This window comes from Sciurus carolinensis, chromosome 7, assembly GCF_902686445.1.
Source record: "Sciurus carolinensis chromosome 7, mSciCar1.2, whole genome shotgun sequence".
In the NCBI taxonomy this organism is placed as follows: domain Eukaryota; kingdom Metazoa; phylum Chordata; class Mammalia; order Rodentia; family Sciuridae; genus Sciurus; species Sciurus carolinensis.
In genome coordinates this window covers 149,768,062-150,870,556 of record NC_062219.1, presented here as the reverse complement: position 1 = coordinate 150,870,556, position 1,102,495 = coordinate 149,768,062, and the positions used below count along the sequence as shown (strand labels likewise).

The 1,102,495-nt window shown below is 44.9% G+C and overlaps 3 protein-coding genes and 3 pseudogenes across 13 annotated transcripts; 3 read left to right on the top strand and 3 right to left on the bottom strand.

Moving 5' to 3' along the window:
• Positions 1 to 131,150: 131,150 nt before the first annotated feature.
• Cdkal1 (CDK5 regulatory subunit associated protein 1 like 1) lies at positions 131,151 to 691,919 on the bottom strand. Of its 5 annotated transcripts, none has more exons than XM_047558430.1 (16): positions 691,817 to 691,919; positions 690,863 to 690,906; positions 682,527 to 682,701; positions 680,939 to 681,051; positions 609,162 to 609,246; positions 542,924 to 543,020; positions 529,656 to 529,704; positions 508,920 to 509,040; positions 454,068 to 454,171; positions 354,218 to 354,384; positions 320,913 to 321,058; positions 275,531 to 275,711; positions 243,891 to 243,953; positions 170,327 to 170,410; positions 167,426 to 167,590; positions 131,151 to 133,984 (listed from the first exon to the last, which is right to left on the bottom strand). In XM_047558430.1, exons 3-16 carry the CDS (start codon positions 682,694 to 682,696, stop codon positions 133,796 to 133,798), a joined length of 1,734 nt encoding a protein of 577 aa, XP_047414386.1. In that variant the 5' UTR covers positions 682,697 to 682,701; positions 690,863 to 690,906; positions 691,817 to 691,919; the 3' UTR covers positions 131,151 to 133,795. The 5 variants fall into 5 exon arrangements, with proteins under 5 accessions (XP_047414386.1, XP_047414385.1, XP_047414384.1 ...); XM_047558429.1 differs by having other exon boundaries at positions 682,527 to 682,755; positions 691,817 to 691,876; XM_047558428.1 differs by having other exon boundaries at positions 682,527 to 682,755; positions 691,693 to 691,824.
• LOC124989806 (uncharacterized) lies at positions 568,293 to 568,388 on the top strand (annotated as a pseudogene).
• Positions 691,920 to 729,602: 37,683 nt separating the features above from the next.
• Positions 729,603 to 798,618, bottom strand: E2f3 (E2F transcription factor 3). 6 transcript variants are annotated; one of them, XM_047558759.1, is made up of 7 exons: positions 797,948 to 798,618; positions 740,651 to 740,762; positions 739,268 to 739,487; positions 738,015 to 738,173; positions 735,022 to 735,136; positions 733,974 to 734,109; positions 729,603 to 732,907 (listed from the first exon to the last, which is right to left on the bottom strand). In XM_047558759.1, exons 1-7 carry the CDS (start codon positions 798,323 to 798,325, stop codon positions 732,645 to 732,647), a joined length of 1,383 nt encoding a protein of 460 aa, XP_047414715.1. In that variant the 5' UTR covers positions 798,326 to 798,618; the 3' UTR covers positions 729,603 to 732,644. The 6 variants fall into 6 exon arrangements, with proteins under 6 accessions (XP_047414715.1, XP_047414716.1, XP_047414720.1 ...); XM_047558760.1 differs by having other exon boundaries at positions 739,268 to 739,469; XM_047558764.1 differs by lacking the exon at positions 797,948 to 798,618 and adding an exon at positions 796,788 to 797,167 and having other exon boundaries at positions 739,268 to 739,469.
• A 68,932-nt stretch (positions 798,619 to 867,550) lies between these two features.
• LOC124989468 (uncharacterized protein C4orf17 homolog) lies at positions 867,551 to 898,079 on the bottom strand (annotated as a pseudogene).
• A 25,585-nt stretch (positions 898,080 to 923,664) lies between these two features.
• On the top strand, positions 923,665 to 924,666 carry LOC124989467 (nucleoporin NUP35-like; annotated as a pseudogene).
• A 20,124-nt stretch (positions 924,667 to 944,790) lies between these two features.
• On the top strand, positions 944,791 to 1,032,187 carry Mboat1 (membrane bound O-acyltransferase domain containing 1). Of its 2 annotated transcripts, none has more exons than XM_047559629.1 (13): positions 944,791 to 945,138; positions 989,458 to 989,603; positions 990,659 to 990,736; positions 995,353 to 995,448; positions 1,005,038 to 1,005,093; positions 1,006,868 to 1,006,922; positions 1,011,187 to 1,011,370; positions 1,012,267 to 1,012,459; positions 1,017,272 to 1,017,375; positions 1,020,115 to 1,020,179; positions 1,022,610 to 1,022,742; positions 1,024,838 to 1,024,989; positions 1,031,033 to 1,032,187. In XM_047559629.1, the coding sequence occupies exons 1-13, from the start codon at positions 945,040 to 945,042 to the stop codon at positions 1,031,187 to 1,031,189; spliced, it is 1,518 nt and encodes a 505-aa protein (XP_047415585.1). In that variant the 5' UTR covers positions 944,791 to 945,039; the 3' UTR covers positions 1,031,190 to 1,032,187. The 2 variants fall into 2 exon arrangements, with proteins under 2 accessions (XP_047415585.1, XP_047415586.1); XM_047559630.1 differs by having other exon boundaries at positions 944,800 to 945,138; positions 1,030,773 to 1,031,176.
• The last annotated feature ends 70,308 nt before the right edge of the window (positions 1,032,188 to 1,102,495 follow it).

Genomic DNA, 1,102,495 nt, shown 5'->3' with positions numbered 1-1,102,495 from the left:
ATTTCAACGTGCAAACTAAGCCATCCTAGGTTTATCAGCACAAAACGACCTATGCGTCACAGAAACCACTGGTCCTGAGTGGTGGAAGTAAAAGCAGCAGGGAGTGTCCCCTTTCCCTGGACCTGAGCACCTACTAAGCAACAGGGGACACCTGTGAGCATCAGCCCATGTCCCTGGTGGATACAGCAGAGGTGAGAAGCTTCTGACGCCAGGGCCCAGGTCCTTTCTGGGGTGAGCTCCCCACACCTCTCCAGATGGCTCCTCTGGAGGTCATCTGGCCCACAGTCCTTCCTGGATGCTTCAGCTCCACAGGAAGGCCCTCCCTTCCACCCAGCAGCAACCTCAACCCAGCCAGCCAGCCTGCCTTTCTGAGGCCTGGCTGCTTCTGGAAAGTGTGATTCACACTAAAGCTCACCAGCAGCCTGGGTCACAAGTTCAGCCACGATCTTCCTCTGCTCAAGTGCTGTGCCCTCAGGATCAACCCCGAGTGGCCTGCTCCCGGAGGAGGAGGAGGAGGAGGCCCTGTGCCCCTGCTGGCTCTCCGCGGTGCTCCAGCCTCTGTGTCCCGTTCTCCACATCAGCTGCAAACGGGAAGCCTTCAGTCCTGACCCCTCCTCCCTGACACGAAGAGCCCCATCTTATCCAAGCTGACAGGTGTAGGAAGTGAAGATCTTTTCCTCTTATTTGTTTTTTGTTGCTGTTTGTTTGTTGGGTGCTGGGGTGGAACATACTAAGCACACACGCTGCCTCCGAGCCATACCCCAGCCCAGTTTGCACATTTTCACCTCCTGTCTGGGACAGCGGATTATCTAAGGCTAATCTTGAGAAAAACTGCAAACCAAGAGGGATTGGGATCCATGCTTGTGACTGTGATCCCTGCCCTTCCCCAGGACTTATGGGCAAGGGCTCCCTCTTTTTCTGGAGAAAAGATCCAGCCCAGGCATGCACACCTCAAGGAAGAGCTGTCTCCAAGCTGTAGTCCAAGCATCACCCCATCAGAAACGCCTTGGGTGTTTGTTAAAATGCAAATTCCTGGCTTCACAGGATGCAAATATTGGAGTAGGGTTTGAGGTCTTTTTCTTGATCACAGCATGCATTTTGGTCCATGAGCCAACACATCTCAGGGAATTTTTTTTTTTTTTTAAAGTTGAAATTTTAAATATAAAGGTTTTCTGATGTAAAGGACAAAATTGACGAAGTGAATGGGAGAAAGTCAATGTGAATCATATATTCCGCAGGGACTTTTAATGGAAAGCATCATCCTCTCTTACAGGAACTTGAAGATTTAGGGTCAATTTGCAGGTAGTGTGGGAGGCTGGGGGTCGGGTGGGGACATTTTGAGAAACAGAGGTTTTATTTATCACGTGAACGTCACCACCATGGAGTCACACCACCTGAGTCTATTAATAGGTCCTGCCTTCTCTGACTAGCTGGCACCCCGAACCTGTGCCAATTTAGAAACTCTGAAAGTAGGACTGCTGCCAAGCATTTGAAAGAGAGGCTGCGTCAGGAATGTGGCCACCCCTCCTGGTGGGTTTGAACTTCCGCCCACAGTCACTAAGGGAATCGAACTTTATGCACTGGTAGAGGAGTTAGGGGCTGAATCAAAGCTCTGCAGAGCTGGGTCCTCCTCTTCCTCCTCTTCCTAATATAGATGCCATTTATGTACATTTTTATATGCATATGACTTCCTTATGTACCCGGAACTGGGATACTTCCTGCCACAGTCTCCACAACAGATTCTTAGAATCCAGCTAAAAGAGTCTGAGAAACAGGCCCCTGCTGGGTTTTTTTTTCTTCCAAAAATAGTTCTCATATGGTGCATTTAGCAAGAGGGATGAATATTTTCCGACCTTGATTTACACAGATGTTGCTTAACTTACGATGGGGTCACGTCCCAATAGGCTCATCGTAAATTGGAAATGTATCACGAGTCAAAAACACAGTTAATACACCTCACCTCCCAAATATCCTGGCTCAGTCTGGCCTACCTGAACATGTTCCAAACCCAGACTGGCATTAGGGCGATCTCCCACGCAGCCTGTTTATGTTTATGGAGTACCATACAGAAAGTCAAAAGCAGAATGGTTGTAGAGATGAAAACCCTCAGTCAAGGCTTTGCAGGCAAAGCAACGCTTGTCTCTGTGAGGTCACTGTGCCACCCCCGCACATGCACATAAGACCCGAGTCCACTATCTTTCAGTGCAAAGATAAGACCGAGTAAACCGTGCTTGCTGGAGCAGAGCTCCCCTGACCATGTTTTTTTAACAGCACCTCTGGTGTAAATGAGCCAGGTTCAATCAGCTGCATCTGCAAACCATTGTTCCCCTTGAAATCCAGATTCTGGGCCCTGCATCACACTAATTAGGATGAAGTCTTTGGGGATGATATTCCAGTAGTCTTTTGTTGTTGTTGTTGTTGTTGTTGTTGTTGTTTTCGGTACCACAGATTGAACCCAGGGGCACTTAACCACTGAGCCACATCCCCAGCCCATTTTTATATTTTATTATTTAGAGACAGGGTCTCACTGAGTTGCTTAGGGCCTCACTATGTTGCTGAGGCTGGCTTTGAACTTGCGATCCTCCTGTCTCAGCCTCCTGAGCCACTAGGATGACAGTCGTGCACCACCACAGCTGGCTCAGTAGTCTGCATTTCGAATGAGCTCCTCAGGGCTCCGTGGTCACTGTGATGTCCATTTCAGAGCATACACATGTGGAATGGCTCATCCAGCAGGAAGACATGTTCGGACGAGAATCTGGATCTGGGCAGCAGCTCAGCCTTCTAGCAAGACTGGGCAGCCAGGCGAGGGCCCAGTCGTTCTGCTTTTGAAGTATCTTACGGCATTGTCGTTGCTCAATATAGATATGAATTTGGTAGTTTCTCCTGTTTTTGATGAAGAGGTGTTGGGAAATCCCGGGGGGTAATGGGTGGGTGAAGGGGCTCATGTTGATAGCATTTTACCTCTGACTCATTTTATCAGCCTGTCAGTGGTGATTCTGCTCCATATTTTAGAGCCCCTTGGACCGTGGGTCTGGAAAGACAAACCTTGACTGAGCATGCGTGGCAGGTGGGTCAGATCTGGAGTCAGCGCCTGCAGACTTCTGTTTCCCTCTTCTTAGCTGAGGCCTCTTTTACCTCAAACTGGTATGTAAATTCTCCTTTAGAAATTAAGTAATACTTTGGCAAGTAAGTCTAATAGATTTGTGACAGCATATCATCCCCAAGAAAGAATACTTTTTCTGTGGAATCATGCCCATCTTAATAAGCCTCCATAGCCTATGAAATTGGAAGCTAGAAAAAGCAATATCACAGTATTTTTAGTGGCCACAAATGGTCTTCAGAACCAGGAAGGGGTTTGGGTAGGTAGGGAAGAGAAAGACTACTACTCATGAAGTAGCTTTCCATATGAGTGACATTAAGAACTATAGTCCTGATTATAAAGTTGTAGGATTTGAAGTTCAGTTCTGGGCCCTATGAGATCACATTGAGTTTTTATTATTACTTGGCTGTTTTTAATAGTTCTATCCCGGTTACCATCTAATGCTACATATTTCAAAACAATAATGCTATAGACAATTTTTATCAAAATAAATTATTTTAAAGGTTCATGTTGAGTAAACCACATGAGAGTGCCTTATTAAAAAAAAAAAAAATCTCATTTCAGCTTCCCCTAGTTGCAGGATTCTATGCCTGGCTAAAACTGAAGTTTTCCTATTACTGAGATGTTGGAATTTCCATCGAGGTCAGAGTTTATCCCTACAGCAAAGGTTAGACAGGGCGATAATTTGGCAGTAGAATAAAGGGCTCAAGAGGGATGGAAAAACGAGATTATAAAAAATATTAAAATACATCTGCCTCCCCCAAAAGTAAAACATTTCAGCCTAAGCCTCACATATATGATCCATATTAACAGAAATGTTTAGAAGCCACAGAAAAGAAAATGGTTTGCTTTTACTGCTTTTTTCCAAAGATCTCTAAGTCTGTACAGACACACCCAGAACATTTGGCTTGGGCCCCAAACTCCAGACTCTTGTGCTGCTGTAAAAATAGCTGTGAGCTACAAGGAATGAAGGGTGGGAAACTGCTTCTGAAAGGGGCCTTGTTTGGCTTCAGCCTCAAAGATTTTTACATGTACAAACTCATTTGTCCACAAGGATAAATGCAGTCACAACGATATTCACATTCACAGGGCAGAGAGTCACATGAAGGGAAAATCTCCCGCAGGGTCATGCTTTGGGGGGGAAAAGGGAGAGAAAGAGAGTTCTTCCAGATGTTGCTAGATAATGCTGAGCTGTTTCCATCAAAGCCATAGGAATGGCATTAGCTCACATGGAAATAATGTTTTAACTGGCTGGGAGTGGTTCCTGGGGCTTGCCCTCTTCTGCCTGCATCTGACCCACCCTGGGCTGCTGCAGAAGCCACACTGAGGTATCGAGCGGTGGAGAGGGTTTAGCAGAACTCTGGTAGAAATGACCTCTGTTGAAAAAGATAAGCAATTAACACTGTCGGCTGGGCGGGAGTAAAAATGCCCCTGCGACCCAAGAACGGAAGTCCCAGGGCTCCAGGTCACTCAAAAATGCTGAGATAACACCACAGACAAGCCCCAGAGAAAGGTTTCAGTGGAACCAGGTGGATTCACGTACATCAGTAGCAGACAGCCGTCTTCTCTCCATAACCACTGGGTTAAATCTGCCACTGTGGATTGTACATTTTTATTCCTGCCTGTAATGAACAATCTTAGTAAACTGAATTGATTTTACATCATTTTAATTCTAATGAAATGTTGAGATTGTCAGCTCAAATTAAAATCTCTTTATTTCAGGGTGAATAAATGTGAAAGGGTTCTTTGGAATTAAGCTTTGAGCTTGAGTTGAGAACTCCTAAGAAAATGGTGCGACACTCCCCATTCTGGTGTTTATACAATAAAATAAAATAAAAATACAGCTTCAGTAAGATGTTCAGGCCTCTGCCTTAACCACGCGATGGCCAAGGATGGCTCCTGACTCCCACAGGGCCGCGTCCATGCCCCCGTGGCCGTGAGACCTCCCAGAACCCAGCCCTAATGAGACAGCATTCTGGAAGAGTGACTCCTCTCCTCATCCCAACTCCAGTGGGCATGAAATTCTTGATTGAAGAGTTAGGGAGGATCCACTAGACCTGTCTGGTGAGCCGGGTGAATCGAGAGCAGAGCTCATCTTGGCCCGTGACCCTCAAAGTCAGCTGCCCCTGGCAGCGGGTGAGGCTGCTCCCAGCTATGGGTGTGAGGCAGCAGAGGCCTAGGATGAGAGGAGGGTCGCTAGGCAACGGGGACCATCTGAGAAGTCACGCGGTGGGAGACCAGGTGACAGGAAGAAAGGGTCAACCACCAAAGACCACAGGAAGCACCCGGTGGGTTTGGGAGGTGAGACCTGGAGTGCTTCTTTAAGTGGTTGGTATCCAAGGGAAGGGAGCTTTTTACAGAGAGGTGATGCGGTGCAGCAGGGACACAGGGCCAGTCCACACAAAACCACGATGGCCAGACAGCCTTTAATTTGGGCCCCACGAGGCCACAGGAGGTTCTCTTGAGAACACCACGACTCTCCAATGGCAATTAGAGTCAGTTTGAGTTTTCAGTACCAGGTCGGGAGGCTATTGTGTGGGATATACTTACACTAAAACAGTGATTCATTCTTTATCTGAAATTTCAGTTTAACCAGAATGTCTTCACGTGCTGAGCCGGGCAGCCCAGAGCCACCTCGCTCCGCACACTGTGGTCGCTGACAGGATGAGCCACGAGGTCTACCTGGTGGGTCTAGACACCCAATTCCTTTCCTTAAGGAACTAGGGGGTGAGGAGGGCTCAGCCTCTGTCTGGTGTTGCCTGGGAAGCAGCCTCTGTTCCTCTCGAGCCTGGACACCCCCCGGTGCACCCCATGGGTGGTTTGCAAGCCACCAAGCCCACCAGCCGGCCCGTGACTGCTCCCAGCCATGATTGCTAAGGTTCATCTCCCCTACGCATTTTCTCAGGTACAGCTGTAAATCTTTTTTTGCAAATTTTTTTTAGTTGTTGATGGACCTTTATTAATTTATCTTTTTTACTTACATGCGGTGCTGAGAGTGGAACGGAGCGTGCCACACACGTGAGGCAAGCACTCTGCCACTGAGCCACAACCCAGCCCCAATTGTCAATCTTTATAAATTAACCGCTACAGAAGCCGTTGTTTGCCTCCAGAATACGCTTTGAAAGGCTTAATAACCCATGTTCCTCACTAATTCAGGAAAAAGTTGCACAAAAATCCATCGCGCTCTCCACTTCTGTGCTTTGGCGATGCTTCCTCTTGGTGGTGCGGACTCCAAGAGCTGCGCGCTCTCTCACGTCAGGCTTCATGGAACTTGCCCGCCCGTTCTCCAGGACTTAGGGTACTGAGGGCACTTTTTCCACTTTCCATCTCTTTAGCTGAAAGTCTCACCCTCTGCTAGGATGTCCACTAACCCGGCTCTGCAGGGTGATCAGATGGGGTCTCCAGCTGTGCTCCCTCTGCTGCGTCCCAGGCCTAATCAGCTGCTTCTCACCCTGGGTGCAGGGCGCTTCATTGGCCCCCCACCTGCAGGACACTCCTAGGAAGGCCCAGTGGGAGGGGCCGTCACAGATAGGACGAGCACTCCAGTGGTGGCAGCCTTCTCTGGGGACCTTGGAGGGAAAACAAGAGGCCTCTGAAGGGCAGATGCCAGGCACATCACCCTATGTCTGACGTAGGGGCCGAGGGACCAACTCCTTCAGGTCCAAGGAAACCTGCCTTGCTGAGGCGGGGCAGAGGAGCCCATGTGGGGAGAGGGAGGCCTGCATGAACCAGGAGCTGCATGGCCCAGACGGGCTGTCCCTCTAGTTTCTTTTATATGAGCACACATGAGTATTTTGTTTCGTTTTGTAAGTGAGTTTTTTGTTTTTTTCCTTTCTATAGAGTCTTTCGGAGGCCAGCGTTTCATCCGTGGCTGCAATAAGCTCAATAGCATCCCCATCAAGGACAGCAGCCAGCATCTAGCCAAAGCCATGCTATGCAGAAACCGGCGGCAGGCCTGGGAGGGACTGGCCACCTCCGTGGGGTGACATCTGAAAAGGCAGGCTGGGTCAGCACAGCAGATTGTTCGCAGCTTAAAGCTTCAAATTAGATTATTGATTAGGTTAATTTTCCGTGGGCTATTGGATTCGGTTTGCATTTCAACATCAGAGTTCATTAAATTTGCATTGCAGTTGATTATCTTCCATTAAGAAGCACATCTTGAAGTTTCATTACTGGGAAATGTATGTACGTTGACACCCCCTTAGTTCCAACGCTGAGAAGGCAAAGAGAGGCGCTTCCTATTGATTTCATTGGATTTCACTCTGCAGCCTGAACCCATATTTCATTTGCAATCCCCATCCCGGCTTCTTGAAAAATTAGTACCAGGACCAGTAAGCTCTAGGGGTGCCAGCGTAGGACACTGTTGTCAAACTCTCAGGTCCCACTCATAGAGAACAAGGGACTACACATTAAATGCGTAAAACTGCTTCCAGTTGAGGGCGTGGCTCAGTGGTAGAGCGCTCTCCTCACCCTCAGGAGGCTCTGGGCCCAATCCCCAACTCCCTGGGGAAAAGCATTAAATAATATTTCTGTCTAACTTAGCAAATACTTGGTACAATAACTTTTGAGGGCAACTTCACTTAAAAGTCTAGTTGGAAGTTTTCTATTTGATGGATGGTTTGGTTAGGTTTTTGTTTTCCAAATACAACCATACCTACTTGGGTGATTTGTTTGGGTTCTTTTTGTTTGTTTGTTTGTTTGTTTTGGTTTTGTTTTAGGTGGTACTGGGGCTTGAACACAGGGGCACTTTACCTTTGAGCCACATCCCCAGTCCTTTTTATTTTGAGACAGGGTCTCTAAGTTGCTTAGGGCCTTGCTAAGTTGTGAAGACTGGCTTTGAACTTGTGATCCTCCTGTCTCAGCCTCCCGAGCCGCTGGGATTGCAGGCATGTATCACCACACCCAGATCCATCTGAGTTTTTAAAGCTGTATTTAGGTAGATAAACCAGGGCTGATACGCCTGATCACCACCACCCCACATTGTAAAAACAGGTAAGAAAGAAGAAAAGGATGGTCACGGGTAGTTTTATAGATCCGAGACTCCCTCTCTAAGCCTTGGCTTTGGGGAAGGTCGGTGACTTTTCTCTGGAAGGCGTAAGTATATGTTCAAAGGCAAATGAGAAGTTTGAAGAGGACTTCACAACCTTTAGATGTGGTTTTCAATTCTCACTTCTGAGAGACTCATCCTCCCAGGGGTCTAAGCAAAGCCGTTGAGAAGTGAAGTCTCACTTTTCTTTTTCTTCTTAACCGCAGCACCAAGGAGAAGCTCATGCCGGAGGATAAGAGCCGCCAGGTGGGGCAGGCGTGGTGAGGCCTCACAGGAGTCCTGCCCTGTGTCTAGATTCCGGAGACACTCCTTGTCCTGGGTCCTCAATCATGAAATGGCAAAGTACCGGCTGCCACAGGAGCACCTCAGTCGGGCACAGGCAGGCACATGCAGGGAAGATGTGGTGGGGCCTTTCCCTCAGGCACGGAGTGAACTTTGATCACCTGACTGTCCACCTGCGCATCGTTCTGTAACAGGAGCGCCAGTCCTGAGCAGGAGAAATTGGAGACACAGTCCCCCTCAGGATCTGTAGCACACGGAGTCGTGTTGATGGGAGGCCCTGAGGACAGGTTGCACCTCCAGGCCTCCCTAGTTTTCCTTGGTTACTGCCAGAGCCAGAGACTGAAGGGGGAGCCAGAAAACGTGACCTGGTCACTAGACGCAGTTTCCACTATGATTGCCTTCGGACGTGGCCACGTTTTCTCTAGGAAAAGCTGTATCAAACAGGCTGCAGAGGTCACGCAGAGCAGTCGTACCCTGGGAGTCTCTGTAGACAAGACACCTCCAAAGGTTGGCACCCAGGCGGCGAGGGGGTCAATGCTGCGTCAGCTCAATGCAGGAAGCACAGAAGCATGAGATAAACCCTGCATAGCTCAGACCCAGGTTCAGTTAAGCAGTGGACTCAGCAATGGCCACAAAGGGCCACCTGGGCCAGGCTGCCATCCAAATCCAATATTCCACCCCTGTCCACACCAGCCAATTCCAAATTTGAAGGGAAGAGGGACATGGGATTATGTTTAAATTTCTTCCCAGGTGACGCTAAATGAAGTCAGTGGAGATGTGTCCAGCCAAAGATTCTCTTAAATATTTCCAGTTGGGGCAGACAGTGGTCTTCCACCATGGGCAGCAGGAACTTGACCCTCACTAGGCACAAGGAATGGATCATGCCTGTCTATAGGGAGCATGGGAGGTGGCAGATGAAGGTGGAACTCGATGCAGATGCTGGAGCAGCTGTAACTAGTCTGGGTGTGAAACCTGGCTTTGTATTCAGGAGGATGCAAGAAGGTGAGATCCTCAATCTGTAGTAGCCAGACAGCTGTCCTTTTCCCTTCAAAGTCAGGTGGCCCGTGGCTGGCTCTGCTCCCTCAGTGCTGAGCTTCTCACCAGGGATCACAGCACTGTGGTCCCCGTGTCCAGTCACCTCAGAGGCTGAATCTGTGGTGCCCCAGTTGCCCAGTGAGGTACCCTCACTCTCCCATCATCCTTCCTCATCTCCAAGGATCCAAGACAAATGTGTTCTTCAGATCTAATCTAGACCTAGCAGAAGACAGAGGCACAGGTTGTGTTCCTCCATCCCTCCCTCCGTGCGCATCTCAAATCTGCCACCTTTCTCCCCGTCCCGTGTTGGATATGCTGAAGAGCAGCAAGTCCTACCAGAGTCATTTTGGAGTGGTCAGTCACCATGAAGAGAGGTAGAATTTTCCGGCCAACTACAAAGCACCTAGCAGATACCTCCCTCCAGCAGGGCTCCGTCTCTCTTCTAGGTCGAGCAGAGGCAGGGCCCTGATGGTGTCTCTCTGTCACAGTCTTCCAGAATTCGGAGATCATGAGCACTTTCCCATGTGACCGGACTTCTTTCCCTCTTTCACCATCTGAGCATCACTGGGGATTAAACTGGTCTGGTTACTGAACGTGCTTCTTGGATAACTCTGAATTCTATTATTAAACCCGTTTAACCACCATCTGCTTCGAGTGTTGACATCAGCCATTTCTAGTTGAGGGGTACAATAAATCTACCTTCGGGGGTGGTTATGACTGTCACGATATTCTCAAAATTGACCACCGCAATTAGAAAGCCAGCGCTGATCCCATCCTCCCTCCTCTGACAGTCAGGTCCTCTTCCATACTCCTCATTTGCCTTCGCTCTCAGAAACCCTCAGGCGTTGTCCCAGAGGCACCCAGGACAGGAACCTAGCTCCTCTCTACGTCCCTTAATAGACCCACTCACAGCAGGTGTTTGATGATTTCATTTCCTTTATGGATGTCACCAGACATCTGCAGGCTCCCAGGAAGGATTCACATTGCAGATCACATGGCCTTCGACGGTCTCACTGTCCCACCTGTTACCTTTATTTATCCCCACGGGTGCACCACGCTGAAAAGAATAAGTCTTCAGAAAATGATCTTCTCAAAGGAACCATCATGAAACTGCAGGATCTCTCTCCCGTCGCTGTTGACAGTGGACCGTTACAATCGGGGGACCCTACTTCCCCTGGTTTCCTTCCCAAACCCAGTTTCCAGTGACCGAAGGTCCGGAGCATCCCCACACGCACACTCATGATGTCTGCCAAAGTGCCACGGCTCTGGTGCTCTCGGTTCTCCCACCCATTCCCGGGAAATGAAAGCTTTTGCTTTTTCAAAGTAGACTTTCATTTTTAAGTAGTTTTATGTGCACAGCAAAGTTGAGGGGAAGGTACAGAGACCTTCCTCCCCGATTCTCAACAGCCCCCACCTGAGGGACGCACTTGACCCCGCGTGTGAACCAGCACGTGCGTATCGTCACCAGGGTCCACGCGCAGTCCACCTTGGGGTTCACGCGTGGAGAAGGGAGGCCTGCTTGCAAAGGCGCCCGGAGCGCTCTGATTTGGGCCATCCTACAGCTCAGGAACTGCTGCCCCCGACCCCCATCGGAAGGCCGACGGTGGGCGTGGGGATGGGACTTCACTTCCGAGTTCTTCTGGTGCCGACAGGCTCCAGTCTTCCACAGAGCTACGACGGCAGCAGGCTCCGCTTCGGCTCTGGAGTGTGACAGTCCCTCTCACAAGCATGACTTGGAGCAAGTCAGCGAGGCTGTCCAAGCATCCCTGATGGGCTTTCAGGGAAGGGACTGCCCTGCCTACCAACCTAGCCAGTGAGATCTGCCTTTCTTACCAGACAGGGCCAGATGCAGGGCGTCCGGTGCAAGCTGCGTGTGATGGTGTCAAACGTGGGGTGACAAGTTACAAGTGCTGCTTAGAAAGGAGAGAGCCTTGTGCTTGCTTCTTTTATTACACCTGGGTCCTCCGCTTCTGTCTAAAACTGTCTCACTTCCAAAGCAAACAGGCCTCCGCCAACGCCTCCTGGTGCACTTCCCCATGGGCTGGGCAGGCCTGTGCTCTCTGTGGACACTTGGAGACAACAGTCACTGCTCACCATCTCACTGTACAGTTGGAAGAGGCCTCGTTTTAAAACGATTCCAAGGACCAAACTCATTTCAGAGAACAGTTTCTCAGGGAGCTCGGATGGAGCAAAGTGGGAGAACTCTGAGGACAGTCCAGCTCATTATTGGATAACCCCTGAAGTCACGCTGACGCTGCCAACATTAACTAGTGCACAGCAGCTGGACACACCCAGGTTCCAGAAGGCGGGTGCAGTCCCTTGCCTCCTTGGACACCTCACCAGCAGATTTCTGAAGAGACTAATTTGAAGTGTACACAGTATTCCCAAACCCTAGCAGCAGAATTCAGTGTACTTCCCAGTGGCTATCAGGGAACAGCTCCAGGGATGACCCAAAAGCCATTCTAAGGAGCATAAGGCTCGGGTCACTCCATCCCTGGATGTGGGGACTACCCTGGCCAACCCCCACAACCTGAGCCCTCCTCTCCTCAACAGTGAAAATGCTTTCAAACATCCCCTAAGCAAAAACCAGAGAGCCTCTGCTGCCAACAGAGACAGCTCAGAAGCAGAGCCTTCAGGATCTCCTCTGGGTCAAGGAGCAAAGTACCACAGAGGCCAGCACACCACCGGGGAGTGGGCGTTCGCAAGTGGTCACACTACCCTTTCCAGAGCAGACCAAGAAGCACAGCACCCTCTCTCCGGCTGCTGTTGGTAAACATTTCAGACCCCAAGGTTAAGTACAGCCAGGTCCTCACACTCCCCAGGATCTGCCCGCTGGGGCAGCGTTACTGTGTCCCCTTCAGACCTTGCTCGGCATGGGAAGGGAAAGCCAGCAACTCTCTGGACTGTGAGTCTAGAGATGGGTCTAGCCACCACGCTCCCCTGGACACCTGTTGTCCAGACTGACTGCAGGACAAGTCTCTCTCTGTGGGCTCGGCTCAGTAGCTCAGAATTCAGAAGTGGAGACAGCACTTAGGGCAGGGTTCTGGGGGCGGGGGCAGGCTAAAGATGACTGAAAGTGGCCCAAGAGCCAGGGAGCTCCTGGCCTCAATACCAAGATGGAGACACCGCAGCTCATCCAGTGCTATCTTGGTCGGCCTCCATCACCCTTCACGTGGCCTTGGGCACGTGACCCCGTGTTTTGAGTCTGCTTCCTCATCTAAAGACAAGGAGCGTTAGTGCCTTCCTCAGGACGTGGTGTGGCTGAGTGGTGGAGGAGAAATCCCATGAGCCTCCACGCTCATCATGACCACGCAGTCAGTATTATTATCAATCTCGACCAAGCAAGGCCAGCCTGAAAATCCGGCCAATCTCACACGGCCGGGAATCCTTCGAGACCCTGGAAGTAAGCTTTATTTCTCCAGCGTGTCCTCTTTCCCCTCCCCCAACCTACCATTTATTCTTAACCCAGTTTGTCAAATCAATGTATCAATCCACCCGTTAATGACCTCTTTCTTCTTTTTAACATGACATCGATTCCAGACTTGAGGAATATAAAGAAGCTCTGGGCAAGAACTGGGAGATAAGGCATTGTCAGGATAAAAGAAAAAAAATTCAAGCTAAAAATAGTTCATTGATTATCCAGGGAAAAAAGGATCTAGATTTGTCTCTCTCCAGCTGTCATTTTATTTCTGCTAGATTATCATGCCTCCTGCTGTTTTAACCCCGTTTTTTGAATTTATTTTACACACTCCAGCAGCATCCTGCCTGTCATGAGTAATTTTTATTGCCATGATGTATTTCATGCCAAGAGATTTGTCACTGCTGAGAACATCTTTAGGGGGACATGATTTAATGATCAAGCCTCTGTAAGTAAATATGTAAGCAGGAACACATCATCCACAGACACCCTCACGTTAACAAAGATTTTTTTTAATTCTTAAATCTCAGCTCATATCTCGGGACTCCCTTTGTTCTTTTGCTTTGGCAGGCTCCCCTCCGGCCCTGATTACGTTCTCTGCCAACCTGACCTGGCTGGCAGGCCAACCCCATGAGCACCGGTCTGCCCAGGGCCTGGGCCTCCAGGAGGGAGGAGGACACACGGGGCCAGGGGAGGCGGGGTGAGCTCCTGCCTGCTCTCTCCACCCTTAGAAGAGGCCTCTGAGACCAGCTGAGCCTCCTCCAGTCACAAGGTCCCCGAGGCCTGGCTCTGCAGATCCCCAGCTGTGTTTCTGCAGACGCCCCCCGCCTCTGCAGCCTTCTTTAGAGCGGCTCCCTGGCAGCTCCAGAGACCAGTCTTCCACCCCAGCTGTCCCCCAGGACACCAAATTAAGGACCCAAGACACAAATCAGGGCATCAAAACTGAAAGGCAGAGAGTAGTCTAATTTCTATGTTGTGTCTGATAAGGGGACGCCCGTAACCAGGTGAGAGCATGACAGAAGAGCTCACTGGGGACAGTTAAGAGTGGGCTCAGCCAGGGCAGGAATGTTCAGCTCTGACCCACACCGTTCTGCCAGGAAGGAGAGCTGTTCCAGTCAGAGGGCCATGGTGGAACCAGAAGCATCCAGGAACCCCGTCCTCTGCCTCACGGGTAGAGGGGGAGGTGGGGTCACGCTCATTGTGGAAATGGCTCTTTCCACCTAAAGCTACAACAGGGTGTACACCCCTGAGCGGCACTGGGCAGGCCAGGACGCAGAGCAGCAGAGGAGGGCTGGGGTGCAGCTCAGTGGTTCAGTGAGGGCGAGCCTGCCTAGTGTGTGTGAGGCCCTGGGTTCCATCCCAGCACGGCAAAAAGAAGTGGCCAGGCCACAGCACCCACCGGTGATCCCATTCCCGAGTAAAAGCAACGTGCATTCAGTTTTAGAGGCACCACAAAAAGCGGAGTCCGCAGGTGAGACAAACAGATTTTTCTGAAGGCACCCTAGAGAAGCAATGGCCAGTGTTCTTGTTTGTCGTTTCGACACAGGGCCTCACCTTGTTGCCCAGGCTGGCCCAGAACTCCTGGACCCAAGTGATCCTCCTGCCCCGGCCTCCCAAGTAGCCATGAATGCACCACCAGGCCCAGCGGCAGGGGAGCCTTGAGGCAGGCAGAAAGGGGTGTCCGTCAGGGTCTCTGGTGTGGGCTAGCCTTCCCTGCAGGGTGCTTGGAACGGTCCTTCCCACCTCTCTCTCCTGCTGTCGCTGCAGGGCCCTGTTGAAGCCTGTTCCCCAGCTGCCCTGCTGCTCCAGGTGGGGCAGGCTCAGACCACTGCCCTCAGGGGCCTTCGGGTTTCAGTCTCTGGAGGGACAATGGCCCAGAACCTCGCCTGCATGTCACAGCTCTGAGACGGTGCCGTAGCCTCTGTGTGCAAGATAGAAGGATATACAAGCAATGCTCTGTGAAGACCTGCCATTCCAATGGCTCCTCCAGAGCTTCGTTGCAGCCCTTAATAAGGAACAACACTGAGAAAAGTACTCACCTCTCTACTGCAGTTGCCTCTTGTTGGTTGGATTGTACCCCCACCAAGTCACGCTGAAGTCCTAATCCCCGGTCATGGGAACGTGACCTTAATTGGAAGTAGGGTCTTAGCATAGGTGTTCGGGTCAAGACGAGGTCAGAGGATGGGCCTCAGCCCAACAGGACCGCCACCCTCACAGAGGGAGACTGCCAAGTGTAGCAGACACAGCCACACCAAGGCGGCCCCGCAGACGGAGGCAGGGGCTGGGATCACACTGGCACCACCCGGCACTGCTTGGGACACAGACACTGGAAAGACAAGCTGGGGTCTCCCCAGAGGACTGGAAGAGAGATGGCCCTGACAGCATCTCAATGTCAGACTTTTGGTCTCCACGGTGTGGGAGGACAAATCATTGTCGCTTGAAGTCGCCCGTCTGTGGTCTCTTATGAGGGTAGGACTGGGAGATCAATACCCCTCTTCCCTTGTCCCCCGGCACATGCGCCTTGTCCCCGTGCCCTGTCGCTTCACTCACCCTTCCTTGAGGGTGTGTTCCTTCCCCAGAAACTCCGCCCTTCAAAGTGCTCATTTTCAACAGCTTTTACCAGCAACTAAAACCACACATTAACACTACGTGAGACTGGCATTGAGGGGCCAGCCTCCGCCCTCAGGGAGCTGACGCTCTGGCCAGAGCTGGGGAAAAGTAAAACACAGACGTCTTAAAAAGCGGAGCATGAACGGTAGCATCCAGTTAAGTGCCAGGGTGCCGTGTAGCGCGTAGGTCCTGGGGGACTTCAGCAGGTTCCCGAGCGGGATGGTCACGGGCAGAACAGGGACCAGGGCTTGAAGCTGGACCACTGCATGGGGGACAGTAATGCACCCACCCCCAGCAGTGAGGCTGGAGAGCCCCAGGGAGCACCCCTTCTTCTGGGTTGTGGGGGGACTTGGGTTCCAAGCAGCAGGGAAGGCCTTTGCCTGTCACTTGCAACGGGAAGTGGCAGCTGGGCAGGGGGAGACAGGCAGGCGATAAGGACTCCGATCCTGAGTCGTGACTCTTACTCCGTTTCTAGGAGTTTCTGAAATCCTTATCCCAGAGGTAAGTACTCACTCACAGAAACAATTCTCGAAAGACAGGGAGCATTGACAAGGGACTCTGAGACGTTTGGTCTCTCCCTGCCAGGGACGTGGCCAGCCTGACCCCCGTGCTGGGTGGCAGGACGGCTGAGGCATCCAAGGGCCCCCTCAGAGATAGGCCACAAATAGCCCCACAAGCATTCCTCCGCCCGGGGTTGTGGACGCCAGATGCTGTTGGCAGCTTGAGTTGGGGGGTGACCAGAAACAGGGACCTGCACAGAACACGGGGATCCAGCCCCCGACCTCGGGCTGTGTCGCGCCACCCACGACCTGCTGAGGGGAGAGCGTTCGTCTTTCCAGGAACAGCCTCGCGGATTCTGTGAACATGCACCAGCCGCGTTGAGGGTGCCAAGCTCTAGAAAGTCTTTAAGATAAACTTTCGGAATGTTGTTCTCTCTGAGTATTTTGGCCATTCCAAAAGTGGGGCCCCAGTGGTCCTCGGGGGGCTTGAGGAGGAGGTATTGGGCAGCGTCACTAAGGTTTCCGTGTTTGTTAACCCCTTGAGATGTGCTCTTGCAGGTGACTCCCTGTCTTTGGTCCCTGAGGCTTTTAGAAACTCAGAGTCACTCTCAATTATGCCTCACATTTGTGGCAAACGGTCCCTCTGCCCCTTCAACAGCCTGGAGCTGGTGCCCTCTGGCTCCTCCTCCTCAGGGTGGGCTGGGCGACCCCCAGGACTCACCATGAGTGTCCAGGCACGTTCGCCACCCAGGTTATTGTCTGGAGAGTCTGTGTGGTTATTTCACCACCTTCCTGCCAGGCCTGGCGACCCTGCCAGCCTGGGGAGCGGACTGAGCCTCCTGGGCACACTGAGGCTCGGATCCAGGCCAGGGTTTTGCCCTGTTGCCACGTCAGGGCCTTTCCACACGTAGAGCAGAGCCACTTCTATATCCTCTCTCTTCCCTCAAAACATGTCCTTGAACATAAATTCTTTCTTATTGTAGTTCAGGATCAGATTTTTTTTTTTCTGTAAAGGTCAAATAAGTTAATACTTGGGCTCTGTGAGCCGTAGGGAGAGAAAAGTGTTTTGCTCGCAGTCCATCACCACTGCCTGTCATATTTCACTTCCCAGGGGTTACTGATCTGTCTCCGGTGCTCAGTTCTGCCACGCAGGCCTAGAGGATGCATAAACAAATGATCTTGGCTACGTGCCACTAGAACTTTATTTATAAAATCAGGCAACGGGCCAGATTTTGTGTGGGGGCCTAGTTGGCTAACTCCTCTTAATATGATACGTGCGTGTACGTGCTGATATTCTAGAATAGCCCATTACTATCTTAGAGAAGCTTTCATGGACACACAAGGTAAGCAGGTGAGGCCAGTGTCCTACACTCACTTTACATATTAGGAAACCGAGGCTCACGAATAACTTCACTGATATGAACAGTCAGAAAATCAGGGTGGAGACCCAGCCACAGTCTTGTGCTTCCAAGTCCAATGCATGCACTAGCACACCAGGGTTTTCCAGAATTTCTCTCTCCCTATGTAAGAGTGCTAGGTAAAAGAGAAGTTCTGGGGTCAAATAAGTTTTGGAAACTCCCCATTAACCAAGTCAGAGGAGGCTTTTCATATTTACTGTGAAACTTCTAAGAGGGTATTACTGTATACCAAGTCTTCCAAACATATCAGACACCAGATCCTTTTTTTCTTCTCGTCAAAGAAGCTGTTAGTATTCATGTTTCTTGGATTGAGTCTGGGAAACCCTTCACTAAGCAAAGGGCGTCTGGAGGAAATGTTAGACTGAGACCCAACAGGTAGTGATCCCATGGTAGCCCACCTCAGACAGGCCCCGAGTTCCCACCACACCTTGACCTGGCAGAGTGGAAACTCAAACAGCATCTGTCACACCTGGGCCCAGGTTCAGTCAAACCAAAGCAACCCAAAGGAGCAGGGAGAAAACCGTGTCCTACTCTCAGGACGCGACAACCGCCTCTGGGCTGTTGTTTGGTTAGTTTCTTGGTTTTGCTTTTGCTAATCTGATTAGTCAGAATCCAAATTGCTGGTCAGGCCTCTGTCCCCGCCTGCAGTCTCTCAGGCGAGGGCATAGGCCCTGGCTGGTAGTAGAATGTTTCCTCGAGCCCGTGAAGTGGGCGTCACCAGGAGCGGTTTTGATGAGATGTCAAAGGCTTAAGCCTGGCAACCCAGGGACATCTGCACCCGGACTACAAACGCCCCATTCCCTATAGGATTCCGGGAAGGGGCTGTACTCAGGGCCAGGATGAGAATCAAAAGCCACATGCTTACTAGTGGCACAAGGGCCCCGGACCCCCAGCGCTGGCCTCTCTGACGAAACCAGCTGGGGCCACAGCCGAGGCTCACGGTCTAAGTAAGTTCACCTGCAAATGGGACCTTACTGGGGAAAGGGTCTTTCCATACCTGATGAAAGAGCACGTGAGGAGGAGATTCCTCTGGATTATCCAGGTGGCCCCGAATCCAAAGACAAGGAGTGACGGAGTCGCGAGCTGGGGGCCCCTGTCACCAGCCGCCTGCCCAGGCAAGGCCCCCACCTCTCCCTAAAGCCCTCAGGGGAAGCCTGGGGGCAGCTTGATTTTAAAACTTGACCTCCGAAACTATGAGAGAATGAAGTTTTGCTGTTTTAAACCACCAGTTAGTGGTCATCTGTTACAGTGACCACATGGAGTAAATATAGGCACGCGATTGTTTAAAAAATGAACTTTCGTTAGATTTCAAAGAGCGCCACACACAGCCTCACTTTCACTGACCTGTGGTTCTGAGCCTCCAGGCACCCTGCCCCACTCCAGGCCTGTGGCGCAGATCTGGCCTCAGCTCCACTCCTGGAGCCGGTGAGAGGCATCCCTGGGCTTCCAGAGAGGCATTGGGTGGGAAGCGGAGCTGCAGGTGACCAGCAAGGGAACCCAACCAACAGGCCAAATCAAATGGAGCAGAGGCGGCCACAAACGTTCACCAGGGAAACAAAGAAACAGTCGTGGGAAAGCCACCAAGCTCAGCTCGGCCCTGTGTGCTCAAAACAGCAGGGACGTGTGTGCACAGTGAGCAAGTATCCGAGCTACCAAAAGGATTCCATCTGGCCCACTTCCCGGATCCAAAATCTGAGGTCCATCCTCCTCTCCCTCCCCATTTAATCTAGGATAATATTTTAATTTCGCTTCTATTTCATCATCCCAGGAAAAGACCTTTACCCAAAGTTGATTTTTGGCTCCACTGAGAAACCACATGGCCAGGGTGAACCCAGGGGCAGCACTGAGGACGATTTGGTTGAGAAAATTACCTGGGCTCCCAACTCGCACAGTTACATGGAGGCCTTTTTTTGTTTTAATCAACTAGGTCAAAAGGCATAGTAGATTTCGAAGGCACAAAACGACCAAAAGGCACTTCCCCCCCAGGATTTGAACGAGCCCAGTTCAATTATGTTTCCGGCAGGAAGGCACTTAATTTTTCTAATAAGCAGGTGTCCAGCAGGAAGCAAGCAGTAAGCAAACTCTAATAAGAAAGCAATCGGGTGTTCCCAGTAGTCACTTCTCAACTTTCGGGGTCTCGCACTGTATTTTTCCATTACAAAAGAGAATTAAAAAAGGAAAGAGAAAAAGACTATGCAGACAGGGAGGAAAAAGGAAGCTGGAAATTACTGCCAGGACAGATCTGTTCCATCAAAAAGACACCAAAGAAAAAAAATAAAATAAAATAAAAAAAAAAAGACAACAAAGAGCACTCTTTCCCCTGCCCTGGAAATTCTGGACTCTCTCCACCCTTCTAAATGACACTGTCCCCAGTGATCTTTATTTTCCCACTAAACATACCGAATGGAGATAGGTATTAGCTGATAACATGGCCCGGGCTACATTTGGCAGAGGCATCTCTTTTTCTTTTTTCCAAGAGCAGAACCAAGTTCTGGATCACAAGACCTTTAGAATTAACAGCCAATATTTCTTTTCCTCTGCAAAAATATGGTGCCTGCCTCTTCTCTGACCTCACACTGGGCCCCAGGGGCTGCAGCGAATCTACATGGTAGAGTTTTGTAGAATCACAGCTGAAGAAGGGGTGCATTAATATTGCATTTGATTTTGCCCAAGATGTGTGTGCGTCTCCCTCTGTGCCTTCATAAATATTCCAGAGCCTCGGAGAGAGAAAGGAGTGACAGTAACAGTAATCACAGGCTTGCTGCAGAAGAGCCTGTGGCCTCAAGGCCCGTCCTTATTTGGGTCCAGCTCGGCCTGCTAAGAAACCAACCGCCTGAGAGCCTTTCGGGTCCCAGTGCCTACGTCCCACCGAAACAAAGCATGGACTCCTGAATGGTAGATTCCAATAAAGGTAATAATTTGTCTCCAACTGGGACAGTTGTCAAATAAGATGCCTGCTGGTTCTCCAGAAGTAATATTCTCTCCTCAGCAACAATGAAAACCACCCTGTCTTGAGGGCCGCTAGCTCGACCCAGGCAAAAGGTGCTCAAGTTGAAGTGTAAGATCTTCAACGACAGTAATTTGCCATATGGAGGCATGAAAAAAAGTTGCAGAGATACATAGTAAACTGGGGAGGAAAAAAAAATCTCAACAGAAGGCTGAAGCCATTTCACTATTGTAATAATTATTCTTCTAATGTTTTAATCAAAGGAGGCAGCCTGTCTCTCTCCCCTCATCTATATTCAAGCCACCACACTTTATAGGTGTTAATCTCCACGCCTTCGGCTGTTAGAAGGGAGCGGAAATTGGCAGTCCCTGAGCCACAGAAGCCTGGAGAACAGTACCTGGCACTGCCCTTAATTATCTCGATTATGGTAATGTGTGTTGTTTGTCAACAGCGAGGAAGAGACGGGACTGCGAGGCAGTTGGGGAAATTGGTTTTTAGATGTAGGTTTGGGCAATAAAGGTTTTCTTTCCTTTGTAATTAAAAAAATACTCATTAAAAACAGGTTTCATATTTAGAAGAGTGAAAGAAGAAACCAAAGGCTGCCCACAATCTCAGTTAGCATGTATTTTCTTAAAGCCATTTGTCCAAGGCGGATTCAATAGTTTACATTCTTCCTCATAAGTGACCAAAATATATGTATATGTGTGTGTGTGTGTATAAACACAGAGGATACAGGAGATGAAATAACTTTTTCAGGAGCTAATACATAAAAATTGCACTAAATAAAATATGGAATCTTACATACATGGAAAAACACTTGGGCTAGGCATTCAAAAACAGAGATGCTATGTAGCATGCAAAGCCCTAACCCTGGCTGTTCTGAGAGCAGTGTAGCAAAACATCTAATAAGAGTCCTGGGTCAGTCTTGTAGTTCCCGGTGCAAACAACCCATCTAGAGACCCCGGGAGTGAATCTGACTAATGGCCACTGGACCGTTGCCAGTCCCGGATCTACCCCCTGTAGGCGGATGCCCACGTCCACAAGGTGAGACGGAGAAGCACACCGGCCCTTTTCCTCAGGGCCTCTCTGAGGAGTGTCCGGCCCTCCGCTCCTGTCTGGAGGCCACCTTTTCCCAGCATATTTTCCCAGTCACCAGGGCTGCTCCCAGCACGACCACTGGTGGGACAGGGCATGCCGAGGTTGGAGAGCCTAGGCTCTGTCTGTTGAGGTGATGCTAATCAGACCTTTGGTCCCTGCCCGTCAGCTGGGAACAGCCCTGTGCTGCGGCTTCCCCAGAGGCCCTGAAGAGCAGGGAAGCCATCGGGCCTGAGTGGAGATGGGCAAGTCCCCTTCTGCCCAGAGCACCTGAGTCTTCTTCCTGAAGGGACCTTCTAAATATGTGGCTGCCTCCTGAAAGAGTCCCCAAAGAGCAGCGTCAACACAAGAAAGAGGGAGGTTGCCGTGCCTGAGGCCTGGCCCCAAGCCTTGTGGCTCCCACGAACCCGCCGGGGGCCTTGGGTAAGTCGCTCTTCACGCGCTGGCTGGGTGGGGCAAGACTTTTTACAAGGTGGATGAGTTGAGTAAGTCACTTAGCATTTCCAAATCAAGTTCCTAACGCAATATCTCCCATTGGGTCACTTGTAAAAATTAAAACCAACAAATAAATAATTTTTATTTTAAAAATGTTACCAGCTCTCAAATGCTGAGTAGACATGGTTTTCCTCCCCGCTGCCTTTCAGACAGACCCCGCGTCTTCATCCACAGCACTCTTGCTTTCACAAGGGGCTGGACACAGCATCTTCACAGAGCATTTACAGTACCCGGGGTCCTCTGTTGAGCACTGATCTGCCACTTTGTCCTGCGTTGGAACTTTATTCCATGGAGAAAGACAAAGAATTATCTTCTTGTAAAAGGGATCTTTTAAGAATACTGATTGAAAAATGAGGAAAAGTGGGCTGTGAGATAGCTCAGCTGGTAGAGCGCTTGCCTTGCAAGCACAAGGCCCTGAGTTCGATCTCTCCAGTACTGCAAAAAAAAAAAAAAAAAAATTGAGGAAAAGTCAGGTACAGCTGGCCATCCGTACCCACAGGGACCCATGATTCAAAACTGCAGATCAAAAATATTTGGGGAAAAAATTGTGTATGTACTGGACGTGTACAGACTTGTTCCCAACTCCAATTCTAAACAGTACAGCAGAACAACTAGATGCACAGCATCCATGTCCATGTGAACGAGAGATGCTTCAAAGTGCACAGGAAGACATGTGTAGGTGACGTAATGCAAATGCCGCTCTGTTTTATGTGAGGGAGTGGAGAACTGCAGGTTTCAGTATCCAGGGTGGGTCCTGGAAGCACCTCCTGAGGATGCCGAGGGACCACTGTGTCACATGAGATTCTCTGACTCAACACTGGGGAGCGTTTGCTTTGCCCTGTCCCTGAATTGGAGAGAGGCTGGGACAGTGGAGGATTTTCCTGCTCTGCAGTGGGTTGGGGTGGGGTGTACCTTGACATCTTTGGACAGGAGGAGACCCCCTGCTTACCGTCACTTCCTCTCTGTCCCCCTAGCTGCCCCGACTAGGGGACAGAGGCAGGGGTGTCTGCCCTCTTCCCAACGGTCTTCTAATTGTGATAGGGTTGTCAGCTACAATACAGAATGCCCAGTTAAATTTGAGTTTCAAATAAATGACAAATAGTTTAGAACAAGTATGTCCCAAATATTGCTGAATCTATCCCTCCTGGATCACTGCTGGAAGTGGAGGGATCATGGAAGCACAGATCTTTTTTCTTTTTAAGGAAGAGGGACTGTGGACTCTCCTTTGCTTCCTTCCTCGTATGCATGAGGAGAGGAGCCGAGGAGTGAGGAGGCCTCACCCATGGTGGCAGAGCGGGGCCCAGAATCCCACAAAGAGCCCGTTTTCTATGGGAGCAATTTTGTGACTGATTATTTTTAAACTATTTAATACAAAAGGCTCTCAATTTTTCTGAATTTTTGTTCAAATGACTGAACTGTGACTCGTGGTTGCTGTTTGCACGAGAGCCTTTGTGTCCTTATGACCACCAGAAACATCAAGGATAAAAAGGGTAATTGAGGACTCTCTTCCCTGAGTCTGCTGACCACAGGAGGTAGGAACAGGATGGGGTTTCGTCTGAGGTCATTTCCCAGGGTTTCTGCCACCCTAACTGGAGATGCTCCTGCCATCCAGCAAGGGGCATTTAGAGAGGGTTAAGCAAGCAGGCTGGCCAAGGCGAGATGTGTACCCAGAGCACCGAGCCCGAGCACCGAGCTTGCTCTGGGTCACGTCCTTGGCCCTCTGCCTCGACCTAACTGTAGACCCAAGACTCTGCAGACTCCTGCCCAGCGGGGGCCCCGGGGGCTCCCCATACCACACAGGCTTGGCTCCTCCCTTCACTTGGGAATATGGAGACTGGGATTTGTTTGGAAGCTGATCTCCAGCTCAAGGTCAAAGCTTACAACAAATCAAAGTGTGTGGCCTAATCACAGCTGGATTTGAAAGAAGGCAGAAGCCCCTGTGGCAGACGGGGGCGGGGAGAGGGGAGGGAATGTTCAAGCCCCGGCTTCCTGAACACAGACCAATCCCTCTTTCCTCTTCCAGTGTCTCCCTGGCACTGGGAGACACTCGCCGCACACAGGACATGATGAAAAGAATGCTGGGTGACAAGCCTGGTCTCTAAACTTCCCCCACCCCCCCAGCCCCCAAGAGCTGCCCAGCACTTGGCCTCCGTCCTGGGCCGAGTCTGGTGCCTCCGAGTGCCGTTGGATCTGGTGTTTATTGCACCTCTCACTCCACTTGCCTTGAACAGCACACATGCCGGCCGAGGGACGTTCCCCTGTGTGTTCCACAGTCGGCCCCCAATCTCCTTGGCAGGGCCCTCAGTGACTGCACAATCTCACACCTGCCAGCACTGGAAAGTTCTGGAAACAGGGACTCTGTGCCAGACATTCCTTTAGAGCAATCCACTTAATCCGGGGCCACGTTCTGGCCGTGGGGTGAGTGACAAGTTCTTGAACTAGTGAAATTTTTTGCAGTAACAGTTGTCGGCGGCGAGCAAACCGAAAACAGATGCAGCTGCGGGCGCCTGCGGGTCCCGCCTGGTCTCTGCCACCCGCTCGCAGCCTTTCAATCAGCCTCACTTTGGGGCTGCGCCTCCACCTTCAGGCACTATCACCTCTGCTCCCGACCACCCTGAAAGACGGAGTGACATGCTGTGAGCGTTCACCCCGTGACAGCTTCCGTGCTCGGTACTTTCCGGGAGCTTCTCTCATGCGATCTCCCTGACTGTCCTGTGAGTTGGGAAGATCTCCACACGTGATGAGCTGGAAGGCCAGAGGGCGCCATGTTCAGAAGGCAAAGTCGCCCCTTCTCACCAGCTTGTGAATAACACCTCGCCGTCTAAGCGACCACCAGGGATTATGGCCACACTGACATCTGTGCCCACTTAAGGCCTTTTTATTGCTGGTCAAGGGTCTGACTTGTACAGAGCCCTCTGGAAGGACAGCAGGCATTGCAATTGCAGGAAGGGGGCTAAGTTTCTTCTATGAGCTTCTAGAAGCCTCTCCCCACATTTCTGTAGCATTTGTCATACTTTATTAAAACTGCTGGTTGCTCAGATTATCATCTGATATTTTATAGAAGTAAGGCCAAATAAGGTGAAAAAACAAAGAGCTAATTTTCTCCCTTATCCCATGTCCCCACACCTGCGTGTTCCAGGTGCCTGTACACACGCTTCTCCCTGATCCTACAAATGTACACGCTGCTCACATGTATTTATGAGTTTGCTTCTTTTCCACTAAAAGAGACTCGTACCCTTCTTGCTACTCTGTGACCGACTCGCTCTTTATTTTTGCTTAAAAGTCTATCGTATTATCCAACTCCAAAGGGTAAAGAAATGGTGACACTTTTTCTTCACCCATGCAAAGTTCATGGCTGAGACTCAACAGCAAAAACAGATAAATAGACAAGCACAACCAACGGATTCAGAGCAGATGTCGTGCGAACCGGGAGCCTTGACCAGTGGAGACTCAGCCCTGGACCCGTCAGTGATGGAGAGCGGCCAGTGGGCAAAGCACACCAGGGCTTGGGCTTAAGATCCTTCCGCTGGGGACACGGTGATGCTCTTTCGTTCAGATTCTTCCCCACGTCTGAGTCTTCCTCTCCTCTGGGGAGGGGCAGGACCCCTGTCACATAAGGCTTTTCAGGGGAGAAGGAGAAGGTCATACCGCCCTCCTGCGTCTGCCATTTTCCCAAACGCCAGGGAGCCACGTTTTGCTGTAGTGTTTCCTGCGCTTCATCATCAGGATGATCATCATTAGCCCTGAATCTAAGTTTCCCTAATTCTTTATGCACATGTAAAAAACAAATATATTATCACTTTCATGAGATAATATCATATGAGAAATAATGAATGCCTAAAAGTTCTCATGGTGTGATCATATCATAACTCCTCTCTTGATTTGTTTCTTACCATTATGAGCAAAGCTTCAATAGACACTGCCGATTATCTGTCCTTAAATACTATTTGTATGCAACAAATTCCCTGTGTTGTCAAGTTAATGCGTATCTGCATTTTATTTTTTGGTAGATGTGACCAGCTTGCCTTTTTGGCCTGGAACAGTAATTCTCATTGGCCCACAATGTGGATCCAGGAGCTCATCTCCCCCACGCCTGGCTGGTGTTGCAGGTTTGTTTCATCTTCTTTCCTCAGCTAATGGGTCTAGGGTGGCACTTCATGGTTAGTCTGCATCTTCCTCGTGACTGGGGTAGTCGAACGTCTTTTCAATATGTTTCTGGAATATTTTAATTTTCTTTGCTCTGAATTCCCTGAAGTTGACCAATTGTTTTTCTCTCCCAGGAGAATAAGCTCCACCAGGGCAGGTGCCCAGCGCTTCGGCCACTCTGGTTATTCCTGGTCCCTAAAATAATTACTGGCAAACAGTAAGTGCCTGATGAAAAATAGCTGAATGAACGTGTGACTGTCCTTCCACCCCTGCAGTCCTCCTGTGAGGAACTGTATTCCAGAAACCGTGATGGTGTGTGCAGGGACTGACCAGCAAGAGCCATCACACAGCACAGCTACAACTGGAAGCCACCGGAAGGCTGGACAATGGTGTCAGAAAATAAAACATAAGGATATTCCATCCAGAAAGAAATGAAAGAAGACTGCAACACTCAGCTTTTATTTAGCACGTACTTCAGGAAGCACGTTAAAAGGGTTTTTTTTAATAAATTCTTTTGTTTAACCCTCACAATATGCATAATAAATTTTTTAAAGTGTTTATAACACTACATGTACAAGTAATTCTAATCATTTAAGGAAATGCTTCTGTCAGCATAGATAAATAACTAGAAAGATATGCACTGAATGATGGACCTGAGTTTATTTCTCTGAAGAGAAATGTACAGATTATTTTCTTTTTCATACCTACTTTTCTCAGTCTCCTCCACCTTCTATCATAAGAAAAAACACTGTAACTATCCCTTTTGGCATTCTAACATCTAGTGGTTTCTTTTGTTGTTTTTAATAAGTACTACATATACTATTTATATATTTTAAGAGTACATATGTACTTTTAGAGACCTTTCCTATACACATGCGTGCTCAAATAAAATCCCACAATCAGCTGGTGAACACCCAAGGAAATAGCTCATTGGCGGCCCCATTTTTCCAAGGTAATGTATGTCCCGGGGCTTGTTTCCCCAAGAATGAGGTGTATTTGTCTCCTCTGTTGTTTCGGGTTGGCCTAGGAGCCATTAATCACTCTGTCTGCAGCCCAGAGAGAAGCGTCCAGAAGCAGAGGAGGTGCTGAAGCCGCAGGGCAGCAGTGATGAAGGGGCCGTCCACCGTCCACCGGGGCCTGCAGGGAGAGGGCCACTTCCCGCTGGCGCTGCAGGTGAGGCCTGCCCACCACTCACCCCCGAGCGCTCCCTTCCCCTGCTGTCCTGGGAAGTGAACGCGCTCTTCTCTCAGCGTTAATGGAGACTGGAAAAGGTCTGGAATCCAGACACCAGCCGCGAAGTCAGTCGGCGGACAGTCAGCGGCAGCACCAGGAAGCACTGGCCGCAGCCTCCACACCACCCTCCGCCTCCCAGCTGAGCACGTTTAACAGGTAAAGGCAGAACCCACTCCCTCTGGTGCTCTCTGTGCGTCCTGGTCCTGCAACCTCAACAGGAGCTGCTGGAGCAACACCCCCGCCCCTGCCCGGAGGGAACTCACATCTTGTGGGCATCAGGCAAAGCCCAGGGCGAGTCCCAGGACGGAGGACCACAGAAATGCTCCAGGTCAGCCCCCAGAGAATTAAAGTCTAACCGATGCAAGGAAACCGGTCAAGCCACGGGGGCCTCTGGGGACCCTGCAGCAGAGAGGCCACGGCGGCTCCTGCTGTGTCTTTCTGATGGTTCCAGGCGAGCTCACCACTGGGAAGTAAGGAACTAAGGCCGGGATCGGTGAAAGGCCGCCTGGAGGCCGGGCTCTCATACACGCCCGATTAATAGGCCTAAAATAAATTTGGGTTTGGGAAGTGTGTCTGCTGGAATTAACCACCCTCCCTAGACACAGGGCTTGTCCAGTAGGCCAAGGTCCTCACCCAGGGAGGTGGGGGAGGATGAGCCCCGGAGGGAGCCACCATCTCCTTCCCTCAGCCAAGTAACCTTCCTTGGAGAAGATGCCACTCACTGGCCCCCACACAGACCCACCCACGCACCCACTTTTATTTTGTGTAAATTTTACATAACATGGGAGCCTCCAGGCAGCAGCCCCAAGGGACCGGGGACAGCTGTGAGCTTTTGTGCTCGGGTGTAATGAAGAGTGAACACTGGTGGAGGAACCCCGCAGGCAGAGCGGGGCGTGCGGGATGAGCTGGAGGAACTTGAAGCCTGTGCCCCACAGACATGGAGAGCCACCTCTCGTGTGAGCCTCGTGGGCTGCTCGGGAGGCGGCCGAGGACTCGCCCAGGCCCGCTTCAGGGGAGAAGGGTGGGAGAAGGGCAGAGAGACCCTCCTGCTTCGGCTGTTGTCTCCAATGCCAAGGCGCCATATGTGGGGATGGCCTTTCCTGAATCCTGTCCCTGCCACGCTCTTCCCCCAGCTGACCCCAGGGGCCTACTCCCGACTCCCTGGCCCGATGCTTGCGGGATCCATCTGTCACACAGGGGAAGCACCACAAGCAACAGGCCAGGGAGGCGGTGCAGAAGGGGCGGTGGCCACCTGTCCCAGTGCCCGGAGCCCCCGGCACACTCTCCTCACTCATGAAAACGTCGAGACTCCATGTGGGGCGACCACGCCCACCCCTGAAAGCAGATGATTCATTTTCGGGAAGTTCGGGAGCAGGGGAATACCCCAGGGTCTGAAATCAGCCACTGGAAGCAGCCCGTGTGACTACGGTGGGGCTCTCCGGTCTATTCGAGAGCCTGTTGCTAAACAGGCCCCAATACCTGGGTTCCCCTCCCAGCCTTGTCCACTAGTGACAAGCACAGGAAGTCCCCAAGCCCTGGGCCTGTTCCCTCTCTGCAAGATGATAGTGCAGGTGCCACAGGAGGACCGAATGAGCTGGTTTATTTAAAACGCCAAGATGTGTGCCGGGCACACTATAGTCCCTGGTATTGTTTGCTTTGAACACCTTAGAGTACAGAATGGATTGAGGAATACTGATTCAAAGAAAGAAAGAAAAAAAACTAAAAAAATACCCGCAAGCCCCAGATGCTTAACAGAGCAGCTGCAGGGGTCAGATGTGGCCTGTCAGAGACCTCACGCGCCAGAACTTTCCAAACCGAGCCAAGAAGACCAGCAGAAACCGAAAAACAGATTCACCAAATAGGTGTAAAAGAAATCAGGGAAATGCAAAACAGGATCTGGAATACAGTGTGTCACCTGCTGATACTCCCTGCTCCCCACCCCCTGTACACAGTGTGAGGAGGAAAGACAAGCCCCCTTAGAGGGCCACGGACATCCCCAGGTCATCTAAGAAGCCAGTCCCTCCAGAGCAACATCCACAGGGTGTTTTTGCAGTGTGTCGAAAGAACTCCAAGAGCACTTACTTAACTAGCAGATGGGAAACTTCAGGTCTTCACAGGCACTTGCTGGAGACCAACGGCGTGAGGAGGGTGGGGGCGGGGGTTTGATGAATATTCAGGGTGTCTTTCCAGGCTCCATTTACCAGGCAGTCCCAGTCTGAATTACACTGAAATTCAGACTCCGCTCCCCCTTTATTCCTAGTGCAGCGGGCCTCTGTCTCCTTTCAGACTCCACGACTTAAGATATTTATCGTTTCAGGGACTGACTTTGCCAGGAGCACTTCAGTATCAAACAGAAAACAAAAATAGATGCACTTCAAAACGATCCGAGTGTTGTGTTTCTGAATTTGTTTGATCCCCCCACCCAATCACTTTTATAAAAAATCCCTGCCATTTGAAATAATCACTGGACTCTCCTGAGAAGCTTTAACTCACGTTAGACCATTAAACAGATCCCTGGCATCGCCGGGGCCATCTGCCATCTGGGTGGCCTGGGAGCAAGGAGACGCAGCAGAGGAGGTAACAGGAGCACCCTCGCAGGTGTGAGCAGTGTCTTCCCCCTGGAAGAGTCTTGATAATATCCCCATGACTTCTAGTCCACATGGTGCTATGGAGCGATGCTGTCGGAAAAGGCCTTTTGTACTCAGATCACCTGGGATTTGGCCCCAACCTTATTTTCTCACATTTAATAAATTAGAGGATAACAGAACCAAAGGACATCACTCCAAAGACATAAACTTTCTTGTCCACAATCATCTATGGCATCATTGTTCCTGAGAACACAGGCAAACGGCATATTGCAATGTGACAACCCAGGGACTCAGGAGCAACAAGGAGCTGCCCTGCTCTGAGCACAGACATCTGTCCAGGCAGGTGACTCTGGAGCACTGAAAGGTCAGCAAAGGTGCCCAGATGAGTGAGGGTGAAAAGGAATTCTTCTGCCTTAAAAAAAAAAATAATCCTGTAACTGTACCTGGGCATCTATAAAAATATTTATGCATCTAGAAGCAATGGTGGGCTTTGTGTGCTAGTTATCAGTAGATACGATGAAATGGTAGCAATGCAGACCTTTTAGATATTTATTTGTTAATATTTCTCTGGTTCTAGAGAAGATTTGGGCAGCTCATAAAAAGACATGATTTAAAATGAGGTGTTAGTTTGCTTTTCAAATTGAGATAAAATACATGTGACGCATGAGGTAGATGCCATCTTAACCATTTTTAAGTGCACGATCACACCGTGTTAAGTAGATTCATGTGAATGTGCAGCCAGTGTCTAGAACTCTTTCATCTTGCGAAGTTGAAACTCTATATCCATGAAATGACTCCCCACTCACAAGTTGCTTTTTTGTAACTAGTTTGTGCATTACTTAATGAAAAGTGAAAAATAATTTTAAAAGGTAGCATGGTGGCAGTCTTTGCTGATCTTTGCTATTCCTTAACGAAAGCTTTGGACTTGGGAGCACGTTGCCTACCAACCTGGCAGGCCCATTGGACGGAACAAGGTCAGCCAGGACACCAGATCCACAGATCAGCACGGGCAGCAGCGGCACGAAGTCTGTCACTCTAGTTCGTAAGATGCACAGGCTGAGGTCTGATACGTTGCCAGCGCCAGGCCCCAAATGTCACTGGAGGCCCTTTAGAAGCTGGTGTGAAGGGAAGGACAAGCAGTTACAGGGAGTCACAAGCAAATTCGCTGCCACTCTCCTGAGACCAGTGGGCAAGAGGGGTGCCCATGATTAAGACAGAAGGAGCTGCGGGGTGAACGTGGCTGGAGCCCAGCAGGAGCCTGAGGAAACCAGAGCACCTTTCTGGAGTTCACAGATGGAAGGGTTGTGAGCAGTTCACTGGACCCAGGCTGGGGTGAGAGTTTGAAGGCTCCAAACACTAAACAATGATAAGGAGACAGAAATGCTAATTACTCCAATTTCATCGTTGCATATTGCATATAGGTATTAAATTATCACACTGTACCCGATAAATGCGTACAATTACTACGTAACAATGAAAAAGGAAAATTTAAGAACAGCAGCAGAAGATGCTGATTATAGATTCCAGAGCAGTAAGGGTGAGTTAATTCACAGCTGGGTCACAGTCACTTGCTGCATGAACGAGGGAAAGTTCCTCTCCCTAAAGGCTCCTCCTTATGCCTAAACCAGTGGGGACATGGAGAAAACACTTTCAAATCTATTTCTAAGCTAAGCACCTGAAATCCATCTCCCAGCAGATCCGTTATACTTCCATCACCCTCATTCTATAAGACATACCGCACTTTACAGACCTCCTGGATTACATCCCAATGAGGAAAATCCTACAGATGCTGACACTAGAATCTATGAGGGAGAGAAAGAGGTGGGGGGGGAGAAAGAGAGAGAGGGAGCAAGAATGAGGAGGAAGAGAAGGAGAAGGAGGAGGAGGAAGAGGAGGCTGGCTAAATTTCAGTCATAAACAGGTGAAAAAAATCTGTTTCTTGGGATTCATGGCATGGATGATGTGGAGAAGAAATTTTTTACAAATTCTCAAAAAATGCCTTTCTATCCACAAAGGAGAAACAGTCAAAGGTAGATATTCCCTGGCAGCACCCCACAGCTTGACTTGGAAGAGTTTTAGCAGTGTTGCCTGAATTTTGGAGTCTTCTAGCATATTCCACAGCTTTTTCAAAGCACCATCCTGTAGACCTGGAATCTGCTCTCAGCTTGAGGGAGGGCGGCCACTGCCCTGGGGGTTAGCAGCGAGGTGCAGCTGAGGAGCATCAGGCCACTCCAGGGCGAGCACCATCAACGACTAGGAGGCGACACCAGGAAATGCACCAGATGCTCTGGGTTTCCATTTCCCGTCTTTACCATGAGGGTGGTGGAGTCGACTTACACCAATCACCAGGAGGAAGCAAGAAGCTGTTGGATGGTTTAAGAATGGAGTGTGGCACTTCCAGCACCAGGGCATGTGAACCGAGAGGCTCTGGATTCTTCAAGTCACAAGGACACTCACATAGAGCTAAAATACAGTCTGACATTGCAGGGGAGAGCTAAGCTCCACGGAAAAGCAAGGGAAAACCAAGGGCCAGAAACGAAGAAAGCAAAGCTGGAAGCGTCGGAGCAGCCCTGGCGGTTCCCGGGTCTCCCAGCCCTGGTTGCAGAGTGCTGAGTTTCTCATGCCCACAGAGATGGAGCAGGGGAGTCTGCCTCTACAGGGAGACGGAAGGGTACAGTCTTGAGGCCATTGAAAGAAGCTATCTCCATTGACTGGAGCTGCCGTGAAGAAATACCACAGGCCAGGTGGCTTCGGTGACGGCGTGTGTTTCCACATGGTCCTGGAGGCTGGAGGCCCAAGGTCAAGCTGTAGGAGACCGGTTTCTCCACCTCTCCTGGTCTTGCAGAGGACTGTCCTCTCCTGTCCCTCGCTCGGCCCTTCCTCTGTGTGTCTGCGTCCCTGGTGTCTCTTCCCCTTCGTGGAAGCGCCTCCGCCGTGCTGGGTTAGGGTCTCCCTGTAAGCCCTCTTGCCAAACACAGCCTCGTTCTGAGGCCTGAGGCTCAGGGTGTCGACATATAAATTTGGGGTGGGAGGGCCATAGCAGGGGTCAACAAAAAAACCTACAAAGAGGCAGCAAGAAAGATTAGGAAATCGTGCCGCTTATCACTGGCTTTAGGTGGGAGGGGGAAGCTCACCAGTGAGAAATAGAAACCCAGCCTTATGAAGTTCCCACCGTGGGCTTTGACCCTGTCTCTCGCTGCTTGGTGCAGGAGCCGGGGCTAAGAAACTAGCACACGATGTTGCTTCAGGAGCACTGGATCCTCGAGAGTAGCCCCGACTGGAAACTGCAAACGAACACTTATCAGGAAAATTTTACGATCAGGGATGACAAAGATGTGCTTCTAAGTCCATATTAAAAAATGACAAACTACACAGAGAAAGTACAATGAGAGCCCCAAATGCAACATGTTCCTCAAAGGGTCCTCCCTGGACCCACAGCATCGGCGCTGCCTGGGAACTTGCTAGAAATGCACTTTCTGGGGACCTTGGGAGAAGGACCCGGTCATCTGTTTCCACAAGCCCTCAGGGTCATTGAGGGGCTGCTAAAGTCGAAGTCCTGGGGGAGAGAAACTGTGTCCAGCAATGGCGGATCTAGACCTTCTGGACAAGGGTCCCTTCCTGTCCCCAGAAGCCACCAGCCAGACACTCAGGTCTTCAAGTACACTACCCTTGACTTTTCCCTGTTGACTTCATATGCAAATCCCCAGGTCACTGCCTCATTCTAGATGGTTCCCCTAGCTCACCAGCCCTCCCAGCCCCATATAAGGTCATATTCCGAGGTGCTGGGGACAAGGTCTTCAATGTGGATTCAGGGAGGGGGGATGACACAATCCAATCGGTAGCATATAGATCCTATAAAACACTCAATTTTGAATCACGTATGATTTTATAACGAACAGCAATGTAGCATATCATTTATGAAAACACACGTGCATAGTGAGAGTAGAAAACGTGTGTGGAAGGGAAAGCACCTCAAACAGAACTGCTCTCCACGTGGGGAGAAAAGGCGTGAAATGGCATCGAGAAAGATCTGGAAAGAATCAGCTGAATGTTTACCATTTCTTATAAAATATGAAACAGGTATAGCTAAATGTCCACATTCAAGTGTCTGTCTCAGTCCATTTCCTGTTACATAATACCTATGACCAGCCAGAAACAGTGGTGCACACCTCTAACCCCAGTTACTTAGGAGACTGAGGCAGGAGGACTGCAAGTTTGAGGCCAGTCTCCACAACTTAGTGGCGATCCAGTCTCAAAGTAAAATAAAAAGGGCTGGGATGTAGCTCAGAGGCAGAGCACCTGCTTAGCACATGCAATGCCCTGGGTTCAATTCCCAGTCCTGCAAAAATAGATAAATAAATACCATTTATTTATTTGTCATATCATGTGCATGTAAAATATGAAACAACGAAGACCACCATTATGTAAAACTATAATGCACCAATTTATAAAAAGGAAAAAAATAACCAGGTAACTTATGAAGAATAGAAGTTTATTTGGGCCATGGTACCAAGGCTGGGAATCCCAAAAGCGCTGCCTAGCCTCTGGGGGCCTGGTGCTTCATGGTGTATTCAGAGGGCATCACGGAAGGAAGCAGAGCAAGCTGCTAACTGGAGTGTCTGCCTCTTGTTAAAGCCACAAACTCCTTCATCGAGTGCCACCCTCGTGACCTGATCTAATCCTAATCACCTTCAAAGGCGCACCTTCAAATACGTTAACATTTGGTTTTGGGGATTGAGTTCCGAACAAATGAACTTGTGAGGGACACCTTCAAACCACACCAGTGTTCACGGAGGGTATCATTTATTCTCTGCTTTTGCTCTAGTGTCTGAGCTATTTCAAAGGCCCTTTGCTTGTTTATTTAAGAAAGAAGCATTAGGAAAGAAATCTTCCTTGCTATAGTAAACTCTCCATATCAGGACATGCCTGTTCAAGGCGATGTTAATTTTGTTCAGGTGAAGATGTCAAGGATGCACAAAGTCCTGGGCTCAATCCAGCACCACAAAATAATAACACTACTAATAAAGAATACTTCGGGGGGCACCAAGAGGCAGGCGCCATAAGAAAGGACAACTGCAGGGCCGAGGCAGGCGCCAGGCCAGACGACATCTGCATGGGAATGCATGCTGCCTGTCATGCCTGCGGTCACAGGAGTGGACCAGGCTGGCTGCGACAGGCAGAGGACCACAGCATCATGAGTCCAGGGGACACTGCCAAGCACAGCAGGAGGAGGAGGCTGTGCCCCCGGTGTAGGTGAGACCCAGGTGAGCCAGGCCCAGAAGTGCTGTCCAGATAGACAGGCATCCAAGAGACACACCTACTTCAGGGAGTGAGCCAGGATCCGAAGCTGGAATAGAAACGGCTTGGCCAAGCAGGATTCGAGCTTTGCCTTAGAGTCCTAGGGAAGAGCCCGGATTCCCACGGCTTCACACCTGATGCGGGAGAACGAATGCTGCAGTGTAACAGAGGCCCCAAACTAACTGGGACCTGGGTGACCACAGCCTTCCCTGCAGCCCAGGAAAAATGCCAGCAAAAGAGGGAGCAAAGGGGTGTGCAGGGAGAGCCCTAACTGGAGAGGACTTGAGCTTGACCAAGCTTGGAACTCAGTCTCTCACCTACATCCAACATCTCACTTAATATTTGCAACACCCCAGTGCTCTGGGTACTATAGATGAAGATACCAAGGCTTAGAAAATGGGATCAGTTCCCAACCCGTTTGATTCCAGAGCTCACAATCTCAGTCCCTGTATTTACAGTTTCCTTTCTTTCTCATCAAAAATACTCAAGTCGTCCAACTGACTCTGTTTCAGTACTGAAGATGGAGTGCTGAAAGAACTGATGAGCACCCTGACTTCCCGGTAGGAACATTCTAGAAAGAAGCTTGCCACTCCCATCCAGAGGGGGAATGTCGGAGTAGAGTTCTTTGGAAAGCATGCCCCAAAAAACAGACTGAAATGGGGTCGAGGAAACTGCAGGGGTAGAAGGTGATGTCCGGAGCTTGGACCAGGTGGCCTGCTCCCAGAAAGGCCAGGGCCTCCAAGAGACGCTTCTAATTGTCCCTGACGTGACAGACCTGTACCATGATCTCCGGGCTAAAAGGACAGGAAGGGGACTCATGCAGTGGAACGCTGCAGGCGGGAGACCCTGGTCCAGCCGAGGCAGTGATTATTATTCATGCCTGGAGAGAAAAAGAGTCAGTTCAAAAATTGCTTGTTCATGTCATGGTAAATCCTTAATGCTTTTAATGAAAATTCTTCTCCTTCATGGAATATTTTCTATTTTAAAGAACAGCAAATTAATACAGCGTTTCCAATAGCCTTTAAGTCAGGTTTAATTGGGGCAATTCCCTCCAGTGAATCGAAAGGTGACATTCGTCTTCATTGTTGGGTGGAATGTTGAACTAGAAGCAGGAATGAAATGTCAAGGTAAAATAATGCTAATAATTATTCTGAATGTTATGTTCTCCTTGACCTTGGAATTTAAAGGGCCAGAATGAAGGCTTTTTGTCAAAAGTCAAGAAGTCATCCAGAGACACTGCTGACATTTATGATTAATGTAATCTGGGATTATTGGGTGAGAAACGCAGAACATGATTAGCTTCTAGTATCTCGGTAATTCATTTTTATATTATTATAGGAACCATATAGTATATGGACATAAAAAGAACTGACATGCTGTGGATATTCCTAATCTCCAGAAATTCAAAAAAGAAACCTTGAAAGATAAGTAAGACTTTTTAATTAAAGCAGCAGTGACCAAATAATTAAATTTTTAGCTTTGTAGTAAAAGAAGGAAGAAAATGACCCCAGTCTAAGGAAAGATAACGATTTCTCATGCATAACATGTGCACACACACACAAAAAAAATGTGCGCATAAAAGAAATCAAGCCCCTATCTGCCGGGACCCATCACTTCAGAGAATTTTCTGGTTCATTTGCGGTGACAAGAGATGGGCGCAGCTTGGAAGGGCTCCTGGGCACAGCGCCCTGAGCCGGCAGCCCAGCCACCCTGCAGGGGAAGAAGCCTTTCAGGCATCTGCAGGGCAAACACGGCTGGAGCTGAGAGGAGGGCAGAGGCGAGGGGAACCCACCCTCTGCCACCGGCTTCCCGGCTCCCCTCCCTGCCTCAGGGATGTTCCTCTAATTATTGGAAAGAAAAAAAATGACAACTCACACATTCCAAGCAAAAAGGCTTTGAGAGAGAAAGGAGATAAAATGTCTCACCCATTTTAGCAATGGGAACCGGTAGCGTGAGCTCACAAGCCCGCAGCCTGTGTGCGAGTGTGTGTGCGAGTGTGTGTGTGGCCAACATGAACAAGCAACATACATGTGATCGTCGTACACTGTGTGCCTAGCAGGTAGGTCCTCCCACCCCACTGCACAGATGAGTGGTAAGGAGGACGCAGAGAAAGAGGAGGTGAGAAGAGGGGGAATCCGGGGAGAAAGGACCACGGGAAGGAGAGAGCACAGAGAAGACACGCACAGTGTGCCTCTCGCGGTGGTGTTGTGATAATGTTCTCTGCAGCAGCTGAGAGTGACTCTCTGGTCTGAGGCCTTGATCTCATGCCCCAGCCCAGCCCAGCCCCACTGGTGGTGGCCGTATTCATGGGTGCACACGCCCATGCCCGCCGTTCCCTGCGAAAATCCCATGGGCCAAGGGAAGGGCACTCGCTCTCTCGCTCTCGCTCTCTCCCCCTTCCCCCTCCTCTCTCTCTCCCTCCCCTCCTCTCTCCTCTTTCTCTCTCCTCTCTCTGTATCTCTATCTCCTGTCCCTCTCCCTTCCCCTCTATCTCCTCTTTCTCTCTCCCCTTCTATCTCCTCTCTCCCCTTCCCCTCTCTATCTCCTCTCTCTCCCTCCATCTCTCTCCCCCTCTATGTCCTCTAGCTTTTCTCTCTCCTCTCTCTCTCTCCCTCCCTCCATCTCTCTCCCTTCACCTCTATCTCTTCTCCCCCCTCTCCCCCTCCCCCTCCATCTCCTCTCTCCCCTTCCCCCTCCCTCTATCTCCTCTCTCCCCCTCCCTCTATCTCCTACCCCCCCATCTCCCTCCCCCCACCCCCACCCCCCCCCTCGGGTCTGTGCGGCCGCCTCAGCCCGCAGGCCCCTAGCCCCACCACAGGCGAAGATTCAGGGCAGGCATGAGAGGCACTCTTCTGCAAGGAGTCGGCGCACTCCCCAGGCTGCATGCTGCACTGAAGGCGCCTGAGAACACCACAAGAGCGATGTGCTTGCAGAGTCCCAACAAGGTCGGAAAGGATGTGCAAAAGTCTGGCTGAATCAGGACAGCCTACAGGAGGACTAGAGACGCTTCGGACGCATCCGGGATTTGAGACGTGGCGACAGTCTCATTCTACTTATTCCAACCCCAGGTTTGGTGGTCTTAGGTAAACACATCCTCCAACCAGCGTCACCAGGAGTTGAAAAGGCACAAACACGCTGAGAAGATGGACGTGCACGGGTCTCTAACCAACACGACTCATCCTTGCCACGCGGCAGCTGCAGGCGGCTGCTGGAGGCCACGCAGACCTCAGCAAGTAGCTGCGCCGCATCTCAACACACATCCGCTGCCGCGCCTGGCGGGCACTGCCCTTGGCCCTGGGATGTGGTGGGGAGCGAGCCCTGGTGCCCCCGCCTGCACAGAGGAGGCCGACGAGCAAGCAGGGAGAGAACATGTTGCGAGCTGTGGGTCTCAGAGGCAGAGGCCAGTGATGGGTGAGGGATGCGCCCTGCGTGGTGGGCACAAGGGCCCCAGACCCGGGGGAGGGAGCTCTTGAGCCAATGAAGGGTTAAAGAAAGACTAGTGAGCCAGAAAGAAGGAGCTGGCAGATGAGGGTGTGTGGGGGCGCGCTGTGGCGCCCAGGAACGGGGATTCCCCGCAGAAAACACTCCGCACCCAGGTACAGCAGCCCAGGTCTCAGAACAGCACAACCGACTTGAGCCGCGGAACCTGGACTCAGGCTTCCCCTGCTCTTGGCCTATGGCAGTTTAAGTATGGGTAGTGTCTCCCAAAGCCTTGGTCCTCGGAATGGCTCTCCTGAGGGGTGGTGGGACCTGGAGGAGGCGGGGCCCAGCGGGAGATCTTTAGGTCATTGGGGTGTGTCCATGAAAGGCCCCACCCATCCCCTTACTCTCCCTGCTTCCCAGCTCACAATGGAAGCTGTTTGCTCTGACAGACCCTCCCCACCATTGCCCTCCAGAGTCCTCACCAGAAGTCCAGAACAACAGAGCCACCCAATCATGAACTAGAACCTCCAGCTAGAAAGTCCTTTTCTCTTCATAAGTATCCTGTCTTGGGTATTTTGCTCTAGTAACATGTGGCTGACTAATACACCCTCACAGCCCACATCCACTCATAGGGTCCTATTGACTAACTCCGAAGCATATCCCAAATCAGTCCAGTTTCCTTTACACAACTTCCTAGTAGAGGCCCTATCTGCTCTTCTCCAGATCCTAACTGATGTTATGGACTGAATGTGTCCCTCCCTGGCATTATTCTGTTGGAGTCCTGACCCCAATACCTTATGTGACTATTTGGAGACAGGGCCTTCAAAGAGATGAAAGTTAAAATGGGGTTGTTAGGGTGAACCCTAGTCCAATCTGACTGGCATCTTTATAAGAGGAAATGAGGACACAGAGACACCAGGGATATGTGTGTGCTCAGAGAGAAGCCATGGGAGGGAGAAGATGCTACCCACAAGCCAAGGAGAGAGGCTTCAGGAGAAACCACCCTGTCCACACCTTGACCTTGGGCTTCCTACCTCCAGAACTGTAAGAAGTTAAGTTCTGGTTGTTAAGATACACGGCCTGTGATATTTTGTTATGGCAGCTTGAGCAAACTAATACACTTGTCTTCCTACTCCCATCCTTGCCTCCTAAAATCCATCACCCAGCAGCAGCTAGAGTGATCTCCATAAAGCACAAAGCATACCACATCACCACCCTGCAGAAAATCCCTGAGGCTTCCCCTAGATTCTGAATAAAATACGAATCCCTCATCCTGGTCTTAGAGATGGACGGTGAGAGCCGAGGTCCTTCCAGGTTTCACATTAGCACATCCCTTACCCAGTGGTGGCTTTTCCGACACTTTATAGCACATGAGTGTGGTTTACTTTCTTCACAGTGTCCACTGCCATCTGGCATTTTTCTTATTATTTTCTCCTATGCTGCCCCCACTAGAAAGCCTGCTCCTTTGTCCTACCTCCAGAACCTTCTCTGGCCACCTCAGAACACAGTAGATGCTTGCTGTGGTGTGGGTGTGAGTGTGTCCCCCAGGGTTCACTGCTGGGAGTTGGTCCCCAGAGTGGTACGGTTAAGAGGTGGTGGGATTCTTAGGAGCCGGAGCCTAGTGGGAAGTAATTAGGACACAGGGGGTCACCTCTCGTAGGATGAGGTAGTTGTTCTCAAGAGAGCTGGTTGATACAAAGAGCAAGCCTAACGTCTCACCACGTGATCACTTCTGCATGAACTCTGCCCTTGTGATGCCACCCACCATGAGCCCCACACCAGAGCAGAGCAAAAGCCAGGCCCACGCTCTTGGACCTCCAGAACTCTGAGTCAAATAGACCTCTTTTCTTTGTAAAGTACCCAGTTTCAGTTTCCATAATAGCAGAAAATGGACTGATACAATGCGATGCTCACATTGTCTGGGATGAGTGATGGAGAGGGAATGTGTGGCCCATTATAGAATCGCATACAGTTTGGGTTGGGCAGAGGATGGAAAAGGAAGAACGTGGAAAAGTAGACAGGAGTCAGAAGGTAAAAATCCCCAGATGCCACAGTAGTGGGTGTGGACAATGTCATGGCTGCGCTGACCCTGAGTTCACTGTATCCATGCCCCTGGGTCAAGACCTCCTTCATTGCTAAAGAATATTTATAGACAATTGAACAGCTATCCTGTCCCAGACTCTGCTTTCTAAGGAGCCCCATGAGAAAGAACTCAAACCCTGTCCACCACTGGGAATCAACACCCACTAACATGGCGGGTGGACTCTGGGGGTGCGGTGGGTCAGGATGGAGCTGACCGACAGAAAATCACCAAGTGAAGAATGACTGATGGAAAGGGCTGGACCAGAGGAGTCGGGCTTCTGTCAAAAGGGTGGAGGAGGGTGCACGCTGTGTGAAGTCCCCACCCACTCCAGGGGACCCACACACAACAGAGAGGAAAAGGCTTACAAGGGAACAGCAGGACACGTCCCTTCAAGGGCCCCGGTCCCTCTGCAGTGGGCCTTTCCTTGGAAAGAGGCACTTCCAGCTGCAGAAAAAGAACGAGTTGCAGAGGCGAAGTAAAGGGTATTTGCAAGGGAAAAATCTCCCAGCAACCGCGGTGCCCTGGGCACCACAGCAGAGAGAGCCCTGGCAGCTCCTTGTGGGACTCTAAGAAGTCAACAGAAACAAGAGAGAGGGCCCAGCTGGACCAGCGGAGGGGCGGGGAGGGGAGGTGCTGCTGCAGGTGCAGCATCCTCCTCGCCAGCCCTCGGGGATGTGTGGAGAGACCCCAGGGAGGAACCCCGGAGCCGCTCCGCAGGGGACTCTCCCTCTGACCCCGGCATCAGGGCCAGCAGTCAGAAGAGGCTAGATTTGGGAGCCACTAAAAACTTCAAAGAAAACCCTGGTTTATTTTAAAATGTCACTCTTAAGACCAAAAGAAGATGGACCAAAGGTCTGACCCTTTGAATTCTGAAAAACCATCACATTCTCTGAATTCTAGCTCAGTTTGATAAATGATATTTATGATTCCCAAGACTAATATGGTAACTAGTTACTAGATTAAAAAATTCCCTCCCTTCAACCTCTCTAGAAAACCCTTCTCCATAAAAATATATTAAATTTTAAAGCAGTGCTCTGAAGCCTACAGATGTTGCTATCCATCAAATAATTTGTAAACCATGTAAGTAAATGTCAAATAGTTAACAGGGACATTCTGTTTTCAATTAAAAATTATATCCTCCAGCTTGATAAACCATCTTACTCATTAACTTTGGTCCTGGAAGGTTCTCAATTGTTTCCAAACATCAAATCAACCCACTAAAAGGAAACACTCGTCAATTTTACTCTTTTTTAAAAACTCTTGAAATAAATTCAGTCAGCATGTTTTGTTTTCAAAAACTAATCAAAACTGGTTTTTACCAACAGAAACATTTGAGAAACATTGTTTGGATAAGTTTATTGTCTCGGAAAGTGACAAAGTTGTAGAGGTCATCGGGATGTAATTTCTAGCATGTGTATTTTTTAAAAGTCAGACATAATTTTATATCATATGATATCCTCGTGTGCACTGGAATGACGGAGATCCAAGACAGAGAACACAAGAATGTCATGTACTCGGGACATGGTGAAGATCCTAATGGAGTGATCCTAGAATCTCATTATTCTTCAGGTTATGGGCCAAAAAAAAAAAAGTAATTAATACATGCAAACCAGTCACGTTATAATCAACCACTCTGTCTGGTTGGGTTTTGCTAAAAAATAAAATAAGTGATAATATTCCTTTGGTTCAGTTGTTGAACTTCCTCTGCTTAAAGAACGATACCAACTCTGATGCATTGATAGGCATCATGCAAGATCCCTTTAAAAACTCACAGGGAAAGACCAGTTCCCACCACATATCTCCTCCTCGCCAGCCCACGATGGCACCAACCAGGCAGAGGACAAGTTAACCATTACAGTCTGTAGGGTCGATTCTTCTGTCACCCCCCAAATATATTCTCCTATGATAAATTGCAAAAACTCATTTCTAAAAATCAACAGTGAAATTCATAAAATCTGGTAAAAGAAAATCTGCTTTTGGAATTAAATCTATTTCATCAGAATCTGTACCAATGACCCAGTTACACAATACATTTGGAAACAGGGTGGGCCAGCTCTACCAGTTACTACAGGGCAAGGGATGGCCCCAGAACAAACTTTTTAGCTGCATCCGGCACTTAAAAAACAACTGAGAGGTTCTGGGGATTAAAAAATTTCTTGGAACCTCTACCAAGCAAACTCCTCCCTGAACATCTAAACTAAAGTTGTTTTTTTAAAATAGCTTTATTGAGGTATAATTTGCATCAAATCCATCCACTGTAAGTATAAAATTTAATGATTGTTGATAAATTTATGTAGCTGTGTAATTATCATATCACCATCATGATCCAGTTCCAGAATATTCCAAGAGGTTCCCTAGGGCCTACTTAAGAGTTAATCTTGGTTCTGTGTCCCAGCTGCAGACAATCACCCACCTATTTTCTGTCTACAGAATTGTCCTTTCTGGATATTTCATTATAGTGCATGGAGTCATGGAGTCTCTCTGCTGGTCTTTTTCACTTGGTATGTTTTTAAGGTTCATGCATGCTATAATATGTATCAATGGTTCAGTTGTAATTGAACAGGATTTCATTGTGTGGATATGCTACATTTTGTCTATCCATTCACCACTTGATAGACATTCGTACTGTTTCTAGTTGGGTCTATTATAAATAATAATGTTACCAACATTTATATCCAAATCTTTGCATGGATATGCTTTTATTTCCCTTGGGTAAACACCTAAGGGTATAATTGCTAAGTTGTATGTTAACTGTATGCAATTGATCAAAGTTCTCCATGTTCTCACTGACACTTGGTGTTCTCAGATTTTTTTTTATAGTCAGATTCGTGAGTGTGCTGTGGTATTTTATTGTGACTTTAATGTACATCTCTCATTGAGAAATGCAGACATATTTCCAAGTTCAATTTAAAAATTAAATTATTGTTTAGTTGTAACAGAGTTTTCTTTAAAAATATATATATATATATTCCAGATATAAGCCCTCAAGCACATATATAATATATAAAAATATATAATTTGCAGAAAGATAGATTGATGGATTGACTCTGCTGGGTACCAGTTACCAAATTTGTAAACATTTTCTCTCATCCTGTGGCTTTATTTTCAGTTTCTTAAGGGTGTCTTTTAAAGGGCACAGAGGTTTAATCTTGATAAAGTGCAAGTTATGTTTTCTTAAATGGATCGTGACTTTGGAGTGTATTTAAGACACCATCGGCCAACCCATAGTCACAAAGTTCTTTCTCTTTTTTCTCCAAGAACTTTTAGAATGGAAGCTCTTATATTAAGTCTGAAATCCAGTTTTAATTGATTTTGGTGCGTGGTGTAGGATTTAGGTAGAAATTTGGGTTTTTCTCCTCACACCCCATAGAGAAAGTTGCCAATCATTCTGGGACCATTTGTTGAAAAGGCTGGTCTTTCTCCACCGACCTGATTGCACTATGATCAAAACTCGTGGAATGCCAATGTAAGGATTTATCTGTGAACGCTCAATTTTGTTACATTGATCTGTACATTTATCCTATGCCAATGCCATAATCTTAGTTGCAGAACATTTATTGTGAAAGTGGAAATTGGGAAGTGTAAGGCAGCCATCTTTGTCCTTCTTTATAAAAGTTGTTTTGGCTCTTCTAGGTCCTCTGCGTTTTCATATGCACTTTAAGTTTGCCAATCTCCACCAAAAACAAATGAACAACTACAACAAAATGCACCCTAATTTATTCATTTGGAAAGTACTGTGCATAGAATTATTTCCTAATTTCATTTTTGGATTGTTTATTGCTATTATAGAAAAACAGTTAATCTGTGGACCATTTATATCCTGGGATCTTGCTGAACACTTACTAGTTCTGGTAGCTCTTTTGGAGAGTATAGTGTTTTCTACATGTAGGATCATGTTGTCTGCAAACAAAAACAGTTTTACTTCTTCCTCTCGACTCTTTGCTGTTAGCGTCTTTTCATTTCACTTCCTAGCTAGCAGCTGTGCTGCTGAGGAAGAGGGGTGGTGAAAGCATTCAGCCACTGTGACACAGCAGACTTTCTATATGTGCATCAGGTTGAGGACGCTCCCTCGTTACTCCTTGTTTTCCTATAAGCGAATGGGTGTTGGATTTTGCTAAATGCTTTTTCTGCACTTAATAAGATTATCACCAATTAATCATGTAGATTTGCCTTTTACTGTGTTAATATGGTATGTTACATTGATTGACTTTTTGATATGAAGCCAACCTTGCAATCTCTGGAATATAACCCATGTAGTCAGATATATCATCTGTTTTGTATCTTGCTGGATTGAGTTTGTTAATTTTTTAAAAAAGATTTTTGCATCTATGTTCTTGATGAATACTGGCCTGATGTTTTCTCTTCCTGTGATGACTATTTAGCTTTGGTATGAGGATAATATTGGCCTCACAGAATAGTTGGGAAGTATTTCTTTTTCCTCTATTTTCTGGAATTATTCGTCTAGAATATGTTTTATTTCATTTTTAAATAGCTGTAAGAGTTCACCAGTAAAAAATGTAGGGGACTAGGATTTTCTTTGTGGGAATTACTATTTCAATCTTTTTACGTGATGTACATCTGTCCAGATTCCCTGAGCTAATTGTGGTTATCAATGCCTTGCTTCCTGTCTGATCTGTCCTTCTTTTCTCAGTTGTCTAATTTATTTGTTCCCCTACAATTCTTTTCCTTTCTCTGAAGTCAGTAGTGATCTCCCCTCCTCAATCCTCACTCTGATGGTTTCTGTCTCCTCTTTTCTTATCCAGTCAGGCTAAAGATTCACCAGTTCTCTTCAAAGAGCCGACTCTGGCCTCATTGATCTTCCCTGTTGTGCTTTTCATTTTTATTTCATTGATTTCATTTCCTTCCTCCACCTCCTGTGGATTTCACTTGCCTTTCTTTTTGTGGTAGAAGCCTAGATCATTGATTTGCAACTTTCTTTTCCACTACAGGTGTTGAAAACTATAACTTTCCCTCAAAGTACTGATCTAGCTGCATTCATAATTTTTGGTATATTGTGTTTTCATTTTTATTAAACTCAAAATATTTTCTAATCCCTCCTTTGATTTCTTATATCCATGTTACTTCAAATTGCTTTATTTAGCTTTCACATATTTGGAGGAGTCACCCAAATGTATTTTTTTTTGTTGATTTCTGCTTTAATTCTTGTGATTGAATGACTTCAATCCTTTTAAGTATGGTCTATCCTGGAAAATATTTCCTTTGCACTGAATATATATTATGCTGTTATTGGGTTAATGTCCTATAATTTCCATTTAAATTAATTTTGATAGTATTAGTCAAGTCTTCCATATCTTTATTGATTTTCTGTTTGGTTGTTTCATCAATTATCTAGGGTAGGGTATTGATATTTTCAATTCTGCTAAACTTAACATTTCTTCTTTCTTCTATCAGTTTTGGTTCATGGATTTTGCATCATCATTATTAGATATGTACACATTTATAATTGTTATATATCCTCAAATATGGATCCTTTTGTCATTATAAAATGTCCCCTTTGTCTCTGATAATTTTATTTTTAACCGAAAAATAATAATTGTATATGCACATGGGGTACCATGTGATGTTTTGATATTTACTTACATTATAAATCAAGCTAACACATCCGGCATCTCACATATTTATTTTGTGGTGAAGACATATAAAATCTACTCTTTTGGCAACTTTGAAATACATAAAGCCTTATTATTTCTTACAGTCACCACTCTGTGCAGTAGATCAGTAGGCCTTATTCCTCCTTCTGGCCAAAACTGTGTACCGTTGTCTCTTCTCCTGACCCCCTACAGCCTCTGGTATCCACCATTCTACTCTCTGCTTCCATGGATTCAGTTTTCTCAGATGCTACAAAGAGTGAGACTGTGCAGTACCTGTCTTTCTGTACCTGGCGAATCTCCCTTATCCTAATGTCCTCCAGGTTCACCCATGTTGTCACAAATGACAGAATTTCCATATTTAAAAGGCTGAATGGTATTCTGCTGTGTATAAATACCACACTTTCTTTACCCATTAACTTAGGTTGTTCTGTATCTTAGTGAATAGTGTTGAAACAAAATGGAAATATCTTTATCTGCATCAAAGAAACACATCTATCTCCACAGTATACTGACTTCAATTCCTCTGGATATGTATTCAGAAGTCAGATTGCTGGATACCTAATAATAATTTTTACAAAACCTATTTTCTCTAATTTAACATAGTCATTTAAAATCTCTTATGGTTACTATTTGCATGGTATATATTTTTCTATTTTCCATTCAGTCTGCTTGTGTCTTTGAACCAAAAGTATATTTATTGTAGAGAGCATATTATTAGATCTTCCTTTTTCATTCATTCCAGCATCCTCTGCCTTTTGATTGGAGTATTTAGTCCATTGACATTTAATATAATCATTGATGTGGTTAGACTTACATCTGTCATTTTGCTACTTGTTTTCCATATTTCAAGTCTTTTCTTGGTCCTCTGTTCTTCTTTAGGACTTCCTTTGTGTTAAATAGATATCTTCTGGTGTTCTATTTTAACTGTTCCTTTTATTTTTAGCTCTTTTTTGAAGTGACTTTCTCCATGGTAGCTCTAGAGAGCACCTGAGTATCCTAACGTACACAGTCTACTTCAGTTTGCTTCTGACGTGATTCTGGCACACCACAGCGACTTAGCTTCACACAGCTGTTTCCTCCCTCCTCTGTTGGGCTACTATTGTCACACGTATGACATGGATAAATGTCATAAACCCAACAAGATTGCTCTGTGCAACTTTAAATGTCTCTTAAAGACCTTAAGAAACGAGAACAGTAAATGCCAGCGACCTCTCACATGTCCATCTGACCCTTGGCTTTGCTCTCTCCCCTCCTAGTCCCTCCCTCAACCTTCCTTCCCACTCCTGGCAAAGTGGCCCAGCCTCAGGAAGACATGGCGATAACCTCAGAAAACATCAGACGTCAGATTTCTGGCTGAGTCCTGAAGGGAGGAGACTTTTTCACAGTCATTTCAGGTGCCATATTCCTGAACCTTCTTCCTAGAAATGGCCTTCCTGCACCAATGTGAAGAGGAACACCGCAGCCTGCGGTCACCTTCTGTTCTGAGGGCCTTTGTGCCGCTCCTGAACCTCATCTGTGGACGGTGGCTGGTCTTCTTCCTCCTACACGTGTCCCTTGCAGCCTCGTTTCCTGTGCATTTCTAGCCATCAGCATTTCCCTCCACCTCTAAGTGTCTGGTTTATTTCCTAGCTGTGATTCCTTAGGATATTCCTCCTAGATAGTTTTGAATAAGGGGTTAGTGGGAGGGTATCTTTCTTGAGTGCAACAATGGGGCTCAGATCAACACCCTGGAAAAAAAATCATTCCGGATTCCAACTGGTTCAACTCTGGGATAATTAATTGAACTCAGACTTCTAAGTTTGCATTCCACAAAGAAGTCATAAAATCATTATTCTTGGGCCTGATAAAACCTGACTAAATATTTCATTAAGATAAAACTATGGTCATTAAGAAAGTATCCCAACATGCTACACCTGTTTAAAAGTGTGCATCAACCTCTGCATGTAATTTCCTTGTTGTCAGCATAAATACATATTTGACATCCATGTTTTTCTGTTATCGCTATTATTACTGGCGGTTTGGAGTTTCTAAAAATATTGCCCACTTAACTTCTTTCCCTCATTTAAAAGGGTGAGTATAATGTTTATAGCTGTGATATCCTTGATGGTAGGTCAGTATAATTCAAAGCTAGAGAAAGACAAGAGAAGAGAGGAAGGAAGAGAAGAGAGGAGGAAGATAGAAGCTGAGAAATGCTAATCAGAGCTGGGAACAAGACCCTGGATCTGAATTAGCTTGACCTAATTACCACCCGAGAAAGCAAAATCATGGAGCCCCGAAGTGAGGGAGGTACAGAGAACAGGGTTCAGGAAAGCCCGAAAAAATCGCAGATTAGTCACCAAGGTGCTTTAATTTAAAAAAAGGTAAAAAGGACATTCCTTGCCCTTTGAAATTAATGCCCTAAACAAAAGGTCCATTGAAATGGCAACCTGCGATATCTTCAGGAAAATAGAAGGCATTTGATGCAGAAAATATCTAACATCCTACACAGTAATATTTTGTTATTGGCAAACAGAAAGCAATAGTTCAAAATTTATCAAGCTTATCAGTTCCACCTAATTAAGGCTATAGCCCAGAGGGCACAGTAAACAAAACTCTAATAACTCACTTCTGAGCTCCTGGCCCCAGTGAAATCTAATATCCTCCTTCAAACGGGCTTGGTGGTCTCTGCTCATCTTGACCTTCATCAGAAAGGCGACCACATGGAAACTGGACTCCTCTGAGGCCCAGGGTGGAATGACTGAGAGCTCTTCTCCTCGTGCGCGACCGTCGGCGTCTCCAGCGGGAAGGGGCCAGAGGAGCATGAAACCTGCATGCGGACCTTCCAGGAGAAAGACGGCCACGGAACCTGGAGGGATAATTCAAGGCATTCCATCCCCACAGTTGCCCCCATCTCCCACTCTGTTTGTCTCAGAATGATGACCAATATTTTCCCAGGAAAACCTGCCCCGTCCACCCAGATGTCTCACTGTGAGAGTTCTGTGCTTCTCGCTTGGGTGGGGGTCAAGAGGGGTCCTCTACCAATAAAATCAGAAGTGGTGGAGACCACGGTGGTCAGGCTCCAACACCCGGAGCCTCCTGAGCTCTCTGCCCCCGTGCCCACACCCCAAGCTCTTTGTCTTTGGAAGTCATTTCATACTTCTTCTCAGTCCACCGTCAGGGAAGAGAGATACCCGCCACGAGGGGACGGTCCACCTCAGGGTGCCGGTCTGTGTCAGTGAGATGCAGGCAGATGCAGAGCCAGGCATGAGTCGACCCCAAGACCCCACTGCAAGCAGGTGTGACCGGAAGAGCCAAGTCAGGTTGGCCCAAGACAGCAAATCACTTCTCAGAGGAACCCGATGCCCCAGCGGCCGTGCAAAAGCCGGCCTACCCTGGGACAGGCACAGGAGTCTTCTTCTGCCAAGAACTCAGGCAAACGAGTGTGGGGACAACAGCAAAGGGGAGACCTGAAGTGAGTGCTGACTTGGGCAGAAACTGCCGTGTCACCAGAAGAGGGACTGCAGAGGAAGGGGGCCTGCCTTCCAGCAAGGTGGCAAGGGCCCTGCCCTCTACCACGAGGGACCCTCCACGAGCCCCTCGCATCGTCACTAAGCTCTCAAGGCACTCTGGGAGTAGGTCCCCAGGAGGTGCGGTGACCTGGAATCACCAGGTCCAGAGCTCAAGTCCAGGAACTGCGGGGGAGGTGACTCACCAGCCTGGGTTCTAGGGACTGACACTGAGCCCAGAGACCACGCCTGCAGCACCAAGAGCCATGAAACAAGTCGCAAGCGGCAGCGCCCAGCTCGGTGCCTCCCAGGCGACCCCAGCCTTCCTCACACGAAGCCCGGACCTGGATCCTCATCCAGGATGGCCGAGAGCCGGGCCTTCTCTCCAGGTCCCCTCAGCTCGCAGACGTCACTCCTCAGAGGAGAAGCGCCTCGGGCCACCACCCGGGAGACTGGATGCCAGCTCATGGAATTGGTATTCTCCCCATAGTCCAAGGTTCTTCGTGTGAAAATGTTCAGGGTCCTAACGTTATAGGTAAAGAGTGTGTGGCCGGAGCTGGGGATGGGGAGGACCTCTTCTCCTTGGAAGAATTTTTTGTTGTTGTTTATTAATTCTTTTTTTTTTTTTTCAGAAGAGCAAAATAATGATTGAAATCATGGTTTCCGAGGAAGCAGTTCTGAGGCCTGGTCATCATGAGTGCTGACACAGCTGCGACAGCTGCTGAGCACCATTGAGGGTGAAGTGCAAATATCAATCCTCTAGAGAAAACACCCTCCTGCACCTTTCAGGTGGACAACGACATTCCACAGGCCCGCTAACTTTCAGTTATGACTTTAACCTAAAGGTGCAGAGCAGATGGGCCCCTTGACATTCTTAGACATTTAAGAGGAAGAGGTGTGTGGCTGCTTTGTCTTGTTTTCTTTGCAGTACTGGGGGCTGAACCCGGGGGTGCTCTACCACTGAGTTACACCTCCAGGCCCTCTTATTTTTTATTTTGAGACTGAGTCTCGCTAAGCTGCAGAGACTTAAAAAAAAATTCTCAAAGAAATCACTGCTGTTGTAGAAAAAGGGGAATCCAACATTTGGAAGCTGGAGAACGTCAAGACCACAGAACCTTCTTTCATGGATCACAAGGAGCTTGGGATTCTGCTTCTAAATCATTGCTTCTCACAACCATCCTTACTTTCTTCTAAAGAAGCTGCTTTTCTTTTCTGTCTTTTCCACAATCTCAAATAATTGAAAGTTACCTTACTACGTATCAGGAAATTCTGAGAGCAGATGCTTTTGTGAATGTAATGCCCATCCTTCCCAGCCGGAGCTACCTCGTTAAGATGAGGAATCTGTTCATAAATCCAACCAAGTACAGGGGAACTGGGGGGCCATGGAGGGCAGGTGGAGGGGCCCCCCCAGAGTCTAGCAGATGTCCTGGGAAATCGCCCTCCAGGGTCTGATTTGCTGCCCTGACTTTCTCCTCTTTACCAAGGACAACAAGAAGTTCCCTGCTCCTCTGCCATCTGTAGGACCAGCCCTCAGCAGAACTGCCAAGTCAGAAGAGTTTGCCTTCATCAGCCTCTGCAAGCTTTCTGGCGCTGGGGCTTCTAAAAATTGAGCCTGACAGCCAAGGAGTTTATGGTTTTCAAAACCTACTGCCTGTCTGGCTGTAAAATCCTTCCTTCTGCCCTAACTCTTTCCCCCTGTTTTATTGATATTTCCAGCACCCCTTCTTTGTCACATCTGTGCTAGGAAGTGGATCTCACCATCAGGTCTCAGGATTTTGAACTTGGGAAACTTAAGTCAATGTATTCTCTCTCCCAGTGATGCTAAAAGTATAGAATTTATCTCCAGCTGTAGAATAAAAGGCTTCATCAGAAGGTAATATCACCGATCAATGATTTGGAAAGGTAAAGAGAAAAACCGCTTTCTCCATAGGCACCTGTAAACTGGGCTACTGGGAATTTTCCTGTAGCACAAAACATCCTCTGGGACAATAGTAGACAACCCTGTCTCCAAAATGGTCACAGGATCATCCTGCAGCCTCTCCCCAAATGTTCATCTCTGTCTGTCCACCAGGCTTCTCGAAGCACTCATCAGTGTATATGACAAAGCAATCGGCTCAGCACTGAAAGGGCTAAAGAAAGCTTTGGTTTCCACATACAAAATGTTTATTGTTAAAAAAAAAAATGCAGATGTTGCTTGGCTCACAGTTCCAGCCAGGCATGTAAAAGATCACTTTACACCAGGACTCCCACAGGGAACTCCGAGGAGCCAGGAATCATGGGCTCATTTTTCACGTAAGCCAGAGAAGGGTTTTAAATCCCTTCTACACGGTTTGCAGGACTCCTGCTAATGCAAACCATACTGTCTTAAGTTCAGTAAATAGCAAACACAAAATGACTAAGGCTTTTCAAAAAATATTCTTCTTTCACCAACTTTTAGGGCAGGAACCAGAATAGTACTTTGAACCCTAACAGATCCCAAAGCCAAGTCCCAGATCGCTGTCTGGCTCAGGAACACTCGCTTTCACCTTGACTGTTTAGGGGGGAAAAAAAGACAATATTCTGCTATTACCAGCATAAACCTAATATGGTTGTTCCTACCCTGCTTCATCCCAGCCAGAAGAGCTTTGCCAAGATTTCTGTTTGTCTAAAGGCTAAACGAGAATAGCTCACAAAGATTCAGTCTGACAGTTAGGGAGTTCATGGACTTCAAATCACATTGTATGTCTTGCTGTAGAATTATAACATTGTAATCGAGACATAATGTTTCTGTGAAACCTAATTTTGACCAACTAGTTACAAGCAACGGGCATCGTCAAACAGGAAATTCCATAATTCAAACAGACCATTTATCCATTTTCTGTATTTCGGAAAAATCCTCAGTGGGATTTGAGTTTTTCCAGTTTTCTCCTCTATCCCTTGCAAAGTCCCTCTCTTGCCTTGCAATTTCATTATCTTGACAACGGAATCGTTGTGTCTGCTCCCGCCACCAGAAAAGGAAAAGATTATTTGAAAGATTTAGGATGGCAGAGTAAATATGTTTGGGTGCTCCTTCCCTCAAACAGAATGGCTCAGGCTACCCCAAAGAGCAAAGATAGGGAAACACAGAGTCTACCTGTAATGGAACCTGAGAGCTCTGTGCCTGCAGCAACCAGGCAGGAAGACGGAGAGCAAGCGAGGAAAGCTGGGCAGAGGAGAGACGTCCACGGGGCTGAGGAGCAGGCAGCTTACTTCCTCAGAAATACAGGGCATCCATTTCAGCCAGAGGAGTTATGGGCAAGGCAAGAAATAAAGGCAGGGAAACTGTGTGCAGTTCCACATGGGAAACAGGTTGACCCTGCTCTCCTCCTCCACCCATAGCGAGAGAAACTTCCAAACTGGAGAAAGGTATACCAAATAACTCCCCCAGCCCCAACAACCCCTCAGAACTCAGAGAACATAAAAGCAATGAGGAGAGCAGAAGAAAGCTTTAAGATATCACAGTCCTGGAAGAAGAATAAGATGCTATTTTAAAATGATAATAATAATGCTCTGCCGTCAAGAGCTTCTGCAAACTGAAAACACAAGAGTGTACAAATTCAGTAAAGCAGAAAGGTAAGGCAGAATCTTTAAAAACATACACTGAAGAGGACACAAAAGGGGAAAAAAGGACAAGAAAATCAGAGATATGACAAGAATGTCTAATATGCAAAAAATAAGAGTTCCAAAAAATAAAAAGCATTGGAGTGAACATTACATGATAATAATAATAATCCCAGAAAAACTGCAGAACTGAAGTAAATGGAATTCCACTCCAACATCCTATTTCAGGATACTAGAAGCAAAGAAGAAAACTGAACTGGTTCTGGAAAGAGAAAATAAATAAGCAAGGCTCCATACCAAGGAGCCAGACCAGGAACAGCCGAGGGCTTCCACAGCAGCCTCAGCGGCTGGGAGGTCATGGAGGGATGCAGGCGGGATCACCAGGAGGAGAAGTCCTCAGGCAGGAAGGAAAGGATCTGCGAAGGAGATCGGGCAGCCCAGGATGGGAAGGACCCCACCCAGTTCCACAGCACCACCATGAAACAGGCCACCCAACACACCAACACAGTGTTTGTGAAAGTAATGCAGCTCCATCAGGGGACTCAATAACACCAGCATCGATTGTCAAGAGGTCCCAGGTGATGGCAGGTACACCCCGGGGCCTGCCAGACCCCTGGGTAGTCCTCCCCTCCAACGTGGGGTGCCTGTGACTTCCTTCTACCTAATAAGGCAACAGTGGGATGTGGCAGATGCAATCCAGTCCCAAACTAGCTGACTTAGAGGTGAACAGGAAGGAGATGCTTGATTTGCCTGACTTCATCAGAGAAAAGCCTTCAAAGAGATTTTCTGCTGGCCTGGCAGATGTCAGCGTGAAGACGTCAGAGGGCCACGTGGCGAGCGATGTCCAGTGGCCTTGGGGGACTGCGAGCAGTCTGTGGCCAGCAGCCAGCAAGAAACAGGGGCTGCAAGGCTACTTTAGTTGTTATAAGGCTACTATTATTACTGTTAGACTTTGAAAATTATATCCGTGCACTATTTGGGTTAAAAAAACCAATTTTTATAGAAAATACCAGAGGAAGATTTACAGATTATAGGATTTGTTTCAAACAAAATAGGATAATACAGATAACAGTACTTTAAAAATTAAAAGTGCTATAAAAAGATAGGACCTGGTAATAAACTTTGAAAATCTCATTCCATGATGAATGTTTGTGTCCCCCCAAAATTTACTGTTGAAGCCCCAACCTCTTTAGAGATGATGAAATCTGTAAGGAAACATTGAACGTTGAATGAGGCTCCAAGGGTGGGGTCCTGATCAGAGGGGGTTAGTGCCCTGAAGAGACTCCAGGGAGATCAGCCACCCTCTCCTTCTCCATGAGCAAACTCCCAAGGATAAGGCTTCACGAGAACAAACCAACTGCCAGGAAGGGAACCTTCGCCAGAAACTGATCAGCTGGAACCTTGGTCTTGAACTCCCAGCTTCCAGAACTGGGGAGAGATGAACGTCTGTTGTTCCTTTGTAATGGCAGCCTGAGCTGACTAACCCAGAAGTCAAGCACTCCAGAATTTTGTAGTTGGGTATAATCATTTTTAAGCTGATTCTAATTACATAAATTTAAAGGATGCTCTTAAGACAGAAGACACGCTTGCTTCATGGATGGGGACGAATCAGACAAGAGTACCTGAGTACAACGTGAAGTGAAGGCATGGGTGTGGGGAAAGCTGCACAGCAATCATCTGGGAATTGACTTCGTCCCACACGAGGATGCTGACCATGCCTTATTTATCAGCAAAAAGCTGGAGACAGGCTGATGTCCACTAATAAAAAGGTTGGATAAATTACGTCGTGGACTTGCATTGAAATAGTATGCAGTCATTTAAGAGAAATATTATGCTGCCATTTAAAATGGATTTTAGAGGGAAAATTAACGACTTAAGGAAATAGTAACAATGTCATTAAGGGGAAAATGCTACAAAACAGTGTGAGCAACAACCCAAAGGGGGAGTGCGTGCTTGTGTGCATTTGTGGATAAAAGCCAGCAGCCCCTTATCCACAGGGGATATGTCCCAAGCCCCCGGGCATGCCCAGAACAGCCCACAGAATGTCATACGGAGCAACTGCTAAGCCTGCAGTCGCCTGCAAGCAGTGTAAGCAGAGTTACCTATCTCGCAAATCAGGAGGGCGGAGCTCATAGCTGGCATTCACCTAAAGCTTCTGCGTAAGCCATCAAATGAATGGTGTCTGCCTTTAGACTGTCCAGCTGGCCACATCCCCTGCCATGCCCATCTAGACCGGCTCTCTCCACCCGCCCGTGGTTCCAGATGTGGCAATGCCAGCGTCCCTCCCTCAGGCCCAGCACGGTCATCGCCTCCAAAGCAGGACCTCCCCTGAACCTTAAGGCGGGATGCTCCGTCCCACGGCTGAGCACTGTCCTCCTGTTCCAGTGCACCAGAGGGAGACGCTCTCGACCAGCTCCTTGAGCTCAGGCACCCCAGGTCCCAGGAGCAGGTAGAATCCCCACAGTCCTCACGGGGAGCGGGGAGTGTCCCCCTCAAGGTAGCAGGGAAGGCAGGACCCCACACTGGGGCTGGCAAAAGCATACTGGGTTGATGCATGTTTATCAACAAAACCACCAAAAGTAAAGTTCAGTGAGCTCAGCTTGGCCAGTGGGAACTCAGAGAGAAAGTGAGAAGGGCTGATAAACACTTTAGCGTTGCAACTCAGGTCCGACCAAAGAAAATCTCCAGGCTGGGGCTGCGGCTCAGTGGTGGAGCACTTGCCTGGCGTTCGTGAGGCACTGGGTTCAATCCTCAGCACTGCGTCTACATAAGTAATTGACGATTAAAAAAAAGAAAAGAAAATCTAATCCTCTGACCAGAACTCATAGGGCAAAAATGGTTCCAGGGAGCCTCTCCAGTCAGTCAGTGATCACTGAATCAGAAATGCTGTGTCCTTCCTGCTGCAAAGCCTTCTGTGGTACCACTGGGTACAGCTCAGAGTGACAGCCTCACAGATCCCAGGTTCTTTTTATTTTTTGGTACCAGGGATTGAACTCAGGGGCACTCGACCCCTGAGTCACATCCCAGCCCTATTTTGTATTTTATTTGGAGACAGGGTCTCACTGAGTTGCTTAGTGCCTTGCCATTGCTGAGGCTGGTTTTGAACTTGCGATCCTCCTGTCTCAGGCTCCCCAGCCACTGGGATTACTAGTCCTTAACAATCCTTGAGATATCTTCTCTCCAGGGATCTAGTGGGGCCAAGTTCAGGTTTTGAACATGGAAACAATAGATGGAGTGGTTTTGTGGGGTTGAACTAGTTCCACCCCCCCTCCCCAAAAGATATGACAATGTCCTAACACTCAGTGTGTCCGAATGGGGCCTTTTTGGAAATAGGACTATTGCAGATTCACTTAGGAAAGTTAGGGTGAGGTCACACTGGGGAACTGTGGACCCTTCATCCCATGTGACTGAAGAGGAGGAGACCCATGGACACTTATGGGTGGAACACCAGGTGGCCCGGGAAACAGACTGCGGTGCTCATCCACCAGCCAAGGAACGCCTAGGTCCACCTCACTCAAGGCAGGATGGCCCCCTGGGACCAGAGGGCAAGCACAACCCCGCTGACAGACACCTGGATGCCAGGCGTCAGCCTCCGGAACCTCGAGGGACAGCTCTGTTGCTCTAAGCCGCAGAGCGCGAGCCCTGTGTCACAGCAGCCTGGGAACACAATACACCCAGCGGGAGCAAGGAGGGGCCCTTGGCTCCCGGGAGTCCTGTCAACACGGCCCAAGCACAAGCCGTCGAGCTGCCAGGGAAGCACACGGAACAGGGCGGCTGGAGAGCTTCCTGTGCGTTCACACGAACCAGGCCAACGTCCTGTCTTCAGACGAGGGCAGCCAGGAAGGAGAAGTCCATGTAGACGGATGCCACTCAGCAGAGAGGCAGGAGGAATTCAAGCTTCCCAGGTGAAGCGCAGGACTCTAGAATCACCTGGACGCTTCTACGCCTCAGTCTGGAAGGTCCCTCGAGAGAGTCGTGCAGAATCCATGAGGCTCAAACTAAGTTTTTCGGTCACATCTTAAATAAAAATACAAACCTTGGGCAAGTTGTGCCCCCAAGCCTGGCCTTTGTCTTGGTCATTAATGTCCTTTCCACTTGGAAAATATTCCAAGCCTCCTGACATAGACTTTTGCCAGTGCTTTCAAAATTAAGGATGATGTATTGATCACCTTCTGTGATCCAGATTGTTCGTTGGTCTTCTTTTACATTTCAGTGTTGCTTAACCACAGTCATGGACTCCAGGATGTGCTGTGCTGTCCTAACTAAGGTGCTGCGATGACAGAGAAGCAGTGCAGCTTCCCTCTGAACACCACTCCGCACAGGTAGGTAAACCACGTTCCTGGTTTGTGACTCCCTTGGTCCCCCATGACCCTCACATGCAGAAATGAGCCCATTTGGGATCTTGCACTAATCACTGCAAAAGTGGGTCCAGGATAAGTCCCAAAGCCAGAAACTGGAGTGGAAGTGACAGGCCACATCTGGGACCTGCAGGGTGCAGCCCAGGGCATTACTATTCAGCATTGCCCACCTAGGCTTTCCCACGTGCACCACGCAAACAGATGCTGTGCTGCGTGTGCAGAGATCTCATTAAGTGCATGGGCTGCTTTTCTGAAAGGAAGGCGATGATTATCCATTTTAATTGTAACTGCGTGGCTTGTGTAAGACATTTTAAGAATGCATTGCAAAATCAGAATTGGTGTGATTTTTAAATAAAATTTACAGAAGGAGTTTCAAGATGGCGGCCCAGAGGGCGGCTGCATTTCACGTTGCTCCAGGACGCAGGATTCAAAAGAGGAGATAGTGAGAGACTTGGGACCAACTCAAAGCCGCCGGGTGAGTCCTTCCCGTTGGGGAGGCGTCCCGGATGGGGCGGTAGCCCCGGAATGCAGGGAATTTGTGAAGTGGAGTTGCTCAGTGAGATGCCCCTCCCCCCACAGGAGCGGTAAACATGGACAACTGGGATCATCGTAGAGGAGGCGACTCAGCACAGCGCTTGGACTCGGAGCAACCACTGGGGCTCCAGGCGGCTGCCTGAGGAGGAGCTGCGTGGTGAGCTGTTTAGACTCAGAGTAATCGCTTCTGAACACCGGGGGGTTGCCCGGAGGAAGAGGAGAAGCGCGGCGGGTCGCTTGGTCTAGGAGTGACTGCATCAGAGACACAGGCGGTTGCCAGAGGAGGAGCTGCGTGGCGAGCTGTTTGAACTCAGAACGAGCGCTCCTGAACACCGGTGGCCTGCCTGGAGGAGGAGCGCAGCAGGTCGCTTGGTCTAGGGGTGACTGCATCAGAGACACAGGCAGTTGCCAGAGGAGGAGCTGCATCGCGAGCTGTTTGGACACAGAACAACCGCTTCCAAACACCCGGGGGGTTGCCCGGAGGAAGAGGAGAAGCCCGGTGGGTCGCTTGGTCTAGGAGTGAATGCATCAGAGCCACAGGCGGTTGCCAGAGGAGGAGGCGAGTGGTGAGTTGATTGCACTCACAGCAACTGCTCCTGAACACCAGTGGCCTGCCTGGAGGAGGAGCGCAGTGGGTCACTTGGTCTCGGAGCCACCGCCCCTGAACAACTGGGGGGCTACCCCGAGGAGGAGGAGGAGGAACAGGGCGGGTCACTTGGGCTTGGAGTGACTGCCTAGGGCTACAGGCGGTTGGCGGGAGGAGGAGACGCGAAGTGAGTTGCTTGGACTCGTAGTGACTGCGTCGGAAACCGGGCTGCTGTCCGGTGGAGGAGGTATGTGGCGGGTCTCTGGGTATCGGAGCTATTGTATAGGGCTCCAGGTGGCGGCTCAGAGGAGGGGCCGCATAGCCAGGTGATTAGGTGCAGAGTAGGGTCCCAGGAGCTAGGTGGCTTCTTGCTGGAAGAGCCGCACAGAGACACGCCTAGGGGCGGAGCGAAGTTTCCAGGACTGCAGGCAGATTATCTGGGAGAGGCAGCCTAAGGAGACTCGCCTGCGGAGGGTGAGGCTCCCAGGCCCAGGAGGTAGGTCCGGGCCCCTGGGAACGTTGCAGAGGAAGACAGCCCAGCCCAGGCGATAGTTGTAGATTGAGGGGAACCTCTAGGAGGGGAACTGACCAGCGAGACGTTCCCACCGAGTGAGTCTTCCCTACCGGGAGAGGTTTTCCCACAGGGACGGTAAATCCAGAGACACAGGCACAAACAGGACTTGCCTCAGCCCGCAGCCTAGTTCCCCGTTGGATGACCATTGGTCAACAAGTGGAGGCACCTCTGACCACTAGCAGGGAATATACGCCACCTGAGGGTCACCACCCTAGAAAGGCAGCTTCTTCGTGGAGCTCCGCATTATCAACTTCCTCCAAGACTTCAGGCTACTGAAGGATAAGAGGGGATATACTAGCAATCTTCAGGGACATTATAAGTCAATAGAGGAAATCTGCAATATCTTAATGACCCACTGATTCCTGAACAATATGAGAAAACAAGGGAAGAAAATGTCCCAAACAAATCTAGATGTTACATTAATAGAATCCAACGACAGCATGGCAGAAGAAATGACAGAAAGGGAGTTCAGAATGTACATAATTAAAATGATTAGGGAAGCAAACGATGAGATGAAAGAGCAAATGCAGGCATTGAATGATCGCACCAATCGACAGTTAACAGAGCAAATTCAGGAAGCAAAAGATCATTTCAATAAAGAGTTAGAGATATTAAAAAAAAACAAACAGAAATCCTTGAAATGAAGGAAACAATAAACCAAATTAAGAACTCCATAGAAAGCATAACCAATAGGATAGAACACCTGGAAGACAGAACTTCAGATATTGAAGACAAAATATTTAACCTTGAAAACAAAGTTGAACAAACAGAGATGGTAAGAAATCATGAATAGAATCTGCAAGAACTATGGGATATCATGAAAAGGCCAAATTTGAAAATTATTGGGATTGAGGAAGGCTTAGAGAAACAAATCAAAGGAATGAACAATCTATTCAATGAAATAATATCAGAAAATTTCCCAAATCTGAAGAATGAAATGGAAAATCAAGTCCAAGAGGCTTATAGGACTCCAAATACACAAAATTACAACAGACCCACACCAAGGCACATTATAATGAAAATACCTAACATACAAAATAAAGACAGAATTTTAAAGGCTGTGAGAGAAAAGAACCAAATTACATTCAGGGGGAAACCAATACGGATATCAGCAGATTTTTCAATCCAGACCCTAAAAGCTAGAAGGGCCTGGAACAACATTTTTCAAGCTCTGAAAGAAAATGGATGCCAACCAAGAATCTTATACCCAGCAAAACTTACCTTCAAATTTGACGATGAAATAAAATCTTTCCATGATAAACAAAAGCTAAAAGAATTTACAAAAAGAAAGCCAGCATTATAGAACATTCTCGGCAAAATATTTCATGAGGAAGAAATAAAAAACAAAGAAGCAAATCAGCAAAGGGAGGAATTATCCTAAAGGAACTGTCAAATAAAGGAGGAACCAAGATGTGTCAAAAAATAAATAAATAAATAAATAAAATTTTAAATATGAACCAAATGACCGGGAATACAAATCATATCTCAATAATAACCCTGAATGTTAATGGCCTGAATTCATCAATCAAAAGACATAGACTGGCAGATTGGATTAAAAAGAAAGATCCAACAATATGTTGCCTGCAAGAGACTCACCTCATAGAGATACCCATAGACTAAAGGTGAAAGGATGGGGAAAAACATACCATGCACATGGGCTCAGCAAAAAAGCTGGAGTATCCATCCTCATTTCAGATAATGTGGACTTCAAGCCAATGTTAGTCAGAAGGGATAAGGAAGGACATTTCATACTGCTTAAGGGAAGCATAAATCAGCAAGATATAACAATCATAAACATCTATGCCCCAAACAGTGGCTCATCCATGTATGTTAAACAAATCCTTCTCAATTTTAGAGAAACCAAATAGACCATAACACAATAATACTAGGTGATTTTAACACACCTCTCTCACTACTGGACAGATCTTCCAAACAAAAATTGAACAAAGAAACCATAGATCTCAATAACACAATCAATAATTTAGACTTAACAGACATTTATAGAATATACCATCCAGCCAAGAGCGAATACACTTTCTTCTCAGCAGCACATGGATCCTTCTCTAAAATAGACCATATATTATGCCACAAAGCTAATGTCAGCAAATACAAGAAGATAGAGACACTACCTTGTATTCTATCAGATCATAATGGATTGAAGTTAGAAATAAATGAAAGAGTAAAAAACAGAAACTACTCCAACACCTGGAGATTAAACAATATGCTATTATATGATGAATGGATAACAAAAGATATTAGGAAGGAAATTAAAAAATTCTTAGAGGTAAACGAGAACAAAGAAACATCATATCAAAATCTCTGGGACACTATGAAAGCAGTACTTAGAGGAAGATTTATTTCATGGAGCACATTTAATAAAAGAAGTAAAACTCAAAAATAAACGACCTGACATTACAGCTCAAAGCCCTAGAAAAAGAAGAACAGACCAACACCAAAAGTAGTAGAAGACAGGAAATAGTCAAACTCAGAGCTGAAATCAACAAAATTAAAACAAAAGAAACAATACAAAAAATTGACAAAATAAATAGTTGGTTCTTCGAAAAAATAAACAAAATTGATAAACCTTTAGCCACACTAACAAAGAGAAGACGAGAGAAAACCCAAATCACTAAAATTCGGAATGAACAAGGAAATATCACAACAGACACGACAGAAATACAAAACATAATTAGAAGCTATTTTGAAAATCTATACTCCAAAATAATAGAAAATTTCGAAGACATCAACAGGTTTCTAGAGACATATGAATTGCCTAAACTGAATGAGGAGGACACACACAATTTAAATAGACCAATTTCAAGTAATGAAATAGAAGAAGTCATCAAAAGCCTACCAACAAAGAAAAGTCCAGGACCAGATGGGTTCTCAGCCGAGTTCTACAAAACTTTTAAAGAAGAGCTCATTCCAATACTTCTCAAAGTATTCCATAAAATAGAAGAGGAGGGAACCCTCCCAAACTCATTCTATGAAGCCAATATTACCCTGATACCTAAACCAGACAGAGACACATCGAGGAAAGAAAATTTCAGACCAATATCCTTAATGAACATCGACGCAAAAATTCTCAACAAAATTTTAGCAAATCGCATACAAAAATATATTAAAAAGATAGTGCACCATGTTCAAGTGGGTTTCATCCCAGGGATGCAAGGTTGGTTCAACATCAGGAAATCAATAAATGTAATTCACCATATCAACAGACTTAAAGTCAAGAATCACATGATTATTTCGATAGATGCAGAAAAAGCATTTGATAAAATACAGCATCCTTCATGCTCAAAACACTAGAAAAAATAGGGATAGTGGGAACATTCCTTAACATTGTAAAGGCCATCTACGCTAAGCCCATGGCTAATATTATTCTAAATGGTGAAAAACTGAAAGCATTCCCTCTAAAAACTGGAACAAGGCAGGGATGCCCTCTTTCACCACTTCTATTCAATATCGTCCTTGAAACTCTAGCCAGAGCAATTAGACAGACCAAAGAAATTAAAGGGATACAAATAGGAAAAGAAGAATTCAAACTATCCCTATTTGCTGATGATATGATTGTATACTTAGAGGAACCAGGAAATTCCACCAGAAAACTGTTAGATCTCATAAGTGAATTCAGTAAAGTAGCAAGATATAAGATCAATGCACATAAATCTAAGGCATTTCTATACATAAGCGATGAATCTTCAGAAAGAGAAATTAGGAAAACTACCCCATTCACAATAGCTTCGAAAAAAATAAAATACTTGGGAATCAATCTCACAAAAGAGGTGAAAGACCTCTACAATGAGAACTACAGAACACTAAAGAAAGAAATTAAAGAAAACCTCAGAAGATGGAAAGATCTTCCATGTTCTTGGATAGGAAGAATTAATATTGTCAAAATGGCCATACTACCAAAAGTGCTATACAGATTCAATGCAATTCCAATTAAAATCCCAATGATGTACCTTACAGAAATAGAGCAAGAAATTATGAAATTCATCTGGAAGAATAAAAAAACCAGAATAGCTAAAGCAATCCTTGGCAGAAAGAGTGAAGCAGGGGGTATCGCAATACCAGATCTTCAACTCTACTACAAAGCAATAGTAACAAAAACGGCATGGTATTGGTACCAAAATAGAAAGGTGGATCAATGGTACAGAATAGAGGACACGGACACAAACCCAAATAAATACAATTTTCTCATACTAGACAAAGGGGCCAAAAATATGCAATGGAGAAAAGATAGCCTCTTCAACAAATGGTGCTGGGAGAATTGGAAATCCATATGCAACAGAATGAAACTAAACCCATATCTCTCACCATGCACGAAACTAAACTCAAAATGGATTAAGGATCTCGGAAGTCAGACCAGAGACCTTGCATCTTATAGAAGAAAAAGTAGGTCCAGAGCTTCAACATGTCGGCTTAGGACCAGACTTCCTCAACAGGACTCCAATAGCACAAGAAATAAAAGCAAGAATTAATAACTGGGATAGATTCAAACTAAAAAGCTTTCTCTCAGCAAAGGAAACTATCAGCAATGCGAAGAAAGAGCCTACAGAGTGGGAGAAAATCTTTGCCAATCATACTTCAGATAGAACACTAATCTCCAGAATCTATAAAGAACTCAAAAAACTCTACACCAAGAATGCAAGTAATCCAATCGACAAATGGGCTAAGGAAATGAATAGATACTTCACAGAAGAAGATCTACAAGCAATCAACAAACATATGGAAAAATGTTCAACATCTCTAGTAATAAGAGAAATGCAAATCAAAACCACCCTAAGATTCCATCTCACCCAATTAGAATGGCGATTATCAAGAATACAAGCAACAAGAGGTGTTGGCGAGGATATGGGGAGAAAGGTACACTCATACATTGCTGGTGGGGCTGCAAATTAGTGCAGGCACTCTGGAAAGCAGTATGGAGACTCCTTAGAAAACTTGGAATGGAACCACCATTTGACCCAGCTATCCCACTCCTTGGCCTATACCCAAAGGACTTAAAATCAGCATATTATAGAGATACAGCCACATCAATGTTCATAGCTGCTCAGTTCACAATAGCCAGATTGTGGAACCAACCTAGATGTCCTTCAATTGATGAATGGATAAAAAAACTGTGGTATATATATACAATGGAATATTACTCTGCCATAAAGAATGATAAAATTATGGCATTTGCAGGCAAATGGATGAAACTGGAGAATATCATGCTAAGTGAGATAAGCCAATCTCAAAAAACCAAAGGAAGAATGATATTGCTAATAAGTGGATGAGGACACATAATGGGGGGTGGGAAGAGTTAGTGTTAGGGTTAGAGTTAGGTTTAGGGAGGGGGGCAAGAATGGAGGAAGGAAGGACTGTATAGAGGGAAAAGAGGGGTGGGAGGGGTGCGGGGAAGGGAAAAAAATAACAGAATGAATCAAACATTACCCTATGTAAATTTATGATTACACAAATGGTATGCCTTTACGCCATGTACAAACAGAGAAACAACATGTATCCCATTTGTGTACAATAATAAAAAAAAAAATTTACAGAAGTTCTAAGAAATCATGCAATAGCTAACACCTATGTCCTCGCCTCCCTGGTTTCAGAAGTTGGTGGGTTTTTTTTTTTTTTTTTTTTTTTTGGTCTCTTCTGATGTAACTGCCAAATTCTGAGATCTACCTTGAAATAAGACTTAAGGGTCTCCAAATATAAGGAGGAGTTATTAAAACTGGCCGAGACCTGCGTGAACTGTAGAACAGAATCTGGGAGCCCCGCTTCTGGTCTGTTACACTTACTTTCCTTCACAGTTTCCCAAATCAGCTGTTTTTCAAGCCCAAGGTTTCTGACTGTGCAGCAGAAAAGCGCTCATTGTGCCTGTGAGGGTGAAGCTGGCCAGGCCAGCCCCAGGCCCCTCTCCTCAGACCCACGGCCAGGCTGCAGGTTCTCCAAGCCCAACGGTGCCACGGTGCAGCGGTAAGGCTGGAGACACAGGAAAGCCAAGCGCGACCGTCCATGCCAGCGGCCATCATTCAATGCCAGCGTAGTCACGTGCGGACCTCGACAAAACACCGACAAGAGTGGAGTCTCCAGACATGTGGGCCTCTGTCTTGGAACCCCCCGGGAAGCTCCCCACCGCCCTGCTACCAAGACCAACTTCCCCACAGCTCCTCCAGCCCTGGAGGCCAGGCGCAGAGCAGAGGCCAGAGGATGGAGAGGTCAAAGCCAGGGGGCTGGGGATGTAGCTCAGTGGGTAGGGTGTTCGATCCCCAGCACCACAAAAAAAAAAAAAAAAAAAAAAAAAAGAGTTCAAAGCCAACTTCAGCAACTTAGGGAGTCACTTAGCAACTCAGCGAGACCCTGTCTCTAATAAAAGACTTTAAAAGGGCTGGGGATGTGGCTCAGTGGTTAAGCATCCCTGGGTTCTATCCCCAGTACCAAAAAAAAGATACGATTTTTCAGGGGCATCACATTTTTCAAGTGCCTGTGTCTCAGCATTTTAGAAGAAAAAGGTGTCATGACTCTGGCCCTCGGCAGAATGTCTGCCAATGACCAAGTGGTTGAAAAGAAAAGGACTCCGTTCCTGGAGTTCATCATATGATGACTATCATGAATATAGTCATCTGCTGATTGGTGTAGGTGTGTCAGATACTTGCAATTAATATTGTCATTAATCATGTTAAAAGCATTTAATGTGGGAGGCTGAGGCAGAAAAATGGCTTAAGCCCAGGAACCCTTTGACCAGCCTGGGCAACATAGACTCTGCCTAAAATAATAATAATAATAATATTAATAAGACAAAATAAACATTTAACCTGCACCCTGCATTCATCAGCTGAAAATGTAGTACTCCACATAAGGGAATCTTATTTGGCCATAAAAAGGAATGAAGTACTGATGCGTGAACTGAGAATCCACGTGGACACCTGGAACACATTAAGCTAAGTGAAAGGGAAGAAGAGCCCACATCATGGGACTCTATCTACATAAAATATCCAAAATAGGCAAATCTGCAGAGACAGAGAATGGATCAGTAGTTACCATGGGCCGGGGGGTGGTGGTGGGAAGCAAACAGGAAATGACTATTTAATGGATGTGGAGTTTCCTTTTGGGTTAATGGAAAGTTCTGGAACTAGACAGAACAACAATGTGAACATAATATCCCTAAACTAGCCCTTGAAGAAGGCAAAAATAGCAGATTCTATTACATGTATTTTACCACAATTTTTTTAGAAAGGATTTAACCTCTGATTTTCCATCTCAGCTATATTCTTGGATCTATCTCTTGGCTATGTTGCAGGAAATCGATAATAAACTACTTTGTGAAAGAATCTTTGCACATGGAAACGTGTGTGGGTGGAGTACAAGAACCCCGGTGTTGAGCACACCCTCGGTAGCCACAACCACCCCGAAACCAGGCCACGGGGACAAGATGGTAATGGGGGCAGTCAAGGCAACGGCTGCACCACTACATGTCACAGGCCCCTCCATATCCATGTTCTCCCTCCACCCCAAAGCGGCTTGTGAGATAAACTGCTAGTCAGGATTTACAACAGGAATGTGATATAGGAGCAGAAACAGTAGTTGCCTGTCCCTAACGTGTTGTAGGTACTTCCTATGCAGAGGGCACGAGAGGATTTGTCCGCAAGGTCTTCTAGACCCTATCAGAGACTTAAAGTGCACCACTGTTCAGCATCGTGAGGTCGGCCTAGAGCCTAGTGGGGAAAGAAGGGCAATTTGCTTCGACGTGCTGGGATTTTTCTTTTATTTAAATCATTTACATTTCAAACTACATCTCTTCTTTTGCTCAACAACATAAAGCACTAGCTATCAGTTGCCTCTCTGTTTTCAGTTGTGAAGACTAGAAATCTTCACGTGAAACCTCAACTCAGTGGGCCAAACTGGCCATGTAATAGACTTCACACCTGCAGCAGCAAAACCTGCCTGGGCTTCCTCCAGTCGGGAGAAAGCACTGTCATTCTCTTACTGAACCAAGAGCTTTGAAGGCACAAATTTATCTATGCAGAAAGCGACTGTGTCAGCTCCTCAAATAGGTGACTGAAGGAACCTTTCAGGAGCAGTCCTGATGGGCCCTGTGCTGAAGGTGGCAATAATGGGCCAGATTAGAAAGGACTGCTCAGACCCAGAGCGATCGATGCCACCAGAACTGCTCCTTTGCGCGGGTGATCACTCTCATTTCACATGCAAAGCACGCTGCCTGAGCAGCCAGATGGCACCTGCCTTTGCCTTGCTGGACTTCCTAGGGTTTCCAACGAGGACCTTGCCTGAATGAGTCCACTTTCTCTGCAGCCTATTAAAGGTCCAGCCAGCTGACAAGACCACATACAAAGAAAAATGAATCCCAGCAGACAGGCACAGCTATTTACGGGACTTAATAAGAAGAAAGGGGAGAGAGAAAGAACGAAGAGCTTGGACATCAATGTGGTCGATACCTTCACGTCTCCTTTTTAACTCCTAAAACACTAAATCTGAGGGGAGTCGGGGGCAACTATTCGCTATGCTGGATTTAGTCAGTTTTTGCTACAGAGCAAGTTCCCCAAAGCTTAGGAACTTGAAACAACAACATTATTATCTCTCTGTTTCTGTAGGTCAGGGATCCAGGTGTGTTTTCCCTGGTGGCTGCAATCCAGGTGAACTGCAGGGGCTGCTGTCGTGGGGGCTGCACTGGGCGAGAGTTCACTCTCCAGCCCACCCCTGAGCATGCTGTGGGCCCCTCCGGGGGTTGCTGGGCTCAGAGCCTTTGTTCCTCAGGAGCCATTGACCAGGGACGGGACCCCCCGCCCCCGTTCCTCGCTACATGTGCCCCTACAAACCTCAGCTCACAAAGGGCAGCTGGCTTCAGCAAGCAAAGGAAGCCAAGAGAAGCAGCAGGGATCTCACAGGGCCTGGGGTCGGGGAGGCAGGGCCACTGGGGGCCATCTGAGAGGTTGCCCACCATGGTTCCCAGTGGACAGTCCGCCTTCTCCACAGCATCCTCACTGGCTTTGCTTTTAAATCTTCTGCCATGTCACCTCCTGGGACATCCCGCTTATTCCATTTCAGAACCCTAACTACTGAGGAGTCCCAGTGATTTGCCCACTGTCCACCATCTGGACCCATGAGATTCAGTTAAATACCTGGAGATTCTACCGAGAACCTGGAATCCAAGATGTGTATGGAGGTGATGTTCAGAAATAGGAATTTCGCTCCCAAGATCTGGGAAGAGAAGTAGAGCAAGAGTCGCTGCCAGAGCAGGGTCTTGGGGGACCTCAGGCATTGGGGATGCCACAGGCCAGCTGCAAGAGGCACAGGCAGCCCCCTGCCCGCCCTCCCAGCCACCCCACCCTGGGTTCCCGGCCTGCTTCTGAGATGCGTGCAGATTTGTCTCCTCGTCCTCGGAGTCCCCAGAGAACGCCTGAACAGTCCCTGACTGGCTGCCTGCAGGTTCAGAGGCAGAGAGACAGGGACAGTTGCCTGAGGCATCACAAAAGGGCAGCTCTTTATAGCTTCTGAACCCAACTCTGGACACAAGTTTCCATCAACCAGGCACAAGGGAAGCCAAAGGGCCACACGCCTGAGGACCCAGCACACCGGAAGCTTCCTGGTCCCACTTCCCAAGAGGCTGGTCGCCTGTGGCGGGAAGGGGTCAGCACAGCTGTGGAGCAGGCAGGGCGGGAGGGGGACCTGTGCCTGGCTGGGTTCCACTCATCCCACTTCCAAAGTCACACCCAAGGACCCCACCAGTGAACTGTGACGTCATTCTCTAGCTTGAGGGGGTGTGACCACAACCAACTCACCAGCACTTTGAAAGTCATCTCGTAATTAGAGATGCTTGATTCAGATCCACGTGGGTTCTGGACAGAAACGGGTAGCACCCCACCCCCACGCACCCCCTCTGCAGGGAAGGGGGCTCCCCTCCTAGACGTGGTGGCTGTAGGTGTCAGCCAGTGTCCTTGCTTTGTCTCTTAGCTTCCCACTTGGCCGTTCACACAGACGCTCTTGGGACGAGCAGCGACCTCCCTGTCCTGTAGGGTTTTCTTTGGCTCCAGGGTGGTGGTGAGCAGGCTGGAGGGCCAGGGAGGGTTCCATTGTTGTCTTTGACTGAATCATGGAGCTGCACATGGGGCCTGAGCTCCAGCACTTTCCCTAACCCTGCAGCCAGCTCGGCTCGCTCCTTTAGCTCCAGATGCTATGCCTCTAGAGTAGGCAGACACAAATCCCAACCACACAAGGAAGACGTCAGAGCTGACGAGAGCATGAGTGTGCTGTACGGTCTGAGAACGGCCCTGGAATTCAGTGCCGCAGCGTGGACTCCTCGGTGTTGAAAGGCAGGCCTGGGCGTTGGGGATTGATGAACGGCTCCATGCCTGCCTTTAGGAAGGAGTTAGCTGTGGTGGGGCTCGGGCCCTCTCCTCACTCTTCACCTGCACGCTAGCCTTCCTAGCTCATGAGTTGATGCAGCCCATGACCTTCAACAGATGTGGCTGCCTCACCTTGGACCTTCCAGCTTCCAGACGGTAAACTGAGACAAATCACATTTCTTCTAAAATTATCAGCCTCTGGTGTTGTGTTACAAAAATAGGAAATGGCCAGACACAGTGGTGCACGCCTGTAATCACAGTGGCTTGGGAGGCTGAAGCAGGAGGATTGCAAGTTCAAAATCAGCCTCAGAAACTTAGTGAGTCCCTGCCTCAAAATAAAAAATAAAAGGGGATGTGACTCAGTGGTTAAGCACCCCTGGGTTCAGCCCCTGGTACCAAACAAACAAACAAACAAACAACAACAAAAAAAAACCCAGAAAATGGGCAAAGGTGTATTTCCCTAAGATGTTCTATTAAGAATCAATAAGCAAGCCAGGAGCCCTTTAGAGATATGTAAGTGAGGATGTGTGCAGGGATACAAGTAACATGAGCCCAACCTATACTTAGATATCAAAAGGGCCTCTTAGCAACCCTGAAGTAGTTTGGGAGAACAGAAATATTTGCACACTAAACCCAAATTAACACGTGAGCTATAGACTGAAGGTTTCCAGAACCCAAGGATTACCCAGGCCAGCCAGCTGATATCCCCAGTACAAACAAGCTGTCCTGCACTTGCCACTCTGTGCTCCAGGCCTGCAATACAGGTCAAAAATTCAAAAACAGGTTCTGGTTCACAAGAAACTAAGGATAATTACAGTACTTTTTAAAGGTAAAGGCAGCCATCTGTTGGTACCCATGGGGGATTATTTCCCAACCCCTCAAAAGATACCAAAATCTGAGGATGTTCAAGTCCCTTAGATGAAATGGCATATACTTTATCTCTAGATCACTTACAATATGTAATATAAGATAAATGCTATGAAACTTCTTGTTTCACTGTATTGTCTAGGAATAATGACAAGAAAAAGATCTGTACACACTTAGTATACACACAATTCTTTCTCTGAATAGTTTTGATTCACAGTTAGTTGAATCACAGATGAAGAACCTGTGGGTATGGAGAGGTGACTATACTTTATAGAAACCCCGTTGGCAGAGGAGAAGGGGGCCATGGAATGGTTTCTTCCCAATCTTTTATTTCGTAGAAGAAAAACGCATGGTGGGTTTCTCCAATCATAGGTTGCATAGATCCTCACGGTTTTTCAGCTGGTCTCTTGTAAGATGTGAGATTACAATATGACCATCCACGCTTCTGTTTCCAGCCTGACTTAATAACTTAGTGATTGTGATTGACTGAACACCAGGCATCAACTCACACATGTCAGGACTCATTTCTCTCACTACTCTGGATCCATTGTGTTCTACCACGAAGCTCGCAGGGAAGAGCCCCACGGGTCACCTGAACATGGTGGACCCAAGCTTGATATCACAATCCAGAACATGCGGCCAGCTGGCCTGAGAAGCAGGGCACGGGAGCTGGGAGCTGGGAGCTGGGAGTCAAGCAGGCACTGCAGGGTGAGTCACTGTGGCCGCGAGCTCTCAGTGATGCGGGTGAGTGAGCCACAGCTGTGACTCTGCGTTGAAGGGCTTTAAATAGCACTGACCTCACGATTAGATGGCCAACCTCCAAACTCTCTAAACGCTGTCCTTCCTGAAAGCCCTGGTCTCTCCGATCCCCACAGTTGGATTTGTGGGGTGGCAGAAAGAGGGACTGAGACTGCCTTCTACAAATATGAGTTTGCCTAGAAGTAGGCGTGACGAAGAGGTCAAGAAGCAGGAGCAGGTGGCATGAGGAGCCCGGTCAAAGCGCCTGTCCTGGGAAGCAGGGCCAAGAGGGTTAAGTGTCCTGGCCAGCAACCAGGAATGTAAAATGCAGACGTCACCTGAAGTGCCTGTCTTCTGATTCTGAATCTGATGCTCTTCCGAGGCTACCCAACCACCTTTCCATGCAAGATGTGAGGTTGCAGCACCTCCTTCCTCTGCCCAGGCACGCTCCTGCGGTTGTGCACGTGCGAGACCAGGCACAAGAAACGCCTGCTGAGGAGAACATGTGTCAAGACCACTCAAAAGACTAGACAGAAAAGGCAAGTAAGAGCTTATTCTTGCTCTCAAGAAGATTGCTCTGAGACAACACATTTACACTTACTGGATCCTGCGTATGGATACTAATTGTTTAAAATCTTGGTAAAAGGCACGTAACATAAAATCTACCACCTCAGCCATTTTTAAGGGCACAGGTCAGTAACAGGAAGCACATTCACGTCACTGGGGAATCGTCTCCACCATCCGTCCATGACAGGCTTTTCTTACAAAACTGAAGTTCTGCCTGGGGTATGTTTCAAAGGTGTTCTCCACAGGGGCCCGTTTTCCCTCAGCTTCTCGTGAACAGGAAGCCTAGTTATTTCTGGGCTCTGTTCTCTCCTCACCTGTCCACCCTCCAGCTCACACAGAAGGGCACTGGGCCCCAGCCGAAGACCTTGCCTCCCGTGTCTGCACATTGTCTGAGAGACACAGCACAGTCTGTCCCCACCCCCGAGTTTGCTAGGACAGATTTCTGCTCTCAACACTGTATTTATTACTGGGGTGTGAAGCGCGGATCTGCAGATGCCTTTTCCACTCGCCTGCTGTTAAGAGTCTGCTCAAGCACTGAGCTCTCCCCCTGAAAGACTCCTGACTCCTGTCGGCTATTGCGTAAGACAGGGCAGGATGAGCTCTGCATGTCCTGTGTCCCTTGCGTCCTGTCTCCTGCGCCTGCGGGCTTGGTGTTGTCAGCCTTGCTGTGTAGCTGGGAACAGCCACAGCTTAGCTCTTGGGCGGCCTCAACCATGACTGCTCTTTCATAGAGGTAGGACTGTGCTTGCTGTCTCCCTCTCAGATGATCACAGCCACTTGATGTTTACTTAAAAAACAAGAAAAAAGGCAGGGCGGGGGCTTGGGGGCTGTGATTGTCACAATAGGAGACCAAACACTGGCAACAGATTAAACAAAAGGAGGCATGGAGCTCTTTAATTAAGGTTCTCAAAGGCAGGAGAATCCTAGCTCCTAGTTACCCTGCTGTGCCTCTGCCTGATTAGCTCCAACGCATCTGCTCGGTTTCCTGGTCTCCATCTGTACTGCAAGGAGAAATTTATTCGGGTTGCCCTGGTTCTCCATGAGATGACTCCAAGGCATCAGCTGCAGCTAGACTAATGGTGATGTGTGTTGACAGGGCGTCTCCTGAGCTTGCTGTGTGACATGCAGGATAACATCACCTTACCCGTACCTGGGATTCGCCCATATCCACACAGTCTGCCCAAAGGAAACGCCCGCCCCCAGGAAGGCCAAGGAGCTGGAGGGTGACTCCTGGCACCGTGTGGTGGTCACCGCTGGAGCAGACCCCAGCTGCAGTGGCCAGTGCTTCAGAAATCCTCCTCACCTAGACTGAAAGGGCGGAGGGAACGCAGCGCTCTCTGCAGGTGGCAACCGGGGGTTTCTCATTTTGACGCAGGGTGTGCGTGTGGCTTGTGCATGCCATGACTCTTTCTCATCGAGAAAAGGACCTCGGGGCCACCGTGACTGGTCCAGGGCATTCAGGCAGAGCCTGGCGGGCACTAAAGATACTTTGGCCTCTGTAACTTAGGTCTTCAAAGAGTCCATCTGGTGTGTTGATAAAGGTGAAGATGTGTTAAAAAGTAACGCTCCGGGGGCCAGGGTGCGGCTCACGGCAGAGCACATGCCCAGCGGGCACAAGGTCCTGCATTCCAGCCCTAGCACCGGAAAAAACCCAAACACAGGAAAGCAACACTCCACAAAGACCCTAAAATTCCTCACTAATAGGACATTCTGTGATTCGATAAAATTGATCCCATAAACTCAGGTTTATAGAGTTTGAAACAGCTAATCGGACCCCTTTGTACGAAAAGATACTTGGAATTTAAAATATTTTTCTAGAAGTGGCAATCTGGGGTTTAGTTAATAGTAAGGTGTCAATGTTGACGTCTTAGTGATTTTTGAGGTCATAGTTTTTTGTGGTTTTTCTTTTCTTTCTTTCCTTTTTTTTGGTACTGGGGATTGAACCCAGGGGTGATTAAACACTGAACCACATTCCCCAGTCCTTTTTATTTTTTATTTTGAGACAGGTTCTCACTGAATTGCTTAGGATCTTGCTAAGTTACTGAGGCTGTCTTTGAACTTGTGATCCTCCTGCCTCAGCCTCCAAAGGCACTTTGATTGCAGGCGTGTGCCACGGCACCCCACTCAGCTGACTTCTTAGATTAGACAAATGTACCATGGTAATGTAAGATGTTGACATCAGTGGAAATGGGTGAGGGGCATTAGAGAATGCTCTATTACCTTTGCATCTTTCCCATCAGTTCAAAATTATTCCAAAATAAAACATGTATTTAAAAAATTTTTAAAAATAGATTTTTTCCCTCACTTACATGTAAACAAAAGTAATATTTAGTTTATACTGGGTATTACAACATAACATCTTGCCAGCCCTCTGATCTCAGAAAAGGCACCAATAGAAACAGGTATTAAATTCTGCCATAGCTATAAATTCAATACTAATTTAGATTATGAAGTCACTTCTCCAGTGCTTTGTATTTTCTGCATGGTAGTAGGAAGAACCTCAGCCCTTGGAGAATTTCATACTCTCTGGAGGAGAATTCTAGATTACATGCCTTGAGCTCTGAGGGTAGGAACTGGCATAAAACCCAGGGGAGAAGATAACTCACAGGGGAAATTTCCCCCATCAGGTGGCTGGGTACAAAACCCTCTCAACACTGGGGCTCGCTGGGAGCAGAGACCAAGCCCCGTTTTCTCTGCTGCACGCGGGATTCCCTACTCCTCTTCACGCTGGCATGTAAATCAGGTGAAGTTTGGTATGAGCATCAACGGTCTAGCCCTCCCATACTTTATAGACTGGTAAGTGGTCACCTCCTAAGGGACAGAGAGGTGGCCTCACCCATTCTTGGGGCCCAGAGGTGGGTTTCAAAATAAGTGAGGACACACGGCAGAGGTGCTCTGAATCAAGAGTTGCAAAATTATAAGGAATAATCGCCACTGATACCATACCCCGTCACGGGCCAGGATCACACAGTTGCCTGGGCCGTGTGTCTCAGGGGAAGAGCCGCACCCCAGAGAGCCTGCCTGGGTCTGTGGTCCAGTCAGGGGCAGCCCCAAGTCCCCCTCCAGGAAGCACTTAAGAGGCAGCGGACTGCGCTGTGGGCTCTTTAACCCCAAGCCTGTAGACAGGCTCCCTCTCCTCTTCTGGAAGGGAAAGGGTTCGTTTCCAGTTTGAAAAGAGTAGAGAGAAGCCCGAGTCTATCCTGGGAGACATCAATGCAACTGTGAGGTGCTGTTGTGTTACATTAATTTTAAAGTACCTTTTCTGAATTAAAAGAAAATCGAGTGGGAAATGCCTCCTTGTGAAGACGGGTTCTCCGGTGAGCGTCTATGTTCTCGTCCTCTCCAGTGCCCATGTGCCAAGACATGGCTTCTTCTCCCCTCCCCTCCACCTCTCCCACTCCCCACTTCTCTTGATCTCACCAAACCCCCAGCTGACTCCTTTAAAAACAGTTCGGGACAAAGTAATCAAGTTCCGTGCTGAATATCAACAAAATTCCCCGTGATGAATGGGAATGGAGAACATTTCATTTCATATTTAAGATGTTAAATTGGGTGCTTATGATTCCCCTGATTTAGCTTTTTTAATTAAAAAATTCAAGCTTTATTCAACATTTGCATATTCATGCCTCTATAATGTGCGCTGATTGCATTAAAGGCAGGCAGAAGCATGTAAGTGCAGCCACAGTTCCTCATCAAGTGCACCGTCTATGTGTGCACAGATAAATATTTCCAAACACATCGACACCCCGGCGCAGGTGCTCTGGCCTCGGGCTCCCTCCAGCTACTCCCATCCCACTTCCCTTCCAGCAACTTCCACGAGCCAGAACGTCGGCTTCAACGTTGTATAACCTGGTGATTTGTAGACTTGGGGGACCCTTGGCCAGAACCAAGGTCAGAGTGGCTCACCTTTAACCACCAACAGCCAGGGGAGAGGACGTTCCGCGGCTCCTCATGGAAAGCACACGGCTGGCACGGCCCAGGACGCAGGAGTCTGCGGTTGTTGAGAAGACGAAGGGGCAGCCCCCACCCCCACCCCACCGCTGAGGAGCGTGTCCTCCTGCCCAGGTGTGGCAGCGCTGTCGATGGCCCACAGTGAGCTCTTCCCTCTGACTTCTGGCTTCCAGAACCGTGAGTTTGTTTGAGGCCACATGTGCTTGGCTCTTAGAAATAGGCCATATTCTAAGTCGGGGGAGCGGACAACCGAGGGGCCAAATCCAGCCTGGATGGCAGATGAAGACTATTGGACAGGCACGCTCCACGGGCTGCCGTATGCTCTACAGGGACCACCTGACCTGCAGAGCCTGAGGTACTTGCTGTCTGGCCCTTCACAGAAGACCTTTGCCAATGCCGACCGACCTCCCAGACTCCCTCCAGCAAGGACAACATCAGGTGGTATCTGGCAGGGGAGGAAGAGGACGTTGCCATGGGCCACTCCGGGATCACAGAGTAGATCTTAGAATCACTCACTGAAATGGGGCCAGGAAAGAACAGCGCACCTGGGAGGGGAGGGAGGAAGTTCTAAGTTCAGGACGTCAGGACTCACGATTCGAGGTACCCCTGGGAAGTCAAACAAACACTTCAACTACAGGCACGGAACTCAGAAGAGAGGCCCAGAACAGCGACGCCTGAGGTCAACTACTTATTTAACTCAGCTGGACTAGCCGCGGCTTAGAGGCTGCTCACCAACACCCAGGTTGGGCTGGGTCTGCATGGTCGGGTGGAAGGTGATGAGGCCGTCAGGAAGGCCTGCCCCGTGCAGGCAGCCGGCGCCGGCTCCCGGACCCGTCAGCTTTCCACGAGAAGAACCTGTCGTTATGAAGAGCTTGCCTTCCCCACCGGCTGGCTGCCTTTCTCGCCCTGCGTCCTCTTCTGCCACGAGGTGCTCGCAGGAGGCCACCAGATCCAGCTGCCACCCACGTTCCTGGACTTCCAGAACCTTCAATGAACAAGACCTCTTTTCTCATATAACTGCCCAGGTCTCAAGAATTCTGGTCAAACAACAGAAAACAGGCCGAGACGAGCCTCTTCTCCCCTCTCATTCCAGCAAACCGTGAGTGCGGGTTCTGCCCTGGCCGGCTGCCTCCCTGTGTTCTGCCACCCCTGGGCTCCTCCAGCACCGGCTCTGCATCTCTCCCCACATCCTTTGCCTGCCCTCTTCCCGTCCGCCATCCCAGGACTGGGGAGTTCCTCCACCAGGCTTGGTACTACCCCACATGTTCCCAAAGGCCTTGCCACTTTCAACCAAGTGGCTACAGATTGCTGGTTCTAGCCTGTGGTGTGCCTAGGTCCCGACCCGAGCCTCCCTAAACAGGAGCCGTGAAGGCAACTTAAACTGTGTCTAGAGCACTTGTTTATTCCCGCCACACACACACACCAAATGGGGACGACCAACCATGGTGTCTGAATGGCTGGCTTTGAATCTTACTTGCTGTGTCAACTTTTGCAAATTTCTTAATTTGCCTCAATTTTGTCGTTTTTCACGTGTCTCAAAAGAGGGACAAAGTCCTGTGCGTGGGTGTTGTCATGAGTGTGCTGTGTCATTAAAGTAGACCAAACGCATTTGCATCTTCCCCAAGTCGGAATCGCTGAGTAACAAACCCACAAGAGACGCCACTCTCCTCAGCGAGGTCACTGGGTACCTGTGGGTCACCTGGTCGTCATAAGCCAGGCAACCACAGGTCATTTTATTCCATCTCAGTTTCTAGTATCTGAAACACTCAAGTCACACCACGCTTCCTACAGTTAAACGCGCAGGTTACAGAATGGCCAGCAAAGGGCCGGGGCAGCCCTGGGGTCCCGGGGAGCAAAGGCAGAGAGCAGGTAGGAAGGCAGTCACGGGAGGTGGTCAGACGCCATCAGAACACAGCCCAGGGGCTTGCTCAGGGCACAGAGCTGTCCAAGTCCCGGGACTAATTCTAGGCCAAGGTCTGGATGGATGGCAGAGTCACAGCTTAGATGGGACGTCCATGGTTGTCACTGGCAGGAGAACCTGCTCTGCTCTACTAAAGTCTGAGAACAGATATTTGGAGATTTGTTGCCGTAATTTTCCTGGACAGGGCTCATTACAAGTGACCAGGTGACGGGGTCAAGGTGCCACCATGTCTCGGGGCGCCTCTCCCTTTCTGGGCGTACGGGAAGGGGTGGCATCATTGGGTGGTCTGCTGTGTCCGATAAGCTGCAGGGCCTGGTTTTTCCAGCCTGAGTTTGACACGCCCGCGTATCCATATGTTTGATTGATCTGATAAGCTCACAGGTGGCCGGTCTTATTGGCGTGATTGATTTGTCAGTCTGTGCCTTTATGGTCATGCCAGGCAGACGGTGGCTGTGGACTTGTACAAACAAGGTGTGGGGTCACGCCCCCTCAGCACCTGACTCAAATGAAGCAGCTCATGGCAAACTGCTTCTGCGGCGACCGAGGTTCAGGCACGGCCTGAACTGCTGCTCCGCACGCCATGGAGTCACCAGGGCCCAGCCCGCTCTCCTCGGGGTGCCAGAGAAGGAACTGGTGACTTCTAGTAAGCTGGGAAACCAGTGGGAGCCTGACTCCAGTGTGAGAAAGCTTAGGAATCTCCTCCTCCTCTTATATGGCTGAGCGGATTTAAATTTTAGTACGGGCTGAGCAATACTAATGTGAAAATTCAAACTCTGAAACACTCCATCCGATGCTTCCTGAGCACCCCATGCCTCCCCGAGTGGAAAAGCCCACACCTGACCTCATGTGACAGGCGCACTAAAGATCCCGCGTAAGAATGCCCTTCAGGCTGTGTGCACGAGGTTACATGAAACATCAGTGAAGTCAAGTCTTAAGTTGCGTCATCCCCAAGATCACCATACACAAATATATACAGATACTCCAACTCCGGGCGGGGAGGACCAAAGTCAAAACACCTGTGTCCCAAGCCTATCAGACTGGGGCCTCCCCTGAGCGTGCTCAGGGGACTGACCTCCGGCCCCACGGGAAAGCTGAGGTGATCTGAGTGGGTCTGGTTTGGTCCCTCGTTTCTCCTCCTACAGGCTCAGTTCTGACGTCTCCTCTGGCTTCGATGGTGTGTGGACTCTCCACCTCCTGGGGGTCCCCAGCTCTGGCCTTACCAGTAGGCTCAAAGTTGGCCTCGGCTTACGTCTGCTTTGGGTGGGGAGAGGCTTCAATCTTCCTGACCTACGTGCAACACGGGTGTCAATCTTCACCAAGAGGCAGACTTGGAGTGAGCCTCCTCCACCTCACAGCGTCTGGGCAAACCAGCAGGGCGCCTCCGGAGAGCCAGCCAGAAGCCCCTGCCTCCCCGGGAGGTGACCCCGGCTGCTCCCTGCAAGGAGCACCTCTGCCTCCCAGCTTCCAGCACCTTTCCGTGTCAGTCCTTGCTGGGGACATCAGCTTCGAGCCTTCACGCCTGACCTGGGATGAATCCGGCCCCAAAATGCATTTGTCAACCTGAAAAGTGCCGGAAGGCCGGGTCCGGAGACTCCCCTGCGCTCCCTCTTACGGCGCTTCCCAGGGGCTGTCCCTCAATTGAGCTCCACATGGCGCCCGTGCATTCCCACCTCAAGAACCGGAGGGAGCACGCGGGGCGCGAGGAAGTGGCCCAATTCCCGGGCCATGGTAGAGCCAGGAATCCCGAAGTGAAGATGGGACTCCTCGCCGCGGACTCCTGATGCAGCGGTAGGACCCGCAGCCGAGGGAAGCGGACTGCTGGGCGGGCCCGGGGTGGGCTTCTCACTGCGGTACAGCTCGGTCCTGGGGCCCAGGCCAAGTGCAATCACACTGGGACAAAGGATCAAAACACAACCGGACAGCGCTGAGCAGGGCCCAGCTGCCCGGAAGCCGCCGCCCTCAGGCTTTGGATGGAGAAGCTGCTGGGAGGCGGAGGCGGGGCGCCATGGAGAGGAGCTCGCGTCTGCACCGGGTGGCCCACCACCCGGGAAGGGCGAGGAGCTGGGAGGATGTTGATCGGTGTCCCTGGAAACAGCCTGTGGGGCGGCCGGGAAGGCGGGCAGCCTCCCAGCCTGCCCCAGCCTTCTCCCTGGGCTTTAGGACCACAGCAAATGACTCAAAGTGGCGCCTTCGGACGAAGGTTCCAGTGGGAATGGCGACGCTGCGCTCCCGGCCTCCCGGGACGTGCCTGTGGGTGACCTTGCACTATATGCCCAGGTTCCCCAGGTTCTGGCCTCAGAAGGGTTTTCTCCACCTGGGAGAAGGCGGCAAGAACAAAAGGGCGGGGGCCTGGGCACTGGGCGTGGGCTGCGCAGGACAGAGGCACCGAGCAGCCCGCCAGGGCCGCCCCAAGGGCCTGAGCTGACCGCCGCCCTGCAGGAGAAGCTGGCCGAGGGGTTTGATCCAAAAGGAGAGCCGCGTCCCAGCCCTGCAGCACCGTGGCATCTTTTCAGAGAGCGTTTCCCTGGTGGGATTGAGGATCTGGGATGAAGTAGATCTGGGTGGACCCTAATCTAATGCCAGGGGTCCTCAGAGACGGCAGGTGCTGGAGAGAGCGGCACAGGAAGGAGGCTGCCCAAGTCCGACGCCTGAGCCGCCATCTGGAAGAGGCATGGCCGGGGGCTGGGGCCCCAGGACACAGGGGGCGTCCTCCGCTGAGTCTCAGCCTGGGGAGATTCGTCGAGGCCGCCCGGGGCAGCCGGCCTGGCTCTGGACTTAGAGAGGTTCAGGAAACCAGCGAGCCCCCAGTCTGGGTGTGGCAGGGGAGGCTCCTCCTAAACCTGCCAAAGGTCACCCTGTCCCAGAGACCAGGCCGCTGGAGGCCCCTGAGACGGACACAAAAGTGGCAGACGTGCTGGAAGCTGTCGGTCACTCAGCTGTGAGTATGGCACTCGGCTGGCACAGGCCATGCACCCATGTCACCAGTTAGAGCCACACCCTGTGTCACCTCATCAACCCTCCACGTCCCGTCCCGGGTCATGGCTGCACCTCCACGCTGCCTGTCCCGGGTCACCGCAGCACCTGGTGGCCCACCCTCCTTCCGGGGTCCTGGGGCCACCTCGGCCTCCCTCATCCCCTGGCTCCAGCGGTTTCCTGAGCCCTCATGGGGCGTGTCGGTGCCTGCCCCTGACTCTGGCCGAGGATGTGGACATGGCCGTGGGGAGCAACCCAGGCGTGCCCTTGCATGGCCTGTGCTAACGGGAGGTGGGAGAGAGGCACCGACAGGCACGGGCAGCTGCTGCCCTCTGTGGAGGAGGCCGGGATGGCGCCTCCCGTGGGGGACACCAGGCGACATTCCTGGGTGTGCAGGAACCTGAGGGCCCCGCAGAGACTCGCAGGGCGTGTCTCCTCGGGATCTCGGGAGAGATACGAGAGGACCCCACGGTGCCTCGGGTGCGCTGGTCAGACGGGTGCTGCGGAGGCCAAGTGCCCACTTGGCCTGACCTTGGAGCCAGGTTCCTTCACCTTGGCGCACACTTCAGTTTTGATGAACAAAGCGTTTTGGTTTTAATTGTGAAATACACAGTACATAAAACTCGGCACTTACAGTGCACTACCCTTGGAGCGGTTAAATGGTTACTTACCAGTGAAACAGTTTTGTTTTGTTATTTTGAGACAGGGACTCACAAAGTTGCTTAGGTGTTTAGGTAGAGTCTGGCTAAATTGCTGAGGCTGGCTTTGAATTGGATCCTCCTGCCTTGGCCTCCCGCGCCACTGAGGTTCCAGGCGTGTGCCATTGAACCTGGCTGAAACATTGTGTATTCACATTGTTGCACAACCCTGAACCCACGTTTCATCCTGCAGAACAAACCTGCCTGTGTGAGGAGCACCTATCCCTACCCACTGGCCTCCTTATCCAGCTCTGTTGCCATGAATTTGACTAAGCTGATTGCTTTTTAGTTTTTTTCACTTTCACACTTTATTCTTAGTTACACATGACAGTGCATTTTTACGTCTTGTATGTACATGGAGTGTAAGTTCCCCTTCTTGTGGTTGTACATGATGTGGAGTTACACTGGTCGTGTGTTCATATATGAACACAGGAAAGTCACGTCAAATTCCTTCTACTGTCTTTCCTATGCCCTTCCCCCTCCCTTCGTTTCCCTTCATCTAATCCAGTGAACTTCTGTTCTTCCTTCCCCACCCCACTATTGGGTGTTAGCATCCACACATCAGAGAGAACGTTTGGCCTTTGGTTTTTCGGAATGATAGTTTCTAGTTCTGTCCTTTTACAAGCAAATGCCATAATTTCATTCTTCATGGCTGAGTCATATTCCATTGTGTATACGTACCACATTTTCTTTATCCATTCATCTGTCAAAGGGCGCCTAGGTTGGTTCCATAGCTTGACTATTGTGAATTGAGCTGCTATAAACATTGATGTGGCTGCATCACTGTGGTATGCTGATTTTAAGTCCTTTGGGTGTAAACCAAGGAGTGGGACAGCTGGGTCAGATGGTGGGTCCATTCCAAGTTTTCTGAGGAATCTCCACACTGCTTTCCAGAGTGGCTGCACTAATTTTGCAGTTCACCAGCAATGTATGTGTACCTTTTCCCCCAACATCCTTGCTAATACTTATTGTCACTTGTATTATTGATAGTTGCCATTCTGACTGGAGTGAGATGGAATCTTTGTAGTTCTAATTTGCTAGAGATGAACATTTTTTCATGAATTTGTTCAATCATATTTCTTCTTGTGAAGTGTCTATTCCATTCCCTTGCCCATTTATTAAGTGGGTTATTTGAGTTTTTTGGTGTTTTTTATTCTAATTATTCTACATGACAGAATGCACTTTGACACATCATACATGAATGGAATATAACTTCTCATTCTTGTACATGATGTAGAATCATACTGATCATGTAGTCATATGCACATGTGGTAATAATGTCAGATTCATTCTCCTATCCTTCCTACCTCCATACCATTTCTCTTCTACCTAATCCAAAGTAACTATTCTTCCTTAGCTCCTCCCCCCCATTGTGAATTAGCACCCACATATCAGAGAAAACATTTGGCCTTATTTTGGGGGGATGACTTATTTCAATTAGCATGATATTCTCCAGCTCCATCCATCCATTCACCAGCAAGTGCCATAATTTCACTCTTCTTTAAGGTTGAGTAATATTCCATTGTGTATATACAGCACATTTTCTTGATCCAGTCATCTGTCAAAGGGCACCTAGGTTGGTTCCATAGTTTAGTTATTGTTGAGCTACCGTAAACATGACGTGGCTACCTCACTGTAGTATGCTGATTTTAAGTCCTTTGTGTATAAACTGAAGAGTGGGAGAGTTGGGTCAAATGGTGGTTTCATTCCAAGTTTTCTGAGGAGTCTCCACACTACTTTCCATAGTGGCCACACCAATTTGCACTCCCAAGAAAAATGTATGAGTGTACCTTTTCCCCCACATCTTTGCCAACTTTTATTCTTGCTTGTATTCTTGATAATTGCCATTCTGACTGTAGTGAGATAAAAATCTTAGAGTAGCTTTGATTTGTAGTACTCTAATTGCTAGAGATGTCGAACATTTTTTCATGTTTTTTGATCAACTATATTTCTTCTGTGAAGTGTCTGTTCAGTTCCTTAGCCCATTTTTTGATTGGGTTATTCATTTTTTTTGGTTTCTTTATGTATCCTGGAGATTAATGCTCTAAGGTGCAGGTGGAAAAGATTTTCTCTCATTCTATGGGCTTTCTCTTTGTGTTCTTCACTGTTTCCTTTCTATGAAGAAGCTTTTTAGTTTGATTCCCATTTATTGACTCTTGATTTTACTTCTTGTGCTTTAGAAGTCTTGTTGAGGAAGTCAGGTCCTAAGCCGACATAATGGAGAGTTGGGCCTACATTTTCTTCCAGTAGGCACAGGGTCTCTGGTCTGATGCCTAGGTTCTTCATCCACTTTGAGTTGAGTTTTGTACAGGGTGAGAGATAGGGGTTTAATTTTATTTTGCTGCATATGGATTTCCAGTTTGCCCAGCACCATTTGTTGAAGAGGCTATCTTTTCTCCAATGTAAGTTTTTGGCACCTTCGTCTAGTATGAGAAACCTGTATTTATGTGGGTTTGTCTCTGTGTCTTCTATTCTGTACCATTGGTCTACCTGTCTATTTTGGTGCCAATACCATGCTGCTTTGTTACGATAGCTCTGCAGTGTTATTTAAGGTCTGGTATGTGATGCCTCCTGCTTTACGTTCCTCACTGAGGATTGCTTTGGCTATTCTGGGTCTCTTATCTTTCTAAATGAATTTTATGATTGCTTTTTCTATTTCCATGAAGAACATCATAGGAATTTTAATAGGAATTGCATTAAATCTGTATAAAGGTCATTTTGACAATATTAATTCTGCCCATCCAGGAGCATGGAAGATCTTTCCATCTTCTAAGGTCTTCTTCAATTTCTTTCTTTAGTGTTCTGTAGTTTTCATTGTAGAGGTCTTTCCACTCTTTTGTTAGATTGATTCCCAAATTTTTTTTCCAGGCGATTGTGTAAGGGATAGTTTTCCTAATTTCTTTCCGTTGATGCATCACTGATGTATAGGACTATAATTGATTTTTGGGTAATTATTTTATATCCTACTTTGTTGAATTCATTTGTTATAGAAGTTTTCTGGTGGGATTTTTTTTGGATCTTCTAAATATAGAATCATGTTGTCAGCAAATAGTGATAGTTTGAGTTCTTTTCCTATTCATATCCCTTTAATTTCTTTCTTTTGCCTAATTGCTCTGCGAGAGTTTCAAGGACCATGTCAAGTAGAAGTGGTGAAAGAGAGTGTCCCTGTCTTGGTCCAGTGCTTAGAGGGAATGCTTTCAATTTTTCTCCATTTGTAATGAAGTTGGCCTTGGGTTTAACACAGATAACATTTACAATGTTGAGATATGTTCCTACCCCCCCTAGTTTTTCTAGTGTTTTGAAGATGAAGGGGTGCCAAATTTTGTCACATGCCTTTTCTGCATCTATTTGAGATAATCATATGATTCTTGATATGATGAATTACTTTTATTGATTTCCATATGTTGAACCAACCTTGCATCCTTGGGATGAACCCTGCTTGATCATGGTGTGCTAACTTTTTAATATGTTTTTGTATGCAATTTGCCTGAATTTTATTGAGAATTTTTGCATCTGTGTTCATCAGGGATGTTGGTCTGAAGTTTTCTTTCTTTGATATCTTTGTCTGGTTTTGGTATCGGGGTAATACCAACCTCAGAACGAGTTTGGAAGGGTTCCCTCCTTCTCTATTTCATGGAATAATCTGAGGTCAATTGGTGTTACTTCTTTGAAGTATGGTAGAACTCAGCTGAGAATCCATCCTGGACTTTTCTTTGTTGGTAGGCTTTTGATAGTGACTTCAATTTCATTGATCTGTTTTAATTTTGTGTCCTCCTGATTCAATCTGGGTAGGTCATATGTATCTGGAAATTTGTCAACTTCTTCAAGGTTTTCTATTTTAGAGTATAAATTTTCAAAATAGTTTCTAGTTGTCTGAATTTCAGTACTGTCCATCATGATATTTTTTTTTCATCATGAATTTTAGTAATCTGTGTTTTCCCTTGCTCAGTTTGACTAAGGGTATACTAATTTCATTTATTTTTCAAAGAAACAACATTCTGTTTAGTTCTTCAGTTGTTTTGTTGTTGTTGTTTCAGTCTCATTGATTTTCATCTACGATTTTAATTATTTCCTCTCTTCTGCTTTTGGTGTTGATTCTTCTTTTTCTAGGGCTTTAAGATGCTAGGTTATTTATTTGGTGACTTGCTATTCTTAATGAATGAGCTCAGTGCAATGAGTCTTCATCTTAGCACTGCCTTCATACTGTCCCAGAGATTTTGATATGTTGCATCACTACTCCCATTTATCTCTAAGTATTTTTTTATTTCATCCCTGATTTCTTCTATCCATTGGTCATTCAATAGTATATTATTTAGTCTCCAGGTGTTAGAGTAGCTTCATTTCTTAATTTTGTAATGAATTTCTAATTCCATTCCATTATGATCTGATAAAATGCAGAGTATTATCTCTACATTTTTGTATTTTCTTAGAGTTTCAGAGTTGCTTTGTGGCCTAAGATATGGTCTATTTTAGAGAAGGATCCATACGCTGCTGAAAAGAAAGTGTACTCAGTCATTCATGGATGAAACATTCTATGTGTGTCTGTTAAGTCTAAATTATTAATTATATTTGTTTAGTTTTCGTTGGAGTCACCCAGTATTATTGTGTTGTGGTCTATTTGGTTCTTAAAATTGAAAAGGGTTTGTTTGATGTATGTAGACGATCCATTGTTTGGGGCTTAAATATTTAAGATTTTTATGTCTTGCTGATGTATGATTCCCTTAAGCAGTATGAAGTGTCCTCCTTTATACCTCCTGACTAACTTTGGCTTGAAGTCCACATTATCTGACATGAGAATGGAAACCCCTGCTTGTTTAGACAGTCCATATGAGTGAGATGTTTTTCTCCATCCTTTCACCTTCAGTCTGTAGGTGTCTCTGCCTATGAAGTGAGTTTCTCGGAGAAACATACTGTTGGGTCTTGTTTATTAATCCAATCTGCTTGTCTGTCTTTTGGTCTATGAGTTTAGGTAATTGACATTCAATGTTATTGCTGAGAAATGATTTTTATTCCCTGTCATCTTGATTTATTTATGGTTTCTAATTTGAATTGGGTTCTCCTTTGATTGACTATTCCTTTAGTGTGGTTTCTCCCTTTGCTGGTTTTCACTTTTATTTTTCACTTCTTCATGAAATAGTTTGCTGAGAATATTCCATAGTGCAGGCTTTCTAGTTGTAAGTTCTTTTAACTTTATTTTGTCATAGATTTTTATTTCATTGTCAATCCTGAGGCTGTTTTGCAGGGTATGGTATTCTTGGCTGGCATCCACTTTCTTTCAGAGATTGGGATATATTATCAAAGACCTCCTAGCTTTGAAGATCTGGGTAGAGAAATCAGCTGAAGTCCAGGTTGGTTTCCCTCTAAATGTGGCATGTCATTTTTCTTTGGCAGCCTTTAAAATTCTATCATTCTGTATTTAGGCATTTTCATAATAATGTGCCTTGGTGTAGGTCTGTTGTAATTTTGTAGATCTGGAGCCTGTAAGCCTCCTATATTTGATTTTGCAGTTTATTCTTTAGGCTTAGGGAATTTTATGATATTATTTCATTGAAAAGATTGTGTGTTCTTTTGGTTTGTATTGCTGAACCTTCATTTATCCTAATAAATCTTAAATTTGGTCTTTTCATGTTATCCCATGTTTCTTGGAAGTTCTGTTCATGGTCTCTTAACATCTTTTATCCATGGTCAACTTTATATTCAACATTATATATTTTGTCTTCATTGCCTGTAATTCTCTTCCCAGTGGTCTAGTATATTGATGCTTTCCATTTAATTTTTAATTTTGTTTATTACTTCCTTCATTTTGAGGATTTCTGCTTGATTTTCTTTTCAGAATCTGTCTCTTCATTGAAATTTTGCTTCCTTCATTTTCTGATTTCACTCCTCACATCCTTTACCTCACGGATCAGTTTAACTAGGTACGTTCTAAACTCCTCTGAAATTTCTTCCACTGTTGTATCGATGGATTCTGTTATTGGAGTATCTTGGTTTGTTTGGGGCAACTTGTTCCTTTGCCTATTCACATTGCTTGTGTGTCTACCCATCTGACAGTATGGATCTGAGGCAGCAGATTTTCTACACTGGACTTAGGTTTCCAGTATCACACCACATAGCTGGAGATAAATAATAACAACCAATGCAAACAGTATACAGCATTAAACCAAGAAGTTCCTGCTATGACACCTACAATGTTAGTTTTCACAGTTAACAGAAATGACATGATCAGTTATTGCCTACAGTAAAAACAGTAAGTTTGCAAAATGGCTTACAATTTTGAATGGTGGACAGGGAGAGAACATAATGTGATGATTATGAGGAAAGAAAGAAGATAGAAGTAAAAAATTAAAGGAGAAGTGAAAGAGAAAACAAAGATTGGCTGTTAGCAGAAGAAAAGAGAATCAAGGGAAATGGATAAGTGACCGATATCAAGTAAAAAATTAAAATATAAAACAAAATTAAAACATGCTAATCAAACATCTTAGTCCTCAAAATACTGATTCATGAAAAATAACTGGCTTCAAAAATACTAGAAATGAGGGGGGGAAGCAAATATGAATATATATAAATGTCCATGAACCATTAAGATCACAATGAGAGAAAAGAAACAAATCTCAATTAGAATTTAAAGAATTGTTACTGTTCAGAAGATCCTCAGCTTCCCCTCTCAGCAGTTAGGTGGGGTTGTCTGGAAGGTGATGCTTGCTGCACCCCCAGGGGGCACTGTGGAGTGGGAGGCAGAACTCCTGGAGGCGGGGCTCAGGCTCAGGTTCTTCCCTGGCTGCCAGCTGGTCTGGAGGTTTAAAATCTGTGCAGCTGGGCTGGGGAGATAGCTCAGTTGGTAGAGTGCTTGCCTCGCAAGCCACAAGGCCCTGGGTTCAATCCCCAGCACCGCAAAAAAAATAAATAAATAAAAATAAAATAAAATAAAATCCGTGCAGCTCCAGAGCTCAGCAGCTGCCAGCCCACGCTGGAAGATCTCCCCTGGGTCCCACCCACATGGTGGAGAGCAATTCTTCAACCCCTGCATCAGCTGCAGACTGCGCATTTCCTCTTGGGTTTAGTCTCCAAACTCGCTCTCCCACCCCACCCTTTTGAGGTCCTGGCCAGACACATCTCTCCCGGCCAGTCCTGCAAGCAGCTGGCTGGGAGCGGGTGGGGCGGATCCAGGTGGGTTTCCACAACCAGCTTCCCCTGTGTAAACCTCTCTCCATGTCTGATTTTCTCCTGGTCACTTGGGCACACTCCACTTCCTGCAGTGTGGGTTTGCCAGGTCTGCATTTCAGGCCAAACTCAGGTTTGCCAAGAATGGGCTCCCCAGTTGCCGGTCCCCACACCGTGGCTGCAAAGCAGTTCCTTCCTGTCTTCCACAAGATGCCTGGAGAGATGGCAGCTCCTTTCCTACACAAGCATAGTGTACAGCGTGCCTTTCAGTCTAGTTGGCAATGTCCTTGATCTCTAAAGACTCCATACCCAGACCCGCCTCGCGCCTCCTAAGAAAGCAGGTTCCTGTGATTCCCTTGTCCTGCCTCTGCACGGTGCCTCCAGCCATGGCAGGGACAGTGGCACTGGGGATTTCTTCCTTATTATATCCAACCTCCCGATTCCCCATCTGCTTTGAGTGTGCAGTTTTAAGTTGCAGTAAAGCCCCCGCCACACTTCCTGTGTTCACCCACTTTGCTGAGACACTGCCTGTCTACTTTCTTGGTTTCACTCCACGGAGCAGCCAGGAAAGTGACCTCCTCATTCTGCCTTCTTGGAACCTCCCTCACCTGACTCCTCATCCAAGTGGAGCCACGGCGTGTTTCTGTGACTCGCCCGCCTCCCTAGGATGCTGTGCCCAGCTTCCACATGCAGCATGTCAGAATTTCATGATTCCTTTCCTCCTTATTCCCCCCCTTCTCTTTTTAAAATTTTTTATTCTTTTAGTATACGTGACAGAGAATGCATTTGGAAGTATCATACATCCAAGGAGTACTACTTCCTGTTCTTGTGGTTGTACGTGATGTGGAGTTACGCTGGTCACGTATTCATACATGAACACAGGAAAGTGATGTCCGATTCATTCTACTGTCTTTCCCATTCCCGGCCCCCTTTCCTTCCCCTGACCCACTCTTCCTGTCCAATCCAGTGAACCTCCCCTTCACCCCTAGTCACGCACCTATTGTGAATTGGCATCGACATTTCGGTGAACATTCAACCTTTGGTTTTTTGGAATTAGTTTATTTCACTTAGCATGACAGTCTCCAGTTCTGTCCTTTTACAAGCAAATGGCATAATATCATTCTTCTTTAGGGCTGAGTAATATTCCATTGTGTATAGGTAACACATTTTCTTTGTCTATTCATCTGTCAAAGGGCGCCTAGGTTGGTTCCATAGCTTAGCCATTTGTGAATTGAGCTGCTATGTACATTGATATGGCTGTGTCACTATAGTATGCTGATTTTAAGTCCTTTGGGTATAAACTGAGGAGTGGGATAACTGATTGCCTTCCTTTTCAAGGTTAAATAATATCCACTTCTGAATCATGGTATTTTGTTTTGTTTTGTTTTAATGAATGTTTGCTTTGGCCTTTTGGCTCTCATGGATACACTTTCATAGCATCCACTATGAACATGGGTGTACAGGTGATGAGTTAAATGTTTCATTCTCCTGTGGGTAAATTTCTCCTTGTGCCATTCTCCGTATATTTTCAGATCTTTTTCAGAAATAAATACAGCATGCAACTGTTGGTTACAAACAGCCTGGAAGATCTTCCTGGAGGTAATCGGTTCTTTTCTTGGGGTTCTCAGCTGCCTCCTTTCTAAGGCCACTTTCAAAGGAACCCGCACACACTGACAGTTTCCGGCAGTTTTATTCCTGTTGGATCTCCAGGAGTACGTGTGGCCTCTGGCTCTTTGCTGAAGGGTGGTGTTCTTGCACGTGAGAAGTGGAACTGGTTTGCTTTGATGCGTAGACGTTGACGCTCCTGTGGCAAATGCTGAGCTTTTCAGCCTTGGTTCCTGGACCTTCGGAGCCCCGGTTACCTAATGGGTCTGAATGGGCCTCCCTGAGTGGGAGGCTGTGTCCCCATGCCTGCCAGCCGCTGAGTTCCTCTGCCACTTCAACTGGCCTGGCAGAGGTGCGGGTCCACATTTCCCCCAGACATGTTCTGCAGTCTCGGAAGCACAAGTCCAAGTCCTGCACGCATGCCCGTTTTTAAAGACTGTCCATTTCTGTGGAAGGACTAAAGCCCACGTTCGTGCCAGGCTGGTCTCAGGCCATGCAGCCCTGGAGTCCACTCTCCTGCAGAGACCAGGGAAACACAGGTCACCGTGTGGATACATGGACCAGCCCATTGCCACCACAGCCCCAGCCCAGATCTGTCTAGATGTCACACCCAAAGCCAGAGAGCTGGGCGCTGCTGCACACAACTGTTATCCCAGCCACTAGGGAGGCTAGGGCAGGAGCATCCCAAGTTTGAGGCCAGCCTCAGCAACTGGACTGGAGACGTCACAGGGTGGTAGAGCATCCCGGTTCCACAAATTGAATGGTGAACAAGGTCAAGGGTGGAACTGTGGAAAGCTAACCACTTACCTGCCTCATCAAACAGGCCACCCCCACACGTACTTGCTGTGAGACCTTGGGTTCCTGGCATGACCTCTCTGAGCCTCAGCACCATAGCATTGCGTTAGGATCGCTGAATGAGTGGGTGCTCCTGGCTGCTGCGGGGACTGCGGGCCCTTGGCTTTCCTTACTTGTAGGTTCTGCTGTTAGTGTCCACGCACTGCGGACGGAAACCATCCAGGAGAAAAGCGCATCTCTGCCAAACGCACACCCGCCAAGGGGACAGTGTGACCGCTGTCCTCATAGCGTTCCTGCCGTGCTGGGGATGGGGACCACGCAGGTGGCCGGAGGCCCGGGGAAGGGCCAGCGCAGGGCGTGTGCACCCGCCGCACCGCTGTGAGCGCGGGACTCGCGTGCAGACCCGGAGGCTGGGTCCTGGTCCGCCGCCGTCTTACCCTTCCTGGATCCCGCCGTCTCTCCTGGGTGGCATCCAAGGCCAGCAGGAGGCTGATCCCAGGGGACCAGGCTGCGCGCTCTGCAGGTGGGCGCCCTGCGCTGGCCATGCCGGTCGAGGGCGCCGCGTGGTGTCGGGAGGGACCCGCTTCGGAGCTGAGGCCCAAGGCCAGCGGGGGCCAAGTGCACCGCGGGTGGAGGAGGGACGGGCGGCCACCGGGCATCTCAGTGCGGCGGGGGCGCCGGGGCTGCAGCAGCGACGGGCCCTCGGCCTGCGCCCCCCCGCCCAGCCTCCCGGAGCCTCCCCGGCACCAGAGCCCGGCCTGCCCGCGCCTCGGAAGGCGAAGGCAGAAAGGCACGGATGGCGGAGAGCCGGTCTCCAGGGGCTCAGCGACCTCCACACCCCGGCCTTCCGTTACCAGAAGTCGGGGGGCCCAGAAATGGCCCAGAGAACCCTGCAGAGAAAAGCTGCATTCGCGGACCAAAGCTCTGTCCACTGGCCCACTCCAGGCGGGAGGCTCCTCCAGAGCCCCGGGGCCTCCTGGGTAGGACCACCCTCCGGGCAGTCAGGAAAGGGCCACAGGCCTGGGCGTCACTGCCTGGGCTCCCACCCCACGGCGGTCCCCAGGTTCCCAACCAGCCCCTGCCGGTCCCTGGATGGACAGAGTCCCCAGCACGCCCTCCCTCTGCCCAGTGTGTCCGGCTGTCCTTGGGGGAGATGCTCAGACCCAGCGGGCATCTGAAGCTAGTTTACCCTTCATAGACCCGGCTTCTCCCTCCACACTTGTGATCAATTCTAATTTATAGATTAAGCAAGTGAAGATTAATAAGATAATGGAGCAATTACAGTATAATTACGTGAATGTTCTCCCCCCAAAACACCTTACTGTGCTGCAGACCTCAGCGACCTCGGCCCTGATCCCGCTGTCTCCTAACTTACTTCCACCTTCTTAGCTTCCCTTTGGCCTCCCCAATTGCCAGCTTGACACGCCTGTGCTTCAAGGCCATCGTGAAGTAGAATCCGGGAACACGCACCGCGATCCAGCACCGCAACAGTCGATATCCGAGATGATGGCTAAGTGACTGACCGGGTGGTGGCACACAGCGTGGAGACACTGGACACAGGGGTTCACATCCCCCTGGGACAAAGCAGCGCCACATGAGCTGGGAACGATGCACAGTTTCAAACACGAATTGCTTATTTCTGAAACTTTCTGTCTAGTATTTTCAGCCAGCAGTTTCTGCAGATGACGAAAGCCATGGATAAGGAGGGACTACTGTGTTCCAAGCCCACCTGTTGTCAGAGGTGCTGCAGAGGGAAGGAGATGAGGCCAGCTTCTCCAGGTTCTCGGAACGGAACTGGCCCGCTAGTGAGAGCCTGTCTGAACAGAGCAGGCTCCGAGTCCCGGAGCCCCTGCAGTGCAGTGTACTCCTGCAAAGAACCAGCGGAGAGCCTCGATCTGCAGTCAGCCTCAGGGATAAGGGCAGGGCAGCCGGAGACCTCTTCAGGCGGCTCTGCCCACTCCGGCTGCGGGCTCTCTTCACGGGGCGATCCAAGATGGCGGCCTAGAGGGAGACTGCACCCCCGGTCGCTCCAGAACCCAGGAGTTAAGAGGGGGAGGCATTGAGAGACTCGGACTGAAGTGGAGCCACGGGTGAGTCTGCCCACTGGGTAAAGCTCGGCCCGGGTGGCAGGCCCAGATAGAGGTGGCTTATCGGAGCCGGGCAGGGCAGCTAGAGTCATCCACAGGCAGTCCTGCGCACTCCGGCGGTGGGCCCCGCCCACACAGCCAGCTTCTCCAGTTCTCGGAACGGAACTGGCCCGCTAGTGAGAGCCTGTCTGAACAGAGCAGGCTCTGAGTCCCGGAGCCGCTGCAGTGCAGTGTACTCCTGCAAAGAACCAGCGGAGAGCCTCGATCTGCAATCAGCCTCAGGGATAAGGGCAGGGCAGCCGGAGACCTCTTCAGGCGGCTCTGCCCACTCCGGCTGCGGGCTCTCTTCACGGGGCAATCCAAGATGGCGGCCTAGAGGGAGACTACACCCCCGGTCGCTCCACAACCCAGGAGTTAAGAAGGGGAGGCATTGAGAGACTCGGACTGAAGTGGAGCCACGGGTGAGTCTGCCCACTGGGTAAAGCTCAGCCCGGGTGGCAGGCCCAGATAGAGGTGGCTTAGCAGAGCCGGGCAGGGCAGCTTGAGTCTTCCCAAGGTAGTCTTCCACACTCCGGCAGTGGGCTCTTCCCACACGGCCAGCTGCACGGTGCAGGCCCACAGTGAGAGCATTTCCGCACAGAGCCAGTTCCAAAACGTGGAACCAGTAGGGGGCTAGGGGCAGTATTCTTCGAATGAGCTGCTTTATCAGATTCCTCCAAGACATCAGGCTACTGAAGGCTGGGAGGTGATACACTGGAAATCTACTGGGACACTATAAGCCAATAGTGGAAAACTGCAATATCTCAGGGTCCCACTGACAACTGACCATTATGAGAAAACAAGGGAAGAAAATGTCCCAAACAAACCTAGATACTACATCAATAAAACCCAATGACAGCACAGCAGAAGAAATGTCAGAAAGGGAGTTCAGAATGTACGTAATTAAAACGATCAGGGAAGCTAATGAGGAGATGAAAGAGCAAATGCAGGCATTGAAGGAGGAGATGAAAGAGCAAATGCAGGCATTAAATGATCGCACCAATCAACAGTTAAAAGACCAAATACGGGAAGCAAGAGATCATTTCAATAAAGAGTTAGAGATACTGAAAAAAAAACCAAACTGAAATCCTTCAAATGAAGGAAACAATAAACCAAGTTAAAAACTCCATAGAAAGCATAACCAATAGGATAGAACACCTGGAAGACAGAACCTCAGACATTGAAGACAAAATATTTAACCTTGAAAACAAAGTGGAACAAACAGAGAAGATGGTAAGAAATCATGAACAGAATCTCCAAGAACTATGGGATATCATGAAAAGGCCAAATTTGAGAATTATTGGGATTGAGGAAGGCTTAGAGAAACAAACCAAAGGAATGAACAATCTATTCAATGAAATAATAACAGAAAATTTCCCAAATCTGAAGAACGAAATGGAAAACCAAGTACAAGAGGCTTATAGAACTCCAAACATACAAAATTACAACAGACCCACACCAAGGCACATTATTATGAAAATACCTAACATACAAAATAAAGACAGAATTTTAAAGGCCGCGAGAGAAAAGAATCAAATTACATTCAGAGGGAAACCAATAAGAATATCAGCAGATTTTTCAATCCAGACCCTAAAAGCTAGAAGGGCCTGGAACAACATATACCAAGCCCTGAAAGAAAATGGATGCCAACCAAGAATCTTATACCCAGCAAAACTTACCTTCAAATTTGACGATGAAATAAGATCCTTCCATGATAAACAAAAGCTAAAGGAATTTACAAAAAGAAAGCCAGCATTACAGAACATTCTCAGCAAAATATTCCATGAGGAAGAGATGAAAAACAACAATGCAAATCAGCAACAGGAGGCGCTAGCCTAAAGGAATAGCCAAATAAAGGAGAAACCAAATCATGTCAAAAACAAATATGAGTCAATTGACTGGGAATACAAATCATATCACAATAATAACCCTGAATGTTAATGGCCTGAATTCATCAATCAAAAGACACAGACTGGCAGATTGGATTAAAAAGAAAAATCCAACAATATGCTGCCTGCAAGAGACTCATCTCATAGAAAGAGACACCCATAGACTAAAGGTGAAAGGATGGGGAAAAACATACCATGCACACGGACACAGCAAAAAAGCTGGAGTATCCATCCTCATCTCAGATAATGTGGACTTCAAACCAAAACTAGTCAGAAGGGATAAAGAAGGACATTACATGCTGCTTAAGGGAAGCATAAATCAGCAAGACATAACAATCATAAATATCTATGCCCCGAACATTGGCTCATCCACGTACGTCAAACAAATCCTTCTCAATTCCAGAAACCAAATAGACCACAACACAATAATACTAGGCGATTTTAACACACCTCTCTCACCACTGGATAGATCGTCCAAACAAAAATTGAATAAAGAAACTATAGATCTCAACAACACAATCAGCAATTTAGACTTAACGGACATATATAGAATATACCATCCAACTCAGAATGAATACACTTTCTTCTCAGCAGCACATGGATCCTTCTCTAAAATAGACCATATTTTATGCCACAAAGCTACTGTTAGTAAATACAAGAAGATAGAGATACTACCTTGTACTCTATCAGATCATAATGGATTGAAATTAGAAATAAATGACAGAATAAAAAACAGAAACTTCTCCAATACCTGGAGACTAAATAATACACTATTATATGATGAATGGATAACAGAAGACATCAGGAGGGAAATAAAAAAATTCTTAGAAGTAAACGAGAACAAAGACACATCATATCAAAATCTCTGGGACACTATGAAAGCAGTACTTAGAGGAAGATTTATTTCATGGGGTGCATTCAAAAAAAGAAGTAGAAATCAACAAATAAACGAGTTAACACTACAGCTCAAAGTACTAGAAAAAGAAGAGCAGACCAATACCAAAAGTAGTAGAAGACAGGAAATAGTTAAAATCAGAGCCGAAATCAACGAAATCGAAACAAAAGAAACAATCGGAAAAATTAATAAAATAAATAGTTGGTTCTTTGAAAAAATAAATAAAATTGATAAACCCTTAGCCACACTAACAAAGAGAAAGAGGGAGAAAACTCAAATTACTAAAATTTGGAATGAACAAGGAAACATCACAACAGACACGAGTGAAATACAAAACATAATTAGAAGCTATTTCGAAAATCTATACTCCAACAAAACAGAAAACCTTGAAGACATCAACAAATTTCTAGAGACATATGAACTACCTAAACTGAACGAGGAGGACATACACAACTTAAATAAACCAATTTCAAGCAATGAAATAGAAGAGGTCATCAAAAGCCTACCAACAAAGAAAAGTCCAGGACCAGATGGGTTCTCAGCCGAGTTCTACAAAACCTTTAAAGAAGAGCTCATTCCAATACTCCTCAAACTATTCCATGAAATAGAAGAGGAGGGAACCCTACCAAACTTGTTCTATGAAGCCAATATCACCCTGATACCTAAACCAGACAGAGACACATCAAGGAAAGAAAATTTCAGACCAATATCCTTAATGAACATCGATGCAAAAATTCTCAACAAAATTTTAGCAAATCGCATACAAATATATATTAAAAAGATAGTGCACCACGATCAAGTGGGTTTTATCCCAGGGATGCAAGGTTGGTTCAACATTCGGAAATCAATAAATGTCATTCACCATATCAACAGACTTAAAGTTAAGAATCACATGATTATTTCAATAGATGCAGAAAAAGCATTTGATAAAATACAGCATCCCTTCATGCTCAAAACACTAGAAAAAATTGGGGTAATGGGAACATTCCTAAACATTATAAAGGCCATCTACGCTAAGCCCATGGCTAATATCATTCTAAATGGTGAAAAACTGAAAGCGTTCCCCCTAAAAACTGGAACAAGGCAGGGATGCCCTCTTTCACCGCTTCTATTCAACATCGTCCTTGAGACTCTAGCCAGAGCAATCAGACAAACCAAAGAAATTAAAGGGATACAAATAGGAAAAGAAGAACTCAAACTATCCCTGTTCGCTGATGACATGATTATATATTTAGAGGAACCTGGAAATTCCACCAGAAAACTTTTAGAACTCATAAGTGAATTCAGTAAAGTAGCAGGTTACAAGATCAATGCTCATAAATCCAATGCATTTTTATACATAAGTGATGAATCTTCAGAAAGAGAAATTAGGAAAACTACCCCATTCACAATAGCATCGAAGAAAATAAAATACTTGGGAATCAATCTCACAAAAGAGGTGAAAGACCTCTACAATGAGAACTACAGAACACTAAAGAAAGAAATTCAAGAAAACCTTAGAAGATGGAAAGATCTCCCATGTTCCTGGATAGGCAGAATTAATATCGTCAAAATGGCTATACTACCTAAAGTTCTATACAGATTCAATGCAATTCCAATTAAAATCCCAATGATGTACCTCGCAGAAATAGAGCAAGCAATTATGAAATTCATCTGGAAGAATAAAAAACCTAGAATAGCTAAAGCAATCCTCAGTAGCAAGAGCGAAGCAGGGGGTATTGCAATACCAGATCTTCAACTCTACTACAAAGCAATAGTAACAAAAACGGCATGGTATTGGTACCAAAATAGACAGGTAGATCAATGGTACAGAATAGAGGACATGGACACAAACCCAAATAAATACAATTTTCTCATACTAGACAAAGGTTCCAACAATATGCAATGGAGAAAAGATAGCCTCTTCAACAAATGGTGCTGGGAAAACTGGAAAACTATATGCAATAGAATGAAACTAAACCCCTATCTCTCACCCTACACAAAACTCAACTCAAAATGGATCAAGGACCTCGGAATCAGACCAGAGACCCTGCATCTTATAGAAGAAAAAGTAGGTCCAAATCTTCAACTTGTTGGCTCAGGATCAGATTTCCTTAACAGGACTCCCATAGCACAAGAAATAAAAGCAAGAATAAACAACTGGGATAGATTCAAACTAAAAAGCTTTCTGTCAGCAAAGGAAACTATCAGAAATGTGAAGAGAGAGCCTACAGAGTGGGAGAATATCTTTGCCAACCATACCTCAGATAGAGCGCTAATTTCCAGAATCTATAAAGAACTCAAAAAACTCTACACGAAGAATACAAATAATCCAATCAACAAATGGGCTAAGGAAATGAACAGACACTTCACAGAAGAAGATGTACAAGTAATCACCAGATATATGAAAAAATGTTCAACATCCCTAGTAATAAGGGAAATGCAAATCAAAACTACCCTAAGATTTCATCTCACCCCAATTAGAATGGCGATTATCAAGAATACAAGCAACAATAGGTGTTGGCGAGGATGTGGTGAAAAAGGAACACTCATACATTGCTGGTGGGGTTGCAAATTAGTGCAACCACTCTGGAAAGCAGTGTGGAGATTCCTCAGAAAGCTTGGAATGGAAACACCATTTGACCCAGCTATCCCACTCCTTGGCCTATACCCAAAGGACTTAAAAGCAGCATACTACAGAGATACAGCCACATCAATGTTCATTGCTGCTCAATTCACCATAGCCAGATTGTGGAACCAACCTAGATGTCCTTCGGTTGATGAATGGATAAAGAAACTGTGGCATATTTATACAATGGAATATTACTCCGCAATGAAGAATGATAAAATTATGGCATTTGTAGGCAAATGGTCGAAATTGGAGAATATCATGCTAAGTGAGATAAGCCAATCTCAAAAAACTAAAGGACGAATGATCTCGCTGATAAGCGGATGAGGACATATAATGGGGGGTGGGACGGGCTAGCATTAGGTTTAGGGTTAGGTTTAGAGTTAGGCTAAGGAGAGCAGTAAGAATGAAGGAAAGAAGGACTGTGTAGAGGGAAAAGAGGGGTGGGAGGGGTGGGAGGGGTGGGAGGGGTGGGGGGGAGGGGAAAAATATAATAAACATCATTACCCTATGTAAACGTAAAAAAATAAATAAATAAATAAAAAAAAAAAAAAAAAAAAGAGGGAAGGAGATGAACCTGCCGCTGAGGAGACAGCAGCGCAGCGGAATGCTGCCGGCCACTTTGGCCACCATGCTGACCGCTCTGAAACAGAAGAGCCACTTAGCTGATGGGGAGTCTGGGGTGCAAGTGGGCGGACCACTTTGGTTCCAGTGTGGGCAGGAAGCCATCGCCCTATTCTCCCTCCCTCCCGCCCTCCCTCCCTCCCCGCCCTCCCTCCCTCCCTCCCCACCTCCCCACCCTCCCTCCTCTCCTGAGCCTCCCCTCAGATGGGGGTGGAAAGCCGTGTGCCTGCCCCTCCTCGGCCCACTGGCTCTCCCCCTGCTGCAGGGTGCAGGTCTATCTTCTGGAAGGAACCTCCGGAGGCCACCGTTCTCTTCCCCAGCTCTGCCCCCCTGTTGAGCCACCACTGGGCTCCCCCAGTGACTGACTGCCTGGGGGCCTCACCCCTGCCCCACCTGGTGGGAAGAGGTTTTCTGGACCCATGTTCCCTTGAACAAAGAGACTGCCTTCCCGTCTGTTTCAAAGTCCCTCCTTCACGGGGCTTTCAGAGATGATTTCGAGTGGACAGACCCCTGTGCCTCGCCCTGTGTCGTGTCGTGCAGCTCGTCAACTTCACACGCGTGTGAGCGCCTGGCTTCCCTCACGGCCATCTCGCTCCGGGTAGGCCAAACACGTGCAGCCGTGAATGTGGGTTTTCCTGCACTTGTGCCCCTCGCAGAAGCCCCTCGTCTCAGGACTGTCGGAAACACCAGGTGCTGCGAGGAGTCAAATACGGGCAAAGCTCGGCCCCTGCGGGAGGGTCGCTACCCAGCAAAGCCTGGCCAGCAAGCCCCCCTGGACGGACAGGCCACACTGCCCCCTCCGCTGACGGAAGGAGTTCAGGGTCACAATCTGTGCGACTGGTTAATTTTAAAGTTGGGCCGGGCCCAGGGATGGGGTCTCACACCACGATCCCTGTATTCTGAGAAAGGACCAGGCCTCCCATTTCCACCCGCACCCCCAAGTCCCAGGGTATCCCACAGTTGGTTGTGTATGATTTTATTAGTTCATCAAATCTTTGCTAAACACAGCCGGGGGACACGAGAGACAAAGGTAAGTAACACCCAGCGCCAGCCCTGGAGGATTTCTAACTCTACCAGACGATCTAAGTGGCAGTAGGTGAGGCCATCAAAGAGGCGTGAACAGAACATGGAAAAGGCTACTGGTTCTGCCTCGCAGGCCGGGAGGCCTTTCAGAAAGGTGCTGTGTGAGCGGGGCTTTGAAGGATGAAGAGGAGCCCGCCGCAGAAACAGAAGGGAAAGGTATTCCAACCAGCCAACATCATTTACAAAGGCCCAGGATATAGGGAAAAGTGTCTTAGTCCCCTTTTTCACTGCTGTGACCAAAGGACCTGGCTATCACTTTCCAAACCTTAGCTGCTGTTGCTCACATCACCAAAGACGCAGCGACACCGGTGGACGTGCCCTCAAAGAGCAACGGGGTGCTTCTGGGCGTGGGCAGTGCTTCTACTGAGGGAGGCCCTACCTGAACCACGGTGCTGTCCAGGGAGGCAGAGAGGCTCCGACCCCTGGCCCCTTGCTGCTGAGGACCCTGGACACGAACCACTCGTTTGTCCACTTCATAAAATGGGGGGCATGGTGAGACCCCCAGGCTCCCCACGGTTGGTGAAATCCGCACCCGCGTCTAGAGGTAAATGTTCTGGAGAGTCAGCAGACTGAGATATTTTGAGATAATTAGGCGTAGATGGCTGAGCATTTGTTGTACTTCTCAAACTCCCTTCTCTAAATAACTGTGATTAAGGGAGCCTTGATTTTCAGACCCCAGCTCTGCCACTTCCTGGCCTTGTGGGCTCCCTCGCGTGGCTTCCGAGTTTTCTGCACAGGAGACCGTCACAACGATTAGGTCGGAGAGCAGGCAGAGAGCAGCACCTGTAATGACACAGTGCTTAGCACGTGGTCATTTTTGTTTTAACAAAGTCCTTCGAGACCCCCAGAGGCCTCCAAAGCCTTTGGACGAGCTCCAGGAGGGACTGGCCTGTGGGTGAGTGGTCCGGGTGACATCCTGAGGACTTGTCCCAGAAGCGCCCTCCTCACGTTCGCCTCCACCCTGAGCCGGATCCGCCCTGGGTGTCGGCTCTCCCTTTGTGGCAATCCTGAGTCTCGCGTCCTCTCTCAACCTTGCCGTGGAACTGACTCCACTTCCACAAAGCGGCCTCTGCTTAGCCTGTCCCTAAAGCAAGTTGTGGGTTGATGTTCAAGCTCTGGAAATGTCCTGAGAGCATTTTTTCAACCACTAACAAGTTCTCTGAAATGAATATATTCTGTCATAGGTGACATCATCCAGCTCGAACGTATGTAAAGCAATAACAGTAAATCATTATTGTAAACGGAAAAATAATCACATACTTCCTGTCCTCTTTTTAAATGAAAAGCGGTGGGTTGTGACAGCACTCACCCGTCCAGAATCATCAGGACTGTGCGGCCACCGACGAGAACTCCCTGAAAACTAAATCCCCAGTAGGAGGGTCCACGGTGCATCGGCCTTCGGGGGGAAGCCCGCACCCGCAGCCCCACTTCCTACCCGGCTGTGGAGAAGGCCCTCATTCAGAGGGACAGACGGTCCCTTGCAAAGCCCTTCACAAACCTAGATGCCAGTGACTGGTGTTTGACCAGTGCAGAGATGAAGGTACGTCCTTGGACCTCGTCTTTGACTAGCGTTCTCCCTGGTCTGTCTACAGGCCCCAGACTCCACTGCTGAGCACGAGCAGGGCTCCCGACCCAGGACCCAGCAGCTCCTGCCCCGCAGGCGGTGTGGACACTGGGGCCGTGGCTGTGTACTGGAATCACCTGGAGCACGAGAGCCGACGCTGGGTCCTGCTCCCACGGCAGATCTCCAGCCTCGCGACCCGGGAGGTCTTTACACTCCCCACGCCCGGGCCGAGCCCCAGACCAGGGAGGTGCCTCCTCCAGAGGAGACAGCCAGGTGTCAGTGCTGCTTAGCGCATCTCACGCGATCCCAGTGTGCATCAAGTTGGAGATCCAGCGTGCTGGAGGTCCTGATGCGCGTGGTCTGGCGGTGACGTCAAAGCTCCCTGGAGCCTCTCGAGAGCAAGCAGTGCCCCAGGGCAGCCCTGCAGGGGGAGGGACAGGAGGGCGAAGGAGCCGGTTCTGGTGTGAGGGTTACGCCTGCCCGGAGACTGTCTGGAATAATTCCCTCCAGGTTTTTTGGAATAACTGAAGCAGAGTTGGAGTGAGACTTGATAGTGAAGCCATGTCCTGGGCTCTACTTTGGTAGATTTTCTATCTTATTTTTCAGGGTCGGGATTGAACTCAGGGGCACTCGACCACGGAGCCACATCCCCAGCCCTATTTTGTATTTTATTTAGAGACAGGGTCTCCCTGAGTTGCTTAGCATCTCGCTCTTGCTGAGGCTGGCTTTGAACCCACCATCCTCCTGTCTCGGCCTCCCCAGCCTGTGGGATCACAGGGGTGCGCCATCATGCCTGGCAAGACTTACTGATTCAATCCCATACTGCTGGTCTGCTGTCAGTTTCTTCAGACTCAAGCTTGGTGAGGTGAATACGTCTAGGAATGTGTCCAGTTTTCTCGGTCATCAAAGTTGTTGGCCTATGTTGTTCCTAATAATCTCTAATGACTTGCATTTCTGTGAAGTCCATTGTGGCATCTCCCTTGGCATCGGATTTTCTGATCTGAGCCTCTCTCTTTCTTAGTCTGGGCCAGGGTTCATCAATTTTCTTTCTCTCTTTAAAGAACCAACTGTCTCTTTGAGCGTTTGTATTTTTTAGCCTCTTATTACTTCTACTCATTTCAAGTCTGGCTCCTGACCTGCTAGCTCCTTGAGATGCAGCGATAGGTTGTCTGAGGTGGTTCTGTTTTTCCTGGTGTCCGTGCTGATGGCCATCAGTGTCCCTCTTTGATGCATCCTGCAGGTTTGGGTACATTGTTTCCGTTTTCATTTGTTTCAAGAGATGTTTCTTTTCTGATCTTTCTTGATCCATTGATTGATCAAGAGCAAGTCATTTAACTTTCATGTATTTTTATAGTTTCTGAAGTTTTTCTTATTTCTAGTTGCATTGAGGTTGTAAAAGATCCACCATAGGATTCCAGTCTTTCAATTTGGTTAGCCTTGTTTTGTTGCCTATCATAGGATCTGCTCTGGAGAGTGTCCCATGTGCTGGTGAAAATGTGTATTCTTTAGAATTTAACTCTGCTGTTTGTTGACTTTGTCTAGGTAATCTGTCCATTGCTGAAAGTAGGTTATTAAAGTCCCCAATTATTGTGGTAGAGTTTATATCTCCTGTAAGGTGATTAATATTTTCATCATCTATCTGGGTGCTTGATCCTGAGTGTATATGTTTAAAATTGTTTTTTTGCTGAATTGACCCCTTAAGCATTGTGTAATGACCTTCCTTGTATCTTCTCACTGCTTTCGACTTAATGTAAACCTTACCCAATGTTAAGTATGGCTGCACCTGCTTTCTTTTGAATTCCATTTGCATGGAATATCTTATCCCATCCTTCACTTTCAGTCTTTGTCTCTTCAGAGATGAAGTGAGTTTATTGTAAGCAACATATAGTTGAGTCTTATTTTTCTAAAATCGATTCACTATTTCTTAATTGGGGAATTTATCCACTAACATTTAAGGTAATTATCAGCATGCAAGTTCCTAATGCAGTTGTTTTGAAACTTGTTTTCTAGTTTCATTGTAAGTCTTTTTTTCCCTTCACTCTTAGTTTTCCCTTGTGGCTAAGTGATTTGCTCTAGTAGTATGTTTTGAATCTTGGCTTACTATTTTTGGTATGTCTATTAGAGTTTTGCTTTGTGGTTACCATGAGGCTTACAAAAATTCCTTTTGATGATTACAAGCTGTTTGGAAATAATAGCAACTAAACACGATCATTAAAGGGAAGAACAAAAAAAGAGAAAATATTCTGATTTCAAAAAAGCTCTTGGCTGAGGATGTAGTTCGCTGGTAGACTCGTGTCTGCACGCACAGGGCACTGGGTTCAATCCCCAGGACTGCCACACAAAAAAATCACACGTTGGGTTTTTTTTTCCTTCTTTTTCATACTGGGAATTGAACCCAGAGGCACTCAACCACATCCGCAGCTCTTTTTTATATTTTATTTAGAGGGCACATCCTAATGACCCCAGTGCCCAGGATAGTGCCCATGGACAAAGCCTCCAGAACAGCTCTGGTGTCGGGAAGCGTGCAGCCCAGGCTATCCGGCTTCTGTTGTGCCGGCATCACCTGGGATGGTCGCAGACGTCTCGGGCTACCAGTCCACCTTGGCATGAGGCAGCCCGTGGAGGGTGGGCCTTAGTCCTGTCCAGTGCCGTGCTTGGTGGATTGAGTGTGGCACTGCTTGTGTCACTGGTAGCCACAGGTGTGGTCACGCCATGGCAACTCTGCCTAGAGCCAGGCAGAGCCCACAGTGTCCGGCCACAGGCTGGTGACCCAGCGAGATGTCTGGGCCTAGCCACAGGCTTGGGGACGGGCTATTCTCCTGGGTACTCGGGGACATGCTGTCCCATGCATCACTCTCTGGTGGCCAGACAGTGACAACACACTGACAGACTCGAGGCAAGTCTGATCTTAGGGCGGGGTCAGTGCTGAAATGCGAAATGATATGGGAGAAAATACGCAGGCTGCTTAGAACCTGGAAAGACAGGCAGAGACAGATCGTGAAGACCCAGAGGAACACCGAAGCCCTCACAGTGCCTACACACACCAAGCTTCCAGAGCTTTCAGAAACCACACCTCATCTAACGGCCCAAATAAAGGGCCAGAAAATGACCAGTTAGGAACCAGGATGGAAAATTTAAAGTAGCTTTTTAAAGGAGACTCAAAGGACTTCAAGAAAACAGAAATGATTCAGTGCTGTAGTGGATAAATAATCCAGAGGAAGCAAATTTTTAAAAATTAAATGTCAATCCTTGAGCTTAAAAATATACTAAGTGAAGCTAAAAATACAAAAGTAGGCACCAATAGCAAGACAGTAAAGGGAAGGGAGAATGGGTGAGCATGAAGACAGGCTATTTGAAAATAGAGAAAAGTGAAAGAGGAACTTTGAGAAAACATTAGAAAGCAAATATTCAAGTTGCTGGGACTCAAGAGGAATTTGGAGGTGCCAAAGGAGTAGAAAGAAAGCTTATCCAAAGAGATCACAGAAAACTTCCCAAACCTAGAGAGTACAAGGTTCCAGGTACAGGAAGGTCAAAGGTCACCAGTCAGGCCTGGTTAGGTTTTACACCAGCTCCACTCTGAGTTTCAAGGCAGAGCCCTGCACTTAGTGCCCTCCTACCCTCAGGGAATGGAGTCTTGCCCTATGCTGTGCTGAACACGGTTGGGGTAGTGTAGGTAAGGCAGCCCCTTGACTGCCAGGGCTAATGTGAAGCTGGCTCATGCCCGACTCTCAAAGCTGCAAGGATCTGCACAACCTTGGGGATACACCCAGGCCCATACCACAGCTGGTGGTGATATAGGCCAAAACACAAATAAGTCTGTCCCACGTGATTCAGGTCACTACTTATGCTAGGACAGAATGGATGGCTCTATCCATGAGCATTGGCCATGGCAGTAGTTATTCTGTCCAAAGTTGGGGAAGGAAGTGGTGGAGATAGTCCCTCATCCACCAAGGCTGAGGCTAATTTGGGTCATGCCTGAGCCTCACAACCACACTACCTACATAGTTGGGATGGGCAACAGGTTACCCCAAGTCAACTCCAAGGCTGGCAGTAAGGCAGACTGAAACCCGTGTCTCCCCAGTGCACAGATCCCATCCCCTCTGATGCTGGAGCAGGTCTATGAACTCTGGCCTGGGATGGAGGCCTTCATTCTCTGCCTAGTGCCAAGTCTCACCATGGTGGGCCTGGCTCTGAGCTCCAATGTGAGATCCTATGCTTTTATGCCCTGCTCCCCGTTAAGTGTTAAGTGATGGGTGGTGAAGGTAGTGAGCCACCTCATTCAGATAGTCCAGTCACTCATTCTGTAGGTACTGGCCTGGGGCTAGGGGTCATTAGGCTCTGCCAAGTTGCTGAGATGGAACTGGTACTGAGTCTTACCAGTCCCTGGCTAAATTTCCTCTCCTTCCTCCAATTAGGAGGCATCTCTCTCCGTGCCATTTGGAATTGGGGGAGGGGCGACACAAGGTATTCTTTCTGCCTTTATCAGTGTATCTGTTTACTGAACTTAAACCTGGCAGCATGGTCTCTTACCTGTGAAGATAGTTTGATGCATGAATAATTATTCAATCTGGTGGATTTGTTGGGAGATGAACCTAGCTGCCATCTTGCTCTACCCTGGGAAGAACAGTTTCACACGACTTCCTTTGCTGGCCACTAGGTGGTGCAGTTGGCCTAAGACAGTTTAGTTGTTCAGCCTGCATACAGAATGATACACGGGACACTAAAAGTTAGGTCTTTGTAACTAATATTGTTTCATTCTGGAATTCAGCTTCTCTCTGCTTCTAGGTTTTCTCTCTAAGTTTTGTGATCCACACGTAAGAATTTCCTTAGAGAAAATATGACCACCTTTAATTTGTCTTAGTCTCATTATTGGCAATCACTGTCTCTCCACACCGTGTGAATTAATAAACTATTTCCAAATTTTGATAACTCTAAAGACTGTTCCATGAGATGACTCCTGTACAGTGCCTACTGTCATCCCTGGTAGAGGGAAAAGCACACGTTGGTTTCTTTTGATTGAGAACATTCCATGCCTTCTGGAGTAGTTTTGTAAGGGTTGGTCTGGTTGGGGGTAGGTATTGGAGTTACTGGAATAGTATTCATCTGGTCCTGCCATGTGCTATTTCAAATTCTTTTAAAAATTATCAAAAGCAATTACTGAATTAAATAGTAAACTGAAATATTTCCCAGTCTTTGTTTTTTTCCCCCCTCTTCAGTTCTTTTTCTCTAAGCCTCACAGTAAGATGACACATTAAGTCATGAAGTAGGTAATGGGAGGTAACTGACCAGTGAGGGACAGCAAGTCTAGGATATCATCATGAATGATGGAGGGCCTTGGTCTCCTTCCCCTGGTTGTTGCCCTTGAGTAAATGGGCAGTGAACTGACAGTGTCTCTTTCTCTCAATGTTTTGTGGCTCATGACATCAGAAATTTACTCTAGAGAAATCGAGACCTCTAAGGGAAAACCAATGATGAATAGAAAAATCAAATTCTTGATTTTGTAAATGTCAGAGATGGTAACAATGGGAAGAGACAAGGACCCAGAAAGCTCAGTTCTTCTAGAAGTAGGTAGGAGAATTCATCTTAAATAAATTAAACATCCTCACAGATCATTCTTTTTAATCCACAGTTGCATAGAAACAGCAAATGCAAACACAAGAAATATTCACTGATAACTCTAAATTACAAATACTGATGTTTAAAGAAACCTAGAGAATCTGATTAATTTTAAGAACTTATCAAAGTAGATGTTCTTCCCAGAAAAGTGAATCGGGCAGTTCAATGCAAATTTCCACTGGTAATTTCAGTTATTCCCAAGGCCATTTTAAGGCTCAAATATTAAATTCATTCTCAGAAGATGAATTAAAAGATTAGTATGTATTACATAAAATTATTTGAGTAATTTTGGATGGGGTGATGACTTTACATATTAAGAAAAGAACAGTAGTTCCTAGGCATTAAACACTGTAACTTTATAATAAGTGTGATTTTGGTAAGGTACTTCAAATAATTTGTCCTACAACTGTAGATTACAGTGCCAATATTTCTACTAGAACATACAAAGGCATGAAACTCCCAACACTCAGATACGCTATAGGTAATGTCCAAAATAGGCGTTTGATGTTTGATTGACATAACCTAGCTATTGCCTAGTATTTAACATGGAATGGGAGTGATAATTAGTTAGCTTCATCGGTGAGATGTTGACCCTTTCCAGGGCTTTCTGACCCAGGTTATACCAACATGTGCAAAAATAGCAAAAACAGACAAAATGACAATATCCGTACAGCATACTAGGGAACAGGAAGTCCCTCCTTTCCTACAGTCTGTTACCCACAATCAAACAGTTCAAACATATTAGGAGGAAAATTCCAGAAGTCAACAAAGCTTAGTTCTAAATTGCGTTGCACCCTTCTGAGTAGCATGATAACATCTTGCGCCATCCACTGTCCTGCCTGGGTCACGGATCGCCCCTTTGTCCAGCTTAAGTACACTGTACACACTCCCTACCCAGCAGTCACTGGGTAGCCCTCTTGGTGTGACTGGGAAGTAGGTATCACAGCGCTTGAGTTCAAGCGAGCCTTGATTTACTCAACGATGGCCCCAAGTGCAAGGGTAGGGATTCAAAGGAAGGGAGCTCCAGGGCCTGAAGCCAGAGGGCAGATGGGCTCCGGCCCTGTGGGGAGCACCGCAGGGCATGGAGAAGGGCGGGTTAGCATGCGGGACCTGCTGGGGGTTTTGCATCCACTGGTGGTCTTGCAATGCGCCCCTGGATGCTGGGGGCTCCTGTTCCAGACCACCCCAGGTCTGAGGATATCAACATTCTGGCAGGCCCCGGGTGGGAGCCTGAATCGAGTCATTTTATTGAATAATGAAGTTGCAGGCAAGTTCATGTGTGGTTGAATTGGAGCTGGGGACATGGGCGTTTGCTTCCGGACTGCCTAGGGCGCATCATGGTGGCACTATTGTTTCTAATACTCGGTCAAGTTGGTTACTAATTAAAATACATGACTGAAGTACAGCAAAAAGAAAAAAGGAAAAAAAAAAAAAAACTTGTTCTTGGTCCACTCATTTGACAATCTTTCTGTCTTGCCAAGCGGTTTTCTGTGAATGTGGCTCTACCCACTGGAATGGAGTCTCCGTTCTCTACAAACCACACCATGAGATGCATCCTCAGTTTTCAGCGGCTGTCGTTCTAAAGAAGAGCGGGGATTTGGTCCCTTGGGGGAAAAGGAAATCTGGGTACCAGATCCCTCTACCTTCACACAGCTTTTCCTCTTCAGGCATCTCACCTTCTTAGGATAAGATGACGGACTGAGTGGTGGGGGATGGGAACAGGAGCCTGGCGTGGGTAGAGCAGCGCCGGGCTCCCAGCCTGGTCTGGTGGACGCCCACCCAGCAGCCAGGCGGCGGGGCCAAGTGAGAACTCCTGCTGCGCCTCCTGGCTGGGAGGCGTGGATTTGGATGGACTGTTTACTCCGGGGACTTCGCTTCTGCGTGCTTTTGTCTTCACATTCTGCATTCAGTCCGCAGGTGGTGGAGGATTTGCACGGTAGCCGCTCTAAGTGCACGTGCTCTGGAGAAGGCCCGGCTGGGCACAGGGGTGGCTGCAGCGCTTCTGGGTTTTCCGACGTCTGTCTGCGGGAGACGCGTGTAACGGGGATTGCTCTCTAGACGGGCTGGAGCGGGGAGTTTGTGCGTCTGATGTGACACGGGACTGTTCTACCATGGGGTGTTCTGCTTTGTCTTCAGGCATCTTTGTGGTGAATGTGTGCCATTGTCCTGACCATGTCAGCACTTGGTGTCCCTCCGCTATGACCACTGGCCCCATGTGGTGTTTGGGGGGTGAGGTGTGAGGAAGGGGCCCTGCGGAGGGTCACGTTCGTGGTGATCCGGCTTCCAGAGCTCCCGAGTGGTGTGCTGTGAAGCGCGGTGTGATCCTGGCTGGCTCCCTCCACAGCACGTGCGTTGGGGCCAGAGCAGCCTCCACTAAGCAACCGAGACCGCTGGAGTGCTCCCCACTTTAAAAACTGATGGTGAAAACTGCAGGTGGGCAGTGTCTTTCATTGCTGGTGGGCATCAAAATGGTGGAGCACTTTGGAGACAGTTTGGGAGATTCTCACAAAACTAAACCTCCTGGACCAATGATCTAGAAATTGCGCTTTGTGGTATTCACCCAAATGTGTTGGAAATGCACAAAAAATCTGTGCACACATTTACAGTGGCTTTATATGTGACTGCCAAAATCTGGAAGCAACCAAAACATTTTACAGTTAAAGGATAAACAGTGGTATATTCATACAATGGAATATTAATGATAAAAAGAAATAAGCTATCAACACAATAGATGTTGATAAACTTTAAATGCTTATTGCTAAGGGACAGGGAGGTGGGAGGGGAGGGATGCCAGTCTAGAAAAGCTATAAGCTGTATGATTCCAACTATATGACATTCTAGAAAAGACAAAATAGAGATGAAAACAGATCAGTGGTTTCCAGGGGTGTGGAAGATGAGAAAGAGGATTATGAAATTGAAGTGTCTGTATGATACTGTCTTGGTGAAAATAAGACATGGAGCATTTGTAAAAACTCCAAGCACGAAGAGCAAACCTCAATGCATGAAAATTTAAAAAGTCATCCCAGAGGTCAGGATGGAATGCAAAATATGGTAAAAGAATCTAAATGTATCCCAAAGATATAAAACAACTTCAGTAAAGGGGGTGGCAGAATAAAGTGCTAAACAAACAAACTTTGGAAATGAGCGGAGTCAGAACAAAGGAAAAGAACCTGCAGAAATGAGCTTACGCCAGCCAAGAAACTGCTTCCCGCGGGGGCACAGGTTAATGGTTCCGATTCTGCTATGCATACATCCTGGAACTGAGCAAAACCAAACAGTTAATCAGCAGGTAGCAGACGGTGGGAGTGAAGTTTCTCACTGTTCCAATGGAGAGATACGCATAAGGGAGGAGGCTAGGATTATACACCTGGTAATAGTTAAGGAGACAGTATGAACACGTTTAGCTTCATAGAGATTTGACCATCTTTCATAGACATGTAGCTACAGAAGGCTACATATAAAATATTTACATATGTGTACAGTTTAGTACATACACGCACATTTCCTCATCATCAATAGCTGAGGGAATCTAAAAGCAATGTCACCCCAATAGTGATAAGCACACGGAGCACCTGATCTTGGTTTCTAAAACCATAGGGATCCTTGGAGAAATGGGTCATTTTAAGACTGGTACAGGAAGAATACAAGATGACCATGGAGTATAATGTAAAGCTAGGAAGTACAGAAATGACCAGAATAAAACCAAAAGCACCAAATTGGTGGTGGTGCCTCAGAGGGATATGATACAGTAGCAGACCAAAGGATCTCCCAGAGGCTCAAGCTGGAACTCCCTGAGCAAAGAGTAAGTGAAGTGCGCTTGGTTTATGACCAACATCTAGAGTAAGTGTGCCTGGGTCCACACGGATGTAAACGGTGGTTGGATGAATGAGAAGAGTCTTTGTTCTAGAATTGCATATGACTTGTGAGGCTCCTCTCTCGGGCAGGCGGAGCATGAGCATGGTCTGTGGCTTCCTTTCAGAGAGGGTCTTCATCCCAGAATTGGCAGCCCCCTGAGAGCTTACTGCATCCCCAGGATGGTCTCTGGTGGAGCTGACCAAAGATGGCCAAATCGTGGAGGAGGCCACATCTGTTTTGCCTTCTCTGCTGGGCCCTCTGGCACCTTGGGGGTCCTTCAGCACAACAGAGCTGCTTCTCTAACCACAGAGCAGAGGTGATCTGATTAAACCCCGGCACCACCAGGGTGGTGCTCCTTCCTCCTAGTTGGGGACTGCCCGCCTCCAAATTACCCGAGGAGCTGGCTCAAGATGCAGCCTTCCTGGCTGCAACTGAGAACAACTCCGTCAGACTCTCTGGGTTGGGGACGGTGGGTGTGGGGGGCATCACTGCCAGGAATCTGCATTTTTGTGAAAGTGTCTCAGGTGACTCTTGGGGCCTTCATTGACACTTGAGAGTGACAGCTACAGCAGCTGTCACCATGACGGAAATAAAATGCTTAATTTAAGAGGGTACGTAACAGTGCCACAAGGTAAAATCAGCTGCTTCATCTTTCTACGAGACCACTGATCTGGTTTTTCTCATGAACCAACAGCACAGAAACAGGGAAAGAGATGAAAGCCCACCTCAAGGGCAGTCCAGGGCTGGGGCTGGAGCTCGGTGGGGAGCAGGTGCTGAGTGTAGGGAAGCCCTGGGTTCAATCCCCAGCACCAAAATAAAATATGGCACTTCATATATAAACGAATCAAATGAAACAGACGCTGTCTGGATCGTGATTCAAACAAACCGAAGGCAAGATGGCATGTCAAGACTACAGGGAAATGGCAGCGTTGTCTCTGTGGATATTAGGAATCCCTTTTAACTTTGTCATGGTGATGATGTAAGAAGATGCTGCTTCCTGTTTTAGTGGAGAAGGTGGACTACGTGACATTTGGTATTTTCTTTAAAGACTCCAGCAAAGATGGAAAGGCGGGCAGCGGGCAGGGAGTGGATGGAATGGCTGTGGCGGGTCCGTGGCTGCCGAAGATGATGGGGGTGCATGGGGTCCATTGTTCTCTCAAGTGTGTCAAATGCTTGAAGATCCTCAGAGTAACCCATGAAGCAGATCCAGGGGAACAGAAACCCACAAGACCCTAGAGAGTTCCCGAAGGCAGACTTCCAGGAAAAGGGTTTGGTGGATCCTTGAAAATTTAGACATGAAATTACCACATGATCTGGAAATCCCACTCTTCACTTTATAGCCAAGAGGAGTGCAAATTGATACTCAAAAAATACACGTGCACGGAGGCTCCTAACGGCACTGGTCACAATAGCCAAGAGGTGGAAGAAGCCCAAATGTCCACCTGTGAACAGATAAACAATGTGCAGTGTATACAGACGGTAGAATGTTATTTAGCCATACAAAATGATTATTCAGCCATAAAAATTACGAAGTTCTGATGTGTTGCGTCGTGGAAGAACCCTGAAAACTGTGCTAAGTGGAATAAGTCTGACACCAAAGGAAATGCACCTTACGATTCTATGTACACAAGGTATCTAGATGGGCAGGTTCATAGAACCAAGAATTAAAAGTCACCAAGGATTAGCATAGAGGCTGGGGGTGAGGGATGCATCGAGCCATTGCTTCATGGACGCAGGAGAAACAGGTGGTAGCACAGCACTGTGGATGTTGCTGGGAGCTCACTGTACGGTGGTCAAGTTCATGCTCTTTCACCTCAGTTTAAAAATGGAAGCTGGAAGTCTAGCCACTGGGAGGAAGGACGGGGTGCCCACTCAGGGTTCCTCACACCCTTGCCGGATGGGTCTCGTCTGTGACCATGGGAATGGCGTATGGGGTGGGGCGTTTACCGAGCACCCTGTTTTACAGGAGAGCACAACTTCTTAATCCACTTGAGCTTGCTTGATTCCTTGGAGGAAGTTTTGTTTTGTTTTTTTAAATGTGATTATGTCTGAAGTCAGGTCCAGAGTCCTTACTCAGGAAAAACTGCTGAGGTTTAATTAGATTAAGTCCTCAGAATCAGACTGAGTTTCAATATATTATAGATGATCATTGACACCATTATTCCACTTCACAATTACATCTGTCAGGTGGTGGAGAAAGGGTGGTAAAATCTGTCAGACAAATGCCTTCCCGGACACAACGAGCTCCTTTCCAAGTCCAGCGTGTGCAGAAGTCTTGATGTGACGTTGGCCCCCAAAAGTTTGGAAGCTAGAAGGCACCCTACCCTCGCTCACCAAGCCCTGGTACGCTAAGTGCTGATTCTTCATGGACGGTGGGTCCAAGGCCTGCACGCACCCTGATGGACCTCAGTGACTCCGGTCTTCGTGTCTTGCAGGACAGTTCTGGGGTCTTCTTTTCATGCTAAACCTCACTTTATTCAGTGACTCATACACCTCCATCCTTCTGCATAACGACCGTCCATCCCTTGGGTTTATCTGGGTTCAGGTTGTGGATGCTGAGACATGCAGACTCACTCTGCAAGGCTTGTGTCTCAGTGGTGACCTGGGAGGTCACAACAGGAGCCAGACAGAAAGGCAGCTGTGGAAATGTGGAGTTCCCATCGTCCAAATCCTGACTGACCCAGGCCCACTTGGGCCTTTACCTAAAAATGACCTTTCTTTAAATGTAGTTTTGTTTTGGTGCCAGGGATAGAACCGGGGTTTGGTGGCGGGGGCGGGGCTTAATCACCGAGCCACATTCCCTGCCCTTTTTATTTTCAGACAGGTCCTCACTAAGTTGCTTAGGGCCTCGCTGAGTGACTGAGACCTTCAACTTGCGGTCTTCTTGCCTCAGCTTCCTGAGCTGGGATGACACGTGTGTACCACCACACCCGGCTTAAATGTAGTTTTTAAATGTAAATGAAACAGCTCTTTATTCCAAGAGTAGATGTAGACTTCAGTGGGAAAATCTTAGAAAAATTCTTAGAAAAAGTCAGATTGATAGAATGATAAAATCACACTGCATGACTTGGTAGTTGTACAGGGAAAACTTCATTTACCTGTTTAAGAAACAGGTAAAAAACAATGGTCAGAGTAAACTAAGCCCAGGGTGGACCGGACCCCACAACAGTGAATGAGAGGCCCCTGCTCGGGTCTGCATCCAGGGCAGGGCACTCGGGGGAGAGGGGACGAAGCCAGCGTCTAGGAAACACGGCCGGCTCTGCTCCGGCTCTGCTCCACCTGACCACTGACACCCAGGAGTGCGCGGGTGGTGCCCATCCCCTCCAGGCCAGGCTGTGGGTGCTGCGTATTTCTTCACGAGAAAGAAGAAATGGCGTTGCTCCTGTGATTTCAAGTGGAGTGGAAGGGAAACCTGGGGCTGGACTGGATCTCTGCTAACTGCTGCTTCCCCGCTTCCAAGTGTCAGAAGAGCCGATGCTACAGGAGGTGAAGCGAGGAGCAGACGTAGCCAGCCACAGAGGCGGCAGGGAGCCAGCTGACCAGGATGAGGACAGAGACCTGGGCAGGGTGCACAGATGGGAGCCCATCGTTCTGTCTCCCCTATTTTGTTCTAAACTGAATACCACTGGCCTGAAGCCCCAAGTCCTCTCCAGGTAATGCTGGATAAGTAGGATTTATTAACTCTTCTTATTTTCATTGTTTTCTTATTGGTAACCCGTAAATAGCAAGAACTACAGGTTTTCCACTTATGATATAAAGTTTTTCTTTAAAACATTTGTCTCCATAACTCAGAAAACTGTTAAGTAACTCTGGTCTCTGCTATGACAAGTTATGCCATTTGGGGTTAGGTCCAGAGCCGGAAGCTGAGTTGTTAGAAGGCACTGCCTCTGGGTTCTCCCCTGCAGCGTGGGGCTGCCCCTGGTTGGAAAGAAGACGCTCTTTAAGAAGGCCCACTGGAGGACCTATCACAAAGGACACTTGTCCTCCAGGTCCTCCCCCAGATGAGATCTCAGGAATTGTTCACTACCTCCACCTGTCTTCACTGGGATCACATAGAGCCATTTTATCCCCAGTCTGAACACTTCCTCTTCCTCCCGACCTTCCTCCGTTCCATCATCCTGGACACTCCTGTCTCCCACCAACTAGGGCCATAACAAGCTTTCGTGGCGAGGAGGCAGTTTGGGCTGACCTCGGTGCGATCTAAAATACACCAAAGATGGCTGAGCTCTAAAGTTGTCGTGGAGAGGAACTGTATTTTCACTCATACCCCAGCGAGAGATTAGCAGCTTGAAATCACTTTGACAGTGTCAGTTGCTCTATTGCATACCACAGGGAATTTTAATTCCAGTCTGTGAAATTGTAATTGCTTCTCGAGGAGTGAGGGATCCTGGGTAATGGACACAGCCAAGCTGCATGTCAGAGTTGCCACTTGCTGCCACCTCAGATATCACTTGCTGTTACTCAAAAATCACTCCAGCCTTCCATATGGGAAGCTGAACTGGGGAGTGAAACTAAATTAGCAGCAACTGTCAGCTGCTCAGAGCAGCAGAGACAGCAGTGTGACAGAGGTGGGTGACTCCCATCAGAAAAAGCTAACTTTTCCTCTTTCTTTGGTTAAGATAAAGAGTTTCACAAACAAATTTCATTACCTACGGTATGCAGTTAAATGATGTCATTATTAAGCCAAAAATTATCTGGTCCGTGGCTTGATAAGATTAAAGCTGCCAATTTCTAGTCAATGCTTCCTGGAAAGAGTGGGGTAGGGGGTGGGAATGGCTCAAAAGAGTAATTAAAATAATGAAGATAACAAGTCCATGTCAAGTTGACGTCTGCAATGGACTAAAATTACCTGCTATCAAAGTTTAACTGTCTGAAAAATTACTTCCTTGCTATGGTTGGAATAAAGAGAATTGGAGCTACCACATCGGGTTACAAAACATTTAGAGACAGGGAAAGTTATCTGCATAAGGGGAACCTGTCACCTGCCATCCTCTAAAGACCGGAAGTTAAGCACTATGGAGAGGCTCTGAAATTACTTTTCCCCCTTCTCCTGAAAGTTGGAAAGAAAAGAAAAGGGGTAAATAATTTCTTAAAAAAGTTTAGCCTGTAGCTAGCATTGCCTCTTCGTTTTAGAAATTATGGAAAGTTCAGACCTGAGCTTTACTTTTCCTCAGTTGATGGATTTTGGGGTGAATTCCTTGAGTAGAGTTCTCCCTCTTGTAAAGGAGGCCTGGCCCGAAGGGACCCACTGCGGCTTCTCCGGGAGGACTAGGGCAGGGGCTCTGCTTGCTCTGGTCCCTGCTGCTATTTTTTAGTGCCATTTGGCATCATCACATTCCTAAGCCAGCTGAGTGGGTGAGAGGCGTCTGCCCTTCTTTATGGGGTACAGCATGACAACTCAATACGTAAGGGGTGATGCTCCAATCGGGCGAAAAGCACTTCCGCTGCCTCAAAAGGTGATCATCCCCTACCATTCTGTTGCAGTCATTTTGAAATAGGATTTTTTAAACCAACAGTTACCCTACTGTGCTGCGGGAAACCCACACTAAGCCGCCTCCTGGTCTTGGGGGCCTGCTCGACTCTCCACCCCTCCCCTGGCCTTGCCGCCCTTCCTCAAGGTCAACTTTGCAGTTTCCACAAAGGAGCGAGCACAGGTGGCCTTGGGGTCCGTGTAGGCTCTGCGTCCCTTCACTGCGCGTGACGGGGTTGCGTGCTTCCTCACTGAATAACACGCAGTGTGTGTGCCCGCACGCCTCGCTTTCTTACCCACCGTCCATCCGCTACTGACGGGCGTCCAGGCTGACTCCACGTTTCAGGTACTGTGAGAAGCGCTGAATGAACGTGGGAGGGCGGGAATCACGTGGGCAGAATGGGTTTGTCCCGGGGGCGCGCCCAGTGGTGGGACGGCCGGCTCGCGTGGCGGTTCCGTCTTCGGTTTTCAAAGGAATCTCCTTCCTGTTCGGTGCGGTGGCTGTGCCACTTCACATTGACACCAACAGTGTGTTAGAATCCCCCTCTCTGCTTCCTCGCCTTCGCCAAACTTGTTCCTTTTCTTTTGGTCGTTTTGATGACGGCCATTCTAACTGGGGTGAGATGATATCTTGGGTTTTCATTTGCATTTCCCTGATGATTAATGACATTAAGCATTTTCTCATATGCTTCTTAGCCATCAGCACGTCTTCTAAGAAGAGTCTTTTCAGATCTTGAGCCTGGTTTTTAACTAGATGTTCTTTTAGCTTTTTAAATTCCTTATCTATTCTGGGCATTAACCCCTTGTGCAATCAAGAGTTGCAAATATTTTCTCCCATTCTGTAGGCTGTCCCTGTTGATGGTCTCCTGTGCTGCACAGAAGCTTCTTACCTGATGTGATCTCATTTGTATATTTTTGCAGCCTGTGCCTTTGGTGTCCTATCTAAAAAATAATCATCCTTCACACCAGTGTCTTGAAGTGTTTCCCCTAAGAATTCTTATAGGGATTTCATAGTTTCAGGTTTGACCTCCAAGTCTTTCACCCACTTTTTTTTTTTAATTTAAAATAATATTTATTAACATATCAAAAACTTTTAGAAGTCTGAGTAAATTATATCTCACAAACCAGTATTCATGGTGTTACAGTTCATCAAACTTGCATCAGAATAGTAAATGGTATTCATAAAAAATATTAATAATAATAAGTAATGGAGATGTTGAGGCCATACCTGAGATCTTCCCCATCAGTTTCTGAGGCAGTATTAGACATTGGCATTTTTTATTGTTGTTGTTTATTTATTATTTATTTTATTCTTTTAAAATATACATGACAGTAGAGGGTATTTTGACATATTATACATCTTGGAGTGCAACTTATTCTAATTAGAATCCCATTCTTCTGCTTGTACATGATGTGGAATTTCACTGATCATGTGTTCATATATAAACATAGGATAGTTATGTCTGATTCATTCTACTTTACAGTAAAATGTCTTTACAGTAGAATGAATCAGATATAACTATCCTATTTCACCCACTTTTGAGTTGATTTTTGTGTACAGTGAAAGGATGGGATCTAGTTTCATTCTGGTTTCGCGTGTGCGTGTGTATCCAATGTTGCCAGCACCATGCATTGAAAAGACACTATGGTCTTGCTGCCTTTGTCAAAAATCAGATGGCTGCATGTATATAGATTAATTTCTGGGCTCTTTTCTGTTCCATTGGCCAGTGTGTCTGTTTTTGTGCTAGAACTGTGTTATTTTTGGTTACTGTAGCTTTGTACTATGTTTTGAAGTCAGGTATTGCGATGTCTACCTCCAGCTTTGCTTTATTTAATTAGTTTTCTTGCTCACAATTGCTTTGGCTATTCCAGGTCTTTTGTGGTTCCATACAAATTTTAAGACTTTTTTTTTCTATTTCAGTGAAAAAAAGTCATTTTTGATGGAATTTTGATGGAAATTGTGGTGAATCTACAGATTCTTTTGGGATGTATAATCATTTTAACTACATTAATTCTTTCAGTCCATGAACACAGTATATCTTTCCACTTTTTAAAGGTCTTCCATAATTTCTTTCATCAGAGTTTTATAATTTTCATTATTAAGATCTTTCACTTCTTCGGTTAAATTTATTTCTAGGATTTCTTTTTTTGTAGCTATTGTGAATGGAATAGCTTCTTGATTTCTTTTCCAACAAACTCATTATTGGTGTATAAAATGCAACTATTTTTTTGTACATTGATTTTTGTATCCTGCAAGTTTATGGGGTTTATCAGTTCTAACATTTTTTGGCGGAGTATGTTTTTCTATGTATAAAAGCATTTCATCTGCCAACATAGACAGTTTAACTTCTTCTTTTCCTTGCCTAACTGCTCTTGCTGAGACTTCTAGTCTCTATTAAGAGAGATGAAAAGTGAACATTCTTGTCTTGTTCCAGATCTCGGAGGAAATGCTTTCAGCCTTTCCCTGATGGGTAAGAAATTGACTGTGGGTTTTCAAGTGCACCTTAGTATTCTGGGGTATGTTCCCTCTATGGCTAACTTGTTGACAGTTTTTCCTATGAAGGATGTTGAATCTTGTTGAATGCTTATTCTGCTTCTACTGATCCAATCATGTTTTCATTCTGTTAATGTGGTTTATCATGTTTTATTGATTTTTGAATGTCGCATAGTCTTTGCATCTAAAGAATGAATTCAACTTGATCGTGCTACAGGATCCTTTTGACATGATGTTGCAATCACTTTGCAAGTATTTTATTGAGAATATTTGTATCAATGTTTGTATAGATGGCCTATAGTTTTTTCTTTTTTACAGACTGCATTTTGATTCATTGTACACAAATGGGGTGTGTGTCTTTTTTAGTTTTGTTGGTGCTGGGGATTAAACCCAGGACTGTGTTCATGCTGGATGAGGTTCTACCACTGAGCTATACCCAGTCTAATGTTCTTTTTGCTGTGTCTTCGTCTGGTTTTGGTGTCAGGATAATGGTGGCCTCATAAAAGGAGTCGAGCAAGGTCCCTTCCAATTCAATATTTGGAAATAGTCTAAAAGGATTGGAATTCATTTCTCATTATATGTTTTGCAGAATTTGGCAGTAAAACCATCAGGTCCTTGACTTTTTTTTTTTTTTTTTTTTTTTTAAGATGAGTAATTCTTCATTACTCTTGATCTGTTTATTTTATTTCCTGTTTCTACATGATTTGGGTTTGATAGGTTGTGTATTCAGGAATTTATCCATTTCTTCTAGACGTTCCAGGTTTCGTAGCACATTCTTGTTCAGTTTTTTTGTGATCGTTGTATTTCTGTGGTATCAGTTTTAATGTCTCCCTTTTCATGTCTGAATTATGTGGTTGGGTCTTTTCCCCCCTTGGTTTGTTCCACTAAATGTTAATTTACTTCTCTTTTCAAAGAGTCAACTATTACATTGATTTTTCTGTTCGTTTGGTTTTTGCTGCTGTTTTTTATACTGTGCTCTGATCTTTATTTCTTCTACTGATTTTAGGTTTGGTTTGCTCTTGACTTTCTAAGTCCTTGAGAGGCAGCCTTAGTCATGTGTTTGAAGTCTTTCTAGTTTGGGATGGATGCGTGTGTCGCTCTGAACTTCCCTCAGCCAGCTCTGCCTTTGCCATATTTCACAAATTCTGATAAGGTGTGCTTTCATTTGCTTCAGGAAATTGTTTACTTTCCCTTCTAATTTCTTCCATCCCCCCCGGGTCATCTGGAGTTTCACGGCACTGAGGGTCAGACGGGGCTTTGCACAGGCAGGACAAGTGCACTACCTTTAGCTCTGTCCCTGAGCCGCCCAGTGCTGGGTCGGGGAGCATGCTACTCAATTTCCATGTGACTGCGTATTTCCTTTATTCTTGAGTTGTTGTTTTGTCTGTGTGCTCTGACAAGACACATTTCCGTTTTTAAAAATTCACTGAGACTTGGAATTGAGGGCTAACATGATCTATCCTGGAAAAAGGTCCACGCAATGATAGGTGTCAAATTCAGCAACTAGCAGATGAGATGCTCTGCAAATGGCTGTTGGGTCCACTCACTCCATTCTGCAGTTCAGCTCGGAGGTTTCTTTGTTGATACTTTTCTCTGGATGACCTGGCCATTGAGGAAAGTGGGGCATTGAAGTTCTCGATTTTTACTGCATTGGGTTCTCTCCCTTTGGATCTAATTTCTATATATTAGAAATATATAATCGGGGCCTGTGAGAGAGACGCCCAAATTTCTGGTGTTGCCAGGCTCTGCCTGCTGGTCCCTGAGTAAGATGAACCCCAGTCCTGGCTGTTTTGGAAGCTGGGCTTATGAGGATAGGGGTCCAGCGTAAGTTCCTTCAGAGAAGAGCTGCGGCTCTGAGACCAGCCAGCTCCCCAGCCTGGACTCGGAGCCTGTGAGAGCCGTGGAATCCTCCTGCGTCAGGGCAGCTGGGTCTTTCCACCTGCCTTCCCCTGTGCTGCGAAATGCCTCTCCCTCCCCCCGACCCCCAGTGAGCGGAGTTGGGCTGGCTGTGTTCTTTGTGGCCTGTCTTCAAGCTCTTAGGTTCCGTCACTTCCTTGCTGATCTGCAGAGTTCTCCCTTCATTGCCTGCCCAGGACAGGTATTCTCTTTGCTGCCCACAGGGCACCTCTCCTCAGTCACCCTGGATCCTGTTTCTGTTTTGTGTGCGGTGCTGGGAATTGAAGGCAAGTCTCTGCCACTAAGCCACATCCCCAGCCTCCTGAGGAAAGTTCAAAGGCATACTCTCATCTTCCAGGGCTGAGTGAAGTTTTGCCTTCCTCCAGCTTCCTCTGCCAAGAAGTTTTCCCCTGGCCAATGAAAAAAAATGTATTGTTCTCCTTAGAGGGAAGCATTTTTTTAAAAATCCTGTTCCTTTTTTTCATCACCAAATATAATCATATAGAATTCAATTTGTGGTCATGTCAGAAGAATCACGTGAGGCCCCCCGGGTGTTTAGAAGGGATCTGGAGTACATAAAACAGCTGAGGTTGGAGTCTGCTGAGGTGTGCTGGGTTTCATTTCATTTCACAGGGGAGGACCAAGTGACCCTTGGCATGTGTGTATAGTTAGACCGTAACCCAAATTTGGGGGTTCACAAGGTAGATATTTGGTGTGAAGAAGAGACATCCAAACCAGTCACCAAGTCCATGCCAAACCCCTCACCATTTCTCAGTGAAACTGAAAACTCGGGTCACTCAGCAATTACCTTTTGATGATCTGGTTTCTAAGTATGCCAAGACCGTGTCCCATTCACTCGTTCATTCTATGAGCCTCTGCTCGTTGCAGAAGATAAATCAGGTGCTGCAATGGGGACTCTACTAAAAGCAGTTGAGGACTGAAACCTGTAGTTTAGCCCTGAAGCATCTCAACACCAGGACACAACTTGGGATCCTTGTTTAAAAATGGTGCAAACTAGAAGGCTGATCTAGCCTCCTCACTTGTGAACCCTAGTCTCCACCTGTAGATGGGAGTCCACCTCTGTGATCTCTGAGCCTCTGGCTCTTCCTCCAGGCTGACGGAAGGCTTTGCCAGCAGGACTTTTCAAGAAAGGCCTGGTTGCAATGGAGCAGAGACATACACGGATTCCCTTTGCAAGCAGAGGGGGGTCCTTCTGGGCAGCCTTCTCCATTCTCAATTCTAATTTCCAACGTCACTGTAAGAAACCTTCAGTTTCCTGACCGTTAAGGAGAAATGGGCTGTTTGGGGCCCATCACCAGAAGGCAGCCGGTGGGACTTTCTGGGGCTCTAAGTTAGTGATCTGAATGCTGGGTTGTCTGCTGCTGGTCTTGCTTGCAGTATTAACAGCATTGGAAAGCTGGTGTTAAATTGCCTTTTTTTTTTAAACTTTTGATTTGTATATTTAAAAGTATTAAAAAATTCTTCAACTGGAACTACCACATTTTAGAGCTATAGAATTATCTTGTAGCTTTTAAAAATTCTGATGGCCCAAGGCAATCTGTATTGGCAAGAGTACATTTTTTTAAGGCTAACTTTCCGCTTTTTTTTTTTTTTTTTTTTTACTAAACTTTTGCTTTTCTTAACATTGCTTGGGAACTTTGAAACTTTCTGCTTTAAAAGATCTTGGAGGATGTTGAATTAAGGGAAAAAGAGATCCAAATTCAAGGTGTGAAGATCTTTGTATGGAAGTTAGCAGTCTTACACTGAAGATTTCCTTCTTGTATATCCTCCTATCAGATGAAGAAGGTCTAAAACCAAGGAAAGGTGGAATAGGGAAGCGCAGCTGCATGGCATACCTTCGTTTGGTGGCTCACCATCCTTCAGTTGGAAGGCTCAGAGCCCAGCCTGTCCTGAAAGTTTCTCCATGTGAAACACTTAAAAGTAGCATTTGAAAGGCCCTTGACTTCCTCCTGCTCAGACCCACCTCTGTAGGCTGCATCTCCTGTTCATTTCTGTTTGATTTCCAGTTTTACTCTCAGGGGAACAAATGAGACGTGATAATGACTACTCACCAGTGTTTGCTGGGTGAGAGACTGAGCCAGAATCGGGTTCTCTCACTCAGGCCCTGAACATGGAGCCAAGACTGAAATATGGGTTAGTTTTTCCAGTATTGTAGACATGACAACTTTTAACACTTTAATGGGACAGTGATCAGGAATTTGGAGTTTCCTTTGAAGTTTGGAATCAAGGGTAGTGGACCATAAAGTGGTGTCTACAGAAGCAGAAGCCCTTCTCTTACATCTCAAATGACACCAAATAAGGTTGTGGAAATCACACAGGCTCAGGAACAACACACAGGGAGAGGAACAAAAAACCAGGAACATCTGTCCTTTAAGATCACATCCTTGAGATGGTTATCACAGGCGGCTTTTCTGTTAAGCACTCACATCCATTTATTAAGAGTGTGCATTCTTAGCAGGTGAAGTACCAAATCCAGAAAGCCGGAGTCAATCATTTAAATCACAGCAGATGAGCAGAGAAGGTAGCAGGTGCTGCAGGGATAAAGGGTTGCTAGGTCCCCAGAAGCCATTCGGGGTGGAAGTGCCAAAGAAAAGATTAAGGATCAAAGATGCTGAACTACAAAGCTGGCCTCTGACTGAGGCACTTTCTTGATTAAAAGAGTGGTGAATCCACACCTCCAGCTTCAGCTTTGTGTTCCGGCCACATTGCAAAGCAAACGGACCCAGTGCTGGCAACACTGGTGTCGGGGCTAGCAATGCCCAGGAGGACAGCCACCACCCGCTGGCCAAGCCGAGGCCTGCTGACAACTCTCCTGGAAACTGACACACTGGGAAAGTGGTCATGCACAAAGCACAGAATCCAAGGGCAGAGTTAACCGCTCCTAAGCCTTGTACCACCGTCCCCGAGAAAATGATTGCCGTGTGTGTTTCCCAAAGCCTCTGTGGGGTAAGGGCAGGGAGCTCACTGCCTGGGAACATCAGTGGCAGAATCGGCCCCTCCACACCGTCACTGGTCATCTTCCCAAGCATGCATCTACCTGGAGCCTGCAACAATCAGGAGCCCATTTAGAAGCCTATATTTGGTTGTTGGGTGACCCAGATTCCTTAGCGTGGCATCAAAACTCTTAACGTAAGATGAACTTATTTCTTAGTCTGATAGTCAATTTCCATATATATTATTTATACTTAAAACCTTTTTATCAAAACTAACATTAACTGTGTCCATTAAGCAGTCACCCTTCCTTTCCCTTCCCTCAGCTCCTGGGACTCTGCACTGCACCTACTGCCTATTCTAGGTACCCATGTAAACGGGGTTGAGGCAGGGTAGATGAGGGACCTTTTCCCAGGCCCTACTCCAACTTGACCAGCAGAGCTGGGAGGCTAAGGAATCCCTGTCATCCTGCCCCTGGGGGTTAGGAGAAGTGCGAACTTCCCCAGTGTAAACAGCAAGATCCTGTTTTTCAAATAGAATGCCCAACTGTCATAAGGAGCATGCCCAGAGGCCAAGTTTGACCTAGAGTGACGTCATGAGGGAAGCCCCTGTTGAAGACTCCGTGCATGTTACTTCTCGGGCATTGAATGTAAAACCCAGGAATGAACATTTGGCCCAAGTGCAGTAGGCATTATGGGCAAGGCTCAGGAATCTGTCAGTCACCCCTCTCTTGGCATAAACTACTCCTAGCAATAAAGCCTGCCCAAGGGGAACAAATCTAGAAGCACACCTAAGCCCAGTCACCGGCGGAGCCCACAGATTAGCTTGTGTCACCTTCGCTGCCAGGGTGCAGCGTGCCTTCCGCCAAGAAACTCTTAACTGCTTCTCTTGGTCTTGGTGAATCCTTGTCATCCCCCACACACCCGCCAGCTCCCGTCACATGACAGGCGTCATGTCATATTTGTCCTTGTGTCCTGCTTCTTTTCACTGAGCATATTTTTCCAAGGTTCATCTGGGCTGGGGGGTGTAGCTAGGGGTGTAAGTGTGCTTAGCATGCAGGAGGTTCTGGGGTCAATCCCCAGCACCCAAAGCTGAAGTTCTGAGCGTTGCAGCATGCATCAGAACTTCACCCCTTTCCAGGGCTGAGTGACACTCCACGGTATACACACACTGCACTTGTTCTGTGACTGTCCATCGATGGACAGTGGGGTTGCATTTGCCTTTTGGCCATGTGCATAATGCTGCTGTGAACACTGAAGTACAGGCATCTGAATCTGCTTTTAGTTCTCGAGGATGTTTAGCTGGGAGTGGAATTGGTCACATGGGAGTTCTGGGTTTGACATTGAGGAACCACTATTCCTTTATCCAGTGGCATCATTGAACATTTCCACCTAAAATCTGAGGATTCCAATTTCTCCGCATATTGAACATGCTATTTTCTGTTCCTTTGACCACAGCCCTCCTAAGGGGTATGTAGTAAGATCTCGCCGTGCTTTTGATTAGCTGTTCCCTAATGACTAATGATGTTGATCATCTTTTCATGTGCTTATTGGCCATTTGTATATCTTTTTTTTTTTTTGAGAAGTGTCTATTCAAGTCCTTTACCAATTTTTGAATTGGGTCATTTTTTGGTTGAGTTGTATTTATCTACCGTATTCGGGATGTCAAGCCCTTTTCAGATGTTATTTGCAAATATGATCTTCCACCGCAGGTTGTCTGCATTCTTAAGAGTGTCCTTTGCACCAAAGTTAGTAATTTTTGAGTCTAACTTCTCTTCCATTTCCTGTACTTCTGGTGACACATTTATGAAATCATTGTCAAATCCAATGCCATGAAGAATTTCCTCCAGTGTCGTCTTCTAGAGTTTATAATTCTAGTTAAGTTTTTGATCCATTTTGGATTTTTAATATGGCATCAAGTAAGGTACGAATTTATTCCTTTGCACATGTATATCTAGTTTTTTCAGCAGCCTTTGTTGGACGAAGGTCTTTATTGAATCATCTGGGCACATTGTTGAAAATTGATCACATAGGTGAGCATCCAGTTTTGCATTTGCTCTTCTATTTCATTGGTCTGTCCGTCTGTCCATAACAGTAACACACTGTTCTAAACAGTGTAGCTTCAAAGTTGGTAAGTGTGGGTCCTCTAATTTTTTCTTTTTCAAGGTTGTTTTGACTATTAGGGTCCCTTCACAATTCCATAGGAACTTGGGTTGGATTTTCCATTTCTGCAAAAAAAGGGACTGTACTCAATCTATAGCTCTTTTGGGGAAGTACTGACATCTTAACAGTGCTGGGTCTTTCTCTTCCTGAAGATGGGATACCTTTCTATTTTTTAGATAGTCTTAAATTTCTTTCAGCAATGTTTTCTAGCTTTCACCACACAGGTCTTTTACTTCCTAGGTTAGATTCATTCCTAAATATTTAATTAAAACAGTCAAATACTTTTTAGATATTACTGTAAATGGAATTACTTTTTCAGTTTCTTTTGGATTATTTGTTGTTGATGAATAGAAACACAATGAGTTTAATAACATTTTTTAGGTGTAGATGGAAACAATACCTTTATATTATTTTTATGTGGTGCTGAGGATTGAACCCGTGCTTCATACATGCAAGACAAGTGCTCTACCCCTGAGCCACAACCCAAGCCCCCACAATTATGTTTGTATTTTGGTTTTGTACAACTTTGTTAAATTCATTTATTAGCTCTTTGGGGTTCTCTATACGTAAAACCACATCATCTGCAAATAGAGATAATTGTGTATCTTCCTAGTTTGCGCACTATAACTTCTATAGTATGAAATAGCAGTGGTGTAAGGAGGTGTTCCTGCCTTATTCCTGATCTTGGGGGGAAAACTTTTCAGTCTTTCAAGTATGATGATAACTTTGGGTTTTTCATATATACTCTTTTTTTAAAATTTATTTTATTGTACACAAATGGGATACATACTGTTTCTCTGTACATGAAGTAAAGGGATACCATTTGTGTAGTCATACTTTTACATAGGATAATAGTGTTTGATTCATTCCATTATTTTTCCCTCCCCCCGCCCCTCCCACCCCTTTTCCCTCTATACAGTTCTTCCTTCCTCCATTTCATATATATTCTTCATTATGTTGAACTGTCCACTTTATTCCATTTTTTCTAATCTCTTTTAATGTGAAAGAGTTGAATTTTGTGAATTTTTTTGGTCAATTAGCTGATCATGTTCCTCCGACCCCTTTGTTCAATTAGTGGTACACTACATGTATTTTCTTATGTCGGGCAACGCTTAAATTGCTAGGATAAATCACTCTTGGTTATCATAAATATAAACAGTCCTTTTAGTATGCATTGGATTCAATTTGCTAGTATTTTAATTTTGGCATTTATACACTCACCAGGGATATTGGCTTGTTATTTTCCTTTCTTATGATGTCCTCCTCTGGCTCTGGTATGAGAGCAAGGCTGACTTCATATAATGAATTTGAAAATGTTCATTTCTTTCAATTTTTTGAAAGGGGTTGGGAAGGACTTGTATTCTTTATATTGGAGTTCACCTGGTCTGGGACTTTTGTTTGTTAGGAGCATAATGTGTCTTGCACGCTGCTCAGGGGGAAGTCTGGTTTTTAGGGGGAGAAACTCTTGCTGTAAGGCATTTCCTTAAGAGGATCAAGCCCTGAAAAACCAGAATTTTCCCAGAACCCCCTCCCCATACACCTAGTTCAATTTTAGACTTCACTTAAATAAATTTACATTATTTCTGGTTATGTCAAACAAAGTACTCTGCAAAGGTAAAGATATTAGATAGCATCCTTCCGCAAGCGTGACCCAGGACCTACCTTCTGGGTTAAGAGTATCATCAGTCATCACAAGGACTATCTGAGGGAAACAATGCTCAATTTTAAAGCAGGTTGTGGCTTGTGATCAGAATCATTACTTATGTATATTCTATGTGGATGGCATGCTATGTGCTTCGTAAAGTTGGGCTCGAGTATAAGATGCTGTAAGTAAACAACATGTTTCTTATCTGTTCGGAAATCTTTAGGTCTATTTAAAAACCATACATTTTATTACTCTTAATGGATATTGGGGGTAAATACAGAAGTTAGAAGGTTGTGCCTTGGAACCAGTCAGGGATAACATCTTTAGTTATTGTGATTAATTAGGCATATTATAAGCAGATTAGATAAACCAGGGGTTAAGATGTCTAGTTCTGCAGGCTTTTCTGGACTCCAAGTTCACCCTTATCTTCACCCAGGGCTCCCCCGTCCCTTTTCTGGCTCTTAGCTCAGCAGAACTCACAAGTGTGTTCACATGTCATTAGCTTGGGGAGCCATAGGAGACCCAATGAACTCCTTGCTTGGACTTCCACAGAGTTGGGGTGTTTTGGCCACAGAACTCTAAGAAAGGTGTCGGGAAGAAATAATCCACAGGAAACTACTGAAGAATAACATCTGCATTTCCTTTCACCCTCTAGGCAGGGTGGGGGCAGGGATGGCTCCGAGGCTTCCCTGCTAATCCGGCTCTTTTCATCTCCAGCCATGGAAAATCTCCTTGATCTTGGATTGGCCACCCATATCTGTGCTGTACCCTATTCATTAATTTGATCTCCTCAAATACAGCTGCAATCCATTTTCTTTGAATATTTTCTTCCTTTACTGTATTTGTTAGAGTCATTCAAAGTTCCTTAAGGCACAAATCTTTTTATTCCATATGTAATTATTGTGGGTGGTCATGTGCTTATCAGAATTTAAAACACCTAAATAAAACTGGGGTTCACCTTTAAGTAGTTATCAAGGGAGGAAATGATATGTCGACGGTCAAAAAGGAGGAACAATCTTTATAGACATGATCTCACTTATCTTTCAATGACTCAGTGATGAAATCTCATCCTATTTTATAGGCAAGGCTCCAAATGAGAAAGGGTTCTGACTGGAATTTAAACCACAGTTTTGGTAGTGCTCAAAATCCCAGCACTTTTTCCTTATACATCTGCCTAAAATTTGTATTGAAAACTAGAACCTGAATCCAATTGATTCAGATCCTTAACTCCAGTACATTTTCAACCCCATAGAAATCAAACCCAGTGGTAAGCCAAGGGTAATTTATGAAAGATGTGCTGTGGTCAAGTCGACTTTAATGTAAGGGGGAAATATTTTGAGAAGTGTGTAGGACCCAGGATTAAATATGTTTAGCATGGATCTTCTAAATTAGATTGCAGCCATAGAGCAGATGTTCTCAAAACTCTGACTCATGACATCCCTTGGCCAAAGAAACAACTAGGCATTCTGTTTGGGTAGGTAGGTTCAAAGAGCTTAGGACACTTAAATGTGTCCTAATATGTCATAACTTTTGTAATAAAACCAGGATCTTGAAAGAAAAGTCTTTCTACTTCATGTTGATAGACCACAGTTATTCACGGCAGAGGCACATCTGCTGGGCACTGGGCTACCTGCAGGCCACAGAGCAAGATGACCGTGTTCATTTGTGTTCCTCGTAGGTTTTCCCTTGATACTACTTAATCACAGCAGCCATTAAGAGTCCAGTCTTACAAAGATGTGCCATCAGCAAAAAACATCTCATAAACGCATACTGAACCCTGGAAACCATTTGAGCTATTAGCTTACATAGTATCTGACGTTGCTGTTTTTTTTTAAAAAATTTAAAACATCCCAGGGTATTCCTGAGCTCACTGTAGCAACCCGGGTGGGTGCCCTGGGGCCCAGGCAAGCCTTTTCGTTCGCACACTTACTTTTTGTACACTGTAACATACACCACGTGACGTCTTGACCTATACAGTGTTTCTGATGGACCATTTGGTTCTACAGACAAGCAAATGACACCTTCGTGATCTCACATAATCACCCGTTGGGTTGTTGTGGCAGACCTTCAGGAACTCTTCCCCCTCTTGCTTTGTCTTTGCCTCTTCATGACTTCCCTATCCCTTCCTTTCCCTTATTTAAAAAAATATTTGCAACTTTATTTCTAGCTTGAATTCTTCCCCCATAATAGCTCATGATGTACAATGAAATTTTCAGCCAGGAGTGGAGTCCACAGAAGTGGTGTATGTTTTGACCGAAGCATACTTGAAAATCTAATATTTAGACACATGTTCCCAGTCACAAAGCGAAGGTTTTACCAGAGAATTTTTTATATTCTCAAATTGACTATTTTATGCTTGATGAAGCAGGGAATAGAAGGAAGGAGAAAAAGATTTATTTAAAATGTTTATCAAAGACCATGCACATTCCCGGAGCTGGGCCATACGGAGTTGGGAGTTGAGCTCCCCAGGTCCCAGGGCTCCACGTGGTCAATCCTAGATTCATCTGTGTTGGCAAATGGTCAAGTGCATGCCACAGGCGAGGGAGCCTGGACCCTGCAGGAGGGCTGGCTTGGGAGGTGGGCTGGGGCAAGTTCTGCCCCACAGCTTTGTAGTTTTGTGTCCCCGCTACAAGTTATCTTTTAGGTTTTAGGGGTTTTCTCCTGTGAAATGGGAATAATACCTACCCCCAAAGTTGTTTCTGCAGGACCCATTAACACCTATAAAATGCACATCATAATGCCTAGTGCACTTCAAGGCTGCGAGGTTAATGGTTCTCAGTATTCGAATAGGGCTGAACCATCACAGGGAAGCAGCAGAGCAGGTCTGAAGGAGAATTTAAGAGGTAGAGAGAATGGCTGAGTGCGTGTCAATCGCCGGTGGGGCCCTGCACTGGCACGGTCACTTCAGAAACCCACGTGGCAGCGTCTGCTAAAGCTTAACACGCAGACACTGTGGCCCAGCAGTTCCACTCCTAGACCCGTGTTCACACCCACGCACGCACGCACCTGTGTGCTCCCTTACGTCTTTGCAGGGGCGAGATCCTCGCTAGCCAAAAAACTGGAAACAACTCAAATGCAGCTCTATCAGCACAAGGTGGCATTTGAGCCAGTAGACTCTTCAGTGAATGTAAAAGAGCCACTACTGCACACAATCCAGATGCATCTCACGACCACAACGACCGAAAGAAAAGAAGACATGAAATGGGCGTGGTGTACAATTCCATTTATGTAAATGTCATGAACAGGCCAAAAATCTGCAGGCGGGAATTGGCGAGCAAGGCAGCAGTCACCTTCTGGGGTGGAGTTCGTGGCTCGGAGCACACGCGAGCTGTCCGAGGCTGGCTGCAGTGCGGACTCACGTTTTGAAAATTCTTGCAAACTATGTACGTTTTCATCTGTTTCACTCTAATAGTTTAAGAAAAACTGGCCAAAACATTGAAAAACCTCTTTATAGGTTTCCCTCCTAGCAGAAAAGCTAGAGAACAGACATTAGAAAAAGAGGGAAAAAAGATTGTGGTGCTTAGAGAACACAAAAAGGAAACGCGAGGCACAGCGACAACTACCCCCACAACCTGCAGGCCGGTGCGCCCGCCTCCGTCCTCGGAATGAGGTCACGCGAGGGTGACAGTCCTTCCATCCCAGCAGCTGACGGTGGCACCTTACTGCTCATCAAGCAGGAGCGCAAGCTGGCGGGGGCTCTGCCCGGGCACTCGCGCGGGGACCCAGGCTGAGGAAGGTCTCGTCCTGCCGTGGTCCAGAGGCCACCACAGCAGGAGCAGCGTGTGGCGCAGCACTGGGCTCTGAAGGTGACTGTCCCAAAGACGGTCAGGGCCGTCTGCTCATCCCACTGGCTACGCAAGCCCCGCGTTCAGAGGGGCAGACACTCGGCTGCCCTGGGGCAGGTGAGGGACAGGTAGGAGTGCCCGGGGGACACCTGCTCCTCGGCTCCAGGCTCAGCCCGTGCCACTCCCGTCCCAAGAGGGCTGTTTTCTCCTCGTCCTGCCCCTCCCGCCCCCAACCCTCCAGCAGGAGCTCACGGGGAAGAGGAAGTCCGAGCTGCAGAGCGCGGCCACGGCCGGCCAACCGCTCCCCAGCAGTGTGGCTGGCGTGGGGCTGTGGTCCGGGCCCGCTGCAGGACGGGGGCTTTGGGTCCTCTCTGCACCAGAGGGCACACTGGAGTCACAGCCCCACTGAGGCCAGTCTGTCTCGGGGAGGGTCCTGTCACATGAACCGACCACGCGTGGGGCTAACGGGTGAGGCTGCTGAATGGGAGGGTGTGTCATTTTTGGGGGGGCAGGAAAATAAAGGACAGGAGGAGAGGAAAGTGTGGGGCTAGAGGTGGCCAGGAAACGCGGGAGTGAGAGGGAAGGAGGGGAGCCCTTGTCACCGGGCGTGGTGGCACAGGCCTGTAATCCCAGAGACGCAGGAGGCTGAGGAGGAGCGAGAGCTCCAAGCAAGACCCTGTCCCAGAAAGGGGTGGGGACGTGGTGGCGCGCCCCTGGTTCACTCCCTGTGTCTCCCCCACAAGGGCAGATCTGAAAAGACTACTTAAAAAACACAACCCCCCTTGTCTCTAACGAGTTGTAGGTGTGACACACCCTGTGTCCCACACAGCGTGATCTAAGCTCTGCAGAGGTTTTTGTTAAGTGAGTTGCATGGTGGAACCCATCTGCCTCATTAACACAGACCCGCGTGGGCGAAGAGTTCAATCATGGAGGTGCACAGTGGGCACAGGAGCAATGTACCACCCTCCCAGGGTGTGTGCACATCTGTATATATTTTTTTGTACTAGGGGTTGAACTCAGGGACACTCGACCACTGAGCCACATCTCCAGCCCTTTTTTGTATTTTATTTAGACACAGGGTCTCCCTGGGTTGCTTAGTGCCTCACCATGGCTGAGGCTGGCTTTGAACTCACAATCCTCCTGCCTCAGCCTCCTGAGCTGCTGGGGTTACAGGTATGCGCCATCGTGCCTGGCTAGGATATTTTTAATTCATCAACCGATGACATAAATTTTAGTTAGGGCTCCGTAGAGGACACGTTATAGGAGGAGCTCGATGAGGTCTAGATTTGGAGCTGAGACCATCTATGGGGACCACAGGCAGCTGCTTTCCTGTACTTACACAAACCACGGGCTGTGTTTAAATCCTGATAAAAGGCCTGCTCATGACATCTACACCTTCTGTGAAGGAAATTGCTGAGTGAAGACCAAGGTATCAGGTAGAAATAAAAATGACCTAATTGATCCAAAATGTCCAAAAAGGGACATGGTTTTGGACAAGTCCACTTTCAAAGTCTGTGTGTGCTGGTGAGTGGACGGTTCTCGCATCTCACAAAACACTGGCAAGGGTCCTTGAAGTGGCCAGTACTCTCCACAGTCTGAAAGGATTCAAGTTCTAAAAATGGGTTTCTTCTATACAAACTTTCCAGGTACACATCTCCTGTGAAGTGTTGGCAGCACAGGGACTCCAAACAGAGATGAAGAGGAAGATAGAGCTAAAAGTGTTTATTAGGATCCAAAATTCTTCCACATAAGGAAAATAGGACTGGAGTTGTCATATAGTTAGGTTTGAACTTGAAGGTGGCATTTTTTCCACCCAATCACTTGCATTTCTTGCAAGAAAAACGCCCAAAGGAGTCTAATTTGAAAGTTGTGCGATGCCAGCTGTGATTCGGTTGTGGGTGGAATAGCAAAGGGCCCAGCTCGAGGTGAGACAGGTGAGCCTTGTTAGAATGGGGCTGCCGAGGACGCTGCCCTCTGAGAGCCAGGGGGTTGTCCCCCTGTTCTCTGAACGTCTTAGAAATGTGTCCTTCACAGCTGCTCCGCTGAGGCGAGTTCTAATTATAGACCTTGATGAAAAATGCAAAAAGAAGGGCGGCCAGAGCCAGACCCACGGCCGCCCCCAGCGCACAGTCTGGATGGAGCCCCTGCACCTGCAGAGCCATTCTGGACCTCCCAGAGTCGCGGCGGGCTGCAGCAGAGGTAGGGTGCATCGAACCCGGAGTCCCACGCCTATTTCTGAATTCCTATGAAGAGAGAAACAAGAAAAAGTGATTTAACATGTAAAGAAGGCCACATTGTAGCAACCGAGTGCTGAGCTTCTGCAAGGTGCCCTTGACACAGGCAGCCGAACACCCACCACGGTCCAGACAGCCCATGTAGCTAAGTCGGCCCCTGCAGGCAGAACAAGCTCGTGATATTCCGGAACCACGCGTGACCACGAAAGGCAGTGTTGATGCAGAATCAAGGCATGATTTTACGTAGACTGGAGTCAAGTCACAGATGCATCTTTTAGGAATGTACCCACATCCACTCAACAACAGAAGAATGACAGGGAAAAAAACACCACCACACAAATATGGAGGCCGCTTCATTCAGCAATCATGTTACTTAGGACAGATTTGCAGTTAGTCTACAGCAGGAGGGGCGGAGTCACCTGCCCGCAGGCCCCTCCACGTACCCTGGTGTACCATACAAATAACTTACTTCTCCCCTCATCGCTGTGAGCCAGAAAAGGTCGGGAAGCCCCTGGGGAGAGCACAAGGAGCCAGGAACCCACACGAACTGCTTTTTAGGACGTAGAGGGAGGAGCTCCTGGACACCGAGAGGCCGTGTGTGTTTCAAAGCATCATTTGACTCGTATCAGATTTTCACCCTTGGACTCACTGGCTTCCCTCATACTGTGGCTCCCCGGCTAAAACGTGCTTTTGAGAGATGGAGGTGGGAGGGGAAGGGGCGGGAGAGCGTGTCTCTGGAGCACAGGAGGCCCCTCCAGCACCCACGAGGTCGCACGTCCTGCCACAGGCCCCTCACACTTCTGGCTTGTGTGTGGGAAGCAGGACCTGCCACCCAGCAGAAGCCCGGGTGGTGCTCAGGGGAATGGAGGAGGTAATGGGGACCTGTGCTAGGACAAGGCAGAGGGGATGGAGAGAAGGGACGGCAGGTTTTGATGTGGGGCCAACAGGATGTGGATCCAGGTGAGTGGGTAAGGAGTTGGGGAAATTAAAATAACGTTTACGACCCAATCTGCTGAATGATATTTACATGTGATAGATGGGAAACACTCTTGCTTCAACTGTAGGAGACTAATTGCAAAATTAACAAAGCTGTTGGCTACCAGGACAAATCCTCAACCCAAAGGACAGTCATTATTTACTCCTGCACTCCTCGGGCATCGCGGCCAATACCCGCAGGTCTCCCTGCCCTGAGTCCCTAAGGAGGAGCCCACTCCCCACCGCAGGAGCTCAGTGGTGCACCGCAACTCGCCACCTCAGGAGACGGCTCTCTCGAGACCGACGTCCTTATCACACTTTGGAGCTGGGAATGTGCTGATGACAGATTTCTTCTAAGCAGCCTAAGGCAACAAGACAGCATTCCTACATCTGTGGCGACCTTGGGAAGGAATGCAGAGTATCCTTGTAGCTGCACTGATGGAAGGTATATGGAGCCTCAGCAGCAGCACGGCCGAAGGGTGGGCCGAGGGGCTCTGGCTGTCACTGAGCACATGGGGCTGGGGGGAATCAAGGGTGACTCTGCTAGGCATTGTGGGAGGCTGGCCACTGCCCCCGGGGCCTGCAATGCTGCTGAGGTCCTGCTCGTGGGAGGAACACCGCGGTTCCTGCTGCCACCGCATGCGGTGCTCAGAGCTGGACACCCCTGTGCCTTGCCTGGTGTCCTGTGGGCCCTGAGGGTGCTCCATTTCTGGCCCTGCCACTCCACATGCAGCATCTGTGCCCACTTGGGTCAGGGGGCAAGTGATTCAGGTCCCTCAAACTGCTGGTGCCATCAGGCCCAGAGACCCTTGCTAGTTGCTGAGCTAGTTTCAGTGGTGCCCGAGGAAGTGCCCATCACCAGGTAGGGACCACCAATCCCATTACAGTAGCAGCCACACAGTGACCACCCCATACGTGCCTGAACTGCTGGGGTGTCCCTACTTTTGTGTGACTTGCAGAGAGTGTGCCTCTACCTCAGATATAGTAAACAACGTGACCAAACTCACAGGCAGGGAAGACTACTCTGTGGTGCCCTGCTAGAAACAAAGTCAACATTACACAGTAAACCAACACTTCAAGACATAGCTCCAAAAGAAAGTTGCTTTTTAGGAAGGCCGCCCCATAAGAATGATATAGTTATTGGATTCCTTATGTTGAGATTACTGCATGTGGTGAAACAAGAAATATGGGGGTGGGGACCCAAGGTGCTATGCTTCCAAAAGAACCCAACATGATAACAATGGATACCAAAAACATTGAAATAGCTGAAATACCTGACAAAGAATTTAAAAATTTCAGTGTGACAGAAGAGAATGTAGTCACATGATATTGGGAAAATAATGCAGGATCTGAATTAGAAAGTTCAGCAGGGAGATATTGAAAAGGAATCAGAAAGGTTAAAAATATAGTTGAAAGCCTCAACAAAAGATTAGAACAAGTAGAAGAAAAATATCTGAACTTGAAGGCAGGTCACTTGAAATATTCCAGTCAAATGAGAACATTCAAGATCTTTGGGATACCACCAGCATATTTGGAATACTGGAAGGCAGTAGGTAAAGTTTAAGGGCCTATAAACCTATTCAATGAAATAACAGGAAGCTTCCATAATCTAGGGAAAGATGTAGACCGATATACAGGATACTTATAAAATGCCAAATAGATATGACCAGATAATTTTCACAGCATATTATAGTCAAACTCTCAAAAGTGTAAGACAAAATTTTTTAAAGTACCAAGTTATCATAAAGGCATCCCCATTCTACCACTGAAACAATAGCAGATTTATCAGAAACCTTACCAGAAGAGGTAGAATGACATATTCTGAGAACGGAAAGAAAATAACCAAGATTAAAACTGGGAATTCATGACCATCAGCCCGACGTCTCAAAAGATACTTAAGGGAGACCTAAATCGGGAAGTGAAAGAAAACCAATTACTGTTATATGAAATTACAAATGCCACAAGAAGAGTAGATACACAAGAGAAAGAACACTATCATTACAGTCAGTGAACCACCAAACCACAAGAGTAAATATGAGGGAATGGAAATAAAGAATACTGAAAACAATTAGAAGAAAATCAGCACAATGAAAGGAATAATTCTTTATCAATAATTACATTGAATGTAAATGGACTAAATTCTCCAACTAAAAGATACCAAAAAAAAACAAAACAAAACAAAAAAAAAAACACCAAACCCTGCCTTATAAGAAACTCACTTTGCCAGTGAAAGTTAAATTTCACAGACTGAAAATCAAAGGCTAGAAAATGATAATCCAAGTAAATGGAAACCTAAAGTTAGCAGGACTAGCTACACTTATATCTTTCAAAATAGACTTTAAGATGGAAACTTAGAAGAAACTTATTAGAAACAAAGTAACTATATAATGATCAAGGGATCAATAAGAATATATAAACCTATATGCACCTAGTTGAAGCATCTAATTTTATCAAAAACTATTAAATCTAAAGACAGGCTCTGATATGGATTTCAACATGCCACTTTTGTTAATGGACAGACCACTCAGACTAAACAATAGACATTTATAAAACATTCCAAGCAAATTCAAAAATACTGAAATCATATCTTATATTCCTTCTGATCACTATGAAATCAAACCAGAATTCAAATTTTAGAAATTATACAATGTATGGAGACTAAACAACATACTTTTGAGGCATTGAAGAAACTGGAAGCAAAATTTCTCAATGGTAATGAAAACTAACACAGTATACTAAGACTTGTGGAATGAAGCAAAAGTAATGAGGGAAATTTATTGTAAAAAAGTAAAGGGAAAAAAAAATTAGCCAGCTGTGGCACAACCCAGCTATTCAGGAGGCTGAGGATTGCAAATTCAAGACCATCCAGGGCAACTTAGCAAGATTCTATCTCAAAAATAATATTTGAAAAAGGACTGGGGTTGAAGCTAAGTGATAGAGTGCTTGCCTAGCATGTGCAAAGTCCTGGGCTCAATTTCCAGTACTGTAAAAAATTTAAAAAACAACAAAAATAAAAGAAACCTAATGATGCATCTCACAGACACAGAAAAGCAAGAAAAACAAACCCAAAATTAGAGGAATGAAATAACAAAGCTCAGAATAGAAAGACTTAAAAATCTTTGCTTCATTGATATTTAATCTTTGAAAAGATAAAATGGACAAATCTTCAGTTATTAAAAGGAAGACCCAAATAAAGATGAAAAGGGAGACATTACAACTGATAACATGGAAGTACAAAAGATCATTAGGGATTATTATGAAAAACTATGATGACAAATTGGAAATGTAGAAGAAATGAACAACTTTCTGGACACACATGACTTACCAACAGGACACAGAACACCTGAATGAATCAACAATAAGTGACAGAATCAGTAATAAAAAACTCCTAATGGCTTCACTGCTGAATTTCATCAAAGAACTAACACCAGTGCTTCTCATTCTATATAAGGCCAGCACTCTCCTGTTACCAAAACAGAAAAGGAGACAACATCAAAAATAGACCAATATCTCTGATGAACACAGAGCAAAATTTTTCAACAAAACACTACCAAATAAAATTAAGTAGGGCACCAAAAGGATCATTCACCATGATCAAGAGGGATTCATCCCAGGGATTTAAGGATGATCCAACATATGTAAGTCAATAAACATAAGTAAAGTGAAGGAAAAAAAATAGACTATCATTACCACAGATGCAGAAAAAGCATTTGATAAAACTCAACTTCCCTTTGTGATACAAGCCCTGAACAAACTAAGCATAGAAGGCTCATACCTCAGCGTAATAAAGGTTATATGTGACAAACCCATAGCCTCATCCTGCGGAATGGGGAAAGCTGGAAGCACTTCCTCAGCTCTGAGAGCAAGACAAGGTGTTGACTCTCACTACTCTTATTCAGTACACTATTAGACGTTTTAGCCAGAGCAATTGGGCAAGACAAAGGAAAAGCATGCAAATAGGAAGCGAGGAGATCAGATTATCCCTGTTTGTAGATTGGGTATTTCTGTGTATAGAATCAAAGACTCCACCACTAGACTCTAAGAACTGATAAACACATTCAGTCAAGTAGCAAGTTGACAAACTGACATGAAATTGGGAGCTTTTCTATACTCCAATAACAAATTCAATGAGAGTTTTAAAATGAATTGTATTCATAGTAGCAACAAAACAAAAACTCACCTAAGAACAAACTTACCCAAGGAATCCTCTACAATGAAAATTACAAGGCACTAATGAAAGAACTTGAAAAAGACCTGAAAATGAAAAGAGTTCCGGTTTTCATGGATTGGACAAGGTAATATTGTTAAAATGTCCCTGCTACCTAATGCAACCTACAGATTGAATGCAATCCCCATAAAAATACCTTCTTCACAGAATGAAGGAAAAAACAATCCTATAACTCACATGGAGACACAAAAGAGCCTGACCAGCTAAAGGTGGAGACATCACAATTCCTGACTTTCAGACAAACTACAGGGTCATAGTGACCCAAACTGCATGATTTGAAAAGACACACAGAGCAACGGAACAGAATGTAGGTCAGCCAACTAATGCCCAACAAAGGCACATAGCAGAAAAAGGAGTCTCAATAAATGATGCTGGAAAAACTCGATATCCACATGCAAAAGATTGAAACTTGATGCCTACCCCTTACCTGTACATGACTGACTCAGAATGGATCAAATATCCAAACACTTTGAAACTACTAGAAGAAAATATAGGAGAAACATGTGAAGACATTGGTACGGGCAATGATTTTCTGGACAAGGCCCCCAAAAGCACAAGAAACAAAACCAAAAATCAACAAATGGGATTATTCCAAACTAATAATCTTCTCCCACAAAAACAAAAAATAATAAAGAGAACCTATGAAATGGAAAAAAAAACTGCCAACTATTCATCTGGCAAGGTTAATATCCAGAATATATAAAGAACTCAAAATACTTAACAAAAAATAGTACTCCAATTAAAAATGGGCAAAGGATCAGAATAGACACTATCTAAAAGGAGAAATACAAATGACAAATCTACAGAAAAAAGGCTCAATATCAGTTCCCACCAGGGAAATGCAAATCAAAATCAAATAGCATCCACCATTAGAATGGCTATTATAAATAACATCAACAAATGCTGGCCAGTATGTGGATAATAAGGAATGTGTAGGCGCTGTTGGTGGAAATGTGAGTACAGTCATTATGGAAAATATGGAGATTCCTCAAATGAAAAACAGAACTGCCCTATGATCCAGCTCTCCCACTTCTGGGTACATATCCAAAGGAAATGATATCGGCACACCAAAGGGACACTTGCATACCCATGTTTACCATGGCACTCTTCACAGCAGCTGAGATAAGGAATTAGTCTAGGTGACCTTCAACAGATGAATGAATAAAGAAACTGTGGTTACACAATGGAGTATTAGTCAGGCGTAAAGAAGAATGGAATCCTGTCATTTGCAGTAAAATGGGTGGAAGTGGAGGTCACTGTGTTAAGTGAAATAAGCCAGGCACAGCCAAGGATGGCACGTTCTCTCTCTCTCTCTCCCCCCCCCCCCCCCTCTCTCTCTCTCTTTCCCCCCCTCCCCCTCCCTCTCTCTGCAAAGCTGAAAGAATGTTGACCTGAACTCGATGATTTCTAGAGACGTGGGAGTGGTAGGGGGATCAGGTCTACCCGCGAGTGCACTGGAACCCGTTTCTAAAACAGCAAGGCTGCTTGTCTGCCTCTGAACTCTTGGTCCTCAGTGTTTAGAAATGCACAACGGTTCAGAGGGAGATGAGGGTGAGCGACCCCATGAGACGCGCAACCCAACGCCCCAGTGTGACCTCCGATGCCTTCGGGCACTGTTCCACGTGCCTCGCGGGCTGATGCCCTGACCAGTCACACCATCACCTGCTAAGGGCAGTTTTCCAACTACAGAACCAGGAGGCCGATCAGCCACAGTGGCCCTGAGAGGCCAGGAGACAGGACTTGCGGGAGGCGCTGGCCACAGCTGGGCTCAGCCACTCTCTCTCCGTCACCTCCGGCCTCTCACAAACACCCTCCTGAGGTCTGAATCCAGACCTGTAAGTCCTTGGACTTCTGATGACAATTTTATAAAATTTCTTCCTTGACTCCTTCCAACCCCTTCGCCATAGAGTTTTCTGGGCATCAACTTTTTTCTTTCTCAAACATTTAACACTTTAGAACCTAAGGACCTGCAGAGTATTCCGATGCTGAGCCTCCCTCCTGTGCCTGGTGGACACACTGCATCCTAGAATCGGGGAGATGCGGATGCCAGATGCCCCCGACCTGCCACCCCTGGAAGATAAGGGAGGGTGTGGCAACCCAGCAGGGAGGGACAGGGCCAACGTCCTGTCCTGTGCCACTTCCACTACTTACACTCCTTCCTGAGCTGAGATATCAACTACCGGAGTCTGACACTGATTTAGTCCTAGACCAAGAAAGTTCCTCAGACAGCAGGAGCAGTAGCTAGTCGGCTCTGTTGCTCAAGGGAAAGTAATTTAGAAAACTGGGAAATGCTGGGCCTTCCTCATGAAGGTTCTCGAACGTGGAAAAGCACAACCCTGGCAGATCTCTGGTCAGAAGCAGGGGTCTGAACAGAAAATAATGTAGCATTTCGATAATAGAAAGTGCTCATAGGTGAAATTATAGTCAAAAGAAAAATAAAAGTTGATGACACATACAGAGTAGTGGACGCTACAAGTCACTTCAGAGGAAAACACTGCAACCAACAGTCCCTGAAAGGAAAGAGGCTGACCTTCTTTAAAACTTTTGGACATAATCGACATTACAAATCCCTGAGGTTCAAGGTGCATTTGCATCTAACACACTAAATTCAAGACATTTTATTGCTTATTAAACAAACTGTCAACTTTGATGTTTAGCTTTTTAAGAACTTAAATTCTACCCACCTTTTTCAAAACAACTTGAAACAAGGCAGGATCTGGCCGCTGTCCAGAGACCCACGGATGTATCCAGTTCTGACAGATGAGGGGACACACTGCAAACTGCTCAAAGCTCCCTTAATTTCCAAGCCCACTTACTTGCTGACTGTTAAATGTAGTCTGATTTTTAAAGTATAGCTTATTAAATGCTATCAAAGTAATAAATCTGTCAAGGCAGAAGCAAGCATATACACCACAATTTAAAAATATTTTTTTCAAGTTCAGAAGCTAAGGATTGGAATTCTATCAGAGAGGAAGGCGGCTGGGATAACAACAGTCTCATCTCCTCCATCTCCAGCAGTTATACGTGTGCCGCTGGGGAAAGGACAGCCGTGCCTTTAACTGGAGCACATGTGATGCTACAAGGGACTAAGAGGACCAACTCTGAGGGCCATTAAGTGCTTGAATTCGGGGCTCCAATCCCATGTTCTTCTGATGGTTCTTAGGCAAATTATTTTTTTTCTTTACCTCTATTTCCTCACTTAGGAAATGGAGAGTAATGATAGCATTTGTCATCACAGGTTTTTAGGAGAGGTTCAGTGTCCTGAACACTAACACTCTACAACGTCTTTGTCAAGAATCAGTCAGCTGTAAACACCTGGCTTATTTCTGGGATCTCTGTTCCAGTGGTCTGTTTCTATGCCAGTGTCATGCTGTTTGGGTCACTGTGGCTCTGTAGTATGTCTTAAATCAGGACTTGAGATTCCTCCAGCTTTGTTCTTTCTGCTCAATGTTGTTTTGGTTGTTCAGGGATTTTTGTGATTCTGTGTGAATTTTAGGATTTTTTTTTCTAGTTCTGTGGAGAGCATCATTATATTCATAAGGACTGCACTGAATCTGTAGATTGCTTGGAGTGCAGATATTTAAACAATGTTAAATCTGTCCAATCCCTGGACATAGATATCTTTCTATTTTTTGGTGTTTTCTCCAGTTGTATACATACAAAATGGAGTATTACTCAGTCAGAAAGAATAGAATACTGTCATCCAGGTGTGGTGGCACATACCTGTAAGCCCAGATACTCTGGAGCTAAGGGAGGAGAACTACAAGTTTTCAAAGCTGGCCTGGGTAACCTAATGAGACATTGTTTCAAAATAAGATAAAAAGGACTGGGGATGTGGCTCAGTGGTAGAGCACTTGTCTAGCATTTGTAAGGCCTTGGGTTCAATTCACAAAAGGAAATATTACCACTGCAGCAAAATGTTCTGTAAAATAGGGCAGACACTGACAAGGACTTCCTATTCTCTTACAAGGGAAAGCTAAAAATATTTGACCTAAAAAAGAACAATAGTGAGTACAAAGGATTGGAAAGCCTGTGGTGGGGGAGAAGGGGTAAAGGGTGACGGGACGAGCGGAGGGTGTGTGGAACATCACATTTAATGCCGTTATCCTGTGTTGATAAAAAAATGAGTGCAGAAAAAGAAAAACATGCCCCCCCAAAAGCCTCAGTTAACATACTCCATGGTAGGCTGTGGTCCTAAGAGAATATGTAGATGGTTTCAATATTCTCTAGGCAAAATTATAAAGTGTTGTATTCCCTTCTCAAATAGCAATGATCCATCCATGGTATTTCTGATACCATGTCCCTGATGCAGTGTCAGGAGGCACACAGCATACGGAAGAGCCTGAGTTTGAATTTTGGCAGAGTAGAAATGGAATCTGAGTTCAGAGAGCCATGTGAGCTCACGCAGGACTGAGCTCTCCAAGCCCAGTTCCTCCTCCTGGGAAGGAGGAAAACCAACCTCCACCGTAAGATATTGCTGGAAAGATCAGGCACTTGGAACGCCAGAGGTTTATCACAAAGGGCTGTAGTGTTGTTGGGGACAGGAGTGTGCTTGGATGACACTCAGCCTCCCCTGGTAGCAGGATGAGGAGGTCCTATCTTGAGCACTGTCCTTGAGGGGGCAGCTACAGGCGGCCCACCTCCTACTCCCTGGGTTTGGGAGCAGACTGTGGAGGGAGCCTTCTGTGGAGGTTCTTAATAACCAGGGCCATTGTCCACTGGCACGAGGCCCTTCCCCATTTCAAAGCCAGTAGCGTGGCTTGTTAGCATGCTTGTGCTTGACACTGCAGCCACCTGGAGAGTCCAGGACCACCTTCCCATCTCAAGGTCCTTCATCACATCTGGAAATCACTTTGTTCCCTTAGGTAGCACCTTTGCCACTTCCAAAACTAAGATGTGGACATCTTGGGAGGAGTCCCTCTTGAGACACCAGTGATCCTTCAGGCTCATCCCACCAGGAAGTGTGCTCAGAGCTGTCTGAGGAGCTAGCTGCACAGAGGCCAGAGGACGGTGCTCTGCGCACCGGCAAGCAACGGGGCAGGGCACCGCCAGGGGCTGCGGCGGGCTGACCACGCAGGCTCCGGGAGGATGCAGGGAGCTCAGGGGCTCAGCCGCAGCTGCACACTTTAACACGGCCTGCTGAGCCGGTGCTTACCAAGAACAATGCGGGGAAAGTGGGCTCCTGGGCCACCCAGATTTGTCTCCTCCCAGGACTTCCAGCCAGGAGACAGACGTGGAGAGGGCAGGCGGTGCTGCTGCGTGGCTGCTGGTGTTCCCACCTGTTCTTCTGCAAGAGAGATGTGTGTTCCATGCAGCTGCAAGTACCCCTCTCGAGGACTGCACGGGCTCGGGCCCCAGTGACACAGGTCATGCCATTCCGACGTCTCACTAGAAATACTGATGAACTAACGTGGAATAGGCTGCAGAACCAGAGCGTAAGAATTCAGCAAGGAAGGCAGAGGACCAGCTTGCTGTAAAGATCCTAAGCAGAAGAAGCAACGCACGGGGCAGGGCTGTAAGCGCCCTACGCCATTCTCTCCTTTATCTCCAAACTCCTGGGAAGGAGTCGGGGAGCTGCCCTGTGACGCCACCACCCAGCTCACAGGAGGCCTAACAACTAGGCTCAGCCCACAGCAACACATCAGAGCTACGTTTGCAATCCAAGGTGACTAAGAAAAGCCAGGCGCTACGTGGCCACTAAAATGACCCTCAGGACTGAGACCCTGTTGCTGCAGCTTGTGGAGGCAATGGTGTTATTTCCCGTCTCCCTACAAAAGGCCAGTCCAGGAGACCAGCTTCGGGTTATGCAGATGCTTCTCAGCTAGGATGGCACTGAGTGAGTGGGACCCATCCGTGGCCCGTGGCTGAGTGTCTCTGAACACACACCCATGGGTACACGGCACACACGTGACGTGCTCACGCTCAAACATGTTGCGAGTGTGCTTAGAGGAGGAACAGTTGGGCTGGTTCTGCTCGAACAAGAAGCCTGCGGGAGCGCTGCCACCTGTCCTCCTGGCTTGCAGAGCAGCTCCTGTCCCGACACCTGCAGGTGGCAGGGGCCCTGCGAGTGCGCACCACATGCCAGCTCCCTTCCTCAGATTGTCAGGCACTCATCCCTGGGCTTCGTGTCACCACCAGATACCAGGACATACGGGGGATTCGGGGTGCCAAGCTATCTTTCTCCATTAATTTTTAGGCACCCCCAGACAGGAGCATCTTAATATAAGTCGGAACACCCAAGTGATCTCCAAATCAAACTTGTTGGTATTCTATAGTACTTGAGATCTGTTTAAAAAATGTTGTTTGCATAGCCCATCAGCCTTACAGGCACCCTGGAACATAACAGGATCAACAAAATTGAGTTTGGAATTAATTAGCCCTCTGCTTACATTTTAAAACCGCTGTCAGAGTCACACAAGAGCACATTGTCAGCCTTTCTGTCACATTTGGGCACGAGTGAGTCTGCATCAGACATTATTCTTGTGAAATTTTTCCTTCACCACAAATGTGTAATTGCTATCAGGTCATTACAGTTGCAAGGAAAAAAATTTCAATTGAACATATACGCACAAGCAAATCACCCCAATCTCCTTGTCTTGGATGGGTGGTTTCTTTTATTTTGGTGATAGGAAAGTAAACAAGGACTTTGCTCATGCAGTTGAACATAAATTATTAAACTATCTGCCGTGTGATCAAGTGAATTTGATTCTATTCTACATGATTTTGCCTTGACGTCTACCACAGGAATGGGTCTGATGGGCCCCTGCATGGTGACAGCGATCCTGCCCTTGAGGGGTCCAGCCTCAGATGTGGACTGCACCAAATGAAAGAAAACCATGGTCTCTGCCCACCGTCTATTACTTTCCACAAGACCACATCTCATCTGACTCCCAATACGAAGACACTATCTCTGGGCTTGTTTTAAAGGGTTCACAACCTTCTTCTGTGTTTTCCTCGTGGCTTGCTCAGGCACTGAAAAGTTTGAAGAGCAGGCAATGAGGTTTGATGGATCGCATCTCAAGATAAATAAGACTTTGTACCAGTACCTGCCACACCAGGTTCTGCAGAACACGTCCTCCACCAAGATGTGACCAACGCAAGAACACACTCTTAAAACACTTGCAGTGCAACACACTAGCAAAGAATGGCAACAAGTTCAGCTTTGAACATAAAGGTGTCATACCACAAAGGTACCTCTATCATAAATGCTTTCTAATCCTGTGAATGTCAACTTAAGGAAGCACCACCTCACATAAGCACCTAATATGAACCACAGTGTCATTCCTGATGATAAGGAACGGACAAAGGTGGCTCCTCGGGTTTCTTAATGCTTCTTGAACACTGGAGTTTTCCCTCTAGCACTGACACTGAACCCAGGGTGCTCTGCCACTGAGCCACCTCCCCAGTCCCTGCTAAGTTGCCAGGCTGTCCTTGAACCTACAATCTTCCTGCCTCAGCCTCCTGAGTTGCTGGGATTACAGGTGTGCCACCACATCCAAAGAATGTTCATAATATTTCCTTAGCACCAAATGTTTGTTCAAGAGAACTTAGACTGTTCCAATTTTCGACCTGCTACATTTACCTAAATAAGGGAGGGGGCAGGGTGAAGGTATCAGATCTAGAATTAATAACAGTATAAAAACCGTTGCCAACAGGGGGGCATTACCATTTGTTTATACATAAAGCTGAGAGGTTGTAAGCTTTGCCAAAAAAGGTATGTTTATGATCAGCAGTCTGGCATCTTACCTGAGGATATATTTACTTCTTCCTCACTGTTAATTTTTTTGTTCTCCAAAGAGAAGGCACATAGAGATGGTTTTCCTAAGGGAAACCTAAGTCACTTATTTACTGGGTCAAAGTTTGGAATTACTCTAGAAAATGACATGTGAATCTCTTGCTGACTAAATGTCAGCCTCATCAGGTGTGTGGACAATCATTCACGCGCGTGCGCACACACTCAGGTCCTTGACGTCAGGTGGAGCCACAGGATGCTGGGGAAAGCTGCCCAGAGGTGCAGCCAAGCCCCAGGGAGAAGTGAGCTTGGTCAAGATGCTTGTGTGCTGAAGTCCTTCCGTGATCTCTTAAGCCACACCGGAAGCCCCTCTCATCCAGGGGGTGCACACGGGAAGTGGGTAATGAGCGTGTTGACAAACATAACAATCGGGTGCACTGAGTTTAATCTTTAGGTAATCAATTCAACTCAAAATAATTAGTCCTAAGAGTTTCCTTCCACCTAGGCAACCGTGAGAGCAGTGGCAGGTGTTGGGTTGGTTTGAGATGAAAAGGCCGCGTGTGATGTCAGCTGTTATTGTAACGCACCCTCTCCTAAGCTCCAAGGATCACTTTCAATGATACTAGAAATATGGTTTTAGCATCATTGAGCTCCAGGAATTGCATAAAATGAATAAAGGAGACAGCAGGTGCTTTGTTCTGTCTCAAAGAGTCTTGTAATTGACGAGCTAACACGCAAAAATGTTCCCTGCAGATCACCATGATAGGTAGTCAGCTTAGAAAATGCTGATAAACCAGTTAGGAAAAATTACACACTACACACTTACTATAATTCACCAAAGTCAACCACTGGAAGAAAGCTCACATCTCTACCTATTTTCCTGGTACTTCTAAAGTTTCATTATGCATTTTTCTAGAACTCTCTTCAGAGGTATTCCCACTCTCCCTTTGTTTCTATTTTGAATACAGAAAATTCTATAAAGTAAAAAATGTTAGTCTTATCAAAAGTTACTTGAAATAACTGGAAAATACTAATATTAGAATCATTTACATCACTATAAAAGTGTGGTAGGCAGCCTGACAATGGCCCCCTAAAACCCTTGCCTCCTTACCTTCAAGCCCCCAGGTAGTAGCCTTCCTTTGACTGTGGGCTAAACTACTGATCTGCCTCTAATTCATTATACTTGACAACAAATGATGGATGTCACTTCTGAAGTTAGGTTTCAAAAAACCCACGGCTTCCCTCTTTCCTTCTGCTGGCTCCACCTGAGGGGCGCTGTTCATGTCGTGCACTGCCCCATGCAGAAGCTCACAGGAGAAGGAACGAGGGGCCTCTGACCACTGGCAGCAGAGGACTCTGCCCCCAGCGTCCCCACCCATGAGAAGCGGGAACCTGTCAGTGCCACATGAACGTGTTTAGAAGCAGGTCTTCCCCGGCTGAGCCGTCGAATGAGACTGAGTGCCCAGCCACTCCTGACCACAGCCTCACCAGGAGCACTGTGCTGGGGCACCTGCGGGAGCTGCACCAGATCTCTCACCCAGACACTGGGCAGTAGAGTGTGAGCTGCTAAATTGAGATGATTTACTGCTGGCAAAAGATGCCAAGTAGGGGGAAAACCAATTCACACAAATGTGGAAACAATTTATAACAGAGGCATTTCAGATCAGCAGGAAAAGTAGACCTTTGATAAAATGTTCTGCAACAATTGGTTATACAACACAAAGCAACGAGATTTAACTCCTACCTACCACATTCACAAGTCAGTTCCAGGTACTTAAATTACAAAACGTACAGTATTCTAAAAGGCACTAAAGAGAGGTTAAGATGAGCCCCAAACAGGAAACACTTGCTATATATATATAGCTGACTTTACAGTATATACAGGAGGACAACCTGGAAAAAAAGAACAAAAGCAAATTTCAACCTACTCCCTCACGGGGTCCGGGTGGGGATCTATGCTGCCCAGCCAAGGGAAGTAGGAAAGATCCAGCACCCTGCCTTCATCACAGCAAAAGACTGGCCTTCCTAAATGGAGGACAGATCCACAGTACTCACAGGCTTAAGTGCAGTTTGGGGAACTGGCTGGTTTAAGAGCTACTGCTCTGCTCAAAAGGAGTTCAACCCAGAATCCAAACTACTACAGGGTCAGTGGCTGGCATTCTGATGTCACCAGAAGCCTTGGGCTGATGTGCACCTCACAGGGCAGAGAACAGGTCCCTCAGTGTCCTATAACTTCAGGACCAGAGTGGCCATAGCCACAAGCCCAAATCCCAACTGCACAAATGAGGGAAAGTACCCCCCGAAGTTCAGAGCCTTAGGACTGCAGCTACTACAGTAAAAAGCCCCGTCATCACCCGTACCTCTCCCACAGGTTCTGGGGAACTTCTATCCACATCCTGCAAAGCCAGGGTCATGGCTACAAAGCACAAGCTCCTGACACCACCTGCACTTGCCCAGTGGAAACTAGTGACGCTCTCCTCCCAGGCCATGACCTTCAGACAGACTGCTGGTGCAAAAAGCCCAGCATCACTCAAACCTTGCCTTGGAACCTGGAGAAGACCCCGTCTGGGTTCTGCAACCCCAGGAGAGTGGTAACCACCATTCGGAAGCCCACTGCCACCCACGATTGCCCCACGGACCTGGAGAAAGTTCCCTTTTTGTCCCACAACCTCAGATCTGGATTGACTGGTGCCACAGACCCCAGCATTACCTATGCTCATGCCACCAAACCTGGGGAAGGTCCATCCCATTCTCTGGCTCCAGAGTTGTGGTTGCTGGTGCCACAGGCCCGGCATCTGCCACATTCATCCTGGGTGACTTGGGGAAGAATCTCCTCCACGTCCTGGAGCTCTGGGACATGGCTGCTGGAGCCACAATCTGAGGTGTCACCTGTGCTCATCCTGTGGGGCCTGGAGACGGTCTCCACACCCTGCATGGCTGACACTGTGAAAGCTGAGGTCACGCTCCAGAACCGTCAGCGTCTGACCGTGGGGCTGGAGGGCAGGCACGTTCAGATGCCCACAGGCACCACAAAACCACACAGCCACTCTCGTGACCGCTGCAGTCTAGACGGTGGAGGTGCTCGGGGACATGGCTGGCACTGGTTTCGGCTGGGGAACTCACAAAGGCAACAGTTCAGTTCCTCTGCAACCAAAGCCAAAGGACCTACCAACTGATACCTGAGATTCCATCTAAACTAAACAACATCCTCCTGTGAGATTAACTCCGTAAAATTGGAAAAGGCAACTGTTAACAGCACAATGCAGACATCGGTGTAAGGGTAGAAGAAATTTGAAATAACACAGTGAGTTCCCAGAAAATGCATGCCAGTTTGAAGGATATCTGTGAAATTCCTGACAAAAATTTAAAATAATGATCCTAAGGAAACTCAGTAGGATACAAGAGGATACAGATTAACAAGGAAAACAAGAATATGAATGAGAGATCCACCAAAGAAACAGAGATCATATAAAAGAACCAATCAGAAAGGTTGGGCTAAAAACGTCAATCAAAGAAATAAAACTTCCAATTGAGAGCATATACAGCACACTAGAATGAACAGAAGAAAAACATTCTGAACTTGAGGACTGGTCCTAATCTAAGCCAGTCAGGCTAAAACAAACAAACAAACAAAACAACAACAAAAAGAAAAAAACACAAGAAAAAAAAAGAAAAAAATTAGGAAAGTACATAGAACACCATTAAGTGAACAATCATTCATATTATGAGAATTCCAGGAGAAGTAAAGGGGGAAGTGCTTCACAAAATAACTGAAAACCTTCCAAGTCTTCAAAAATATATTTACATCCAGATACAAGAAGCTCAAAATACTACAACTAGCCTCAACCTCCAACAAAGGCATATTAGAGTCAAAATATCAAAAATACTAGACAGAATATATAAGTGTCAAGTCACATATAAGAGAACACACATAAGACTTATAGAAGATTTCTCAGCAGAAACCTTATAAAATAGGATTATATTTTGATTATATATTTGATTATATATTCAAAGTCTTGAAAGAAAAAAAATTGTCAATGAAAAATACTATATCCAGTAAAATTATCCTCTATAAATGAATAAGAAATAAAGTCATTCCCTGAAAAGCAGACAATGAGTTAATTCATTACCACCAGAACAGTCCTACAGGAAAGGCTCAAGGGAGTCACAACAGAAACACAAGGAAGAAAACCACCATCAGGAAAGCACACAAATGTGCAAGAATCACCAGAAGAACAGGTACATGAAAGAGAAAATAGAAAATAAAACCTTAGCAAGACAGAAAACTGTGAATCCTGAATAAGAAGTGAGGTGTAAAGGAAGAGAGAATATACAAAATAAGCATCCCCTATATCTTGTCAGAAGTCATGGAATAAAAATACAAACTAACAAAAATAATAATGGAAAATATATATACAGATACATGAAAACCAAATGCCTGTCCTAAATGACCCAGTAATGAAAGAAATTAAAAGGGAAATTTAAAAACAATGAAAGCACAACTTGTCAAAATCTATGGAATATAGCAAAAGTGATCCTGAGAGGGAAGTTCACAGCAATACATGCAAACATCAAAAACTAGAAAGACTTCACATAAATGACCCAGTGAAGTGTCTTCAAGGACTCAGAAAACAGGAACAAACCAAACCTAAAATTAGAAGAAATAATGAGAGCACAAATAAATAAAAACTAAAAATATACAAAAAGATCAATGAAACAGTTGGTTTTTTGGAAGCAAAAAAAAAAAAAAAACAAAAAAACCAACATTTAGCTAGACTAACCAAGAAAAAATGAGGATCCAAATAAATAAATTTGAAGAGGAAACGGGAGACATTAAAATTGGTCCCACAGAAATACAAATGATCATAGAAAACTATTATGAACAATTATATGACAAAAAGCCAGAAGTCTTAGAAGAAATGCATAAATCCCTGAACACATAAAAGGTTCTACAACTAGCCAAGAGAAACAGAAAATCTCAACAGAGCAATCATAAGTAGTAAGGTCAAAACAGTCATTTAAAATCTTCCATCTAAGTCCAGGACCTGATGGTTTTACTGCTTAATTCTATCAAGCATACAAAAAACAAATTTCAATTCTTCTGAAACTACCAAAAACAAAAAGTGAAATGAAAGGAACTCTGCCAAACACTTTTTTATGAGGCCGGAATTACTCCAATATCAAAACCAAACGATACAACAAAAAATGAAAATTAAAGACCCATTAGCTGAACATATATGCAAAAATTCTCAAGAAAATATTGGAAAAGCAAATTCAACAGCACATCAAGAAGACTGTACACTATGATGCAGTGGATTCATCCCAGGGATGCAAAGGTAATCCAACATACACAGGTCAATAAACATTCACAGTCACCTACCTAAGTAGAAGCTGAAAAGGCATTTGATTAGGTTCAATATCCCTTCATGATAAAGACTCTTAACAAAGTGGGTACAGAAGGAACACACCTCAAAACAATAAAGGTGTATATGAAAAACCCACAGGCAATATCAAGTTGAATGGGGAAAAGTTGAGAGTGTTTCCTGTAAGGGCTAAAACAAGACCAAGATGTCCACTTTCACCACTCTTAGTACTAGAAGTCTTAGCAAGAGAAATAAAGGACATCCAAATTGGAAAGAAAGTTCAATTATTCATGCTTCCAGATAACATAACTGTATACACATAAAAATGTAAATATTCCCTACTAAAAGCTGTTAGAACTGATAAACAAATTTGGCAAAGTTACAGGATATAAAATCAACATACAAAAAACAGCAGCATACTAATAATGAACTTCCTGGAAGAGAAGTCAAGAAAACAATCCCATTCACAATGTTAAAAAATAACAACAAAAAGGAGAAATATTTAGAAATTTATTCAAGAAGAAAGATCTGTATGATGAAAATTCTAAAACATTGGTGAAAGAAATAACAGCGGGCACAGAAACAGGAAGATATTCTGTGTTTATGCATCAGAAAAATTAATATTGTTAAATGACAATGCTACCTAAGTGATTTATAGGGTCAATGAGTTTCCATCAAAATATCAACAACTTTCTTCACCAAAATAGAAAAAAATCCAGTCTACACAGAACCATGAAAGACCCAGAATAGCCAAAGTTACCCTCATGAAACAAACAACACCCCAGCAAGCTCGGAAGCATCATGATACCTGACTTCAAACACACTGCAAAGCCACAGCCACCAACACAGCATGGCACTGACATAAAACTCAACAACTCAGCCAACGGAAGAGAACACAGAATCCAGAGATTAACTCATAGTCTACAGCCAGCTGATTTTCTACTAAGCTGCCAAGAACACACAGTGGAGACGGGACAGTCTCTTCAGTAAGTGGTGCTGGCAAAACTGGATATACATGTGCAGAAGAATGAAAGCAGATCCTCCTCTAACCACACAGGAAAATCTACTCAGAACAGGTCAGAGACCTGAATGTCAAACCTGAAACCACTAGTGCAGGTCTGTCCCGTTTTCCTCTGACATCACCAAGGGCACATGCTCAGGCTGAACTCCTGCGGGATGAGAACGGATTTGCCCAGGTAGTCCCAGTGAGGATGTCTGGATCCACCAACTGCCAACTGAGCCTGTGGACATGTCACTGAGCCACACCAAGACCAGAAGAGCTGCCGAGCTACCCAACCTGCGAGGCAGATGCACGAATCGGCCAGGAGTGGTCGGCGGAACCTCACCGAGGTTGTGTGGGTGTCAGCACGGGGCACGCAGAGTGGTGAGAGCGCTGACGGGCAGGATGACCCGATGCTGGTCCTGCAGTCCTTTTAGGAAGGGGGATACGTGCAGGTGCACAAGAAAATCCACTCATTCAACAGGCACTTTCTGAGCGTCTGCTCCATACCAGGCGCTTGTGGTCCTTAGGGTGCAGCGGGGGAGGAAGCAGGTCCTTGAACGTGTGGAGCTTCTGCTTTAGACTAGAGATAGACACACCAGCCTCTGGTGTGTACGAGGTCCATGTGCCATGGAGGACAACAGACTAAGGACCGCACATGCCAGGCTGTGACGGCTGGGCGTGACTTTCTAGAGGTTTCTAAGAGTAACCTCTCTGATAAGGAGGTGGTTCAACAGAGATCTAATGGCAGCCACTTCACATGGATGGCTGGGAGGGGGCCCAGCAGGTGAAGGGCCTCCAGGGGAGTACACCTGTTCCCCCTCAAGAAGCAGTAAGTAGGCTGGCGAGCTGCCTGAGGAGAGGAAGACCAGGCCCTGGGCCTTGGAAGCTACCACAGCATCTCTGGCTTTCACGCCAAGCATGCTGGGAAGTGCTGGTTGTTTTTGCCTATGTTTAATAATTTTTTTAGTGCATATTATTATATAGAATGATTGTAACTACTTTAATTTTTATTGTGGTAAAATATATACAGCATAAAATTTGCTACTCAACCATTTTTTGAGGCACAATTAAGTGGCATTAGTTATATTTACGATCTTAATTATATTAGTTTCACTAAGTTGTGCAGGCCCTACTGTTTCCAAAATCTGTTCAATATCCCAAAGTCTGTAACCATTAAGAAATAACTGATCAAGCAGATACTTCTCAAAAGAAATATAAATGGCCAGCAAATACATGAAAAAATGCTTAACATCATTAGCAAAGAGGGAAATGCAAATCAAACTATGCTGAGATTTCTTCTCACATCAGTTAGAATAGCAGTCATCAAGGATACAAACGATAATAAATGTTGGAGAGAATGTGGAGAAAAAGGGACACTTTTACACTGTTGGTGAAATTGTATACTGGTACAACCACTATGGAAATCAGTATGGAGGGTCCTCAAAAGACTAAGCATGGAGCCACCATATGACCCAGCTGTGTCGCTCCTTGGTATTTATCCTGAAGAATTACAAGTCATTTCACTACAGTGATACATGTGTACCTGTGTTTACAGCAGCACAATTCACAATGGCCAAACTATGGATCCAGCCTAGGTGTCCATCAACAGATGAATGGGTAAGAAAATGTGGTATGTATACACAGTGGAGTTTTGTTCAGCCATAAGGAAGAATGAAATTATGGCATTTGTAGAAAAACTGAGGGAACTAGAGGTCATTATGTTGAGTGAAATAAGCCGAACTCAGAAGGCCAAGGGTTTATGTTTTCTTTCATATGTAGAAGGTAGACAGGAAAAAGGCAAAGGTGGGATGGATCTCACAGAATCTAATGGAGATCAGCAGAAGAAAGGGACCACAGGGTGGGAGACAGGGAGGAGGGGAAGTGTTGGGGAGGGATATTGGCCAAACTGTGTTGTCATACTGTGTGCATGTACAAGTATGTAACAGCAAATCCCATTGCGTGTACAACTATAACACACCAACAAAAATGTGGGGAACAAACAACTGCCCAACCCCCTTGCAGCCCTGAGAACTTAGTGTACTTCCTGTCTCTGTGAATCTGCCCATTCTAGATGGCCTGTTCGCATGGAATCAGGAGTGTTTGTCCTGCTTTGGTCTGGCTTATTCCACTGCACGTGATATTTCAAGGTTTAACCATGTGGCAGCACGTGGCAGAACTTCACTTCTCTTTCTGGCTAAATAAAATTCCATTTATCTCACACTGCATTGTTTATCTGTTCATCTCTTGGACCACTGTGAATAATGCTGGTATGAACAACAGACACCCAAGTGTCTGCTTTTGATTCCTCTGGGTACATATGCAGGAGTGGAACTGCAAGGTCCCGAACTCCAGGGAGTCTGAGCAGAGGAGAGACATCATCAGGTTTGTACACAGGGTACAAAATGGGAGACCAGATAGGCCGACTGTGATATTCTCAGATAATGTAGAACACAGCAGGGATAACCACCTCTCTTGAGAACATTTAAGAGAATGATTTCTGGTGAATGACACTACCTATACCGTAGATGCTCCGTGGCTGTTCAGAGGAGCTGAGCCTCAGACAAATGTGCAGAAGAATAGCCACTCTGTCAATGGGAAAGGGGAACTTAATACACCATCAAAAAGAGTGTCTTAGGCAACACCCTTAGCAAATGCCATTATTTAGAAAGATCAGCGACCACAACTTCTTCTCGAGGTACAAATGTGACTCCATTGATCAGGCCCAAACCAGCCCTCACTGATGGAATCCCACACCACACATTCACTGGCCACCTACTGTGCACCAGGCACGGTTCTAGTTCCCGTGCACTGTCCACGTCATTGTCAAAACAGCCCATCAGCAGTGTGCACACCTCAGCCCCAGCGTGGGAGGCTGCGGCAGAGGATGGCGGGTTTGAAGACAGCCTCAGGAAGTCAACAAGACCCGTAAGCAATTCAGTAAGACTGTCTCAAAAAACCAAAACAAACAAAAAGGGTTGGGGATATAGCTCGTGGTAAAATACCCCTGGGTTCAATCCCCACTACCAAAACAAAATAAAAAACCTATCAAATAGGTTTCCTTATTCCCAATTTATAGATGACACAGGCCTGGAGAGGTCGACTGGAAGACCATGACACCAGCAGTAAGGGACAAAGCCACGGTCTGCCCCGAAGCTCACACGCACAGGACTCTTACAGTTACTGAGGTGTGGGGAACTGAATCCAGGTCTGGTGCCTTTCACTTTCTTTTAGACAGCGTCTTGCTAAATTGCCCGGATTGGCCTTGAACCTACCTCCCTTCTGTGTGCCCTGCGCCCGCTCACTTTGGTCTTTTTAAGAGAATGCTCAGAAGACGGAAGCCCGGGCTCCAGAGGCCTGTGGAAGGGAAACGCTGATCCTGATGCAGGCGGCAGCAGCTCTGAGCTCTTACTGGCCTTAGGTCTCCCTCTCGATGGAGGATTTGAGAGGTGCTGCTTCCTAATTTTATAGATTGACTTCCTGCCAGACAACTGTCCCTGATAAGTGGCTTGACATAGTTTGACTATTTATGTTTCATAGTGAGTCACTGAATTACATCCAGGAGATAGAAGAACAGGAGAAATTTTGTTTTTCCAACCCTTTAAGTTTAAAACATCACAAGCTATGTTAGAAAATATATGCTATTTCTTTAAGAATGCTCTATTTTATTTATTTAAAAATAGTGTCCTATTATTTTAGGCACAATGCAAAGTCAATGTTCAGGATGTGATAGGAGATACAAGCTGTGACTTCATCATTAGAAAAGAGAAAGGAAACTAAAATTTATGGTTAGAAGCAAGCCCTGCTCTAAAGTACTCATCCTTCCAGTTCCCATGGAAAGAATTTAACTTAACAAGATTGCTATCAGTTTAAAAAGGAGCTTTTGCAATCTGCTTATCAAGATGTCAAATGACTTCAAAGCGAAGGTTGAGTGGCTTGACTGATTTGTTTAATGCTTAAAGAATAGATTAATGTCTTAAGTTGAAGCAACAAAAAATTCAAACATATTCTGTACCACCTACTTCTGTGCTTCTGGAGAATCTATCCATTATACCCTGCGTTTATCACTGAAAGCCAAGTTCATTCAGAAAGCAGGTGCTGAGCATTGACTAGGAGGCGCACGGTGTTTGAGGGCCTGTTGCTGGTGGTGAACTTCCCCACAGGGCAGCCCTGCTCCTGTGAGCTTTCCCTCACGTGGACATCTTACCACATGATTCTTGTGTTCAAATGCTCATCCGCATGCGTGGTAGAAGCTTCCAGTGTTCACCCGTATCCTCTCTTGTTTACACAGAATGCATCTCCTAGACTCCCAAAGTTGGTGGGACCATGTGGGTCGTTCTGGCCAGTGGACGTGCACAGAACTACCACGTGCCTGTCCTGTGCTGAGGGCGTGGGAGGCCTGGGTCTCCAGCTGTGAGAAACCACAGTCCACCTGGTCTCTCCCTGAGTGTCTGGAACAGATACTCCCCAACTCCAAATACCCCTAAACAGTGCCAGACACCTGGTGTAAGTAGAAAATAAATCTTTTGTTGTGTGGAAGACGGAGATTTCAGGGTTACTTTGTTACTGCAGCACCGCCTACTGATCTTGCTTTCCTAGTGTGGGAGGTGTAAATCTTGTCTGACTTTAAAACCCAGAGGTCCATCTTCATACTGATCATTATTTTCCTCTGTCTTCCAACTGCCCACAATCGCTCACAGACACACAAAGGCAGATATATTCCCATGCATTCTCTCACTTGACTTATTTTCCTTTCATGGTGAGAAAAACTTCCTCCTTCACTTGCCTGATAAGAGTCCTCCTTACTTCAAGGTCCGTTACTAATCCCACCACAGCCATGAGACTCTATACTGGACACTGTTAAAATGTCCTTTTACCTCGACAGCTCCCTGTGTTGTAAATTCCACCTTGCTGATTTAGGGTCCAAAAACCATTTCCCAGCCTCCTTTGCTCCCAGGATGCAAACGCAAGGCCCAGGTTCCCCAGTCACCTGTAACGGGTGCGAGGCACTGACTGAGAAGCAGGAGGAGGCAGCCAGGCGTGGGGCCTCCGCCTAGCAGGACCACAGGCAGTGCCTCTTATCAGCAGCTCTATGTGGTTCTGGGTTTTGTTTCTGGAAAACGCAGCAATGACTCTGCCTCCCAGCACCTCCTATGATTGTGAACTAGTTAGTATCCCTTTACAAACCACTTCCTATTTAAACTAGCTCAACCGTTTCTGGCTGTGTACAAATAACCTGACCCATACTTTCCCTGACACCTCGCCAAAGGCCTGCCAACCCATCTGACCTGATGCCATCCAATTTAGTACTTGACACATTATCGATTTTGTTTCATATGTACCTTGTCTTAGTCCATTTGAGCTAATGTAACAGAAATGCCACAAACTGGGTAGCTTTTGAACCACAGGAATTCCTTTCTCACGGTTCCAGAGCCTGGGAAGTGCAAGCTCAAGATGCCAGCAGACTGATCTGGCGAGACCTCCTTCATGCTATGTCCTCACAAGGGGGAAGGCGCAAAGCAGATTCTGGGGGCCTCTGCTATAAAGGCACGGATCCCATTATGGGCTCCACCCTCACAAGCTGCCCAGCTCCCAAATCCCTACCTTGTCTCACATCACACTGGCGATGAGGTTTCCACAGGGGAATTTTGAGGAGACACCAAGATTCAGACAATAGCACATATTTTCTCTTCCCAACTAGACTTCAATCTCCTCGAGGCCAAGTTCTTAGACTTTCGTATGGCAAGTAGTGCTTGACGGTGCTGGATCCACTTCAGGAATTCATGGGGTAATCACATAATTTTTCACCCAAACCAGTATATTTTGGGGAGTGAAAAAAGAACTATCAATGATACCAGGCCAATAGGCACAAACCAGGACAGTCCCAGAGTCACCGAGACACAGGGCCATTCTTAGCACTGATAACTGAGTAAAAGGCAAAAGAAAGTCATTTGAAGTAGTGTCAGTCAAAACGAGGGCACTTCTGGGCAGTTCTGGACACTGGGGGTCCATCGCCCCAGGAGACGACATTCTCCTGGTGTCTCCCTCCTCCAGCCAGCAGGGAGGGGAGGGGGCTTAGAGGACCTTCCAGAGTCAGCCAGCTGCTGAAATGCGACTGTGGCTCCCACAGGGAGCTGTTGCCACTAGTGCTTTCAAGATGGACAAAGCCTCTGGCTAGTGGATTCACTTCAGATTTGGTAAAAATCGTCCATGAACTAGACTCTGACCACAGAGCAGCTATGGCCTGTGGTCAACCAGTGCATGTCCTTATGACCCCTTCCCCTTCCCTCTCCAAACCCTGCCCACAACAGTCACACCGAACAGCAGCACCCTCAGCAGAACGGCCAGATCAAACTCTCCCCGAAGCCAACACCACTGAGGGACTTAGATCTGGAAGGTCCCCAGAGGCTCCCGTGTTGAGGGCATGGCCCCCAATGCAGTCATGCCCAGAGGTGGGCTTTGGAGAAGCAACTGGATCACCAGGACTGTCAGGAGGGGGCCAGCTGGGGCAAGGGGGTCACTGGGGGCGTGCCTCTGAAGGGGGCATTTGCCCGGGCCCCTTCCCCTTTCTCTGGCAGCCATGAGGTAAGCAGCCCTCTCTACCACACACTCCTGCAGCCTTGATGTTCTGCTTCACCTCAGCCCCAGGAATGGAACAGCCAAGCCTGGACTGAGCCTCGGAAACCTTTCCTTCTTTAAGTTGCTATTCTCAGCTATTCTGTTGCAGCGAGAGAAAGGCGACACAGCCACTTTCATGATGGCTACCTTCAGTGTTGAGCCCCGTACCTAGATAGTACATGTTCAATAAAGGCAGAGGCATAAGAAGCCAGGCATCACCTGCACCTGGTAGACACAAGCAATTCAGGCTCAGGGGCCCGATTCTTTGCTCTTGCCCTCAGTCTTCCTTGCTCTGGGAGTTCACCGGTGACTGTGTCTCAAGCTCACTGCTCACTGCTTCTGTCCCTGACTCCAGTATGAGTGGAAGACACAGGTGGGGAGAATGCCCGCCCCATCCACCCCCGTGACTGTGCACGGCAGCGTAGAGAGCACTTCACTAGCTCGGCTCCCTGGGCCAAGGCTAGACTAACAAACAGAGGCGCTGCAAGTTGAAGCCTCAGGACCAAGCACATAAGAGAGGCTCACTCAAGGGAGCTACTGTCACCATCAAGGCACAATGAGCTCCCTGAGGCCTGCGACACGACCCTCAGGAACAGGCAGATCACCATCAGAGATGGCAGAGCTCGTGATGCAAGCGAAGAGAGAGCTCATTGCCTGGCATCTGCTCACTTTGATGATACTTTGGATGGTACCCAATTTGGGACATGGAAGGTATCATAAATGTACTAAACAGAGTTTAACTGAGGATCACACTGGTTTGGTGACAACATTCAATAAAACACAATTCAGCAGCACAGAACAGGAGCTAGGGGCCTTGACTGTGGAACCCGAGTATGTCCTAACTGGTCTCCAGAAGAAACCGTGCTGGTGCAATACTAAAGGGAGATGCATCAGAGTCACAGTCAGGGCCTGGGACACCCATTTAATACATGGGTAATAAAGAATTTGTTCATATAGTTTTAAAAACAAACTAAAAATAAAAAGGAACTGGAGAAACTTTTTGGGATTTGAGCCAACATCTTGGGGTGGAAGGAAAATAGGAAGGAGCACACCATCATTTGCTCCTAACACGGTTAGCTGATCTGTTTGAAATTAGATCCATGTTCAACTGTTTTCACTTAATTATTAAGCCATTTCTTAACCTCACAAATGCAGTTTTCATATGCTATGAATCTGGCCCTGAACTAATAGACCCTTTCACGCTGGTGGTTTTGGAAATGTGTGCTAGGTGGAAAGCGTTTTAATGATGTTTTTTTAAGGGTCACAGCTCTTAGGATACAGTGCAGTTTGTACATAAAACTCAGTGCACCCAAATGTCCTGCTGGCCCTTCGTCTGTGATGAGGAAACAGGCCACTCTTCAAAACTTCTGTTTCCTTTCCAAGCACGGCCGGCTGTGCTGGTGCTGAGCTATCTAACCACCCAAGTGAATCCATTATTAGGATCAAAGTTCTGAAAGCAGAGAAACAGGTGGCAGCCAGGCACTGGGGGCAGCTTTCCTTTAACTTTAAGAAACATTCGGAGGGGCCAGGTCTCATTTTGGAATATCCTCCTTCAAAAGGACATGAAGAGTAAGAACAGCCAGTGCTACAGGGTCACAAGTGAAGCGCTCTGTTCATCTGCTATTCTCTGTATGTGGAGGACCCACCAAGTGGATCTGGTGTTAGTTGCCATTTTGTAAGAAACCAATGGCTGGTGAATACCTTTGGAATGATACAATAATCTGCTCTCTCTACCTTCGTTAATTAAAGTAGTGACTTAACATGCATTGTAAGTAATGTCAGTAATGATAACACTAAGAGCAGCAAACATTTACTGACTGCTAAGCCATTTCTGTCTATCTGATAAAGTAGGTTTTATCAGCCTGCTTGCTGAGGGAGGACAGAACTGAAGTGGCCCGACTCTCTCCAAGATCATATTTTTTGTAAGTGGTGGAACAAGGACTCAAACTGGTAATCAGAATACAGAATCCAAGTTTTTAATTGCTATATTACACCGTATAGTGAAAAACCAATGGAAGCAGAGTACATTTAAAAAAATTAAAGTAAGCAACATCAAAAGCCAGGAAGTTAAGTTACTGAGTTCTCTCGCCACACATTTACTGTACCTACTATGCATTGGGCACTTTGTCCACATTATCTAATCTAATCCTCTGTGAATCAGTTGTTATCTCCATTTCATAAATAAAGACACTGTATTCAAAGAAACTGTACAGATCACAGGGATTTGTGTGTGAGTATGTGTGTGTGTGTGTGTGTGTGTGTGTGTGTGGTTCTGGAGATCAGACTCCAAGGTGCTTTACCACTGAGCTACCTCCCCAGCCCTTTTTAAGAACTTTTGTGACAGGGTCTCTCTGAGTTGCTGAGCCTGTCCGTGAACTTGGGTCCTCCTGCCTCAGCCTCCTGAGTAGCTGGGATGACAGGTGTGTGCCACCAGGTCTGCCTGTCATTGCCATCTGCACTCCAACCCAGCAGATTCCAAATCCTTGAGCTTGTTCACAAAATCCCCCACTCTCTTTCCATAAAGTGATTTGTTACCTCTAGGAATGAACTGAAAAAGGGAAAACCTTTGCAACAAAGCGATTGAGATGTTTAAAATTAGAAAACATTCTTTCTGATCTTTTACCAGGCACCAAGCAGCTGCCTTCTTAAGTACTGACTTGAGAAATGCTAAGATCCAGTGACTTGTCATAAGACGGGAGGAACAAGGAGACAGAACAGCAGCAGCACACCCAGCTAGCCCTTGTCAGGACAGACGTCCGCGGTGCTCGGTCCCCGGGCCTTCCAGGGCAGGCACACCACTGCAAGGCCAGAGCCAAGGACACTCACAGCAGCTGATGGGAACCAGCCGCTCCTCTCAATTCCTGCATCGCTCTCTTCACGTCTCCAGTTTGCACTCACTCTGGTGGACAAAAGGGAACTACTTCCTGCAGTGGTCAAGGAAGACCCCGCGGCTGGAAAGGCAGAGGCAGCGTGAACCCGGGCTGCCAGCCCGCCGAGGTGAGGATGCAGAAAGCCGGGAGCCCGGAGCGCTGCTGGGGGACGGCTCAGGGTGCAGGAACCAGGGGGCAGCTGCTCCACCCTCCCAGGGGGCTCTGTGTGACCCAGCAACCCCGCGTTTGAGTAAACACCAGAACCCAGGGCAGGGAACCGACCAGGGGCTGTGCTCCCAAGTTCCTCGCCAGCATCACTCCCCACAGCCAGAAGGTGGAAGCAACCAATGTCCGCTGAGGTGAACGGACAAATGACGTGCGGTGCACATGGACAATGGCTCGGCCCCCAGAGCAGGGTCAGAGTGACATAGGCCAGAGTGTGGACGCAGCTTGAGGACACTGCTGAGCGGAGCGGGCAAAAAGAAAAGGTGTGACCACCATCTGAGTCCACACACACGAGGTACCTAATGGGGACCCAGGGACCATGGCCAGGGGCTGGTGGGAGGGCAGCTGGGAGCCGTCCATTGGTATTGAGCTTCAGACATGTGGGAAGAAAGTAGTTCTGCAGTCTGTGGCACAACAGGGTGAAGGTCCTGAATGCCATGCAACTGTACACTCAGAAACGGTCACGACTGCAGCACTGTGCTACGCTTATTTTAGTGCGATTAAAGGACAAAAACAGAAATGCAGGCCTCAAAGTTGTAAACCCTGGCGTGCCTCTCCCACTTTCTAATTTTGTGGTTCTAAGTTATTTACTGAGTCTACTGATGCTCAGAGTCCTTTTTTTTTTTTTTTTTGGTACCAGGGATTGAACCCAGGGGCACTCGACCACTGAGTCACATCCCCAGCCCTATTTTGTATTTTATTTAGAAGCAGGGTCTCGCTGAGTTGCTCAGTGCCTTGCCTTTGCTGAGGCTGGCTTTGAACTCATGATCCTCCTGTCTCAGCCTTCAGAGCCACTGTGATTACAGGTGTGCACCACCGTACCTGGTCTCAGATTCCTTTTGACCCCTAATAAGCACCCCATAAACCCTGGCTTTGGGTTTGAGCAGCAGGTAGGGAGCATTTTGCCAGTGACAATTAAGGATAATTATTCTAAGATTTGATAATGTATGTTTTTAAAAGGAATCTTCATCTTTTAGAGATATTAATCTATATGCATCTAGATAAAATAAAATGATAAGTGGGATTTCCTAAGGATAACAGGGCAGTGGGCACAGTGGTGGATATGAACACAGACCACACAAGACGGGCTGAGTGGACAGTGCTAGGGTGCGTACAGGGAGGGTGGGATTATTGCACTCTTCCGTTCTTGTATGCAGGTAAGTTTCTACGCTGCTGAACGGTCAGGGCTGGGCAGAGGTGACATTGGGCCTGTCTCCCACAGGTTTGCCTCAGATGGAAGAATTGACACCACAGCAATTTTCCATGGAAATCCAACTGTCTAGAAGGATCATCACAATAAACAGGTGCCCAGAACAAGCGTCGGGCAGTGCTCTCAACACCCTGACACCTCGCTTCTCATTTCCTGTCCCTCTGGCCCCCTGCACTAGGCGCACATGCCCTTTCGCAGGTGCACAGACAGAGGCATCTCCCCACAACGGCATGTCCAGCTGCCGTGTCTGAGGTTGGCCTGGGAAAGCCTGGAGCTACCACATCGAACATGAGCACTGCTGCCTTGGAGACACAGCCCTCCGCCCTGACTTGAGGATCATTTCCTAAAGTGGGTCTCCTACTTCAGTGTGGAACAGTATCGCCGGAGAGCTTGCTCAAAGACAGAGCACGGCACCCTGCTCCCGGAGAGCGTGCTCAAAGACGGAGCACGGCGCCCTGCTCCCGGAGAGCGTGCTCAAAGACGGAGCACGGCGCCCTGCTCCCGGAGAGCGTGCTCAAAGACGGAGCACGGCGCCCTGCTCCCGGAGAGCGTGCTCAAAGACGGAGCACGGCGCCCTGCTCCCGGAGAGCGTGCTCAAAGACGGAGCACGGCGCCCTGCTCCCGGAGAGCGTGCTCAAAGACGGAGCACGGCGCCCTGCTCCCGGAGAGCGTGCTCAAAGACGGAGCACGGGCCCTGCTCCCGGAGCTCCTGCGCAGGAGGCCCAGGCTGGATCTGCGCGTCGGGAGTTTTCACAGATAAGACTGGCGCATGAGTCTGGGGGCGCACTTGGGGATCCCCGTCCCAGACGTCACGTGAGCCTGCGCAGTGGCACAGCCTGTAATCCCAGCTACGTGGAAGACTGAGGCAGGAGGCCAGCAAGTTCAAGGCCTGCCTTGGCAACTTAGCAAGACCCTTTCTCCACATCAAATGAAAAACGGCTGGGGACAGAGCCTGGTGGTACCTGGCGGGACTGGTTCTGTGGCCCCGAGCACAGCATCCTAACAGGAAAAGCCTCTGCCCCTGCCAAACACAACAGGTACCGCATGATCGGGGCTCAGGCAATTAACAGAAATAGAAAACGCTGACACTGAGGGAGTCTTCAGAATCTGCTCTTTTTAGGGACCAATAGACGGGAAAGACCTCCACATGCTGTGCGCAGGGACAGCACTGGGTGTCTCACACACACTACTAACATACACACTCCTCCATCAACACCGAGGTGGACACGACTGTTGCCCCGGAACAGAGGAAACCGAAGTCCTGAGGAGCTCTGTACTGGGGCTAAGGTGGCAGGTCCAGGTACAAGCCAGGTCCCGGACCCCAAGGTCACACTGCAGCTGCACCCAGTTAGGCTGATGTCCCCGCTCAGAGTTCCTGCACCTTTACCCACCGCCAGAGAGCTCAGAATGCCCAGGCATGATTACCACTTCTAGCATCCCTCTTAAACCCTATGAAAAGAGAAGGCCGTCTCTTCCTCATTAATTTGTTTTGGTTCTCTTATCAGCAAAAACACATGTAATACTAGGAGCAATTCAGGGAAAAGGCCTTTTGATCCAGAAAGTTTGGCATACCTTTAAAAACTGACAATAATGAAGAGTGAGAACAATGTTCATTTAGCCATGGGAAGTCACATGGTGATAAAGACTCGCCTGGCGTTTCCCTTAATGCACATCCCATGATGTGCCCAACCCCGTGGCTCCAGGCAAGAGATAAGTCTATTCCTAGAAGTCCAGGTGGGCCAGAGCCTCGTGACCTTCCTTCCCGTCTTTCCTAGGACCCTGGGGCCATGTGCGAGGAAGGCTGCTGGGAGGGGAGGTGGAAAAGTCTGTCCCCCAGAATATAAACGGGGTGGGCCTTAGCTGTGGCTCAGGAGCTACTCTCCCGTTTGTGATCACCAGCGACGTTTTAGAACGCCACCCTTTTCACAGGCACATAGAAGGGATTAAACCAGGCAACGTCTTCATGATAAAAATCTACCATTTGTCGTGAAGTCCTTCTCATGGGGGCAACTTGAAACCAACCTTGGAAAGTACGCTATGTAGGAAAATGAGATATAAAAAAATCAGTCCACTTCCTTGAGAAATTTCAAAAGGATTGACTAACATACCCAAAGCCAAATTTCTAGTAATACAATTTAAAGGCTAGATCACTGTTCCTCGCAGGACCTCCCTTCTACTGTGCAGAGAAGGCTTTTTAAATGAAACAGCAGCAACGTGAAAGGTTATGTTCATTGAGTTCTTTCAGGATGACACCTGTCAGGGTCTTGATGACAGCGCGTCCATGCTATTCCATGGGGGTCACATGGCCACACAGGTTCCTGCTCCACCACCTGTCATGCCCGAGAGGTGCCACTCTTGGTGGACACAAGTCCCCTGCACATCAGTGAGAGCAGAGATAATCCACCTTGCTGGTCACTATTCCCTAGGTAAAGCTACTTTTTCTTCATTTTAATTAACAGGCTCTTAACTCATTTGAAGGAAAAGTTATACAGAGATTAAAACAATTTTGGAATCAGCTGGCCAGGTAAATATCAGTTACCGTTTTTCTGTGTGTTAGGTCATTGCTATGTACTTTTTGGGGAGCACTTAACAATTGTGTTGGAGAAAGGACATCAAATGATGCTTAGAAATGTGATACACATTTTCATTTCACACTCCATCAGCTTTTACAACTGCAGCTCAATGAGATGTGAGCGAGAGCTTGGCAAACAGCCATATTTACCAAGGTATAAAATAAGGGTCAGGTTACATTTTCATAGAAAGAAAAAACATGTTTAATTTTCACTCCCCATGACTTCAGTGGGTACCCAGTTCCCACCCTAGAGAAAGGCACCAGGCTGCATGCGCGGCCTGGATCAGCGCTGTTCTAGGGCAGGACCCTGCCTGTGCCAAAACAGCTCGCAGGCAGCGATGAGATTTCCTCATCCCCTCCAGCTCAGGACCTATGGATACAGAAACGCCTGGAACGGATCTCTGGTGGTGAAGTCTTTTACCTGCAAATAATGTGCCTGTCACCCTGTGCTTCTGGGAGTAGGGACCATTCACTCCCTTTACAGGCTGAGAAGCAAAGGCACAGGCATCCACAAAAACACACCTCTCTGATCCAGGTCTGTCTGTCTGGAAGGACGAGAGCCTCCTACATAGGTCAAAAGGGACCTCCAGCCAAGCCCGGAGCCTGTGCCACAGGCTGCTGTTGCCCTGCCAGGTGGGAGGAGCACCCTTCACTCACCTGCCTTAAGCCTGAGACTTCTCCTCTGGCGAGCGGTTTGCTGATGGATGGCGTGTACACTTTGGCGTCTAATACTGGCTGTCCTTTCATGAAATGCTTTCCTGATTCATAAATGTCCACTTCAACCATCTTCCCCATGAATGGAGGGTTCTTTGGCACTAAAACCTTTAAAAAAGAGTTTACAGGAAGCTTCATTTTTAAAATAAACTTTTAGAACAGCTTTAGATTCATAGAATTATGATAAAGACAGTAGAGGGTTTTTATATGACCTGCACCTGGTTTCCTATATTATTAATTTCTTACATTAAAATGGCACATTTGTCATAATGAATGAATCAAAATTGACACAGTACCACTAGCTACAGTCCTTAGTTGAGACAGATTTTTTTCAGTTGGCCCCTCATGTCCTTTTTTTCCATCCTGGGATCCCATCCACAGTGGGCCCTAACTTCCAGATGCTGGAGGACGTGGGGCCTGTGGGGCAGGACGGTGTTTCTGGAGGAGCTCCGGCGGCAGGCAGGGCTCTCCCGGGCCAGAGCCTGTCCCCAGAGGCATGTGGAAGGCAGGCCGGGGAATCCCCAGCAGCTGGCCGGCCCTTGTGGACAGGCCTTTGATTCCCTGCTCTGGGCTGTCCTGGGCAAGAACACAGAGAAGAAAGCATGATACTTCCAATACCTTCCAAGTGAGCTGTCAGAGTAACAGCTGAGTTGACATTTCAACGAAGGCTTCTGTGTGTGTGTGTGTGTGTGTGTGTGTGTACACACGTGTGTTTCAGGAGAGGAAGGCTGGTGAAAAGTGGACTCCGCAATAACACCTCATGTTGGTGTCGGTGCTGAGGATGCCCCAGCTAATGGTCACCATCCCCTTCTCTTGCTCTCTGAGGAAAAGCAGGGCTTGTTGGTCCTCTGAGCTGAACTCCAAGGTAGAACCACCAGCAGAAGGGAACCTTGGCTGGTCTGCAGGAAACTGTCAGATGGTCTCTTTCCACAAGAGATTACTGATAAAAGTGCTGTTTACCTCCTGCGAGCGTTGCCGCTCCTTTGGGACTAACAGGTGGTTGTGTGCCTTACGTCTCCTCACACTCCTATTTCAGTACTGGAGCAGCTCGCCAGTCTTTTAAGTTAGGATCCAAAATAAACAGGCCAATTCTAATCCAGCAATACTTTGATATTTAGATACAATCTTTACCTCTGAAACTCATCTTATTTAGAAAAATAATTCCTAGGACATCTCAGGCTTAGCAGTAGAGGAAGAAAATTCAGACGAGAGCCAGAAGTTCCATGGCCAGTTTCTCTAGGAAGCAAAACTGGATCTTGGTCTTTCTGAGTTTGGTTTTCATGACCCCTGAGGATAGTGCTTCATCAAAGTCTCTGAAAAAGGTCACTTGGATGGTGAATGACTTATGACAAGCAAACCAACTGAAAGAACTTCAGTTTCAGGATATGAAAGTCCTTTTAAATCAGTTTTTATAAAATAAGAAAATCTCTAGAGCCGACTATCCCTGAGAGATTTGGTACTATTCTGGGGGAAAATAAGTCCCCTTGATCTGCTGCCTTGATCTGAATGAAGGGCTCAGTGTTTTCTCTCCTCCGGTTTTAATCATTGGAAAAAGTCTGACTGCTTTAAATGGGAGGAAATGGCTAATGAGGCATGCCACTGCCTTTAAAATGAAGGAGAAAAAGTCCCCTGCTGAGGCAAAGATCCAGATGGCAGGGGACAGGACAGGGAAGAGGCAGCCCAACACAATCAAGTCCCTCCTGGCTGAGCAGAAGGTAGGCAGGAACGTGGAGACGCTCTCTGGAGGACGCTTCCTAATGAGACTGCTCGGCACAACGCAGGGCTGTTGGGAAGCTCCGCTCAACTGTCATCTACTGGGGACTGGCCTTCGGGATGATGCCCCATGGTTACCTCCGACCCTTGATCCACCGCCAGTCTGAGGTCACTGCCTGTGGCCCGCTCAGCTGCCAGCCCTGCCCGCCACCTCAGGCACCGCAGCCCTTGCCCTCCCTAGCTGACTGCCCGCTGGCCTCAAGAGCCCCCAGGCTCCGCTCCAGCCAGGACCCTCGTCAAGTGAGGAAGGAGCAAAACAGCGGAAGCCCCACTTGACTTTAGGTAGCTAGGATCCAGAGTGACCCATGAGTTTCCCTAGCCCAGCAGGCCCTGCTGGGAAGGGGCGTCCCACCCCTTCATGGCCTTGGCCAGCTGGGCCCCGAGGGAGGTGCCGTTTCACTTCTGGATGGCTTTCCCACCAGGGAAGTGGGCCCACAAGCGCTGACAGGAAGCCAGGCTCCCGGGGTGGGGGGTGGGCAGGGTGGAGGGGAACCCCCAGTGATGCTCCAGAACTCCAGCAAAGGGGTTCGGATCCTCACGTCCGTCTTCAGTCACTCACACTGAGTCCAGGGAATGGGCGCTTTTTCCTCTGCGACCACCATTTTTATCAAGGTAGAAGTTAAAACAACAAATACTAGAACTAAACAAAACTGAAAGCCAACCCACTGACCAAACAGAAACTGTACATGATTGACAGTGAGAGGAAATCCCTGCCCTTTGGCGCTGATGTCGCCCACGCAGACATCCTTCCTGTCTCTGAACGGGACTCCCCTCCTGGACTTTGCCAGTCTGTGGGGATTTGGAAAATGCTAACTGCTTGGTTCCAAACTCCCCAAAGCCTATGGCTGGTCCTGTCAAAGATTAAAGAGGACTACAGCACACTGAACACAATTATTCCTTTGTTTTAATTACTGGAGGATAAACCCCACGTTAGCTTGGCTGGACTAACGCTGCAAAATAGCTTCACTGTGACAAGATTCAACACTCTCCCCTTTTAAATCCCCTTCACTTAAACTTTCAGAATCCTTTCTCATTTTGCAGAAAATGCGAGAATACTTAAGTGCCTCTTACCTGCTCATAGAAGCGATTGTGTGCAACATAAAACTTGGAATCAAAAGATTCTTCTGTTACTAACACTTGTTGTCGTTCACCGATCTGTGGAAGGAGGGGAAGGAAACATGGAAAGATGAAGGCAAACACCTGAGAATCCAAGAATGAATGGCAGCCCAAGCAGTCCCGCTCCCAGTCACGTCCACCTGCATCAGACAGCAGACGGACAGTTGCTAACACTGTCCCCATCACTGATTCAGATTTCTTGAAAAACACTGAGTGGTAATAACATTAGCATAGTATGAACTCCCATTTTCTTACATAATTACAAAAAAGAACTTGGTTGAATTTCTTCCTTCAGCATAAGATAATTAAAGCTTCTAAGACATACCAAAATCTTCTAAATATCACTTTGCTTCTTGAAATGAAGTCACAAAACAAGCCAGAACAAGCTGCTTCTGATCAAAATTCATGAAAATATTTTGGCAATAGGATAGTAATAAACATTAATTTGAGTTATGAGGGATGGAACACTGGAGAAAGTGCCTCCAAAGCTAGTGGCTGGGTCCTAGGACCGTCTCAGTGTCCCACATGATGAACGGCTATTTACTGACTGTATACATTTTTCTCTGCCACAGGCAACTGTCTCTGCTGCAACCCCAACTGTGTTCATTTTTGTTTTTGAGAGAAAGCAAATTGATGGGACTACATTTACAATCTAAGCACACATTTTTAATAAACCAAGAAGTCAAATCAGCCAAAACAATGGTAGAAGTAATGTAACTATCCAAAAAAAAAAATTGCTACCAGTTGACATGTGTTCCACCATGAAGGGTAGCATTGAAAGTGTAAATGGCTTTTTTTTTTTTAAACAAGGTGGTCAAAATGTCTGCTCTAGCAACCAGTTGTATTGAACCATGGTGTCTGGATTTATTTTTGCTGTTGCCACTTGATAAATATACCCCCTCCTCCCCCAAAAAAGCAAACAAACTGAAGCACACTGGCAAGATAGTTTTAAAAAGAAATTCCTATCCTCATTTGCAGGGACTTGTCACCATGCACAGGCAGTTATCATTTAGGAAACACAAACACAGCTGCACTATAGTCCACCTAAAATGAAAAAAGAGTCCAGCGCCCCTCTCCACCGTACAATGCCAGTATCCAAACACACCACGGAGTGCTGCCCAACTTATGCCCCGTTTAGAATGGCTTCCTCTTAGAAAGGCCATGTGGTCTCTGAGAGGATACTTATGACGACTTTAAACCCAGCCTGTGATGTTTATCTCCTCCAGAACATCAGGTCGTCCAAAAGAAGTCTTCCATGGCTCTGTATGTCAAAAAAGACCGGTGAATACCGGGTTTTGCTGAAGTGTATTCTTCTAGAAGGAAACCTGGGATGTTTGCACACATTTCCTGGTGTGAGTTGCTTGTGACTCAGGATGAGTGCCTGCTGATGGTTCTTAAGGAAATTTGCAATCATGCCTCGTCTAACGTGAAGTTTTCAGGAAATTACCAACAACGTGAGAATACAGAGCCCCTGAATGTACACGCTGCTTCTCTACTCTCGCTCGAGTTCGTGTGGACAGCTGTGGCCACGTTTTGAGGCTGTTCCATTTCATCTGGAGATAAGAATGACAGGAGAATACACACACAGATAGAAAGCTTACATTTGTGCAGCAGAGGCCTGGACTTTCCACCAGCCAACAGGGAACTATTTGTAGGTGAGTATCTGACTTTGTTTGCCAAAGGGCTCAGGGGAACTGTGTGCGGTGACTGACAGGGAAGCCTCCTTTCCAGCCACTGCCCTCAGCCACAAAGCTGGTCTCCCTGCTGAGGTTCTTCCAGTTCCCTTGGGTGTGGGGGAGGCGGAATGAGCCAAAAGGAGCACAGGAGGCTAGGGCTTTGACCAAAAGCTGCTGCAACCAATCTCCATGCCCTCAAAATCATTAAAAAACAAAACTGAATAATAAAGAGCTCTCCTGGATATTTTTTATGAGTGAAGTTGTATTGGAGTGAATATCAAATACAACCTTTAAGAGAATCGAGTATTTCAAGAACTATTAAGAGCAGCAAGAATCGTGGAGAGGGTAGTTCAGATAAAACTCTGGAAGAGGCAAGCAAACCAGTGTGGTTAAAGACCCTCAAACAACAAGATTTGCAATCCTGAGCCCCACTTGCCATCAACCTAGGAAAGCTTCCACTAACACAAGGAAGTTCCCAGCCCCAGAGAAAAAAGCAGGGTGTCTGCAGCCAACAGCCATGCCAGCTCTCCTGAGGCTACTAGGACCTCCCCACCCAGCTACCTATCATGCCAATGGCAGAGATGATCCCCTGGAAGGGGCAGAGCTCCTTTTACTGAGAAGGATGAAAGGATGCCGGCCTCACCAGGATCATGCCACATCTGCACTCATGTGACATTCTGTGAACAGCATCCCTGGCCACCTCACCACCCATGGGGAACCGCACTGCCCAGGCAGAGCCACCCACAGGGATGACGGGGTGCATCACTGTGAAAACGGCCAAACAAGATCCTGCAAATACGCAAGAAGCTGAAAATGGTGGTTTTCCCAAAATTCGTGGTTGGCAACCCCATGTGGTCGTTCAGCAGAGATGACGAAACTGGAACTGGAATTGCAAGGCCACAGAAGGCTCCAGACGGTGGCTTAGCAGCGCTCAGGAGTAGGAGAGGTGGCTCCAGCAGAGCCTGGGGAGAGGACGCTGAAGAGGGGTCCCGAAACCATCAGTGCCATAGGCCTGGACTGGACAGTAGGGAGGAGCCCCAGAGCCGGCCTATTCTGTGGGCCTTGCATCCCTCACCTAAAAAATGGGAGGGGGCAGCACTAAAGAGCAGGAGACTACACCACAAAAGACCTTCCAATCTCAGACCTGCGAGTTAGGGACTAACGTGCCCCAAGGTTGCAGGGAAGCAGATGAAGGAAGGCGGTCTCTTCGCACAGGGCACGTAGGCTCAGGCCCTGCAAACTACAGCGTTTTCTTGCTGCACTTAAACTAACAACTTGAGTTTTAACACCCACCGAGAACACTTACAAAGTCTCTATGAAGTGACTGGAAGTTTCCTTAGAGAGGCGTCAAAATGTCAAGGAAGCCTTTTCTATAATCCTAAGAAAGATGCCTCTTTTCCTTCTTGTTTGCTTTGTTAAGTGTGCAATATTTATAGTTGATTAAATAAATGCTTATTTAATTTTTTGGAGTGTGTTAGAGCTGAAGAGCTTTGCTTGGGACTTGATCCCCACTACGGCATTCCTGTGGGAAGCCAGGCTGCCCTTCACGAAGCTTCGACCTCCATGTTTGTCAGAGGATCAACCTGATTCCAACTCCCTGAAGCAAGGAACAGTTCTCACCTGTGAAGCTCGTCCCTTTCTTTAGTTTAGCTGTATGGACTTTTGAAAGTGCCTCTTAGTCTTGGTTCCCACTTTAATAAACTAGGTATACCTTGTAATTATTCATCAAATATCAGCGGAGAAAGTAATTGTTCCTTGAATGTACAGAACTTCATTTAGTACAGCTTAACCTTACTTAAGGACTTTTATTTAAAAAATGAATTATAAAAATAGTCTTGTAAAACCACTCCTGCATTTCATCCCTGCTGGGACCCTGTGTGACCGGGGAGCTCCTGGGGATGCTGAAACGTGGCCTGCAGCTGTGAAGGACAGGTGTTCCCAGGGGCTAGGCCTTGGAGGGAAGATTCGGAAAAGAACTTGTACCTTTCCTTAAACCACGAGGGCACAATACGAAGGCAGCTGTCCCCAGGATGGCCCAGAACATACAACGTGGAGGGGGCTTGGGCATCTCTGCTTCAGAGGAGCAAGCAAGGTCCAGAGAAGAGGAAAGGAAGCCTTGGAACCATCCTACCACCCTGCCTGCTGCTGGGCCGCTAGCTAAGAGGACTCGTGACATCACGGTCTCGTTCTGCAGCGTGTGGCTTTCCCTTAAGTAGAGAAACAGCTGTGACAAACAGAAAGCAGTGTTTTCAAGATTCGGTCTCTGGGTGGGTTTTTGGTGTGTTACATAATCAGTTGGCTGTGTAGTTTGTGTCACATCTCTGCTTAAAATTTCCCAAGTGCCTGAAGCTGCAGGAAACATCAGTTCTAACCATATGGCCAAGGAACACGCACAAAACACACACTTGCATTAAAAAAGCAGTGGTTTCCAAAGGAATTCGGTTGCTGAACAAACGCTCATTCAAACACTCCATGTCCCCATTTGTCCTGAAACAAACAAAATCCTACAAGGCTACACAAGGATTTAAAAGATATTGAAAAGAATGGCTTGAAGAAAGGCAGATGTTACCCAAATTTAACAAAGACTTCAGGGGAGTTGGGCTAACACCTTTAACTCAGTCAGAAATGTTACTTGAATAGGCACCCTGTACTAGAAAAAGTAAAAGATTTCATTTAAGCTTACACGTGGCTTCAAATATCAACTTTGTATAAAGTTTACTCTTTCCTTTCTTCTCACCTTTGTTTTATACTTGGAAAACCTGGAATGTGGCTTTATTACATAAAGTCAATCCAATTTCTATTTTTAAATACTGAGAAAAATTTCAATATTTCAATTTGACTATAGTAACAAAAAAAATCACAAGGGTCAGATTATCTATATTTGAGGATCATGAAAGATAAACATTTATTTCTTGAAAACAGTTGTAAGGTGGTAAAGAAATTATTTTGCTTCCCATGAAAAGTTTCTAACAATGACTTTTCCTGTCCATTATTTTCCTAAGGCAAAGAACAGAGATTAAAACCATACATCAAAAGTTCTTATGGTCATTTATATCATGGTCCTAATAAATTTGAATTTTATCTCTGTTTATCCTACAAAATATTCTGACATGCTACTTCTGCAGCTAAGATTTCTTTTTAAATTGTGACAATAAAATACAATTTTTCTATGTAACTCTGGGAAATGTCAAATGTCTTTCTTTAGCTGCAGTCTAATTAGTTTTATTTTTTTTTCCTAAGCGGCCTGGAACATGTTAAACGCAAGGCTATGACCTTTAACTCTGAAATAATATTTCTAGTGTCTGTGCAAGAGCCTGCCCTCACACACCTTTCCACCAGTTACTCAGCGTGATGTGGCCAGGGAACTGCCGTAGTTACACGGGGAGAAAGCCTGGTCTTGATCTTTCCCAGCTGATGAAAATGATAACTCTCCATTTTGATTCATCATTCACAACAGGCAGAGCACGTGGTGCTGGGTCTCCGGGTACCGGGTCACCCTTCTCCTTCTGGTCCTGCAGACGCTGGAATTAAACCAGCCTACTTATGCTAACAACAGTCAGCAGTAAGAAGGCAATGCCATTACATTTTAAGAGCTTCCTTGTCCAAGGGCCACAACATGGGAATGTGCGGCAGAGATGATGACCGCACAGAAAGCCAGGAGCACACCTCAAGGTCCACTGGCACCCAACGCCAGCCGCCACCTCACCCGTCGCCTTCAGTCCTCAGACCATGCTGACTGCTTATGTCCAAAGTGGCTGGACTTGGGTCCAACTCTCAAACAATGACAAAAATACATTCGATTTGATTTTTTTAAAAAACATTATCCTCTGGGTTGGGGGTGTAGCTCAGTGTGGAGTGCTTGCCCTGGATTCAATCCCCAGCACTACAAAATCAACCAACCAAACCAAAAAATGACCTTCAATGTGAAAATACAAACATTTTTTAGCTATACTTAGTGATAGGATTAAATATATTCCAAAAGGAAAGAATTTTTTTTGAAGCAGAATATTCCTACTTTCAAGTATTTAGCACAGGCTCACTGGTTACATGCTGTGAGTATCTAAGTGGCCCTGTTATTTCTTCCCCACATTTCAGAAATAACCCACACATGAAAACAAACAAACAAACTGCAGAACAATTTGGCTTTTCAAAGTCTTTCCTTCCAAGCCTGTGGTGCAAGACACAAGGGCCAGACTCAGGCCTTGTGCCCACATCACACTGGACTACGAAGCTGCTGCTTCTGTGAAGTCCTGTGCCTTCTCTTCAATCGCTGACTGGTTTTCTTCTAGCCACGTGCCTGCTCTAGTGACAGAAAGAGAACTCACGGGGGTCTCTTCCCAGTTGGAGGCAAAAATTTCATTCTTCATAACAGAGCTATTTTCACCTGCTGATGGAGAGCTAGTAGCAATGCCACATAGTTAAGTGACAAACGATGACTAATCCCTTTCCAGCCTCGAAGACCTGCACCAAGTGTGGACTGTACCTCTACCTTGAAAAACTGCCAAGTTTTAAACAATGCTGGTACATTCTTGATAGTCCAGAACATTCTAAGGCATTGCCTATAATGCTTTTGTGGAGTTTTAAAAATTGTGGTAAGAACATAACCTGTATCCTCTCGATGGACTCAAGCAAGCCGACCCTCCTTACCAAGACCCGGCGCAAGCACGCTGTATCTACTTTCCCCACACGGGGCAAGCTCTACAGTGTCCAGGGAAAGTGCTCAACACCTGGAGCTAAGTCCCATGGCCAGATGCTGCCAACAAAACCATTCCATGAGGTCTGACTGATGCGACGAGGTGGGCCCCATGGGAAAGATGTGAGGAACTCCTGATTGAAAGCTCGTCCTAGAAACTGGGCATGCTCTCTGCTGACTCCCACCCTCCTGATCCTTCCCATTGGCTCCCAGCAGTCATCATGGGTAAGCCTGCACCAATCTTCTGTGGTGGCTTCTCATAAAGGCACAAAGGACATTGTGTATCTTAAATCAGTACAATTCTGTTTGTCAGCTATACCTCAAAAAAAAAAAAAAAAAAAAAAAAAAAAAAAAAAGAGAAGAAACCACCAAATACTCAATTTTTTTGACCATAAATTCCATGTTGCCATGAAGTGAGAAGTTTCATAATACTATTTAAAAAATTAATTTACAGTGGTCCTCCCTTATCTGTGGGTTCATTTTCAGCAGTTTCTGTTACTTTTAGACAACTATGATTTGAGAACATTAAGTGGAAAATTCCAGAAATAAAGCAATACAATTGTTTGAAATAAACAGTTTTTCGTGTTTATTTTACCCAGAGATAAACAGTTTTCAATTGTGTGCTAGTAGCATGATGAACTCCGGTGCTGGCCTGCTCCACCCCACCCAGGCCGGGACGTCTCTGGGTCCACAGCGTACACTGTGTGTGCCACCTGCCTATTACCATGTGCAGGAGAATGAGATATTCTGAGAGAGACGGTGAGACCTCATTCGCGAATTATTTTACTGTTATATTGTTATAATCGTTTACTTTTGCTGTCAGTTATTATTGTCGTTCTCTTACTATGCCTAATTTATAAATAGAACTTTATCACAGGCAAGCACAGGAAACATGAAAGCGTGTCCTGGGCTTGGTACAGTGGTCTGTAAGCAGCGGGCTGTGCTGGGCGGGAGGAGGGGCTGCAGAGGCGCCAGAGCGCACGCTGCCCTAGCAGCTCTGAGCAGGCGCCCCCTGGGGTGCTCGTGGAGGCCTGTCACGACAGAAATGTGAGGCAACAGCAAAGGCAGGTGGGGTGGGAGAAAAAAGAAAGGGAAAAAGAAAGAACAAAGGCCAAAGCTGAGTGTGAGAGTGGGGCTCGGTGTCAGAGTGGCCAGGTCACCTGCATTCACACCTGCAGGCTGTGCTGCAGAGCCCGGCACCTCTGGGCCCCCACCAGGCAAGCTGTCCACAGCACAGGACCCAGAAGCATGCAAAGATCCAGGCCTCTGGAGGGACAAGGTGGGTGTGGCTCGCAGGACACTCCCAACCTCCTGGTGGCCTGAGGCGGCTCTTTCCACAGACTAAATTATGAGAGGCTGTGTAAACTAGAGTCAGTTTTTTAAATCATCAATTCAGAACTGGCATGGAGGAGGGAAGAATTAACAGATCATTTAGTTCAAATTCTGATGAGAAAACTAAGGCTCCTTAGAGAATGTGACTTGGTCAAGGTCATACAGCTCATAATGTCTAATCCATAACATTAAAAATGGATCTTGTCCTGACAGGTATATTAAGCAAGGGGCGAATTGCTCAATTACTCTGAAACTGCTCCATCCAGCACGGTCGCCACTGGCTACACACAGCCATTAAGCACTTGCAATGCAGCAAGGCCAGACTGAGACGTGCTAAGCAGTGAACCCCAGCAAGTGCACACAGGGTTTCAAACATTTAACATGAACAAAAGAATGTGAGACATGCTGTTAGTGTTTATGTTGTTTACTTTTGGTAACTGATCCCAAATATATTATTAAAACTAACTTCACCTTTTAAACTTTTTTTTTAATGTGGCTACTGGATCATTTAAAATAACATCTGTGGTTCATTTCGTATTTCTATTAGCCAGGGTTGCCCTAAAGCATTATGTTGTTGTTTTTAAGGATTTAACAGAAATCCCTCAATTTGCTATTTAGAGGATTATATTGGTCATTTTTCAAAAACAAAAATTTTATAACTCAACACAAACAACTATCAGTTGTGGCAATTATGTAAATGCAATGTTTTGATTTTTAGGAAAGACTGTATACTTATCAAGAAATTGTAAAGGCAGGGATTTTGGATTGCTAAATTGGTCTTTCTGACCAAGAAATTCCTCTTGCTTCCATTTTCCTGGTTGATTACAGCCACCCTAAAATCTTAAGGCAAGATCTACTTGCTTGTTTTGAGGAAATCCAGGCAACCAAGGAGAGGCTATCTGAATTTTCCAATCTGTCATTTCCCATTTTGTTTGGCTGCAAAAGCAACCATATAAATAACAATGGTTTTGGAGTTGAAAGGCAGAAATTGATCATTTTCAAATTAATTAAAAAAAAAAAGCCAAATATGAATGTCCAAAACACATACCCCTTTGGTAAGATAAATCTTTATTAACCCACCCTATTACCACAGAACAGCATAGATGTGAGCAATAAATAACACGTGCAGCACTCCCCGCCAGCTTTCAACCATTTGCCAGTCAAGGCTGAGGCTGAGGAAGCAGAAAGGATTAGGCAGAAATCAAAGACGGCCAGCTCTAATGGTGTCTAATTAGCATAACAAAGGACACGGCCACAATCTTTCAGCAGAGGGCAATCCATCTCATTAAAGAAGACTGAGTGACTATTGTGCTCTCCTGCTCCCACCCAGCCCCCACTTCTTGGCTCAGCTCCGGAGACCCTGAGCTGACTGCAGGGCTGGGGCTTTACTGGCCAGGCGTTCAGGCTGAGGCAAAGAGCCCACTTGTATTAGGTGCACCTGCATCTCCGTGCTTTATTCTGATTCCTTCCCTGCTGTGAAAATGTAGCTTCTTCAAGCACATACAAGTCCTGCTATGCACTTCATAGGAATATAATATGGAGGAAGGTCAATGATGACCTAAAAAAAAAAAAAAAAAAAAAAAAAAACCGCATAGTAATCCCGCATGAAATGTCTTTATTTAAAAGAAAATTGATCTATGTTTCACTTCTCCTATTTCGATTTTCTCTTTAACATTACTTCTCTTAGACTTAATGAAACTAAACTGAAATTCTACCAAATTTTAGAGCAACCAGTAATTAGCTGGGTACACATGGGTGCGTGTGCACGCATACACACACACAGATGCATGCACCCCTCATGAAATATAAATAGGAGTAGTTTGGTTCAGATCTGTCTTCTCCCTATTTCCTCTTAATGATGGACAAATGAGAAAATATATGAAATGAGCACAAGGAAGCTGAGTTTGCAGACAAGCAAATGGGTAATTTTTGTATATGTTTCACTGAGGATAAAAGATCATACCTAAACCAAGGATTTTTTTTTTTTTTTTTCTTTCAGGGAGATGATGAAGAAAGACAAAGCTTCAAGGAATTTAATGTACTTTTCATTTCAATCTACTTTGGGAGAAGGACTGAGTGGGGAGGGGAGAAAAAAGAATCAGTCATTTAAAAGATCTGTAAAAAAATACACCCTTGTTTTATTTATTTATTTTTATGTGGTGCTGAGGATCGAACCCAGGGCCCTACACATGCTAGGCAAGTGCTCCACCACTGAGCTCCAGCCCCAGCCCAGGACCAGTCATTTAATCCAAACAATCTTCAATTCTGGGCTGCAGTTTTTGATCAGTGACACCTTTCCGAAGGGAATTTAGGATGAGGGTTGCTTTGATATATGTCGTTTAATGGCTCTCCTGCCAAACACAGTGTCACATTGGCTACCTATGCCAGAACACTGCCATGTCTGGGAGCTGCTCTAGGAAAAGCTGTTTGTCACAAACAGAGATGAGAACCCTGCAATCCTTCCAGACTGAATCGCAGAAAGCCAGCCAGGTCACAGGCGCGGCAGGAGGTCTACTGAAGTCCCTCGCTGTGCCTGGGTTTCCAGGCCCAGGAGAGATGACCCCACCGCAGGACTGAGACCTGGAGAACATTCAGGCCATTAGGCAGGGACCAGGGACGGGGGCAAGCCGCTGCAGTGCTATAGCACTCTGCATGGGACAGCACACGGCTAAATAAACCTCGGGATACCACCTAGATCCCAGAACGCCCTTCTCTACGTGGTGAAATTCTCAGGATCCAAGAGGGGGTTTCCACCTTCCAAATCCCAGGTGCAGTGGAGTTTTTGCTTCTCTCTCCCAATGGCTTTCTCCTGTTAAACAGACAGGAGAAATACACACATACGTGTATGTATAGTCACTTCTTGCCTTCAAGTTTTGTCAAAAAGCAGCATGCAGATGTAACACATTACTTTGATTTATATATATACACACACACACACAAACACATATGTGTATGCATGTGTGTGTGTGTATTTTTTTTTTTTTTTTTTTTTGGTACCAGGGATCGAACCCAGGCATGCTCAACTTAACACTGAGTCACATCCCCAGCCCTTTTTATTTTGTATTTTGAGACAGGGTCTCACTAAGTTGCTTAGGGCCTTGTTAAGTGGCTCAGGCTAGCTTTGAACTTGTGATTCTCCTGCCTCAGCCTTTCAAGCCACTGGGATTACAGGCATGTGCCAGCATGCCTGGTTCTATATCTATTACTTTTACAGTTCAGTCACAGAATTTTGTATATTGGTCCCCAACCAGTGACCAGATCTCTCATACGAATCATGGTCCCAGTGGGTAAGTTAGTATGATTGCCTTCCATTTTAAGACACAACCCAGCCAATGGACATGAACCCGAAGACTACTAAATAGTGTCTTATTCCCTCTACCTCTGCCACTAAACTAGCAGTTTGACTGCAAATAAATTATTTCATTTTTAGGCCTCAGTTTCCTTACCTGAAAGAGGGGGAGTAAGTGGGAATCAAAAGCCTGTAAAGTTGTCTCTGGGTCAACTATTCTGTTTCTAGACTAGGAGAATCAGCAAAGTGTCCCGGTGCACACTAGGAAAAGGGAAGTCTTCCGGGCTTTGCTGCCGGAGCCCTTCCTGTGGACATGGAAAGGGCCACTCATCCTGAGAACCCAAAGTCAGCCTCCCCACCAAGGCTCCTTCCTTTCCCCCTTCCGTTGCCCACAGAATCTGGGGTCCACAATGTTGGCCAAAGGAAAAAGAGTACAGAGCAAGTCCAACAGCAGGTGATGGGAAGGAAGGGCAGACTGTCCCTGGTGATGCAGCCCAGGGCTCTGCTGCCGCCTCCAGGGTCCTGGTGATGGGTTTGTATTTAACTAAGTCCAACTTTCAATGTATCTTCCATTTACAATAAAAAGGTAGCTCTGTGAGCCAAATTAGATGGTGCACATCTATAAATCCCAGTGACTTGGGAGGCAGGGTCAGGAGCATCACCAGTTCACGGTCGGACTTAGCAACTTGGCGAGACCCTGTCTCAAAACAAACAAACAAACAAACAAACAAACAAACCAAAAAAGATTAATAAAAAGGGCTGGGCTGGGGAAGTAGTACAGTGGAAGGACACCCCTTGGTTCAGTCTCCAGTACCCCAAAAAGAGGTATTTCTTTTTTAAAACACATTCGTGATTTTAATATTACTCCTGATATCTTTATTCAAGTAGTCACGAGACAATTTTAAGTAGAAAACTGTCTTGGGGCTCTTCCCATTTGCTGCTTCAGAGCGGGAGTAAATTTTATAAAGCAATGTTGTAGGAATATATAGTAATTATTCAGAGTCCAGATTATTATTCGACATGCTAACAAAGCAGAGGCTGTGGCAGGGACAGGATCCTGGCTCTAAAGAGCCTAGCTCAGCATTCCTGGTGGGCACACCTTCCTCCCTCCTGAAGGACCAGCCCCCAAAAGCACACAGAACCCTCTTGCTCTCATCTCAAAGCCTTGACTCAAAAAGATCGCAGATAAGTAAGACAAAATGCATTTAATGCAGAAAGAGAGGAAAATTTTCCAATACTGATAAATCTGCAATTCATTTTTTCAGTAGCTATTGGAAAGATGAATTGTGCCTGGGGAAAAAAAAAAACCCAAGCAGCGTCTTGTCATTTCTAAAACATGATCCTGTGCCTGCCTGAAAGAGTTAAGACTGTATGCTGTATAAATATTTATCATTCTTCTTTCAAAAGGATAAGAAAAATTTCCTCTGCATACATGAATTTCAGATTGCTAAGCAAACATGAAGACATGGTCAGGGGCCCATCATCTTAATGAGGATATGGTAATGATAATCATTTCTTTTTAGTCTGCTTATATGTGATCAAAACCTAGAGGTTTTGATTTTATACCAAGGCATGCACAGAGCCAGGAGCAGTTGATGCTTTTAGAAGCATATGGATGGGGTGACAGGAATACTATCGAGGGCTTAAAGTGGGACCAGGGTGAAAGATTCATTAGCAGTGATAAATAGGATATGCCTTTCCTAATGTTCTGCAATTGCATATTCAATACGGCAGACCAGTGACTATGCATTTTAACTGTCTTTATTTTTAAGAGAGCTGCCAGATTTTAATTACAGATTAAACAGTTATTTGCAAATGAGTATCTCTTCATTAACATATGAGAATCATAATAAACAATTCTCTGTTACTAAAAGGTATGTAGGGCAGCATGAAGTTTAGGAGCACGATGGGGAGGTGGGGGTTACCAGAGTAGGGCAAAATATCCTATATAATTTGAGCAAACTGACTGATTACCTTGACATTTTTTAAGGGAAAGTAATGTCCTAGATGAAAGCTCACAAGATTCAAAGTTCCAAGAGTAGAGAATTTTCTTTATTTGCAGCTGAATTCACCATTCTAAAGCAGTGCCTGGCTTGTAAATGATTTTTGAATATTTGCTGAATGAATGAGTGAACCTGCTCTTAATAGGTGAGCATCTGTTTTTGCAGTACTGTCAAGCAATGATAGATCATAAAAAAACTTATAAATTGGGATCTAATCATCAATGGCATTTTTCTCAAAGAATTAAACTCTGTAATTTATTCTAAGGGCCTTAAAAGAATTCCATCCTGCTTCACCATAACAAAGAGCAGCTCTATTAATCTTATTTCACGTAGTTCCTTATTCGTCATTTTCATACGTGAGCTTCTAATTCAAAGCAGCAGCAACGTCAACTTAAGTAACTTGCTCAATGCTAGCTATGTGAGTTAGGTGCCCTCCCAGGTGGGGCTTTCCCTAGATGCGATACTGTCCCGTCTCTTGGCTACACAGGAAAGCATAATACGAGCTCTTTAAGAGAACACGAAAGGTCTAAAGAACCACTAATAACATATCTTCTATCAATCCCATAAAGCAGAAAAGGATGGGAACGGAAAGGAATTTCCATTATTACCATTCACTAACCGGTAGAGAAAAATGGGAAAAAAATTAAAATATGTCTTCAAAATGGCCACGTAGAGTTCTCTGCTTTCTATTAGGTTACAACATATCAAACACAGACCTGTTAAAGATGCTATTAGCAGCAGATCTGCTATTTTACAGCCGCCAGTATTCTGCCCCACCCCACCACTTTACAACCCAGATTGTTAGCCTGGGAACCCCCTAGTCAGTCATGGGTCCATTGTTATTAACCCGCAAAATCTGACTACTTAAGAATAGCTCCACTGCCATTCTCTCTCTCTCTCCCTCGCTCTCACTCTTGCGTGAGCTCTCTTGCTCTCTCTCTCTCTCTCTCCTTCATCCTGCAGGTAGGCACTCTGCCTGTCCACTTAATAAAGTCTCTTGCATGAGTTCACACCTCTGGAATGGTTTCCGGGTGCTTTCAGATGCAAACTAAGAAAATCAACATATGAAATTTGTGATGCTATCACAGAATATCAGAGACTAGGTAATTTATAAAGAAGAGAAATTTCTTTCTCTCAGTTTCAGGGACTGGGAGGTCTAGGAACAAGGTGTGGGCACTGGGAGGGCCTTCTTGCTGTGTCATAACATGGTGGAAGGCAGGAGGGCAAGGGGATCGGCACACATCCTTCACTGGGAACCCGTGCGGTAACAGCACTAATACATCTGCTTGTGAGCACAGCCCCCCACAGCCTGATACTCCCACAATGGCGGTCAAGTTTCCAAACATGAACTTTGGGGGACACCTTCTAACCATGTTGATCTCTAAACTGAGTTCAGCAAGATGAAGATACTGGGGGCTTTCTCCAGAGGTTGGGAGAACTGGGGAAAATCAAAGTCAGATAGAAACAGTACTTGCTCATCAGGTCAGTCTGCATATAAAACCACAATTCTCCAAAAGATGCAATTGTTCCCCCTTTTTTGTGGGAGAGGGAACATATAAAATGGATAAAAATTAATGAAGCAAAATTGGTAGCCAGAAAGGTCACTCATAGCTAGTCAAAAAGGACCCTGGAAAAAGTTTTTAAAATGCAAAATGTTAAGCCAGTTTCCTGAAGAGTTAATCTGATTGGTTCAGTCAGTGCCCGAGGCTTTCTAGAAATCAGAGAAGGATCAGATAACTGTAGGGAAGACCAGCCAGTGAACCCAGGTTTGGCTCGCTCCTGAAAACACCCGCAGGTGGGACAGTGGACTTGTGGCCGTGGTGGGTGGCAGGCATCACGAGGACTGGCAAAGGTACTTGAAAGGTCTCAGACTCTTTTTCACACGAAGGTGGGAGGGTGGGAAGGACTGAGGAGAAAGGTCAAGTCTCTGACGGAAAGTTCTGTTCTCCTCCTAACCACCATGACCAAGAGCCTGCGTACCACCAGCACTTCTGTCCTGTGCTCAATCGGTTCACCTCGCTGTGCTACGAGGGCCCCGCGGGGCAAGCACTGTGTTATCTTCACTTGACACTCAAGGAAACCAAGGGCCACCCAGGGGGTCTTTGCCGAAGCCACATAGTTTATGACAGCAAAGCTGGGTGATTTCCATGTTTTAAAAATGAGTTTAAGGTCAAAGTGATAGTCTTCGGTCATTTTGGAGTACGCATGGACAGATTTGTAGAGCAGATGAAAGGCAGTTTGAGGCAGGTGATAGCTAATAGCTTAAAATATTCAGTCCCTGAAATTTTATTTCTGATTTTTTAAAACTACAAAGACATACATTTTGAGCAAACAATTACAGTCATGTGCTGCATAACCACACTTCAGCCACCACTGGACCACACACGTGACGCTGGTCCTACCAGGTGATATCACCTAGCGTCCCCAGAGCCCTCTTACTGGTATAAGCTCACTCTGGTGCAGGCAGAGACAAAACTGCCAAGATGCCATGGAATGTGTCATTAGGCAACACGTGATCATCCAAGTTCTGTATATTGCTAGTAAGCTACTAGGCATTAGAAAGAAAAAAGAAAGAAAGAAAAGAAAAAGCCCTGACTTTAATGCTAATTATTAAAACATGCACCTTGAAAGCCCAGGAGAGTCCTCTGGGGACCTGCTTCCACTTTCCCTCCCTAGACTCTCATGCTTGGAGCGCGGCTTTGTTTTCCCAAGGTCCACGTCTGAGCCACGGACCAAGCCCTTTGTTTTATGAGCCTACTCCACTGCCCCGCCCCGCCCCAGGCAGGCACCTCATACCCCACATCTCTGAAAACCCGGGTCTTCCTTGCAGAGCTGTGCTAGCCTTCCTCACCCTGGAAACGGCGAGGGAAGATGAGGGGTGCCGTGCAGGAGTGGAGAGCCGCCGCCCTCCTGATGAGCGTGACAAGTCAGTGTCTTGCTTGGTGGGAGCCACCCGGGCTTGCATGTGAACCAGGCTTCGTTGAGCTACTGGACAGGAGGCTCTGAGCTCAGGAACTGCCCGAGTCACGTGGTTATCCCGTGTTGCTTCACCGCTGAAGTTCAAATGCAAGCCCTGTATGTGGGCGTGACCCCCTAGAGCCAAATGCCTTGCTGACCCCCAACCCCTGTCCTGCTTTTCTTGAAGAAGCTCCTACCAGTCCCCTTTTGGTCTGTACCACTGAAAATAATCCAAGTGCGGGCTTCTTCATTTATCAGAGCCAGACCCTTATGGATGCCTCAATTGGTCACACCCCAGCTTTAAAAGTAATTCTGTCTTCTATCATTATTTCTGATAAATAAATTCCACAGCTTTTATTTCACAGCCAGCCCATCCCTCCTACAGGACCCTGTCCCTCGCTCACGCGGGACGTGCGGGGAGAGTGCTTGTCAACCAGTCTCACGATCCCGTTGAATCTTAGAGGTGGAATTTTGTTGAGTGGTTGAGATTAGGAAAAACGGTGACAGGCTGGAGCCCATAGCGCCTGCTCTGCTGCCCACTACCACCGTGCTGCGGAAGGACAGGGACCCTACGGGGACTGGAGGCTGTGCTCCCTGCAGTCCTCTTGGACCTTCACTTAGACCCAAGCACAACCAGATCTCGCTCACAAGTAAGAACAGGTACCGCCCCTTGAGAGACTGGCTGTAGCTACAGGAAAGCAGGTGTCGGGACACCCATGTCACATCAGGCCTAGAAGGCCCAGTGAGGGCACAAGTCAGCCGCTGTCTGGGAACATGTTTGTTATCAGTGTCCATCAGTCTGGCTCCTTTGGCCACAACTTTTCTCAACACAACCCCTTCTTTTTTCCCAAATAGAAGGCCTTATATACCAGACAAAATTGAATTAAAACCAAATTTTTAAAAAACTGTGTTCCACATTTTAAATAAACATGGCAGCCTCTAGGACTTGTGTTCAGAATTACACAGGACACACTGTACTACAGCACAGCTGTACTGTGTCCACCATCACTGGAGTTACCACATAAATGGCCCAGGAATTACCAAGAAACTGTAGTCACCGTGTAAGAATTAAATTGTAAAAGACCCTTAAATATGTAGCTTCAGTCACACTTTGGAATGACCATGAGAAAGGCAGTCTCTGTCATCTTATTTCCCCATTACACTGTCCTTCCACAGAATACTCCCTCTTGTCTCCTCTGTCCTTTGCTTACAACACTGGCCGGAATTATATTCTAAGTCCCATTTCCTTAGTAGCTGGTTGACTAGAAAATCATCATGGGTGATGAGAGGTTAGGTGTAGGTGAGATTCAGACTGGACAAGCTGTTCAGTTCTGCAACTATGACACGGGAAGATATCACACTGTCAACTGAAAAGACTGGAGGATGCATTTCAAAGTTTCACTTCTCAGATTGGCTTATAGGACATTCTGGTTAGGATGCTATAGGCTATGGGGAAGTTTTTATCAGAAATACCCTATTTATACCATGTTTCCTCATCGATTTTTGGAAAATCATCAAATGTACCAGTAAATGATGAATCTTCAATTTCTGTATAGCACCAGTATTGAAGGAGATGGAACGGCCCTCTCTGAGATGGTGAGTAACAACTTCGCTACTGATGAGGAAAGAAACAGCTCGGTGAAAACCTGAAATAACACCCAGCCAGACTGAAGGTGTATCTCACTCTTCAAGTCAAGTCTCTCATTTTATAAATCAAGAGCTCAGGCTTTATTGAAAACTCCCACTTTCTTCATGTATTCAGTTTTAGCAGTTAACGAAAGGAGAATAGAAAAGACATCTCATGAATTGAAGCTTCTAAACAGAATTAAGCAGTTAAATCAAATCTAGGAAAAATTCATAACCATTACAACCCAGAAGTATTTCTTCCTGTATTTGATAATAGGTACAAGCTCTGCAAAATAAAGTATGTATACAGAGTGAGGTGGGGACGTTGATCAACTTACCAAAACAACCATTACCATGATACACAGAAACTAAATGTTATAAAAATGGAAATAAGGTGATGTATCTAAGTGAAGGGGAAACCTCTAAAGCAGAAGGGAAGAGACCTAACCTTAAACACCATGTAGAATTTTACAGATTTGCATTCTGTTCCAGTCTGCTCGTACGAACTGAGAATACCCCAAAGTCTAAAATCCTATTTCAGTATGATTCTAATTTAAGGAGAAGGAGCCTTGCTTATGCAGATAACTCAAATGAACACCAAAGCTGGAAATCGTCCTTCTCTGAGGTTTGCTTCTCCGGAACCAACTTCCATCTGCAAAGTCCTTTCCCCGCTGGGAGGGCAGGAAGACCCTCTGCGGGTGTTGCCTTGCGCTCAGCAAGAGTTCATATCCCAGAACACAGGCATCATCCTTCATAGGCAGGCAGGTATCTGCACAAATGAATTCAAAGTCATATTTTTGTCTGATTTAGACTATAATTTGGAAAAGAGACAGGCTGATTCAGACTTTCCGAACCGAGGAGATGAGCCACTGAGCTTGCAGCCCTGCCTGCTGCCCTGCCTGCAGGGACAGCACATCTCCTTAAATGTCGTCCTGGTCACTTCTCTGGATTCCACTGCTTGGCCTGCAGCAGTTCCACCAAGGTAATCATCACGGACACTCAGACATCCAGGGTTTTAAATGATTAATGCAGAGAACTGTTCTCTTCTTACATGCTCTATGTGTGTGCATGCAAACCAAAGCCAAAGCCAAACCTTTAATGGGTTCCCTTATCATCCAGTTTAAATGACATAGTTAACTCCTGTTCCTCTAAAGATACATGCCAGGAAAGGAGCTCCATTTTGTTTTCCCATTTAGCACGTGACAAGAGTAGGCATTCTACAAACATCAGCCCGCGGGTGTTCCTAATATCAGTGCTCAGAACCCCTCACGGTGGGAAGCTCTGGATGAGGAGCTGGACCCTGAGGGCTAAGTTATGGGCTGCACAGCAGGTAGGTGACAGGTACACTGTGCCTTCAGGTGGGACAGTCTGGCTCCACATCTGAGCTCTAAGCCGCCAAGCCATGCTGCCGCTTCAATTTGAAAACCAACTTGTGGTTATGGAGTCGTACGGAAAGGCTTACCTAATCCCAGGGCTATAACCGCTCGGCTATGGAGCTGAAGCTGTTCCTCTCTTCATAGAAGACCTAGGATAACCCAATGTGAAACAGTCACAGCTTCAGGAGCTAAAAGTCAAGAGACACCTTTGAAAAGTCACCAAGGGATCAAAGAGGCTATGCAGCCCACATGGTTATGTACAACCAAAGGCAGACATAACCATGTAGCTTTTGAAAATGAAAGATTAATTCTGTGGAAGAAGAAGTAGAAGCTAATTCTACTCTGAACCTAGGTTTATGTTTAAGCTGAAGCTCAGGTGACTGCAGCTGAGCTCTGCCTGGGAGCTCCCGACGCCAGGGCAAAGGAAAGGCGTGGCTACCTGGAGGAGCTCCCCAGGTCAAGAAAGGCGGGGGCGGGCGGGGGAAGAGCCTTCATCTGGAAAGCAAACCGAATCTTTTTTTTGCTGTGCTGGCAATGGAACCCAGGGCCTCACACAGATTAGGCAAGCGTCCACCACTGAGCTGCACTCTCAGCCCTATGGAAAGCAAATTGAGTCAGACTAACAGATTTAGAATCTAACAATTTAGTAAATTGCTTTTACAGTCAGCAAACCTACTTTATCATTCCTGTCTAGGTAAGAGCTCTGCACGGAGGAGCTGCCCAGCACACGTCTGAGGAGAATACAGAAGCTCTGCCACATCCAAGTACCGGCGGTTTGGCTGTGTACCAGTGGATTCGGCTCTGCCATGTCACGGGCTGTCATTAATGCTCAACTGAATTAACAGCCTCCTAATGGGATTCTTGACTCTATTTTATGTCTCTCTGATCCATTTTCCATAATCCATCTAGAAAGATTTTAAAAACTCAAGTCTGGTCATGTCGTGCCTCCACTTAAAACCCTACAGTGGTTGGCTCCCCCTGCTCTTGGGAGGAAGTCCAGCACCTTATGCTGCACATGAAGCCCTACTTTATTTCTCAAATGAGTGCACAGGAGGCCTTAGGATGAAGACGCCATAATTTATTTAACCACTTTCCTATTAACAGACACTTGGCCCGTTTCCAAGTTTTGGCTATTACCAACAGTAACACACGTCTCTTTGGAGACATGGGTGAACATGTCTCCAGAAGTGGAATTACTAGGTTGAAGGAAGAGTATTTATGCTTATGATTTTCACATACATGGTTAAATTGCCTCCTAAAATGGTTTTATCAATTTATACTTTCTCACAACGTTTATGAGAGCTTGTTTCCCTACAGCCAACCACACTGCATATTAGCAACTAAAAAAAAAAACTTTTGCCAACATAAAAGGTGAACAAATATTTTTGTTGTAATGTTCATTTTCCTAATTGCCAGTGAGAGGGAACACCTTTCATATGTTTATTGTGTGTCTTTCCTCATTTTTCTGTTGAGCTTCAATTACTAGATTATAATTATTACAAATCCTTTCCTTGGCTTATTGCTTATCTTTTAACTTTGTTTAGCATATCATTCATTATGTAGAAGATTTTAGTATTTTGCACAAAAATTTATCAAAACCACTGTTGGGCTTTTGATTAAGATTATACTGAATATGGATAAGCCACAATGAAACCCATCATTCTATATAAATAATGTCAATTAAAAAAAGATGACATTGGCTCTGTAGCGTAAGGTGGGCAGAGATGATGTGAGTCCGCCACGCTGTCCTGCCCTAGAGCACTTCAGGGTTCATCGTTTAAATACATCTTCTGTGATCTTCAGGAAGGTGACAGTTGTCATCACACAGGTCCTGGACCGATCTCTCTCCTGTCACATTTATTTCCATATTTGCTCACTTTATTTTGGGGATAAAATCTTTTTCTGCTGCATGTGTTTAAATTGTCCTTTCCTGGCAGTTGAACTTTTCCGGGATTTTGCAGCTCGCACACACTCAATCAACTCTCTAGTCTTTCAGGTAACTCTCTAGGATCTGCCGTATTGTCTGTGCGGACAAGCGTCCGTATATCAGACTGAAGATTTCCTGAGAATGAAAACCACTTCGGCATCTTCAGTGCTGTGCTCCCACTACTCAGGACAGCTCTCCACCTGGTGTGCAGTGGGTGACCAATAGGTGCTGTGCAATACTCAGAACTGAGTGTGCATTCAGCCTTCTCTTCTCAGAAGTGAGGGCCAGTGCATGTCCATTTTTCTTGACAATAGTTTTGCTTCTTGAATGAGCCTAGAATTCTGCTATGCAAATACCTAATGATTAACCTATGAGAACAACACAGAGGAAACATCAAAAGCACTTTCCTAAATCAGCACTGAGGTCACGTTCAAATAGAGTAAGGGAGCAGGTGTGGCAGTGAAACCTATAATCCCGGCTACCGAGGAGGCTAAGGCAGGAGGATGCCAAGTTGGAGGCCAGCCTGGACAAATCAGTGAGTCCCTGCCTCAAAACAAAAAATCAAAAGGGCTGGGGTGTGGCTCCATGGTAGAGCTCTTGCCGAGCATGCATAGAGCCCTAGGTTCAATCTCCAGTGCTGCAAACACCAGAAGAAACAGAAAAAGAAAACAAAGCAGAAACCCACATCAGCAACATCTTCCAGCCAGTGCCGTGACACTTCACTCTAGACCTGGTAAAGGAGGAGACCTGCAGGTCTCTCAGTAACACTGTTCGAGACAAGCTGACCACTGAAATCCCTAGTCACTTTTCATCCTGACCCGGGTGTGGCAGGGCGTGAGTCACCCGCCAGTGCATCTTCTGTGGAGCCCAGCACAGGTCTGGTCGCCAACCTGGGAGCACGCTCTGGCGCTGTAAGGAACCATGCTACAGACAGGCATCCGCCACTCCACAGGCCTGTGTGCCCGCCCGCCACCCATCTTCACTTCTCACCCTGCTAGGTATGAATCTGTCCAGATTCATCAGAAATTTGATGGCTTTTCCATCACTTTTTCTCTATTCTGTCAGAAAACTGTCAGAGCCCGCGAGGGCTGTGCAAGTCTAAGTTCCACGTCCCTTGTGGGCGGAGCCTCTGGCACCTCTGCTCATTTCCGCCATCTCTGGTGGACTGTGTGAACGCCCTTTCTGCTCTTTCTTGGTGACCACCCTGCAGATGGTCTCATTTTGCTTGGCCTGCATTCCTTTCACCTAGGAAAAATCTTCCTTTGCAGGTTCCCACTCCCTTGATATCAATGATTCCCTCCTTGCTTCTCATGGGAATTTCCCACAAACCTTCACTGGCCTGGAACTGGGTCTTGCGGGTCAGGAGTTGTGTCCACACTAAATTGGTCCTGTCTCGGGTGGAAAACAGCACACTTCCACGTTTGGTGAGGGGAGAAGGAGAAAGGGATGCTGTCGGTTTGTGGGTAAATACATTACCTGAAAGGAAACTGCTCCAGAGCCTGCTGTTTACATGGGCAGTGGGTACCACAGTTCATCAGAAATTGTTTTTACAGCTCTTTGAAACTACGCTGATTTTTAAAATATCCCCCTTAGCCCTTAGAAACAGATGGCACACTTTTAATTTTGAAATTACCCCTTCTGACTTTTCCCAACTGAGGTGTATTACTTTCTGATTTGTAAGACAATAGCTCTGAGTCCAAGGAAATAAGCAATCACACATGACCACCTTTGCTCGTGTGTAGTGAGGTTGGTTAAGTATTAAAAGTTCTTCCCAGTAGTGAATTGAAATTAATCTCTCTGCAGCCTCCATATGTCATCTGCACAGCATCTGCCCAAATGAGCTCTCTTTCCAGATTGGCTGACACTTCAGGACCCCATAATGATCCTGTCTTGATTCCATCTCGGGGCCCTAGGTGAGCAAGGCTGGGGAAGCAGCTGCACAATGGGGTCCCTGCATGAGGTGTGGTGCTCGCGAGCCAGAAGAGGCAGGGTGCATGGTGCTGAATGGAGGTGGCTTCATCAGGTGGATCTGACTATGCTGATGGATCTGACTACATTCTCGACTTCCACGTGCAAGCCACCGGCCAGTTCTCTGGAGTTGGCTGCAACCCTGAGTTACACGCAGGATGTCCAAATGCAGCCTGGAATCACCACCTCACCACTGCTCAGGTTTGCTGAAAGATGATAACGCTCTGCCAACTCTGCAAAGCATTTATAATCCAGCAGACCCTCTTGGGTGTGCGCGGCTGGAGTCTCTTTATCAGCATGCAACAGTTCCAGGGGCCTCTATAGAAGAAAATGCCTCGGAAGCTCAACCACATCTTCTGACATCAGCTTGTGGGTCCCTGAGCCACCACAAGGCTCATGAAATCACTTGGTAAATAGATTTTATTAAATGAAATGGAACTGATGACCGTCCTGACTTATTTCATTGGTGATGAAAAGTGTGTTCGGATACAGTCACCTGTCCATCCATGAATAACAGCTAGAATTTTGGTCACTTAACTGGTTTATAGGCTTTACAAGTCATCTCAGAATGGGCAGTCTCTGTGTCAGAGTCAAGTCCAGGATAGGATACAGAGACCCTTGCACTTCCATACGTTTGATGTGGGAAGATTCCATGTCCTTTATCACAAGGAGGCCTAAAATTATTAAACAACTCGTTACCTGGGCCAAATGGTGCTGAGTGTCTATTGTGTGATGCAACCCTCATGTCTGTTCTACGCTGGTTGCTGTGTTCATTCTAAGCTAATTAAAGGTTTGCTGGTGCTTATGGAACCTCCCTCCCAGGGTCCAGTGTGGTGACTCTAGTGGCACACTCATTAGAAGTGACTGAGCCAATCAACGGTCAGTTTCGACAGTGCGGTGGGCAAAACCTAGCAACATCATTACTCAAACGCCTCCTTGCCTGCCTCAAAACCCCACTGAAACCACACCGACTCTCAGAACCGAGAGAGCTAGAAGCTGATCACAGTGCACGCTGCACGCTGGGCCCAGGGAGCCACAGGGCCTGTCGTGCTCTTCTGACTTCCCACTGCTTTCCTGACATCATCTCATTGGTTCCTTGGGACAATCACCTGAAGTCTCCTCGTCCCCAGGACACAAATGGGAAACTGAGGCTCACAGGGGCTACTGACATGAGGGTAAGCTGGTCGGTAGGCAGCAGAAGCAGACGTCCCACCCCAGGGGCGATCCTGTCTCCACCGTCTCCGAGGGCGAGTCTCCTTCCATTTCACACCCGCCCTGGAGCACACCAGCAGCAACGCAGGCCTGAGTAGGCGCCACACTGGGACAGGCCACGTGGGCTGGGGAGTAAGTAGCTGCTCCTTCACCACAGCTATCCGATCACTCCACCCTGAAATCCACACTCAAACAGCTCACAGGGGCCCGACATTTCCCTTGCAAGGACGGCTTTCATCCACGCTCTCCCTGGTTTCTCCACCTAACAGGTTTCAACAGTTCTGTGCCAGATGACGAGGTTTGCTGTGGCTGGCGTCCAGTGGCCAACGGACCTGGCCATGAAGAAGGAGCTCAGGGAGTCAGCCGTTCACAAGACCTGGATGAGAAACACTGTGTGTACGGCCACTCCACTAGGTCTACACTGATTCTGCCCAGTGCGTTAGATATGATCCATTTTGGCTACCCTGATCTCTCCCTTACAACAGACAACTGAGTTTCCTTTACACAGTTCAGATCTGAACTAGTTAACGATCCCCCCTCACCTGCAACCAAGTTCAAATGGCCCCTGCATCTGTACTTCCACCTCTCGGCACGCTTATGGGTAATACACCACTTCTTGGCAATGCTGAAAAACTACCTGAAGTTCCCTGAACGTGGTGCGCTCTCAAACATCTGGGCCTGCAGTTGCTTCGCTTTCTCTGCTTAATTTAATTACTGGGTCAACGTGTAATAGCAGCAGTTGCGAATTCTGCACCAGGCATTGTTCTAAGCAGTTCAGTGTGAAATGTGTAACTTACCCCAAGTAATGCTCAGAATGACTCTGAGGTAAGTCTGTTAGTCGCATGTTAAGAAAATACCAGCACAGAAAGGTTATTTTCCAAAGGCCACACAGGAAGTAAATGAAGGATCAGGTCATGACCCAGGTAGTATGTTGCCAAAGTGGTCTCTTGTCCAGGGAAGTGACCTTACAGTTCAGGTCTCTCCTCCACTATGAAGCCTCCTGTGTGGTCTGTTCTCAGGTGGGTGAGGACCCACTCCTGGGGACACTCAGTGCATAATCACCCATCATGGAGTCCTGGCCAGTCTCCGTGACCCAGGCAGTGAGCATCTCCCACGTGCTCAGCACATGACCAGTGCTAAGGAAATGCCTTGCAGAACCCAAATGTGTCATTTCGAATCATTTACTGATGCAGCTTTTTCTCAGGAATCCCAAAGGGGACTATTTAGCATTTCTTGCTGCATAAAGCAGAATAAAGAAGATAGATAATCATAAAGATTTTTTTAAACTCCAAGATGTAAAACGAAGCTATTTCCATATCTGTTGTACCTATTTAGAACTGCTCTGAATAAACAAAAAACTTAATATTTTCTTTAGCTACCGACTAGTTTTTGGCTCTTCATGGTCCAACCCAGAACTCACGAGGATGGTGTTCTTTTTATTCACACCACACTTCAGGAGAGCCGGCTTTGGGGGTGCAGTGACCGCTCAGAAGCTCCTAGAACAGCACGGTGCTGGGCAAGCCAGGCGGACCCTCCTCTCACGAGGGCAGACGGGCGGCCTGATGCTGCCCAGGTCCTCTGCACTGGGCTCCAGCTGGGAAGGAAGGCTGCTCCTCCACAGACCGGGGAGGAGGGCGGGACTCTGCCTTCACACCCATGGGCAGGGAGGAGCTGTCCCCTCCATTCCAGTTGCAACGCCATCCTCAAAGTGTGCCCGGCAGCCATGGGGGTGAAGAGGATGTCCCCGTGGGGGGTCTTCAGACTCGAGCATGGAGGTTCCTTCCGATGTCATGAGCACGTGCTGTCGGGTGCACAGCAGACATGGGGACAGTGGTTGCTGGAGGCCGTGGCTGCCGGAGGTGGTGCACTGAGGTGAAGCTGGAGAGCCAAGTTGCCAGGACAAGTTAAAAGCATTAGGTTCGCAGAGGGGAGACGGTGCGTCAGGCAGGAGGAGGCCAGGGAGGGGAGAGGACATCCGGGCCTCACTTTTAAGGCCGAGGCTTCGTGAACGCGAGCTTCCAGGTTCACTATCACTACCACTGCCGGGCTGTTACCTGGGGAGCAGCTGTAGGTGTCAGCTGTATCCCGCAAATTGAGTTCCAGAACAGGGAGTGGGGGGAGGCGCGGGGGGAGGCGCAGCGGGAGAGTGGGAGAGGCAGCCCAGGCCCGGGGGCTGCGTGGAAGCTCTGGCGAGGCCGCCGTCACAGTCGGCGATGGCTGCTGCAGGGTGCTGCCATGGCTGTGACACATGCGATTTTTCTTCTTGCTACATCTCTGGTTTTCAGACTCTTGGATTCTAAGCACTAGTAAAATGGCAGAAAAAAATTTTCTAACACCCAGCGTTTCTTTTTAAGGTTATCCACCTTTTCATAAACAAGGACATAATTTTTAAAAATTTAGTATTCATGATCACAATCATTTCATAACAGGAAGAGAGACTCTGAAGAGAGTCTTTTAAAGAGTGAACTTAAATTAACTATATTGTATTGCCTTTATTTTTCTCTGTCTACAGATGGGTGAAAATGTCACCAGGGCCAGCACTGACCAGATCAAGAGTGGAGGGTGGGGAGGAGTCACTCTGGATCTAAGTCAGACAGCTGGAGGCACCGCCAGGGGCAGGGAGCCCAGGTCACATCAAACATCAGCATTGCTTGGAGAACACAAAGGCGAAGATGAGATTTGCTTTCCTTCCCGTCTCCACGTGCCCTTTTCTGATTTTCCTCTAATAACCGTCTGTGGCTTAGGAGCCTCGGCAGAATAAGGACCCTGAACAGTCAGAGAGCAGAAGCCACTGAGGGGACAGGCACACACCAGGCAGGACTAGGGCGGTGACATGAATCCAGACGCTGCAGCGGCCGGCCCCACAGCAGGGGCTGCACGCTGGTGTTGGATCAGTGCTACGAGGATGGGGAGGCCAGCTTCCAGTCTAAGTGGCCAGTCAAATGCCTGTGAGGCCTCCGCATCCCCACGAGGGCATGGCAGAGCAGGTGACAGTGGCCATCCCAGGAAGGCAGTGGCGCTTGGGAGCCAGCAGCAGCCAGCTCATCCGGCAATTTCCAGCCAGTGACTCTGATAGGGCGAGGCTGCTGGGCAGCGGGGTGCAAAGGGCATTTGTGGCTTCACGGGTCAGGTGCGGAGTGAAGCCTGGATTCTGTGCGAGGCATCCTGGTGTCACCCTGGCCCTGCAGCCTCGCTGGTGGCCGCTGAAGTCAGCTTCCCCTGTGGACTGCCACAGAGGTTCAGGCGCGGCGAGCCAAGGTTTTCAGCCCCGGCGTTTCCTAGGTCCTTCAGGGCAAGTGAGGGGCAGGAAGCTATGAATACGCCCGAGACTGATGGGCCAGGTGGCCTTTGTTCTTACTTTTAATATTAGAATGAAATCTTGATTAACCAAAATTCTGCCTACCCACGTCCTGGGGCCAGGGCTGGTCACAGGCAAAGCCCTAGAACCATCTTCACACCTCTGTGCCTCATTCCAGAGGCACTGTTTTCTGCTTTAGCGTCTCTTAAATTGTGAAGTGCTGCCTCTGTCCAGAATGTGCGCATTTTCAGGACCCCAGAGACTGAGAGTTTATGGGAGAGAAGGTGGGAGCTGTACCCTGCTACAGTTTGAACACGTGGCCCAAAAGCATGTGCTGGAAACTTAATCCACCGTGCAACAGTGTTGGGAGGTGGGCCCAGAGTTCAGGCCACGAGGCCCTCACCCCCTGAGTGGATCACGCAGGCCCCTGCGGAGGATCTCTTGCTTCCTTGTACGCAGGCAAGCTCTCTTGCCCTCTGCCTTCCACTTTGAGGTGACACAGCAAGAAAGCAGTCATTGGGTTTGGGCCCCTTGACCTGGAATTCCTCCCCTCCAGAACTCTACATCTTCTTTATAAACTAACCAGCCACGGGTATTCTGTCACAGTAGCACAAAACAAATCAAGACATGTCCTAATCTGTTGTCCTGACAACCATCCCACTAGGAAATGCCTCTGGATGTTCTCTAGACTCCTGGAAGAAAGCTATAAATTAAGGTTCATAGTTAGGGATCGTGTAAAGCCAAAATTTCAAAGAATTTGGTGGGGTTTGCAATTCTGGTAACAAAGAAATTCAGGAAACAGATCCGTAAGAATCAAAGAAGCCATAATCATTAAAATGCATTTTAGAAACTTAGAAACAAAGGTCAAAACCATAAGGACACTGTTTAAACATAATATAGCTCTTCAGGGCTGGGGCTGGGGCTCAGTGGTGGAGCACTTGCCTACACGTGTGAGGCACTGGGTTTGATCCTCAGCACCACATAAAAATAATAAAATAAAGGTATTGTGTTCATTTCCAAATATAATACACACACACACACACAACAGCTACTCAGTGTTACAAAGCATTTGAGAATTCACGCTGCAGAGACCTGGGATCCTTCTAGTGTTTTTCTTAAGAATAAACAAACCAAAAACCCTACAGGGCGGAGCTAGCGACCACGGTGGCTGCATTTCCCACCCAACAGGCCTTGCCCTGCATCACAGCTTAAGTTCTTTCCAAACGAGCTTCTAGCAGAAAATGACAAAGTCATGAGTCCTGTGAGGTTCAGAATCTGAGACGCAGACGATCAAGCCTTGGTAACAGCCTGATAAATTCCTTTATGTGTTACATTATGCCTGCTTAACTACTCCAAGCCCATCAAGGAAGCAGAGTTTATGCTGGCTTTACAGAAGAGTGAATTGAGACTCATCTAAATTTAGTTTTTATGAGTATGTTTAACATATATGTTCAAAAACAGAAATCTGAAAGATCACTCCTGTGAACATATTAAGGGGATAGATTCTCTTGAAAGGTAAAAAGTGATTAAACTCTAAGAAGTTCTGTATCCCCAGAACAGCAAACACCTTCTTTCTTCCACTGATGGGGAGATGCAACATGTTTGCCAAACTACCCTCTCCATACTGCTTTTCTACAGAACATATGCAATTTTATAACGTGGCAGCTAGTCCTGCTGCTTAGAAACTGGTCTTTCTATGCTGCTGCTGCTGCGGAGAAATCCATCAAGGAATAGTTTAACTGTGACCAAGTCATCATGTATGACTTCTGGAAGGCGCAGGGGAAACACATCTTGTCAAGCACATAACGAAGGTAAGCCATATAACTTGAGTTTTTCACGATGTCTTGGATCTGGACGAGCAGGGTGACCACTCTGTGCCACTACAGGTCAGCCTGGTGTCCAGGAGGGCATGTATACCCCACCAGGAGATGGGCTTCCTGGACATAAGTGACTCATAATTTTTCCTGAATTTGCATTTTCTCATTTTCCAGGGCCTATTTTCTTACTGATTTATTTATTTACTTATTGACTGTGGTGTCAGGGATTGGAGCGAGCGTCTCACGTGTGACTGTTTACCCTACTGCTGATCTACACCCTAGCTCAGGGTTAGTTTTTCTGACTGAATGAGCCACTGTTTCTGTAAAAATGTAGGTATTCAAACATTGTAGTGAAAAACCACCTTCCCCCACCTCAAACCCAAAAGATGGAATGAAAATAAAAAGGTGGGCTGCTTCTGAGTCACAGTAGGGCCACAGGGTCTTACAATTTATTCACGGGAGATTTCAGACTTTCATACACATGACTGACAGATGGATGGATGGACTGAATGATTTTTTTGGTACTGGGTACTAAATCCCAGGGATGCTCTACCACTGAGTTACAGCTCTCGCCCTTTTTATTTTTTATTTTGAGACACGGTCTCACTAAGTTGCTGAGGCTGGCCTTGAATTTGTGATCTTCCTGCTTCAGCCTCCCAAATGGATCTGCAAAAACATTTATAGACCATGAATATGCTACATTTTGCCAAAATGTTTCCTCAGAGAACTTTCAAAACTGGAAAAGCAAAAGGTAATCCAAAACTACAAGAAGAGATCCTACACGTTTAGTGTCACTGTGGACTTTCATACATTTCTTCCAGAAATACGTGATATGAAAACAATCAAGCGCTCCTTGTGAAGACCTTTTCTAGAGTAGCGAGGGCCTCGGTGACCTTCCATTTTGCCTCTTGGGTGAACACACCCTCAATCTGTGACAAAAGAACTGAAGGAAAACTTCTCAATCTCAAACTCTGCCTAAAGGTGGGGTTTCATTTTTAAGGACTACTGAGAACAGGATGCAAGGTGTCAGTGAAATTGAAACCAAGTGGAGCAGGGGTCACTGTGGAGCGTGGAGGCTGTGAGACTGCAGGCCAGGGCAGCAAGGCCACACTGTCAGGTGCGAGCATCGGGACACAGTGCCTGCAGGGACTCTCTCCAGACTCCTCACCCAGGGGGCCTAGGCCAGGCCCGTCCTTGTCCACAGGCTGCTGGGAAGAGCTGCTCAGGATGGTTGGGGAGACCACGGAGGGGCCCTCGGGATGAGGTCTGCAGGGTGAGGAGACGGCAGGAACGCCTGGTCCATGGTGGGAGCAGCACTGGTTGGGCCCAAGGATCTCGGAGAGAAGCCAGGCACTGGCCGGCCCCCTTGACTAAGCAGGGAAGTAACACGGGCAGGCGGTTTACATTACAGCGAAGACCTTTCCAGTCTCCCCTTGGAGCACGGATTCTCACATGTGGTGCTGGGGACACAACCCAGGGACCCACACGCTGGGCAAGTGCCCCGCTATCCCCGCCCCTGGGGCAGCTTTGAGAGGCGAGCAATGGAGAAGGCAGCTGCCACTCTTGGCCAGACAGGAGGGTGGCGAGGCTGGAGCTGGCACCCAGCAGACACCGCTGGCCGCTGTCACCAGCGTGGTGCAGACTCCTCTTCCGTGAGTGAGAGAAGGCGTCCCTTCTGGACCTGAATCCGTTCCTCTCGGGCTGCTGTACTCACTTTTCAGCAACACTTTAGAAATTAGCCTGCTGATAATGTTGCAGATGCCATTTCAAATAAAGCATGAATAAATAAATAAAATGGTTTCAGAAAACAAGGGTCAAGAGGCCTCAGAGGAAGACATTAAGTAAAGTTCTTCGGATTATCCATTATGTTGACAATGGTCAAAACAAATACATTTGGAAAGTTTGAGCTGTCACAACAAATACTTATCCTGGACAGACAATCCTGCACAATTAGATATATAGCTGCAATTACATAAAACTAAAAATGTGTAATTAGGTGCATGTATTTTTCTAGCTGAAAGATAACAGAAATTGAAAACTTAAATGGGAAATTCATGTGGCTGTCCATCATTCTGGGGCGATTTGGACAGGATAGTCCTACTTAGGTAAAAAGTTAAGTGCTCAGGTTCTAGAATACGTCCATCTTCAGAGATGGCCTCTGGGCTGAGGCTGCCCATACGTCTATGGGAACCGTCACACAAGCTCTGTCTGAACTTCCTCAGGCCTCGAAAGCAGAGAAACGGAAACGCACAAGAAACTGACAGAGAGTCATAAAGTGGACGGCAGGTCTGTGGCCCGGGCGCAGTGCGGCGGGGCTCGAACCCGTCCTGAGCTCTGGTGAGCAAGTGAGCCAGTGCTGCCGCTGATCTGGCTCGCAGACTTCATCATGCTGGCCAGAGGCTGCCAGCCGAGGGCAGCGGGAGCAAGAGGCTGACCTGTCCCTGGGACCGCGGGACAATCTGATACACTGGGACCTTCGGCCTCTCCAGAAGCTGGACTCACCTGGGATGGGAGACAAGAGGACTGAACTTCCCTTTCTGACTGAGATGGGTGAGGTGAATCCAGCAGGGAGAAACCTCCTTGGATAAACTGAAACCAGTTCCCTAACAGGCGCATCCTCAGACACACGCCCCGATTCACCCACGGACTGTACACAGTGTTCATCTACCTTCACAAACTCACGTAAAACATTGCACTTACACAGATGTACACAGCATCTCATCTGCTGACCTAATAAGAGGTGCAGTGAAGAAACACAGGTGTCTGCCAAGAATCCCTAGAATGCAGAGGGTGTGCCACCCAGATCAAATGACCGTCATGCTCCAAATTATCAAGAACAGACCGCCTCGACGCCATCTCTTTTACAAGCAAACACGCACGTGCAGACGCAGACTCGACTCAGAACAGGAGTGGGGTGAAGTCATGGTCCCCCTGGGCACACGTAGTGCCCGGCCGTTTCCACGCCAGGCTCGGCGATGCGCGGGCGTTTCTCAGAAGCGGTGTTGTCTCAGTACGGCCAGTTCAGACTGGCAGGCGTCGTGATGAAGCCCGAGTGCCACCCAACAACTGATCTGCTTAGGCTGACTCAGAACCAACGCACGCAGCAGGACTTCTCTGTTGAGATCTTGACTCAGCTCTCTTTACATTACTTAGGTAAAGACCACAAACAAATCCCAGTAAGATATCAGCACAAGAATATGGTTTTGTAATTGTAAGAAACCCTGAGCCTACTTCCTCTAGACCAATGGAAAAGAACTACTTTAAGAACAACAGGTGGGCTGGAGAGAGAGCTCAGTTGGTAAAGTGCTTGCCTTGCAAGCACAGAGCCCTGGGTTCGATCCCCAGCACCGCAAAAAAAAAGAACAACAGGTGACCGTTACTAGCTGTTTACGATTGCCAAAGGCACAGAGCTGAAGCCTTACCTTGTTCAAAACCCTGAAAAAGGATGGTTCTTAGCCTCCTTTTAACACTATTGACTTAAGCACTGCAAACTGCCCAAGCTCACAGAGCTTATAAACAAGGGAGCAGGGTCAAACCCAACGCTTGCTGAAGTCTGCCAAGCTCAAAAGCAGCTCTTTCTACTCCACCTACCATCTCCCTAAAAGTCATAGCAAAACAGAGAATGTGGTCCAGAGAAGAAGCCAGTCAACACACATGGAGAGACAAAGGACATGGCCATGCTAAAAAATCCCAGCCAGGCGGACAGTCGACTGTGCTCCTTGGCAAAATGAACCAGGCGTCCAGGGTTCCGTTTCCTCCAAGCTCACGTGGTATGAGACCCTCGGGCTCCAGTCGGTGCATGGACGACAGCACGCACCACTCTTGCTCCCGGCTGGAGTGGTCCCTCGCACTTCTCTAGTGGCTCAAATGCCATCAGTCCCTCCCCACGCCCCCTCATCCTGGCCCGCACACTCCTGCCTTCACGACCAGGCCAAGTTCCAGTTCCTTACAATGAGCTGGAACCATCGTTCCATAAAATGGCACCGGAGAACTTCCCTTCTCCTCCCTCCCTTCTTTACAAAAGAAATAAACGCTCTGTTCAGAAGTTTTCAAAAATATAGGAAGGCATAAAAAGGAAATAAAATCACCTGGGACGGATGCTGCCTAGACTTAACCACTGGTAATGCTATGCTATCTACTTTAACAGCCTTATTCTTCTAAGCAAATGTACATTTTAAAAAATCTATTTATTTATTTTTTTTATTTTTACAGACTGCATTTTGGTTCATTGTACACAAACGGGGTACGTCATCTCGTTTCTATGGTTGTGCACGAGGTAGATTCACACCATTTGTGTAATCATACATGTACACAGGGTGATGATGTCTGTCCCATTCCACCATCTCTCACACCCCTTCCCTCTCATAAATTGCTGGTATATATGCAAGTCATAATATTTCAATTTTTGGCCCATCAATGAACATTTTCTCCCATCATTGAATATTCATCTAGACATGTTAGTGACGCCTGGCATCATGACCATGAATGTGGCATATTTATCTGACCCATCACCTATTACTGGATACTTAGGCTGTTCTTTCTTTTTCTTTTATTTTTCAGTACTGGGATTGAAGCCAGTGACATTTTACCACTAAGTTACATCCCTATCCCTTATTTTAAGATACGGTCTTGCTCAGTTGTGGAGGCTAGCCTCAAAGTTGTAATCCTCCTGTTTCAGCCTCCTGAGGAGGTGGGATGACTTTAGGTGGTTCTTCAGGTGGCATTTTATAACAGATCTATGATAAACATCTCAGAGATTTATGGACTCAGCTTTATGACTATTTCTTTATAATTCATTCCTAAGCACATTTGAAAGACCCTGCTGCATCCTGCAGGCTGCCCTTCATACAATTTTTATGAATTTCATTCCTAGAAGAACTTACTACTAATGCAGGGAACATGGGACTCTTAAAACAAATAATCACCAAATTGCAAAATGACTTATAAGTGATCTAACTCATTTAACAAATACTCACCAACCTTCCACACATCTTAGTCCTGGGGCTAGAGCAGGCAGGTGCAGACCGGTTGTCATGGAGTTCCAGCTGGAACTCCAGACAAAAGACAAGGCAAGGACAGTGGCCCAAGGAGGGCAGCCGTGGGTGGTGATGAGTCAAACATTTTGCCTCCACGTCACATAAGGATCCGCCTCACCTCCCGCCCTGTTTCCTATTTCGAGCTTGAGCTGGGGTCAACAGTCTTCTATCTCAAAAGCCCCTTCCAACTACAGACAGAATTGCTACTAAAACAACGAAATTACCCAAATGACAACATACATGCTGATTACCGAAACAATAGTTTTGGAGGAAAACTAGAAAAAATAACACTATGAGGAAATGTTTTCTAAACATTTAAAATATAAATTTAAATGTTTTCTAGATTTTGAGGATTTGAATTATAATAGTATCATAACAAAATTTCTACATGGGTTATAATCAATAGTGTAAACAATTTTAATGACTATAAATAGCTACCAAAATTGGTTAGCAGTAAATGGCCCAAAGGTTTCAAATGGAAAACAATCAAAACACATAGTAATCATATTCTTGAAATAATGTCATCTTTATATTTTAATATTTTACAGTTTAGCATTTAGCCACCACTGAAGCCTAGCCAGAGTAATTTACTTTTCCATTTTATGTGGATAAGAACCAAATGATTAAAACTTTGAACATGTTTAATGAGACCCAGTTGTACCTTTGCTTCAGGAACAGCAATACATTTTCTCTCAAAGAGTAAAAACATGAGGGCTAGGAAGTATGGCAAGAGTTGACAAATTTTGGTCTTTGCAAGTTCCTGATGGAGCCCCCGAGTTTGGGCAGACATGTAATAAGTGACTCCTTACTTGAGTCATTTGTTTAAGGCACATATAAAATACTATATATTTAAGGGAGGAATGAGGCCATTAGAAATAAGGAATATTGAGTCCACTGTTTCCACAGAATGGTTTTCCTGTATTACTTCTTTGTAATTAAACTAAAGCAAACCCAAGTCTTCTACGGTGTGTGTCCCCAGCATGCAGGTGACGTGCATGCCATTTACCTGATGCTTAGATGCAAAATGCTCCCCCAATCTCTTGATATCTCACTGTAAAACTAGTACTTTGATTACTCCCAGGTTATGGACGAGGAAACCGAGGTGAGGAAGCATCTCTCCCAAAGGTGCACAGCTAGGTAATGGCAGAGTGGGAAGGAAGCAACACCAGCATGCCTGGAACTCACATACCCACAGATCTGGGACTGCCCCTGCTGGCCCATGGGAAGTCCAGTGCCCTTCTGTAAATGTCCTGGAACATCCGGGAACCCTGTACTGTCCCGGTCCCACTGGCCTCCGATGTCTGGCCCTCTGGTTTACTCCTGTCATTAAGCGCACAGGGACAGAAAGGCAACCAGCTCAAGCTGAGGTCCCACTCTTCCTCTCCTTTTATCACCCCTTCTTTCGCTCATGCTGGAATGTTCTTCTGCAGCGCAGCCAGTGCTACCTCCCATAGCCTCCTTTCCTTCCCACTGGGCCCTCAGGTCCTTACACTGAACTGTTTACCACAGCAGTTTCCTACACAAACTCCGTGCTTCCAAAGAAACTCTGCTGGTAGTGAGAGAATTATATGTGCACACAAAGATGGAGGTGAGACATCCTATAATGTGATTAATATAAAGTATTACTATTGATGATTAAACAGCTGCTGTAATAGAACAAATCTGACATATGTTCACTAACTTATCAGAACAGAGGCAGAAGCAATCCAAGTTTAAAAGACATTAGGTTAATTCATTAACGTCTTAAATAAATCCATTCGGAAGCAATTATTTTCAGAATCCATGGTTAGAAATGACAATGCTTAATGATAAGAAAAAGAAAGCACCTACCTCCGCCCTGCCAATGAGGCTGTCAATAGAGATGATAGTGTTAAAAAGTCGTGTCAAAACACCATTAGAAAAAACAGGTTAAGAATATAATTGGGGGCACATACAAGTTACTAAATCATATATGTCTAATTCATATAAAAATGAATTTTCAAAACATCATCTACTTCTGAACCAGTGAATATGAATTATTTACATGGCTTTATACAGAAGGGGGATTAAAAACAATAGAAGAAGAAAAGACTCAAAAATAAATTTTAGAAAACGGAACGGGTTTCGAAAGCTGCTGGTATTCTCAGTCAAATGTATGCACATTTGCACAACCACGTGCAAGCCCACAGGCCCTGAGGTAGCTGGCCTCCTGGAGCTGTGTGGCACACCGCTGGAGTGGCCGCAGGAGGTGGCTCTGTCAAGGGCACCCTTGTGCAATGGTCTTGCAAAATAAAAATTCAGTTTTTGAAACAGTTCTTGCCTTCAAAATGATTTTGTGGTAAGTCGAGAAAAACTGCATTAAGTATATTACAGATATGAACAAAACATACGTTATAATATGAGGCGGCAAATAAGTAAAAGTTTAAGGGTGCATCCAGCAGAAACTCTGAGGACGGCATGTGGGTGTGCCGCCGAGAGCGAGGACCATCATGGATCGGTCGTCGCTGCCGCCTGAACTTGATGTGGTAAGGCTTGATGCACAGAGGTCTGTGGAGGGGTACCCAGGAAGGATCCAGGTGGAGCAGGTGAGGTTAGCAGCATACCCTTAGTACCTGGTTCCGTGTTGGACCTACTGAGTGCTCAGTCCACGGTTAGCAAAGCACGGCGGTCAGAGACGACGGCAGGCCAGGCGGGAGACTGGCTGTGCCCTGCCCGCCTGAAAGGAGAGAACGGGCTGTCATCGGGAAAGGACGCCCCGGAGACTACTGGGGACAGCAGGCAGGATTGCAGGAAGGGCAGAGAGCCCTGCATCTGAAGAGGAGGAGGAGCTTTGCTAAGAAGAGAGGGGACAAGAAGAAAGATCAACAAGGAAGCACAGAATTATCTGCAGGGGCAAAGGAGAGACCAGAGAGGCAGAGGTGCCTTTGCCTTCTTAATGAAACGCACACAGCATGGTCAGCAGAGACCACGCTCACTCGGTGGGGTGAGGACCTGGAGCAAGTCGGCTCTGAGCCCAGGAAGTGCCAAGGCTGGAAGGAACCCTGCGTGCCCTGGGGAGCCAGAGCGGTCCAACACTGAGATACGAACCACAGATTTCAAACCAAGGCCTCAATTGTTCTGTGCTTTTATCAAGACCTGTGCTAGGCTCTGCAGGAGAATGAGAGAAATTCAAGATATGGCTCTGGTCCCTGAGAAGTTAATAACAACCCAGAGATATTTCATGGTACAATGTGAATAAATGTCCCCCCAAAAGAGGAAGCGATAAGGGTGAAGTGTTCGCTAGTTAGAACACTGTTCATTACAGAGGACCTCTTTTTTATGGTCTAGTTATCTGTTTTCATTGGTCATCTTGTTTGTAATCAATAAAGTCATTTTCCTGCTTCCATACTGGAATAGTTAAGTTAGTAGATACTTGAATTCTTTTGTGAAAAAAATCGCTTCTCCTCAGGTTCAATGAACGAAACAGGTCACAGGGCTTTGGCTGGTCAGGGTCATTTCTTAGGCAGACGAGGTAGAGAGACACCCTTCTTGTCACCACGGGGCACTGTTCCAGAACCACCAAACACAATCTGCTTTTCCCATCCGTCCACCCTGAGGCTGGGCCTGAGAGGGTTAAGTTCAAAATCAAGTTATTGTGGCTTCTCCTTTGGTTCAGTACAGCTTTTCTATAATTCTCCAGAGCTCGACAGCTGACAGCATGGATTTTTATTGAAGAAATGCTATGACATTTGTTCTAAATGTCACATTTCTCCCCCACAAACTAAAAATAGCATGTCGCCATACCCTACCCCTAATAAAATCGTTGGCTTGGAAATGACGTTGATAAGCAAAACGAAGCATGTAACCTTCCCACTCCCCTCCTAGAAATGTTTTATTTATTCCTGAGTAACATTTGGTATCTTTTGTAGGCTGAGATCAAAGGGACAAACCAGTAAATTTTACTGCGGAAGCACCCTTTCCAGTATGGGACTGTCATTTTAAAGCAGGCTCGGCTGTCAGTTGAGTAGTGATCTAGTGAGTGACAGGAAATATCTGTAGAAATAATGTGTGCTCTCGTAGTAATGTGACATTTTATGAGCAGCCTGACTGTTTTCATGACTCCGATTTCAGTCTGGTGGAGGGGGTGGAGAGCCAGCCTGGGAGTATGGAAAGCCTGGAGGGACGCCTTGATGGGCCACCTGGACCCGGCTGCTGTGCTCAATGAGACCTGACCTGAAGACTCCATCTGATCAGTTCCGAGGCCACTGGCTTTGCTGATGGGTGTTGGCTACGGACACTGAAAGCCAAGTTTCAAGCCAGTTTTGTGGAAGCTTTGCCAACACTGTCCTTCATTATCCCAGCTGGGTTGAAGGGCTGGCTGTGTAGACGTGTGAACTGCTCAGCAGTGTGGAATTCTGCGGAGGGGAATGGCAGCAAACAGGGCCCGGGGCTAAAGGAGCGGCCCTGAGAGCCGGCAGGTACCAGGTGCTCTCCGGGCGCAGGAAGGCCTGTGTGCCCCTCCTCCTGGAAACCTGCCTGCTGTCACGCGGCAGCGCATCCTCGCCACTCCTCCTGTGAACAGGGATGCTCAGGACACGCCTCCTTGTTCCGCAGAGGCCCGGGTGGAATTCCCAATTGCTTTCAGAGGGAGAGATGGGATGGACTCAGGAGCGACGGCAGCCGCTTCCCCCTGCTTACACTACCAGGGCTTCTTGACCTGTGCGAACGGTCACTCTCAGAAAGTCGGGGGTGTCACTCTAGATTTTCACCTACTTTTGTCAGCATGACTTTTCGGGAGCGGCCACACCCCACCAAGGGCTGCCAGGAATTCGAGGACTCACAAAGGTGCGAGATGCAGCACCAGCAAAGGTCTAAGGACCGTCACCCGGCAGTCACTGCACCCAGACAAGTCGAGCTCCATTTCCACTGCCTACTGTACTACCAAAAGAATTTTAAAACTTTTTAAATAGTAAATTACATTTCCTCCTTTGTGATATTTTGTGATAACCCCTAGTTCCCCCAGTGTCTGCTTCACTGTAAGGCCCTGGAGGCAGAGGTCTGGCTCAAGCACCTGCCTCCCTGCGCACCAGCAGACACGCATAGACGTTTCCTTTACAATACTGAGGCCAAGTCCTCTTATGCCTCCCGATGCAGAGGTTCAGGCAGGCTGAGGCAGGCAGGAGGACTGCGAGTGCAAGGCCAGCCTGGGCGGCACAGCAAGACCCCATCCCCCCAAGAACAAAAACATCCCTGGACACAGACATAAAACTTCACCTACTCCCCGGAGTCACCTAGAAACCCACCACTCAGACAGTCCATGGCTTCTGAGTCGTGAATGACGATCTGGATTTTGGTCTGTGGTCGTCTGCAGCTCGGGTCTTGCCTCTCCCTCCCCTAACGGTATTATGGTATTTATATGGACTCTATGGATTCTTGATCCATCTACTTCCACTCTTCCAAATTCCTATGAGATGCTTTAAAACTCTCATCATTTTCTTTAATTTCAAAAACATAATCAGCATTTTAAAAAGCCTACAGCAATAGTTATTAGTAAAAACAAGAACAACAACAATAAAAAAAAAAAACCCAGAAAACCCATAAATTAAAAAAAGGATGAAAACATTTTATCTGGAATTCCACAGTACTTTGATCCTGTATTTTCTTCAGAATATATAACATTTTAAAAATAAATACTTCTGCAGTTTGTAAAATAATCACACATTTTTCTCTGAGAAAATGGGCATGGATGAGGTTATTGAGATTTTCGATCACTTGGTAGTTAACGATTACTAGGTTGGAGCTTTTCCCCCAGGAAGATGAATCGGAAGCATCTTCCCAAGTAACACAGGTGTAAGGTGGGCCAGGGAAGGATGACCTCCCACGTACCACACGGATGTCACCATCTTCCCTTCCTGGCCCTCAGTAAAGGCGGCTTTTCTTTCACTCATTCATAAACCCTCTCATCTTCTTGTCTGCCTCCCCATCCCCCTCACAAAAAAACAAAACATTTATTAACTGAAGCTTCCAACTGTGACAGAAATTATAGTTAGGTTAATGGTACAGATGGTGTAAAAATGCAATCTAAAAGCATGATTAAAACCTCGGGAGCTAGGTAACCTAGGTTCCTCTCGGATATGGCTGACCAGACAGCTATGCAGAAGGAAACATGCTTTTGGTTAATTAGCTTGCTTTTATCCACCCCTGTAATTAGAACATGCTCTTTCCCTACTTAATCCTAAAACAGTCATTAGAGTTAATAAACCTTTCTAGATTGCCACAAATGAGAAAATGAATTAGCTAAAAAGTAAGCATTAAGCATATTAGCAATACGATTGTAACATCTTGTGAATAAAAATGTTTTTGTTTAATTATAAAGAATAAATACATCATTTTATAGCTTGTTGCAAAAGAATATACAGATTATTTTCTCCCTTCTTCTTCAAGTTGGTTCACAAAGTAGTGAAAACATTAGTGTTACCTCCACAGACTACAGTCCACCAAACGGAAGGGATTGCTAATCATTCTTTCCAGAATTAAGTCATAGCTTCTCAAGTCAAAGCAGAGTCTACCTGACCCAGAGAGGGTGGTCTTCGTCACAGGGCACTCGCAAGGAGTCTGAGCTGGCCTCCACGGCCTTGTGAACCGGCAGGAAACTGCTAGATTTCACCTCTAAGCCCCGCGTGACATCGCCCCTCCCAGGAGCCCAAGACAGTCCTCCAGCTCCACAGGTCTCCCAGCCCCGGGACACTCTGGTAAGGAAGTTGGTTACTCACATGGTGCTACTTTTTAGATAATCACAGGTTAAAAACTTACAGGTAGAGGAGTCGAGAATCCAAGTTCTCCATGCCTCCATCTCACTGTGCAGTCTCTTTTTTTCTTTTTTGCGGTGCTGGCGTTGGAACCCAGGGTGACACACATGCTAGGTAAGCGCTCACCACTGAGCTCCACTCCCAGCCCAGAGTTGTTTCTGTGTGCAGAAGCATCTGAATCACATGACCTCTGTGTTAAAAACCCAGGCGGGTCCTCCCGGAACCCTGTGACACACACAGCGCAGCCCGACCTCTCGGCCGCAGGTTCTGTGGTCTTGGCAGGGACATTTCCTGCTCTTACCTCCACCTGGGTTTGCTAAAGAAGCCCTCTTTGGTCGCATCAGTAAACATTATTGCTGATGGACCATGGACACTGGCAGACTTCTAAAAATGCAGATCTGGGCCTGGATCAGATGAGGAAAGTTCAGAGGAAAGCAGAGGTTAATTTTGATCACAGGACTGAAAGAACCCTGGGTAGGAAGGTACGTTAAAGAGTATCTTATAGAAGTCAGGCATGGAGGAGCATGCCTGTAGTCCCAGGCACTTGGGAAGCAGATGGGAAGATCACAAGTACAAGGTCAACCTGGGCAACATAGTGAGATCCTGTCTCAAATAAAAAATAAAAAGGGCTGAGGATGTAACTTAGTGGTAGAGTACAAAAAATAAATAAATAAATAAATAACAACAAACCCCAAACAAAAAGAGAGTATCTTATAGGAAGCAGTCCATCCTATGAATCACACTGGATTAGAAATGATTCTACATATTTTCCTTCTCCTCCCAAAACTATTACAATTCAGCAGGAAGGCAACTGGGTCCAGACTTGGCATGTCCATTCTGAGTTGAACCTACCTAGAATTTATAGGCTAGATTGGAAAAGTGAGACTCAGAAATCAAAAACCCTTTCCCTGGGGGTTATGGGAAATGAAATACAATTTTTTTTTTTTTTTTTTGGTAATTTTGATAGAGGAATGTCACTCCATGGAGATGTTAGCTGGTTATGTCAGCAGCATTGGTATTCTGATTTTAAAGTAGGGAAAATACTCAAAGTGTATGTTGGAGCTGAGATAACTGTCGGGTCCCTGACACTCAAAGCAGTATTTGATGACATTTCCTTTCACTAGGTGACCATATTACACATAGCGTAGGCTTAAGGACTGCAGAAAGATGTCACACTGGATATCAGAAGTGAAGAAGCATACACTGTACTGGCCATTTCTCACATACACCGACATCACTTTTTGATTGCTGTGCCAACAAATGGCACCACACTAATAGGCTCAGCCGTGAGCCAGCCATGGGTTTCCTTTCTTGTTCCTTTTTTGTTCTGTGGTGCTGGGGATTGAACCCAGGGCCTCATCATGCTAAGCAAGTGTCTACCACTGAGCCACACACCCTCCACAGAACTGCAGACACAGACTTAGCTTCTCTGGTCAGTGAAGTGGTTAGATAAGATGACTTCTTTGATTCTAATGCAAAGATCACTTGATTTCACTCCACTCTACTATCACAGACCGCAAATGCAATATATTGTTTTCTGATGAGATTGTCCTTGTCCCCTAAAAAGAAGCTGGGAATTGGGCTGGAGATGTAGCTCGGTGGTAGAGTGCTTGCCCAGATAACTGAGGCCCTGGTTCCATCTTCAGCACTGTGTGCGCACACAAAAGCAGAAGTTGAGAATAAAGTGCTGCTTTACAAATGAGGTGGCATACAAGAGCTGTGAATGAAGACAGATGCTTGACTTAACGGCACAGGAGAGCGTTCCAATGTCCTTGGATGCTGCCGATGCCGTCTCATGGGAGAAAAAGAAAGAAAACCTCTTACCATTACAGTGTGACAAAGCTCTGGAATATTTAAAAGGAGTTACTCCAAAGCGGTTTATTCTCAATGTGCAAAGATCCACCCAGGAAACAAAGATATTTACACTATTACCCTATCTTACGACGTCCACAGGCCTGTGCTCTTCATCACTGGAAGCAAAGCTGAAAACCTGTACCTCTGACATAGGACAGTCAATCGGGAGTGTCAAGCTGCTGCAGCCTGGTTGCACACGGCGACATGTTAAGCTCCTCAGGTCACCCGAGGGGACCTGGCCACCTGGTCTAGCCTCGCACAGAAGAACTCATTTTGGACACGTGATGAGGTTGAAGTCACTTTGTATGAATCTTGGATGCAGAGTGAACAAGACTTCAACAAAAGTCAGAGCAGGTGCACGAAGCCGTGCCACCCTCCTCGCCTGCCCCTTGCCCACCCTGGTCTCACTTCCTGGGAGCTGGAGAACAGCCGATCTGGGGCGAGCATGCACACTTGCTCCAGGGTACTTGGCATAGATGTAGAAATGCTGACAGGCCCGGGGACCTCCCCTGTACCCACATACCCGCCAGCAACGTCCCCTTCATGTGCCCTCCCACCTCCAGGGGGTCAAGGGCAACTAACTGGCAACTGTACGCCCAATTTCACAGATCAGAACACTGAGGATGAAGGAAGTTGGAGAACTTGTTCAAGCAAGCATGGCTTGGTGGCGAGATGGTTCATCCAAAGCTCTATGCAAATGAAAAATTGATGTGACAATTTTGGCACAGGTCTATAAGGCCTAATCTAAAACGGTCTTTCCAGTACACCAGGCCCACTAAGATCTTGCTGCTTCCCATTCCACACCCCTTCCCTTAGCCATAAAGAGGCCTCGTGAAGTGGACAGTTGTATGGCCCAAGCCCTTCCAGACGGGTTGTCACCAGCGATCAACAGGGAGCGGCAACATACACCACTGTCCCTGGAGACAAGGTCTGCAGAATACGGGATTAAGAACCAGTGTTTGGTTCAGTCAACAGTCTCTGGAGTCGGCCTGAAGGACAAAGAAAGCAATGAAACAATTCCAGGCACGAGAGCGTCCTATACATCTGAGGGTGCAGCTGATGTATGATGGTTTCTTAAAAGCTGATGATGGTTTCTTAAAAGCGTATTTGTTTTTGTTTATTGTAAATACACCAGGAAACCAAAACACCCACTGCAGGATGACTTGGCTGGCGAAACACCAGCAACAAACAAAAGCCTGACAAATTAAAAACAAAACAAAACAAAAAAAGTTTCTGATTTAAATAACAGCACGTTGATTTTTTTTTTTTTAAACAAAAGCTCAGCTTTGGTCTGAGGCTGCTATTCACCCTCTTTTTCTTCCACAGGAAAATGAGCAGAACTTTGTGATGAAAAGCTAGCAGTCAGGCTTTTCTGAGCCCTGCTTTGCACTCCAGAGCAAATTTATCATTATAGACACAGTTGCTTTGATGACACACCACTTAAATAGAAAAGGGAAAAAAAAAACCCTTCAGACTTGAGAAACGCTGAGAGAAAAACTTTTAGAAATTTATTACTGTGTGTCTTTAACTTCCCTAATGCAGGATACGTTGGCTTTTACTATTGGCTGCTTTTATATTTGATCTTCTGGCAAAACTGCATTTTTAACTTCTAAGAAATAAAATATGACTAAATGAAATATGAATTTAGAGATTTCTGTTGCACCATCTGAGAATAAGGATTAGGGCGAATCAGCAAATTAATTATGTTCCCTGCACTCGGAGTCTGATAGGATGATTATTTGGCTACAAGCTCCATAGATCATGCTTTCTTCTCTGTAACAAGGCAAATCAGATATTTATGCTTCTATTCCAAACAGAGCAGACATGCTGTCTGGCAGGATTTTTTTGTGCACTGCTTAGAGCTCTAGTCGGGAAAGCTATGAGTTTGATCATGTGGCACTCCAGCCCGGCTGTACATAAACAATCTTTACGAGGGTCCACCCTGCTTCTCGTTTAACAGTCAATAAATGCACTACTGCCATTACCAACGTCTAACAATTGTGTAAAAATAATGCCTCCTTGCTTGAATCTGCACACAAGCCAGTTCTCATTTGCTCCTTCAGGCTGCTTCTCGCCATCTTGTCCCCACTTCTCTGAAGTATTTATTCTCTTTGTCTTCGGCTCTGGATCCGACCATCAGCAACATTGCCCATCTCGGAATCTCCGGACGCCTAGCACGGAGCTGCTCAGATCTAGGATCCGGGGCACCAGCCCCAGCCTCCTGCAGCCTGCGAACCTGGGCAGCCTGGCTCGCTCTGCTCCATCTGCACATGGAGGCAGGTGCTGGGCCACTGCGACCCTGGCCCTGGCTGTGGACGCTGGGCCTCCAGCTTCTAGGGCGCCTGGGCTCCTGCTAGACTGGCTTCACGCACACAAGCCTTTTCTGGTTTTCCACTGGGAGCAGCTCTGGTCAGCGCCTGCCTTCCTAACTGTGGGGAGAGAGGACTTGATCCTCCCCACCTGCCTCCATCTCAAGTCAGCCGCCGCTCTGCCACCAGGGGCGGAGGGAGGAGGAATGGAAGCAGGAGCCCCGGGAACAGCCAGGCAGCGCAGCCCTCCTACCATGGCGAGGAACAGCAGCGTGAAATGTGCTTCTTCCCTCTTTGGAAAATTTCAGATCTGTCAAGAATCGACTTATTTACAAAACACAATACAAATTAAGCCCTAGAATAATGGAATTAAAAACAAATCCCAATATTGTTAGTATAAAGTTTAAGATATATAAAATTATTGGTCAAGTTCCTAAGTGCTTATTCCACCGTCTGCAGTTACTGCATTGCAGGTCAACACGCTGTGGACCTGGGGGGTCCAAGAACTGCACTTTGAGTACTATTGGCCGGGCCCCTGTGGCTGTCGCACCCACTCCCGGCCTGGAGGAGCCCGAGAGGAGGGGCTACCTCCTGGGCACCTCCTGCCTCCCGCAGCCCGGAGGCTCCCCCTTCCAAAATGCCTGGGCTGCTGCGGGTCAAGTGCATGTCAAGAAGGACCTGTCCCTTGATGGAGAGGGACAAGGAACACTTGCTGAAGGACAGTGTCACTGGTTCGCTTAGTAGAAGCCATGTGCGAGTGCCCACCACGTGTTGGCACCCAGCTCGTGCTGAGGTCGCTCCCAGTCCAGTGCCAGAGGCCTAGAGTAAGGGCACAGCCACCCAGGCGGACAAGCCCAGAGCACCGTGAAAGCACCTAAAAGTGCTCCTTACCCCTGTCTAGATTTGTAAGCAGCAAGGCTTTGTGGAGGAGGTGGTGTCTAGGCTCAGTCCTGAAGCGGGTGGGTGTGTGTGTTGCAAGATATCAACCTGAGGCCTCGTGTATGGCGGGCAATGCTCTACTACCCAGAGAGAAAGTAGGGTGGGAGGAGAAGAAATAAAATCTGCAAAGACACAGAAGCAGAGAGCTTGGCATGCTCAAGAATACAGCAGCACACGTGGGCGCAGTAGTGCTCGCCTGTAATCCCAGTGACTCAGGAGGCTGAGACAGGAGGATCACAAGTTTGAGGCCAACCTCAGCAACTTAGTGAGGCCCTAAACAACTTAGTGAGGCCCTGTCTCAAAATAAAAAATAAGGGTTGGGGATGTGGCTCAGTGGTTAAGTGACCCTGGGTTCAATTCCCAGAACCAAAAAAAGAAAAGGAAAAAGAATGAAGCAGCTGTGTAATCCTTAATACAGAGTGCTGGGGGCGGGGAATAAGAGCTTGAGGAATAAGCAGGATAGTTAAGGAATTCCATGTTTGCTACTGCTAGTGGTACCGTGAGCGCCCCAAGCCGTGTGTGACAGCCACACACATTCAGGCTGCTCAGCATCTCTGGTCCTGGCACTAAGGCCAGTAGCACCACGGCCAACCAACCCTCCAGCCCGGGTCCACACCCCACGCCCTGCCGAGAGAGTGCACTGACCTGGTTGAGAACCTTGGGTAGAGGGGTGACTTGGCCGGGAAGGTGCTGTGGTACAGTTCACCTGGGTTGCAGTGTCGTCCTAAAGCTGTGTGCAAGGAGCAAAACGTCCACGTGCGACAACGAGATGCGTCTCAGGCAAAGCACAGCCGACTCAGCCAGCCTCCACGCCTGGTCCCACTCCATCACCTCAGCTGACTGTGCCGCTGACTCAGTTCCACTCAGAGCCTGTGAACTACCAGCACAGGTTCCTCGAGAGGCCTCTGAAAACAAGACCCATCCCCACCCTGGAGACACACAGTCTAGCTGCTAAGGTAGAACAGGGCCAGCTCACGGGCCGTGTGTAATGGTGTCTGGAAGGGTATCCTCCACACGTTTCCTGGGCACATTTAGCCTCTCCCCGTGTCATATTTGACCCAAATCCGCTATTGGAAGAGGACAAGAAAGAAAGAAAAGAAGTCGACAGGAAGCTAAGACTGCCAATGCTGCTGGGAGGTTCCCGGCTTTCCCTTGTTAGGGGTTGTGATGAAGATGCCACTGTAATTCACCCGGGGTCGGGGGAGAAGGCATTCCGGTCTCTACCAGGTATTTTAGTAATTCACACTTCAACTTGCTTTCAGGTGTTATCTACAGGTGAAGCTTTGAAGGAAAGACGGGGAAAGTGATCATGCATGAATACGACTTTCCCTCCACCTTCTTCAGCTTCATTTTGCTTTTCTTGGGACATACAGATGACCAGACGTAGCCACCTGGTGGTTCTGCTGTTGGTGCCGGCCTCTGCTCCATGCCTGATTCCCTCGAAGGCACTGTGCGTTTTGCTGCACTACAAGGTCACCAGGGACACTGTGCTTCTGCCTCAGGGACAGTTCCCAGTGATCTGTGGGTCTCTGGTCAGGTCACCAGTCATCAAAAGTGACCTCTTCAAGGAGCAAGAGGCAACTCAAAATGATAACTGTCAGGGACATCATAACGGATAAGTTCCAGAACGTCTTGCTACAAAGCAGAAATGTTCACTAACACAGGAGAATGAACAATCAGCAGTTCACACACTGGCTTAAATCCTTGTCTCTTTGGTTAAAATTGAGGATGGCCAGGAGATTTTCCTGCTGGCAATTCTCCGTAGTTTATTACTCAAGGCGGATGGACCTCTCACTCCCTGAGAGCAGGCTTCACAGTGGAGGCCCAGGGCAGAAGGGACCAGCACCCCACTCCCGAGCAGCAGCAAGAAGGGTGTGCACAGAGGAGAGGAGACCTAACTTCTGGGTGAAGCAAAGTGGAAGCCACAATTTTCTCCAGACTGGATCTGACTCTGAACATACCTATTAACAATGGGATCGACTGAGTGGATCCATGGGCACGTCTTCATTGTAATGTATTTCTTGAGAAGTGAGAGATGGAACATGAAAATATTCAATAATTCAGTATTTCCAACTGTCTAGACTACTGAGCGCATTACACAGTGGTTTAAAAAGAAAGGGAAAGAAAACTGGCAAGAGATTTTATGAGTTCTTACTGGAAATGCGTTGTTTTCAGACTTCTATTTCTCACAAAGAATAGCCAGTAGTTTCCCTGTTTCCTAAAAGACAACTGAGGGTCAGACAGCTTAGGGCAGGTGCCCACAGTTCCACAGCTAGTCAGTGGGAGGAGGCAAGTTCCACGCCAGGTCCTCTTGATCGCAAAGCACTTGCTCTTTCTGCCATGGGAGAGACTGCTGGATGCTACAGCAAGCACATCAAGAGCACAGAAATGTTAAAATAAAATCATGCCTATTATGGGATGGGCAATCTGAGGCCCTGGGTCATGGTGGTGGTGCAGGCTGAATGATAACAGGATGGTTCCCTCTAAACGCACGCACGCACACACACACATGCATGCATGTGCTGTGTGGATGGACTATGATTTAAAATAAAGAGGTGTCGTACCAAGGACAAGAGCTTCCACCAGAATCTAAACAACGGCAGTGCAGTAGGCCAGCTATGAAATGAGGAATTTTTAACAGCATCTCAGATCCACCATGGATCATGGTTCGTGTAAAACTGACTAATGGCATAACGCACATCTGCCCTACAACAGTTCCCTGCTTTTACTGTAGTCTGTATTTTATAGGGTGGGATGGGTGCCGGATGGCAGTGGTCTGGGCGATTGGTGACCTTGGAGGCCTTTGGCAAGAGCAGAGGACAAATCGCTATGGCAGCACCGGAGAGCAAGCTCTGAAGTCCTCCTCCGCGTTACCAGACAGAGGCAGGAGAACTCGCACGCACGCTCCGGGTTATTCAAGGAAACATGCTGGACAGTTATTTGGATGGGTATGGGCTCTGCTTTTTTTTTTTTTTTTTTGGGGGGGGGTTACAATTTAAGACGTGAAGATCAAAACAGTACCTTGTGACCATCGTGCTCTTGGCCCAGTGGGCATGAGGGCCACACAGTTCTACAGACCTCTGAGTGTGGACCTTAGAGAAAGCAGTGGACACTTAAGTCGTGTGGCAAAGAGGAAGGAATTGAATGGTGCCCTGGTTCTCGAAGCCCTTTCAAGAATGTGCGTTCTGACTGTGGTTCGAAGGTTTCAGATCCCCTTTGGTCACACTGCTGATGGGGCTCCTTCGCCCAGGCCATGCTTTCCATGGAGGCTGTGGCTGCTGCTGATCTCGCTAGGGAGGTCCTTGGCGTTGTGCTGCTCCCTCTACCCTCTTCGGCACACCAGGAGCTGACAGGAGGGAGCACGCAGAGCGGTGTTTCCAGCACCCCGAGCAGAGCGACTGCCCCCGGGAATGGAGTCCCGCGCATAGAGACGTCCTAGGCACGTGCATGTGGATCAGCTCGCGGCCACCAGGCCAAGCGCGGCAGGACGCCCGAGGCCACCTGGTCTAACGGAGCAGAAGACAGCCCAGAGCCAGAGCCACTTCTCCCACACATGTGTGGCTGTCCTCTGGATGAGCCGGCAACCTTAGAAAGAGCTGGAATTTGCCAATAAGTACCAGAGTAAACACTCTGACGTTGATGATAACGTAGAAAACATAACAAGGTGCATTGGTGGAGTTAGAATAAAAAATCCCTGTGTTCAGGTGTGTATGTAACCCGGGAGGGGCGCCTGGCATCCTGTGCGCTTGCTGCGCCCACCTGGTCTGCGGAGGTGGAGGAAGAGGAAGCGCCGGGCTCGTCAGGTGGCCCATCTGCTCTGCCCTCCCCTGTGGACCCCTCAGCATCCCTCAGGGCAGCGAGGCCTGGCCTCCTAAGTGTCTGCTGCTCCCCATGAGCTAATGAAGTGGCTTGCTTTGGAAGGTCTCCCTCCCAGCCCTGTCCCAGCTTCAGGATGGATGTCCTTAATTTTAAAGTCGTACAGTCCAATAGCTTATATGTTGCTTGAAGAAGGAAATTAAATTATGTTGTATTTCACTAGCATATGGTCCCTTGTAGGGGAAAAATAGTTTTTGACCTCTGCGGTACACCCTAGAGGGAACTTGTATAGGAAGAGAAATTCAGGCACCAGGAAACACAGGTATTCATCCTTTCGCTGGTTCTTAAAATTGACTGTGACAGAAGAGAAGACTGGACCATTGGGCACGCTCTTATGAATATCACAGATGAAATTCAGGAAGCCGCACTAACAAAAACGACAGCACATGCGTTTTCATAGTGCTGAAAAGTTCACGTCTCACACGACCCTCGCACGCTACTGAGGCAGGCAGAACAGGATGATCTGTTTCCGAGTGGGAGACCAGGCTTGAGGACTTGACAGATGACTCTTCTAATTTATACAAAGCTCAGACTATTGTATCCTAAAACCAGGGCGACTCGGAGACAGGCCAGCCAGTGCACACCCACTTCTGAGGTCATCCAGCTCGTGGAGAAGCAGAGCCAAGACTCCACCCCTGTCTCTCTTCCCAAACTGGTCCTCTTCCCAGGTCCCTAGGATCATGCCAGTGCTCCGGAGTCACGAGCCGTCTATGTACGGTTTCCTAGTCTGCTAGCTCAGTGTGGTGTTCTCGGCAGTGAATGTGCTTTTTAAAAATCAATTAATAGGCCAGGCTTGGGGATGTGTGCCTGTAATCCCACCGACTCAGTAAACTGAGGCGGAGGTTTGCAAGTTCAAGACCAGCCTCAATAACTTAGCCAGACCCTGTCTCAAAATAAAATAAAAAAAGATCTGGGATGTAGAGTACCCCTGGGTTCAATCCCCAGTGCTAGAAAAAAAGTCAATTAATATGATGAATTAAGCAATAATGGGATCTAAATTTTTGGGCAAAATTAAAAGTAGCTTTAAAACAAGAAACAGATGAACTGAATATTAAATTATTGATTTTACACCCAGAATTATGTTTTCCATCTTTCTATATGACACTCTCTCAATATCTTCAACCTGAGATGACAGTTCATGCCTGGGTTTTGTGTTTTACATACTTTCTATTGGGGCTGCTCCTGGTGTTTACGTGCCTAATTAAAACACACTGCGATCCCCTTTTAAACAGAAGCAGCAGTTACCTACTTCTCCACACAAGCCGCCATCCCTTCCCCTGCTTCCCACGCATTATCCCATGATTGATTACTAGTGTGGTGTGGGCTGCATTTTGAATTCTGCAGCTCGCAAGCATTAATCTTCGCTCACTCTTCAATAGTATAATTCATTAAAATACATTCTTTGAATTTGGGGCACATATAGAAGATGTAACCACACAGGAATACAGTGCTGTTTCAACAAAACATAATTAATAAAACATAAAATGTGTTTTATGAAGTTATGGTTTTAATTTGCTACCTCAAGAAATATGCTCTAGCGATTTTCTACAAGGTAACTTCCCAGGAGAATTTAAATCCCCTTTCCCTCCCTCCTCTGGGTAGTGAAAGGATTATGATTAATGTACACTATGTTTTTCCTAACTGGGAAAGAAAGGTCCTTGCAAATTTCAAAAACTAAATTTGAGCTACCGATGGGTATGGTGGTCCTAAATTGGAGCAAACTTTGTCTGACTTGTAATTTCTATCCTCCCTCTATTGGCTTCTCTTTTTTCCTTTATCACACAGCAGGGGACAGTGTGTCAAGAGTGAGCCCCGTCAGAGGCAGCACAAAAGAGCAGAGCCACACAGGCCCCAGTGACCCCTGCAGATGACCTACATTTGGTCCAAGTGATTTCACATGAGAAAAAATGAATCTGTGTTCAGCTCGAGTTTAACCTGTATTTCCAGAGGCAATTAGAGGGCGAGATAAAGCAAATATGGGTAAATAAGTGTGACAGGCACATATCACTCTAAATTCATACGGGACACTGATGAAACTGTATGTGTTCATGTAAATGTGCACATGGTCTCCTCTCTCGTAATTCCTCGCTCTTCATAAACAAATGTACTGGGGGAGGTTAGTACCAGTAGAAACGGCATTAATGGGTCGCATATTAATATTTATGTTTTACTATATAAAGACCTTGCATACATTATGACTCTGTTCTGCAAGCTGAATGAATAACTAATGTTACATTATGTATGGGTACATATTAAGCAGACATGTCTACACTGTCTTAGTTCGGGATATGATGAATGCAGCCTAGCAGAAGCCAGATGGTGCAGAACCAGAACCATCAATCAAAATGAAAAGACCACTGCATGCTACCCACAATGAGGTTCTCACAAATGGAGATTCTGTTCACAGACCCTAACTGGTAATAGGCAGGAAACGCCAAGAACCTTGCTGCACTGTCCCACTGGGATGAAAAGTCACAGCTCCAGCTTGGCTAGACAAAAAATCTGGTGTAGGAATATTGATCCTGGAGTCCTAAGATCCAGAGCTGGGAAAGCCGGAACAAAGCAACAGCCCTTCCTTAAGCTAAAAAATAAAGAAGAAGAAGAAGCTTTTAAATTATTTTAATAATGTTTGCACTGATGACAGTATCTGTCAAACAGTCCCCATTTCCCTTTGATTTAGGATGGGACAGTGCCACACAGCAAGAAAGCAGCTGCCACTGTCTGCCCAACACGAGAGCCAGCCTCTTGGTCCTTTCCACAGGCTTTATCAAAAACAGCCCCAAAGCTTTTGGGCTGCTCTGCAGCCGTGCTCCAAGGCTCCATGGGAAACAATCTTCGTCTCTGTTATGTTTAATACTAATGACTATTTCTGGGGCAGTCGTAGGGAGAAAGGCAGCCGAAAGATGTTTCCTGTTCCTTTAACAGCTTTACATAAAAATAACTATGGAAACACAAGGTGCTTTGTCTTTGCAAATGGCTCATGTGTGCTTAGAGAAATGTGAAATAATTCCCAGGCACTGTGGGGCCTCTCAAAAAAATTAAGGCAAATACAGAGGTTCCACCTTCTAGCAGTCACTGAAAAGACCTCCCTGAACTCTCCTTTTGTGACGTTCTGAGGGGTGGACAGATGTGCAGGCAGGGAGAAAATTCCAGAGCTTCTTCCAGAAGAGCTCTGTGGCAGGATGATGACCCCCTTAAATAATACGTTAGGAGTCACACACGTGAAGGATGAGGAGGGAACGCACACATTAGGTAAAGATGCTTCTGCTTTAAGACAAAAACTACATCATGACCCTCATAACTCGGCGTGAAGACAGTTTGAAAAGGGAACTGTCTCTTACTTACATGGCATTGACAGAAAGGGATGGACCATTCATATTAATATAAATAAAATCTTAAGTAAAATTGATGCACTTAAAAGACTTGCAAATTTTTGGTATTTATTTCTATCTTAATTATCATGTAGTTCTAACTATTATGTAGTTCCTAACATACACAAAATTTTGTTACATCGTTTCCTTTAATAGCTTGAGGAGTTTGCACACTGGTAATAATTTTGCATGACTAATATCAGTTATTATTCCACTACATATGTAAACCCTGATTCACTTATATAATTAATTTTCTTAGTGGCAAATATTTGTGTTTTCTCTCTGACTAATAATAATGCAGAGAACATTTTGTGAAAAGAGGTATTTCTGGCTTCAAGATAATTTCCTTAGAATGGGTTTTCAGAAGCTGAGCTGCCAGTCCAATAGGAACTTTAAGGCTCTCTCTAAAATGCATATTTTCATCAAACACTCTGTAGTTTCAAGTCAGGTATCTTTGGTAATTTTATAGGTGAAAATAATACCACAGCGCAGTTGAAATTTGTATCAATTTAATTATCCATGGTTAAATAACTACTTTTCCTTTTAAAAGTCTTATTGATGGCTTAGACAATAGATCCTTCTTGTCTCTTAATGAAGAGATTCACCAAGATTCCCACTCTGCAACACTGAATTTGTGTCACCATTTTCAAGCAAGAACTCGTATTTCTTAAAGTACTTCCTGTAGTTCAGCCCAGTCTCTCCGGAAGCCATGTCAAGTCGGGGAAGATGGGACAGAACTCAATGCTCCGAAGGAAGTGCTGGCATTTCCGAGTTGCCACCAGCGCTCTGCTGTCTTTCAGCGTCAGGAATGTTCCAGGGCAGCTGTCCTGGCCGACCTGCCACGGAGAGCGCCTGCACAGGGACGGGGATGGGGACATGGACCGGGACGTGGACATGGACATGGATGGTGGACGGGGACGGGACGGGGACGTGGCCAGGGACGGGGGCGCCACCCTGCTCCCCAGCACCTGCAAGGCAAGAGGCCTGCGTGTAAGAGGCACCACTGGACGGGACACGCTGCTGGCTGTGATTTAAACACACGCGGAGGGTTGCTGAAGTGTCCCAACAGGTGGCAATCACACTGGTGTGGAAAGTCACACTCCTGAGAACCAGAAGTCCCCGAGGCAAACCCCTAAAGGGGGAGCCTGTTGGAATAACTGGGTTTTCCAACTCGGGGGTGCTGGCGAGTGAAGGGAAGCCTCCGCTGAGGACCTGCGTGCGCACAGTGTCAGCGCTGACCTAGCCTCGAACAGGGGCATCCGACAGACCCTTCTGGACGCAGTCACACCTTTTCAAAGCAGTAATGCGCAGTCGCTGTTCCTCCCACAGACGCCGCTGCCTCCGAGGTGCACGGCTGGGGCGATGCCATGTGGCACTGGCATCAGAAGGAACACACGGGGGTACCCTGGGCACGTGGCAACTGGTACGGGGGAACCAGGGCGAGGGCACTGGAGACAGGGGCCCAACTCCCTGCCGAGCAGAGGTGTCCTTGCACCGGCCCCTGCGCCCCCTGCCCCACCTTCCCGGCCTGAGATGCCCCCTCCCTAGGGGGCTGGCTGTGAAGAGGCGGCCAGGAAGCAAAGAAGTGCCACCTGGCCACTCCTGTGGCTCTGCACCGGTAGAAAAGCAGCAGGGCCAGGACAGGCCAGGCGCTGCAGCAGGAGCTGTAACCAGACGCCGCAAGGGCTGCAAGGAGGCGGCGCCAGCCAAGCAGGCCAGCAAATCAGCCGAGGGCCTAATCAAAATGTGAGGTGGGCTGCTGAACAGTGGAATGTGCTAGAGTTCTGATCACAGAAAACTGGGAGTGAAGGGTGCCCCTGCCCTGTGCAATGTGAAAACTGGAAATCAATGAAAGAAAGGAAGAAAAACAATGGTAGTGAAGGAAAAAAATAAATAAAGCAAACAAAACCATGGCCGACCAAGAACACGCACCCTGGAGCCAAGAGACAGGCCAGGGCAGGAGCCAGCAGGTCCCCGGAGTACAGCTCCACGGCTGGTCAGCCTGGTGGCTTGGCTACCAGGTCACCTTGAAAAGAAGGAAGCCGGGAGGGACTCTGTGCAGCCAACCCTGTCCACTCCTGCTTCCCTCAGTGCTTCCGTTTCATGACTTCCATATACACCCTGCTATTTCATCATCTAAGAGACAGACTCAGAGTGTGGTCTGCCACCCGCGCATCAAGCGTATAGAGTATTTCAGGTGATTGCACTTGGGTTCCATCTAGAGTTGTTAGTAGACTCTACTTTCTCCCCCTGCTCTTTTTTGGGGTGGGGTGGGGTAAACTAGAGCTGGAATGTAGAGCCTCGTAGAAGAGAACACCTTTTAACAGTGGACAACTGGCCTGCACCCCATGACGGCCACCGGCAACTGATCCACGTGGAGAAGCAGAGCTCAGGCCCCTGCGGACAGGAAGCCGACTCCTGGCTTCCTCTGCACTCACAGGCTGGCTAGCTCTCTGACCCCTCCTACGGTGGCATCTTGGAGAGTTTCAGTGCTATTCTAAAATGAGCTGTTTTCAAAAGCAAGAAAATTTTAAATGGTTCACAGAGTAAATCAGAATACTATTTCATTTTTCTCCTTTAGATTTCTAGTTGGTTAGATTTTTTTGTCTACTTGAAGGACCCTGGTACTTTTCAGTATTGGATCACATGGTTTCTTTAACAATGAAGAAATTATCTCACTGCTAATATTCTTTTATAGATATTTAATTAGAGCAATAAATGTTTGATAGAACTTATAATAATAATTATTATAATAACTAAAATTTATTAATCAATTACTGCATTCAGAGCACTGTGACAATCTTTTCAACATACATTCTTTTGTTCAAACCTGATAATATCTTCATGGGATAGGTACTACCTTTTTATTCCCAGTTTAGAAATGAGAAAGCTGAACCTCAGAGAAGGCAAATTATCTGTTATATACCCAGCAGATGATGGACTCAAATCCTTAGTCTCCACTGAAAACTGTCCAAAGAGTTTCCAAGACTCCCCTAGAAACAGGTCCTTACTATTCTTGAATTGTATACTTTCCATTATTACACAACGATAGCAGAGCGTTTAGCTGCGTTTGTCTTTCTGGGGGCATTGGGGATTGAATCCAGGGGTACTGTATCACTGGGCCACATTCCCAGCCCTTTTTTTTTTTTTTTTTTTTAATTTTGAGTCAGGGTCTTAAGTTACCCAGGCTGGTCTTCAACCTGTGATCCTCCTGCCTCAGCCTCCCCAGTAGCTGAGATTCAGGCTGATGGTCTTTTTGCCTTTGCTTCCCCAAAGCCCAAGCTTTTATCTTGAATTATAGCAATGGCTCAGATTTTATGAGTTTTTCTTTTTACACATTGTGTGTGTGTGTGTAGGCGGGCTTGGGGATTGAACCTGGGCACTCTCCCACAGATCTACGCTGCCAGTCCTTTCTATTTTGAGATAGGGGCTAGCCAAGTTGCCCAGTCTGGTCTCAAATTTGCAATCCTCCTGCCTCAGCCTTCCAAGTGGCTGGGATTAAAGACATGTACCACCAAGTCTGGCCTTAATATACTTTTTATAGAAGTTATTCTGAAGTTTATTTGCATAAAAATAAAACAAGTTTGAAGTAATAAAGGCAATGTATTAGTAAAATGGAATCAACCTGAAGAGGTACTAACATGAAATGCAACACGTAACTCCGAGATTCCACTAGATGCTTTAACACATGTGATCTCACCTGATACACACTCTGTGAGGGCCACTGCTTATATATGCCCTTAGCAGTTAACAAAGCCAGTGATCAGAGAAAGCAAAGAACTTAGTCAAGGTCATCCAGGTAGTTAAATGGCAAAGCACAGAAGTCACTTCTTCACACTCCATCATACCATTCTTTTTAAATTTGGTGAGGCAAGTGATATTTCTAAGAAAACTCACATTCATAAATTCAATGATGAGTGATTTCTTGTATTGTATATAAAAATAGGACATGTGTGTGTTTATTCACTTCATTAGAACTTTAAAATGGTCTACTATGACCAAGCAATTCTACTGTATCTATGTGCGTGACATTTCAAATTAAATACACATTGCGCAAATGTTGGTAAACCCTGATAGACGTATGACATGATAATTGACATTATTGTGAACTTTAGTTTTTGCCCTTCCTTCCCTTTTTAGAGAATTACCTGCTCTCCATCCCTCACACCTCAGTCAACAGAATGTGGGTGGGGGAACCTCACCACCAGCTCTTGGAATGAAGACCTTCACTGGCTTGTCAATCAACACATGAGCTCAGTGTTTCAATTCAAGGAAGTGGTCATGACCCAGAAGATCAGGTGTGCTGGAACTCGGGTTGGCTCTGCCAGGACAGCAGCCTGTCTCTATTTGGTATGAGGTGTGGAGCTGTGGCAGCTACTTTGCTAACTCCCAGTAGTAAGCCTGAGAACAGCTGAAACCTCAAAGACTGCCAAGGGAGGCCTCCTAGCGATGCCACTTGAGCCCTGAATCAAGGTTTGCTTGATGCAAAAACTACCTTGACAGTTCAATTAAGGAAGCTAATAAATTATAACATAAATGATCTCTGTTTAAGAGCATGAGCTAAGTTATTCACAACAGTCCTGAATAAGCTGATTAAGATCCTTAGTGAAGTGTCGCACTCTCAGATTAAGAACAGTGTACGTAACACGAGAAATTCAAAATGGTAGACTCAGGACTGCTGCTTGAGTGGTATCAACAGAGCAACGCACGAGGGGGCCGGGAGGGCGCGGGCTTGGGTCAAGGTGAGCAGGAGGGCTGAGGGAAGGCGTGAGGGCTAGAAGAGGTGCCAGGAGCAACAGGAAAAGGAGCTGACTGCGGAAGCAGGCAAGGACCGAGGTGGGGAATGGTGTCTTTCAGATGAAACCCATCGGCATCGTCTCTCACTTAGACTCTTCAGAAGCTTGCGACAGATGGGCTGCAGACATGGGGGACCCAAGCACCGATATATTTTAAAGCACCCTGGGTGACTGCAGGGTGCTATCAGGTTTGAGAATTTTGAAGCCAAGCCCTTGTCCTAGAGCTGTGGAGTGGGGCCCCGTAAGCTGGAGCACAGATGGAGTGTGGTGTCCACCATGCCAGTGTGGACCTGAGGGTCTGTGAGCCACAGTTTGGTGGCCTGTTGCCCGAGGCAGCCCAGCACAGGTCCAGTGCAGACACCGGCTCCACAGCCTGGAACCCCAAGCGTCCACGATCCAATGACTTCGACGAGCAGAAAAATGGAAGTAAGGAAGAATCAACTGCAGGGCTAACCAACAGTGTTTCCAAACCCCGCCGAGCACAGATGTGGACCAACAGTGTTGACCCAAGTGCTGTATAAATCCCTAGACCAGCACGCTTGGGGGCAGCCCCTACTGGGGTCCCTTTTGGCCCTGCAGAAGTTCTGTTTCTCTTCTTCAACTTGAATAAATCTGGCTCCCTTCACTCTTGCATCCTGCTGTCCCATAAATGTTATTCTTCAGATTTGTGGGATAGAACCTGGAAAGAAGCTGGTGGTGAGCTGCTGGGGTGTGCTGTGACACGGGCAAGGCCCCCACCGAAGCTGCAACACGCCCCTCAGTGAAGCGGAGGAGAATAGGCTTTGGCTGCTGCGGCGCTCAGAGCTGATGCTGGCATTAGCTCTAGCCCTGGTTAGCTGCGAACACTACAGGAGGTTTTCTCAGCTATGGGGCCTGCAGTTTATGCAGACCCCACCTGCCAACAGCAGTGGAGAATCAAGCTTCATCTCACACTCTGGTTTTTTAACCAGGAACAGAAGAGACAGATTTTAAGTGCAGAGTGTGGAACTCCTGGAACCACCGTCGTCCGCACAAGCCCTGTCGTTTCCTCTGTGTCCATGGAACAGAAAAGACGCTTTGGATTGCTGTACTCAAAAGCACCTGTATGGGAGAGAATCGGGCCCAGAAAAACAGATTCATTCTTCAAGTGAACTTCATTGAACTTCTACTATGTGTCAACCACTGAACTAGTCCTACAGGGCTAATAATCTTCCCAACACAAATCCTGCCCTCAGGGTCTTGCAGGGAAGACAGAGACAACGAGGTAGGGGGCGGCAGAGATTGTGTGAGCACATGAAAGGGACACCTAACTTTCAGGAGGAGCGGAGTACAGAAGACAGGGATAAAAGAGAAGGACGAGCTCTGAGTTCTGAAGGGGAAAAATAAAACAGGTGGCAGAAGAAGCAGCAGCTTCCAGAAACAGATCAATTGTGCAGAGAAGTGGAGAACACAGTGTAGTCAAGTTGCATTTTGTAAATATCCTCTTGAAAGCAGTTGGAGAATGGACTGGGTTTGGGGAGAGGTCAGTAAGCATGGACATAGGAACAGTGGATGTAGAGAGAAGAAATCCAGGAGAGCACTGCCCCAGGTCTACACAGAGGTAATGGTGAGCCAGCTCTGGATAGGCCATGGAGTGCTGTGGGGAAACCTATCAATCAAAAGTTGTGGGTAAAGGGAGGAGGAGCCCAGGATGGCACGGTCTGTGGCTTAGCTGCTGGGAAGCTGTGTGGACATCAGGCCTCGTGCTGAGTGGGGCTGGGCAGGATGGGGAGGTAGGATGTACTCAGAGATGGTGGAGGTGGGGCTCCGCCCAAAAGGAGAGGCCCCTACTCTGCTGTATGCTCCTCTGGGACACCCAGGAGCAGGTAGGCCACCCAGGAACATGGCTGAAGGGACAACAGCAGCGTGGGAGAGGACGGGATGGGGGTGAATATTGTGAAATGCACACACTGAGATGAGTGTGTTGTAATTCTGGAAGTTATAAATAAGTACCATCTTTTACACGTTCAAACTTTATTATCATGAATACTCAATTGGAAAGAGATTTTTCCTCCATTAGCTAAGAACCATTTGTCTTTATTTCAGCATGTTACAAGTGCTGAAAGTTTAACCCTATCAAGGACAAAAAGCAGATGGTAAGTCAGCAGTCAGTCTGGAGAGGCGTCCCTCACAGACCAGAAGTGGAGTGGCCACTGCCCTTCGGGGATGCCAGTCTGGTGACCGCGGTGCCCACGCATGTTCTGGGCCTCCCTACAGACTGATGGCACTTGAGTGGGAAGTACTAGGTCTTCATTTTCCAGAACAAAACCTGCAGGTTTTGACCTTATTGTCACCGAGCGAGTGAAGGGAGAGGGACTGCCCCATCAGAGGCACCCCAGCAGACGACCTGTGCTGAGGACAGACTTGTGGTCCAGGCGGCAGGGACCCTCAGCCTCCTGCAGGTGCCCAGGGAACTCCAGAGCACATCGGTTCCTCCGGGGCTGGACGAGCTTCCCAGACGGGCCACACACATTGGTGCACTTAGGCAGCAGGACCACACTTAATCCTGAGGACCCCCAGGCAGTGCAGACACGGGGAGAAGATGCCAGCCAGAAGACAGGTGCTATTCACAGCGGCGACCCTGACACCAGCCAGAGCTCTTTGTTAGCCACAGCCTGCGGATCTATGGACTGCTACACACTGACCCTTAAAATTCTCAACGTTTCTATTTTACACCTCTTCAAATAACTTCAATAAACCAGTATCACTGTTCATTTACTGTTTCTTTCTGGCACTGGTCATGGACCCCGGGGACACTTTATTACGGAGCCACATCCCCAACCCTCTGTATTTAGCTTTTATTTTGAGACAGAATCTTGCTGAGTTGCCCAGGCTGGCCTCGACTTTGCGACCCTTGGCCTGCTGTGTGGCTGGGATTCCTGGTGAGCACCAGGCTGGCAGTTTATCTTTTAAATTCTCAAAGATTCAAAGCAGAATATGCGATAAACAGAATAAACAGAATCTATGCCATATGGAAATATTCAAATACCTATCACCAAGGTAAATAAAAGTGCGAGGACAGAGGAGCTCCGGAGCGAGAAAACCCTGTGTCAGAGGACGGGCACCACCGCGCTGACCACGGGCAGGGCGTCCTCGCAGCCTGTGCCTCAGCGAAAACGACCCATTGCCCCAGCTCAGGTTCAGCCAAGAAAACCGCGGGGGCTTGGGAGCGAAAGGCTGCACTTCTTCATTCTTCCTGCAGGGGGCATACTGCCTGAGACATCAACGCAAAAACCCTGTAACGATGGCCCGTGTTTTAAACATACAAACCTAAAACGCAAGATTCACCGGAATCCTGTCAAATCCTTATTAGGATTCCATACAGATTAGGGAAAGCACATTGTGACCCAGGTCTAGAAAAAATATTTATCAATAGTATTTTGAAAAACCCTTTCAATTCAGGGTTTTGGTTTTATAAGTTAAGGGTCTTCATGTTTTAACTGAGCTTAGTAGGGCTAAGTTATTCTAGATGGAATCATGCAGTTTAAGATGCGGTCTAGAAGCCACGGACAGGCAAAGACCACAGGTCTCCTGGACCTAAGACCCCTGGACCTGCTCCTCAGGAAGAATCAAGATTTCTACACACACTCTGCTCCAGCGTTAGAGGAGGAAAGGCTCAGTCCCTTGGAGCCATCGATATTGATACAGCTCTTCTCACCTGCCAACCACTGTACAGGTGTTAGGAAACATGATTCAGCAAATGGGCAGAGTTGCTACTTACACCGTGGGACTCATAACTTCACAGTAACACAGCTACAAGGGTCACTTACTGATACGCCATGTGGCACTAGGGGGAGAACTGGCTTTCTGGCAACAGGAGCGATCAGTTATTTATTGAGCAATTAGTATGCACTGGGCACTATTCTAGATAGTTCACCCTTATGACAACTCTATACATCGGCAAATTTCACTGACTTGAAGATGCACATTTTTCCTTCACATTTTAGTTTCTCTGACTTGGAGAAATTCTCACCACTGTAATGAGAGGTATATTTTTTCTCCCTACTGCTGTATGAATTAATGGTGAGTCTTATAATTGATGGTGTTGCAGAGACTGAAATAGAGCATTATTTTCATTTTATACAGGAGGAAACTGAAGTAAAGACAACTTGTATCGCTTCCCCACATCACAAAGCTGACACATACAAGAGCCACAGATTTGATACACTCATGAGACAAATAGAAATCAAAACCACAATCAGGTGCTTTTTCCCCTAGAAGGAGAGGAGATTTTAAAAGCTGGCTGACGCAGGGTACAGGGAGGGAGTGAGGAAGCGCGACTCCTACCCTGCTGACGGAGTGTGCGTGGAGACAGGCCTGCGGATTTACGATGTTCAGAAGCTTTATGACTCCATCCCACCATGTGGTTACATGCATGCAGTGCCACGTTGTCAGACCTCGATCTGCAGCATTAAGGTCAAAACACCAGGAGACACGAAGAGAGCCACCAAATGAGTTTAGTTAAGTAAATGCAGGAAACATCAGGCATAGAATATATAGCTATTTTTTTTAAAAGAATAAGGCAGCTCTTTATATACTGACTGAAATTATCTTCAAGATACAGTGTAAAGCAAAAAAAAAACATAAGATTTATAGTATATTAACGTTTGAATTTCAAAAAGGACATAGCTATATGCATAAAATAACTCTAAATGGGGTGAAGTGGTGCACACCTGTAATCCCAGTGCCTCAGAAGGCTGAGGTAGGAGGATCACAAGTTCAAGGTCAGCCTCAGCAAGTTAGTGAGACCCTTCCACAAAATAAAAAGGGCTGGGGTTGAAGCTCAGTGGTAGAGGGCCCCTGGGTTCAATTTCTAGTACCACGAAACAAAGCAAAAACAAACACATCCTCTAGAAGTGTGCGCAAAAACCCAGAAGCAGTGGTTCCTCTGGAGAAGGGAACAGTACTCTCTAGGACAGGGTTTCCAGGGAGACTTTCTTTGAATATGGTATTAGGTGTGTGTATTACTTATTTCATAATCAAAGCACATTTTCCCACCGTGGGTCACTACAGACATTCCCACGTCCCCACTCTGTTCCTGTAGACTGAACACCAGACTGGGAATTCAAAGGTTGCGTTCTAGTCCTGTGTCTGCTGTGGGGTGAGAGGTGAAGGCCCGGGGTGGTTACAAGACACAGATGCAAGGAAGAAGAGAGTACACACATCACATGCCTAACATGTCAAGTTCCAGCCCCAGGGCCAGGTCGGCCCCTGGTGGGGGGAGGGAGAGGAAGACTGACCCCATTCCTCAAGACACCCAGAGCCCACAGGGGGACAGTGATGTCAACAAATGCATACACCAGAGCAAAGCAGTCACCATGCAGCCCTCTCAGCCTCTGTCCCCTTGGGCTGCAAGCACCTGACCCCAGTGTGGGCCCGTCTCACAGCAAAGATATCCAGCTGCTGAAGACGGGGCAAGTCAGACATCGGGTGCCACACTGGAAGCAGGGGACAGCCTCTGCACCAGAAAGACGCTGAGAAGGTGAAACGACCCTGGTCTCGAAGGATGAGTGAGCATGATGGGACGGTGCGTCCTTCCTGTCCCTTCCTGCCCAGCAGGGTGGGAGGTCCAGAAGTCCCAGGGCCTTCCCCGCCCAGAGGAAGACCTCTCCAGGGAGAGCAGACGAACCTGTGCTGAGCGTCCCCACGGCTGCCTGCAGTGGGCGGTAAATAGGTGCCAGAAGGTACCACAGCCAACAGCCCACCAATTCCATAGCCACACAGGAGCATGGCGGAGGGCAGAGAGCAAGAGCATCCAAGAAGCCACAGAGTGCAGCGCAGACGTGGGAGGAATGCTAGGAAAACAGAAGAGGAGGAGGACGGGGAGATGGCCTGTGCAGACAGAATCCCAGGCCGGGAGGGAGCCGGGAACAGTGGCGGCTAACAGGACGGAGGGCGGGAAGGCGGACAGCAGTCATCATGAACACTCCCTACACCCACTTAAAATTTCATTTTAACTTAAAGTATAAAAGAAAATAAGAAGTAAAGTGAACGAGGCCATACATCACCTCCCTAGTGTGCGCCCATTCCTGCCTGGTACCGCACCGAGAGGGAAGCAACGATAAAGACAAAGAAACAATTTAAAATGACCCCCCCTAGAGATTCTTGTTTTATGGTTATTATTATACCTTCCAGTGAGTAAAGGTGGAGGTCTCCGTTCTTACTGAGGTGTCTGACATACAATGATCACTACTGTTGTTTGGTGGTTCCAGGGATTGAACTCAGGCGCTCTTTCATGAGCTGCATCCCCAGCCCTCTTTATTGTTTGTTCTGAGTTAGGGTCTTGCTAAACTGCAGAGGCTAGCCTTGAATTTGCACTTCTCCTGCCTCAGTTCTCCGAGTTACTGGGAATGTTGGCACGTACCACCTCACTGGTTTATAATGGTGACTGAATCCAAAGGAACTTGAGTCTTTAAAACTCCTTTATTTGATATGTGAAATTAAGATGCCTTTGGAATTCTGGGAGGCACCCGAAGGCAGTGGTGTCATGGGAAATATTAACCCTCACAGGAGAAGCTGGTTAATGAATTTTCTTCTCAGATGCAAAATCTCTAGTTCCCCAGTTCAAGGGAAGAGTGTTAAATGTATACATTTGTAAAGTGCCAAAAATGCTAACTGTAATCACATCTTCTTCATCTTGGAAAAAAATCCCTAGAGAGAATGAACTATGGCTGATGAAAATATTTTTGGTTCACTATTCTTCGTCGCAATCCTGAAAGCTGTTTGATGCAGCTCATAACCCACACGGAACGCTTATGGTCATCTGGAAGCCCCACGCAGCTCGGGCCTGTTGAACCATGTGCCGCGGAAGATGAAGGCCAGGCCTGGGCCCTTCCCCGAACAGCCTCAGCCATGCTGCACCAAGCACAGGACGCGCCACAGCCTGAGCCTCCAGAGCGGAGCTAAAAGGAAAAAAGCTAATTCAAATCCAAGTCTAGATTTCAGATAAGTAGTTTCTAGTGCATCTATGTCCCTTATATTGCATGAGACATACGTTTACTGAAAAACACTCACTGCTTATCTGAAATTCGAATTTAACTGGGTGTCTTGATTCTTACGTGCTGACTCTGGCGCCTTCATGCCACTGGCCTGACACGTCACGTGGAGCGTGTGGGCTGCATTTGTTATCCAAACGGGAAGGAGAAAAGTTGGTTAGTGGTCCTGCACGTGGCTGGGAGACACAGGACGGTTGACGGGCAGGGAGGCATCCAGCCCTGACACCATCAAGAAGAAAGGCGATGGTGACCATCCACCTGGGTGCCAGGAGTGGTGACGAGGGACAAGCACTGGTGACGGGCACGGGTGGGCGAGCGTGGGCCAGCAGCCTAGCAATGGATGGCGCACACTCTGGCTTCTGGTCCAATACCAAACTCTCTTTGAACCTTGCTGCTTCCTCCTTACGGACAAGAACTTCATAGAGGCGGTAAATGACCCACAACAGCAGAAACAAATACCCGTAAGCTTCGCAAATCACTTGAAAACACAGGAACCATGGATCTGTGAATCTTTGCATTTTTTAAAAAATTAGCACTTTCATAACGAAGGCTCGTAGAGGATCTGACCACGATCTTTGGTTTTCCTCTATCATTGGTGTTCCTGGAGTGCCTGGTTGGGTAGGTAGAGGAAGAGAACAACACACTAACTAGGGCATTCTTAAACCATGACCCGAGAAACTCTCACTTCTGCATCGTAACTGATAATATGCCCGTAAGAAGTCACAAAGTTCACTCACTTTCTTCCTGGATGCTAAGACCTCTAGTTTCCTAATGGGTAGGGAAGAATGTGAACGCATAGATCTGAAGCGTGCCATGAATGCTAACTGTGATCGTGGCTTCTTACCTGCACAAAAACCCTAAAGGAAATCAACTGTGGGTCCATGGAAATCATTTCAATTCATGATTCTTCGTAAAGAGAATTCTGGAAACTGTTTTGTGCAGCCGCATCTGTACTGCAGCCTGTGGTCAACACAGCTGGGGGCCTGGTCAGGGGACAGGACAGCATTCTGGCCACTCCCACTGGCTCTGCTGCCACCTCACTATCTCCAGGCCGTTTTCTCAGCTTTATTTAATGCTTTAGGCTTTTAGGCTGCAGTTTAGCATAAGGACATCCTGGCTGTCTGGGCTCTCAGCAACTCCAATCCTCCACTGGACCACTGTGTGCCGTATAGACCCCGCTCTGAGCCCCGCAGTGGGAGCTCCTCACGGAGGAGCAGGAAGGAGGCGGTTGGATGAGGTTCTCTCAGAAGCTGGTCCGGCAGTGCCCAAGAGGTCTGCTAGTCTCTGTATTGTCTCAGCCCTAAGGCCCAGCTTGAACCGTGTGCCTGTGCGTCACGTGACTGGGGACCCTGTTTGCTCTGGCCCCAGTCTCTCCTTGTTCTTTCTTATACTGCATTTAGGTTTAGACTTGGGCTTGTGGAGACAGAAAGCAAGAAGACCCACTCTGATCCTGAGTTTAAGTCGTGTTTGCTAATCCATCTTCCATCAGAGCGTCTGCTGCTGGGACTGTCCTCCATCACTGTGTCTGACACAGTGGCTGGGAGGGAGGAGCATGGGCCTGGAGTGAGGAGCTCTGCAAGTGCCCTGCTTATAAGTTTGAGCAGTTACTGAACTTGTGTCTCTGTTTGCTAATGTGTAACAGGATCAAGAAGAACAGAGAGGTTTTAAAAGGTAGCACCATCATCGTCATCATCAAAAAAGATCTATGCAGATTTCATTCTCTTTGCCAATCCTCAGGTAACTGGCAGAGCGGATTCTGGAATCCGTAGGATCTATGATTTCAACAGCATCAGAATCTCTGCATTCGTACATACTTGCCTACCACCCATCCCTGCAGTGACACCAATATGTATAAAATAGAGTTTAATGTTAAGAACTGTACTGCATTAAAAGGAGAAGGGAAAACATACAGGTACAATATCAAAGTTAGGCTCAAGCAACAAGATCTGCTCTGCAACTTGAACCATGAACTGCTGAGGGTTAAAAAGTAGGAACAAGCTGTGGATTCTGGCAGACACAGGAAGCAAGGAGTGGGCAGAGATGCCGCTGACATGGCTCTCAGCCAAGCTGGGCCTGAATCTTCAGCAACTGTTACCTGGTCACCTGGAGAAGACGACATCTAATAATCGCAGGCATGGATTCCACCCCAGGAGAACTCTTCAGTCTGTCCTTCGTTTGGCCCGAGAGTGGGGCTAAGGAAGTGCACCTCATATTTACTGAAGTATTCCCTTCCCTGTATCCCAAGGCCATGACCCCGAGCATGGTTTTCGTATGAGGACGTGTGTCAACAGAACAATGACACTCGATCAATTAGACATGGATCCAATTGTTCCTGATATTTAGCAACATCCCTAAAATTACTTCTTAAACATTTTTTATCTTTACCAAAGATGGGAAACAGAGTTAAGTGCACAAATGGCTTTGGGCAATCTGATGCAGAGAACTGTTTTAAGCATGGCAAAAACATGCCAAATCAATAACTTGTTTCTTTATCTGCATGTGCCATGAAAATCTGGCTATCTCAGAGTGCCGGATCCATTCAAAACTGAATTTGCTATTTCCAGACAGCAGATAGCACGGAGCTCCACAGAGTAGCAGGCAAGAGTCCAGATTCACATTTCTCTCTAGAGCAGCCCTAAGCAGCCGGGGCTGCATGATGTGACTCAAAGCCCAGGGGCCAGTGAAGGCTCAACGCTGCCAGGGCTGCCCCAGGAGCCTGGCAAGTGGCCCTTAGTCTCCAAACTAAAGAGCTGGGTCAAGTGACGTCTGATATCTTAAGTCGCCAGACCAATCTAATGAACAGAGAAATGTAAATCAATAAGTGATTTCTGAAACAAAACTGCCTCTTGCTCATGAGGTATGACAAGAGTATTTATGAAATCTGATGTCACAGAGATTTACTAGACTCTGAGGGAAGGAAGGATGGTAGTGTAACCCAAGACCACTGATACGGATTTTTACTACATGCTTCTGCCCAAGCAAAGCCACAGAAAACATTATTTTACATTTGTATTATATAATACTTCACTGTGCACTAGTAGAAATGAATCCCAGATGTGGTGAGTAACAGTGTTGAAGGTAGTCTTAGGAAGTGTGGATTACTGAAACACATACGGATACTATTTGTACATTTAATACTGCAATTAAAAATTAATCGCACTGATACATTACTTAGTTATCCATTCAAGTTATGCCTAGAACACTCTTTCCTTAAGACAAAAATACAATAATTCTCAAAGCGTTAGTACTTGTACAATATCTAATTATAAGCAAGTCATGTGTGGTTCTCTGGGTTCCGTGTCCTGTCTTTTATGAGCACACGTTTGCTGTCCCCACCTGGCTGCCTGCACATGTTCACTGTTTTTGTTACCCGACCACTCTCTACAGCGATAGTTCATTAACCCAATCTTAAGAACGAGCTGTACCTAAGAGTTTTCAAGACAAGTGCAATTTGTTCCTAAAACACCAGTGCTTCCAAAACTAGGGTATGCACATCTTTACTTTTTTAAAACCAAACATCTGCTTCTCGATGTAAATTAATCCCAATTACTTTCCCCTGGGACTACTAACTTGTACCAGGAGTTCTGGGCTTGGGGTCTAAATTAAGTGCTCCTGGTGCTGCACTTTCAGAGTTCCTCTGTTAATGACCTGCAGTTTTTACAGCCTGTCCTTCTTATGTTTGCTATGCTGTCACTGCTTCCTGAATTCTTGAAGCAATGACCACCCTCTCTGTAGCTGCTGCTAGGTTGACTGTGGTGGGGGCAACCAGGAATCCACCTTTGTGAGAACTGCTTTTTTTAAAAAAGAATGGGCTGCTGGTGAATGAGGGCTGAGGAAGTAATGAGGTGGGGGAGAGAATGAAATAATGTTTTGAACAGCTCGCCTGGCTTTCTTGCAAATTCCAAGCTGGGTTTGAAGTGCCCAGACTGGCACAGAGACATCGGGCTGAGCACAGCACTAGCTAGAGCTCCTTCATCCACTCATAAGTGAACTTACCAAAAGCCGCCTCCTAGACACGCATGAATTTGTTTACGCTCAGCTGAGATACGTGTAGGCACGTCGAAAGATTGTTAAAATAATGATCAGTCACCAGACAGAAAACCAAAGCCCACCCTACCAACATGGAGGCTATAAACCATGTCATCTCTATGACATGCCCTTTGATTTATGTCTATACGTGCAGAAAGACGGCTAAAATGGAAACAAGAAGCTCTCCTCACAAAACACACACACTGCAACAGTGACAATCTACTGGATGCTCACTCTTAATGGTGGAATAGATGTTAAGACACTCCAATTAATTGCATTTAGGAATTTACTCAGATTTGCAGATGTTGAAAACTGCCATAGACTTAAACAGAATTTTTTTCTTTATATTTTCACATTTTATGACTTTATATTAGATTAAAAACATCTGTGTTTAGTTAATAAATGTAGATTCCCCCCCTGAACACACAAGTCTGATAAAAAGTTAATAAAAGAGAAAGAAAAAGAGACAACTTTTTTTTTTTTTTTTTTTTTTTGGGGTGCTGGGGATCGAACCCAGGGCCTGTACTTACAAAGCAAGTACTCTACCGACTGAGCTATCTCCCCAGCCGCAAGAGACAACTTTTATGTGGATACTAAGATCTTCTGCAGGCCAAGGACACAGCACCCATGCTAAATTGCGTGGCTGAAACGATGCAGCCTACACCTACTTGTGACTTATTCGAAGGAAAAGTCTACCGCAGGTTCCCATTCTGTGACCTGGAAGGCCTCTGCCCTGTAGCCTTCCCTGCGACTCATTAGGGCATGTTTTCAGAAACCACAGGCCCTGCTTATTATTTGTTTATTAAAATAACACAGGAAAGAATGCCTAAAATACTATCAGATTACCAGCTCTCTCGGATTACATTTACCAATGGTCCCTTTTATTTGGACAGATAAATAGGAATTAGCCCTGATCAGGTCTTTCTGTACAAGCCTTTTTTTTTAAACTAGAAGAACTTCTGAAAATAGTTTTAAAGAAATGGACATGAAACCAGAGACAAGAGTCCAAAATAAAATCCTCCCAAACTGGAGCCAAGCTTCCTAGTGTAAGAAGTCAAGCATTTCCCGACTCATTCTGGGTACACCTTTTGCTTTGAGTTGTTTGCTTTTTGCAACAGCATTTAAAAGAAAACCAGCTGACCACTTACAACCCGAACAACGGCTGTGGGGTATGATTAAGAAATGCACCTGGCCTCACTCAACAACACGTTTGTTTAACCTGCTGACTTTCCTGTGTCTGGGGTCAGGCAGGAGCAATCTGGGTTAGGGGCAGGAAAAGTGATATGACTGACTCACCCAGAACAAAGCACTGGTTACCCTCGTAATTACAACCACTTTAACAGTTTCTAGTAGGCAAGGCTAGCATTTAAGTGACCCACTATAATTTGGGATGAAATCCCAGGAAATCAGGCCAGTTTTGGAGCAGGAGTGGCATTTTTGAGTTTACTCAGCATGATGAACCCACTGAACGCTGAGTGTTCCTCCTGGGCACAAATGTAGGTCAAGGGGATAAATGAACTCTAAAGGGGTTTAGCCGTGGAGGAAGGCTACAGAGTATGCGCTCCCAGGAGCAATGAGGGTTTATTTTACTTGTACATCTTTCCTCTTATGGAAAATTTGAATTATACGGAAAGATGTACAGGAGAAAACACCAAGAGCCATCACTCAGCGTTGCTGATCAGCAACACGTCCCAACTCGCCCCTCTTTGACTTTTAGGAAGCAAATCATAAACAGTCGATTTTTACTTTATATAAGCTTTCATTTACGATATATGTGAATATTTTTCTCAAGATCACTCCAATGAGCTCACTGAGCATGAGATGTTTGAACCAACTTTAACCACACCTTGTAAAACGTTCTTACAATAAAACCTATCTGCCTAGAACTAATTTGCTTGAATGTAATTGGGTAATTAAAATGACAAAGTTACTTGAAACACAACCCTCTATTATTTTATTTTTGGGGAAAAACAGCCTCCTAAATTGAGAAAACAGGGCCTGTAACTTTATCCCTATGGTTCCAGTCTTGGTGGACATGCCAACAAGAGACGAAGTCAAAGGTAGCACGGTTAGAGTCGCCTGAACACTGCCTGGAAGATGGGAGGAGGTCGCAAAGGGCCCAGAAGCTGCCTGGAACAAAATTCCCCTTCCCTTCACTCCATGCACACACGGAATAAAACAGAAAGCCAGCAGACCAAACCTGGAGCTTCAAAAATCACTCAGCAAGCGGCCTAGCTACTTACAGTAATTTATTACCCAGGTTAAAGCAAAGATCAAAAGAACTCCATCTAGCAGGGATATTCAATTCTTCATTGCTTGATGACTAATTTGTAGGGAAATGAAGTCTTCACAAGAGAAGCCAAAATAATCTGAGGTGACTTTGATACAGTGCCACAGAGGACATGAAGAGGAAGCCAGGAGGGCTGCAAATGGCCAGGTTCCATCAAGAGTTCTAATAAAAGAGCAACGGAATTTCCCTGAACTGCAAATTCAAGAATGTTAGAAGTGGGCAAAAGTTAGGCAAGCCGGGCAAAACCTTTGATTTGTCACAGCCTGTGTGTGTGCGTGTGTGTGTTGCTGTGGCTGAATGCTAACTTGAGCCAGTGTTGTAGTTAATTAAAAGCCTTCATCCTTCTGTAGCCCACCCCCCCTCCAAAAAAAAGCAGCATTCCCATCAGTCATCTGGCCCATCTGGCTCCTTTGCGGTCCCACACCGTCCCTCAGCGTGGTCAGACACTGCTGGCTCTCTCAATCACCAGCAAAGTCCTGTGTGCTGCAAAGTGACTGAGTTAGCTTCAAAAATGTTAAGTTGAAATGGTAACTTTGAGTGTTGCCTAGCGCTATGGTCACGTTCAGCATAAACATCTTTTACAAATTCCTGGCACTTAAGTCAGTGGTCACTTTAGAAATACCAGAAACTATTCAGGGTCTCGTAACTCCCAGGAACAACTGGCACCAGCTCTTCCTCCTGAGTGCAGACATCTCTGTGCTCCCGGTTGAGGAAGCAGCCTTCGCGCTAGTTATTTTGGCTAGTTAAAAAATCCCCACCACATGTCTGTCTATAAATTTGTAGAAAGAGATTTAAGTTTATATTAGCATTTCAACTGTGCAAATTTTTTGTTTGCTTCTGAAATCACCTCGAATTAACAGATTTATTGGAACCGTACTTAGCTCAGAAGTTTAACACGAGTCTCACAAATCTTGTAATATATTCCCATGAAGATGTGGGGTGATGAGCATTTTCTTAAAACTGAATTGAAGTGTGTGATTTTTTTTAAAGAAGGAATCCTTATCTTTTATAAATACACTGTAAAATACTTAGAAACCTGGGAACTCTTCAAATATGGGGCTGGAGAGTGTGGGGTATAAAATGAAGCAAGAATGACCAAGGGTCTTCATAAAGCAGGCACTAGTATGTAAAGGCATTACATTTTTTGGTCTAATTCTGTCAGCAAAACTTTCTTTTTTAAAATGGACACATTTTATTTATTTATTTATTTTGATACTAGGGATTGAACCCAAGGGTGCTTTACCACTTAGCTACATCACCAGCCCTTGCAATTTTTTTTTTTTTTTTAATTTTGAGACAGGATCTCACTAAGTTGCTTAGGGCCTCATTAAATTGCTGAGGTTGGCCTCGAGCTCACTGTTCCTCCTGCCTCAGCCTCCCAAGTCACTGAGAATACAGGTGTGTGCTACCACCCCCGGCCTAGCAAAAGCCTTGATAGTGAATATTTCGGATACAAAGCTGCACACTTTTTGTAAGGATTATCATGTAGCAAAATAACACTCAGAGCAGTGAGGAATCCAGACTTGGCAGGTAGTGTTTCAACCACCTTTACCACTTTAAAAGCCTAGTTTACTCACTACAGTGTTTGGAAATAGTAAACAAAACTAACCAACAACAACAGTAGCAACAAAATAGCAAAGAAATAAATACCCGAAATCTGCCTTTTCAGTCTTTGAGATGCCACTGATATACATGTTAATATTTTTTTTTTTGCGCAGTACTGGGGATAGATCCCAAGCCTCACATGTGCTAATCAAGTGTTCTACTACTGAATGACAGTCCCAGTCCATGTCACTGGATTTTAATGTAAATGAAATACAACTAATTTAGTTCAGAACTATGAATTTTCTGTTGTCTTCATAGGCACTGACAATTAAAACAAACATAAATGTAATTGGTAAGCATACTTCAACATGACCATACACTGCACAAACTGTGCTACATGTTCAGAAAGACCTAAGTCTGAAATTTCGTTACTAAATACTAGTCCTGGAAGTTTTCACATAAAGGTGCCAATCATCACCAATAACTCTAACACCCGACACAGGACAGCTTGCTTCTTACCTTGTGGTCGTACGGATTGTAGGAGTGAAACACGCGAGAGAGGTCTTTGGTCCTGTGCTTCTTCTGTGGAAGAGAAACACAAGCATTGAGGTTGACAGATGGCACAGACCACACAAGGACACGAGCCCACACCCATTTGTACCGAGCTGTCATTTATTTAGAGATTCTTCCTTTGTGCAAGCTGAGGGGACACACAGGTAAGAGCAGAAACAAGTCGCCTACGGTCACGCAGATCATGGTCATAGAGTAGACATGCAACCTCTCCCCAGAAGGTTTCAAAATTAAAACCATTATCATCAAAGGCTCTATCACAAAACACACGAATCAGAGACTGAAATGGAGGAAAAATAGTGAATATAAAGAAAACTTGATATGCATTTTGGTCACTTTCGACTTTACTGCAGCAACAAGTAAACCGGGCACTGGCGTCACCCACTAAGAGGCTGCGCACGCAGGCTTCCCGGACTCAGCCTGCGCCCACAGTGTGGGGCACTTGGTTCCTCCGCTGCTCCAGAGCCCAGCTGCTGTGCTCTCCTCTTACGCACAGCAGGCACTCAAGAAGGGCTGGCTAAATAATGAATAAGCGCATCCGAGGCAGGCACACTACCTCGCATCTGCAAAGAGGCACACCTTTCCAGCTGAGCAGCACTACTCAAGTCCCCTGTCCACCTCTGCAACAGCCAACTAAAGCCACTGCTTTCTTTCTCCTCCACGGTGACTGGCCCACCCTCATGACCATGACCAGCAGCTTTGTGACCTGGTCCAAATCTTCCATGCGTACATGTGTGCACACGCGCACACACATTTAGAATGGATACAAAATGTTTTCTGTGCTGATTATAAAATTTATTGTATGTCATTCTCTTCCATCACAGAATTAGCCCACTGCCACATCTTAAAAGTTGGTCGTGAAAGTGGTTCATCTGTCCTTAACACTGCCCCTGTCCTGCTTCTGGTTCTCCTCTGGTGTTTATTCCCACTGCCAGGTGCTGGGCGGCTTCTGTCTTGGCTCGTGAATGACCCTTGCTGGGTATTCAGGAGGCCCGGGGGGGGGGCATGCTTGGCTTCCTTCAGTGCCTTGTGGGGCATCTGCCGCACCCCCACAGTGCTGGAGGTCGCAGCTCCTGCAGGGTTCTGTGCAAATTCTGCAGCCACCCTGATAAACAGCCCAGCTGATGTTAAAATCACTTCTACACACTCAGTCTCCCAGAGACCTGGGCCACTATTCCAGAACTACCCTGCAGTCCCAATTCCACTGGCAGTCCTTTCAATTACTTGGCCTGCTTTCGATTGTGATGCCCACTGAAAGTCTTCCCTCCCAGATTCAGCCGCCATTCCCGACCTTTCTGTCCTCCTCTTGGATGGTACTTCTGAAACCATCTGACTTGGAAGTAATTCAGCACTTCTCCTCCCCTACAGAGTGCCACAGAGTGGAGTTGTCCCTTCCAGGGGACTGGACGCAGCTCCCTGGGCTAAGGGCACGCTAGCTCTGGAGCCTTGGGATCTGCTCTGAACAGGTCACTTGCCCATCTAAGTTTACATTAGCCTGCGATTTTCTCCCTCTCCTTTCACACACTTAGTTGATGTAACTATCCTTGGCTTACACTTCACTCAGAAGAAAACTGATGAATACTAACGCTTCCTACTAAGGAAGCGTTACTTGATATAGCACATTGGGGAACACTTTTTTTTCAGAAAGAAAATTGTGCCAGAGAAGATAAAATAGGCAGCCTATCAATATTTATTTTAGGAAGTGTCCCAAGGACTGTTCGGTCTTAGAAATGATAGAGCTACCAGTTTGAGCTGGCAGGTAGATGCAAGTTGCTTTTTGGGACCTTTGAGTGTGGGTTGGCATCTCCATCTTCACAGCCAAGACCCACATATGCCTTTTTTTCTTCTTCTTCTTCTTCTTGGTGCTGAGATTGAACCTGGGGCCTCACATGTGTTAAGCACATGCTCTACCACTGAGCTACACCCCTGGCCCTACACATGTTTTAAGCTACGTCAAATAATTTTGGGAGGGAAGTAAGTATAACATGATTTGGACTAGCTCGAAAGAAGTCAGCAAGGAAACAATGCACTTGTTTGTTTTTTGTGAAGACAGCTTTGTTACACAGTAATATTGGCTGTGTGAATCTTAAAGGTTGTATGTGCTCATCTGCTATCTGAAAGTCACTCGTGTTCAGGAAGAAACACTGAAATCATGAGTGATCAGCTGTCTAGTGAAACCCTGCTCCTTCCACTTGTTCCGTGATGGTGGTTTCAAAGCCAGTCCTGACATCTGTCCTGAATGGCTAGGGCCAGTGGCAACACTCAGCGGGGTCATTTTCAGGACTTTTCTTCAGTGTGCTCTGCACACAGGCAGAGGGTACGGTGACCTGGATCCTAGAGCATGCTGCATAGACCTGGGGCTTCCACAGCCCTTGGGAGTCACGGTGGAAGAGCTGATCACACTGGCTGAGAGCAGCTCCTTCACCAAGTTCCAGCACTGAGGCCATCCGGAAGGTCACAGGTAACCAAGACAAGGCCGCTGTTACAGGTAAGTCCGCGTCTCAGGCAGCAGCAGCAAGAGTGCCAGTCTGCAAGACCTGCTGAGCTTTGCCATCAGCAGTTTAGCTGAAACCAAAAGCTGAGCCAAAAACGGAATAATTAGGTATTTTCCTATTGCATCATCGAACCTGTCTAAATTACCTCCCACCTTTCAGCTTGTTAAGACAAACAACGCCCGTCATGCGACCACCTGCTCATTCTCCAAGTGTTTAAAAGTAAACATGTGGAACAAGGGGTGGATGAACGCACATGACGGTGGCCAAAGTACAGCGAGGGCAACCGGCGTTCTCCCAGAGCCGTCCCAGGTGCCTCGTGTCACCTCCTCCATGGACTGAGGCACAGTCCGCGGCAGTGAGAGGATATTTAAAGGGGCACACGGGGTGCTGGGTGTCCTTGGCCAGCAGCAGGTTTCAAAACAAGGCAGCCTGTATCGCTCATCAGAACAAAACCACAGAGAGGCAGCAGGTAAGTCAGGCAAAACTTGGGGATCCCGAGAGTGGATACCCCGGTCCCCAGGCACTGCACTTCACCAACTGCTTTTCTTCCACGTGGAGGGCAGAGGACACAGATGACCCTGTTTCTTCTACCCATGGTTAAATTTCCTTTCAAAACCACACAGAACTCCAGGTCCCACGGGAGCACCTTGAACAGCAGCTGCCAGGTGACACAGGCATTGCAGTGTTGACCACAGGCATCACCAGAGCTCAGACACGAGGAGCTCCGGGCGAGATGGGAACCCGCGTTCCGAACATGAGGATACCGATCGGCTGAGTTGGGTCGGTTGTGACACCTTCACTTCTTTTGGTCCCACACTAACTTAATGATTTCTGTAACATCTTTCTAGATGTAGATTGTATCTTTCTCAAATAAAATACTACTATAAAGTAAAGTTATAATAAGACCACAAACTTCATTAAAAAAGATTTTCAAAATGATAAAGCCCATAGGCTTTCTGAGAATTTGGTCCATCTCAGGCGTATATTACAGCATTTAGGTATCTGACAAGCCTTTGTCACCCTTCATGGTAAGAAACCCAATGAGCAGGCTTGGGTTTCAACACACTCATTTGTTCCGGCTCCCTTGCTGGCAAAGAGCTTAAGAAGTGGTTAGCTGGTCAACCGGTAGAAAGCAGTAGGTAGCGGCAGAACAAACTGGACAATCAGGTTCCGCCCAGCACACCTCTGCGTCACGCAGGCTGCCTGACGTACTGAGGTAGCGATGACCTGGTGGAACCAGGGCAGCCAGGTCCTGAAGAAGTTCCAAGAGATGCTGCTGTCAAGCTCTGGAGGCAAAGGCTGGGGTCCAGGTCTGCTGCACAGTCACCGCACACCAGGGACCCACAGTGGGGAAGCCACGCCCTAAGGCATCAGGGTAGAACCAGACGGGAGGTCAAGACAAAAACAACGATGGCCACAGTCAGAGGGTCACTGGTGAAGAACCAGTCAGGACCTGGGAGAGGCGCGGCGAGGACCAGGGCTAAGGAAGAGGGGCACTGAAGTAGGGACAAGAAATGAGGTGGCTGTGGACCTAGCCAAGCAAGGAAAGGTCTCAGTCACCAAGATGTGGCTGGCGCTCAGGGATCTTCTATCTGCCCTGAGATCTTCTATCACACTTCCTGAACAGCAGGTTCCAGTGACAGGATGTGGACAACACAGGCCCATTAAATCCAGTCTGCAATGTGACAGTAATTGGTTGGAGAGGGAAAATATTGTTGTCTACTGGGCAGTTTTTTGATAGATGTAAAAAAAAAGAAAAACCCAAACAAAAACAACCCACTGAGTTCATAGCTAGGTCATGCCAGGTAAGGGTTACAGGGAAGCAGACTGCACGTGGGACAAAGGGAGAGGAAGGGGCTGTGCTGAACTAAGGAGCTGGCCTGCCGGGGTGCTCCCCAACCCTGTCATCCCAGCAACCTGGGAGGCTGAGGCAGGAGAATCGCAAGTTCAAGGCCAGCCTGGGTGAGTTAGCAAGATCCTGTCTCAAAATAAAAAATGACAAGGGCTGGTGATGCAGTTCAGGGGTGAAGCACCCCTGGTTCAACACCCAGGACTGGGCTGGGGGCCTGGCTAAATGATTCTAGAACACATGGTCCCAGAAACGGGGCGATGAACGATCAAAGTTGCACTTCACAGAGCCCCCCAGTGACACTGAGACACAGCCTATGGGGGAGCGGCTGGAGACCATCAGGGAGGCACCAGAGGCTACTGAACTGTTCTGAAGGCAAGGCAGCCCACAAGAGGGCCAGGGAGAGGTGGGCCAGATCCGAGAACTCGCTACGAGGCAGGATGGGCAACCCCTGGCGACTCAATGCAGTGCGCGAGGGAAAGCAGCAGGCCGGGTCCAGAATGAGCAGCAGGTCTGAAGACCTGGGGACAGGAAGGAGTTCCTGTGGTGGCTGGGAGACAGCGAGAGGAGGAGGAGGAAGTCGGACAAGAAGGCCTGGTGCGGGCCACGCGGGAGTCGTGCACACACTGTCATTTAAAGCAGGGCAGGGACGAGATGACAGGCGAGAACACAGGAAGAGAAGAGAAGACAGGTGGAAGTCCTTGGAAGCAACGGCTCTGACCCTGGGCGAGGTGTCCACCCTAACTTCCTAGGAAGCTGGAGGCTGGCGGTTCCCAGCCTTGCTGCAGGCTAGAGGCCTAGGGAACTTTAGAAGACGCCAGAGCTCCTTCCTGCTCCCCAGTGCCTCTGATGCACTGGTCTTGGGGACCCTGGCAAGTGTGAGGGTACGTCCACCAAGCGGAGAGTGAAGGCGGCTTCCAGCTGTGCAGCCTCTGAGCGGCTATGGCTCCCCACTGCCGTCTGCCTTCTGGATCCCACGGGCACTTCCTTCCCAGCCCCTGCTCGTGCCTGAGCTCGCCTCATTCCTGACCGCTTCCTTTACTCGATGCACTCCCCACATGGGAATTCCTCTGGGGACACTGAGGCTTTCTGCAGGACAGGCGACTGCTATGTATCTAGTCCCACAGTTGGTTAGTGCTTCTGTAAAATAAACGGAAAGCCACCTTAACAAGCCTGGACCTTTACTCTGTTATTCATGTATGGAACACCAGAGTTTAATTACAAGCACCGACAGCACCAGCACTCAGTCTCAGTCTACTGCTCTGTTGTACTGTGTCGAGGGTGTCGCTAAGATGGTAATACTCATTCAAGATCGAGGTAGAAGCAAGAAAAGGATTCATGGAATTTAAAACAATGAACCTTAAAGTTTAGAGATCAATTGAAAAATCAATGATGTGAAATATGGTTGTGTTAAGACAAAACACACAGGGAGGCAGGGAAGCCTCCTGGCCTCATCTGCTTTCCCTCTACTAAGGCCTGAAGCCGGGCCTTGCCCAGAGGCCAGCGCTCCCCCGAGCTCCACCCAGGCCCCTGCGTTCCCTATGAGGCACCTACAACACCTCCTTGCTCTTCTTTGAAAACTTACCCTTTTGTGGAAACAGCAAGGAAAACAAGCTCAGCCCTCGGTTTTTTCACCCTTAGCCTCTAGTAAGATCAGCAAAATAACTGAGGCGGCTGTAACGCGGTGGACGAGTCTCGAATATCCTCATCTCCATCCAGTGGCAGCGAATTCAAGGAGAGTGGTCAGTTCCTTGGTTTCTCACACCTCCACGGGAGAGGGGGACACAGTGTAAGCACTTCGTAGAGGACACTACACGGCAGGCCTCTCAGAGCACAGGTTGGGAAGTAGACGAGTGAATGTGTTCACCCAACCCTGATGGTGCTCGAAGAAAATGACAGGCAAATGCGAGAGCATACACCAGATTTTAAAGCCCAGCAGCCTCATGGTTTCTAAAGTGACCTCAGTGGAAGGAAAGTACAACCGTCAGCCCCTGAGGCTCACAGAGCCAGGAGTGGGGTGGTGGCAGAGCAGGCACCATTTGCCCTGGTAGATCCTTAAGCAGCAGTAAGGAAGGCCCATGGGGAACCCTGACCTAACACAGGGGTACCTGATAACTTGGATGCAGCCACGCCTTTTCCTGTCAGGCTCACCTTATTTTCTATAAATGCCTATTTACAAGAAAAAAGTCATTCTTCAGCAACAAGGGCATGGCAGCACATAAGGAGAGGGTACTAGCTGTTGCCAAAATGAGCAGTCATTAAAAGCAACAGGACAGAAAGAACCAACCTTTGAACAGTCAAATCCCTGCACAGCAAAGGACCAAGTCAAAGGGCACCAAGTACCACGCTGCACAAGGGTTCATTCAAAGGTCTTTTGTAGGGCAACTTCTGGGTGCCTGAAGTGGCATGCAAGAACTTGAGTTGCTATAAATATCAATTCAATATCACTAGCCTTCACTCTGTCCTTCCAAATGACCACAACAAGAGAGCAAGCTTGACCACTTATCTGGATTACTGTAGCCATGTGTTCTTTGATGGACAACTTGGGCCCAAGCTAAATCAAGGGTTGGCCAAATTTGGCCTGTGAGCCAAACACTGCTGGCCTCCCATTTTTGTTGTTGTTGTTGTTTTTTTAATTTGGCATTGGGGATTGAACCCAAGGGCACTTCAGGACCCAGCTACATCCCCAGCCCTTTAAAAATCATTTTTCTTTCTTTTAATTCAAAACAGAGTATCACTAAGTTGATAAGGCTGGCTTTGAACCCGCAATCCTCCTGCCTCAGCATTCTGAGTGGCTGTGATTACAGCCACCACGCCCAGCTCACCTCCATTTTCCTGCACTGTGTGACTCGTTTTTACAATTTTAAATGACCGGGGAAAAGAATTAAAAGAATATTTGTGATAGGTGAAGAGTAGATGAAATTCTAGTTTCCACACATAAAGTTGTAGCGGAACACAATCACATTAGTTCCTCAGGTAATATCCTTGCTTTTGGGTGGTACAGGCAGAGCTGAATGGCTGCAACAGAGACCACGTGGCCTGTAAGGTTGAAAACATTTAGTGTCTGGCCCTTTTCTAGACTGTGCCAACCTCAGCTCTAAATCATTCTTCTGCAATCCTGGCTGTACACTGAAATTACCTGGGGATTTGAATGATACTGATGCTGGTCCCTGAGCCAGAGATCCTGATTTAACAGAGCTGGGTGCGACCTGGAAACTGGGATTTGAAAATCTCCTGAGGTGAGCCTAATGTGATACCAGGGTCAGAAAACACTGCTTGGATCACCCCTTTACTGGGGCCAGAGTGAGTTTTCTAGTGCATGGTCATCTCATGTCACAGTCTTCTTTAGGAACCTCCAAGGATTCCCTAGTGTGCAAAGATTCAAGTTTCTAGTACGGCATTGAAGCTTGTCCCACTTTTGCCACTAACACAGGAAGAGACAATGCTTTGCTCTTGACAGACCCTGCATCATCCTGACTCCACATCTCACTAATGCCACTTCCTTGGCCAAGAACCTCTCCACCACTGTCTCCATGTAGATTCCTCCACACAGGATCCCAACCCCAAAACAAACTTTAACCATGCATTGTAGTTTCTTAGCTGCTGTGACTAAATGATATGACCAGCACAATTATAGAAGAGGAAAGATTTATTTGCGGGCTCACCGTTTCAGAGGTCTTAGTCCATAGAAGGCTGGCTCCATTCTTTGGGGCTCGAGGTGAAGCAGAACATCATGGTGGAAGAGAATGGCAGAGGGAAGCAGCTGGCATCATCGGGAAGCAGAGACTCCACTCTCCAGATACAAACTATACCCGTAGCCACACCCCAATTCCTACCTCCTCCAGCCGTACCCACCACTTCATTTAATCCCATCAGGGATTAACTCACTGATTGGGAGAAGACTTACACCCAATCATTTCTCCTCTGAACTTTCATGCACTGTCTCACGTGAGCTTCTGGGGCACACCTCACATCCAAACCACAACAGCGTCTTTCACTGCGATAGCTCCTTGAGGAGCACCCCTTCCTCTGTACCCATCACTACAGTGCCTTGCATATGGCAGGTGTCAATAAATATCTTGCTGGCCATCCCCTTCATCCCACATTTCAGGGTTGCCTTCATTGGGCCTTCTAGTTTCTCAAACTCTCAGTCCAGGGAACCCTCGCTTCCAAGACCTAAACTCACCACACGACTCTTCCAGTACGCTTGCTTCCTGGCTCCTTTGTCCTCACTCCCACACACAGTCACCCAGCCCCCAGATCCCACGTGTCTGTGGACTGAGACCAGCAGAGCACCACCTGGGCGCGCCCCTCGGCATCCTATTCAGCTGCTGGTCCTTCCTCTTCCTCCTATTCCCAGCCAGCTTTCTGTGGGCACCCTCATGTGCTGAATCTAAAATCCATTCCGAGTTCTACAGCGTAGGCCATTAACTCACAATCCCATTCACGCATCTCATTTCACACCTGCCGACCATGCTGCAGACACAGAGCAAGCCAGATGAGGCTGCTGGACTCAACAGGGCTTAGGGACCCGTGGAGAGAAACGAGCGAGGGCTGGATGTCCTTAACCAGAACCAACACAGTGAGTACTGAGAAGCTTGCTGAGTGAGTTCCAAAAGTTCCGGATTTTAATATTCTGCTCACAAAGTAAGACAATGAAAGACCTGTTCATGGTCCTTAAATAGGTTCTTGAATTAAATGCAAATTTTTAGTGTGGATATAATTACTACTTTTAAGGTATGAATGGTTACCTCAAGGTGAGTGATGTAAAATATTCTAGAATTCAAAATGTGCTCCCACGGGCTGTAGCTTTAATTCTATTTATACTGTAGTCATGATTTTTTTTAGCATGTTTGCACTCCCCATAAAACTTGGTCCTTTCTCTGAGAAGTTCTGTCTAGGATAGGGGAATGACAGCAATTAGTATCTTGTGTTTGGTAGACAAATATTAGGAAAAACACAAACTTTTTTTTAATTGTGGTTTACCTTACCTTAAAATAATAAGTAAAGAAACCAACCAGTAATAGTTTGGAATGTAGTTAGAAGACTGATATCATTTCTCCATGTTGTAGATGCTGGGTTTTACAGCATACCCAAACACCTGAGAGGGCAAGAATAAATACCATGTCGTGGGAAGACCCTCCCTTCCCTTTGCTTACTCTAAAGCTGAAGTGTTTGACAAAGCAAAGAAAGTAAGGCTTAATCTCATTGAATTTTGCTCCCAACAATTTTAGTACTGGGTGAGTCCAAAACTCTGACATCCTTGGGTCTCGGATTTTTGTATTAGAGATATTCAGTAGGCAAAGCGTATACACATCTGCCGAACACTGCACACCCTCGAAACCTAGAACGCTGGGGCAAAGCATTTCGGGTAACAGCAACTCAACCTGTGTTTCCAGGTGTAAGCATTACCCATGTAGGAAGAGGTTTCCCCGTTACTTCTGGAATACAAGAAGTGGCTCTAGCGTATGGCATGTCTTTCCCAGTGACCTGTAGGAGGGTTAATGGTGCTAGTGGTGAACTCCAAGGTCAGTCCTGTCCTCAAACCCAGCAAGCAGCATGGGGCAACAGATGTGTCACCTGTGCACAACACTGCTTCCAGTTGTCTTAAGGTTCCATGTGATAAATCAGGGAGGGTAGGGCAGGTGGTTTTAAACTGTTTTCCACTTGCCTAATAATGTCTGATAGTTGTAAATTAAGTTAAGACTGTTCTACACAATTAAGCAAAAAGAAAACAAAAAAGGAAGTCAAGTTAGAGTTGTACCAAGGAGAGAACATTTGCAACTGGATCAGAGAAATGTGGTGTGAGTCTTGCTAATCAGCGTCCTGGAGTTCTACAAGCTTCTACACTGTCACTAAACACAATCTGACTTATGGAGAGATGGTAATGTGCCTTTACTGAACCCACCATCGAGGGATCGAGCTACAATGGGGCAGACACGGAATCCGGATTGCACAAACCTATTAACACTCCACACCTGGGACGAGCCTTTGAGAGGGGGGATCCACACAGCACCCGGGGGAGGAAATGATGAAAAAAGAATGGAGAAAACGAAATTTCTCTGACCCACAGATAAGCTGCTATACAGCTCTAAAAACTGATCAAAACCAATGCATCTCCTTCGTGACCCTGAAAAACCCCCGGGGTCACCCCATTTGAGGAGAAGCTGGAAAACTGTTCGGTGCCCGTTACTGCTGTGTCTCTGGATAAGCCCACAACTTGTTTTTATGATGATCCCATGACTGGGACCTGGAAGGTCAGACGTGACAATGTCGGTTTGATAACTCTCCTACTTTCCACATCTAATTTAGCACCTACTGTAAAAAATCATTTCTATCAGCAATGCAGCCATCTCTGATATCTCCCTCTGCCGCAGCACACCAATAACCAGAGTCTGAAATTCATTTCAGGGGTGGCTGGGCTTTTTGACCTAGCTTCTCCTCAAGTACTATGTCAAAAAATAGACTTATTTTTGTTCCATATATTAAAGATACATATTTTCTTTTTATCTTCGGCCTTTATGACAAAGGAGTCTTTATTTGATAACCAGCAGACAATTTAATACACAGTCCAATTTTCCCCATCCTCTCGCCTTTATGTCAACTCTGAAATCAGAGGATCCTCTTCCATGTGCGTTCAGGGTTGCTACAGAGACCGCCCGCGGATTGAAATGTCTGAGGCTGGCTTTTTGCAAAGCCATGTTTTCGGCCCGGCAGGAAGGGTGCGGGGTGGGCTGGGGTGGTGTGTGTGTGTTTGTGTATACACAACACCAGTGGCAAGTGAGGGGCGAGGAAACAGGAAATGCCACAGTGGGAATGAAGAGGCTGAGCTCTCCCGGTGCCCATCCAGCAGCTCCAACAGCTCCAACGACTCCAGCCCTGTGCAGTCCTGGGACAGAACCGCATCCTTAGGAGTCAATTCATGCTCCCCCAGCAGCAGAAAGATCCCGACCATCCGGGCTCCGACCCAAGTGCCAGGTTGGACCATTTCCAGGATGAAACAATGGGCAGAAAGCAACGTTCCACCAGGGCCCCCAGGGCCCCAGGGCTGAAGCACCGACGCTCTGCCATGTGCCCACCATCCGAAGCAGATTCTCAGGGGCCTGGCCTCAGGCGGGAGGGATCCGCCCTCCTCCTCTGCCAGTCTTCCCATCTTGCTCTGCTTTCCTTCCCTGACCTCTGCAAGAGAAGAGCTAGGAGCGAGAGGGCACACCACCTACTTCGTGTGTGTATCATCTGCTTTCTGCTTTCTCTCTGGGACAGGACTCTAAGACGCATGTGGGGTTTTCCCTAAACCAATGGACTTAAAGTACACAAACTTAGGATGTGCGATGATGAGAGGACTGTAGGAAAGCTCATGACCTAGCTGGGAGAGTTGCAGAGGAAGTGTATTCAACGTGAGTATAATCAACGTCAAAGGCTGAACTTTTTTTCTCTTTCCACACTTTAAAAAAAAATCGGTGTGTTATTTGATGGGATCTGTTGTTACATGAACACAATACACAATGTAACAATACAATTTGGCCAACGTCATTACTCATCACTTCCCCTTCCCCCTCGACCTCACTTCCTGGTCCCTTTCCTACTGATCTCCCTTTGATTTTCATGAGCTATCCACCCCTACCATTCTTTTCCTGTCTCCTCTCTAGCTTCTACCCATGACAGAAAATATGTGACCCTTGACCTTCTGAGTTCACTTAATATGATGGTCTCAAATTCCATCCATTTTCCTGCAATGACATAATTTCATTTTTCTTTATGGCTGAATAAAACTCCATTGTGTATATATGCTACATGGTCTTTATCCATTCATCCATTGATGGACGCCCAGGCTGGTTTCATAGTTTGGCTATTGTGAATATGGGTGTGCATGTATCACTGTAGTGAGATGACTTTAACTCTTTAGATAAATACCAAGGAGTGGTATAGCTGGTCATATGGTGGTTCCATGCCCAGTCTTTTGAGGGACCCTCCATACTGATTTCCACTATGGTTGTATCAATTTACAATCCCACCAACAATGTGAAGTGTTCCTTTTTATCCACCTCTTCCCCAGAATTATTACTTATCTTCTTGATGGCTGCCATTCTGACTGATGTGAGAAGAAATCTCAGCATAGTTAGATTTGCATTTCCCTAATTGCTAATGATGTTAAATGTTCTTTCATGTATTTTTTTGGTCATTTGTATTTCTTCTTTTGAGAAGTATCTGTGTAATTCATTTGTCCATTCATTAATTGACCTATTTGAATTTTAGGTTTCAAGATTTTTGAGCTCTTTATGTGTTTTAGATATTAATCCTAAATATCAGAAGAGTAGCTAGCAAAGCTTTTCTCCCATTCGGTAGATTTTTCTCTTCACATTTCTAATTGCTTCCTTTGCTGTGCAGCTGTTTAATTTGGTGCCATCTCATTTATGAACTCTTGGCACTATTTCCCAAACTTTAAGGGTCCTATGGAAAGAGTCATTGCCTGTGCCTAAAAGCTGGAGTGTTGATCATGTATTTTCTTTTAGGAGTTGCACAGTTTCTGGTCTGATTCTGAACTCTTTGATTCATTTGGGGTTGGTTTTTGTGCAGGGTGAGAGATAAGGGTCTACTTTCATTCTTCTACATATGGATAACCAGTTGTTTCAGTACCATTTCTTAAAAAGGCTGTCTTTTTGCCAATGAATATTTTTGGTACCTTTCTCAAGGATCAGATGATTGTAGATGTGCAGGTGCACCTCTGTGTCTTCTGTTCTATAGAATATGTGTCTCTGTGTCTGTTTTTATGCCAGTACCATGCAGTTTGGGTTACTATACCTTTGTAGTATAATTTGAAGTCAGGTAGTGTGAAGTCTCCAGCATTGCTTTTTTTCTAGCTTAAGATTGCTTTGGTTATTCTGGGACTTTTATTCTTCTAAATGAATTTTAGGACTATTTTATTTTTCTAGATCTGTGAAGAATTTCACTGGTATTTTGATGGGGATTGCTTAAAATCTGTGTATTGCTTTTGGTAGTATAGCCAATTTAACAATATTAACTCTGTCTATCCATGAACATGGGAGGTCTTCCCATCTTCTGAGGTCTTCTTCAATTTCTTTCATCAGTGTTCTATAGTTTTCATTATAAAGGTCTTTTGCCTTCATTGGATTTATTCCTAGGGTTTTTTTTTTTTGGGGGGGGGTGGTATTATGAATGGAATTGTTTTCCTAATTTCTTTCTCAGTAGATTCACTGTTGGTATATAGAAAAGCTATGATTTTTGTATGTTGATTTTGTAATCTGCTACTTTGCCAAATTTGTTTATTAGCTCTAGCAGTCTTTTGCTGGAGTTTTCTGGATATTATAGATATAGGATCATATCTTCTGCAAACAGTGATAATTTGACTTCTTCCTTTTCTATTTTTATTCTTTTCAATTCCTTCTCTTGCCTAATTACTCTGGCTAGACTTTCTAGCACTAGATGAAATAGTAGCAGTGAGAGTGAACAAACTTGTTTTTTTTTTTTCCAGATTTTAAAGAAAATGCTTCAGTTTCTCCCTATTTACTATGAGATTGACTTGGGTTTTTCATACATAGCCTTTATCATGTTGAGGTAAGTTCCTTCTATCCCTGTTTCTTCAGTGTTTTTATCATGAATGGGTGCTGAATTTTGTCAAAAGCCTTTTCTGCATCTGTTGCGATTACCAAGTGATTTCCATCATTAAATCTGTTAATGTAATGAATAAATTGTATTTGTTGATTTGTGTATATTAAACAATTCTCACACCTCTGGAATAAACCAACTTGGTCTTAGTGTACAATCTTCTTCTTATGTTGTTGAACATGATTTGTTAATATTTTATTAAGATTTCCTGATCTAATTTCATCAGGGATACTGGTCTGTAGTTTTCTTTCCTTGACATGTCCTTATCTGGTTTTGGTGTGAATGTGCTACTGGTTCCATAGTATGAATTTGGAAGTGTTCCATTCCTTCCTATTTCACTGAATGCTTTGAGGAGTCTTTAAAGGCTTGGTAGAATTCAGCTGAGAATCCATCAGGTTCTGGGCTTTTTATTTTGAAAGGCTTTTTATTGCTTGTGCCTCACTGCTAGTTATTGGTCTGTTTATGTTTTCTGTGTCCTCTTGATTCAGTTTTAGCAGACCATATTTGTCCAGAAATGTATCCATTTCTTCTAGGTTTTCCATTTCAGTCAGGTATGTTTTCAAAATAGTTCTTAATGATCCGCTGGATTTCTGAGATGTCTGTGTTGATTTTCCCTTTTTCATTTATAATTTTATTAATTTGGTATTTGTTCCTTTTTTATTTTGGTTTGGAAAAAAGGTTTATCAATCTTGTTTATCTTTTCAAAGAACCAACTCTTGTTTCATCGATCCTTTTTATTGTTATTTTAATCCTCAACTTCACTGATTTCTGTTGGGCTCTTAATTATTTCCTTCCTTCTACTGTTTTTGGAATTAGTTTGTTCTTTTTTTCACAGGCCTTCAGTTGCATTATTAGGTTGTTTATTTGGGCTCCCTCCAATTTTCTTATGTAGGCACTCAGAGATATAAACTTCCTCCTAGAAGTGCCTTCACAGTGTCCCAGAGGTTCTGGTATATTGTATCACTATTTTCACTTGAGACTAAGAATTTTTAAATCTCTTCCTTGATTTCATGTATCACTCATTCATCATTCAAAAGAGTATGGTTTAATCTCCCTTTGTTCACATAGTTTCTGTAGGGTTTGTCTGTGTTAATTTCTAATTCTATTCCACTATGATCTATAGGATGCAAGGAATCATATAATATTTTTTCCATTTGCTAAGAGATGCTTTGTGGAAAGGCCAAACTTTTGTGGCATCTCTAGAGTGCTTTATATTTTCAAAGGGTTCATCACTATATTTTCAGGATAAGCATTCGCTCATTCATTCAAAGATCTAGAAATTCTGCTTCATCTGTTTTATTGGTAAATTAATGCCCTTAACTTCATGCAGGGTGAGTCTATTGGCTTCCTCTATCAGGGAGAGCCATTAACTTCTTCACTATTTCTATGAAATGTTGGAGGTCCTTTATCAATCTATGCAGCAGAGGGAAGCTGTATGTTCTTTGTACTTCTTTTTCTTATTCAATCCCAGCATCTTTCAGGGTCTTTATCTTCACATACACCTATACTAGTCCATTTTCCATTACTATGATGTAAGGCCTGGGGCTGGGTAATTTGTAGTGACAGTTCTAGGGCATGGAACTGGTATCAGCTCCTCTCTGGTGAGGCCCTCATGGAGGGTGTCACCACAATAGCGGGAGCACATGTGAGAGGGAGAGATCACACTGTGAGACGAGAAGCCAGGTACAGAGGACTTGCACCAGGCACCACTCCCCTCTCCCCTGCTCCCAGTGCTGGGGACTGACTGCCGGCCTCCCCTGAGCTACATCTCCAGCCGCTGGGGCCATTTCACACTGGACCCATCACTCAGCACTGCCACACCGAGGACCAAGCCTCCAACACCTGGACCCTTGGGGGACCCAGAAACTATTCCCAAGCCACAGCAGGCTCTAATCATGACTTCGGGGTGGTAGAGAGTCTGCCTCAGGACTTCTGTTATTTTTTCTTTTGTTATTTGCTTTTAGCAACTCTGTTCATCTTAAATCTCTGTAACGTTTGTTTATTTTTTCAGTTTTGGGTTCTTTTCCCCCAAAGTCAGTTTATATTGTCAATTTAAATTGAACATCAGACAGACTGCCTCTCTAAAATGAAGCATTTATTTGGGAATAGCAAGGAACTGCAATACATGTGCTAAGGCAGATACTAGATGTATTTCAAGAGGTTGGGGCAAGGAGAAATTTTAAGGAGGGAGGAAGGAAGGGAGGGAGAGAGGGGGAGAAGGGGAGGGGGGAGGGGGGAGAGGGAGAGAGGGAGAGAGAGAGAGAGAGAGAGTCAGTCCCTGCACAATAATTGAAGCAAAGTCCACTGATATGGGTGGAGGAGCTGGAGCTCCTTTGGGAGAGCTGCGAAGGGCCCACCTGCCACAGTGTTGTGAGGAGTCACGGGTGTGAAGCTTCCTCTTCATTGGCCTCTGGATTCATTTTGCTGGGTTTAACCTCCGCGATTGAACATTGGTCCTGGGATCCTGGGATCTTTTCACAACATGCACATAATCTGACAAAGTTCTCCACTCCACACAACCCCCAGCTCCCCTGCCTTCTTAAAAGTGATGACCTTCAGTACTTTCACTTGGTTCTCTTTTGACAGTTTCCTCAGGTTGCCAAATGACATGTCTTTACTGATATTCATTTTTTAGGACCAGGTACTATGCACTGACGGCCTGCTATGGAAAACAAGAGCCTTCCGCCCTCCGGTTCTCTCCACCAGGTATTCCCACCCGCTGTCCTGTGTGCCTGGACTGTGCGAGCCACTTAGCAGTCAGCCACGTCTTTACTGTGATTGCGTTTTCTTCCCTGGAGTTAAAAGAGAGTCACTGCCTTCCACTTAACTGAATCACCTTCAAGATTTCCACTGAGGCAAGTATCTATCTATCCCCTTTTAAGAAGTTTTTTAAAAATAAAGTTTACAGTGTGTATTTTGGGCAAACAACCTGCTATGAGACACATACATAGTTAAATAGTGAAGGAAAATGATCAGATTCATCATCCCACTTAAACTGCTCATGTTGGAGGAGGGGCAAGGGCAGCTAAAATCTCCTCATTTAGGCAAAATTCCCAAGTACAAAACATTATTACTAAATCAATAAAAACAAGGCAGTGAGTGATAATCTAAACATTGCATAGCACAGAGAAAAACTGAAGAAATTTGGGATAAGGTTAAACATTCTGCTTTCGTATACTTTAGTCCACGTATGGGTGTGTTGCTTTGTCCAGGAGCTGCAGGGGCATGAACGTCCCTTAACCCACACGATCAGACTCTATCAACAAAGGGCATAGTGACGGTGCACCCAGATACTTTGTGCTCAATTCTAGAACCAGCAGGAACTTACATGGGACTTCTTTCTCTACCTCTTTATATTAGTTCTTTTCCTAAATAAGAAGTTCAACATACCCAGAAAGCAGTTGGGGGAGGAGGAGCTGTGATTTCACAGGTAATGAAGGCCAGGAGGAAGGCAGTGGAGGGACAGGGTGACGTGGTCCTGCTTCCGGAGTCTGCAGCTGTGCTGAGTCAGTGTCAGCATTCAGGAGAAAACCGTTCACTCAAGGCCATACATTTCCCCTCAAAAAGTAAAGATTGCCCTCCTTGCATTTCCCGCGCTTCCCTTAACCCACGTGGGGTTTTGGATCTGCAGTTCCTGAGGCTGAAAGTTCTTCATCTGCCAGGTAAAGGCACAGGCTTTTTGGTGCAATGAATCTTGGCCTTTCCAACTAGGGTCCCCTCTGTGCCACGGCATGCTAAACTGAACTGTCACCCTTTTCAAGATATGGGATAAGAATCAAAAACTGTTAGAAATAATCCGAAGACTTAGAATAGATTAAACCTAGAACGAAAAAACCTCTTAGACCACCTAACTGTGCAGTTCAATAGATCTATATTGAAAATGTAAACTCAAACACTGAAGAGTCTTGAGTTTTCTAGGCCTGACTTTTCTTTCTTTTGTGATCCTAGTAAATACTTGAGATTAAAAGCTCTTATCCAAGAAAAAGATGGCCACGCAGTGGAGACACCAGACGACAACCTGGACCGAGCGATGGACGTCAGCACCACCAACAGGGCGAGAGCGCTGGTCCATCCTCAGGGTGGCCAGTCGGAACACACACCTGGATCTTGTCACGAGAGGAGCCCAAACCCTAGTTGAGGGGACGTCACATCATCAATTGTCCAGATTCTGAAAGGGTTTCAAATCCACTGAAGATAAAGAGAAGCACAGGAACAGCCTAGATTCAAGGAGACTGTGGCAAGACTCGGCTGGACCTACGTGGACAGGGAGAAACAACTGACAGGAGAGGGTGATATGCTGACAAAACCGGAGCGTGGCTGTAGCTCAGATGAATGCACAGCCTCGGTGCTGAATCCTGAATGTGCAAACAAGACTGTGGTCACACAAGATCCTCCTCCTTAGGGGAAAAGAGAGACAGCGAACGAGTCCTGCAAAATGCTCACTGAAGAATCTCCACAAAGGGTGGAGCAGGGTGTTTGTACTATTCTTAACTTTCATGGAAGTCGAGTCATTTTTTAAAGAAGCTCAAAAGATTTCTAAGGTCTGTAAATATAAAATCATTGCTGATGGTACAAGCCTGTAATTTCAGCAACCTGAGAGGCTGAGGCAGGAGGATTGAGCAAATCTGAGGCCAACTTTGGTAACTTAGCAAGATCATGTTCAAAAACAGAAATAAAAAAGGGCTGGAGATTTGGCTCAGTAATTAAAGCTCCCTGGGTTCAACAGTACAAAAAAAAATTGCCATAATAGAAAAATGTTTTGAAAGTCATTATCTTTTTTGGTCATAACATTATTCTGAAATTCTGATATGAATATTTTACTGTCTATAACATCAAGGAACAATAAGTCAGAAAGAAAAAGTTTCCATCATTTCACTAATAGCTATGCAAACTAGCTGGGGCAAGTTGGCTTACGTTCTGTGAGCCTCAGCTGACTAATGTGCAAAGCACAAGGATGAGACACCTGGATATGGTGGAAAGACGACCAGGAGACAAAGTAGGAAAAAGTACAGAGCTCGTGCTGACCACACACCAACTTTCAAGCTCTGCAAGTTTTTCTAACTTTCATCTTTCTCTGAAGACACCTCATTATGGACAGCAAAATAAAGAATCAGGACTTCCCTCCTAGATTCTAAGATCTCGGATGGAACATACTCCAGTGCATTTTACCCACTTGACTGCTTATCTGTTCATAGTTGATGAGTCTGTCCATAATTATGAAATGCATGTAATTCCAAGGGGCAAGAGTAGCAGTGAGTTGCATGTTAGATTGTCAAATATGTTCTGTTGACCTAAATACCACATTTAACATTAGCTCTAATACTTGGAACTACATTTATAAGTCCCTAAGAAGATTATAAACAAGGAGATGTTCATGAATCAGTTTCCATAGAAAAAACACAAGATCAAAAAATAAGATATAGCACTGTAAGTTTTTAAGTTATCTTTGGAAGTTACTCCAAAGAGTCTACTCACTTCTAAGTTGCTATTAAGGTAATAAAATGACTTCAAAATTGAATATTACAATTTTAATAACTCAAGTTCATATAAAAGGCATAAAAGAATTATGTAGATCCTCACAATATTTTTGAAACTCATACAAACCATGTAATCACCACTAGAAAGAAGTTAGATGCTGGGGGATATAGCTCAGTTGGTTGAGTGCTTGCCTTGCAAGCACAAGGCCCTGGGTTCAAATCCCCAGTACCAAAAAAAAAAAAAAAAAAAAAAAGAAAGAAGTTAGATTGAAATATAAGAAAAATGAGTTTTCAAGACACAGAATTTATATTCTCTATATTTAATATAAATTCCCTCTTTCTCAACCCCAACATCCACCACTACATGGCAACTTCAACAACAACAACAACAAAAAACTTAAAACCAAAAAAAAAAAAAAACAAAAAAACTTAAAACCACATATCTTCTTACTCTTCTGGCAATTAAAATTCATAAAAAGGATAAAAATGAATGCCAAAAGGAAAGTCAAAATGCAAACAATTATACTAAATGTTGAGTATTTCTTCTATGGGTTGTGCTTGGTGGGGTTTCAAGTGATTTTCCGGGAGCTCTGACAGAGCACAGATGAAGGCTGTATGCTGAACTTGAGGCTCTCGGAGGCCCTGTGAGGTGCTCTTCCTACCTGTGTCTGCTGAGAGACAGGTACACCAAAAGCCAGCGAAGGGACCGACTTCTGTACGGTGCTTGATGTTCCCCACAGAACAGAGAATGGGGTTGCTCATATGCAACTAAGTCTAGGGCTCAGAATTAGGAAGAATGTTTATCTACAGGTTCAGAATGAGTTGCAGAGAACCCTTGAATCCACTCACTAAATTATCTCTAAACCTGTCCCTTGCAAAATCTACTTTGTTCCCTCTCCACTTCATTCTCTACACAGCCCTAGAATGAACTTTCTAGAACAAACACAGGAGCACTACTACTATCTCAGGAGAGTTTAAAGCTATCTAACATGCTTACAGGGGTATGGCTTCTCTCTCTCTCTCTCTGGTACCGAGTGTGAAATCCAGGGGCCTTTTACCCTGGGTTCAGTCCCTGGCACACTTGTGCTACATCTTTGGTCCTTTTCATTTTTATTTTGCGACAGGATCTTGTTAAGCTGCTGAAGCTGGCCTTGAACGTGCAACTCTCCTGCCTCAGCCTCCAGGCCATCTTGACTAAGCCTCACCTATAGCTCCAGACTCACTTAATAAGAGCAACCTATTTTTGCATGTTGTTCTCCACCTCACCCAAAACCCAGTACTGTACCTTACTGCCCCAGAGGAATGAGTTCTGTGATCGTTAAGAGTCCGCTGTTTCCTGTGTGCCCAGGTCTCTGCCCTGCTGCTCACTGTACCTAGCACACCTTCCGCTCCCACACAGGTGCCCTCCGCTTCTCATGGATGACAGCACCTCAGCCTGTAGAATTAGTTCCTGCTGCATGCCAGGTATCTCACCAAGTGCACACAAACAGGAAGGTCGGCCTCCAAATTTCTAAAAGCCTGGAGCTATACTGAAAATTATCACAGCTCAGGACACATCATGGGTAGATAAGGGCAGAACCTTCTCGGGAATAGAGAGGAACAGGATACCCTGGCTGGGATGACCAGGAAGACTGTGTAGAGGCCTAAATGAAGAGCACAAATGACCCAAGTTCTCCCTGCTAACCTGTCCCCAGTCATGCAGGGTGATGACAAAGGAATGTGAGCAGAGGAGACAGATGAACCGGGAACAGGCTGAGCACTACAAGAGGTCAGAGAACGTGGGTGCAGAAAGCTTTGGGGTGGGGGCAGTTGTGCAGAGGCAGGTGGGTCTTTTGCGTGACCTCTGGCAGGGTGAACTCCTTGCTCTGAGCCTCAGTCTCCGGGCACGGAGTGACGCAGCAGAGGTGCTTTCTCAGGGGTCTGCTTGTGGGAATGAGCTTCCACTCCACATTACTACGTGCTCAGAGCCAACCCGACATCCTGGTGGCTGAACAAATGCTAATTTCAGATTGGCCTGACAATCACTGTGCCTGCAGAGAAGCACCTAGCTAAGTCCCAGGGCGATGGTGTGTCCGGTGGCACAGCAAACCCTGGGGAAAGAAGGGCTGACAGATCTAGTAACTCGACTGTCTCCAAACCTAGTCAACGCGCTCTGATGGAAATACCCCGGACGGGTGCACAAGTGGCCACCCGCGGACGGAGTTCAAAACCACCAACTCCTTATCTTGCAGTTTGCATGCGAGAAATATGAGATAAACAGAACGAGTCAGAGCCGGGTTTTCCGCAGGGTCGCGCCTCTGCAGGCTCTGGCAGGACCCGGTCTTGCCTCCCAGCTGCTCGAGGCCCTCTGCATGCTCCAGCTCATGCCGCTCCCTGGAGTCTCAGAACGCACCAGTCTGACCCCTCTTCAATCCTCATGTCTCTCTTCAACCACGACCCTCATGCCTCCCTCTGGTAAGGATCCTGGGGACGGCTGTGAGTGGTAACTGAGCATGCCCAGATAGCCTCAGCGACCTCTCCATCTCAAGAGTCCTCAAACTCGACTTACAATCCCAGTGCAGGGCATACACGCCAAGGGAACAGAGATACCTGCCCTCCCGCTTTGCACAACAGCCAGGATGCACACTTGGCCAGGTGTCTAGCTACAGGTAAGTGAACAAGGAGAATGTCCCTCTCACACACACCCACACAGGCATGCTACTCAGTCAAAAAAGAATGACTCCTGTCATGTGCAGCTAAATGGATGGAAATGGAAGACATTATGTTCAATGAAATAAAGGGGGTCAGCAAGCGGTGGACTTCCCACCCACGTTAACAATGCTAAGCCATTGGAGCGGTTCCTCTTGACACCTGGTGGGTTTTACCAAGTCATGGACATCTTGAAGGTTTCACCACAATTTATTTCTCCCCAAAATTTTCTACCAAGGAAAGTCAGGAATAGATAGCAAAGGAACAAAAGATGTTTTAAACTTCAGTGTCTTTTCTTGTAGGCAGACTCAGAAGCTCAGTCACAATTGTAAAATACTATTTGAATTACTTATGAATGGAGACTAATGAAGGAACACGTAATGGAAGGGGAAAGGCACTCATGCAAAATATGACCTTTCATCTAAAAGTCTAAGGTCACTCTTATTAAGTTCGAGCGATTTCACTATCAAATCTCTTATATAAAATTAATCTTGCAAAAGCTAAGAAAAATTTAGTTTACCCAGTTCATGACAATGTGTTATCTAACTTATTTTCATGATAGAACTTAAGAGTGTTCGACTCTTTTTTTTCAGAACACAGTCAAGTATTAGCAAAGAATTGCTTTGCCCCCTTGCTTTACACAACTGCAAATTTTGACTAGCCAGTACTTTACCCCTTTGGTGATTTCTATGATTGAGGAAAATATATAATCCAGGGGAGGTCAGCAAGCGCTCTACTATAATACCTTGAAACACTGAAACTGATTTAGATTCATGCTAGTATATATGTAAAAATAGTTTTGAAGAAAGGGGAAATTATAATGAAATTTACTTTCTTAAACTTACTAGGGAAAGTATATTTGTGTTTAGCAGAAATAAAATGTATCTCAGAAAATAGTACATCTCATGAAGTCACTCTAAAGGCAAATGGGAAGCCATTATTGAATACAATAGGTAGCATGCTCTTCTTCCAACATTAGATTTTTTTCTTTTGGGTAGGCGAGGGGGACAGGAAAAGAAACTAGATTTAAATTGAACAGGAAATAACTGTTACCCGCTTCCCAGAAGTGTCATAGTTTAGTGAATTCCAGTTTCATAAACTGCCTGAGACAGGCAGAATAAACCACCACCAACTTTTGGTAAATTTAGGAGAAGCAAGAAGATTCACTGTACAAGGTGCATCTTAATTTGACTACAGATCTCTAAACTTTCATCACTGATACTTAGTTCTTTTATTTAAGCTTCTGAATTGTACAGCGCTAAACCTCCATGTAACAGTGGTACTCACAGCATCATCAGGGAAATACAGAGTAGTGTTGGGGATTGGAGCACATGCCCCCCAAAAGTCCTATGCTGTAGCGCCTCCGAATGGGACCTCATTTAGGAATAGGGTTGGTGATCATTAGAAATCAGGGAAATGTAAATGAAGACTACAGCAAGGTTTCATCTTGCTGCAGCAAGAACGGCAGCCATCAAGAATGCACAGAAGGGATAACAAATACTGGAGCCCATGGAGAAAAAGAAACACTTTCACCCTGTTGGCCGGACTGTAAATGATTATAACCACTACGGAAATCAGTACGGATGCTCCTCAAAAGACTAGGCATGGAACCACCTTACAACCCAGCTACACCACACCTGGGTATTTACCCTGAAGAATTAAAGTCACCACAGCACAGTGACACCCCCCCCATGTTTATAGTAGCACAATTCACAATAGCCAAACTATGGAACAAGACTAGGTGTCCATCAACAGAGAAATGGATAAAGAAAATGTGGTATATATACATAATGGAGTTTTATTCAGTCAAAAAGAAAAATGAAATCACGTCATGATGGAACTAGGGACCATCATGTTAAATGAAAAAAAGCCAAACTCAGAAGGTCAAGGGTCCCATATTTTTTGTCATATGTAGAAGCTAGAGAAGAAAAAGGAAAAGACAGTGTATGTGTGGGTCTCGTGAAAAATCAAAGGGAGATCAACAGAGCAGGGGAAAGGGATCAGTGGCAGGGAGAGGAAAGGAGGGGAAATACTAGGGAGTGATGCTAAGTTACATTGTCACAGCGTGTGCATGTACGAATATGTAACAACAAATCCCACCACTGTGCACACTCATAATGCAGCAACAAAAATATGGGAAAATTTTATATTGGTATTACTTAGGTACTGATATTTTTGCAATTTATTTACTTGTAAACCTGTATATTGACTGTAAAATAGAGTGAAACAGACATTATTACCTCACGTCCATGTATGACTGCATGACTGATGTGATCCTGCAATGTGTATAATCAGAAAAATGAGAGATTGCTCCATTTAAGTATGATCTACCGAAGTGTATAAATGCATTCTACTGTCACGTACAACTAATTAGAACAAATAAATAAAAAATAAACATTTATAAAGTCTGTAAAATAAAAATGAGTTTAAACAAGTTTAAAAAAAATAGGGTGTTGTGGATATAACGAGTTAAGATGAGGAGCAAAGTGTGCTCCTGGCCCAAAAGGCCTGGTGGTCCTGGTAAGAAAGAGCCAGGCAAGGCAGACAGACATAGGACAGCATGTGACAGTGAATGCAGAGGCTGGTGTCACTGCCAAGGAGCACCAGAGACGCCCAGTAAATCTCCAGGTGCCACAGCAAAGCAAGGGGGACTCTTCCACAGGCTTTGGGGGACCAGGGGCCTGCCTCTGTACCCCCAGTCCCTGGAGTGTGAGAAAATACATCTCCACTGTTTGAAGCCTCCCCACTTTGCCACAGTGGCCCTAGGATGGTAATGAATAGGTTTACTGAAGCATCAGTTTCACAGGGAGGTGAATAATGATGGGAAATCCTAAAATACTGGTCCCTGAGAACAAGATGGTGGAAGTGAATGATAAAGCAAAATCTCTTCACAAGAAGGCCTCGGCAACCTGACCCTATGGTTGCTGCTTGGATTTCAAGTGTAGTCAAATAATGACTTCCCTGCAAGTGCTAAATAATAAAGAAAAATTCTGCTTCAAGAAAATGACAAACAATCCACATTAGTCCACATCTAATAAAGGACTGCCATCCAAAGTACACAAAGAACTCTTCAAACTCACCAGTAAGGACACAAAGATGTGCAAGAGACATGAACAGATACCTCGTCTAAAAAAATACCCATGACAACCCCAGTTACGAGAATGAAACACAGCATTAGTGACTGCAAAATAGCAACATCATGTGTGGGGTAGAGCTCAGCGGTGGAGCACAGGCCCTGGGCTGGAACCAGCACCCAAACACGAAGACCAGAGGAAGAGCAAACCACCATGCCATCACGCGCCACTACACGGAAGAGGAGAGCAACGCGCCCTGTGGAGGACGCCAGGCGACAGCAAGGCTCGCTCACTGCTGGTGGGGACACACAAAGGTGTCCTCACAGGTCTGAACACAGGGGCCCAGCAACCACACTCTTCATCACCCACGCATCTGCACTGAAATGGTGTCCTACAGGAACCCGTGCATGGGTGTTTACAGCAGTTTCAGGTGCAGTCACCAAAGCTTGGAAGTGACCAAGGTGTCCCTCAGGAGGCAAATGGATAAACGGTGGCAAATCTAGGTATTATTCAGCACTGGACCAGTCCAGGGCTAAAATGAAGTGAGCTGCCGAGCCAGGAAAAGACATGGAGACTTTTTTTTGGATAAGTGGATTGAACGCAGGGGCACTCGACCACTGAGCCGCATCCCCAGCCCCATTTTGCATTTATTTAGAGAAAGGGTCTCGCTCAGTTCTACAGCGCCTCACTTTTGCTGAGTTGGCTTTGAACTTGCCATCCTCCTGCATCAGCCTGAGAATCTGAAACACAAATTTACTAAGTGCCAGAAAACCAATCTGAAAAGCCTACACACTGCTTGTTCCCAAACATGATATTCAGGAAAAGGTAAAGCCAGGCAGACGGTAAAAGGACCAGTGGGTGTCCAGGGTCAGGCGAGGAGGGCGACCATGCAGAACAGAGGATTTCAGAGCAATGAAACTGCTGGCTGGTGCCGCCACAGTGGGTGCACAGCATGATGTGAGTGCCAACACCCACAGAATGTGTGCCACCAGGTGAACCCACACCCACAGAATGTGCGCCACCAGGTGAACCCAACACCCACAGAATGTGTGCCACCAGGTGAACCCAACACCCACAGCATGTGTGCCACCAGGTGAACCCAACACCCACAGAATGTGTGCCATCAGGTGAACCCAACATGAGCCGTGGAAGACGGCACGTTGCCGGAGTGCGCTGCCCCACCTGGCAGGGGGGTGTTGGTAGCTGTGCATGTGTGGGGCCAAAGGCCAGGGAACCCTGAGCACTCCCTGCTCCATTTCCCACACACCTAAACCCACCGTGACAATGACATCTTTAAGAAAAGATTCTGCATGCCAGAACTGCGTAAGTGAAGTCTCACATGTGAGGGAAATACCGAAGGGCTATGTTTCAGAAGATAAAAGCCAAGACAGGAAGACGTTTGGAAGCTGATTTTGTGCAATGAGCTCTGCTTCTGGCTAAGGCACTCTGCTCGTATCAGACCAGGGATCTTGCCAAGAACCACAAGAGACGAAGGAATCTTACCGTAGGTATTACGTGAGCATCAAAAGGCCACTCGGTCGTGAGGCCTGGAACAGAAGGGGAGCCGGGCAGAAGGGGAAGGCGCACTCAGTACGCGCAGACCTTTTCCTTCCTGGGGATTTATCACTGTGGAAATGGCTTCACCACTGAGCGGCCAGCCGAGCAGCTGAGCAGCAGCGAGGAGCTGAGAAAGCACACAGGGCCTGGCGCTCATTCCAGTGCACCCCCGGGTTGCACCCAAAGACAGAGGGCCGTCTCAGATCAGAATCTCCAGTCCTGTCCTCTGGCAGGAGCAAATTCATCCACCCTCAGAGAAGACACGTCGCAGTCTAGAACCAACAGGCCTTTTTGCTGGTTTTCTCTTATAAATCATGATCATTATTCAATAGAAAATGACCAGCTATATAGAGAGAACACAAAAGATCAAATTCAAGAAAACAGTAAGACAACAGAAACAAACCAAAATTAGATGCAGCCACTGGAGAATGCAGAAGGGACTTTAAGGTATCTGAGTGATAGATGCAAAAAGTATAAAGGAAATAAGAATAATTTCACCAGAACTCTGGAATCTATGAAAAATAATCCAAATGTAAACATAAAAGTAAAAAGTAAATTAACTAAAGTTAGAAGTTCCATAGGTGGGTTTGACAGCAGTAAATGAAAAAAGGATTAGTAAATTAGAATAGCATTTCATAAATTTTAGTCATGAATTAAATAATTAAATTGTTCAATTAATCTTCAACTGAAGATCATGAGTGAGCAGGTTCAGGACAGGGCCTGAGAGTCTGCGTTTCTAGCAGTTTTCTAGAGCTCAGATCTTGGATGTACCCCAGAAGCCCCTGTGTTGAAAGGTCAGTCCCCAGCCTGGACTGTTATTGGGAGGTGGTGGCAAAAGGAAGTTAGGTCATTAGGGGTGAGGCCTTGTGGGAATCTGGGGACCCCGCTTCTCCTCTTCCTCTCTTTCTTCCTAGATGCCATGAGGTGAACAGCCCCCTCTGCCACACGGTCCCACCATGATGTACAGCGCAGCCACCAGCCTGAAACCAATGGGGCCAACTGAGCATGAACAGGAACATGTGAAACTATGAGCCAATATAAACTTTCCATCTTCTAAGTTGATCAGCTCTGGTATTTTGTCACAGTGACAGAAAGCTGAGTAACACGTAGCCTCCTGGGTGCTACCTACAGGTGCTGCTCCTCAGGGACCGCACGATGCTGTTGCCCCGAGGGCTCCCCGATGATTCTGAAGATGAGGTCATCACAGGGAAAGAGAAAGTACCCAAGATAGAAATGCAAAGAATGAAGACCGAAGAAGACGTACCAGACACTGGGGCACATAATGAAAATACCTAACATATACAACTGAAATCCCAGAGGGGGAGAGATGAGAGGAAATGAAGCAGAAAAAGTACCCGAGGAGGATGGTCAAGGCTTCCAAACCTCGTGAAAGAGCTCAAGAAACGGAATGGAAAATACCACCTTCCGTGCAAGAAATGCACTCGAGCAACAGATCAAGTGGAGGAGATGTGGTGAAGCTTTTGTCTAACGATATTAATTTCAGGAAAATCCAGGAAGACTCACGGAGTTCTTGAGAAATCATTTCAGAAAACAAACACTAAACAGTAATAGTGCCAGCAGAGACAAACAGGGCAGAGGACTGGGGACGTAGCTGTGGCAGAGCTCTTGCCCACAGGGGTGAGGCCCTGAGTTCTGTTCCCAGCACCGCAAAATCAAACAAACATACCAACACAGAGTGCAGAAGAAGGACAGGCTGCTGGGCTCCTAATATTTAGTGGCAGGATCAGGCTGAGAACACGAACCAACTGCAAACACGTGCTTCCTTTCCCAAAACAGGAAAGTGACCTCAAGAGGGCAGGTCAAGTCAGAGGTTAGACCAATGTCAAATTCACAGCCCCAGGGATTAGGCAGGGGTGTACCTAGGGGTGGGGGGATGAGGGAATTTGGGGGGCCGACTTAGAATTCTGCTTACCACAACAGGCAATTCTAGCAAATAGTTAAGGAAGAAATAAACCAAATCTGTGCAAAGTTTCCTACAAAAACGAAGAGAAAATATTTCCCAAGTCATTTGATGAGGCCAATGTTACTCAGATATCAAAATCAAGAGGATATTACAAGAAAACTACAGATCAATACCTTCCACGAACAAAAGTGCATATGTCTTCGTAAAATATTTCCCAACTTTCAGAAAACTAGGATTAGAAAGGAACTTCTCTAACCCCAAAACTGCTAGTGAACTTTTACACTTAGTGGTGAAATGCTGAAACCCCCTGCCCTCAGCTTCTAAGAAGACGAAGATGATCCATTCTATTCATCAGTGTGCTGGAAATTTTGGCCAATACAATAAAAACAAGGAATAAAAGTTCTGAGGATTGAAAATGATAAAATGAAACTGTAACTATCAGATGACATAATAGCATACACAGAATCTGAAAAAAAAATCCAGAAAAACTATTAGAATTAAGAAGTTAACTGGGCTGGGGTGGTAGTGGAGCATTTGCCTAGCATGTGTGAGGCACTGGGTTCGAGGAGTCTCAGCACAGTATATAAATAAATGAACAAAATAAAGGTCCAACAATAACTAAAAAAAAAAAAATTTAAAAAAAAGAACTACATAAATGAAAGGTTGATATATTCAAATCAATCCAATTTCTAAATAACAATAAAAAGTGAAATAAACCTTTTGAATAGTATCAAAGAGAATTCCCATGGACAAATCTAATAGCTTTCAGTGATTTCTAAGACTGGTATGCAGAAAAGTATAAAATGTCACCGACATAAGCTGGGAAAGATCAAAATAATAGATGTTTTTCATTCAGAAATAGAAACCTTGGTATTATGCCAATGTTAAGTGCCCTCAAAATGATCAACAGAATCATTACCATCTTAATTAAAATTCCTGCAGGATTTTTGGTAAAATTTCACAAACTTAGAAAAGTAAAGGAACAAGCATAAGTACAATAATTTTCAAGAAAAGAAGCTGAAACATTATGTTGCCGTTATCAAGACGGACTGTAAGGTCACGGTAACCGAAGACCAGAGCCGGCCGGGTCCTGGCAGCAGACAGCCCTGGTCGGCAGCGGAGCGCGGGCGCCAGGAGAGGTTCGCAGCTGAGCACTGGGGAGCACTGGGGAGCACTGCTCCCGGCTCCGCGACGCACACGGCGACCAGCCCGGCCTCCCGGCACACCTCCTGCCCTTCAGGGAGTGCGTCCCAGCGGTGCCAAGGGCTGGGCGGCCCGGGCAGGGCCGGAGGGTCCCTTCGCCAGGCCCGAGGAGGGGCCATGTCTCACGTGAGCGCGGCCAGCGCCAGCACCCAGCGTCGAGGCCGGGCGCGGGCGGGGAAACGGCGGCCTGGCGGACCGAAGACCTGGCCTGCGCGGACAGCGCCTGGACACGCTTGACTCCCAGGACCGGGAGGGGCGGCCACACGCGGGCCCGGAGAGCCGGCAGGCCGACCGCGCCCCGTGGGAAGGATGCGTGAGCTCCCGGCCTCGCTCCCATGGCAGGTGACGCGCAGCGCAACCTGCCGGCCCCGCTGTGGCAAGGCGAGCGCAGCCGCCTGCACGGGCCTCTGGACTTTTATGCCCTGCTGTTGGGTTCGACAGCTTGGGATCCACCTGACAAAACCCAGTACTGTGCATCGACTGCTTTCCCTACGGCTCAGCAGTTACTCTCCTGGCAAATACACAGGACTTTCTCACACGAGTGGATAAAGCAGAATGTTGACAGCTGTACCAGTGACACTGCAAATAGCAGAATGCTGAGAATACAACTTCCACTTTAATAGGATACGTGACTCATGCTATAAACATTGGAACACTATACGCCTGTGAAAATGGACGAATTACAGCTCCATTTAAAAACAGACAAGATTCACCAACCTACTCTTTAGAAAATCAAATTCAAACACGATGAATTCTGTCTGCGTGTTGTTTTTGATATTCATGTGTGGCATAACCAAAAAAACAAAGACAAACTCTAGGTTATTCTTTTTCTACTATTATGAAAGCACCTGAGGATCTGCAGTATGAGTGCATAATTTTTTTTGTTACTAGAAACAATAGAAAATTTCCAGTGTGAAAAATTCTATATCCTTTCAGTTCAAAAGAATTCCACTACCTCTTAAGGCTTATTTTACATTTACCCATTTTCAGCCAATGGATCTAGAACTAAATATTTGTTCTGAGCCCATTAACCTCTGAGGCATTCTGAGAAATGGATTTATTGGATCCCAAACTTATTCACATTTATTTTCAGTCCTGTTATTCTAACGTATCTACGAAACTGAAGGGATGAAAGTAAACAGGTTCACTATGAATGCCACATACGTGGGAGGTGCAGTCACCAGAGAGATGAGCAGCAGCACATATACTACATGGAGAAGTAGGAAAGCACAGGGCTTCTAATAATCAACGCATTAGGAAAAGGGTCTTTGAAGAAGCAGGGAAATAGGAAATCTTACTTGCTCACAGGGGTGTGTGTGTGTGTCTGTGTGTGTGTGAATGGGGACAGAACCTGGGGCCTGCTCAGCAGCCCTATACCACTGAGTTCTACCTCCAACCCAGGCTCACACAAAATTTAAATGTTGCCTAATCCTGAAACATCCAAAGAATCTTATACATGCAGGCAAATACTAGATAGTATTTAAGTTTTTTGAAAAAGGTGATATTTAGTCACCGTTAGTCACCTACAGTCATTTAACTCTTCTGTGGTCCCGCCACCGACCCCCTGGAATCCAACTTGGGATTCTCCCCCTGTTGTGAGACCTAAGGGTTCCATCATGAGCATGCGGCCCGGGGTGGGCAGGACGGACGCACTGCTATTGGCACAAATTAGGCCCTCACGGGAAACGGTCTTACCACTTGTGCAGGAACCTGCTCCAGTTTCGCAGCAGGCGTTCCTGGTCTTGGGTAAAACTGGTTAATGAAGAGGCTTGGAAATCTGTACTCTTCAACCAGCTTCACTGTTTCTTGAAAATCCTCTTCTGTTTCTCCAGGAAAACCACAGATGATGTCTGTGGCAATCGTTATTCCAGGAACTCTAGAAAATAACAAGACCAAAAAGCAAAAGGTTGACAGCAATCCATAAATATTCCATTTCTTGGACATATGAAAAGTCATTATTCTTTACATTTTGTTTTTAAGATAAGGAAAGTTGCAAATTGTTTTTTAAAAGTCCCAAATACTAAAATGTTGACACATCTCAAATTTGGGATCGCTGCCTTGAGAGTCCCTGGGAATAAAGGCTTGTGCCACTGCATCCGACAAAGGTTGTACCAATAAAGGAAAGAACCATTGGTTGCCATGGAAACCCTTGAAGAAGTTGTTCAGATTTTAAAAATCAGCCCAGAGTTTAGGACTGAGACTGTAACCTCAGATACTGGAGAGACGTGCTGAAGCTGATCTTCATTGGCTTCACTTGGGTACGTGCACATGGAACCGGGTGGCTTTCCCAAGAGGGTGGGAGGGGAGAGACAGAAGAGGCCATACAGTTTTATATGTGCCCCCCCACCCTCTCCCTGCAGACTTCTCAGGTAGAACTTAATTTCCAATGCTTTAAGATTTCATGATGATACGCCTTCAGTCATATCTTTAAGCCTGTGTACAAGATAAAGTCTAGCACCTCATTCTTTCACTCCAGGAAATATCTTGGTTAAATTCTTTTGCAATTTTTCTTTCCTAGGGACTCCTCTCTTTTGAATGTTGAGACTATAGGATCGTCCTCAATTTTTTCTCAAGTATTTTCCATGTTTTAGCTATTGTTCTCTTTGCTGGAAAATTTACTTGAGCAACTCTTTCAACTGCAGTTGAAAAAAAATTAATTAAATGTTATAGTTTAAATTTTCAGCGTTCTTTCACATTCTCTGATTTTCCTTTTCCTACTGTCTGTTTTGCTTTAGAGAGGCACCATCTCTCCTGACTGCACTGAGGCTACCAGTCACCCTTTCCCTGCACACTCCAGCTGTCCGTTTCCTCCAGGTTCTTGTATTTCCGGCTCTCTCACAGTTGGAGACATTCTATGAGAGAACAATGATTTCCACTTTCATTTCATATTAAAGAGCAAAGCACTGAGAGCTTTTTATCATAGAGAGACTGGGTAGCAAGTTGCCTTCATCTTTCCCAAATGTGACCCCCTTGGGAGTCACTTCTCTGTGGTCAGTTTCTCCAAAGTAGGCTACAAAGTTCTCAGCAAATATTTAACATTAAATTTTTGAATAAAAAAATGTGTTAAAGGTGTTCAAAAATTTAATATTATTCTGAAACCATGAAGAAGAGGAAGAACATTTCAAATTACACAGTAAATACCCACACCAAATTTCCTATCATATAAATACAGTTCTTTATGGACGGATCCAACAGTTTTGGGGCAGAAGAGAGAACAGGGACGTTCCAATGAGGAAAGTCAAATCACCAAGTTCCTCATGCAGATACCTTCATAAAAACAACACTTCACACTTTACACGCTACTTTAATTCTGTGAAAGAAGCTTGAGAAATGTATTTAGAAAATATTTCATTTCTGATTTCTGCTTTATCTCATCTAGCTATTACTTTGGCCAAACTTGAATTACTAAGACAAATTTCAAGAACTGGAACTCTTCTCTGTGACAATAAATAGAAAAGAGACAATATTCATAGAGCAAAATTATATGGTATATTTGGAAAATTAAAAGAATTTTACTGTGCTATAAATGCATTTTTCTTCTCTAAATGGTAATTATCAAAACCACCTAAAAAAATTAAACCATATGCTTTCTACAATAAGGTGCAGATGAAAAGCCCACTTTTCTAGACCAACTAAAGCATGTGGAACAGAAAGTTACATAAATAATGCTCAATTAGCTAGATTTCCACTTGCCTTTTAACTACACCTAATCAAAAGAAATCAACAACTAAAAATAGAAGCAACAGATCACAGCAGATAATGACAGAGGAGCCTGTCTCCCCTGGGAAATTAGAAGAAAAATAAATCTTAAAAACAGTCAGTGAAAGACTGCAGAAACAAAGACAATTGGTCATTGTCCTAATCTATGAAGTGGAATGAACTTGGCAATATAGTATGGGGTATTCCCAAAGGAAAGTCCCACTGTCCTCCTTGATCCCGCCCAGCCCAGTTCAGTAGCATTAAGCAACACCTGCTCACTTTGGCCTCAGGGTCCAGTGGAGTCAATAAATGTTAACAGAGGGGATGGTCTGTACACGGAGGTATTTGATAATTGATACAAAAACTGGGCCAATGACTCAGAAGGGAACGGGTCGCTATGATTTAGTGGCTTACTCTAGTCAATGTTTTAGAGCAGAAGCAGTTTAATTGGTTTCAAAATACCTAAGAACATAAGCTAGTTTCTTATACCATGTTTTCAAAGTGAAGGTTGCACGTCAGTGTGAGGCAAGGCTCATCTAGACATTAATTTTATATATGCAAATAATGCTACTTACACTCTTGAAAATCATTTGGCCCCTGGGGAGTGCAAATCTCACACTGTTAATTTACGTAGCAAATAATTCTCTTATGTATGGGGAAATCACAGGAGTTTGAAGTGGAACAAATTCTCACAATATCACATGATTTAAGTAGCTAAGAAGAAATCATAAGGGGAGTAAAACAGAATATTAATCCAACTAGTTAAGATGCTAATTCTGGATAAACACTGTTTTTAAGATGCTATGAATTTTCAAAACAGTCAATTTTTTAAAATTATCTTTTCCACAAATTTACTGAAGCTATGAGTGCAAGGTATGTATTCATTAGTTTATGTTTAAATTTTTTTATACTTTCTATATTTATGTTTTCAAGTAGTTTTAGAGAGTAATTCTGAAAGAAAGATGGAAATAAAATTTTTCAGTTAGTTTAAGTAACAGGGAAATTTTGACCCATCCTTTTTTCTACTTATATTTACTAGCTTTCAAAAAATGGTTTGTTAAATAACTTGAAGTGAAATAAAGATTTCAATTATACACTTGACCTTGTTGGAAGCAATACTATGCTCAGTTAGGAAAATCTATCAAGGATGCATAAAGAGAATAAATACTATTTGCTAGCTCTAGGCTGGCATTTAAGAATCCTGAAATATTTCAAGAGTTAATTATTTTGCCTTGAATAAAAATATATACATGTACATATCCCACACTTTGAACACTCGAAATACTACTTATAAAATGTACTTCATCTCAAGATTTCTATTTGCAATTTGTTATTTACTGGCAAAAAAACATGAAAAAGGTGATTCTACTTCATTCTTTATATCAAAAAATTGTGAGCTTTGAATTGAAATGTGAAAAAAAGAAGGACCAAAACATATGCTACTGATCTCCAAAGACAAAGGTCAGAGCCATCAAAATTATTAGGCATTAACAAAACATAATTAAAAGATGTATTTTTGAGTCCTGCCAAGATTTATTTCAGGACAATTATTCAAAACTTTTAGAAAAAGTAAATTGGAGGTAGATAGGGAAAAAAAATACCTTGAATAGAGTTGAAAATATAACAAATCTAAATACGTGGTATACAGTTAAAGCAGTTCTTAGAAATTCATAGCCTGAATATCCAAGAAAGATATAGTCAATCATCTAAGCCTTCATATCAAGAAGCTAACAAAGAGGAGCAAACCTAACTCCCAGTAAACAGAGAGGAAAAAATAAAGGTAAGAGAAGAAATCAATGAAGTGGAAACAGAAGGGAAAAAGAAAATCAATAAAAGCAAAAGTTGTATCTTTGAAAAAAAATTATCTCCAATGTACTTCCTGAGGTACTAGCTATGCCAAGGAAAGAGATGACGACACAGATGACCAACATCAGGCATGAAGGAGGGGTATCGCCACAGATGCCAACGACATCGAAAAATTCAGTGTCATTAACAAATACACCAACAAATTCACAATTCAGCCAAATTGGGCAAATTCTTTGAAAAATATAAGCTATAAAAATGGGCTTGGGAAGAAACAGAAAATCTGAATATGCTTTTTTATCTATTACAAATTGAATTTGTAATTTAACATCTTGTTACTAAGACAAAACAAGGTGGTTTAGGGCGAATTCTATCAAACATTTAAGAGACAGTAAAATTGACTCTACAGAAACTATTAAGAGAGGTGGGAAAGGCACCCATTTATGAATCTGGTATTACCCTGCCATGGGAACCAGAGAAAGATGAGTAGTAATTCTAGACCAATCTCTCTCATGATCAGGAACAGAAATTCTTAATAATAATAGCAAAATGAACTGAGCAACAGAGAAGGAGGATTGTTATGTCATGATCACATTTTAATACAAGGTTGGTCTGACATGCAAATTCCAATTGATGCAATAAACCATACTAAAGGAATAAAGGGTTTAAAAAGGCCTCTTGGGAATTTTAAGAGATCCAGAAAACTCAACTGACACATGAAACATCATGGCAATTACGACTAATATACTGATCTGTGAAAGACTGACAGTGTTCCCACCAGGCCTGGTGATGAGACAAGCGTTTCTGTTCTCTCTTCTCCAACTCAACCTACCACAGGGTTCCAGTCAGTGCAGAAGGGCAGGGGACAGGAGTGAAAGGCACATATGCTGAAGGGACAAGGCAAGTGTCTCTGAGGCAAGCGGCATGATCTCATGCTCAGAGAACCTAAGGAAATCCAGTGCGCTATGAGAACCAGTGAGCTCAGCAATGTGGCAGAGCAGGAGATCAACGTGCAAAAATCAACTCAGTGTTTACCTAACAAGAATGAGCCAGCTGAAAATGAAGTCAAGGAAACAGCAGAGTAACAGTACACAGAAACAAATTTGAGAAGTAAAAGCACTATATGCTATGAATGAAAAATTAATTTTCTTAAAATTTTCAGAGAAATTAAACAGAAAAATCGAACATTCTCACTGAGTGGAAGATTAAAGTCTCTTTAAATTGGTTTGTATACTCAATGTCAATGGTAATCAAAACACCAACATGTTTTTCTGCAAAAGTTGACAAACTCATCCAGAAATTTATATGGAAATGAAAGGACTTCGGCAGAGTGAGAATACAACCTTCTTGTGAGGTAGATTCTATTTCAGTCTCCATAAGAAATGACACAGTAACCTTAGATAATGAAGATTCAGAGAAGTAAATTACCCATTGTCACAGACAGGCTGGGGTGGGAAGGGGGACCTGTTCTGAAGTTTTCAGTCCCCACCCCAGGCAGTCTTCCTTTTTATCTGACTCACTATGTGCTCCCTGCATGGATGTTCCATGAGCATTAGCTGATCAAAAATTCACACAAAACAAAACCCGTTAATAACAATACTTGAATATCAATTTGCTGACATACAGCCGGCCTATATGTTTGGAATTGCATTTTAAAGAGAAGGTCACTGTGGTCTCTCAAGGTTAAGTGAGTTGTGAAAGGTCGCCAGACTCCTGCCACTGCTGGAGGGACTAGAATTCCTATCCAAACCTTCACATCAGGCCTGGGGCCTGCCCACTACTGGCCCTGTGAATAACCAGGAAGTTTAACCTTAGATGGCTACTGGCTGAACTCACTCTTCCTAGGACCATTTATTCTTGTTTCTATCACTATCCTCAATCACCAAGCAATAGGTCGATGTAAGTATTCCTGTTTGTGGATGGCTCAATGGTGTCAGGAAGGAAAGTGAGACCCAGGAAGATGTGCGTCCTGGGTACCAGCCACACTAGCACCTGGTGTCTTCCTTGCCTGAGCCTCAGAAGGAGGTTAACAGCACACCCCTTCTTGGACTGTGGTAAGGATCCACTGAAGGAAGGAACAACACACTTAGGACATCAGCAGGCGCCCAGTAGGCGCTGCTCAGAGGGCCGCTTGCTCTTGCATGTCCAAGCTGGGCTCCCCTGCTTCTCGCACACTCGTGGCCCACATTTCTAGCATACTTAAGGCCCCGCTTCTGTTCACATCCTGCTACCTGGTGCCACAGCTCAATATTAGGAAATTACAGAAGCATGGCAGGTGGGTGGGGCATGCCTCTAATTCCAGCTACTCAGGAGACTCAGGCAAGAGGATGGCAAGTTCAAGGCCAGCTTGGGCCACTTAGCCAGACTCTGTCTCAAAATAAAAAAATAAAAGGGCCCCTGAGTTCAAAACAGAAAAGAATTTATAGGAGCGTATAATCAGAATATAAAAGATACTTACAGAGAATGTATGTAAAACGATGAGTTTGATTTTCTCACCACAAACAATATTAACAAAAATCCAAAGACACTGACATTTGATGAGCTAGTTTATGTGTCAAGGTAAGAAATTTTAAACTGCTCTAGATCTGAGCAATGTTCTGGCTATAGTGAACCTGACCCAAATCCCACAAAAACTAATGAAGAATCATATTTACTATTTTTTTTGTTTATAAAAGTGAATTATGATAAAAGTGGCTGCATTAATAAAAACTAATAGAAGTTCAATAGAAGTTAAAAATAATCCAAACTCAGACAAATTTTCACTTAAAAAGTAATCAGCTGACGTAGCAGTTCTATACACAATTTTGTTTTGGGAAGGTTTGTTGAAATGCGTAAGTATCTCCCCATCAGTCAGATCAGTCATTGTCTGTCCATCCATCCATCCATCCATCCATCCGTCTGTCCTTCTCTCTAAGTAGGCCAATCACTGCTAAAGGACAAGGAATCACTGTCCTACCACAAGCTAATGAGAGGACCATGTAGACATACGAATGTGATTCAGACAGGTGTGCTCATGATGAGTACGGATAACAGGCATGCAAAATAAACAAAGTGCCTTGCCAACACTGCTTGTTGTAAAAATCTCACTCTGTATGTGAACTCTGGTACGTGTAGTTTTCTGGAGGAAGTGGTCATAGTTTTCTTCTGAATCTTAAAGGCTTCTGTGACTCAGATAAGATTAGTAAACATTTCTGCTGTTTTTGGATCAAATATAAGGGAAATGGACTGCAGGACTGTATGAAATCTTTAATGACAGTCTGTGTATTAGAAGGTAAGGTATCTGAGTAATCTGAGTGGAAATGACCATCTATGCAGAAGGAGACTTAGCACAATCTATAAACTGAGCCCTATGATATCACTTTGGGAGGGGAACAAATAAAACATGGCCAGGGATCACCAGTTTCATACAATTTAACCTCACAGGAGATCACCAATGTAAAATGAGGAACCATCCTGTCAATTATTATGTGATTGTAAGGAGATGAAAGCTGGTGTTCTCCAGCTTTCTAACATCTCTATAACCAATTTCCTATATTAAATACCCTCGGTTAGAAAACAGCACAGCTTCTCTCCCTGACTGTACCCTGACCAAGCCCATCAGACTCACTGATGCTTGGCTCCACTACTTCACTGAGGCCCACAGACACACAACATGCTCTCTTAGGATAAAGTCCTCAGGAAGAAAATAACAATAAAAAGATACATAAAACAAAGCCTCAACCTGATTTGTCTGGAAACTAAAAACAGCAGGAACATAAATGTAGTCCTATTCATATGTAGCAGGTGTGACATTTTTCACAGAACATCGGTAACAATTTCTGGCCTGTAGAGAGAAGTTCAAATCCACTTGTTTAAAGAAACTGTTTTCAAATAGTAGGCAAAGCCTACACGCTACCATGCAATTAACATATGAAGTTAGGATATTTATAATTAAAGGTAGTCTTTCAAAGGTCTCTCTCTGAGGAAAATTTGGTAGCAATCAGTTGTTAATTATTCCCTGTTTTTGAAAGTACAAATCAACTTTTAATAAACTAAAACAATCCAGGGAGTCATTTAACTAAATTTCTTAGAATTTTACTTTTATGAAGTAAGAAGGGATCATGTACAACAAGATATATGGGAAAAAACACAGCAAATGGTCTGGTAACCTTTTATAGATTCTGGATACTGAGAGAACAGAATCAAACGTGATAAAACAAAACACCAAACTTTTAAATTCCTGTAGCAAAAATTGATCAAATATATGGAGAAATGGTTTCTGAAACTCAGAAAAACAAAGAGGCAAAAAATAACGGGGCAGGTAGGGACAACTCGAAGATGTGATGCCACAACACTGTCACCCCTGACATTTCCACGCCCAGTGTAAGTCCAAGATACACAGCTGGCTTCAAGCAAAACCCAATGAATCATCCCTGCCAACCAAAAGTTAAATACATAGTATGTTAGTAAGTTTTTATCGGTGACACCAAGCTCGTGTTCCACAGCAAATATTTTGGAATAAGCACAAAGACTTATAGAAGACCAAAGATTCTGCTTTAAAAATTAAAAGTAAGCACACTGCGCAGCACTGTTACAATATTTAAAAGGAACCAGATTAAGTTTCACGGAATTTTTACACATCTGTTATTAAAATCATTTTTATGACTGCTGGTTAAAGTGAAGGTATTTACTGTCTTTGGTACTGTTAACACAATTCTTATATGAGTTTTTCTGTTTCCATGGTAACGTGAATTATAAGGTTCAATGAAGCCGGATTCAGTGATGTGTATTTTTCTGTTATTCAAGGTGAAAAGGAAATGAAACATTTCTAACATTCATAAATGGCAGCAAATGTCTGAATTCCATTTGGAGATAAGATGATAATTACTAAAGTAATTAGAATTCTTCCTGGATGGAATTATTTCGCCCACAGTGGAAATTTAGGTTTGGGAATGAAAGCAGGGGCCGGTGAACATTCAGCATCAGTAATTAATTACAACCAAAACCAGGTCGCCGTTCTGATTCCCTGGAACAGACTACCTTCTGCTTCCGCCTCTGACTACATATGAAAGGAAACTGGTCCCCGCCCCCATCCCTTAAGTCAGAAAGATAAAGTGGGTGAAATCATTTTATTCAAGAGAAAATCCAATTACAGAAATAATCAACTTTTCCCTCTTGCTTTATTTTTTCATATTTGAAAGGGCATTCGCATTAGCAGAACCAATTAAACGAGTATCAGGACAGGGCACAAAACTACAGAGTTGGGCAAGTTTCTTCAATCTTTTAAAATTAAACTTTCAAAAAACCACTTATTGAAATTTGAGAGACTTAAATCCAAAGCATAGCTCTCTTTCTGAAAAGCCTAAATGGAAAATGACTAACCGTCAGGTCTCAGGAATAATAATTTATAAAATTATGAAGACAATGCTGTTGGCCCTACTATCCAGTTATCCAGTTTACTATTAGGAAGAAATCAGGCAAATCACCACCTTTTTTTTTTTTTTTCCAGTACCGGGGATTGAACCCAGGGGTGCCCGACCACTGGGCTACACCCCAGCACTGCTTTTTTTGGGATAGGGCCTTGCTAAGTTGCTAAGGCTGGTCTTGAACCTACAACCCTCCTGCCTCAGTCTCCCGAGCGTCTAGGGTTCTGGGTCTGTGCCTGGGGTGCCCTTGTCACATCATCACTTGATGTCATCAAGAACGGGCACCTGGAGACGCTGCACTCCAAGTCCTGTGCCATTCTAAGGTGTAATCTGTACAGCACCATCACACTGCTACTGGGGGACACATACAAATGGGAGTAACTGTGTGCGTGCCAACACGAGGAGAGACTAGCTGCTATGCCTAAGTGATGGAAAATGTAAAATTCTTTAAATCAAACAGAATGACTCATAAGTGTTTTATTTATTATTAGTTGAACTCATTTTGTTGTTGTTGTTTTTAATTCAGTTGATCCTGATCAGGTCAGGGGCTAGTGAACAATGGCTCCTGGGCCAAATCTAGCTGATATCTGTTTTGTAAATAAAGTTTTATTGGAACATAGCCCTGCCCATTCACTTACATACTGTTTGCTGCAGTTCCACGTGAGAGCAGAGTGGATTCCACAGCCGCCACAGAGACTCGTGGGCCACAGAGCCAGAAACACTGGCTGTCCTCTCCGGCTCTAGCCAACCTGGCCCAGGACTCTGATTTTTGACATCTGCTCCCAGGGACATTCCAGGATGAACTGGAGGGACAGTGGCATGCGAGGCTCTGTAGTACCTCCTCTCTGAGCGACCTCATTAGACACCTACTTGGCACCTTCCTGAAATACTCACCTGGGGCCCAGCCCTCTGGTGAAATTTTCCTTGACTTTCTCTGGGCGTCTTACTTCATTCCTGTGCTCTCTGTCCTATGACGTTCCGTGGGGACTTGCCTGGTGCTTCTCACTTCCGTTCCTTGTCTTATGCCTCCGGAGCTCTAAGCTCCCAGGGAACAAGGCCAGGCTGCGCTCACATCCGTAACTGACTGCAGCAATGAGGCAGCAGCCTCATGGGAAGCCCAGGCCCAGCAGAGGTGTTCCCAGGACTGGGGTGAGGTGCAGGGGAGCTGGGGAAGGCGGAACGGAACCCAGGGCCCAGGCAGCCACAGGCTGCAGGCACCTCCTGAGGGACTAGTGTCAATGTGAATATTTTAAATCCTAGAAGTGGACCGTGGCAGAGGAGGGCAGATGGTTCACAGGCTCTGTGAACAACGAGGTTCTCTGGGAAAGGTGGGACGGGAGCTGCATACAAGGACAGCATCGTATTCTAAGTGGACATTTTTTAAAAAGCATATTAAGCATTTTTGCACCTTAAATTTCTATACCTGTAAATACTTAGAACGGTGAGCCTGAGTTGAAGTTTACATTAGACAGGGCGAGTTTGGGTGCAGAGTTCAGTTCAAAGGTCAGCAGGTACCGCTGGAGTCTGGAGGGCTGGCAGGAGCCGCGGGGCATCTCCCTGTGACTCCAGGTCACTGCTGCTCAACCCTGTGAAGGGGGAGCCCTGCCACCGCAGATCACTTATGAGGCACAGAGCCCTCCACCGTGAACACCCGCGAGGATGGCTGCTGCCAGAGACCGCAGGTGGCCTAGGCCCTCCCACAGGGACTCACGGGACGTGCCTCTTCCTCAGACACTGTGGCTTGATGTCCGGGGCCTGTGACGCTTTAGGACGCTGCTTCCTGGTTTCCATTTGGCCACATCTGCACCTGGGGAACGGGCTCTCTGTTCTGCCTGACGTCACGCCTGGGTGGCCTGTCGGCTGCTGCTGTTTCACAACTCCTGTGACCACACAGTCACCGGCGCTGCCCAACTGGGCCTCGCTGGCCTGCATGTGCTCCACGCTCTTCTAGGTTCTGGGCACCACTCGGTTCCTGCCACCGGCTGCTCTGGGGGTGGCCGGCCGCCTGCTTCCTACACACCCCGTCAGCAGCCACGCTCATGGGAGCAGATCCCAAACCCAGAAGCATCTTAAACCTTAAGAAGAAAGCCACAACCTTAGGGAACATCAGGACACTTGGACAATCCCAGCCATGACTGAGGGAAGAGCAGCATTAGTCACAGACTCAGGCACCATCGCATCGACGCTGCGGCGATTCCCGACAGCACCTCCTGCATCCAGAATGCCAGGTGATAGGGCGCAGCCTGCTGAGTGCACCCTCGCCACGTGCTCTTTTAGTGCTTCTCAGATACTGGCTTGTTTAATCCTCAGAGAAGTCAATGACATAGGCAAGACTTTCCTCAACTTACAGAAGTGGCAACAGACGCACAGAGCGGTTAAGTAACCTACCCATGATCACACATTAAAAGGCAGATCCTGGGTCTGAGTCCTCACTGTCGGTTTCAGTCTGCGATCTTAAGTGATAAGCTGCCTCCCCGACGGAGGGCTGTGACTACCGACTCATGCCAGATACATTTGTTTCAAAAGGTGTCCTTTCCCAGAAGCAATGACTATCCGGTGCCATTGTACAGTGACTTTGGCACCCCGTCTAGACGCAGAGAGCTGGCTGACAACCCCACAGCCACTAAATAAACACACCCACTTAACACTGTCTTCACAGTCATTCCTCCCTCACTACACGATTCCGCTCCTGTTATAGAACAAGGGCCCTGGGGATCAGGTCCCTCGTCCGGGGACAGAGCCACTTTACAGCAGAGGTGCTCTGGGATCAGGTCCTCTGGCTCCTGGCACTTAACTCACATCTACCACTGAAGGCACGGCAGTACAGGAAAAATCCCCACCAGCTCCCACATCTGTGCCAACAGCTGACAAAAAGCTGGGGAAGCTCAGATTCCAACACGCTCTTTTCAGTGGTGCCAAAATGAGGGAAAGACAGGACCCTGTGAGACCAGAGCCACCAACAGGTAGAACTCACCCCTGGCTCAGCAAGAACACAAAAGACCCTCTTAACGTTTAATACTTTACTTCATGTCCCAATTCCCGCGTCAGGTCTAAAAGGTGGCACTGATGTCATCGTTCTTGGCAGAGGAACTAAGGAACATCTAGGTCACTCTACTGGTCTCGGAGACAGACACACACACCAAAGTTCCTGTCAGTCGTGCGACTCAGAGCCAGTATGGCTACAGAGACGCTGGAAGGGTCACACGCGAAGGGCCCTTTCTCTACACTATCTCACTCACAGCAGCTTGCATCCCGGCGTCCCTTCCAAACTTCATGTTGAAACTTAACCCCCAGCACTGCAGCATTCAGAGGGGCGGCCTTTTGGAGGGGGTGAGGTGCTGAGGGATCACTATTCTTTAAGGGGCTCAGGCTGAAGGGAGCACTCGCCCTAGCCTTCTGTCCCTTCTGCCACATGGCAATACCCAGACAGCATCATCCACGAGCAACGGGACTTCACTAGACCCCAAACCTGCAGGTGCCTTGATCTTGAACTTGTCAATCCCTGGAACCATGAGAAATAAATTTCTCTTGTGTATGAATTATCTGGTCTCAGGTATTTTGTTATAGCAGCACAAATTAATTAAGAGACTAAAACATCAAAACAACCTTCTAAAAAATGGGGTGATACGCTCACTTTGCAGAAGCTCAGAAAGGCAAAGTTTTACTATGAGGAATCAAAAGTGGAACACTATCTCCCGCCTCTCAAACCTGCTGATTCGGGTTGGGGTGGAGCCCAGTGGCAGAGCCTAGCATGTGTGGGACCCTGGGTTCCATCTCCAGCACCATGAGAGAAAAAAGTGCTAACTGAATAATCCTCACAAATGATTTAGAATAATAATTAATAATTTTAGTATTCATTACTATTTTCAAAGATTAGCTAGAACATAATGTTAGTATTATTTTCACATGCACAAAAGATTTTTGATTTATGATCTTAGAGAACCTAGTAAAGGATGTTTTGGCTGTGACCACCAATGTACACAGCAAGGGTGTAAATGTGCCCTATGCCATTGGCCACGTGTCAGGGTGCTAAGTCTACAAGGATGAAGGCTGAATTTAAAGATGGCTGGATTGAATCCAGTGTTTTAGTTGGCTTTTTCATCACTGGGACCAAAAGACCAGACAAGAATAGTTACTCAACAGAGGTCTCAGTCCACAGATGACTGACTCCCTGGCTCTGGGCCCAAGGTGTGGAGGAGGTGGCTCCGGACATGGCACCCAGAGTCGCACCCCCAAGGGTCCACCTCCTCCAGGCCCATCCCCCTGCCTATAGCCACCACCTCGCTGATCCACTTCAGTGGACTGACTCACGGATTAGGTTACACCACTCAGGATCCAATCGTCTCACCTGACTGTCCTTGCACTGTCCCTGGGCAGGGACTGCTTAGGGGCTTTCCACACACCCACTCATTTAATCCTCTCAACACCCCTTTACAGTAGGTACCCTTGTTATCTCTATTTTTAAAAAATATTTTTTTGTTGACACTCAAAGTTGACGCGACTTCCTCCAAGTCACAAAGTTAGCGAACATCAGAGTTGCCATCTGAATTTAGGCAGCATGGTCCCAAATGCTGGGCTTGTTGCTCGGGACTGTATGACCGCCCAGTAAATAAAAAGAACTCAAGTCATCGCAAGTATGTGCTCCGTAAGCGTTAAGAAACAAACCCCACAACACCAAGTGCAGGAGGCAGAGAGACGCAAGGAGCTTCTGTGAAAGCGGTGCAGGGGTTCAGATTTGAGCAGGGGCGTGGCACAGGGCAGAGGCAGGTGGCGCAGGCACCCAGGCCCAGTGAAAATACCAGACATCTTGATTCAAAGTTTTCCAATAGTCACAATAAGAAACAGGTGAAATCAGTGCCTTTTAAAGCCAATATGTACACAAAATCCACGTGTAGTCAACATCCAAACTAAACTTTGTATATATATATGACTTGAAAGCTGGTGTGTAGTCTACACCTCGGGCATGTCTCAATGTGGACTACCCACATGCCACACGCTCATCAGACACATGTGCACAGGACTGGGCAGCCCAGGTACAGGCACCTGGCGAAGAAGCAAGAGCGGAGCATTCAGGGAAAAAGGAACCAAGCACTGCCACCATGGGCATGGCACCCAGGAACAGGCACCCTGAGACCTCCAGCCACCAGGCAAGCAGCAGCGCCAAGAGCTGCAGCCAAGGCTGGCACCACGAGTTCTGGGGGCAGCCGGGCTTTCACAGATGTGCGTCATGGAGAAGATTCTGGAGAGAACTTAAGAATGACTGAGGAAAAAGGACAGCAGAAGACAGGGAAGGTCTCCACTGGGATCACAATGGGCGGGGCAGAGGCGAAGGGCGCAAAGTGGTGATGGACTGGGGTGAAGGCTTGGGGGAGGCAGGTGCAGGTGGAAGAGGTGGACACAGTGAAACAGGGAACCAAGACAATGCCAGGGTTCAGTCCTGGAAGTGACCTGAAAGAGGAGGAGGCCACTAATGCCCACACACCTACCCAGCACAGAGAGGCGGAGCACTGACGCCCAGGAAGTGCCCTGCAGAGGGGAGAAAGGAGGCCTGCTGGGGGCAGTGGCAGGAAATAGCGGGAAGTTCAAAGATGAGCCAGAGGCAGATGAGCCTCTGGTGTGTTTAATGAACTAGAAATGCTGGGGAAGAAGCTACAGCAGACTCAGAACGGATAAGCCTGGACACTTAGACTTGAAATTTTCCCTGGTAGTTAAAAAAAAAAATTGAGGAGATAAAAATAATGCAGAAGAAGGAAAATACTTTCACCAGAAAGCTCCGAGCTTTCTAGATGAGTCTTATTTTATTTACCAGGTTCAAAACACACACCAAACTCCTTGGATTATGTCTTTCACAATTAAATTCCACATTAAAGATTCAAAAAGGAAATGCATGCAGCTAACAACTGAGTATTTCAATTTAATTTCTCAAAATTGACTTTATTGAAGACAACAAAACATAAAGGAAATTTGACTATAATAATGTGAATTTCCCACTCTCCACAAATATTGTAGCCCAGATATATTGAACATTAATTCCCTATTTGTCAAAAACTAAAAACACTACCAAAAACCTTTATCAAATTATCTAATACCAAATGTGCTAAGTATTCTATGCTAAGTGATACATTTTAAGAAAAATGTGAAATAACAAGAAAAACAAATAGCATTTTCAGAGTATCAGTGATAAAAACCCAAGATAGAAATTTGATACAAAAACTTTTATAGAACTAGAAATTGTTTAAAGGCGTTACATGATTTTATGCCTGAGTTTCTATTCAAACCTTCTGTTTCGATTACTTTTTACCAATTCAAATCTGCTGACGGTGTGCATATTTCCAATAAGTACAACAGTGTGAGATTCCGTACTAGCAGGACACCTGCTAACATCTTTTATTCATGTACGTGTTCTCCCTGCAAAGCAATTATATTATTTCAAATATTTTAAAATGTTTTCTATTACTGCCTAACATAACTGCAGGTTACCTCACAAATCATCACGTTCCTTTCGCACTCTCTCTGTCAAAATCTATGAGAAAGAGACTTATTTGCGGTGGTGTCTACAGAAGCCAATAATAGCTTCCGAGTCATCTCGGTCTGGTTTACTTGCAACTGATTGCAGACGTGAGAACACAGCTTCCTATCAAATGCAGGAAAGAGGTATGCAGACAGGGATTTGGTTTGTTATTCCTGATCAGCCTCTTGGCACCGGTTCCCAGTGTTATAAATTCTGGAGAAGGAAGTGAGAGTTGAAAGCCAGCTACTCCAGCTCTGTGAATCCTGTGGCTGTCCCCGGTGTCCCTCAGAGGGCTATCATCACATGGGAACTGCCCTCTCTTCAGCTCCTCACCTGCAGGTGAGGACATGAAGGTAGGCAGAGGGTACAAGGCTTCAGAGGGGTGCAAGGAACTAGGCAAAGAGCTGTATGTGTCTGTCACATTCTTCTGTATTTGCTGAAAGGACAGTTGTTTAGGTATAGCTTGCAATGGAAACAAATCTGAGAGGGAATGAACTTCTGTATACGAACTCCAGGTCATGTCTTATGGATAGATGATGTCATATGTTCCTAGTATAAGCATCTGAAGAAATAAAGGTTAGTTTTGAAGATCAATATAGAAATATTATTTTAGAAACTGAAATAATGATCCAAAGCATAACATATTTTAATGTACATGAAACTATTTGTTGACATATGCTTCAGGTGAATAAGTATTGACAGTCAGGCTACTGGGGCTATCTAAATCTATAATTTTCATGACATGAAGTATTAATTGTAGTGAGTAACCAACTGTTAATAGTCTGTTATTTATTTTACCTCTTTCTCGAACTTTCTATGGTGACGTTGACAACTCAACAAAAACGGAACATCGGATCTCAACTTGACTGACACTCATCGCACAGAGAACAGTCACACACAAAGGTTTATCACAGGGACACAGGCCTTCAGACCATTATTGTTTTATGACTAAAAAAATGAGTGACTTAAGACAAAAAGCTCAACATCCTTAAACTTCATTTCTATTCATTCTCTAATAAATACCATCTGCTGTGTACTTTAGGGATATAATACCCGTCAAAAACTCCATCGTATTATGAGAACCGGCACCAAGTTGATCTGAAATGCATATTTGAACAGATGTGTTTAAATTACATCTCCGTCTATCCACATGCATAAATTCAGAGCAAGCGTGTGTTGATTTAAAATGCATAAAAAAAGGGATTTGGAGATGCATCAAAAGTGAACAGCATCTCAACGGATCAAGGCTCACATTACGAAAGGTCATTACTAAAAATAAAGTCTGCATTTATTAAGGTTTGCACCAGGGGATGTTCATGGGAACTGACTTAATGTTTGCTGCACAAAATCAGCCACTGAAGCTATACTAATTTTTTACAACTCTTCATGTAAGACATTAAAACTGTCATGCATGGAAGAAAAAATGGGGCAGTAGACATCAAAAATTATACGGCGTGTCTTCTGACTGACACTGGTTTATATGGTTCAGTCCTTCGTGTTTCGACGTTTCTGCTTATCTCTAATTGTGCTTTCCCCTAACACTGTTCTGAACTCATTCAGAATGTAATATTGGTTGGAATTCACATCTTATAGATATGCTTGCAAAAGTTAAAATTGATCAAGTCCTTTTGGAAGCACGGAGGGCATTAATGTTCAGCAGGAACAAAAACATACAAAACTTACAGATATAAAAGCATCAGTCCTCTGTATGTCCTCTGAGTTCTAGAAGGTGATCATTCCACACTGGCTTCTCTCAACCAGGGAAGCTTGGTGGTGAGCTGCCCAGGGTAGTGATGGCTGCTCATTCTCCTTAGGTTAACAGGGTAAGAACAAGAAAACCAGGCACTGAGTGAATCTGCTGGTATCCACGTCATCCACATGGACCAAGCTCATACCACTCACGTGAGACACATACAAGCCGCTTCCACAGGCTTGGCTCTCAACTGAGAGGCTGAATGAGAGAATGAATATACAATACTAATTCCTGAGTATTCATTGCTAAATCATGCTGTTACTGCTGTGGGACACACCAGTCAATATTTTCTTTAATCATAGGTGAGGAAAGTAAGAGTTAAATATAAAACTGAGAAAAAGCTCTTCATATTAACCCTCTTTCATATCAACCTTTACTGTACTATGTTAGGGCACTTTAAGGAAAAAGGAATTTCAGATTTGTCCAAAGAGGAAATCTCTAAAATGCAAGAAGAAACTCAATGCTTGCAAACCATATCTAGTCTCTTAAGACGTAGATTTATAGCTCTACTTTTACTAATATTCAGAAATTTCTGTGAAGCTTGGATTAATTAACCAAGGAAGAGTAATAACACAAGAATATCACTGTGAAAAATTTTTAATTTAAAAGCCTAAGTGTCTTCTAGGTTTATGTACTGTGCTGATTATTCTGTTCCAGTCTCAGCCATTCCTGCCTTCTCTGTGCTGTTGGGTGCACAGGCGGCTGGACCCATCGAATGGATCAGAGGGGCTCCAGACCTTGTGCGGGCCTGTCCAGCCCACTGAACCTCCACTCACTTTTTCAAACCCCACACTTCTGCCCTACGGGCTGCCACACATACCTGTTTTTCCTTACTGCTCTTCTAAGTCTGACAGGGCTAGCCTCCATTCTATTCAGACCTCAGAGTGTGCTATGGTTTAGATATGAAGTGTCCCCCAAAGCTCACGTGAGAGACAATGCAAGAAGGTTCAGAGGAGAAATGATTGGGTTTAAGTCTTAACCCAATCAGTGGTTTAATCCCCCCTGATGGGATTACTGGGCGGTAACTGAAGTGGTGGGGTGTGGCTGGAGGAGGTGGGAATTGGGGTGTGACTTTGGGATATATATATATATATATATTCTTTTTATCTGGAAGGTCTCTCTGCTTCCCAATGATACCAGCTGCTTCCCTCTGCCACACTCTGGCCTTGATGTCCTGCCTCACTTCGAGCCCCAAGGAGTAGGCCTTCTATGGACTGAGACCTCTGAAACCATGAGCCCTCAAATAAACCTCTCCTCCTCTATAATTGTGCTGGTCAGATCATTTAGTCACAATAGTGAAAAAGCTGACTAAAACAAAGAGCTTTCTTCTAGGAGACTGTTCTTGAATTTAAACTCCACTCTGTGCTTTTCTCAAGCTGCTAAACTCTATTCTCTAATGTCCTATCGTAATTGCTTATTACTTCTTCATTTTAGTCCCCCCACTGAGACTCAGGTTCCTTGAGGAAAGTGACCACGTCTGTCTCGCATGCCACGCATTCCCAGGATCCAGAGCTCAGTGCCTAGCAAAAAAAGAGGTGTTTCATACATACTAATGAGTCAATGAAAGACTTATTAGTTCCTTTCTAAGGAAGAAAAATCAATCCCCATAAATAATATCTATTGAGATGTGATTCTCAATTTTTTATCTGGAATAGATGAAATTAAACATTAATGTAATACATTTCATCTGTAAAGATAAATGTACATTGCATTCGCGAAGCAAGTGGCAAACTAAGGTCAATCTACTGGAGAACAAACCAGTTTGAATGAGGCTGTTACCTAGACCTGAACTGTCCAATATAAGAGAAGCTAGCCACACGAGGCTATCTTAAGTAATATGAATTAAGAACAAATAAAATTTAAGATTCAGTTCCTCAGTTGCACTAGATACCTTTCAGGTGCCCAACAGCCACGTACCACATTGACAGCAAGATATGGAATACTTCCATCCTTGGGCAAAGTTCTATTGGATGGCACTGTTCCAGGGAGTTGATAAGTAAGTGACAGAATTTAAAAACAAACCCTTTCCTCATTTTATAGTTGAAATGCCTGATTCCTATGAAGCATAAATGAAATGATGCTTAAAAACACCTAGCTCAGGGTTTAATACGTAACGGATGAGCAACTCAGCATCCTTCTTCTTCTTCCTCCAATGAAAAGGTACTTTGCTCAAAGCACATCTATCGTGATGTGTTCGCCTCCTGTGAAACTGCTATTTTTGTTCAGTGCTAAAAACAATGGTTTTCAACTTGTTTTGCTGGAAAGGGAAAGAGCTTGAATGGCAGTGTAGGACTTTGGAGTTACAGGCCTCCCACTTCCCGACTCAACAGAAATAGCTTCAGATTTGTCATGTTGGAGCTTCCCCTTTGCATTTTTCCCCCCACTGAAGAACTATCAGAGAAGCAAAGTAAACAAATTTTACTTCAGGCTTTGTGAATGGCAAGCAGAAAGGCTTAGCATAATCTGACTCCTCTGGTCTCGTCTCCTTCCACTACCATCCTCTTTTAATGTCCTACATGCACTGAGTTGAGGACACTGGAAACAACATCAGCAATCGAACCAAAAACAAGCAAATGATTTTGAGTGGTTTTACTTGACTCCAATAAACTGACTAATTTTACTAATAACTGCCAAATTGCTATTTGTACCATTGATGTCAAAATGGAAATGAGTAAAATTTGCCTGTACAAATAGTTTTCATGGAACAACTATAGACAAGAAGATTTTCAAAGCAGCCGAGCAAACACCAATTCATCACAACCTGAAGTAGAATCTGCTATGATGTGCTATGACTGATGGTAGCTAAAAAGTGTGAAACACAAAAAGGTTTAGCTGAATAAATTTACAAAGTTTGTGAAATATAAGCCTTTGGTATTATTCATCAACAAGTATTTTGGAAATATTCAAATATCATATGTTATCAAGTCAAAATTACACTTCATTCTCAAATCAATTTCCATCAGTTCTGTGAACTTTTGTCAAAAACAAAAGATGACTATCTTAACTCAACCCCATACACAGTAGTTTGACGATTTAGTACTGGTAAGTTTTACTGTGACTTTTTTTTAGCTCATGGCTGAGACCGAGTTTTTTTTCTCAGAGATAAGAACTGCCATTATCAAGAATCACTTGTGAGTTTTTGCTACAGACTTGATAATGTTTCTTAAGAAATTCAACATAAAACTAAATAAATTTTGCATTCATGCTAAACATATATGTGGTAAAGTCATCTTAACAACTAATGTTGAATTCATAAGTAATGTCAAGCTTCATTATTCACTTACAATGTCAAAGTTAAAAGCAACAAATATATTCTCGATTCCCCAAACTTCTGTAGTATTTTCTGAGCTCAAACTACACTTCCAACAGTGTATTTCAGATCTCAATGCAAGAGAAAAGGAAATGTCATTTTAAAACCCATTGCACTGTGCAATGAGAGGAGCTTACATCTAATTTTCAATTGAAAGTGACCGATGTAATGTAGGACAAATAGAAATATCTAGTAAAATTCCAAAAGTGTCTTTCAGTTGATAAATATGCTCAATTAAAATAATGATATACTTTTATCACAAACTGATACTAATATTTGGTAGCATGCATCTGTGTTAAAAGACATTTTCAAAGACGAAATACATAAAACCTCATTACATATCAGCACTGATAAATCAATATTAACAACTGATTTTGCTGATAGGAAATACTGAACTTTTAACTCCAAGAAGTGAAATGTTATCCCAAACAAAGCAATCCTGTTCTTCTTACTAGTGGACCTATATTTTTTAAAAAATCATACTACGTTAATATTTTTAATTTCATCAACAAAAATGTGTAGAAATGTGTTTTCCTTCTTAGAAATATGTATGTATAAATACACACATATACTTATGGGTTTGTGTGTAAAAAAAAATGTGTGTCCAGTTTTTACCAAAAAAGCCTGCTGATCCCTAGGCTAGATGCTTATCTAATGATCCTAATTAGCTTCAAATTCATGTAAAACCTTCCTCTCAAACATGAGTTATGCTCAAAACAAAATCTGTGGATGCTAAATAATTTTCTAAACACTAAAGACATCATTGTGTCAGAGATTCCCACAGGGCACTGGGCTGGATGTGCCTCGTTTCCACGACAGTCGTGATCTGTTCCGAGTGATTCTATGAAGACACGTCAGTGGGTTTTAAACAGGCCCAGTCTCCAAACTCGGGACTCAGAGTCTTGCTTACTGAGAAACTAACTCGTGAAGTCATGTTTAATTATATGTTGCCAGATTGCCTCAGATTGCTTTAGATAGAGAGAGAGATACTAAAATAAAATCCACACTGAATCTCGAGAACAAATATCAATAGGCACAAACATTAACAGAATAAATATTTCGATATGAAAAATTCTTAATGTGCCATTTCAATTTTGTTCTATTTCATTATAACAAGCCCAGTAAAATGACATTATCTCCTCATATGTGATGTATAACAATCTACTATGAACTCTGTGGACTAAAAGATTTAAAAAGTAATTGAGTTTACAATTCACAAATAAGATGCCTAAAATGAATTTTGTCCCCCTGTGACCTTTGTTTTTTTAGATAGGGAAAATGTCATATTTGATTTCTTCGTATTTATCAAGTCAAACCAAGATTGGTTATTTTTTAAAATAACAGCAACAAAAATAATTTGCTGAGATTAGTTTATCCATTTTTTTTTTTTTTAACTTGGATGGACAAACTGTTGTACCCAACTAACCCTATGTCCACATGAACGAATCTTGTGTGTGTGAACTTGTTGGCAGTTCGTGTTGGCCTGATAACAAAACAGATGTTGTTCTTAGGGGTCTGGCCGGCTCTATGAGGTCCGGGCACTCCTGGTATCCAGCTACATGTGCGCTCTGAGGACCTGAGTTCACCTCTATAAGACAGAACCTACCAGACAAGCTCATGGGCGAGCAGCCTTAATTGGCCACTTACTCAAAACTAGGCAAGCATAATTCCAAACCTGGGTTTTTATTTTATAAATATTTTTAATTGAAAAACCTAAGTCTCCAGTGATAAGACAATGGAGGCTCAAAGGGAAGACTGAACTCTCCAGAGTGACCATTATGAAGCCAACATGTGGCTACAGAAGATAGCAGTGTCCCCTCAACTGAGAGGGCAGCAACCACCTGGCAGCCCCAATCTCTGTCCTTATCTTCGTACTCCAATGTGGCTTGGCTTAATTTTCAGTAACTTCTTTCCAGATTCTGAGGACACACCTGCTGGGCTCCAAGTCCCAGGCTTCTGGAACCTGTGCTGGGCTCTGTCCTGTCCCTGCTCCACACTCTTGACAGTCCCTCACAATTCCAAGATGTTGTCCTTGCAATGAAGGACCAAATCAACCCCGATTGTCAAATCGTGGCTCCTCTACTCCTTTCTCTGGTTGGTTCCAAATATTTTCTGTTCCAGATTTCTACAAGGACAGACTATAGCTGCTGCTTTTTCCTTCTTACTATTAATTTTCTGGTAAGCATTCTATATCCTGGCTCCTGCCCCAACATGCTGATAAAATTCCGATCTCCTTCCTGGCAAATCCACAAATGGTATTTTCAGTCCTAATTCTACCTAACCTACTGACCTACATTCGACACTACTGAACATCCATTTGAGCTGTCCATTTGACAAATGTATACTGTGTACCTACAACAAGCCAGGTCCTGGAGCTGTGGGGGCCACCTTCAGAGTCACCATCTGCAAGTTTAGTGAGGTGGGACCAAGGTGGCAGGGGTCCGACCTGCAAGGCAGGCAGGGAAGGTACCCAAGAAAGTGACACACCAGGACTTCCTCTTGCGACACTCCTCCTCAGCTTGGCTTTCATGCTGATTTGAAACTATTCCAAATGCTTCCTTCCTGAGGTCTCCAAACCTCCCCAAGCTGGTACCTTTGAAGTCTCTGCACGTCCAATGGTCCCTTCTTTCTCCCTCTTAAGGTTTTGGGTATCTTTTTTGCCAATGATATCAATGGTTTCTGTTCACCCATGCTGGAAAGCCTGAGTCAACTTTAACTCATCTATTCCATTCTTCATAAATAGTCAAGCATTAGCTTAAAAAGAAATACTTGGACACGTCCACTGAGCTTTCCCTCCTCATTATTTCCACTGCCAGCTCTGAGCTCATCAGGGGACACCAGCACACTGCTCTCATCGCCTCGTCTGTCCTGCTGGAAAACATACCTGCTTATTTATTGACTACCCTGGGTATAAACACAGGCAAAACTTCCAAGTCCTTCAAAATCTGACTCCAGCACAGTTCTCCAGCCTGGGCTTTCACGACCTCGTGACTGAACTCTCTTCTGAGACCCAACCAGCTTCCAGACGGCAACCTAACATGCCCTGATGATGGTGCTGCGGTTGGCACTGGGGACACCCTCACTGTGGGGCACCCCTCCTATCCAGCCAAATGCAAGAAGTAGTGCTCTTCAATGGAAACCATTTGCAAACATTTCTTAATTGACTACTACAGACCTGGCCTATTTAAATGTTTGAAATCTTTTTAAAAAATTACTTAGTTTTACAAGAAATTGATGAGGACAGGTATCAACAGATTCATTTGGGAGACCAGAGAATAGAATGAATGGTTAAGTAACTTGTTAAGTAAAACTGGATAGAGCCCCCAGCCCTCTTTGGAGCATCTCAGGAGCAAAAAAATAAAAGGAAACAGCAAAACCTATAGCTCTCTCCAAACCTCAAGCAAAGCCCACAGGCACCATCCCATCCCGCACAGAAAGGAGGGCAAGCACCCTCCCAGCCACTGACAGGCGTAGAATGAGCCAGAAGGCGAGACACGGCTGGGCCGAGTGAGGTCTGAGGGTGGTCGGCACGGGCTGAGGGGACAGGCTGGCAGGAGTCTCCATGGCAAGGTGGCACGTCTCCAAACTCATCCTCCACCTGCAGATGCTGCCGAGTGCCAGCGAGGTGCCATTAATACACCAGGACAACAGGCCAAAGTCACAATGGTCCTCAGCAAACACAAAGGGCACTGCAGCAGGGGAATAATGGTTCCACATTCCCAGGAAACTGGTGACAGGGATGCACTTTCCCAACGGTGTCCAGAAGTCATGCAGACAGTCCACTGAGAGAGACTGGGCCGGGGCTGAGGGTGCACGCCAAGCCCAGGGGCTGGTGAGCTCTCACCGTAGGGCAGACTTACGAGCCATCCCATCATGGACACGAGCAACCCAGCAAGTCCACCACTCCCACCCTGGCTTCCGCTCTCCACGATGCTGCTTCCATCTTAAACCCAGCTGGCCCAGGCCTCATAACCCAAGCTAAGCTGCCAGCCAGAGCGTGGCAGGCGAACTCTAAGACGGTCCCCGACACATGGGCCCTGGCACTCTGGGCTCTTCTACTGACTAGTCCATCAACCTCCAATCTGGGTAATGCTATGAAGGGGTCTTAGAAGCAGAATCAAGGTCCCAGGTCAGGGGACATTAAGACAACCAGGTTAGCCCAACACGAGCTGATCATCTCCCTTTGCTGGTTGAAGGGAAACCAGAGAAACGAGCTCTGGCTGGCCTGGAAGAAAGCCAAATATCCACACTGTACACCAGCAAGGGGCCACGCGGTGAGGCACTCAGCCGCGTCCAGGAGCTGAGGAAGCTGCCAGCCAGCCAGCAGGAATGTGGCCACGAAACTTTCAGGATACGAACTCTATCAACACCCGTGCACTTGGGCAAGTCCCTAGTTCCCAGAGGGCAGCCAGTCCTGACCAACATCTCCGTTTCAGAGCCACGAGACCTGGAGAAGAGGAACCAGCTGGTACTAGGCCAAACTTCTGCCCACACAGACTGAGACAGAGTTATTCTAAGCCACTGAATTTGAGGTTATCTGTTAGGCAGCAAAAGATAACAAACACGCAGAGTGTGAAATGGGACCTCAGCTGCACCACTGCCTCCCGTGGAAGGGGACGGCAGAAGGCTGAGTACATCAGTTCTCCCCCGCAGTCCCCAGAGGACACACAGGGCGAGGGCTGGCTGTTCGAGGTGCTCCCTTTAAAACTCTGTGAAAAATGTTCCCACGTGCACACCTTGTCCCCTGCGGTGCTGGGGACCAAGCCAGGGTGCTGTGCTGCTGCACACGATGCTCCCTCCTTTCTCATTCCTTATTTTGAGACAGGGTCTTGCTAAGGTGCTGGGGCCTCACTTACAATTCTGTCTCAGTGTCCAGAGCTGCTGGGATCTTAGGGTGCACCATAAAAAGGAGGCTGACGCCACCGCGAAACCTGGGAGCTGGGGAAAGGAACCCCGGCGTCACTTGCTCTCCAGGACGAGCCCTGGTCAGACGTTCTGGGGTCTCCGAGGACACCACCTCCTCCGGGGCCATTCTACACCCCACGCCATGCTGCCTGCTTTTACTTTCCTCTTATTTCTCTTTTCTGTTCACGTTCATTCCAAGAGTGATCCACATTCAAAACAGAAAAAGAAAAATGAGCTGGACACATGTAGTTGAATGTTGAACATTAGAAGCAAGAAGAAAAACAGCATCCATCTCTTCATCTCCACATTTTACGTCTTGATCACTTAAAAGCCTGAGAACAGTGAAGAGAAATGACAGGGTCCTAGTGTGTCTCCCTCCTCACGGGCGCCTGAGTCTCAAGTGTCATCCAGTTCAGTACAGCAGGCACCTGGCAACCAGTTATGTGACTCTGAGTCACCTCAAGTCTCTGTTTTTAAATACACAAATCGATGACAATACCTAGCTAGCTAGATGGAATTTCACTCCCCATAAAATCTGTACATAAAACCCGAACCCCAACACGTCACACGCAGCCACTGAGGTTAAAGGAGTCATAGAGTGGAACCCTGGTCCCTCGGACTGGTGTCCTGAGAAGGACAGGGAGATACACCAGAGCTCTCTGGCTCCCTGTGCCACAGCAGAGGACAGGCCAAAGGAGGACAAGGCCAGAAGGCCCTGGTGCAGGTCAGAAGGGCTCCCACCAGAGAAAAAACCTGCCCTGTCCTTGACCTGGGACCTTCAGCCTCCAGAGCCCTCAACACATCTCTGTGGGCTCCCCGTGTGGGCTGCAGTCTGGTGGCCTGTGCAGACTGACTGACACCAGCTGAGTTGTGGAGATCTGTCCCAGTCACTGGCACGGAGCAGACTGTGACCTGGTGAGTGTAGCACTGCTGGGGTCCTAGGAGGTGAGTCAGAGTTGGGAAAAATGACCAGACAGGAAGCTCTTTCAAGAGTTCAGAAGGACACTACATACAGACCCCAGGCTGCGTTCATCTCAGTGACTCCCCTCTGCCTGAGGACCCGCCACACACCTTCGTCAGATTCCCCAGCGCCCGGCCACCTCTGCTCTGCTGGATTCCCTGACGCCTTCCCGACTCCTGTGTTCACCCCCCGACTTCTTGCTCTCTGGTTGTACTCAGCCGGTATGGAACGAGACAGGACCCCTCGGGGTCCTCACCAGAGCCTCCTCTGACTGCTCTTTCCCTGATTGTTTCCCAGAACACAGCTGACACACAAGTCTTGAGATCTGTTACCACCCACCCTCTCACCTCCCTACATCAGGACATGCCAGCACATCACTGCGTCCTGGGGTTGATAAGCAGGGGACCTAAGGTGGCCCTCGTTGGGAGGCCCCATATGGCTGCAAAGGATACGTTAGGTAGTTGGCATGGACAAAAGGGACCTCATGATGGCTGATGCAACTCTGCAGAAATGGACTCTGAGAAGAGACCAGTGAGTTGCCCAGAGGGCTCCACAGAGAGATGTCACCATGCTCTGTGAGGGTTCAGCCAGATGCAAAGGGCAGGTGGAGATGGAAGAGCCACGCTGGGTCCAAGAGGGAAGTACACCACAGCTGTTGTCAAGTCATCAGCCACAGAGGACCACGGGTCCAGGCCAGGCAGCGCCAAGAATAGAGGACTGGGAGAGGCCCGGTGGCAGCAGCAGGCAGCTAGACAGACGGCGGGACAAAAGAGTGCAGAGGGCTGAGGCCTGCCCAGGAGTCTCTGGGCACCTCCAGCAGTTAGTCATCATTGTGACCAGACAAAATAACTCATGAGCTCGTGTCTAACAGATCAAGATAACCAGGGGACCTGAAGCGTCTGGAGAGGAAGCAGCTTCCTCTGATAACATCCTAGTCAGCACCGCACGTGTATCTGGGTCCACACGCGGCCGTCTCCATCTTCCTCCCCAGTGAATTCCTGGGACATGCCTCATGCGCGTCTGCCTGCGCTCTCATGGGAACAGTCAAAACACTGGCTGTGACTCCACAGCAGATTATGGTAACACTGGGAACAGACCACCAGGGCGAAGAGGTGACCAAGAACCTACGTAGCCACTTGGTGAAACTGTGTCCCAAGTCACCAAAACGGGGAATTCTAGAACAGAGGTCAGCCTCAGAGTTTGCTTAGTCAGATTCTCTCATTCCAACGGTGGGACTCCAGTGGAAGACAGATTTCTCCAACTCAACAATAAAACCTATTTCTTGCCTCCCAAGTGTCTTCATTGCCTATTTCAAATGAACTTCACAAAATGACCAAAAATTGTAAGGATATACAGTGCATTTACAGTGACCATACAAACGAATCACAAATGAATGTTCTCGAGTCTGGTATCACCTACCATTACTGCACTACCTGCCACAACACTACACATGTGTACTTAATTTTAACTTGCTTCTATGGTCTGTACCTTGAAAAAACTAAAACAACATCTATAACACCAACACACATACACACACAAACCCTCACGGACTAAAAAAAACACCCTCTTTATATGGTAGTTAAAAAGTGAAAACAATCCAAGTATAAAATCATGAGGAAGTAAAGAAAGGAAGTAAACTCAACAAAACATTAAGTAACTTCTGAAAAATGGTCTGTGTGGAATACTGAGTCATAGAAATTTGCATTCAAAACAAAGATGAGAAATGAATAAAAAGTAATAGGGATTCAGTTGTGAATTCAGAGAATAATATAGAGATGAAATTTAATATTCACTGTAATCGTTCCTCTATAAAGTCGTTCAAGTCCACAATAAACCAGCAGAAAAGCAGAGGAGGAGTCAGGGTCAGGCAGCGCTGTCTCCGGGTGGGCTGGCAGCAGCAGCAGCAGCTGGGGTCTGCAACGTCAGGCTACTGTTCATTTCCAAGAGCGGCTAGAGCGCCCAGTAACTCAAGGACACCCTGGAAATGCCAGGGTCGAGGGCCTGGAGGAAACAGTAGTCTGAATTCTGCTTTGGGTTCACTTCATTTCATTGCTCATTACCTTCCTATCCCCAAACTAAACAACCAATGTCTACGTGTGGAAAGAGAAGCCGGAAGGGATGGTAGAGGGTTCTAGAAGAGGAAAATCAATCTTCCCCACTTTGCTGATGCAGAAGAAAGAGCCTCACATTTGCTCAGTTGGCTACGGCTCCTGCCATCAGCCGCCTTCCCCACCTGTCCTTTCCCTGCAAAATTCTCTGGTTTTCGAACTGCGAAAATGGGTTAAGATACTATCTTTTATTAGTGTAATTAACAGCCAAACACATTTTAAATTAAATGTACTTTTTTAATATATATTTTTAATGTTGACAGACCTTTATTTTATTCATTTATTTACACGTGATGCTGAGAATCAAACCCAGTGCCTCACACATGCTAGGCAACCACTGAGCCACATCCCCAACCCTGAAATATGCTCTTAACTATGTGCTTTCCTATGTTTTATTTTTTCTTAAAGGCTTATATCTGTTCTAGTTTTTTCTTATTTTTATTATATTGCAGTTTTAAAGAATGCAGACAAATGAATATCCACGCCCCCTTTCTTCTTCTAGAACTTTCAGGCGATCCCTCTGACTTCCCTCCATTTGGAAAGGTGTAGAGTCGGCCACAGTGGAGAAGTCCCCCAGCCACCCCTGGGTATCCGTCCTTAATGGAAGGCATCTTTATTCCAGGCATTGCTCAATAATACGAGACCACGTTCTCCTGATGGAAACAGTCCACAGCTGCTGAAGGATGGGGGCCTCGGGTCCCCACTGTCTGAATCTGCCCTCGGGTTCAGCCTGGCTCTGGGTGCCTGGACTTCTTCCTGCATTGCCACCGGAGGGAAACAGCTCCCGTGTGGCCCGGGACAAGGACGCAGTGTGCTGTGCAGGGTAGCAGAGGAGCCATTGCTTGAACGTCAAGACCAGCCAGCGGTGTCCCTGGGCTCACTGTCAGTCACACAGACAGCCAATCCTGTCGCTGATGGCCCTCCCGTCTTCGGGGTCCTCATCGCCTGGGCAGACACACACTCCTAGCCTCACAGTGCGTGGGGCCGAGGGCCAGGGGCTGTAGAAGCACCTCCACACTGGGACCATCCCACTTTCCCGACAGGAACGATGTCCTTGAGCTTCTTACTGCGCTTGTCCACTCCCTCGGCTGGCAGGCGTCTGTAACTGCTGACTCCTGAGAGCAGACCATCCACTGTGAACACGTCACAACCGCACGGCCTCGCCTCACCCGTCCAGCTGTTCTGCACCTCGCTCAGAAAGAAAACTGCAGTGAAGCCTTCCATTTCGTTTGGACTCATGGCTAAAGTGACTCTTCAACTCATAGTGGTGAAGTAAAGCCCAGCAGACAAACTAGGAGAAGCTGCAGTTCTTCCTTTCTTGGCTAAAATATAACTGCCAAACCTTGCCAATGTACTATATCACATATTTACTTAAAAATTAATAAGAAAGGAATTGCCACCTATTAAAATTCATGAAGCTTTCTTCAACTGAGGAGCTTCCCCGCCCCTGAGGACATTATGTCAACCCAAGGCAAACAACAACAGTGACTTCCCTTCCCGTGTTCCACCACATGAGCAATGGATGCACCCCACGACAGTGAGTGACAACAGAAAGCACGAGAGCGCACGGGGACCTGCTTCCACTTGGCACGGAGAGCTAGATGGATGTGATCGATGGTAAATAAAAACACACGGTGACTTTCTGTTTACTGTTTTTATTCTTGGCAAAAATTTCCACACTGTTCTAATATAAATGAAAACCAAACTGAAAAGCAAAATTAAAAACCAGGAAAAATTTTAGCAGACATATTTTAAAAGACAAAATTCCAGTCATTAGAAAATGGAACTGTCTACAACTGAGAAGCAACTCGTCTGAATGATTTGGTGACTGCAATTACAAAAGAAAAAAGATAAGGTCAATGGTGGACAGTGTGCCCACATGGAACCACTGGACTTAGGTTCTTAAAGGACACGAGCCTCTGGCTTCCCACCAAAAACTAATATACAGAAAGAGCACACTGGCAGATCACATCAAAACACTGCTGAAGTCCCCGAGACTCAGCCAGGTACCAGCAGAAGAGTGTAAGGGGACAGTGACCCTGGATCGCCTTCCCCCGGGTTCTGCTCTGCACTGCACTTGGCCCTGAGATCAAGGGAGCCTCCCATCTGACCCACCGAGACAAGCACACCTACACAGGGGCTTTAAATGAGCTCAGAGTAAAAACGTAAGTCATATCCAAGGGGTGACATTTCTCATTTGTTTCGGTGTATACATTTTTAAATAAAAAATTGCTACTATTGATGTGCAGAGGCTAATTGGTAGAAGAAATAAGTTATGAATAGAGAAGTATTTATCTGCACACATTATAAGAAAAAAAGAGTGTTAACCTAAATGCTTTTCCCTGTATTTATCCTCATGCTTTCGACCTTAGCTCACTCTCCCCACCAGGGTTTAACCTGAATGATCTCATCAACGGGCAGAGGGTGATTAATGCTGCGACCATGTCATTCCTGCTCTGCCCTCGCCTGGAACAGGCTGGAGATAGGAGTTTCTGTGAACCATGAAGTGTGAAAGGATACGGATGAGGATTACGAAACAGAAAACAATGACGCCTTTCTCATGAGGCATCACCGACGACGACTAGAACCAGGAGAATCCCTCAGACACCAGCACCAGGACACCAGCAGTTCCCACAGGCGCGGCTGGGGACCAGGTGTGGGCATGAGTGACTTGGAGAATCTGAGGTCTGAACACAGCGAAAGTCACCCTGGGCCTCAGGGCCGCGGAGTCTGCAGGGACACGAGGAGGGAGAGCTTGACCTGAGGGCACCCCCACCCTGTGCACACACACAAAAGCAGCTGGGCTTACTGGTAATGGTTTAAAGCCCAGCCAGCTGACCCAAACCGGTGTCGGGTCTAAGCATGAGTCAAGCTCTTGACAATCTAAATCAACAGTTTGGGTGCAGTCAACCCGCCACTGAGCCCAGTTCCCGCCACGATCTATTGTTGAGAATTAACTGAAGCTGATTACATCTCTCAGGACTCTGGGCAGCAGCCAGTCCATTAGAGTCTTGAAGAAAATTTATCCCCTGTAAATAATGCTCAAAATTAACTCTGTAACTAGGCATGAACCTGTAGAACAACTTGGGATAAACACTTTATTTTTATTTATTTTTAAGCTAAGAGTAGGATGAGATAATGTTTAACATTATGTGAAGATCAAAGAGCCAATGCTGATTTTAAGTGCAAGTAAATTTCACACCAGCAAGGAGGAAGCAGTGTTGGTAATCATTACCCTTCCACAGCCTGGCAGCTTGTCCAAAGCGTGTTGGTGGGTACACTATGAACACACAATTTCTGCTTAGGGATCAAAACAGATGAAATTTCTTTCTAAATAAAATGTTTTCCTGCACTAGTCCCTTCTCTGTTGCTATAACAAAATAACTGAGGCTGGCTACTTTATAAAGACTGGTTCATTTCATTCATGACTTCAGTAGCCAGAGGGTCAGAACACCATGACACCAGCCACCTGGCAATGGATCCTTGGTTGTGTCACAACATGGCAAAGAAGCAGAAAGGGAACTGACTATGTGCAGAAGGGAGCCAGCACATGGAGAGACAGGAAGCAAGGGAGATTCAGGGGCCAGACTTGCTATTCTCTTCTGAGGATGCTACTGCCAAAGGGCTTCTGCTAGGCCCCACCTCTTAAAGGTCCCTCCACCTGGACACCAGGACACTGGAGGCTAAGCCACTAAACCGTACCCAACAAAGCATGTGCACAGTGGTCACCAGAGTCCCTTTCCTAGTATTCTCTCACTTCTTTTGCTTGAGGGCACAAAAGACCCCAAACACAAATTATTTTTAAGAAATCTTTCCAGGTATTCTCACCAATAAAACTTTGATGGAAATGACTTTATACAAACTGAACCATCAGGAAGAAGGACTGCAGGTGTCCCAGGAAGGCCAAGTTTACAAGAGGAGAGACTGGCATGTTGGGAGGGTGAGTGCTACTGGGGCGACTTACAGCGCGGTGCTGCCTTAGGTGAATCAAGGAAGGTTGGCGGAAAAATGGTGATTAAAAGCACTAGTCTTGAAAAGAAGGACCCCTCCCCCACCCTGACAACCCTGACTGATGACATCGTTCAACACACCTTGGTGGACATTATTGAGTACGCAGCTGTTCACAGGCACCCTGCTCAACCACCCTCCCAGGGAATTCTACCTCTGCCCTAATAGCACACTTTATAAAAACTTAGAGAAAATAAAACAGGAAAATGCTTTTGCTGATTTTCTTCCTCCATACTGTTTCACGCATCTTAGAGTAAACGGGCTTCCGTTTAGAGTGTCGGATTCCGCCTAACGGCACCAGATTCGTATCTTCCAGGTGTTGGTAGTAGCTGTGTTCTATGTGGGGTTGTCATTTTTGTTACTGCCACTATTAGAAGAAAGCACAGTAGTCGGCATTCAATGAGGGGTACGGAGGGACTGTGTTCAGCTTGTCTTAACACATCTCCTCTTATCTACCTCTTCCAAGAATCTTTAACAAGGGTTTATCCTCAGTTTATACATAAGAAAGCCAAGGCAGGCCAAGTTAGGAAACTTGGTCAAGATCACAAAGAAACAGAATTTAAACCGGCTCAGCTGACCCTGGGCCTGCGCTCGATTACTGGGCCAGATTAGATTCTGTATCACCACCGCACAGAAGCCTCTTGCTTGGAAGAACATTCTGATGGTACTTCATTTCTCCCTAAGTATCTGGGTGCAAAGGATAGGGGCTTTAGCAATTTTTCTTTGGTTTTCATTTTTATTTACATAATATTATCTGTGACTCTCTTAGCATGCCCTCTGTCAAAAACAGAAAAAGGCCATTGAAGATACAGGCTATTGTCCAGAGAACCAACCAACTTCATACTTCCATTGACGTTTTGAGAGAACAAGTCTTTCATGGCAGCCAGGTGCCCAGGAACGTCGGGAGACAGAGCTGGCTGTGAACTTGAACAGAGAAAACAAGTTCACTTCTCTGGGCTTCAGCTAAGATGACGTGAGACAGCGTACGCCTTCCAAGCTTCCTAGGTGCGTGTGCTCAAGACCATGCAAATCGAACTGGCAAAAACAGCTTACCCTTCCAGCCCCTGCCCGCTCCTTTTTAGAAAAAGAAAAGAAAATTTCTCAGACTTCTAAACTGTATCATTTAGAATACTTGTGTTAGAGAAGCATTTTTTCTCTAGAAATAAAGTATGTGTTGGGTAATAGGTATTTCATTGTATAATGGGGAAGACAGACCATGACCACCGTTCTAAGAGAATGCTCCAGGAGAAAGAAAAAGGGAAAAAATAAAGCAGGAAGACACTTTCAGGATTATTTCCTCAGTGCTAGCAGAAATAAATTAAATGGACATATTGCTATTTAGCATCTCCTAGTGGCCTGCTGGCACATGAAACACTCGGAAGCATAAGCTTGCAGGTGACATTTTGTCTACCACCGTATGGATGATGTTTCCTATGTACACCCAATTAATTGAGTAGGAAGGTTAACAAAAAAATCATTGCAAGGCACAGAGCACAAGTCCGTGTATTTAATTATCCACACCAGCACCAGCACAGGCTGTGTGACAACTGAGTGAACTCTCAAACCTTCTGGCAAAAACACCATCTATAGTTCACATACCTACAGCACTAATGTTTATGCTACGTAGCCTCAAGGCTATTTTTTAATACAAAATGAAATACCGCCAGGAACTCTAAATCTATACATAGCACCTGACACAGCAGCAGAAAGAGTATGACAGCGAAACGCACTAGGGTCATGTACTATGCGTACAGTATTGGAACAAACAGGCACCCGTAGAAACCAATTCTCCTAAGAATAAGACAGAGAAAGAAAAGAAAAGGAATAATTCATGGACCAGGGAAGTAGAAACCAACTAAAAAAAAAAAAAACAAAACAAAAAACAAAAAAAACCAAAAAACAAAAAAATCCTGCCCTAACAAACAAGGAGCAAGACAGGGGACAGGGCAAATGAAGTGAAACAGGGTGGAGCCTCCGCGTGCCACCAGACAAGCAAACCCGCCTCACATGAGATCTCTGCACTTGAACTCCCAGAGAGACACAGGCCAGTCATTCCCTTCCCGCACATTCAAAAATCCATTACCCTACGTACATGTATGATTACATGAATGGTGTGAATCTACATTGTGTACAACCAAAGAAACAGAAAAGTACCTCATTTGTGTACGATGAGTCAAAACGCAGTCTGTAAAAATGAAAATAAAAAATCCAAAAGTAGTGATTAGAAACAAAGTAGCAACATGTTACTCAAGTTTGAGTAGGTAAAAGTTTGTTGTGATCTAAATGAGTAAATTTACCAAAGGCACCCAACTTTATGCTACTTGTAAGACAGCAGCAATCTGCCCAGGGTTGGCGTGCACCTGGGATCCTGAGACCGGCCTGGGACTATCTCAAAATAAAATAAAAAGGGATGGGGATATAGTTCAGTGGTACTGCCTAGCATGTTCATGGCCCTAGGTTCAATCCCTAGTCCAGGAAAAAAAAAAAAAAAAAAAAAAAAAGAGTATAAGCAATCCTTCCATTTTACATCTAAATGTAACTTCCAGTGTATAGGCAGGAGCTTATACAAGACTTATAAAAAGGGAATTTGATTTTTATTAAAATACGTTCCATGAAGGTGACATGAAAAAAACAAAAACCAACAAAAATTATAACATGTTCATGTTTTAAAAGACTGAATCAACTTCGGTATTATCACTTTGTTTCAGGCAAATTAGCAAGCAAATGCTTTATTTGGAATCAATTTTCCTTTATTTTTCCCAGCAGTTCTTACAGGGAAAACAAACAAACCTATCTGCAAACACACCAGTCAGAGCACACGGCCTAACTGCCGTGCTTGACTAAATTAGGTTTATTCCCCAGGCTTGATATTATTTCTGAAAAAGAGTCTTGGACTCTGTGCTTAGCTACCTATATAAGAAGTGCCATTAATCCACACCTCTCTAAAGAGGAGGACTGTCCAGAAATTTGTTCCGAGGAAGGTGTAAATTCACACTACCCTACGGCTGTGCGCCTCTGGGCCTACAGGGAGAAGCAGAGACTCCTGTTTGGCCGCATCAACTGCTGGCCTGGAGCTCAAGTCCAGGAGCCCGTGCACTTCCATATTAGCTCTGGAAACGCTGCACATTATTCTCATTCATATAAATGTCAGATTCCTACTGGTGACCTCAACTAACAGTGTTCGTAACCTCAGCTTACACCCTTGAAAACATCTCAGAAACAGAAGGATTGAATTAAATTTTATATTCTTTTAAATTAGGCACCCAAGAAAGGGCATCAAGGACAGTTTTTGCTACTCAGGAGGGAGAGCAATGCAGTATGAAGGCTGATCATTTAAGAAATACAAAACAGCTCAGAGGAACAAGCTCACTTACAAAAATAATGTGGTTCAGTGAAGAATTGGACAAGCCAGCACTGGGAAGGAAATAGCGCTTCCTATCTTCTACTGAACACCAGTAACTTGCTCTGAGGCCTGGGGCCTGTCAGTGGGAGGCTCTGGAGGCAGGTGGCATCTACCAAGCCACATCCTAGGGATAGGCGTTCCTGCCTACCACCCAGAGCCTGCACATTTAGAAGATGAAGCTGTTATCACCTAGGACTGAATGGTATCAAGAGTCTTTCTTTTTACAAAGGAAAAAGAAACCCAATGGGCAGAACCATCAACGGGAGACAGTACACCCTGCTCGAGGGAAAAATGTCTCAAGGAAAAAATTCTGAGTATTTTTTCAATGATATAACTAAAAGATTGAATCACTAAAGTGTATGAAAAAGAGTCATTGCTGGACAGCTGGATTAAAAGAGGACTTTCTAAAGGACTTCTTTTTGAGAGGGTCTCATACACACTTGGCAAGTGCTCTAGAAATTCTGATAGGAGCCTGTGCAAAGTCAGGTCCAACATCTGAGAGAAATGAGCTACTTAGCAGTGTGATTACTAAATTCAGCTCTTTGCAGGGGCAGCTGCTAACTGTAACATGAGGCATTTAAAAAAGTACATGGTGCAGGAGAGACTTTGGTGGCTATTATGGTTTAGATATGTGTGTTCCCCAGAAGCTCACGTGTAAGACAGTGCAAGGAAAATCCTCGGTGAGATGACTCTGCTGAGCCTTAACCTAAGCAGTGCTTTAATGCCCTGAGATGGATTCAATGGTGGTGACTGTGGGCAGGTGGGGTGTGGCTGGAGGAGGTGGGTCTCTGGGGTGTGCCCTTGAGCAGAGTTCTTTCTGCCTTCCTGTTGCCATATCCTGAGCCGCTTTCCTCCTCCTGCCATGCCCTTCCACCATAACGTTCTGCCTCACCTCAGGCCCACGACAGTGGAGTCGGCTGTCTACGGACTGAAACCTCTGAAACCACAAGCCAAAGAAACTTTTCCTCCTCTAAAAATTATTCTTGTCAAGTGTTTTGGGCACAGTGGTGAAAAACTAAAACAGTGGCCCCTCTTCATCCAGAAAAACAAACTTTGAGCTAGATACATCGATGCCTGGAACAGATGCTGTATTTCCAGGCTTCCCCCAACTAGGAATGGTCAATGCAAACCAAGTGGAAGTGTCACATACAATTCCTGAGATAGTATCTTTTAAAGTGGGGAGGGGTACACACTAGCTGGCTAGAATTCAGACTTGAGGGTTTGATTTAAAGCAGTGTGGGACTTGAAAGAGAAATTCCTGCTGCAGATATTTGAGCAAAAAGACAGACTCCTAAGTCCTTAGATACTCTGGACTATGCCATGAGCCTTAAGTTTTCATTTTAAATGTGAAAGAGTAAAATATATCTTGTTTGAGGTAATATTTTATTTTTGGTCATTCACAGCTCAAGCAAATCCAATCTAAAGTGTGATCCTATAGTGACAGAACCTAAAACCTAAAATGCTGGCCTCTGTAGCTGGACGATGGGTTGCCAGGACTCATATCGCAGGGTGGAAAGCTAATTAATATAATATGCTGGCAAAATATTAGGTCAAATCGTCACCTGCAGAGACTTAGAAGGCCAACTCAGGGCTAAGCCTAGAGCTGTAGAAGTGCTGCAAAAGAGAAAGAATGTCAGATATTATCTGGCTCCTTCTGACTGCAATTCACAATGAGGAACCCACATCAGGGCAGGTGGGTTACAAACGAGATTTAAGAAAATAAAACTTTAGCAGGGCATGGTGGCACACAGCAACCCTAGAGTACTTTACTTTAGAACACATACAAGTATACATGCTTTAGAAATTCTGAAATTTTGTAATTTCAGTCTTCATTGTTTGCTTTTGTAGTTTTTCTTCTATGGTTCTGTTCTCAAATGGCTTCTTTATTCCTCCTAACCCGGCACCCCTCAACTGAGGGAGAGGGAAAGTAAAAAGCAGGGGAGTGAGGCCAGAGGAAGATGCACTAAAGGCATGTATAATTTTTAAGATTCTGATTAATTGCAGAGTATTATTTTTACAAAGTGATCATCTCTGGGGCTGGGGAGATAGCTCAGCTGGTAAAGTGTCTGCTTTGCAAGCACAAGGCCCTGAGTTCGATCCCCAGTACTGCAAAAAAAAAAAAAAAAAAAAAAAAAAAAGAGTTATCATCTCTATTGTTTCTAAAAATTATCTATTGTGGTAACAATCATAGTAACAATGAATGAACTTTGGAGAGTTAGAAGATAGAGAGTGACTCTGAACTCTGTCCATTTATCAGCTCTGTGACTTTGGGCAAGTCACTTAACCTCTCTGCTTTGATTTCCTCCCCTGTAAATAGGGGTGATAATATTTTCTAACAAGTACAGTTATGGAAATTACAGGAGTTAAGCCCTCCAAAGCACTTAGCTCATTGCTTTCAACATATTATAGGCTAAATTAATGTTGCCTAATAATTATGCTAGCTATTAGCCAGCAGGGGTTCACAGAACACAAAGCCCCCAAGAAGGAAGAGTGGGTTCCCTGAAAGAGAATATATCAGTTTCTCTGCAAGGAGCAGGGAATTTTCTTATTGATGAAAACAGAGCTTTAATTAAAACACTAAAAATATCACCCTGTCTTACTCTTCTGGGTTCCCGAGTAACTGTCACTCATGCAACAAAGGCCGGCTTCCCAGCTTCTTGATCTCGGGTCCCTTGCCAGCATGTGCACGGTGTGCAGAAGGTGTGGTGGGAGCAGGGGGTCGGAGGACAGCCTGAGCGCTGTGCTAGGAACTGGGGCACAGCTGTCAACGAGGACCATGAGGACGACCAAGTGTAGACCGAGTACCCGTCGGCAGCTCTGGAACACCTGCGGAGGTTGGGACGAAAGCACTGGACATATTCTCTTCATATTCCCCAGAGCACCCAGCCCAGCACTTGCTGACCTGAGTCACTCTGACTGATGGATGGTCTGTGGCACTCTCTTGTCCCCAATGCTGCAATACCCCTTGGTTTCCATGGTGTCATTGCTCTGGGTCTCCTGCAGCGGCCCGGCCCTGCCTCTCAAGCTGCCCTGAAACCCGTCCACCACTGAGCAGGGGTGCCCCTGCGCTGCTCTTGTCAGCCTTTCAAGTTCTTCTTCTGACGACCTCGTCATCGTCCACGGCTGTCTCCATGCTCACATGCTCATGGCCACTCACGCACACCCTCTGCTCCCTCGGGACTGCTGGCCTGTGTTTTCTGCAGCCTCTGGGCTGGGCTGTCCCCTGGAGCCTCGCTCCTCAGGCTTTCCATACTCCACCCTGAATGGCAAGCTCGGCTGTACTGCAAATGCCTCCTTCTCATTCCCTCTCTTGGTGGCCTACATCACATGTCCTACAACGTGACACCAAGGGGCCAGGCTGGAGGCCACGCGTGCCTTCTCACCCGCCTTCCGAGGGAATCCTTCCGAGGGCTTTACCTCACTGTCTGCTGGGTTCCCAGCGCTGCCCGCGTGGCTAGAGCAACAGGCCCTAGTAGACCAGGGTGGGTGCGGATCGTCCCTGCAGGGTCCCTGCCCCGCTCTCCTCAGGGTCTCTGGCTACCTGCATGCCGTGCGTGACCCACTCGGCATGGCTGGGCCCTGAGGATTTAATAAGCCAACAGGTGCGAAGCTCCAGGCAGAAGCACTCAAAGACACTGGGCGCTGGTCTTCTGACGATTGCTGTGGGGGCCGCATGCACTTTCGTTCTGGGCAAACAACTGAGAAATGAAGAAATCAATCATTTGACTGGCGTGTGCTGCTGGAACCACCGAGGACCCAGGCCTGCCGTGGCATCCGCGTACCGCAGGCTCTGGGCAAGTCCTTGTGACCACTCTGGAACCCCGACGTTCACTTCCCAAAACACAGATTAACCGCTCAGCCTGCCTGCTGGGCGGAGCTCCTGCACACACTGCGAGGTGCCACGTAAGCCTCCGAGGAAGGCGCTCCCCCAAGACGAGGGAAGGGCTCCAAGGGCAGGGGAGTGGCCCTGGTGGTTGGGCACAGCACTGGGAGGAAAAGGCCCAAGGTCACGGGACCAGAGCTTCCGTTTCTGAAAAGGATAACACAGGCACATCCTGAAGAAAGGGTTTAAGTGGGAGGAGTTCAGGAATGACAAGACTACTCCCCGACCAGGCCAGGAGGAAGCTGCAAAGCTACGCTGCTAAGACTGACTGTGGGGCAGTCCCCAAGTCACATGGCCTTGAGCACCTGATGCCAAGACCTATCCGGCACATGCACATCCGCACAAAACAAAATGCTGTATTTAAAAAAAGTAAATGTGTTCATCTACCTGATAAAACTGTTCCAATGATTTATTTATTCTTTTGAAAAACTCAGAATATAGCAATATAGGAAAGGGAAAAGAAATTCACTCCTTCAAAAAAAATTTGACGACAGATAAAACAGTGCATAACACCTTTGGGACACCTCAGGCAACAACCTAGTCAGAAATATCAGCGATGACGGAGGCCAGCCAGAAAGTAGTTGCGAGGGGCTTATCTGGCCTGAGTTATTTTGGAGGTGCCTCTTCAGTGAGCAGCAACACGTCTGGGGTGCTGCTGGAAGAAAGCTTGATTATCTAATCCTTGCTGAACGCTGCTCTTTCCATTTTCAAGATCTTTTCTTCTATTCTGATAAATACTGCAACTTCAGTTTCTAAGCCACTAGGAATAAACTAGATGGATAAGATGGAATAAGATACAAATTTAACGTGACTTAATTTTTATCAGATTCTGTAACCGTAGGAGCATGGGACAACCCCACTAACAACAGGAAAGGAAAATGACTTGGGATGTTAATGAATTAGCATTATTATTTGCAGACAGACTGGAAAAGTAGGTCACAGGATCGGATAAGCCATGTGAGTCACCTCTGTGACTCCGAGTGATCTCCTGCCAGACTGAGCCCAGCTTCGTGCCCTTGTGCCCCTTCTGTGCAAGAGCGCCGGGTAGAGAGGTCAGAGGGTAGACAGCTCTCTGGGGAAGGCCACCTCCCCAGGCCCACCCCTGCCTCTTCCTCCCTCGGTGCCCACAGAAGGTGAACTGTGGCAATTCCCTGGGTTCTCACTCTCTGTAAAAGTGGATGAGAACCAATATCACACACTAAAAGGGTTAATATTCTACGAGGGACCAAATGAACTCAGAGGTGTGTGGAACTTGAACAAGTGATCACGGCCAATTGAGAGAGAGAATGTCATGGGATGAAAGGTGAACTCAAGCGCTACAGTAAGATGCAACTGCTACTGCTTACTAACTCTCCACCACGCACCACCACCCGAGGAAGGCGGAGAGGTTGACTACTGGAGTCTAACGTAAACCAAAAGGACACCGGAGACATAATTCGATTCACTTCTTAAAATGTACAAATCAACAGGATATTCTTTCATATTTTTTCACACTTTAATGTGTGACTATGAGGAATTGGATTCTTTAACTTTGCTTTAGAACATACGCTTGAGAGAAGAGCTCTGCTTATTGCTGTTTTCGGACTCTATGTTATGTGGCTTATGTTGGGGAGGGGAGGGGACATCAATTACAGTCCATGTCCCAGGCCTCACAGCCTGGGAGTCCTAACTACATCCAACTCCACATAATACATTGTAAGAATCTCATAACTGGGAAATAAGTACCTCAAAATCAACAAGTTTTACACGTGAAAAAAGCCCAGTGCTATAGGAAAAGGAGAACAGTGAGGTCAGTGTGACAACTTGCGAAAGTAGTAAAATTTGTAAGGTATTTATTAAAAAACACAAAATATTTTTTTAAAAATCAGAACTGGTCCCTTACTTTGTTCTAAGTAGTTTTCTTCCAAACCCCTGCAAATCCCATTATGTATTTCAAGAAATCATCTTATTCATTTAAATAAAAACATCAAATTACTTAATGTTCAACTGGATTAATAAAACTGAAAAGAATCATTTAAGTCCTGAGTGTCTGCTCAGGACCAGCTGTTTTAAATTAGTGTATTAAGTAATCTAGACACTCTTTTTTCGCAAAGGTTGCACGATTTAATAAATCCCCATCTGCCTCAACATGTGCCAACACCACCAGGTTATCTTCAATCCAGCTGCTGTGGGCAGAAGGGCTGCCAACTTTCAAACAACTGCAGAGAATCATGAATCGGCTCCAAGTTGGCGCAAATGTGAACTTACATTGCTCCTAGCTAAAAGGGGGCCATTGTCAACAGTAAAGAAAATTAATTAAAAAAGGTTTCGCCCTGAGAAACAGGGCTCCACTAATACCAATGAACACAGAGCTTCAAAGTCTACAGCTTCAGGTAAATTCCTAGTTTGGATTTTAGCCTCCTATCCCACAGGTCCTTCTGAGGATTGACTTTTTGTGGAAACGGACTAGGAAATGACTCTTCCTTCATTCCCACTATGAAGAGATGAGGCACTTCTCACTAATGGAGAGAAAGAAAGGAGCTCTGCTTATTAGTAAAAGGTTGGTTACAAAAAAGGGGTCAAAGACTTTAAGGGAAATGAGATACAAATGAAAAGGGTCACATTTATACAAGATACAAAAAGCAAGTAGATAAAGAAAGTATCAAACCTGCCATTCAAAGTCAGGGTATGTCACGAGTGAGTGTCGGCATGACGACAAGGTCAGGCCCTCTTAGAATGAAAACGTGGGGCAGATATCCTGACTTCTGCCCCACAGAAGACCTAAAACTGTGGTGTTTCAAAATAAGCACAGATCTGGCATAATACTGCACTAGTTTTTATGGAATAAAGTAAGCGAAATGAAGATCAGAAGGCTGCTTAAACTATTTCACCTCTTTCTAAACATCCCAGAATTGAAAGTTAGTCACTGGATGAGTGGTCCTGCCCAAAAGGATAGGAAAACTTCTTCTCATTAAAGAGCAAATCTGGACTGTACCAACCCCATGAGGGAAAAGGCTGTGCTTTCCTCATAAGCAGCAGAATGGACAGGAGGAAATACACAATTTTAAGGTTCTGATGAGCTGTCTAAAGCTATGCAAGGATCACTTTGTTATATTCACAGCAATAACTAGACTTCTTCAAACAGGGTCCCTGAAATTTTCTCAGTTATCTGCTATACAAAACAGGTGTATCATATTGGTTGCTTGCTGTAGTTTTCCAATACATACTAGTTATTATCTAAATGTGAATTTACATAGCAGGGCTGATTCTGTCCCTGCACGTATGCAATACACTTAATTTTTAAATCTCCTGCAAATGCTAACTGGCTGGAGTCCCATCTATATTCTAGGAATTAGTAGCACTTAAAACTGAAGTGAAGGACGGACAGGTATGCGATGAGGCAAGGCCTTCTCCAGGAGTGTCCGCCTTTCCCAGGCATGTCCGTTGCCCTCTCCAAGCATCTCTGATCTGGAGATCACTGGGGAGAGTACTTGGTTCCAGTTCCCTAGCTGGTTAAATTCTTCTAGAAAAGCTACACAGAAGCCTCTGGTAGCTCAGAGTCCAAAGAAAAGACCCTAAGTTGAGTCAATGATTAGTGGCAAGAAACTATTTTCTACTGACCTCCACAAAGCTCATGGAGGCTGTTCCAACTGTTCAAAACCCAACAGATTTCATGTGTCCATCTATAGAGCAACACAAAAGGCCAGAACTTGATGGAAACTGTTTCCCAGTTTAGTAGCCACAGTAATTCCACAAACTGAGTTAGCACGCACACAAACAGAGGCCAGGGAGGGGACGATTCCTCAGCCCCATTCCACCACACAACAGACTATCTGGAAAGCCTCTGGGTTTACTTTTCACCAGGGGACGCATGTCTGCACTTGGCAAAACATTGTGCAAGATGTATAAAGTGTGTGCATTATTTGCTACTGCTTCAGTAAGCAAGAGAAGGAATCTCACAGGTGTAACTGTTCCCCCGCCACCCCACAATTTTGAACACATTCCATTCACCAGTGCCAGCGTGCCTGAAAGGACTCTCCCACATGAGACAAACTTACCTACAAAAGCTTGAATAAAAGTAAGGCTGGCCCATAGGCCAACAAGAGACTTTTAACATAAAAATCCATATGCCTCAGCGTTGACCAGTTCTGTTTAAGATCCAAGAGCATTAGGCATGGTAAAGAGCCACTGTCATTCTGCTATTTTGAAGGCTGTATGTATTTAATGACTATAAATATGATATCCTGAAATAAATATACTTTTTCTCCACAAAATTGAATATTTGAATGATTAACTGTATTTGTGTCAATGTACACCAAGTGTGTATTTGTAGGGTTAGGATAATAAAGAAATGCCTAGAGGTTAAAAAAAAAAATTAAAAGATAAACAAAGGAAAAATGAAAAAAGACGAAAAGAGTAAACACAAGAAAAAAAGATTTTAAAACAATTGTATGCATCAGGAAAAGTAACTAATTAAAAGTGGAAAAAATAATTGCTTACCATTTGTACAAAGCCAGCATTTCCATGTAGCACTTCAACAAGGTACAAAAGTACATAATTATAAACAAGAAGATGGAAATAAAAAGTTGTATCATAATCAAGAAAAACAACAGTGGAAAAAATTATGGAAAGTGGGAAGACCCATGCCACAAATATGCCAAGATGAAAGACAAGTTCCCGGAGGGAGAACCATGGCCTGGGCTTAGGAAGGGTCTGAGGGGCCCGGCCGGCACCTCGGCTTCCTGCCTGGCCTGATCACAGACGCCCTCCATGTTTGAGAAGGACACTGAAGAACATAATTACGGGCTGCAAGTGTTTTCTATGGAAACTGAACTATCATCCACATCTGGGACTATGAAAATATGCCTTAATTCTGGTCAACAGCAATTTGAACTTTAAAAAATAGAATCCTCACGCCTCCTTGCACATCACAAGGGTTCAAGTAAATAATGGGAATTAGTGCGTAAAAGCAAAAATATTTCTGCAAAAAATGCTAGAAAATTACCCATTTTGTAGTGATATGATTTGGTCCCTACATCCATGTCAAAACCCACTCACAACATCAGAAAGCCAAATTAAGGGGACTTAGAGGAAAGTCAATGCCGGTTTCATCTCCCAGATCAGGTATGAAAACAGACACAGTTCACATTTCCTTAGGACAACGAATGGGCCTCATGCACAGGTAGAGGGGCCACAGACTGCAGAGAGGAGCAGCCACAGCTGAGGTGCCCTAGGAAGGAAGGCCTGGAAGCCTCGAGACCCTTTAACGGTGAGTTGCACTACGTGCCTCGAACCCGCACACACTGAGAGGAGAGGAATGGTGACTTTCCTAAGTACCAACAGACTTACTTCTCTTTCAGAAAATCCACAACTCTTTTGAAGTCAGCCACGCAGTATTCTCTTTTCATTGCCATGAGCACGCTGTCAGAGGCGGACTGGACGGGTATGTGCAGAAAAGAGTAGACGCGGGGGTGATTAAGGATTTTCGCCATTTCCTTAAAGAAATGGAAGGAGAAGACATTAATCATTGTGGCAAATCAGGGGATGGTTTCCCTGAGATCAACACCTAGTGCAAGCAAAAACAAAGCTGAAAACAGACCAGTCGTTAGAAGAATCATTTCCTCATTTTCACTGTCCCTCTTAGATGACCAAAAAAAAAAAAAAAAGAGAGACATAAAATCAAAAGATGCAAGAAGAGCAAAAATATTTTTAAGTACTTCAAAGTAACTATCACTCCTACTTCACCTCCATGCTCCTGTTCGGCTTTAGTACATCAGCAGGAAAAACAGCAATATTTGAGCAAACAATTGAGACTTCATGATCCTGTGCATTTAATTGGAGGAAGTTTCCAAATTTAGATTGCTAATAAATCTATTGTTGTTAATGTTAACATTACTTTATTATTAATAAAGTGATATCATTACATTATTACTTAATTTTTTAAATTTTACTTCATTACTGATCCTGTATTATTTTGGTATTGACTATGGAAAAGGCTCATGAACAATGAGGTCAGCCGGTTCGGCACTGCGTACCTACATTTAAGATGCAGAGTTGGAAAGAAGGGAAAGAAAAGAAGAACCTCTAATCTAAAGTTGAGGAGAACAAATGACAGTGGATGAAGCTAGGAAACTTGATGTTCTAAAATGCCCCAGTGGACCCTGTGTGGGTACAAAGAGCGGCAGAGGGAAAGCCAGGTTACCTCAGTCCTTCGCACGGGCTGTAAGCAATGACCAACTGAGGCCCTCTCTACCGCAAAGGGCCAGGTCATCCATGAGAGAGAGAACACACTCGTGGAGTCCAGGGAACAAAAACACCCAAAAAGGAGCTGCTCTTTAGTGACCCCCCCCCCCAGTGAGTCTCAGTTTTGAAAGTACCACACCTGCACATCTGTCATCCTCAAGACAACATTTTGAAGGATCTTACAGAGACCAAGAGCCAGCTCACTCCACACGAGTAACTCCACTCTTGTTACTCGGGTCCTGCATGTGGATCAACCTGGCCCTCTGCGTCTCCATCTTCTTTCTATCGACTGTGCACATTAGCATTTTTATAAAGTACAAGTAGACAGATTAACTTGAATCGGCCAGCTTCGTAATAGAAGCTCAGTTGTTTTTAGAAAAGTCCTTTCCATCGAGGAATTTGGATTGCCGAATAAAATTACTCATAGCTATCCTTTATCTACTTTATCCTTTATCTATTTCTCTTCCAGAAATTCAGGGGTTGCTATGCCAGTAATCCCTGGATTACTAAACTGGGTTTGCAGCTGACTTTCTTGCATAGAACAGCTGGATACACCTTCATGAAACTTCCACTTCTGGGCTGAGCACTGAGCAGCTGTTCATTCTTGCTCAACAGCAAGTACACAGGCAGCATGGCCCTTATCCCACGTGCCCTACAGGAGGCACAATTCCCATCTGCTAGTTCTGCTTTTCAGGTTTTCACACTCAACACGATTCCCAAAAACTTCGCGAAAATTGACTATAAAAAGATCTTTGTGCTCCAGAGGGGCAGGCTGGCCCACCAGCTTTAGAGGCCTTTCATCGTATCTACTGTGGTGACAAATGATGTGTTCTTTTTCTTTTTATTGATTCCTTCTAGTTATATCTAATGTCAGGACACGTTTTGACATAATCACAAAAGCCTGGAATCTAATTTGCTCTCATTCGGTCCCCAGCACTTCCCCTTCTGCCTTCTCCCTCCTCCTGCCCCCTCCCCCTAACTCTATTGATCTTTCTGCTATTTATTTATTTATTTATTTTTAATTAGTGCATAAGGAGCAGGTTTGATGATGGATCCACCATGGTATAAATTCATGATGTGTATATAAAAGTTCAATCAGATTCATTTTCTCTTATCCCATTCCTCCTTCCTCCCCCTCAATCTCCTCCATCTGTTCTGATCTTTCCTCTATTGTGATGAAATTCCCTCTTTTCTTTTTTTTTTTTTTCCTTTCTCTTTCCCCATTTTGGATTAGCTTCTGCATATCAGAGAAAACATTCGACCTTTGATTTCATTTCATTCTTCTTTCTGGCTAAGTAATACTTGTGTATAAAGCCACAGATTCTGAATCCATTCATCTGTTGAAGGGCATATGTTGGTTCCACAACTTTGCTGTTGTGAACTGAGCTGCTGTAAACATGGATGTGGCTGCATCACTGCAGTATGCTGACTGTAAGTCCTTTGGTGCAGACCATGGAGTCAGACACTGGGTCATACGGTGGTTCCATTCCTAGTCTTTTGAGGAATCTCCATACCGCTTTCCAGAATGGCTGGACCAATGTGGAGTCCCACCAACCACATATGAATAGACCTTTATCCCCACATCCTCACCAACATTGTTATTATTTGTATTCTTAATAATTGCCATTCTGACTGGGGTAAGATGAAGTATCAATGTAGTTTTGATATGCATTTCCCTAACTGCTAGGGATACTGAACATTTTTTCATACATTTGTTGACCATTTGTATTTCTTCTTCTGAGAAGTGTCTGTTTAGCTCTCTGGCCCACCTGTAGGTTGGGTACTTGTTTTTGGTATTAAGTTGTCTTGCTTCTTTGTGTATCCTGGACAGCAATGCCCCAAGGAGCGGGTAGAACTCCTACACTTCCTTCATCGATTCCCAGGTGTTTTATCTATTTTGCATTGACTTTTGTGCAGGGTGAGAGATGGGGTCAAATCTCATTCTTCTGTATATGGGTTTCCACGTTTCTCAACACCATTTGTTAGAAAGCCTCTTCTCCAATGTAAGTACCGATGACATTTCTTCACAGAACTAAAAAACGCAGTTCTGAAATTCATTTGGAAAAACAAGAGACCCAGAAGAGCCAAAGCAATCCTTAGCGAGAAGAGCAAAGCAGGAAGCATCACAAGACCAGACCTCAAATTATACTACAGCACTACAGCAGCAGAAACAGCGTGGCACTGGCACCAAACGGACAAGCAGACCAGCGGAGCAGAACAGAAGACTCGGAGACAGACCCACACACACACAGCTACCAAAGACGCCAAAGGTGCCCAAAACAGGTTGGAGAAGAGAGATGTGACATCTTAACACACACACTTTGTAAAACAAACGTGCCCTCAGCCTCTGTGCCTTGATGCTCTCTTCTATGAAATGGAGATAATGATAACAGCCCTCCCACAGAGTTTCTGGTCTACTGTGCAAATAACTTACAGTAATCCAGTGTGCTACGTGGTACACATTCCACATACAGAATACCCGCTATGGAATCACAATGCGCTTCCTCATGGAAGTAACTTACAATGTGGGGCCCAAGCTCCCTGAAGGTTAGAGCGCACTCTGCTCTGAGCTGGCCGAGGGCCTGGAAGTGGTGGCAGGACTGTGCACACCTGGTGTGTGCACACGCATGGCCTGCGCACATCCTCAGGGCTCTGGTAGTGACTAACATGGCAACAACTTCTACTGTAACATAAGGTCATTTATAATTCAGAGGTTGATGTCTCCAGGCTTCTTAAATACAGATGGCGACTCTCACCAGCGGCGACTGGAGAAGGGCTATTCCCCATCAACACGGCAGGGGTGCTGTCCTGGGCCATGTTCACAATGCTGAGCTCTATGCCTCTATATTATTTTCAGGTCATCTAAGACACTTCATAAAGAAAAAAAAGCCAGGCATGGTGGCACACACCTGTAGTCCCAGCAATTCAGTAGGCCAAGCAGGAGGATTGCAAGTTCAAGGCCAGAAGCAGCAATTTGGTGAGACCATGTTTAAAAAAACTCTTTTAATTCAAAAAGGGCTGAGGGCATTAGCTCAATAGCAGATTACCCCAGTGCCAGAAAAACAAAAACCAATACCAAACAAAAAAAGTGATTCTTTAAAATGAGAAGAAAGAGATATAAATGACATTTTGTGGGTTTTTAAATTATTCTTTTTTATTTAGTAAAAAATACATAACACTTATAATTTCAACTATGTTTAAGAGAACGGTTCAGTGCCATTAGGGGCTATCACAAAATGGTAGCACCCACCAAGCATCTGCAGGACATTTTCATCCTCCCCATCTGAAACTCCTTGCCCGTTAAATACCACTTCCCTCCCTCCTCCTGGTCCCCGGAAACCACCCTTCTACCTGCCACCTCCCAATCGGACCACACTAGGTGGCCCTAAGAGGCAGCATCATGCAGCAGTGGTCCTCGGGTGCCTGGCCAACCTCGCTAGGCGTGTTTGGAGGTGCCGCCCTGCAGTCCGAGCGCTAAGCGGCTGTTTTTCTACCTTTGATCAGACAGCTGGCAGCTCAGGCTCCAGGCCGGAGAGCTCCGCAGGCTCCGCGTGCCTCTCCGGGCCCTGCAATCACACCGCACACCTTCACGCCCAGGGCAATCTCTGCTTGCTCACTTCTGGCACGCACACCTGTTGTTGAAGGCACGAGCGACTGAATGACACAATCATCCAGCACAGGGTGGCTTCAGCCAAGCTGCAAACACTCCCAGGGAACCGTGGAGAGAGCAACCCTGTGTTCTCGGAGGTCCTGTTTCTAGGGTCACCTTCAACACCGCAAAGTCACACAAGTCAAGACAGAACAAGACCTGAGGCATATTTCATCCATCACTTAATTAATATCATTATAACAGCTATTAAGTGAATCACCAGGACCTACATTCACGCTCAGCGATTTAATAATAAATTACCTCTAACAGCATCAGAAGGGGAACGAGGAAGCTCAGAAGGGAAATTCCTGTCCTCAGTCCGGCATGGGCAGGATTCAGAGATCGTGAACAGATTCTAATTTACATTTGATCTATGACTTCATCATAACAGGAAATTCACTCTTAAACGGCAAAGGGTTCACATCTTCAGGATCTGCAGTGAAATGGATGGAGACGAAACATCCATTCTAATTAGCTTTGCAGACCTGTGCACGCTGGGCTCCCGCACCTGCGGCTCTTCCGCTTAGTGTCAGTCCGCGATCAGATTGCACATTGAGCAGAAAAAAACACGCAACTTAATGCTAATATCGAAATGTTGAAGTTGTGATTGTACACACGATTTATTTTCAACTGACATCATTAGCATCCTATTTACTCTGCTCTGATAAGGTCAAGAAAGTTCTTGTATCCTCACTGTAGTGGTGGCTGCCCAAGTCTACATGAAAGCTAAACTTCAAGAAACTAAACACATACCAAAAAATTATCACTGCTGTGTTACTTAAAGACAACAAAGAGCAAAACGAACAGAAAAATTCTACTGTGATCCAAATGCTATTTATAATATGAACAGATACACTTTCTAAAAAAGGTACCATCCAACAATAATTGCCTTTTTTTCTATTTAAAAGAAGAAAGATTGAGGATGTGAAACACTAAAAGAACAAATTGACAGTTGATCAATTTAATGGGAAAAAGGCAGTTAAATTAAACATTCAGCTGAGACAGTTCTATTGGCTTCTCTTAAACATGACATAAATAATTAAGGAATCTAATGGAAAGGCAGATGCTGAAGATTCACTTCAAGATCATTTATCTATCTATGCTTTCATTATCCAAATTGAAGCTTACCTTAGATAACTTTAGTTTCTTGTTCAAGGCAGAACACAGTAGAAAGAATGGCCTAGTAATTTAACTGCTTTAGTTGTGAGTTACCTGGTATACACATGATACAGCTAAGTAAGGCTTATTGAGCATCAAACTCCCTTACAACTTGGCACGAAAAGCAGACAACACCCTCTGCACTGTATGAACAGGTGAACACACAATTGCCTCCTTCAATAATGCAGCCCCTACTCTTGTCAGACACTCTGCAGTTTCCTGCACCTCCTTCAAGTCCTCGCCATGCAGGAACCGTGCTAAGCAGCCACTTTCATTATTTCTTTGGTGACTGTATTACTGTTTGCCAAGCGCTCTGCGGGAGCAGTGGGGTCCCACCTGTGCTGCATCTCAGGGTACAGTCCACTCTCACTGCACTCAGGAGTAATGTGTCTTGCACGCCAATAAAATAGTGAGAGAAACTGCATATGCAGGCTAACTCTATGTCTCTCTCTTCCCACTGCTAAACTCTGGAGAGGAGACAACCTGCACATGGACACGCAGTCCATGATGGATGTCCAGACCAAGCAAGAATTTTTGGTTGTATAAGCCACTGAGCTTTTAGGGGTCATTTATTAAAAGTATACCCTCAGTTATCTTTACTGGCTGTGATAACTCACGTCAAATGTCAACTTGACTGGGCTAAGGGATGCCCAGATAACTGGCAAATGATTATTTCTATGTGTGTCTGGGAGGGTGTTTCCAGATGAGACTACCATTTAAATCAGCAAGAAGAGTAAAAGATGATCTACCCTTGTCCAGTGGGTGGGCATCATCTAATCCATGGAGGACCCAAACAGAACAAACCACCAGAGGAAGGGGGAATTCTCTCTAGAGCAGAGACTGCCATCTTCTCCTGCCCTGGACATTGGAATTCCTGGTTCCTGGGCTTTCAGATACCTGGACTTATATCTGTGAATCCTTTGGTTCTCATGTCTTCTAACTCAGTAAACTATACCACTGGCTTTCCTGGTTCTCTAGTAACCAGATGGCAGATGGAAAGACTTCTAAGCCCCGGAATGTGACAGCCAATTCCCATAAGTTTCCCCATCCGTCCATCCAACACCCATCTGTGTATATGTGCTGTGTATGTATGTACATACATGTATTCTATGTATCTCTGGAGAACCCTGATTGATCATTTTATGGATGAAATGACACACTCTCATCTTATGGATAAGAAAACAAACAGTATTTAGACACTTTTCAAATAAAATGTCTATAATTAAGAGAAGCAGACTAACTGGATTTACAACTTCAGCATTTCCGGGAACAGAGTCCTTTTCCTTAATCAGTTTTCACTAAGGACTGGAATGGAAGAGCATTTCATTTACCAAGGTAGAGTAGGGGAGGAAAAGCAGGAACTATGTTAGATAGGCAGCCAAGGTTTCATCCACGGGAGAGCTCAATTCTGAATGATAAACAAAACATTTTCTAGGTAAACAGTGAGGTAAGACATGCTAACAGACAGAAAAGGAAACAGAGGCCCGAGTTCAGCCCCTCCAGGCCAAATGTTCAAAGGGAATTCTGATCCCCCCCCCAAAACCTAAACATAAACAAAAGACCAATTTAAATCTTTTGTCCTTATCTTCATGATGCAATGAACTTAAACCAATCAACTATAGACAAATCAACTTACCCAGCTGTTTGTCTTTTAAAAAAATCATGACTGATCATCCTGAAAAAGGTCACAGTTGCTCTCCTTTATAAACTGTTCTATAACTGACCTGAAATGGAAACTGCCTGCCACTTTTGGTTTTGAGATTTCCCAGGTTACAAACTGTTCTTCTGTATGCAAAACAAATGCTTAAAATCCTAAATTGATGTGATTTTAATTTTGACATACAGATGTATATTATATATGACATATTATATTTATTTTAGATTTTTTTCTTATATTTTATGAAGTAGCCCAGTGACATGCCATATTGATTTTTTCTAAGTCTTATATTAATCATTTATCTTGTACATTTGGAGAAATAAGCACATGGGGGGCAGTTAATGATTTTCTATGTATTTACTATTGTGGTGAATGCACTGATTACTCCTCTTTTGGTTAAAATCATTCTAAAGAGAGAATTGTTCATTTAATGGTCTGGTTTACAGGATTTTACAGGGCTAAACCTGTTACATTCCTGTAGTAAAAGGTACATAATCAGAGCACATAATATAACAGGAAAACAAAGCACCATTCTTTTAAAAAATGAATGATTTTCTGTAATACAAAAGAAATGCCATATTAGCCCTTTAAGATTTTTGAAAAACAAAGATAGAAGAAACAATAATCATTGCCCAAAAAATGATTATTAGAAGAAAAATTCATTATTCTTACTATCATCTCGAAATGACTAAATTATAAAATTGTATCTGATACTATCAAGTGGGTTTGGGGAAAACGAAATGATTTTCAAAGACCAAAATATTAAGCTAACAATATTTCTTGACAATTCATCCTCAGGGATGAGCTCTAATTCTTCAAAAGCAGAGGAAGAAAAACCTTCTTCTCAACAGGATCCAAATCACCCAGGCACTCCCACCCCAGGGGCTCCCAATGCTTCGCATTAGCATAAGGGGAGGGAGAAATCTGAATATGGAAAGGACAGGCAGTGGGCGGGAGGCAGACAGGAGAATCTGCCACACCAACAGCGTCAACCAGTCCTGGCCTTCCCACCAAGGCTGTCCCTGGAGCCAGGATGTGAGAAGGGAAGGACAGACAGACATAAAAGAAACTTCTTTGTTGGAGAAGAACATCACAACGAAAAGGAAAGTAAATGGAGAGAGGAGGGCTGGGGGCCCTGTCCCCTCCCAATTTTATCCTAATGTAAGGAAGTCTGAAAACCAGGGACCTTGAGAGTCATTTAAATGGCAGGACGACAGAGGAACAAAGCAAGTTCCCAGTCCCTTCCAAATGACAACACTGTTTAGTGACATGGGGGCTCAGAAAACGGGTTGTCAACGTGTGACACCCTGACATGCTGAATGCTTTGCACTAAAGGGCACAGGAGGCCTGGGGCTGCTTGACAAGCAGGGTCTCCAGTAACCCCACCCCCAACTACAGGGTAGGAGTGGAGTTCCTTATCTGTCTGCAGGATATTCTTCCAGAAGAAATGCTATTGCCTTGGACTCCGTCCCTAAAACCTCACCTCCCAGGGAAAATCAATCAGCAGGGGAGAGACAAGCGTCCCCGAGTCCCTGCAAGCCCAGGCAGACTCTTCATCTAGTCTTCTGGGGGCAGTGCAGCAGAACCACCTGAGAGACTTTATCTGTGTAATAAGACATTTGTCCCCAGGGTGGTTCTGCCCCTCCCTTGCTTTCCACTAACTTGTCACCACCTACCCCAGAGCCCAGAGGGAACGGTACAGGCCACTGCCTGTTACTGGCCTCCTAATTCTCCCTAGAGACCACTGGATAATAGCAGTAGTAGTAACAGTAATACCAACCCTTAGTGTTGGTGTTAGTCCACTTATTGTCCGCTTATTGAATACCACAGCTGGGTAGTTAATAAAGAATAAGATTATTTTTCTTATGGTCCCAGAGGCTGGGAAGCCCAAGAGCATGGTGCTGGCATCTGGCGAGGGTCCCTGGCACATGCATGGCAAGGCCTCACCAGAGAGCTTGCTTCTATAGCAGAGCCCTCTCAGGGAACCCTCAGCTCCATCCTCAGATGAATGGAGGAACCAGGGCCTCAGTCAGCTCCTCAGGCCTCACAAGACTGCCACGCCCCCAACACCTTACACCCGAGGGGCAAATTCAAAGGATGACAGTGTCAGACACTGTTCTGAGTCACATTCACTAGCCATTTACACTTCAAGACACACCTGGGAGGTTTTACCTGACTCATCTAAGACTCAGGAAGTTCATTACCAGACCCAGAGCACAATGGTGGAACTACAATGTAACCATGGTTCCCTGCCAATGCTGGAGCAAATGTCTCTCGAAAAAGCATACTTCCTGTGAGCTGATCCTTCTGTGGTCCTTCCTAAACCTGTAATAATTCTTGAAAAATAGACAAACTAATTGGCACAAAAGCATTAGCAACAAATCATTTCTGAGAGTTGGGGGGAAGGAAACATTGGAAAGCAGTCTCCGCAAAAAAAGATAAAATGCAGATGTTCCTTAGCCAACGCCAGGTTACATCCCAACGAACTCACCACAGACGGGAAATATAGAAGTGAAAACTGCACCTAACAGTCTACCAAACATCCTAGCGCAGTATTAGAAATGACAAAGTGCTGCAGGAACTCATACTCGTGCTCAAAAGTGGTGGGCAAGGTAGACCTTCACTTCTGGTGAAGAGCGAGCTTTGGAACCCCATTAGCAAGTGCCCCTGGGCGGGCAGTCCACCTGCTGTTATCTCACGCCTACGGCAGGGTCGCCCTTCACTCTGATTGGAGTTTGGGGTGACAGTCTATACGATTGGCTAATTTTAAAATTAGGCAAGAAAAAGGGAAGGGCTACAATTGATCCAATTGAGGCTGCACCCTACATTTTGAAAATGAACCACCAGATTTTCTCGCACACAGCATCAGGCACACAAGGACTCCTGGACAGGGACTGGTACCTCACTGCCTGTGCCAGCACCCTAAGCCAGTTTCATAGTATGTACCACGTCACCAGTAAAAAGTCAAAATTCAAAATCTAAAGTACAATTAGTACTCAGTGCACACTGCTTTTCCACCCTTGTAGAGCTGAAGAATCACACATGAGTTCATCATAAATCAGGGACTATATATCCACATGTGTATATTTATATATCATACATAACATTACGTGTGGCTTGCAAATTTTACAATCTGCAAAATATCCTCTCTTCAGTGTATTAGTCCATGTTATAACAAAATTTCAGAAAATGTTATACAATAAAGCTTCGTACAACTTCACAGAAAAAATAAAGTGCTTACAGTTTTGAAAATTCAAAGGACCACATCCAGAGATGGCCATGTGTTAGCTGAGTCCTGAGCCGTTCTGGGCATCTCACGACAAGAGATGGGAGTACACGTGTGCTCCCTTCTCTGTCCCTCTGCCTTAAAATCACCATCATTCAACCTAGGGGCTCCACCCTTTCCTGTTCCTCATCACCTCCCAGCGCCCCACCTCTACACACCACAGATGGAGTAGGCTTCCACCCTCTTAATACCCCACAATGGGGACTAAATCTCAACACAGGAACTCCTGAGGAACATACTCAGGCCATATCCAAACCCTGGCATCCCATTTTATGACAAATGTGTGGAGACTTTTAAGTATCTCAAATGCTTAAACTAAATGGCTTTTATTCTAATACCTGAAATTAGGTGACAATACATTCATGAGAACTGTGCAGTCTTCTGCTACTGAACAATATGAATTTTAATACGAATCAATAAACAGGAATGTAATTTTTTATAAGGCAACAACGAGTGACATATTCTCTCCCTGTTTCTACAACATTTTCACTTGGTAAAACTGCCTTCCCATGTTAGCTCTTTAATTGGAACTAAAACGTATGCATTTCCAGTTAGTATGTGGCAGGCCAGCTTGTCTCAGAACACCTTGTCCGATCATTTTCTGAGATCCTAACCTGCTGCTTTTTAAACACTTGGGCTCCAAAGATAAAAATCTCTTCTAGCATAAATAGAAAAACCTGGAGAAAGTCCCATTTCATGAGCCAAATTTACTTCTTAAGACTTAAGCTTTTAAAACATTGTTTTTTTTTAATCAAATGAAAATTATAATTCCAAACATTAAAAAATAAACATCTTCCGTGGAAAGGGGAAAATGAAGATTCTTATTTTTCTCTTATCTGTCAGCCTGTGGCCTCTACAATATAAAAATCTGATGCATCCTCCTGACACGGTTCTGCATAGTGATGACAGAAGCCATCATTGGATCACAAGTATTTTGAGATTAAATTTCATCACCGTTGTGGTTTGGGATGAGGTGTCCCCCAAAAGCTCCAATGTTCAGAGAGGAATAATTTGAATATGGGAGCTGAAACCTAGTCAATGGATTAATCCATTTGATAGGACTACTGTACTGGGTGTTAACTATACGCAGGCGGGGTGTGGACAGAGGAGGTGGCGCATGGGGAGTGCCCTTGGGGACTATATCTTGACCCTGGCTCCCCCTTCTCTCAATATCCCTATTTCAGGAGCCGAACAGCCTTCCTTTATCATATGCTTCCACCATGATTTTCTGCCTTGCCTCAGGCCCAAAGTAATAGACTTGGCTGACCATGGACTGAACCTTTGAAACCATGAGCCAAGATAAACTTTTGTTCCCAAGTTGTTTTGTTGGATATTTCAGTCAGAGAAACAAAAACGTAACTGATACAATAACTTAAAAATAATCGAGCAGGCTTTGTAGAGCTCTCTCCAGTGTGTTTCCAACAACCGAATCTTTTCAATCATCAAATGTGCTCTAAATATATATTATTGATGCATTATATTTACCTTAAGAATTGAAGAAATGTGTAAATCATTAACGATGTAGAATTTCCTTCTACATTAAATGGGAAAAAGTGATTCCCAAATTAAATAATCTGGCTTTAATATTTGAAAAATGGCAGGAGTCAGAGGATATAGAAGACAGAATAAAAAGAAACAACAGAACACGTGATGTGCTGAAGCGAGCCTAGACAGAGACTGGTGAGAACCACAGGTGATTTTCTGTATGGTTAAGTAATGACTTTGTCCCTTCCTCAGATGTCTAAATCATCTCTCCACGGAATTCACCAAGGTGCACAGTTCATCTGAGGAAAACCTGGCCATTGCTTTAAAAGGGTGTCCCCATAGGAACAGTGCCAAGAAGTGGGAGAACACATTCCAGATGAACAAATTCACACCAGAAATCCACGAGAGGAAAATTAAGACTCACAAATATTGTCAGCTGAGTGCAAGGAAGAGAAAAGCCCAAGACTGACACTTTCAACACAACGCACTGGAACTAAGGTGAGTGCGTTATTTGCATTTGGGTGTTTGGCTTTATTTTCTTCTTAACAAACTATTGAATGAATTTCCATTATCACTGATTCTATATAAGAAGAGGCCAGTAATGTGAACTTTGCCCAGAAAAGCTGCTGGTGAGAAAGGCTAAAAAAGGACGCCATGCTGGTTGCAATTATCACAGCCAAGGAGGGAGGTGCCCAAGCCCTTTAGAGAGACGTGAGGAGCCATGTACCCAAGATGACAAATGACAGTAGAATTATTGAACCTATTTGTCCAGCTGGATTTTGGTCTTGCCTGGTCCCATCCCTTCCTCCTATGCACCATTCCTTACTTTCAGAATGGGAATATTTACTCTGTGCTGGTATAACTACTGGATAAATATAACTTCCTTTCGATTTTTTAAAAAATTTTTTGGTACCAGGGATTGAACCCAGGGGCACTTAACCACTGAATCACATTCTCAGCCCTTTATTATATTTTGAGACAGGGTCTCGCTGAGTTGCTCAGGACCTCACTAAGTTGCTGAGGCTGGCTTTGAACTCAAAATCCTCCTGCCTCAGCCTCCCAAGCAACTGGGATCACAGTCATGCACCACCACCATGCCTTGCCTTCCTTTAGATCTTTACAGGTGCTCGTAAGAGTTGGCCTCGTGTCTCAGATGAGATTTTGGAAAATGCTAACACTTTCAAAACTATGGGACTTTTGGAGATAATGCTATGGTTTGGATATGAGGTATCCCCCAAAGCTCCGATTAATGCACAAATATTCAGAGATGAAATCTCCGATGGATTATGAGAGTTGAACCCTAATCAGTCCATCCCCGCTTAAATGAGTGGGAGGTGACTACAGGCAGCTGGGGTGCAGCTGGAGGAGGTGAGTCACTGGAGTGTGCCCGGGAAGGGGGCGTCTTCCCTGTTGTCCCTGCGTGGCTCATCCTCTGCTTTCTTGCTGTGAGGGGAACAGCCTTCCTCTGCCGGACACTTCCTGCATGCTCTGCTGACTCATCTTAGTCCTGAAGCAGTTGAGTCAGGCACCCATGCATGAAGACCGCTGAAACCAAGAACCCCAAATAAACTTCTCTCCCTCTAAGTTGCTCTTGTTGGCTGTTTTGGTCAGAGAGACAAAAAAGTTAAATAAAACAAAGACTAATAATGACTATTACAAGTTATATGAATCCTTTTCAGGGTAAACAAGATACACTAACAACCAACAAGGTAAATCAATCAAAAAGGGGAGGATACTACTCAAATACTATGCTAATGCCTAATCTCCTCTTAAATTTCCTGTGCAAAACGTAAGATTTTCAAAGCAAATAAAAATTGTTTCTTCAAAAACAAAACCCCCACATTCACTATGCATTTTACTCTTGATGTAAATTATGTCAATTATAAAGCTATACTCAAATCTATTTTAATTTTCCACTGAATCATTAAAATAGGAGACATGAGAAATTCTATAGTCCATTTCAAAGAAAATATGCCATCACTTGGTAATGAAACTATTAGCCTGTAATTCCAAAAGAGCATGAGAACGTGGTAGTTTTAAACAGTTAACTTCACAGAATCTGTATGCCTAACCTGTTTTCTGCTTATATATTGACAAGTATTTTGCATTGCTAAAAATAATCACATATTTCTGCAGCAAGTAAGAGCATAGTAGCAAACCCCATTTAGTCTCATCTGGATGTGATGAGGGAATCCGATTTTGAAACGGCAGGACAGAGAGGAAATGTCTACCTTGGAGCATCACAGAAACAGCCAATGGCCTTTCCCTACACCGCAGCAACCTCCTGCTAACTAGGAAATGCCCACCAGGTGAGAAGCACCCAATCAGCACAGGATCTGAAGAGTCACACACAGGTGAACGTCTAAGGTGACTTCACAAAACCCTGCCCCAAGTGGAACCTTTGCAACCTTACACATGGAATGTCCCTTGGGATTCCCACTATGCAGGAGCTGGGTAGCCCCATCTGTGACACATACAGAACCAAAGGAGTTGCCAGTGAAGGTTTTGATGTGTTATTTTCCCAAAAACACACAATTTTGGTTTAGTATACCCAATACCATCTCATCTCAGTAGCCTAAAATTTTAGTCACTTCCATGACTTCAAATTGGGATTTATCATTTCTTTGTTGAATCAGTGAAATTTAACTATATTAATTTTTAATTAGCTATGTAAGGAAATAAAACACATTAAGTGACTTTTTTTAAAAGCACAGAATAAAGAAACTGGACAAAGCTAAGAGATCACATAGACCAGACTCCTGTCCCATCATACAAAAAAATAAGATCTAAAGGGGGGCTGGGGATATAGTTCACTTGATAAGAGTGCTTGCCTCACATGCACAAGGCCCAGGGTTCAATCCCCAGCACCGAAAAAAAAAAAAAATCTGAAGGGGTCAGGAAGGGTCTCGAAATACAATGTGCACCTTTTAATTATAGATTTAAGTAAATTGCACTGATGTGTATGCTAATAGAATACATGGGTCAATTATTCTGTGGTTAAATCTGCCATGGTATAGCTAACAAAAAAAATTTTATGTTCTGAATTATTTCATTCTCTTGTACACCCATTAGAAAAAAATCAATTCACAACCAACCCCAACACTTGTCCTTGTTGAGGGAAATATGCTGGGTCATTTCTTGAAGCATATTTTAAAATTCTCATCAAAAAGTCTACTTAATAGGGGCAACTCTTACACTTGGTCCATGAGTTTAATAATGCCCCGTATATGAGAAATGATTGCATTATCCACTAAGAACGTGCAAAATGTTCACAAAAACATTATTCGTAATCATCACAACCTGGAGATTATCCTAATACTCAACAGGAGAACGAGTAAACAAACCATGGTGTACTTAAGTCACATACACTTCACAACAAAATGAAAACGGATCATCAAGACACGCCACTTGAATGACTCCATGGACATCCTGTTAACTAGAGAAGCTAACTCAAAAGAGCACCCACTTCATGACTCTACTGACGAGGCAGTAACTAGGAACGGGCATGAGAAAGTCACATGTGATCCTGGACACACTCCGAGTCTTGATCAGGTTGTGGTCACAACCAGGTGAGCATTTGTAAAGGTTCACTGAGCACTTAGGGTCATTGTACTTTGCTATAGTTGTTTACCATTAAGAAAAGGAAAAACAAACAAACAAACCAGGAAGGGGACACAGACAGGTGGGCATCAAGCATGAGATCTGGATGAAGTCAGCAACTTTGGTCCAGTTGCCATGAGGGAAGAAACAGATGGATTCATTCTAACTCCAGTGGCAGATTTCAACCACAGGAAGTTTTTCTTACTTTGCACTACATATATTACTTTGCTAAGTAAATTTTATTAATACCTAAAGATGAATGTGAACTTTAAAAAAATCACTACTATAGTGATAAGCAGTGATAGATTTATACAATGGAATATTATTTAGCACTAAAAAAGAAATGAGCTATCAAGTCTTGAAAAGAAACAAAGGAACCTGAAACGCATTAGGAAGGGAAAGCCGCCGGTATGAAAAGGCTATATATTGCAGGACTCTAACTACATGGCATACCTGAACAGGCTAGTCTGTGGAGACTGCAAGAAGGTGACTGGTGGTCAGGGTAGGGAAGACAGCCGGATGATCAGGAGGAGCACAGGGCATTTTTAGGGTGGCGAGACTGGCCTAATAATATCACAGTGGCGGCACACGCCACTACACATGTGTCAAAGTCCAGGGAATGTATGCTGCCAAGAGAAAATACCAATAGAAACAACAGACTTTGAGTCTATTGTCAGATTGCAATGAAGTACAAGTCCTAGAATCCCAGTCCTTTAGAGAACAAAAAGTCAATCAAATACTCTCTGGTATTTGGGGTTTTGGTCAAACATTCTCTTAAAAGATTCTTCAGGTCACTAATTTACGTGGGAAGTGTTTATTTTATCCACGCTTAGCAAAGCCTTTCATATGTCTGACTGAAGAGTCGCAGAATTTCTAGTAACTTTTTAATTAAACTAACCAGTACCCACTTTATAAAATGACTAAGTCAAAAGGACTATTTCTACAATGGAAACAACAATACTGTTGCTTAAAAATTACTTTGTATCCACACACTTTGCAGAAATATTGCCTGATATCATTTACATAAATGACATCTGAATAAAAAATAAACATGCATGAAACATATGTATTACACATGGAGAACACAATGAACCCAAACAGGATGAGAGTCCAATTACCTAATGCAGTAAAATCACTTGGAGTCATCAGTAACCAAGTGTTCATCGGTGTATATCACAGATCCTTTCAAGAAAGGGTTCCTAAATACAGTGATGGGCTTGTTTGAAAAGGGATACACAAGAAAAGCACCAACTAGATGGTAAAAGCAGGCAACTGGAAACCTAAATAGAATGTGGGGAACTTTAGCAACGGTGTCCACACTGCAGGATTCCCACGGGGAGAAGACGGAGATTAAGTTATCGGTCAGTGGGTTCATAGTGAGTTGGCTTGGTGGAGATGAATCTAAGAAAAAGGCACATCTCTAATTTATGATCCTTCCAGCTAGCTCCAATTATAAACCAATAGACTTACCTTGAGGCAGATACAGGCATGTAATAGAAATATCTACATTAATGCATTGCTAAAAACTGGTTCCTATTTTGGAGCCATGGTCCAAATATTTTACTTCTAAGATGTAACTGATTGCAAGATGCAGTCAATAACAGTTTTTTTTTTTTGGGGGGGGGCGGTTGGGGGACAAAAAACAGAAACATCGCCATATTAACATTGGATGTTAATTGGAGAACGTAATCTGAACCTCAGTGAAAACAGAAAAAGCTTTGAAAACATTAACACTATCATGGCTGTCTCCACCATCCACCCAGTGCTGGGGATCAAACTCAGGGCTCTGTCACCGAGCTGAGATGGTGATCTTCTGTGGCAGACTGCTGGTTCCCACTAACATCCTTCTTTCCTGTATGGCTCAGTAGCAGAACTCCCCAATTTTAACTAGACCCAGGAAGACCAAGCTAGGTGTTCAGTTCCTATATGACCCCATGACTAAGACTGGGCCAAGGACAGGAGCAGAAGAGATCCTCCACTCCTGGTCATGCCCGGAAGCCATGGAGTGCCTTTCCTCGGCCTGCTCCCACTCTGCTGCCCTGGATGCAAACATGATGGCAGGATGAAGAGCCACCTCTGACCCGGAGAAGGAGCATGCGCTGAAGAAGGCAGAGCCTGCAGAGTCTTGGTCGCTGTCTCTGCTCTGGCGTCTGACAGACGTGAGCGTCTGGGAGTCATGCCCGTGGGGCTCTTTACTACATTCCTTCTGCAGATTGGATCTTCAGGGTCTCCCACAGGCCCACATGCTACAGACATGGCGCCCAGTGTGGTGCTACTGGTGGGGGAGCGTCCCGAGGTGGGGCTAGTGGGAGGCCCTGGGGTCAACAGAGGCATGCCTGCAGGTGAGCAGTGGGCCCTCAGTCTCCTCCTCTTTCCCTCTTCCAGTTTGAGGGAGGCAGCAGTGTTCCACCACAGTGTGCTGTGGTGGGCTGCCTCGGCACAGGCCTGAAATCAACAGGGCTACCCGTCATGGAGTCAAAGCCAGCCTTTCCTCTGTAAGTTGATTATGACAGGTATGAGTGAGAAAGCTGGCTCGTCTGGATGCATCAAAACCCACAGAGATGTTAACACTGTCCATGCTCCATGCAGATCTGCAGCACGCCAGGGCTCTATCAGAAGCTGGCCCTGACGCTGGGAAACCGACGCTCAGTTCTGCATCCAGATTTTGAGTTCTAAAAATCAAGCATGCTTGCTAAACGGAAGAGAAGGCCCAGGAGACACACGAGGAGCACCTCACTGATCACCTCTACCCTGCGCAGGAAGTGCACTGGAACACTGGAGTGAGTGCAGAGGGCTGGCGAACCAAGATGGCGGAACACAAAAGGAGAAACTGAAACAGGTTACTGTTCAGCCTGCTTTCTTTTAAAAACTTCTTTCTAAGAAATCTGAAGGACTTTAGAAAGAAAAAAGACACAAAGAGGGCTAGGGATATAGCTCAGTTGGCAGAGTGCTTGCCTCATAAGCACTAAGGCCTTGGGTTCAATCCCTAGCACCACAAAAAATAAATAAATAAATAAATAAATAAATAAATAAATAAATAAACAAACAGACATCTTCTATTGGGCTGGGGTTGTAATCAGTGGCAGAGTGCTTGCCTAGCATGTGTGAGGCACTGGGTTCAATCCTCAGCATCACATAAAGATAAATAAATAAATAAAAGGTATTGTGTCCATCTACAACTAAAAATGTATTAAAAAAAAAAAAAGGACCAAAAGAAACTGATAGGCTTCTACTGATCAAGCTGAGAGCTTGCAAGGAAGAGCAGTGGGTACCTGGGAAACGTAAATGACTCCCTGTCCCCTGCAGGGCCATCAGTGGGGAACAGGTGTCTGTGGAACACTCAGCCCTTGAGCACTAGAGAGAGTGTGGGGACCTGGCTTCCTGTGAATTTCACTGCTACCTGTCACCTGCAAGTGAGGCAGCCACCTACCTGAAGGCCTGCCACAGACAGGACTGTAGTCAAGTGAGCAGTCCCTCTGTTCGCTCAGGCCAGGGCTTGCCACGCTGCCAGCCTCTGCCACAGGCTGACCCAAATAAGAGGCATGCCTGTCAAAGCGAGCGCCAAGGCGATCCTCTCACTCCAATGGCCGGATAATGAGATGGCACAACGGCCCTCTGACACGTAATTTTTCCCTTTGCCATTCCAAGTCACATCAAGAAAAATGACTCTGCAGGACCTCACCAGGTTCTGAATTAGAGACCAAATGGAAAATTTCACATCCACCTTATTCAGCTCAATCCATTCAAAATGGAGGGTCACCTGTGAATGGAATGATCAAGATCCAGCAAAAGCACTGATTCAGTTTCAGATCTTCTACTTCTGTGAACATTTAATTCAATAATTATCCATTTACTTGGAAAGATAACAAAACCATCATAAAGATGTAAGAAAAGTGTTGGTGAGAAGATTGAAGGAAGTTAAGATCTGGGTTTACCTCTGTGATGGGGAGATGACATACTGTGAATTCCAAATGATTCCTTAAATTCCAGAAAGTGAACAACTCCAAGGAGTGATATTTCCCCGGCTCTTACTATGACTTCTGTGCTTTGTAGGTGTTAATTTCAATTTGGGATCTTTTTGATTTAGTAAAAGAGCATCAAATACAAATGCCTTCTTTCTGATTAACAGAGGGCCAACCAACTGATGTGCCCCGCTTTCCAGAGCACCATGAAGATAAGGGGTAGGGCCCAGTGTCACACACCTGTCATCCCAGCCACTCAGGAGGCAGAGGCAGGAGGGCTGCTAGTCCAAGGTCAGCCTTAGCAACTTAGCAAGACTCTGTCTAAAAATAAAATTAAATAAAGGGTTGGGGGCATAGCTCAGTGATAAAGCAACCCTGGGTTTGCTCCCCAGTAAGGAAAATTTAAATATATATATATATAAAAGATGATACAGCAAAGGGCAGGACACTTATCAAGAAAGTGAAGTCTTACAAAGCAAGACTGCCTGACACGCCACACAGTAAGCATGGGACCTAAATTATCCACCACAATAGGATAACAAAATAACATTTGATGTGATTTGGTGAAAGACTCAATAAAGGAAGGGAACAAACCAATTAATTGCCCTGGGCAATAACGCAGGTTACTTCTTGTGTGGTATCCAAGGCTGCAAGTATCTAACACAGCAAGCATTTTACTCTGTGAATCTCTGTGCTGTCTGTGATGGTGAATCAATTAATAGTGCTCGTCTGCTGTCAATAACCCACTAATGATATGAGGTCTTCCTCTGAGCTTTACTAGGGTGGAGTATCGTAAGTGACCGGTGGCCTCTTTGACATAGAACACAAAAATTAAGAAAATTGATGTAACCTCACTTAGGAATGGTCTGACAGATAAAGAGGCAAGCTGTTTCCAGACGTACATGAAATTCACTGAAGTAACAGGAATGGTGGGGTGAAGGCCTCTGAAAGTCTTCTGCTTAAACACAATGAGGACAAGTCAAAACTGGTCAGCATCAACCTCTTCAGAACTCTGGAAACACGCTCACGATGAGCAGCCATCGGGGGAGTCTTCATTCAGGAAACGGACCATGGTGAGAAGAGTGTTTTGGACCTGCCCTGCTTTCCCCTCCCACGACCTGGCTCCATGCTGCCTAGAAAGTCAAGGAGCTTCAAATGTGGTGGAAACCAACAGCCTGTCAGCCAGTGGAGAGGAACCATCGGCTGGGGCGCCTTCCAGTCTCACTCCCAGAACTGCCATGACCTGACCTGCCTGGGAGTTCCGCAGCCACTCACAGGCACAGCGTGCGTATTTAACATGGCCTGGCACTCACTCAGTAAGAGCAGACTTTGGCCCAGGGGCACGTGTCAAAAATAATCAGCTGTAATTGTTCATCATCACAGCTGTCTACGGCTGTGTGGGGCAAACAGCAAGCAAACCAAAAGGCTTTAAAGGAAAATAGGGAATGTGATATTCACAGGGTACTCTTGAAACAGCGACTTATTCCTGGGGATCCGGCAGGTACAAGTTTTACATGTGCTCAGTACAGACCCGAAGAAACCCCAAGGCTCACCTTTGGGTGAGTCCGACAAGCAGGAAGGGAAGGTGCAGGCAGAGCTGGGAGCTCCTGCCCTGGCCCTACAGCAAGGCTCTCGCAGGACAAGGAGTACTACCTTACAAAATGAGCTCAGGAAAGTCACCAAACACACAAAGAGAACAGCACCCTCCAGGAGGGGAGAGAATCTGGTTTCCAGAACTGCTACCTTATATCATTTCCAATGCCCAGGTTGAATGTAACAATTACAAAACATACAAAACAAAAAATGCTTCCAAACAAAGAAGAGAATATGGCCTGTTATTGTTTGGATGTGATGTGTTCCCCTAAAGCTCGTGTGTGAGGCCATGCAAGGTTTAGAGGAAAAACGACTGGGTTATGAGAGTCTTAATCAGCAAATCAACACCGATGGGATTAACTGAGTGGTGACTGAAGGTGGGTAAGCTTTGGCTGGAAGGGGTGCGTCACTGGGGGCGCGCTTTCGGTGTATGTATTTTGTATCTGGTAAGTGGAGTCCATCTCTGCTTCGTGATCATTGAGCTGCTTCTCTCCGCCACACTCTTCCACCATGATGTTCTGTTTCACCTCGAGGAATGGAACCTGCTGTCTATGAATTGAGACTTCTGAAACCAGGAGCCCCCAAATAAACTCTTCTTCCTCTACAATTGTTATGGGCTGGTCTTTCAGTCACAGCAGTGAAAAAGTTGACTAAAACAGCGCACACATGGGGGAAAACCATCAACAGAAACTGTTGCTGAGAAAGCCCAGAAATTACTAGACAAAGACTTTTGATCGGCATTTTAAATAAGTTTACAGACTAAAGAAAAATATTTCTAAAACAGTAAAGGGAAGTATGAGAATGGTTTCTCATGAAATAAAGAGAAATAAGAATAAGACAAAGAATCAGATGAAATTCTAGTGTGAAACATACAAAGAACTGACAAAAAAGAAAAAAATAAATAAAATAAAACCACTCCTGCTCAGCAGATTTGAACAGGAAAATAAAAAATCAGTACACTTAAAGATGGGTCAACTGAAATTATTTGGCTTGAGGTACAGAAAGAAAAATACATAAATAAAAATTTGCACCACTTTAGAAATCTGTCAGAGTTCAACGGGGTCGGGCCCTTCCACGCCAGCAGGCACATGGGTACACACACTGGGAGCCCAGAAGGAAAGAATGGGCAGAAGGAATTTTGGAACAAATAATGGCAAACCCACCTAATTTAAAGAAAAACATTAATCTACACACCCTAGAAGCTTTACAAACTCCAATAAGGTAGAATCAAAGTGATCCAAGTCTAGATAAATCATTGTTAAACAGTTGCAAGACCAAGACAAAGCAGCACACCACAGCAGCAAGGGAGAAGCAGGTGGCCCCAACCTGGGAAAGCTCAGTGAGACCGCCAGTTGATTTCTCTTTTATAAATTTTTGTTTGTTCTTACGAGGGAAAGAACCCAGGAGTGCTCTGCCATTGAGCTGCATCCTCAGTCCTTGGTATTTTTTTTGAGACAAGGTTTCACTAAATTGCCCATGCTGGCCTTGAACTTGAAATCCTCCTGCCACAGCCTCCCCGTAGCTGGATTACAGGTGTTCACTACCAACCAAGGAACAGCTGATTTTTCAAAAGAAAGTAGAGAGCAGAAGTCAGTGCGATGATATAAAGTGTGTGGTGCCTGAGACCCTAGGCTCAATCCCCAGCAACAATCCCCACAAAGTTAATTCCTAGAGCAACCATTTCAAAAAACAGAGCTAAAGAAACAACAAAGAAAAAGAGGAAAGAATAAGAGATCATTAACCACAATTCTATATCCAGAGAAGCTATCCCGCAAAAATGAAGAATCAATTCAGACACTCTTAGATAAACCAAAGGTGACAGAATCCATTGCTGATACCTGCCTTATGGGTAACAGTACATGGAGACTTCGGGTGGAGATGAAAGGCCCCTGGAGAGAAGCTCCACTGCACAAGAACAGAAAGCACCAACTAGGGCATTAGTGTAAGTGTAACTATAAAATGTTTTTTGTTCGTAACTGTGGTTTTCATATTATTTGATTTAAAGACAACTGTACAGAGCACTAGTTCTTAGTTGTGTAGATGGGCACTCCTTTTATAAAGATGGAATGTTTAAGAAATAACAGCACAGAGAAGGGAAGGAGGAGAGCCACAAAGGAGCCACGTCTTTACATACTAGTGTAAGTTGATATTACTCCAAGCTGGAGTGTTGTAAGTTATTAACTATAGGCAGGCAATGCAGCTCAGTCTGCCCAGTACACAGGGTGCGGAGGCTGTGGGCTTGGTCCCCAGCACAGCCAATAACAACAACAACAAAAAGATGGTGATGGTCATCCCTGAGGCAACCATTTAGAAAAAAGAAAAATCAAAGAGACAACAAAGGATCTACAATGACAAAGAATATCCACTTATTACAAAAGAAGGGTGGTATTGCAGAGGGGTCTGCAGGATAGAACCAGGTTAAGACGCGATTTATGGAGTCAGGATGGGCCCTGACCCAACGACGGGTGCTGGGAAGAGCACTTGCCCGCACAGGAGGCCCTGTGGAGTCAGACACTGGAGTGCTTCCTCCAAGTCCAGGGACATGCGACTGGGGATGTGGCTCAGTGGGTAAGCGCCCCTGGGTTCAATCCCCAGTACCCCCACTCTCTCCACCAAAAATAGAAAAAAACAAGCCCAGGGACACCAAGGACTTCCAGGAGCCTCCAGAAGTCAGAAGACAGAACCCACAGATTCTCCCTCGGGGCCTTCAAAGGGAACCTAAACCCCATCCACACCTTGACTTTGGACCTCCAGCCTCCACAGCTGAGGGAGAACCAACCGCCATTACTTTAAGCTCCCCAGTTTGTGGGACTTTGTTGCAGCAGATAAGGACACGTCAATGCATTCCTGGGGGAAGAGAAGAACAAGAACTGGCAAGGGTCTGCAGAGCTGGGGACGGGAAGGCCGACCACACAGCAGCCTACCTGAAAGGTCAGTGCCTGAAATGTCAGCTGATCAGAATGTAGGCTGATGTTCGATACGACAACAGAAACGAAAACGGAACAAAGTTTGCTTTTCAGATGGCCTTTCTGGCTGAAGACGTCTTCAGTGGAAGAGCGTTGCCTACCATGAGCGGGGCCCTGGGTCCCATCCCCAGTACTGCAAATGAAACAGAAACCCACACAACCATACACTCAACCCAGTCGTCCTTCACTGCCAAATATGAGGCAGACTTATCCACAACATATTCTCTCTGAAGCAAACAATGCTTTATATGTAGCAAACTTTCCACAGTGATTTTGAAAAACACAATAATACATGCCAAAAAAGGAAACAGAATAGATTTTTTCCCCCTTAAACTAAGGAACAATTGGAAAACTTTCAACATTACTCTAAATAAATCAGTCTGATTTTTCTCTGTTCAACATGCTGCAGTCTGATTTAAAAAATTATCATCTATGTGATAGTTGTGCTACGACATATACAAATAAAGAAATTCTGAGCAGTAAAAATAACCAATGTTTCCAACTTAAGACACAATCATTACTTCCTACTAAGTGACAGCAAATTTTTGGACTTCAATTTTGAGAGCTTAACATTTTCAGGTGGGTCACTTGTGTGGCTGGGAAGGGAAGATGTGGGGTGTTATGGTTTAGATGTGAGGTGTTCTCCAAAAGCTCACGGGTGAGACGATACAAGAATTTTCAGAGGTGAAGTGGCAAGATTATGAGAGGTGTAACTTAATTAGTGTCTTCAACCACTAATTAAATGGGCAGTCACTGTAGGCAAGTAGGGTGTGGCTGGGGTTGTGGGTCACTGGGGGCATGCCTCTGGAGTTTATATTTTTTCGCTGGTGACTGGTGCTCTCTCTGCTTCCTCATGCCACACCCTGAGCTGCTTTCCTCTGCCTCACCCTTCCACCATGATTTGCTGCCTCACCTCAGGCCCAGAGCAGTGGAGTTGGCCATCTAAGCAATGAACCCCTGAAACCAAGAACCCTAAATAAACTTTCCTTTCTCCATGTTTTTTTTTTTTTTTTGGGTCAGGTCTTTTGGTCACAGCAACAAAAAGAGCTGAGTAAAACATGGGAGAAAGAAGAGAAATATGTTAGACCTGCAAACAATAACCAATTTTAGTGGATCAGAAATAAAGAGAAATGGACTAAGGAAATGAACATTGCTCTCTGACAAATATGCAGAACGTCCCTCAACTATTCCATGAACCATTGACTTCATTACCAACCTTTCTATTCTACACCATGAATCACCTGCAAATCCCATTACCCACCTGGTATAAAATATGAAGATTTCGTCTTACTAAGTGCTGAATTAGCAAACGCCTACCATAGCTTTTCACAGGCTATTACAGCACAGCAACCAGTGCACAGAGATCTTAGAATAGAGGGCAAAGCGTGATGGAAGGTGGCACCACTCCCTGTGTCTGGGGAGACGTCCACAGCAGCTTTCCTTGCAGGCTGAGGTAACTGACAGCCCACAAATGGTGCAGCACGGAATGTGAACTACACTACATTCGATGGGTGGTGTGGAGGCCATCTTAACTACTCTGGTGAGAATAAGGGTTCAGGGAACAGCAAAGCAACATGCTTTTTAGATGCAAATTAAAGCATAGGCATATCTAATGTCCTCCAGTATGAACAGAAATTTATACTGGACCACTAAAAGATGAAATATGAATATCTGTATGCAATAATTGAAACACGTCAATTTTCAAAATTTTCAAGTATGCTAGAATGAAAGATATACACATACTTACCGAGAAGTAAAATACTACATATATATAAGTACAAGTGTTTGTTAAAAAAATACAGACAGAATGTGACATGGCTCCAGATATTCTACTATGACATCAATTTCTTCATAAAGGATCTGCTAAGGCCTTTTCACGCACTATCCAACATATTTTATTCTTATGTTCTTCTTTTCCAGTAAGGAAAACCATCATCTCTTCTGGAAATGAACAGTCACGTGTCACTGCCTTTCAAGAGCAATATTTAATAACTTAAGCCAATGGCTAGAGAAAAATAATCGATGATATTAGTCTTTAAGAAATGCAGAAATGTATACCATAATGCGGACTCAAGCATTTTAGGACAACCAAAATAGTTGGGCATTTATATCCCCAGAGTGAAATATAAATCCATTATACCTGCATACATGAATCCACACACATCCACACACGCTTTGTAATTTAAAAGATGATCTGAGCACTGCAGTGGGGTCCACAGGGCAGGCCTCCCTAGGTCAGTACTAATGGCCACAAAACGACTTTCAGGAAGCAGTTTCCACTGTGCTCTCCAGGAAGAGAGAGGTGCCCAGTATTTTTGACACACAAAGCATTCATCCACAAAATAGTACATTCTCCTCAGAAAACATGCCCAGGACAACAAGCATGAAGTAACACTCAGCCTGCTGAAGAGCAGTTGGTCCTGACCAAGTCCACCTGTCGGTGAGTTCGTTTCTCTTCAGGGTCCCTTAGTCAACATACAGCCTCAGAGTTCCATCACCCAGAGTGAGCACTGTAAACTGAGGCTCACACAGGGACTTCGCGCATTAGGTACGTTTTTCTGAAATTCACCCAGTTGAAGGAAACTTGGCTTCACGGGCAGGGCTGGAATTAGGGGCAGAAGCCTAGATAAGGGAAAAGTGATGTCACAGAGGCCGAGACACATGTATGGGCAGAGACGTGATTTCTTTGTTTTGGGGGTTTGTGATGGAAACGCCCGACTGAAGCTTTGCTCATGCCAAGACACAGATCCATCCGAGAAGCTGCAGGGCTACACTCCTCTCTGTGGGGATCAGCAGTTCAATTTCACCTTCATCAATAGCCAATTCATTCAGCTGACGGGGGCGGGGGGGGGCATTTCTTCCATCCACATCCCATCCAAGGAGGATGCTCTGGGTTTTGAGAACCAGGCTCCCAGTAAAGCCCTCTGCAGTGACTCTAAGTGGACACACATCCCCTTCCAGTATGAGGGGAGTCCCCCGTGTCCAGATGGGCATGGCTTTAGTTTCCACTTACAGGGGTCTCACAGACCTCTTGAAATTTACTCATGAAAGCCAAGGTAAGAATGAAATAGAACACAGATGAGTATAAATAGCAAGGAAGTGGGGGCAAGAATCAGGTAGAACCACACACTGACCAGCCTCAAATGCTTCACAGGCATAGAATGGCAGAAATAAAGAGTTTTTCATTTTTATTTTCTTGTTCAACATAAATCATCTGATAACACACACTTTTATTTGTCAAAAAATGGAAAATACTTTGTTGAATACAATGATGAGGAATCTGTTTACATATTTTTCTATTGTTCTGGAAAGTATAAACCCTTTGGAAAACAAATTTGTAAAAAAAAAAAAAAAGAAAATCTGTTTGTACTGTTGAGTTTAGTGTGGAAATTCTGTATTGCTTTGATGAAACATAAGCACAGCAGGCACTGAGTTTGCTATTATTTTGAAACTAGGAAGTACTTTTCAGAAGTCTGCCAAGACATACATATTATTAATGTTCATAAATTACATTGGAACGAAAGTCCTCGACAGGTATCTACCATCTTTCACCAGATACATTCATTTTGCTAATATACAATTAGGTTAGAGCAAAAGTTCAGTGAATGAGAAGCAAACACACAAATATCCAGGGTAGCAGGAGGTTGGTGGGTAGAGTGATTCAAAGATTCCAACCAAAACCAGATGGAATATTTAGAATATCACTTCTTGTGGTTAACCTTTTGATGACATGGAACATAAATGTATTAAGTTTAAGTCTTAAACGGTGCCATACATTTTAATAAAATGTAGTGTGATATCAATGTAAATATTAGTGCCAATATTTTCCAGCAAAATTTTATAAGTAACATAACTTTTAACTTGAATGTAGGAACAGTCCTAACCAAAGAAGCACTTCACTTAGAGTTGTTCATTTGCCCTCTCTGGGGCAAGCCATAAATGATCACTAAAATTCTGATACCACTTAGACACAAGTCTCTTAAGAGAGAGAAGTTATTTAAATCATTATAGAAAGGACCAGAAAAGTTTACAGAAAATCCAGATTCTTCCTGTTGTCCTCACTGCTAAATAGCTTTAATAAGTTTTCCCAAACAGCCAACCCATAAAACTGAAGCTTTGATTCTAATTTCTCCTCCTTGACTATCCACTGCTGACTTCCCTAGTGAAGAATCTGAACAGCAGTTAAAGCTGAGGAGGAAGAGGGAAAAAAGAAGAGCCGAGATAACCCAGAACTTCAACGGCCATACATGAGTTGGCTTGTTTCAGTAGTTCTAAGGATACTATCACTGATACTTCATCCAGGCAAGGAAATAAAATGCAACCCTGAGAGGAAGTTTCCCCACCTCTTGGTTTATCTTCATGCAAGTGTGACTCACAGTGAGAAACATCCAGGTCAACCTAGCCCAAACTCTTCCAGAACTACATGTCCTGGACAGCCTACTCCATGAGACTTGTAGCCAAGGAACAGCTAACATACTAACCAGAGCAATCCTACCATTCGGTACACACTGAGGAAGTGTGTTAGCACACAAATGAAACGCGCCGATGAGGAGGACAGCACCTCCCTAGATGGACCAGCCATGGTGGAGCCCAGGGCACAGGGAACCATGGAGCACCATGATATGCACAGAGGCCTGTGGTGGGAAGGTTGAGGAAGGTTCCTGGAATGTTCACCAGGATAGTGGTAGAAAGCACATGGGGGCTGAGGAGACTGGACACCAGTTCACTGTCCCCGAGCAACATGGCTCAGCCAGTGAGCTGGCCTTTCTAGTTCTTGGCTCTCATCAGTAACACGGAGGTGGAAGCACCCGCAGAGCTCCCTTGCTGAGGGGAGAGAGAGCACCTGGGGAAAGCCAAGCAAGCGCATGGCTTCTTGGGAATGCTAAGCATGGCACGAAGCGTGCTGACTGCATTATTGTTGCTACTGCTGTCCAGTTTTGAAAATAAGTGACCACTAATTCCCAGGATCTTGCTGGCAGCAGCCAATATGCCATCACAGGACCCGCCACACCTTGCCGGGCTCACATGTTACTTTCAGTCTGAATTAACACCACGGGCGGGGCTGCCTGCTACCAGGAGGGTAAGACTAAGCAATGCAGGTAGAAGAGGGGTCCAATTCACAAGCTGGTGGACTTTCTCTAAAGCCAGAGTCCCTGAAGAGCCACACACCCGGGTTAGTAGATGAGTGGCATTGATAGGAAAGCAAACAGGGACGTGTTCCCTACTTGCCACTAGAGTGACAATGTATTAGTCAACATAGAGAAGTACAGCTGATGACAGCTTACCACTGTCACATGGACTAGGAAAGAGATTAAGTGAAAATCTTATAAGCATGAAGTAGCTAAAAATATGTACACGTATGCATATGTGTATGTGTGGTTAAAAATGTGCACATATATACACAAGTGTGAGTGTGTGTCTGGGCTGCACAGGAGGCATCACCAGGCACTGAAAGGAGAAGAAAATAGGGATGTGATGAAAAAGTAGTTTAAGGACCCTGAATGTACACTGAAGAGCTTATCTTTAGCCAACAGGTGATGGAGAGGCGTCAGACTTTAGGATAAGGTCAAATATTTCTTATATTTGTTCTTTTTAGATATACATGACAGTAAAATATTTTTTGATGTATTCTTTCATCGACTGTTTCTATGACCAAATGCAAGGCGAATCCAGCATCACGCATGCTTGTGGCTGATCCTGGGTGTCCTGGTGTTTCCAGCCTCTTTATGTCTGACCCATCTCTCTGTCAGCCATCGTCATTCAAATGAACCCTATGTATTTTTAAGGCAAGGATAAGGTAGGAATAAGGATTGTGGAAGCTCCAAAAGACACTTTACTCTTGTCTGCCTGCTGGTGACAGAGAGTTCTTTTTATTCGGTCTGCATTTATTCAACGTCTACTGCACAAAGTGGCAAACACAAAGCCAGACTCTGGATAAAAGCTTCAAAGCGCATCCTCTGCAGGTATCATATCCACCTTCTATTCCAACAGATTTAATAAAATGTATCCTGTACTCATCTATTTCTCCACACTATACTTTTACATAACACAAGAGAAATGTTGGCGTTTTCCTTTAAATAATTTTCCCTTTAAACTGTTTATATGTATATATATTAAACACCGGTAAAAGGGATTTACTAAAAAAAATCTTGAGAGTCGGGTGATGTGAAGCGAGTGGAACGCAGGAAGGCAAGTCAGCCAAGTGCTCTGAGAAGTCTGTGGGTGAAACTTCTCCAGGAACACAAGGAGCTGCGGCCTAGCGACACACCCGTAGGAAATCCTCACTGGGGGGCTTTAAGCATCGGAGTGAACGCCACCTTCGCTCACGCTGTTCCTGCCTTCCGTTTCCATCTACTGCCACCCCCAGCCCCTCAGCAGGAACTCCTCAGTCTCTTTAGAGAAGGCGGGTGGTTTCTGAGGAGTGGCCCACACCAGGGCGGGGCTCCACTCCCCAAAGTCCCTCTGGGGGCCACATAAGCCTCGGGGAACTCCGCCACCTTCTCTGTTAGACACTATGCGTTTGGAAGCTGCTGCCAGCTCTGGATCTGCCACCAGGAGGCGGCGAGGAGTGTGGTACTGCAGAGCTTTGCGGTCCAGGTGGTATGGCTCCATGTGCTGGTGTCCCCCAGGTGTGGCAAAACAGCCTGCTCCGGAGGCAACCTCTTGCCCTGCTCATCTTCTGCTGCTGTCGTGGTCAGAGCACTGAGGGGTCCCAGCTGCCGACTGGGCTACGGGCTCCCCACGACGTTAGGAAGAAGGCCTTCCTTCATCATTCTTTCACACCCATTTCTCCAGCACTGGTGGGCGGGTAGAGCCAGCGATGACAGGACCCTGTCCTCACCTCAAGACGACAGTGTGAGGGAAGGCCAAATTGCTCCCCATGCAAAGCTAGGATTTCGAAAACCTAACATGTGACTATCGACTTGTCACCAGACTGCACTCTATGAACTAAATGTGGTGTGCTCCAGGTGAAGAGTAAAATTATCTTTAGCATCTTGGGCTGATTCTGAGCAGCTCTCCTGGAGTGTCCACAGGAGGCCAGCGACGGTCACTCCTGTGGGTGGTGAGCCAAGGATGGGCTATGAACACCGACCGCATGGGCAGCTGCAACCTGCCATCAATTAAAATGCTGAGCCGTCCAAGGAGGACTTGAAGTCACCTCAGCCAGACAGTGATTCTCTTTTCCCCTGTGTTTACAGTTGAACTTCTCTGACTTCGGCTTGCACTGCTCCTGGATCCATAATCATTTTTTTTTTCTTCTCTCCAAAACTAGCCTGCATGCCATCATCCACTGCACCTCGAGGGGCCCATGCCCTCCCGCCACAGCATACCCATGCACTGCAAGGGCTTCGCGATGAACGCCCCATACACACTGCCAACATGGCAAGAGAGCCACAGCTCTTAGCATGTTTGATTTTTACACAGAATCACTTGCTTTTCCAAGTGTTGAGTCAAAGTGTTAAGTAAAAGTTGACGTGTCTGGGACTTATTTTTAAATAGCAAATTGGAACCATCCCACAAGCTATGAAGGACCAAACTTAACAACCTTTACTAGAAAGATCTAGCTGGGAAAACGTAAATAACAAAATTGAAATTGCTAAATATCTTCATTAAATATTTACGATTAACAATCAGATTGTTATCAATGCTGCTCTCAGAATTTCTAAATTACATTGTGGATACTAAGGTGATCATTTAACAAAAACCTCAGAAATGTAGACCTAAAATCAAATCAACACGAATAACTTTTAAATGTTTAATCATTTGCATTTATGCATTAAATTTCAGCAATTTTGGTTGATTTTGGTATTATTTTTCTGCACAAAGATGCAGCAAAGGTCACACTTGATTAAAAATAAGAGACTTCCTTCCATTCTTCATAGGACTTTCTAACGCTCCTGGATTCCAGGTCCAGCACAATGAACCGAGGGTAGCCATCTCTCCAGTAACAGCCCTGCCTCACAGAATGGACATTCCTTTGCCACATGGGGTCTGATCCCAGTGCCTTGCACATACTAGACTAGTGCTCCACATCCCCAGATGAGGGAGCTACATCTGCAGAACTTTTATTTTTTTGAGACAGAGTCTGGCTAAATTGCCCAGGTTGGCTTTGAAATTGTAACCCTCCTGCCTCAGCTTCCAGAGTAGCTGGGATTACAGGCCAACAACACCACACTTAGCTCATTTCATTTAAATAGCTGCTCCCCTGTTCATACTCTTTGCTCAGCTTTATTACTAATATAATAATAATTACTATTACTACTACCAGGGATTAAACCCAGGGACATTTTACCCCTGAGCTACATTCCCAGCCCTTTCTATTTTTTAAATTTTTGAGACAAGTTCTCATTAAGGTGCTTAGAACCTCACTAAATTACTGAGGCTGGCCTTAAACTTGTGAGTCTCCTGCCTCAGTTTCCTGAGTTGCTGGGATGACAGGCATATGGGCTCTGATTTATTGTGGCATTTATCAACTGGTAGCAGTTGTTGAGACACACATTTAATCTTTCTAGTTTGACATCTATGTAAGGTGAATGTTCTGATCTGTGGACTTAAGGATGAAACCAGGGGCCTGAGGGACACCTCTTTCTCTGCATCGTCTGATTCCACTTTGCCCCTGGACAGAGGGACAGAACTCCAGGCATCCTAGACACAGGGCCAAGCATTTTTATTACATGGCTAAAGGAGTTTGGATAACACCATGTTGACTGTTGACTGCAAAACTGATACAACTTCCTAGCAATTCTGAACTAGGCAGAGGGGCTTGGAGGGGAACAGGTGCCAGCAAACAGAAGGACTGCAGGAACGTCCCCCAAGGATCCACGGCAACGTGTCAAGTATTGAAAAATTTAAGGAGCATTCATTAATGATGAGGAAGCAAACAAATTATGTGGCCTGACAAAGAAGGGGACTTGAAAGACACGATTCACTGCTGCGAGGCGCGACCACGCACATGGGAAAGCAGTTTTCGACGCAGCTGACGAGACAACGCTGGGCAGTCACAGGGTGTGGGGGCGTCACACGGTGTCAGCGAGTCCCTGGGCGATTCCCTTACCTCCAGATGCTCTAGGATGTAGGGGGGGTTTGTCATGCCGAGCCGCAGCATCGCTCCCTCAGGAATCACTTCGATCAGCTTCCACAGGAGTGTGGGGAGGTCGGTGCCAATATCCCTGCCGTAGGCCCCCGTGTCTTCGCTGGTCAACCAGATCTCACAGACACCCTCTGCGAAGCAAAGGAGATAATTAACAAATCTGTAAGGAGCTGCTTCGTGGTACAGCTGCTCACCCTCTTTAATGCAGCCTCCTCGACACCATTGTGCAGGCCGTCTGGGTATTCAACTGCAGAGAAAAAGCAGCCATCGCAGAGTGGCCCTGGCTATTAAGTTTGTTTTATGAACACCACCGAGTTACGACAATGCTGTAAATTACCAGTGTGTCCTAGGAAGTGATCAATGTCACAGCCAGTGGGTTCAACTGAGCTTCCTCCCAAGCACTGTGATGGGGCCATGGCTTCAGTCCCACCTCACAGAATACCCATCTTGCTGAATACCGTGAGCCCTGGAACTCAAACTGTCACTCCAGAGAACGGGTCCTGTCAGCCTGTCACCAACCCAAGGAAAAATGTCAAGTGCAGCTAAGGATTAACAGGCAAATTAATAATCCTAAGGAACTACTTCCCTGTAGCACTTATTCTAGTCTGTCTTTTTTATTCAGTTAAAAATAGTATTCATTTTATTGCTGTATTCAGAAATATTGGTTGCAGCATAAACCAAGTGTTTATGTTGGAAGGCCACTTACGGACTGCTTGCCCCCTATTTCCCATCAGGCCGACTTAAGGAAAGTGCATTTATATTTTTGTTATTATAAAGAATCCTCTCGTCAAATATTATAGCTTGCAAAAACATCCTTCCAAAAATCAAGAGGAAATCCTTTTGGATCACCTAGTGCTATTTCAAATGAATAAAGCAGAGTGAATGAGAGCTATCCAGGTTTTCCTGGTGCACACACGTAACATGTCTGAACCGATATTCAATTAAAGGATTAGCCTATTACAGAGGCCAAGTGACTCGTAAGGCTCACACACACAGAATGAGCCTGTGAAAATGTGTATACTCCAGGGATTTCCTGCATCGGAAGAACCTCGACACCCAGGCAGGCACACAAGCTAGGACGTCAGCCCAAACCAAAGTGGAAGTTTCTAGAAAGTGTCTTGATATTATCATTTTAACTTGACTCTAGTTGACAGAAGAGTTTCAAAAATACATTTAAATTTTATTAACCATGAAAGAGGACAAATACAACATATGGCTTTAAGAGGAACACGGACTTAAAATTTACAGAACAAAAAGACAAAAAAATCAAGACCTTTGCTCTCTTTAATATGTTCCACAGCTTGGAGTTAAGATTTCTCATCACTATTTTTGCTTTAGAATGAGAGAGAAATTTGCTTTATCAAACAAACATCCAACACATATTCCACCGCCTGCCCCCCGGGATTGAACCCAGGACTTTATGCATGCTAGGCATACACTCTACCACTGAGTTAAATGCCTGCAAAACGTTTTTGCTTTTCCCTAGCTTTCTGAGACATGCACAGCCCTATCCACACCCACACAACATGGAAAATACAAAGCTAGGAATAAAATTTTAGTTTCCCAAAATTAAAGGATCACTGTTTAGCAATGGGAACAGAAGATCTCAGAAGAGGGTTCAGTAAAAGAAAAAAAAAAAAAAAAGAGAGAGAGAGAGAGAGATTTTTAGTATTTAAAAATCACAGCAGGGCCTGATGGCACATTTTATAATCCCAGATACTTTGCAGGCTGAGACAAGAGAAGTGCAAGTCCAAGGTCAGCATTTTTTTTTTTTAAAAACAATTTATTCATCAAAATAAAAAGGGCTGGGAATGTAGCTCAGTGATAAAGTGCCCCTGGATCCACCACTAGGAACCTCCTCCCTCTCCAATAAAGTACCAAAAACAAAAAGCAGTAGTGTCATGAATATAAAGGTTTTCTTAGTTTAAATTAAATATATAAGTTCTAGAAGTAATTAACTTTGCTTAGTTTTAATCACTTAAGAAGTTTTATCCTCCCAAGAAAGAGTCTGGCATGTTTATTGACTATCTTTGTAACTTTTAAAATTTTATATATAGCCTTGGTACATGAAATAAATATTTTTGTATTAAAAAATGAATTGAAATTAATGGTGTTATGTTAAAAAATTAATATTGTATATGCCATCAGACTCTGGACCCATGCAACCTTTCTTAAAAAATATTTTATCATAAAATCCACTCCAGGAAATGAGATGGTGAGCAACAACACAAATGGATCTTCAAACATTCTCAACGAGGTTATGAAAACAGGACATTACCCGTGATTTTCCAGTTGCTGGCATTTGAGCAACAGAATATGAATATTTTAAAATGAACAGAATAATTTTAATTTATAATTTTTCCATCCAAATGGTTCCATGTTATTCCTTATGTGGAGAGAGTGAGATTCTGGAACAGTGCCGTGCTGTTGGAGATGAATACAGAAGGGGAAAGTCACTATGAATAGCAATGGAAATAGCAGCCATGCAGAAAACAGCAGTCAGCTCTGGAAACTGCAAAGGTGGGGACCAATGGCCCCCTGGTGGGCTGAAACTTCAAATTAAATCACATAAAGAGGAAGCTGCTGTAATACTAAATCAGCCACAACAGGAACAACAGTCTTTATGGCTCCCATCAAGGCTGCTGAAGTACCCTATGTAACAACGACCTGGTTGAAAACAAAAGAAATGAGAGACCGTGCACAAATGGGAAACCCTGGACTCGAGATCCCTGCCCTGCCAATCCAATTCAAAAATGTGTGCCAGTAGGTCTGGCTGCTAATCAACTAGAGAAAGCCCAGATATTGTAAGGTTCTATTTCAAGCATCAATTCTAATGAGACTTGATTTCTCCAATCATTGGTCACAAGTCATTTCATACTAAAGGTAAAGCTAAATGTGGAATCCCCAGGCCTGACATCCTTTTTTCATGGGAAGTCCCGTGATTACTCATCTGGCAAGCAGTTCCTGTCAGGCCAGGCTTGCGTATGATTTCACTGGGGAACCTGCGGGCTGCAGCAATCAGTAATGGACACACACTGGGACACACTCATGCTTAAATCTGCACACTTAATTGGCTATACTCATGGACAGAAGTGCTTGCCTAAACAGCCTCATTCCTCAAGGACTTCAGTTATCAGCTATATTCCTTTGTACATTCATTTCTTGGTTCATCCATCAAATATTTATTAGCCCCTTACCTACTATGTGCCTCAAAGCTCTTCCAGCTCATGACAAATGTGGATTTGCCACTGAACTCCTGCTATCTAAGGCTGGCCGTCATCCAGGAGCTAGCAACGGGACGCTGACAGTCATATGGGGAACATCCTGTGCAGCCCTATTGGTGGTGGGGCTGGAAGGGGACGGCCTTGGAGAAGAGACTCAGAAGGGAACCAGCTGGGCCAGCCTGGAGAGACTCTGCGGTCAGTCCCGAGGAGAGCACCCCAGGCTGCACTGTTACTTGGTCTTTGAATAATACATGTCAAAAACAAACACACACACACATGAAATGGAAAAAGAGATACAGGAAAAACTAAGAGAAGTAAAGGCCCCACTTAAAAAAAATACATGCAGTGTTGGGTGGACAAACAGGAGACAGAAATAGCTTTCCCTTCCAAGAAGAAATATTACTTTTTCCAAAAACTGTTCATCTCTCCAGATTGGTTCATTTTACCCAAATCATCCAGTCTACCTGACTTTTCTGATATCCTCTAAGTTCATCAGATCATGCTTCATCACTCTGAGGTGTTAATTTTGGCAAAAAGCAAAGAGCAAGAAGGCATGAGATGCACTGGCTGGAGGAACCGCTCAGAAAGTTCAGGTTCTGGGCACACTATCATGTGACACAGGCAATCACAGCAGCCAGCAGCTGACACAAGGACATCTCCCCCGAATAGAAGGCAACCTCTACAGCTGGTTTCCCATCTTTGCTCCTTAGTAATTTGAGAGCAGAAGATGGAAAAAATAGGAAACTTATAAAAGGTTAATTAAAAAAGATAATTTTCTCAATAAAATACTTTCACAACAGAGAAAATTCTGTTAGAAAAAAATCAAACTTTGCCAAAACTCAATTTGAAAAGATGATGACTCACTACACCTTTTCCTATGTCTGAGCTTCTTTGTAATAAATCAAAATACAAGTAAAGACTGATTTCAACTGGTTAGAAAGCAGTGCTTCTCTGGTAGCTCTTATTTATCACTGCAGAAAGCTGTTTCAATGATTCCATGATGAGTAGAGTTTATAAAAGTAAGGTAACAAAAATGTAAAAACTGCAAGCTACAATGAAAAAGATCAAGAATTAAAGGGCACTAAATGGCAAGGAAAACTACGTTAATTAGACATTTTTAAAAATCCAGTCTCCTCTCCCCAGCACACACTCGCCCTTCTGCCCCTGGCTCCTCTTGTCCCTTCCCACCTCTGCTGCTTGTCCTTGCCTCCTCTCCATTCCATCCATGATCTGTTCCCAATTCCCCCTCATCTGTATTCCCCCGAAAAAGAATATAAATCAGACTTAATGGGCTTTTTCTTCTTAAAATTCTTAGAGAATCAGAAATAAATATGACTCTGATGAGGCATTTGAAAGGTCACAGAAGTTTCTTCAATAGAGACATTTCTAAGTTACCTCTATATAGCCATGTGCCTCTTCAGTCTATTTATTTAATAGCGAATTAGACAATATAACCTCACTGGTCCCTTTTAATACTACTAGTGGACACTCAAAAATTTCTATGCTTTTCTTTAGGTAAAAAAAAGGACTTGAATAATCTTACTACACAAGACACTGAGCTGCAGATCTTGAGCAACATGCCCTTGGCCCATGGCCCTGTGATATGAAGGAAATACGAAAGTGCAGGGAAAACAGGCACGAAATCGTGCAGCTCCACCTGGCTCCACCTCCAGTCCAGCCCCACTGTAACTACTGGACCCCAGCCCACGGTGGTGTTCCTCGTACTCCACACAGTCCGCGGTCTCCCTTGAACGTGGATCTGCCTTCCTAGATAAGCCTCTATGTATTTAAAAAAAAATTATTAAAGATAACACCATAATGGAACCAACCAAAGCTATCTTTCATATAACTGATAAATCTCTGATAAAAACCTATCCCACAGGCCACCATAAAAGAAAATTGTTAATTTGCTAATTCTCCACTTATACGTTTGTATTACCTTTGCAAACTTTCTGAAAACTCTTACTGACCTCAGAGCTCCCCTCTTCCTTCCTTGGTCCTGGAGACTGAAGCCAGGGCCTTGAGCGTTCTAGAGAGGGGTTCTACCGCTGAGCTACCTGCCCTGCTCTTTTCATTCTGAATAATGTGAAACACAGAAAAGTTTCAGGAATAGCACCATGCACACCTGTCCCTCCGCACAGCCTCTCCAGGAGTGTTTTGCCATGCTGAGCCCCCACAGATACATGTACTTCTTTTCTGGATCATTTGAGAATTAGATGTGGACTTTATGGCACTTTAAACATGTCACATAAAGCTAAGATCAAGAACAATTTTCCTCACCATCACGACACCATTACTGATCTTAGAAAACAAACGTTGGATGAAACTTTCACTCTAGCCAGAACACCCGTAGTGCCTTGGGCAAGTCCCTCAGTTTTGTCTCTATGCTTTAGGCACACGTTGTCTTCTCTAAGATGCCTCCACACTCTAACACGCATAGTAAATCCCTCTTCAAAAACCGTTCTCAACCACTGAGCCCAGTTTAAATGCTCCTTTCCCATTCTCTCCACCACCTTGTACGTAACTCTAACACCATGTGTTACAGTGATTGGTCTGTCCGTCCTAAACGGGATACAAGCATCCCACAGGCAGGGATCTGAAAATCTTACTAAAACACATATGCCTAGAGTATATGATGCTGCCTACCACATGGTGAGCTCTTGGTGAATTTTGGTTCCATCAGTCAACATGTTAAATGAGGTTGCTTTCTGTTAAAATGCATGTGTGCAGGTGAACTAAGTTTACATTTGAAAAACCCTCCTAGACACAAACACACATATGTATACACACAGAGAATGTGCACAGGCATGCAAGAGGTCCTGGGTTAGGCTGGGAAGAAACAGGAAAACCGACATTCTTTGGCCATGATGGGAGAGCAGCTCAATGTCGCCAGGCTCTTCCTTCCGCACTCTCCTGACTTCCACACAGATCTGCAGCCCTGTTTAAGGTCTCCTGTTAACTGAAGATGACATCTGGATAGCGTGGGGACTTAACGCAAATATCTTTGTACTTAAGAGGTAAGATTGTCCTTCAAACGCTGTGGTAACTTTAACTGGGTCAATGACCTAAAAAGCAATCACACCGTAACACAACTCCTTTTTCACCTTAATAAGAATTAACCAACAAATGGCATTTCCAGACCACACAGACATCTGTCATTACACTGATCACAGAAAAAAAAAAACTGTTGGCATAAATTGATAATGTTACAAAACAAAACCTGCTTCTTTTCTTTGAAAAATCATAGTCAAGGAGAATATTTTAAATTTTCATACTTCTGTAAGAATTTGGAAATAATGAAAAGTTATAAGCAAACACGACCATAAAAGGATGACACATTTTCTAAAAAAGAGGTGGGGAAGGCCTCTGAGGTCCTGGTCCCCAAAATCTGCGCTAAACTTCCGTGAGGTGGGTGGATTTTACCCTCTTCATGGCTCAGGTGCTGTACTAGATATGGGTTCTTAAGACATGGCAGTGAGGATACAGGCAGCAGTGTCCGAGGGTGAGTGTCCACATCCTGCTGAGGCTTCAGAGACTATGTAAGAATCACAACAAACTCAACTCCCAGCAGCCTGAACGCTTTGGTACAGAACGAAGCAGGAAGAGCGAAGAAGCAAACAGGAGCCTGTGATGGGCACCTGGTAGAGTCTGTAGGTCACAGTGACAGACACAAATTTATTTAGGCTTCAGCACTGACTTAAACAGGTGCAGAATGACTTAGAGGGCAAATAAAACTAAAGATGCAAAGGGTTTTTCATTATTCGGGCCACTGAACCTCATTGCAAAATGAAGAACAAATAGAATTGAATTTTTTCTAAAGTAGAATATCCTCATGACTCATTTTTTCCAGTGTTGAAGGTTTCTTAAAAGTGATCTCTACCAAAAGTATAAATGGATCCTGACACTCTAATTATAATCAGGTAAGTTTGACAAAGAATATAAAACTTAGATAGTTCATATATTGAAATATCAAGTATAATTTTCTGTTTTCTATTATAGTCTTCTGCATTCAGTTTGAAAGTGCATCGGATATATAGTTTAGGTCCTAATACAAATAAAATGTCATTCATTCATACCTTCCCTCCTCTGACAAGTAAAGCTGAGTACTTATTATGGGCCAGACCCTGCTCTAAATTTGAGAGATAAAATTTGTCCTCATGAAACTTATTCAAGTAGGGAGGATGGTAAACTCAAAGTTAAATAATATATTGTCAAGTAAAAATAAGTGCTGATAGAAAATTAAAAGACAACAGGTATGAGTGATAAAGTGATTGCGGAAGACACCATTATTTTTTGACAGGGACCAGTCGAGGAAGACTTGTGAGTGACCCAGGCAGACTAGCAATCTCAAGGAACAGCCCTCCACACAGAGGCCAGCCCTCCACCAGGGCCAAGACTCGCCAGCACATGGCAGCAGTTCCCAAGGAACCCCAAGGGGTCAGCGAGGCTGGGCAGAGTGAGCGACAGGCTGGGTTGGGCTGAAAAAGAAGCATGAGAGGGGAGCCCACATTAAAGGAGGTGCTGCAGGAGACTCAGGCTCCCAGGGACAGCCAAGAGAACAGAGTGGCACAGTGGTGAGTTTCTTGGGGTCAAAGGCAACAAACAAGCAACCTGACTCCCAGGCTCGCCGGCAAACACGCTCAGTGGCCCCATGTTCCAAGAGGCTCTTGGACAATGAATGCGGTTTCAGCGCTATGAAGGCGCAAGAGAAGACATAACAGAGAATGGAACTTTCTAGTATTTCTAGACTAAATAAGTTTCCTTGACTTTTTTGTGGGGGGCATGAGGAATTTAGAAAAATTGAGCACAATGTGTGAAACAAGAGTGACAAATAAAAACAGGCATGAGTTAAAGGAATCCAGACCAGTAACACCTTCATGCCTTCCCGACACCCTCACCTAGAGAGGCAGGGGTGCTCGTCTTCTACCTCCTTTTCCTTCCTCCCACGCAGCCCCAGGTTCTCAATTAGCCTCATTTAAATTGAAAACCAATGAATAAACCTACACTTGCCACAAACTTAAGAGTCTCACAGACGTCAAGCCACTGCTACAGCTTCAGGAAGGACAAAATAGAACCTATAAAATAGAATGTCTCTTATGAGGGGGGAAAAGGAAAGGAAAGCATCCTCACCCTCAAGCACCTGTTAACCACACACCCAGCAACTACACCAGCAAGGAACATGGGTCACTCTGATCTCTCAAACTAACTGAGGTGCTGAGCAACGTGCCAAAGCCATGTGCAGGTGCATGTGCTGCTCCTACGTCATGAAAGAGTGAAGGGCTGCTCTAGAGCAGGAGATATTCAAATCTGGAAGTTCTTCAAAGCAGTAGGTAGTTCTGCTGTGAGGAAAAGAATAATCAAGATAGGAGGGACTGATAGACATCCCAGTTACCAAAGACTTAATCCATTACCTCTTCAACCTAACATCTCCAAGAACAAAACACCATAAACACTTGTAGATAGATTAACGAAAGGCACTTTTTATATTTATTACAGTAGAACAGCACATACTCCAATAACCAACTCTGTAACTTGATCAAAGCTATGCTAAGCAATGTGTATCTACATAACTATATGCTTCTGTAGAGCAGTGTGTGAGATACGGTGCAGTGTTGACTCTAGCCATAGTGACGGCGACACAAAAGTTTAATTAAAAGGATATACCGCGAGGAATTCCACTAGTACACACAAAGGATCAACTGTTCCAAGAGTTACCTTAATACTATAACCCACGAGAAAAACTGACAAAGCGCATGACCCAACAATCAGATAGGAGCAGCAGACAGTGCGCGACTGTCATTCTTTAGAGAAACAAACAAGGGGCCAGAGACTCCCCACTACAGCGTGGAGGCACCGCCCAGTGCAGAAGGGGGAAGCCAAGCTGAGCCTGATGACAGTGCCCAGCTGATGAGGTCAGGACTGGGGTTTAGAAGGCAGCAATTCGCAGGCCTGAATGTTATACAGGAAAAAAGAGCAGAGGTCCAGACCCAAAGAGCAGCACGGCAGGGGGAGAGAGCTGCCGCAAACAGCAAGGAGGCAAGAGCGACGGCAGACTTGGTGTCAGACACTATGCGAGCTGGAATGCAATGGGAGACGTCCCTGAAACACTGGAGAATGGCTACCAAACATGAGGCAGAACCCGGACCCTTAGACAAGGCAGAGAGAATCCAAACCAGCAGAAGCTGTATTCCAAAGAATGAAAGAGATCTTCATTCAGAAGAGAAGTAACACCAGAAAGGAAAGGAAAATATCAGATAATAAATAAAGGAACGGATTCTATCAGAAATGGTAAAGGAGTGGGAATATATAAAAAATATTTTTTCCTCAATCTTTTACTCAAAATATAATTGTTTAAAGCAACATATTGTCAGGTCTATATGTTATACAAAAAGAAAAAGAATAAACACAAAGGACAAGAGAAAGGAAGAAGTGAAAATATACAATTACAAGGTTCTTATACTAACACTAAAATAGTGAGATACTATCTAAAAGTAGTTTGCAAAAGTAAAAGGTACGTATTTCAACCCTAGAACAATCACCAATCAAACAAAAAGTACAGTTAACAAGGTAATAATGGAAATAAAATGGAATTTTAATACTCAATTCAAAGAAGGTAGGAAAAGTGGAAAGAAGGAAAAAAGAAATGATAGAAAATCATTAACTGAAGAGGAGACAGAAGAGAAATGGGACTGGGGAGCATTACAAATTGCTATCTTTTACTCTTACTTGGGAAAAAAAAACAACTTCAACATGAATAAGACAAAGTATTAGGATGATACAGACTATAGGTTTTTTTCTTTTTTAAGTTAAACTGCTAATTTTTGTAGATTTTTTAATGTTGAAGTCATTTTTAACTTAAAATTTTAATGACAATAATCTCTGATTAAACAAATGTTGGTGAGGTTCATTTTTCTATTTCATAAAATGCTTCAAAAGAACTAAAGCAGCAAATGAAGTCAATGTGTACTGAAATTAGTGGCCCTATAAGCATAATTGAGAGTAACGACCTTTATTAAATTTGACTATATGATGCTAATTGAGGGAACTAATAGCAAAACTTAAAAATAGAATGTTAACTCTCCTCTAGCCCAAGGGGAAAGCCAGAATGGTAGTTTAAAATAACTCCCTAGCAAGGGGGAAAAAATGGTAATTTCTTACCACCAAGAACTCAACTCCTTCAAGAAAGGTCAAATACAGTCGCCTGGTGACATCAATGAAACAACAAACCAATGGCTCCGATGGCCTTGCCCACGCCTCACCTCAACCCAGCCAGGACTCCCCAGCATGCACCTAGAGAGAAGGAAAGCTACATCTCCTGGTTTATCACCCTGTTCACTAAAAACAGAGCCCACTAGACATTTTGTGGCACTATGCCTAATACCATGTGTATTAGAGGAATTCATCAATGTGTTTGAATGACACACACACAATTTTTTTGGGGGGAGTGGTATTGGGGACTGAACCAGGTGTACTTCACCACTGAGTACATCCCTACCCCTTTTATTTTTAATTTTGAGACAGAATCCCGGTAAGTTGCCCTCACTGGCCTCAAGCTTGTGACCCTCCTGATTCACCCTCCCAAGTGGCTGAGACTGTCAGACATGCACCTCTGTGCCCAACCTCAGAGACAATTTCTAAAATCAGAAGTGACTAGTTAGAACATGCCAAAGGCTTTATCTACTTCATTTTACAAGCACAAGTTCTGAAGTTCAGAAAGGCTGAACGATTTGTCCAAAGTTATATAGTAACCTGTAGTAGAGCAGAAATTAAAACCAGTCTTTTAATTTCCGGGAAGGATCTCCAACACAATTCTTTGTATGTTCATTCAGTGACTCAAGGAGAACACCTATAAAACATTGGCTATAATTATGGCAACCTGGGATTAACCAACCAAAACCTCAGAGGACAAATTTAATATCATTAAAAATAAGAAATGACTGATGAAAATCAAAATAATGTGTAAAAAGAATGAAATGTATAAAAGCATAAACCAGCACTAGACCACACAATGTCCAACCACATGTGCATGTGAGATGCACACAGTCCAATCTGAGACGACTTCTAAGTAGAAAGCACATGCCAGAGTTTGAAGACACAGTATGAAAAAAAATGCCAAATAATTTATTAAGTCCTTCTATACTGATTACAAGTTGAAATAACTGTATTTTGAATATACTAGGTTAATTAAAATGTGTAATTAAAATAAATTTAATCTGTATCTTGTGATATCTTAATATGGCTGTTAATTTTAAGTTACACACATGGCTCATATATATTTCTATTGGAAGTACTATTACAGACTGTATGACATCCTAGAATGAAGAACTATAAGAATTAACATGAACTGTAATCCCAGCAGCTTGGGAGGCTGAGGCAGGAGGATCACAAGTTCAAGGCCAGCCTCAGCAACTTACTGAGGTCCTAAGCAACTCAGTGAGACCTTGTCTCAAAAATAAAAAATAAAAAGGGCTGGGGCTGTAGCTCAGTGGTTAAGTGTCCCTAGATTCAATCCAGGTTTAAAAAATAAAAAGAATTAAGGTGAATTTAATCTTTAAGTTAGAACTGTATTAATAAATTATACTTCCTCCTATATAATTAGTCAACAAAAAACAGAAAATTCTTCATGGCTGAATAATTTGATAGATAAGATGCCATACTTTAAAGAATCTGTATGTCATTCACAGATACTATTTTTATTTTCTTGACTGTGTTGACACATTTTATTGAAATTCAGAAAATTACACAGAGATAGTAAACAAAAATAGTCCATGAAAAAATCTCTGGCTCTATAAGTTTGTTGTGTATTATTTTTAACTTTTCTCATTCAGAAAAAAAAATATATCATTAAAGTGTTCAGACTGCCTTAAAACTTAGTGTTCACAATCTCTCAACCCTTCTTAAAACCAATTACAAGCAAACTCTTTACCTTTCCCTCCTCTTTTGCAGTCAATATGTTACTGTGACAATCTCCAACCATTTTAAAAGAAAATAGAGTGCTTGTGGTAATTGCTCTGGCCCCAAATTAGCCAATTACAGCAAAATCAGTTTTTCTTTTATAAGAGTGCTGTGTTGTGTTTTTAAAATGTTTATTTACCTCGAGTAAGTCTGCCAATTCTAAGAAAAATTATTTTGACGCTACAAACTTGAGTCGCTTAAATATTCTACAAAACCCTTGTGAAAAAAATAAAATTCACTGTGTATTCTGCAACTCCCCCCCACCCCGAGTTATTTTGTGTTATTTCACGTCACTTGGGCTAGCTCAGGATTAAGCTGAGGGTCTCTTTAGTTCATCATTTATCTTGGAGATTTCCAACAGCCCTATGGAGAGAAGTTACTCAGTGAATGCAGAGGAGTGAGGAGTAGACGGAAGGGAAATGGAAGGAGCCCTGTACTGGCACTGGGTGACTGACGTCAGGTGGTTTCTCCTGCACGGCCCCTTCACCTCACCTCCAGCTGCAGGAGCGGCTTCAACAGACTGAGATATTCGTCAGTTTTGTTCACTAATATGTTCCCTGCAACACAACACTGTGGCACCCAGTGAGTATTTGTTGAATGAATGCATGAATTAACTAAAAGATGGGAAGGAAGAAAGCATGAAGCACTGGAGAAAGAGACGACGCTGCACGGAACAAGCAGCACAGAAGCAAGAGCCTATAGCTGCAGCTCTCAGATTTGTTTACGCGGCAGGAAACAGTATTTCAAACACAACACAAGATAGAAATGCTTATTCCTCTTACAGTATGAATCACAATCAGAAAATGCCTAGCATGTATTTATTAAAAACACAAAAGAGAGAAAAACAAGTTGTCTATTATCCCTGTTTCCAACTTCTGCACTAATTATCATCTTTAATACATCCAAAGGTGGCACAGCCACCCAAACAGTGAGAAACAGTGTTCTGAGAAATATGGGAAACTGAGATGGCGCTACCCATTACACTCATCAATTTTCCCCCTGAAATGAGAAAAACAGCATTGTCCAATTTTAGTAGGAAAAAGATAGGAGCTTGGTTAGACAATTACCTGAAGAACATCAGTCCACACAGAACTGCACTGGCTAGTGTTTTGCTCCAACACATCTCCAGTGTTATGGTTTGAATGTGAGGTGTTCCCCAAAAGCTCAGCTGAGAAAATGCAAGGAAGTTAGAGGTAAGTCTCAACCTAATCAGTGCCTTAACCCCTCATAGGGATTAACTGCACGGTCTCTGTAGGCAGGTGGGGTGTGGCTGGAGGGGGTGGGTCACTGAGGTAGAGGTTCTGGAGTTTGTATTTCCTCCATAGTGAGCTCGCTCCCCCTCTGCTTCCAGGTGCCATGTTCCCAGCTGCTTCCCTCCACCACACTCTTCCGCCATGATGTTTTGCTTCATCTCAGGCCCTGCAGAATGCAGTTGGCCATCTATGAACTAAGACCTCTGAAACTGTGAGCCCCATAAAACTTTTCCTCCTTTAATGGTTCTTATCAGGTCTTTGGGGCATAGCAGTAAAAGAACTAAGACACCCAGGAATTTGAAATTTAAAAAATCAGTTCAGAAGATGAAACCTCAGGAGCGATGACCTAGCAGCCAAATCTGAAACATCATCAATGATAAAAAGTCCAAGCGTGCCCACCATCTAGGTTTCCCTGCAGCGTACTTCACTACAATCGTTGTTTCTAATACTGTTTGTTTTCAAGATGCAATGAAAGTGGAATGCAAAAGATCTTGGAAAAAAGAAGGGAAACTTTTAATTGGTCTTGGAGTGGGGGGAACAACAACCCAGAAGCTTAAATGTATTATGTGAATTTACCACTACAACATACTTTTCATCATTGCCTTTAGTTATCTCGTAGGCACTGACACTTGTATTTAGAAAATACTCTGAACCAATTCTGTAATTTCATAATTGGTCTCTTTGTACATATTCGAATCCACTGGGTAAAACTTCCTGATCTTCTTTGCAAGGCCTGGTAACTTTCAACTCGTCTATGTGAAGATGACGTCACGTGTGTAACTCAAGTGGTGCTTCCAAACTGTTGGAATAGCTTTGACAACTGAAGTAAACTCTATAAAATTACTGTAACCTGGTATGTATTTTTGTGGAAATTTTTTATAAAAATGTTATTTACATTATAATTCGAATGATTTATTGTAAATGTAATTAATATATATCTGCTGGTTTGTATCTGCGTATTAAAATTAATTTGCCAAGAAAAAAAAAAAGTATAAGTGTATCCTTAGAAAAAAGAGCAATTCCAGGGCTTGGGGTAGGAAAGGTACAATTAAGCTGGGAACATTTTCTGGTTGATAAAGTGAGAAAGTACTTGAAAATTATGAGAAAAATCAAAAGATCACAGGAGTCAACTTGAAGAAGAGTACAAAGGTAAGTCTGGGACAATATGAGCAATAAACCACAATAGTATTAGAATATCAAGTATAGAACAAAATAAATATGAGTCCATACTTACAGAAATAAATATTAAAAAAAAATAAGTGTAAGGGTATACTTCTTCCACATATCATTCCAATTAGTAAATATAAAAGGAAAGATAAAAAAAAATAGCTGTCAGCAAACATCACAGTAATTACTTGTTGGAGAAAAGAATCATCAATGGATGTCAAAGTTTGTCGGCAAAAGTGAAGAGAAAGGACATTTATATAGTATTTAAGTATTTTCTTCTAAGATAGTTGTTAATTAAAATGAGAAAAAAATCCCAACTTCACATGGAGAAGCTGGACACCACCTTCATAAGTGAACAGCATCAGGCCCACTAGAATCACGTGCCTGCACAGCAAGGGCCTGAAGCCTGAAAGCACATGTTCCTCAGTGGCAGAAGTGGGAAACGCAGGACCTGAGTTCAACCACGCAGAACCCAAGGAACCCATGCCGAGACGGGCTCTATGAAACTGCTGGGCAGGGTGTGGGGCCAGAGAGATGATGCAGGCGGGCCCACAGGAGAGGCCGGGTCAGGGCTGCAGATGACGTAACGGCATGCTACAGTGCCAAGGCCTGGTACTGACAAGTGTCCGGTGCTCCTGAGACATGCCACCATGGCCACGTGAGATTCCATCTGAGGAAGCTGGGTGACAGCACATGTAACTCCTCACCTGGCTTTTGCAACGCTTGTGTGAGTCTGAACATTTTACCCAGTTGACGTGAACAGGCCAAGTACAGGGCTTAGGGTGAGGGCCATGAGGACATGGGCCTCTCCTCCCTCTTTACTCCAGAGGCTGTAGGTCAAGTGCAAGCAGCCCCGACCCAACAGTCTTTCCATGTACTATGTAGAGATTTTTTCCAGTACTATGTAGAGATTTTGACGTCATGTATCTGCAATTAGAAACTAAAGGACACCTTTTGAAACAGTCACAGTACTGTCATCCTCACCAGCAGATGGTATGCTTGAAGCACTTGCCCCCAGGTCCCATGTGAACTGTTCTAAGGGCAAACACACACACACACACACACACACACACACACACACACACACACACAATGACACAACTTCAAGAATATAGGATTAAAGAAAATAAATGTGCAGAACATTTCAAGTTAAATATCTACAAATTAGGTTAGGTGACACCATACACAGTGGGCCAGAGAGAAGGTGATCGTGCCAGTGGCTATGAGACAGGTGTTCCATGTTTTGAGGTATTAAGCTGAGATACAGTGAGGATGAACTGTATAGCATCCCCTGCTTATTACATGTCTGCACTAATAGAAATGAGACTGAAGGGGACGAGATGCAGTCACGTGAAGGAGTCACCACAGTATTCCTCCCTCTCAAAGGGAGAACCTGGTCACTGGCAGGCTGGCAAGACACTCCTTTGTGGAAAGCACAGGGAGATCTGGTGAGCGGCCAGCAGAACGTAATGCCAAGTCTGCACAGGGCAACTGTAATGGTCAGAGGGCAGAAGGGAAGAGGGAGGGGTTGGGGAGTATCTGGCTACCTAACAAATACATCCCATGCAGCCTGAGACTACCAGGCATCCCTGGTAACTGCTGCTTACAGAAGAGCACACCTAGAGAACATTCCTTATAAACTGCAACGCTATCCAAAGTCATTAGCAATAAAAATGATGTGAAACAATTTAATAAAGTATGTGTAGAAAACAGAATTAAAAACAGGATTTTAAAAAATTGCAATGTCTTCATAATAAGCCCTGGAGGTCAGAAAACAGCCTCTTGAAAATGAGAAAGGGAAGTTCACAAATGAGAAAAATCTGCGTAAGATGATCTCCACGTCCCTGTTATCTGCTCTTACTCAGCAGGGATTCCACAGGATAAGCCAGTGAGCGCCACATGCCGGGAAGCATGCAAGAGCACAGCGAGGACGAAGCCTGTGCCCAGCGTGCAGGGCCACTGCCCAGGGTCACACAGCAGCAGAGGCAATCTGATCACTGCTCAGCTCTGAACAGGCGTCCCCACCACAGTTCTACTCCGCCTGAGAGAGGAGACCACGCCAGTCCTCTGGTAAGCAATGCTCCCGGGCATGGCTCTCCCTGACCCTCACAAGTCTCACTGTCTCACCTCCTGGGTCGACGGACACTTACCTCGCCATCCTAGTCTCTGTCTAACTACTGTGATGAAGGCCACAGTCCACGCAAAGCCTTGAGTGTTACTGGTGTCTCCTACTTTAACAAACTGCATTTTACCACCTAAATAGATAAATAAAGTATTAAATAATAAACTAACCTGAATTGGAGAAGGCGCTATTGACCACGGAATTGCTATCAGGGACACCAGAGCTATTTTTTTATTTATAAACAACCCTCAAATTACAAAATATGCAAATTAACTTTATGCCAGCAATGTACCAAATAGTCTAAGATTCTGAGTGCTTAAAAATATTCATCCAACTGGGATGATTTCAGATTAAAGAAAATAAGGACTGTGCAATTATACACACTTACCTTGACAAATAGAAAGCAATCTGTGATTAGAACATGGCAATTAGTTACAAAATGCTTCACATGGATTTAATTACCCATCAGTCTACATGTAGCTTAATTACTTTTATCTCATTGCATCAGTAAAAGATTTCTGCCTGAGGCAACTGCCAGTCATATATTTATAAGGCTTCTAGACTTTACAGTGAATATATTATAACATTCAGGCAAATGTGCTAAAGTTACAGTTGTAGACATTCTTAATTTTAGGGCTCTAGTTTTAGGCATAACTATCTCATCCTTTTTAAAGTCAAGTACCACCTATTTTTCAAATTCATAATGTCACCTAATGGCTAAATAACTGTTAACATAAACTTCACCTTGGTATATTCTAGTCCTATAAGAATCAGAAGGAAAGATCTTTGAAACGAAAATAATTATCTTATAGCCCTAAAGCAAAAGGCAGGAGGTGGACAATCACATTCTTTCCTCAGGATGGCAGAAGAAAGTCCTCTCAGGCCATGCTACTCTGCTGGCTCTATTTAAAAGATGGTGGCCTCCTGGGGTGAATTTTCTGTGATTCAGAATGAAGAAACTGTCTTCTATGCCCTGCCCCACCTCCAGCAGAAAGTTCTGAAATCCAGCCAAGCAGGGTCTGGTTCCTAGCTTCCTTGCTGATTAACTCAGTGTCTTCAGGCAAGTTACTTAATTGACCTGAGGATAAATAATAACCATCTCATTTGATTGCTGAATTCAGTAACACAATTAACTTCAACAACACAACATCTAGGTCTGGCACATAGCAAGCATGTAATAATACTGTTGACTGGGTTCCCCCAGGAGAGGCCTGTGTGGATTATATGAATTCATCAGAAAAAGTGGTCTCACTAAGTTGAAAATACTCTCCTCCATCTTTCTTTCAGGAAACTTTTTTGGCATTGGTTGGGAAATTTGTTTCTTTAAAATGTGAGAGCTTCCGGACTCTGGAACTTGGTGTGAGGAGACTCAAGCTTAGGCCTAGTTCACATCCACTGAAGAGCTGGCTCTCTTCTGTTCAGGAAGGCAGATCTTCAGCCAGGTGGCCTTGTGCCAGCTCAACTCAGGGGACTCCGGGAGGCTTCCCTCGGGGCTCCCAGGTTATCAGGAATCTCTCTCCAATTCCAATTTCTTTTTTACCCAAATCACTTTCTTCTACTTGTGCTTAAATATAAATAAAAATGACAGGAAATGGGTCTCAAGTACGCCTGTGTAGAAAGCATGTTAAAAAGTTCAGATGGGAGCTTGGTGGGCAAGAGTAAGTAGGTCTGGTGGTGTCTGGGGGGATGTCCAAGACTGTGAGCCTGACAACCACACCTTGACAGTCAGCGGGTTAGGGCTCCTGAGAGAGTATACAACTTTAGTCATGAGAACTCTTAAAATTTTCATTCCTTTAAAAACCTTTCAAAATTCCCTCCTTGAATTTATTTAACTTTCACACTCTGATTTCATTTTTCACCATTACTGACCCTCGGTAGGCATGTACACTCCAGACTGCTACACGTGGCTTGGAACTGGTCCCTGTGTCACCATGAAGTATGTTTTCTGCTATAGTTGGAGGATATAACTAGGAGAGAAAAGTCCATGATGCAAAGAGTACAGTCTATGGCTATCTGTGGACACTAAAGCATAGAGGTGGAAAAAAACCTTAAGTTGGAGATGCTTTAAATAAGTGGAGATGATCCATTTTGTAAAATCAATTCTCTGAAGATTTTATGAATTTTACTCCTTCACTTATAAACTTCATAGTAAGCAACAGACAGTTGTTCAAAAAATATTCTGTGTCCCTTCAGGTAGAGATCTGTTTTTTCTCACTGCAGTTCACCCAACTCTTAGCATAGTGTGACCCTAGAGCTTCATTACTATTGTCACTGAAGGGGGCAGAACAGAGGGAGACACTCAAATATCTCACCACGTACAAAAAGCAATTTAAAAATATTTCCCAGTACTGCGGTTAAGGAATCATGTTTTAGAAATAATCAGAGTCACAGAGACAAATGCCAGTCACATTTAAAAAGAGAACTTCCTTGCACTGCGTAATCCCTTCCGGTAGCTTGCTGGCACGGTTCTTATCAGCAGTAGCACAGTTTTATTTGGAGAGAGCCTCCTCTGGTTCTGCCTCTTCTGGGCAGTGAAATGAGCACATTAATACATCCTATGACTTGTTTCTAATATGGGCAGAGTGATACTGGATAATTATCCTTCAATGCCTGCAAATCCATAAGTAAAGAACATAGCACAAGGCCTGGTACCTGGCACAAGGCCAAGTATCTTACAGTAACTCTCCTAGGAGGAAGTGACTTCAAGGATGACCTGTAACTAGAAAACATCACACAGATGGGAATAAATGCACGTTGCTGTATATCCTGTGGAATAGTGATTCAGGCAGACTAAGCTTTAGTGTTTGCATGGGGCTGGGGGGCTGTTCTGGCCCTGAACACTTACCAGTTTGGGGGTAGCTCTGACCACCTGAACTCAGGTCTTCCCTGCTGTGGTGTGACAATAATGATAATATCCACACCTCACAGCTGGATGCAAAGGTTACATGAGATTCCCCCATGGTAAACAAACATTAGCCACTGTCCTTAGTACGTAAGATACCAAAATAACAAAGAGGGGATACGAATCCCTTCCGGGTCAAAACGTGGGTCTTCTTTGCGGGACCAGGGGCTATTGCTTTTGGAAATAGGAAATGACAATTTGTTTACTAAGGCATTTGTGTTACTCTGGCATTTCCATTTGGAGGAGAAAACTACTTCTTAGACAGTAAAGTTACAATAAAAGGGATAATTGTGGCATAGCCTGTTCAGACCTATATGTAGAAATTGCCCTGTTTGCAAATGGGAACTACCCAAGCACAGAAATAGAGCTGGATGCAGGGCTGTAAAAACAATAAAGTTAATTAAAAGAAAAAAAATACTTTTTATAGAGTTCAAAAACAAGTTAATTTTTCTCAAATTCACATTTATGGTGTTAACAGTCAAGGAGTTAAAAAAGCAATGAAATAAATGCTTAAAACCACTTCAACTGACTTCTCTTAAATAGCTTTCATTAGTGGGGTTTGAATCTTTTTTAACTCATTAAGTGTTCACAAAATTAGATTTTTTTGTTTGAATGCAGCTTCTCTTGGTACTTTTTGTTGTCGAGAAAGAAGTTCAGAAAGCACTTACACTTTTGGACCAGAAAGTGCAAATCACCTTTACAAAGAAATTACCTTGTATACCACCTTTATGAAAATAAATTAAAACTAAATAATAAGAAAACACAGTTTTAGAGCACTTAAACAAGCATTGGAATCATAAATCAGAAAGTGATACCCTTTAAAAAACAAGGTGCAAAGGCTTTGAGCCTTTTTTCTTTGCATTCAGTGGAATAAAAGGGGAGGAAGTGTTGACTCAGGTCATCTCTCTGCTGATGAGCCCTAAAGATGCCCACCAGGGGCCCTCTGCTATGGGCCTAGAGATGGACAGGTGGAAAACCTTCAGGTGTCAGCCAGCAAAATAAAAAATAATAAACTGGCCTGCTTCCTGCCTGCTTTGAAACAACAATGCCTATTGATGACTATGAAAGTGAAAGAAAAAGCTAAATATAAAGCAAATGTTGCTGCTAGTAACACAGACACACATGGGGCACAAACACAGAGCCCCCATGCCTGCCTTCTCCACCTCCTCGCTTTCCGCTTTAGTGCTCCTGGGGCACCAGCTCTGCCCTCCTGGCTCTTCCTTTCCATTTCCTTCAACAGTGCACCGCACAGGAGATGCAAGACTTTACTACAGGAAGAATGGGGTAATATCTTTACATGACAACCCCCCCCCCAAAAAAGACCTGGCGTTCCCCCAAAGAAAACCCAGCTGACAAATGGCTGCATACATTAAAGTCATCTGTTGCCACCATCTGCCCAGGGAAGATACCCACTAAGCTTGGACCTTCAAGTGGGGGATCTTTGCCACCACTGGGAACCCACCATATGGAGGAACTGCCAGGAACTAACAGCTGCTGGAGGAGAAGCTCACTTCCACTCTACGGTGTTAAGCCTGGAGTCGGTGTATTTTCATTAGAATATGTCGTGCGTACTGAGATATATTGACTTCACAGATACTCTCCTCAAGCTCTGATGAAACGCAAAACAATATCCCAAGATAATATGAACCCAGGACTCAAGTTCAAACATACTTTGAATTAAACACATTTTTGTGTGGAAAAAGGTCCTTTTTTTTTTTCTCCAATTCTGGATTCTCCAAATCTAATTTATAAAAGAATATTGGACATCTCAGAGACAGTCTCTGGAAGAGAAATGATTTTAATTGTAGCTTTTCCAGTATTGCCACACTTTAAATAAAACACTTGATTTTGTTAGATCTCAGTTCCTTCGTCTGGAAACCAAGGAGTGTAGACCAGGTTTATCTACTCAAGGCTTTTGGGTTTAAGATTCTATTTGACACTGACATATGGTATGGATCCCCTTCTACAAATAAGCCTCATGTAACATGCAGCTTGATATTTCAGGTGACTGATGGATCCTTGAAGGTACATCTATGAAAAACTCCTAGACTGTATGTTCAAATGTGATGTTACAAAATCAATTGCCTATGAAACACTTTTGAAAATAAAGGCATACAATTTTTACTACTAGAAAATCAATTTCTTCACATGCCTGTTACTTGAATGTTGAATGCTCATTTGCAAGACATTATTTCATTACAGCCTGCCTATGGCTCCTATGTACTCCTTTTGCATGACTGTAAAATAATTGCCCTATAAGGTAAGGATGCACAGTATTGATTGGCATGGGTCTTAAGTATTACAAGAGGCATAATTTCACTGGCCTGAGACTCTCAAAGCTCTCACCAAACATTGATAATACAGTTAATGAAAACTAAGATCTTCAGAGATAAACATTCCCCTTTTACATCAAACACAAGCTATTCACTTTGCAAAACAGGGTTAAGACTGGTTAAGAAAGAATCAACTACCAACAGATATTTCAATTAGTAATCTTCTAAGATCTTAATAAAAATTAACAATTTTTATATTCAATAACACTTCTCAAGGTCAAGATGATTATTAAAGAAAAAATGTAATTAAAGATGTATAGTTCTTCTGAATTTAAACTAGGAAAACACCTCTCTGGGTGGTGGGGATAACTGTTATCCCTGGATTCAGGCTTACGCATTACAACAGCAAACAGAAAATCGTAAAGCAAAAAGGCACATCTCTCCTTTTAAAAAAATCTAGGATACCATTACTCAAAAATCCTTCATGTTCCAAAATTCTAGAGCCTAGAAAATATCTTCCTGTCCATCACAGGTGAAAAATTTTGATTTTCCACATATCTATGCTAAGTGCAGTTGAAAATCGATTAAAAAGTAATATTAATGCAAAAGAAAGTACTGGAATTGAATTATTAATAGGCAATACAATTGTCAATGTTTTTGTTTACCATTCTTGACTGCCCTTGCAAACAGTTTCAAAATGGGAGGCGCTGAAGCATGAAGATTGTTTGCAGCCATTGGTTTTTGAAATCACAGTGCTGGGAATTGGTGGGACTCTTGCCTCCTTGGGTTATCATCAGACACTGTGAACTTTCTTTGAAAGCAGACTATTAATTCACAAGAGAGTTCCTTGCCTTCAATCAAGGACATGTTTTAAAACGACCCCCATCTGCCATTTTAATGTATTCTTCCCAAAGACTACCATAAATATTTAAAATTAGAAAGGCACTGTTTAAACACAATGAATAGCTTATGAAATTAAAGTTGGCTGATGGATTACAATGTATACATAATACACGGTAAATAATGACAAAGAAAATATGAGCAGCATTACTAAATACCTCTCACTTCTCTTGACATTTCTAAAGGAATATTCAAAAGACACTTAGGTAACAAGGTCAGATTAACTGACATCACAGGGTGACTAACTCTACAGAGTCATTCCATTTCATTTGGGCTGTGTATCTGCCCTGGGGGTACAGCATTCCACTGGGAAGACTGATATCAGCTTTCCAACTCTCAGGAAGTGTCCACCTACTACCTATATGCAGGAAAGTCACAGAACTAACAGGGCCACTGATCCTGAGTCCCAGATTTAGTTCTTGTATTCAAAAGGAAACAGCATTCAACACTGGACATTTCTATGTACATTAATTAAATGAGTGTTTGCGGCTATTATCAGATCCAACCAGAGGTTGTATTCACAAATTCTAAGAGATGTTCTTTTTCTTCCTGGATCTGGTCCAGTGGTCAACTTGCATCCTTTCCACTCTCATGAGCACCCCCTTGTTCTTACCCCATCTTAATAGAAATGCAGAACTGATACCTCTTCTCCTTGGAAGTACTTATCTCTGGATTTTTCTGTCCAAGTCAAACAATTTCAATGTCTTTTAATTTTTCTCAGAGGTCTCTTTTTCTAATCCATTTTCCCTGACTTTCTCCAGAGTGAAACAGAGAATTATTCCTCAAAATTTACACAGTATACCCCAAGGTAATGTTAAACCTTATAAGAACAATATATCCTTGACATAATCTAAGTGTGCTACCCAGATTTTATTTTTCTTGATGGGTGAGTGCCAAGCCCCAAATTTTTATATAAATAACTCTTCAGTTCAACATACCATAGAGTTATTGATGTGCTTGACCAAACTTTCCACAGCTAATTTAATTCTTCTATTCTCTTGATGCTGCCAATTTCTCCTATATTCATGTCATGCATCAATACCCTTTGTATGTTTTCATTCCATTTACTAAATAAAATGTAACATTGTTCCAGACTACTATAATCTGCAGAAAACCAGCTCAGAATGCTAACAAGCTCTGATACCCTGCAACATTCATGGATTCGTTTTTCTAAAAGTTTTATGGGAAGAATATGTTGAAACTCATCAAGATTTTCATTTATGTCTACACAGTTAACACTAATTTCGTTTAGATAGACCATCACTACTTCCTAGAAGAAAACAAAGCTAAATAAAGTAATCCTCAAAATGTTGTAGGACTTTCTAACCAATATCTTCAGCTTGATACTTTGACTACTATGTTCTTTGATACAATGTTCTAGTAACTTTGATACAATGTTCTAGTAACTTCACATTTGCTATGCTATATTTCATTGAATCTAAGATTTCAACAATGCAAGAAAAAATCTCTTGTTTAAATGCTCTACTAAGGAAAAAAGACAAAAATGCTTCCACATAATTATAAGATTTCATCAATTACAAGACATATCCTTATTCAGATGTAAAAATAAGTGCACCCTAGAATTTATTAAATAAGGTGCTATATTTTTCTGCGCTGAAATGGTATGTTCTATAATAACTATACCCTTAAGCATACTAACATGGTATTTAAAATGAAAGCTCCAGAGTTACTAACATGACATAGGACATAAGATGTCCAATCTATTACTAAATATTGATTTAGTAATAGATTGGACATCTTAAATACTTAAGAGTTTACATGTATATACAACCCCCCTCACCAATAACACATCATCTCAAATGATACACACAGTTTAAATTATAAAGCATTAGGTAAATGGACATTTTATTCTATATATTATTTAGACTCATCAATCCAAACTTCCTACAACTAAAAGTACTGTTAAGAAAAAGAGGGCTGGGGTTGTAGCTCAGTGGCAAAGCATTTGCCCAGTACGTGTGAGGAACTGGGATCAACCCTCAGCACCACACATAAATAAATCAAATCAAGGTATTGTGTCCACCTACAACTAACACTTTTTTTTAAAAAAGAAATCTTTAAAATCAGGATTTATTTATAGCCTAAAATGTCCAAAGCCCTTTATAATGTTGCCTGCAGTGTCTGTTTTTGAATGTGGATTCATGATGGAAGTGTAGCACACTATTTGCTTGTTAGTGGGCAATGATTCATTCAAACATAAAATTCCTTTTTTTTTTTTTTTTAAATAGTACCACAGGATTTAACTAAGTCTGATAGGCCTCTTCCCATCCCCCCACCCTTGGCTAGCAAGGTACACAAAACCAATGTGAAATCTGTGTAATCATCTTGCTACACTTTATTCAGAGTGTTCTGTGCCTTGAGGACAACAGCTCTGGAAAGCCTGTGGAGGTGCTTCACCGACAGTCACTGCACACAAATAAACTAAGGCCCGCAAAGGATCTGCCTATCAGGCCTAGCACCTCCTGCTCTCAGAACTTACTCTTCCTGCCTCAAAGAAGAGAACAGCAGAAGTCTACAACTGTTGAGCAGCTAGTCAGAGAGGGTGTGGGTTTCCCACACAACATTCTCTCACCTGTTTGCTGTTTTAAGCCGCGTGTGAAGAGAAGGTAGAGCTCACGTCTGAGAAACTACTTCACCAACAGGAATGAAAAGAAATGTTCTTTAGTAGTCGCTGACAGAAGTTAAAAGATAAAACTGCCTGTGAAATCGAGTCACAGGCCTAACTGGTCCAGAGGTTGAGCAGATGCCTCTCCAAAGGAAAATAGGCAATGAGGGACCACAGGACAATTGACTTTGATTCTGAGGTCAAGTTGAGAAAAAGTAACAATTCAAGATTCCTAACACACACATTTAGGTTCCTCTTGCTTAACTTGAAGTTACTCTAAGACATAAGCTTAAAATAGACCTGGAAAGTCAAAAGCAAGTGACTGCTCTGATCCTTATATCTTTATGTGACAGGAATAGTAACCTGTCTTGCTAGCTTTTGTGGGGCTCAAAGATCACTAATGTCACGCGCCTAACACGATGCCTACACCTGGTGGACCCTTAATAATGTCAAGCTATTATCATCACTGTTTAACTACCCATCAAGCTATTTATTTATTTTGTGGTTCTGGGAGTCAAACTCAGGGTTTTGAGCATGCCAGGCAATAGCCCTACCACAGAGCTACAGCTTCAGTCCCTTTATTATGCACATTTTTTCTTTTTACTAGTACTTGGGATAAAACCTAGGGCACTTTACCACTGAGCTGCACCCTCAGCCCTTTTTATTTTTTGAGACCGGGTCTTGCTAAATGGCTTAGAATCCTAAGTTACTGAGGCTGGTCTCAAAATTGCAATCCTCTTGCCCCAGCCTCACAAATTGCTGGGATTACAGGTATGCATCACCACATCCAGCTGGCTGCATTATTTTTGGATAAGAAAATTTAAGGAGAATGCTATAGATTATACACCACAAAAGGGGATTTAACTCAGAACCACCACAGGAAGCTGAGGAAAGACAACTAGCAGAGATCCACAAATTTCCAGAATTTCATTCTAAGTGCTTTCTTGGGCACACAGTCAATAAACAATGACAAAGGAGCACCACTCTTTCAATGCTAACCAAGTGGAATCGTGGATGCCAGTGAATAATCCTAAAAACAATAAAAGTGCTTTGGTTTAGTTACTTGCCTACACAGTGAATAAGACATGTTTTATAATCTTGGAAATAAGACAAGGTCAGAATCCAGGAATGGTAAGTAAAGCTAAAAGTCTCTAACGTCAAGGCAGTAACAGGTTGTCCTGGTCCCTCAATCAAGACTGGAGCCTACTCACTGCACAGGCTGCTGGCTCTGCCTCCCCTCATCCCCGAGCTCCCTGGGGCGGGCTCCTGCTCCTCCTCAAACTTCCATCTCTAATCTGTCTTCACTCTTCCTTTATGGTTCTCCATTTCTAGGTCTTCCTAGAAATGACATTTGGGTTATAAGCTCAGATTCTGTGCTCAGCCCCTACCTGTCACTGAAACACAGCTAGACAAATCTACTCTGGGTGCCCTAACGAGATATTTCACAGACTGATTGAGAACTGATATCTTTTGGGGACAGGATTGTGGGCAACAGCAGTTGATTCTGGATAATCCCCCAGAAAAGGAATTCACAGGATACTGGGTTGAGGTTCAACACTGAGCTCCAGAGAATGCCCAACACAGTACACGACAGACCTAAAGAGCAAAGCGTCAACATTTCTGTTGCACCAGAATCCCCTCCTGCAGACAATGCCACCCCAAAAGCCAAGGCCACTTCTACCACTGGGGCCAGCAAAAAAGATTCAGGGGGGCCTCTGTCCTCAAGCAGCTCATTTCTGGATTTACAGTTGCTGCGGGAGTCTGGGTCACATTCTTGTGTGCTAGATCAGTTATCCGAGTTCTACTATAGGGAGTTGGTCCTCCTAATGCTGAAATCCCGTGATAGCAAAGGTGTTAAAAATTGCTGGGAAGCCAGAAAACACCACTCATGCCCACTGTACAGGATTATCAAATGAAATCGGTAATACCAAATTAAAAGCATTTATTTCTTCATCCTGAAAAAGACACATGCTTTTAAAGCAAATAATCATAAGCACTGTCATCACGAGGCACGTGCACCTAAGCAGACCAGCTCTGTAATACGAACACCATTCTGACCCGGGAAGGACAGAACTCCAGGACCCAACAGGCACCTACCTTACCGCACCTGGCCGACTGCAGAGGTAGAAATGCCGTGCACCCCAGAGCTGGCACTGCTGCCTACCACCGCTCCTCCTACCCATAAACCCAGTGAAGATGGCCTGACCAATGGTCTCCTCGGGCCCCAGGGCAACACTGTTGTATGTGCCTTCCATGTGCAAACCGTATCTAGGGACAGGAATGTGAGCCAAGAAGCTGAAACAGAAGCAAGAGAATGATCAGTCCAGCAAAGACAGAAAGCACACTTTCATATGCCCGAGAAACCATCAGGACACACTCACAGTGCTTAGGTCTAGGCCGGGTAACAGAATGCCCAAGTTTTACTCTTCTTTGTTTTTGTGTGTGTGATGTCAAAGAAAGAGCATGCAGTACAACTCTTCAGTCAGGAGGAACATCAGCACGCTGGTTCACTGGAGTACAGACCCCAATAAGACAAACTCATCAACCTGTCTTCCATCAAAATCAAACTCAAGATTACGAAGATCCTCAATTTGCTTTTAACCTTTTTCTACAAGCACATGTACAATAGAAAGTTTAGATCAGGTTAAGTTTGCAGTATTTGCATGGCATTGTCTTAGTCTACTCAGCCTATGACAAAATACTCAGACTGGGTCATTCAAGACCGACAGGAATTTATTTCACTCAGTTCTAGAGGCTGGACCAACTGGCCAGTGGATTCGGTCTAGAGAGGGCCCCTCCCCATGGATGACATCATCTGTGGGTTCTCACAGGAGGAAGGATGGGGGCCAACGAGCTCACTCAAGCCTGTTTTCAGAGCCCTCATGACCTGGTCACCTCCCTGAGACCCCACTTCCCAAAGCCATCACCTTGGCAATCAGGTTTCAGCCTATGAATTTTGGAGGGACACAAGTACTCAGCCACAGAGTCATATTCCATCTCCTAAAAGCACATATAAGAAAAACATGATCACAGGCATTCATTGTGCATTTGTGTATGAAATACTTTTGCTCACTCATTAGTTCAAGAAACGTATCTGAAAGCCTACCACTTGAAATGCATTCCAAAACATTGCCTATACTGTCTCCTTTCTATGAATTAGCAGAGGTCCCTCCCTCACAGGAAGACCTGACTGTGGGTAAGCCTACATTAGGGCTGAGGTCCACCAAAACACCATCAAAAAAAAACAAAAAAAGACACATGGATGAACACCTAACTGGTTAAATATAACCTCTTGAACTTTTTAACACTTTTCATTTATCATCCCTAAATATAAATATCCTTTTAGGTTACACTGGATTCTAACTTAGAGGAGAGTCCAGGAACACTCCACTTTCTCCACTGACGATAAGGATCGAACACCTCCAGCAGACATGTGAGGTCTCAAGAAGGCCCCACCTGGGCAGCCAACATCCCTGTCTGCCCCTTCTCAACTCGTTCTTCTCATTAATCAGCGTGGGGTTTTTTGTTGTGGCTGTTGTTTTCCTGACTTTCAAACCCACACCAATTGACCCAACCTCAGTGCTGTGCTCCTCTTCTTTTTTGCCTATCTGCCCACTTATTTGCCATTTACCAATGGCTCCTCCAATGTCTGTAGACGTCCATTTCCTTTTCCACCCTCCAAAAATCTTTAATTTTAAACTAGTTTGACTTATGTGGAAATTATAAAAATAACAGAGTTCCCTTGTATCCTTTATTCGGTTTACCCCAATTACATTATCTTATATAACCACAGTATCAAATATCAGACCAGGTCATTGATGATTCTCATAACTTAACTACAGGCCTCATTTGAATTCTACCAGTTTTCCAATGAATTCACTCTTTTAGGAGAGGGAAAGAGAACAATTCTATATATTTCATTGCATTATAGATTTGTGTAGCCACCACAATTAACACAAAACAGTTCCATCAAAATCCTTGAGCTATGCCTCTATAGCCAGCACTCACCCAACTCTAACCTGTCAACCATTAATCTGTTCTCCATCTCTATAACTTTGTCACTTTAGTAATATCATATACAGATTCATATAGAATGTAATCATCTGCGATTTGCTTCTTAAAAAACTCAACATAATATTCTTAAGATTTAGTCATGTTGCTATATACATCAATATGTGTTCCTTTTTATTGCTTAGTACTACTCCATTGCATGGATTTACCACAATTTTCTTATCAGTACACACTTGCTTTAAGTAAGGCAGATTACTTGTGTAATGTTTGTAGGCCTCACTCAATCAGCTGAAGGACTAAAATAAAAAAAGACTGTGGTTCCTAGAAGAAGAAATTCTGCCTCAGAATCAAGAAAACAACATTGACTCCTGTTGAAATTTCCAGTGTCTCAGCTTGCCCCAAAAATTTCAGACATCCAAGTTTCTTCCCATTTGTGTGTGCCAATTCCTCAGTTCCTTAAAATATCAATCTGTATGTGTGTGTGTGTGTGTGTGTGTGTGTGTGCACGCACGCGTGCGCACGTTTGTGTATGTGCATATGCACACCAATAGCAAGTTGAAATGCTTTTATTTCTTTGGAGAACTTTGAGTAACACCATATTCTAAGACTGGAAAATAGGAATGTGTACTTCTATCACTTTTTCATTTTCATCAGTATGTAAATATCTATGATTTTAAAATACAAACCAATTTTAATAAACTGATGTATTTCTTTCATGTATATTGACTAGCCAAAGACTAAATCTGAGATTCAATGTATTTCAGCAAGTATATTCTGTAAGAAGGAGGAAAATATAAACCACCATATACTTACTTTTATACCCACCATGGTAAGCTAATGAAAAAATATGTTCAGGCCTGTACCTTAAGCTTAGAAGTAAGTAATACCTCAGGGACACAAATGATACTAATACTTTGTTAAAGTGTACTATAAAAGACCTTTCAAGGGGCTATATCACTTATAGAAAATTATTAATATATTCTATACTATAGCCAAGTTTTTTTAAACCTGCTTCAGTGTTTCAGAAAAATAATGTAGAAATAGCCTGGTAGAGGCAATATTTCTGTCATGACAAATTCCTAATAACCTTCCACTATGTGCAGATACTGTTCTAGGCTTCAGGGGTTTAAAAATGACAACAATATCCCACCCGAATCTCATGGAATCTACCATGGGTGGGAGTGGAGTGAGGTGAAGGGAAAAGTCGCAAATGCATAAGAGCAACTGTGATTATCAATTCTTATGAGAGGGAAAACTAGGTAAGAGATTGAAAGAGGAGGTGCAGATGGTGGCAGGTGCCACTTTAGAGGGGAAGGAAAAGGAAAACCTCCAGGAGAAGGTGACATGTTGGTACAGTCTGGACTCTTCAAGACAGGGATGAGCTCTGACCTCACACAAGGGATGGATGGATGGAAAGCAAGACACTCACTCAGAAATCTCTCTAATGAGGCTGAACCTCAGTTCCCCCATCTGGTCCCTGGGCCTGAAGCTTTTGCCTCCTGCTTATGTATTGCCCTACCTGGCTATCACAGGCGCCTGGCATCGCTCAGCTATTCCTGAATCAAGACTTCGCTTCCACCCCTCATCTGTCTACACTCCTGCATGCCTCCCCCTGCTTAGGAGCTGAAGGTCTGATCAGTAGACTCGACGATCCTCCTCAAAAACCTGTCATCTGCAGAAACTAGGAGGCCAACTTCAGCTCCAGAGAGGGCTGGCCTTTACCCAAGATCCCATCCAAGAAAGCACACTATTCCCACCCAGGCAGGGAGAGTAAAATGGGTTTAGTTGAACTCCACTTCAGATGAAGGAAGAAGAAACAAATAACAGCTTAACAGAATGTTGGAGGGTTGAAGGGAAAAGAACACTAGAAATTTTTATAAATTTGAATGAAACAAAATAATAATAAAACTGGTAAAAATCAAAGGCAGAAACAGGGGCTTCTTCATATACTTTCACTCAAAACAAAATGGTAGTGGATTATGGCTACATCAGTCACCATGAGGTAGAAAAATACAAGAACTATCAAACTATTGGGTGGTCCCCCTCAGATGAAAGTTGTCAGATCCATCTGACTTTGATCTCTCATTCACAGAAATAGCCTGGAGAAACTTCTCCACCCAATAAAAAATAATAAATCTCAGAAGTCACACACTGTAGGCCAGAAAGCACCTCTGGTGAGAAAACATCCCTGCCAACACACTAAGTAAACATTAACTGTTTCAATGCTGGAAACATCACAGAGAAAATCCAAAGACATCAGAGTCTCAGCCATAGATCTCAAGACTGGGGGAGATACCAGAAAGGGGAAGGAAAGGGAAAATCTGCAGAAATCTCTATACCAGAAAGATTTTATTACCAGGAATCCTTTAGGAAGACTATTAGGTTCAAAAAAGAACATAAAATTCAGAAAGTAAATTTAACTGTGCCTTCTGGTCTAAAGGCCAAACTAAAAGATCATGAGTAACCGGTTTACAATGATATACAAGCCTGACTTGCAAGGTATCAATTCTGTTAGTTTTTGAAAAATTCGTGAACTAAGACATTGCAGGGCAACCTCGTCCACATAAAAGGTGACCGACGCATGTACACATGCAAAGCTAGAATGGGAAAATTAGATGATTCTAAAGCAAAAACAAACGTCCTTTCCCTCTTCCAGCCCTCTGTGGAGGTCAACATGTGGGGTGTCCTCCCGATCTAGGAGGGGCTGGGAAGCTGAGTCGACTCTTGGTTTCGCCACTTAGTGGCCAATACTTCACAAGTGCCCAACGCCTCCTCTTAGCCTCGGTTTTCCCCTGGGAAGTAGGGCTAGTGACCGGTGCTGCCACAGTGTGAATGTGTCCTCCAATGTGCACGCTGGGAGTTTAATCCCCAGGGCTGCAGTGCTGAGAGGTAGCACCTCCAGAGGTGAGCAGGCAATGAGGGCTCTGCCCTGGGGACCCTTAATGACACTCTGGCAGGAGTGGGCTTGTTAGGGAGCCTCAGCCCTCTTGCTCCTTCTCGTGCTCTCTTCTGCCACATGATACCTCTGTCACATCATGACACAGCAAAATGGCTCTCAATGGAGGACTTCCAGCTTCCAGAACCGTAAGCCAAATAAACTTGTTTGTAAATCATGCAGTCTGTGCTCTTCTGTTACTGTAGGCAAAATGGCCTATGACAGGTATGTAACAGCCGTGGTTGATTAATGCATGGGGACCTGGCCCACGATGATCACTACAAAAGCTTTATTACTGACAATTATTCCAGAATCCTATATTGATATGTTGGTAAACATGAACTCGCTCATGGAGGGCTTGCAGCCTTAGCTCAGGGGGTCACTGAAGCACTGCAACAGGGTTTTCCTAACAAGGCACCACAGGCTGAGTGGCTCCAAGGACAGAGATTCCTGGTTGGAGCTAAAGGTAGGCGGGTGGGCTAATTCTAAGGGCTGCGGGGAGAACACGTGCCCCCTCTGCCCAGGCGCCTGGCAAGCTGCTGGCAGCCTTTGGGTCCCTGACTGGGAGATGCACCCCCGCCCTGCCTTCACCTCACACAGGGCTCCCCTGCATGCACCTGCCAATCTCCAAATGCCCCCGCCCTTTTGTTTTTTCCCTGCAGTGCTGGGGATTTGAACCCAGGGCCTTGCGCTTGTGAGGCAAGCACTCTACCAACTGAGCTATCTCCCCAGCCCCAAATTCCCCCTTTTTGAATCACAGAGGTCATGCTGCCGTAGAGCCTGGCTATCTGAACTCACCTTAACCTGATGACAAACCCTAGCTTAAAGTAAGAGCCAGCGCTCAGGTATTGGGTGTCAGAACTGTGAAGGACAAACACGGAGAATGACTGACCCTAACAGCAGGCTCTGTCACCGGAGGCCAGCAGCCAGGGCACACAGGGTCTGCTGCGACGCCTGAGTTGTAAGGCCTAATGCTGTAAGGTGTAAATGCTGACACCCGGCGGCACTCACCTGGCCCCACGGCTGCCATAGCTGCTTCTGCTTCTCCCTAGGTAAGGCTGCCAGGCAGGATGCCGTGCTGGATCTTGAGTAAGCAATGACTGATTTTCCAGTACAACACGCCCCGAGCCCCCTGTCCTTGTACACCCCGCTCACAGGGGCGTGCACGGCCACCCGAGACCCACCTCGAGGTCAAGGGTCTATGTAGATCCTCCCCTTCCACCACCATGCCGTAAGAATTACCAGAGGAACGGGCTGCACTCAGACCCCCAGGGTCCACCCCAGACCCAGACTGATGCCCCCGAGGGTGGCTCTGGACTGCTGGACCTGTCACAGTAGGCACAGGGGTTCCTACCAGCCAGGAGGAGTGACAAGGTGGAAACCGAAGGGAGAAATGCACAGTGGGAAAGACCGACTGCTGGCTGGGAGGGACTCACAGGAAGTGGCGACCACAGATCACCTGAACCCGAGGACGGCTGTCCCCGGGCTCTCGCCACCAGGGCAACAGGCTGCACTCAGCACACTCAGGCAAGGCCCCACGGTGAGAGGAGGACTGCTCCCTGAGCCCTGCCACTGCAGAGACCCGCCCGCAGGGTGTCCCGCTCGGCCCCGCAGCCTCCCTGGCACAGGGAACAATCGCTCCCTACCAGGAAACCGCCAGGGCAGCGTCCCGGCTCACTGTGGGTGGCCTCTGCAACTCCAAGCACTGAAACATGGGTCCAACCCTGACAAAAGAAAACAACAAGCAAAAGCTAGGCAAGTACCATCTGAAAATAAATCTGTGGTCTAAACTGATTTTAATCAAAGCACCTAAAGCACTGAATTAAATTCACTGACAGCATATGCAATAATAATAGATATGACTAGTGGCTTTTTAAAGCAGTGTCACTGGCTTCAAAAGCTAAACCACAGTGAATAAGTAGACTTATTGGATTAATTTTGGAAGATGCTGAATTGCGATATGTTCTTTGGACAGTCTGAGCCATTTTTGATCCCTTTACCAATTCTGATTACCTAATCTCCATTTTCCTCTTGCACTGGCTATCTGGGAAGATTTCTGAGCTCAGTATAAATCCAACACTTTCCAATAGAGACGCAAATTCACTTTATATGTCTCATTTCCTACACACGAATCTCACATACATTTACATATTACAGCTTATGTTACCTCTAGCATATTAACTGATGTGATGGCATGAAGGCTACTGGCATTTTTATTTCATATAGTTTTGTTTATTAGGAAAGGATGACGCAACAGCAGCAGCAGAAAGTGAGAGAATGCATTAGAACACACGCAGAGTCCGCGCTCACTCAGACACACAGTACCAGGACATCTGAGGATAACAGCAAGAACAGTGTTCTTGGGAATGAAGTAAAACCAGTACTTCTACCAAAAACATATATGGGTATCTCAGAAAAATAGCCGGCGGGGGACGTAGCTCAGTTGGTAGAGTGCCTGCCTTGCAGGCAAAGGCCCGGGGTTCAATCCCCAGCATCACCAAAAAAAAAAAAAAAAAAAGCCAAGAAACAATTATTTAAATTTTTATAAAAATATTAACACAACTGCTCTAAGATAGACTACAATGGAATGAGAAAATATACTGTAGGGAGTCTACTCATTAAAGATTGTTTCTTAAGATAAAAATGCGTATGATAGTAGATATGGAGGGAACAATCTTTCCTAAAGACATGACAACATCTGAAGATTGTATGCTGCTTCATACTTTGTGAGTATGTTAGTTCTTCAGTCTTCATAAAGAATCCAAGATTGATAAAAATGAGTATTTATGTAAAGTGATACAGCCAGTATTAAAATCTGGATCACGTGATGTCAAGGCCAATTTGCCTTTCCATTTGCCTACAAACAAGATTTAGGAAGGAAATTTTTGTAACTCTTTATTAAATTTGTATTGAATAATTTCAATCCATCTTAAACCACATTTTTTATATTAACACTAAATATTTTCAAGTTAATCCGCTTAAGCTCATCTGAATGAGATAAATACAGACACTATTCAATTCTTATTGAGTTGACTTCGCATGTTTAAGACTGACTTTTTGCCTTCTGGTGAAAATTACACTGGCCTTTACCTCACTTTAATAATTCTAATATTAGAAACAGTTGGAATACAGCACCCCTTCATGCTCAAAACACTAGAAAAAATAGGGATAGTGGGAACATTCCTTAACATTGTAAAGGCCATCTACGCTAAACCCATGGCTAATATCATTCTAAATGGTGAAAAACTGAAAGCATTCCCTCTAAAAACTGGAACAAGGCAGGGATGCCCTCTTTCACCACTTCTATTCAATATCGTCCTTGAAACTCTAGCCAGAGCAATTAGACAGACCAAAGAAATTAAAGGGATACAAATAGGAAAAGAAGAACTCAAACTATCCCTATTTGCTGATGATATGATGGTATACTCAGAGGAACCAGGAAATTCCACCAGAAAACTTTTAGATCTCATAAGTGAATTCAGTAAAGTAGCGGGATATAAGATCAATGCACATAAATCTAAGGCATTTTATATATAAGCGATGAATTTTCAGAAAGAGAAATTAGGAAAACTACCCCATTCACAATAGCTTCGAAAAAAATAAAGTATTTGGGAATCAATCTCACAAAAGAGGTGAAAGACCTCTACAATGAGAACTACAGAACACTAAAGAAAGAAATTCAAGAAAACCTTAGAAGATGGAAAGATCTCCCATGTTCTTGGATAGGAAGAATTAATATTGTCAAAATGGCCATACTACCAAAAGTGCTATACAGATTCAATGCAATTCCAATTAAAATCCCAATGATGTACCTTACAGAAATAGAGCAAGCAATTATGAAATTCATCTGGAAGAATAAAAAACCCAGAATAGCTAAAGCAATCCTTGGCAGAAAGAGTGAAGCAGGGGGTATCGCAATACCAGATCTTCAACTCTACTACAAAGCAATAGTAACAAAAACAGCATGGTATTGGTACCAAAATAGAAAGGTGGATCAATGGTACAGAATAGAGGACACGGACACAAACCCAAATAAATACAATTTTCTCATACTAGACAAAGGGGCCAAAAATATGCAATGGAGAAAAGATAGCCTCTTCAACAAATGGTGCTGGGAGAATTGGAAATCCATATGCAACAGAATGAAACTAAACCCATATCTCTCACCATGCATGAAACTAAACTCAAAATGGATTAAGGATCTCGGAATCAGACCAGAGACCTTGCATCTTATAGAAGAAAAAGTAGGTCCAGAGCTTCAACATGTCGGCTTAGGACCAGACTTCCTCAACAGGACTCCCATAGCACAAGAAATAAAAGCAAGAATTAATAACTGGGATAGATTCAAACTAAAAAGCTTTCTCTCAGCAAAGGAAACTATCAGCAATGCAAAGAAAGAGCCTACAGAGTGGGAGAAAATCTTTGCCAATCATACTTCAGATAGAGCGCTAATCTCCAGAATCTATAAAGAACTCAAAAAACTCTACACCAAGAATGTAAATAATCCAACTGACAAATGGGCTAAGGAAATGAATAGACACTTCACAGAAGAAGATCTACAAGCAATCAACAAACATATGGAAAAATGTTCAACATCTCTAGTAATAAGAGAAATGCAAATCAAAACCACCCTAAGATTCCATCTCACCCCAATTAGAATGGCAGTTATCAAGAATACAAGCAACAACAGGTGTTGGCGAGGATGTGGGGAGAAAGGTACACTCTTACATTGCTGGTGGGGCTGCAAATTAGTGCAGCCACTCTGGAAAGCAGTGTGGAGATTCCTTAGAAAACTTGGAATGGAAACACCATTTGACCCAGCTATCCCACTCCTTGGCCTATACCCAAAGGACTTAAAATCAGCATACTACAGAGATACAGCCACATCAATGTTCATAGCTGCTCAGTTCACAATAGCCAGATTGTGGAACCAACCTAGATGTCCTTCAATTGATGAATGGATAAAGAAAATGTGGTATATATATACAATGGAATATTACTCAGCCATAAAGAACGATAAAATTATGGCATTTGCAGGCAAATGGATGAAACTGGAGAATATCATGCTAAGTGAGATAAGCCAATCTCAAAAAACCAAAGGAAGAATGATATCGCTAATAAGTGGATGATGACACATAATGGGGGGTGGGAAGGGTTAGTGTTGGGGTTGGAGTTGGGTTTAGGGAGGGGGGCAGGAATGGAGGAAGGAAGGACTGTATAGATGGAGGGGAAGGGTGGGAGGGGAGGGGGGGGAGGGAAAAAATGGCAGAATGAATCAAACAACATTACCCTATGTAAATTTATGATTACACAAATGGTATGCCTTTACTCTATGTACAGACAGAGAAACAACATGTATCCCATTTGTTTACAATAAAAAAAAATAGGGAACTGAAATTAAAACTTAACTGTTAACTCAGTAAAAAAAAAAAAAAAAAAAAAAAAAAAAAAAAAAAAAAAAGAAATAGTTGGGAAAAAAACACATCAACTTTCAGGAACCCAGTACTCAGATTTGAGGGGAAGGTGCTGGAGATCAAAGCCAGTGCCTCACACATGCTAGCCACGTGCTGGCCACTGAGCTGCACGCAGACGCCACATTTCTCCAATTCTACCTGCGGGGCTGGCCCTGCTCCACATGGCTAAGCTGGCTGCCCAGAAGGCCCTTCCCTGTACAGGTCTGGGTTAATATTGGTCTAAGGAGGACTCTGCATGAGACTTGGAAGCAGAAGCCAAGCAGCAGCCAATGCTCTCTGAATAGTGTCGTGGTTAGAGGAGGTGACAGGATGCAAAGGGTCCCAGCTTACACTCCTCTGCTCCATTACACACCCCACTCTTCAACCCGTTGACCAACATCAGCCTGAGGCCCAGCACCCACACCTGGCAACACAGGGAAGTGGCTGCTAGGCAGAGGCACAGCTCCCCGAAGCCCGTTCTCCTTTCTCTCCATACCTAACTGGGGGCTGGCCCTCCCCAGGCGCTGACTCACTGCAGCTCCGGCCTGGACATCCTCCTGCTCCCCTGCGCCAAGGAAGGTCGAACTCCTGGAACACACCAGGCCCACATCTTCCAGTGGCTCAGCCTCCCTTCACTGGCCTCGGAGGACACACGCTATCTAGACCACAAGTAGGGAAGGATTACCTAGAGCCGTTGAGCGATGGCTTTGGCTCCTAGGACTACTTCTTCCTCTGGCTTTTTATTTATTTTTTGGGGGGGGTACCGGGGATTGAACCCAGTGCCTTACCACTGAGCCACATCCCTAGCCCTTTTATTTTTCAATCTGAGTCAGAATTCTTTTTTCTTCTATTTCGTTCTTGTATGCATTTTGCTGTGCTGATTGGTTCCTAGACATATATACATGAACAAGCTCGTTTCTTCTTTCCTCATTTTTAGTATTTTTTTAAAGGTAGTTATTTTTCCTTGCCTTGTCCTTGAAGGTTAGGGAATTTGATTAGTACATTTTGGTTGGTTTGTATTGGTTTTCATTTGTCTGTTTCTCCTGTTTCTCTTTTCTTTTGCTAACAGCCAAATTCTATTATTCTCTCTTTCCTACTTCCTTTACCTTGTTAATTCTATTTTTATCCTCCTTCCTCATAACCATCACATGCTACATCTCTTCTGCATGCTCTGTTCACTTTTTGAAACTGTGAACTTTTTTTACCTCTTATATTTTCTTTTCTTTTTTTTTGGGGGGGGGAGTGCTGGGGATTGAACCCAGGTCCTTGTGCTTGCGAGGCGAGCACTCTACCAACTGAGCTATCTCCTCAGCCCTTATTTTCCCTTAATTAACTGTATTCTTACCATATATTAGAACTAATTGGTTTTTATAACTTCTGCCCCAACCACTAATGCTCTTGCAATGATTACTGCTCTGGATGTCAAAGCTGACACCTACTGTTACTTTAATGTCATATATAGTGTATGATAACTTACTGTTTTTGCTGTTGGCAATTGCTGACCCTACCATTTCTGTTTAATTTTTTTTTTCCTGGCAATATACAGTATTGTATTGCCAGATAAAGCAAATGTCATAGTAGGAACCAAGCATTCAGTTTAATACTGTACGTTATTTGTTGTTGTTGTTTCCCCCTATTCTGGCCGACACTGGGATCCTACAGGGACACTACAAGTTCACAGGACAGAAACCTTGCTGAACTAAACTCATTCAAAAGAAAGCACAACTTGCTGTACATACACATTAATGACAATCAATGTTCAGTTATATATTGATACAAAGAAAATAATTGACAAAAACCCAAACAAAAGACCAGGCCCCAAGTAGAAGCAGCTAGAAGCGGGAACCTGTGTCCTGCCTACAGATTCCTCTGGTATAGCAGAAACAGACAAATAACACAAAGGTTGTGGATACTACAACTACAAGGGACTCTCAAACTAGATTACTCTGAGACACAACAGTAACTGAAGATGTGCCCTAAAAAGGCACACACATAAGAGTGGAATAGAAATCCAACCCAAACAATGCATAAAACCCAACACATGAATACAAAAAATGTGATAAAGCAACTTAACACCATTAAATTCAAAATTCACCAGCAAGTTACTCTCAAAATATTGAAGTGGATGAAATATCACATAAGGAATTCAAAAGAATCATTATAAAAATGACCGATGAATTTGAAAAGAACACAGAAAAACAATGGAATGAATTAAGGAAGTCAGTACAGATATAAGTGAGAAATTCAAAAACAGGATAGAAATACTGAAAAAGAACAAGATGAATTTTGCAAATGAAAGGTACACTAACTCATATAAATGTTCAATTGAAAGTCTAAAAGAATAGACCATGCTGCAGACAGCATCCCAGAGCTGGAAGACAAAGTGGCCCAATCTGTACAAAAAGTAACCATGATCAAAATATTTAAAAACTCTACTACAAAATGAAGAGACCAAATTTAAAAGTCACTGGAATTGAGGAGAACTGAGAGATGCATACTAATGTCTTGGATAAACTCTTCCAGGAAATAATAATGGAAAATTTTCCCAAACTTCAGAATGAGATGGACATCTACACGCAGGAGGCACTCAGAACCCCCAACAGACAAGATCAAAAAAGAATCTCTCCAGAACACATTAGAATTAAAATACCTAATACATAAAACAGGACAGAATCTTAAAAACCTTGGAAGAAAAATGTGAGGTCACATTTAAAGGCAAGCCAATCAGAATTACTTCTAGTTTCTCAGAATAAACACTACAAGCCAGGAAAGCTTGGAGCAATGTGTTTCCAATCCCAAAGAAAATAACTGTCAACCAAAGTGGCTACATCCAGCACAACTATCATTCAAAATAGAAGATGAAATTAAATTCTTTCAAGTAAGCAGAAAGCAAAAGAATTTATGACTACTAAACCAGCACTACAGAGCTTAAATACTGAACACAGAAGAAATAAAAAACAAACCTCAGAACAAATCTCATTTGAGGAGTAGTTAAGCAAATGAGAAACAGGATAAATAAATCAAAATGACTGCAATAATCATCTCTATGAAAACACTGAATGAAAACAGTCTCAACTCTCCAATTAAAATACACAGGCTGGCAGAAGATAATAAAATAAGACCCAACCACATGTTGTTTGCAAAAGACATTCCTTTCAGGCAAAGACAGCCACAGGATTAAAGTGAAAGAAATTGAAATACCATGCAAATGGAGCTCCAAAACAAGCAGGAGTAGCTACTCTCATATTGGACAAAGCAGATTTCACACAAAAATTAATCAGAAGACAAAGAAGGTCAATTCGTATTGATAAAGAAAACAATCCAACAAGATGATATGACAATAATAAATATTTATGCCCAAAATGTGGGTAAACTAATTATACAAAAGAGACACTACTCAAATTGAAGGCCCAGACAGACTTCATTACAATAATACTGAGTGATTTCAACAGACCTCTCTAACAATTACACAGGTCATCCAGACATAAACTCAGTAAACACTCTTTGGACCTGAAAAATATTATTAGAAAAAAGGGACCTATAAAAAATGTCATCCAACAACAGCTGAACATACTTGCTTCTCAACAGCTCATGGAACTTTCTCAAATAAGTCATTTTAATCCACAAAGCAATTCTTAGCAAATACAAAAAAAAACTGATAATTCCTTGCATCTTATCAAATCATTATGAAATAAAATTAGAAATCAACAAGCAAATACTACAGAAACTATATAAATACAGGGAAATTAATCAATACTCTTGAATGATGAATGGGTAATAGATGAAATCAAGGGAGAAATTTTAAAATTCTTAGACTCAAATGAGAGTACTGATAGAATATACCAGAACCTCTGGGACCTATGAACTCAGTTCTGAGAGGAAAGTTTATAGTGTGCACATTAAAAAGACCAAAAAGATCCCAAATAACCTAATAATGCATCTGAAGACCTGTGGAAAAAAAGAATAGTTCCAAAAACAATACAAAGAAAGAAATAATTAAAATCAGAGTAGAAATCAATGAAGTTGAAGATTAAAAAAATAAAAATAGGGGCTGCAAATGTGGCTCAGTGGTAAAGTGTTTGCTTAGCATGTGTGAGGCCCTGAGTTCAATCTCCAGCTCCCCCAAAAACAAATTTTAAAAAATAATCAATGAAACAGTTGTTTCTTTGACATGATAAACCACATTAATAAGCTTTTCACCAAAGTAACCAAAAGAAAAAGAGACATATCCAATCAATAAAATTAAAGATGAAAAAGGAGAAATCAACAGAAATCCAGCAGATCATTAGGGACTATTCTGAAAACATATACTCAACTAAAATAGAAAACCTAGAATAAATGGATATATTTCTAGACACATATGATGTGACAAAACTGAATCAAAAGGACATAGAAGAATTCAAAGCCCATCTCAGCAACAGCGAGGCACTAAGCAACTCAGTGATACCCTTTCCCCAAATAAAATACAAAATAGGGCTGGGGATGTGGTTCAGTGGTCATGTGCCCCCGAGTTCAATTCCCAGTACCAAAGAGAGAGACAGAAAAAGAGAGAGAGAGAGAGAGAGAGAGAGAGAGAGAGAGAGAGAGAGAGAAGGAGAGGGAGGGAGGAAAGGAGGGAGGGAGAGGGAGAGAGGACATAGAAAACCTAAAAAGACCAATAACTAGCAATGAGGTACAAACAGAAATACAAAGCCTTTCAAAAGGAAAACCCAGGACTTGATGTTTATAGCAGCCCAATTCACAATAGCCAATCTGCAGAACCATCCTAGGCATTCATCATCAGATGAATGGATAAAAAAAATATAATATACTCGAAGCAGTTTTATTAAGCCATAAAAATATAATTATGGAACTTGTAGGAAAATGGATGGAACTAGAGACCATCATGTGAAGCAAAATATGTCATACTCAGAAGGTTAAGGGTCATATGTTTTCTCTCATATGCAGAAGCTAGAGAGGAAAACTAAAAATACAGGTCAGGGTAGATCTCCTAAAAATCAAAGGGAGATCAGTAGAGGAAAGGGACAAAGGGTTGGAAGGTTGGGAGGGAAGGGGAAAGTGCTGGGTAGTGATAACTGCCAAATTATATTGTTATATTCTGTGAACATATGAATACGTAACAACAAATCCCATCGATATGTACAACTCTAACACACCAAAAAGAAATTGGGGGAAAACAGAATCAAAACACACACAGACAAAAATAGAAACTTTTTTTTGTACTATTGAATCTTCTCAAGTACATTTACCTATTTATTTTGATGTTGTGGAGAAAAGCCAGGTATTCAACATTTAACCTTAATCATGTGGCAACTCTACATATTAGCTAACTTTCTGTTATTGTAACAAATGCCTGAGATAAATCAACTTATAAAGAGAAAATGTCTGCTCACAGTTTTGGATGTTCTAGTCATAATCAATTGTGGGCAACTGTAGGGCAAGGCAGCACATCACAGTGAGCAGTGTGTGGTGGAGCGAATTTCTCACCTAATGACTGGTCCCACAGTCCCCTTCGAGGGCATGCATGGCCCTGAGAACAGGAACACCTCCGACTTCATGTTACCTGTAAAGATTCCCAAACCCCAGATGGCACCACATGGGAAGAAACCTTCCATGCATGGGTCTTTGGTTCTACATACAGCATCTGGACATGGGGTTCCTGTCCTTCCCAGGCTGTACGGGGGCTCTCTTTATGCTAACGATCACCCTGAGGTAGAGCCCTGTGGTCTGATCAGATCTTTTCTGGGGTTGCACCTTTCTCTGCATATGTGGAGTGATTTTCCAATTTCCTGCATACACAGTTGTTGAATGACCTAGTCTTTGACGTCTGGCTTGCAAATAGGGGAAAAAATAAAGACAAAAAGGGAAAAACGGTCACCGGCTCTCTCAACTTCTCAGAACTCGCTTCAGCTGGATTTGTGGATGGGGCTGCAAAGGGGCTGGGGGATAAGACTGCACACTGCTTCACAATCAGAAGTGCATATTTCCAGTGGAAAAGACAGAGTCCTAGTTGCCCAACCTCGCTCCTGCAAGCTACGTGCAGGTTCCTTCTGGAAGTGTCCACCTGCCATGTGGCTGAAGGGTGGGAATGAGTAGCTGCTACTCTACTAAGAACTGAAATTAGTCAAAATTGTCCGCACTTTACATCAAAGTCTCCCCCTAGAAGTTGCAAGCCCTCAACACATTCCAAAGGTTCAAAATACTCACATCAAATAGCTTCTGCTAGGGAGTGTGTCAACTATACAGGAAATAATTCCTGGGGCAGCGCACTGTTCCGATACCAGAATCTCTTCCTCATATTCACTTTTTCATTTATAATTACTAACCCCTGAAAGGATTTATGTTTATCTTGATGAAAGGAAGAAAGCCCAACTCAAACAGGTTTCTGAGTTCCTTAGTGGCAGTTTTGAGCACTTTCAAGTAAAACACTTTCTCTTCAGCAGCAACCCTTTCCTTACCAGAGGCCGCCTCTTCTCAGTTACGATGCTCAAGAATATGGAAATACAATTATGATTAAGCAATCAAACTAAAGTACACAGGAGCAGAAAATCATCTCATCTCCTTCAATAAATATGTAAGAAGCACTGTAAAAGCAGCAAAGCTAAAGGAAGGAACATCAAGCCCAATCTCCGGAGACTTCTAAAATGATGCCGATTACTAATGTTCAATTACAAAATCTCAAAGGAACTCAGGCTGAGTAAAGGAATGGACATGCACTTAGCAACTCCATAGCACTTTGCTCAAGCACACATCTCCAAATGAAGACGCCTGGCAAGATTAAAGGAGGTAGTGTTTCAAAGACCAACACCCCAGAAAAGCTTTGAAATCAAAATTAAGACTTTCAGCGTTAACGGGGTGCATGTGCGTGTGCATGTTTGTGTGTGTGTGCGCACGCCTATGCTCAGGCACATGGGTGAGTGAGTGGGAGGGGCAGGCTGGGTTCTTAGTGTGGCTATTTGAATACAGAAATGTGGCACAGACGTTTGGTGAACATGACAGGCAGGTATAGAAAAGTTAAAAAAAATTTTTTTTTTTCATCCTGAAGCCAAGAATTGAAGTGGGCCCATTTTCCTTCAAAAATCACTGATTTCCCATCGTAGCTGAACACTGTCCCCACACAGAACATGGTGACAACCCCAGTGGCAGGCAGAGGGGAGTCCCACCTCTGTGCACGAGCCTGGGGTCAAGGCCGAGCCCATCCCTCCTCACCAGGTAGGTCTGGGCTCCACACATCACCAGTTTAGACACACAAATGACCTGCTGTCACCCCTTGCCAGGGACCACTCTTCCACTACTGTCATTGTGAAATCTTCCTCTTCTCTGTGCCTTTTTATATGCCACAGATTTTTAACTACATCACCAATGTTTTACCCTGCACTCCACCTCTGAGATTTCATTGATCTTATGGCTCTGAATGTGACATATATGTCAGTAATTCCAATTTAGATCTCTAGCACAGATCTCCTTTCAAACGTCAGGGTAGCCATTGTTCAGCAGCCTCCTTGGTGGAGGCTTGGTAGAGGGGTTGGTGGAACCCCTTTGTCATCTCATGGCCGTTTCGCAATGATATGTCCAAGTTTAAGCTCCAGAACTTCTTGCGTGAATCTGTGCCTCTTCCGGTCATCCCTGTTAAGCGCATTTCACCACCTTTTCCATCACCTGGAACTGTGATGCCTCCCTCTCTCTTGCTTCTGTCTCACTTCTAAATTCAGCTTACTTTGCCTTCTAAGTACATTGTGCTCACGCGTGTGCATGTCTCTGAGTGTCCCGAGTGTTCCCTTCTCCCATCTCCACTTCCTGATGTTGATAGCACAACAAGCCACAAGTGAGTTCTTCAAGTAGATTTCTATCTGGTTCCTCCATTTACACCTGAGCCCCTACAATTTATTCTCCACATGGCTACAGTTATTTTTAAAATATAAATAAGATGATGTCATCTCACTGATCAAACCTTCTGGTAAGTCCCATTGTTCTGGGGATAAAGCTCAGAAGCCTCCTCTGGCTGTCTGCTAATTCCCAGTGCTGGCAGTCAGGATGGGGCGGGTGGCTCGAGGCGGGGCCTGGGGAGTGAGAAGCATCTTCCTGAGTGCCAGAGATCATGCTTCTCCACCTGGCTGTTGGGACCATCACTGGGTCCAGTCTGCAGAAATCACCAGACTACACACTTGAGATTGGTGGATTTGGGGGTGTACATGCTCTGATTAAATAAAAACACGAAACAAAAAATCTCAGAGGCAAAACCACCAGACCCTGAAAGTAGAAGGAGCAGTCACATCGAATGCCATCTGCACACAGGACATCATGACTAGGGTGACGGCATGCTGGGCTCCAGCGCAGTCTGCCCCGCTGGCTCTCCTCCCACAGAGCAAGCGCTAGCAAGGCGGTCACCTGCCGACTTCAGAGGGCGCAGACGCTCCTGCTTCAGTACCTGGGCTCCAGTGGACGTCTTCTCATCATGGATGTGAAAGAAGACAAGTCCCAGTGATTTTCAGCACTAGATTGCTACAAAAACCATTATAAATTACACAAGTCCTTCAGGATAAAGATTTTCCGTTTGATTTTACTATTTAACTTCCAGGAAACAAGTTACACAAGTGATAAAATATTCTAGCACGTGTTCCCAAATGATTTCCTTATGGAATGCTCTCCATTCGTTTCCTCGCACTTTCTAGCACATTCCTTAGGCAGAGACATGATTAGGATTTTGAGAAGTCAAGTTTGTGTTTTCCCCCTTTATCAAGAAATCCATTATTGAGAAACAGGTGATTCCAGGAAGAGAAAGCTAGAAAGGACTCGAGCCTACAGATGATGTTTCAAAGTGCCATTTCTGACAGGGGAAGTCCCTGGAAGAATCCACCTAATGACACTCTCCACGTGCTCAGAGCTAGCAGCAGCCCTTTCCACACAAGCAGCCCGAAGTGATGTGCCACCAGCAAGATGTTCTTCAGGTGCTGCTGCTCTAATGTGGGAGGCCACACGAGAGGTCACGTGACAGTGCAGATCCGGCTTGAAGCCAGGAGCCTCTCATGCTCACTGCAGGAGAATGAGGAGCACTCGAGTGGTCTACAGCAAACGCGGGGCTGTCTCCTCGATGGCAGAGCAACTGACAATGGTTTTCAGTCCATCACTTCACCTGTTGGCCTTGGAAATTGGCTGTGTGATTCCAGGTGTGCGTGTCTCACCAATTTCCACGAGGACCGCCGTGCACACCAGCTATCAAAATGAGCATCCATGTGGTACAGAATGAAGAGGGGCGGCTGTTGAATTTCACTTTTTCTGTGAATAATTGTTATTGCAGGAAAAAATGGAAGGATGAGCATAGCACAAAGGCCCAGGGCAGGGAGAGCAGGGAGTCCCAGACGTCTCTCTCCTCACAGGGCTCACCCAGCATGCTTGTGCAAGGAAACACCTGAGTTGCTGTGGACGGGCCTCAGACGCTGGCTCAGTTTCCTCACCAGCAAAGTAGGGATCACAGTAATAACTTCAAAGACTATTGTGACCACACAGATAATATAAGCAACGTAAAAGCTGCTTAGCCCTGTCCCTGGTCAGTAGTAGGTCCTCACTGAACAGTTCCAAAGAGCAGCGCAATCCTGTTCACCAGATTCACTGCAGCACAAAAGCACACATGATGCTGTACCACTAAGAACCTGTGACGAGGGTCGAGAACCAGAGAGACCTCCAGGCACCGTCCCAGTTGCACTGAGCGCAACAATGCTGCAGTATGCACCCCATACGGCAACCCGGGCAACAACGCACCCGTGTAAGATGTTTAGTGCACACAGCCTAGGTGTGCAATAGGCTCTCCCACCTGGGTTCGTCAAGCATACTTTATGACAAACACAAAATGCAATCGCCTCCCTGCACACTTCTCAGAATGTATTCCCCTGGCCCAGTGACACACAATTGCAGCTGCATGGCCCCAACTCTGCATTTCTACACAAAGGAAATGTGAAACTTGGTAACATGGTCTTCCAGATCCCTGGCACTACTGTTCTTTAGAGGGGAGACCTATGGAGGGCTTTAATTTTAGTGTAGATTATTTGAGTAAACATAAATTAGGAGAAAATGGTTTAATAAAATGTTACTGTTATGAAATAAGATTTTAAATAAAGTCTTTTACTATATAAATGAAAATAAGAAAACACATGTTTAATTGTATTGGTTTTTCTTCACTGTGGCCAAAATACCCAACGAGAACAACTTAGAGGAGGAAAAACTTACTTTGGCTCGCAGTCTCAGAGGGTGAGTTCACGGTCAGCCACTCCCCTGCTCTGGACATCCCGACAGAAGGGCAGGTGGGGGAGGCCAGAGCAGAGGGAAAGGGGAAGGGCCCAGGGAGGCTGACCCCTCTCGGGCATGTCCTCAGGGACAGACCTCCTCCAAGTCACTCCCCACCTGCCAGGCAAGTGTGGCCTGCTTAGGCCACTGCTCTCACAGTCCCATCCGTGTCCCTCCCAACATCCCTGCACCATCACAGGAGCTGGGGGACACCCATATCCAGAACCGAACAACGACTGCTTAAAGTACTTTATTCAATGACATGATAGATAAACAGTCATTGCCTTAGAATTAGACTCAGTGTTTCATATTCCTGTTGAACCACAGGGTTTAGAAAGAGGATCTGGGTTTCTATCTCTTCAATTTCAGATGACAAGAAAAATAAAGAAGACTCAATCAAAGGTCAAGAGTGGGTCAGTTTAGAACTAGAGCATCCTCAGAGAAACAAGCTCATGCTTCAGAGCAGCTTAGGGACAGCCTGAGCAGGCGGGCACTCTCAGAACAACCGTCACACTCAGGGAATCTGCTCCAGTTACTGCCCAGGCTCCCTAACAGCTCACTGACAACATCCCAAACAGAGAGGGCTAACGAGTCATCAGGAAGGAGAAGCAACCCCAGACCTCACAGGAGGGAGGGAGGAGCAGGAGGGAGAGAAACGAGCAGACAGAATGAAACACACTACCTACTGGACCCAGAGACCACAGACGGGGATCAAGACACACAAGCCAAGAGCATATTGAACAAAACGCAGGCCGCATTCAAATGGTAAAAGAAGCCAAGAAGCCCACCACGACAGAAGGCAGCCATCATGACCCACACACACACCGGAGGAGCTGAGCCATTCCTCTCAACCCAGGGGCAAATGAGGAAGATCTGCTGAAGCAAATCTGTTCCCTGAAGAGCAACTGCATTTCCGTGGTCTTCTCTGCAGATTCAGAAATGTTTCTTCAGTTCTGCTGACCTCCGAACTGTTTCTATGACCCCATCTTAGATTTTAATATAGTCTTAATGGCTTAAAATGAGTTTTAATTAAATAATTAAATATATTTTAACTATAATTAGCAAAAGAAAGCGAATTCATGTTCATTGTGAGAAATAACAATGGACACTCACTATAAAAACACACTGAATATAAAACTAAAATTTTATTTCAATCTGGTCTATTCTTGCACATACACAAAGATGCTCTATCTTTCCTATACACTTGATTAATACTGTAGTCCCTTACTTAAAAAAAGGAAAAAAATTCTGAACATAGCTGGCATGGAGGCACATAGCTGGCATGGAGGCACATGCCTGTATCTAGCACCTGGGGAGCCAGAGACAGAAGGATCACAAGTTCAAGGCCAGCCTCAGCAATTTAGCAAGGCCCTCTTAGGGAGATCCTGGCTCAAATAAAAAATAAACAGGGTTGGGGATGCAGTTCAGTGATAAAGCACTTCTGGGTTAAATACCCAATACTTAAAAAAAAAAAAAAAGAAAGAAAGAAAGAAAAGAAAAAGAAGAAAAAAATATTCCTGAATGCAAACCTGATGATTTGGTGGGAAAGAGACCCCAGATCTGAGCAACACTGGAAGACTTTCCTAAGGCTCATCTGTTTTTTCCCGTGTTACAGACACTTGGCCCAGAGCGCCGGGCCTGGCCGCTCCCCAGATCCCCAGCTCAAGGAAGCCATGATGTGCAGCCTCACACTCACTGTGGCATGGCGCAGGGTGGGCAGCCTCCCCTCTCGGGACTTGATGTGTTCATCAGTGCCCATCTGAGGCTGCACCTCCGGTCCCCACTCCTCAGCTCTTCATCTTCTCTAGGTTAGGAAATGTGGCCTCTTTTCTTGGGCTGACCCATGTGACCTAACTGGCTTCTGAAAAATCCTCTACAATCGAGTCATCCTTAGTTAAGGCACGAGTTGGGGTTTTCTTGGTATTAAGAGACGGAACTTCTGGAGGCCATTGGCTTCTGAGGGAGGAGGTGTTCATGTCCTTATGAATAAAGAGGCTGAGGGACGTCCTCGCTCCTGCATGGGAAGACAGCACCGGAAGGCATTGTCTTCGAAGTAGAGAGGAGCCTTCATTACACACAGAATCTGCCCACATGGTGACCTCAGATGCCCAGCCACCAGAGTTGTGAGCAATAAATTTATGCTGGTGACAAATTACCCACTCTAAGGTGTTTTGTTGTAGCTGCCCAAATGGACTCAGGTGCAGGTCCAAGTAGAAACATTTGAGACTACCCTCTGAATTCAAGCCCATTTTAACCTAATTGATAGACAGGCTACAGTTCCAAGGCCACAGTTCTCTCTGAGAAGTCCATTTTGACCAAGGACAGGAGAGAAGAGGGAGGGAGTGTGAACCTGCTGACCCCTCCTACTCTCCATGCCCAGTGGTAACACCGACTGGCATGTCTCCAGCGAGGGGGCACGAAAGCCCAACTGAAATGCAGTGCTAACAGAAAATGAATCTGGCGAGTTCACAAATCACACGCCATTATATACATTTGTTTCTAAACCATCATTATTGATTTAAAATGTTCTGTTACATTTAAGCAAATGCAAAAATATGCTTTTTACATAAAATGGATGTTTCCAAATGTTTTACTAATTTTACCATGACTTCCTTATCTGTTCTCTCAGACCATTTTTAAATTTCATAAAATGATTCTAAAAGAAAAAAGCCCCTTCAGTGCCAATCCCTCCATTTTCATTTGTCAGTGTCCCCTTTCACTCTTGCCCAGAATGTTAATTTTTTTTTAATGTGGCTCCAAGGATGCCAGAGACAATGCAGTAAGTGGCAGCATATCAGAAGCCACAATGGAAGGAGGAAAGAAGGTTTTTAGCTTTATTAAAAGGGCCACCGGGTGACAAAGGTGAAGAACAAGACTTGAGGAGCGACTATCGCCATCTGCACACGTCCAGCAGGCAAGCACGCACCAGTCTGTGTTCGGGCACTGCAGTTTCAGAGTGGGGGAGATTATTATGGGAAATCACTCCATCCTTTCCAGGAATGATTACGAACGGTGGCAGTTTAACAATGCTAAAGAGATGGAGACATGACAGGCTTCTCACAACTGCCAACGTGAGATGTTACTTGCAAATTCTGAAATCTCCTGATGGAAATTAGCAACGGAGTCCAGATCAACACCTACTGGATGAACGCATCCATCTACCCGCCGTCCACACAGAGGAACAGAAGGCACCGGATTCACTCTCCTGACAGACATTTTAAAAATGAGAAGAACTCTAACACTGAGTGGCTAAGTAACATGGGAAATGCAAACAACTGGAAGGAGCCCGTAAGAGCATTGAGGGAAAACCCAGCCAAATTGAAAATAAGTACGTTCATGAACCTGAAGTAGCTCACACGTGCACAAAAGGAAGCCAGGACCAGTATGCTCACTGTAGTCCCACCATCTGCAACTGGAAACAACCCAGATGTCCATCACCAGATGAAAAAAGAAATTGTGAATTATTAACACGAGAAACTGCTCAAATGGAGCCGTGGGTAACTATAAAATACGTGAAGAGAGTAAAGCTGACAAGTATCTGAGAGTATGAAGCCATTTTTCATATCACAAACTTACACCCCTCTCCTGATACACACCCAACTCATGACAACAGCTATTTTTGGTAAAGTGGCAGGTAACAGAACCTGTACAAAATGATAGGGAACTTCAACTTCATCTGTAGCATATTACTAGAGATTCTTAAAAAAATAATCTAAAGAGCATGTGACAAAATCAACATTTACTGGTTCTCTGGAAAATCCACTGGCGTAGCCACGTTATGCTGTGTATTTTAGGTGTCATTTTATTTACCCAAGACCAAAGCCTAGAAGTGCCTAACTTTTCCCCAGGAACTCACACATGCCAGGCAAGAACTCCACCAGTGAGTCACACCCTGGACCCCAGAGTACGGAACTTAGCCATTTTATCTATTTGCCCAAAATTCAGTTTAAAAGTGCATAACCTTGTGTAAAAAATCAAAACAACAGCTACCTGTATGAACGAGGGGCAGTTACTATGACCGCAACACTCAAACACTTCCCCACATGGAAAATCTCTGAAAAGAGCAGGCTTCACAAAATAGAGTATCATTCAAACTTCTTTCAAACATAAAGCAGCACAATCAGACAGTTTTTGAAAATTCAAGGTGTTAAAGCCTTTTCCCCCCTAAGTCATGAAAAATTATGTATTACATTTGAAAGCACAGAAAAAAGTGTAAGGTACAGACTATTGAATTTCAAATACCTAGTACTACTAAATTTACCACTACTTACTTAAGGCAATCTAATGGGTATGGTAGGAAAAAATAATTTTTCTTAAATATGCTAACTTACGGAAAAATACTTGACTTTAAAAAAAATTAGCTCAAGTATTTGTAAAGAATCAAATAGTTGAGGGCAACAGTATGCTAAATTGGAAATGATTCCATTAACTCCCAAGTGGCATTTTAGTCCTAAACAAAAGCCAATGAATGAAGTGCAAGCATGCTTGACACGTCCATTCTCCCTCCGACTAAAACACACTTAGCACACAATTACACACTCACAAGTTTAAAGTATGTTTCTCTTCTATGTATTTATAATTTCATTTAGAGCCATATCACTTGAATGCTGTGACAAGGAATGTATTCGCCTGAAAAATGTTAATCTCTGTTCTAGTAAGTGAAGTTTTATGGAAAATAATATTCCTATGAGACAGCTCCCCAAGAAAAATGGAGGGATGGTGTGTGCTCAGGGAAGGAGGAGAGGAAATTGGCCAAACATTAAACCTCTCCCAGGGCATTCTTTCCTGATAACAATGGCCCCTCTTGGAAAGGGGCAGATACTGAATGCTGGGCCCTAAACGGTGACCTTCCCCCATGTCAAATTAGTCCTAAATGACCATGGGCAAGATTTGAGTACTCATCCCGGGGTCTGGTTATAACCTGTACAACTAGCCCCTGATGTCAAAACTGCACAAGCACGGTTTCCAGTGATGACATCATCCTCACAATACCCTATAAACCAAATCCCCTCTGTAACTGACGGCCATTTTCCCACCTAGAAAATGGGCCCCAAGGCGAAGGAATAAAGGTTTCTCTGAATCCATTGAGATCTGCTTCCCGTCCTTCTGCATTTACAGTAGAAAACATCCAAAGTGATATACCAATCTTTGTTCACACACTGACACAGTACTGCTACTAACAGCAACAAGCATCAGTTACTATGCTTCTCTGACATTGTAATTGTCCTCACACTGCAGAATAGGCAACTGAACAGACAGATGTTAACTCTCCTATCCCAAGGCCCACAAGTAGGAGAAAATGCTTCATCTGACACAGGCAGACAAAAACACCTTAGAAACAATATTAATAAGCATAGCTATATTTAGAACAAAAATTTAAACACTGAGGCAAATAAACTGCGAAATTTACATTATCCCCAACACCATGGTCAGCCCCTCCCACTCAAATAATTCATGCATATATTGCTGAACATATATTCCTAACTGTTAGCATGATTACGGAAAAGCAGTTGCTGAAGGCACAAAGCTAAAATGAGTATGCCAAGAAACGCTTAGTTTCACGGAGGGGGAGCCAGGTGCCCTGGACGCCGGTGTTCCTTTGCTCTGAGGCAGACCAGCCAGCACCGCCCACCAGCAGGCAGGCAGGCTCTCAGCTGCACTGAATCCCGCCTGTCTTACTGGCTGGTAAATCCCAAAGAACTTGGTGCATTATTAAGATGTCCTGATGTGCTGCTTTTGTGATGCCAAGTCAGAAGTATCAACTATGAAAAGTGAGGCGGCACACAAGCCACATATTTGGGATCATTCCAGACCCACCTACAGGGTAATGCTATTCAGCTTCCAACAGCTGTCTGTACTTACCTGAGGTGGGGCAGGTGCAGGACAAAAGAAGCATACACTCTGCACCTGCTCCCTCGAATTCCACCCAGGTACATCAGTGCAGCGACCTTTGTGAGCCTGTCAGGAGCAGCAGATGTTCAGCGGAAGACCAGGAGGTTCTCACCCACTTGACTTGGCCTCGGTCTCATTCATTCAATTTAACCAATCTGATCAAACTCTATTGACAGATGCTTAAGGCAACTGCTTCCAGAAAGTTTGGCTTATCTAGAAAAGCACTGACAGAAAATACTGGCACAAAATAAATGAGAACAGCTTTAATAATCTGTCTTTTCATCTATAAATATTTCATTATTACCTCACCTAAAAAGTTTTAAAATAGTCAATTTTATAATTGTACATTTATTAATAAGTGTTTTGAATAAAGATCCACATGAGGTCTACATGTTGCAATCCCCTTTTGAATCTCTTTTAATTTATCAGAAGCCCCTGTGTCCTTCTGCCCCCTCCCCGACCCCTCCATTCCTGACTGCTCCTCACTTGCCTTTGTTGAAGAAACTGTCCTGGGTCCTGTGCAGAGTCTTGCAGTCTGAATTTTGCCAACTGCCATCTCTGATGTCTAGTTTTACATGTCCCCATGTAGTCTGCATTACCTTAATCTAATGCAACTTTGGGGTAAGGTTGTTCTTTAGGGGTGGTGGTGGAGGAAACCACTACAAATTTTAAGAGAGCTTCCCACTGACACCTTTACAAGCTGAGTGCAGTGCTTCCAAACAATTTGTTATGAATCACCTGTGCTCTTGTTAAATACAAATGTCATCCCAGACCCATGAGGCAGGGGAGGAATATAGAAAGTACATTTAGAACTATTATTCCAGATGACTATTTTAAGGAACCTTAAAGAAACACTAGAGCCCAACAAAGAAAACATAATGTCACCAGAAGGTTCTGAGATGCACCACATTTATTTTCGATCAGATTGTGTGAAATTACCATTGCTGTTAACAGGAAAACGTCAATTTATAAATGTTTTCTCTTACCTGAAAATGCATGAAATTATTTACTGCAAACAGATTCCTCCCATATGTTGCTGAGTCCGTTCCTCATGACCGCAGCAGGGTTCTAATCTGGACACCAAGACCTCCTTCACTAGTAAGGAGTTCTAGAGAAGGAGCTCCTCCATGTACCTGTGCATCGTGCTTGAAAGCTGCAATCTGATCACTCAGTGACAAGCAACCTTGAGATGCAGCCTACAGCATGAGCAGTAACACTGGCCAGTGTGCTGTAAAACATCAGCAAGGCTACCCAAGGCGTATGCCAAGAGTCCCAGAAACATGACGGTGTTTTAAGCTTCCACATGGCTATCATCTTCCAAGATCATGACTGTTTCCTTATGCATATCCTTCACTAGTTTATTTGATACCAAGTTTTACATAAAATGAAACAAACAGATCTTAAGTGAATCTGACAAATGCATACAGCTGTGTAACTCAACATACTCAAGTAATAGAACAATGCTAGTCCTGGACAAAGTGACCTCAAGCACTGTCTCACACCCTCCCCCACACCCAGGCCTGGAGGCAACAAATACTTGGAGGCTTCTTCCACCATAGGGTAGCTTTGGTAACCAAGAGGCTGCCTAGGGGAGTCCATCCTGTGCTTTGCTGTGCACTGTTTGACTCAGAACATTGAGATGAATTCATGGCATTGTTTAGAACAATAATTCATTCCTTTCAATTACTAAGAAATATTTCATTCTGTGAATAAACTCAATTTCATTTATTCAGGATTCTATTGATGGATACACAAAGTTTTGGTCACCATGAATAAAATACATATTTACATATAAGACATTTTATGACTTTTAAAATTTTCTCTTTGGTAAATGAAATCATGTGACAAATCTGTTTACTGTATAAGAAACTGTCAGACCTTCTCCCACAGTGCTTGGGGACCTCAATTCCCAGCAACAGGGTGTGACAGTGATAGTAAGAATCCAGCTCACACACACACTAAAGCCACATCTCCACTGCCAACCTTGTACATTTGGTGAATGCACTGAGTGTAGCCATTATCTTAAGTGAGGTTCTAATCTGCATTTACCTTGTGAATCACAAAGTTGAATACATTTTACATACTTTTTGGTGATTTGTATTTTCTTTTGTAATTTATCTGTCCAAATATTTTGCCCATTTTAAAATTTACCTCTTGTCTTTATTAATGAGTTATATCCTGGGTTCTTTATTCTTTATTAATTCTTTACATCCTGGATATCAATTCTTTGACAAATGAATGAGTTTATGACCACTGTAACAGTGCTTTGTAATTTTTATGTTTTCATGACATTATTTGTTCATGATAATGTGTGTCACTGTTATTTCCAAAACATTTTTGTCACTGCTAGTAGAAATTCTACATCCATTAAACACTCATTCTTCCCTCTACCCAGTCCCTGGTAACTTGTAACCTACATTCTGTTTCAATGCATTTGTCTATCCAAGATACTTCACAGAAGTGGAATAATACAACATCAGCCTTGATATCACACAATATCCATATAAGCCTTTTGTGTCTCGCTGATTTCACTTAGAACAATGTTTTCAGGGTTTATCATGCTACAGCATGTATCAGACCTTCATTCTTTTTATGACTGAACAATACTAAATTGTGAGTATATGCAATTTTTCTTTCTATGTGGGGGCAGAATGAGGATTGAACATGGGGCCTTGTGCGAGCCAGTTGACTGCTCCCTCTACTGTTGAGCTGTACCCTCAGTCCCACTGAGGATATTCTGTCTCTCCATCCAGCTGTTGATTGACACTTGCCTTTTTTCAACCTTTTGGCTGCTGTGAATAATGCTACAATGAACACTGGCATATGATTATCTGAGTTACTGTCAGCAATTCTTTTGGATATATATACACCGACATACAGGCACCTATATACAGGGACCCCAGCAGATGTGAAGGGTATTTTACTGAGGTTTTGAGTTGATTCTTGCTAAAGATTAATACATCTTTTCACGTGTTAATTTTTTTAAAGTTTATTTAAGTCCTTTGACATTTTGATATTTTTTCCTATTCTATAGATTATCTTTTTGGTTTCTTGATAATATCCTTTGCTATATGACAGTTTTAAATCATTATGATGTCCAATTTATTTTTTTCTTTAGTTCTTGTACTTTAGGTGACATATTTAAGAATCCATTGCTAAATCCAAGGTCAGAAAGATTTAGGGCTATGTTTTCTTCTAAGAGTCTTACTGCATTAACTCTGATATCCAGTTTTGTACATGGTATGAGCGAGGGGTTTAACACCATTCTTTTCTACGTGGAAAACCACTTGTCCCAGGCATCTCCAGGGAAGAGACTACATTCCACACCGAATGGACATGTTGCTTGTCAAAAATCAACTGGTCAACGGTGAATGGGTTTAGTTCTAGGCTGTCAGTTCAAATACACTGAGCAGTATCCACTCCCAGGCAAACGCCAGGCTGTTTTCATTACCACAGCTCTATAGTAAGTTTGGAAGTTGGAAAGTGTGAGTCCTCCAATTTTGTTCTATTGAAGGTTGCTTTGGCTATTTGGGTCCTTCACAAATGCACATAAATTTGAGGGTCAGCTTCTCTCTGTCTGAAAAAAGGCTGTTGGAAGTTTGGCTTGAATCTGTGGAACACTGGGTAGTGCTGACATTTCATCAATGTGAAGTCTTCCTTCCCATCCCCAAACATGAATAATGTCTTTGCCTTTATTTTGGTGCTCTTTCATTTCTTTCAGGAATGTTTTATAATTCTCAGTGTATAATTCTGCAACTCTTGGGTTAAATTTATTCATAGGCATTTTATTCTTTCAGATGCTAATGGAATAATGGAACTGCTTTCTTTTTTTTTGGGCGGGGGGTGTGGGGATCGAACCCAGGGCCTTGTGCTTACAAGGGAAGCACTGTACCGACTGAGCTATCTCCCCAGTCCCGGAACTGCTTTCTTAATTTACCGTTTAGGTTGTTTGCTGCTGGTGTAGAGAAACACAATTGATTTTTGTGTTACAACCTACAACTTTGCCAAATCAATTTGTTAGCTCTACCAGTTTTCTTGAATACTCTCATGAATCTTCTATATACAGGATCATGTCACTTCCTAACAGTTTTACTTTTTCCTTTCGATTTTGGATACATTTTCCTTCATTTTGGGCCCTAAATGATCTGAATAGCAATTCCAGTCCAATGTTGAGAACAGTGAAAAGCAGATGCTCTGATCTTGTTGGGTCAGTCTTTCACCAATGAGCAAGGTGCCAACTGTGCACTGTTTTGCATGCCCCTGAGCATGCCCAGGAGGTTCCCTTCTACTTTTAATTTGATTATTTAATTATTATCATCATGATGAGGTGTCTAGATTTTCTCTAATGCCTATTCTGGGTCAGTTGAGATGATTTTGGTTTTTGTTATTACATGATGTATGACATTGACTGATTTTCTTAGGTAAACCACCCTCGCAATCCTGGGATAAATTCCCCTTGGGGATGGTATACAGTCCTTTTAAGGTACTTTGGGGTTTGATTAGCTAGGGCTTTTCTTGCAGATTTTATATCAGTACTCATAGATATCCATATATGACTTTGTTTTTTGCTGTCTTTTTCTAACTTTGTATCAGAGTAATGCTGGCCTCAGAGAATGAGTTAGGAAAGATTCCCTCCTCTTGTATTTTTTGGATGAATTTGAGAAAGACTGGTGTTAATTTTTTAAATGTTTGCCAGAATTCACCAGTGAAACCATCTGGTCTTGAACTTTACTGGGTACAATTACTTTCTCATTAAAGTCTGTTGAAAGGTTTCCTCCTATCACGGTATTATGAAACTTTTCAAATACACAGAAGTTGAAATAATATAATAATTTTACCATGAACCCCACATACTTACCACCTGGATTCTACAATAAACACAGTACCACTCTTGTTTACCATGTAACAATCCATTGGATTTTCTTTTATGCATTTCAAAGGAGGATGCAAACCTTTCAACCCAAACACTCCGGCAAGCACATTGTTAGCTAGAACTGCCATGAGCCACGCATGAGTGTTTGCTTTTAGATTTATTAGAATGATATAAAGAAAACAGTTGCTCCATCATACCAGCCACATTTCAATGCTCAAGGGCCACATGGATCTTGTGGCTCCATAACCACTGGCAAATACCCATGGTATTCACTGCTACCTACATCCCAAAGGAAGAATGCACAAAGGGACACATGGCAAAGGCTGAGAACTGGTGGGGGGGCACGTTTAAATTCTGCCCACCACAGCGGGGGAGGGGCAGCTGCCTGGAAGTGGTCTCATCTGTGTTAGCTGAAATGCAGCAAGTGGGGTGAGAACATGTGCAGGCAGGCAACAGGAGGCTCAGGCCTGTAGTTCAAACCCCATTCCTCATGGCTCCACTTCCTGTCCAGCTGCTTACAGAGTGTCAAGGTTGGTGATTTCCTTCAAGACGGATTTAGGAAGGCATAATGATTGATTAGAATTGTCTGCTTGATTGGATTAAGAGATGTCAATGTTTAAGAGGTTTCTGGGTGTATCAGCGAGGTCGTGTCTAGGAACGATGGGCATGTGGGATAGTGAACTGAAGAGGAGACCCTCCCCAAGCGTGGGCAGCACTGCCCAATAGGATGGTGACTTGGATGGAATAAAAGTTGGAAGAACAAGGAAGCAGGAGATTCAAGCTCGATTCTTCTTGAACAGGTTCTTGATTACTGCTACGACTGTCTGAGGATCTTGCTCCTTCACTCTTCCAGTGCGGACTCTGCCAGTGATTCTCCAGGGAGTTTCCAGAAGCCCTGGTCTAGGACTAGGGTAGCACTGTTGATCCCTCTTCTTCGGGGTTTGAGCCTCTTGAACTGCTCCACCACTCGTTCCTCCAGCTCTCCAGCCTGCAGACGGCCATTGTGGACTATCCAGCTTCTGGTCATGCAAGCCAATCAAATAAATCCCCTTTTCATAATCATACTTCCTATTCATTCTGTTCCTCTAGAAAACCCTGACTAATACAAAAGGTCCTTTCAGAAGAACAATAGGTGGGGCATGTACCACACTGAGTCACAACTCATAGTAGTACTAATTTTGCCTCTACCTCAAAAGTGACCATAGATTTCTCTCTTACAAAGGATGAACAGAAAAATGACTGCATAGCATATGAAAGGTTTAGCAGCAAAAGAGAAATAAGTGAAAGTACTAAAGAAATGAATTCTCATCAGGATAAAATGTAATAGAAAAAGATAATGGTTTTCAGATTTTGAATCTTGTTCTTAGTACACAAAAGCATTCTGATACCCAAATTCGATCCTTACACACTGTATACATGCACTGAAACCACATCATGCCCCAAAGTATGTACAATCAGTATGTAGATTAAATTTTTTTAATAAACACTGATTCTAGGAATTAAAGGAAATTATGAGAAAACAACATCACAGTAACACATATATATGAAAAGGAAAAATCTGGTAGGAAAAAAAGAACATCCATGGGGCATACCTTCACAAAGTCTGTATGCTCATGTTTAGAGGGGCTGGACTCATCATTGCCAAAAATGGGCAACAATGGAAGGTTCCTCCAACTAACAGATAAGCAAACTACTGTATACGCAAACAGAGGTACGATATTCAGAAAGAAAAGCAATGCACATCGAATAATAGGGTGAATCTCAACCACACTATGCTAAGTGAAAGAAACGAGACAGAAAAGGAATTTAGGGGACAAAAACTATCTTTTCCCTCCACCTTCCTAGGCTCTCCCGCTTGACCCTGTAAATTAGACTAGCAAAAGACAGAAAAAAAGTACACAAGCGTATTTAATATAAGTGTTTGTGACATGGGAGCCTTAGTAAAGAAAGGAAGACCCCGAGAAATGAGCTTGTCACACTAGGTGTGATGAAGAGTGTGAACTGATGGCAAGTGTTCCAGGGTGACAGGTCTGAGCTGAAGGCAGGGAGCTGGGGAGATGGAGCAAGGCCAGTCCACTGCATCTTGGAAGATGAGGATGCTCCTTTCCTCTGGGTGTAGGGGAGGCACAACTCACAGGACAGTCTTTTCTTTCCCATATTTTTTCTTTTTTTTTGTACTAGGAATTGAACTTTGAGCTCCGGGGCACTTGACCACTGACCTACACCCCCAGCCCTATTTTTTAATTTTATTTAGTGACAGGGTCTCAATGAGTTGCTTAGTGCCTCGCTTTTGCTGAAGCTGGCTTTGACCTCATGATCCTCCTGCCTCAGCCTCCTGAGCTGCTGGGATTACAGGCGTGCACCACCGTGCCCAGCTAACATGACAGCCTCATGCCCTGCTCCAGGGCAAGGTCACACAGTCATTCCTACACCTGTCACTTCTCAAACTCCTTCGGTTACTGGACATGTCAAGATACGGTGTTTTGGGGTGGTATGTTCTGAACCGCATCAGGCTACACACCATGTGACGTCACTCATATGACACCTAGAAAAGACAGAAAGACAGGAACAGGAAGCAATGTTTTGGTGGCCAAGCTTTGCAGAGAGGAGAGGGCATAGGTATGAAGGACAAGAACGCCATTTTATTGAGTGGTGGAACTCGTCTGCAGTGGTGGATACAAATTCCAAAAAGAAGATATTTTAAAGCATATGATTAAAAATATTTTAAAACTACTTTGAAGGCAGGAACAGTGGGGAGACTGGACATTACATAAAAATGAATTCAGGACAGAACTAAAAGAAACCATAAAAACAGTAACATGCTACCAGAGACAGAAGGCATTTCACAGACTGCCATTCCACGGACACATGGAGCCCAAGGAAAAGTAGAGCTAACATGGTTGTTCACCTAGAAACCCCCAGGGAATCCACTAAAAAGCTACAGGATTAATAATTAACAAGAAAGTTCAATCAAACGTCTAGATGAATATAGCAAAATCAATAGCTTTCCCAACTATAAGTGGTCAAGTTAAAAAATATAAGGGAGTCCATTCATAAGAATTAGCTAAAAATAAACTCTCAATGACGAATGAGCAATACTTGGAACTGACAATATGACAGTCTGTTCGTTTACAATCACATACACAGAACACAACACACTTATGAGCCTAGACGGCAAAGAGGGAGTCCTAAGCCAACTTGCTTCTTGGAGACCTGGAGTAGCAGCATCGTCACCATCTTGGAACCTCAGGGAAACACACATTTCCAAGGCTCTACTCCAGATCCTACTGAATCAAACACTGGGGATGGGGTCTGGCAACGTTTGTTTTTAAAAGCCTGCCAGGTAATGGCGATGTTCCGTAAAGTTCCAGAATGAAGAACTGATGCTGCTGGATTGAGATCACATTTAGAGAACAGTCTATCAGATGCTCAGCTGCATGGGGGACAGAGAACTAGATCCACAGTACCTCCCATCTCCACGCGCATCTACATCAGCTTCAAATAAGCTCCAGGTGTACAGAGTCCAGCGCAAATGGAGCGGTGGGAAAGGAAGACGCCTGGTAACCCCCTCACCTCAGACAGCTGGCGGTCCCTTCCCAAGGCAGCCCCTCAGCCACCCCGCAAACTACCTGGGCATTCTCGTCCACCTGCTCAGCTGCTCAAGCGTGAATGAACAAGTTAATATTTGTATCCTACGGGAACTAATTCAGCAATCCTCCCACTTTATAACACAAGGGTCATTATCTGAATATCAGATAATCAACTTTGAAATGTATTTTCTGACTCACATTATAATCCAGGAGGCTCTGTTGCACATATGATGAAATGTATAAAAGAAAAAATTATGAAAGAATATATTTTTAAACACAAAATATGTGACTATTCAGCATTTGGGCTACATATTTTAAAGTTATGAAAACAAAGTATTTAGCTCTTTGATGATAACATAAAATATTTAGAAGTACTTAATATTAACTCACATTCCCACTCTATGTATTCTGGAGACATTGACAAACATCTTCAAGTTGATACATAAGAGAATTACTCAAAGACTCTCCAGTAAGAGATAATATACCCTTTAATGCTTCTGTGGGGTGGGGAGAGACACATGCAGAAGACAATTTATTTACATTTTTAAAAAAATCAATCAGTTATTAAGAAACATGAAACTCTGTGTGTAGTGGGGGTGGTAAAGGTAAAGAAACAGAAAAAAAAAAAAAAAAGAAAGAAAAACTGGAAATAGAAGATCTTTACTATCAACTGTGGTCTTGTGGCTTAGGAAAAGGCTCTGGTCAACTTCCTGTTTCGGTAAGCTGCTTCTGGCTCAGTATCTCTCTAGTGTGTGGGCAGCACACCGCAGGAGTCACTGCTTAGGGTACAGGTCAGGAATCCAGGAAACGGGTGACTTTTAGAACCAGAGAGGTAAGAAGAGATGGAAGAGGGCTCTTGTGAGCAGACTAGGAAATCCAGCCAGGACAGGAAGGTATCTGCTAATACCAAGTACCAAAGGAGAACCAGGTTTAAACTTCAAAATACCAGCCAGAGACAACAGTAAGTGACCCAGGACATATACTTCTGCTTTCTGAATGAATCTTTGCATCTCTCCTGTTCTTCACTCATCAAAGTGGGAGTATTCATTATAACAAGGTTGCTTTGGAAAACAGCATAAAAACTTAAACTTCCACATAAGACAGAAATATTTTTTTATTGAGAGTGTTTTTTAACCACTTGAGGGCACTTTGAATCCCAGGTGGGAACTCTACTTCTGACCAGGGAGAACCCACACTTCAAATTAACTGGAGCTTCCCACTGCCGCCTCCTCACACTACCCAAGGAGAGTCACCACCTGCGGGCAGGAAGGGAGTGGCTGGAGGCGGTAGGTCACTGTGGGCATGCCTCTGGGGTTTACACTTTGCCCCTGGTGAGCAAAGCTGATTCCTGGCTGCCACGTCCTGAGCTGCTTTCCTCCTCCACACGCTTCCGCCATGATGTGCTGCCTCCCTCAGATGCAGAGCTATGGAGCCAGCCGACCACAGACTGAACCTGTGAAACCTTGAAGCAAAATAAGCTTTTCCCCCTAAGCTGTTCTTGCTTGGTGGATTGGTCACAACGATGAGAAAAGTTGACTTAAAAAAGTGTTGTATGTAGGAACAAGGGCAGGGCAGCTTCTAAATACAGAAAGGGCTTTAGTAGGTCAAAGTGTGAGAGAAGATAAAAACAGACACAAGAGGCATTCAATCTTGCTTTTCTTAGATACCGAAGTCTGGGTCCCATTCTGTTCTCTAGCAAAATTCACTACATGGGATATAGACAGACACCTTACAATCTAGTAGTGGTGATAAGATGTAACAACAGTAACTACAACATAAAGTAGAAAAAGTAAAACGTCATTAAATACACAAGAGCATCAGAAATGGAGACACTATTTCTGGTGGGAGAAATCAGAGCAAATTCCAAACCTGATGTGCAATTTCAAGGCCAGTGAAGGAAGGAAACGGGTTCTGCAAAGACCTACCATCTGGGTAGGATGACACGTGGGAAAGTGTGGGCAGGTGCGTTTGTCAGCAGCAGAAAGTGGGGTGGTCAGGGCTAAAGTTGGCAGCAGAGACCACATGTGGTTAACGTCCCAGCCTCAGGAGCTGGGATCACAACCACACCAAGCCAACGACAGACACTTCAAACGCTCAGGGTGCAAGTCAAAACGGATGAGTAAGAGGATCTGCTTCCAGGAGAAGGAACACTCAATTAAGTGTGACCCCAATGCCCAAGTTCAAAGCAAAGGCCACGTCATGAGTCATACACAGACCAGCAACGGTAGAAATGTGCACAGAACTAACATGGGGGATAAACAGGTTCTCTGAGTTCACACCAAACCATAGCTGAGGAATCAGTCAGAGCCAGCCAGGGGAATGTACAGTGAGTCACTAGTAAATCAGTGACAGTCTCAGCCCCGAGGCAAAGCTGGAGCTGGCCTGTGCAACGGCCAGATAGGTAGGTATCGGGATGGTCAGCCTCTGAGGACACTGAAGAAGAGGGATCTAACCTCCAGGGATGTTTTCAAGACTGTAGACTAGCGACCCCTTAAGCCTCCTCAGGCTTTAGATGACGAAGGCCTGTGTGTGACACTCAAATCTGTCAGGTCAGCATTGCTATGCTTATTAAACAGCTGAGGTATGCACATGCCTGAGTCATAACTGCTGGTGCAGACCTATTTTTGGTGAAGTGTTCCATATTTTACATCACTGCCTCGGAAAACTTCCCTAACCCACCACAGGGCTGACCAGACCACAGTGCAAATGCTCATCCATTCCTCTCTGTTCCCTGCAGTCACACCATCGTCCATTAGCACAAGCACTCCAGGAGGCTAAACTGGCACTGTTGCCAGCGTGCCCTCCAATGCCAGCATATGATGAATGAACTGTCGCCTGGGTAAGCGTGCTGACTGCTTCTAGCCGATGCTGGCTTGCATGTAAAATGAGAGTATCTAGAACGCTAAATCTCTAAGGAGAAGCTTGGAGATGAGAAGAGAGGAGAGCGAGCAGTCCCTTGACCTGGATGTGTATTCCTTGTGTTTATTATACTGGGGACTCATCAACCTTTTGACTAATTGTTTTCACTAACTGAAGATGCTAAAGCAAAGTACTAAAAAGATGTTGCTTGTCTTATCAAAATGAGGAAAGAAAACATTTGATAATCCTATAGTGAATTCTAGGGTTGTTTCTTACTACTTTTACAATCATAATATATTCAGTTTGCAGGAAACTGGCAATGGACACATAGAAGACACCAACATGTCTCAATTCTGAAGTCTGCAAACACTCACTGTAAATTTGTCCTTTTAATAAGTCTATACATAAGGGGAAAATAATGAAAGAATACTAAACATGAAAGTGACTTCTTATCTTTGAAATTAAAAAAAATCACCCTCAGACACATTACAGAGAACATGCTAACCTTCACATCCACTTCTTATGGTTACAGGATCACACATGGTAACACAGTATGACCTCAACAGATGACCTGAGGTGGGGGGTACTGGTCCCTCTAAATGGCATCAGGACAACACAGGCGAATGCTCTTCTCCTTTTATTTACACATTTTCAGGTCCAAAGAACAGCATCAGACAGAGGTGGTTTTCCAAAGAATATGGATTGTGCTAACAAGTCCACCAGGAAGGTATTATCATTGCTCTTTTACAGTTGAGGAAGACAAGGCTCAGAAAGTTGAAGAAATTTGATTCATAAGATCACGAGGCCAAGAAGCAACAGAACTGGATTCACTTCTGGGTCTGGCTATATTAAAAACTTGCACTCTTTCCAAGAAATCATTATCTCCTACATGCTCAAAATAAAAAGCTTTTGAAATGAAAAAAATATTAATGCACTTAATCCAGAGTATGAACTTTCCCACCAACATCAACATAGAGTCATTTTGCCTAAAATATGTCTGCACCATAAGAGACAACTGCTCAAGAGTTTTTGCTCAGGGTGACTCTCTACTCGGCAGAAGAAGCCTCCTGAATGTTTTGATGTGTTGGTGGCAAGTAGTAGCAGCTCACCCTCCGAACTGTCTGGCCACATCTGCACACAAAGGATACACTTAATCCCTGCCCCAAGTGGAGGAATCCACTCCCAACATTGCAAAGATTTTGGTAATCACCAGCCCAGCTCTGCCTGGCTTAAACGACAGGTTCTCATATTTACCAGCAGCAACCCACCAGTGTGCTCAAACCCTGAGTCAGCTTCAAAACCCCAGCAGCAGCTGGTAGAAATGGAATGCTAATTCATTACAGATGGTAAAACACTGCATTTTCATTTATTTACATTTTCAGAAATTTTGAATCTGCAGTTAGATCGTCAAATTATTTTAACTTGTAAGTTTAGCCTTTTTCAATTTGGTCCATGCTCAATAAAAATTAATGTTTATATGTTAAAAATTCTTTCAACAAGCTCAATTAGTCCTATATTCCCCCGATTTATATTTTAAAAGCTATTTAAACTGGTGAGACTTTTCTGAAAGTCTTATTAAACAAATCACATACACAGGACAAAATTAGGCCTGAATCATGCCAAATGTTTCAAGTAGAACTACTACATATGAGGATAATGTTCAGTGCCTCTGTATTTTCCACAGTTGCCATGTTTAGTAATGTGAGACTAATAAATTAATAAATTGCAAAATTATTGAATTGCTTTATAGACCCTATTTTCTCCATGAGTTAAGGTAACAGGGACAGAAAACACATTACTTCTTAATTTTTAAAAGCCAAAATGAACAGAGAAAAAGATGTCCCTAAATCAAATGCTTACAGCACTACTGGCCCTCTGGAATCAGTGGTCCACCCCTTCCCCAACCACATCTCAGAAACAATAGCAAACGTGAGACATTTTAATTCCAGGTAGTAAAACATTTTATAAAGAATTCTGAGTTTAATTTTTCCTTCTATCAATTCAAAGGCCCATAAAGAGATACAATTATTAGGTTATATATGACAATGCTCCAATCTCCAGTTAAACTTGTTACCCTCTTACTAAGAGAAGGAGGGAATAGCATTCATTTTGAAAGTCTTTAACCTTCTTCCCATCAGTTCACAATCCCTCAATTTTTTTGACATGAACTCCCCTTTTTCCTTGTTGTGCCAGAATAGGAAATATCCCTAATCTTTTGCTTGTCTAACCTTATCATTATCATCCTTTCCCATCTCCTTTGAAATTACTCTCTCACTAATTAAGATGCCTCGCATCCAGTAATACCAAATTTTGCTTTCTACTTCCTTGTTCCTTATAATCCTGAAGCATGCACAAATAGCTCAGGGTCAAGACACCATTTCCTTCATAGAATTTCACCAACTGCCAAACATTTCCATGTTTTCCATAGTTGGGGACACAAAAAGGTAGCTTTTATGGGGTTTTAGCACAGTTCACTAGGACCACAATGTTCACCCCGTCCCAACCCCAGTTATTTCCCTCAGTGTCCCAGCTCAATGCCATTAAAGCCCCACAGACAACTATAGGTAAAATCCGTGTGTTTTCAAACCACAGCTTCCCCATCAGAGCCTGCTATACTTAAACCCTTTCTATACACAGCTCTGAATCCGCCAAGACTGTTCCGCCCCCTGCTCCCCAACATCTAACTCACTGATTTTTCTAGCCACCACCCCTTAGCCAATTCACTGTGAGTCAACTTCCTCTGCAGTGACCCACTAGAGCCGCCTGGATGTTAAGAAAAGCCTGGTCACCTACATATTTTAAGGCTCAAGGAATACTAAAAATTAAGCATGGTCAGGCATTATAAGAATTAGACTATAAAAAAAGCAATGCCTTTAAAATTCTACAGAAATAAGTACACCGACTGAAGACCATGGCGGATGTGAGACTGGGTCAATGGATCACCTGCGGTGGGCCCTGGTCTATGGTATTGATCCTCAGCACTCACTGGGAATGACAGAACAAACCTGATCGCGGGCTGGGTGGGGGTGTAGCTCAGTGGTAGAGTGCTTGCCTGGCACACAAAAGTCCCCAGGTTCAATCCCCAGTACCATTAAAATTTAAAAAATCATGGGTGGCAGAACCATAATTTCTTGGTTATGTGAAATTTGGGAAAGTTATTTCACCTCTTTGTGATACAGTATCTCTCATTTGCAAAGCAGGCAAAATTAAAGTGCTTAACAAAGATCTATGAGACCATGATTGTAAATATAGTCAAGTTAGTGCCTAGCATATAACAATCTACAGTTATGATTATCATCTTCATCATCATCTAGTGTTTATAAAAGCAAACTTCCAGGTCCTTCCCTACTTCTAGAGACCTGTGATAGAGTTCCCAAATTTGTGCCAAGCTTCCTAGGTGATTCTTATGCACCCTAGAGTTCTGATAACAATTGACTAAATTGTTTTCTTAAAATAATCAATGAGTCCCTAGTTGTCATATCAAATGATCACTCTGGAAACCGCATCCTTCCCAATCTTTGCAAAACAGCAGGCTCCGCCCTCTTCAGCCATCTACTCTGTACCCAAACCTTCATTTGAACTTGAACCGGAAAACTGAATTCAGATGATAATTTGGAATGGCCACCTATACTTTTCTACAAGAAAAAGACAACACGTCAGTCTATTCACTTTGCTATAACAAAATACCTTAGATCTGGTAACTTGTAAACAAGAGCTACTTTTTGCTCAGGTCTGGAGGTTGGGAAGTCCACAAGCAAGACACCAACCAGCAGAGGTGGAGTGTGGAGAGGCTTCCTTCCTCGTGGATGGCAGGAGAGAAGAGGAGGGTTCAACCAGATCCCTCAGGCCACTTTTGCTCAGAGTGTGGATCGCTTTCACCCAGACTGTGCCCCCCACCTCAACACCAGCACATCAGCGACTCCAGTGCAGCATGCAGACTCTGGAGGGGCACGATTGCACCTCTAGCCCATAGCACGTCGCCCCTCACAACACGCTGCTTCCTTGGTGACCTCTTCTGGTTACTGACATACTTTTCCCATTGTTCAGGTTCCCAACCTGTCATTTCCAGCTGTGTTCATTTCCTCATTCTCCAATTTTTCAGAATCCATAATTCTACAAGATCCTTTGGTTCAGCCCATCCTTTCCAATAACCACTACTGAAGTGTAAGTCTTTCACCTGTACCACTGGGACAGCCCCTAGTGGCCTCCTTTATCTCCCCTTTTCAAATTGACTTTGACACTACAACCAAAATTACTTTCCTAAGACAGATTTGTCATGTGTTCTGAGTAAAAAATCAAAAAGGAAACCATGATTCTTTCCCCCAATAATTATGAGGCTGGTTAAGCTTCTTACATGAGGCCTCAAGGACATGACCCTAAGGAGTCCCGTGGAGCACCGCCACACGCCCAGCTATTCAGACAGGCGGTACTGCCCGCTACAGTGCGCACGCGCAGCTCTCCAGGATTTGTTCACACCCTTTTCCCAGCAAACAGGAATATCCTTTCCCACGTCACCATCATTCAAATCCCACAGGTCCTTTGAAACCTGTGTAAAGGTTACCTCTTAACAATCCTGTAATCTCTTGAGAACCAAAATTCATCTCTCTATACTGATGACCCTTGCTAAATTGCTACTTTTACTTAGCTCTGAGAACAATTTTAATAATCAAAACTACAGTAATAAATTAACTTTTTGAATAATCAGGAAAAAAGCACATTAGGAAAGTACACTTTTTCAGAGTAATAAAGAAAATATTGCTGTTCTAAAATATACATTTTAAAATAAAATGTTCAACAATATAAATTGTTGAGATTTTCGGACATGATATATTTTTGTGGCTATCTCCTTCTGTAATTAAAGATCCCTAGAATTCATAACTAAAATCTCAAAGGAATATGCTTAAGTTTTTTCTGTTACTCCATGTTTAGGCAAAATGATTTTAAAATTTTGGTTAGGCATCTACTTGAGCTCCAATCAAATCACAACCCTATCACACCAAGCATTCTTGGTTCACAGGTAAAGGGGCAGATTCTTTACAAACTAAATGAATGGTGTAGAGCCGTGACACGTAAGGTACAGCAATGATATTAATTTCATGGAAAACTTGGATCTGGTTCAAATGAAACAGTAAACATGTATGAAACGAACTGTCTTAATGATTCATGTTCTGCAGTGTGGAGGAGCCACTGAGCACCCGTCTCTAAGACACGGCCCCTTCCAGGGGGACTAACAGAGGTAGAACCAAAGGACAATGGATTAGGGTCATGGGCAAGGGCCAAGCAACACCAACCCGCTGGTCTGGTCTGCTGACCCGTATTTATTTGGTCTTCGCAGTGCTGGTGTGGAGCCAAGGCTCTCTCTCTACCACCTGAATGATCTTTCTGATGCCACCGAATGTTCATTAGTGTCGTCATCACTGCTGTTTGTATCTACTCCATTAAGAGAGCTAGTTGTGAGTCAGCTGCACTCCACTAGAGGTCCTCATCTTGGGTTCAGAAACCCTGAAGTTGCCAGCTGTGTTCATTTCCTCATTCTCCAATTTTTCAAAATTGGTTGTGGGGGAAAAACCTGAACCTGGATAGTGAATAACAACAAAAATATCACAACTTTGCCTTCACGCATCTCTTGCCAAAATTTAGCATTTCTACAATTACGAATACAGGTGAGAAGTTACAGGTATTTGCAATGCCTGTGATTTTCATCCATAAGAAATTAAACACTTTCACTTCACATTACAGTTATTCCAGATTATCCTGAAATACTATCTACTACTTTGAAAATACAGTAATTATTAGCCATACAAATGCATCTTGTTGTTTATTGTGATAGGAAGCAAACATATTCCTATATAGCAAAATACACTTTTCCTATAGCAATCATATTTCAATGTTTTGTTTTCTTTTAATGCATTTAAAAATATCACCACGAGAAGAGCTCCAGAGGCATTTCTCCTACCTGGTTTATGTCCTTCAGTCAAGTGGGCGTTTCTCATTTACCCTCTAGAACAGGGGAAGGCCTTCGTTGCCTTAAGGAATAGGGAGTTCCAGTAAATATGAGAAAAAGACTTATTCTTGTACCTTCCCTGTGTATGATTTTTGTGAAGATAATTTAAACATGAGAACATGAGTCTTGAACCATTTGCATCATCAATCCTCTGTTGGGGAATAAGAGCCACAGCTGCAGTGCCCACCTAGGAGTGGCCGAGCACAGGTCCTGTGCTGAGTGCATTCCATGAATTGTCACCTTTGTGAGGTAAAGGGCTATCACCAGCACACTGCACCTGAGAAGCATGAGGCCTGGTGAGGTTAAAATGCTCCTTCAAAGTTACAGCACTGGCTAGTGGCAGGGCGGGCTCAAGAAGTGAGCCCGCAGCCTGGTAGACAGGTCATCTAGCCAGCGTCTCTTGAATGTGCAAGGACAAACTCCTCATATTTAAATGACCGGAATACAGAGGAGTAACTTCAGGAGACAAAGGGCCACTGACACACATTTCCTCACGACACTTCACCTTAAAAGGAGTTTGCAGCCACTTCTCACTGCTGCTCTACATGAATTTATTAAAAAATAGAAGGGGAAAACTGAAACATTTTATTCACCTTTTAGTAGGTTTATTCAGTACAGATGTGTAAAAAAAAAATTAGTTGGGCATTTTCAGGTACTAAACTAGCCCATAACTCTCTTTCAAGAAGACTGAAGGATCCACAGCACTGCACTGGCAAACTCACCTCAGGGACCTACTGGATCACTGGAAGCAGTCGTGTAGGTTGTACCAGAAGCTCACAGCTTTCTCTCATTTTCCATTTTAGGACCATTCATGGAAATGAAATAATGCATGGGGATTGATTCTCTTACAGAAAATTTTATCAGGACATTTCTATTATTTATGGAAAGTTCTTGAAGCACTCAGACTGTACATATATTACACTTGTGCTTAGAAAAGAGAATGTGAAATCACTAGTAGCACTTCACTGTAATCAGACTCCAGGACACTGCGAAGGCTATTCTGATACACTGAACTGTATGAAATACCGTGTATAAAAAAGATGACTATCAGATGTTCCTTTACTATTATGAATTGCATTATGAATATGCACTTTAGGTCCCTTACAAATGTTTCGTATTAAGACTAACAATGCAGTCATATATAAACTACCTAACAATGATTGCTGCCTTATAGTATTTTTAATCTTATATGAAAATATTAATATTAACTTAGTGAGTTCTAAGCATTTTACTTTCCTAGACAACTAAAAAACCTCCCACAGTATTTTCTTCTGTACATGTTAATTATTCTTATGTGTACTGGTTCAGTGGCACGTAGTAATCTTCAAGTTAATGTAAACTCTCACTGCATTTTCTTATTCTGAAGCTTGATTGAAAAATAAGCTTTTGTGATATCTGATACAGAAACTATATCAACCTGCAGAAATAAGACAGTTTTTAAAAATGACCAAAGAAAATGCACTTTAGTAACTATTTACTCTTTTAGACACACATTATACTTTCAGGTAAAAATTATTTTGAGGGACAAAGTTCATTTGGCTAATGTAAACTAAGTTATTCTATTTTATTAAAAAAGAAAACTATAAAAACAGGAAGTGGTTTAGAATCCGGTGGCCACGTCAACATGACCAAGGCTAGTTAGCATTACTCAGTAAGAAAACCTACGAGATGATTTGTTTTAATCTATTTCACGATGCCGAGGTTGTAAATTACATCAGATCAACCCCACTGTTGAGAGTGTCTCCCAACTAAAGTAAGATGAGATACTGAACAGACGAAGTGCTGTTCAAAGTCAATGCAGCCCAGACTTAGGGGACAGAAGAATTAATGAGGAAATGAGACGCTACCAGATGGTGCCGCAGAGCCGCTCGCTGCACATCCACCGCCTCAAGCAGCTTCTATACATGCAAAGCCCCAGGGCCCCACCTGGTAGCAGCGTAATTACCCTAAATGTGCACTTATGTTTCATTACACCTTGGCCATTACTATGCGCACTGATTACAAGTATCAATCCCTTTCATTTCCATACACCTCTGCAGTTCCTTAGCACTCAACTGTGAAAACCCAGCACTCCACTCACTCCCAACACAGGGCCCATGCTGACAGAACCGCAGAGGGTAAATTATTTGTCACTCTACAGGGTGCCAATTCAGTTTGATAAGGATGACATCATGCCCATTTTACCAATAACAATGGCACTAACAAGAACGTGTAATCAGCAAACCTCAGTCGCTGCTAGCCCTCGCAGGTGCAACTCTTTTTATGCTAAAAATAAGCCAACATTAGCTTCCAGCTCAAAACTATTTCTTTTATCACAATGCTAAGCAGAAGTTGGCTTCCATAAGGCATGGCAGCTGCCGCCGCCAGGGCCGCTTCTGCAGACGCCTGCATTAATTGTATCAAGGCCATACTGGAATAAGTGCTTATTCAGCACAATGGCTATTGGGGAGCAGCTGGAGGCGCAAGACAAACTGTCTTGAAGAGAGTGCACCAACCCCGTGTGTAAATTACAATGATGGAGCACAAAGAGAGTCCAAGTTTAAGGCTCTGACAGAGCTGCACAAGAGTGTGAAAATTCAGCGTTATCAGTGGACTCCAGATCTAATAAATAAGCAGCAGGCCTTTCAGATTTCACCAAAACTACTTCCAGAATGGAGATGATATTTAGTACCCTTTTGACACAGCAGAAATAGGAAAGTCATCATTAAAAATACCAGCAATGTGGATGCTGGTTTTCTCATATATACCAATCGCAATCCCCCCCACGTAAGCGTGTGTACACGTGTGAGCCTTTTGATTAAATAGCAATACAACAGCCTTGCTTATTACAAAGAAGCAACATGTGTCTTTAAAAGGGACAACCCTGGCTACCTTCCCTCCCCATCTGCTTACTGCTCATTCATGCCCCCGCTGAACATCAGTTTTGTGTTCATTTTCCTTCCATTTGGTAATTTTTACATTACTGAGGAGAAATGAATTAATGGTGATCAAAGGCTATTCCAGGTGACAAGTAATTATGGCACTTGCAATCATGCCAGTTTAGAAGTGGATAGAGGACAGACATCCATAAGGATCCTGCTGAAACAGTTGAGCCAGGGAGAAGGATGGAATGTGAGGGGAGAGAAATAGGTCAGAGCCAGATTGTGAAGTCTCATGATTCTCCCAGTTTTGACCTGGCCTCTCTGGTCATATTTATCTTCTCCAGGAGAGGCCAAGGATGGGCACACTTCTGCATTAGTTGGGAAATCGGCCTGAAGACACAAAGTGGTCCTAATAAGGCAATCTACACAGCCAGGTTGCTAGCTGAGATTGAGATTTGCACCAGAGACATGACTCCCGCAAGAGTACACACTTCAAACACAAACACACTTACCTAAGTTTCACAAAACGACACTATCTACCCTGCAAGGGAAGAACCACACTTTTACAAATTAGAAAAACTCAAATCCGAGTAAGTAGGATTGACATATTTTCAAATACTAATGCATTAGATTGTTCTCAAGCACAAGTATCCAAGCAAAAACCAGTTCTACCACTAATACTTAGTTTTCTTTCAGGTGACATTTTCCACGCAGAAACAAAGACTTCATAATTTATGACTAAAAAATTGTAAGGGACTTACTCTGTATACACTAAGATATAAAAGCTGAGCTGCTGGCTAAGCTCACTCATCAGATAAATGAGCTGATCCTCCATTTGGGCCTCTGAGTGTAAGCTATTCAAACACAAATTCAAACCTCAGAAAATTAAATTGGCTTCTTCCCACCAGACTGTCAGGGTATCAAGAAACAGTTAAAAACTGGAACAGTAGTCTTGAATGTCAACGGTCCTACCTACGTTCAGTTTGTGTTAATTTTACCTAAATGCTAAATGGTATTTTGCATGAACAGAGTAGGCCAGTTTTGTAGAAGCACTGCCAAGCATCTTAGAACAATATAACTGTGCCTATATTACTCTCACTGCTGCCATAGTAATTTTCATTTTTATGTAGCATTTCCTAGCAAAACAGTCATGGTGGTAAAATGGTTTTATTGTCATATACAAACCATCATATAATCTGCAATCCCATAACAATTAATAGTATGTATTCATCCAAATGATAAATGGGCAAATTGAAATATTTCTAAATTGAATCACAATGGACACAACTCGAGTGATTCCACTATCACGTGGTCTTACTATCTACAAAATAATATCTGCATGAACATTTGAGGAATTAAAAACGAATTTTAAAAAAGAATGAGAACAAATTTCTGGTATAAAACACAAAGCAGCTCTGTGGCCAAAGGGTTTTAATAGCTTACCCCCTCTCCCGAAACAGTTCTTTGAGTGTATTTGATATTTGACAGATATATTAGCTCTTGAGCATCATTTATCATGTTTATTTTTAATAGGTTTTGCTTAGAACAGCTGCCTAAGATGCTAATCTTTTCTTTTTTTCTTAGGCCTTTTGTAAATATTTGAAATAACTATTCATTAACAGTTGCACATTTATTCAGTCCTGTTGTACAGCTTGTGAACTGGAATTAGCTTTTATTTTATTTTTTCTATCTGCTGGCCAGACTAGAGAAACCCTGCTGTTTGGGTTCAATCTGTCAAGGTTCAAATTATCCTCCAACTGAGAGCTAATCAAGGGCGTCTGACCTGGTTTGCAAATAAACTGGGAACAAAAGTGGGTTTATTTTTTCTTTCTTTGCAGTATTAGTTCTCAAAAAGTAAAGCAAAATAAGAGCAGATCACAAACGCAATTGCCTAAAATTAAAACCAGGCGCAACTGGCAACTGAAGATGAACAGGACTTATTCAGCCTTTCTGAAGTACCCAGTTTTCAAGCTACAAATCCATTTTTAAATAGAAACTGGTTTGCAAATACATTTCAAATTAAAATTCACAGTTCATTTAATGCAAGTCTGTGGCATGAAGAGAACATAGATTTTAGGCAATCAGGCTACTCTGGTGAGCTGACTGGGGACTTCATGGATCCCAAGTTTCAAATGAATAGGTCCATGTAGCAGAACTAATCTTTCTGCATCATTAATATCATTACTATATCCATTTTATGTACATTTCCAAAATATGAAATAAAAGGTCTTCTTTTGAACATCTTCAACGTACAAACTTGACAGGAGCCTTTATCATTTCAGTAGCATTTTTTAAATGTATCTTAATGGACTCCATAGTGAATGTACTTAAATGCTGTCATGCTTACTAACAGATAACACTGAAACACTTTTTGTATATTAAGATTCCAAGACACTAAAATTGTAGCATGGGTCTGATTTTCGAGCATTGTGTTTATAACAGGTATGTGATCTTTGCAAACAGCCTAGGAAGACAAAAGGGAAGCCCTGGGAAAGCAACAGAACATTCAAGAACATTATGACTGCAACTCCACTAAGGCTTCCCTCCAAAGGATCCCAACTGATGAAATGACCCCAGTTATCACCTTAAAGTAAACTGCACTGTAGTGACCAGAGCCTCTGCAACCCCAAGCATGCGAGCTCAACATCCGCCCCAAAGTGCAAAGGGCACCCGTTCCCCAATCAGGAAGCTCCGTCTCCATGCTCTTCTTCAATGTGAGGTATAACCTCTCTCTGCTTCAGTAAAACAGGGATAACAAGCGCCAGCAGCTGTAATTCACCAGGCAAAGAGAGGATGAGATGGAAAGATAGATACAAAAGCACAAAGGAAATTATTTGATACTCACTGCTTAAGACATTTTTATTAATACAAGGACCATAAACAAGCACCATGTCTGAATTATATTTATAATCACACCTGCAGTCATCAAAAACAATCATCACAAATAAGAAAAGAGTGAAAATAAAACAAGGAATAAAATTATGAATGTGCAAAGGTTTTGTTTTATGTTCACTGGCAGGAGAATATAATAAATACTATGCAACATGTAAAATTAATGTTTCTTTATTAAGGAAGGCATTTTTGATTCCTGGATTCCACATTTGAGAAAAATCATCAGGATAGTGGCTGAATATATGTCAAGAATTAGCTGATATTTGACTTGATAAATATCTTATTTTGCCTGAAATACAATGGTCCAAATATCCAGTGGGTGTGCCTTTATTCAGAATAAGATAGTCATAAATGAGTAGCACCTTAGATTTTAGTCTTATATTTCAGTGAGGAAAAAATGTTTCAGACTTGCTACCAAATCATATTTAAAAATTACAAATTATTCCTAATGTTCCAACATTCATTACAGAATGTGTAAGGAACATTTCACTATCACAAACCCTCTACTTAATAGGTACTTGACAGATATTTGTTAAATAAATAATAGTAATAACAAGATTAACTTGTAAACTAACCTTGGCTAATGTGCTCAGAAAAAAATCTCAACCGTTCTCTTGTATTTACCCAAAGTAAGCTATTTGAAAAGACATCAATTTAACTCCAGAAACATACAAATAAGTGCAAACTATTAGTCATTCTGAGCAAAAATGTAAGATTTTCAAAATTGACAGGGAAGGGGTATTTTCCAAGCGACTACAATATTTGAAAATGTGTAAGAAGCATGTACTACTTGAAAAAGTTTCAAAAATATTGTTGGAGCCATTCGAACGTCAGGCTAATACTGTTAGAAAAGTTATTTAAAAATCTTTATTCAATTTATTCTCTACTTAACATAGTGCCAAGTTTCTCCTACTGTAACCCCTTTTTCTTACTTAAAACTCATTACATAGTGAATTACATTTTAAAGTCAGTGCAGGTCAGACAATTGCATGTAAGTTATTGCAAGTCTGAAAGAGAAAGCACAGATGTTAGAGTGAACAAACAGATAAAAAACAGAACGAATTCATTTGAACACTATTTGCAACAACTCCATTTTTCAAAAGAAACAGATATTTTCTTTTTAATTTCAGTTTTCTTCAACATTTCCTGTGTAAGAGTCACTTTGTTTCAAATATTGTCTCATTTGCCATTATTTGCTTATATAATACAGATGGGTATACATTACTATTCACAAAATAAACAGTCTTAATTGTGCCTGATCCAGACTGTCCCTCCCTAAATTACCTTACATCTGTGAACAATCCATCTTTCCCTCATTACCAATCAAGGGTACTAGATTGGCTATTGCTTCCAAATCCAGAAGCGACAACCAGACATTTATAGGGTTCATTCTGAGAAGGCTCACCAGCCTGGGTGGTAAGGGGAAAGACACAGTGCCCACTCCACAGTCCTGAGAATCTTAAAGATACACATGCATTCATTCAAAACACATTCATGGAACACTGTGACATCAAGATAACTGAGACCCAAAGTCCTTACTACAGAGGAGGAAGAGTAGAGGATAGAAACATTAAACAAATCAGCTGGACGTGGTGGTTTGGGAGGTTGAGACAGGAGGCTGGAAAGTTCAAAGCCATTCTCAGCAACTTATAAAGGCCCTAAGAAATTTCATGAGAATCTGTCTCCAAATAAAATAGAAAAAGGGGGGTGGGCCTGGGATGTGGCTCGGTGGTTGAGCCCTGGGTTCAATCCCTGGTACCAAAATTAAATGAACAAATCACTTTAAATCTGCTCAGCACTATCACAGATGGACCAAAAAAAAAAAAAAAAAAAAAAAAAAAAAAAAAAAAATCTGTGTGCTCAGAGAACAGGTCTGTGGTGAGAAATTATGTGAGATGAGCAAAATACGAAGGGCCACGGACATCACATCATCCCTCAGGCCTTTCCTCTGTGCTCCAAGGACACCCAGCACTGGCACACCCAGAAGCCTGAGAGTGACTCTCAGGCCAGACCCAAGACCCAGCGAGATAAGGTTTGCAGGGGAACGAAATTCCCAGGTGATCTGAATACACTTTAAAATATGAGAAGTGTGCTTATGGTCCACCATTTCTTCTTAAATGGGAGCTCAGGAGACACGTGTGTATATGTACCTTTACGAAAAATTTAGTCATAAAGCACAAAGTATTTTCCTAGGTGCTGACTGATTTTCTCCTGTTCTCCCTCTTTTCTGCTCTTGTATCATTAAGAACAAATGCCTATTAAGCATTTTCTAAGAATCACAGACTGCATTATATTAAATATTTAGTTTCCATACTGAATATCTAGTAAGTATGCTTTATCCTTATTTTTCAGATGGGAAAAGAGAGGCCGAGAGAGAATAATTAAATTTGTGCAGGTCACAGAGTTAACTAACTATGGAAACAGAACTGAATCTACCCTGTTCTTAAGCACAATGACCAGATACCCACCATAAGTTTAGCTGAAAACCATCCTCTTCCAGGAGAGGCCTAAGTAGCTAGCTGGCTTCAGGCCATCTGCTACTTGGCCATTGGCTCCGTGAGGTCAGCTTTCTCTACACTTCACAGTTACTGCCAGTACGTCAGTAATTCTTAAAACGATAATCTGAATATGACCACATATTTATTTTAATGGAAAACAAGTCCAGATTTATCTAATTTTAAAAGACAAGCGAAATATAACAAAGGCATAATGATATTTTACCACACCAATACACTTTTTAAAAATACCTGAAACAGTACATCTAGTGCTGCGTGACTCACCTTCAAAAAGTCAGTGCTTCAAATATCTTGATGCAGTCTGGGCTAAGCCAGGGTGGGCAGGACTTTTAATCAAAGTGGCGGCCAGAACATTCACCAGGGATTCTTTGTCATATGTCTAGAGTCTTGGTTAGGAAGCTGTGATGTCTGTGGGCTGGCTGAGAGGTCACTGCCAGCAGGGACAGCTAGACCCCCTGGCATGGCTCAGCGTTCCAAGCAACACTCTACAAGAACAGACCCAGATGACGAGTGCTTAACGCTATGGTTTGGTGTTCCCAGAAAGGCTCATGGGTTAACACAGGAATGTTTAGAGGAGAAAAGGCTAGATTATTGTGAGAGCTGGAACCTCCTCAGGGCATTCATCCGTGTGTGGATTAATAATTTGAGTGAACTGCTGGGTGTTCCCTCTTCCTGGCTGTTCTGAGCTGAGCAGCTTTTTTCCACCACACCCTTCCACCATGATGGTCTGCCTGACCTCTGGTCCACAGCCATGAGTCAGCTGACCGAGGACTGAACCTCTTAAACAATGATTCAAAATCATCTTTTCCTCCTTTAGTCCTTCCTATCAGATATTTTGATGAGAGTGATAAAAAGCCGCTGACAAACATACTTATCGAACCTCAGCTTTATGCTCTCTAATACTCCACAGCAGGGAAGGACATGGTCCAGCAGTCAATGTGGAAAGGCACGTGTGCACAAAGCATAAAGCTCAGAGTCTTTGGGGAAGTCAATGGTGGCTTCCAGATAAGAGTCGTCTGGGAATTTTCAGTAGTCAGTGTACATTTTATAGAAGGAAACAATTTTTTGTCTCCAGATTAGATTATGTAAAAAATATATTGATGAACTATGTAACTAATTACATAATACATAAAATGAACTAAGTTTTAACAGTTTAAATACTTCCCATATCCAAAGTGGGCTTTGCCCGTTGTACACATGGTGTTTAAACTCTGAATCAAGTCCAACTCTCTGCAAATGGTAAAAAAATATGGCCCATTATAATTAATTAGCTGCAACTTTCTCCCATTTATTGTCCATGTGCTTGGGTTTATTCTCCACTTCTCTGGTTTCACAGTCTGGCTTTGAGCTCTGACTCGAAGGGCTACCTTTCCTCATTTGGCCATCCTTCATAGGATGCCATCATATTTCTGGGCTCCATCAACTGTACATGTCAGTACACCTGTGTACACATAGATCCTGTATCAGGCCTGACTCTGGAGATGTTGTGAGTCTGCCTGTCCTCTCGCTGAAGCCTGTCACTTCACCTTCTGGGGAGGGTCCTCAGAGAAAGCAAACATGTTTCTCCTAATAAGCCAAGGAGGTAGACGACCATTCACATAACTTACATTTATGCTTTTAGCCTATAAGAAAATAGCAGAACCTAGTAAAGTGCTTTTAAATGGGTCTGGATTCCACAGGGTTCGATTACTTTGTTATCATTTTATTCATGTATTCCTTCATCAAGTACTTATTAGAGGTCAACTGCATGCCCCGCACAATGCCAAGCTCTAAGAATGCAATGACAAATGAAACAAACCTCATCAACATCTCAGAACTGACAAGAAACAAATGAACAATCACACAAAAAGATACAAAGTATAAATTTTAAGTGCTGGGGGAAATAAACAGGGATATGATGGAGAATCAGGGAAAATGCTCCCTTCACGAGTGTTAAAGAAGGGCAAAGTGAGGTAGCCATATTTAAGCTGAGGCCTTGGTCTGAGAGAGCGAGCCACGTAGCAACCACATGGCTAAACAGCCCAGGAAAGGAAGGGCCAGCACTGCATTCAAGGCGCTAAGAAAGAACAACGCTGATGTGTAGTGTGTGTGTGTGTGTGTGTGTGTGTGAATACATGTATTTGTGAAACAGGTATACCATCAGAGGCATCCTTTAGAAGTAAATGATATATTGCATCTCATTCATACTTCTGATATGTGAGGTACATGGTACTAATTACCTTTTCCTTGATATTTGCCAAATTTGAATAAAGGCATTGGTACAAAATCACAGATGTACAGAAAATGTTTTTGGCTTGAAAATTAATAGATATTTTATGACATACCAAATATACTGCCCAAACCAGCACCCTATCTATCTTTTTCCCATTCTTTATATTTTTAGTCCCCATCCCTACTTCCTCATTTTTGGGGGGTATAACAGTTCTTTTGTAGCATCATTATAGTTGCAGTTTTCAGACAACTGGACACCACAGCATGGAAACAGACTGGTATCAATAGTATAGTAGTCACCAGTGTGCCTGCCACATTTGCATTACTAAGTGCAGAATACACATTTTATAAAGGAGAAAAAAAAGACAATACGGAAACATATCAGAGCATGAGTCAAGGCCAGCCTGGAAGGGAGAAGTCGGTCAGAGCATGTGGCGTGACGTCATCTCCCCGAAGGCCCTCCCTGGCTCTTCTAGGCCTCGCCTCCACTTCCTGTCAACCTCTCCTCCTCATCTGCTCTGCTCATCTGGGTGGTCTCAGATGCTACTGGCATTAGTAATGAGTTGGTGAAGGAGAATCCAGGCACCGTGGGAGAGAACTGGGGGGGTGCCCAGACTCGGGGCGACGCTGTCCTCCAGGGCCCACATTTCCCACCAGAAATGAAGCAGTCAAGAGAAATGCACTTTTCCCCTGAATCTGCAAACCTTTGGATCTCTCCACGTAACTGTAGCTCAGACTGCAAAGCTAGGTGGGAATCGGAAGAGGACACCCGCAGGCCATTCCGATCCCTCCAGAAGCAGGTGAGTACATGCAGGTTATTACTTGTTAAAAGAAAATCCTGAGAGCATCAGACTACTCTGTAATCAACGAGAATCCACCAGTTCCACATTATGTACAAATAGATTTTCATATATCATGTTTAAAATTGTCACAATTCTGCTTCTCCATATTAGTAAAGTAAATATATTAGAAAGTCACCTATTCCAAGTGTGCGATTTAACTTTCTGTTATGAAAAACTGATCTAATTCCTTAAAAACAAAGTTTATTGTGATTGTGTAGTCTGACAAAGTGATATACACTTACCGGACATTTAGAAAATATTGAAAGAAGGGGGAAAAAAAACCCTCAAATGTGTTCTTTGTCCCTCCAACAAAAGTAACATTTGGGCTTAATTTATCCTTGTTAGTATTCTTAATTCTTTTTGCTTATTTTCTCTTTAAAAACAGTTGTGACACTATAGTATATAATTTTACAGCAAGGTCATTAAACAACACCACCATTTTTCCAGATTACTATGAACTTTGTAAACATCATTACCCACAAGTATAATAATATTCCACCATGCAACATACCAAAATTAAGCACTTTCCAAAGTAACAAGATTGGACATTTCCACTAAAATATAGAAATTCAGCACTTCTTAAATTCATTCTTCCCAAAGAGAAATACAAAAAAGGTATAATTCATCTCAAGAGAAAAATTTGTTCTAAAATTATGCAAATTTGCATATTATTCCTACATGTACATACAAATGCGTTAATTGGTTCATGCTGATACATGGTGAAGAATTATTTCCCTAATATAAGCATATTTGTTTTATAAAATGTATTTAAGAGAGTTCATGTTCTCTTTGTCCTAATTATAACAGTGTGATATTGTTTTTTAAGACCTAACTTGAACTATTCCAAAAACATGATACTTAGAGTAAGCAGGGGGCGGGGGGGGGGGGGGATTACACTGGAGACTTTTAAAAACTAGGCCTCAGAATCTAGGCTAGTGATTCCCAAACTGATGGAGTTTTAAAGTAAACTCCCAGACTTGCAGCTGTCTTTATCTGTCCCACTGCTGTAAGGAAACATCTCAAGACTGAATAACATTGTAAACAGAATAAATGTACCTTTGCTGATAGTTGAACATTTTCAGCAAATGATTAGGAGTATTTAATCAAGACAGCTCTCTAGACCAATATTTCTAGAAGTGGTATGAGTATCAACTGCCTCCCTATCATGAGACCCAGATAAAACCCAGCAAAGGCAGGGACAGGTATGCCCACCTGATCATTTATGCTTTCGTCACTAAACCCACTTCTTCCCCCAGCTCTTCCTCACTCATAACTGTAGGGTCACTGGTTAAATCTTCTGTCCCTGTTTCTCACTCTTCTTATGCTGACACGATAAGAAGTGATGAATTAAAGGGCATGTTTTTGACAGGAATCTAAATCAAACTTTTTTTTATATTAAACATACTAATAAACAAGTTGGAAGCCACCATGAGAAATAAAAAGCTTAAGTGAGAACAACAAACAGGAGACACAGCAGCTGTGACCTCTGCAGAGCAGCCAAGGTCGCACTAACATACAATTTTTGTTTGTTTGTTTAGCAGAAAATTGTGCTCCTGCACCTAACATTGTGCAAGTGTTTACAGCAATTTAATACCCACACAAGCAGAAGAAGAAATTTAATAATTTTTCAAATGAAATCAATTGACAGCTAGTGAGAGAATCTGCAGACGCTGCAGAATCAATAAAAGTTGCTGGCATCACAGCGTAGTGCTTCTGCCAGAAACCATCTCGCAAAGGTTAGGTTTACAACCACCAGGTAGCAGTACCACTTTCCCATCTGTCCAGGGCTATTAAATTTCCATTAAACAAGGTCCCAAACTCACTTGCAGTCTTAAAGTTCACCAAAAGCATCCCAGAGACAGATTACCCTCAGTGCAAACTCTGAAAGCAAACTTGCTTCACATTTGTTCCCGTCACCAGGCACTCTTGAAGAATTCTGCTAAGAAAAATATCAAAGCAAATGTGTATGTATTTATAACCATAAATGTGAACGGAAATGGACATACCCTCTTAATAAAATGGCAGATACCTGTTAACTATCAGGAAATAATTTACATAAAAAAACTGTCCCTGGTGAAAATCAGGAAAGCCACCACAGCTGAATACCAGTGTCATACAAACAAGGTCATGTTGCAAGACCCACCATGGAACTGTGCCGGAAGACTAACTGAACACAGCAGCATCTCTTGCCTTTGCTGGAAACAGGGCCTTTCCCTACCATGTTGTCATGACAGGTTCCAGGTCACACGTGGAATCCCCCATGACCATCATTTCTAGATCAGCCACCCACTCAACTCTTACTGAGCACCTGCTAAACCCAAACACACCCTGCCACATACACCTGCCGCCAACTCCTTGGCTTAGTCTCCCAGTAATCTAAAGCCCAGATAGGAGGGTGAGGGAGATGCATTCCCCAGGACGAAGTGCTTTGCCCACCCCCTGCACAGAGATGCACAGTTGTCCACAGATACAGTCAAGAGTCCTCATCAGGTACTGATGCTTTCCTCCAAAGGTATAAGCTCTGTTATTTGCCCACTTGATCTCAAAAGCAGAAGGACACACATTCAATCAAAATGGAGTATGCATACCTCAGGACCAAGACAGAGAATACAGAACTCTCCTGCCCTGTCAAATCACAGACCCAGCGCAAGGAATGATATTGGGAGTGTAAAACAGCAGACAGGCTGCTGCTCTGAGTCAGTGGTCTCCACGTTTTGTACTACACTTCCCTGAATCTGTTTACTAATTTAAAACTGAATTCCCATAGATGTACATTTAGGAATTATACTCATGCATAGATGTATAGTTAGTAATTACACATATATACTTAAAAATACACAAAAGAAGGAAAAGTTACCAGGATAAGAAAATGTGAATAGATATAAATTCTAGCATGTTCTTCTCACATCTGGATGTGTAACCTCCCAAGATTACCACAGGTGAGCAGACCCCTAAACTACCAGCTTCTTTGGCAGGATTCTCTAATGGCACCCAATAGCTACGGAAATGGGCCAGGTCACCTGTGAGTCACTGATAGCTAGACTGTATTGTTTCAGGCATCCAAGAAACCCGCTCAGAGCATTATGCTTTCCAAGGCGAGTATCTAAGTTCTAACAAGGTATGGCAAAACACAGAGCGTTCACGGCACACATGCGAGCCCACGAATTAAAAGGACACCGTTGATACCTACAATACCCGCAGTTTCCCTATCTGAACTTCCAGGCGGAACACCTTCAAATCTGATGACAAGCGGCATTTCTCCCCTTGAAGACAGTTTTCAAGAAGTTCAGAATCAAAACTGCAGCTTGATTTCAGAAACTACATATGAGACAATGGGCTACCTGACTATGTTCTACTTTCCCACCAAATCTCAAGTTTTTCTACTCTTACCTTTCTCTGCAGGTGTCATTATTTTACAAAAACTTGTATATTTAAATGTACATTTGTAAGATGTTTTGTTGAAGGGCTGGGTACACAGCTCAGTGACAAAGCATGTGCATTACATACAGGAGGTTCAGGGGTCAATCCCCAGTGCAATAAATAAATACAAATCAGTCATAATGAGGGCTATTAAATCATGGTTTCCATAAGGATACACAAAAAACAGTATTTCCAATGCTCTGAAGTTTCTATACTCTGGACTATATATACACTGAACGATAAAGACTCAGAATTAAGAACAAATGTCACTCCATGGAACAGGCTTTGGATCATGTCCTTGTTTCCCACAGCAAGGATAAGCTGTTCACTCAATTATCAGCAGACCATGCCTGCTGTCCTTGCCACCCTGGTGGCAGATGCCATTAAAGCTCACTGCGATAATGTATCATATCCACAGCTTTTCTAAATCACCTGCCTCCCAGCAGAAACAAGAACTGCTTCTAGTAAGTGCTCAACAAGCATGTGTCGAATGAATGGAAAAATAGCAGCTACCTAGTTCCATTAGTAACTTCAGTTAGAGGCCACCCTTGGGCTTCCTTCACAAACCCTCAGGACTCAGAGGGCAAGTGGGTGCCCCTTGAACACTAGCAGATGCAGGGGCAGCAGCTGTCAAGAATGCGAGAGAGAAAGGGATTCTGAAGAGGAATCCTGGTTGGTGGCCAGAGAAGGGGTCAATTTAGCAAAGGCAGAGGTCCAATATGAATGCTGTCACTTTGCTGCCATGGTCCCAGACAGGTGAAGAGTGGTTTTGAAATCCAAAAGCACATACTTAAGCTAAGATGAGCAGTGACTTTGCTAATCCCAAGACTTGCTTCCTGGTTCTGTGTACCTTCATGTCCAGTGGCCCAACTCACTGCCCTCTCTCCTGGCCAAGACAAGGACCTTGGGGTTTTCATCTTTTTAACTTCTGCATGAAGCATGGTTGAGTACTCAGTAAATGTCACTGGAGCCTACAGTGATACCTTGAATGACAATAAAAAACGATTAGTATGTCGACTTAATCAAGCACCTTTGGATTTGGGAGCCATCCACTACACAATCAAGGTTGGTGTCTGAAAACTGCAACACCTGTGCTTCCTTCCAACCTTCCCAGCCACAGCACAGAGCACCCAGCGTCCTCCTCAGAGTCCACACACCGCACAGCTGAGGGTCAGTGCGGTTTAGAGTTATGATCCAAACTTCAGCTGGACTAATGTTCTCCAGCCCGGTTCTTATCTGTGGCTAGAGAATCACATTTTAGAAAAGCAGGGCCCCCATCAACAGAGATTGTGGGGTGACCCTTAGAAATGGAACTCGGACACAGTTTGTTAGGGATTTGAAAACTGTCAAGTGACTCAAATGAACAGATGCAGAACAGTGATCTTTTTAGAGCATCATTAGTTTCTAAAGACGTCCTTCTCTTATAGTTTTAGGATGTGTATTAGCATATTAGAGTCAACACAAAGTTTTGCATAAAGAAATTTGTTTCATTTGTTAAAGTTAGCTTCCCCTGAAGTTGACTACGGAGACTTTTTGCATCAATAACTCCCATTATAAATAACATTTTAGGTTTTCAAGAAGGTAAAATAGAGGAGGTTGTATTCCAGGCTGCTCCATGGCATGAAACCAAGAAAGCAGACAGGTAGCTGCTCAGCAAGGTGGGTGAACAAAAAGCAGGGGGGCTGTTTCCCTGGAATTTAAAACTGGACATTCAAAGCAAATCGGGGATATAATAAAATAAGGAAGAAATCGCCAACAACACAGCCACTGCTGAGGTAGGCTGGGAGCACCAGCCAGAGCAGTCCCTCCGCAAGCCAAGCAGAGGGATATGGGTATTAAAGGAACCCACATTTTTAAGAGGCCTGAGGCTATCTGGGTACAAAGTGCTCAGAGGTCGAGGACACTGCCCGACTACACTGAAAGGTGCACTGCACAATATACTTGTGCAGGAAAGAAGCCACCCTCTCTCCAGGTGGTGTGCATAGGACAAAGGAAGGAACCACTTGGCAGCTGTGGCACAGGTGCCAGCAGCTAAGGGAGTCAATTCCTGGCAAACCCGAGTTTGGCCTGAAATACAGGCCAGGTAAACACACACCGCACAACAGAGAGGGTGCTCAAGTGTCCAGGAAAAAGTCACACATGGAAAGAGGTTTACACAGAGGACAACTGGTCGTGGAAACCCCTTGTCTCTACCCCTCCCCATCCAATCCAGTTACCTGCAGCACTAGCTGGGGGGAGACCAGCCTGACTATGAATTCAGAAGGGTGCAGGCAAAAGGGATCCAGTTTGGAGACTGAACCCAAGACCAGGAAACGTGGGGTCCACAGGTGGCAGAGGACTAAGAACTGGTTCCTCAACAGCATGAGTGGAACCCAGGGAAGACCCCTGGGATAAAATCTTCCAGTGAATGGGCGACACACGGGCCCAGGAGGTGCACTGATTTAAAATCTACAGACCAACTGGCGTTTGGCGAAGCACCCGAAGCCCACCTAAGCCTAATGCCTGCCCCCGGCAATTCCCCCAGGGACCCCTCTCTCATTCCCACAACCTGCAGGATGGAGCCTCGTGCTCCAGAGGTCCCGCCTCAAACTGCTGAGAAAAGGTTATCTTTTGAACTTCAACACAAAAAATTCTTTAACTTTTTTTTTTTCTTCTTTCTTTCTTTCTCTGTGAGAGTAATAGTACACGGGCATTTATACACAGTCATATTTGGTTGTTTTGTTTTGTTTTCTCATTTCTAGCATTTTTGAAGCCAGTTATTTCTCATGGATCAGTTTTTTGAGAACTAGAGGTTTGATTAGTATATTTTAGTTTCTTTTGTGATCTTTTATCTTTAAATTCTTAAAAAATTTTATTTCATATATATTTTTTCTCTTACCTGTTTCCCTTGATTCTCTTTCTCTTTTCTTCCATGAAAAGCCAATCTCTATTGTTCTTTCACTCTTCCTTTAAATTTTTACTCCTATCCTCTCTCCTTCTCCCTCATAATCATCACATCTGTTCTCTGTTCTCTCCCTGTCCACTTTTGCAAACTTACTGTTTTTACTGTAGGCAATAACTGATCATGCCATTTCTGTTTATTGTGATAATTAACATTGTACACACCATCGTAGGAACTACTTGGTTTAATGCTGTATATTGTTTGCATAGTTTGTTGTTACTTCTTATCTTCCCCTAAACAGTGGAGTACTGGAAAACTTCAGGGACACTGTAAGTCCATAGGATAGAAACTCTACCCTCAGATCCAAAATGTCAAATGGGTAGAGACACAAACAACATGAAAAAGGGAACAACTGCCCCAAAGGAACAAAGATACTCCAATAACAGAATTCACTGACACCACAGTGGAAGAAATATCAGAGAAGGAGTTTAGACTGTAAATAAACTAGGAAGTAGGACAGTATAAGAAATGAAATCAGAGAAAATACAGCAGGTGATAGGTCACTTCTATAGAGAGAGATTATGGGGGAAAAAAAGGAGAAATACTAAAAATGAAGGAATCAATAAGTCTAATTAAAAATTCAATTGAAAACATCACCAACAGACTAGGTCACTTGGAAGACAGAGTTTCAGGCAATGAAGAAAAAATATATAATCTTGAAAACAAAGTTGACCATGGAGAAAAGATGTTAAGAGACCATGAGTGGAACTTCCAAAAAACATGGGATAAGATGAAAAAAACAAATTTAAGATTTATTGGGATAGATGAAGGCTCAGAGATATAAACCAAAGAAATGCTCAATATTTTCAATGAAATAATAGAAAAATTCCCAAACCTAAAGAATGAAATAGAAAATCAAATACAGAAGGCTTACAGGACCTCAAATATACAAAATTACAACAGAACCACACCAAGATGCACTATTATGAAAATGCCTAACAGAATAAGGATAGAGAAAGACAACAGGTAAAACAGAAGAAAACCACTCTGGATCTCAGCTGATCTGTCAACCCACATCCTCAATGCTAGGAGGTCTTGGATAAAATATACCAAGATCTGAAAGAAAATGGATGCCAGGCAAGAATACATGGAAGCAAAATTAAGCTTCAGAATTGATAAAGAAAAACCTTCCATGGTAAGCACAAGTTAAAAGAATTCACAACTAAAAAGTCTGTATACAAAACATACTCAAGATATTTTGTGGGCTGGGGAGATAGCTCAGCTGGTAGAGTACTTGCCTTACAAGCACAAGGCCCTGAGTTCGATCCCCAGCAACACACACACACACACACACACAAAAAAAATATTTTGTGAGGAAGAAATGGAAATTAAATGTGAAAAACAGCAAAGGGACTACACAAAAGGAATAGTCAATCACAGAAGAAACTAAATCAAATAAAAACCAGAATTAAATGAAAATGACAGAAAACAAAATCATACTTCAATAATGACTGAATGTAAAAGGCTGAAACTCACCAATCAAAAGACAGATTGGCAGATTGGATTAAAAAACAAGACCCAACAATATGCTGTCTCCAAGAGATATGTCTAGGTGGATGTCTCTGCCAATGTCTTCTCATAGGCAAAGACATCTATAGACTGAAGGTGAAAGAATGGGAAAAAAACATCTCACTCGTATGGAACACGTAAAGGAGCAAGGGATTCTACCTTCACATCAGATTAAGTGGACTTCAAGCCAAAGTCAATCAGAAGGGACAGAGAAAGACATTTCATACTGCTTAAGGGAATTTACATTGACAAGACATAACAATCGTACGTATTGATGCCCCACAACAATGCAGCATCTACATACATCCAACAAAGCCTTCCCAATTTCAAGAAGCAGACCATGATATGGTAATACTAGATGACTGATACACCTCTCTCACTGGATAGATCTTCCAAACAGAAACTAAAGAAGCTATAGAACTAAAAAATACAATTAATGATCTAGACTTAACCGACATATATAGAATATTTCGTTCATCGAAGACTAATTATGCTTTCTTCTCAGCAAAGAGAATCCTTCTCTAAAATACACCATATCTTAGGCCACAAAGCAACTCTTGCCAAATACAAAAAAAAAAAAAAAAAAAGAGATAATACATTCATAATGGAATGAAATTAGAAATTAAGGATAAAATAAAAGACAAAAGTCACTCCAACACCTGGAGACTAAATAATATGCAATTGAATGATGTATGAATAGCAGAAGAAATCAGGGATGAAATTTAAAAATACTTAGAGGTATCTGAGAATGCAATACAACATCAAAATCTCTGGAACACTATGAAGGCAGTGCTAAGAGGAATGTTCATTGCAAAGTCAACAAATAAATAATATTGTACTCAAAGCCCTAGAAAAAGAACAAATCAACAACAAAAGCAGAAGAGAGGAAATTATTAAAATCAGAGCTGAAATCAATGAAATTAAAACAATATTAATCCAAAAATTTAACAAAAAAAAAGTTGGTTCTTTGGAAAAAAAATCAATAAAACTGATAAACACTTACCCAAGTTAATAAAGAAAAAGAAAACTCAAATTACTAAAATTCATGATGAAAAAGGAAATAATACAACAGACACCAATGAAATACAGATGACAATCAGAACCTATTTTAAAAATGCATACCCAAGTAAAATAGAAAATCTTGACGACATCGACAAATTTCTAGAAACATATGACCTACCCAAATGGAATCAGGAGGACATAGAAAATTTAAACAAATCAATTTCAAGCAATGAAATTTTAGTCACCATCAAAAGCCTACTAACAAAGCAAAGCCCAGGACCAGACAAATTCTCAGCTGAGTCCTACCAGACCTTTAAGGAAGAACACCAATCCTCTACAATTTGTTCCATGAAACAGAAAATGAGGGAACCCTTCCAAACTCATCCTTAGAAGCGAGTATAACCCTGATACTAAATCAGAAAAAGACACCTCAAGGAAAGAAAGTCTCAGACAAATATCCCTGATGAACACAGATGCAAATATTCTCAATAAAAGTCTGGCAAATTGAATATTAAAACATATTTTAAAAGACAGTGCACCTCAATTAAGTAGGGTTCATTCCACAATTAAAGGTTGATCTAACATGGAAATCAATAAATGTAATTCATCAAATCAACAGACTTAAAGACAAGAATCATAGGATTATCTCAATAGATGCAGCAAAAGCATTTGACAAAATACAGCGCCTCTGAATGTTCAAAACTAGGGATAGTAGGAACACAGCTCAACATCGTAAAAGCTATGTATGCTAAAGCCAAGACCAGCATCATTCAAAATGCAGAAAAATTGAAAGCATTCCCTCCAAAAACTGGAACGCAAGGATGCCCTCTTTCACCATTTCTATTCAACACAGTCCTGGAAACTCTAGCCAGAGAAATTAGGAGACAAATTAAACGGACACACATAGGAAAAGAAGACTTCAAACTATCCCTATTTGCTGACAACATGATTCTATATTTAGAAGATTCAAAAAATTCCACCAGAAAATTTCTAAAACTAATAAATGAATTCAGCAAAGTAGGATATAAAATAGCTCAAAGAAAATATTTTGGAATCAATCTAAAAAAATAGGTGAAAGACCTCTACAATGGAAACTATAGAACACTAAAGAAAGAAATTGAAGAAGACCTTAGAAGATGGAAAGATCTCCCATGCTCTTGGATAGGAATTAACATAGTCAAAATGGCCATACTACCAAAAACACAATACAGATTTAATGAATTCCTATTAAAATTCCAGTGACATTCTTCATAGAAATAGTGAAAGCCATTCTGAAATTCCTTTGGAAAAATAAGAGACCCAGAGTAGCCAAAACAATCCTTAGAAAATGAAGGAGGCATCACAATACCAGACCTTAAATTATACTACAGAGCAATAGTAACATCAGTGGCATGGTATTGGCACAAAATAGACAAGTAGACCAATGATACAGAACAGAAAACACAGAGACAAATCCTCAAAGACAAAGACGCCAAAAACACACCGGAGAAAAGATAGCCTTTTCAACAAATGGTGTTAGAAGAACTCAAATTCCATATTATCAAAATGAAATTAAACCCCTAGTTCTCACCCTGCACAAAACTCAACTCAAAGTGGATCAAGGACTTCTGCACTAGACAAAAGACCCTGTGCCTACTAGAAGAGAAAGTAGGCCCAACTCTCCATCATGTCAGCTTAGGAACTGTCTGCCTTAACAAGACTCCTAAAGCACAAGAAGGAAAATCAACAATCAACAAACAGGATGGAATCAAACTAAAAACTTCTTCACAGCAATGAAAACAATCAAGAACCTGAAGAGAGAGCCTACAGCAATGGAGAAAATCTTTTCCATCTGCACCTCAAAGCATTCATCTCCAGGATATATAAAGAACTCAAAAAACTTAACTCTAAACCAACAAATAGCCCAATCAATAAATGGGCAAAGGAACTGAACAGACACTTCACAAAAAGAAATATGATCAGTCAACAAATATATGAACTAACATTCAACATCTCTAGCCATTAGAGAAATGCAAATCAAAGCTACGCTGAGATTTCATTTCACACCAGTTAGAATGGCAATTATTAAGAATACAAGCAGCAATAAATGTTGGCAAGGATATGGGGGGGGTATACTCAGACATTGCTGGTGGGACTGCAAACCGGTGCAATCACTCTGGAAAGCAGTGTGGAGATTCCTAAGAAAACTGGAAATGGAACAACCATTGGACTCAGTTATCCCACTCCTTGGTCTATACCCAAAGGACTTAAAATGAGCATACTATAGTGAAACAGCCATAACAATGTTTATAGCAGCTCAATTCACAATAGCTAAACTATAGAATCAATCTACGTGTCCTTCAACAGAAGAATGGATAAAAAAAAATGTGGTGTATATACACAATGGGCCATTACTCAGTCATAAGAAGAATGAAATTATGGCATTTGCCAGTAAATGGATGGAACTGTAGAATATCATACCAGGTGAAATAAGACAATCCCAAAAAAACCAAAGGCCGAATGTTTTCTCTGATATGCAGATGCTAACTCACAATAAGGGGATGGGGTAGGGAAGGACAGAAGTACTCAGGATCAGACAAAGGGGAATGAAGGGAAGGGAGGGGGAATGGGATTAGGAAATATAGTAGAATCAATCAGACATTACTCTCCTATGTACATTTATGATTACACGACCAATGTAATTCTACATCACATACAACCAGAAGAGTGAGAAGTTGTACTCTTTATGTGTGTGTGCGTATGTGTATATACACACTCTATACACACATGCACACACATGCACACACAAATATATTCTACTATCATGTATAACTAATAAGAATAAATAAAAATATTTTTTAAAAATGAGTAGTTATGACAGAGAATATGTAGCCCACAAAGTCTAAATATTTATCATCTGGCCTTTTTTAAAAGATTATCTACTACCCTTGGATCTGTGAGTTAAGAACTACCTGAGAAACACTGAGTTAGGCCAGCAGATTCCAGCTGGATCCCAAGGGTTCCCAGAAAAGGCCTCAATGAGGACTCACCTCTTCTCCGGTGGCTCGACTTTTTAAGTATCAATTGAAAAAAAGGTTAAGAAAAACTGAATACCACTGACAGCAGCTCAGAAATCTGAATAGGTAATGATACTATCAAGTAATGATACTGTGTTTTGCCATGGAGAGCCTACACATTCACTGAAATCAAAAGGATTTCATCTCTGCTTAAACTATCTGATAAACAGCTACTTTAGCATTGCACCCCCAGCAAGTTACAAGTACCATGTACATTATATTCGCTTAGCTCTCCCATAAAAATGTACTCATTTTTTAATTTATCTTTCTTACCAGGGTTTGAATTCAGGGGTGCTTAACCCCTGAGCCACATCATTAGCCCTTTTTTATTTTTTGAGACAGTTCTCATTAAATTGCTTAGGGCCTCACTAAGTTGTTGAGACTGATGTTGTGAACCTCCTGCCTCAGACTCCCGAGTCACTGGGATTAAAGGTGTGCCCCACCATGCCCGGCTACAAATGACTACTTGAAGTCATGTTTTGGTATGGAATAGCTTTTAAAACTTAGATTTTTATATTACATTTTGAATTTTGTAAGAATCAACAGAAGAAAAAGCCACATAGAGAATACATCCAGAGTTTCAACATGTTACCAGTTAAAAGCATTTCTAATGTATTATTCAATGTCTCTCAGAAAAAGGCGTGTGAAAACATTCCTCCCCATATTCAAAGCCTAGAGAGAGGCAGGCTTCTAACAGGAACCTCTATTTCCTTTCACATGCTCATATCAAATTATGTAAATCATGCTATTTCTCCATTCTTCTGTAGAACCAGGATTCACCAGTAAGTAAAATTATCTTCCCTTTTCAAAACACAGAACAGCATTTTATACAGCTCTTATTTTCATGGTCTATTACATACAATCATTTAATATAAGCTGCCCAAAATCCGTTTTGGAAGTTGACAAGGTATAACAGATGTGTAAATTAACATCATTAATCCTATAGAAGAAATGGATTTCTCAATTTTATTTGAACACAGTCCAAATGAAAAGATAAAGGAATTAAAGAGACATTTAATTTACCTGCCATATACACTCATAGGAGGCAATTATGGGGCTCTCTGGTCTTGAATCAAAATCATCACACAGCAATGACTACAGGTGACCTCTCAAACAGGGCGTGGCGCACACCACACAATCCAACCCACAGCAGCTTTACCCAGGGAAAACCAAGTACCGCTAACATCCTTCCTTATCTACAAGGACAAGGAGCAATGTCTTCCAGCTGCATTTTGTGATTCATCTTACATACCATGGACAGTACTCTTTGCAAGTCTTAGAAGAGAGAGTTCCATTTTTTTAAAATTCCAACATTAATGGTAAAATTGGTGGGCATCAGGATATTTTTTTCCTATTCTGAACATTTCATCTTAATTCATATTACCTTGGCATAACTGGTTTATGCCAGTTATCCTGCAGAGGATTCAGATTACTAGAGAGAAAAAAGCAGCAACACGCAAATGGGCTCTGGAGACGCTCAGAAGAGCTCTGGAAACAGCCATCCATCATCTCCCCTCCTGCTTCCAGGACAGCAGTGAGAGGTGCCGTTTCCCCGCCACTCGCCCAGTGCACGTGGCGAGGTTTGCTCTGCCACTTCCACAACTGAAACTGATTGATTAGCTGCTGGAGAAAAATCAATACAAATATCCTAGAAAACACCAGCTTGTAAATTCATTCTGGCCCCAACCAAGTCCTGCTCACTGTGTGACATGTGTTTCTAGATATCTGAAATGCAGCCATGTCACACCCTGCAACCTCAGTCCCCAGAACACGGTTAAGGCTAGGAATGTTTTAAAACCTGTGCAGCAGAGGGGAGGCGGGAAGGAGGAGGATCCCAACCAGTGGGTGAGAACAAGATGATACCCACGAGTTACCTGGTGCATTTTGCACTCAGATGCAGGTCTGGCCAGAAACGTGAAAAGCACACTGAGGAGAAAGTAGTGTTGAAATTCCAAGAGGAAGTCCCCTCAGATCCAGTCTCCTGTCTTTCCTGTCCTTACATGAGAATTCAGCACAGTTAACTACACATCACGCACAACCAGGGGGATGCAATCCTAACTAGAATGAGTTACACTCAAGGTATGTGTGGTATGTTAAAATGCACTCTACTGTCATGTATACCTGAAGAGAACAAAGGAAAAAAAGGGAAGGAATTCCAAGGGGACTGTATTGAGAAAAAGGGGGGGAAAGGCTAGAAACCCAATGAAACAAACACACAAACACACAGAGCCAACTAAATATATACATAAATATATATAATATATAAATATACAGTATATGAGAAACAAATTCAGAAATTTGTTTTACTTTAATGCTAACCATTCGACTTTCTTGAGCTCTTTTTCATTTTTTGACAACTGGATGTACAATCGGCATGATTTAGTACTCTCAGAAGCCATGTCACATTCAGAATGTTTTTGTGATTATTTCCTACTCTTCTGGATGCTCACCTGCCTTGGGATTAGCTATGAGTCTCTTCACTCCTTATACTACGAAATAAATTTTACTAAAAAGTTGTTACAAATATGCTACTCCAAATGAAATTTTAATTTTAATGCACATTCTATGATGACAGGAAACCTGGGTTCTAATCCACATTCAACACACCTTTAAAGTTTTAAAAAAGGTCAATGAGTATTCTTGACACACAGGAGCTATTTTAAAATTTTAGCAAAGAAAGAATATGCCACTTTATGGATGGGAAATCTAACTATTACTGACAGTGAGGCCCTAAACATAGTTCTAAAATTTGCTGACAACATACTGAGACTTTTCATTCCTGAGTAACTTTCATGGAGTCATGTTGCTATTCATTAAAGGACAGGCAATCTAATCATGGTAGAATACATTATTGAAGGGGTTTCTATTGATAACACCTGGATTACTAAAAACTAAATAGGTAAAAGACACAGAAACAAGAAAATGGGTTATTTCTCATATTTACCTTCATAATTACCTATCCTGCACAATTCTAAAGCTCAAACCTAGGAATACTGTGAGATGATTAAAATTTCAATGTCTTTTGCAGAAAAAAGTAACTCTCCCAGACTTGGGATGTGGCTTCATGGTAGAGCACTTGCAACACCCTGGGTTTGACTACTCACCACCAAAAACAAAGAAAGAAAGAAAGAAAAGAGCGCTACCAACTCTGTTTTTGAAATATGAGCCAGCAGACTGATGTCTCCTGTAATGGAAAGGGTAGGTCCATCCTTATCATGAACTTGCATTTCCCAAATTTAGAGAACGAAAGGAAACTATCATACGACATAGCTTATACACCAGACAATCCATACAACATATTGTAGAAGTAAACAGGAAACCTGTCATCTCAAGGTTGTCACTAATGTCACTTAAGGGTATTTCAATAGTCTCAAGTAGTACAACATCGCTGCTAACTTCTGGCCTATCTGAATCACTCACCTTAACTGGCCCAACTCACTTAGACATGAAAACATTAACTAATAACTAATATCTACAGAAACAAAAAAAAAACACAGTATACCTCTGTTGCCCAGAGGACAGTGCTGAAGAAAATCAGAGCTAAAGTGGATGTCTTCAGAAAAATTCTCTAACTGGTTTATACAAACTGTTTCCTTTTTTCTCCCATCATAAATACAATACATGACTGTGTCCACAAAAAGTCATAAAGTTAACACATCACATGTTAATTTCAGTTAGAGGTGAGCATAGCTGTGGGGGAATGAAGAAAATACTTTCACTCCTTAGGCAACGATTCTATAGTTTTATATTTCCCTTTGTATGTGTGTTATAATAAAACTATTTGTGAATTTGAATCCTATAATTTTCACAATTTATGATTTTTTCGAATTTTATTTCCTTTTCTTGCCCCCTTTATTAGTATGATACAGTTGAACAGAGTGGGTATGGTTTTTTGTTACCTATTCTTACATGTACACAATATAACAATTTGGTCAGTTGAGTGTCTATCAATTAAATTTTCAAGTATAATGAAGAAAATCTCTAAAAAATTTATATGGAGTTGCACTCGGAAACACAATGTTGAAAAAATACTAATTTGTACGCCTAATAATTTGCAGTAGTTGCTAGATAAATCACCTATGTTTAATATCCTCATTAACTGACACATGGAAAAACAGACACCAGTTAAGAACATCAGCAAGAATACCAGGTGCATAAATTAGGTTTCTGGTCAAATTCTTGCCCCTTCTGAAAAATCCTTCAAGTAATCATGCCGCAGAGACCTTCCTCTGACTGGCAGTGAGACTCAGTGCGTCTCCTGTTTCTCTTCCAAAACTAGCCGAGTGTGAACACACAGGGTAAGAAGACGGATATTAAATCAGGGAAAAAATGTAGGGAGGAGTCAATAAATCAACCAAGGGTCTATTTCTCTCTACTAAAAGAAACATTCCAAATTCATGTCGATAAAAGCTTTGGCTAGACTAAATAAAGCAGTGGGTTTGGAATGCGCACTTTCTGCGATACGGGGTGTGAAGTACTGAACGCAGCACTCCAAGTCACTTGCTAAAAGGAAAAGCACCCTGCCAATAACTATTAACCCACAAGATTATGAGACAATAGATTATCTGATGTAGGATGTAAAAACACACCACTGTTACACACACATACTATAAACAAGACAGAAGAGGAAGTTCATGGTCTAAGCAGTTATGTGTCAACACAACAGTTACTCATGTTAAAGATAAGTCTTACTCCATGCTGAGAGATACCAGACAATCACACTTTCCAGCAAGGGATGACTCAAAAGCACTCTGCTTATCAAAACTCCCCATCAGTACCGCTCTTTCCTGGTCCAACAGTCCCACAGAGAAGAGCGGTGGCCTCCCCCATCAGCTGATGGGCAACCTCCCTTTCTCTTCAAAGACTCCCGGAAACCCCACTGGCTCTGTTTTTCAAATCATCAAAAAATTGCGGAAAGCAGGAGAAATCTGAGTATTCCACTCAGACTTCAGAGGCTGATGGATTTCATTTAACTATTTTTTCTTTTCCATGGAGTCTAGAGATGGGATGTAAAGGCTCTGAAATGTGACATTTACCTTCAAGCGAAAAGAAAACAGAAAAGCAGCAAAAGAAAAATAAGCCATGTAAATATAATCTGAGGGGTTAAATCTGGTAACATCTATTAGTTAAGTATCTATAAACTTCACAAAGCTGAAGAAGCAGGTATGTAAAGTGATGTAATACTTAAACAACTGACTGATTCAATAAGTAGACTAAGTCACACACAATTCTAGAAACACTTACCTTGAAAAGACTGTCTGGCTCTATCTACTAGTTCGTCAATGGGATAACTGGCCAAATTTCCTCTGGCGTGTTTAGTTTTGCAGTACGTACATGCATTGAGACACCTGTTCAAATGACAGCAAGAAATAAGACTCAAAGTTTTTAAAACAATGTATACACAACAGGAAGAAAGAACTGTAGTCCTACTTTAATGACGGCTGCTTACTTATAAGATAGTCATAAAACAATCATCTGAGTGTCTCTCATTTATTTCCACCAGGCAAAGCAATTTGCAATTCTTTTGAATTTCACCTACTCAAGAATGATAGTACAAATCATAATATTATCTTAAAATACACATATCCATGAAGAATAAAGTTTGTAAAATGTTACAATTATTCAAAAGAAATTCAACTCACATTTCTGTAAGCCTTTGATATTTCTTTGGCCATCAAATAACTAGAACATTTTAGTATTGTCTATACATACCTTTTTATTAGATATTGTTATGATTTAGATATTAGGTGTCCCCAAAAAGCAAGAGATGCAAAAAAAAGTGTAGAGGTGACAGCCTTAACCTAATGGGTGCGATACTGCTGATAGGGATTAACTGGGTGGAAACCAGGCAGGTAGGGTGCGGCTGGAGGAGGTGGGTCACTGCGAGTTTGCCTTCGGGGTTTCCATTTTGTGCAGGTGCACGGAGCAGTTCTCTTCCCCTCTGCTTCCTGATGGCCATGTTCTGGACTGTCTTCCTCCTCCACACCCTTCCACCACAATGTGCTGCCTCATCCTGGGCCCAGAACATTGCAGGTGGCCATCTATGGACTGAGACCTCTGAAACCAAGAGCCAAATAAACTTTTCCTCCTCTAAAACTGTTCTTCTCAGGTCTTTGATGCACAGTGGTGAAAAAGTTGACTAAAATAGGAAAGATGAGGCAAATTTGTTTAGCTTTTAACTAATGATACATACATGTGCATATATACAAATATATAATACGTATATATGTAACATAAATTAAAAAGGATATAATAAATAATATGCATATATTATATGATAAATATTATATATCTATAAAAGTAGGCAACATAGCATTCTCATAAAAATACACCATTAGAAATTTTCATTCCTTGAGATAAAAAAATATTAAAACATGTTCAGTGTTTATTCTCTGGGATTATATTAGTTGAAGTAAAGAAGTGGAGGGCTGGGGTGCAGCTCAGTGGTATAAGTGCTTTGCCCAGCATGCATCGTCCCTGGGTTTAATCCCCAGCATCTCCCTATGTCCCCCCTGACACATGCACAAAAAAAATTAAAGAAGTAGAATGAAAATATTAGCTTTTGGCAATTTAAAAATATCATTTTGCAACCAGGTGCATTGGTGCATGCTTAAAATCCCAGTGGCTGCGGAGGCTGAGGCAGGAGGATCTTGAGTTCAAAGCCAGCCTAAGCAACAACAAGGCAGTAAGCATCTCAGTGAGACCCTGTCTCTAAATAATATATAAAATAGGGCTGGGGATGTGGGCCAATGACTGAACGCCCCTGACTTCAATCCCTGGTACCCAAAAAAATATAGGGAGAGAATATTTCTGATAGTATTGATATATGATAAAAATTACCTTTTTCAATTGACAATGTTGATTCTATATTTATAACTTGAAATTTAAAATAAATTTCTTATTCCAAAATAAACAGTGACAATATAAAAAAATTGCTCTATGTCGAAAAAATGAGGGTCAACACTGAACAGAAAAAAAAGGAACACCTCCTTGGTGATTCAACTGCTATAATGAGCAATAAGGTTCCCAAAATACCATTGATACACACATACTTTAAATTTACATATCAAGAAAAACAACTTTTAATCATTGAACCTGTCCAATATGTGATTTTATGGTTACATAACTATAAAATACATACAAATTACTGACCTCAGGAAACAGACAATGCCTAGTTTATGGAAACCTTTGCATGGACCCTGTCCGTATGGTAACGGGTATCCTTTGAAATGCGTCTTCCTGTTCAGACTCCACCTGACCTTGAACTTCCAGGACTCCCTTCCTCCCCAGCAATTCACATTTAGTCAACATAAACCATGGCCTCTTATCAAGAGGCTCTAACTCCTACTGCCACAGGTCTTCTCTGTGTCATCTCTGGCCTTTTCCTGGTGTGGAACGTGACACCAGCCCTGTCCCAGACACTGATAGAGACACTGATGTTCACGACCTCACTCTGCCCTTCCAGAGACGAATGCTACGCCTTCACCTCACAGACAGGAACATGCCTCTAAAAATCAAATCAGGGGTTGGGTTCTATCACCAGCACCAAAAAAATTCCCAAAACCCAGAAGAGCAAAAATATATTCTAGATATATACAACCGCAAAAGATAGGCAGGCTGTCCCCCACAGGAGGCACAAAGGGGACCGCTCCCACCCGCCTCAGTACAGACCGCAATGAGAAGCTATTTGTCTCCTTTCCTCATAAGAATCTACAGCCAGACCTCCTGTCTGTTCACTGGCCCAAACTTGTCACTTCCATCCTTGTTGCTGTCCTCCACAATTTTTGTTTCACATCCTCTTGCTGGATCTGTGGCAAAACGTGTCACCTGTGTGACTTGCCCTGTCGTCTGGAGATCTGCTGCTTGGGCTCTCAAAGCCAGGTGCTGGCACACAGGAAGACCGGCTCCCTCTGCCGCCTCCAGTGTCTCTGAGGTCATCTGCTCAGTGCAGGGCCCTGCCATGCTCCTGGGCACCCCCAGGCCATCGGTCTTCAATGAAGAGCTCCTTAAGTTAAGGGGACCATCTTAACAGAAGCCACTCCTGTTTCTGACCTCTGTTTTTCTTAAAAGCCACTATCTTATGAAATGCCAGTGGTGGGAAGGGGGAAGGGAAGAAAGACAGGAAGAAGAGAAGATAAACATGCATTTTAAGCATTTGTAACAAAAATAAGTATAAAGCACTTGGAACAGTCCCTGCACCTAGGGAGTGATCTGTAGGTATTGGCCACTAGTTGTTTAATGCAACTGTTTTAAGCAACGCTGAGAGGAAATAATCATACATTTTCATGTTCCAGGTGTACCAAACTTTGTGGAACAGATGTGCTGCTGATAGCTTGGCTTAAAAGTCAACTTTGGAAACCAAATCATATTTTCATACTGTTTCATTTAATAAAGGTAGAAAGGCATTCCCCATGGAAAAAACATTCATAAAAATGTACTAAAAAGTTTAAATAAAACAAGATGACAGTCTAAAACATCATATTCAAAATAAATCAGGAAGTACAAATATTACATTGAGAATTCAAAATATTCTTCACTAAATGATTCCCGGGGGTTAAAGTTGTTAACAGGATATTTTTGGAGTCTCTACTCTTTATAAGAGGGGTTCATTCTTATCCATAGTGGTCAAAATCATGTTCTGATTATTAATAGACTTTGATAGTATTTAATACTTCATATTAAAGTGAATGCTTCTAAAGTGCACATTTCTTTAAGCATGTTCCAACAGGACGGGCTCAAGCATTCAATATGCTATGTCTTACTTTTTAAAAGGACAGAGCTTTGTATAATGCACAGGAAAAACACAGTGCCAAATCAGAAAAGAAAGAGAATGAGCTTTTTGATGCTTAAAAAAAAAAAAAAGTTTCAATCACCAGGGTTTGTGTTGACCAATCATTTCAACATGTCAAGCTTCCCTTATAATCAAGGACTTCATAATAGGAGCCCTTAGTAGATAGTTTCAATTATCAGTAAACAATCAAATATTGTCTAAGAGTCAGAACACCGAGCCAGTTTCTTCAACTGTCAGAAAACAAAAGATCTTTGAAGGTTGACTGTTGAAAGCCAAAACCAAAATGAGATGACTGTTGAACTTCAAGGAAGATGCAGAGTCCTGGGGACTCCGCCTGGGACTGAAGGATCAGTCCAGAACCACCGAGCAACCATGCTGTGAGGTCACCAGACAGGAAGTAACTAGTCCTACAAGCAGTATAACCCTGAAATCTCAAAAAACATCTGTATAGAATATTCTTCAATTATATAAACTAAATAACAATACATTTTCACAAATTATAATGTCCCAAGGGGTGTGAACATGTTATATATCAATTTAATATGCAACTACATAAAGCAAATGAAAACTAAGCTTTACTATATTTGTCTTTTTTTTTTTTAAGTGCATCTTTAGATATCACAAGTCTGGAATAATTTAAAACCCAGTGTCACACTCTTAAAAAGTCACCCTTATTGCTTTTGCTTTTTTTTTTTTTTTTTTTTCTAAATAAAGGAAGGGAGGAAAAACTGTCTGATGTGACTGGGCTTCTGTTTCTCCCTACTGGGTCAAGGATAAGTCTGAGTTACCTAGAGTCAAGCATTAATACTTCAAACCAACACACACTTCATTTTTAATCAACCGACAGAACATAAAGTCTTTCTCAAAGCTTCAAATGTTACTGAACAATAAGCCCTTAGTAAGAGCTAAATCTTGCAAAAACCATACTGTAATCTGGCCACATTCTCCATTTTGAAACATCATCCAGCAAAGGAAAAACCGAAACCAAAGAAACAAAGAGGTCACACAACACAGACTGTCCCACACTACATTGTTAAATATAGCCTATTGTGAGTCTTCATCTTGGTTTTAAGTTTTTCCAGGAAAAGTCCAAACTTTTTGACCTTTCAAATAAATACAAGAGACGCTCACATCAGCAGAACATGATTAGATCTTCAAGTGATAATTTATTAAAAACCTTTTCGCCAAGATCAAAATCCTGAACAAAGGAGAATGGAGGACTTGTTAAGTTAGCAGAACACAGCTCCAAACCCTCAATTCCTCTGCCGGTCCCTTGCCAGGAATCCTCCGCCTGGTCAGTCTTCTCTCCCCACTCCAGTCTTCTTCTCATCTTTGGATTTTATCTTCAAATGTGCCATTTCTGGAGTTACTTTTTTTCTGCACTAGAATATCTGTACTATCCTCTGGTTTCTCTTTAGATCATATAAATCATTCCTTCTTTTACTAAAATACTTATGCTAAATTAAAATACATTTGTACTGTAATTTCTCTTCGTTTCTTCCTATTTGGTACATCTTTTGCTTCAAAACGTGCGTGTATTTTATCTCCCCTGGTTTCTCCTTCACTTTGCCAGGAAGAATTATTCTGATCATCAGGGCTCATCAATGCTTATAAAATTCAGCACCAACTTAAAAATCACTTTGGGAGGAAGAGAGGTTAATAGAAGTAAAAGGCAGTTGCTGAATACTTGCCAGACCCTCAATTACCCATTTTATGTTAACTGTTTCGTTGATCATTGCAACAATCTTGATAAAAATATTCTTATTCCTGTCTTTCATAGAGGAAACTGAGGCTCACCAAGACTAAGAAACTCACAGGAAGTTATAGAGAGTTAAGAGCCTGATCATTCTTAGCTGAAACTCCTTCACCAATTGCACTCTGTGCTTCTCTAGACACAAAGACACGTGTGCAGTGTGTGCTTATCTTAATATTACTCAATTGCCATTTCCTTAAGGAACAGGTATATACTTTACCAGTTTTAATATCTGCTATAGCATTTAACAAAGTACCTTATATACTATTAAAATGCCAATAAATACTAGAAGTTGTTGAATTCATAATGCACCAGATCAGGTTCAAGCCAACACTTGGGTGCACTGCTAGGAAGCATTAAGAGGAAAGGTAACCAGTGAGACACAACGAGACGGGGACAGAGAGTCAGGAGTGCAGAAGGCAAGGGGCAGTAATATGGATCTTACCAGGCAAGAATATCAGTGCTCTGTCAGAGAGGCCAGGACAGGAAGCTGGGAACAGGAAACCGAAGCGTAGAGACTAGAACTGTGAGACTGCGAACCCACCCAGGATAAAATCACACTACATACAATCTGTCTGGTATGGCCAGTCAAAGAAACGAGAGGGCCTGGGTGTCCAAAGAACCCTCATTTCAGCCTTGACAATTTGTCGGCAATTCTCAGAACTTTGGACACCAGAGTAACACATTTAAAATGTACACACAGGACATCAAATTGGATATCAACTTTGTTTTGCCAAGTGAGGACATTCTTTTAAAGACGTTAGACTACCTTGTACCCTATCACTGCTATTTTATAAGAAACAGCCTCGTGTCAAGTTAGGGGAATGTCACAACACAGGCTCCAACACGCAGCTTCATGAGCAGCTCAATCCACTATCCCCGCACCTCTCACCTCCCCACAGACCAGTGAAAACCCACCAACGTCTCCAGAACCAATTGCTGTGCATGACTCCTAACAATTACCAGTTTTCCTTATGTTTCTAAGGAAATCCCCAGAAAAAAGATGTACAGAAAAATGAGCGAGACAGTGGCTTTCTTTAACTGAATGCTAGCCTGACATTCAACTGGTGGAGATGTAGAGTAAACATCATCATTAGCAGGTAATGGCAACGCCAGCAACTTCCAAAGTGCCGTTTCTAGTCAGTGGTTTCTCAAACTCCAGGGCCCATAATAGGAAGAACCACTTTCTGACCGCTTACAAAAACAGCAGCTTCCGAGGAGATGGAACTCTGTCAACCAAAAAGTGCACTCTCCCAAAATTTCCCCTCTTCCACCTACACTATTATTTTTAATTTTCTAAAACAATGGCAATAGTCACAGAATTAAGGCTAAGATACAATCTGCCCCTTTCAAAGTCAGCAGAGGAGACAGCCACAGTTGCCAAAAAGGGTTTGCTAATGAAGCTGGCACTTAGCGCTGGAGAGCCCACACCACGTGGCAGATCTGAATTAGTTTAGGAATGTCCAAGCTGGAAGTCAGGAACTCTGGAAGCAAGTGTATCATCTCCTACAACAGTCAGAGATTTCATTTACACCGTGAATGAGCATATGAATCTTTAACATACGTATGATTTATCCTTTAAAAATATAATTATTCCACGCAAGGGTATTCCTAAATACCCTTGAATTACAGTGGAGTTATATACTAGTAAACTCATCGGACTTTGAAAACACTGTAAACTTAAAATGCAGTCAATGCATCTACCTACGGAGCACCTGCCTCAGCAGCACAGCATGCAGCACAGGGTCAGGTCTCCTGTCATGGCTGCGGGGCTCCCGAGGAGATGCGGCTCACTGAGGCTGCCCAGCATCACCCGACAGGATCCTCCCACAGACTGCTACCTCAGGGAAAGATAGAAGTCAAAGTACAGTTCTTAGGGAATGTGTGTCACTTTCACACTCTCCTAAAGTCAAAACTCCTAAGGGAATTGTCTGAATACCGGTCAAGTTAAAACAGCTCAGAAGTACAGCAGGCACTCTTGCCCAAAGCCCTGGGTTCAGTCCCTGACACATGCAAACGTAGATGTACACATGCATATAAATCATATCCAGAGAAGTTTACCTACACTCACACTCTTCTTCCCATCTTACCCCAGCTGTTCTTGAGGTCTTAGAGTTTGCTTGCTTTTTGGCTTGGTTTTATTCCTTTTAGGTACAGATACCTGGCCCACTTACCAGACAGTGAATCAGAATCTGTAAGAACATAAACAAGGCACATGTGTATTTGCACTATTATTATAGGCCTGAGTTATATGCTTGAATTTTTGTGATGATACCAGAAACAACACTTATTTCCTGCGAATTAATAGTTAACGCTCATCTGCTATTAAACTAAAACTATACTTCCAAAAAAGGGTCACCATATGGGAAGTAATCTGTAGCAAAGACTTACCTAGGGGTTAACCCAAAGATCTGACTAGACCATATGCTAACTATAGCACCCAAAAGGCCTGAATAATGGACCTTAAAATATGGCCTAAAAGCACAGGAGTATCAGCGAGAGCTATTGTTTCTGCTTCCTCAGTGGCTCTAGAGACTGACGTCTGCCAAGGTGCAATCTCACAGGAAACACTGGTCGGAGCTAATTCTATAGCATATAACAGGTACCCTATTTTGGCGCCTGGGATAAAAGGTATTGTTCTAACACTGGTCAAAACATCCTGAGAAAAGGGGGAAAAAACCAAACTTATATTTCAAGGGTGTTGGAACTATAAAGCTAAATTCAGATAAATACCTAACTGTGTGGGAAAACTAACTGAAAGTGTTTGGGTCAAATAATGGTCTAATTACATCATAAAGACCAATGGGGCACTTACATTGAAATGGGAAAGTACTACCTAAGCACTTACCCAACGGCCCTCCATTTTTACATCAACAAATGTTCTGAATGTGAGGCTACACTTCTGTGAGCAGAATTCAAATCCTTGACTCCAGTGTTTGAGATTATTACCTAAAGCAAGGCCCAAGACAAACGCCATTTACCAGGGAGGTGCATGAGGGAGTGAGCAGGCCTCTGCTGAGCTGGGAGGCCGATTCTCAAAGTCACTGACGAGAAGTTTCTCCCACAGGCCTCTGCTGCCCAGTGTGTCCTGTGTCCTCTCCCTGAGACCTGACATCCTATTTTCTTGACGGACTGCAAGGATCTCTATCAGTTCTGTAATAGCTCTTTCTTCACTAGCACGGGGGAAGCAGTCAAAACTACCCCATTAAATGTACAAGTCGATCCTTTACAAAGAACCACAGATTCTCAGAAATAGCAACAGAATGCTTGCCTAGCATGGCTGAGGGCCTGGGTTCCATCCCCAATGCCCCCATCAATTAAAATAAAAAAACCCAAAAAACTCAAAAGGAACACTAATGGTAACATCTTCGAGTTGAGCAATATGTCTATTGAGGGAAATTTCCTTACCAGGAACTGGTGGGCCCCGTGGGGTTTAACCTAGAGAAACCATCCTGGCAAAAGTGACTCACCAGAAAGCCCTGGCTTCCAGAGATCTCTTTCTTTCCAACTGCAACGCCATTCAGTGCGCCATGGGAGAGCTCTGGATTAAGTGGTTTCTCTATATGATTACCTCACTGAGCTGCCAGCTTTATGTTTTGTTTGGTTTTGTTTTGTTTTAATATTTTCAGTTACAGATGGACATGATATCTTTTTTTTGCGTGTGGTGCTGAGACTTGAACCCGGTGCCTCACACGTGCTATGCAAGCACTCTACCACTGAGCTATAACCCCAGCTTCTGCTTTATGTTTTTAATGGTGTTTTATTTACTCTGAGGTACTGGAAATCGCACCCAGAGCCTCATACATACAAGGCAAGTATATACTACTGAGCTACACCACCAGTCCCGTGGTTTTTTTTTTTTTAATGATAGCTCTTATACTATCTATATATACTATCTATATATTATATGTTGATAACATGATGACTGAAACTCAGTGTATCATACAGACTTTATAATGCAGCCATCAATTTGATTTACCTAAGGGCTTTTCCTTTACCACTACTAATTCTTTTTTTTTTTTTTTTTTTTTTAATAATTTTGAGATAGGGTCTCATGATGTTGCCCAGGCTGGCCTGGAACTCAGAATCCTTCTGCCTCAGCCTCCTGAATACCTGGAATTATCCCATTGCCAATTCTTGAAGGCATCTTCAACTTCAAAACAGTTATCCTAGCAATTCACTAACAAAAAAAGTAGTGTGGAATGGGTCGCCATTTCATAGGAGTTACACTCTGGTTTCTCTTCCCATCTCCATGGAAGAGTTTGGAGGCTGGAGGGAAAGAAACTCGCTGGCATGTTTTCGACAATCTGGAAAAGGCAAGAGAGGAGGAAGGGTATCGCCTGTGGCGCCTACAGCTGCCCATTCCTTTTTCCTGCTGAATGCTTTCCACATACACAGGGCTTTACCAGCTGCCCCCTCTGAAGCCATGACAGCAGAGGGTGACAAAGGGAGACAGGAGGCTTGGACAGGAGAGGGGACTTGTTTTCTCTACCTTGCTTTTCTTCTTTTAGTTCTGTGTGCTGGGAATGGACCAGGGCCTTGTGCACTAAGCAGGAGCCTGCCATGGGCTACACTCTTGCCTCTCCTGTCCTCATTTCTGACACCATTTTCCACCTTCCAAAGGGAGAATCGAATATCAGAACTCTTAACCAATGAGCTAATGCCTTAAATTTCATGATTTGCCAAGCATTGTTACGGGTGTTTCACCTAAAACAACTTCAAGTGGAGAAAAACTTAAGCGTGATGCAAGGTGAAGCCTACTTCTTCTCATCTGGATTAACATATGCTGGGGCTGAAGGCAGAGAAGGGCAAAAGCACACCTCGAGAGCTCAGCCTTCTTGGCCTTTCTAAGCCCAAATTGCTAAGTCTGGCCATTTGGACCCCAGTGGGGTTCAAACAGAAGTCATCCACACACGAGGTAAATGAAGAAGTCCAGCTTAGGTCTGTGAGAGCAAAAGTCGGCAAAGCTGGAGCCTCACGGGAGATGAGACTGGCACGCAGAGCCAGCCAGCCCCCTCCACACAGCTGTCCCCAAGCACCCGCAGGAAAGCATGGCCCCACCCAACAAGGCAGGCCAAACTGCGAAGCAGCCCAGGTCCAACAGCAGAGGCTGAGGAGGGGAAAGGGCCTCGTAACAAGGCCCCGGGGCACCAGGGGAGCCTGCTCGCCCTCCAAGAAACCTCCAGGATCAGAAAGGATGGCCGGCAAGGTCTTTGGCTACTCTTCCTGCAAAAGGAACTGACCACGAGCCAACCCACTGGTAGTCCACAACCTGGGTTTAAAGGGAGTTTGCCCAGATCACACACAGCGTTTAAGTCAGGGGTTCTTGTTTTATTTTTTGCAGTGCTGGGGATGGAACCCAGGGCTTCTCACATGCAGGGCCGGTGCTCTACCACCGAGTTGCACCCCAGTCCTGATTTTTACACTGGACAGTGCGCATCAGATGTTCTGGGAGGACAGATCAAAGCACAGATGGCAGCAACTTAGGAGCTTTGAGGTGACATTCAAAACTCTGCCGTACACTGCTTTACGACAGCCTGTGGTCTCTGCTGGTCAGCCTGTGTTCATTCCAAAGGGAGCTGCAGATCCCAAATGGGTGGTCCTTCGAAAGGGCACCTGAGATGTGGCATGGAGGCCAAGGAAAGAGAACAGGTTCTCGGTTCTACCACATGCACTAAGAAATGGTAAAAGCAACGTCCTGCCGGCACCAGAAGTGCATGCTGAGCATGCAACCACACACCATGGATAATGAAAAAATTTCATAATCACACATGGATTATGAAAAAATGACCAATGTGTGTTGTTTCCTATTATCCTTCTTTACTTACTTTTAATTTTTGTGGTGCCGAGGATGGGGGACCCAGGGGCTCATGGACACTAAGCAGGTGCTCTATCACTGAGCTACACCTCCAGTCACATTATCTTCCTCTTAAAAATGGGCATTTTTAGACAGGCACATGGTGCACATCTGTAATCCCAGTGACTCAGGAGGCTGAGGCAGGAGGATCACAGTTTCAAGGTCAACCTCTGCAATACAGTGAGAACCTCTGCTACTTAGTGATACCCTATGTCAAACCAGAAAGAGCTGGGGATGTAGTTCATTGGCAAAGTGTCCCTGGATTCAATCCCCCGTTTGGGGGGGGGGGGGGGGGCGGGTCATGCAATCATCCTGCACTGGCCTCACCATTATGACTGGACATACCTGTCATTCTTCACCATTATGAACAGACACAAACATGTTATTTTTCACCATAAGTTACAGGAACATGAAGAGATATATCAGACTAGGGAGTGTGGACTGTGTATCACCCAGAGATCCTGGTCTCGGCACCTGATGAGACCGAGTTTCCCTGTTTGGGGAGGGAGTGGTAGGGAGGGCCTGTCCTTTAAGGGTAAGCTTCAGTTAAGAACGTGTAGGAGGAATGGTGTGTGGTTGCTTGGGAGCTAAAGGTGAAGTGCATGTTCTTAGGTTCCTGCTCAGGAATCATCTCTGAGCGCTGGTTTTGTCCAGGAATCAACTCTTCTCTCATGCAGTCTAGAAAGCTCGAGAGAAATGAACCTGGCACTGGTTCTGGACTAAAGCATGCTTTTCCTTTTCCTGTAAATGGTGAGTTCAGGAACTCAGACCAAGTCAACCAGCATGCAACATTCTCATGGAAACTGGAATTTGCTCAGAAATGCAGGGACAAAATTCCTATCAACAAAATGATTCTGGAGAAAACACTGCTTTAGGTTCAAAACGGAGCCCCTTCCATTTAGAGACTGTGACGAGTCTGCACTCAGGAAGAGTCGACCCTTCAACTGTAAGCCCAGAGAGCTATCACCACAGAAGCCACAGAAAAATGCAGTCAAGGCACTGGGTTAGGTGCAGCTCTTGACCTCAAGTTACACCGGTCATTGCATCTCATTATCAGATCATCTGTGATCTGCAGCTGAACATATGAACTAAATAAGCAACATACTTACTAAATCCACTGAGAATCTCCAAGAACCATCTAACCAGTGCTTGCTGCAATAATTTCACGTGTGTCTTAACCTCAATGGTTTTCTTGGCATTTGAAATCTATGTGCCAACATTAAGAAATGCCTTGTATCGGGTCATATGAGATTTACAAAATGAACAGAGTATTCTTGTCCTCAAACTAGAAAAGCATTATGATAGGCATGACCCAGAGACTATAAAATGTACTCTGCAGGGAATGGGTTAGGCTTCCTGAATTCTGGGGTTTCCTATGACTCAAGAATCATACGAAGAAAATCAGAGAAAGAACCCCAAAATGAAATTATTCTAGTTCAACCTTCTGGCTTTACAAATAAGAAATAAAGACCCAGTGATTTGCCGATTAGAAGATTTTATTTCCTAAAATGCAGTTTCGTACTCCACACCAACCTGTCTTCCATGGCAAAGACAAGGCTGAGATGTGCCCCAGTCCCACCCAACAGTGATTCTCAACAGAAGAGAGGAGAAGCGGGGGCAGCAGATGGTGGTGGCGTTCCCAGTGCTGGTGGGAAAACAGTTTCTTTTATTGTGGCCTTATTACTTCAGGGGTTCTGTGTGACTTTCTGTTAGTTTGTATCAGTTTTTAAATTTGGTCTCAAAATATATGATTCCAAATTTCATTTATTAAAATAAAAATGAAACAAGTCTCTGGAAACAAAGCTTCATAAACAGAATATTGAACAGTATCTCAGATTACTGTTTGCAACTTCATATAATCTCTGTCAAGTGCTTCAAAGATCATGGCACTCTTTTCTGTAACTGGGTCACCTATGTTTGGAGAAAGAAAAAAGGGAGTCACACCTCTATTAATTTTTGTTGATAATCAAAAATTCAAGGTTTAGGTTAAGAAAAAAACTTCAGTTATAATAATAGCATTGGTAGGTAATAATCCATTTAAAGTAAGCAAACCTCCATAAAAAACCCACTTTCTGGATCTAGTTCATTCTCATATTCATGCTGAAAATCACTGGCTGAGGTCTATGAAGGCACACAGTAGTGTTTTCAGGCCTGTCTTCTACGGGTCTCAGAAAGAAAGTATGTCAGTGTCAATCTGTTCCATACTCTCAGTACCGGACCTCAGATAAAATACTTGATGTTACATTTTGTTTTCTTATCTCAGTCTTTGGGAGACTTTAAACACAGTAGTGTTTTCAAGATTCCTGTACACAATATTCTACCTGAGCCCAGGGTGAGGGTCACCCATATGACCAAAGTCGAAGAGCAAGGCCTGGTGTCTCACCCACCCAAGGACATTTGGTGAAATGAGGAAGGGAGCAGAAGGCCTAACGTAACTGGCATCTGTAGCACTCACTGCATTAAGTACGCAGGAATCAAATGAATTGCCAAGGACTACATTCTGGAAGCGCAGATTCCTTTCAGGCTTTGCTGGCGTGTACTGACGGACTCTCAAGAAAACTGGACAAAACAAAATGCAGCAGACGCTGGGAAAACCAAGGGTACGGCTCCTATAGCAAAGAGCCGCACAGCTCCTCCAAGAGCAAAGACCTGAATTCCCAGATGCTCCAGCAATTCCACTCCTGGGCACGGGCACAGCAGTGGAAGCAGGGACTTAGCGAACTGCACAGATCATGCGCAGTAGCAGTTGGAGATGCTGCCTGGGAGAGGCGCGCACAAACACGATGTGGTGTATACACACAGTAAACAGTGTCTGGCCTTAAAAATAGAATTTGACACATGCCACACCCTAGTGAATCTTGAGGACATTATGTGAAGTGGGACAGTCAGTCACAAAAAGACACTAAATGATTTCACTCTTGAGGTACCAAGAACAGTCCATCTCAGAGATGGGAAGCAGAATGGTGGGTAAGGGACCGAGTTTCACGAGAACAGTTTCAGGTTGAGAAAACGAGAAGGTTCCGGAGATGGTTATACCACAGTAAGAATGCAGTTAATGCTTCTGAGCTAGACATTTAAAAACAGTAAAAATGGTCAACTTTATATACTGCCTATTTTACCACAATTAAAAAGAAAAAGTAAAAGACTCGTTTCTGACATCACATCATAAAAACTTCACAAGGAAAAGAAAATTCTATAAACACTTCAAGAGTTCACTGATCACCTAAAGATCATCAATGAACCCCAAGTTATAAATGCCTGCTAAATTTCAACACCAATATGATGAAAGAGGAAATGTAGTCCTTTTTATAAAATTAGCTCTCTGTTATTCCTGTAATGACTGCCAACTAAATCCCATGCCTAAATATAATAAAAGTTTATTGAAACAACAGAAATTGTTCTTCCTACTTCGAGGTTGTCTTTCCCACACTGAAAGAGAGCGAGAGCAGCTCCTCATTTGCTGTTGGTGTTTCGTCACTGTTTTCAGACAGAACAAGAGGTCCGCTGCCCACACACCAATTCTCGGCATCAACACCCAGCTTCTTATGCAATTTTAAGTTCTGTTGGCAACTTGAACACATTTTTTCCAACCACAAACAAAACTTCTTTTGATACTCTAAGTGAAGGTTCAAGGAAATGTTTTCAATAAAAAGACTATATAAAAAAAATAATGTGGACAAGTATCAACAGTCTTAGGAAACTGTACGTGGCAACTCGGTGAAACTTCAGTTCTACATGTAAGTCAGGCAAAACTTGGTAGCTCATCACCTGAATCACCTATCCTTATGTCTTCAACCAGAAACTTCACAAATGATAAAAGAACTCAAAAGTCCCAAATGCTTTAAAAAAAAATAAGGCAAAAGCACATTATTTAGTATTCCAAGCAATTCCACAATTTCATGCACTTCTTCAAAAATGTTTAAAAAACTACTTTGCCATAGTCCTTTATAATAAAAGTATTTAGCTTTCATTGATCATTTCTTAGAGTTGTAGAAAACTGACTTCTGAAGGTGAGAAGTTTAAAAAAGCTTAAACCCTAATAAATACTTTTAATATCTCGTAAAGATGTTTTGTTGCTAAAAACCCATCTGTAGCACTAGAAAACCACAAAGACGAACAACAGAAGTTGTAGAGACAGTGCAGCCAGGGTCTGCTGGAAGCACTTTACACCTGTGAATCAACCCATTAAGTCCTGAGTTTTCAATTCTACAAGCAGTTCAACGAAATTGACATGGCTGCATTCAAATAGCTTGGAAATCATAATGTTGAGCTTATTGTATAATTTATAATCATTAATGACATCATCAATGTCAAAGAATATTATCACTAACCGTTTGCCTACTACTTCTCTCAAAAGAATAGAACCACGAAGACAAAGATTTGTTTCAAAGTTACCATCAATGATATACTTTTTGCTCGATTTAAGATTTGTAGCGATTCCATAAATGAAAAGAGGGACATAATGGGTTAAATTAATCCTGAAATCCAGCCTATAGGGTAGGTACTAATAACATTTCCTGTTTCATAGAAATGAAACTAAAGCATGGAGACAAAAAATAATTGGAGAAATATCACACATATCAGACACCTGACTAAGTGGGACGCCCAGACAGTCAGACTGCGCCACCCGAGCTCTGAACCGTGGCACACGCCAGCCGCAGGATCCACTGGGGAATAGGTGATGCTGATAACACCTAACAAGCTCTGTAATTACGAGCTCTGTGAAGTATTTCAGCTGTCTTTTTGATCATACTATTGTTGGGTGTATTTGCTTTGTAACTGTGAGCCACTGTACTACAAGACTATAATTCACAGGATTTAACATTAATGAAATCTAGATTTTCTTGGTACTATTCAAAATCAAGGAGAAGGGCTCCTTTAAAAATTTTTGCTAATTTTGCCGTCAATATACAAATACAAAAATAAAGCCAAGGAGTCTAGTATTGTACACAACAAAGGAATAAACATATCAACTCCGGATAGAATGAAAAGGGCAGGTGACCAATCAGACCTTACATGAACGTACAGTCAACATTTTCAACATATTAGCCTCAAGACATTGAAGTATAGGTAAATTGTCCAAAATAATTGGAGGTTTGGAGGAAGGACAGAGCTGATGATAAGTCTGACTCATAGGCATCTCACAGCAAAACAAAAACCACCAGACATTTATCTCTTAAAAACAAAGGACAATGAGTCTGGCACCAGCCTGCAAAGCAAGAAATACCATGTGCAAGTCAGACACTCGTGTGCCATTTAAAAATAAGAAGGGGAGATAGGCACGTGATGAGAGATGACTTCTGAGTCTGACCTTCTATGAAGTACACAATTCCATTTATAACTTCCCAAAGTATTTCAAAACATCTGAAAATAGTAAGTTTCACAAGACAAGCGAGAAAAAAAAAAACTGGGATGACCCTAAGTAAGCCAGAGGATAAAATACAGTGCAGTAAGAAGTCACTATGTTTAGGGAGACAAAAACCTAAGACACTGGTCACACTGGCTGTATTATTTTGAGTGAGTTCCCCTCCTCCCTGTATGAACATGAACTCTAAAAAGCCAAAATTCTCTCCCTAAGCCTCCCAGGTGAGCATTGACTCTACTTAAAAAAAAACCTTTCCCCAACTCCACCTTCTATCTCAAAGTAGACCGAGGGTGGACACATCCACGTAAACATAGACACCACTTGAAGATGACAACATGAAACAATTACTGCAGCAAGAACACATCTTCTGGAACTAAATTCAGGTCCTATCTGTGCACAAAGAGAAAGAAGCTAAAGTCCCTCAAATGTAATATAGTCATTTCCCCAAAACGACCCAATTTTAAAAAATAGAATGGAGAGGAGACACAAGTCCAACAACAACAAAAAATACCATAAAAATAAAGATTGCAGTGGGGTTGGGGGCCTGTCTATAGAGCCTGCCCATATTAGGAATTTGGCAATATTTGATTGTTAGAACTAATCATCATTGAGGCTTGCTTAGTATCTGTAAACTGGAACCATTTAAGATTCATTAATTACATTTGCATTGTCAGCAACAGTTTTAAAGTATTTACTGTAAATAGAGCCTGTCACTAAGGGATGTGCTTTCATGTCACACACAGTGCCAAGAGGACAAGCAGTGCTTTAGGAGTTCATCAGAGCTGTTTTAAGCACAGGATATGACACAATATTACTACTTACAACGGAAGTGCTAAACAAAGTAAGACCCCACTGAAGTTTCTAGACACTCTCCACTTCGGGGTGTTCTTGTCTGAGACCGGCAGTCACCTCTCACAGACCTGCACGCACCCGCCTTTGGAGCAGACCTGCTTTTTGGCTCTCTGTGTTGCCTCTCACTGGCATCCCTGGTTGGGAACCCTGCAGGCTCAACACAACTCGGTTTGAAAACCTCAGGCTTGCCGAATCAGGCTTCAAGTGACCTTGTCAATTAACTCATGTTCGACGCACACTTACTGAACATATGAAGTGTGTTTGCAGAATACAAAAGTGATTAAATAAGAATTTTAAAAGAATATGATCCAGGAGAGAAGAGTGGAAAGGAACAAAGAGAAGGAAGGAGAAGTGGAAGAGGAGCTACCTAGAAGCTAAGGGAAGGGCTAAGGCAGGGAAGTAACTGGCATTTCCGGATCCTCCCAAGACGAGCTTTGGAACTTGCCCTCTGTAGCCAGCTCCTGAGAACAACTGGCGACAAACAGCAGAGATACACGCACGGATGTAACTGGAATTACCATCCTACCACAAACCCTCTCCTAGAAAGAGCACACCTCGCTCTTCTATTACTTACCACAGACAGGTCACTGCAGTAGGCAGGTGCTTCAGAGCAGAAGTAACCAACAGCATTCCCTCCCCATGGCATTAATAAAAAAAATCCATCATTCTAGCATGTGTCTCTTGACAACAAGCTGTCGAGGGGCCTCCGCAGTCCCACCTCCTGGAATCCATGCCTCTGCAGTCCCTCCTGAGTGTGGCAGATCTCTACCTTCTAACCAACATCATGTGGCCAAGGTGATGCTAGGCTGCTTGGGCGGCACGTGCTATAGGACTGTAGCTTCCTGCACTGAGCGAGCTCGCCTTTGCTGGCTGTGAAGATGTCACCGTCACAACGTAAGCTACCACCTTTCAGGCAACATCGCAAGGAGCTGAGGGAGGCCTGTGGCTGAGGCAACCAGAAACAGAGGCCCTAGAGCCAACAGCCAGCGAGGACGTGCCAGCAAACACAAAAAGTGGAAACGTCTCTTGCTCCAGCCAAGACCTCAGCTGAGACCAGCCCTCAGACACCCTGCCTGCAGACTGGCAAAAGACCCGAGGCTGTGAGCAGACTCCCCACTTCAGGCGTGGGGAAGTGTGTTTCAAGAGCCATGTTTGGGGGAATATCGCTATTCGCTGGTAAAACCCACCACAGTGGCTTTCAGACCTATCACGTCTTCTACTTTGATGATCACCTGAGGGTCCTAACAGGACTCCTGGCAGAGCCCAAGCAGCTTCACACACATTAAGCCTCACTGCAGGCCAGCATACCCATGGCAGGTGAGAGAGGAGCAACAGGTGGGCGGGGCTCCTCGGGTCCCGCCCACACCACACCTACGGGAGGGCAGCCACACTGGTGACCTGCAACTCGCAGGCATCGCGGTGGCCAGCCACAAAAATGATCTAAAGCACCATTTTCTAAATTGTAAGTTGTGGTAGGCATTTCATTATTTGACATTAAAACAGACTAGAAAATATCAGAGTGCCTTTGGAGACACTTGCTGTATTGATACAGCTCAATTCTATAACTACTAAGGGCTCTTTGGCACTGCATCATCAGTCAGAAGGACTCGTAGTCATGTGTAGGAAAACATGACAGCACCACAGCAAGAGCCACCAAAGGAAGAAAGAACCCTAACCAGATCCAGGAGAGCATCGTGCAGGGCATTTCAGGCAGGCCCTGAGTAACAGAGCCATGTCAAGGAGTGACACAGTCTCCAGCAGTCAACAGCCAGCTGCATGTGCACTATGGGAGACAGAGGGAAAGGAGCAGAGGGGACAGAAAAGGAGACTGTGAGCCTGCACATCTACCAGCTGTTCACCCGGCTGTCGAGGAGGCCAAACACAGGCTGACGAGTATCCATTTCACTTACTAGAGATCCACAGCCAACGTTTAAACACACTGCATTCAAGAACAGGATGCTGTTTGCCATGTGGCCTGGTGCGCTGAGTTCTGGGACTACCTGTGAGAAGCATCCCAGGGCTGGCTTACATCATCACAGGTTATGATCATGGGAAGTGGGGCTGAATGGCACCCAAGATACTCAGCGATGTTTCAATCTGGCCAAGCACATGGACAGCCTCCTTTTCGATTCTGCCTCTTCACATTTGGCAAATAAACCAATTTGGTGAAAATAAGTCAGCATTAATTCATAACCAAATATATTCTTGTTGCTCAAAATTTGCTTCCATCAACATTACTTCATTAGAACTTTTCAAAAAGCACTCTGACCTATACTATAAAATACATTACACAAACTCAGCTCTGTGCCAGGGGCTAGCACACCTTCCCTGTAAAGTAAATAGATCAAGTTTTAAGGGCCCTAAGTCTCTCTTATAATACCCACCAAAGCAGGGAAAATGCCTTTCTTTACAGAAACAATCAGCGGGAAGGGTTTGGCAGGGCCCTACACTGGTGACCTCCAATCTCTGTTTTCTTTCCACTGATTTACTTCACATAAGAGTAAAACACAACCCTTCTCCGCACACTGGTCTTTTCATGATTTGATTCTGTTGGGCTTCCTGAAGCGTGTACTGTATGCCAGGGACAAAGTTAAGTTCATTACCTCCAGTGTAATAGAGTAACTTTTGGAAATGAATGAAGAACACAGAAAGAGTCCTGTCTGCTGTCTTCAAGTCAAATGCAACCTCTTCTCACCTTGACCATAAGCATGCAAGCCACTCATTCAGCAAACACCTCCCAAGCCCACCCTGCACCAAGGTGCCCCACACACCACAGAACAAGACAGACGAACCAGATCACAGGTGCTTACATTCTGGTGAGTGACAATGTTCACAACAACAAACCTAATAAGTCAGTGAGTGGCACATGGAAGGGCTTCTGTGGAAAAGAGAAGAGAAAGCTGGCTTGAGGTGCCAGGGAAGGATGGAAGGGAATTTTAAATGGTGGAGGGAGGTCAGGTTTGGGGGCCGGGAAGACTGCTCCTGAGGACAGGCCTCCAGAGGGGCGCTGACGCTGGGGGTGGGCTTCCCCCAGGCCCCTGGGCTGCAGCAGCTGGCCTGCTCTCGCTCCTTCCATTCCGATTCTGTCCCCAGATGGTCTCCACACAGCAGTCATGTCCATCGGGTCCCACCCATCCTGGCTCACAATCAAACCCACCAGAGCATCTCACTGGGACCCTACCACCCTCCGCTCCCGTTTCAGACTGGCTTCCCACAGTGCCTGCACCCAGAGGCTTCCTTGCTGTGCCATGCCAAGCACCTCCACTCCCAGGACAGTACCAAGACCACCAATTCTGTAGACATCTGGAGGGACACACACAAAGGCTCGTCAGTTGGACGAGTAGGTGGCAGGATGCAATCTGAAGCTTCAAGCAGTGTGGCTCCCCGGCACTGCCACCTTTATGGGTGACTTTCCCTCCCTTGAACCAAGGCATATAAGCACTTGGCTCCAACATGCTGTCACATTCCAACCAGAAACTGGCACAGATGCTACTGTGTCAGGGTCGTAGCCAATTTTCTTAACGTAGGTGCTGACTTCCTTGACGATTTCCTCATATCTCTTCTGACTGTAGGGTGGCTCAGTGGAATCCATTTCGTTAACACCAACCATCTGACGTATCACACCAGTGGGTGAGCCAGAAGGGCATGCTCACGGGTCTGCCCGTTCTTGGCAATACCAGCTTCAGATTCACCAAGACCAGCAGCAACAATCAGGACGGCGCAGTCAGCATGAGATGTGCCTGTAATCTTGTTTTTTGATAAATTCTCTGTGTCCTGGGGCATCAATGATAGACACGTAATACTTGCTGGTCTCAAATTTCCACAGGGAGATTCAATGGTGACACCAGGCTCATGCTCAGCTTTCAGTTTATCCAAGACCCAGGCATACTTGAAGGAGCCCTTTCTCATCTTAGCAGCTTCCTTCTCAAATTTTTCAATGGTTATTTTGCCGATCCCACCACATATGTAGATCAGACGGCCAGTAGGGGTAGATGTGCTTGAATCCGTGTGTCCAACAACAATGGGGTGGATGAGTCTTTTCCGCTCCCATTTTGGCTTTGACAGTGGTGGTTTTCACAACACCTGTGAGCTGGCGGCAAACGCGTTGTGAAAAAGCTCACTGATACTTTTGGATATCTCATATATTTCTATCTTCCGATTTCTATATTTAACATCCATTTGTGAAGTAGAAATATAAAGAAATTCACATACGTTTTTTAAACTTCACACTTTGTATTTATTTTCCAGTATAAAAAAGAGCCTCATTTGATTACTGATCAAAGCTTGTAACATAGCACAAGATGGCATATGTCATGATATTTAGATTTCATACCTGAATACCTGGTCCTCTTCAGATAATACCTACTGGGCTAAGTGTTCTGCCATTAAAGTTTTGTGAAACGAAGTTCAGACATAAGTCTGACCATCAGGAGTACAAAAGATAAAGCCCTTAAAAGAAATTGCCAGTAACAATGAATATACTGCAATTTCTTTTGAAAACAGAAAATCACAGTATTCCTCGAAGCCTGGAGTCAGAAGAAGCTTATAAGGCACACTTATCAGACAGTCTTAAAAGATATGTTCTAATCAATTTGCCTGTCAATGTGAGAGAAAGGCTTACTTAAAAGTCAGCTGAAATTTCTTAGAATAATCCAGAAGACAATCATCTTAGCGAGAAACATCCCTTAACCTGGGATCAAAAAATATATTCTGGATTAAAGTATTTAAGCTTCCAGATAATGGAAAAGCAATGCTGCAGACATTAAGTCAAAGACTTGCAATAACATGTTAGCTACATGAAATGGGAAAAAAACTGAAAATATGATTTGAAAAAAGTAGGCCCAGAAATTGTTCTGTACAACCAGATCAAGTGAGTTCCTTGGGAGACACAAGTAACTCTACTTCAACCACATGATAAAAGTATAAATCACCAGGCACCTGTGCCATCCATAAGCTGGTTAAGAACATACAGAGCGAGGAGCTTTCCCAAACACATTCCATATCATCTGAATTCTGAACACAGGCAATAACCAAACTGTCTCACCAGGATGAAAAGCTTCTCTCAGGACCTCAAGGGTACCACATGCCCTCTCTGTGACTTTAGGGGAACAAGGCACTTACAAAGAAGTACCACACTGGTATGATGTAACATACTCGGGAGAATTTTAATCTCTATGAATTTACATAAATTCTTAAATATTTGCTTAAAGTATCTATTCTAGCACAGCCTCCTCCCTGATTCTGAATGAGGTCTTACAAATTTGAACCACAAGTAGGTAATTGCATAATCATGTTTGTTTTCAGTGGTAAGGATACAGGTCTATAACTTTTTTTAATCTATAACTTTTTTAAAGCAATTGATTCAATTAAAGGAGACAGAAAAGTAATGGTAGTTCAATTTTAATGAGAAGACTCATCAGTTTTCTTAAATACAAAACAGACAAAAGAGATTATTGGTTGAGACTTGAATTGCTATTTATAACACCATCTGACAATGCTACAATAATCTGAGTTTATTGCTCCACAGCATGTAATGACTGAAGTGTGAGACACATGATATTACAATTAAAAGTGCAATTTGTAGGATTTAATCCAGAAACACGTCTCAGGTGAAGAAACTACTAACGCCACCATGAGACACGTTAGCCAAGACCTTGATTGTGACAGTTAACATCTGGCCCCATAGACCAAACAAGACATTGTGAAACTCTGAAACAAGCAGTCCTCTCAAGTGACTCAGGAGCTCGAGGGAGCACCTCTGGAACGGCTGCCCCACACTAGGAGCCACGATGTGAAGGAACTCTTGGTGGAGAAGATGAAGGGCTGGCGGGGAGCCGCAGGCCTGGAGCAGGTGAAGACCTTTCCTCAGAACGGGAGGGCGGAGGGCTGGGCCTTCAGGCGGAGGGAGACACGCTGGGCCCACACTGCCCCAGCATTCCTTGAGTGCACGCATCTCATCGCTAAGACCTTGATAAAAGCTCCTCGGTGATGTCAGTCAGGAAAACCCTCAGCCTCTGACAGGAAATCTGTGCACTCCTGGACCACAATGAGCCGCTGAGACAAAGCGGGTGTCTGTGCCGCCCAAGGCCAGGGCAACAATAAACGACAAGCAGCCTTCCAACCCTTCTATTCTAGACGGGAGCTGGGGATCCAGCCCAGGGCCTCTCACACGCTAGGCGAGGAGTTCCACCATGGAGCATACCCCCAACCCCTCCAGAGAGGGCTTTTACAACACGAAAATTCCCCATCTCATTTAAAGAAAAAAAGTCAGTAGCAGAAAAATTAGGCATCTACTTTCCCTGACCATCTAAGAAACAGATGCTTAAAAGCCTGTAATTTACTCTGAAGAGATGGCATATGAATGAGAGTTTAAAGAAAGACTGAGCAAAATCCCACTTCAATTTTTAAAAATGAGTGGCCTGAGAAGAGCTTGTTGGGATGTTTATTCGTATCGCCTCTCTCTAGTCTTTAGGTACGCATTTCAACAGGAAGAATGAATGCTACATTCATCCTTGGAAATCAAGGCCTAAGGTCTGGGTCCAATTATACCAGTAACTACTGACATGATTCTGTCTTCATGTTCTAATACATAAGTGACTCATTACCAGCTTTTGCAGTTTCAAGAACAAAAGAAAGTCATGTAACATAGCGCAGTACATGGCACACAAGATCGCAAAGAATGTGGTGTCCTTTCCCACATCCTGTCCCCATAATCTACTAGACACCTAATTAAAAGGTACAGTGCTAAGGCCACGACAATAAATAAATAACTCACCGTAACACTATAGAGTTACTAACCTTTAAAATAACAAAAATACTGATGGAAGTGATAAATAAACTTTAGTTCAAGAAATGAGGAAAAGAACTGAAGAATGTTACAGAATACATAAGAACCAATATGAATATCACAAGAAAAGGGCTAGGAATGGGTAGTTAAACCCATCTCAAGCCACCATTAATTTTTGATGCAATTTGATTAACTTTGCTGTTTTATGATATGTGTTTGGGAAAAATGCCATATTCATTAATTTTATTCACTTAGAGATAAAAATAAATTAAATTAGTTTTTAAAATGATACAAGAAGATTCTCATCTTCTAGTATTAACTTAGATACAAGTCCTAATGAAGTTTAATAAGCTCAGATACCACTTCTATATTGAAGCTCGGATAGGTGATGGTAAAAATTTGCATTTATGGGTAAACTGTAAGAAAAGCTGGCTGCTAGCACATCTCAATACTGACAAACTCTAGGGTTGATTTGGCCTACAGCAATATTCTTTTTACCCTAAAATTCACTTATAGAAATAAAAGCACAAAGAATATCTTGAAATCACTAAAGGAAAAATAACCAAAGACGGTACTGGTTTGAGTTGTGTTCCCTCCGAAATTGCATTTGTGTGCAATCTGGAAATATAAGACTGTTCAGGAAACAGGGCCTTTGTAAAAGTCATTATGAGGAATTCAATCAAGAAAGAGGCAAGCCCTAATCCAAAGAGTGATGTCCTTCTAAGAACAGGGAAATCTGAACACAGATGCAGAGAAAAGAAGGTGTCTTAGTTCTCCATTGCTGGGACAAAACACCTAAGAGAAACGGCGTACAGGCAGAAAGATTATTTTGGCTCTGGCTCATGGTTTCTGAGGGTCCAGTTCATGGTCAGCTGGCTCCACTGTTCTGGTCCTGAGGCAAGGCAGAGCATCAGAGTGGCCAGGAAGCAGATTCCTGCTCTTCCCTTCCAGGGACAAGGTAGACCCTTTCAGGGCACACCACTAGTGACATACCTCCTCCAACGATGTCCCCCTCCTACAGTCTCTGCCACCTCCCAGTAATGCCATCAAATTATTAACCCATCGGTGGACTAATCCCCAGCTGATGTCAGAGCCTCAGACTGAATCACTTCTGGAGATCACTGCGGCATTGCGGACCAAGTTGTCAACACATGAGCCTTTTGGGGAACATTCCAGATCCAAGTCACAGCAGAAGATCATGTGAAGATGGACACAGATCAGAGCTGTGCGGTTAAAGCCAAGAGTTATCCGGTGTGAGAAGGCGCAAGGCGAGGAAGAATTCTTCCCCTGACTTACACCTGGATTGTGGGTTTTGAGACTCAACCTGTAAGAGATCAATTTTCCATTATTTTAAGCCACCAAGTTTGTGGTTCTCTGCTACGACAACCATAGGAAACTAATACAAGTAAATAAGTGCTCAGAAAACTGATCTCCATGTTAAAATGAGTATGCAATGATGTGCACACAGAATAGGACAGTTACCAAACCTTAACGGTGATTGTCCCTGGGTGGTAGACTGGCTGACTCCTACCCTACTATTTATGCTCTTTCCAAATCTTCTAAACCTTTTTTAAATAAACATGTTTACTCTTATAATCAGAGCAAAAGCCAATAATGATGACTCGGTGAAAAAGAGTAAAGAGCGAGGCTAATCAGCATGTCAGCCCTAAAGAAAAAACCTACAAAATCAGAAAGGACAAGGAGTAAAAAAAACCATCAAAATAGAGGAAAAAAGACATTTTAAATAAGACACTACTTTATTCAAACTTACGTAAATGATTTTGAAAATCAAGATAAAATGTTAATTCTGTAGAAAAATAAAATTTGCCAAATCTGATCCCAGAAAAAACAAGAAGTCTAAAAAGTCCAATTACCATAACAGAAATAGAGAATCTAAAAACTTCTCCTTCCACTCAACCCTTGGAGACTGGGTGATTTAAGTGCCACATAAACTACTCCTAAAAACAGAAAACTTTTCTTTCTGTAAGATTTTGAAACCTGACAAAGCAACCAAAAAAGAAAACTGCTACCATTTGCAGAAAAACCAATGTAAACATGTTAAATAAAACCCTGGCCAAAGACGTTTGCTTCTGGCAAGGAGCAAGGGACTGGATTTGCCCTCCCTCAATAAATTACTAAAAAATGAGAAAAGATGTAAGAAAAAAATATATTGGACAAAAGGCAGTGTCCATCAGTGATAAGGGAGGGAAATGAAATCCATGGACCAGGTCTTTTGATTCCACATCACACTGTGTCAGTGACTTCCAGAGCTCAGAGTGTAGACAGGGTGTCCAACTACAGCAGGCACCTTGGCCATGTGAGGTGCACATCAACAGCCCAAGTCACGCCAGTCAGGGGTGTCAGAGCACCAAAGGCGAGCGAGCTTTGGGGAACTCTGGCGTGAATGCCAGAAAGGTTCCCTACCTACTGACGTGCCCACAGGAAAGAAGCACTGGAAACAGAGTGCCTCTCACCCACTGGGAGAAATGACCTCCCAGCACTTAGGGTCAATGTCCTTCACAGCCCTCACAGTGGAGGAAAATGAGCCCTCGACTAAAAGCTATGCTGTACCTGCCTGTCAGAAATTAAAAGCAACACAGCAAAGACAAACTGTTTCTAAGCAACTGAACTGTGACCAAAACACAGGGAATAAAAATAAGCCAGCACCCAACAACATAAAATTTACAGTCTGGATCCTCACAAACAATTGCCAGGCCTGCAAAGAAGTAGGAAAATATGACCCACGAAGAAGAGAAAAATAAGTCAACAGAAACAGAATGAGAAGTGACACAGATGATAAAATTAGTCAACAAGAGTGCTGACAGCTAAATATATCCCATGTTCCAAAGGTAGAGGAATCCACAAGAACAACAGGAGAGGAACCGACGTTAAAAAAAAGATACAAAAAAGGCCCAAGTCAAACCTCTAGAGATTAGAGAATAATGGAGAAGAAAAACAAACAGAGGGATCTATCAGCACGTTCAGCATTGCTCAAAGGCCCAAGAAAACCTGAAGACAAAAACAGGAACTCTCAAAATGAAACAGAGAGGGCTCAAAGTGCCCAAAGGAAGACCAGTGCGCTGGGGGACTGCAGAATGCTCTCATCCACCCCAGCCCCACAGAGGGAGGGGGACGCTGGGGGAAGCTGCCCCACATCCCTGAAACCTGAGGAAGCTCAGAACGCAGGGTCAAGCCACCAGAGAAACCACAACAACACATCCTAGTTACAGCTTCACAACCACTGAGAAAACTTCAGATTGCCCAGAAGAAAACAAAAGCACACTGTTTATAGGAACCAGAACCAACATGCCAGCCGACTTCCGGTCAGAAGGCAGGCAACGAGCTAGCCAGGGCTGCAGCACTCGCAGGGAGCAGAGGCTGCACCAGGCCAGGCTAGAGCCCCACGCTCAGATAAAACCACTCAGAAACGAGAGTGACGCAGACACTCCACTCCTGCAGAGGCTGAAGGACCAGCACGGGATGTGGCAGCTTCCCACAGAAAAGGAGATCTGGACCCTCAGGAAGCAGCAAAAAGGACCCGAACTGATAATGGGTGTGAGTTCACACACCAGAGTAGTATGCCTGTTGGGGAAATATCTTCAATAAATGTTTGTCTGCTGAGAACAAAAATTATACTGACCGTGTGGTCTACAATACACAGAGGAGCCAAGCGGAGGAGGACCAGTACCTGGGGTGGCTTCAGGGTTCTGCAAGGACACCCAAGGTGGACAGGTAATGCTGAAGACCACAGAGCCAAGGACAGATGCTGTGCACTATAAAGCAGCTACTGAAATGGGACCAAAACAGGTAAACCAGAATAATTAAAATATACACTGAATGCATACAAAGCAGAAGAGGAAGAGAGAAACCAAGAAAGTGAGCTGAGCAGAAAACAATGGGAGAAGTAAATCCAACACAAGTCTAACCACGCTAAATTTCAAAATGGTCTCAAGATACCAATAAAAAGTAGATGTGGTCAGAGTCAACAAAAAACAAGATCAGAGCATTTGAATTGTGAAAGCAATCTGTTATGAACATGAAGTCACAGTGTCAGTGTAGAAGGAAAAGGTGCGCCTTGACCGGTTAAAGGGATCTGAAGGGTGTGTTCAACAAAACGCATCTCAGAACAATGAAAATTATCAGAGATTGAAAGTACCACTTCATTATGAGAAAGAGCATATTTACCAAGAGGAAGTAACAATCCTAAATGTGTATGTACATAAAACTGCAGCTTTGAAATGTATTTTTTAAAACTTCCAGAATTGAAGCCTGGGGCCTGTGTTGAGGTGGAATCCACACACCTTGGCTCTCACATGGTAGTTGGAACATTCAAGGCAGGTGAGGGGCTGCAAGAAAGGTAACTGCCAGCTTCCTACCAAGATGAGAACACAGCAGCTGCCCCAACTCCTGCTCATGGTCCTAAAATGAATCTCAACAGAAAAGTACTCAAGCCACCTGAGTCTTGGGAGTCTGTGACAGCCTGGACACACAATCACAGCTGCAACTGTGCAGAGGGTCAACCCAAGTGTCTCATCTGGGTCTTGAAACAAAACCGACTGTGAAGACTGGGGGGTGGAAGGAGAATGAACTAGACAATCAACTGTGGAACATCAGAGCCCGGCCAGGAGGATGGTTGTTTACTTTTTTTGTTTGTTTGTTTGTTTGTTTGTTTTTGTTTTTTTGGTACCAGGGATTGAACCCAGGGGAACTTAAACTGAGATACATCCCCAGTCCTTTTTATATTTTACTTAGAAACAGGGTCTTGTTAAGTTGTTTAGAGCCTCACTAAATTGCTCAGGCTGGCTTTGAACTTGCGATCCTCCGACCTTAGCCTCCTGAGCCTCTGGATTATAGGCATGCACCATCTACCCCCGCCAGTATTGGATGATGTTAAACTATTTCCAACCTGATGACATTGGCTTGTATTGTTTCATCTGCCCCAACTCAAAGAAAAGAGAATGAACAAGATGCTTTCTTTAGAGATACATGACTGATATTTACAATTAAATAACAGTATCCGGAGTCTGCTTCAAAGTAATTCTGATTTGCTGAGGCACAAGAAGGAAAGGAGGTGGGAGAAGAGAGGTGAAATAATGCGGGAGGTCCCTGAGCTAGTAATTGTTGTGGACTGCTAAGTACTTGAGGGTTCTTATACTACCTTCTCTTTTCTATGTGTCTAAAGTTGTTATTTTTCAAATTTGAGAGGAAAATTGGTTTTCAAACTTGAAAACTTATGGAATAGTAGTGGGTAGAAAACTTGGATTCTCCAAGAATGGGAGCAGTACATGTGCATCTCCTTTCTTCCTAAGTTTATTCATTCTTTGATGGTTATCTGTCTTGCTGATTTTACTCAATACAACTGAACAAACATTTATTGAACATTTACTATAATGAAGCACTCTGAGAAGAACAAGAGAAAAAAGCAAAAAAGGAGAAAACTATGTTGTCTCCTCAGAGACCAGGAGAAAGATCCTCATCCCCCCACACCTCCATATGCAAAATTTTATCTCTAAAGCACTGATGTATTGATATGTCAAATTTTCTGTTCACAGCTGGCCAGGAGATACTCCTACTTGGCATGCTGCATTACTAGATTTTGATACCAACAAAAGGCACCCCCAAAAGTTGAACATCCCTAGTTACATGAAGTGAAACAAAACTCTTCCTAGTACTTTAAACTAAAAATGGTAGGGCTCTGATGCTCATGAGCACACTGAGGCAGGGAAGGTAAGGCCCCGGAGTGACGGCTGGGACGGGGCCCGCCAGCTGCACGCTCTTCATTAGGAAACACTGACCTTAGATGTCTGTAACAGTAAGTTGTTTTGGAAAGAGTCCTCAGGCTAAAAGATCATGGATTTTGTTATGCTTTCTGCTGTAAACAATTTTTGCTTTCCCTCTGATAAAAACACTGTGGTTTCTGTGAGCAACATTAACGGAGCTGGAATGCAGTATGCTCTTGGCCTTCAGAAAAAGTTCTTCTGGATTCCACTTACATTACAGAAGTTATACATAGTGAAAGATGACCAGAGTCAAGAAGAGAATGTGAAAGATCTCCCTCAGCATAAAAATCAAAGAATAGGAGCTACTTAATGACCAGAGTCTTAATTTCAGGAGCTCAATAAAAGAACTAGCCTTGTTTCAGAATAGAAAACCAATGTATTTTTTAAATTTTTAATTTTTTTGCAGTGCTGGGGATTGAACCCAGAGTCTCATGAATGCTAGGCAAGTGCTATACCACAGAGCCACAGTGGAGTGTTGTTCAGTCATAAAGAAAAATAAAACTTATGTCATTTGCAGGAAAATGGATGGAAATAGAGACCTTAGAAGATCAAGGTTTATATGTTTTCTCTCATATATGGAAACTAGAAAGGAAAAAAAAAAAAAAAAAAGGTGGTTGTGGGTGGGGCATAGATCCCATGAAAATCAAAGAGACCTGTAGAGAAAGGGACCAATGGGTGGGAGGTGGTGAGGGACGGGCAAAGTGCTGGAAGTGAGATTGGCCAAATTATATTGTTCTATTGTGTGCATGCACAAGCAGGTAACAACAAATCACGTCATTATGTGCAACTGTAATGTACAAATTTTTTTTTAAATGGAGAAAGATAAAAATTCTTTTTCACACGCATAGGTGGTGGCAATACTGATAGCAATTAACAAGCATGTGATTTTCATTGGACAAATTCATCACTTGCAAGTATAGAATTCTTTATATTTGTCTCTTAACATTAATTTACTTTGCAAATTAATAATTTCAATGAAGGTTAGGTGGGAGTTTCTTATTGAACACTTAAAAGGATTTTAAAAGATATGAAAAGTTACTTTCCTCTTACATTGAGTTCCAAAGAAATGCTTCTAGGACTGTAGTTTGAGCTCAGAACTGGGGGGCGGGGTTTACAGGGAACTGAATTCAGGGGTACTTTACCACTGAGCTACATGTTCCCAGGCCTTTTGACTTTCTTCTTTTTTGGAAACGGTCTCAGTTGCTGGGGCTGGCTTCAAACCTGCCATCCTTCTGCCTCAGTCTCCTGAGTCACTGGGATTATAAGCATGCACCACAGCACCCTGAGCTCAGAATAGTTATCTGCTGCAAATGGGGGAGGGAATGAAGAGCTTTCTTTTGGGTTTAACCTTTGACAACACATGAAGTATAGCATGCAGCTTGACATGACTTACCATACAAATGTTAGTTACTATCCAAATGACTTCACTGGAAAATAAGTTTTACATGTAAGTATTACTTGGTTTTTTATTTTAACTTAAATATTGTTAAGTCTTCAGCAAAACCTAATTTCCAAAGCCATGTAGCGTTTAGACTAAACAGTAACTGGGGGTGGTTCTTCTCTCTCAGAAAAATTTCAATTTTGACCCTAACCACAAAAAAAAAGAAAGAAAGAAAGAAAGAAAGAAAGAAAGAAAGAAAGAAAGAAAGAAAGAAAGAAAGAAAGATCACAGTAAAACATTGCCACTGCTAAGACATCAAACTGGTGTACCTTAAGGTCAAATCAAGATATTCAGTGTTAGTCTCTAAAAACGATTCATGGAACTGACCAAGACTGAGTCTTCAAAAGCAAACAGAGTTCACCAATGACCTACTGGTTCAACAACACATGATAGTCTAATATTTTCATCAATATTTGAATAATACAATGAATATAAACACAATGAATAACGGAACAAATGAATAATCAAATACAAGAAATAACTATATTCTTTAAATATCCTACAAGTTCACAAATTTGCAAATTTATTACTTTCCCCATACACATCTTTACCATTATTAGTTTTACCACATCTTAGCAGATTCCACTTCAGCTGGAACTTCATTTGGGCTTTCCTAATTTCTTTGTAAATATTCTCATTTGTAGCTATTCTACAGACGCTATTTAGAGAAGTTTATTTTCATTCATTTCAAAATTGCCATCAACTTCTCTACTAAACAATTGAGCAGTAGTGAAAACATGTTGACTAATCAAGATCCTAAGACAACCATTTAAAACCATTTACCCTGTTTTAAATTAACTATTGATGTAGCTTCCTATATGCTCAATTCTTTGGGTAAGTGGTCTCACCTGGTAGTTAATAGTCTTAGTTTATTTTTGACAGACACACTTCATCTGTTACAAACGTGATTTAATTAAATCACTACTGATAAACAGTTTTCCTCATTTTGCTAACAAATACACCAGTCAGAAATCTACTTTGGTTTTAGCCTTATTTTCATTTAATACTACCATCAAGAAATTCTACTGTGAATTCTGCTGTGATTTTCAACTTTAAACTGTCTAATTTTTTGGCTGTTACTTTCCTCTGAATTGCAAATATTGTGATGAGTGCTTAATCTGCTAATGCCAAAGCATACTGAATTCTTCAGCACTGCTATAGAGTCACTGCATAATGAACACAATGCTTTGCTGTAACGAGTAATCCACACTACACTGTGCCTCAAAAGTTAGAAATTCAAAGTAAACTTGTCTTCTGTTTTGGCATAACAGGTATGCCTTGCTAATGAAAAGTAAAATAAAATACAATGAGATACACTCAAAACACTAGTTAGTTGTAACTGTGATTCATAGGGTACCAAGAAGCAATGCAAATACTGAAAGCTCCTATTTCAGGGGTCCTGAAACAACATACATGTTCAGCAATTCACCAGGACTCAGTGCTTGGGAGACAGCTGCATGCACAGGTCTGGGTCACTACAGCAATCAGCAAGAGGAAAGATGCACCAAGTGAAGCCCAGAGGAGTCTATGCCTAAGTTTCCTGCTTCTCCTCTCAGGAGGTACCACAGAGAACACACCACTTCTTCCAGTAGTGAAATGCAGTAACACACGTGTGATATTATTGCCAAAGATAGTCCAATCCAGACTCAGAGTCCAGGTTTTATTTTTGGTTGGTTGCAAAGGTACAATGAATACTCACAACTATCAAAACAGCAAATTCCAGAAGGAAAGCAGCAACCTAAGCAGGCAAGACAGTTTTACCAACTTGAGGAAAATTCTACAAGCTGGGTTCCCAGATGCCACCAAAGGATCAACCTCACTCCCCATGCTTCAAGCCCACAACAGTCCCTCTATGGTTGACAGCTCCAAATCTGCTCTATGAACCTTTCTGAGCAGCACCACGTGCCTTCTCTATTGCAGGCCCAACTCTGCCACTAGAGCCCCATAGCAGCCAAAGACAAGTTAAAAATAAGTGTGGTTATTCTCCAATTAAAAAAAAAAACTATTTATGAATATTGAAATTGGAGTTTCATATAATTTTCATGTGTCACAAATTTTTCTTTTGATTTTCTTCCCAAGCTATTTAAAAATGTAAAAAACCACTCCAATTATGAGCTGTACTAACAAAGGCAGTGGCTAGATTTGGCCTTCAAGCTGTGGCGTGCCAGCTCTTAAACTAACCAATTACCTGTGCCCTCGAACCCACTTGCTCTTGCCTCTCGCCTTCACTGTCATTCCCTGACTCTACTCTATCATGGTTTATTTTCTTAAACTTAAAATTCAATACTCTCTATTTCATCATTGTATCCTTTCATCTACCACAGTAGCACAGTAGGCCCTCAAGGTATTTTTGCTGAGTAACTACATGAAAATCCAAATTCTAAATTGCTCCAAAATCCAAAACTCTGAGCATTGACTTGATGCCACAGGGGAAAACCCCACACCATAAAACATAAGGTGCATATGAAACACATGAATTTCATATTAACTTGGGTCACATTCCCAAGATATCACATAATTCATATGCAAATATTTCAAAATCTAAAGATTCTTACATTCAAAATATTTGTTTCCAAGCATTTTGGATAAATGATATTAAACATATACTTGAATTCCTGAACCTCTGAAGACTTTTGAAATCTGCAGGAGGTCAATGTAAAATGGTAGTGTGCAGCTGGATTCAGATTTAACAAAATGACATAGATGTCAACGAATGAGAAAATAATTTTCAAAATCTTAGAAATTTTTTTGACAAATGTTCTAAATGCCACATTTCATTTGTTTCCTCTAAGCAGAACTGAAAGTAAAATCCATCCGTCCACTTCTAGTGCCCTGCCTTGGTGGTACACCATGCTACATAGGTGGTCCACTCTCCATCCCATACGTACCAGGAACATATTTTGCCAGATCATCTCGTTTCTTAACTGGCTTCTCCCTTCTCCCAGTTATTTCTCCCAACTATAAAATCATCTTCTATCTGCTCCATTCTCATAACCCTAACAGCAACACTGGATCCCTTGACTGTCCCAACCTAAAGCCCTGTCTCTACTCTCCCCAGAGGCACCAAACTTCTCTCCTGAAACTGCTGTAAGGTTACCAATGAACTCTACCATCACCTTCAAGTTCTCATCAACTGTTCAGCACTCTGCATCCTTTGAGAATTTAGCCTAACGAAAACATAGCCCAAAAGAGAGAACAGCCCTTCCTTGAGAATGAGGGAAGAATTCACCAAAAAGGGGAAAGTCGAGCAAGTTTCAGGAGATGTAGAGCACTAGCCAGGCAGACAGAGGCAGAGCAAGCGCCACCAGCAGCAGGCCAAGGCCACAGATAGCTACAGCAGAGCGCGGATCTGCATACAGGAGCACCAGACACCCCGGGGCGGGGAGGAGGCCACAGGAGCCATGGGGCTTTTGCTACAGTCTTGCCAACACTTCTCCCCAACCTCTTTGGAAACCCTCTGAACTCCATTCCAAACGCATACCCACGCAAATAATAAGTGAGTGTTTATATCACACCTTCAGTCACACACAGCCGACAAATGCAGCAAGCACGGCATTGGGTGGTTCGATACTGTTTCATTTTTTTCATATTGAGTGTAGACACCATCAGCTCTTTGTAGGTGGAGCCCGCTATGCCCTCAGAAAATGCCGGCCTCTGGAAGGACAGCACTTTAGGACACCTGCACGCACTTCCGGAAAGCACCTTCAGTAGCACCCTTCCCCTCCTGATAGCCAATTAAAGAGTTGTCACAGAGTATTCTGTCAAAGGAAAGACTGCCGATTTCCACTACCCACCAACCTCAGCAGTCGGATGCCAATAACAGCCCTTCCATGCTTGAAAGCGCATGTTACAGAAAGAAAAAAGAAAACATCAACAATTTCTACTGAACTCTTTATAAATGGCTGTGATTTGAGGAATTTTTTAAATTATTAATTTTTTTAGTTGTCAATGAATCTTTTATTTATTTATATGTGGTGCTCAGCATCAAACCCAGGGCTTCACACATGCCAGGCAAGTGCTCTACCACTGAGCCACAACTCTAGCCCCAATTTGAGGTATTTTTAAATGGACGCAGTCTGACTTTGTGGTACCTCTTTGCAAACACCCAGTTGAAAAGAATGGTTATTTTTCAGGAGACTACACACACGCACACGCGCACACGTACACACAGAGACTCTAAAGATCTTTTTGTTTGACTAATAAAACAATATGACAAAGGCTGAAAATACTTGCGTAAGTATTATATTTTCACTTTCCTCCCTTTTTTGAGAGAATTGGATGAATAGAAGGGCATGTGTATGCTTTCAGTATTTTAGAAACAAAGAAAGTATTTGAACATGAAAACGCATCATTTGGTAAAGAAAAACTCACATTTTTAGGGTTAACAGAAAATATTGCTAGTGTTAAGGAAACAGTTTTGAAGAAAATACTATCTGACCAAGTATGCTGCATAACAGCATGCTTGACACTGTTCACCACATTCAACAAGGACACTAGATAAAGTGATCTTATTCTTTCAGCACAGTAAATCCAGAGTATTTACCAGCACTTCCTTACATATCATGGGGGCTGCTGTATCTCCACTGTGGTTTTTATGTGAGTAATGTCTAGACTACAGTTTTTGCTAAACAGAGAGGTGGGCTGCACAGCTGTGTGTTTTCAAAACTCAACATCCTACCAAGACACATGTATTTCATTGTTTCCTATTGTTACACAAAACCTTCACAACAAACATTGAACTCAGATTAATGATATCATGTCTGGTCAAGTACTTATAGCTAAGGGTTCTGATGCCTGCCATGTGAAATGTGCCTTTTAAAAAATACGATGGGCTGATGGGCAGGCAGGAATCGACAGCTCAATGTGTCCTATGTGATGTAAAAAGGATAGCAAAAAATAAGGAGAGGGTTTTTATGGTGCACATGCAAGAATATACTGTGAAATTCTTCCACCTTTGGCACCTGGAATCTTCCCAAATAAAATGCCAGGAAAATGTAAACAAGTCTGCAATGGGTACACCTACCAGCCAGTATTGCAGGATAAACTATTGCCTAAACCACCCAACAGCACCAGCAAGACAGTCACCCCTCATGCTGACCCACCTCAGCTGTTCCATTACATTTCCTGTGATTCTGAATTCATCTGGCACTTGATACCTACAGATGATCACTAGAGTTGATAATATCATCCTGAAGGCTGAGACTACCATTTTATGACGCCAGGGAAGTGCAAAGGGGACAAGAGCCTTCCCATCAAAGTGACAAGGTTGCAAAGGGGACCCTGGACTCTCTCCTGCACCTTTTGTAGTTACTATGCCTTATGGTGAAAATTAAAAGTAAACTACCAACACTTTATAGGCAGGCCCACCCAGGAACAGATCCCGCAGAAGTGAGAGTACGTAAGTAATCCCTGAGCTTAGAACTCTGGCCAAGGGGATTAGGGGATGGGAGAGGAGGAAGGAAGTCATTAAATATCACTCCAAGGCCAGAGGTTTTTAACATGGGTTCCCAAATTCCTAAGGGTAGCCATATGGGTTTCAAAGATTCTGCAACTACTAGGAGAAAACACGGAAAAATTTAAAACACTCTGTGTGTGTGTCCTCCAACTTTTGCTTTTTTTTAGGTGTGTGTGTGAAAGGGAGGGAGGAACAGGGAAAGGGAGAGGAAGGGAAGCAGGGGTGATTACAAAGTCTGCAGTGGTCATTAGAGAGAAATTAAAACTATTGAAAAATCAGTAAATGAAATGCATCCATTGCTGCAGATATCCCCATAATGCAGCACTCTAAGGATGGCATCAGTAACGCCATACTGACACAGTCAGGCGGCACTACCTGTTACCGTGATTTTCCACCCTTCCTGTTTCTTAGCCCCCAAAACAAGCATTCAAGAGCACTAACTGAATTATGAATGATGTCTGTGAACGGTCAGTTAAAGGTTAGAAACTAGGAGATTGCTAACAGCTGTACTTTCCTTGAGTGCCTACTATGTGCCAATGATTGCCTGAGAGAACTGGACACAAAACCTGGAGAGCACACAGGTGGCCAAGGACAGCAAATGCAAAAGAGCAGCTGCTTCCTGTGGCCTGCAGCAACAGGATCCTGAGGCTGCAGCTGCCCCAGCTTTACATTCTAAGAAGGTGGATGGTGGTGCAAGAGAACAGGAGAAGTTAAGAAATGAGAATAACGTCATCAAAACAGGGGAAACATTCTACCGAGTGTCAAAAGAATTAGGCTGCTTATGACAGTTGAAATGTGCTTCATACACACACACAGGAAAATATCACTGCAATAGGGATGATTCTTCCAAGCACATGGCCAAGAAGAATAAACAGTGAATACTGAGACCTGAAGAGGTTTGTCACAGAATCAGCTTCACATGGAAAAGGCTGAATTCCAGCAAACTGCTCTGAACATCAAAATGGCTACAGACTTGCCACTTTTGCCCCTTAATAGGCACAGATCACAAGGCAATCATGATTTCTTTTGCTGTGCAGAGAGCAGCGAGGAACACCGCCTGGCTGGTGGACTTGCACGCACGTGGTCAGGCACACACAGGCCTGCCTCCAAGCCAGCCCCTGACTTCTGCGACTGTGACGCGTTTGCTCCAACCTGATTCTACCCTTGCCTGCTCCCACCTCTGGCAGCCAGAGAATACATTTAAAAGTTGTCTTTTGAGAAACAAATGGAGATTGGCAAGAGTGACCAAGATGAAAGCACTTTTGTTAATGGGAAATGACACAACGTAATTAATAAGTTTCATTTAATAAATCATGACACAGACCTGTCATTTCACTGTCTTATTATTATTATTCTTATATTACTAGAGGTGACAATATTCCATTCACTACTGAGGATAAATCCAGTAATCCTTCATTTGCCCTCAGCAACTGTTCCAAAGCTCATTTCACCTCAAATACCCAGACCCAATCCCAGTCCAGGTAACTTTGTTTCCCATTTAAATAAGGAACAGATTTTTGCATGAATTTCAATCTACCCTGCTTCTCCACCTAAACATCATTTATATGTAAAGATGCTTACATATATACACACACACATTCTTGAGAATCAATTTTTAAATCAATTTCTTAAACACTATCATAGTTAAATTGATTGCTGGATGGTACACAGTTCTACATGTGTAGAACTATATAACCACCACCAAAATAAGAGCTCAGAAGACTGTCATTACTCCAAAGAGCCTTTCATTCCACTCCTTCATAAGCACTCTGAGCCCGGTACACACATGCACATTTCTTACCAAAGGGAACCACTGATCTCTTCTCCATCGCTACAATTCTATTTTTTAGGGAAGATCATGTAAATGAATCATGAGTCTGGCATGGTGGTGCACACCAGTAATCCCAGCAATACAGGAAGACTGTCAAGACAGGAGGATCTCAAATTAGAGGTCAACCTCCGCAAATTGCCAAGGACCTAAACAACTTAGCAAGACCCTGTCTCAAAATTAAAAATTAAAAAGGGCTGGGGATGTGGCTCAGTTGTTAAGTATTCAACCCCCAGTACCTACCAATCAATCAATCATGAGATTTGCAAGATTCATCCAAGATGTTGAGGGCGACAGTCATTCATGCCTTTCTGTTGCTCAACAGGACTCTACTGAATGGATGAAAGAGTTCCTTTATCTATTCAACCCTTGGAGAACGTAGGAGTTGACTTTGGCTTGGGGCAATTAGGAAGGGAGCCGCTTTAAATATTTTTTTAAAAAGCTTTTCTGTGAACTTAAGTCTTCCTTTTTCATACCCAAAAGTAAAATGTTGGTCATAAGTATATGCCTTCCTTTTAAAAGAAACTGCAAAACCATTTCAAAATGGCTGTACCATCTGGCATCCTCAGCAACCCTACACAATGAGTTCCAGAGGCTCGACCACCTCGCCAGCACCTGAGCCATCAGCAGGTCTTCTGTTAGCTACCCTAACAGGTGGCGTTAGCATCCCCAAAGGTAATGATGCCCCCACCAAAAATAAACCAAAAAAACCACTTTTCATGTGCTTATTTGTTATTTATACATTCTCTTCGTAGACTTGTTTGTTCAAGTCTTCCATTCTTTAACATGAGTTGTTATCCTACTTTGTGAATTACCTGCATATTCGGGATACAAACCCTATGCTGCCCGTGTGATTTGCAAATAAGTTCTCCCACAAGGCAGTGTGCCTTCTGTCTTCCCAACAGCACCGCCTACAGAGCCAGGGTTGACTTTAAGGAAGTCCCTCTTCTGTCCCTCTCTAGCATGTGCTTCAGATGCCCTGTGTACAAACTCTTCGCTCAACCACAAGTTACAGAAATGCTGTTTTATTCTGGATTTTTTTTTACACTTTTTACATTTCATATTATAGTATTCCATTTCTGTGGCATCTTACATTTGATCTTTGATCTCTTTCCGCATAAATGAGAAATTAGTATCAAAGTTCTTTCCATACAGATATCCAACTATCTCACTCTGACAAAAACACTGCTTTCTACCTTCAAAGGACTTTGGTGCTTGGTGGTCTGCGTGGGTCTGCCTCTGGACTCACCATTTGCTTCTGTGACGCTGGTGCCACCCTGAACTGCTACGTCCTGTCAATCATAAAATAGCAAAGTGTGATTCCTCCATCTTTACTCTTTTTCAAAACTGTTTTAGGTAACTATTTCCTATGATGGCATGTAAAATTTAGAATCAGCTTGCCCATTTTTTCAAGAAAAATCCTGCTAGACTTCATAGTGAAATTACTTTAAATCTACACGGGAATTTGAGGAGACGTGGTGTCCTCACCGTGTTGACACTGCCAACGAACTCTGTATGGGCTATTTGCTTAGGTCCCTGCTGCTTTCTCATGTCGCAAAGGGTTCAACACATAACTTGTTAGATATATACCTAAATGTTTCATTTTTCTTAGAACTGTGTAAAATCAAAAAGTTCTTAATTCCAGCTTCCGATTATACATGGGTAGTATATACAAATAGCATGCTAAGCAGACCAAGTTTGGAGAGCTTCCATGTGGACTCCGTGGGATTTGCCATGGAGACATCAGTGAATAGGTATAATGTTATCACTATTTTCACATAGCTGGCATATCTAAGAACCACTATCAAATGTCATTCCTAAACACAGGCTGACTCTCAGGGGCTAAATGTAGAGACTGAGTCACTGTCAGCCACATCCAAACCAGTCTCATTCCTTTTCCCTTGGAACTTGCATCTCCATCACCCCAGCAAGTCTCACGTGCAGGTTCACCCATTCAGGAAGCACATTCTTTATATGAGAAAAGCACAGCAACAAGAAAAGAAATAGACTTATTGCTTTTGTTTCTTTTCAAAGAATAAACCAGATTAACTTGTAATCTATGCAGGAAAATACCAACTTGCAAAAAGTCACAGTAAAAACTAAGTCTATGTACCAAAAAGAATTAGCATTAATATGAAGCCAGTCAATTGTGGCATTTCTTAGAAAAGTAAGATATACGAGTATCTGATGAAGTGCATTAATCAGCCTACCCCCACAGTGTTCCAAGACAACTATAATTACAGTGACTATCTCCCAATTCTTCCAAGGAGGGTACAGAGACATGATCATTCTAGAAGCTCGGGAGAGCAGGGAGCTCACTACAAATAATGACTTATGTGTACGTTTAAGCTGAGTTCTCTCAGAGAACACAAACTGGGAAAGACTGGGAGAAATGGTCAAAACCCTGGAGACATCAGACAAAAACATACCATGACATTTGGAACGTGAGTTATAAAAACTCTTTACTAAGAGTTTCCATGTAGTAGTCAGTATTAAGGGCTAGAGATACAAACACATGAACTTACAGGAATAAAAGGGAGAGAAATGGTGGAACCAGAAATATCTATGGAGAAGACAAACACTGAGCAATTGACTTACTAAGAGGACAATAAAGTGGCATGAAGCCTGGAATTCTTGTGAGGACGTGCAACACCAGAAGAACAGCTCTTTATCCAGGCGATCCAGGTCACTTCAGGCAATGACCAAATACTACAGACACAGCGATGCCATTTTCGGTTTACACTCAATACTAGCTAACATACTTCAGCCATGTCTTGAACACCATGAAAGCTTCTAACCCATCCACTGCCCCAAACACCTGAAGATAAAGGTGTACTACCTGTGAGAACCTGTTTGTCATGAACCTGTTCTCCCAAAAGTGACAGCAATATGCAGCCCACCAAACTGGGGTGTCAAGGTTGTTACCTATGAATGATCTGAGATCTCTCCAATCCTTTCTAAATTGTTTAGATCTCTAAAATCCTTTACAGCTCAATCTATGAATATGTGACTATGCCAAAGGGATTTTTAATTATCCAAGAACAGATTTGTATTAACAAGGTGTGTGGGCAGTTGTTATATGTCCATAGGGCTACAAATAATAAAGGAACTTATTGAATATTTTGAACAATCTATTCCTAATTAAAAGGGGTTCTTTTTTCCATCTCTTATAAAAAAGGCTTCAGACCATTCTCATTAGTTGGCAAAAGATCTTAAGCAGCCCAATCCCTTAATAAATGGCTTAAACCAAACTTCTGCTAACAATGAACTATCAAGTTCCCCTACTATCCGTCCAAACACTCGCCAAGGAAACATCACAAAGGAAGAATCAAGAGTCCATGTATTTACAGCAGAAATGCTCAAATTCAACTACTTCCTCCTTATCTCCCACACCAAAGCAAGGTCCACGTGTGAACTCAGAAGGAAAAGACTGGAGGTACAGAAGATGGGAATATGGGAAGCAAACAAAGCAACGATTTACAGACAAGGAAGAGACTACAAGGTAAGAGAACAGAGAACACAGGCTTGCAACAAGCTGTCAATTCAAGCTGTGCAGGATCTAGAGGCCTCCAGGTGCAGCAACCTTTCCGACAGCAATTCAGCACTGGAGGCAGAGCGTAAGACACTGGGCAGACGCACCGCCACTGCTTCCATGAGCACGCAGGAAGCATGTAGGGAAAGGTCTAGCAGGGAGTCCCAGGCACAGCTGGTTCTAGACGAGGGTACAGAAAAGTAAGATGATCAAATTAACAAATAAAAAGGAGCAAGCCCTGAAGCATCTGCATTATTCTCTTTCCTCCATCACTCATCATCCTCAAAAATCTACATTAAGAATTTAAAGTTAATGGTGTATTAAATATGTCAATAACTTTCCAAAGAGACTATGTGGACAACAAAGCTCCCATAAAATTCAGAAATTTAATCATTCCATACCTTTCTTCACTTATTTTTATGCGGTGCTGAGGATGGAACCCAGTGCCTCAAACGCACTAGGCAAGCACTCTGCCACTGAGCCACAACTCCAGCCCAAGAAAGTAATCACTTGAAAAATAACTAAAAAGCAAAACACATAAGAGCTCGCTGACATGTTGTCACAGGAGGCTCTCCTCGGCTGACTGTCGGTGGCCCACTGCCGTGGGCACCTGACAAATGAAGGCCTCTGCTCCCAGGGTTTGCTCAAGGTGCCACACCAAGGGGGCTGCCCACACCTCATCGAGTGGCCTCTTCCTCTGCAGACAATGGAGAATTAAGGTAAGAAAATGGAAAAAAAAAAATTAAACTTTAAAGTAGAAACAATGAGAAAGAAGTTGCAGTAGGGTATAAAAGGACTTCGGCAACCTCAGTCTTCAGAAGTAACATTACAGGAACTTATTTTGGCAGAAGGAACACAAAATAAATATTTCAAGGGTCATGTGTTGCCTAAATTTCAGAGTAAAAATGGTATGTGACGGTGATGGGTGAACTCTCAGCGGCAGGCAGTTACGGAAAAGGGAGCGACCAGCTCACGGGATGCAGGACCGCCACCCTCTGTGGCTGGGCGCAGCTTTACGCCTTCCCTTATCTGTGGTCACCGCCAGGCGCAGAATCTAACTCCCACACACACAAGAGAGCATATTCCTCAAGTAAAACAAAACTACTTGCTTTCATCAACTTATATAGATCTGAGGGCGGGGAATACCCGAGATGGGGAAGAGGCGGCAGGGCAGAGACCAGAGGTCCCTTCCAGACAGCTTGTCCTCCTCCAGAGCACCGACGGAACCAGGCAGAAAGGGGATCTGACACGACAGAAGGCCACTCCAAACCCACCTTATCTCAGTCTGTGCTTATTTAAGGTTAGCCTAAAAAGGACTACAAAAATATACACTTCACGTCACAAAGCTATATACGTCGTTTAAAAACGAAAACCAGGATTTTTTTAAAAATGACCTTGTGTTCAAGTTTCTTTAGTGGATTTACAGAAAAATAGACATTCCTCAGAGACGATTTCATCAGATAAAGTAAATGAGGTCTTAACTGCATGCACTATTGCCTTTCTAAAAAGCCAAACAAAACATTCTGCTTTGTCAGGGTTAGAAAAAATAAAACAACTTCGCTACCATGCTGAGATGCAGGAAAATAAAAGCAAAGTGGCTTGAAAAATAAATACGAGATATATATTATTCTTGACTGGAGAAAACTGACAGGCTGCCATCCAAAAATTACATGTGTATCCAATTATACATAATTAAAGTTGAGCTGCACAAACTGGGGTGTTTTTTTCCCCCTTCTAATGACACAGCTACAAAAGTAGTATTCTTGAAGCAACAGGAAAATTGACAGATGGTGATCTTTGGACACATCGATCATCCACACCTCCTGTACCCTTCCAAGCCCAACTCTTTCCATGCACCTCAACTCAAAGAGAGCCTGAAAAGAAAAATCAGACAGGATGGTACTTATTTGTCTCTGGGAAGCTGTATGAAGCAGCAGTCCCAGACTTCGAGACTCATCATCCTAAAGAATTCCAGTTCATTCCACTGATAAGCTAATTGCATTTCAAGAGCAACTGACACACACAGCCTGAAGGTGTAGCAGACGCTCCCGCAGCCCACCTCGCCTTCCCCGGCTCACTCCAGCAGCCCAGGTTCTCCCTGTGTAAAAATCTGGGGCCTGTGACGTCCTTCTCAGCTTTAATAGGCTATCTGCTAGATGAGTCTCATTCACTCTAACTAAACTATGACAGAGCAATCTGCACAGAAAACAGGGTACAAGCCACTGACCTTGTGGTTTACTAGAAAAGACCTGGTCAACTGAGGTGGCTTGAATCACAACTCTGTCACTTCCTGGCTCTGTGATCCCAAGCAAGCTGCAATCTCATTAGCCTGAGGTCTGTCTTCACACAGTGACCAGAGTAATAAACTTAATCATGTACTGAAGAGATACTGGTGCCAAGCATTATGCAAATTACCTTAGACACATGATCTCTTCTTCCCACAACACGTTACTGTCCCCGGCTTATAGATGAGGAAGTTGAGGGGTGCTAAAGCTCACACAGTGTCACTGCACATGACAGAAGGATGATGGCCTCCCCACCCTCAAAAAGCAGCACCACACCGACCCTCTCATCATTCCTGGGCAGGATGAGGCCTTCACAATCCAACACCACTGTTACTGGGTGTTGTTTTGGTTTTGTTTTTTCCCTTTGCTTAGTCTGACCTTTGAACCCACCTAGGAGAAATGTTATTTTAATACCCAGCCTAACCATTACTTTCCATGGAAATCTCTCTAACTCATCCAAATCATCTATCATGGGGCTAAGACAACTTTGTTCACTCCAGAATTACTACCCTTACGTGTCATGTTACAATTGAATGGCTCGGTGTATCACTTCCTGTTTACGTGGGATTCTCAAGCGTATACACCAAATGAACCCATACTACTATTCTCAGCTCTTAATAAATGTTCGACTACCTTCATAGAATAAATATCCAAATGCAAAACACTTCAGTTTTCTCAAAAAGCAAATATCAACAATTATATAAACTAATTTTTAAACTTACAAATAAACTTGCTAAGCTGTAGAAGTATCTGAGTTGTTGTATCAATGTATGCCCATACCATGTAGTCCGTGAAAGATCTGAAGTGCTAATCATTCTATTCAACTTTAAACTGAGCTATTTATGTTGGTCTGCCTAAGTTTGAGGATTTTTAAGTTTTTGTCTTTTTACCCAAATTTGAAGGCCCTTCTTCAAACTAAATAGATTTGTCAGAAAAGTTAACAAAATGTATTTTTTTTAGTGAGGCCAATAGACTCCCGTCACGTGACAGAATCAATCTCAGTCATTTCTCTATGCTAGTAAGAAAGTTACATGTGCATTTCAAAGTATATAAAGTAATGATTACATAAAGAAAAATTTACAAAAACTGACATTAAATCTCAATCCTAATACTGTGTAACCCTGGTTAACTGAGCCACTCACTTTCAAAACGTTCCCAAGGCCGGATTTGGGAGTTCTGAAACTCAGGATGACTTTGCAGGTTGAGCCAACAGTGCCATCCACTGTCCTAGGAACGAGCTTCCTCGACACAGCTTCGTAATGCACCACTAAGAAGCCTCACATTCAACTGTCATCTATACAACACTTAAGTGAAACTCTACTTGGGGACTCCCTTGAAGACATCGAAAAAGCTCCAAATTTCAGGACAACTACCTTTTGGATAAAAGGGTAAAAATACTGCAACAAGTTCAAAATGGTCACAAGATGTTCAGTTTCACACATTTAATTGTTTAAGTTTCACTTCATTCATAGTCCAAATTAACATATTCTTCTTTTCTTAACAAAACAATCATCTATAGCAAGAAAAGTAATTAGCACTATATTCCAACTCAGCCAGAAAAGTTTTCCTGCATTCAAGTAACCCTGCTGTCACTGAAATACTTCACAAATATTTGTGGAGTAAATTCGAAACAACAGACTAAAAGCTACAGGAAAGACCAAGATGAGGTTTTCCATGGTTTTGCTTGTCAAGCACCAATCCCAACAGAACAGGTAAAGTAGAAGACTGAACTGATGACAGTAAATAGGAAAAAGTCCTAAACCTACATACTAGTTCCAAGAGAAAGGATGAGAAGGAATTAAATCAGGAAGGATACTGGAGAATGTGGGCAGAGTCCCAGGTATACAGTAGCATCAAAATTCTAGAAACCTTACTACTCTGCGAGAGGCTGCATACAAGCAGGCAGGACCTCCCCATGTCTGCAAAGAGATCAGCCTAAGAGGTTGTTACCAGGAGTGATTCAGCCTGCATCTGATTCCCAGTTCCAAACATAGATCTCTTCTACTGTCCTGTAGACCACGGACTTGTCCAGGACAGGTGGGCGTCACATTCCAGAATCATGCCTAAGACACAGTTCCTGCCCTTCACAACCTAGAGAAGAACATGAGTAGGAGCAACTCTGTGCTCATCTTAGGGAGGGGCCAGAATTATAGTTATAACCTCTAGATTTTAAATTTCACAAGTGTAATGTTAGATCAAATATATACTTTCGAAAAAATTTAATGTACAGAGCATAAAAATCAGAAGTTGGTTTCAGTTTTCACTCTATACTCTTTCTTAGTGTTTGATGACAAAATTTCAAGAGGAAGTTCCTCTGTATGATTTTGCCATCTTTTATTGTTGGTAAATACCAGAGGCTTTGCTAATTAGCCTATTAAACGATAGAAATAAATTTTCAATTTTGAAAGTAGTAGTTAACACTAACCACAGTAGTACCAAACAGCACAAAAGATGAGAGAGACAGGGTCTCAGTAGTGAAATCACCTGGGCTCTAAATAAGCGAATTGGCTGAAATGTTTTTCAGAAGAGGGTGAAGAATCCCACAACACACAAGCCTAGGCCATTTCTCAAACGATCTACACTGACAGACCACGACTGTTACCTTCCAACCTTTTGTAAACTAGTACTTGTGTAAAATTCTAGTGTGAGAATGAGATAAGACACTGTAGCCACGTTGAACTGCCAAAAGGTCTCTAAGATTCCTGCTCTCAATTTCTATTCTGGTCACAAGCCAGCAATCCACCATTAATGATGTGACACTGGTCCATGGTACACACACCGAGCAGCCCTGGCCTCAACCATTAAGGGTGTGAGCCACCATCATCCCACTAGCTGCTGAGGCCAGGTGGTCCACAGTGACATACTCCATGAGCTCATGTGGCTCAAGAGAACCTCACAGACAGGTTTCATTTCACGACCCAAGGGAGAAAGGGAGGCTTCGCCAAGGTCACGACCCAAGGGAGAAAGGGAGGCTTCGCCAAGGTCACGACCCAAGGGAGAAAGGGAGGCTTCGCCAAGGTCACAACCGCTGGGCTGAGCAGCTTGCTTAGTAAATGCTGTTGCAGATTTGGGACTGAGACTTGCTTTCAGTTATACGGAGTTGCAGGAAAGCAACAAATCTTCAAAGGTAGCTACTACTGTCTACCAAAAAAGCGGGGGAAAACCAACAGTCAACAAAAAATCTCTAGGAATTGTAAGTGACAAAACTTGGCATAGGCTGACTTGCAGCCATCAGTGCCTGACATATGACAGTGATCCTGATTCACAATTTTACAGTTTTGGGTGACAATAAAGTCTACTAAGTTATTTTCAGAAAAAAAGTTTTATCTTGAGATACTACCTTGGACAAAGGTGTCATGATCCTCAAACAGTTGTCCCTGGGACAGCACTGAGGCTAAAAATCCTACCGTCACTGCAAACTCAGAACAGGCCCATGGTTCATGTGAGAAGAACAGCTGAGCAACCAGCTGGAGGGAACAGATACCCACAAAGAGCATCTTTGCTCTCGATACCATGCTAAGATGTAAGGCAGGCATGGAACAAGTGAGTATCAAATGCACTAAGAGGTGTAGTCCTTCCCAAAAGAATGTAAGAGGTCCCAAAACACAAGTAAAAAGATGCCCCCTAGGATAACTCTCAAGAATATTGTATCTAAATACCTCAAAAGTAGTTTTTCCACAGACTGTAAATTTCTGAAGACTATAATTTAAGATTAACATAAAAGGACAATGCTTGAGGTTCCTGTTTTCCAGTTGTGCTGACATGGTGAACCAGGGCCAAGAGAAGCAGCCTGTTTGTGAGGAGAGGGGCAGGAAGAGGACACTGAGCACCTAACAGCCCTTCAGTTCAGAGTTCTAGGTGTCACTGCCGGTTCTCCCTTGCAAAGACAGATGCGCAGGGACTAAAAAGCACATGCCCAGGTACAGCGTGAGATCAAATGGCCACAGCAGCTGCAGGCTGCCCTGTGTTTACAGTGGTAGGTTTCAATACTTGGGTCCCCGCCAGTTACCTGATGACCTGGGAGCAGTTTATCTCTGTACGTACCACAGTGCCCAACACAATAGCTGCTAATGGTGCAAGCATGTGATCATTATATTTTCAAAGGTACTGTGACCACGACTGTTCACTCTTTTGTATTTTAATCATTAGAGCCAGAGTTAACAAAACATTAATAGAAGTGATATTATTTCCCTTAATTTCATTTACATAGAATAAACTTGCATTCTTGTTCTTTCGTCCATTCAAATATTTATACAGAGCCTATGTATCCAAGACTAGAACAGAGATGCACAAATTCTACACATTACAAAAAGAATGTGAAAACATTTGAGTTACAAAGTTTCCACAGCTAAGATGTTATGGGGGAGAGGACAGTATCTCAAGGAAAATTAAATTCCCCTGAAAGGTCCCTGTACACCACTACTCCCCATAAACCATCATCGTGTCTAACAGCAAACAAGAAGAAAGATGAGATAAACTGTAATAGAGAAAGTGTCGGTCAAGTGCTACCAGGCAGGCGGTACCCTCTAAGGTGTGCTTAATCCACGGGAGGATTTTGAATCTTCACACTAGGGATCATCTGGTAGGGTATCTTAAAAGGACAGAACTCAACAACTGCTCAGTAGTGTCCCACTCTTGGCTCTGGAAGCGAAAACCATCAAGGGATTGTCAAAAAAGATGACTTTAAGCATGACCCAGAAAGTCAGATTCCCCAAGGCCCCACTTTTTAGTTTTTGTCCCCTCACCCTGTCTCACACTCCAATACCAAGGCTAGAGAAAACAGAGATCACACAAGTGGGGCCTCTGGCAAAAACCAAGATTCGCAACCTCATCTCACCTCTTCCACGAAGGCCCAAGTTGACTCCTCATTGTGTGGACCGCAGCACTTGGTTGACACTTTGTTTTTTCAAGTCTAATACACAAATATCTGTTAAGCTTCAGAACTATGACCTCAGCATGCTAATTCAATGAGAAGAATGAAAGACTCTGGCATGAACCTTCAAATTTCCTATCTCCACTGCAGAAACTCGATTATTTCTACCAAGTATTTAATTAGAACCTAACATGTTTAGATATAGCTTCCGGTTTATAGAAAATACATAGGATAGAAAAACAGCTGACCCTCACCATCAACAAGAGGAAGGACAGAAGCAGGCAAAGCAGGAAGGAGAGGAAGAGGAAGAAGGAGGGAGAAGGCTGACAATTCAGGAAGGGACAGTGACAGAGGAGCAGCCTGCCTCATGTAAGGGTCATCAAAGAGACCGTGGACACGCCACCTGACCCAAAGCAGAAACACTCCAGCCTTCGCTTTGCCTGAAAACATGAAACACTGATCTGCTGTCTCCAGACCCTTTTGTAGAAACAAACTGGCAACTTTGTGTGCTTCCTCTCATCCTTCATTCCATCTCTGGAAGCAGGATAGTGCCTTCCTACCGGGGTCAGGCCTGCTCCTGGGCTCCTCCTGCCAGCCCAGTCCCAAGCCAGGGCCATGTGCTCCCAAGAAGTTGAGATAGAGAGGAGACAGGAAGGAAGCCTTTCCGTTCTCTAAAGGCCGCCTCTTATTTTAGGGTGGAATTCCTCAAAACCTGGATTTCTAACCTGGTTTCTCAGTTTCTCAGTCTACAAAATCATTGCTGTTCTGAGGCACAGGTGCCCTGTCACACTGCATGGTGTGACAACCTCCGAGTGCTGGGAGACCCTCAGGACTCTGCCGCCTCCTGCTCCCACCCAGGTACCCGCCCTCCCTGCCTCTGGGCTCCCACGGGAGCCTCTTTCTGGTCTTGCCTTCCCAGCCAGCCCTTCTTTGGAACTTCCAAACCCACTGTTGCAAGTATCTCTCTGTGGGAGAACAGTACCTATGCTCCCCACCCACAACTACCCTCAGCCCTCCTTCCTTCATCTGGGTGACCAGGATGGCTCGTAAGCGCTCTCCCCGCACCTCCCCTGTGACAGCAGCCCACCCTACAAACTGGTATGGGACAATCCTGCTGGGGCCTGCCTGACCATGGCTGCTGCCTGCCCCGACTTCAGTGGCTCCCACATCTCTATCACTGTGGCTTCACACTGGGGCAACTAGATTGTCCACATGAAAACACTTGTCTCACTTTTCCTCTGTATGCTGGGAACTCCAGAGAAGAGGAAAAAAGTATACTCCTCATACAAAACTCACCTGTTCTACTCCCATGCCTTCCCCCCTCTTCCTTTGTTTTCTCTCCAAACGTCCGGCAGTAAGCAGGACAGTGGACCTCCACAGCTATCCACCTCCTAGCCTAGCAAAGTGGAGTTACAGATGCCCATGGAATTCAGTTGCTAATTCGCTGACATTAAAGCAGATGACCCTGGATGATCCCAGTGGCCCAAGATAACCACTGAAAGTAGAAGAGACTAGATGGAGGGAACATGCCTAGGGAAGACCAAGCGGAGGAGAACCCCACTGCCTCAAGAGGGAAGGATCAGCCTACAGCAAAGCAACACAGGCGGCCTGAGCGGCTGAAAAGCAAGGAAGCCATTCTCCCCTAGAGCTTCCAGAACACAGGCCTGCCAATGCTAATTCAGCAAGAACTATGCTGGACTTCTAACCTCAAAAGACGTGTTATAATAAATCGGTGTCATGTTAGGTCACCATGTCTGTGCTAATTTCTTATAGCAGAAATCAAAACAGAATACACCTCCATATGCAATTACCAAAGTTCCACCTATCTTTCAGGTACCATTTGAAAGGTCATTGAAAGGCAAAGATTATTCTGTTCCCCCCAAGAGTCCTCTCTGCTGACCATACTAGACAGGATTCCCGGCTCCTCAGAACCCTCCATCCATTCTGGGGGTATTAGTAGGCAAGTATGTCTTGGTCACTTCCTCGTCTATATATTTAAAAAAAAAAAAAAAATCTCTTCAGGCTGTTGTGAGGGTTAAGTACAGGAACAATATGCATCTCATAGAACTATGTCCATCACTCATCAAGCACGCAATACACATCGGAGGTCAGCATTAACTTTATCCTCGCCTGCTTCTGTCACATCCATACTGCTGTCTTATCACGCTCCTAGACAAGAATGGTATTTCCTCAACAGAGGACCTCTGCCACACGGAGCAGTCCAGAAAGAAGTATTGAACAAGAAGATGTCAACCTAAAAAAAGCTCACCTTGAAGTACAAGAACTCTAAAGACCAAAGAGCCACCCAGACTAAAATTTATATATTCAACACAGCAAATAGAAATGGATCAATGAACAAAAAGAAAGAATATGAAGAAAAAAGATGTTATTTTAAGAATAAAAGGTCCCCTTATAACTGTTTTCTGTATCTTTCTTTATAATGATTTGAAAACTCAATTAGCAAAGCTATTACACACACTGTGATCAAATAAGCAGTCCTTCCAGCTCATCCACAATTTAGCAAAACGTGAAATTTTCAACTTCTGCCTTGAACAAAGTAACTAATAATATTCCTTTTATTATTATACTTTAAGTTAGCAATCTAACAGCATCAACTCCATAGAGTCTAATGGCAACTTCACAATTGACTAATATATGTAATAAAACTTGTCTGCAAATGGGAATCTCTTCCTACATGAAAAATTTATATAAAATTTCTTTCTCGCTATTGGAGAGTGTTAGGATTTGGGTGAGAATAATAATTTTTATTGAAAAACTAATTATGATTATAACAATTTAAAAATATTTAAAAGTAAGTAAATATAAAGCACAGAGCTCACCAGCAGCAAAAAAGGAAAAATAGAAAGCCAAGTTAAGGTGTTCTAGAACGATGCTTTGGACAAGGATTCATGAGGCTGCTTCCATGGGAGACACATGAAAGGGCAGAGATTTGTTCAGGAGAAGGAGCAGCAGCCTGCAGCTTAGAACCCCAATTCAAGACCACGTGCATTGAGGTCTCTCAATATTCAGAGAGTGTCTGCTTATGTATCTATAAATGTGAGGTACTAAGGGGATATGAGAGGCACAGCAAAAACCCAGTGAGCTTTAAATAGTTTGTAATACACTTCCATTTGAAGAAAATACTAAATCGTACCCAAGGAAAATTGAGAGTGTATGTGAAATTTTTTAATGTAAAGCTATTTAAATGGTTACTCTGAAGCAAAATTTTTTATTTGAAATTTTAAACATTTAAAAAATAAATTTTAAATTAATTTTTAAAATTTTAATGTCTAGCAACAAAAAATAATGGCCTTAAAACATTTATTCAACAATGTTAACTAAGAACTCGATTTGTATTAGCCACTGAAGTTGGAGGTAAAAATGTGAAAATAACTGAATTCTTTCAACACCCAAGAGGACTATGTAAGTGACGCAGTCCAAGTACCTCATCAGTCCCACAGGGGAGAGGGAGAGAGCGAGTGAGCCCAGTCGTGGACAGGCAGCCACCCAAAGAGAGTGGACGTAACTGAGCACAGAAGGATCCTGGAGGAGGGAAATGGGAAAGGACAGCCAGCAGGGGAAACCCTCGGGGTGCAGAGAGGCCTAGATCAAGACAGAGGAGACCCGGAGGGTGAGAAATTCAAGGACTTCAGGATGACCAACCACTGGAGCAATGTGCACAGACAACACGGGGAAGCACGCAGGGCCTAGAAGACAGGCAAGCAGGCACTTCACAGGCTCAAAGTAGGGGCAAAACCGTCTTGCAGACACCAAATGGATCCTGGTGTCACAGGGGTGGCAGAGAGTGACATGGTGACATTTATAAAGGAATGTATCTGGCCAAAAGGGAGTTGATATACAAAGGAAAAAGAAGACGACTCCCAAAGACATTTTGACTTGGCCCCCTCAGCACTGTTGAGGAGAAAGCAAGCTTGGACGGAACCTCAAAGAATGACTTCAAGATACTTCAAAAAATCACCAATGTCACCAACTGGCACAGCAATCTGTACCAGGAGAAGTCGGTATACTCCCATCAAACTTTCAAGTGACGAACTCAACTGTTCCGTCAGTCGACAGCACTGAAGAGGCCCACACTGTGCACGTGCCCTGCAGGGAACGAGCCATCCGAGGTCCCTGTCCTCGCCATGCACCACAGTGAAGAGCCACAATGAAAACGTAAATGAACATACGCGCATTTTTTGATGGTGATGAAAGTTATAGGAAAAAGGCAATTGCAGAGAAAGCCACGGGAAACACAGCGATCTTAAATAGGACACTCAGGAGCTGAAAGGAGGCTCCACCATGTCAGGAAGGGGGCAGCGACAGCAGAACGGCTGGCGATGTGGCTACGGCCAGGGGAGCATGCCAGGCACCCCAGGAGAGGGACAACCCGCTCCTCGCTGTTCACCTCCAGCTTAGTCTCTGGCCTCCCAGCTCCATCAGTCTGGGTTCCTGAGCCGTCAGTGCTGAAGGCCAGAGGATGGTCCCCAGCAAAGTCCCCAAGTCAACAGAGCACTGCCCACAGGCTTGGAACTAAACACCAGATGACTCCTTCAGCCTTTTCTGGCCTGTGCCAAGAGAGTGAAGGATGGACCACAGGACAGTGGCACAGGAGAAGGTGAGCCGTGACAACATGGCTGCAGGGGCAGGAGACACAGGCAGCGCGAGGAGACAGGTGGAGGAGGGAGGAGGGATGGCAGCCACCTGCTCTCACCAGAGACAGCACGGAGGAGGAAAGGGGTCCAAGTCAGAAAGAGCAGCACACAGCTTAGTCCCTAGGGAACACGGCACTCCCAGGACTGCCCGAAACTGAAGCACCAGGTCTCAGATTATCAGAAAAAAACCTAACTTTTTCAAAAAAGAAGCCAAAATCAGATCAATGCCAACAGAACTAAGAATTAGTAACTAATTGAAGAGTTATAATCAATAATGCTTTTAGACCAAGGAGTGGAAATTAAAAGAATACTTGATGATCATGAGGCATTTTTATTCCAGTTTAAAAGAATGACATTTTAAAATAAGCATCAGGTCCCAAGATGCAGCTCAGTACTACAGCACTCACCAAGAGTGCACAGGACCCTGGGCTCCACCCCAGCGCCACTGAAGTAAACAAACAGTGTGTGTACTTCAAATAACTAATAATCAAAGACTGTCAGTGTTTTGGATAACATTTATCACGACCCCATTAAAAAAGTAAGCAAAACTGATGGGTCATTAGCTCTTGCAGAGAATGTCCTTTTTACAAAAGATTTTAACCAAGGACATAGCTGGAAAATGAAACCTGTTTATTACCAAAAGTGAAAAGAATAATATCAAAGGCATAAAATCCTGTAGAAAACATTTCAGAAGAAACTTACATTCAGAACTTCTGAGTTTTTTGATTTTTCTTTCCCAAGAAAATGTCAATTACTTTTCAACATCACGTGTCCAGGGGGAGAAAAAGGTGCACTCATGGAGAATATACAATATTTTATGAGCAAGTTTGAGAGACACTTACCCAGTGTTGATGGAGATTATTTCTATCAGTGGATTCTTCCTGATCTTTGGCAAATCCAATCGTGCTCCCCCGAGTCGCTTTCCATTATCCTTCTTCTGACCCAGCAGTCTCACAGAGTGACCTTCAAATCAAGCACATCCACACACGTCAGGGAGTCACACAACTCTAATTTTCTGTTTTCAACAATATGCTTATGTTTGCCTTTAGTTTTGTCTTTTATGGGGGGAAAGAAAAAAAAACACCCTAGAGAAGATGGGATCACTTGAACCTAGGAAAAAGTGTCAAAAAGAAAAACAGATGTGTTCTAGGTCTACAGTTAGACATATTCTGCTTATGCTACGTTGCACACTTATGCTATACATTTGAGAAAGAGGAGACATGTTCTCAAAATACTGTCCCACAGTATGTGCGCTCTAGAGCACTGACCAGACTCGTATGTGCAACAGGAAGGGATTTACTGGGGCACTGGACTTGCCTGTCACTTTACTGGAGAAAAAAAATTTAAAAAACAAAAGCAGAGAAGCTTGTCGAAGCAAACAGAAAATCAAAGAATAAGCAAAAAGTCAAGATCAAATTGCAATTTACAGTTGAATATTTTAAAACACAACCTTTTAAAGTGATTTTTATAAAATGTCACATAAGAAAATCAGACCATTACTAAGAGCCATTAAAATTTTTATGACTTCTTCAATACTGAAATAATTTCAGACTTATAGAAAAGATAGTACAAAGAATTCACATACCCCTTTTACATTCTCCATTTATTTTACCATATTTGTCCTCTGGTTTTTTATATAGAGTAATATTTTCTATAACTTGGAGACATTCTGTATTCTATAAAATTTACCCATTGTGAGTATACAATTCAAAGATTGTAAATGAATTTATACAGTTTTGCAATCAACACAATTACCCAGTTTTAGAACATTTCCGTCACCTCTCAAAATGCTCCCATACCAAATATAGCACATTTTGCTAATCCACTGACCAGATGATGAATATTTGGATTGTTTCAAAAGAATAGCCATTATAATAATGTTTCTATGAATGTTTTCATACAAGTCTTCGTATGGACGTGTTTTCATTTCTCTTGCAAATATTCCTAAGAGCAAAATTGTTGAGTACTGAATTTATATTTACCTTTTTAAGACAGAGAAGTTTTTCACAGGGGTGACACCATTTTGTATGCCCTCAAGAGATTTGTGAAGATTTTCCCCCCCGTCTGTGGCTTACAGCTTCATTTTCATGATGGTGTCTATTTAACAGTGTTTTTCAATTCACTGAAGTTCATTTTTTTTTTTTTTAACTTTTTCTTTCATGGCTCATGCATCTGGTATCGTATCCGAGAACTCTTAGATTTACCTATCCAAAAGACACCAAGGGTCTGTGTCTTCTTAGGGATGTTATTGGTTTTGCACTCATGTTGTGGTCTAGGATCTACTTTGCTGCTTTTCCGTGCGGCAAGGGCCTGGGATCGCTTTTCTCCTACAGTCGGCTATCTAAGAGCCATTTCTTTTCCTTCTTCCTCTTGTGGAATCACTGGTACACTTAACATGCGCAGTTGTACAAAGCTAAAAATATAGTGCTATAATTTTCATTTTAAAAGAAATAAAACCTGAAATATAAGCTTATAGAGTATAGTGAGCCACATGTATACCATTTCCAGCACTTTGCTGTTCCTTGGAATTCCAGTGCTTATTTGGTACCAATTCCTTTCTGCCTGAAGAAATTTCTCTAGTATTTTATAAAGCAAGTCATTTAGCAACAAACTATCATTCTTTATCTGAGAATATATTTTCCTTCATTTGTGAAAGATAATTTTTGAATAGTTACAAATTGCTGGTTTTCTTTGAATATGCGATATTCCCTTGACTTTTTTTTTTTAATCATTTTTTGGTCGTCAGTGGACCTTTATTTTATTTACTTATACGTGGTGCTGAGAACTGAGCCCAGTGCCTCTCACATGCTAGGCAAGTGCTCTGTCACTGAGCCACGACCCCAGCCGACCTTTTTGGCTTCTGATAAGATGTCAACTATCAATCTCACTGTTGTTTCCCTAAGAAGTGTTATTTCTTCTCCGATACCTTCAAAATTTTCACTGTGCCTTTCAACAGTTTGATTATGGTGAGTCTAGGTATAGACCTCTGATTTTTCTTTGTGAAAATCATTTGGCATTTTTTGATCCATGAAGTTTTCCATTGGGTTTATAATGTTTTTATCCAAGTAGGCTTTTCTTTTGTTTAATTTTTGCACTTTTCTCTATCCTCGTCTTCTGTGACTCCTATGACACTGTGTTAGTGTGCTGGATGTGGCCTCATAGGTCTCTGGGGTTACCTAGAAGGTTACCTTCAAGGTTCTCCAGGAAGACAGAATCAACAGGCTAAACAGACAGGGAGATGAGAAGGGACCGATGAGGGAATCAGCTCATTCGATTGTGGAGGCCAAGTCGTCCCATGTCAGGCCATCTGCCAGTCAGCCATCAGGGGAGTCAGGAGCGAGGCTCAGTCCAAGCCCAAAGCCTCAAAGTACAGAAGCTGATGGTACAATTCTCAGTCAAAGCTGAGGCTGGGTAGCCCTGGTACTAATCTCAGAGACAGGCTAAAGAACTTGAAGTTCTGAAGTCCAAAGGCAAGAGGAAACAAGTTCCCCAACTCTTGAAAAGAGACACTAAAAATTCACGTTTCCTCCATCTTTTTGTCCACTAGTCCCCAGCTGACTGGATGGTCCCCACCACACTGAGGGCAAATCTTCACCACCCAACCCACCAACGCACAAGCCAGTCTCCTCTGGAAGCACCTCCAGATGCACCGGGGCATCCTGGCCACTCTAGTCAAAAACAAAACCACACAGGTATCCCTTTCAGCAGAGGAGGGGAAGGCTCAGTGCCTACCAAAGCACTGAGAATAGGAGAGGCTTTACCACACAGCTGAGCACCCCTTTATCTGGCCAGGGGGACCCCCAAAGTCAGCCATGGGAGAGGTCCTGTCCATTTTCATTCTGTCTTCGCATTGGATCCCTTCTCCAATCCATCTCTGAAGTGGCTGGTAGTTTTCCGTAGGTCTAGAAACCTGCAGTGGAGCCCCCTGACAAATGCTCCGTTCCATTGCCCAACTTTTCAACTCTAGATTCTCCACGTGTTCATTTTTATAATTTCTATCTTCTAGTCACTGTCACAATCCTTTTCTAGGATTTTTCCACCATGCTTTCCCTTATTCTTTTGAGTCTGTCTTCTAAATCCAACATTCTTGGTCAGTGAGGAACAAGTATCGACCGTTCTTCATTGCAAACCTGGTTATACTTGGTTTCTTTGCATGAATCATTACGAAGTGCTGAGTACTGGACATCTTAGATTATGCACCATAGCAACTCAAAATTCATGTCTCCCCCTGAGAAGGGATGATTTTTGTAGACTAAATCTATGAAGCCTTTCTTCTCCACAATGAGCAATTGCCAATATCCCCATTTAAAGTTTTCCAAGCATGGCTTCCCAAGAGTCATCTATATACTGACAATGTTTTGTTAGGTCAAAGACTAATCACACATTTCCTTAAACACTTTGAGCAAGTCAAATTCCTACTCTCCACCAATGGCTTTGTGTGTGAGCCAGTGAAGGCTTTGTGGCGTTGGGGCCATTTTCCAGTTGGTCCCACCTTGTCCCTTCTCCTGGGTTCCGTGGGTCCTCTCTGAGGTCCTGGGGATGTGCACGCAGGCTCCATCAGGCAGAGGAGGGTGGGTGGATTGGACTCACTTTAGTTTCTGTTGTGCATACACAGAAACTGAAGGTATGTGGAGAACCTCTGAAACTTCCTATCACTGTTTGATCTTCAAGAATTCCCTCTTAAATTCTGGCTAGTTCACCTGTCCATAGCTTGTACCAAATGCCAGCAAACTGAGTCTACCTTCTCTATCACTGGTCACCAAATTCTCCACCATAACTGACTGTTCCCCAAATCAACTAAGCCATCTCAATGGTAGCAATAAAGCTGCTTCACCCTAGTCAGACAAAACTTGTCCATCAGTTGAGGACAGAACATGGGAGCAGCCCCAGCATAGACACCGTAGACCCACAGCTTTTAAAGAAACTTCAGTTGTTGTCATGAATAAGTTTCTCAATTTGTAGAATGCTTTTAGTCAAGTTCCAAAGTAAGGCATATCTGCTTTTGACCATTTGTGCAGCTTTATCATAGCTTTGGGGGATGGCTTGTTGAGCTCCCTATGCAATCATGCCAAAGGCAAATCAAATGCAACCTTTATAAGGCAATCATTTAAAGTAACTGCAGATGCATAATTAGCACAGATATAAGATTCTAAGCAATTATATACACGTCTCATCGCCCTCATCTCAGAAAGACAGATTGCTTGAACATCTCCTGAACAGACAGCTTCTCAAGACCAGAAGTAATAAAACCAGGCACAGCATTTTTGCACTAATCACTTTAGTAAGAAACATTCAGGACTTCATTCACTCTGGAAAGTTTTACTTCCATGTAGGAACAAAGTTAGAGTGAAGCAAATATTTAGCAAACCAAGTTCCAAGATTTTCAAGAAAAGTTGAACTTTGCTGTCAAAGTCCAGTTGATGGGCAGGTGAATAAGACTGGTCTGGCGATGTGACATTTTTCGGAGAGATACCTAAGGTGCAGTCGTGGTTGTGCAAAGGTGTGTTATTTTCAGAGTAGCATGAGACAAATTTCATTATATTCCTGCTGAGACTACAGTAATATGCAGCCTGCACTAATAACATTGGATAAATTATTCATCTTCACTATCTACATGCAAATAAAGGAACATATCTCTGCCTGATGATATAATGAGTTATTTTCCAATCCAATGATTCATTAAAGAGCAGCAGACCTAACAATGAATCTCAGTCTTTTTTTTTTTTTAAGTCGAAAAATACAGTAAACTAAAGGCAAAGTAGGAAATCATATAGAAGTTGCTTGTCATATCTGGCCACAGAGAAAAGGAAATTCATCCATATAACGACCATTTTTTTTTAATGGAATAATGAAACAAAGCTTTTGGATCTCCCATCTCTTTCAAAAACCCTGTTTCAAGTGGAATTCCTGGTTCAATTTAATTCCTTAAATCCAAAGACCATAGACTAATAATATATACTATGAGTCATCTCTAGGCAATGTGTATGCCACTGAACCTCAACGGAACAAGGAATAAAACTGCAGGAATATCTTACAGAAGGTGTGCCTTTAGAAAGGAAAGCAGAGGAAACGAGGAATCAGGATGCGGCAGGTAACAAGGAAGTCTGGAAGTAAACTGATCTAAAAGTGGACATGCTACGCTTGCAGAGGCACCGGGAATCATCGCCACCACACCCACACACTTCTGCCTGACCCCTTCTTGTTAGCCAGCCAGGCTCAGAGCCAAGATGGAGAAAGGATGGCAGCTCAGCAAGCACCGGGTGTCTGTGAATGTCACCACCCCTCTGGCTCAGGAAAGGGACAGGAGAGAAGTCAGGTCGGTGGCATTTGGAGGAAAGAGTGAAATATCCCTTTGACATCATTTTCACTTCATATGACGAGAACCCAGAGGAGGAAGTACCAGTAGGGAAGAGAGGAAGGAACGGCGCTCAGTGTGACAAACTGACACTGAAACACAAAACCACGAGGAGGAAAGTGATGCAAAGGGGCGGAGACACCAAGTTCAATACCAGGATGAACATGACGCCTGCTTCTGCAGAGATGGGAAACACCCCAACATGCTCTGAGATCTTGGATCTCATCCATTTTAAGTGTAAATCCACATTTCCTCTCTTCTAAATAATGGGCAAAGTAGCTCACTGGGTTTATTAACCAACTTTAACAAACATCTATTTTGCAACTGGTGTCACATAAAATTCAACCCTGTTGAAACTGAATTCACTTGCTCAGAAGCCTTCCGCAGGTATTTATAGATCAGCTACAGAGCTCTGATTCCGTGCTGATTTGCATATCTGATCTAATCCACCCAAGAACGTCACTAAAGCACTTTATCAGCTGAGATTGTTATTTACTGAAAACTTTGTGCCAAAACCCCGGCTGTTTACATAATCCACTGTTGTGTACACACGCCTGAATCCACCATGCTGAAAACCCTACGGGAACAAACACCCAGGCACTGGTGCCACTTGCAATGACCGCTGTGCCAGCCAAATCAGTGGTCCATGTTGTCCGTAAGCCTGTAAGAGCAAAGATCCTCCCTAAATCCCACAGAACCGCACGTAGCTAATACAGAGGGAAACACCCCAAGTTTACTGCGGAGCCAGGCTGTGGTTACTCGGGAAGCGGGTCAGCACAGGTACTCACACCAGAGAGCCGGCCCTGGAGCCAGTGTGTGCCCGCTGGGTCAATGTCAGAAATTCGCAGACCACAAACACGTGCTTACTGACAGTGGGATGGCCTCTGCGCAAAGTCTCACTCCTCTGGGTCCCCCAAGCTCAGGGGGTGGCAGAGATCAGCCCCAGGCTGCACTACTGGACACAGAAACACCAGTGATCTGGCAGCGTGGACTCCCACTGATTTCCCCCTCTTTAATGTTTTCCCTTCCTCGAGGCTCTAGAAAATGGCCAGACTCTCCTCTAATACTCTGTTGAACCCGCCTACTGTTAAAGGCCATTCGCTGTTCCTCGCATGTGCCCACCAGCTCACCACCAGAAAGCACTCCTGCAGGCTGCCTTGGCCTCCCTGCTCTCACTCCACAGACCCGCCCTGTTGGTGCACATCCAGGAGACCCAGCTGCACTCTAAGCTCTGGGTCAGCCCACTGGAAAACATCCTAGTAAAGCAATTCAACATGAAGCGGGGGCAGAGGACAGGAGTAGAGTGGCAGAAAATCCAAGTGAAAAGAATAATTAAACCCACTGCCGACATCCATTCTCACTAAAGTAAATTTGATGATCAATTGGAATATTATTTGAGGTTACCAAACAAGAGTGATCAATTTCATCTGTCTTTATCAAACATTCAGCGTCATCACTGGATATATCATTAAGAGGCATTTTTAACTACTCACTTTCAAAGAAAAACAACAGTATAAGTCAAAAGTTGTTCTTTATCTACTGCACTCAATAAAAGACCTCATTTCTAGTATCTCTCAGGGAAAAGCATTTTCTGATTCCAAGCAAAAGTGCAAACCTCTTGAAATATTCATCTTCAAAGAAAAAAGAAAAGTAACATAAAAAGTTGGGTTTAAAGGAAGCAGCATTTTTGTCACAGGTCTGGGTTGGAAAACATCTCACATAATGTTAGAATTGACTCAAAAACATCTTCATGGCTCAAGCCCTAATTCTTAGCTACTAAGATTAGACAGCTGCTTCTCCTTCAGCCAGTAGGAAGAGTTTAAATGTTGCCTACCACAACAGCACCTAGAAAAAGATCTTAAAATGAAAAAGGGAGAATAAAAATCAATTGTTCAAAGAGACAAAACTCCAAGAGCAAATCAATGCAAGAGAGGCCACCAAGGGACTGAGGTCATCTCAGATGCTCCCTGAGCTACACAGAGGACAAAGAATCCAACACCTCACCTGCGGGCAGGTGGGCTGGAGGAGGGCAAGGTAAGGTCCCAGGAAACAGTTTACATCCCTGAAAACATGAGGATTAGTGTCCAAACTCCTGGCGCACATAAACCAGCATCCTCGCTGTCAAGTCCACCTATGAACAAGGACTCGGAAAGATGAGAGCATTTGTTGGAATGGAAGGCTCTTAAGCCATTTTTTTCTTCCATGTGCTCATTACGACTGGTATCATGGTTTAAGTTATAGTAAACAAAGGACATACAAGACAAATAACCCACATAAGCAGAACGCCCTCTTCCTGCTACAGGGATGCCTTCACAGGAGAACTACAACACGTGTTCAGTTCTGTCTCCATCACACCTTTACAAGCAGATGTGCCTTTTATGACAGTGGGAGGTCTCTGCAGAACCAACTTATTTCTCGGAATCTCAATCAAATATACATCAAAACATCACAAGCCAAAGGACTCCCACGTCAGTAACTCAACATTAGTACTGAGCAGCCTTCACAAAACTCCTCAGGTCACTCACGTACCTCAATTTCAAATTTCTTCCATAGCTCCAAAACTTTGGTGCCTACAACAAAGCTACAAATGCCTCTAGTCAGTACCTAAAGCAGCCACGACAGCAATAAAGAGCAGCAGCATTTCTCAGGCTCAAACCTATATTCCCAAAATTACCACACCAAATGATAAAAACAGAGACAACAGACCACATAAAAGATGGCATTCAAGCTGTCCAAAAATGAGATGGATCAGGAAAAGACAAGATACCTGGAGCTTGTAAGCCATGCTCACCTTCCAGAACTGAAGCTCAGATTCCCACCCATCACAAATGAAATATCAAGTCTCCTTCTGTTACTGTTCCAGTCAGTCACCCCCAGGTGTGAGCACAGGAAGGGAAGCAGAGACAGCTGGAGAGCTATCCCACCCACATATCTTAAGAGGGGCCTCACTGTCCCTGTGGTCTTTCTTCTCCAATCCAGAGCTGAATACATGAAAACCAAGAGCCACATATTGTGGGCAGGACACAAGAGTGAAAGCCAAGGAGGGGAGAAAGCCGGGAGGACCACACAGGGCCTCCAAGCCAGTTTCATCCCTGGACCCTGGGGAGGAGAGTTTTCACTGCCCTCCTACAGAAAAGGTGAAAGCAAAGTTTAGAAATGCAAGAAAAACAAAGATGATGTCCATTTTATATTGCAATGCAGTACTTTAATGAGTATCACTGAAACAAGTTTCACCATCCTATACATGAGCTTAAAAAGTATGCATGAAATATTTCATCAACAGTTAAATACAAAACAAAACTACCAAAATACAAACCCCTCTGCCTCCTCTAAAAGAAATTCTGTTCTGAGCTGCTGCACTGACTTCTGCCCTAAAGGGACTTCAGATCTCAAGGAAAAATCGACCGGTAAACAAAGAACAGAGAGGATCTAATCAATGACTCCAGGTATGGTGGGACACAGGAGGGAGTTGTGGACTCTCCAAGGAATAAAATCAGCAAAGGCTTCAAGGGCAGGTGGCAGGATACCATTTTTATACATAACTGTATGTACTTCACAGAATGTCTGCTAGAATTCCTGCTTGTTTTCCATTTTCCACTTCTCAAAACCAATCGAGTTAAAAGCCTATCACTAAAACCAGACTTCACGGAAAAGATTAAGACCTGGCATGAAGAAGCTGCACAGCAAGAAGGCAGACCTTCGAAAATGAAAATATTCCAAATATATTTTACAAAATAAACATTACATAGGCTTGAGATTCTGAGTGCTGGTCAAAAGATGAATCAAATGTTGTTTTAAAATTTTTGAAATTTTAAGAATTGACAACTGATGAATAAGAACTGTTAAAGACTGAAAGCTACCTCTATTAAAATACTTCTCGTTAGAGATATAATTCTTACCTGGCTTAAACACCTAACAAGAATTTAGAAATAGGCCATTCCTTAAAAATGTGCAACAATTTTCTTGACCTAACCATTTGACAATTAAAAAACATATTAAATGTGCTTTACATAAAAACCTCAAAAATTACCCTTAAAAACACATAGACAAAAGAATTTCTTCTGTAGAATCTCATTAGCTTTTTATTGGTTGTCCTATTTTTTATTGTTGACTAGAGTAAAGGAATACTTTTACCCACACATTTCCTAATTTAAGCACCTTACAGCAAGGGAAAGCTCAAATGTTCTACTCCAAACTTTTTTTTAAAGAAAAAAATCTTTATAAAGTGGTATGGGAAAAAAGGTTTCTCTCCTACCCAAAAAAAATGTTTTCAAACATTTTGAAACAGGGAAGGAGAGATCAAACAGAAAATGAAATGCGTGAACACAAGAGAATTTGAAGAGAACAAGAAAGAATCACCTTCGACAACACGTATGAGGAAAGAGTATTAAAATGGAGAGGGCCTCCCTGTTCCTGTCTCCCTTCCCTCTGTTCAGGATAAGCAGCTTCATGGAATAGAAGGCACATGGGCTCTGGAACCAAAGGATGAGGTTCCCCCTCATGGTAAGCCAAGGCCTGGGCTCACAGCCAGTAAGGCTGAGCATCCTACAGAGCACAAATGAGCTCATGCATACGGAAAGGGTGAGCTAGGTGGAGGTGAAGAGAAGTGTTACAGCTGTCCTATACTTACTGCCACCGTGCTCCTATGGAGACCTGCAGTGCTAGCAGTGGTTGTTTGTTTGTTTGTTTTTGCAGGTGGGTTTCTGGGGACTGAACCCAGAGGCACTTTACCACTTAGCCACATGCCCAGATTTTTTACTTTTTTATTTTGAGATGGCCTCACTACGTTGCTGAATCTGGTTTTGAACTTGGATCCTCCTGCCTCAGCCTCCTGAGTCGGTCGCGGGGAGTAGAGGTAAGGCCACCCCACCACTCACCCCCAACAATGTTCCTGGAAGCAAGGCAAATAGGCCTTCAAAAACTTTCAACACTGTAAGTTAAAGGCAAATCCCATTTCTTTTGAAAGCTGGGGGGGGGGGGGGGGCGCGGGTGCTAGGAAATGGGCCACCAATAATTGTATTGATAATGATAATGAAGTTTGTAAATAATTGTTAAATATATGAAGAAGATTCAAGGTCACTCCCTGAAACGGCTCCCTTGCAATGTGACTTGTTCTCATGAATGTGAGGGAAGAAGGTCTAGGTGGCAGAGGACCCTGGGTAAGCCTCAGTGGGCGTGCTACAGAACCAGCAAACACTCCTGAGAACCACCGCTCCAGGGATGGGCATTGTGTTGTGGGGAGGGGGTACCAGGGATTGAACCCAGAGTTACTTAACCACTAAGCCACATCCCCAGACCATTTTATTTATTTATTTATTTATTTATTTATTTATTTATTTATTTATTTATTTATTTATTTTGAAATAGGGTCTTGCTAAGTTGCTGAGGCTAGCTTTGAACTTGGAATTCACCTGCCTCCGCCTCCAAAGCCACTAGTATTCTAGGTATGTACCACCACACCCAGCCAGGTGATGGATCTATCCTCTTAGAGTACATTTTCCCTTAACAAATTGTCGGCAAAATGAAATCTACCTGCCTCAATGTCCTAAAAATAAATGTGTCCCTGGGAGGGTATCAGGGTTGCCTCAGAGAGTCCCGAAGTTCTTAAGCAACACTGAGAATCATACCACCTCCTGCTGCCCAGAATCCAGTGAAGGCAAAGGAATCTCCTCCCAGCCCCTCTCCACGCAGAGCCACCCCAAAGAAAATGTACCCGCGCCCCCCACAAGAGCACGTTGGAAATGGGAAGGAACAGAAAAAGTAAAATCCAGCACATAAAGATTGGGACTTGAGAAAAAGACTAGTCACATCCTTTTTCCTAGAGATCGCTGTCCAAAATCTCAGCATCTCATTTCCAGTGACAGACTCTAACTCAATCTTACTTTATAGACCCACACTCCAGGAATTTCAGAGTAGAGGAACCTTCCACGTCATATGATTTACAACCCACAAAACAGAAAGCACACGAGTTGTGTGGCTGGTGACCGTGACCATGACCCTGTGGGTGGCAGAAACAAGTGTTCCAGCACAGCTCTTCACAGGCTCAGTCTAGGCCCTCGGTCTGTCACGGCAGCTGACTTCTCAGAGTGGCTTCAAGAAATGGTGCACCTGGGGCTGGGGAGATAGCTCAGTTGGTAGAGTGCTCGCCTCGCAAGCACTAAAGGCCCTGAGTTCAATCCCCAGCACCGCAAAAAAAAAGAAATGGTGCACCTGCACTTTGGGGTTACAATAAAGATTTAATGTGCTCAAGGCCATTTTTATGAGGGCATTTGAATTACTATTTCTTTATTACTCAATAAAATGTATACTTTGTTACAAAATGGTAGCACTGAGATAAATTTCTACCTAAAAATCCATGAACTTCTACCTAAGATTCATTCACAGTTGATATCTTAACTACAAATTCTGCGAATGAGTTTTCCCCCCTCAAACAAGTAAGTAAATTAAATTGGTATTTACTCTCGGTCTCAGAAATGATTGTAACTATCTGCTATATGCTTTTAGTGTGTTATAGGATGAAGAAAGTGTGCAAATCAAACAAACATTACACATGAAATGTTATAATCACTTCAACAGTCTGACCATGTACCAATTAATATTGATACTATGTTTTCTAATAAAGCTCCATCCCACAAGAGATTAATTATTCTAACAGTCAATTTTTTTCAAGAGAAAATCAGATTTAAAATTCCTATAAACCCACATTTGAACTGTAAAATTACTCTAAGTTGTGATGTTTTATTTTTCATGTGATTGTGAAATAATGTTATTTCCCTGACAATAAATCCTTGCATTTTAGAAAATTTTAAATATGATAATTTTTTTGTACACTTATCTTCCCACCAAAATTTCAGATACTGCATGACCTAGTTTCCACTTTGTTTTTAGGTAACTCAGACATAATGTACTAAAGGAGAATTATCAACATAATTTACTGCTTAAATGGTCATACCAAAACAGAATATACCACAACAAAAACTATTTCAGTCTATTTGAAAATTGTAAAGAACCTGCTAGCATTTCCTCTAAGTTCATAGTCTTATCTATTGTCATATTTTACTAACCAAAAATAGAAGATTCTCTAAATGAAAAACAACCTCTTCAGATGCTTAATATCACATATGAATGATAATAAAAGTTCATTAAAATAAAGGATATGAAAAAAAATCTCATCTCTTTTTAAGCATGTTTCTTTTGCAGTTCTGGGAATTGAAACCTAGGGCTGTACCACTAAGCTACATCCCCAACCCTTTTTACTTTGAGACAGGGTCTCACTAAATTGCTGAGACTGGCCTCAGACTTCACAATCCTCACGTGTCAGACTCCCAAACTGCTGGGATTACAGGTATACATGACTGTGCTCAGCTTCAATGTCTCCTTTTAAAAATTATAAAAGAGTTCTTAAATACATACATATATTGGGCTGGGGATGTAGCTCAATGGAAGTAGGCACAAAGCCCTGAGTTCAAACCCCAGCACAACAGAAAATTATACACACACACACTTAAGTGAACATGTTTTCTATGGCAGTTTCAAAACTCAAGAAACTGACCTACATGGGGTGTGTGTGTGTGTGTGTGTGTGTGTGTGTGTGTGTGTAACAAAACAACTCCTATTAGAGTACACAGGATGAAGATAGGTGTGGCACAAATTTGGAACTGATATTTTATGCATCTATTTTACTATAAAAATTAATGATTGAGAAATTAGAACCTTGGGAGTCAAATAGCCATTATCTGAGTATACTGAACATATGAAATGAAAATGATTAATATACAGACATAAAAACAAAGTTGTTCACATATAAACTGGTTTACATTAACAGTTTGCACAAAATTCTAGAAAACACATCTTTAAGAGAATGAACAATACTTACAGTCTCATTACTATGCAATCTGCCAAGATACTATCAAGTTCACAGAGTAATCATGTAAACTCAATTTAATAGCAGGTATGTCCTTGTCAATAAAAACAAGGTAAGATGGGCTACTTTACCAGATTGGTAGAGGGATTACTAACAAAAATGTTGGTTCACGGGAAGCCTGGGAGCCTCACTATGAATTTCCTTTGCCTTCAACAACCAAATCCAGTAATGCATTGTTAACAGCCTGTTATATGCCCCAGGACCATCACCTGAGACTATTCCACAGTGTGCACCAAAGAGAAGTTAGTCAAATACCCACATCATAAATTCTACCCACGAAGCAAGGTGGTTTCAAACGGTGAGAAAATGCTTCATTTAATTTTTTTTTTATTTTTTACAGACTGCATTTGATTCACTGTACACAAATGGGGTGTACTTTATTTCATTTCTATAGTTGTACATGATGTAGATTCACACCATTCGTGTAATCATACATGTACATAGGGTAATGATGTCTCATTCTACCATCGTTCATACCCACCTCCCTCTCATTTCTACATAATCTAAAGTTCCTCCATTCTTCTGTCACCCCTGACCCCCTTTATATATCACCATCCACTTATCAGGGAAAACATTCAGCCTTTGGTTTTTTGAGATTGGCTTCTTTGAATGGAAGAAAAAAATGTGAGTGGCGAACACAATAAAGCAGCAAATTAATTATATTTAAGACGAAGAAAAAGGTAAAACAATTCTGAAGCCAGCATAAAGCAGCAGAATCAGTTGGGAGACAAGTTGACACATTTATTTGCATTCCACGAAGTTTTAAAGGCTGAAAAACATTACAAAAAGTTAATTAGCCACTTGTATTAAGAAAAAAGTATACATGACCATTTACATTGCTTAAGGAAGACTTTTTCCAACACCTCTATTATTCACACCATCACTGATAAATAATACTGCAGCTGGTCAGTATATGGGTGGCTGGAAGAGAGACCAACTCACTGGCTAAAGACGTCATAAAGTCACAAAAATATAGACACCACACACTGGTTCCTCTGAGACACCTTCCCAGCCACCATGTCACACCAAGGCATAGAATAAGGCAACCTGAAAAACCAAGTCAAGTCCAGCAGCAGAACTCTACTTCAGGGGACCAAAACGAAATTATCGCCTCTTACCTTTAAAAATATTATGACTTGAAAAACTGTTACCTAAAAGAGATACAACAAATAAAAAGTTCATTCTAGAAAGAATGCATATAGGGGCTGGGGAGATAGCTCAGTCAGTAGAGTGCTTGCCTTGTAAGCACAAGGCCCTGGGTTCGATCCCCAGCACCCCCAAAAAAAAAAAAAGAAAATGCATATACATGTGTAGAAGACAAAGCTAGCAACTGATTTTTTATTTGAGGGAACTAAAAGGAGATAACAAAGGAATGAAAAAAGCAAAGGAGAGGAATGGCCGGCATTTAAGAAGGTGGCAAAATGCTGGGCTACCAAAGTGTGACCACAGAAGAACACCTCGCATCAAGCACACACAAACAGGTTCACTGGGAAAAACTAAGTGACACTCATCCCTGGCTCCTTGAGTTAATGGAAGGTAAGAGTCATCGCCTGTTCATTCACACCAGTGAGACTACCTACTACTCCTAACTCGTGAAACCAATGCACCACCTTTTACTAGTGTAGGATGTGTGAGATTCCACATCACCAGAGGCATGAAAGCTTCTTTTCAAAGCATAGATCAAAAGCAAAGCTATTTTATTGAAGAGGCACATGATTTTGTGGTCCAATACTGTTCCACTTATTAAGTCCAGAAAACACCTGAAAGAAATTCACCCTGGACTCCATGGGATGGTGACTTGAGCATCACCATTGGAAAATAGCACACCTGATCCAGTCCTGCATGCACGCACCTGGTAGAGTCTGTTTACCAAGAATGTATGCTCAGTATAGATACCACATGCCAAGTACAAAGCCTGATGGCGAAGATTACCAGCATATCTTAACTAAGAAAGAGCTGCCGGTGAAGCACCCGGGAATTGAGGTCAGTCCAACCCAAGATGACATCAATTACTGAAGTTAGAGGAAACAGAAAATCAATTAAACTTGTGGATTATACCACACTGGGAAAATCCTGCATGACTCCCACTTGAGGCATTTGGAATCAGACTGAATAAAATACCAGCAGACATATTATGAACAACAGGGCTCTCTTTCAACAGGGTTAACTAGAGAGAATATATGACTTTGTGACAAAAGCATTTTTCTGATTTCAGGAGGCAATACTGACTGCAGTCATGTGCTTTAAGTTATTCAGTTTTAGACTACTGTTTTACAAAGGTGAGAATATTTTTAATGACTTTATTATTGTTGTTTAGGGACTTCCCATACAATTACTCCTTTCAGATCTTTCATACCCCAAAAAAGCTTTTAATGACCATATAAAACAAGATTAACGTTCACATATTTTTAAGAGAAAGAAATATATTGTCAAGCTTTTCAACACCCCATTTCTTCCCTTCAATTCAGTTCTCTAGCTTTTCAAATTGTCAAAATGACACAGATTCATTATAACTTGGTAAAACCTAAGGCAAAAATTGTCAGGAGATGGAATTTTCAGGCCCACTATTGAAACAATGAGGAGTTGTTCAAAATGAACCCCAGAAATGAAACTTGCTTCGAAGACACAAAAGCTCTCAACCCAGGGCAGCACACTCCCGCCACTGTCCAGAACTGCAGGACAACTGGACGCAGGAAAGGCCAGAGAGGTTTTCCATTTAGATACAACCAAGAGAGACAAAAATGAAAGCAAGTTATGTACGATTCTGTGTTCAGGACAACAGATTGGAATCCTCATCAGTGCCTCTTACTAGCACACTTTTTAAAACACTACTTGGTGTAACAGAAGCAGCAGTAACGCACTGTGGCAGAAGCTGTGTATCCAACTCTCTGCAAGAGGCCAGCGGGGACCAAATGTGGAAAGGAGCCTCCTGCCAAGCAGGCTGTGTTCCATCAGCACAGCCTGGTCTCTCCATGGCTACCTAGTATTATGGTAGCAGCAAAGCAGATGTTTTCTCTGCATAACCAAAGATTTTCATAAAGGGACTATTCGAGACAGTTTAGGCAGGTGAGAAAAAAAACAAGAGGGGATGCAGTGCTGAAGGCTGGTGACAGGAGCCGTTTCCACCCCAGGCCTGGAGAGGTAAGGAGAGGAGCAGCTACAGGAGCCTGGACAAAGAGACTAGACAGAGGGTCACCAGACAGAAGCTGTGGCTCTGGGGCAAGAGGAGCAGCCAACCCAAAACAGGACGGAGGGAGCTGGAGCGTGGGATGAACGCTCCCACCACACTTCCAGGCTCCCACGGGCTAAATACAAGGCGAAGCAGATGGCAGAGATTCTACCATGCGACGCATACAGGTTCCTCTCCACACACACAGGTCAAGGTCGGGGGGAGACCTGAGGGGTAAACAGCCCACTGCTGTTGAGAACCCCGAGGTAAGTATAAAGCAAACTGAAAATACTATATAAGAAACACCAAACAGCTCACAAGTTTAGCACAGGGCACACAAATGACATTAATCCAGGAAGAATGGGAATGACAAAGGAGGAGGGGGCTAGCAGGACCATGCTGTGAAGGACCCAACTGATTCGATGGTAACGGGCCGCCAGCGAAGGCACACACGCAGGACAGCAAAATAATCCCAGGTCAATGGCAGTGGCTTGCGAAGTCAGATGGAAAGGAGTGTCACCAATGACAAAGCGCAGATCGACTGTTCCAGCCACCCAAGCATTAGGGGGCGGTACAAGGTGACCACTAACCGAACTGATCCCCTGATGTGTTCTGGGTTGCTCAAAATTCACATCCTTTGAGTACTCGCCACTGAAGCTAAGACAACAACCTCGGGAAAATAAATCAGCTGAAGGGCCACCAACAACTGGCTGACAGCTACGAAGCCCAGTTATTTCACCAACATAGGCTGCCTCGGGGGACAACCAGGAGAGAGAACAGGAAAAGAACAGAAGGTCACCAATAGGCCCCGTTTTCCATTAACTAGGAGATCCCAGACAAGTTTCTGACTGCTTCATAGCTCAGATTCCTCATCTGCAAACTAAGAACAGCTACCAAAATTATTCCTCCATCTCCAAAACTACCTTTCTGCATTACTACCACTTAATCCATCAGCTTTCCCATCCTCAAACCAAACTGGCCAATGAATATTCCCATCAACTTGATCTTCAACTCACCTCTTACTGCAGACTCACAGTCTGTCTAATAAAATCCCACCTCAAGTCCAAATTCATCAGTAAGAAACCATTCCTAGATAACCCAGCTTGGGAATGGAAGGCCTTCTATGATTTCCAAGGACATTACATCTCTGCAAGTCATCTGTCAAACTTCTATGCACATTGGTGACTATCATTAATTTTTTAAAATACTATTTCTTGGAACAGTTTTAGGCTCATAGCAAAACTGAGCAGAGGTACAGAGTTTTTAAAAACCACTGCCTCCCAACTACAACTATGCTGCACCAGGCTGGCACATCTGTCACGAGTCTAGACTGACGTCATTACCATCAGGAGCCCATCGTTGCATGAGGGTTCAGCAGACGCTTTGAACAAACGTACGATGACACGTACCCATCATTAGTGTCACACAGAACAGTGCCACTGTCCTGAGCATCCTCTGTGCTCTCCTTCTCACTTCCTCCTACCCCACTGACCACCACTCACACGTTCACCATCCCCGCAGTTCACCTACTGCAGAATGTCAGATACAGACTGACTTCCTCCACTCGGTCACATGCACTTAGGGCGCTTCTGTCTTTTCAAGGTTCGACAGTGCATTTAAGAGCTCAACGCTCATCTATGGGCTAGCTGTTCCTCACTTCACCCATGCATTTACTTATGGAAGGACAACTTTGCTGCTTTATGTTTGAGCGACTGTGAAGTGAGCTCTTACAAACCTCAAGTGCGGGTAGACGTAAGCTGCAGACTTACTTGGGTAACTATCAAGGAGTGTAACTGCTGGATGACAGCTGTCGTTAAAAACTGCAAAACTGCTACCAAAGTGGCTGCATCATCCCGCACGCCACCAGCAGTAAGAGTCCTCACTCCTCCACATCACGCTAGCACTTGGTGCCGCCGGTGCTGTGGACTTGGGCCACCATATGCAGTATGCATACGTATGCAGGTATGCAGTAGTCTTGCTGCTTTGCTTTGAGATTCGCTCATGACATATGATGTAGAGCATCTTTGTATATGCTTAACTGCCACCTGTATGTTTTCTTTGCTGAAGTGTTTGCTAGGTTTTTGTCCATTTTTTAATTGGGTTGCTCATTTGCAAGCATTCTTCCCTCACTTTTGATACAAATACTTTATCAGATGTATTGTTTTACAAACATTTTCTCCAATACTGTGATTTCTCATTTTCTTGGCAGAGTCTTTTATAGAGTTCAAGTTTTTAACTTTAATGATGTCCCACTCTTCAATTATTTCTTTCATGGATCACACCTTTACTGTTGTAGCTAAGACACACTTCATGAATCATACCTTTAATGTTGTATCTAAGACATTGCTGGTGGAGTTGCAAATTGGTACAGTCACTCTGGAAAGCAGTATGTAGATTCCTCAGAAAACCTGGAATGGTCACACCTTTTGACCCAGTTAACCCACTCCTCAGTTTATACCCAAAGGACTTAAAATCAGCATACTACAGTGATACAGCCACATCAATGTTCACAGCAGCTCAATTCACAATAGCTAGATTGTGGAACCAACCTAGATGCCCTTCAAGAGATGAATGGATAAAGAAACCATGGTATATATATATCTATGCAATGGAATATTATTCATTCATAAAGAAGAATAAAATTAGGGCATTTGCAGGTAAACGGATGGAACTGGAGAATATCATGTTAAACAAAATAAGCCAATTCCAAAAAAACAAAGGCCGGATGTTTTCTCTGGTAAGTGGATGATGATACATGGGGGGTGGGGGAGTGGAAGATAGGAGACATCATCAACCTGCGTGCATGTATGATTACACGAATGGTGTGAATCTACATTGTGCGCACCATAGAAATGAAAAATTGTACCCCATTTGTGTACAATGAATCAAAATGCAGTCTGTAAAAATGAAAAAAAATAAATTTAAAAAAATGTTGTATCTAAGAGTCATTGCATAACCAAGGTCACCTGAACTTTCTTCTATGGATCTTCATTACCATTATTTTTCTTTCTAAAAGTTACTAAATGGCCAGTGTGTGTCTGATGCTCAAGACAAAAGGTCAGGCAGCCACCTCTCAAGCATCTTGAGGCACTGCTGAAAGCAGCTCATCCAACGACCTTCAGAACAGTGCTTCTCGATGAGAGCAGGAAATCAGAGTGCAATGTGAATCACAGCACAACGTCAATGTGCAGGCTTTGGAGCCAGATCGCCTCAATCCAAAGTCACCTCTGTCACTTACAAGCTGTGTGCCCTATGTCTCAACTTCCTCCTTGGCAAAAACGAGCAAAATATTTAAACCCATTTCACTTTACAGTACTGTCCAAAGATTGCAACAGTGCACAATTAGTGGTAGTCTGTAGATACTTAAGGGACTGAGGTATAGTTCAGCAGTTGAGTGCTAGCCTAGCATAAGAAAAGACCGAGTTCCATCCCAATCCTACAAAAAGGAAAAAGAAAAGAAGAAACAGACAGGGAGGAAGGCAGAGAGAGGAACAGAGAAAACACTGAAAAAGCTTCTCCAATGTATTGTTTTGAAAATTCAAAACAATCACTACTATAAATTTTTAATCCTGATACATCGTTTTATTTTGGAAATTTCAAAAGATGACTAAGATAAGTCTCATTTTCATTCTATAATCAATCCCTAATAAACCAAAGTTCAAAATTAATGCACAAAAACATATGGAAGATATGGGACCCACAACGTGCTTGGATGAGCACTGGCTAATCAAACAATCAAAGCATAGTCTACTTTCTAACGCCACTACTGAATTCACACCTGAAGTACATAAAAATTAAATAGTACTCTTAAAAGGAAAAGCTGATAGGAATAAAAACATTTCCTTATTTTAAAACTGATTAAATTCTGTCTTCTGATCTGATTCAACCTAAATCCATTTTATGGAAAAATTAGATTTTAAAAAATTGACTATAACCGAATTCATTGATTCATTTTTGGCCAATCAAATATATACTTCCTGGCCAATGCATGAAGTCAAGGACAAAATTTTATGATTTTTAGATCTAAAATAATAACTTTTATAAAGATGCCCTGGAAGTGTTAAAGGAGAGATATTTTTATGTGGTTCAGACAATACGTGCGCCTGCTTATCTCACTTTTCGACAATTACCTTTAATTGTTTCCTCCACAACTTCCACCACGCGGTCTATCTGTTGAACCTAGAAGAGAAAACAAACAGACGAGCAATATAAATGGAGAAGAAAAATGCACTTCTGCTTCCGCCTGAGTCAACCTTGGGCATTTCCTAAGCACATGGATGTTGGTTTTCTTTAATTAACACATGTGGAGAAAGTATCTTAAAATTCTATACTAATATTTTGTGTAATCACGAAGTATGAAATTATCCCCATCCTCTTCTCCAATGATAATTGAAAAAAAATCATATTGCATACCAATAAAGTGCTAGGTTACTGCTCACGTAACCTGAGATATGAACTGAAGTTTAACACACGTCTCCTCCCACAGAGCTTCAACCAAAAGGCCCGTAACAATAATCTACACGAAAGGCCAGGTTAGTACTAAGGAGCTCGATCCCAAATGCTGTGCTGCATTGTTCTAGGTTTGAAAACAATTTCTAAGAATGTCTGCCATGCACACGAGGCCATGGAATGCAAGGTCCAATAACAAGGCTCCTGTTTCGTGAGCCAGTGACTGAAGGAGACTGCCCAGGGTGCCAAAGGAACACGGAAGACACATAATAATCAGATCAAGGGAACCAAATGACTCTGGAGTGTTGACCAGAGAAGCCCACCAAGCACACTGAGGAAAGCAGGCTCAAGCTCAGAAGAAAAACAGAGAAAACAAAGTAAAATTATGATCCAAGAAGTTAGAGGAAGAAAGTAGGGAAACGTCAAAGCTGAGTCTCTAAAAGTGCTCAAATTACTCTTGTCTTCTTATAGAAGAAGCGTGTGCACTGGAAAAGTTAACACCAAATACAACTATTGAAAGGCGACAGCAGCCCACCACATCCCCCCACCTCGATTTTACTCCACAGATAAATCATGAGGAGGAGGTACCAAGATTTTTTTTTCTCATGTTGAATGTTTACATAAAAAGTTTTTTTTTTTTTTTCTGAATCTTTCTGCAGTACTTTTCCTTTTATACACATGATGGGGGAGAGGCGTGCATGTGTGAGATTTGCCCTTGACTCTCCTTACGTCACCCATACACATAGGTCTGCTTTGTTCATCTAAGTAGCTCTTCGGTGTCTCCTCACTGTAAGGATGTTGCAAAACGTATTCATCCATACCCCTGATGAAAGAATGTTATAATGATAATGCTATAAAGAACTCAATTGAGATGAGAAGAACCTTTTTAAAAAGAATTTGTTACAAATGCAAAACCAAGTCTCCTGAAACTATCCCTTCAGCCTCAGGGCCTCACAGGAAAATAGGAAAAGACAAGCACACAAGAACCCTGTTCTTCCAGAGGTAAGATCAAAGACAAGGGAGTGGCCAAGGGTGTCCAATTCTATATAGACGGTAAGTGACATAAAGACCAAATGGATGTGTGTTTATGGGTCTGCAAACCTAAAAGAAGTAAGTTCTGTAGTAATACCTCATAAATGAAATGGAGACTCAACGATCTGGGTAGAAAGGAAAGGAGAAAGAGACTCCAGGTTGATAGAGGAAATTGAAGCTGTGGTTTTGTTTGGATTAGTGCATTTCTTTCTTTTTTCCCTTTTTGTGTTCACAGCTTACATGCTAAGGGGAGAACAGGAGTAGAGAAGGAAGAGCTGGCTACGGGAGAAAAACTGATGGTGAGAGGTCCCTCCAGAAAGGGGCATGGGGCAAGTCTTCTAAAACAAGCGGTCAGAGGGAAGCATGGGAACAGCACGGGTGCTCCTGTGGAATCAGGGAGGAGGCTGAGCAAGCTCCCATCTGCTGGCCTCCGTCTGTCCCAATGAAGTAAGAAATTCATCTGCTAACAGTGAGGAAACAGGATGAAATAAGAACAGGTTCAAAATTACCTGTTTTAAGAACAAGAGCGAGTGATAACTAGGGACATGTAAAAATTGTCAGCGGGTACTAAAAAACCAGCAGAAAGTAGAGGCCATGAATTTCTAGGAGCGAATTGGCTGCCGCTGCATCTTTCTCAAAGCCTGGCAGTTCCAGTGCAGGAGGCAAACTTCAATTCAAGCTTGTTAATCCCATCACTCATTCACTTTTTATTTATTGATATCTAATGTGTACCATGATGATCCAAGAGCTGGAGAAACAGCATTAAGCGATCATGGCAGAGACTAGAAGGAAATGGATGACAGAAGTCGACTATGCATTTCAGTTAAGATGAAGTTTGAAAAAATAGGTGAAAGAGTACTACCAGAAAGAAAAAATGGAGTGGCCAGGGCTGGGGAAAGAGCGAGAAAGAGAGAGGAAAAAGCAAAGAGGCTATCGTCAAGAGTATGGATGCAGGCATTTGGTATGTTGAAGAATTCCAAGGTCTAAGATCCGGTCACAGAAACAGATTGCTGAAAAACACTGCAGTTGAGAAATAAGGAAGCATGAGGTTAGACTTTGGTGAGACATCACGTGTGGACGACATTCACATTGCCCGGGGTCACAGAGACCTGGGCAGGACAGGCAAGAGTTGTCCAAATTTCCCACTGAATGTGGATGAACAACCAAGATATCAATTGATATTCTCAGCTGAAGACGGAGAGTGAAAGGAGTAAAGTGAGATGACTCAATGATGGAGCCAGAGCAAAGGTGCTTTCCCGTGCACGTGGAGATCTACAAATTCAAGGGAGCACTGCTCCTGCCCCGGAACACCTCGCCAAGAAGCCACGTAGCCAGGGAGGAGAACACGTGGCTGGAGCAGTCTGTCACCACGCTGACAGCGAGTTGAAATGATAAAACTCTTGGAAGGAAACAGACATAAATCCACATCGACCTTGGGTTAAACAATGATTTCTCAAATATAAAAATAAAGCATGACTAATGAATGAAAAAAAACAGATAAACCAGATATCATCAAAAGCCAAACCTCCTGGCACATCCAAGGACACCATTAAGAAAATAAAAACACATGCAGAAAATGGAAGAAAACCTATACAAATCATGAATCTGGTAAGGGACATTTATAATATATAAGAAGTCCCACAACTCAAAAATAACAGATAAACCAACTAAAAATGGGCAAAGGAGCTGAACAGAAGCTTCTCCAAGAATGATATATACACGACCAATAAAAAGGTGCTCAGCACTATTAAGCCAACCAGAGGCTGTGAACCAAAACAAGGGGAAGACGGGGACTGATGGCTTCCTGAGGGAAATGATGGTCTTCATGTGGGAAAATGAAAACATTCTGGAAATGCACGGTGGTGAAGGTTGCAAAACAATGTGAACATACGTCATGTGCCTGACCTGTGCACTTAAAAATGGCTAAGATGGCCATTTATATCATGTATGTTTTAACACAATTTAAAAAACCATCAAGATGGGCCATCACTTCACACCCACTGAGACGGTTATAATAATCACAAGGACAGAAAACAACATTGGTGAGGATGTGGGGACACTGCTGATGAAATGAGACTGAACGCAGCCAGTTTGGACGACAGTCTGCAGTTCCTCAAAGGACTGAGCAGGTACCATACGACCCAGCAATTCCGATCCTAGATATGTACCCAAGAGGAATTAAAGTGTCATCCACACAAAACCTTATGCACGAATGTCCACAGCATTATTCATAAGGGCCAGAGACGGAAACTCAGTACCCCTCAACTGACTGATGAATAAACAAAATGTGGTATATCCATACAATTAAGTATCAAGTCATAGAAGGGAATGAAGTATTGACAAAACATTAGAGTAAACGAAGAAGCCGAACAAAAAAGGTCACGTATTGTATGATTCCATTTACATGAAATGTCCACAATAGGAGAATAGACAACGGTTAGTGACCACTGATGGACAGGGAGTGGGAGAAGCAAGAAGTGCTGAAGAGTGCTGGGTTTCTTCTTGCAGTGATGCAAACATTCTAAAATTAGTTGTAGGTATGATCGCACAACTCTGAGCATACTTGAAACCATGGAGTTACACATTTAATTGGATATACTGAACAGCATGTGAATTGTATCTCAATAAAGCTGATGAGGTAAAAAAAAAAATTTTTTTTTAAAGGTGGTCAACTGTTCTATTGTCAAGGTCATTAAGACAAAGAAAATTTTCTGAAGAAATGTTTAGATTAAAGGACCTGAAAACTGAAAGGCACTATGGATGCCTGGTGGGTTTTTCCCCTTTTCCTATAAAGGACATTACTTAGACAAGTGACAATAACCATAACCAAATATAGAATGTACCCAAGTTTATTGTGTTTTACCAACATTAACTTCCTGATCTTGGTGATGTCCCGTATCAACATAGGAGGAAACCCTTGTTTTGGAAACAGGTACTTAGAAAAGGCACCATACCTGCAACTTACTTTCAAGAGGATCAGAAAAAAATATATTTTAAAAAAATCGAACAAATTTGTTAAAAATATTAAAATTTGGGAAATCTGGGTAAAGAGCATATAGGAAATTCTTTGCTTTTGCAAAGTTTGTGCAAGTATGATATATTGAAATAAGCTTAATTGTGTATGTTTGTGTATGCTGAGAAGAAATGAGGACAGCTTCTCTTTTGCTGGTTGTGCAGAATTCGCTTCAATATATAGAGCTGAAAATATATTCTGCTTTTTTAAAAGCACTTGGTAACATATGTCTTTAAAGGTGAAAAACTGATTATTGCCCACACATGATAATTACGGGCTGTTAGGAGAAACTCTAGGGCTTAGAGTCCTCAAGACTTAAAAGAAAAAGTACTTGATTACAAATAAGCAGAGAAGTTCATTAAATGATTTCTAGCACATACCATGTCCATTTCCACTTTCAGTGAAGTGGGCAATGGAAAAAACAGTGGGGAGAAGATAAAGTAAGGAGAAATGGAGAAGAAAATGAGAGGAGTCAGGAGGGGTGCGGATGGGAAGGCAAGCTCAGGAGGCGAGGCGGAAGGCAGGAGGGGAGAAAACGCAACCCTGAGCAGAACAAACCCCAAATTCACGTTCGTTAATAAAGAATAGAGTGAATTCAATCCGGGAGAAAAGGAAAGCTGTTCTTAATTAATACTATAAATTGTAGCCCTGAATACACAAGAGCTTATTCTCTGGCATATAATTCAAATAAAATAAATAAAACAGTATCTTGTGTCCTTCAGGCACTTAGTTATAAATATACAGAAAAAAAAAAAAAGCATGCAGTATGTTCTATTACTGACTCCATATGTTCTCAACCATGAGGAAAGGAGTTAATAAACAACTCATAAATAACATTCGTGAGTCATTCTGCTGAGGAACTTTAAAAAGAAGGCCATAAAAATATTCTACCCCACTATTATGAACTACTCCAACTTATAACTAAACACGTATCGAAGAAATAAGGCTGAACGACAGCAACCGAAGCAAAGGGAAGTGCTGTTCCAAAACCCCGAGTGTGGGGGCAGAGCGTCCCTGGGGATCTCTGCGGGGTGGAGATGCCCACTTGCTGTCACAAGCCACACGTGGGGGGTACAGACCGAGAGGGGCTGCTGGGGAAGCCGAGATCCCACTGAAACCTGGACGGAATGGTCACCTGTGGCTAGAGAGCCTCCGCAAACTGCAGCTTAGCGAACGGCTGGGACGGGCCCAGGGTGAAGCACCTTGTTCTGCCAACCCAGGAAACCAGGGCACAGCTGGGTGACAACTTTGCCCACTAGGCCAGGAAAGAAGTCCACTCACGTGGGGCCACCAGAGAACAAGCTGACGACCTCCTGTCAGAGGTTCTGCTTCGGCATGGACCTGAAGCACCTCCCCACCCCAAAACACCCAGCAGCCGGGTAAGTGAACGACCATGAAAATGCAGTGAGCACCAGTAGTTCTTAAACGGCTGCTCTGTTCAGACTCCCCGATGCCCCACAAGCACTGCCACAGTCGGTCCTCAGTGTCCCTAGTTAAGACGCTGCTGTTATTTCCAGCCAGGGAAGTAAGGTTCAAGGACAGCCAGCTAAATTTCTGCCCAAGTCTCAGAACTTTGGTCCAGAATGGCAGACAAGTGGCCTGCTCACGAACTCCCCTTCCTTCGCTGTGAACACGGAGGCCATCCTAATGATCAGAGAATGCTACCCAAGTGATCCCAGATGTTCAAGATACCCGACAACACTCGTCCCCACCAACTCCCATGGTATGAATGCAATCACCTGACACCCTAACCCCGCACTGCACATGGTTCTAGAAACTGGGGTGTCATGGGGAAAAATGGAGTCCTCACTTCACGGACCTTACTTTCTAACTGGGGAGACAGATGCAAATTACTGAAAGTTTTGATTTCCTATCATGACAATGCTCTGAAGAAAATAAACCACAGCAGGGACAGGAGGTAGATGGGACATTTCTGCAGGAGTGTTGCAGGTGAACATCTGAACAGGTCGCACTGATCCCACACCACACAGCATAGGCATCCATGTGAACCTATGGTGGGGGTGGCTGTACAAGGACGGAGAGAGAAATGACGGAGAGGGAGATCACAAAGCTGGAAGGAGGCCAGGACAGGAGGACACAGTGGTAGATGAGGCCAGATAAGCAGGGGAGGAAAGTGACGTGAGATGGTAATTCACACCAGGCCGTTTGCCACTGGAAGTTAACAGAGCCATGTTAAGGTTGCTCAGAGTCGTCTCACTGAGGATCTGCAGGGACTGCTGCTTATCCACACGTGCTGTGACTCATTTCACACTTGTATGAACCTGGCTGGGGCTGTGTGATCTCTTGATTGTATCCCAGGACACCTCAAATTATTTTAGGGGAAAGAGGCTCATACGTCAGAGACACACGAAGGCACACAGAAGAAATTTCTCAGTCCTCTTCATCTTAGTAGCGTATAAATAAAAAGACAATCTGTCATTTTCATTCCAGTTAAGAAATATCAGACCAGAACTTTAAAACCACCTGAAAACTCAGGTCATCTTTGAAGGAACAAAACCAGTTTATGGGTCCAGTTTCATTCTTTTGCATGTACGGCTTTAGTTTACTGGAAAGACTGGCCTTTCCCCGGGTCTTCTGGGTGATCTGGGTGAAAATCATTGGCTGTATGTGCTTCTATTCATTTCCGGACTCTACTTTATCAGGCTGTATCTGTCTTTTTATACCAGGAGCATACTGTTTTCATCACCATAACTTTGTAAAATACTTGAAACCAGAAAGTGTGATCCTGTAACTTTTTGTCAAGATTGTCCTAGCATTTGGGGATCTTCTGTAGTTCCATGTAAGTTTTAGAATTATTTTTACTATTTCTGTGAAAAAACCGGCATTGGAATTTTGATAGGAATTGCATCAGATCTATGTATTACACACACACACAAATCCACTCAAAGCCAGGCAGGGTCATGCATGCCTGTGATCCCAGTGGCTCAGGAGGCTGAGGCAGGAGGATCATGAGTTGAAAAATAGCCTCAGCAACTTAGTGAGTCCTAAGCAATTCAGTGAGATCCTTTCTCTAAATAAAATAAAATACAAAAAAAGGGGGATGCTGGGGACGTGACTCAGGGATTAAGCAGCCCTGGGTTCAATCCCTGGTACCACAAAAACAAGAAAGAAAACAAAAAGTCCACTCAAAAGAGGTAAAAGTCTAAACATTAGACCTGAAACCATAACAGTCCCAGAAGAATAAATCGGGGGAAGCTTCATGATGCTGACCTTGGCCTGGACTTCTGAGGTATCACCCCAAAGTTTCCGCCAACAGAAGCACAAGTAAGCAAAGGGGGCTCCATCAAGGTCCAAAGCTTCTGCAGCTTGCAAACAACAACACGAAAACGCTGCTGAAGGGCTGGGAAATCGAGAGCTCCCAGAACTCATGAAGGACTCGAGCAACCTGGCAGCAGATTGAAGAGCCCAGTTAAAACACAGGCAAAGAATCAGAATGACATTCTTCTGAAGGAAATGGATGGCCAAAAAGCCCATGAAAAGGTGCCCAGGGTCACCAGTCACCAGAGAAATGCAAAGCCAAGCCACTGAGAAATGCCACCACGCACCTGTCAGGATGGCCAGAAGCGAGAACTTAGCGTGCTGGCAGGGAAGGCAGCGAGAGCGAGAGCGAGAACGCACAGGGCCGAAGGCAGAGCAGCTGCGGCAGCCCGAGCACCAGAGAGTTCTCTATGAGATGCGAGTACTAGTGCCCAGGACCCAGCCAGCCTGCCTGAGGATACACGGTCAGAGCAGTGAAATCTGCACCTGGGAGAGATGCCTGTGTCTCCTGATCATTCGGGATAGCCAGGAGGTGCCCTTCGGCAGATGAATGGATAAAGCAACTGTAGCCACTATCAATAACGGAGTACTATTCAGTCTATAAAAAGGGACACCACTAATGGCCAAGGCATGGAGGAACCTGCAGGTCATTCTGCTAAAGACAGCAAGCCAGAAACAGAAAAGCAAGTACTTCATGACCACAGCTGTGTGTAGAATCTAAACAGGAAAATGGTCAAACACACAGCAAAGGGCACAGCCCTGAGATTACTGGGGAGGGGAAGGAAAGGAAATTTGGAGAAGGAGGTCACAGAGCGCAAACTCAGTCACGTACCATGATAAGACGAGAGACCCGGCGTGCCTCTTAAGAACTGTGGGTAGTGATGCCGTGTTACGAAGAATCTGCGAGGAGGGATGTCAGGTGCTCTTGGACACCCACACTCAAAAGTCAGTTACCGCAGGCGACAGATGCCATCCGGCTGGACGAGCATGATTACTCTTTACCTTGGTGTGTCAACCCTCACGGTGTACATTTTAAATACAACTGGTAAAAGGGAAAGAAATGACCTCCCATCTTTGTTAAGAATTATATATATTAAAAAGTCTTCCCCACCAATTATATGTTCAAATTTTTCACTTTTAACATAATGGGAATTTGAACCAGTAACAGCATCAGGCAGATCAAAGTTTGATATTCACTTCTCTAGATAAAATATTTTTATTTCTAAAAATTTTGCTCCACACTGTTAGGAAAGTTCCTACCTTAAATGGTATCAGAAAAGAACTAAATCTTAAAATCTAAGCTTGAGGAAGTCCGCAGCAGTCACTGAGCTAATTTAATGTGTTTTGGCTCTATTAGAAGGTTTTTTTTTTTCAATTTACAAGACTATCGATAACTTTACTTAATGTGTTACACAAAACAGTACTTGTTTACATGTGGTTTAATTTTAGCAAAACTTTCTCATCACCCAGTATATGTCCAACTCGTGCCTCCTCATTGAGAGATTCCTCCCTGTGGTAGGAAGAGCCTTTCTATAAACCTCTCAGCAGTATCTTCCTCACCACTAAAAGCATACGTATGACCTGAAGGAACCAGGGAGCGCCTCTCACCAAGCCTCAGGTAAAAGGCACTAACTGAAGCAGGGGACCAGGCCCCCAGAAGGGTGCCGGTAAAAGGAGCATCACACCAGGGACTCCCCTTCCTCTTAAATCCAACTACAATACCTAAAAACCTTTCCCATGGAGGGAAAGAGGGAGGGAGGGAGGGAGGGAGCAGCAGCAGCAATACAGAAAACTACATCCCAGGCACCAAGCAAAGCACAGGGTTAAGTAACTTGCAGGAGTTCACTCAGCTAAATGGTGGCAAATCCGCAGTCGGCTCCTGAAGTCACTCTTCACCACAATACAGGCTGCATTCTCAAGTTCAACAGGGGCAGACACGGGTGAGAGTCACAGGGACCAGGAGAGTGAGAGCAAGGTCCAGGAAGAGACACAACGGGCTCCAGGTCAAGTGTCCTTCAGGTTCAGGGCTGCTCCCCGCCTTTCTTCCCAGTAACTACAGGGTCCGAAACTGGAACGCGACAAGAACTATTACAAGACATGACACAGAGACCAAGAGAAGTATTTCTCACGCTCTGCCTGGTACCTACGCCTGGTACCTGGTACCTTGTGGCACAGCCTGCCTTTGTGGGTCTGGTTACCCTGGGCAACATGGCAGGAAGAGGTTCAAGACCAACCTGTTTCAGATGCTGACTGCTCACACACGATATTCAAAATTCAAGCGTTCACACTGAAATATTTACTGATGGTCTGCGTTTTCAGGATTAGAGCAGTCAGCCTGAAAAGACGTCTGGACCACTGCAAATCGACCTGGAACGGTCCCCAAGACAAACAGACACCTGTGCTGTGCACACGTCCATGCTCCCCCTGAAAAGGCCCACTGCCTGCAGGGCACACAGCTGACGCTTCAGGAAGTCTAGGCATTATTGAGCGCCATTCCTATTAATAGTGGATCCTGCGGTAACTGGGCATTAGCACCACCCTGGGAAGGACTAACAGCTCCTGACCAATCGACATTTCCAAGCAATTCCATGGTGGTCCAGGAACTCATCCCACCAGAGTTTCTAGGAGGCTGGAGAAGTTCTGCACTCAAACCAGCTATTTCTCCCCAGAACCAGATGGCAAGCTCTTTGAGGACAGGGACCTTTGGCCATTTCATATTAGCTGCAAGGCAAGCACCTAGTCTGCATGCAGTAAGACCTTCTGGTCAGCAGGTGCTGTATTGTGTGTGCAGTGACACAGAGATCTCAGTGGAAGGTTGTAGAAGCGTAGAATGCAATTACAGCTGTTAACACCCTCCGACACAGAAGCTGTGTGAGCAAGACTCATTCTTTACTCAGCCTGGAAATCAACTGTGCAATACAATTCCAAATGTCCTGCAGCTTCCAATGCTACTAAAAGTAAAATTTTTTTTTTAATACTTAAGAACTACTGTGTGATGAGGCATGCCTGTAATCCCAGTGGCTCGGGAGGCGGAGGCAGGAGGATCAAAGTTCAAAGCCAGCCTCAGCAAAAGCGAGGGCCCAAGCAACTCAGTGAGACCCTGTCTCTAAATAAAATGCAAAATGGGACTGGGAATGTGGATCAGAGCTTGAGTGCCCTGAGTTCAATTGTTGGTACTCCTCCAACCCCCCCCCAAAAAATACTCCTTGGTGTAAAATTGATTCATTTCTTCATTTTATTATGATTCACTAAAATTCAGAAGGTTTCTGATTTTACAGCAGTTCTAACAATTCTAATCAGAAACGGTCCTCTATAAACATTCAATTAGAGATGGTTTTGGTTTTTTAACCTAATTTTTTTTTTTAAATTCAGTCCTGTGTATGTAATTTTCATATATAAAAAGTCAGCAATGATAAATAAAATGTCACACAGTTTTCACAGGAAAAAAGTTCTATGAAAGGATACTGACAAAGATACACTTTGATAATACTTCATGCTGATAAGTATATGACTAAATTACTGCACTGAAATGTTAATGATATGAGGTTTTGGAAACATTTTAAAACACACTAAGTTAGAATAAAAACACACTGTGGGAATAAACATTTTGTGTATTTCCTAAATATCAGAAAATGTTTATATCCAATGATTAAGAAATAAATAACAGCAAATCCTTCAATAGAACATCAATTCAGGATTTAAATAGTTAAAAAGCTCATGTAAAAACAGAAAATAAACATACAAAATAGTTTGAGATTTCAATTAAGCAAACGATGCAAAGGTTAAAATGCTCACAGGGATAAACCCAGTTATACTGTTATAACTGCAGATAGAAATATGAATTTCTTTACATACACTTTTTAAAACATGTGTTCTCCAGTTATTTCTCCAATCGTAATAAGGGAGCCAAATAAAATAAACCCAAGGAATGTTGATAGAAATAAAATGAGAATATGAGACAGAACACGGCAAACAATGTCAGACAAACAGCTTTGTCTCAGTCCTGCAAACTGTGTCCCCAAAACAGCACCAGGCATCCGCCCTTATGCTAGGGATTCTCTTCTCTACTTTCTCTTTCAGTGCTGGGGATCACACCCAGAGCCTCGAGCATGCCAGCTAACACTCCACCAGTGAGCGACACTCCCAGCACCCCACGCCACAGCATGAGAATCTGCCCTGCCACCAAAGACACAGGAAGCCCTTCCCTGCACACACAGAGTTCAGAACCCGACGCCACCATAAGGTTCACAGGGAAGAGGCTTTTTCTACGCTGCAGAAGGTCTGCTTCTCCAGGAATGTAAGTCCTTGGGATGAAACCCAAGATGAACTGCAAGCATGACCACATTCCATCCTAAGAAAGAGTCCTAACTAGTCCCCTATTTTCCCACCGCAGCAGGATTATGTTTACAGAGTTAGTGTGACATGAGGAGATGACTAAGGAGGCCCATTTTTATTTCATTCCTTAACCAAGAGAAATCACAGTATAAACAGACAAATGGTGAAAACAAACTAGAGTTACCAAACATTCCGGCTCTGTTTGTTTAAAGTGAGAACGTTTGTTCAAAGATTATTAAATTTGCTAGTAGAGCAAGGACTTCGCAGCAGAAAACAAGCCCATCACGCTGAGACGCAATACGAGGACCCATCAGAAGTGTGTCAAGTAAGGAATTAAGAAGCCGGATCAGATGCCAGCTGCTCATGGGAAGTTTTTCTAGGTATATATGGTATTTTAGTAAGTTTAAAACATTAATGAAGCCTTGTTTCAAAGATCACTGGTTAGTTTACAGGGCACCACCTCACCAGAATGGGTGGAAGGAAGTGCTGCCATTTGTAAGCCAACACTGACGGACTACCAACCAGGAGGCGGCTTTCTGTGAACAGCCAGGAAGGCTACAAAGGAGAAGGGAGAAGACAGGCAGGCTGCGGGCGCCACAGAGCTCCTGCCCTCAGGAGAGCAAGCCAGCAGCCAAGCACAGCGCCACGCGGAGCAGGGCCAGGGAGCAGACCGAGGGCCACTGTGTCGGCGCTGCCAAGGGACTGGAGAAAGAGCAGGAAATCGAAAGGACTGAACAGTGTCCTCATGAGGACAATAACATCCATAAGGATTGGGACTTTAAAAAATCATAAGTAACTCTAAAATCAACTCTAAACATAAAAATCTTAACCGCGTACTACGAGGGTAAATGACAGGTAACTGCACAGACAGCAGAGTGGTCCAGAGGTGGGGGGCAGCAGGCGAGGGTGGGACACGTGGTGCCAGAGCCCAGATGTGGGGTGAAGCTGATAGCATGGGGCGTTCCAAGGGGCACCTAGCACCAGAGGTGACAAGCAGGTTCAGTGGATGGGAAAATGGAAGGATAAGGACAGAGATGGCAAGGGACAGAGAACAGGTCATTCAGGGACACGAACCCCTTACCACGTTTCCTATTGTGCTATTCTTTCTCAACAAGAAAACCCAGAAAGTTTCTGTGGTAAAATGAAAAAGTTACACAGACATGACAAAGTTTCAGAGGCAATAAAGCAAGCAAATTTACGATGGCCCTAAGTGACCCAGAAACAGGAAATGAATGTGGAGCTACGAGGCGTTCACAGAAGAGTGGCTTCTGCCGCAGAGTGCCAGCTCACCCCGATGATGCTCAGGCCTTTGAGGTAGTCCTGGCGAGGCTGCGCCTGGGGCACACATCCGGCCAGCACGACTTTCTTGTTCTCCTCTTGGGCTTTTCTAAAAGATAAGGAAAGAACAGCGTCAACTCTTGCTCACACATATACCCTTGAACCGCCCTCAGTGCAGGTAGGTTCCCGAGAATAACAGGCCTGTCCATGAACCCAGGGTTTTCTTACAAGTGCTTCAGGAAAGCATGAGCCTTCTGCCCTGTGTGTCTATCACACCACTAAAGAAGGAGTGGACCAACCTGACAATATCCTCCATTATCGTCTCATTACCAAACGACGATCACACAGAATTCACAAGGATTTGAACCATTTTGGAAACCACCTTCTCCAGATAGACATGATAACCCTTCTACTAGGTACCTGTTTTAAATATTAAAGAAAATGGGCCTAGAACTGCACATAATCTTTCCTAGCTTTAGACTAATATAAAAGTAAATTACTAAAAAAAATTTTTTTTAAAAAGTAAATTACTTCTCAAAATATCAAACAGGACAGAAGAATGACTAGCAGATGTAACTTTCCCTCTCCTAGAAATTCCCACATCTTTCCACAACCCTCCACCATTTCTGCTTATTGACTGCGTAGGCTTCCTGCCAGTGTGCAGACCCCACTGACCACGCAAGCATCTACCATGAACAGATTCCTGTGGTGTATACACACATACAAACACATGTATGCATACACACATGTACACACTCAAGCACACACTTGTATGTATACACACACACTTGACTATTTCAGAACATATTTCTGGACTACACAAAGCTAATGTGAAATCGACATTCAGCTGTGCACTTCCCTAACATGAATTCTGAGTACAGCGTTGCTCACAGTTGCACATGTCTGACGAGTATTTCTGCGCTGAAGAGGGCGCGGGAGTGCACTCTGAAACTGTTCATTCCTTCACACACCTCTGCATCCAGCAGTGATTTGGTGCTACAGACAATAGCGAACAAAGCAGAGCTTCTGTCTTTTCCTAGCGACTATCCATATCCTTTGCACACTTTAAACTTTCAGGTCTTCTGTGAAGTGTTCTGGTGCTTTGTTTACTTTTAATACCGTGTTTTATGCTTAGCCTGGGTCCCTTGGTGCCTAGCACCCTCTTAGGTTCCTGAAACCCACGGAGAAAGCTGAGGGTATCTGAGCCCAGTTTCTGGACATGAGACTTTAAACTACTATGACATGGAAAATCACAACACCTCACACATTTTGTCTTTGTGAACTTTTTCAAGAGCACACCTTCAGAACTAGAAGTCAACAAAAAACTGGGACTAACAGGACTAGCTCCTTGTGAAAACACACGGAACTCTGGGAAGTACAAAGAGAAGAATTCAATAAATGAACAGGCAGAGATCAAAGTTCGACTTTAAGAATACCTGTAAATGTTTCATTTAACTTCTTAGAGCACTTTGATAAAATTTTCCCGGTTACAATTTTGAAAATAATTTGTTAATGAATTTTTTTTAATCTGACTTTGGTAGATTGTATAAAACATCCAAGAGAATGGACAACCTGGTTCTGCTACCTAGTTTTACCTTTTTATCAGTATGAATCACTGAGCACAAACATTTCTCTTGGAGTAAATGTGAAATACATCATGAAACGAAAAATTCCTTCCATTTCCATTAACAAGCTCTACAAGGAGGAGATGTTTTTCCCCCAAGAACTTTAGCTGGACCACCAGGAGTCACCCCCACACATCCAAGGGAGACCGTGATCAGTGACAAATCCAAACACGGAGCCTGCTTCCTAGAACGTGAAGTGAGCGACTCCTAATTATTCAGTGAGTTTGAGCACTGCCGGAGACCTCAGGACACAGGAAGGAAGAGGCAGTGCCTGGCACTCAGTGAGCTGTGGCATGAAGTGGCTGAGATATGAAAGACACTGAAATGCACACAGCATCAGGGAAGGGCTTTGAGTGACCGAGGGCCACACAGGTAACCAACACGGAGGGGACAAGACCATGCAGCAGGAAGATAGGAAACAGCCTCACGAAGACACTTGGGAGGGTTTCTATCCACACAGGGGGGAAAGAGGACAGAACAGGGGCAAAGGCCAATCCAGGAAATCACTGCCACAGAGACAAAGACAAAACAATAGAAAGCAGGACACTGCTAATCCTGGACCAGGTGGTAAAACAGTCAGGGCTGACTGTAAGGGAGAAAGGACACAAGAAAATTAAGGAGAGGTTTCAAATAGAGATGTCCAACTTAATAATTAAAACATTCTTTCATGCTTTGCTGAATTTGTCTTGAAAATAGAAGGGCAGAGCAGGAGTATAATAAAGCCAAAAATCACAGCCCAGCCATGGAAGAGTAATGCCACACTTTATATGTAGGGAAGCAAAAGTTTATATGCAAATTCTCAGAATATTCTTGTTTTAAATATTCTCTTCATACAACCTATTCTTCTTCTTTAGTGAGCTTTGTTCAGGCTAACAAAAGCCTGAAAAGTTTTTTTCTTTAGATATGTACCCAGCACAGACATATTTTTAAAAGCTTTACTTTTCAATATATGATTGTTGATAAGAACAATACCTTAAGAAAGCTTAGAACAGTATGAATTACCATGTCTCCCTTCATATGGCCCTGAAATGCTAATTAAAATTAAAACTGAACGTACAGTTAATTTAATGTAGTGGTTCATATTTTCTTGACACGTATTTCCAAATAAAAATATGACATACCTTTGTCTACAGGACTAATTTGAATAACAGAAAAGATAAAGAAGCCTTTCTCTTTCCTTCTGAGCATAATGTAAGAAATAATTTGCACTGAATCTTAAAATTCACAGCATCAAAACTACCTAATGCTGACCTAATATCATCCCCTTATTTTACAGATAAGGAAATTAAGACTCAAAAAGATGGAGGTGGTCAGCCCTAGAGCAGAGAAGAGCACCTAGAACCTGCTAGTTCCTTGAACAGCATATTTCTAAACACAGATCACACCTGGGTTTTTGTTGCATGATAAATACTGAAGAAACATTTCTTCATTAGAGCTGCACAGAAATCGACAGAGCTGTGATGTATCCCTTGACTTCCAGGTAGAAATGCAATGTTGTATTTGACAGTTCTTGCTTACTTATGCCTTCTCAACAAAATAATAGCCTAACAGAGGAGTAGTAAATTCATGGGCCTCACAAGAAAAGCTCGATTCTCTACAAATGGCAGGTAAGGACTGCCCATGACGTCCTCCTTGGATTCTGGAACCAGTCCAGGAGGAAGGAGCTTGCATTCACAAAGCTGTTTACAATAGGGTTCTGCTGTGTAAGTCAGAGAGGCTATGAGTTGCCAACAGTCAAAATAAAATCACTCCAAGGTTTGGTGGGTTTCTCCATCTGAAAAAAATCATTCATTTATATACATTTATACGTGTAACGGGGTGTGTACAGATGTTCAAACCCAAGATCACAGACAGAATCCAAGGATCACAAGACTGAATGCTATTTCAACAGACAAAACAAAAATATAATCCTACATTTCGTGAGGCCAGAGTGACTCGACCAGTCTGTGCCCCCTGGTAAAGAGGGGCCCCAAAGGTAGCCATTTCTCCATGTCTGTGATAAGAGCAGAACAGAGGTCCCACACACATGATCGAGACAGTCCTCTCAGACTCAAGCAGACATCCCTTTAAAGTGTATCTAGAATAAAACACACTGCCACACCCTGATGAAGTGGCCACATAAACCAGGGAAGAAGTTCCCTTGGGGATGCAGGGTGTGGCTCGATGGTAGAGTGAGCTTAGCATGTACGAGGCCCTGGGGTCAATCCCGCGCGTGCGCACAGACACACACACAGAATGAAGTTCCCCCTCGATACCTGGTTCAACCGGGTTCCTTTATAATGCTTACTGACAACACCTAGAAGAACTATTATTTATAACAAGTCAGTCATTCAGCATGTTTTCATTCTACCACTCACGCTGGTTTCCATGTCAGATACAAGGAAAAATGAAGATCCAGAGCATCAATCGATGCTACCATGTTCAGTTGGAAGGGAGAAGGGAGAAATGTGCTTGGAAGATGTGTTCTCATGTGAAGGACAAGAAAGACCCAAAGGTACCAAGGAGGATCACAAGTAGCCCTGGGGACAGTCAGCATACACCACTGTCAAGACCCCAGGGTAGCATGTTATGCAGCAGCGGCTTCCCTGAAGCAAGGACTCCCACTGAAGGTCAGGTTACTAGGGAGGAGCTGAGGCCAGAGTCCTGCTCCACCTAAGTGCAATCTCGCTGCTGTCATCCATTTGTGCAGCCAGAGGGCCAAATAGCTTGTATGAAGAAAGGATTTTGTGGCTTTATTTTAAGGGAGGGAAAAAGTTAAAACAAGAACACAGACTTCTGTGAGGAGCTTAAGTTGGTTCATTTAGGAAGGCTTTTAACGTGACATGTAGAAAGGTTCTTAAAAAGCAGTGGCACAGCCACTCTGGAAAGCAGTGTGGAGAATCCTCAGAAAATTTGGAATGGATTCACTTTTGACCCAGTTATCCCACTCCTCAGTTTATACCCAAAGGACTTAAAATCAGCAAACTACAGTAACACAGCCACATCAATGTTTATAGCAGCTCAGTTCACAATTGCTAGATTGTGGAACCAACCTAGATGCCCTTTAGCAGATGAATAAAGAGACTCTGGTATCTATAACACAATGGAATATTATTCAGCCATAAAGAATAATAATATTTTGGCATTTGCAAATAAATGAATGGAATTGGAGAATATCATGTTAAGTGAAATAAGCCAATCCCAAAACACCAAAGGCCAAATGTTTTCCCTGATAAGTGGAGAATGATATATAATGGGGGTGGAGGGTGGGGAGTGAAAGATGAATGGGGGAACTTTAGATTATGTAGAAGGAAATGAGAGGGAGGGGGGTATAAAAAATGGTGGAATGAGACAGACATCATTACCCTATGTACATGTATGATTACATGAATGGTATGAATCCACATCGTGTACAACCATAGAAACGAGATGATGTACCCCATTTGTGTACAATGAATCAAAATGCAGTCTGTAAAAAAGTAAAAGATAAATAAAATTTTTTTTTTAAATAAGCAGCTGCCACTACAGGTAGTGACAGGGAGGAAGAAATGCCAGGACCAGAGACAGGAGAGCTGGGAGGAAGTGGAAAACGCGCCTGAGAAACCAAGAGATTCAGACCATGGTGCCCGCAAGGTAGTCAAGGGTGACAACGTGATGTGGACAGGGAGCCCGGGGGGTAAACAGCCTCCGGGTTCCAAAGGGAAGCCACTGCAGACAACAGTATGATTCCGTGGGCTTATGGGAAGATGCTCATCCCTGAAGCCTGCCAGGATGGCTACTGGAGGTCACCCTCCCTGGGCATCAGGAACCTGACCATCCCCAGATGCCCTGGCCGTTCAAAAATAGGGGGCAATCCATGTAATCCTGGGAGGCTGGCCTACAGCTCACCATCTCCACAGTCAACGTCAAGCTTCTTGCCAGGTGTAATGGCACACACCCGGATTCCCATCTACCAAGCAGGCTGAGGTAGAATCAGCAATTTACAGAGTCCCTCAGCAACTTGGTAAGACCCTGTCACAAAACAAAAAGAATAAAAAGTACTGGGGTCAAGTGCCCCTAGGTTCCATTCCCAGTACAAACAAAAAACAAATAAATAAATAAAATGACAAAGTAAGGAAGTCACAGTCGCTACAGAGGAGCAACAGGTCATGGAGTGGCGGAGAGTGCAGACCGTGCCAGACTGCCTGGGCTCTCGCAGGCTCTGCTACTTGCTACGTAAGCACAGGGGAATTACGTAACCACTCTGTGCTTGCTTCTCCGTCTACAGTAAAAGCACCTCTGGAGGTTGGTGAGCTGTAATAGATGAAGAGCATTTTAAAGGGAGGTCACTTGGGAAGTGCCTGGTCAACATTCACTGTTAGTAAAGACAATCAAGGAGATCGAGTGCTAGCTGGGAAAGCTGTCCACCATGTATGCTCAGGAGAAAGGAGCCAACGACAGCACAGGACGAAAACCGACTCCTGTTATACAGAAGGTAGCACAAGAGTGAACACAGGGGTACACAGTCAAAGGAAATACTCCAAATTGTGAATAACTATTTCCTCTGGGTAAGCAATCAAGAAAATAAAGACGACACCCCAACACCATCAAAAGCTCGACGTTAGAACAGGCAAGGGGAAGAGGTCCCAGCAGATGTGGGAAGGCATCCGTCCCACACCCCTCTGAGGGCATCGTCCCAAGACCAAAAGCAGGACCAGTCCAGGAAGACCAAAGAGTCCAACGTCTCCCCACTACCTTCCTAGTGAGCAATACAGACCTGAGCCCCCAACACCCCCCACGTTCCCAGAGCTATTCTTAGGCCAGAAGCTTGCCCAACCAACCAGATGTGACCCGAATGGTCAGCGTTTTGTACAATATCCCTTAGAAATAACGGGACTTCCACTTTACTTCCTCAGGCACAGGGGGTTCGTTACCCAAAACTTCCCATTTAAATGTGAAAACCATTCTTCTTATTAAGCTCCACCTCCAAACAGCTTCCACTGATTTATCAAATACCGTTATCCCCTACACTCAGCTGCACCCTGATTCATTATTAGTCAGAAAGGAAAAAATTAAGTATTCTGAAGGAAACGTGGCTCAGCCCCTGACTGGCTCCCACTCCCACCAGGGTGAACCCAGCCGAGCCTGTGGCTGCTCACCTCAGGTCATACCTGCACACCTGAAATCTCACCGCCTAAGAGGCACCCAGACCTTTCCAGCCTTGTCTTTTCACTTAAGCAAAGAAGCAGCTGAGGCTCACAAAGACTAACGAGCCGGCCAGAGGCCCCAGTGAAGACGAGGTCAGGACTGGAGGTTGGCCAGCGCGGCCCTCTGCTTCCACGCAGCAACGCCCCAAGCCTAGGGTTACCCAGAGCCTCTGGGCCGAGTGTCACCATCTCACTAGGCCACATATGCATGTTCTGTTCCTCAATGTGTCAATTTCTAATCTCTCCACAATCTACTGTCACCGTTTCTGACTGCTACGCAATGAATTCATGAAAATTTCTAGAGTAAACAGTGAAAATCAACAACCGCTTTTGCAAATTCGTCACTCAGTATTTGTGCTTCTGACATATACAATCTATGCTTAGAGTCCATCAGGCTCAAGGGAATTCATGCCTGGAGGAATTCACAGGGAGCTGCAAAGACCTCCCCCAAATTTCAAATATTAAAATCCAGGAATACAAATGAGTACTTTCACGGCTGCAGCTAATCTGATTTTCAAGAAATAAAACCTTCCCGTGTCCCCGTTCACCCTGACTTTTTCAGTTACTTTTCTACAGTACACCCCTCAGGAAGCCTCCTCCTGGGTCCAGCCTGCACACCCATTCTGCTTTGATCACCACAACAGCCAGAAGTGACTCAACTGAGGCCCAGTCTATCTTACTGGGGTGGGGCTAATGGGGGGACATAAGTCCTGGTTCCTTGAATTAAAAAGATAAGTCTTATGAGACAATTGTGACGTTTTCTTGAAAGAAATGCAAGCTTGGGCTGAGTTCTGGCTCCCCCTACCTGAATACTGTGTGACTTGGAGTTCTCTGAAACCCCAATCCAGGTTTTGGTGGAAGACCAGGACAAATTGAGAAGTGATGGATAATCTAAAGGGAATTTGTTTAAAACTTGTAGAAGGTTATGAGCAAAATTTTCACCAAGTTTTTCACATCCTTTTCAAAGTCACTTTTCAAAAGAAGTAGTAAGGAAAGCTGATCCTGTGGGAGGAAGGTGTAAGCAAAAGCCCTTTGTTACTTAAAGAACTTTGGAGAGAGGCCAGGCAAGACTCTCCCTCCGTGAAGTCACTTCCCCTAGAAAGGTAAGAATCTGCAGTTATTGTCTCCCTCACCTACTGGACAGGAGCAAAGAAGAGAGTAACCTCCCTTCAGCAAGCCACCACCACCAAGGCAGGATCAAGAGTGTCACTGAAGGCCACGTGTATTTTAGGACACTTAAAAACTCACTTTTAACATGCTCTTGATTACCTAGCTAATTCAGAAAGTACCTTCTCATGGAGAATCATTTCAAAGGTTCTGCACCGATTCAGAACGCTCATCCTTTCTGTAGACTTCTCCCCCCACAAGGCCACAAGCCTTGAGGGCTGCCCAGACAGCTCACCTCACACAACTCAAGAGCATGTTTTCAAGAAATCTTTCCAATTTAATCAATGAAAGAAAGCTGATACCGGGGAATAAAACTGGAATCAATTATTGACTGAAGTTGTGACCAACAGCTGTGCTTTGTCTCTTGAAATTTAAAAAGTCAGCCTTGAAGAGGAATCCTTTTTTTCTCATCAATTGAAATAGAGATAATCCAATGAGAGGAAATACATTTGGTTAGTGTCAACATCATTTATCTACATTTTTATCTTATGGTAAAGTCTTCATTTGCTTTTTCACAAAAAGGTTTATAATTACTATAAAACTATTGAGGATTCACTTTCTTGGTCTTTAAACAGTACTACCCGCTTCCCTACCCTCTCCTTTTTGCCCCATTTCTCCTTTTGTAACACACACACAAAAAAAATTATTTCCATTTTATCATTTAAAAAGTAATATAACTATTGGATATGACTAGTCTGTCCTCGGATCAGAAAGGCATACTGTCACAAAGCTAAGTAACTCCATGGACTTTTTTGTAACTACAGAGAAGGGAAAGGTTTGTTTCACAACAATGGCCAACACAGCTGGACACAAACCTTGGGGTCACCATGCACCTCAGACCCAGAGAGCACAGCAATTTTAGTAAAAGAAATGCTGCCCAACCACTGTGTGAAAATGTCCCCTTGTCAACATGAACGGACAAACAGCATGTCTGTGGGCAACGCCAGGCACAGGATGGACTCAGACACCACTTCAAAGCACCAACTGAACTAACCAAGACAACCACACCCGCAGCGTGATGCAAACAGAACTGCACGCCACATAGAGAAAAACCAGGTGTGCTCATTGATCCCATCACTCACTCGTGTGGAAGGTACCAAAGCTCAGATCATACAGAAGGGACTCTGGCCTGAGCCGGGCCGCTCTGGAAGACAACACTTGAGAGAAGGCCGCGTCTAGGCTCCGTTTCCTTATCTTCCTGAGCAGCGGTCACAAAAAGCCCGCAGGCATCCACGTGCAGCAAGCAGGACGTTTTTACCTGGTCAAGTAACACCTACTGAGCCATCACTGTGTGAAAGGCATGAAATATTTGAGATCAAGAACCACACAAGCTGTAGGACACCGTGTAACACCTCGGGAATTCCAGAGACTCGAGAGGCTGAGGCGGGACAGTGTCAGACTGGAGAACAGCCCGAGCACTCTAGTGAGATTCTGTGTCAAGACTAAAAATCAAGAGGACAACTGTGGATGCTGCTCAGTCGAAGAGTGTTCCTGGGGCTCAGTGCCTAGTACCACATTGAAAGAAAGAAAAAAAAAAAGGATGCTAAGAATAAGGATTAAAGAGTTGGTTCAACTACACAGTCCCATTAACTATCCATGAAAATAAAGCATGTCATTCCTGGAATAATGCTTTCTTAATTTAGGGCTAGCTGACACCTGTGGTTAACTTAAAAACACCATTTCTCTGGCCATTTTTCTCTGAATTCTACTGACATCAATCACATACAGTATCCTTTAAATGACTGTATATCCTAGTAATGCACAGACGTGTGTGCCACAAACACGCACCTACATGTGTGCACATGTGAATCAGGGAGAGGGAGAGAAACAACACCCTCCCCTAACGCTACCAAGTTTCAATCCAAGGACTCGTAAGTGTCACTTTTTTTTTCCATTTCTACGCATACCAAAAATCCCACCAGAGTCATATATGTGACATTAAAATTCTTAATTTGAAGCTAGAAAGAGAAGTAATGGAACCTTCAGAGAAAAAGGGGAATTACACTCCGAATCACGACAGGAGCTGCTGTGGTGGAGCAAGCTGGAACTGGAACCACAGCGGCGGCGCCCCCAGCCTTACTGAAAACACCCAGTGGGGAGGTTTACTGTCTTCTAAATCCTGCTACAAGGTGGAGCCAAGTAACATAGTCCAAACTTCCAAAGGAGCAGGTGGCAAATAAAAAGTGTGCCTCTGTGTCTTCCCAAAATTACGAGAACAAAAAGACATACCGAGCAGGAGCTGCTCCATGGCACTGATGGGAACAAGGGGCAAGGGGCAGCCCAAGTGAGGGGCAATCCATGTAAGAGTTTTTAAAATATGACATTAACAAAGGAAAGTCACAAATCAAAGGTGAAAGAGGCTGAGCAACTGACGCCCAAGATTAAAAATGGATGGGTGATGGTTGGAGTCCCCTCCCCACGCAGGTGGCTTACAGAATTAGCCAGGAGCGGAGACCCCATGTGCATCCCTCAACGGAAGAGTGGAGGCTCCCACACACAGGTCTGCGAGCACTAGCCCTACGTCCAGGCGAGCGGAGACCATCGGCCCCATGACGACGGTGCGTCCCAGGATTCAGAAGCACACCTGAAAGACCAGCCCATCTTCTATCCTGTGGGGAGGTCAATCCTTGCCAGCTAGGGTCTTGCTGTCTTTGGGTATGTGATTGCAAAATTCAGACTATGAAAAGTCCATAGGGCTTTAAAAAGTAAATTAAAAAGAAAAAATATGGAAGGAAACCCGTGGGTTGAGAGTTAAGGTATACAGTACGTTTTGGGGTTTTTGTTTTTGTTTTTTTTTTTCCCACTCAATTAGCAACATTTAACTATTGCCTAAGAACTAACATTTAGGGGGAAAAGCCAAAAGGAAACAAAGAATGATTATAATAAACATCAGAACAGTGGTCACTTGTGGAGGCAGAGACAGAGCTGAGACTTCGGTGAGGAACACAGAGGGGTTAAGAGCCACAGCAATGTCTTATTTCTTGAACTGGATGGTAGTTACAAGGTGTCTGACTTAAAATAATTCACCAATCTATATAGGTGACTTTAAATTTTTATTGAACAGCACAGTAAAAAGGTTAAAAATACTTTAATAAAAACTACTCTAAAACTAGATAACCAGAGACTTCCCACAAAACAAAAAGAGGAAGAGAAATAAAGCTGGGGTACCTGCCTCTGAAGTCTTCTGAACCTTCCTATGTATCTCAGAAGCCACACAGAAGTGGCTTCAGCCCATGGCATATAAACAGGATGTCACAGTTAGCTGGAAGAACCCTGAGGCACGCTTTGGGGGGACAAAGAACCTGCACCGGGTTCTGTGACCATCTCTGAAGTGACTAAGATGGCGCTGAAGAGATGGACTAATACAGAATGGTCACTAAAGGGATTTCAAAGCGCACCACATTAAAACCTGCACCACTGAGAGGAGATCAAACAGTGTTCACGGCACACAACTCTGGGCTCTCCTTCCACACTGCGTCTGGGCGATGTCATTGGTTCTCTTCAAAGGCAGGGGGTGCTATGGTTGGGATGCCGAGTGAACCCCCAGGGTACATGTTTGAAAGTCACAGCCCCAGGGTGGTACTCCATTGGGTGGAGCTGTGGACCCTTGGGAAGAGGAGCTTGTGACAGGCCTTCGGGTCACAGGGGACACGCCCATGACAGGGTCTGCACGCTGGCTCCTGGTGGAAGTATTTCTGCTCCACCATTTGCTCCCTCCATGATGTGCTGCCAAGGCCCAAAGCAGGGGGCCCATCGGTCATGGGCTGGAGCCTCCAAAACCCACACTGTGACTCTTTGGAAGGTGATGGTCTTGGGTATTTCTTTTAGCCATGGGATGCTCACTGAGCCACATGTTTCAAGAAGGAAGAACCCACGCTGACCACCTGAAGACCTCAATTCAGATGCCGACTCTGCTATGAATTGACAGAAAATCTGATCTCCTATCTTAATTTTCTCACAGATTAAATGAAAATGATTAAGATGAACCCTGAAGCTTATTCCAGCACTAAAAATCTATGACTGATAGAAACGTTTGCTCCCACAGGCAATAATTGCCACCAAAATCAAACAGGATTAAGAAATACCACAGTAGCAAATGACAACATTAAAAATAGTTCTCTTCCAAATAGTAATGATTTTAATTAGAAAAAGGTAAAATATCTTTGAGCCCACCCCCAAAAAGCTGCAATCTGTGTACAATTTCTCATACCCAGTTGAGACAATCCTTAGTACATTTGAAAATCAGTCAGTGAAAATGTAAGAACAAAGTTCATCTTAACATCTTGAGTTCTGTTTTCTTCTACCAACTTTCATATATCCATTTGTAAAACTGTGATAAGAAGGAAACGCTTGTGGTTTTTAAAAGTTAGAAGAAGAATATACTATTAGAAAACAGACAATAAACTCGGCTTCATTCCTTTCGCCCCGGGTTTGCATTGTATAAATGTCAACCCTACACAACAAAACCCCGAGCAATCCCAAGTCGCCACACTGAGTCCCCAACAGAAGAACACAAAATGAGAACCGAATGTCTCTGTGGGATCAAAGGCCTCAGGGGGTGGTCCTGTGCAACCGCCCGTGTCTCCTAGGAAAGGACAACAGGGATCCCCGTGGCCGAGCTCCAGGCTCTGCCAAGACGGTCCTCACAGGATCACGTGCTGCCTCAGGAGCTCCTCGGAAGAGCCCAGGAGTTCCCAGAGAACCCAGGAGGAGGAATGGGTACTCCGTGCAAGGGAAGGCCAGGGCGTGAACTGGACACCGGGATGCAAGAATGAGAGGCGACTCAACACCGGGCTCCACCACTGCGCAAAATGGGGCCCTGAAGGACTCACGTCCAGGGCAGTGAAGGAGGGACAGCACCTGCTGATGCGGAAAGTGGGCTTCACAGGGAAACCCGAGCAAAAAGAATGGCTGTGTGGAAACAGGAGACACGGAGCTTCATGAGGATGGGGCCCGTCGCCATCTGGGGAGGACTCTGAGCTCTCAAGTCCTGGTCTGTTTTTGCACCACGTCAGCTGAACATTAGAGAACAGAATTAGACAAAAAGCACAGTCCGAGATTTCAAACAGCCCACACAAAAAACGGGGGGCTGTGCTGCACCACAGATGGCCCAGTGAAGCCCAACACCCCTCGCCAGGAAGGTGTGTTGGGTGTGCACTGCTCACCGCAACCAACGAAGAAATCCGCAGCTACGGGAAGAAGGCGTCCAAAGCACTCTCTCTCTAACATGGCCTCCCCAGGTACGAGTCTCAGGAGGTGACCTTGCTTCTCACTTTACTGAGAAACACAAGAAGGAGCTGCTGTTTCTTCACACCATCACAGCTAATGAACTACTTGTCTCCAGATCACCTATCCTCACTCCACTTAAGTCCGCTGCTTCTGCTGGTGCACTGGATTCCAGCACGGCGGTCATACTGGTCCTGTAATCACCTCCTCTTCTTATGCTGCAACGGATCACAGCCAACAGCATACAAACATGCAGGAACATCCCATCTGAACAACACACAGGAAGAACGCCTCTTGACCCTACACCTCCCCTTACCCCGTTCTAGCTCCATTTCTACTTCCGTGTACTGTAGCAAACCTTGTCTAAATCCAAGCAGGTCCCACTTCCTTGCCTCATTCTGTTTCATACCCACCCAAATCAGTCTTGTGTCCCCACCTCTTCGCTGAACCCTCTCATCAAAGACCACCACCAGCACCTTCTTGGCAAATCCAATAGGTCAATTCTCAGTCTTCATCCAACTCAGTCTCCCAGCATACAACTGTCCACCCCCTCTTCTGGAAACATCTTTCACTAACTCACTTGTCTGGCCTCTACCTGGTCAGTGTTCCTCTACTGGTCAGTGTTCCTCAGCCTCCTCTGCTGGTTCTAGTTGTGGGTTCTCTCTCTGCTCACCCTGACTCCCCGTATGATGTTCTTTAGTCCCACAGCTTTATACATCACCTACCAGAGGACTGTTCCCAAGTTTGCATCTCAAACTCAGACCATATATAACCCATCGACTTAGCTACCTAGTGAGCAGCTCAACCAGCATCGGGCAAAAGAACCCTGGGGTTCTCATCCCATGCTCCACACAACTACTGGAAAAACTCCTCCTCTGTTAAAAATGGCACCAGCACATGCCCCATTTTCAACTTGTCTGCCACCAAAAACAAAACTGGGAGTCACCCTGCATTGCTTTCTCCTCCTCCTATTCCACAAGCTAATGCCAAGGGCCCTGGCTCCACATTTAAAACAGAAAGCCCTTCCCCATTTTCACCGCTACCACACCGTCCAGACGACAGCAGTCTCGGGCTTGTGCTTTCTAGTCACAAGCAGGATGATTCTAAAAATCCTACTCTCCAGATCTTCACGAAGTTCTGCTGTTGCCACATTAGTCTCCATTCGGATGTCGCCCTCGGAAGGCTGACCCCCACCATTCTATACGACATGGGCCCTTCAACTCACCACGCCTGTACGTTACGCCTGATGAGCTCACCAAGACCCGAAATACACTTTGTAAACGTTTAGGTTTCCCGTCTCCCCACCCCATAAGGGTGAGAAACTAACATCACGGTATACACACAGCCAGAACAGTGCCACCCGGACCCGACATGCCAAATAAAAGTGCACGGTCGTCTGTGAAGTCCCTCCCCGTCCAGACGACCTCCCACAGGAGCATGCTCTAGCCTGCCCTCACGTAACATTCTGCATCTAAGTTTAAAGATGACGAATGGAAGAGTAAAACAAGCCCACACCACAGTAAATTGCCACATGCCATAATACCTCCAGTTTTTTCCCAGTATGAAGTTTCTTTTAATGCCTATTTTTCACAAAAGCAATATATGCAACCTAGTGAAGAAAAGACAAAAAATACCCACTAGGAAAAATAAAAATCATTTTTAAAATTCTTAAACAATATGCTATGAATCATTTTCCTTGAAATTATTTTTTTTAAAAAAGGGTAAGTTTATTAGGGGTCCAAATACAACCAAAGTTCGCATCACTGGCGTGTTTGAATAACCTGATAAAACAGAAGGCCAAGTTTACTTCTCGCTCGTTTAGGTTTTGCACAAACCAACCAAGCAGGTGAGTAGTTTTTCAAACGCATTCATTGTGTAGTAACTTATGATAAGGTATTTAAGAAGCTCTATAGGTAGAGGGTATGTCTGAATTTTCTATTTCAATTGTAATTATTACATGTCCTGAGCTCTGACTGGTTGCTTTTAGCAAGAAAAATTAATACACACAAATCAAAGTCAATTACAAAAATGTTATCACAAACCCTAGTTCTAGTATTTATGTGTATGACTTCTTACCACACTTACTTTCTGGGGACCCTGAAAACCCTGTTGGCTAGGCTTGCAAACATTCTCCACAAACACACTCACCCAGGAATTATTGAGTAATGAGAAAGAAGAATGTCAACCTCTTGATATGGTGCTTATGTCTCTGGAGCGCGAGGATCAGGAGTTGAGAATAAGCCTCACCATTCCCATCTTAAAACCACTCCATCATTTCCGAAGAACTTAAGATACTGGGATTAGCTAAAGATACTAGGAATGTCAGTAGAGGACAGAAAATAGGGACTCACCTCTGCGTGATAAAAAGGAAAAACCCTGTTAGTGAGCTCTTACCCAGTTCAATTAATCCAATCATAGCTTAAGAAGAAGCAGCATTAAAGGAAGTCAAGAAAATACAGCAGAAGGCCTGGTCCCAGGTGTGGGCTCTGCCTCTTACCTGTTTCCTGAAACAATTAAACACGCTCTTTCTGCTACAGGCACCAAGCTGTACAGAAGAAGTAAGAGCCATGCAATTGCAAGTCCTTGATTCTCAAAATATTGTAAGTAAATGGGTAATTTAAAATTACCCAACTTTTCTCACAGAGTAAGTGCCATTTTGAACACTGGCTATTACAGCTTTAGCTATCCAGGGGCTCAAATCTGACTTGAGTATAGAATCCAACATTTGTCTCTCGACTTCTGTTGACTAGGTCCTGACACACCAGCAGGCCTGGTTCTGCACTCTCGTAACCCTGGAAGAAGGGGGCATTGCTCTGTGATGAATTCCTATCTGAATCCCACTCGGTCTTCAGGCAATAGCCGAGGTGTTTCCTCCAGTCATGACCACTGTGACTTTGGACTTCAGTTTCCTCTTCTACTCTCTGGCGACCTGTTCAATTCCTCATTAGACAGTTGTGCTCTGCTCCTCAAATCTCCTGGTTTACATGTCTGTCCTACTAGACTCCTGTCAATTCAGACTGTGTCCTCCACACACCTGTTTCCTCCTAGCAGAGATCTCATTTTGTTGACTGTCTATGAGGCACTGTGCTCAGGAAAGTGTCTTCCCCACCACAAAGTTCAAAGGTGGGTTCGCAGGCTAAGCCCATCACGATTCCTCACAACCTTGCTAGCGAACAGCTTTTCGACCTGAATCCGGATCTCCAGGATTCAACTCGAGTCAACTGGTATGCGGTCAATCCTTGGGGCATGGTTTTCCTCTGAGCTAAGAAGACAAGTAGGGGAGGGAACCTCTTCACTGACTGTCATCAGGGCTGCATGTGTACCCCAAACTGCTGCTACTGCAGCCCTCTTGCCACCACAGAGGCAGATTCCAGAACAACTAAGAATGTCAGAACCACGAGGGGGAAGACCCCCCTGCTGCCTTACCATCGCTGAGCCCCGGGGTTCAAGCTAGAACTACCACCCTCCAGACCTCCCCGATGCACGTGATGAACTCTGCTGGGTCAAGCTACTTTGGGTTGAGTCGTTTGCTGTATAGTCAAAGATAATCAAGGTGAAAACACTTCCTGTCATCAAAACACAGCAATGCAAGTTGTGAAACTGCACTCTCGAACACTGTCCGGCTTGTGCAGTTACACTCCTGTGCTGCCCAGTTTCCCACCAGACTCGTGGCTCCACAGCAAGCCTCCTTTCCCTGTAGTCTGGTGGTCCAGGAAATCCATGCTTCCTTCTTTTATCTGCAAACTCATTACTGTGATAGCGTTCCAGAGGCCAGGTGCCACTAGCAGCTCACAGTAGGCTCGGAGGTACTAGAAGTAGTTGGAAATGTTATGTGCACACACCTACTGCATGAACTGACATGTTTCAAAACTAATGCTCTTGCTGCCATCGCCATGTGCACAGGGAACATGTCCAGATCACAATCTTGACTCACCTTTGACCTCCCTACTCAAATAAACTTACATCACATGTGATCTTAATTCCACTAAAGTACCACACCTCTAGGGTCAGAGGCAGGCCCTCAGTTCCCAGGAAAGGAGTGGTTACAACCAGTGGGAGGGAGGGAGAGAGAGGTTTTTAGAAAACTACTCAGGAACTCTTCCAGGCAAAGGAACAAGGACTCACAGAGACCCAAGGTTCTACTGGAAACACAGCTACTCGGCCAGAACCAGAACTCAACATCTGGATTCCAGTTCCTAATTCAGTGCTTTCTCCACAATCTCATAATGCTTCCAAGTTGCCTATTAAGTTTTTACTGAGAATATTTGGCCCAACAAAAAATAATCCATTATTGTATGTCCAAGTAAATCAAAAACCTTTTAGCAAGTTAAGGTGACAGATGCACACTGCCTTATACGTTGACTTTTTATTTTTCTAAGTAAGCTTCATTGTGTCCCAGTTATCTCTTCTACTCTTTGTCAAGATGACTGCATTTTATTTAAATTTAAACATATCAATTGTTATCTATCCAAACGTGCTTAAGGGGGAGTATTAGTTCCAATTGATTTTTATGTGTCTACTTTCTACTTTACAAAAACACTGCATTCAGGTTTATTAAATTTAAGGAGACCAAACTTGCATTTTTTTAATGTAAATGCTGTAATTTCCTTAATGAAGCAATTATCATGTAATGTTGATTTCACCCAGCAGCCTCTTGGTTATGAACCTAATTATTCTGGGAAGTCTTAACTTTGAGCTCAGGAAATCAACAGTCTTTAGAAACTTATTTATAAAGGTTAATTCATGTGGGATTTTAGTGAATGTCACGGTTGATTCCACCATCCATGTCACTCAAGATGATTACCCCAAACCAATCACTGTAATTTCACCTCCTTTGCCAATATTGAGGAGAGTGCAGCCTGAAGCCACTGTGGACCAGACATGAATAAACCCTCGCTCAGCTCTTCAAGGAAGAAGGCCAGTCTCCTGCCCAGGAGATGTAAACGAGGAAAACAAGGATCCACCTGATCAGAACCACAGAAATAACCACGTTTAAAGAAAAGGCCAAGACTGAGTCCAGTCAATCCTCTCTGAAGTCTCCTGGGACCTCCCACTGTGCAGCATAATCCTCTTCCTCACCCTTCAAGAGAGTTTCCCTTCAGAGTTCTATTACTTGAAGCAAAAGCATCTTCACTGATCAAGCAGTAAACTCTAGTCTAGAGACAACAAGCACTCCAAATGAAAGACTGTAAACCTACAGTATTGCCAAAGGAATCCTTCCACAGTACTTTCTCCTTCATTAGATGGCTCAAACGCCAGCTGCAGTGCATGGGTTTTCTGTAGCACGCAGGGACTCCAACACTCTCCCTCAATAAAATCTGATTTGGCGAACTATGGGAAACTTAAAAAGCATTTCTATTTACCTATTCATTCATGCTTTTTCTGTTTTCCCCCCAATAGTCATTAGCACCCAGAATACACTCCAGTATCTGGGAGACAGCGGTGAATTGAACATAGTACCTGCTCCAGGAGGTGACGCAGAACTGTAAGAATATAAGCAGCTTCTTTGTGGATTTAGTTCTATCATATAAAAATCCTGACACACCCAGGCAAGTTCTACCAGTATCTGCAAATTATGATCCATTAGAGGAGACACAAACAAGTCTTGGTGAACTCTTTCACTCCAGTGGGGTGCAAGAGACAGAAAAGAGACATGAGAATAAAAAAGCAAAGAAATCAGTTCAGAACCACTGCAAAGTATGGAAAAGGAAAAGGGAAAGATACAGAAAGACCAAGATTACAAAATCATCACACACAGGAATCCACCTTCCAAAAATAAAGAGGTGGGAATTTAAATAGCATCTTTTGATTTCACCATGTAAGAAACAGGAACTGGGACAGAGACAGACATGAGATTAAACAAGGTCTCCAACCTGAGATCTTCTAACACCTTTTTAAAAGACTCTCAGAGCATGAGAAAAGACCAGGTCCCCAGCACACATGGGCGTCTCCAAACCAAAGCTCTCTGCAAAGGCCACACAAGGCTGCCCACCTTCCTGCTAAATCTACCTGTCTCATGAGCGGGCCAGGAAGTCAAGGCACACAGTGCCTCACCAAAAAAGAAATTCCTGCAATCTTTTCTATTTTCTATATGGGAAATAAGGGCTTGTAAGCACAGGGAAATTTTTTAAGAAAAAAAAAATTGTAAAGTGCTAAATGCCAAATTTTTAAATTAGAAGAATTCAGACTTTCTGTACCATAGAAGTTTCTGACAGATGCTATTAGGCAATGAAATTAAATGACTTGGACTCATTTTCCCACAAGAAATATAAGTAACCACCAATCAGCCACTAAATTAACAACTTTAAGTAAAAAGGTAAAGTAAATGAGTCACCAGGAGAGCACCTAATGGCTCACCCTTCTAGTGTGTGGATTAAATTATTTTAGGAAGAATAAATTGTTGCAATTTTTAAGTGAAAAAAATTACACTTTTAATATTCTACATATTAAAATACATATTCCAGAGTTCAAATCATACATCAATGGTACAATCACCCATGGGGATATCTGAGATTAGGCCTAACCCACAAAACAGAGAATTTTAACCAAATCTCTTCTGAACTGTACATTTTAAAAGATATTTGGCAGAAAGTTTTAAGTTTTTTTGAAACTATAAACTTTATTCATTTTGCAAATAATTATTTAGAGTTGACTTTATATGTACAGAGACCCCATACAGCCACAATTAATACCATTTAAAATACAGTTGTCAGGCTGTGGGTGTAGCTCAGTGGCAGAGTGCTTGCCAAGCATTTGTAAGACCCAACCTTCTATTTCCAATGCTGAAAATACACATACACACAAACACGCATGCACACACCCAATTGTCCCTCGGTAACTTCAGGGGCTGGTTCCAGGACCCCTCCCCCCACATACCAAAATGCATGGATGCTCAAGTCTCTTACTTAAAATGTTGCATTACCTGCATAAAAGCCCTGGTACACTTCATATCAACTCTAGATTGCATGTAGTAACTAATACAATGGCAACAGTTGCAGAATGTATTATAAATGCTATGTAAAGAGATATACTGTTGACTATGTATGTTCTATCAAAATGTATAAATGCATTCTACTGTCGTTTACAACTAATTCAAACAAATGAAATTTAAAATATTTTTTTTAATGCAGTAAGGAAAAAAGTGTGTCATCAGTACAAACACAATTGTTTTTCAATCATGAGTTGGCTGACTCCACATGCGAAGCCACCAATGGGCAGCATCAAACACGGGAATCGCCCGTAAACACCTGGGGAACACTGGCCACTCTTGATTCAAGAGCATGGTGAAATGGCCATGCCTCGCACATAGGAAAACTGTGTCCTTGTCTGTACCTCTCATCTGAGCACATTACTAGTAGCTCTTTGTCACTCTGAAAACTCTCCCAGCTTAGTCACTGAATTATATGGCCACCCTGCCACAGTGGGTAAGCAGACAGGTGCTGTATGGTAGCTAGTTACCATAATGCCAAATATTACCTAGATTTTTTTTTATGTTGGAGATAAGAATACGCTACCCTTAGATAAAATGTAAAGACTCAGATGTTATATCAACACGATAAAAGCATTCTGTGATTGCTGAATAATAACTTTAAAAGGGATTTGTTTTCTTAATTCAAACACCCAGTAGTCAAATATTCCATCATTCTGTGCTACCAGATTAATGGTTTGCAACTAACCCCAGCAGATCTCAACAACCACATGACCATAGAAGGCACCAAAACACCAGGGCCACTTGCCAGGCTGCCACAGGAACAAAGGCCTAGCAGGTGGCCATCCACTGCTCCAAACGAGAGCAGGCTGCACAGAACATCATGGCCCTCGCTGCATAATGCTGTGTGTAATGCAACCCCTCATATCCAATTTTCAAAATTGTTTTTAATGACAGACAAGCCACAAGAGAAAAAGCAATGATCCAAATAATGATGCTGAGGACACAGTGAAAAGGGCCCCTCCCAAGACCCAGAGGGAGCCGCTGACCCAACATGCTCACCCCAATATTTGCCCAACGAAGCAGTGCAGTATCTGGAACCATCCCAAGGCCTCATTAAACACCAGGTGGTAACCCAGGGTCCTTTTTTAAAGTAACAGATGGCTCCAACTTTTCATCTTTATGACACAGAGCACAGGACTTCTGTGAGTGCAACTGTTCTCCAAGTACTTCACACAAGAGGGACAATCACTCGTGTGACTCATCACCTCACATCATAAAGAGCAGCAGGTGAGGCAGATGCTGGGTTCCTGGGTTATTTATGACTCTGAGGAACAGACGTACAAATGATACATGCAAACAGACGTACAGAGGAGCGTTCAGGTGTGCTTATGTACTTGATGGTATTCCATTTCCCTGGTTGTAAAGTTAGGGAGCCAAACTAAATGAGCACTTTGGTTTAAGTAAATAAAGCAAAATGTTACAAACCCTGCATAAAGACCATCAAGAGAAAGGTGTGCCCAGTGCCATTTAAGTTTGACTTTCAGGATACTTCTACTAAAATTTCAGAAGAGAAAGTGGGCAGAAGCTGGTTGGATCAGCCGACGAGCTTCTGATCACTAGAGTAGCACTCTCCCCCCACACACAACTCATGAGTTTTAAATTACTTTTACTGATATCACTGTTCTGTTACTACTGCTCATCTCTTAATGTGTCTAATTTATGAACTAAGTTTCATTATAGGTTCATTTCTATTGGAAATGATATAGTACATACAAGGGTTAGTACTGTCTAGCTTCAGACAGTCTTGGAACTATCCCCCTTGGGCCAGGGGGATCATTGTACCTCAAATTGCCCATTCTTTCCTTTTCCACCACACACCCTACAGCCAGGGTCTACCCACCAACAGCTCTGCTTCCCCTCACCAGCCAAGGCTAGTGAGGGTGTGGGCATCCCACCCCAGGAGTACAGTTACAACAGAGGAGTCTTCAGGGGTAGCACCCTAGGGCCCTTTGTAGAGAGGGTCCGCCTGCTCCAGCCTCAGGGGCCTGGTCTGCCCCACCTCATTCTGTCCTATGAAGTGTGAGGCCAAACGTGCTTTCTTGTGGCTACTGAGCCTGGGCATGGACACCAACGAGTGAGACCTGGCCTAAGTGTTTGGCAACATTAACAATACTCACTAGCGACCCCTCTGACAGAGTAACTCCTGTACAAACATGCTCAATTCAACATGCCAGACAGACAGACACAGGCCGCAAACAAAGCGAACCCTAAACAGGCTCACGTCAGGCTCGCTGCAGACATGCGCACACCAAGGAAAACAGAAGCTTCAGGCTTTCACATGGAATCAGTCTTATCCAAGGAGGTACGAGATGTCTCCAAAGCACATGAACTGTATATAGATTCCTGATACATTTTGGATTTGCTTGAGAAGTGAATTATCATACATATTATTACTACTGAGCAAAAATGGTCCTGAATTCCAGAAAATATTTGCAAAAGAGTTTTAGCTAAACTGTTTATAAGTGGAGGCCTCCTGGTGGACTTCTTCTCTAAATGTCTGAATGGTCTACATTTGTCTTGTATTTGTGTGGTATTTCAATTATTATCACTAATGCTGAATGTCAAAAACTCCATGCTACGAAGTTGTGACTGATGCTATTCTTTATTAAACATACGTTTTATGAAAAAGCTTACTATGCAAGAAGCAAATTTTAATTTATCAATATAAATCCTTTATCCTAAATGCTTATGACCAGAAATATTTCAGGTTTTAGAGGTTTTCAGATTTTGGAATACTTTTATAGACTTTACCAATTGAGCACCCCTCATCCAAAAATCTGAAATCCAAAACACATCAAAATTCAAGTTTTTGAGATTGTGTCAGCGCTCAAAACATCTCTGATTTCAGATTTTTGATTTAGGAACATTCAATATATACCTACTTTAGAACAAAGAAACACCATATAAAAATATGTGCTCAGTGATAGTAAACGAAATTAAAATACCATAAATATATTGTCATTTGTAAAATGAGGGGCAAAGGTCTGTTATTTTTAAATATCTACTTTTGCTTAAGTATGTTACGCAGGCCCTCAGTTAATTAGTTCACACTGAGGTCTGCTACCTAGCAAGTCTTGCAATTATAAATTCCATGATCGGTGTTTCTACAAGTTCAGGAACTTGACCATTTTGTACCACACTTCCAGGAAAAATTAACACATGGAATAAAGCTGACTTTTAAATTTACAACTATTAATTATCATCCTACTTCTTTTCTCCCCTTTAGCCTCATACAATGAAAAATTATTGTAGGCTATGCACATTTTAATTGAATGTGAATTGTTATTCTGCTTTTGGTCAGGCTTTCTGACCTACTGGTTCCAAACTTCAAGTTCTGTTGCAAATTAAGCAGATGACCACCCGTGCACAATGGGTACTGGCATACCATAAATCCACAACGCATGCAGGCTCAGGGCACTGGACTACATCACTCAGGATTCCTTTTCGACATAAGTGGGGTTTAATTTGAGGAACAACCAGCAAATTAATTATACTTTCTTGACTGCTTGTCTAGGGACTTCTTTGGATCTTTGTTTTCTGTGACACTGCTGTCCCCTCACATAGAACTTAGCTTGGTCCCAGGTGATGACCTGATTCGAGTTCAGAGCCATTAGGTAGAGAATAAGCTCCTCACCCACCACTCTCCTCTGGCTCCTTCAGGTCCAGCTCACCAGATTCTCTGCTGCTCCTTGACTACCAAGCACACTCCTCTCCCTGCGGTTTCCACTGCTATTCCCTCTGCCTAGAATGTTCTTTTCTTAAATGCTGCATCTCCACTTCATTTCAGGTCTCTGCTCAATCAGGTCCTCTCACCAGGGAAGCTTTCTTGACCAAGCTACGCAGAACAACACCCCCATCCTTCAAGAGGGTCTTTGCTTTCTTGCCACCACTTGCTACTTGTGTCCCCTCTTTTCCAGCTGTAACATAAGCTACATGAAAGCAAAACTTGACTTTAGTCACTGCTATATCCCAAGTACTTGGTAAAGCTGTAGAACTGAGTCTATCTATAAACATCTGTTTCCATCCCCCAATAAGTACTGTGTTTTATTCAGTGCTGAAATCACAGTGCCTAAAATAGTGCTTACTATTTGAGACACTAGATAACCATGCTGAATGACTTCCACATACGGGCCTGCTATTTACGACCATTATTGCTGGTGGTGCTGCTGGGGACTGAACCGGGGCCTGGTGTGTGCTCAGCACTGAACGACACCTCCAGTCCCTGGCCTACTCTAAGTTTTTTGTACTGGGGACAGAACTCGGGTGCTCTACCACTGAGCTACATTCCCAGTCCATTTTATTTTTTTAGACAGGGTCTCGCTAAGTTGCTCAGAATCTCGCTAAGTTGCCAAGGCAGGGATAGAACCTGTGATTCTCCGGCCCCAGTCCCCTGAGTCACCGGGATCTCAGGCATGCCCCACCACTCCTGGCTGGCCTATCATTTTTAAATGCTCTCAAAATTGAAAATAATAATAAAGGCCTAATTTTTAGTGTTTGAGTGTTCACTAATAAGAAACATTTAGCAGTTATCAAAGTTTAAGTTAACACCACAATGGACCATATGTGAATACTTGGTGCATTAAAATTATTCCTAAAATATACAAAATTATACAGTATCAAGTTATCACTCTTACTATAATTATATTCTTCCCTCCAAAAAGCTGTAACTCAAAAGATGACAAAATTTTTATTTTACTTTTACTAATATACTATATTTTGACTATAGTACTTCATGTTTTCTTACTACCTACTATAATCTTCCCCAGAAAAAGTTGGCATCAATAACACAGCAATACTGTAGCCCACTGAACGCCTCCCAAGGCCAGTGTGTCAAAGGATTGTACCCAGAGTGGTGCTACTGGGCAGTGGAGTTGAACCCTAGTGGGAGTCCTCAGGTCATTCTGGATGTCCCCTCAAAGGGTATGTGAGGCTCTGGCCTCTTCCACTTCCTGCCTGTAAGAACGGGTTGCTCTGACACATGTTCCCCTGTTTCCATCCAGCACCCACCAGAGGCCTAAAAGCAACGGGTCCAACTGACCATGGACTAGAACCTACAAAAACACAAGCCAAAATAAACCTTTTCTCTAAGTTAATTGTGCCATGTATTTTGTTACAATGATGGAACACTGTAATGATGGTCTGACTAGTAGACTGACTGTAGCACAAGACATTATAAATTTTTCTTACTTTATATAAGTGGGATAGCGCTTACTTCAGTGATAGAAACTAAAATTGGAAATGATACAGACAAGATTAGCATGTGCGAGGATGACACACAAACTTGCGAAGCGTTGCTTTTTGTTGGGAGTTGTGGTACCAGGGATGGAATCCAGGGTCTGACACTTGCCAGGCAAGCACTCCACCCACTGACAACATCCTCAACCTTTTAATTCAAGGCAGTGTCCAATTTCCCAGGCTGGCCTTCACCTCGTGGTCCTTAGACTCCTGAGCACCTGGGTTCACAGGCAAGACCACCGCAACATTCCTTATTTTTGCCTGAGCTGAAACAGCGAACTACCCATTAACATGCACGATATTACACATTAACTTAAAAACCCTAAAATTAAATTTACATAAGTACATAGATAAATCTACTTATAATTTTTTAGAAAAAAAACTATTAACAGCAGCAGAGTGATTCTACTTTTAACATTCATTTTAGTACCATTTTAAATAAATTTTTAAAAATTTTTAAATAGGACAGTAACAAAAATATTTTCAAAATCAAACAGTCAAATGGATTTGGAAAAGTATTATATGGCCATATAAGTAATTTATGGCTAAGTAGTTATATGACTAAAAGTAGTTACATGACTACATGAAAGTAGTTACATAGCACAAATGAGCGGGGTGGGAGCTTTTTCCCCCTTTTCTTTTCTGCACAGAGTCATCTAAACCAAAGGTTAGTTTTGTTTTTTCCTGGGAAGTGCCACATGAATATTTTAGATGTTGAGGGCAATATGGTCTGTGTTAAAACTACTCAACTCTCTTGTAGTAGTGGGAAAGGAGTCATAGACAGCATATTAGCTGATAGGTACAAGTCTATTCCAAAAAAAAACTTTATTTACAACAACAGGCAGCAAGCTAGATTCCTGCCGAGGGCCACAGTTCGCCAAATCCCTAGTCTTGATCACTTACGCTGGAGTAACTTTATTTAAGCCCAGAACAAGTCAACTTTTGAAAGTGTCATGGGCCGAAAGTCAATGTTGTCTTTAACATTTAATATATTTGCAAAAAATATTCAAACAGAAATTACATTACAATCAGTTGTGAGATTCCTAGATACAGAAACCACCCCTCCTTGCTGCCCCTACCACCACCAAGAGGAAGCATGCATTCCACAGACTCTGGGTCCTGAGAACTCAAACACCAAAGAGAACGAGGGCAGAGAAGACGGAGCGCTGCCCTCCCCAGGGGATGCGCATCTCCAGCATCCTGCTCAGGCCACTCTGCACGGGAGCCCACTGCTGCCCGCAGCTCTTCATTAACCACTGCGACAATTGGCCACCATCTGCACACACTCCAAAGTGCCCGGAGCTTCACAAGATGTCTGCACTCCTTTTCTGCAATCTCTTAACCTTTCTTAAAGCTGATCTCTACCAAAAACAGGGAGAAAAACCAGTTCAACTAAGCAAGTTAACCTGGGAATATTTTCTGTCCTTTAATTCACACATCACTGCCCAGGCAGTGATGGACCCTCACAAGGAGACCTGGGGGGGGACAAAACATGCAGTCCCTAGGGCTGTAAGAGGAGAAACGCAGGTATCTTGGAGGGGGAGGCGCACAACAGAGCGGGCCCACCAATCCTGTGTGAGCCTTGCAGTCCGCTCCCAACAGCTGTCCTTCCTTAGCACATCTGCCCACTTCCGGGCCACACGTTCCGTTGTCCGGGAGTCACTCACTCAGCTGTGGGTGGGGAGGTAACGGGAGCGAATGAACACACAGCAGAATGAGGACAGGACCAACCAGAGGCTGAAGGGATGGCCACTGCTCAGGTTCCCTCAGCTGCAGGTACACAGGATGGTGCACAGGAGCAGTCTTTCTAGGCCAGAAACAGGTTTGGAAAATGTGAAATCGTCAGAGTTTTAAATCATGTGCAAACCAAAGAAAACCCACGGATGGGTTCACGTGAGCCCAAGTCATTACATTTTACGCCTGTTCCAGCAGGACCTGGCCACCACTGCAGCTCTCCAGGGTGGCAAGGCAGGTTTCTTCACAGATCAGTCACAGATCTGGTGTCTGAAGGCTCGCAACTGCCTAATGGAACCCACAAGTGATAACATCTCACAACAAATTTGCGTTGCTCTCTGAAAACTTGGAAAATAATTCAGAGATCCCCAACATTCAATAATTAAAAGTGCTTTCCTCTCTACCCAAGTCAAACGTGCTCATAAGTCTCAAAACATTCTAGAAAAAGATAACACAAAAGGTTTAAAAATCCCCTAGAGCACTCTTTTCAGATGTAACCATTTGGTGTTGAGTGATTTCAGTCAAAGTGTAAATCATTTTGAAATCCATCCACACAAGTTCCATCTGGTCCTGAAGTCACACCAACAGAAGCTCAGTGGGCAGTTTTCTTTTCCACTCCTCTGTGTGTGCTACTCCCTGTTCGGCTGGTATCTTGCCTCCATCAGTAGACTCTTCCTGCAGCAGAAGGTGGATTTCACGCAATAAAACAAATCCGAGCTTGCCATGAAATTTAGGCGACTTAACTCAGGTCAGACCTGTCACAGGTCAGGCCTCCCAGCTGCTGTGCAACTTCTGTTCCAGTTTCTGCCTGGACCTGTAATTATTTACAGTTTGCACCTGTCAAAATTCTGAAACAATGACTTTCCTTGTTTCCCAGGGTTTACAGATGGTACTCAAACTTAAGCGTTTCAAAACTGAGTGCTTCAAGGCACACATGTGAAGGGGCTCACTGTCACTGTTTTCTAAACTTTCTTTTAACAGAAGTAAAATAGAAATGAGTGGGAAAAATAAACTAATTTTGATAGCAAGTAAAATATTAAAGTAGCCGATCTCCAGCTTCATAACCATAGGAATTACCCTTGAGTTGTTTAAAAAAAAAAAAAAAAAAAGCAAATGGTTAATCCAAAAGTCAGTCATCCCAAATCAGAATTTAGAAATGAAAGCAAGTGTACATTTTAACATGTGGTCAGAAAACATGTTTTACAAAGTGATACAAAAGCATAATAAACCAATATCATCTTCTTCAAAGACTGATTAGTCATTACCGCTATGACTGAATCCAATCTGGGGGCTGGATGCTAAATAACTCAGTGTGCAGGTAAAATGAAAGTCCACCTCAATCAAAAGCAGGAAAGGCAAACAAGGCTGAGATGGCTCTGCGGCCTAGGCTGACCACTTACTAAGAAGTGCAAATTGGTCTTCTCACCATAGTCCATTCTGCCAGGCAGAGATTGAAAGCTCTGCTTTGCTGAGCTTTTATTATCCTAAGTTATGCAACTCGATCCAGAAGGTGCATATTTCTTTAAGAAATCAACAGCCCTGGGTAAACAGGGTGCATCTGGTGAACACATGTCCATGAGCAGGTAAACACATGATTTCAGTAATTAGTTCCAACACCATCTGTCAAGCAGGTAGTTCAAAACCTACTCAACAGGAAAGGCAGTTTGAAGCAATTTTTAAGCAAGTACACTTCTCGTCTGCTTAATAGAAGTAAAGATCAAAATACAAACCTGGAAACCTGTCTGCCTCTGCCCTGAATTTACCCAGGGCAGAGGCAGGCAGGTCTGTTCCTGTAACTAAAGATGATTCTGCTGCACTGCTTAAGAGCAGAATCTGATTAATTATCCCCAAAAGAAAATTTCTTATGATTAAAAATGGCAGTAATTTATTCATCACTAATCAATAACTAACAAGACTAGTCTCTGTAATAAATTAAAGCCTGTCACCTGTCTTCGAAACCACCTCACCATTAATTAAGGAATAAACCACTCTGGTGACAAATGCTTTGAAATATTTCTCAATATCATTAACTCAACTTGATGCAAAAGAATACAGGGAAAAAAATATAGCAGAATAGGAACAAGAATATAAATCCAATTAAGGATTTGAAAAAATATGGCTGTTTGAGAGACATTTTAAAAATTATCATTGAATTTCTGCCTTCATGTGTATCCATAAACTAATGGCCCTTCCATCAGTCTGACTTATATCACTTAAACTATCAACTTTTGAACATCCAAAGTGAGGTTTGCACAGCAGGGCATGCCTGTAATTCTAGCTACTGGGGAAGCTGAGGCAGAAGGATCAGGTTCAAGGTCAGCTTGGGTAGTGAGACCCTTTCTCAAAAATATCATCATTGGGGATGTAGCTCAGTGGTAGAGCATCACCGGGTTCAATTCCCAGGACCGCAAAAAATAAACATCCAAAGTAAGGCATATGATGGGAACACGGAAGAACAAGTCCTTCCTGATAAATTTTTCTTTTAGATTCAGTTTTCTTCCCTTATTTTTGCCACAATTTTTATCCTAGCAAAACTGACAAATTTTCACTGCATTTGCCCTTCCATCTCTCCACTGTGAGACTGAACTATCAAAAATAAAACTACTTAGCATACTCCCCTATAAGATGTAAAGAGAACAGCAAGTCACCTCTGTGGTCTCCCTTCCAAAAGCCCCTAGTGCTACTCTCAACATGGGAGGAACATCAGACAAACCCAAATTGAGGAACTTTCTACCAAAGAGCTGACCAGCCCCAAACTGAAGAATCAAACTCAAAAACAGTCTGAAAACTGTCAGAGACTAGAGAAGACTAAGGCGACATAATACAGTGAGGTGTTCTGGATGAGATCCTGGATAGAAAAAGGGCATGTGGCGGAAAGCAGTAAACTCTGCATAAAGTGTGGCATTTGGTTAATAGTAAGTGGTGTACAAATGCTCCTTTCTTGATTGTAAAAAAATGCACCATAGCATTGTTAACTATAGACACTAAGTGTGGGTATATGGGAATGTTCTACATCATCATTGCAACTTTTCACTAAATCCAAAGTTATTCTAAAATAAAAAGATTGTCCAAAGATGTGTTTAGTGCCAGGTGCAGTGGCACATTCCTTTAATCCCAGCAACTTGGGAGGCTGAGACAGGAAGATTTTGAGTTCAAAGCCAGCCTCAGCAATTTAGCAAGGTCCTGAGCAACTTATCGAGAACCCATCTCTAAAATTAAAAAAAAAAAAAAAAAAAATTTAAGGGGGTGGGAGGGTTGGGGGTGTGGTTCAGTGGTTAAGCACCTTTAGGTTCAATAACTGGTTAAAAAAAAAAAATGTAGGGGCTGGGGCTGTGACTCAGTGGTGGAGCTCTTGCCTCACATGTGAGGCACTGGGTTCAATTCTCAGCACCACAAAGAAATAAATGAATAAAATAAAGTCCATGAACAACTGAAAAAAAAAAAAAAATGGGTTTAGTCAAGTTCTGAATGTCTGTTCAACCAAAATCTACTGAACAGTCAGTCACTGTGCTCAGACAGGAAAAACACCAAGCGCCATGTCCATGGAGTTGACACACAGGGCGTCACAATGCTGGGCGGAAGCTCTCCACTAACAGGGATGCGGTTAAAGGACAAGGATCTGAACCAAGAAGTCTCGCTGATACACAGTGTATGAGTTATTTCTGTCACAACAGCTCTACGTTGCTTTAAAATCCTTGAGTAGAAAGAGTGAGACATGTGTCCAGGCTCACACTTCAGCTGCAGGACATTCTGGCAGGTGGAACCTGCCTCTCTGATCAGAATTCCATGGCCAGAGAAAGCAATGACTGATCCCTATCTGTGCAGCAGATTGGGGTTTGAGTCTGGAGGAGAAGCAGCTCACCTGTCTGAAACTTGATTGGCAAAAACTAAATTTTGCAAACAAAGCTAACTTAAGTTGCTTTAGGACAGACTTTGTTGAAAGAATTTCTTGACATCATGTATGGCCTTTCGGAAACCAAATGAAATTGTTTGAAACTTGATTTTTTTTTTTTTTTTTTTTTTGTGGAGCTGGGGATTGAACCCAGGGCCTTGTGCATGCAAGGCAAGCTCTCTACCAACTGAGCTATCTCCCCAGCCCACTTGATTGTTTTTAAACCTGCTTTTTCAGAGTTCAGGAAAACAGACTGTGACTCAAGCATTCCCCAAAACCACACAGCCCTTAACAGCAACATGCAAGTAGCAATGATTGGTTGTAATTAAACTAAGTTTTCCAAAATGTCAAAAGCAGAATTTCCAAGTGAAGACATTTTTTGCTACACTCATTAGTTCCAGAGGCATTGTTAGTTCAATGTGCATGCACAGAAAGATTCCCCACATCTTCCCTCAAGTATCTATTTTTATCACGAATCCCGTTTTGATAAACTGTAGGTGACTTAAAAGAAATTCCTACTAATTAATGGGAGAAAATTTTAAATTAAATCAGTTTTCCATTAGATGACACAATTTACATTTTTCCCAAAAAAATGGCTTCTCTTTTAATCTAAGTATCATTTATCTTTCAAAAAAAGATAAGATGGTCACTATTAGAAGAAAACAATTTACTGGACATTTCAAATTTCTCAGCCAAAGCAGAAATCAATTTGAGGAAGTCAGGCTGATGCACAGTGCATTTTTGGATTTCAAACTATTGTAGTTAGAGATGCAAATGGTCTGCACCTCTTAGTTTGTCTCAAAATAATATCACTGCATTTCAGTCATATTCAACAGGCCCTTCGCACTCAAAATTTGAAAACATTTTGTAGTTTCCATTTCGTCCAGTGCTAGAAAATAGCCAATATTCCTCCTTTTGAGTTTTTTTTTTTTTTTTTTTTTCACCTTGAATGAACTGGCACAAGGAAATGACATTCTATATAGCCACCAGCAGCACTGCTAGAAGTCAGATTATCTCCATGGACTCTGATAAAGCGACACATAGGATTGTTTTTCAGTCCTCCTGAGCACACATGGAAAATGCTGAGACTGATTCCAAGCGAACGATGTCAATGCCACGCACACAACCAGAATGAGAAGTTATACTCCATTTATGTTTGATGTCAAAAAGCATCCTATTGTCGTGTTTAACTAGAACAAATAAAGAAATTTTTTTAAACAAATAAAGGAAAAAAAATGAATGCCAGGTACCTGCATCATGTAACATTTTTGATACATACAGCTTGCACTGATTCTAACTAGGGAAATCTGCACGAGGGAAGCAGCAGGCAGAGTCGTGGGAGGCTAAGGAAGTTAAGGAGAGGGCTGCTCAGCACCGAGTCACACTCTACTCTAACATAAGGTTAGGAATCCACAAGGACATCTTTCAATTCAGCACGTCTCAGATGACACCCCCAGCCAGCGCTCCACCATGCTTTCACTTGAGGGTTCACGATTTCTAAACTGAAGAATGAAATTTCCAAGTGCTAGGAAAGAACTTACAATCTAAGACCCAGGGGTAATTCTAAGGACTATGCAATCAGAAGTCCAAAATGGTTTCAAAGTCTATAAGCAAAGCATATAAAAAGAAGTGAAGATGAACGCTGAAGAAAAATTACTATCACTGCACAATTCATAACGCCTCATGATGTTGGGGCTCACAGCCAAGCTGGCTAGGGCACATACAAAGGTTCAGTAAATGTGGAGCCTAAGAAACAGAAGGTCACCCCCTACTAGCCATCTTATAACCTTTAGTCACTCTGACATTTTCATCTTCAATTTAAAATCCCAGCAAAGGACCAGGGGAACTGTCCTCAGCTCCATGTCTTCCGCAGGTACCCAAGGAAGTCTACAAAAGGCAGAGTCCACTTACGTGGATGTCCAGATGTTCCAGTGTTCAGAATCAGAAGCAGCCACACCTCTCAAACAAATCCCTAAAACAGGCTCTGCCAAATGTTTAGAAGGCACAGGATGAAAACTTAAAGTGAAAAACAAAACATTTGAGCATACAACCAATCTATGAATGTTTACTTGTAAATAAGATACTTGTATTACTGCACAAATTGTCTTTGTAATAATAAAAACATAGGAAATGGAAAAGAATGAATTGAAAATGAAGGTTTTACATTTCTCTTCCCCACCCCATGTACTCTTTCATCTAGCCCAGGAATATGTGCACCCACCTTGGAGACAACTACCGGAAGACAACACCAGGCAGAGACTCATAGTGAGCTGCCTTCCAAAAGGCCTCAGAGCCCATATGAATTAGGTAGGCACTGTCCACTGAAAACCCTCTCCAGCTCAGGAGGGCTTCTTTCAGCCCTTTCTGTGCCTATGACATCATCTTCCTTGGAAGGCAGGGGCTAGAGAGGAGGTCGAGAGATCAAACCACCAGCAGCAAGGCCACTGGTCAAGAGTACTAATAAGGAAGTTCAATAAAATGACAGACTAAATTATCTATATTCATTCAGTCACCTAGCAAAGTACCCGAGCCCGCCTTGCCTCAGGCCATTACTCAGAGCAAGCTCCGTTATCAATCACCCTCTCAGCATCACCAGGCAGAAGGCAGGCTGGGCCCTATGACATCCGCACACACCTGCTCCCAGCAGGACCGCCCAGGGTCTGCTGGCGCAGAGACACCCAGCCCCAGGGGCCCCACTGTGAATTCATATTTCCTGCAGGAACTAGTCCAAAGATTTGAAAAGAAAAGCTGAGAAAAGCCAAAGAGAAGAGACAGAACAAAGGGCAGCTTTCAAATGCAAGTCACTTAATCCCCTGGCAGGAGGGGCCATGCAACATTTTACCCATCCAGATCCAGGAGAACCTCGAAGCCACTATCAGCTATTACTTCTGATAATTCCTGCTTTTCTGAAAATCTGAGTAGTATTATTTTATGTGATATTCATTTCAAAGTATATTGATTACATAAGAGCAAAATATTTGTCTTTCATATCACATTCTTTTTTCATACCAATGGTTGATTTGTTTTTACAATAAGGAAAGTACTAAGGCAGACAATGAGGGCAACTTAGTATCACTCCAAGAATTCACATCACATTTGCAAGACTTCTCTCAAGGTTCTAATGTTAAATTCATTCTTTGTAATAGCTTTTATGAGCACAGTAAAAGCACTTATGTCTTTAGAAGTTCTTTTATGGCTAATTCGCAACATAAAGAAGCTCACTTAAGTACACCTGAAAGTATGAAGTCTACAGAAAAGACATTGAAATGGAAAATAATCCAAATACATAGAAAATCTTTAATTTCACTCTAATCAAAAATACATATTAAAACAATGAACTATCATTCCATTTGCATTAAATTAGCAAAAATGAAATGGGCAGTACTAAAAGTTCATAAGGGAGGGGTGTGTGTGTCTCATTATCACACACTACTAGTAGGGAGGCTCACAGACACATCTATTCTACCGAACAATGTGGCAAAATATATCTGCAGTCCTTGAAGTGTTTCATTTTTGAGCCCAAAATACACCTTCAGGAATCTGATCTACGTTTTTAAAAATATGATAATCCGAAATGAAGACATAAGTTTATGGTCAGGGATGCTCAATTGCTTGTTGGTTACATTTATAATAGTAAATGAGAAATTTGAAAAGAATCTAAGTACTCTGCAATAAAAATATATACATATTATAGTATGCCATAAAATGAAATATTTCAGTCATTTAAAATATCATTTAATAAGTTTAGGTGGCTTTTAAAAAATAAGAAATATTTATGAAAAAGATTTATCTCTATAAAAAGATAAACCAATACAGATGGAAAGATGGAAAGAGCAGACACACCAGCATATTACCCACAGCAGCTACTACCTGAGAGGGTACAGGTGACTTTTAGACTGTTTTCCAAAGGCTCAACAATTTGTAACAAAATGGTGTACCCCATTTGTGTACAATGAATCAAAATGCAGTCTGTAAAAAAAATTTTAAAATAAATTTTAAAAAATTTGTAAGCTATTCTTTTATAATTGGCAAGAAAAAGTTTTAAAAGTCCGTGAATCAACAACCAATGAAATTTCTGAAAACTGGCTATTTTTAACACATGGTCCAGCTTTATGGACCATGAGCCACATACAATAAAAACAATTTCTTGGACTGGGGCTGTAGCTCAGTGGTGGAGCACTTGCCTAGCACATGTGAGGCACTGGGTTCAATCCTCAGTACCACATTAAAATAAATAAAAAAGAAAAATTTTTTTCTTATCAGACAATTCTGGATAATTCTGCAATTTCTTTGAAGATCAATGTCACAATATAACCTTAGCAAACAGCCAATGATACCAAAAACACCATTTCCCACAGGCAAAATTCAACAATACTCAGGAAATGGACACTGTGGCTCTACTGCAGTGATTCTGCTCTTCTAAAGATGACTGTGGAGACTTCAGGTTTCTAGATCAGCATGCGGGAAGCGTGGAAGATGCTACTTCATCTTACCATTATGTCGAGAACTAAACACACTGGGAATCAGTAACTCTTCTTGGAAACATCATGAAAATGAGATGAGAGGGTGAGCAGCTACCTCTAATGTCGGAGACACCAACAGGCAGACAGAATCAGTGCACCCAAGCAGAGGCCTCCACAGGAGGCAGGAAAGCCTAGGCCATAATGGATGGGTGGCAGGGGTCCTGGTGGAAACTCTGAGGGTTAACACTCCACGGTGCACAACGACTCCATCTCGAGGGCCCCACACTTGCATGAGTTTTACTTTCAGGATCTTGATCTGTTCTCAAAGTGACTGTCAGAGAGAAACCCCTCAGCCATCCACTAGGGAAAAGGCAAAGGGGGTCATTTGGAAATACACCAAAATACTTTTTTTTTTTTTTTTTTTGTACCAGGGATTCAAACCCGACAGGCACTTAACCAATGAGCCATATCTCAAGCCCTTTTTTGTATTTTGAGACTGGAGTTCTCCGAGTTGCTCAGGCCAGCTTTGAACTTTTGATTCTCCTGCCTCAGCCTCCTGAGATTACAGGGGTATACCACCATGACCAGCAAGTAGTCTGTTCTTAATAAGGTCTGCACCCCGGAAAAAATAACCAGAGCCTTCATTGCCTGGCTACTCAAAGCCTAAGAGACCTGACTGTAGGGAAATACCACCTTCAGCTGACTCCAGCATCCAGTCTCAGCAAGAGGGAAGAGATCCAGAAGCACTGTGAAGGTCACAAGAGAGTGTCACCAATTTAAAAAGATTATCAGGATAAAAAACAAGATTCAACTACTTGTCATCGACAAAAAATCTGTTTAAAGATGAAGACACAAATATATTAAATAGGTACAGAAAGATATACTATGCTAACATTTATCCAAAAAAAAGCAAGAGTAAATATGTCAACATTTCCAACAGAATAAACCTCAGAGCAAGGAAAAATATCAGAGAAATGAATGAATCTACTATTGTGAGAGATTTTTGTCACTATCAGAAATGGGCAACAGGAAATAAAAAATCACTAAGGGCACAGTGGAACTCAATGGGACCATCAATCAAATGAACAGAATTGACATCCATAAACTACTTCAATCAAAGCAGCAGAGTACACATTTTTTTGCAGGATCACATGAAACAGTACCAAGACAGAACACATTCTGGAACATAAACATACCTTACATTTTTTTAAAAAAGAAGAAATCCTAATATGTCTGCACTCAGATCAGAATTAAAATGGAAACCACTAACAATAAGCTAGCTGGAAAGTCCCCAAACACTTGGGGATTAAACACCAAGCTCCTAAATAACACATGAGTCAAAGAAGGTATCTTGAGAAGTTACAGATATTAAAGATACTAACTAAATGAAAATGAAAACGCAACTTATCAAAATCTGTGAGATGCAACAAAAGCAGTGCTTAGAGGGAAATTAATAGCATTGTATGCATAAACAGCAAAGATCTAAAACCAAACATCTAAGCCTCCCCCTTGGGAAACTAAGAAAACAGGAAATTAAATCCAAAGTCAAAAAAACATTTATTAAAATCAGGACATAAATCAATGAAATTTAAAACGGTAAATTAATAGAGGAAAATCAATGAAAGTAAAAGCTGGTTCTTTGGAAAGATGATAAATTCTCAAGTCTCTTCCAAGGTCAACTAAGAAAAAGCAGTGGATGCAAACGGCCAGTGGTCATGCACTACATGAAAATGTTTTGATCAACAAATAACCACACACATAATGAACCACACATAGGCAGAGGTTCCGCAGCATTAAGTGGAACTGAAGCTTCCCACCCCCTTTGGATGCCGCAGTCCTATAGGTCCAGAGCACAGCACATTGCACAGGTTCGTGGTGATGCCAGTATGTACAAACCTCCTGCGTTACCAGTTGTATAAAAAGGGACATACACTTATGCACAGTACATATGCTTGATCGTGGTAATGAATCACCATGTTACCAGTTTATGCATGAACCATGTACACTTTACAAGTTTAGAGTGTGTACCTTCGATTTATTTAAATCACCATAAAATAACATGCCACGCTGTGCCAACAGCAATCTCATGCATCTCGCATTTACCAGATCTCCTGACTACACCACAACTTTCTCTTGTGCTTAATTTAATCTTGGGTTGTTTTGTTTGCTGTGGCCCTGTGAGCAGTAGGCTATATCACAGACACACACGCAAGAAATGTGTGTGCACATTCCACTTGTGTACACGTATGCTTACATGTATATGGACCACGTGTGCACATGCACACCCCAGCCTAGATGTGTAACAGGCCATACATCTCAGTTTATGTATGTACCCACCACGATGTGCACACCATAAGGAACTCAACATAAGGAAGCACTTCTCTGAATGATTCCCTTTCATTAAATGACATGACTGCATCTGAAATAAAAGGCAGCCCATTGCTGTAGATCCCATGGACATAAAAAAAATAAAAATAAAAGCATGGCTTGAAAATTTTTATGTCCATTAATTTGATAATTAATGACATTAATGAATTTCTTTTTTTTTTTTTTTTTTTTAAACTAGAGATTGAACCCAGGAGCACTCTGCCCCTGAGCCACATGTCCAGGTCTTTTGTTGTTGTTTTTGAAACAGGTCTCATAAAGTTACCCAGGCTGATTTGGAACGGACAATTCTCCTGCCTCTACCTCCCAAGTTGCTGGGATTACAAATGTGTGCCAGTGTGTCTGGTGAAAATTAAAGAATTTCTTGAAAAACACTCTGTACAACTCACACAAGTAACAACAGACCACGTGAATAGTCATGTATCCATTAAAGAAACTGTCAATAATTAATAACTTTCTAAAAATGTAAGCATAGTGCCCAGGTGGGTTCTACAATACATTTATGGGGGAAAAAAATCATTTAACTTGTTCTCTGGGCCAGCATTAATTTAACAACAAAACCAGCAAAGACAACACAAAAAAGCAACAGACTAACATTTCTAAGGAACAAATACAAAATTCCTCAAAACAATAAAAATAACCAAATCCAACAATGTAAAAAAATAAATAAATAAGTATACCCCATGACCAAGTGGTTTCTGTGGTAGACACAAGGCCAGTTCAACATCTGGAAATGAATGGAATTCATCACCCCCACAGACAGAGGAAGAAAAATCACATGAGCCTATCAATAGATGCAGGGAAACCCTCTACAAAATCCAACAGTCATCCATGACAAAAAGCCTAAGTAAGCCAGGAATAAAAAGTTTCTCAACAGGAGAAACAAAAAACAAAAAAACAAGAAAAACCTCATAGCTAATGTCATACTCAATGGTGAGACTTAAACTTTCCCCACCAAGATCTAGAACAAGGCAACGATGTCCCCTCTCACCATTCCCTTTTACCTTCATCCTGGAAGTCCTAGTTATTCTACAAGAAAAGAATAAGTATACTGATTGACAAGGAAGGACTAAAACTTTTTGTACACAGATCAAATGACTGTCTATGTAGAAATTCAAAAGGATTGACAAAAATTACTCCTAAAACCATTCATACACGTTTAATATACAAAAAGTCAATCACGAACAAGTGGAATGCAAAATTAAAAATACTATACATTAACACTCAAAACAATGGTACAGTTGGTCCTTGAACTACAAGGGCTTGAACTGTGCAGGTTCAACTGTACACACCTTTTTTACCCCTTACACTTGTAACAACTTCAAGAAAAACCTGCCAATAAACCATGTAACCTAGAAATACTGAAAGAAAATGTTACCTACGTTGTGAACACAAAAAATCTATGTAGATATGTCTACTTTATCCTTTACTACCAATAAAACACACAATCTATTACTAAAAGTTAAAAATCATCAAAACTTGCACACAAACATGGACAAGACATGGTACCACCTGCAGTCAAGAGAAAAGTACAGAAACGGAATGATGCAGTGTGAAATCCCGAGGCGGTGCAGGTGTTCACTCACAGCACTGGTCGTCTCCACATGAGCAGCGCCGCTCTCCAATGAACAACTGCAGTAAAAGTGATCTCCACAGTTCTTGCATACTCTACAGCACAATAATGCATGCAGCACACCAAAAAGTTTGATCCACTGTTTATGTTACCAGTAAGGTTTCCGGGAGTCAAGTTATCCATGAATTTTTGCCCAGGGGAGGGGTGGAACGTCAATCCCTATGTTACTGAAGAGCCAACTGCACTAAGGACGCAGCTAGAGAAGTAATAAAGTATGTATGAATAAAACTACAAAACTAATGAATAAGATCAAAGAATTGAACAAATGAGGATATTCCATGTTCATGGATAGAAGACTGGATATTTTCAAAACGTCAGTTCTTCCCAACTTGATCTAGAGAGTCAATGAAATCCCTATACAATCCCAGCATGTTGTATCATAGGTATCAACAAACTGATTCTAAAGTTCATATGGAGAGGCAAAAGAACTAACACCAACAGAAAGCTGAAAAAGAACACAGAGGAAGGGCACTATTCAACTTCACGACTTTACAAAAGTACAACCGTCAAGACATGCTGTTGGGTAAAGGAATATTACAGAAAGCCCAAAAATAGACTCACATACCTACAACTGACCTCTGAAAAGGAACAGAAGCTTTGGTAGTCTTTCCAACACATGGTGTCAGAACAACTGAACAACGCATGCTCAGACAAGTACTCTAGACCACAACTTCACACTCACAAAAATCAGCTCAAAACAGACCTCAGACACAAATGTAAAACACAAAGTCACAGAACTCCATAGGAGAGGAAAATCTGGATGTCCTTGGGTGTGATGATGACTTTTTAAATACAACACCAAATGCATGATCTGGGAAGATAAAAAGTTGGACTTAATTAAAAAAAAAAAATCTGCTCCTCAAAAGACACTCTCAAGGAAATTAAAAGACAAGCCAGACTAGAAGAAAATACTTGCAAAAGATCTATCTGATAAAAGACTAATTCAAAATATACAAAAAACTTTAAGAAAACACAATTAAAAAATGAGTCAAAAACCTTAACAGACTCCTCATCAAACAAGGTATAAATAGGTCAAATTAAAAATGAAAAGATGCTCAACATCATGTATCATGCAAATGCAAATTAAAACAATGAAACACCACCACACACCTTTTCCAATTGATAAAATCCAGAACCCTGCCAACACTAAATTTTGGCAAGAATGTACAGCAAAAAGAACTCTCATTCATTGCTGTTGCAAATGCAAAATGATAGTCACTTGCAAAACAGTTTGGCAGTTTTTCTAAACATCTGTAACTAAACATACTCCAAGCAAAAGACCTAGTCATTGCCCTCCTTTGTATCTTCCCCAAGAGTGAAAATTTAAGTCCATACAAAATCTCCCACATGAGGTTCACAGCACCTTTACTCATACTTACAAACCTACAAGCAAACAGAATGTCCATCAATGGGTGAATGGATAAATAAACTGGTACAATCAGATGATGGAATGCAGCTCAACACTTTTTTTAAAAAAGGACCTATCATGACATGGAGGAAATTTATACCACATTACTAAATACAAGGAACCAATCTGAGAAGGGTATGAACTCTAAGACTCCAACTATTTGACGAACCTGAGGCGAAACTATGCAGAGTAAAAATGTCATGGTAGTGGAGGGCTAGGAATCAAAAGACAGAGAAGAGTGGATTTTTAGGGCAGTGAAATTACTCCATGACACCATATTGGTGCATCAATGGCACTACACGTTTGTCACAACCCACAATGTCCAACACCAACCGTGAACCTTAACGTGAACTACCGTCTTTGGGTAATGACACTGTATCCACGTAGGCTCATCAGTGTTAACTAACGCACAACTCTGGGGACACTGACAATAGAGGAGACGTACCAGTGTGGGGATGTGCAACTTGTAAGAAATCGCTATACCTTCCCCTCCATTTTGCTACGAACCTAGAAGTGCTCGAAAAAAGGAAGTCGCTTCAAATAAACCACCACAGAACACATGAATCATTAATTAAATTTCAATTTTTAAGAGAATGATACTATCAATAAGCAATTCTCTGCTAATAAATCAATCTACAATACAGTCATCCCTTGTCATCTGTGGGGATTAATTCTAGGGCCTTCAAAGAATCTGAAATCTGTGGATGACGAAGTCCTTTACACAAAGCAGGGCAGTATTTGCATAGAACCCCCACATCCTCCTGTACAATGTGAATCAACTCTAGCTGACGTCACACTGGATCAATGTGCGTGCTATATCAATAGCAGTGACACCAACTGTCGAGGGAATGATGACAGAAAAAAGCCGACACATGTAGAGTCACCATTTTTTGAGTACCTTTCACTCACGGTTGGTTAAATCCCGGATGGAGAACCCAGGAATAAGGCAGACGGGCTTTACGAACAAAACTAGGACTCCTTGAACAAATGCTGGATCACTACGGCCAGCACTAGAAACCTAAGACAGGGTGCTACTCCCGAGACTCACCTCACTTCTCACCTCTTCTGCATATTTAAGGATCTTTGGAGTCAAAATGAGAGGTTTAAAAATCAATTCCATCACTTCTTAGCCACAAACTCAAGGACTGGATACTTCTCTAAACTTTTTCTCTTAAGTTTAAATGAGATTAAATAAGATAAAGTGTATAAAATTGCCTCAGACTCTGCATAATAAAAGATAACTATTTTCCCTCAGAAACTATGTTCCGTTAAGTGAAAGGAAGGGGTAAAGAGGGGAATAGATTTACATCAATTCATTCTGTCTTTGAGAAGCAATTTAAGCACTGAAGATACTGAAATAAAAAAGAGCTCAGAGTTCTCAAGAAAAAAATAAAACCTAAACAAGAATTAAAACACAGTCAGGATGCTTTTCTCTCTCTCCTACTCACTTGCTCTCTCTCTCCTCACTTTTCACACTCTTTCTTGCACGTGCCCTTTCTCTTTCCCTTTCTTTTCCTCTCATTTTCTCTTTTACCCTGCAGGGAGACACTCTGTTTGCTTAATAAACCCTCTTATGTGGAAAAAAAAAAAAAAAAAAACCACAATCGGACATGGTATCGTACAACTATGCAACTTCAGAATGCTTCAAAGAAGTGAGTTAACTAACTTGGGCTGGAGATTTAGGGAAGACTAAGAGGGAAGTGCTGCTGGATCTGGATAAGAGCAAAGTGTCATCCGGGGACAGTGACTGCTATAGCAAGAACCAGAGTTTCTTGTTATGTTCTAAACGGTGGTGTCACATCTTCTCATGCCAACACCTAATCGCAAATGTGATGGTGTTCGCAGGTGATGAGGTCGTGAAGCTGAGCCCTCATCAGTGGGATCCGTATCCTTATAAAAGAGGTCCCACAGCTACCTTGCCCCTTCCACCATTTGAAGACAAACTATATAGTGCCATCTGGGAATCAGGAAGCAGGTCCTCACCAGACGCTATATCTGACAGCATCTGGATTTTAGGCTTCCCAGCCTCCAGAACTGTGAGAAATAAACTTCTGTTGTCTATAAGCTCCCCACCCTATGGGATTTTGTTATAGCAGCCTAAGCAGACTCAGCCAGCCTGCAACGTCACTGGAAAGGAGGCAGATTGATACTACCCTGTGAGCTGCACCAGCCCTCCACACACCCCTCGCTGGCTCCTGCAGCAAATGAAAACTGAGGGGACTGGAACCCTGAAGAGAAATGCCTTCCTACTGAAGCCAACCTTGCAGTTTCCCTCTGGCACCCTCTACCTACACAGAAATCAGAGCACTAGCTAACCATGGGCAACTACCGCAGGGCCTGGTTCACGCTACAAGCAAGGCAAAGGCAGATCAGGAGTGGTAAGAACTGCGAATGGAAACTGGCACGCTATCTTTCCTATCCAAAAGTAGATGAGACTCTGATTTTTTTTTTTTTTTTTTTTTTTTTAATTGTGGTGTGGTGGGTACTGGGAATTGAATTCCAGGGCACTCCACCACTGAGTCACATCCCCAGGCCTGTTTTCTATTTTATTTAGAGGTAGGATCTCACTATGTTGCTTGGTGCCTTGCTTGCTGAGGCTGGCTCTGAACTTCTGATCCTCCTGCCTCAGCCTCCCAAGCCACTGGATACTTTATTCATCTTTTTATCCATGGCCCCTAAAGCAATGTCTGATATAAAATATTACTTTCAATAAATCTGCAAAGCACAGTACAATGGAAAGAATCTCAAATTTCAACTCGGGCAGAGTCTGACCCAAGTCAGAGCACAAGGCAGGTGGATTGTCAGACCAACAAAGCAGCAGCAGGGAGAACTGGGTTTCCCAAAGGTGGGGCAGGCACAGAACCACCACTGCCTAGAAACATCTGGAGGACAGCTGATACTCGGAATTTATCATCACAACTTTTTGTAGTACATTTTGTAGGAGTCATCTTCATAGACAGGCCACTTTCTAGAAGAACTAGGAATACATTCACACCAACCCTGAACAACCGAGGTAAGACAGGCAACAGGGAAGAGGCTTGAGCTGAACTAACCAAGATTCTGCAGTAAGATAAGCAGAACTGAAGTCTTCCCTGTTTCCCAGTGTCTGCAGAATGCCACTTGTTCATTTAAGGTACTAAATACTTCAGTGTCTTTGGTGTCAAAAGCTGTTATGCTATCTTCTTAAAATCACATCCCGATGTCAGAAAGTGCTGATGATAAAACAAGATGCCTCTTTGTGGACTAGGGAACAAGGAGCAATGCTTTAATTTTGGCCTGATAAAACAGCTTCACCTTGCTGAACAGAGCCAGCACTGATAAATTGTATTTCTTTCAACGTTTTTTTAAGGCTCAAGATTTGATCCAAAAGGGCCTGTCATGCCACATTTGTATATGAAGCCATATCTACAAAGCAAAGATTTTCTTTTAATCAGAATAAAGTGCTTTCAAAAGAAACAGAGGGGCTTGGGTTATAGCTCAGTGGTAGAGCACCTGCCTTGCACATGCAAGGCACTGGGTTCGATCCTCAGCACCACATAAAAATAAATAAAATAAAGGTATTGAGTCCATCTACAAGAAATCAAAACACAAAACAAAAAAAAAGCCCATATATTATTTTTAAAAAGAAAAGAAACACAGACACAGAGGGAGACAATATTCACTATTAACAAAACCTTGCTTATACAATGAATGATTCCAGAGGTGACATCCTACAGGAGCCATTTCATCCTTCAGAAGGTCGAGGGCTAGAATGTTGTGGTTTGAGCAAGTGAATATAAGGAACTGAACATGGCTAACAGTGATTTACTGGCAGGAAATTCTTCCTCAGTGTTCCTTAGATTGGTAAGTATTTATAAAAAAACTGATTTCAAACATAAGGTTGCAACTTTGAAATCTAACACCACCACTTGGGAATCTAATCTAATCTAATCTAATCTAATTAACATTGCTAATTCCATTGTATTCTTAAAAATATATTCTCCCAATAAGTTTCAAAAGTGGTATTGATGTCATCTCTCAGGAGCTGCGCATTCACACAGTAGAACCAGATCCAAAGCCCTCCTTTCAGAAGTCCCATTTACAGTTGAAGACAGGGACCACATCCCCAGTGCCTAGCAGTGTGCAACCCGAGATGATCAAGACTTGCTGAACAAATGGTCAAAGGGTCTCCCCAGAGGGCAGTATGAACCCAAGGTAACACATGGCCTGGATAACAATGGCGGTCAGATTATCTCCCAGCCGCAAAGTCTAACAACTGACAGGAAAATTAGTCTATCCACTGCTGCTAATTGTAAAGGAGCCTTTGTGAGCCAGATTCAAAGAGGGCCAAACACTGCTCACTGTATCTCCACCCTAGTACTAATCTAGGCCTCACCTGGAGAAGGCAGGGCCAAAACTATAGAGCAGGCAGGGAAGGAACAGCAGGAGCCAAAATTTTTCTTGGAGTGCTTCCTACTCTGTCTGCAATGTTTCTCCTTTATTGACTGTGAATAAATATCCTAGAATTCACTGGAGACCTGGATTTGGACTTATGCCTCCAAAAAACCTTCCCAACTAGGCCCACCCAAAAATTATCCAATTTAACACACGTTCCATTCTAAAACTCTAATAAAAATTTAATAGGGAGTATTAAACAAAGGCAGGAAAGCCATCAAGACGATAAAAATGAGATACAGGAAGGAGTAAGCCAAAGAGAAAGTGGTGGAATTAGAAAATGGGAAAGGAGGAAAAAATTCATGAAATTTGAGTTCATGACAGAAACATTCCCCTGCACACATACAAAAAGGAATAAAACCAATATTTAAAACTATAATCCAAGAGAACTTTCCAGAAATAAAAAAAACATATTGAAAGGGCTAACCAGAATTTACATGGAATTAACAATTCCAGGGCACATCCTATAAACTCTTAGGCTTCAAAAATAAAGAAAAAGTGGGGCTGGGGTTGTAGCTGAGTGGCAGAGTGGCTTGCATACCATGTGTGAGGCACTGGGTTCCATTCTCAGCACCACTATCAACAAATGAATAAAATAAAGGTCTATCAACATCTAAAAAAATATTTTAAAAAGTTAAAAACTGCTGAAAGCAAAAAAAAAAAAAAAATACCAAGTATGATTTTGCAAAAAAATCTGTCATCAGAAATATCTAAAACAAAACAAAATGCAATTACCTAGGTAATTTCTTACAAAAACATGGAGTACCAAAACTATCCTCATTAGAGGTAGAACAATATTGAGGAATCATCCCACAAAAAAGACGATGACCCAGGTAAGTTCACAAGAGGAATTCTACCAAGCTTTCAAAGATCAGACATTTTCACTCATCTATAAATTGTTCCAGAATGTGAGAAATGAAGAATGTCCTAATTATCTTTATGAAGTACAATGTTAATATCTGAACTTAAGATTTTAGAAAAATAAAATTATATGCCAATATCAATGGGTATCAATGTTAATATTTTGAGTGTGCACAGAGAAATCAATGGAGCAATAAGAAAAACATCACAAAGAATTCTCAACACTGCAAGGTTGCTTTGACATTAGAAAACCCACTAATATTATACATGATATGAATAAATGTAAGAGGAAAAGATTTCATCATCTTCTAAAACGCTCAACACAACGACTCACCCACACCTGATAAAAACTCTAAGAAAACAAATTTGTGGATAGTTTCTTAAAGTGACATACACACTCTTTATTCCAAAGCCAACATCTTACTTAATGGGGAACACACTGAAGTCACTTCCAGTAAGACAAGTCACAAGACAAGATTATCCACTATCTCCACTAGTTTAATTAAATACCTGTATTTTCAAATGAAATTTTACAAGAAATAAATTGGAATAATAAAAATTGAAGACAAATTAAAACCATTTGCAGATAAAAAGTGCACTGAGGAATCCTGGAGCTGGGGAAAGATGATAAAAATTAACTTAAACTATAAAGAACTTCAGTTAAATAGGATAATATAAAATGAACATAAAGAAACATTAGCCTTCATTTAGACAAAGAGTAACAGGTCAAAATGATAGAGAAAACCTCTATATGAGGTAGAAAAAACATTTACTACAGAAACAAAAAGAATGAAGAAATAATTAAAATAAGATACATCCAAAATCTGTACTGGGATACAATCAAACACTGCTGAAAGACACAGAAGTAGGCCTCAATGAATGTAAAGTCACCTACTGTTCTTGAAAAGGATAACCAACATCATAAAAATGTCACTTCTCCCAATTTATTATAATTTCTAGTTTACCCATAAAAGTAAAAACTAGATTTTTCATGAACTGTGATAAGACAAAGTTCCTTTGAAAAATATTGATATGAAAGAATAATCAGAAAAATATTTAATAAAGGAAAATTTCAAGGCAGAATTAGTCCTAACAAATGTCACATCATAATATAAATAGAACTTCCAGAACACCAATGTGGATGGAACAAATCAATGAACCTGTGGAGAACAACAGGATGCCCCAAAGAGACCTAAGCGGACATGTGGGATGATGAGATGGCATCTCACAGAGCACTAGAACACCCAGACAGCTTGACAAGGGCAAGCGCAGATCCCTGCCTCACACCATGATGACAACAGACTCCACACAGCTTTCTTTATTGTATGTAATAAAACCTCACAGGTAACAAGTGCCAAAAGAAAGCAGGAGGATCTAGAGTTCAAAGTCAGCCTCAGCAAAAGTGAGGCACTAAGCAAGTCAGTGAGATCCTGTCTCTAAATAAAATACGAAATAGGACTGGGGATGTGGCTCAGTGGTCAAGTGCCCCCGAGTTCAATCCCCAGTACCCAAAAACAACAATGAAAAAAATGGGTCTATGCTGACATAAGTATATAACTGACTAAGTAAATAAGTGATAAGAGACAATTCTTCCTTATAATAAAATTCTAATAAATGTAAACAGTATGATCAAAACAGAAAAATCACCACTCAACTCACATTCTCAAAAGAAAAAAAAAAATTAGCTAGAAAGAAGGCAGAGTCCATACTGGAATACATGTGATAACAGATCAAAATTGTACTGCAAATTAAAAAAATCACATTGGGATGACAAAGTAGAGAACTAATCTAAGTAATTTATCAAAAGGACTGAAAAGAGGGGGCCAGTAGTGCTCATCTATAATCCCAGTGACTCATGAGGCTGAGGCAGGAGGATCACAAGTTTGAAGCCAGCCTCAGTAACTTAGCAATAATCTGTCTTAAAATAAAAAATAAAAAAAGCTGGGGCTCTAACTCAGTGATAAAGTACTCCTAGTTTCCTAGTTTCAATCCCCAGTACTGGGAAAAAGGGAAAAAGGGCATGAATATTATATTCTAGCTGGTAAAATTTATTTTTCACAGGGGGATGGGTAATTGTGAAACTATACAAATAACAGGAATAAACAAATATATTTTAGCACATGAGATTTGTGTTTTTCACTGATACGGAATAGATGTACATCTGAGAAAAGGGAAAGGGCTAGAATAAGTCTCATGAACTTGAAAAATAAGCAAAGAGAAAAGCGGAACCTCATTTTTCTTGAATACATACAAAAAGAAAACAAAAATAGCTTTAGAGTTTTGTATACACACATACATCTCCTATTTCCATCCAGAAAGAGTACTTCTACTTAAAAGCAATGGCATCTCAGCAGCAATGACATACCAAGTGCCCAGTTCTTGGGTACCTTTCATGATGCAATTCACCAATCAAAGGAACCAGGGATCCTTGGAAAAATGGCCCACTTTAGAACTTAGAGGAAAATGAGATGAGCCCAAACCATCTTTACAGAACCAACTAGTAAGGAAATGTCCCAACGATGAAAGTGTATTAAAGGACACAGAAGCACTGTGTAACAGTGAACAGACTTGACTATACCAATTAAACACTTAAAAATGGGTAAGATGGCTTTAAAAAGAATTAATCAAGTTTGTGCCAGTCTCATTCAAAGTCAAGCTTAATTATTTATTAAAATATGATCTCAGGAAGAAGAAAAAAGATACAGAGACCTACTTGAAGTTTCCACTGGCCAAACTGGAAGCAACTTGAGCAATGACAAGAGAGTAATGAATCACATCCCATAACATAATTAACATTAAAGACATTCTGATGTAAATAAATGAATGAGTAAACAAATGGAGGAAAGAAATTGTTCTTTACAGTAAAATTCCCATTACTAAGTGTAGAAGGCAGGCTGGAAATAGAAAAACCACCACTCAGTAAGTACTATAGTTTCAATTATTACAGGAATAACGATGTTTGGATGGTTGTAAGAATAACCAATGGTTGCTAAAACTCTAAGGGTTAAAGAGTGATGGACAGGATAACTGCATCCCAAAGAATCATAAAATACATATTGATTTCAAAAATGAAGACAGTTAACCTAACGATGGAGAAAAATGACAGTTAACCATCTTAAATAAAATTAACACCTGATTACTACATGTTAAAGCTAATTAAAGTTAATGAGTGCAGAGATGCATAAATGGTCCAAGTCTCCTTGGTGTGACAGACACCAAGAGGAACACAACACTCATCACACCTGTGTACTTGATGCAACGCATACCATCTGAATGTAATCATAGGAGATGTGGGGCCAACTCAAGTGGAGCAATCTTCTGGAACATCATTAATGAGTATTCTTCAAAGTGTCAAGGCCATAAAAAACAGACTGCTGGACCATCCCAGATTGGAGGAGACTGACATGGAAACCACATGCAAATGTAGGATCCTAAATTGGATCCTAAACCAGAGAAAAACAAAATTTGAATAGGGTTTGTACAAAAGTTAGTGTCCACACTAACTTCCTGGTTTGATAATTGCATTATGGCTATATAAAACTTTTGAACACTGAGGAAGCTGAGTCAAAAGTTTAAGCAAGGCTCTGTACTCATTTTGCAACTTTTCAGTAGGTATATTATTTCAATATGCAAATTAAAAATTGCTTAAAGTTCCAGCCAAACATTTTTTATAAACGATACTCAATAGTCAATTATTAGGGAGAAAACTAAACGCCCATTGACAGATGAGTGGATAAATAAAATCTCAGGTATATAAACTAGAACACTGTGAATCTATACACAGAAGCATGGATCCATGAATAAGAGAAGGAGGAAACTTTTCACCCATATCAAATTATTCCAAGATCTACAGAAGGAGGAAGAAAGGGAGGCAGGGAGGGACAGGAGCAACTGGAGAACAAAGAGGGAGGAAACAGGAAGGGGAGGGAAGGGACCCATTCCCACTTGTATACACTATGATAAAGGCACAGAATGGCTGGTGACAAAGCTTGTTTCTTTTGAAATTTTAGCTGTGAAAATATATTACCTACATCAAGAGTAAAATAAATGTAGTAAAATGTCAGCATCTGGGGAACCTGGGGAATGAATATACAAAATTTCAGTGTGCCATTCTTACAACTTTCTATTAGTGCAAAAGTACGTTCAGTCAGGCACGATGGTACACACCTACCATTCCAATGCCTAGCCAGGCTGAGGCCGAGAAGTTCAAGGTCACTCTCAACAACTTAATGAGACCCTGTCTCAAAATAATTTTTTTTTTTTTTAAGGCTGGGATGCAGCCCAGTGACAGAGTACCACAGGTTCAATTCCCAGTACCAAAAATAATGTTGAAATTGAAAATTTGCAAAAAAAAAAAAAAAAAAGTCCTCTACACACGGTATCTGAAACTGAGGCAAGCATTTAATGAAGCTGGTAACTTCATAACCTCACCAAAGACCAAGCTGTTACACTGAACGCAGCAAAACACAGAAGAGCAGCTAGGCCAGGGTTCTCTGCTCACATCTGTGGGCTGCCAGATCAATCAATGGTGGAGCTGGGCTTCCCTGAAAGCTCCTGTTCTGGGATGATACATTCTGTTTATTGGTAGGTAAGAGAGTTGTAAATAAGACACATGGAGTCAGCCTGAGTGCAGACTGGAATAAGACCCAAGATTTTAAAAAATGAAGCACATTCCTATCCATTCAGGAACCACCGCCCCAAAGGGCGATGACCACTGTCACCATCTGGCTGAGGCAGCTCTCTTAGTAACCCGCCATCTCCTGAGATCAGCGACTGCGTTCTGTCACACTCTGAATTGCCAAAGACTAACATGTAGCAGGTTTCAACGAATATTCTCAAATTAAGGAATACCCATGCTTGTTAGAGTATCACATGAAATGGTTGGTTGAGTGTGGTGCAAAACATCATTGCTTTGGAAAATCCTTAAGCATGTCATTGAAGTCAAGTATATTTCACTTTTAAGGACAGTGAAAACTGAAATCAAATGCAAAAAAATATTTGCCACCAATGGAGCATTCCATACATATTTAACACAGGGGTCACAGTACATAAACATTTGCTTTAAATAAAAGCACCAAACCCATTACATTAAGGTTAAGATCTGAAATTTGTCTCTTCTGACCAGCCCTAAAATAGAAAGATGAGCCAAGTGATCTGTTATATGAGTGGTAAGATAAAGCTCTCATAGTTCAATCTTAACTGACAAAAGGAGCTAGTTAAATATTTAATCAGCAACAAGTAGAATCCAGACACTTCAAAAACATCTCGGGGCACATTTTTGTGTATTTTAAAGAGTTCAATCAAGGGTAATGTCATCACAATCACTAATAAGTCAGATGATGCTCTGAAACCCAGTGGTAGATAGATCCTCATGCTGCTTCTCACCTGGGCAACTCAAGGTGAGTGGATTCTAAGACCAGAAGCTATAAAGAGTCTTAATGTTGGTCCGAAGAGGAGAATACCTAAAACAGCATAAGGGAAATCCGCTACAGCACTCTTTGTACTATAAATAATGATGTGACAAATGATATTATGTTCGTGCCCTGGCACCAGGTGTTTTTCCTATCGATCAAACATAAAACAGGATTGCTAGCTCAAGGAGCTTACATATTTTTATAGTATTTATTGAAAAGTTGCTTTCCCAGAAGATCAGAGCTATTCAAACTCCAACCAGCAAAGCATCAGGGCAGACCATCACCCCACACTCTCAGGAGCAAATAACCTATTTTTCAAAACCCTAGTGGGGGGCGAGGATCTCATTTTAACCTATTTCCCCGACTACCAGTAAAAATGAAAATCTTCACAAGTTTATTTGCATTAACACTTCCTCTTCCATAAATTACTTTATATCCTTTGGATATTTTTCAATCAAGTTGTCAAATTTAAGGCACTCTTTAACATTTATAATATCATGTGTCATATAGACATGTAATGTCATGTAGATAATGTCACGTATATCCCAATGTATATCATATATACCTAAGTATGTGTGTGTCGGGGGGTGTCCCTATTCTCCTGGGTTTTGTTGTTATTGTTTGGGGCGGGGGAGAGTTCAGTCCACATAGAAACTTTAATCATTAGGTACTTTAACCTACTGAATCTCTTTGGTTTAGACACACATCGAGGATGCAACGGCCACTCCATGGTCAGACGTCAGGTGCAAGGCATCTTCCACTGCATGGGTTCCTCCCTTACCAAGAAGATCCTGTGTACTGCACGGGTTCTGAATGTCCCCAACCATGAAAGCAAAAGCATGATTATGCTAACTCCTTAGAACCCAGCTCCATTTTATACAAGACATTTCTTTTAGTTTCAGGAATCCAACTTCTGTGAAAAGACAGGGAAGAGCATGCTTTGTTTTATTAAGAACTTTCACAAGAGTTGTTACCCATTTCAGAAGAGTGTAATAAGCTTTTGGCACCGGGGCTCTCGGTTAAGCTGTTAAGGCTACACAAATATCATACTGCATTCCGACTTTCACATAGGCTTCTCTACATAGGTCATTAAATCTTCTGAAGTTTGCATGCCTGAGCATTTCTACCCTGAAATACATATTATCATTTTTTATTTTCCCTTATATTAATTCCATTTGGAGTTTTATGTTAACCAATTTGTAATTACTGCATAGGTAGGTTATAACACTCATGGATTTCACTTTGGAATAATAAAGGGTGTATTGCCAAGTACTTATTATATAGAGGTATCAATAGTTCTGATCAATTTCTAAAACACTGCCCCAGATCTGTAAAAGACGACAAACCCCACCCCCATCAGAGTCCAGGTGTTGGGTCCCCCTCTCCATCACCACTGGAACCAGAGATTCGGCTCCTCCCCATCCCACCAACACAGGCCATCTTCTGCCCATGACCCAGAAACCTCAGCTGCACCCATGTTCTCCAAGACCAAGCTTGAAGGCGCCAGCAGTGTGGCAGTGGGGCAATGAGGGTCAAACTCTTGGCACCACTGAACCATGACCACTTTCAGTTCTAAAGGTCCAAATTATACTGTGTACCATTCAAGTCCCCCATTACTGGTTACCAAATAGGTTTATTTCAAATTTCTCTATATACAAGTATCTGAAATGACAAGATAACAAAAAGCTTGTAACCTATAAGAAAGAGCAACTTAAAGTTTCTCAGAATTCTCTCAATGGTATATCCACCAATTCCATTCTCATGTTTTTGAATAATTTCCATTTTTAAAACTTACTTGGTCATTAACACAATTTCTTTGTTATTCAGTAAAATGAGAAAAACATCAAAACAATGAATCAATGTTTAAACTATGGGTAACCAAATTATAAAGTATGTTGACTCAAACCATTTTCTCATTTAAAGAAAAACATGTCTTTCCCTTCAGTAACTATCATAAAATATTGACAGGCATTTAAGGAAAGCACCAAATTAAACTTTTTAGTTTTGCTATAAACTTGCTTATCTGATCCCTCTTGTAATAGAAAAGAAATTTATGAGCTTGAAAGCACATCACTGGTTGGCACAAAGGATGAGCTGTTGACTTTTAAAACATATTGTTAAAGAGATCCTTGACATTCACTTTAATTTGTATTTTTCCCAAAACAGTTTCTATCATGTGATTATGTCAGTTTCTTTCTTAATGCAGACACGGGGGTGGGGGGCGCACAGGAATACACATACACTCACCATGAGAAAAACATCAAAGGAAGGGCCATTAGACCATAATTACGCCCAGGCAGTTCATGACCAGTGGTAGAGGAACAGGCAACACCCCTGCAGAACGTGTTCTGGAGGAGAATCGAACATCCTTGACCCCTCTACTAACTCCAACCCAGACAACGTGCACAGCAATCCCTTCCTGTTGGCTAGACTTTCACCAGTTTCATCTCGTTCTCTATTTTCTTTAGGTTAAACATAAAAGGTTAAATTTCTATCTTAGAAAAATAAAACATTGTTCTCAGCTATAAGAATCTTTTTAGAATTATACAAAATCCTCTTCACTAACATTTAATTAGGAAATGAATTTAAATCGTTCAACCTATTTTTCCAATTGGTTAAGACCCTCTATGATAATCATTATGAACTCTAATTTTCTGTCTAAATTCTTTTAACATTTCTAGTTTCTAAACCAGGATATTATAATAAATGCTTCATGGAGCTAGAGTTCAGAAACAATGAAATATACTTTCTTTATAAATTCCATTTTGAATATGATCATTGCATTTAAGAGTGAAAATAAATGCAAATCCCAATTTTTTAAGAAGTCTGTGTGTACAGTATCTCAGCTGTCATCTCCAGTGTATCTTGTCACCTCATCAGAGACTGCTCAGGGTAAACAAAAAGAGGAAAAGTTTGAGTGTCAACTGTTATTTCTTAAATGTTGGAGTAAAGAAAGTAGGAGAAAGGAGGATCTTTTGTTCACAAACATGGTAGTCTCCTCCAATTCATTGGTCCTGTTAAGGGATAAGTAAAATGCCTATCTTGCCCCGCAATTTTTTTAGTTCATATTCATTTCAGGAAATTCCTTCCTTTACATGATTATTTTTCCTCCACATTTTTTAATCGGTGCATTATAGCTGTACATAATGGTGACCTATACATATGTGTACATGTGGTGTATAATGCACACAATATAACAATATAGTTCGGCCAATTTCACTCCCCAGCACCTCCCCCACATCCCTTTCCTCTGCTCTATTGATCTCCTTTGGCTTTTCATGCAGTCATCTCTACCTTCTTTCTTCTCTAGCTTCCACATGAGAGTAAACATGACCCTTGACCTTCTGAGTTTGGATTTTGTTTAACATAATCATCTGAAGTTCTGTCCATTTTCTTACAAATGACAGTTTCATATTTGTGGCTGAATAAAACTCCATTGAGTATATATACCTCTTATTTTTTTAATCCGTTCATCTGTTAATAAGACACCTAGGCTGGTTCCATAGTTTTTCTGTTGTGAATTGTGCTGCTATAAATATGGGTATGCATGTATCCCTGTAGTAAGACGACTAATTCTTCAGGACAATTACCTAGGAGTAGTACAGCTGGATCACATGATGGTTCCATTCCTACTTCTGAGAAACCTCCATACTGATTTCCACAATGGTTGTGCTAATTTATAATCTCACCAACAGTGTAAATGTTCCTTTTTCTCCACATCCTCCCCAGCATTTATTATTGTTTGTATTCCTAATAACTGCCATTCTGACTTCTTGTCCCCAAGTTAACACCGGTAACACAGACATCAAGTTAGCCTCTAGAACACTGGCCCTTTCTTCATTAGTAACAGAATTCCAATTCTACTGGGTACAACAATGTAAGAAGACAAAACAAATGAAACCCATTTCCCAGCCTCTCTTACAAACAGAGGAAGTCCTCTGAGGTGGTTCCAGACAATGAGATGCAAGCACAGGATGTCCTGTAAAGCTCCCTAAAAGGAGGGACAGTCTCAGCTGTCATGCCTCCTCTGCCACTTCCTCCTCTTGGGAAAGTGCATGCAGTGGCCAGAGAGGAGCAATCATAAGGGAAAGACCAATAAAACTATGGCAACTGCAGCCCTCCCATGCTGAACTGGTAAACCAGGACAGCAACTTTGCAGCATAATGGAAAACTAAATTTTGTTATTCGAGCCTCTACTCTCTAAGTTTTCTATAACATGTAGCTGAACCTAAGTTCAATGTCATAAGAAAGTAATACAAAAAAAAAAAAAAATCCATGAAAATCTGCAAAGGAAGGAAGACATTAGTTCTGACAGAGGCAGGGGTGGAGGCGATCCAGAAGATAAAGGAACAGAGAAAGTAAACGTGAGCTGGTGCATTCATTTGGGCACCTATCATTGTCACCCTCTGTCTCTGTGCAGAGATACAGATGAAAGACACAGTGGCTGCCCCCAGGGAACTTTGAAAAGAGGTACATACAGATAAAGAGATCATTAAAATACAGAGTTGCTGGGCACAATGGCACATGCCTGTAATCCCAGCTGCTCAGGAGGATCAGGAGTTCAAAGCCAGCCTCAGCAACTTAGAAAGGCCCTCAGCAACTTAGTGAGACCTGTCTCAAAATAAAATATAAAAAAGGTCTGAAGATATGACTCAGTGGTTAAGCACCACTGGTTCAATCCCTGGTACCAAAAAGTGTTATTTATGTGGGGCAGCCACACAATTGTGGATTGTGTCACACAGTCACATCCACAAAGGTGCTACCCCACCTTCTTCCAATGTGCGACAGGGACTGGCTGCAGCCTTAGAGTGATAAAACAATTCAAGAGGTAAAGGTACTTTGAGGAGAGTTTGTATCCACACCTGAAAGTATTAAAGGACCTTCATCAGCTGAAAGCAGAACTGCGTATTACCTGTGGATCTTATTTCTCCTGCCCTGCAGCCCCTATCCAGCTCCCCAGGGTCTCAGGAAACAAGGCCTTAATATCCTCTAAAACCTAAGCCACTTTAGAATGTGGCCCAGAGAACTCGAAAGCTAAGTGCAACCAGAAGTAAGGATCCAAAACAGTTAAAATTTGATACTGTAGTAGTATGCACTATGGTTTCAAAGGAAACATCTTTCTTTTACTTCATTTACTATCAGTTAGTTATAAACACTGTGGAGTGACTAAAAATTAAGAAAAATCATGTTGTCATGCTGGGAGCACAGACTAAGGGGAGGAAAAATCCGCGAGTCCTTTCCCCCCACCCTCTCTGTTGTATAAACACACACACCAAGAAGAAGTAGAACGTCTTTCAAACCAAAACAATAGGAAATCACTCTTGGCTGAAAGAACAGGCTTAGATCATGTTGATTTCTTCTTTAATCCTGCTAGAGCAAGTTTCTGCACGCTCTCCGGAGCCTCCACCTACAGAGCTGTTAGGACAACAGCCAACACATATATTTAATTACGTAAGTACTCAGTGCTATCAGCCAGCTGTTGCCAGTACATAATACACTGACCTCTTTGACTCACTCTCTTGCATAAAATGACAAAAACAAAGCAACTGTTGATGTGACAGTAATCATGAAATATGCAAAGTACTATTCTCCAAAAAAGATTTTAGATAACTACAAAACTCAATTTTGCATTTTTAAATGATTTACGACCCTTGAACTGCTTTTCTGTTCCTGATTTGCAAATTAAGTTACTAATCTTTTAACTGTAAGCTTACTCTTTCATTTTGTTTTATTCTTTTTAAAAGTCAACCACACATACACTCAACTCGGAAATATACTTTTCTAGTTTATTTCCAATCTAATCCCTCACTGGAAAATGTCATGTGATTATCTTCTACCTTCCTTCCATTCATCTCTCATTTTCTATGGTGAGGGGACAAATAGAGCCCACAGGGGACAGCACGTTAAAAATTAGCGCTGGACACCTAACTCTCACCCCTCACTTCAGGAATCCACAAAAAACCTCCTCATTTGATGTTTCCAGGAAGCTTCTTCCTCCAATGATACCATTATTAACTCTAAACTAGCTCTAGGGGGTGGGGAAGACTACAAAGTTCCAGCTACCACAGAAAGCAGATTAAACAGTATGGTGACAAACATCAACACATGTGAATAAATTGAATTCGAAGCCCGAACCCATGAATACCAACTTATCCAGAGAAATTCGCCATCTGTCACATCAACAAAATGCCCTATGCTCCCCATTTACCAGGCCCTGTTTCAGAGACCACGGATACCTGTATGGAGAAGAGACGACCTCACCAGCCTTACAGATCTGTCCCTCTCAGGAGATCCATCCCAAGTTGAGCTGATCCTTCCAAAACATTTACTGCTTCCCTCACAACAGCTGGTTAAATTGTTTGTGGGTTTTTTGATGTTTCAATTTTGGTGGTACATCTGCTCTTTTTTGCTCATTCATCAAAACTGGACAATCTGATACTCAGATGTAAGGCAATGTTGTGATATTAACATAGCAATGTAGTCATACAAATTCTAATATTCTTAACAATACATTAGCTGTAACTTGTTGGTGCAGCCATAACAGAATGATGGTTGCTAAACTCTTTCCCCATTCCCCAAAAAAGGAAGAATCACTTGAACCTAATTATACAAACATGCATGGAGTGATTATAATCGTGTGCCCAACTCAAGGGCAAAGGCTACCAGGTTTTCTTTCACCCTCCTTATGTGCTGACTCAAATGCTTCGACTAATCCAGCTGAATGCGATTCTGAAGCTGGCCCAGTTCTTGAGCTCAGGGGGCAGGACAAGGGCCTGCCATGCACAGCCCCGCTCTGCCAGTATGCCAGGAGGCCGCTCCAAGGCAGAAGTGTCCCGGCCCTCTCACAGATTCTGTGGGGAAACAAGTGTGGACCAGTGGTAACAAACACAAGCTTCTCGCCTCATCTATGACAAGGCAGGTTTCTCTCTTTTGTAAGTAAAATATAAAAAGTAAAGCAGCACATTTTTTTATAGAGGACCCTTTGATACAATATTTGAAAATTAGAATGTTCCTTCCCCTTTTTGGAAACAGATATCCAGTCTTTGACAAGGGACTCAGCCATCTTGAGGGATCATTCTTAGAAGAGTGGATGAGCAGTCTGTTAATGGTCTCTGTTTTGCAGGAAAATGGAAAACACTATAGAGTAGTCTAAGAGTCGAAGTCTGTGGAAAAAGGGTTTTCACTGAGGTCAATATCCTGACATCAAAACTCACAATCTAGCAAAGAGCTAAATACTAAAATAATAAAATGCAATATGCAACAATAGATGTTGGCCCGGGGCGGATGCAGCCAGAACCCAAGGTGTTCACCTGTGTGGGCACTGAGGGTGGCACTGCCTGTGACCCAAGTGCCAAAGGTGCCCTGCAGGACTCGGGTGGGGTGAGCAGGTAGGTGCGGGTATGCACAGGGCATGCACACGTCTAACAGAGGGGGAGAGGGCAGTCCAGGGAGAACGGAAGAGCATACAAAGCACAACAGGTGCTCTGAAGACCACAGCTGGGAGAGAGGATAACATCCACAGGGAGAGGCAGAGAAAGGTGGCAGGGAGGAAAGTAGCAAACTAAAACACCTTGTCACACTAAGACGCTAGGTCTGTGTTCTCAAAAGGAAAGAACAATGTTGAAAGGGTTTGAAGATAGGGAAAGAATGAACTGGGACAGAAACACAACTGAGAATAAGCTTCAAAACTTATTGCAATGGTAAGAGTGGACAACGGTGAGGACCATGCCCAGGACGGGAGCAGATGGGGTGAAGAAAGGATCACATTCAACAGGCATATGCCTGGCATGCGACCATTGGAAGCAAGAGGACACAGTGTTACTGCAAGTTCCAAGAACATTCATCAGCACATCAGCAGCACAACACCAACCCTGGACCCAAGGGAAGGAGGAAGCAGCCTTGAGAATGGGTAAAGGAGGATTCAGAAATTAGCCATCTGAGAAAACACCTGGCTGCAAGCAAACAAGATGGCGGCAGCAGTGGAAACACCAGCTGGAGACAGGGCAAGGCGAACCAGGGAGTGGCTCAGACACAGGGAGCTGAGGTTTCCATGCATCACCACGTGGAGAAGTCCAAAGAGCACTGGAGTACACAAGCTTGGATTCTAGAAGATAAGGGTCAGAAATAGACTTGGAAGAAATCCATCCATCAGCATCTGAACAATGGAAATGGTAACAAAACAAGTTCATATTAAGCATGGCACTGTGGAGAAAAGAGAAAATCGTTTTAGAAGCAGTTCCTGATCAACAATGCCTATTAAGTGAAACAGTGCAACATTCTGAATTTTCTATTCCAGAAACTCTGTTGGGTGATGGTGGCTGAAGTAATGAGACTGTGACCAGGAAACACGACTACTCCACTGCAGCTGTTTACCAACACTTACACACCACCACCAAACGTGAACCACAGCCGCCACACAACCAGAGAAAAGCCAAAATGGAAACCACCAAGGAAAACACAAACTTCTCCATAACAGTGTTAAAAAGTACATGCAAATGGAAATAACTTGCAGAAGTCAAACTAAAACCCAATGTGCTCTTACCTTCTAATGCCAAAATTTTTTAATTAAAAATTAACCAAGAGTTTTTATTTATAAATAAATAACCTAGCTACTAGTGAATCTGGTTAACAACAGAAATAGCTGGGGTTTTTTATTTGCTTTTAAACTGCATAATTAATTACTGACTGAAAGGGCAGACATTTCTCTGTTCTTAATTAGTCAGCATTTTTGAAGGCAATTTATTTTATAAGTTCTAGTTGGAATATTCCTGTACCTTTCCAACTTTAAATTATGAATAAGAACTCAAAGACAAATCTACATAAAACAAGAATACTTTCACAGTAGGAATGAGCATCCAACACTTTACAAGTTTGTTCAATGGAATGTTATATATGGAGCATTTACAAGAAACTATAAAAACGATGTTACACAAAGCAGGTCTCGTCTCTGTCAGACACTTTTCCTCTATTTCCACTTCTCCATTTTCAACTGTTCTTGCAAGGAATCCAAACCATCCCTTCGGCATCACCATTTATTTCTATAGGCAAAGGCAGTTCAAAGAGAGAGTGACTGTCTATCCGCTATCAGTATAGCTAAACCACAGTGCCCATTTGGGTTAATAATGCACAAGGTCAAACAGAGGTTGTCAGTTCATGATCAAAGCAAGCTGGCTATTCTTTCTGTCATTTATACAGAACACACAGGATGTGTTTATTTTTACCAGCCTCTGAATGACCTCCCGTAGGTGGCATGGAAAAGATCCCACATTTCTATAAAGCACTAGTCAAAGGACTTTTCTTATTTGATACTCTCATTAGGAGCAAATTTTATTTTTTTGAAACTTTTGATCTTTTCCATTTACTCAAGAACCCCTCAAGTTAAAGGCCATCTTGTCTAAATCAAATTGGAATAATGGAGAGAATGAGGACAGGGCACCTGAGAAATGCTCTCGGGGAAACAGTTTGCAACCAACAGGCTGCATCATAAAGCACAGGCCCTGCACGTGTTCTCCCAAATCAGTGCAGGCAAAAGCGTTTGAGTTCAAAAGGGAGCCCAGCAAAGCCAGTCTTACCTCTATTTTTGCTATACTTCTATTCTTTTATTAATCTCGAAGCACCGTAAAACCTTAGGAAAGGTAAAAAATGAACGAATAAAATTCAGTCCATGGTTGTCTTATGATGAAATCATAATTCCTGGAATTTTTTTTTAATTTTTTTTCAGTTGTAGATGGACACAATCTTTATTTTATTTTATTCATTTTATGTGGTGCTGGGGATCGAACCCAGAGCCTTACATGTGCAAAGCAAGCGCTCTACCACTAAGCCACAATCCCAGCCCCTAATTCCTGGATCTTAAAGAGACTGTATCTACCACACAAAACACAAAAACCTCTGTTCTTTTTCTTTGCTCCTGTGACAATGTTAGGGTCTTCTGCCTGGTGTCTCATGAGGCAAAATGAACCAACAAATAACTAAAGACAAAACAACTCTTAAGAACTAAGAGTACACTGGAAAGAAAGAAAAGCGGATAGGAGATGACGACCCAAGGAGGAGAGGCGGGGCGCTTGCCTGGCACGCACAGGGCCCTGGGTTCCACCCAGCACAACACAAACGGAGTGCAAACTAGCATTGCGGGTAAGCGGTCCAGGTCAGGAAAACGGGTCCCACCTGACTACTGCAAATTTGTACATGAATTTGGGCAAAAATGGACTGGGTGTGGCAGAGGAAGAAGCAACGTACCATTGTACTCGCCTTGATTGCGATTTGACCTCGCTCTCGGAAAAGAAATAAAAATAAAAACACAAAATGCATACGAGAGACTGAGGGGGGAGGCGGAGCTACGGGGGGAGGGCAGACAAGTCTGTGGCTCGGGCACAGCAAGGTGTACCAACGACTCCGCTGCTCTGTTCTTTGCCAGGAGGTGGCAAGAAGCGTGAAGGCACCTGAATGAAGCCAGGTGCTTGAGCGGCGGCAGCAGTTTGTCACTCCCGATCTCCACGTGCAGCGCTGTCCCCGATTCTGATGTTTTCTCAATGTTAACTGTCACTGTGGCTTTTACAGAACGATGTTTACTCTGGAAACAAATCCAAGGGTAGCTAAAGTGCTACCTTAGGAAGAACTAGTTATAATGATCAAAAGGCTTCAAAGTCATTAAAATATAATATTCTTAATTTTTCTCTCAATCAAGCAGAACCATACACTAAAGGAACATGTTCCTGCCACCACTAGCTTTGTGGTATTAAAATTGCAAGCTTGTTGACCGTGTCATTAATACCTCCCTTAATCATTCCAACACCGCATCATCGCCGAGCACCACATTCACAACCCAGCTCACACACAGTGCCCAACCAAACCCACTGACACACACACGCTTAAATAAACTTTCAGCAACGGTCTAGAAGAATACCCTCCAGCTGTCTTACAGGATGGATAAACTGGGGAAGCATATTCTCCAGGTTCTATTCTTCGGGGGTAGCAGTAGCACTAAAATATCTCTATATCAATTTTTCTTTCTTACAGGGAAAAACGTAATTTGGGAGTATGGCAGACTTCTCCCTTGAGAAAAGAAAATAAAAAAAGCATTCTCCAAAACGAACGGCCTCTGGTGGATCCATGTCTGCTCCAGCGTAGCCGTCCCTTCTCCTGCTCCCCAGCAGCAGCCAGCCTCCAGGCTCCGCCCCACCTCCTCGCCTCCCACCACAGCTCAGGAGGAACCACACCCAACCATCACTTCTTTTCAGTGTGTACTCCTAGTGCTGAAGTCACTGATACCTGCCTCAAGTCTACAACTGCTTAGTGACATCCTCACTGGGGAAGAAAAATAAAATGGTTAAACAGCACACGATGGACTGCCTGGGTGAAAATCCCACCTCCACCGCTTATGAACTGAACAGCCCTAAAGAACTTCATCTGTCAAACAGATGTTGCTTCATCTTTAAAACAATACAAAAAATGGAGTCTACCACTCTGATGAGCTGCAAGAATTATGGAATTATGCTACGTAACACACAACTCATATAAAGTGCAAGGAACGGCGCCTGCCACGCACAAGATAATGCCAGAAAAGCCACGCACAGCCATTACCCTATTAAAATATTCCACTGTAAATTCAAATAGAGCACGTTCAAAAACAAAACATGTCCTCCCTCACGGAACTCCCTTTCTGAAATTCCTTCCTGTAGCCAGAGACCTTGGAGTCACCTCCAACACTCCAAGTATAAGAATTCCTTCCTTCTCCTTCCAACTCACCTCAGATCCTTGACTACAACAGCTCGGGCCTAACAGGACTGATATACACTAGTCCTTACACCCAAGCATCCTTCACATGCTTCTAGAAACAATCTAAGGGAGCAAACCAAGGGAGAAAACAATGTCAAAAAGAGAGATTTTTTTTTTTAAGTTTATCAGTTACAGAAGTAGAAAGATTTAAAATACCACCCACATAAAAGGAAAGATTTTTCTTTTTAAATGATACTGAAGCAATTAATATCTACTACGACGTGTGGGTGAGTGTAAAAGATACACAGGAGCCACATTTAAAAATTTCTTAATCCTTAGAAAGTCAGAGTAGACCTAAATACAGACAGGTACCACATAGCAACGTCCCCAAAAGATTATAGCACCTGGTAACACCAGAGTCAATTCAGTGTAAGCCACTGTAGGATGATCCCGCCAAGAAAAAGTGACCTAAACGCACAGTTCTCAGAACATATCTCGTCACTAAGTGACCTGTATGTGTACCTTTGTGTGGATGGGAAAACACAAAATTGAGGATTCAAATCTCCAAATCATCTAAAACTTCAATGTCTTCACAATCACAATCCCAAAGATATTCCTTGTTGAACTTAAAAACTGATATTAAAGGGCTGGGGCTGTAGCTCAATGGCAGAGCATAAAATAAAGACATGCTGCCCATACACAACTACAAAAAAAAAAAATTAATTAGAAAAGGTATTAAATGTATTGGAAGGCAAAAAGCAAGAAAGAAATAAGACAGACACATAAGAGTACGAACACTACCAAGTATCTAGACTTAATATAAATTTCTACTACTTAAGACTAAAAGAACAAGAACCAGAATGAAGAAATCCATCAATGAAACCGAACAGCCCAGAGACAAACCCAAATATCTATGGACACTCAACCTATGTCAGAGTGGGTAATATATGGATAAAAAGCAAAAGCATAATTTACAAAACCATGATACTGGAGCAACTGTATATCTACAAGGAAAAAAATAAAATTGGACCACTTCCCAGGACCATACTAGAAAAACAAAAAAAAAAAGATCAATTGCAGGTAGATTACAGATCTAAATGCAAGAGTTAAAAATCATGAAACTATAAGAACATACAGGAGAATATGTTAATAGCTTCACAGTAAGGACTTTTTAACAATTAAGAATACAGACCAAAAGAATTAATGAATTTTAAACCAGCATTTCTTCTCATCAAATGATATCATTAAAGAGTGAAAAGCCACAATTGGAAATTTGTAACATCTTGCAACATGGTGATATCTCACGGTTAGTACATAGGATACATATGATATACTGCCACAAAATAAAAAGAAAAAAACTCACAAGAAAATGGACAAAATACCTATGAAGCCATTTCACAAAAAAGGAAAACCCAAATGGCCAGTAAACATACAAAGATACCCAAGCTCATTACTGATAATGAAAATGAAAATTAAAACAACACTAAGGTACCATCCCCACCAGATTTATAAAAATATAGAAACCTGTTTGTATCATTATTACCAAGAACAGAGAACATCAAACATACACATCCAGTACTGTATGAATGAGCATCCATTTGTGAAAAAGGACTGGCATTACCACCTGAAGATGGAGTGAAGTTGGAACTCCTAAGTGCACTTCCTCAAGTAATTCTTATGTGCACTAGAAAGCAGTGTTCATGAAAGCAAAATACCAGGTCAGAGCAGTGGCACACGCAGGTAACCCCAATGACGCAGGAGGGTCATAAGTAGTTCCAGGTCAACCTTAGAAAGACTGTCTCAAAAAATAAAAAAAAATGGGATTGGGGATTTAGCTCAGAAGTATAAAGTTCCTGGGTTCCTGGGTTCAATCCCCAGTACCAAAGAAGAGACAGAGGGTAGGAAAAGCAAACCACCAGGGAAAACAAAAACATCGATGATACGATGGATAAACAAATCGTAGCAAATTGATTCAAGGAAATACTGTTAACAGCCAGAGTTATTTTACACCCACCAAAATAGATAAACCTAAATGTATAATGTGAAGAAAAGAAGAAAATCTCAAAACCCAGTGTACATCAAGTTCAAAATAGGGATACACAGTGTTGTGTAGAGGTACCCTTGGTAGCAAAGAACGACTCACAGAAGTGAGGCTGAGAGGACTCCTAGGGAACAATGAAAGGGGGACACACAGGGTTTCTATGGTCTTGAAAAGATTCAGTTCCTACACATGGTGTCAGGTGTTATTTTAAACTGCACATGTTTGTACGATAGATTTCATAATAAAACCAACAAGGAGGAAAGAATATAAGAGTGAATTTAAGAAGCAGACGATCTGAGGAGGTCTGGCTGGGAAGGCAGGAGAAAACAGGACCAGCCACAGGGGCAAGTGAGGGTGGTTTCAAAACCAATGCAAAGGTGCCAGCAGGGTTGGAAAGGCTGAAATACAGGAGGAGGGGCCAAAGGAGGTGGGTGGGACAAGGACCAGAGCACACGTGAATCCAAGGGTGCCACTGTCACGTCCACCTGAGGGCACAGCACAGGAAGGGCCCCTGTGCCTGTCTGTCCCACGCCCTGCAACTCCCTGGAAGGAGTAGGGCTGACGGGCAGGGCAGAGGAGAGCAGCAGGAGCTGAATCTGGATTCTCAGGACCACAGGATTGACGCCTGTGCACTTCAATCACCTGTCAGCAACTCGGCAAACACCCAAGTCGCATCCATGAAGTCCCCAGGAAAGCTTCATCCTCCAAATTCAGAACGGTAAAATCTTACAAGCCCAACTCAGACGTCGATACAGTCTAAATATTTATATTGATGCCAGCAACTTTAAAGGCCAGTTGGCTGATATTAATTCTTACCCTGATTATTAACTGTAGGAAAACAGAACAAGTTCCACTTACTTAATTGAGTTTCTAAAGTGGTCTTCAGCTGGGTTTTTTACAGTGCAACTGTTCAGGAGCCATAAATCTGCATCGGATGCATTTTCTAGTTTAAAAAAAAAAAAGGCACAAAAAAGAAAAGTTAAGTATCACATTTCATCAAATCAAACACACCCGCGTGTTTACCCAGTGGCACGGGACTGCCGGGAGAGAAGGGCAGAGGCAGGAAGCGGGCGTAGGAGGAGGGCCATCCGCAGCAGAGGCCACGAAGGCTTGCTCTGTGCGTCCCTCGGCGAGTCAGCGTAACAAGCACAGCAATCCCTCCCTCCCTCCCTGAGAGGGCCAACCGACCACTTCCAAAACCAAAGCGACACTGGCCTAATCTGATCCTTGAACGTAAAGTTGGCTATCCGTTAGCCAGGCACAGTGGCGCACACCTGTAACCCCAGCAACTGGGCAGGCTGAGGCGAGAGGATCGAAAGTCCAAAGCCAGCCTCAGCAACTCAGCAAAACCCTGTCCCTAAACAACACGTTAAAAAGGGCTGGGGATGTGGCTCAGTGGTTAAGTGCTCCTGAATTCAATCCCTGGTACCAAAAAAAAAAAGTTATCATTTATAATGTCAACACTTTTCAGGCCAGGTTTCGGCATACATTGTGTATTCTGTGACTTGAGAAGTTATTACAAATATAACTTGTCTGCCTTGAAAATTAATGTCACCTCAAAATGAGTCTTTCATTACTATCGCCACTTTGATTAAATACAGTTACTATGTATGTGGGTTCTTTGCACATGCGTGTACATAATACACTCTCACAATGCTCCCACTGACAATAACAAATAATCTAAACTCAAGCTTATTTGAAATGAATTTAAAAATACATACAAGTTTGTTGCTATTCTACCTTCACTTTAGATACTTTAGTTGCCTAAAAGGACCTTATACATTAAAAGAGGATTACAAAAAGAAAGGAAAGCAAAAACTGAACCCCCCGGTGCTTCAACAGTAAGAACAGGAGCCCGGGACGGATGACTTGAGGGACTTCAGAACAGAGAGATGTCTCCATGCACTCTCCCCCAGGAAGACAGGTTCAAGCAAAGGCTGCAAATTGGCAATCACTTCTTTTCACCAATTTTAAAAAATGATGGTAAAAATTTTTTTGAAAAGAGGCAGGATCAAGGGGCTGCAGGGGTGGCTCAGTGGTCTAGTGCTTGCCTGGCACGTGAGGAATGGGTTCGATCCTCAGCACCACATGAAAAATAAGGGTATCGTGTCCATCTAACAAAAACAAAAGGCAAGATGGAAAAATTCTTGAAACCATAAAAAGCGAGGGAAAGGCGCTACCACCGTCACCCGAGCAATCCCCCACCTCGTCGCACGCCTCCCTCCCACTCCCCCAACACCACCCCACAGTCTGGCTTCTCACCAAGTAGCCTTCTGAGACACTAATCTGACGATGTCACTTCCCTGCTGGAACAGAGTATTTGTCAACCTCCTCTTAGCGTCCTCCAGAGTTCTCCCCATAAGGCACCTGAAAGGTCCTTCCTCCAATACCCGTCTGACCCCAGCCAGTCCTCCCAGGATCCAGACTCGGCCTACGCAGACCCAGCCACCTCCCGCCCTGAGTTCGATACTCATTTCTCCCTGCACGCACCTGTCCAACCAGGGCCCTGGGGCCCACCCTTCAGTGTCAGCTGCAGGCTTGTCCAATGCCTCTGCCCTGCACTCCCATAACAACTGTGCAGAGAATCCTCTTCCGCTTTCCAGTTCTGATTTAAAATCATTCATTGTTCCAGGCGGCCTTCACTCTCTTAGATACTGAAGACTGTGTTTTAAGCTGCTGTTCTCTGACAGGTACAGAACAGACTTTCAAACAGCATGGAAGACTGGATGCGCACGCAGGTGGAGATGCAATGGGGAACATGGGATGCTGTGGAGACCTCATGTGCATGGCCCCTCCGCCAGCCTCCTAAAGCTCTGGAGGATGATGTGACCTTCTGAAGTAACTGCAAAGAAGTGTGATGTGCTTAAGGCACACTTACGATTGGGACTTCTACCTTGTTCACAGCGATGTCCCCACCACTTCTTTCAGTGCCTGGTACATGGGAGTCACTTCATAAATATTTACTGAATAAATGTTGAATTTTAAAAGACATCACTACTATAAGCAATCAACTATGCAGACAAGAAAAAGTCACGGATATCTGTTCACTGATGATTAAAAATAAGTAGTGATTGCACATTTAAAAAGCAATAGGAAGGACTGGGGAGATAGCTCAGTTGGTAGAGTGCTTGCCTCACAAGCACAAGGCCCTGGGTTCAATCCCCAGCACCGCAAAAAAAAAAAAAAGGAAAGAAAAAGAAAAAGAAAAAAAAGCAATAGGCAACACTAACAACAAATCTGTAACCGAGAGGCCAGCTTTGGTCCTGGCATAGTCATCCATTCAACTACCTTCAGAATATTAGAAAACTCACACCACAGACCCACTCAAGGAAAACTCCAGCAATAAAGAGAAATTATCCCACCTTGGAATTTTTCCAGTGTTGGCTTTCAAAATAAAGGTCATCAATATTATGCTTGATGGTCCAGTAATTGCAATCAACAAGAACCCTGTGAATATACCAAATGCTGGCAAAATTACATCAACTTTTAGGAACCCCACCCCCAGAAAAGAGAGGGGGATTCTGCAATGAACACAGGAAATTCCTAATTGTCTCTTAACTCAATTTGGAGTTAGTACATCTTACTGAATATTGTCGAAAGACAGCTCTACTGAAAAGCCTTAATCAGACAGCTGCAGCGGCTCACGATCTCCCATGAGCAGGCTCCAGAAAAGCTACTGGGGACATGGCTGTGAAGAGTCCCTCCCCGCAAGGGGCTCGCAGTCTTGAAGTCTGATACATGAAACTTTAAAACAAAAAGAAATTAACAGATCATTTCAGGTGCCAGCCCATGATGATGATTCGAGTGGGTAACCAGGAGAACTGGGGGCTGCCAATTCAAAGAGACCTCCCTGGGAGCCAAGAGCACGGGAAGGAATCTGCCGTGCAAAGACCAGGAGAGCACACCACAAGCGAGGGGCCGGGAAACAGCACCAAGCTCGCTATGTTCTAGGAAGGGGGAAGATCCAGTGTGCGTGGGCACCCGGAGAGTAGGGAGAGAAAGGTCGGAGGCAGGCAAGGCCCAGAGTCTGTCAGAAAGTTAAGAACTTGGATTTGACTCCGAGTGTAACAAAGCCGCCACTGGGTTTCCAACATGAGCTAATTTCTACTTCAGGAAGACCACTCTGGCAGCCCTGCGAATACTGAGGATGGACAGAAGTGAAGACAGTAAAACCAGCTAGAAGCTGACACACGGATTCTGAAAGCCCATGAAAGACCGTGGTAATGCAGGTTAGGATCACAGCAATGGCAAGAGTGAGAAGTGAGCTGGGGGTATATTTTGAAAATATAGTGTGTTGGCTGACTTTCCAACACTACAACAAAATACCTGAGACCATTAACTTATAAAGAAAAAGGGTTTATTTTGGCCCACCCTTTAAAGTTCCAGTCCACGATCAATTGGCCCCCTACTTCTGGGCCTTTGGAAGGCAGCACATCATGGCAGGTGGCAATGGAGGAGTCAAACTGCTCAACTCATGGCCAGGCAGCAGAGGAAAAAAGAGGACAGTGTCCACAGTCTTTTAAAGGCATGCCCAATACCCAAGGACCTCCCTCTAGGCTCTGCATCCTCAAGGTCCCATGGCATCCCAACAGCATCAGCCTGCAGGCCGAACCTTTCACACACGGGCTTTGGGGGAACATGTAACCAAACCAGAGCAGAGTCATGAGAGCTCTCGGATTCAAAGGAGACACGCGAGAAGGAATCAAGTCAGACTCCCAAGCACACAGGGAGGATCTGGGCCTGAACCTCAGTTCTACGCAGTGCCACTTACTGAAATGAAAGCGGTTTGGAAAGAGAGATTCGGGGAACAGGGGATCACCCATGAAACATCCAGCTGGGAAAACGGTCAGCCGCTCGCAACTGAAATGGAAGCAGCAGGGAGTCTCGAGTGCTGCAAGGATCAGCCACCTGTGGGAGACGCCTGAAAACTCAGGCTCTAGAAAAGGACAAGTTCACCTAAAGAGAAAGGACGGGGAAACAGGTGGGAGGCGGTGGTAGGAGACAGTCACAGGTAGTTCAAAGTCTGGTAGAAAAGTGAACAGTGAAAAGGAAGCTGGGTGCAGGGGTGAGCACCTGTCGCCCAGCTACTCAGGAGGCCGAGACAGGAGGATCCTGACCAGCAACACACGAGACCCATCCCCCACAAATAAAAAAGAAGGAAAGCAGCCAGGAAGCATGGTGTCAGAGACGTCCAAATTAAGTACTTTTGAAAAGAGGAACTAATTATGTTAAATACTAACTATATATGTTTAACTATATGAAAATGTGTAAACATTTATACTATTAATAAAAGGACAATGCTCCACATTTTTAATTTTTCATTTTCAACTTACTCTGTGCTGACCCTTCCTTCAGAAGGAAAGCGGGCAGGAAAACTGTGTGGGTATTTGCCAATAAAGCAGCGATTCCATGCCGTCAACCCCATTATGAACACGGTTCTAGCTTCCAAGATGGCAGATGGTGTCCACACTATCGAATCTGACTCTTCTTCCAGAGAGACGGGACGTTACATTCATGTTCCTAGTAGTTCTAAGGTGCACCCCATTTTTAACACTGATGTGGAGCAGCAGCAGGGAAACATGCTTGGAGAGGAATAAAAGGCCAACCTGACGTCTGCCTGGGAGTGGCCGCATCTAGAACAAGCAGGGAACCTGGGAGACCTGCCTTTCAGGACTCCATACCCAAAGTCCAAGAAGGCACAAGCAGGCTGCCCCCTGTGGATGTCGGAAGTGAGCACCCGTGGTCTGCACCCAGCACCCAGGTGGGGTCCTCCAGGGCCACAGCAGGAGCGGCAGTACTACAAAAGACAGGGAAGGAAATGGATCAACGGGTGGACGAAGGAAGGCCCGAGGCTTGGGGACAGGCGTGACGCAGACCCAAGAGGTCTTCTATCCAGGGTGGGGTCTGGCCTGCAGCTCTGATGGCGCTGGTATGCTGCCGAGGTGACCTGCAGGAGCAGAGTGCGGCCAGTGCCAAAGCAGGAGGTGGGGTCTGGCTTGGAAGCCTGCGACTTCAGGAGGCCGGGGCGCCTCCAGGTGTGACCACCCAGTACTTCACCATTACAAGTGACACTCCAAGGAACAGCACTGCGCACACAGCATTTGGCCCTTTTCCCAGATTTTCTTTGGAATCAAGTCCAAAAAGATGGGCCCCTTGGATCAAAAAGCAAGTTCACAGGAATTATACTGTCGTGTTTCCTTCCACAAGGGGTGTGTCCCTGTGCACTCCCGCCAGCGGGGCGCTTGAGCGATGCTCACACACGGCCTTGCCTACTGTTAAACTTTGGACTTCCGTCGTCTGGTAGGAAGTGCAGTCTCATGCTGAGTCAGGTAGCTCTCCGTGTTTCGAGGCGATTCACAGCTTTCTGCACCAGGTTTGGGTTGGTTTGCCGGGTTTCCCACCACTTTCACTTTCACTTGTTCTGATCCTGCGCCCGTTTTCGGCTCAAGTCTTGGTTCACTCACAAGGACAGATCACGGGGACATTAATTTTATATGTCACAGAGGTCACAGTACTTTTCTCCAGGCAGTCATTTTACCTTTTTATAGTTTCTCTGTACTTAATTATTTCTAAGACATCGAGTTTATCAAGCTTTTCTTTATTGATTCTAAATTGTGACTCGTAACATTTCTCCCATGTTACTAAGGAACGTCCCCATGTTTTCCTCTAACACGCGTGTGGATATACATTTAGATCTCTGATCTAGTAGGAATTTATCTTAACAAAGTCCTATTTTCTATCAAATTAGAAAATATTTAAGTGTGAAGTCACCTACAGCAAGAGAAGGACAGATGCTGACAACATATACCCTGCTGCAGGCAGTCTACCTGCTGATGCGCTCTGGAAGGTGTGGTGGGAACAGCCATCAAATGTTAGAAAGCACACTGGAATTTCTCCCACACTCTGGTTGGACACGTACCCCACATATATACATGTGTGCTTGCACATAAACAGAAATGCTAAAATGCTCACTGAAGACAAGGCAAAACCCCTAGAAAGCCCACATGTCTACTATAGAAAGATGTCTTAATAAATACGGGACTGCAATTGGAATAGCATGTAGCACTTTAAAAGCAGTGTCTGATTCTCTAAATGCTAATATGCAATCATCTGTTACATCATCAGATGCAGCAAAGCAAGGGGTAGAAGAAGAGCATCTCACTTGTGCTCTGAAAAGGAAGAAAAGGGATATCACGTTGTAAGCAAAGAAAATTTCAGAATAACGCATACAACTGAGGCATTTGCCCTTGGAAGTAAGAAGTACCAGCTATTCTCCAATACACTATTCCTGTACACCTTTTTCAATTTTTCTTTTTTTAAATGCTTGCATAGGCATTGCTTTTATAATTTTTAAAATTTTAATCCTGAAAAGAGACATGAGGATACTTAATTATATTCACCCTGATAGTTGGAATTTTACAAGCATGTATTGCTTTTTAAAGTTTGCTTTCTGTAGAGCTTAGAAATCAATAGTTTCCTTTCATTTTAAGGTGAGAACATAAACTATTTCCTGCTGTGATCCATCACAAAAACAGTGGCCTAGTACACATTTTCTAGGGACTTTTCTCCCCATGCTAAAAGCGTTTGTATTCACTGAACCAAGAAAATGATGGTCATCAACAAACCAGTCACTTCTGTGTGTGAGGAGAGAGAAACTATTATCTGTCTTAATCAGAAATAACTTATTTTCTAAACTCTATAGTCATATATGCTACAAATTATGCTTAAATCCAAAGCAATAAAAACCTGATTAGTAATAACACTGCAAACATTACTGAGCAGACATCATGTGCCCAGCAATAAGCCGACCAAGTCACAGGCACGGTTTCCTGTAATCCCCCCAATCTGACATGGATTCACTCCTACTCCAATTTTACAAAAAATGAATCTAAAGTTTAGGAAGGAAAAGTTACTTGCCTAAAATCACACAGTGCAAGGGTGGTCTGGGATTAGAAATCCAGACAACCCGACTCCACAGTCTGAGAACTCAGGGGAATTAGCAGGCCTCATTAGTGGCTCTGTGCCTCTTGATCAAACATAACGCAGATGATGTCTACAAACAAAACCAAGAAGTACTACATGGCCTTGAGGGTGTCTCTCAGTATTTCTTAGAAGACTAACAATCAGGCTTCAAAAGCAGCTGTTTTGCTATTACCAAAATTTCTAAGATTTTGAACACATCAGCTTTGGGTCCTTCTGTAATCAATGGTAATGGCAGACAGGAAGGAAAGGGACAGCTAATGATGAGGGCAGGATTGTTACCCCAAAGCACAGGCAGCCTCACAACCACTAGTCTCTCCTTTCCCCTGCAGGCTGCTGCATGGTTCTCAGCCGCTCTACGCAGAAAACAAAACATTTATCTTACACAACTGTTCCATCTGAAAGTCAACCAGAGAGCAGCACAAGACAATGAAAGGAGTCAATTCATAGATTTAAGCAAGGAGGTGAGCAGGCGAATCCAAACACGAGTTCACCGAGAACCAAGAGGGGCCAGAGGTTGAATGCTCTGGACCCAAGAGTCGATTTTGAGAGTTTCTTTAGCACAGAACTCTGCAAGACAAGTCCGAACAGTTTAAATGTCCACTACGCTTGATCATGCTCAGGAAGTTTATTTACATAATACATATCATTACAAGCATACTAAATACTTAAGAAAATAGAGTATGTTCTCGTTAAAGAATTTAAAAGCACCTTTAAGGTGTATCTAGAAAAATAACTTCTTGAAATCAATAAAAGACCAAATAAAAATTCTGGTCAATGAGTTTTGTTACTCTAGATTTCATTTATTGGACTGTATAAGGCACAGCATGTAGTAACCATGTTGTCTAAATCTGTTTTCTAAATGCAGTAACTTTCAATTAGAAAGTATTCTCTGGGGGCTGGGGTGTAGCTCAGTGACTGAATGCTCATCTAGGACACTTGAGGCCCCAAGTCCCTTCCCCAGTGAAGGAAAGGAAGAAAGAAAGAAGAGAAACAAGAGGGGAGGGAGGGAGCATTCTCCTTTAGCCAGCCTGGGTTGGAGAAGTGGGAGAAGCAGGAAAAGGAAGCAGCGAAAGGAAAGCCTAATGGGACTGCCAGGCCCAGTCTGAAACTCTCAGTGAGAACTGGCCCTCAGCTGTACAGTGGGGTCTGTATGGGAGTCTCATGAGGCGGAACACAAAGTTCCTACAGGGAAGCAGTCCTTCTCGGGGATTACTTGCACAATGAGTTTGCTCTTTTAAAATAGTCCTGCTGAGCATTTCACAGAAATAGGACAAGGAAAGGAAGGGTCAGTTTGAACTCTGAAGAATAAAAGGACTTTTTATTAATGTGAAAAATAACAGCAGGCAAAGTTCCACCAATAACTATTGAAAATAAATAATTCTGCTCACAATCAAGATGACAGTGCAAGACAGACTTTGTACTCACTACATAAGAACATTACTAATAATCCCATCTTCCCTTCTAATTAAGTATCTGTTGATCCTGACGTAATTACTTGAGAAGTTACTTCATCTAAAGAATCACAAATAGGACATGTATATATCAAACAGGTTTCATAAACCAAGAATCAACACATACATCAACCTATGCTACAAGTCACTCATGATCTAGCCACCAGCCCTCCGTCCAAAGACACTACACACCCTGCCCACCATCTTGCAAGCTTTTTTCCTGCCACACTGAGCTTTTGGGTCCAATATGTACAATTCCAGAATATGACTGTATCCTTTAACCTGAAGACTGCACAAAAAATCTCCTTCCCTTATTCAAATATTCTAAAAGTGATTTACCAAAATAATTCTATGTAACCAAGGAGCAAATTTTAACAACCCAGAGAAACCCACTCACTAGTAGACTGCCAAACATCTGGTTTCCAGTAGGATTATGTACAGCTCTTTAGCACAAACCAGTAATTCATCTGCTTAGAATGTACATTTCCAGGATCAGCCAAAATTCTAGATAAAGAGAAGGGCAGATTATCTGCAGAATAACATCTCTAATACAAGAGCCACTGTGGCTTTTGACCCAGAAAACTTACTGGACCAAAACAATGACCAATTTGGTAATTTAAAAAAATAAAGAAAACCACAGGAAATTGCCAAGGCAAGAAAGAACCAGATCAAAAATAAAGCTTTGACTCCAAAGTCAAAGAAAAATAACATCAAAGATCTAATGAGTAACATGATGAAGCTAAATACAAAGAATGAGGTAGTTGGGGTCAGCGTCCACCCTGATTGGTCAGTGCTCACGCGACACTCATGCTAGATACTTTGAAATGACCCCCACAGAGAAGCAGAGAGCCAGCTGAATAAATGCTGTTGAACTGATGATAGACATTCACAAGTATCATCACAAAACACCAGTGTCAAGCTTGCTAAAATTATAAACATGTTTTGTCAGTTTGAAACGAAGATAAGCAGCCACAAAAGAACAATACTGCCTTAAAGGATCATTTGGGAAAGAACCATCAGAAAACCTTATGCATTTGTCACAGAAGCTGGGGACTCGTTGAGGAAAGAAGTGGATGGACAATTAAAAATCTGACATCCCTGCACACAGGGAGGGAGAATTATCTTAATAAAATGACCGAGATCATTTAAGCAGAACTTGACCCATGGAATGCCTTGTAACACCCTTCTAAATTAATTCTAATGCCCTCAACTCCAAAGCTCCAATTTTGCTCCAAAAAACTGCATACAATATAAAGTATTACAATTCAATGATAAAAAAGACAAATAATCCAATTTAGAAATGGGCAAGAGATCTGAAGAGATATTTCTCCAAAGACGGACAAATAGCCAACAAGCACATTAAAAACATGCTCAACATCATTAGTCACCAGGGAAAAGCAAACCAAAACCACAATGAGATAGCACTTCACATCTACTAGGAGAGTCATACACTTTTCGAAAAAACAGATGTCTTGGCAAGGATGTGGGGAAACGAACCCTCAAACACTGTTGATCGAAATATAAGAGGGTGTGCTTGCTTTGGAAAATAATCTGACACATCCTCGGACTTTCAAACACAGAGTTAACTTACTACGGTCCAGCAATTCCTCCCCTAGATATATACCCTAGAGAAATGAAAAGATGTTCACACAAAAACTTGTACTTAGGAAAGATGTTACTATGAACATCTCACAGCCAAAAAGTAGACAAAACTCAAATGGCCATCAACCATTCAATGGATAAACACAATGCAATGATATTCATTATGGAATATTATTCAGCAAGAAAAAGACGTGACATGCTGATACACTGATACATGCAATGATACAGATGAACCTTGAAAACATTATGCTAAGCCAGGCAGAAAGCACATGCTGTGTGACTCCATTTCAATGATATGTTCAGGGGACAAATGCAAAGAACAAAGTAAACTGGTGACTGCCTAGGACTGGGGAAGGTAGAGGACAGAGTTGGGGACAGTTAAAAGATGTGGAACTTCTTTTTGTGGTGATGAAGTGTTTTAAAATTGATTGCTGGGCTGGGAATATAGTTCAGTTGGTATAAAGTGCTTGCCTCGAAGGCACAAGGCCCTGGCTTCAATCCCCAGCACACACACAAAAAAAATTGGTGACAGATGCATGACCATGAACTCAAAGTCCCCGAGTTACATATTCAGCAAATGAACTGCACAGCATGTGAATAAATGCCTCAACTGCACTGTTAAAAATGAGGACCGAGAGATGAGCTCGGGCCCCTTGGTCACACTGCGCTCCATTCTGTGCTTGCTGCCTGCCACAGAAACTCTTACTCATCTTTAGCAGATCAGATTACACATCACCTCCCAAAAGTGGCTTTCTCTACCCTTTTCAGAAAGAGGAAGGCAGGGCTCCCCATGTGTACGCAGATGGGCTCGTGGCCCATCCTGGCAATGATTCATAAATAGATGGTCCCTCACGGTCTCTGGATCCTTAAATCCCTGCAGGCTCAGAACTGCAAGGCAATGTGCTCTTATTATTGACGAATGAGTGAATGAGCGAAAAACACCAAGGGACAAGCAAAGGCCAAGGAGGCAGGCAGTCACGTAAAGGAGTCAGCATCAAGACAAGCTGAGAGGAAAACAGATGAGCTGTCCACAATCAAAAATTACCACCAGAGAAATGCTTTCAGTAGGAAGTGTCAGGCTCCAGTCGAGAACCTATATTCCTCCAGGGGATCTTGTTCTACTAGGAAGAGACCAACCTTGGATTCTGTGGGATATTGTGCACCAATCTTAAAAATTCGTTCTTGTTAAAATATCATGGAAAATGCTTTTTCCAAGTAAAAGATGTTATGAAACCTTACATATTTGTATAATTATAGAAAAAGTACAAGAAAAATGAAACTGCATATTAGAAATAGAAGAAAATGAACCAAAATGTTAACAGCAGCTATATTTAGATGATGGAACTTAAGTTCTAGAAATCTGTATTCTAGATGCTTCGAGATGCTTCTGGGTATGATATTGAACCCAAAATGGCCAGTCTTTTCCCTCAAGTCTGACCCCACTGTCTAGAGGTTTTTACAGGTTTCTAGAGACATGCTCTGCAGGATCTGCCTGGCTGATCTGGAGAGCTTGCTTACCCCCCAAAGGTCTTCTTCATTCCATTGTACAACAGAGATCCACACTGGGACCCAAAGAGTTGGATTTCTTACATATGTTTTGAAAAAGACCACATCAGTAGTTCAGAGATTAGACGATAAGGGCCAGGGGCACAGAGTTAACTATGGGAAAGGAGGGCTCCAGTGGGAAGGAACTGATACTTAAGAACAATTGAATAAGGTCCTTTTAATACTAAAAACAACACAGCGACTGACTAGAAGTGGGAGCCGACAGAGCGAAGAGGTCAAGGGTTCCCATGTGGAAGGCAACACAACGGAGAACCCAGGTGACATCTCTAGGAACAGGTCAGAGTGGACTCCAGCGTCAGTCACAGTCCTGCTAAGATCCCAGCACGGTGATCCACGCGGGCAGGACTGCACCATGAGTCACTGCAGATGCATGAGAGAACTCACGGAAGGCGAAGGACACAGATGTCATCAAAGATGAGAAACAGCAGGCACCAAGGTGGCAAGGACTGTTGCACGCCAGGGGCAAACATCTCAAGAAGGTGGAAACGGGTCACAGAGTAATGATGGGTGGGCAGGACTGCAGAAGAGGAGTGCCTGCCCAGTTGAGTAACAGTGACAGAACAATGGACTCAGAGGTGGTAAAGTCAAGTGCAATTAAAATGCTTCATTTCCTAGACTATTTGATTCTGGCTATGTAATAAATTAGAACTCAACAGCCACATTGGCACAGCATTTTACCACTTGCAAAGTATTTTCAAATATATTGTCTCATCCGAGTGCCCCAACAGCCCCACGAGGTATTTATAATCCCCATCTCATGGGTGAGGAAACAAGGACAGAGATGTTATGACTTGCAAGCCAGTGTGGTAAGCGTGAAGCCAGAAGGAGCCGTGGCTCTCCAGGCTGGCTGAAGCACGCTCGGCTGCTCCATCTGCTTCCTGCCCAAGGTTAGGCCAGGGGAGTGAGCTGTCACGGCCCCCTGTGATTATTTCTTTTATCATGTCCAAAACAACCAGGTGCATAGTTTTCAGTGGATTACAGTCATCTGCTTTTCTCCAGGGAAAATTAATTTTACATTTAGAAGTTGTAATTTACCTTTTGCTACTCTTCATGAAGAGATCAAGAAGCACTTAGCAGGGGACTACACACACAGTAGTCCAGAGGAGCCTGGCCATGTCACCTGCACATTCCCCTCCCCCACCAACGCAGCACGAAGCCACCAGGGGGGGCTGAAGAAGGCAGCCTCGGGAAGGGAGACCCCAGGGGACAAGGGGTGAAAACACAAGAGAAGAGCAAGGCATGACGTCGGCATTGATGCCCGAGAATAAGCAGGGCGGGTGACCACGAAAGGGAGCAGCCCGGCATGAGACATCTGAGCCAGGCGAGAGCATGCACTAGCACGGGCCGCTTGGCACAGGGCCGGAGAGCCCATGACGGCCAGATGGGCACGTGCAGGGGCAGCCAGCACGGGCTGGCAGAGCTCAAGAGCAATGAAATGGGCATCTGCATGCAGGGCGTCTGGCCTGCGTGGTCACAGCTCAAGGAGGTGAAGAAGTATCCACGCTGGGCAGGAGGTCACTGCTGCCCCGTGGCCACTGTGTGAACATGAATGGAGTGGAAGGAGCACCCCTGCAGGAGAACAGCCTTGGGACTGCCAGAGAGGAAGGGCGAGCAGCACGTCCTCCAGAGGGCAGCACCTGTGGACCACAGGTGTCCAAGAGGGTCGAAAGCTGGAACAACAGGAAATTTACATAGCCTTGGAGAACCTTCTCACCAAATCCATACTAACTACCAAGGGGGAAGAGAATTTTTACAGTGGAAAAAATCCCAGCAAACACCACCTTAACCAACAGATCAAAGTCAATGTCACCAATAAGGGAACAAATCAAAGGCAGGCAACACCTATCAGGATGCACCAAGAGGAAGAGGGCATCACCTCCGAAGACACTCCCAAAGATGCACAAGGTGAACCTACTCATGAGGAAACAGTTGGCAAACCCCTATGCAGGATATCACTCCGACAGCAGCCCAAACACTTCACAAATGTCAAAGGCAAGAAGGAAAGACAGAGAAACCTGTCCAGACTAAAGCAACCGAGAGACATGGTAACTCAATGCAAATTGCAATTCCTTGCTGTAACGGGCACTCCAGGAATAACACGAACAAGGTTTGAGCATTAGGTGGTAGGACTACCTAAACGTTAATTCCCTAGTTTTGATGGCTCTTTTATGGTTTTGTGGATGAATTTATCAGAAATGCACACTGAAGTGTTTGAAGATGATGCTGCATGAACCAACAGGTGATTATCAAATGGTTCAGGGAAACAAAGAGATTTGAATTGTTCTTATAATTTTCCATGAATTTTTTATTTTTTAAGTTGTATTTGTGAAACAATGAGGAGATCAGAGAGACGGGCTGCTCTACAATACAGAAATACATAGTTGCCACACACAGGAAAAGAATGGAAGGCACCATGAACATGGCTTTGGACCACATGGAAGTATTTTCTCTAGTAGTAAAATAAAAGGATCAGTGTGATGGGAACCAAGTCAGGACCAAGAAACACACTGACAAAGTGTGCTTTAAAAAATGTTTATACGAAAGGAACATTTACAGGCCAAAGAGAAAAAGGAATATGCACATGTAATTATGTTCATAAATCATCTCCTATACAGAGAGAAATGCGTCCAGCTGATTCAGAGCCAGGTCATGTCTCCGGTGCCCTAAGCACTCTATGTCTTGGAAATTCAGACGTTCCCATTTTATTATTCATCTACTACTCTATTTCCAACTAAAAAAGAATCATCCAGTTTCCCTTCGTAGTAAAAGTATCTATAAAGCTTCCAACACCCGCTCATGATAAAAACACTCATAAAACTGAAAAGAGACAAGATTTACTTCAAACACATAAAGTGCACCTACCAAAAACCCTACAGCTAACATCAGACTAAGAGTTGAAAGATTGAATTCTCACATCAAGAATAAGGCAAGGACATTCAATCTCACCATTCAAATTCAACACAGTGCTGGAAATTCTACCAACAAAACCAAGAAAAAATGCATACACATCAGAAAGGAGGGGGAAAAAAATCTTTCTACTTGCCAATAGCCTGGTTTTCTATGCAGAAAATTCAAAGTTTACAAAAGCAGTCCTAGAACTGACAAGTGAGACTAAGATCACAAAACACAAAAATCAATTTGTATACACTTTATAACAAATAAAATTGAAACAAAAAAAGCAATATCCCTTTCAAATACAGTTATTTAAAGAAAATGAAATATGTAGGTATATGCCTACCAAAATACATATAGAATTTATATTAAAAAGTATAAAAATTTTTGGAAAAAAATTGTTGTTGTTTTAATAATTTGAAAGAGCTTACTATGTTCATGGACTGGAAGGTTCAACATAGTAAATACAGATGTCAATTCTCCCCTAAATTTACCTCTAAGTTTAAAACATTCCTATCAAAATCCCAGTAAGGTTATTGATAGACTTGGACCAACTTATTCCAGAGTTTATGAAAAAGAAAAGTTCCTAAATAGTCAAAACAACTGTGAAAAGAAAGAATCAAGTGGGAGGAACCAGTGCACCCAATTTCAAGACTTAAATAGTTACAGCAATCCAGACTTCGTGGTTAAAAGTGACAAGGGAGATCCTCCCAGGAAAAGAGAATAGCAAATCAACTGAGGAAGCTACTCCAGAGTCAGAACAAAGTATTCAATATTCACATATTCACATCCTGTGGACTAGTAGCTGTTCTGAGTTTCCAATTCTCCCCTTTTCTAAGTAGGAGGGCCTCTTATCATTCCTTTATGTGCTGAAATCTGCTGGTATTCTAGCAGGAGGTATTTTCTCTTAGTTTAGGCCACATGAGAACAAGCTACAACCAGACCTAAAGGAGCAAGCTGCACATCAAACAAATTCTGGACTTTAAGGTAGACGCACTTGTGGGTAAGAACATGCATCATCGCCCTTGAAGAGATGGAGACCGAATTTCCTGTACAATGCATTCCTAAGAAAGAGGCTACGCTTGGATTCTGGTTAGACTTTACAGATGGTGGTTAGCAAGCCCAGGGCCTGTTTCCAGACTCCTCGGCCTTCCCATCTCTCTCACACTCCACAGCGCCCTTTATGGGGTCTGAAATTATTGTGGCTGTAAGACAAGGGGAAATCCACTGGGCTAAAGGCTCCCAGGAAGGCCTTTGGTTCCTTGGGAAAATAAAGTGGGCAAGTCAATCCGTGCCCCTTGTGACACCGCAAATCTGGAAAAGGTGATGCCCAGAGCAGGAGCAGGCACCTGGCAACCACTAAGGCAAGGGAGCTGCAGATCAACGGCCCCGACACTGCTGAGCAGCCACTGCATACAGACACCTCCAAAGCGCTCCTTAAATAAGAAGAATAAAGCCTCACCAGTTCAAGCTGCCACTCATTAGGTGTTGCTTCACATACAGTGAAAATCATCCCTGACGAAAACAGTAAGTATTCAACTATCACTAATGATTTAATATTGCACTAACACAACTAGTATTTCTAGTGCCTTCTGCAGTACTTTCATAACACACGGCACTTCCAATGCCGTACACTCTCGTGTAGCACTTGGCCTCTCTGGACCTCACTTCCTTTCTCTCATCCAACATGCACTTTTGAGTGCCGACTGCGTGTCAGGGCCTCTTCTCGGTGCTAGGTGAACAGGCCCCTGCTTCCATCCAGCTCAGTTTCCAGCAGGCAGATTTGCAGAATAGGACAGATGGGAGAGGACCTCTGCTAACACGGCTGTTTACGAGGCACTGAGGCTACTAGGCTCCAGGTATCAGAAAATAAATAAATGGGAAGACTAACTCAGTGTGTCTAGCAGGAAAAAAAGAACAAAAATGAAGTTAGAAATAATTACAAAATACAAGGGGTAGGAAAAAATGCACGAACATGCTCCCTCCCATCTATGAGCCCTTGCAGCACCATCCAAAGGATCTGCAGCCAAGAAAACACAGATCCTAAGTCAGACTGCGATGGCTGGGGACGGGAAGCACAGCCAAGAGGGTTTTGTAGACAGTGCTGTTGTTTCAAGCCTAAGAAAAGCTGATAACCTAAAATTGGTCGGAGGGGCAAGCCTCCCAATTACAATTTTACAGAATCTGACTTTTTATATGACAGTCTACATTTTAAGATATTTTATAATCCTTACTACAACGAAATCTGTTTATGTTGAGCTCTACCCAGAAGCAATTCATTGATTGTGGATGCTTACCTTTTACCTAACCCCACAGGGAAAACATCTAAATATTACAAATCACTCAAGAGGGTTAAAATATACAGAACACATCTCAGCCCAAAAGACTAAAGGCATATTAAAATGCACCTTACAGCAATATATTGACTTTTTGTACACTATCTCTATAACCAGAATCATCAGAAGGCCCTAATTTTCAAGGATTATAATTTACAAAAAGACATTCAAAACTTTTCAATTAATTGAGTGAACTGGACAGACTTCCCTGGGTAGAACCGTGGGAACCACAACTAGACTCGCACACACCACCGAAAACCTAGCCTGACTTTAACTCTTGCAGAAAAGGTAAAATGCCTGCCTCCCACTTGAATATTTTAACTACATTACCAGTAAGTTTTTCTCTAATAGCCTTCTTATATTTGGTAGAAAAAATAATACAGGTAAATGTCAGCTTTATAGTACATTCAAGAGAAGTTTGTTGGGATGGAAAAGAATATGTAAGATTAGTTACAAAGACACAAGCCTCATCTAAGGCATATTCTTAGAAAAAGACATTCTCCAATAGAATCAGAATAATTTTTCCTAGGAATTCACTTTCTATAATAACTTTATCCAAAATGCTTTGGAATCTTATCTTATTGTAACCAGAGCACAGACAAATATTGTCCTTTAGAATTAGGTGTGCAAGGTATTCCAGGAAATCATCCTATTACTCAGAAAACAGATGAAAAGAGAGTAAGTTATAAACCATAATCTATGGTGGTATATGCCAGAAAGTATAAAAGCATTACAGACAGAACCTCGTTCAAATAGAATCACTATGACAGAAAGACTATTTCTCTTCCATAGTGTACACTAATTCTCATTCATATGAATATAATAAACTCTATTAAATTACCCCAGCAACCTGGGCTTCTGTATACTCTGTAGAAATGTAGTGCTATACAGAACACAGAGGCTATGCAAAAAAAAAAAAAAAAAATTCAGTGCTAAGCAAGCTTACATAATTTGAACTTCTCAAATGTTCAGCTCAGTTTTTCCCCACTAGTTCCTTCATTTGTAGAAATGGACAGTTTTCATGAGTTTTAGCCCTCAGATCTAATCCATGAGACTGCAGCCCAGTTTTCTGTGAGTTTGTGGGGCTCAGGGTGGTGATGGGTTTTAAGAAGGCATGAGGATAAGAAAAGTGGGGACCTAATCACAAAGTCAGGACCTTGATGTTGTACATACAGGATGGAGTGGCAGCTACAGGCCTCTCACCTGCCAAGTGTGCCCCAAACCAGGAGGTTACATGAAACATCTTGAGGAAGGAAGCATATACTCGGCAAATAAGAAACAAAGGAAGAACTATAGAGTGTAATCACGGACAAGGGACGGACATGGCATGACCTGGGGTGTGGTGTGCTGGTGGCGGTTTCCAGGGGTCTCAGTTCTGAACATTCCTCCTCCACTGCCAAGTAAATAAATGGAGCAGAGAGCCAACAGCTGCCCCTCTGCCTGTCCCTCATCTTCAGGGGCACTCCAAAATACCCAGTGACTACTTGGAAACTCTGAAGCCCAAGCCTTTGAATTAGGCAGTCAACTTCTAAACTGCCTAGGATCTAATATCAATAAAAGAACTCCAGAAGAACTGTATGGCCAAAGTCCTTCATTCTTTCAAAGAAAATACATGAATAAAACAGTGCTCCCTAGAACATCAACAATAACATAACCACACTTATCTCTAGCACAGACACGTGTATTTCCTTGCTCTGCCTTTGAGCGTGGTCCTCGTACCACAGCCTACAGAATTTATATGCAGAAATTCTTGGACTCCTTACAACGAATCCACAAGGCAGGGACACAATTATCCCCATCTTACAGATGAGGAGCCTGAGCCTACATAACTAGCGAAGGTCACATATTACACAAAGGTGGAATAGGCATTTGAATTTAGTGCTCTGGCTCCAGACTCTACAACCTTAGTCACTACTGCTGTTAAACGCATTCAAAAGCACAATAAAATAGATGAGTAATAAAACAATGTTTTTAAATATTTCTTTAGTTGTCAGTGGCCCTTTATTTACGTTACTTCTTTGTATGTGGTACTGAGAATCAAACCCTGGCCTCACACATGCCGGGCGAGTGCTCTGCACTGAGCCACAACGCCAGCCCATGCTGCTTTCCTTCATGCCAAGCGCCCTGCCTCAGACAGCAACCATTCTGCCCTGTTAACCGATTCCCATGTGATTCACTTTGTAAAACACACAGCAAGAACCCTGTACCACACAAACATTTTTAAAGCTGCTGCACCCTTTCTGTAAACTATAGCAATAGGATCTTTATTTAACAAGATTTGAAAACAAATTTCCCTTTCTCACAGAGTTTGGAAAGTACCCTGTGAAGGATTCCTTTTGGGGGGAGTACCAAGAATTGAATCCAGGGGTGCTTAACTACTGAGCCACATTCACAGTCCCTATTTTTTTTATTTTGTGACAAGGTCTCACTAAGTTGCTTAGGGCCTGAGGTTGATAAGTGGCTGAGGTTGACCTCGAACTTGTGATCCTTCTATCTCAGCCTCTGGAAACTCTGGGATCACAGGCATGCGCCATAATGCCCTGCAAGGATCACATTTTTAAGTCTTTCATGCGCTGAATTATGTGCTACAAAATAAGTCTAGGCTGGCACATCATATAACTGTCATGTCCTATTCCCCAAATCCCAAATGGACCAGTGCATAAACTTATCAGTTTGCTTTATTTGGTGATAAAATTAGCTTATATACCAATTATCTTAAGGCTTTTCAAAAGTTATTCTTCTTCTAAAATAAGGATATATATTTCACCCAAACATTAAACTCTTTTTCTTCTATTACTAAAAAACAAATGGGTTTTCTATAATAAGCAAATTTGACTCAAACAATTCCTTTAAAGAGAACTTATGCTTGCTTTACCCTGGAAACACAAAGATCTGTATTTTATCACCTTTATCATTAGTCACCCTGAATATGCTAGACACAAAAGCATTTTATTGAAAAAAGGCTGGAAAAACAATAAATGGTTTCCTTCTTATCTGAGATTATTAGTCTAAAAACATCATTTTCTAATGCAAATAACACCCAATTAAGTTCCTTCATTTATAAAATCAGTTGCACTAGACGACAGCTAAGATATCAGATATTATGATTCCACTTAAAAGTAAAGAGAAAACTGGGGAGGCAGTAAGACAGAGTGGAAAGGGCTATAGGGGAAGAAGTGATAATCAACATGAATACTAGCAAAACAGATTCACTGAACCTATGGTTCCCAAAACCCAATGAACCAAACTGAAGAAAATTGGCCAAAAAAAAAGACAAAATCACTACCAAGAGTATTCTAAGTAGAGACAGGACTCAACTCTTTAAGTCTTAGAAAAATGACATCTGGAGTAAGAGTAAACAGAACTAAAACCACTCCAGGTAAGCAGGGGACAAGTAAGGCTGCACAGTCTGGGTAACTCAGGGAAAAAGAAGGGTAACTCAGCAATGAAGGTGCCCTACGCGATACCCGAGAATGAACACTGAACAAAAAAATGTGTTTTAGGTCAGGATAAAACTGTCGCGAATTTTTGAAAACTTACACAAATCAAGCAGAAGTTGTAATGAATTTGGAGACATCAGTAAGAATCTGTGTTTAACTTCATGCACAGAAATACACACACACACTTTCTTGCTCTACCATTGAGAGTGCCTAAAAGAAATGATAGGCAGTTACAAGTACATGTAGCACCCAGGTCTTGATTTCTGTTTCCATTCTCCAACAAACAAAACACAAAAACCCAGGAATTCTTGGAGAAATGGTTGTTTCCAGGACTGAGCAGGAAACATACAAGATGAGTTGAGAACATCTGGTAGACCAGAACAGAAATAAACACTGATGGGGACATGTCGAAGGGACACAGGAGCAACTGAAAGGTCTCCCAATGGCCAAAGCGGGAACCATTTAAGTACTGAGGGACTAGATTATAACCCACAGTGCAAACTCAATTTCTGTGCATCTACAGCAGTGTAAATACAAGACTGAATAATAAATGCAGCAGCAACAAGTCTCCCGTGCAGAAGAATTCCATACAAATTCTGTAGGTACTCCAACTCCAAAGGAAGGAGAACCTAGCTCCTCTCCCCTTTGTGCCTTCCCTCCAGAAAGTGCAGTCTGGAAAGGGGCGGAATGACGTTACAGTGCAAAGACCTGATGAACACTACCTCAGCCAGCTCAGGGTTAACATCAGCGGTGCTAACCAATCACGTTGACGGTATAGAGCAGGATGAGGTGAACGCGGCACTTTACCTATGCAGTCCTCCTCCCAAGAACCCATAAGCCAAGTGCAGTCCTAAGAAGACACTGCACAAGCTCCAACAGAGGGACACTCTAAAATGTAAAGGTACACTCTAAAAATGTAAAGGTACAAAGAAAGTCTAACGAATTGTCACAGGGAGAAGAACCTAAGGAGAAGGGACAAGTGGATGTCATGTGGTGTCCTGGATGGCATCTGGCAACCAAAAAGAGACATTAGGCAAAAACAGAGGAAATAGGAATAAACTATAGACTTCAGTTACTAACAGTGCTTCAGTGTGGGTTCAATACTTGTAGCCAACCCACCACGAAAGTCAGGTGCCAACAAGAGAAGCTGGGGGAGGACAGAGAAAAGCTCCTCAGCCTCCACTCCAGCTTCTTCCAAGTCTGCATCTGTTCGAAAGAATTAAATGATTAACAGAAAAAAAAATAAAATAAAATCTAAAGTTCCTTCCATTATAGACAGTGTACTAGTTTTCTTAACTTTCATGAATTCAATATTCATGAATCATCAAATGTTCAAAGAATGATTCAGAAACGCAGCTTCCAATCCTCATTCATCACATCCCAGATGTGAGGCACCTGTCCGGAGATTTAACCTCTGAGCCTCCGTGTCCTCATCTACCTTCCAGGAATGATGTCGACTCTGTGGATTTGTCGTGAAGATTAAGGACAACAGCTGCCATCACGATGGGTCCAGCACGTGCGAAAGCTTAACAAGGTGTGCAAATATTTAGGTTTTTCCAAATTCCTGAAGAATACCGAAAGATTATTTTCAATAATTCTAAATTCAATAATTCTAAAAGGATGTCAGATGTGAGAACAGAGCACCTTTTCACCATCTTGTTAAGGAATATCAAATGCTCCAACTATTCCAGATTTTACCATTTCCCTCCTTAATGACTGAGGAATTTTCCTCCCCAACCGCTCCCCACCCCCAAAATACAAGTTAGTATTTTCCATTCATGGAAAATAAGGGTTTTTAAAAAACACTTTTTTAGTTGTAGATGGACACAGTACTTTTATTTTATTCATTTTTAAGTGGTGCTGAGAATCGAACCCGGCTCACATGTTAGGCGAGCACTCTACCACCGAGTCACATTCCCAGCCTCGAACATAAGGTTTTGATCCTTAACTTTGTTTCATCCATTAACCGACACATAGGAATAAAAGGGTTAAAAATACCAGGAGGAAACAAATTCTGTCTAAACATGGAAACCAGTTTGCTTCCACAGATAATTTGCCCATATATTAAAAGAAAGGGAGAAACGAAGATCATAAGAGTTTATTCAAGTCAAAGCCGAGAGGTATGAATAGCTTTACATTAAATCACTGTTTTCTCTTTTCCCTTTTTGTGGTACTGGGGATGGAACCCAGGGCATGCCAGAGAAGCACTACCACGGAGCCTCGTTCCCAGCCCAGGTAAAGCCATTTATTAAGAGACTGCCGTGACCTTTGCAAGGAGTTGAACACATACAGAAATTACAGGGATATTTTTTAAATGGAGTACAATATAAAAACTTTAATTCAAATGACCAGACAGTGAAAACAGTGTGACTGACACACAGCGCCTCCTCAGAGTTCTTTTGAAACTCTACAGCTCTACCAGACCTTATCAGTCATATTCCCATGGAACTCACGAGACTGCGACAGACCAGCAAGGCACATAAACACATCGCAACAAGAGAAAATGAGCCTGTTCTCTTTAAAAGAACATTTCCAAATCAATTTGTTCAAAAACAGAAGAATGCTCAAATTTAACAAATTATGCAAATGATAACTGAAATCTGTATTCATTTACTAATGCTGCAAGTTATTTGTTAAATACTCCTGAATACCAGGGCTATTTGATGAAAACGGTTTATCAATGGCAGGCAGAGCTGTATTACTCAATGTCTTGAAGTACAGTTTATATACATTGTAGAAGACTCAGTTTAGTTGAATGGCATATGTATTACCTCAGTTACTGTTTTTGTGGTGAAACCACTTTTAAATCAATTCTTTTGGCACTTTCCAAGCATATATGGTTAACTATAATTGCCATGTTGTACAACAGATCTTCCAAATTCGGTCCTCCTATCTAACTGAATCCCCAAGAGTTTCATAAACTAAAAGAATGTGAACCCTGACTTAAGTTTCTGAAGCTGCATTTGGAATTTCAGTCCAAGGATATATCTCAACTAACAACATCAAGCACTATGAGGGTAAATTTTAAGATTAAATTAAAAGGAAACATACTACACCCACAGAATTTAATTTACAAGTAATCTATACTGAAATTCATAGCAATGTAAGATATCTGTGCTCATCAATATCATGGAAGTATGGGGAAGCAATAAAGTAAACGGTGTTTGGTGGTGTGATTCTAGACTCAATTACAACATATGCCCTGACACCCAGGTTTTTAAGCCACAAATTTGATTCAAATATCTATTTCTATCACTGCACCATCTACACATTTGAGAAGCAGACTCTGCTACATCTGAAGTGCTTCTGTGTCACCGGCATGTGGCTGGACCAACCCACCACTGGGCCTCACAGGACACACAACCCACTATGCAGGCTCATTGCGTGGCCCACTGGTGACAGCACGGGACACCTCTACCAACCCAATGCTCAATACCACAAGACGCCGAGGCAGCCCTCCCTAGAAACCAGCATGAGGGGCCTCGTGATGACCCACTACTGGGCAATTGAAGGGCTAACACGGCATCACTCTCTGAAGCAACTGCTTTCTAATGAAAGCAGATACTAATGTTAGTCCAAGGGGCTTTTCTTATTTATGAAATTAAAATATTTAACTTACCTTTTAAAATGTCCATACTTATTAGAGCTACATGCAGAAAAATATAAGGAACTAATGACAAGGCATCTAGGATTCTTTAAATTTCTTCAGCAGAAACAAAAATGAACAAGTGCTAACCTTAATTATTGAATCTGTTGATAGGTATGGAGTTTTATTCAACTATTCCCTCTGCTTCTGTGCATGTTTGAACTTTTTCAAAATACACCCTTAAATATGAAAGAATACAAATACATTTAGGAATGCGTATGTGATGATGCTGGCATTTCAAGTTAGAGAAGAAAAGATAAATCGCTGAGTAAATGGTATCAGGAGATCCAGTTAGTCGTGTGGGAGAAGCCAAGCTGGACCCATCCATCTCGCATGAATCAAAACAAATTCCATGTAACAAAGGTTCAAATGCAGGAAAATGAAACCAATAAAGTACCAGCAGAAGCAATGAGAGAATTACCATCATTTGGAATAGGAAAAACGTTGATTAAATCATCTGAGTAAAGTATTTTCTTCACAGCAAAAGCAACGAGAAACAGAAACACAGCAAAGGGGGCGAGGTGTCACAAGGGCTAATTTCCCTAACAGACTACCTACAAATTAGTGTCATCCAATAGAAAAGAGATAGAATAGAGGGATATGGACAGGTCATGGAAGAGGAAATAAAAATGGCTCTTATGGGGAATGCAAATTAAAAGACACAGATACCATTTTTTATTCATCAGATTGGCAAAGATCAAAAAAGCTCATAATGTAGTATGTTGGTAAGGCTCAGGGGAACTAGCAAGCTCATACACTGCTGATGGAGTATAAATTAATGCAATTTCCACAGAAGGCAATTTGGCAATATAGCTATTATAAATTTACACACCCTTTTGACCCAGTCATTACACTTTCAGGTATTTATTCCAAAGACATTTATTTGCACATATGCAGAACAACACAGGCATACAGAGTCATGGGAAGCACCGCAGCAGTGACAGTAACACTAAGACACAAACATCTAGAATGAAGGGCCCAGTAAAATCAACAGTCCCTGCATCCAGGCAACAGAATGCAAAGTCACTTAAACAGAATGAGGAATCGGCAATGAACTAGTCGAAAGTGGTCACTAACCCCATCATTAAATGAAAAAGGCACAAAACCATGTATTCGTCACAGCCTTTAGGAGAAAAGGTAAAAGTATTCTATGTACTTTGGTTCTTCTGAACCTACACACACACACAGGGTCTCTTCAGCAACAGTGGCCAGCAGAGGGATGGAGTCATTGCCATACACACTTTGGATCCCTCCCGGCCCACTCTGCACTGGGACTGAACCCAGGGCCTCACACATCAGGTAAGTGCTCACCACTGAGCTATAACTCCGAGCCGCTTCTTTTGATTCTTTTGAATTTTGTATCATATGAATAAATTATCCATTCAAAAAAGTTTTTAATATTCTGAGTTTAGCCGAAAACCATGGCAGTACTAGTAAACACCAGAGGCTTGAGTACATACATTATTAAATTGAACTAGTTAACAAACGTATTGATGCCAAGTCACTGGGAGAGCCTTCCTCCCACAACATATACCAAAAATAGAGTTAGTGAAAATTGACACTATCACTTAAAAATCATCTTTAATCTCTAATTTGCTCTCCAGAGACTACTGAGGTAGCAGGTATAGGTACAAATCACCAAGAAACAATGCATGGTTTGTCTGCAGAATTACATAGTCATGAATGGAAGAAGTTATTCTGGAGCAGGTAGTTTTGGACAGAAGCACTCTGGCCAGAAAGGAGGCAAAGAAACCAAAAAACAGACAAGAGGTAAGAAGAATGTAACCAACAGCAGAGAAAATGAGGGAAAGTTTCAGAGGCATGAAAGACAAGTCCAGAAATTACTGATGATAAAACAGACAGCCACCCTCCCACATAAAACCACTATATGTAAATGTTGTCAAGAATATATGGCTGTTCTGCATGAAAACAGCGAATGCGCAACACAGATTTCTTTAGGCACAGTCAGCACACACACGGATGATCAAACGTGCTGTAAAATTAACTGCTACCATGGATGCTTTACTGTACCACTGTCGAGGAAATTCCAGAAAACAAAGCAAAAAGGCCAACAGAAATATGAAAGAAAAGTTAAAAGGCAACGAGGACCAACCTACAAAGCTACAAGAATGTCAGCAATAAAGAACAAAGAAAATAAGGACCTGGAAATAAGAACAAAACAAGAAAACTTCAGAGCTAAGACAGGAAGCTCCAGACTGACAGAATTTCAGAGCCCTAAGCAGTACTTGGGGTGTGGGGGATTTGGAAATACCCTTCTGATATCTATGGTGACTAAGGATAAGGATCAGGTCCTCAAGAGTTTTTGAGAGACACAATGTACCTACATAGAGGAGAAAAACTCGGATTCCAAATTTTTAAATATATGAATGAATTCAAACAGGAAAGAATGCCTCAAAACTGAAAGAAAACTACTTTCAATCAAAAAATTTAGACCTATCCCAACAAGATTCTAGACAAGATTCTAGACTAGACAAAGGTGAATTCTGTTGCTCCACAGAATTCTTCCCTTCCTTTTAGATTTTAATTGTTTTATCATCCGTGTAAGGTCTACTCACAGATGGGAGGGAGAGCAAGCCTGACCTGTAGGTTATTGTCCTATGATGAGTCTGGGCCTGAGGAAGGGCAAGGGACACTGCAGGAAAACATACCCACCCCTAATTTCAAAGGTGTCCAAGAGCCGGGTGGAGACAGCAGCAGAGCGATGGCACCCACGCCTGCTGCCACCACACAGCATAGTGACTGAAAAGTCCCCCTTGCCCCACGGTCAGGCATTCTGCCATCGACTCCAACAGAGCAAAACTATTCCCCAGTGCAGTTGGGGAGGGGGGAGTCTCATTCATGAAAGGGAATCAATTACATATGAAAATTGTAAGATTCTCTTTATTATAATATTGTCTCAAATCCAGAAAGCCTATGAAAGTATTTCTTGTAAAAATGGTGCCTCTCCTCTCCATCTGCCAGCTGTGGACACAAACCACATGCACCCATAGTTTGATAGCATTAAATCAAAGTCACATCACACAAATCTTTTTCAATAACTTTATTATGTGCTCTTTATTTTCTACAACACATCATCCTTTCTGGAAGTAGGCGAAGACCCCAAACAGGCATCACAGTGCTCTGTACTGATGGGTTGCCCAAGGCGGAACCAGCTCAACTGTTTGACTAAACCAGCCTAAAGAACCTGACTGCAGGCAGCTTCAGACACACACTCCCTCACCCCACGCTCAAAATCCAAAAGCTAGCTGGCTTGCTCTCGGCAGGTGCCAGCCACAGCTCTAGCAGATGGTGCCGTTAAATGAGGAAGGTAGGTACTGCATGCAGCTAATGACCAGCCATATGTCAGACACGAAGCAGGGTTCTTGTCAAGGAAGCAGCACACTGGGTTTTACTGACTTGTTTATTTTGGGACTGAGAACACAGTACCATGCAGCTAAATCAATGGATGCTAACTTGGAACCAAGAACAAACTAAAAAGGAGGAATAGATACTCACTTTTGTATTTGTTCTTTTTAGTTATACACGGCAGTACAGTATATTTGGACATATTGTACACCTATATGGAGTTTGACTTCCCATTCTTGTGTTTGTCCATGATGTGGAGTTCCACTGGTCATGTATTCATATATGAACACAGGAAAGTCATGTCCAATTCATTCTACTGCCTTTCCTTTCAATTTCCTGAATTTTCAATTTCCAAAGTAAACACACAGTTTCACTATCGCAATCAATGAGAATTTATCATCAGCTCAAAAACTGCCTCAACTTTGGCCATGGGCTTCAGATGTTACTTGAAGTGATGACACTGTTTACAAGACAGACACTAAGTGCCTTTTTCTTCTGCACAGCTTGACCGTCCTAATAGCAGTATCTCAGGATGCACAACACATATGGCAATTCATTTCAGGAACAGAACACACTCAGCTATCTCTGGGCTGTTTTTAAAGTATCCTGAGCTATCTCTGTATCTCCTAAGCGCTATCTCAGTAAACCATTATTTAACATTCTTAATGGAACAGGCTTAAACAAACAGGGATTGAAAGTGTTCGCCTCTATTCTTATGAAACCCTGCAAAGGAAAATGGGCAAAATATCCTACCCATCATCGTAATCCTGCTTTTACAGAGTCAAATTGTGCTTCAGGGGCAGATGATTTTATTTGGAAAAGGGTTCTCTAAATCTTCTCGTGCTGATATTGTGATGCCAGGTGTCATATGACATAAAAAATCTAAGAATCTATGGATCATTTAATGAAAGCATAATTAATTGATAAAACACACATTTAAAAATATACCACAATTTCATTTAGGAATATGTATGACTATTTCAACAAAATAAACATGGGCCTTTTAATGGAACTACTTTAGCCACAACAATAGGGAGAACATGAAACCATCATTACACGTTACTCAGTCCATATTCCACCTTTTTTGGTCATAGGATGGGACTGATAACCTGGGAACTACCTTCACTTCTTCATTGTTTGCTCTTTCACTCCAGGAAAAGAAATCTTCGCCTATGACAAGCCACGTGTGATGCGGCATGAAGAACACACACAGGAGTCAAAGTCCCAGGCACCATTCCTGCCGAATGCCAGTGACCCCACATCAATTACCAAGTCTAGAAGCCTCCCTACCTCCACCTTTGAAATGACACTAACACCACGCACCTCACAGGACTCGTCAAGAGGATGAGATAGCACACACTGAGCACCTGACCTCAAATCGTGAGGCTTGCAACAGCCAGAAAGCCATCAAAGCCCCTGGCAGACACACAGCTCCACAGTTGTCACCCTAGCTGGAACAGATTTTATGAGCATTTCGTGAAAGTGAGTTTTCTTTCCCATTTCACATCCAACTTCTCTTCAACCTCTTAGGATCAACTCTTATCCCACTGATAAATTTTCCAACAGCCACAAAGATGATCTCGAATCAATAAATAGCAACACAGAAATATGACCTTAAGACAAGACCCTAGGAATTGTCCTTCAAAAGCTTCTTTTTGATTCTTCACTTTTCTCATCTTGCCAAATCATTAATTTACCAACAATTCTTTGGTGCTCAGATAAACTCAACTCCCAGACTTCTGTGACCCTGAACTTCTACACACTGGGCTTCTCCTCGGGCACAACCCCACCGAGGCAATCAGCTCCACCTGGCCTGCTTTCTCTATTGCCTGTGTTCTGTCTCTAAGGAAGAACCCTGGAGGGACACAAATCTCCAGTAGAAACAAAGTACCTTGTCAGGATTAAGTAATAGTTCCAAAAGGTTAAAAACAGGTTCCAATATGCAGAAAGGTTTTAATTTTCTAAGTTCTGGATACTTTTTTTTCTGTTTGATCTGAACCCATTAGGGGCTGCATAAATACATGGTGTCAAATATGAAATTAAAAGCTACCACCTGAAACAATCAAAAGATAGCCAAAACACAAAATGATGGTTTTCAAGACATTCAATATAACCTAACTAAAGAAAATAACTCCTGAAAGGTGGAAAAGGAATGAGGTGGGTTCTGCACTGCCCCTGCTTGCTGACGCGACAGCCACAGACTGCAGGGCAGTTGAGCAGGCAGTCCAGAGGACTCAGCAATGAGCAGGGAAACCCGAGTCTGCTACAGTCTGCAACAGTTCCAAAGATGAGCACGCGATCAGAGCACCCAGGTGAGGAACCACCCAAAGCCAAGGAGAGGGAGACCTCAAAACAGTAACGGCAACAATGCCCACAGCTCACCTAGGGCTGGGAAATGCCTGCTCTTACCAGCAAAACGGGAAAACTTCATGACTCACATGGCACTGGGCACAGTGCACAAAGGAATCTTACCTCAGTGCCAGGGAATGATTGACCTTTGACTGAGCGGGGCACCAGCCATGCTCCAAAGGCTCAAGCTCTTTCCAATTTCACTGCAACCCAGAAGAAACCTCCAGAATACTTACAAGAACACAAAAATATCCAGCATCCAATTAGGAAAAATTTGTAATGTTTAGAATGTAGTTGAAAATAACCAGGCATGCCAAAAGAAGAAAATAGGATATCATAAGGAAAAAAAATCAGTAAATCAAAACTGACCCAGAACTGACACAGATGTCACAAGTAGACAAAAACTTCAGCATGTTGTTTAACTACATTACCTATGTTCAAAACTGATGCATTAAAGGGAGGGGGCGGGGGGAAAGACCCAAAATGAAGTTCTAGAAATGAAACCATGTCAGTTGGTCTGGATTCTTCACCTGAGACCTAAACCTTCATTCTCAAGAGATCCAAGTCATTAATCACCCCGCCCTTGTTGTGGTTGATGTCGTTTTCTATTAACCTTTACTACCGGCAATGGAAATACTGAGAGGTGCCCAGAGAATCCCCTAGATTCCAGACATCTCCTTCACTCCCTGTGTAACAAACCCAGTTTCTCCTTTCTTCACAGTCAGTCACTCCCACAAGTAAATTGGCTCCTGTGACCGTCAGGACCTCACATGGTCAAGTATTTACCTCATCTTTGCTATTCAGTGGGACCACTGAGGTGTCCTCTAGTGGAAACAGAGGAGATGAAGACCTCCAAATCAGCAGGCTTGGGTGTTTCCAGAACAGAAAGCCAAAGTCCCCAGTAGGTTACCAGGCATGACAGTAAGCAGAGCCCCTCTCTTCCACCCCTTGATTCCTTAAGCCATGGACGGTGGCTAGTAGACAGCATATATCATCGTTGCAAATCAAAGTGTATACATCCTGTAAAACAACTTGATCCTTTCCTGCTTTTGCCTCTCGACTGGCACTGTGATGGCACATTCTGTAAGCCATCCCACCTTTCACCTGGCCTAGCCCCTTTTGAGTAATGGGGTATACAGCAAGACCAGTTAATTCCAAGAGCAAGGGCCCAGAGCTACGACTTCTCTGCTATGGAACAAATTCCTTGACCAGAAGCAACACAACGCAGAACACTGACAGTAAATAAAGTTTATCGAAATCCACAGACAGCGCTGCTGACAGAAGCATCCTAGGTAGAGAATCAAAATCTGTATCCAGACTGTGTGGCTATTCTAGTGAGGATGTATCTTTGCCTTCTCCATGAAGGAAGAGGTTCATACAAGCCACTACCAGCAGATGGCTGGCTGGTTCACTTGGAGAATTGTGTCACATCAGGGACTCGATGTCGGGACTCTACGGTTGGCAGATCAGGCATTCAGCAGTTACATCAGCTAGGTAAGCCTTGTTACACACTAACAATAGTCCTGATCATTGAACCCATGAACAGACAGGGCGACTTTCTCATTGGTCCACCGAGCAAGCCCCAAGGTGGCAAGACAGAGGCTGGCTGGCATCCAGAGAGCATGCCGATTTGTTCACTAACAGTCTCCTTTGCAATAGGTATTCTTTGGTGGGCATTCGAAGAGGTCCTCTTCCTTAGACTTCCTGTCCCCAGTTTTCAGATCCTATTTGTTCCAAGCCTCTGACCATCCAGACAAAACATTCGCAACTGTCCACTAATCAATGTAGATATTTGTCTCTGGTCATCTTCTACTTCAAACATTCACAGGCAACAAAACATACTGCTCAAAGTCCTGCCCACCAGGAGGGTTCTCCTTTGCCATTGTCCTTCTTGGTCAGTCCTAGGCGGGAATTTAGTGCTGTGGTGTTCACTTTTCAGTAGTACCAGCACTTTCTGACCCACTTGTAAACAGGCTGAAGTATCTTTCTTCATCACCAACTGGTGAAAATCATCCCAGGAAGCCATGGGATGGACTGAATGAAAGGAAGTGTAACCAAGTTGGCACCAAAGGAGTGTGAGCCTTGTCCTCAATGACTTATTTTAACTTCAGGACCTGTCCAAGCTCAGTCTCTTATTTATCATTCCCATTTGATAAAAGGTTGCTGGTCACATAGCCTAAGGCTAAATGGGTCAAACCACACCAATCCATGATGACATGATCACCTGACATCTCAGGATTAGTTGTTCAGTCTCTAGCAAGGCCAACAGAAGGCCAGAAGCTGTTTCTCAAAAGGAAAACCATGGAGCTGGAGTTGTAGCTCAGTAGGAGCACTTGTCTGACATGTGTGAGTCCCTGGATTCAACACTCAGCGTATAAATAGAAACAAGATCCATTGACAACACAAAACTATATTGTTAAAAAAGGAGAACCATCATCTGCACAAAAGGGCATAGCAATGCTCCAAAATTCTTAAATGTCTCCACTGTGAATCTCCATTGGTGCTTACCAAAGGCAAACAATAAGCAGAAAAATGAAAAGGGAGGAGAAAAAAGATCACTGAATACAATCTTTGCTCACAGTACCATTCTTGTTTCCAAACCCAGTGGGATGAAGCGGACACCACTTCCTTAAATCTACACTCCTGAGATTTAAATGGTATGTTAGTACAATCCCATTCAGAAAGAAGGAAGCTTATCAGTGAGGTTTTGCCCTTTCACTGAGACATTGGATGTGACCCTCTTCTTCATATTAAAAAAGCATACAATGAATACGGTTAAAAGGAATTAACAGAAGCCAAGAGGGGTAAGAATGAAGTGCCTCACTGTTCTAAGCCCTGCCCACGTAACCATGTCCCAGGTGGTAAGAGAACAAGCAGGTGAGGCTGAACCTTTCAGGAAGCATCCTCTGAAGAATCACGGAGGAAGAAGGAAACGTGGACAGAAAAGGGCAAGTCTTACCAATTTTTCACACAAAATTAAATTAGTAACTTGTCAGTTTGCCATTGATCCTGACACTATAACCCTGCCTCTTTAAAGACGGTTGTAAACCAATAACCAATGGAGAGCCTGAAATTCCAAAAACCAAGTTACAGCGAGTTGATCCCATTCCCAACTACACCACATGGAGGCATCAAATGCCTGCAAGCTGGAGATCCAATGAGTTGCCTTTCAAATTACAATGGAAATGAAAACTGAAAATTGGGAAAGAAAAAAATTTTAAGTTTTTTAAGTTGTAGATGAACACAATGCATTTTTAAGTGGTGCTGAGGATCAAACCCAGTGCCTCACATGTGCCAGGCAAGCACTCTAACACTGAGTCACAACCCCGGCTCCAGAAAAAAATTTTTCAAAGCTAAAATCTAGCAGTCTCTAGAGTCAGAGCTGACAGGCCTTCCCTTACATGCCGACTGACACAGTGGGAAGCAGAAAGGGATGTGGTAGGACTTCCCATCTCTGCTCCCGCTCTGTAGATATCTTTAGCAAAATAACTGCAGCCCTTTAAGACTCACCTTCTTGTCTATAAAATAGTATAATAATGCCATCTACCTTCCAGATCTCTTGAGGATTGCATGCAAGTATACATAAAGTTCTCTGCACGGTGCGTCTAATGAAGCTAGTCCTCAAAGTTGCATTAGATACTACTATCAACTGACCATCAGGAGCCCTGGTCTTCAGCAGAATTGTGAAATCAACTTTTCCATTAGGTACTCCTATCTCCTTTCTCAATCATGCTTAACCATCTGGCAACCCAATAACAATTATGTGTAACTAACAAACATGGAAGAACAATAGTTCAGAAAAAGGCACTAGGTTAAATAAATAAAACCTGGATGCCAGGTTGCAATAACTCATTCAATAACTTGGCATAAGTCTCCTGATCTCTATGAGCCTCCATTTTCTTAACTATAAAACAAGTTTGAGCTAAATGTTGTCAAGACTTCTTTCCTCCTCCACAAGTCTACAATGCAATAACCGCATATTGAATTTCTAAGTTTTGTGTTATTAGTATACTTCTGCTTGGTCCTCCAAAATTTTTTATTACATGATCAGCTCAATACCAGAGAAAAAGATCTGAGAGTACTGAATCCCCTCTTTTCCAAGGATAAATGCAAATTTTCAATTTTTCTTCCCTCTATCCACTAAATTCAAAACTTTAAATCATCAATTATCATTCTTCCCATCAAAAATTAGTTAAAACTTATATACTATTTCTGAAATAAAAATATTATTTTTGAATTCAAATATTAATTTACATACAAGGGGAAAAAAATAAGAATTATCTGGACCCAGTTGCTCCCACCTGTAATCCCAGTAACTGGGAGACTGAGGTAGAAGGATCACAAGTTCAAGGCCAACCTGGGCAACTAGGAAAGACCCTGTCTCAATTTAAAAATTCAAGGACTGGCCAGGTGCAGCAGTGCCCCCCATCCCCCACCATCATCCCATTATCCTGGGAGGCTGAGGCAGGAGGATCACAAGTTGAAAGCAAGCCTCAGTAATTCAGCGAGACTCTAAGCAGCTTAGTGAGCTCTTATCTCAAAATATAAAAAGAACTGGGACTGTGACTCAGCAATTAAGTACCACTGAACAATACCAAAAAAAAAAAAAAAAAGTAAAGGACTAGGGATGTAGCGCAGTAGTAGAGCAACCCTGGGTTCAATCCCCAATGCAAAATAAATAAATAAATAGAAATCATGATCTTTGTTAGGTGGTCTCCAAGTAGTGCTCCTACCAAGTGATCAATAGCATGGGATCAACCTACATTAACTCAAAATTAAACAAATTGACACCATTCCCATTTAATTATATGTTTCTGCTCTTTCTCAGAGGTACTGAGGCTTTTATAATCATGTTCAAGGCATTCATCAATAACACTGATTTTTTCAGTAATCTGACCTAAAGTGTGGGCCTCGGGGAAAGCAAGATAGGAAGAAAACTCAAGACTCAGCAAAACCACCTAGGAAACTGCCACTGTCCTCAGGGACCCAAGATCAAGCTGACCAAAGGCACAACTGCTTATCATTCAGCACACAATATTTAGGAATGAGAACATGCTAGATATTACAAAGGTCTGCCTGCCTCTCTACAATACTCACCCTAATCCAATATTGTACATGAAGTCATTTTTATAAACCTAATCCTTTAAACAAACTAAGGGTGTTTGCTAGCTGGAAATAAAGAATGTATAGACTGTTACAGAATAACTTATCAAACACACACACACACACACACACACACAACTTAATATTTCATTTTTTTGTTTGGTTTTGTTTTTGTTTGAGGAACCAGGGATTGAACTCAGGGGCACTCAACCAGTGTGCCACCTCCCCAGTACCATTTTGTATTTTATTTAGAGACAGGGTCTCAATGAGTTGCTTAGTGCCCCACTTTTGCTACGGCTGGCTTTGAACTCTCGATCCTCCTGCCTTAGCCTCCAGAGCTGCTGAGATTACAGGTATGCACCACCCTGCCCAACAATTCAGATTTGTTTGTTTTTTTAAACATCATTAGATTAGCTCAGAGCAACCAAAACCTTGTAAGAAATAAAAGCAAATATCATATCTTATATGTTAATATATTGTGTATTATTTAATTACCTTCTTATTTAAAATATATTCAAAGGCAAACAAAGCACTCATATGATAAAAGGATATAAATTTGGGAAACTGAAGATTGAAGCTTAGTCACCACCTCAAAAGTGACATTCATCCCAAGAACCTGCAAATAGTAATGGCTTCCATGAAAATGACAGAATCAGACTACTTAAATACAGAGGCCTAGAACTCTTACCAAATGTGTTTACAATAGGTGTGCTCACAGAGAGAAAAAGGTCAAATACAGGATGCCTTTGCAAATCGGAGAGGTCAACAGCCAGGAACTTCATCTGAAGTTGAAGCTGTCCTAGTAAGCTGTCCGACTCGCATACGCACATGAAGGTTAATAAAGAATCACCGCATCCACACAACCACCACCACAAAAAGGACCAAATGAGTGGGAAATCATCCATTAATGCCAGAAATAAAATCTGTGATAAAGCAAGAGCCAATAAAGTGCATACAATTAGTGGCAAAATTAGCAAACAGATCACAGGCCATGGGTCCCCTCTGAAAGGATCTAACTACCAAGAAGGGGATTCCTGTGGACGGGATTTGATACAGCACCGCTGGAACCTGAAACCCTCTGAAAAGGTAAACTGTCAGACATGTTGCTGATACCCTGACAGGATGCTCTGCTAGTTTCCAGAAAAGATGATCAGTAAAGCAGATGTGCCGAGATTAGTTTTCCATCCTGACAGTCAAACCCAGAGTCACACAGGCTACGTAGAGTTAACATTTGCTCACTCACCATACCGTAAGCTATCAAGACTGATTTTATGCAAATTTTCATCAACTGTAAACGGAGTTGGGTTAATAATCATAGGTCTAGATTCCACATGCAAATTTCATTTAAATACCTAAGACACAGTTATCCTGAGAACCTGGTCTGCCAGACCTCTTTTTTATTTGGTACACAATGTTATCTTTCATACCCACAGCATCTGAACTCTTAGCAACATACAAAGCTAAATAAGCCAAGTCATTATGCAAATTTTACAAAACTCCTTTGAGAAACACAAAAAATACAGGTGGTAGTATTTGAATAAAGTGCCCAGTGTTTGCATGAGTGAGTAAGTTTGCATAGGATGGGTCAGACACCCGCCGTTCCAGGGAGGGCAGGCTTCTCCAGGAACTTTCCATTCTGACCATGAAGCAAACATGCACATTCAACCCGAAACAACCGGGGAGGACCGGGGAAGACACGCAACTGAAAGAATGCATTTCCAAATTTAAAATGCCTCCAGTTTACTCTTTTTAAATTACCAACTATTATCTAATTTCTCTGAACTTATGTTTTTAAAACGTGATAAAGGAGAGAAAAATTTAAATATTTGTACATGCTAGCATATGTGTAAAATGTGGAAGGACACACAAGAAACTAACATTTTAACCTGAACAGGACAAGATAACTGTGCAAATAAAGTCCTACAAAAATGAAACTTTTATACATTTTTTATATTTTAAGTATTTTTGAACCATGTCACGGTACAGCCCACTTTTAGACCAATAACGATGTAAATAAAATGATATCACAGTAGCACAAAAGACTTATTAACTGCAAAAGTTAAAAATGGAATTTTAACAGTCCAACAGATTACAATTAAATTTAAGTAAACCAAAAGGCACGATATTTTAAAATTAGTATTTTATAGTATTAGACTAAGTTCTATTGTTATATACAAAACCACCGGAAAACAAAAGTAGAAATGCCAATGTTTTAAGTCTATGGAAAATAAATGCTCCCTTCATCTTCCTAAGGCAGAAACCTTATAACATGTAGTAAATCCATTTTAATTGCCTTCTTTTTCAGTACTAAAAACTAGTTAAATATTAAGAGTTGATAAAATTAGCTAGTTGAAATATTCAATTCGATTCTAATTTCATATGTATATTTTAAAGAACACAATAGACATTTCTCAGTAGGCCACTTTTATGAATTTCAAATATGTCTATGCTCATGACAGGAGGTCGTGTCATTAATGACCAGCTTTAGCAAGATGTGTATGACACACAGCACATGCCACACTTAATGTAAATGCTAAAATGTATTCTCTCTTCAGAAAATGGCTGTAACCTATTTTTTAGTCATCACTATATAGTCCTCAAAATCAATATTAAGCTCAGTAAGCTGAGGTTTCAGTTATAAAACAATTTTGCCTTCTGGGGAGAAAGAAAATTGGTATGTGACATTAACAAAAGCAAATTTTGACACAAAACTAGCCCAAGCCACTGCTTTCCCCAGGTTCCAAATTACCTTCCATGCTTCTTGCAACTATAACTACCAAAATGTAAGCATTCAAGGAAAGCGACTTCACCTAACGGTGCTTCTGAAACTGCAACCCCCATGAGCCCACAGCTCTGCACGCCCCACACCACAACTCCACAAAGCACGGGCTGCCCTTGCCAGGGTAGGCCGAGATCTGCAGCCAAGCGCTACCCACCACTCTCACAGTACATACCAGAGGACACAGAGGACAGAATACTGGGAGATGAGGGAGAGTGTGGCTCAGCATTCACATGCTTTTTAAAACCCAGTGGTGGAATCCTAACAGTCCCCACCACATTCCTCTCAGCCCGCGATGATGACGCTCCAATCACATTTAAAACCCTCCACTTCCAAAACACTCCCTGCTTCTAGAAACTGCTAGGCATCCATGTAGCAGGACCCACCTAAACATCACAGCAAGTTTTTTAAAAAGGAAAATGGATATCAGGCAGGGTTTTCAGGAGAAAACTTATAAAAACTAAATTACTGTCAGCATCCAACTCTGCCCAGAGTAGGTCACACACATACCTACTCTAATTGCCAGGATGACCTTAGTTGGTACATGATGGAATCTTCATCATAAAAACGAAGTATCAGACTCAAAGGATAGCGGGCTGGGGCAGCCACATAATGGTTAAATGACATCCAAGAACTCAAGCGCAGGTCTGCTAAAGTTCACAGGCCTGGCCACAACAGGAAGCAGCAGGGGCTACTACTCTTGTGCAGACTATTTCTTCCCCCAGGAGGCACTTCCAAGTGCCTTGAATATTTTAAATTCACTTGCAACTCATAACATTCACATGGAATAGAGGCTGCCACCCTCCTGTAGATGAAGGATCTGGGTAGAGGCCAAACGGTTTGCTTGAGGTCTCGCAGCACATGAAGTAGCCTGGGGCCCTCGTCCACACTCTTAGCGGCTATGCACCCCTATTCCTGCAATAAAGTCATTCAGGTCCACAGTCCCAGGAACTCTGTGAAGCTTTAAAAAGGAAAATAAAGGGGGGGGGGGGATCAATCTGGGCCTCATTCTTAACACTTCACCTCACTAGGAGGAAAACTACCTAGCAAAATGACCAGTATGTTGACCAGGATATTCTCTGCCTGAAGTCCAGGTCCCTGCTGGGAATCAGGAGGCCCTCCCCTCCCCTACAGAGCTGAGAGAGGATGACAAACAATGGTCTCATCAAAAGGAAGTACTGGAAGATCCTGAGATGCTCCAGAAGAACATCCATCACAGAAAGCCTCGGAAGCAACATCATCAATTACAGAATTAGAGAAACAAACTCTACTTGCAAAGTTAGGTTTCCAATTTCACTGACTTTCGGTAAGTATCGATTATACCTAAAATCAAACAGGAAGCAATCTGAAACGTTTTCTTCCCAGAATATGTGAAAGAGACAGACATGAAGTAAAAACAACAAAACGAACCACTACTGAAGTAAAAAAGCAATTTTAATATTTTGTTTTAGTTGTAGGTTTACATAATACCTTTATTTTTATGCAGTGCTGAGAATGAAACCCAGGGCCCCGTGCATGCTAGGCGAGCACTCTGCCACCGAGCCACAACACCAGCCCATAAAGCAACATTTATATGCAAGGTACTATTACAATGTATTTGAGTAGTTCTGATTAATGCCATCCGGCCTGCATGTTTGTGCTGGGGATCAGACCCAAGACCTTGGACATGCTAGACCAATACTCTACCACTGAGACACATCCCCACTTCCAGCCTAAGCACTCTTTCTTTTTTAATATGTTGTTGTTGTCAGTGATTCTTTTATTTATTTATACATGGTGCTGAGTATTGAACCCAGGGCCTCACACATGCCAGGCAAGCGCTCTACCACTGAGCCACAACTCCAGCCCAGCCTGAGTCTTCTTGATGTGTGAATCTGAAAACAAAAGGCAAAGAAAACTCCTCCACGTGGCTGAGGGTATCTGCAGAGACAAAAAGACCACCAACGTTTTAAGGCAGCAGTATCTAAATGAAAAAGAACAAGATAACTTCTTTTTATAGTGAAGTTTTCAAACTGCTGGGACCAAGATCTTTTCATGTAAAACCTAAAAACAAAGTCTTACATTATAAGATTTTAAAGTCTTCATTTCACAAAATAAAATTGAAGTACATAATACTATAAAACAAAAAAAAACGGATAATTGCTAAACTAGATTGGAGACATGTTGATTAATTAACCACAAGAAAAATAACAGCCCATTCTCACGAGTATATGACAGAAGCAGCAATAAAATGTAAAGTACATGAAATATTTTAAAAGGAGGTCTCTCTCTATCCCATGCAACATAGTAAAGGATAGAGAAAACAATAAACAAAGTTCAATCGAAGTATAATTTGACGAATTTTCCCTCTGAACTTTTGAAAGACTGCCAGAGACCTAAGCGAAAGGGGGAAATTTTGTCAATAAAAAATGTACCTCAGAGCCACTGAAAGGAGGAGAGCTAGAGGGAAAATCCAAAAGAGAAAGAAAACTTCAAAGAGATTCTGTAATCCAAGAGGCCTCATTCTTGACGGCCTCATCTCAGAGATTAAAGAAGATTTTTAAAGCTGTTCCATGGACATAGAGATCAAACATTTATAAATGTTTATCATTTTACAAGTCCTAAATTCAAAGGTGGGCTCAAGGAAATAACAGTAACATAAGGCAGCCAGAGGAAAGGAACCCCGGGCGGGCAAGGGGTGCAGAAGGACCTGGGGGAACACCCCCTGGGTCATGGGGAGGCAGGAGCATGGCAGGCCCAGGCCTCACCCAGAGCACCCCGTGGAGCGGAACCAGGGACAGCTCATTCACTTCCACTAGGTTTCAACAAGCAGCAAGGTCATCAAACGTCCACAGAGCAACTGAGCCGCAGAGGCCACATCAGCGCATGGACATAGTCAGGGCTCTTCTGAAGACCTCGGCCCACATTTCAAATTTCTGAAAGTCTGCAGACAACTGATGAGTGTCGTTATCCCAGTCAGCTTTGCACAGAATGCCCATCCCTTCAGAAGCAAAGCAGAGAAGAGGTGAAAAGGGAGGAAGCATTGGATCCCCATCAATTGCTGCTTGCAGCCAATCAACTACTGAAGGGAGGCTGGATAGGTGCTATTGGAATTAGACACATTTCTTATTTTTAAATATTAATCTCTTAATGATTAAATAAATTTGCCATTTAAAGTGCTAATAAAGCTGAACTGACATTTTCACTACTTTATTTCCAATCAGTAGAAACCACTACTACATCATACAACACATTTGACATTCTCTGAAAGAAGCAAGAGCATCTTACCTTATTCTTCAGGGTTGTTGGGTTCTTGGGTTTTGAGGGGTTTTTTTTTTTTTTTTGGCGGGGGGGACTGATTTTTGTGTTTGCCTTCTGCAATGCCGGGGACAGAACCCAAGACTCCATGCATGCTAGGCAAATGCTCTACCAGTGAACCACACCCCAGACCACTCCTTCAGCTTTGTACCACCAGGGGCCCCAAGCAACAGAACTCATACACTCATTTTTGTTGCCTAAACATAGGCATTATTTAAAACAAGGTAAAACTAAAATATAAGTGCAATCAGGTAACTTCAGTATCTCCTCTCATTCTTCAAGGTGCATGAAGTCCTAAGGCAAGTCATTACTAATTCCTCTCTTAGGAGGCCTTTGCTCATTGGTCCACAAGAGCCTATCTATCACCCTGACTCTAACTGCTACTCATTAGCTCACTTACTAAATGCCTACTACAGGCTGGCGGCTGTTCTATATTCCTCTACAGCAGTATCAGCAGACAAGACCTCTGCTCTCGTGGAACTTCCATTTAAGTGAGGACAGTACCCAAAACAAATAAAGAAAATGAGAGATGGAGGCAGCCATTTTGTACAGAGCCGTGGGAGAGGCCTCTCTGATGAGGCGACATTCCAGCAAACCCCTGAGTGAGGCTGCAGGCCAGAGTGCAGGCACGTGCTCAGTAAGTCCAAACAACGGCAAGGAAACCAAGAGTGACCGTGGTGCAGAAGATGAAGCCGAGAGAGGTTCGGCTCAGCCAACACCTCAGGACATGATTTTTAAAAATCTGCAGCTTTCACTCGTGGCTACGGACGTTTAATTATACTAAGCACAATTTAAAATTCCTCAGTTGAGCTAGGCAGAACACGCGTGGCCAGAGGCTACCATGTTAGCACTAAACAGGGCATTTCCAACGTTGCAGCAAGTTCTATCAGATGGCACTGTGAATTTTGAGCAGAAAAACAAAATAATCTGACTCGAGTCTTCTTTTCACCACCCCTGTTCCTGTGCTGGGGATGTAACCCAGGGTCTGGCACAAGCGCTACTCTGGAGCTATACTCCCAGGTCCCCAACTGAGGTTTTAAGGAACTCTGGCTACTATGTGGGAAACAGACTGTGGAAAAAGCAGGGCCGTCGGGCTACTCTTATGGGAGGCAAGACGATGCTGGGTCAGAGCAAGGACACAGCCTAAGAGGCGGTGATAAAACAAGAGGATTCTGGGCATTCCATTAAGGTAGCCGGCCGGACGTGCTGACAGGCCAACACATGACGGGAAAACAAGAATAGTTCGCCTCGAGTCCAAAGTCTCCGGCCCAAGCAATCCAAAGGACACAGGTTCCTTCTACTGAGATAGGAAACCAGAGAGCAGCAAATTTATGGGGGAGGTCAACAGTTTTTGACAAGATAAATAGACGTGCCTCTTAAAGACCCAAATTCAGATGATATGAAAGAAGTTCCAGAGTTCAAAGGAAATATTTGGGAAGCATAAGCATATACAAAGTACTTAAAAGCTATGGAGCTCTATAAAATTCCCAGTTAAATGAGTACAGGAGGAGAGGTAAAGCGAAGTGCCCTGGGGCCCCTCCAACATGTAGGTATCATAACATGAGGCTTAAAGGAGCAGTCAGTCAATTAGGAAAAGAACCAACAGTCCAGAAGGTCCAGTGACGACAGTCATTCTAGGAGTCCCCGAGAGCAGCGGACACTAACAGGTACAGACCAGAAGGCAGGACTGCCAGCCGGGGACAGTGGTACGCTCCTGTCATCCCAGCAACTCAGGAGGCCGAAACAGTGAGATCACAGTTCCAGAATAGCCTCAGCAACTTGGTGAGGTCCTATCTCAAAATAAAAGGGGCCAGCGATGTAGATCAGTGGTAAGGCACCGGGTTCAGCGCCCAGTACCAAAAAAAAAAAAAAAAGGAGGGGGGGACTGAGAAACAGCAGTCACATTTGGCCACCGTGAGGGCACCGGTGCACTTGCCAGGGCATGGTGAGTAGAGGGACCAACAGGAGAGAAGTGGAGAGAGGAGCGGCAGCAAGTATAACCAACTCCTCACACAGTCCGGCCATGAAAGGGACGAAACGGAATAGTGGAGAAGAACGTGGTGTCATGACAGCAGGAATGACCCAGCAGGAGGAAAGATACCCAACAGAAAGGCGCAATGGCCCTGAGCACGTGAGCAGGAAGTGCACAGCAGCTTGTGGAGCTGGCTCTGAAGTGAGCACGGGACCAGCTCCCGGAGTCTGCGAGAAGCCGACAGTGGAGTCAGGCCGAGCTGGTGTGGTTCCAAATGCCATGCACCTCACCGCGTTGACAGCTTTTCAAAGGAGTGAGTCACCTTGGTGCTAACAAGCTGGCATACATTAAATTATTCAAGAGTTCTTGCCAAAAAACACAGTCTCAGAACTACCTGGCCACCCAGGGACCTCAGCTGAAGCCTCAACTTGTGCAGGACTTAGTCAGTTCTGAACTGTGAACACTGGGAAACCAGGTCACCGCCCTCACTGACCACACCCCATCTCCCTTCCTCTCCCCACACTGCACTGCTCATGGGCAACGCAGGAGGGTGGGCATGTCCAGCCTGCCCAGAAAGGCCTTCCTGCCTATTTTATTAAAACCCCAAAATGGCGACTAGCCTCCATTTCACCTGACCTCCCAGACACTGGCCACCCTCTTTCCTCAGAACAGACGGCCCAGTTCTGATCTCCTGAGAGGATGACTGATCCTCTTTGCCTTCAAGCACACCGTAGGGGCCTCATCCACTGTGACCATTCTGACCTTTGTGTTCCCTTGAAGTCCCCCCAGACTAAGACACCACAGACCGGTGTTCACAAAAAGCTTTACAATTTGTAGATTTTCAAAATAAGAATGAGATCAGGAACTAACTATATAAAATGTAATTCAATTTCCTGAGCCCCTTTCAAAGAGTAAGGATATTGAAAACAAATCAAATGTGAAATGCAAGTAGCTGCATTAAAAGAAACCAGCAGAACATCACCAACGTAACTGATGTTCATCACAGGGGCTAATCGAGACCCTCTACTCCGGAGCAGTTCCAGCCTATTTCCTAAACTTACTTTCCTGACTTCATTTTCAATAGTCCATGCTTACTAAATCAAAAATTTGCCTGAGATAAAAAATCTTTAATCTCAAAAATTTTGTGAGTAGCAAAAACTGTTGAAAGGAGTTCTCTACAACAGCATGCTGAAACTAATTGGGAGCCAGGGGCTTTTACTAACAAAAGTGTCTGATGAGACAAGATAATGCAATACATCTATTATATCTATTGTAACAATACCATTCACACCACTATAACTAAGACTCTTAGCATTTCCATTATAAAAACCTGTTTTTCAACTCTGCCACCTGCCATCCATTTAAAAAAAAAAAAACGTTCTCCCATAGCATTCAAGTGTTGATCCTGGAAACCTCCTACCACCACTCCCACTAGATGTTTTTGTTCCGTGGATTATCATGCAAATGTTTCAAGAGTCTATTTTGTCTTTCCACCTTGCAGCAGTCTGATTCAACCAGGAAAGTTTAAATGTGCAGGCAAGGATCACTAGACCCTTCTTTCCAGAAATACAGCAGTATGTACTGGAAGTTAATTTGATACAGGCTTAGCAATACATCCAAACATTACTCTCACCCCAAAAATAGGAATTACAGATATTTATGATACTGAAGATGTCAATACTGATAAATACTGATAAATCTGACTCAAGAAAAGAAAAAAAAATCTAACCAGGCAATGTGAAAAGGCCACGTGAAAATGAAGAATTTGTGAGGGGACGGGGGGGGGGGGGGGGGGGGGACGGGGGGGGGGGCGGGGTGGAGCTCAATTCATGGCAAGGAAAATCAGTACACAGGGTGAAGAGAACACCAAGAAAAAGCTGGGTTGGAATACACCCTACCCGCCCTCCCAGAGAGTTAGCCAGTCACTAAACAAATGCCCAAAGGCAAGGCAGTTTACTTTCCCAAAAACTTATCCCTCAGAAGAGAATTGTTGGGATTGACCCCAGGGGTGCTCTACCACTGAGCTACAGTCCCAACCCTTTTTGAGACAGGATCTCAATTGTGCAGGCTGGCCTTGAACTTGCAATTCTCCCTCAGTCTCCCACATCACTGGGATTACAGGACTGTGCTACCACACCCAACTGTATTGTATTTCAAAGTCCATAAAAAATCTTATTACCAGGAGCTCTTACTCTCTCAATCACCTTATTCCAATAAGATCATCACTTGGAGAGACTCAAAAACCCTGAAATAGAAGGATGTCTGAAACTTGAAGCAGACACCATCCTGAGCAGCAGGACCTCTGGAAGCCTAGAGGAGACCCTAGGGCACCATCACCTGACTCACTAAAAACTGTAGCAACTGCTGCCAAGACCGGTGGCCAACTCAGCTCCTACGGATATTGCCTCACGCTGGCAGATATTAGATCTCCCAGCAAAGCCTTTCAAAAATTACTTTAAGGGCTGGGGTTGTAGCTCAGTGGTAGAGTGCTTGACTAGGACACGTGAGGCACTGGGTTTGATCCTCAGCATCACATTAAAAAAAAAAAAAAGTATTGTGTCCGTCTACAACTAAAAAAAAATTTTTTTAATTACTTTAAGAAACTCTAAAAGGTGGTTACACTGTCAAGATCAACATGTACGCTTCCACAGGAGCAAAGACAAAAACCAACCGTTCTGTACTTAGAAGCAAGGACACCAGGGAGAGAACTCACAGCACAATTGACCATTTCATTCATAAATGGTTTCAGAATATGCTGGGCTTCAAACAAGTCATGGATCTCAAGTCTGGAAAATAACCCAAAAGGGTGTTCTAGTGAAAAAAAATCCTTATGTTGAAGATGCACCTGTAGAGTTAAATAAGACTGCTTCACAGTAAGTCGGGAGAAAATTAACATTAAAAAATTATCTCTTAAGGAAATTTTTAAAATGTACATGTAACTTAACTACATGTAGAGATAACTGACAATTCCATCTTCATTCCTTAAGTTTATGTATTCATGTCAGTCAAAACATTAATCTTCTCCCTGGGGAAGTGAGGGCATCACCTTATATGGGCATCTATACTGACCACCTGCAGGTATGGAAAAAGAAATTCTTCTGTCTTTTTATATTCCCCACACAAACATATTGGAACAGATATTCAAATAGGTTGGGTAGTTAAGTAACATATTTTACTTCCTATAAGTGAAAAAAAAAAAATCAACATAAAATGTCTTATGAGACCAATGTGATCCTACAACATGTACACTCAGAAAAATGAGAAATTATACTCCATTTATGTATGATTTATCAAAATGCATAAATGCATTCTACTGTCAGGTATAACTAATTAGAATAAACAATTTTTTAAATGTGACAAAAACAATTGATATATTTACATGTTAATTCATGAGGAAAAAACCCACTTGTGAATTTTCTATATGTGTTTTTGAATATATGTTATTCTATGCATCTGTATGTGTGTGATTGTTTAAAAATCCAGAGTCCACAAGAAAACCATCCGACCATGCTTGATCCTCAGCACGAAGCCAATGTCTGTCCAGTGCTGAGAACAATGCCTAGCACACGGTAAGGGCCAGGGGCATTTCAGACAGCGCCGCGGACTGCTGAACCAAAGGAGTGCCAAAGGTTGCACATTATTCACTGACTTGTATTTCATTGCAAAAAACAAAACTGTGCTTTCAAGACATTTGCTATAAATTACATACAAGTCAAAGAACACCAGGCCTGGCCACTGCACTGCTCAGTCACGTGGGGCGGTCTGCACTGGCTGTCCATCTCCACGCTCCATTCTGAAGGCTGCTAAGGAAGTCGTCATTACTGACCCCGCTGCCCATCATACTACTGGGTTCACTTTAACACTGACATTTAATGAGGAACCACATTAAAAATGAAGACTAATGAAACTTGTGACAAATTTAATACTTCGATGGAGTATACAGAATTCAAGTACTTGCCTGAGGTAAAACCAAAGGAATTACATTTGATTTGTCCAAAACATTATTTTAACAAGGGTCTTAAAAGGATGACCACTTTGTAAGAGGGAAGGACAGGGCTTCACCTGTAGCCCCACGGCATCTAACTCAGCATCCTTCACACAGGAAGGAAAACACTGGCTGGCCTGGAGAAAGGACTCCTGAAATTCTTACCAAATACAGGCAGGGCCTTGATTTAGTCCAGGAAAGTATTCCTCTACCAAACAAAGTGTACTGAGAACAATCTTCAGAAAGAAAGTCTATGCTATCTTCATTAAAGATTATTAGCGAGATAACTGATCACTTTTTCAAATTATAGTACAGAATAATCAAAGTCTGACTTTAAAGAGTGTATTTCATCAGAATCCCAATTCAGGGCTTCACAACATTCAAGATCCAGGTTAGGAGGAGAAAGGGGGGCAATCTACCACATCAAGGATGGAGCCGCAAACACATCTGGGCTTCTCTCGGAAAAACTGAAAACTGATATGAAGATGCAAAAAGTACAAGGACAACAAAGCCTCCTAAGCATTAGCTGAGGGGAAGACGGGCCACAGCACAGGGATGAAAAGGAAGAAATGTAACCAGAATGCTTCACCCCCGAGCTGGGAAAGGTGACAGCCAATACAAAGTAAAGGGACATCATCTTTAAACAGAAGTGATAAGCAGCACTGTTAAGACCGGGGGTCGAGGCGACCCTGCAGGGTCAGGGCAAAGGAGGAAGTGGGCATGCCCATGAGCGGGAGGAGCAGCAGCCCAACAGAGCACCCTTGACAGTGAAGATGAAGTCCAAGGCCTCCCAGATCTGTTACCCTCCCGAGTGAAGCAGACAGGTACCATGGCCAGGTTCGCTCACAAACCGAGGGACTAAAACTTGTCCTCCAACCTTCTTACAGCTGAGTCCTACGAACATTATTTTCAATTAATTCTCACAACCCTGCCTCTCTATGAAACTGATATTATTCTCACAACAAACTACTAAATGTCACGGACTTTCTGGGTGCTTGAAAGTAACTGAAGTCCCAAATGTTAAATTCACAAATGTCAAGGACCTACCACAGGCGTGCCCAGTCTTTCTGAGTACGAGGACCCCATGTGGTAAAAGAGTACTTTCAGCTGCCATCGACTAATTCAGACACACATGCACTCAGAGACCCCACCTCCAGGTCCTGGGTTCCAGGGCCAACTAGCCAGGACTATGAGCGCAGGCTGAAGTAGCACTGAATCAGTTACACAGTTAGCTCTGCTGAGGCCCCAAGTTCATACACTGATGACCACACCACAGACCACAAACTGTAAATCACCCCTTCCTAAATACCCTCCTCTCCGGCCAAAAAAGAGTCACAGCACTTCAAGACCCATTTTGTGAATTATACAAATCCTCAACGTTTCAACCATCACATCTGCTCGACACTGCCACCCCTACTAACCCTCTACAACCTGCATCATCCCCAGGATCAAGTACCACTCAGAGCGTGTCAGGTGCAGGAGAGGCTGTCACGCCATAGAGATTCCAAGTGCAGACTCCGAGACCAGGCTGTCCTCAGCTCCATCCTCACTATCTGACTTCAGTCCAGTCCTTTACCCTCTCCTCAGAGGCCACTGGGTAACAAAAATGGAAAAGAAAAACCCCACTTCTGCGAGTTGTGAGAATGAATATACGTGCAGCAGCCAGGAGTGGCGCATGGTAGGCAAAATACTAGTCAGGAATCCAAACACAAAGCTGGGCTGACACCGTCTGAACAGAGAAGGGCCTTGCCCCACGGACGTTTGAAAGGCTTGGCATGATTCCTCAATATGCACCAAGGCGACGTCCTCCCCACCGGCCTCGGCAGAGCCTCCCTGACCACGACGCAGCTGGCTGTCTTACGCCACACCTCCTGCCACGGCCCTTCCACATGCGTCTCTGGGTTCACGGTGCCAGCTCATCACCACCGTGAACAGCGCTTAGTCCTGAAGAAACCCAGAATTTGGTATTGCAGGCAAATGTTAATTCCTTCGTTGGATGTCAAGACTCACCCAAAGTGTCTGCCAAAGGACACTAAGTCAACAAATGATCGTGGAACGCAAACAAGAAAACGTGTGCAAAGGATTTCGTTTCAGGGTTGGCACACTGTAAATGTGAGTTACTAATTCAACTAACACCCCTACTAAGAAAGCACTCCAATTTTCTAGTTTTAAGACAGAAATGAATTTATATTTGACTGCTAGCATAAACAGTTTTGTGGCTAGAAGCAAATGGAATTTATACATGCAGCGAAATGAATAAACGTCCAAAGTATTTTTGGTGAACCTAGACAGAGGGGCACATACTATGATACCATTTATATGACTCCCAAGAATGAATGGAGGCAGAATCAGACAGTAGCCTGTATGACAAAACTTTCTGGAACATGGAAATATTTTCTATCCTGCTTGAGTGGTAGTAACTACACATGCTTGTAAAATGGGGAAATTCATTGAAATAAACACTTAAGATCTGTGCACTTTGACACAATTTTTTAAAAATTTTTGAATGACAAATGCATCCATATATACACTTTGTATTTACTGTAGATCTATCATGGCACAATTAGCAATTTAGGTGAGAGAAGATTACAGTAATTGCTTGAGAAATATGGAACTAAAGATTTATGAGTTATGGTCCAGGGATGAATATTTTTATCTATTCTATTATAGCTAAAAATAAACCCCCTTCCCTACCCATGGTCTTTCCATCCTTCTATTGTGTCTCTCAGTTCTGATCACTGGTTCCTTCTTCCGCTCATCTCCTCTAGTCTGCAGTTGCTGCTTAGACCACGATACTAATAGAGTTAACAAAGAGCAAGACTATGAATACCCAATCAAAACAGCAATGTTTCTATTAAATAGACCAGCAGCTGTGTGAGCAGAGACTTGTAAATGCATCTGTTCTACAGGACTCTAGGTTTAATTCAATTTGTTCACATCACAGCAGCAAGGCCCTCTAACTATGGCTAGACAAGAAAACAGTTTTGCTAAGCGGAACCCCTACGATCGAATGATGTTTGTCAAAAAGAATTGCACCTCTCCGTTCATTCACTCCCTCTCACAGCAAGCACTTACTGAGCACACATTCCTTTCCAGCTGTTCTGTTCAATGCTGAGAACACAAAGAAGTACAGGCTGGTGAGGTGATAGACATCTGAACAGATGGTTATAATATGTTGGCAGGTTCAATAGTACACAGAGGTCTGGGGAGGACCATGAAAGCCCAGAGCAGGGCAAGATTTCCTTTGAAGGTTGGAGCTTTTCTGGAGTAAAAAGGCAGAAAGGGAAAATAAGAAAATATACACCCACCCACTCCACCCAAGAGGGGCTTCAATTTTAGGGGAATGCTTTATTTCTAAATCTGGGTAGGTGGCATACAACCGTGCCTTATCTAATTTTGTAATGCTTTCTCTCTCAAACATTTCATAATAAAAATTTTAAAGCAGTAGCATCTGTATACTTTGAAAGCCTTCATCACCAGCAGCTCCATCTCCCCCACAGATAGCTTTGGAGATGCCAGTGCGAGCTCACCAGAAATGAGGAGAAACGGGGGCCTGCGCGACAAGCGGAGGGGTCCTGTCACAACAGCCGTGCCTGAAGCCTACACAGGCACAAGGAAACCACCACCCAAGATATCAAAACACTAGAAATTTTTTTTAAAAACAGAACGGGTATGTAGAACATATTTCATTTTATACATATGCAGAAAAGGTAAACTATACACCTCTGTAAGAGAAAAAAAGAGCTTTATCAGAAACAATGGACTCCATTCCCACCGACCATTATTCTCTCAATGGACATTTATCGGACATTTGCTCTATGCCAGGCACACCCAAGGAAAAAGCCAGCTGCTGCCTGATCAAGAGGCAGCAGATAATCAGTGAGATGCTAAGTGGAAGGGGCAGCAGGGGGTCTATAAGGACCAGCATGGAGCCTGCTGCAAGGCCTGTGCCAGAGCACAGGGAAGCAGCAGGGCTGAGCCTGGCCCACTCGGCACCCTCAACAGTCACACCAACAGATCCACTACGGGGGGGGCGGGGGAAGCTATGGTAGGATTCCTAAGATAAAAAGCTGAAAATTCTGAAACGTCAAAGTTAATACAATAATTGATATGCCACAAAAATCACATAAATGTGTAAGAATTAAGACTTTATTACACTTTATAATATCTGATATCAATGAGTATGAGATTCTTCTCCTATAACAAATAAGATTATTCTCCTATTCCATAAATAAGAAATCACACCATCTCACCAGGCCCAACCTAAAGGGGTAAGGAAAAGGGACAACATTCTGGAACTCATTTCAAAATTCAGGGTACCACCAGCATGCTAAAATTCCATTATCTCAGGCCCAAATGACTGACAAGCCCAATCAGAGCCTTTACGCAAAGGCCAACTTCTGTGGCTGGAGTGAATCACATTCCCATGTAAAACTTAACTCAGCCACTCGCTCTTCTTTTACTGTTCTCACAGCAGTGCTTACTAAATAATGGTCTTAGAATCCATTTTTTTAGTGTCTTCGTTTTTCCCATCCTGAAAAATACTATTTAATACAATATAAAATAAATCCCTGACATCTACAACCAAAAACTAAATGAATTTAAGGTACTTTAGCGATCAATTGCTTTAAACCCACCTTCCCTCCTTTCTGGATCCCAGAGTTCCCTGCTGCAAGAACAATACTACTGCTAACACCTCCCCCTCCCCCTCCTGGCACTGGAGAGTTTAAAGGTAAGGGGCAAGGCAGATTTGTGATGTTTTGATAGAGCCTGTTGCCATGGCAACGACTGGCTTGTTCCTCATGAAGCACCATGACCTCACTGCAAATGAAAAAGGAAAAGGATGATTTCTTAGGATTCGACTGAGAGAAAAATTAATGGCTAGGAAAAAAGGATCCAAAAGCTAAACACACAATCTGGAAAATACTGCAATGTCAAGCACCACACTGAAATATTTTCAAAGAACTTTTAAAAGCTTTGACCTTCAAAATAGGAATCCTATAATCAAAAAGAAAAACACAATTTTAACATGAAGATAAACCATACAAATGACTTGGACCTGTGGTTTCTGAATAAATACATTACAACCTCAATCCTGACAGACTGCAAGTAAATTCCTATGGCAATGCTATAAAATTGAATCCACATACACCCCCCTCAAAAAAGAAGAAATCTCTTTTTTTTTTTTTTTTTTTTTTTTGCTTTTTGTGGTGCCCTGTTTATACAGCTTATCCCTTATCACACTGACAAGACTGGGAACCACAGCAGATGGTCCCCCCAGACATAATTCTAACAGGTTTTTTGTGCAAACAAAAGATAAAGAAGGCTACAGCAATGATTTACTGATATCTAAAGTTGAAAACTGACAAAACACAAACTGCTTTTTTCTTACTGTTTGAACTGTTTATCCTTTAAACTACTAAATAAGATAGATATGGCCAAAATTAAATGTGACTTTAAAACTACAAAACCAAATACCCAGTTTTACAGCCAATAAGTTTTGCCTTCGAGATACCAAAATGTCCTAAATGTTCTCTTTAGGGGAGAAAAAAAAGAATTACCCTCCATTTCTTTTGTACCAGGAAAAGGGGAAATATTTGAAAATTTTTATCTTATAAATTCTATTTGGTTGTTATATGCTAAAATAAACTGTTCATCTGGGCTTTTCTTAATCAAGGAAAATATTTTGAAATTTTCAATTTGAATGCATTTTCCCAAGAAGAGCACCCTAAATTAATGCAACCAAATCTACAATCTTGGTTGTAGAGCAAAAGCCCATTCTATTTCAAAATAATCTACCAGCTGAACATAACACCAAATGAAAAATGTCCCCCAAACTACTCAACCTTCAAGATTAAAGAATGTTTACACACCATAAAACAGAAGCTCCCTCCTGACCATCTAACTGCAAAGAACACTGTTTTTATGGTATACCTGGAAACCCAGCGAGGACCCCAAATGATAATATATAATGAAACTGACAAGCATCTGAAATAAACTACCCAGACATCAAGCAAAAATATACCAGACAGACCCACAGGGCTCTTTTAATGTAGGTCATGATTGTCAGACCATAGCAAAAACATGGTGACCCTTGATAAAAATTAACCTTGATTATATGTAATCATGCACATATTTTGCTCTGAGTAACCAGTCTTCAGAAGCAAGTCCATAAGGCTGCAAAAAGTGGATCTTGGTCAGCTATAAGCTGCTTTTCAAAGAAAATGTCTGCTATCATATTTCTACCAATGGAAGAACAGGGGCAGCTTCTGCTGAAAGAGCCCTGACTCCTGAGGACCCCATCCCACACCAGCTAGGATGGCATACTCGTACTTTCTGAGGGGCATAATATGGCAAGGTGGTGGGGGCAGGGGTTAAAAGTAAATTAAAAATCAGATCAGGAATAACAGCCCCAATCATAACATCTCTTACATATTCACTTTGGGTTTAAAAAAAAAAATTCATCTTTGGGGGAGAAGCAGTATTAAAATGCTTATTCTCCAATAAATCCAGGCTAGTACAGTGTTCTCTGAAATCTTACAGGAGGACCAAAATTCTCCATGCAGAACCAAAATGAATACGTTCATGTGGTAGTGTATACACACACAGCTAGTTAATTCAGGTGTTAAAAGCAAACACTAACAAGTCAGAATTGCAAATGTGAACCAGTTTGAGCCAGCTAGTTACACTGCCTTCCACAGTCACAAAGCAGATGTTTGATAGTGCTAGCCAGCTATTACACAGGAGAAGTGAAAACAGGACCAAAAGGGAGACCGAACTCAAATCAGTGCAAATCCATTACTACTGCACCAGTGGTGGGTCACCAAGTTCACCTCTGGAGGGCACACATCATTCAATGGAAACAATAGGTGTTCTCTGTTCAACGTTTCCAAATCCAATCTAAAGCCACTATACCATGGGGAAAGCATATTTTTTTTCTGATGTTAGGGATATTCAAGATTCAGAAAATGGTAAGTGTATTAAGTATAATGTAACAGTTACTATTTGATGTTCTGTATCCTAAACCTAATATCATGTATCTCTGAACAGAAAAACCAATTGTCAAACATAAAAGAAATCTGATTTTACTTTTACATCATTGGCACTGACTTTAAGAGGACCCACAAAGCATACCTGATATAAGAGGTAAGCAAAAACAAGCACAGCCTATTTTCTTTAAACACTTATTAGATTCACTTCCATCTGCCATCTTTTTATAACATGAAAAACTACATAGTTGAAATATGTTTGCTAATAAATGTAACTTGAGATTTTTCTTTAAAATGAAACTGCAAAAGCGTTACAAAAACTGTTGCTTACATACAGCGCCAATCACATGCTATTCTCATTACGGTCACTACACACTTATTCTCAATACATAAATATACAACACTGACAAGCATGGTAAAGATTAACACTGAAATCCAAAATGGAAATTTCCAATCTGAAAAGGCAGATCTAACGTACTAAAAAAAAATTAAAAAATTAAAAAGACAAACAGGAAATGTGCAACAATGAGTTATGTAATGTAGTCCTTACAATCCTGAACTTACTGAATGTCATCATATTAGAAGGAGACTGGCTACACGCTAATTTAATACTTAAATGTTAATATGATTTTCCCATTACTACATCTGCCATGAATGTTTCCTAACCAATAAAGAACAAGTGGTACATAAGGAAAAGGAAAATCCTCTCAAGAACATCTTTGATACATAATCACAAACACATATTATACCCCCTCCGCCCCCCCATTTCTTTTAAAAATTACCATTATGTTTTCGAAACTTTGTCAACATTTGACAAAAATACAGCAAGGCATTAGCCTGATTTAAAAATAAAAGTAATGTAACAAATTAGGCTACTGTCTTGGAAGGCACATGAATATGGCCAATTTTATTTAAAATATGCAAGGATTAAGTCCTAAAATAAGTCACATTCTTCAGCCAAAGCGAAACATGTGAATGCAAAAACAGGACTAGGTAAAGCTTGTTGCAAACACCACAATGTGGACCCACATCCATGATAAATAAAGCATAAGAAAGCACTTGGCATGCCTAGGTAAACTGCTTCGGGAGGGTATTATGGAGCCTGCACACGGGCTGAACCTGAATTCACTCTACTTGCAAGTCAGAATGAAGGGCCTCAGTCTGGATCCAGACCTGCCATATTAATACTGAATACAGACATTCACTCAGGTCCATATTCACTCCAGAGGCCCTCAGCAGGCAGAGAAAGTGCTCATTAAAATGTACATGCCACAAGGTCATCTCCCCAAAACCACTCCCAAACGGAGCTGAACATTAGGTATGCTACAGCCCACCTCCAATTGTCACCAGTCTGGAGAAAACTGACCTTCCTCCTGCTACCTAGAAACCAATAAATTCAGTTGCTTTCGTCAGTGTCTCAGAAGTCAGATTAAATGGAAGCTAACCTGGCTGCTCCAACAGTGCTAACTGCTCTTGAAGCAACCTACATAGTCTGGAGCTTCTTTTTAGAGCTGGAGGCCAAGTAAAGGTTCTGTCTTCATTTTGGATGCCTCACTGTATTTCTAAATTAAAATTTTACTCCTTCCATTTTTAATAACACCAAATTATTTTTCCATTTTGTGAGAGCATACAGTTCAGTCCTCTAGAATAAAGGCAAAAATCTCAAGATAGTAGGCCTGACTTACACCAAATAGGTTTATTTTCCAAAAATAAAATTCCATCTGAACTTCAGAACATGTAATGGTATGAATATCTACCACTCAGATGCTCAAATACTCTCTGGAGCAGCTTTCCAACGTGGAGCATCTGCCCTTTGCATTGTGTACCCGCCACACCTCAACCACACTATCCTCCAGCCAAGTCTTTTCCTCTTTACACTTCTAAGCTACCCAATTAATATACCACTCATAATCAGTAGTGTTTCATTTTAATAAAAATTTTCATACATACAAACCATCTTCTTTACAGGGCCCCCCACCACAAAAACTCAATCCACTGTGTACATAAAAGCAGACAGGGCCTCCCAATTTGTAATTAATCATTTCATGTGGCTTCACTTCCTCATTACCCACCAGTTATCAGATAAGCGAACAGGGAGGAGGACAGGTGGACAGGGATAGGACAAGAGGTCTTCTCTCAAGGAGAGACTGCTTCTTCACTGCTGGATGCAGAGTATAACTGGTCAATGACGGATAGCAAACAAATAAATGAACTTACAAAGCACCACGGAATGTCCACTTTCAACTCATTCACTTTCTTGATGCTAAAAGGAGGTGTGGGAAGATCACATGGCTTGGTTGAGATCATAAGGCCAATTGGTCAGAACTGCATGCTCTAGATGAAGAGCTGCTCCTCTGACATTGAGTTTTTTCCTATTATTTTCCCCTCCCACCTGTAGTGTTGATTTGAGTTCAACATAACACTCTGGAAATTGAGACAGGCTGCCCCTTCAAATGGGGGGAAGCAGTTCCTTCCCAATGAGGGGGCTTGTGTTTCTGAAAATCCCTGTGCCAACAGAATATATTTTGGGGGAATTTTAAAATCTAGTGGTAAGACAGAACATGCAGAAAAAAGCAAAACCACCATCTATGAAGCCCCTATCAACATTATAAAACTTACCAGAATAAAGACATCACAACAAACATAAGGACCCTTGCGTGATGTTTTACCTTTTCAGTCCACAATGATGGTTACTCACTTGTAAAATTCTTTAACCATACCTCACCCTCTACAAAATTCAGATTTCCCTTTTAGTTTCATTTAAAAGTATCTCTTGAGTTACAGCAGATAAAATGCATTCTAAGAAGCTTTCATTTTATCTGAACCTTTTAAGTTCAGTCCACTCCTTTCTTATTTTATCATAGATTCCCATTTTCAGGGGTCTGGCCAGCCCCAGGGACCCTCCAACATAGTCTCATCCCAACTCTCAGACATAGTACGAAGGTCCAGAAGTACCCCTCTCCAGGGCTGAAAAGCTAAAAATCTCTACATGTATCCTATCCGCCATTTTTCTCCCCTTTTAATTCCCAATCCTCAATTTCCTCTTTTCTAAGTATCAAAAATGGGTGACTTAGATAAACTAAAGGAGAAAGTTTTAATGATTCTTAAATACTATATATAGAAGTAAATATAATACAACCCCAGGGGAATTCCATACAAAGGAAAACAGCTTAGGGGGAGGAATTCAAATTTAATGGCTATTTTCCTATTTGGATAAAGGGTTTTTCCAGACTCAGGAATACCTTTTTTAAGTTTAAAACAGCACAGAAACCCAACACTGGTGGTGGGTAGTCAAAGCTACCAGCTATGGTGTGACATGCTTGGACTTCTCAGTGGCCCGTGATCTGCACAATGAAGCCCAACTGACTCCAAGTGCTCCTGACCAAAGTAAAGCATTTCTTTGGCAGGTGGCAGAAGGAACGATGAGTCAGGAAGAAACACTCCACACTGGCCAGGCGCCTCAAGGAACCACCAGGAAGAACCCGAACGTGAGAAGAACCAATTGAGGAAACTAACAAAGAACAATATGCCTATTTTACTCAGTCACTTTAAACATGAAATGTATACTTACAGTGCCAATGAATCACAGCACTTGAAAAGCACCAATGAGGCCATTTACTTTGGTTGGCCTCATAAAAGGGTCTCAAAAACTAAAGAACTTGAACTAAAGAAGTGTTACATTTAATTTTTTCAGGTGTTAACAACTCATTCCATGTTGTGTATCAGCAAAACTGAAGACAACAGAAATGAGAAACCACTTCTGTATTGTTCCCCTTCCCATGAATGATAAAGTCATCTAAAAATACCCTACTTGAATACATACTGTAGGTATGTAGGTACTATGTATACAAGAAAAAAGGGACCATCTGGCCTCAAGTTAAGGCCAATAGGAGACAAATACATAAGCAGCTGTAGAGGAGCATGCTAAGTGCTAAGGAAGAGACCAGGACACTAGTACAGTGGTATCAAGGAAGAGTCCAGGGGAAGGTGGTCAGGATAGGGAGGGATGGTTAGAAACGTTCAAGATTTCACACCTGACATTCTTTATAAAGTGCTTTACCCCTAACACAATGTGTAGGGGAAAATATCAGTGGCCCTTCTCACTTGTGAGAGAGTTAAAATGGATTATTTCACAGTAAGATAGATAAGACCAATAATCAAAGCGATCTCTGGATCAAGACCCCAAATATTCCCCCCACCCCACAGCAGGAATTGAACCCAGGGGTGATTAATCACTGAGCCACATCCCTGGCCCTTTTTGTTTTTAGAGATAGGGTCCCACTAAGTTGATTAGAGCCTAAGATGCCAAGGCTGGCTTTGAACTGGCAATCCTCCTGCCTCCGTCTCTCAAGCTGCTGGGACCACATGCATGTGCCACCATGCCTGGCAAGACCCCAAATGCTGCAATTCCTAATCCTACTCTCCCTTTATGAAATCACTCCATTGCCTACCAAAAAAGCCATCTGATAAATATCCTACTTTGCCTCACTTCCTAATTAATACTCAAAAAAAGTTGTGCTGAAAAGAAACACATAAAACTGAAAGACGTGGCAAAAGATTAAAATGGATTAAATACTCATTTAAATCAAATTTTTTAGCATACCAAGTTTGTTCCAAGGATTCAAGTTTCAAACATTGACGTGACACTTTTTGTTAGTGTCCCCCAGGTGGACTTGAATTCATTAATTTTCAATAGTTATTATTTATCAACTGCTTATTAATCACCACCACTCTGTAATTCATTTTAGATAACAAGAATCACAGGCTCAGAGAGTCTTCAGAAACACTTCCATCATGCCAGGTATGCCAATTTAAAAATGGTCCCAAGTTTGATACGTGAGTGAATCAAGTCTTTCAAAGTAAAATTAGACCCAAAAATGGGAGACAACAATCTCAAGACAGAAGTGGTATTACAACTTCCTCATATACGGCCAAGAAGGATAAAGAAATAATATTCCTCTTAATATTCATATTTTCTATAGAAAGGACAGAAATAATTTATAAGGAACAGTGTGAATCAGGAAAGAAAGGAATTAGTCATATTTAAGAAATATTACTTTTGTGGAATTTTCATTTTAATGATTTTTAAAATATTTGAGCTCTCTCCTCCGTTTTAGGGCTCAGTCTCCTTTATCCCATTTCCGCATAAGGTCCTAAATTTCTCAACTCCATATTATATTGCATTTTCCTACCATGAGGATTTTTAGACACAGAACCCTGAAAGTTCAGGAAATTTAAAAATTGGGCATAATGCAGTGGTTTTCTTAAAACTGCCTGACATCCAGCTTTCATTCTTGAGATATTTTCTCATTGACATTAAACAAAAAAGAATTTTTTTTTTTAAATCAGAAGATGTTAATAAGCCCTTGCTTAATAAAACCAATGACCCAACTCCCTTTCCTAATTAAAAGCTGACAGTACTTGGAGTAGTTACTATTTGCAATGAATGTTCAGACATAAAAGTCTTATTAAAATTATGTCTATTTTATAATTTCCTCCATTACTAATGCATGCTTAAAGAAATTGATTCTGAGATACATTTTTCTTGTTCTTTTCCAGTCCTTGACACAGACTGGTGAGTGGTACTATGGACTAACAAGCAGATTCAACCAACACAGATGATTGAAATTAAAAAGCTATAACATATTAGCATATCTAGGCCACACAGAGGGTCATGAGGTAAGATCATCAGCATAAATTAGCACATCATTACAAAGCATCTAGAGGAGCCAGACCAAATCTGCAAGATAGATCTTTTTCATGAGGAATATATAATGCTGTTTGATTGGATTTCTTTTCATCACTAGTATTATTTGTAAAAAAAAAATATTGCTAGTCTAACATCACATTTTACAATTCAACTCCTACCCTGAGATGCAAACTAGGGAGTGTGCAGAACCCGGGGAGGCACAGGGGAGCGGGGTGGGAGAAATGGGTGGAAAACATTTTTGAGACACTCAGCTGTCTTTGTCCATTTGTCCAGAAACAAAGGGGTGTTTTTTGTTTTTTGTTTTTTTTAAAAATTTGAGCATATTTTTGCTTTTTCTAATTTCCCTACAAAAATCTGGAAACATGAAGGTACCTAGGAGAATACATCTTTGTTATTTACCAAACCCATAGAATTTTACACCTTCAATAGAGGCACAATAGCGGATTTGTTTGTTAAACCATCAAAACACCATTTAAGCTCTACGAGGAATCACTGAAGATGTGGCCTCTGAAGTACTCAAGTGTCACAATACAATTTCTATATTTCATTTTATCCACAGCTCACAGGACCACTGTCAAACACTGGAAGAAAACATCTAGAAGACAGTCTTCAGCTACTGAACTGTTGAATAATCAAATCCTCCTTTAATTATGCATTTTTTTAACAACTCAGACAAATCACACACGTATCATGTTACTAACATCAACAAAAGCGGCAAGGAGAGTGAACATTTCAATCTAAGCACACACGCTCCATGCACGAAAAACCACCACCTCACTGCCAAGTGTGTCTTCATGTCCCCCAAGCACGTGATAACTGAGGCAGCCCTTCAGAGGTAGGAGGATGGGCTTTTCATGAGATGAGATGTAAGCCATTTCCAAGGCATTGTATCCTAATAGATGATTTTTAGAGAAAAAGCTAAATGTACAAGTTATACTGACTCAAAGCAGTCTCTACTTCTGAATACACAAGGAAAGCACACCTTAGAGTATCTTGCATCTCTAACCTTAACCCCAATACCAGAGCCAAGAATTTTATGCAAATAGTGATTTGTGCTTTTCTCTTTCTGGAAAAAAAAAAAATCACTGGGAAATGCTGTTTATAGTGGAAAAACATGTAGATAGTGCTGGACATGAAAATATTCTACTTGTATTATCCAGCTTGGGTCACAAACTGTATTGGATGTAACAAGCTCTAAGAACCAGCCATCAGGAGGTTGAGAGATGGATTCCACATCCTGCTGTACAAATAATCCTCACTTCAAGTCAAATTCATATTATCTAATTCTTGCATTTCTCACCTAGAAAAGCTATTCACAGAACCTAGGTTCTCCTTTTATCACACAACTACCAGAGGAAACTCAAGCACTGAAAGGTTTTGCTAAATTTTCAAAGGTATGTTAATATGAAATCACTTTCCAAAATGGATGAACCTAGGTGTGTGACCTAAAAGCCACACAAATCATTTATTTATGGCTGTTATGTTTTAATCTCTGGATTGTTTTTAGAGGCTTAAAAAAATTAATGGTTTGGCTACACAAAAGCAACTATGTTTTCCATGACACATTAGCTGTCACATTAAGACAAGGTTTTACCATTAATTATGCTGGATTAAACAGGAGTTTACATCTACAAAATGATTGTTAAATAACTGAATTTCCCGACCATCTCAAAATAAAAATAAAAGTCCTAGGAAACCGTACATGAATTAAAGATCCATTTACAAATCAGAAAATTAAATGTAAAAAATATAACCTCAATTTAAGACATTTGCAGATAAGGCATCCAACACATTTTTTTCATCAAAAAGCAAATTAAAATATTTAACATGAGTCAACAGTGCCATCTTTTGGTATAGTTAGGCACTGAGGTAAGTTCAAAAATATCTAATGTGCAGAAAAATAGGAGAGCAAGGAATTCAAAAACTTGTTTATAATTTTATAGCATCTAAACTTAATAAACATTAGCTATTTTAACCCATAAATATGTTCCAAAATGGTATTATCTCATTTGTTTTCACTTCAATATCATGAGGTTGGTAGACTATCATCCCATCTTAAAGAAATAGATTCAGAAAATGTTATGCAAACCTCCCTCAGTTAAAACCGCCTGTTTTTAATTTCCAACATTAAATTCATTAGATTTATGTAATGAGCCAAATCATAATTATGTTCCAAGTAATGCACACATTTCTGTATTGCGTAAGATTTTGCAAAATAGTTTTATTGTTTTTACAATTTTTTTTATACATTTGGCAAGGAAAGATGTTTATGTTTAAGCTACCACATGAATATGCAAACACCGACTGCATTCACATAGCTAGTTACACTTTACAGATGCAAAAATTTTTATTCAATACAGTGTTCCTACCTATGTTGAGGGGAAATAAAAATTCATGAAAAACTAGTCTTTTCTTTAAAAAAAGAAAAAAGTCCTTATTTACGGCTTGCGTATGACTTACACCTTGCTAAGTCACAAACAGCTGCTACAAATGGAATAGGACTGACAAGCTTCAAATCCTCTCCCTGCAGCGCCTCTGCCTTAATTTCATCTCATGCTGTCGTCCATACACCCTTTCCAGCATCTCCCACTTCCACGTTTTCAGTGATTTCCTGAACAGGGTAATTAGACCATAACATTTATTGTAGAACATTCTCAGAGCTCATTTTTGTCAACTAGCTAACAATTCACATGGAAAGGAAAAAATATTCCCAATGACCTATCGTTAGCTTTCACTCAACTGTTATTATGAATTTTACTCAAATTATAGCCATCAAATCTTTCTCTAGGTTTTTAAATCAAGGTTAAAATAAAATGATTTCATCTTTAAGTCTCACAATAACTCCAAAAGATCAGAAAGACATCATCACATGAAGACGACAGCAAAATGATTACTGAACACACCAGAGGGAGGAGAGCCAGCGGGCGGCTGTAAGCTCATCTCCCGTGAAGCCCAACCGCAGGATCAAAGGCAGTCATTAGACACTAACTCCAAAATGTATTTGGTCGATTGACTGGCCTGAACTTCTTCACAGTACATCTTTAAAAAGCACAGCAAAGACATGGAAATAGGCAAACTCAATGTGATTTACTGGAAAAACTGAAATAACATCCTAAGATAAGGACCCCAAAGCTCTTTTCCACCTTTAGGAGGGTTGGGCGCTCACACTCAGAAGCAAACAGTATTATGGATCTTTTCTAGGGACTATATCCTTCCCCTGTGTCTGAGTGGATGAAAATTCCATTTTGAAGGCCCTTAGATTTGTTTTATTCCCTTAGAAATAAAAAGGAAAATGAGAAAATTTGTCATTCTCATTCCCACCTTTCTACTGTGCCTTTTACCAACCACAGAAAATAACTCAAGTGTTGAATACAAGAAATGCTCCAGACCATTTCCCTTTCTGGGAGGGTACAGGACACACACAAAAGGAAATATATAAACTTATTTTATTAATTTTAAAAGAACATCAACATTTCTAATAAATTCAATCCCATTAAATTGAAAACAAAAATCACTGCTTCCAATTTAATCAAAATGGATTAAGCTAGACTTCTGATTACATATAATTTGTAGTCTGTCAGGAAAAGTGATGGTGTAAGGGTCTTATCCAAAACATGTCAAGGCTGCGCAGACCTGAAGAGAATGCTACTGAACACAAGGGACTCTCACCACACATTTAACCTCTTGGATATACATCAATCTTTCACTGTTACAAAGTAAAATCAAAGTTACTTCCATACATTATATTTCAGTAAGTGTTTTTACTTGCTTACTAAAGCCCACATCAATCTTGTGTGGGGTGCCATGTTTAGTGACGCCAGCAGTACCAGACAATGACCACCACATACACCGACTCACTCACTCTTCCGAGGGCCGCTGTCTTCATGTAGTAAGGATGCTGAGGCACGACACTGTCATCTGCCCAAAGTTACGTAGCTAATCGATGGCAGTAGCTGGTTTTTCAGTCTGGCTTAGTATTAACTGGCTGACATCTGCTCTTCACACTGAGCAACAGTGTCTCTCAAGTGTCAAAGGTAACAATGAGCAAGACAAAAAACTCACCATAAGAAAGAAAATGTAACAGATAAATTACCCTAAGAAAGGGATTAGAGGAAGAGTTATCTCTAAACCAGGGGAAAGAGCTGCGTGGCAACTGAGCAAGCAGAACTGCAGCAAGGAGTTGGTACTGAAATCATCAGAGGCGGCAAAATCACATCTAGTCACAATTATCAATAAAAGGCCCTTAAATCGCCATAGCTATGACACATATAGGAACTGAAGTCTAGGACACTAACGAAGATTCTTAGAAGTTGGGTGTGGTGGTGCACACTTATAATTCCAGTGGCTTGGGAGACTGAGGCAAGAGGATCACAAGTCCAAAGTCATCCTCAGCAATTTAGTGAGACCTCATTTCACCTCAATTAAAAAAAGGAGGGGGGGCTGGAGATGTGGCTCAGTGGTTAAGCAACCCCTGGGTTCGACCCCTTGTACAAAAAGAAAAAATCTTAAAAAACTCCTACATTTGAGCATCACCAAGCTGTGAAGGCAGAAGCAAAAGCAAGTTCCCACAGATGCTTGATGGTCAAATCATCCCTCAAATTAGTCACCAAACTCACATTAGTAGGGAAGGCTGGCACTTTAAAGTACAGCTTGATCCATTCTGTCAGACTTTTAAACCTCTTCACCTGAATATATTAGTGCTTCTGAGGGTTAATGAGCTACTCAAGTCGAACCCTATGCAAGATTACTTTTATTCCTATGTGTGAAAGTAACACAGTGGTAAAGGAACAAATACTGTCCTCAGACTCAAGAGCCCGGCCTTAGTACGTTCATATGAACAGTGCCCTGACCAGCTCTAGGGCAAGCAGTCAGGCAAGAGAGCAGCAGAAGAGTCATGCAGTGAGCAATGACTGCATCCTCCCATATCTGGCTTCTACCCCACGTATGGCAGCTGGTATCTGCATAGGATCAGGCTGCCTCTAAAGAAATAAATTTGTCCAATTCTTATGTTAAGTGTTGCCAAAATTTTCAGGAGGAAAAACAAAATCAATAAAGCAGAAAAATAAAGCATTAATCTAACAACCTCTGATAATTTACTATAGGACTACTTGTGACATGAAATTCACTTCACAGACAACAGTACAGACTGTGGCAGTGATCATGTGGCACAATACTGCCATCTTCTGTTCAAGAGCTAAAAATGTCTTCAATCCAAACCATTTCATTTTAAACTGAATGCCAGAAAAGACGGCAGTTTCTCATGTTCAATTGTCATCGTCCCAGAGGGTGCCTGGTCCCCCAAAATTAAAGAGAACAATATAAAATAATTTTTAAATACAGCTCTCATGGAAACTTATCTGTTCATTTTCTTAAAACTGAAATTTAAACACAGGCCCATTCTAAACGAACTATCCAAAATAAGGTTCTATGAAATCTCCAAGGGCAATTTGAAGTGATTAAATATCAAGTTTCTGAAAATCTACGGGCATGTCAATTTACACAAAAATTCGAAAAATATAAGAACATGTTTTAGGTTGCTCAATATCAGAAGGTCAGCAAATTTTTAAAGGACTAGACACCGCAATACAGTTTAATGCTACACAACAGCTACAAAACCAGCAGTGTGAGGGACAGAAAAGGTCAGGCAAACTTGACCAGGATAAAAAAAATGCTCTTCAAGTTCACAAAAAATAAAAAGATGAACTTTTCCCAGAACCCTACTAGTGTGAAAACTGAAAAAGCACGAAAACTTTATTAAAATTTAGGCTGGGCGTGGTAGTGAGCCCCAGTCACACAGGAAGCTGAAGCGGGAGGATCACCAAGTTCAAGACTAGCTTCAGCAACTTAGCAAGACTCCATCTCCAAAGGGCTGGGGATGTAGCTCAGTAGTAAAGCACTCCTGGATTCAATCCCTAGTACTAAAAAAAACTAAAACAAAATTTTCAATATAGATCTGATTATAGGAACTTGAATCATATTCAGTTTTTAGAATATAAAATGTAACTCCTTACATTATGGAAAACCACTTTCTCACATTTCTGTGTCATCCTGGACTCATTTTTAAATAATGTCCTTATAATGTCTTACAGAAAAAATGGTATATTTCTATGTAAATCTGACGTAAACTATATTTAAGGTGTTTTTAAAAAAAATTCTTAAAATCTTTTTAAAGATTAGGAAAAATACTGGTCACAATATGCCAATAAATCTATGCTGTATCTTTACCACAGCATTCTCCTCTAGAAATGTTTCCATTCGGCTCTATCTGCAGGGACCTAACAATGTTATTACACTTCTGCTAGGTGTATTTACACCTGAGACCACAAGGGCAATAGCGAGTTCTCCACAAAGTTACGTATCACATGGCAATCAACTATGTATGTCAATGGCCTGGTGAACTGCAGCATTTTAAGACCCAACTGTATAAATGGTTTTTCAGTTACATTTGCCCACATCCTTCCAAATGAAGGAGTCAATCATTAACACACAACACACAAACATACCATACTCTAATTTTCTTACATTCATTTTCATTGCAATCTTTGGTTTTATTTAGAAAATCAAGTCTGTTCTCCAGAATTTTCACTTTTAAAAATGTATTTTAACCTCCATAAATTGCTGCTCATCTTCCACAACAACCATCTTTTTTTTGCTTTGCCACTATTTCCAACCTACTTTCCTCAACAAGACAGAAATGTGGTGTGAAGAGCAATCCTCTTAACTCAATTCCTTCTGAGATCACAAAGGGACTTTTCCTGGCTCAGGCTAGCCATTCCAGAACTCCAGTTCAGGATTCCCAAATGTCATTCACCTGTAAGACAAGGTCTGGTCAAAAAGAGGCTGTCTAGTTCATGCACCGACCTTTAACCCCAGTTGTCTATTAGACAGGCCACAGTGCCACATGCCAGAAAAGTTGCATTCCATATTTAGATATCTCCAAATAACTTTCCCTCCCCAGATTCCAATATTGTGAAGCGATTTATTTTTGTCATCTGGGAACATAAAACCCCTCAAAGACTTTTCTCCTTAGAAGTTGGAGAAAACTGTCAGAAAGGCCCCACCATGATTCTACTGCGATGGCAGTCAGCTCCTGGAACGGTGTCCACTTCCACTACCCTGCGTGGTCAGATCCTCACACCGGGCAGCTCGGAATAAAATTCCCAACTTTCTACCTAAAGTAACAGGGGACAAGAACTAGAACTACATGAGGCTTATGAACAATCATCTTAGTTCATAAAAGTTAATGTAGGATCACTCGCAGGAACCAGGAGAGGTGTGAGTGAGCTGCCTGAGAGTTAAGCAAGTGCTTTAAATAACGATCTTGAGTCTACAATCTTCCCGCGCACAGGAGACAGAGAGCATTGTTCTATATATATCTACAGAGATCTAAATATGATACAGAATATAGAAATAGAATACAGAAATCAAAATACATTAAGAGCTTTTAAATTTAGCTTGAATACCCACATAAGGGCATTTTACACATCAGCAGATACAGCTCCTATTTTAATGTAGGAAAGATTTTATTTCTCTTTATATACCCCTTTTATGCTTAACATTTAAGCCTTAGAATACTGTTAAGATTCAGAAGCTAGAAAGAAAAGGGAGGGGAAAAAAAATCTCATGAAAATGGAAAGGAGGCAGCAGAGCACAGAAGATGGGAATCAAGGGGAAGTGAGGGATAGGTACGAGTTAAGGACGAGACCAGATTACGGTCTGTGCAGGTGAGAAGACACCATGAAGAAGCCTACTGTCATGCATAACTACAATTCACCAAAAAAAATTTTAATACGATAATGCTAAGATTCAACTACATCTATAAGCTGACTATTACAGACTCTATACACATATTTCCTTTATAACACCATATGGATCCACGAATCTCATAAGGTATCACCTACTGACTACAGAAAGAATTTCTGCAAGTGTACTCTGGGTTACATCTTTTTTTAATGTACTATTCAACACAAAACTAAATACCTCATTGTAAATACTCATTACTATTACATATGGTATAACCTTAAGTCAAACCTAAAATGTCAGAATATTTTTAAATAGTTTTTTTTTAAACCTGCATTAATGAAGTCTTGCCTTTATCCTCAGGAACATGCTATATAAAATTTGCAACAGATACAGAAGGAGTTTACAGACTGTATGACATGATATAATATAATCATGGTGAAGGTAAAGGAAGTTTAAAGATCAAGTTAACAGCACTGTACTAAGATAAGCTGATTTTTTTCCCCCAATTTCCACAAGAGGGTCAAGAAGAATTTAAAAATCGAGACTTGTCCGTGTATGTGTCCACTGGCGATGACTTTGTATTTATGATTAGGGAGATGGGAAAGGACCTGGTAGCTCTCAGATGACACTGCTATCTGTAACTAAAAAGCTCACTTCCAGCTCCTGACTCAGCAATGAGACTAATAAACTGAGCATGCTCCTGCAGTGCACACTGTGATAGTACGAGCCCCTAGGTCCCCTCCCAGGACTGAAGGCCTTCTAATAAGGGTCACAATCTAAGTCTCTCACAAAGGACAAAATTTCAAAATATTGGGCAGCACACACTACTCCAATAAAGCTATTACACTGACAGATTTCCATATGAAGTGCCTTTAAAACATCAGCTTGCAGGAAGACTAGAGGCGAGACTCTGCAGGCAGACACCTGTGCCCAGGGTCGCCTCAGGCACGCACTGGCTGGGTGAAGTCTTCCTTCTCCAGGCTCCATCTCCTGCTGAAACAGAGGCACCTCATGCCAGTTATTTCAGCTGATCCCTGCAACGCCACACAGTAACGCCTAACAGGGCTTATAACCAGGTGCCCCTCCTGAAGATGTATACAAACACCCTCCCTGTGCTGAGAACGGCCACCTGCCCAACAGAAGCACAACATGCCCAAGTTTCTCAACTGGTTGTACTTTAGAAGCTTGTTCACTTTCCACAAAATTAACATAATACTATATTTTATTATAAAGGTAAACAAGATATTAATGTGAAATGTCATGATTGCCAATTCTTAAAGAAAACTGACATAAGGAGGCAAAATCTGTCACTTCTTAAAAACGATTCATACTTATACTTTATCTGAGGCAAGCAAGATTTCTCTAACCCCAAGTCCAAACACAAAAGGGTAGCTCGAACATCCCTCAAATTCTGTTCACTGGTGTGGTCCTTGGATGTAGTTCTTGAGCAAATTTTTCCATATATCAATCAAATATATCCCATTGACCCCGGTTACAAAAATTTAGAGTTACTTCAAATTAAATGGCCAGAACATTCTATATTAATCATTCAATTATAATATCTTCTATACCAATAAACCAGTATTTGTCTCTGAAAAGAGAAATTTTCCTTAATTCAAACACAAGATGCTATATTCTCACTTGACATTATTGAAAAGTATTTATAAGTCTTTAAAACAGTAGACCCTGGCTCCCCCATACTATAAAAATAATGAAAAAATGAGCCAGAGATTTACTAAAATAACTTCAAACATTTGATGTGGAACATGAAAGCTTTTCCTTTGCCAAAAAAGAATAAACTTGTCTGCTGGAATCCACAGACAGTTCACTTCACATCTCTGCACCTCCTAGAACTCTGCCCTGTGACACATGATGGGTTCAGAGAGCATTCACTGAACTATATGCAACTGTACAAGGAAACTATCAAGAATTTTAACAGTCAGCAATTTTAAATGACTGTTTTCTGAAATGATGGGTACCCAAAGTACACAAAGTTCTGACTTAGCCAAGCTTGTCCACAAATACTTAATATGCATCGCACAGATTATTCTCAGGTTAATGAGCTAGAGCCTCGGTCAGCATCCTTGGGATGAACTTTTTCCCCAACTAACCAAATACATGTACTATCATTCATAGCAGGTGACTACAAACTGTACCCAACACAACTGTATCTACCACAGTCATATCTGAATGGGAGTGATCCCTGAAGTAGCCACTTTAGAAGACTGTGCCTTTATTTCAGGCTAGAGACTGGTGAATTCTGTAACTAAAATAGCACTGTTCAACATATCATGTACCTTGGCCTCAAAAGACCTGTGACTATGTGACTATTTCAAACATTAAATGTATTCTCAAAATATGAAGATTTGCCACCAACGACCACACCAAAAATAATTTACCAGTATCTCCGAAGGAAATAATTCAAAAGCAATAACCAAAGCGTTACTGGGCAAACAGTGGAACCTACAAAAATGGTTTACTTGAAGAACACATCCCTGGAATGTACGCATTCTAGTATTTGCAGGGAAAGTTTCATTGCTTTCCATGATTCTAATCATATCATGTTTCCATGCATTCGTGATAACAATCAACTGTCCCAAATTTTAGGGAATAACATCATTTCTCCTCTAAGTTTCACTCTTTGAAATGAGAGGCCAGCAGGCACTATTTTCTAATACTTTATCCAAAAGTTTTTGAATCCCCTTTTTCCTTCAAAACCAAAAAGTTTGAAAAGAAGCACTAAGCACTAACAGCTAACTTCCCTGAGCCTTTATGAAGTTTTACTATGGAATTATTTGCAATTCACAGTAAAAGATCTTCGAGGGACTACCCACATAGCTGTTCCTTGCCAAATAGTACAAACATCTGTAATTGGCAACTGAGAGCTAATTTTGATTTGATTTTCTCTGTACCTTTTTCAATAATCTCTGTATGTTATACATGATCTACTTTTATACCTATTTTATATCAATTATATTTGCTATTTTAGTCCATATTTGATTAACAAAAACAAATTATTAATTTCCTTAAACTCCCACTACTCCGTAATAATGAAACCAACCACAGACATAGGTAATCCAGAATTGATTCACATACCTAAACATCAGTTAGAGAGCTGGGGGTAGAGCTCAATGGTAGAGAACATGCTTAGAATGGGCAAGGTCTCAAGTTCAATTTGAAGTGCCACCACAAAAAAGGGGGGAAAAAAAAAGAAAACACCCTAAGATTTTCATTCCAAGGATCTTACAGAAGCAATCTGGTGTATATTTCCTAGGCCTCCAGCAGCTAGACCAGTGGAAGTGGTCCTGCAGGCTGCTGCACGCAGGCCACCTCGGAAGGAAAGATGACGAACGTCTACGCGATGACGAACGTCTATGTTGGGCATGGTCAATGGTGTGATCAACACAAACACAGGTAAGTAATCCAAGTATGTAAAAGTAATACACTCGTCAGCAAAAAGTAAAATTTCACATTCAAATAACTTTAATATTCCCAAATTTTAAAAAAAATCAAAATTATGTGTGAAGAACAAAACTTAATATTCTTATATAAACATATCAGGACTGTTCTTTCATACAGAACAGAGCTGCCATCAGACCAAACACAAACCACAAATGGACTAAATTTAAATCAAATGTATTAGATTTTAGATGTGACTAGAAAAAGTCAACACTTGATTTCTTTTTAATGTTTTAGGAAATGATCCTAAAGGCTATTATTTTCTTAATAATTGAAACATTGGAATGTGTTAAGGCATGCCCAGAGTAAAAACTACCAAAGAATACACAGTAGGAGTCACTTTTTCGGGTTGTGGGGGTGCAGTAATGGGTCAGGCACCCTCTACCAGTGACCTACATCCCCAGATCTTTTTATTTTGTCCTAATCACAAGGAAACACCAGACAAACCCATGTTGGAAGACAGTCTACTAAACAGTAGGTCAGTTTCTTTAGACGGGTCAAGGTAATGAAAGAAGATGGAAAAAATGCAAGAACTGTTACAGATTAAAAGGACTAAGGAGACATGACAATAATCTAAGGTGGGACCTGAACTAGATCCTGGAATAGAAAAAGAAGTTAAAGGAAAAACTGGTAAGGCCTAAAAAGTTGAGTAGTTTAGAGAAGAGTATTGCACTAACGTCAATGTCCTAGTTTATTCATTCCCTAACAGTTACGTAAGGTGGTAAAGGCAGGAGAAGGCGAGTGAAGGGCATATGTGAGCTTCCCCATAGCTTTGTTACTTTTCTGACAGTCTAAACTTATTTCAAAATAAAAAGATGTTTATAGTTATTGTAAAATATGATACCCATAGTTTTCTAGGTATAGTAGCTATCATTATTTTGCCTTAATCATTAAGTTATGCCAAAATACCCACCAATGCCGAAACCTGTAACTGAGAATTTTATCAATACCTTATAGATCATATTACCTGTAATTTTATAGCCATAAGCAGCTAGCTGTCCAGCCATATACTCTCCATCTGAATTATTATGTGAACAGCCCCATGTTCGTATCCAAATTTTCTGTATGCCTGGAATAGTGCTGTTTAAAAAAGAAAAAAAAAAGCCACCAGATGATTTCAGAGCACATTACACAAGAAACAATCTACAATTCACTGGCTAGTCATTTAATGCACCAATTCAAAACCTGTTGTTACATCAAGAGTCTAATCAAGATAAAATAACCACAAAACTGCAAGAAAAGAATCTACATTTAAAAATGTTTTTCTCTGAATTGTACTTTTAATTCCTACTATTGACCATACTACCACTAATTCAACTTCTAGAAAATGTATACAAATAACAGCACAGAAACTGAATCTAGCAGTAATAGCCAATGAAAAATTAAGAATTATCTGTTCAGATTCCTGCATACTAGCTGCAATCATTACTTTATAACACACAAACAACTTAATTAAAATTAAAACCTATCACCCTACTCCTACTACAGGAGTGATGGCATACAACTATAATTGGAGGGACTTGAGAGTCTGAGGATTACAAGCTCAAGCCCAGACTGGGCATTTAAGGAAACCCTGTCTCAAAATTAAGAATAAAAAGGAATGGGGTTCAGTGGTAGAATGCCCCAGGTTCAATCCCCCATATTCAATTTTTAAAAAGTACTACATCTCTAAAAATAGTTTAAAATGTAGCATCTTTAGAAAGGGAAAAAAAATAACTTGTATTACTCTAATAATTTACAGATAAATAGAAGTTACCTTAAGGATATATTCAGGACAAATATTATAAACTTCAGTCATTAAAATAAGCAATTTTTTAATTTATAAATTCTAATAGTTTAATGTTCCAAACAAAATAACTATATTAAAACTCTCAACAAAAAGTTTGCTCCACGCTTGCCTAGCATGTGTGAGGCACTGGGTTCAATTCTCAGCACCATATATAAATTAAGATCCACTGACAACTAAAAAGATATTTAAAGAAAAATAAGTTTGTTCCATTTGTGTACAATGGGTCTAAATGCATTCTACTTCATGCATAACTAATTAGAACAAATTTTTTTTAAATTAAAAAAAAAAAAAAAACTCAACAATATGCTGAACAGGGCTCCTTGAAAACTCTCCAACGTGGCAATTCTGGCAATGTTGCATTAGAATCTTCCTGACTAGAGCCCTCCACAACAGTGTAAATGGCAATTTTTGTGCCTGATGCCTTACGCTGGTCCGTAAGCATTCACAATCAAAGGTCCACAACACAAGAATCACAATTTTCAATAAAAATTTTAATTTAGAAGTAACAGAATTACATACCAATTACATACTTATTGTTCTAGGCCCTGCCTTCAAAGAACATCCAATTTGACATCCTTTTCTTTAACCAATTGCCTTACCAAATTCAAAGTCATTGACATGGAGGAGGAAAAAAAAAAAACCTGCATGTTTCCTACCAAAAGTCCAGAGAGCCCGAAAAAGAAACCCTATGCAGATCCCACACACACTAGTACTGCCAGCATCTTCCCAGAAATTAAACTGAATACAATTTCATAGAAAAGGTTACCTGTCACTCGGTGGGCTGGTTTCCTCTTGCAGGTATGACTGGGTGTTTCGCCTTCGCACCTTTGGAACGACGTGCCTTCTTGAAGAATGTCTATCTTGTGGCTTTGAATCTTCCTGGGATACGATATCTTCTATGTCATCCAGCAGGGTATCACAGGACGCAGAAGGCATCTTTTCTATCAAAGTCATAAACAGCGCAAGCGTATGAAATCTGCTTAACACGGTATCACCTATAAAAAATTTTCAGCAAACTAATCAGCCTACACAAATCAACCTCAAGTTTAGAGAAAATGCAGGGGATAAACATAAGGAAACGACCAGAAGTCCCAATGATAGTGGGACATTACAAGATCCAACTGAACTATTTCTTCAACAAAGCAATACCATGGGGGGAAAAGGCAGGACATCTTTAAGCTTAAAGGAAACTTAAAAGCCCAAGACACCTCTATCAGCTAGGAAGGCGGCCGATGTTGAGAACAATAGCTACCATGGACTCCAGGGCTTTGAAACACTGAGGTGGTGGCCTACGGGCCAAGCCTCTGTGGCTTCCTATCCTTGGAGCAGTCCTGGAATCCCTGGAGGGTGCTGATCTCTGGGGGACTGTGGCTGAACCAAGAAAGGCGACACCTGCGGTTATCTACAGATTATGATCTTGTGAAAGATTCTGAGATGGGGGAAGGCTGCTAAGTGATTTTTAAATGTAAAGAATTTCTTTGAATTGGAGTCCATGGAAGTTTCTCACTGAGTCAAGTCAGCTAAGGAATAGTTTCTCTTGACAAATAATTTTTAAAAGGTCTAACAACTAATGGAACTCATGTTATTTTGTCCAACCAGTTCCAACTAGTTAGGAACAACTAGTTAAAAATCAGAATATGAACTAGATATTAGATAATATGAGAATATTATAAATCATGAAAGTTTTGTCCTATGTTCAGAAACTATTTTTATAGATACATACTGAACACTTCAAGGTGAAATATTGTGTTTATAATTTACTTTTAAACACCTCAGGGGGCTAGGGTTGTGCTCAGTGGTAGAGCACTTGCCTAGCAAGTACAATCCTCAGCACCACATAAAATTTAAAGGTACTGCATTCATCTACAACCAAAAGAAATATTTTTTTAAAAAAATCACCTCAGGAAAAAAAACAGATTAGCCGCAGTGTCCCATGCCTGTAATCCCAGTGAGAGGCTAAGGAAGGAGTATCCCAATTTCAAAGCCAGCTTCAGCAGCTTAGGGAGGCCCTAAGCAACCTGGTAAGACCCTGTCTCAAAATAAAAATAGAAAAAAGGGCTATGGATGTGGCTCAAGTGGTTAAGGTGTCCCTGGGTTCAATCCCTGGTACAAAAAAAAAAAAAATTAGATTAAAAACATTTACAGGGGGTTTGGGGTATAGCTCAGTGGCAGAGCACTTGCCTAGCACACGTAAGGCAGTGGGTTCAACCCTTAGCACCACATAAAAATGAATAAAATAAAAGGCATGCTGTCCATCTACAACTACAAAAAAAAATTTGAGAAAAATTTACAGGGCTGGGGTCATGACTCAGTGGTACAGCACTTGCCTAGCATGTGTGAGGCACTGGGTTCAATTCTCAGCACCACATATAAATAAAGTCCATTGACAACTAAAAAAAAATTTTAATTTACAACTAGAAAACAGAGTTTTCTTTAATGTTATTTTTATACTTTTACTTATTTTTATGTGGTGCAGAGGATTGAACCCAGTGCCTCACACATGCTAGGCAAGTGCTGTACCACTGAGCAAGCACACTTCCACTGAGACACATCCACAGCCAGAAAACAGGTTTTTGGTATTCATTACGATACCTGAATGTTCAAAGTTTTCAGAATTAAAGAAAATGTGGACATGGCTTCCAGGCAGACAGACATTCCTCCCACAAAGTACAACTTTGGAATTACACATAAGAAACATAAGCCTTTGAAAGAAGGAGAAAAGGCAGCACACTGGCTAGGATCCTGGAAACCCAGGAAAATGATGACAAGTTCTTCGGGGGTTTTTTTTTTTTTTTTTTTTTTACCTCCTATACCCAAACTTGGAGCTGAAGCAGCCAGCAATCCAGAAATACAAACAGATGCAGATAATAAAGGGACCCAACAGAAGTTTGTTTTCTCAAAGAACCAGGAGAAGGGCAGCTCACAAGGCAGGAGGTTTTCAGATAACTGCCTTCTATTCCAGCCCTGGTGCGGAGTAGAAGCCCCAGGTTGCCAGTGTAGACCAACTGAAATCCAAGTCCAGAAGTCCTCTACAGGGTCCATGCAGCAGTCATAGCTCTATGAAGTGGACAATGGTATTATCCTCCCTTTGAGGAGCAGCAAATGGAAGCACAGAGAAGCCAATCTGCACAAAGACAAGCTGGGGTCCCAAGACGGATGAGTCCATACCCATCCACTGCGTGGGCTCCACCGCCTACTTAATCTACACATGCTGCCTGTTCTCTGCTGCGTCACTGACCCAGCGTCCACAGCCTATGTTCTCAGTTGCTTCAAGCCTTCCTGATCAATGAACCTTCTCTTCACACACCGGATTCCCATCTTTCCATGCATATTACTCAACAAAGTGGCTTCCAGCCAGGCTTATTTTTGTGCCCTTTACTTTGTAATGTGTACTTTACAACAAATTACATGCTGTGAATCAGACACACCTGTGTTCAAAACTCCATTAGTTTTAGGGTAATAACCCAAATGTCCATTATTAGCATTGGTTGTAATTAACATACATAACCCATGGTCAAAGTAAGACTGTCAATTGCAGCCCTCTCCTTCCCTAGAGCACGAATGGGGCCCATGTCCCAAGCACCCCCCTCCAGTCACCCTCGCCTTGGTCACAGTGACTGGCTTAGGTTTAGTCATGACAAGCCCAGTCAATCAAAGGATTATAAGGTCTTCTGAGCCACAGCTAACAGAAGAGATGGCTTCTCTACTCCCTGAAGTGGCTAAACTGGGAGGATATCAACTTGGGGTCCCAGGGGCCATCTTGCCTGCCCCAGGTGGAAGCCTTGCAAAGGGACAAAGCCTAACAGGAGCCAGGGAAAGAAAGAGCCACACTGAGGCCACGCGAGCACCGAGACCCGGCCTGCGCCTGAACCCAGGTAGAGCCCACTTCCGTCCAGCCAAGGGGGCCAGGAGATTCCCTCCGAGCCTTAAATTAGTTTGTGTAGGGCTACCTAGCCTTCCAAACAAGAGCCCAGGTAAAGTGAAATGAACCAGGTTAGTCTTTACCAAATTACTCTTGAAGTAACTTTCAGTATTTAAAAAAAAAAAAAAAAGTTCATGGAATTTGGGAAATTCTGCCTCCTTTCACACACAGTGCACATGATTAAGAACAGTCAAGAACTGCAGTAAGAAACAAACTCACCATCTCGGGAATCTTCTAAGACTCCCTCCCTACGGATCTGGGAATAGACGGTGCTGACACAGAAGGCCCGACAGCGGGCCCTCCGCCCCTGCACCTGCACCTGCACCTGCAGACACGCTTCCTCCGCCCAGCGTCCCGCTCCCCAGCCGCTCGCTGCTCCGGGCACTGTGCGCGTCTGAAAGCCATCCTTCCTCTGTCCGGCTCAACCCAGAGTCCAGCAATGCGCCCCCTTCCCCAGCACCCACGGCCCCTCCACAGGCCCACGCACACTATTTCTACTATTTCTCTCATTTAAAAGACAAAAAAATCCCTCCCCTCACGAGCCCACTTCTTCCTCTCAGCTCCACATTTCTCTCCTTTAAAGAAAAGCTCCGTATCTGAACGGTCTCCCCTTCCCCTTCCCACTCTCACGAACCAGACTACACGCAGCACTCCACCAAGGTTGCCTGTAATGAAACCTCCTATGCTAAAGACCACGACCAGCCCTCAGCGGTCTGAGGAGACACCATCTGTAGCATCTGACACTACGACCGATCCCTCCTCGAGGCATCTTCTCAACTGGCCCAGGATGCCACTTCCCTCATCCTCCTCCATGAGCCACCCCCACAGGGGCTCGCTGGCTCGTCCTCCCCTCTCCAGCTCCCTACAAGGCAGCGGCCCCTGGCTCCCTGACAGGAGCCCTTCTCTGTTTACAGGCACTCCCTAGTGATCTCATCCAGTGCTGTGGCCTTGAAATACCAACTGTGTGCTTATGTAACAGCCCACTGTTCCCCTGAACTTCAACTCAGATGTCCAACTGCCTATTGGGCATCCCTGCTTGAATGTCTATTAACTCTTTCAAAGTTTAACAGTCAAAAACAGAACTCCAGGGCTGGGGAGATAGCTCAGTTGGTCCAGTGCTTGCCTTTTGAGCACAAGGCCCTGGGTTCAATCCCCAGCACCGCAAAAAAACAAAACAAAACAAACGCAGAACTGATTCTCTCCCAACTTTTTGTTTTAACCCAAAGTCCCGACCTACTCATACCAAAATCTTATAATTATCTGACTCTTTTCTTCACCCCAAATCCATCCAAGCCACCAACGAAATCCTGTTGGTGTTACCTACCAAGTATATTCAGAATCTACCTGTACACATGCCCCTATTAAAGTCTTGCTCCTGCCTAGGAGGCTGTTCCTCAGGAAAACCGCATGGTTCACTCAAGCCTTTCAGGTATTTGTTCAAATGTCACCAGTGAGGCCTTTGCAAGCAACACTAGCCAAACTTCCTGTCCTTCCCATTCTTGGTTTTTTACAGCAATACTTAATCTCCTGCTTATACATCTTTCTACTAGAACATTTACTCCGTGAGGGTGAAGGCTTTCATATGCTTTCTTCACCGTTTTCATTTCAGGAACCTGGAACTATATCCAGCACCCTGCAGGTTCTCAGTAAATATTTTAGTGTAGACAACAGTTTTAACAAGATATGGAGCTGGCTACTCCCTCTTCCATCTCCCACTGTCTCAGATGTTCTGAGTAAGTCAAACTGGTTTCTGACTCCAAGGACTTCACATGCACTGTCCTCCATTAGAATATCAGCCCCCGCTACCTGTATGGCTTATGCCCCCTCCTTGGGCAGACGCCTGTAATCTCTGCAACTCGGGGAGTTCAGGCAGGACTGCAAGTTCCAGGTCAGCTTGGGCAGCTTGGTGAGACCCCAACTCAAAATAAAATATAAAAAGGGCCAGGGATATAGCTCAAGGATAGGAAGCCCCTGAGTATTGTGATGGGCTGACAGATCTGACTCCATGAGAATGTCATAGGCCAGACTCTAAGGGAAATGACTAAACAGACTCCATTTTGCTCTGAGACTCCATGTTATATAGGAAATAAGCTTCTCCCATGGGAATACCCCGCCTCTGTGCCCATCATCAGTTTCGTGGTGTTACATATTTAATAATATACAATGGCAACTCCTATGTAGTAAAGAATTGCTCTCTTTTGATTCCTATTGCTCCTAAACAATGTACCATGTGAACAGTAATTGTGTGGATGTTGGCAACCATTCTTTAGTTTATACCTAGGTAAGGGTCATTTTGACCCACTTCCCCCTCTGTCGATGATCTCACGATGTTAACGTGTAATTTCAAATCATAGCAACAGACACTTATGATTAATGTGATTTTTGGTATAAGAACCCCTACAACCCTGTGGTCAGGGCTGTTCTCCCAATAGCCATTTTTGGGGGCATTGTGTGAGACAGTCAGCCGGCCAGCTTAATAAAGACTCTCAAATTTGGACTTCTCAGTAGTGATCGGTCTGTTCTTAAGTTGCGCCCCATAACAAGTATGTCTCCAGTACTACAAAAAAGAAAGAAAAAAGAAATAATAAAATGGGAAAGTATGCACAACCACGCTAATAGCAAGTATTGAAACAATTAGCTATTTTTCATCTACTTCACAGATGATACTGACAAAAGCCCTACTGTTGCCTGAAAAAATGGTAAAACTGGTATATCCTTTCAGGAGGGCAACCCAGCAATCCATTTGAAAGTTTAAAATCTGCATATCCTTTGACTCAGCAATTCTATTTCTAAAAATTTCACTCTAGGGGGGACAAAGGAGATAAATATAATGTGATGTACAAGTTCCTAAACCTGGCTGCATATCATAAGCACACAATCCCATTTATCACCATATGAAAATTTTTACTTCAAATGAACTGATGGAAGGAATGAAGGCTTCAAGAAAAATTTAATAAGTAACATAAAAATGAAAGTTTGGGCATAAAAGGAAAGGAAGACAACATTTAAATAAAGCAACATGATCAAACAATTTTTTTTTTCTCATAGGCAGAGAAAAATCAAATCTGATAAAGAGAATCTGATAAAGAGGCCCTGCTCAACACTTGAAGCTCTGGGATTAATTCCCAGCACGTGGGGGGTGGGGGAACCCCTGCCCAGATGCCACTAATCATCCCTAATTAAGAACCAAAGCTGAAGGATGGTGGGATGAGACAGACATTATCACCCAATGTTCATGTATGACTGCATGAATGGTGTGCTCTGCATCATGACAACCAGAGAAATGAGACGTCGTGCTCCATTTGTGTACAATGAGTTGAAATGCATTCTGCTGTCACGTATAGCTAATTGGAATAAAAACAATAATAATCACAACTGGGTAGGGTGGCGAGTGCCTGTAATCCCAGTTGCTCAGGAGGCTGAGGCAGGGAGATCATGAGTTCAAAGTCAGCCTCAGCAACTTAAGAGAGGCTCTAAGCACCTAAGCAAGAACCTATCTCTAAATAAAATATAAAAAAGGGCTGGGGATGTAATTCAGTGGTTAAGTGCCCCTGGGTTCAATCCCAGGTACAAAAAAAAAAAAAAAAAAAAAAAAACCCACAGTCACCCCAGTTCACAGTTCTCCTTCAGCAATGGTAGGCACCCTTTGAATGTTCATTCTCCCCACCTGAGGAGCTTTTGAAAATTATCAAAAACTAGTGTTTAATCTCCAGCACCAATAAAAAAGACAAAAACAATTACCAACAACTAAGTCAATTTGGGAATGGAGCCTGCATGTCAATATCTTTTGAAAACTTCCTGGTAATTCTCATGTGAAGTCACAGTTGCAACCAATGTCCTTGATTAGTGGTTTTCACAGTGTAGTTTCCAGACCAGGAGAATTATCAGCATGGGGAACTTGTTAGAAATGAAAATTCTTGGGCCCCCACTACAGACATAATGAATCAGATATTCTGAGTAAAGCCTGGTAATCTTTAAGAAGCTCTTCCAGGTGATTTTGATATGCATTAAAGTTTGAGAATCACTCTGCTAGAGCTATTCCATAAAAGTCATCTGGAATACATGTCAAAAATGTATTACTTGGGCTGGGTTGGGGCTCAGCAGTGGAGCACTTGCCTAGCACGTGTGAGGCACTGGGTTCCATCCTTAGCACCACATAAAAGTAAATAAAATAAAGGTACTGTGTCCATCTACAACTAAAAATGTTTTTAAATATATATATTCCTTGATCAGCTGATTTTAACAAATATCAAAGGGCAATTCAATGAGGGAAAGAATCTTTTCAACAAGAGCCACATGGAAAGAATGAAGCTGGAGCCCTATCTCATATCACATACAGAAATTAACCCAAAATGGAGCATAGATCTCAATATGAGAGTCGACACTATGAAACACTTATAAGATAGGTGTTAAGGTCTTCATGACATTAGAGTATGCACTGGTTTCTTAATTATGACACTAAAAGCATAAGCAATAAAAGAAAAAACTGATTAGACTTCAGAATTAAAATCTTCATGCCTCAAGCACAACATCAAAGAAAGTGAAGAGACAACCCATCCAATGGGAGAATGTATTGTTTAATCTTAGCTGATAAGGGTCTAGCATCATAATATATAAAGAACTCAGTAATACAAACAACCCAAAATAAGTTTTGGACAAAGGATCTGAACAGACATTTCCCAAAAAAGATATGCAAATGGCTGATAAGCACATGAAAAGATGGTAATCCCTTTAGCCTCTCGGAAAAGGCAAATTAAAACCACAATGATAAACCACTTGGAATAAAAATGACAGATTAACACTGTTGACAGCACGTGAGTAAGATCTCACCCAGAGAGAAAGACAGAAGTAGAAGAGATACAGAAACAAGCCTCAAGGAGCTCCAAATGTAACTGTTAAGTAGAGCAGAATGCACCCATAACAGAAACCAAGCAACAGCCACCAAAGAAGGTAAGCATGCCCTAGATGGCAAAGGAAGAGATGAGAACGTGTCGAGGTGAAAGTGGACAGCATTGTTGAAAGAAAATTAAAATAAATTAAAATGTCCCTTGGATTTAGTGATATGGAAATCATAATGTTTTCATGAAATGATGGTAAATTACAAGAAACTGGGCTACCTTTCTGCAATTCTAATGTGCAACATGGCACTCAAACATAAAAGGTTTAGAGTAAATCAGTACCTTAATTATCTGCAATTAGTCTCAAGTCCTCTTGAAAGATGAGTCTGGAAAATAAAAACTGATTAGAAAATGCAAGTACTCAATACGTTCACAAAACCACTGTAAGGACTCTTTAAAACTACCTAAAAGGAATTACACTCCATTAAAAAAGTCCTCTCTGTACAGCAGGGTTAGAGAAGTTCCACACCTCATCGGCTGATTACTGATTACTGCCTGTGTTGACACCTGCCATATCTGTGAGCCAGCAACTGGCTCCTGTATAAAGTGCTACCCACCACTGCAACTCCTCACGGCGGGACACGTAACCAAGAGCTACAAAACAGAAAGCAGGGAACGAGTTAGGAGTCCAGATCACCTTCTATCCGAAGAAGACGTGTCACCCGAGGTTCAGAGAGAGTAAAGGAGAACAAAAAGTGAAAAGTCAACACCTGCCCCCAGCCCAATTTCAGTTCAGATCCTTATTAAGGATAAGCCCGGATCAGTGGCGTACACCTGTCATCCCAGAGACAGAGGCTGAGGCAGGAGGATCGCCAAGTTCAAGGATAGCTTTGGCAACTTAACGAGGTCCTGTCTCAAAATAGGAAAAAAAGAGGGCTGGGGGTGTGGCTCGGGGTGGAGGGGGAGCGCCCTGGACTCAGCTCCCAGTACCAAAGGGTGGGGGCGGGGGAGACCCTGCCGAGTCAGCACACAACTGCGAGCACTTGTCGTCCCACAGACTCAACCTCGTAGCGTGGGAGAACAAACGGAGTAAGCCCGCTGAGGAACCAGGTATCTAAAAGTCCCCGATGCACCGGTCGCAGCTGCGGCCGACGACCCGGTCCCCGCCGGACCTCGCGTCTCAGCTGGTGGGTGAGCCCGAAGAGCGATCGGCGCGATCACGACCACCGCAGGTACGAGACTCCGCCACAGAAAGAGCGCAGACCACGCTCTGCCCGCCGTAGGGAAATAACACACCTTCCCAGGGTGAGGGAAATCAACACGCCACTTTCCGGAAATTGCACGGACTTTACAAGGAGCGCGCCATGACAGTTACGTCCCGCCACGTTCGTGCACGCATGCTCGGCGACGGTGGCCCGGAGAGACCAGATTGCGTCACGGCTGAAAGCGCGACTCCCGGTTTAACCTCAGTTAGTGATGGCTGTCTTTCTAGATCCTTTGGTTGCAAGGGCAAAAATCCATCCCCAAGTCCGGGAGTTCTTAGAATGGCTTACTGAGTAACTTCTGAGCTCTTGTAACTTGTCGTGAACTGTGCTAAACACTTTACGTAAACATTATCTCACAATTTATTTATTATTAGTATTCCTAATTTACAGAAGAGGGATCTGAGAGTTTAATTCTCGCCCATAGTTACTCTACCAGCAAGTGATAGCTCCCTAGACCGAATCCACTTCTGACTCCCAAAGAAACTGCTCTCTTCACTGTATTTTTATAGCTTGCTCAAACTTTTGTAGAAAAGGATAAAGAAGAGTTGGAAGATTAATAATTACTTAACACCCAAGCAAGTTTTAAGAGGATTTGTTTTGGTTATCTATTTATTTTATTTCTTGAAATGCTTAGAAGGCAGTTTAGTAGATACCTACAATGGAGTGTGATTCTGACCTGGTTGCTTTAAATATGTTATCTCACTTTATTAGTATTTACCCAAGACAGTATATTTGACTTTGTTTACTAGAAAAATATCTCCAGCTTAAAAAGTGGAAGAAACAGACCATTAACAGGAGTCAGAAATCATGTATTCTGTGCGCCACTTTGAGTATCACCATGATTTGAGGCAATTATTTCGCAAATTTCTTTCCTAGTATTCCTCATCTAAGTAAAATGCCACCCTTTTCTCTGCTTTCCAGTCCCACAAGACCATCTAAATCCTGAGTTGGGATCCATTGTAGCCCTTACCTAGTAGAATTATGCATGTGTATGTTGCCCTAGTTCTTTCATTACACCAAAGTAGGCCCTGGCTTATCTTCCTCTTGGTTGTAATTCCACTGTCTAACCATAACTCTGAATTTATAGCCTTCAATAAGTATTTGTTGAAGGAACGAACGAATGAATCTACTTCTTTTTCCCAAGATCTAGTTGAGTTCAGTTAAGAAAACCGTACTGAGTGTGCAACCCCTGACTACAAGCACTGTGATAGGATTTGGAGTTACAGAGAAAGAAAAAGACTCCTCCTGTGGTGCTTGTAGGCTACTGGAAAGAAGTCATTTTGGTACAAAACAGCAATCACTGTGACAGATGAATGCACAGAACACAAGTGTAGTGAGGGAGAGGCAGATTCATTCCAGGCTGGGGAGCAAATCCACAGAGGCCTGGAACTGTGGCCAGTTCAACACTCTGAAAGCAGAGTGAAATGGAAGAGGTCTGCTGCAGAGGGACAGTGCAGGAGCCAGATTAAGGTGAACCTTGGCAGTGAGCTGGAGACCAGACCTAATCATGGATTTATTAGGCAGCATGCTGTATCTGAGCAAATTATTTTCTCAGGAGAACAGGTCTGAGGACAATACTTCAGGCACAAAGAAATAGCGAAGGCCTAAAGTGAGCTATTGACTGTGAGGAGTGGGAAGGGGACATGGACTGGGAGAGCTACTGAGGAGGCAGAATCAGCAAGACTTGTGATTTACGGTTGTGAAAGAGAAGATGCAAGAATGTCTCCAGGTTTTTGGCTAAAGCAACCAACATAGATTCCTCCTCCACGAAATCTGCTCTTCAGACACTTTTAGTCTAAATCATTTGCAAAGCCAGGGACCCTGCCTCTAGGAATTTATCTTACAGAAATGACATATGTTCCAAGTGTTTTTGAAGCATTTCTTATAATAGCAAAACTAGAAACCCTCTCCAGCTCCTCAATAGAGGATTGCCTAAATGCATTTATAGTATCTGTACAGCTGTTGAAAAAGAATGAGATGCTTGTAATGTGCTACACGAGATATATTCTCAAACGGAAAAAGCAACTGCAAGATAATGAGTGCAGTGTTCTATATAGTAATTGGAGTAAATACACACATTTTTTCTGGTAGGATATATAAGTAAGTGGTAATGGGAATGTCCCTGAAAAAAAGAATTACGTAGCTCCAGGAAATGTACTTTTCTTACTTATCATTTCATACCTTTTATTTTTTGCTAATGTGTTATTTATTCAAAAGGTAAATTATAAAAAACAGATTGTATAAATAAAATTAAAATAACTGATAATGTATCATTTATCTGTTATATTGTAATCTTATTCAACAATTAAATTGAGGTTTAACTTTACAGAATACTTGTTTTAAATTTTGATTATGGTGAGATATATTTAGCATGAAATTTACCATTTTAATTCTTTTAAGTACACAACTCAGTGCCATTAAGTACATTCATTTTTGTATAACCCTCACCACCATCCATCACTGGAACTTTAGCACTAACTTCCTATTCTCTCTCTCCAGCTGCTGGCCCGTGCCCTTCTGCTACCTATGTCTATGAACTTGACTACTTCTGATGACTTATATAACTGGACTCATACAATATTTGTCTTTTTGCGACTGATTTGTTGTATTCAGTATAACATCATTGAAGTTAATTCATGGAACATGTGTCAGAATAATATTTAAGGCTGAATACTATTCCATTGTAGGTATAGACTATATTTTGTCCATCAATTTTAAAGCTTCATGCTTTGTTTCTCAAATTAGATTATAAAATAAATACCTCAAATAATATACCTCATTTTATTATTGTTTTCTCATCCCACAATTTCACATTAATGATTAATAAATGTTTGGCAGCAGACAAGTCAGTATATACAAAACACATTAAATGCAAATGAACCTATAAAATAATAGGGAAAGCTAAGATTTTGAGAGCACTTATAAATGTACCAGTAACCACATTAAGCCCTGTTTGTCAATTATCATACTTATTCATCACCAAAGCTCTAGAAATTAGGAATACTATTTTCTTAGTATCCTATTTCTTAAGCTAAGCTGTCTAATTTCAATTTTTAACAATTCTACATGAGTACTTCACAAGAAACTGTGTACTTTCATTAACAACAATGCAAAATTTCAAATAAAGAAAAAATATTGACAAGAAAACAGAAAAGAATGATAAAGAATATGTGGAATAATATCTATATGCCTTCAGAATAATCTGATTTTTATATTACTCTCACAGTGAAAATTGAAGGGAAAATGTGAGCAACATTAAAATTAGAGGATTCTTACTATCTCAGACATGAATCACAAAAGAATAAAATAAGAAAAAATTTCAAATTCAGGAACAAGTATTTAGATTTTGCTTATGATCTGAGCAAATAGCCATTGTACTTACAAATGTATGCCAGTTCATATCCTTTTATGAGGAATAATTCATGTATTTCATTCACTATTAGAAAGTGATTTTTAAAAGTTTACACGAAATTTTCTATGTAGAATATTAGATAGACAGTAGAATACGATTTAAACAGGTTAACCTAGTTCTGATATAAGAGATGGAAAGTGTAATGCATGCTCTTAGTTGTTAAAATTCAGTAAGTCACTGTGCATGTGCAAATATATTGGTATTTATATTAGCTTTTGATTGCATGTGACAAAAATCCAGCCCTAATGTTTTTTCCATGCTAGGGACAGAACCCAGGGCCTTGTGCCTGCTAGGAAAGTATGCTCTCACTGAGCCACACAGCCCCACCCCTGTTCTGATTTTTTTCTTATGTAAGAGGTGAGATTGGCATATGTCAATCAATGCTAGATCCAGATTTTAATTGGATCTAATAAACTGTGAGAATAAAGTTCCCCACCTGGACACCATACAACTAAAGTATTTTTTCTAGGAGAATTTATGAAGCGTTGGACAAATCCAAGAAGAAAGATGTTGATGACAGAGAGGGGAAAAAAAAAAGAATGTAATAGCTAGGTCAAAAGAAAAATTAATGAATGAAATTAATGAGTGCTTCAATGTAGAGGATAAAAAGGAAGGGTGCTGCTGTTCTTAATAAACTGATCAAAGATAATGGAAAGGCTTGACATGAAATAGCCTCCTTTGTATGAGTATGCTCCTCATAATGTAACCACTAGGGGTCAGAGTGCTATACTTATAACAGCGATCCTATCAGTTTATGCAAACCTGTTTGGTTCAATTCCATACTTAATTTTATCTTTTCATTCTCCCACTCTCAGTACAAGTGGTGTAGAGGCTAGACACGTGGCCCGTGGCCCAGGACGTTGCAATGAGAACACCACATTCCCTTGCCAGCGGGCATGTAACCCACACCAGACCAGAGCACATTCTGGGCTCTGCATCAGCTGCAGGAATCCCAGGCTGAAGCTTCCAGGGCTGCCATGAGGCGGACACATGCCTGACACCGAAGCTATTTCAGAGGAAAGCAGGGGCACCTGATGAAGGGAGAGGTCAGCAAGTTCCGAAGATGACCCTAGGGCCTCTGTACCCGGCATACCCGGAGCCGACTTGACTTCTGAGCTGTTCAGTTTTGTGAATAAAAAATCTCCACTTTGCTTCCCTGGGGTTCTAAAGTTTGCAACCAGAAGAGTTCTGGTTAAAGTTCCTACTGCTACATAGTCTCTTAATGATTAAAAATAACAATACCAGCCTGGTGGGGTGGCACATGCCTGTAATCCCAGTGGCTCAGGAGGCTGAGACAGGAGGATCCCAATTTCCAAGCCAGCCTCAGCAACTGAGTGAGGCTTTAAGCCACCCTGTCTCAAAATAAAATATAAAAGGGGCTGGGGATGTGGCTCAGTGGTTATGTGCCCCTGGGTTCAACCCCTGGTATTATAATAATAATAATAATAATTTGAATCTGTTGTCTAACTCCCTAATTGCTTGTATCAGTGGGAAACATGTTTGCTCAGTCCTCCTGTAAAATATGACTCAATGTATAACAAATCTGTTAAGTTATATAATCACATTTATTGCACATATGCAGTATACTAAGGACTGTCTAAGTGCTCAGGAAACAAAGAATACTACTGTCCTGCCCTCTTAAGTGTTTATATGCTAGCAAGAAGAGACAGACAAAACAAACATGGTGTTAAGATTCCACTGCGGGCCTGGGGTCATGGCTCAGGTGTAGAGCACCTGTCTCGTGTGTGGGAAGCACTGGGTTCACAATCCTCAGCACCACATAAAAATAAACAAATAAAAAAGAAAGGTATTGTGCCCATCCACAACTAAAAAAAATTTTTTAATAAATTTAATAAAAAACATTGCATTGCATGTTCAATGGCAATAAAGATGGCCAAAATATGACAGCAGATTAAGGAGAACCATGAATCAGAGCTTGAGAATTTTAAGGAGGGAGGTCAGAATAGGCTCGTTGAGAGAAAAGGCCTTTGAAGAGTCTTTTTCTTGGACATTGAAGAAAAAGAGTCCAGCTGATGAAAGGGCCAGAGATGGAGTATTCCTGACCCACCTGAGGAGCAGCAGGAAGCCCAGTGTGGTTGGAAGGGAGGTAAAAACTAGATCATGTAGAGAGCGGAAGAAACCAGATCGCGGAGGACCTCATGGGACACGGCCAGAACCTTGGCTTTTACTTGGAAACGAGAGGAATGGAAAAAGAGACTCTGGAGCCAGTAGAGGATTATAAGAAGACAGGGTGGCTCAAGGTCAGCGAGAAGGCCATTCAGTCATTGGAGGAGTGGGGCAGCTGGTCACATGGTGGCTCCCGTCCTGGTCTTCTGAGGACTCTCCAGACTGTTTTCCAGAGAGGTCGTGCTAATCCGCAGTTCCACCTGCGATGTGCCAGCGCACCTGCCCCCACCGCCTTGTCCCCCCTTGTGGTTATTGGCATTCCTGGTGGCTGCCATTGTAGCCAGAGTGAGACGGAGCTCAGTGTGGTTTTGATAGGCATTTCCCTGGTTGCTGAGGGGGTTGGATATGCTCTTATGTATGTGTTGGCCATTCGTAGTTCTTCTTTTGAGAAATATCTGTTTTGATCATTTGCCCATTTATTGATTGGGTTATTTGTTTTTCTGGTGTTAAATTTTCTAAGTTCTTTGTATGTTCTGGATATTAGTTTCCTGTAGAAAAGCAGCTGACAATGGAAACAAAAACCACCAGGTTGTGCCTTGTCCCTTTGTGGTGAGCATACCACAATGAATCCCGCTTTTATTTATAATTTTAATACCCTAATTAAATAATGATAATAAAAACAATAGAAGGGAGACCCGAAGAGTAGAGCAAGCAGATCCGGGCAGGAAAGGGGAGGTACTGGAGAACGAGACTGATCAAATTGCTTGCATATACAAATACGGTAATGATCCCCACTATGATGTATGACTATAATGCACCGATAAGAAAACAGTAATCCAGGCAAGCCCCAACAGTGTCCTGGACGAGGGAGGTCAAGAGCATTGAGAGAAGTGGTTTGAGTCGGGGCATCTCTGAAGATACAACCCACAGAACTTTCTGGAGTTTCAATGTGACATAGGAGAGAAAAAGAGAAGTAAAGATGACTTTAAAGGCCGGGACCTGGCAAGAATGAATCTCCCTGACCAGAAGTGGACAAGACTGTCCAGAAGAAATCTGGGAGTGGGAAAGAATGTGATCAAGAACTCAGCCTTTAAAGTTTTCTAATCTTTCTACCTAACTTTCCATTTTGAAATAATTTCAGATTTCAGTTGCAAAAACATTCCACTTCATTCATGTGTATCCTTCACCCAGCTTCCCAGACGATAACATTTTATAAAGGCAAACACAGTTATCCACACAGGGAAACGGACATGATGCCATTCACTGTCCAGTGGTGTGGAATGGTTGGTCATCCTTTATCTTTCATGACCTTGACACTTCTGAAGAATAACAGCCAGTTGCTTTGTCAAATGTCCTTCATTGGGAGTCTTCTGATGGTCCCACAGCTGAACTCAGGGTGTGGATTTTTGACAAGAACCCTGCAGAAGTGATGCTACGCCCTCTCCACCTATCGGATCAGAGGCTCAGATATGCTCATCTGCAGCGACACGCTTTGAACACGTCTCTCCTCTGTGACATTACCGGTGCCCCCAGTGTTATTAACAAGTGTCTGGTGGGAGGACACTATGAGATTATGTAGGAGTGGAGTTGCGTGACGTGAGATTGCCCCCTATCAGGCATCCCTTAATGACACTCGCAGGCAACGGTCATTACTGTGGTGTTGCCAAATGGTACTTTTCCATTTCCATCACTCCCACTTATATTATTGCGTGAGCTTTTCTTCTCATTTGTCTATTAATTATTTATATTAGGATGGACCCCGAGTGTTTATCTTATACTATGATTTGTATTCCATCACTAGCATTATTTGGTTGCTAGTATTATTCCAAAGTTGGCCATGACCTTTAGGTTGACTTCTGTGTTATTCTCCATGTCAAAAAAACCAGCTATCTATATATTTACACACACACACACACACACACACACACACACACACACACACATTTTTCCCTTATTTTCTATAACACAAGAGGCTCCAGGCTCATCTTGCACGTTCTCTGCCTCATTCCTGGCATCAGGCAATTCTCCAGGAATCCACGGTTCCTATTAGTTTAAAATAGCATTTGGAAACCAAGATAGGGATTCCAGGTGTGCTCGTTGCTTCTCCGAGCTGTTGCCTCAGGAGCTGAGATTTAAGCATGTTAAACCTGGGGTGTCCATTAGGCATCCAAGGGGATGGTTAGCTTGGCGGTTGGATTTATGATTCTGAGATTTTAAGGAGAACTTTGTGCTGAAAACATGAATTTGGGGGTCGCTGGCACGTAGGTGACCTATGGAGCCAGGAGAGGGGATGACATCAGTCATGTGGCAAGACTGAGGCCTGCAGCATTCAGAGGTGAGCCAGGAAACAATACTGAGCCCATCAGCCGGGAAGGGAGGATGCTTTCTGTGGTGGATGTGGGGTCCCAGGAGCCAGGTGACGAAAGCTATCACAGAGGAGGAAGCCATTGGCTGGGCAAGTGGCGGTGACAGGCCACATGAGATGAGCCGCCTGGCAGGGCAGTTCTGGCGCAGCGAGGCCCAATGCAGGGACCCCAGGATGAAGGGGAGGACTGGAGAGAGTGTAGGGGCTCGTGAAGCTCTGCTGAGGGAGGAGCAGAGATGGGGGTCGCATGGAGGAAGCGGGTCCAGAAGAAAGAGGAGAACCAGGAGCAGCGTATGCTAGGCGGGAGCGACCGCTGGATGGGGAGGCGGATGGTGGAAGCAGAGGGGAATTGCTGAGAGCGGTCCTGGGAAAGGCCATGACCCTCCGAGCTCTGTGTCACACTGCTCGAGATACAAACATTTGGGGGATAAATAAGAGTTGTTGACTTACTTTTCAAAATCAAACACATTTGGCTGATGTTTTCTTTTTAAATCCAAATTTTAAGAAACTAAAGTTTTCTAGTAAGATATTAGCAGTGACCGTCGACAGTCAATTATAATATTAGACTGGCAATATATTTTGCAGGCAAGTATCAGAATGTGGTCACTGCCAGGAAGATGTGGAAAGAGAAAAATCCCCCCCCCCCGCCAACTATAGGGCACTCACAGTTTTTGTTATGATCTCTATTGGGTACATCTCTCATTGGCTTCTTTCCAAAGCAAGTGATAAATTGGTAGGAGAAATTCAGATATTTGCAATTCCACCAAGAGCAAATCTCTTTGAGAGTGAGCAGTGAGAACAACAAAGGTCAGGTCAGAGAGGGTTTTACTACTGAGAAACTCTTTGTCAGGGAACAGAACCCTTGCAGCAACTGATTTCATGAGAATTTACTCCCTGAACCTACAGAAAAAGCAGATTTAAATTGTGACAGCTGGGAGAGAAGAGAGCAGAGGGAAGTATCCAGTTTCAGTTTATTTGCTTATTCTAAATTTCTTGAAGAGCCTCTTTGAGGTTGTCCATTCAATAGGAGAGCAAGAGCAGAGGTCAGATAAAATGCAGTCAGGGTAAAACAAAGGAAAAGAGACATTTTGTTTTAATTTTGTTGTGTTCTTATATTCAACCCCTACAATTTCCCAAATGATTAGTAAGAAGACAGTGAATTGTTACAGCATTTATTTTCAAAGCATATATTTGATTATGTTATGTATGAATATGGGCAGAATTCACATCCTAAATGAATTTGCTCAAAGCAAAACTACTCCCTGAAGTTGATTGGTTTTTACATAATTATGATGTATCATTATACAAATGACATCTGTCAGTTTATTGAACTGATCGTTGATTATCTGAACTAAGGGAGGAAAACAATGGTGTGGTTAATCCAAAATAATCTAATGTCATTAATATTTGATTTTGAAAAACAAATTGTTTGATAGCAATGAATGTTGGTATTTTTAAGAATCTAAGATCTTAAACACTTCAAATGAAGCAATGAGAACACCCTGAGTAAGGACAGATGACATTCAGAGCCGGTCTTGCACATACTGAACCTGCCATAACTACCTAGGAATCCATCAGCTGGAAGTTCTGCACCTTCCTTACCTATCATCCACCATGTGCGACAGTCCTTGGTTTCCTTGTTGAGAAGGACCTCCTCTTACCAGCTACAGTTCCACCTGATTCAGGCAGGCACATGCCACCTCAGCCTCTACCACTGGGCATATGACTAGGACCAGTTCCTAGAACCTAGCATCCTCTGGCCACTGCAGTGGATTTCATGAGTATATATAACCTGGGTCCCTTTAGCCCATCCTACCCTCCCTGGAAAAGAGTCCATGAAAGAGCACATGGCAATAGACCCACGTTCGCAGTTACCATTTTAATCCTATATAGTGAGACCCCGGCCCTGGTTGATTGGTCTATGCTAGACCTCTTACCAACATGGACCAACCAGAGTCTTTCCCCATGGATGAGAAATTGAGACTGAGAGTCCAGCATCCCTGTATTGTACACCCAGTGTCCAATACCTCCATTTAATAAGGCGTATGTTAGGAAACTACCATGTGACTGTGGAGAAGAGAAAGCTGTTCTAGAGAGAGAGTGGGGGTAGCAAGAAGCAGGCAGAGAGAAGCACAGGGGGAAAATGGACAGAGAATTCCTGATTCTGATCCTCTGGAGGCCAGGCTGCATCCTTGACTCTTGGTCCTCTATGAGTTCAGCTTTGACTCTTCATGTTTATTTCCTTGCTGGAAACTAGCTCTAGTTGGTTCTCATTGTCAGTCAAGAGCTTTAACTAAGTCTGCAGCTCCTGAAGGTGTTTTCAGAGAAGGCAGATGAATGTATTGATCCAGGGTCGGGATTTTGTGGACAGATAGAGTAGAAAGGCAGGAGGGGAAGGAAACTGAAAATACCATTGGGAATGTATTCAGTGGTTCAAAATGAGGGTCAAGTTGGGTTGAGAAGAAAGAGAATCCAAAATGGAATAAATGCCTCTAGAAGGACAGGTCTGAGTGGGAAAGCAGTATAGGATGGTTTTGCTACCTTCCGGGAGTCAGAAATTGAGAGGAAGGAAAGCAGAATATATTCTAAGACTGAGATGGCAAAGCAGATGAATTCCCAGCTGTAACAGGATCCAGGGTGTGGCTGGGAGGGTGGACCGTAGGAGAGATTCAGGAACTTTGAGGCTAAGAAATGGAATGTATGATTTACCTAAGAAAGTGGCAGAAGTAAGGTAGAGAAGAATGTATTTGCTAGAAATATGGTAATTGACAGAATCAAAATTATATTAGAGATTTTATTCTTGGTGTCAATAAGTTGAGCCTGAGTGGATGACATATAATTGTATAACAGGTCCTGATGCCAACACATATAAAATTAGTTGACATTTAAGTGAGCTACAGGATATGTATTTATAATGCAGGCAAATACCTCTAGGCCCCTCACTTGCCATAGAAATATAATTTAGTACTGAAAACATAAGGAAAAAAAAAGAAATTATGTGAAAAAAAATGCTGATTTTTCTAAAGAATTGACTTACCAAAGGAAAAAACTAAGAATACCATAAAAATATGTTTAAAAATAATCATTTGAGAAAATCCCTTTGTGAAAGTACACCTGAGAAACCGTAAAGTGCAGGAAACTGCAGAAGAAAATGTATGCCTTTAGATTATTTTATTATTAACAGAAATACAGTTGAACAATCAATTAAAATCTTAGAAATGTAAAATTCAAAACCCCGAATGAGATAAAACTAAAAGCATATCTACGGAAATTAACAATTAAAAACACTTGGCAGGGCTGGGCTGTGGCTCAGTGGTAGCGTACTCACCTAGCACGTGTGAGGCACTGGGTTCGATGCTCAGCACCACATAAAAAGTAATGAATAAAATAAAGGTATTGTGTCCATCTACAACTACAAATTTTTTTTTAAATTTGACAAATAAAACCCAAAGTTGGTTTTTAAATAGAGACTAACAAAATAAAGAAGTGATAAATATAACACAATAGAAAGAAAAAAACCATACTTAAAAACGAGAAGGCAGATATGGCAAACAAATCAAAAGGGACATAAACTTATAAAGGAAACAAAATTATAAAAGAGCTTTCATAGAAAAAGAAATGTTTATAAAATTCGCTGTGAAAAATACCAGGAAAACCTGAGAACAACCCAGTGTCCTTCAACTAGTTGATACATAAACTCTGGTACATAGATACAATGGCAGGGTACCCCCAAAATGAACTTCTAATGCCACAATGCAGGTGCATCTCACATTCATCAGGCTTCAGAAACAAAGCCAGATTCAAGTGGCTACACAGTACACAACATCCTGAAAACAGATCGGTGATTGACAGGACCAGGGGACAAGGGAGGGACTGGCTATCAAATGGCTCTGGATGAAGATATTCATCTACCTTCTCTGCTACTGTCTCTACTGCATTGGTAGTGGTAGTTGTTACCTGACTGCTTGCATTTTTCAAAACTCTTAGATGCACTAAAAACAGTGGATTTCACTGTATACAAATTGTACTTCAACAAGCCTAACTTTAAAATGTTTTGAATGGACAAAAATATTAAAGAATAAGGCTAAAAAATGAGTAAAAAGAGCTTTTATAAGAAAATATTACATAACAATAAAAATTTAAATTATATTTATTTATTTCTCTTATTAGATGGGGTCTCGCTCAGTTGCTTAGGGCTTTGCTAATTTTCTGAGGCTGGCCTTCAACTTGTGATCCTTCTACCTCAGCCTCCCAAGCCCAGATTGCAGACCACCAAGCCCAGGTAAAATTTAAATTCTACTTAAACAGAAATCTAGAACAATAGAAAAACTAGAGAAACCAAACTTTTGTTTGTTTGTTTGTTTGTTTTTGAGATGGAGCATTGTTATGTTGCCCTAAGTAATCTCAAACCGTTGGGCTCAGCCTCCCAATTACCTAAGACTATAAGAGTATAGGTACATGCCACCATGTCTTCAGAAACATTGTAAAATAGGCAATGCTTTAGCCAGGCATGGTGGCATATGACTATAATCCCAGTGACTCCAGAGGCTGTGGTAGGAGGGTCTCAAGTTCAAGGCCAACCTCAGCAACTTTAATGAGGCTCTAAGCAACTTAGCAAGACCCTGTCTCAAAATAAAAAATAAAAAATGCTGGGGATGTGGTTCAGTAGTTAAGTACTACTGGATTCAATCCCCAGTACCAAAAAAAAAAGAAAGAAAGAAAAAGTAATACTCTGTTACCAACTTTTTCTGTTCTAATAGTGTGGCAAGAGCATTAGAGGTTGATACAGTTTGGATCTGGAGTGTCCTGCAAAGACCCATGTGTTAAAGGAGTGGTGGGACCTTTAAGAGGTGGGGCCTAGTGGGAGGGCTTCCAGTCATTGGGGGCGTGTCCTTGAAGAGAAGAGTGGGACCTCCTTCTTTTCCTCTTCGGTTGCATGCTGGCCATGAGGTGAGCCACTCTGCTCCACTGTGTGCTCACCGCCATGCTCCTCAACACAGACCCAAAAGCAATGGAGTCAAGTGATACTGGAATGAAACTTTTAAAAACATGAGCCAAAATAACCTTTTTCTCATTTTGAGTTGGTTATCTTGGGTATTTGTTATAGTAACAGAAAGCTGACAGTGAAATAATCATTAGTCTTTTTTTTTCTTTTTCTTTTTTACCTTTTTGCCAGACCTGGACTTTGGTTAGTTTTTGCCTCCATGCAATCCTCTGGGCTAATAACCAAAGGCAGACAACTAGCCATAGACGTGGCTCTATGGGCTTGTTTCTTAGCAGTGGCTTCTGACGCTCTGCCCATCTCTTCTAACCCTCAGCGTACAGCCCTTCGCCTCCACGTCTGTCTTGAGGCAATTCCAATGCCATTCTGGGGCAGGAATGAGAGGCTAATCTGCTCCAGGCCTGCATGCCAGCCACACTTTTGTAAATGGTAATTGGCCACTTTGTCAGGCAGAACCACATTAAGGGAGGTGGCTGGCTGAGACCTATGGGACCAGGAGTGTTTTAGAAATATCAAAGCTGCTCTTAGATTTCAGAGGAGCCACTTCAAACCCAAGCACTGTAACACAGGCCTCAAGACAGGCAAAGGCACTCTGAAATGCAGACATCGTTGTGCTCTGTTCTCTAGCATCCCAGACTTTTACCAAAGCATGGTCCTGCTCCCCAAGATGAAATGCCTGATAGTCATTCCACCAGCTGTTTCCTATTTCATATGAAGAGTTAGGATTATTAACTTTCAGCCTAGGACAGAGAGGTCCTCATCTTCTTGAAACTACCCTTAATTTACATGATTCTATAATTTAGTGCCTTGTATGCCCAATTCGGGTATAAAATTCTTCATCATTTAGAACTTCTTCTTACAAATAACAGAAAACACAATCCAAACTGGCATAGATTTTTTTTTTTAAAGGAATGTTATTGGCTTATGTAACTGAAAAATCTTGGTTTTCATCTCACATCAATCAAGGCCGGCTTGGGATGAAGGTTAAACAAAAATGCCATCGATTTTGTGTCTTGAGAAGGTTGGTGTTATTCTCCAGCTCCAGGGGCAGCGAGAAGACAGCCTCCAGCGACCTGATTCGACTCAGTGAAAAAAATAAATTTAAGTGCACCTTTCAATAATCCCGGGAATATCTAATTTGTTTTTATCCACTTGATTGGATTACATAACTGTCCCTTAACATGTTTGTGGGCCAGGAAAATATGATATTCTAATTGGCCAGACCAAGTCGCACGAGCTCTTCGTGAATTCTTTGTAAGTGTGGGACCTGGAACGACAGTCCCTGAAGGACCTGGCCTGAAGTCGGGAGTCCTGGCTTCCCCAAGCAAAGTGACAGTGACTAAGGAGGGAGGAGATGAGGCTGGCCCCAAACTAGGTTTAGATGGCATGGCTGGTTTCTAGGGAAGTCACCTGAGGGGTCTGAGCTCAAGTTCTGTAGTCTACAGTCACCCCCGGGGGGGCCCTTCTGTGAGACCCTGGTTTAAAACAACTTACTGCTTTTCTGCAAACGTTGACCAACTCTTGGTCCTGGGTGTGTATCCACTTCTCTCGGTGGCTCTTTGTTTCCTGTGTAGCGGACACAAAAGACAAGTTTCTGCATTTCCTTATTTTCAACCCACTCTTTGGTCTATCCTGATGGTAAGTCTGTCATTCCCCAGCAACATCCAGGGAAGGCCGATTAAGAAACGCCCCAGCAGGGCTTCCCCATCAGGACCCTGTCATAAAACAGGTTCACGGGTTCATGACATGTAGGGTCAGGGTTAAGAGCCTGACTTGCAGTCAGTTGGCCCCAGCCTCAAAGTTACACCACTTTCTAATTCAGTGAGGTGGGCACATCGCCTAAATTCCCTGAACTTTGTTTTTGTTTTGTTTTGTTTTTGTGTTTTTGCTACCAAGGATTGAACTCAAGAGCAATCAACTACTGAGCCACATCCTCAGTCCTCTTTTATATTTTATATACAGACAGGGTCTCACTGAATTGCTTAGGGCCTTGCTAAATTACTGAGGCTGGCCTTGAACTTGAAATCCTCCTGCCTCAGCCTCCTGAGCTGCCGGGATTACAGGTGTGCAACACTGCGCCCAGCTCCTTGGTTTCTTAATTGGAAAAAAAAATTGGGATAATATTATCCCAATGAGAGTTGTGAGGATTATAAATTCGATGTCTAGATAAGGAGCGAGGATACATGACCCTTTCTCAAATACCCCTGAGGACCTAACACACCAATTTGGAAGAAATGCTTTTGTGTTTCTTGGGGCTAAGGCTCCCAGAGTCAAGTTCCATCAAGGTCTCTTAGGGGAGGGCCAATCCTGTTAAAGAGGTCTCTCTCTCTTCTTCAGTGATGGACAGCTCTGGCTGTGCACCTTTGGACAGGTGGGAGCCGAAAGACGAATAACTATGAGAAGAGGGAAGAGTGGGTGAGGCTGGACTGACCGGGAAGCAGGGTGGGGTGTGCTGGGAGCGGCTCCTGTGGGCTCCGGGCTGATCCTTGGCCACTCTTCCCTGCCTGACACGGAGGGCAGGTTGGGAGAGCGCACTCAACCAAGTGAGATAGGATATTCATGCCACAGCTCTGCAAATCAGATCTGACCCACCCACGGCCCGAAGAACAAACTGGTGACAATTTACCAGCATGACTGAAAAGAACACCCGTGTCAGAGCAGCCAAGAGTTGCTTTGGAAAATGACAACCTGAGGGAGATTGTTTTCAGGGTTTCTTCTCCTTCCCTTTATGCTTTTAGGAAGGTGCCTTCTATTCACTAATGTTTTTATGTGAGCGAATTCTTGAACAAACGGGGGCCGAGGATCCAACTGCTATCTCAGTACTGACAGGTGGAAGCAATCATTGTCTTTATTAGCATAGTCAGGACAGAAGGGACAAACGGCCCCTGCCTTCCCCGGCCCGGTGCTGAAGGGGCTTTCCTCAGAGGGAACAGGTTCCTCCATGCTCGCTGCACGGCAGGACGTCGCTCAGGGCCCCAATTATCAGAGGCCTTGCTCCATTTGATTCCAAGAGAGCAGGGACATTCTCTAGGAGGTAGTGACATTTAAGCAGAAGCCTGGAATAAGAAGCAGCCAGGGGGAGGGAAAGTGTGAGGCTGTGAGGGGAGGCATTCCAGGCGCAGGGCAGGGCAAATCCCGGCTCGGGTGGGAGAGAGGGTCCGGAGGCCCCGCAGGAAGGAGCGGGCTGCGCGCGGTGGAATTTAGAAGCAGGCAGAGATCAGCTCTGCCAGGTTTTCCGTGCCCTTAATCAGCAAGAGATACGTATTGCCCTCCAGGAATTTTCAGGGATTACAATGTCAAATTTCCCGATGCTCAACATTGACTAAAGCTCCGTTGACAGATCCAATATTAATAGAGGATTGCCTTAAGGGATGGAGTGCAAGCTTGTCTCTAAAAATCTATCTGCGGGTTAAGTCAGATGAGCAGAGAGCTGGCCTGCACTGTTGAAAGGTTCTGGGACTTGATGCCATGTGACCAGATTAAGGGACATGCGGCAGCTAGTATCCAAATGACCCTGATGATCCTTACCTCTGTGTATTCTCTGTCCACAGTGAAGACGTCTGGCCTGTATCGTCAGTAGGATACCGAGGAATGAGTGTGTGTGACTTCTGAGGCCAGGCCCTGAAGGACATTGAGCATCTGCCTTTTCGTCTCTTGGGTCACTCATTCTGGGGGAAGTCAGTGGCCCTGTGGAGAGCACACTCAAGCAGTCCTATGAAGAAGTCCACAGGGGGAGGCACTGAGGCCCCCAACCAACAGCCAGCCCCAACTTGCCAACTATGAGTGTCAGTGAGTTCCCAGCCCCCAGACAAGCCTTTGGATAGCCCCCACCCTAGACAACATCTTAACAGCCACTTCAAGGCACACTCGAGCCAGTTCCCAACATCCTGACCCTCAGAAGCTCCACGAGAGAGTAAAGGTTTGCTGTTGTCTTAAGGAAATGCATTTTGGGGTGTTTTGTTATGCAGCAACAGATTAAAGTAGACATCATAAGAAACAACTTTTATAACCTGTTTGCTATGATGTTGGAAATACTGTGGATTTAGAGTATCATCTGTGAGTTTGAGCAAACTATTTAACCTTGCTGCCCCTCACTGTCCTTGTTGGTCAAAAGGAACCAGTAGTAGTGACCATTTCTCTGAATGCTTACATAGTACTAAAGGAAATAATAAATGTTGATATTATAAAGCATGAATGAAACCATAGATAGCATGTAGTAGAGGCTCAATAAATGTCACTCATTGTCACCATTAGTGACTGTTACTGTGACTGCTATTTTTATATTTCAATTTTAACCAAATCTGTTTCTCCTCCTGTTTTTCAAAATCAGTTAGTGACAGCAGTTTGGAGTGTCAGAATACCAGACACCTAGACATTGTCCTGGACTGGTTTTCTTCTCTCTTCACATCTGATCACTATGGTCTAATGATTACATCTGCCAGGTACTTTCAGATTATTTTCTTCATCTCTACCTCACTGCCATGGTTCAGATCTCTATCGCCTCCCATCTGGACTATTAAATAATAGATTTGCAAATGGTTTCCTGCCTCTAATCTTCTTCCCTTCAAAAGTGTTCTTTGCACTGCAGCCAGTGGCCTGTCCACACGCATGGCAGTGGTGCTTCCCTCATGAGACCCTCTCTCTGGCCCTCTGACAACTGTACAGTCCAGTCTCCTTAGCTCGACCAGTGGACTCCAGTCCACTGCTCCTAGGAACACGGCAGGTTCATGCAAGTCACCTGGTTGGTTGCATCTGTACCTGTTTGGAGGGCTGGTCTTCTGCAGATGTCTGGTGGGCTTTGCTTGTTTCAGGGTCTTCTCCTCCTCCATATTTGCTACACAGGTCTAGATGAAACAGCTCCACCCAAATGAAACTCTGATTCCCATCCACAAGTTCAAGTTCTCATCACAGGGAAGCCCTTCTGAAGATGCAGGCGACAGCTGGGTCACATGGCCAGGGCAGAGAAGGAGCTTTCACCCCCTCAGACCTGGTCATACGGCGACCTCAGAGCCTCTTCCACTCAGGGTATGGCTCTCAGTCCCACTCGAGCAGGCTCTGCATCCCTAACCATCTGCTCTCAGACTGGCACTGCCCAGAACCCCAGACACACGTTTCCTTACCTGGAGTCCATGACCTTGAAACACAAGGGATGTCCTGTCCACATGCCCTGAAGGTCTGTGAGTTGTGCCCCGTCCGTTCCGGGAGTGCTACTGCTTCAGCAGGGACAGTTCGAGAGCAGAACGCTGAGGAGAGGGAGGATTCAGACTCAACGTGGTGGCAGATCCTTCCTCTGGAGAGGAATGCAGCAGGTTCTTGATGATAAACTTCCATTCCTTGAGAGGCCTGAGCATCCATTTTCTGCATGTCTTTCAGATCTGGAGGGTCTCTTGAATTAGCTTGATATTTGAAGCAAATTATAGACAGCTGCACAAAATTTTGTGGTGATAAATAATTCATATACTCTTAATTTTGTATACATATTAGTCTAAACAACAGTCTTGTAACACGATGCTGATTCTTTCCATGAACATGGAAAACTAAATTTGGGAATAGTTTTTAGCATTATTTTATCTAAAAATCACTAAAATTGAATTAAAATTTTAAAAAATCAAATTTAAATTTCATCTTTAAAATGATTTGAAACCTCATTGTTTATTAACTGTAATTTGTATACTATCATTTAATAGATAACTTTAAGTATTTTGGAAGAAAACAACATTTCCCCCAAACTTGCGTGAAAAATATATTTTTTTTCTTTTTTGATACAGGGGATTGAAACCAAGGGCACTTAGTCACTGAGCCCATCCCTACCCCTTTTAATATTTTATTTAGATTCAGTCTCGCTAAGTTGCTTAGGGCCTCATTAAGTTGCTGAGACTAGCTTTGAACTTAAGATCCTCCTGCTACAGCTTCCCAAGCTGCTGGGATTACAGGTATATGCTACCACGCCCAGCTGAAAAATAACTTACTTTTTAATTTTTTCATTTACACATTTTGATAAAGACAACTTAAATCTGTGCCCATTAAGTATGATTTCATTTTATTTCTAGTCTCAGGCTGTTACTGTCACGTCCCAAATAATGTGAAAATATTTATTATTATATAATTAGTGTTTTTGCTGAAATAAGCAAGGAAAATAAAATTTATGAAACAAACCTACAAAATTTATGGATTACATGTCTCTATTTATTTATTTTTACACATCTAAACACAACAGGTCCATCACAGATGTCCAGATAGGTACAATTCTAATTAAAGTCGGACATCTTTGATAATTTGCAAAACCACAGTTTTGCATACTTTAAAAATGTTTGCATTTTGGGCACTTGACCACTGAGCCACATCCCTGGCCTTTTTTGTGTTTTATTGAGAGACAGGGTCTGGCTGCATTGCTTAGGGCCTTGCTAAGCTGCTGAGGTGAGGCAGCTCACTCTTACCTGGGGCCCTCCAGTCATCTTTAGAACACAGCTGTGTCTTTGGAGAGCTGTGCTCATGACTTTAGTCTTTCACTCTCTCTAGTCTTTGACAAAGTCACCTCGGACTCCTGATCTATTCTCTCGCCCAAATATTCATGATAAGTCTAACTGGCCTCCTCATCACGCTCAGAAGGAAGTGTCCTTGGGTTTGCCCAGGAGGGAGTGTGAGCTGGTACGTGGGGCTGGGGGTTCCAACGGTCTGTGCTCCAGGTCAGTCCTTTAACACTTGTCAGGATGACCGCTCGAGGATCTTCTCTTTTTCCTATTGTTGGCAGTGAACTTGGAGTTTCCTTAGGAAAATTCATCCTTCCCTTTGAGATTGCATTGAAGCCACTTTCTGCTCTTTTGTGTTTTGTCTACAATTTCGCTGCAAATCTGATCCTATAAATGTTTGGTTTTCCAGGAATTCTTCAGATCTTGGACATGCTGTGTAAGCCCTTGTAACTTCCCAGTGTCATTATGAATTGCTGCTTTTACCTTATCTTTCTGGATGTTCCGACAGTGTACGTACAGGTAGGGACTCACCTTTATTCTTAGCACGACATCTGAATCTTGACACAGGCACCAATTCTTGCAATCTCGTTGCCTGGCACTTGTGAGCATTGGACACCCATGTGCCTGGGTTCTCAGCATGTGTGCACAGGTGTGTGCACAGGTGCATGCACACGCATATGCACACATGCACACACATGCCCACGTGTGCATGCACACACACACATGCTGCTGTGCTACTGCTGTGCTTATCTGTTGTTTTCTTTTTCTTCCTCAAATACTCTACCTCTCTCCACCTACTGAACTCCTACCTGTCCTTCAAAGCTCGACCAACCCCAGCATTGTTTTCTGCAGGGAAGAACTAACTAATTAAATAAATTAACAAATAAAATAAGATTTCTCAGATGCTTCAGTATTGAAGCCCTCCTTTCTAACCCTGTGTATGATATATCTCCAAAATTGTCAAGTGAACTATCTGGGATGAACTTATACTAAAAACGATTTGCTGTTCATCTGAAATTCAAACTAAACGAGGCCTTCTGGCTTTGCTTCTTCCTCGCGGCCACCCTGCAGGGCCCGTGTGCTGGCATGTGAGCCTGTCCCCAGCCACTGTAAGCTGCCTGCAGGAAGGACTGCAGCACGTTTTGGTGAGCCCAGGAGGACGGAAGGTGGGAACCACAGCTTTTCCCCCACCTCTGATTTCCTCGTGCTGGCAAGCCATCTGACACAGTGGGACATATTAGTTAGACCTTTTGGTTGCAACTAATAGAAGCAAACTCAAGTCTGACTTGACAACGAAGGGTTTCCTATAGGGAGGACCCAGGGCCAGAGTGGCCTCGCTCCAGTCATCTGCTGCGGCTTTCTTTTCTCTCACCTGCCTCTCTCCCCGCTGGGCTGCCTTCTCCTCTCACTGCCATGTCTCTCTCTGCTGCTCAGTTCACTCGGAAGAGGGCTCAGCAACCCTCTTGAAGGGTTGCATCTGGGCTGAGTTCAACCAGGTGAGCCTGGGAAGCCGGGCCTGTCCTGTCAGGGTCTCCTGTGGTTTGAGTGTGGGGAAGGGCAGGTGCTGAGGTTTCTGCTACATAGATGTTGTATTCGGTTTCTCCAGAAAATGGAACCAATGGTGTGTGTGTGTGTGTGTGAGTGTGTGTGTGTGTGAGAGACAGTGTGTGAGAGAGTGTGTGTGTGTGTCTGTGAGAGTATACAAGTGCGTGTGTGTGTGAGAGAGAGAGATAGAGAATGTGTGTGTATTTGTATGTGTGAGATTTATTTAAGGCATTGACTCTCGTGGCTCGGACTGGCAAGTGCATAATCTTCAGGGTGGGTGGGCAGACTGGAGACTCAGGGAAAGGCTGACATTGTAGATCAAGTCTCAAGGCTGTCTATGGGCAGGAGTCCCTCTCTTCTATTCAGTCCTTCATCAGATTGTATGTGGCTCACCCACGCTGCGGGAGGTCTATCAGTTTTCTTACCAATGCACTGATTCCAGGGTTAAGCTCTTCCCCAAACACCCTCAAGAAGCTTCCGGTCCCTGGGACCACACGTCTGGGCACCCGGGTCCAGCAAGTCCACACGTAAGATGATTCCAGCGCTCAACACACAGCAGTTGAGTTGAATCGGCTTTGTTCCCCCATTTGAACAGTTTTCTCTGTGAAGACCCTCGCAGGAGTTGCGATTGGGGATCTCAGCAGCAGGCGTAGTTAGGTTTTCTCCTGGGCCCTGGTTTGTTCTGCCTGGTGAACCCTAAATCATGTAGGGGTTCGTCTCTCTTCACGTTGGTTCTGAAAAGCTGGAGTTGAGTTAGTCTGGCCTTGCTAGTCAACATGAAGAGACTTCCGTTCTGCACACTGATCTCATTCCTATCCACATATTATCTTTAAAACAACCCTCATTTTCCATTTCTTAACTGCCTCACTAATTTATTTTTGAAGCTTATTTAACAGCCTTTTATGACAAGATTCTGAATAAATGAAGAAAGGGGTTGTCAACATTCTTGTTCTTTCCGTAGAGCAAAGACCAACGGTTTTCATTGTTAATGATGCTGGATGAACAATCGGTCCTTTTTAGGTCGTCATATGACCTGAGTCCCGCATCCCTTCGATTCCGGGATTCCTGTCTACAGTTCTAAAAGAAGCCCCGTGCCTCCCCTCGACCTCTCACTAAGGCAGAGCGGAAGTTGAGCGCAAGCTGCAACGTGTTGTCACAGCACCTCCAGGATTTTTTTTTTTTTAACCAGCTTAAATTGCTCTTCTTCTACCATCTTACAACAGATGCTCTTTTCCTCGGATCTTCAAAGTGTTGACTTCTAACGGTGCCCTTCTCAGCGGTGGCAAAGCTGAAGAGCAAGCCAAAACCCAGAGGGTCACTGAGCAGATGCAGCATCAGGGTTGTGGTGACTTAATCTGGGCCTAGTCCACCAACATGGCCGGAGCTGGCGTTTTGGTGAACACTCTGGACGGTCTCCTCCCTCTTCTTCTGCAGAGCAGAGCGTGGAAGGCTAGAGTGGAGCCATCCGCTGCATGTGTGGCCACTGAAGAGACGTCTCTGAGAGCTGGGGCTGCCCACTGCCTCTCTAGTTGCTGCTCCACAGACGGCGCTCAAGGCCGCGGCTTCTCCCAGGACCCGCCAAGATGGGGAGCAGCAGAGGAGGGGCTCCCTCTCCCTTTCTGTCACCAGGTCCCCTCCTGGCTTGAGTGAGGAAAACACAGCCTGTCGTGGTTTAGATGTGAGGTGTCCCCCAAAAGCTAGTGTGTGAGACAGCGCAAGAAGGGCTAGAGGGGAGATGGCTGTGGGGTCCCGGCAGGTGCACCTCATCTCCTGACAGGGATTAACTGGGTGGTGACTGTGGGCAGGTGGGGTGTGGCCGCAGGAGGCGGGTCCCTACCTCTAGTTCTCGTTGAGGGAGATGCCCTCTCTGCTTACTGGTGGCCACGTCCTGAGCCACTGTCCTCCACACTCCTCCTTCGTGGTGTCCTGCTTCACCTCCGCCCCGAGGAATGGGCGGCCCTTCTACCCACTGAACCTCTGAAGCCACCAGAACGCCCCGGTAAACTTTCCTCCTCTCGTTGCTCTTGTCAGGTCTTTTGGTCACAGCAGCGAAAAAGCTGACCGTAACACAGCCCCAGACCAGAAATTTCCACACGTGATACAGAATATCACTACAAGCTTCGAGCTATCGATTTCAGGCATGCCAAATAATGGCCTGAAGAAATGTGAGAGGGGAAAGTTGGTCATCTTGCCAAAGAGAATACCTTTGTGATTTCATTTAAGGAGCTAAGTAATTAAAGGATGGGGAATATATATGGGATCCATGACACGTTCCCTCAAAATACGATACATGGGAAAAAAGAACACAGGCCTAAAGAAGGTCTTAAACTGAATTGGGTGGCTATTTCCAGAAAGTATTTATTAGGAATATTATTTTATTATGGGGTTTTCCACTAACTCTGTGCTGTGAAGGCCAGAATTATAGCACTAAGGCCTAAGATGCCAAGTACCAGCACTGGGTGGCAAGAGGAGGAATGACTAGCCACAGGGGGCGGGGGGCAGGGGCAGGTGTCTCCAGGTCACTCCCACGCTAACTGGAGAGGAGAGAAGTGAGGAAAAGCAAAGTTGGCATGTGTAGGCAGTGATCAGGAGATGAGACCCAGTCAAGAAGTAATAAACGGGGCTGGGGTATAGCTCAGTTGGCAGAGTGCTTGCCTTACATGCACAAGGCCTGGGTTCAATCCCTGGCACCACCACCAAAAGAAAAAAAAAGTAATAAACATGGTACACCTCACTGGTATGCACAGGTCAGAGGGCTTTGGATCTATCCCCAGCTAAAAGAGAGAAAGAAAGAAAAAAAAAAAACTAAAGAGAGAAAGAGAAAGAATGAAGAAAAAAACTAAAGAAAAGGAAAAAGGTAAAAATCAGCAAGAATAGCTCTGAAAGGGCTTTCTTACTCCAGTTTTTCCCTAGTCTTTTCTCAAAATCATCAAGAAAGAAGAAGGGCACCCAGCAAGGATCAGTGACCTCCCTTGTTCCTGGTTTCGGCTCTTCCCTGGCCTTCCACCTTGGCACCTGTCAATGAGCATGTCTCGCCTAAGGCTTTGGGGGCTTTAGGGGAGAGTAGTGGAACAGCTGGACAAGGGCCTGAGGAGAAGCAGCTTTTGAATCAGACAGTTCCTGACCCTGTTTGCGCACATCACTCCTTCCAGGAAGTATGAGTAGACTCAACAGAGTTAGTCAATAAAAATCTAACTCCTTCTGTCTTCTTGCTTCTCTTCTAAGTTTTCTGTGCCCGATTTAATTCCTGGCTCTTTTAAAACATGAATTTTAAATCTTGCCTTTCTCTGAATTCAACTCAATTCTCCATTTTTATCTCTTTATCGGGAACACTCGAGAGGTTCTCTGTGGCGAGGTAGTCTCTTAGAGCTCATTTAGATACCCGCCATAATCAGATCAGCAACATACTGGCATTATATTTGTCCTTCTAAAGACCACTTGGCTGTCAAAGAATTTGCCAATCCCTCACTTTGTCCTTCCAGCATTTGGGGGTCCAACCTCAAACAATTATTTTTAGTTATGTAATAATTTAGCACACAAAAAGTTTATGGGCAGCATAAACCTAAGTACTAGATGATAAGTACCTGTGAGCTCGCCACTTAAGAACAAGCCATCAATATTGTTGTATTAAATAAACTGTGAGCAGCCTCAAAGTTTTTTTCCCCATGGATCCTTCTTTTGCCACACCATGCCATCTCGATCAACGTAGATTTACCATTAGCTGGGTAATGTCAGTTCCCTGGCACCGTCCTCCTTCAATATGAGGTTGCCTATTCTGGGTTTTTGTCTCTCCATATAAACCTTAGAGTGTGCCAAAAGTCACAAGATAACTCGCTGGGAATTTGGGATTAAGTAGATATCTCAGGTAGGAAGAACGGATGTGTCAAAATATTGACTCTTTCTATCCATGAACATGAACAAGCTTATTTATATAGATCTTGAATTTCTTTCATCCGAGGTGATAATTTTCTTCATGTAGATCTTGTACATAGTTTTTTAGGTTCATACCTGGTTATTTCTCTTTATTTGGTGCTAAGATAAACGGTGTTTTCTAATTTTAAATCCCAAATGTTCATCACTGGTAAATAGGAATACATTTGAAGTTGTATACTAAACTGTATCCTGCAGTATTGCTGTGATCACTTATTATTAGTTCTAGTAGGTGTTTTGTTGTTGCTGATTGGGATTTTCTGCATAGACAATCATGTTATATGAAAAGTTTTATTTCTTATTTCCCAGTTAGTTTATCTTTTATTTACTTTTCTTATCTTATTGCATTAGGACATCCAGTATAATTTTGAATAGATTGGTGAGTGGAAATATCCTTTCTCTGTTCTTAATTATAGAGGGAAACACCTAGTTTCTCACCATTAAATATGATGTTAGCTGTCAGGTTTTTGTAAATCTTTATCAGGTTGAGGAAGTTCCCTCTACATCTAGTTTGCTGAAAGTCTTTCATGAATAGGCATTAGATTTTGTGAAGTGCTCTGTTGATATGATGGATTACTTTAATTGATTTTGGAATATTTACACAGCCTTGCACATCTGCAGTAAACTCCACTTTATTGGTGTGTAATTCTTTTAACAGGTTGTTACAGTTGATTTGTTTATAGTTTGTTGAGGGTTTTTGCATTTGTATTCATGGGAGATATTTGTAGTTTTCCATTCTTGTAATGTCTCCTCTGGGTTTAGGATTAGGGTGATGTGGACTTCACACTATGAGTTAGGAAGTATTCCTTTTTTTTTTTTTTTTTAAAGCATATTAAGCAGGTTTTATTTAAAAGTAATAATACAGACTTCTCCCAGGAGGGAGAAGGGGGCCATGACTGATATTCTAAAGTCCCAAAAAGTGAGCGCACCCTACATCTTTTATAGGTTAAAGTCTCTTTTGTTCTCCAGTTCTCTCCCCACTTATCTCTCCTTCCTGCCTAGTGACTAGGCCCGGTTTTGCATAAAGTGAGAAGTGATGGGCAGGGGGAGGGCCAAGATGATTCAGGCAGGTAAGGGCCCAGGGGGCATTAATTAGCATCTCCTTGCCTGTAGTCACTGACAAGGGCAGGTAAATTTGGTTATCAACGGGCTCTGCAGGTCCTTGACATTCTATTCTCCCAGGGTGGTCTCCAACTTCCAGAGGCAGATGGTTTTCATGGCCTCCATTTCCTAGATCTGACCCCATCCCCTATTCTACACTAACTGCCTGTCCCCAATTCTGGTTTCATTCCCCCCTCTAGTTTTAGGAACTCCTTACTGCTGTAAGGAAAGGGGGTGATGACCGCTCTGGCTGCTTCGAGCTGGAAGAGGGCAGCGTGGGGCAAGCAGTTTGGAGTTCCCTTTTAAAATTGGGTCGATTGAGGGGTCCAAGGTAGAAGTCTGGTTGGGGAAGAGCAGGTTGTAAAGTCATCTGGGGGTGGGTGCTTCTATGAGAGAAGAACGAAAAGACATGAGTTCTGAAAGATAAATGTTACAGAATCTGGAACATGTCAATGAATATTGTGAAGATGACATAAGTGCAAGTATTCCTTTTGTTTCTGTTTTCTGGGAAAGATTTTAGACAAATGGTATAATTTCTTCCCTAAGTGTTTGGTAGAATTCACTAGCAAATCCACCAAGCCTAATGCTTTCTGTTTTGATGTTTATTAAATATTGAGTCAATAATTTTAATGAATATTGGCCCATTCGGATCATCTAATTCTCCTTGTGTGAGTTTTGGTTGATTGTGTCTTCAAAGAATTGCTTCATTTCATCTGGTTTGACAATTTGTGGGCATAGAGTTGTTCATAATATTTCTCTATTATCTTTTTAATGACCATGAGGTTGTGTACTGATACTCTTTTATTATTTTTTTCTATGAACCAGATTTGATTTTATTGATTTTTCTCTATCGATTTCCCATTTCCAACTTCATTGATTTCTGCTCTAATTTTAATTTGTTCTTCTCTCCTGCATACCTTGAATCTAATTTGTTCTTTGTTTTCTAGATTCCTAGGTTGGAAACATAGATGATTAATTTTAGGCTGTCTCCTGTCCTAATGTATACATTCTATTCTATGAATTTCCCTCTAGGCATTTGCTGCATTCCAAATGTTGTTAAGTTTTATTGTCATTTTCATTTAGTTGAGATATTTTTTAATGTCTCCAGAGACTTCTTTGATCCATGTGTTATTTAGAAGCATGTGAACTTCTACCTCTGGATTTTCCGGTTATCTTTCATTACTTTACAGTGTAGTTCCACTGGTGAATGTTCCATGTGTGCAGGTAGGAATGTCTATTCTTTGTTGTTGTAGGAAGTATTCTAGAGGTGTCAATTAGATCTAGTTGATGGTGCTGTTCATTCAACTATGTCCTTGCTGATTTTCTGCCTAATGAATCTGCTAATTGCTGACAGAAGAGTGCTTAAGTCTCCGACTGTAATAGTAGATGCATCTGTTTCTCCTCACACTTCTAGACATTTTTCTTCATGTATTTTGACACTTGTTTAGGTGCACACACAATAAGCATCAGTATGTCTTCTTGGATCAAGTAATGACCCATCCCTGATACTTGCTTCACTCTATGGTATGTTTCAATGAAATTAATATAGTTCTCCAGCTTTCTTTTGACTGGTGATTGTATAACTTCTCCATCCTTTACTTTTTAAATTTAAGATTCTTTTATCATGATAAGAACACTTAACATGAAATGTACCTTCTTAACAGATTTATAAGTGCAACACAAAACTATAGGCACAGGCTTTAGAGCAGATCTGCAGAATTTAATGATCTTTCTAATTGAAGCTTTAGACTGACTGACTAGTGACTCCCATCTCCCCCTGGCACCACAATTTGACTCCCTACTTCTACGTGTTTGACTAATTTTGTCTTCTGTGACTGGATTATTTCACTTGGCATAAATTCCCCAAGATTCACCCAGGTTGTCACACAGGGCAGGATTTCCTTCTTTTCAGGCCTGAATAATATTCTATTATATGTATGTATCATATTTCTTTAGTAATTTGCTCACTGATGAACAATTAAGTTGTTTCAACATCGTGGCTATCGTGAAGAATGCTGTGATAAACATATCCCTGATATCCCCAAGGAACGTAAACATATCCCTGATTTCAACACTTTCGGATAAATACCTAGAAATAGGATTGCCAAATCACATGGTGATTTTATTTTTAATTTTTGAGGAACTGACATACAGTTTTCCGCAGCAACTGTGCCATTTTACATTCTCACCATCAGTTTGACGGTTCCAGTGTTTCCACAAACTCACTGGCATTTATTATCATTTGCTTTTAATCATAGCCATCCCAATAGGTATGAGGTGATACCTCATAGTAGCTTTGATTTGCATCTCCCAAATGATTAGTGACACTGAGCATCTTTCTGTGGGCAGGCTGTTCATTTGCATGTCTTTGGAGAAATGTCTCTTCAAGTCCTTTGTACATTTAAAACAATCCAATTATTTGGTTTTCATTATTCATTTATTTTTGCTATTAGTTTTAGGAGTCCTTCATATACGATGGATGGTAATCCCTCATCAGACATAGTTAGCAAATATTTTCTCCCATTCTGAGCTTGTCTTTCCACTGTTGTTTCCTCTGATATGCAGGAACTACTTGGTTGTGCAGAGTTTCTGCTTGTTGACTTTCGCTTGTTACCTGTGCTTCCGGCATCACGTCCGAGAAACCATTGCCAGACTCAAGTCATGGGGCTTTTCCTCTACTTTCTTCTGAGGAGTTCAGTTTCAGGGTTCATACCTAAGTCTTTCATTCATTTGAACTGATATGTATGGTGCAGGAGAACTGTCCAAATCTGTCATTTTAGTATGTGACTAAATAATTTCCCCAGTGTTGGTAACTGAAGAAATACTTTTCCCCACTGTGTAATCTCAGCACCCTTATCAAAGATCAGGTGCTGTGAATGTGTGGTTTATTTCTGGGCTCTCCCTTCTGCCTCTCTGTCTTCATGACATACCACACCACCTTACGTACTCTAGGTTCGTAATGTCCATTGAAATCAGAAAAGGTGACGCCTCCCATTCCATTCCCCTCTCTCACTGTTTTTTGTTTGTTTGTTTGTTTTTTTGTCTATTTGGGGTCCTTTGCATTTCTAAATACATTTGAGGATTTTTTTTTTTTATTTCTGTAAAAATATGCCATTGGGTTTTTACAAGGATTGCACTGAATCTGTAGATTCCTCTGGGTAGTATTGATATTTTAACAATATTAAGTTTTCCAGTCTATAATCAGAGGATGGTTTTCCCAATAATTTGTGTCTTACTTAATTCCTTTCATCAATTATTGTTGTTTTTGTACCAGGAATTAAACCCAGGGGCGTTTAACCACTGAGCCACATTCCCAGCCCTTTTTATTTTGAGACAGTCTTGCTAAGTTGTTCAGGGCCTTGCTAAGTTGCTGAGACTAGCTTTGAACTTGTGATCCTCCTGCCTCATCCTGAGCTCCTGAGCTGCTGAGCTGCTTGTGCCACCATGCCTGGGTCATCAGTATTTTGTATAATTTTTTCGGTCTACATGGCTTTAACATCCTTAGTTAAATTTATTCCTAAGTATTTCATTTATTTCTGATGCTGTTGTGAATAGGATTGTTTTAATTTCTTTTTCAGATATCTTGTTGTTAGTGTTCAGAAGTACAACTGATTTTTGTTGTTGATTTGGCATCCTGAAACTTTACTGAACTTATTTATTAGTTGTTACAGTGTGTGCCTGTGTGTGCGCACGCGTGCATATTCTCTAGAGCTTTCTGCATGTAAAATCATGTCATCTGCAAACAGAGAGAATGAAGCCACATCCTGGTCAGGAAACTGCAGAACAGCAGCCTGGGTGGCCCCGGGCTGCTAGTGCTGGCCTGCAGTCCAGGTGCAGGCTTACTTGAGGTGCCGCAAGCCAGTGCCAGAGCAACCGGGGTGTGCTGATCTGTGTGTGTAGGTGGCCCAGCCTGGTGCAGAGGCCCCGTGCAGAAGTCTGCTCCACACACGGCTGCAGAAGCCCACAGCACCCACCATCCAAGGACCTCTACCTTCCACTTTCTGACCAGCAGGGAGAGAATGGAAGTGGACAGACCTGAATGGAAGTCAGGTTCAAGAGTAACCAACAGCAGTAGTACTTTCCCAAACCCTGATTAGCCTAAACTTGGACCAACAGCATTTTACCCAAGTGCCATGTAAACCCCTGGACTACCACGCTCGGGGGCAAGCCTGTCAGGTGCCCTCTTCTCAACCTGTCTTCTGCTTCAGGGTAGCGTAGCTACCTTACAAAGGCGTCTCCTAAATCCCTTTCACATTCCTTGTAACGTTGCTGTCATTCTTTTCACTTATCCATAAATCATAACCTTCTAACATACTGCCATCATTATTTTAAACTATTATCTATTAGATATATTAAGAATAAGCCAGGTGTGGTGGTGCACGCCTGTAATCCCAGTGGCTATGGAGGCTGAGGCAGGAGGATCATGAGTTCAAAGCTGGCCTCAGCAAAAGTGAGGCACCTAAGCAACTCAGTGAGACCCTGTCTCTAAAGAAATACAAAATAAGGCTGGGGATGTGGTTCAGTGGTCAAGTGTCCCTGAGTTCAATCCCTAGTACACAACCCCACACAAAAAAAGGATTTATTTTGCCTTCATATATTCTTTCTCAAATGCTCTTCCTTTCTTTATGTAGATTTTAGTTTCTGACCTGTATCATTTTCCTTTTATCTGAAGAATTTCTGTTAACATGTCTTGCAAGGCAGGTCTCCCAGCAACAAATTCCATCAGTGTTTGGCTGAGAGAGTTTTTGTTTCTTCTTCACTTTTGAAGGATAATTTTTCTGGACACTGACTTCTCTGTTGGTGGCGTCTATCTTTCAACACTTTAAGTATTTCAGTACACTCCACTGTTTGCATGGTTTCTGAGAAGCATTCTGATATGATTCTTCTCTTTGCTCCTGTATACTAAGGTACTCTGTCCCCACCCCCAGGAGGTTTCTTCAAGGTTCTTTGTCTCTGGCCTTCTGCAGTTTGAGTATGATATGCGTAGGTGTAAATTTGTTGGTATTTATCTTCCTTGGTGTTCTGTGAGCTTCCTGGATCTGTGGTTTGGTTCCCATCACTACTTTTGGAAAATTCTCAGCACTAATAGTTCAAATATTCGTTCTCTTCCACTCTTTACTCTCCATCTGGTACTCCCAACAAGTGTATGTTATACTTTTTGAAATTTTCCCACTAGGATATTACATTCTTTTTATTCAATCTCTTTTCTCTTTTGTTTTCCAGGTTGTGAAGTTTCTATTGACACACCTTCAAATCTGCTGATTTTTTACTTAACCGTGTCTGGTCTACTGATGAGCCCAATCAAGATCTTCATTTCTGTCTCCATGTTTTCAATTTATAGAATTTCCATTTGTCTGCTCACATTGGCGTCTGTTCTTATATAATGCCCATTTTTTACATTAAATCCCTCAGCATGTTAATCCGAGTTAAATTCCAAGTCAATTCTCAAACTTCCACCATGTCTGACTCTGATTCTCATGCTTGCTTTGACTCTTCAGGCTGTTTTTAACCTTCTGACATGCGTTGTAATTTTTGCCGGAAACCAGACATTATGTGTTGGGTAAAAGGAAGCGAAGAAGATGGGGCTTTTAGCGTGAGGTTTTAGGTTTCTCTAGAGACTCCTTTCGAATGTGGAGCCTGAGGCTTGCAGTTCCTTCGATTGCGATCCCCTGTCATTAGACAGAGACCACCGATGTGGTGGTCAGCTGTGGGGAGAGGAGGGAGGCATTCTAGAAGCTGCTCTGATCTCAGTCTTTTAGTGCCTCTGAAACTTACGAGTCCCCAGCTCCCCACCTGCTGCATTAGGTGGGCTAGGGAGGTCACCAGGGGCTGGACTGGCTGTTTCCTTCCTTCCACGTTGGCTGGAAGGTCAAACAGCTTTCTTGAGGGCAGGCCTTCGTTAAGAAGACCAGAATGCTCTGGTTACTCTTCCCCCGTCTCTGCCAGAAGCACGATGGAAATGTCCTCAAATCCTCACCTTGAGGACTTGGTGGGGTTAGTGGAAGAAAAACTCACAATAGTAGGCAGGTTTTCTCCCAAACTCTGGGTCCTCAGATTTTCTCTCAAGCTGGTCATGTCCAGACTCCAATAATTAATCACTTACCCTTTAGGTTTTTCTACCACTTGCTGGTTCCAGGGGCAATTTCTGCTCTGGTGAGCTGTGGTTCATTGTATCCACCTGTCTCCTGGGTTTCAGGCAGTGGTTGATCCTGGATCTCACTTCTCCCATACAGCTGTTGGTGTCCAGGTTGTTGAGCTGTTTCCTTATTGTGAGGCTGGGGGTGACGGCTCCACTTGCTACATGTTGCCCTGGAAAACGTCTGCCACCTGTTTTGTATGATCCATGAGATTAAGATGATTTCTGTGTTTTTTAAGTGATTAAACAAAAGAAGGATACTGCTTTACAACAAGTGAAAATTACCTGAGAACAAAATTTTAGCATCCATAAGTTTTATTGAAACATAGCCATGCTCTTTTATTTATATAGGTTTATGACTACATTCACATACAGATGCAGAATACAGTAGTTTTGACAGAGACCTTATGGCCCACAATACCTAAAATATTCATTTCCTGGCTCTTGGCTGAAAAAATATTTCGGCTTTCTGCTCCATGTCTCAACGTTTCTTTATATTTTTCATCTTATTTTCTGTCTGCCACATTCTGGTAACTTTGTCAGATATACTTTCCAGTTTATTATTATTTCTTTAGCTGTATCTAAACTACTGATTTAGTCATCAGATGTTCTCATGAAATTTTGTTTGACATATGCATTTTTACTTTGTAACATTTGTTTCTTTTTAAAAAAATTTTTCTTAGATGTTGATGGACCCTTATTTTATTCATTTATTTATATGCAGTGCTGAGAATTGAACCCAGTGCCTCACACATGCCAGATGAGCGCTCTACCACTGAGCCACGACCCCCAGCCCAACCAGATCTACTTTTATTCTTTTTCTAATCTATATGGCAAATTATGATCACCCCTTGCTCCTCACTCATTTTTGTGCTAACATGTCTTTAATCATTTGCTATGTGTTCATTTCACATTCTACATCTGATTGTTCCATTTTTGGAATTCTTAAAGGTCTAAATGTGTCATTTGCTGCTTCTGCTGTGGTCGTGGCTTGTTTCCTCACGTGTTTGGTGAGCTCCCACGTGGTGGGTCCTGTCTGTGCACATCAGGAATGCCCTGTCCCCGAGGACTTGTTTGCTCTTGCTGATGGCCAGGGAGGTGCCCATGACATGGGTGTACTCGAGTCCTCAGTTCACTTCTTTGACCTTTCTCTGTTGGCCCCTGACCTTCAACACCAGCCATGACACGGACGGTGAAATCTGAAATCGGTAGTTGTGCTCAGATGCATCGTCTTTTCACGCGTATGCTTCTCAACCTTTCCTTTCTGCTCAGTTTTCTTCCTTGTTCTTTGGAACTTACCTGTAATCTCAACAAACAAAAATTAACATTTTTGGTTGGATCTATGGGCTTTGTAACGGGAGGGTTCCCGGCTAGCTGCCATATTGTCTAGAAGTCAGAGTTTTCCCCAGTTCTTTTTTCTGTTTCTCCAAATAATTTCAGCCCCCACTTGGGGGCTTATTTTCTCCCCAGGACCATGTGTGGGGACCGTTCCTATACTTTGTCCCCCCCACTTCCTTCATTCCACCTGTATGCCCATCCCCCTCTTTGACACCCACTCTTCCCCTAACAGACACCCAAACTCTGAGTCAATGGTGCTGCTATTTCCTCTTCAACTAAAGAAACACTCATTCTTTGGTTTCTTGCCAAGGACAGAACTTATCTTGTGGCCCTTTTTAACATCTGGGGTCTCCTTCCTCTTCTCAACATGACTCCACCCAACTCTATTCCCATTCCCACCCATTGTGACCTGCTCTGTGTTGGCTTGCTTTAGTTTGTATTCCCTGATGTCATTATTTCAGATCTTTCCCACAGATCTGCAACCCTCTCTCTTGTTCCTTGGTCCCTGGGGCAGGTTCAAGGCTAAATGCTTCTCTTTCTTTCTTCAATCACAGCACTGCCCAAGGACTGTTCTGTCATTTTCAGATGGATTAGTTATTCTGCAGCTGTTGCCGTCAGTTATAATGGCTTTAAAAGAAGAGACAGGCACATAAAAATACTCTGTAAACTGTAAAGCCCCCTACAATGCTTAGGAATGAGACAGAGGGTATAAAACAGGCTGCAGTCAGGCAAATACCCCCGACTTTGATGATACAGAAAAAGCATCTTAGACTTCTGAAGCCGGAAGGTGGTCTTTACAGGAAGAGGCGTCTTTTCAGGAGGAAACGGAATAGCTTATTTAGAAGCTGCTGCCGATTTGATTCTTCCTCTATTTAAATAGAACACATCTATTTTTATCAAACACTGACGACAAAAGACACACCAAGTCCTCCAAAGTTATTCTTCAGAAAGATTCTCATCTCTCCTATTTTCTTGTGCACAGAAGTTGAGACTTGTGTCTGCCGTGAACTTGGGACACCTGGTGAAGAACTGAGGGAACAGGACCAGGGGGCTCTGGAGGCTCAGAGTAACTCAAGTGATGAGTGGCTAACACAGCAGGCTCCCCTGCCAGGTCCAAGGCCAGGAGCAGGCAGGGTTCCAGGGAGCATACCTGAGCAGGGAACCAGGGGACCTTACAGATGCTGCAGAAAGAGTGTTGAACTAGGGGTCTGGGGACCACTTCCTTGATGGGGGAAAAAAAAAAGAAGGTCCTGTGGATGTGAGGTCGCCTTCCAACTCAGACATGATCACAGCAGCAGCTCGGGGGGGGACACCAGACCCTGGTTTGTGACTTTGCTTTGTTAGCTCACCTTGTTCCCCTGGGTTTTAATTCCTGTGGTTCTGTACTTGTGATTCATGTCAGGTCAGACGCAGTAGCTGGTGCAGGAGACGAGAGAGGCCCTGTCCTTTGGCTAGGCAGAGCTTGACATATTCTGCTATGGGGCCTGTGCCCAAGTCCTGGGGCAGCCTAGCAGAAGCAATTGGGGCTCCCAGCTTTTTGATACCACTCTTCAATCATAATGTCTGGTGTTTCACAAACTTCAGAACACTTTAACAATAAATCCTTCCATTTGATCCAGATTAAAGGGTTCCCGAAAGGCTTGCTGCTTTGCTGCTCTTTGTAGTATTATTATTATTGTTTTAGTACTTGGAGGTTCTACCTCTGCACTGCACACCCAGCCCTTTTTGTTTTTTATTTTGAAACAGGGCCCTGTGATTTGCAGAGGCTGGCCTTGAACCTGTGATTCCCCTGCCTCAGTCACCAGAGTTGAGGCGTGCGCCACTGCGATTGGCTTGTTCTTTGCAGACTGTGAGACACTGCGACCTCCTGCCCTGCCTGTTACTGTGACTTCTGAAGGGCTCCCGCTGACCAATTCTGTGTAGTCAACACAGGGCTTCTTGTTCACATCCTGATGCTGGCATGACCCGCAATTCACAATCTTGTCATCTGCCTTCACATCAGCGTTGGAGTCTAGCACTAGATTGGGGCTCCCTCCTCCCCGGATCCTAGGAAATGGACCCAGTGGTTTCTCCTGTTAAGTCGTGCCCACCTGGGATCTGCTACCACACATGCCTCCAGGTGTGCTGGTCTGTGCCTGGGGGTGGCTCAGGGGCCCTGCAGCACGCTCTCTGTGCTCGGTGGTGCCCTCCAGTGGCAAGGTTTCAGGAAGAAAAGTCAGTTATTCAAGACGTCTCTTAGCTAAACTTGTTTCTCCCCCAAGTAGATGTAAACTTCCGCTTGCTGACAGGAACTAAAAAACAAGCCTTTTTAAATCTGGACTCCTGCACCCAGAGCAGTGCCCAACATATAGTAAACATTTCACGTTCATTCAAAGAGCGACTGGACAACTGAGTAAGTGAACAACTCTTTCCCTTCATGGACTCAGAAGGAATAAATGCAATAAGCTTTTCTGAATCTTCCTTTCTACCTTTATTACTGAGAACTGCTTTCTAAACTTACCTCCACGTAGAGCCCATTTCTAAACAATACTCAAGTAGGTTCTGAATTCTTCAGATACTGACACATCCCATGCTACATCCATCTTGCTAAGGAACCTAGCCCTAGGTGAGCAGCTTGAATTCATCCTAAAATCTTCAACAGCTTTGATGGATGGAGTTCTTTTCATTTGTCAGCCGTGACCCCCATCAGTAGACCACTTCGAAGAAGGACTACCTACTGCTTTCATCTTTTTCTGTTGTCAGTTTTTATTACTGGCTTGACTATGGGCTTGAACACCTGCTGACCACTGGGTAGGATGACAGGAAATCAGGCTTTCAAACGGGGCAAACAGAACTCTACCCAGAACTATAACTGAAATGCAAAATGGTGTGGGGGAGAGGGAGTACCACCAGGAAGAGCAGGAAAGCACACATGAGAAAGCCTCTGGGCCCACTGTGTCTACATCACTGTGCTTTGCCTTTGGACAGCTCCCCCAACCCCAATCATTTTCAAACCATAGACCACTCATTTGCAAAATAGGAATATTCCATGTAAATATTCATAACATGCTTATTCCATGCCAGGCACTGTTCTAGGAACTCGGATCCAACAGTGAGTATACAAATCTCTCCTCATTGAACTTCTATGTGGAGTGGGAGAGAGATAACAGGGATGTAGTATGAAATAGTAATAATGCATGCTTTGAAAGGCACAGGGCACTCATAGAAAGCACTTAAAATACCCCCAGCATTCCTCTAGTCTAAGGGTGGAAGCAACACAAATGCCCACCAGCTAAAGATGGATCAACAAATGGATTAATATTTGGGCATGAAAAAGGATGATGTATTGATGCTTACGGTAACACGCATGAACCTTGAAATCAGTAAGCTACAAAGCCAGACACAAAAGGCCACATATTGTTTGATTCCATTTATAAGGAAAACTCAGAATTGACAAACCCAGGGAGACAGAAAGTAGATTATCAGCTGCTAGGAGCTGCTAATAGCAGGGACTAGGGAGTCACTGCTTAATGGGTACAAGGTTTCCTTTTGGGGTGAGGAAATGTTCTGGAGGTGATGCTTGTACAACATTATGAACATCATAATGGGAAATTTCATTATGTGCATGTACCACATTAAAAAAAAAGTAGTTCCTGGCATATGCTAACCGTTCCATAGACCTTATGTATTTTTTCTTACAGTGAAACAATAAAAATGTCTCTCCAACCAGGAGACTACCTGGACAATGATTACATAAACTTCCATCACTGGAATGGTATGCAGCCTTTGAGGAGCATGAACAAGATACTAACACGTAGTTATCTAAGATACAGAGTGAAAAAAAGAAGCCGTTCACGTTGAAGTCCACGTGTCCACAGACGTGCAGGTTCCACGTGTCTAGAGCGACTGCGCTGGAGGACGCCACCAGGCTGAGCGAGGCCGCAGCAGGGGATTTGCTTTGTCAGGGCATGAACTTCAACCTTGGGACTCTGGGGAACAAACTGAGTCAACAACGTGACCCAGCCGTTGAACATCCTGGTCTCTCCTAGGGGTTATTATAAGAATATAGAATCGAGGGCCTGGGAGGTCATTCCCAGACTTGAAAACTAAAATTATGAGAGGTTAAACTTGACCTGCTGTAGCTTCCTCAGTGCAGAAGCCCCCCTTGTATGCCAGGAAGTGGTTTCTACAGATGGACAGGCCCCCGGGACGAGGCAGGCTCTGCTGCAGGGAGAACAGAGCCCACCGCGCACACGAGTCTCTGCCCCACAACCCCAGGTCCCCACCAAGGGCCAGGCATTGGGTGGAAACGTGTGGCCGACCCTTCTTGACTTGTTAAAGAAAGTCTTTAAAAGTTAAACTGGTGCAGGAGCCTGAGATCATACCAAGAGAATCCATCCACAAGTCTGAACTCTTAAAAAAAAATCATTTTATTGATCCTTTACCATACAAAATTTATTCAAATTACATCCATTTGAAGTGGTAAGATCACAGCTAGAGAACAGGTCACCCTGTAACAAATCTATTTACAAAATCCATCATAAAAGCTTTTTTTTGTTGTTGTTTGGTGTTTTTTTATTTTTGTGGGTTTTTTTTTTTTTTACATTATATTACACATTTTCTGTTTTAAACTAGCGTACAACACAAAGCTAAACTGGTTAGTAGTTTGCCTACTCCCAGCCTTGGGAGAAATACTTCCTTTTTACAAAACCGCGTACCGTGGGAAGACGCCCTCCCCTGAGGCCGCGGGCTCCTGCCGCGGCTCCCGGTCCACGCTTGGCCTGCCGGGCCGCAGAGTTCCTCCTTCCTTTCCTGAAGCTAAAGCTTTAAATACTGCCATTCTATTTACAGACCCACACGGAGGACAGAACCGAAAACGAGGACCACAACAAAAACAAAAGCAAGGTAACACTCTTAAAAAATTACAAACCAGCTAGAAAATATTCTGGCAGTGTTTACAAATTAATTGCTATTTTTGTACAAAATTGCTAAATCATGAAAATGTGAGTAGGCTACATATCAACTTAAATAAAGCGATCACTATGCACAACTCTGTACATATAAACACACGCCTAACACTGTTTGACAGCTCAAGTGTTGCCCTCTGTACACTTTATTTTCTAAGGCTCACGCAGTCATAATTCGCACTCGGAACTTTTAGCCATTTCGTGTGTGAGCTTTAGTAGCAGCAACTCAATGGTACCAGGAAACCTGCATACTTAGTACTTAAAAGTCACACAAATACTGTAGTACTAACCCACTTTGTGTGCCAGATACTAGGTGAAGAGAAAAGGGTCAATGCAAACAGATACAGCATGGACGTCTAGGGAAGGCGGACGGGAAGCCCCATCACTGGGAAACTTATGCACAAAGGAACTTCTTAAGACTTATTAGTATTCCTTTCAATTTTTCAAAACAATAAATATGGCATTACATTACGAAGAGGTTCAACGAGAAAGTCCACAAAACACACGACAACCCAGCCAGGTGAGCTCAGTCTTTAGACTTTGGGAAAAAATCAGCTCTGTGCCGCTGGCGGAGAGAATTACACGAAGCTGGAAGCAGGGGCAGCTAACCAGATGAGCTAGACACGGGACGGGGACGCTTGGCATCAACGGTTTCCCGCACAGGAAATCCCCACAGTGCATTTCCAGTAGGCACTTAACACAGATCCCCGCCCTCCTCCACCCCTGCTGCATCTCGGACCACACGGCTGTCGTACCAAGTCCAGTGTGTGTGAGGGGAGGCCGGGGATGGAGGCTGAGGAAGAGAGGAAGAGAGTCTGCACCTTTGTTTTTCTTCCCAAACACACACCACGCATACCCACACACAGAGTTTAAAGTGCTGGTGTCATCTGTCTCGACCCCACCACCACTTTGCATATTGGGGACATCTACCTGGAGTAAACTGGCCGGGGTGCTTGTGGTTCTAGAAAAGTTTTTCCTAAGGGACATTTCCAATTCGGTCGGACGCATCGCGGGAGTGCCTACCGTGTGGGCACACAGCGTTTCCATTCAGCTGTTGGCTTGGAGGTTTGGGTCGGGGCCCCTCATTTCCGCAGCCCTGGCATCCAGGGAGGATCTGCGGTACTGCGCCACACTCCCGGGGCAGGACGGCCATGGCCCTGCCCCCGGAGGGCCATTCCAGGACGCGCGTGGCACCGTTCCTGAGGAGTGGAGGGAGCAGTGGAGGGAGCGCCTGGCCTCCGCCCGTTCCCACCTTCCCACGCCCTTCACCCCGCGGGCTCCGTGGAGAGGGGCGCGTCCTGGCCAGGGCCACCAGCGGCAGGAGGTGCCCTTCTCCCCAGGCCTCTCCATCGACCCCACCCTGAGAAGCGGTCTCCCTGAGTGTGGCTAAGAGCCCTTGCCCGGCGCGCCGGGAAGCCCAGGGACGGAGGGTCGCCTGCTGCGCCCTGGGGCTGCGCCGTTGCTCCCACGCGGCCTCCTTCCCAGGCCTCGCGGGCCCACGCCCCAGCTGCCCTCCCGAAAGGAAGCCCCCGGTACGTGCTTCCCGCAGAGGCGGGGACCTGGGCCGCACCGGCTGGCGTGCTCTGGTCAGTAGAGGTTCTCTCCCTCTGCCAAAGAAACACGGATTCGCGAAAACTGCTTCAAAGTAAACAATTAAATTGAATGGTGATGGGGGCCACAGGAATGCTTAAATGGCAGCTGAAAAAGAGAGTCTAGAACAATCCACAGAGAACACCTAAGTAGGCATCTGCTACAAATCAACCGGAAACTCACGAAGACGCTGGGGACGGGGTGGGAGTGGCGCGTGGAGGCAGGAAACCCACGGCAGCTTCGGCGGCGCTCCAGGAGCTTCCGTGTCTGCATCAAGTACTCTGGAAACGGGTTCTTCATCCGAGAGGCTGCGGAGGATCTCGCGGCCTCCTAGAGGGACACACTGTCCATAGCTTAAACTGAATTATGACAGTAATTTAAATATTCCTAAGAAGAGCTGAAGAAATCCATCTCATACTTTTGCATAACTTCATCTGCTGCACTTCCATTCCGTATTAGCAGACCCCAAAGACATGCATCTGCAGAGAAGGCACGGCTTGAAATGCTGTTAAGGAAGATTGCTGCTTCCCAGCGGGCCGGTGGCCAGACCCGTTCTACAGCCCATCCGTCAGGCACAGCAAGCCAATCCGGGAGGGGGCGGGGAAGGGGAAGAGGACAGGTGGGAGACACCTGATTGCACATTTTCTAACTTGCTGACTCGTCCAGGAGATTTCAGAGCCTGGGACAAGGCAGGGCGTTCCCAAGGGAGCCTGCAACTGTGCGCTTAGACAATTAAAAAAAATTCATTAAAATGTCAGCTTTGTTCCGAAGTTTGTAGTTTACTTCATGATACTCTCTTAGAGGAAGAAGGTCGGAAGGGTCAACACTGCGTGACAGATGCTCTGGTTCCATAATAAAAAAATATCGGTTTATCAGGAGAGTTCACACAAAGCGTGATCAACTACACATGAAGTCTTCCACCAACGGGAGCTTCTCCAAATCGTAGGCGTCGAAGAGATCGCTGATGCCTTCTTCCTCACCCAGGCTCAGCAGGTAGTCCTCCTGGGACAGCGGGGGCAGCAAGTTCACAAACGGGCCTTCCAGGTGGGAAGGGATTTGGTCCTCAGTCTGCTGTAAGAGGTTGGCTGGGGAGGCCAAAGGAGAGAGGTTTGCCATAGAAACCGAGCAATCGCTATGTCCTGAGTTGTTTGAAGCCAAGTCTGAAAGGGAAACAATTGGTGTAAAGAAAGAGTTAGGAGAAAATCAAGTTCATTTTTCTGGAAGAATGAGTGGGTCACTGTCCCTCTGGGCACCCAGAGACGGCCTTCTGGTGCAGATCACCTCTTATGCCAACAGGCATGGAAGAGTGTCTTAGTCTAACTCATCTTTTAAAACACCACTGCCAGAAAACAGGAACCAACAGCCTCAAAGACTCCCCTCCAGTACCTCGCCATTGTTTTTTTTTTTTTGCGGTACTGGGGATCAAACCCAGGGCCTTGTGCTTGCGAGGCAGGCACTCTACCAACTGAGCTATCTCCCCAGCCCCCTCACCATTGTTTTGAGAAAAAAAAAACACAAAGAGGTCAAAGTCGGCTCCCCAGCAGAAACTCACTGACTTTAACTTCCTTTTTGAACGACCAGCTTATTAGAGATATTGCTAAAAATACATATAAGAGGACACATCCATTTGAATCTCGATGGTGAGAAGGGTGGTCTTTTGTTTTACCAGCTCAGGTGCTGTATTTTTGCTCAGGATTAAATCAGACCTATTCACTTAAATCCCTCCTATTTTTGCTGCTATATCGGGAGACGGGAGGGGAAAAATTAAATACATATTCCCAAGCTGAAAATGCAAAAAGCTTTTTTGTCCTAGCAAGAGAGGGGGAAGGAGAAGTTAGGTTTCTTTTCCATGCTTATCCTGTCCCCATGACAGGAAGGAAATAAGACAAACTACAACCGAGTTCTTCTGTCCTGACATTGTCACGTCCCTCAGAATCGCTGCACACAGTTCACGGGCACAACTGGTGTCCTCCGAGCGGGGCATGGCCTCACTGCTCGCCTCGGCAGCCCCCAAAGCACCGAGGAACGGCTTCTGCTGAGGAGGAACGCCCTGGGGGGCTCTGGCATCAGGGAGAAGCCCTGTGCCCAAGGCCATTGTTTTAATCTATAAACAGTCAGCCTGACTTTTAAAAACTATTACCTTACTAACAACAGAAGTTCCAATACAGGATCTTCTAGTCACCTTCATTTTTAACATTGTTTCCAAAAGACAAAATGGGTCTTTACCTTTGGAAGTGGGTTTAGGGATATTCCCATTGTGGTCTTGGTTGTTTGCTTTCATTGGACTGTGTGTTTCAGTCTCTTCTGGACACAAGTAAACCTCAATGGGTCCTTGGGTACTTGCCAAATGTATTTGTAGGCTCTGGGAACAGAAGTGGGAGAAGTTCAACCCAGAAGCTCTTTTAGAAATGAAAGCCCTAGCAATTTTCCTCTGAGTGGGCTGTGAGGGTCACATTCAGTGTTCATTCTGTGTCCTCACGGGTGGTCTAGCCCTAGGAATGACTGTTAACTCTGAAGCAGGGGCCAGCAAGCTACAGCCTGAGGCCAAACCCCGACCCCAACTGGCCTTGCAAATAAAGTTTTACTGGAACTGAATCGAGACGGTTCTAGTCGTTGGTGGCTGTTTGCATGTTACAGTGGCAGAGTTCAGCACAGAGGTGGCATGACTCACAAATCCACAGCCATTCACCATCTGGCACTTACACAGAGGTCTCTTTTGATCGTCCAGACATTCTCTTTGTTAGTTCTTCATCTTAGAGTTTAGGTCTAGATTATCAAAGAATATCCAAAAGCAATCACAAAAAATATGCTCCCTTTTTAAAAATATGCTCGTCTGTCCACTTCCCCAATGACTTAAGTTCTTGTAAGTAAGTATTATGAGTGACTTCTAAAAAAATCTTAAAATGTGCCAAGTTAGGGAGAAACTCAAAAACATGGTATCTCTGTTCATGGTGGGGGACCGTGCACTGGGGAGTCGACATAAGTTTCCCAAGTGATTCCAAGAGATGAGCACCACCGAGAGTGAACTGTGAAACAGAACACAGAGAGAGACAGGTCCCCACGACTGCTCAAGGTGAATGCCTCGCTAGGTTAAAAATAGACTTTTTGGACATCGAACAAACAGCGAACTGTTGGAATGTTTTTAAATTTAGGATTAAGCAAAATAAATGGGAAGGAACTGCAAGAGCTCAGCAGGGGCAGCCGTCAACCCGAGCCTTCAACTCCAGGCACCGCAGAGGGTCTCTGCAGAGGCACCCGGAGGCCGGCTCCTTACCTCTATTGAGTCAGGCACTTCAAGTCTTGTTTCTGGAGGGGCTTTCACAACTATAACAGTTTGGTCTTTAAGGCCACTAATTTTTCGAATATCTTGATATGTAACATAAGCTAACGTAGTGAGTGTTAAGGAAATCTTCCATCTAATCACCTCAGACACAGCCATCATGAAAAATGACAAATGGACACATGGAAAAAATTCAAACCCCTGTGTGACTTCTAAGAATATACATGCCTCTCCTTGCGGATCTTTAAATATATGGGGCTCCCCCAATGAATCTCTACTGGTTGATGTTGTAGACAAAAAAAGAAATGTATACTTCATCCTGCCCATTTCTCAAAGTCTCTGGCTATTTCAAGTATTAAAACAAACACAGAAACAGACTAGTTAAACCACCAAATGAAAATCAAAACTCATTTAGGTCAGGGATTTTGAAACCAGGTTCCTTTGGCCATGGGTATTCCACGAACTCCCATAGAGTACTCTGTCACTCAAATTGAATGATGGCTGATGCCAAATTGCAGGAACAATTTAAGGTCTACTAATCATAATTTTTTTTGGAACCTCAATCACTTCTATATGCTATTAGTAAGTGCCAGCAGCCACCAAATGGATGAATACGTAGCAAATGTATTAGTGTCAGAACTCTGAGCATGGCTCAGGCCGACGGCTTGTTTTCTGAAGTGCACCTGGGCTGGTTGTGATTATATATTACCTACAGATAAGTATTATTATTTCTGTTAGAAAAATGATCCTTTGTGTGATATTATTAACTCTACAGATATTTCCATGTTCGCACGGAGGAAAGCGGCTCCCAGGTGCTCTCCAACGGAATGAACTGGAGAAACACTGATGGAGGAAAAGAGAACAGAACACCATTTCGCGCTACTCCTGGGAGTAACTGCTGAGTACTGCACAATTCTTTTTAGGTGTCCTGGAAGCCAAGCCTCAAGAGACATGGTGACAAAATATGGCACTTACTTTTACCTGGCACTGTACGAGAACAGGCTGCATAGTTTCTGTGTAAGGGACATGAAGGAACAAAATTAATGTACAGTATCTTTAGTCAATTTTTAAAAATACAAACCCCCCAAAATATGGGAAGGATAAAACATCAAATAAATCAGGTAAAGCATTTCTGCAGGCGATAAAGCTAACAGTGTCTGTGATCCAACCTGTGTCAGGGCCTGAGGGAGCCTGGGCAATGGTGTCCCGAGAACAGGAGCTTCTCATGAGACACCTGAAGGAAGCCATGTGCCCCAGGAAGAAGCACATCCACACGGGGACAACTATCACAGGCCCTCCTTCAAGTCTCAGCAGCTGAGACGACAGGAGGGTCTGCGCAGAGCGACTGCCCTTTTAAGATTCTGGGTGTTAGGTCACCATTAATCCCACCAAGGGAGCCAAATGGTGCCTTCATAGAAGGCCAGACAGTCCTAGCCCCTACTGAGAATGCTGGGGAAACAGACAACCAGGCTCCCACCCTACAGCCCGCTGTCAGAAAGCAAGGTGACGAGAACTGGAGAAAATAAAAATTCATCTACAGTTTCTCAACATGATGCAGGAAAAGAAATTTCAACACATTTGTGAACAAGCTGCTTCAAATTGGGAAATGAATGGCAAACTGAAGTCAATTGTGCAAACACTTTTTCTAATCTTCCAAACTTAAAAGTGCTTCCTTTGTAGCACCCTCCCGAATTTGTTTCTTAGGTGAGCAGTCCCCTGCAAGGAAGCTTTTATTTTCTGCAATAAAGGCCCCAGAGAAAGTGAACATGGAGGACAGTGGTATGGGCCACGTGTTCCAGAATGCTGCCAATCGGGTGCAACCACACTGCACCTGCCCGCGGGTGTCCAGCTGAACAAGGAGTGACACTCACTGCTGCCCTAAGCCCACTCAGCACCCCTGGGGCTCAAGCCATCTCGCCTCCTCTCCAGCTCACAAATGGCCAGTCAGCAAGGTCCATCCTTGGGTCAACAGGAAATGAACAGGTGCAGGTTTAAAAAAAAAAAAAATCTCCTGAATTAGAAACTAAATGTCCCCAGATCCTCTAAAACAGGGTCTGCTAAAAATGAGACCCTAAATAAATATGGGCAGGACATATTTTATTTTCTAACAAAGGTAAACGTGGACTGATCAGAAGACTGGACCTAAAGTTAGGCATGGGATAACTTACACTGTTGTTTTTGTCTGATCTCTGAGAATACTGGCAGATCTTGTTGACATAATGAAGCAATCTCCTTCTTATTTTGTTTGCAGTGAGACAATAAGGAACGAGTTTTCCCTTGACAGTCAAAAAAGTACTAGCAAGGTGAAAACAAGAATTGGCTTTTCATATTTTTACTTCTGCGGACTAATGTTTGAAGAGGAACAGGCGAGTTGAGATTTCTCAGGTCTTGGGGTACTTGTGAAATCAGTTCTGGGAATCAGCATAATGCACTTTCAGAGTTAGAGTACCATTTTTCTATTCTCTTCCAAACCTTCAACTATAGCCCAATGGGAGAGATGTAGCAGATTCTAATCGCTACAATGTCTGATGAAAAGAAAATAGAATGTGAGAACCCCAACAGTGACAGCTAACACCCACCAAAAATCTGGGAAGCTAAAGATGAATCTGCCCAGTGTTGTCATTAATATTAATACTGACACCTTACGTATCTTTTAATAGTGTGGCATTACGCTATGAACGTATCCATATGTCCCAACCACACATGAATATAATGCTTTAAAAAACAGTTCCCTCCTGGCTATCAGAATAGATAATGACAGGATCCAGATGACTATCAGCATAAACACGGACTTAGTAGGCAAAGCTAACAGAGTTTGCACGCACAAGTGTGCGCACACACACACACACACACACACACACACAAACACACAGACACACTCATTTGCACAAAACCAGAGTAAAATCTACCTTATGCATAAGTCAGACTGTGAACTATGGAATAGTCCAGAAGGCACAGCCCCAGTGAACCGGCGGCACAAAGGATATCTTTGATTCTCTGAATCCTCGGTTAACAGTTTGAGGTCCAGGCTGCAGCTTTGGATCAGTTCATCTAATTTCTTCTCTTCCTGACTGAGCTCGGTCACTTCTTTGGACAGGCCTTGACACTGGGCCAGCATGCCCCCATCCTCAGACAGACTGCAGCCCCTAAAACCCAAACACAGACTCTTCGTGGCTACTCAGGAGAGAGGACAGGGAGAGGTGGTCCTTCGGGTCAATGTCCCCTCTTACCATGGGAGGTCACTGCATGTTAACCAAGTGTGAAAACGAGAACCTTAGATATATTTTTCATAAATACAGTCTTGCACTTTTCATACCAGAGAAATTGCATTAAAAGGCACAAATTCAGAGGGCAAGAGAAGGGAGCCACCTAGCTCCCCACCGTCCCCACCCACCACGGGCCTCCTGGGGGAGAATGGGGGGAAAAGCATAAAAAGACAGTAAAGATGGAATGGCTCAGAGTTCAAAAAAGCACCATCCATAAGTACTAAAGACACAGGTAATTTCCGAGGGTCTTACACCAGTAGCTAAAAAGAATGTAAGGAAACAGATGTACTAAGTATCCGTAAGAACAAAGACCAGCACTCAACAGGTTTCTCTAAAACACAGGTCAAAATGGGTTACCGAACCATCAGATTCCAAAAGTTATCAATTCATCTTATAATGCTTGAAATCTATTTTTCGAAGCTACCCTAAAACAGATTTATTCCTGCTGACACACTTTCATAGTTCCAAGTTGTACTTAGAAAACACTGGCTGCTTAGAAGCTCTGTCCATCATTCACAAATGACGTTATCATTGGTTTCATCAGACATGTGGGCATACGGGTGACGAGAGCCACTACCCCTCTTTACAGAAGAGACTGGGGCAGGTGTGTCTTGCTTAATTGACACAGAATGCCAGTCGGCCCACTAGAACCAGGGGCACAGATACTACGTGATGGTGTGGTTGTGCATCCAGATGACCACAAGCCATAGATTCCAAATCCTCTTAGAGACAAGCCTGACGCGTGTGAGCTGTCTTCGGTCACACGCGAGCAGGCAGACCTCAGTGTGTTTCGGTAACAACTGCAGGACCTACTGAACCCCAGGGTCCCCTCGCGTGATGCAAATCAAATAGAAATTCCTTCATCCCTGACAGTATCTACACTGGGACTCGGTGCAAAACGACTTTGAACTTCTGCCTAAGAGGCTGAGGAGGGAAGAGAGGAGGCAGGAGGCGGAGCGGGCCGGGCTACTCACATCCACTGCACGTTGTTCTTGGACTTCTTCTTGATGAGGTGGATGCCCTCCAGCACGTTGGTGATGTCGTAGATCCTCCTCTTCTGCACCTTCAGCACCTCCGCTGCCTTGTTCAGGTCCAGGACCCCGTCCGGTGACTGGCTCAGCAGCTGAATGAACTTCTTGGTGAGCAGACCCAGGGACGTATCATACCGCGTTTTTTCTGAGGGAGATTTTGGAGCTTAAAGAAAAACAAAAACCGAACGGGTGGGGGATAGGGGGAGAGGTAAAGAAATGGGTTTCTCTGCAGTCCAGCAAGCCCTCGTCCCGCGACAGCCCGAGGGTTAGCATCTGAAGCCAAGCTGTCGCTCGGTGGGTGACAGAAAGCTATGCGATGGCTTTATTAGAAGGAGGAGGGGTAACAGATTCCTGCATGCGATCAGAGCATTCTCCCTTGAATTTTTTAGGGGCTTCTACTTTGGCTTACCCTGCTCCCTGGATCTAACGAAGTATCTCACACATAGTAGGTGCTCAAAACTATCTGTTAAGTGAATGAAAGAACTCTGTTGCCTCTGGGAGTTGCACCTGTGGGGCTGAACCGAGGGTCCGGGCTGCCCTCTCTCCAGGTCGGGGTCTCAAGCACTCCTGTCAACCGGCCCTGCCACCCCATGTGTGTGGCACTGTCCACCAATTGTTCAAAAGTCTCGTTTTGACAAAGAACACCTGGAACAGTCTTTCATCGACTCTCTCCATCTCTTGTAAATGAAATTTCCTTACTGAAAATTGCCTTTGTCATCCTATAGGTGCCCAACCGAGGTTCTGATTTAGCAGTGCGCGTGCACTGTGGACGGCCTAATGCACAGACTACAGCTAAAGAACGAAGTGTAAACTAGGTCTCACATTAGAGGATTTAAGTAAGCTAAGGGGCTATTTCTAACCTACTCGTCTCTTTCTGTCCCCAAAGAAATGATGACAGTGTTTGACAGAAGTGGAAACTGGCTGCCATGTACTGGCTGCAGTCTACTCTTCTGCTACCACGCTCTAGGCTAGGCGGAGGTCGCCGCCGACATTACGGGCCGGCGCAGCCCATCGACACCCGTTGGTCTGGTGTCTGAAGTAACGCCCGTTAAGGGAAGTTAAAATAAAACTCGATTGCAGAAGGAAGAGAGGGCAACGCGTATCTTCCGGGGGAGAGTCAAAGTGCCTGCAGCTGGAGGAGCCCCTGCCCGAGTCAGCACTGGGTACTGCCGTGCACGGGTGTCTGCAGACAACGGTTCAGCGTGGGCAGACAGAGGAGGAGGAACCAGACATGCCGGGCGTTCCAGGCCTTGCCACCTTCCAGCCACAAGCTCTGCAGATGGGATCCCACAGTAGGAGAAGAGGAAGGAGGGGAAGAACCCTTACTTTTTGGACTGTCTGGACTTCGAAGCGCAGCTCTTCCTTTGCCCTTGGGGGTCTTTAAACCATCTGAGAGGTACTGATGGCCGCTCTCGCCCAGCTCCAGCCTTCGCTTTGCCTGTAGTGAGAGAGGGCGATCGCGCGTCACCGGTCGTGCCCGCAGCACGAGGCTGCTCCTGCTCTGCCCTGCCCCATGCTGCAGGCTCCCGCTGGCCCTCACCCTGCAGCCTCTCAGCCCCTCCAGCCAGGAGCCCGGCTCAGAGGCCAGGCCGGCCCAGAGCGCGCTCTGCACCCACGATGGCGCGCTCCCGAAGGGCAAACCTGGCGACCCTCAGCAACAGTCCAGGTGCCCCTTTGTTCACTTAGCCACTGAGCCAGCGCACGGGCCAGGAACGGGGTTGGATATCAAGGGCACCACACGCACCACAGGACACAGGTTCACATCGCCTGTGTGTCTCCTGCCCTGGCCTGAGCGGGACCCCCTTCGGCATGCTCCCCAACACTGCTTGTTTGTATCGTAACACTTACTGGTTTTACTGTGGAAGTGACTGTCCTTCTCTGTTTCACTTTCTTTAAGGCAGAGACTGTTTCCCAATTATCTCTGTGCACCCAGTGCTTGGCACGGAGCCTGGTTTCTGGAGGCATTCAATCATTCTCTCTACATTTATTCATCAAAAGAGTGATTGAGTGGCCACACAACTAGCCACAGCCTGCAAGCACCCGTCATCAGAAAGACAAATATTGCAAATATGCAGCTGTGGGCTTCCAACCAGGCCACTTTCTCCGGTTTACCATGAAACCTGGCAAAGGAGAAGCCCTACGTTTTTAATTTAATTCCATTTCACTTTTAAAATCTCTGGGTAGTGTCTTCTATGTACTGGGAACTGTGCTTAGGAACAGAGGTAAGTAAGACAGACAGGAGTCTCTGCCTCCCGAGGGCTTAGAGTCCAACAAGGCGGAAGACTGATGACCAACAGGTGATTGTCAAGTACCCGCTGCACAGGCAAAGATGTGCGTTCAGACACCAGGCGCCAGCCAGCCCCGCGTGGGAATGGCGACCTCAGGCTCATTCTGGGGAAGATACTTCTGAGATCTACAACTTCAGATCCACTCCACATGATACGAGGAATAAGTAATAACTTATTAAGAAGATGAGACATCCAGCTCCTGTATGAAAAATTACCACCTAACCCTGTACCGTCCACTACAGCAGTCCCTGGTCACCAGCTCATCTGAATTCACTTGTGTGGCGAGTGTAAAATACACACTGGATTCCAAAGACATGGTACAAAAAGGGACACAGGAGCTGGGGATGTGGTTCAGTGGTAGAGAGTTTGCAAAAGAAGAAAAGAAAGTACAACCTCAATAACCTGACACTGATTCCATGTTAAAATGACAGTTCGGCTTTATAAAACAGTACCATGCAAGCACAGTGCTACCAGCGGTCATTTACCTGCTCCCTACATGTCACTCTGTGGCCTTCGTTTGTGGCACATATTTTCTGTTCACTGGATCCGGACAGTGCTATGAGGCGATCTGGAGGGCACCGGATGGACGATTTGGTAATCTGCTTTCTCACTTCTCGGGAGCAGGGGGCCGTGCTGGGATTGAATCCTCAGGCACGAGGCAAGCACTGCTGCTGAGTTCTGCACCCAGCCAAGCACCGGCCTTCTCCACTCATTGTGCCCTGCCAGCTCTGCCGTGAATCATGGGGGGCTGTGTGGGGTGGCCTGGGAAACTGTCTTTGTTTGGGGGCTGGCCCCCCAGGTGTACCAGCACATGGTGGCCCAGCCTTGGCTAATCACTGGGCTCCAGCCGGTTCCTCCCCTGGGGAATGGGTTGCAAGGCACGTGGCCAAGGCTGGGTGAACAAGGGACAATCCCAGGAATTTTCCTGGAACCACCGGCAAGGAGCTGTGTCCTTTCCAGCGGGACTGATAAGCTAGGAGCCAGAAGCCACGTGGAAAGGGAGCCGGCAGGGAAGGCAGAGCAGAGACGGAAAGGCATTCCAGGCTGGGATTTAGTGCTCAGGACAGGGTCACATGTGGGGCGACTGCTGGTCGTCCCCAGACCTGGCAGCCGTTATGACCATAGAATCTCCTTTTCGCATCAAGCATTTCGAGATGCGAACCTGAAGTGTGCGGCTGCAAACTGACAACTGAGCTGGGGCGGCAGGGCCGCAAGGGGAGCTGGTGGGCCCTGGTCAGCGCCGCAGGGTATGGTCCCTTCCTGTGGTCAGCAGCTGTGACACCTTAAAGTAAGTAGCTTTGAGAGGGAGGCCTTCTCTTCGCTGAAGAAGGCCATCCGGGAGATCACAGAGTTCATGCTCTGCCCAGGCCAGAGTGGACACAAGGTGAGTGAAGTTGGAAAGTGTGTGGGGCCCAGAGCCCCTGGAGCTGTGTTCTCCACCAACCCCAGTCAAGAGTGGCCCCTGCCAGCAGCCCGGGACCCTTGGTCCCCCCTCCATCCCACACCAGTAGCTCGAATTGCCTTGCGGCTTACAGAAGCATAACGCCACAGGCCAGGGACGTTCCCAGAGGTCCACTGCTCAGAGACTAGGAACTTCAAGGACCACGACTAGTCTCCATGTGTGACGTGGTCACTGAGCATCCGGCTGAGATGACCAAACCTAAACCTAAACACTAGACAATCTACTCAATTTTAAAGGCACTTTTATTGCCAGAGAATCACTGAGTCTGGAAAGCAAAGGCCTCTAATATCCCAGCCTCTCAGAGAATCAATCACTAGGCCCATAAATCCACACCAGAAATAAATGAGCTGTGAAGAAGAGCATCCCTAGAAATCCTTCCCAGAGGGTGGAACCGGGGCGGCCACAGCAGCTCCATGAACTAGGCCCACCTCTGCCGAGGGGCCAAGTGGTTGGCACTTGTTGCCAATGTGAGGAACCACGGCCGTGTTGGCTGCACAGTGACCCCTTCCCTGGTGGGTTGTCCTTTATTTTTCCTCTGCTGCTTTGTGAATCGGGAGGGCTGACCTGGACTCGAGAGGACCGCGTGTTCCCTGGGGGGTGTCCCAGGTCTGAACAGTGTGCAGCCACTGGACACCCTTTGGGCATTCTGATACACGATGGAGAAGGATTACCTGTGTGTAGCCAACCTGAGCACACGTTTGGCAAAACAGCACCGAGAGGCAGGATTTAAATCATTCAGGTGATCTGTCTACACTGCCTGGCTCCGGGCTGAGCAGCAGCAGATGGAGATCTTGATTTTTGTTTGCCTATAATGTGAGAATCTTACTGAATGGAGAGTTGTGATATTGTGAGATATATTTGTTCTCTGTCTAGTTTTAGCACACAATTTCTAAAATCCTCAGACTCTCCAAAGAGACTTTATAATGTGGTAATGAATTGACAGATGGCTGGTCACCAGGAAGACCAAACCATGACTGCAGGTTGGGACTTCTAGCCCCAACCCCAAACTCGAGGTGGTGGTGGGGGTTGGGCTGCAGGTCGAATTGATCACCAATGGCCAATAGCTTAACCAATCATGCCTAAGAAATGAAGCCGCCACAAACTTGAAAAGACTGAATTTGCAGAGTTTCTGGATGGCTGAAGACAGGCAGGGTGGTCCAGCTGGAGAGGGAGGAAACTCCACATCCCTCCCCATTCTCCACCGGGCATCCCTTCATTTATTTCCTTCCTAATGTCCTTTATAATAAACAGTCAATATAAGTACCGAATTTCTGAGTTCTCAGTTGCTAGACCATGGTAGTTGTCAGAGGCCTGGGCCAGCAACGCAGGGCCTGCGTTGCCTTGGGAGAGGGGTCAGTCTTTCGGGACCTGACAGAACCTGCAGGTGGACAGTGTCAGGACCGAGTGAATTGAAGGACTCCACTACAGAGCTGTGGCCTGCTTGTGCAGGGAGCCCACACCTCACGTTGGTCGCAGGCCTTCTGTGGCGACTGCTGAGTAGAGAACTGAGTTCATCTTGTCCCTCAATATTCTTACAAGAGGCATTCCACTGCCCGTGAGCAGATGTCTAACCTATCTGGTGCTCAACAAAAGTACCAGCCGCTTGGTCCCAAGTGCGGGTACAGGCGGGACATGCAGCGCTCCCTACAGTATCTTCGAGGGCAACTTTCACTATAAACAAAGCTTGTGTTGACTTTGGAACCTCAGCCCGGGTAGGACGACAAGCCCCTGTCCTGACAGGCTGTGCTGCGAAAGCTTCTGAAGACCCAGGGTGGCAGGAGAGCGAAAGCCCTTGGCAGGCAGGCGTGGGCTCAGGGCAGTGCCCAGTTTGGCCGGCCTGGCATTTGCTGCTCCTAGTTTTTTCTGTGCAGTTCAGAGTTCAGGTGGTTTCTGAATCTCCAGACTGAAAGCAAAAGGTCTGAGGTGGCTCGACATTTTCGAATGACCCTTCCCATCGAGGCTACAGAGGGGAGTACAGTGACCCGGAGGCACGGATCAGTGCGTCCCGATCGCATGGTCCAAGTGTCTGGTTTAACGATGGGCCCGTGACCAACACACGATCACCCAGTCAATCCTGGGACTTTTGTTGGGATCCACTGGGAAAACACTGAGTTCCTTTTGCTGGAAACTGCTGGTAGGTTGTAAGCTTGAAGTTACATGGCAACCAAGTCGACCAGGAGAAAAGTCTAGTTAAGAGCTGGAGAGAGGCTGGCCCAAGGCCCAAAGAAGAGGTGCTCCGTGCAGCCCAAGGTGGACATACCAGACTTGTCTTGTGTGAGCCCACAAATTCCCTTCTGGGCAGAAGCAAGCGAGTGAGGGCTCCACCACTTGTGGTCAAGAGTCAGGAGACACAGACCGTGCGTGTTGATTATCATACAACACCTGAGCGCTTACCGCGCACCCTGTTAATTGCTTTCCACTGGATTTTCTCATTCTTATAACAACTTCATAAGGTAGTTGTTGTCATTGTTACTTCCTATTCAGGAGAAAACTGACATTTACAGCACCTGAAACAATCTACCAAGACCCAGAGCTGGTAAGTATGATTGCTCAGGTCTACACTTAAAACTGCTTCCTGCCCAGCAACCTGGGAGGCTGAGACAAGACAAAAGTGGCTGAATTAAAGGTGGAGAAAGAGACATAAAAAATGATCCTCTAGGGGTAAAAATTGTAAACCTCGTAATTAATTTTCCATATATCCAGAGAGGAAAGAATTCTGGAAGGATCCACACCAAATATTAATGGTGGTTATCTCTGGGAAGTCAAATTAAATAAGGATGATGACTTTAATTTGATCTATTTTTGTGGGGGAAATTACATGCATAGAAACCAAGTATCTGAAGATATATACCACCCCAAATAGTTTTAAAGCATTAATCTTTGAGTGGTAGGTTTATGGTGATTTTACTTTCTTCTTAGCTTTTCATACTTTAAAATCATTTTAAAGTAAGCGTGGGTTACTTGCATAACAAGAAAAGCAAAAACCACTTCCATTTGGGGTTAAACAAAAGAAGTCTGCTGGCTTATTTTTCAGACTGCCGAAAGGTTGATGTACCACTTGGTGTGAATGGGTTCAAAACAGAGGGACCTGCTAACAGAAAGGCACCCCAGCATCATGGTGGGACTGAAGTCATTCTTACCCACCACACAGCTGAGCCACAGGAAAAACACTAGATCAAGAACAAGGCATGGCCTACCGTGTGCTAACAAACCAAATGCTAAAATAAATTCCCTTTCCCCAGGGACCAGGAGAACTGGGCCGGGTGGAACTAGGTAGGTGATTCAATCTGCTTCAGAGTCAAAGATGAGATGGAGAACTCTGAACAGAGGAAGAAGGAAAAGAAAATGAGAAGGAAGGGCGAGGGCGGTACGGACACTAGAGAAAGAATCCAAAGGTGGACCGTAGCAGAACCCTCCTGGGCTTCATGCATGGGCACGGGCACGGGCACGAGATCTTAAGAACACCTAGTTTCCAGACGTGGCCTCGTGTCAACTCCATCTGCCATTTCTGTCTCATTCAAATGGTTTTTAAGAGCTGCTGCGTGCCAGGCCCTGGATGGGCACGTGATCATAAACAAAGGTGACACAGTGGCCCCTGCTGTCCAAGAGGACACAGGAGGCAGCAAGGCGGAGCAGGGCCTCTGATCACAGCGGGCTGTGTCCTGCAGGAGGGAGGGAGCAGGGAGACCTGGGAGGGCCCTGGAGTGGGTCTCACGAGCAGGAGGGGACCTGCGTATAGGAGGACGCAGCTCGCGGCCCCTTCCACACCACACTCACGACTCACTGAGGTGGGTTCCGAGGTGAGGCTCAGGTCTACTCTACGCCTTCTGAGAGACTGGATTCAGAATCTTGGGAAGGGCGGCGTCCCGTAAGCTCCTGGCTGAGGAGCCTGTCCCCGCCACGCCACTCGGGAAGGAGCACGCTGTGATCTCGGGAGGCAGCAGCCAGCCCAACCAGCCCTGCCCACCTTTTCTCTTTGGGTTACTGGGATGGACCCCAAGCAAGGGCACTTTTCTTCTCTTGAGTTTTAAACCAGAGCATTTTAATGTCACTATAAATTCCACACGTGGACTAATTTGGGGAGGGGAGAGAGGGGGAGGGAGGGAGAAAGATAGAGACAGAGAGAGAGAGAGAGAGAGAGAGGTTTCTAAAGGTCTTACTAAGTTGCTGAGGCTGGCCTCCAACTTGCGACCCTCCTGCCTCAGCCTCCCGAGTTGCTGGGATTGTAGGTGGGCACCACTATGCCATGCTGACACATGGTCTTCTTAAGGCTCCGCCATCGCGGAGGACGTACAGCGGCCACGTTCCCAGGGGAGCCGACGTTGCCATCTCTCCTGGTGCCCTCGGGGTCCCTCAGTACATGCTCACACGGCTGTCTCTTGGTTTGGCTGCGGGGGTTTCACCTGCAGAGCCCCCCTCCCTGTCTCCTTAGCCGCACCACAGCGTCTGGACGGACAGGAAGCCAGCGCTGCACGGCAGGGGCGCTGCACAGCAGGTCGCACTGCCTTTCTGTTCCTCCCTGGCCTCCAGTTCCTTCCTGCTCGATGGCTCCGCCGGCCTTCACTGGCCTCCAACCCGCCTCCTTTTCAGAAATTCTACAAGGTCCCCATGCGGCTGCTCCTGGCCCTGCTGCCTGCCATTCTGCCATCTCCCTTGGCAGCACAGTGGTGACGCCCAAGGTGGGCGTTTGTCACGGTATTGGCTGACCAGCATCTGGGCCTTTTCTCCTGTTTAGAAAACCTCCACTTCATCCGCCTGTTTGGGGCCAAGCCCACCCACTGCAGGGCTGGACGCCCGGTGCTCTCCTCCAGCTTCCTGAACCGAGTCAGGCCTGCTACCCAGGTGGGGCCCCACGCACCCAGCCCGAAACTGGACCTGCAGTTGCCCCTGCAGAGCACGGTGGTGCAGGACACCGGGTGGCCCTGTGGCATGGTGCAGCAGCTCTGGGGGTGGCTATGCAAGGGGAACCCAGCCTGAGGAGGCCAGTCTGATCTCTCTGGTGGGTTTCTGCTGCCGAGGTTCCTGATCCTGCCCGTTCTCCGGGCATGGCTCCCTGCCGATCCTGGGAGTTATCTGCTATACTTTCAGTAAATTCCTTTTCTGCTTTAACGGCAGGAGTTGGTTCCTGATGCTTGCAAGAGCCAGCTTCCTGATCCCACTGTTAATCAACTGCCATCCCGGGACACGTCTGAACGGTACTATGGAAGATAAAACTTCAGTCCTTCTATGCCTGATTTACTCTCACACTTGCCATTTGACTTGGAGTTGGAAGCTGCATGTCAGGGGTCTCAGATGAGAGGGCATTTGCTCCGCTGGGTTTCATATTTGGGGATGACGAGAAACCCATCGCATTCACATTCTCTGGAAGTCAGAGGGACATTCTTTGCTTTTTTTCTTTTTTGGCAACAAACCCAGGGTCTTATGCATTCTAGGCAAGTGCTCTACCACTGAGCTGCATCCCCAGTCCTGATTTTAAATGCCTCTGGAAGTTTCTAGGCCTAATATTTACTATAAAAATTTAGAACAGGTATTCAAGATGTGCATCGTTTTCCACGGTGCGAACACCACATGGGTCTTCTTGGCCTTCAGTTATGAGAAATATTTATCATTCTCTCTTATTGTCTGTCTAATCTGACAGGAATTCCTAGTCTTCTTTGGTCTCTGAAATGCCTATTTTCTATCTCCTGGTCTTTTTGTTCTAGTTGTTTGTCTTACATCAAATTTATCTTCCACTTTTTAATTTGAGGCAGTTAGAGTTGTAGTCCCCAAGGGCATCTGTTTGGCTCTCTGATTAAGCTACTTCTGTAGCATCCTGTTCTTGTTTCACGAATAAAGGGATCTTTCTGATCACACTGATTCAATTTTTTCAAACACTTGAAAACTCAAGTGTTTTATTTCCTTTTAATCTGCTTTTTCTCCAGTCATCCCCCCCGCCTTTTTTTAAAGAGTGGAAGAAACAGGAAGGGAATGATCAGTATGTGAGGCGCCTGGCTAGCAGGGTTTCCCCATCTTAAAAAATAATGCCGTGGCTTCTTCTCGAATTGTCTAGTCACGCTTCCTGTCTGCTCATGTTTAAAGATGAAGCAATGCAATGGTAACTAGGAGTTATGTGAACGTGGGCAAGGCTTGTCAATTTGTGACACTTCTAAGGTGGCTGAAAGGGGACAGTTGAAGTTGGTGGTGCCCTTCAATGCCGGAGTACAACCAACCCCCTTATTTGCAGATTTCTCAGGAATTGTGTCTCGGAATGGGGGGAACATTCTCTTTAAGGACCCTTGTACCCTTGGCTCTACCTACTGGAGCTTCCATGGCTCTCCAGGACAGACGGACACTCTGGCCACAGCTCCCAATGTTCTACTCCATGGTTCCTGCATCTATTTTTCATATTCCAGAAATCTGTAGAATAACCTTATTCACCAAGGTCCCACTCTTATTTCCAATTATTAAAAAAATAAAAAGGTTTCTTATCTTTTCATACAGGCTCTAGGGAAAAGACCCAGCATGTATAACCAATGCCTTTCTGAAGCGAAGATAGCCCCCCATGTGATTCTCATTCATCAGCGAGTTTCACCAACTGCCCACTACACACAAGGAACTTGCCAGGCACTTTATATTAATAAACAAATTTGCCTAGAGACACTTTCTTTTGCAAGAAATAATTGCTGAAGTGCTAATATCATTCCTACCTGTCTTCCCCCCATAACTGAATGTTGATCTTAAAAAGCAGAAACCTCTAAAACTCTGTCACAGATTAATTCCATATGGATAACGAATTAAGAGTAAATGAATAAGAAGCCTGAGAAAGGCCTCATTAAACAGACCTAATGTCACTCAGACAAAAATAAAGGCGAATGAGAAGTATCTCCACCCATGAGAATCGCCGTGATGACCATGTTTGCACCTGTGAGGCGGTGGTTTCTACATCAGAGTAGCCCGGGAATCAGATACCCCATTGGACGCTGGAGCTTCATTATTTGTCGGACGTCTAAATTTCATATGCTTTTACAGAAACTGCAGGGAAAACTGTGCGCTTAAATTGGTAACTTAAAAGAGGGTTTAAAGTGTACTCACATTATCAGTTTTGTAAGGTGCTATTTCTTTGAAATTGGTGCTAACCTTTAATATGTAGATATTGCCCATAAAACGGAATGTGAGGAGTCCTTCAGGCATCTGAACGTCCACTGGAAAGGGAGCAGCCAGCAGCCTATGCTCCCGCCCAGGGCCCAGCGTCTCCCGCCCGGGCGCTATTTGGGCCATCTGCACTTGACCCTGGGCCCTACTTTTCGGTCTCTTTATCTTGCTTCATCTCCAGAGCCGTGGCCCCGGAGCTGGCAAACATCTGTAAAAGGGCAGCGTAGTGAGTAAGCTGGTCTGGGAGACTGCTCTGCTGTAGCGAGAAGGGACACAGGGCGTGAACTGGTAGGCTGGTCATGTCCCACAAACCCTTAAAACAGGCAGCGGGACATGTGGCCTGCGGGCCAGTCTGTGGACCCTTGGGACAAACCCCTCTGATGAGTGATCTTGTTTCTGAGAGCACACCGAACTGCTCATACCAAACCCTAAAATTCTATGAAGCAAGAAAGCCAATCGCTGTTACAGGTATTGGAATTACAAGGCCCTGTCATGCTTAGTCCTTTGAGGACTAAAAATAAAAGCAATATTGAACAATCCATCTGAATAGCTGGACCTGATCCCACGCAGAGAACAACGAAGGGACTCCTTCTGGGTCCTCGCCCATTCACAGGTACGATGAAGAGCTGTGAATGGGTCCTTACTACGGGCTTGACAGCTCTATTGTAGAGAGTAGCTATTCAACTGCTTCATTTCTAGCGCCAGAACATCTTCCCTCAGCAAACTCTTTTCCATTGAGTTTCTCCTGCCTCCCTCCTTTCTTATGCTGAGGACTGATCTCAGGGGACTTTACCAGCGAGCTACATCCCACTTTTTATTTTGAGACAGGGTCTCACTAAGTTATCCAGGCTGTCTTCAAACTCGTAATGCTCCTGCCTCAGCCTGCGGAGTCGCTGAGATCACAGGGGAGCCCCACCATGCCTGGCTCCTCCAGCGAGGGGTTCCTGACCCAGCAGGATGACCTGAAGCTCGCCCGGAGCCGCTCACAGCACCCGCTGCAGCAGGGGCTGGCTCGGTGGCTTACCGACAGGACTAACCTCCGCAGAGAACATGCGTGCGATCACCAGTCTGGCTCAGAAGGCAGACAGTGTCACAAACTATCCCCTCCAAGAAGGAACAGCACCTTTGGAAGACTTATGACCCCAGAACTGATGGGAGAATTTCCCCTGTAGGAAGTCAAATGCTGGTTTAGGAGAAACAAAAGATAGGAAGTTAGGATCCCCCGTGTGTACAATACTCACACAAATGACCTGAGGCCCGAAGGCACTGTTCCCCACTCAATCAGCCTTCGCTTGTGGCAAACTCAATCCTGGGATGGGAGGTGGAGTTTCCAGGCTGCAGCACAGCGAGAGCAACTCTGGCGGGGCTGGGAAAGCACCTGAGCTGGGGAGTGAGATCAGAGTCGGGGTGAGGTCCCCCGAGGGTCCCGCAGAGCACTGGGCACACAGTGCAGCCACAGGAGGAGGCCACTTGAGGCTGGGAGCTCAGAGCTCCAGCAGGGCCAGAACTGTGCCCAGACCAGAAGAGAACCACGAGACACAGGCCAAAGTACTCGGATGGGCGCGGTTCAGCAGGGAGGCGAGAGAGCCCTAGCACAAACACGGGTCCAGTCCCACCCAACAGAGCAGGACCCGGAGAGCAAGCTGCTCCCAACTGCAGCCCAGAACGGAACTCAGGAATGTTTGCTGGGAAAACGAAGAGCATTTTCTTTAAACAGGTGACAAGACAAGGATGTTTACTCTAACCATTCCTACTGAATACAGTGCTAGAAATTATAGCTAGAGCAATTAGGCAAGAGAAAGAAATAAAAGGGATAAAGAAAAGAAGTCAAATCATCACCATCTACAAACCATTTGTAGATGATATGGTCCTATATCTAGAAGGTCCAAAACTCCACCAGGAGACTGTTAGAGCCAATAAACAAGTTTGGCGAAATAGCAGGTTACAAAAATCAACATACAAATAAATCAATAGCTTTCCTACCTACCAACAAGGAATCTGCTGAGAAAGAAATCAGAAAAGTAATTCCATTCACAAATACTCAAAATACAAAAAAGAAAACCTAGGAATAAATCTAACCAAGGAGGTGAAAGACCTCTACAGTGAAAACTATAGAATATTGAAGAAAGAAATTGATGAAGACCTCAGAAGATGGATGGAAAGACCTCCCATGTTCATGGATAGACAGAGCTAATATTGTTAAATTAGCCACACTACCAAAAACAATATACAGATTCAATGCAATCCCCATCAAAATACCAATGACATTCTTCACAGAATTAGAAAAACCAGTCCTAAAATTCATTTGGAAGAATAAAAGAGCCAGAATAGCCAAAGGAATTTTAAGCTGAAAAAGCAAGTCATGATACCTGACTTCGAAATATACTACAGAGCTATAGTAACAAAAACTGCATAAAAACAGACATAAAACCAGTGGTGCAGAATGGAAGACACGGAGACAAATCCACACATCTACAATCATCTGATCCTTCATAAAGGTGCCAAAAACATACATTGGAGAAAAGAAAATCTTTTAACAAATGTGCTGGGGCTACTGGTTATCCATATGTAGAATAAAACCAGATCCTAGGCCTCATGTCTCACCTGCACAAAATAAATAAATAAATAAAAATAAATTTTAAAAAATCAACTCAAAGTGGACCAAAGACCTTGGAATTAGACCTAGAAGAAAACGTAGGGTCAACACTCCAGCATATAGGCACAAACAATGACTTTCTCAATAGGACTCCTAAAGCTCAGGAAATAATGTCTTGAATTAATAAATGGAGTAGCATTAAATTAAAAAGCTTCTGCACAGCAAAGGAAAAAATTGGAAATGTGAAATAAAGAACCTACAGAATGGGAGAAAATCTTTGCTAGCTACACTTCTTCTTTTATTTAGAGACAGGGTCTGAGTTACTTAGTGCCTTACTTTTGCAGAGGCTGGTTTTGAAATTGTGATCCTCCTGCCTCAGCCTCCTGAGCCACTGGGATTACAGGCCTGTGCCACTGAGCCCAGTTGCTAGCTACACTTCTGATGGAAGTTTGCTATCTAGAATATCTAGAGAGCTAAAAAAACTACACACACACACAAAAAATCAAATAATTCAATTAATAAAAGAACAAATGAATTCAAGATACTTCTCAAAAGAAATAAAAATGGCCAATAAATAACATGAAAAAAAATGTTCAACATCATTATCAATTAGGGAAATGCAAATCAAAACAACACTGAGATTTAATCTCATACCAGTCAGAATGGTGGTGATCAAGAATACAAACAATAATAAATGCTGGAGAGGATGTGGAGAAAAAGAACATTTTTACACTGTTGGTGGGATTGTAAATTAGTACAACCACTATGGAAATCAGTACGGAATTTCCTCAAAAGATGAGGCATGGCAACACCAAATGACCAGTTATATTGCTCCTTGGCATTTATTCTGAAGAATTAAAGTCATCTCACTACAGCGATACATGAATACCCATGGTTATAGCAGCACAATTCACAATAGTCAAACTATAGAACCAACCTAGATGTCCACCGATGAATGAATGGATAGAGAAAATGTGGCATAGAGACACAATGGAGTTTTATTTAGCCATAAAGAAAAATGAAATTATGGCATTTGCAGGAAAATGAGTCCTTAAGCAAAATAAGTCAAACTCAGAAGGTCAGGGGTCATATGTTTTCTCTCATATGTGGAAGCTGGAGAGGAAAAAGGAAAAGAAAGGTGAGGGTGGACCCTCTAAATATCAAAGGGAGCTAAAGAGAGGAAGGGTTCAAGGGGTGGGAGACAGGGAAGGAGGAAGGAAGTGCTGGTGGGGATACTGCCAAATCGAATTGTTAACACTGTGTGTACGTACGACACGTAACAGCAAATGCCATCAGTACGTGCAACTATAATGCACCAATAAAAAAAGGTGGGGGAGAAAAGAATATTTACAGAAAGACAAGGCTGTATCCACCAACTAACAGACTTTCAATATGGTCATACAAATAAATATGACCCATATTCAGGAGAAAAATCAATCAACTGAAACCTTTCCCAAAACAACAACGTTCAACTTAGTACATAAGGACATAGAAAAAAATGTCAGTATCCCACATTTCGAAAATTTAAGTAAAGACACGGATAATATAAATCTGCAGGTCCAAGAAGCTCCGTGAATCCAAAACAAAACAAAGAAAGCTATATCAATTCTTTGCTCAAAACCATGATAAAAGACAAAACTTTTACATACAAGGAAACAAAAATGACAGCCGATTCTAATTTGTAACAATGTTATCAGGAAGACAGTAGAACAACACCTTTACAAGTACTGAAAAGCACCGCCCAACTGGTATTCCATGCCTTGCAAAAATATCTTTCAAAACCTGAAGGCAAAATGAGACATTCGCAGAGATACAAAAATTGAAAAAATTCTTCAGCAGCAGGTCTGCACTAGAGGAAACATTAACGGAAGTCCTGGGCTAGAAGGCAGAGATGCCAGATGAAAATACAGGCCCACAGGAAGAACTCAGAGCATCAGAAATGGTAACCCGTGGGTACGAATGTAAGTTTTCTCCCCCTGGTATTTCAATCTCCTTAAGAGATATCTGAAGATATATATATACGGTTAGGTTGTACTGTGGAGATCACAACATATGTTTAAGAAAGATGCATGTCCACAACAGTCCAAGGAGGAGGGGAGACATGGAAGTCGGTTCTAAGAAATGCGTGGGCAGAGGCACGTGAAGCATCGTACTGGAGGCAGAAGTTAAAAACCACCTAAATGACTTGTCTGCAGCAAGGGAATGGTCACGTGGACCATCCACATCACAGAACATCAGGTGGCTCTGGTGTTCCTTGGCTGAAGTAGACCTCTGCTTTACCTAGCAAGGAAAAAGAGAAAAAAGGCAAGTCTTAACTATGAATAGTGCAGTTTCACACGCAGACACAGAGGCAGCGGGGCTGGGGCTGGGGCTGCACCTCGGTGCAGAGGCCTTGCCAAGCTCGTGTGAGGCCCTGGGTTCCATTCCCAGCCTGCAAATAACAAGAAGATCCAGAAACAACCACGGTCGATGCACACAGGACAGGGCCAAGCAGGAAGCCACCAGGAGGAGGGCGAAGAAGTTAGCAGAAGGTGTGTGAGAACATATGATCTTTGTGATTCACTCAGAAAACTGGTGAACTGGGCACGGTGGCACACGCTTGTGATCCCAGCAGCTCGGGAGGCTGAGGCAGGAGGATCACCAGTTGAAAGCCAGCCTCAGCAATGGCGAGGCTCTAAGCAACTCAGTGAGACCCTATCTCTAAATAAAATACAAAAAAGGGCTGGGGATGTGGCTCGGTGGTCAGGTGCCCCTGGGTTCAATTCTGGTCCAAAATAAAAGGAAAAAATTATGCAGAGGAAATACACATTGAAAGCAGCAGCCTGGGGACCAGAAAGGGTAGGAAACATTAGAGGAACAAGAAGTGTAGGTGAGGGACAGGGAGGGCAGGTGGGGCCGCTGGACGGCCGGGCACTGGAAGGCCTCTAGGGAAAAGAGGAGCCAGGAGCGGGGCAACAGCTGCCTCCGGTGGGACCAGCGGATGGACTCTCCTCCAGCCTCGGCCCACACCAGCACATAGCTGGTGACCCTGAGTTTCAGAAAGCAAACTAAACCGTTCCTGACGCTCACTGTGTACTTTTATATTGATTCCACTAGGTAAGGGAAAAAAATCTTTCATTTGTGAAGATGAACATTTCTTTGTATTAAAAAAAAAAAAAAAATCAATGCAGTCAAGATGTCAGCTCTGGATGCACTGACTATTGATGAGCAGCGACGTAACACGCTGGTAACCCAGGGCTCGGGGACGTGCTCTCCCGAGCGCTGAGCGGTGCTCGGGCACAGCGGGCATCGGGGTTCTGGACCAATACTATGCAGATGATCCCTCTGCGTCCGTCCTACCCTGAGGCCCTGCCTGCCTGTGTCCCTAGAGAGCACACAACCGTGGGCTGGAGAACCGTCCTGACACTGGAGCGGGCGGAGGGGAAGGCCCCCATCACCCCACCAACTTCCAGAGGGGGACCCTGACACGGCTCTGCTGCTGACTGGTCTCCTGGCTTCCAAAGGACAGAGGGGACCCTGGAAGGTAGGCTACGGCAGGCGGGGCTCCAGGGTGCACCCCCAGCTCTCCTAAAAACAACAGCCACCAAAGTACAGAGCGACCTCCAGAGAGCTCCACCGGGCTCCCCTGAAGGCGGAGACTCCTGCCGGCGGGGGCTGGAAGACCACCTGAGGGTCACGACAAGTGCACCTTCTTTCTGGATGGGAGTCAAACCCTCCGCTAACACTCTGCCTTAACGACTCCCCAGGAACGCCGCGGCCTAGGACCTGAACTCCACACTGATGCCGGCAAACATTTTGATAGAGATTATGGCTCAGCAGCCTCTCACCCACAAAGGGATCAGGACAAGGTCTTTGTTAGCCTTTTTTGTACTTCATAATGAGCCACTACCTTTGAGGTTCAGAAGAAAAATCAGAGGAAGGCCTCTGGCAGTGATCGCTAATGAACACACATGAAATCATACTCATTTTTCAAACTCGCATAAAAAGATCATGAAAACATACTAAGAAAAAAATGTTATGGAAAATGTGCACAGGAAGACTGTTGATCCCTGGCTCTGGTAATACTGAAGTCAATGAACAGGAATGGGAAAAAAGTGTTTTCAAGTGAATTTTTGGGAAAAAAAATGCTCGGGTGTTGGGTAGGAAAAGGCCAGATAATGATTTTTATCATTTTGCTAACGATAAAATCAATAGCAAGCTAGAAGGTTTGTCTAGAATGCTTGCTCTACTCAGCATCTCCCTAATTATAGGTAACAATGTATTTGAACAGGAATTTAGCTCTCACATGGAACAAACAAGAACAGTGGGCAATAGTGGCAGGTGAATCTGGGTGGCCACTCTGAGCGTCTGACTCCTTTTTAGAAGAGTCTCTCTCTCTCTCTCTTGCTCACTCTCGCTCTCCTCTTTTATTCTCCTTCTGCCCCCACCACCGGCGTTTTTTAAAATTTTATTTTGAGGCAGGGTCTTGCTAAATTGCTGAGGCTGGCCTCAAACTTGCCATCCTCCTGCTTCAGCCTCCCAAGTACCTAGGATTACTGGCATGCATGAAGACAGCACCCTGATAATGTCTTCACCACCTCTATCCTATAGATCTCACAACAGTTCGAGGCCTTAGATGCTGCTCAGAGAGCTGTGGCCCTCAGGAAGTACGCTAGATGAACCTGGCAGGTGGCAGAACATCTCTCCCTCGGCTTATTTCCAGATGTAGGCAAGGCAGGTGCAGAGGAGAAACACTCCCAGCATCTCTGAAGTGGCCTCCGGCGGATCCTCCTACAGCTTCTTCCCCTGGTTGGCAGTGGGAGGAGCTCACCTGTGGCCAAGAGACCTCATTAGCCTGGAAGGCACTTCGCTGATGACTGACCCCGAAGGGCTCTGCACCAGCCCTTACCTGGCAATTCATCTGGAGATGCCCACTACCAACTTAACTTCCGCAGTGAGTCATCACAAATGTAAAATAACTATCAGGCTATTTTAAAAGTGACAAATACTTATCTTTGTGGTAAGTGAAACATCATGATCTCCACAAAGCTCACAGATCAAAGAACATTATTTATACATCACAACCACCTAATTCAAAAAAGGCCGAGACTTTTATTAGACATGATTAATGATCTTGTAATGACTTTAGCCTTTCTTTTTCAACCAGTAGCCTGAGAATTTTTTATTTTAAATCTACTTCTGTTTGCACTTGCACGTGGCGTTGCTCACGAGAATCGGTGCATGTGAGCATGCAGGCAGTCATGTCATCTCACGGAAAGCGAGGAGGAAGAGAGGATATCTGAACCACATTCCATCCAGGGAGTGCCCTGCCCAGGTCCTCAGAATGGTCTACGCAGGTGAACAGACCAAGGGCAGACACGTTACAGGAGTGCCATTTCCATGGGGTTAGTGTATAGATTCTTTTTGTCAGTCTGCGAAAATGAAACTTATCATTGTCTTTACACGAAGACTGGAGGGATGGAAAGAAACTTGGCCAACTCACAGATCCCTCCCTGGGCCTCAGTTTCTTCATTTGTACAAAGTAAAGGGAGGACCAGAAAATTCCCTGGAATGCATTCCAGGGCTTGAATGCCTGTCACACTGTCTGAAGTCACGCATGCTAATGAAGTTAATGAGTTTCCCTCTTTTTTTCCTTTATGCTTCCCATCTCAGCACGACTGACCAGAACTTGGCAAGCACTAAATTCACCAGAACTTTTTTTTTTTTTTTTAACAGTGCTGGGGACGTCCTCACACGTGCTAGGCAAGTGCTCTACCACTGAGCTAAAACACCAGTCTGGCCAGAAACTTTGACCAGATTATGTTGAGAACCTAAGGTGAGAAAAATGGACTTCAAGACCATCACAGAACTCTCAGAAAACCGAAGACGACCCAGAGTCTCCTGACTTTGGCTCAGTCTGCAGTCAAGCACACAGCTCTCCCCCAGCTCCGTGAACTTCAGGGGTGGCCACAGCATCACCTCCGAGCAGCCCTTTCCCTGGGTTCCTAAGGGTTTTGTTCTAGAAGCACTTGAAGTTGCAAAAGGGATGAGAGAATTTCCCCACCCTATTCCTACACATTTTCTGGCCAAATGGCATCCTTGTCAAGGCAGCTGGGACACCCTTGCCCCAGGGCCAGTGTGAAAGAATGTTCCCTTTATGATGAGCAGTGTCTGTCTGCAGAGAAACAGGATGTTCAGAAAGTTTTCACCTAATCCTCACCTTCCCTTTCAGCCAAAACCACAGTACTCACCGCAGCGAAGACCGCAGCAGGGCCAGTGGATGAAATCGTGGACTTGTACGGAGGACCGCCCAGTGCCGGCGTGTGGAGGGCCACAACTTTCCCAGGAGCTCCCGGACGGTAGAGGCTCCTGTGTCACAGTCTCCAAAGAGGGTCCGACTCAATCTGCTAACTGCATCGGAACGGAGCCAAGCTGCAAAGTCCAGTCCTGACCTGCCTGGCACAGATGGCCGCTGGCATTTTATCGCTTTGCTTGCAGCCAACAAAACCAGTCAGCAAGACCATGACAAGGAAACACAGAGGATGTACACGGAGAGTCCTACGACGTGAGTTCTCCAAAAGAGGAGGCACCGGGAGGGGGCGGGTCTGAGCTTCCGGCGAGGCGCTATTTAAACCACGCGCTTCCTGCTCTGAGTGTGCAGGCATTGGGGACCACTGCTTTGCATGTGGTACTTTTGGTCCCTGTTATAATAACCAAGCTATTTTAAAACAAACGCACAAGTCCTGATTCTCAAAACTTGGCACTCGAGCCCTGGAAAGCATTCCAGGGAATTTTCTGGTCCTCCTTTCACTTTGTACAAATGAAGAAACTGAGGTCCAGGGAGGGATCTGTAAGTTGGCCAAGTTTCTTATCCTGTCTCCACTCTCTCGTCCAAAAAAAAAAAAAAGTTATCGAAATCAATGAGAAGAATTTTTAAAAAATACTGGTCCCTGGGTCCTTAAGTTTCAAAGCCATCAGGGGTTTTAATGTCCTGAACCATGGCTGGTGATTAGTGTCAGAGGTGACCTCTGTGTTTGGGTTCTCTGCCTTTTTGCATCAAATGTAAATTCCATTCTGGTGGGAATAACCGTCACCAGAGGTTAATATGGATTTTGTTCTGATATCAGATTTTTTTAATGGCAGAGGGGAAAGGGATGGGGAGGAACAATGATGCTTTTGTGGGTAAGACAAGTCTTCAATGCTACAAAACTTCCTAGCATATTATAGAAACCAGTTTTGCTGGTTTTTAATTATACGACAGGAAAACACTGACCCAGTCGGCAGAATTTTGGATAGAATGTGTACTGGTCCAAAGCACTAGTGACTTCTGGGGAAAAAACTCAGAGACATTTCCTACTCTAGAATGCCAGTGTCGAAACAGACATTGTCATTCCCTGGTCACCGTTATATTGTCACATGTCAGCAGAATAAGGACAGCTCCTATCCGCTCAGAAGGCAGGGCTGTAGGGCTGCAGTTTGCTATAACAAAGCTAAACGTAGCTTCCCAGGTCATGGGTCTCAAGGTGGAGCATGCTCAGAAGCGTCTGGAGATCGACTCTGACGGCTGGGTCCCCCTGCACAAGGTCTGATTCTGGAGGTCAAGGAGGAGAGTCTGCATCTGGGATAAGGTGACGCTGACGCTGCTGGTGTGGGGGTCGCACAGAACCCCCACCTGAGGAGCTCACAGAAGGCAAGGTCCTGATAATAGGAGATGGTCCTGTTCAGCCGCAGTCACCCGAGTGCAGTGAGATACTGTCTTAAGGTAAATCCTGGGATTTAGGCAAGAGGCAGAAGTTCCATCATCATCTCCCTAGGGAGGAACCCACAGGTGGGTCCAGTTAACTTCAGGAACACAGGCTACCCTCCGAGGATAAAGTAGAAGAGCGGTCTTAAGTTAGAGAAGGACCTCAGCGTTCTTCCCAAAAATTCATAACTTCTTGTTTTACAAGGGAACAGTGGCTATTTTTCACTTACGAAGTGTTCATAATGGTGGCTTTAAGGGGGGGTAGAAGTGGGCTTTTTGACTAACCAGTTAGGGCAACTGGGTTGCCATCTGGAAAGAAAGCTGAGCCCACAGTATCAGGATAAACTTAAACGGAACAAATATTTAGAAGTAAAAATAACAATCATAAATTTCTGCATGAAAATGAATCTATTCTTCTGTGTGTGTGTGCAGGGGCACAGTGGAGGGTGCCTTCTACAACCCAGAAGCCAAAAGAAATGAAAGAAAGAATGGATAAGCCGGAAAAACACTTAGATGTTAGGCTTAGAGCGGGTCTCCCAATTGTGTAAAGAACCTTGACAAATCACAAAAAGACCAGCAAACCAACAGAAGAGTAAAGTACAGAAGTACAGTGTACAGAAATATACAGTGTGGGAAAGAGAGAGGAGAAAGACAAATGGACTTTAAGTGAAAATATGTCCAACCTCATGCATGTTTTAAGGTATGCAAATCTAAAACATATTGATGTAATGCATTTTGCATATGCGATTGGCAAAACCCCAAAACGAGTGCTAGCCCATGTTAGTGAAGCTCTCCGAGGAGTGCACAATGAAAGAATCCACAGGAAGGGCAAGGGACACCGCCATAGATACCTGTGCACACGCCGCCAGCGCAAACCCCAGGCCCCCTCGTAGGAACTACCTTAGTAGGAACTACCTTAAAGGTACGTCGACACACAGGAAGTGACGCTCACATTAAGTGACTCATGCAACTCTGTAACAGCAGAAGACAGACAGAATCAAAGCTCTGTATGGAGGGCCTGGTTCAATAATTCCAGGACATCCATAAAAGCAAAATTCCGTACAGTCTTCACAAATATGAAAAAAACTCTGTATGTTTGGGTAAAAACAAAGTACAGAATAACACCTAGCTGTCATCTTCTCTAAGAAGAAAATAAGAAAAATTAATTTTTTGAATTCGCATGAACAGTGGAAGAAATCTGTGAGAACTTAATGACATGGTGACCTGTTTAAAGTCACGGGAGGAGAGGGTGGGTAGGAACAGGTCAGATGCAAAAGTGTTAAAAAGTGAAGTCTTGTAAGTATCTTTATGTAGTTATTAAAATCAAATTATGGCACTACATAAAAATGAGAAAGCCAGTTATAATTAACTTTTCTTTACATGTTTTTTGCATAATTCAAGAATTAAAAAAAGGACTTAGTAAATACGCGCCAAGGACCTCCAGGAGCCCCCAAATCAGATGCAAAGTCCACTTCGCAGGCAAGGGCTTTTCGGTGAAGATGAAAAGCCAGGCTTTTACCTTTGCGGGATCATTCAATGTCTATAAATACTCTTCCAATTAAGCTGATGAATTCACATTTCTTTGCAGCCCGTGCTTTTAAGTGAAGCTCAGATGTCTGACGTGGCCTTCTCCCCGTGTGGCACCCCCAGCTTTGTTTTAATAGACAAACAATCAACGTGGGCACCCAGAGAGACACCACAGGAATGTAAAATACCCCCGATCAGACAAGAAATACGATCTACCCTTCCCCAGCATCTCAGACCTGTCTTTTATCCAATTCCAAATGAGGAAACACCTTTGCGTGGGACATAAAATACACCCGGGAGCACACGAGGCACAGCAACCAGGTGTTTCGTGGCTCCACGTCTCTGAAGACATGCCAGTTTTCAAACATTCCCTAAAATATCATATTTTAAAAAGTATCTCCCATGTTCAGATGCTGCATGTGTCTGTAAAATAAAGATGAACATGTGACTTGCTCCAGTATGTGACAAGGCACTGGAGGGACACCTCTAGGACGGTCATGGAAGGGGCCCAGGAGCAAGCCACCCCAGGAGCTTCAGGAGGACAGACGCCAGCAAGCAAGGCCACAGGCCCAGGGACCCTGCGCTCCTCGGAGAGCTGGTTATGTCTCTGGAGGTGTTTCTAACCTCTGCGTGGAGAGCTCTCGTGACGACCAAGGCAAAAGGGCCACGCTGGCCTTCACCGTGCCTTGCTCAGCTCTTGATTATCACCGGTGGTCTCCTGAGTCTCACGGAGAATAGCTGGGGCTGGACAGGGGCAAAGCCCTTCCTGTCAATCCCCAGGAATGAAACGTGTCACCAGGAAATACAGCAGAAAGACGCAGAGACAAGGGTCAAGCACCACTTCCGGGCCTCGGTAGGGCTCTCGCTGGGCCAGTCACTTCCCCTCTCAGGCCTCCTCACCAAATGAACCTCACGATGGTCTTTTCCAGCACTCTGTGTTGAAACCCCGGGCTGCTTATTCTGATGGCTTGCTGTCATTTGAAAACCCAGTCTACTGGCAAGAATAAATCATGGCCAATGACTGCTGGGGATTGTCTACAATGAATCAAATGTGCTGTGACCCAACTTACAGGCAAAGTGACCTCATGGCCCGATCCTTCGGATGGGACTCTCGATTGAATAGGAGTCTCTGCATGAGATGGCACCATAAAACCATTTCACCCTAGCCTCTACCTCGAGGTGAGTCAGTACAGATCACTGTCATCCGGGTGTGGGGAGAAGCCCACACCGATGGCTGGGGGGTCTCAGTCTGGGGCAGTGCTAACCCAGACCTGCTCAAGTGCAGAGAGGCCCAAGCAGAGAGCACAGTGGCTTGGATTATGAACCTGGTCACAGAAAGCAAAGTGGCAGGCCTACCGGCTCTTTCTGTCCCTCATACACACACACCCAGTAACTCAGCACTGCTTAGCTCGTTTGTCCCTGGGGCAAGAGACCTCAAAGGAGAGGCTGTGCCCTTCCCCCATGTCTGCCACAAGCATGGCTGGGCACTCTCCCCTTCAGTGTGGCCTGACGGGACAATGTGGCACTTCCTTCTGCTCTAGGCTCCTGCCTCGTTTCCCAGGGGAGATGCAGCCCGTATGTCCATCTAACCTGACAATTACAAAGAAGTGCTCATCCCTGGGCCCAGGGTGGCTGTGTTCCCTGCGAACCTGCAGAGAAGCAGCAGCGGTCCAGAGGCATCTGTTAAGATCACGTGTTTTTACTTCTCGATTCTCAGACTCTCTCTCAATGTTGAGCCGTCCCACCAATCAAAAATGACGAGGGTAGATCACAAACCCTGAGGACTTCCGTTTCCTCGCCTGGGAACAGGGATTTTACGTTGAGGTAAGCAACCATCCCGTCTTCCAGAGTCCCCGGCAGAGTCCCGCCCAGTGCCCGCCACCTGACACCCCTAATGCCTTCAAGGGCAAGTCCCCAAACTTTTGATGGAATAATTCAATGAAAAGAATTTGAGTTAACATATACTGAGCCTGCGCTGTAAGTCAGATCGCTGGGCTGAGCGGTATCATTTCATCTTCCCCAAGCTTGTAAGTCACAGAGGAGAAACATAACGTCATCCAGAAAGCGGCCAAGGGGAGTCACGAACCTTGACCTCGTAATACCCAATACGCAGTGCCTCCAAGTGGAGACCGAACCTCGACCTCATAATACCCAATGCACAGTGCCTCGAGTGGAGACCGAACCTCGACCTCATAATACCCAATGTGCAGTGCCTCCGAGACTGACACTACGTCACAGGAGGCACTGCCGTTTCACTAACAAATGTAGAGGACCTGCGCTATGAGTCACATATACAAATGAAAAAACGTATGTCTTTAAAAATGGAGAAAATCTGCATCCATGCATCCAACCACAGGAGGATCGAAAATATTTGGGAAACTGATGTCTGTATTCAACAGGTATGGACTCTAAGGACACTTAAAACAAATGTTTAAAGAAATACTGTTTCCCTTAACATTGCCAGGTTCACCACTGTATCCCAGCACGGTATCTTACACAGGCAGGTACATAACACACTTATTGAATGGGTAATTACCTACAAATTTACCCTTACATCACGAGACGTACGTTTCTTCATGCTCTCGGGAAACTGAAACCTAGAATGGACTTTCTTTAGTCAACATTCCCTGGGCCGCAGAGTATAACAACTGCGTACACAGCACTCACATCGCATTATAATAAGTAATCCAGACATAATCAAAAAGACACAGGGTGGGCAAACAAGGTTCCATTTTACACGAGGGGCTCGATCATCTGTGGTGTGTTTGTCAGCCTTCTGCCACTGTGACAAAATACCTGAGGTAATCAACCTCTAAGGAGAAAGGCTTATTTTGGCTCATGGTCTCAGTCTGGGGGCACTGGCCCCACACTTTGGGCCTGTGGGGAGGTGGCTGGTCATGGCGGGAAGGCAGGGTGTAACAAAGCTTCCCACCTCATGGCAGTTGGGGAGCAGAAAGGAAGGAGGGGCTGGTCCCACAACCCCCTTGGGGGCCCAGTGAGCTAACTCCCTTCCACTAGACTCCACCTCAAGTGCCACCACCCCTCTAGTGCCACAGGCTGGCAACCACGTCTTCAGCATGTGGCCTTTAGGGACATCAGATACAAACCATAAGACGTGGATTGTAGTCCCTGAGAGAGGTCCTGGAACCAGTCACCCCCGACACCAAGCATGATGGCCCTGCAAGGTTCCTTTCCTGGGAAGGAGGATGAGGGGACATTTCAGTTTTTAGGGCTGGGTGCTGCCGTCACCAGGGATTCTTAGGCAGGACAACGCACCATGCCCTGCTCCCCTCTCCCTCGAGGAGGACCTTGAGACCTAGAAGACCAATTTGTCCAAAGGCCAGGGAGCGTGGAGGCCAACATGGCTCCGTGGAAGATGCACACTGAGTACCTACTATGCAGGGAAGCAAATATGACGATCCTGCCAGCCCAGCCCGGCTGCTGCTCTGGGGAGCCCGGCTGCTGCTCTGGGGAGCCCGGCTTCAGCAAAGCCCAGAGGCTCGGAGCCCGATCCCAGTCCCACCACACCCAGCCATGACTCAGGGGGACTTTCCACGACCGCTGGATCAACCTGAAGCCTTTTCCAAGACTTAATACCAAAGTCTTGAATCAAATGGTTAAGAAAATGAGCTTTCTCTGATTGCTTGTGTGTGTTTGACAAGGATCCTGCTCCTAAACAAGGCTGCAAACAAGTTGTGTGGAGCTGCGGGACAGAGGCCACGCTGAGAAACACAGTGGCAGAGAAACAGGCCAGCGGCTCTCAGGAGAGGGGACACTGACACTTCTCGGGTCCATCAGGAATTCTGCCAGGTGCTGTGCATTCCTGTTTCCTGCAGGAATGAGCCAAGCAGGAGACGGACCTCGTCTGGGCGTCAACTCCAGCTGCACGGAAAGACGGACTTCTCAAGGTTTAAAGTTTATTCCCTAAAGAATGGACACACAAGCACATAGGTTATCATGAACACGCAGAGTGTGCCCACGACGCACAGGACACCACGGACAGTGACACGCCAGGCGTACCCCTGAAGAGCGTGCAAGCTGGCTGGGAAGAGCGTCCTAGCAGCGCTCAACAATGACACAGTGCTTGATGGGAAAATGAACCACTGACTTAATAATTAACATTCGGTCTCAGGAAGACGTGCAGCAGAGACACATGAGTAGCTGTTACAGTTTCTAAAGGCCGGTGCGGGGCTCGCAGTACTGAAAAATGCTATTACTAATTCCAAACTGGGGACTTCAGAGCGAAACGGCATGACTTCGTAAAGAGTAAGATACAGGAACGTTCTGAGTTGAACGTACAAATCCAACACAATAATTCAGAGAAAAGGAAAGAGTGGCCAAGGACAGCCGTGGACGTTGAGAAGGCCGAGGAGGCCAGACCCAGGAAGCGGTCGGACGGCCCTGGGCACCCACCCCTGCCAGCCCCTGCCAGTGATTCCAGGCAGGTCCCATTTCTGTGCTGGCAGACCCGCTTCAGTTTCCTTGTCTGCCACGAGGACAGCGGTGACCGTGAACCACCTGCTGCATGCAGCATTTCAAAGGTTAAGGGAAAGCAAAACGCCTGGAGGATTGTAGCCTCTCCAAACTGCTGCTCGGGACGCCCACTGAAGGCCTCTGCGGGGGCCACGGGACCAGAGCCCGGCCGAGGACACACCCCAGCTCTTCTCAGTCCAGCTCACCTGCTGCTGCCATCCGAGCCTCAGTCACCGCGTTCCAAGCCTTGCTTGAGGACCAGGCAGTGCCCGAGCCGCCAGGATCAGGGTGCGGTGACCCCGACTCGGGAGGAGCCGCTCCCGGGGCAACAGAAGAGGATCAGTTTCTCATTGAGATGCAGCACAGCTATTAGGAGCCGGTCTCCAGAATGGACATGTGCAAGCAGGGAGCACTCACCAGGGGCCCCCGGAGGCTAAGGACACCATCCCCAGCACCTGCCCAGCACATCCAGCCAGGTCAGCGACAAAACAACCATGCTCCTTTCTCCAGTCAAAGCCAATGATGGGCAGGCAGACCCGCCCAGGAGCGAGAGTCCCGACACCCAGGGACAAACAAGGGTGAGGCCTGGGCCACAGAGCAGAGGTGCGTGGCATCCAGAGGGGTCAGAACAGCCCACTCCACCTCCAGTGTGGCCAGCGGAAGGAAAAATGGGGAGCAGCTCAGCAGGTCGCTGAACACAACAAGGACGTGCCAGCAGGTGGAGACAGGAAAGGAAGCAGGCACTCTCCTGCGACACGCGATGCAGCAGGACTCTCGACAGTCAGAAGCGGGAGCCCCCTAAGGCCTGTCCACCCGGGCAGAGGAGCAACACGGGGTCATACAGAGCGGGACATTATTTAGTCACCGAATACACACGCTGGGACACGGGTGACAGCCGAACCCAGGGCTCAGAGCAACACACGAGACGAGGGCTTTGGATTCCGCTGGGAGCCATGGAGTCCACGGAGAGAAAGCAGACAGGGCCCTGAGGGCCTTAGGGAAGGGAGGGCGACAGACTCTGGAGAGACAGTGATAAGGCTGCAGGACACAGAGCTCGACCTGAGGCTGCCGAGTCGTGCACCCCGAGGGTCACGATGGCAACTCACGTGATGGGCACCTTCCCACCATAAAATAAAAATAAGGCTCGCTGAGGGTGGGAACTGCGCTCTGTCCACGCTGCACAGCGGTGGCCCCCGAGCCCTGCCTGTCTGCCCCTTCCCCTCCTTCACACGTCTGCACCCGCCTTCATCTGAGTCGCCCTCGGAGTTCAGTCCTGGCCACGGTGTGCTCAGAACAACCAGAGAGCAGAGTCACGGCACAGGGCTATGTACAGTCCACCGCCAGCCCCAGCCCCGGCCTCCCCTCCAACGGCCAACGGAGAACAGGTCATCCTCCATGAGTTTGACCATTTCAGAGATGGCCACTGTCAACACTTGAGATCATTACAGAAGGAAAGCTTCCAGCGGGTTGCAGACGGAGACCAGCCTCAGGAACACGGCGTCCCCTACAGGCACCAAGAGGCCTCGAAGACAGGAAGGGCCTGGCCTGCTGGGTGTAGGACGGGGACGCCTTTCTTCTCTTTCTTTGGACTGATGGATACATTTCTGTAGTGACAGCTGCCTAGTCTGGAAGTAGGATAGGACTAAGGTAAAAATCCATCGCACCATCTCGTTTCCTTTGGATCCTTCTGGAAACATCCAAAGTAAGCTAATGTTGACACTACTAACCTAAGTTATCATGACGTTTCTGGACTACTGACTTAAGCAACTGCTACGATTTCTTTGGTAGAAATGTACCTGTCGTGAAATATGTGTTGGTTAAGTATTTGTGGAATGAAGAATATAGCAGAAACAACTCCCTCATTGAAAAGTCGAGCTCAAAATGTGAAGAAAGCCACTGGTCAATAACCTGGGTAAAGCCTTGCACTCAGTGAGGAGCACAGCAGCGAAGGGGTCAGAGGGCACGCGGCACAGGGGAGGTTTCTGTGGGAGGCAAGGAGGTGCTGGGTGGAGTACCCCGGCTGCCCCAGGAGGTGCTGGGTGGAGTACCCTGGCCTGAGGAGGTACCCTTGTTTTCTCCACGGGAGCTTATAACCAACACACAACCCTACAGAAAGAGGAGGCTCAGCACTGGTCACAGATGTAAGCATTCTCATTACATTTGCTCAGATAGGATGAGGTTTGAGAGGGAAAGGAAATGTGAATCACTTTTTTTATTTTTTTAAAGAAAAAGTGACGGGAGAAGATGAGGGACACACCCCATTGCACCTGTTAAGAGCACAAGGAAAGAACTGCAGCACGAAGACCGGATCAGAGAGAGAAATGGACGTGTGGGTTAGTAAATAAAGGGGCAGAAACATCTGTGCGCGCTCTCCTCCCCGCAGGGCAGCGAGCGCAGCGAGCCGGGCCACCCCGGCCACCCCGGCCACCCCGTCCACGGCCGGCCTCTGCAGGCTGTGCTGGGACCAGAATGCGGCTGAGTCTGCGTTCTGTCTCACTTCGGCAGAGCAGTTCTTTGCTACTTATTTATACTTTAATTCCCCCGATGGCTCTAAAAACAAGGGAAGAAATTTTTTCAAATGAAAATCATTATTTATACAGCTGGAGTTTCCATTTAGTTAGAAAAATTAATAAAAAATGTTTGGTCAGAATTTGAGATAAGTTTTGACTGTTCTACAAAACCTTATGCCATCAGCCTCCCAATCCCCTGTCCCACATCCTCAAAGTGGAGAAGGGAAGCCCCACGTCAGCTACCTTAGTGGGTCCTCACTTTGGCAAGGGGAGAGGAGTCTCTGAATCAGCAACAAGAACAGCTGGGTTAAAGCACCACTCTAACAGGCAGCTGGTTTTGTTTGAAAATGGATGCGAGCACCTAGCTTGCACGTGCCAACAGAAGCCCTGTTCAGGCTGGGGTCTGCCGAGCAGAGCACAAAGGAGACAGCTGGCAATTATCTGGTTAACTTAACCAGATAATTCATGCCTAAAAATTCACTCTGCTACCAAGTCGCCCAGACTGGTCATGTTCACAGCAGAGTGGACCAGGGTGGTTGCCAAGTCCCCTTCTGATGCATGGCCAGGTCCCACCTAGGTGGGCCACTCCTAGGCAGCAGCTGCACTGCAAGTCATCCCGTCCTTCACCCCCAGAGAAGGGTGCAGCGGGGTTTCCACAGCATGGATATCAACACCTGCTCACATGTCCTGTGACCCTGCAGGACGCAGCATGCACACATGGAATATAGTTATCAAATGCTGCAAATACTCCAAGGGACCCACAAACGTGCTGGGCGTGGGGTTTAAGGTGTGCCTGCTTCTGACAAAGCCCCGCGGGAGATCCTACGGCTCTCTACACCGAGACATTCCCAAAGGAAATGGACTCAGAGAAGTGTCCTAAGAACGTGCAAGATCATGCAAATCAGAGTATCTGGAATTTAAAAACCGGTTCGTCCTTGTAGCTGACCACCCAAAACATGAGATGGACGCCCTGTGTTTTATGGAGCACTTTCTACTCTTCACAAAGCCTGTGAGCTGGGTGAGAGCAGCATCCACCCCATCGCCCAAGCAGAACTCATGTCAAAGTGAAACTCGAACCAGCCCTTCTGGATCCAAGTTTACTGCCCTTTCCGTCACACCATGCTAAAGGCTAAAGTTAACTTAAAGCAAATAAAAAATATCACGTTACCCAGGCAAACCTGTGGCTCACCATCGCGAATAGCCTCCGAGTCAGACGTGTCACAAAATAAATCTCACCTCCAAGCAGCTTCAGGTCTGGGAAGGTGGTGAGGAAGAAAGCTGCTTCCCACTGGTCCTACCTGATCCCAGGCAAGGAACTTCTCTTGGGAAAACAATGGAGTAGGGCTTCACCCATGTCCCTTCCACATCAAGCTGACTGAGTCTTGGTGGCTTCAGGTGCACTCAGAATGGAGCAGTTGGTTTTCTTCCTCTTCTGGGTACTGGACACCTCTCCAGCTCAATGGTTTTCCATTCTCCTTAACTAAAGGAAGGCTTCGTTCCAAAGTGCTTTCCAACAACTTTTGCCCAACTCCATCAGGAAGACAAGACCTACGTGCTACAGGGTGAACTTGCTCTGGAATGGTTTAGTGCTTCCTATGGGTTATCACATTGCTTAGTTCCATTCCCACGCTCGATGGGCATCAGCCCGTTTTCATACCCTTTGGACAGATCGAGGATATTGGAATAAGATGACAGAGTAGGCCTGCCCTGGACCAGGAAGCAAAAGCCACTCCTTTGGCATGGATCATTTCCAAAGCTACTGAATTTTGCTCAGATCCCAGGTCACCTGAGTTGCCTCGAGTTCCATGAGGGCTATACCTACCAAGAGACTTTGTCCCTCCATGGGATGTCTCACCTAGGAATTCTCATCTTTGCTGTTTAAAAAGGAATGGAAGATATTCCTGCTCCCCAAATGGACCCAACTGTTATGCTTTTGCAAAACTCTTCATATTAGAAACTTACTGGAATTCCACAGCCTAAATCACAAGAAGTGTCTGTCTGTCTTTATGCTTTCTACTCCTGCCTGGCAATTTTGTGTGTGTGTGTAGGGGGGGGTGTGGGATTGAACCCAGGGCCACTTAACCACTGAGCCACATCCCCAGCGCCCCCACCCCACATCCTTTATATTTTATTTTGAGACACAGTCTAGTTAAATTGCTTAGGGCCTCACTAAGTCGCTGAAACTGGTTTTGAACTCGCAATCCTCCTGCCTCAGCCGCTGGTATCACAGGCGTGCGCCATTGCGCCCAGCCTGCCTTGGAAGTGTTCAGGGTTAGGATTAGGAAAATGGGGCTTCTAATGTGGGAAATGTTCTAGCACACAGAGGCAGAGGAGGGGAAACTTAGAATCTCACTCCAACGCAAATACGCTAAGGGTTAAGCCAAGCAACTCTCCCATAAAGACAATTCTTTAGGTTTTTAGTTTGGAAAAGTTCTTTTCCCAGGAGAGATGGGGAGGGACAAGAAGCCAGGAAAGAGCCCTAATAATAATGGTCGTTATTATTATTATTGCTACTACTTACTACTAGTACTATTATTATATAACAAAAAGAACCTACTCTTACCTCCTGCAGCCCTTTAATTATGGTGTGTTCAGTAACTCAATTAATTTTAGTAATGCTTATTGTTCCCTCTTTTTAAGAAGTTAACACATTGGTTCATAACCTTCTCCACCCTTTATTATTCTGAAGTGGTCTGGTTCCACTATCAAATCAAAAGGCCAAGCAGTATTCGTGAAGTCTCCCACGACAAGAAGCCTGATGGTTTCACACAACTGTGGGCACGTTATAACCCACCGGGCCTCGAGTTCTGCCTCTGTAAAATGGAAACACCTCCAAATGACTTCAAAGAGCAGCTGCTGGGAACAACAGATAAAAATCAATGTGAAGTATGCCTAAATAATGCAGCAGGACCTCACTTGTACAGGACCATGCCCACTGGGCTGGTGGCACCCACTGGGGCTGGTGCCCTGGGTTCTGCCCTGTGCTCCTGATCCCTTCTCCCTGATGGTGAGGCCTGGAGCCGGTCCCTCTCTGCTCAGGGCTGCCTGTGGTGCAGCCCCTGGTGCCTGTCCACACCAAGGGTGGTCAGGAGCATCATCAGACACAGGCAGGGAACCAGCAGCAGGGGGAAAACACTCAGCTGCCCATTTCCCCTTCTGGTTCTTAAGAAAAGGAAGCACAGCGCTACTGTGCACCAGTTTACCTTGTCAAAGCATTTTAAGAGAAACCTGCTTCTCTCTACAGTTTACAGAGAGCAAACAAGATGCTTTCAGTAAGGGTGAAAAGTCCCATTACGTTTAGATGCCGCCCCTGGGTCTGAGACTTTCGCAGCACAGCAGAAAAGAAACCAAGAGGTATTGTCCATCTTTCTCCTCCTGCCGTGGCATCGGTGTACACCACATCTAAGCCACAAATCCTAGCATTCAAGTTCAGAGATTCCCAGGTCTGAGAGATTACCCAGACGTCACTGCTAAGACCGGTCCGGTTTCTCGGCCCCGCTGTGTGAAGTTCACCAGATTTCAAGCCTCTGACTCTCACAGGGGCACTTCTTTTTTTAGACAACAACATGGATTTGCTCGTGGTTATTTTCCTTTAATAAATGTTTGCCACAAATGAATTGAGGCTGTTTTTAATTAAGGTCTTAACCAAAAGATCATTTGGAAAGCACTGTCCCTCCCACCAGGCGGCACAGACCTGTTTTGACCAGCTGTCCCAGGATTTTCCCGCTCAGTCAAACCCTGCGATGTCCTCTTACAGTCCTGAGAAGGTGAGTCCTCTTCCAAGCAACCCCCAAGAAGGACCTCTCTCAAAAGATCCACCCTGAAATTAAGAGATGTGGAGGGGGTTCACAGGGAGGCAGCAGCCCCAGGACACGGGCAGGGCTACCTTCTGATGGCCATCCTCACAGACACAGGTTAAGACAGATGACACAGGTGACAGGGCCTCTTCCCCCAGGTTCCGAGGACACTCAGCCTTTCTGTGCCATGGACCCCTTCTGGCTTCTGGTGAGGACTATGGGCCCTTCTCAACTTAACATCCCCATATATCTAAAATAAAATACACAGGGTTCCAAAAGAAACCCTCTGAACCGAAATACACCCATTCCCAATCAGAGAAATGTAGGACGCAGCGATGTGTTTCAGTACATAAATAAAAAGACTCAGTCGCGGGTCAAAAACTGTAGTTTTGAAATGATGGATATAAACAACATTTTAAAAAATTACTGTCATCCTGAAGTCGTGATGAGCATGAGCAGAATCCGAAGGTCCCAAAGGCAGCAAATGTAACGTGTGATGGGACACCTATGATTCCTGTGGGTGCCGAAGTCACAATCTGCGGGTTACCACTGACATTCCTAATGACAGGTGAAGCTAGGTTCCAGTTGGAGGGCAGTAAAGGAGTACCTTCATTCCACAGAGATTCACGTAAAGAACCTGGACTGCGGAACTGCTCTGTGATCCGGGTGAGGTCTGATTCATTTGAGTCCTGAGATCTCATCAGCACAGCGCACAGACTCCGCGAATATGTGGATTTAACTAAGCCAATAGGTAAGAGTCTGAATTTAAAAAAAAATCCCTGGGAAGAGGCTCAGGCAGCTTCAAGGAACCTTCCAAATCCAAGGCCAGCCTCACAGAACAGCCGGGGTCTGGTAACATTCCGGGAGCTGGGTGAACGTGAGGGCTGAACTTCAAACAGCGGAGAATGTTCAGGATACAGGGCACAAGTGGTGGACACGAGCAAGGGCTCTTCTGAGGGGACAGCAGAGTCAGGATGACAGGACCAAGCCCACAGCGGGAAGACTGGGCCGGCCACCTGGGCAGCACTTGGCCCAGGCAGAGGGCTGGCGGTGGGAAGCTGCCCAGCTCGCTCAGCTCCAGGCCGCTGCCTGGCCCTCCTCCCTCAACCCGCCTCTGATCCGGCCAGAACTCCAGGGCAGACGCTGCTCCACGGATCATCTCCCTCCACCACGGCCTCGGTGACGACTTCCACCCCGGAGCACCGTCCCCTCCGTCTCTGTTGGACTGTGTCGCTCGGCTCGTGTCAAGCAGGCCTGAAGGGTCCCCCGGTGACACACGCCTCATGGTCTTGTCTTCTCACGTGACATGCAGCCACTTCGGGCCTGCGAGAGCTCTCCGTCCAGGTCTTCCCTGGAGCCGCAGAGGCTGCCCGCCTGACGTGGGGGCTGGCCGGCTGGCGTGACAGACCCATCTCCCCAGCGCCTAGAGACGGGTGGACTTTAGAAAAACAGAAAAGCTCTGTGAAACCAACACAATCTGGAGGCCAACTAATCATGTCGAGGCAGCTTACATTTCAGATCGAGTTCTTCATGAGTGCCGCGGGCTGGATCAGCCCTCTCCGAAGGCCAAGGAGAGAAAGGGGGCCGGCCCACACCTTGATCTTGGACCTCCAGGCTCCAGAAGGGTGAGAGAATGAACTTCTGAGGCCTAAGCCCCCGACTCTGTGCTGTTCTGCCACAGCAGCCCTGCTGACCTAAACAACAGGAGGTGTCTACACCCAGGTGTTTCCAAGAGCAGGGACAGACCACGATGGGAGCCTGCGTACAGGCAATGGAGGGGCATCGCCGAGGGGGTCTGAACAAGGCCAGGGCCGGAGGTAACAGGGGCTTCCCGGGAAGCATCTGGAACACCCATGGCTTCCATCCCCCCCGGGGCGAGGGCTGTCCCTGGGGCAGCGACTCCCCGACCCAGGCTGCTGTGGTGTGCGGCGGGCACCAGGGAGGAAAGTGCAGGGCAGAGCTGCCAGGAGAGACCACCCTCAGCTCCCAGGCTCTGGCTGGAAAAGGAGTTCACAGGCTTATGACCTGGGCCGGCCTGGAGGGCCTATGTGGGCAGCACCCCATGTCAGGGCCAGACATCGTTGAGGTGGCTATAGGTAGCTGGACTCTGCAGCGGGCTCATCCGTACCACAAAGGTGTAGAGTTGCCTACATCCGGTGACAGCTGCTTTCCTCCCCAAGGAGGCATCCTGGTGTCCTCAGCCACTGGGAGAGACCTGCAGAGTGCCACCTGTCTGGCAAGCTCCTTCTCAGCACTCCTGTGAATTCTGTGCTTTAAATGAGATTTTCACTGTTTGGGGTTCTTGTTGTTCTCCCAGTTTCCAAAGCTGATCTAATTATACTGCAATCAACCTGTCCCACTTGCTAACAGGTCCTCAGCTCTAACGTAAATTCTACCACTTATAAAGAGTTGGGTGAAGCGACCAATCACCTCATTAAAGTTCTGGGTAACCCTCAGGAACCCCACCCTTAAAAAGGACTTTCTCTCCTTCCAGTGTTCCCCCTGGAATGGAGGTGGCGGGTCGAACATGGCACTTCTCAATGTCACATCAGATTACTGATTTTAGCTTATTGCAGTTAAACTCTAAAACAAATACGACTGCAAAACAGATTTTCTAAATCATCTTCAGAAATTCATTTCCTTCTTTATGGCAACCAATTCTGAGACTTACTGCTTACTGAGCAGCACACATAGGAGATAAAGCCGTGTAGGGCGATGTCACACAGGAGTGGCGTTTCCTGGGTTTTCCCAGTTACTCTGAGCCCTGTCTTTAGGGTTCTCAGATGTAGCAAGTAAAATCACAGAACATTACATTAGAACTTCAGACAAATGACAATTTTTGTTTTTACAATAGATTTATCTTAAATACTGGATGGTACTACTTACTTAATAAAAAGATTTTTTGTTGTTTATCTGAAATTCCAATTGAACTTGGTGTACTATATTTTATCTGGCAACTCTCTCAATATTCCAAAATAGAAAAAAAGTCAGCAAAATGAGAATTTAAAAGAATTCACATTTGAAATAAAACTCTTGTTTTAAATTCAATCAACTGCAGAATGCTCCACGCAGGACTGATTAGAACAGCCTACCCTCTTAACATAGAGGACACATGTATTAATAACTAACAGTTCATTGCAGTTAGGGTTGCTTGATTGCAAAGAAATAAAATAGCTTAAAAACAAATATTAAAATTCCCCCAGGAATCAACTTATAAGAACAAACCCATGTATTATCTGTATAGAAAAAAAACAATTAAAATACAGTAAGAAGGGCCAGGGATATCGCTCAGTTGGTAGAGTGCTTGCCTCGCATGCACAAGGCCCTGGGTTCAATCCCCAGCACCACTTAAAAAAAAAAAAATGTAGTAAGAAACACGTCTCATTCGTAAGTCTCCACTGTTGAGCACTCACGGCCACTGAAGCCTCAGTAAGGGTCATGGTACAGGGAAAGACTGCTGAGAAGAATTTCTGATTTGCTCTCAGAGTTCTATACACCTCAAACAACATGGAAGAAGAGAATGGTTCACTCCCCAGCTTCCTCCTCCCTTAGATTTTCAGGACTTTGACAGGCAAAGATCGCCTGCAGCAGGAAGAGTACCCCACTCCAGTAAGGCTCCTAACTGCCGCCCTGTGTCATGGGGGATGCATCCCAAGACCCCGGCCCCTGTGCACACTTGAACACAAAGATGGACAGAACCCTATCCATTCCGCAATCTTCTGAACATACAACCCACGACACAGCTCACTCTGTAAATCAGGCACCTAAGTGATCAACCGTGACTAATATTAAACTACAGCCAGTATTGACCGTGAGTTATAGGAATGTTCTCTCTGTCCTGGTCCACCCGAGTCTGGCCATCCCTCATTGGTGGTCAATGTCTAGGTCAGGGTCAAGATATAAGCTGATGCTTTCTGGGGCAACACGATGTGGTCATCGGTCAGAACACCTGTTCTTTCCACGCGTCCCACCCACAACTCTGATGCCTTTTTCTTCTTTTTTTGGGGGGGTATCAGGGATTGAACTCAGGGGTGCTTAACCAGTGCCCACATCCCCAGCCCTTTTTATATTTTATTTAGAGACAGTGTGTCACTAGGTTGCTGAGGGCCTTGCCCACTTGCTGGGGCTGGCTTTGGACTGTGATCCTCCTCCTCAGCCTGCAAAATACCATTGCAGGCGTGCACTCCGGGCCCGGGTGCTTGTCCTTCCATCTGAACACGACCATGCAGACAGGTCTTTTGCAGTCTGAGGTGCGACAGCAAACTAGCGAGGCGTTTTCCTTCGCCGCCATTTCACAGGTAGAAGACTCACTCTCGCTCTACCCCTCAGCAGACTTTGTTCTTCTTCCTTTACTGAGCAGGGAACTTTCACCTTTCTACTTCACAGCTTCTCTTAGGCAAACCCAGACTGTCAGCAATGTCACTTTTGTGTCTTGAGCCCATTCACTAGAATCAGGGCTACTCCAACAGGAGCAAGCACCACAAAGCTGGGGTCGGGTGGGAACTGGGGTGTCCACTGAGTGACCAAGGGGTGGGCAGCAGGGACGGGCCACAGGAGGTGTGAGAGTCCAACACATGACTCCAGTGGTGTGTGAATGAAAACTTATGAACTGTTTATTTCTGGAATTTTCCATCTGATTTTGGAATGAAGGTAATGGAAGTATGAAAAGTGAAACTGCAGATGGAGGGGAATCTGTGCATGGACACTGGGGTCAGCTGTGTCTGAAGGGGGTGACCTGTGCACTGCAGGATGTGTAACAGCATCCCTGGGCTCCCCCTACAGATGCCAGCAGCACCTCCCCTCCCCAGTTAGGACAACCAAAAATGTCTCCAGGCATTGCCAAATCACTTGGGGAACATAAATGTCCCCACTGGAAAGTGACCGATCCAAGAGGTCCTTTAATAACTCAGATCTGCCCTGGCAATTATATAGTCCGAACTCTTAGAAATATTTAAAATACCATTGCAGGGTAGCTTCAAATGAAACACTGCAACAAAATCTGCACTACATCCATGCTGACCAAAACTATCCTAAATAAACTTACAGGATAATTAAAATAAACTGTCTGTCATCCTAACGTGCCTCTTGTTCTCTTTATCTAGGGAAAGCTGTGCTGCTGTTCAGGTTCAGTGTTGCGGCCCGCTCTCTCTCTGCTTGAGAGCCATACACAAGAGGAGTCAGCCTTCTGCGCCCCGCACGTTCCGGAGCATACTAAGCTCACCCCTTCGGCCGAGAGTAGGTCATTAATTGCCCCATGTTACGGATGAGGACGCTCAGATCCAGAAAAGTGAAGTAAGTCACCCTGAGCTCCCAGTCTGTGAGGTTTTAAACTCAAGTAATTCCAAAGTCCGAGCCCTGAGCCACACCCCTCACCTGTGTGTGTGTGGCAGGGCCACTAAATGTTTGATGCTGTTTAACTTGGAAATAACAGTGCTCCGCAGTGCCAGTCTCAGCGAGGCTGTTCAGTGAGGTGCCGAAGGGCAGAGAGCAGAGTCCCAGCACCCAGCAGCTGCAAAACTTCTCCCAAGTCCCAAGAACTCAATGGCCACAGCAAGTGCCTGTGGCTTGGAGCAGCCTCCCATCCCCTCAGTACATGATGCAAATACTGGCCCTCCAGTCTGGCCTGCATGCAGCATGAACTGAGTCACCTTTGTCATGGACCTGTACTTTGTATTAGTTTCAGAACCACATTATTGTTCTGAACTTCTAAGAGAAAAAGGGCCACATATGAAGTGTTTGGGTGACTCAGTCAAGAGCATAAATGAAACTTAATCTTTGGGTCTCCAAGTCTCATTGGGGGCAGGAGTAGCTCTAGGAGCAGACACAGGGAGGGGTCATGATTCCTCTGCCATGATAAGAAGTCAGTTCTGCATGTTTGGGGGAGGCAGAAAGCAGTAGGGAGAACTCTCCTTCACCATAGATGCAAAACCAAACTGAATCCAAAACAGGTGACCCTGCCTTATGTAGAAACTTCCAGTTCTAAACCACTTCCAGACTCACAGCACCCCCAGTTTCTTCCCCCAACATCACAGTGGAGAAGCTGCTGATAGGTGGCTTTGGGCGCCAACAGACCAGACTATTTGAAGAGAAAAATGTCTTGCCCATAGATTCATGAAGCCACATTTAGATTCTAGGTCTAATTTCAACAGGTATCAGCACAGCAGGGCTACGGTTACAGTGGACAGATCATTTGTCAAGAATGGAAAAAGCCAGGATGCTGGGGCAGTTGTAAAGGAGGCGGAGGGGGTGGAAAGCAAGAAGTGCAAGCGTGTTTTTAAAGAAATGTAGAGAAAAGGGGCTAACGGATGAGCTGAGCTCGAGCTTAAGCCCTGGGCAGGAGGGAGAACCCAGCGGGCTGAGGCCAGGCCAAGACTTCGGGGTCACAGGCACCGGTGGCCACCACATGTAGCCACAGTCCCACAGCAACACCAGGTGATCAGACACCGTCAACAGGAGGACTGGGGACACAGCAGGCATTTCAACCATGACCGCAGACGTAAGAAACACGCTAAATAAATGACAAATAATGATTCATTTACCCTTCAATCTAGAAGGAAACCCTCTAGGCTTTCACAAAATTAAGAATGTAGCCACGCAGGAGAAGCGAGAAGTCTTCGATCAGGTGTCTTCTATTGTACAAGACAAGATCGGGTGATGGGAACGATAAATAAATGAACAGCAAAACAGCCACATTTTTATAAGGCATAAGTGAAACTATGCCTTTATAAAGATTTAATTCCCCTAATTTCTACCGAAGAAAAGGTATATTAAAGGACTTAGTATACGAAAACAAACTTGCTAATTAATTATTTGCACATGAGAAATTCACTAAGCGCTTAATCATTTATATTCTAGAGTGGTATTTCTGCAGCCATTCAGTTAGATATTTTAGATTATAATTTCAAATGGACTCATTGTCACAGGCCTCTGGGTCCATTTTACACACAGAATCAATATACTACTACTAATAAATAGGATTAGTTTTCCAAGGCTCCTGGTGGGAGCTCAGTGGGCCTTCTGTTTGGGAGGCAGTCTTCAAAGTCCTCCCAAGAAAATTACTTTCCGGATGTTCACCCATAAGAACCAACAGAAGGCACCAGAGAATCTAAATCAGGAGGCAACCACCTGAGGGGAAGAGCCGGCTTAGATGCTCAGGATGATTGATTTAAATGCACATGAATAATGCCCCCACTAAATGCTCCTCTCCAGAGGAGCTGGAGACCTCACGATCTACAGAGACCTGTTCCTCCACCAGACTGCTACCACATGTTGCGTTTTCTTCGAGGTAGAAAGAGGTAGAAAACTCCCGGGGCAGGGTGTGTGTGGCTTCTCCTGCCAGGCAGCTCCCTACTCTGTTACCTTGGCTTAATCATCCTAGGTAGTCATGGGAGAATGGTCGCAGGACTGCCTCACCCTGCGGGACACCAAAATCCAATGATGCTCAATTCCCTTGTGCAAAATGGTGTGGCAGTTGCTTATAACCTGGGTGCTTCCTCCTGGGTACTTTCAATTATTCTGCATTACTTATAATACCCAATACAAATGCTATGCAGGAAGTTGTTACCTGTATTGTTCAGGGAAAAAATGAAAAGTCTGTCCATATTTAGAATGCACAGTATTTTGTTAATATTTTGGATCCTGTGGGTTGCATCCATAGATATGGAACTCACAAATAGGGAGGGCACCTGTCTTGCAAACCACACCTAGACCCACTTTCCTGATGGGGCCAGGGAGGGTTCAGCAGCCTCGTGCATAAACAGCAGCACCTGATCAATCTATCTGCCACGTCACTTGAATTTCACGTTGCAGTCCCACCTGGACTCGTGTCCTAAGTCTGAACAAGTCTCCCTGGCAAGGCCCAGCTTTTCACATCTTGCTGCCCCATGTGTAAATCCTTAGCGGAGGTCTTGTTAGGTTGTCTGCTTTGCAGGGTAAACTCGACTCTGCCAATGCCACTCACCGCCGCAGGACAGGGCCTGTCCTTGTCCTGGGAGAAGACTCCGTGTCCAGGAAGCACAAGGGCCAAAGGGTTCCAAGAAAGCCCAGGGGTTAAGGTCAAAAAAAAAAAAAAAAAAAAAAAAAAAAATCACCCAGCCTTAGTTTGGAATTCTGGTTACCATGTTCAGAAGTGCAGCCTTGGACAAAGGTGTCAACCAGTGGCCTCACTGTCCTCATCCAGAAATGAGGACGTCGGCACCAGCCCTGTAGGGCTGCTGAACTAGAGGAATAATGCACACAAAATGCTTTCTGCCATTCCCAGCCCAGAGAAATGCCCTCCAAGAGTAGGTAGGCAGTGTTCAACTTCCTTATTACCTAGATTCACATGAGACGGGAGAGGAGCCCCAATCTGTAAAAATGCAGAAAGTATAATATTAATGAAAACCGTAATTTTACTGGAAAAAGTATGAGGGGGGTGGATTTTCCCTTTTTATAACAATACAGACCACAAAGCTACTGCACTTGAAGCAGTGTGCTGTATCTGTAGGAAGAGACCCAGAGGTCCACAGAGCAGAGCAGAAGGACTGCTGCAGACCACAGGGTGCTCAGGCAGGTGGACACACTCGTGTGCGCACACACGCTCACGTGCACATGTATATGCTCTCGCACACACACATGCACACTTTAATATGGTGAAAGTGGATTTGGAATCAAGAAGCAGCCTGCACCATTCAGGAGGAGCGCTTGTGTAAATGGGAAAACCATGAAGTCAGATCTTTGAAACACACACCCTTCCAAGGAAGTTACAGATCAAAATAATGAAATCATGAAGTCAAGAAGAAAACACAGGAGAATACTGCTATACTTTAGGGATTAGGAAAGTTTTTTTTTCAAAGCAAGCCACCAAACCCACAAACAGTAAACAGTGTGGTTATACCTATGGAATGAATACAACTCTACAGAGGAGAACACATCATATAAAAAGTTACAAGAAAAAAGACAAAACTAGGGGAAAAATCTTTACTACCCACATACACCAGAGAAAGCCCAGTATCTACAATTCCCTGGAGGTTCCAATAACTCAATAAGAAAACTATAAATAGCCTTGTGAACAAAAAACAGCAAGAGAAATGCAAATGGGAGCCAAGGGGCTTCTATGTGCTTACCTATTATCTTTCATTATCTATAAAACAGGACGATAATCACACCCACTTCAGAGGGACAGTGGAGTGTAAATCAGTGAAATTCACGTAAAGTACTTAAAACTATTTGACACATAAAACATTCAATAACGCTGGCCAGTGGCAGTAACAGCAGTGGAGCAGCAACAGGAATAACGAAGGAACAGACACAAGGTCCCATCTAGTGTCACCAGCAAGGCCACCACGGGCAAAACTGCCAAGAGCACTGGTTCTGCCGAGTTTGAGAGTGGAGAAAGCAGGCACCCTCTACGTTGGTGGATGGGATACAAGCTGGTTCAGCCTTCCCTGGGGACAGTTTGTCCCTCCAATTACCAATCTGCCTGCATTTTAATACATGTATTCTAAGACACAAAAATCCAACACACAGGTCTAGGGCAGTAGCTCAGTGGTGGAGCGTCTGCTGAGCATGTGCCAAGACCCTGGGTTCCACCCCCAGCAATTAAAAAAAAAAAAAGCAGAAATACAGACTGTAAATGTAAAGTCTTCCCACAAGTAAGATGAAATACATGAATGTTCGTCCCTGTAATAGATAAAATACGATTGAGACCATCTGAGATCAATTGAGCAGACTACACACATGCACAAAAAACATATAATCATATGCTATCTAACAAAGTTTCAGCCAGTGACACCCACATAGACAGCCCTGGTCCTGTAAGATTATTAGGAGCTGAAAAGGTCCTATCGCCTGGTGACAGGGTGGCCACCCTATGTCAGCATTCCTCATGTTTGCCAGATGCCCACGTGAACAAAACTACCGTGCAGCCAGTCATCTGAAAGTTCATACAGCCATGTACGACCACGGACAGTGTGTGATACTCAACAAATGACAATGTGACTGACGTAGGTAACAACCATATGATGACTTTTATCATTATTTTAGAGTATACTCCTACTTATAAAAAAAAAAAAAGTACACCACAGAACTGTACGTCACACTGTGCTGACTTTGGCCTCACGCACCTTCTGTTTACAGGGTCCTGAAGCATCAGGAGGTCACGCTAGTGACCCACCTAGGCTTACGTGGGCACCCCGGTGAGGGTCACGGGAAGATCAAGTTGCCCAATGACAGCTCGCCCTGGATGGGTCATCACCGGGCGGCACTGACTATTCATGTGCCTGTCCAAGGTAGCGCTGTTCCTAACAGTTAAAGCCAGCCCACCAGAGAGGACAAGTAGCAGCACCCCCGGGCATCCCCGCAGGAGCAGCTGTCCCCAGGAGACACAGCACCAGTACACTGAGGTGGGATTAGGCCCACACCCTGCAGGCCACCATCTCTCCTTGTGTATTTTAGAACCGTTTGTACTTTTACATGAAATACACATTTGCAAATGGATTTGAAAGGGAGAGGCCAAGCTTTAATTGTGGTCCCCCCTGGGAAGGAAGCAGGTCTAGGAGGGAATGAAGGTGTTTGAATTTTCATTCCACTTAATGTTCTTTGATTTAAAAATAACAATAACATGTACTAACAACAAGCATTTTCTCTAAAGTCAGGTGACAGAGTCAGTGTTTCCCGTCTCAGCCATGGAACTGGACACCCGAGTAAATGGCAATGTCCACTGTTCCCTCAATAGCAGCATGGGGGCTGGGGTGTGGCTCAGGGGCAGATGCTTGCCTAGCACCGCATAAAAATAAATAAAATTCAAAAAAATCCACTACTATTTCGACAACTACAAAATAAGAAAAAAAAAAAAAAAAAAATAGCAGCACCATCCCTCTCTGCAGGTGCGCTCCAGGAGCCGTCCCTGCTGGAGGACTCTAACAGGGCCATCCCACACATTCATTCTGACTCTGCTAATGACACCAATTTCTGCAGTTGTCCACCTGGCAGCTGTGGTTCTCGGGGTCAGTGAGTTTGCAGTTTAAGTTTACCAGCCTCAGAACTCTGATTAGCACAAAGTCGTCTTCCAGAGCAACAGATCTGAATCCAGAACGCTGCCAAGTTGAAGGCTGTTCCTATTCCTCCAGGTCTCGCTAGGGTGCAGGCATTGCCAGAGACCGACCTGACCTAAGACAGGCAGCCAGCAGCCTGGCCACTTAAACACCACGATTTGTACTTGACAGGAAACAGTAAAACTCAGAAGAGCTCAACCCTTGGCCACCGGTTACTGTCAAATGCGACATGACCTTACTAGAACCTTCTGACAAATATTTATGGAACTCCACAAGTCGGAGGGGAGGCCACACATGGGTTCCCACAGCTGGGTTTGGACAGGACGGTAGCAGCTGAGTCAGGCTGGATCGGGGTGGCGGTGTCTTGGGCCACACCCAGGCCACCCTTACTATATAGAGGAGAGAACCAAACACCAAGGGTGAGAGCAGCTCATCCTAACACTCTGAAGCAAGGCAGGAAGCAAGAAATGAGTACAGCCTGCCTGCCTCTCCCGACCTCTATAATATAATCAACCACAAATGGCAAACTTAAAATCGTCGCCGCAACCAGAAGCTATTTGGGCTGAAGGTGGACAGAAAAAGAGAGGAAATGCCCATCAGTGCCTAGAGGGACATTTTTAGAAGATCAAGACAAACCTGGGCCATAGCAGATCCTTAAAATCTCTCGTATGCCTGCTGACGACGCAGTCTTCTTTCAGGAGCTACCAAACAGTCCTGAATACTCTTGGAACGTGGCTGTATTAATTAGTGTCTGTAAATTAAGTGGTGGCTACTGAATGGACAACTTAATTACAAGTGGACCCAGGTTTGGGGCTAGAGCAAAGAAAAGTATTTCTGCCAATCTGATTGGGGCTTTCTTTCTTTTTAAAGACGGACAGGATACTTTTATTTTTTTTTCCCCTGTGGTGCTGAGGACCAAATGCCATGCACTAAGCCACAAACCCGTCCCTCTTTTGTTTTTCTTTTTAGATCCATCATCATGAAAAAGATATCCAGAAACATTTTTTATGGTTTTAAGTTTATTTAATCATATATTTCTTTTTCAACAGAACTTTTAACCAATCTAGGTTTTGGATTCTAGAACTTTGATTCTAGCTTATATGACGGCTATTCACACTCACTCAACCTCTGAATAATCCCAGAGTTTTCCACAGAGAGAACCGTGGTGCCTACATGATGCCTGTGAAGGTTTGCGCAGTGATTTGGTCGCGGCCGGGAGGGCACCAACACCTCCTGAGCCCTGTTCCGGCTGTGCCTTCCCTGGTCTCCACTTCACTGGCTCCTCACAGTACCCTTAAACCACTAAAGCACCAGACATGCAAGGAGAGGCACCACTTCATCTCCAGATAAGCCTCCGAGTCTGACTGGCAATTTGATCACAGAATCAAAAACTTTTAATGGTGCTAGATAAGAGGACAATTTAAAGGAATTAAAAGAAGGAAAATGATTGTCGAACAAACATGCCAAAGTCCTTGGAGAAGGGGGTGGAGGGGGCAGTCTCCTTATTCATCAGGCGATGGAAAGCCAAGGTCAAGCGTTTCTGTTACTGAATCCTGTGCTGTGAAGACTGGGATCCCCCCAAAGCCCGCTCATTTAAAGGAGGAATGGCCAGCCCAGGGGAGATCAAAGGTGCTGCCAGTCTGAGCTGTCTGGATACAGTTAGGTTTGCAGCCCTGATGCTATGAGACCGTCGCAGGAGTAGCCACACACCACTCGCCCCAGTTCAAGCCTTGGGCCTTTCTTTCCCCAAACACTGGCTCTCACATGTGGTGCACCAGAACGATGTGGGGCCTGTTAGACCACATGCAACCCCAGAGCTTGACTCAATAGTCTGGGGGTCCACATGGAAGCTTCCATTGCTAACAAATTCACAAGGGAAGCTGCTGGTCCAGGGCAACACATTCTAAATCTACTGTTCTAATAACAGTAACAATAACAACCAGACCAGACCCCACCAAAGACGAGGACGGGGTGTTCATTAGACGGCAAAACCTCGGTCAGTGAAGACAAACCCACACAAGGGGGCACGGAGTTCCGTCTGTATTAACGCTGTCTCTGGTCCCCAGGAGGGAGGCTGGTGCACACCAGGTGCTCAATGCTACTTGCTAAATCAACACTGGCACCACACTGCCTAGCACATGGCCAGGCTGAGCCCACACTGACGGCCACTACTGCTCCCAACCTCACAATAACCCCGTGAGGCAGGGGCTACGACCTTCCTCCTCTAACTGCAGCGAAAACAGTGCAGAAGGCCAGTGATGTGCCCAGATTGTCAAGCTACCCAGTGGTAAAGCCGGCATTAAAAACCAAGCTGAGAAGCGGATCCTGAGCGGAAGATCTCTCTTAATGACCCAGGGAGTCAATGATAAATGCAGAACTTCCTTCCCTGAACTCCAGACTTTGATCCTTTCTTCTCCAACTTAGAGAGGCTTCTTGCTGCTCATTAATATCATGTTCAACCATAAGAGGACAGAGCTTCCACTGGCCACAAAGAGCACGGTTTCTCTGCACCACTCACCAAGAGTGGGCACAGTAAATCACAGCTCTGGGGTTCCCTGGGGCTGCGGGGCAGTTCAGTATTCAAACCCAGCTATGAGAAACCATTTGCTTATGAAATTTATATAACTTTACATATACACGGTGTGCAGAAGATGCACGTGTAGTTCCGCGTTTCTGCCCTTTCCTCAAGGTCTAGTTGGGGGGTTCTCAATCAGTGGCGGTTCTGCCCAGGAGGATTTCTGGCAGTGTCTGGAGATGACCATGACCGTCCCAGCTAGGAGTGCCCCTGGCATCTAAGTGCATGGAAGCCAGGTGTGCAGTTAGATATCCTGAGTGCGCAGGTCAGTCCTCCACCATAAAGAAGTATCTGTCCAAAATGTCAATGGCACTGAAACCCTGCCGTCAATCAACACCCCTGAAGCCTCCTTTGTCCTCTCCCCCAAGTTCACTGATGTCTTCTTATGGTCTTCACTGCCTTCCATCTTACTTTAGTTATTAGAGAACATGTTCCATCACCTTGTCTCCCTTGAGGGCCAGGACACATGAGTCACCTCTGAAATCTCCTTGATACCAGGAACTAGTTTTCACAGATGTACACAGCGGGTGTTCAATAAATGTTGTCCAACAGTTGGAAGAGGGTAAAAATCCTGAGTTCAGATTCCATCCGCACTCGCCACTTCCCTGGGGTGTGGACGTTGGTGGGGGACACCAAAGAACACAAAGTGCATTTCCTGTAAACACTATCTCATTTAACCCCTCCAATGGTGGAGAGGACAGGGTCATTATGTAGGTGCTGTCAGTCACAGATGTAATCTGTCAAAGGTCGCCCACCAGTAAGTGGCAAAGCATGTTTCCAGAGCCACATCTGCAAGTCCTGTGCTCCTTCTGTCTGCCACCAAGCTGTCCTGAGTCTCCAGAGCTGAAAAATTGCACCCTGAATACCATTCCCAGAACATGTCTGAGATGCCAATGAGGAAAAGCAACCCAAAAGGCTGGAAACCTCACTGCATTATTAGTGTGAGCGTCACAAGTGTCACTACCCAACACAGTAACACGATGGGTCAATCCAGGAGTGCTGTGCATAGGCTGCAACAGCTACATCTTTATCAATCAATTACAAGGACATTTGCAATTTATATGGCTCTTTCCTCCAGAAGAGTACTCAAGACTCTCATTTTTAAACTTTAATAAAGTTAAATTTCTTTCTTAAATTTAACAAATTTAAGAAAATAAATTCGAGATTTTTTTTTTTTTTTTAATCAGCAAAATCAGAGTGCATAGGAAATTATAGTAAAAAGGGTCATCTTGGTTTGGGACATAATTACATGACCTTCCTTTATGAGCAGCATCTCCAGCTGGCACAGGCTTTGAGAGGTTGCAAACAGGGCTTTGTCAAATCAACTAGGAGCCAGGCACAGACCTGGTAAATCACGCAATAAATAACATCTGGGAGCCCTGACAGTATCGATCTTCCAAAATCCACCTGCTGAATTTGTCTCCTTTTCATATTACAGAGGGAGAAGTGGCGGTGATGAAGGGTTTCTGTGGCCCCACGTTCACTTTCCCCGAATGCAGGGAGATCAGTTCTGCTGCTGTCCCCTAGGACTTCCACCAAACCTCTAGACCACTAGTCACCTTCCCAGGCCTCATGACCAACCCCCTCACCCCGTCTAACCATTCCCGCTGCACAGTGCAGGAAGGCCACTTCGCCTACCCATTCTTCCAGCCTCGGGAGCTGAGGATCTCAGGAGGCGGGGATCTCACGCTTTCTCCCTTACCCAGACCCACTTCCAACCTGCCTCTTCACTCCCTGCTTCCAGACTCTCCAACTGTATAGCACCCACACTATAAATGATGTGCCCTGATTCTCTTCCCAGTCACATTTCTGGCTTTCTGTCCACTTGGTCACCTGGTCCAGGTAGGCCCAGATCCAACAAAAGGGAAAGCTTTCTTGCTACTAAGTGGACCAGATCTCTGCAGGCAGGGCACCTGCCACTCGGGACCCCTTCGGGTTTTGAGCATCTCATCTCATCTCTGGATGCTGTGCTAGGAGATGACCTGGAGATCCAGAAGTGGGTACCACAGGGGTGGGAGGCAGCCCTGGGTCCTGGGAACAGGTCCATTCTCTACAACCGAGTTAGAGTTGAGAGGAGCAGCATGTGCGTGGATTCTGTAGGAGGCCCTGGGCTCCTACAGAACCTGCACCTGAGCTCAAACAGCGGTCTCTCCAACATCAGATCAGGTTGACAGCACAGGATGGGGCCTGGAAATCTACATCGGGAACAAGTGCCACAGGCAACTCTCACTACTGGTTGAGCATACCTAATCCAAAAAACATGAACTGCTCTAAAATCACAAACTCTGAGTGCCACCACATCCCCACAAGTAAAACTCTCACATCATGAAACTTGTTTCAAGCACAAAATTACTGAAAGTACTGTATACAACGACCTACAAGTGTCTATGGCATGTAGGAAACACAAATGCACTTGAGGCTTAAACTTGTGTCCCACCCCCAAGATTATCTCATTACGTATATACAAAATTCCAAAACCTGAAAAAAGTCCCAAACCTGAAACTTTTTCTGTTTCAGATGGCTGATTCTCATTCTGCATCAGGGACACTTGGAAAACACTGGATAATCTCGAGTTCTTAGTACATAACACCAGGCCAGAGACCAGAGGATGAAAGCGGAAGGAGCCCAGAGCTCACAGCCAGGCTCCTCGGTTTGATTTGGTTGCCCCACTTATTAGGAGGGCCCTAGGCCAGTCCCTTAACCGCGGTTGTCTGTTTCCCCCATGTCAAACACGGATCGCACTGACGCCCACTCCACAGGTTGTCAGGTGGACGCCGTGCTCATGTGAGTGAAGCACTGGGTCCTGTGCCCTCCACGCACGCGGGCACTGGGTGAACGTTAGCTATTATTATCCCACAGACCAGAGACTGCTGAGTGGCGGCCCATAAGCCAACTCTGGCCTAGAGACCTATTTTGTTTGGCCCACACAGTTTCCTTTTTAATCGAGCCAACATTTTAGGACTGGTAGATTTCTGGCTTTTGAGAAGGTTGAAGACCTGGCAACTCACAGGGCCTGCCGTCCCCTCTGGCAGCCATGGCCTGGGGCAAGGTCCTGCAGACCCACTGACAGCTCCACTTCTTCTCTGTGCACTTCTTCCCCCTTTACTTCCTGCCTGGCCCTGATGAAGGCCACTCCTACTCTGGACCAATTTTACCAACATGTCCTAATGGTGCTGTTATTCCCCCACAGTGACAGCAGTCCAACCCGTCCCTCCTTACTAACCTACTTTCCGACGCCCCATCACTGGCTGTTTCCCCAGCCGGGAACTGCCTCCCAGCCTCCTCCCCACCTAGCTCAGAGGTTCCAATGGAGAAAGCACATTAAAATCATGTGGGAAATGAAAATAAAACACAAAACCCTGAATGTACCCCGCAGAGAGTCCGAGGAGTCTGGGGGAAGCCCTGGTCGTCGGTATTCTTCCAAAGCACCCCGGGACCCTAATGTGCACCTGGGATGTGCTGAGACTCACCACCTGGGGAGCAGTGTCCACTGGCTCGGCCCAGCTGGCGTCTGGTGACTGACCGCTCCCGGTGCTTCCTGTCCACACCGCACGAGGATGAGATGGGTCTGGTTCTCTTCTGGACCCCTGCTCAGTCTTGCTTGCACACTGCCTTGTGGCTCCGGGAGGGCTCGGGTTGGAGGAGTGAGTCAAGACCATGCGAGACCAGGACACCAGGCAGCAGTCGCCACCCCAGGAAGCGAGGGCTCTGTGTGCAGGGCTCGGGGTTGCCCGACATGGCCTTGAAGGTGCAGTGGGAAGGAGGACAGCAGGGGGCTGTCACAGAGGGAGGAGAGGCCCCTGAGCAGACGCCCTGGAGGCCAAGCTCACTCACCTCCCAGCACCAAGCCGGGAGGCAGGCCGCTCTTCCTCCACCACCGAGGGATGAGGAACCGTGGCAATGGGAGCAGCCACAGAAGGCTCCAAGCCGCATCCTTTCAAGAGCCAGGCAGAGGGAGAAAAAGAGGCCCCAGGTAGAGCCGGGTCCCTGGTGAGAGACACAGGTGTGCCAGGGCCCAGGGGCTCCACGCCCTGGCTTCTCCCATTCAGTCTCAAGCCATGGTTCACAGCACAGAAGTGAAATTATGTTAAGAGTGCCACTTTATTAGCACATTTAATCACAGAAATAAAGGCTCCATTCATGACACCATTACTACTGATAGTATCATCACAAGAAGCAGCTTATTCTGTTTTTCTCCCAAGTCAATGGACAGCTTATAGAGAAACACAAAGACCCTAGATCCCAACGACCATCAGGCAATCCGCGGTTCACACGGCCCTCTCCCATCACCGCCATTTTTAGAGGCGCAACAGGGCTGAAAAGAACAGGAAAGCCTCAAAAAGCAAGTAAGTCCCAGGGCAGCCAGAGAGATGGCCATGCAGCAAACTCCCTGTACATCCATGGAACTGGGCTGGGCACTGGTCTGAGCACCTCCAAGGTACAACCTCTTCTCTGGGACCCACAAGGAGGGACAGGTGAGGAAATAACACTGTGGTTATCTTTTGCCCAAAGACTCAACTGGTCAGTGGAGGCCAACTGAGTACCCATTCCCTGCAAGCCCCATCACTTGACCTTATAGCCAGCTGTCCTCCACTCTGCCTTTTATACACCGGCCTTCTCTCCAAGGGGTTGCTGGATGTAGAAGGGCTCAGAGGGGACACGCGTTCTATGTTCCTTGAACGGCACAGCATTGGAAATAAGGTCAGGCAGAAGAGGAAGGAACCTCCAGGTCTCAGTGCAGATCCTCCACACTTCTGGATCAAGAAGAACAGGACAGGAAGAAGCCTTTCTCAGCAGTCAGTCAAGAGCATGCCAAGGAGTCAAATGCTCTCCTGTGTGGCCAGGCCAGAGCCTGTTGGGAAGGCCAAGGGCACTGACTCCACTCCTTCAGACAGCCTCCGGCCCCCAAGTCTTCCAGAAGAAATCAGCCTCCCACACCTGCCCTCTCATCAATAGCTACCTGACCTCACTGGCCGTCAGGCTTTATCCATACAGGGCGCCTTTGGGGCCTGTGGATTAGAAGCCACAGATCCCTGCCCCTAACTAGGCAGAGAACTGAAGCCACGTTGGATTATATTTCACTTTCAGGCTTCAGGGCTTGAAGCAACTCTATTTTTAAGTTTTCCCAGTTCCACAAGCAAAATAAGGCATTTTTAAGGAAATTAGTTATGGTTTTGTGGGACAATGATGTTCTCTGAAAGAGTTAACTGATCAGCCACTCTGTTAAACCAGAAATCTTCCTGAAGCCAACCAGAGGGAGGGCAGCTTGGTCAGTGTCACCAGGCACCTGCTGTGGGACTGGGAACTCTGGGAGCCAGGGCAGTCACTCAGGATGTCAACGCCCCACAAAAGGTCCACTGTCAGAGCTGTGCTGTGTCCCTCTCAAGAGTTTCACAAATCCTTTTAGGTTCTAGTCTCTGTCAAGAATATTGCTCACTGTTGGTGTCCCAGAAATGTCATGTCCACAGAAAATAATCAAATTTGCAAATGTCAAAAGTTTTAAAATACTATCACTTTTTTAAGCCACTCATTCCTTTCATTTTCTAAATTCGCTTTCATGTAACATCTAACGTAGGCCTTGCTTCATTTGTATCACTGGGAGTAAGTTGTCAATCTACAGTCAATTGTTGAAAGGACAGTTCTTTATGTGTCCATTAAAAAATGTCACCAATCCTGATAGAAATCTGAAATGTGTTCCATGCACTGTAATTTTCCCACATAGGGCCCCTATGACATGGTTCACCTTCTTTTGGCAAATGAGGGTTCTTCTAAGAATGCAAGTGTCCTGTTTCAGTTCTGGCTTTGCCACTAGCTGGCTTGTGACCTTGGGCAAGTAATTTGACTGCTATGGGTCTTAATTTCCTCACCTGCAAAAGAAGGGGATTGGGGAGATGAGGACTCGAGCTGTATAGCTCAGTGTTGATTTCACCACGGTGAGAATTAAGTACCGCTCTGCTAACCTGAAGGATCGTTCTTAGGGGCTGTCAAGTTGTAGGAACGGTGCCTGGACGCTACAAATGGCCCCAGACAGTAGCACTCCAGCAACCCAAAGTAGACGACAGTCAATTCTTCTTTCCATCCCTTCCCAAATTCCATCAGCTGTCAATTCTCACTGCTACCAAGTTCAAACTGAGTTGAAACCCTGTCTTAGTTTACAAAGCACAGTGCATCGGTGCTGGGATTCTATCTGGCCACCCATGCGCTTGATCACTTTATAGTATAGACAACAGTGGTGGCCAGAAGTGTCTATACTATAAAGCTCGCTCCATAAGTTCGGGGAGGGAGGAGAATGTAACACATCCTCATACATTGTAGGAGAAGGTATCAAGCAAGTCTATCCAGAAAATGAACCATCTTCCCTCCCACTGAAGTAGACGCCACCGATGTCATCCCGGAGCCGGGCCCCCACTCGCCATTTCCTGTGCCCCACCTCGGTGGTTGCTTTTCTGCACCTCCCGTCGTATAACTTTTCTTCATGTGAGATATATTTCCTCAGTCACTCTTAGAAGGCAGACAGGACCAGGGGAGGAGGAAGGAGATACATTAGTGGTTTCCTATATTTACTGCTTTCCCAGTTATCTTCCCTTTTAGTCCCATGAAAAATGATTAGCAGAAAAGAATGCTCTTTAGCAATTGTAAATACAGCCCCTGAAAACACTATTTTTAACTGCTAACAAGCATGAAAATATGCACTAAACCACATACTTAGTACCTCAAAGAATTCAGAGAAATTCCCCTCTTTAAGAAATCAAATGAAACGGAATCTGATAAGAACTGCAATCTACCCCCTCTGCCTTGCGCTGTTTGGGGTAGTTCCCTGGCAATCTACGAGGGGCTTGATCTGGCGAGTGCAGACAACTGATTTTCACTCATCCTAATTATTATTAGAAAGTTGATGGTTAAAAGGGATTGGGAGTCGGTTAGCTTGGGAAAGCGGATGTAACTGGTCATACAAATGGGATATTTATAAATCAGGTTAAGTTAGAAGACGAGCCAGAAAATAAACCTGAGTATTTGAAGCTATTTGCCACATGGTTCCAAGTCCCCTAAAAAGGGGTTAGAGGTGTGGGTGTGAATCCTTGAGGACGGCAGTCGAGAGGAGTTGAAGGAAAACTACTGCTTCAAATCACAGAAACCACAACCCCCCAGTCTCCAGGTGTTGTTATTTATTCACACCTCAGCTTAGAGTATTATTTTCTGTTTTCAAGTTAGATTTGCACAGTCCTACATTAATCTCGGAATCTACCTTTTCCAAGTATTACACAAGGTGGCGATTTATAGAAAAACAAAAAACTCCTTTCCTGCTCTCAGGATGGAGTGCGCTCGCTGGGTGCCCAGGCGGAGGGTGCTTTGTTTCCAGGATGACCAGAGAGGCGCCTGGGCACGATTATAGTGAAGTCATTTGTACTGCCCGAGCCTGGGCCGTGGCTTATATTAAAACTTCCATTTTGGGGTATGTTGTGACTAAAAATTCTCTGTCAGCTTAAACTTGGCATCAACCATGTATCTCAGCAGCAAGATTATTGAGTACAGAACCACAGGAGCCCGGCATTTTTCTTCTTTTATACTTGTGCAGGAAAAGAGACCCTGCTGAAATAGCACCTCAGGTTCCTCCCTTCTCAGATGAACATTTCAAGCATTGAGGGCTCTTTCCCAAAGTATAATCAGCAGGTTGCTATGGCTGGATTAAATTAAATCTGATGTGACAGGCCACTGCCTCTTGCATTAATAGATCCCAAATTTTCTGGAAGAACAATGAAATATTATCAGCTTCTTTCTAGAAAAATGAAGAGGCAGAAAATGAGGAGGCCCCATCTGCTCCAGCATAGAGCACTTCTGACCTGGGGTTTCTTTGGAGTTTGTTAATTTCCAACAGCTTCAACATCTCAGACTGAATGTATGTAGTGAGCATCTCTGAAGTGGTAAAGGTTGAGAGCTCAGTTCTCATAAGAGTCACTAAACGTAAACTGCATCCCAAGTTGGCGGGCCCATGGAATCATGGGAGGCAAGGAACTCAGGTATAAAAAGGTGAGGATGAGTTGACCTAAATTTGTCGCAACCCAAGGTACACACTCAGGCAGCTCAACACCCCTACCTCTACCACAGGCATGCCTTACTGAAATGTCCCTATTTTACCCATTGTTAGGATGACCATGGTTTATATACTTAAAATCCTAAAATGATTTAGGTATAAATTAATTACATGTCACTTTAGAAAACTTTCAGCCATTCTGTTCACATATGTCATACAGGAACAGAATGCATGGGGTCTTACACCATTTCCTAAGTTAGAAAAAAAATAATTTCTGAATAATTTTATAGGTATCTACTCTTCACCAGACACTGTGCTGTTTTGCATGCATTATCATATTTAGCTCTTACAAACAATCTTGAAGTGAGTATTGTTATTATCCTTATTTTACAGAAAAGAAAACTAGTTTTGAGAGGTTGCTATTTGCCTAAATCAGACAACTTGTAATTGACAAAGGCTGTGCCAGTGAGCCTCCCTCATTTAATTTCTCTCCTGTTAAACAAGGTGAGGAATTTGTTCCTGGTTAAGTTCTTGGATGTTCCTGAGACAGAACTTGGAATCAGAACCAGATGGACCTGCAGCTCTGGCCATATGAAGACTTCTAAGCTCTTCTTGGACAGAGTATTTAGGTGGGCCTGACTCAGCTATCCCACCCTGCAGTCCCTGCTCAGGGAAAGAATGTCAACAAATTTCAACACTGAAACAGAAGTCTGATAAAATTATGATAAGAAAAAAAGAAACCAAACTTTACATGTAGTGTTTAGGACTCTGTATGCACTGACTGGATGAACTTCTTACCCTTCCCAGAAGACCCAGCAATTAAAACAGACTGACCAACGACTCAGCACTGCAATCTTACACAAAACTGCTTCTGAATACGTATAAGCTGCATTATGTACATTTATCCATGCAATGAAAAGCTGTGTGTACAATTTCAATTGCATGTGGAGGGGTTAAAATAATAACCCCCCAGAAGGGGGATAAAATTGTGAAACAACTTGGAAGTTGGTGAAGGCAATTTTTTATATTTTAAATACTTAAAAACAGCAAACTACACATAAATTCTGTCAGACAGTCTTGCAGACCTGGTCCAACTAGCGTTCTAAGATTTAAAAAAAAAAAAAAAAAGGCAATTTAGGGGTCTCACAATTTCCCATTATCGAAACTACCCCCCATAAATCTCAATCTGATCCAAGAAGTATGTTGGATATAGTTGTTTGTTTCAGGTTAGGTTTAGGATGTAGTAACAGAACTGTGTAGGGGGAAATATGCTTAAAATATGTCCAAGCATGTTTAGGTCAAATCAGCAAGGCATTTAATGCTAATAAAACCGTGGAATATTCTTGGAACTCGGAATCCAGCACAGAAATACTGTAAGAGTAAGCAGATACTGTACTCCGTTTCCCCCCTGCTGGCAGACCCTCGTCACTAAAAGAAACGATGAGCTTTTTGGGCTGAGACTGTATCACACATCCCCGGCAAGTAGCTCTGGTGCTGGAAAGCAGCTAAGATCGAAGCCGGGGAGAAATTAGGAACAGGGAAAAAATAAAATTGTAATTATTCCCACACCCACCCCATTTCCCAAAGTGCTGCCCATGTGCAGACTTTCTTCCAGACCCCCGCAAAATCTTGACTCTGCAAAAAACGAACCCATTTGGAGCTAAGACAAGGTGAGGTCCACTCCGGGTATGATCAAGCCACCACTGATCTAACTGAGTCTGGTTCGGTTCTAGCCTCCCGGGGCCAAGGCTCACCACGAGGGTGCAGACCAGGAGGCATGGAGGCAGGGAACGAAGGAGAGAAAGGGAAAAGGGGAGGACCTCTGGGCCACACTTCTTTCTAGTACCAACAAAAAGAGAAGCCGCATACTGACCTAAATCATCTCTCAAAGGCGCTTTATAAATTACAGGGACAAAGGGAGGGGGTGGCGGGTGGCTGGGAACCCTACAGACACCCTACCCTCTGACCCGCCCCCTCCCCCTCCAGCACAAGGGAAGGAAGACAGAAAACAGAGCTCAACTCGGCCATTGGCGAGAAGCCCCTCCGGTTTTCCATCGCCCATCCCTCGGCCCCCCGGAAAGGATCCACGTAAACACCGTGGCCACCCCCCGGGGCGGCCACTCCCGCCCCGGGGCTCGGAGGACCGGAGGCCGGGGCATGTACTTAGTTAGATTTTTCTTGCTTACTCATTTCCCTCGAGCACCCAACCCCCCGTTCCCACTCCGAAACCCCGCTGGCCCGCCTACCCCCGCGGCGCGGGCCCCCTCCGGGACCCGGTGCCCCCGGCGGCGCGGCCCCGGCCGTCCGGTCACTAACCTGCTGCTGTAAGGGCATTTCCGAAACCAGCCTGGCTCCGGGGGAGGTGGGGGCCGGCGGGAGAGGGGCCCGAGGGCCGAGGAGCGGCGGCGCGGGCGCGGGCGGGCGCCGGGGGTGGGAGCGGAGGGAGGTGGCGGTGCCGGGGGCGGGTGCGAGGGCGCCGGGACCGTCCCAGGCCAGGGAGCCGGCGAGCAGGAGGAAGTGGGTGCCCCCTCTCCCCCTCCAGCCGCCGCCTCCTCCCCAGTCACAGGCGCGTCCTCCGCGCACGTGTGCGAAACGTCACCGGCGGGTCCCGGAGAGAGGGACAGACCCGGGCGGCGGGACGGGAACCCGGCTGCCCCCGCCCTCCGTCGCCGGGGGCGGGGAGGGGGACAGGGCGGGGAAGGAAGGGGCAAGGGGAGAGGCGGGTCAAGGGCAGGCCCGGGCCCGGCGCGGAAGGCCCGGGCGCTCCGGCCACGCGGGCGCCGCCGCCGCCAGGATGCGCCCAGGCCGGAGCACCAGCCCGCTGCCCCCCGGCCCAGGCAGCCCACGCCCCGGTCCGCGCCCGCGGCCCGCCCTGCCTCCCGCGGCCCGGCTCCCCTCCGCCGCCCCAGCCCCTTTGTTGGCCAGAGTTACGGGTCCCAAATGTGTCAAGGAGCCCAGCGGAGGAGCCCCCTGCGCTCCGCGCACGCCGCGGGGACCCCCGGCCGCGCAGGGGCCTGCGAGGCCGGCGGGGGTCGAGCACCCCAACCCGGGCCCGGCTTCCACCCCCGGGGGTCCCCCACTCCCCAGATCACTACTCCCTCCCCCACCCCTTCTCCATCCGGGGCGTGACCCCTTCCTACGCCCGAGAAAGAGGAAGCTTCGAGTTGGAGGGAGGGGAGAGTGGGGGTAGGGAAAGTGCAGGAGAAGAAGGGGGGCCGCGAAAAGTTTTGGAGCGTCTGCCGCGGTTCGCGCCAAGGCAGTCCCCGCCGCCCGCGCGCCCGGCCGGGCCCCCCGACCCTCCCCGGGCTGGGGGAAGCACACGAGGCTAACAATAAGCCCGCGTTGGAGGGGCAGGCTCCGAGGCCCGCGGCGTTCGGCCTCGCGCTCGCCCGGGCCGCCCGCAGCGCGCCCACCACCCCACGCGGGCAAGCCCACCTCCCGCCTGGGCTGGGGACTGTGGGGAGGGAGGGTATTACCGGAGGGCCGCCGCCGCCGCCGCGTCCCAGCGCTGGTGGCTGCTGCAGCAACCCGGCTCTGCTGGAGGGTCCGTGCGGCGTGGTGTAGAGGAGGCTGCCGGCGGTCTGCTCCGCGCCAGGGGCACTGGGGAGAAGGGGGCCGGCGGCGACCGTGCCGCTTTGGAGGGAGGAGGAACAGGAGGTGGTGGAAGTGTTCGTGGTGAGGATCTGGATGTATGCGCCCGGGGCGGCGGCAGCGGCGGCGGCGAAGCCGGGGCTGGCTAGCAGTGCCCTTTTGTCCATGGAGGCTGCAGCGGCGGCGGCGACGACAGCCGCCCCCTCCCCACCCCCGGCGGTCACCAGGTACTGCTCCAGGGCGGGCTGGATCCCCTTTCTCATCTCTCGTTCCTGCTCTTTTTAGTGTTATAGTATATTAATGTATTGCTTTCAATTTCTTTATTATTTGCAGTCGGAGTTTCCAAGTCTCTCCTTCTCTCCTCCCCGCCCGACGCTTCCGAGCCCCCTCTCTCTCTTTTCTTTTTATTTTTCCGCACCGCACAGGCCCCGGGAGCCAAAAATAATCGGGGCTCTGGAGAGAGGAGGGTCCCGGCCGCAAGGATATCAGACCCCGAGGGGGGATGGAGGCGTCGGGGGCAGCCGATGCAACGGATTGAGCGGCGGCGGCAGCCCGGGTGCTGCGGCCGGCAGCTGAAAAATGGCTCCAGGAAGCTGCTGCTGACAATGAATGAAGGGATACGGTTTACGCGCCAAGGTCCTCCCGCGAAACTCGGATTTCCCGCCGGCTTTTCAAACTATATTTGCATATCCCCGCCCCTCAACCCGCCGAGGACCGTTCCCACAGCCCATTGGGTCTCTACCTCCTTACCTCAGTCCCAATCCTGGAGCAGGGCCGCCAGTGGTTGGTTTCGATTGGCTGTCGTGCATCATGGTTACCCGGGCGACAGGGGCTCTATTTGCATAGGCCTTCTTGATTGGCTGGGAACAGAGGAGGATTTTTTTAGGGGGTGGGGCAAAGCCTTTCCTTCTCTCCCACGGAAGGCCACGCCTGGTTCAGGCCCCGCCCCCGTCCCCGCCCGCGGGGCCGGCACTGGTGACCTGGGCAGGGACTCCGCACCCCGCAGACTCAGTGTCGATCTAGGGTAGAGCCCAAGTTTCGCTTTTGGAAATTGTCAAGGTGACCAAGGGGACACTTTGGGGAACTCTCTTTCTTTTGACTAGTCAATGTAATCGATGAAAAACTGCAAGAGGCTCTCCGAAATATGTGCCAAAGGCAGGTCTGACCATGCGGACGACGCCTGGCAGGTGGAAACCGAGCCCTTTAAATTGCGGGGTTTTCCCTTCCTGAAATCCAACCAATGCCGCAGCGAGAGCTGAACCCGAGGCGAGGCTGATAGACAGAAGCATATGGGCAGACAGAATCGTGGGGGCAGAAGGTTCGGCTGACGCGACCGTGGGCACCATTTAGCTTACATTCCAGATCATTCCTGCTAGCTTCGTTATTAGCCCAGATGGGTCTTAAGTAAAAATTAACTCTTGTCAAATGAAATCTTACCACAAGTATTGGTTTGATCCCAACAGGCAACCCCTCTGGCCCAGAAACACCCAGAGCAGTTAATCAGGGCTAACCTAGAACTGATCTGCCGGCTTCTAATCCGCCAAGCAGTAATCCGAAGAAGTACACGCTTTCGGGATGACGTGGTGCCCCGGGTGAATGCTGCCACCCGGGCACCAGCACTTCACATCCTCGCTTTCCTAGGAAGTTCTCCGACCGGAAGCAAACACCGTGACCCAAACCTATTCCAAAATATTTCAAGAATTTTTTCTTTTAGTAAACTAGAAATTGTCAGTAGGAAAATATTATGAGATGATTATCAAACTGATTTCTGTATTGGTGCAAGTTTTTCAAGGGTCTTAAAATTGAAGTCTCTTGTGAGACTGGGCAGCAACAGAGACCCCTGCAGGAATGTGGGGAAAGGCGTAAATGTAAAGAACAGGTCATCATTTACAGTTCCAGTCACAGAATTGTGCAAAGCCGCTGAAATAGTGCTCACAGTGCAACAAAGCCCGCAGTGTCTTGAGCCTTTTCATCATTATTATTATTTCCCCCAAACTTATAAACTCAAGTCTTATGAGGGGCCAGACCACATAGGTCAGTTCAGGCTAAGGCTCCTTAATACTTTGCTTGTGTTGCCTTGTCTGATACAGGATGAGTTAAAAGTACTATTGAACCCTGCACCAGACTCAGAGGTATTTTGGTTTTGCATTTAAGCTAGCAGAGGATTGATGGCCTATGATGCAAACGTTTGTTGTCACTGATAGAACTGACTGTGTCTTCAGGGCAGACAATGGTGGTTTTCAAAAGCATGCGTTCCTGGTTGAGCTAGAGGTATAATAGCACATCCTTTATCTCATCCCATCAGGGTTACTTTCCACTGTGGGTCACTATGGAGAAAACTCAGTAGTGTAACTCCTTGCATATTACCATCTGCATAACAGCCCTGGAGCATGCCTTCAGTGGAAATGGGGGAGTTATAGAGAAGGGGTAGTGACACTCATGCAGCTATAGACCTGCATCTTACATTAGAAACACGCCTGGGACCCCAACCTTGTGAAAACTTGAGCTCTCTATCAGTGATTGCAGTCATATAAATATAACAGCCACAAGAAAGCAAGTTCACCATCCAGACCCATACCTGGGATTCTGGTTTAGAAATATTCTGAATGTAGAAAAACAGATACTTTGACATTTTATGTCCGGTGAACTCTAGGTTGAGGAGGAGAAGGGAGGCGTTCAGAAAGAAGAGGAGGTATTGGAAGATAATATGCTAAACTGTGAGATAGGCTATTTGTTTGTGGAAAGGTAGCATGTAAAGATAATGGGCGGGCTGGGGAGATAGCTCAGTTGGTAGAGTGCTTACCTTGCAAGCCCGAAGCCCTGGGTTCCATCCCCAGCACCGCAAAAAAAAAAAAAAAAAAAAAAAAAAAAAAAAAAAAAAAAAAAAAAAGATAATGGACTTTTGAGTCGAAATGATCTGGGTTTCAACTCTGGCTCTGCTACCTACTTGCTGTGTAGCTTTAATCTTTAAAAACCTGTTTTCTCATGGGTTAAATGGGAACTCATATTGCAGTACCCATATTGCAAGGTTATATTGAAGAGAAGCAATAATAAATGTAAAGTATCAGTCATGTAGCAAGTGTTCAATGAGTGGTGGCTCTTTATGACTCTGCTTATTTGTGCAATTGTGTTTTACAGACTTTGTAGTCCAGTCTGACTCCCAGCTTCTAATCTTCCTAGAGCCCCTGGATGACTACTTGCTGGAGCAGCTTAGCTTTGTCCCATACTAGGAGTGCAGTCATGTCCCTGTTAGGGATTATAGAATCCTGATTCAGAAATTCAGGATGATAACAAAAGTCAGTTCTGCTGTTTATCCCACTCCAACCTGCTCATCTGTCAGTGGCCAGCTTCTGGTGGTTCCTAAGTCTGGGCCCTCCTCACTTTCCCTTAAACAAGTTCCTGTAGTGCTAGAGGCAGAACCTCTCTCATTTTGCCCTGACAGGATCCAAGACAACTTGTTGTCTAAGAATTACCCTGTTTGTTTGGTTGAATGGGGGCTCCCCAAAATATATGTCTGCATTTTAGTCTCCAGAACTGGGGACTGTGACCTTATTTCAGGGGGAAAAAAAGGGGGGGGGGTCTCTGCTGATGTAACTAAGCTAAGAATCTGAAGATAAGATTATTCTGAATTACCTCACAGCAAGTCCTAAGTCCAGTGACAGTGTCATTAAAGCAGAGACCCAGAGAGGAGGAGAAACATGGAGGCAGGAATCGGAGTGAGCAGCTACAAGCCACCAGAAGCTGGAAGAGGCAAGGAGCAGAATCTCTCCTAGAGCCTCTGGAGAGAGCAGAGGATTTTGGAATCCCGGCCTGCAGAGCTGTGACGGAATGCATGACTGTTACTTTGTGCTATCCCATTTGAGGTGATTTGTATGGCAGCCTGGAAAACCAACAACATGCTATCCTGCCTACCGGAGCCCTCAAACCCTCGACTCCTGCTCACTTCACTTTTATTCCGACAAGATACCATTCCTCCTGGACACCAGTGATATGCTAGTCCGGACTATAGACACTGTTGGTTTGTCTAAGAATGACCTGCTGAGGACAAAGTGCAGATTCACCTACGGAGCCTGTGAAAATGCAGGTTCCTCAACCTACTGAATCTGAATCCTTTGAGGGAGGGCCCAAGAATCTGCATTTCACAGGTCACTCTAGGTGATTCTTTTGAGCACTAGAGACTGAGAGCCAGGTGGCCATCTGACTTTGAACTTCTTCCTGGTATCACCCATTGCTATAACTAGAATCGTCACTCCTCTATCTAGAGTGTTCTTAATCTCCCCCTTGCCAGTTAATGTGAGTTCTGGATTCCTACACATGTGCACATGCGCAAACACACACACACACACACACACACACACACATACACACACACAGACTTCCATATATATATTGTCTAAGCCAGCTTTTGCTTGTTGTGACCAAAATATCTAATGAGAACAACTTAGTACCGGAAAAGTTTATTGTGACTCATGGTTTCAGAGGTCTCAGTCCATGGTCCACCAACTCCAGTGCACTGGGTCTGAGATGAGACAGGACATCATGGTACAAGGGTGTAGCAGAGAAAAGCTGCTCAGCTAATAGTAGCCAGGAAGTGGAGGGGGAGGGGGAGGAAGGGGCCAGGGACAGAGATAGATAGATACCTAAATAAAGTTTGGTATAACAATCTTCTCTGAAAATCTTTGTTTTCAATTTAGAAATATAATTTTGTCAACGTCCATAAGGTCTATAGAAATTACTCCCAAGAAACAATACCATTCAGCAGTTCTATGATTACTCAATATTAAATCTTCAGATGGAAAAATTATATTCTAGGTGATTAAGGAAACTGAACATAAGTGCAATGAGAGTTTAAATTGTGCCTTTCATTTAGCTTAGCCAAATCTGCTTGCCACATCAGATTTAGAGTATGTAGCTTTAAATTTTAAGATGTGGAGAAAACTAGTTTAGGAGCTTAAGGCTTTTATATGGCAATTCAGTTAGTTGCCCACAAAGAAATAACATTCTCTGTTTCATCTTCCTGGTTTGGAAGAAAGAGAAGCATGTTCTTAAGCCATTACCACATCAAACACTAATAACAAAATTTCTAAGTGCATATCTTAGAAAATTGACCATTATAGATAGTTATTATAGACAGTGGTTTAGATACCAGTATGGAATTTCTGGCCTTCAGTTCTTTGACTAGGAAAGTCCTGTTTGGATAGAGCTTCCGTGTTTTTAAATAAATCCGGAATGAACTGCGGCATACAGCAATGTTTATGTTCTTGGTTTCTGAGACCAATTCTCTGGTTGGGATCCAAGCACGTGCATTCTGAGCAGGGCAACTTTGTTGCAGGTGTCCGCAGAACACACTTTGAGAAGCACCGCCTTCCTTGTAGGCTCTCTGCATTACAAATTGGCTTCTTTGGCAACTGTGGTATGGAACACAACCCATGGCACCATTATTAGCAGAACAGTTTGTTCAGGTTGTACTGTGCCTGGGAGTTGCCTCTTTTACCAAAGTTCTTGTTCAGTTAACAAGAGATGTGATTCCACCAAAATATGCTAGATGGGAAAGAAAGTTACTACCTCAAAGGTATGTGTTTCCTTGTTTTTTTGAAATAGATTCTTAACATAAAATACAGATTAAGAAAACCAAACCAATAAATATATGGCTTAATGGATTATTATAAGGTGAACACCCTTGTAATGACCAGCCAGGTACAAAAATAGAACTTACCTGCACCCCTGAAGTCCTTTTCATATATCCAATCCTGAGTGCGACCCCCTCCTTCCCACCAAAAGTAAGTACTAGCTTGACATTTAGAGCCTTCACCCCTTTGTGTTTCTTCAAATTTTCATCCCCTGAGCATGCATCTCTAGGAGCCATAGTTTAGTCTGGCCCATTTAAAAAACATTGAGGTGTCTTGCAAGTCTCTTCTGGTCTGTGGTTTCTCAGCCATCCCTTTAATTTATGTTACAACTTGTCTAGGACAATGTCATGGGTTGAATGTCCCCTACACACACACACACACACACACACACACACACACACACACAAAGATATGTCCATCCGAAGCTATGAATTCAACCTCACTTAGAAATGGGGTATTTGTGGAATAGTTAAGGTTAGGATCTCAAAAGGAGATCTTCCCAGATTAGGGTGAACCCTAAATCCAACGTGAAGAGCTCTTAAAAAAGAAGAGAAAAGGAGAGACACAGGAAAGTCCATGTGAAAACCTGGTGAAGGTACAGGTGGAACATCTAAGACATGGTACTGCCAGCAGCCCCAGCAGCCAGGAGAGAGACCTGCCGCAGACTCCAAAAGGAACTGTCTCTGCAGGCATCTCCATGGCAGACTTTTGTCCTGCAGAACCGTGAAGGAATACATTATTATTGTTTCAGATCACCAAATGTGTAGTAATTGATGACAGTAGTTTCAACAAACTCATGCAAAGAACCTGGTCATTGAACCTCCTGGTCTCCCCTGGGCGGTTGTGTATTCATGGTCCACCGTGATTCTTGCCATTTCCACACACGGGACTGCTCCAGATCCCAGTCTGCATGCCTCTCCAGTTCCATCCCGTTGGCTAGTCGAAAGCTCATCGTGCCTGTTCCTGTTTCTGTGATCTTAACAGTCATGATATGCCTCATTCCCTACCCCCCAGAATATTTTTTAATAATTTTTGCCCTTAATACTTATCTGTTGCTCATTTTTATGTGGTTAGTTTTCTTGGACGTTTATATTATTGCCATCTTCAGGTTTACCTTCCCTTTCCTCTAAAACACTGATTTTGAACCCACTCTTGGGTTCCCATTGGAATAATGTCATACTGGCAGATGTTTCCATGAGCATTAACAGAGAGGAGAATTCTGAGTGTTTTCTCTCCAGTTTCTTAGCACTTGCCAAAGTGAATTGAAGACGAGAAGGTAGTCAAGGTCCTTGGTTCCCTTAGGCCGTTATTGGAAGGAGAATTGGAATAGCAGGAAGCAGAGGAACACGCTACCTTGGGAGTCTTGCTGTACCTCTTTCTTGTGGGTTTTAAACAGGGAACATTGTTGGCAGCATATCATAAATGGGCCTGTGGGTAGAAAATTACTTTTTCTTTTCTACCTTGGTTTCCTTGACAGCACTCCCTCTTGATTCCCCTTCAACTCCTCAGGATTTCTGGATCTCATTTTCATTTTCTTCTATATTTCTTTTAAAAGCTCTTCTTCCTTCTCTTTTTCCTATTCCATACATATCCCAGGGATCATCTTCTTTTGCTTAAGGCTAGATATACATGATGTGACATTTATCATTTTAACCATTTGTAAGTGTACGATTAATATATTCCCAATGTTGTGCGAGCATCGCAAGTATTTGTACCCAAAACTTTCTCATCATCTCCAAGAGAAACTCTGTTCTTATTAAACGATAGTTCCCCATCCCAACTTCTCTCCATCACTTGTATCCAGTATTACATTTTCTGTCTCTGTGATTTTTTCCAGGTACTTCATATAAGTGAAATCATACGATCTTAGTCCTTCAGAGTCTGGCTTCTTTCACTTGCCCTCTATGTCTTTAAGTCCATTCATGTAACAACATATGTCAAAATTCTGCTCCTTTTTACGGCAGGATAGTATTTCATTATGCACACATACGGCATATTCTGCTTATCTGTTTGTTTACTGCTGGACACCTGGGTTGTTTTCCCCTTTGAGTGTTGTGATTAATGCTACAATCACGGGGTACAAATAAACCCCTGTCGTCAGTCCTTTTGGATACATACTCTGGAGTAGGATTTGTGGGTCATATTGTAGTTCTATGTTTAACTTTTTGGGAAACTTCCTAGACAATTTCTTTCTTATCAACAGCTCCAACTATATGTGATGTTATCAAATAAAACTTTCTACAATAATAAAAGTGATCTATAATTCCACCATTGAATATGGTAGCCATTAGCTGCCTGTGGCTAATGAGCACAGGAAATCATAACTAGTATGACTAGTGAACTGAATTTTTAAAAATTTTTTTTAGTTGTAGGTGGACACAATACCTTTACTTTATTTATTTAGTTTTTAATGTGGAACTGAGGATCAAACCCAGTGCCTCACATGTGCTAGGTGAGCCACAATCCCAGCCCCTAGTGAACCAAATTTTAAAGCTCTGTGTAACTTTAGCTTATTCAAGTTCATATTTAAATGACCACATGTAGGCTAGTATTCTGGAAAGCATATATCTACAGGCTGTGAGTTTTTTCTAAGTCTTTATTTCTAATCCAGTCATTTTTTTCTGAGTTTCAAATACATACACTCACTGTTTCCACTAATAGTTTGGGGTCCTGATTCCAAAAGTTGCAATCCCAAATGCTGAAATCCAAAAGATTGAAATCTCCAAAATCTAAAATCCCCAAAGATCAAGAACCCAAAAATATAATTCTGGAAAAAAATGATTAAGAAAATTCTTTCAAAGACATTTATTTACATTTTTAAAAAGAGTTTTTTTTTTTTTTAGAAATGTAAAAACATGAAAGGACATTTCAGAGATCACTTTACATAATAAAATCGGCAGTAATAACTTTGCAAGCATAAATCCTAGTTAGTAATCACAGACCCACATATGTGACAGCCATGGGCAGCCGGCCTGTACTCATCAGGAATCAGATAAAAGAGCGGCTTCAGCAAATGCCCGCTCACTGTGCTTGATAGTTGTGTGTACCCAACTTTGTAACCGTGGCCATCTGAAGTACCGTAAAGGGCAACCCAAGTCTTTTGCCCAGGTAGGTCAACAACTGCAATGAGTCACAGCTAAATACGCAGTCAAGATCTCAAGAAATTTTATTTTTCACAAATGCAGATGTACCAAAAAACATCTCAACATACACTGAGGGCATTTATGTATTTTTATATACAGGTGCAATACTTCCATGCAAAGTCAATGCTGTGATAGCACACTTTCTCAGGGTCAAATTTGGGAAAAACACACGAAACCAGTTAGAACTCTGTAAGTCTGTCCACAATTGTACTTCAATGCTAAAAGTGATGTGGAGATGGAAAGACACAGTCTAGCACACTGTAGAAACTAAAGTTGACAATTTAGAACAGTGGGGAAAACCAAATGGAGGAAAGAAGAGAAGAAAAAACTAGCAAGAGAATTGAACATAGGAGAAAGTACATCACGGTGGCAGACTGGGTAGTGCCTGGAGCAGGTCCTTCAGCTGGTTCTCTTTCCCAACCACTATCTATCTTTGGAAGTCTATTGTCAACCTTCCCTTTTAGGGTGTGCGTGGCTCTTTTTGAAATTCTTCTATGATTTGCTGTACACCAATGTGACAATTTTCTGCTATCTTCTGTGCTATATTCTTTTGGGTGTGCAAATCCATTTCACATGCACCTAGACACAGACCACATATTTGTTATTTCTGTGATCCCACAGTACTGGGGAGCAGACCACATATTTGGTCGAAACAATGTTGGTGATGGACCAGCAAGATCGCCTTGCCTTCTTATCTTACTGTGCACATAATTAGACTTGAACCAGTCAGTAACTTTGCTGCTTCTTAAGGCAAATGTGGCTTTAATTCATTAAAAGCTCCTGGAATTTCACCAGCTGGAAAGAATGCCAATGCAGACAAATGATGCATTTTTAAACTCTAGTTTTCGACCTTGTTGCCAAATTGAGTGACCAATCCACTCATCTGAATATTCTGCCAGATGCATTGGACCAAATGGAAAAAAACAAACTTTATTGGTAACAATTTGAAATTCACTTCAGAAACTTTGATTAGACCTAATTCCAAATCTGTCATTATGGTTTGGGTATCCAGATTAAATCTATTTTCTTCCACAAAGTCCACCAAATATCCAAATAAACATTTATAGAGTATTGTGAACTTTCCAGTCATTAATACATAAAAGTGCAAATACATTATGGAATTTTTAGGTCCAACAGGGACAGGAATCATATATATTTAATAAAAGGAAAAGAGTGGGGGACAGTCTTACAAGTGCCATCCACTAGCCGAGGGGAAGCATGCACTGGTTTGACTATGTTGGATTTAGTGGTGGACAGAAATGTATCTCCTTCAACAGTTAAATCACTAACCAAGAATAGGTCACCATTTAATGTGTTTTGTGACCCTGGAGGAAGCTCTCTATCAGCAAGTGTCCGTGGTTCAGGAGGTCACTGAGCTTGTTGAGTTCTTTTTGTTCTCCGATGAAGAGGCGCACACCGAGTGGCATGTGACTGAGTAACTTGGCAGGGGAATTTCTTGTCTTTCTAACCTGCGATTTCACTTCTGTAATCCTTAACCCCTCCCTGCTCCATGGCGAGTGGTTGTTAGAGATTTTACACGTATATGCCAACCACTTGAAAATGTGGTTCTTGACCAGCGTTGCCTTTAAGCAGTTGCCTGTGTTCACAGCACCAGGAACAACCAGAAATACGCTAATCCCTTCCCAAGAATTTGTTTCTCTATCTCTTTTATATGACTTTTCATTCCTCCCAGTGAGAATGAAGATTCTTGGGATTTGGGCTTTCAGGATTTCAACATTCCAGCTTTGTCTTTCGGGATTGTGATTTTTGGCTTTAGAGATTTTGATCTTTCATGATTTCAACATTGGGGATTATTGGATTTGGGATTTGTCTTGGGATTATGGTCCAAACCCATTGGAGAGACTTTATTTGAAAAGATCATCTTCTGCCTCTGACCAGCCAGCTTCAGGAGGGACGTTCTGGAGCAGGAAAGAAGGAAGGTCCTCCCACCGAAGAGCAGCTGTGTCCACCCCGTGGATGAATAGGAGGAGGACAGGAAGCACAAATTCTGCATCCTCAGATCCCGGCAGAAAGACGGGGTAGATGATGAGGAGGGGAAGGAATGAGGGGAGCAATGGGGAGAAAGGGACACTCAGGGCCATCTTTCCTTCTAGCTGGTTTTATGTGGAGTTTACTTTTTTTTTTCCTGCCTCAAATGGTGAGATCGCCATCAGGAACCGGGAGAGGCTTAATCCTCCAGGTCCCACCTGTCCTGTGTTCTTGCACCAAGAGTCTTACAGTTGGGGTCTGGAATGTTCCACAGAGACTCGGGTGTTGAAGGCTTGGTCCCCGTTGCAGCATGTTCAGAGGGGTCTTTGGGGAGGTGATCGGACCCTGGGGCTCTGGCCTCTTCAGTGGATCAATCTGTTGATAACCGGATGGACCACAGGGAGGTGGCAAAAACTGTAGGAGGCGGGACCTGGGCGAGAAGGTCCAGAGTCTTGTCCCTGGTTGTCCTAGCTGAGCAACTGTCCTCCGACATGCTCTTCTGCCATGATGTTCTGCCTCATCTCAGGCCCAAAGCAGCGGAGCCAGCCAACCACAGACTCTGAAACCGTGAACGGAAATAAATATTTCCTCCTCTAAGTTGATTTTTCCAGACATTTTGTCAGAGCGATGAAAAGCTGACTAACAAGGGGTGGGGAAGGATGGGAAGGGAAAGACAGAGGAAAGGAAGAGAAAGCGGGACAAGAGAGAGACAGAGTCGATGGCGAAGTTGTCCACTGTGCAACCATTATTTTGTCTTTGGAGTACAACGGGAGATCCTGTGCGGTCACCTTTGAAAGACCTTTCTCTCCCTCTTCTCGGATTGCAGAGGGGGTGGCCCGCACTGGAGGTTTGATACCATTCTCTAGAACAAGGATTCCATTTCCTATGTCCAGAAATGTCTGTAAATATCTGTCTACCGACTGATCATGTCTACGCTGCTCATCAGCTCATATCTCCCCCAGGTCTGTAAACATCCTGCCCCGGGACGCATTTCCTCCTTGTCACAGTGAATATAAACCAGAAGGAAAGGGGGCCAGGGAGCCGCACCTGGTCCCCAGACGTGCCTGTTCCATGGCCCTGCAACTCCGGAGCCAGGGCAGAACTGTGCAGGACTGGCGCGCTTCAGACGAAGGAGCGATGGGAACTGATTTGTGAAAACCAGAAGTGGCTTTCTGCAGGGAAGCCAGGGTGGCAGAAAGGAGGCGGGTGAAGAAGGAATGCGTGGAATTATTGGAAGAACATCTGGTTCAATTAAAGAATAAAACCTAAAAAAAAGAAGAAAAATAGGCCAGGGGCCTTTTGATGTCCAGAGCGTGTCGGTGCCAGTTTCACGAGAGCTGGGACTTTGTCCTTTTCACTGCTGACATCCCAGGGTCCCAGCAGGCACACAATAAATTTCAGTTGAAGGAACAAAACTCTAGAAAAATTCATCGCCTATGAGAACACCCATTCGACCTGTGGATTTTCAAAATCAAAGGTTTCTGTTTTGCTTTAGATGTTGGATTCTCTGTTCAAACAACCCTTGCTGAACAGAGGTAAGGGCAGAGCTACTTGGACACAGGTCCAGATGGGAAGTCCAGCGACATCCTGTCTCCTTTGCCAGCCACACGCTGCCTATGCCACCAGTTCTAATTTGCTGGGTCTGGGGAGAGGCAGCAGGGTCTGGCATCTTGGGAAGCTTCCTCAGTGATTCTGATGCACAGTTGAGCCTGCAAATCAGCTCCCGGGACCCCCAGGGCACAGGCCTGAGATGCTCCCTGGGCTCAGGGACCACTCATGTTGCATCCTTCCTTGGCATTCCCCTGAGGCTTCAGCAATATTTTTTCTACCTCTGCTACTGCAATTATATGTTTGTGGTCTCCCAGAAAGAAAGAAAAAAAAGCGTCAGCCCTCAGCGCTGACTTTGGCTCTAAGGATTGCCGGAGTTACAGTAGATGCTCAATGAACGTCTATTGACTTGGTCTAGCTTTCTCAGAAACTGTGGGGATGGGCAGAAAGATGCTTTTTGTCCTCTTCGTCCTAGGCAGCTCCCCACCTTGACGTGTCTCTCCAAGTCTCATTCTTCATCACTGCACTCCAGTGGACGGAAGGAAACAGGCGTTTTCCCTCTTATTTTATACAGTGGGAAACTGAAGATCAGAAATATTTAGTAATCTGCTTCTTGTCAAAAAGACAATTTAAAGCAGAGCTTGGACTGGCTTCCACAGATGGGTCTGCAGTGATTGGCTCTCCTTAAGCAACAGGAAGAAAGATCTTTTCTCAGGAGAGCCACTAGAATAGGCCCTTTCTATTTAGCGGAAAACTAATAATGTACGATCACCATACAACCTCATGATTTTGTTGAGCCACAGACACATCTGCTGTTTTATTTGAAAGATTAGAAACTTTGATGTTATTGAATGTTATTTTATGCACTTTGGGCTGCTCGGCCCTTTTTTAAAAGTGCTACTTGGAACCATCCTCAATTGCACCATCAATATAGTATATTTTCCATTTATTTTCTTCAAGCTGAATCTCTCGAGAAGATTCTAATAAGCTTCCCTGGTAACTAAATTCCTCTGTTTTCTTCCCAGTACCTTTTAAGGAATGGACCTGCTCTGAAAGGCACAACATTTAATGTATTATTTTACCCTCTGGGTCTCAGACTTTTCTTGATAACCTTGAAAGGGCATCAGCTCTATGACACGGGAACATGTACAGTATGACCCAACCATGAGAGGACTTCCTCTGGAATTTATCCCAGATTTGGGCCCATATATCATAAGAATGAGTTTATTTATGGACAATGATTGTGTAAAATTTCCTGTAGAAATACAGAAAATTCTAATCAATGCCGCACTCTCAAGCAGCTCTCCTCAATCTGAGCATGATTTCTTGGTTTTGATCAGGATGTGCGATGCATAACTAATGGATTCCCACTGCCATCTGGCAGGCTGCGTGAGTTCACAGCTCATGTTACAGCAGAAGCAAGACCACGGCCAAACCGAAAGCAAAAGTGGACTAGAGCACAGTCGTACCTGTGCCGAGAACAACCCTGTCGGGCCACGTGTCCCTCTCTACTTTTAACACTTAGCCACGTCCACAGTCTTTCAGGTAGGACCCTTTACCTGCCCGAGCAGAGGTAAATCCTAATTTCCAAATTGCTCTGTTACCAAAGAAGAGTAGGCTTATTGCAGTGTTCCTGAGTTTTCTTTGGTTTGAAGCATTCTTCCATCACTAATGATTATAATACAATTTGATGCTATTAGGATGATGAATTCTGAGGACTTCACTACTCTGGAGAAGATGCTCAAGGATATTAACTAAAACTCAAAATTTTATGTTTGATAATTATAGGAAAATATCTTAATTAACCTGCTTGAAACTATCATTCCTATCATTAGTTCTTCACCTCAAGATGGGTCGCTAGACACTTCTAAGTAATACTGGAGCCAATGAGAAGGCTGGCAGTCACAATTACTTTCAGGGTAATTTATGGTCTTAATAATTCTTTGGTGGAACATTTTTTCCCTTAAGAAGTACTTACTGCCATGTCTTTTTCACATTATCCCATTCCCAGGTTGGAAATTTTCTCTGCATCGTATTCACACATGTAAGTTCATAATGTATTAGCAATTCCTGTGACTGTAAGTCAGGGCCAGCCAACTTGAATTGGTTTAGAATAACAACGCTTTCATTGATTTTAAAATCTGCATTACATTTCTTTTCATTTTCTCTGACCTAAAGTGTGTCTAACCATCGGTAGCACATCCTAGTTTCATTACAAAGCATATTTTACATGAATACATACATAACATGATGGTACTTTTTTTAATCTGTTGGTGTCTGAGACTCAATTAATTTGCAAAAAGGCTATAATATGGGTGGGTCTCCGGGTTACTGAATGAGAAGCTCGAACACCCCTGGAACTCTGTCTGTGACCTTGGCTTCCCTCTTGGGTTGACTTTATTTCTTTCCAATGCAGACTGGCTTCCTCTGAGTGACAAGGGACAGGGCTACCAATAACTCTCTCGTTTCTCATCTTACGGATTCCAGCTAGACTCCCAATAAGGGCATTGATTGTCTTAACTGGGGTCATGTGGTCACCCTAGATCGATGTGGTCATTTTGGGTCAGGGACTTGTAGTCACCTAAGAATTGTAAAGAGCAGTGATGGGTAAGACAGATCCTACAGGGTCCTTGTGTCTGGAGAGGCCATGGGGGGGGGGTACTTCCCAGAAGCAGTGAGAGCATTCTGGGTGGATGTTGCCATCAATGTCCTCCCAAAACACCTCTGTTAACAGGTGACCGACTGTCTTGGTCTGGTAATGCTAACCTTCACCAGCTTCTAGTTCTGCTCTTAGTTCTCATCACAGCTAGAGTGTCTCAATTATGCTCAATTCTTGCTCATAGCTCAGCCCTGCCTGAATTCCCAGACCAAATACAAAAAGGCCAATTTGGAAAAAATTGAGACGTTTATAAATCATCTGCCTGCCTTTTTATTTTTGCCATCCTAGAGAGAGGACAATTTTTTTTAATGCATAGGGGGAAAAGACAGGAGATTTGGTAATAGTGGAATCTGCCTTCTGGGTTGTATCTTGGAGGTTAAAAAGCCAGAGCTGTTTTTTAGACTTCCTTGTAAGTAGCTTCTACTAGGCATCTAGAAGGAAGAGTGAATGCGTGAGCTGATAGCCCACGGGGTTAGGGTCCTGGGGTGGCACACTGTCCCTTCCCCTGGGTCCCTCTTTGGAGGCATAACTGTTTGGTGTCCAGTGGTCTTGGAAAGAGCTGAGAAGTTTCCCAGTGTTAGAAAGGATCCTGTGTGGTTGGGTATGTCTTCTGATGACATCATACTTAGCTGTGTGGCCACCAAACTTAGATCTGACCCTCTTAGAAATTCTATATGCTAAGCAGGGTATGGTGGTACATGCTAATCCTAGCTACTTGGGAGGCTGAGGCAGGAGGATCCCAAGTTCCAGGCTAACCTGGGCAATTTAGAGGGACCCTGTCCCAAAATTTAAAAAATTAATAGGACTGGGACATAGCTCAGTGGTAAAGTGTCCCTGAGTCCAATCCCCACCATAGATGAAGTGAGAAAAAAAAAAAAAAAGAAAGAAAGAAATTCTCTAATATGAGGTAATAATGATAAATCCTTTTCTTTTGAAACTAACTGGAGTGGACTTTGCTGTCTACCACTCAGATCCCTAACTAACACTCTTACTCTGTTAGGAAGAACATCAGAACTTTTTATTTAGTCACAGAATATGAATATTTGGGTCAACTGGAGAAGTAGCCCATGAGGTTCACTTTCTAATCTTTTGTCCTTGACACCCACTTCATAGGTCATACAGTATGCTCACCTATGCCATCTCACAGAAGATTGACCAAAATGTATGGCCCACTCTTACTGATGCAGGGGGTTGGGGAATAGGTACACTTCCTTCCAGAGGCTGACACGCGGTCAGGGAAATGCTAATTACTAATTACTAATTACTAATCCATGACATTGGCCAAGTTTCCTGACTTCTCCGTGTTTTAGTTTCTAAAGAGACAAAAATACTTTTCTTAAAGGACTGTTTTAGGGAATAAAGAGGCTATCCAGGAAGAATGTTTGGGAAGGTGCCTAGGTACCGTAAACTCTTGTCAGCGTTGTCTCATTATCATTTGCCTGTGCAGGGGGCATGGCGTGGTACCTCCTCTTGCAGAGTGGCTGGGTCGTATCTATCAGAACATCTGTATTTCGTGGGCTCAGCAGCAACTGTTTGCAGCTAACCTACAGAAATACGCTTGCAGAAATGCCTCTTGGTAGAGAGATGGTTAAATACAGTGTATCACATGTTAATCTACTGTGTCAGCCAGTAAAAAGCATAATGGACGACAACGTGTTCTGGCATGGAAAGATCACTCATACATGGATCTTCAGTTAACGAATATGTATTGAGTTCTTGTTGTGTCCCGGTGTTGCTGGTGCTGGGAGCTAGAAGGATGGCAGCCTGGAATAGTTTCAGTGTGGTCCAAGGAGTGTTCAGCAGGGGTCCTTTCCTGTGTCCACTGTGCATCAGGCTGGGCTCCTCTGCCCAGGCTGCAGAGAGTTTTCAAGCTGGATTTCCTCAGTCTACCCAGTGTGTGTACTGGGACCTGCTTTCCTGCACCACCAACTTCTCATTTCCTGGTCCACTTTCCATCTTGGAAGTCTATGAAGGACCAGGGCATAAACAGGAGTCACCTCTGCTGGGTAACCAATGGCCAGCCAGCTGCTGCCTTTCACCAGAGGGCAACTAGAACAATGGCTAAGTGTTCACATGGCTGCAGACCCTCCGTAGACATTGCCTTGGTCCCTTAGGCCACCTGGTGATCTAAGGAAAGAAGAACTATCTTTTCTCCTGTCGCCATGGTTACTCTCAGTCCCACCCCTCACTCCAAGCTGCACAGGTTTCCCGACCTGTCCTGTCCCATCAAATGTATCGAGTGTATTGTTCTGCTTCCTCTTCCTGTCTAGTTTCTGGTGAAGAAAATTGGGCTCTTCATATTTTATTCCCAAACTGCTTTTCATGCCATGAATTTTCTCAGGGCTTTGATGCGTAACACCAAGATTTGGTAACTAAGACTACGTTGATTTCTTTGAGAGTTCAGGTCTCTGGAATCCAAGCTTGGCCTGCGAGCCCCCTGGAATCCTCCAGTGCCCCTACCCGGTGCTCCTGACCCTGCTTCCTGAGGTGGAGTGTGACTGTGAACATTAAATGTGACGACCGCCATCTAAAACAACTACGAGAACAAAAGAAAATTTATTAAAGACAAAAATCATCATGATTAACACAACAGAATATCATCCCATCACACAGAGAGAGAAATTGGGAAATCTGCCTAGCTTCGAGCAGAATTTGCGACTGAGGGCTGGAGGAGTATTGATAGAATACAGACTTTCTATTTTAACTCTGAAAACTTCTTTTTGTTTCTTTAAATTATTTATTAACGTGATTTAATGTTATCTTCTGTAATTAAAAGCACTGATTAAAAACAGTCACTGATTTTTTTTCTAAGCAGGCCACCGCTTGGATCTTGGCCTTGGCGCTGGGTGCAAGAGTCCTGTGCTTCTGACCCCTGGATCTTCCCTCCCCTCGTTATGCTCAGTCCCAGCTCGGGACTGCCCTTGTTCATCTGGCTGACTCCTGGGCTTCCTTCTCCTCTCCAGGCTGGTTTGCACGAGGCTTCCCATGGCTGACAGTACTCCACACACGGTTGCCATGGTACTCAGCAGGTGGTGAAATCTGCATATGTGTTTATCTCCCCTCCGTGTATGAACTTTTGGAGGATGGAAGCTGTATCTCATTCATTACTCTGTCTCCAGATCTTAGCACACTGCCTGGTACACAGGAGTGTTCAACCACTGTATACATAAACTTTATTCCTGCATCTCCAAACCAGAGTATTGCTGTCCTGGTGTACTAGAAAATATTTGCAAATGTAAACAAACAATAACATCCACTCAGCTTACTCTTTATCTTCCATATTTCATCTCTCACATCGTTCCAACTTTTCTTCATATTCCAAAGACCAACTTCCTTTCTCCTTAATTTACTCCTGGGACATAGGAGGTCAAGAAGGACAAGCAAGCTGCGAGGAGAGGCTTCCTGTTAGGGCGTGAACTAACGTCAATGTCACTGTCAGGCGATGGCACCTGGGCAAGGAGGGAGCTGGGGATAAACACCTGAACTTCCTCTCCTTGCCTTGCTGGTCCTTCCTAACCAGTTGGAAGCAATGGGAGAGGAAGTTAGCTCATGGGTGTGCTTTCCCCACCAGTCTCCTGGAGCACTTCCGGAGACATAGGTAGAGTAGATCAGCAGATGGACAGCAGCCAGCAAGTCCTCAAAAAGCTCAAGGTCTAACAGAACTAAAAACAGGCAGCAGAGTGAAATGGTGAGCTGTGCATTCAGATGGCTCTGAGGACGTGGGGAGGCAGGACTGGGAGACCCACGACCAGAGCCATGGTAGAGGAAAGAGAGATGACGAGGCTACAACTGGGCTGGAGGGGGCGGATGAACTTGGAAATGGTCAGGAGGTAAACCTGTCAAGTCTCAGGGATTGGACGAGAGCGCTGAAGAAGAAAGGAATCGCCAAAGCTCCCAGGTCTCCAGTTCATGTGATGGTTGGACCAAGAGTCCGTCCAGCGAAGAGGTATAGACCAAAGAGAAGAAGGAGAATTCAGCTGGGACTGCGGAACAGCTGGATGAAATCACTTAGCAAGTCTTGTTTTATTTTATTTTTTCGAAGGCTTACAGGCAGGAAGACAGAGGTCCAGGCAGGGGAGTAGACCGAGAACCAGCATGCAGGGGGAAGCGGTGGAGCCGTGAAGGGGCGGGTTAGCCTGGGGGATACGCTTGAGGGATGCGTTGTTCGTCAATGTTGTCCCAACATCACGGAGTGCACTGGCACCAAGAAGGCTATGACGTCACCAGGAGATATCACCTAACGGGACCACCATTGTATATGCCGCCCAGCCCTACCCGGTGTCCTTAGGTGGCTCGTGACTGTAGATGGAGTCACTCGGGGAGGGTTGAGAGTGAGGAAAGGACCCCTGATGAAGACCACGGTCAGAGGGTAGTTGGGGAGAGAGTTGGAGGGGATGCATAGAATCCGGAAAGAATTTTTTTTTTTTTTTAGGAGTCAAAAGATTCAAGGAGCCTCATGTTGGGGCACTTTGAACTCCTTCTTGAAGCTCTCCTCTCTTGGTTTCCTAATTTCTCCTTCTTCTGTCCCCTAAACATATGCACACCCCAAAACCTCATGCACCTCTGAAGTTGCTAACCGATATAGTGCTTTTTGACTTGTTCAGAATTAACTCTACACACTTCAGAATGTCTGTGGTCAGCCTCCAGGGTCTCCCAAGACATGAAACTATCCTCTGAGCCAGGCTGCATCCCTCAGAGAGAGACGTGTACCTGTGTCAGTATGGCCTCCGTCACCTCCACTTGATATCTCTGGTACTCTCTACCTTCTTCTCTTCACAGTTAGCACCTTTACAGGTGCCAACAGGTGGATGTGCCGTAGAAGAAGTAACGATATTAACAATGTGAAATGATTATTATAAAGTGCACATCATTGGAAGTAGGGCCATAATCAATTTCCTCTCTCTGTCTCTCCTCTTCCTGCAAGTTTTGTACACATCCACACAACCAAAATTGTAGGCAAGGACCAAGGACCAAGGACCAGGGAGAGGGTGGTATCTGGGCCCAGTGCCCTTACTGCCTTCCATGCTGTAGGCAGGTCCTCTTCCCTACACTTCTCAGTGGAGGCCTTGGCCTTGCCCCTCTTGATCATCTTTGGTTCGAAGAGTTTGATTACGTTTCGATATTTTTGAAGTTACCCGAGTGCACCGGGGATGGGATCACCCAAGGATAACCAACTCTAGAATGCAAGAGAAAGTCCTCCAAGAGCTCCTGGAGTCCCAGACTTGCCGGCCAAGGGCCTTTCTGGAAGCCACATGGAAGCTTGTGGTTGGATTTATTCTTGATTGGTGGACTATTACATCCCCGCAGCAGAACAGTGATTACCAGACAGATTCCCACCTCCAGGAATTCATTACAACAAATGGCCCTCTCTGTCTTCCCTTAATTCAATCTCCAGTCCGCCCTGCACCGCGTCAGGGCTGCTCGGGTGGAGAACGGACGGCCCTCGTGGTTATGTAACTGGTAGTGGAGCGCTTTCTGCCCCAGCCATGCTTGTTTGTGAGTCATAATTATGTCTGTGTTAAAACACGGCTGCAAGCTGTGTGTGCCGTGTGGGTGTTTTATGCCTGGGTGTAGTCTACAGCCTGGGAAGCTAAACCTGTTGGGGAAGGGATTTTCATTTACCTAAAAGAAAGATCTCGACACTTAGCAGAGATCAGATTAATTTCAAGGGGCTATTTACACACAAAATAAAGCTTGCCAGCAAAAGAAAGCCTGACGGACGGGAGCTGCCTTGCCTCTTCCCAGCCACTCTCCGGGGACAGGGAGGGCGGGAGGATACAAGGACTCTTGGCTTCTCCCAGGCCGGGCAGTGCGTGGTCAGCTCCGTCTTCCTGGTAGACCCCGTGGTCCTCTGCCTCTGGAGGAGCATTCAATCTCTTTTGGAGTAAAGGAGAGCCAGAGGGGAGGGATGGGCTCAAAAGCTTGGGCCAGCTTGCTCGTCCTTGGAAAGGGGGACAGCTGTGTCTACATCTTGGGGTTGCTGTAGGATTAAACGAGTGAGGCCCCCAAAGGAGGCGTGGGTCCTGCTCATTGGGGTGCTTGAGGTGCCCTCTCTGCTGTCTTCCAAGGGCTCACAAAGGGTCCTAAAGTGGAGCTGGCTCCTCCAGTCCCACAGAGCGTCCCAGGGAGTCCCCTGGGGCTGTTCCCTTGCCCGACATGCAAGTTCTGCTCGGTGGTGGCCCTCTCTTGAAAGCCCTGATGGCGGGGGCTCTGCTGGCCCTTGGACGTGCTGGGAGCAGTTCCTCGCTCTCCTGCCGGCAGTGTCACCAGGCTGGGCTGCGTGTTTGCCTTTTGTTCGGCTGTGTTCCGCCCGCCCCCGCTCCGCCCCAGCCCCCAGGCACCGGGCCTCCTTGCCAGGCTGCCTCTTTTCCTCTCACTCAAGTTCGGGCAGCTCTGTGGAGCCCCTGTTGCTCTGATGGAGTGTGGGTGACTTCGTGACTGCCTTCCCACCTTCCCGGGACCAGTTTGTTTTCCCAAACTGCCATACTTGGTGCGCTTGGTGTTTCCTGTCTCTGCACTCTGTGTGCATGTGGCGGGGGCTTCTCTAGGCTGTGTGCGCCCCCAGGAGCCCGCGCTGGCTTCCGTCTCAGGGCCTGTTCCTCCTGGGGCACCCCTTTTCCCAACCCTCTCCAATCGAGAGCGAGGCCCCGGAGCTTCTCTCCCCTGGTCCTCCTCCCAGGTGACTGACACCCGGCAGCCACCTTCATTCAGTGCAGGCAGAGAACAGAAAAGATAAGGACGGCCGCACAGAGTGGGCTTTGCATATGCAGAACATTGATGAGAATGTTCAAGGCTTTTGGACTCCAGAGAGAGGAAGCTGGGGCTGGAGGTCCTGCCAAGAGGCTGCCTGCTTAACTCCAGGGTCTCTCCTTCCTGGACCACCCTTTGAGGCTGTTGGATTACAGCCCTTTCCTCATTTGAAGAAATGTTTGGAGGATTTGCTTTTATTTTTCTTTTTTTCGGTATTTCCCTAGGAATTTGCTGTGAGGCAGCCTCATTTCTCCATATTAATCTAGAAGTTGTGTTTTTTCCTTTTACTATGAAAGAGACCCTGCTCCCCATGAAGCCAAACCCCTGATCTTATTATGCTATGATTATTTTCTGGGCTGGCTGTTTCCTTACAAGGCTTTGCACATCGACAGCCATCGTTGCCCTTAAACCATCTGATCCAAAGGTATCATACTTTATTTCCAGCTTTCCAATATCTTCCCAATAACCAAGGTAATGGTAGAGTAGGGAATTGCTTCAACGTATCACACAAACTAATTTGCAAAAACCAGCCACAGAAACAGGTCTCCCTCAAGAGCAGTGATGTGTGAGTGATAATCGGCACAGGCTTCAGAGCCAGACTGCTTGAGTCCAATTACCAGCTTTCTGTGAAACTTGAGCAAATTCCTTAGTTTCCTGTACTTCTTCTTCCCATCTGTAAAATGGGACGAGGAGCATGAAGCCTCTCTACCTCTTAGAGTCCCTGTGAAGCATAACCAAGTTCCTTGCTTAGAGAGGTGCCTCGTTTATTGTGCCCACTTAGTATGTGGCAGCTATTCTCTTTTCTTCTTCTCCCATTGGCGTTTGTTTAGTATCTAATCTAACAGTCCTGCTGATAGAAAAGGTGGGACAGGAAGTGGGACAGGTGAAATAAGCAGTAATATTGAAACTGGGTGATGGGTTCGTGGACATTCATTATACTAGTATAATCATTTTAATGATTATTCATTTTCTATAATCTAAAAGAATCAAACTAGATGCCTGCTGAAACGTGCCAGTGTGGTCCATGGCAGCGAGATGGGAACGCTCACGGACTCCGTGTGGGAAGCCAAATTGCTACCAGGTGCTTGGGCGATGATTTGACAGGAAGTATCAAGAACCTAAAGAGGTTTGCTGCAGTTACCATTGCTCCTTGAAAAACTGCTCAGAAGCGTGGCTGAACCCGACCGTTCCACACGCACACAGATTCTGTGGCTTAGGAATTTGGGCGAGGCCGAGGGGGGTCGGCTTGTCTCTGCTCCCAATTCGTGGTGCTTCAGCTGGGGCAGCTGAGGAGCCGGGACTGGCATCTTCCGAAGAAAGGCCCGTTCGCTCACAGTCTGGTGCCAGGCCTGGCGTGACACAAAGACAAGGACCCCTCCCAGCCCACCCCGCTGCCTCGCGTGGCCGCCAGGTGGCTTGGCTTCCTGGCAGCATGGTGGCCTGGCAGCTCAGAGGCCAGAGCCAGCCCTTCAAGTTCAGGGACCACTTAGCTTTGGGCCCGCTTACTCCATCCTGGGGGCTGTCAGGAGCCTGCCTGGATTCAAGGGCAAGGAACACAGGCCCCCACACTCCATGGGAAGTGTCCAAGAATTTTGGAGTTGGTTTCGTAACTGCCACAATGTTTACAATTTTGACCCAAATTCACTTCTAGGAATTTACCCTAATAGAATAAATAATTCACAAGGGGGACAAAGTCTAGGGGTACAGCATGGGCGAGGCATGCAAGGCCCGAGCCCCTCCCCCTCCAAAACATGTAAAGCTTAATGCCAAAATGTTGTTTCAGTAGAATTTGTAGTAATAAAATACTGGAAGTAAGCTTAAAGACTAACAACAGGAAAATGAATAGATAAATGTTGACAAACCATGAAGATATCATAAAGCCACTAAAATGGCATTAGAAAGATCTTTTTTGAGACTGGGTCTCACCAGTTGCCCAGGGATGACATCATACCTACAATCCTCCTGCCTCAGCCTCCCGAGTCGCTGGGATAACAGGCAAATGCCACCATGCTTGGCTAAGAGTTTTTTTTTCTAATACAGAAGGAAGTGTTTATATTTAGTTTAAATGATAAATATAGGATTCACATTCTATGTAACATGATCTAAAATCTGAATTATTAAAAATTGTGTGGACAGAGACTAGAAGGAAATATTAAAGTATTAGCAGTGGCCATCTCTAGACAGTGAGATTAAGCATAATAAAAGATTTTCTTTATAGGTTTCTATTTTCCCCCAAATTTCTATGATTCTCACATATTACTTTTGTGATAAGAAAACAATTATAAGAAGTTCAATGTATTTGTTGCATTAAAGAAAAACAGTGGCTCTTAATCATTTTGCTTATTACATAGAACTGAAATGAACATTTCTTGATATAAAAACTTGAACTTAATCCACTGGTTGCCTAGAATGAAATGCCAGAAACTGGGTAGCTCACACATTGTGGCAATTTATTTCTCACAATTCTGGAGACTGGGAAATCCAAGATCAAAGGGCTGGCGGATTTGGGTGACAGCCCCCCTTCTGGTTCGGGGCACTTTCTGGGGTGTCCTCACATGGGGGAGGGATGCAGGGTCTTCCTCTTGGGCTTCTTTCGTAGTGGTACTGATCTCGCTCATCAGGACTTCCTGCTCAACCTCACCACCCCGCAGAGGTCCTTGCTACCCATCCCCTGGGGGACAGGATTTCAGTGTGTGGATTCGGGGGGATACGAAGATTCAGACCACTGCAGTATCACCAAACACATACCCTCTGGACTCCAAAAGAGGGGATGGACGAGGCTGAAGGGGACCTGGACGTGCAGCGTATTCATGATCCCAGTTTCACCGGTCCATAGCCCTTCCTCAGACCCCCTCCACTGCAGGACTAGGAGAACTTCTCTCGGCTCAGGGTAGTCAAGGTCCGGAAGAGGCGTGTGTGTGACACAGCCCAGTTTCTCCTCCCCAGCCGTGGACTGAACAGAGGCAGCTAAACCCCAGTCCCCAGCTCCAGCCAGGAGCTTTCCTCAACAGAGCACTTGGCTCTTCAGCCTTCAGGTGTTGCCTGGTGTCTTCTACGCTGCACACAGAAGTCCCCTGTGCAGACCTCAGCACACCTGACCAGAGCCACAGGGAGCCCTCCGCCGTGCCTGCCGCTATGCCACGCCCCTTTCCAAGGAACAGGAACCGTCTCCCACCTTTCCCATCTCATTCCCATCGCCAGGTGCATGTTCACCATGAGTTGATGTGGTTGGTTCTCTGTGAGCAGCTGTGTTCAGCCCCAACCCAAAACCTCACTGCCCCAGGTCTGTGGCTTCCAACAGGACCCTGCAGGCTACCCCGCTTTCCATCTCGGCCTCCAGCCTGGACAGAGAGTTACAGGCGGTGCTTCATATCTGGGGGTCCCGCATCTAGGGGTTCAACCAACTTTGCATCAAAAAATATTTGGAGCTGGATGTGGTGGCGCACACCTGTAATCCCAGCAACTCAGAAGGCTGAGGCAGGAGGATCACAAGTTCAAGGCCAGCCTCAGCAACTTAGTGAGGCCCTAATCAACTTAGCAAGACCCTGTCTCAAAATGAAAAATGTAAAGGGTTGGGGATATGGCTCAGTGGTTAAGCACCCCTGAGTTCAATCCTCCCCAGAAAAACAATTGGAAAAATATTGCATCTGAACTGGGCACAGTGTCACAAGCCTGTAATCCCAGAAGTTCAGGAGGCTGAGGCAGGAAGATTGTGAGTTCAAAGCCAGCCTCAGCAACTTAGCAAGATACTAAGCAACCCAGTGAGACGCTGTCTCTAAATAAAATAAAAAATAGAGCTGGGGATGTGACTCAGTAGTCGAGTGCCCCTGAGTTCAATTCCAAATACAAAAAAAAAAAAAAAAAAAAAAAAATTGCATCTGTACTGAACATGCATAGATTTTTTTTTGAGGGGGGTCATTATTCCCTAAATAACATAGTACAACAACTATTTACATAACATTTACATTGTATTAGTTATCATAACTCATCTGGAAATGATTTAAATTATATGGGAGGATGTTGTAGTTCATCTGTACGTACTGTACCATTTTATATAGGGAATATTCACTTCTGTAGACCTTCTTATCTACAGGGATCCCGTGGATGCCAAGGGACAACTGTATATGCTTTGGTTCCAGTGGATACCCAATGTGACCTATCTCAGTTGTTCTATGATGACATATTCCTTTGTTCCTTTCCCTAGTCAAGATATCATCAGTAAAAAACAATTTTTCTTTTCTTTTTTTTTTTTTTTGTGGTGCTGGGGATTGAACCCAAGTCTTGCACATGCTAGGAAGTGCTCTACCACTGAGCTACACCCCTGGCCTTTCTAAAAAAATTTTACTTTGGACAGACTCTAGTTTGCCCAGGCTGGCCTCAAACTTGTGATCCTCCTGCCTCAGCCTCCTGAGTAGCTGGGATTATAGGTGTGTGCCACCATGCCTGTCCCCATCAGTAAATCTAACAGATCAAAACATCTTTAACATACCATACAGTAGCTATGGATATAGTCTTCCCATAATTCATATAATATACTACTTTTTAAGAAAAAAAACTCAAACATTTTATCAATTGACATATTCATGAGGCAAGATTTAAAATAATCTGGTGGCAAAGCTATGTGTTATTCCTCAAGTTATTTTCATAAGAGTTTCTTGGTCTAAATTACTCCTGATAATGCTCTAGTGTTAACTTTCAGTTCTCCAGTACAACTTCTAGGACTATTTAAACAATCCGAACTATTCATATCCCCCAGAATGAACGCCACGGGGCCTTTCAGCATGTTGCCACCTTGCACCCAATGCACCAGGCACTAGAACCAGCTGTCTGCTTCCTTACTTTCTGGTTTGTTTGATATTGTGTGATCTGGGGATTAGGGGGAGGGACAGAATAGAGCTTGAGGTAGAAATGGAAATGGTTATGATGCAGACTCTGACTATGGTTACAACATTTGATCCTCTTAAAGGATTTTCAAATCAGGAAAGACTTTCCTCCCCATTCCAACCCAATTTCTACTACTAAATTCTTTGCAAACGCCAACAAACCAACAAGACTGTAGTTCTTCTAGGGGAGCCACAAGGTTGCCTGGCATAACTGCCGCTTTGCAGTTAGCCTGGCTGGGTGACTTGCTTTGGCCAATAAATTGTGAGTGGAGGTAAGAACCTACCACTTCTGGGCTCAGCATGAAGAACCGGGGTGTACTTTGGTATGGAGTCTACTTTATCCCGGCTCCCAATTGCCTGCGTGAGCTGAGTCCTCCCACCTGCACGGACATGTGGTAGGACAGAGAAATACACTTATTAAGCTTCTCACACTTCACGGGTGTTTGTTAGGAGAGCCTTACCAGCGCAGTACCCTTGGGAAGGTAGGTAGCTGGCTGGATGATGGATGGGTCATGCACGAATAGATACACAGACAGACAGATGTCAAATCAGACAAAAGTAGGTGCTATTTATGGGTAGGACTACAGTTTTAGATATCAAGACTCCAGACTTCTTACTCTAGTGTTGATTAACTTGTTTACTGGTCACTATCTTTGGGTCTCCCTTCCCTGAACTATATTGTGATCCAGTCACTCATATTTTTATAAGATATTTTTAAGTTAAAAAAGAGGCAAATTATGATGCAGGATATATAGTATCATGCAATTTATGCTGGAAAAAGTGATATATAATTAGAGAAATGACTGGAAGTTTATATACCACTAAGAAATATGTAGGAACCTAGGTGACTTAATTTTCTTCCTGTATACATAGGCTTATTTTCTATTTTTTAATAACAATTGCAAGCACGCATCATAAACTTCTGTTATCTTTGTTCTGATCAGTGTCCCTTCCTCTGGGTAATTGAGCTATCTTCCGTCCATGTGGCTCTAGGTGTCCAGTGAACTAGGAGAATTGCTCCCTTCTCTTCTCTCGTGTCCCCTCTCCATTTAGTATAAAGGTAGATGTATACACCCATGTGAACCTCGTGAATCACTCTTCCGTGGTTGGAATTTTGACACAGGCACACAGGGGTGGGTGGCCACTGGAGACCATCTTCAGTTGGCAGTGTCGAAAGGGACCCTTGGAATTTCTCTGGTTTCTGTCTTTCTTGAGGCCTTTAGGAATTGCTCTGCTTTTCAGGTTGCTCCATTTCTTCTGTTTTACCTTTGGTTTAAGTGAGTCTTTGAGCCTTGCAACAAAAACATCTTTGCAGACATAACCGAATGACTTGTTGAGCTTAATAGAGTAACAAGATAAAATGAATTCCTTTCTCCTCTGGCCTGCGGGCAGTTAAACTCCGGAAAGTTTTAGGCCTCGTATTCTTGCTTTTCTTTTAGGCTGGGCCATGCTTCCTTCAAGAATGAATGATGGATCTGTCCACGGCTATGGCTGGGTGGACACAGGTGTGCGTCCATGCCCATGACCTTAGGTGACAGTGGGGACTTTGACACATGTATGGACTCAGTCACATGGGAGTATGTGCTGTGTAAGTGTGGGTGTGACCATGGGAATATGGGCCACTGTCCTTCCATCCCAGCCAGCCACCCTCCATATCACCCATACCCTCTGGCTATGGGTACTTACTCCTTCTGGCTCTTTCTGTGTGGTGCCTGGGACCACCCTAAACACTGGCCACCCTTCCTATGCACTTCAGCCTCCTCTTCTTTGTAGGTAGCGGCTGTTCCAGGGACAGCATCCCGTCTCATGCCCCATTCAATAAATATTTGCTGACCGATTACCACATGCCAACCGATGCACCAGGTGTTAGAGATTCAAAGCAAGTCAAATAAGACAAGGAGCTGGAGGCTGGTGAGGGCCGTGGAGACCTTGCCCAGACTCCCAAGGAAGCCACGTGAGGGGCTCTGGAGACCCCTTCCTCCTGAAACCTGCAGCCCCCGTTGCCACGGGACAGCAGGATGGTAGTCAGGAGCGCAGTCCCCGCGCTCTTGCTCTCCTCTTCCAGGGCACCTACTGGGGTTGTACCTCTCTGCTTTGAAATCAGGGACAGCCAAAGGACTAGGACTGGCCCTAAGATGTGAGCGGGAGTAACATGCTCCTTCTGCATCAAGGCCTGTATTACTGACGGCATGGCTTGCCATGTCGAGTCTCTGTGATTCTGGGCCCATTGGTAAGGGTGACCTGGGATAGACCTCCCGTCCCATAGTGACCCAAGATAGATGATAACATAAGCATGAAAAAAAAGTCTTTGTTGTTTTAGGCCACTGGTATTTGAGAGTGTTTATTACCTCAGCAAAATTCAGATTTCCTGATGGAGCGGGCGCCATCTCCCAGACGTGGTTGGAGTTCAGCGGATGTGGATCCGGCTATCTAGTCCGGCTTGGGTTGGTGGCCCTGGGTGACCTGCAACACTAAGTGAGCAATGATAACACTGAACTTGATCGAGCTGGATTTAGAACAGTCCTTTCAAGTTCTGAGTATTTCCCCCTAAGTTTTGAGGGAGGTGCCACCTCGCGTCATTTGAACATTGAAATGAAAAATCCCAACAGCCAATATATTTGGCAACAGTCGGTTCATATGTGGTGAAAGGAAAGGGACTGCCCTGTGAACCAGGATGCAGACTGCACCACAACACAGGTCTGAAGGTGGCAGGCACATGGCCTGTCCGATGGGGGTCTGGAATCTTGGATCTGCCCATCAGCATAACCCTGTGCTCAGAATCACCTGCACTTCTGAAATGCATTTCAAATGGAAAAAGAATGGTGTAAATGTTAGGAGAAGTTAAGAAACCATAGATAAAACAGGATGACCATTTCTTCAGTTATTAATTTGGCAAGATTAATAAGATTAATTTGGCAATATTTTAAAGTGTCCTATGTGGTCAAGGGTGATTGAAGTGTAAATTGCTAGTCTTTTTGCAGACCAATAAGGCAATATGTATGAAAAATCATACTAATCTTTTCTTCCGTGGTGATAGGATTTTTAACCAGGCTGCCCAGATTAGAGATGGTGCTCCCCACTTCCCTTGCAGCTAGGAATGGACCCAGGTGAGCTCTGGTCAGTGGGATGAGAGCAGAAGCCACGTGTGTAAGTGACGTGTTGAGTCCCTCTTTCCCTAGTCACCAGGGGATGACTGGACAAGATGTAACCAGTGTCACCAGAACCACAATATGGGAAGGATCTTGGTCCTTGACAACATGGGAGGAAATCGCCATGCCGGCTCTGACTTTATCTCTGACTTTATCTCAATAGACTCCTTCATTATTTCAACCGCTGCATGTCACAAGCATAACCAAAAAATATTCTAACTAATGCACCAGAATCCCCACTTTCGGAGATTTACCCTAACTTAGTAATTGAAGATATATGCAAATATTTAAGAAATGATGACATTTATCACAGAATTTCCTATACATGTGAAAGTTGCAAGTAAACTAGTGGTTTGTTTAAAGAAGCTGTACTTGATACCATGAATACTATGAAACCAAATTATTATGTAGTAAACTATTTATTGTTGAGCAAAGACATTCATTTTTAAAAATGTACATAAAGGACAATAAAACCATCACCAGGGTTGTGACCTCAGCTCTTCCCTCTCCCCACCTGTGAAAGAGAAGTCGACTCTGCCCACGAGCTTTCCTTTTCTCTTCCTAGCCTTTTTCTCTTTCTCTGGCCCTGTGGAAGGATCTATCTTGCCACACAAAATTCTTTGGGCTTTTTTGATGAGAATTAAGAGGAAATAAGGAAAAGAAAGAGGAGGCACCTTAGATAGGGTGGAGGAGGGTGTTTTACGATGGGTTTTGAGAAGTGAGAGCTGAGCCGTCATGTGGGAGACCATGGATGGGAGAGGAAAAGGGACATTTTAAAAAAATGTACCTATGGGTCACATGCTTCTCCCGGATATCTGGGCTGCAGTGACCTCCGGCTGGATGCTACGCAGGCATTATCATGGGATCTCTCTATTGTAGATACTGAAGGGGTCCTGAAGACCTCCACTAGATACCCAGGGCTTTTCCTCTGGGTAGAATTCCATTTTCTACTTTTTTGGTTTTCTGATAGAATTTTCCTATTTGTAATTAAAAAGCAAAGGCTAAGATTTGGTTTTAGAAAATGGTTTCTGAGTTTTATACACAACTGGCACAACTTAGAACCAAGGTGCCCAGAGCAGTGATTGGACAGGTCAGCTCTGGTGCGTCTGTGCGGTGGAATACTGCTCAGTGGTCAGAAGGCGTGAACTACGAAGCCACCAAAGTCACGCAGGAAACTCGAAACGCTCAGTGAGAGAAGCTGATCTCCAATGGCTCCATTCATGTGATCCCAACTCTAGGGCGTCCTGGGACAAGCCCACCCTATGCAGATGGAAGTAAAAGGCTCGGTGGTTTCCAGGACTTGGGGCAGGGAGGGACGAATGGGCAGAGCACAGGGGACCTTTAGGTCAGCCAAGCTGCTCTGCACGATGCCACCTTGGTGGGTTCACGTCCTGCCTTCTCTGAATTCACAAAATGTACAAGGCAGAGAACGAACCCTGGTAGAAACTGTGACGCCTGGGCTCTCAGGACGGGTCAGTGCGAGTCCATGAGGGGTAACCGGGTGGCACTGGGGTGGGGGATGTTGAAAATGCGGAGGCCATGCCTGTGTGGGGGCAGCAGGGATGTGGGGACTTTGCTGTCAACTTAAAATTACTTTAAAAAAAAAGTAAGTCTTTTTTTTTTTTTTTTTTTTTTTTTTAACGTTCCAAACATTTTGTTACCTACAAGAATGGATGAGAAAAAAAAGTCATCGAGTCCTGCTAATGAAGGTAGAGGCGGACCCGCATCCTAGGCTTCCCCTAGCTCAGGGAGGAGAGAGGGGAGGGGCCCTGAGGTCCTGCCTGCACTGTCCCCAACCCCCAGCACGCATCCCCATCTGCTGGAAAGAGCCCTCAGCCTCTCCCCAAGCCAGAGCCGCTTACAGCAGGGTGGGTGGCGTCTGCCGCAGCGGGGAGGGCGAGGGAGGCTGGTCTACTACCTTACTTCTGGGGAGGATGGAGCCATGGACAGCCCATGGTCATCCACCGATGTCCCTCTCTCTGTCAAGTCAAACCCTCGCCGTGTGGGACCCTGCGGACCTCCTGCCCCCTTCCCTGGTTTTCACTCTGAGTAGGACTAAGACGCAGCCCCGCTGGCTGCAGACCCGACCCCTGTGCTCCTGTGAACAGAGCGCGTGAACTCCGCCTCTGGAGCCCTGAGCTGTGATCATGGCCCACACCTGATGGCTGGAAGTGACATTCGCACAGAGCGTTCTGTTGTCCCACTTGTGCCGCCTCCGCCAGGAGCAATGGGTGCAGCCCCGAGGTTCTGGCAAGCTTGAACACGGAGGCGAACAGAGAGGCTGTTTTGCTCATTCACATCGATGATAATCAACAGCCCCTTGCTTGCTTGCTCTTTTTAGCCACTCGTGTCCTCAGAGAGACATCCTAGGTTCTGAAAAGCAGAGAGGAGAGGGAGCGTAGCCACCATGGTCCTTCCGTCTAGGGAGGAGGCTTCGTGAAGTGCATCCCAGAGACGGACCCTAAAGGCAGAATCGCAGTCCTGGGGGTGTGGGAAGGATGGACGGGAGAAGCCATGATTCCTATGGAGCGCTATTTCTGTTGGTTACATGGACGGTGTTAGTTGGTAGTGGGCCACGAGCTACCCAGACATCTGGGTGACGTGTGGCATAGTTTTAGAGGATGCTTTCTCAGGTCTGCTAGTGCAATTGGCTACTGTAATGCAGGTTCTGGCCAGAGGACACATGGGCCTGAAGGGCAGGGCCTGGGTAAGGAACTGTGGGAATCTAGCTGGGTTTGCCGTCTAGCTCAGGATTCCATGGGGCTGGAGAGTCCCCAGATGGAAAGGGCCATTGTCTTAGTACCCACCCGAGGACATATATATGTATATAGTATGATGACATATGCCACATTACTGGAAATCCAAACAATATAGGCTTCTAACAACGATGGCCATGCTGGATTGCACAAATTTCTAGAATAAATTGAAGGAGCCCAAAGGTCATGAGAATTAAAAAAATCAGAAAAAATACAGTAGCCTTTAGACAAAGAGCGATTGATAATCAAAGTCAAGGTATTTCTGAGCATGGCACATGACTAGGAGCAGGAAATTTGGGGGCTAGACTGACTATTATTTGTGGAACTCCATGCCAAACAAAAGCTTGAGCTCCTTGTTCAGAAATTACTCATTTCAGGACAGCGACCCAGAGCATTGGATCAATGAGGGGTTCCTCTCAGCACGGGGCCTTCTGCACCGTACAGGCTACGAGAAAACTACATAAACATAGATAAGCACACAAACAAAAATTTAAAAACGAATAAAACGAAAGCTCTGCTGTAAAAATCTCAAGACCATCCTGGGACTTACTGGAGGTAGAAAGGACCAGCACAGGAGGCCTGCGGCGGCCACTGCGGATCTTCTCCTCCAGGTCTAGTCCTTCTCGCTCTGCCAGATGTCACCTATGGTCTATGAAATTGGCTCCTAGGATTCCTCTAGCTGCCGGTCCATTTTTCTCATTTAATTCACAGTCAAACTTCTTAGAAGACCAGGCAACCGTGGCAATCTCTGCTCTTATCCTGCATAGACAGTCATCAACATTCTTAAGTGGAATTTCTTCCCCCCACAAATCTTACCAGTAGGGGCCAGTGGTATGAGACCAGAGTGTGTCTAACCATGAGCAGCAGAAAATCATGGCATACAGGGATTTAAACACTCATTTATTTTGTCACATTCCAAGAGGTCTGGAGATGGGCAGTTGTGTGTATTGGGTCAGCGAATCAACACTGTGGAAGCTGCAGTGTGCTTCCACCACGTGGGTGTACAATGACCTCCATGCCCACCCTGCCCAGCTCCTAGAGTCAAGGATGGAAGAAGGTTGAGAGGGCAATGCCAGCCATATCTGGTCCCTAGTAGTAGCTAAGTGAAACAAACTACCTCAAAGCTAAGTGCACAAGACAGCCATCTGTAATGCTCACGAACTCTGAGGCACAGGGACTTGTGCAGAGGTTGACTCTGCTCTGCAATGTCCAGGTCTCAGCTAGGGAAACTTGAAGATTGGAGTGACTTGATGGCTGGTGCTGCAGCCATGGAGAGTCACCCCGTCTCATGGGTCTGGTGGTCGATGCTGCCTGTTGGCTGTGCATCTGCCCGTGGTCTTTCCTTGTGGTGTCATGGTATCCACTTGGGCTTCCTCACAGCATGGCTGCTCACTGCCAGAATCAAGTTTTACGAAAGGACAAGGTGGAAACGCATAGCATTTTTGTGGCCTAGCCTCAGCTGTCACTAAGTGTTGTGTCCACCTTAGTCCACTACTTAGGAGGAGGAGAAAGCTCACTCCAGGACTGGGGAAGAGGAAGGTGGACATTGCCCCGTTGGCGTCCTGGGAGGAGCTTTAAGATCACTGTTAGGACAGCTACGGGGCGGGAAACAGAGTCATGGTTATGTTTGCTAGACAGTCTACTGAGAGGCAATGCTTACCTGGAGACCACCCAACCAGCCTGCATTTGCGTCTCAATGACTGCACCCATGTCACATGCATGCGAGTGGCAGGAGGGTGAGGAGCACAGTCTACTTAGTGGGAGGTGGTGGGGCAGAGGCAAGGAACCTTGGCTAGGGAGGCAACCAGGTTCGTCACACTCCCCGCCACGGCAGATTCCACCTCTCCCTCCCCTTGGCTCTGCTCACCACATGTGCCTTAGATAGCACCTATCAAATTGTATTGCATTTACCTATTTGTTTTTCCTGCTGGGTTCCAAGCACTTTATTCCTGTGGACTGGAAATGCTTTGTCTTAGGATCCCCAAGGCCTATCACTGTGCCTGGAGCATGTGACATTTAATAAAACTCTCAGCGAATAGGGAAGTGACAGGTAAGAACTCTGAGTGGAGTAGCTGCTGGTCTTAGATCACAAGTAATTTCTCTGGAAAGTCACAGAGACGTCCGACCTCAGCAGCCTCCACGTCTGAGCTCACTGGTGGTCTGCAGACAGCCAAGGACCCGGTGGTGGGAGGACACTGCTAGGATATCAGCCACGCCTCCCTTCCTTTAGAGGAGATGTCGCTACCATCATTGCATGTGAGCCATCCTGAAAGTTCAGATGGGCGGGTGCTGTCATTCCCGATTTGTAGAAGTGGTGGCGGGTTCGAGGGCTCGCTCAAGCTAACCTGCGGAGGAAAGACGTGGCCGTCTCCTAAATTAACCACACGTACAGTGCGAGCTGGAAGTCTGCGTGAGGCAATCAAGCACTTCCTGCTTGGTTGTAGACTGCTCTAATTGTGGGTGCAGTTTCTGAAAATAACCACTAAGTCTGAAATTACAAGTTGACACACACACCATCAGGATGCACCCACACCCACACGCCCTCCGACCCCACATGTATGCAGCCTGCTCTCCGTATCTGTGGGCTCCATGTCTGTGAAATTATTCAGAAAAAAATTTTGTTTGTACCCAACGTGTACATACTTTTTTCTTGTCCTTATTCCTAAACTATATAGTATAATAGCTATTTACATAACTTTTACATGACTTCAGGTATCGTAAGTATCTGGAGATGATTTAAAACATAGAGGAGGCTGTGCATTGTTTTATGCAAATACTATGGCACTTTGTTTGTGGATCTGAGCATCCATGGATTTGGTGGCCCATCCCAAAACCAATCCCCTGTAGATACTGAAGGACGACTTTATTTACAAACACACACACACAAGTTTAGTATCATTACCTACAAGTCATGGGATAGGATCATGTAAAATAAAGTAAAAAATGGCTACAATTTTCTTCATACATCATCCTTCTTAAAAGGTGGGGTGGAGATGTCTGTTTGAAATCTGGGCTTCACCCGATGATGATGATGATGATGATGATATTTTCTGCGGTGCTGAGGTTGGAAGGAGGGTCTCGTGCGTACGTGACCAGAGCCCTACCACTGAACCTCCCCCCGCCTCCTCCAGTCTTAAACGCTTTCCTCGGAGCCTGGACAGCAGTTGAGACACGCAAAAATTAGTCTCTCTCACGAAGAGGGAGCAGAAAGAACGGCGAATGGTGTGAACTTGGCACCACATAGTCTTCACCAAGGTCCTAGGCAGAGTCCTGGAGACAGGAGCGTCACACACCAGAATGGTGAACCTCAGTGGCCCAAAGTTCCAGGGCAACTCAGAGCTGAGTGGTCGGAAGTCAAGTAACCAGAACATGAAAAAGACTCTTCAGTTAAAGAAACAAAAGTTACCCCCGGTCATCTAAGAACGCTGCACGTTTCTGTAGGAGAGAACCTGTCTTCCTGAGCATCTGCAAATGGGGGCTCAGAAGAGGAGAAACCAGAACAACAGTCCCCAGAAGAACGCACCTGGGTTAGTTATGCAGGAAGTGGCGGTCATGCATGAGACCAGGTGAATCAGGATTCCTCACGCTCTGTTTAAAGGACAAATGCTTAAAGATCTGTAGCTAGAGCCGTGGCCACTTCAAACAAGTAATTGAGATAGTCACCGTCTCAGCCCAATAACAAATGGTAAACTGCGCTAAGGTGGCCGGCCTGGACTCTTCCAGGATGGTGGCCTGCTGCAAAATAAGGCACCATGTCTCGCTAATCTCTGCGTCTACCAGGGACCCAGCCTGGGGCTCTGTACTTAGTAGGAGCTCAGTAAACGTGGTTTGCATGGATAGCTCTGTGTAGAGGCAGCCATGGTGGGTGACAGGTAGCAGGTTCTTGATGCTGAGGTTCAATCAACATGTGGCAAAATTCCCAGGGAGATCCCATTAGAGGTCACAGTTATGAGGGTAAGCGCAGGGTCTAAAACAGTGAGGATTATTCTCTCTCTCTTTTGGCACTCAGAAGAATTTGACCCCTGGGCCCTGATGTCTACGGAGGGTATTGAAAGCACCTGGCTGGAAACATAATGGAGAGATCCCATAGCAGTGCTCAAATTGCATTTTTAAGAATCTTCCACGCCTTCAGCAGCTTTTTAGGAATAATAATATCTAAGAACTCCCTCCGGAGTTTCCCACTTGACCTGACTTTTGATATGGCACAAAACGTGATCAGGAGTACCCGGAAGTCGGGTGCAGCACGTATGGCCTTTGTCTTTAAGCCTCTGACTGATGCATGTTATAAAGTTTCGTGACAACATTGATAAGGGTGGGTGAACCTTGAACTGGCTGGTTAGAGAAGAGCGACTTTCAGTTTTGTGACAACCCTGGAGAGATGGCAGTTTCAGACTCCTGTCTTCTTCCTGATTCAATTATCATGATCCCTGACACTTGAATATTAGGTCAAAGTTGTAAAATCTCCTTGGCTGGAGCCACCTCTGTGGTTGTGGGACACGGGGGACCATAGATCAAACTGTCATCCCTCCGGGTGATGCTATTTATCATGGCTTCAACTCTCAGCCGTGGACAAACTCCAGGAGCTTCGTCTGCATCCTAGAACTCTTGACTGAACTCAGTTGTGTTCATTAATTCATTTAAAAGGTGTTTATTGAGCATCTTCTAGGTCCCAGGTAGTAATGCTGAGGCTGGAGCTAGAATAAGATGTGATCTGTTCTCTGAGGAGCCCACAGACGGCCAAAGAGCCGTACCCATGACCCAAGCTCATCAGTTCTGATAAACACATAATCAGAAGGTTCTGGAAGCACCAGATTTGGTGATGGGGTGGAGGGAGCGTCCTTTAGGAGATGGCCTTTAAGGGGTCAGTTCCACTTGCCCAAAACTCAAAATGCCAATGTGCGAACACATGGCGTTCTCACCTACCTTCAGCACGTCCTCGATTTTGTTTCTGTAAATGGTGGTGTGATTTTCCTGGCCACCAAGTCTCAAAACCTGCTGAGTCTGTGTTTTTCATCCCCTGGCGCCTTGCAGCCAGGAAGCCCCGTCAGTTCTTCCTCACACTCAGGCCGCTGAGGCCCGGTCTGTAAGAATACCCGGAGACCTTGTTTTCTGCCTTTGGCTGTCACCGTTCCAGGCCCCGAGGGGTGTCAAGTCTAAAAACAGAAGCAACCAACCAGCTGAAGTCACCCACTCCAGCACCCCAGGGCCCCTTGGGGAAGGCTGAGCGGGCCTCCTGGCTGGTCTCCCCAGCTCCCTCCCGTTTGCAATGGCTATCCTGGATATCGCTGAATTTATTTGTCTGGAGTCTGTCTGGCTTGATCGCATGACTTGAAGATGAAGAGAAGAGGAAGAATAAAATACCGACATAAACCTGTGAAAATTACGTGTGATAAGTACAAGTGGGTCTAGCAGGAAGAGCTGTAGGAGAACAGGAAATCCTGGCAGCTCACCAGGAAAGCCAGCAGGAAGCAATAAAGGTGACATGAAGGGACATGATGCCAGGGAACACAGCAGATAATTGTATTAGTGTCCTGTGGTTGTGGCAACCACTGCCCACAAACCTGGTGGCTTAAGGCAATGGAAACCTATTCCCTCACCATTTTGGAGGTCAGAAGTCCAAAATCACTCTCACTGGGCTGTAGTCAGGGTGTCGATGGGACCACACTTGGTTTCTCTGCAGGTTCTGGGTGGGGACCCTGTTCCTCACCTTTCCTGGTCTCTGGTGGCTGTTTGTGGTCCTGGGCTGGGGGCTATGTCACTCCGGTCTCTGCCCCCAGGGCCATGCTGCCTTGTTTCCTGTTTGTATTCTTCGTCTGCCTTTCTCTTATAAAGATATATGGAATTGTATTTAGGATTCACCCAGATGGGGCTGGAGTTGTGGCTCAGTGGTAGGACGCTTGCCTGGGTCCGATCCTCAGCACCACGACATAATAAATAAATTAAAATAAAGGATTCACCCGGATAATCCAGAATGACCTCCCCATATCAAAGCCCTTTTCTGTCATATAAAGTCACGTTTATAGGCTCTAGGAAGTATGCAACATGGAAATCTTTGCTGGAAGGAGTCATGATTTAGTCTACCATAGTAACAAAGTAAATTTTATACCATGACCCAGGCCTCTAAATCTGGTCTACTGGTTGTCTTAGAACTCGAGCTGGATTTTGGAGATGCAGATGAGGCACAAAATGGGTCTTTGCAAGGAATCAGCATGTGCAAAAGTACAGGGGCTGCTGTATATGCCTGTGTGATTTTTGTGGTAGTGGGAGAGCAGACTGACCGAAGAATTAGAGAGGGACCAAATAACAAGAGAGCTTGAAGAGCTGAGGATGGGTTCTGACAGAGGGAGAGAGCTGTGGCGTTACGTAGCATCTTGGCAGCTGGTTTGTAGGAGGTCAGGCCTGCCTTCATCTTGTGACACACTCAATTTCTAGCTGAGAAACTGCTCAGAAGCTTAAACTAATGGTCTAGATCTCCAAATTCCGCCTCTGGACACCATCTCAGATTTCCTCCCTGCACCTGCCATTCACAGGTCCAGCCTTAGACAAGGCTGCAGAGAAAACCTAAAGGACCCCAGCCCACCGGGTCCCTTACAGTTTGTCCTCTGGATGCCTCTTGGCATTACATGTTGTCCCTTTTCTCTTTTCCCACCAGACTCCTTTCAGTTCTCTGATGACCTCAAGCTCATTCCTGCCACAGCACTTTCTAATATGCTCCCCTCTGCCCATGGCCCTGTCCCTATTTGCAGGACTAGCCCAATCTCTTCCCTCTGATCCCAAACCAGATGTCGTATCTTTCAGAGGGTCTCCTTGGACCACCCAGAAATCTGCTTATGGGAAGTCCTCCACTCTGGCCTGCGACCTTCTCGAAGCTCTCCTCACAGTAGAGTTTTTTACTGGCTTACTGTGTGCTTCCTATCATCTTCACAAAGGAAAACCATTTCTTTGCCTTTGTGCGCTCAGTAAGCATTTAATGAGCACTTACAGTACGCGGGGCACCGTGCCCCACCTGGAAAAACAGCTGTGAATAAAACAGGTGAGACCCCTGCTGTCGGGGACCTCAGGCTCCAGCAGGGGCAGGGGTCCACAACGCAGGTGCGCACAGAGCACCTCAGGGGAGAGGAAGCCCAGGAAGAAAAGTCCAGCAGGTGAAGGTGACAGAAAGGCAGGGCAGGGTGCTCCTTCGTAAGGGGTCAGGAACAGCCTCCCCAAGGAGACAGCACCTGAGCAGAGATGGGAGGGAGGGAAGGAAGCCACGCAGGTAGGCGGGGAGGTCCTGGAGGTGGAGGTAACAGCAAACTCCAAGGCTGAGAGGGGCAGGTTTGAGAACCAGGAGGCCAGAGGAGAGGCTGGAGATCTCGTGTGAGGCTGGCATCAAGGGCCACAGTTCACAGGTCTCCAGGATGGCTCTGACTGTTGACTTAGGAATAGACCATCTGGGACGGCAAGGACAGCGGCAGCCGGGGACGCCCAGCCAGCCTGGGCAATGACCCCCACTGGTGATGTGAACGCGAGGAGCAGAAGGGACAGGGAGAAAGTCAGTCAGAACCTGGACACATTTTGAAGTAGAGCTGATAGAATTTTCTGGCAGCTTAGAGGTGGGAGGTTAGAGAAAGAGCAGTCAAGGATGATGCCCAGGTTTTTGTTGCTTACCTACACCACCGGAGGCGTGGAGCCGCATTATACCAGTGGGAGCACATTTGAAAGGAGACGCTGGTTGGGTTTCGGGTGTGTTATGTCCTGCCTGCTAGACGGCCAGCAGAAGTGGAGAGGAGGGGGCTGGAGACGAGTCTGGGGCCGAGCTGGGCATGGTCCTGGGGAAGGCCCTCGGCATTGTCAGGGGACAGACTATTCACAGTCACCAGGACACGTGGCCTCTGGGGAGTTGATGAGGAGGGCAGTTAGGGCCCAGCCAAACGGGGCCCGGAGGAGGGGACAGGGACGGAGAGGAGCGGAGGCCAGGGGGTCTGAGGCCCAGTGGAGCAAGCTCTTCATGTCTGTTCTGTTAGCTCTTCTCTTTCCAGGTGAGCGTGTAGTAGATGCCACGTGAATATGTCTGTTCGTTGAACGAATAAGAAACGAGGTGAAGTGAGTGCCTTTGCTGACCCAGTGAAGGGGTGACTTAGTTTTGAGGTGGGGCTCCCGCAGGTGTGTCGCTCCCGCAGGTGTGTCGATCCCGCAGGTGTGTCGCTCCCGCAGGTGTGTCGCTCCCGATGAGAAGGGCTTCGCGGACTTCACACAGAGCCGTGGACCACCAAGCAGAGAAACATCCAGACAGGGCCCAGAGGTGGCAGTGGGGAGAGAGGGCCTAGGAGATGTTCTCAGGGGCCCGTGTGTCCTTCCTTCTGCCTGATGAGAAGAGGGACGCCTTCCCCGCAGCAGGGATAAAGGGATCACCCAGTTATCTTCCGAGCCACCACCCTCCCTGTGCCCAGAGGAACTGACTAAGGAGCTGACTCTTGGTGACAGACTGAAGGTCAGTTACCCACCAGGTTGATAAGTCACAGTGGGGGTGGCCAGTCCTTGGTGCTTCCTGGACAAAACTAACTCATCGGTTTGCCTAAACCAGAGATGTCTAATAGAAATATAATGTGAGCCATATAAAAAATTTAAAAATTTTTTGTAGTGGTCCCATCAAAAAATAAAACAAACATCCCCTCAAAAATATCAGTGGAGTTCATTTTCATATTTTACTTCACCCCACCAACCTCAGCCATGACACTTTCAACGGGTAATGAATGTAGACAATTATTAAGGACATTTGGGATGGTTCCCATTTTGGTGGGGTCAGGAATCAGGCGTGTATTTTACACTTGCAGTTCACTGCAGCCAGGACCAGCGCAGTTCAAGGGCTCAGGAGCCGCAGTGGGCTAAGGCACCCATGCTGGACAGCAGCACCTGCGTCCCCAGGACGGCCCTGGAGCCTCCGGCAGCCTCACAGGCAGGGCTGGAGACCACAGGTCCTGTCAGAGGCATGGTCCCGGCAGGGGCCCAACAAAGGCTGGTTCTTCCTCCTGCCCGTCTGGAGTAACTTCCTCCCACCAGATGCCGGTTCCCGCACTGCTCAGCACCTGCTGTGCCCCAGAGAACTGCACGTATGAGCTAGGGCACCGAAGCCCTGGTGTCAGCAGCAGAGGACGCCCCGGGAGCTGTCGCCCCTTCCCAAGTCCTTCCCCACGCCCCTGGTTCTGCAGATGCCCCCTTCTCTTGGACCGCCTGCGGTGTGTCTGGTCAGTGCTCACACGCATCGTCTGGGTCGGTGGCAGACATTTCAGCAATCCAGGCCCGGATGCAGGAACCATGAGTGACCACTCTGGCCCACGTCCTGCAACACGTAGCACCAAACGGTTATGCCTGGAGAGAAGAATGCTGTCGCCTCTTGGGTCCACAGGGGATCGGTTCCAGAACCCCCAGACTTGAAGGTCCTCAGGTGCTCAAGTCCCTTGTACATCAGTGCCATGTTGCATAGAAGTTCCGCCCACCTTTCCTGAGCTTTAAATCCCTCTAGATTACTTAAAATGCCCAAGACGATGCAGATCCTATGTATTAAAGAGGCACTACACTGATTTTGATCTGTAGTTGGTTGAATTCAAGGGTGTGGAGCCGGAGGATATGGAGGGCCAACTGAATACTCAAAGTCATGAACTAGAATAGTGGAACCTGGACAGCGTCCCCCCTGGATTAAGGAGAGGGACAATGTTGGCGTGACAGAATCCCCTGGCTGTCAGCATCGTGGGCTGGTTGGTGTCCTCATTCCATCTCTCTTCCTGGGAAGGTGGTCTGGACCCTGCCCGTGTGCTTGGGGCTCTGTGATCAGGAAGAGAAGACTGGTAAGTCAGCACTTCACGGAAGAGCCTCCTCTGAACGTGACCTTCTGTTTAGAAACGAGCCCTGGCTTTTCCACAGACGTCACCCGCTCCTAGACCTGGACGGCCTCAGCCTCTCGGTATTCAGCCCTGGGGCTCAGCCTCAGCCGGTTCCCGGGGCACAGACCCGCCTGGCCGGGTCTTCAGGCTCCGCCACCCCCTCCCTGCGGTCATGGTTTGGACTCAGTCTTAATGATGGTAATAGTTCTGTTTGTGGAGCATCTATGTGGTGCCAGGCGCCAAGCGTGGTGCTGCCTGCACGTTCCCCCATTTACTTGCCATGGCGACCTTGCCAAGCCCCGTTCCGGGCCCGTCTTCGGGTGAGGTGTGCACAGTTCAGTTAATCAACTGGTCTCTCAGTCAGTGGCACAACGCAGGTGAACACCAGTTAGGCTGAGGCCAGAGTGCGGGTCACATTCTGCTGCCCCAAAGCCTTGCTGTCCCTGGCCAATCTCTGGGACTCCTGAGGGGGCCCCCGCAGGCTCCCCCTCACATCTGTGCACTGGCTACATGACTGTCCCAGATCCTGACTTTTATCCCTGGGACTTAGGGTTCTGCCCTGACCTGGGTTGACCCCAACCAGGGGCCTTACCTGTTTCCTCTCCCTCCCATCCTGCTTCACTATCTCCTGGGCCCCTTCCAGGAGATGGCTTGGCGCAGCTGCCACATACTCTGCCAGCCCCCTTTTGAGTGACTGAAGTGCCTGTCCATCAGTCCATGTTGGTCCTGCTGCACAGAAGGCCAACATAAATGTATGTTGCTTTGACTGCCGTGAAGCTGCCCCGGGAGGTGACCTCTGTGTCCTGATCGTCCATCTTGCACCGTTTTTTCCCCCAGCTTCATGATCTCCTGTTGAGTTTTAGCCCCAAATCATTCTTAAACTCTTGTTTCCTGACCCGGCTTTGGATCTGCTATCGAAGATTGGACACGACGCCCACTCTCTGCCTCTGCCTTTGCTCACAGGAATTGTTGCCCTGGGTAAGACACGCCATGCCCAGTGACCCGCTCCAGCTCCTGGGATTTCTGCCTGCCCCAGAGGTTTCGCCTGACTTCTGCCTGACTCTGCCTACCTCCTGCTGGCAGATCTGAAGACTGGTACCAGCCCACCGCAGACCCTCCTCTGTGGTTGGACAGCTGACTCTTCTCCTTGAGGCTGGGCCAAAAACCAAATTAATCCCTCTTGCTTGGTCACTGCCAATTTTTAGCTCCTTTTTTTGGTGCTCACCCACCATGGAGATCCCAGGATGTCCTGTAACTAGGCCAACTGAGCATCCACATTCGCCCAACTCCCAGCCAGTGCCTGCCTGAGCCACCGTGCCCTCCTCAGGACTCAGGGCTCCCTTCCTCCAGGTCCGGAGGCTGCGTGGGGTTCCCAGGGCCCAGTGCCTGCTTTCCCCTCCTGTGCTGCCCACGCTGCTGTTGGTCCCACCACATATGGACCCCACGGACCCCAACCGTCTGCCTGAGTCACTACTCATTGCCTCATTCGGTGGAGGGCTTCCAGCTGGCCAGGCGTCAGCCAGGCCCAGGTCTGCCCTGACACCCCGCCTCGTAGCTCCACCGCCCAATGGCGCGTTCCATGCTGTGGTCTGCCCGGCGCCTGGCTGCCCCTCATCTGCACGCACCCTGCTCTGATGTTCAAAATCTGACGTGCCCCGACGTGTCCTGATGGGAAGGATGACTGCCGCGGTTCCAGAAGCATGGTCCACCTGGCCCTTCTCGCGTGTCTCTCTATCACCCCCAGCACACGCTGGTTCGCACTGATTTCTAGAAGCTCCACTTTGGCAGTCACCTCCTCACCTGGGTTTCAGGCTCCTTTAGGGCGATAACGGTCTTATCTTGAACTAATTTAATATGAGCCGAGTCCTTTTTATGTCCTTTGCCCAGGCTGGACCCTGGGGCGGGGTAAGAAGACAAGGTGCAGCACAGGGCATCACCAGTCGGAGCCGCGCGGGTCGACGGATCACAGGGCTGATCGTCCCCATTGAGAGCAGAGGGTGCTAACACTGTCAGGCGGTTGGATCTTTGACAAGTTTAAACGGGACTATAATGGGGAACTAAAAAGTCTGGTCCTGACTCCTGCCGCCTCGTCTAGCTGCCGAGTTCAGTCCTGGAGTGGCTTGTACGCCAGTGCTGGCTGGTAGTGGTGCCAGGCCCAGAACCTCCGTCTCCCAACTTCTGGCTTTTGCTAATTCTGTGATTTTTCATTTGAACTTTTGCCTGATAGAAATTTGTAATCAAGTTAGTAAATCTCTAAGATCAGGGAAAACAGAGGACAATGTATGATTAACTGCCAAGTAAATGATACAGACAAACAGTTCTCAAACTGTGTTCTATGGTACCTGAGGGTTCCTCCGGCCATGCCACCTCTTGCATCAACCAAGGCCCCATATTGGTTTCTACGAAATGTTTGCCCGCAGTAAAGACTATTACGGCTTTAAAGAGTATGAAACCTTTAAGGAATATAAATATTATGATAGATACTATCTGGAATGCAGGGTCAGGGGAGGGAGAGATTCTTCTTGTATAGTAGGCTTTCAGAGGTGCTGGTACTTAAGTTGGGAGATGGGATTTATTTAGATACTTCTAATGTACTTTCAACCACATCAAATTCAATCACATGATCAAAGTTGCTGCCCAATACATACTCATAGATTTTTTTTTTGGCCCTTGTGTACATGTAAGTACATTTTGTGGTATAAAGAAAAAGGCACTCTAGCAACAATCGGTGTTGGTGAGGATGTGGGGGAAAAGGAACACTCATACATTGCTGGTGGGACTGCAAAGTAGTGCATCCACTCTGGAAAGCAGTGTGGAGATTCCTTTCTAAGGAATTCCAAGTCTTCTGACTTGGAATGGACCCACCATTTGACCCAGCTATCCCACTCCTCGGCCTATACCCAAAGGACTTAAAATCAGCATACTACAGAGATACAGCCACATCAATGTTCATAGCTGCTCAATTCACAATAGCCAGACTGTGGAACCAACCTAGATACCCTTCGATTGATGAATGGATAAAGAAACTGTGGTATATATATATATATATATATATATATATATATATACACACACACACACACACACACACACACACACACACAATGGAATACTACTCAGCCATAAAGAATAACAAAATTATGGCATTTGCAGGCAAATGGATGAAATTGGAGAATATCATGCTAAGTGAGATAAGTCAATCTCAAAAAACTAAAGGATGAAAGATCTCGCTGATAAGCAGATGATGACACATAATGGGGGTTTCGAGGGGGGCAAGAATGGAGGAAGGAGGGACTGTATAGAGGGTAAAGAGGAGTGGGAGGGGTGGGGGGGAAGGAAAAAATAACAGAATGAATCAAAAACTAGTACCCTAGGTAAATGTATGATTACAAAAACAGTATGCCTCTACTTCATGTACAAACAGAGAAACAAGATGTATCCCATTTGTTTACAATAAAAATGAATTAAAAAAAAGAAAAAGGTACTGTAATAATAGCTAACCTATATTATCTCATGTTTGTTTTCTGTTTCCTGCTTCATTCCACATCCTGACTCTTCCTACCTTGTTCCTAATGCGTACTTGGCTTTGCTATTCTCAGTAATGATCACAGTAGGTCTTCCTCTAGCAGGACTGCCCATTTCCTCCAACACTAAGGAATTCCATTGACTTGATTCCTAGTGAAGGTGATGGTGAGCCAGCTGGCGGGTGGGTGGCTTACAGGTGGTTATTGGCGTGACTGCATTCAATTGCCATCTGATAGAACACCATGACATTGGCCCCTTTCGAAGGAGGTGCAGGCCCTGATAAGCTCCATCAACACCATGCATACCAGCAATCCGACCTGCAGTGCATCCTCAGGGCTTTCTACCACTGGAGCAGAGTACACTTCAAGAAAGTAGGTAGCGGCCTGTGAGTGAAGCCCCACTAGTGGCGATTCCAGCTGCCATGTTGGTCGTGAAGAAGTGCAGATGGGTCCTGGTCTTTCCTGGTCATTTATACATACACCAGACAGCAAGGGGATGGAGGAGAAGCTGCCTTTGAGTTACATCCAAGCCCCTGTGACTCAGCCACCTTGTGGCTACGGTGGTGTCCAAGGATGTGTGATAAGCTCCAATTATGCTCAGCTTTCAGCGAGAGTTTTTTGGAGGGAGCTCAATCTACCTGGAGTTTCAAATCAGACTATTTGCAAAAATAACTAAATTCAATTCCGTCAGAGCTACAAAGATTTTCTATTTCATGAAAGGTAAGAAGTCAGCTTTCTGCCCTTCAAGGGTGCACAGCACCTTTCTGTGACCCTAGAGGAAGTGGAAAGAACTCTCCTCCTCCTTCTTGGAAGATGGAAAATCAGTTCTCTCATTTCTTATGTTAGCATAGAGCTGAATCACACACAGGCCGGAGAAATGGACTGTCTGTACTCATTCAGATTATAAGCTCACAAGCCAGTGGCTGCTAGGTGATGCTTGATATCTACAATTATGTAAAATGGCCAGAACAGAGTGCAGAGTTCAAGCTACTACCCGTCATGGGGGATAAACTGCCTTGCGTGTTCTCATATACACAAGAGAAATTCAGAACCTTATCTATTTATTTAAATTCATATTTTCAACTTTTTCATTGACAAACAAAAATTAAAGATGATTATGGTAAACAACATGATCTATTTTTAAACATACTGTGAAACAATTGCTACTCCTCACACATAATAAGCACTTTGCATACATCCTCTCATTTCAGCTTTCCCATGATGCTAGGAAGTGGTGTCACCAGCACTGTTTTATAGGTGAGGGGACAGACAGGAAGTCTGAGGTGGCAGAGCTGAGCTCTGAATCCACATCTCTCAGAAGACCCTGCTGTTGATCAACACGCTCTACCCTCATTCATACAAAGACCAGCTCACATATGGCTTCTCTACTGTCAGTATTTAATTTTCGACAGCACGTTTTTGATCAGGGAGACAGTGGCTAGATCAGTACCAGGGTCCTACAAAGCAATGAACACTGAATAAACGCTTCCCTTTTTGGAAACCGCACTAAGTCAAAGAGCAACTGTTATGATCACAAAAGAGCTGGACTATGTGCCAGGCACAGAGGAATTCTGAACATTTTACTTGTTTCTTGTCAAAAGCTTATTTAAAAACCAAAGATTGAAATTTTCTGTCACCTGGCCACGATAAGGCATTGCAAGGACATCTTGCTGTACCACCTCAGGGAAGTTGTTCTCCAGGGAAAATAATAGTTATTTAATACTGGCTGAACAAAGGAAGTCAATCTGGCAATTTTAGACTTATATCAGAGATGGGCAGATAGCCCCTGCCCCCGGAAGTCAGGGGTGGGAGGGCAAAACTTCTACGCTGGACTCCCAAACACCTTTGCACTTTGCTTTCTGCAACACTTCATGCTCCATTTAGTAACTTGACTGCAGTACAATCCATGTTATGAGAATTTGAGATCATGTCGTTCAGCTGGTAGAATAAATATGTTCGTGAGCTTCAGAAACACAAACAGGAAATTGATTTATACTGAGAGGCAACTAAGGATTAGAAAAAAATTCAGGTGTCAGAAAAAGAATTGACATGTGGGAAGAAAACAAGAACAGGATTACAAGGAAGACAGAAAGAATAACAACATGTAGAATAAAGGTTAATAAGCAAGCTGGGTAGGTCTCAGCTTCTAAAAATGTGAGTTGGTTTCTGTTCTTGACTGACGGATAATTAAAGGATTGGATTTGACTCCCAGCTTTATCGCTGATGTCTGAGACTTTGAGAAATGCAATTATTCCGTGACTCAATTTCTTTATCTGTAAAATGGAGTTATTGAACCACCTACTCAACTCTCCTTGTTGTTATAAAGATTGCCAAGATAGAGATTACAAAATTCTGTGAAGAAATGCACTGTGTGATAGATACAGTGCCTCCTCTTAGCCTGGCCATGCTGGATTTCACTTTCGATTTTCTCTAACTAGAGTATGCTAAAGCAATATTCTAAGACAAATCTGCAGGTATTCATGAAGTTCCCTGTTCTGGATGATGACTTCCAGTTGCCTTTATTTTAGTTTTTCTTTGGAATGCATAGGAAATCAAAAGTTTATTAATCACCCCCACGGTTTATAAATGAAGCCTGAACTGGAATACTTATCTAAATTTAGTGTCTTAAATTTCAGATGTATTTAAAAGGATATAGTTTTGAAAATAGAAAATTGGACTTTTTTTTTCTTATAGAGCACAACTTATCAATGTTTTATGATTTCTTGTGTGCATGTAGTTCTGGGGATTGAACCCAGGGCCTTGTGCTTGGGAGGCAAGCTCTCTACCAACTGAGCTATATCCCCAGCCCCTGTTATATGATTTTTAGTAAGGATGTTGATTAAGAGCAAAGATAGAAAAAATTGGAAAAATCAATTCATTATTATAGGAAAATAAAGAGGATTGCCAGTACCTTGTTGTACTGACTTCACAGAAGTTTTTATGCCATTGGAAGGTTTAGTCAGCTCCCAGTTCTTCTGGAAGTCCTGGAAGACACCCTCTGAAGTGGTCTGAAAATAAGTGTACCTTCTCACAGATGCCATATGCTCTTTCCAGGGCTCAACTGGTGAAAAAGCGAGATGAAAATTTCCCAGTGCAGCGGGAACTGCTTAGATACTAAATGCCACCATCTTGAAAAGGCACTGGATTAATTCTTAGAGTATCATCCAGATAAACTTGAAAAAGAGGCCATGGGTTGTTTGGAATGGGGATCTGAAGGGTAGAGTTCAGATCCAGCATCCTTTACTTCCTGTCCTTCATCCTGACGTAGCAATGCAGTTGGTCCAATTCATGCCTCACCAAGGTAGCTCAGGTCCAGCAGAGCTCTATAGCTTAGGAGAGAGGAGACTGGTTTGCCGCCTAAAGAGTCTGTGTCCAGAGAGGGCAGACTAATCATGATTGGATAGTAGAAGACATGCTGTGAAACAGGACTTTGCCCAGTGCAGACCAGGCTGCACTGGAAACAGAGGAGGACCAAGCCAAGATGGGTGTCCAGCCAGCTCCGAGCCCAGGTCTGGCCAGACAGCACCTGAATAAAGACTTTGGAGTTCTTACCATGTAGCATCCACTCCACTCACAGTTCTAGAATGGAACATGTGACTCTGGACTGGCCAATTGCTGCGTTGAATTCCCCTTGTGAGGGACTCCTTCAGGGGTGACGGAGGCAGCCAGGTTCCTGAATCCAAAACTGAAGTGGGAAGTACCAGGAGGATATTTTTCTCCTGAGATTGCTAACAGAAGGGATGAAATGAGCCTGGAATTGCCAGGAGCCATCACGTAGCACCTAGAATAAAACCCATCCTGCAGGAAGCAGAACCGAGATGAAGAAAAACAGAGTTTTGAAGATGATATTAGACCCACGAGATCTAGGTCAGATCAACCTGGCACTAGCCCTGAACTTTTCAGGGATACGAGTCAATAGATTTCCTTTTCCTCCCACGCAGCTTAAGCCAGCGTGCATTAGTTTTTATGTCTTTTGCCACCAACACTGAGTTTTGATATGGAGACACAGATGAAAAGATAGCACTCCTAATACTGAGGTGGCAGACATTTCCACCAAAGCCGATCCAACAGTATGGTTGAGTGAGATCGCAGACGTGCGTCCCTGTCTTGATGGGGGAAGAGCAAGAGATGCATTCTGTCTGGGGGAGTAGTCTCCTTAGCCAGGGAGGGCGACAGTTGGTGACGAGCCTACACTCCTACTGACCATAAGACATACAATCTCTTCCTCACACGCCTCTAGCCAGTTAGTTCTGGGAGGACCCAGTGGTCTGGAAAACATTTCTGGCAACTGCTTTTCTTCTCTAAGTTCCCGCCTGTGCGTTTCCACTAACTGGTGGAGACTGCTGAAGACTGCACCGGTAAAGACAAGCAGGTGAAATGACAGGACCATGTTTTGCTGCCTTTAGGGACTCAGTCCCTGACGGTGAGCCCTTTCGCTGTGCGAGGAGGTTATGAAGATGGAGGAGACGGCTGAGGCAAATGCACTTACTGCTTGTTGAGTCCTTTTTAGGTTTAGTCTATTCTTCAGGAAGATCTACCGAAAAGCACCCAACTCACAGCGCCAGGCCTCCTGTGCCCTCCTCCAGCCGGCCAGCCCACTGCTGTTTCAGTGACTTCGTGCAGACGGCTGCTGGGGCTGCTTGGCGTTTGCATGGCTTGCTGGGTAAAGAGTGGCAGAGTTCTCTAGCACGCATGCCTTTAGTAGACCAGCACAGGGAAGGCAGAAAAGCAAAGTGGAAAGAATGCACTGTGGAATCGGAGGGACCTCTTTTGATCTCCTAATGCACCCAGTCGAGATGAAGACCTCTGAACACTGATCATTCACGTGTGAAATGAGCACTCTCGGATCCGCTCCCAGGATTTCCCTGAGAAATGAATGAGATCAAGTGCCCAGCACGTTGCTGGTCGTGTGTGCAGTTGTCATGACGGGAAGGAGTGGATCACAAGGGTTGTGATTGGCATGCTCGTTCTGATTGACCTCGGCGCCCCTTCCCAAATCGAGATTGCATAAGTATCAGCCAGCCCTGCACTTCTCCTTCAGGCTCGGTGAACCCCAGTTTACTCTCTTCTGCCCCCAGATTGCGAGGGAGGAGCTCCTGTTCATACTTACAAAGCAACAGGGAACTGGTGGGGCATGTGTCCAGCTGGGATCACGGTGGGAGGGCAGATAAGAGTGACAGGTGGCCTGGGAGAGAAACCCTCCCTAAAAGGGTAGGGGGCTCTCCTCCAGGCTGCAGCAGCTTCGCTGGCTGAGGTCTGGGGACAGATCTTGCCAGTTTTCACGGCACAGTCCCCTCCACTTTGCTGATGGGTAACGCAGTTCATTGTCCCTGGAGAGGTCCCCCCAGAGTCGTGCAAGCCCAGTGAAGGCAGGAAGCTGATCTTGGATTCACTGCTCTGTGCGGTGCAGAGATGGTGCCCGGCACACAGGAGGCACCAACAAAGACCCAGGAGGGACAGCAGAAACAAGTGAACCCAGAGCCCTGCCTGCCTTCCCTCCCCCACGCGCTCCCCAGGGCTCTGTCCGGTTTCTGAAACATGAAGGAGTAGATCGTAAGTCTCTTTGCCAGATGACAGGACTATTCCTCACCCTTGGCCATCCAGATTAAGCATCCAGAAAACTTAAGTCTCTTTGCCAGATGACAGGACTATTCCTCACCCTTGGCCATCCAGATTAAGCATCCAGAAAACTTAAGCCAGTTCTGAAGATGCATGTTGAGATATTCTTGATGACGAGTCAAAGGAGATTAGACTGGGCAGGTAAAAGCCAAATGGATCTTCTGGTGATTTTTGTTTGTTTGTTTGTTTGTTTTGTGGTACAGGGGACTAAACCCAAGGGTGCACTGCCCCTGAGCTACATGTCCAGCCCACCTTTTATCTTGTGAAAGGGTCTCACTAAGTTGCTGATGTTAACCTCAAACTTGCCGTCTTCCTGCCGCGTCTCCAAAGTCTCTGAGATTGCAGGTGAGTTACCTGTGCCCAGCTTTGGTCCTTCCTTTGCTAGAGCTGAAAAACATTCAGGAAGTTTAATTTCCAGCTGGATATTCTGCTACATTTATATGTATATTGTTGAAACACTTCTTTAAATTTTAATGCACTGAAGCTCCTCCCCTTAAGATGACCGTTGCTTGGAGAGGATGCTGTTTTCCTCCTGCGTGACATCTAGGGGCAGGCAGTCCAAGCTGTTGGGAAGGCCCCGTGATCATCCCCCACCTCCTCTTTTTCTTCTCTGCTCTCCTCAGTGTTCTCTTCCACCCTCACCAGATCTCTTGGGAAGCTAAAAACATCTCATCCCAGTTGGAAGTGGACAGATAACTGCTTCCAGTTGAGTAGACCCCTATGAAGAGTCTAGTTTAAAATCTTCCATTTCCTCTTGCTGACCTCCATTGCACAGGGGATATGGAGATAGAGACTATGTTTAAGGCATGCCATATCAGCCAGGTGCATCTGTAGTTCAGTTACTTGGGAGGTTGAGGCAGGAGGATGGCTTGAGCCCAGGAGTTCAAGTCCAGCCTGGGCAACTTAGAGAGACTCTATTTCCCAAAAAAGAACAGAAAAGAAAAGCAGAACATAATTATATCTCCCAAATATTGAAGTGAGAGAAGAGGAGAATGGATATTGGGTAGGCATTTAGCAACTTCTACCCAATTATCATTTCACTCAAGATGAGTATATGAATTTAATAGAACTTGTAGGGTTAAGGAGAAATGTTGGTGCTATGGTTTAGATATGAGGTGTCCCCCAGAAACTCACATGTGGGACAATGCAAGAAGGTTCAGAGGAGAGATGATTGGGTTGTGAGAATCTTGACCTAATCAGTGAATTAACCCCCCTGGTAGGGATTAACTGAGTGGTAACTGAAGGTGGGTGGGTGTGACTGGAGGAGATGAGGTGGGCATTGGGGGCAAGACTTTGGGGTATATATTTGTATCTGACAATTGGAGTCTCTGTTGGCTTTCTGATCATCATGTGAGCTACTTCCCTCTGCCACACTCTTCCGCCATGATGTTCTGCCTCACCTCAAGCCCTGAGGAATGGAGCCAGCTATCTATGGACTGAAAACTCTAAAACCATGAGCCCCCAAATAAACTATTCCCCTCTACAATTATTCTGGCCAGATCTTTCAGTCAGAGCAGCAAAAAAATTGACTAAAACAGTTGCAAAGACCGAAAGAGTAGACCTGTGGAGGCAGGCTTCAAGGAACATCTTCCAGAACCACACTGCTGGACTGGTTTTTGCCAAGGTGGTTTGCCAAAGTGGCTTCAGGGCCCAGCACTTCATCCCTCCCCACCAACCAGGAAGCTGCTGATTGCAGAATAACCAAATGTCTCCACCATTGAGCCCCTTCTGTCTGCTTCCTTCCAACTCTGAAGAGGTGAGTCTGTCCGAAGCCCCTTCTCTGGAGGAAATCGATGGCAGAGGAGTCTGGGAAATGAAATTTTTAGCTTTTGAGACTTGAATTTTACAGAACTGGATTAGAATGAATGTTGAGTAAATCAATCTGCAATGTTTACCCCAATATTTTAACCTGATCATCGAATCCACGGATTTGCCATTTTTCTGCAACTACACATTCATTTCTTTGTAAACTCATTCATTCATTTAATGAATGTTTTTCAAGTGCATGCTTAGTATCAGGCACTATGGTAGATGCTCTGCATGAGAGATTAGGATGTGAGACCTACATTGGGAGTGACCTTTCAGAGGCCGGGACAACAAGGCCCAATAGCAGAGTGGGTTGTGGAGAACCAGGATTGAACCCAGGGCCTTTCTTACGCTAGGCAAGCGCTGTACCACTGAGCTCATCCTCTGCCTCGGCTGCTGGCAAGCACCTCACATTAATCAGTCATTTCCATGAAAGATCTGAGTCTCAACGTTGTCAGATCCCCCCGAACATAAAATAAGATAGAACCTGAATCATGGAAATTCTTCACATTCTTAAAGCAAATGGTTCTAAAGCACAAACTGGGATTTAGAATTGCTGGAGTCTTTACAAAAAACTGATGCAAACTCCAGTCTCATCATAAGAATCGAATGAATCCAACTGAGGGTCATTCTACAATTACCTGCCAGCCCTCCTCAGGACTGTCAAGGTTACCAAAACACAAGCTAAGAGACTGCGTCAACCCAGAAGAACCCACAGAGACAGCACAGCCACATGCAGCATGCTGTCCCGGAACGGGGTCCTGCAACAGGGAGAAATCACTGGGGGAAACCGAGGAACCCTGAATAAAGCGTGACGTGAGTCAATAACCATGTGCAGTCCTGGTTCACCGATTGTGGCAAAGGCACCATGCTCGTGGGAGATGCACCCAGGGGAAACTGAATGTGAGCTACGTGGCAGGCCCCTGTCCTATCCTGTCAATAATTCTGTAAGTTTATGACTACTCTAGAATTAAAAAAAAAATCAAAGTTGAGTATTGATGTCTAGGACCCTTCCTAGACAGATTAAAGAAAATCGCTAGGCGTGGGACCCAGCCGTTGATGTTCTGGGGAAAGTTTTCCAGGTGGTTTCAATGTGCAGTTGGGGCTGAGAATCAGGCTTTACATTCAGCAACCGATTCATATATTTTAAAACACTGAGAGGGTAAAACAAAACATCTGTGGGGCCATATGTGGCCTGTCGCCACCCGTTTGGGAATTCCGCTCTATGCTTTCAAGAAAATTATAGTATAGTTAGGGAGAAACACGTGTAATCAAGTACAGGGGCAATGACTGAAATGCACACAGTGCGGGAGTCCCCAAGGGGCAGTGGGGGCCCGTGGAGGCGGAAACCCAGGTGGTGGTCCGCATAACTGAGGTTGCTCTCAGGAAACCCTGGCCTTTGGCCATCGCTCACCTATTTTTCTCCTTCTGCACCTTGTGGGCCGTTATTGCTCTGAAGTGGGGTAGGGGAAGCAAAGATGACCTAATGAAAGAAGACTTGCTTCTCCAAGAGTGGTCACTGACCACTCAGGTTGCTATTTCCTGGGCGCTTGCTAGAAATGCAGAGGCTCAGGCCGCATTCCGGAACCATTGAATTGGAATCTGCATTTTGATAAGAGGCTGGTGATTTATATTGACGTGGACATTTGAGAAGCTCTGATGTAGAGCTTCCTGTAAATCAGGAAGGGGCTGTGGAGTCCATTCCTGCACCTGAAGGAGGTGCCCAGGAGAGGGGAGGGGACCGCAAGAGTTTAGTCAGGGTTGGGGAAGGGGATGGGGACACGCAAGTAGCACTGTGGCCACCAAGAATATTGGAGGCATAGTCCATGTGTCTCTGGGCATCATTTGGGGGGCAAATTATCCCTTGATTACATGCACCCAAACTCCAGAATGGTAGATGGCAAGGGTAGAGGATGGGTGTGACCGTGTGGGTGAGAGCATGGCATTGAGTTCTAGAGGCTCCGCAGGCTCAGTGCCTGGAAAAGGGACTGAAAAACACCCCTGGGCTCAGAATGGGGAGCTTCAGAATCTGGGCTTCTCAAGCAGAGATGCCAGAGGCCAGGGTTTCTGCAGCTGGTATCATCATGGTGTCTAATTGCCAAGTCAGACAGCCAGACCTTGCTGCTTACCAGTCTAGGACATTCAGAAGCCTGATCAGGCAAGTGACATCTCAGCAGAGCCAGTAAGGAAACATAAGGCGTCACCTCCCCCCACTGCAGAGGGTGTTTTCACCTCCACACACTCTCTTGGGAGTGCTGGGATGCCTGAGCTCCTTAGAAAGGGAAGGAGAGTAGGAACTTAGGACCTTGTGGGGAACTGGCGCTTCCCTGCCTTCCTGAAAGTAGCAGTTTTAAAGGTGAAGAGTCGAATCACCTTCAGCTGGCAAGTCGGGACGCTCCCACTTCAAGGAGTGATCGAGAGGAAATGAAGAAGGTCTCATGCGTTGGGCATCCGAGTGGAGGGCGTGCCTTTCCAGCCTGCTGCCCTGGACAGGATTTAGGAGGACAGGGCACTTGGGTTAAGGCTAAGAGGCGAGAAGCACCTTGCAGCCCAGGCAGGGCTCGGGGTTGTAAGTAGCACAGTGGACTGAAAATAGTCCAGAGCTTTTGACCCTAGGAGGTGGGGTCCAGTCTCGGAGGACTTTGGGTACCACCCTCTTGGGATTTTACTTTCACAAGCAGTGGTGGAGAGGAAGATGGGCGTTATAGGATTTTAAGTAGACCCGAGTTTGAGAATGAGCACCCTGGCACCACGGTGGAAAACCAGCAGAAGGAGGATGAGGTTGGAGGCAGAGGCCAGGTAGGAAGCTAGCAGAGGGAGAAGGGTTGGGATAAGGCGAAGGAAGGAGTGGCCAGTTTCTCTGCTGGTAACTGGGTGGGTGGAGCTGCCATTCACTGAGACAGGGCCCAAAGGAGAAAGGAGGAACTCCACATGGCCTTGACCCTCATCTGCATAAGCATCACCTGCCATTGAACCTTTGGGCTGTTTCTAACATCTTGCTGTTAATGTGCTGCTACAAACATTCTTTTTTTTTTTTTTTTTTTTTTTTTTTGGTACAAGGGATCAAACTCAAGGGCATTCGGCCACTGAGCCACATCCCAGCCCTATTTTGTATTTAGAGACAGGGACTTACTGAGTTGCTTAGGGCCTCGCTTTTGCTGAGGCTAGCTTTGAACTCGCCATCCTCCTGCTTCAGCCTCCTGAGCGCTGGGATTACAGGCATGCACCACCACTTCCGCATTCTTATATAAATTGTTTATATAAATTGTTTTTAAAATGTGGGGTTTGGGAAGCCTGGGGATATAGCTCAGTTGGTAGAGTACTGGCCTAGCATAGAGAAGGTCCTGGGTTCAATCCCCAGTGCCACAAAAAAAAAAAAAAAAAGACAAATTTGTAGTTTGGGGGGAATGAGATTATATATCCAAATTATGATCATTTTTGTTGTTGTTGTTTTGCCATTCTTTTTTTAAATTATGATCATTTTGTCAGTATGCAAATCATTTTTATAATGCTTTCAGATATTGCCCTGTTGCTTCCTGGAAAGGCACACCACTCTACAGCTCCCCAATCTTGTTTATTCACTTTGGGGTTCATGATCCCAACACATTGCATTTTTATTACATAAATCAATTCTAGCTTATTAAGAGGTAAAGTCAAGCACAATAAGATTTTAGAGCGTTTATTTTAACACAGTAATTTGTGATTTGGGAAGCATCAAACTCAAATAGGGTTTGAGCTCCATAATGGACAGACTTGAACAGTGCATTCAGAAGTAACACAAGGATATTGGATTGGTTACAGTCATAAAGCTGCCTTGGTTGGTCTATCTCACTGGAAAGTTCCTAGTTATGTAATACATATTTTTTGGATGCTTCTGATTGGTTGGGCTTAAGTTCTGCTTTTCTTTACCGTAGGTGTTTATAAGAAGTAGCTCCAGTGACATTTGGCTTCTGTTGGCCAGCCAAGGTGAAGGGCACTCCAGAGGCCAACCGGCTTTGTCTGGTTAGGGTTCTTCAGGCCTGTTCTCTACTTCTTTTCTTTTCTTTTTTAAAATATACTTTTAGTTGTAGATAAACCTTAATTTTATTTATTTACTTATATGTCGTCCTGAGGATCCAACACAGGGCATCCAACATACCAGGCAAGCACTTCACCCCTGAGCCACAACCAGCCCCCTGGTCTCTATTTCAATTGACTTTGACACCCTGATTGACAAGGCTGGTCCTAGGGTCCTTTAAATCTTGATTTCCATAGTTGATGGTGAGGCTGTGAATGTCTATGTGCTGTTTCCCTGTAATTTCTCAGGCTACCTGTTCATCTCCTTGGATATTTTGGTAATAGTGACTGCTGTTATTTGGACTATAAGTGTCCCCAAAAACCCATGTGTTAAAGTCTTGGTCCCCAAGTTGATGATTTTGGGAAGTGATAGAATTTTAAAAGATGTGGGGCCTAGTAGAAGGTCTTAGGTCTTCGGGGACATGTCCCTGATGTCCCTGCTTTCCCCTCTGCTCTGTGGGGTGAGTGCTTTTGCTCCACACCCTGCTGTGAGCTGCCCCTCCATGGCCTAAAAGCAAGGGGGCCAATGACTGTGGATTCAAATCTCCAAAACTATGAACCAGATAAACCATTTTTTTAATATGCTGATTATCTGAGGCATTTGTTATAGTGACAGAAAGCTGACTAGCACAGTGATGTTGACCTTCCATATTTGGAATAATACTACCTGATAGCTTCTAGTTTTAAGAATGGATTTTATTTTATTGGGTGATAAAAGGTAATAATTGACATACTTCTTGATATTGATATCCAGCTATCCCAATAATAGTGATTAATTACGTTTCCTTTCCCTGTTTGTATTCTTTTGGTTGTCATTGTTGCTGGTTTCTGGAACAAACAGCTATGCCTATTAAAATATATGGTTCTTCTCTCTAACCTGCTTCTTCATAAAACTCATTTATAACATGTCGAAAGTGATACCGTATTTTTTCCTTCCATATTTGCAACTCTTCATTTTAAATAATGCTGGACAGTTTTTCTAGTAATATGCTTGTATACGTACATATATTTAACTACATGACTACACGTGTGCGTGTATTTATTTGAAGCAAAGTGACCTCGAGCCTTTATGGTCAGCATCATGAAGCAGAAGGGAGACTGAGGACTGACTGGCGGGGCCCCTTCTCTGTGCTCCTCCTGCTGTTCCAGTGGCTCACCCCTCGATGGCCAGCGTCCTCCGAGGTCTGTGCTGGGCTTGGTAAGCCCCGGCTGCAGCCAATCTCCTCTGTCTTTCCAGGCTTTTCCTGGAAGCCACTCTGCTTCCTGTCCCAAGCCACTTTTGCTGGGAACACGGAGGGGGGTCTGTGTCACTGGGTGGGCTGGTGCTCACCGCCCTTCTTACAGGAAGCGCAGCAGGTTTTAGGAGCGTTCTGCAGGTTTGTGGGTACTCCATCGGCTCAGAAAGCCCTAACGCAGTGCCAAACAGGGTGACCACAAAGGCACTGGTGACAATTCTTATTTGCAGGCCGAACATTTTTTTTTTTCTTCGAGGTTTTAAAATAGATTTTATTTTGGCTATCTCTGTTAGTTTTTTTTTTTTTTTTCTTTCTCTAAAGAGGTGTTCTTTATTATTTAACATAAAGATTATTACCATGTATGTCTTGCATGTGTTTGGCACTATCAACATTTCAGATAATTTTTAAATGACAGGTTGAATATTCCTTATCCAAAATACTTGGGACCAGAAGTGTTTCTGATTTCAGATTTTTTTAAAAGCTTGAAATATTTACATATACATAATGAGATATCTTGGGGATGGAACCCAAGTCTAAATGCAAAATTCACTTACGACTCACATAAACCTTAGACACATAACCTGGAGGTGATTTTTTAAAAAAACTTTACAGACTGCATTTTGATTCATTGTACACAAATGGGGTACAACTTTTCATTTCTATGGTTGTGCACAATGTAGATTCACATGTAATCATATACGTACATAGGTAATGAGGTCTGTCTCAGTCCACTGTCTTTCCTTCCTCCACTCCCTCCAACCCCATTTTCCTCTACACCATCCAAAGTTCCTCCATTCTTCTCTCACCCCCACTCCCCATTATGTATCATCATCCACTTACCAGAGAAAACATTCAGCCTTTGTTGAAAAGCACCCAGAAAGCACTCTGGACACGGGAATTCATGCAAGAGATTTTATTAAGTGGACAGGCAGAGTGTCTGCCCACAGGGTGAGACAGAGAGAGAGAGAGAGAGAGAGAGAGAGAGAGAGAGAGAGAGAGAGAGAGAGAGAGATGAGTGAGAGCAGAGAAGAAGCAAGTGGGAGTGAGGAGGGGAGAGAGAGAAAAAGAGAGAGAGAGTGAGAGTGAGGAGGAGAGAGAGGAAGGGAGGGAGGGAGAGAGAGAGAGAGAGAGAGAGAATATGGTGGAGCCATTCTTTAGTGGAATTTGGGGGGCTAACAGCAATAGACCAATGACTGAGTAGAACATTTGCAGGCTAACAATCTGGATCAATGACTGTTGAGAATGTTCACAGGCTGACAAGTGGGCCAATGGCTGGCTAGGATATTCACAGACTGATGATCTGGGTTGTAAAATGGTGTGGAGGTAGCAGCAAAATGGCATATCTGATGCAAATATTTGTTTCTTTGGGCTTGGCTTATTTTACTTACCATGATATTCCAACTCCATCCATTTACCAGTAAATGCCATAATCTTATTCTTCTTTATGACTGAGTAATATTCCATTGTGTATATGTACCACAGTTTCTTTATTCATTCATCTATTGAAGGGCATCTACGTTGGTTCCACAATCTGGCTATTGTGAGTTGAGCAGCTATGAACACTGATGTGACTGTGTCACTGTAGTATACTGATTTTAAGTCCTTTGGGTATAAACCAAGGAATGGGAAAGCTGGGTCAAATGGTGGATCCATTCCAAGTTTTCTGAGGAATCTCCACACTGCTTTCCAGAGTGGCTCACCAATTTGCAACTCCACCAGCAATGTATGAGTGTGCCTTTTCCCCACATCCACAGCAGGCTGAACATTTCTAATGTTCTGTGCTAAGTGTGACGGTCAGTGTCAGTTTTAAACATGCACTACCATACTAAGAAAGAATTCCTGGAGTCTTAACCCAGAAAACATTTGTATTTAATCAAATACTTTCTTTGCACTGGTTCATATAATTATACAGCTCTTTTCTGTCTTGTTAATAAGAGGAATTGTCTCCGTAATGTTTTAACTCAGCACTGGAGTATCAGCCTTGCGTTCCTGGAACAGACTTCTTCTGATTCTGGGTGATCATTTGTTCTTAGGTGTTTGGAATGATTTCATTTTTTTCTTTCTTCCTCTCTCCCTTTCTTGATTTCTTCTCTCTCTGTCTTTTCTTTCTTCCTTTGTATCTAGACTGATAATTCTCATTTTCTTTTTTGATATTGGCCTTAAGCTTGGGAAACTATTCCATACTCAGCTTATCAAATCCTTTCAGAAACACGTTGTCTTTTTCAGTTTTCTGAAACAATCAACGTCTGATGCAATTATTTGTTATTTGAAAGGCCTGCAAATTCCACAGGACCGAGTGCATTTCTCGTGCTCCTTTCTTTTGTTTTCTTCTATCTAATTAGCCTTCTTTGTCCTATAACAAGCCTGTGATAATAAGGGACTTGAGGGTGCAGGGTGAGGTTGCCAGGGTCGCTGTGGCCCTGGGCTCGGTGTAGGGAATCCCTGAAGGACCTGGTGAGCTGTACGTCCTTCACTGCCCCCTCTGGGAGCCAGGCCTGCGTCCTCCGCCAGCTTGGTCTGCGCTTACGTTTTACCTTTTCGAAAACTCCAATCATTTCAATTTGGTTATCGAGTGTTTTACCATATAATTGAAAATGTATTTCTCCATTTCAGTGAAATAAAAAAAAAAAAAAAACAGTGTTGGTCTGAATGACAATAACCTTTCCCATTATGAATTGGGTTTTCCTTTCATTTCAATGATTAACACTTTAAAAGACGGTCAGGGAACCTTCTGTAAATGATGCTAGTTTTTTTTTTTTTCTTATTTTTTAACTCAAGCTTAATTTATGAGTTCTCCTTTTCCTACTTTCTCTTACGACTTTCTTCCTTTTAAAAGGCAGGTAGTTTATAGAATTCATAAAAAAAGAAAAATTAGGACTCAGTTCCACAACCCAAGGAGAATTTTGTTGTTTGGAAGCTTTACTCCTTTATTGCTTACGTAATTGGAAATGAGCTCTGTGTACAACTTCATATAATGTTGATCGTGCATGTGCATTATATAATGTGAATATATTTTTTAGAATATATTGGGGTTCTAAAAAAGAACACATTGGGATTTTATTGTAGATTTCTTCTGTGATGAAGATTATTATTATTTTGCAGTGCTGGGGTTTGAACCCTGGACCTTGTGCTTGCAAGGCAAGCACTCTACCAACTGAGCTATATCCCCAGGCCATGTGCTGAAGATTATTATTTAAGAGATTAATTTAAAAATTTTTTTTTGGTGGTGAGGATGGAACCCAGGGCCTCATACATGCTAAGTACATGCTCCAACACAGAGCTACACCCTTGGCCCCCAGTTTAAAAGTTTAAGGAATTCTAATGTTGTTCTTTTTATCCAATTCTCCTTACTTTGGGAATATGTCATGTAGAATCTCTGTCATTTTTTTCTTCCTATGAAGACATTTCTTGTACCTTATCTGATTGATATTTTTGGCGACCCGTTCACTGGAAAAAACATATTAACTTCTGTGCTTCTGCATGTCTGTTAATTCCACCTAATTTATTACACTAATCAACTTGATACTTTCTTCATTAAATGCAGATCCTCTTGATTTGTCGCGTGGAACACTGACATTTCAAATTTTAATTCTCTTTGTGCCTGCTTTTTCTCATGGGGTGTTCTGTTGATTTTAATGTCCCTGTGACCAAATTTCCCCTTCTTTAGGAGGACACTGGTCACTAGGGCCCAGCCCAGTGACCTCATTTTAACTTGATTACCTTTATAGAGACAGTTTCCCCCCATGGCCACATTCTGAGTTATTTGGGGTTAGGAGTTCAGCACATGAATTTTGAGTGGGTCACAATTTAACCCACAATAGTATATTTATAATTTTATAAATAGTTAAATGAATTCTGGAATCCTATGTTTGGGAAATATGAGTTTAAAGTTATGCAAGTAGGTGTTTTGCTTCCTCAGAGCCTTCATAGGCTGAAGCGTCCTGTGACTGAGGAGTGATTTTCTTGGGAGGGAGTTTGATGGGTGGGGCAGCTGGGAGGTGATCCAAGCCAACCACTGCTTCACATCTGGCTTTTTTATCTCTTTAGGTTTTAAGTGTTTTTATAAAAATTCAAATAGTTTAAAACATTTGATATATGATGTTTTAGGGGCTATTCAATTTAATTCCATTCAAATAATTTTTTTTTTTTTTTGCGGTGCTGGGGATTGAACACAGGGACTTGTGCTTACGAGGCAAGCACTCTTCCAACGGAGCTATCTCCCCGGCCCTCAATTATTTTTTTTAAAATTTTTTTTAATGTTTTACCACTGAGCTATGTCCCTAGCCCCCAACAAATCTTTGTTAAGTACTTTGCCTGTATTTGGTTTGGTAATTGAGCTAGTTCTTCTTCTTCCTCCTCCTCCTCCTCCTCTTCTTCTTTTTACATTTTCTTATCAAATATCTTTATTTCAGCTCTTCTTTCTTCCTGCACTAGAGGAGTTTAACAGTGTGCTTTAAACTCTTGATTTCCTTTTGAGATGATGATCTTATCTATGTTGATTATTTCTGTAACATTTTCAAGCACTAATTATAAAAACCGAGGTTACACCGATAGGCTTCTCATATAACCTGATGAACTTTCTCCCCTAATGCGGGAATAAGGAGTCAAAGATGTTTTTGGGGGGGAGGATGGGGGAGGCATTAGGGATTGAACCCAGGGACGTTTTACCATTGAGCTACATCCCCATCCCTGTTTAGTTTATTTTGAGACACTGTCTCCCTAAATTACTTAGGGCTTCTCTAAGCTGTCCATGCTGGCCCTGTACTTGAGATCCTCCTGCCTCAGCCTCCTGAGTCACTGGGATTACAGGTGTGCACCCTGCACTCAGCTCCTAGGAGTCAAAAGGTGTTTTATGAAGCTGCCTCAGGGCAGAAGTATGGGCAGAACCATCTGGCAGCAGTGTGTTAGTGTGTGTGTGTGTGTGTGTGTGTGGTATGTGTGTGTGAGTGTGTGTGTGTGTGTGTGTATGTGTTTGTGTGTGTGTGTGTGTGAGTGTGTGTGTGTGATTGTGTGAGTGTGTGTGTGTGTGTGTGTGTGGTATGTGTGTGTGAGTGTGTGTGTATGTGTGTGTGAGTGTGAGTGTGTGTATGTGTTTGTGTGTGTACCTGTGTGTGTGAGTGTGTGTGTGTGAGTGTATGTGTGAGTGTGTGTGTGTGTGAGTGTGTGTATATGTGTGTGTGTGTGAGTGTGTGTGAGTGTGAGTGTGAGTGTGTGTTTTTCGAAGAGGCTATTGCTTCCCTGTCCAGATTCTCCTTCCGCAGCCCAGTGGGCCCACCACCTGTGCTACGAGTTCTAGCTGCTTCTGACCCACCCCTGCTCTTAATTCATAGCACTGCCCTCAGCATGGAGCTGACTCCCCTGGAAGTTATAACCCAGCCTTCCAGCGTCAAAGACCAGCTGATGGGGTACAAAAGCCTGATCCATTCTGAAATGCGGGTGGCTCCGGGCTGTCCCAGAGCTCTGGATCAGCTAGACTCTGGCTGAGACCACAGCCTGTCCCGCTCTCTGCTCCTGCCCTGGTCTGCGTTTCTCACTCCTCCAGTGCGGGGGCACTTCTCCCACCAATCCCTTGCACAAAATCTCCATCTCAGGTGCTGTCCATCCTTACACAAAGGGGTTCTGCTGGTAAAGCCAGGAGAAGACCACAGATTTAAATCAAGTGTGTTGTGATGCGTGTGTCAGGGTGATTAGAACCCTTGGCATCTCCAAGGAGAGAAGTTAGAATCTGTCTTTCAAATACCCTCTTGCTGTCTTCTGAGAGGATCCCATGGGAGACCATCTTCACTCAGCAGATACAAGGTAAATATTCCACCATCGCTGGGGGGAAGGTCTAGACCAGTAGACAAAATCCAACTATAGAAATGCTTCAGACTCTGCTATGAAATACTTGGCTAAATGTCTTCCTGTTAAGTGTCTTCTCTGGGAGTTGGTAATCCTTTGTTAATTGTTAATCCTTCTCATTCATGTGTTTTTAGTGCTATTTATCCAAAAGAACTGAAGTCAGCATACTATAGTGATACACATCCATGTTTATAGCAGCTCAACTCACAATAGCCAAGTTATGGAACCAGCCTAGGTGTCTATCAACAGATGAATGGATAAAGAAAAAAGTGGTATATGTGTACAATGGAGTTGTAGCCATTGAGGAATGAAATTATGTCATTTGCAGGAAAATGCATGGAATGGGAAAATACCAAGCTGAGTGAAATAAATCAGACTCAGAAAGTCAAGGATCAAATGTCTTCTTTAATACGTAGAAGCTAGGGAGAAAACAGTGAAAAGGGATCTTGTAAAAAGAGAAAGGAGACCAACAGAGTAGAGGATGGGTGTTGGGGGAGGGGAGAAGGAAGGAAAAGTGGGGGAGGTGCATGGGAAGGGCATTGACCAAATTATGTTATGTGCACATGTGCAGATACCATAGTGATTCCCACTGTTGTGCACCAGTTAAAAACTTGACTTTTTTTCTGTTTGTGTCTTCTGCTGAGAGGTGACTGCCTATAGTTTGGGGCCTTGAACCCAGGAGAGGTAGGGAACATGGAGAGGAGAAAAGCAGATGAGAAGAGCGTGTCGGGAGGTCGGTATGAGGGGAGTTGGGAAGAGCTGTCCCCAGCTCAGGGTGCAGGAAGCAGAAGCATCTCGCCAGACCCTATGTGTTCTTCCTCCTGAGCTCAGTTAATGACACCTCTCTCCTCCTCACTTCTCCTCCCGCTGTCTGGCTCCTCTGACCCATTCCTTTCTCTCCACGTGAGTCGAGCTAACATTTCCTCATCCCTCTACATATTTCTCAAATCCACTCACTCTCTGTCTTCTGTGCCACCAGTCCTGTTCAAACTACCATGACGTCGCACTTGGACTCTGCGATAGATTCCGAACATCTCTAATCCACTCTCCACGCTGTTTGGTGGGACGCAAGTCTAATCATGCCATTCTCCTGGTTGAGATCCTGTGGCAGGCCTCCATCTGCCCCAGGATGAGGCTCAAGGCCTTCTCCAAGGTCCACACAAGCCCACCTGGTCTGACCTCGGCCGGTCAATGCGTTTTTGCACCATGTTTTAACGTCCATCTCCATGTTCTTCACATAGAGTCTCTCCTTCCTCAGTCCCCTGTTCCCTTCATTCCTCCAAGCTACCACCTACAGTCTCTCCTCCTGCCATCCTCCTTGTCCCCACACTGTCCCTTCACCCAGTCAACGCCACTCAGCAGGGTTCAGCCTCCCAACCCCGCCTTGGATTCCAGAGCATGTAGCCACCTCACACTCCATTATCTGCCATCTTCCTTCCTCACGAGACTGCAAAAACAAGTGTCAGGAGCCTCCTTCCTTTCCTTTTCTCTCCCGTGTCCTCAGGACCAGGGCTGCAGCCATCCCATGTTGAACCTTTGTGAAAATCAGAGGGGTTGCAGGTTTCCCTCCCTCCTTTTGGTGGCCACCATGTTGCCACCTGAACTCTGTTCCAGCTCCCTTTGTCCTTGTGGTCAGGTGCTGTGGTGTAAAACTCAGAGCACACAACCATGCACAGTGACCTTGAAAAGTCAAAACTGCCACTTTGGGGGACCTAAAACAAGCAGATGCCCACAAGTAGATTTGGTTTAGCCACTGAGATGATATACGTGCATCCTTTATCACCTCTCTGCGTCCTTTAGAATAGAATCATGAAATTCCAAAGCAAGAAAGGCAAGTGTGCTCAATTCTCATAGCCTTGAGGGAGGGCCTGGAGCATAGAAAAAAGGTCTGGGAAGAGAGAAATGTGACAAATGGCAAATAACCAGCAAGCTAATAGCACCATCTTGGCACTGTGTTGGAGCCTAATGGGTCATTTTTTCCTTAATAAGTTGTGTGCCAAATAAGTGGGGCATCAAATTATCTGCAGCTTCACAGGTTTGATAGCATATGATTGGTGAAAGAAGCGCACAGAGCCACAGTTCAAAGCAAATCACCAGAGAAGTCCTGTTTTATTTTAAAAATGCACACACTTATATAGGACTGGGAAGAAGCTGATTGGTTGGGGCTTGAAACAGGGTGAGAGTTGATTGGGAGAGCCTTGTTGCTGGGGGGCGGGGCGATGGTTGATTGGGTGAGCCTTGTTGCTGGGGGGTGGGGCAATGGTTGATTGGGTGAGCCTTGTTGCTAGGGGTCTGGGCAGGGTGTTGAGTGCCGATTGGGTGCGCGCCAGCGGGAAGAAGTTATGAGGAGTAAAATCAGGAAGAGAAGCTCCGCCAGTGCCATGTTGGCACCTAAGGGTGGGGGACCTTATAATTGGGACAACCCAGGTTTCCTTCTGTTTTTTTATGCTGCTATTTTTAGCATGAAGCTTTCTTCCTCATGGTTCCCTCATACAAACAAGAATGGATATTAAGTTGATAACTATCAGTGTTTACACACAATGGTTTTTCCGTATGGCTTAATCAGTTTTAGTGTCCCTATTAACTTTAAGTTGGATCTTCTATATTTTCAGTCTGCTATTCCTTTTTCTATTCTTAAAAATTGCTGCTATTTAGTTCTGATTTTTGTTTAAGTACATCATCAATGCTTTGTCTTTAAAGTCATGGCTGGGCATGGTGGTGCATGCCTGTAATCCCAGCCACTCAAGAGACCAAGGCACAAGGATTGTGAGTTTGAGGACAGCCTCGGCAACTCAGACCCCATCCCAAAAGTAAAAATCCAAGAGCTGGGGATGTGCCTCCGTGGTAGGGCACGCTGGTTTCCACCCTCAGCACAGTAACCAACAAGCAACAAACGTGTGGATTCCCTGTTGTTGTCTTTGACAGCTTTCACAGGTTTGCCGAGGTCAGTCTGCATCGCCAGATGTTCTTCTTGTGCAGCCACGTTTTCTTCTTTTATCCCTAATCACCCAGTCAACATCAGATCATTTCCCCTTGCTTTGAAGTCTTGGGTAGCAGTGCCAAGTCCACCACAGTGCGTAACTTGCTGGTCTGTGATTCTGGTCTCCCCTTCTGTTTTGCAATTATTTTTTGATTTCTGTGATAAAAACATTTAGATTTGCTTGATGTTTTGGAAGCTTGCCTTTTTCTCTTTGTTGTTGATCTCTCTCTCTTTGCCAGAAATTGCAACTTTTTGTAACGGATTTTGCCAGAAGGAGGTGGCTTGCACTACCATTCCTGGGATCCACCTGGAGGTCTAACGTGGCCGGATGGTGGGAAAGTTTATGGCGGTCTAGACCAAGACTGAAACCATCGGTGCCTTCTCTTTATCTCTTTTTTTTTTTTTTTTTTTTTTTTTTTTTTTGCGGTGCTGGGGATCGAACCCAGGGCCTTTTGCTTACAAGGCTCTACTGACTGAGCTATCTCCCCAGCCCCTCTTTATCTCTTATCTTTTATCAATGGCCTTAATTAAAATGTTTCTATTTCTTGCTAGAGTTTTATCACTTAGCAATCACTTACTACAACAGGAATCAGCAAATTATGGGCCACAGGCAAAATGTGACCATTGTCAGGGACCAAGAGGAAGTTCTCATTCTGAGAATGTTCAATGAGCGGCAGCCCAGGGAACATTTTGCGTTGCCTCGCCCTGCGCGGACACCCTGCAGCTGAAGGCTGAAGGATTCACGGGGCGCGCCCCTCCCGCCTCCGGGCTGATAGTTCTAACGATATGGCACTGTCCCTGCTTCTCCTCCGGGATTTCACCTTCCCACCTGCGCGAACTTGCACCCTATCAGGAGCCCAATAGAAGAACACAGCCAACCAGCCTGCGCCTCCTCCTACCCCTCATTCCCTCAGGATATAAATTCCCGTGTGAACAATAAAAATTTGCAGTTTGATCAGAACTCCTGTCTTGCTGTCACTCCTTGTGTCTCTTGTCCCTTCATTCCTTCTCTCTTAGGTTCGCCGTCCCCGTTGATGTCCCGCGGGTCGGGACAGACCATCACCTTGTTTTGTAAGTAGAGTTTGACTGGAGCACAGATGCGCAGGTCACTTAAATATCGTCTGTGGCTGCTTTCATGCAACCAGACAGCGTTGAGAGGCTGCTACCAAAATATTTGCTCTCCTATCTCTCAGAAGGAGTTTGCTCACCCCTGCAGTCGAGTCTCCCTGAGCTCTGCAGCAGCCCAGAGGTCACGCGATTTGTCCAAAGCCACCCACCTGCTAAGCTCTGCCGGGACCTGGCCCCAAGTCAGACACGTGGCAGCGTTATTCATGCCATGCCTCGTTTACCTACGCAAGGCCACTTACGTTTCAGTACAACCACTCACTCTTCTTTGGCAGATGAGGAAACTGAGGCTTGCTGGCCTGTCCCGGGTCACACACAGGGCAAGTAGCAGAGCAAGGCCTTCCCGGGGGGTCTGTGGTGGCAGCTCCGCCTCCTCAGGCTGCCCTGCCAGTGCCTGGTGCTGGCACGTGTGTCTCTTCTCAAAGGTTTTCCGAGGAGCAATGACGTGAATCTCGCTATTCAAGTTGGTCTTGAAAATAATACTGCGCCCAATTCCCTTTCGCCGTGAAATAAGGAAAACTGCCTCTGGGCTGGTGTTGGAGAGACCTGGTTTTGTTCCTCCAGTGCTAGTTCCTTCCTAATCCCGAAAGCAGGTGGTGGTGTCATTGACCTAACAGGGCAGTCTTTGTGGAACAGGCCAAGCCTGAGCTAACTCACTGCATTAAAATCCCCTCATTCCCCTTATTCCACGTTTCCGGATCAGCAGGCAATACGTGCAAAATTACTTCTTCTACAAGTTCACTCTCTAGCCCCACTGGATGGACGGGAATCACACAGTTGAAAAAGAAACTGGATAAGACTCTCCCTCCTGTATTTCTTCTTGACCTTTGAACACGTACCAGTGAAGAAGCAATCATCATTTTATGCTGTGCAAAGATTCCCATTTTATTAAAGCACAGAAAGGACTTACAGAGCAGGTAGGTAGCCCTCATTCAGACTGGGTCGTGCTGGGCCGTGTCCACCTGGCTTGGTGGGAAGAAGTTGGCAGCCAGATGAAGTTGGTAGAACGGGAGAGACAGCGTCAGCCGCAGGAGGAGGAAAAGAGGCTTTGAGAAAGACAGAGAAATGGAGATCCCTCTGCGAACCTCCACCTGGGTCTGGCGAGCGCAGGCAAGTGGGGGACACAGACAGAGATGCCATGTGGCTGTGAGACCAGTCCTGCCACATCCTATCGTGTGAGGTTATCACTATGCTTGTGTCACACCTGGAAGAGCAGAGGCCTCCCAACCAGGGAATAGAACTGGGGACTAGGACCAATGTGCATCGTGCATCAAGGAACCTGCCAGCGCGGGACAGACAGCCTCCGAGGGGAAGCCTCCAGCCGAGGCTTGGACCTGGTAAAGTATTTATTTTCAGGTTGGCTTGTTTTGTCCCGTGAGTGGGAGCAGCCTGTGCTGGCGTTGCATGGTTGACGGGAATGCATGTGGCTCCTTGGGCCACTTCTATCAGGTGGTATTTGAAGGCTGGGGGCCAGTTCTGCAGAGGGCAGGAAGGAAATTTTAAAAACCCTCATGGGACAAGGAGTCCCCTTCTAATTATATGTCCGCAAGCCTCCTGTTTTCTTCCCAGGCTGCCCTGAATGAAGCCCTGGGGTACTAACAAGTGGCAGGTGAAAGTCTCACCAGGCCGTCTGCCAGGGTTTGGAACTGACACCCCTAATTCCCAGTGGGCTATTTTTGCAAAGGTGTAAAGTTTGTTCTCTTCAATTACTTTGAACTACTTCCCATGATTTTAGAGGCACTTTTAGCAGGACCCAAAAACTCTGGCAGAAGGTGTGAGAGGAGATTTTGATTATATTATAAAGACTTTTGAAATCAGTTATGACATCAGCCTTAAGTACCCAGAGATTGCTATCGTGGTTGTCAGGCTTTTTTCTCCAGAAGCCCCTGCAAGAGGACACATACATCAACACATCGCTTATTAATTATCTGTATTATTATTCTGCCAGCTTCCACACACCACTGAAAAGAATAATTTGCAGAATTAGTGGGAGAGTCTAATGATGCATTTAATGAGAGAATAATCAGGTGATGTTTCATTTGTATTAAACAGAATAAACAAGGAAATTCATTCATGAAACAGAAATATAGTCTAGGTCAGAGCAGAGAACATTTGTGCTATAGGAGACCAGGCCAAAACACTTAGTGGCCACTGCAGAGAGCCACTGATCTGAAAAAAGTGACCCAATGCGCTGTACTCTGGCTGATTCCAGACAGAAAGTGTTGCCTTGGTGAGGTTCTGGTGGTGCGGCACAGCTTGGCTGGACTGGTAAGCATCTAGGATTTCCACCGTCGTGAACACGAACACTGTCTGAGTCCATTTTTTGCTACTATAACAAAACACCACAGATTAGGTAAATCACAAACAACAGGAATCTATTTGGCTTACAACTCTCTCGACTGGGAATTCTGAAACAGGGTTGTTCCCTGGTAGGGCCTCCTTGCTGCATTATAACATGGCAGAAAGTATCCCATGGAAATGCGGGGAAGAACGAGGGAGAAGGAAGGGGGCCACACGCCCCCAATCACTAAGCCACTCCCCTGACAGCGACAAGCATCCGTTCTTGACAGCAGAGCCCTTCCAGCCTAGTGGCCTTCTGAGGGTTAGAGTGGCAGTTCAATTTCAACATGAGTTTGGAAAGGGACATTCAAACTGAAGCAGACGCCATTTTCTACTCGTATGACTAACAACAACAACAACAGAAGTGCCTTGGTTTAAGAAATAGCTGATAGTGGGAAGAGGACAAATAAAACATGTGCAGATTGTATTTATTTTTATTTTGCTATTTTTAAGTGCTAGAGTAATCGAATCATCCCGCAGGAGTGGGGATGTGGGGGCTCGTGATGCGGGCAGGCTGTCTAGACTTGCTCGGGTTGGCATTGGCGTGGAATGTCTCCCAGCCGCTTGCCCCTGGGGCCTGGTTAGCCCTACCAGCTCATTCCTCGGGACTTGGGGGCGGGTGTTGCTGAAGAACCAGTGCCCAGACATTAGGAAACCTTAAGTCTCGGTCACTTGCTGTCAAGGGCCTCTTTCTCCAGCAGGTGACTGGCTGGGAGGTGTGTTTTCCAGACAGTTTTGTAGGGTGGTGATTGGGGCAAGAGGAAGCTCTGAGGGAGGTTCTTCTATAGCCAGGAAAGGTGGACTTCACCATCTCACCATGAGCTAGTGGTCAGTCCAAGAAGGACAACAAGAAATTGTTCAGGCATCTGCCCGCCCCGTTTCCTGCAGTTTGAGAACGAAGGAAATGCCTCTGGATTTCAAAGGCCTACTATCAATGTTATTTGTAAAAAGAGTGGTGGGGGAGCACAAAGGATCTGAGAAACAGCCCGGCGTTGGTGAGTCTTGACTTGGGCATTGACAAACATGTTCGACTGGGGAGCCTTGGCCTCGGTGCCGTAGAACAGACTGAACCGTGATCTTTGCAGAATGATGGATGCAGGGAAAGCCAGCAGATGGTTTACAGTGATCCGGCCAAGGCGCTAATAGCAACAGAGCCCAGTGCTCGCAAATGCTTCGTCAGCTGAAGCCCCACACGCTGCACAGACGAGGGAGTGGGCCGGTCCAAGGTTAAGTGAGGATAGGCAGGCACCGAGTCCTGGCTGGGCAAAGCAGATTTCCCTAATCTCCAAGCACGTGGTCGCGTGGGCGGCGCCTGGAGAGCCTCACACATTCTCTAAGGAAGGCTCTTCGTTTGCATGATTTCATGCTCCTGGGGCATTATCTCCAATGCTTAGGTGATATTCAGAGTTTACCAAATTAGAAAAGTTTACATGCCGTGGGAGTGATCTCCTGGTTTCTTTTTTTCCCCATCATTGATTGTGGCTGTATAAATGAAGCAAAACTGGATAGATTGTTAAGAAAAGCTTACACAAGCAGTTTCCAATTACAAGGAAAAGTCCTGGGGACACTTAAAATGTGTGTGTGTGTGTGTGTGTATACATACATACATATATACACATAAATATACGTATATATAAATTATATTAAAGACTAATATATATATATATATTATATACATGTATCCCAGATCCAAAATACTAGTAACCAGAGTATTTCAGATTTTGGATTTGTAATATTTGCCTATATACAAAGTGATCTCTTGGGGATGGGACCAAAGTCTAAACTTCAAATTCATTTATGTTTTATATACACCTTAAACACACGGCTTGAAGGCAATTTGTACAATATTTTTAGTGTGCCTGCAGTTTGAGACCCACCACAAGTGTGGAATTTTCTATGTGTCAATGCTCAAAAGGTTTCAGATTTGGGGGCATTTTGGATCTCAGAGTTTTGGATTAGGGATGCTCAACTGTAAATATTTACCTGGGCCCCACCCACAAATATTCTGATGGTCTTCATTCCCATCCCCAACCCTTTCAACTTGAGTTATTTCACTAGTCTTTCCGTTACAATGGTATTTAGCTGTGAAAAACAGAAAACACATTTCCAACAGCTTATAAGAAGAGAACTATTTCTCATATGAGAAGGAATTCAAAGTTCTAAGTTTCATTTTAGCAACTAGACAATACCAGGACCTCCAGTGTGTGATTCCCTCGGCCTTTTCCTTCATGGTACAGGATGGTTGCTATCGCCTGCACCATCTTGTCCAGGGAGAAGGGAATGGCGAAGAGGGCCAAGCCCACATCCAACCATTTGTTTTCTTCTGTCTCATGGTTCTGAACTGGGTTGACCATGTTCAGCTGCCAGGAAGAGTCTCCAGCAGGGGGGCTGGTGCAGAGGCTGTGAGTCCATCGGAGGGTCCATCACAATTAGGGTCTGGGACAAATGACCAGCTCTGGTGGTGGACCATCACAGTTGAGATCATGCTCGATTCTGCCCTGAAGTTAAGATTTTCACTGCTGAAAGCAATCACCACGTTTTGGTCTTTAGGGGCACCCTCTGAGAGTATGCTCCATGCAGCAAGAAACTCGTTCACAAAGACCAGCGTTGGAGTGGCGTCAAAACATGGCCTGAGCTCCGTAAGCAGGATGGGCTGTGCTCTCAGGAGTTTAAAATCTGAACACGCCTGGCAGGTCACGTCTCTGTTCTCCAGCAGTTCCACTGCATATTTGACAGTGAGCAAAATTTCGCTGAAAGGTAATAAAGAGGTAAAACTCAGTGTCTGACAAGAGCTTCACTGTGTGAAGCAGATGGGTTGCTGCAGGGGATCCGGGTGACCCTGGTCAACTGCAGTGTAGTAGCGATAAGCAATTTTGAAGGCGTCCTTCCGAGGATACACTGAAATAATATGCAGCAATGTACACATAATTATGAACTCCTCAGAAAATGAACAGGAGCCATATTTCGGTCTGGCTCCACTGCTGTCCAATCATGTGATCTTAGGCAGATCATTAATGTCTCTGGGATTTTATTTTATTTTTTATGTGTGAAATGATGAAGTAAATTAGAAGAACTTATTTATTCCTTTTATTATTATTATTATTATTTTTTGGTACTGGAGATTGAATCCAGGGTTTCAGGCATACCAAGCACAAGCTCCACCACTGAGCTATACCTCCAGCCGGAGATCTCTTTTAAATATAGAAGATAATGATATTTCCATAAAGGCCGAATATTGATTTACATATTTAACTAAATTCATTGAAGACTATATGGCCCAAGGATTGGATATCATAATTAAAGATGATCATTGCATTAAAAAAGAATAGTATTACTTTTTCTTTTTAGATGGAAGTTGAATTTCCTGCAATCTATATGCAGTTTTTAAAATATGACCAGCTTGGCAGGCTACAAAAGCCCACAAATCTGAAATTAATTGGCAACATTGAATATGTATGTTCAAATACTCATTCAAATGTATAACCTCCAAGTAACTACTCAACAGTTATCAACATTTCCACCAAGATTATATTTATGAGCTGTTAAATCTACATTTCTTGCCCAGATCTCCCTGCTAAATGTATCCAGCTGCCCATTGAATAAGAGAGCCTCCTGAAAGAGTTTAAAATTCAGTCCACCTTCTGCAAACTTGCTTCTCCTGCTCCTGGATTTTCTAACTTAATGAACAGACCCTCCATCCAGCCTCTCAATTATCTCTTCTAAATGTCTCTGGATCTCTGGCACCCATTGCCAGCAGCCTGGCTGTTCCAACTCTTGTGTGATTAGGACAGAAGTCACTTACCTGGTGTCTCCTATTCTGGGTTCCTACTCTAATCCATTCTCATGATCCTTCTGAGATGCAAATTTAATTATTCTTCCATTCATTAAATGGAATTCATTGGTGGAATGTTTCCTACATGCCCGGCACCGTCGAGGTTCCTGGGGATTCAGTAGTGTCAGAACACAGTCCTTGCCTTCACCGGGGCTTACACTGTAGGAGATACAGGCCACAAATAAAGAAAAAGTGGGTCATAATAAAATGGTAGCTAGGGAAACGTGCCAGGAAGAAAGAGGAGGAAGGGAGGTCTTCAGGCAGGTGGTGGGGGAAGAGGCTAGAGGGGTGATGTTTGGGCAGGATGAAGGGACGAAGCAACTAAAGGAACGTCCGAGGAAGAATGTTCCAGGGCAAAAGGCCCCATGGGAGCTTGCTTTCTGTGTTCACAGAGGCCAGGGGAGCTGGAGTGGAGGGAGACAGAGAGAGAACCAGGGGCGGCGGGAGGCAGCGAGGGCCGGACCACCAGGCAAGGTCTTGGCAGTCCCTGAAAGCCTTTCTGCCAGGCAGAGAGGAGACCTGACTCGTGTTTCCCAATGATCACTCTCTCTTCCTTGTGGGAAATAAACTGCAAGGCACCAAGGGCAGCAGCAGGGAGATGGGTCAGGAGGTTGATGCGCAGTTCCAGCAAGAGATGACAAGGGACTGATTTCATTGTATTTCTTATCACGGGAAATGCAGATAACGTAAGATTGACATCTTAACCTCTTGTACAGGTCAGCAGCATTGAGTACTTTCAGATCACCGCCACCTATTTCTAGAACTTTCTCACCTTTCTAAACTGAAGTTCTATGCCATCAAACAGAAACTCCCATTTGTCCCTCCCCTCAGGCCCTAGAACCAAGTCTTCTACTTTCTGTCTATAAATATGATGACTTTCGGTGCCTCATATATATGGAGCCACTTGGCATCTGTCCCTTTGTGACTGGCTCATTCCAGGGGGCCATTTTAAAACCGGATTACTTGTCATATATTCTGGATATTAACATTTCTCGAGGCTCACCCACGTTTGGGCATGTGTTGGAATTTCATTGCATCTTGAGGCTGAATAATATCCATTGGATGTATATTATCACATTAGTTTGTTCCTTCATCCATTGATGGACATTTGGCTTGTTTCTATTTTTTTTTTTTTTTGTCTATTGTTAATAATGCTGCTATGATATTACAAGTATCTCTTTGAAACCCTGCTTTCAATTCTCTGGAATATAAACCCAGATTGCTGGATCATATGTAATTCTGGTGGATTTATTTTGAAAGAAGAGATAACAGGAGTCTACTTCTTTGCTTAAAATTTTTCAGTGGCTTCCTGTTGCCCTCAGGACAAAGTCGAAAATCAGCTTAATAAGGTTCAAACATACTGCATTTCAGACAACAAAAGCCAAAGCAGACAAATGATTTTGCATCAAACTAAAAAGCGCCTGCACAGTCCAGGAAACATTCGACAGAGTAAAGAGACAGTCTCTGGAAAATATTCACAAACTATGCGTCTGAAAAATGTTAATATCCAGAATATATGACGAGTAATCCGGTTTTAAAATGGGCAAAGACACCCTGATGTGGTGGCACACATCTGTAGTCCCAGCAGTGAGGGAGGCTTAGTTAGGAAGATAGCTTGAGTCCAGAAATTTGCGGCTGGCCTGGGCAACATAGGGCAGAAGACCTGAAAATAGGAGAGAAGGCCTAGAAAACAGCCAACGCCATATGGACACACACCCAGCAGCACTGAGCATCAGGGAAATGCCAATCAAAGCCACATGCGATATCACCGCATTCCAGCCGGAATGGTTATCATCTAAAGAAAAAAAGAGATGCCGGGAGGAGGTGGGGAATTGCAAATTCTTATGCACTGTTGGTGGGAATTTAAATTAGTTGTCACTATGAAAAACTGTAGACGTTCCTCAAAAAAATTAAATTAGAACTACCATGGGATGAAGAAATCCCACTACTGGGCACGTACCCATGGGAAATGTAATCAGTATGTTGAAGAGGTCTCTTCACGGCCACGTTGATGGCAGCCCTATTCACAAGAGCCAAGAACTGCACACAACCTGTATCAGTGGGTGAACAGGTCAAGAAAGCCTGACGCTAGGCACAGTGGAATACTATTCTGCAATGTAAAAGATTGAGATCCTGTCATTTGTGGCCACATGGATGGGTGTAGAAGATCTTAGGCTACGTGAAAGAAGTCAAGCCCAGAAAGACAAAGAGCTCAGGATTTAAGAGTGGAGAGAGGATTGGTGGTCACCAGAGGTGGGGAAAGTGGCAGTGAAGTAGGTCAGTAAAAGATTGGTTAAGGGGTACTGAGTCACATCTCCATAGGAGTAAGGTCTCCTGTTACATAGAAGGGTGATTATAGTGAACGATATCATGTTCTTCAAAGTAACCGGAAGAGAGGATTTTGAACATTCTCACCACTGAGAAATGATAAATGTTTGTAATGATAGATAAGCAAATACCCTGATCTGATCATAACGCCATGTGTGCAAGTATCAGAACACCACTGCACCCCTGCACTCTCTGAACCCCTGCACTTATTCCATCAGCAAAAAGAGAAAAGGAAAAGGAAAAGAAAACCCTGCCCCAGTCTCACCTTTACGAACCGGTCACTGTCTCCCTGTGCCCATCCTCTACATTGCAATAAATTCCTTGAAATTCCTACACTAGAACATGCGTTTCCTCCTCTGAGAACCACCCCCGCCCCTAGCCCAGCTGATTTGCCCTTGACCTTCATTCTCCAAGAGGGCTCTGTCCCAGCCAGCCGAGCTCGGCTGAGGCCTGCTGGGGCCACCGTCCCCGCCTGGCTCTCCCTCACCCCTGCAGTGCTACTGTGGACGGGCCCACGTTTCCCTGGGGTGTTAAGCGCTGTGCCTGGCAGGGTCCTCAGACCTCTCAGGTGGAAGTGTCTGTCCAGTGAATGAGCAGAGACGCGTGAAGAACGTATCCTTCCCTCCAGACCCTGCACTTTAAATATGAGTTACAGATACAAATGTGTTCCGGGCCACAGAGGAAAACCTGAATCCGGGCCACTGAGAGCAGCCGAACCCAAGGCCTGCCAGAGCCACCCTGTACCACGGGGTTGCCGCGAGCCACCTGTGCCCATCAGATGGAAATCCCACAAACAAGTACCATGTAAGTTCGGTTCTGCCATCTCACTGGCCACATTTCAAGCGCTCTGCAGGTTGCCGCCTGTGGCTACGGACTGCCAATCATGCTGGGCAGTGCAGATGCAGAACAGCTTAAGCATTACAGAAATTTCCGTGTGCCGGCACTACCCTAAGGAGTGTGCATCTCACCGAGGGCAGACAAAATACCGCGAGCACCCCAGTTTCCAACTCTTGTTCTCCAAAAGGCATCCTCAGGTAAAGTCAGATGCTTGGAGAAGGTAGCCCTTGGGTGCCTCTTTGCAGAAATGAGAATCCGTCTCAGGGAGGAGAGAATGATGTTGAGGATGTTGGTTCTTACCTACTTTCCACGGTGAAATCTCTATAAAAGCCTGGTAGGAAAAATCTCTCAGATCTTAGTGCCAGAAACAGTTGTATGTTTTTGAATCACATTTATTCTGCAATTAATCACATTTTCATTTTTGCATTGGCTGCTAAATTGAAGTCACACCGTGACCCCGCTCTAGCAGGTGAGCCAAATCTCACTCTGTGCACAGGGGACCCTTTTCTCCCGTTAGAAAAGCCATGTGACATATGTTCTGTATGTACATTATTTTTGCATGTGGATCTGATTCATTTATTTTGGTGCTATATAATATTCCACTGTGTATATGTACTAAAGTTTAATTCTCCATCTTTTTTGTCAGATATATGGGTAGTTTCCATTTTTCTCTGTTACAAATAGTGTCCAGGGATGTTCCTGTGCATCTATGGTCACCTGCATGTGGGAGAGTGTGCTGGGAAATGGGATTGCTGGGCCATAGGGAATGAATCTGTACTGTTTAGGGGAGTTGCCAAGTTGTTCTCCAAAGCTGCCATATCAATTTCCATTTCCACCAGCTACATACGAGAGTCTCCTCCTCACATCCTGCTATCATTGGAATTGTTATAATTTTCCCCATATAATGGGTTTGTTTGCATTTCCCCTCCCACTGCTGATGCTGTGTCTGTTTTCACCCTCCTTTGCTTCATTTGCTGCTGCTTTTGTGACTTCCAATGCCTGTCCTCTGCTCATTTTCTATTGCAATATCATTTTCCTATTGGCTGAGGAATTATGCAAGCCCATTTAAAAAAATACAATTGGCTTTATTGATGATAATGCACACACTGTGAAGTTCACTCTTTATACATGGATGATGCTATGCCTGTTGTTACGCAGTGATTGCCACTTTCTGATTTTAGACCATTTTCATCTCCCCAGAGAACCCCCTGCCCATTAACAGCAGTTCATCCAGCCTCACCACCAGCCCCAGGAATCACCAGCCCACTCTCTGTACCTATAGATTTGTCTATTCTGGACATTGCTTATAAATGGAACCATGCAATAAAAATCCATTTTGAAATAAGATGGCAGGCTTGAATAGTTATTTTAATGAATTACAGGAGGATTTTGCATGTCTGAATTATGTAAGTGTCCTACTGTGCTTAGATGCATTTCACTTCCATCTAAATGTCATTTCTGATTCCAACGTAAGTTATGATGAGCAAATATGTATTTTTAAATCCCGGCTTCCCATCCTTGGCATCTTTCACCTTCAAGGATTCCCCAGAGATCACAATTTCCCCTTTGAAAAGCACTGGTCCGAAGCAAATCACAGTCTAAACACAGCTCTTATAAGAGCCGAGCTAAAATTCAGTTTTGTTTACATTTGGCTGAACTAAAAGGGGTCATTTCAAGAAAGAGTCAAGGACTAGAAAAGGAAATGGCTTGGAATGAGTCTAAAATATTTAATGTTTAAAAATGGGGGGACTCTAAGAGAACTTCCAGCTATTGTCAACGGCATGATTGAAAAGAAATCAAGTGTTAGGGTGTCCAGCCAAACCAAAGTTCTTAAGGGACAAAAATCATGATGTACGTATTTTTATGTATATGTCATACAGCACAGTGTGGAAATGAGGATACAGATCGTGAAATCCCCCTGGGGAATACAGGCTTTGAAATCTGAAGGTGGGAGTGGGGAAATAAGGATGGGAAATCTGTACCCAGCATATGTTAGCCCACAAGACAAAAAGGCCCAGGTTGGAGATGTGAGCCAGTTCTATCAGTAAGTTAAATACAGTGTTCACATATTTTGTTTTTCTAACTCTCCGAAAGCAAACAGAGGAGGTGGTTGATAATTTTCCTTGCACATTCTGATAGGCAAAATGATGTCTTTAATTTTATGGATTTAAAGTTCAGTATTGTGATATGTTGAGTGGAAGTCTTCTCCCTATTTTTACTGGGTTTTGGAAACGCAAGGTATTTCAGTGTGTCTCTCAATGTTAATGTGGTGTTATTTCCCTCTCTAAAATATAATCTCTTCTAAGATGCTTCGTAACATAGATAGCTTTTTGCACATCCCCACGGGGGCTTAACAAATGCTGTTTGCTGCCAGAGGCAGATAATGACCGTGGAGCTTGCTATACGGGCCCACATCTTCTCCCAAGAAGGAAGTGCATTTAAGATCTTCGAGCATGCAACTGAGCTAAGCTTACATGCAGTACGTTTTCTTGACTTGAAACTTCCACTTATTTCCCACCAGTTAACCTCATCTATTTATCCTGCTTTTAAGGAGAAAATTGTCAAATCCTCTAGCAATCTCTTGGTGCAATAAGGAGATTCAAGAAACATCCACAGAAACGCTTTCATAACCTCGACAAACAGGGGAAGCTCAATCTACACCAGAGGGTATTTTTAAAGAACTGCAGAGTATTACTTTCTGGAACATACATAAACCAAGACTGCAGGCTAGGTGCTTTCCTGTCAAGGGTCTCCTGGTCTGTGTTTATGTCTCATTTGCCGTGGGCGGTGTAGACACTAACACCCAGTGTGCTAACATACTTAAAGCAGTTTGTGCAAATAGACATGAGAAGGTTAGAATTCTCTTATTTTCCTTATTAATTTGCTATGGGAATTATTTTTAGAGATGAGCAACAGTACAGCTTCTCTTGTAGACATACACACTTCAAAGTATTTAAATCATCAAGGTTCAGTCAATAACACTGAAGGTTTGCACCCCAGGTACTTACCAAAGGACTCAGCAGTTAATGGGCTGCCAAACACACAACAGAAGCAATTAATATCTAGAGAGGTGGCTTCAAGGACATGTTAATTATTCATTTTCCTAAATCTTTCCACTTCTGTTTCTGCATTATTGCATGACCTAAAAGCAGCCCTACTTTCCTGTAGCGGTGGTTCTCAAACCTCTGTGTACTAGATTCCAGGGCTGTGAACACCGCTCCCCCCAACACCCAATTTTGATTCAGTTTTGTTCTGGGATAGCAAAATGGTTTGTTTATCAAGTCGCTCCCGGTGATTTTGATCCAAGTGATACCACTGACCATACTTGGGAAATTGAGTGGGTATGCACCCAATTTCTGCATGCTATCTGCCACTAGATTACATTGAAGGTGAATACAATAATTTTTCATATGGAGAAATTTTTTGCATCTCTTGCAAAAGGCAGGGATTTTCTTAGGATGCTATTTGATATTTGTCCTAGTCACCTTTTTCATTGCTGTGACCCAAAGACCTGAGAAGAACAACCTGGAAGAGGCAAATTCTATTTCATGCTCACAGTTTCTGAAGTCTCAGTTCATAGATGACTGACTCCATAGCTTTGGGCTTGAGGTGAAGCAGAACATCATGGCGGAAGGGCCTGGTGGAGGAAAGCAGCTCAGGACCTGGCAACAAGGAAGGAGAGAGATTTCCCTCACCAGGGACAAAATACAAACCCAAAGGCACATCCCCAGTGACCTACCTGCTCCAGCCACACCTGCCAACAGTCACCATCCAGTTAATCCATATCAGCTGATTAATGCAATGATTAGGTCACAACTTTCATGATGTAATCATTTGCTTAGAAAATTCTTGCATTGTCTTACCTGTGAGGTCCCGGGGGTCACCTCATATCCAAACTCTAACAATATTTCCTATGGATCTCTTACCTAAGAAATTACATGACAAATTTATCTGGGGATTAAGTGATAGGAGAAACTTGTCTTCTGAAAAATTAATGTTCTTTCATCTGATGATCTAAAGAATAAAAATGATCACTGTTTTATCATGGCCCATAGGAAACCCAGAGACACAACAAGCCCATCATCTCAGGCTTTGCCCTGATTTTTTTCATGGCATCTTTCTCAATATGACTTCGGAACTTTTTTTTCTGATTTAGTTTTTTTTAGTTGTTATGGTGCAAATAGTTTTTCACTATAATGCTTTTGAGAAGTTGGAAGGAGAAATTACAAAAAGTAAATAGAATAGCTAAAGTGGTTGTGGGTTCATAATGTTAGCAACAGTTCTCTATTTCCTGAGTTCAACTGCAAACCAAGGCCCAGAATCTGCCTGGGTTGCCTTTGGGCTCATCATGTTCTTCATGCTGATTTTCGGTTGGTCTCATTTCCTGTGAGGGTATTGTCCCAGTCGAGCTGACTTATATGGCCTTTCTTTTCACGCTCCCAATAACCCTTCTTTACTTTCTCAGACTTAACAGTGTTGCATGAACCTACTGTCTTCAACAGTGTCTAAGGTTTTGCATTTACTCATCATGAAGATTGCATTTATAGGTTTTGCATTTACTCATCATGAAGATTGCATTTATTTTTCAAAGATCCTGATTACCAAGAACTGGAAACAAGCATTCTTCAGAGAGCAAATGGGTAAATAAGCTACGGTGTGTCCATGCAATAACTCTGCTGGGAATTATGTTATGTGAAAGAAGTTGATCTCAAAACATTTTTACATGATTTCATCTATTGGGATACTGGAAATGGGTCAGGAGAGGGTCTGACCAATAGGGAAATCTGAGAGTTTCTTTAGGATTTTGGAACAAGGAATTCTGCATAAGAATCTTGTGTGTGTGTTAAGGGTCATAGGCATGCATTAAGATGCATAGGACTGCACACCAACATGGCTTCTATCATATGTAGATTTTGAAATTTTAATCAGTTTTTTTTGTTGCTGTGACCAAAAGACTTGAGAAGAACAACATGGAAAGTCTCTAAGTAGGAGAAAATATTTCCAAAACATGCATTTGATAAAGGACATGTATCCAGAATATAGAAAGAATTCTCAAAATTCAATAATAAGAAATTAATCCAATTAAAAGTGGCTAAAGATTCGAATAGACACTTCATCAAAAACACCTTATGGATTCTAAGTGATCACATGAAAAGATGCCCAGAATTGTCATTAGGCAAGTGCAAATTAAAAACATGATAAAAATCTACTTATCAGAATGGGTTAAAAAAAGAAAAAATATTTAAAAACTGATAATAGCTAGTACTGGTGAAGATGTGTAACCACTGGAACTGGTGAGATTGCTAGTGGAAATGTAGGATGGTTATAGCCATTTTGGAAAACAGCTTGGCGTTTTCTTAAAAAGTTAAGCACACCACACGATCCAACAATTTCATGTCTATGAAAATGAAAACATATGTTCATATAACAACCTGGACATGAATGATTAGAGCAGCTTTATACATGATTGCCCCAAACTGGAAACAACCCAAAAGTTTTCCTGGTGAATGAAAAAGTGAAGTGAAACCTATCCATAGAGTGGAATGCTACTTGGCAAAAAGAATAAGCCATTGATAGCTGCAGCAACATGGGCCATTTTTCAGCTGTATTATGCTAAATGAAAGAAGCCAGACTCAAAATGCACTGGACCATTCCATGATGACGTACAGAAAGGCACAATCTGCAGTAATAGAAAGCAGATCAGCCGGAGCGGGGGACAGGAGGAGGGGCCGGTTACAAAGGAGCGGGGTGGTTTAGAGTGACAGGGCTGCTCTGTCTCTCGGTGAGGATTGTAGTTGCATGATCACACGCGTTTGTCAAAATCCAGAAATTTATGCACAATGGAGTACGTCTTTGTGTAAGTTGTGCTGTTGATTAAAAAAAATCAGTAGGTCCTCAGCTGAGAGGACCTGACACCACATGGGTTTCACTTTTACTTTCAAGTTTCTTTTCAAATCAATCCAACAAGTGTTGAGTGTTTACATTTATTATCTCTCATGCTAAGCATTTCTGGAGCCACAGAATGTCAGAAGGTTCTGTGTTGTTTAGACTAGGCTGGAGGCCTTGAAGGGGGACTACTTAAGACCCCATCAAATTCACCTAGAAGCGAGGAGGGTGATAAGAATGCGGACAGGGGGTGGCGGCTTCGGACGCCTGGTGGGCAGACTAGGCACATGCTCAGGGCACCTAACTGAGAGGAATCCGCAGCTTTCCTGAAGGTTGGGCTACTTATAAAGACGGGCACCATACATTGCTCAGTCTCCAGGCTGGCTCCCAATCTGTCAGTGTCTTTGCAGTGGAGATGGAAAGAAGAGGGTAAATCCCAAGACACTGAAACGGGTGGGGGCAGCTCAGGCGCAGAGCGCTTGTCCTGCTGTGCGGGAGGACCTGGGTTCAACCCCAGCCCTGCAAAGAGAAAACAAAGACCCACAGAAGGAATGAAGCAGAGAAGGATCGGAACAGCTCATTTGAAGTTACCATCTTGCAAGAATTTACCCTTAACCAAGAGGACAGGCTTCTCAGATCTGCCAGCAGGGGGAACCCTGCTTGTCCAGGGCCCAGTGTGGTTTGGTGGGTCAAGGGACCATCTGGCTGGGAGATGGCTCTGGGCTCCTCGGCTGTTCCTCAGGCCAGGAAACTCCTGCTGTGGAGCTCGGTCCTGGCTGCTCCCTCTGCCTGGAATTCCTGCCCACAGCGGTGGGGCACTCACACCTTCTCCACTTCTGGACTCCGGCTCCTCCTCACTTGGAAGGCCTGTCATTCACTGTCTGCCTCCCCTGCTAGATCTTAGCTCTTCTGGTCACCCACGCATCCCAGCATCTGGAATTGCAGTTGGATGTAGATGCCAGGCACTGTTACCATGATTGACACTCCTGAGTGAGTGCTCAGACCACACTCCTGGCCATGTGCTTCACATCCTCTCTCACTGAATCCTTGCAGTTGACTCATGGCTATTATCATTGATCCCATTTTACAGAGAAGGAAAGAGGGGTGCAGATGAAGCCAGATTGCAATGGACCCACAGAGGCAGGAAGAAGTGGAGCTAACGATCAGAACGCCCCCAGGGCCTGGGAACTTGTGCCACCCGCTTGGGCTTGCTTGGTAGTTGGAGGCCCAGGGGATTTCTAGTTGATGGGTTATATTTCCTGGGTGGACCTGCCATGGAAGCCATGTGACCCAGGGAAACTGACCACAGGGAGGGACGGGGGGGGGGGGGGGGAGGTTGGAAGAGAACTGCTGTGCTCACACACCTGGGAGACAAAATAAAAGCGGACTTGACCTCAGTTCCTTCACTTCTCAATAGCGCACAAGGAATCCAACATTTAAAATCACATCTTTTACAAAGGTGCATGCACTTTGAATCCCTTGTATTCTCTTTTCTGGGGGGAAGGAGGGTGTAAAGTCTACCTAAAATAAAACCCACTTAACACTGGGGCTTACTGGAATTGCTTTCCCAAGTCATTAATTTGCTTTCTGTGTACCTGCGTAGATTGGACAATTTGTTATTCTTTATATAAATCTCTAAGAATTCACTTACCAAAGGGGATTAACAACACAAAAGTAGTTTGGGGGGATCTGAATTTAGATCCCTGTTTTCCTACGCTGGCAGCAATCCTGATTACAAAAATACTCCCAACCCTGGGGCCTGGATTTGCTCTTCCGGTCTAGGCATGGTCGGTGCGTGGGGCAGGGTGACCTTTCTCTCGCTTTTGATGGCCGCCCTCTGGTGGTGAGTGGGGACTCTGCAGGTCTCCATCTTGCTCCAGGGTGCTTTGTGAGACAGAGGGCTTTGTCTCAGCGTTCTGGTCTTCAGGAGTCTCTGATGTTCTTTAAACACAAGGGAAAATATGTTGCTGTTATTTCTAGGCTTTATTCTTTGTATATTTTTATGCCAACTGCTGCTACTGTGACCAATTTTAGTTATAATTCTTATTCTTTTCCCAGTTTGTGGAGGATAATTAGTAGATGAGAGTAGAAAAAAATCAAGTAGGTTTAAAAAGTTTTCACGTTTAAAATTCTAACTTTATTCCCTCCCCAAACAACTACTTTTTTTTTTTTTTTTTTTTTTTTGGTAAAAATATAATATGTGCTTAAGGCTGAGAAATATCAAAAGGTTTTTGGGATTGTGGGTTCATTTCATTTACAAGCTGTCTTACAACAGGGAAGAAAAAGATATGGTGTGGGGTGATGGAAGAGGATACTCGGTAAGTTCTTGAAAGGTGTCCCCCATGCACAGACCCTTGATGATATAACCCCTGGAAACTAACCAACAGTGTATATATATATATATAGTCATGACTTCAGTTCATCCTGCATAATGGCTGCCATTTTAATTTCACTCATCAGGGGACAGTGTCTTGTGCTTAGTGATAGATCTTGGCTCTTTGGAGTCAAACAGAACTGAGTTTGAATCTAACCTCTGGCAGTGAGCAGTGTGGCTTTGGGCACACTTGATCTCTCTTTGCAACAGGGAGATACAATCCCTACTTTGTCGCACAGAGGAGGTACGGAGTGAGGAGGGCCTTGCCCCCAGCCTGTCACTTAGGGCGTGGGGTGACGCCCTGTCGGCCCGCTGCTCCGCCCACTCGGTGCGTGGGACGACGATGTGGTCGGGAAGACCAGACCTGCACCGAAATGCCCAGCAGCCGAGACCTGAGGAGCCGAAGCTCGCTCCACGGGGACACCAAACCTCGCTCGCTGTGCTGCCAATTCGCCTTTAGATGCTTGGAGGGTGTAAACTGGGAATTGTATCTTTCGGGTTAGTCGAAATTTTTTTCTGAGAAGTCATCATTTGGTGGCCCCAATCACGAAGCTTGCCGGAGACCCTGTTTTGCCTGATGTCCCCGCAGGTACGTCCCCTCTCTTTTAGTTGATATCTGCCTGGTTCAGGTCTACCACTCCCTACCTGCAATTCTGAAAACCAGAGCATTCTGAAAACAGAAAGTTATTTTATACTTTTTTGGCAGCACTCCCTGATCTATGCTGGTTGAGGCCATAATCTTCAGTTACTCTACTTAATGTGACCATCACCGAGCAATCACGGGATGCTGCCTGGGGCCCACACTGGGTGTGACCTCAGCGACCACACGTGCCTGCATTGACCCTTCAGTGAAACTCATCAGCTTTGAAACGCCTTTGGCTCCAGGTTTGGGTTCAGAGCTTGTGATTCTCTGTGTTCTTATGTTTTAAACACAGGATCTTTAAGAAGCAGTTAGCTGGATTTGCTTTAAATCTAATATGATGGAACTCGATTTTAAATGGAAGGTTTCTGCTACTTAAATATATTTCTGATGCATTTTCTGCTTTCTCAATATTTTTCTTTCTACTTTCCCCACTATATCTGTGTTTTCCTCTTTTCCAGCATTGTCTTGGATCAATTGAGCTTCCCTTTCTCCCCCGCCCCCTACTAGGATTTGGCTCAATGAGTGAGGAAGTTGTACTTTTTTTTTTTTATGATTACTTTTGAGATATTTTCATGCATGTTTAACTTACAAAGTTCAACATGGATCAGTATCTTCTGTCTGGACTTCAGAACTCCCAGGTATTCCCTTGTCCTAACTCTGATCACGCTCCACCAACTTACATGCAGAATCTGACTGTATTTGGAAATAAGGCCTTTGCACCTGTAGCTGGTTAAGGTGAAGTCGTGCTGGATTTTCATGGGTCCCTAACCCAATGACTACTGTCCTTATAAGAAGAGGAGAGGACCCCCAGAGAAGAGAGAGGCAGGAGGGACGGATGTGGTGACAAGCCAAGGGATGCCAAGGATTGCCAGGGGCAAATCACAGCCGGGAAGAGGCAGGGAAGACTTCCCTGGAGCTCCCAGGGAGAGGGTGGCCGGGCAGATTCCTTAGGTTTTAAACTTGCAACCTCCGGTACCAGAAGACGGAAGAGTTCCATCGAGTTAAGCCATCTTGTTCTAGTGTTTTCCTGGCAGCCCTGGGAAGTGAATACACTGCCCATTCTTCTTTTCCCCAGCCTTTGGCAAAGGCTGATCTACTGTGCATCTGTGGATTTGCCTCTTCTAGATATTTCTTATAACTGGAGTGATACAGCACATGGCCTTCCATGCTGGGCTACTCTAACTTAGTCTGATGCTTTGTCGGAGCTGCAGTGCATTTGGGAACTTCATTTCTTTTTATGACCAAATAATATCCCAGAGGCAGGGTGTAGCATATCTCTCTGCATCGGTTGGTGGACGTCTGGGCTGTTTCCACCTCTTGGCTGTTGAGAATACAGCTGCTGTCAACATCTGTGTGTGCAGGTTTGTGTGCATGTTTTCACCCTCTTGGATTTATGCCTAGGAGTGGAATCGCGGGGTCACACGACTGCGCTCTGTTTACTCACTGGGGGAGCTGCCGGGCTGATTTCCACAGCGGCTCCCCACTCTCCTTTCCTGCCAGCAGCGTGCAGGTCCGGGTTCCTACACAGGCTCACCAGCCCTGTCAGTTCTCTGCTTTTGGATTCTAGCCTTATGACGGGTGGAGGGTGGAATCTGCCCTGGTCTTGACTTGCGTTCCTTGATGGCTAAGACCTTGAGCCTCTTCTTCTGTGCTCAGTGCCCAGTGGTATCCTCCCGGAGGAAGACCTATTTTGATCCTTTGTTCACATTTTGAGTTGGGTCATTTGCCTTTTTATTTTTGAATAATACAATTTTGAATAATACAATTCAAAGGTAAAAAGACAGATGCAGGATTTTCAAATGTTTTCTTCCATTCTGTGGGTTATCTTTTCAGTTTCTCACTTGTGTTCTTTGAAGCAAAATTCTTAATATTTAGAACTGCAATTTATCTATCTTTTCCTTGGTGCCTAGGCTTTCGGTGCTTGTAAGAATCCATTGCCAAATCTAAGGCCAAGACTCACCCTTTTGGATTTTTTTTTCTTTCTTTTTCCTTTTTTTTTTTTTTTTTTTTTGCTATCACGGATTGAACCCAGGGGTACTTAACCACTGAGCAACCTCCTCAACTCTCTTAATATTTCATCTTGAGACAAAGTCTCACTAAGTTGTTTAGGGCCTTGCTAAATTGCTGAGCTTGGCTTTCAGCTGGTGATCCTCCTGCCTCAGCCTCCTAGGCCGCTGGGATTACTGTGCCTGGCTTGCCCTTTGGTTTTCTCAGCTACAGAAGTCTTAGGACAGTCACACCCAGTATTCGCTGTGAGTTGACTTTGGTGTACGGTGTGAGATAAGGGTTCCCTGCTGTGCTTTTGCCTGTGGCCACCCAGTGGTGGCTGAGTCATCTGTTGAAAAGACTCCATTGAATGATCTTGGCATCCTTTGCAAAAATCATTTGGTGTTAGACACCTGGTTTTATTTCTGGATCTCCAAATACATTCCATGGAGCCGGCTGTCTGTTCTTATGCCAGGACCACACTGTCTTAATTATGGCGTAGTACGTTTTGAAATTAGGAAATTTGAGTGAGCCAACTTTGTTCTTTTTCAAAATCATTTGACTATTCTGGGTTATTTGTAATTCCATATGAATTTTGGAATCAGTTTGTCAATTTCAGTAAAGAAATTGGCTGGGATTCTGATGGAAATTGCAGAGAATTTATAGATCAACTTGAGGAGTATTACCATCTTATCTGTTAAGTCTTCCAATCATGATCACCACAAGTTGCATTTATTTCCATCTTCTTTCATTTTTTTCAGCACTGTTTTGTAGTTTCAGAGTCTGTATTTTGCACCTCATCTATTAAAATTTTTCCTAATGTTTTATTCTTTTTTCATGCTATCGTAAATGGAAATCTTAATTACCGTTTTAGGCTGTTTATTGCAAGTCTGTAGAAATACAATTGATCTTTGTATATTGATCTTATATCCTGTATTTGCTAAATTCATTGTTTAGTTGTAATGTTTTTAGTGGAATCATCATGATTTTACTATATACAAGATCATGTCATCTGTGAACAGAGGTGGTTTTACTTCTTCCTTTCTGATCTGAATTTATTTTCTTGCTTCATTGCATGGTGGTTCCATGTTGAATAGAAGTGGTGAGACCAGACATCCTTTCCTCTGCTTGGCCTTAGGAGGAAAGCACTGGTCTTTCATCATCAAATGTAATGTTAGCTGTGAGATTTTGTAGACGCCTTTTATCTGGTTCAGTACATTTCCTTCTATTCCTAGTTTGTTGTTTTTAATCATGGAACTGTGTTGGATTTGCAAACACCTTCTCTGCATCTGTTGAGATGACCTTGTGGGTTTTGCTTTTTCTTCTATTGACTTGTGTTTCTTATTAACTGATTTTTGGATGTTAAACCCATTTGGCGTCCTGGGTTGCCCCACCTGGCTGTGGGGTGCCATCCCTGTTCTATGATGCTGAACTTGCTTTGCGAGCATTTTGTTGAAGAGTTTTGTATCCATACTCGGGAGATAGTATGATTTAGTTTTCTGTACCTGTAATGTGTTTGATTTCTAGTAGTGTAATTCTCTATTTTCTTTTTCAATGTAGCTTTGGATTTGTTCATTTACTGATATTTTTGAGGAAACAGTTTTTGGTTTCATTGATTTTTCTCTGTTGTTTTTATATTCACCGTTCATAACTTCTCTCTACTCCTTGTTACTCCCTTCCTCCTGTTAACGTAGGTTTACTTTGCTCTTCTATCCCGAGTCTTAGGTGGAAGGTCTTTGTCTTTCTTACACGCGTCTGTCATGATAGCTTTCCTCCGATGCGTGGTTTCAGCAGCACCCAAGGTAGACTCTGCACACCGTGTCTCCCTCTTCATTCACTTTCAAGCGTTTCTAACTTTTGACTTCTTCTCTGACTCAGCTTCTTATTTATTTTCTTTCCTGGCACATCCTTTTGTCATTACCAAGTGTTTCCTCCAAGGAGTTTTTTTTTTTTTTTTAATTTTTAAATTTTTTTCTAATTAGTTGTACAGGGTTATAGTTTTGCATTTACAGTTAGGTCTAAGATCCATTTTAAGTTAATTTTTGTGAAAGTTATAAAGTCTGTGTCTCAATTCGTTTTTGTTTTTTTTGGCATGTGGAGTCCCGTTGCCTCAGCGCTGTTTGTTGAAAAGATCACCCTCCCTCCTTGGGATCCCCTCCACTTTTCTCCACTTACTTGTCTCTTGTCCAGTTGTTCTTACATCTTTGGGAGTTCCTCTAGGGCTTATCATCTATATTTTTACCTTACCAGAATCCGTTTTCATATACATATGAATTTAATTCTAGTGTGATGTAGAAACATTATTCCTATTTATCTTATGCTTTCCCTTTTCCTCTTTCATGGTATCATTGTTTTAAATAAGCAATATGGAGATTCCTCAGAAAACCTGGCATGGGCCCACCATTTGACCCAGCTACCACACTCCTTGGTTTATACCCAAAGGACTTAAAATCAGCATACTACAGTGACGCAGCCACATCAATGTTCATAGCAGCTCAGTTCACAATAGCTAGATTGTGGAACCAACCTAGACGTCCAACAGATGAATGGATAAAGAAACTGTGGTATATATACACAATGGAATATTATTCAGCCATAAAGAAGAATAAAATTATGGCATTTGCAGGTAAATGGATGGAACTGGAGAATATCATGCTAAATGAAATAAGCTAATCCCCCCAAAACAAAGGCTGAATGTTTTCTCTGATAAGTGGATAATGATACATAATGGGGGTGGGGGTAGGGGATGGGGGAATAAGAGAAGAATAGAGGAACTTTGGATTGTATAGAGGGAAATGGAGGGGGCAGGGGTATGAAAGATGGTGGAATGAGACAGACATCATTACCCTATGTACATGTATGATTACACGAGTGGTGTGAATCTACATCGTGCACAACCATGGAAACGAAAATTTGTACCCCATTTGTGTACAATGAATCAAAATGCAGTCTATAAAAATAAAAATAAAAATAAATAAATAAATACTACATTTATAAATGTTACAAACCCAACGGTGCATCGTTGTAATTCTTCTTTTATGTAATGCTTGTATTTTAAGACACCTGAGGAAAGAAGTCATGGCAAACATGTGTCTATAGCTTTTGTTATAGTAAGTTTGGCTGTCATTCGTTCATGGTAATCTCTTGATCATATTTTCATTTCTGATGTGTCTCGTTTGTTCTTGTGAAGTTGAGCTATCATCTGGAACTGCTTCCTTATCCTGGTACAGCTTTGTTCCCACCCACCTCTTTTGTGCTGTTATTGGTAATGTGTTTCTTTTACACGTTACAGTCTCAACAATATATTCTGTATGCTGCCTTGTGTTATTGCTTTATAAAGCAATTTGGGGGGTTGGGGAAGAAAAATATGCATGACCCTGTTTTTTTATCATTGCATAATGGCTTTACTGGTGCCCTTTGTTTTCCAAATGAATTCCAATTATCATCTGGAATCACTTGCTTTTATCCTGAAGAATTCCTTTAGTATTTCTTGTGAGGCATTCTGCTGTCAAATATTCTTAAAATTTGTTCATCTGTGGATGTTTTTATTTTGCTTTCATTATGGAAAGATAACTTCACTAGATAGATGATTCTTTCCCTTCCTTCCTTTCTTTAAAAAAAAATGTTTTCCTCTGTCCTGGAGGTGAGACACAGGGACTCACACCTGCTAAACTAGTCTCTGCAACCCCAGTGCCAGGAGCTAGGGCTCTGATTGAGGGCTTTTACCCTTTATATACTTTGAATATGTCATCCACTGCTTTGTGGCCTCTGCTGTTCCTCCTGAGAAGTCAGATGTTAATCTTACTGCTGTTCCTTTATAATTGATGAAGTTTTCTCTTGTTACTGTCAAGATTTCTCCTTGTCTTTGGTGTTCAGTAACTTTACCATGATGTGTCTGTTTGTGCATCTCTGTTCATCAGTCTTAGCTGGAGTTCACTGAACTTCCTAGATGGATATGTAGATTATTGTTTTTCAGCTAAGTTGGGAAATTTTCAGTCATCATTTCTTCATACTATTTTTAAAAATTCCTTTCTGTGCCCTACATCTAGTATTCCCACTGAGCTTGTGTTTGTGCATTCAATGGTGGCCTGCATTTATCTGGACACTAAAGAAAATAATGCTGCTCTATTGACTTTTATTGATTTTTAAAATTGTTTTCATTAATATTTGTTGCCTTTTATACAGGTGTTTTGAGATTTACATATGCCACCATTAAGAGGACTACTTGATTAAAAAAATAATCATTTGACGTTGTAACATTGTGAAGCTCCAACTTATGAAAGAATTAGCCCAGTCTATAGCTCCTACCTTTGGTCTGTTAAAGGATAACATAGTCTTTGAGAACAAATTATATTTTCCTGTCTTCTCCTTGCTGACATTAGTTCTGCTGACCCACTGTCCTGACTGTTGGCATGAGAGGACACTTTGGTTTGCTGAAATGTTCTGCAAAGTTGTTTTCATCTTGCGTCTTCTTATAAACAATGAGGGCTTGTGCTCAGCCCCTTGGTTGGTAGATATTTTCCTAGCACTTTTGACTTTGCAGGTGAATTTGGGGATGATTTTACGTGAGTGGCTTCCCAGTCTCTGCTGCTGGTTCCACTGAGGTGTTTCTTCTGGGGGAGTCAGCAGGTTTATCTCAGCCAGCTCAGAATGACTCAAAACTGAGACCCATTCTTTATCTTTTGTATTTGCATGAAGCAGCCACTGTGTAACTTCTGCAAGAGAATGAGTGTGTAAAATGTCACAGAGCTTGGCTAGGATTTTATTTCTGCATAGTTTGGTATGCAAATGGTGTTCTCTTTGACATTAGTTTTGATGCTCATCACCTCTGAAGAACAGGAGTCAGCAGTAGGGCACGCAGTTGGAGGTGATGGTGGCTTTTTGGCCTTAGTTTCTTTCTTTTTTATTACTAAGGGGTTCTCTCTAGAAGAGGGCTTCTCAGAGAAGCACTCTGGTTTTTCTGCTGGGCTCTAAATAAGGTCATGGGGGCATTTTGATACTGTTTGGGGCTAGTGACAGTCCTATAACAGGGCTCTCCAGAGCTGCAGCATTGGGGTGGATCCTGCATTTTGCAAGTGGTATCTCATTCTTCTCTAAGGGGTCAAACTGGCTAATGCCTCGCTGTGTTCTGAGTTCAATCACATGGTTATTCACAGTACAAATCAGAATGTTATTTGAACAGTTTCATAGGTCTCAGTCCATAGATGGCTGACTCCATGGCTGTGGACCTGAGGTGAGGCAGAACATCATGGTGGAAGGGTGTGGAGGAGGACAGCAGCTCAGGATGTGGCAATCAGAAAGCAGAGGGCTCATTTTATTGAGTTTTAAAATCTCTGCCCTTAGGATTGCATAACCTAGGTTCATCTTTCTTTAAGTTTGCTAATTCCTTTTTTTTTTTAACCAGTTCAAGTTTCTATTGAGCACATCTGCTGAATTTTCCATTTCAGTTATTGTAGTTTTCAACTCTAGAATTTTCATTTGGTTCTTTGTTACAATGTTTTCACCATATTTTATTTTTTAGTCATGGTTTTCTTTAGTGCTTCAAACAATATATAATGGCTACATTGAAGGTTTTGCTAAATTTTACATCTGGATGCTCTTCCCCCATGAAGTTCTGTTGGCCTCTAGTTTACAGTATATACATCATCCTTTGATATGTCTCTGTATGTCATGTAGTTTTTTGTTGGAACTGGGCTTTTTTAGATGTTATTTTTATATTCTTAGTACTGATCCCCTCCCATACTCTGGGGCTTGTTATTATTTGAATATTTATTTGGTTAGTGATTAACTGGATTATTTTGGAGCAATTGGTTGCCCTGTCCCCCAGTGTTAAGACTGTGGTGCTTTCCCCTGGGGGGACTCAGCTTTGATTATGCACACAGTCACTGAAGTGATGATGGTTTGGAGCCTATTTGGATTGTCTCTTCCCTTAATGACCACTGGCTGTTAAATTCTCTTTTCTGTCTGTTTTTTTTTTTTTTATTTTCCACAATGTCCTGGGTCATATCCTGCTCCATAGACTACAGAAATCAAATCCAGTTTTATTTTTTTTTAAAGAAAAGTTTCTGAGGTCAGTTTTGGGGATTTGTTCTGAATCTGAGCAGGCTTCTCCCAGCTGTCTTTCCAATTCTCCCAGGAAAAGACATGGAACTGTCATTCAGGCTGCACGTCCAATGAATCTAACCACTTCCTTCCAATTACATTTCAGTAGAACCGCCAACTGTTTTGAGCATCTTTAGACTTGAACTTCTCTACATTCTGTTGTAAATAAAGTCTGTTCCTTTGGGAAGATAATAGGAGATAATGTATCTCTATCTCTATTTCTCTATATATTTTCCTGCTTCTCTCCCCAGGTAAATCTCTGAGCCTGACTCTCTGAATGGGGTTTGAAAAAATGGCATGCTTCTCTGTGAGAGACACACCTACTTGGGATCTGAGTTCTTGATAGGGAGGAGTCCCACTGCTTCATGACCTGGGGCAAGGAAACCAGGCCCACTACCCTCAGCAATGCCACACCCCAGGTAGAGCCCCCATCCCACAGGTGGAGATTGGGTGGGAGAAGGGAACTCTCACTTCTCAGGCAGAGTAGTGGGGCAGCATGAGAAGAGGTGATGACCCCCTTCTTGTGGGCAGACAGGCCTCTGACAGGGACCTGGGGCAGAGGGAGTCCTGTGGTCTGAACCCATCTACAGTAAAGTTCTCAGTTTGCTGAGTTGGAGTGGAAAGGGAGTCTCTGCTCAAATGCCACATTCTTGCTTAGTGAGTTTCAGTTGATTTTCCTCAGTAAAATTTTCTTTATTTGCCCCATATTCTTGGGTCCATTTCCAGAGAAAATTATCATTTTTTTCTTTTGAACAATTTCCACCAATTTTGCTGGGGTTGGGGGACAGGTCTGCAGATCTTGGGCTTTCAGGCCCCTTTTAATGCTTGCTGAAAGGTGATCTTAATTTTTTTATGATGAGCTGTCATATATCTCTGGATGCTTTTCCCCTTTTTTAAACCTAGAAAAATAAACTTAGGTCATCAACATATAACATACATTCAGTAGAATTCACTGGTGTTAAATGTACAGTTCTGTGAATTTTTACAAACATATTCAATTTTTAGCCACTACCCAAATTAAGATATAGGATATTTTTGTCACCACAAAATTACCTACTTGCAGTCAATTTCCTCCCCCCACCACCATTATCAGACCCTGAAAACACTGTTTTGTCTCTATAATTTTATTTTTTCATAAATATCATTTAGATGGAATTTAACTTTGTGAAACCCTTGAGTTGGGCATCTTTTGTTTAGTATCATGTTTTGAGATTCATCCCTCATAGTTGTGTGTATCTGTAGTTTGCTTCTAATTATTGACAAATCCTATCTAATTGTATGGATAGGATAAACAAGATGTTTATCTGTTTCAGCTGAAAGACATTTAGTGTGTGTCTAGTTTTTGGTGATTGTGAATAAAATTCTTAAAATATTTAGAAGTATTTTATGAATGTATGTCTTAAATCGTCATTTCTTCCTTCCTTTTTTCCTTTCCTTTGTCTTTCTTTGTCTTTTGCAGAAGATTAAACCCATGCTAAACCCATGCTAAGTATGGTCTCTATAACTAAGCTACACTCCCAACCCCAGTTTTAATTCCAATTGAGTAGATATCTAGCAGTGAGGCTACCAGGCCTTCTGGTAAATGAACATTAACTTTACCATTAATGGCAGAACTGTTTTCTAAAATGACTGTACCATTTTACATTCCTTACAGCAATATGAATGCTTTTTTCCAGATAACTTCTCTATTTTTGGTGTTCTGAATTTTTACTACATTGTTTTCAGGTATACATGTATTTTTATTTTTCCCAAATTGAAGAATTTAAACTTTTTATTTATTCTAAGGAATTCTTAGTTAATATTTCTTCAAGAGAAATCTCTATAATTTCTACTCTCTTCTTCAGAACCTTTATTGCATGTATTCTAGTTTCTCTTACTGTGAACAGCCCGTCTCTGAACCTTTCTTTCACATTTTCCATTTGCTTTTACTTTGGGCCAAATTATGGGAAATTTCTTCATACCTGTCTACCAATTCACTGATTCTCTTTTCAACCATCATTACTGCTTTTTATATGTCTATTCAGTTTCTTCTTTCAACAGTCAACATCTTTTCTAGAATTTCTCTTAGGTTCTTTTTCAGATCTGTCTAAGTCATATTAAATGGTGCTTCCTCCTTCCACATTTTCAAATTCCAACTTTTATCCCTTTAAACATTTTATGCAGCTATCTTATGGTCTGACAGTACAATTTCTTATTATTCCAGGTCCTGAAGTCATCAGGAACCCTAACTCCTTTTTGTGTTGTTTCTGGGACCCTATTTATGGGGTTTCCTCCCCCAGGAGTTTCGTACTATTGATTGTGAACTCATATTTGGAAGAACTTAATCTGTGGGAATCCGGGAGGACTGAGATGAGAATGTTCTCCTCCAGAGAGGATTTTCACGTGTTTGGTTTTGGCCCTGGGTGGTACTAATAATTGGGGACTATTTTAATTTAATTTTCAAATCTGGGGATTAAGCCATTGCCACAGACTTTTAATTTCAAAGCTCACATCCACCTGTATATAAACTTAGTGATACAAAGCTCACGTCCACCTGTGTACAAACTTAGTGATACAAGTTGTCGTGAGGAACTCCCCTGCCCAGATTCTTTGGCAGAGATTGCTGTCTTGCTTGCTTCTTTTCTATATGGCCAGGAAGCTTCTCTTCTAGTTGACTTTCTCAAAGAGCAAGGCCCTTGGAAGGACTTAGATTTATGAGCACGTGGGCATGTCAGGCTCAGAAACCTCTGATGACCCTTTGAGGGACTGGGCCTAGCCTCTTGTCCTGCCCACAGCTGGCCATCCATTTTGAAAGCGTTACATTTCTGGAATTAGCATCCGCCCCAGGCAAGTGCCAGCTTCTGTATTCACATACTGCTCTTGTTTTAAATTCGTTTTCCTTTTATTTTCTACCATAGGGAATGGAGAGTCCCCTGGGTACTTATTTTACTTTTCACAATCTACCTATACATTTTAAAAGCTTTTGGTTTGCTTTGTTTTGTGATTAATCCAGGACCTGGGAATTTTTCAGTGAAATGACTAGACTATCTAGACAGTTGTCTTGCTGTAAGCAGAAACTATAATTGATTTATACTTTGAACTGTTCATGGATAATTAGGGTACCACAAATTAATTTTTATTCATGCTGTTAAAATGATTTTGATGTTGCCTCTATGTGCAACATTTCTAAAATTTCTCTAGGTAACACAGCTAAGAGTAAGATTGTTGGGTCACAGGGATGGAGTGTCAACTTTTCAGAAACTGCAAAATTGGGCTCCAGGGTGCTTGGAACAGGTCATCGGTAACAAAGAATAACTTCCTGCTGCTGGCTTCCTCGCCAGTGCACGGTGCCATCAACCTAATACCTGTGGACAGGTAGGAAGTGACAATCACATATTAGTTTAGTTTGCTTCTGCTGATTGCTAGGAATTGAGCATCTTGTCATGTTTATTTATCATTTATAATTACTTTTGGGTAATGACAGCTTATACTTTGTCCATTTTCTATGAGGCTTTTTTTTTTCTTCTTCATTTATAAATAATCTTTGAATAACCCTTTTCAAGTTGCAGTCTAAATATCTTCCCTTTCTGCATCCTGTCACTCTGTTTAACATAATCAAGAGATGTAATCAACTTTTTCCTCTGTGGTTTATGCTTTTGGCTTTTGTTGGTGATCTTCTATCTAATCCTGAAGGAAAATATATATTCCCCCATGTTCTCTTCACACCTATCTCTTAACACCTTACTGACGTAAGGATCTCAGAACTTGTGACCTGGGTCTTAAATCCTCCTCCCCATTTCCAAGATTCTGCTAAGTAAAGGTCATTTGTTCTAGGGATGGGGAGAGGTTTCAGGGTGATGGATAAATCTAACCCAAGGGCCATTTGTCATCACGAAGACCCTTCTTACCCTTTAAATCACCGCTCAAAAATTTCTCTGTAAAGCCTTTTACTACTTCCTCAATTCAATTCAATTCAACTTACATTGATTGAACATCTTTTATATTCTTGAATCTTTCCCAGAAGTTCAGAACATAGAGTTGAACAGAATCTATCTCAGTCTGTTTTGTGTTGCTATAACAAAATACTGAAGGCTAGGTACTTTATGAAGAAAGAAGGTTTACTTCGGTTCACAGGCAAGGAAATTCAGGATCATGGGGCTAGCATCTTTTTGGCTTCTGGTGGAGGGCCTTATGCTGCATCACAACATGGCATAGAAGGAACAGGGGAAGCAAATATGTGCAAAGAGGAGGCATGTGTGCCAGAGAAGTCAAGGGGAGGTGTGGGGCCAGCTTTATGCCTGCTTTTGTATCAGTGGCTGGGACCTCACTACCTCTGAAAGGTCCTACCACTTTACTGGGGACCAGCTTCAGCATGGGTTTCTGCAGGACATGCTTGGCGGAGTCTGTGTTCCCATGGAGGGCGTGGCTGGGCCGGCTTTGGCAAACTGTTCCTGTGGTGGTGTGTGAACCCTCCACAGCCGCCATCTCAGCAGATCACCCGCCCGGGGCTTCTCCCCCACGGTCAGTCCCAGGTCCACCTTCACAGGCTCGCCTGTCCGTTGCTTCTCATCGTCTGTGACATGAGCTCCACCCTCCTCCGGGTGGTGTCAGCGGCCTCCACCGGGCCCTGGCCCTAGCCCTGCCCAGTGCCCTCAGCAGGTCTGCTCTCCACAAGTGGCCAGTGCGATCTGCTAAGTTGTGAGTCAGCGCCTCTGACGCCTCTGCTCAAAACCCTCGGGGCCACCTTGCTCGCAGGAGAAGCCGAGGCCTTGGACCTGTGCCCTCAGACCCTGCCCACCGGAGCTGGGTCCCGGGTCTCTCCTGCCCACGCTCTTGGCCCTGGGCTTCTTTGGTGAGCCCTCTAACCCCGGGATGCCACCTGCACTCACGTCGGGTCCTACTGCCCTGGTGCCTTGGTGTCTCTGCCTGGGTCACAGCTCATCGGGGCCTTTGCTGTAGTTGGACCTGGAATGTCCCCAAACGCCCATGTGTGGGGCTTGTCCCCAGCTTGGTGCCATTGGGAGGGGTGGCCCCTTTAGGGGTGGAGCCTGACGGAGGTTTTAGTTCGCGGGAGACTGTGGGACACAGGTCTCCTGCTCCTTCTTCCCGGTCACCACCCGGCGGGCCGCTTCCTCCCCGGCTTGCTGCGGCCATAACGCGCTCCTTGCCATGGGCACAGTGCACCGCGGCCTGAAGGCTTCACAGCGCCGAGCCAGGTCATCCTTCTCTTGCTGAGGAGGTTCTCTCGGTCGTGGTCACTGTGATGGACAGTCAGGAGCACAGCCTGGGTGACCGGCCACCCTGCGCTGTTCGCCGCGGCACTTGTGCAGCCCTCTCTCCACCCCTGGGGGTGATGCCCAGGGCCAGGGGCGCCTCTCTCCGTGCCATTCCACCCTGGCTGGAACACCGCGGGGTCCCAGCGTCCACTGACTGCATGGAGAGGAATCGGCGAGCGGCAGGGCGCAGGCGGTGGGGGACAGCGGGGTTGGAGCCCGGGAGGCGACCACAGATGCGGAGCGTGGAGGAGGACGCCGGGGTCAGGCACAGCCACAGAGAAGGCAGCGCAGGCGAGCTGGACCTCAGCGTGTATTCAAAACCCCGGGACAAAGAAAAGAGGGTCACACCTTGGCGCTGCTGCTCCGCCGTCAGCCATGACTCACAGCTCACCCACGGACGTCAGCGGAGGGGACGCCCGCCGTCCAGCCGCCTGCAGGCAGGCCCACCCGGGCGGAGGCGGCTCACGGAGACACTCCCAAGAGGAAGGCGATCGCTGAGTTTCAACCCTGGTGATCACAACAGAGATCGCCCCTCGGAGGACGGGCTTCTAAATGGCCTGCATCTCACCTGCGACTTACCGCAGGAAAGAGGCACGGGATTCCGCAGCGCCTGTGCTGGCCTGCGTTCCCTAGGTCGCGGCCCTGGGAGCCACAGCGGAGGTGTCTACCGACGGCGAGAGGCCTGCAGAAGGTGTGCCCGCGTCCTCCTCGTGGAGGACCCGGGTCTGCGGGGCTGGCGTCTCTTCCGCAGCACACAGAGCAGAGGCGGACCGTGCGGTGTGGACAGACAGACCAGCGCAGGGTGTGGGACGGAAGGAGTGACTTAGCCCAAAACAGTAGTGCTAGTCCATACGGCCCCTGCAGGACCCAGAGCCTCTGAGCCCGGGAACTGGAACCAAGACCCCATCATGGCTGGTGCTGTCTCCTCCCCTTCCCGGCCTTCTCCTCTCCTCCTGAGTGTCCCCTTGAAGCCAGAATTAAGGACAGGTAGTTAGTGTGGAAATAGGGGATCGGTCAATTCGAGGAAATGAAACCATGAAGCCATCTGCCCCTGGAAGAATGGAATGTCAAGGATCTCCGGAGCCCATTGATGACCAAATTTGCCTGCCTTTATCAAGGACTGCAAGCATGGAGCTGCTAATTAATGTCCCCAGGGCCCTTACCTGCCTGAATCACCTTGGCCCTCCCCCTGCCCGTGGCTTCTCACTTAATGCAAAACCAGGCTTAGTCACTAGGCAGGAAGGAGAGATAAGGGGGGAGAGAACTGGAGAACAAAAGAGACTTTAACCTATAAAAGATGTAGGGTGCGCTCACTTCTTGGGACTTTAGAACATCAGCCATGGCCCCCTTCTTCCTGCCGGGAGAAGTCTGTATTATTACCTTTAAATCAAACCTGCTTAATATGCTTGCCTTGGCTGCTTCTCTAGTGTTCAATCTTCAACATTAGAAGGAGCAAAACTCGTCACTGGTAAATGGTGGTACCACTCTGTCCTCGCTTCCTCTCTCCCTCACTCTCCTCTGCTCCACTTAAACTTCCCTTTCTGCTAACAGAGTGACCTTCAGCAAGTCTCACATGCTGAAAGATCGCCACCAGAAGGGAGAGATGCTTCTGAGTCTCAGTTGGGAAGTTCTTAGGGAAGGATTCTTGCGACTGTCCAGGCTGGACAGCCCACCCCTTGGACTATTACTGTGGCCAAGGAGGGGCCCTTGCTGAAAGCACTTAGTCTGAGCAAACGTTTTGCCCGAAGTACAGCTGCGTACAGGTAGGCAGCCTGGGCCACAGTCCTCCTGTGGGCAGAGTGAGCAGTTCTGCATTGGGAGGTCACACAGACAGGAGCACCGGTACCATTGTGTTGGACAGTCCTTACGACGGGTCCCTGACAGTTGCTACTGATACCGCCGTTTACCGGTGACGAGTTCTGCTTCTTCTAATGTTGAAGATTAAGCACTAGAGAAGCACGCCAAGGCAAGCATATTCAGCAGGTTTATTTAAAGGGAATAATACAGACTTCTCCCGGCAGGGAGAAGGGGGCCATGGCTGATGTTCTAAAGTCCCAAGAAGTGAGCACACCCTACATCTTTTATAGGTTAAACTCTCTTTTGTTCTCCAGTTCTCTCCCCCCTTATCTCTCCTTCCTGCCTTCGTGACTAGGCCTGGTTTTGCATTAAGTGAGAAGCCATGGGCAGGGGGAGGGCCAAGGTGATTCAGGCAGATAAGGGCCCAGGGGGCATTAATTAGCAGCTCCTTGTTTGCAGCCCTTGATAAAGGCAGGTAAATTTGGTAATCAATGGGCTCTGGAGATCTTTGACATTCCATTCTTCCAGGGGCAGTCTCCAACTTCCAAAGGGAGATGGCTTCATGGCTTCATTTCCTCGAATTGACCCGATTCCCTATTTCTACACTAACTACTTGTCCTTAATTCTGGCTTCACTACCTTGACCATTTCTAGCACCCTACCTAGGATCATTAGCCAAGAACTCTTCCTAAGAATCATTTCCCCTGTTTATAACATGAAAATATCAGCTGTGCCAATTCCATGGGCTCATGAACAGGACCCAGTGACTAACCCCATACAACGCTCTGAGGACAGCCTGGAAGAGTAGGGATCGGCCATCGCTGTCACTAACATGGATGGCACTGAAATAAAGCTGTAGGGACAGCCCTCTAAGTGGGGATGCACTCCGTGCCATTGCGCATGCCCTCAGCACTGTGTGTCCCTCTCCACTCATGACAAGCTGACCTGGGAGGTGCTCAGGGGGACTCTGAGCCACCCTCTGTCTTTCCACCCCAGGCAAAGTGTCTTTCTCACTTCATGATGCAAAACAATGCACTCCTCAAGTTCAGCTTCCTGGAGGGCTGGAGAGCCAGCCTCATGCCCAGGCCCACAGTGGACAGACTGGCTGCCCGTTTCTGGGCAGCTCCCTGCGCTCTGCAGCATGGGCTCCTCGGCGTCCGTTTCCTGTCAGACCCTTTTCACTTCCTGTGTCCTCTCACAGAGATGCGTTTCTAAGGCCTGGATTTTCTCTCCGTCAGCATTAAACCTTTCCCTCTGCTTCACTGCCCCCAACCCCGGTGTCCTTACGTTAACCTAGCTCCATTCCACAAGCACTGTCTGCAAACCTACTGTATCCCAGGTACTGTGCCGAGTCCCACTCCTCTCCCTCTCTGTTTCTCTCACAGAGGTCGGAACAGCTTTCATACACATGAAATGAAACTCTCACTCGTGGAAAATGTTTTTAAAGAGTTAACTCTATTTTGCGTGACAGCAAATTTCAGTCGGGAAGGGGTCGACTACTCTAGACTCCCTGTACGTGTGTACTTAGAGAATTGTCTATTGGACATTGCCCGGCATGGGTTCCTTCTCCTCCACTAACCTCTGTATTGAATCTTCAGGTCTTGAGTTTTGAGTAATTCCTTGGAACACCTTTAATGAGAGACACCTGGTTCAGGCAGGCCTATCCAGAGTTATGTAGCTAATGGGTTGCTAAAGGTGGTCAGACCAGTCAAGAACAGACAAAAGCAGAGCGAAGGCCTGTTCCCATCTCAGTGTGATGTGCACATTTATGCCTCTTAAGTGGGAATGATAATATCTCAGTTTGGAAGAAAACAGTTTAATTAGATGTCAGTAAACCTCTTGGCATATGTAAGTAAAGACAGACGTGATTATAAGTGACTTGCCACAGGCAGACACAGCCCTTGCAAAAGTCTGCCTTTCCATTGCGTTCATGTGCTGTTCATCTGTCAGTCATTAGGTGAGCACCTGCTATGTGCCAAATTCCACGCCATGTTCTGAAGACTCAGTGGTGAATCTGGTCAGCCCATGTCCTTGAAGAGTGGCTATTTACTGGGGAGGTGAATAACTACGATACAGTGAGGGAAACACGAGCAGACAAATGTGCAACATTACAGGAGGAAGAGGAGGAAGGAATAACTCACTCCAAGGCGTGGGAAGGCGGGAACGGCTCCACTCCCCACTCAGAGTCATGGGTCACTGAGAAGACGGGGAGCCGGGAAGGGCCTCTTGGAAAAGGAAATGTGTGCAAAGACCGCAGTGGGTTGAAGAGTGGAGTGTTCAGAGGTGGCAGGGAACTCAGGGGGATGCTCAGGCAGGGCTGTGTGAGAAGCTGGGAGCAGAGCAGGGGGTGGATCACAGACTGGGAAAGTCCCCATGTTTCACGTGAAGTGTGGGATACTTTCCCTAAGCAGGAATGACTTAGTGATATTAGAGGGGACAATGAGTGTATCAGAATCTATAGGAAACCATAGACCTGCTTCATACTTCAGTCAGCTTTCCATCACTATAATGGAATAACTGATGCTATCAGTTTATCAAGAGAGAAGGTTTATTTTGGCTCATGGTTCTGGAGGTTCCAACCCAAGATGTGTGAGAGCATCCTATGGGCTCCTAGCAAGGGCAGCTTATGCCATAAGCCAGGAAGCAAAGAAAAGGAGGAGGCCGAGGTCCCATCATCGCCTTTGAGGGCACACCCCCGTGACCTGAGGTGCTGCCATAGGCCCCGCCTCCAGCAGCTCCACCTCCTCCCAATAGCGCCACCCTGAGGACCAAACCTTCACCATATGGACCTTGGTGGACACAGACATCCTACCTCCGAACTCAGTGAATGCACACCGAACCTCTAGAGGTAACTGGGCAGCTGCACTTCAGACGAGATTCACAAGGATCCTTGAAAAAAAAGGAATCGGTCCAAAAACATTTGGGAAAAACAGCATATTTAATTTTCCTCTCAGAGAAATAATAGGTATCAGAAGATCTGAGTAGCTCTGTGAGGACCAGGAGAAAAGGCATCAGTTTAGTTCTGTTTAACTCAGTATTTGCCAAACTCTCATGACTGGAAAACATGGGTGCCAGATAAAATAGAGGCATCTAGTTAAAGTCGAATTTCAGATAAAGAAAGACTACTTGTTGGGGCTGTGGTTGTGGCTCAGTGGCGGAGCGCTTGCCTAGCACGCGTGAGGCACTGGGTTCGAGCCTCAGCACCACATAAAAATAAATAAATAACAAACAGAGGTATTGTGTTCATTGACAACCAAAAATTAAAAATAAAAAAGACTAATTGTTTAGCTTAACAGAGGGACATTGCAGACAAGACGCACCAGGTGGAAGTCAGAAATCCGAGGAACACCCGCACAGCACCTTTTTCTGATGTGTTCTGGATGAGACAAGACTCAACTCCTCAGAAAGCATCCCTGTGCATCCCAGAAAGACCTGTGGGATGGACGGCTGGACTGGCTCTGGTCCTCTCAGCGGAGCTTTGCCCCTCAGCTCCTCCCTGGTCTGGCTCTCGACCACTGTGCCCTCCCACCTGGGTCACCCACCTGATGTGCCAGCAGTTCCCTGGACACACCACACTATGGCCTCTTCCCGGCCTTCTTCTCCTCCATCACACTTGGCCCTCGAGATTCAGTGTCAGCATGAATCTCGGAGGCACTTCCTGACACTTCTTCCCAGGGTCTGATTGGATGCCTTTCATTTTTTTGCCCCCTAAGTATCTTCTGTCCCCCAGGCGTGACTCCAGCATAGCACTTACCAGCTTGCGCTAATTACCGATTTGCTGGACTCTCTCTCCCACATTGAACTATCAGAGATCTGAGACCAGGAACTCTTATCTTTTTAAAGGCCTCTTGTCAAATAGACTGACTCACAGTCATGACAGTTCTTCAAATGGCAGCTGCGTCCCCAAATCAAGGAACAATCTTACTCAGAATGACGAGAGGGCTCAGCCTGCCTTGGTGGGTCACATTCCACTCAGATAAGGTTGCTCTGGGGATTGTCACCCAAAAATCCAAATGCCGGAAGGAAAGTCAGAATCATCCCCCTTGGAGAATGAGAAAGCCATGCTCCAGTTCATCATGACTTTAAAGAAGAGGAGTCAGGAATGAACACATGTGCCTCCTTCTTCCGTGTCCTGCTCTTTCCTTCACAGGACCCCAGGGAGACAGGTGAGTAGAGGCAGGGTCACCGAGGCTGGGAGGAGAGAAGGACTTGCAGAGCAGAGAGCTCGCACCATGTCCCCTGTGCCTGAACAAAAGTGGGCCTCCCCTCCTTCCTCTTCGTGCCGCCATTTTGAATAGTCGTATTCAGACCACGGCCACCAAGACTGACATCCAGCTCACCATGCAGGGTGACTTGCACACGCCCTGGGGGTGAACCTGGAGACCAGGTCAGTGGTGGGTGACCAGGGGGTTTCCAGATGACCATCATGAGATCATTGGTGGAGAGGGCAGGTGAGGCCTGGGAAGGGGGTGGGTGGTCACCTGCCGCTGTGTGGGAAGGGTGCCTGCGCAGTGGTTGAACTGGACTTTTGAGGTTCAATGCAGTCTAAGGAGCGTTTACACGGCACTCACGGTGTGGTGGTCCCTGTCCTCCCAGCTCTATGGAAAGCGAGTACGTGGAGAAACAGACAAGTACCATGGTGGGGTCTTAGAATAGGCTCAAAGAGAATCCAGACATGATACCACGCCCTGCTCTCAGGAAAAGTCGGTGGACCCATTTCTCTCTGGTCGCAGTGCAGTGCCCTCTCCGGATTCAGCTGTGACGCCGTCCAGCGGAGTCAATTTGGCGCGGGAGACAAGAGTAGTGAGGCTCTTTTGAATTCAGAACAGTTTATTGATGAATCAGAAAACCCGGGAACTGGAACTTCGAACCCCAGCACTGGAGGAGAGCTGGCTTATATCCCCTCCAGGAGGCGAAGGGTAGGGCTGACACCAATTATGCAAAGATGAGGCGAGGAGCTAGCTGCCCAGTCATGGCAAAGGTCAAAAGGAGCAGGCACGATCAGGAGCACTCGAGAACACCTGTGCACGAGTTGTGTGCGTGGACTTAATTGGATACGGCCAATGACAAATCACCTGGGTTGCTTATGCCAATCTCAACCTCCTCACCGCCGATGTGATCAAAGCAACCTCTGGCTGGCTGCCAGGCGCCATCCCGGCGCCCTCCGCACAGCATAGCCCGCAACACAGCTGTCCAGATGTCCCTGTTTTCTCAGCTGCTCAAGGAACGAATGCTGTCCAGAGCCAAGAGCCAGTGGTGATAGCACCAGGGACAGTGGGCGGGGTCCGGGCGAGGAGCGCCAGGGCAGACCCAGGAGCCATGCCTGGGCTCGGCTCCCTGGGAGGGAGCAGCGAGGAGGGTCTGCTGCCTCCTTCGGGTTGTAGTTGGGCTACAGCACCAACTGTCACCGAAGAAGAACGCCTTGATGTGCCGAGTCTCATCTGGAGAGCGAGTGAGCTCCTTCTTCCCTCCGCGCCTCGCACCAGCAAACCAGCAAGACGGTGGCAGGCGAGACCTGGTCTGGAGCCGTTCACTGAAAGCACAAGGCCCAAATCAACGCGGCAGCGACACCAGGAAGAGGGAAAGGTGCCGTGGCCCTTCCAAAGGGAGACTTGCAAAGCGCTTGGTCCTTGGTGACGGCGTCTTGTGGTGCTGTCCCCGGCCGGGGCTGCGGTCAGGACCAGGCGCCTCTGAGGCCGAGCCTCCCTGGCCACCAGGCCCCGCCGCCCGCCTCCGAGCCAGACGGCGAGACCCATCCTGTCTGTGTCGGGTGCATTTAACAGGACTCAGGTGCGGATCTGGTATTTGAATGATTTATGGAGCAGCAGGACAGGAGCTCAGCAGCCCGGGACAGTTGCCATAGTAATAATAAGTGCCATTTCTCAGATCCCTTGAAGTATTTTTAGAATGAAACTTGTTTAAATGTTTTGATAGTGCTCTCTCTAAAAGAAACTGAAACACAGAAAATTCATTAATTTGATAAATACTCACCCTGGCCAAGTCCTTTAATAAAGATACTGAGGAAGAGTGTCTAGAAATTTAAGGAAAATGAGAAGCTTCGCTAGAGTCGCTCCTCGAAACCAGAATCCAATCTGTCACCTTCATTTTTCTTCATACCAAACACTGTAGCCCCTCTTCCGTATTGTCACGAATTCTCAACGCTGGGTTAAGCGTGGCTCCAGGATATGGAACATGACAACCTCTTTGACAGACTGAAACATCGGTACGCAGTAAAGACCCACTCCTTCCTACCAACCAAATTCAACTCTGTCACCACAAAGGCAACAAATAACGGATCTTGGACCGAAATACATGGCGCACCACCTACTTCCAGCATTCTCCAGGACCAAGGTCCAGGAATAGAGGACCTTGTACGAATAGAGGCTCCGAGGACCATGGTCCAGGAGTTGTGAACCAGGTTGACGCTTGTTAAGCGACGCGTGGTCGACCTTGGCTGGTGACTGACACTCGGAAGGCAAGGTCCTGTTGAGAATTCTTGGACTCCCCAGTACTGCGCTGCCCACCCAGCCACCCTCTTCTGTGCCCACAGGCCCCATCCTGAACCCCAGGGACCTCTTGGCATATGGCCTGTGTGGGGGCACCCTAGCCCTGCAGGGGCGAGCTCCTGCACCCCACCACCTCCCCAAGCTGCCTTGCCCCCTGCAGGGCTGGGTGGGTACGCTGGCTGTCCTGTGGGCCCGACCCAGAGAGGAGCTGGTGTGGGACTGGAGGCGGGCTGGAGGGCGGGTGTGCAGGGAGTTCTGGGGCACGTGGAGTGTGGCCCGGAAGGGGAGGCTCCGGCAGCTGTGCCCTTCGGGCCCGGCTGAGGACCGCGAATCGAGTTGGGCCTCAGACCCCGAGGTGCAGGGCAGGGAGCCTTCTCACCCACTCGGGAGGTGCCGGGCTTCCCTGCACTAAGGGCTGAAGCCTCCGCTCCCCTCTCTGGGCCGTGGGCCCCCACAGTGCCCTGCTCCTTGCTGGGCTGATGACTTTATGGGCTTCTGTACAAACACCAGGTCGCGCCATCACCTCCGGCCCCGGCAGGCAGCTTCCTAGTGAGGAGCCACCAAGGGGCCTTCAAACACGTCATCCTGGCCCCGCAGGCCCGGCTCCCCTGGCCGCCTGTGCCTTGCTCCTCCGCATGGCTCCCCTTCCAAAGGAAGGTGGCAGGGCCGGTGGTGCTAGGTGGCCTCCCCTCCCAGACCCTCCCTCTCTCCCCACCGTCCGTCCTGCGTGGCACTAATGGACTTGTGTGGGGGAGGCCAACCCGGTCCCTCCACGCCTGTTCTCACCCACAGAACGTCACTCCTCTTCTGCTCGCCTCCCCTGAGTGACTCACCCGGGGGTGGAGTGGGGAGGCCGCCACCCCCAAGAACGTGCCTTCTGGATCCCGGAGATGTGGTTGTCCTTTATTTTGCATTTGATTTTACTATTTTAACCAACGTAGTCAAAGAAATGAGAATAAACTACTTGTTGACATTTCCTCATTTCATATCGGGAGCTAGAAAATGAAATCTTCTTTCTTTTTCTTTTTCTTTCTTTTTTTTTTTTTTTTTGGCTAGGGGGCCTCTCCCTTTCACTTGATCTGTGCTCCTTAGCTCATTTCCTGCCAGGGTAATTTCAGGTTCAACCTGTTTTTTAAAGTTATGAATCATGTCAGTGACTCAAAGCCAATTTGAGGAGAGAAGAAAAAAAAAAAAAAAAAAAAAAGCTAAAGTAGCTGTCTATGAAGAATCAACCCAGAGGGGAATGAACCATTATTCATGGAACTTTTGGCAAACACCCACTAAAGCATTATTCACTCATTCATTCAGCAAAAGTATGTTGAAAACATGCTCAATGGCTTACCATATGTAAAGGCAATTAAGAACGTTTCTCTGAATGATGCATGGAGTTTTTTAAAGTTTGATTCTTGTTTTTATGGGATAGAAAACAGAAGTAGTACAACTGTTGCAATTAAAAAGAACAAGAGAAATTATAGCATTCTTCAACCCAGACAGCTACAAAGATGAATTGATACATTATTTAACATACATACATACATTACATGTATATATACATTGTGTACATTGGTGGTTTTCTAAATCACCAAGCTGGAAGAGGTTTTAAAGATTATACACATAACTTTTCAATTTTGCAAATGAGAAAAGGGAGGACAGAGAGGGTAAATGATTTGTTCAGGGTTGCCCAGCAGGTCAGCCCATAGCAGGTCCCAGATTGGAATTTGAATCTTCCATCTTTTTATGAGCAAGTGCCCCCCTCCAGGAACAATCATGATAGTGATTTTTGATTTGTCTACTATGAAAGCAAGATAGAATGTGTTAACAAACTAAAAGAAGTAGAAAGCCTTCTAGGAATTCCTGTGCCAGGAAAGCAGCATTGTTTAGCACAGTTAGAAGGTTTAAGGACCTAGTTGGTGGCGTGGTCCCAGCTACTCAGGAAGCGGAGGCGGGAGGATTGCTTGAGTCCAGGCGTCCGAGGCTAACCTGGGCAACACAGCAAGACTGCTCCTGGGGACCGGGCGTTCACTCCAGAAGGTTCACCCAAAAGAACTCTGGGAAGGAGATTGGGAGTCGTTTTACTCTTTGACCTCTAGGTGGGGAAAGAGATCGCATGCTGATGGTGATTTCCTTAGAGAAAGACCGCAATGATTTATCAGACTCATTTGTTTTTTAAAATTTTATTTCACATTGAGAAGTTATAATTGCACATCGTCATGGGGTACAAAGTGAGGCTATAATATATGCATACGGTGTGGAATGACTACGTCAAACTGATTACCCCTTCTATCACATCGGATACCTGTCGTTTTCGTGGCAAGAACACTTGAAATTTTACTCTCAGCAACTTTAAAATAAAAAAATACAGTATTATTACTAACGTCACAGGGCTGTGCAATAGATCTCAAAACTCACTTCTCCTGTGACACTGAAACTTTGTGCTCTTTGCCCAGGCTCTCCCCTTCCTCCTGCCCGAGCCTGGCGACCACCGCTTCACTTTCTGCTTCTGAGTTGGACTGTCTTAGACATCACATGTAAGTGAGAGCACGCATTATTTGTCTCTCTGCGACGGCTTTTTTCACAAAGCATAATTCCCTACAGGTTCATCCACATTGTTTCGAATGACAAAATTTCCTTCTTTTCGTGTGTGTGGGGATCCCACATCTCCGGGATCCAGAAGGCACGTTCTTGGGGGTGGCGGCCTCCCCACTCCACCCCCAGGTGAGTCACTCAAGGGAGGCGAGCAGAAGACGAGTGACATTCTGTGGGTGATACCAGGGTTTGAACTCAAGGGCACTCGGCCACTGAGCCACATGCCCAGCCCTATGGTTTTTGTGTTTTATTTAGAGACAGGGTCTCACTGAGTTGCTTAGCACCTCGCTCTTGCTGAGGCTGCCTGTGACCTTGTGATCCTCCTGCCTCAGCCTCCCAAACTGCTGGGATTACAGGTGTGCACCACTGCGCCCCATTTCTTTCTTTTTAAAGACTGAACAGCATCCATTGTGTAAATACACATTTTCTTTATCCTGACTCGATACTTGCCATTGTGAATAATGCTGTAGTGAGCAGGGAGTGCAAGTACCTCTTCAGATACTTCAGACACACACTTGGAAGTGGGGTAGCTGGGTCATATTGGAGTGATGTTTTTAGATGGGTCTTTGGTGTCAGGATTTGAACCCAGGACCTCACGTATGCTGAGCACATGCTCTACCTGCTGAGCCGCATCCTCCCCGTGGTGTGTTGAGGAGCCTTTTCCTTATGGCTGGACTGACCGACATTCCCAGGGAGCGCAGGGTTTCCTTCCAGCCACGCCCCCCCGGCCCTCGGTAGCGCTGGTCTTCCTGATGACGGGTGTGAGATGATGCTCCTTACGGTCTCAGTCTGCATTGCTCTAGTGATCCGTGATGTTGGGCGTTAGGCTTCATGTAACTGCTGGCCTCTTGTTTTTCCTCTTCCACGCGATGTCTGCGCAGGTCCTTCGCCCACTTTTTAGCCAGGCTGTTTGCTTCCTTACTCTTGAGCCATTTGAGTTTCTTACACATTTTGGATACCAACCTGCAAACATTTTCTCCCAATCTCTAGGTTCTCTTTACTCTGTTAATTGTTTCCTTGGCTGTGCAGAAGCTTCTTAGTGTCCTGGGATCCACTGGTCTGTTTTTGCTTTTATTGCCTGAGCTTTGGGAGTCGGATCCAAAAAGTCGTTGCCCAGGCCAACGCTACATGGCTTTTTCTCTGTTTTCTTCTAGAAGTTCTACGGCTTCAAGTCTTATGTTTAAGTCTTCGATCCATTTTGAGTTGATTGTATGCCTCCGTGTGAGATGGGGGTCTGGTGCCATTCCCTGGCTGTGGGTATCCCCCTTTCCAAGGCGCTTTAGGGAAGGACCATTCCTGTTCCGTGTGTGCTCCTCACACCTTCGTCAGGGTTTGATTGACTGTAAATGTGTGGATTTGTTCCTGGGCTCTCTATACTGTTCCATTGGTCTAGGTGTCTGCTTTTTTTTTTTTTTTTTTTTTTTTTTTTTTGCCACTTCCAGGCTATTTTAATTATTATAGCTCTGAAATATACTTTGAAATCGTGTAATGGTGGTGCTTTCGTCTTCTTGCTCAAGATTGCCTTGGCTGCTGTTTTTGCGTTTGTTTTCATGGTTCCATATGGATTTTAGGATTGCTTGTTCTAGTCTATGAAAAATGTCATAGAACTTTCATATGGATTGCACCAAATCTGTAGATTGCTTTCAGCAGTGTGAACATTTTAAACAATATTAACTCTTCCAGTTCATGAACATGCGACATCTTTCTATTAATTCATAACTACTTATTTCATTAATATTTTACAGTTTTCAGTGGACAGGTCTCACCTCCTCGATAAAATTTGCCCCTAAATATTTTATTTTGCAGTTGCTGTAAGTGAAAGCAATTTCTTGATTTCTTTTTCAGAGAGTTCATTTTTAGTATATAGAAACACTACTGATTCTGTGTGTCAATTTTGTATTTTGCAACTTTATTGAACTCATTTATTAGTTCTTACAGATTTTTTTTCTTTTTGGTCTTCATCTTGGGTCCAAGATCCTTGAATGTTATGGGCCAGGCCATATGGGCAACGACCAAGCAGACTCCATTTCACCCTAAGAGTCCATGTCACGTAGGAAATGCTTCTCCCGTGGGAACACCCCACCTCTGTACCCATCAACAGTTGCCTAGAACAGCATGTTTGGCAACACAAAACGGCAATTCTTATACAATATAAGATTGTTCTCTTTCTCGGTTCCATTTTTCTTGGGTAGTGTACCCTAACATTTGTTTAAATGTTAGTAACCATTCTCTGATTGTCACAGCAACAGCCACTTATGATCAACGTACTGACGTGCTTTACCTGTGGTATAAAAGGTATACTCCATCCCTTGGAGGGGGTTGAAGGACACAGACTTGCAGTCTGCCCCTCCGTCTCACCAGCTGGTGACTCTGGACTGCCAGTTGGTGAATAAAGATGGTTCCATCTCCTGCTTTAAGATCCACTTGGTGAGTCATTGAAATCTCGCCATCTAGCATGATGAATACCCAGATTCATGGATGCTCAAGTACCTTCCATGAAATGTCATGGTAGGAACATATAACTTACACATTCCCCCTGAATACTCTAATCCATCTTTAGATTACTTTTAATAACTACTATCTAGTGCTTTGTAACTAACTAGTTGTTCTACAGTATTGTTAGGGGACAAGGACAGGAGAAGTCTGTACACATTTAGTATGGCCTGCATGAAAGTCAAAACACTTAAGAATAGTTTCAACCCATATTGTTTGAGCACAAGGTTGGGGAGCCTGTGACTAGAGACGGCTGACTGTCTGAGGTCACTGTCCCTCTCTTCCTTTCCTATTTGAATGCCTTTTATTTCTCAAAGAATAATTTTAGTTAGTGACTTAAGGGAAAGCCTAGATTTTCCAGATGGGTCCTTGGAACATCATAAGAATTTCTAAACTTCTAGATGGTTAGTTTCATAGGATGTAGAAATTCAGATGGAATCAAAATTTAGCTGATAACAAACAATGCATCGTCATTAAGTTTGCTGGGTTCTCACCCTGAGTTGTGTAAATTTGAATGAATTGGTAGATACTAAAGCATTCAGATTTGATGTAAATGAATAAAAAGTGAGTTGAACGGGAAGAGATTCAATTGAGCGAGAGGAATAAAGAGGGTTTTCTTGGTTATTGTTTTTCTGCTGTTGTTGTTGTTGTTTAGTACTTAGCTACTTTGCAACCTTAAATGGCTACTCTATGGGGAAATAAAATACAAAAACCAATCATCTTAACTTGTGAAATGACACAGACCTCCATAATGGCTTGGGGCATTTTCAACTTTAATAATTTAGATTAAAGGCAGAGGAATTTCAAAGCAAATTTAGATTTTTTTGATGATGCTAATAACACAATTCTAACTCTGGATTTGAGAATCTTTGAAAAAAAAAATGGTACCATAAACAAGGAGGAAAACATGGTCCCACGAAAGCTTAACTCAAGCCCACAGACCATGAAAACAAATTTCCTTTTTCCTTTGAATACTTTGAATAATTTGAATGTTTTCAAATTATTACTTTTGTGCTCACAAACTGGGTATTCAAGTTTAGAGTTAAAAAATGGTAACTGCCAGTTCAAGAGCAGGTATAGGAGGACTTCCACTCTGTCTGTGATGTTGTGTCTCCTTTCAAGCACCTGAAGGCACAGGAGGGACTCGGAGCGTTGGGGAAGCTGCAAGGTGGTGGCCGGGAGCCTGTTGTTCCCTTGTCTCCACTTTACTGTCTGTTTGAAACACATCGTAATAAACGCCTGCCAACAGCCCGGGTCATCGTTCTGCATCTGCGCTCTGGTATCTGGTTTTGATTCACAGGGGGGACGTCACACCACAAATGGCAGTGCAGAGTGGCTGGGCCTGCTAGACAACTACTGGAGGCAGGGAAAGGGCTGGTCGAGGAGGGGGCACCTGGAGGCCCCAGAACCTCTCTAGGGCATCCTGAAGGCTCTCTGGTGGCGCTGTGGGTAGGAGCGTGGCGGAACAGGGCCAGGGGTGTGTGGGTCCGTCTTCCCTTGGAGCAGGTCCTCTGCCTGCCGGGCACTGGCCAGCTGCTTTGGGGAGGTTTGGCTACCACAGGACGGACGAGTGCCTTTTCCAAGGGCTTAAGAAGGTGCTGTGCCCACACGGTTGGGGGAAACTGTCACCTTGTGGAATGTCAGGTTTAGGTTTTCAGAGGCACAAGGAAGAAAGGCCAAGTGTATAAGAAGCAGAAGGTCAAATGTCAGACGCCATATCAGGCATCTGACCATGCTGCAACCACAGTCTGTCCTTGTGTTAGTCACGTTTGTGTTGCTGAGACCAAAATACCAGACGAGAACAGCTTAGAGGAGGGGCAGTTTGTTCTGGCTCATGGTTTCAGAGGTCTAGCTCCCGGTCAGCTGAGTCCATTGCTCCAGGCCCACACCAGGCAGAGCATCATGGCCGAAGGGGGCAGTAGAGGAGCATCGCTCCTTCCCTGGTGACCAGGCAGCAGAGGGATGGAGGGAAAGAAAGGCGCCACAGGGAAGATGCTCCACCCAGGACACCCCAGGGACCCTCCTCCTCATCCACAGCCCACCTGCCTGCTCTGGCCCCACCAGTCAGTCCCCTCCAACGAGGGTGTGCCGATTAGGTCGCAGCTTTGCATCTAACCGTCTCACCTCGGAACGTGCCTGCATCAACATGGGAGCTTTGGGGACACCTCGTCTCCAAACCAGAGTGTCCTCCATCTCCCAGGTGGACACGTGAGAGCAGGACAGGGCAGTAGAGGTCCTACCTGGGGACATGGTTAGGGGAAAGCACCATAGAAGCCTTCGGAGCTCTCAGGATCTTTCAGTCCCGTCTCTAAGATCCTGGCTCGACAGTTCTGCCCAGTTCAACGACTACATGGTGGCCCTCAGGCTCCTGTGGCTAGCAGAGACAACCTCAGGCAGCTTCCTAAAACAGGCGAGGGGGGTTCCTGCCGTCTGGTCTGAGACTGCTGGTGGGACTTACCGTGCCAACCCTTTCTCTGCAGGAGTTAGCTTGTTGAATTCTCATCCTCATTGAATTCTCAGAGAAGCACAGCTTCTGTGTAGTTTCTTCCTTATTTAAATATAAGGAAACTGACTCACAGAACTTCAAATCGGGCTGGTGGTATAGTTCACTGGTAGACTGTGTGCTTGCCCTGGATTTGATCCCCAGCTCCAGATAAAGAAAAAAAAAAGTTCAAATAACTTGAAAAAAAATTATATAGTCAATGGTGGAGCTGGGATTTGACCTCAGAGTCTGATTCTACAGGCCACGCTACAGCTTGAACATTGAAGAACCCCCAAAGGTCCATGTGTTAAAGGCTTGGTCTCTAAGGTAGTACTCTGGGGAGGTGGTACTACCTTTAAGAGGTGGGAGGTCTTTAGTTATTGGGGACATGTCCACAAAGGGGATTGCGGGACCCCAGTCTCCTCTTCTTTTCCTTCTCTTTTGCTTCCAGGTTAATGAGATGAACGGATTGCTCCACTGTGCTCTCCTCCCATGATGACCTGCCTTTGCCAAAGCCCCAAACAACGGCACCACTCGATTATGGACTGCATCCTCCAAAACCATGAACTAAAATAAACAATTCTCTTTATAAGTTAATTGCCTTGGGCATATTTATAGTGATAAACGCTGACTCACGCACCCCCATCCTTCCTAATCAGCTCTGGAGGCTTCTGTCTTACCTTATGTTCTCCTTAGGGGTGGAGGGTGAGGTCTATGGAGACGCAGAGGAAGGCCCTCCTGGAAGCTTTGGGACTAGGAAAGGGCTTCTCTCCTGCTTGCCAAGTCTGGTCCCTCTGGATCCTGTGAGTTCCTGTCTCCCCAGGGACATCGTCCATCACCTTGTCCCTCAGTGTACAAATCCCTCATCTTTCAGAAGCTCCCTGACAGACTGCTTTCCCTTTAGTTACCACCCAGAACAGAAGCCACCAGTCACGTGTGGTTAGTGAGGACTTGAAATATGGCCAGCGTAACTGAGGAACCACATTTAAAATTTTATTTCATTGCAATTAAACTTTAAAAACTGAAAGAGCATAAAATATTTTTCCACTACTATTTTGGTAAGACTGTATGTCACTTTAGTCATGATGTCAGTAATGAGATGTTGATTTACAACACACGTGTTGACTTCAGGCTTCATCTAATATCACACATAAACCTCACCTTTCAAGTCCGTCAGTAGATCGACTCGGTTTGAATGATTTTTCTATATATGCCACTGTACTGTGATGTGTCCGTTTGAATATTTTATGCAGAGAGCATAGGTTAGAGATGTGAATCATAATTGTGAATTATAATGGGTAATTAAATGGAAATAGCATTTTAATTAAACTGTATTTAAGATATTTTTCTAGTGTGATACCTTGTCCGGTTAGAATTCTCTAGAGAAACAGCCAATAGGAGATACATATGGAATGTATAATAAGGAATTGGCTTATGAGACCGAGAAGTCCCTTTATCTGCAGTTGGCAAGCCGGATGCCAGGAGAGCTGTTGGTACAGTTCCCATCAGAACCTGGAGATGCACAAACCGGGACATTGAGGGGCGTAAGTTCCTGTCCAAGGACAAAAGATCAATGTCCTTGCTCCAGGTGGCGGAGAGAGTGCATTCTCCTTTCCTCTGCCATTTTATTCTATCAACAAATTGGGTGATGCTTGTCCACACTGTGCAGGGCCATTGACTCAAGTCAATCTACTAGTTCAGATGCTCGCCTTTTCCAGAAACTTCCTGACAGACACACCCAGCAATGACGCTTAACCAAATACTGGGGCTCCTTGGGGCCAGTCAGGTCGATACGTGCGGTTAATCATCATGCTGATAATTGTTTTTGGGGGGGCACAGGTGATGGAACCCACGCTAGGCAAGTGCCCTGCCACTGAGCTACCTCTCCAGACCCTCAGCTGTTTGTCTTTTTTGTTTAAGATGGGGTCTCGCTATGTTGCCCAGGCTGGCCTTGAACTCCTGGGCTCAAGTCATCTCCTGCCTCAGCCTGGAGTCGCTGGGAGCAGGGCAGAGCCACTGTGTCCAGCTCAGTTATTTGTGAACACATCTCAAGTGCTCTATTAAACACTGACAATCTTATGGGCACGTTCAAGGCCGCAGCTTGGCATCAGGCCTGCTGGGAAAACCAAGCAGCCAGCTGTGGCACCGAGCAGTCGAGATGCTCTGTAGCTCTTGGTTAAGAAAAAGGGGACACCAGGGGACCCTGCCGCCCTTTACTCCTATACTGGAGATTCACCATAACTTAGCACATTGTAGAAAAGAAAACTTGAAGAACTGCTGTAAGCTAATATTTCCAATCTTACTTTTCCACTAAATTCTGAGCGTTACGTTGTTTCACCTACTGAATCATGTACTGGGGACCAACTGCTACCGTGGCTGCAGGAAGCTTGGTGGCTCTGCTGGCCACACTCCAGGCAGGGAGGTCTCAGTCGCACGCTGGCCACTCCTAATAACGACCAGTTCTCTGGCCTTTGGTGGGATGTGAACAAAAGGCTAAATACACACCACAATGGGGGCACTGCCTAGGGCGATGCCACTTGGAGGTGACAGTCTTCTGGAGCATAACCTGGCAGGAGGTGACGTGAATCGCAGGGAGGGCCATGCATTTTGACCCTGTTGGAATTCGTCTAAGGAAATAATCTCAAAGAATTTTTTTTTAAGAAATCTACTTGTTCAGATATATTCATAGCAGGGATATGAAAAACAATGAAACGGTAGGTAGCTCCAAGGCCCAAGAGGAGAGTACACCTGAAAGAAGGGACATGCCTCTCCGTGGCTGTCACTCACTCTCCAGACCTGGAGAGGCGCCGCTCTGTGCGACGTGGACCTGACCCCGCCCGTCCACCGCCTTCACTCCAAGGTTCAACGACTCAGATGATCGACAACGGAGCAGAAGACACACTATCTCTACATTTCCACAAAGATCACCCTGTTATGCCTAAAGAATCATCTTTAGGCCAATCATAGTCAAATCGAAATGAACAACTGAGATTGAACTTGACCAAGGCGAGTGGGCTTTGTGAATGAAGAATGAAGGCCAAAAGCTCTGTTCTCCAACGCTTTCCCCTCATTTCATTCTCCACCCTAGAGAGACCCGCTGACACGATAGCTTCCTGTGGACCTTCCAGAACCTTTTCATGCCCACACAATCAACCATGATCATAAACACAAGCGAACACATTTTCCTGGTAGAGAAATTGGCTCGCAGCACGCACGGCACTCTGATCTTTGTGTGCATGGTGGGCTTAGGGATTGAACCCGGGGCCTTGGACAGGCAAGGCAAATGCTCTACCAACTGAGCCAATGCCCAGCCCCACACGTGCTGCTCTGTAACTTGCTTTTTCACGTAATAGAAGCTTTGTGGATCTACAGGTCTGTTTTCTTTTAATGGCTACATTTTCAATCATGTAATATTATAGAGTGATTTATTCTGTTATGGACATTCATGGACATTTGGATTATTTCTATTTTTTTAATATTTCAGGCAGTGCAGGAGAACATTCCATTGACCATTGCAGTAATAATAGCATGTTGCTTATGCAAGATGAGCAGAGCTGCCAAGCAAACTCCACAGGACAGGGTGGAAACCCCGCCAGGCTCAAGGACCACCCTTCAGGGCTTTAGTGACACATGCCCTCCTTATCAGGACAGATTGCTGCATCCTGTGTCTTCTCACTCAAAGAAGGGAGTGCAGTGCCCGGCAGGCCTCTGCATTCCAGACATAAAATATTCTATACCCGACAGCAGGCTGCGCTCACTTTCCAGGGGGCTGCAGCCTGGAGCAGGTCCTGGTGCGGGAGAGGGCTCACTTGGGCCGGGAAACCGGGCAGATCTTACGGTGTAGGAGGATCAATGGTTGTAAAGGTTGCAGTGTGGCTTTTATGTCAAGCCCTAGGTGGGGAATCACAGATCACGCCTCTGGGATTCTGAGGATACCGTGACTTCTACGACAAAGAATGATATGCTTTTTGAAAAATAGCTGCTGGCATGTTATTGGTCTACAGAGATGTATCCTGGGCAAGGTCCGAGGTGATCTGCCACCGGAGCCGCTGGGTAGGATGGGTTTGTAGGAACTAAAATCATAAAGCTAGATGGGGCAATCATAGTCAGATTGAAACGGACGGACAACTGAGATTGAACTTGACCAAGGCGAGTGGGCTTTGTGAGTAGGTGGCCCCAAACTCTACACCAAGGCCATGATTCACCAGGGCTCCCACAAGCCCCTACCTGGGGCGCCATGAGGGGCCCTGCATGTGTCCAACACATAGGAGGTCCTGGTTCAGTCCCCAGCACCAGAGGGAGGAAGGAAGGAAGGAAGGAAGGAAGGAAGGAAGGAAGGAAAGAAGGAAGGAAGCAAGAAGGAAGGAGGGAAAGAAAGAGGGAGGGAGGGAGGGAAGGAAGGAAGGAGGGAGGGAAAGGAGGAGGGAGGGAGGGAGGGAAGGAAGGAAGGAAGGAGGGAGGGAAAGGAGGAGGGAGGGAGGGAGGGAAGGAAGGAAGGAAGGAAGGAAGCAAGGAAGGAAGGAAGGAAGGAAAGAAGGAAAGAAGGAAGGAAGCAAGGAAGGAAGGAGGGAAAGAAAGAGGGAGGGAGGGAGGGAAGGAAGGAAGCAAGGAAGGAGGGAGGGAAAGAAAGAGGGAGGGAGGGAGGGAAGGAAGGAAGGAAGGAAGGAAGGAAGGAAGGAAGGAAGGAAGGAAGGAAGGAAGGTAGGTAATGGGCCCAAAATGGGAAGATTTTGAACCACAAGTTAATAGCATCAGAAATCATCCGCGATGGGAGAGGCATTGAATAACCAAGTAGGCAGATCGACTCAGGCCAGCTGGCATGAGCAAGCCTCTGTCACTGGCCGTCACAGAACTGGGCACATGAATGGAGTGGACGGTAGCAGGATGGAGACTCTGCAAGGGCCCCACAGCATGGACTTTTGTTTGGCTCCACAAGGCCAAACAAAAATCACAAGGAATGTCCTCGGCAAGCAGAGGGACATTCCTCTGTATGTCCAATTTTGTTGTTTTAAAAAATTGCTTTGTCTGGGTGTGGTGCCTCACACCTGTATCGCAGCGGCTCGGGAGGCTGAGGCAGGAGGATCCGGACTTCAAAGTCAGCCTCAGCAACTTGGCGAGGCCCTAAACCACTCAGGGAGACCCTGTCTCTAAATAAAATACAACATAGGGCTGGGGATGTGGCTCAGTGGTCGAGTGCCCCTGGGTTCAATCCCTGGTACCAAACAACAACAAGAAAAATTTGCTTCAGTTATTCCACATTCTTTGCCCTTCTATATAGGTTTTCAAAATGGTTTGCACATTGTAACAAAAAAGACCTGTAATTTAGATGTGACTTTTGTTGAATCCATAGATCAATTTTGGAAGAACAGATGTGTTAATCTACACCACCGAATCTTCCAGTCCATGCACAGTGCATATTCTTTCCACTTCTTGGAGGGGGTCTTCCTTAAATTTCTTAAATCTCTGCTTTTATGTGTTTTGTAATTTTGAGTGTAAAGGTCTTAGACACTTTGTGTTAATTTTTATATATTTTTCCTATTAGATAACTAAAAAAAAAAAAACCATTTGCAGAAAGTAATCTGGCATCTTTTGTAGCCTAGAAAGTATAGTTTCCCCCAGTAAAATGCTGTGGTTCCAGCAGAAGCAGGAAGAACTTCAGTTGCTAATAGGGTAACATTTTGACATAAACTTGTTCACTCAGCAAAGTTTCCTTAAAACCCAGCTAAGTTGTTGCATGTGTCAACGGTGACTTCCTTTTAATCACTGCATAGTATTCCACAGTATGAATGTACCACCATTTATTTAAACATTCACCTGCTGAGGCTTTTAAAGATCTGGGACTGGTGTGCACGAAGCTGCTATAAACATTTGTGTACAGGATTTTGTGTGGACATAAGTTTCCATGTATACCCTCTTGGGATGTGCACTACTTCTTCAATATTTCTCCATGTCCTTTGCTCTTTTTCAAATTTTTTTTTCCTGTGATTTTCAAAGTTCTTTCTATTTTCAAGGTACAACTTCTTTGTCAGATACATAGTTTGTAAAGATCTTCTTGTCTTTTTAGCCTCTTCGGAGAGTCTTTCACAGGGAAAAGTTCTTCATTTCAGTAAGGTTCAATTTTTCCTTTTGTGGGTCATGATTTTGGCATCAAATGTAGGAAATCTTCAACTCGCCCTGTGTGATGTTGTAAAATAACAAGAAACACACATTTGTTTTCTCCCCAGGTTCCTGGCACAGGGCTCCCGGCCCCTCCAGTTGCCTGGGTGGAGGGACGACTGGAGGTTTGATTTTGGTTCCAGGTTCCTGGCACAAAAGCTTCGAGCTCCTCGGAATTTCCTTTGCTCTTGGTGACGAACCCCCGTCAACTACGCTGAGTTCATGCTGACGACGGGTCTCCTGGGGGCCCTCAGACAGCTTCAGGTGTGGCTGGTTGCAGAGGAACCAAGCAGTCACCAGGTGGTGGTAACTTTGAGCCCCCTGCCCTGCCCCGCCATCCAGGGAAGGGAGAAGGGATGGAGACGGTTCATCACCAACCTCCGTACACCCTGGGCGATGGGGTTCAGAGAGCTTCGCCTCTGTGAGCACATCCGCCTGCCCGCAGGGAGGAGCACCCCAGTCCCCAGGGACAGAAGCCCTTTCAGTCCACACATGGGTGCCCCTTCATCTGGCTACTAATTTGCATCCTGAAAATATCCTCTATAACCAGGGGCAGTTTCACCCCTTTATCCCAGAGACTCTGGAGGCTGAGGCAGGAGGAGGGCAAATTCAGCTTAGGCTGACCCTGTCCCAAAATTAAAAATAAAAGCTGGGTGTGCGTCAGGTCTGAGCCGAATGTGAGACTTGCTCAGAGGCCTCTCCTGACACACTCCTGCAACAGTAATCACCGCCCATGGGCTGGGGAGGTAGCTCAGTCAGTAGAGTGCTTGCCTTGCATGCACAAGGCCCTGGGTTCAATCCCCAGCACCGCAAAAAAAAATGTAATCGCTGCTCGTGCATCCACAACACACGTTTGTGCAGTCACACTTATTTTTCGTCTGTTTTATTCACTCTGTACTAAGTCCTGGTGGAGTGTTGACACTTGATGGTGCTTGTTAAATTTGGCACATAAATGTCACCCAGTATTAGAAAACAGATGTCTCAAGTATACCTAAGTAGCTTTGATTTGGTTTCCAAGCCCAGTATCTTTAAATCTGCTTTATTGAGGTCGACTTTACAGAGAGCCAAGTTTGCCCTTTTTCCGTGTGCATGCGGCACGGTTCATGGAAAATGCATCAGCCCTGTAGGAAGCGGTGTAACCGCCAACCATCAAAGAACTTCCATCAAACCAAAAGTTCCCTTGTGTCCCTTCAGTCCTCTTCCCCCATCCCAAACGCAGCTTCCACTTAGGGCATTTGTGATACATCTGCTTACTGTGTGTATTGGTTTACCTGTCTGTTGTTGCCTGGTATTTCATAGTATGTACCACCATTTAAGAATAAATCAAATGAAAAAAAGAAAAAATCATCCATCCAAAAAAAAAAAAAAAGGTGCACACCTGTAATTCCAGCAACTCCAGAGGCTGAGGCAGGAGGAGTGAAAGTTCAAGGCCAGCCTCAGCAATTTAGTGAGGGCCTAGGCAACTTCATGAGACCCTGTCTCAAAATTAAAAAAAATAGGGCTGGGATGTGGCTCAGTGGTTAAGCACCACTGGTACCAAAATAAATTAATATCATCCATGGAGAAGGAGAAAGAGGAGAAGGAGGGGGAGGGGAGGGGACGAGGAAAAGGAGGAGGAGGAGGAGGAGGAGGAACAGCAGCAGCTGTGTATGGTGGTGCACACTTGTAATCTCAGCAACTTGGGAGGCTGAGGCAGGAGAAACACATGAAGGTCAACCTCAGCAACTTAGCAAGTCCCTAAGCAACTTTAATTTTGAGACCCTGTGGCTCAGTGGTAAAACACCCCTGGGTTCAATTCCCAGTACATATATATATGCATTATATCTAATATATAATCCTTTATATTTTTTACAAAATACATATTACAAAGGATTTATATATTCTCATAACAAGCTGCCAATAGTAAATAAAACCCCCTCTGGGGCCATATTAGTAAATTCTCATGCTGGAGGAGGGGTCATGGATCCTGAGATCTATAGTCCCCTGGAAGCCCAGCAGCAGTTGGGTCTCAAGCAGACCGTCTTCTGGACTGAGCGCTTCACTCTGGGAACTGAGGTGGTGACGCTGGCCGGTCCCTCGGAGCTGGAGGCTTGGTGGTGTGGACGAGTGTGTTGTATGAAGGAAAATCATCCCGAAGACCTTCGCCTGTTTGTTTTCTACAAGATCAATCACTTCGTGTTTTGTGTTCAGGTCTGGGATCCATGTGTGGTTTGAGCAGGCGCGGGTCTGATCCGAGGCTCCCTCTTGCCTGGGAAGCCTGCCGGCTCCAGCACCGCTCACTGAGAGGGCCCTGTCCCCAGGGCCTCGCTCCCGCACCTCTTGCTGCGTCAGCTGGGCCTGCTCAGGTCCAGCTCTAGGCTCCTCCTTCTGTCCCGCGGACGACTGTGTCTGTCCCTCCATCGTTGTAGCTACGTGAGCCTCAGGGTGCAGCGACTCCTACGTCATTCTTTCTAAAAATGATCAGTTATGCTGGGCCCTTTGCCCTTCCTTGGGGTTTTTGGAATAAATGCTGGGGATCCCCCAGGAAACTTTTATTTAGTTGGTCTGGAATGGAGCCCTGGCATTAGTATTTTTAAAAACTCCCCAGGTGAATCTGATGTACATCCAACACTGTGAACTTTGGTTAAAAGTGAGACACACCTATAGAAAAATTGCTCTTGGAGAATAATGACTCAAGGGTTGAAAGTGTAAAGAATAGGTGGAGCCCTTCAGGTGGCTCATGCCGGTAATCCCAGCTGCTCCAGAGGCTGAGGCAGGAGGATTGCAAGTTCAAAGCCAGCCTCAGCAACTTAGAGAGGCCCTAAACAACTTATTGAGACCTTGTCTCAAAATAAAAAGGGCTAGAGATGTGGCTCAGTGGTTACGGGCCCCTGGGTTCAATCCTTGGTACCAAAAAACTTTAGGAAAAAAGAATAGGTGGAATCTTCTAAGAAAATTGGCTATGCAATGAAATTTAAACAAGTGAAAGGAGGGAAGAAAAATTATGATTTCTCTCCAGCTCCTCATTAAATGACATTAAATTAGTCTTAATGTCCTCACTAAATTCCATGCAAGTAGGAGGAGTTTATGTTGAAAAAAAATAGCTCAACCAATCTTTTAATTTAAAAAACTTTAAAAAAAATTTGTTTTAGTTGTCAATGGATTTTTATTTTATTTATTTATATGTGGTGCTGAGAATCGAACCCAGTTCCTCACACATGCAAGGCAAGCACTCTACCACTGAGTCACCACCCTAGACCCCTTAAAAAACTTTTTGAATTTTATATTTTATTGGCATATAATAATTGTATGCATTTATGGAGAATGCAGAGATAATTTGGTGCCTGTATACAAGGTGCAATGCTCAAATCAGGGTAACCAATTATTATTTCTTTGTTTATAATTTCTTTGTGCTAGGAAACGATTTCTTTATGAAATATATGACACAGAATTGCTGCGGTCGTGATGGCAGCCTTTGCCATGGAATCCCAGGCAGCTACGCTGGAATCTGAACCAATGCTGCTGGGTCCACCACGTCTCCAAAGCCAGCAGTTAATGCCCAGTTCTTACCTGGATTTTTAATGGGGGATTTGCCAGCTCCAGTGCCTCCACAAGTGGGTTAGGGTAGGAATGATGGAATGAGGTCACCTTTACTTGCTGGTGTGTTACCACCACAGCCAGTTGTACCAGTTCGTCAGGATAAAAGTGGAACTCCACCTGTTAGAAGTATAGATGATGACATTTCTAGTCCAGGGCTCGGATCAACGCCTTGAGCTTCAAGAAGACAGATGGACATTTGAGTCAGGCAGAGTCCTTTGGTTGGAGTTACAGCTACTACCCTTGGAACAGGGCAAAGTATGTTTAGTCCAGCAAATATTGGTCAACCACGGCAGACAACACCGTCTCCGCCCATTAGGATCCTCTTTATATGTCAGGAGATTCTCTGACTTCAGAAGATCGCCTCGATGACACTTGGGTGACTGTGTTTGGGTTTGCACAAGCATCTGCTTCCTATATATTACTACAGTTGGCACGGTATGGAAATATATTAAAATGTGATGTCTACCACAGGAAACTGGATGCATATTCATCATCAATCTAAGCTGCAGGCTCGGAAAGCCTTAAGCAAAGATGGGAGAGTATTCGGAGCATCCATCATGATTGGAGTAAAACCACGCAGAGATAGAGGTGTTGTGGAAAACAGCGACCCATGTGCTTTGACGTCTCTCTCTAGCCTTTACACCACCAGTTGAACCTTAGGCACAGCAACACATCCTGGAAGCACTCCTAGGATTCCTACTGTGAATAGCTTTGTAGTCACAAAGCTTCCCCTAGTGACTACCAGGTTACTTCAGACAGATAGACACCGAAAGAGATGGAAGTCTTGTATCCACAGCAATGGAGTACATGCTGGGCTGCAGCACAGTAAGAGCTAGGGACTCAATACCAAGGAGGTCGCCACCCTGAACCCAGAATTAGCAAGGCGCTGCCTGTTTCCCTGGGGTGGTGGCATGAGCACTCTTGGCTGTGCTGGATACCCATCTCGCTCTTCTTCAAGAAGCCTTTTTCTTTAAGGACATAGCCTGTGTGTAGCTTGCCCCTTAAAAGATGCTTGAGATACATTTCAAAGAAAACTGAAGTTCTTGTAGATAGATGTTTATGCTTCCAAGACATTGCGTACTTAAACACAAAATTCTCAGCACTGATTATAATTAAATAACTGAATTGGTGGCAAGTCTCTGTAGTCTCCATGAGAAGGTGGGTGAATGTCCTGAAGGAGAGAGAACTGCAGCTGCTTCTGCCAAGACACAAAGATCATACTTAACAATTCGAATGATGGTTTTTTAGCTTAGAAATTATTTAATATTTTAATTGTGCATGTCTTGTTATGGATTGTCATCTTTCAGTATTCAAAAATCCAAATGTTCTTTTAAAAAAGCTACTACTAAAATTTCTTGATAATAAACTTTGTCAATTAAATGTAAAAAAAAAATAAATTATCTGATAAGTTATGAATTACATAGCTCAACTAATCTTGAGGAAGTTTCCAAAAACTGAAAACAATTGGTTTCCAGTCACTGAATTCTTACTTGGTTGATCACACAAAAGACCTGGGTGTTGCTTTGGCCACACCTGTTGGGGTAAAATACACTGCATAGCTGTGGTGCTACTTGGTGATGTGACAGCATTTCCTTCTCTATGCAGATGTCGATAAGAAGCAGGGCTGAAAGTTGGTGGAGTTTTTTTATTATTATTATTATTAGTAGTAGTAGTATCTGCAGTACTGGAGGTTGAACCCAGTGAGGTGCTCTAATGCTGAGCTACTTACCCAGCCCTCTTTATATTTTATTGATATTTATATTTTATTGCTAAATTGCCCAGACTGGCCTCAGACTCACGATCCTCCTGCCTCAGCCACCTGAGTAGCTGATATTACAGGTGTGCACCTCCATACCTGGTTTTATCAAAGCAGTGGTAACAACCAGCTGTAACCTCCTTCTCCTTCTTCAAAACAAAAACAAAAAAAAACCAAAACAAATCTATACAACCAGACCTCCTGGACACCCTTTCAGGAGCACTTACTCTGGGTTCGTGTTTTCCCTGGGTGGCCATCCTCACTTTGGCTTGAATAAACTCTTTGTTCTTTCGCTTGGTGCCTCGCCTGGCCCTGGAGGTAGACATTAGCACCCACATGGACTTGACTCTCCTCAAGGCTGCTGTCTGTGCTGTCCATAGTATTAGTGCCAGCAATTGCAGGAGGCCATAACTCCTGCACTGGGTCCCGACAGACCAGGCTAAAAATCAAAATGGAGTCCCTTGTGCCAAAGCTCCCCATCACCAGCCAGACACTAAGCTGTTTATCTGACCTTCCGAGAAATCAGGATTAGAGAGATAACTGCCAAAAGTCCCCCCAAAGTCCAGTTTTAGTCACTAGAGCAGTGAAATTTCGTCTGTCTTAATCCTTCCACCTGAGAAGTAACCTGAAACAACCTGGTCCTAACTGATCACTTATTCTCTGATTGTTCTCTGCCTGTCCCTGCCTGTCGGGAAAAGTAACTGAAATAACCAACCTGCTTCTTTGTTTCTGCTTCCTTCAGCCTTCTCCGCCTACACCAGCCTCCTTTGCTCAGACCCTCAGAATTCACAGAATGAAGTGTTGCCCGATTCCAGACCTGGAAATAAAGCCAGGGAAAATGTTCACAAATTGCTGTCGTTTTGTCCTTTGACCCTGGGACACAGAAACCTGTTTTCCCTTACATCTTCTCCCCGTTGCCCAGCCGGCTCCGTAAGCTGTGAGTTTGTGGCGACCTCATTTGGAAGGCCTGACACACAGATCTGCAGAGAGGATGCTCCTGGTGGTCTGTTTTCTTTTGAGCCCGTCTTCTTGAATTGCTTCCCCCCTGGAATACTCTCCTTGCCTTCTCAGCAACAGAACTCTTCCCCTTGCCAAAGTAGAGTGAGCTAGGCGGAGAAAGTTCCAGTGCTCTACTGCACGGGTGGCTGGAGTGGCGCCCAGGGCATGTTCCCTGAGGGACTGAGAGGGCTCGGTTCAGGGTCCCAGCCCGAGAGACCACGACCGTGTGAGCTGGCAGTGCGTACACCCGCCTTCCACCACCACCCGCTGTACACGTGCATGCGTGTGCCCCTGGAGGAGGCGCATCATACCTGTGAATTTAAAAGAAAACCCCTCCTCATGGTTCTCGTGACCTCACTGAGGATCTGACCCCTCGGTCGACAGTGTCCACGCCTTTGTGGAATTGCTGCCATAGAAGGCACGGGCTCTGTGTCAGAAGCCTCCTGCGGAGGGTTCCAGGTCTGACCTGCCCTCTCTCCTCAGCCTCCCTCTGGGGACCTTCCCACCTCCCTACTTCACCTGTGCCCTTCCCGGGGCACCTGCCTCCTCACCCCGGCCTCTGGGACCTCACGTTCTCTCTGCTGCCCGCGTCCCCGTGGGTTCCAGGCCCTCCCCATCTGAGTTCTGAAGTTAGAAAGTTTCCGTCCTCATGACACGTTGTGGGGTCGCCCATGTGAGTTCAGAGGTGACGGAGCCTGTACCATGGGGTTCCAGGGATCATCTCGCCGGTGACCTGGCGGCCCTCCTAGCCCACCTACGGTTGCACGATGACAAGATGGCGCGGTGGCACGCTTCCCAGAGCGCCTCCCTGCCGACCATGTGAGGTCTCCCCGGGCGGGGTGCTGCCGGCTGGGGCACAGCTGTGACTGCTTAGCGGCCAGGCGAGGAGCCGCCTTGAGGAGCAGACTCCTACGTGAAGCAGCTGCGAGTTGTTCTTTCCGTGTCAGTTAAAACTTTTTGTAGTCACTTATGAGAAAACAGTCAAGGTCACTAGAGTCCCTCTGGTTCCTCCTTGTAGGTGGCGGAGAGTAAATTTCACATGAAACTGAGCAGGTCCCAAAGCATTCACATGCACCCTCTTGTCTTTTGAACACGTGCTCTGTGACCTTGAACTGAGCATGCCCAGTGACTCCAGATTTCCCTTTTGAACTTCAGCCTTGAACTAAGCATGCTCAGAAATGTGTGGTGGCACATGCCTGTAATCCCAGCAGTTTGGGAGGCTGAGGCAGGAGGATCGAAAGTTTAAAGTCAGCCTCAGCAACTTAGCAAGGACTTAAGCAACTTAGCAAGACCCTGTCTCAAAAAAAAAACCAAAAAACAAAAAACAAAACAAAACAAAAAAAAACCACACTCAAAAACAAACAAACAAACAAAAACCTCAGAAAATAACAAAACAAAAAGAACAAACAAAAAACGGACTGGGGATGTTGCTCAGTGGTTAGGTACCTCAGGTTCAATCCCTGGTGCAAAATAAAAACCCAAACAAATCAAAACAAAACTAAAAAACATGCCCAGCTGTACTTGTGCTTTCCTATCTGAACATGTATAGAGCAAGCTTTTCAAGCAACCCCAGAGCTGTCCTTGTCAGTACAAGTGGCCTCTCCAGCTCTTTTCACCCCTGGGCTTTGACTCGCCAAGAGAACCTCTGCGTTCCGTTAGTTTCTTCCTGGGCTTTTCCACTTACAGACCTGAACTGAGCATGGCACCTGGCACAGGTGGTGTTGCCACCCGACTTCACGGCAGGCTCCTTCAGGCTATGTCTTCTGTTCTCTCCGTTGTCCTCACTGAGAACTGGAGACGACATGCGGTGCAGCCAGGAGAGTCTGAGCTCAGAGAAGAATGTGGACTCTGGGGTCTGAGTAGGTAGACAACGTGCCCGAGGACGCCTGAGTCCTGTTCCCTGGAACTGGTGGCTACCTTAGGTTTCTCGGCAAGAGGAAATTAAGGCTGCAGACAGAACGAAGGCTGTCAATCAGCTGGCCTGACGGAATGAGATTATCCAGATGGACTCTACATGGTCACTGGGGTCCAGAAAGGACAGAAGAGGGAGCAGGAGAGTGGCATCCAGGTGGTGAGATGCGAGAAAGACTTGGCCAGCCGCTGCTGGCTCTGAGGATTGGAGAGGCCACGAGCCAGGGAGCACGGGCAGCCTCTAGAAGGAGGAAGGGCAGGATGACAGGTTCCCCTCCAGAGCCGCCAGACAGGAGGGCCCGGCTGGCACCCTGACCTCAGCCCACTGAGCGCATTTTGAACTGCCGATGCACACAACTGCGAGATAGCGTTTTTGTTGTTTTTAAGCCATTAAGTTTGTGATGATTTGTCACAGTGGCTGTAGGAAACTGATCCTGAGAGTACAGTTGCTGCCACTTACTAGCTTTATATGAATTTTGGCAAATGGCTTGATCTTTTTATCCTCCAAGCAAGGATTATAAAACATGAACTTTGAAGGACTCTTATCAGGACTCAAGGAATTAGCAGGGAAGCGCAATACTCAGTACGTTGTCCACTAACCCCGCCTCCCCCCTTTCTTTGGTACTGGGGATTTAACTCAGGAACGCTTTACCACTGAGTTACATCCCCAGTCCATTTTATTTATTTATTTATTTATTTATTTATTTATTTATTTATTTATTTATTTATTAGCAGGACCCCACTAAATTGCTGAGGCTGGTCTCGAATTTGCAACCCTCCTGTCTCAACCTCCTGAGATGCTGGGATTACAGGAGCATGCCACAGCGACCAGCTCACGAATTCTCTTTCTTACAGAGATGACCAGTTCTAGCTTTTGACTTGATCCAGCCATTTCTAATGTAATATCCTTCACTAATGATTTTAACTTTTGCTTGAACACATCAAGGAACAGGGAGCTCCCTCCATTTACTCTATTTTCAGACTTTTGATTGTTACAAACATATTACTCTAATTTTTATGTAATAGTTGGATTGTGTATTTTGGGATTAATTGGAATAAATAACCAGAGGGACATATTGACTTACAAGGTGCTTTCATGAAAATTAGAAAAAAGACTTTCCCATTTCAAGAGGATTTCTTCTGTTTGAAATAGTTGCACTGATTTTTTTAATGGGGCATTTTGTTCCCAGCCATCAGAATTCTGCTGCAAATCTGTGATGTCTGCAAAGTGAACGGTGCTCCCTTACATGCCCCCAGTTGCAGAGTGTACCACCTGCACACAACGTGGCACCCCAACACCTCAACGTGGCACCCCCAACCCATACAGACTTGTACAGAACTTTCCAGGTTTAAAATGCTTTCACAAGGGCTGGGGATGCAGCTAAGAGCACTTACCCAACATGTACAAGGCTCTGAGTTCTGTCCCTAGCAACTCCGAAGAAAGTTCTCACTGTAAAGTGATTTCATTGGCCATTCACAAGAATGTATAAAATGGGAAAGTATTTTAATTTTACGTATGAGGCAACCGAGGTTTTTGATTATTTAGAGTGAGCCTGGGGAACGTCTCAGTGGTAGATTTCCTGCCTGACATGCTGGAGACACTGGGTTCTGTCCCAGCACTTAATAAAGGATTGCTGACCCAGGGAGGCGGTGGGAAATCTCTCTGGGCTCCAGCTGGGACCTGACGTTGTTCCTATCCCTTAAGTTTCATGTCATTTGTGAAATGAAGAGAGTGTCTCTGTGACTTTAGACAATAAGAACCTTCGTAAGACTGGGCTGTTGGAGTGACTTCTGAATGCCAGGGACTTTATTTTATGTCACCAGAGTCTCCTGTGATAAAAGGCACATATCCATTTTACAGATGAGGAAAGCACCCTGGCTGTGGAGGTGATTTGCTCCATTTCTACAGCCAGCGAACACTGAGTGCAGAGGTGGCCACGGCCCGCAGTTCTGTCCGAGTCCCAGGCCCCTGTTTTCCTTCCAGACACCCCTGGCCAGTCTCACAGCGGCATGCCTCAAATAACTGTGCACGTGGGCCTCCTGATATTTTTAGAAGTCAGTATCTTTTCCCCCCTTCTCCTTGGTTTCCCCCCTATTTCCACCTTTCCTATCTTTTTTATTTTAAAATCTGAGTTCACCAAAGCCTGCAATTAAAACTATTTCTTTAGATCCCCATCTTCTGTGATCCTTTACAATTAAGAAATAAGAATTCTTCTCTTGACTCCTTGCCGAGAGCCTTTTTCCATCTCTAAGAGCTCTCGCTTATTAATTGATCACAGATACTCCATGTCGATACTAGAACTTCATTTAGGGACTCCCAGGGAGTTAGCATCCTTGATAAACCAGACAGACGCGAAACCCTAACCTCGTCACTGCTTTTGATTGAGAATACATTTTAAAGTCTTATTTTCCTCCACTCAACACATGTCACAAAATGATGGGATTAAGAGTAGAAATAGCTTTTGTGATTATTTCTCCTTTTCTCCTTCCTCTTATAGTGAGTAAATTAACTCAGAGAGGTTAGGTGACTTAACCAAAACCCTGGAGTGAGCTAGTCAAGATGTCTACATCACAGTCAGACAAAAGCCCAATGCTCCCACGTAACAGGGAGAGTTCCAGTGGACATCTGTTTTCATCCATAGCTTGACATTCATTTCTCCTTTTGGCGGCTGAACCATATTTTTTGTTGGAAATTGCCGCCACCCCCTTAGTCTGGAGGATGGGGCTGAGCTGTCAATCCGGGCTGCACCGGAGGGCGTGGCAGGCCGGCCCCACTTGGTTCAGCGATGCGCGGAGCCCAGGAGACTCCGCCCTGGCGCTTCTGGGGGAAGAATGCAACGGGAGCTGGGGACAGGAGAGGAAGGGATGCTGCCGGCTAGCTGGCCACCCTAAGGGGAGCGCTGGGGGGACCAGCCATCCGGCCTCAGGATGGCAAACCCAGTCCCGGCAGCCCCGAGCCCCCGAGGGCGAAGCAGCCTGCGACACCCTGGGACTTTCCAGTGTCCAAGTGCTACCGATGAGGAAGGCAGTGAGCCGCCTTCCTAAGGACGCTTGAACTGGGATTTCTGTCATTTAAAGATAAAAGAAATGCTGAAGACCTGGCCAGAAAAGCTAGCGGTTGCCAACAGGGCCGAGACCACAACCTGCAGCCCGGTAGCTATGGGGGTGGGCAAAGCTCTGGGGAGGAGTTGCATTGTATTGAGTTTAAACCTGATCTCCTGAAACATCTAAGGACAGGCCTCAGCTCTGTGCGGAGGAAACCAGGGAATCAGCCTCTGGATGAGGGGGCGCCTCCTAAGGGTCAGAACCAGCTGGCCATGGGCTCTCTGTTCTGCACCCCTCAGTTTTCTCTCTCAGGTTATTTCCAGTTTTGTGTGATGGTTTGTAAGAGATAGGGACCAAGGACAGGCCCTCAGGAGGAGCATGGCTGAGACAGGTGACAATCTTAAAATCACAGCGTTTTTGAAGGGACAGAAGTTTAGCCAAGATAAGTGAATGCTAGGGAAAAAGAAAAGATCTGTTCACACCTTAGGTGCTGGCCACTGAAGATGATCTGTTTTACCATTTTCTTTTTTTTGCCAGAGCTAGCAACAGTGGCTGGGAGTCTCAATAAGGCAGCTTCACAATCAAGAAGGGCAGAAGTTGAACCCGCGCCCTCCCTCCGTCCACAGCCTTCCCCACGGGCTGCTCATGGGTCCCCTAGGTCGGTTATTTTCTTGGAAAAACTAGTTGACACAAAATGTTTGCTCCTTAACTAGAATCCCTCTGCCCCGCCCAGTCAATCAGGAGAGCAGGAAGGTTCTCTGTGCTGCGCTGTACTGTGTGGCCTGGGACAGGTTTGGGTGGGCTTTATAAATATGTTCAGTAAATGTCCCAGCAAATGATGGTTGGTTTCATATTTCTCTTCTTACTTTAGAAGCCATTTTCTGCCTCTGTTGTAAAATGTTGTGAACGCTTATACAATTGACATCAAAATATTAAACTTAGGCTTTTTTTTCTAAGGGTGCTGAGGATTGAACCCAGGATGTGTGGGAGTAAGGGCTCTACCATTGAGTCACATCTCAATGTTATCCTTTTAACCTACAATGATAAGCATGTAGCCAGGCCTGGCTCTAGGTCCAGTTAATAGATACGTTTAGTTTCCATATGCTTTATATAAACTGTTATTACATCCCACCTCACTGTAGCATATTGATGCATTTATTTCCTCTAATAAATCACTCTGAGAAGAAGGACTATGTCATATCAAACTCCATATGAGTGAGACATGGTGGTGCATGCCTGGGATCCCAGCAACAGGGGAGGCTGAGGCAAGAGGATCACAACTGGAGACCAGTCTCAGCAACTTAATGAGGCCCTTTGCATCTCAAAATTGAAAGTGCTGGGGTGTGTGGCTCAGTGGTTAAGAGCCTCCAGGTTTAAGTCCCATACCACACACACACACACAAGGCAGATGGATCCAAGATTATACCAGGTGCTGTTTACTAGGGACTTAGAAGCCTGTCATGGGCAGCAGTAAGACCAGAAGATCTCCATACTCCATGGAAGGAGGAAGGGACTTACATGCTCAGCTAGACATGGGTGGTCTGAGGCCAACCAGAACGTAGCTGGCCTTTCTCAAGAACTATTAACATGTCTAATGTTAGTTAAGAAATACGCGAGGCATTAGTTACAGGTACGACCCTCTCAGCTGACTACCTGAACAACTCTGTGTGTACTACAAGGTTTGGTGTGTGTGCCAGGGTCACCAGGCAGGCAAAGCAGTCACAGTCAAGATGGCTGTAGGCACATCAAACCAGATCCCTACAGACACATAGCTTATCCTCTATCTTCTCCTATGTTTTTAGAAAATGAATATGCTTTTTAAAAATAGCAGCTCTGGGTTTCTGGAGAGTGCAAGAAACTCCCACACACTCTACTTCCCACCCCCCGTTTCCCTTCTCTTTGGCTTTATGAGCGTGTCCATGGTTTGCAATGGATGGTCAACGTGTTATCTGAACTCAACTTTCGGTTGGCACGAGGGTTCCTCTGTGCTGAACCCCCGGGTCTGGATGAGGGTGGAATGACATGGACGCCTCCTTTCTGCAGGAGACATTATGGTTTTATGGCTCTGATGTACCCTGGGCTCCACCTACTCGTCCCTTCCTCCCTCCTCCTGCCCCGTCCCCTAGCAACCAGTGATCTTTTTATGACCCATCATTCTGCCTTTCCCAGGATGTCAGAAGGTCGAACGGCACGGGGCCCAGTCTTCCGGCATTTGAGGCTCCTCCACATCTTGTCCTGGTGCGAGAGGCCACCTCTCAGTACCATGCAGAGTCTCCCTCGCCTGGGTCCACCACAGTGGGTTTCCCTGGCTACGTGTCCATCTTGGTGGCTCTGATGGCTAATGTCATGTGTCAGCCTGTCTAGTCCAAGAGACACCCCAATAGCTGGCCAGGAAGATTTTGGAGGTGCTCTCAGCGTATTGCTCAGGGAGGTTGCATTTGCATTGGTAGAGGGAGTCGGGTCTCCCTCGGCAGTGTGGGTGGGCTGGGGGCCTGAACAGAAACCAAAGGCAGAGGAAGGGCAGGTCTGCTCTCTCTCTCATGGCTGGACATTCTTCTTCTCCTGCCCTTGGACACAGTGGGCCCGACTCTCGGGTCTTCCCAGGGACTGGGTCCTGCCCTTCTGGGTCCCTGGGTCTCAGGCCTTTGGGCTTGGACAGAAAGCACCATTGGTTTCCTTGGGCTTCCAGCCTGCAGACTGCAGGTGGTAGGATTCTGCAGCCTCCATCAACACATGACCCACAGCCTCGTAACCAATCCCTGTCTGTCTCTGTCCGTCAGTCTATCCATCCATCTGTCTGACTTAAACATTTGCCTAAGTGTTTCGCTTTGGTTCTGTGTGTAAGTTCTCGGGCCTGCTGTGTGGTGGAGATCACCCTTCATCTTTTCCCACGGGAACAGATTTCCAGATGTTTCCTTAACTTCTCTGCCTTTCCCACTGGTCTGCAATGCCAGCTCTGTCCTGTATCAAGTTGACGTTCATGCTCTGACCTGTTTCTAATCCCACTGGGACAATGTTGCTGGGCTGTGGTTACTACAGCTGTGTGACGGGTCTCGGTGTCTGCCAGGGCGAGTTCTCTGATGCAGTTCTGCAGGAGAGCCCAGGGCCTGTGCATACCCGGCAAGCAAGCCACCTGCCCCGAGCCACATCCTCGGACATTGGTATTTTATGTTGAGACAGAGTCTCGCCAAGCTGCCCGGGTTGTCCTCGAACTCACCGTCTGCTGCCGCAGCCTCCTGAACAGCTGAGGTGATGGTGCCCACCACTGGGCCTGGTCTGCCTTCCCTTTTCTATGTCTTTCACCATCTTGTCTTTGGTGGCTGGTTTCCAGACACTACAAAAGGGATTTTTTGAAACAGTGCAAATTCTGGGCCAGAAAGATTTCTTAAATAAAACAAAGATAATGGGAAAGATGGATAAATATGACTAAATTAAGACTATTTATTAAAAAAACCATGAAGAGCATGCTGAAAGTTGGGAGATGTTTTCAACAATTATGACTGATTAATGCTCAATATTAGTCTCTACAACATTAAAAATATTCCCCAAATTAAAAAACAAAAACAAAGCAAATTATAGAAAAATAGGACAAAAGTAATCAACATTTCAGAGAAGGCGACACATGAATGGCCAAGAGAGAAGTTACAAGATGCTCAATTTTATTTCTACTAAGAAAAAAATAATGAAAGTGCTTCATCCTCTTTGGTTTGGCAAAAATTAATAAGGCCAATAATACCAAGTGTTAGGTTGTGGAGCATTTGGAATTGGCACCCTGCTGGAGGGAGAGTAATCAGTAAACAGCCATGTTGGAAAACCGTTTGGCCTTATCTTTTAATGACGAATGTGCATCCAGCCTATGATCTGGGAATATTCACTCCTAAGATATATACTACAGAGAAATTCTTGGACCTGGTTATTAGGAGTCAAGAATATTCATGATGGCAATGTTTTCTAAAATGAAAAATCTGGAAACAACTACAATGTCCATGTATCAAGTAATTGTTAAATAAATCAAAGTATATTTTCTACAAAGGAATACTATATAGCAAAAATGGTTACACTATTTTAATATATCTCTATGTAGACAAATCTTGCAAATGTAATATTGAGTAGAAAACCCCAAAAGTTAAAGAAGATCTAACCTTTCTTCTTTCCTTCCTTCCTTCTTTCCTTCCTTCCTTCCTTCTTTCCTTCCTTCCTTCTTTTCATTCTTTGTTTCTTGTGCTGGGAATTGAATCCAGGGCCTTGTGCATTCTAGATTCTAGGCAAGCAGGAATTTTTATAGAGGTCAGAACAGATGCATTCAATAATATATGCTTAGAGATATATACATAAGTGATAAAGGCACAAAAAGAAGCAAGTAAATAATTAACACAAAATCCAACTTGCTTTTACTTCTGAGAGGTGGTAATATTGAGAAGGAGCATGTAGGAATTTTTTTAAGGCACTGACTTTCAGACATTTTGTTAATATCCCCCTTCAAGGAGTTTGAAAAAGCATGTATTTGCTCCTTGTGTTAGTTAGCTTTCCATAACTATAACACAATACCTGAAGTAGTTAACTCATAAAGAGTAAAGGTTCAAAGTTTTGGACATACCAGTTCATGATCAACTTGGCTCCATTACTTTGGGTCTGTGGCTAGTCAGTGTATCACAGCAGAAGCACGTGGTTGAACAAAACTACTCACCTCATGGCCAAGAAGCAAAAAGGGAACAGGAAAAAGTTAGGGCCCAACAGTCCCATTTGGGGACATGCCTCCAATGATCTAAGGATTTCCCACTAGGTTCTTCTTCTTCTCCTCCCTCTTCTTTTTTGGCACCAGGCATTGAACCCGGGGTGCTCAGCATCTGAGCCACATCCCCAGACTATCTTTTTGTTGTCGTTGTTGTTGTTTGTTTGTTTTGAGACGGGGACTCACTAAATCAATTAGGGTCTCACTAAGTTGCTGAGGCTGACCCTAAATCCATGATCCTCCTGCTTTTCAGCCTCCCAAGCTGCTGGGATAGGAGGTGTGTGCTACTGCACCCTGCTGGGTCCCACTTTTAAAGTTTCTATCACCATCTGGGCTCAGTGGTGCTTGCCTGTAATCCCAGCAGCTTGGGAGGCTGAGGCAGGAGGATCGGAGTCCAAGGCCAGGCATGGCAAATTAGTGAGAACCTGTCTCCCAACAAAATTGAGAAAACAGGCTGGGGATGTAGCTCAGTGGTAGAGCTCTTGCCCAGCATGAACCCTTTAAGGCCCTGGTTTCCATTCCCAGTATGGCAACAAAGAAAAAAAACAAAACTTCCTTATGCCCTTAAATAAAATGATGGAGGGGCGTGCCTGTGGTTCTCATTGCTTGGGAGGATGAGGCGGGAGGATGAGGCAGGAGGACGGTTTGAGCCTAGAAGTTCAAGGTCAGCCTGGGTAACAGTGAAACCCTGTCTCCAAAAAAAAAAAAAAAAAAAGGTTTGTGGGTGGAAAATGTGCCGCAGGGTCTTTGGGAAATAGTGACGTTTGATATTTACTGTTAAGGCATTTGGATATCTGCACCTTCAGTAAACTGCGGCAGGACTGCCGCATGTGGGTGGTGGAAAAAAGAAGCCAGAGGACCAGAAAGATCAGGAGCAAATGCTGAGATAAGAGAAATGCCCTCAGTCGGCAAAATCTCCCGGCTGGCAGAGGCCTGGCACGGAAGGCGCGCTCTTGGGCTTGGGTTAATCCACCTGGATTCCGCGGGCAGAGTGACTGCGGTTCAATCCGGGGCACACATGTGTCTGTACAAGCGCTTGTGAAATATGCTTCTGTCAACTGCAACCTGGTGGATGAATATCCTAAGCAGGACGCGGGGAAATGCCTTGGGTCCTGGGCAGGTACGAATCCGGGGACGCGGTTGTGCTGTGCTTAATACCAACGCAAGTGACTCTCACGGCACGATGCTGGAAAGGGTGTGAGTGATTCCGTTTCCCTCCCCGTCTTTTCTTGCCCTGTGGGACCATAAGAAACAACAAGAATCCCAAGGGGGTAATAATCCAAATGAGGTGTGAGGCAGTTATTTTGGTGTGGTCCTGATGTGTCCCCCCAAGTTCATGTGTTTGATATAATCTCAGTGGGGTGACGTGGAGATGCGGGGCTTTGTGAGGGGGTTAGGACAAGTCCAATGGCACCCCAATCCTAGACCTCCCATACCCCAGAACCATGAGCAGGAAATTTCTGTTGTTTATAAATGACCTAGTCTAAGGCAGTTTGTTACAGCAGCATGAAGAGCCTGAGGCACATCATCTGTCAACATCGGTTCCCAGAATAGCTCCCCATGGAACTGCCCAAGTCATCACCAATGGCCTCCGAGACCCCGTGGCCGTCTCTCCATCCCACGCCTGCTTCAGCCCTTCCCCTCTCCTCCGCCTCACTCGGCTCCAGCACCACAGACTAGACGGCTGTTTCTCTGGTCTGCGGGGCCTGCTCCTGCCTCAGGGCCTTTGCTTTAGGTGATTCTTCTTTCTAAAATGTCCTGTGCACAGAAATCCCTCAGTTAACTCCCTGGCCTCCTCTGAAGCCACCTGCCCCACCCACCCCTTCACGCTGTCCCTTTCTTTCTCTTTTCTATGCATTTATCATCATCTAACATGACAATATTAAGCACTTTTTGTTTGTAATTTCCTTGGAAGTGGAGACTCCAAGAGGGAAGGATTCTGCCTGCTGGTTAATTGGTATGTATCTCAAGCACCTGGAATAGTGCCTCATAAATAATAGCCCTTTAATCAACACTTGCTGGAGGTTGAGTCTTTCTTCACAAAACCAAAGCACTGTTTCTGCAGGTTAAACTGGCGAACGTTGATCCTGAAGGTCTCCTGGGCAGCTGAGCCTGGGTCCCCTGTTGAATAGTGACATGAATACCCACTAGCATATCTTTGTGATCTCTGGGAACATAATGATTGATTTATAAGATACTCTGACAGCATTGACCAATAATGACTGACAAAAGTTTAGAAAAGAAACAGTACATTAGGAGTTTATGGAAAGAGCTTGGTGAGGGTGTGGTGGCACACACCTGTAATCCCAGCCACCTGGGAGGCTGAGGCGGGAGGATCTCAAGTTTGAGGCCAGCCTCAGTCACTTAGTGAGGCCCTAAATAACTTAGTGAGACTCTGTCTTAAAATAAAAAAATGAAATGTGGCTCAGTGGCTAAGGACCTCTGGGTTCAAGCCCCAGTACCCCCGTCCCCTCAAAAAAGGAAAGAAAAGAACCCGGTGAGCTGGGGCAAATACCCACGTTAGTCCTGTAAATAACCGGTCTCACTGTCCACTCAGCATGGAGTGCTGACCAGTCTAATGTGTTGACAGAAGGCCGTGCAGGCTCAGAACAATAAGCCGGGTCATGAGGACTTCAGCGAAAAATAGAAGAGACCGTCATGAGTCTGGCTGGCCGCATCGCTGCCAGGAAAACGTCCGTCCACGCGTGTGAAGCGCGGTCCGGCTGGCTGCTGTCACGGCCCTGCGGATCAGGCCGAGGACCGCAGTGAGGAGCGGGGGAACAGGGCGGGGAGATCCCAGCGCAGCGGCCTGGAGCTGCCCGGAGCCTGAGGCGACCGAGGCTTCCGCACCAGGACCCACCGGCCAGCGGACGGTGCATCTCAGCATGCCCGAGGGTTCCAGGGCGCCAGGGGCGTGGCCCGCGCTGCCCCGCTGCAGCCAGCCGGGGAATCCTGGCGGCGCCCGTTTCTGCCTGTTCCTGTGTTCTCCAACATCATCCTTAATCACACTTTATTATTCATGTGACATTTCTTTGGCAATAGTAATTACCTGGAACTCAGCCAAAGAAGCAGGAAATAAGAAAAAATAAAGTCTGGATATCCAAGGGAGAATGGCGTGGAGTCCGTCTACTTAAACCCAAGCACTGCGCTTCGTTTCTTCAAGAGGCCCTAGGCACTCTGCCAGAGCCTAGCGACTCCGGGCCATCTGTAGACTTCCCAGATCACAGGAGAATCCGAGAGAGCAGCAGGCGAGGCGGTGGCAACTGAAATACCACCGGCGAGGCAGAGATGGGAACACCCGCAAACAGACACAGGATCCAGAACCTTGAGCTCTGGCTGTAGGTTACGCCAGACAAACCTGAGCCGGCAGTGGGCACCACGCACGGCAGGGTCCTACACATCCATAATGATTCAGCTGTGATCACTGACCCCATTTAAATATGCAAGGACACATGAAACATCTCCCTTTAAAGAATCTAAGTTAAAATGTCAGCCCACAGATTCCTCAGAAAACTTGGAATGGAACAGTTATTCCACTCCTCAGCACATACCCAAAGGACTTAAAATCAACATACTATAGTGACATGGCCACATTAATGTTCATAGCAGCTCAATTCACAATAGATAAGCTATGGAATCAACCTAGGTGCCCTTAAATAGATGAATGGATAAAGAAAATGTGGTACATATACAAAATGGAATATTACTCAGCCTTAAAGAAGAATGAAATTATGGAATTTGCCAGTAAATTAATGGAACTGAAGGCTATTATGCTAAGTGAAATGAAATAGTTCCTCCCTCCAAAAAATGTTGAATATTCTCTCTGATATGTGGATGTGGACTCACAATAGGTGGGGGTGGGGACTTGAGGTCACTGTATTGGACAAGGAAGGATAGGGGGAAGGGAGGGGAATGGGAATGGGAAACACAATATAACGAATTTGACATGACCTTCCTGTGTTCATATATGAATATACAACCAGTGTAACTCCACATTGTGTAAACCACAAGAATGGGAAGTGATACTCCATGTATGTATGATATGTTAAAATACACTCTACTGTCACGTATAATTAAAAAGAACAAATTGAAAAAATATTTTCTCACTCTTAAAAAAAAAGTCAGTTTATAAAGGGTGAGTTTCACCAAGCGGAGTTAGTTAATACTTTTTGAACAATTACACTGTGACAAGTTATTTCACAAGGACTCTTATAGCAGCTCTTATACCAGCCTCAAGAGATTGTTATTTTTATTTTCTGCTTTACACAGGAGGATGCTGAGTCTTGGGGAAGTTATCTGATTTGCCCGAAGTCACCAAACCAGTAAAAGGCAATACTGGTTTTCAGAACCAGTTTTCTTTTGCTCTCCTGATTGAGTTTTGAGGGTGGCACATGCCTGTAATCCCAGTGACTCAGGAGACTGAAGCAGGAGGATCTCAAGTTCAAAGCCAGCCTCAGCAACTTAGCGAGGTGCTGAGCAACTCAGTGAGACTCTGACTCTTAAAAACAAGACAAAACAAAGCAAAACAAAACAAAAGACCACTCTGGGGACGTGGTTCAGTGGTTATGAGCCCTGGGTTCAGGGGCTGGGGAGATAGCTCAGTTGGTAGAGTGCTTGCCCTGCAAGCACAAGGCCCTAGGTTTGATACCCAGCACCCCCCCCCCAAAAAAAAAGAGCCCTGGGTTCAAGCCCTGGTGCCCTCCCGCCCCTGCCAAGATTGAGTTTTGTCATGTTTGTTACCTGCCCCTCTTCTGTGTTCCAGGATCCAGTGATGACCACTCAGAAGTTGTCCCAAATCACATTTTAAAGTACGGTTCCAAGTATTTCTACTTCATGGAATTTTCTAGCAGCTTTTTCTGCACCAGTCAGCAGTGACTGACTTCTGCTCTGCATTCTCATGACCGCTCTCTTTCAGAATTATCACCGGCTGGTTGTCCTTGCTCACGGCAGCTTCTCCTGGATGCTTTGGGCTCGCTCGCTGAGATGATTTGTCTTGATTTATCTCACATGACTCAAGGACACAGTATTCTTGGGGGAAATACAGTAACTCTGCCAGTAGCGAAGTGGGGCAGCTGGGCAGTTGTATTAGTTTCTTCATTGTCTGAATGTGTAAAAATATAAAAACCATGTTCAGCTGTAGTCCCAAGCCTGGAAATCATGCTTGGCAGGCAGGTTGCAATATGTGTTCCAAGCAAATGCTGATCAAGTGAGCGAAAGCAGGAAGAAACAGAGGCCCACGGCAATGTCTGCATTCCCTGGAGCCTTGTGGGTAATGCCTAAGGAAACCGCTCATACGACAAAGATGATCCCGAGAGTCTGTTTGGCCTCTGCATATCAGCTTTCCAGCATTAGGCCTGGAGTTTAAAATCTCACGCAGGCAACCACTTCTGCTTCTTTCCTGAAGGTGGACTCCTCGTATAATAAAAAGATCTCTGACAATTAAGAACAACGCTGGAATACCCAGATCTGAACTCTACTTCTGAATAAGCTAGCTGCAAGGGACGAGAAACTCAGGATTATGAATAAAATGGAGATGATGGCCTAATAATTAAGGTGATAATAACACCTTCCCTTCTGATCTCTTAACAGTTGTTGGGAGGATCAAAGAAAATGATACAAATGAATATGCTCTGTGGACACAGAGTATCATTACACAGGCTGTTATTAAAAGGGCCATTTTATCTTCACATGGGTTATGTCACTGAAGAAGGTTTAATTCGGTTTTGGTGATCTGCACTGATCGTATCACGGGCATCTTCTCTTTGAGGATCTATCGCTTTTGTAAACTTGGAGGATGATCTCAATTCACTTTTGCCATTTGTAGGGTCTGGACCTGCCTGTGACCAAGTGAGTTTTTAGTAGTCCAAGGTATCATGCTGCCTTCCAGAACAAGCTAGAATCTTTCCTAGGTCTTCTGTGCCAGGCCTTTAGATCTCACAGGATGTGCGCTGGATCTTCTGAACAACATTCATTTTGAGCATGGCTGCATAGGGGGATTTAAAAGGCTGGGTTTGATATCAAGCCCCAAACTACTGTAGGAGATCACAGGCCTGGGCTTCACCCCCAACTGGGCATTGCCCCTGCATGGGAGGAAGGGGAGGGTCCTGGACCCACAATGCCTCTTTCAGAAGAGGCAACATACTGACCCAAAGTCCAGGCTCCAGAATCAGATGCATGCGTTTTATTTAACCTCCCTAAATACGTCCAGCTTCCTTGGGCTCTCTACACCTGTTTTCTCATCTGTAAAGAGAGATTTCTATACTTCCCCATGGTTTGTCATCACTGGAAACTGAAGCAGCCGCTTTTGAAAAGTGGTATCTAACGTGCTGTACTTATGTGTTTGAATCCCCTTGACCCGGGATGGAAGCAGACACAGAAGGCAGGAGAGAGCCATGTGGCCTTGAGGCAGCTGTGAGCAGCCTGTGCATCGGCAGTGAGCAGGATCCACCCACTCTCTCGGTACTGGGTCACCTAATGGTTCTTTGAACAGTAATTGTATTAGAGTATCAGTAAAACGATTGAGATGAGTGAGTTGTAAGTTCTGTGACTTTTTTTTTTTTTTTTAATAAGATCTAAGCACAGTTGGTGCTGGAGATGGAACCCAGGGCCTCACACACGCTGGGCAAGCACTCTACCACTGAATTACATCCCTAGCAGTTTCTTTCTTCTTTTTCTTTTGGGACAGTGTCTTGCTCAATTGCACAGACTGGCCTTGAACTTGCAATCCCAAGTAGCTGGGATTGCAGGTGTGTGTAACTAGCTAGTTACTGCATTTTCAAGTGAAAATGGACTATTATTACTTTTCCTTTCCTCCCCTGCCCCTCCTGTTCCTTCCTCCTTCTCCTTCTCCTTCTCCTTTTCCTTCTCCTTCTTCAACACATGCCTATGTGAAGACTCTTCTCGGAAGTCTGAAGAGACTAGCCTTGCTCACAAAACAACCAATGGCCTGAAGCATTCGCTTCAGAAAAACAACACAAACTAGCCTGCTTCTGTTTTCTGGCTATTCCCGTCTAAGTGGTTCCCTGCCCCCATTATTATTTTTTTTAACTTTCTTTTTCGGACAGGGCCTCACCGTGTTGCCCAGGTTGGCCTCCAACTCCTGTGTTCAGGCGATGCTCCTGTTGGCCTGGCCTCCTCCGGAGCTGGATCTGCAGGTGCAGCCCACCCTTCCTGTTGCTTTCGGGCCCTTTCCCATCTGCGGCGACTCACTGAAGCTGTTATCTTGCTCAGGATTAGGTGAACGCTTAAGCCTGGTCATTTTCCAGGACTGTGGGATGTCTAATGAGTGTGCCTCGTCTAGTCATCCTCAAGTATATGCCTGCATGAGTGTGTGTGTGTGTGTGTGTGTGTGTGGGCACAGTGTGGGTTTTCTTGTGTAGTAAAGCAGGGATTGTGGCCTGCTGATGACCTCCTCTAAAATGTCCAGTGGGTCAGGGAGTGGTGGTAGGAACTCCCCCCCCCGCCCCCTTCTGGCAGAGGACACAGGATGTAGAAATTCTGGCCTGGAAAGTTACTATGGGGTGCAACTCCTTGGTGATGAAACTCTCCAGCCCTGGAGAAGGCAGCAGAGAGGCCATTACCCTGGGGAGGAAGTTGGTGCCAGTGGCCTTCAGATGAATCTGAGGCTGGAGGCCACATTCAGAAAGTCTGCCCCAAAGTCCCTGCCTGCCTGTTGGGTGGGATGCTCCACCAGTTAGTCCTTGACCAAGGGATGGCATCCAGATGTTTCCCTGGGGAACCCAGTGGCCACAGGCCCTGTCTTCATTGGCTTCCTATCCATAGTTCCAGGGTACCTGCTTCCCGAGAGCCTTTAGCCAGCTAACGTTCAGAAATTCCTGGAAAGGATCTGCACGATTTTTATGGATCTTTATTTTTTAGACACAGGGTCTGGCTGCGTTGCCAGCAATCTGGGCTCCAGCAATCTCCCGGCCTTAATCTCTGGAGTAGCTGGGACTACAGGCAGTTGTACATCATCACGCCCAGTTTCAGTTTTTATGCTTCTCAAAATCTACCAATAAATTGAAAAACTTTTCCAATCCACAACGACACAAAGGGGTTGGGAGCCTGAGATGATAGGAAGGGGCAGGGGAGCCTCGTCTAGGGTCACTTATCACCGTGCGCATCACAGAGCAGCAAACCCGGTGCGGGACAGGGGTAGAGCAGTCCTCCGGGCAAAGCGACCGACGTGAGGAGAAGCGCGCGGAGCCCCGGGTCTGCCGGCAGGCAAGGCAGGGAGGCTGGGCAGCCGGCCGGCACACCGGGGCTCGTCTCGGGCCCGGCGCGTGGACCCTCGGCCGCTGGACAGGAAGGCGCAGGCGACCCCGCGGGCGCGGCGGGGGAAGGGGGCGGCGACTGCGGCGAACGCGAGCCGGGGGGCCGGGCTGCTCTCGGAGGCGCCGCCGGGGCGACCGGGTGCCTCGTCCCGTGGGTCGGGAGAGGGTCGGCGGGCCCGGGGCAGCGAGAGGCGGCGCCGCGCGTCTCGGCACCTCGGGCTCGGCCGCCAGCGGGCGGGGCGCGCCGAGTCCCCGCGCTGCCTCCCGCCCGCCCCCTCCGGGCGCCGCGGCCGCGGGGCCAATGGGCGGCGAGAGGAGGGAGCGGGAAGCGGCGCTCTGGGCCCGGCCTCCCGGCCGGTGGCCGCCGCGCCAGCGCCGAGTTTGCGCCCAGAGCGTTTGCGCCGGGTCGCGCCGCCGGCCTCCCGCTCCGTGCCCGCGACCAGGCAGCCGAGCGCCCCGGCGGGAGGACGTCCAGCGGGGCGGCGCGGGCTGGGGCCGGGGCAGCCGCCTCCCGAAGATGCAGGATGGCAGGAGAGCCGGCGCCGTCCCTTCGGCCCTACCGCACCACGGGCTCCACCTGCCTGCACCCGCTCAGCGAGCTCCTGGGCATCCCGCTGGACCAGGTAACCGCGCCCGCCGCGTCCCCCGCCCCGTGCGGGACAGGTGGGATTTTTTTTTTTTTCCTTTAAGTTGGTTTTAATTTTTTTTTTTTTTTTTTCTGTAAGGGTACTAAAAAAATGTCCTGCACACCCTGCATGGCAAGTTCGACTGAACTTTTTTTTTCAAAGTTTTGGTTTGTACCAAATTCTCAGATAGTCGGAAAAATGAATCCAGTGCTTCTTCCGTCATTGTAGTCAAGTTTTTTTTTTTTTTTTAAACTTTTTTTTTTTCCTTTCGGTTGGGGGATTGGGCCCAGGGTCGCTACCCCCATTGAGCTGCACTGTAACCCCTTTTAAAAATTAAAAAGTTTTTCTTCTTATTTTGAGACACAGCTAAGCTGCTAAGCTGCTAAGCTGCCCAGGCTGGCCTTGATTCCGGCATCCTCCTGCTTCAGCCTCCCTGGGGCTGGGGTTACAGGCGCGGGCCAGGCTGGCCGAGTCGTTACTGTTTTTGATCTAGGTGATCCTGATTGACCGACGGCAGTCCATGGGGTTTGAACGGGAGACGGGTTTAGCAGTGAGGCCGGGCCAATAGTCCGCGTGCTGTCCATCAGAAAGGCAGGAGTAAGAAAAAAGGATTCTTTGCTTCCTGAGGACCTTGTTAATCCGTTGGGTGTGTCCTTGAGGCTGGAGGCTTCTGAGTGCACGAGGAGCCCTGGTGGTTACTGCGCTGTCCAGGAATTGCAGCTAGCCTTCCAGCTACACAGGGCAGCCACTGGGTTGAGGCTACCATCCTCCTGTTCCTGTGGGGCCTGGGGCTGGATCAGCTCTGACTTGGTATCAACTCAGTGTTGCCTCTAGCTGGACTTGGGCAGGACGCTGGAGTTGCGCTGCTGCACCCCCACCTTTGTGTTTGGGGCTGAGTGAGTCTTTGCCGTTTCCCCCTTTCCTTTCCCTAGTGCTCTTTTTTCTTTCCTTCCAACAAGCGCATACCTGCTTCCCTTTCCACTCTCGTCCTTTAGCAACGAGGAAGTGAGCCCTGGCCTCCTGCCCTGTTCAGCTACTGTTTACTGAGCCACCCTCTCCCTGGCTCTCTCTGAGGATCTGACCACTGCAAGCTCCGGAGAACCAGGAACTTGGGAGGTGCCTGACGCCAGGGCATTGGTGCTCCTTCAGCCTCCCTTCAGCTTGCCGAGGCCGGAGACCCAGGGACGCAGGCAGAGGCAGACCCGATAGCAAATTCCTTGGCTCTGAAACTAAATACAACTCTTTGCTGAATTTCCTTAAGGGGAATTCATTTTGTACTTACCTCTCCACCTCCTATCAGAATTTATTTTAATTTCATTTTCTTTTAAAACCTATTCTGCACAGTTAGAGAAGAGACTCCCGGGAACCTTTCGTATGAAAAGAGATACAGATGGAGGACCACACAGGTCCTGGCTGGGAAGTGCCAGTCTGGTGTTATTATTAGCCTTATAACTGCATCCACCTGCATCCCCAGTCTCCTGGATTTCTGATTTTAATTTATTAAAAAGAACAAAGGAGCCGTAAAGGTATTTAAGATTGAGAGGGATGAAGGTATTTCTGGAATGAGCCCAGGGGAAAATGTTTGCCATGGAAATGGCACACTTGGGATCTCTAAGATCTTAGTCACCCTGATCAACCTCCAGCAAGGTCAAGTCTGAATGCCTTTTTTTTTTTTGGTACCAGGGATTGAACCCAGGGGTGCTTAACCACTGAGCCACATCCCTAGACCTTTTTATATTTTATTTAGAGACAGGGTCTTGCCAGGTTGCTTAGGGCCTCACTAAGTTGCTGAGGCTGACTTTGGATTTGGGATCCTCCTGCCTCAGCCTCCTGAGCTGCTGGGATTACAGGCATGCCCCACAATGTCCAGACTGAATGACTCTTGGTGAAAGAAGCACCCATTGGGCAATGCCCCTGGCAGCTTATTTTAGACCCAGGGAAAACCCGGATGGTAAATAATGTGGTTTGAGGCTAAGCTGTGGCCTGAGAGTTTGGAAGCTTGGCGTGTTGTCTCTTTCACACTTTCGAAGCTTTTAAGGACTTGGATGTCAGATCCCCCTGGATAAATTCCTGCTTTTCCAGCAAATTGCCTTTGTGGCCTCTGGCTGGCCCTGTGCTCTCTCGTAGTCTCAGTGCCTTCATGAGTTAAATAGGAGATGGCAACAAGATCTACATTTGGGGTTGAGAAATTTCATACAAAGTGTCCTAGGTAGGAAGATCCTGGCATCAGGGTGTTGACAAGGAACGGAGTTTAACTCAGTTGGTCGAACTAGAGAGACTCTGATGAACCACTTCGACTGGTGCGGGCAGGGTCAAAAGGACCAAGCGAGGATGGAGTGGGCTGTAGTTCAGTGGTGGAGCACTTGCCTAGCATGCAGGAGGCCCTGGGTTCCACCCCCAGCCCAGGGGAGAGAAAGGAAGGAAAAAAGGATGTGGAGCTACCCACATCTCCAGCCGCTGGGGAAGAGGGAAGAAGTGCATTACCGTTGCCAGTGAGGCCCGCACCCCACCCCTCACCCTCCCAGGAAGCAGTGAACCTCAGCCCTTCCCTTTCTCCTTTTGTCTGCAGGGGCTCCTCCTGGGGCACAGAATGGGAACAAGCAAGGTGGAGCCAGACGTGGCAGGGCAACCTGAAGATAAGAAAGCGGTCCTTGATAGACACGTACTCCTGTCCCAGGAAGAGTGGCTTTTATTGGCCTAAGCTATGCTAAAAATGATAAAACACACGCTGAGTTACCCAGATAGCTCTCCATGTGCCACTTAAAGACCTGGAATCGCTTCCTCGGTGTCTGGGTAGTCCATGCGTTGATTTCTGATTGATGGCACTTGTGTGAAGTCTTTAGCCTCTGGGTCTCCCTGGGTCAAGTAGTTTATTACCTGCAAAAACTGAAATACCCGTTGAGCATTCTGGTTTGTGAGTGAAGAGCGCCTTATTCCGTTTCATCTGGTTCTTCCACTTGTCTGTTTAACTTCTGGGTGCCCTTAAAGGATGCTGTGTACGGTGTTGTGTCTACTGAGGACGAGTCTGTTTTTGTTTCCAGGGACTTTTACTAGCCAGCAAGCTCCTAAAGATGCAGAGTCACCGAATTTCATTAGAGACAGTTCAGATGCAGAGCATAGGTGGTGTGGACGCATATTGAAAACTGCATTTTGAGCTGAGCCCCTGACCCTGTGCAGACTTGAGCTCCAGCAGCAGTTGGATTGGATCCAAAGTGCGCTTACCTTGGATAAATGAGGCAGGGACTTTTCTTTCCCATTTATGGGGAATCAGGGGACGGGGATGGAGTTTTAAACATCATCTTCTCCTGTGGTCTCCGCTTTGTTTTGGTTGTGGAGTGTGACATGATCTGCATTTCACTAGACCCTTCCAAGTTTGAAAGGTGAATTTGACCTCCAGAGGGAATCTTGTAATGTGGCTGTTATTCCTTTGTGTGGTGCAGGGTTCTGTCCTTGGACTGGGAACTTTGAAAGCTGGAAAGGAAACTGTTCTCCAGCTTTGAGGACCTTCTCGTGGTTGTGGCACCCCCAAACTGTGTGTGCACAAAGTATCAGTGCAATCTGAAGCCAGGATTTCACCCACCCCTGCAAGGTAGCAAAAAGGAAAAATAGAAATGATTTTGAGATTAAAGCAAAATCATTACGACTGCTTAAGTAAGCTGGTGTTACAGTTTAGTCTGGAGGAGTGAGGACCAGCTTTAAAGACCTGGCCCTCCCGACCAGTGGTGACAGCGGTGAGTTTTGATTACCCTGGGGGGCCTGTGACCTTGGTTTTCTCTACCTGCCCAGAGTTTTCAGTCACCCCGTTGGTTCCCTTGGCCATGCTTGGAAAGACCCACCCTTATTTCTGTTCTTATCTAAGTCTTGCCCTTCATTGAAAGCTCAGCTCACATTCCACAGTCATTATTAGGTCAATTAAATATTTATTCAGTCCTATTTGTACCAGGTACTTGGCCGTGTGGTAGAAATAGAAGGATTAAAACAAAAGAAAAGAAGACTAAGGTGCCCATTCTAGAGGAGGCCAGAGACCTATCTTAAGTATACAGGCGGTGCTGTTCTGAGGTTTACAGAAGGTGCCTGGAGGAATAAAGAGAGGAAGCCCATAGGCCACAGTGAACTCCTGTAGAGTTTGCTGTTTGCATTTAACACTTGGCAAACGTTTTATGATAATATCATGATCTTACTGGGTTCACGTGCTGAATTCCAAACTCATTTAAACAATCCATGTGGTCTGGGTTTTTATCCTTTTTTGCATTCTCAGGAACTAGTAGGTGCTCAATAAAAGCTTATCATTAGTAACGGTACATGCCAGTGTTATAAATGATTAAGCTTCAGTATAGAGCGTCTTGCTGTATTTATTTTTAGGTGCTGGGGATGAGGCCGGGGCCTCCAGCATGTTAAGCCTCTGCTCCCCACTATCCACATCTCCAGCCTAGGGGCTCGGTTTTAAGGTGGACTGTAGGTTGCTTTGTGGGAGGAAGGTCCTCCACCTAGCCTCACCCAGCCTGCTGTTCTCCATGCCGCCTTGGGCTGCGCCTGGGGATTCTGACTCCCACAGCCTGCCCTTCTCCTGGGCTTTCCAGGCCACCGACTCAGAGTGGTGCCCACACACAGCGGGCCCGGAGCATCAGCCAGGGAAAGACCCACGTCCTTCCTTTCTGGCCACAGTAAGGTTTCTGCAGAGTCAGGTCTGCTGTCCCCACTGAGTACCCCCTCCTCGTCTGCTGGTCTGGTGGGAAGAAATTAATTCGTCTAGGCTGCACACGACAAGGGTTGAGTCACAGCGTGTCACAGGCACTGCGGGGCCGCCGTGGAGGAGGTACTGCCGCCCTTTGACAGCTCCCAGGTGGGCAGGGTGGGGACACACATTCCAACCAGTGTCGCTCCCAGGCAGAGCCTGGACGGTCTGCTCTGGAGCCAGAGGACCACTGCTGTGTCCAGATGGCTGGGAACCAAGTGAACCGAGCCGCGCGGAGGCCTGGGGTGGAGGCCTGGCCGCGCTGGTGGAGGTGAGCTCTTCACACCGAGGCAGGACAGGAGATGGGTCTTGAGGGATGAATAAGAGTTTGTGAGGCCAAGTGGGGAGGGTCGTGCTGGGTGGAAAGCACAATGTGGACGGAGAGGCGGAGGCGTGAGGTTGTCCGCTTCCTTCAAGGGGCCCGGAGTCCACGCAGGTGACTGCTTGGTGCGGTGAGGACAGGGAACACGATGGAGAGGGCAGCATGTGCACCTCAGGCCGGGGGTCGGCAAGCCTTCCTAGAAAGGGCCCGACCACAAAGCTCTTTGTCTCTTCGGACCATACGCCCTGGGTACTACCGGACTCTGCCTTTGGTGGCATGAAGGCAGCCACAGATAATATGTAGGCCATTGCGTACCGTTGTGTCCCATCAAACCTCACTTTTGCTGAAATTTGAGTTTTATGAAATTTTGAGGTGTCATGAAATTTTCTTTTCAACCCTTTAAAAATATAGCCTGGTGTGAGGTGCACACCTATAATCCCAGCAACTTGGGAGGCTGATGCAGGAGGATCTCAAGTTTGAGGCCAGCCTCAGCAACTTAGTGAGGCCCTGCTTCAAAATAAAAAAATAAAAAGGGGTGGGAATGTGGCTCTGTGGTAGAGCCCTAGTGTGCCCAAGATGTTGCTGCCATGGTTGTCTTTGAGATCCAGCCTCCACCTGCTGACCTGAATATCAGGCTCTTGGCTGATTCTTATGCCAGCTAAAGTTTGGGAGCCATTGCTATAGTCAAAGGGAAAGCACTGAACTTTTTAAGTTGTGAAAGGATTTTCATTTTGTGAAGGGGTCTGAAATGTGGTTCGAAGAGGGAAGCAGGGGTTCTGAGGTCTCTTGCAAAGTCTTTTTTTTTTTTTTTTTTTTTTGTACTGAAAATTGAACCCAGGGTTGCTTAACCACTGAGCCACATCCCAGTCCCTTTCTGTATTTTATTTAGAGATAGGGTCTCACTGAGTTGCTCAGGGCCTTGACAAGTTGTAGAGGCTGGCTTTTAACTTGAGATCCTCCTGCCTCAGCCTCCTGAACTGCCACATAGTCTTTAGGGGGGGCTGGTCAGAGGGAGTTTAATGGGTGACTGAGTCTGTTCAGGCCATTGAAACCCTTCAGTCTTCGAGGCACAGATATGTGCCTGTGTGAGCATCTCTTTTCAGGAGCAGAGGTGAAGCAGTTGGGAGTTTTCAGAGAAGGCTTTGCAGAGCGAGGCACGGGTGTTGAGAGGTGCTGACGAGCCGTTGGGAGTGATAACAGTGCGAAGGGAGCTGTCTGGAGGCGAGGGACTTGGCGGAGCAGGTGTGGGGGAAGTGAGATCAGGGGGCCAGGATTCCCAGCGCAAGATTTCTGGTGCTCCTTTCTGGGCCATCGTGAAGGCTGGGTGTGGACGCCAGGGTCAGGGTGAAGGTCAGTTCAGCCTAGCTCGCTGAGAGCTGGGGTGTTTGACAGACTCCCTCCCGACGCCGAAGCCACCCACGTGCATCTGGGATTTGAAGTGTAGGAAACCTCAAATCGCCAGGAAGGTGGAAATTCTGGCAGCAGAGAGGAAGACCAGAGAGAGAGACAGAGAGAGAGACACACACTGAGCCGCTGTGCGTGCATTAGCTCGCCTCCTGACGGGCAGAGGCCGGAGGGAGGGAGGGCTTGTGGGATGGCCAAGGCAGCCGGGGGTCTGGGGAAGCACTGACCTTTCCTGCTGACTCTGACTTTGCTGGTGTAGGGGTGAAGCGGGAGCAGAGGGAGGTCAGGAGCAGAGGAGGGAGGCCCAGATGACTCATGCCAGAGGAGGAAGTCAAGGGCAGTGGGCGGTGCCCGTGGAGAAGGAGCGGACCTGCCGGCGGGTGGGGAGGGGAAGGGTCCAGGGGCAGGTGGCACCTGGGGCCCAGCCTCCAGCGACTGACCCCAGGCAGGTCAGCCTGGTGGAAAGCTCCTCTTGGTTCTGAGGGGTTGCAGCCATGGGGGTGGAAGGTGGCTTTGGGAAGCAGCTGGAGCACAGGGGTGGGCCGGGGCAGCGGTGCCTCCCTGGGTCCAGCCCCTCGGCTCTCCAGCAGGGAGCCTGTGCGCAGCAGGAGGATGAGCAGCCTCCACTCTAGGGGTCCCTGGGTAGGCCCAGGAGGTGGGCCGGCCCCCCTGGAAAGGGCTGGCCACACCCCCCACTTGGGGGCTGATTGACAGGGAAGGAGGGCAGGAGAGGATGTGATGTGGCCATACACTCCCTGGCGTTCTAGGCAGAGCCCCAGGGCACCCTGGAGCTTTGGCCTCCCTGCTGTGAGCAGTGTAGCCTTCACAGCTTGGCCTCAGTGTACCTATCTGGCCTATGGATCAGCTTCGTATGTGGAAAGCTCACGCTCTCTGTGCTCAGCCCGCTGTTCTGCGCATGTCATCTCATCTAACTGGTAAGACAACGCTAAAAGTCGTTCCTTCAATTTCAGATTAAAGAGCCGGTCCTCCGGGCTTACGTGGCCTGTGTGGAGCCCTGCAGCTGGCAAGGGCAGAGGCTGGACTAGAACCCAGGTTGGTCTGGAGCCCGGCTCCTGGTTAGTCACTGCATTACTGCGCAGTGCACGCTCCTGGCCCAGTACCGGTCCCTCTCACTGCAGTGGACTTTATATTTTCTGTCCCTGGGGTACCCTGCAGCCGCTGCTTGGGCACTCCCTGCCCCGGAGCTGTGTTCCTCCTCGAGTGCTCATCCCTGAGGCCCCGTGGTCACCTCCTGGCCGCCTGTCACCTGACCCTCCTGCTCCCAAGGCCAAATGGAGTCCTATGCTTTTCCTTTTGTTTTCACATTCTAATATCTGAGCAGGATGCACACAGCTGAGGGTCATTCAGCCAGATATGGCATCTTCCTATAGTTTGAAAGGAGACCAAATTTGAGTGAGAATTTAGCCTAACAAGACAGAGGAAGCCATCCTTTAAATAGTCACATCCATATCTCAAGTACATTTGGTTTTCTCCAAAGAAAATATGCATTCTTGACCTCAGTGAACATTGTTATTTTGGTACCAGGGATTGAAACCAGGGGTGCTTAACCACCGAACCACATCCCCAGCCCTTTTAAAAAAATATTTTATTTAGAGACAGGGTCTTGCTGCATAGCTTAGGGCCTTGAAAAGTTGCTGAGGCTGGCTTTGAACTTGCGATCCTCCTTCCTCAGCCTCCCTAGCCACTGGGATTACTGGCCTGCATGAGTGAACTTTTTTTAGCATTTATGATGAATGACTAATACTTTGTAACCAGTTCTCATAGCTTATAAAACATTACACCAATGTTATACAAAGTCAATGAACAGCACCATTTCCCCTTGGAAGTGCTAACCCATCAAGCCCATTCTTCCTGATCTTCACAGCTTCCTGTCCACTCTGTATTTTTGGGCTCTTACCTTCATCTCTGATATTTATTTATTGGTCTTTCTGCCCTTTCCAACTCTGAAAGGCTTCAGCTGTTACTTATTGAGCGCTGTGTGCCAAAGACTGGGCTAGAACAGAGATACATTGATGAATCAGGACCTGTGCCTTCTAGAGACAAACCTGTGAGCACTTGTTAAACTGCTGTAAACCCTTGTGCTATGACGGGCTCACTGCTCCAGGGCATGTGTGCACACACCCTTGCCCAAGGACAAGGAACCTCAGCATCTTCGGCTGCTCCAGAGGGTACTGGGGGCACACTTCTTGGAGTGGCTGCTTTAGGAGAAGAGGATGGGTGAGGGGAACTTTAGGGGGCAGGGAACCAAGGGGGACAGTCAGAATACCCCAGGAAGAAGCCGTTTTAGCAGAGGCAGCGAGACCGTAGAAAAGAGTGACACTCTGTGGGCAGTGACCTCTGTCAGAGAAAAAAGTGTCCACAATTGAGTTTAAAGATCTGATTGCCTGTCATCGGCGAGTCATGAATTGGGCCGCATCTGTCTACACACAGGGTGCTCTTCTGAGCTACCCAGATGAGGTGGGCTTTGCAGACAGAAAAGGCAGAGCAAGCAGAAACAGGGAGCAAGAAGCAGATCGGTGGTTTCCAAGTCACTTTCCTTGTAGGATTAATAAAGACAGGGCTCCTTATCAGCTGGGCTCAGGTGGGCTGGGCGCCTCCTCTTGGGGGGAGAACGGGCTCATTTTCGAGGTCACCGAGCACCATGATTCCTTTGTGGCGTGGTCTGGTCTGTTGAGGTCTAGTGCAGGAGCTCAGGCCAAAACTACTGCTTCCCATAAATTCTATTTAATGCCAAAGAGAGTGAAGGCGAGGCCCCTTTGTGTGCTTAGAACTAAGTAGGGACTAAATTCATATTTGTGGAATTGGAATGGAATTTTGTTTACATTTGTGGTTTGGAATGAACAACTAAATTAAGATAAAATTGGGAGCCAATGCTTTTACAACTGAGTTGGGCCTATTTGTTATTTGGTATCTGAATTTCAGATCGAATAGGCCTAATTACTAATTTAAAAATTAATTCTTGGCTGAACTGATGATAGTTCAATATTAATCTTGGGTTGCTTAATTATAACACATTTTTATTTCCATTGTATGGAGCTGAAAGTTTCATCATTGGCAATTACAGATGCAGATATTAATAGCATTTTTGGGGCCAATGGTCTCAAATTCCTGTGACCAGCATTTAGAAATTCTTTTCAGGTGTCTAAGTGAAGTCACACTTGTGCAATACTCTCAAGTGTTCTATTATGGCCTCTGAATTATTGTAAAAACAATTTCTGGAAAAGACCCTACTCAGAGAGATCAAGCTTGGAAATATCTCTTGTACCAGTAATATGTAAAGAGGATTCTGCGTTTGTCATTTGGTAACAGTGGTTGTGTGCTGTGCAAGGAGACTTCCTATTTTAAGCAGGTCAGCCCTATCAGTAAACAAGATAAAGGGGAGATTTGCCACAGCCTTACTGATGGCAGTTCCTAGTAGTTTGGCCAGGAACACCAGGCTGGAGAGTCATCAGTGGGAAAATAACTTCAAGTAGTTCATACTGGTTATAAACGTGCTTTACTAAAAGGCTGCTGTCCCCCTGGGCTTAGGAAATGTGACCATCTGCAGTGAGATGAACTCATTAACCCATTTGTTTTTTAGTGATCCTAAAAAAAAAACAAAACAAAAAAACGTAGACTTGGTGAATCACTTACCGACTTCCTTGTAAGAGTGGGGCTTTGGAACTTTTTAAAGTTACAAGAAATTAATCTTTTATGTATTGGTGATTCGAGGTATGGATTTGAAAGTTCACCATAGCCTTAAACATACAGTTTAGAATGTTGAATTAAGATTTCTGGACCGATATTGCTGGGGATTTCCTAACCGTCACATCACCTAAACATTCCATCCTCAGGTTTATTTACCCAAACACCACCACAGAGCTCCGGTTATAGTGTAATTTGGAAAGAGCATGGGTACATTTGAAAAGTTCAAGTTCAGGCTGTTCTAAACTCTTCTTTTCAAACAAGGAATTAAAATTTACAAATTACTGTGGGTTCCCCCCCTCCCCCCCCTCAACTCTGTCTTATTCACCATTGTGTAGCTGTGCTCTGAAGCAGATGAATCAGCAAAGGTACCCAGCACAGGTTGCTAAGGCCTACAGGAAGTTGCTAAACTCGAAAGTCATTTTGTGCAATTTCATAAAGTGACATAACTGTGAGTGTCACTGGGATAAGACTTTTTTTTTTTTTCTGGTATTATTTTTTGGGGTCTTTGTTTTAAATAACTTACTTATTTAGGACACTCGCACCGGCAACCCCAGTTTCATCCTTTCAGAAGAAACTGATGCCCACGTGCATCCAAAATCTTTCAGCTTTCTGACATGTGAGAGTCTGAGTCTCCCCTTGCTTTTCCCCCTCTTTTAACTTACATTGTCTCTTGGGGATCGATTCCTGTCTGCGTATGCAGAGCTCCAGAGACATCTGAATGCCTTTCTGTCACTAACTGACCACCATCTCCAACAGTAAGCATGAACTTACCTGCAGGCTATTTAACAAAAGGGAAACCAGTCAACATTGATAGAGAATTGATTCAGAGAGCCACTTTATACAAATTACAGAGGGAAAAGCCAAAAGAAAGTTTTCCTTTGTAATTTAAAAAAAAATATACAGGCCCTTGAATGGAGTTCACAAAGGCACGTGGAAGATCCTGTTGTTTCTTGCTACTTTAGCCTTATTGAGGTAATGTCTACTTAATTTTATAATTAGGTTTACTCAGTTGCAAAACCTAAGTTGACTTTTTTTTTTTTAAATCTTTCCAGTGACGTATTTAGATTGTTGTAGATACGTCTTTATCTGACGGCTGCTTTTGTTATCTTAGTTTGAAAGATAATGAGGCTGTAAACTAAAAACAGTCATTTCATCAAGATGTAGGGCGGGGCCCTGTTTTACCATGATCAAATAATGAATTAGGCTGCAAGTCTTTGCTAGTTGAAATCCAGGGAGAATTTGAAGAAAGGGAGTGGGTTATACAATGATTTAGAAATAGGACTATTTATGACTTTTTATGAGGACTGGAAAGCCACCTCTTGTGTACTTGGCAACCTTCATACATTAATAATTATTAGAGTAACGTGTAACATGTGTCTTAAATTTGGTTCCCTGTTTAGCTTCAAAACCGCTGGAGAAGTTAGAAAAGAGTAAGAAAATTGGTATAAGAACAGCTAGGTTGTAGATTGCCAAAAAAAGGGACATGAACTTAAATAAGTCAGTGAATTGACTGAGAAGGGCAGAAGGGACAGGAGCTGAGAGCAGAGTCCCCAAGACCTTAAGATACAGGAGAGGTGTCCAGTGCAGCTCCTGTCCTGAAGAGGGCCCCGAGGTGACACCCTGGGGAAAGATCCTTCTTCTGCTGAACCCTTTTGAGCTCAAGAGAAAGTGCTTCTATTCCCATGGTACATTGGTCAAAACTAAAACCAACTGACATTAGTACACAGCTATTAAACATCTCCAGACATTTTGAATTCTATCGACTTTTCCATTGCCACACCAGAGAATTCACCCATCAGAAGTGCACAGTAATATTCAATATATTCATAAGATTATGTAACCATCGTCACCTCCTAATTTTAGAGAACATTTTTATCTCTGAAAAGAAAGTCCATCTCTAGCCGTCCCCATTTCCTCCTGCAATTGACCTCCCTCCTCCCTCCACTCACCCCAGCCCTGACACTGGCTAATCTGCTTTCTCCCCATGTAACTTTGCCCATTCTGGACATTTCATGTGAATGGAATCATAGGACATGTGGTCTGAGTGAGGGCTTCTTTCATTTCTGGGGGTCTTTGGTGATTTTCGATTGTGCACTTATTCTGTTTTGTGTTTCATCTGTGGGAATATTTTGAGACCTGGATTTAAGGCCTCAGGACTTCTGCTAGGCATCCATGGGTTTTCTCAATCCAGGCTCATCTAAACTGCATTTCCTGCTTTGGATTTTGTTTTGCCTCACAGGGCATGTGAAGTTAGGCCCCCAAACTCTCATCCTCAGGGGAGTCTTTGCACTTCTGACTCTCTGCACAGAGCCAAGTCCTGTATAAACACACATCTGCTATCTCCCTCTGTGGGAAGACAGGTCTTTCTTCTTGTGAGATGTCTCCTTTTAGAGGTTTAAGAGGGATCCTGGCCTTTATGTAGAACCTCCATCTCTTCCTGCAACGTCTCCTTTCCAGAGGTTCTCCTCCAAGCTCTAGGCCACTTGGTTGGGCAAATTCCAGCTCTGGCAGTGCTTGACTCTCTGATTTCTGCTTTCTTGCATTTCTGGTTTCTGAGGAATTCTTTTACTTTCTCAGTAGTTCAGCTGTGCCTTCTTGGAAATGACTGGCATATGAGTACATCAGTTTAGTGTAATATCAGTACAGGGGGTTACATACGAGAGTGTTTATAGATATGTGAAGAGTCAAGGATTAGCATAGACACTTGTATTTCCTTGCTTTATCAGCTAGGAGGGTCCACAAAAAGTGACACTCCATCATAATAGGTATACCCAAACCTCATCCTTTTCCTAATGCCATTCTCCAATAAAAGGTACCATGGCTCCTTGAAGAAATAGCCAATTCTACGACTGGGCCAGGAAATACACAAGAGGAGTTTGGAGCATTTTGTAACTGTCAGAAAGTAAGGAAGTACTCAAAAACAAAAACAAAACCCATAAATGATAATGGCATGTCAAAAGGACATAGGAGTCAGTTGAAACTGGCCAAAGCTGGAATAATTTGAACAAAAAAATAAATATTAACCTATCAGAATACAGATTAAAGTATAGATTATAGGTAGTAGAGATGATAGAAGTTTCAAATTATAATTTGAAGTATAAAATAAACATGCAATGAGTTCATACTTGATGTAAATCAATGATTGAGTGAATGAGTAAATGGAAGAAAAAAGACAATTTGGAATTCCTTGCAGAATTCCGAATAGCTCACGTGGACTCTCTCTTTAAGCAGGGGAACGCACTCTCCACTCCTTAAATGTTGGCGGTGCGTAGCGACTCGCTTCCCAAGAGTACCTGTGGAGAAGCTGGTCCACACACCATCATCCAGTGCTCAAGGTCCACACCTACACCCAGAGCGCTCAGTAGGTGACCCTCCACGTGCTGTGGTGCAAAGGGCACTTCACCTCTGTGATCCTCCTTGCAAAACCTCATAACCCCTAAGCCCTGTCCAATTGCGAGAAGAACCTCAGACTGATTTTAATTGGGAGTTTCTACAAAATACGTGACCAGTAGCACTGAGCGTGAGGTGGAGGGAGGCTGCTGGGAGCAAAGACAGGGGAGGAAGAGGCCCTCTCTTTTTCCAGGGCACTCCTCCACTGGTCTAACTTCCACCTACTCCCCACCTCCTCAGGGTCCACCACCCAAACCCCAGAGAGAGCAGACCCATGCATTTGCCCACGGGTACTGAGATTGTCCCTCACCAAGTTTCCACCCTGGAACCACCATTCTGCCTCTTGAGGATGCTGCCTCTGTTCTCCATGCTGAACAGGCTCTCCTGTTCCCAGAACCATGGTGCATATTGTTTAAGCCCCAAGAATCCATGCCAACGTCTGCTCACGAGGAGTATAGGGACCCAGCTTGATGCGCCTACCTGGTGACCGCCATCTTGTCTTCCTGGTGACGCGGGCATACATCCCAAGCCCTGTAGGACAGAGTCATTTGGATAGCCAAGCTTCTCATGCTAGATTCCGCCACCTGTGCTGTTTCTTAGCCGACATTGGACGTTGTGTTAATGCATTTGAGAGAGGTCAGGAGCATTCTGGTTGACCTGGCCTAGCATTTAAACCCCTTCCTCATGCCTTGTGTGGGGATCCACCTGGCTTGCTGCTCCCCAACAAACCCTTCTCTTTTAAGTCCCTAGTACATGTCACTGTGCACTTCTGAACCTGAAAAGAAATTTGCCTCCGTCTTCGGTCTCAGGGCACCATCTGCCTTTGGTGGTTGGCTCTCATACCCTGGAACTAGGTTTCTCTGAAACAAGGAGTTAGGAGGTTCCAGTGGAGTAAAGGGGAAACAACTTCAGACCCCCCGGGTATGCAGGTGACATTTGGTTTCCTCCTGGGATGTCCTGTGAGCTCGCCTTGCTCCAGGGTAGTGGGAATGGCCGGAACAGGACTGAATGTGAGGCCTAGAGTCAGTGTTTCTTAGGAGTGTGGCCTTGGGCAAGCTCTTTCAACTTATTCCTTATCTGTACAATGCAGATAATCCCTAGGGAAGGGGCTGTTGTAAATGTGGAATGAGCTGAGTGACCCTGGGAAGGTCGTAGCAAGCTGTTTAGTGGGCTCACAGGTGTGTGCTTTCCCCACCCTTATGGCCCATGGGGTTCTGAAGCTAATAGAGAAACAGGTGTCCCTGTGTCTACTCTAAACTGGAGAAACACAGGTTCCCAGGTCTCTCTGGAGTTCACTTTGTAATGGTCCAAGTTGGATGCTGTCTTCCCGCGCTGACCATCTAGGATGTGGATGTGTTCCCGGGACCACCTTAAGGAATGGGTAGGGTGCCTGAGTGGGCTTTGGAGGAATTTGACTTTCAGTTAGTATCTAGTAGACAGAGCAGGCTCAGCATGGGGGACAGTGAGCAAACACAGGGATTTAAGGTCTAGGGCAGAAAAGATGGGGCAAAAGGAGGCAGTTGGGAAAGGTATGGATGAGAGAAAGAAGAGTTTTTTGACTGTAGTGAACTGGGAGGTGGAAATCTCACCTCAGACATAGGTCGATGTATCCAGGAAATATGAAGGGACTCAAAGAATGGCTCTTTTTCTCAGGTACAGCTTACCTCTGATCTCTGGGGTTGCTAGTTGGGCTGTGTTCGTGGTCACTGAAGAGGCTTTGCTATGAGAATTCTAATAAATAAATCAATCTGTTGTTTTCTAAAGCAGACTATGAGCTACCATTTCTACTTACTTTCCAGCTAGTTGGGTGTAAAAAAGATGTAACTTCTTTCCGTCTCTTCTAATGAGAACACACCTCTGTCCCCACAAAGGCCTGGGCTGTAGGTTCCTCGCTTACTGTATCGCGTGGGATTATGTCTGCCTTCAGCTCTTGGCTGCTGTGCTCACAGAGCCGGGAATGAGGCTTCCACATGGTTTGTTGCCTTGCTCTGCTGAGCTCAGTACTTCACATGGAGGTCTCATCAAAGCCACAGAACAACCCAGGGCGGTAAGAAGTAGCTTTCCTCCCCAAAACCCCCAGGGCGGAGCCCACTGGTGTGGGTTCAGGGTTGGGCAGCATAGAGCCAGGATTTGCACTCAGGCCTCGTGGTCTGGCCCTGGGCTCTTCATGGGCAGTGCGAGCAGCCTCCCAGCAGGGTGACTCAGGCTATGTGGGTGAAAGTGGGAATGACTCAGATTAGTAAGCGGTTTGGAAGCTGCCCTATCTGGCTTGTCCAATGACCCAGGGGACTTGCCTTGCTGTCTCGTCCATGACAGGTGACCATGCAGGACATGTGGCTGCAGCAGCCCTGTCTGTGCAGCTGGAGTCACAGCACCTGGACTTCTTCCTTGCTAGGCTGGGGATCCAGGCCTCCCTGACGTGGCTCCCTGCCCACCCTGATTCTGCTCCTGATCCAGCTGCCGGCCACCCTGACTGGTCTAGCATTAATGAACAAGCCAGTGGTCAAAGGGGCGACCTTCTCAATGGGTGTTTAGAGATGGAAAGATGCCGAAACGTTAGGAGTAGAGGAAAAGTTAGATCCAGAGGTGGTGTGTTCAGGCTGCAGACCCACAGCTGTCAGAAAACGAGGTCAGATTGAAAGGTGTGCAGGGTGCTGATAAGAGAGCAGGTCATGTTAGGATCCCACGTGCCACTGAAACCAAAAACTACAAATACTTTGTCTATCTATCTATCTATCTCTCTATCTATCTATCTATCTATATCTTTTTATCTTCTTTCTGGTTCTATAAGTATAGTCAACAAGTATAGATAGAATTCCCAGTGACCTTGACCCTTTCAATCACCCTGAGGACCAAGGACTGGGGAGGGTAAAGGAAACTTAAAGATTTTCCATCTGTATTGTTTCCAAACAAGCACAGCATCTTCTTTTTTAAAATGTAAGGAAAAGCTCTCACAAAAGCCAAAACATGAGGTCAGCCAGTGTTCATCAACAGGTGGATGGAGAAAGAAAGTCTGATGCTAGGCAAGTGTCCCACCACTGAGCCAAATTAGACAAAGGGGAATGAAGGGAAGGGAGAAGGTGGAACGGGAAGGGCAGTAAAATGAGCCGGCCATCACTTGCATGTGCAGATGTGAATACACGCCCAGCCTAACTCCACATCATGCACAAGCACAGGAATGGGAAGGTACACTCCATGCATGTATGACATGTCAACATGCGCTCTACGGTCACGTACGACTAAAAGAACAAGGACAGAAGTCTGGTGCATATATACCATGGAACAGCATTCAGCCAAAGGAAGAAGGAAGCCCTGCATCCGGTACGCCATGGAGGAGCCAGGAGGATGTGGTATTAAGTGAGAGCAGCCAGCCCAGAAAGACAGTGCCGCCCGGTGTCACCTGCAGGAGAAATCTAAAGAGCGGAGCGCTGGAGGAGGAGAGGGGCTCCCGGGGCTGGTGAGGCGAAGTGCAGCTGGCCACAGGAGCAAGGCGTCAGGGAGGGAACGTGGTCGGAGAGGGCTGCTGCGGTTGGTACCCAGGTGTCGCACTCTGGAAAACTACTGGAAAAGGACGTTCCAAGTGTCCTCAACCCCACACACAGGAGTGTGCGAGGAAATACAGTAACAGCTCAGCTCAGCCATTCTGCAGGAGAGCTTGGCATCCAGGGTAAGCACATACATTTTTGGCCAATTAAAATTTCTAAAATAAATAAGAAGTGCCTTGGCCCTGAACCGATGGGACTGGAGGATTCGTATTAATTTGTGGAGGCAGGGAGCAAGCTTGCAGGGTGTCAACTGAGAAAGAGAAAGAAATCTTTAGGACTCCACGGAACGAAACTCCCGTGCACGATGCCAGGCGGTGTGGTTATTCGGGGGTGTTGTAGTTGTAAAGCCCACAGGGCTACAGTGGAGGCTCTGGAAGAAGAAGAAACCCGGTACCAACTCAGAGTCTGGGGTGCCACAGAGATGGGAATGCTTAGGCCGGGAAGTGGGAGCTGGAGGTAAAGTTTGGCTAAGGAGGTGAGATAGCCTCTGTCCTTGGGCCACATTAAGATGGAAACAGGCCGAGGCAAGAGGTCCCCACAGGCAGGTGTGCCCTGAGCTCAGGGGCACCCGGCAGCAGGTGGAGCCCAGACAGGAAGAGAGCTGCCCTGGTTCCAGGAGGGTGGGGGTGGGCTGGGACCAGAGCAGAGACGCCCCTGGGGACAGTCCTGGTGGAGTGTGGTGGGGCGGAGCCCGAGGGGGGGCACCTTGGAAGTGGGAGAGTGGGAGGTGCCCCCTCAGGGAGGAAGCAGAGGGCCCCTGGGAGCACAGCACAGGGCGGTTGGAGAACTGGCTGCAGCGTGTCTGCAGAGGAATGAGGGGGAGGAAATGGACGCCTGTGTAGACCGCTGGGCAGGGACGTCTGGTGGCCTCGAGGAAGAGAGATGCAGACAGAGGCAGGAAGGGCCAAGGAGAGTTGGCTTTTTTGAAGGCTGGAAGGAGTTGGCCATATTTAAAGACAAGACATGAAGATATCACAAAGCCTCTGGAGAAAAGGTTAATGTGAGAGGCGTTGGGACCAGAGCTTGGTCACCTGAGGGGACAGGGAAAGGTCCCTGCCACTGGGAGGCGGAGGGCAGCTGGAGTGGAAGACACAGGTGTGAGGAGCTTCGGTTGACAGCCAACAGCCGTGGCTTTGACCTCTTGTCCAGCTGAAGAACTCAGGGGCGAAGATGGGGAGCCCGCCCCGCTGGTGCTCTGCGGGAAAAGCCCAGGAGAAGGAAGCCATGGGACGGCGGGGTGGAGCCAGGGGTCCTCAGGGCCTCAGCCTCCTTGGAGGCTCACCTCAGTGACCCCGGCTTAGAGCACAGACTCCCAGACACCAGCTGCTCCCCGACACCGGGGCCTCCGGGTCACCTGGGCGCGTCTTCACACAGGGCCTTTGTGAGTCAGGATTTCCTGGAGAAGTCCCAGTCTAGACAGCAGCACTGCAGAACTGCTCTGCCCTGCAGGTGCCACCAGGGATCCCGCGGAAGGCTGGGGAAGGGAGACGTGGTTTTCAGGCACCTGTGCTGAGTGCCCTGAGGGTCTCCGAGACTTCCTCCTTTAGGGGTTCTTGGCAATTTCCAAGGCTGAGAGTGTGGGTCTTTGTTGTTTTCATTCTTGTCCCTGCCGTGGTTCAGAGGCACGTCTGAGCATCCCTCAATCCTTCCGGGAGCTTTTCAGTTCACAGAGTTACTCTGCCGCACACAATGTAGTCTTAGGTAGAAAACCTCCCGTCTGTTAAGTTTCTTCCTTCCTTGACCTGACCAGTGGATGTATTGTTTCCATTTGTTTTGTCTTATTAATTACCAGGGACTTTTCACTTAGTGACATGACTGTTTTCCGCCTTCTCATCTTTGTTGAAAGTAGAGATAGCCCAGTCTCTTCTGGTTTTGTAAATGGTTTTATGTTTGTAAAATAAAAATGCAACACTCTTTTCAGAGGGGCTGGGGGAGCAGAAAGTAAATTCTATGAAGCCCCAGCAGAGACAAATTGTAGAGCACCTGCAAAGAAGCCATCGAGGGCTCGTGCCATGTGGGTTATAGGTGCTTGGTCAGGGCAGTTTGAGAATATTCTAGCAGGAATCTCATGTGCTTCCTCATTTTGTAGATAAGAAGACTTGAGCTCATCGAGACTTGATCCCTTGCCCAAGGACACCCAGCTAGTTAGTGGCAGAACCGGTTGCCTGATGCCAAAGTCCAGTTCTTTCCAATTTGGCATGTTTAACACTTTACTCATCTCTGCAGAATTAGTAAAATGTGGCCATATTAAGAAGGCTGGGCGTCTGAGTTAGGTTAGTGCAAACAGGTTGTTGCTTAGTGTTTAAACATTCCAGGCAGTTTGGGAATTCTCTGTCATGGCCTTGGGGGAGGACTTTATATTAATATCTGAGTGAGCAAATTGTGGTCGTCAGAGATGTTTCGGAGGAATAAACATACAAGGTTATTTTTATCCCAAAGATGTTTAAATTTGTAATAAGTGTTTCCAACCAACTTGTAAATAGTTTGTAACCATGTTTGCAGGCTGTAGATTTTGCTGAAAACTGAGCAGGTCGAGATGCCAACCGCTTTGCTTTGCTTTCTGTATGTCAGAGCATGGAACTCATTAAATTAACTGAAATTGATCATTGGCATTGACCCAAGGGGCTGTGGCTTTTCTTCTGAATTTCTGGTTAGTTTATTTCCTTTCAGGAGTAGATGTTTTCTTTCTCCTGTGGTTTTCTGAAGTCCCAGAGCCAGATAAAGTTTCACCCCTTTACATAGTTCAAAGTGAGCCTTGAGTAAAATATTCCTATTCATGCAGTTTCTTCAAAGGTTCCCACAGGGCTCTGCCCCAGAGTGATGGCATTTCTGGCCGGCCTTGGGGCAGGCCCAGGGCACTCAGAGATCCGCTGCCAGCTGGGGAGCGCTTGCCTAGGTGGTGGCTTCTCCATTCCACACAGGACCACGCCCACATCTTTCTGTTGCTGTGCCCCCATCCTGGGCTGCTGGCAGGGGAGGAAACTCGGGCTGCAGAGTGGAAGAGGAGGACCCGGCGCGGGGTGCTTCCGATGCCTCAGGAACAGGGGCACGGGGAGCCCTTCAATCCGCAGCCTCCTGTGCGCCTTCCTGTCTTCTCACCTGGCCTGCAAGCAGGACTGTGCTCTCAGCAACGGTCAGCCCATGACGTTTCTGCCAGTGGCTTACCCAGGTGAGGGACTGAAGCAAATGACCTGGGAGTCATGGGCAACTTATGAAACCTCCCCAAGTTTTAGCCTTTTCATTTGTGAAGTGCAGCAAATAATGCCTGACGCATAGGTTTGCTCAGAGGGTGGAATGAAGAAAGGTGCAGAATGCTTGGATCCTAAAGAATAAAATTCTATTGTCATGTATTAGGTACTGTGCTAGGTGCTAGGTATTAGTTAGAGCTCACTAGAGAAAACAAGCTACAACTGTATCTATTTCATTGTCTGCCTATTATCTGTCTATCTATCTATCTATCTATCTATCTATCTCTCTATTCATCTATCATAGGTTGACTTATTTTAAGGAATCAGCTCACATGACTGTGGAGGCTTAGCAAGTCCAAAATCCACAGGTAGCTGGCAGGCTGGAGGGATGGGCAGCAGTTCAAGTTCAAAGGCAGACCATGGGAGGATTCCCACTTCTTCGGGCAAGGTCATCCTTTCTCTGCTAAAGCCTTCAACAATTGGACCCGCCTACATTATGAGGGTAATCTGCTTCATTCATGGTCTGCTGACTTAAATGTGAATCTTGTCTAAAAAAATCTTCACAGAACTATCTGGAAGAATGTTTGACCAAATAACTTGGTATCCTGGCTTAGCCAAGTTGGCATAAAAAAAATTACCATCTTTCTTAACGAAGATGAATAAAACTTGTTCTCTGCCTGTGGAAAACTCGAACTTAGCTAAAATACAGACACACGCACGCACGCACGCACGCACGCACAGATACACACTAACTACCACTGAAATGCTAGCTACACACAGGCATGGAGGTGGGGCGGCAGACCCTAGCCCAGCGTGTGTGCAAACAGCAGGGCGGCACAGGAGTGTGGGAATGAGGCCCCCTGGCAGAGGGAGGTAGGAGAAGGTAGAGGAGAGGGGTCAGCTGAAGGGTCTCCCTTCTGTAGGGAGTGGCGTGCTCCCACAGGGCTGGGAGCCTGGAGAGAGAGGCTGGGCTTGGGATGCTGTTGTTCATTTGGTGGAGGACAGTTTGGGGAGGGACAGACTTAACTGATTGCCACCAACTTTGGAGAGTCTTCTAAACACAGGGGCTGGTCATCCTCCCAAGGATGGAGTTCTGACCCTCAGCCGTAGCTTAGTGACCAGGGTCCTGCTCTCTGAAGGTTTCTCTCTCTCTCTCTCTCTCTCTCTCTCTCTTGCTGTCTGCCAGTGCGGCCTTCCTACATGGCCTTCCAGCTATTCTGTGTCCATCCATGGTGACATGGCATCTTGGACAGCATCCAGTCCTCTGCCAGTTCCCCCACAGCGACGCCGTGGTCATGGGTGCTGGCTTGGCTGGCGAGGCTGGACTTGCCCCTCAGCAGCAGCACTGGGAGGGCTCCCTGCGTGCTCGCCTGGTGGGTGGGTCTGAGGCAGGCCCCGCCCCCTTTCTCCTGTCTTGCCCCGCGGAGCCTGAAAGCATTTCTCGGTTCTCATGGCGCAGGTGTGAGTGATGTTGGGAGCGGGTGGCCGCCCTTTCTGGCCTGGACACGGTGGTGGAGTCACAGCCGTTAGGGTCCTGCCTCAGGCTGTCCTGGTCTGCTCGTTGTTGGTGGCCTTTCTATACCTCCAATTTGAAACATTTTGCAAGTTTCCCTAAGAGATGCCATTTATTAAATGAAAGCTTTATTTAATTCATTTTCCCAAGTATGGTTCTGAATTAAAAAAAAAAAAAAGGTAACTAGCAATCCGTCTTTAAGTGGTGGAAAGGCGAGTCGGTGTTGTGTTCAGAGGGCAGGAGTGCTGTTTCAAAGTCCAGCACTTCCGACAGGGTATAAAACAGCTCAGAGTGGGGTTTTGTTGGCAGGTTCATTAATTGTAGATGCATCTAGAGCTCAGTTAGTAAAATTGGAGCAACTGATTCCATGAGGGTCAGAGAGTGGGATGCGAGTGACTCAGAGCCACAGTGTTTATCGAAGCAAGAAGGGGCTTCCGAGCTGCCTCTGGGGCCTGGGGTCTACCGGGAGGTCCTCAGGAGGTGACAGGCGTGAGCCCAGGGGGAGAATGGCAAGGTGGCTGGTCAGAGAAGGCGGGCAGGAGAATTGGGTCTTGAGTGGAGGTGGGGATGGTGAGGCCAGGGTGAGTTCTGGGGGTGGCTGGGAAGAGGAACGAGGGGATTCGAGTGAGTTGGAGGAGACCAAGGGACGGCAGGGGTGTGTGGACAGGCGTCTGTTCTCTGGGCAATGTGAAGAGCAGCAGCAAGGGTCCTGTCTTCAGAGGAGACAGGGTGACAGGTGATGGAGATGATGGAGATGATGTGCACCCAGGTCCCCATGGTGCGCGGACTCAGGGTGAGGCTCTGCCCGAGCACGTCACAGTGGCTTCCAAAAGGAGCCAAGGAGCCAAGGAGCCAAGGAGCCAGTGCCGCTCCCTCCCCAGCTCTCCGAGGGAAGCCACTCCATTATTTATTGAATGCTGGGGACACCCATATGTTTGGTGAGCTGGACTCTGAGGATGGATGCTTGTGGGATGCTTGTCTCCCCTCCCCATATTGAGGCCAGGACAGTGCGTTTATTCACGCCGCCTGTCTAGAATCAGCGGCTCTATGTGAAGCCAGTCTCCGAATCGTTAGCTGTCAAACGGCCACCACCTGCTCTCATTTTATCCCCGCCAAAGCACCGTCATTCAGATTTTTGAGTTAGAAAGGAGCTTACAGAACATGAAGATGATCTCCTGATTTTCCTAGTTGGAGAGTTTCCACCCCGGGGGTGAGATGAGTGGTCTGACATTCAAGCCCACGAGGTCCCTGTCCCAGCTAGTGATGGTCCAGGCTCAGGGCATCAGTGCCCTGGCTCTGACTCCGGGTGCACTTGGAAGGGCCATGGTGTTTGGAGCCATGGTAACTGCTCATTTTAATGTACGTACTTCCCAGAATTCTGTGACACCTTTCAACACTGTTATGTTTGGGGGGCTTGGACCACTTGATAAGATCACAGCGTTGGGTCACCATAGCAAGCTTAGATTTTGCTCCGAAAGAAGTGGGTTCCTCATGAGCAGCTTAGACTCTGCTCACTGAGCACAGGCGAAAGGACTTTCCTGTGCTGCGTCCTTGTGTGCTGGTGTCCCGTCACCCAACCCCGCACCCTTCCCCACAGAATGTAGGTAGGTTCCTGGGAACTAACTGGAACAGCAGCAGTTACTTCTGCTTTTACTGTGGAATGGTTTAGTTCAAGTGTAAAAACAGAAATAGAAAAACCACAGCAGGAGACAGGAAGTTGCATCTTGGTTTAGCGGAGTTCCTCAGGTGAGTAGATTGCTTTTATTTTTAAAGTTTACAGTACTGAAAAAACCAATTGTGTGTGCTATCGGCCTGAAACAGAGAACGCAAGTGCTTCCCCACCACGTGGCGACAGAGGGACTTGCCTGCTGCTTTGGAGTGTGGGAGAACCTTCTGGGCCACTGCAGGGCAGGCGTCTTGCAAGTGACCTGCCATGTCAGCTGTCTGTCCAGGTTTCATCCATTCTGCTTCAGGGACCCAGAGTTCAGGGGAGGGGAAGGGAAAGCATGGGGATGAGGAGACAGGCTTGGGGAAGGAGCAGAAGCCGAGGACGGACAGGAGAGAAGTGTCAAAGCGAGCGGTGTGTAGGACAAGGGCCAGAAGCACCTGCCAGGCTTCAGGGGAGCCACACCCCTGTGTTTCTTGGCGATTTAAAAAACAGGTGTTGGCACCAAAATAGACAGGTAGATCAATGGTACAGAATAAAGGACACGGACACAAACCCAAGTTAATACAATTTTCTCATACTAGACAAAGGTGCCAAAAATACGCAATGGAGAAAAGACAGCCTCTTCAACAAATGGTGCTTGGAAAACTGGAAATCCATATGCAACAGAATGAAAATAAACCCCTATCTCTCACCCTGCACAAGAATCAACTCACAGTGGATCAAGAACCTTGAAATCAGACCAGAGACCCTGCATCTTATAGAAGAAAAAGTAGGTCCAAATCTTCAACTTGTTGGCTTAGGATCAGACTTCCTTAACAGGACTCCCATAGCACAAGAAATAAAACAAGAATCAATAACTGGGATAGATTCAAACTAAATAGCTTTCTCTCAGGAAACGAAACTATCAGCAATGGGAAGAGAGAGCCTACAGAGTGGGAGAAAATCTTTGTCAATCATACTTCAGATAGAGCACTAATTTCCAGAATATATAAAGAACTCAAAAAACTCTACATGAAGAATATAAATAACCCAATCAACAAATGGGCTAAGGGTATGAACAGATGCTTCACAGAAGAAGATCTACAAGCAATCAACAAACATATGGAAAAATGTTCACCATCTTTAGTAATAAGAGAAATGCAAATCAAAACTACACTAAGATTCCATCTCACCCCAATTAGAATGGTGATTATCAAGAATACAAGGAACAGTAGGTGTTGGAAAGGATGTGGGGAAAAAGGTACACTCATACATTGCTGGTGGGGCTGCAAATTAGTGCAGCCACTCTGGAAAGCAGTATGGAGATTCCTTAGAAAACTTGGAATGGACCCACTATTTGACCCAGCTATCCCACTCCTTGACCTATACCCAAAGGACTTAAAATCAGCATACTACAGAGATACAGCCACATCAATGTTCATAGCTGCTCAATTCACAATAGCCAGATTGTGGATGTCCTTCAATTGATGAATGAATAAAGACACTGTGGTACATATATACAATGGAATATTACTCACCTATAAAGAATAATAAAATTATGGCATTTGCAGGCAAATGGATGAAATTGGAGAATATCATTCTAAGTGAGATAAGCCAATCTCAAAAAGCCAAAGGACGAATGATCTCGCTGATCAGCGGATGATGACACATAATGGGGGGTGGGAGGGGGGCAAGAATGGAGGAAGGAGGGACTGTATAGAGGGAAAAGAGGGGTGGGAGGGGTGGGAGGAAGGAAAAAATAACAGAATGAATCAAACATCATTACCCTATGTAAATGTATGATTACACAAATGGTATGCTGCTACTCCATGTACAAACAGAAACAACATGTATCCCATTTGTTTACAATAAAAATAAATTAAATAAAAAAAACAAAACAGGCGTGCATGTCATCTTGGCATCCCCTAGGGAGGCCTGACCCCTCTGTCCAGGAACAGATGAAGCTTCCCAAAGCACGAAGCCCAGGTGGCTGGCAGAGCTGAGGAGCACCTCCTGCTCCTGGTTGAAATGCCCCCACGGGACCTTCGTCACCATGTTCTTCAGAGCAGCGACCAGCGCGTCCACGATTCTTGATGGTTGGACTGTCCACAGGTTGGGGGTTCTTTTTTTTTTTATTGTAAGCAAATGGGATACATGTTGTTTCTCTGTTTGTACATGGCGTAAAGGCATACCATTTGTGTAATCATAAATTTATATAGGGTAATGTTTGATTCATTCTGTTATTTTTTTCCCTTCCCCCCACTCCTCCCACCCCTCTTTTCCCTCTATACAGTCCTTCCTTCCTCCATTCCTGCCCCCCTCCCTAAACCTAACTCTAACCCTAACACTAACCCCTCCCACCCCCCATTATGTGTCCTCATCCACTTATTAGCGATATCATTCGTTCTTTGGTTTTTTGAGATTGGCTTATCTCACTTAGCATGATATTCTCCAGTTTCACCCATTTGCCTGCAAATGCCATAATTTTATCATTCTTTATGGCTGAGTAATATTCCATTGTATATATATACCACATTTTCTTTATCCATTCATCAATTGAAGGACATCTAGGTTGGTTCCACAATCTGGCTATTGTGAACTGAGCAGCTATGAACATTGATGTGGCTGTATCTCTGTAGTATGCTGATTTTAAGTCCTTTGGGTATAGGTCAAGGAGTGGGATAGCTGGGTCAAATGGTGGGTCCATTCCAAATTTTCTAAGGAATCTCCATACTGCTTTCCAGAGTGGCTGCACTAATTTGCAGACCCACCAGCAATGTACGAGTGTACCTTTCTCCCCACATCCTCGCCAACACCTGTTGTTGCTTGTATTCTTGATAATCGCCATTCTAATTGGGGTGAGATGGAATCTTAGGGTGGTTTTGATTTGCATTTCTCTTATTACTAGAGATGTTGAACATTTTTCCATATGTTTGTTGGTTGCTTGTAGATCTTCTTCTGTGAAGTGTCTATTCATTTCCTTAGCCCATTTGTCGATTGGATTACTTGCATTCTTGGTGTAGAGTTTTTTGAGTTCTTTATAGATTCTGGAGATTAGTGCTCTATCTGAAGTATGATTGGCAAAAATTTTCTCCCACTCTGTAGGCTCTTTCTTTGCATTGCTGATAGTTTCCTTTGCTGAGAGAAAACTTTTTAGTTTGAATCTATCCCAGTTATTAATTCTTGCTTTTATTTCTTGTGCTATTGGAGTCCTGTTGAGGAAGTCTGGTCCTAAGCCGACATGTTGAAGCTCTGGACCTACTTTTTATTCTATAAGATGCAAGGTCTCTGGTCTGATTCCGAGATCCTTAATCCATTTTGAGTTTAGTTTCGTGCATGGTGAGAGATATGGGTTTAGTTTCATTCTGTTGCATATGGATTTCCAATTCTCCCAGCACCATTTGTTGAAGAGGCTATCTTTTCTCCATTGCATATTTTTGGCCCCTTTGTCTAGTATGAGAAAATTGTATTTATTTGGGTTTGTGTCCGTGTCCTCTGTTCTGTACCATTGATCCACCTTTCTATTTTGGTACCAATACCATGCCGTTTTTGTTACTATTGCTTTGTAGTAGAGTTGAAGATCTGGTATTGCAATACCCCCTGCTTCACTCTTTCTGCCAAGAATTGCTTTAGCTATTCTGGGTTTTTTAATTCTTCCAGATGAATTTCATAATTTCTTGCTCTATTTCTGTAAGGTACATCATTGGGATTTTAATTGGAATTGCATTGAATCTGTATAGCACTTTTGGTAGTATGGCCATTTTGACAATATTAATTCTTCCTATCCAAGAACATGGGAGATCTTTCCATCTTCTAAGGTTTTCTTGAATTTCTTTCTTTAGTGTTCTGTAGTTCTCATTGTAGAGGTCTTTCACCTCTTTTGTGAGATTGATTCCCAAGTATTTTATTTTTTTCGATGCTATTGTGAATGGGGTAGTTTTCCTAATTTCTCTTTCTGAAGATTCATCGCTTATGTATAGAAATGCCTTAGATTTATGTGCATTGATCTTATATCCCGCTACTTTACTGAATTCACTTATGAGATCTAAAAGTTTTCTGGTGGAATTTCCTGGTTCCTCTAAGTATACAATCATATCATCAGCAAATAGGGATAGTTTGAGTTCTTCTTTTCCTATTCGTATCCCTTTAATTTCTTTGGTCTGTCTAATTGCTCTGGCTAGAGTTTCAAGGACGATATTGAATAGAAGTGGTGAAAGAGGGCATCCCTGCCTTGTTCCAGTTTTTAGAGGGAATGCTTTCAGTTTTTCACCATTTAGAATAATATTAGCCATGGGCTTAGCGTAGATGGCCTTTATAATGTTAAGGAATGTTTGGGGGGTTCTTTTATATATGAATTGGCTTGTTAACCATCAAGTTCTGCCCATCGTGAATTAGAACCCAAAATTATGAAACCAGACAGCTTCATAATCTTTGAAATGGAAGGAGAATGGATTGGAAATGTCTTCCTTTCCCCCTGCGTCTTATTTATCCATTCTGCCTGAGCTTTAAAAAATTAGTGATGCCGAAGTCAAAATCATCATCATTAATATCGTTACGGACTCGGAGAGTCCTTGCAGCACGGTCGTCTCTCCTCAGATCTGGCCCGTGTGACTGTGTCCGTCCCTCGCCCCCTGGGGAGGACATCTGTCTGTCTCGTGGATGGGGAAGGACGGAAGCAGTGAGCGGGGACCAGAGTTGGACCCAGGCAGGCTCCAGATTTGGTGCTGGGCAGCAGACACTATTGTATTCACCCCAAAACGGAAACCCAAACCCAAACCGCCCCCCTGCATGGTCACGCTCTTGGCTCACAACCATCCTGAGGCTGTTGGGCTACGCGGTAGGCGTTGCGGTTCTATAGACCTTTTCAAAGGATGACGTTGTTTCTTCAGTTTCTCTTGGAGAGAAAAATACAAGTTTCTTTAAAAAACCTGAGCTTAAAATACTGTAGTGAAGGAGAAGCGAGGAAGGAAAGGTAATCAACCTCCTTGAATCCCTCACTCTATTATTTTAGTTAATTGATGTTTTTCGAAGGGGACTAGAGGCTAGGAGAAGGAGTGGATTTGGACACACGTCCCTCCCCTGCTTCCCTCCTGAAGTCCTCACTGTGTCCGGGACCTTCCAGACGGTGGCTTTTCTGAGTTCCTTGCCCGGCTCTCTTCTTAAATGGTATCTCCAGGGTGAATTCACCTGTCTCTCGTGGATGTCATTGCTTTACTTCTGACGCTACCCATACTGTAGACGTGAAAATAGAAATGAAAGAGATCTAAAAAATAGTTCACGTTTCGCTTTGACTATTCCTCTCCAAAACTGGTCATCATATGATTTCCATTCAGTATGAATTCTGTGAGTGGAACTGATTTTAAGCACTCTTGATTTCTCAAGTTCCTCACAAGACTGGCCCTTCAATTTTGAGCCTGGATTCACTCTCTTCTGTCCCCCTCATGTTGCACTTAGCAGATTGGTGGCCTGGGTACCTGATAAACTTCTTGCCTACTTTCCTCTCAGATGTCTTCATTTTGTCTGTTCAAACAGGCTAAACAGATAAAAACCATCTTCATTCTTTTTCTGTTGCTATAACAAAACACCTGAAACTGGATACTTATTACAAAAAGAGGTAGGTTTATTTAACTCCCAGTTTCAGAGACTGAAAGTCCAAGATGGGGAGGCCTCACGTGTTTGGCCTCTGGTGAGGGCCTCCTTGACTGGATCACAACATAGCAGGGAAATGGAAAGGGAGCCAACTGTATGCAGCAGGGGACAAGTGTGTCAGGTGGCCTTACAACAACCTACTTTTCCACGGACTTACCTGGGTCCTGTGAGAACCACATAATCCCTTCTGAGGGCAGCGCCCCCAGTGACCTAACCAGCCAATGACCAGGGCACCACCTTCATCACCACCACACTGGGGACAAAGCTTCCAGCACAGGATCATTTGGGAGACACACAGTGTCCAGACCGTGGCCCGAGGAGGACGTGTTGGTACGGCTTGAATGGAGCGCACGAGGGTTGCAGTGAGCACTCGCAGGTCTGTTTAGTGTGCTCTTTGGAGGTTTTATTTTATTTAAAGCACATAACTCTGCAGAAGACCTGGCGCTATTACTGGTCCCATCTTTCGTTTGAGTCTGCAGGGCCTCTGAGGGTTGGACCCAGGGTTTCCAGGACCAGCTGTGGAGCCTGTGGGCCTGGTCCCCTGGGTCAGGAGGCGAGCTGCTTTCCCTGCCTGGCCCAGACTGTGTTCCTACAGGCCGCGTGATCACCGGGGCTTTGAGAGGGGTGGCTGAAGCGACTTGAGCATCAACTCTGGAGAAAAGACTCAAAGCCAGCAGTCTTCCAGCCGGTGAGGGACAGCGCTCCGCATGGTGGGGCCTCTGTGCAGAGCAGGGGCGGAACGGGGTCTCCGGGTCCTTCTTTAGAGCTGCCGGATTGGGGAGCCACCCAGCGGCCCGTCGTGGTCACCTTAGTCCTCTGCCCTCTCCTGGGCGGTCTCCAGCTTCCTTCTTCATGCTGGCCATTCCTCCACTCCCTCCCTCACTCAGCTGCTGAGCTGACCCCTTGCTGCAGGCCAGGCTCTGTCCTAGGTGCTGGAGTCCAGCGAGTACCTAGCCGCTGGGTCTCTGCGACTGAGACGCTCACATTCTGTTGGGAAGTCACTGGACTTGGTTGAGCGTCATTGTCGTCCACACCAGGCCGTGGAGGCTACGTCCCATCCCCACCTCCCTGCTGTCTGTGACAGAGCCTCCGCCACCGCCCGCTTCGTCTTCCCCTTTTTATCTGCCCCTTCCTGGACATTCTGTCTTTTCCCCTCTCACTCCTTCAGCCGTGTCTTCCTGAGTCTGCCTGCACCGCCTGCTCTGCAGATGGCCCCCGAGGAACGCGTCTCACTTCTGCTCTGCCTCTCCTTAGGTCAGACACAATCCAGATTCTCTTCTCTGCCCTCCTGTCCACCAGGAGCCAAGTGCCTTTTGACGTACCGCAGGTTATTTTCCAGAATGAGTCCTTAACCACTTTGGATGACATATTTCCACTGTTTATACCTTTAAAAAACCTGTTTTAATATCTATGATTATTTTATAGCATGCGAGATTTAAAACCTAGATTTACTTTCAGAAGTTGTTTTCTTTTAGGGAAGCAGAGGTTGAGGAAACCCTAGTTATTACTCAGAGGTCACAACGTTTCAACTTCGTGTGAGACGGGCGAGAGTGCCCCTCTCTTGCTGGGACCTCGCAAGGGAGGTGACACCGTCCTGTGTTTCTGCCCTTTTGTCTTTCCCACCCGTGTTTTTGTGCATCCTGTTATGTTGAAACACACACACACGTACACACATGCACAGATATGTACGTTATGACAACTGCGCTTTATCCCCGATGGCCCCACAAGATCTGTTTTGTAAATGTTAAATGGCATTGTGTTCCATTTATATGTCTACACATATGTGCATTTTTCTATTAAATATAGTTTATTTACTATTAAGTATACTATATTAAATGACTAATTATTAAACATACTAATGTCTATAAGATCAACGGCACATATGCACAATTATGTTTTGTATTTGTGTGTGTCTGCGTGACATTTCATGCATGACTTTCCATTGTAGTTCTCTTTGGGATTTTCTCTTCTTGGAACAGAAACTGACCCTACAGGGGCCTCGTGGCTAACTACCACTTTGGGAAGCAGAAGGCTCGCCTCACTTTCTGGTTGGTTTTGGGCAAGGCGGTGGGCCCTCATTTAGTAGGCATAGCAGGAAGAACTTAAACCTCCCTAGGAAGCAGTTTTTATAGCAGTTTATATGCAGCATACTTAATCACTTCTCTTTTATTTTCCTTCTTTCAAGATATAAGAGGATTTTCTGGTCAGTGATGCTGTTTGGGTTGTATGAACAGGGTTCACTATCACGTTTTCCATTTAAGTTGGGGGTTGAGGATGTGGTTTCAAAGAGATCATCAGATCTGGTTTGCATTAATGATATCTAAACAGACATATATGAAGTAACCTTGATAAATAAAAGTGACACCTGTACCTCAAAGAGGAATACTCTTTAAAAAATTTTTTTAGTTGTAGATGGAAACAATACCTATATTTTTTAAAATTTATTTTTATGTGATGCTGTGGATCAAACCCAGTGCCTCATATGTGCTAGGCAAGGGCTCCATCACTGAGCCACAACCCCAGCCCCAAGGGTCTTGAAGAACTCACCCATGACTCCGGAACATTCCATGCTCATGCATCAGCCTTTGAGAAAGGTTTTCTGAATGCCTGGGGAGGCCTGGAACCATGTTCCTTGTGGAATTGAGAGAAAGCACCATGTTCAGGACCCTGTGTTTTCTGCTCCCAGCTCTGCCTTTCCTTTATCTACCTTTTGCAGTTTTCTCCTGTGGTACTGGCTGCTGAGCACAGCATTCACTCATTTGTTAACCATGTTGAGACCTCGGTATGTGCCAGGCAACACAGATGCGGTGATGGGCAGGGCAGGTGTGGCCACTGGCTTCTGGAAGCTTTTGGCCCAGGAGAAGAGATGGTCATCGTGCAGTGTGGAAATGTCGTGACTGCAGAAACCTTGGGTGCTGGCAGCCACCTGTCTTGGATTGGGGTGGAAGGGGGCCTCCTGGAGGAGGTGCCACTGAGCTGAGATCAGAAAAGCCAAGGAGGCAAGGTGGGAGGGCTGGGTGAGGTGAGAGGCAGGGAGATCCGTTCCATGGCTGCGGGTGTCATCCAGGGGAAATGCCTGGCAGCCAGAATCAAGGTAGTTGGGTGTGTGCATGGGCAGTGCTGGGGGATTTAACACCGGACTGGGAGGCAGGACAAATAGTGTGGAGATTGGTTCTCCTGGGGGTGATCCAGGTTTCTCGGGTCAACGCTGGGTGGTGGAAGGGCCCCTCCCTCAGGTAGGAGACCAGCAGGAGGCACAGGTAAGGAAGAAAACAAGCTCTGTTGTGGACAGAGTGGAGCTGAGGTGTCTGTGGTTTACCCAAGCCAGGATTTCAGGGGCATCGGGGTGGGTGCCTGGGAGTTCAAGGGAGACGCCGGGGTTGAGATGAAGATTTGGAAGCCCTCAGCTGGTGTTTGCAGGCACAGGAGTGCGGAGATTACCTTGGTGTACAGGTTGGCCAGCCTGGGGTGGCCCTAGGAGGGCACCTGGGCAGCAGGGGAGCAGCCCTCAAGGAGAGGGACACGCAGTGACCAGAGAGGTAAAAGGCAACAAAAGAATGTGGGGCCGGGGAGTCAAGGAGAAGGAGCAGAGAATAATGTGCATTGTGGGAGGCTGTCCAGAGTCATGGCAGGTGTGGGAGGGCTGTCCAGGGTCGTGGCAGGTGTGGGAGGCTGCCAGGGTCATGGCAGGTGTGGGAGGCTGCCCAGAGTCGTGGCAGGTGTGGGAGGCTGCCCAGGGTCGTGGCAGGTGTGGGAGGCTGTCCAGGGTCGTGGCAGGTGCGGGAGGCTGTCCAGGGTCATGGCAGGTGCGGGAGGGCTGCCCAGGGTCGTGGCAGGTGTGGGAGGCTGCCCAGGGTCGTGGCAGGTGTGGGAGGCTGCCCAGGGTCGTGGCAGGTGTGGGAGGCTGCCCAGGGTCGTGGCAGGTGCGGGAGGCTGCCAGAGTCGTGGCAGGTGCGGGAGGTGCCCAGGGTCATGGCAGGTGCGGGAGGGCTGTCCAGGGTCATGGCAGGTGCGGGAGGGCTGTCCAGGGTCATGGCAGGTGCGGGAGGGCTGTCCAGGGTCGTGGCAGGTGCGGGCTGGCCTTAGTAAGGGAGGAGGAGTTGGGACTTGGCCGGGGCAGTTATGGAGGGTGGACGTGGGTGCCATGTGTGTCATGAAGGAAAGGTTCCAAATGGAGCAGGAGCTTAGAGACCCTTTGGAGTTAAAATTTAAAAACGTAACCCCCTCCCTTTCTTCTGTGACCCTAGAGAGATGGAAGGCAGGAGAATTAGTAGACCCTGAAGTCACGCTTGCTTGCTATTTAAAATAAATTTACCCTGTAGTTGGCAACTTGTTTCCCATCTTTAAAACTGTCACCTCACCTTCTGTTGAGCAGGCAAGGTCCTTCCACAAAGGATGTGCAGCCACTTGGACTCTCTTAGTCTGCATCAGAGTTCTTATTATACACACATATTTTGGAAAAGGCGATTAATCACAGGAACTCAAAGTAGCTCAGCTCCCAGGGACCAGGCGGATATTCCCGTTTTGACAGCCCCCATTCCACGATGGCCAGCAGGCTCTGGGTCCCTCCACCCTCGGTGTTGTGACAGCTGTGCGATACCCCAGACAGCCCCACAAGATCTCTGTTTTGTAAATGCTCAATGGCATTGTGTTTTATTTTCAAATTCAACTAAATTAAAATTGATTTTGTTTTGAGACTTTTGAGAATTTCACAACACACTCTGAGATAATGGGTCACACCCTTGGGTATTGCATAAGAAAATATAGCCCTGGTTCTGTTTTCCATTGTCCCGGAAGACCTCACTCATGGTGACTTCTTCAATAGCAAGTAGCGTTACTGGTGACAGGAGAGCGTGGGTGGCGACGGAGGCACTGTCTGTGGAGTGAAGAGGTTTTTACTGAAAACAGGACAGAAAGTGTGCAAGTCTAGTTTTCTGTTTAGCAGGCAGTGGAGGTCACTGGGGAAAGAAGCCACTTGGGAGTTTGTTTTCCTCGCTCTCTTTAAATAACCTTATTTAACCTCTTCATTTTATTCACTGGGGAAACTGATGATATTTGTGCCGAGTGCCTCCTTAGTGACGTGATTCAACCAGATTCTGTGTGTGTGTGCGCCTGTGCAGACTTGTGAGGAGAGACAGACCCAGTGGCAGGGTTAGAAAGTTACTTTTTTTTATCAGAAAGGCAACATTATAATTCATAGTATAATTGGTTGGTACTGTTTGGGCTTTTTTTTTTTTTTTCTTGGAAAATTTTATTGTTTCAAATGTAAATTGAAATGTCTAGGCTCTAAAAATAAATAATGAAGAGATGAAAAATTGAGGAATGAATGGGGTCTCTTTAAAGCACGGTTATAAACTCACGTCTCCTGTGGGAAAGAAGAGGGGCTAACTGCATCGTGTATTTAGGACGCTTTCGTTCTCTGTGCAGAATGGGTCAGGCCTCTGTGAATTAGTAGGTCTTCCCATCATTGATGTGCTTTCTCCTGAGGGCTGTGCAGGGAAGTTGGTCAACTCTTAGTGCCTTTGGGCTTTCCTCTTCCATGCCATGTTGGGTGAAGAGTTGAACGGGACCAAAGAGATGACAGGGGTAACAGCTGGCATGCAACGGCCGGCATATTGAATGCTGGTCACATGACGTGCTAATTCCGTGAGAATGACTGCATTATTCCCATGGTAGAGAATAAGAGTCGGAGACACAGGCTGGAGAATTCGGGTTAGATGACCAGGGAGTTAGGGTAGGAGTCCTTCTCCAAGCGTCTGAGTCTTTTCCCACTCCCAGTTACTGCCGATGAAAACATATGGGTAGTTCCCGCAGTGATTCTCCCGTTTTATAGAAAATGTCAATCTAGAAGCCAATAAACTAATTGGCCAGAGACCAATGAGAAATGAAAAGGTGCTCAGCCCAAAATCAGGAAAATGCAAATTGAAATGAATGCAATACCAGGTTTTCACCCTCCGATCGTTAAAGCTAACAGCTTTGAACACCCAGTGTTGGCCAGGGTGCGAAGGCGCACTCCTGCGTAACTAGAGGAGTGAAAACCAGCTTCGACCGCTAGGAAATGGAACTGGCAATATGTATTAAAATGTTAGATAAACATACCATTTTATGGAGCTAGGAATTTATCTCAAAAGACATAAATTCACCAATCCATACGGACATAGGTTCAATGGTGTTTTTTTATGGTGCTGTTTGTAATAGCAAAAAACTGTAAAGGACCTGGACGTCGTAGAACGGCTGAGTAAATCATGTAACATCCACAATATCGACGTTTCCAGCAACTGAGGAACGATGCTCTTTGCTTTCCCTCTGAGACCTGGAACTGCTTTGGAAACAGAGGGAGGTTAAAACATTCCCTTTAGTGATGGCGAAGCTGATGGACCTCAATAGGTTTCCTACCTCTTCACCTTTGAATCAGGGGTTCCTGGTGCTGCTGAGCAGGCACCACAAGACCCCTGGGGCAGGGCGACACCCAGGGGCACAGGGTGGAGGATGCCTGGTTGTGAGCAAGAGCAATTCCCAGGGGAGGGCTGGACACGCCCACTGCCTTCTCTCACCTCATCAGGTGGTGACTTCCTCCCTCCCTGGGCAGGTCCGGTGGACCATGGGTCAAAGGTTTCTTCTCTATTTGTCCTCTGTTGTGGCATGACTCATATATGTCCCTCAAGTGCACGTGTTGAAGGCTTGGTCACCGGCCGTGGCATTATTGGGAGGTGGTGGAGTCCAGGAGGTGGGCCTGGTGGGAGGAAGTGAGGTCACCGGGCCATGCCCTTAGAGGGGACATGGGGCCCCTGGCCCTTCCTCTCCCTCCCTTTGCTTCCTGGTTTCCATGAGGTGAACTGACTTCCTCCACCATGTTCTGCCATCACAGGGCCACAGGGGTGGAGCCGTACGAATGGGGACTGAAACCTCTGAAACCAGCAGCCAAAATAGATCTTTCCTTCTTTAAGTGACTGCTAACACACCCTCTAAGGAAAAGAAGTGGGAATTACGTGATCTCCATGACAGTCACAGCAGCGGAGTGCTCACCCTCCTCCCTGTGCTGTGGAATAATGTGCAGCTTTGAAAGGTGCAAGTTAGCTCTCCACGACTTCCCCTGGAATATGACCACCCCTTAGTACTGAAGAACCATATTACGTGGTAGCCTTTGTACCATGATTTATGAAACTAAAGGAGAAACCCCTTTAGAGGGGTTACATGAGAATGGTTTTGGATTTTTTTCAGTGAATATAGAAAAAAATATTAAAGAATATCCTCTGATCTACTAAGAAGGAAGGTGAGTGGTGGGAGAGAAGGTTGTGGCTGGGGGAGGCTAGGAACTTCCATTGTGTGTCTCTGTACCATTCAGTTTTAAAGTGAGCCTTTGTTAATTTTATTATGAAATGAAACTAGGGAAAAATAAACTCTATGGCTTCCTGTGATTGACTTCCTTTAGGTGTAGATTTAATAGATGCCGGGAAGAGGACCCCAAGTTCTTGTGTTTCCTTCCATCTTGGGATGCAGGATGCTAGTCTGATTAGCTGGATGGCTTTGACCCATTCTCTGTGGACCTGTTGGTTTCCCTGTTCACTTTTAAACCTTCTGTGGGAAGTTGGGTACATAAGGTGCCAAGCCTTTGTTGTACCCCTCTGCCAGTTCATGAAGCAGGTGTGGAGTGGTATCGAGTCCCAGCCAGAGGGGGTCAGGGTTTGCCAGCCAGCACAAATGCATGATCCATCGACAAGAATAGTCACTAAAGGTGTCACAGTCACCGGGCTGAGTGCTCGAGTCCACTTCAATAGTGGAAACAGGTCTGTCCATAGAGGCAGGAGACTGCTGCAGTAGCTGTTTCTCTCTGTGAACCAGTTTCCTTACCAAAGGTCTTGGGCCAGGTGATTGACAAGAGCTTGAGTCTCCTGTCTGTTTTATGCCTGTAATTACTGTAACACACGCTTACCGAACTGCTTCTTGCTTCCCGTTAGTGTGGTCAGTTGAAGCTGTGGACCTCAGCCCTGGCTACGTATTAGAATCACCCAGGGAACTTTTAAAGGAAAAGGTACCTCATCTGGAGTGGGGCCCTAGCACCCAGCATCTGTCCTTTCTAAAAATCCGATAGCTCGCTGGTCTTCTAGCCTTCAGTGTCGAGAACTGTTGTCTTAGAGTGGTCTGCTTGTTGACTTTAGAGTTTGTAGCTCAGCTAATGCTGGGAGCCGTATAGTTTACAGAGTTCTTTCATGTTAGCGTCCATCACACGTAGCCCAGAAAGTGTGGCAGACCTTAAGTTGAGGTTGCTTTTCACTGTGGAACTAGATTGAGTGGTGGTGAGTCCAGACTCAGCTGGGTGGGCTTTGGGCAGGTGAAAAGTTCCAGGTTTTTAGATCTGTACGTAAACCTCACTCAGACACACACATGCTATCATACATTATGTGCGTGTATTATTTATAGACACTTTATATAAATTATATATTGACTGTGTACACAACATTTACATTCATTCAGATTTATAATATTATGCACGTGCACGCATATAAACACACTGAGCTACAGGCCCGTTGCCTGCGGTGGTCTCTTTCTGTGTGTGAAACTTGACATGCCCAGACTCTAGTCCAGATTACAGAGTCATTCATCCTCAGACATTCTGCTTCCTCATCCAGTGGTGTTCCCTCCAGCAGTGTGGACTCCTCACTCCCTCTGGGGCCAGGGTTCTTCACAGGGCCCTTTTCCTTTGTGGCCCCTGGGCCCCTGCACCCTGTTCTGCTTCCACTCCATGTCCAAGGTGGTGGAGAGCCTCAGGTGGGCGTGCTGCACCCAAGTCAGGATGCTGTACTTTGGTTCTGGAATGTCCCCCAACAGTCCATGTGTGAAAGGCTGGTCCTTAGCTGATGGTGCCGTTGGGAGGTGGTGGGTGGTGGTGGACATGGGGACCCGGCCCCCTCCTGTCCTTGCTACTGCGCTGCCACGAGGTGACCAGTTCTCCTCCAGACGTGCTCCTGCCATGGTGAGCTGTGCTGCCACAGGCCCAAGGCAACAGGGCCCAGCAAACGTGGACTGGCACCTTTGAGACCCTCAGCCAGATAAACCTCTCTTCTTTTTAAGTTGTTTGTCTCCAGGATTCGTTACAGTAGCAGAAAGCTGACCCACATATAGCATGCATGAGTTGCAGTCCCAATTCCTGACGCTCAGGGGCTGTCTGACCCAGGTCAATTCACTTAGAATCCAGTTTCTTCCTTTGGAAAAGGAGATGTTGGAATTAGGAAGGCTGAGTTGAACCCTCTTGCCATGGCTATGCAGATAGGCTTGGGAACCAGACTCCCGGGAGTAAATTCCTCTGTTGCCCCAGATGAGGCGTGTGGTTTGGGGTAACTGTCTTACTCCGTGACTTAATTTCCTTATCTATGAAATGGATACCTCAAAGACCTCAGCGTTGTGGACATGAGAGGAGGTATATAAGCAAAGGACTTAGGCCAATTCCTGGCCTGTGGTTAGTATTGTAAATGCTGGTCACCACCATGGAGAGGGGGGGGGGAGGGGGAGGAAGGGGGAGGGGGGATGGAGATGATTTTATATTCTCTAACAATAAAACTGACTATAAGGGGGCTTTTCTTCCCAGAGGTGGTGACTGACAGCTTGTTTGTGCATGGGGTTTCTCAGGGCTTCTACATGATCCCAGGTTCTGTTTGATCTTCTCTGCCTGCTGGGCCAGGGATTCTAAGGACATGATTTCTGGGTAGGAGGCAGGCTGTAGGGGAGCCTAAGAAGATATCACCTGTGTATTCCAGGTTTTCCCTTGCTGCGGATAAAGAGACAGCATAATCTTTTTCTACCTTTATACCCACTGGAGTTGGTTTTTTAAGGGTTTTTGTTCTGAATTGTAACTAATGAACGTGGCATAATATTGCAGAGTAAGGCAAGCTGGAGGCTCCTGTGCAATCTAAGCTCCAATGTGGTGTATGTAAGGGTTGTTTCTCTGAGGATTAAGAGGGAGATCTGGTTCCAGAGGGACAGCATGGCTTCCTATGGGCTGGTGAAGGATGCTTGGCATGCGAGTATACAGACTCCGGAGAGGGGGAGTCAGTCCTTGGAACGGACTTTCACCCAGCAGGGTTACTTCAGATCTCCTCCTGTACAAGATAGATGGTGGGAGGTGGTCACATGCAGACACTGTGCGATCGGCTTTGACTCAGGGTGCTGGCCTGTGGCTGAGCATTTTGAAGACTGTGCCTTAGTTTCCCCAGCAGTGGGTTGAGGGTTGATGGGAAGGTGAACTAAAGTAAAGGATATGAGGCATTTAGAGTAATAGCAGACAGTCATTAAGCTCCAGCACATAATATGTGCTCAATAAATGCAGATTGTCCCTGCTTGAGAACTCTTGTGTTTGGAACAAAGGCCGGAGGGCAATGGACTTTATGCACAGGACTAACCTGGAGTAGGCTAACACTTGTTAGTGGTGTGGAAGCAACAGGCAGGGGCAGCCATGGGGCCCGCTGGGCAGCTGTTTTGCTTGGCACTTCTGACCACCTATGCCGCTTATGAAGAGGCTAATGCAGGCCTTTGGTTTGGGTTCTGCTTACTTTCCACCTGTAGGAGCAGGAACAGTGGAGTCTGTTTCATTTCATGTGTTTGAGCAGAGAATTTTTATTGGGCAGTGTTATGGGTAGATTTCACATTTGAGTCCTAACTCCCAGGACCTTGGAATGTGACTATATTTGGAGATGGAGGGTCTTTAAAGAGGTGATTAAATTAAAACGAGGCCATTAGGGTGGGCTGTGATCCAGCATGACTGGTGTGCTCATAAGAGGAGGAGATTGGGTCCAGATACATGCAGAAGGAAGACCATGTGAGGACCCGGGAAAAGACAGCCATCTTCAAGCCAAGGAGAGTGAGCCCAGCAGAACCTACCTGCTGCCACCTTGTTCTCAGACTCCCAGTCCCTAGAACCATGAGGGGATCCATTTCTGTGGTTAAGTCACTTAATTTGTGGTACTTTGTTATGGCAGGCCTAGAAAGCCAATGCAGACAACCAGTGAGTCCTCCTATTGGTGGTGTTCCGGGGAGAATGCTGGGAGTTGAGGCGGCCCAGACAGTGAGTGAGAACTCTGGCCAGGTTTATCCTGATCTCCACCACGCCTGGACTCTGCAGCCATTATGATCTGTGATCTGTGTCCTTCCTTGGGCGAGGAGGGAGCAGGCTTCTCCCAAGGCTGGTACCAGGCCTGCATGGAGCCGTTGATGTAAGGTTTACCCTGAGCCCCACACGAGGAACACACTCAGCAAAGGGCATTTATGGTTGAGAAGAGACAAAAAGTCCATTGACAGTTTGTAAATTATGCACATTGATGATCCATCCTAAAGAATGTTTACTTCTCCCCAAGTTTGGTAAAAGGTGAGCTCATTACAGATTTAGAAACATTTCTTGCTGGTGTTCTAAGGAGTCGAAGATGAAAGTATGACAAGGGTCTCTTTGAAAGTGCACGGTAGTTGGAGAGCAGGGTCCATTTTTTTGTCCTGTTGGACAGAGAGGAATAGGGTCTTCAATGTTCTTTCCCAGCCACATTTATTTGTAAGGGCAAGGCCAGAGTACTCGCAGTGATGGCTTGCCTTTCAGTAAGGAATTGTGTTATTGGTTGACTTTGTCTTGGAGCTTACAAAGCAGTATTGCTGAGACAGACATTCCATGCCTGGACAGTTGCCTGCACCCCACTGGTGATCCACTGGTAAACCACTATAAGAGGGGAAATAATTTGTGGCCTGTTAAGTTTTGCTATTTGTTAAAAATAGCATGTTTGTATCTCTTCATGAGGGGGAAGTAATATTTTTAGCTCCTGACAATGTTGGATTCTTATTTTTGTTTTGTTTTTTGTTTTTTATTAGAAGACATGATGGCCAGAAATCTCCACGTAACGCCTTTCTGACTGCAGGAGAGGGTAGAAGGATTTCAGACTCACATTTGAAAACCACAGCACAGTTTCACTGTGGCGGTGAAGTAAGAAGTCAGACACTTGGGCAAGCGTTTTATTTCTTTGCAGTGTCTTTGAAATCTTGCAAGAACTGTGGAAATTGAGCTCTTGCTGGATCTGAGCTACGCCAGGCTTGCTTTGTTGAGGAATCTGATGGGAACAGCTGTGTGCCTGTCTCTCTACGCAGAAGGGCCCACACAGTGCCCTCATTGTGGCCAGCATATTGTTGGCTATCACCAATGAAAGTGCCCCTTTCTTTGCTGCTCTGGGGGCAGCAGAGCCACAGGAAAGTGAAAACTTTGCACATGTTTCTTTTAAATGTGAAGGGTTGTTAGAGACTAGCATGCACATACTTTCTCATTCTCTGGCCACCCACATTTTTGCTCTGGACATTTTGCTGCCTATAAGAAGTACATTTTTCTTCAAGATGACACTTTTTTTTTTTTAAGTAGGTTAACTTCTTTCATTTCTGGCTAATTTCTCCCTAAACTTTCTTTGTAGTAGGTGCTAATAAATAACAACCCAGAGAATAGACAGAGTAAGAAGAATCAAATAAGGATTTCTTTTTGTGTGGATGTGTATAAGATAGAATTGGATGCTGGTCAAAGACTTCTTTTGAAGAACCCCATTTTGTGTGTGTGTGTATATGTGTGTGTGTGTGAAATTTCACAGGGGATTTTACAATTCAAAATTGCACAAAAGGTATTAAAAAAAAAAAGGTGTAGATCCTTGTGACCCTGGTGTAACAGCTGTGTTCAATTTTACATGTTCTCTCTGCTCTTTTTCATATATTGCTGTTGATCAAAGTTTTACATGGTTGTAAGTGTACATACTGTTTGAAATTCTGCTGCTTATTAGTTTTAGCAGAATGGCTTTCATTTTATTACAGGTGCCATTTTAATTGATGGAATGATCTCCCATGGAGTGGATTTACTTTGACCACTCTCCCTCTAGTGCCCTCTCTTTAGGTTGCTTTTACTTTATTTTGTCTTGTAAATGATACCCCGGCATTTTGGGGGCGTTTAGCTTTTCATCTCGTGACTATGTTTCCAAGAGTCAGCTGAACGTTAAGGCCATCAGCAAACACGGCCACTTTTGGTTTCCTTCGTTTTGCTACTACAGGTAATGCTGAGGTAAATATATTCGTGCAGAACTTTTGTGTGCATTTCAAGATGTGTTAATAATAGTGGGTTTAAAATTTACACAGCTATGCCGAAAAGTGTAACTTTTAGATTTCTCCCCACTAAAGTTAGTGGAGCTCTCAAGTTACATTGCCAATTTGGGGCAATTTACTTTAGTATGATACTAGTTAGCCAAAGGCGCTGTCTATGTCTTTTCTTGGAAAAGATCTGAGCCCCGAGGGATTTCTAGATCGTCCTGGCCTCTGGTGCATCTGGGCCTGTCCCTGGTCCTTGCTGGCTTCTGCCCAGGTGGAGCTCTTCCTTGTGGTCTCTCTTGGCCTCTTACTGCTGCATCTGTGGCCCTAACAAAAGTTTGGTCAAGCAAAGACTCTACCAGTTCAGACAGTACCACCCGATTATTTTTAGGTTGTCTCCTTTTCTCATTAAGACGATAAGCCCCTTGAGGGCAGGGAGCGTGCTTTCTTTCTTTCTGCTCGGGTGGTTCTTAAACTCGAGGGTGGTGAGATCCTGTTAAACACCGTTCCGGGGTTCCCCCGGGAAGTGTCTAGCTCAGTGGGCCTGGGCAGCCCGAGTGCTTTTCCAGCAAGTTTCCGGATGAGGTCAGTGCTGCTGGCCGGGGGCCACGCTCTTGAGAACCCTGTCCCTGCATCATTCCTCCTGTACAAATGCTCAGTAGTTACTGGCCAAACCAAAACCACGGAGCAGATTCCTGCACAGTTGGTCTCTTGAGTAAACACGTTCCATGGTGCCTCTGCGCTGGTCCCTGGGCTGAGGGAATGAGAGAATGTGATTGGTCGCCTCACAGCATCCTAGCCTTTTGACTTTTGCTGATTCTTTCTCATTTTGAACCTTGCTAAGTTGATTATTTCTCTGTTCCTGTGTGTGTGTGTGTGTGTGTGTGTGTTGTGTTGATTTAGTCTACACAAAAGATGTTGCCAAATGTTGCAGGACAGACTCATAAGTCACTTTCTCTGTGTCTTTTAAGGTGAAAGTGAAGATGAACTGTAGTGAGCACAGGATTTTGGGGACAGTGGGTGGGGTCTAGTCTTCAAATAGGGAACTATATAGTTCATTTTTAATAATGAAATAAAAATTCTCTGAAGGCAATCTTTTCTGTGAGTTATAAGGGATCCAAAGTATTGTTGCTTTTTATCGGGAAAACAGAATGGGCCAAGAGTTCCCTCCGGCCTTCCCTCCTTGTACAACCCTAGTGATTGCTGTTGACTGCTGCAGTTCATCGTAGCATGGGAAACCAGTGATGGAAAACTTGAGCATGTATTCATATCTTCAATCTTTTTTGCTTCATTGCCTTCTAAAAGTGAATTAATATGAAGTTTTCATTCTGCATACATTGGAGAGTTTCAGTTACTTTTCTAGTCTTCATTAATGGTTACACCACTTCATGTGTAAATTTATACTGTGAAGATACCTGTTTGCTTATTCTTTAAAAAAATTTTTTTCCCTGTATTTCAGGGAATTGTTTTCAGTTTTCTCTCAGGTAAAGTGTGTGTGTGTGTGTGTGTGTGTGTGTGTGTGTGTGTGTGTTACTGGGGGTTGAACCCAGGGCCTCGCACATGCTGGGTGCCTCCTCGGCCACTGAGCTGCACCCAGCCCCTGTGTGAAAATATTCTTGAGAGATGATCATTGTGATTTTTCCCAGGAAGTTTTTGCCTCCTTTGCCAAATTGGCCAGGCGTGGCTCTAGAGTGTAATGCACGGCTGTGTCCTTTTTTGGGGGGTCTGTAGTATCACACCTTGACTTGGGGAATGCTCTTACTAGTTTAATGAGAAACTTAGAGGTACAAACATCCGATGGCCCCTCTGGGGAAGGCTTGGACTTCTGTGCTACCAAGGGAACGCTCTGGCCCGGCTGCATCTCCGAAGGCGCATCCCCTCTCTCCCTTGGTCCTGCTGGAGGTGCAAGAGGCCTCGTGGGTGCTTGTGCATCAGGAGCTCGCCGCCTGTGGGAGGGAGGCGGCTGGTGAGCCGTGGGCTGGAGGAGAGCTATGGGCTTACCGTGTCTTACTCCACATGAAGGCAGTGACCTTCTTGTCAAATACTCCTCCGAGGGAAAAACCAAAGCCAAGTGAGATGTGGAAGCCGGTCGGCGTGGGCCGGTGGTAACGCTGCCTCCCCGCAGGTGAACTTCGTGGCCTGCCAGCTCTTCGCCTTGCTCGCCGCCCTCTGGTTCCGCATCTACCTGCACCCCAGTAAGAGCAGCTCCCAGGTCCGGCACGCCTTCGCCACCATGTTGGGCATTTATTTTGTCATCTTTTGCTTTGGCTGGTGAGTATGAGCCTGGCGATTGCTCGCGGTTATCATCTGAATGTTTTGGGGTGATGTTCTCGGTGTTGCACCGAGGAAAGAAATGGACGGGGTTGTAACATACCACGTTGTGAGATAAGCTGAAGAAAGGTTTGTATCCTTGTAAAGCATTGCAAAATAAGGGGGATGCCGCAGGAACCTGCATGTGCTGTATCAAAAACGAAAACCAAACTAGAATCAATAAGCTGAGCATGCATTGGAAGTCAGTGCGATGAGTTTTCCTTAAAACCAGGCTTCCCCAGCCCCGTGGGCTGTGTCAGGGGAGGCTGAGGTTTAGCTGGTCCCGCCGGGAGCCTTTCTAGCCTCTGCAGACACGGTGGGTTCCCGGCATCACTCTGGAGCCCCTGCGGTCAGTGCTGCTCCTAGACCAGAAGAGTGTCCTCAGAGCAGGTGGGGGAGGTAGGGTCATCGAGCATACAGAGCGAGACCCTTAAAGCTGGCGGACTGGACTTCCCTGGGCACACCCGGCAGTGCCCTGGGACTGGCACTCCTTTGAAATTTTAGGGACCAACATTTCTAGAAGTATGTGTTGAGGAAATGTGTGCAGAGCTGTTCACGGTCAAGAAGGCCACTCCAGATCCTTCTACGAACATTTGAGAAAGGACAGATAATTTGAATCAGCCTCCAGGCGAAAGTCTTGGTGTCTGGGAAACCTGGTTTTGATCGTAGTACTTGAAAATGAATGAGTGAATAGATAAATAAATAAATTAAAAAAAAAAAAAAAAAAGTCCTGAAGGGAAAACCTCCACTCTCTGGACTCACCATCGTATCTGTATGTGAAAAAAATAAAGTGTTCCATTTATGGATTCCTGACATCAAATGCTGCAGGTGGCAACTGCGTCAGGCTCCATGTCATTTTGAGAGGTGGAATCTTATTTACCGAGAACAAGCATACTTGATTTATTTTCTCTTACGTGAGCTCTGATGATTGCTTTTTGGCAGGGTGGAGGCCGAGTAGCCAGGGGGTGTGCTAATATGAGCTGTATTCAGCGTCTCCCTCCCCTTGTGTCTTTAAGGTACTCTCTACACCTTTTCGTGCTGGTGTTGATGTGTTATGGGATCATGGTCACCGCGAGTGTGTCCTGCATACACAGGTAAGACCTGGGGTTGAACGACGTGGGGCAAGGTGAGGTTTCCGGTGTGATCTTCGAAGTGCACAAAGTTGTAAATCCCCCGTTTCCCACAGTGGTGTGTCTCAGCTTCCCTAGGACATCCAAGGAGGGACAGGGGACCGACACAGTGCCGTGGACACATCTGGAATTAAATGTGCCGAATCAAAGGAGCCACACAGATCAATTCCAGAAAATGCAAATGAATCTAGAGTAACAGAAAATCAGAGGTTGCTTGGGGTGGGTGGAGCAGGGAGGCGAAGAAGGGGCCAGAAAAGGCATGGGTGGTGAAGATCCCCTCTGTCTTTGGGTGAGGGTTTCTGGGTGTACGCCCACATCAGAACTCAGTGAGCTGTGTACTTAACAGGAGAGAAGGAGTCTTGCTGTGATGTTTTGATTTCAAAGTGCAGAAGCAATTTTCTGCTCGAAGGCTCTGTGCTTGGGTGATCCGTGGAGATGTCGGATGTCTGCTTTGCAAGGTCTCTTTCCCATGGTCTTCCTAACAACTCAGTGCTGAGTCTGCCTTGTGGGGACCCTGGAATGTAAGTTCTGTGAAAACCAAGGCTTTTCGCTCATTCACCGTTGAATCCTCAAAACCTAGAAGTACTTATGGGATGAATGACTGACTGCAGGGCTTTTAAAAGATATTTACCCTTTCGTGGCTTCTTTTCTGATGGCTTCTCTAGAAAGCACACGTCTCTCCTCAGCTTCGGGGAACCCCCTGATTAATAAGACTATCAGCATCATCTTTTTTCTTCTTAAAAGTGTTAAAATCCATCTTTAAAGCACACAATTTTATAGCTACTTGTAGTAAATTTCTGGTTTTCAGTGGAAAATGTTTTTGCATACTTTTCAACTTTACCTCCATTCTTCTTAGTATCAAGTGAGCTCTGAAAATTTGAATCATCATCTCTCTCTTCAGTTGCCTCCCAGAGAAGATAGATCATTCCTTCCAGAAGGGAAATAGGAAATCTGTTTTCTAATTTGGAAAGGGTGGGGTTTGGAAATGCTTTGTATATGATGACACAATGCTCAGAAAAGTTTTTATTTTTTAACGTGGTGGTGGAGCGTGTGTGAAGTGTCTTGGTTTTTCTAAACAAGATTCCGAAGGCAATCATGTGATTAATGGCAGTGCTGGGTCTCTATGGCGTATTTCCAACTACCCCACCCCCAGCTTTCCCGGTACTTAGGTAAGGCTGGGGGTACAGTCCCATTCAGAGGGTCAAGAACTCACACCCACACTCATTCCATGGTGGGCCCAGGTTTCCAGGATTCCCTTCTGGGGGCTTGGAAGGGAGCACTCCGTCCTTGCAGCTGAGTGGTTTATAGCCAGGGGATGACTCTTTCCCCTGTCCTACTGCAATGGCAGAGGTCTCTGCCTTCAGAGTAAGAAGGAAAGACACCGGAAGAAGTCCTTTCCCTTTTCATTTGCTGGAGAGTGGTTCACAGTTCCCAAGGGAGGGACTCGATGTAAGTAAAAAAAAAAAAAATTCCAAAAATGGTGTCCTATCGATTCAGGAGAAGGGCACTAGAGTGGAGTCAGGAAATCAGGTCACACTGCTCCTGGGCACATGGAATTTCCCGTCTATGAAATGTGGAGTTTGGGGGACTCTGAACACCAGTTCTCTGCAGCACCCTGATCCATGGTGCTTGGTGTCTTCTCCTTTCTCTTCCCTGAGTCACAGAGCTCTGTCCTGCGGCTGGGAAGAGGGGAGAATGGCTTTCGCTGCCCTTTAGAACTGACCCACTTCTGCACCAATGCTATTCAGGATTCTGTTTAGAGAGTTCTTAAGGGGGCCCCCTCGGTTTCCTTCCCAAGCCACCGCCGTGCGGGGCCGGCCGGAGTCAGGGGATCAGTTTACCAGGTGTGGCCAACTGGAGCAGAACGGGGGTTTTATCTCCTTGGTCAGAGGTGCCGTGTGAGAGCAGTGTTGAGGCCCTCGGTCCCTGCTCTGTGCCAAGTCCCAGGCCAAGCTCCTTTACAAATATATGACATTTCAATCTTTTAAGTACACAAACTATTAGTCATCATATTAGTTAATGTTTTATCTCATTGTTTCAAATGTATTCTTTCTAAGACAACTCTTTGGGAAAAAAATGTATATATATATTTTTTTCTTCCTTCTGAGATGTGGAACTGAAAGCTCAGAGAGGCAGATAAGTGGAGTTTGACAGATTTTCACAAAGTGAGCAAATACCTGTAACCACCAGGCAGGTCAAGAAGAGAACATTACCATTGCTCTTGGCCCAATCTCTGCCACACCCCTCTTTCCTAAAATAATCACTCTGCCAACTTCTCACACCACAGACGACCTTTGCCAGGACTGGGATTTGAACTCGGATTAGTCCGTCTCTAGAATACATTTTTCCCGGCCACTCCTGGATTCCTCAGATTTCTCAGGTCAGGCTGGGGCTTGAATGCTCCTCCTGTTGTATTAGGCTTTAGCTCCTGGCCCTGTCCTTGACAGCTCAGGTCCTATGGGATGGTTGATTTGAACCTGCTTTACCCCAAGCCAGGTTCAAGTCGGGGTCTCCCTCCTGTAGGGGACAAAGGGCAAATGGCTGGCGTGGCTGCATTTGAACTGGGCCTGGAAGACTCTGCCTTTCGAATCTGCTTTGTGCTTCTGCCTTGGGCTCATGAACTGACCTAGTCCATTCTATTCTTGCTGCCGCTGGTGAGGGAGATTTTCCGTAGCCATTTGCTTTGCTGTCTTCCTGATTTAGAAAGGGTTTGGGATGAATCCAAGGTAGGAGAAAAATCTCTTTGAATAGTACAGGTTGAGTATTCCTTTCACAAAATGCTTAGGACAGAAATGTTTTGATTTTGGAGTTTTTCAGATTTTGGAATACTTCAGTAGGCTTTAATGGTTGAGTACCCTGAATCAAAATCATCTAAAATCAGAAATGGTTCAAAATTTGTACCTTTTTTTTTTTTTTTGGCACCAGGGATTGAACTCAGGGGTGCTTAACAGCTGAGTCACACCCCTATGTCCCTAGCCATTTTCTTTCTTACTTTCTTTCCTCCTTCCTTCCTTCCTTCCTTCCTTTCTTTCTTTCTTTCTTTCTTTCTGATAGGGTTTTGCTAAATTGTTCAGGGCCAAATTGCTGAGTTGCTGAGGCAGGCCTTGAACTTGGGATCCTTCTGCCTCAGCCTCCTGAGTTGCTGAAATTATAGGCATAGCCACCTCACCCAGCTTCAGAATTTGAAACTTTTTGAGCAGTGACATGATGCTCAAGAAGTTTTGGATTTTGGAGTGTTTTGGATTTCAGAACATTTCAGATTTCAGATCTCCTTATTCAGAATGGTCAGCCAGTAACATCTTAGTAAATAATGGTAAAAAGAGCGTACACCAGGCATTAGTTTATAGAGCTCTCTCGCACTCACTGTCTGGCTTTCTCTTGTTGCCCAGTGATTTTTTTTATTATCCTTACTTTACTATTTCTTAGGTTGACCTCATCTTCATGAATTATTTTAATGTGAATGTGTGAGTTTCAGTGTAATTTGATGTCAGGATATTCATCGTCCCTGTTTTCTGACACGTTCAAAGGCATACCTTCTGAATGTACGCACATATCTGATGGGCTCTAAATAGTTCGAAAGCATTTAACGTGTTCAGTTCATTTATGCTGATGGTAACTGACTCTCTCCCGTGTGTCAAGCCAAGGTTGGGGTGCCCAAGGTCAAGTGCATTGAGAAACAGACCTCAATGTAAATAACTTTTAGTGTTATAATTACATAAGTCAGCATGTCGTGCTGGACAAATGCAGACAATGGGACAATAGATAGCTGGGGGACAGGGAGCAGGACATGGGGTGAGATGGATGGAGCAAGGCCAGCTGAGTGACAGCGGGGGATGGCCCTGGCGCTGAGCCTGATCTGATCAGTAGTTTGCAGATGGACTGTGGGATGGTTGGGGAGGGGAGCTGCAGAGAAACATCCCACTCCAGAGTGCAGGCTGCAGCTGCGTAGCACGAGCAGGCCAGGGTAACTGAGCACCAGGTGGACGGGAGCCAGGTGCAGGTGAGCTGAGAACCTGGGAGGGCTGTGGGTGGAGCACCTCGCGTGAGGTTGGGAGTTTTCGTCTGAGTGGATGCTGGGACCCCTGGCGACGCTCGTGGAGGGTAACCTTGTGCAGCTCACTCACCAATGCACATGACCATCTTTGCCTTCAAGCAGCTTATGGCCAAGTAGGGAGACAGGAGTTCCTCAAATTGTCGCAGTCTGCTCAGGTTGCTGTGGCAAAGAGCTATCGCTGAGTGACCTGTAAACACAGATTTCTTTCCCCTGTCTCTGGTAGTCAGAGGTTAGCCACAGGGTTGGGCTCCAGCGAGGGCCCTGCTCTGCTTTGCACATGACTGAGTTCTCTGTACCTCCTTGCATCTCATGGTGGAGAGACAGTGACCATTGTGGTCCAGGTGCAGAGATGGAGGACTCCAGGCAGAGGGTGGGAAGATGAGGAGATGCGGTGGCCTGGGTGGTCGCCGGACTACAGGTGATTGACCATTTTCCTGTAGAGGGTGAGGGAGAGGAAGAAGGGGACATGTACTGAGTGTGTTGTGGTTCTGCATAATAAACTGCTCGTCTGTGCTTTCGCTTGTAGGTACACCTTTTTTGTGGCAATGGGATACCTTACAATATGTCACATCAGCCGGATATACATCTTTCACTACGGAGTCCTCACTACAGACTTTTCAGGGTGAGTATCTCAGTTTGGGGAGCAGGGATTGACTGCTGACTTTGACTCAGTCTCGGGGGTCTGTGCATACCAAGTGTGAATCTGAGTCATTGGGGCAAGTTACATCAGTGGTGAGACGCTGGCGAGTGAGGTTGAGGCTGCATTGTTCTGCGGAATCGTTAACTGTGCTCAGTTAGGAGGTCAGGTCTCAAGCTGCAGCCTGTGGGCTCTGTCCCACGGCCTGTTTTTGTTTTTTTATTACAGTTTTTTTGGAAGACCGCCAGACCCTTGCTGGCTTATGTGTTGTCTGGCTGCCGTAGCACTACAGTGGCTGAGCTTTCTGCCGTGGAAGCCATGCCACTGGTCAAGTCAAGAATGTCCACCCTTCAGCTCTCTAGGAAACCTTTGCCAATCCCTATTGGCCTGTAACGCAGGGCTGGGGCTCATCTCTTACTGATTAATGATACAGAAATTCTTCCTGGTGAATTGAAACAGATGCTACCCTGAACCTTTTGAGTGTCCCATGGCTGCTCTGTCTCCTCCCCTGAAACCCCGCCCCCCTACCTCCAGGTCATGCCTAGACCAGTGGAGGTTCCAAGGGCTTGTGAACATCCAGTCTACCTCAGCCTTAGCCTGGTGGAGCCAGCCCTCCTGCCCTAACTGGTCACCTGGTTAAGACTATGCATGGTTCACTGAGAATTCAGTGTTCCCTTGAGGTTACTTCAGGAACAACTTCTTATGAATCATGGAGGACGAAGACTAAAGCAGAGTTGCTCCTGGTGACACACCTTAATCCAGCCCAGTGACACATTAAGCTAGCCATCTTGACTTTCATATAAGCTCATGATAGATGGAGGTGAAAGTAAAGATGATGATTTTTCTAAAACTAGATTGGGTCCTTTATAGAGTCACAAAGCAGGGTTAGCACATTAAAAGTAATTGCTGTGGATGAGATGCTGGAAGGATTGTGGGGACCTCGTAAGTATCGAGTCTCTTCACTTTGAAGTTTTGCAAGCATCTTACCATTCTCCTTCTTTGTATATGCTAGAGGAAGTCACTCTGGAGGCGGTGGGTGGGGTTTATGTAAGAGAGATGCTGCCATTCGGCAGATCCACTCTGCAAAGAAAGGCTTCAGTCTTGCCTCAGACCCTCGCTTGTTCATTCTTCAGCAGACGCTGGCTGGGGCCCCTGGATATGCAAGGCATGGCTGCAATGGACTGGAGTGAGCAGGCTGCAGAGTCCGTGTGCACGTGTCTATTTTCACATCTCCTAGAAAGTTAAACTGCGGCCATATCATTCTGTGCTGGGTTGACTAAGTATCCCCCTAAAATTCATGTCCACCCAGACCGTCAGACTATGTCCTTATTTGGAAAAGAATCTTTGCAGATGTAACTAGTTACGATGAGGTCATACTGGATTAGGGTTTGCGTTAGGTGCAGAAGGCCATGAGGAACAGACCACAGAGAGATGACGGTGGGAAGTTGGAGGCAGAAGTTGGAATGAGGTAGCCAGGTGCCAGGGAATGTCAAGGATTGCTGTCAATCACCAGAAACCAGGAAGAAGTATGGGACAGATCTCTCCTCAGAACCTGCAGAAGGAACCAACCCTGTTGACATCTTTGTTTTGGACTTCTAGTCTCCAGAAGTGTGAGAAAAGAATTTCCATGTTTGTAAGCCACCCAGCTCGTGATGATTTGTTACGGCAGTCCTAGGAAATGCAGATGCACCGTTATGATTCTTCACCTTTTGATACATTATTCCTGCTTCTCCACTGTCCCTATCTCTCGCTGCTCTTGTGATACCTTCTCTTCCCATTTGTTTTATTAAAACCACAAGGGCTTGAAAAATTTTATCTCCTTTTTAGTGTAATCAAAATTGTGGGAAGTTACCAAAAGGAAAACAACCCAGGGCATTTGGGAAAACACATACTTGTGAATGGGGGGAATTTGGGTTTGACAGCAGGGAGGATGGAAATCAGCTCCTGTCAACCTCGCTTTCAGCAGCAGAGTCTTGAAAATTCCTCAAGTGGTGCTTTTTCCTGTGGCATTTTTTGCATCCCCTTGAATTAAAAAATCTCTGATGTTACACACAAAACTGCAGAATAGTTTAACCAGAAAGGCACTGTTGTCAGGGAAAGATACACAGAAAACGCTTCTGCTTCCTGAAGATGGCACCTGATTTAGTCCTTTGATTGCTGAGTGGCCAGGCATCCAGTTGGTGGAGGGTGTGTTCCTGTTGCTGTCTTTTCATAGATCACAGCATGATTTCCCCCTATCACACAGGTTCGCACTGCCTCGCTGACATAAACCCATCTTCTGGGATTAAGCCAGTGTCCATGTAGACAAATAGAAGGATCCATACCACCTGGAAACTGGCAAGATGTGTTAAATCAAAAATTGCCAATCAGAGAGGTTCTGTACTGTTGTCTGTTCTCATTGCAAGCACGCAAGCAGCCACACATTCTCTTACAGAATGGAATTAATCTAGCCCCACTGTTTATTTCAGTTGGAAAGTCACACGTAGGATTTTGTGGAGGGGTGAAGTAGGGTTTTGAAGTGGTGTGGTAGAGCAGCTGATGTGGCAAGTGTTCTTTTCGGAGTATGCGCACAAATCTTCGTGTTTAGCACACATTATCACACCTTGAGCGTGAGAGCACACAGAGATCGGATCAAATGGGGTTGGATGTGATGAGTATTTTAATCAAACAACATGTATATATGTTTTCAGTTTTGGAGAACACATACACTTGTACTTTAGGCTACAAGTACTTCCAGGACTTGCAGTTTTATTTATCATTCTAAAAGTAGTCAAGTTCCCATGGGCTGGACTGGTGAGACTAGTAAAATACACTTTTATTGGTGCTGCTCATACAACCTGTATCATTGCAGGTAGTGGTGAATGTCCTTTATGCTTTTCTGTGACTGTGGGCTGTGCCAGGCACTAGCACAGTTGCTGTTCTCCCGGGGAAGCTGGGCAGCTGCAATAAAGCTGATTCCTTTTAGGTTTGTGCTGGAGATTGAATGCTTCCGAGGGCAGCAGCAAGATTCCTTTTTGCAGTCTCGGCCGGATTCAGGCAGCTAATTGCTCACCTCATGTTGGTAGTTAATTGCTCATGTGTTCTTGGAAACAGTATGAAATGAAAACTCTCATATGCTGCCAGTGGGAATATCAAAGTTACAACCCTCTGAAAGGAGAATTTGCCATGAATTTCCAGTGGGAGTTTTAAAAAAGTTCATATCCCATAAGAGTCTAAATTCTTAGTAGTTGAATTACTGTAAAGAAGTCAAATATATTTTTATTTTCCATAAGGATGTCTGACTGTTGTCAGTAGTGAACAACTAGAAGCATCCCAAATGACCGAAGAAAGATGAGTGATCAGATTAAGGTCCTGGCATGCTTCCATTTTATTAAAACTACAAGACAAATACGCGTATCAGGATTCCATTTTTTCTTTGTGGACCGGCGTAGAGAATGAGTGAGGAAATAACGAAACGTTAAGACAGGTTCTGTCAGGGGGGCTGTTACTGGTGATTTGAATATTAATTTTACTTATTTATATTGCTATGATAATGAAAATCCTGGAATGTTATTTAAATACATTTGCATGCATATTAAAGATTCTGGGGAACCACAGCGGATGTGACTGTTGGAACAGTGGCCACTATGGTCCCTGTTACCTTTTTGGAGCATAATAGAAACGCTGATTGCCTGGCTTGCTTACTGGTGGGGGAGACCTCTGCCTTCTTATTCCGTGGGTCACGTTTCCTTCTGCTGCGTTATGACATTCTACTTACACCATTTACCAGCCAGTATGTTCCAATAATTGGGTTGTATGATGTGGAAAAAAGAAGATATTTGCAAAGAAATTTCAAGATTTGCTTATTCCATATTTCTTCTTCAGGCTACTCCTAGCTTTCCACAGTCACGGGTTGTTCAATTCTATAGATAGAAGTTATATCAGGTGTACCTGGTGGGTCGCCTGTTCAAATGGACCCTTGGTGATTTTGTTGTTGAGTGCTAAAGGGTAGAGGTCAAATCTTGGAAATGTGAGTGTGTGTGGTGTGTGTGTGTGCGTGTGTGTGTGGTGGGGTTGTCATTGTTCTTTTTACTTCAAACATCTCCATCTACCTGTTTTCCTTACTTCATTTCCTCCATTATATTCCTTTATCCAAATTAGATTAAGGTTCTTAGGTTTAAGATGAAAACTATGTTTTTTGTTTTTTTTTTTCTTTAATCATGAAAAAAAAAAAATGCTAGAGCGAAAGGGAGAAACCCTGCCTCCACCTTGCTGGCCACAGACCTTGATTTTAGGTTGGTCAGATAATCCCAGCCATCCAAGTGCAGGCAGAAGTTCAGAAGCCTCCCTGTGTGGAGGAGAAATTCTTTGGCTGCATCAAGGTGCCCGTCAAGAATGTCCACCTGTTTTTGTTCTTTCTGTTCTTGGAGAATGTGCTCGTGTACAGAATTTGTGTTTTTGCGAAAAAGGAACATAAATTCTGATGATAAATCAACAAATGTGCGTTGGATTGTTTTCCTTGAAATACAACAGGGATGGGATTTAGGTTTTATCTTAAATCAGTAACTCTAGGGATTTGATTCTTGAGTCTTCCTAACTTGTAAAGTCTACACTTTGCATCTGATATGTTCATAAAGTTAAAGAAATTCGTCAAAGGGCTCAGAGAGGAATTGTTCTGAGGAAGACTGTGATTGGTGCTCTTCCTAGTACCCATGGGAAAGTAAGTACGTAGGATTTCTAAGCTGTTCCTTTTACTGAACAGGTTTGAGTTCTAATTTGTGGCTCTTAGATCTGCTTTATTACAAGTTACTGGTGCATCCATTATATTTTCCAAACTCATGATCACGTGAGTTACTCATTTTTATTTAAATTGTTAGAAACTTCTTTGGATATTTAAATCAGAAACAATATATGGTTGAAATACAGTCAGGATGATGTGCAACAATATTTGATACTTAGCTACTTGCTTTTTTCCCAGAAAAGAACATCTTTTTCTAAGGCACGACGACAATATGGTTTTTACAGAGACCCGGAGGCACAGATTTCATCTTGAAAAATTAGTATTTTTGATACAGCAGTAGCTACCCAGTACTACTACTGCCTTGGCCTGGATCCTCCGATAGAGCAGATGCCGAAAGGAAATGGCTTTGAGATTTGTGGGGTGAAACGTCTCCAGGGAGAATGGGGAGGGAGACGGATGAGGCTGAGGCAGCCGTGCGACTGAAATGCAGGCTTGACTCCAGAGAGGAGAGAGAGGGAAGGAAGAGAGAGCCCTTGGAGGGCAGCAGGGTTCTACCTTTGCAAAGTTGCGCTGGAATCCTGCTGCTGGTTTCCAGGGCGGAGGAGCTTCCCGGCTTTGGAGGGTGGCTGCTTAGGTATCCGGGCGCTGCTCGCTCATTGGCTGGCGCAGCACAAGGGGGCGTGGCCTGTGTCTGAGCGCAGCGGGCCAGGGTTTTCCGCAGCTGCGCACCTGAGGCTGCCCTGCATGCATCAGACTACAAGGCATGGAATACGACTACTCTAACCAAGCTAGAGGGAAATAAGGTTGTATTTCTACAGAGACAGAAAGGTAGGCTAACCGCGAAACATTTTCTTTTCTGATATGTCAATTTTGGGGTCCTAAGATGGAAGTTATGAATTAAATACATCGTGGAAAGTTCGTTGCTTTGCAAATAGACTAGTTGCCAGAGAGTACACCCCACATTTTAAAAATTATGTGCTGGGTTTTGCATGAGGAAGCCTGGTTCCTAGGGTTTTCAAACAAACAAACAACAACAACAAAGGCAAAGGGCATTAGAAAGAAAACAATTATGCTTTGAAGGCCAGATTTGAAAACTACCTTGACCGTGGTGTTTACAGTGAGTCCCTTTAAGAAAGTCAGCTCGGCTTGTTCTGCGTTCTGGGTCAGAGGTCTTGGTGAACACCCAGAGGGTGCGCTCCAATGTTACATGGGTCCGTAAGACCAGCTTGACCTTGCACAGAGCTCCCACGTAGCCCTCATTCCTGGGACCAGCACCTCAGTTTACTGGAAGAACAGGGTTTTTTTGTTTTTTTTTTTTTAGAGTAAAAGAGTGTGGTCTTCATGAGCATCACTGATAAGCATGCCCTGAGACACCTGACTGCGTGTCTTGGTGGCCTTGATTGTTAGGGATTCTGACCCCTTCTGGCAGAACACAGACACCCTTCTTTCCTCCGGCCAGCAGGCTCTCCCCCTTCTCTCGACATCTTGCTCAGCATTAGGAATCTTGTGTTAAGTGTGGCCGTTGGACTTTTGCAAATGAGGTATCAAGTTAGGTGTACGTGTGGATTTCCAAGGGTAGTTGCTGATAATTTCTTTAAAATGGTTTATGTATTACTGTATATGTATGGCTCAAATATTATGTGCTTATTATTTTAAAGGGATGGAAAATAGGAATAAAGAATGAGCAGAGTTAGACAAGAGAGTGCACTCACAGAGAAGGGGATGAATGTAGTGGACACGTCATATCTGACCTGAAGATGGCTGTGTCCACCCGTCTTCCCTCACGACTGTACGTGGCCTGCTGTAGGCTGCGGAGCATCTGTATGATCCAGGATGCTGTCATAGGATGTGGGTCAAACCCTCAGTCTTCCAAATAAATGAGCCATCTGTCCATCGGACACGAAGACGGCAAGCTCAGCAAGAAGCTGGAAGAACGGAAGTCAGAAAACCAGACAGACTAAGGCTCAGGGTTTGAAGGAATGTGTGTCAGTGAGCAGGGGGTCTATCTTGTGGGGCAGCGCAGCAGCCCGGATGCTGTGTCCCCTTCAAAAGTCACGTCCAAGTCCTCCCCTCAATGCCACGGCGCTGGGCGGCGTCCTTCGGGTTGCAAGGGTGGATTCCTCCTGTGCAGGGTTAGTGCCCTTACATAAGGGCTGCGGGGTGCCTTTGCCCTTCCTCCCGTGAGGTTGCGGGAAGCTGGCCCTCAACCAGGCGCTGAACCTGCCAGCTGACCTAGGACTTCCAGCCCCCAGGTCTGTGAGAAAGCCGGTCTACCATTTGCAAGCCACCCAGTGTGTGGTGTTCTGCTATAACAGCCTGAATGAATTTAGATCGACAAGAGAATAAAGCTGTATTATGAGTAATAAACTAGGGTAAATTGAAAAAATAGATGTCACTTGTTCTTTTCTTTTGAGATTGGGTCTGACTGTGTTGCCTAGGCTGGCCTTGAACTCCTGAACAAGTGATCTTCCTGCCTTAGCTTCCTGAGTAGCTGAGACTATAGGCATGAGCCACTGCATCCAGCTCACTTAAAAATTTGTATGATAACTTTGTTAAGATATAATTCACATCATTTGAAGTACACAATTCGGTGGTTTTTTGCAATCTCACCTAGTGAATTAACAAAGCCACAATTACATTTATGTTTTTATCAACTACCTAAAGAAACCCACTTGTGTCAGCCAGCATGAACCAACCTAGATGCCCCTTAATAGGTGAATGGATAAAGAAACTGTGGTATGTATGTGCAATGGAATATTACTCAGCCTTAAAGAAGAATGAAATTATGGCATTTGCAGATAAATGGATAGAGCTGGAGAATATCATGCTAAGTGAAATAAGCCAGCATACCTCTTTCTGCTCACCTCCCTCTCAGCCTTGGGCAGCCATCAGTCTATTTTAGTTTTCCATGGATGGGCCTATTCTAGACATTTCATATAAATGGAATCACAGAGCTGGTGATCTTTTGTGTCTTCCTTCCTTGTAGTGGTGTGTGAGTACCTCACCCCTTTTTACTGCTGAATGATATTCTATTGTATGGACATACCACATTTCCTTTACCTGTCCATCAGTCAATGGACATTGGGATTACTTCTTTGGGCTTTTGTTAGTAATGTTCTCTGAACACACATGTGCATGCTTTCTTGTGGACGTATTTTCATTTTTCATGGGTACATCCCTAGCAGTGGAATTGTTGTGTCATAAGGTAACTCTTGAACTGCTTCTGCAGCAGCTGCACCGTTAAAAGTTCCAAGGCCATGACAGCTAGTTTCTCCAGATTCCTGCCAACACTTGCTACTGTCTTGCTGGTTCTAGCCATCCTAGTGCTTGTTCAGGTGTATCTCACAATGTGATTGTGGTTGTGAGATTGTGGTTCCGACCTTCATATCTTGGAGGGGTAATTACTATTGGGCGTCTTCTCAACACAAAGATGCTTATTTGCCATTTGCATATTTTTTAGAGAAATAGCCATTCATTCTTTTTTCATTTTGACATTGGTTCTCTATAAAGTTGCAAGAGTTCTTCATGTATTCCAGTCAGGTATATGATTCGCAATTTTTTTTTTTTTTTTGCTTTCTGAGAAATCTTTTTACTTGCCTGGAGGTCTGTCTCCATGAAATCTGTGTCTTCTTTTGTTACTTGTAGTTTTGGTACTGTACCTAAAAACCTAGTGGTCATGAAGATTCACACCTAACACTTGCTTCTAAGAGTTTTGTGGTGTCAGCTCTTAGGTTTAGGTCTTTGGTCCATTTTGAATGGTCTTTGCTCTTTCCATGTGGACGCCCGGTTGCCCTTGTCATTGTTGGTTAAAACGACCGGTCTTGCCCTTACTTAATTGTGCTAGCATTCCTTCTGACGTGCGTACCACTTCTGAGGAGAGTTTTTATTCGAGGACCCTTACCAACTTAAGGTCGGCACTAGTTTTGTCAATCAAAGGTTTGTTTACAGAGAGCTGCATTTTACAGACGTGTCCTTTACCACGTAAAAGATGGAAGACTCGCCTCTGATAGACAAAGGCTATTAGAGCGTATTTGGGTGGAGAGGCAGGTATGCGTCGTTTAGCGTGGGGAGCACGTTCTGAGAGATGTCTCATTAGGCGGCCTGGTCCTGTGCGAGTGTGAGAGTGCACACACACAAGCTTAGATGTCCGGCCTACTGCTCACCTGTCCGTATGGTGTGGCCTCTTGCCCCAGGGCTGGGAACCTGTACGGAACGTCACCACACCGACCCCCGTGGCAATTGCAGCACAGGGTAGGTGCGTGTGCACCTAACACGTCCAGGCGGGTTTGCCCAGCGTCACCACAGACGTGCAGGTGACACGTTGCGCCATGGCTCTGTGAGGCCCGGTGTCACCAGGGGTGGGGATTTCTCCGCTCCACTTTAGTCTTCTGGGACTGCAGTTGACCGAAACTTCATGACGTGGCACGTGGCTGTGCAGGTCTGTCTGTCTGTCCAGGTGGAACCAGGGCAGGTAGCTCCCAAACCAGGGCTTCTCACGCTTCGTGTGCGTTCGAAACCCCGGGCCCTCTTGTTGAAACAGATCGTCACGTTCCAGTCTGGAGTGGGGCCCACCGTCGTGCCCCTCGGGTGGCTCCAGGGGGGGCGGATGCTGACGATTCTAGTCCTGGGGCCTCTCAAGAGCTACTGTCCAGTGTGAGCTCCTCCTTCAGTGTTGCCTTATCTGCTCATTTAAAGGGATTCAGAAGGGAAATGCAAAGGGAATATTGTGAATTTCCTGTTTTTAGATTGTATGTAATAAGTTGCAAGATGAAAGACCAACATACAAAGAAAGAGAGTAGCCGCCTCTCCCGGAGGTGTTTCCTGCCAGTCTTGATTTTTCCGTCTTCCTTCCAGGCCCCTGATGATCATCACTCAGAAGATCACGACCTTGGCTTTCCAAGTTCACGATGGTGAGAACAACATCCTCCCTTTGACTCCCGAGCTCTCCTTTGTGCGCTGTCTACACAGCCCACTGGGTGTAGCCGAGTGCCGCGGACCTCGCCACCTCTTTCTCCAACTTTCCAACTCTTTCACCCTCCACCCTCCACCTCCCTGGTGAATAGTCTAAATTTGCTGAAAGATTTGCTCCAGGAACCCAGGGTTTTCTGTTTATCTCCGCAGTATTTTAAAGATGTGAAGACCGCCCAACAAATGCATTTGCCCAAGCTGTACGAATCCACAGAATATCCTTTAGGAACTGCACCTGGCTCCTCTTAAAGCCATGCGGAAATCTTCCACCCAGCTGAAATAACCTTCCTCCCTTCCCTGGGTCCCCGTCTGAACAGCGAGAATCACATTTGCTAGACAAACAACAGATTCTTTCTTCTCCCAGCTTTCTATAGGGTTAGGCTAATTTCATGGATGATTTGGGCGGTCTTCACATGCTGACAGATTGGCGTGTCTCCAATAGCGGGTTTTCTTGTTCTTCCTTCCAGCTTGGGAACTGATGAAGCATGGCCTGACCCAGTGTCCCCTGGTTGATACCAGGTGCTTTAGCCATTCTGTAGAGAACTGGACACCAAGATGAAGTCTTTCTGGGGAAACTAGCCATCATGCTTGCCCTGCACTGAGAGGTTTCCCTGGATGTGAGACTGTTTGGGGCCAGAATCAGAGTAGCTGCTACACACTCACATTAGCAATCAAGACCAATAGCTAGTGTCAATATAACTTTTGGGGTTGAGATTGTAAGGGAAAAATGAATAGATTTTCTTTTTTTTTTTTTTTTTTTTTTAAACTGCTTCTTTTTTGTTTAAATGGACTTTTTGCCTAAATTTAATTTATAACTTGTTCTCAGATTACAACATTTATTTTCTGGAACATCCCTTGCATGCAATAAATGTTTATTTGTCTCTCTCTCTCTCTCTTTTTTTCCCTCTTCTTGTGTGTGGGAGAAACAAGGAAATTCCAGAAACATTCTGCCTTCTCTGAGGCATGATTGAGTCTGTCCGTTGGTGACTGTAACCGGCCTTAGCAGGACAGGCAGTTTTACAGTTGACTTCTTGCTTGTAATGCCTCAGTTTCTTCTCTCCAACTTAATGCAGCCATTTTATAGGCAGCATTCCCTTGGTCGGAAGCTTGTCTGCCGTGGGTAGGTTTTAAGAAGGAATCTGGCCATTTCTCTGTGCTTTCCTTGTATCAGGGTGACGTCTCTACTGTTGCTGGAAAAGGGAAGTCCCATTTCCTTTCCCTCCATCTCCCTCTCCCACTCTCTGCTGGTTTCAGGTCCTGCACCCAGCGTAATCAGGGAGGTATTTAAACAGGTGGCAGTGACATCGTACAAAGTGGGAAGGAGCCCCCGTGGAGGAGGGAGGGTGCTGTGGAGTCCACCAGTGTCTGTGTCATAGCATGCAAATTAAACAGAAAAGCTCGCTCAGATTGCTCCCTTTGCAGTGGAACCTGTAGAGACTTTCCTTCTTCGCACGTGCTCCCAGGCAGCTCTCTGACCCAGGGTACCCTCCCACCCCATGCTGGGATGGAACCAGGGCCTTGGGTGTGCTAAGCCCGTGCTCCACCACTAAGCTACATCCTCCCAGGGCACTTTTATAAAGTGAAAAACAGGGGCTTTACAATTTATGAAGCCAAAACAATTTGTCTTTTTCAACTGAGTTTGGTGGGACTTGTTAGGATAAGCTGTCTACTTAACTTCAAACATTATAGTTCTAATTTTGTTTTTCTTTTTTATAGGATTAGGTCGAAAAGCTGAAGACCTCTCTGCTGAGCAACATCGACTTGCAGTAAAGTAAGTGACCAATGGGTTTTTGAGTCCTTTGCAAACCAGTATTTGGAGGTTGTCCTCAGTTTTGTAATATCTGTATATTAAGTCTATAATATGAACGTCATATTGTTTACTTATCAAATCTCTTGATGGATACTTGGATTGTCCACCAGTCTTTGACTTTGACAAGCAATCAGTGATGAATAACCTTGAACATGGATTATTTATTTTTTTAAATTTAGTTTTTTAATTTGTTCTTTTTAGATATACATAACAGTAGAGTATATTTTGACATATTATATATACATGGAGCGTAACTTATTATAATTGGAATCAAATTCTTGTGGTTGTACATGATGTGGGGTTTCCCTGGTCATGTACTTGTATATGAACATAAGAAAGTGATGTCCAATTTATTCTACTGTCTTTCCTGTTCTGACTCTACTCCCTTCCCTTTATTCCCTTTTGTCTAATTCAATGAACTTGTGTTCTTTCCTTTCTCCCCTTATTGTGTGTTAACATCCCCATATCAGGGAGAACATTTGGTCTTTGGGTTTTTTGGGATTGGCTTATTTCACTTAGCACAATATTCTCCAGTTCCATCCATTTACCAGCAAATGCCATTTCATCCTTCTTTATGGATGAGTAATATTCAATTGTGTGTGTTTAACATTTTCTTTATCCCTCCATCTTTTGAAGGGCACCTAGGTTGGTTCCACAATCTAGCTATTGTGAGTTGAGCAGCTATGAACATTGATGTGGCTGTGTCACTGTGGTATGCTGATTTTAAGTCCTTTGGGTATAAGCCGAGGAGTGGGATAGCTGGGTCAAATGGTGGCTCCATTCCAAGTGTTCTGAGGAATCTCACATGGATTATTTTAAATGTGTTTGAGTCTAGATGCAGGGTAGATTCCCAGAAGCAGGATTGTCAGGTCAAAGAGTAAAAGGATCTTTAACATGTTCTGCAAGATTCTTTTTCACCCAAGTGTTTTGTCTGCTCTGGAATTATTTCCCATGGGCATGTGTCTGGGGCAAGTCTCAGTGAACAGTGACTTGTCGACCCATGTCAGTGTGCCAGAGTCATGGGGAGAGGCAGGAGGTGGGGCAGGGGAACAGATCTGGGCTGGGGAGAGGAGGTGGCTGAGTGGGCTTTGGCCGGTGCAGGTGAAAGGGGTGGTGTGGAGGAAAGGAGCCCCAGGGTAGGAGAGCCACATGGACGTGGGGTGAGGAAGCCCCGGGGAGTCTGGTGCTGCCAGGGCAGGTTAGGAGAGTATCGGGAGCCCACATTGGGAGCGGGGCGTGGAAGCCGTGGAGAACCTTCGGAGCTTCTGATGGATTGGGTCTCCGCTACACACCTGGAGGCACCAGGAGGTGGGACATGATCGCAGTGCTGGGTAGCTGGGGTGTTTCGGGATGACCTTTCTGTGATTCCCAGCTGCCCCTGGAGGCCTGGGCAGAGCCGTTTCCGCCAGATTTCCTGCCACCTCTGGCCTGTTCAGGGCCTCAGGCCTGGATGCCAGCAGTCCTCAGATGTGGCCTCTAACACGTGGAAACCGGTTCCACCCATCATTTGTTTTGGGTTTGTTTTGGCAGCCTGGAGAGGTTTCCCATTCCAGAGCATCTCAGTCAGCCCACTTTGGGCCAGGTTCTCACCCTGCCTTATGCTCATTACCCTCACTCTGTGATGCAGACAGATAAGGGTGATAGAGAAGAGCCTTTCCCAGCCTCCCAGTAGCTTCCGCCCCCGCCCCAGCCCTGGGCAGTTCCAACTGTGGCCAGCAGAGGGTGCCAGGGAGCCCTCCGCCTGCTCTGACCACCTGCCTGGTCCCCTGGTCCTTTGAACAAGGTCACTCTCTTCCGTAGACTTTATAGCAAACAGCACCAGAGAGAGGTCTTGGCACATATAATAATCTACAGAGATAACCACTGTGTGACTGTACGATTTCCTTCTTTGCACATCCTGAAGAAAAGTTAAAGACTAAGGAGATTTCAACTTTTTAAAATTTAAAATTAAAAAAAAAGTAGATGCTTTGTAGTTACAGATAATAAATGGGGTTCATTTTGACATAGTCATAAATGCATGTAACATAGTTTTCTCCATTTAAATCCTCAGTTCTATCCCCTTCTCTTCCTCCTCCCTCCCCCTTTCCTGTATCGGTCTTCCTTTTATTTATTTTTAATTGGTTCATTATTGTTGTATGTAAAATTGAAATGTACTGTGACATATTCATATGAGCACGTAGCATAATTTGGTCAACTTTATTCCTTAGTTCTTCTCTTTCCCTCCCTTCTCTCCCCCCTTGGTTCCTGCTTCTACTCTACTGTTCTCCTTTCTAGTTTTGCATGATCCCTTTTTTAATTCCTGCTTTGTCTCTGGCTTCTGCATATGAGAGAAAGCATTGGCTGTCTGAGTCTGGCAAGATATTCTCCAGTTCCATTTACCAGCAAATGACAATTGCACTTTTCTTTATGGCTGAGTAGAACTCCATTGTGGTTGTGGACCACATTTTATTTATCCAAATGGATAATCTATCGATGGACACCTTGACTGGTTTCATAACTTGCTATTGGGGATTGTGCTGCTGTAAACATTGGTATGCATGTATCACTATAGAATGCTGATTTTAGTTCTTTGGGATAAATGTCAAGGAGTTGGGTAGCTGAGTCATATGGTGGTTCCATCTTTTGAGACATCTCCATACAGCTTTTCAGAGTGTACCAATTTGCAGTCCCCCCAACAACGTATAAATGTACCTTATTCCCATGTGCTTGCCAGCAATGATCATGATGTGTATTTCTGATGGCCGCCATTCTGACTGGGGTGAGAAGAAATCTCAGTGCAGTTTTGATTTGCATTTCCCTGGTTGCTAAAGATGTTGAACATTTTTTCACATATTTTTCGACCATTCGTATTTCTTCTTCTGAGAAATGTCTCTTTAGGTCTCTCACCCACTTATTGAGTGGGTTAATAGTTTTCTTGGTGTTAAGTTTTTTGAGTTCTTTATATATAAACCCCCAGTTGAAAGAGTAGCTGGCCAAGATTTTCTCCTATTTTGTAGGCTCTCTTCATGCTCTTCTTTGTTTCCTTTGCTGTGAAGAAGCTCTTTAATTTAACCTGTCACTCTTATTGATTATTGGCTTTGTATCTTGAACTTTAGGAGTCTTATTCAAGGAGTTGGTGTCCATGCTAATGTGTTGGAGTGTTGCCTGTTTTCTTCTGGCAGTTGCACTGTTTCTAGTATAATTCTTAGGTCTTGGATCCACTTTGAGTTCACCTACGTGCATGGTGAGAGGTAGGACCTAGTTTTATTCTTCTCCATAGGGATATCCAGTTTTCTCAGCACCATTAAGGAGGCTATCTCTTCTCCCACTTATGCTTTTGGCACCTGTAAAAATCAGATGACTTTTTTTGTTTGTTTGTTTGGTGCTGAGGATTGAACCTAGGGCCTTGTGCATGTGAGGCAAGCACTCTCCCAACTGAGCTATATTGGGGGACTGTTTTAAAGTAGATTTGCCTTTGTGCCTTCTGGTCTCTTCCACTGGTCTTCATATCTTCTTCATGCCGTCCTCTGCTGCTTTTGTTACTATAGTTCTGAAGGACAATTCCAGCTCAGGTACTGTGGTGCCTCCATCCTCACTCTCGTTGCACAGTATTGCTTTGGCTCTTCTGGGTCTTTTATTCTTCTATATAAGTTTTAGGAACTTTTTTAGTTCTGTTAAGAATGACGTTGTTATCTTGATGGGGATCGCATTGAGTTTGTAGATTGCTTTTTGTAATATGATCATTGTGATGATGTTAATTCTACTATCCATGAATTTGGTAGGTCTTTCCATCTTCTAAGGTCTTTTTCAATTTCTTTCTTCAGTGTTTTATAATTTTTACTGTAGAGGTGTTACACCTCCTTAGTTGGATTTATTCCCATGCATCTTATTTTTTTGAGGCTATTGTGAATGGAATGGTTTTCATGGTTTCTTTGAATTTTATGTGTTGATCAAGCATCCTGAAACTTCGCTGAATAGGATTATCAGCTCTAGTCTTCTGGAGGAGATTTTTTTTGGGTCTTTTAGGTATAGGATCATGTCATCAGCCAACAGAAATAGTTTGATTCCTCTTTTCCTATTTGTATCCTGTTAGTTCTCTTCTCCTGCTTGATTTCTCCAGGAAAGGTCCCCTCACATATCATAATCCACAGAGATAACAGCTGTGTTTATTCTTTGCTTATTTGCACATCCTGGAGGAAAATCAAAGACTAAAGAGTTTTCAACTTTCTTCCTATTATTTTCACAGAGTGAAACCCTCTTTTTTGGAATACTTAAGCTACCTTCTCAATTTCATGAGTGTCATCGCTGGCCCTTGTAATCATTTCAAGGACTACGTAGCGTTCATCGAGGGGAGACATACCCACATGAAGTTGCTGGAAGGGACCTGGAAGCACAAAGGTTTCCGTGGCTTGCCAGAGCCTTCTCCTACTGTAAGTCTTTAGTGCCACGTGTTGACTCAGAAGTCCAGAGAATAGATTTGGCTGCGAGGGCTGACTCACTAATTGTTTTATTTAAAAAGACAGGACTGGGTGTAGCTCAGTGGTAGGGCATTTGCCCAGTGTGCATGAGGCCCTGGGTTTGATCCCCTGCAAAGCACTGCAAAGAGGGAGAAGAAAAGCTGAATGGTTTACCAGAGAGCTTGGCTCATAACTTCCTCCCCATTTGTTTAAAATGCCAGCCTTGGTATTTATTTGCAGGGGTCCTCAGAGCTGAAGGACTTAACTGGGAGTCAGGCACTGTAAATATTCATCCACTTACACCCTCTGTGGGAAGTGCCCTCAGTACAACATATTACAAATAGGAGCCTGTTTTTATGAGGTTGGAAACTGTATAGCTACAGAATGACATTTTCCAGAATGTCAGAGAGATGGGCAACCTCATTTTGTCCAAAGGAATTAAAAAGTCAGCATGACTTAATTCCAGAACAGGCTATGCCTGAGCCATCCTGGAAGGCCGCAGCTCTCCATTACCTGCCCACACACGGGCTCAGGTGTTCTCTCCCTGTCCCTGAGCCTCCATCCTCCTTGCTGGGGACTCAAGTCCACTTCCTGGGTTCTCATGGCTACAGAAGCAAAAGACCCATGGTTACTCCTTTCTGATGAAAGACCGTCACCCTGTGATGCTGTCCTCTTCTCTGACTTGTGGATAATAAACCACCTGCCCTTTGTGGGTAGAATACGCCGAAGGAGGTTTCCTTCCATGCTGGACACGTGTGTCCTCCATGGCCAATGTGAGGGCAGCTCCGCCGTCTGTCCACGTGCCCTTGCTGAAGCTGACCTCGTACCTGGTCTTCTGAGTGCTCACTCTGGTTTCTGCCCCGTTTCAGGGAGCCGTGGTACACAAGTTGTGCATCACGCTGGCGTCTCTCCTCTTGTTTCTGACGCTCACCAAGACCTTCCCGGTCACCTGCCTTGCTGAGGACTGGTTTGTCCATCAGGCCGACTTTCCGACTCGTCTCTGCTACCTGTACATCGTCATGCAGGCCTCAAAGCCCAAGTATTATTTTGCTTGGACGTTGGGTAAGTTGGCTGGAGTGGCCCTAAGTGAGTGTGGCATGAGACGCGCCCCTCGGTCGGCTCAGCCAGGATAGAGGTTTGGATCGCCCACTTCAAAGCCAGTCCGACGCCTGATGCGAGGCTCCTGAGCCAGGCGTTTCTGACTTTCCAAGATGGCACTCATCCCTCCCACCCTCCATGAACCCAGGCATCCACCATAAGGGGAAAGCCAGTCCTGCTGTTGTTTAAACCCAGCGTCATTAGCAGATGTCAAAACCTGGAAGCTTCTGCTTCCCCCAGTCAGACTTGGCATCGAGTACAGGGGGAACTCAGGGGGAAATTCCAGAATAATCTGGCTTTCCTCTCGTGTTTCTGGATGGTATGTGATCCAGGATGCACGCTGAATTCATTTTGCCTCACACATGCTAATTTGGGCCTCACTTCTTTCTTTAGGAACATTAGCTTTATGTTTAGGTAGACACCAACTTCAAGTTTTTTTCACTCTTCAAGGTAGAATGTTCCATTTTATTTAGTTTTGTCAAACTTTTTTTCCCCCTCCCTGTGGGGCAACTTGGTCAGTATTAAACTTTTATCTCTTTCTTTTCAAACGGTTTTTGGCAGGAGTTGTTTAAAGCTTTGCTAAAGTGAGCAATAAAGGCTTCTGTATGCTGACCAAGGTTGGTGGACGGGTTGGATGGGCCCAGCAGCCAGGTCTCTCTCACCTCGGGAACCCTGTCAAGAGTGGAAGTTTCATGGTTTAGCTGGTACTTGATGTCAGAGAGCAGTGGTATGGCTTTTTAAGTCAAACAGAGCATTAAACTCACTTCCTGGGGGTCAGCACGTGTCCCATGAATGAGGAGCAGCACTTAATTGATTGAGACACTCTTCTCTTAGTTCATGCCTTGAATTTTATGCTCCAAATTAAACTTTGCCAGTACCAAATTACCTTTTTACATTTATTATTATTTTGGTACTGGGATTGAACCCAGGGGTGCTTAACCTCTGAGCAACATCCCCAGCCCTTTAAAATTTTTATTTGAAATAGGGTCTCTCTGAGTTGCTTAGGGCCTCCTTGCTAATTTGCTGAGGCTGGCCTCAAACTTGCTATCCTCTTGCCTCAGTCTCCTGAGCTGCTGGGATTACGGGTGTGGGCCACTGCACCCAGCTTTTTAAAAAAATTTGAGATAGGGTCTCCTAAGTTGCTGAGACTGGCCTTGAACTTGTGATCTTCCCACCTCAGCCTCCCAAGTTGCTGGAACAGCAGACGTGCACCATGGTGCCTGCCATTTACTGCTGTTTTATTGTGGTGAAATACATGTAAGATGAAGTCTGCTGTCTCAGCCACCTTTGAGTGCGACTTGGTGGTGTGAAGTTCAATCACAGGGCCGTCCTGCCATTGCCACCATCCATCTGCAGAGCTTTTTCATCTCCAGGGAGAGACTTTCCACCCATTCAACAATAATTCCCGGTTCCTCCTGTCTGGATTACTTTAAGGACCAAATGCCCATGCCCAAGTTCAGTCCTGTGCAGCATCTCTGGACAGGCTGGCCAGAGAGCTCCGAGGCAGATCTCTTCTGAAATTTGCAGTGCAGGGCGTTTTGTTTCTGATTACTTCCAGTTTGACTCAGCGGGTTGCTGAGCACCAGGCTTTGGGCTGGGAGGAATTCAGAACTGGGTGAGATACCTTCCCTACCTCAAGATCGAGGTGCTCTGTGGGGACACGGACATGGCCAGCAACCTGGCAATATGCATCCAGGGCTGTCCCAGTGCACAGAGACCACCATCCATAAGCACAGGGCCCCCTGCTACTGCGTTTTTTTTTTTTTGGGGGGGGGAGGTGTACTAGGGATTGAACTCAGGGGCGCCTGACCACTGAGCCACATCCCCAGCCCTTTCTATTTTTATTTAGAGACAGGATCTTTCTGAGTGGCTTAGGGCCTCGCTAAGTGGCTGAGGCTGGCTTTGAACTCGCGATCCTCCTGAGCCGGGATTACAGGTGTGCGCCACGGCACCTGGCCTGCTATTGCTGTTTTGTTTAAAAGGATGCTTTCTCTATTAGCTGGGCCTTAGGACTCCTGGAGGGTGGAACCCACCTGCAGCACTGGGCATGCTTTTCTCTGTAGAGCAGGTGTTCCTGTTACCGAGAGTGCGCATGCGCAGCAGAGAGTGGGCGCGTCTTCCCCCTTTTACTCCGTCCTCCCGCCCCACCTCCCTCCCTGGCCCCTTCCCTTCCCCTCTTCCTTCCATGTCCACATTTTGCAACCAGTGCTGGCGCCTGGAGGAGGAAAGAAAGGCCATTCCGTGGCCTCTTAGGGAAAGTCCGGCTTGGGGCAGTTGTGCTCTGCGACTGGAGTGACAGGGATCAGGGGCACCTGCGTCCTTTGTTGGGGATCCCGACCTTTGGAGCGTGGGAGGACCCTTCCCGGAGAGCCCTCGGGGTGGACTGGGCTCCCTCCCGCCTCCACCCGCTGCCCCTTTTCCTTTATCTTGTCTGGTGCTTCAGTAGGAACGCGCCATTAATTTGCATAGCCTCTGTGTGAGGCGCGTCACAGTTGAGATTGCCCAGGCTGGTCTGAAATTAACCTTTGTATTATTTATGAATAAAGAAGCAATGAAGAGTGTATCAGGGAATATTTAAACTGCTTAACCGAATAATTGTTTGATCCAGCTCTTTAAAACACCATTTACATATAATTGATGTACCAATTATACACGATTATAAATTTAATCCTTCAAGCTGGCCTCTCGATGCATCTGAGCCAAGCCTTACTAACTCTAGTTATTGTTTATATTGAAATAATAAAATTATTTTCTTTGGATTTAGGATACAGTTGTGGTTATTTCCCCCCTACTGATTAGTGCTAATTAGAGAGCCCCAATTCCAGCCCAGCCTGTGTTCTGAGGATCCAAACTCCAACCCAAGGGAGTTGAAATTAATGTATCTGTAGTAATAGGTTAGAGCCACGCACCATCCAGGGAAAGCCAGTTTCGGACCCATGTACTCGGAACCTATAACTGCTCTGGGACTGCTGCAGAATGCACTCTGCAGAGCGGGTACGTGGGACTCTGTCTCAGTGGGGCAGTTCCGAGAGTCGGAACTTGGAGTCATTTACCATCTGCCCTCAGCGTGGCTCTCAGCTGTTCAGGTGGTGTGTTCAGAGTCCTGGCGTTTGGATTCTGGCATTGTTTACCCTCTGAGTGGTCTTAGTGGTCACCTAACATTAACCTCAGGCCCCTTCATAGCCCACCTAGGGGTGTCCGTAATGATAACAATGGCACCTGGGCCTGGTGGCGCACACCTGCAATCCCAGCCACTCCAGAGGCTGAGGCAGGAGGATGGCAAGTTCAAGGCCAGCCTGGGCAACTTAGTGAGACCCTGTCTCAAAATATAGGACAAAAAGGGCTGCGGGGGTGTAGCTCCTGGTAGAGCCTTTGCCTGCCGCGTGCAGGGCCCTGGGTTCCCCCCAGCACTGCAGGAGAAACCATGGCGGCCAACCTTCCTTGCGTGCTGCCTTGGGTCAGGCACTGCTGTCTGCACTCGGCACTCATTTTCATTTGATCCTTTCAACAGCCCTTGGAAGTTGGTGCCATTATCTCATCCATTTTCTACTCAGGGGATAGGTTTCTGGATGTTAGCTGTCCGGGGCTAGCGCACAGTGGGCAGGCAGGTGAGTCGCCCTGCCCCACCTCTGCGCAGTGGGAGGGTTGGAAGAGTGCTGAGCCGAGTGCTGTGATTGATTGCCCCGTCTGACCAGGGTGGCGGCCATGACATTGGGCGGCAGTAGGAGTTTGGGCATCGCTGTACGGGTCCAGCCACTGGCAGCCCGCTCTGGTCTCAGTGTCCCCACAGGCTCCAGGGCTCTCCTCCCCTGAAGCCCGTCTCTGTCACTCACAGGTTTGTTTCCAGACTTCTGGCACTTTCTCATTTTCTTCGTCGTCTTCTTTGGCTTTTAGTCATTTGGGGAGGATGATACCGAGACTCTTCCTTCTAAAAGAAGCCAGGTCACTTTTCAGTGACCCGAGCCCCAGAGAAGCAACACCAATAGGCAGATGAAGCCTCGCACAGGGTTTTGTCCGTCTCGGTGCCGGGGTGGAACCAGGCCTGGCGAGGCGAGGCCGGCCCTCCCCACCGAGCCGCACCCCAGCCCAGGAGGGGTTGTTTTCTTAGGAGCAGCTCTCCCGAGGCCTCCTAGGTTTGGAGGTGAACTCTTACAGGAAGGACTTCTCTGCCTCTCCTCCAGGTCTAAGACTCCACAGTGCTGGGATTTAATGAGTTTGATGGATTATTTTCTTAAAGACTTCTCACCGAATTTGAAACAAGATAAATGGTCCTGGTCGTGGTGCTGAGTTCATCAGGTCCTACTGGGTTTCAAACCACTTCATGAGGGCATCCTTACGTCCACGCCCTGCAGTCCTCAGTGACCGCTTTGGTCCTCGGCTGGGTCCTGTGTTTCCTACCATCTCCTCTTCTGAGCGAAGCCCTGCTTTTCTCTCTCTTTCTCCCCAGTTGTCGGGTTGGTTAGGAGATCCCGCTGTTCACGTCTTCGTTTCGGTTCTTTGCTCTGATTCACCTCGGTGCTCCCCATCTCTGAGCGTCCGCCATCTTTCCTCTTCGTAGGTGCCCGTGGATGCTAGGAGATGAAAGATTAAACATCAAGGTCACCAAGCAGCCAGATAGATTTCCTGGTTGGTGATGCCAGATCCCTTGAATTTCTTGGGTCCTCTCCCCAGGAAATACCACCTCTCTCTCCACCGAATCAGACAAGTACGCGCATCTTTTCCGGCAGCAGTGTGCCTGCCGTTCCGCACCCTAACGTCTTGTTTTTAAAACCACAGCTGATGCAGTGAACAACGCAGCTGGCTTTGGGTTCAGTGGCGTGGATAAGGACGGCAAGTTCTGCTGGGATCTGCTGTCTAACCTGAACATCTGGAAAATAGAGGTGAGCGCGTCGCCCCGTAGTGCACCGCTGAACCCAGCTGCGGGGCAGGTGGTTTGCCTGGAGCGTGGTTTCCCTGAAGCTCTTCAGCAGAGGACGGAGGGAAGGCTGCTCTGGGAAGGCCAGGTCCAGCAGCCCCTGGACATGGTGCCTCTCTGATTTTCCCCCCTCCTGTTCCTTCGAAGATCCCTGCCTTCTTGATAGCTTCCGTGGTTCCAGGAAGAATGACACCAGAAACCTGGAAGAGAGCCAGGACGCTCTTTCTGTTGTTTACATTCCCCTTCTTTCGGCTGGAACGTGCAGGGGTCGCGTCCTCTGGTTCATGCTCTGCTTGTTTCGGTAGAGTGCAGCCTGGAAGCTCCTGTGTTTAGATTTCAGGATTGCAAGTGTTTTCTGTGGTTCCTCTGGAAACAATCATCAGTGTTTTCTTTTAAGAAGAATTGCCATGGGCTGCGGTTGCAGCTCGGTGGTAGAATGCTCGCCTCGCACGTGTGAGGTGCTGGGTCCGATCCGCAGCACTGCATAAGAGTAAATAAAGGTCTAAAAAAGTACAATAGCATTATTTTAAAGATTGAAAAAATAAAGAACTGTCATGATGCCCAGCTTCCGGGCACTAGGTCCATGAGGTCTCCCTCTCTATTCTGGGACCACGAGGGTGTGTATGCATTCCTCATCACACATGGTGTCTCTCGGCCACCTTGCTTGTGATTTTCTTTGCTCTGTTAGCATGAGGATGGTCAGCGGGGCAAGTTCCAGAGCCATCCCTCGTCCCAGCTGGTAGGATGTGGTTCTTAGCACCCCTGGCCCACATCCCTAGGCAGGCGGCTCCTGTCCTCTGTGGGCTTGGTGTTCCTCCCAACCAGGGTGGGCAGCGTGCCCGGGAGAGCTTGGGCAGAGGGGCTTGGGCAGTGGTGCAGGAAGCCAGGCAGGTGTGGAGATGGAGCGCCTTCCACCCACCGGAAGTGAGGCCCAGAGGACAGTGAGGAAGCCTTTCCTTCCCCTGGGACTCTGGGAGACCTGCCTTCCCAGGGGAGGGACTGCCTTTCACCCCACGGAACGTGGAGGGGTCTATAGGAAGGGTTGGGTTTCTATTTTCTTCTCCTTCTTGCTCTCCCCCTCTTCCTCATTCTTCTTATTTCTTATTTACTTATTTATTTTTAGCATAGCGGCATTGTTACTTCAAAAGGCAGAAGAGCAGGAGGAAGCAGAGACACTTGTACCTGTTGTCTAACTAAACGGCAGCCTGCGTTCAGCTCACATTCCTCCTGTCAGATCCAGCAAACGCTAACTGAGAGCCCACTAGGGGCAGAACACTCATTTTCGGATAGTTCTAGAGTGTCTGGGGCTTCTGTGGGCAGAGGGCCTTGGCACATGTGGCAAGAACATGACCAAGATCCGGGACTGGTTCTGAATGAGGAATAAAACTTTGCCCACCAGTTGTCTCCCGAGAGGTGGGAAGCAGCCCCTTCCCAGCATCTTAAATGAACAGGTTCCAGCCTTCAGAACGACTCTCCCCATGTTTGGACAAGCCCCGGAGGTCATCTGTGACCTCCTCTTCTCTATTTAGACGATGTTGGAGAGAGTCCGGGTGAGTCATGCTTCTTGCCCCAAAGGATGGCCCTTTCACATGAGTGGCGCGTGTGTGGGGCCATGGCCCAAGTTATTAGCTGTGTATTTATTATAAAAGAAAGCCAGGAGAGAGGCGCATTGCCGTGGTATCAGATGTGGCCAAGGGGCCAAGGGAAACATGGCAGCCTGATTTAGTTTAGGTCCCTCACAGCTGTGCTTGTAGCATTTTCTGAGCCATAGAAAAATGGGTAAGCAAAACCCCGTAGGGTTTTGCAATAAAAACAGAAGTCTAAGCATTTGCCTGTCAGTCAGTCTGCCTGCCTGCCTTCCATCTCGCCTGCCTTCCTCCCTCCCTTCCGCTCTCCCTCCCTGCCTCCGCTCTCCCTCCCAGCGTGTCTCACCAGGCCTGTGGGTGGCCTGCACAGGATCTTCTGTGGTTGATGAACTTCAACAGGGAAACTGACGCCCCCACTTCCTCTGGTCCTCCTTCACGTGTTCTGTGCTTTTTACCACTGGCCTGTGATTTGACGGGTTTTTTTTGAACGAGAAGACCCAGTCAATGGTTAATTTGGGGGCGTCTCTCCCCGGGAGGCTGATTGACTTTCCTCGTTGCCGGTTGGGTGATATTTCCCTGTTTTCTTTTCTGCATTGTGATCCCTTCATGTGTAAAGCCTCTTTCTGTTCCAGATACAATTGGAAGCTTCTTTATAGAATTAACTGCCCAGAGTGGCCTGGTTTGCACACGGCCCCAAATGCAAAGATGACAATTACATTTAAAATATCTCCACAAAGGTTTTGAATCCGCATGATCCCACTTCTCCTGTGGTGAATTCCTTTTTGGAGTATTTAGTTTTAAGATTCAGATGACTTAATTTTTTTTTTTTTTAATCAGAGCGGAAGGGAAGCCCACAAAATGTTCCTTCGGTTTTCCTATAATTGGAAAATAAATGTTGAGAAGAACGCAGATTTTTGCGAGCCAAGTTTCAGCTGCAAGGTTGATCCTACAAACACCAGAAAATGTGCCTGCCAGGGGCTGCAGTCCATGGCTCTTGCCTGACAGCTGTCATTTTGAAATACCCCGTTGACTCTGCTGCCAAGGAAATTCTGGAGAGGACTTGCCGTGACTTGGGGTATTTTTAAAGCTAATCATAGGTGTTATTTTCTTCTTTCTAGACTGCCACGAGTTTCAAAATGTACTTAGAGAACTGGAATATCCAGACCGCTGCTTGGCTGAAGTGGTAAGGAAACAGAAGGAGCCTCCTGACTCATGCATGACGCTGGGGCAGGCTTCAGGGGCCACGCCAGGCCACGGCAGTCCTCTGAGAAGCAATGTCATCTGACACTTTGTCTTCATGTCTGTGCCCTGCAAATGAAAAAAAAGAGAAACGTAGTGATTTGAGAAGGTCACAGTGTAACATTTATTTTCTCTCATACTACTGCCATTACTATGTGCCAGTTATTTATTCCTCAAATTAGCTTTGGGAGCTGTTGATCATTAGCCCCACTTTACAGGTGAGAAAAGTGAAACACAGGTTATGCGACTCTCCCAAAGTCACACAGCGTACGAGTGACCAGTCTGAGCCCACGTGGTCTGTCGGCAGGACCAGGCTCTTGGCCTCTGTGCTGTGTGGTTGTCACCTTAAGGACGCTCTGTGAGGTGGCAGGAGTGTTGTGACAGCACCAAAGCCCTAGTGCTTGCTCTGCTCTTCCAGCATCGAGAACTTTAGGGTGGCCCATATATTTATGCTTTTACTTTTCATTTTTGTTGTGATTTCTCTGTCTTTTTGTTTCCCTATATGTTCCCAAATCAGAAGCAATCCTTATTATGGAACTAATGATAATGTCAGAGCAGGAAACTCCCCCAGTGAACTTGCCCGTCACACACATGCAGGGGAGCGTTCAAACATGACCTTTCAAGCAGATTCCCTCTTTTTGGGGGGGTGGGGCAGTTACCGGGGGCTGAACTCAGGGGCCCTCGACCCCTGAGCCACATCCCCAGTCCTCTTTTGTATTTTATTTAGAGACAGGGTCTCGCTGAGTTGCTTAGGGCCTCTCTTTTGCTGAGGCTGGCTGTGAACTCCTGATCCTCCTGCCTTAGCCTCCCCAACCACAGGGATTATAGTGCCTGGCACTATAATCTTTTCGAGTGCAGCGTCTTGGTTGGCCAAAGCTTGGGGCAAGTGGAGAGACGGTGTGTAGTGGTTCCTCCAAAGGACACTCAGGTGACGTTTTCTGAAAGTGGATCCAGTTGTTGACACTTTGACCTTAGCAGCCTTGCTTTCAGTCCCCACTGGAGAGTCATCATGTGACCACTGTTTCTATGTAGTGATCCCCATGTGCTGAGGTCTCCAGGAGTCCAGAGTTCTGAGATGACCAAGCATACTTGTGTCACATAAAAATTTGACAAAAGTGTTTTAAAATTTTGGAAAATAAAATAAAATATTTCATTCATAAAAAAGAAAATACAAAGAATAAGAAACAAATACATAACCTACCTACTACTTACTTCAGGAAGAAATTTTACGAATGGGGTCTCAGTCTTGTGTTTATATCCCTAAATGTGTTCTTTCTCCTCTGATGAAGAGGGAGCCATCATCTGACTTTGGGTGTAAATCAGTTACTTTTGAATCGTCACTGAGGAGCTGGTGATAACTGAATTTCTGTTTCATTTTTTATTTGGTCCTCTCATTTGATGAACTCTGTGGTGGCTTCCCTAAGAGCATCATTGGCTATTCGTGGATGGGATTTGGAGGGGGAATCCCCTATCATTTTGTCTTCACAAACAATCAAAGAGCTAAAGGTCTCCAGGGTCTTTGTGGACATTATCTAGATCACAGTATCCCTAACCTGAAAAGCTGGAATCCAAAATGCTCTAAAACCTGACACTTTTTTAACATTAATATGATGTCACAAGTGGAAAATTCCGAACCTGACCTCAAGTGACAGCTTGCAGTCAAAACACGGGCACATTAAAAATACTGTATGGAATTACCTTTGGGGTACGTGTGCAAGGTGTCTAGGAAGCAGATCGATGTTGTGTTTTGACTTGGGTCCTGTTCCCGAGATGACTCACGGATATGCAGATATTCTCCAATCTGAAAACTTGTGGAATCCAAAATACTTTTTGGGATACTTAACCCGAGCCACTCTTGAAGGCAGATTCCTGGGTCCAAATCTGATGGACAAGTGAGGTCTGAGCAGGTCATGTGACTGGCACGTTGATTTTTGTGCTAGAGTCATTGCCTAGAAAGATGGAGAGACTGAGTGAGGACATTTCTCAGGACCCTTGGCCTGATTCCAGAATTTTCTATGCAATGGCCCTCACTTAAGTTCCCCCAGAGGATTAGACCATGGTTGGAAGCAGCTCCATTAAGGCAGGAACTCTTGTTCAGACCTTCTTTAGACCTTCATTAGGGTCCAGGCCGTTTGTCTGTGGAGGTCGGACATTTAAAATATCCAAAGGCTGAGGCATAGATGACTTGGCTGGTAGTGCTCAGGGGACCCCAGAGCGACACAGGCTTTGTGGTTCTTTGCAAGACCCTGGACAGCGTGATCCCGGCTCCCATCAGAAAGGGACGGGAGGCTTCTGCAGGGCCTGCTCCAGGGAGCAGCGGGGCCGCCGAGGGTCTGTGTGCTCCCCTCTGACCGCTTCCCTCCTCTCTTCACAGCGTCTGCTACGAGCGGGTTCCCTGGTGCCCCACGGTGCTAACCTTCATCCTCTCTGCTCTGTGGCATGGCGTGTACCCCGGGTACTACTTTACCTTCTTAACTGGAGTCCTCGTCACGTTAGCAGCCAGGGCGGTAAGCGTCCTGTGGGTGTTCGGGCCTTCCCTGTAGCAATCTGATGCTTGTATGTTTGTTGGAACCTTTTAGGTCCGAGCAAGAATTGGGGGCAAGAGGGACCGTGGGAATGATATTTTGAAAAGCCAAACGATATACAAAAATCCTCCCATGAGAGAATTTCTTCAGTGCACAGGAACCTGTGATCATTGCAAAAACAACCATTTTATTTTGGTGTCCTTTACAGAGGGTTTTTGTAAAATGAAAGAAATTTTAGGAGCAATATTTATTACCTTAAGAGATGAACACATTTTTAATCATTAAAGGCTGTGAAGACATAGTCTACTTATTATGGATGTTGATGATTATTAATTAATGTAGGCTCAGTAGGACTTCACTTTGTTTAGATCCTGCTTAATTTAACGTTTTATTTTCCTAAGTCTAGAGATAATTCACAGGGGCGGTGAGACAGCAGCCACAGGAGCTGTACCTTTTGGAGACTTACCTCGCCTCTCATGGTCTCCAGTCTGATCCAGTTAACTGTGTAAAATTCTTTGTGAATTTCGCAAATTGAATTCTTTTTTTAAAGACATTATTTTTTTATAGCTGGACATGATACCTTTATTTTATTTATTTTTATGTGGTGCAGAGGATTGAACCTAGTGCCCCACACTTGCGAGGCAGAAGCTCTGCTACTGAGCTACAACCCCAGCCCACAAACTGAGTTCTTGTGGGTCCTTTGAGGAGTCTTTCATCCGTCCTAGATTATTCCTGCAATTTGCTTGTTAGAAAGCCAGGTAAAAAAAGAATGAAAAATGTGATCGTCTTCCAAGAAGATGGACGTATATAGAAGCGATTGCAATTCCAAGTGCTTTTGTGGCCAGAGGCAGAGGGTTGGATTTTTTTTACTTTCAGCCCTGATCATGAGGGTGGTCTTCCTTGCTTCAGATGCCAGGACTGTAGGTGACATTTGTCACACTGTACTTTAGGTGTGAATTTCAGAGCCCTGGTGGAGCGATAGTCGCCCCTTCTTCAATTCATTCATTCTGCGAATCTGTCAGGAGCCACACCACGGGGCCAGTCAGCTTCACAGGTGCCAAGTCATCTGGGTTAGCTTGACATTCGCCTGAGGACTTCCTGCTTTGGTTGGGTGGAAGCTTGTGAGGTCCACATGTAAAGAAGGCAGATAACTGACGGCTGTTTGCTGATGGAAATACCTTTAAAACTAAATGCATGTTGTGCCCATTTGTGTGACACACCGGACAGATGTTTTCCTTTCTCCCATTCATAGTATAGCCACTCAGATTATGAAAGAAACCTAGAAAACAGATGACCAGAACAAACTGGGAAATAAAGGTCAGAGCTTCCTTTGTTAATGTAAGCACCCCCAAAATAGTAACTGTGTTTACTCTTAGAAATAGTAACATCACCCAGAGCAAACAACTCGGGGACAGTGTAGAGGTTTATTGACAAGGTGTGTGTCACAGCATTGTTTGTAATAGCAAAAGAGGCAGTGAGTAGCCGAGCTGACGTTTTCATGATTCACTTAAAATTATAATGGAGATGACTATTTACTGACATTGGAGAAAGTTCATGGTAGATAGTTAAATGAAAAAAGTTCATGATAGATAATTAAAAAATATTAATGCCACTGGGTTAGTCTCACTGGGTTGCTTAGGGCCTTGCTAAGTTGCTGAGGCTGACCTCAAACTTGCAATCCTCCTGTCTCAGCCTCCTCTGCCACTGGGATTACAGGTGTGCGCCACCACACCCAGCTATGTGCCAGATTTTTTTTTTTTTTTTTTTTGGGTGCTGGGGATCAAACCCAGGGCCTTGTGCTTACAAGGCAAGCACTCTACCGACTGAGCCCCTGTGCCAGATTTTTTAATGGTGCTTTTTTCTTAGGGAGGTGTTAAAAAAGAATTTTCTTTTTTTTTTTTTGCTTCATTGTTTCTTGTATTTTTCTACAGCAAACCTGTATTTTCTTGTTTTTAAGTAAGGAAGGCCATCCTGGTATTCTTAGTTGAAAGGAGGACTCCCGTGGTTGGTTATTTTCTGCCGCTTCTGTTCCGCTGGAGTAAAAGCTCTTTTGCCCCCCACCCTGCTTGACTTGCAGGTGAGGAACAACTACAGGCATCACTTCCTTTCTTCCAAAGCCCTCAAGTGTGTGTACGACCTGGTGACCTGGGCTGCCACTCAGCTGGCCGTCTCCTACACGGTGGCGCCCTTCGTCCTGCTGGCCCTGGAACCCACCCTCCGTCTGTACACGTGAGTTCTCTGCGGCCGTCTGGTGCCTTGGTCCGTTTTCTGTGCTTGACGTAGGCTCGGGTAAGTCACAGCAGTGAAGAGGGACTGCACCGAGGATTCCCAAGTGACCCAGGCTGGAAGATGCCCCGGGCGCTTCAGAGGAAGCGCCTGGTCCAGGATACCAGCCTGCAGCTCGGGCGCCTGCGGGACGGCCGCCGGGGAATGCCTTTGGCGTTCACGGTGTCAGCCCGCGGCGATCGAGGCAGGGCAGTGTGAAGGGAGGATCCAGTGCGAGGGCCGCCAGGCGAGCGTTCCGCTCCTCTGCTCTTCCTGGGGAGCGAGCGTGCTGGCCACCACGGGGAGTTCCCAGGGCAGGAGCCGGGCACCGCCTGGCGACGCTGCTGGCTCCTCGAGTGGACGGTGGCCGTGGTCAGTGTTCTTTGTGAGGTGCTGGTTCTGGTGGGGGTGCTTGAGGGATTCGTGTTCCCGATGCCCTCCACGTGGAGGGGTGTGTGGGACTGAGGGTTGAGAGGGAGGCTCACACCGGAGACCCAAGGGCTTCAGGGAGTCGGGCCCTCCTCTTCCAACACCTGCTCTGCAAATGCACTGCGGACCTGTAATTGCTGACTTTTCGTGTCTTACACTGACGTTTAATTGGTTGTGTTTTTCCACTGTTGTGAAATGACTGAGCACATAGTCTGGAAAACTTCCTGTGTGACCTCACCATGAAAAGAGGCTGAGGATAGAATCCGCCCTGAGTGTGGTTGTTGGGACTGTCCTTAGAATTGAAGGAGGAAGACTTGCAGAGTTCAAGCCCGGACCTGGCATGTGGCTTGAACTTGATAAATGCTTCTCCTGTCATCTGACGCGTGGCACAGGCTACTCAGGTTCCGTTTTGAACATAGCATGGTTACAAAAGAAAGCAACCTGGAATAAAGGAAATGCAGTGCCATTGTCAGGGCTCAGAAAATGACGCCTCGAGCTTTGATGCTTTGTCATTCAGAATGCTTCGAACTAACAAAGACCAAGGTCTCTCTGCAGCCCCCACCCTGACCCCGGTCTCTTGCCCGTCTTTTCCCCCTGCAAAGTGCAATAAGGGGCTTTCTCTGAAGTTTCCCTATCTATGTAAAGGCTGGGCTCTCCAGAATAATAACTTGCAAGAAAAAAGACTACAGTTGACATACATCCAGCATGCAGGCAGACTTTGTCCCAGATGGTTGCCTGTTATCAGGGCCCATTCTCCCCTAAAAATCATTTGCTCTCCCTCTGGAACTGCCCGCAGCTCCCACTTCCCTGTCCCCAGTGAAGAGGATGTTTAAGCTTCAACCATCTGGCCCTTGACATGCTTCATGTGACCCCATGCACAGTGCATATAATAAGTCTGTACCCCTTTCTCCTGTTAATCTGCCTGTTTTCAGTTGTTTCTGCAGACGCAAACCCTGCTTAAACACATCTTATTTGTGAACTGGGGATTCCCTGGACTGGTTAGGAATGGATTGAAGAAGTTTTTTTACTGCCCAATACATGTATGAATATCCAAAAGTAGGATGCTTTCCTTAAGGTTATAGGAAAAGAAAGCAGAGGGAACTGTATAGCACTCATCAGTAAAGTCTCTTCTGCTACATGTTTCCAAGATATTAGTCAGGTGGTGAGAAGTCACCTCGGTATGACATGGAAGGTGTGCTGGGTCGTGCACAGCGTCCCTAGGACGCCAGGAGAGTAGGAAGAGTTACAATCTCCAGCCAAACCAGAAGCCCTCCGTTCAGCCCCTGCAGAGGTGGGAGCCACATCGGCTCTGGCAGAGGAAACTTGACTTGAGCACCTTCACTGAGGTCCCCCGGAGAGCACACCCTCCATGCCGGCCCTCCGTGTTTGGCGGGCTTTACCTTGTACCCTCCCTGGGCAGCCCTGGGTCCCAGTTACATTTTCCTTACATCGGACCCTCAGTTAAGCCAGCAAATACCCTCTTTGGCTTTGCACTTTTAACACCCCCAGACGCGGTCTTCAGTCCCGGGGAGCTGTCTGCTTGGGTTGTCCAGGGTGTTGTCGTGGGTGTGAATTGTTCTGGTCGGCTCTCTGGTTCTAGGTGTTGAGTTGTCTGCATATTAAGGACAGGATTTCCCCCCATGAGCCTGGGATCCTAATCACGCAATCCTGCGAGATTTTTCAGGAATGTATTTGTCATGTTACTGCAAAAATGTTTGTGTTTGACGGAGCCTCACTTAGTACCTGCGGCGTGCTGGATACCGCGCTGGGAGCTGGGGCTGGAATGCCAGCCAAACAGAAAAGTCATTCCTGCCCGTGGAGGTGGCAGCCTGGTGGGAAGGTAGATAAGGGTTGGCAGAGTGATAAACACGCCTGAGTCTGTGCTCCGGGTGAGCAGCACAAAGCGCCAGGGGTCTGCCTAACAGGAATCTGACTCAGCCTGGGTGGAGGGGCGGCTCTGGGGGACACGGCATTTGAGCTGGGTCCTGGGGGCCATGCAGGGGACCGAAGCTCAGGTGTGCGAGTGCCGAGGGCGAGGCGGGCTCTGTGGGTTGTGCTTCTGAGATGGGAACAGCATGGAGGAAGCACCAGGCCGTGAACTCCAGAGAAACACGGACGTGGGCCGAACATGGACTTTGAAGTGAGCAGTGGTGGGCTGCGAGTGCGAGGGTGTCCGTCTGCCCACTTATCCGTGAGACTCAGAGGGTGCGCACCACAAAACTCACACAGCAACCAGGAGTTGGCTCCGAGTCTCCTGCTTTTAATGGCAAGATCAGCAGTGTAATCACTAAAAATTTCCTGAGGAGAAGCTATTTTGGAAGCAAATTACTGCTTGCAGATCAAAGTAAGTTAAAGACATGTTTGTGATAACATGCATTTAACCAACTAAAGCATATGCTAATTCCTGCACTTAGGCAGAATCAAATTGTTGTCAAGCAGCTTTCCATTCCTTTAAAAAATAACCTAAGATATGTTTTAAAACACCTTTGTTGAGGATAAAACAAATTTTTTTTTTTTTTTTTTGCCAGTGTAGTCCATTGGAGTTGCTCTAACGTCATGTTATATGCATATATAATAACACATGTAGTACACACTGCATGTGAAGTTTCCTGTCTGGATCTGTCTGTCCAACAGAAGCTTCTATGATGACTGACATCGCTTTTCTCTGAGCATTGGACGCCCCATATATTAGCCACCATCACGTGTGGCCATTAGGCATTTGGTATGTGGCTAGTGACTGAGGAAAGTGAACTTTCAATTTCATCCAGTTTTTAAAAAAAATGTTGTTTCGGATGTTGATGGACCTTTATATTATTCATTATTTATATGCAGTGCTGAGAATCGAACCCAGTGCCTCACACATGCTAGGTGCACTCTACTGAGCCACAACCCCAGCCCCAGTTCCGTCCAGTTTTAACAGCCACATGTCACCTGTGGCCTTGGTAGGTTGATTGCACCTCAAAACGTGTTTTCAGAATCTCTTGAGAATCTGAATCTGGTCAAAGAGTCAAAATTGCCGGCCTGTCAGGGAGGGAGCCTCGCTGCTTCAGGATGTGCGCCTCCCTGGGGCTCACTGCTGTCACTGGTTGCCAAGGACAGCCGTCCACTGCCTGTTTATTGCCTGCCTGCATCGCCTAGCGTCCAGGTCCCTCATGTGCTTCATGTTTGTGTCTAGTCCACCTTCGGTCTAGAGTGACCTCAAAGTACAACTTTGAATTTCTCAACTTTTTTCCTTTGTGTTTCGTTGTTTTTTTTTTTTTTTTTTTTTTGTGGTACCGGGGATTGAACTCAGTGGCTCTCAACCCCTGAGCCACATCCCCAGCCCTTTTTTGTATTTTATTTAGAGACAGGGTCTCACTGAGTTGCTTAGTGCTGGGCTTTTGCTGAGGCTGGCTTTGAACTTGTGATCCTCCAGCCTCCTGAGTTGCTGGGAGTATAGGCGTGGCCACCATGCCTGGTGCTCAGCTTTTTTCCTTTGAATTGTCAGTGAGCCCTGAGTTTAATGAACACTTGACTGTATGATGATTGAACCCAGGAGTGCTCAACCACTGAGCCGCATCCCCAGCTCTTTTTTGTATTGTATTTTGAGACCAGGTCTTTCTAAGTTGCTTAGGGCCTCGCTAAATTGCTGAGACTGACTTTGAACTCACGATCCTTCTGCCTCAGCCTCCCAAGCCGATGGGATTACAGGTGTGCACCACCGTGCCTGGCCACTTGACTATATTACTGGCCACTTGACTGTATTACAAAAGAAACTTTCTATGAAATTATTTTGAAAATATAAATACTCATACAGTAATTTGTCTTGAATTAGAGAACACTTTCTTAAATTCAGTGTGTAAGAATGTTAGAATCTGGGAAGAAATTTTGCAGATAGCAAACTCAGCAATTTAGCGAGGCCCTAAGCAACTTAGCAAGAAAGATTGTTGACTCATGGCCATTCTCCCAAGGGAGTGCATAGAGGGTTAAAGTCTTTTTGTAGATCCCAGTTTAATGCTGCATACATTTTTTCTTTTACTTTCTTTTTCTTTTTTTCTTTTGTGTGTGGTACTGGGGATTGATCCTGGGGTGCTTCATCATTACCATTACCAACCCAGCCCCTCCAATTTTTTTTTTAATTTTATTTTGAAACAGGTTCTTACTAAGTTGCTTAGGGTCTCACTACATTGCTGAGGCTGGCCTTGAACTTGGAATCCTCCTTTCTCAGCCTTGTGAGCTGCTGGGATTATGCACCACCATGCCTAACTAATGCTTCATGCATCTTGAGCAGTAAATGTTTATTAAAACATTAAGTGAATGAAAATCTATTACTACTCTTGACTAGTCTGCAAACCATTTTAGGGAGATTCCTCTTGCTAAAGGATCAGGCAGTTGAGGGCATATGTGCCTTCTCTGGTCTCATGTGCCTGAAATTATACCAAAACTAAGGAATGATACACATCTCACTATGTTTCCCCGCTTCTTCCAACACTACATCTCTTGACTCTTAAGAAAACATTGGGGAGGAGGGCATTTGGGTGTATGCCTATAATCCCAGTGACTGGGGAGTCTGAGGCAGGAGGATTGTGAGTTCAAAGCCAGCCTCAAAATTTAAAAATAATAAAAAGGGCTGGGGATGTAGCTCAATGGTTAAGCACCCCTGGGTTCAATCCCTGGTGCCAAAAAAATTTTTTTAAATAAAAAATAAAGGCACTCATTGGAGAAAGCGCACATTCCACCATTCCAAATGGATCCAGAATAGTTATGCTAATGTGGGCTATTTCTAATTACATGCATTTATTGATACACTGTGTCCAATAAATATCAGTATCCATGTTGTGCACACTGCTGAATGATGTGTTTTTGCAATGAAAGTAAACAAAATCTCAAACGTAAAACTTGTTCCTTACTTATTTGGATGGAAGTTGTTTTCAGGATTATAGACTAGTTTTCAAAATCAGAATCCTTCCAGTTCACAGGACACACAAGAAGAACCCCTCACTCTTAGGAAGAACGTGCGGGTGAAAGCGTTTGTTGTATTTGTGTTTGGGTTGGAGTTTGGCCTTGTGCATTTTGAACATCGAGGATTTCTGGCTGATGGGGCTAATTCTCTTGGTCTGCTTACCATGTCAGTGGGGCAGTATGACGCTTGTCTGCCGCTGGACTGGTGCTCTGCACAGCTTTGAGGGGTAATCTGAAGGGTGGTCGGGGCAAGCCTGAGCAGGCTCATGGACCCCTGAAAGCAGCGCCTCCACTTACCTACTGAGGATGAGGTGATCAAGTGATAATTTCCCATTTATGTCGTTGGAAACATAATTTTTGTGTGTTTTTATTCCTAGGTCCATGTACTTTTACTTACACATCATAAGTCTCCTGATAATACTTTTTCTGCCAATCAAACCACAAGCTCATATTCAAAGGCAGCCTCAGAACGCAAATTCTGTTAATAAGAAGAAAGCAGACTGATACCTCCAAGAAAGCTGAACAAGTAAAATCGCAAAGCATTGGAAAGACCACGAAAGGGCTCCAGGGCTCTCCTATGACTCAGAGGCTATGTTTACATGCATTGTTTTTTTTTTTTCTTTTTTTTAAACTGCAGGGAATCTTTTTCTGAGGCCTTTTTGTCCGTTTGGATTGGCTGTGTGCGGTTTACTTGTTTGGACATTTTCCAGGACCTGTCGTGGTGTGGAGGTGTGGAGACAGTCTGTTCCGGGTCACCAGGTCTTTGCTTTTCTGACATGGTTTCCATCTGCTGAAGTCTGGATGCTGCATCGAGGCCTCGGCTCCAGAAGTCAGAAGGGGGTCGCTGAGAAGGTGTCCTAGACGAGGCCAGCCGTGGCTGTTCATCGGAAGCTATAACCCCTTTGACATGTGACATTGTTTGTTTGTGGATACAGTGACTACACTCAGAAGACCCCAGAGGAGAGGGATCATGGAGAAGGGTTTTCAGGTACTGAAAACTCTGCAAGCCAGGAGGATTACCCCTGAAAACGTGGATGGACTGGGGTGCCCTCGGAGAGGCTGTGTGTGCCCCAGGAACGTAACCCTTTCCCTTCTCTTTTTCTGAACTGAGCCGAGATTGGACTTGGGCACCTCTCCTGTGTGTCCCAGGAGCCGCGGAGGGGGCTGCTGTTTCCATTTCACATGCACCGCTTTCAGGATGGCCCCAGGAGACCCCGAGACTCCCGTCACAGGCAGCCGAATACCCTCTGAAGAAATCCCTTTAAAACAAAATTTAAACTTACACGGGAGTTTGGTAAGAAGCAGAAGATGTTTCTGTCTTCTCCCCTCATTTCTTGGAGGCGTTAATGACCATGGTCTTGACGTAGGCAGGGACTGATTTTCATTTTTCCAGTTTCATAGCTGATTAAATCCAGCTTTGTTTTAGTTGACTTATCATATTGGAAAGCAGAAATTTAAAGACACTTCTATCTTTGTTATGAATGTATTGCGGCTCCTTTTGGGTACTACTATTGGGTGATATTCTATGTGGGAGAAGGAACATGCTATTAAATATTGTGGAAAATAATGATGATAATAATAAAATATATGCTGCAATGATGTGCCTTCAATCAAACAGCTTGGGAGGAGAAAATTTATTCAAATCAGATAGTAAAAATTAGTTTCTCACTGAATAAATACTATGTTTCTGTATAAAGAAAATGTTTCCGAATGTAAGTGTTGCTTTTTGCTTTGAAAGACCGGGTATTCAGAAGTGTGTGTGTGTGTTTAATAAATGTGCCCAAAGTTTTATTGTTTTATAGGACTTTGTAGGAGTGTGGCTTTATTTGCCTAAAATGTGAGCATTATAGCATGCTCAATTTTTACTATATATGTCAGGCACTTGGATGGTTTGGTTTTCGGTATGATTTCTGATCTTCATTCCAATTTTGCAGGTGGGGTTTATTTCCTCTGTAGAGAAGGAAGCGGAGAATTGGACATTTGCTCAGTGCCCTGTGGTCAGGGTTCGTGGTGGGGCTGGCCTTTGATTGCCAGCCCATCTTGTGACAGCCGCTGGCCATGGGTCTTCCCATGCAGTGTCCTGCTGGTGCTTCTCCGAGGACAGTGGAACCTGAAAATGATGTGCTTATCTTCTTAAAGCATTTCCCAGTCCTGGTGCTGGGACAGAGTCCTATCATCCTTCCTCTGTCACTGTTGGGGCATTGGTCTTAGGACCCCTTTAGATACCAAAGTCCAGGGATGCTCGAGTTCCTTAAATCACTTAAATTGTTTAGGGAAGAATAATAATAATACGTGTTCAATACAGATGCCATTCCCACCAACACTTTCAGTTGTAGAAGCCAAACCAGCACAAGAGGGTTGGTGGTGGGGCGGGGGGAGCCGAGTGGAAGCCGGAAGCCAGAGGGAGGTGGAGCCCTGGGGAATGGAAGCCGGCGGAGGTAGAAGAGCAGGTGGGAAGGCCGGGGAAAGGAGAGGCCCACAGTGATGATGGGGTAACATGAGCCAAGAAGGAGTGTGTGTGTGCGCCAGCGCGTGAGCCTCACTCCTCTATAACCCGGACTCGCGGGACAACCCTCCTCCACAGTCCCAGGAGGATCCCAGTGGCAGACGAGGGGATGGAGATGCCTAGAATTTATCAGTGTCTCCAACAGGAATACCTTGAGGTGTAAGACCAGGCAGAGTGCACGTCTTGCACATTAGTGAGAAAGACATGTCGCCATGGCAGGACGTGTGTGCGATAGTGCATGCTCCGGTGGAGTCTGAGCGCACGCTGTGATTTATGGCTTACGACTTATGGTCAGGTTTCACCGAGCTTAAGTCTCTTCAGTGCTGAGAGAGGAACTTTGGCACTGAGAAGAGAGGTGACCGCAGGGTGGCCAGCTGTCAGCGAGAGGCTCTCATTGGTACTAAAGGACAGTGCATAGACCCGTGATTACAGCCTTATTCTCCTGAGACATGTTTACCCATAGGGAAATGTTTCAATTGAGGACCAGAGTTTTAAACAGGTTGGGACTGTTTTTATTGCCTTAGATTTCTATGTTGCCCCAAATGTAATGTAATTTAATAAAAATGTATTGGATTGGTGAGCTTTCTGCTGAAAAGAAATACATTTTCTGTTTTCTTTTCAAAGCCAAATCTGAAATGCTCTATCTTAATGCTCTGTTTATGTTTGTGTATGTTTTACTTTTCCAATAACCATAAGGAGCAAGAATATTGTTCCATAGTTGCAAAAAGCAATAGATGGTTCTGTTTGAGATTTTGGCTGGTTAAGAGAGAAAAAAAGGCAAGAAGAGAAGACTGGATCAAGAAAAGAGGAGTCAGCAGGTGGGCCCCCAGAACTGATGGGCTGCTTGCTCACCGTTACTGAAGGTCAGTGGTCCTCGCAGCCTTTCTCAACTCCTGCTCACTTTGGAACCCCAGATTAAAAACATTGATCAACAGGTGGTTCCTCCAGGGACTGCATCTTCTCTCCCCACTTGTTTCTGGCAAGGTGCCTGTCATGTAATGAAGATTCAGTAAGTGTTCATCAAGTGAATGAGGGAGCGAGGGGATTAGTTTAATGCATCATTGCACTTGACAGTTTTGATTGAGCTGCTTTTGCACTGGGAAACATTGTTTCTGCTCTTCAGAATTAGGGTTTGAAATAAAAGCTTGTGTTTTCAGGGAATTCTGTAAGCAAGTTACATGGAGTAATCACATAGGCAGCCTGGTTGACAGAGCCTGAACCTGCTAGGTTAGTCCATCCATTCATTAATGCCCCAGATCTCTGCCCTAGACAAGTTCACAGTGGGCTCAGAAAGATGTGATCCAGAACCATGTGCATCCAGAACCATGTCATGCAGAAAAGGAGAGTGATTGGTGGCCCTAGCCTCATCCTTCTGTGGGTTGAGAGCATACTCATTTCACAGCGACCCAGCACTGCCCTCCAGCTGTCTCTCCAGGTGAGGTTAGCCTTGCCCTTGTCCTGAAGTTGCATGTTGACCTTGAACATGCCAATGCCAGTCAATGCAGCAGCTGCCTAAGGAACAGTGTGAAATTTCATGGTTGCCCATGGAGGTGATTTCCAGGCTCAGCAAATGCCTTCATGAGGCCCAGGAGGAAAGATGTTTTCTAGAAAAGCCCCAACCCCCGTGAGCTTTGTCTCATTCCCTAAGCTTAGTTAAGGCTGCCTCCTGTATGCTAAGAGGAAGAAACTAGCATTCCTTGACAGCTGTTTTCATTTTTAGTACCTAATCCAGGTCTGGGAACTTGACAGTGTTTTCTGCTTTTTTGCAGAAGCAGAAACCAAGTCTTGGAGACTGGAAGTAACAGGTGTCAAAAGATGAAATCACAACACATTTCGTTCTAGCTCTGACTTTTTAGGGGCTTTTTCGAGATTCATTCACTGAAGCAGCATCTCTTCTGTGAAATAGAACAAGACTCCCAGTGGGCAGTGGAGGGCAGTGAGTTCTGTAATTTGCAAACAAGGGAACAACAGAAAAACAGCTGCCTGGGTAGCATCAGGTTATTTCAGGTTTCTTACCTGTGTTTTATAAGGGATGAAGCAGAGGGACTTCCATATTGCACTAAACCAGGCAGAGCAAACCTTCCCATAGTCAGGAAAAGCCAGTCTCTGCGGAGGTCTGCCTACTTTCTTAGTATGAGTGCCTGGGTCCCCTACCTCCTCCACTCTGGTTTGGTCTGGTCTACTGGGACCTGATGCTGGATCCAAGCCACAAACAGGGGCCTCCCATAAACTCCTGATCACGAATAACCTGCCCCAGGTCGCATGGCTAGTTAGTCAGGAAGCCAGGTTTGAGTCCTGGGTTGGCTGATGCTAAGGTCCCTTTCACTCTCTATTGCAGAAGCATGTCGGTCTTGCAGCCTCACCTGGTCTAGGTTTCCAGAGGCAGACTGACTGGCCCTACCCTGGGGGAGTTTCCTGAGCTCACAAGGTGAGGGACAACAGGAAGGGGGCCGGGTGGGATAGGGGTAGTGTCCTCTGGGCCTCCCTTTCCTGGTGAGTGGAGCTCATAAACTGCGAGGTGGAGGTCAAGCCCTGTTGTTTGATTATGACAAAGAGGCAGCCTTTTAGACCTTCCCCTGTTGCTTCCGTTGGTAACCTGCCTTTCGTTTAGCCTCGATGTATTTTGAGATTTGCAAAGGTTGCCCTAGACTTGAGGTGGCTTACGTATGCCGTGAGGAGCATCCTTTGCTGGACAAATCAAGGGAACTCTGAGGAATTAAGGCATAGACCACCCAGGAGCAGAATAATAGATGGCAGAAATGTAGGCTTGAGGGGAAGGAGAATAGTCAGCGGGTGGCCGGGTCAGGGTGACCTTTAACAACAGGAAGGTGTTTAACTGCTGACTGTTGTATGTTTCTATCTTAGCTACAGAGACTTTAATTTTTATTTTTGCAGTGCTGGGGATCGAACCCAGGGCCTTGTGCATGCTAGGCAAGCACGCTACCCCCAGCCTCCTAGAGATATGTTTAATCTTAGAAGAGGGTAGACTCGATTCCAGTTTTGCTTACTGTTAGAAGGAGAGAAGGAAACAGACTGAATAAGATAGAAAATGCAGTAGGAACTAGAGATGGGAATGAAATCTGCCCTGACAGCCTCCTGTGAGAATCCCCAGGTGTGCCAGCTGAGTTGGCCAGCTTTCCATTGCTGTGACACAACGTCTGACAAAGTCAACTCAAAGGAGGAAAGGTTTATTTCAGCTCATGGTTTCTGTCTGTGGTTGTTCGGCTCCATTGCGTTGGGCCTGTGATGCGGCAGAACATCCTGGTGGGGAGCACGTGGCAGAAGAGAGTCGCTCATCCCATGGCAACAGGGAGGCCAGGGGAGAGAGGGAGGAGGAGGCAGGGGACCCAGTGAACCCTTCAAGGACACACCTCCAGTGACCGGCTTCCTCCAGCGAGGCCCTACCTCCTAAGGTTTCCACCACCTCTCAATAATGCCACCAGCCGGGGACCAAGCATCAATCAACACGTGAGCCTTTAGGGCTGTTCCTGATCCAGGATGTGACACTGCCATGACGTTGTCCATGGGGTTGGGCGTGTGCTATACTTTTGTTCCTGGACAAAGAACATTCATTCAGGATGAGCACTTCTGACAGGAAAGCTCGGTGGCTACCATGGTCCACGCCCTCTGGTCTCTCTGTCTGTTGTCTCCGCTGTCACAGGCCGCAGCTGCCTCCGTGCGCCCGGATCTGGAAAAGTCACAGGTTTTCTGCCTGGTCACCAGTCTCCACGCTCTGCCGTGGACTTCCCGGACAACCCACCAGGCCCTTGCTCTTCACGAAACCTGCTGGCTCCTGCAGGTGACACTCATACCCTTCCCTCCCCAGCCTCAGTGGCCCCCTCTCTTCAGGCCAGTGGCTGCCCCCGTGGGGACTGCTCTCCAGCAGCCTCGGGATGTTTGTGACTCAGTTCTGCTGCCTGGAAGACTTACCTATTTCTTTCTTTATTTTCATACTAGGAATTTAACCCAGGGCGCTTCACCACTGAGCCTTATCACTAGCCTCCCCCCACCCACTTTTTAAAATTTTGAGTCAGGGTCTCACTAAGTTGCTTAGAGTCTTGCTAAGTTGCTGAGGCTGGCCTTGAACTTGTGATCCTCCTTCCTGAGCCTCCCAAGTTGCTGGGATTACAGGGGTGTGCCAACACACCTGGCTACGACCTGCTTTTTCTGAGTGGGCACTTAACAGAGCAAAAAAGAGCTGGAAGCTGTGCCAAGGGAACCCCTGGCCTCAGAGGGAAGAGGAAATATGGAGTTGTTGGCTCATGACGGGGGGCATTTACAGTGCCGGCCTCTGCATTTTCCCATTCCCTCGGGGAAGTCCTCCTCCGCCTCTGGGTTCTGCTCTTGGATCCCCCGCGTTACCTTGTGGGGTGACTGGCTAGATCCCATTTGTCTCTCCCCAGCCAGACCCCGCTGCCCGGCAACCCTCAGTTGTGTTTCTTTGTGTCTTTGCACCTGGCAGAGCCCTGTCTCCAGGGTCTGGATGACTGTCAGCTGCACGAGGCACAGGTGACTCCCACTCACCTCGCAGGTCCTTTCTGTGGCTGGGGGAGGGGGACATCTTGCGACTGCTTTTGGGGTTCGCCCTTGCATTGGGAGACCAGCTCTACAAGTGGCCCTAGTCATGGGCCGGCAGCTCTGTATTTCTCTTCCTCAGAGTCCAGGATTTCCCGTGAACATGGTGCTGCTTGAAGCTCTGTCCACTCAGGCTTGGGTGAAGGAAGAGAAGGAGCTCCAGGGCTCTCCATTCGCCCAACACCTCGTTTCCTAAACTTTCACATTTTACAGCTTCTGGCACTTGGTGATTTGTTAAAGAATGCAGTGTTTCATTAACTGCATGAAAAGAAAGTACACGTGTCCCCCTAGGGCTGGCTTTGTGATAGTTAGCGGGGACCGTCACAGCCAAGCGCCACAGACTGGGAGGTAGAGCACACTCATGGCCTCCCTCCCAGGGGCTCCAGATCCAGGGTCGGTTTCTCCTCGGCTTGCAGAGGGTGGTCCCCTCTCTGCGTCTTCTGTGGTCTTTCCTGTGTGTGTCCTAATCTCTTCTTGTAAGAACTCCGGTCACCCTGGATTAAGGCTCACATGGTGACCTCACTTTAACTCTTTAAAGGCCTTACCTTCAACTGCAGTCGCGGGCTCTTGTGTTGGACAAGACTTGGACACAGGAACTGAGGGAGGATGCGGTTCAGCCATGCAGACTTCAGGCTATTCCCACTGTTGCCATGGTAATAAGGCAGCCATCATGAGCATCCTTTTGTGTTTCTGTGGTGTGCACATGGGGCGCGGTATGTAGGTGTGGCGGAGCAGCAGATTGGACAGTCGTGTGAAGAAATGACTTGGCGCGTGCCCAGTGCCCTGCTCCGCACTCCCAGGGGCTTAGGAACGGTTCCCTCCCTCGCCAGGAGAACAGATCTCTTTTGCCCACATTCGCACGAGTACTTGGTCGCACCAGACCTTTATTTTTTTCCCGGTCTGATCAGTGAGAAAAAATGTACAGAAAAAATAATTCTCCTTCCTGGTCCTGCTGGAGCTCTCTGATTCCGCTGGGAAGCAGCCGCCGTGGCCTTCCTGTGCGGCCTGAGAAACTGCCCTGCTCCCGGCCTCTCAGCTGCTGCAGACGGGCTGGTCCCGGGCTTTCCTCCACATGCTCACAGGAGCTTCCTGACAGCTGTTTTTAACGACTGCATAATATTCTGGGAGTAAACATACCACAAGTTTGAAAAATAGTTCCCTAATTTTGGACCCTTGGTTACTGGTTCATTTATTAAATAAATAAATAAATAAAAATAATAATAATAATAGTCTTTCTAGAAGCTTTGAAAATATGTAAACAGAATAAGGCAGCCATTACCCCAGTACCCGTTGACATTTTACTTCTGGTTTTCATTTTGTAGTTTTGTTTTATATTTCTGGTTGCTCTTTTGAGTACGTACCACTTTTCACAAAAGTCTGATGCTTCCTGTAGAGTTTGGAGTTTCACTTTCTCGTTTCACTCTACGGTGTTAGCTTGTCCCCTGCCATGAAACCTCCCATCCCCTTCTCTCCGCTCCAGGGAGCATCCTGAGGAACGAAAATGAGGAGGCTGAAGTGAGGACTGGCTTAAACATCGTCTAGCAAGTTATTTAATTTTTAAAATGAAAGTCAATTGCAAACCTAGCTCTTTAGACCCTTATCAGTAAGAGAGAACTTTAAGATGTCTTATAATTCATCACAACAAGGTGACTGAGGCCTGCTTCTCAGAACCACTTAACTCTGCCCGTGGGAAGGGACAGTTTATTTACCCTTCTAGGAAGTGGGACGTACTTGCATAGAAAATATGATCTGTGAGGTTAAATGGCTCTTTCATCTATGAAGTTGAAGAATTTCCCCCCAACCTACCAAACATCAGTGTGAGCTTCCCTCTTTCCCAGGTTTATCAAACTTAAAAGGCCATTAAAAGTCGGACATGGTGGCCACACCTGTAATTCCAGTGGATCAGGAGGCTGAGACAAGAGGATCATGAGTTCAAAGCCAGCCTCAGCAACCGTGAGGTGCTAAGCAACTCAGTGAGACCCTGTCTCTAAGTGAAAATACAAAACAGGGCTGGGGATGTGGCTCAGTGGTTGAGTGTTCCTGAGTTCAATCCCTGGTACCAAAAAAAAAAAAAAAAAAAAAAAAAAAAAAGCCATTAAAGATTATCAACTTCAATAAAAAGAAATGTTGGGAAAGGAATCTCAGTAGGAACAGTAATAAAATACATCAAACCCCCAAACTTTCTGGACCTTTAAAAACCTAAAATCCACAAATATATCCTGCACTAGTAGATTTCATGTAAATAAAGTACTTAAAATAAACTTAAGGTTTATTTTGTCCATTCTAAATATAGCTGAAGATGAAACATTGACTTGAAACATTGTGATTTTGGTGTTTCAACAGACTTGAAGCAATGATTTGCTAACTGGGTCTTAATGATATTTTTTTTTCTTCTAATACCCATAAGCATGGGACAGTCCTAAGATGAATGGTCAAGCCCACACGCACCAGAACTCCTGACTATAATTTGAACTTCAGACCTGGTGAGGGAAAGTGTGAGAAAAATACTTCAAGAAGAAAGTGCAAATTCCCGTGGCTGGGGGCAGGGGGAGGCTGGGGCAGAAGGATCTTGAGTTCGAAGCCAGCTTCAGCAACAGTGAGGCATTAGGCAACTCAGTGAGACCCTGTCTCTCAATAAAATGCAAAATAGGGCTGGGGATGTGGCTCAGTGGTCCAGCGCCCTGAGTTCGATCCCTGATGCCCCTTCCCCCCACCACACACAAAAAAGCACAATTTAAAACCCCCACGTGCCATGTGCTTCTTTTCGGATGTTGCTGAATCGCTGCTTCCTGTGAGTCTGGAACAGTGAAGGAGACAGAATTACGAACTTGCTGGGAGCAGTGTGAAGTGAGCAGGGCTAAGGGACGGGGACAGTCAGCAGGACTGCCAGTGTTTTTTTGTTTGTTTTGTTTTTTTGAAATGGATACTCGCTAACTTGTCCTAGCTGACTTTGAACTCCTGGGCTCCAGGACCTTCCTGCCTCAGCCTCTGGGGCGTTGGGGGGACTGCAGGTGCCACCCAGCGGCTCCTGCCTGGGTTTCTACTGATACAGATGAGTGAGTGACAACTATTGGCTAGTGTTTCCCAGCTTTAGAGAATTCAGTCTCAGCTATGTAAAGTCTACGCTTTGCAGTATCTCTTGAGGTGGGATTGAGAGAAAGCAAGGGGCAGCCCCAGAGCACATGAGAAACAACTGAGTCCCTCTCAGTTATGAGTGACAGATCCTATCTTTGTACCAACGTTCTGAAATTCTTGACCTGGATGTGGTTTTTCTGAAGTGGTGTAAAGTAGCGACACCTTGTGGCCACTTGGGGGAATTGCAAGTGGCTCTTCCATGTTGAATTACCAAGTCCAGCATTCATCTGCTCCTTCCTTCCTTCCCTTCGCCATTGGCCTTCTGAATACCTGGCATGGCCACCTTCACCTGTTAGACTGTTGCAGCAAAGATCAGATGTTAGTGACTGTTCCTGTGGGATCTAATACTGAATGGCTCCCCTTCCCACCTCACAAACAGAAATAGGAGGGGGCCTGAGTTCTCCAGGAGGGAGGCATTAGGGGCAAAGGGCTTTGTTTAAGGAGTGTTTCTACCTCTTGCTTGCTGTGTGCCTCTGGAGGACGAGTAACCTCTTCACACTCTCCTTCTTGGGTGTATAAAAGCAATTATTGTGAGGGTTCGTGAGTGAAGTGATGGGGAATCACTGAGCTAATAGATTTCCGCAGTGGTGGCACAGTGACAGTAATCAAGTCATTGGGTATGGGGCCATGTAAATTCTCTGGGCATCCCTGGCATCATCTGCCAGAGATGTGTATGAAATAAGCGGACTGCAGGTTCGCCTCTGTTCCAATAGTCTGATTTGTTGTTTTCTTTCACACCCTGAAAGTCCCTTCATCTCAGGAGTGAGCCCTCCACGGTGACCGTCAGCATGCGTGGTCTCGTGGTGTGGCCTACAGCTTTGTGGTAAAGTGTTTTGTTTCCTGGGTAGTAAGTTCTGAGAGACCAATTTCTAAAGAAAAATACAGGCCTTTTATATGTTCCGTTTCTTCATTGACATTTCAGTTTTATGGTTGAGGCAGTTGAACAAGGTTCTGGATTTGGAAAGAAACAGATTGACATGCTGGCATGTATTTAAGTCCCCGCTGCCTGTCCAGCAGGCACAGTAAATAAATTCCGTGCTCCCAAGTGAGAGTCCAGCTGAGCCCCAGCCTCCTCTTGCTTCCTAGGTCTCCCTTCCCAGCTCATTTGTTTCCCCAAAATACCGGGGACTTGGATAAAATTCACAGATTGAGTCTATGCCTTACCGTCATCAGGGAAAATATTAGAAAGCCACATATTTTTTTAGGCAAGTCTGTTTTTCTTTCTTTCCTTCCTTGTGATTAGTTTTCTAAACTTGTCAAGAGTCGTTTCAGTCCCTGATGGAAAGAGTGACCTTCCACTTCGCCCCTTGTTCTGTCTGTGAGTCTGTTTGTAAAGCCCTTTCCCATCCATTCTCCCTGTTGTTTCCCCACAACAATCTGAGGTTGGTTGAACCAGGTGTTGGACCCCTTTCTAAACTGCCAGCCTGAGTTCTGAAAAGGTTGAGTGTCTTTCCCATGAACAGCCTTCTGGCCTGTGGTGGCGTCAGGGTCGGAACGCTGGGCCGCCTTCTGGGACCCAGTTCTGATACTGACAAACTGTAAGATTCGAGAACTATATTAAAAGGATCCTCCTGTGCTATTAGTTTGAATGAATCGTATTCATATTTTTTCTTTTAGGCTTTGTTAATACCTGAATGTCAGTCCCTTTAGCAAAACAGAAAGGCCAAAGGATAGTCTTGGGCTGCGTACACAGACCCCGAGATGAGGATTTAATTTTAAGTAGAGGGAGTTTGGGAAGTGCTGCCTGGAAGGATTTGGAACTGGGTGGGGAAGTGGGACAGGGAAGAGCTGGAAACCAATGCAGGTCCATTAAGGCCACCGGAGCTCAGTTTGCTGGGGACCTTGGAGAACAGTGCAGAACACACTTCAGAACTGTCCCATCCGGGAGAACAGGAGGCTGGGTGTTCCCGAGTCAGCTTTCATCTGTCATTGAGACAGCTCCCCGCACACTGCATGCCCCGCTGGGTAGGTGTGCTCACCACCTGGACAGGGCTCCTCGGCAGGCTTGCAGGGATGAGCGTAAGGAGCTGCTGGGTGTTTGGGAAGGACGAGCTGAGGTGTAGGCGGGATACTCTGGCCGCGTCCCCTTCATGGATACACCTGTTCTTCTGCATCCTGTGTGATTACTGACTGTGAGTCCTACGCTGAGCATCACGCAACATGCCTCTACCTGTCACAGAGACTGATTGGAAATACATGCAAATCTGAAAGAGTAACCCTGCAAGAGAGTTCATTATCAAGTGTCAAAATGAGTAAAATGAACATTAAGCTCTGTACGAGTTTAGAGAGGGGAGATATCAGCTGGGACTCCTTGCTGAGGAAGAACACCTGGGACTGAGGGGATTGGGGTGGGGAGAGTGAAGATGGATCGATGCAAAGTACAGGCGACTGTGGACTCATTCTCGGACGGTGGAACGTCCCTCCCCCTGACGGCAAGGTGATGCATGGAGAGAGCCTGGAAGAGAGACATAGTCCAGAGGCTAAAGGTGGGATGCAAAGCTGGATCTGACTTCTAAAAAGTAATTGACAACAGTAGGCTTATCAATGCAAAGTGACCAAGGTGTGGTTATTAATAATGAAACAGATGGGGGTATGCAGTTAAAACCCTGTTCAAAGTTGATCGCCCTTAATTTATATGAGAAAGAATAAACTCTGAAAATAGGTGAGCAAATCATCCAAAGAAGTAGAAAGAAGGAAATTAAAAGGTAAGAGGAAGAAATGAATTTAAAAAAAATGATACATAGGTTTGATAATACTAAAATTTGTTTCTTAGAAAGAAATAATAGAATTAGTAAATTCCTGGACAGACTGAGAGAAAGAGGTAGAAAACACACATAGCTGTTGGCAGGAATCAGAGAGGACCATGCTGTGCATCCTGCGGTCAACATGTAAATGGTCATGTCATGAGCAGCTTTAGACAGCAAATTGAGAAGTTAGATGAAATTCACCCATTCCTCAGAAAAACACAGCTGACCAAAACTGACAGAAGAAGAAATAGAAAGCTTAGAATAATCTTGTAACTATTAAGTCAATTAAATAGATGCTTAACAACCTCCTCCGCAGGGAGCTTTAATCTCAGAAATCTCCGGGGCCAATTCTTCATGATATTTAAGAAAGAATCAATGCTAAACTTTTGCACTTCTTTCAAAGCAAAAGAAAGGGGGAAAAAAAGATAATCTCTAATGCTCGAATAACCTTGATACCAAAATATGAGAAACGTTATAAGGAAAACTACAGTTGGCCTACTTAAAACTCCTAAAAAAAAGTTAACAAAATAAATCATGGGATATGTAAAAAGGATAATAAGTCTTACTTCGATTGATTTATTTTGGTAATGCCAGTTTGGCCTGGTATCAAAAGATGTTAATCACACTGATTAGTTTTTGCAATCTTCTTTATCTAATAAACACATATAAAAACCTATCAACATATTTGATAATTAAACGTGAAAGCATTTCCCCTGCAAATCATGCCCTGGAGCTCCGAGAAATGGATAATTCACAGATACATTTTTAGATGTCAGTGAGCTTAGGGAAGTCTTGAAATCCAACGTCTATATGCAAAAGTACATCTGTGATAGTGAACAGAAGAGGAGAAGTAAAAAGCCCAAACTCCAGATATGGATAGAGGATAGGGTCCCATTTTATATAAAGTCCCAAACCCAGGAAAGACTGAAGCATGCGGTTAGAAGTCACCTCAGTGGCTCTTGAGGAAGAGGGCGGGTGGGGCCGGAGCAGGCAGAGTGCGTCCAGGGTGCTGCTGGACTCTGTTTCTTGGTCTCGACAGTTGTGACAGATGTTCCTGTGGCAATTCTGGGCTGTACATTTATGTTTTGTCCACTTGCTGTGTGGCGATTAAAACTTAGCAAGATAAAAGTAAAAAGCCAGGCGTGTTGGTTCAGTAGGCAATCATATCTGTGAATGAAATGTAATTCAACTGCAGAAACAGTCAGCGCGTTGACTGGAATTGGAAGAAAACTGACCAGCATTAATTTATAACCGCGGAATTCCACATCAATTCGTGTCAGAAACACAATGACCCAGTAAGGCAGGAATGTTTATAAGTTCCCTGTTTGTTTTTTGGCGGTTCTGGGCATTGAACCCAGGGCCTCAGGCATGCTAGGCAAGCACTGTACCACTGAGCTGCATTCCCAAGCCCCTTTTTAAAAACTTCCTTTGAGACAGGATTTCACAAAGTTTCTGAGGCTGGCCTCAAACTTGTGGACTTCCTGCCTCAGCCTTCCAAGTAGCTGGGATTACAGGTAGTGCTACCACGCCTACACAGTAGGCCCCTCTTATCTTCAGTTTTGCTTCCCTTGATTTCAGTTACCTGTGGAGAACCACGGTCCAAAATTATTAAATGGAAAATTCCAGAAGCAAACAATTCATACGTTTTCGATGACCTTTATTATAGTGTGTCATTATGATTCTTCTATTTTATTATTGTTATTAATCTCTTGCTCTGCCTAATTTATGAATTAAACCTTATTGTACCTACCATGATAATCCCACACTGCCTTTGGCCGTGCAGTTTTAAAAAATTTGTCTGTGGCACCTTCTTGCTATTTATGTTTTTGTTAAGGAAAAAAAAATGCCTACCAACTACCTTCTGGATCAGTTGAGCTGAAGAGTGTCAAGCAATTTTAAAAAACAAACCACAATTGCCTTGGGCCAGTCTTATTTGTGTGAATAAGGATTTTCTTGCTATTGGTCTGTCACCTCTCAGCATCCCTGGGGTGGGGTGTAGTTCTTTTTTTAAAAAAAATATTTATTTTTTAATTTTTTACAGACTGCATTTTGATTCATTGTACACAAAAGGGGTATATCATTTCGTTTCTATGGTTGTACACGATGTAGATTCACACCATTCTTGTAATCATACATGTACATAGGGTGATGATGTCTGTCTCATTCCACTATTTTTCATACCCCTCATTTCCCTCTAAATAATCTGAAATTCCTCCATTCTTCTCTCACTCCCCATCTCCCCACCCCCATTATATATCATCATCCACTTATCAGGGAAAACAGTCAGCCTTTGGTTTTTTGGGATTGGCTTATTTCACTCAGCATGATATTCTCCAATTCCATCCATTTATTTGCAAATGCCTCAAATAGCCAAAACAATCCTGAGCAGGAAAAGTGAAGCAGGAGGTATCACAATACCAGACCTTAAACTATACTACAGAGCAATAGTAACAAAAACGGCATGGTATTGGCACCAGGATAGACAGGCAGACCAATGGTACAGAATACAGAGATGAAACCACATGAATACAGTCATCTCATACTAGACAAACATACAATGGAGAAAAGATAGCCTGTTCAACAAATGGTGCTGAGAAAACTGGAAATTCATATGCAGTAAAATGAAATTAAACCTCTATCTCTCACCCTGTACAAAACTCAGCTCAAAATGGATCCAGGGGATTCGTTCTGGTACCCTTTACATGTACCTAGGTCTGTGGATGCTCAGGCCCTTACATAAAATGGTGTGGTGATGCAGTGACCTCTGCCCATCCCACACTCTAAATCATTCTAGATGACATTGTATGGGGAGTATCTGTGGTCCCCACTATCTACTGGGGCCTTGGAACATGTCGCCTGTGGACAGGGTCCTAGGTGGACACAGATGTGGACCGCTACTGAAACTGAGTGGAAATCTGGGAGCAATTGAAGGCGGGACCAAGAAGGGTGTTTCTAACTTTGTAAAAATGTCGAAACCCAAAGGCATCTTTCAGAACGCCTGGCTTACCTCAGTGCATGGCCCCTTTCGCCCTCTCTGGTCACATGTTGGTTACTTAGCTAATTATGTATCTGGGTACCGCGTCTGTGACTCTACTGCTCCCTGTCTGCATGCAGTGTCCAGGGGCTGGCCCGCTAAGCCGGGTGGACACTCCTCTGGCTGGATCGCTGGCTCTGCTGGTTCTGCTGGTTCTGCTGCCCAGAGGCCACCGACTGTGACCCTCTCTCCCCTGCATTTTGTCTCCAGGGTTATTGACATTCTACTGGTATTTCTTGACTTACCGCTTTTAGGTGTTGTTGACTCTCCTATTCTCTTCCTCTCCTGATAGTCAATATTCACATCACGTTACCATGTAAACAGTGCTCACGCCGAGGCACAATGTCGCGTGATCATGGTGTTTATTTTCTTGAACAGCTTTTATGCTACTTGGTCTAATAATTGTCTCCTTTCCACTTGCTTCTGGTCCTTTGTGCCTGTGGAAACGTTCCCCACGTCTCTGGGCCTCTTACGACTGCTCAGTATCGCTCTTCTGGGGCCGGTTCCTTTCCATGGCCCTGCTCTGGAGGAGCCTCTGCCGCCCGCCCGCCCACTGGCCCCTGACTTCACCCGCTCCTGGGCTGGAGCTCCGGTTTCTCAGGCTGTTTTTATTTTGCCCTGTTCGCCACTGGAGTGGCGCGAGGGGAGAAGCAGACCATTCAGGACCTGCTGCCAAATTAAGAATTTCAGTGTCTGTTTTAAGGGCCTGGCAAGTCCTTAGAAGGCTCAAGGCCAAATGCTGGACCTCGTGGGTGAAAGTTGATGAGTGACAGGGTGTTGAGAGTCTCAAAGTGTCTCGCCCCCAAGTGCTGATTGGTTACAAAGGGAAAAAGAGTAACGGAACCGAGAAACAGCAGGTACCACCTTCCCAGGTGATGAGTGGCCTCCAGAGATGGGCGGGGCAGCACCTTGTGCCTCCTTCTGTGAGATAGTGGAGGACATGCCTCAGTTCCCAGAGGCCCCTGCTCCAGGCCAGACTGGGTCATGGAAAATGCTAGAAAAACCAGCTGGGAGGACTTGACACAGTGAATGTCTTGTCTCTTTTAAGGTGACGGAAGTAACAGAAGACAAGGACAGTCCGAGGAAGTGTTTCAGGCTGAGGAAAACTAAGAGACATGGCCACGTGTGATCCGGGTTAGCTCTGGATCCAAACTGCCTTTACTCTTTCACAGGACCTCCCTGGAATCATTGGGAAATGCAGAAAAGGCCCAGAGATGAGATCTTAGATCCATCAATGGAGACTTTTTGATTTCGATAATTGTACTGTGGCTGTCTAAAAGAAGATCCTGAGGCTGGGGATATAGCTCAGTCAGTAGAATGCTTGCCTTGCAAGCATAAGGCCCTGGGTTCGATCCCCAGCAACCCCCCCCCCAAAAAAAAAAAGAACACTAAAAGAAGATCCTGTCTTTATATTCTGAAATATTTAGGGGTGGGAAGGGCATTTTGTGCGGAACTTATTCTCAAAAGGCGAAAAAGTATGCTATATATGTCCACAGAGAGATCATGGATGGGGATGATGAAGGATAACTCAACCATGATGAAACATTAAAAGCGTAAGAATATTAATGTTTGAAGAACCTGGGTAAAAGGAATTCTTTATACTTTTACAATTGTTCTGTAAGTCTGAAATCATTTCAAAATTAAGATAAACAGAGATTGCCCAGAGTATAGCCAGAGAAGCCATTAGAAAGGACCACAGGGAACATGTGGAGCCCGTGTGGCGGGCAGTGTAGACATCCAGGAAAACACTTATGGGAACTTGGTGTTGGTAGTGGCAGTGGCTGTGGAGAGAGCAATGGAACCCAGAGGTTTTTAGGACACACCATGGACAGGAGCCAATGAGGAGGCGGGGCTACTGGAGGTGTGGGCCTCATTCACCCAGGTGAGGCAGAGTGGGGTAGGTGCAGGCTTAGAGGAAGTGTCGGGTTCCATGCTGAATGACATACACAAGGTGCTTTCAAAATGCTCAAAAGAGATCCAAGATGGCGGACTAGAGGGAGGCTGCATTCCTTGTCGCTTCATAACGCTGGTTTCAAGCAGAGGATATCTGTTTCTCGGTGAGGCAGTTTACCCCATTTGTCTGCTGTGATCACCTACTGTCTGCCAGCATATCGACACCTTTTTTGAGTGCAGATTGCTCACTGTCAGGCATCTATCATCCGCCATTTGCCTGCCTCTTGCCTGTCCATCGCCTGCCTTATACCTATCCATCACCCAACGCACGAGGTTCACCTCCCGATCCTCCGACAACAGTCAGCAAACTGATCGCTGACCGCCAGTGGAGTGCCAGCTGCCTGCTGTTGCCTGGAAGTTCACTGTTACAGTACCTGCAGGTGTGATTACACGTGGCTGCCGCCATTTTGAGACAACAGCCAGGCCCTGTAGGACCCCTGGCCAGACTGACTGAGCTCCGCCTCCAGGATCCCTCAACCTGACCGATCACTCCCTGCCTCTGGGGCCCTCACATCAACTGACTGCTCCCTGCCGCCAGGACCCCCAGACCAACTGACTGCGCCCTATCACCAGAACCCCAGACTGACTGATTGCACCCGGCCTCCAGGATCCCACAACCACACCAAACACACTGGACTTCCAGGACGCCTGCCTGACCAACTGCATCCCACCTCCAGGACCTCCAGCTGACCACGTCCACACCCAGAGCTGCAGCTCCCCATTTGCCAACATATTTCAAAGCCAGAGCAGCCATCTTGTATAATCCTGGAAGCCGTAGCTCCGATCTTTAGGTGGGGCAAATCCCATCCTGAGATGCCTACTGAAGGCTTGAAGCTCATTGTCAGGTACCTCTCATGCATCAGGCTACTGAACACTGGGAGGTTTCATTACTATATGATTGTTATACTGTAGATTTTCTTTTTTCTCCTTATTGAAAAAATTTAAGTTTTTATTTCTTTACTTTTCTTGCTCTCTTTTCCTTTTGTTTACCTGTTCCCTCAGAGTCTCTTTCTCCCTTTTCTGCATACTAACATCCAATTTCTTTTGATTACACTCTCACCGTTTCTATTATCTAGAACTTCTGTATAATCTTTTCTTATCCCATTAACAACCACATTCTACATCCCTCTGCATCCTCTTTGTCCTCCATTAGAAACTGCAGACCTTATTGCAAATCTGTATGTTTTATTGAAGATAATATTTTAACTCATTCTGTTTATTATGACAATTTTGTTATTGTACTCATAGGGGCTATTTGGTCTAGGATTGCATAGTGTCTGAATTGGGCACTGCTAATATTGATCTCCCCTTAAAGAAAGGGTTTTGGAAACCTATAGGGCCACTATAAGCCTATAGGGGGAAATCTGCAATACCCCAGATCTGCACTGCTAGAGGGGAAGATACATGAACAACATGAAAAAACAAGGGAAGAAAATGATCCAAACAAATCTAGATTCTATAGTAATAGAATCCAATGACAGTATGTTAGAAGAAATGCCAGAAAAGGACTTCAGTTTATATATGATAAAATGATTTGCGAAGCTAAGGATGAGATAAGAGGGTAAATGCAGGCAATGAATGATGATACCAATAAGCTGAAAGAGCACCTGCAGGAAGCAAAAGATCATTTCAACAAAGAGATAGAGATTCTCAAAAAAAAACCAAATGGAAATCCTTGAAATGAAGGAAACAATAAACCAAATAAAAAACTCAATGGAAAGCATCACCAAAAGACTAGACCACTTGGAAGACAGAACCTCAGACAATGAAGACAAAATACTTAATCTTGAAAATAAAGTTGCCCAAACAGAGAAGATGGTAAGAAATCATGAACAGAATCTCCAAGAACTATGGGACATCATGAAAAGACCAAATTTAAGAATTATTGGGATTGAGGAAGGCACAGAGATACAAACCAAAGGAATGAACAACCTATTCAATGAAATAATATCAGAAAATTTCCCAAGCCTAAACAATGAAATGGAAAATCAAATACAAGAGAATTACAGAACACCAAATGCCAAAAATCACAACAGATCCACACCAAGGCACATTAGAATGAAAATGCCTAACATTCAAAATAAAGATAGGATTTTGAAGGCCATGAGAGAAAAGCATCAGATTACATATAGGGGGAGACCAATTCGGATAGCAGCAGACTTCTCAACCCAGACTCTAAAAGCTAGAAGGGCCTGGAACAACATATTTCAAGCTCTGAAAGAACATGGTTGCCAACCAAGAATCCTATACCCAGCAAAACTAACCTTCAGATTTGAAGATGAAATAAAATCCTTCTATGATAAACAAAGGTTAAAAGAATTTACAAATAGAAAGCCTGCACTACATAATGTTCTCAACAAAATATTCCATGAGGAACAAATGAAAAACAACAATGTAGGTCAGCAAAGGGAGGAACTACCTTAGAGAAAAACCACTCAAAGGAGAAACCAAGCCAACTTAAAAACCAAAAATAAGCCAAATGACTGGGAATACAAATCATATCTCAACAATAACCCTGAACGTTAATGGCCTAAACTCATCAATCAAAAGACATATACTGGCAGAATGGATTAAAAAGAAAGACCCAACAATATGCTGCCTGCAGGAGACTCATCTCATAGAAAAAGACATCCACAGACTAAAGGTGAAAGGATGGGAAAAAACCTACCACGCACATGGACTCAGTAAAAAAGCAGGGGTTTCCATCCTTATATCAGATAAAGTGGACTTCAAGCCAAAGTTAGTCAGAAGGGATAAAGAAGGACATTTCATACTGCTTAAGGGAACCATAAATCAAGAAGACATAACGATAGTAAATATTTATGCCCCAAACAATGGTACATCAAACAAATCCTTCTCAATTTCAGGAATCACATAGATCACAACACAATAATTCTGGATGACTTTAATGCACCGCTGTCACCACTAGATAGATCTTCCAAACAAAAGCCAACCAAAGAAACCATAGAACTCAATAACACAATCAATAACCTAGACTTAATAGACATATATAGAATATTCCATCCATCAATGAGTGGATTCACTTTCTTCTCAGCAGCACATGGAACCTTCTCGAAAATAGACCATATGTTATGCCACAAAGCAGCCTTAGGAAATACAGAAAAATAGAGATACTGCCTTGTGTTCTATCAGATCATAATGGACTGAGAATAGAAATCAATGACAAAATTAAAAACAGAAATTACTCCAACACCTGGAGACTAAATAATATGCTATTGAATGAAACATGGATAACAGAAAACATCAGGGAGGAGATAAAAAAATTCTTAGAGGTCAATGAGAATGATGATACAACATATCAAAATCTCTGGGACACTATGAAAGTGGTACTAAGAGGAAAATTCATTGCATGGAGCGCATTCCAGAAAAGAATGAAAAGTCAACAACTAAATGACCTAACACTACAGCTCAAAGCCCTAGAAAAAGAAGAACAGAATAACAGCAAAAGTAGTAGAAGACAGGAAATAATTAAACTCAGCTGAAATCAATGAAATTGAAACAAAAGAAACTTCAAAAAATTGACAAAACAAAAAGTTGGTTCTTTGAGAAAGTAAACAAAATAGACAAACCCTTAGGTACACTAACAAAGAGAAGGAGAGAGAAAATTCAAATTACTAAAATTCATGATGAAAAAGGAAATATCATGACAGACACCACTGAGATACAGAACATAATGAGAAGCTACTTTGAAAATCTGTATTCCAACAAAATAGAATCTACCGAAGACATTGACAAATTTCTAGAGACATATGCTCCTCCCAAACTGAACCAGGAGGACATACACAATTTAAACAGATCAATATCAAGCAATTAAATAGAAGAAGCCATTAAAAACCTACCACCCAAGAAAAGCCCAGGACCAGACGGATTCTCAGCTGGATTCTACAAGACCTTCAAAGAAGATCTCATTCCAATACTTCTCAAAGTATTCCAGGAAATAGAAAAGGTGGGTACCCTACCATACTCATTCTATGAAGCTAATATCACCCTCATACCCAAACCAGGAAAAGACACATCAAGGAAAGAAAATTTAGACCAATATCCTTGATGAATATAGATGCAAAGATCCTTAACAAAATATTGGCAAACCGTATCCAAAAGCATATTAAGAAAATCATGCACCACAATCAAGTGGGGTTCATCCCTGGAATACAAGGATGGTTTAACATCTGTAAATCAATAAATGTAATCCATCATGTCAATAGACTTAAGGATAAGAATCATATGTTTATTTCAATTGACGCAGAAAAATCATTCGACAAAATACAACACCCCTTCATGCTCAAAACACTAGAAAAAATAGGGATAGTAGGAACATACCTGAACATTGTAAAGCAATTAAATAGAAGAAGCCATTAAAAACCTACCACCCAAGAAAAGCCCAGGACCAGACGGATTCTCAGCCGGATTCTACAAGACCTTCAAAGAAGAAACCATTCCCTTTACAAATGGGAACAAGACAGGGATATCCTCTTTCTCCACTTCTATTCAACATTGTCCTCGAAACTCTAGCCAGAGCAATTAGGCAGACTAAAGAAATTAAAGGGATACGAATAGGAAAAGAGGAACTTAAGCTGTCACTGTTTGCTGATGACATGATTCTATATTTAGAGGATCCAAAAAACTCCTCCAGAAAACTTCTAGACCTCATCAATGAATTCAGCAAAATAGCAGGCTATAAAATCAACACGCATAAATCTAAAGCATTTTTATATGCAAGCGATGAAACAGCTAAAAGGGAAATGAGGAAAACAACTCCATTTGCAATAGCCTCAAAAAAATAAAATACTTGGGAATCAATCTAACCAAAGAGGTAAAAGATCTCTACAATGAAAACTACAAAATGTTAAAGAAAGAAATTGAGGAAGACCTTAGAAGATGGAAAGATCTCCCATGTTCTTGGATAGGCAGAATTAATATTGTCAAAATGGCCATACTACCAAAAGTGCTATACAGATTCAATGCAATTCCAATTAAAATCCCAATGATGTACCTTACAGAAATAGAGCAAGCAATCATGAAATTCATCTGGAAGAATAAGAAACCCAGAATAGCTGAAACAATCCTTAGCAGGAAGAATGAAGCCGGGGGTATCGCAATACCAGAACTTCAACTATGCTACAAAGCAATAGTAACAAAAACGGCATGGTATTGGCACCAAAATAGACAGGTAGATCAATGGTACAGAATAGAGGACATGGACACAAACCCAAATAAATACAATTTTCTCATACTAGACAAAGGTGCCAAAAATATGCAATGGAGAAAAGACAGCCTGTTCAACAAATGGTGCTGGGAAAACTGGAAATCCATATGCAACAGAATGAAAATAAACCTCTATCTCTCACCCTGCACAAAAATCAACTCACAATGGATCAAGGACCTCAAAATCAGACCAGAGACCTTGCATCTTATAGAAGAAAAAGTAGGTCCAAATCTTCAACTTGTTGGCTTAGGATCAGACTTCCTTAATAGGACTCCCATAGCACAAGAAATAAAAGCAAGAATCAACAACTGGGATAGATTCAAACTAAATAGCTTTCTCTCAGCAAAGGAAACTATCAGCAATGCAAAGAGAGAGCCTACAGAGTGGGAGAAAATCTTTGCCACTAATACTTCAGATAGAGCACTAATTTCCAGAATTTATAAAGAACTCAAAAAACTCTACACGAAGAATACAAATAACCCAATCAACAAATGGGCTAAGGATATGAACAGATGCTTCACAGAAGAAGATCTACAAGCAATCAACAAACAATATGAAACATATGAAACAATGTTCAACATATGAAACATATGAAAGAATGTTCACCATCTTTAGTAATAAGAGAAATGCAAATCAAAACTACACTAAGATTCCATCTCATCCCAATTAGAATGGTGATTATCAAGAATACAAGGAACAATGGTGTTGGAGAGGATGTGGGGAAAAAGGTACACTCATACATTGCTGGTGGGGCTGCAAATTAGTGCAGCCACTCTGGAAAGCAGTGTGGAGATTCCTTAAAAAACTTGGAATGGAACCACCATTTGACCCAGCTATCCCACTCCTCGGCCTATACCCAAAGGACTTAAAATCAGCATACTACAGAGATACAGCTACATCAATGTTCATAGCTGCTCAATTCACAATAGCCAGACTGTGGAACCAACCTAGATGTCCTTCAGTTGATGAATGGATAAAGAAACTATGGTATATATATACAATGGAATATTACTCAGCTATAAAGGATAATAAAATTATGGCATTTGCAGGCAAATGGATGAAATTGGAGAATATCATGCTAAGTGAGATAAGCCAATCTCAAAAATCTAAAAGGCAAATGATCTCACTGATAAGCAGATGATGACACATAATGTGGGGTTGGAGGGGGGCAAGAATGGAGGAAGGAGGGACTGTATAGAGGGATAAGAGGGGTAAGAGGGGTGGGAGGGGTGGGGGGGGAAGGAAAAAATAACAGAATGAATCAAACATCATTACCCTATGTAATGTATGATTATGCAAATGTTATGCTGTTACTCCATGTACAAACAGAAACAACATGTATCCCACTTGTTTACAATAAAAAAAGAAAAGAAAAAAAATGCTCAAGTGGCTGATTGGAGTGGATAGTGGATTTGCAGTTCCAGGGCTCAAGGAAGAGGTCAGGGATGAGGAACCAAGAAGGAGGCCATGGAAGCCCAACCTATTTGAAGGTGGGCTAGAAAGGTGAGCAAACACACAGCATCAGGAATGGCAGGTAGGCACGTGGTAAAATAGTCACCATAGGATCCCAAATGCATATGACGCATTTGAAAAGGTAGAGGAAACATAATTTTCTAGTACAATACGAATTCCAAATTACAAAATGTGAACAGATTATACCCAGCGGACAAATTATAAAGGCCACCAAAGATCTAGTTACTATTGCAAAAAGGAGACAGGCCAAGACGCGTTTCACAGTTGAGTTCTTTCTGACTGAAAATTCTGTTTCTAAGATCTTCACCTTAGAATGGTTCATTTGGGTCAAAAGAGGAGTTAAGAAGAAAGGATGGGAGAATGAAGAGGAGAATAAAAAGGTGTAATGGTGTTGTGATCGAGAGAGACCGGGGGTCTACGAGCTGGCCTGATTCCTGCCCCCGAATCAGCGTGACGTCTCAGGCTCCCTAGCCCACAGTGGTCCTCGGCGGTGTCTCTGGATCAAGTCAGAATGTGGGCAAGACTCCGAGGCTTGTGCGCACTTAGATCATGCGGAATGCTCGCCAGGCCTCAAGAGGGAAGTTGTGGGATGGGAAGGCAGGACTTGTTCTGGTTTTATGTTCTAAGCATCTGCCATCAAAGATCGGGGTCCAAGGACATCATTCTCCCCTTATTTGTGGGGGTTACAATTCACAACCCTCAGTGGTTGCCTGAAAACACGGATGTTACAGAGCATTATTTATACTTTGTATTTTTCCTGCACATGTATAACCATGATAAAGTTTAACTTACTAATTAGTAACTGTCAGAGATCAACAATAACTAAAAAGTAAGTAGCAATTATAACAGTCCAATCTAATATAAAGTTATGTGAACGTGGCCTCTTTGGAAATAATCGAGAAAAAGATCAACATTTTCAGAGGTGGTTGACCACGGGTACCTGGAAGCCCAGCAAGTGTGGCTGCAGAGGAGGGCGAGGACTGGACCTTCAAGATGTGGACACTGGGCTGGGTCTGGTTGATTTCCCTCCCCTCACCTGCAAAGCACTGTGAAGGGGACACAACAACAAAGGGACCTAGTATGGACTCACTGCAAGGAGACTGCAGTACTGGACACAGACCAGGGTAACGGCCACTCCCAGGGCTGGCAAAGGAGGCTGTGCAGCAGAGGCTGGCCAAGAACCATGCAGTGGCAGAGGGGCCAGCATCACTGTGGCTGGGTAGGCGGCCGGTGACAGACTGGGTGGGTCTTAGACCTGACCAGAGAGCCCTGGAGAGACGTCTCCCTTGCTGACACTTGCTCTTGGACAGTGCAAAGCCCAGCTCAGCTTCCCGTGCGGCTCCTTGGGAGCTCAGCATAGGTCTTTCTCATCACATGGTTCTGGACGCGGGAAATTGGAAGCTCCTCTTGGTTCCCACTGTTAAGCTCTCAACACTGTGAAATAAGCAGTGGTCGAGCATCAGCGTCTCTGGAAACCCAACATTTATAGTTGGAGGAAGACAGGCATCCCTGCTGGCTTCCTTGTGCAGAGGAGGACGTGGAGGCTGAGACTGAAGCGACGTCACTGTAAGGGGCTGGGGACCTCCTATTAGAGAGTGCGTTTCTTGAGGCCCAGGCTTGTGTTGTTCATGACCTTGGGAGACTCAGCATGGTCTCCACTGCGAGCCAGGTGGTCAGCGAGTCCCTCCGCAGCTGTGACAATGGCATCACAGAGATCCTAAGGCCAGTGGGCTGGCAGTGGGGACAGGGAGGCCAGTGTCCTGAAGAGCAGTGCTCTTGGTGAGGAGCAGCCTGCGCACATATTGCTCCTCCATGTGCCGTCCTGAAGGGCAGAGGACTCGGGCGAGACTCCGGAAGGGACTTGGTCACTACGTGGTGAGCTCTTTCCTGCCCACGGTGTCTGGCAGAGCGTCCCCTCAATCAAGGTGTGTAGTCTGCCTCTAGGGAACCAATTCACTTTCTGAAAGACAGAACACGCACATTTCTTTTTCTTGACAAAATACTTTATTGGAAAAAACTTGAGAAAAATATTATAAAATGTTGGGGGAAAACCAAGACTAGGCCAAGCCTACTTGGGAACACGAGCCTCACATGTTTAGGCTGTCACTTTTCCCTTGTCATTCTTTCCTGAGATTTTGGTTGTCTGGGTTCCCAGGGAGACCGAGTCCTCTTGGCTCTCAGGCTGCATGAGCCTAACCCCAGAATTCATTCATACCCAAGCTCTCCGAGTCCTTTGTTTTATTTAATGAGTTTGAAAGTGATGAAAATAAACCCCGCTTTTCAGTACTGTCCAGATGCATCGACGGGCACGTGCCAGTGTTACGAGAACACTTTTCAACCACAAGGGATGTGTTGTTCTTGCGTAGCTGCTGGAAAGCGCCCTCCCGTCTTCCGTCTTCCGGGTTCTCCCACAGCCCGGTGCTGCTCCACACACTGCTGCAGCCTGGAGTTGAAGTTAGGAGACTGGAATCACAGCCTGCCTCTGCCGCCTCTGGGCTGTGTGCCCTTGAACATGTGACTTCGTTTTCTATGTCTCCCTTTCCTCATTTTTATTATGGGATAATAATAGTAATTATCTCAAAGGGATCTGTTAAAGATGAAACGAAAGTGCATATAAAACACCAGACATATGGCAGGTACTCAATAAATGTTACCAGTAAATGCACTGAATTGTAGGTAATGGGAGACTTGAGCACCTGTAGTTAAGCCCATCTCTGTGGATGATGAATGATATGAATAGCAACGAACTTTTACTGAGCCTTTACTATGTGACTGTATGAGTCAGGGTTCTCTAGAGGAACAGAATCGGTAGGAAGTATGATCATAAAGAGGGGATTTATTAGATTGGTTTTCATGACCAGAAGCTGGATAGTCCACAATGGCCATGTGAAGGTAGAGAGCTGGAAGAACCAGTAGCTGCGCAGTCCAAGAGGTGGAAGGATCAGCAGTGCTACCCTAGTCTGAGATGAAGGCTTCAGGAAACTACTTGGAGAATCACTGGAACCGTCCTCTTGGGAAGAGTGAAGAAGCGAGAGTTCGATACATTCAGAAGATTGAAGTCAAGAACCTGTTCAAGAGGAGCCGAGCTTGCATCCGCATCTGCTTCCTTGTTCTTCCAACTTTTATTCCATCCAAGTCACCATCCTCTTGGGCAGTGCTGTCCCAAGTGACCATCCTATTGGAGGGTCTCCACTTCAGTTCACTATCCCACATACCAATCATTCCTAGACATGCCCTCATTGACACACCCAGGAGCCTCTGAATCATCAGAATCTCTTAATCTAATCAAGTCCACCATCGAAATTAACAATTACAGTGACTATAGCTCTACTAAGAACTCGGCCTATGTTATCTCATGTAATTCCCACCTTCTGTAAGTTCAAATCAGCAACCTGCCTGACTAATGGCTTTCAGTGTCAATTCTAAAATCTGATGGGAGATATAGTTTTTGTATGTGATTGATCCATCTGAAGGACGTAGGTAAATGATGGCGATCCAGAGGATTTCCACTTCCTAATCCCCAGAAGGTAAGAATATGTTATATGACAAAGGGGGACAGAGGTTGCAGATGCAATTATGGTTGCTAGTCAGTTGATTTTAAAAACCAGGAAATTATTGTTGGGTGTGGTAGCACACGCATGTAATCCCACCTAACCAGGAGGTTGAGGCAGGGGGATTGCAAGTTCGAGGTCAGCCTCAGCAAGACCCTGACTCAAAATAAAATAAAAAGGGCTGGGGTGTAGTTCAGTGGTAGTTCAATCACCCATTTTATAAAAAAAAACATTGTTCTAGGTTACCTGGGTAGCCCATTGTGTCCCCCGTCCCTAGCCGCGTTTCTACCCTCTACTTCAATGAATTTGGCTTTCTTGCACTCCATAGAAGTGAGAACAGGCAATATTTATTTACCTGTCTTATTTCACTGCACATAACATCTTCCTGGTTCATTGATGTCCCAAATGACAGGATTTCCTTCTCTTAGTATCCCTGCCTCTGTGTGTGTGTGTGATGCACGTGTGTGGGTGCGTCTCACACTGTCCTTATCAGTTCATCCAGTGACGGACACTTAGGTTGCTTCTCTGTCCTGGCTCTTGGAGAGCCAGGTGTTGCAGTGCACGTGGGCACACAGGTGTCTCTTGGACATACCTATTCCGTTTTCTTTAGATGAGCTCAGTAATGAGAGGGTGAGATGACATGAGGTGCTCCTTCTCAAGTTCTGAGAAACCTCCATGCTTTCCTGATGGCGACCCTACCTTCCTTTCTCACCAGGTGTCTAAGATCTCCCTTTTCTCCACACCTCACCAGGATGTGTTATCTTTCTTCTTTTTGGTAGCAGCCATTCTGGTGGGGGTGAGGTGAAATCTCATTGTAATTTTAATTTGCATTTCTCTGATGATTAACAATGTCAAACACTTTGTCATATACCTTTTGGCCATTTGTATGTTTTCTTTTGAGAAATATACTTCCCTCCCCTCCCCTCCCCTCCCCTCCCCTCCCTTCCCCTCCCCTCCCCTCCCTTCCCTTCCCTTCTCTTCCCTTCCCTTTCCTTCCCCTGGTCCTTGTGCATGCTAGGCAGGTGCTCTACCATTGAGCTGCATCCTTAGCCCTTTTTATTTTATTTTAAGTAAAATATTTTTTATCTTATTCCTTAAGATAGGTGCTCGCTAAGTTGCCTAAGCTGGCCTTGAACTTGTGATCCTTCTACATTCTGAGCAGCTGGAATCATAGCAGCACACCACTGCACCTGACTTCCTTTGACCATTTTTTAAATCGGGTCATTTGCTTTTTTTGCTATTAAGTTGTTTGAGTTCCTTATATATTTTGGATATTACCCTCTTATCAAATGTATGGTTTGCAATTTTTTTCCCATTTCTTAGGTTGCCTCTTACTCTGTTGGCTGTTTTCCTTTGGCTGTGCAGAAGGCTTTTAATTTGATGAAATTCTGTTTGACTGTATTTACTTTTGCTTACAGTGCTTTTGGGTCCATATACAAAAAAACCATTGCTTGAACCAATATCATGAATTTTTCTAGTAGTTTTATACTTCAGGTCTATGTTTAAGTCCTTAATCTATTTTGAATTGATTTTTTATATGGTATCAGATAAAGGTCTAATTTCATTCCTCTGCATGTGAATATCTAGTTGTCTCAATAACATTTATGCAGAGACTCTTTCTCCCATTGTGTGTCCTTGACATTTTTGTGGAAAATGAATTGGCAAAAAGCATATGGATTTATTTCTGGGCTCTCTATTCTGTCCATTGGACCATGTGTCTGTCTTAGGATAGTAGCATGCTTCTTTGATTACTGTGTAGTATATTTCGAGTCAGGTAGCGTGATGCCAACAGCCCTGTTCTTTTGGCTCAGGATTGCCTTGTCTCTTTGGTATTTTTCAAGGTTTTGTATGAATTTTAGAATTGCTTCTATTTCTATGAAAAATGTCATTGAAATTGTCACAAGAATTGCATTAAATCTGTAGATCACTTTGGGTTTTATGGGCATTTTAACAACGCTAATTCTTCTATTTCATGAACATGGTATATTTTCCATTTATTTGTATCTTCTTCTGTTTCTTTCACCAGTGCTTTAGAGTTTCCAGCATATTTGCCTTGTAGATCCTTGGTTAAATTTATTCCTAAACATTTTCCTTTCTTTTCTTTTTTTCTGGTGAGTATTGTAAAGTGAGGTGGTTTTCTCAACCTCATTTTTAAGAAATCATTGTTAGTTGTATAGAAATGCTAATTTTTGTATGTTAATTAATTTTATTTTATTTTTACAAGTTTACTTATTTGGTTTGTTAGTTCTAACAGCTTTTTGATGGAGTCCTTAGTATTTAAAATCATGTCATCTGCTATTAGGAACAATTGAATGTCTTTTTTTCCAGTTGGATGCCTTTTCTTTCTTTCTCTTGTTTAATTGCTCTGGTAGGACTTCTAGTTCTATGTTGAATAGAAGAGGTGAGAATGGGCTTCCTTGTCTTACTCCTGATCTCAGAGGAAAGACTTAGCTTTTCACTATTGAGCACGATGTTAGCTGTGGAGTTGTCATATATGGTCTTTATTGTGCTGAGATCTATTCCTTCTACTCCTAATTTTTTTTCAAGTTTTTATTACAAAAGGATGTTGAATTTTGTTAAATCCACTTTTTTTTTTTTTTTTTTTTTTTTGTGGTGCTGGGGATCGAACCCAGGGACTTGTGCTTGCAATGCAAGCACTCTACCAACTGAGCTATCTCCCCAGCCCAATCCACTTTTTTTTTTTTTTTTGCATCAGTTGAGATGCTCATTTTCTTCCCGTTCATTCTGTTAATGTGGTGTATCACATTTATAAATTTCCAGAGTCAAACCATACTTGCATCCCTGGGATAAATCTACCTTGATTGTACTGAATGATCCTCTCATTGTGCTATTGAGTTTGATTTGATAGTAGTTTCTTGAAGGTTTTTGCATCTATGTTCATCAGGGATATTGGCCTATGATTTTCCTTTCTTTTAGTGTTCTTGTCTGGCTTTGGTGTGAGGGCAATTCTGGTCTCAGTAAATGAGTTTGAAAGAATTTCCTCTTCTTCATTTTTTTTGTAAAATTTGAGATGAATTTGTATTTGCTCTTTAAATGTTTTGTTGTATTCAGCAGTGAAAGCATTAGGTCCCAGGCTTTTCTTTGATGGAAGGCCTTATAATCTTGTGTTGTTTTAGGCCATTAAGTTTGTGATGATTTATTACAGCAGCTATAGGAAACTAATACATGGGGCCAGCAGTTTAAACTGGAGGAACTCTCACAGTGTTCCTGGAATAGTGCTCTAGCCTCATAACTGGTCTCAACCTCCACCCTCACACCACACCCTGAAAGCACCCGGAGACTGCTCAGGATACGGGAACTCACACAAGAGATTGTATTAAGTGGACAGGCAGAGTGTCTGCCCACAGGGTGAGAGAGAAAGAGAGATAGAGAGAGGGGGGGGGGGGAGAGACAGAGAGACAGAGAGAGAAAGAGAGAGAGAGAGAGGGAGAGAGAGAGGGAGAGAGGGAGAGAGAGATAGAGGGAGAGAGAGGGAGAGAGAGGGAGAGAGAGAGAGAGACAGAGAGAGAAAGAGAGAGAGAGAGAGAGAGAGAGAGAGGGGAGAGAGGGAGAGAGAGAGAGAGAGGGAGAGAGGGAGAGAGAGAGAGGGAGAGAGAGAGGGAGAGAGAGAGAGAGACAGAGAGACAGAGAGAGAGAGAGTGAGAGCGAGCCAGAGAGCAAGAGAGTGAGAAGGAGAGAGAGAGAAAGAATGGTGGTGGAGCTATCCTTAAGAAGTGCAATTTCGGGGCTAATAGTAACTGGACCAATGGTTGGCGAAGTTTGGGGCTAACAGTCTGGGTTGTAAAGGGGTGTGGGGGAGGCAGAATAATGGCGGCAGCAAAATGGCAGATCTGATGCCAGTACACCCTGTCTCCACCCTGTGCTCAACAAGACACAAGGAGCAATGCCTTTGATACAGTGGCCATTGACACGTTGGCCACATTGGTCCTGCAGTCACTGCCCTGTCCTCTATGCTGCTGTATTTCCAGCACCCAGAACATGCCTGGGCATAGGGGTTCACCAGTGCATTCTGTTAATGAAGGTACAGACTCTAAATCCCACAGAAGCTGAGGTCCGCAACATGGAAAAGGGTAAAAATCATCCTAGCGCAACCACCTAGAAATAGCAAATGGCGTCTTTTCGATGGACTTTCTTCTGGACACAGCTGCAGGTGTGATTTGAACAAGCTCATACTTTATCATCGCTATTGTGCTTTTCTCTCGTTCTTTTCTGAACGCAGGACCATGGCCTAGTTTGACCTTACATGTTTAACTGCTTTGGGGAAACTTGGGATTTTTTAAAAGAAGGCATGGAAAGAGTAAGAGGAAGGTAGTTCCTAGCTCTGGCATATGAAGCAGAGTGTAGGGCCAACAGTAAACAGGCTGTTGTCTCATGAGCTTGATTCTCTCTTGAGTCTCTCTCTTCAGTGTCTCAAGGGCCCTGGAGTGTAAGCCACCAGGACCCTGTTTACCACGAGCCTTGCAAATTGTAAGCAAATGGAAGATAGGAAGTAAGAGGGTGACTTCCTTTCTTCCAGTCCTGGATGTGGGAGAGAAATGAAAGGGAGAGAGGAGGCATGAAGTTCTGGTCCTGGGCCCTAAGATTCAGTGACGGATAAAGCTGTACTTGTGGAAACACACATGCATCTGTTCTATCATCTACTTTTTTTTTTTTTTGTTTGACCACATAAACACACATCATAGACAGCTTTCTGGATTAACAAATGTAGCTCTCCATAAAATCATTTAACATATTTTCTTAGTATTCCATAGTCTATAGATGTCAAAATTTAAACACCCAGACCTGTTAATGGATATTTAGATTATTTCTCATTTTTCATTCTTGGGGACAATGCCATGATAGACATTCGCTGCACATGTCACCCCAAAAGGCTTTCAGAGACTCCCAGTTGTAGCTATAACTGTTTTTATTTTCTTTATAATAGTATAATTTGGCAAGAAAGATAATTTTTCCCCTCTACCTATATGGGAAATAAGAAGGAAGAATGGCAATTTGACAAGAATCTTGTACTGGGCCGTGGGGACGTGCAGAGACAGGGGTCCAGGCCTGCCTTGTGCACACCCGGTCACTTGTTCCTGCTCAACCATGACAGAGCTGGCAAGATGATGGAGCACGGTGGTGATTACTCATGGCTCTCAGAATCCACTCACCTGCCACACACAGGGTTCCCCTGGTCCTGGCCATCACCAAACTCCCCGAGTCTCTGGGACCGAGCGAGAGGAGGAGGGTGATGCTGTGCAGACACCCCTCTGCCTCGCTGCCGGGTGATGAACGGGAGGAGACAGGAGACGCGGGGCCCTGGAGGCCTGCTGGCAGCCCTATCTCAGTGGTCCAGAGCGCGGGCTGCTGTGGGGGAGCTCTGTTTACCGAGGGCCTCTCGCTCCTGGGTGCAGGCTACTGCGTGGCTTCAATTAGACCATTTGACTGATGGCCAGTTTAATGAGCCTATTTACAGAGGGTCATTCGACATAGCAATTACACCTATAAATCTATTTGCAGCAGGACTTGAATAACCTTCTGCACACAGCCCTGTATAAAATGCTCTCTGATTAATTATCATTAATTTCCCCACCGTATGGAACCAGCTGCAATTGGCGTAAACGCTTCCAGCTCCTCTCAGCAGGCCCACAAGAATGGCAGGAGTCCTCGGGGTGGGGTGGGGGCTTTTCAGGGGACTTGGTGGAAGGGAAAAGCTGGGGGTCATGTCGTTGCTGTTCCAAAGGAGCTCACAGTTTTTCTTCCCTCCCTCTGTTCTTTCTCTGGTCCTGTTTGATTGATGTTTCAGGGCAGTGTCATATATAGGGGGCAAAATTCAATTAATTGGATATGAAATATTTATAACCCTGCTGTATGTGTCTATCAGCAAAGAGCCCTTAATAGATCTTCTCATTAGTATGAGCTGGTGACTCATTTCTCTGCTTTCACAGTCATTTGGAATTAAAATCCAATTAATCTAATATCCCTGTGAATGTTATTAAATTATTGGAAAAACTGCATTCAGGAGATAGGGTGAGGGGAAGGAGCGGCCTTGTGGGTCCTCATTTCCTCTCTGCAAAGCACACAATGCCAGGCCGGGGGTGGGGGACCAGCGCTTCTTCCCCTGGGTCTCCGTTTCCAGCTTTTGGGTTGTGTCTGTACTTGGCAAATGAAGCGCAGGATCGTGAATCAGGGGCTCTCAGCTGCCACTGCCGCCACTGCCAAGGCTAATAACCACAGCCGCCGCCGCTGCCTGGAGCCCAGAACACTGGCTTCTGAAACCAGCAAAGCATTTGCAAGCACAAGCTTGTAATTAAGCAAAGAGGTAAGATTTGCATTGTTCTAAGCAATCTCTAAATGGATCTCTTTAAGGTAGAGGCAGCATTAGGGACAAAGACTGAATGAGAAGTGCCCAGGCTCCATGAGGTTCTAGAATGCTACCATTCTAAGAGCTCTTAATCTGTAAAAAAGTTAGAAATAACTGCCTACGATTTCACAGGAATAATGAGTGGAACCAGAAGCCAAGACCACTTGTATTTGGAGAAACAGGGACCGTTGCTATCATTATTAATGGATTTTCGCACCATAGGACCGCATTTTCTTTGTCCAACAGTCTGTGTAAGCCCTTGAAATGTTTGCATTTGTGGGGAAGAGGGAAAGGAAAAGGATGTTGAGATATTGGCAGCCAACATCCTAAAGCTTTGCCAATTTGATTGATGAGATGATGTTTCAGGTCATTATTTGGAGGTTGCACCAACTCCAAACTTTGGGCTATGACGGCAGCCTAAGGATTCTAGAAGTCATTGACCAAGGCTAAGTACTCCCTCCTTGCAGAACCCAACACAGCAGTTGGACAAGTACTGATAAGAGTCCCTGCTGCACACCCAGTGTGGCATCAGCCACTGGGGGTTACAGAGCTATTGGTACATATCCAAGAGCCCTTGACTTAGGCTGAATGGTTCAGCTTAACCGTGATTTATAACTTGTAACAAGACTTATACATTTCCCACTTCACAATGGTACAAAATTGATACATAGTAGAGAGAACCTGGACTTTGAACTTTGAGCTTTGGTCCTCTCTTGAGCTGGCGGTGTGCGACAGGATCCTCTCTGGAGATACTGGGCAGCAGCAGGAGGTGTGGCTCCCGGTCAGCCCCACAAGCAACACAGTCGGCAAGGGACACCCCAGTGTCCTGTGTCCCTAGGCTGGGATGTTCTGGGATGGTCAGGCATACTAAATGTATTTTCAGCGAACATTTCAACTTATGATGGGTTTATTGGGATTCAGCCCATTGTAAGTTGAGGAACTTCTGTATCTTTATAAACTGAAATATCCCCCAAAGGATGTGAGAAAGAAAAAGACTTGCCCCCAACTTTGAGATGTTTTAGGTGTGAAAGCAGATCATTTAAACCCCGAGGGTTGAAAGACTGTGCCGCAGGAGCAGAGCAGGAAGACAAGGGGCGGGGAGGGCCTAGGGGGTGGCCAGGAGCCTGGGCTGGCCTGCAGGGCTCACACTGTTCTGTCTGACACTCCTCACCACAGCTCCGTCTTTTGAACAGTGTCATGTGAATGTCACGCTGGGCATCATGATCTGAGGGTCACCTTTCCCTCGGCCGATGCCTTTGAGGGTTTTCAAGGGGTGTGGACCACGTGCTCCTTCCTTCCTGTCACTGAGCAGCTCCGTGGACTGCATGCTCCTCAGCTTGGAAACACAGTCACCTGTTGGACATTTGGGTTGTTCCTATCTGGGGCAGTTGTGAATGAAGCTGCTGCAAGCATTGACATGCATGTTTTTGGAAGAGCGTGTTTTCATTTCCGTGGGGTAAAAATACCCAGAAGTGGAATTCCTGGGTTGAGTGGCAAGGGGATAAGGGCTTTTATGATGCCACCAAACTGTCTCCCAAAGCGGCTGTACTGTTTTGATTCCATCCACGAGTGTATGAGAATCCCAGTTGCTTCACATCCTCACCTGCATTTGGCATTGTTAGTGCTGAATATCGTCAGTATTTTGAATTTTAGCTGTTTTGATCATTTATGGTATTTCATCATGTTTTTACTTGGATTTGCCTGGTGGTCCATGATGTCATCCATATGCTCTTTGGTGAAGCGTGATGTCTATCTATGTATCCCTAGCAGCCCTGTCCCTAGGGTCCCAAGCACTCTTCTTTGTTCAGGGAGGGAGGTTCATCCTGAGCAGGGGAGTCATGTCATAACAGCTGCACCAGCCTGGTGTTGGCCCTCATGGGAGAGGTAAGTGACAAGGAGACCATGTGACCTTCCATGGCCCCAGGGTGGGTGGATGAAGAGCTAAGGGTGAAATCTCGGTTTCTCAAGTGCTCAGACACTGTTGGGACACAAGGCCCTGTGTGCTTAGCTGCTGCTTTCTGGCCGTGGTTCCAGAGCCCGTCGCAGGCGCCTGGGACTGCGGTCCAGATAGGCAGAGCCGTTCTTTTGCATAGCCTGAGTGTCAAATTCACAGTTGGCAAAGGCGTACGCAAACAAATGAATCTAGCATTTTACTCCATGACTAGCAATTTGAAATCCCTGTTGGAAATCCCAAGGAGCCTCTCTGGAGCCATTTTTCTTCTGTTTTACTGGTGGGAACCTGGAGTCCTGTTTGCTGTAAGTCCACCTGGCAGGAAAACCTGTCACCATCATCGAAGTGGCAGAAAGTGAACTCGCAACCGCCCGGTGGCCTGCCAATGATTTCATTCACATTCTCAAGCTTTTCAAACTCTGACTGTGTGCCTGGCCTGCGCTCGGAATCGTCTCTGGTTTCGAGAACTCCTCTGCAGCTGAATGCCATTGTCATGAGGAACTCAGGAGTGATTTCTCAGAGGTATCCAAGGAGCCTGGACCCTCATTCTATAATACAAAGGAAAAATGGAGGTACCGAAAGGTAAAGAAATCGGTAGGAGATCTGTGATTTAAATGTAGGTCTGACTCAAAAATCATGCTTTTCCTACCTAATGCACAAATTATTTATTTTTCCATCAGAGGTTCTTTTTTTTTCTTTCTTTTTTTTTGGTACTGGGGATTGAACCCAGCGACCCTTAACCACTGAGCCACATCCCCAGCCCTTTTTATTTTTTAGTTTGAAACAGGGTATCGCTAAGTTGCTTACAGACTTGCTAAATGGCTGAGGCTGGCCTGGAACTTGCGATCCTCCTACCACAGCCTCCTGAGCTGCTGGGATTTTGGGCATGCACCGCTGTGCCTAGCAAACATCAGTTTTTTAGGCTTATCTATAAACAGTTTTATTTGCCTTAATTATGGGGAAATCTAGGCATTAAACTTTAGATTGCAAAAATAGGCTATTTAAAAAATTTTTTTATTATTGATGAACCTTTATTTAGTTATTTCTATGTGGTGCCAGACTTTTTTAAAAAATGTAAATATCTCTACTTCCCTTAGGATAAATTTTGGTGATTTATGTTTTAATATCTTTAAATTAAAGACCATAAGCCTATCACATAAAGGCCATAAATCAGAGACCTGCAAAACGGTTGAAGAGCTTCCTGGAGGGAGTTCTCCCAGTGACCAGGAGACAGTACCACCTTCCTTGTGGGTGCTTCCAGGTAGGGACAGGGTCTGCCTGTTGACAAGTCTGCTTTACAGAAGGATTTTATACAGTGTTAAAGCCAAACATTTAAAGACCCGCACAGACCTTACGAGGAGGTGGTAAGGCCCAGATGCCTGTAAACTTAGTGAAGCAGGTCACTGGTCACTGGCAAAGGACGGGGAGTGGGAAGGAGTCACAGGAAGCATTTGTCACTGGTCGGTGTTGGACGGCTCCGCCAGGGGCTGTTTACACCGACTCTTCCAGAAATATCCAGAATTCGGGAAGTTCATTCTTGCCTCCTCTTTCAGACTCTGACATTTCCCTCCTGTCTGAGTTGAGTGTATTTTCATAGCACAGTAATGGTAGTTATTAAAAAACCTCGTAGCTCCAGCGTCACATCGGGTTCGGAGACTCTGAACAGCCTTCGTGTATATTTCAAGTGTCCTTACGGATAATCGGGAGAATCGAAGGAGTGGGTGAGAAAGGGAGGGACCCTCCTGGGGCTGCAGACATGCCGAACCTCAGATGAGAGAATCTCCAACAGTCGAGAAATCTGGGGGAAAACTCCCTCTTCCTGCCTCAGCCACATGATCAGGCATGACAGTCACTTGGTAGACGTCAGCTCCCACCACAAACTTCTTTAAATTCTTAAAGAGAATAACTCCAAAATGTATCAGTAATTTCAGGCATTTCTAAAATGTAAAAAATTCAGAAATCTATCTGTAGTCAAAAAAAAAGGAGGTTACAGAGTTCCCTTGTTTCACTGTCAATTTTGAGTGACGATGTAAGGACCATGTGAGTGAAGGCGTGTATCTCAGAGAAAGACAGCAGACAGAGTATGGAGGGTAAGGAAAAGTAATGAAAAGATTACAAGTAATTGTGTACATCGAGTAAGGAAAATAATGAAAATGACTTTTTCTCTTAAATAAATCTATAGCCAACATAAACCATAATGTGTAACGGTCCCCTTTTTTACCAGGCTTGGACCCCTTTTTTACCATGCCTATAATTCCAGTGACTGGAGAGGCTGAGGCAGGAGGATGGCAAATTCAAGGCCAGCCTCAGCAACTTAGTGAAGTCCTAAGTAGCTTAGCAAGACCCTGTCTTAAAATAAAAAAATAAAAAGGGCTGGGGATGTGGCTCAGTGGTTAAGCGCCCCTGGGTTCAATCCCTAGTACTAGAACGAAATAAAACAAAACCCTAAAATCTAACATTGAAAAAAAAAAAAAAAAAAAAGGAATCACCTTTCTCGCTGCGATTCATCTTTTGTTTTGACAGTAGCAGTTGCTTAGGAGTCCATGAGGTTCCAGGTGGTGTACCACGATGTCACACATGCTACTTTATAGAGGGTGTGAGACTACAAGGCCTTCCATGTGGGGAATGGCCTTACAGGAACTTCTTCATTTAAGAAGGACAACAGTAACTTGGTGGGTGCTTATTTCACTTCACACTGGAGTCCGACAGCTTCTCCAGGCAGTCGGCCTGTTCTGAGACTAATAAGATCTCTGTCACGAGTAAAAATAAAGGTCGTCTTTGCATTTAGAAAATGGGGTCCTGTTTGGTGGGGAAGGAGCAGGCAGGTACCTGTAAATGTGCCCACATTGTGGTCTGGTCCCTGGCCTTTAGGCTAGAGGCTTATTGAAGCTGAGGACCAATTCAAAGTCAATCTGATAAGCAGGGCTGTGTTCCAAACGCATAACTAGGAAAACTTCAGCAAAAGCTTCTGGGGTGTTCTTTCCACGATTTCTTAACATCTGTGTGGCTCATGTCCTCTTCACCCTTCCTCCTCTGTGAACATTCATGATCACACGCAAAGACCTCATGGAAGACGTCGTGTCCACTGGTGAGGGAGCTTTCCCAGCGAGGAGACCACATGGGCTCCGCTTGGTCCCATCTTGGCCCCATCTTGAACCTGGCCTGGGAGGGCAGGCCTGCCTTGGCTCGTGTCCTCTCCACCCAGGGTCACACAGTCCTTTCTCAAGGGACAGGCGGGGAATGGATGATGATCTCTCACCGTGCAGCCCAGAGGCCACGGGCAGAGCCATGCAGAGGCTGTACTGGGCACAGTCTCTCAAACTGGTGGCTACTACTCTTCAAGAACCCCTTGTTCCCCTAAAAATGAAAGAATAAACAAAGAAAAAATAAACAGAAAAAGGAAAAAGAAAGGAAAGCAGATACACCCTTGAGCACCACTTTTATAATAGATACTAAGTCTTTAATATATGAAAAAAAACTGTTTAGAAGAAAAAGAGTTAAGATTGCAAAAAACTTGGGTACTTCCTGCAATTTAGTTAATGAATCCATAGCAGAGGGACGTCGAGCACAGCGGGGTGGAGAAGGCCAGCAGGTCAGCGTGACACCTGCCACCAGGAAGGTTGTATGGTGGGCCCTTCAGCCCACCCTGTGGGCGCGACTGCAGAGCTTTACCCGGGAGCTCCCCGGGGACTTGCGCTTCCCTGAGGCCAGAACAGAGGTGCGTATCTCGGCGGGAGCGTCCTTGAGCGGGCACCGGCCCCCTCCTGCGTGCCTCTGCGGAACACTGGCCTTTCTGCGGATACGCCCTGCTCTTTGGGTCACAAGCCTGCTTTGGAGGTCATGCGCCCGCCTCAGCTCATGGTGCCCTGCTCGGCTGGCGTGTGGCCCCATCTGCTGGGGAGGCGTCTTCCTTCCTGCTCCTCCCCGCTCGGGCCTTCCTCCTGGAGTTGAGGCGCCTCACGGGGGAGGGAGCAGCCACCTCCAGCTGGCAGCCACCCTCTGCGGGATCTCCGGCGACTTCTCCATTCTGCTGGTGTTCTGCTTTCATGCTATTTATGGGCCCTAATTGACATTGTCATGGAGCTTTAGGTTTAAAAAATTATTTTTACAGTTCACTTGATATGAGGACTAATAAAACAAGAAACCACCATTATAATGCGATACACAGGTCTGTAATGTGTAAAAAGAAGAGTCACGTTAAATATGCTTTTCTTCCTAACCTTTCCCACATCGTATTGTGTAAACACACAGTTGGTCCTTTGTGTCTGCGGGTTCCACATCCACAGATTCCGCCAGCTGCTGATCAACATGTCATTGAGCCTACGATGGTTACACCAGTACCAGCCATGTCCAGGACTTTTTCTTGTCATTATTCCCTGAACGATACAGTGTAATGGCTATTTACATTGCATTTTATTGATTAGATGTTGTCAGTCATCTAGAGATGATTGAAAGTTTTAGGAGGTCACGAATAGTGTATTTGCAAGTACTATGCCATTTTTACATAAGAGACTTAAGCATTGATGGATTGGTTCTGGAACCAATCCCCTGCCGATACCGAGGGACAGCTGTATACACAATCTGTCCATGTTGTTAGTTCTGTTAGCTATCTGTTGCTGTGTAACAAATCAGCCTGAGCTTAGCAGCTTAAAATAACAGTTATCTCCCACAGTTTCTGAGGGTCATAAAGACAACTTAGCTGGGTGGTTCTGGCTCAGGGTGTCTCCGGGAGGCTGCGATCATGTGAAGATCCACCGGGTGAAGGACTTGCTTTCTTGATCCCTCACAGGGCCTCAGTTTGTTCATCTAGATATCTTTATGGGGTTGTTTGAAAACAGGGCAGCTGGCTTTCCCCAGAGTGAGCAACCTGAGAGAAAGAAACGTCAGTGTCCTTCACAACTGGATTTCAGAAGTGACATGCTGTGACTTCTGGCACAGCTGTTGGTCACACAGGTGAGCCCTGGTACAGGAGCGAGGGGCACCGGAGGCCCCTCTGAAGGCTGCTGCTGCTGGGTGTGTTTCTTCTACATAGACTTGGCCCAGGGAGCTGCCCGCACGCCGGCCTCTCTGCGGCACAGGCAGTGCAGAACGGGGCCACCCTGGCCACACAGGCTCACCTCCTTACCCCTCACTTCCACCTTCCGTGGAGAGTTTGCAGAGTGACCTGTGCTCGGTCTTAGGCCTCTGCATTCCGCACACATACCTGTCTAACTGCGGCCTAGGATGGACTCCTCCTGGGCACCTCTCCCGATGCCCGGCCTGGAGGAGGTGCCCGGAAGTGTCTCCTCCGCCAGCGCCTCCTCCTGCGAGCCTGTGATCACGCGGTGACGTTCCAGGCTCTGCTTCCCCAGCAAGGGGCCTCATGTTTTATTAATGGACTTAGGTGAGTGCCAGTTCATTCTGCGCGGGTGACGGCTTTTGTCGAATGAATAGATCAATAAATGAATGTGCTATGAAAGGGCTGCGGGACGCTGGGGTCCGAGACAGTGTGACCACCGTCGTCAGCGCCAGCGTCACCAACATCCCTGTCACTGCGCTGGAGTGTCATTGTTGCTGTTGTGTCCCCGGCGGCTCCAGCCATCCAGAGCTCTGCTGTGGGAGCTCTTCCAGAGCCAGGCCGTGCCAGCCAGCCCTGCAGTCGAGTTTTGTTTTCATTATCCAGGCTTCCTGTGAAGTTTCAAATTAATTTTAATCCTCTTCTCACTTTTACATCCTCTAAAAAGGGCTGTGTTCCCACCTTCCTTGGTAACCTGGGGCCCATCCCGCCTCCCTAGGATGCTCTGGTCCTGGCGAGGGCTGCGTGCGGCCCCACGTCCTGTGCCAGGGCAGCGGGCTCTCAGGCTCCCACGCCGTGGGCGGCTCTCCACCTGGGCTTTGGGGAAGCGTGCCCAGGCCCCCCGCGCCACGCCAGGACCCACCTGGGCCTGATGGACCCTTCCTTTGTGAATTCACCCAGAGTAGGCGTTGCTATTAGCCTTATTGTTTGCTTTCGACACTGTTAAAAACAGACAATATGAATTATGAATTATCCTGCAATTCTAAAATTTTGTGTTTTGAAATGTTCGCTCTGAAGCTGACGGTAGCACTGAGAACTGCGTCCAGGCGGGTCATAGCTTGGTGTCCCTGGACCATGGTTCGAAGACCCCCATGAAAACCAAAATCCTGAGATGTTCAAGCCCCTCCTATGAAATGGCGCAGTATTCGCCTAGAACCTGCCCACGTCCTCTCATAGAGGTTGATTGTATATCAAGCACTCCAGATTCCTTATTTTATCTAATGCAATGTAAATGCCATGTAAACAGTTGCTGTACGGTGTTGTTTAGGGGATAATGACAAGAAAGTTAGTACATGTTCAGCCCAGATGCAGTTTTTTTGGGGGGGTTGGATTTGCAGTTGGTTGACTCCACAGATGTGGGGCCCCCACTGACTCAAGGGCCACTTGCACCTTGTTCTTCTTTCTTGACAACAGAGCTCCATTTTCTTGCCTGCGACCCCTTGGATATCGTTCAGACTCACTTGAGAAAGTGAACGTGACAAAGTGGAAGCTACTCCAGGCATTGGTGACATTTATTTAGTGCCTACTGTGTTCCAGACTCGGTGTTAAGCCTTTGCAGGTCATTGACCTCCTCAGCACCTCAGGCAACCCTGTGCAGCGATCACGGTGGATCTCATTTTGCGGAGAGTTTGAATGATGTGCTCAGGGCTGGCCTCTCGGAGGTCGGGTCCTTTCTGATCTTGCCCAGTCTCCGGTCCCCAGCTTCTCCTGCTGGCCTTCTGCCTGAGCATCTCGGCTGCCTCAAGAGGAGTGTTCCCACCCAGGTGGAGGGTTGAGGGACTGGAAAAGTGGCGCCGAGTGGATGGAACAGACGCGGCACCGTCCTGGGCTGGACTTTCAGGAGCGTTGAGCAGAGCAGGAGTCTGGGCTCCTTCTCCCCGGGCAGCGGCAGGGCGACTCTGTGCTGCAGGGTGGGTGGTGACGGCAGGGCCCAGAGACAGGCCTGAGGGAGCTGTTCCGCAGCCTCCTCCTCCTCCAGACGTCCTTGTGTGGCAGCCACCTGCGACTTTCTTGTGTATTTTTCAACAACATTTCCAGGATCCAGAGATGGAAGGTGCCAGGCAGCATAGATGTCATGCAGGCTGAGGCCACTAACTCTGAACGACTGGCAGCCTCAGTTTCCCCAACCGAAGAGCAGCAGCCTTTTTTTTTTTTTTAAGAACAGGTTTGCTGGTGTCTCCAGGAACCGTGGCTGGGTTCCCAGTGTCCCACCCACACACAAGGGTCCTACACTCATCTCAGGCCTGGGCTTCCCCTGTGGCAGCTGAGCCATCAGGCTGGCTGTGAAATGCCTTATTTTATTTCCTGCCTAACATCAGGCTGCAAATGAAAATACCTTTTCAACCCTGGTATTATTACCCCTATGGATGGCACCTTTAATGTGAGCTATTCATTGTTATAATGGCCGCACCTGTGTAGCAAGCGCACATTGGAACTGCAGCAGCTGTGGACTGTAATTGCAAAACATTATTTTCTGTTTCTCCCTGAAAGCTTCCGTGCATGTGTGTGCGGGTGTGTATCTGTGTCCGGGTGTTTGTTTCATCTCTAACGACTCTGGCCCCAAGATTCCCCCCACCCCTTCTTTTAAACATAAGGCCAAACATAAATACATTTATTTCTAAATGCAGTTTTTCAGATGCAAACCCCATCCTCCCGCCACACCCAGCCAGTAATAATGAGACTTCAGAGACCTACTCGGGAACGCGTGGTCTGCGCAAGGTTCCCCGATGGCCGCGGCTGGGAGCAGTGGTCTTTCTGTGCTTGGTACACAGCCTCTGCCAGAATTGATGCATTTGCTCCTTGATATGCGGCCCCTGGGTGTCTGCAGGACAGTGAATCCATTTAGCACTTGCAGGCCCAGATTATCCCCAGCACCAAAGACAGTTCTGCACCAGGGACTTTCCTATTCAAAATGAGAAGATTTCTAAGAACACGCTTTCCCCCTATTTCCTTCCTTTCGTTCTCTTTGTGCTGTTCCAGGAAGCCACTGCAGCCTCCCAAGCGACAGTCAGCCCCTGGAAACTGCTACTCAGCTAGCATTTCAGTTGTGCTTTTAAAGGGGGCCGCAGGGTAGGAACTGGAGGCCTCTATGCCGGCAGTCCCCCAGGGGCTGAGTTCCCTCTGTCTCCCCTGCTCCACCTGCCACCCCCTGGGGGACGTGTGGGGACACACATCTGGTCACCGTTCTGGCAGGTGGTATGTGATGTAACCGTGTCAGCCACAGCTTGGAGGGTGGTGCATAGACCCTGTCTGGCAGCCGCTCAGAGACAGTGGCTTCTGTCTTAGAAAGACATCAAGGAACCTGCTGCCGCCAGCCAGAGTGCAGAGGGCCCGGGGCCACACTCTGGCATGGAACCGAGCCGCGCTTCTGCTCAGCCGCCCCAAGGATTAGGGGCAGCGGATGGCTGCGGGATGGGGCCTCACTGTGGAATTTCTCCCCTGGGTCACTGTGGACAGAGTTGTCAATCACCACCAACCACATCCTCACAGAACTAGGGTTCCTCAGCGAACAGTGCAGTCTTCCTTGAAGCCCTTCCTGAGGCCCCAAATAAAGAGGGACTCGGGGTCATTGCAGAAACCTGGGTGCTCAGATACCCCTGGGAAAAGCAGCAGTCTTGGGATCTCCAGCACAGCCGCCAACATCCCGTGTTGCAGATTCCACACTGGGTCCATCGGTGTCAGGCATAAATGTCCCCAAGGACTGCCAGCTTTGACCTGTGGTGGTGTGGCCAACGGAGCACCAGCTCTGTCTTTGCATTTAATTTTCTTTGGTTACAATATATAGCTGTTTTTCAAAGAAAAGAACATGCCCGTCTTACCTGGTACTGAGAACAGGGCTAATAGGAAGGCGACTCACTGAGAAGTAATGGACATCAGAATTTTACCAGTGGTCAGGACCAGTCCTGGAGTCTCTCTCTCTCTCTCTCTTTTTCTCTCTCTCTCTCTCTCTCTCTCTTTACTGGGGTGGGGGTATTGGGGATTGAACCCAGGACACTCAACCACTGAGCCACATCCCCAGACCTTTTTATTTTTTAGTTTGAGACAGGGTCTCACTAAGTTGCTCAGGGCCTCACTAAGTTGCTGAGCCTGGTTTTGAACTCTGGATCCTCCTCCTCAGCTCCCTGAGTGGCTGGGATTACAGGTGGTGCCACCGCATCTGGCTTGTAGTATCGTTTTCTTTAATGCTCAAAATATTACTGATGAATTTAAAAGACTAATGTATATTGAAAAAATAAATGAAATTCAACACTAACTAGGGAGACTTGAACCTATTTTAGAGAGAATTGAGTATTAATAAAAAAAGAAAATATGGTTGAGACTATATCCACCTTTCATCAAGTTCTGTAAAAGTTAAGAATTCTGTGAGTTTTGTTTTTTTTTTAAATGAGGTAAACTTTGTCCATGTGAACTATCACTCCTCCCTTGAAGAATCTGCTTAATTTGTGAAATGGGCTTTCTGTCCTCTTATGCATGATTAATGCTTTTATAGTGAATTGATTTTTAAATTTTTTTTAGTGTACCAACGTTGCGCAGGAATATCAGAACCAAGGGCATAGCACGATTCCTTACGAACCGGTGAACGAAAGGTAAAACTCTGGACTTCAAGATAAAAAGGCTGCTTACTGAGCTCTTGTCCAGCAGGTGGCGACATTTCCTTAGGAATTTGCGAGAAAACACTCACTTCAAAAATGACAATTTATCTCAGGACACTGTTTTGTTCTGTTGTCAAAGGTTCAGCACAAGACACACAGTCTCCCCTTGTTCTCGACAGGTGAGTATTTTCTCCCTCTCTCTCTCTGGAGGACAAATTTGAATTGCTAAGTTCTTCAGGCTTGTATGAGTTTATGCTGAAGTGCATGCATGTAGTTGAACATTTTAGACCAGTAGTCTCCCCACGTCACCCCACCCTCCAGAAGTGGGGTGCTTTTTGTAGTAGGGAGTTTGGGTGAAGTGTCTTACATTCAGAGCAGTTAGATCAGCTGCCTGCAAACCCCTGAGCGTGTTTTACTATCTGAAAATCCCAGTGAGCCTCCAGACAGTTCTTGGCGATGACAGCTCTCGGTCCTCTCTCCTCTCCGTGTCTGTTCATGCTGGAGAGACCCTCATTTGAGCTGAGGGTGTGAAAATGAAACAATGGTATAGGTTCTCCTGGGCTGGATATTCGGAGAACTGCGTGAGGGGCAGGGTCTCAACAGCAAGGGGGAGGACTGTCGCGGGACCTGAAATGGTGTGTTGACGTCCAGCCCTCCTGTCCCCCACGGCCCCCCATTTTCTGATATATTTTAATTTTTGGAAGGCAAGGTCATCGTGAAATTCCCTAGGCACAGGGTTTAAAGTAACTTTGAAAACGGCTCTTACTCTGCCCCTGACCTTTGATTCCGACTGGACCATCTATGAGGAACATCCTTCTTTTCTGATTTGAAAAGATTTGAGCCTAAGGTTGGGAAGGAAAGTTTGAAAGTGATCAATGTCTGAGTGATAGAGATGCCCGTGACCCTGATCTGATCATGACAATGTGCGCATGTGTTGAAATGCCCACGGTGACCCAGAAATATGTACAATTACTACCTATCAGTTAAAAAGAATAAAATGCTTTAAAAAGGAGAACTACATTTAGAAACAAAAAGAAAATTGAGATAGATATTATTTAGCCAAGGGAGTCACTGTTCTCATAACCAAAGAACGAGGTCCACGTTCGAAGGTGTGTTTGGCCGTGGGCTGGGCCTGTCCTATGCAGGGGTGGACTGCATGTCCCTTCCCACTGGACTTCTCCCTAGCCAGTCTTACTGTTCTCACCTTTCTCTCCCAAACACGGGTGCACACTTTCCAGCGGGATGTGCCGTTCAGTTCACTTTCTTGCTTCTGGCTCAAGCATTTCCTTGGGCTGGGGATAGGAAGTGGCTTCTCCAGATGACTCGGATGGCTCCCGTGCCCCACACCAGGGGCAGGGCCCTTCATTTTTGGTTCTGTAGCCAGGACACGGTTGCCTATCCGCCCACAGGGAAGACTTCCCATTCCGAGGAGCTTCTTTCTCTTCCTCTCCTTTCCCACCGGCTCGTTTCTCCTCCTCTCTGGCCCTGCCTCACCGTGCGGCAGGTATTCCTTTCCTGTTTTATTCCTGGATGGGGCAGGGGAGGTCTTCGGACCTGCCCTCGGAGAGTGCATGTGTGCAATGACCCAGCACGGCAGGAAGGAGGACATGGACGACCTGCCACCGCGGCGCCTGGCCACATCCGTGACAGTGAAACCCTGGTAGATTCCACGTAAGCCTATGATAGAACGCACACACGATAGAGAAACGTCCCAGTGTGGAGTTCTGTCCTCTCGAGTCCATGACACCAGCTTCTCCCGAGGCTCGGAATCTACACGTGAAGCTGGTTTAGACTTTCCCTGAAGCTTCTGGGCTCAAGCTGCGAATGCACACAGGGCTACGCTCCTCCGCCTAAGGAAACCGTGGCCTTGTTCCTGGGCTGGGGTGGTGTGCAGGGCGGGACACCCTCTTTTGTATGATTCTGTTACCTTTGCTGAATGGCTTAGCCTCTGCCTCTCTGGGACTCTGAGGTCCCTGTTCCCTGGCTCTGTGAGCTCCCAGAGGTGAGGTCTGTCTGCGTCCACACCATCTTCTGAGCAGAACGGCTGGGCTTTCCTGCTCCCTGACCTGGGCATCATGGAGGAGCGTGGGTTCCTTCTGACTCTTGGAGGAGGCTGGTGTGCTGGCACCCTCTGCTGGTTTGGGCCACTTGCCCTACTCTTGAAGTCCCACCTGAGAGCTTTTGCCACCTCCCCAGCCTGTACTGGTGTCCCTCATCCTTCCCACACCACGCTACTCTAGAGTCCCCTTGCACACCAGAGAAGGGGTGTCAGAAGGCCATGAGGCCATCTTCACTGGGGCCACACCCGGGATGTGCCACCAGCACAACGCTGGATGATTGCAGAGCTCAGCGCACCCCAGGGACAGGGAGCAGCCAGGAGGACCTCGACGGGGAGGCTCACTTCCTCCCTTTCTCGTCTCCTCTGCCCAGAGACGTCTCGGACTCTTTCCTCCGCACATCTTCCTCTGTGGCGTGCCCTCTTCCCACTGCAGGAAGACAAGTGCAGGTCTGCATTGACAGACTGGGCGGTGCCCTGAAGGAAGAACCGCTGCCCGTTGCTTCTAAGGGAGTTCCAGTGGGCGGCTCTGGGTGCAGGATGGGTGCATTGGGCCTCCTCCGGTGCTCTGTGGGGGCTGGACAGACACAGGACCTTCACCACGAAGCCTCCTAGAAGTCGCAGAACAGCGAAGCATCACCAGAAGTCACGTGCCACGTTTCTATGAGTTAACCCAAGTTGTCTGTGAAATATGGAAAAATGGCTCCCACCTATACCGACGCAGGGCCCTGTCTGCACCTCGCAGTCTTTTGTTGGAGCTGCGGTCCCGGCATAGTTCACGTTACTGTTGGTCAGTGGGAGGTCATCTGCTTGAATTTCAAGGGCACCCGTGGGCCTCAGCCGCAGTCAATATTTACCCATGTGATAGTTTTCATGGAGGTCGAAGGACTGTCCATCTATCACCGCCCATCTACACACAGGATTTTAATTATCACTGGCAGCAGCAGCAACAAACATTTATTGAGAAGCTACTGTGTGTTGTAATTGAATTAATGAATTTTGTCATCGCTACTTCCTGTTCCCACAAACTATCGTTGAAGTTCAATCTCTGTCAGATCACACGGGCCTAGACCGAGATACCTTGTCCTTCATGAAGACTGTTTTTGTGTAATATGAAGAAATTTTCCCTCATGTTCATTAGTGTAACTCAGGTTTTCCTGGAAATACCTGGCTGAAGTCTGTGTCTGTGGTGGACTTTTCCAGAACATTCAGGAATGGGACCCTGGGGTATGGAGGTCCCCAGGGCAGTCGCCTGGCCAGGCCTCTTGCTCCAGCACCCTGGGGTCTTCCCTGGCCCTTGCATGGCTCTAGTAGCCCCCCGGTAAACATGAGGTCCTCTGTCCTGCTGGGTCCAGGACCCTACAGGCCAGCTCTGGGCACTAACTCCGTCCTGCGGCAGGGTTTCTCTCTTCCTCCTGGGTGTCCCCTGCTGGCAGTGTTCTGGCCATCTCTCTGGTCATGGATGGGATGACTTTCTTCCAAATATCCAGCTGGATTTTAGGCCCAAAGGTACAACGGTCTCGTGTCGGCTTTTGGTGCCATGGCTGTACCGCTGGGTTCACTCGGAGTCCCAGGCTGTGAGCCTCTCTGCCCAGGATGGCTGAGGGAGTGGGGAGGACAGGCGGGCACTGCTGGAGACGCCGGCGACTGTCTCTTGGTTCTCACACTCAGCCGGTGATGCTCCTTGACTGTGACTCCTGCGCCTCCTTTGGGGAGAGTCAGTCCTGCCAGATCCCCCCCAAGAAGTCAAGGATGACTCTTGTCCCCTGCTTCTTTGGAGACCCATGAGACACGGGATAATTTTCCTGAGATTTCAGTGTTGCTTCTTTCTCGAAAGTTGCTTCCGTCCTTCTATTTCCAACAGATAAGTGGGGTTTGCTCTCTCTTGCCTCAAAAATCAGATACTCCTCCTAGCTTTTGGAAAAGCCCAAGCTCAGGTGGGATCAGGTGTCCCCAGAGAAGGAGGGAAGCACCGGGAAGGGAGAGGAGGGGTTGTTCATGCTGGCCTGGGAGGAGGCTGAGTGTCATCGCTGTGGGGACTCTCAGAAGGGGTGGCTTCCTGAGGCCTTGGGCCAGGGCTTCCAGCTGCCAAGGACTTTCTGGGCCCCATGAGTGGAACTGAAGTAGCGGAGCTGCTGTTCCTCAAAGGGTTGGTACCATGGAGTCCCAGAGGAGTTCCATGTTCCCCAGCTTGTCATGACCAGTGGGGCCTCTCCCGTGATTAGTGCAGCTTGAGAACCATGTGACCCGGGGCAGGACCCCCGGTAATGACTGAGTGTGACCTTTCCGCACATTAGGGGAGTAGTGCTTGGAACTTAACTTACAGCGGCTTAAGGAAGATGAGAGATGTGACTAGACTCTGTTCCAGTCACCGACTGCACTCTGCAGTCTTGACACCTCCCAGGCTCATCACAAAGAAACTGGCAGCTCCCCCTGGACCGGTTTGGCTTCCTGTTGTGAGCATGCGGTGGACAATCCCGTGGGACTGCTGTGACATAAGAATCACTCAAGTTTCTTTGCACAGAAGAATCTTTGTTGTGACACTGAGTTCTGTTCGGATGAAAGTGGCAGGCTGAACTAGTCCTGGGTGATGGGTTTGCTTGGTGGTTGGGCAGCCCTCGGGCAGAAAGGGAAGCAAGTGGGCAGCAGGCGGGCAGGTGGGCGGGTGGGCCAGCAGTGGCGTGGATCGCCTGGTTTGGGAGGGAGGCTTCTCATTGCCCATTGGCACCTCCTGATTGGCTCCCTGTGCAGCCTGAACTAAACGGAATCGGGGTTTTCAAAAGAGCTGAGAGAGTCCATTTTAAATATAATATCTCCCCATCAAAAGCAATGAGTAAGTGAAGTGATGGACTTGCTCCATCGGCTTGGTTCAGTCAATCCACATCGTGTTTTATATATATATATGTATTTCAGGTATCCTGTTGTACTTCATAAATGTATGCAGTTATGTTTGTCAATTAAAAATTACATTAATTAAAACCTAGCACAGTGAGAACTGTTGCTGTTCAGGGCCGGCGCGTCCTTGTGTGGATCTAGGGACGTGAACACAGTGGTGGTCGCTCTGCCTCTGACCTGGAGGTTTCCTGCACCTGGTAGGTGGTTGTCACGCAAGGCACAGAAGGCTTGAAGACCCTTCCTTTGGAGGCTTTTGGGTCTGGAGGTGCAAATGTGCAAATCCCCGTGGTACAGAGGCAGCCAGCTAAGGGGGAGGCTTCCTGTTCCCTTTTCCTTTGCCAAGGACTGCAGGGTTGAGCTGCCGGAGGACAGCGTGCCTGCTCTGTTGCCCACGCTTGGGCCATGTGCTGTCTCTGCTCTTTGTCCTGCCAGGAGGGTGTGGTGTGACCCCATCCCACTTCAGGAATGGGGACCCCACTCAGAACCATAAACAATAATATAAAAGTCATTTATCAAATAATAGATCGACTTTCTCCTTGAAGGTCAACTCAACATGCTTATCTGGCTGACCATTTTGTTCTTTGTACTAATTAGTTTTTTCAGAAATGGGAAGCACACATTTCCCCTCCTGTACTCCGCTGTGACCGCGTTGGGGAGTTCGGGGAGTGCGACAGACGCCACCACACTGGCCCTCCATGCTGAATGCAGAGACAGCAAGGATGCCCTTCGGGGGTGGGGAGAGGCCGTGGCCTGAGCTGAGAGGCTTTGTGTGCCAGCTGCTTTATGTGAGTTACTTCACCTAATCTTCACGGCCTCTTCATGAGACACTAGTGTGACCATTTCCCAGATGAAGAAATGGAGTCCTAGTGGGGTTACCATATTGTTTAGGGACTCACACAGGCAACACATGTGGATTATTTGTCCCTAACATCCGGGCTCTTTGCATTCCACCACATGGCCTCCTAGATTTAGAAACTGAACAGAGAGCAGATTTGCCAGAGAGAGAAGGTATGTGAAATCTAGAACTCAGGATTTTATATAACTGGTAATGAGATGGAACCTGCAAAGTAACCGGCCAATTATTTGATCCTGTTACGAGACAGCTCTGACAGCTCGTCTTGAGCATGGTCTACGTTGTTGGGTTTAGATTAAAGTGCCTGAGAAATCCACAGGAGGGTTAAAGTATAATCACTTCCTATTGCTTTATTTAAGTCATAAAAAAGATTAACATGTACTAAGCTGAACTGAAGTGACGGGGCAAAGCTAACAAGACGTAATTCTGCTTCTGACAGATTCCCTTCCTTATTCTTCCACTCGCTCCAGATGGAGAGGAACGTAAACTTGATATCATAGGAGTAAATGCCTGTTGATTGATTAGCATTGATGACGGCGCTCTGCCTCCATCTGTATGTGAAAGTGGCTGTTTCCAGAATTAACCCCTTTATGGGCCTGGCACATGCTGTCAAGACGCATCCTGAATTCTGGAAGCCAGACTGCCCACAGCTGTGCAATTATGTAAACGAGGCTGTGTCCCAGCCATCATTTGCATACAGTGGTAAAAAGCTACTTTTGTAGTTTAGTTTAGATACAACACACATTGGAATATTGTTATTGACTTCATTTTTTTGGGCGCGCATGATGCCTTCTAATTATTCAGGACTTTCACTGAGCAATAAACAGATTTTTCTCAATGTCAAGTTCACCACGAAGGCATTCCCCATGTAGTCAGGATAAATAGCCTTCACTTCGGACGTTTATTTCTTAGCTAGGCAGGATTTTTGGTCTGATGAGAAATGCACGCATCTTCCTTCTTGCAGTCAGAGTGGAAACTGAGAGAGGGATGTGCACCTATTTTGTCTTTTCCGCAGGAGCATTTCTATGATATGCAATTCTTCATTTGATTTGCGATTTCAGAGCATGAGAATTACTGTTGATTTTCACCTGCTCTTCATCTCAGCCAGGGCCCTGTCCTTGGCAGAGGTCCTAGGAACAGACCTGATGGTAGTGCTGGTCCTGCTAGATCCAGTCGCAAGAGCCCACTGATGTAACTACCATGTGGGTGTGTTTTCATTCCGAAGCAACAACAAGCAGCTACCGTGAGCAAGGGCAAAAATAGAAACTCTCTGCCTTTACAATTTGGTAGGAAAAATAAAATGTGTACACCTAGATTCAGGGACAAGATAATTGTAATACTTGCTCTGAGTATGTTAAAGTGGAGGGAGCCCCAGATGGCACAGATATTTAATATGAGTCCGTAGGCCCAGTGTGCATGGACCTGTCTAAATCCTTCTGGAACATTTTCCTTACTATATCTGTTCTAAACCAGGAGGTCCTCTTATTGATTCATGGTGCATTGGAAGACATGTGATTTTAGGAGTAGCCTTCTAAGAGTTTCAAGTTCCAGTCTTTTTATTCTTGTAATGAAATTGCTTAACAGAGTTGCTGAGGTGCTAACCAGCTGGAGAGGCCTAACAGGCCAGCATTCAGGACTACAGCAGCCATGAACGGAAAGTCAGCTAGTGTGGAAAGGGGCACACTAAGGCTCCCAACAAGGATGGTTTAAAGATGAAATAGGGGGTGCTCTTTCCAGTCCCGTCACTTGTTCATTGCAGAGTCACTGAACTGCTCTATATTTTAGTTTTTATAGTGAAAAAATTCAGATAATAGAAGTTCAAAAGCCATTATAGGAAATTAATGGTAGAACAGGTCTTTAGAATCCTAATATCATAAAAGACATCACTGGATCAATGTCCAGATATAATGTGCAAGGAGACACATTCAAATACCCTTGAAGTAACATTATGAAAATTTTACAAACATATAAAATATATATCCAAATACACACCAGCATCTCCAATTTGGAATGTCACTGGAAGCCTCAAATTCACGTGTTAGCCTAGGCACATCATTTTCCTGTGTCTTCTCATTCTTTGTTCATTTTTTCAAGGTCTGAGAATCTCCTGGGTTTCTCCTTCTCTTCATAGATTGAATCAGTTTGTAGGTACTGATAATCCAGCCTCCTTTCTCAGATCTGTATCATGCTTTCCATTCCCACTACCCCTGCGATAGGGATGTCATGATTTCTTTTTTAAATTAGGCCAGATCTTCCTATTGGTTTCCCTGTCTTTGAATCTGCTCAAAGATCATCTTTCTTGCTGGGTGAGGTGGCACATGCCGGTAACCAGCAGTTTGGGAGGCTGAGGCAGGAGGATCTCAAGTTCAAAGCCAGTCTCAGCAACAGCGAGGCGCTAAGCAACTCAGTGAGACTCTGTCTCTAAAAAAAAGTACAAAATAGGGCTGGAGATATGGCTCAGTGGTCAAGTGCCCCTGAGTTTAATCCCTGGTATTCCCCTGTGAAAGATGGTCTTCTTCATATTTCTATCAGAATAATTGATCTAAAACATAAATCTGATGAAGTCATTCTCTTCTTTAATAGCTGCAGAATGAACTCCAAGGTCCTCAGTTCAGCACACAGAGCCCTCTTTGAATTGCCCGTACCATCTACTCTCCGTCCCCTGCCACAACTCGGGTCACGGTATCTTCCTTTGGTTCTGCCCTGCTTGGGTTTCTCCGCCCCCAACACACATGTACCTGGAGTCCTCGCGGGGACCAGTCTTTTTCCTAAGGTTCTCTCTGCCTGAAAGACTCTCCCTAGCTTATCCCATTCAGGCCCCAAATCGTTTCCTCTAGGAAGTTTCTCCGTCACCACTGCCACAAGCTCGGCTCCATCCTCCACTTCCATGAACTCACTGCAGCCTTTGAACACGCTTGTTACTCTCACTCCCATGTCACACAGAAAAGACCTGTTTATGGAGAAATCCTCTCACTGAATTGCTAGCTAGTCAAGAACTTGGCCTTGCTTTGGTGTCTCCAGCACCTCAGCACAGAAGGTATTTACTACATGTTCGGGGGCATCTTTCCAGTGTCCTAGCATATCCATGGGTATACGGAGAGGTTCTCGTCCTGTCAAAGGGAGGAGATCCATGCTGGCTCCGTCCTCCCTCATCCGGGACTCTTCCGGCACCCATGGTGCGATTCTCTAACCGCAAAGGCACCAGACGCTGGAGACTCCTCTTTGACCTGGTGGCAGAGCCAGTCTTCCTGGACTCAAAGGGGTGTCTTTGGCAGAAAGACAGACTGATGACTGACAGACTGACGGGCTGTCGACTTTTGGTCTTCAGGGTAGGGCACGTGATGGTGATGGACAGAGAGGAGGATGAGCAGCAGTTGCTCCCCACCAGGTACGGCCTGCTGAGGTCCACTGGGTCTGTCCTGCGTCCTGGGACGCTAGTATGTGTTACGGGTCATGCAGCAACAGGGAGCCTTGGAGGAGCTTCGGCTGGAAGGTGGCAGAGTGCCCATCCCGGTGTTCATCCTGCCTGGATGGGAGGCACCTCGTGCACAGGCAGATTCGCTCTGTGGACTGAGGGGGTGAGGACCTACTTTTCTTCGACTTCCAGGATTGAGATAAGAATGAGGGTGAGAAAACAAAGAATTGTCATCATTCTTAGAGTGAAATCCAAACTCCTTTCTGTGGCCAGGGAAGCCTTGCAAAATCCCTCTGCCCAGGCCGCTGCTCTACCTTCCACGCCTGGCCTCTGTGCTCCCTCCCCTCCCAGCTTCTCACTCTTCCATTCTTCCTGCTGCGTTGACGGGCTTGTGGCTGGGCTGACCAAGGGCGTGGGTGGAGGTGACCTTCTGCCAGTTCTGGACAGGCAGCTTCCAGCCCCGCCTGCTGGGAACCCCCAGTACCAAGCAACCACATGCAGGCCATGTGAAGGAGGGTCAAGGCCCGGCCCGCAGACCAGGCTGGGCTCCTAGCCTCCTGCCAGCACCCTCTTTCTGGCATGTGGACAATTTACCTCACAGGTGGCTCTTCCAACTCCAGTCGGGTGGCCCCAATGGACAGCTCGTGAGGCAGAAATGCAGGGCGCAGTAAGCCCTGCCAGAACAGCTCTCTCTACCTGAAACGATCTTTCCTTTCCTATCTGCTCTGATGTGACCATTAATTTTTATTCTTGCCACCTCTTCACAGAGTCTGATCTTAAAATCAATCTATCAGAGATGTTTTTCTATTTTAATTTATCACTCACTGTGTGATCTTGGGCAAGTTATTCAACCTCTCTGGGTCTTAGTTATTCTTAGCTTTGAAATGGAGAGTATTGTGAACACCTGCCTCATGGGCATGATTGTGGATGGGGTCAGATGAAATGATGCATGTGACCTGATGGCAGCACATAGTAGGTGCTTCATAAAGCATGGCGTGACGGCTCTTAGCCTGGGAGAGAATTTTATCTGGAATCGTTTTTAGCTTCCGGGCCTTACAAAAGTATTTATGCATATTGTGGGGAAGGACTGCTCCTAAATCATCCGTCACCCTTGGATGAGGACAGCTAACGTCATCTATCTTGATGGTTTTCAGACCTGCCAGTGGCTTTGGGACTGGAGATGAAAATGGCCCTGCTTCCAAGGAGACTCGGGTCTGGTGTGGGGTTATAATTCTGCCATTAGAGCCTGGTCATCTCCTATTTGCATGGTTCTCCCCTACACTGAACAGGAGAGCCCGGGAAGATAATGATCCTCATTTGTATCAGTTAGGGTCTCAACCTGCTCTGAAACGTTCTTCATTAGGCTTGTAAGCTGTATTTATTTTCATTACTCTTGTCCTTTCGGAACCATTTGCTGCTGCTGCCTTTTCTGGACATTTCTCCCTGCAGAGACGTTTTACTGCATGGGAAATGCTGTTCCCTATCTCATTTTACTTTATAGAGCATAGAGCTCTCCTCGTGACACCGCAGCCTGAACTTCATCTGGCCTTGGGGAGCTCAGGCCAGAACCTCAAAGTCCCTGCCCCTTCAGTCCCTCTGCCCATCATCTGCCCCCTGCCCGGCTTACCACCTTGCCTGGCCGTCCTCTTCCAATCCTCGGGCCCCCAGGCCGTGGGAGGGCTGAAGTTTTAGCCAGCTCCATCCTGCAGTGATGTCCCTGCAGCCGGCCATGGTTGGTTGTGTTCTAGGGAAAAGGTTTGACTGGGAAAATGCTGGTTTTCTATCTTAGAGCCATCAGACCACTAATAACCAATAAGAAATGTCTTGTAATTTCAGGGCGTGGGCAATCTTTGAAGAAAAAGACATTTTCAGGAATGCAGGAGAGCTGGGGGGGGGGGGATGCTGCACTGCCCAGATCTGCACCCCACTGGCAGGAAGGTAGGGTTTGGGATGCGGAGGGTGTCCACTCTCCCAGGACCTGGCCAGGAGTGTTTCTGCCAGCATCTCCCAGGGCACAGAATGGCCTCTGCATCCTGACAGAGGCACGTGGCCCTGCAGAGAGCAGCAGCACCACAGGAAACCCTGAAAGAGCTCTCCCGGAAGCTGCCATTGTGAAAGCAGAGCATACTTGGTATTTACTACAGCCCGAGCTCCCACGTGGTCTCTCACAGTAACAAATGTGATTCCGCTAGTAACTGTTTTGGTAAATGAGTCATATTGTAGCAATCTTCATGAATCAAAGATAATTATATTTTTACTCAGCTAGCACTGGTTAAGAAAACGCTCTCATTCTTCAATTAGCTATCTTTTCACTGTGGTATTTATCTGCAGGGTCTTTCATATAATTTTAACCTAATTCCTTGCGCCCTTTCCCCCATCAGTTAACGCCTTTTTGATTTTGGAGCCTTCCCATGTTTTCCTGCCTATTCTTTATCATTGTTCATTTTACATGCATAGGGAACCACTGTGGTGTATTAAATTAGGCTTGCCCGGAGGGGCCGGAGATAACATTCTTTGGTGGCCAGGAGAGTTATTTATAAACCATGACATTCCTTTTTTATTCTTCGAAGAGAAGGTTACTGTCTGCATCTCATCTGTCTTATACTAACTTAAAATCTTCTTCAGAATGACCATGGGATTGAAGAAACTGCCACTAATTAAAGCCACTGTTTTTGCCCAAATGTACCAGAAACACTGTTAAGAGATTTATACATTCAGTTCTGGACAGAACACAAAGACTCCATGAATTAGCTGTTATTTTCTCCATTTAACAGATGAGCAAACTGAAGCTTACAGGTTAAATAATTTGCCTAATGTCATGCAGAACTAGTGACTCAGTCATCTCTGTCACCCACTTTGTAACCTTCTTGTGTAGGCCATCTGTGCCACTATGACAAGTTACCTGAAACTGGATAATTTTAAATAACAAAAATGTATGTTTCACAGTTCTGGAGGCTGGGAAGAGTAAGGTGCTGGTGGAGTGGGATGGGGTACTATCTTCACTTCCAAGATGTGGCCTTGCTGCTGTTGCACTGCAGAAGGAACAAGGGCAGAAAGGGGCCACCCCACCTGCATGAGGCCTCTTTCCTAGGAGCTCGCTCCCAAGGGAGGGGCCCCAGAGGACTGGGTCTGCTTAGTTTCCACGTCTTCACCCCTTTCTTTCCTGACTGTGCCTGGGCCTTTGTAAAGCTGGAGTACAGAACAGTTTGTGGCCTCTGAGTGCATATTTTGTGTCCTGTTCTCCTCTCCCTGGTTCTCGCCTCTCTCAAAACCACCCTCTACCTGGTGCAGTGGTGCACGCCTATAACCCCAGTGGCTCGGGAGGCTGAGGGAGGAGGATTGCTGGCAGGTTCCAAGCCAACAGCACAGCCAACCCAACAACCAACCAACAACAACGACACCAAGCCAAGCACCCCTCCGCCAGGCAGCAGGGGGATCCCGCGTGCAGCCAGGCAGCGCTCCTCAGAATCACCCAGATTCTGCGGCAGTGGGCTGGAGGGTCCCGGAGTCTGTATTTCTAACACCTCCCGGGGCGGCCCTGGTTAGGACATCCGGCACTCACGGCCGGTGTGCGGGAGGCTGCTCCCAGCCTGGGCACAGTGGGGCGGGGTGGAGCCTTTAAGAGGCGGGGCCTCGGGGCAGGAAGTGAGGTCACTGGGGCGTGGCCTCCACGGGGCCACAGGTAGAGCAGCTCTTCCTGTTTCCCGGCCGCCCCTGGGTTGCGCGCACGTGTCCCGCCTCGCCGTGGGCCAAGGTGCGGCGTCCTCCAGCCACGAGGCCTCGGCATGGTGAGCGGCGTAAACCCTCCTCCTCGTTCAGGTGCTTCGCGACAGTGGTGGAAGCAGGCTCCGCCGGGTGAGCCGAGATGTGGAGGCCATGGCCTGGAGCCTGGCTCGGGCGTCGGCCGTGTGTGAGTGTGGGTGTGTGTGTGAGTGTGTGTGTGTGTGTGTGTGAGAGTGTGTGCCTGTGTGAGTGTGTGGGTGTGTGGGTGGGTGTGTGAGTGTGTGTATGAGTGTGAGTGTGTGTGTATGAATGTGTGTGTGTGTATGAGTGTGACTGTGTGTGAGTGTGGGTGTGTGGGTGGGTGTGTGAGTGTGTGTATGAGTGTGAGTGTGTGTATGAATGTGTGTGTGTGTGTATGAGTGTGAGTGTGAGTGTGTGTATGAGCGTGTGAGTGTGTGTATGTGTGTGTGAGTGTGAGTGTGTGTATGAGTGTGTGAGTGTGAGTGTGTATGAGTGTGTGAGAGTGTGTATGTGTGTGAGAGAGTGCGTGTGTGAGAGAATGTGAGTGGGTGTGGGTGTGCGTGTGTATGAGTGTGTGTGTGTGAGTGTATACGTGTGTGAGAGTGTGTGTGAGAGTGTGTGTGAGTGTGTCTGAGACTGCGTGTGTGTGTGAGAGTGAGTGTGTGTGTGTGTGTGTGTGTAGGGGGCACTGGGGATCGAGCCAGGGGGTGTCTGTGAGGAGGCTCTGGGGATCGAGCCCGGGTGTGTGTGAGTGTGGGAGTGTGTGTGTGTGTGTGTGTGTGTGTGTTGGGGGGCTCTGGGGATCAAATCCGAGTGTGTGTGAGTGTGTGTAGGGGGCACTGGGGATTTGAGTCCGGTGCCCTCCATCTCCTGGCCGCACCCCCAGTCCTTTTTATTTTTTATGAGATAGGGTCTTGCTCAAGTTCCTGAGGCTAGCCTTGAACTCTGTGTCCTCCTTCCTCAGTCTCCCAAGTGGCTGGGCGTTCGGTTTTCCCGGTTTTCCCACGCCTGACTGGCGACCACAGTTTTTCACCCCTGGACTACGTTAGGGAACGCTGAGTCGCTGACCCCTCAGGTGGCCCACTCTACTTCTCCATAGCAGAGATTGTTCTCCCATATGTCGTTCCCCAGACTTCGGAGTCAGGAGGATTTTATATGGGGTATCCATCCTCTTTAGACCCCCACCACCACCCCAGCCCTGTTCCCTTAGACTTATCTTGCCACCAGACTGTGACCACTGCAGGGACTCGGAAGGCTCAGCTGTGCCCTGCTAGGTGACTTTGGGTAAATCCATCCACCACTCTGGGCCTCGGTTTCGTCGTCGTTGGTAAGGGGTGTAACCAAAACTTGAGATCTGTGTTTCCCGCGGCACTTACTTGAACCAGAACAGGGCCCTCGCCCTTCTCCTGGGGAAGATTGTGATTGCTGAGGCTTTGGGGGCTGGTTGAGTAGATGGAGGGAGTCTCTGGAGAGGCAGTGACTGCTGCCTGGGCCCCACTTTCTGATGGGGAGACTTCGCCCTGCCAGCATGGAGATGAACCCTGCAAAGTGGGAAACCCTTCCCTGGCTGATCACTTGGGTCTCAGGGAACATCTGTCCTGGAAGGGAAGTCCCTCCAGCTCTTCAGCCCTTTTCCAAGGGGATGTCTAGGCGGCGCATCTGCCCTGCAGTTTCTTCACCCCTTTCCCATCTCTAGCCACTGCTTGGCTTCCGCCCCTTGAAACCCTGAGTCAGAGGATGGAGGCTACTGTGTGGCTTTCAGGGAATTCACTCAGCTCTCTCATTCAGTGGTATCTGTGAGAACCAGGAAACTCCTTCCCATCTCATTCACATAATAGAGAGGATGAGAAATTAGCTGCTGGATGTGCAACCTGGGGGCTGTTCATTTTGTCACAATAAATAAGACTCTGCTGCTGGCGCAGGAGCCCGGTGTACAACTCCGTGCTGTGCGCTCTCCTTTGAGTCCCCACAGATGGCTCCTTTCCGTTTTTCCCTCTGACTGCTCCACAGACTGACTTCTGAGTCTGTGGGGTTGTGTGACCACTAGAGCTTTGCCTTGGAGCCACTTTCCCCTCACCTCTGCCCCATGATGCTGCAGCCCTGATGCTTACGCGTGTCCCATGCCCTGCAGCCTTGGGGTCACCTGGGTGCCTGGTAGATGTGTGGTCTCTGCAGCTGCTGCCTAGACTTCCTGAACCGAAGCAGCAAGCACTTAACAAGATCTGGGTTGGTTCATGCCCATGCAAGTTGTCTGGAGAGCACAGAGCACTGATCCAAAAGGCCAAGCCAGATTTTGTAAATTCAGGAGATGAGGAGTTGGGATATAGCACGTGGCCTGACCTTGGGGACTTGTGGTGGGCATCGCCTCTTGAAGCCAGCCTCTCAGTACACATTGTGACCAGCAAGGTTACTGCTCAGGCTTCCATACCAGGCACAAGGACAGGGAAGCGGCTGAGCCAGTGAAGGTGATGACTTCGTTGTTACCAGCGTCCTAGGAAGGAAAGCACTGATCCTCTCACAGAGAAGCAAGGGACAGGGTGCACCTCAGGTCTCACTTTGGTTAGACCGACTTTTTTGATATTGTGCTTAATGCGAAAGAAATAGATGGGAGCTGGGCGCGGTCGTGCACGCCTGCAGTCCCTGCAGCTCGGGAGGCTGAGGCAGGAGGACTGAGAGTTCAAAGCCAGCCTCAGCAATGATGAGGCACTAAGCAACTCAGTGAGACCCTGTTTCTAAATAAAATACAAAATAGGGCTGGGGATGTGGCTCAGGGGTCTAGTGCCCCTGAGTGCAATCCCTGGTACTCGACTCCCCCAAAAAGTAAAAGAAACAGATGGGCTGGGGGTGTGAAGAGCATGAGAACTTGGGATAATAGGACCTTCGGGTTAGAGGTGAGTTCCCTGCTTCCTGCAGATGTTACAGGTGAACCTGAATTAGTGTCATAGGGCCACCATAACAAAGTGGCACTGCTGCTCAGGGCGCCAGCTGCAGGTCCAACAGCACACATTCATTCTCACTGCTCTTTTGGAGGCTGCCCTTCCAAGGTCAAGGTGTGGGCAGGGTTGGGCTGCTGAGGCCTCCCCAGGTTGGCAGATGGCATCTTCTCTCTGTGTCCCAGTCTCTTATAAGGACAGCAGTGATACTGGGTTAGGGCCCATTCTGTTGGCTTTGTTTCATTGATCTGTGTAAAGTGAGAAGCTGGTTCCCCTGGAGACTCCAGGGTGAATCTGCCTCACGTCTGTCCCTCTGGTGTGGATTTGCTGGCCATCTTGGAGTTCTTGACTAGAGATTTGCCGCCTGGTCTCTGCCTTCATTTTCCCAGGACTCTCCCTGTGAGCGGGTCTGTCTGCACATCCCCACCAGTCCTCTGCAGTGGGGTTCACCCCACAAGCTCATTTAACTTAGTTACCTCTCCTAAGAGAGGGGTGCTGGCGATCAGGACCCCAGCATCCTTTTTGGAGAATGCAGTCCCAGTTCTTAGCAGACCTGAATTTAAGGGTTTTGTTGGCATGGCACCTGGTCTTGCTGGGCAAGGGGAACCACCATCCTCTCGCTCCTGCCCTCCTCCGGGAAGCATTTGGGATCAAGAAGGGCTGGGTGGCAGGTCAAGAGGACAGGCCTGGCAGAGCTGCTGGAAGAAAGAGTGTTGCCAAGGCAGGCCTTTTTGTTGTTGTTGTTGTTGTTGTTTAATGTTTAGAAAACTAAAGAAAGGGAAATCAATTATGGGGCCCACCTGAATTTTATTTCCTCACCCAAAACCAAATTACTCAGCAAACTTATCGCCCGCTCTTGCAGGCTCGGTATTAAAGAAAACAATCAGGCAGGCAGGATTAATCTCCGCAGCCGCCTTATCTTCCGCTTGCACCTTTGTTATTTTCTGATGAGCTTCTCCTTTTCTGCTGCCACGTTGTACCATACCTCACTGGTCCCTTTCATTTTATCATCAGGCAGGAGCGGAGGACCTTTCAGTTTATTAAAAAACCTTTATTTGTGAAGAACAAAGAGGGGGGAAAAGGCAAACAATGAGGTCAGACAATCTCCTTCCTGCCAGGAGTCACTCACCTGTTATTTAGAGTGTTATCAGTTAGGGGGAGACTTGCATCCTGGAAACGAGGCTCTGACAGGCTACTCAGTCTCACACACACACACACACACACACACACACGCACACACACCCTCACATCTGACTGACACACGTCAGCCTCCACAAAGGCCCTACACTAGCAAGGCTGCAGCATTTTCTTTTGTCTCTCAGCTTCTGAGGGAAAAAAAAGGCCTGGCCGTCCTGCCCCCTTGCACTTCCTGGCACGCCCCACTTTCTTCCACGTAGCAGAGGCTTCCTCGCCACCTCAGTGGCCACGGATCTGTGCCATGTAGCTGGGGCAACTAACTTGCTTGGCAGTGTGAGCTCTTGGATCATCTCTGCATCTTACCTGCCACTTATTATTTGTGGGCTCACAGGGAGGGAGCCGTTTGGGCAAATGCTGGTTTCTGTTTGGAAGTTATTCCTGCTGAGGGGTGTTTGTCGTGGGCCTCACCCGCTGTCCACACATGGCTCAGGTATGATAGGAACACCACTGGTTCCTTAGTGTTTCTATGTCTGTTTCTGGTGTCAGGGGCCCTCCAGCAAGAGGTCTGAGACTCCTGTAGTTTCTGATCCTTGATCCAGTTTACAAACATGGCCAGCTCGGTTGCCACTGTGTTTTCTTTAATCAGCAGTATGGTTTGAAAAAGTTACCAACACCCCTCTGAGGGCTGGGCAGCATGCTTCTGAGATCTCAGGTGGACCTCTGTGTCTGTGATGGGTATGTTTGTTGTCCTACGTTACAGTGCAAACTTAAGAAACCTGAGGTCCAGGTAAGCCACCTGCTTCTGTCCGCCAGCAGGTAGGCAAGTTGTTTTCATTTTTTATTGCTGAGTGAGAGTGCTGCCGACTTAGCCATAGCATGGGTGTGGGTGGCTGGGTCTTCTGCTCAGGCGCTTGCTGGGCTGATACCAAGGTGTCACTGAGGCTGCGTGCTCACCCGAAGCACCCTCTAAGGCCCGGGGATGTGCTCAGCTCTGGCGCTGGGATTCTTCCTCTTGGGGCCTCATAGGCAGTTCCCAGCTAGTGTCCATCTCCTCCCAGGACAGTAGGGCAGTGTCTGCAGACACTTCACCTTTTGAAAAGGCTCCTCTGATGGGGTCAGGCTGATGCAGGAGAATCTGCCTTTTGCCTGCAGGAGATGTCCCTCATATTCACAGGTCCCCCTGTGCAAGGGAGGGTGTGGCACAGATGCCACACAGGCAGTAACCAGGAGGTGGGATCCTGGGGGCCGTCTGGGAACGCCATCCGCCACACCGTGTCTCCGGATTCTCTGTGAACGCCTTTCTGGGGCCATTGCCCTGGACAGCCAGTCCTCACGCTTTTATCCTGTTGGTTTGGGGGTGAGGGTGGGTCCATCAGGGGTGGGGAGCTCTGACTTTTCTGTTTGCTCTGTTCACCCCACTAAAGAAATGGAGAACAAATATTATGGTTTGCCTGGTAGAGATTAGGAAAGACCCTGAGGATATCAGTTCTCTGGGGGACAGTGGCTCAACCCATGGGAACAGCCACCCCTGGGGTGGAAGAGTACCCACCACTGGGGTGGCTAGGGATGTTGGGGCCCCATCCTATTACTGGCAGTCTGCTTCTCTGTAATTAACAGGGCTTAGTGACCTTGAACCCTGTTGCTCCTTGAGTTTTCCCCAGTTTCCCTTGTGAGTGATCCTAATTTAGAAGCTCAAATCAGGCCTTTTGGTTTTTTGACCCTGTTTCCTGTAATTTGCCTCCGTTTCACTCCAGATCCTAGTCTCTGTGGTTCTGACCTCCCTGGTAACCTGATAGCCAGATTCTGATTTCTCCTTGTTAATATCCAATTCCATCTTTGAGTCTGGGCTGGACCTTAACTGTCATCGGATTTGGTCTGGCAACTTGGTGACGGGACCTCAATCCCAGTGTCTAACAAAGACACTGGGCCCTGTCCATCCCTCTCCTTTGTCATGCTGAGCTCAGTGTGCTCCCTGATTGATTCTTGATTCTTCCCCACTTCCCTCTCTTCTTCCCTCCAAGGTTTTGAAGGATCTTTGGGGAATTTGAACGGACATGGAAAGATGCCAGCTTCTCAGCCTAACATGCCTCTGTGAACTTTTGTGAACTCGCTCACAGCATCCTTGCTGAGATTGAGTTATGTCCTCTTCTGAGGACCAACATCCTGGCCTTACCCAGAGGACAGGGCTCGGGGTTAAAGGGAGAGGGCCTTTCTGGTCCTGAGAGAGCCAACTGCTCTGGTTTGATCTCACACGCTCACAGAGGCAATCAAAAGCTCAACGAGGCACCACTTCACATGCATTATGGTTATTAAAACAACAGCAATGGAAAATGACATTGCTGGCAGGGATGTGGAGAAGTTGGAACCTCATGCTGGTGGGAGTGTAAAGTGATGCAGCCACAGTGGAGAGCAGGCTGCAGTTCCTCCAAAACCCCACACGGAGTTATCATATGATCCTCACAATTCCATGCAGGTATATCTCAAAAATAACAGGAAACAGAAGCTCAAAGAGATACTTGCATGACCAAGTCACAACAGCGTTATTCGTAATAACTAAAAGGGAAATGACCCAAATGGGCTAACAAAATGGTGTGCGTGTCCACGCTGCAGTATTATTCAGCCATGAGAAGGATGGAAAGTCCAACATGCTACAGTGTGGATGAGCCTTGAGGACATTACACCAAGTAAGACAAACCAGGCCAGAAGGACAGATACCGTATGATTCCATTGATATCAGCACCTACAGTATCACATTCATAGAAACAGAAAATAGAATTATTGCCAGGGCCTGGAAGAGGGGAAACAGGATGTTTTGTGAAGGGGTGTAGAGTTTGCACAGTGGTTTGAATGATGTCCTGCAGGGGCCCATGTGTGAAAGGCTTGGTCCCCAGCCTTGGTGCTGCTGGAAGTGGTGGAACCTTTAGGGGCCTGTCTGTGAAGAGGCCCTGGAACCTGGCCCCTTCCTCTCTCTTTGCCTCTCCGCCATGATGAGGCGAGCAACTTCCTCTGTCCTGTGTTCCCACCATGATGTACATCTTCACCTTAGGACTAAAAGCAACCTGACCAAGTGGCTATGGGCTGGCACTTCTAAGACTGTAACCAGAATAAATCTTCCTCTTTATAAGTTGATCATTTCCAGTGCTTTGTTACAGTAGCAGAAAGCTGATGAACACAGTTTCTATTTAGGATGATGAAAAAAATCCTGAGATGGGTAGCAGTGGTGGTCACACAACATCGTCAAAGTAATTAACGTCACTGGGGGTTAAAGTGGCGAGTTTTATGTTATATATATTTCAACATAGTAAATAAATGGCACACAAGCATGTTGATGTGTGTGCTTTGAAAGCTTCCGACATGCAGATCATCTAGTGTCCTACAGAGATAAGATACTGATCTCTTACATGGAAAAATGGCACGACAGCTCATGACATCCTGTCAGAGCGAGGAATGTTGATGGGAGAACTACAAAGTGAGAGTCCTTTCCGGCTAGGTGAGCCGCATGCAGAGGTGTTTGTTTCATACTTGATTAAACGCAAAGCTGGCTTCCAAATGAAAGCACCCTACTCTTGTGTTTCTATTACAAACTTTTTGAAAATGGCTAAAGTTTATTTTTCATGCCAAGAATTGCACAACCCACTCTTCTGTTATGGAATTAAGGTGATAAAAAATGAATTGGAAAGGAAAGATAAAATAAATAGGACTTGGTGTGGAGAAGGGAAGGCCGAAGTCAGCTGTTCAGTGCCACCAGGAACCTGGATCAGGGAGTCAGGTTTGGGTTCTGCTGTGCACCAGCCAAATTGTCCTCTGGTGCGATGGGTCGGACTAGGGTCATTGCTCCATTCCATGTGTGTTTGCTGAGCATCTTCTTGGCGGGAAGGACTCTGCCAGGACTCTGTGTCCTCTGGGAATCCCAGGTGGCCCTCTGCTTTCCTGGGAGTCAGTGTCTGCCACCCTCTTCATCTCCTGCTCCCTTGGGCTCTGGCTGCTCCTGGTGGCTGTGCCCTCTTCCACTCTGGCTGCATCGTGCTTGCCCTGCTGCTTCTCGAGCAGTGCTCGTTCCCCACCAGGCTGTCCATCCCAGAGCTGTGATCATCTAAGGCACATGGGCCCCGTTGCATACAGTAGGTGCACATGAAATCTCTTTGTGGCTCATTTTTGTTATTTTGAAAACAAATGCAACGATTAGTTAGGAAACAGCTTGTTAGGGTTGTTGCCTAGTCCAGGAGACATGGAACTGAGTTCACCCAGGAACTGAGCCGGGAAAGAAGGAAGCTGGGCGGACTGGAGAGAGCTGCCTAAGAGGACCAAGCAGCCAGGGCTGGCCACACCCGCCAGTGCAGCGCGGGAGCATCAGGCAGGCACCCGAGGCTGCCAGTGTGGAGGCAGGTGGCAGGTGGAAGCCCAGGCAGGTGGTGGGTGTTGGAAAAGCAAAGGCTGGGCGGGGGAAGGGCAAAGCCCAGAAAGCCCGGCTGTGCCTCTTGCGTCAGTCTGGGCAGAGTTAGTTCCCCAGGAGCCTGGCAGATGGAGGCCTCCTGGGGTGGAGCTGGGCTGAACTCCCTGGCAGGCCTGCAGAATGAGGCAAGGACCAGGCTGGGAAGATAGTGATGGGGCAGAGTCTTAGGGCGGACTAGCAGCTGGCGCAGGGTGGGGACTTGCTCGCAGGGGAGAGAAGAGGCACAGATACGGAAGGGTTTGCTGTTTGTGCTGTTCTCCCTCATTCAGTAAATACCAGTGTTGTTCCACCGTGCCAGGCCAGGCACACTGCTGCATCGAGGGAGGTGAGACGCGCCAGAGAGGCGTGTGATGCACAGATGCAGCAGTGAACAGTGTGGGAAAGGCAGGTGCCGTCTCGGGAATCACAGGTCCTGAATGACTGGGGGTGGCCAAAGGATGAAGTGAAGAAACTCCTGTCGTATGGAGCCTGTGAAACTGTAAGGTCCATGTGGAGGAGAAGGGAGGCCAGAGAGGAAGGGCCCCGGGGAGGAGGAGAGCCGGTGAGAGGCTGCTAATGGAAGTGGGCCCCAGCAGAGGCGGTAGAGAGGCATCCTAGGCAGGGGCGTCACACAGGACTGGGGTCTTAAGAACAGCTGAGGGCCTGGAGAATTTGAGGACATACTGGGGTCTCTTTGGGTCAAGAGTGGCTGCAGGGGAGCAGCCCGCCAGCAGGCCCCGCAGGGTCAGTTTACATCCTGCTGACTGGCAGGCACTGCCTTCTCTGTGTCCTCACAAGGCAGAAAGAGGGAACCGCTTCCTTCCTGTTACAAGGACTCTGATCCTACTATGGGAGCCCCTCCCACCATCTCATCTCAACCTGGTCACCCCCAGACACCATCAGCTGGCTCAGGGCTTCCACGTGGATTTAGAGGGAGGGGACATGAGCATTCAGTCCACAGTGGGGTGACTGGACATTGCAGAACGATGCCCCGGCTGCTGTGTCGATGGGCTGTGCGTGTGTTTGCTTTTGCCTATGCCCGCGTACACACTAAGGGTCTGAGGTACTAGTGCACTTGAAGTTTGACAATAAATTCCTTTTACCCAGGACAGGAAGAACTTCCAGAGCCTGGATTTGGGCAAATTAGAGTTGTAGCTGGCAGGTCTTACTGTGTGTGTGTGGGTGTGTGTGTTTTCACGCCTGTGTGCTCTCGTGTGCTCCTCCAGTGGTGGAGAATGGAAGGGGAAGGCAAAGGAGGGCTGGAGGGAGAGAGAAGCCCAGGTGACCCTGGGTCCCAGGGTTTCAATCACAGCCACCCTAGCAGAGCATTAGGCACCTTTAGATCTCAGCGTGGTTCCCGGAGGTGGAGTGGCCTGTGGCACATCTGCAGACCCGGCCCTTGTCCTAACAGGCAGAGCCCGGTGGGTTTCCATCATGTGAACTCCTGGGTCACCAGAACCCAGCTCCATAAAGAGAACCTCCTAGGCCCCTTCAGGTCCCCTCTTGTCACCCCTGCCCTGCTTCCTGGTGGCCTGTTTGTGTACCTAAGATAAATGGCTTTGCTGGATTCTATTTTAAAGTCCAGTCCAAGGCTATTTTGAAGCTTTTCCCAAAGTGATGACCTTGCTGGGAAAGGGGCAGGAGGGTGAATGAAGACGTGCTGTTGACTTCCATAGTGGCTCAAAAGCGAACCAGACTGCCGCCCACGGGCTCCAGGGTGGCTTTAGGTTAGGGCAGCGGCCCTCCAGGGGACACCCAGTGTCTGTGTCTTCGGCACCCTCACCTGCTGTCCTGCTCTGTGGCGCTGCCAGGAGAGACGGAGTGTGTGGCTCCGATACTGATGGCTTAGGCTGCACCCTGGATGTTGTTGCCCTGAGAAATTTCACACTTCGTCATTTGCAAAGCAAAATAGAAGAAGATCACAAGTGGAAAGGAAGCGATCAGTCTGTATTCCATGTGTGTCTTCAGCTCCACAACATTTTGAAGTAGACGTTTTACTGTATTTGCAGATGAGGAAACTGAGGCTCACGTGGTCTAGTCTCAAGACCAGCCAGCTGAAAATGCCTGCATCACCTCCCGCCATGCAGCCATCTCGTCCCATCATGCTGCCTCTGGCTGGACCACGATGTCTCAGCAGCATGTCTTCCTTCTTCCTTTATTACTTGTGCTTTTTAAAACATGGGAAGCTACATATGTTTATTCATTTATTCAGCAATTGAATGAGACTTCTCATGTTAGGAGACCCTAACGTGCTGAGCTGGCTCTTGGGTACTGAGGAAAGAGTGGTGATCACATATGATGGGGCTTCTGCCCTCATGGAACTTGGTTCAGTGAGGGAGACAGCCATACACCATGAGAGGTGCAGGAAACAAATGGTTGGGAGAAGCCGTAATGTGGTCTCACTGCACCAGGGTTTTCAGAGAGCTCCTTGACTACCAGTCGTGAGCTGAATTCTGTGAGTGGGACTTAATAGGGTGAAATGGTGGCAGGAAGGGTGATTCCAGATACAAGGAGGAGCATGTGCAAAAGCCCTGGGGCCTGTATATGTGGGGGAACCATTGTGAGCTTGAGAGGATGAAGGGAGAACAGTGTGACTCAAGTGCAGGCAGCAAGGCGAACACTTGGGGAAGTGCAGGAGTGACCACCGGGGCCAGACCAGGCTTCAGGAGCCAGAGCCAGGAAAGTCGGTAGCCGTCACACAATGGGCTTTTACTGAATGGTAAAGAAAAAGAAACACTAATTTTCAGCTTTCTTTATCATCTCCTGTGTTACAGAGAATGCTTTGTAGCAAAGTGTGAAAGTCCCTTGGAATTAACATTATTTGTTTCCTTTGGGGAAATATGTTCATCCCACAGTGCTCTCCAGAACCAAATTAAAAATAAACATCTAAACCAAATTAGGCTGCCTGGAAACACTGATAGCATGAGCCAAAGGGAAACGGAGTTGAAACGCTGGGTTCACGTCAGGTGAGCATCGCTGGGAGTCTGCTCACCCCGCGTGATTTCCTAAGAAGGCCAGCTATGTCCTTTGACCCAGGAGCCTGCTTTACACAGTGGGTGAGGGCAGGTGCTCTCGGGACCGCACTCCTATGCTGCATGAGGGCTCTGTCTCTGGAGGGCGGGACACTGGTTCAGGCCACATCATCGTGGGCAAGTTCATTTCTACCGATTTCACTCTGTATTTATTCCTTAGATGCACAGAGCAGGCAGCAAACCCACAATTACATATACCTTAAATTAACGGTTCTCAGCCAGTGGGTGGCAGACCCCTAGGAAGACTTGAAATTATTTCAAGGGAGTCTGAGACCCCTTAGACATAGACAGAATACAGATAACCTCACGCCTCCCCTGTTTATAACCTGTTCCTAGATGCTTTGTGATTATGTAAATTTATTGTATCTCTCTATCATATTTAGTCTTAATCAACAGAGACTACAAGTATGACTACTCTGCTGGAGGTGGTCCTTGCAAGTTGTTGACATTTAGAAGGGGGCCTGGTACTCAGAAAATGTGCAGAGCCTCCCTCACCTGATTACACGGTCGACATATGGAGGCTCCACAGCGTCCAGGGAGCGTCGCAGTGCCTTGTGCTCGCCTGGACTCTAGGATGCTGGTGTGAAGGACCAGGAGCCTGAGAGGGGCAAGGCCACGATGGCGAGCAGAGGTCGCTAGAAAGGCATCACCTATGCGGATCCAGCCGAGGAAGTGCTTCTGCAGCTTACCCCGCTGAGATTTCCCTCTGGAAGCGCGGGGCACTGTATCCAAAGGCTGGGAGGTTGGGTCTGGCCACCTCCAGTGCACCTGAGTTGAAGCAAACTCTCAGGCCTTTTCTGCCAAACACCTCAGACATCCTAGGTGGGCGGCTTGGGGTCTCTGTGAAGCTGTCTTCCTCCAGAGGAGGGTGAGCAGCTGGTGGTGGGCAACAGCTCTTCCCTCAAGAGCAGTGCTGAGTTGCTAGCGCTCTGAGCATTTACGCGTCGCTTCAGCCACTGGGTTTTGTACAAGAGTCCAATGCTTTTCACCTTTTTCTAGGTAAAGCAAGATTCAGATATTTCACACTCGTCTTCAAGGGACAGATGAAGACCCCAGGACCATGAGGACACTGCCCACTGCTCACAGCAGTCCCTGTCCTTTGGTCCCCTAGGGTTAACTAGAAGGGGGCAAGGAAAGGTACCAACACCTGAGGCCTCTGCACAGCTGCTTTCCCACGCTGGGTCTGCAGTTCTTGCATCGCTCCAACCACGGAGTGCTTTTCTCACTTTGCCTTTGAGTAGACTGAGGCTCAGAGAAGCTGCATGACGTGCCTGGGGTCATGGAGGCAAGAGGAAGGGGAGCGCTCTGAGCCAGGTCTGCCTGATTCCGTCTGCACCCTTCCTTCACGCCTTGCTTCATCCTGGTTATGCTCAAGTGGCAGGAAGCGGCTTCCTCAGGACATTGTGGCATAGGACTTGCTTTGCTGTGAGGCAGGTCTG

What these genes read in the sequence shown, in the direction of transcription:
- Cdkal1 (XM_047558429.1), bottom strand. Translation starts at nt 682,714, where the DNA reads ATGACTTTGATAGAAAAGATGCCTTCTGCGTCCTGTGATACCCTGCTG. An exon ending in CACTTTAGAAACTCAATTAA is followed by an intron (nt 543,021 to 609,161) that starts GTAAGTGGAACT and finishes CTTATCTTTTAG; the next exon opens with AAAAGCCCAAGAGGAGAACA. An exon ending in ACAATCGCTTCTATGAGCAG is followed by an intron (nt 167,591 to 170,326) that starts GTAAGAGGCACT and finishes TCTTTTTTAAAG; the next exon opens with GTTTTAGTGCCAAAGAACCC.
- E2f3 (XM_047558759.1), bottom strand. Translation starts at nt 798,325, where the DNA reads ATGAGAAAGGGGATCCAGCCCGCCCTGGAGCAGTACCTGGTGACCGCC. An exon ending in GCGGCGGCGGCGGCCCTCCG is followed by an intron (nt 740,763 to 797,947) that starts GTAATACCCTCC and finishes CTCTCACTACAG; the next exon opens with GCAAAGCGAAGGCTGGAGCT. An exon ending in AAGTCCAGACAGTCCAAAAA is followed by an intron (nt 739,488 to 740,650) that starts GTAAGGGTTCTT and finishes TTTTTCTTTAAG; the next exon opens with CTCCAAAATCTCCCTCAGAA.
- Mboat1 (XM_047559629.1), top strand. Translation starts at nt 945,040, where the DNA reads ATGGCAGGAGAGCCGGCGCCGTCCCTTCGGCCCTACCGCACCACGGGC. An exon ending in CTCACTACAGACTTTTCAGG is followed by an intron (nt 995,449 to 1,005,037) that starts GTGAGTATCTCA and finishes TCTTCCTTCCAG; the next exon opens with GCCCCTGATGATCATCACTC. An exon ending in CCCACCCTCCGTCTGTACAC is followed by an intron (nt 1,024,990 to 1,031,032) that starts GTGAGTTCTCTG and finishes TTTAAACTGCAG; the next exon opens with GGAATCTTTTTCTGAGGCCT.